A 975,175-nucleotide genomic window follows, 5' to 3' on the forward strand; every position below is an offset into this window, starting at 1 on the left:
AATTCTATCCTCACACTTCTTATACAGGGTAATTCATGGAATAAATGTGCGCCGAAATTTGTGGCGCAAGCTGGCGCAAGCCTGAAAAAGCCAGCGGATGCGTGCGATTCATGGAAGGCCCTGCGCGTGTTTTTCCCGGGATGTACACCAAATCCTCGCATGGCGCACACGGGTGCACACGGGCGCACACGTCATTGCGACATCCTGAACACTGTGTGCGACGTGCACAGCGAAAGCGCACAACGTGTAGCGCACACACCAAAAAGGGGGCGGAACACGTGGAATGGGGAGCAACGTGTGAAAATGAAGGCGTAACTGAGGAAGTACAGCTGGGAAATACACAGAACGCCCACACGCGCGCAAACAACACGTATTCATGGAATCGAATAGGGAAAATCTGCGCAAATCAAAACACACGCACATGCACAAATACGTCCGCCCCACGAAAGCAGGCGGAAGCGTCCCCGCGCAGTATAAAAGTGCGCACAAACAACAAACACGTATATACAGCTACGATTAATGTCCCATTTCTTGCAGCAGTGATCGTGGGACACCGCAGGAGGAGGAGAATAGCCAGGCCCCGCATTTTTTTTACCAGGACCAGCCTTTTTGGGATGCCTGATGACCAGGTCTATGGCAGGTATAGGTATCCACCTCATATCATCCTAGACCTTGTCACTGAGTGGGAGAATGAACTCACATCATCCACCCTGTGCTCACAAGCATTGAGCCCCTTGGAGAAGGTGCTCAATGTACTGCTTTTTTTGGGCACTGGGTCATTACAGCAGACAACTGCCATAGTGGGGGGCGTCTCACAGCCCACGCAGTCACGTTGCCTACACCAGGTGTTGGAAATCATCACTGCGCGCCCCTCAGTCCGCAGGCACATATATATGACCAGAACACCCGCAGAAAGGCAGGGTGTGGTCCAGGACTTCTACAGGGTGGCACACTTCCCCAAAGTGCTTGGTGCCATAGATTGCACCCATGTGGCCCTACGTCCACCTAGGCCAACTAGAAAAATCTACCGCAACCGCAAGCATTGGCATTCCATGAACGTGCAGGTTGTATGCAATGCCAAGGGAATCAGCACATCTGTCCATGCAAACTATCCAGGATTCACCCAGGACAGTTTCATATACAGAATGTCCGCCCTGATCTGGGCCCTGGAAGCCTGGAAGCATGACGACACATGGCTCATAGGTTAGTACAAATGCCTGTGCACATGCATGCATGTCACACACAACAAATACACAAACCCAACTAATGACAACGATCATGACCTCCCCAGGGGACAGTGCTACCCTCTCAGCACCCACATGATGACGCCAATACATAGCCCACCCCCCCCCCCAAGTAAGATACAACGCAGCCCATATTACAACCAGGGCCATAGTGGAGCGCACATTCAGAGTGCTCAAGTCACGCCTACGCTCCCTTGATCGCTCTGGCGGCCAGCTACTATATGCACCCCCAGTAGTGTACAGGATAATTGCGGCAGCATGTGCCCTGTACAATGTCGCAACATGGCGGGGTGTACCGGTGGACATGGTGGTTCCCCCACATCCTCAATCACATGCACAGGCGCTGCTCATGGGAGGGGAAAGGGTACGTGGCGGGGCAGCCCGGACCAAGCTTGTGGCCACATTTTACACCTAAACTCCCACCCCTGCGGAGTGCACACAGGCCTGGCCAGGTGACAATCGATGATGACAAAGAGACAGTCAAATGTCACAACCTTAACACCCTGAGGATGTTTGCATGGAAGTGCTACATTGTATGCATCCCTAGCTACTTAAACATAACCAAAAGTAACACATGCAAGGTGAATATCCCACTACGCCCCCCCTGCAAAACAGCCCATTAAATCACTGCTATGTCACCCAAACCCTTCCAACACCCATGACCCCTGTCCTCCATGCCATGCCATGGCATGTAACAGCTGAAAAGCCAACCAACTGCACAACACATGACACAATCGGCATTAAGTGCAACGTGAGAAATGTAAACAGGCATGAGGCATTCACACCGGACATGGGACCTGATGAATTCACTTGGAAAAAATCTACCACACGTACAAAGGGGGTCATTATGGTCATATGAGTATGGCTGTATGCCATAGACGGTGCCGGTACGTCACTGGCACCGTCCATACCATACCGCCATATTACCAGTAACCCTGGCGGGTGGTGGGCTCTGTGGTGGTCGCCACAGCTGCACCTGCAGCTACCACTACCGGTGGGCCTGTGTCAGCACATGTTACTTACTGTTGGGTTTCAAGGGTGCCAGGGTCTGATGCAACAGCAGCATCACCTGGAGCTGCAGGGGGTGGTGGCATGGCTGCACCAGCATGTGGCTGGACATCCTGCCCCTGTGGTGCACCCCTGCCTCTTTGTGCTCTACGGCCACCCCGGCTACCCTGGACTCCACGTATTCCCTGGTTACCCCAGCCACATACCCGACCACTCCCAACACTGGCAGGACACCCATCTGAGCCCCCCATAACCTTTGGTGGCCTCCCAACTTTGGCACGGATGTACTACTGCCAATGGGAGGTGCACTGAACGATTGTCCTGGTTAATTGGGGTGAAGGGCAGGGTATGTGATGGTAGACGCACCCCTGTGCTCCTGCAAGGCTGCCTGTGGACCCTGGGGATAAAAGACATTCACACAATGCTCAGGCACCCCAACAATACAAGAAAAACGTATACGCAACCCCTGTAGCCCACGTGCGTGTAAAAAAACCTCACGCAATATGCTGTGGCACCCAGGAACACAAAAAAGCGTATGCGATTAACACGTGGGCCACTATGGCGTCAATAAATGGGGTACGCGACAAACAGTGGCACCCGCAGTGGGAAAAATAGCATGCAATAGCTTGCGTGACTCACCGTATTCGTGGAAAATAAATACGCATAGGCACTGTAACCGTTGTGAAGTAATCGCGTGTCAACCCCAAAGTAGGAAAAACACACGTGTTGGTCTCCACTGAAAGCACGTACAGCGCGCTGCAGACCCGCACTGACCATTTACACATGCAGAAGGAAATGCCTGCGCACGTTACGTCACTTACGTGCTTACGCACTAAGGCCCTTTCCTCGAATTACACGCTGAAGTGCTGTTTTTTCACGTGCCAAATCACTCTGCATCAAGCTGGCCATGCAACAACACACAGAAGACCACACTCCTACCCAGAAGGCCATTTTCCTGCCCTTTAGAGCCCCTACAAGCCATCTGCTGCTACATGCCTGCCTGCCTGCTGCCAACAGTGCCCTGCCATTTGGTGCCTGCACATCAGCCATCTGCAGGGGTCCAGTTGCTGTGACCACCCCTCCTGGAACAGAAGACTCCCGACTGGTATCCCATCGCTACACAGGACTCAGTTGCCCACCTACACCTGCCTCGCGGGTTGCGATATCCGACACAACAACATCCGGCACCAGTGGCAACCCCCCAGCAGGGAGGCAGAGGGCTGCCAGCTTCAGTGCTAATGAAGTTGGCATCCTGGTGGAGCAAGTCCTGGGGCATTACGATGTCCTCTTCACACCCTCAGGCGCCGATAAGGAAGGACGGAAGAGGATCTGGAAGGACATAGTGGGTGCCATCCACGTGGAGGGGGTGGCACCCTGTGACATCAAACACGTTCAGAAGCACTGGGAGGACTACAAGTCCAGGACCCTCAAGAAGGCCCAGCGCCTCTTGGACGCAGCAGATGCAGTGGGGCGCCAGGTCCACCTTACCACCCAGCAGATGAGGGTCTTGGAGGGCATTCGCCCAGTGCTTCATCACCAGATCCTCAGGATGCAGGCCCGTCTGGAGTCTAGCGGTAAGTGCTCATGCATTCCCATTTTAAACAGTGCATGTTGCAGTGTGGTGGTAGTTAGCTACTTGGCTGTATGTGTGACATGGGTCATGTATGGATTTGTGTGTGCAGGGACATGATGGTGCTACATGTGATTCCAGTCAGGCATGAGTCACATGGATGGTGTATGTGTTACAATGCATCATGCGGAGCAGCATGCAGAATGCATACATGTATGCATGTCTGTGTCTGTACTTGGACATGTTTGGGGGGAGAGAGATGGGTGCTGCTGTCATGGATATGCATGGTGTACATGTCCATGTGTCTGAGTAGTGTGTGAGTGACTGGTCAACTCCATGGATGCATGACACGTGCCCGTGACATTGTGTTGATTCACTGATACAGCCTAGTCATCCTTGTATCCACTATGTCTGGGGGTATACGGGGCCAGATGCATGACCCTCCGGTGATGTGTGTGCATGTGATCAGCATGTCCCATGATGCATGTGAGTTTCAGCCCACCATTGGATGTTTCTACGTTGCCTTGGACATGGATGCAAATGTCTATTGCATGTGCCATGCCTGTTCCTGCATGTGTGTTGCCTGCACTGACCCATGTGTTGTGTAGGGACATGATGGAAGGGACGTTTTACAGTGCCACTCACGTGCTGTTGGTTTCTGTCTAGGCGACTATTGTACAGTACCCTGATGCTTGTGTTCAATGTCTCCCTTTACACAGCGGCGAGTGAAGAAGAGGGCGGAGACGGCACTGTGGAGGAAAGCAGCAGGGATGCCTCCACCGGCCGGCGACGTCAGACCCAGTCACCCTCCCAGGAAATTCCATCATCCAGGAGCGAGGGGACTGGTGCTGCGTCCGCCACTACAGCTGCAGCGGAAGGGGCGGGTGAGCTGTTTAAGAGCCGCACTTGGGGCCTGGTGGGGGTGGTACCACTGGTGCAAGTAGTGCAGTCCAGGGGCAGGGGCAGGAGGCAGCACAGGCCGCTGGGGAGGGGCCTGTGCATGTCACTGTCCCTGACACTGTGACTGCATCACCATGCACCAGCAGGGATGTCCTGTCCCAGGCCCGTCTGCAGGTAGGTCCACGTCATCTGGCACTCCTTTACCTGCAGACGTCGGGACCAGTGACAGGATTGAGTCCGACAGGTGTCGCGTTGTGCACATGTGACATTCGTGATGACGTGCGGGGTTCCTGGCGGGACCCCGGACGTCATCACAAAAAGCTGTGTGGCAACGTGGCCCAGTTGGGAGGGATCATGGTCGGGGGTTTTGTAAGAGGATTCAATTCAACACTACAGCTAAGTCAATGCCTAGTCTGGGATACTGAATGGAAACCCTTATTGATATATCTTTATGTCCAGTTCATGAGTTCTGGATGACTACCCCTATATAACACCCCTCTCTTAGAATCCCCCTGACCCCACTGAGCCAAGAAGTAGTTCTGTTTTGCAAGTTTAAAAGGTTTATTTGAGAAATAAAACAAAATATAGATACCACGCTTTTATAATAAATTAATAATCGATATAGCCCTTATAAATATAATGTTAATCAACAATGGGTAATCTGACACTAGCACACTTCTTTATAATCAACGAGGAGTTGGTGTAGGATGGATAAGGCAGCGAAAATACTTTTATGGTTTCAAATGGATGCAATGTTGAATGAAAATGCAGTACAGAAACTAACTAATATGGTTTCACAAGATATCATATGTTCACTTTTCCCCTGGTGGCAATTCACCCCCCCCCCTATATGCAATGCAAGGAGATGGAAGTAAGACACACAGTTCTCAGGAATGCAATCAAATACAATACGAAATTCAATTCCCACCCCAGCAAGCTTAGAGAAAACAGGTATGAGTTTTAAAACACAGGCCCAAGTGCTTTGAATGTGGTGGCAATGAAGTGAGAAATATGCTGAAAATGCTTTTAATTCCCTTTAGGAGGTTGAGGGTGAGTGAGAGATACTTGGGATGAGCTCAGGCTCACTTTAGCAATGATTCAGGGATGGTTATTAAGAGGCAAACAAATTTTTAGCAAAGGAAAGCAAAAAGCTGCTATCATTTTACAGGTAAAGAAATCAGGCCAAATCGCAAATCGCGGCAAAATTCGCGATTACGGCTGAGATTCTAAGCTTTCAGAGGAAAGTTAAACCAAGTTCCTAGGACAAACTGTTCCAGAGATATGAACGATTTTGTAAAGGTCGTTTTTCGGATTTAAATTACCTCAAATTGACAGGTGACAGCTTTGAAAATGACAGGTGATACGATTTCTAGGAGACAATTCTAATCAGATTAAAATAGTTGGATTAAATTATTTTAACTAAGAGCTTATTTCTGTCACAATCTGACCTAAGTACTCACTCCTAGCTTTGAAAGGACTGGACCTCGCCACGGATCGGGTCAGGATTGGCTGCGGTTCCCTCGCCACGGATGGTCTCTGCGCGCAGCGCCTGGGTCAGCTCCGCTCTGCTGGGTCTGTCAGGCACCGGTTCTGCTCACAGCGTCTGGGTCAGCTCCCCGGATACAGCGGCCTGTGGTTCTCTGGATCTCTGGTCTCCTTTCTGGGTGTCTCTGCTTTCTCTGGGTACAGCACTGCTTCTGGATCTTTCTGGCCAGAATCAACAGCTCAGCCCGGCTGTGAATAGTCTGCAAATGATTTTGAGGCCTGCTGAAGAGAACTCAACTTGTGGGTTAGGCCTGTTCTTTACAAATTCTGAAGTAAAGTCTTGGTCTCTGAAGATTGATGGGTTGAAGTCTGAAGTCTCCCGGCAGAGCGTCCCGCGCAAAGTGAAAAAGGGATCTCCACTTGTCCTGCACTGTCTGCTTTTATGTGTTTAGAAAGTGGGTGTGTGCGCAGCATCACTAAGCCAGCCCCTCTCTCAATTTATCATTGGCCAAGCTTTCCTTTCTCCCTTGATTGGGGGAACTGAGTTGGGAGTCAGAGTGATGAGGTAGATTTTATGGCCAGAGGGCCCTCCCCTTGTCAGATTGCACACAAATCTATATTTGATCCAAATACATATTTTCCCAAACACACAGTTGTTTTTACATCACCTACACACATCATATATCACATGAGGTAGGCACTGTTCCGACTCTGGCGTTTCTAGGAGCTTGGGTAAAGAAATGGCAACTTATTTTCGATTTTAGTGGGTTATGCAACATTGGTTTTTCATTACAAATTATACACATATACACGGCCTGTCCATACATACTCCAGTAAATTCCCATGTCTCTAGCTTCAACACAGAGTCTGTAGTATCAATAAATAGCGGGGTTTTGCCCCAGAACATCACACAAATTGGAGTTTGGGCTTGAATTGTGGGCAAAGTTTTCATTTTAAGGATCCCCAAATTTCACATTTCTGTCATCTGGTTACCAAGAGTTATCAGTATTTCTGTAAATATATATTTGCTTTCAATCCAAAGTACTGCAGTGTTTGAGCCCGCCCCCAAAGTTTGGGGATGACAGTGATCACATGTCACTCCTGGCTGGCAGATCTTTGTTGACAGGAAACAGTCAAAATCACCATATCCTATTCAAGGGAAAAGGTCTGTTGTGTGGGCTCCAGCAAGCTGAGGTCAACAGACAAGGGGGCCACTTTGCATTTGGTTAGCATGACCATGTGATATCCTGGGCTTTCTGAGGTGAGAAGGTTTCCCAGCCTTTTGGCCTGTTAATCAAATCAGATTGTCTCTGGGAACAGCAGGTGGTTAGATTTCTAATTAACCCACAGTCTTTTGAAGTCCCAATTGTCACAGAAGGCTGATTAGCTTCTGAAGTAGCAGTTCTCCTGTCAGAGTTTAAACCGCTAGCGCCGCCTTGAGTCCAAAGCGGGTACTGCATGCATTTTTTTTTTGGATCAGTCTTGAATTAATTCATTTCAAACAAGAGATTTTACATGGAAGTATATTATCCAGGTTCAGCACATGGCACTGGTGTGGTTCTGCAGTAAAATAATTTTGTGCCCATAATTTAACAATATTTGACCTGAAGAAAATGAATTCCCAATAGTTATGGGTTGCTTTTGGCAATCAGCATTGCCCCTTTTGCAATGGTTTCAGGCTACTGTGTGTAGCCCAATGGTGGTTTTAGGCAGTGCCCTTCTGTGCCCACAACATAGGCAAAAATGGGTGGCAGCCTATTCTTCATGCATTTCCCTGTGCATTTTCTGGGAAGTTCTGGCCATCATGATGTTTTCAATGCCAGTAAGGCACAGTTTTTGTGGTAGGGCTCGGATGCATGGGTAAAAACATCCCACAGTTTCCTCCATGTGTCGGCCAGTCTTGCGGCCCTCTCCTCCTCTGTGCACACTATAAGCCAGTTGTTCTCTGTGCCATCTTCCGGCCCAGATGCCACCAGGGCCCCCTGTGGACCTGCCCCAACCAGTGCAGCCAGCCTGGTGGAGATCCCATCCCTGCCACAGTCAGGAGTCGGAGGTCCAGCAGGGGTGGTCACACCACCAACTGGACCCCAGCAGATGGAGGATGTGCCGGCATCATCGGGCAGGGCATGTGCATGACGGCGCCAGGGGATTCCATCAGCTCGGAGGCCATCGTGGTGGCAGAGGCAGTTACGTTGGAGGCAGCAGCAGGCTCAGCGTGGGAGGCATCATGGCTCGGGCCATCAACACCCGGGGCCAGGCATTGGCCGAGGGGCAGGAGGTCCCCGGACTGGGAGTGTCTTCCGTGTGGCAGCGGTTGGGCCAGCAAATAGATGCGGAGAGGCGGCGGCGGAGAGGGCACGGCTCAGGATGGTCAGGGCAGAGAACTCCATGCACCAGGCTTTGAGGCGGGCAGAGGGCCTCGAGGAAACTCGCAGGGAGTGGAGGGATTCCATGGCTGCATCCCTGCGAGAGCTCAAGGCCAGGGAACAGGCCCGCCTCCAGAACATCGACGCAGAGTTCGATTATGCCCTGGCCCGGAACATCGCTAAATGAGCCGTGGGACTGGCCCGCCACCTTTGTAAATAGTTATGTAGATGTAGGTTTCCTTTCTTATTGATTTTTCTTTGGGACGCATGGACTATGCCCCGCTTTTTTGTAAATAGTTAAATATTAGGTAGGTTTTGGTTAGGTTTCCTTTGGATTGTTGGGCTCATGGACCCTTGAATATTCATTTGTATATAGTTATAGACCTGGATTTAATTTATGTTTTATGGAGTGATGCTTTGGGGCCATTTTACTTTGGATTTTATTGTTTTCAGCCTTCATTTTTGTTGCTTAATTTCGGACATCCGGACTTGGATTCATGTTTTGTTTTCTCGTGTGCTTTCGTTGTATTCATTCAGTTTGGTATTAATACATTTTTATTTTCTACCTTATTTGTGTAGTCTTCTCTCATTGGTTTCATGCATGTCACAATGTGGGTTTTCTCAGTCATGTATCGCCATTGTGTGGGTCTGATGGACATGTATTCATGGGCATGCTGGTTATTTGTTATCTATCATGACATGGTGAATTCAATGTGGAGTGGATGGAATACTTGGTTGGGTGTTTGGACTGGGGTGGTGTGGGGTGGTATTTGGGTGGCCATAAGGGCCACGGGTCTGGATTGTGATGACGTGTTGGGTGGGGGGACATGATTCGGGGCCTGCTGGCAGGTTGCGTCACTGGGGGTGGGGTGGGGGGACATTTGTCGGGGCTCCCAAGTGCATTGTGCCATGTGGACTGCCTGCGGGTCATGGTCAGGGGTGATGGGCTGCCTGCGGGGCATGGTCAGGGGTAATGGGCTGCTGGCGGGGCATGCCCAGGGGTGTAAGGTTGTCCCCTGTGGTGTGGGCTGCTTGCAGGGCATGGTCTGGGGTGATGGGCTGCCTGCGGGTCATGGTCAGGGATGATGGGCTGCCTGCGGGGCATGCCCAGGGTGTAGGGTGGTCTCTTGTGGTGTGGGATGCCTGCGGGTCATGGTCAGGGGTGATGGGCTGCCTGCGGGGCATGCCCAGGTTGGATGCGCTGCCTGCCGTGCATGGTCTGGGGTGATGGGCTGCCTGTGGGGCATGCCCAGGAGTGATGGGCTGCCTGCGGATCATGGTCTGGGTTGATGGGCTGCATGCGGGGCATGGTCTGGGGTAATGCAATCGGGCTGGTTCGAGCGGGGTACGTATATTCCAGTGGTGCACGTGGAGTTCTACATGCGATTTGGCAGTGTGGGCTCTCCCAGGTGTGCCCCTCCCTCCTCCCCATGCCCCGCAGCACCCACACCACAGTTGGGACATTTTCCATGCAATTTGCCTGGCGCAGGCGGAGTACGCGTATTCAAGGGGGTGCGCATGGAGTTCTACACGCAATTGGCCTGGTGCGAGCGGGGTACGCGTATTCTGGGGGTGTGCGTGGTGGAGTTCTACACGCGATTGGCCTGGCGTGAGCGGGGTACGGGTATTCTGGGGGTGCGTGGGGAGTTTCGCACATGATTGGGCTGGCGCGAGCGGGGTACATGTATTCCAGGGGTGCGCAAGTACTTTTTCATGCATTTTGGATGCCGCGAGCAGGGTACCCGTATTCAAGGGAGTGCGCAAGTAAATTTTCACGCATTTTGGCTCCCGTGAACTGGTTACCCATATTCAAGGGGGTGCGAGAGTACATTTTCACTAGTTTTGGCTGCCGTGAGTGGGGTACGTGTAGTGTTTCACGCGTTTGCAGTGTAGCAGCCCTGTAAACTGGTCCAGGGTTAGCGCGGACATTTGCGCCGTATTGGGGATTTCAATGGCTTTTCCTTGCACAAGGGGCGTTCTTGGGGGCGTAACTGGCACTGCGGGATCTTCGTTGCGTCACGGCTCAAAAAGGCTTGGGCCATGAATATGCAGTGCGTCAGAATGCTGTTTAGCACACACGGCTGGCGCACTCTCCCTCTCTGCGCTGTTCGCGTGCGCTGCTTCTGCGCTGAATTCTATGAATTACCCCCATAGTCTCTTCCGTTTCTCCTTGTGCCTGTTTTTCAATTTGCTACTGCAATAGACATATTTGATCTACTCTCGAAATCTTCTGAAATCATCCCAAATGATTCTCTCTTGTTTCAAACCTGTCTCCCTCACACAGGTCCCGGCATCACTAATTAGTTATCTTCTTCAGACCTTTCACCTCAATGATGACTAATTTGTTTTGACTGCTAAGCGGTGCATCAGCACTACCTATAAGCCAAAACTATTGCTTTGGAGTACAGCACAGAGGAAGACATCATGTGAGGATGGAAACAAAGCGTGTAGCTGGTGTTTGATTATTTACCCATCCTTTCACTGCTCATGGTATTCCCTATGGCCTATCCAACCCACTACCTGCCTATCAACACCCAAAACACAGCCACTTGGGATCTCTTTAAGCTAACTATATAAAGCAGTAATATCAAACTTGTGCCTGTCAGTTTTATTTCTAAGCAGTCTTCAGAGAGTTAAGGCCACAATTCGAATTGTAAATGAGCTACTGGGGTAAAAGAATTATCTTAATGAAGTGTGCCTTCAGCCACTTGAATCATAGCTTTAGCTTGCTCTGAGGTGCTGTTAAAAATAAGCATTGGCAAATGCAACAGTTTAGGCTTTTGTAGGCATGTGATAGGCGTTTTCCAGGAAATGCTATTGTACACCTAAACAATCTCATCATTATCAGCTGCTGACATTTTATGGCCAGGTAGTACTGTGATGGCAAATGCCTTTGGCATGCCTAAACAAAACCCTAAATTGTTCCCTTTGATAACGCTTATTCTTCTTAAGGCCATGAGGATAGCTTTGGGGCAACATGTTTGTTTTGGAAGCAAGACAACGCAGAGCAACACAGGTTTGAATCCTGGGGTTGCACTTAGAAACTGGTCCCTGGTATTAAGGGCGTAATAAAAGAACAATTATAACTAAGTTGAGCAATTGGTAAACGGACTATTAATATACAATATATCAATATTAATACAAATGTTTTCTGATCCAAATCTGAATAAAGGAAGTCATTTGGTTGAATAACATCTCTACTATGGATTTGTTTACCCACATTAGAAGCATTTGGCACTTTTGCTTGTTTGCCAGAACTACAATTCGGCATTTTAGGGGCCCACCATTGTTGCATTCTGTCTACACATTAACATGAAGACTGTTATAGGTGTGTGCGACTATTTTAACTTGGAAGTGTCAACATGAGTTATGACATTCCGAGGTGTCTGACAAAGCACTGAAGTTCAATGTTGACAAGTAAAAAATAAAGTAGGTAAACGTAAAGAGTGCAAAATATCTAGAAGAGGAGCATCCAGACACAGGCAAAACAGGTTTAATGGTGGTTTTGTCGCCTCCCCGGTTCAGGTTACAACTGAGCTATTTTTGGAAAACAATATTGGGGGAAAAGGAAAATATTTAGTTGTTGCAAAGAAAGCTACTAACATTGATAGGGGTGATATTTTTTGCAACAGTTGCAGGGTATTTAATAGAAATTCAACAAAAATACTATTTGGTTAAACTTCAATGTTACGACATTGGACTTACCTCTGACAGTCCCTTTAAATGTTCTCCGATGACGGTTTTCTATGATGTTGACATGCATGCATACATTATACAGTACAATACCATACCAGTAACGTTTCCAAAGCAGTCAATAGCTCTTTCTAAACTCAACTAACAGCAGCTACATGGAAAATTATTAAGATACCTCTATCCATATATTTCAAGATTTATTTTGCTATTTGTGTTTGGTGATTTTCCATGTTAAGTTCACCAACTACAGCAATAGACACATTTTCATGAATGCATATAACTGATAGGCGCGTGCGTGCGTGCGTGCGTGCGTGCGTGCGTGTGTGTGTGTGTGTGTGTGTGACTTATTGATTGTTAACAGTAGCAAATGCATGACATTAGCAGCTTCTTAATCACTCCCTGAAATGTTTCCCTCCTTAGGTTGTCCTAATCAACTTGGGTATCACATCTTTAATCGCCCACATAAAAGTTGGAAAAATGCAAGCTGCTTTGGAGGCAAAAACGAATGTTCTGAGTGCACAAGGTATCCTTTTTAATTCCATGTACTCTATTGCTAATCTCTGGCTTGTCAAACCGGCGTTTCACACTGTGACAAACATATGAACACATGTATTTCTTTTATGACGCACGGCATATAGAGTCGGACATGGCTGGATGGCGGCCATGTCTCTTGCATGTTGGTCTGAAATGGAACCTGGACGTCATATTATGGAAGTCCTCGACTTTCCCTCACATTGACTGAAAGTCTTCTGTTTACAATAAAGTAGCCAGCAAAGCTTTAAGAATAGCTATATATGACTGTGAGTTACTAGCACTAAACCTGGACAAAAGGTAACGGCTAAAACATTTTAGACCAGTACCTGATGTCACTAATATGCAAAGATCCTGAAAACTAGGACATGATGGCCACTTCCATAGGCCAGTGTGGGAATGTTGCAAACAGGGTACATGTGTGCACATTATATCGTATTCGGATTATGGATGTCTAATCCCTCTAAAAAGAGATGTTTTGGGTCTGTGCTGCAGAGCTATTTGCCGTAGAGTAGATTAAAGGTTGTGGACGTAGAAGTAGATATCAGAAAATGGAGCAAAGCAGTGGGTGTTGTGTTTGAACTTGAAATTAGTAGAGATGGGGAAGAGGAGCACTGCAGACACACATGGGTGAGGATTAGCAAACCTAGCAAGTAAACAACATCACCTCCGAGCACATAACCTTCTGCTTGTGAGAGTGCTTAGAACACATATAGTGGGAAGGCTTGATCCGGAAGTAGACCACTTTCTGCTGAATCTCCTCTTTGGGCCTCTTAGTAGATTGTTAGTGTGGAAAGGAAGAAGTCTGACTACTCTATTCATTACTAAATAAAGCTTGGACACCTTTCAAATAAACCTTTGTTAATAAAGAGACCTGGGTATTCATCAGAAGTGGGCTATCCACCTTAATTTGGTTAGGTTTTCATTCATAACGAGCGTCATCATTCCTTGGCGTGAACTCCGTGCCGGCCAAGAGACCAGCAGAAAGCGAAGCACAGAACGGTTGATGTGCATTCCCACTTTCTTGGTCTTCTGAAGGCCAGCGCCGTGGATAAGTGCTGAATATATACAGGCAGCTGACTCCACCAAAATGACTCTGCAATGGAAAACTGGGGTGCCCTCTTGTTATATTTTTAGAAGATGGAGAGAGCGACATGATTTGGTGAGCCAGTCTGAGGCACTTTGAGAGCCATTACTGACTAATGAAGTTTGAAAGGAAAGATGGACCAAGTTTAGGGAGACATTTAAAGGTCAGGCAAAGGTTCCTTAAAATGGCGCTTTCCCTCATGCAGCGACAATAGACAGAATGCTTCAATTGGCGAATGTGCTGCCATAACAGAAGAACCAAACATCCAACGCACAGCAACATGGTGGGCTGCCTGTACATTTTCAATGTATTAGTATTTTAAGATGAATCAAAGGACATACCCATAATCGAGCTGAAGGTTGCTCAGGGGCCCCTCTCTCACTGATGAGTTGGAATAAATGGACGATTGTCTTCAAATCACACACGTTATATGATTGGGTGGATATTCGAGACGATGATACCTATTTGAGAAATAATCAAAGCTCAGAGTACCAAATAATCCAATTTTGTTTTACCTTCTTGGCATATGTAGGGCTAAACTGAAACAAAGAAGTGGGTGTGCAGCTCCTGATGTAATTCAATATCTGGTTTCCCGCAAAAGCGTTCCTGTCTTGGCTAGACTGAGTTTTAGGCTGCTAATTTGCACCCCGTTCCCAAGTGCCTCTCTCCTCGGGGCCGATGGATCGCAGATAAACTCGTGTATTATCCACAAATGAATGGAAACGCAGGCCTTGCTCTTTAAAGGTGACTATGAGCAGCGGCAGAGAGCCCTAGGGACCCTCAGCAGTAACCACCGAGGAGATGGAACAGAGGGACCTGGTCGCTCAATCCACGTCCTTACACACAAGCCGCCACAGCTAAATGAGCCAGAGGGACAGCATTAGATAGATGGATGGCTTGACTTCGATGGGCAGAGAACACTGGCCTTGAGCTGTCAGCAGGAGACTATAAACCTATGCGGCCAGCAGTGCAGTCTCAGTCCAGCGGCTGCTGCAAACGCCCTGTTGGTTGCAGTTTTTAAAACGATCATATTCAAAGAATTGTTGCCCCTCCTTCGCACCCGCTTCCTTGCGGATTTTTGGAAAGTCAAGGAAGTGCATCAATGGGGCAAGATTTTTGGAGAACTAAAGGGTCCAATGACAGCTTTTTCAGAGGTGGGATGAAGTTGGCTTGCTTCAGAACCAATGGAACAGGATCTGAAGTGAAAGACTGACACGTGTTTAAGGTGGGGTCATATATTTATTTATTTATCTTTCTGTAATGCGCCGGAGACCGCAGGCATCATTGTGTCAGCATGGTCCTTAGCCACAAGGCTAAGAGTGGGGATTAATGACGCACAGCTGGGTTGCACCTTATTAAGTAACAACAAAGCTAGGTCTTGACAGATCAGCTAGACAGTCAAGGAAGAATCCTGCTCTTGTGAAGCTTTAGATACTGAAGCCTGGGGTTGAGCTGGGGATAAACTTAGTATTGTGGACTATGATGTCTGATTGGCTATTTGGTGTATTGGAAAACAATGATGAATTACAAGACCCAACACTTTTTAAATGGCAATGCTTCAGCCTGCAAAGAGTAGGCATTCAAGAAAGATTAGATTACTTGAAATAATGCTTTGGTAATTTAATGACCACTCTCTACACGCTCATAAGACCACGGGTCAAGTCCTAAAAATTAAAGTGGGGGGACTCATCAACAAATGCAATGAGATGTGACGTCGCCAGAAATTAGCATATCAAGGTGAAATATGCACATTTCATTACATTTGCTTTGCATAACCACCCAAATTGCGCAAGACAAACGACATTGGCCTTTCATAAAATCAACACACACACAAAACCAAGAGAGGATATTTCCTTCTTATAGTGTTTTTTCGAAAACCTTAAAAGGTGTGCATGTTTTAAACTCCAAGAACCAATACCAATGTTTTCAGTGGGACTTGCAGTACCGAAATGGGACATTTTACCTTTCGTTGTTTGTTATTTTTCTTCAGGTTATATAGTGCAGTGGTGACGTATCTGGCCTACAAACCTGAATGACTGTGTTTTTATCCCCGAGGTCGGCTTTAATTCATGAACTCAAAGAGTGCATCCAATGTTCCTCATTTTAGCTGGGGGAGGGGACTGAGTCCACCCTCTGAATAAAGTGGGTGGACTCCGTCCCCCCGCGTGTACCCTCGACTTGAGCCATGCATAAGGCCATCATATTTGTATTATGAGGAGCTTTCCCGGCTCCTAGACAATGGTCACAATAGCCACAGTTCTAGATTTCCTCCAAATCAACAGGACATTTTTTTTGTCTTTCAAGGTGGGCTAGAAGCCACCTGAGGTAAGCCTACTGAGATCCAAAAAGGTGCATGTCATACTCTCCAACAGGAGTACACTGGAACATCTCTGTAGATTGATGGCTAAACGGGAAATGGCATCCTGGTGTGAAACCCTACCTGCCAGGCCCTTCTAACCCTAGGCATGTCATGAGCGGGACTATATCAATACTGAACTCCTACAGAAAGAGGCCAACCCAATGACATAGGAGAGAACCCTACACACAAAACCGTTAGGATTTCTGCTTAAGTTCACACCTAAACAATGTCTCCTTATCATGAGTTTGAAAGAAACAGTTAAAATTGTATGCTTTTATTTGTCCACCACATATTGATTTATGAGGTTTTTACTGCAAGTGGGATTCAATAGGACTGCAGCATTCGGCAAATACAGCCATGTTATGAGGTGAAATAAATCATCTTCCTCCTTTTCTAAAAAGTGCTAATTCTGACTGTCTACATTTGCACTTTCGTCCGCTCCGTGCACTATTTTTCGTTGGCACTAAGAGTGGGGAAAAAACCTTAACCTGGTGAATCCAGGTTGCAACATTTATTTCACTTCATAATGAAAACAGTGTACATTTCTCATGCAATGTGCACTTGTGGGAGGCATTCTTATCAGCTTGCAATGGAATCCACCTGATTTTAACATGTGCTAAAAAGCAGGCAGATTCCACAGGAATCAGATGCATTAACATGATTTACAGGAGATTCCTACAAATTCCACCTGCTAAAAAAAGATACAAATATGCCAATTCCAAAGGAATCCTATGCATTAGGGCCAGCTTGAAAATGTTACACTGGCATTAATGTATGCGCTATGTGAAAAATGCACTTTTGTGCCTTGCCCCATCTCTCTTTACAAACAAAAGAAATGATCTGGGGTGTAAAAGCAGATGCGAACTAAGTCATAAACCATTTACACCACTGTTTTACACCTGTTTTTTTACACTTTAGGGACTTAGAAAATGTCCAATTATTTTAGTTGCTTTTTTATTCCACCAAAGACGCGGAGGTACAAATGTTAACATTTCCCATTAAGTTTTTTAAAATGTTTGTTCATGTAATGAAGGGGAGCAGAAGCGCTTAACTTACATGCACGAAAAAAGCTCTCTGCAAAAGGCACAACCCAAGGGGTGAACACGTGTGACTCTCTGTTGCCCGCCTTCTTAACCCCTTCACAGTGCAATGCAGAGAAGGCTGCAAAGGGACTCTCCTCTGCATTATAAACAATGTAACAGTATGACTGTGGCACTGTCCTGTATATAATCTATTTCCAAACTCAATGTGAGGGGGCAAATTAATGTAGGAACAGAGGCGTTGCTAGGGGGGGGTAAGGGGTCTATAGCCCCTGGTCTTTTGGTTGTAGCCCCGGATAGAATCTCAGGAGCTACAGCCAAAAGACTAGCTAGCCCCCAGTTCGGAGAGTTCTGACATTAGCATAGCCCCGGGTCTTTTCCAGACCTAGCAACACCCCTGTGTAGGAACGTTTTAAATAATGCGTGTGGATTTTCAAAAATACTGCATGTCGTAGGTTTTAAAAACTGCATCCATCACCGCTGTTCATCCAGGAACTCTGTAATTATAGTCAAGTTCATTTCCTCACCGCGTGCAGCAGTGGTAAATACCGCAGGCAAAGATTCAATGCAAAAACACAAAAGGGCTAATTCTCTAAAGGCCGAAGACGATGCCCTTGTGCTCTTACAATGGGCCTCCCTGTACACCGGAAGTTAGGGTAGGCGGATCTTCACACAAATGAATGTAGCCTTACAGTAAGCGGAGGATGTTAACACATTTGAGGGAGTATCAGTAAATGTTTTGAGTGATGCCCGAAAGTGGTGCATAAACACGGTTTTTGCTCCTGGCCTGGGTAGAGTCTCAAAGCGAGGCTTGCAAAACTTCTGCATTCCCGGGCCCAGAGGATCTTGCAAACAATAAAACCCAATTTTAAGATTATCCCTGAGGATAATTGATAGCCTTCCACCCATTCTCCCAGTCCTAAGTAGTTATGGACAATGCAAACAATATATCCTTACCGGACCAGAGAATTAATTTGCCAATATGCCCCGAGACTGCGGGCCATTACCATTTAAGTTAATGCCCTCGGGCCCATAATTACAGGCCCGAGCGTTGCGAGGGCCTTCATGAAGGCCACTAGCTATGCGTTAATGGCCTGCAGTCGAGGGGAATATTGACAGCACCCTGACCCATAAGACCTGGGTACTAATGTTGTCCACTGCAGACAGAAAAACGTAGTCCATTTTCTCTTTCCACAGTGGCCATAGTAAACAAAGAAATGGCCGCCATGGAAGGGGAGACCGGATTACGCATAGTCCCTTCTCCCTTTCCATGGTAGCCATTCACATATATATACAAAAAAAGTTAACAGAAAAAATGGCCACCATGGAACAGGGAGAATGGACTACGTGTGGTCCCTTCTCACTTTCCATGGTGGCCTGAAAGAAAAAAAAAGAAAAACGAGGATTGCGCCGTGTACTAATATGCATTATCGGCGTCTTAATTCCGAGAATCCACCACCAAAGCTATACATATATTTATGAATCATTGTAGGGAGCAGTCATTTTCCCAACATTTGACGAATCAAACATTCATGTGTATCAAGAAATAAAGTGATCCCCACACTAGTTTAGTGCACAAGGGATTGCAAAGAGCACACGAGTTAACAGGTGTTCTCCAGTCTAACATGTGTATGTCTAGCTTGATGTGTTTCCTGCCATGTTTAACATTGTTGATTTTCGCTTTTTTGGGAAGCCGTGCTAATTGTCGATGCATAGCTGCTTATAGTTCAAGGCACTGTGTGAAGTTCACTGATGTGGTTAGGCTCATCAATAATTCATTGTAAAGATTTCTCATTATGCTCCCACAGAGGCCTGCGCTTGGGTTCCCCCATGTAGCCCATGTAGCCACCGTCATTGTGCAAGGGCCTTACATGGGATCCAAGGATCACATCTCCTATATAAGCAGTTTTCCCATAATTCACCCCCCTCTGCAAATCCAAAAACCATGGAGGCGCCATGCATCAATTACATCTCATGAGGTGCATCAAGCAAATCAAATACTGGAACTGACCAGGGTTCTTCTCATTTGATTTGCTAGTGTGTGGAGATAACATTTGCAGTCCCCAAGAAGGATGTGCCATATGCCCAGCAGACTGCGGCTCGTGTCCAATGTCTACATCCATCAAAATTGCTCTCAGCCTGCCGCTCGCCTTATTTTTCAGTGGCTTCATCTGTGGAATTATGGTATGTATCTATTTCACACTCGTTCAGTACACTTCTCCAACTGTTTGTGTTTGTATCTAAAGATGTTTTTATATTGTTATTATTATATCACCGTATTGAAACAGTAATGCCCACCTAACAGGTAGAAGGCAGCTGGAGAGTGCATGGCAAGGTATTGGCAAAACGCATGCACTGTCTCCAGAGAGATTTCCCTGATCTGATTGCTGGGCCAGGAGTCCGCCCCTGTTGTGGTTTGCTAGCCACTTGTGGTTATTAAAAACAGGGTGAGTCCAAGATTCTAATCCCTGTGTGGAGATTGTGAACTGCCTAGCTCCAAATATGACTCTTCCAAACTCCAAAGTGGGATTCAGAGGCACAACACGTTCAGCGAAAAGAAGCTGAGAAAGGAGGACATGGACGGATGAAAATGCTTTGGTCGATGCTTCCTGAGAGCCGAGGATTGCTATGGGTAGCATACAGCTGTGTCTTTGTAGATTGTTTTTGCCATCACAGAAAGAGATAATGTGAAAATTAATCCTGCCCCTACCACAAAAAGGAAATCGGGGCATGATTCAGCTTTGCTGCACTTCATGGTCCCTCATTATCTGAATGTTTTTCCCTTATATTAATAAAGAACTGTATTTCTATTTGCTGCCCCTTAAATGGAACCTGAAAAGACATTGGGGCTCATTATAACCCTGGCGGTAGCCGTGCCTGTAAAACAGGCACAGCTGCTGCCGGAGTTGCAATTTTTCCGGCACCCATCAATGAGGAATTACCGGGTAATTCAAACATTGCCGAACCCGGTAATTCCTGCATTACCGGGTGCCGGTGCCTGTCAGTCCCATTCCCATTTGAGCCCCATAGGGCTCAAATGGGAATGGGGACGTCGGATGCACCAGCACCATCAACGAAGGTGCCGGTGCATCCAGCATGCTGTGCTCACGGGCGCCGCTCTGTTCGCCAAGCCAGACCTGGCGGGCTGACAGCCACGCGCGAGCGCAGCTCGTAGTATGGCAGTCTGGGAACTACGGTAGCGGCATGCTTACAGGTACCGTAGTTCCCGGACCGCCATGCTTATAATGAGGCCCATTAGGTGGTAAATGCACCGGGATACCTCGCAATTCTGTTAGCTTTACCGCAACTCGTCCTGGTGCAATTTGCACCGGATCCCAAGTTGCCGTAGTGCTGTGTACTCTATGGTACTTTAACCACAAGCAGTAATAGCGCTGGTGGTAATAGTGCCGAAAATGGACGCAATGGGGAGGTATTTACCTCCAGCAAAAAGCTGCAGGTAAACCTCCCATTTTCTGCCCCAAATAGGAATTGGGTGGAGCAGTAGGGCGGCTGTATAATATTACATTGGGTGCTGCATTTTTACTGCTCCACCCAACCCCTGATGAGGCCTCATTACGAGTATAGTGCTGTTGGAGAATAGCAGTGGTAATAGCAGTGGTACTTGTTACCACTGCATTACTGCCAGACCACTGCACTGCCATACCACAGGTTTAGCAATGAAGTGAAGGATTCTCCTCCAGCAAAAATCTGGAGGTAAATCCACCACCTTACCGCCAACAATTGGCAAAATTGGCAGGATTACTGCTGCCGTAATTCTACCGAAATCCTTATGGACTCCAAAATATGGGGATTTACACTGCATACCACTACGTGTAATCTGTCGGTAAATCCGCTGGGCTAAGTGGCAGTAACAGCATTTCCGTTTGCTGGTATTCGGCATATTTACCACTGGAATACTGCCAAACTTGCAATAAGGCCAACAGAAAATATAATATGCATAATAAACAAAACACAGAACAACATGTTATATGTCCACTTAACCAGTGGGCATTATCCCTGCGCTGATGATGCACTGTGAACGTAATACTTAAAATAGCTCCTATAATCATGGGGGTACTTGAAGTTGGCAGTGACTTGCAAAAACAGAAGGCAGGGGGACCACACTCATCACACCAGCCAACTTACTGCATAAATACCCGCCACAATATTCGATGTTTTGTGATCTGAATAAAATGATGGGATGGGAAAATGTATACAGCCAGAGTCTTTGTAGGATGCAATAAGCATTACTGGTGTACCCACACTTGCTGCAGCTTTTGTGACCCTATAAACTGATACTAGATGGGTTTGGGACTTGTGAATCTGCCACTCAAATCTACACCAGGTTGCCTTTCCCTAACTTGAAAATGGGGTAGCTCAGATGGTTTTGTACTTGCTTTAGATAATTTTAGGCAACCTGTTGTCACAGATTTGAAACCTGGCTCTGCTGATTCAGTCTTTCAGCCACACTAGGTTGCCAAATTGTGTACCATTAAATAGTTACAAAATAATTTTCAAGTTCCCCATAATTTGGCGGCAGGGACCTGTTATATTTACACATAGATGTTTACACATAGACAGATCCCCACCACCAAAGTTTCCTCATTTTCACGGGAGAATGAAAAGGGGAGAGTGAAAAGGCAGCTTACAAGCATGTACGACTCTTTTTAACTCTCCCCTTTAGCACTCTACCGTGTAAATGAGGAAAATCTGGCAGTGGGGACCTGTGTACGCCTAAGTGTAAACATAACAGGTCCCACCATAAATTACAGGCAACTTGAAAATGATGTGCAAATTAAGTGAACAGCACCCCCCATGTATGCCTGGCAGGCGGCATTTACAATTGGTTCCTATAGAGTCCGCATGCTTTTTGTTGGTGTAAAAAACCTGCAGACTCCACAGGAATCCACAGCATTTTCAACGGCATGAAAATCCACGCCGGTGCAAATGCTGTAGTATTTGTATAGCAGAGAGGAAGGGGTAGCGGAATCATAAATTATGATCCTTTCCGTCTTCTTTGGCTTGCAAATGATGGCAAATATGCCATGAGGTCATTCGAACATGAGCTCCCTATTTTTCAGGTAATCGGCAGGAGCAGCCCGTGAAGCGCTATAGACAATGCGCTATGATTACTGTGATACGATTTGTTTAAAGCTCAGTGACAAATGCAGTGTAAGATAACGCATAGATTTGCTGTAAATTAAAAGGGGGCATTCATTTTAATGTAGTAAGTTATACCTCCTAATAGTCAATGGCCCTCATTACGACCTCGGTGGTAGCCATGCCGCTATTGGCGGCATGGCTGCTGCCGAAATCGTGTCCGGGTCCACAGAATGAGGAATTACCGGGCCATTCCGAGTTCGGAAGGCCCGGTAATTCCTCCCTCCAAGGACCCGGAGCCGGTCCTTCCCCATTCCCATTTCAGCCCCCATAGGGCTGAATGGGAATGGGAGAGGGAGCAAACAACGGGCCATTACGAGTTGGCCCGTTGTTTGCTCCCTCTTCCCCTCGCGGGACCCGGTAAGCACGCCTGGTTGGACCAGGCGTTACTTCCTGGGTCCCGCGAGGGGATCTCATAATGAGGCGGTACAGGCTAAACGACGCCGGCACCTTTTACGGCGCCGTTAACCCCGTACCGCCAGGGTCGTAATGAGGCCCAATGCCTTTAAATGAATTACAGCCACAGAAAGAGGCAGGGCAGGAGTTGAAAGGTCAAATCTTTCATTCAGCCAACAGGGGGGTTGATTTACGGGAAAAGCTCAGCCTTTATGTTTATGGGAGAACGCTTATCCTTGTCCTAGGTGGTCCAAGAACATTAAGTAAATTAAATTAATTCACTTGCTTATAAATACAAATACATTATAATATGAGCAGTACAGCAAGTGCACCATTCCTAAATTGAAACCCCACTGACAATGACATTAAAAAAAAACTCTCAAAAGACATGAAACAAAGTAAAAAAGAATTAAGCAGCACATTTGTAAATAATGTAGCCTAGCAAATGAAGCAGCGTGCAAAATTACAATCAATTTCAAATGACTTGTGGTTACTTAAGTGGAGCATTCGATTTTCTTAGGCTATTTCTGCAAGTTGCTTCTGATTTTTAGTTCTCTTCTCAGGAAACCTAACACTGTCCAGGCAATTAGAAGCATATCAGCCATCAACAAGCAGCATAATACCAAAGTCGAATGCTACCTTTAATTTTTTGCACGGTAAATAGGGAATATGTGCGACAAACTGCGTGCAAAATCCTGTTTGTCGATTCATGGAATCGACTGCACAGCACTTTTTTGCACTTTGAGGGGACTTTGAGCAGGCTCGATATGTTAGTGCGAGAGGCTGAGTGCTTTGTGCAAGACACCACAAAGTGCATGGCTGTGCCTTGCGCAGAGGGCAGAGAAAGGGGTGGAACGCTGAAAATGAGGATGAACAAGGCAAAATTGGGTGTTTCGAGGTATAGCCCACAGGCAGTCCTTTGCACGCCCACTATTGCATGGAACGATACGTATTCATGGATCCGAGCGTGCAACCTCTCGGCGGGGGAAATGGCTATGCAAAGCTCTCATACTATCCACCACCCAAAGGCAGGCATACAGACACTTGCGCATAGAATTCACAGCACAGGTGTAAGATCGGGTGTCGTATTTAGAGGTACGTGTACACAACCTTGGTTCCGATCTGACTTACGGGTGCCCGTACGCAGTGTAGCGGGGTGCAGGAACGGTTTATGGGGGATAATACACAGATTCTCAGAGTTTTACCCAAGTTCCGATAAATCATAAGCATGTTGTCATGGTGCTGGTAAGTCGCCGGTGCCGGTAAGTCACCAGTGCCGTTCTCGGCATGCAGCCTTTGCGGGATAGATGCGCCTTTTTCCATGAATCGGGCCTTTAGTATTTAACTTTGCTTTTTATAGTAGTATAGTATTTGACGACTGGTCTCTTTTAGTATGTATGAAGACTACTTATCGCGTGGAATACTTAGTGATTAGTGTGAGCATACTAAATAAATACTAGTGTTTTATTCTTTTTGTCTTCATTTACTATTGAACAGTACATTACCAATACTGCCCACTACTGAGCGGACTAAAAATTATTACAAGAAAGATCTTCCATTTTGGTGATGGCTTACATTGTTTTAAATTTTGTGTTCTGAGTAGGTTACGAGAGGGGGGTGGGGCAAGGCCCCGCCAGCGAAACAGAATTGAGAAATTTGCTAACGTTCTGCCAGCTCGGTAGTTTCCCAGTTTTTCCACCACACTTTTGCCTTTTTTTATTTATTTTGCTGTGGTCCTTTCATTTCCCCGCCAAATTGTGTTTTCATTGTGGGTAAGAAAGCCACATTTTTTGAGGGAAAATTAAATCAAAAGGGCAAACACACCTTTCTCGCACCCCTTTCAAAAAACGAAATAAAAAAAAAAAACAAATTTAATTTGGGAAAAGGCCCCAAACTGCCAATTCCTAAACACAGTCGAAAACAGCAGATTGAGTGAATTTTGCCTGGAGTCTGCCAATTTTCCAGCAGAACGGAATTGAAAACTTTGCCAAGTCCTAGTTAGCAGGAGCTGAATAGACCGGATCAAAACAAGCACAGATGTAGCAAATCTTCTTTCTGTGTGTTGTAAATTACACCATTAACGTCTAGTGATGTTGCGAGTGACCACTTTGCAGTAATCCCTCTTAACACCAATGCATTAGAGCGTGCTATAGTGATTAATGCCCGATTACGGTCAGCTGCCAGCTGTCAATATTACATGCATTCTATTTTGTGGTTTAATGAGCTCTCTTGCCTCCGTTTCTACTGTAAACTATCCATAAGACTGTTAATAGGTTGCACTATCATATTTTTTGGATTGTGAAAATAAGAGCAAGCATTATTGCCGTGCAAACATTGCTTATGAAATATGAGTCAGACAAGGTATTGGTAAGGAAGTCCTTTCCTTACTCGAGATGTGGTTCAGAATCAACTTGGTTGTATATCTGTTTAATCCCATATAGGATAGAGGTGAAGTTCAAACTCAGACAATCACAAGAATACACTACAGACATCATATTATCATCAGCTCAACATTTAAGAAATTAGCTATTTTTAATATTTCGTCCTAAAGCACACACATTGCGCGTCTTCTTAATGTTTTTCCCACAACCCTTAGCCAACAGAATCCTTTTGTAAAGTGGGGCTAAAAGGCAAGCCCTCAAATTATGTCCCCAATTGCACAGTCAAACCGTGCCATACATCTATCTTCTAGGACGTAAATTATATTTCATAATTTCCGGTGCTGAAGGATCAGAAAGCAGTGTGTCGTCACTTTCCACTGGAGGTGGCGAGTGAACGGAAATGGGATCAGAAAATGGATGATCGGAAGTACCACTGTTGGAGAGTGTGGAGACAAGATGGCCGTTTTGTCTGGCCTTATGAACTCTGGAACGGTCTCCGATACTCTCTTGTCGGTTGTTGCTGTTTCGGGCACGTTGGTTACAGCATTGGAAAGGGATTCTGTGTCTTCTGTATCGTATGGCACGGGCTGCGGGATCCGTTTGGTGTGCGTTGCGTGTATCCAGTTCTTCCGCCCTGCTACCCGCACATCAGCCTGGGTGACTAGCAGGACCTGGTAGGGACCCCTCCACCGAGGTGCAAGGCAAGACGACCTTTCGAAAACTTTCGTGAGGATCCAGTCCCCCGGTCGTAGAATGTGACCGGGACCCTCGTACGTACAGGTAATGCCTCTCGCACCTGGTGATAAATTGAAAATAGATTTTTAGTCAACTGGTTACAGTAATCTGAAAAGAAGCACATTCTCTACATCCCGCAATGAGCGATTCCTTGGTATACCCTAAATATACCCTAAATGTTAGCAGGCCTCCCCTTCACCACCTCAAAGGGAGAGAACCCAGTCTTAGTTTGAGGGGTTGTTCTCATCGACAGCAACACGATCAGTAAGGCGTCTGGCCATTTTAACTTGGTGCCAGCACACGTTTTAGCGAGCTTGTTCTTTATAATGCCGTTATGCCTTTCCACTAATCCGGCACTTTGAGCATGTCTGGCCGAATGGAACCGTTTATCAATCTGCAATCCTTCACATATTTGTAGGATTACAGCAGCGATAAAGTGTGGCCCATTATCCGACTAGATGACTCTCGGCAGCCCGAACCTAGGAAAGAACTCTTTCAACTGAGTCTTTGCCGTGGTTATGGCCGTTGCATCTCGAACAGGGAAGGCCTCAACCCACTTGCTAAATGCACAAATGACGACCAACACGTATTTAAGATTGTTGCAATGTTCCATTTCAATAAAATCAAAGTGGATGACCTCAAATGGAACAGAAGGTGGAGCAAAACTTCCTCTAGGAGTCGAGGTACCTTTTCCTACATTATGCTGCAAACAGACCATGCACCCTTGGACAAAGCGCTTCACAATTTTGAAAATTTTATCGTTGGCCCATACACTGTGTAGCATTTTAGTCAATTTACATGCACAGACATGGGTCGGACCATGAGCCATAATGACCATCATTGTAATATAGGCGTCAGGGAGTAACCATTTTCCTTCAACATTGTCCACCCAACACCCATCACCATCCAATCTCCCTGCACCCTCGACCCATTTCTTGGTCTCATCTACAGTAGCATCTGCTTGAATGTCTTTTACAGAATCAATACTTTCACCAAAGGTGCAGACATTTACAGTTTCCCTTACAGCATACATTTCTGAACTAAAATCAGTGGCAGTTTGTTTAGCTATCTGATCAGCGAAAGCATTCCCTTTTCCTACATCATCTGTAACCTTGTGATGTGCTGTACATTTTACAATGGCTAACTGAAAGTAATCACACTAGAGCGAGGGAATGGTCCTGGGTCATGCGTTAACCCTAATGGTACCTCACTCTATAGATATTCTATTAAATAGAACTCAAACGCAACACCTTACTTCTGCACGATTGACAAGATACGAATTGATCTTGTTTGCTCCCCAAATTCAAATTCAGAGGTGTTGTGTATTAAATCCGGCTGAACTTTTACCTGTCCCGCAAGACACTGTTGATGGTGACGAAACGTCACACGATTGCCTTTACACTACAGAACAAGAGACTAAAGGTAGAATCGATATGAAAGATACGCCTTTGAATAGCCCACAAGGAGAGCTATTTTGTGATGGCTCCTGTTTCAAACTTCCGAATGGTACATCCACGGCTGCTTATGCCGTCACTACCTTAAGCACGATTGTGGAAACCAAAAGAATTATGCATAATTCCGCGCAGGCCGCTGAAATTATAGCATTAACTCGAGCTTGTGAACTTTCTGAATGGCTTACAGTAAATATATATACCGACAGTCAGTATGCCTTTGGGGTAGTTCACAACTTCGGTAGGCTTTGGAAAGAACAAGGTTTCTTGACCTCACATGGCACAAAAATACAGCACGGCACTTTAATAGTCTATTGTCATGTCGACACATGACAATAGACTAGCTAAAGCATATAGTCTTGTATCTGTAAACCACCTGAATAGATAGAGTGTCCATGATTTAGATGACAAACCCCATCTGAATTATATTGTATTTTTTAAAAATAAACGAGAAGTAGATAGTGATGTACCATACTGACTTTCACTTTGGTGTTGTACCTCTCGCCTTGTTTTTCCTTTTTAACTACGTTTTATTGGTTTTGATACTGAATAAATTAATAGAAAATATGTCATTTTGGGACTGTATTTTATTCTTGCAATAAGATGGTTCTTCTCTCTTGTTTTTTGCTTTTTTTTTTTTGTTTCTTGTTATATACACAAAACTCACTAATTGGTAAGTGATATGGTTTGCTCAGTATGATTCTGTAGATCACTCGGCCTAACCTGGTAGCACTGAGAGAGGGGTAGCCAGTTCTCATGTCTGCATATTTCCCTCTCCTAACCCAGGTACATCATCTACAGTCCTAATCTGTTTCCACAAATCAACTGGCAGGAGTACGGGAAATAATAAATCAATATCATTTTAGGTGAATACCAATGATTGTAAGACCAACTCTATTTCTTAATAGAACCCCGTTGGATTCTTTCTTATGTTTGTTTGTTTGTTTGTTTGTTTATTTATTTATATGGCGCACCTTACCCAGGGGCACCAGGGCGCAGGCAGAAGATAATTCGAAGCTTACAATGTTGCGGCAATATACACATTGAGGTAATGATAGAGATAACCAAAATTACAGGATAAGAGATGTAAAAATCATCAAACATACAAAGTCAATATCTATGCAGGGGTAAATAAACAATATTTATATCAGGAATAGATTGCTTTATGGTGTTCACTTCCTGTCTCGAGAACGGGATGTGAACAAACTGCGATACATAATGTGCTGGAATGTCCACAGCGACTATACCTCTTGCAGCATCGGCCGCAATCTCAACTTTTGGGACAAATGTCGGAGGGACCTCTCTCATAGGCAACTGAGAAGTAGGTAGCTCCGAACGCAACAGAGCCAAATCAAGCGCTAAGGCAGTCGAAGAGGTATCAATCGAAAAGGCTCTTTTATAAACACCCAACAATTCTGCGGCACAACAAATCTTTCTTTTTACACACTCATCCTGCAGGTATTCTACCATAACCTGTATCACTTTCTTTTGCATTTCTAACGTATACTGACTATACGTGTCATATACTTCATCTGGAGTTATCGACATATCCGAAATCCATCTTATCTCATCCTTTGTACAAATTCGCGCTTCCTCACCTATCAATTCACGGCGAGGAGAAAACCGTTTCTGTAAGAATATAGCGCCTAAACTATCACCATCTGCTTCTTCATTCTGTAACTCTTCCAACTACTTCCTATACACAAAAATCCTCTTGACATGCTCATATACTTTCTCTGCAGTATCCCTAGACAACGCTAAGGTGTTCAAATCCCGTAACCCTTGTGGGAGATCTACATAGTTTAATCTATTCCACATTAGGCTTAAATGAATTCCTAACCCTTCAATAAAAACATTTTTCTCAGGAATACTTTTTAGATTTTCGAGTGTGGAAAAAACATCAGCTTGTTCACCCTTCTCCATACAATGTTAGCCCAAGCAATCAATTCATTCTTTTTATCTGGGGACACAGTATTACGAGTCACAACCCTTGATCCCGCTCCCTGGTCTACTACAAGTGATACGGAATCACTTGGAAGAGGAAGAGAAGGCACATTCTGAATGTTAATAGGTGAAGGCAAGAGGGCAGGCAAAGGAGCGACGACTGGAGGAACAACAGGAAGAACAATAGGAAGGTCCGGGGGAACTATAGGAGGAGGAATAGCAACAGGAAGAGGCAAAGCACCAGGAGGAGGAACGTACGTGGGTGGTGCAGAGGCATCGGGCCTTCGTTCATGCAAAAGTTTGTTAAGCAATTCATGGGACGTATGAAAATCTTTCGAAGGGTACATTTTCTGAATGCCTAATTGAAACGCTCTGTCCGTGTTCCTAACTGATTCCAATTGTTTATTTTGATCATAGAACAGTGCCTTTTCGGCATTCGTCATATGTCGACGCATATGTTTCTCTCTACTCTTTTGTTGCCTGAAAGCTTTGGTTTTCCAACTGTGCAATGCATCAAATGCTGCAGGTCTAGCCTGTTTCTTTATCAATACAGACTCTAAATATTCTAACCGAGGGATTTCAAAGCTACCATTGGTTGGCCACCGAAGAGTAGGGTTATGTCTGGTCTGTCTGTGCCAAATATCATTAAATGCTTTACTACCAAAGCCTTTCTTACAGTACATAGTACATGCCGGCAACCCCTCCTGTGGTGCGGGACGGCTAACTTCCAAAGATTGTCTGTCGCTTCGGAATAATGCCCTGAAGCAGGCAGACAATTTCCCAGGCATATCAGAATTCTGGTGTTACCTGGTCAATTAATTGTGCTCCCGAGTACAATGCGCCAAATTCAAATTGTCAGGGTTGAATTAAGAATCAGGTCATGATTCACCTGACCAAAGGACTGGGAGGCCCGATCGGGTTACTAAGGACAATCTAAGGACCCACGTGTCTGGTGATTTCGGCAAATTTACCCACCTCGATATATGGACCCTCGTCAAGACGTCGTCTCGGGCTACAGCTCAACGTTCAGGGATCGGATCGTGCTGTTCTGTTGAGGAATTTGCTTCTCGTCCAGAGGGGCCTTTTTGTTGACACCGTCCGATCCCGGTCCGATAGCCGAGCCAACCTTCAACGAGACGAAGTCAATCTTGAGGGTCCCAATTCGGGCACCATCTGTGGAATCAGAAAATACAATATTAAGGCTTTTATACCATGCAAAGAGAAATACACCAACACGGGCTTGTAAAGATTCCCAGAATCTTTATTGCAACACTGAACAGTTTTAAAAAACAAAGTACACAAATAGCTATTTGGCCGTCAGTACATCACAGAGACCACCAGCAGGTTCAATGTGAGCAGTGAACAGGAATTGCTAGCTGGACATCAGCATATTTATACAGTTTCTTCATAACGATGTCCAGCCTCCTACAAGTTAATCATGTACTGGGCTAGGGTTCGCGCCAGGTTAATTCCTAATTTACATATCTCGTGCATGTGGTTTTACTTCTTAATACATTTACTAACAAATACTATTTTTCTCTGGGTTTAACTTTACACTCTTTACACATTTGCTTCAATGCAGGTCAAACAGATGTTTCGCGTATGATGTTTTAAATAGCATTATCGTTCTTGTATACTTGTAGGTTAACATCGCCGATTCAAATAATCCCCTGATCCTGAGGTCAACAAAGGACAAGGTCTACATGACCCTAACATTTAGCCTGCAGGCAGGTTGGACATTAACTCGCCTACAGAGGTTGAAGAGGTTAAAGTAAGAACAAGAGAACACAGGTCAGCCATTTTAGGCCACAGGGTGACTTTGCATGACGAATCAAAATGGCGGCTTTAACTTAAAATGGAGGCTTGATTAACTTTAGGTCACGACCTTGCGATGCGGATTTCCTCGCAAAGCGACTGGGCATAGGCCAACATATAGAATGAGGACAAAACAATATTATATCAGTTTTAACAATTCAAGCTATAACAAATCAAGTAAACGATTGTTGGCAATATAAAGTGAGGGACTTAATGTCCAAATAGTGTGATGTCCAATTTAAAAATGTTGTCAAACAATAATCCAGCCAGCCAAACAGTGTTTCGACCTGCCGTGTCTTTTTCAAGTAGTGTTTAATCATGCCTGTAAAAGGATTGCTTCCTTCACCAGGGACTCTAGCTGAAAGCTTGCACTCAAGAATATGATAATTTCAGTCACTTGACTTGTTGCCCTAGTCTCTTGCAATAGGGTCTGATTTACTAAATATGCTTAGACCACGAGAATGACTAACTTTTCCTGGTCTATCTGGAAGAGCTCTGGAGACTGTTTTTCGATAGGCCTTTGGACAAGTCTTTCGACATCTCTTTACTTCCCCCCAAGGGTTTGTGAACAACAGAGTTAAGACTTGATCAACTCTTCTTCTTCTTCTTGCAGCTTTGCTAGGACTTTTTATATCTTGACTATTGGGGAGATTACTCCCTGACAGTTCTTGGTCCTTCTGGTATTTTTCACATATGTTCAGTTTCCCACTGTGACGAGGGTGTGAGGGATTCAACCATCCGTACAGGGAGTGTGCGCTCACCTGGGCTAGTTTGATTTTGTAGGAAATTGAATTATGGGAGATCAACCTCCCAAAATTTGTGGGGCTGATCCGCACACATTTTCCAATGCTCGCTGCACAGAAAACACATAGTCCAGTGTACTCTGGTGGATACAGCCTACTGGCGTAGTACTCCCTGTCATATTCATTTTACATGTCACAGAGAGGGGTGCACAAAAACATCCATAGGAGAAAAAAAAACACCTTCCTCCTCCCATAGCCAGCCTAATTAAATATTAACGGCTCCATGGATCCGCCCTGTTCTATTGTCTGAGTTCTGTGTAGTGGGGGTGCATACTGATGAGAGTTAATTGAAGCAGGCTTGCAAATGGGCCTGGTCACAAAATGTAACAATGGGCAGGAAAACTAACACCTCTTTGATATGCAATGTGTCACCTTGAAGCTATCTCCCACCCCTCTGCATGAAGTGCAGTGAATGTCATGTCTGGGACAACTGTTTACAGAAGGCAAAATCCCTTTCAGAGGGACGAAGTATGTGATTTGAGGGAAACAGAAGTCTGTTCTCACCACAAACTTCTAGGGAGACCTGTGCTTTGATCAAGAGCTACAGAAGGCTTAATTAACCAGAAAGACACTTTGACCTACAACATACTGAAAGATGGGTGGGACGTGGGAGTACATGTTGTCACCTCGTACCATTCCTGTTGCAAAGCACTCTGGGCCCCGGATTGGTTCCTTAAGGTAGGCTTAGCCTTCACCAATCACTAGGGCTCATTTGGCTTTAAAAGGGGTCTGAGCCCCTCACCTAGCAGATCATCAGATGACTTTGAAAGGAGTAAGAAGAAGGACTCATTTGGACCCTGGCTGAAGGTACAGTCTGCCTTACAGCTTCCGCCAGGGAAGGAAGGCCAGGATTTCCAAGAGGGAAGTAAGAGCCCTCCCCTAAACATCTCCCAGGGAATACAGGGAGATACTGGACTCAGAGGATCCATCCAGCAGCTCCAGAACCGGTTCCCAGCCAGCACACAGAGTGCCCTGCTAGGTTCTGCCAGCAAGCTTCCTACGTGGGAAGTGCCAGAGAGTCTCTGAACAAAGGACATGGTCATTGCCTACAAACACTCCACTCAGCTTTGAGCTGTACACCTTAAAGGATGACACTAGCCCTGCGAAGAAGCTAGGAGGAGTGCCACAACAAGCATCAACCAGCGTCCATCTTTTAAGGACATTTTTGAGGCAGTCGAGCCATCAAACCGCGACCGGCTGCACTGCTGACTGCTGTCAAGCTGCAGTCACTAAAGCCATCTGAGATGCCTCGATCAGTGTTCCAGATCCGCCAACCAGCACAGAGGCAACGATTCTCAACCCAGAGCCGCCATGTGGGCCAGCCTGCAGCCATTCGTCCAGCCTTGTTTGCCGAACTGCCTTCTGCCTGATTTTTGCAGCTGTCTCCCGTCTTGAACTCTGTCACAGGAGCTGAAAAGCATCCTGGAACCAACTCTACACTGTCCAGCATCAAGATCATCTCAAGCACCAAGTACATTGTGGTTCTGTCCTACTGGTTCTTCTCTGAAGGCTGCTAGTGACATTTACAACCCCTTGCTGCCTTGGTGCTGAAACCAAATAACCTTGAACAGTTAAGACTGATTGCTTTACTGACTACCCTCCTGTCAGTATCCAGAGTGCACCCCTTTCCTTTGTGTAACTGTCCTCTGTGTTTCTTTACAGGGTGGGTTGTATATTGTATTTTGCTAGAAAGGTCTGTTGTAATATTAATAAACTATATGTATGTATAAAACCTTGACTGGACTGTCCCTTTTATCATTGGGTAAAAGTTGTATTTTCGCTGTGTTGCAACTAACCAATGATCCACCACCTTGCAGAGATAAGCCTGCCTTTTCCGTCCACATTACCAAAATTGGACACGGAGGTTTATAATTGACTTGTATTTCCAATCTGTTTGGATCCCTTCTGGTGTACTAGAGGTGTGGGGATGTTTGATGGTTTAGAAACCGATATTCATCCCCGTACCACTGGTGCCCCCGATGTTGATTCATCACATAGGGAATTCACTCGTGAGGCACTCTTGAGACTTATGGTTTCTCGTCTCACCACTGTGATGAGGGATATTACTCATGAGGAATGCTTGGCTCTTGGTTTTCTGAGTATCACTACTATGACGAGGGAGATTACTCAGAGGAATACTTGACTCTTGAAGCTCTGTGTATTACTACTGTGATGATGGAGATCACTCCCGAGGAATACTTGATGCTTGAAGCTCTGTGTATCACTACTGTGATGAGGGAAATCTTGCATGAGGACTCTCGACTCTTGGTTATTTGGGTATCACTAATGTGATGAGGGAGACTACTTTTGAGGAATACTTGACTCTTTGGTCTCCCTGGACTCCACCCAGCTTTTCTGCAACTTCCGGTACCTGTATCTTCACTGGGGAGTGCAATGGTTCTTCCCGGGGTCTCAGGTCCCTTTTGTTTCTGTACGCGCTCAGTGTCTCTTCCTGCTTTTCTCCTCTCTAGTCTGTGCGGATCCACAGACCTGTTACTGCAGCGGTCTCAATGTGTTTCATGGACCACATGATCCACCTCAGGGAGGCCATGCCACCACTGGATTCTTCCTGCTTCTGCAGCTAGTCGAGCTCCCTATGGCTCGCATAATTCCTTTCAACAACTTCTTCAGAGACCGACTGTCTCTTGATGCTTTGGGCAGTGCAGGTTTGAACTTCCTGGGCCCTGCAGGTTGAACACCAGCTTCCCTCGCTACTCTTCCTGCTCCCTAAAACCCTTAGTCCTACCATGGTTCCTTATTTTATACTGCTAGGCCCGCATCCCAGTTTAGCGTCAATGTTTGTTGGCAAAGCCTTTGAAGTAATCTTCATGCCACTGTAACGCTCACCTGATTCCCGCAGAGGCGCCGGTCTTGACTGGGTGAATGCCGTATCTTCAAAGGTGATGTGTAACACACGGTTGGCTCTTTGGGCTGGACCTCTGTGCACTGTATGTCTGACTCGAAGAGTAAGATGACTGCAGATAGAAAATATGGGATTAATGAACTGGGGTTATTGGGTGCCTCTCTCCTCTTCCCTTTCTCTTCTCCTGTAGAACCCCAAAGGTTAACGCCCTCACCTTAGGTAAGTGAACGCCGAGCTCTCCATCTGCCTCGGGGCAGGGCGCCGTAACCAGTTTCTTCACTGGATAAGGGTGCAGGCCTCTTGACCTCAGAGGACTGATGTCCGTCGTTAACTGCACGAACGGTAAGTTCTGGGCACTTCAAATGTCTTAAAAGTCTTTTGTAATGATATCTCTTGTTTAGCAGGGTTCCGGCGATGGCGGATGGCGGGCTGATGAGAGTTGAGGATTGAACCCGCGTGAGGAATAGAAGCGCCTGGAAGCACGTAAGTAAGCGCTTGTAGCCTGCTTCACGATGCGCACTAACTGTCCCTTTTATCTTGCAGGTACAAGTTCGGAGCTTTAGAGAAGCTGAAGGGTGCTGGAATACCCACTGGATTCGGCGTGGGAAGGAGTAATGGCACGTGAGTAATAAAGTTGCCCAATGTCTTTAAACGCACCTTCTTTTGTCTTTCAGATGCGGGATGCAGCGCCGAAGGCCTCCGGAGCGTGCGAAGAGCTGGTAAGCTTTTGTCTTTCAGATGCCGGAATGCAGTGCGAAGACCTCCGGAGCATGCGAAGAGTAGGTAAGCCTTTGTCTTTCAGATGCCGGAATGCAGCGCGAGGCGTTGGTGACAGCCGATGGACCAGGTAAGAGATGCGCTGCCACTGAAGACCGTAGTGCTAACCTGTTCTTTCTTTGTCTTTCAGGTGCTGCTGAAGACTGGATTCCAGGATGGTAAGCCTTTGTTCCCTTAGGCCCAGGATCAGAAGCAGAAGACACGATGAGCGTTCTGCTGCAGAGAATGCAGAATAACGCAAAGCAAGATTCATCCATCGGGTGTGGTTTAAATAGCCTCCTGTAGTGCTTAGGTGTCTCCTTCCTCAGCCTTGCCTAGGTAAGAAAAGAGTTCCTGCTTTCCAGAAGAGTTCCAGTGTTCTGAACCTAGGGAGTGGCTCCTGCCCCACCCAACAGGAAAAGTAGTCCCAAACAGAAGAGGATCAGGGGCTCAACTGGCAGGTAAGTAAGCAGCATGGTCTGCTGCAGGTAGTCCACCCAAGCATTATGAGCCCGGCGCTTCCAGCGCTGGGACTGGGCATCTTTATGAGCCTGGTGCCACTGGCACCAGGACAGGGTCCAAAAGGTCCCAATTGGGACTGGCTGGCACTCGGAGCCGGGGTTATGGGTCTGCTTCCAAGGGAGTCGGGCAAGTCCTGATCTTTTGGAAGCAGAGATCATGACAGCACCCCCCCTCAAGGCCCCTCCCAAACCGGGCTTCTCCGGGGGTTTGGGCTTGTTAGGAAATGTTCGATGAAATCTTTTGATTAGACGAGGGGCGTGGACATATTCTGCAGGTTCCCAGGATCTTTCTTGGGGACCGTAGCCTTTCCAGTCAATCAGGTAAAATAGTTTAGATTTGGAGATCTTGGAATCCAGGATGCTTTTGACTTCAAACTCGAGTTCTCCATCAACTAGAATAGGTTTTGGAGATTTAGTTAGTCGGGTTTGAGGTTGCACGGGTTTTAATAGAGAGACGTGGAAGACCGGATGTATCTTCATGTGAGGGGGCAAGTCCAACTTGACTGCTACTGGATTTACTATGGTAGTGATGGAATAGGGACCAAGGTATCTTGGGTTGAATGTGCGTGGTCCTTTTAGAGGTAGATATTTGGTGGATAACCAGACTTGATCTCCTACTTGATATTGGGGGGCTTCCTTCCGATGTTGGTCTGCTCCTTTCTTGTATTGTTCTTTAGCCCTTTGAAGGTGAGAAACGGCTTCCTTAAAGGCTTGGGTGATTGTAGAATGCAGGTGGTCTGCTGCTGGTGTTCCAAGATCTTGGAGTGGATCCAACTCCGAGGTTCGAGGATGACTACCGTATAAAAGAAAAAACGGGGTCTTCCCAGTTCCCGAGTGGACAGAGTTATTGTAGGCATATTCGGCTATCCAAAGGATATCTTTCCAAGTTTTTTCAGTTTGTTGTAGCATGCAGCGCAAATACTGTTCCAGAGTTTGATTGGTCCTCTCGGTTTGTCCGTCGGTTTGAGGGTGGTGGCTGGTCGAAAGTCCCACATCAATTTGCGCTGACCGACAGCAACTTCGCCAAAAATGAGAAATAAATTGACTACCTCGATCCGAAATGAGAACTGAAGGAAAACCGTGCAGTCGGACGATGTTTTCGAGAAATTCTCGGGCCAGAGTTGCTGCTGTTGGTAAGCCTTTGAGTGGAATGAAATGCGCCATCTTGGAGAATAGGTTCACGATTACTAGGATCGTATTGTATCCGGAGCATGGAGGTAGATCGGTGATGAAGTCCATAGAAAGCGTATGCCAAGGGCGAGGTGGGATGTCAATAGGGCGTAAGAGGCCGGCTGGTTTTTCCTTTTGACTCTTGTTTTGGGCGCATACTCCACAGGACATTATAAAGTCTCTGATATCTTTTTTCCAAGACGGCCACCAGAAGTAGCGCTTGATCTTTTCCGAGGTCTTGGTCATACCGGGATGTCCTTCCATTAAAGAATCGTGATAACAAGAGATTACCTTTTTCTGTAAATCTGTGCTGGGCAGGTATAACCGTTCTTGGAAATATAATAGGTTGTCCTTCACCGTAAAGTCCTTTCCCTGCAGATGCCAATTCTGTATGTCTGCTGGAGTAACCAGTAGCCTGGCTTTATCCTTAACTTCCTCTATGGATTGTGTGGCGATTACACCTAGAATTCTTTGTTCGGGAATGATAGGTACAGGTTTAGGATTGATCAAATGTTCTTCCACTCCCATCCGAGAAAGGGCATCAGCTTTACCGTTTTTTGTACCAGGTCGATAGGTAATTATGAAGTCAAACTCGGCAAAGAATAGTGCCCAACGGAGTTGCCTAGAGGATTGAGCTTTTGCGGTTTTCAAATATTGCAGGTTTCGGTGATCTGTAATCACAGTAACGGTGTGTCGGGCCCCCAGAAGATAATGCCGCCAAGCCTTAAAGGCGGACTTGATAGCTAGAAGTTCCTTATCAGTAATAGTGTAGTTGATTTCAGGAGGCGAGAATTTGCGGGACCAAAATGCCACGGGATGCAACTGATTGGTTACTGGGTCCTTTTGTGATAGAACTGCCCCCATGGCAAGGCTCGAAGCATCAGTTTCAACGATGTAGGGGAGTTCTGGGCGAGGATGTTTTAAGATCGGTGCAGAGATAAATCTAGTCTTCAAATTCTGGAAAGCTTGTTCCGCCTCGGTAGACCATTCAAAACGTTTGTTTTTCTTTAACAAGGCGGTGATGGGCTGGACTATTCGAGAGAATTCGGGGATAAACCTGCGGTAAAAGTTAGCGAAGCCTAACATGCTTTGAACACCTTTTACGGAGGATGGCGATGGCCATTTGAGAATTGCATCGACCTTCTTTGAATCCATACGCACTCCGCTAGGTGATAATATGAATCCCAAGAATTCAACTTCAGTCACGTTGAAAACACATTTTTCCAACTTAGCGAAAAGTTTGTGTTGACGCAATCTCTCGAGGACCATTTTCACGTGTTTCCGATGTTCAGTTTCCGATGAAGAATAAACGAGGATGTCGTCAATGTAAACAACAACACACACGTCAATGAGCTCTCTGAGGACATCGTTCATAAAATATTGAAAGGCGGCCGGGGCATTGCAAAGTCCGAAGGGCATGACCTGATATTCAAATAGCCCATACTTGGTGCGGAAGGCCGTCTTCAATTCATCACCCTCTTTTACTCGTACCAAGTGGTAGGCTCCTCTAAGATCCAGCTTTGTATATATGCATGCTTTTCTGACTTGGTCCAGGAGTTCAGGGATTAAAGGTAACGGATATCTATTCTTAACGGTGATCTGGTTCAGGGCGCGATAATCTATACAAGTTCTAAGGTCCCCTTCTTTTTTTGGAACGAAGAACAAAGCTTAGGAAGCAGGGGACTTGGAAGGACGAATAAACCCATTCGCTAGGTATTGATCCAGGAATTGTCGGAGATGAAGATTCTCAGGCTCGGTGAGGGCATAAATTCTACTACAAGGAGGAGTAGATCCAGGTATCAGGTCTATCTGGCAGTCATAAGACCTATGAGGAGGTAGAGAGTTAGCCTGATCCTTCCGGAAAACATCCTGGAATTCTAGGTATTCAGGAGGTAACTGGGGAGCCTCCGAGGAAATTGCTGCCAGTGCAACACCAGGTCGAGGGTGACAAGTAGAGACACATTCTGGAAACTGAACCGTTCTTGCTCGCCAATCGATCTGAGGATTGTGCTTCTCTAACCAAGGAATTCCTAGAATAATCTGGAACTGAGGGTCCTTGATCACATCGAACACGATCTTCTCATGGTGTCCATCTTGACTTACTAGTGTCACTTCTTGGGTGGTATGCGTTACTGGTCCGGAGGCTATCTCCGTACCATCCACCGTAGTAATGACGTCCTTTACAGCCTCTGGACAAAGAGTCAGATTCATCCTCAAAACCATTTCATGATCCACATAATTGCCGATGGCACCGCTGTCGACGTAAGCTTCAATCGCATGTAATCGATCCGGATGTTCAGGGCTAATGAGGACCATAGGTATCACGAAATGCGAGGTCACGGAACTGGTTTTAACGCTCGGCAAGAGGACCTCTATTTTTGTCGGGCGAGGTCGTTTCCCTGCTCAGAGTTTGTGACCCTGGTAACTGCAGCTCCTACTGCCTTCTTGGCTGGTTTCACCGGACAGTCTTGCAGAAAATGCCCCGAGTTTCCGCAATAGAGGCATAATTGCAGCTGTTTTCTCCTTTCCCGCTCCTTTTGTGTTAGTGGTCCTTTCAGGCCCCCTATTTGCATGGGTTCCCCGGAGTCTACTCCTTTGGTAGGAATTGGGGTTTGGAAAATACTCGAGCATCAAACTTGGAACGATCGGCCTTCCTGTTCTGCAGTCTGTGGTCAATTTGAACGACTAAGTCAATATAGTCCGAACAGTCTTGCGGGGGATTCACTACTTGGGCTAACACATCTTTGAGCTCTCCACGTAGACCTCTATAAAACAGCGTAATCCATTTGTCCTCAGGCCATCGAGTTTACACTATCAGTCTGTTGAAAGACGCAATATAAGCCAAAAGGTCTTGATTACCCTGTCGCAATGAAAGGAGCTCATTGTCCAAGGCCTGCCCCTGTGAATGTCTTGCAAACAGTTTTTCCATACTGAGCTGAAAAGCTTGAAAATCATGGAGAACCGGATCATCTTGATTAACTATAGGGATCGACCAGTCTGCCGCATTGCCACTAAGGTACGAAAGCACAAAAGCTACCTTAGCTTGATCGGTTGGAAAGGCTGCTGGCCGGCAAGAAGTGCAACCGGCACTGATTAATAAATACTGCAAACCTCTTTGGGTCACCAGAAAATCGTTCGGGCGGAGCCAGAGGTACATTCCCAGGTAGGTTGATCTGCACTGGGTTTGTAGAGGATGTTGAAGGAAGATTTGCCCCTGATGCGGGTAACGGAGTTTGTCCGGCTTGTGACTGTAGCAATTGGCTAGCGAGATCGTCTGTTCGCTCCTTGGAAATAATCAGTTCCCTTCTTAGAGCATTCGTTTCCTGACGGGCTGCATGCACTTCTGCTCTTAGTTCCCCAAGTAACTGGGCTAGCTGGTCGGTATCCGAGGTTTCCATAGCGCCTGGGTGGGAGTTTTGCGGTAGGCTTTGCGTTCTGTAACGCTCACCTGATTCCCGCAGAGGCGCCGGTCTTGACTGGGTGAATGCCGTATCTTCAAAGGTGATCTGTAACACACGGTTGGCTCTTTGGGCTGGACCTCTGTGCATTGTATGTCTGACTCAAAGAGTAAGATGTCTGCAGATAGAAAATATGGGATTAATGAACTGGGGTTATTGGGTGCCTCTCTCCTCTTCCCTTTCTCTTCTCCTGTAGAACCCCAAAGGTTAACGCCCTCACCTTAGGTAAGTGAACGCCGAGCTCTCCATCTGCCTCGGGGCAGGGCACCGTAACCAGTTTCTTCACTGGATAAGGGTGCAGGCCTCTTGACCTCAGAGGACTGCTGTCCGTCGTTAACTGCACGAACGGTAAGTTCTGGGCACTTCAAATGTCTTAAAAGTCTTTTGTAATGATATCTCTTGTTTTGCAGGGTTCCGGCGATGGCGGATGGCGGGCTGATGAGAGTTGAGGATCGAACCCGCGTGAGGAATAGAAGCGCCTGGAAGCACGTAAGTAAGCGCTTGTAGCCTGCTTCACGATGCGCACTAACTGTCCCTTTTATCTTGCAGGTACAATTTCGGAGCTTTAGAGAAGCTGAAGGGTGCTGGAATACCCACTGGATTCGGCGTGGGAAGGAGTAATGGCACATGAGTAATAAAGTTGCCCAATGTCTTTAAACGCACCTTCTTTTGTCTTTCAGATGCGGGATGCAGCGCCGAAGGCCTCCGGAGCGTGCGAAGAGCTGGTAAGCTTTTGTCGTTCAGATGCCGGAATGCAGTGCGAAGACTTCCGGAGCATGCAAAGAGTAGGTAAGCCTTTGTCTTTCAGATGCCGGAATGCAGCGCAAGGCGTTGGTGACAGCCGATGGACCAGGTAAGAGATGCGCTGCCACTGAAGACCATAGTGCTAACCTGTTCTTTCTTTGTCTTTCAGGTGCTGCTGAAGACTGGATTCCAGGATGGTAAGCCTTTGTTCCCTTAGGCCCAGGCTCAGAAGCAGAAGACACGAAGAGCGTTCTGCTGCAGAGAATGCAGAATAACGCAAAGCAAGATTCATCCATCGGGTGTGGTTTAAATAGCCTCCTGTAGTGCTTAGGTGTCTCCTTCCTCAGCCTTGCCTAGGTAAGAAAAGAGTTCCTGCTTTCCAGAAGAGTTCCAGTGTTCTGAACCTAGGGAGTGGCTCCTGCCCCACCCAACAGGAAAAGTAGTCCCAAACAGAAGAGGATCAGAGGCTCAACTGGCAGGTAAGTAAGCAGCATGGTCTGCTGCAGGTAAGTCCACCCAAGCATTATGAGCCCGGGGCTTCCAGCGCTGGGACTGGGCATCTTTATGAGCCTGGTGCCACTGGCGCCAGGACAGGGTCCAAAAGGTCCCAATTGGGACTGGCTGGCACTCGGAACCGGGGTTATGGGTCTGCTTCCAAGGGAGTCGGGCAAGTCCTGATCTTTTGGAAGCAGAGATCATGACAGCCACCCAATGGCCAGCTCATCAAAGCTGTTGGGTAATCCTTTCTATTGTTGTTCTGTATGCTTCTTTGGTTCTTCGTCGTCTCAGTCCTATCTGGTCTTGCAGATGCAATAGTAGAGACTTCACAGACTTCACAATAACATCTAGTAGTATTTTCAGGATGGGAAGGAGAAGGAGTCAACCTGGCCATAGCTTCTGCGAACAAGGATTTAGGGAGGTCTGTCACAGGATGGGAGTCAATATCCCCATGAGGGGATTATCTCCATATGAGTTCCTCCCAATTTTTACCACCATTAGGGGGACGATTGGGTAGCGGCCTCACTGCCCTAGCCTCATAGGGAAGGGCTCCTCATTGGGGATAAGTGACAAGATCCTGTGAATCATCACAGTACACATGCTTCATTGTCCTTGTGTAAACAAATCAATAGGTATATCTTTTGGAAAATTCATGTCCTTTATGCACTGCCATATGTTTCTTCTGTTAGGTTTATCAAAGACTATGGTCAGGTCCATGAATGTAAGGTATATTTTTTCTTTTTTCATTTTCGTGGAATTCGTCATACAGGCCTCCTCATTGGTATTCACACCTTCTCTAAAACTCAATTGGGTATCTGATAATATTTGAACATCATCAGCCCACTTTTGGAAGCAAGAAAACCATTTTCACAAAGATTTTGAATTGACAATCAAGTAAAGAGATAGGTCTATACACATCTACTGGTACAGGGTCTGTACAGAGCTTTTCCCCAATGCCGGTTTTCGAAGGGCAATTAAGATCTCTGCACGTGAAAATGTGATTCTTGGCCTGTATAATTCCAATAAATCAGTATCAGTGGTTACTTTAGTATACCCAGAGTTAAGAAATGACTTACTCAATCAGAATCTGTCTGGTTGCACCCCCGTTTTTCTCTGTTGTTCCTGTTACAGATGGACTTTGCCCTTCTCAAAATGGCAGCTGCTCTGTGTCTCAATGACCTTTCCAAGACGGCGGCCAAACACTTCTGGTTCCGGTCACTATGATCGAACACTGCAGCGCAGTATGGCGGCCACACTACAAGAAGCCATGTATCCAGTAAGGAAGTTTGTTGCAACTTGCTGCTCTCTGTTCCCTCTCTCCTAGGTCTGATCCTTCTTTACATTTTTCTACTCCTCCATCCTGCCTTTGTTCCTCTCTTTACACTGGCTCTTGCATCTTACCTGTTATTGGTACCAGCTCTTCATCATCTGTTGGCTCTTGCTACCTGTATGCTGCTGGCCTCACTTTTCTCCTGCTCATTCTTTGCTCCTGACTTATGCTCTTTATCACTGGAAGTTATGCCTTAATCCTGATTCCGATCCCCGTGATTAGTCAACCTACCATTCCTGTAATTGAAACGGCTCTGGATAACTGCAGCTCTCCAACATCACTGCAGTTTTTTCTTTTTTTCCCGCAAGGGTATTTTCCCCCCAAATTCAGGGTTCGTCCTGAGGTGAGGCCCCCCTTGCCTTCCTGTGCAATTAGGGGGAAGGGTGGCTTCAGAACAGGTTAGGCCCTATCTCTTCCAGTTTTTGTTTTGGCTTTTAGGTGGTGCTTAAGAGACACCTATATGACAACATGTTTGCATTCATGATCATTCATGAGCACATAGGGGAGAGATGGAATATGAGGTGGGACACACTGTTTGTGGGTGTTGTTTGGCTATTTACACAGCCATTGACTACCCATGCCCATGCTAATCCCTAAGGCAATTCCCACCTACTACTTGCCTCTGTCCGCATAAAACATATCTCCCTCGATCTCTTTGAGACAGCTTTTTCAAGCAGTAACATCAAACGTTGTGCTGAATAGGGTCTGCAGTGTTATATTTAAGTATGTGTATGACAGTTGATGGCTTATTTGCAGCTGCAACTCTGCTACTGGTGCATCTCTTGGGAGGATTTAAAGGAAGAAGAGCCATCAGTATGGACCTTGAAAAACAGCCACCAGCAAAGAGTGATCAACTCCAGAAAGGGAAAGCTCCCAACAACGGCAACAAGAGGAAAGAACCAGACCATGTGGATTCTCAAAATCATTTCCCACTTTGCAGTTAACGGATGGCGGTATCTGATGAATTTGGACAATTTGTCCCTTATCCCCAGAGGGGAGGCAGCCCCTCTGAGGCTAGGGAGGTGAGCCTGCTCTGCAAGACCCTGCCTAGAGATCTGGGAAAGTAGGACCTCACTGGGAGTGACACTCCTCTCGGGGACAAGGGCTCCCAGTCCAATGAGGATCTCCCTAAATGGGACTTGAAAAACCTATGTGTTGTCAAACGTTGACTACAGATACCAGTGATCCTCCTTCCACCCTGTTTGCTTTGGATTATAGCTGAACGCCGCTATCAATGAAGAAGGACACACCTTTTTCAACCCTGATGACGTATTTAAGGACAATCAAAACTGTGACTGGAGAGAGACCTCCTACGCCGTGAGAGTATGGAGGGAGGAGAATCCACGATACACAAAAGCGAACCTCGGTGCATACCTGTTGGAGGGGCAGAGCTATGGGCAGCATAGGAGTCAGCGGTAGAATAGATGGAGAGAGACCCGCTAACTTGAGGCTTCGAGATGGGAACGCTGGCCAAGCAAGATGCTCTGGTCAGGAAGGGGACCAAGGTGCGAATCACCTGTATTCCCTGGTGGTGGGACTACTAGAGGAAAGCAGTGTGACAGGTGCCCAGCAACTGACTCTGAGACCGGGAGAGAGAAAGGACCCTGAGTCACTGAGCTCCCAATGGCGAGTGCCAGTGCAAACCACACAAGCACGAACAGGGAAGCGAATGCTCCCAACATGCAGGGCCGGTGCGTCCATTAGCCTAGAGCGCACAATGTTAGGGCGGCATTTAAGGCATTTTCGTTTTGCTCAGGACTAGAATAAGCAGAAGCAGTAAACTTTGGTTTAAAAAAAAATGCTACATTGCAGAGCTTGCCTGTTGGCTTTGCCAGTAGAAAATGCCATGCTGCAGTTAGAAAATATATCGAGACTTGCTGCACCAATGTAGGCAGTATAGCGCTATAATATCACTCATGTCTGCTTTAACCCTCATACTCAGTACAAAATGCTATTCCACAGGAAGTAAAAGTAACCATAGTGGCTTCTGGAATGTTAATGAAAGTGAAGTGATCTTCAAAACAGACTGAAAATGCACCTCTTTGCATATTCATGCCAACACCTCCTCATCCTGGTAGTGGCTAAAGACTTTGGGCAAGGCTCCCATACAATTGTGCAAGGTAATAAATGAGCACAGAATGGGCTTTTTATTTTACTTAGACCACTTTAAGAAATGCGCAGGTCACCTTATTGAAAAAGGTGACTTGCTCATTTTTGGAGGCTGTGCAACCGTGCAAACGTTGTGCTGACCAAACCCCTTGCATACGCTAGTATGACAGTCTCTGAGCACACAAATTGGTTCTGGGATCCTATTCCACCAAGGGCCTGTTACTGTGAAATGCAAACAAACAAAAACATTTCTATCCCTCTTTGGGCGATAGAAATGAATGTGTGACTGCAGTGTTTCATACACTGAGGCATATAAGTCTGACCATGCCATGTGTTGCGCATCCCCAAAACAGGTGCACGTTCCGTTTGTGAATTCAGAATGCCCACAGAAATACACAGAAACACCCCCTTCTTTGCACACATGGGGTAAAATAAGGGCCATGTGAATGCGTGCACTATTATGGCCATATTGACAGGCCCTTTTCGAATTGGCACAAATAATGAGCTGTGAAAGCATGGCTCATCACTTGCGCCCCAAAATGTTTTCAGGATATGGCCGATTGAGGTCCCAGTTTTGGGTTATACAACCCTCCTCAGTCAGTGAGTCAGTTAATTACTCATTCATTCATTGGCAGACTAAACATCATAAAGTTACATGCAAACTGGCAAGTAGTTATGTTGGAGTTAGCAGTAAGATTACTGCTTAAGTTTTCACGAAAGACAGCCGAAAACGCTGGCTGCCGGAAGTCGAGAGGGGGGCAGTTCACCGTTTCTGCTCCTTACATAGAAATGTAATGCTAGCCAAATCACACCAGGTTAAATCTTGCGGGATTCAGTCTGATTGCACACTGTATCGACGAGAGGAACTTGAGGATGAAACTTTGGTAAGGGTTGTGATGCAATTTGGGCACCCATCCAATGGGGCCTTGTCTGATAAACAAAGGAGCTTAAAGTTGATAATGGAATGGGACGACACATGGCTAAGATTTCTTCTCTGATTGTAAATATTACTCGCATATCCGTGTTCTGTGTTTGTCCAAAATTGTTCAGTGTTTTTTTGCAAGTGTGCAAGGCCGGTGCAATGGAAAGGCACCATTAACTGTACACACAGGACACCTCCAGCACTGGGGTGCTGTCGGTAATATCCACTGTAGGTCTATTTGCTCAATCCTATTTTCAATCCAATTATCATCACATTAGGGTTCAAAGAGGAATTGTTTGGGTTTTTCCCAAGTGGCAGACACCAATCAGGATCAAGACTCTGATAGCTTAACTGATCAGTTCAGATTGATCCTAGTATAATTCTAATGTTTTTCAGCTAAATGATTCTGTTTCTCTCAGTTAGGATTGGCCTTAACTTGTAAGACAGTCAAAAACCATGTAGTCCAATTTAGGGCAACAGTTAAAACGTTGTGTTTATACATATGTTCACATGTTTGGGATGATCACAACTGTGTTCTTCTTGGAAGTATGTTTTTTTGAAAATGTATGATGACTTTTCATCTTTGACGTCCAATGCATTGTTGATTGGGCTCTAATAGGCATGTTCCGTGACTCTAAGTCACTGCCATCCAGAATCACATATGGTAGTGATATAGTGGCGTTGTTAAAGGTGCACGCGAAAGAGGTGCCACAGAGCACTGCTGTCATTCTTCATTTTGACAAAGTTTGAACACTGTGTTCTTTTGTGTTCACTGATTCTGCCCTAGGTCTGTTTTCCTCCTCGTCTTTACCATGCAGCTCTCTTCTTTTCTGCTATCCATAATTTCTTCCCCTCACCCTCTCCCAATACTTTGCAGTTCTTCACTCAGTACTTGTTCCTCTAACTCCATCTCATAGTATATTCTCTCCTCCCTTTCTCTAATGCCACCAGCCCTGCATCCACTCCTTCCCCATTGTTGTTGCCTTCCTTGCCACTTGATGAACCTCTAGGGACTCTCCATATATCATGTTCCCATTCTCCTTCCCCTTGTTTCACATACTCTGCTACCCTAATATCTCATCTTCCTCCCACCCCTATGCTGACAACAGGGCCATCTTAAGCACTTTTGGGGCCCGGGGCACAGACACCTTTGGGACCCCCTCCACCGAACCAAAGGAATTAAGCGAACCAGAATATCTTGGGGTGCCCCTCCCTTATCACGATTACAGCCCATAGCTTGATATGCTGCCTCACAGTGATCAAAATAAGCATGGGTACTCCTTTTCAGTCGCGTTACCATTCTCGTTTTAATTACAATGATAAACAAGTTATATTTCAAGGTCAGCATTCACATTCCACGACACAGGTTCTTATTTTCTAGCATAGCTGCAGTACAATGTTCAACAATAGCAGCAACGAGGAAGGTATACTGGCCAAATTATAAATGCGAGACACCAATAGTTTAAAAAGGTTTGCATAATTCAGAATAGGCAGAGGATTCAAATTAGCAGCCTCACGCAATACAAAAGTGCTCAAGCATGGATACAGGAGCCCCAATAGGAAGCACAGAGAAAGCTAAACATACCATAGCATAGATAGTTGATGAAAATTAGAAGCTGCCAAGAAGGTGTCCGTATCCAGAAGGACTGAGATTTGAAGAGGGACATGGTTTTCATGTAGTGTTGCCATTAGAGAGCAAAGGAACAAGTGGCTGTGGTGCACAATATATCAATGCTCACTATTATTATAGAGGAAGCAACACTATAGCCAGTGAAGCCATGAGAGAGGCTTTCCTGACAATCATAGTCTAGAAAGAAATTACTCTGATGCCCAGGATCACATATTGGTAAAGAAGTGAAGTTATGTGCCCACTGTGCAATTTTTGCACTTCATCACTTTATTTTCCTGTTCTTAGCATGAACTAAAATAATCCCATTTTATAGAACTGACTTGAAAAGTACACAAATCACATAACCCAATTTGACAATTTAAAAAAATGAAATGTTATAAAAGCTTATTATGCTAAATGGGAATGATTCTAGCTTCATTGTCTCCATCATCAAGGGAAGTATATAAGTAGCACCATACCGATTGATGCCATTTTACAATATTCCGTCTTGGTTTCTCTTTTGTATTTTAAAGCTTTAAAAAACATAAAATATAGGCTTGTGAAATTGTCCTTCATAAATGTGCATACAAATCTTTCAATTGTACAAAAAAGGAAACCATTAATTTGGTCAAATAAGCAGACCTTAAATATGCTTGGCAGAGGCCAGCAATACCTGGACACTTTTCTTCTGTCTAGAACCCCTTTCACTCAAATTGCCTACATAAACAGAAAGACCAGATAATGGGCTAAACAATGCCACCAGCATGTGAAATGGCAACCCTTTTCACAGAAGACAGCACAGTAATGTTAGTGCTATAAGATGAATGATTAGTCCAGGATCACTGTGTTGTCTGCTGGCAAAGCCATGAAAGAAGCATGAATGCTTTGGTTCCACAGTCTTGAATTTGGATAACTAATCACCTCTCGGACTAAAACGTTATGCCCATCATTGTAGGTAGCTTCCTAGGTTTTACAACTCCACAATTGAACAAACCAATTTCTAGAGCTTCTCTGTGCTGATGTTATGTTACTTTATATAGCAATGCTATTGGTGCAGGTATATTGCTGTTAATAGAAGCTCTTGCGCTACAAAACAAGTATAAAACAAAGTACATATACATGAAGCTGGAATTTGTAATCTTGCATATGAACACAGATCACTGCAAAGAGTGCTTAACACACTGAGCAGTCTTCTGAACCATTGCTTCAATCAAATTTATTAACATGCATATCAACTTTAGCTGTTGTACGTGATCAACAGAATTCCCACGGAAAGTTGAGAATGCTGTACAACTTGTGCCGTAGTGAATGAACAAACCATGCATTCCACAGTGAACACAGAAAGCATTACGAGATGAATTGATCAGAGAATAATGTACTTGTCAACAACAGACAGGCAACATGTTTAGAGCCTCAGCAGCACACTATAAAGTATCCTGGTATGTGCTATTTAAGCCTGTTCAACAATGAGAACTGACTTATTTAGATCAAGCAGCTATGTGTGGGCCCCCTCCTGGGTGGGGGCTCGGGGCACGTGCCCCTTTTGCCCTACCATAAAGACATCTCTGGCTGACAATGCACAACGGTACACCAAGTTATACCCTTATGTCCTCATTCACCAATTAATGCATATGGTGACTGCACATACTTCACATCTCTCTCGTAATTACTGTATGTAACTACTTTGCTTTCCGTCATCCCGGCCTTAATTGTGGAAACCCCTCTTTTGCACGCTTTCTGAACATATGGCAAATCTCTTTCTATCTACAGGGTGTTGGAGGCTGGTGTGGGGTCAAGTTGGGGGGTGTCTATAAGACAGTTCGCCTAGTGCAACAACATACCATGCACCGGCCCTGCCAACAGGAGGACGTTGATCAGTGAGATACACTCAGGGGTCAAAGACTGTCAAAGCTGTTCATGGTACGATAAGCTGTGAAAACCGGAATGGACACAAGACCCAGATAACACAGTGTGAGAGAAATATAAATATTCTATCTCAAGGTTGGATAATCCGCCAATAGCGTGAAAGTCTGCAAGAGCGGAACAGGCTCGAGGCCCAGGTAAAACAGAGGGAAAGATATAAGAGCAATGTATATGAAGGCTGGGGAAGCCTCTTAGAGTCCTAGAGTCTAAGAAGACCTATGAGCACAGGTCGTGTGAAGCAGGGAGTGAAAGGAACCCATGTGTTTTCTATCCAGGCCAGGGAAGCCGACAAATGTGTTAAATTAATTTGAGTAAGAACCGACATCACTACTTAAGTGCCACAGGCGTCTCTGTGGCAAAAAAAAGGTGGGATACAGAAAAGTGTATGCAAAGTGATCCTAGAGGTATTTAACTACTGGTAACCGGTTGAAGTGATCCTGGAGGGATTTAACCAGTATTAAACAACTGGACATAACCAGAAGAAGAGGAATTTGTTTTGTCCCAAAAGGGGGGCGGGGGGGAGAGGCAATCTGAAATATATTGATAATTTTAACAAACGAATGATCTGCGAGGACTGTGTATTCTGTAAAGACATTCTAATGAAACGCAGAGACTGATGATAAATCCCCTGACAGCTGGGCCAGGCAGAAGATTATTCCGACACTATTTGTGCAAGAGTCCTTTTCTTTTTAGTTAGATTTTCTAATAATTAGGATTTTGGACGTGGGACCCTTTATTTTGGACTACGACGAGCACCCTTAGTTGTTGGTTTAGAAGGCAGGGAACTTGCCTTATAGCAGGTCCAGTTAGGCATTTTTCATTTTATTTGAATAAACTAATTTACAGCATGACCCATTGTAGTCCGTGTCCTTCTTCTGTTTCTCCACACACTACTAAACAGTGAGGCAAGTGTGGATTAGAACGCCTTTATCTCCCTGTTTTGTGATTAATTGAGTATAGGAGCTTCAATAACCCAAGTATAGACTCTCCAATGCATGATAACCGCTGACGAATGTAACCCTACTGTAACCATTTTGCAACTTACTATGTAATGCCTTCTTACCACTGATTACCACTGCCTCTGACAAATATAACCCTACTGTAACAATTTTGCAACTTACTACTTACTTATGTAATGCCTTCTTAGCGCCCTGAAACCTCTGTGTTTGGGCGCTACCAACAAATACAATAAATAAATAAATAGCATGTCAGTGGTCTTTACTCTTTCTTCCACATTTATCAAGCCAACCATGTCCTTTGTCTCTCTGTTGGAAAAGTCACAATTGCTGAATTAGGGCTCTCTGTTGGCAAGCTTTGATGCTAAAACACTCTCACATCTCAGGAGCCAGGCCCTGCTTCTGCACTCATCACAAGCAGGGATCATCACAAATGTATAGAATGTGCATTGGCTTCAGAGTGAATAACTTCACCTTGTGATGCCTGCGTTTGTAATGCTGCTGCCCTTAGACTATTTAAATCTATGTACTCCTTATCGTTAAGAATTCTATCAGAAAGGATATTTATGTGTTTTCCATTTTTTTTGCAGTGGTTCCTGTACCAGAAGCAGAAAATGCTTTGGGATGAAAGCTGGATTATCAGCGTTAAAGATTTGCAAGGTACTTATTTCTGGACCAGATAGGGATTTCGACTAGGGATTGGTGAAACGGCTTGAAAAATATTCCAGCCTATCTAGACAAAGGGGATTAAAACCATTTAGAGGTGGAGCTCGAAATGTTTTGAAACTCTTGGACCAGTTTTCATGCTGCTCATATAGATGCGAGTGTTTTAAAAAAAATGTTTTAAAAAACTTTGATTTAACTAGCACAGACAATAACAGTACAATACTTTGGTTGCATCATTTGTCATAACATTTGATAATTGATACATAGGTACATGATTACCCAGTTACTTTGAACAAACAAAACCGTGAGTTTCCACACGGTAACCCCATATGCACTCCTCACGGGATAATATCCCTTAGGTAATTAGAGCAATTTACTATGTCATAAGTGATTAATATGCATAGCTCTCAAGTAGAGAGCAGGTGCTCAATCATAGTAAACTTGAAGTACTGGCAATGAAGCCAATATGGTAACTACAAAAATGTTCCAACAAAGCTATAAACATAGGTTTTTTTTGTTTTAATAAAACAAGAATAGCGATTTTCCAGAACACGACAAAATTCGCCAAATGTTTTCAAATAAATACATAAGTAACTAGTGTTTACAACATTCACACTAGCGTTTTTATGAACTCATTAAAGTCTCTGAAACACATTGCAAATAGCACCATTAGATTCAATCATTTGCCAACGCGTTTCGGATTATCACAGAATCCATCCTCAGGGCTAAGGTAACTATTTGTTCCTATTCTTCATAATGTTTCACAGTTCAGATCTCTAGAAAGTAACCAAAAGATATAATCACTAATAATTAACATCTCGACCTTAATTCAATCACTAGCAAGGAACGCTAGAACACTAACCTTATAATCCATCAGCAATAGGTGTTGTCAATTCGTAGAACGAAACTTTACGGGACCTCAGTGCACGACTGGGACCAGTAGCAGATAGGCGTGGGACTCTGAGTATTCCAGTATCCTACGGGGAGGGGGAAAGTATGCATATGTTAAAAAAGGGAGAACCTAACTAAATGCGTAGTGAATACCTCACTACAACCTCAAAGCGACTCCTAGCACAACATAAAGACACCTTAAAATGGGGTACAGGATTTAATTAAATCAAACCAACAGAGGGGCATCTAACCAACTATGTCTCATCCCCAGAGTGAACAGTCGAGGATGTGCAACACAGAGGGGCAGATAAACTTTTGCATGGAGCGGCCAGGTTCCACCTAACCTGGGTCCAGAGACGTGCAGCTGAGTAGCGTGATGGGATTTAGCTCGATTTCAAACCGGTATCCGCCGGCGTTCCAAAAAAGTAACGGGCGTTCCAAGACACTCGGATCTGGGCATGAATATAGACCCATCCGACAATGACAATACTATGGACTAAAACGTCGGTGTGTGCACTCACCTCGTATCGAGTGCGATGTATAACGAAAAGACCAGCCGTCCAGCGCATTTGCTGGGGGCTGTCTGTGACTGTTGTTTGTAGGTTTCCACGGCGACGCCACACATGCGCAGCAGTGTGACTGGCCGCCATCTTAGAGTGGGCATGTCCCCAGCTGTATACAACCGTGTGTGTGCACCATCAGAATTCTAAAGCATAAGTATTCGGGGCGATGCGATTAATCAGAACGGCATCAGATAACGTTGATACCTGGTTAGTGCCACTTCTTAAGGGATAATTATTGGGGCCGGAAGGACCCCTAAACCAGCCATAGTGTATATAATCGGACAGCACTTAGGAGTGGGCAGCAAGGAAAGACGCAGAAATAAATCTGCTCGGGTCCTCGTGGCCACAAAGTTAAGCCGGGCTAAAGCCTGGAGTCTATGTAAGGCAAAGGTGCCTATCAGGGTAATAAGGTGGGCATGGGGAAATGCAGAACAAGATCTGCCAAAGACCTCATGTGCGTCGGGTTCTAGGAGTGGGCAACAAGGAAAGACGCAGAAATAAATCTGCTCGGGTCAGAAAGTAGAGGAGATCCCTGTTAGGGGGTAGAGTCCGAATACACTGCCGGTTCGGGAGCACCAACAATGGTGCAACCCTGCCGTTCATACTCTAGAAGTTGAGGATCCGCATATCACTTACTCAAAGTTGATCAAATACCCATAATCATCTCAATGTTCTGACATTTACATAGACAATCAGATAAGGTATTACATAGGCAAAAGACTGTTCTGTCCGTAGTCTAACCCACTTGTGTCCCACAATTATCTCAATATTCTGACATTTTCATAGACAATCAGATAAGGTATTACATAGGCAAAAGACAATTCTGTCCGTAGTCTGCCCCACTTGTGTCCCCCACGACGGATGTCCAAGAGGTTCACAATCTAATCAATCTAATCAACCACCTTAGATAGTATTACAGAGCCCAGCATACCCCATGATTAAACCGGAGACAAATATTGACAGCAATTCCCCATTATGTCGATATATGTTTGCATAGTTCAGTTTTCAAAAGACCATAATTTAGTAGAAGCTCCTAATCTGAAGCTTCAGGTAGTTAAACAAAACACATTAAATCGAATTCAAGGTTCATGCCCCTTGGACTCAGACAGTCAAGCAATTCAATCCATAAGAGCTCTCTTTGTTGAAGTTTCCTTGTAATGTCACCACCCCTTGGCCCCAATTTAACCTGTTCCAATATGACACATTTCAATTGGGCTACTGTGTGTCTAGCTTCTGTAAAGTGTGTTGCTACCGGTGATTTTGGACTCTTGGTGCGGATATTGGATTTATGCTCCGTCCAACATATCTTAGCCTTCCTCGTGGTCATCCCTACATAGTAAAGACCGCAGGGACATTTAAGGCCATAGACCACATTCATAGCATCACAAGTGCAGGAATGCTTTAGCCAAACGGGTTTCCCTGAATGTGGATATCTTACACTGTTTCCCTTAATAACATTAGCACAATGTTGGCAGTTCAGACAGGGTGTCGTGCCCCTAAATGTGCTCGTGTCTGATCCCCGATTTTGTATTTCTGCTTTAATAAGGCTATTGCGTAACGCCTTTTTATTCTTATATGCAAATGTGGGGGTTTGAGGAAAGAGTGTTTGCAATTTCGGGTCCATTTGTAGCATTGCCCAATGTTTCTGTATGATCTTCTTAATCCTCTTACCCAGTTACTTTGCACAGCTCGTTTAATTCCTCTCCCCTCTGCCGCCTTTTGTCTGTCAAGTATTGCCTGAATCCGCCCCATCTATCCAATGGTTCAACTCAGATACTAGTAGCAGAGTCAGGGGTGCGCTCTTGACATTCATGTATGGCAGGCTTCCAGCATGAAGAGCATTTCTTTTTTTTTTTTTATTTAAAATGTTTTGTTTGATTTTACAAACTTTTCATTTCTACATAACAGATCAATCAAGTATTACATTAAAAATAGAAGAATAAGGAAGGAGAGAAAGAAAAAGGGAGAAAAAGGAGAGTGAGAGTATCAATAAAATCAATATTTATATTTCATTCATTCCTTTTGAATTTCACATAGTAATTGCCAACCAAAATTTAATTATTGTCAGAATTAGGTTTTTATCTTGTCCTCTTAACACATTGTCCCATCTTTCTTCGGTTGTCTGTTGCTTCCTCGATAACCCGAAATAGTCTCTGTGCAAGGATCTTTGGTCCTATCATAATCAAATGGAATAGAGTTTCCTTGCAGTTTGTGTCTTTACAAAAGCAACAGTGAGGACTTGTTTTATTTGTTTTCTCCATCATAGAATGGTAATCCCGAGTTGGTAAAATGTTAAACCTAAATCGGAGAAACAGATCACGAATGTTACAATCTGGAAAGAGATTTAAATAAGCAAGCAACTCATGGAGACCTCTAGCTTCTGTTTGGCATTTTAAATATCTCTTGTATTTATTTTGGTCAGCTATGGTTTGGATCCAATCATTGGTCTGTATTCTTCTCTTTGCGTGCTGAGGTCTATTGATCAACATTTCTTCAGAGATATCTTCGGCTTGCATATTCATTTGGATTTCAGAAACCCATTTTGATAGTGCTGTGATGTAGAGAGCTGTTTTTTTTTTCTTTCAATATTTCCAGTGACGGGATCTTGTCTTTGGAGATTATTTTCCTGAGAAGGTCCATTTGTTTCCACAAAACTATTGTTTTGCTGGACTGAATAGCTAGTTCGTGACAAATTCTTGCCATTGGAAACGATTTTGGGAGAGATAGAGTTTTCCTCCAAAACAGTGCTTCATACCTGGTCCAGTTTATGGTTTCTTGGTTGACCAAGGACTCAGTTGCATACGTCAGGATCGGGATTACTTTTTGTTTATACAAGGCTATTATGGGTTTTATAGAGTATGTTCCATACTTTCTATGAAAGAAACAGCCTTGTCTGGCCAGGGATCTGGCTTTTTCCTCGATATGATTCTTCCATTCTTGTTCATTAGCGGAAGAGTTGATCATCACACCCAAATATTTCATTGACGTTGTTACAGCGATCACGTTACTTTCTAGACATATTTTCAGAGTTGATTTATTATTTTTACGCGAGGCAAGTTTCATTGTCTTTGTTTTATTGCCGTTAATCACCAGGTCGTTCTCATGCATGTATTCTTGAGTTTTATCTAAAGATTTTTGTAGACCCGATATGGTTTTGTCCAAAATGATAATATCATCAGCGTATATTAATGTCTGAATAGATTCATTGTTGATTTTTGGCGGGTTTGCAGCTGAGTTTTGGATTTTCTCATTAAAGTCGTAGGTATACAAATTGTGGAGGCAGGCTGCCAATGGGCATCCTTGTTTCAAACCATTGGAGGTGTGAATGGGAGATGTTACCATTCCGTCATTGGTTAGCCGGACTCTAACCGAGGTATTTGAATATAGCTGCTTGATGGGATTCAAAATAGAGGCTGGACAACCCCAGGTCGTAAGTTTGGACCAAAGCTTTGACCTGTTCACTGAATCAAAAGCCATCTTTAAATCTATAAAGATGGCATATACTTGATGTTTCTTGGTTATCGCTTCATGTTTAATCAGATTCAGTAGCAGTAGATTGACGTTTGTTCCAACTTTCTTGACAAAGCCAGTTTGCCTTTGTTCTTGTTTTGCATTCTCCTCAGCCCAGGTGTTAAGTTTTTTGACAAGAAATCCTGCGAATAATTTACCCAGGGGATCCAGCAGGGCAATGGGTCGGTAGTTAGTAGGGCTTTTGCGATCACCAGCTTTGAAGATAGGAATCAAAACGGCCAAAGTCCAACTATGAGGGATTTGTTTCGTTTTTTCGATAAATTGAAGAAGCAGAATGAAGAAGGCTGCCCATTCGTTCGGATTTGCTTTGAGCATAGCATTTGATAACCCATCGGGTCCCGGAGCTCTGGAGGGATTCAGATCCATGATTGTATTTCTTATATCATTAACATCCCAATTGAGATTCCAAGAATCCTCGTTCTGTGTTGTAGCGGTTAATGAGACATTGGGATAGGGATTATAGAGTGTTGTAAAGTGCTTAGTCCATTCTTGAGCTTCCACTTCTTGGATCATAGATGTTGCTTTGGGACTGGCGTTCAATGGAGACCATAAATGCCTTGTGTTTTTCTCTTTGAGTGCAGCTAGCATTGCTTCAGCATCATTCTGTTTTATTTGGGCCTTGATTGCTTTAATTGCATTTGAGTATTTTGTTTTTCTTTTTTTATTTTAATTTCAAAATCGGATTCTTTCATTTTTTTTAGTTGCCTAATTTGCCTTTGGAGAATCTTTTTCTTCAGTACAATTTCTGAATTGAATTGATGTTTATGTACATTAGTAGATTTATTCATCTTATGGCACGGTTGTTGATATTTCTCAAGAATCCAACCGTAGTTAAGTTTTGCAGTTTTGCATTTCACGATGACAGACTCTTCAAATGTAAAACAAAAATATTTCTATTCCTGTTGGAGGGATAGAAGTGCAAGCGGGACAGCAGTGGTTTTTACAGCAGCAGTCCCATATAAGAGCACTGCCCATCCCTGGCACCTGTTCAAAATAGGTTCAGGGGAATGTGACTGTTTTCTGTGCATTCAAGGAACATTCAATTTGTGGTTTCGAGATGTGCTTTGAAATGCACAGAAACGCCACAGAAATGTGCAAAGGCGTGAAAAGGGCATCGGAATGTGTGCTGTGCACATTCAGAAGCTCTTTGTAAACAGGACACAGGTTTATTTGGTACAAGTGATGAGATGCTTTTTAGAAATGCATAGATCCCCTTATACACATGACCTGTGCATTTCAAGGGGGCTATAATGAGACCATGCAAATGATGAGCTGGCCAGACTCAATGCATTTATTAGTGTTGTGAAAGCACTCACTGTTTGAGAGCCGTTTATATCACGACTATTCCATTCAAAAGAAAATATGTGACAGCATTGGCAGTGAAGCTGTCATGCATTGAGCATCCCCTTGCACCTGTGGACCCTACAAGCCAATTGGCTCTGCTCTAGAACCCGCCTCCTACCGGCCCTACCACGCCCCCAGCCCACACTTGACAGAAATAGACACCATGGGGAACACTCCTACCACACCATGACCCAGAGATCCAAACATAGTACCTACAGTCTCAAAACCAAAACTCCGGCTCTACACAGTACCCCACTGGAAAGGCCTGGCTCAGGGGTCACCAAGCATCAAATGCTTCTCCAAAACCAAGCCTCTAGTACAGACGAATCAGACTATTTTTTGCGCATTTCAAACAGCATTCCATTGTGGATTCAGGGTGCACTTTGAAATGTGCCGAAACACCTTACAAGCACTAATGTGCAAAGGGGGTGGACAAGGGCATCCGAATGTCTGCATTCATACACCCTTTGAAAATAGGGTGCACATTTTTGGAGGGTGGAAGTGATACGATTTAAAATGTATTTTGTTTTAGCACAATTCAAAGCATATTGACCTTTAGCTGGAATTTGGTCAAAGCAATGTGAGCTGAGTCGAACATTTACCATCTCGGCTCGATTAGCCTATCCGATTTAAGCCTAGCCCTACCCTAGGCTCGACTCGGCGGCCACTTATGTTACGGTTTTGATGTCATAGCGGCTAGAATCAAATAACAGCAAAGTGTTTCTTAACTTACTTCTCTTTGTTTTCAGGCAGTGACTTTCAGACGGAAATTGGTAGTGTGATAAGTTTGCAGCAAAACAACAACAATGCATATCTGATTCCCCGTCCTAAATTTAAGGCGAAAACCGTGCTGACATGCTCAACTTCCACAGAAAGAAACATTCAAACCGGAATCTAGTAGGTGTTGCATGCTGCACGCTACAACATGTTGGGAACTGTCAGTCAAGATTTTGTCAATAGTAATCAGTCCTTGAAATGGGCAGGCACTGGCACGTTGAGTGACTTCACAATGCATTTTTGAGAGACAATTCATACTTTGTAAGCAGGTCTGCTAAAGGTTGGCTCACAGTATATTTGCTGGGTTTTTTCAATTTCAAGTACCAGTTATAACTAGAATAAAATGCCTGGCTTGATTCAGAACAATTTGATTATACCATGCTTATAAAAACCAACTGTGAGCGGTCACTTCACCAAATCATGTGGTGGCAGAATGCAATGGTGCAGGGTTGCACACCAAGCCCCCGTATGCATATCGGTCACATTGCCAAGACTTACATGTACATTGTACAAATGAATCCAGGTGGGCGGAGGTCTGAGGACAAATTTTGCCTATGTGGGTTCTGAAAGTGCAATGGAAGAGATGGTCCTGGAAGGGCCCTCACTGCGATTATTCTTTATTTTACGTGTTCACCTCCACTTCAAGGGTGTAGATGTAAAATGTGATAGAAAGGCTCATACTGCACATCAGTGTTTCTATTAGGGAATGGATATGCTGGCTGGGGTCTTTGAAGACCGTTATCTGCATTGTATTTTCGCCTGCGATGCGCAAGCATTTTAGAAATGCACAGATTCCCTTATTCACAAAGATGAGCTGCGCATTTCAGGGGGCTATGTGTCATGGCGTGACTATGCGAGCTCCGCGCCCTTCCGCATCGTTATATGGTATAGCCCACGTTCGGACCAGGACACGAAGGGAAGTGACGTTGGGATAGGGAGGGGGCAGGACAGGGGACAGGTTTTGTGGGAAAGGTTTAGTTCTGTATGTAACAGCATAGAATTAATTTGCCTATATTCCACCGGCCCTTGTGTGTCTGAAAGGCTGCCCCCCACTCAAGGAGCGTGCATCGCGCTATCACACATTGGCGACGAGGTCCAAATTGGAACCCACGCCCCTACCACAAACCGCATCGCATGTGAATGCGTATCACCACAGGCAGCATGCATGTGGTCCCGGTGTACGGGCCGTGGTGCCCGCTACTGCACAACATCAGAGGGTGCCGCCGGGCACGAGCTACGTGCGTCAGCGCACCTCCAGCTACCGAAAAGCCAGCACCTTCTGATAGCTCCCAGTTACGGAAGGTGTTAGAGCAATCACCAGCGTCCCTGCATGACTGACAGGAGCACACAGGGTGCACAAATCTCCAGGCCCCCACAAGCTGTCTCCAGTCCAGCAAAGGCGCAAGGGCTATAAAGGCCAACAAGAACCGACAAAGATCACACCACAAGCACAGGAGGGGCCAAGAGGGTCGCAGTCCAGGGACTCAGGAAGGTTTTACAGGAAAAGATAAGGCTACCACACCACATGCCCACGTGGTGCCCAACCACAGACTGGCACAACAGGCAAGGGGTAGGTAGACCCTCCTAACCTTTGAACTATAACTAACACTCCCAGAGAGCCACAAAAACACACACTGTCAGAGGATGACATTGCATCCACGTCAGGCGGCGAAGTCTCAGGTCACCTCCCCCTTCGGGTGGAGGATCTCAAGTACTACACCTCCCCCACGCATTTGACATACGTGACACCAGCAAGCTAGGGCCAAGATGGACAACCTGGCTACGAGATTTCAAAATTTACGTAGGGGTGATAGGGCTCAATGATGACATAATACTCAAAAATACTATGGCAGTGGGACCGGCGGTCAGAGACATTGCAGGTAAATTGCTCAACCTCGAAACCGCATCTTAACAGGACTTACACACCAAACTATCAGAATACTTCACACCCCACGCCAACGTCGATTATGAAAGACACATCTTTCATACCACGCACCAAGAAAAAGCAGGATCTCTTGATAATTTTGTCATGAGACTGAGAATAAAATGAATGCACTGCGAATTCCATAGATACTCAAATGAAGAGGCCCTAAGGTCCCAGGTCATAGCTGGCTGCGACTCCCAAGCATTCCGTAAGAAACTCTTGCATAAGCAGAGGTCACTGGAAGAGATCCTAGCCTTAGCACGCATGGAAGCAGCAGTAGAATCCCAGCTAGACAACCTGGGCAAGGTCACATTACAACCCAAAGCCTCAGAGTATGATGCCATCAACAAACAATACACCCCACCAAACCAGCCAACCAGACGCTCAGTGGCCACATGTTTCAGACTTGGATACGAATACCCACACAGAGGTGAATGCCCAGCCATGGGCCAAAAATGCTCCGCATGTGGCAGCGATGACCTCTTCAGGGCCATATGAAAAAACGCACCTCACACCTAACTAGGCGGAGACCACTCAGAGAACGATGGAGGATGACACTGTCTAATCCCCACGAGCATGGACCAGACAGTGAATCAAGATGGCCGCGACATGATGAACACAAACATAAAAAATCCTATGTGTGGAAAGAATATCGACCACCCAAAAGCTCCAGACACAGTGGCCGCAGACGCTATGTCTGCTACATCGAAATGAGGGTGCCCTCAAGCAGTGAGTCACCCTCATCGAGCAAAGACAAATTCCTCAAAGACACAGGGACAACAGTTAACATAATCATCAAAGAAGCCTACAACACGCTCGCTAGAACACCAAAGCTCAAGAAGTCTACAGTCGAGATTTATCCATATGGATCCACCTCACCACTACCATGTAAAGGTGTCATCACAGCCATGTGCACCCACAAATCTCACACAGCAAAGATCCTACTGCACATCCTCAAAACAGAAGTGAATAGCGATGTATACTCAGCTTCAAAAACAGTGGTGGAAATGGGCCCAGTACACATTTTATACCAACTAATGGCTCACAAATACTTCGCAAGGCCCGAAGACATCGAAGCAGCTTTCCCAAACCTATTTAAAGAACTCAGAAAACTAAACAAACTCAAAATCCACCTACACATCAACCCTGAAGTCAAGCCAGTCGCTCAATACTTTAGGGGTATACCTATGAATATACAACGGCAAGTGGAAGAGGAGATCAGCAAACTCCTAAAACAAAAAGTCATCGAGCCAGTGACAGGACCCACCCCATGGGTGTCACCCATAGTACCCATCCCAAAGAAATCCCCGGATGGCTCCATCAGGCGATGTGTGGATATTAGGAGGGCGAACGAAGCATCCGAGCGAGAATGACACTAGGCACCCAGGATAACTGATATGATACACCTATTAGACAGCGCTAAATTCTTTTCAAAGTTGGACTTCACAAAAGGTTATCACCAACTTCAGATCGCCCCTGAGTCACGATATATTACCACCTTCATCACCCACATGGGTCTGTTCCAGTAAAAGCGACTTAGTTTCGGCATTTTGTCCACAGCGGAGATCTTTCAAGAGGAGATCCACAAGGTAATACGGCATGCCACCAACTGCCTCAACTACTCTGACGACATACTCGTTCTCAGCAAATTGAAAGAAGAGCACAACGCGGCCCTACGCAAAGTCTGCACAGCACCTGAGGCAGCGGCACTGACACTCAACAGAACCAAATGTGAGTTCAGAAAGGGCTCGCTCAGATTTTTCAGCCAAAAATTCTCTGAGACAGGCATATGACCTGACCCGGATAAGTTAGCGGCACTAAACACCATCCAGCCACCCCAAAACGTATCTGAACTTCGCTCATTCATGGGACTCGAGAGTTACTGCTAGAGGTATCTACAGGATTATGCAACGGTCAGTAACCCCCTTCGTCTACTCACGCAGAAGGATCAACCCTGAGTGGTCAGCTGACTGCCAACACACCTACGAACCATTTGAAACAACATCTCTAAGGTGGAGTACATGGCGTACTTCAACACAGAAAGAAAGACTGAAGTCATAGTCAACACCTGTCCAGTCGGTCTCGGCACCATACTAACACAACGAGACCCTCCAGACCCGACCGACTGGTTCATCATGGCCTATGCTAGCAGGAGTCTCACAACTACTGAACAGGCGTACTAGCAGGCAGAGAAGGAAAGCCTGGCAGTAGTGTGAGCTTGTGAGTACTTTCACCTCTTCCTATGCGGAAAGGCTTTCACCATCATTACCAATCACCAGGCCCTCCTGATTATATACAGAGACCCCAAGACGAGAATTCCCCTCAAAATAGCACGATGGGGCCTGAAGCTACAGGACTACAAATTCAATACAGTGCATCGCCCAGTTAAAAAAGACAACCTCGCCGACTACCTATCCAGATATCCCACGAGGCCAGCACAAGTGGGCCCTACCATTGCTGATGCATATATCAATTACGTCATCCATCACCTGCAACCCTTACCAGTAGAGTGGGCCACCCTCGGAAAGGAATTGGAAAGTGACCCGGCCCTCGCAATCGTGGCACGCTGCATTAAATCAGGGAAAACAGCCCACTTGAAACATCAGACCAGAAAGGAGCAGGAATCTGTGAGAGACGATGTAAGATCTATTGAGCTGGTGAAGGATTAACTGACAGTGGTGGATGACCACATTGGCATGAAGGACTGCAAGGTAATAATCCCAGAATCGCGGCGAGAAAAGACGGTCATGCTGGTGCATGAAGGCCACCGGGGTGTAGTCTCCACATAACGCCTCCTACGTCAAAAAGTATGGTTCCCCAAATTGGATGCTCTAGTAGAAGAGGTCATATGCAGGTGCACCATTTGTTCACAGGGGGCTCAACCGCATCACCCCAACCCACTGCAGATGTCCCCACTCCCAGAAGGTGTTTTGGAAGAACTGCCTGTGGATTTCTTCAGACCACTACGTAATGGAACATAGGTACTCATACTAATTGACGAACACTCCCGTTTCCTGGATGCTCAGCCGATTGACTCCACAGCAGCCACATGTGTCATACCCGCTATAGATTGAATGCTATGAACCTACGGGATACCTAAAACAATAAAATCCGACAACGGGCCACCATTCACCAGCCATGACTTTGAGAACTCTGCACGCTACATGGGGTTCCAGCACAGAAAGATAACACTGCACTGGCCCCAAGTCGACATCATTGAAAGATTCATGGCAAACCTCAAAAGCCAGACAGCCATCAAAGTCAACAAACCATTTGAGCAGGCTCTGTACCAACTCTTACGCGAATATCGCCACACTCCAGATAGCACCACAGGAGTCTGCCCAATCGGACCTTATGTTTTTCCGAATCTTAAGAACAAGACTCCTTAAGAGTCCCATTCAAGCACAGACAGCACCCCTAGAATAGCAGGCTAGGGCTTGGGACCAGGAACAGAAAGAAAAAATGAAAGACAGAGCACACTTATGAGAAGGAGCGAAAGAATGCAATATAGAACAAGGAAATCATGGTGGTATGTCGACTGAAAATAAGAAAGGAAGACCCTACACTTGCACCAGAGTGGCTGGTTGTTACCAGCAAGAAGGGTACCATGATAACAGCAAGTGTAGAACAGCAGCAATCCATAACGAGGAATTCCTCCCACTTCAGGAAGCTCAAGGGCACCATGCCCTCTGTATGGGGATACACACATGGCAGTCAAAATGACCCACTCTCAAGGCAACTATTACCAAGGGGATGGCGAACAGTCTGAAGAGGAAGGCAGCAGTAGGGAGGAACGGTCACCCCCACAAGCACTCCTTCTCACCAAGAGGCATCAACAATGTTGTATAAAACCTCAGAGACTGATTGAAGAAATGTAAGTGACCTGACATTTTAAAAAGGGGGGAGATGCCATGTCGTGACTATGCGAGCGCCATGCCCTCCCGCATCGTTATGTGGGATGGCCCACGTTCGGGCCAGGACACAAAAGGAAGTGAGGTTGGGATAGGAAGGGGGCAGGACAGGGCATGGGGGTTGTAGGAAAAGGTTAGTTCTCCATGTAACAGCGTAGAATAAAGACACTTATATTCTACTGGACGTTGTGTGTCTATTCACTTGCTGGAGGCCACCCTAAAAAGGCCGTCCCCCTCATCAAGCATGGACCGCTCAATCACAAACTATACAGTAGTGCAAAATATGAGCTGGTCAGCCTCCATGCATACATTATTATTGGGAGAGTGCTTCCTGTTTTAGGGATAGAAAGCCAAACAGGACAGCAGTGGTTTATATCACAGCTGTTCCATATGATATGCTATGATATGATATGATATGATATGGCATTTATAACGCGCCTATACACAGGTGTTTCAAGGCACGATGAGGCAAGGGAGGGGGAACGAAGGGAGGACAGACAACTATCCTACTAGGCCAAGTGTCATACAGATTGCGCAAGTGCATCGGATGGGGAAGGGGGAAAGTGTGGGGGGACGGGCAAGGGAGAGTGCAGTACATGGGAATAGAATAATAACAATAAGTAAATGGCAAGCAGGTGGCAAGTGCAAGGTAAGTGCAGAATCAGGTATAAAGTGCTGGTAGTGGGACTGTAGGGATACAGAGACAGTCCCCAAGTGAGGGGGAATGTCAGGCAGGCAGTGCAGGTATGAGAGACTGGTGGGGGAGGGACCTGGGCCCGAGATCAGAGGGTGACCAGGTAACCAGTGCAGTTTCAGTATCAGCCAGGCGGTCAGCAGGGGAGAGGAGGTGAAAAAGCAGAAGCAAAGAGAAAAGTCTTGAGGTGCTTCCGGAACCAGAGATGGCTATCCTCAAGTTTCAGGGAGGCAGGGAGGCTGTTCCAGAGGGAGGCCCCCGGCCGAAGAAAGAGATCTACATCCAACTTGTTGCTTGGAGAAGCGACTGACCCTGAGGGCATTGGAGGCGGGTGAGCAAAGAGCTTGAGAAGGAAGATATTTGGGAAGAGAGAGTTGAAGGTATTGAGGCCCCAGGCCCCAGAAGGCCTTGGGGACAATGCAGAGGGTGTTGAACTTAATCCTCGCAGCCACTGGGAGCCAGTGCAGAGATTTCAGTCCTGGAGAGATATGATCCCTGGGCTTGAGGCCACGGACAAGTCTCGCAGTGCTGTTCTGCATGAATTGTAGAGGGCAGAGAGTACAGGCAGGCAGATTCAGAAAGAGGCTGTTGCAATAGTCAAGCCTAGAGAGAACCAAACCTCTGGAGACAGTGAGCTTCTGGGGGAAGGAGAGGAAAGGAAGAATACCTCTGAGGAGGTGCAGCTGGTAGTGTGACTTCTAAGAGACGTCAGAGATGTGAGGAGAGAAGGAGAGTGTGGAGTCGAAGATGACCCCGAGGTTTTTAGCCTCGCAAGTGGGAGCAGGAAGAGGGCCAAGAGAGGCTGGCCATAGAGTGACAGGAAAGGAGGGAGTGGTTGTGCCGATGAGGAGAATCTCAGTCTTACTGGCATTAAGGCAGAGGACCTGGATAGCAGACCGGAAGTTAGAGATGAGGGTTGGAGAAGAGGTGGCCGAAAGGAGCCTGAAAATGAGCTGCGTGTCATCCGCATATCACTGAAAGTTGGGGCAGAGAGTGGCAATGCGGTGGGCGAGAAGTGCCAGGTATTGGTTGAACAGCCAGGGAGAGAGGTTAGACCCCTGGGGGACACCACAGGTAGAGAAAAAGATGGCAGAGAGGAAGGACACAAGTTGGACCTGGGAGGGTCAGTCACAGAGGAAAGAAGTCAGCCACGCCAGGGCCTGAACAATGATACCCAGGTTATCACGGAGACAAAAGCAAATACATATATATACTTGTATAGGTGTAGATATTGTGAGCCTTATTTTAGAGGGTCCATAGTGCCAGTCAGCCACTACATTATGCAGAACGAGAAGCCATTTCATGAGAGCAAGAGGAGCTGTCTAAGTGGAAGAGCGATTTGTGACTGATGTTTTTAAAACAATGTTTTGTTTCCTTGCTGCGAAGTACGCTGATGTGTGTTTCACTTTTGTGCTGCATTACACTGTTATATTAAGTAGGTTATGTCCACCAGCCTCCCCCAACCCACTGTCACACCAGTGCTTTATGTAGCCCCCAGATTTACAGCAGCGCTGATGTATCTTCGAACAATTGTGTTATATTTAGGCATCAACTTTAATCAAATGAACACCAGTGGAAACTTAATTATGTGCTCTTCCAGCGACTGGGAAAAAAAAGATGCAGAACGTCCAGAAACAATGGAAGGACTGCAGCATTGCTTCCTATTTTTTAAACTATTGTGCCCGAGGTACGCCTTTGTGGGCGTGACATATGATTTATTTTATTGTTTCAAACACAGTGTTACATAGATGTCGTGCCTGAAAAAGATATTTATCCATGCAGAATGTTTATTTTTATTTTTGTGGCACACCTTTCGCTGTGTTGGTGTACTTTGGTTCATGTGATTACAAATACAAATTCCTCAAAAAATATCAGACATTCTGTTAGGCAGAATCCTATGCAGTTCCCTTAGGGAGCACTACAGAAGATTAGGACTACAGGTATATGCAATAAATCCCCTTTGGTATCAGTCTGTACCACACAGATTTAGTTGGTAGCTGTGGCTGAGCAGTCAGACGTATCTCAAGAGGGAGATGAGCAGTATTCAGGGTTTACACAATGGGGCCTCAGTACTATGGGACAAGGAATCACTGACCAAAGCTTTGTATTAAAAGAATATATATTTATTTTACATACTCTTCAGTTCAACAAACAAATCACTATTATCAAAGCAAGTTAAAACAGTCAGGAAAAGTATACACAACTCCCTATTTAAATTGTAGACAAGTTTGAGCAAGAGTGAAAACTGAGCAAAACGGCACTGTGTTAACCAAGCAGAAATGGCACTCTAACAATTTCTCAAAAGGGAGGGAAAGGACACGTTATTTAGGTTTAGACTCTGTAACACACCAGCAACACTTCCCAAACAGATTATGACCAAGTTAGGCAACGCAGCACTTTAGCATAAGCAATTCTTAAGTGAAAACCGAGCAAAATGGCACTTCAGTTTATTAAAAGAAGGGGAAGAAAGAGGTGGTTATAAGAGTTAGGTGCACCAACACATTTCTAGGTGAGAAGCAATCTAGAGAAGGCGGTTGTAACAGATTTAGCCAGAGTCAATAGGCCTGTGCCAGAGTCAATGGTACAAGGCAATGTGCCCAGGATCAAACTGTTCTAGTAGCTGCACTCAAGACTTTGTTTTTCGATTGGAAAAGGCAGTTGCAGAAGGTAAAAGACAATGTTAGACGAAAGGGGCGGCCAACCCAGTAGGTAAGTAAAGGATTTAAAACACCTTTAGCGATACCCAACGAAATGGGAGGCCTGGCGGTACAATGTACCTTTAAGTGGAAGAGGCTCCTGCGGTGCCGGTAGTTCCTGGCAGTTCCTGAAGTTCGGGAGATCCAGCAGAGGAAGAGAGGCTCTCGTTGTGAAGGAAGGTTCGAGCCAAACAAATAAAAGGTACGCTCCTTTAAATCGCGGTCGTGGTGGACGGGTGCCTGTTTATTCGGTCTCCGAGTACAGGGCACTGACGATTCGAGCAAGGCAGGTCCTGGAAGGCGATTGGTGAACTGGTTGGCCCCACCAGCTCAAGGGAAGAAGACTCTTGCAGGCCAAGATCTTCGTGAGTCGTTGGAGAAAAGTGGTCAGAATCTGCAGCAGGGCTTCACCGGTGGTTCAGTCGTTGCAGATGTCTTCAGCTTCTCTCCTCTTCGGGGTTCTAGTTCCAGTGGCGATGTGTTGTCCTCCAGTCCTCAGGACCCTGCTTTTGTGCAGCAAGACCCCCATTCATACAGCCTAGCTGTCACTCACGCAGTTGGGTGGCTCTCCTGGCGGGAGAACCCCCCAGCCTATCAGAGTGTGACTTGGGTTGCGTAGGCAACCCTGTCCAGGGTGCCTATTCCCCCTCCAACGCATCCTGTCTACCCCAAACTCAGTGGCGCCGAGCGGAGGGCTTCTGTGCAGAAGCCCACCAAAAGGACGAACAAAGGATCCCCGACCCGGGTTAGGATTTCAGTGAAAGACACGAGAAAGAAATATTATTAAACTTCTGGCAAAAATAAACACCGGATTAAAGTTAATATTAAAATAACCCAGCGGTATGTTAGAGGCTGTCAGTAAAAGTGGTAGCCTCGAACAATGGGAGAATCCCATAGGGAAATATTTGCGGTTGAATATTTACGGTAGTAACCACTGCCACCAGCCAGAAACTTTGGAGAGAGGGACTGGACGGTACCCTCTCGAAAATGAACACTAGAGAAAAACTATTAACCCTTTTCAGTACTTCCATAGTAAGATGGTTTGTACTGGTTTTGTTCATGAGATTTGACTAGTAAAGTCAATGGGGACTTTACATGCCCTGGGAGACAGTAGTCAGTCCCAGGGTATGGAGTCTATGTTGGGGGGTCGCTACGACACCCCTGTAGTACTGCACGGAGGGTGCTGTGTACCACACATGTTACAAAGGTGATTCCTATGAGGGTGAGAAAACCCCATAGACCATAAGCACACAAGATAGCCTAAAACACACACTAGCAATCTGTGTATGAGTGGGAAAAAAGGGTCTCACTCTTGGCAGGAGAAAAAAATAAACCCTTCAAATCCAGCAACACTGGGAAATTAGCCTTTGAAGAGAATTCTCCATAACACATTCTAAAAATAACCCTTGGGCAGTGATAAATACAGTTTTTAGCACAACAAAATGTAACTTGGTCTTTTCAGCATTAAACATTTAAAAATGACTCTTCATAGTGACTACAGTACTCCCACGCCTTAGTTCCCTTTCCTCCATTCTTGTGGAACATCTGTCCAATAGCGTTGAGACAGGAAAAAACTTCAAAGGCATTTTAAGAATAAGGCTGCTCTATCATTTCATGATTTCTGGTTTATCCCGCCAGTCCTTTTAACATCGGCCATCCCAAACCTGAAAGATGCATCCAGATGACTGCTTTATAGATGGGGATGTCCCTCTGGAAATTCAGAGAAGCAGCCGTGGCCCTAGTTGCACAAGCATTCATCCCTTTGGATTGAGAAAGTCAGTGCCATCTAACAATGCAAGCCTTCAATGCTTGCTTGTCCTAAGAGGCTGTTAAGATGGATTTTCAGAATCAGCCTTGTGGACAGATTCTGAGGCCCATATTCTCATCTTGGTGCAGTGAAGACGCTAAACAGCACGATTCACTGTGCCAACAGAGGACGGCCAGGCTCCACTGCTATTCTCAAGTGGGCCTGGGCGTCCTCATATGAAAGTGTCCATATACAACACACAGGTGTATTTGAACACTTCCATTTACACCAAACCTAGCAGCTTCAACGTTGCATACTGCATACTGCAACGTTGAAGCTGCTTGCTTTGGTTTAAATGAAAGTGTTCATATACACTCGTACGGTGTATATGAACACTTTCATTCAAAGGGAGCAGCTTCAACGCTGCATGCTGCAACGTTGAAGCTGCTCGCTTTGGTGTAAATGGAAGTGTTCATATACACCCGTGCAGTGTATATGAACACTTTCATTTAAAGCAAGCAGCTTCAACGTTGCATGCTGCAGTGTTGAAGCTGCTCGCTTTGGTGTCAATGGAAGTGTTCATATACACCCGTGCGGTGTATATGAACACTTTCATTTACACCAAAGCGAGCAGCTTCAACATTGCAGTATGCAACGTTGAAGCTGCAAGGTTTGGTATAAATGGAAGTGTTCAAATACACCCGTGTGTTATATATGGACACTTTCATGTACACCAAAGCAAGCAGCTTCAATGTAACATTGAAGCTGCTTGCTTTGGTGTACATGAAAGTGTTCATATACACTAGTGTGTTGTATATGGACACTTTCATGTACACCAAAGCAACTAGTGTATATGAACACTTTCATTTACACCAAACAAGGCTTCTTGTGGCACTCCTTTAGTTTAACGGCACCCAAAGGGTACCGTATTTGGGCGCATGTTTAGCACACATATTAAACTGGCGAAGTGCCACAAAAATAGGCTTCCAAAAAGGCAGTTTCCGAATGTGGCGGTTGCTACGTTGGTTTCCAACCCATCCCAGCAACCGCCACATATATTCCGAAACTGGCGCATTCCTTCTGACTTCAGAGGAAAGCGCCAACTTCAGAATAGGTCTTAAGTACCGAAAAGGTCGTTAAGGTTACACCTACATGAGAATAGGGCCCTGAAAGGCCACCCTAGTCTGATGAACAGGGAAAAACACTAAGGTCTAGGTGAACTATATGGGTAGTGTGACTGAACAGCAAGCCGTAATCCAAGGAGGGCATCGAGAGTGGCGAAGGGTTTAGTTACGCACACACACACAGCGCTCTTAATAATGCAAATTAGCTAGAATGTATGCAAAAACAGTCATTAATTTGGGCCTTAGACACCGCCTATGAATTAAAAAACACAGGTAAGTAACGCATTAAAACACTCACTGTTAATATATATACACAGAGCACTAACACGTCAATTCTAAACACAGTTCGAAATACTTTTCACTGTCCTATAGTGCAGTAAAGCAAGTAAATGACCAAATGGAACCAGGTAAATAAGCAAGACTTTGAGAACTAATAGTTTGAGAAGAAAGCAGTTATCAAACACCATGCAAAAACTTATAACTAAGGTTCTAACCTTAAAAAGTCCTTCACTAGCTAGAAAAGCAGGGGCCTAGTTTCCTTAGAGTCACAGGTCCCGATAAATGTATTTTCAAGAGGCTAGGAGTCTCTTTTAGAAAGTTATAAGTCTTTCAATGTTCAGTGAAAACAAAAGGAAAGTCTTTAAAAGACCTCCTGCCAATTCAACCACTTAGGGGAGACCCAGGGTGGATACCAGACCAGAACGCCACCGTTCAAGGCAAGGCAAAGGGGAGCTAATTCTATGGCGTTATGCCCACAGAACCCTATTGAGACAGTGGGGCTGAAACAGGTACGTTTACTCATGCCCTGTACTTTGATTCAATGAGGGATTCCGTAGCAGTTCCTGAAATGACTGGGCCTTCTGGTTTTGTGCCTTCGCTCCATTGGAGAAAGCCCAGAGGTTGCAGGTGCAGAGGTCACTTCAGGATTCCGTCTCTTGGGTCTGTGTAGTACATGGTTCTGTGCCCCAATGGACCAGATACTGGACAGCTGGGCACACCGACTTTGGGATCTCCACTCTGGAAATAACCTCAGAGGACTCCCAGCACATAATGCAAGCAGTGAGCAGTAATGGCCACTTGACAAACATGGTGGAAGACGATCCTTGTGGCGAAAACAAAGGAACTGGTCCTTCAAGGACCCTATTCATGGTGAAGAGCTCTAACGTCAGGGAAATGTTTCTTGTTCTGTAGGCCTAGGATTTGCAGAATCCCAAGGCTTGACTCAGGATGGTGACCACTGCAGCAAAGTAGCCCAAGAAGACATCTGGCTAGCCCAGAAGATGATTCGGGAACGGTTTCAAGTACTTCCATTTGCTGGATCTTAGATCAGAGGTCCGGACTGGTTCCTACACTGGTTCATGGGTTAAAGCACTGGTGAAGGTCTTCTTGATATTTGCAGAGAGACAGGGCTTCACCTTCTGGCGATCTTCCAATTATGAGTTCCTGGTCTTCAATGGGCTGCTCTCCTTCACATGGGTCTTTGCTCCTTTGCTCCAATGATGATCTCCTGTGTGGCTGCAGTAGTCCTGCTTTTATCTAGGATCTTGACTTTAGTTGCCCCCAGCCCACCAATGGGAAGGAATTGAACCATTCAAACTAGCAGGGGCTGTCCAATCCTGAACAGCGTCTGGATACTTTGCCCAGCAACAGACACACTTGGTGAGATGTGATCAAGAGAATTAACCCACAGTATGTGTTTATTCTTGTGTCTTGTTTTGTGAAAAATTTGTTTTCTTGTTTTTATGGAGTTTTATGTAATGTGATCATTTTTATGAGTACTATTATCTATGTGTTTAATAAAAAGACATTTTAAGGTTTATAAGAGAAGTTTTGGGTAATAGATATACCTTTTGTCATAGGAAATTGTGGTTTTCAGACACATATCAGCATACCTTCTTTTTTGAAGAATATATAGCTTAACCGTGTGGTAAGAAGCGTATGATCCCCCATTACACGGTCCAGGCCGTTTGAGAAAAGTGTATTTAGAGACCTTCCGGTCTCGGAGGCGTATAGCCTAATAATTTATCCCTTGTCCTTTCTATTGTTTTGGGTACTATAATAGGATACGTTGGTAACGTTTGGGGATACTGTAGAGTGATGGCCTCCCAATCCGAAAAATGTTTAGCATACAATGATGAATATGTGCGTAAACTGATGGAATCATTACCAATAATGGGTCTTGATAAAGATCTAGACATTCTGAACAAAGACGACCAATGGGATGAACTTGCCCAATTAAGGAAGAGGTTAATAAGAACTGAACTTCATGCCATTATTATGTTAGAATATGTCAAAAATCAGGCACTACCACAAGGACTGATTGTGAAAAATGAACCAAGATTATTCTTGGACAATAATGACTTTAAACTCAAATGGAGTTATATCTCCAATAAATGCGGTCGAGATTGGTTAATCTTGATAATAGAGACAGCACAGGAAACTGCAAAGAAAATTGAAATTGATTTGAAGTCTTTAGAAGAAGAAATTAAAAAGAAATTTGAGGTGGAAGCGTTCAAGAGTAGCTTAGAAAAACATTTGAAAGAAATGCAAGACTTCAAGACAGAGACAATCACAGAGAGAGTGAAACGAATGAAAAAGGATATACAGACCTTCACACATGAGAAGGCTTTTGTATATACTGATAAAGACCACAAATTTGGAGATCCTAAACCAGGCCAATATCCCAACCAAAAACAAAATCGTAGAGTCCGTTTCAGAAATACCTCCTACAGTTCAAGTGGTGGCTCGGAGGATAATGAAGAATACAACAGAGGGGATGGTACTAATGGTGAAGGAGACAATAGATCTAATCGAGCACGGGGCACAAGAGGTAATAACCGTGGAAAAAATGGACAAAGACAGCCTTTTTTAGGAAGAGGCGATGCTCGAAGACAGTGGGCTCCAGACCGAATGCAGACCCGGAGCCACAGGGGTTGGTAGTTAATCTTTCCTCCATATCTCTCACAGATAAAGAAATATCGGTTCTAAACAAGGGTTTAAATTTTGTAATTTCAAAATATCATAATCCTTTTGAATTTAGAATTGAGTTCCAACAGTTTACGAGAAAAGTCCATCTCAAAGAGTTTTTCATGGAGAATCCCTTTAGTGAAAATAGCAACCACAGTGGCCTTAGAAACCCCTCTACTTTTTGTGCTCCATCCTCCTCGCACTCGCCGGAGTCCATTGTTTTTGAAAAAAAAGTGTTAGAAGAGATTAGAGTTCTGGAATCCAAAGGGGTTCCTAAACACTCAAATTTGAGTAAAAATGAACAAGTCATCCTTAAATCTCTGGGCACTAATGAAAACATTGTCATCCGTCAGGCGGATAAGGGAGGAGCAATAGTAGTATTAAACAGAACTGATTATGTAGCAGAATGTCTCAAACTCCTCTCAGATACCAACCACTATCTGAAAATTGATAGGGATCCTAGTGAGGAACTATCGGTTATTATCAAAGACAAGGTCATTAAAGCTATAGATATGAAATTTATCAGCAAACAAGAAGGGGAATTCCTCATGAGGAACAATGGCAGAGTACCCATTTTTTACACGTTGCCGAACATTCATAAAAGCTTGGAAAACCCTCCGGGAAGACCTATTGTCTCGGGTATTAACTCCCTTTTAGAACCCCTATCCAAATATGTTGACTTTTATCTTAGACCTTTCATACCCATTATGAGGAGCTATGTCAAAGATACGACGGATGCCATTAACAGGATAGAGGGAAATGTGTTTGATCCCGATGTCAACCTTTTAATATGTTTGGATATACAAGCCCTTTATACTAACATACCACAACGTGCCACGTTAGAGGTGGTTGAGGAAACACTTCTCCAAAGGGAGGACGACCACCCAGTTCCCAACTCTTTCATTAAATGGTGCACAGAGATGGCACTCACCAACAATTTTTTCCAGTTTATGGGCCAATTCTACATGCAAGTGGAAGGTACTGCTATGGGAGCCGCTATGGCTCCCAATTTAGCAAACCTCTATGTCAACATGTTTGAGGAAACTGTCATCTATCGTAGCTTAAACCCATACCAAAATAACATCCTGTGCTGGCTGCGATACATAGATGATATTTTCATTATTTGGAAGGGAAGTAGGGATGAAGCCAAGCAATTTCTCACTTGGTTGAATGAACAAAACAGATATCTGAAATTCACTATGAATATGAGCAACATTCTAGTTAATTTTTTAGATATATCTATATACCATCATCAAGGCCTCCTGTTGATCAAACCCTACACCAAAGACACAGACAAAAATGCTCTCCTCCATTTCAATAGTCACCACGCTCAACATGTTAAGACTAATTTACCGTTTGGACAATTTTTACGTATTAAAAAAAATAGTAGTACAAATGAATCCTATGAAGATGGGGCTAACAAATTGATTGAGAAACTAACCAAGCGAGGATATCCTAAACGGCTAGTGAAGGATGCAGCAAAAAGGGCATTTAATAACAACAGGGAGGCCCTCTTAGACCAACAACTTCACAGAGATCGAGAGAACAAGGAAACCCAGCTGGTATTTGTGAACACCTTTAGTAACCTATCCTATAAGATTAAGGGCATTATAAACAGGAATTGGAAGAAAGTGATGACTAAAGAATGTGCAAAACCCCTCATAGCGTTCAAAAAAAGTACAACGATACGCAATCTAGTGATGAGAAACGAGATAGGCAGCACTAGAATAAGGGAACTCCAACAGACAAGATTATGGGATCTCCCACCAGTAACGGGGCACCATCCGTGTGGAAATTGCTCTATGTGCGCACAGACCAGAAAAACAATAACAGTAGACTTAGGTCTTGAAAGGGAATGGAAGATTACGGAACATACCAATTGTAATACAGAAAATGTGGTATATGTTATTAAATGCCCATGTCAACTGATGTACATTGGCAAAACAATGAGAAAATGTAAAACGAGAATGATAGAGCACAAAAGCTGCATCAAGAATAAGGTGGCTCAAGCACCACTAGTTAAACACTTTGTGGAAAACAATCACAAATATAGTGATTTTAATTGGACCATCTTAAAACACATAAAAGGCAAAACACAAGAACAAGTAAACAAAAAATTACTAAGCCTTGAACAGAAACTTATTTTTTTGACCCAGAGCCATATTCATGGACTGAATGACAATATCGAATGGCATAATGCCTAGATGGGATGCATGTTTTTGTTGCTCAGTCTACCCGTTCATGACACCCTATGTAATAAGCATTTTGTTTTATCCGTACCTTTTCCCGGTGTTGGAAAGCTATGTGGGTGCATTTGCTGGAGTTGTTTACTCTTTCCTGCCCCTACAAGTAGGGATGTAAGCATGTATTTTCCTTTTCTTTATTTGCACCTATGAGAGCGTTATTACAGGGTCTACAGGCATTCTATGGCTCCCATGCGAGCAGTGGGGTCATGACGTCATCGCGCACACGACGTGATGACGTCGTCGCGCACACGACGTGATGACGTCATCGCGCACACGACGTGATGACGTCATCACGAACGCACATACGGCCATATTTAAAAGAGAATGGCCATCCTGCTATCGCTTTTGGCGAGCAGGGAAACTTATGATCGATGGAGGTGTCTCAAATTGAGGTAAGCTGGAGAAATGTAACCTAATACTACCTTAGGGTGTTCAAAAGGCGTTTTTTGGGGCTTAGTGTAATTATGGAGCGATGTAGCCCAAATACTAAAATGAAATACATTTTTGATGTATTTAGATCTACACTGGGACAGACTTATGCCTTTCTGATGCAAGTTTTGTAGAATCTGCAGAAGACCAGTTACAGAATACAGACTAAATAAGCAGCCTAATAGTAAGTGAAGGGACGCTTATTACATCTTATTATATCTTTCATGTGTAGGACATGTGATATAAGTTGGCTTTTGAATTATACACTGACTGGGGCCTTTTTTGGGTTTTTCTCATTTCTCTCCCCTAGTTTTTCCTTTGATGTATCCTTGAGCCACGTGTCCCATCTGAAGGGTACAGTGGAAACATTGAAGGGATTCCATATATATTTTTTTACCTCTATCCAACGCAGGTAAGAGGACCTTGTTGGTGGTGATAAGAGAATTTTCTATACGTAATATACAGTCTCCCTCTCTGAAACAGTATCCTTTATGTTTACCCAATTTTCTAGAATAGAAGACATTCGGAGAGATATTCCCAAAGAAAAAGGAAATCTCGTTTTTTCCCTTTTGTTTACCATTTGGTGGTAATTCGCCAGCTGTGGGACGCCGCCACCACAGTTTGGAAGGTATGTAAGAGTGAAGCATACGTATCCCCCTAGGTGGATCGGGGGTGTTACTATCGGAGTCTATTTATAAGATTTTACCGATAGTAGATATGTGCAAACAAAAATAAAAACCCTAATAGGTTGTCTTTAACCCACAGGGTTCACAAATCACTGAACACACCGGTCAAAGAAAAAAAGCGATAGGAAAGAAGACTATCACGGTTATAGAAACACAAGTAACGAAATACCCCTGAAGAATGTCCTACATTTATATGTGCGTTTAGGGACAGAAACTTGTGCAAGTAGGGTCTAGGAAACAATCAGAATATCAGTGTGTAACAAAAAAAAGAAATACAACGCCAATGTGAAGTTTCACATGGTGTTGATCTAGTGATCAAGAGAATTAACCCACAGTATGTGTTTATTCTTGTGTCTTGTTTTGTGAAAAATTTGTTTTCTTGTTTTTATGGAGTTTTATGTAATGTGATCATTTTTATGAGTACTATTATCTATGTGTTTAATAAAAAGACATTTTAAGGTTTATAAGAGAAGTTTGGGGTAATAGATATACCTTTTGTCATAGGAAATTGTGGTTTTCAGACACATATCAGCATACCTTCTTTTTTGAAGAATATATAGCTGTCCAATCCTGAACAGCGTCTGGATACTTTGCCCAGCAACAGACACACTTGGTGAGATGTGAACTGGGTCCAGACATGTCCAGCCCCCAACATTTGGCCACACAGACCACCACTTTGCCCTCAAAAGCTGATGCTTTCCTTGAGAAAATATTTGCCACCTATGGGAAATCCGGCCACTCCGGGGAAGAACGAAGATCAAAAGACAAGTACTCCATGTGGGATTAAGCAGTGAAATACAAAAGTGCATGAGACTACAAAATAGAAAACACTGTAAAGGTATCTGCTGCCACCAGCCCATCATGAACACATCATGCATGTAACCACAATGTAGCTAAACAAGCATCCCTACTGCACTTCATTTAAGGTGTTGTGTACAGCGAAAAATAAACAAAGAACTTTACAGCAGAGGACAGAGTTCTCCAGCGCTGACCAATAAGGTCTGATTAGTGCCAGATTAGTTAAGCAAGGTAAGCGGAGCACAAAGCCTCAATTGCCTCCAAATGTCAGGAAAGGTTCTAGACAATAGCACAAAGAAGGGAGTCCCTGATATCTTATGGAGGGAAAGCAGCAACGAGTGATGATTAGCTTGTCTGAAGATGCAATCTCCTTGGCCCCATCCAGGCAAAATTTGATGACATTGTAGGCAATCAGATGTAGGATTTGAAAAAAACATGGATAGTTTTATTTCCTGATTGATGTGAAAGGGTGTGTGAATATTAGGCAGTACTGTTTGATGGGTGTGAAGCACCACCTTGTCTTCATCAAAATCAGTAAAGGGCTCTGAGGCAAGGAGGGCTCGAAGCTCAGAAATCCACCAGGCCATGGTGAAAGCAATACAATGGGGACATTAAAGGTAACTAGCTACATCGGCTCTATAGCCAAGCACCACTTATGAATAAGTGCTGTGTATATCACACTAAGGTAACCGACCGGGTGAGGGGTCCTAACCAGTGAAGAATTATTAGAAACACCCTCAGATGGCACATGATAAAGAGATTATTTGTGGGAAAAGACTTGTTGCTTGTATTGAGGTTGTCACCAATTGACTTACAGCTATTGACCTGGAGGCCATATTTGGTAGTGAGGAAATAAAAGACAGGGCAGAGTCCCAGAATAACTCCAGGATGTGCCAGAAAAAAGTGGATGAAAACTTGTTACAATACTGTGTAGAACACTTTCATGTGGCCGAATTATGGATAGATTGTTGTCGTAAATATCAAAAGACTGATGTCAGCAAGTGCTCAGGTAACATGCTGCCAAACTCAGGCATTTAGAGGAACAGTGGAACAGACATCTTCTCAGATAACTGAGAAAACCTGGGGTAATGGAAGCAGCCAGTGGCTCTTCAGTGAGAGTTAAACCAGGTTCAAGAACACATTCAGGCTGGCTCTGTGAAGCTATCAGCATCATTGTAAAACTGCTGCTCCAACTGAGTTTTCCCAGAAACTTTAAAGTCATTGAAATCTGATGACCTTTGGTTGTCCCAACTGATTTCTAAAATGTGTTTGTGGGAGAGAGGTCTCTTACCCATCCACGAAGCGGTCCACTGGCATTCAGGTATGTGGCAAATAGGCCTATTGTAGAAGTGCCCCACCTTCGGAAGACGTAACCCGTCCTCTGCAGGTGGAGTTAGATGACAGACATGAAAATGGTTTAAAAAATCAATCGGCCATGTTTATGCACACTAATAGACATGGACTCAGTTTTTTGTGTTCCACTTTAAATTTGAATTTCAATTTATTTTAAATAATATTTCTAATTCCTATCACGAGGTTGTAAGGCCGTTTTCATATGTTTCTACCTATGAGCTCGAATGCCTTGTGATGGCTTTCATGGCCTTTGCTGTGCATGTTGTGATCTGTTGTATGTTGTTAGAGGTTTGTCTGCAAATCGAGGTCAGATTGCTCACTGCACGAACATGCTGAAATGTTGCAAAGAACACAATATTCATACCAACTTCACTAGCTACAAATGCCAATTGAACGCTCCTCCCAAAAGACATCACTTTTACAACCATCATATATTGAGTTAAGGGCGTACTTCTTTGGATGCTGTTTGGCTGTGCTGCGGTGACCATCTGCCATCTACTGCTGCTCCAGCCTCTGAGCTTTCTCCTCAGCACATGCAGCGCAGAACTTGTGCAACCCATGGAACTTTTGCTAAGAAATAAGGCACTGTTTCCTTAAAAGCTACGGTCTCTGTAGCCCCGCCCACTCGCTCTATCAGGAAATGGATAAAGACTCAGCACTAACGCCCTTGCGTCGTGAAGCCCGCGCGAGTTAAGGGAGCTCTTCTTTGGATGCTGTTTGGCTGTGCTCTGCTGCGATGACTATCTGCCATTTACTGCTGCTCCAGCCTCTGAGCTTTCTCCTCAGCACATGCGGCACAGAACTTGTGCAACCCACAGAACTTTTGCTCAGAAATAAAGCACTGTTGCCTTAAAAGCTACGGTCTCTGTAGCCCCATCCACTCGCTCTATCAGGAAGTGGATAAAGACTCGGCACTAACGCCCTTGCGGCGTGAAGCCCGTGCGAGTTAAGGGCGTGCTTCTTTGGATGCTGTTTGGCTGTGCTGTGCTGTGCTGCAGTGACTATCTGCCATCTACTGCTGCTCCAGCCTCTGAGCTTTCTCCTCAGCACATGCGACATGGAACTTGTCCAACCCACTGAACATTTGCTGAGAAATAAGGTACTGTTGCCTTAAAAGCTACGGTCTCTGTCGCCCCGCCCACTCGCTCTATCAGGAAGTGGATAAAGACTCAGCACTAATACCCTTGCGGCGTGAAGCCCTTGCGAATTAAGGGTGTGCTTCTTTGGATGCTGTTTGGCTATTTGCTGTGAACTGTGCGCGACACGCAGGCGAATAAGAGCCGTGCCCCAGCCTTCACCCTTTTACCACCAAGAGGAGCTGCAGTACGTTTACAAGCTGGTGCGGTATGAGTAAGTCAATGGCTTCTGAGACGGACGCCAGGATCAAGACCCTGCAACAGGTAAGGCAGCACCTGGCCTCTTGTCCTGCCCCTCTGACCATGAAGTCGCCTGTCTCCAGAACAATCCCTAAAGCCCCCCTATCAGTAAAACAATCTCACCTGCCCTTCGCCAGCAAATCCCTAGAAAAGGATGGGATGGTCTGGCCCCTGATCGTATTGGGGGACATAGACAATCCAACTCTGATGGACGGTCTTAAGGCTACGGAAGAGGCCTGGACCCAGGAGGCACCCCCATTATTGCCTTCAGGAACATTGTCGCCCCAAGGGGAGGGTCCAAAACCATCTGACCAAACCACCCTTGGAACTAATAGTCCCATCCCTATATTAGTTACCTGCGGGGAGGCGAGCCAGCCGTCTTCCCCCGATAACTTACTGGACACAATGGGGAACTCTATGTAAGTGGACTCCAGCTCCATCATGTCCACCCAAAGGCTGTTGGAGCAGCCTAGAAATAACTTGGAAGACCTTAACTTGGAGAGAGCACCCCCAAGAAAAATTAGCTTGGTAGAGGTGACCTACCCAATCACTATCATTGACCTCCTCCCTCTCAAATTGCCACAATATAAAATCCAAATTGAGGCAATCCAGGATAGCATTTTTGAGGATGCCGGTCAGAAAGATCCCTGCTCCTCACCTGGTATAAGGATTCAAATACCAACCCTGATGGTCCTTTATCCCCCGTGTCAATGAAGGGACCCCTGGGGCTAGGAACCACCCTACCATCAAATGCATGCCTGGCCAACAAACTGATCCAAGACATTTCGAATCTTACGGGTAGAATTATGTTGGAAAATAGGAGAAGCCTATCGTTCATCAAGGACAAAATTGTGGCCCTCAATGAGGAATCGCCTCTCTGCCTCCATTCTTCAAGCAAACTTACCCAAGAGGTATACCACCTAGACACCAAAGTAAGACAATTGGAGGAACCAATAAATCAATCTGTGCCCAACTGGAACAAAGATGTTCACTCCATAATGATTGACAAGCCTTCCTTGACAAAAATCAGTGAACTCTGTAGCAAAGGAAGGATGGTTGACTTCATCCACACTCAAAACGTATTGATGGCAGCATTTAACGTGATCGCTCCATTCCTAAAACTGTATGAGCATATCAAGGACTCCCTGACCTCGGTCCATGCATCAAATCTGCATATAAAGGAGCAGGTCAATGAATTGGCAATGAACTGGATGCAAGAACTGAAAAGGAATCAGATAACACCTGCAAGTGGCAAAACCACCTATGTGATCTGGCACGTCAGGAGTCAAATGACAAACAACTACTCATGGAGGCTATTTTGGAAAATCATAAGTGGGTTAGGAAATCTACAGAAATAAAGGCTTCCTCGGACATCAATCCACTAGTCAACCAACAAGGGAACCTCCCATCTAAACTTCCAACAACCAAGACAGCAGCTAAACAAATCAGGGGCCCAATGATTCTAGGTAAAGGCCTGGTAAGTCTGGGGACGGGAAGAAAAGCATGTAATGCTAAATTGGCTGTAAAGGAACTCAAGCCAAGCTAATCATTATTCCAAGACTCAAACCAAATAACGCAGCCTATAACAAGGATGGCCGAACCCATCTCATTGCCAGTCCTCTCGACACCTGCTCAAAAGAAAACAAAAAAACAATCTACCAAACGTAAAGCAACTGGCTCTCGAGCCTTTCTAAGGAATATACAAATTTTACCCCAGGACGAAAGGCTACCACCAGCAAAATAAACAAGACGAGAAATGAAACGAATAAAACAGAGTCAAAAAATGCAAGATTCTTCTCTATGGGGCCAAGCAGATAAGTGGGCTCGCAAACGGAAGGAACAAGAAGCAGTGGACTTGGATTTATCAGACTGCCTAAGTGACTTGATTGAAATAATTAAAACTAACCAGGAGGACGAGTTATGGGAAAACATCAGTCCCACGGACTGGCAAGTAATAGATAAGTGCTCAAATCAGGAAAATGTTAAGGAGAGAACAATCTAGGTCAAATATCAACTGAAAAAGGAGGAGAAACGTAGACACGATCGCAAGACCCAAGCCTATGGCCTAAAAACGTCATCCTAGCCAGGTATATTGTACGATATCCTCCAGGAATTAGAGGATAAAAGAACATTGTGAAGCAAACACCAACTCCAACCAGAAAGAACGCCAAACCGGGTGGAAAGCAAGTCTCACTCGACCACAAAAACCAGGAACTCCTCGCATACAAAAACCCAGGACCTCCTGAGATGTCCGGAGCACCGAAGGCAACAAAGACGTCAGGATGGGAAACCTGCATCAGATCAACTAACAATACTGAGAAGCAGACAGAGAAGGAGCCCTAGAGGACAACGAAAGGGGTAAAAGATCGATTGATGCGAACAGACCCAAGGAGGGAAAAAAAATGTAAAAACCTTCCAAGTACAACTAGAAAGGTTTACAAGAGATCATAAGAAGATTCTCCTGAATAGGAAAAATACATTGATCCTGCTTAACCAGGTGATTGCTTCAGGGAGACTAGAACCTGATGACATAGCAATCATCAAATTCACAGATGACCGCAGAATGGATCTTATCACCATTCATTTTAGATCCCAGATAATAATGGACAAGGTGATGAAAACAAAGGGCAAGCTGTGCGATCTGAGTTTTAGGCTCAACAACTTGGAGGCTGGTGAGGAACGATGCCGGTACAAGGACAATTCTCGATCCCGACATGAACGGCATAGAATCTGCATTTCAAGAGTAAGAACCCTAATAGATCCCAATGTATGGAACAACCACGCAATGTCAGATATGGTAAATTGTCGATGATAGATGACCAACAGAAAGCTGATATCAACACCCTGACTAAGTTAAGGTTTACTGTAGATAACTCGAGATCAAAGGGAACCTGCTCTGGAACCAATCCCCCTAAACAAGTCTGAGAGGAAAAGATCTCAGTAAAGCCTGAAAGACAGTGGGAAAAAAAGAAGCAATAGAGCCCGAATGAGGGTGCTGAAACAAGATCCCTCCTGGCCTCTTGGAACACCAGGGGTTTTGGCCATCTTTATTCCAGGGAATGTGACTTTCTGAGTGATTTTGAAATGACTTGCCTGCAGGAATCATGGGTGACAACCAGACCGCTATGCGAGGGATACCAAATTTACATCAACCCCGCATTGAAAGGTCCTGTGGGTAGACCCAGAGCAGTGCTCCTGACCTTAATCAAAGAGGATAGTGAACTGCAAACACCCAATCCATTCACCCAGGTCCTGAAATTGGTTAAAAATAAAGGGAGCCAGGAGATCAGACTCCTTATAATTAACATTTATCAGAGCAGCCAAAACAAGTGAAATTGAGAAGTTCCACTCAGACATTATGAAAGCCATCGATGAGTCCATGATCAAATTCCCAAATCAGTTGATACTAATTTGTGGATATCTGAACTTGAAGCTCCTCGAAAAAAGGGACGACTGAAGCAAAGAACACTCTTGGAACCATGGGAAAACAGATGGGTCACAGAAATGACCATTAGATAAATGGTTATGCTAAACGGGCAGACGCAGGGTGATATCCCATGTGTGGACACTTGATTTTGTAATCAAAGTAGCGCCTGTCTGGACTACTGCTTTGTGGCAAGAAATACACTTTCATGGATTGAATTATTCACTGTAAAAAAACAGCTGACCAGTGATCATGCGTTATTGGAAGTGGAACTTCGCTGGAAACCCATGGAGACAAACCAACAAAATATGCCCCCAGTTGAACTTTCGTGGGGAACTAAAAGATTTAGAATCAAAGCATCAACAATCCCAAAATGTACACAACATCTGGACACTAACATCAAAAAGTCTGGAAAAACATTGGAATATAGATGGATGCTGAAGGAATATGAGATCAAGAGAGCCCCGACTAATAAAATGACAATTGTAAGAAAACATGCCTACAATAAGGATTTGGTTAAAAAGAGAAGAATCTTGTGTGCTGATCTTAGAAGAATACGCCAAAGAAACTCGCCTAACAGAGAGGTAAGCAAAAAACAATGCAAACAGCAGTATACAAACTGGCTAAAATCATCAAAGATCTGGAGAGCCCACTCAGACGCAGAACACATGCTAGCTGCAATAAGTACCGCTAATACAAGATCTTTATGGGAAATCATAAATCAGGGTAAAGACTTAAAGACGGCTTGAACCACCAACCAAGTTTCAAAGGAAGATTGGGTGAAGCATTTCACAGCCTTATTTAAAACGGATGAAATTACCAAACCTTCCATAAAAAAGATCACAGGTTTGCCATGGCTTATTGAGATTGACAGAGATGACATATTATATGGAATCAAGCATCTGAGCTCCTCAAGCGCTGCGGGCCCCAACGGCATCTCAAACTATATGTTGAAAGAAAACAGGGAGGAATGGGCGGACTTCATCCTGGTTTTGTTCCAACAGGTCTTGAAATCTAGATCTATTCAGCAATCCTGGAAAGAAGGCCTGATAGTCCCAATTTTCAAGAAAGGGTACCGGACGAACCAGAGGATCTACAGACCTATAGCCCTCTTAGACTCAATAGGAAAGATTTTCACCTCAATCCTTCTAAGAGATCTGAAAAATTTGGCTATTTGGGCAGAAGTCCTGGGCAAGCGCCATACGGCTTTTCTTACTGGAGTGGGTACCTCGCTGAACCTCTTTTTATTAAACCTCCTAAAATTGCGAGCTCTTGAAACCAAAGGGAAAATCTTCCTGGAATTCACGGACCTCGAACAGACCTTCGACACCGTAAGCAGAGAACATTTATGGGCCAAACTTGAAAAATGGCAATGTCCGGAAGATCTTTTGGAAGCAATAAAAGCACTATATTCAGATACAACTATCAAAATAATGGTCTCAAGGGGGGGGGGGGCACAACAGAGTAAATCCTGACGTCCAAGGGCATCAAACAGGGCTGCGCGCTTGCTCTCTTCCTGTTTATCTTGTACCTAGCAGATCTAAAACCGTCTCAGGATAAAATCCGAGCCTTTCCACCCAAGGTCGAAGGGACAGAGCTCCCTTGGGTCCTCTACACAGACGATATTGTCTTTATCGACCAAACGGCAATCGGGATTCAGCGCTGAATAGCGTAATTCAAGATTTATCTTGACATTAGCAGAATGAAAATCAATTCCAATAAGTCGATGATCCTGGTAATGCAATCTGCCCTAGGGACAAGGAAGAAAGAGAAGGTATTCACGTGGAGCATTGAACAACAGAAGCTGAAAGTCGTGGACACTATAACATATCTTGGGGTCAAAATCAACAAAAATATCAAAGTAATTTCATCAGAGAACGACTTGAAAAACTAATCAGGGGAGAGCCCTATGTTGGAGATACGGCACATATTCTATGTTACCAATCATCTCCTTCTATAAGCAAAAGGTCACACCTATTTTAACCCACGGTGCTGAAACCTACCTAAATCTGTCCTGGGCAGAATCAGGGAAGCTGGAGGCCTATTTTTGGCAGAAAATTCTAAAACTACCGAACTGCCTAAAAGTCGAAACAATCAGACATGAGCTAAGGCTACAATCTATGGCCTCGATAGTCCTCTGGAAAACCATCTCCCTCTATCGCAAATGTCTACTGGATCCACCTCCTATTCAATTTGAGATATTGGCAAAACCAGGGAACAACAATCATGAGAGACTTCTGCACAATTTGAGACAAAATTGTAAAGACCTATTACAGCAAAATAGCATCTCAACAGAGACCCTGATAGACAATCCGGAGAAGGCCAAGAAATTACTACATGAGAAGGACTGGATTGACACGGACTCGCATAAGGTGCAAACTATTTACTGCAACAATATTAATTGGGAAAAGAAACAATGAAATCATCCCCCTCCGTATCTTACAAAATTCCCATCATCTCAACACAGGAATCTGTTGATGCGCTGCAGACTCAACTTATTGCTATCAAGAGGAGTGCAGTATCTCAGAAAACAACTCACTATTCAAGAGGCCTGCTGTCGCTTCTGTAGAAAATCAGAAATTCTAGAAACGATGAGGCATTTGACACTCTCCTGCCCGAGATTCCAAAAAATAAGGAGCATATATCTGAATATATGCCTACCCACGCAGGTTTGAATCCCGGCAGGGCCAAACTCAGCCTTTCATCCTTGAGAGGTCGATAAATGAGCACCACACACCGTGGGTAATAATAAGGAGCGCCCAGATAACTGAGGGTTCGTAGCGCTATATAAATGCAAAATTAATAATTAATAGCCTTAACACCCAATCAGGCCCGCCAGATCGGGTATTAATGCCACATAACATAACACAAGATGCCTTGGTATCCATATTAGCAGAACATAATTTGAGTCAAACTGACTCTTTTTTAACTGCTGGAAAAACAAAAGTGACAAAAGGAAACACACTGTTGCTAACTTATATTTAACATGTGTGTAGAAGTACACTCTAAATATGCAGTTCATTTAAAATAAAGGAACTATCTTTCTTGCGTAGGACACAACTGTCACTAAAGAATGTTCTATTCCTAGCAGACATCAAACCAGCAACTTCAATTTGTAGGAGGATACTATGCATCAAGGCACCTCTTGTAATTTCCATTGAATAGTCTAAGCATAAATGAAAGACTGCATGTCCTAGGCTCTGTATGGCAGAACGAAGGACATTGAAAAAGACACGTTGACTAATACGTTTCAATTGATGTTTTTAATTTAATAAAATGAAGAAATAAAACAGACATTTTCATTTGTCTGTTCACTCATCCTAACTAGAAAATCTGTTTTGAGATGATGAATCCAAAATAGTTCCTGCTTTCTTTTGTTTTGCCCACCTACAGTTTTCTGCAACAGAGATCGGCAAACGGTATGTGGCATAGATAACATGATCACTCTGGCACGCTGTGAATTCTTTTAGTGTTTTGTCTTGGCATGGGGTGATTTTAAGTATCTCTTTTTATGATGCTATTGCAACAAGAACAGGTTAGATAAGGATACACTCCTTCCTTAGTCACCTTCAGGATATGTAAAAGATTAAGGGACAACTTTGTCCACTGAAGTAAAGTGGTTAGATAGATTATAGATTCCCTTATGCACAAACATGAGTTTTGATTTAGCCAAAGTTGCACATTGTTTGTCATATTTAAATAATTGCCTGTGTTATAAATATTATTTTTGATTTAGCGCATACATGGACCGAATTTCAATGCACAATTTATGCACCTGGTGCTTTTTCTCTTGTCTAAAGACTTGTTCTGTTAACTAATTCTACTTTTTGTGAGCCGCGCACAGTTGTTGGATATTGTATCATCTATATTTGAAGGCTTCTATTAAGTTTTGTGCAGTGTTGCTAAATTTCTCAGATGAGTTTGTGAGTTTTTCACTCTGAGATATTGAGAAGATGGATAATATGCTATCATTGATAAATGATTGATTGATTGATGAAGAATGTAAAATGTAATTTCTATCAGTACTTTTTTTATGTACTGACATGGAAATTCATTATAAGAAATGTCAACAACAGTTTTAATATAATTGAAATAGTTGTAAATTTAATGGTGTTATCAATAGGATTCAGATCATCAAAATGCACTTTAATGTACTTAAGTCAGACTCCCAAAACAAAAATACATCATCAATGTAGCTTGCCCAACATATGCTACCTTTTCAATCATGGCAAATTTAAAATGTTTGATTCTTCCAGTTGCATGTTCAGGTGCAAATTCAGTACTGCTTAATTTTCTGAATAACTATAGTATGTATTTTCAAACCTGGAATAAATTTAGGTTAAAGCAAGATTTAATCAAGTCACAAGAAATCTCAGAAACACCCAGTTCTCCAGATACGTTTTTTAGGTGGGAGTATTTTGCATCCTCCTTTTAAACTTTGAGAGCAAATCCAATTTCAATGGAGTAAAATTAGATTTTACTTCACAAAAGAGTAAAATGTATGGGTCATCCAGCGGGCAAAAAGTAAACTGTATGGAAGTGATTCTCATGCGTCAGCAGCCCACATTTGACAGAAACACAAGGTTCTCTCACAATTAACAGATAAAGCATGGAGTATAGTAGCACCCTCTCTCCGATAGAACATATGAGCACTAGCACTCTACGCTTCTGTTGCATGCACAGAATCTCATGGTCAGAGGTTCGCTGGACAGTTAGCTGTACATCCGTCAGTCGGTAAACATCAACTATGGCAATAACAATAATAGTGCTTAGAAGTTGAAAAAAGCCTGCATGAATCACTACATAAAGTTAAATTCCTATCGGGATTACCTCTACAGGGACACGTCTTGCTTAGTATTTCAGTTACAAATTAAACTGTGTCTCTGTTTTTTAACAGTGCTTGCACTGGGTGACAGGTTTTGAATGTTAAAAGTGTAGTCTGGAATATCTGAAAGATGTTGTGAACCCTTGGAATGGTGTAGTGAAAATCACTCTCTATCAATATTTAAAAAATCAAGTTGCTGACCTGAGCATAAACCTATCCACATTACTCTGAAGTGCTTGAAAGGGTTGTGCTCAACTGTCTTACTAATTTCTTTGGCATCCACAACCTTTGAGATCCCCTACAAGCAGGTTTCCCCTACTGTCTCTCCATGGAAACTGCTCTTATGAATGTGTCCAACTGCATCGCCTTTGCTAAGCACGCCATCCTATCCTCTATCTTAATTCTCCTTGACCTGTCTACTGCCATTGACACTGTCAATAACTCTAATCTCCTTAATACTCTCTTTCTTCTTGGGATTCATGATCAAGCCCTTGCCTGGATTGACTCCTACCTGGCACCTCGCCAATTATTTGTCTCCTGGAGCAACAACACATCTCAAATCACTCCTTTGATGGTTGATGTTCCACAAGGCTCTATCTTGGATCTGCTCCTCTTCAAACTCTACTTCTCTGATCTCTCTTTCAAAATTTCCAACTGTCTCTCTGCCATTAAATATTGGATGGCTTTGTACTCTCTGGTGTTAAACTCTACGTCAACAGAGGTACTCTTCTTCCCTGCCAAATGCCCTATCACATCTCTTCCTTTGCCTAGCCAGTTCCCATATGGCACTCCTCCCTACTCTTCAGGTAGAAACCCCAGAGTAATCTTTGATGCTTCTCACACCTTCTTTACTTTCATCTCCAAAACTGCAACAGCAGCCCGTCTCAGCCTACTAAATATTAGGAAAAGTAGGCACCTTCTTCCTTTGAACACCCCCAAGCATCTCTTAACCACTCTTGTATTCTCTAAACTGGACTACTGTGCCAACATCTTCTTTGGTCTACTCAACTATGTTTTCTGTCCACTCGTAAAGATCATTAACTTCACTACCAGGACTCTCTTTGAACTCCCTAACTTAACACCTCCATCCTCGTACCATCACCAGACTGGATGGGAGACGATGCAAAACAGGGCCAGATATAAATATCTTCTCCTGGTTCACAAACCTAGCCATGTTAAGTCAACACTGTACCTATTGTTCACTATCCAACTCTAGAAGCATTCTCATAATCTCTGCTCTGCCTCCTTGATTACCCTTGTGGCTCCTCACCCTCCCTGTACTTCCCCTTGCTTCCACTCTTTCTCTGTTCTTGCTCCACTTAGATGGAATTCTATTCCCCAGACATCCGAGAAACAGTCCACACAGATTGGTTCAAAACAAAGCTAAAAGCCTACCTCCTCACCTCCGAGTTACCCTCTTAACCTACCTCTCAACTGCCTTCTTGCTAAAAAAAAAATGTCCCTTGCCTCTAAACTCCCGGTGTCCCTCACTTTCTCTGCCTCCACTCTAGCACTTTACCCATCGTGAACACATCCCGAGCACAGCTGGCCGTACCACCTGCCCACACTTAAAAAGGTCCAATGTAGATTGTTCTTAACCTATGCATGTCCAATTATGATTTGTCTGTGGTGACCTTTCTATTTACTCCCCACCATATCCTGGTCAGAATGGCCCCCAAACGCACCCCATTGTAAGAAACTCACTGTTTCCCATCAAATTTGAGTTCTTATCTATTGTACATTCTTTTGTGATCTAAAGAGCATTGTTCGTCCCCCCTGTAGGTATAAATAATTAAATGAAAAACTCAATCGTGAGCAAGGGCCTGGTTGACGCTGACCAATTACATTACTATTTACCACATTGGCTCTACGTTAAGGTTAGTGGATGTTTAAACTAGACATTGCATACTCATCCATATCTCATATATGATTTTGAGGCGCACATATTTTATGGAATATTTTGTAAGAGTAAAAATATTTTGCCTACACAAGTGTGTAAAATGTATGCGACAGGCAACTGACGAATGACTAAACATGTATGTCTAGCTTCAAAATATGTATTAAATATGTAGAAAACCTTCTACTGCACATTAATATGAATGAACACAATCCATATATGCATCTTGATAATAAATGCACACAATGCAGGAACTCCGAAAAAAATACTTTTGTGCAATGCAACCATTCATTCACTTAACACGTATAATTTGTTTGTTATAAAGGATACTTCGCTATTGTAACTGATTGTTCCATCTTATTACTGATAGGACCCTAATATGCTAGGAAAATAAAAATACATCCATAATGCTCCCCTCCATGCATCTACAGACACAAAACGCAGCAGAAGTTGAATAAAAGAAACCATTCATTATTGCACTGTGGGCTGTTTTTTTCTGAAAGGTTAAATGCACACAGCTCACACAGTACATGGCTTGTTTTCAGACTGCTCCTATGCATGCAATTTCATCCGGGCAGATAATAATCAAGATGTTTGCTTTCTTTCAAGTGATATGACCTTTGCACTGCCCTATGTTTCACGTAATGCGTAAATGATATACACAGAAAAATAAAAGATGCTGTATTTACAATATTGTAATGCGTTAAAAGGCCTGGTACAGCCCTTATCTGAAGGCCTAGATGCACCACTTGCAATTATTTATATTAAATGGCTTTTATGACTGCATATACATCATAAAAATATGGGATGTTTGAATAAACACTGGCAACGTCTTCAGTGATTATTTATGTGGTGTCTGTCTAATGATTAAATTCCTCCAGTTTGGTTATAAAATTAGTCGTTTCTTTTATAAAGTGTACTTTTATGTGGTTAACTGATGTGTAAAAAAACATCTAAGTATTTGGAAATGAAATTGTTTCCATGATGGTTTCAGTTTGGGATACAATGGAGAGTGCACATTTATGTTAATCTTTGCAGATGTTGTATCTCCAGTATTTGCAGATTTATTTTGGTCAAAAATGTTTTAGTTTTCTTCTTTATGTAGCCATTATCATGCTGCATAATCAGGACCTCTTCAATTAACTTTTGTATATCTTCTATTGGATCAAAGGCAAATAGATGTGTCCAATAGTGTGCCACATTCTTTCCTTATTTCTAGGTATTGATGATTATGATTGCAGCACCTTTATATGATTTATAATGGTGATGTTCTTGTCTTGTTGCAATGAAATTAACTCTGTGCACGTGGATGAAGTAGCATTTTTTTTTTACTGTGGGTGTGAATTGCATTTCAGTGAAAACACCTCATATTGTGAACCAACTCCTCTGTGGTTGTTTGGTTTGAAAAATGCATCCTTCATTTGAATGCGCAAAAACATTGTGTTTACTAGATTTGAGAGTGAAGCGAATAATTTAAAGCTGAAGGTATACATGCTTTCACCCTATGTAGTAAAGATTGCTCTGCTTTGCTAAATGTGTGACTTGATATAGTAATTATTAATGTGTTTTGGTTCTAAGACATCATCAGTCTAATTGATTTTACTTCACCCATCCAGGAAGAAGGATTTGATGTTCTAAAAAAACGCTCATTATTAATGATCCACTAGTACTAGGGCCTGCTTGGTTGCTTGTGTGTCTTCTGAATATTGTTGATCTGAGGAAACAGTTTCTAATGGTGCAGATGGTTCAATGTTGGTGGAAGAGGCTGGATGATGAAATTGTTGAATATACTGTGTACGTCAAGCATCTTTTGTTTCTGTTAAGCAACATGCTCAATTTTATGTTCACGCACATCACAATAGAATTTTCTGGGATTAGTAGCTAATAATTCCGCTTGGTGTTTCTCAGTTATCATATTAAAATCCTCTAACATTTTAGTTCCAATGATAGGATTTTATGATAATGCCTCTTTCTTGCCTTTCATTTCAATCTCTACTTCTGTTGAACAGAGTTGAAACTCCTGGCCCGAAAGGAGGAGCACATCCAGTGAACATTTAATACCATTTGCGATTTCTGAATTTATTTGCTGACGACTTCAGCACATCATTTGTTTGAGGAAAATTGTCAGATCCCTTGGAATTCTCTTAACTTTATAGGATTCTGAGAGGATTATGGCATTCACATTGACATTAAACTCCTTTTTTAATAGTCTCCACTTTTTTATAGAGGTTTGCTAACCTGCAGATTTAAAAATATTCTCAGGCCCTTTTAGCACATTAACAGGGTAATTCATAGAAATTCGCACAAAAGTGGCGCACGCGGCTGGCGCACAGTGTCCCGTGCGATACACTGCGCCAGCCGCGTGCGAAAAAATCCTTTTCATTGCACAGTGTATTCATGGATTTTAGCCTCCGAAACCAGCCGTGGCACAGAGTGGCGCAGCGACCCTGCAGCAGCGCCAGTTACGCCCCCAAGAACGCCCTCGCGCAAGGAAAAGCCTTCAAAATTCCCAAATCATCGCGAAGGGCTGCGCTAACCCTGGACCAGTTCACAGGGCTGCCAAACAGCAAACGCCAAGCGGGGAACTTGTATTTCAGTGGTTCGCAGGAAGTTTCACACGCGATTGTCCTGGGTACGTGTACATCAGGGGTGCGTGGGAAGTAACACACGTGATTCCATCAGGGCACGTGTATTCCAGGGGTGCACGGGAAGTATCACACGCAAAAACAGCAGGGCACGTGCATTTCAGGGGTGTGCGAGAAGTATCACATGCAAAAGCAGCAGGGTACGTGTATTTCAGGGGTGCGCGGGAAGTATCACACGCGATTCCATCAGGGTACGTGTATTCCAGAGGTGCGCTGGAAGTATCACAGGCAAAAGCAGCAGGGTATGTGTATTCCAGGGGTGCGCGGGAAGTATCACACGCAAAAGCAGCAGGGTACGTGTATTTCAGGGGTGCGCGGGAAGTATCACACGCGATTCCATCAGGGTACGTGTATTCCAGGGGTGCGCGAAAAGTATCACACGCAAAAGCAGCAGGGTACGTGTATTCCAGGGGTGCGCGGGAAGTATCACACGAAAAAGCAGCAGGGTATGTGTATTTCAGGGGTGCGCAGGAAGTGTCACACGCGATTCCATCAGGGTACGTGTATTCCAGGGGTGCGCGGGAAGTATCACACGCAAAAGCAGCAGGGTATGTGTATTCCAGGGGTGCGCGGGAAGTATCACACACAAAAGCAGCAGGGTACATGGAGCAGGTGCTCCACAGCACCTTCTCCGCCCTCTTCATCAGTTGACGCTGCAGACAGGGAGAAATAAAACACAGGCATCAGGGCACCGTACAATGGACACATACACACATGACAGTTGCACATGAGTGGCATTGGCAAACCTCAGACATGGCATCACAATCGCCAACACACATGTCATTTCAACTTGCAAACATGAGCCATACCACAGCCATATCGCAACTGCCAGCACCATCCATACACATACAACAGCATGAGCAGGAAAAGGTGAGTCAGACATTACATGCAACACAGGGAGTGCACTACACATGCACGCACACCACCACACTTGCATGCATGTGTACACCTCAGCCAACTGTCGCAGTGTTCCGATGGGCATCCATGTCACATCTGCCAATCAGGCTTCCACATCCCGCTGTCACATGCATCCATGTTGCATCACTGTTGCACCCTTGTCAAATACACACACATGCACATGTACACAGTGCTGATACATGCAGCAGAAAACAACATACATGCGTGACATCACGAACATGCCTACTTACATACACATTCATCCAAACATGTGTGCCCACATGGGGAGTGGGGGTGGTGGGGTACATGAGTGGGGGCCTGGTGGAGGGTGCCCTGCACTTCTGGGGGGTGGGGGTGCTGGGAGACATGAGTGGGGGCCTGGTGGAGGGTGCCCCTGGAGGCTGGGGGGTGGTGGTGATGGGGGACATGAGTGGGGGCCTGGTGGAGGGTGCCCCTGCACTGCTGGGGGGTGGGGGTGCTGGGAGACATGAGTGGGGGTCTGGTGGAGGGTGCCCTGCACTGCTGGGGGGTGGGGGCGATGGGAGACATGAGTTGGACATGAGTGGGGTCCTGGTGGAGGGTGCCCCTGGATGCTAGGGGGTGGGGGTGCAGGGGGACATGAGTGGGGGCCTGGTGGAGGGTGCCCCACAGTGCTGGGGGGTGGGGGTGATGGGAGACATGAGTGGGGGCCTGGTGGAGGGTGCACCACAGTGCTGAGGGGTGGGGGTGGTGGGAGACATGAGTGGGGGCCTTATGGAGGGTGCCCTGCACTGCTGGGGGGTGGGGGTGCAGGGAGACATGGGTGGGGCCTGGTGGAGGGTGCTCCTGCACTGCTGGGGGTGGGGTGCTGGGAGACATGAGTGTGGGCCTGGTGGAGGGTGCCCCTGGATGCTGGGGGGTGGGGGTGCAGGGGGACATGAGTGGGGGCCTGGTGGAGGGTGCCCTGCACTGCTGAGGGGTGGGGGTGATGGGAGACATGAGTTGGACATGAGTGGGGGCCTGGTGGAGGGTGCTCCTGCACTGCTGGGGGGTGGGGTGCTGGGAGACATGAGTGTGGGCCTGGTGGAGGGTGCCCCTGGATGCTGGGGGGTGGGGGTGCAGGGGGACATGAGTGGGGGCCTGGTGGAGGGTGCCCTGCACTGCTGGGGGGTGGGGGTGATGGGAGACATGAGTTGGACATGAGTGGGGGCCTGGTGGAGGGTGCTCCTGCACTGCTGGGGGGTGGGGTGCTGGGAGACATGAGTGTGGGCCTGGTGGAGGGTGCCCCTGGATGCTGGGGGGTGGGGGTGCAGGGGGACATTAGTGGGGGCCTGGTGGAGGGTGCCCTGCACTGCTGGGGGGTGTGGGTGATGGGAGACATGAGTTGGACATGTGTTGGTGATCAGTAGTGCAAGGTGACATGTGGGTTGGCTGGGGGGCATGGCCATGGTGGATGGGTTTCCTTTGGGACATGAGTAGGGGTGCAGGGTAGTCCCCTGTGGTGTGGGCTGCCTGCAGGAGCCGTGGAGGGTGTAGAGGGAACACCTGGGAGGACCCACATGGCCAAATCACGTGTAGCACTCCCCGGCACCACCGAAATACACGTACCCTGCTGAAATCGCATGTGAAACTTCCCGCGCACCTTGGAATACACGTACCCTGCTGAAATCGCGTGTGGGACTTCCCGAGCACCCCGAAGTACACGTACCCAGGCCAATCGCGTGTGGAACTTCCCGCGCACCCCGAAGTACACGTACCCAGGCCAATCGCGTGTGGAACTTCCCGCCACATCCCGAAACACACGTACCCAGGCCAATCGCGTGTGGAACCTCCCGCGCATCCCGAAACACACGTACCCAGGCCAATCACGTGTGGAACTTCCCGCGCACCCCGAAGTACACGTACCCAGGCCAATCGCGTGTGGAACCTCCTGCGCATCCCGAAACACACGTACCCAGGCCAATCGCATGTGGAACCTCGTGCGCATCCCGAAACACACGTACCCAGGCCAATCGCGTGTGGAACTTCCCGCGCACCCCGAAGTACACGTACCCAGGCCAATCGCATGTGGAACTTCCCGCGCATCCCGAAACACACGCACACACTATTTTTCACACAGCGGGTGTCCGTGTTTGTCGGTACCCCTTTGCACCTCATTTGTCCCGGAGGGCCACTGTATGGACCATTCATCATGGCTGTATATGGGTGCTTTTTGTTAGCGCACATTTTGGCGCACATTTATTTCAGGCGCAGGGACGCTACCGCCTGCTTTCTTGTGGCGTACTTGTTTGGCCCTGTGCGCGTCTTTGACCGTGCGCTGGTTTGCCCTATTCGATTCCATGAATATGGGTTGTAGGCGAGCGTGTGGGCGTTCTGCGCACTTGCCTCCTGTACTTCCCCCGTGACGCCCATATTTTCACGCGTTGTTTCCCATTCCGAGTGTTATGCCCCGTGTTCCGCCTACTTTTGTGATGTGCGCCGCGCTATGTGCGATTTCACAGTGGGCGTGGCGCACGCTGTTGGATGACCTGTGCGACGGCATGCGCGGCACACTTTTTCAGCGCACATCCAATGTTTTTCTCACGCACGGACATCCATGAATCGATGTTCGCTGGTTTCGCTGCGATTTTCGCACTTGCACAGCGATTTTCGCACTTTGACTGCGAATCGCACGTTTTGGCACCTCTGCGCGGGAATTTTCGGCGCACATTAATTCCATGAATCGACGCATAAGTATTTCTGTGGATTGTCAGTTAGAAAAAGCCAAGCACATTCCTTTCTTTGATCTGCTTCATAAACGACCAAATATATCAGAAAGGTGATGAATGAATAGCAGATAATTGAGAGTGTGGAATCTGGACCCACTTGCTTTAAATCATGAGTGAGGTACATGCTTTGGTACACATTACATATTAAATCCAATTTGTTTTCTATAAAACCTCTAATTCATATCACATTTTTGTGCCTTTGACTCCATATTAGCACAACATGTTTTGGCCATGGTAGGCAGATCGGTCATGGAAGCACCAGCACCGTTAGCAACGGTACCGGCGCTTCCATGTACCCACTCCCATGGAGTCCTATGGGACTCTATGGGAATGGGGACTTACATTTTACCGGCACCTGACTCCCAGGCCACCAGAGTTGTAATCAGGCGCCAGGAAAATATTATGGGTTCGGCGACAACCCACCGGTAGCACAGGCAGGGTTTGCCGCCGCACCCTTAATTATGCCCACAGTGTCAAAGGCACGACTACAATCTATAAAAAACAAAAAGAGACTGTCCTTCTGCGTCTATTTAGATGACGCAATAACATATTCTAAAGCACAAATATTATGCATAGTGTTGAATCCCTTACACAAGCCTGTTTGGCAGGGGGGTAAGAACTCATCTTACAATGTCCACTTTACCAGTTTTTCAGGAGGATGTTCGCGAAGATCTTTTAGCACTCATCTTGCATTGTCAGTAGGCAATAATTCGACGGGTCAGAACGATCACCCCTCTTGTAGACAGGGATCAAAATGGACCGCCTCCGGCTAAATGGAATGACCCCATCTAAAAGTATTTTGTTGAAGAGGTTTTCCAAAACAAATGCCCAGAATTCAGGGATCTTCTTGAGGACTGCGTTAGATAATGTATCAGGTCCAGCTGCGTGGGAATTGTTCGAGGAATTGATTATACAAAAGATGGCATCTTGATGGAATCCCTTAGGAAATTGCTACGTATACCTGTAATTAGTAGCCTCAGTCTGCTCTTGATTAGGACAATACAAGATGTTAAATGGTTTATGAACATATAACCACTAAAATTATTTCAAATTATAATGGAGGAGGTAATGTGAAGGGAAAATAACTTTGGAAATGCAACAGCTGCATTGTCATGACATAGAATTTGTCTTTAAATGTGTGTGGTCAGCAGCATTATGATAAGTGTTTATGTAATGTAGGCTAAGGGTGCCATAAAGATAGCTTTAAAAGTGCTATTATCCACGTGTCATGATAGAAGGGGAAAAAAACCTATGGAAATAAGTCTTGGTTCCACTTTAAAGGGGCAGTCCAGCCCAATCTAATAGGTCTGCTCGAGAACACATGCTACATAACATATGCTTCAGTTTCCTTGGGCACCTTTGGTAATATGGATCATTGGATAGCACCAGGACTAGAGAGAGAGCTCCAGGCCCATGTCTGTTTACAGACATTCAAAACACCAAAAGGTGGTTTGTAAAGCTATGCATTTATTATACACCCTGGTCATTGATCTGGGCAGATATACTGGCTAGAATCTGGTTCTAAAATGAACTGTTCAAAAAAATCTATGACCAAAAATATCCTCTCTTTAGAAGAAAATCAGGATACTGTTTGTCTAAAGTGACAGTTGACTCCTATGTGGTTTGCCTCAAGGCCATGATGCCCCAGCCCTTATTCATTTCTTTTTAATCAAAAGATATGTGTTCTATCATAAATATGGAAAGAAAATTGATTTCCTTTTTAATCTTAAAAGTTATTTAATTTATTTATATATGAATGTTAATTTAATTTCTTTTTTTATATAAGAATATTTTTGGGATCAAGGTCATTTATTTTCTTTAAGACATATAATATAACAGCATCCCCCATCCAAGCGGGGCATGCAGGTGAAAGGTTATGAGCTGTAGCTAATGGTCTGAACAGCTGCTTTGCCTGCGGGCATGTCTGAACAGTTTTTTCTTTGTTGCCAAGGTTGCATTGTCTGCCTGGGAATTGCTGTCGGAAGCTGCCAGTGGAGCTGGTGCGGCTTGACGGTAGAGCAGTGTCGAGAGGTGCCTTCCTCTAGCCTGTTTCAGGCTTGTGTGACAGGGACGCTGTTACAGAGAGACTCTCTGCTTCAAGTCCCACCTGTCCTGTGAATTGCTTCAGTGACTTGCCTGGTTCTTCCCCATACGATAAACAGCACCGAGTAGCTGAGGCGGGCGATGTGGTTGTGAGCTGCGTTGCTCGACAGCTCAGCAAGATTGTGGCGAGGGCAGCTATCACAGGGGCTTTGGTGGCAAGTGGAGAGCTACTTTTGGGTTTGGGAACTAGAGTGTGATCATAAGTGATGCAAGGCAATAACAGGAGAGGGCCTAATTTTAACATTTTGCAGTCCTGCTGATCAAGCGTCCTTTCATCTGTCTGTTCAAAATCTATTTGGCAAAACTGTTTCGTAAACTACACAACTGCTCTCCATTTTGTACACCCTGTGAAACGAAGACTCGATTTGGACTCTTTTTTACATTCACATTCACTACTGGTCTTTTGTATGGCTCTGTGTTGCGATCCTCCTTTTAGTACACAGAGCAAATTGTTGTGGGGTAAGCCTAAAGTGACCGGCGTGACCTGTGTTCGATGAAGATTTACAGTCTTCGTAGTAACCCGGACAGTCTTAGAAGTAACCCGGCTATAGGCGAGGGTAGCTTGGGAGCAAAAGACGCCTTGGCCATCATCCGTGACTCTCTTATAATGGATGTACTTACTATCTGATCCCCTTGCCCAGGGTTTAACCTTGGCTAAACAGGTGGAAGGGGAGCATAGAGATGCGATATTGGTGGAAGTGCAAGACAGCCAGAAGGCTATCTTGGCTCCAGAAGGGGTCCATACTGTTGGCACGAGGTTAACCAATATCCCCAGTGAGTTACATTTAACTGTTGATGTGTGAGTCCAAAGCAATGACAAAGGCTTCCCTCCAATTGAATTGAGTCCAGTGGTATCACACCTGATCAGGGCTCTTCTTCAACGATTATATAATTGGCTGTGCATTTACAACATATTTTCCCTGTTCAGGTTGTTTATCTGGAGCTGGCCTCATTGCAGCGCGTCCAAGTTGTGTTTACTCCTGGGAGAGGTTGGGACTCGCAGGAGCCAAATGAAAAAACACCTACTTTAAAAACTATTATGGATGGGCTTCCCGGCACACAAAAAATCATGACAAAACCACGTCGATGACAAGCACAGATGTGAGGCCCTCAACCAACACCAGACTTAACTCCCCATCTACTGCGGACCATGTAACTTAATTAATGACCAAAGCCTGCTAGATTTGGATGTACAAGAGACTGATGAAGTACGCATGGGCCCTTGTATCCCTAATCAGGATGTCTGGACCGTGGACACAAATGTTGCTTTAGGTTCAATCGAGCTGTCCTCCTTGTTAACAGAACAGTTAACAGAACATTTAACAAGCCCTGATCGCCCTTCTGCGAGGGAGACATGGGAGAGAAATCACTCTCCTACGCACACCTTACACCACACCTTGAGAGATCTGGGCAATCAGATTCGACTAACAACTTCTGAGATCTCAGCATTAAATATGGTTTTGAGCTTCTTCTCCACTCTATACAACAACATTAGATCAGAGCTCGTAATGCACACTGCAACTAAGTGATGTAAAGTTTCATTTGGAAACTTTGAACTCAACTAAGCCTAATCTATCCTTGGCAGCGGGGACATTTGTGAAGAACAATGAGAAGGGGTATGTGACCACATTGGTTGGAGACAAGCAGTCTATCATCTCTACATTGCCGCAACCACATTGTGAAAATCTTCCTAACACCATAAAGCGTAAGAGTCCTCTTAGAAAGTACAAAAATCAGAAAGCAACCTCCAGGAAGTTCATGAGGAACTTGCATTTAACAGAAGAAGTGGCAAAGATGGCCAGTGTAGTCAACGTTTTAATGGATCTGAATGAGTCTGCAGGTGTAGTGGCCACCCCATTGTTAAGTGTTATAGCCAGCTGAACCAATTTGTCTGAGCCTGATTGTGGAGGCGCACACACCCACCCAGATACGAGAGTTATGTCACCCTTTCCTATTTTTGGTTCCACTAAGGGAACTCAGACAATAGTCAATGGTGACTGACAGAGTGGCGATGTAGCCACCCAGACCACTCCCTTGACCTTGATCAAGGTGGCCCTAAACCACGGCAGTTACCAGAGCTTTGCTTCCTCCTGTGACAAATCCAAAGTGTCCGACCCCATACAGTTTGCGGTGACTAGTTGCATATCAAGAAGGGAAGCCTGTACGCAAATGAATGAGAGTTTCAAACGCTTTCATTTGTACAATAGACAGTGACCGATATACATTGGAAAATGGATTCTGAGACATCATGCTCCAGAAGGATAGGGGCCCAGGTGGTCAGGGTTGTCCCTTAACAAAGGCCCGTTCTCTCTGGTATCGGGTCCAACAGAGTCCCACTTGATACAGCATTTGGATCTTTAAGTAGACTTCTTTAGTGCAGGAGATAATGTTGCTTGTTCCAGCCCTGGGGGTCACACTGATCAGTGTGTTCAGAAATTTGTTTCGATGGGGATCAGGGACATCAGATACTGCAGTGTCGAGCGGCCAAGGGGTGAGGGCCTCTGATGTTTGGCCTTGCCCCGTGCCATCATCAGCTTCCTCTACCACATTGGGCAACCAACATCTGTCCCTAAACTATAGCACTTCTGGTTGTAGAGCCCCCTCCACAAAGGAATGCTCAAGAAGGTTAATATTGGAGTGTTTTGAGCCAGACAAAAAGGTTGTTTTTCTGAACAGGTCAAATGTCATGCAGCTACATCATGAGATCCCTAATTAAGGCTGTTGCTTTCCAGAGATATTGAATGAGTTTAGTTTCCTCTGTACGAGAGAACTGACTTAGTTCAGTTGGATTTTTGATCAACTATTGTGGTTGTCATAGTAATGGGGGAAATGGACTCATTTGGGCCAATGGGGTATGATCTATCCCTTAGGGATGGTGTGGGCCCTGGACCCTTGGCCCATTTCATTGATGGGGAGGGGAGAGTCGATATGGAGAGTAGGCAGGATTCCCTCAAAATTAACTGTGATATGGGCCCCCGAGAGAAAGAGGGTTGTTGAGTTCACCAAACGGGCAGAAAAAGATCTGATCACGATGGCCAACAATTGCCAATGGCGTCCAGAATTTTTAGCACGCCCCTTTAGGAAACTGGGGGATCATGGCAAGGGGCTTTAGTGGGGGTGGGCACGGACTGGCCTCTTAAAGTATTAAGTTGGAACACAAGAGGTTTTTACAGTTTCCTGAGCACGTCTGAGAGAACTGGTACCTTAAAGGGTTTGACTTGATATAATTACAAGAGGTGTGGTTAACACAAAATATCATGTTTGATGGCTTCATAGTGGTTCAGCAGCAGGCCTCAGGGGGCTCCATGGTCACCCCTTGGGAGAATTAGTTACAACTATTAGAAATACCATTTTGAAGATCATTGACGTTATATCAGATGGCGTATATGTTCTCCTTGCAGGTAAGGTGTCTTTAAGGGACGAAAACATTAGTAAACCATTGCTGATGGTTGACATTTACCAACACCTAATGTGTATCAGTTTGGAGGCTCTTTAGTCAACATTATTAGAACTGTATGAGGTTTTTGGGGGAGGAGGGGTGATGGCATACATATTCTAATTTCGGGTGACCTTAACACGGTCCGTTTTCTGGAGGATGCGTTCAAGTCAGCTTTCCCATTGTTTAAGGAGGGAGAAAAGATGGTGTGAATTTTGTAAGAAGTGGGGCTTGAAAATTAAGAATGGCGCTGCAGCCAGTGATGTCCTGCCTGGAAAAACAGGGGCCAACTTTCGCATATTGACCATCTAATCCTTTCCGACTCTATATTTGAGGTTTGCTGGGGACCTAGAGTGGTTGATTCATTATTAAGTGATCACAATATGAGCAGTGCAATTCTGAGGCTGAGAGTCCTAGACCAGGCCTATTTAGCATTTGTGGATTTAGTGGTCAACCACAGGGGCTATAGATTAGCTAAGAGAATAACAAAGGTGGAGAAGTTTAATAAGAGGTTGGATGATTACCTGCCCAGATCTCTGGATGGAATGCTACAGCTTATTGCTGCAGACCAGTTCCACATCTTTATTGATCCATTTGATGACCCAGATGTAAAGGGTCCCTGTTTGAGACCGGGGTCTGTCGGGTATTTTGTATAAAATTGGGGCCTAGCGGTATTTTCTTACCTCCAAAAATAAAGTAATTCAGCAATAATCACTCCTTGCGTTCAGATTGGGTTTGGTGTTATAGTAATGTAGTGGATATGCATTATTTCAGTACACCGATATATTTAGTTGGTATACATTTTGTTGGTGGTATTTTTGGTGAGCATAATTCCTTTGTTTTATTTGTGGCCCCAATATCCAGAACCCCCTTTCTCCTTACTTAGTCAGTTTGTGTGATCAATAGAGAGATCTCAGGCCTACATCTTATGGATACCACAATTTTCACATACAGTATTCACAACCCCTGTGGTATTATCACTAATTTATTTACATCAGTGAAACTATTTCCAGAGGCCTCTCTTTCTGCTGACTCATATACGTCCAGCAAACTATTTCATTATGTTCCACTCAGAAATCACACACACATATATACACTGAGTGGAACCACGCACACAGCTATTTATAATTGCTCATAACATTACTTTATCTGCATAGAAAATTGGTGCTTTAAGCATCATTCCCTCTATGGCATAATATTTTTTTTAGACACCAAATGAAACAGAAACAAGAATACTCTTAGGCAGACTGTGTGTTATCACAATTTCATTTAAAAATGATACATTACCATTTGTGAGACAATCCTCTCTGGAATAAAAATATGAGAAAGACAAAATGCAAGAACACTACGAATTTCATTTCATATTTGCACAAGAGAGAGAAAAATTACATCGTTTGTTTTGCCTTCAGCTGGCAACATTAAAATGTGTCATTTAAACACAGTGAAAAGCTATCGCTACGCTGCCTGTCTAAAATAGGTCTCATGCACATACCGCACCCTCACTTTTATACAAGATAATTACCAGCAAATTGTAGCTGTTCAGCACGCGAACTCCCCGGACTGGTCGCTTTCTTTAAATGGCTCAAGGCTTTCCTTCAAAGCACCCCAGCGAGGACATGCAGTTCTGATCTGCAGTCTCTCAAGCCGGTGCTTATTGACTGGAATCTCCAGCCTGGGAACGTCAGCAATGGACTGGGACGACACCTCTCAATCAGGAAACCCCATAGAAACTCCAGCCAAGTCTTCCCCGGAGCTGTGCAAAATGTCCTCTGCCTTTCTTCCTCCCCGAGATGCACCAAGAGACCTCTGTTACAGCCCTTCATGTGACGTGCATCCAATAAAAATCTATCATGTCATACCCTCCTTCTTCAAACAATAGCTCACTTTTCAGTAAGAAACTGTATCCACTAATTCCCTGCTTATTCGAGTTTTGTTTCTTTAGCAAGGACGGTGAAAAGCACAGAGAAAGAGAAAGGAAAAAAAAATCTGAATGTCCGTTTAAAATAACTTTCAGCCTGCCTCATTTTGCACTTGGAGAACACATTATGATATTAATAAGTTAAGATCATGTTAGTACTGTTAATTATATTAGTTCATTAATCCTCTAATGTGTCTCCTGCAACAGAGGCATTTCAGGTGAGAAAAAAAAATGGTGCAATTGCTTGTACCGCATTATAGCAATACATTGATCTCATGCAGTGGTGCTGCACTCCAAAAACACGCTAAATAATCCTACATATCCCCTCCTTTTTCTGAGAATGTTGGCATGGGCCAAGCCACAATTGGAAGAAATCCAACTTGCTCCCTTTCTTCTTTTTTAAAATGTATGCATGTTGGGATATCTTTCTCTCCCCGTTGTAGCCACTAACATGAGCAAAATCTTCATTTTTACTGATAAAACAATCAACCATCCTCCCATTATTAGCACCAGGACAGCTAAACCCACTATAGAGTGTTCCCCCCAGGTTCCCCAATTAAATCTTTCCACTTCTATTATACCCAGGTTACTAACCGTAATGTTGTTCTTTCTTAGCTTCATTTTAACTGCGTGCATCTCTTTATGATTCAATAAGAATTCTAGGTCCGGGTCTATTGGAAATGCATCCCTTTGAAAAAATTCAATATTTTCTACTTGGCTTTCCTAAATGTCATTCGTAACATGAAATAATGTTAACCCTCCAATCGAAACAATTGTATCCTTTGGAACCTGTAAGTAAAAGACATTATATTTCACCTGTTTAACCACATATGTTCCATGATTTAAGTGTTCTAACGTCAGGTTTTTTAAACAGGTGCTGATCAACCATTTATCTTTGACCATTTTAGCCTGTGCTAATTCTTCACTCCCCATATTGCTAATGATCACTTCACATCCTTCTGATATGCTTGTCCTTTGCTCATGGAAGCTCTGTCCTAGCGTGTGCCTCCGATGCCAACAGTGCCAGGACTGGCTCCAAGGGATCCGAGGGGGGCCAATTAGGGTCCTTAGGGACCCGTTACCATACGGTGGGGATAAGGTCGTGACAGCACTCCCCCCTAAGGCCCCTCTCAAGGTGGTTCTCCGGCCCGGCCCTGGTTTGGAGGGAAATTCTCAGTGGAAACGCTGAAGCAAGCACGGGGCATGGATGTTCTCACTGGGGTCCCACGTCCTGTCCTGTGGTCCATATCCTTTCCAATCCACTAGGTAGTAGAGTTTAGTCCTCACATACTTGGAGTCCAGAATGTCCTTTAAGTGTTCTTGAGCTTCTGTGAAAGCCTGAGCGATGGTCGTGTGCAAAGTCTTGACGGCCGGCATTTCCAGGGTCGAGGGGGTGTCTAATTCAAAAGTGCGTGGGTGTCTTCCATACACCGTAAAGAATGGTGTTTGCCCAGTACTGCTATGCAGGGAGTTATTGTAGGCATACTCGGCGATCCATACAAGTTCTCTCCAATCCCCTTCTACCTGGTGAAGCATGCAGCGCAAGTACTGCTTGAGAGTCTGATTCGTCCTCTCCGTTTGACCGTTGGTCTGAGGGTGATGACTAGTGGTCAGGCGGATGTCTATCTGGGCCAATGAGCAGCATTTCCTCCAGAAACTGGATACAAATTGGGTTCTTCGGTCTGATATTAGGACTGAAGGGAATCCATGCAGGCGCACTACGTGTTCTAGGACCCCTTTGACTGAACTTGGTGCTGGCCAATTGAGGACGGCGTCCACCTTGTGAGCGTCCATTCATATGCTCTTGGGTGAGAGGACAAAACCCAGGAATTCCACCTCCGTAACATGGAACGAGCACTTTTCCAACTTGGCGTAAAGGTGGTGTTCTCGGAGTTTGGTCAGGACCGCCCTTACCTGCCCTATGTGGTCTTGCTCAGACGTTGAATACACCAGTATGTCATCGATGTATACTAGAGTGCAGACATCAATGAGTTCTCGAAGGATATTGTTCATGAAATACTGGAATGCAGTGGGGGCGTTGCATAGGCCGAACGGCATTACTTGATATTCAAACATGCCATACTTGGTACGGAATGCCGTCTTCCACTCATCCCCTTCTTTAATGCGCACTAGATGGTAGGCACCTCTGAGATCCAGCTTGGTATAAATCTGGGCTTCCTTGACCTGGTCCAATAACTCTGGGATCAAAGGCAGAGGATAGAGATTTTGATGGCCACTTGGTTCAATGCACGATAGTCAATGCACGCTCTCAAATCACCTTCTTTCTTCGGTACGTAGAATAACCGCGCTGCGGCTGACGACTTGGACGGGCGGATGAAACCATTGGCCAGATACTGCTTCAGGTACGTCTTCAGGTGTTGGTTTTCAGGCTCAGTGAGTGCGTAAATGCACCCACATGGGATCCGGGCTCCAGGTAGCAGGTCAATTTGGCAATCGTAGCGTCTGTGGGGTGGCAACGTATTTGCTTGCTCCTTTTGGAAAACATCTTGGAAGTCTTGGTATTGAATTGGCAGAGTAGCGACCACTCCGAGGACATTGGCCATTCCCTCCCGAACAGGAAGGCTTGCATGTTTTGCTTTCCGACCTTTTGGGTAACAGGTGTGCGTGCAGCTGTGGGTGAAAACCAATTCGCGAGCTCGCCAATTGATCCATGGGTTAAGTGCGACCAGCCATGGCATCCCAGAGATCAGCCGAAATCTGCAGCGCTTTTATCAGATCGAAGGCGATGATTTAGCAGTGTCCATCTTCGCACAGAAGGGTGAGTTTGTGGTGCATTTAGATACAGGGCCCGATGCAATCTAAGTACCATCAACGGTGGTTACAGTCTCAGTGGTTGGTTTAGGGCAAAGAACTAGCCCTAACTTTGCTGCAAAGTCTTGATCTATGTAATTTCCTACCGCTCCACTGTCGATATAGGCTTCCAATGAGTGCATGTTAGACGGTTGCTGATGGGTGATTAAGATCACAGGTAGCGCAAAATGGGAGGTCTGTAGCTGGATTTCTTCGCTCGACAATTGGACCGCTACAATTGCTGGGCTTGGTCGTTTCCTGGGTTTTCCTTATCTGTGGCTCTCACTGTCCTTCTGGGTGGCTTGACCGGACACTCCTTTAGGAAATGACCAGCTCTTCCACAATACAGGCACAACTGCAGTTCCCTCCTTTTTTCTCGTTCAGCTTTGGTCAGCGGAGGCCTGACTCCCCCTATCTGCATAGGTTCATTGGTTCCATCGGGTCCCCACGGGGTTTGATCATTAGGTCGCAGGAATAAAGGGCGTGAGTCCGACTTACTACGGTCGTTCTTTCTATCTTGCAGACGGCGATCCAACTGTACCACCAAACTGATGAACTCGGCGCAATCCCGAGGTGGGTCCACTACTTAGGCCAAAACATCTTTTAGTTCCCCTCGAAGACCCCGGTGAAACAAGGTGGTACGTTTTTTTCACTGGACAATCTGCCTCAGCCACCAGTATATTGAAAGTGGCGATATACGTCAGCAGACCCTGGCTCCCTTTCAGGGAGGTACAAGAGTTCATTATCTAAAGCCTGTCCATTGTGGCATTGAGCGAAGATTTTTTCTAGCTCTTGCTGAAACCCGTCGAAGTCCTGTAACAGAGGATCATCCCCACTGATAAATGGTACTGACCAATCTGCCGCACTCCCGCTCAGGTAGGATAGCACGAAGGCCACACGTGATTGGTCGGTGGGGAACGCCCCAGGCCTGCACAAAAAATGGAGGCAACACTGGTTTATAAAGGTAGTATATTGTCGGGGGTCTCCCGAGAATCTCTCCGGAGGAGCCAGAGGTACCGCTCCAGGGAGATTGATCTGGACCGGATGGCTTGCTGGAGCTGATGTAGACTGACCCATTCCAGGCAACAGGGCTTGTCCTGCTTGTGACTGAAGGAGCTGCCTCCCGAGGTCATCAGTTCTTTCCTTGGCCACAATTAGTTCCCTCAGCAAAGCGTTAGTTTCTTGCCGCGTAGATTGGACCTCTACGCGCAACTGCCCCAACAACTGGACCAACTGGTCTGTTTCCGAAGTTTCCATACTAGGCGCCCTAGTGGATTATTAAGTTTAGGTCTTCGCGTTCTGTAACACTCACCTTGTATCCACGGGGATGCCCCTCGACTGGCCAGAACGCTCTCCGGACTCCACACCTTCACTGAAGTTCGTGCTGTCGAAGATCAGCTCTGCAAGACAGGATTTGAAGCTTAACTGCAATTCCTTCCCTTGCGACCCACCTCCCGGGTTCCCCTTACGGTTCCCCTGGGATGTCTCTCACCTTGCTTTCTATAAGGATGCACTCTCCATCCTGCCGCGCTGGGCAGGGGCGAGTTGTCAATGGCACCGTACTGCCGAGTTTCTTCACTGACGGGGGCCGGAGTCCAGACCAGCATGACTCCACTTTTCAGGTAAGTCTTTAAGATGAGAGCAATGTCAATAAGAGCAATGTCTGTATTAGTTAAGGCACCAAAATTTTCTTGCAGATGTCGAAGACAAAGGATGGATGCTGGAGCTGTGGTCGAGGAGTTAAAATGGATGCACCAAGCGGCGCTGCGAGAATCCTTGCAATTGGCTAACCTGTGCTATTGTTTGTCTTGCAGGTCATGAAGAAGTTCTCTGAGGAATGGGCCCACCGGAACTGAAGCCGACGGAGGATGTACAGAAGGCCATGGCCTTTCAGGCGGACTGGTAAGTAGCTTACTAGATGTCTTGTTCACGCTCTACTCTCCAGAGATGATGCCGGAGGAAGACCTTGGATTCTGGACGACTTTGGTTGATGGAGGATGCCGCTGGGCAGGTAAGGATGACGTTGGTTCTTGTCTTCTCTTGCCCATGCAGGCCAGGATGCTGAGCAGGACCCGGTGAACCTCAAGCTGCAAGAGCAGAATAACGCGAAGCATGTGCCTCTAATCGGGCGTGGTTTAAATAGTCAGCAGGTATCCCAGGTGCCTTCGGGGGGGACCCCGCCTTGGATGCTACACCGCTAGTTGCCGTTCCCAACTAGTCCTCATGGTGGCGGCCATGCTTGTCTTTTGCCCATGGAAGCTCCATCCTAGCGTGTCCCTCCGATGCCAACAGAGCCAGGACTGGCTCCAAGGGATCCGAGGGGGCAAATAGGGTCCTTAGGGACCCGTTACCATACGGTGGGGATACGGTTGTGACACTTACTTTATGGCATGGATTTGGGAAAAACCACAAGGGCAATTGATTTCGAGAGGGTAGAAGCCAAAGGGGGTCATTACGACCCTGGAGGTAGCCATGGCGCTATTTGCGGCATGGATACCCCCATTCCGGGAACCGGGTCCGGGTTCCTGGAATGGGGAAATACTGGGCCATTCCGACCTTGGAGGGCCCAGTCTTTCCCCATTCCAGGAACCCATCCCCATTCCCATTTGAGCCCCCATAGGGCTCAATGGGAATGGGGAGTGTGCTAACAACGGGCCCGTTAATGACGGTCCCGTTGTTAGCATGCTGGTCTGCTTGTGGGAACCACTAAGGATGGCTGGTAAAACCAGGCGTCCTCACCGGGTCCCGGGAGCAAACCTTGTAATGCGGCGGTAGGGGGTTAACGGGGCCGGCAGTTCTACCGGCCCGGTTAACCCCCTACCGCCAGGATCGGAATGACCCCAAAGTCTGGAAAAGGGCTTTGAATATGCTTGAGAGTTTTACTCAATGGCTGCCTTAAGATTTGAACCAGGACACACATCTATGAGGTGTTATCTTGACAGTCGGGTTCTGTCAATTTACCGTAAGTTGCCAGATCACTTTTCTCTGCAGTGTTGGTCCTCTTGACCCATAAGACGAGTTGCTCCATGTAGAACTTTCAGAGGAGTGCAGAACCTATCCTGTGTAAGTGCAATCAATCAGTTACAGAGCTCTTTCAGAACCCAGGCCCCGTAAGGAAAAGTTGTATGAACATGATTGGTTGATGACAATTGGGAAAGTAAGGGCATTGAAATTGTCAAATTCTCTGTCATTACTGGACAAACCACTAGAGGTTTTGCCCAGGTACCTGAGAAAATTCCTAAACGCCTATTGGCGGATGCAGTTTTTAAGATACAGACTAAATTTGCTCGTGACGGGGGATGTTTGCTGAATGAGGTCCAGCTCTAAAGAGGCTAAAGTGGGTTTCTGTGCATTGTGTGGGCCAGGGATGGGGTTCATTGCAGACCAGGAAACATAGTTTGGTGGAATGTTCTGCACTGAATGCTAAGAGAATGTTGCTCCTGGGGGCTTGGTGCAAAATATTGTGTGCACAAATTTGGATGATCTTTTTTTAAGACTGTCTTGAGGTGATAACAATATTTTAACCATTGCTTTCATGAAATTGCTCCACCAATCAGGGATTGTGAAAATGAGGTGGTGATTTGGCAAATAACCTTTGTTGTGGTCCGTTTGATTTTAATTTGTGCTTATAGGAAGAATATCAATGTTTTACTGTATTGTTGTGTTTGTTTCTTATGATTCTGGCTTTATTCAAAAAAGGTCATTGTTTTATTAACTTTGTATGAGGTTATTTCCTCATCCAGTTTCGCAATATACATTTTAAAAAATAAATAAAAAATAAAACCTGGTCATTGATCTGCGTGGATATCTTGGTGTTAATACTCACTTAAACCAAGAATGCCAAATACTCCTCTGGTAAGCACAAAAGCCCAGTTTATAGAACAGGAATGGAATAGCCCACTAAGGGCCTCCTCAGAGAGGGCGAACTTCCCTATGAAATACCACACCGTCTCAGCTAGGAAGATACGGAAGGGATAGTGGTTCAGATTTAATACAATTACTTCAATAGGAACTAACCTGAATGAGCAGTGAATCAACTTTCATTGAAAATACAGAGGAGGTGTTAGGAAGTAACTAGTAGATCATGTTTTTTGATGGGACTCCTGGATTTGGATGATAGCACAAAAACTAGGAGGTTTGGGGAAGGTAGGGAAAAAACGAAGGCTAGTTAATATGGTTATTATGGACCTTGGTTCCTGTACGGTATAAGGGGGCTCTAATGGGAACAAAGTACAATGATATACTGCAAGGCATCCAAAGTGCAAAGCACTCTGTGAAGAAAAGGAGATCTCAGTAGTTGAAGGAAAATCCTGTGGAATCTGTATTCAACAATGGGTCAAGGAACCAGGTAAACAGCCAGAAAAACAGTGCCAAACTTAATCCAAGAAATAGCAGGGCTGAATTACCAGAGCCGAGGTCAATTGCACAGGAGAATGGCCGGATGCGAGGCAAGTCAGTATCAGAAGAAAGAGTCGGTAACAAAGCACACAAATGTAGACAAATGAAGGATCAAGGAAACCGAGAGCAACTTCAATCAGAAGTGCTCGTAAGGTGGAAAGTAAGCCGTTTTATGCATCTGGGTTAGGTGTTTTCCCAGATGACGTGTGTGTGTGCATGACGCTGAACTGCGTTGCGCAACTATGGCAACCCAAGAGGATAGCCATGGACGGCGTAGGCTGGGCTGTCGGAGGGAGTGACGTTTCAGAAGGTACCGTGACAACCGACAGGAGTGCCAGCGAAGAAGCTCGGGTACCCGCCATTGTAGGAAACAACGGCGGCTAGAGTTGGGAGTCGCCAAAGCCATGACACTATCCTCCCCTAAAAGTAACTGCATGGATATTGCTTAGGGATTCCCAGGATCGTTCCTCAGGACCATACCCCTTCCAATATATTAAATAGAATAATTTTCCTCTCTGCATCCTCATGTTTAGAATATCTTTAACTTTGTTTTCCTCCTCAGCACCCACCATAAATGGTCGTGAGTGAGCAGACAATCGGGTGGTGAGCAAACATGGTTTCAACAGGGAAATATGGAATACAGGATGGATATGCCAAGTCCTAGGTAGTCATAAGCGCAGAGCAACAGGATTGATGACCGGCAGACCCTCATATGGACCAACAAAATGAGGCATAAGTTTACGTGTACCATGCAGCTTCAAGTTCTTTGTAGATAACCAAACCTTCATCCCGGTTCCATTTTTTATTTCTTTTTAATACTAAAGTTTATTTAATTTCTTTTATAAATGAATGTTAATTTCTTTTTTTATCTAAAAATATTTTTGGGATTAAGGTCATGTCTTTGCCTTAAGACATATCATATGACGGTGGTCCCCATCTGGGCGGGGAGTGCAGGTGGTGCAAATAGAGGCTGGAAAGGGTGGGCAGAGGAAAAAAGATGATATGGGGCTATTTTGGTAGGTTGAAAAAGGTCGGGCAGATGTTGTAGCCGTCCATGCACACCGCGGCAGCTCGCGGACAGCACCATAAATGGGCAGCTTGGAAAAGACATTTGTCATTGTTTGATGGCTGAAAGAAAATGTGTAAATGGTAGGGAATTGGAATGAAGTTAATGTGAAGCTGTTTTTATAGGTGAAAAAAGGATTTGGAAATGCCACAGAGTCCACTGTCTATTTCAGTGTCCGTGGACATCATTTCGATTGCAGGTGGGTCAGGGTGAGTTTTATTACTTGATGGTGTATGGTAAATACTTCTTTCATAGATAATTGTATTGTGGTGGTTGAGGCCAGTGCCCAGATTGTGGGGGGCATGGCCACAGGCCATGGCCCCAAGAATATATCCACTGGCCACAACCACCACAGTAGTAATATGTGTATAGTAATTATAGGTAATGTAGTTGAAGTACAAAGTGTCTGTAATATAGAGGAATTATGTAATTGAACTTTATATGGTACTCATGATTGTAGTACAATTGAGGATAGTGCTCGTGGAATATGTATTTGATTATATTTGTTATGGTTACTTAGTTTTATAGCATTATGAAGCTGGAATGTCTGGTTTATTTTCTGTAGAAAAAATCGGTACACTTTGTTTAGCAGGATAGTTTAAAAGTTGTAGTTATATACAATTGTACGGATACATTTTTTTCAGACCCTAAGAAACATTACATTCTAAGTATTATGTTTGGTACAGCATTAGTGCATGGCACAGTTCTGTTGTTTTGACATTAAATAATCATTGGGTTGAGTGTAAGGGTGAAAGTATGTTTGTTTGAAGTATGTTGTGATTAAGGTAATGCTTGAAGTAGTTAGATACCTGTTGGCATATTCTAACTGCATTAGAGTTTAGAAGATGTTTTGTTACATAAGAATTGAGATGGCGTATTTGAAGTGTTTTTGAATGAAGGGTATTTTTCAAGTATATGATATGATATGATATGATATGATATGGTATTTGTAACGCGCCTATACACAAGTGTTTCAAGGCGCGACGAGGCAGGGAGGGAGGGAAACAAGGGGAAGACAGACAAACGATCCTACTAGGCCAGGTGTCATTCAGATCGGGCAAGTGCAGAGGTAAGGGGAAAAGGAGAAAGTGCAGGGGGAGGAGGTGGGGGGGAAAGTGCAGTACACGGTAAGTAGCGTAATAATAATAAATAATAAATAAAAGGGCCAGCTGGTGGCAAGTGCGAGGTAAGTGCAGAGCAAGTGCTAGGAAGGGGGCTGTAGGGATACAGTGACAGTCCCACAGTGCAGGGGGCGCCAGGGAGGCAGTGCAAGTTGAGAGTGGCTGGGCCTTGGACCGAGGTCGCTGAGAGGGCCAAGATGCAGGTTTAGTGCAGAATTTAGTGGGGAGTTAAGCAGGTTTAGCAGGGGAGAGGGAGAGAGAAGGCAGAAGCGAAGAGGAAGGTTTTGAGGTGCTTCCGGAACCGGAGATGGTTCTCCTCAAGTTTCAGGGAGGCAGGAAGGCTGTTCCAGAGGGAGGCCCCTGCTGCGGAGAGAGATCTACCCCCAGCTCGTTGCTTCGAGAAGCGGCTGACCATGAGGGAGTTGGAGACGGATGAGCGAAGGGCCCGTGAAGGAAGATATTTAGGAAAAGAGAGTTGAAGGTATTTAGGCCCCAGGCCCCAGAAGGCCTTGTGGACAATGCAGAGGGTTTTGAACTTAATCCTCGCAGCCACTGGGAGCCAGTGAAGAGATTTCAGCCCTGGAGAGATACGGTCCCTGGGCTTGAGGCCAAGGACAAGTCTCGCAGTTCTGTTCTGGATAAGTTGCAGAGGGCGGAGAGTGGAGGCAGGCAGATTAAGATAGAGGCTGTTACAGTAATCCAGCCTTGAGAGAACCAGGGCTCGGGAGACAGTGAGCTTCTGGGGGAAGGAGAGGAAGGGAAGAATACCTCTGAGGAGGTGCAGCTGGTAGTGTGACTTCTTAGAGACGTCAGATATATGAGGAGAGAAGGAGAGTGTGGAGTCGAAGATGACCCCAAGGTTTTTAGCCTTGCAGGTAGGGGCAGGAAGGGGGCCAAGGGAGGCCGGCCAGAGAGCTGCAGGGAAGGAGGGAGTGGGTGTGCCGATGAGTAGAATCTCAGTCTTACTGGCATTAAGGCAGAGGTCATTGGCGGCACACCATTCCTGGATAGCAGACAGACAGTCGGAGATGAGGGAAGAAGAGGAGGCGGCCGAGGGTAGCCTGAAAATGAGCTGGGTATCGTCCGCATAGCACTGGAAGTGGGGGCAGAGAGCGGCGATGCAGTGGGCAAGGAGTGCCAGATACTGGTTGAAAAGCCAGGGAGAGAGGTTGGATCCCTGGGGGACACCACAGGTGGAGAAATAGATGTCGGAGAGGAAGGAGCCCATTTGGACCTGGGATGGTCGACTAGAAAGGAAAGAGGTCAGCCATGCCAGAGCCTGACCAGTGATACCCAGGTTATCACGGAGACGGTTGAGCAGGATGGAATGGTTGACAGTGTCAAAGGCAGAGGAGAGATCGAGCAGAATGAGAACACAGGGAGTGTTGGAATCGAGGTTCAGGAGCAGGTCCTCACGGATGTTCAGGAGAGCAGTTTCCGTGCTTCTGGCCGCTCTGAAGCCGGATTGATGGTCATGAAGGTTACCAACATATTCAGCATGGAGGTTAAGCTGGGAGATGGCCAGTTTCTCCAGGAGCTTACCCAGGAAGGGGGTAATGGAGATTGGGCGATAGTTGGCCGGGCAGGAGGGGTCGGAAGAGGGTTTCTTGAGGAGGGGGTGCACAAGGGAGTGCTTGAGGGGGGATGGGAAGACTCCAGAGGCGAATGAGTGGTTGCAAAAGTCAGCCAGGGCAGGAGCCAGGGAGTCGATGTGGTCCTTGATGGTTTTGGAGGAACAGGGGTGAACCTGTTTAGACGAGGCTTTCATAGATCGGACTTGTCTGGAAACCTCATCAGCAGAAAAAGGTGGAAAAGCAGAGAAGGAGGGCGGAGGGGCGGCTGCAGGAGAGCAAGAGGAAGAGCCGGGAGGAGAGGGAGGGAGGTGAGAGGAGGAGAGCGAGGACAGGATGTCCTGAGTTTTTGAGATGAAGTGCGAGGCCAGTGCAGTGCAAAGGGCCTGGGAGGGGACAGGAGAGGTAGAGACTGCAGCAGGGTTGGCCAGCTCCTTGCAGATTTTAAAGAGTTCGGCCGAGTTGTTAGATGCCTCAGAGATGCGGGCTTGGATGAGGGCTCTCTTCTTGGTGAGAACGGAGAGCCGGTATTGCCTTTGGAGCAGGCGGCAAGCCAGTTTGTCAGAGGATGAACATGAAGCACGCCATTTCCTCTCTGCCACCCTGCACTTGCGTTTTAGGGTGACGAGATCCGAGTCATACCAGGAGTTACATTTGGCTTTGGGCTTCAGGCGGATTCTCATGACGGGGGCAAGGATATCGAGAGTATCAGATATAGAGGAATAAAGCATGGAGAGGGCTGTGTCAGGGTGTGAGTCAGCCGAGGGGGGAGAAGGGGGCGAGAAGGTAGCAGCGAAAGCCTCAACTGACACGCGCTTCATGGGTCGGATGACCGAGAAGGTGGGAGGCAGTGAAGAGGGTGGCTTTGCCTGTGGGTTAGGGAGGGAGAGGTAGGAGGATAGGAGAAAGTGATCGCTCCAGGAGAGAGGAGTGGAGAGAGGGAGGGAGAGGGGAAGGTCAGAAGAGATCAGAGCATCAAGAGTGTGCCCTGCAGAGTGAGTAGGCCCAGACGGGAGAATAGAGAGTGAGAGAGAGTTGCAGAGTTCGCGAAAGAGACCAGTGGGGGGACAGGAGGCATCGAGGTGGATGTTGAGGTCACCGAGAAAGAGGAGTTGGGTGGTTGAGGACAGGAGTGAGGAGGAGAGGTCAGCCCACTCAGAGAGGAAGGAGGAAATTTGACCAGGTGGCCGATAGATAGTAGTTAGATACCTGCTGGTGTATTCTAATGGTTAATTGTGCTATAGTTTAGTGACTAAATTTGGTTGAAGGAATAGTAAGTAGACATTTGTTAAATTTGCTGGTAACCTATGTTTTTGAGTAACAGAGTTATTGGGCCTCATTACACGGACGGCAGTAAGGGTTTACCGGTACCGGTAAGAGCACCGGTACCGGTAAACCCTTACCGCCTTACTACGAGGTCCCTTTGTGGGTTGGTACTTTTACGCCTGCTATTTAGCAGGCGTTAAAAACCAACCCGCAAAGGGACCAGGGTGCTAATTACGGTACCGCAATTTGCGGCACCGTAATTAGCGCCTTCCCCATTCCCTTAGAGCCCTATGGGGCAAAAATGGGAATGGGGAAGGGCAATGGGGGAAGGGGGAATTACCGCCCCACCAACCTTGGAATAGGGCGGTAATTCCCCTTTCCTCCAAGGCGGTGCCGGTATTTTACCGGCATGGACCAAGGTGCTAATAGCACCTTGGTCCTCCACCTACCGTGTAATGAGGCCAATTGTTACATTCAAACCAACCACTTCTTATTTTGACATATGCAGTATAGTGCCCTGAAGTGGTGTGGCACCAGTGTGGTATATTATACCTACTGCTCTGAAGCCTTTCTTTCCAAGAGATACTTGGCCATGTGTGAAGCTTGTAAGCTTATATCTATTTTTGGTACCATCTGCATTGTACCTTAGAAGCATTAGTATGAGATATTGGTTACGTGCGTTTATTTGTATGGTGGAACGATTGCCTGAATTGCAAAAAGGGCATAATCCGCCATGATTTGCATTCTGTAGAAGCTGGCGAAATGGAATGGATTCAGAATTTGGTATGGATACATATGCAAGTCATTCATTAACAATGTGGTCTTGTGAAACATGGTTGCAGAGAGTGCATATGTTTCCACGTGTATGACACTGGAAGATTTCATTTATAGGGATGTTTTTGGTTTTGAATAATTGTAGTAAGTACATTAGGAATCCTTGTGTGTTTATGATACATTTTACCATTCCTGCACAGTAGTCCAATTATTGCCTTATACCTGAGACACTGTGTTATCAGGATTATTTGTGGCATTTCTGTGAAGGACGAGCATTTGCTAACACAACTGTTCCAAGCCAATTAAGTAAATGTCTTTCTGGTGAACATACATTTGTGTCTTTCGTTTCTGATAGATGTGCAGTTGACTTTGTACTAGACAGTTTTGTGGCTGTATTGTTTGATGCAGAAGGAGTTGGTTGTTGTTTATTTTGCAGTATTGTTGGGACATCTGCTATAGCTTCTGTTTGTATTACTTGTCTTTTTAAAGGCTTCTTTTTTTGTGGTACAGGGTACATATCTAGATGCGGGGTGTATAGTGCCCATAGCAAGTTGTATTCCAGGATGCAAGGAATGTCAGCATTGACTTTGCATCAAAGTTAACTATGAATAGACCATTATGTGTACACAGACGTGAAAATGCTACGTAACTCATTCCTTCTTTAAAGACTGTGCTGCCAATGTCTATCAATGCTTGATCTAGGGTAAGACCTTGTGATTTGTGAATAGAAACAGCATATGCAAGAGATAGAGAAAATTATTGTTATCTGCGTACGTACATGTCAAGAAGGAACTGTGCTATTGTCCGGCCAATTCTTTTAACTTCTGGAAGTTTGTCAAAGTGATGGTTGACAAACTGAATGTTGTTGTCATGTGGATATGTTTGGAAGCCAACAACAGTACCAATTGCTCAATTGACTAAACTGTGTTCTACGTCAAAGTTACGTTTTAGAATTACTCTGAAGTTTAGACCCAAAGTCAATATTTTCTCCAATCCAGCTGTGTTGGAGATTCATTTTTCTAAGCTATATAGTTATGCTGTTGCCTGTTGACACATAAAAGTGTCATGCCGTGCACTTTTAGATTGTCTGTGGAGCTGATATGCAGTATGGGTTGCATTTTGTTTTTCAACATTGTCTCGTTGATTTGACTACAACTTGCAAGGGTTGATATTAAGGACATACATTTTAGATTTTGTTGAGTTCATTGTTCCATGACATCAGAAGCAGATGTGTTTTGTCCATATAGCTCATAGATTAGTCTACTATTTAAGAAGGATTTTGCATCTTCAGTAAACAGACCAGTTCTAAAGCTTTTTAAAATGTTAGCATAAGTTTGGTCTGCAGACTGATACATGTCTTGAGTTAGTTCTCTGTAGAGAAAATGTTGCCAGAGATTTACATTTCCATTGCTGTCGAGGGTATTGCATCATTGTTTGTGTCCTAATGTTTTGAAAATAGGTTGACCTTTCACTGGTGTTACCTGTAGGAGGTCTCCGAAAACAATAACATGTTTTCCTCCAAACAGTTCTTCGTAGTACGTTTTTAGGACTTCTTGCATTCTGAGATGAATTAAAGCCAACATGAGGTTGGAAACTTCAGTAGCAGCTTCCGCTGATAATTTGTAGTATTCTAATTTGTTTTGGTTTTTTATGGGGAGGAGCAGTAGTCGGGGTAAAATTACACCTCCTATGTTGTAGGCAACTACAACTGTGGGGGCTGTTACTAGAGCCAAAAGGTTGTTGTTTGTTTAGTTTTGTGGAAATGTGCTGATTATTTTAATAAAGAATGTTTTACCAGAACCAGCTTCACCACTTGCATACAGGGGCAGAGGTTTATAATGTTTACATCTACAGGTTTTAGTTTCATGTTTAAAACCCTGTTCAATTTGTTCACTGACTTCTATATAAATGGTAAGTTTTTCATTATTTAGCTGTGATTCCAGCAAGGACAGGTTTTCCTCAGATTGGTTATATTGATACATGGTATTTTCGGCCTCAGTCATGGCTATTTCTGCTTCATTTAGAATGAGTGGATCTTGGGTCCCTGCAAGGGAAGGTTGGCTGCCCTCATGAATGTCTTTGTCTAGTTGAGCTTCAATGTCTTCCTCTTGTTGGCGTTCATTGTTAAACATTTGTTTATATTGTATGAAATTGTCATTTGTTCTACTGCTTTCATTTGCTTTGAATGCAGCTTCAAATTAGTCATATTCACCTAATAATTATTTTTCTTTTCTCCAAGGTTTAAAAGGTTAGAGTTGAGACTGAATATTGGCCAGATGTGTCATTTGGTGTGACATTTTTGTAGGTGTATTTTTGGACAATGTCATACAGACACATGGATTCCAAAGCAGTACTTCTGTTTGGGTAGTATATGTCAGTTAAATTGTTTTTTAAAATGTCCTGGCTGTTGGGATTAGTTGTGGCTATTTTTTTGTGGCAGGAGTTTAGTACTTTTTTTAGGGATGAATCTGGTTCAGCCAGACAATGTGCTGAGATTTGCCATGTAAGGCTGTACCTGTTAAACTGTCTGCAGCTTCGTAGCACCCGCATTCTCTATGGGAGAGCATTGTTATACTGAAGCTGTACAATTCTTTTGATTGTGTTTTTCATCAGATAAAATGTCATCCCAGAGGTCTTTTAGCTCTGTTTTCTCAGCTTTGGTGTACTGTATCTATGTTTGTGTTGCACAAGAGGGCAACGATTGCATTGTAATCATTGATGTACTTGGATGCTTCATCCCTTTTATTGTTGTATGTATTCTTAAGGGATTTGCCTTTTATGCTGTGTCTAACAGAAGACATCACGCTACTTACTTGTCCTTTTTTGCATACTGATCTAGGGAAGCCAAAGAGACATTTGGTATAGTATTTGCCTTTGTCTTCATATCTACGTCAGCAGTATTTGCCAAATTTATGTTTTTGGAAGCGTAAGACCTGTGTATGTATATCACTATCTGTGGTTTCTGAAGGGATATTGCAGGTAAAGTATTTTTCAATAAACTGTAAAACAGTGGCAAACACTATCATGGCCAAATTTAGGAACAACTTTTATCCACAAAAGCATGTGGATGTGTGGTACTCCTCTGGATTGATATTCTTTTCTCTAAAAGAACCTCTGACTGATATTCTTTTCTCTGACAGAAGTGGTGCACTTCTCCAAGGAGAGGGGTAGTTTTATTGCAGACGAAATGCAGCATGGCAATGAAACGATGGTGAAAGCACCTTGATACATTGACAGGGTCAAGAGAACAGAGTTCTCCTGGTGTTTGTATATCTATTCTGTCTTTATTTTGGTTTGCACTGCGTAGGAAGTCGTGCAAGTCATCCCATGCGTACTCTGCACAAGTTAAAGTAACATACCATGCAGGAGGACCTAGGTTCCATAGCATACAACGTACATCAGCATGGCATCGGAACCAGTATTATTTTATACCATGCATGTTTGCCAAGAGATTTGTGATACTTAACTACAAAACTTCATCTTTGTCTTTTATTTTTTAAGCAATTGGGTAGAGGATATGATCAAAAAGTTAGAGCCTGTTTTTAACGTGTGTGAAACTCCATAACATAGAGTTGCTAGTTCACTTTCGAAGAGGAGGTGGAAAATGTATTCAACATTTTGTCTGAATCTGGGGTCTTCAGAATACATTCTTAAAGAGCGATATTCTGATGCACTCATTTGGGTGGACCTTTCATTATATCTTCCTCCTTGCTACTACCCTTTTTTCCATATGGGGATTCTTTGGATTCATACATTTGATATGTTTCTAATGCATCATCAATGGTGTCTTTGGAGTGTAGTGGGTGAATTGTATACTGGTCTAAAATGTTGGCTGCAGCAACAGGACCTTTACGTTCAAATTGGCCAGTTGCTGCTGAGTCTTGAATAATTTGGGTGGTTTCTCTTAAGTTTTCTTCTATGTTTATATCTTTGCAGTATTCATAGTTTTCTTTTAGATATTGTAGGGCTTGTCTAACTTTGTTTAGGTTGACTAGTTTTGTCTTTTGTTGGCACACCATTAACTAGTATAATCAAAGATTGATCTATTGGTCATTGTACTCCTAGAGTTTATACATTTTCTTTTAGATCTAATGGCAAATATACTACTTTGCCATGGATGCCCTTTAGTAACTCGGATGGAGGTTATTTTGTATGATTTCGGTCAAAGGTGTTTTATAGCTTGAAATGGGTGCACTGTTTGTATTATAATGCTCTCGTACAAGTTAAGTTGTTGGAGGGCTTTCAGAAGTGGTAATATGGTGAAAGCATGTGATGGCATTTGGTTATTGTCAAGCTTTGTGTTGCAGTACATGCAAACTGTTGAGGGGTCCGTTATTTTCTATTTCGTTTCGGCTGTTAGATGTAAAGCTAATTGGAACCATTGGAATTCTTCATTGTTTTTATTTTGTAGGCTAGGTCTACTATTTTTGGACTCTTTTTATAACATGTTCTGCAACAACCGACAAATATTTGGTCTGGTATTTTTTTAAACTTAGCTATTTCTTTTTTGTATGTCTTTTTTAGGATGTTAGTAATTATGAGGTTTTCAGTAAGGTTTTTTGAAGGTACATCATTTTCTAAGTCAACTTCAGTTCCAAAGTATTTATGTTGGATGTGCTCTTTTTCTTGACGCAGTTCTTTGGATTCCCATGCAGGAGAATGTTATTTAAATCTTGCAGGTCTAGAGCAGGATATTTTGCATAGTATAGTCGATGCACAAGCAATATTGTATATAGTAGAATGGTGTTGCTAACATTTTGATGTGGTGGAAAGGGCTTTTGCAAGCAATTCCTAACATGCAGGCTAATGAATGTCCTCGCAGACCAGTGTTGCTGTGCACTGGACAGGAGTCTATAGTTTGTAAAGTTTTCATTTTACTTTTGTCTTTTAGTTTCACATAGTGATTGAGGAATTGTCGTAAAGATTTAAAGGATTGTTGGCATACATTACACATTGAGCTGCATGTTCATTTGTACATTGGATGGTTTGTTTGGGTGAATTCAGCATTTCGGTACAGAATTTGTTGGGAACTTTTTTTCTATAAGGGTTTCTTTTGCCATAATGGTGTGTTCCACCATGTCATACCCTCGACCATTATTGTCTATGGCAATTGTTTTTTGTTGTTCTTGTTTATAAGCTTCTTCAATCTATGCTGCTTGTGTGAATCCATTCACCATTATAGAAGTTTGAAAAGGTTTGTGTATTGACACTGTGCATGTTTAGAAGTAGTCTTTGTAATGTATTGTTAATGTTAATATTAAGGTATTTATATAGTGCACCGTCACCAACGTAGCTGGTCCCTAGGCGCTCAGGCAGATTTGTAAAACAAGAAGGCGGCCGTTAGGGTTAGTCGTGTGAAGGGGGAGTTGGAGAGTGGGAGAAGTGGTGTGCTGTTGGCGGCATCAATTCGGTATACACCATGCACTGAGCTTTGGTGTGATTATCGGACCAGGCGAGACCTTGTGTGCTGTTGGTGCTGTTTATGTGCTGTCTGTTCATTGTTGATGCAGTGTGTTAAAGTGTGTGCGGTTTGCTGGACGAGGGAAGGTTGTGTGCATTTCTGGGTGGGTTAGGTATGCAGAGATTTGAAAGTTGGGTTAGTGGGGTGTGTATTCTAGTTCTAGTATAACTTGTTCCATTTAAATTCTATTCCTATGGGTGGGGTTATTCCTGATGCCTTTATTGGGCGTCTGACTGTTGTGTGCGAAGCGCGGCACAATCTCAGCTGTATTATGATGAACTTTGTGTAATGTGATTGGGTATGTCTAATTTCTCTCCCTCTGGTGTAGGAGATGAGGATTGGATGCTCCCTATCCCCTTCCTATCTATTGTGAAATAGGTCTGTTAGAGCTTGGGTGTGGTTCAGGGCCTGGGTGCTAATGATGAATGAATTGTCCTAGTCCTTCCGTCTTGGTCTGCCTATGTATTCAGTCTTTAGTGTCCTCCTATCATGGCTATCTCTCAGTCAGTCGTTCAGTATGTCGTGGAGCATCTTCCTTAAATTCTATTTTTTGAACGCTTGGTGGAAATCAGGATCTGTGTCTTCATTCATCATTGTTTTAGTTGTGTGTATGTTCATGTGGGTGGTCTTCTAGTGATGAAGTGAAGAGTCAGGATTTGAGCAGTTTCCTGAAGAGTAGGTGGTTTCTTGTGTTGCATATGTTATTTGGCAGGTCGTTCCAAGTTTTCGGCGCCTAGTGAGAGAAAGAAGATCCTTCAAGTTTTCTTTTATTGTAGGGTTTCGGTTCCAGGCGGATGTCATTGCTTAATCTGAGCATTCTTGTTGGTTGATGTAGAACTAATTTGTCGCTCAGGAACTAAGCGCCTTTCTTATGTATTGCTCTGTGAGCGATGCACATTGTTTTGAATTTTATTTGTTGTTTTATTGGTAGCCAATGTAGTGATTTTAGTGCAGGTGTGATGTGTTCGCTCCGGGGTAGTTTGAGAAGCATTCTGGCTGCCGCATTTTATAAGCATTGTAGTTTATTTAGAAGTCAATCAGGCCTACCCAGGTATAGGCTATTGGTGTAATCTACTCTGGACATGACGAGAGTGATGGGGATTGTTTTGTTGGCGAATGAAAGGACGGTAAGATCCTTTTTGCCGCTCGCAGGAGAAAGAATCATTTCTTCAGTGGAGCGTTTACTTGTAGCTCTAGAGTAAGATTGTTTTCCATCAGGACCCCCAGGTTTTTTACAATCAACGATAGTGCTGGGTTTTTACCGAGTTCCCTTGACCAAGGGATGTAGTGGTTGTCTCCTCCATTTTCTGTGACAATCGTTATTTCTGTCTTGCCTTGGATGATTTTGAGGTAGTTCGAGTTCATCCAGTTGAATACTTCACAAGGGAAGTTTTCTAGTCTTAAGTTTTTTTCTTTCGTGTCTTGTATTTTGAAGATTATTTGTGTGTCGTCAGCGTAGTTGTAGCAGGTGAGGCCATGTCTTTTGATGATTTTGATTAATAGAGATTTGTAGAGGTTGAATAATAGTGGGGAGTAGGATGACCCTTGTGGTACTCCACATGTGGAGTATCTTGGGTTGGATTTGAAAAATGTCATCCATACGGTTTTCGTTCTGTTTGTTAGGAAGGATTTGATCCACAGTTGGGTGGTGTCTGTTATTCCTAGTCCTTCTAGTCTCGTTATGAGGATGCCGTGGTTAACTATGTCGAATGCTGTGGATAGGTCTAGAAGTATTAAGGCAGTACTGTTGTCTGAGTCTGCATTTGTTTTTAGGTCATCCCATATTGAGAGGAGAGCTGATTCTGTTCCTCTAATTGGCCTGAAACCAACTTGTGCATGGTCTAGTAGGAAGTGCTCTTTTATGAATTCTTGGGTTGTTTTGTATATGTATGTTTTGGGCAGTTTGGCTGTGTACGGGATGTTAGAGATGGGTCTGTAGTTGGAGATGTCCTCTACGGTTCCTGCTGTATCTTTGAGTAGCGGCCTGATGTACGCTGTTTTGAATGAATGTGACACTTTCCCTGTCCAGATTGAAAGCTTGAGGATATTCCTGTGATATTCCATTGGAGTTCCTTTTTTAAGAATTGATTTGTATATGTCCAGGAGGCAGGGGTCCTCACGAGAACCTGAGTTGTTGCTTTGATTTACCAGTTTGACAAAAGTCTCCACTGATATTTCAGGCAAGCTTTGTAGTTTGTTCGGATGTTCCTCATCAGGATAGGTGGGGTCCGTAGTATGATCGAGTGGTCTGCTTTGTACGGTTTGTTGGATGGTGATGATTTTCTTTTTGAAGTGGTCTGCTAGGTCATTGCATAGTTTCATCGAGGGAATTGGTGTGTTGTTGCAGCCAGGTGGATTTTTTATTTCATGTGTGATTTTGAAGAGCTTTTTTTGGGTGTTTGGTGCTTTGAAGATTCGGTTGTCGTAGTGTTTCCTCTTTGCTTTTTGTATTTCCTTTTTGAATGAGCCGATATGTATTTTAGTTTATTTGTAGTGTCGTTTCTGATTCTCCAATCTAGTTCTAGTTTTTGTTTTTTTCTTTTCATGGTACTGAGTAGTGGGGTGAACCATTTTGCCATTACTCTTTTACGAGAAGTAGTAAAAGGTTTTTCTTTGACGATGTCGTTGATAGTTGTTACAATCCAGGTGTGGAATGGGGCTACTTTTTTCTCCAGGTCAGCTTCCTCCATAAATGTTGGTTTCGGTTTGCTGAGCTCCAGAAGTTCAGTTAAGTTGGAGTTTTTGATGGTTCTCCAGTTTCTTTTCACAGTGGTCACTGGTTTGTCTTGTTGCTTTTTTATTGGAGTAGTCATTGTGATTACGAAGAGAATGATGAGGTGGACGCTCCGGAGAATTTGAATTGGGGGTGCCGTGGTAATGAGTTCTTTGTTGGCAAAGATTGCATCAAGTGTATGCCTTGCCGAGTGGGTTGCTCATTTGACTAGTTGTTGTAGATTAATTGCTGCTAGTTGGCTGGTTAGAGATTTTTGTGTGGTTGTGCTTTCTTCATCGAACCAGATGTTGAAATCTCTGAGGACGATCCAGTGATTATGTTTGATGGCTATGATGGTGGTTGCTTCCGTGAAGGCGTCTACAAAGGTTGCATTATAGGTTGGTGGTCTGTATATCAGTATGAATTCCAGGTTTGTTTTGGGGTTTACTGATAGGCGGAGGTTTAAAGATTTGCATTTATCGTTGTTTAGTGGGTCTTCCAATTTGATAGCCAGGTGTTCCTTGTGGATGATTGCCAGTCCCCCCTCCTTTGGTTATTCTGTTTGCCTGGACGCATTTGAAGTTTTTAAGGCAGGCAGTTGTTGAGGGTGATTTTTCGTTGTCGTCTGGCCATGTTTCAGTTAAAAATAGGATGTCAATACCTCCATCACATAGGAGATCCTATATTTCGGTGGCATGTTTGGACATTGACCTTGTGTTGATTAAATTGCAGTGGATCTTTTTGGTGTGGTTTTGCTTATTAGTTGTTCCTTGTTTTGTTTTGCAGTTGTTTGGTTGCGGTGCTTCTGCATTGACGTTGATTGGATGAAGATCAGCGAAGGCTGCCTCTTCATTGAAGCAGTATGCTAGATTGATAGCTTGGCTGTTCAATAGCGGTGCTTCCCTACTGATGCCGATTGGATGAAGATCAGCGAAGGCTTCTTCATCATTGAATCGGTCTGTTAGGTTAATGGTTGGGTTCTTGGTTACTATTACTTTGTCATCTTGTCTGGTGTGTTCTGGGTGTTGAGGGTGCCATTCTGTTCTCGTGATGTATGGGGTGAGGGGATTGGAGTCTTCTCACACTCTTCTTGGGTGTTCCTGTCTTTTTTCTGGCTGTCTGGGGCGATTCTTTGCTTGTCTCGAGATCTCAGTGTTGTTGGGGTGTCCAGGTTCTGGGGTTGTGGTGAGGTATGGTGTAAGATGTAAGGATTTTTCTCTTTTGAAGTTTGTTCTGATTATATTGGTTTTTGGCAGGATGTTTCCTGCATTTGAGGCTGTTACTGCTGAGGTCAGTTGGATTTGTGTATTCATGTCCATTGTGGCATGATCTTGTTCTCTTTCTTGGTGCCCATTCCAGCTCCGGGGCATTTTGGTTCTCAGTGCAAAGATAACAGTCCAAGTGGTCGACTTTAATGTCTTGTGTCAGGGCAGTACTGGTGTCTCCTCTTATGTTGGTAAGCTTGGGTGCTTTTGGGTGCTATCTGTTGTTCCGTTGGTGGGTTAGGCGTATATCCTACAGGTGCACTGTCCGAGGGAGTTGGGGGGTACTGAGCATTCGGTTGTTGGGTGTTCTAGAACTCAGTTCAGGTAGCTATCGATTTTGTTCTCTGAGGTATTGGTGGCGTGTTGATACAATACTATCACAGTGAGGTCACCTCTAGATGTGGGTCAAGTTAGTCTAAACAGATTTGTTAGTGTGTGAGTTAGGCTAGCTATTCCAGTACAATCACAGTGTAGGGCTGGCTAGAAATTACTATACTATCATAGTGTAGGCAATCAGCTATAACACTATCACAGCGTAGAGCAGGCCAGCAATCGCAATCATCACAGTGTGGACCCCTCTGGATGCAGATCAAGTTAGTCTCACCAAATTCACTTGAGTGCGGCGACTAGTTACAACTAGATTTATCTAGATTTGGGGGTCCTATATAATGGGAGAGAGGCCTACACCTAACAGTGCAGAGTGAGAACAAGACTAAACACAGCTATATTTGACAATGCTGTACAGTGGAAGAGAGGCCTACGTCTAACAATGCAAAATGAGTACAAGATTAAACACAGCTAGATTTGAGTTCAAGACTAAACACAGCTAGATTTGAGGTCAAGACTAAACACAGTTAGATTTGAGTGCAAGACTAAACACAGTTAGATTTGAGAATCCTGTATAGTGGGAGAGAGGCTTACACCTAACAATGCAAAATGAGTACAAGGCTAAACACAGCTAGATTTGAGAATCCTGTATAGTGGTAGATAGGCCTACACCTAACAGTGCAAAATGAGTACAAGACTAAACAGAGCTAGATTTGAGAATCCTGTATAAATGGGGAGAGGCCTACACCTAACAATGCAAAATGAGTACACAACTAAACACCGCCAGATTTAAGAATCCTGTATAGTGGCAGAGAGGCCTACACCTACCAATGCAAAATGAGTACAAGGCTAAACCCAGCTAGAATTGAAAATCCGCTATAGTGGGAGAGAGGGAGGCAGAGGATAGCAATCACAGCATTTGTACGGGTGTAGGTAGGTTTGCTAAGTGTATGGGCTTCCAGGGTTAAGTAATTGCTGAATTCCCCACCTTGGCCCCTATTACCATAGTAGTTCCTGCTGGTTGACGGCTGGCCACTGGCTCCCCCTGCTGACACCTTGAGACACGATGTGTAGCCGCCTCTTGTAGGAGCCGCCCTTTGCCTTGGGGCCCTTCGCCACAGGGGCTGCTGCACAGGCAGAAGGCTGCCCTGGGAGGATGATTTAAGAGACGAGGTCTGGCCAATCAGGGCCGGTGGGCGGGGAGGGAGGCGGGCGATGGATGAGAAGGATGCGTCAGTGGGCAGGGAGACAAACTAAGGCTGGGGGTCAAATAATCGGACAAATGTTGAAAAATAGGCCCTGGAGGGCCTTTCAACCTTGCAAACTCACCTGCACAGCACAGATTGAAGTGGCATACAGGTTGAGCTGCGAGGTCGGGGATTGAAATACACTGTACTTGTGCATCCAATCAGGGCTTGGGGGCACAGAGGGGGGCTGGCGGTGTAGGGGACCGATGTGGCAGTGGGCCAGGGATGATCTAGGGGCTGAGGCTCAGAATGCAAAGGAAAAAATAAAGACTTAATAAGCACCTATACATTGGAAAGGGTGATGTTGGGATGTATGCATGTGCTGCGTACATATTAAACTGGAAGAGACTAAGTGGCACTTTAAAATGGTCTAAAGATATATTGTATATGCTTTTTCTTTATTTTATTAAACAGTGACACAGTGCTGCTATACATGCACATATGCATTTTTTTACTTTCATCACAATGATTGTAAATAGAAACATTTTGAAGTGCAGATCATTGTAATTGTTTGCTGCTTCATGTGAGCAGACGATGAATGCTGCAGCGCATGGCATTTGCTAGAGTGGTTTTTAAAGAGAATATGCTTATTGAGAAGCTTATTACAGTTTTAGTAGCAGGAACACTTTATATATATATATATATATACACAGCCACGGTAGTGGCTGTGTAGTTATGGTTAAGCTGCTATTTCCATAGGAAGAGCCCTTTTTGGGTGGCTTATAACTTCGCTCTCCCTGGACGAATCCTCACCAAACTTTGCAAAAAAAGTATATGGGTCACTCAGAATTATTTTTCCAAAGTTTAGTGAGGTTTGGTTCAGGAGGGGCACAGTTATAAGGGGGGTCCCAAAACTTCTTTTTTTTTCCCATAGACTGAATGGGGAAAAAACTTTGCTCAAGTCTACAGCCCAAACCCCTGGACGGATTTTCACCAAATTTGGACCAGGAGCAGCGGCTTGGTCCAGAAAGCATGCTTTTGCAAATTTGGTGAAAATCCGTCCAGTAGATTTTTATAAAATGAGCAAAAAATAGATCAAAACAAATTAGTGATATCTATGATCGGTCCGCGGACACACTTTCCTGTTCGCTCCGTGGACAGTGTCCTGATTGGCCAACCAGCTTGCGTCATGTCCGCGGACATGCAACGTGTTCGTTGATTGGACAGTGAAGAGCGTGAAGTGCGTCCGATTTTCGGGAACGCCCGCCATCTTGGATTTACGACGTCCGCGAACAGCGTGGTGAAACTTTGTTGAAAAATACTATTTAGTAGACTGTGTTGTTGTGTGAAAGTGTTTGGGGAGGGTGGGGGAGTAAGAGATGGGTTAAATGTTTTATTTATTTAGGTGGTAGACCCCCCTGTTGTGTTCGCTTTGTCCCCAGACAACGCAGATGTTCTAAAATTTGTTAAATAAACGAAATGGGGGGTGTTCTGAGGACACTACGCCTGTCCGTATTGTTCACAAGCAAGCTGAAAGTGTTCTAAGAACACTGGCGTTGTCCTGAAATGTTCGAAAATAAACAAAATGGGTGTGTTCTGAGGACGGTAAGCCTGTTCGTTTTGTTTGCAGGCAAGTTGAATCTGTTCTAAAAACACATCATGCGTCCTAGGATGTTCGTCAATAAATAAAATGGGGGTGTCCTGAGGACGGTATGCCTGTCCGTTCTGTTCGCAAGCAATTTCAAATTGTTCTTAGAGCACATGTCCGTAAGCAGGTTCAAAGTGTTTTAGAACATATTATGTGTCCTGGGATGTTCGTAAATAAACAAAATGGGTGTGTTCTGAGGACAGTAAGCCTGTTTGTTTTGTTCGCAGGCAAGTTGAATCTGTTCAGAACACATCATGTGTCATGGGATGTTCGTCAATAAATAAAATGGGGGTGTCCTGAGGACGGTATGCCTGTCAGTTCTGTTTGCAAGCAATTTCAAACTGTTCTAAGAACACATGTTCGCAAGCATGTTAAAAGTGTTCTTAGAACATATTATGTGTCCTGGGATGTTCGTAAATAAACAAAATGAGGGTGTCCTGAGGATGCTGTGTCTGTCCGTACTGTTCGTAGGCAAGTTGAAACTGTTCTAAGGACACTCATGATGTCAGCAGACATTAAAAGTGTCCATATGGCATAGTTAAAATGTTTTACTCTATGGGTGTGATATGCTGCGATGGTTGTGGCCAGGGCATAGAGTCTTGGGTGCATGGCCGTATGGCTATACGGCCATGCACCCAAGACTCTATGCCCTGGCCACAACCACCGCAGCATATCACACCCATAGTGGCTTATAACTTTTGGATCCAAGAAGAAATTTATAAGCAACAAAGTTATAAGCCACTATGGGTGTGATATGCTCTGGTGGTTGTGGGCAGGGTCTATAGTCTTGGGTGCATGGACAAGATCAAATATATAGGCAGAAAAGTTATAAGTCACTATGGGTGTGATTTGCTGTGATGGTTGTACTTAATATAATATACTTACTGTTTGGTTTATTAACTAGATTACATGTATTTCTTGTTTATTTCTGTGATAAAAGAAAAGATCATGTTAGTATCAGTATTTTGTAACAACTTATAACATTGAATTATCAACATTTTTTACCCTCATATTTAGTAGATTACAAACCAGTGTACTGTGCAATTTGCTCAGTTTCTGTTGCTAAAATCATTGGGTCTGTGGGAGAAAACAAAATCCATGTTGGATTAAAAAAAAAACTTTTTTTGTTATGCTACAGTCTATTTGTTTGTTTGTTTTCAGTGTTCACTTGTTGTTTCTGTCTAATGCTCTATATATTGGCTTGTTGCAGATATTTGGAGCAGTTAGATACCTGTTGACATATCCTAACAGTCTATTTTTTGTTATAATGAAGTGGTATTGAGTTATCTATTTGGATATTGTAAAATGTTGGGTTAGTTAGATACCATTTGGAGTATTCTAACTGTCTATTTTTTGTTATAGTTTAGTGGTATTCATTTATCTGTTTAGTTGTTGTAGAATCTTGGGGCAGTTATATAGCTGTTGGCATATTGTAACAGTTTATAGTTTTCTAATAGAAGTTTAGTTAATGTTTAAGTACAGTTTAGTTAATACATTTTGGATTTAAGAAATTATAATGAAGTGGTATTGATTTATCTGTTCGATATTGTAAAATTTTGGGGTAGTTGGATACCATTTGGCGTATTCTAACTGTCTATTTTTTGTTATAATGTAGTGGTATTGATTTATCTGTTTGGTTATTGAAAATCTTGGGGTAGTTAGATACCAGTTGGCGTATTCTAACAGTTTAGTTAATAAATTTTGGTTTTAAGAAGATTAAATAGGCGTTTGTAAGATTTGCAGGTAATCTCTGCTTTAGAGTAATGGTACTATCATTACATTCGAACCATCCACAATTCTTTTTTATAGATGCAGTATAGTGACGTGCATTGGTTGTGGCTCCTGTGTGGTAGATTATACCTATTGTTGTGAAGGTTTTTTTACCAAGTGATACTTGACCATGTGTGAATCCAGCCAGCTTGCAGTTGTTTTTGGTACCATCTGCATTGTAACGTAGAAGCATTAGTATTACGTATTTACTATGTGTTTGTATTAGTAAGGTGGAGCGATTATCCAAATTGCAGGTAGTACATAATCTACCATGGTTTGCATTTTGTACAAGTTGCTGAAATGGAACGGATTCACAATTAGGTATTGATACATACACAAAGCGCTCATTGGGGATTTGTTCTTGTGTCACATTGTTGCAGAGAGTGCATGTATGTTTCCACATGTATGAAATCTGGAAGATTTCATTTATAGGTATGTTTTTGTTTTCCAGTACTTTTAGTAAGTACATTAGAAATTATTGTGGATCTTCCTGTGAGTTTATAGAGAATTTCACCATTCCAGCACAGTAGTCCAATTGTTGTCTTATTCCATAAACACTATATATGTTGTCAGGATTTTTTGTTGCATTTCTATGAAGTACTAACATTTGCAAACACAATTATAAAATGTTGTCAACTATTGGTGATCATTGAAATAGAATATTCATTGCTACATTTGCGTAGCAACTTACACCATTTACATTTGAAAGTTTAAATGGACCAGGTAGTTCTGTATCCGAGTGCTTTTTTTGGAGTTTATCTTCCTTCTTTGAAGAAGTACCTGGTTTACTTTCCCTAATAGGTTCTTTTTTTATTGTGGTACTTGATGAAGTATTAGTTTCTTTTAATCTCTTTGGAGGATTTGCAGTGACATCCTGTTGCATTTCTGTTTGATTTATTTTTCTTTTAGAACATTTTACTTTTTGTGGAATAGGATATGTTTTCAGATGGGGGTGTATAGTGACGAAGTCTATTGTATTCTGAAATGCAAGGAATATCAGCCTTTACTTTACTTGCATCGACCGTCAAGTGTACATAAGCGTGATAGTGCTACGTAGCTCGTGCCTTCTTTAAAGACTGTGTTACCAATGTCTATCAATGCTTTGTCTAGGGTAAGACCTTGTGATTTATGAATGGTGACTGCGTATGCAAGAGTTAGAGAAAATTATTCTCTTCGTACATACATGTCTTTGAAGAGAAGGAATCAAGCTGTTGAGAGTCCTATGCTTTCCACTTCTGAAAGTTTGTCAAAGAGAATATTGACAAACTGAATGTTGTCATGTGGGTATGTTTGAAAGCCAACAACTGTACCCAGTGCTCCATTAACTAGTCCTTGATCCACGTCAAGGTTACGTTTAAGCATTACTCTGCAATTTAAGGATAATTTTAATATTTTTTCCAATCCAGCTGTGTTGGAGATTGAATTTTCTAAACTATTTAGCCTCGTTGTGGCTTGTTCACACATGGGTAGTATCATACCATGTATGTCTAGTTTGTTTGTGGCGCTAATTTCAATTATTGGTTGCATTTCTTTTTTTAACATTGTTTCATTGAATTTGAAACAGCTTGCAAGAGTTGGCATTAATGCCATACAATTGACGTTTTTGTGGGCTAATTGTTCCATAACATCCGTACCACATGCATTATGGCCATAAAGTGCATGAATGTGCCGGGTTTTCAATATTGCTTGTGCTTCTTGAGATAATATACCTGTTATAAGCTGGCACATAAAAAAAAAACCTAGCCAGACTCCAAACCACGCAAAACAACTCCCTCAGAGCAGCTCTCGGTATTCCTAAAAGAGAACACATCTCTCAAGCAAGAAAAAATGCTCACTGGCTACCAGTTAAAGACCGAATCACTTTCAAGATTCTCTCCACCGCACACAAATGCATCAACCTAACTGCACCCTCCTACATATCGGACACACTAGCCAGAACACAATCCACTAGACCCACTAGACTAGAGTACACCAACCAACTTACAGTACCTCGAATTACCAGGGCCAAGGCAGGAGGAATCGGATTCCCCTACCTGGCTCCTAAGCTCTGGAACACGCTACCCGCAGACCTCAGAGCGGAAAGCTGCCTCCTTGCCTTCCGCAAAAAGCTAAAAACGACACTCTTCAACTAGCTGCTAGCTCACTGTATGTACTTGCTCACAGCTTGCATTCCGCACCTATTGTCCAAGCGCCACAATGCCACTTCAGGTTGTATGTGTTTACATGACTACTGTAACTAAGATATGAACATCTACTGTAACCAGCACCACAATGCCCACAGGCTGACGTACGCTTCTTATTGAATGTGTTCACATGGCTACTGTAACTAAGTTTTTAACATCCACTGTAACCAGCGCCACAATGCCCACGTGCTGCTGTGCGCTTAACAAATGCGAATAAATAAAATAAATAATAAAATAAATACCAACTCTAATACTTTTTAAGATGTTGGCATAAGTGAGATCTGCAGATTGCTGCATGTTTTCTATTAATTCTCTGTATTGGAAATGTTGCCAAAGGTTGACATTTCCAATGCTGCCAACAGTTTTATGGCAGAGTTTGTGTCCTAAGATTTTAAAAATAGGCTCACCTTTCACTGGTATCAATTGAAGAAGATCTCTGAAAACAATAATGTGTTTTCCTCCAAACAGCTCTTCGTAGTTTGTTTTGAGTACTTCTTGTAATCGGAGGTGAATCAATGCCAACATTAGGTTGGAGACCATTCTCACTTCATCTATTAGTAGCATTTTCATTTGTTTTAATACTCTGCGTAGTTCCATTGCAGCTTCTGTAGAAACTTTGTAATAGTCTAATTTGTTTTGGTGTTCTACTGGCAGGAGTAGTAATCGGTGTAAAGTGACACTGCCTATATTGTAGGCAGCTAAACCTGTGGGGGCAGTGACAACAGCTGAGAGTTTGTTGTTTGTCAATTGTTGAAGGAATTTACTGATGATTTTGATTAAGAATGTTTTGCCAGAACCAGCTTCACCACTGTCATACAGTAGTATAGGTTTGTAATTTTGGCACGTGGATTCTTTGTTTTCATGTTGTACACCATGTGCACTTTCTTTTGTTGCTTCTTCAAAAATGCCATGTTGTTCATTGTTTAGTTTTGATTGTAGTATAGTTAAGTCTTCTTTATCTTTATACTGACACATGGTGTTTTATCCTTCTGTCCTAGCAAATTCTGCCTCATTTGTTATTAATGGCTGTCCCAGTGGTTCTTGGCTTCCTGTTACAGAAGGTTGACTACTGTCAGGAGTGTCCTTATCTAGTTGGGCCTGCAGTTCTTCTTCGTGTTGCTGTTCATTGTGCAATATTGTTTTGTACTGTGGAAAGTTTACATCAGTTATAGTGCTTTCATTTGCTTTGAAAGCATCTTCATAGGAGTCATAGTTATCTAGTATTTATTCTTCTTTTCTCCATGGCTTAAAGAGTTGTAGCAGGGACATGTAATATAGTTATTTATGTTGATGAGTCTTTAATGACAATTTGATATGATTAATTAAATTTGGTTTGGTGAGTTTTACTAAGCTGCCTTCACAATTTGTCACTCTGTATCTACCTTTTTTTCATCGGGTTTTATATTATTTTTGTATGTGAAGTTTTGGACTATGTGGTATAGACACATGGTTTCCAAAGTGGTACTTCTGTTTGGGTAGTATGTGTCCAGCAAACTGTTTTTTAAAATGTCTTGGCTGTTGGGATCATGTTTGGCTATTGTTTCTATATCTTCGTATGATTTTACAACTCTTTTTTCTAGATTTAGCAGGACCAAGACTTAGCCATACTATATTTTCAGATTTTCCATACAAAGCAGTACCAGTTAAACGATCTGCTGCTTCATAGGAGCCACATTCTCTATGGGAGAGCAATTTTATGCCCAAGCTGTATAATTTTTGAGACAGTGTTTTGTCTGATGACAGGTCATTCCAGAGGTCTTGTAGCTCTGTTTTTTCTGCTTTGGTTAAGTATGCTGTAACATATCGTGCAACTGCAGTGGAATTGTCTGCAATGTACTGCACATCTATGTTTGCATTTCATAAGTGGGCAATGATTGCATTGTAATCATTGATATATTTTTCTTCTGTTCTTTTTATGTAATATGTATTTTTAAGTGTTTTGCCTTTAACACTATGTCTAACTGAAGACATGAAGTTGTTCACTTGACCTGTTTTTGGAACCGGTCTAGGGAAACCAAAGCGGCATTTGGTGTAGTATTTACCTTTGTTTTTGTATTTGCAACGACAATATTTGCCACACTTGTCTTTGAAATTGTAAAATTTGTGCTTGAAGATCAATATTTGTTGCTTCTGGTGGAATTTGACAAGTGACATATTTTTCAATAAACTGTAAAACAGTGGCATCACTGTCTTGATCAAATTTAGGAGCTTCTTTAATCCATAAAAGCATGTGGATATGTGGTGCTCCCCTGGCTTGTCATTCTTTTCTCCAAAAGAAGTGCTACACTTCTCCAAGGGAAGAAGCAGTTTTATTAAAAATAAAGTGTAGCATAGCAATGAAGCGATGGTGAAAATATCTTGAAACATTAACAGGATCTAGAGAACAAAGTTCTCCAGGTGTTAGTATATCTATGTTTGTTTTGTGTTTGTTTGATATGCGTAGGAAATCATGTAAATCTTTGCATGCATATTCTGCACAACTTAATGTAACAAACCAAGTGGGTGGGCCAAGGTTTCTTATCATACAACATACATCTCCATGACGACGCAACCAGTATTCTTTAGTACCATGCATATTTGCTAATATATTTGTAATATTTGATTGTAATACCTCATCTTTTTGTTGCACTTTTTGTAATAATTGTGTAGCTGACATATTTTGAAAGTGGGATCCTGATTTTAATGTGTCTGCAACTCCGTAACATAAAGTTATAGTTCACTTTCGAAGAGTAGGTGGAATATGTATTCCACATTTTGTCTAAATCTGGGATCTTCAGAATACATCCGTAATGAGCGATATTCTGATGCTGTTATTTGAATAGGTCTATCATCGTACCTTCCTCCTTTGCCAGTAGAAAAAGTAGAGGAAAAGCTGTGCTTCTATACTTTTTTCCCATATGCTGATTGGTGACCCTTTTGTTTGACGCATTTGGTATGTTTCTAGTGCATCTTCTACAGTGTCATTAGAATGCAATGGGTGAATTGTACAGTGGTCTAAAGTATTGGATATTGTAGCAGGATGTAGGAGCTCAAATTGACCAGCTTCTTGTGTCTCTTGAATTATTTCAGTGGTATCCTTCAAGTTTTCTTCAATATTCATTTCTTTGTAGTATTCATTATTGTCTTTTAGATATTGCAAAGCTTGTCTAACTTTATGAAAATCTACCAGTTGTTGCCACATTGTTTTGTCTTTTGTAGGTACACCATTTACTAAGATAATTAAAGATTGCTCCATTGGGCATTGCACTCCTAGAGTGTGCACATTTTCTTTTAGATCTAATGGTAAATACACTACTTTTCCACGAATACACTTCACTAATTCAGAGGGAGGTAATTTTGCTGTTTTTGGTTGAAGGCATATTATTGCTTGAAAGGGGTGCACTGTTTGAATTATGATGCTCTCATATAAATTGAGTTGTTGTAGGGGTTTTGGTATTGGAAATAATTCCAAATTATTTGTGATAGCACGTGAAGGAGTTTGGTTGTTGTCAAGTTTTGTAGTGCAGTAACTGCAAAGTATTAAGGGGTCAGTTATTTCGTATTTGTTTTCTGCTATAAGGTAGAGAGCTAATTCAAACCATTTAGAATCTTCATTTTTTTCTATTTTATATGTTAGGTCTACATTTTTTCTGTTACTTTTATAGAAAGTTCTACGGCAACATACACACACATGGTTTGGTATTTCAGCAGATGTACTTTTAAATTTCAGTATTTCTTTTGTGTATGTGTGTAGTAGAAGGTTGCCATGCATAGAATTATTGGTAATTTGCTTTAAAGCTATTTCATTCTGTAAGTGGCTTTCACTTGCAAAATATTTTTTCTGGATATAGTGGATTTCTTCAAGTAGGTCTTTTGCTGTGCCATGTAGAAGAATGTTATTTAAATTGGCTAGTGCTAAAGCAGGACTTTTGGCATAGTACAGTTTATAGACTAGATTTCTTATAGTTGAATGATGTGTTGACATCATTTTGATATAATGGAAGGTGGTTTTGCAAGTAGGTCCTGAAATGCAGGCCAATGAATGTCCTTGTAGTCCTGTGTACTTGCGCACTGGACAGGTATCCATATTTTGCAGTAGTTTAATTTTCATTTTGTCTTTGCCTTTCACATATTGATTGAGGAATTGGCGTAAAGACTTGAAAGATTCTTTGGGAATGTTACACATTGACGTGCATGGCCATTTCTATACTAGACGTTCTGATTCAGTTGAATGGAGAGGTAATTCTAAGTTTTCTGTGGATATTTTTGTAAGCAGTATTTCTTGTTCCATTATGGTATTGTTAACTTTTTCATAACCTTGTCCACTGCTATGTATGGCAATTGTATTTGTTTGCTTTTGTTTTTATGCTTCTTCATTAAAGTATGGTTCTGTGCTCGTAGTGTGACTCCATTCACCTCCACAGATACTTAAGAAGTTATTTCTGTTGACATTTCGTTTATTGAGAAGTCTTTTTTGTAATTTAGTCATTAGTTTTGTTAGTGGTTTCATTTTGTTTAACACTAAAATAAATAACTTTCTTTTGAGAAGGATTGCACTGTCTATCAACGCTTCTAAGATTAATTTCCTACGATAGGTTTTAAGGGTTGAGTTTGATTTCTCTCCTGTTTTTATAAGATTTTGCAGGACTCTGTGATGGAACATTTTTGCTAAACTACTTTTTTGGTATGCTTAGTTTGTACTATGTCAAGATTTATAGGAGCAGTTTTATCTGTAGTGGTAGCTGATTTTTTGTTAATTGTTTTGTGGTTTGTTTTACATTTGGATAGAGGAGGCAAAGTTTCTGTACTTGAAGCTTGTTTTGTTTTGCTAAATTACTGTATTAGCTGTTTTGTTTTAACTTTTTTTCAAATTCTGCTAGAAATGGATGCTTGTTTTGGACACTTCTATTTTCATTTGCTCTATTTCTGTGTTGCTTTCTGCGGACTTGATTTTTGGTAGGCATTCTTTAGGGTCTGTTGAAAAAAACAAAGAAGGTATGGGTTGGGGTGTTCTTAATGTATGTGTGCTGTTTGCATGAGTGTGTGAGTAAGATAATAAAGATGTATGTAATGGTGTGTGATTGTGCATTGGGCAACTACAACTAGTTGGGATGGCTATTCTTGAATTTATGTGCTACTAAACTGGGGTTCAGATGATAGTAGAAAGTAAGCTGGTGGTGTGGAGAAGTAGAAATAGTAAATCTAATGGTATACAATTAAAACAGTTGTTTGTTCTATAATGTCAAAATTCTAGGGGTTGAGTTGGGTTATTTGCGTGTCGAAATTGTGCGCCATTCTGCCTGTAAATCTCTGTTTAAGAAATGGGGATTTGTAAACAGAATGGTGCACAATCTCTATTTTTAGACACAGAAATAGCATGAATTAACCTTACAGTGTGTTTGAATAATAGTACAAATAATATGGTGGTATTCAACTTACTTTTCTTCTGAAATGAGCAGGTTTCTTCTTAGTTGTTCTTTGTACTTCAAATTCAGCTGCTTCTTTTCAGGAGAATGGTCTTCACTGCAATTGTAAAGGAAACAAATAAGGAATTTTGTTTGTATATAGCATTGTTTTTAATTTAGACATTGATTTTTTTTAATTGACATTGACCCTCAGCGCCTTCCTCAAAATCATGAAAACTATCTTATTCACATAAGATCTGTCGCACCAGTTGAATACATATCATATGTTCTTAATGCATAAACTGTATTGTAATGACTAACTGTACCAACCAAAATATCATTTGTATGCCTTGTGGAATTCATAATGTACCACTGAATACCACTATTTCTGTAACTAAGCTCTTGTAAGTAACAGCGCCTCAATGCCGTGGGCTGCTTAGGCAGTATATAAATATAAGTAAATAAATGTTTACATTTTTGTACAAGTATTGTTTGATTTTTGAACATACTGTGTGCATGCAATTTTGTTTGAGTATGTTAACTCTTCATATTGTACTTTAAATATGTTAGTTCAACATGCTTTGAAAATGTGTGTGTAAAAAGAAATTAAATAGCAGATAGGTTTGGAAGTGACAGTTGATTTTAGGATATGGAAAACATGACAGTAAATTCATTTGATAGATTATACAAGCTAAAAGTCAGTTAATCTGTTTATATGAATCTATAAAAATTGTACATGTATTATATAGAAAATATGCATACCTGTAGTTTGTGTTCATGCATATAGATATGCATGCAGCTGCAAGTAGAAATCTTGGAGACGTGTACAGTATTTCTGGTAGAAGGTGCTTTTCAATGATATGTCACTTGTACTCAGAGAGATTAACAGTACATTTAAAGTGCTGATCTATGATGATGCAGTTAGATGTAGAGGTCTTGGATGTGATTGGTGGATGTTCATGTGACTTCTTAGCTATATCCAATGAGGGGATGGCACAGAAAGTGAAAAGGAAATGGTAGAAGGACTGTTCATGTTTCGATATGTCTATCGACATGGCGGTAGTCTGCGGACATCGGGTGTTACATCCGGGGACTTGTGGGTTGGGGAGCCATGAAAATGAGAATGAGCAGAGAAAGGGATTGGTCAGGAAAGTTTAGTAGGTGTGTTGTGCCAGGAGAGAGTTTCTCAGATACTCTTTTTGCTGAGAGAAGAACAGATAGCTATGGCTGTGTGTTTCAAAAAACAGATTGTTTGGATTTTGGGAGACTTGTGGATACATTGGTTGAAGGTGCATGCAGAAAGCTGTGGAGTAGTTGTATATCTTGGATTCCCACATGTGGAAGTGCACTGGCATGGAGTACGTGGAATTAAGTGGTTGGACTTGCTACCTCTATGTGCTACTTTGGAGACAGAGCAACATACAGACATAATTGTAATTCATTGTGGAGGGAACAGTTTAGGACATGTGTCTGGAATTTCTTTGCAATTTGCAATGAAAGAAGAACTTGGGAAGGTCATGGACATGTTTCCAAATTCTCAAGTAATTCTTTCATGGATTGCCCAGAGACAAATGTGGGTTCGTTCTTCTTCATTTGGTCCACAAATGGAGAAAGCAAGGCGCAATGTCTGTCTTACTTATGCTGGCAATCAGATTTTTTTGAGAAATGTACAAAATGCATTGTGACCTTTTTTGGAATTACAGCATCCATTTTATAGTAGGTGTTGAGCATTTCAAATTTTTCAAACACAACTAAACACCACCAAAAGGCTCTTTTCAGAGCCACCACTTCCTCCCAGATAAAACTGCAATGGTTATGATAGGGTAGCACCCCAACATTTTTAGATGTCCGCAGACTGTCCACGGACCTCTAAAAAATACACAGAGGCCTGCTTCATTTATTTTCACTTCTATTTTTTAACTGTAAAAGGCGGCTCTGAAAAGACCCTTTTTTAATTTTTGTTGTTTAAAATTTTTTGCTTTTTTTACACAAGACACACTAGGAGAGGAGGGGAAAGGAGGGTAAGAGGGGAACACCAACCACAGGGATAAGAAAGGGTGAGCTGAGAGAGGAAGATGTAGAGTGGGTTTCACTTGGGTAGTGAGCAGACCTTTTCGTGCTCTGAAACGATAGCCTCAAAAGCACTACGAAGTCTCTCCCCCTGCACAGTACTACATCGCAGTACATACACACAACTGTGACCCTCGAAAGGTAAGTGTCATCAGCATTGCATATGGCCTGTGAGGCAGCTTGAGGAATACGCTGTTCCACAGGAGTGTTCCTTGTGGTGACAGGATCGGAAACAGAGGATGAAGTAGAGGAAGTCAACCGTAAAAGGCGGCTCTGAAAAGACCCTTTTTTTATTTTTGTTGTTTAATTTTTTTTTTTTTTTATACAAGACACACTAGGAGAGGAGGGGAAAGGAGGGTAAGGGGACACCAACCACAGGGATAAGAAAGGGTAAGCTGAGAGAGGAAGATGTAGAGTGGGTTTCACTTGGGTAGTGAGCAGACCTTTTCGTGCTCTGAAACGATAGCCTCAAAAGCACTACGAAGTCTCTCCCCCTGCACAGTACTACATCGCAGTACATACACACAACTGTGACCCTCGAAAGGTAAGTGTCATCAGCATTGCGTATGGCCTGTGAGGCAGCTTGAGGAATACGCTGTCCCACAGGAGTGTTCCTTGTGGTGACAGGATCGGAAACAGAGGATGAAGTAGAGGAAGTCAACCTGCTACGCTCCTCGCAAGGTACAACTTTGCAAACGGTCCCCGAGTGGAATGACTTTAGGTGTCGCTTCATGGTAGTTGTCCCAAAGCTGTATGAACCATGCCTCCCACGAGTGAGTACCATTTTTCACTCATTGCAGGTGACTTGGTTTGCACGCCCCTTAAGACAATTACCACGAATCGTAAATAACCGCCACACCCAAGACTCACGCCGAGTGCTGGTAGTAGGGACTTTCACTACCTCATTCTCATCATCCTCTTCTCCCTCTTGTGCATCCTCACTCCTGTTCCCCTCTTCAGGCCCTTGGGGAGGTGGTGGTGGTGGAGGAGGTGGGTCCGCGGACAGATCGAACAGAATAAATGGTTCAAAAAGTCACAAAAAGTATGTAGAAACTCCGGATTACTATGTGGGACTTGTTCTATGGTGAGTTTTCGTTGGAAAATATTGTAGATCACTTGAAAATGTAGTTTTAAATTGTTCAGGGACACGAACAGTGTTCACAATCAGAACATACGCTGATCGTGGGTGCGGTCACATGATAGCTTTGCGAACATGTCTGCGAAGGGATCGGGTGTCCGCAGGACACCAAATACACTGAAACTATTTTGCGCATGCGCCTTGGTGTTCTACGGACACTGTTCGGGTCCTGGAGTGATTAAAAGTGCGTCACAAGTGAAACGAACAGTTACGGACAGGTGTTTGTTCTTAGAACAGTTTCAACTTGTCTGCGAACAATACGGACAGGCATAGAGTCCTCAGGACATCCCCATTTTGTTTATTTATGAACATTCCGGGACACTTGATGTGTTCTGAGAACAGTTTCAACCTGCCTACGAACAGTACAGACAGGCATAGCGTCCTCAGGACACCCCCATTTTGTTTATTTATGAACATCCCAGGACACATAATATGTTCTAAGAACACTTTCATCTTGCCAGCGAACAATATGGGCAGCGTCCTCAAGACACCCACATTTTGTTCATTGACGAACATATCAGGACACCGCGTGTGTTCTTAGAACAGTTTCAACTTGCCTGCGAACAATACGGACAAACAGAGCTTCCACAGGACACTCCCATTTTGTTTCTTTACGAACATTTTAGGACACAGCCTGTGTTCTTCGAACAATTTCAACTTGCCTGCGAACAATACGTACAGGCATAGCGTCCTCAGGACACCCCCATTTTGTTTATTTACGAACATCCCAGGACACATAATATGTTCTAAGAACACTTTCATCTTGCCAGCGAACAATACGGACAGCGTCCTCAGAACACCCACATTTCATCCATTGACGAACATTTCAGGACACTGCGTGTGTTCTTAGAACAGTTTCAACTTGCCTGTGAACAATACGGACAGGCAGAGCGTCCTCAGGACACTCCCATTTTGTTTCTTTACGAACATTTTAGGACACAGCCTGTGTTCTTAGAACAATTTCAACTTGCCTGTGAACAATACGTACAGGCATAGCGTCCTCAGGACACCCCCATTTTGTTTATTTACGAACATCCCAGGATACATAATATGTTCTAAGAACACTTTAATCTTGCCAGCGAACAATACGGACACCGTTGTCAGGACACCCACATTTTGTCCATTGACGAACATTTCAGGACACCGCATGTGTTCTCAGAACAGTTTCATCTTGCCTCCGAACATTGCGGACAGGCATAGCATCCTAAGGACACTCCCATTTTGTTTCTTTACAAACATTTTAGGACACAGCCTGTGTTCTTAGAACAGTTTCAACTTGTCTGCGAACAATACAGACAGGCATTGTGTCCTCAGGACCCTCCCATTTTGTTTCTTTACGAACATTTTAGGACAAAGCCTGTGTTCTTAGAACAGTTTCAACTTGCCTGCGAACAATACGGACAGGCATAGCGTCCTCAGGATACACCCATTTTATTTATTTACGAACATCCCATGACAGATAATATGTTCTAAGAACACTTTCATCTTGCCAGCGAACAATACGGACAGCGTCCTCAGGACACCCACATTTCATCCATTGACGAACATTTCAGGACACCGCGTGTGTTCCTAGAACAGTTTCAACTTGCCTGCGAACAATACAGACAGGCAGAGCGTCCTAAGGACACTCCCATTTTGTTTCTTTACAAACATTTTAGGACACAGCCTGTGTTCTTAGAACAATTTCAACTTGCTGGCGAACAATACGGACAGGCGTAGCGTCCTCAGGACACTCCCATTTTGTTTATTTACAAACATCCCAGGACACATAATATGTTCTAAGAACACTTTAATCTTGCCAGCGAACAATACGGACACCGTCGTCAGGACACCCACATTTCGTCCATTGATGAACATTTCAGGACACCGCGTGTGTTCTCAGAACAGTTTCATCTTGCCTGCGAACATTGCGGACAGGCATAGCATCCTAAGGACACTGCCATTTTGTTTCTTTATGAACATTTTAGGACACAGCCTGTGTTCTTAGAACAGTTTCAACTTGCCTGCGAACAATACAGACAGGCATAGCGTCCTCAGGACACTTCCATTTTGTTTCTTTACGAACATTTTAGGACACAGCCTGTGTTCTTAGAACAGTTTCAACTTGCCTGCGAACAATACGGACAGGCATAGCGTCCTCAGGATTCACCCATTTTGTTTATTTACGAACATCCCATGACACATAATATGTTCTAAGAACACTTTCATCTTGCCAGCGAACAATACGGACAGCGTCCTCAGGACACCCACATTTCATCCATTGATGAACATTTCAGGACACCGCGTGTGTTCCTAGAACAGTTTCAACTTGCCTGCGAACAATACGGACAGGCAGAGCGTCCTAAGGACACTCCCATTTTGTTTCTTTACGAACATTTTAGGACACAGCCTGTGTTCTTAGAACAGTTTCAACTTGCCTGCGAACAATACGAACAGGCATAGCGTCCTCAGGACACTTCCATTTTGTTTCTTTATGAACATTTTAGGACACAGCCTGTGTTCTTAGAACAGTTTCAACTTGCCTGCGAACAATACGGACAGGCATAGCGTCCTCAGGATACACCCATTTTGTTTATTTACGAACATCCCATGACACATAATATGTTCTAGGAACACTTTCATCTTGCCAGCGAACAATACGGACAGCGTCCTCAGGACACCCACATTTCATCCATTGACGAACATTTCAGGACACCGCGTGTGTTCCTAGAACAGTTTCAACTTGCCTGCGAACAATACGGACAGGCAGAGCGTCCTAAGGACACTCCCATTTTGTTTCTTTACAAACATTTTAGGACACAGCCTGTGTTCATAGAACAATTTCAACTTGCTTGCGAACAATACGGACAGGCATAGCGTCCTCAGGACACTCCCATTTTGTTTATTTACGAACATCCCAGGACACATAATATGTTCTAAGAACACTTTCATCTTGCCAGCGAACAATACGAACAGTGTTGTCAGGACACCCACATTTCATCCATTGACGAACATTTCAGGGCACCGCGTGTGTTCTTAGAACAGCTTCAACTTGCTAGTGAACAGTACGGACAAGTATAGTGTTCTTAGGACACCTCCATTTTCATTTCTTTACGGACATTCCGGACACCCGCGCTGTCTGCGGACAACTGAATTGCTTTTTAAACAAAAAAAACAAGAAATGAATTAGGACACAATACAATAATTTTACTTTATTTTACATGTATGTTAAATTTATGACAGAGAAGGTGAGGCAGAAACTGAAACAAAAACAGGAGAATTAGGGGTTTCAATAGGATTTATATGAGGTGAAGAAGGGATGGAAGTGTCATCAAAACATTTTGGTTCATGGAGAGGGTTTGGGGCTAATTGACTGGGATATGGTGAGGGGGGACAGGTACATGTGGGACGATGGTATGTAGTTGTTTGTTTGAAGTGATCCTCCACAAAGTTTTTTAAATTATTAAAATTTGCAAAGAGTAGGTCAATTCTTTCTTCTACGTGCTGAAGAGTCTTATCCAATACAGCTTTTTCATTAGTATTTTCAATTTTGTATGGTCTGTACAAAAAATATATATATATGTTTAATATATATAAAATAATATTAATTAATTGGTTTATATGGTAAAGTGTCTACCATTAGATTCACTATCTTCTGACATTTCCTCACGTGGGAAATGCTCCTCTAGCCACTCCAGAGTACTAGACATTTCTGTGAGAAAAAAAACATAATATCCTTCTTTTTTGTATATAATACAGAAAGTTTACAAATATATGAGTAAAATGCAGTACACTTACTATTTCAGGTAAGGTGTGTAGATCTGCTGTTGTTCTTAGTTGTGGAGTTTCTGTGAGAAAATCATGATGGAAGCCTATCTTCCTTCTTTTGGTATATTCCATTTTTAGAAAATATTGTATTTAGATGAATGGTTAGTGTGTTATATATATTGGTTACACTTCTTATTTATTACTACATATAATGTGTATGTGTGCTGGTTTGTGAATTTGTAAAATGTTCATATGTTATGATATAACAATTAAATATACCCCCCCCAGACTTTTTGGGTAGTGGTGCTGTTGTCCAAACATGTCCGCGGACATTAAAAGAGTTTGCGGACAGTAAATTCAGTAGAGGAGGCTCAGTATGTTCCATATTACATGTACATAAAGTCAGAGTTAGTATTGTTAAGTTGCGCTACTAAAAACCCATGAAATTCAGTGAAAAAACTTTGTTAAAGGGATGTTATGGTTAAGTTGCGCTACTAAAAACCTATGAAATTCAGTGAAAAAACGTTGTCAAAGGGACGTTATGGTTCCAAGTAAAACCGAAAACCCCCTGAAATTCGCCAGTTATGGTAAGCTAAGCAACCATAACTCGCGCCACCACTGTGCACTGCTAAGACTAACACCCACGACATCAAAGATGACATCACAAATGTCATTGATGTCATCACTGATGACATCACATGTCTGTCTCCCTCTTTTTTCCTTTTCTGACATATGTAAGGCCACATGGTTTTCTTCAGTAACAGTCATGAACTAAAAATTGTAAACGTACTATATTTGTAGACTTATCCTTCAAGTATGTTCTTACAGTAATTCCCTTAGGGTCCAGTCATATCATATGAAACATATACATATGGGAAGACACAAGCTTGAAAAACAGCAATTCTTTCTGTGCATGAAGATAATCAGTAGAGTTATCAGCACTTTCTGATAGTTCTGTTGTTTTTTTTTACTGTATTTTCCCTGTATATGCTCATATTTGTATACATTGTACTCACACTACTTTCCTTAGGGTCCAGTCACATCATGTAATACATGTACATAGGATAAATAGCAGCTTTGAAACAGAGCAATCATTTATTTGCATAAAGATAATCAGTTAGGTTCTGAATTATTTCTGCTACTACTTCTGCTTTTTTGCTCACTTCACTTCCCTGTATATACCCATATTTGTATGTGTTATTGTCTCTTTGTGTTTTGTTTGTAATAATGCAATTATGTAATACATGGCTTTTATTAGCTACTTATTACGCATTTCACAGTACGCAAAACTCTAATAAGAAAACAGTTATCATTTCATTATTCAACATATCAACATTATGAATATTGTACCTTCATCATATATTCTGCACACAATGCCTATGTTTCTGCATGAGTAGCTTAGTATACTGGATAGAACTTCATAATAGAATGCTATTTATGTCAATGCATTGCTTAATGCACTAATTAGCTCATGATATTTATTCCAATGATCCTTGACAGTTTTTTCTCAACATTATAATAAGAATCCCTTGTACACACATTTCATGAAAAGTAAATACACGTGTGATGTCATCAGTGATGTCATCAATGACATTTGTGATGTCATCTTTGATGTCGTGGGTGTTAGTCTTAGCAGAGCGCAGTGGTGGCGCGAGTTATGGTTGCTTAGCTTACCATAACTGGCGAATTTCAGGTTTTTTTTCGGTTTTACTTGGAACCATAACGTCCCTTTAACAAAGTTTTTTCACTGAATTTCATAGGTTTTTAGTAGCGCAACTTAACCATAACGTCCCTTTAACAAGGTTTTTTCTATGAATATGTATATATATTTGTGAAAGAGTGGAAGAAATGCTTTTTTAAAAATATAAGCATACCTATACTATGTTTTGTTAGATGCATCTTGTTGGATCTGGAAATATAAATCATGGACAGTTGCACAGTAGTTTTTGATGCAGATGCCTTTCATTAACAGGAGATATGTTCTCTGAGAGTTCAAGTTTACATCTGAAGTGTTGAAGTGAGATGACAGGGTTAAGTGTATAGGTTTTGGATGTGATTGGTGGATGGATGTGTGACTCTTTCAAAGCAGACAATGAGGGAGTGTTGATAACATAAAAGGGGAAAGAGTAGAAGGGCTGCACCTATGTTATGAAGTTTGCAGGCACTGCATGAGTCCGCGGACGGCACATGCCACATCTGGGCCTTTTGTGGCTGCCTGGCATGAAAATGGGACTGTGAGAACTAGCCAATCAGATTTTCTGGGTCTGGTGTACAGGAGGAGGGGGTATCAGGAGCTTTATTTGCAGGAGTAGTGTGAGAGCACTGACATTGGCTATGGCTATGTGTTTGAGAGGGCAGACTGTGTGGATTCTTGGGGACACTTCACTTCAGTCATTGAAGGTGTATGCTGAAAATCATGGCATCCTTAGAAATATTGGATTTGCAGAAGTGGAGGTTTTGTGGCATGCAGTTTGTGGCTTAAACTGGGCAAGCTTGTTTTCATTCTGTGAGAGTATGGCTCACTTTAAATGTCCAGAGATTGTGATTGTGCATTGTGGAGGGGACAGTTTGGGGTTTGTAACTCCAGTGTCATTGCAGGTTGCCCTGAAGGATTTCTTTAAAAGCCTAATGCAACTGTTTCCTGCTGCTAAGATTATTTTTCTGAAATAAATCAGATGTGATGTCATCTTTGATGTCATGGGTGTTAGTCTTAGCAGTACACAGAGGTGGCACGACATATGGTTGCTTAGCGTACCATAACTGGTAAATTTCAAGGGGTTTTCGGTTTTACTTGTAACGAAAACGTCCCTTTAACAAAGTTTTTTCACTGACTTTGATGGGTTTTGTTACTGCAACTAAACCAGAATGTCCCTTTAACAAAGTATTTTCAGTATATTTCATTGGTTTTTGTTAGTGCAACTTAACCACAAGGGCCATTTAACAAAGTCTTTTCAGTGTATATATAAATGCAATGACCCGGACAATCTGGCTACTGGCCATGCCATTTCTGGACCGGCAATGGGGTTAAAGTGGGCATGGCCACCAGGCTGTGTGGGCAGATTTTTCAAAATCATGATAGGTTTGAATGGGAACAAAATTCTGCTCGTGTCTATGGCATGAAGTGCTGGACAGGATTGCAGCAAACATTCACGAGGAGCATCAGCAAGGACCTCCAAGGATGATTTTGCAAATCTGTTATGTGTTTTATTTTTTCTAAAGTGTCAAAATGTAAGTACAAAAAATTGTGATATAACTTTGGTATCAAGGCAATGGGCCTGGCTCTGAGCAAGGACAACTGTGCACTCATATTTGCTTATTGGGGCATGCGCCATGGCCAAAGCCCTAGGTTTGAATTGGAAAAAATATTCTGCTTGTGGCTACAGCCTGAAGTGCTGGACTGGATTACAACAAACCTGCGTTAGGAGCATCAGCAAGGACCTGAAAGCATGCTTTTGCAAATCTGTCTTGTGTTTTATTTAGTGTCAAAATGTAAATACAAAAAATAGTGATATAACTTTGGTGCATGGACAGTGGGCCTGGCCCCTCGGCAAGGACAAATGCCGATGCTGATTTACTTATTGGGGCATGCAGCATGGCCGAAGCCCTAGGTTTAAATGTAAAAACAAATTTTGCTTGCGGCTGCAGTCCGAAGTGCCAGACGGGATTGCAGTAAAACTTGCACGAGGAGCATGAGCAAGGACATGAAAGCATGCTTTTGCAAATCTGTCCTGTGTTTTACTTTTTTTAAAGTGTCAAAAACTCAGTACTAAAAACAATGATATAACTTTGTTGCATGGGCTGTACCCTATGGAAAGTACTTGTACAATATACAAGAAGGATAACGTCTTCTACATATATAGCAACTTTTCCATTTAAAGATTCTTACTGCAAGTGAAGAAAACGGGTCTGCTTTGATATGTCAGTGAACAAAACCAAGTGGGCCAGATTTCTGATGTCATCAGTGATGTCATCAATGAAAATTGTGATGTCATCTTTGATGTCCTGGGTGTTAGTCTTAGCAGATCACGGTGGTGGCGTGAGTTATGGTAGCATACTTTACCATAACTGTCAAATTTTTGGGTTTTTTCAATTTTACTTATAATTATGACATCCCTTTAATAAAGTTTTCCTCTGAATTTGTTAGGTTTTTATTAGTGCAACTTAACTATAACGTCCCTTTAACAAAGCTTTTCACTGAATTTTAGAGGTTTTTATTAGTGCAACTTAACCATAACATCCCTTTAACAAAGTTTTGTCAGTGAATTTCATGGGTTTTTACCACGATACCCTTCATTTTTCTACATGTTCCTTACATCATACTACCCACCCTCTGCCCCATTGTGATAGCCGCAGAGTCCATAAACCACGCAAATGTCCGGGGACTTCGGACAGCATTCACACTGTCCAAAAGCACAGGGGTTACCTTACAATGTTTTATCCCGCAATGGGCAAAGACATATACATGAAACAATAAGAGATATATGTACTACATCCAAAAATAAATAGTTATAGGAATTCTGTACTTGAAAAACCACAAGTATGTTTTCATAGGTTGCACAACATAATGGAATGCACCAAGCACAAAGCTTAAATGTACACCTAATGGTATCACCTCAGTGGAACCTTGCTTGCACAAAGACAAGCACCTGGCTGTTATTCCAGAAGAAACCCTAAGAAAATAGAAAGTGAAGTGTATTTCGTTCTGTAAAATTCCCATTTATTATGTATACATTACTTGAAAGAAATAGCACTATTGTTTTCTTTGAACAGAAATGGCAGGCACACTGGAATGATTGGAGGAACAACGCTTCCCTAATGACGAAATGAGTAAAGGAAACAGCTGTAATGGTACAAAATGCATTGTTTAAAGCAGAAACGTTGATGTAATTTGTTCAAAAATCACTATGACATGGTTTTCTTTTTAACAGTACATAGTGGGAATGAGGAAGCCAGGCCCGAATTTCATTTGAGTGAACCTGAGGATGGGCACAGACAGCCCCTAACTCCAAATGCACACAATGAACTGATTAAATTATCAGCAAAAATGGGTGAACTAAATAACAATTTTATGCAGTTGAGGACGTTTGTGAAAAATCATGTGAAGAAAAATATTTTATATCACTGCCCGACTTGTACCTATGCCCATTCACCTTGTCCCAACCAATAATCCCAATCAAATTCCCTAAATGAAAGAAGCTATGATGAAACATGAATTCCTTCCTCCCCACATGAACATTGTGTAGAAAATACCAATTCTCCCATTTATGATTCCCATTCTGATTCCCCATCTCTTTCCTAATTGAATGTATGTTTTTGTTTTCAATAAATATGTGTGTGTGTACTGTTGCTGTTTTTTTCTTTTTTTTAAAAAAGCCCAATTTTGAATCTGCGGACTCTGCGACTGTCTGCGCTATCTGTAACCAAAATCTGCGGACACCGCGCCTGTCCAGACATGTCCACTCTGTTGTGGTGCACTTTTAATTAGTTCAGGGACTCTTCCCCTGTCATGTGGACACTGGCATGCATGCGCACCTCATCGCAATGTGCCCCCAGACACCGTGCCTGTCTGGACATGTCTGTCCACATGTGTCGCACTTTTAATTAGTTCAGGGACTCTGCCCCTGTCCTGCGGACACTGGCACACATGCATACATCGTCTCCCACCCAATAGGTGTATGCCAGACAGCCATTATGTCCTGTACGTCCGGGAACATCATCATGTGACCGCACCCATGCAGCGCAACGGAAATGTTCAGGGACAGTGTCCGTACCCCCGGACAATTTGAAACTGCATTTTTGGCCAATCTAGTGTGTTTCAAGCTGAAACCTTACCCTTACAAAGCTCCTAGACAGTTGGCCCCCTTCATTCCGTCAGCGCAAGCCTCGTAATGAGGCCCTGTGTCGTAGTTTACGTGGCAACTTTATCTAATTCTTTAAGTGCCATTTCTGTCTCCATAGTTTTCAGACAGTCGTGTGGTCTGCAGACTGCCCCTCCAAAGGAACCCACCCATTACTCAATCTGGCTGTCCAGGAGAGAGCACTTGTTAGTTTTTCTGTGCTTCTTGGAGACCACAATGGCATCTGCTATGGCCACAGCAGCTCCCCCACCACCACCACCACCATCTGGAGGGCCTGGAGCAGAAGTGGATCAAGAGGAAGATGAGAATGAGGTACTGGAAGTCCATCTCGCCAGTTCCTTTGTGAGTCCTGGGTATGGCAGCTTTTTACCACTGTTGGGGGTGTACCAAAGGCTCAAGCAGACAAAGTTTGAAGCACTGAGTGCAGGTTTGTACCATGCAGTGCCACCTCAAGTCCAATCACAAGGGAACATTGTGAAAGGTCTTACCTTTCGAAGGGAAGAGTAGGCTGACGCCCACTACCTCATCCTCTCATCCGCTCCTGTTACCACAAGGGACTCTCCTGTGGGACAGAGGATCCAAACAGAAGCCTCACAGGTCATACATAACTCAGTTGACCCTTGCCTTTCGAGGGTGACAGTGCTGTGCATGTACTGTGACACACCGCTCTGTAGGGGGGAGCAGTTTCGGAGTGCTTTTCGAGGCCACGGTCAAGGACCATGGGAAACACTGCCCCCTACCTAATTAAAGCCCCCCAACATCTTCACCTCTCCACCTGCCCCTTGGTCCCTGTGGTTGGTGCCCCTTGCCTCCCTCCCATGCCCTCCATTGTCTCTTCTGCGGAAAAAAGCAAAAAAATATCAAATGCAAAAAATACACAAAATACAAAAAAAACACAAAAAGCGGTTCATTTAGGAGCCACCTTTGGCAGTTGAATAATAGAAGTACCAAAAAAATTTACAGGCCCCTGTGCAGCCTGTGGAGTTCATGGACAGCGCAGTAGTCCATGGAAATCCAAAAATGTGTGCGGTGGTGGCACCAAAAACATTTAACTCTTTTGCGTGGGAAAGTGGTGGCTCTGAAAATAACCTTTTTTGCATTGTTTATTTTTATAATCTTCTTTCAATTTTTAAAGTACACTAAACAACATTCTACTGAATGGAACTATTTATTTAAACTGCAAAAAGTAGGCATTTTGTTTTCCCTGTGTTTCCATGTATTTTTTTTCACCTACTGAACAATGCTTTGTATATTTACAAAAACTGCTTCAAATCATTCTGAATGTTTTGCAGAAAAATCTGATTACCCGCATCAGTAAGATGTACTCCTTCTCTGCAGAAAAATGTTGGCAAAGTAAAATTTAATATTTTCATTATGGAAAGACGTCTTGCCAACACCTCCCAGAAATACACACACAGCGTTGTTGACATTGCTCCTCGTTTTCTCTATTTGTGGACCAAATGAACTCGAGCACATCCACATCTGTCTCTGGGCAATGAGCAAAAAAATCAGTCTTGAATTCGGGAACATTTACTTCAATCTGCCAAATGTCTCCTTCATTACAAACTGGCGTGTAATTCCAGTGATGTACCCTAAACTGCTCACTCCACAATGAACACTGATAATATCCAGATGTTTCAGTGTGACCATATTTACACAAAATAGGAGCAAGTCCACCCACTTCATGCCATGCACTCTATACCATTGTACATGCACATCATCAAATCCAAGATGTTCAGCCACTCCACACTGCTCTGTATATACCTTCAGTCAATGGATCCGCGAGTGCCCCAAAATCCATACACTCTGCCTCGGGAAACACATAGCCATAGCCATCTGCAGTCCACTCAGCAAACAAAGTTTCTGCCAGACTCTCTCCTTCTACACCACTTCCAGGAAACCTGATTGGCTAATCCTCTGGGCTGCACAGTCCCATGTCCACGCCTGGCATCCTCAAGAGCCAGATGTGGCACGTGCCATCTGCGGACTAACGCAATGTCCGTGGACAGTTCATCCAATTGAAAGGGCGAGGAGGGAAATTGAACACAATGTAAGTTATTGAATTTTTAGTGGTGGCTCTAAAAATAACGTTTTTTTTAGTTTTGATTTTTGGGGGGCATTTTAGTTTTTATTTTCTACAACTACTCACTTGTACTGTCCAACATTTTCACAGGAACTTTCTGAGTGCATTATGAATGTTTTGAAGAAAGATTGCATTACCATCAGTGAAACTCATTTCATCACACAAAAAATTCTGTCCACCATTCAGCACAATGTTCTCATTTGGGAAGGATGAAATACCAACACCATTCAAAAATGAATGTACCCCTTTGTTCACATGGCGCCTTCCTGCGTCTTGTTGGGGACAAAACACATTGGTGCATCTCTATACTGACCTAGGAGGTATGTATGAAAAAATGATCTTTCCACGTGGCAATAGTTCCATTAGTGCTTTCAGCATATGTTTCAATGCAATCTGCAAAAATATTGCACTGATGTAGCCCAAACTATGTCCTCTACAATATACCACAATGAAATCCGGACATTGGAAATGAGACATGTTTTTGCTATATGCAAATAAACTCTCTCAGTTTTGGCCAGGCACCCCATACCATGAAACCTCCACTCCCTCCAATCCAATATTAGGAGAAATGCCACACATTTCTTTGTACCTTTCCGGATTCACCATCCAAGAATTTCCCACCATCCACACAGTAAGCCTTCTCATCTCGACAACCACAGACATCTTCCCTACACACAGCAATGAAAATAACGGCTACCCTCTCTTCCTAAAAACCAAAACCAGAACACCTCATTGGCAAATCCCCACAGTCCCCTTTCCATGCCAGCCATCCTTAAAAGACCCAGATGTGGCACGCCCTGTCTGCGGACTGACGCGATGTCCGCATACCCCGTAGCACAGCCCTTCTTCCCTTTCCACTTTATTCTTTGTAGCACTCCCATATTTGCTACTTTCAAGCAGTCAGACACCAATCCACCAATCACATCCAAAAACTTTACATCTAATTATGTCATCTTAGTTCTACACTTCAGATGCACTGCTCAACTCTCAGAGTACATGTTTCCTGTACTCACAAGAACCTGCATCAAAAACTACTCTAAAAGAAACACATCTGCATCTTTCAAGACAAAGTACAGGTATGCTTATATTTTTTCAATTATATTTCCAACTCCTTTAAAAATGCATGTGAACAGGGTTCCTGCCACTTACCCTGCATTAACCCACTCAATAATGTTCCTCTCTTTTGTCCCATCTCCTGACATCAAGTGGCAGTTACTTACAAATCTGCCTGGTTACGTTTTCTTTTAATGAGCATTTTCATAAAAGTTTAAAAATACATATTTGCAATTCCAGCAACACTGTCTTTGTCTATTTTGTGAAAGAAAAGAAAACCACATTTAAAACATTTCTATAGCCTGTTGAAATGACCGATCCTGTGTGAAAGTTCAATATATTGACAGTACATGCATAGTGTCCAATATGGCCCATTATAATCTACCAAGTGTTATTTTCTTTCTTTCATTCTGTCACTTTTAATACCACTTCTTCCACTAACAAGGTTACACTAAAACGCTCACAATCCGAAGTAAAAATGAAAACTGCATGTATATAACTAAATCATGGCGGTGGCGTGGCCTGGTGCTCATGGCGTGAGGAGGCAGAAATGCTGAGCTCCGGCCGAGTCGCCATAATCGGATCCTGTAAAGGTGTTTAATTATCACCATCATCCTAAAGAAGCTCATTCAAGGGAAGCCGACGCGCCACCCAGCAAAGCGCTCGCAATCCCGGGAAAAATCGGACCCAAGGAAGCCGCGTAAAAAGTACCTGAAGTGACACCCTCCTCCCCTCCGAAGGCACATCCAAAATGGCAGACGCGACAGAGTGCCTCCGCCAATGAGGGGAAGAAGGCGGGCCACAGCCAAGACAGGGGAATCCGACCCAGGGTCGCCGCTGCAGCACGCCTGGGAATGCGAAGAATAGCGCACGGGAAGGGAAGAAGGCGCACAAACCCCATTGCAGCACCAAGCGACGCGCAGGAGTACCCCGACACCCAGGGAACCAGGCAACAGACAGCTGTGACGAGGGAGACCCAAGCCACAACGGGCTCCGGAAACCAAGGCAATCCAGTACTCCTGCAGAGAGCCGGGCGACGCAGCAGACAGCCCCGGGCAGCACAACACATGAGCACGGACTGGGGGTGTGCGACACAAATCCAGCCACCCTGATCGCGAGCACAGCGCAATCAAAAGAGGGACGTACTACGAGGCCTATACCCAGCACCGCGAGATTGAGGTGAGCTACAGTGGAAGAGGGCACTCGCACAATTCAGAACCAACCCCATAACGCAGTCAGCGTACCGAGGGGGGGAGAGTGGTGCGCCCCTGAATAAATCTAGTTAGCAGATCAGCACCTAAACGCCCAATCCATCCCACAAAGCAACGCAAACGAGCCCACACAAATTCCACCTTCATTGGGCACTTGACCCAGGAGGCACTAAGGGCTACAGTAAAACCGGATCCAGCAAATCCAACCTACAACAGCCCAAATCCATAACACTAACTCCCCACAACAATGGACCAAAATACAACCTCCAACGGAATAACCCAGCAAGGTACCACAGGACTCTGCGAGGGGCAAGCCCAAACAGCATCCCTGTATGAGAATTGTCACCACAATGGGCCAAACAGGGTAAAAAACAAAAACAAAAAAGTGGAAGCTCTAGAAACCACCGGCCACACGAACAAAGCACACAAAGACCACAATACAAACAAGAAAAAGGCACTTCCCACGCTAAAACTGAAAGCAAAGGGACCAACAACAAGGCTAAAACACCACCCACACCAAACTAAGGGCATTACATAACACCAAAATGTCCTCATCAAGAAGCTAGGGAAGACAGCCACAATGGAACCCTTTGTCACCACCAAATCTCACGCCCAAGCACACACAGCAACCGCTGATGCAGATCACCAGACAACGGATGGAATGGCAAAGACAACCAAGTACTGGAAGCTATAGCTGCACTAAGAACATTCATAGACACCAAAATAGATTAGGTGAAGTCCAGCATGCAGCTCATGCACCAGGACGCCCGTAACCTTGCAGAGAGAGTTACTAACATGGAAACGACTTTCCAGGAGACAGCAGATGACACCACAGACCTAAGGACCCGAATGACCGAACTCGAAAAGAAAGTGGTCACACTAGAAGCAAGGTCTGAAAAGGCAGAAGGGCACACCCGGCGCAGCAACATAAGGATACTCGGAGTACCTGAAGGAACGGAGGCATCAAACCCGACAGCTTATGTAGAAACCCTAATACAGCAGGAAATAGGAGCAGGAAAACTAACACAGGGCATCGCCGTAGAGAGAGCGCACCGGTCCCACCAAAAGAAACCACCAACAGGCTCCTATCCCCGCCCTATAATCTTCAACTTCCAAGACAGGGAGAACATACTGAAATACTCAAGGGAGGGGGGAGTGATAGAACGTGACAACTCCAACATCAACATTCATCCCAACTGCACCCAATGGTACAAAGGGCGAGAAACTCATTTGTTCCAATTAAGGCCAGACTAAGACAACTGAACCTAAAATACATGTTACTATACCCATCAAGGTTGAAGGTGATCTATAAAGGACGAGCAATATTCTTGAAAACACCGGCAGCCGCCAACATGTGGATGGAGCACAATAACTTAGCAGAAGAGAAGGAAACACCCCCCCCCCCAAGAAACTCAGGGCTGAACCCAGGGAAAACACAGGGCCTATAACCACCTCTTCTCCCGCAACCCCATTGAAAGACCAGCACACTGAAACTACGGAAACACTATAATAACATGAACCAGCGGAACGGTTATGGGACTCGCTCAGCCTCCCCAACCGAGCACACTACACCAACCCACAAACTAGTGCAGGCCTGTTACCAGCACGACCCCACTCGCCCCCAAAACCCGGGATGGGACCAGACAGCGCGAGAGCACCTGAGCACTGCACAGGGAAAGCAGTCGCTGGGCGCACCAGTTCTATTTCTGTTACTTGTATTGTTTGTTACACAGTCTTCATGCCTCAAATAATCAGAGAGATAAAGGACACGAAAACTATAAGCCTTAGAGCCAATAGTGGGGAAGTACCAGTGGGAGGGGCCGAGCCGTGGAAGCAGCGGCCGCCCCAGGGACACTGCTGGGGCTGAACCAGAGGAACACCCAAAAACCGCCAATGGAGGCACGACTCAAGGTAATAACATGGAATGCGAGGGGGATGGGGTCATACCTACGAAGGAACTGAATCCAATCCTTTTTACAAAGAAAGAAAGTCTTGATTGCATTGCTCCAAGAGACCCACCTCACGGTGGAAGCCACGAATAAACTGATAGAATGCTGGGGGGTCACGGGAATGGAGTACCCTACTCCAAATCCGCACGCGGAGTATTCACATGGGTGAGTCCAGAAGTGCCATTCCAACTATTGGAGTAGAAGCAGATAAAGAAGGCAGATACCTAATAATGTGGGGCACTATCGAACACATCAAAATATGCATAGTGAACTCCTACTTCCACCATCATGGCATACCCACGCACCTCAAGCAACTGTGCGCCAGAATGTCACACCGCAGGGACGGAACCTTTATATGGGGGGCGATTTCAACTGTGTGAAAGATGAAGCTATGGACAGGTCCGAACCGCCACAACTATCAAAAAAATGCGACCTCCCAGGTGCTCAACAACATGGTGCAACAGCTAGACTTTGCCGATATTTGGAGAGAACTACACCCCACGGACAGATGCTACTCCTACTACTCATCCCCTCACAACCTGCACACCAGAATAGACTATCTGTTCATTGATAGAGAACAATTGATGCAAGCAGAATCTGTGAACTACCTGGGAAGATCGATCTCAGATTACTCCCCCTTACTTATGCAATGGAAACTCAGGAGCCCCAGACCCCCATCCCGATGTGGCGAATGCCCACTGAAGCTCTCACTGACCAGGTGTTCAGGGAAAATCTAGGGGATAAACTAGAGGAGTACATAAGCATCAACACAGGAACTGTCGACAGATGGAGCACACTATGGAAGGCCATGAAAGTGGTCACACGAGGAGAAACGATATCGGGTGCGGGTGTGTCTGGAAACAAGTGAAAAGAGAATTAGGGGACAAGGAAGAGGAGACTAAATAACTAGAGGCCAACACCCAAAACACCAATGCAGATGAGAAAAAACTGAGAGATCAGACATAACTGCCAGCTAGCTTGGGAGAGACTATCCAAATTTGACTTCACAATACGCACCGCCAGAGCGCACAAGGAAGCCGACAAACCAGGCAGACTACTCGCCTGGCTGTGCAAAAGAGAACACCCAAGGCACCTGCCGAAAGAAATCAAAGACGAACACTGAGCAACACGCAAAATGCAATTGGCGATAAACAACACTTTCACAGAGTTTTACGCCAAACTATACGCCCACGACACACAAGTACCAAAGAGGACATCAAGAACACCCTGGAAGAGATAGGACTCCCAAACTGACTAGCGAGCAGAGAGAGGTGTTGGAAGAGGCGATTACCAAGGAAGATATAACAGATGCAGTCCGGTCACTAACCACATGCAAGACCCCAGGGAGCGACGGCCTCCCGCCACAGTTCTACAAGACCTATGAAACAATCTTGACCCTGATATTACATGAAGTATTCCTTGAGGCGTACGAGATAGGGACTCTACCAAGCAGCATGAGAGAAACGCTCATAATTCCAATGCTCAAGCCAAGCAAACCCACAAATGAATGCGACTCCTACCGCCCATTGGCGATGCTAAATTATGATAGCAAAATCCTAACTACCATATTGGCGAAATTACTAGAGAGAGTGGTGGGATCCCTAATACACGATGACCAAAATGGGTTTGTACCAGGCCGCAACACCACAGCTAATTTACGAAGACTCCAACATGTAATGGCGCAAACCACAGAAAGCGACAAAGACATGGCAGTGCTGTCACTGGATGCCATTAAGGTGTTTTATTCCATATTTTGGGAGTGGTTAATCGAGGTCTTGAGGGGATTTGGGTTCGGCAAGAGGTTCGTGAGATGGGTTAAGGTATTATACAACGCCCCTATGGCAACAGTGAAGACTGGGAACATGGTGTCAAAGGCCTGGGCAATACAAAGAGGCACCAGACAAGGATGTCCGCTATCACCAATGCTGTATATTCTGGGGCTGGAACCAATAGCCCTCTATTTCAGGAAGCAGCTCTTCAATGCAGGGATCAGAGTGGATGGGAAATACAACATAATCTCACTATATGCCGACGATGTTTTCTTATACTTAAGAGACCCGCAAACAAATGCTCCGATAGCACTAGACATACTGGACAAATTTCCGCACGCTACTCCGGGATACAATTCAGCAAGCAAAAATCATGTGCATTTCCGCTAGCTGGGCTTAGAGGGGTATAGGAGGAAGACCTACCCATGGTGGGAATCAAATGGCAACCAGAAGTGTTGCGATACCTAGGAGTCAACATAAAACACACGCCAGACCTCACACACGAATACAACACTGCGGCTGTAATGAGAGGACTGCCCAACTCCATAAAATTCTGGTCCAAACTACCACTCTCTATGATGGGCAGAGCATCAATCACCAAAATGATAATTCTCCCAAGATTCTTACACTACTTCATAAACATATGCTACTACATAAGGCCACCCTTCTTCAGGAGGCTAGAAACACTGCTCAGAGAATTCCTGTGGGGCGTGACCAGGCATAAACTACCGCTAAATATACTATCACTCCCACATACGGAAGGAGGGATACAACTTCCCAACCTCCAGAAGTATTACCTAGCGGCACAACTTAGCCACGTGACAAGATGGCTGTCAGATGAGCCAACGGCTGAAACAGATCTACTGCAACACTCGACAGCTCCAACATGCCCCAAAGAGATTCTATGGAACCTGCAGTCTGAACCCCCTATGTACCCATGATAGTAAAGCTAGGAAGACAAGCGTGGAACAGGACCAGCTCGGTGCTTGGATTACACCACCCATATTCACCCGAAATCCCCATACTGGCAGACGTCTGCAAAACCCCCATTGACCTACCCATGATGAGGAGCTGGGAAAGTGGGACTATACACCTGGGGAGACATGTTCGAAGAAGGAGTCTTTAGGGACTTTGACTCACTGAACGCACAGGAAGGTCTGGCAAAAGGCAAGTTCCTGTGGTACCAATGGGTCAAACACACAGCAAAGAAGAAATGGAGCACATGGGGTGAGGAACCAAAACCAAACCCCTTGATACAAGAAATGTACAACCTGAGCGACGGATGGAAACCCCTGACCAGGTTGTACAGCCAGCTAATTGACAGGCCCAATCCCTGCAGCAAGTCCCTGAAAGAAAAATGGGAGAAAGATTTGGAAATCACCATGACCGAGAATGAATGGGGAAGGGCACTACAATATCTGAAAGAAGTGTCCAGAAATGCCAGGTTTAGACTCATCCGGCTGAACGTACTACACAGAACTTACATGACCCCACAAAGGGTAGCCACCTTTAACAAGCAAGCCCGACGCTACCATGATCCATATGTTCTGGACGTGCCACAATGTATTAGGATTTTGGGCCAAAATCAAGCAAACCTGCAGAAAAGCGGGAGTGAACAGATACGAATGGACCCCGAAAGAATGTCTGTTGGGCACATACCCCAAATTGAGCAAAATCAAACATATCGTAAGGCTAATGGACATAGCGTGTATGCTTGCGAAGAGAGCAATCACAATGGCATGGAAATCGCCTGGAGGCCCAAGATACTAAATCTGGATAAGTGAGATGGAGAGATGGACAACTGCGGAAACCAACACCTGGAGTGCAGGGATCAATTGAGAGGGGGGAGACATAAACACCACGCTTGAATCGTAGAAAGCCTTAATAAGAGACATGATCCTATCGACAGACTACCAGCCCCCCTGAACCCACATGTGTCACCCAATGCAAACATGCAGCATCACAGACAAGACATCGACTACACCCCCCCAGCAAGACTCCCCCAGAACAATATACTTGAACCTTACTATATCTCACCACCTAAGAGACTAAGAGAATAACAACAACAACACGGCCGGAAGACAGTCACAGTTAACTGTTGTTTAATGTTCATGTTTCATTAGTTAAGAAAAAACAAACATTACCTAATGCCAAGGTTATAATAATCTGCATTCTATACTGTATGTTTATTCACAATGCCAATAAAAGCATTTTTTTTAAATAACTAAATCATGGCATCTACATAAAGAAAAAATGGCAAAATGCAATGCGTTTAAAAATATTTATTTCTGCACCATTCCAAGTAGAACTAATAAATGCATGTTTACATATACAACAGTACTGTGTGCAATTTTTAAAAAATAAATGAAAGAAAATGGAAATGATTTGCAACATTTTGAAGTAACACTCAGTGTGTGCAATTTTCTTAAATTTGATGCACATCCATACTTTTTAACATTCCTCTTTCTAATCTCTACTTTCTTATTGGCTCCTTCTACATTCTGGGAATTGTAGTGCTCCTTTTGTAATGCAAAAAGTGTAACCATAACTCCCACAATAAAGACAAAAAAAACCATAATTTAATAAGCAATTACACATTGTAATACATCACATTGGCAAGTATCCATGTACTTACAACATAGTAAACTTTCCCATAAGTGCCACTTAAACGTGTTCTACAAATATTTTCCATCTCCACTTCCTTTTTTATGGAAAAGTTACATGCGGTGCTGCTATACATCCACAAAACCATTTTTCAACTTTAATATACAGCTCAGCATTTTTCATTTTGCATTGTAAAGAAATGTCACACTTTCTTGCTACAGCCCCATTAGGCATACTTATCACAGTACCAATGGCCCCATTAGCAACGGAGCCAGTGCTCCTGTGTCCCCATTCCCGTAGAGTCCCATAGGACTCCACGGGAATAGGGACTAAAATTTTCCAGCACCTGGCTTGTAATGTCCTGGTGGCACTGGGAACTCTGGTGCCAAAATATTATTAGGAATCTGGTGGCAACCCATCCGCAGCACTGGCAGGTTTACCACCATACTTGTAATGAGGTTCAATGTTATTAACTCTTCTTTCCAACAACTCCTCCTATAATCATAAATAATGTCTTCTTGTACTAAAATTACTTAGCCATTACCATATATACTCACTCATTTTCTTCTTTCACAATTGCAGTGAACAACAACCTCAAGGAAGACAACAACCTGAAGAAAACTATTCTTCACATCCAACAAAGTAAGTGCATTACTGTAATAGTATTCTTTCTGTTACTCGTACAGTATTATTTAGCCGCCTAGTATCCTACAAAATTCCTTTCAAATCAACATTTATTTCGCTCTTGCTCACTACACCTTTCTATTCTCACTACACTCTTTCTATTCTCGACAACATTATTATAAGACACACTTTTATCCTGAAAATGTCATAATGTCATCACTTATTCATTCACACTATCACACTTTTATGCACCAACGCAAGCCCTTCACACATCTACACACACACCTACTCTTACAACCTTCCCAACCACAACTATCAACCCATTACACAGACAGCCCTCTATTTTTGTCTGCCATCATATTCACGAAGTCATTCACAATACACACATATAAATTCCACAACTTTCACACCCACCCATTCCTTTTCTTTCCAACAGACAAAACAGAATGCCTACTAAAAAACAACTCTGTAGAAAACAAAGTAGAATAGAGTCGATAAAAATAAAAGCATGCCAAGTACTCATCCACCTCTAGCAGAATTTATAGCAAACATTGAAACAAAACTCCTAATACAATCAGTCAACAAAAGTAAACTAGCAATTACTAAAAGAACTAGGTCTCCTCTTCAAAAATAGAAAAAGGAATGATAAAGAAGAAAAAAACTAATAATGACCCTACCTCTATATCTAACAATGTTAACATAGCCATAGTGAAGGATTCCAAAAAAGTAATTTTACAAAAAGTGTTCACCACCCTGTACTTCACAATCTTATGAAGACAGCTGGGAAATCACGCTCTACCCTTATTAATTAACGCAGAAAACTAATCCTGGAAGTTCTAATTGACACAACAATTCTGCTGAAAAGAACATTGTTTATATTAATTTGAAACAGAATGAAACCACTAACAAAATTAATCAGTAAATTACAAAAAGTACTTATAAAAATGCGCAATGTCAACATAGATACCTTTAAAGACTTCTGTGAAGGTGAATGTATTCCCGCAAGCAACAATGAACCATATTTCAATGAAGAGGCTTATAAACAAGAACAGAAATACCCAATTGCCATACATAGTAATGGCTGAGGGTATGAAATGGTACAAAACACCATTAAGGCACAAACCCTAATCGAAAACACATTGCCAACAATCTTTAAATTAACTGTTCCTTTCATCCAACCAATCTGTCTAGTCTACAAATGGCCATGCAGCTCAATGTGTAATCTTTACAACAATTCCTCTATCACTATGTGAAAGTGAAAGACAAAGTTAGAATAACAACTTTACAAACCATGGACTCCTGTCCAGTGCACAAATACACTGGACTGCAAGGACATTCATTAACCTGCATTTTGGGAACTGCTTTTAAAAGCACCTTCCACACATAAATATGTTCAGAACACACGATTCCACTATATGGAATCTTCTGCAGAGACTGTACTATGCAAAACTCCTGCTTTACAACTGAAACATTTAAATAACATTCTGCTACATGGAACAGCCAAAGAACTCCTTCAACAAATAGAACACATCCAAAGTAAATATTTTGGAAGTGAAGATGACTTAGAAAATTCAGCAACTTTAGAGAACATTAGCGAAAAGCTTACAAACATCAATCGTCTAACAAACACAGACAAAAAATAAATAGCAAAGTTTAAAAGCAGATCTGCTGACGTACCAAACCAAGTATGTGTGTGTTGTCGCAGAACATTTTATTAAAAGAATGTACAAATTGTAGATATGACTTACAAAATAGATGACAATGCGGAATCCCAATGGTCACAATTAGCTATATATCGTATAACAGAAAATGAATACTAAATAGGTAACCCCTCAATACTTTGCACATACTGCAATACAAAGCTTCATAATAACCAAATGCCATCACATGCTGTCACGTATAACGTGGAAATATTCTCACTTCAAAAACCTTTCCAACAGCTTAATTTGTGTGAGAGCATTATAATCCATACAGTGCACCCATTTCAAGCTATAATACGCCTTCAACCCAAAACGGCCGAATTGCCTCCTTCTGAATTATTAAAAGGTATTCATGGCAAAGTAGTATATTTGCCATTCGATCTTAATGAAAATGTAGAAACTCTAGGAGTGCAACCGCCAATAGATCAATCTTTGATTCTCCTATTTAAGGGTGTACCAACAAAAGACAAAACAATTTGGCAACAACTAGTAGACTTAAACAAACTTAGAAAAGCCCTACAATATTTAAAGAAAATGAGTACTACAAAGATATAAACATTGAAGAGAACTTAAGACAAACCACCCAAATAATTCAGGATTCATCACCAACTGGCCACTGTAGATCCTATTACTGCAGCCAATATTTTGGACCAGTATACAATTCACACACTACACTCCAAAGACACCATAGACGATGCATTAGAAACATATCAAATGCGTCAAACCAAAGGATTTCCAATCAGCATATGGGACAAAAGTATAGAAGAATGTGCCTTTCCTCTCCTCTTTCCTACAGGAAAAGGAGGAAGATATGATGAAAGATCCACACAAATAACAGCATCAGAATATCGCTCTTTATGAATTTATTCTGAAGACCCCAGATTCAGACAAAATGTAGAATACATATTCCACCTCCTGTTTGAAAGTGAACTAGCAACTCTTTGCTACGGAGTTGCCTACACATTAAAAACAGTCTCTAATTTTGTAAACATGCCTGCTACCCAACTGCTTCAAAAGATGAAAAAGTATTACAAATCTCTTGCCAAACGTTCATGGTTCAAAAGAATACTGGTTCCAACATCATGCTGATGTACGTTTTATGCTAAGGAACCACATGGTCTGTTAATTTAAGTTGTGCAGAATATGCATGGGATGACTTGCACGTCTTCCTACGCATAGCAAACCAAAATAAAGAAGGAATACACATAAAACACCAAGTGAACTCTGTTCTCTTGACCCTGTAAATGTATCAAGATACTTTCACCACCACTTTATTGTCATGCTGCACTTCATCTGTAATAAAAGTATCCCTCCCCTCGGAGAAGTGGAATACTTCTTTTGGAGAAAAGAATATCAATCCACAGGACCACCACACATCCACATGCTTTTGTGGATAAAAGATGCTCCTAATTTTGGTCATGGCAGTGATGCCACTGTTTTGCAGTTTATTCACAAATACATATCCTGCGACATCTCTTCAGAAACCACACATACTGAGCTACGTAAACAAATGTTACGCTTCAAAAACAGAAGTGTGGCAAATACTGCCGACGCAGATTTAAAAACAAAGCTAAATACTACACCAAATGGCGCTTTGGTTTCCCTAGACCAGTTTCAGCAAAAGGACGAGTAAACAGCGTAATGTCTTCTGTTAGACACAGTGTGAAAGGCACATCACCTAAAAACACATAGAGCATTAAAAGAAACTAAGTTTCAAAGTACATCAATGATTACAATGCAATCATTGCCCTCTTGCGGAATGCAAACATAAATATTCAATATATTGCAGACAATTCCACTGCTGTTGCAAGATATGTCACAACCTATGCCACCAAAGCTGAGATAATTGAGCTAAAAGACCCCTGGGATGACATATCATCTGACAAAACACTGTCACAAAAATGGTACAGGTTTGGCATAAAAAAGATCCCTGATAGAGAAGGTGGATGCTATGAAGCTGCAGACGGTTTAACAGCCTTATATGACAAATCTGGGCCTCATTACACGGATGGCGGAGAACCATGGCGCTATTAGCGCCATGGTTCATGCCGGTAAAATACTGGCACCGCCTTGGCGGAAAGGGGAATTACCGCCCCATTCCAAGGTTGGCGGGGCGGTAATTACCCCTTCCACCATTGCCCTTCCCCATTCCCATTTTTGCCCCATAAGGCTCAATGGGAATGGGGAAGGCGCTAATTACGGTACCGCAAATTGCGGTACCGTAATTAGCTCCCCGGGTCCCTTTGCGGGTTGGTTTTTAACGCCTGCAAAAAGCAGGCGTAAAATTCCCCAACCCGTAAAGGGACCTCGTAGTAAGGCGGTAGGGATTTACCGGTACCATCCGTGTAATGAGGCCCATAGTCTGGCTAAGCCTTGGTCCAGCTGCATCCAGAAAAGGAGTGCTGAAATCCTACCAAGACATAGAAACAATAGCCCAAAATGATTCCAACATCCAGGACATTAAAAAAACAATTTATCAGACACATATTACCCAAACAGAAGTACTACTTTGGAAAACATGTACCCCATAGCCCAAAACTTCTCCTACAAGAACATTTGAAACCAGATGAAAAATGTGGAAAATAAGGTGTCTCAGCTTGTGAAGGAAGCCTCGTCAAACTTACCAAACCCAGCCTAATTAATCCTATAAAATGATCATTTAAAACTCCTTAACATACAGAACTTTACTTCATGGCGCTACTGCAACTTCTTAAACCATGGAGAAAAGAAGAGGATTTATTAGGTAACCATGACTCATTTGAAGATGCATTCAATGCAAATGAAAGAAGTATAACACATATCAATTTCAAGCAATACAAAAACATTTTGGACAATGAATGCCAACAAGAGGAAGAACTAGATGAAGACATGACTGAGGGCAGTCAACCTTGTCTTACAGAAAGCCAAGAACCACTTGGAGAGCCACTCATTCCAAATTAAGCAGAAACAGCCATGACTGAAGAAGAAAACACCATGGGCCTCATTACGAGAACAGCGGTAGCCATGAAGCTCTTAGCTCCATGGCTGCCACCGTTCCGGGCTCCATTACCGGGTTCCTGCAATGGGAACTTAACGTGTTACTCCGAGATAGGAGGACCCGGTAAGTCCTCCATGCAGGAACCCTTCCCCATTCCCATTTGAGCCCCCATAGGGGGCTCAAATAGTTAGAAGACGCCAACAGGTATCTAACTGCTTCAAAAAATACTCTTCAGAAATACAAAACTATGAACAGTTAGAATGCATCAACTGGTATCTATGTACTTCAAACATATCCATCATTATACTGCATTGCAAATACACCATTATGATTCTTCCTACTGCAACACTGCTTGTAACAACAAATACACTTATTTTTGCACTTTGAACTTTCCCTCAAGTACTGCACACTTCAAACAAACATACTGTGAAAGTTAAAGTCACATAAATGTAGTAGGTTTTTTAAATAGTGTATGGATGTTCTTTTCCCAAAGACCCAATGATTATGCAAACAGAAACAGCAACTGTTCAGAACATACAGTCATGTTGTTTCAAACATAGTACTTGGAATGTACTAATTATGAGGGTCTAAAAGGTACATGAAATTGTGTTTTTTCATAGAGAAAGAAACACCTATTTCTCCTTCATTACCATGTACAACAAACTCAACCTGTACCCCCAATGGTTCAGCAATCATAAGTACTATTTGCACTTCAATTGTATTATGTTACCATGCTACAAATATGGTATACTGCCCGTACACTATCTGTAATTACTATTCACATATTTTTATAATGGTTGTATCCAGTGGCCAGATTACATTTCTGTATACATATTATATCAGTTGTGGCCAGTGGCCAGTTGGCCATGCACCCAAGAATCTAGCCACAATACGGCCACAACCACCACAACTCACCCTTAGCCTCCAATTCAAATGACATCTGCAGACATCGAAATAGACTGCCAACACTATTTTTCACCTATGAAAATATCCCCATATGTAGATTCCACTCCCCTACCATGAACAAGCCCGCTTTCAGTCCCAAAATAACCCCAAATGTGTGTATCAAGCTGTCCACCCAAGCCCACTTTCAGTCACCAAATAACCCAAGCTGTCCACCCAAGCCCTATTTCAGTCACCAAATAACCCCAAATGTGTGCCTGAAGCTGTCCGGCCAAGACTCTGCCCGTGGATTACCTGTACCTCCAATGGTACAAGAACCATAAGTACTATTTGCACTTCAATTGTATTATGTCACCATGTTACAAATGCTGTATATTGCCTGTACACTATCTGTAATTACTATACACATATTATTGAAATGGTTGTATACAGTGGTCAGATTCAATTTCTGTGGACATATTATTATAATAGTTTTGGTCAGTGGCCAGATTCTTGGGTGCATGGCTGTATTTTGTCGTGGTGGTTGCGACCAGTGGGCAGATTCTTGGGCGCATGGCCTATGTCCTACGGCCATTTGCCCAAGAATCTAGCCAGTAACCACAACCACCATAACCTAATACGGCTATGCACCGAAGAATTGGGCCACTGGACACAACCACCACACCACAACTTGCCCTGAACCTCCCAATTCAAGTGAGATCTGCAGACAATGAAATGGACCGCCAACCCTATTTTTCACCTATGAAAGTATCCCCGTATCATCTAGATTCCACTCCCCTACCCTGACCAAGCCCTCTTGCAGTCACAAAATAACCCCAAATGTGTGTATCAGGCTGTCCACCCAAGCACTCTTTCAGTCAGCAAATGACCCAAGCTGTCTGCCCAAGCCCTCTTTTAGTCACCAAATAACCCCAAATGTGTGTCTCAAGCTGTCCGGCCAAGACTCTTCCCGTGGACTACTGCGATATCCGCGGACTACTGTGGTGTCAGCGGACTTCCATGCAACGTGTATGCTCTTCTTCCACCTAAACAAAAAACCCCATATCATCTTTTTCTCCACTCCCCCACCCTTCCCAGCTGCTCTATCCAACACCAAATGATCCAAAATGTGTTATCCAGATTTTTTCCCCACCAATTCATCCGCGGACAGTTGTGGCTGCCCGCGGATCCAACATGGTGGGCATTTTGGAAAAAATTATGCACCTCACGCTTTTCACCATCCAATCAGCGGGCGTGTTAGATGTCCGCGGACCTCACAATGGTCCCATGACCAATCAGAGGCCCGTCTGCAGACCAACCAGATAAGTGAGTCCGCGGACCGAACACAGATATCACTAATTTGTTGGACCTAGTTTTGGCCTGTTTTAAAGAGAACTACTGGATGCATTTACACCAAATTTACAAAACCATGCTTTTGGGAACAAGCCGCAGCTCCTGCCGCAAATCTGGGGAAAATGCGTCCAGCGGTTTGGGCTGTAGACGTGAGCCAACATGTTTTTCCATTTTGTCTATGGAAAAAACTGAAATTTTGGAACCCCCCTATAACTTTGCCCCCAATCCCCACATTCTGACGGGGCCATATACTTTTTTTTTTGCAAAGTTTGATAAGGATTCGCCCGGGGGGGCAATGGATTGAGCCACTTAACCAGAACTATAGGGCCACTACAGCAGGCCCTGTTTTATAGTACCAGGGCAATCCAGGCATGGACTCCTTGCTCACTGTGATTTGAGAGGCACAGCTCCACCTCACTGATGAGGCCCAACTAGGCCAAAACATGTGTCTGGAGTTTCTGTTGGTACTCTTGGTCAGAGGAGAATTGCCTACCATTTAGGTGCTGGACTACCTATGGGTCGGACAAAGACTGATATGTATATGGACATTTCTCCTCTGTGGAAAGCATAGTGAGCTAAAGCCTGGTTGAGACTCTCCCAGGGGCCATCCACCCAAGAACAGGTCAATGGGCCGTGTTCATACCGGTAGAGAGTTTCCCAGACCTACATATATATATATATATATATATATTCAGTGAAAAACTTTGTCAAAGGGACGTTATGGTTCCAAGTAAAACCGAAAACCCCTTGAAATTCTGAGCTAAGCAACCATAACTCGCGCCACCACCGTGCACTGCTAAGACTAACACCCAGGACATCAAAGATGACATCACAAATGTCATTGATGACATCACTGATGACATCACATGTGTATGTACTTTTCATGAAATATGTGTACAAGAGATTCTTATTATAATGTTGCGAAACAAGTGTCAAGGATCATTGCAATAAATATCATACCCTAATTAGTGCTTTGAACGATGCATTGATATAAATAGCATTGTATTATGGGGTTCTATCTGGTATACTAAGCTACTCATACAGAAACATAACATTGTGTGCAGCGTACAAGATGAAGGTATAATATTCGTAATGTTAATATGGTGAATAATGAAATGATCATTGTTTTCTTAATATATTTTTGTGTACTGTGAAATATGTAATACGTAGCTAATAAAACACATGTATTACATAATTGCATTACTATAGACAAAACACAAAGACACAAGAACACATACCAATATGGGTATATACAGGGAAAGTGAAGTTAGCAAAAAAGCACAAGTAGTAGCAGAAACAATTCATAACTTAACTGATTATTTTCATGCAAATAAATGATTGCTCTGTTTCAAAGCTGCTATTTACCCTATGTATATGTATCACTTGATGTGATTGGACCCACAGGGAAAGTACAGCCATAAAAAAAAACAACAGAACTATCAGGAAGTGCTCATAAGTCTATTGATTATCTTTATGCACCAAAAAGATTGCTGTCTTTCAAGCTTGTGTCTTCCCGTATGTATATGTTTCATATGATGAGACTGGACTCAAAGGGAATTACTGTAAGAACCTACTTGAAGGATACATCTACAAATAAAATAACATTTTTAGTTTCTGACGGTTACTGAAGAAAACCATGTGGCCTAGACATGTCAGCAAAAGAAAAAAGAGCGAGCCAGACATGTGATGTCATCAGTGATGTCATCAATGACATTTGTGATGTCATCTTTGATGTCCTGGGTGTTAGTTTTAGCAGTGCACGGTGGTGGCGCGAGTTATGGTTGCTTAGCTTACCATAACTGGCGAATTTCAAGGGTTTTTCGGTTTTACTTGGAACCATAACGTCCCTTTGACAAAGTTTTTTCACTGAATTTCATAGGTTTTTAGTAGCGCAACTTAACCATAACGTCCCTGTAACAAAGTTCTTTCATTGAATTTCGTAGGTTTTTAGTAGTGCAACTTAACAATACTGACTTTCACTTTATATACATATCATATGGAACTGACTGAATCTCTTCTACTGTACTTGATGTCCGCAAACTCATTTAATGTTGGCGGACATGTTCGAAGAACAGTACCACTACCTAAAAAACTCTGGGGGGGTATGTTTGATTGTTATATCATAACATAGGAACATTTAACAAATTAAAAAAAGCACACAAACACATTATATGTAATAATACATAAGAAATGTAACCCATATATACAACACACTAACCATTCATTTAAATGCACTATGTTCTAAAATGGAATATACCACAAGAAAATAAATTAGCTTCCAACATAATTACCTCACAAACACACCAGAACTGAGAACAAGAGCAGACCCACTGAGTACATAGGACATATTTTACCTGAAATAGTAAGTGTACTTAATTTTATTCATATATTTATAAACTTTCTGTATTAGATAAAAAAATATATTATCTTTTTTTTTTCTCTCACAGAAATGTCTAGTACTCTGGAATGGCTAGAGGAACATTTCCCACATGAAGAAATGTCACAAGATAGTGAAACTAATGGTAAACACTTTATAATATAAACCATTTTATTATTATTATTTTGTATACATTTAACATATATATTTTTTTTTGTACAGAGCATAACAAAATAGAAACTACCTCTGAAGAAGCTGTTTTGGAAAACACGCTTGACAGCATAAAAGAAAAAATGGATTTATTGTTGACCAATTTTAATAATTTGAAAACTTTTGTTGAAGATCATTTTAAAACAAAAACATCATACCATTGCCCCACATGTACTTGTCCCCCCTCACCATATCCCAGTCAATTATCCCCAAACCCTCTCCATAACCCAAAACGTTTTAATGAGACTTCAATCCCTTCTTCACCTAATAACAATCATGATGAAACCCCTAATTCTCCTGTTTCTGCCTCACCGTCTCTGTCATAAATTATTAATATATGTTAAATAAAATTTAATTTTTATATTATGTTGTAAATAGTTCTGTTTAAAAAAAAAAAAAAACAATGTAGGTGTCCGCGGACAGTGCAGGTGTTCTAAAATGTTCGTAAATAAACGAAAATGGAGGTGTCCTGAAGAACACTATACCTGTTCGTACTGTTCGCTAGCAAGTTCAAACTGTTCTAAGAACACACGCAGTGTCCTGAATTGTTTCGTAAAACGAAAATGGAGGTGTCTTAAAGAACACTATACCTGTCCGTACTGTTCGCTAGCAACTTGAAAATGTTCTAAGAACACAATTGGTGTCCTGAAATGTTCGTACATAAACGAAATTGAACGTGTCCTGAAGAACAGTATATCTGTCCTTACTGTTCGCTAGCAAATTTAAACTGTTTTAAGAACACACGCAGTGTCCTGAAATGTTCGTTTCACGTGTGACGCAATTTTAATTAGTTCAGGACCCGAAAAGTGTCCGTAGAACATCAACGCGCATGCGCTAGCCAATCTCCGTGCATTTGGTGTCTTGCGGACATGCGCTTCCTTCGCGGACTTGTTCGCGAACGGATCATATGACCGTGCCCACGCTGATCGCGTGTTCTGAATGAGGACACTGTTCGGGTCCCCAAACAAATTAAAACTACATTTTCAATTAATCCATAATATTTTTCAATAAAATCTCACCATGGCACAAGTCCCACATAGTAATCCTGAATTTCTACATACCTTTTGAAACTTTTCAAACTTTTTTTTGTGGTCGATCTGTCCGCGGACAGCGCAGCGCGCATGTCCGCGAACCGCGCACAAGCACCCCTATAAAAGACCACGCCCTAGAGCTTATTCTCATTGTGTTTCTGGCTATTCTTCAGAGCACAGCTATTTCTCCAGCAACTTGCTGATTACACCATCGAGATGGCATCCCTGGCTGCAGAACTGCCACCTGGTGCTGCACCTGCTTCAGCACCACCCCCACCCCCTCCACCACCACCACCTCCCCAAGGGCCTGAAGAGGGGAACAGGAGTGAGGATGCAGAGGAAGAAGAAGAGGATGATGAGAATGAGGTAGAGGAAAACCCTACTACCCGCACTAGGCGTTAGTCTTGGGTGTGGCGGTTATTTACCATTCATGGTAATGTTCCTAAGGCTCGTGCGAACTGTCTTACCTGCAGTGAGTGCAAAATGATACTCAGTCATGGGAAGCACGGTAAGTACAGCTTTGGGACCACTACTATGAAGCGACACCTGAGGTCATTTCACTCTGGGGCTATTCTCAGGATTGTACCTTGCGAAGAACGTAGCAGGTTGAATTCCTCTACTTCATCCTCTGTTTCTGATCCTGTCACCACTAGGACCACCTCTGTGGGACAGCGTTTTCCTCAAGCTGCCTCACAGGCCATACAGAATGCTGATGACCCTTACCTTTCGAGGGTCACAGTTGTATGTATGTACTGTGACACAGTACTCTGCAGGGGGGAGCGACTTCGTAGTGCTTTTGAGACTATCATCTCAGAGCACGAGAAGATCTGCTCACTACCCAAATAAAACCCACTCTACATTTTCCTCTCTCATCTCGCCCTTTGTTATCCCTGTGGTTGGTGCCCCCCCTTTACCTCCTTTCCCCTCCTCTCCTAGTGTGTCGTGTATAAAAAACCAAAAAAAATACAAAATATCAAAAATCAAAAAAAAATAAGGCTCTTTTCAGAGCCGCCTTTCACAGTTAAAAAATAGAACTGAAAATAAATGAAGCAGGGCCCTTTGTATTTTTTAGAAGTCCACAGACAGTTCGCGAACATTTAAAAATTTTGGTTGCTACCCCACCACAAACATTGCAATTTTCTCTGGGAAGAAGTGGTGGCTCTGAAAAGAGCCTTTTGGTGGTGTGTGTAAGTCAAAAATTATAAATGCTTAACACCTACTTCAAAATGGTTGGTGTAATTCCAAAAAAGGTCGCAATGCATTTTGTACATTTCTCAGAAAAATCTGATTGCCAGCATAAGTAAGATGGACTCCATCTCTGCGAAAAATGTATGTACTACGAAACATAATATTTTCATTGTGAAAAGAGGACATGCCAAAATCTCTTAGAAAGGCACAAACAGCCTTATTAACATTGCGCCTTGCTTTTTCCATTTGTGGACCAAATGAAGAAGAGCGAAGCCACATTTGTCTCTGCGCAATCCGTGAAAATATCACTTGAGAATTAGGAAACATGTCCATAACCTTCCCAAGTCCTTCTTTCATAGCAAATTGCAAACAAATTCCAGTCACATGTCCTAAACTGTTCCCTCCACAATGAATTACAATTATGTTTGGATGTTGCTCTGTCTCCAAAGTAGCACAGAGAGGTAGCAAGTCCAACCACTTCATTCCACGTACTCCATGCCAGTGTACTTCCACATGTGGGAATCCAAGATCTACAGCTACTCCACAGCTTTCTGCATGCACCTTCAACCAATGTATCCACGAATCTCCCAAAATCCAAACAATCTGTTTTCTGAAACACACAGCCATAGCTATCTTTCGTTCTCTCAGCAAAAAGATTATCTGAGAAACTCTCTCCTGGCACAACACACCCACTAAACTTTCCTGACCAATCCCTTTCAGTGCTTATTCTCATTTGCATGACTTCTGAACCCAAAAATCCCTGGATGTAACTCCCAATGTCCGCGAACTACCGCCATGTCCGCGAACATATCGTAACATGAACAGCCCTTCTACCATTTCCACTTCAGTCTCTCTGCCATTCCCTCATTGGATGTAGCTAAAAAATCACATGACCATGCACCAATCACATTCAAGACCTCTAGATCTAACTGCATCATCATAGATCAGCACTGCAAATGTACTGTGAATCTCTCTGAGTACAAGTGTTATATCATTGGCAAGCACCATCGACCAGAAATACTGTACAAGTCTCCAAGATTTCTACTTGCAGCTCCATTCATATCCATATGCATGAACACAAACTTCAGGTATGCATATTTTCTGTACAGTAGATGAACACATTTTCAAACAGACTTTTAGCTTGTGTAATCTGTAAAATGAATTTACTGTATTTTTTTCAATATCCTAAAATCAACTATCACTTATAAACCTTTATACTATTTACTTTCTTTATACACACACACTCAAATCATGTTAAAGTAACATTTTTTAAATGAAATATATAGACTACATATATTCAAACAAAATTGCATGCAAGCACAATCTATGTTTAAATCTTTAAAAAAATACTCATAAAATTTCATATTTTTTTGTTTTTATTTATTTATTTACTTAATTACTTTAATTTAGACTTGACATTGAGGCGCTATTACCTAGAACAGCTTACTAACAGAAATAGTGGTATTCACTGGTATATTATAAATTTCATAAGACATAGTAAAGATATTTTTTTTGCTACAGTTAGTCATTCAATACAATTTGTTCATTAAGAACATAACATATGTACTGAACTAATGCAATGTATCTTATGTAACTAAATTAGTTTAATGGTTTTAAAGAAGGCACTGAGGATTTCAATTAAAAAAATCAATATCTAAATTAAAAACAGTGCTATATACAAACAAAGTTACTAATTTGAAGCTTTTACAATTGCAGTGAAGACCAGTCTACTGAAAAGAAGCAGCCGAATTTGAAGAACAAAGAAGAACTAAGAAGTTACCTGTTAATTTAAGAAAGAAAATAAGTAGAATATCACCATAATATTTGTATTATTAATCAAACATACTATAACATAAATACAAGCTATTTTGGTGCCTAAAAATAGAGATTGTGTACCATTCTGTCCAAAAATCTCCATGTCTTAAACAGCGATTTACAGCCAAAATGGCCCACAAATTCCTATTTTTGGACACACAAATTTCCCAACTGAACCGCTACAATTTTCATATTGTAGAACAAACAACTGTTTTAATTGTATACATCAGATTTACTATTTGTACTTTTCCACACCACTAGCTTACTTTTTTTGTCATCTGAACCCCAGTTTAGTAACACATAAATTAAAGAATACCTATCCCTAATAGTTGTAGTTCCCAATGCACAATCACACACCATTACATACATCTTTATCATCTTACTCACTCATGCACACAGCACACATACATTCCAGAACACCCCAACCCATATCTTCTTAATTTTTCCAACAGACCCTAAAGAATGCCTCTCAAAAGTCAAGTCCGTAGAAAGCAACGCAAAAGTAGAGCAAATGAAAATAAAAGTGTCCAACATAAGCATCCACCTCTAGCAGAATTTGTAAAAAAAAGTTGAAACAAAACAGCTAATACAGTCATTTAGTGCAACACAAGAAGTTTCAAGTACAAAAACTTTGCCCCCTCTATCAAAATGTAAAACAAACCAAAAAACAATTAACAGAAAATCAGCTATCACTACAGATAAAACTACTTCTTCAATTTTTAATATAGTGCAAAGTAAGGATACCAAGAAAAGTATTTTAGCCAAAATGTACCATCACAAAGTCCTTCAAAATCTTATAAAAACAGGAGAGAAATCAGGTTCAATGCTTAAAACCTATCGTAGGAAATTCATCTTAGAAGCGTTGATGGACAGTGCAATTCTTCTGAAAAGAAATGTATTTATTTTACTGTTAAACAAAATGAAACCACTAACAAAACTAATAACTAAATTACAAAAAATACTTCTCAATAAGCAAAATGTCAACAGAAAGAACTTCTTAAGTATCTGCAGAGGTGAATGGAATCACACTACGAGTACAGAACCATATTTTAATGAAGAAGCGTACAAACAAAAGCAAACAATTACAATTGCCATACATAGCAGTGGTCGAGGTTATGAAAAAGTGAATAATACCATAATGGAACAAGAAGTACCCCTTACAAAAATATGCCCTGAAAACTTAGAATTACCCCTCCATTCAACTGAATCATAACGTCTAGTGTACAAATGGCCATGCACGTCAATGTGTAACATTCCCAAACAATGTTTCAAATCTTTACACCAATTCCTCAATAAATATGTAAAAAGCAAAGACAAAATCAAAATTAAATTACTGCAAAATTTGGATACCTGTCCAGTGCGCAAGTACACAGGACTACAAGGACATTCATTGGCCTGCATTACAGGACCTACTTGTAAAACCACTTTCCATGATATCGAAAGGATATCAACACATCATTCAACTATAAGAAATCTAGTCTATAAACTGTACTATGCTAAAAGTCCTGCTTTAGCACTAGCAAAGTTATATAACATCCTTCTACATGGTACAGCAAAAGACCTTCTTGAAGAAATTCACTATATCCAGAAAAAATATTTTGGAAGTGAAAGCCATTTACAGAATGAAATAGCTTTAAACCAATTAAGCAACAATTCTACACATGGCAACTTTTTGCTAAACACATACAAAAAAGAAATAATAACATTTAAAAGTGCATCAGCTGAAGTACCAAACCATGTATGTTTATGTTGCCGTAGAACGTTTTATAAAAGTAACAAAAACACTGCAGACCTATCATACAAAATAGAAGACAATGAAGATTCTAAATGGTTTGAATTAGCTCTCTACCTTGTCGCAGAAAACAAATACGAAATAACTGAGCCCTTAATACTTTGCAGTTACTGCACTACAAAACTTGACAACAACCAAACTCCTTCACGTGCTATCACACATAATTTGGAATTATACCCAGTACCAAAACCCTTACAAAAACTTAATTTATATGAGAGCATCATAATTCAAACAGTACACCCATTTCAAGCAAGAATACGCCTTCAACTAAAAACAGCAAATTACCTCCCTCTGAATTGGTAAAAGGCATTTGTGGAAAAGTAGTTTATTTACCATTAGATCTAAAAGAAAATGTGCATACTCTAGGAGTGCAACGTCCAATGCAGCGCATTCGTGGAAAAGTAGTTTATTTACCATTAGATCTAAAAGAAAATGTGGATACTCTAGGAGTGCAACGTCCAATGCAGCAATCTTTAATTATCTTAGTAAATGGAGTACCTACAAAAGACAAAACAATATGGCAACAGCTGGTAAATTTATATAAAGTTAGACAAGCCTTCCATTATCTTAAAGAGAATAATGAATATTACAAAGAAATTAATATGGAAGAAAATTTGAAAGATACAACTGAAATAATTCAAGAAACCCAAGAAACTGGTCAATTTGAGCTACTAGATCCTGCTACAATATCAAATACTTTAGACCATTATACAATTCATCCTTTGCACTGTAATGACACCGTAGAAGATGTACTGGAAACTTACCAAATGCATCAAACAAAAGGATCGCCAATCAGCATATGGGAAAAAAGTATAGAAGCACATGCTTTTCCTCTACTCTTTTCTACTGGCAAAGGAGGAAGGTATGATGATAGACCTATTCAAATATCAGCTTCAGAATACCACTCATTACGGATGTAATCTGAAGATCCCAGATTTAGACAAAATGTGGAATACATATTCCACCTACTCTTTGAAAGTGAACTAGCAACTTTATGTTGCGGAGTTGCACACATATTAAAATCAGGATCACACTTTCAAAATATGACAGCTACACAATTATTAGAAAAAGTGCAACAAAAGGATGAGGTTTTACAATCAAATATTACAAATCTATTAGCAAATATGCGTTGTACTAAAGAGTACTGGTTTTGACGTCATGGAGATGTACGTTGTATGATCAGAAACCTTGGCCCACCCACTTGGGTTGTTACATTAAGTTGTGCAGAATATGCATGGGAAGATTTACATGATTTCCTACGCATATCAAATAAAAACAAAATAAACATAGATATACTAACACCTGGAGAACTTTGTTTTTTGGATCCTGTTAATGTTTCAAGATATTTTCACCATCGCTTCATTGCTATGCTACATTTTATTTGTAATAAAACTGTTCCTCCCCTAGGAGAAGTGCAACACTTCTTTTGGAGAAAAAAATACAAAGCCAGAGGAGCACCACATATCCGCATGCTTTTATGGATTAAAGATGCTCCTAAATTTGGTCAAGACAGTGATGCCACTGTTTTACAGTTTATTGAAAAATATGTCACTTGTGAAATTCCATCAGAAGCCACAAATAGTGATCTTCATGCACAAATTTTACAATTTCAAAGACACAAATGTGGAAAATATTGTCGTCGCAAATACAAAAACAAAGGCAAATACTACACCAAATGCCGAGTTGGTTTCCCTAGACCAGTTACAAATGCAGGTCAAGTGAACAACCTCATGTCTTCAGTTAGACATCGTGTTAAAGGTAAGTCACCTAAAAATACATATTACATAAAAAGAAAAGAAGAAGAAAAATATATCAATGATTATAATGCAATCATTGCCCACTTATGGAATACAAACATAGATGTGCAGTACATTGCAGACAATTCTACTGCAGTTGCACGATATGACAAAGCATACTTAACTAAAGCAGAAAAGACAGAGCTCCAAGACCTCTGAAATGACCTGTCATCAGATAAAACAGTATCTCAGAAATTATACAGCTTGGGCATAAAAATGCTCACCCATAGAGAATTTGGATCATATGAAGCAGCTGATCGTTTAACTGGTACTGCATTGTATGGTAAATCTGAAAATATAGTATGGCTAAGTCTTGGTCCAGCTAAATCTAGAAAAAGAGTTCTAAAATCATATGACGATATAGAAACAATAGCCAAACATGATCCCAACAGCCAAGTCATTTTAAAAAACAATTTATTGAACACATACTACCCAAACAGAAGTAATACTTTGGAAAACATGTGTCTATACCACATAGCCCAAAACTACACATACAAAAATAATATGAAACCTGATGAAAAAAAAAGGTAAATATAGAGTAACAAACTGTGAAGGCAGCTTAGTTAAACTCACTAAACCAAATTTAATTAATCATATCAAATTGTCATTAAAGACTCCTCAACATAAAGAAGTATATTACATGTCCCTGCTATAACTCTTCAAACCATGGAGAAAAGAAGAACACTTACTAGATAACTATGACTCATATGAGGATGCTTTCAAAGCAAATGAAAGCACTATAACTGATGTAAACTTTACACAGTACAAAACAATGTTGCACAATGAACATCAACACGAAGAAGAACTCCAAGCCCAACTAGATAAGGACACTCCTGACAGTAGTCAACCTTCTGTAACAGGAAGCCAAGAACCACTGGGAGAACCACTAATAATAAATGAGGCAGAATTAGCTATGATAGAAGTAGAAAACACCATGTGTCAGTATGAAGATAAGGAAGACTTAACTATACTACAATCAAAACTAAACAATGAGCAAAGTAGCATTTTTCAAGAAGTAACAAAACAAATTGCACATGGTGTAAAACATGAAAATAAAGAATGTTCCTGCCATAATTATAAACCTATACTACTGTACATCAGTGGTGAAGCTGGTTCTGGCAAAACATGCCTAATCAAAATCATTAGTAGGTTCCTTCAACAATTGACAAACAACAAACTGTCAGCTGTTGTCACTGCCTCCACAGGTTTAGCTGCCTACAACATAGGTGGTGTTACATTACACCGATTACTACTATTACCAGTAGAACACCAGAACAAATAAGTCTATTACAAACTTTCTGCAGAAGCTGCAATGGAATTACGCAGAGTATTGAAACAAATGAAAATGCTACTAATAGATGAAGTGAGCATGGTCTCCAACCCGATGTTAGCTTTGATTCACCTCAGATTACAAGAAGTACTCAAAACAGACTATGAAGAGCTCTTTGCAAGAAAACAAATTATTGTTTTTGGAGATCTGCTTCAATTAACACCAGTAAAAGGGGAGCCTATTTTTAAAACATTGAGACACACACTCTGCCGTAAATCTGTTGGCAGCATTGGAAATGTCAACCTTTGGCAACATTTCCAATACAGAGAATTAACAGAAAACATGCAGCAATCTGCAGATCTCACTTATGCCAACATTTTAAAAAGTATCAGAGTTGGTATACTTTCTAAAGAAGCAGAAGCAATATTGAAAACCCGGCACATTAATGCACATTATGGCGATAATGCATGTGCTACAGATGTTATGGAATAATTAGCCCACAACAATGTCAATTGTATGGCCTTAATGCCAACTCTTGCAAGCTGTTTCAAATTCAATGAAATCATGCTAAGTAAAGAAATGCAACCAATCATGGAAATTAGCGCCACAGACAAACTAGATGTACATGGTATGACACTACCCATGTGTGACCAAGCCACAACAAGACTAAATAGTTTAGAAAATCAATCTCAAACACAGCTGGCTTAGAAAAGATATTAAAATTATCCTTAAATTGCAGAGTAATGCTTAAACGTAACCTTGACGTGGACCAAGGACTAGTTAATGGAACACTGGGTACAGTTGTTGGCTTTCAAACATACCCACGCGACAACAAAATTCAGTTTGTCAATATACTTTTTGACAAACTTTCAGAAGTAAAAAGGATAGGACGCTCAACAGCTAGATTCCTTCTCTTCAAAGATATGTATCTACGCAGAGAACAATTTTCTCTAACTCTTGCATACACAGTCACGATTCATAAATCACAAGGTCTTACCGTAGATAAAGCAATGATAGATATTGGTAACACAGTCTTTAAAGAAGGCATGAGCTATGTAGCACTATCACGCTTACGTACACTTGACGGTCTATTTCTAATCAACTTTGATACAAGTAAAATAAACGCTGATATTCCTTGCATTTTAGAATACAATAGACTTCGCTCACTATACACCCCCCACCTAAACACATATTCTGTTCCACAAAAAGCAAAACGTTATAAAAGAAAAATAAATCAAACAGAAATGCAACAGGATGTCACTGCAAATCCTCCAAAGAGAGTAAAAGAAACTAACACTTCATCAAGTACCAAAAGCAAAACAGAATCAATTAGGGAAAGTAAACCAAGTACTTCTTTAAAGAAGGAAGACAAACTCCAAAAAAAGCAGTTAGATTCAGAACTACCTGGACCATTTAAATTCTCAAATATAGTTGGTGTAAGTTGCTACGCAAATGTAGCAATGAATATTCTATTTCAATTACCACCAATTGTTGACAACATTTACTTACACAGTACAGACCCATTGTGTTTGCAAATGTTAGTACTTCACAGAAATGCAGCAAACAATCCTGACAACACGTACAGTGTTTTTGGAATAAGACAACAATTGGACTACTGTGCTGGAATGGTGAAATTCACTATAAATTCACAGGAAGATCCACAAGAATTTCTAATGTACTTACTACAAGTACTGGAAAACAAAAACATACCTATAAATGAAATCTTTCATATTTCAAACATGTGGAAACATACAAGCACTCTCTGCAACAATGTGACACAAGAGGAAATCCCCAATGAACGCTTCATATATATATCAATACCATATTGTGAATCCATTCCATTTCAGCGACTTGTACAAAATGCAAACCATGGTAGATTATGCTCTACCTGCAATTCAGATAATCGCTCCACGTTAGCAATACAAACACATAGTAAATACATAATACTAATGCTTCTACGTTACAATGCAGATGGTACCAAAAACAACAGCAAGCTGACTGGATTCACCCATGGTCAAATATCACTTGGTAAGAAAACCTTCACAACAATAGGTATAATCTACCACGCAGGAGCCACAACCAATTCAGGGCACTACACTGCATATATAAACAAGAAATGTGGATGGTTTGAATGTAATGATAGTACCATTACTCTAAAGCAGAGATTACCAGGAAATCTTACAGACGCTTATTTGATGTTCTTAAAACCAAAATTTGATAACTAAACTGTATTTAAACCCTAGGTAAACTTGTGTTAAAAATATATAAACTGTTAGAATACTCCAAAAGCTATCTAACTGCTCAAAGATTCTACAGCAACTAATCAGATAAATGAATACCACTAAATTAGACCAAAAAAAACACAGTTAGAATACGCCAATTGGTATCTACCTGTCCCAAAATTTAACAATATCCAAATAGATAAATCAATACCACTAAAATATATCAAAAAAATAGACAGTTAGAATATGCCAATTGGTATCTAACTGCTCCAAAATTTTATAATATCAAAACAAATAAATAATATGTTAATGCTCCAAAAAAATACAACAAGCCAAAGTATAAAGCATTAGCCAGAAACAACAAGTGCACACTGAAAACAAACAAACAAATAAACTGTAGCATAACAGAAAAAGGTTTTTTTTAATCCAACATGGATTTTTTTTTTCTCCCACAGACCCAATGATTTTAGCAACAAATACAGAAACTGAGCAAATTGCACAGTACTCTGATTTGTAATCTACTAAATATGAGCGTCCAAAAAAAAGTATATTGATTATACAATGTAATAAGTCATTACAAAATACTAATATTAACATGCTATTTTCTTTTATCACAGAAATTAACAAGAAAAACATGGACTCCCGTTACTAGACCAAACAGTAAGTATACAATAATAAGGAGAACCATAGCAGCATATCACATCCATAGTATCTAATACCTTTGTTCCTTATACATTTGTTTTTCACCCAAAGTTATAAGCAAATATGAATGTGATATGCTGCGGTGGTTGTTGCCAACCCACGACTCTATGCCCTGGCAACAACCACCGCAGCATATCACATCCATAGAGTCAAACATTTCAACTATGGTCTATGGAAACTTTTAATGTCTGCGGACATTATGAGTGTTCTTAGAACACTTTCAACTTGCCAGCGAACAATACGGACAGCGTTTTCAGGACACCCCCTACGAACATTTCAGAACAACGCGATAGTTCTTAGAACACTTTTAACTTGACAACGAACAATACGGACAGTGTCCTCCGGACACCCCCATTTTGTTTATTTGCGAACATTTCAGGACAATGCGAGTGTTCTTAGAACACATTCAAATTGCCAGCGAACAATACAGACTACGCCTTCAGGACACCCCCTACGAACATTCCAGGACACTGCGAGTGTTCTTAGAAACGTCTTCAGAACACCCCCATTTTGTTTATTTGCAAACATTTCAGGACACCGCGAGTGTTCTTAGAACACAATCAACTTGACAACGAACAATACGGACAGTGTCCTCAGAACACCCCCATTTTGTTTATTTGCAAACATTTCAGTACACCATGAGTGTTCTAAAAACACATTCAACTTGACAGAGAACAATACGGACAGCGTCCTCAGGACACCCCCATTTTGTATATTTGCGAACATTTCAGGACACTGCGAGTGTTCTTAGAACACATTCAACTTGTCAGCGAACAATACGGAATACGCCTTCAGGACACCCGCTATGAACATTCCAGGACACCGGGAGTGTTCTTAGAAACGTCTTCAGAACACCCCATTTTGTTTATTTGCGAACATTTCAGGACACCGCGAGTGTTCTTAGAACACATTCAACTTGACAGAGAACAATACGGACAGCGTCCTCAGGACACCCCCTACGAACATTCCCCGGACACCGTGAGTGTTCTTAGAAGCGTCTTGAGAACACCACCATCTTGTTTATTTGCGAACATTTCAGGACACCGCGAGTGTTCTTAGAACACATTCAACTTGACAACGAACAATACAGACAGTGTCCTCAGAACACCCCCATTTCGTTTATTTGCGAACATTTCAGGACACCATGAGTGTTCTAAGAACACATTCAACTTGACAGAGAACAATACGGACAGCGTCCTCAGGACACCCCCATTTTGTTTATTTGAGAACATTTCAGGACACCGCGAGTATTCTTAGAACACATTCAACTTGACAGAGAACAATACGGACAGCGTCCTCAGGACACCCCCATTTTGTTTATTTGGGAACATTTCAGGACACCGCGAGTGTTCTTAGAACACATTCAACTTGTCAGCCACAACCCCATTCATATTTGCGAACATTTCAGGACACAGCGAGTGTTCGACAACGTCTTCAGAACACCCCCATTTTGTTTATTTGCGAACATTTCAGGACACTGCGAGTGTTCTTAGAACACTTTCAGTTTGCTTGCGAACAAAACGGACACATATTGAGTCCTCAGAACACCCCCCATTCAGTTTATTTAGCACATTTCAGAACACCCGTGATGTCCGCAGACAAATCAAACACAAAAAGAATGTCTAACACATAGAAAACACAACTTTCATCCTATCTCATACACTCCCACCCTCCCCAAACACTCCTACACACCAACACACGCTACTAAATACGAATTTTGAACAAAGTTTCACCGCGCTGTCCGCGGACGACCGCGAATCCAAGATGGCAGGCGCTACCGAAAATCTGACGCGCTTCACGCTCCACGCCATCCAATCAGCAAACACGTTGCATGTCCGCGAACATCATGCAAGCCGATTGGCCAATCAGGACACTGTCCGCGGAGCGAACAGGGAAGTCTGTCCGCGGACCGAACACAGATATCACTATTTTTTTTTACCTACTTTTTGGTCATTTTAAAAAAAAACTACTGGACGGATGTTCACCAAATTTGCAAAAGCACGCTTTCAGGACCAAGCCGCTGCTCCTGGTCCAAATTTGGTGAAAATCCGTCCAGCGGTTTTGGCTGTAGACGCGAGCAAAACATTTTTCCCATTCAGTCTATGGGAAAAAAAAAGTTTTGGGACCCCCCCTATAATGTTGCCCCCCCTGGACGAATCCTCACCAAACTTTGCAATTCAGAGTGACCCAAATACTTTTTTGCAAAGTTTGGTGAGGATCGGTCCAGGGAGAGCGAAGTTATAAACCGCCCAAAATGGGCTCTTCCTATGGAAACAGCAACTTAACCATAACTACATGGCCACTACCGTGGCCATGTATATATATATGTATATGTATATATATATGTATATATATATATATATATATATATATGTGTGTTTCAGTGGGCAGCGGAACTATTATCAGTCTCCCTGACTACATGCAAGAGGAACTGGACCCTGGAAATCCCCTGCACCAAGAAATGGAACAGCCAGTCGTAGGACTTTAAGTTTATTGCCTTTTTAAAAATTCAATGACAGGGATTGGCGTATGAACAATGCAACATTCTCCACACTCGCTCTCATCCGTCTTGAGCCTGTTGTCCAGTTTTGTTACTATATGACATCACAAATGAGGTTACATCCCAAAAATCCTAACAAGGGTTGGGATTGGTTACCAAGGTGAACTATATACATATTCTTTAAGAGGTTAGTGTGACTATTGGATAAGCCATGTCTGGTGGCTCCTCCTGAGACCACCTCTAAATGTTGCGAATACAAAAGTTACAGGTTATTGTGAGGCGATTGGCCGGGGCAACAAAGTGTAAAATTAACATGGAAGGAGGTTACGGATTGGACAGATGGGGTCTTCTCAGCCTTGGAGCTTTGGAAAGTTACCAGACCAAGTGCAACTATTCAAGGTAGTGAGAATGACACTGAAGGAGCTGCATGTTCTCAACAATTTACCATCCATGATTTCCAATTCCTTGAGACAGAACATTCGAGTTTTACCTGATATTACTTTTGTATTTTCGTGCCTTCAATTCGATGGGAACATTGAATGAATGGGTTCTGTCTTGCAGGCTCGGGTCACGGTGTGTAGGGAACACACAAAGGAATTCTCTCGCTTGCAATTAGGAGGATTTTCAGCTTGTATTACCTGCAGGTGTCCTATATCTTCTTTTAGCTTGACGCTTTCCCCCCTCTTTGTGTCCTGTGCAAGGCTGTGCAGGGTGGCTGCACTGGAAGCCTGGTCTGCATGTCTGGTGCATCTATGTCATGGTGTCTGTTGTGACACCATCAGTGTTCTTCGAGGTTAAAATCAGTCAACTTGCTCTATTAATTGCAGCTGTATTTCTTCAACAATGTCATCAGGATATGGTCTGAATGTTTTTCTGAGTGAGTAGAGCTTCTCACACTTGTGATACATCAACGATGGGGAGGAGCTGCCCGGGAACGATGTACACCTCTTGTTTTTCTGTCACCGAGATGAGAGTGGGGTGGGTTCAATGAGGGCCACCTTTAGGTCTCCCTCTTGAATCCCCTCTCTGGTCGACAAATCGACCACACATCCTTTTCAACATTCTCTCTTCATATTCGATCTTGGGATCCATACTTTTGCCACTTCTCACAGGGCCCGTGATATTTCACTTGCTCGTCTAAACTCCATGTCATGTTGTAGCAGTCTCCATTTGGTTTGCACCATACCCATCTTCCCCAATAATTGAGTGGATCTGTGGAAATGAGTACTTTGTGCCTGGCGGGAATAGAGGACACTGCTTCAGGTGTGATTTCAATATTTCGAGAGTATGTGTTTCTCCACCTGTTTTTCGTCTCTACGTCCAGTAATATTGATATGATATGAGATGATGTGGCATTTATAACGCGCCTGTACAAGTGTTTCTAGGCACGACAAGACAAGGAGGAGGGAAACAAGGGAGGACAGAATAACAATCTTACTAGGCCTTGTGTCATTCAGATTGTACAAGTGCAGGGAAGAGGGAAGGGGAGAAGTGCCAAGGTGGAGAGGAAGGGGCAAGCGCAGTTAACTCACAAGTACAGAGAGGATGTACTGTAGGGTTGCAAATACAGACTGTTAAGTGCTGGGGATCCGGAGGCAGTGCAAGGGCAACAGGACATGCAGGAGCCATTGGGGAGATGAAGAGAGAAAGCAGAAGCGAAAAGGGAAGGTCTTGAGTTGCTTCCGGAACCGGAGGTGGTTCTGCTCAAGTATGAGTGAGGCAGGGAGGCTGTTCTAGAGGAAACCCCAGCTGAGGAGATAGATCTGCCCCAAACACTCTGCTTGGAGAAGCGTCTGGCCCTCAGAGAGTTGGAGGTGGATGAGCATAGAGCTCAAGAAGGAAGATGTTTTGGAAGAGAAAGTTGGAGGTAGAGCAGTCGCAGTCCCCTGAAAGCCTTGTGGATGATGCAGAGGGTCTTGAACTTGATCCTTGCACCCACAGGGAGCCAGTGAAGAGATTTCAGAGCAGAACATCCCTGGGCTTGAGGCCAAGGACAAGTCTCACATTCCTGTTCTGGATAAGTTGTAAAGGTCAGAGAGTAGAGGCAAGAAGAATAAGAAAGAGGCTGTTGCAATAGTCCAGCCTAGAGAGGACCAGAGCTCTGGAGACAGTAAGCTTCTGGGGGAAAAAGAAGAAAACCTCTGAGGAGGTGCAGCTTATAGTTTAACTTCTTAGAGACTTCAGAGATGTGAGGAGAGAAGGAGAGGTTGGAGTCGGAGATGACACCAAGGTTCTTAGCCTCACAAGAAGGAGCAGGAAGAGGGCCCAGAGTGGGCGGCCAGAGAGAGACAGGAAAGGAGGGAGCGGGTGTTCCAATGAGGAGGATCTCAGTCTGACTGGCATTAAGGCAGAGATCATTGGTGGCACACCATTCCTGTATTGCAGCCATACAGTCTGGTATGAGAAAAGAAGCAGAGGTGGCTGAGTAGAACTTGAAAGAGAGTTGAGTATCATCCACATAACATTGAAAATTGGAGCAGAAAGTAGTGATGGAGTGGGCAAGAGGTGCCAGGTAGTGGTTCAGAAGCCAGGGAGAGAAGTCAGACCCCTGGAGAACACCACAAGTAGAGAGAGGGATACACAAGAGAAAAGACCCCAGTTGCACCTGAGAGGGCCTGTCAGTGAGAAAGGAGGTCAACCAGGCCAGGGCCTGATCAGTAATCCCAAGGTTGTCCCAGAGACGATTGAACAGGAAGGTATAGTTGACAGTGTCAAAAGCAGATGATAGATCAAGGAGAATGAGGACAGAAGGGAGATTAGAGTCAAGATGGGAGATCAAGTCTTCACAGGTGCACATTTTTGTCCCTATTGTCTTTTCGGTAGTTTTCTTGCATTGTGCTATAGGTTCTGTGTAATAAACAACAACTCTAGGAGGAGTATATGTATAATATTTATGGGTGGATTGCATTTGAGCATCAGGTGTTCACTTCTCCATTCTGTTGTCTGCGGATGGTCTCCAATCCGGGACCTGGAGGTCTTGGACATTTCCACCCTTGCCTCCAGATGAAAGGTAAGCCCCAAGGGCTAATTATGGGCCAGCACTCGATGCACACATGACCCTCCACATTATCTGCATTTCTGCCACGATCGTGTCCCGAAATGATGATATATAATTTTTCGACTGCGCCTACGTTCTACAGAGACATTTGCATCATGTTTTGTGGCATATTGTGCCTGGTTCCATAACTCTATGCCCCCCAAGCAGGCCCTTCCACCCTGACCGCTTATCTTTTGTCCTCAGTGCCTGTTTGCCTTGCCCCTCGCCTGTGCATTGCGATTGGTCCAATTAAGACTCTTCTGAACCAATCAGGTGAGTCAGCAGGCGATTGCCGGCCCGCCTACAAGGCCCGTGGTGTAGGCTCCTGGTGCCTGCCTTCCCCCTTCTATTCTCCCTTCCCTTGTCTGCGGATGGGCTCCACTCCAGGGCCTGGATGCCTTGGACATCTCCACACTTGCCTCAAGATGAAAGATAAGCCCAAAGGTCTAATTATGGGCCAGCACTCGATGCGCGCATGACGCTCCACATTATCTGCATTTCTGCCATGATAGTGTCCTGAAATGATGATATTTAATTTTTGACTGCTCTTATGTTCTACAGTGACATTTGCATCATGTTTTGTGTCATTTTGTGCATGGTTCCATAACTCTATGCCCCCCAAGCAGGCTCTTTCAACCTGGCCACTTGCCTTTTGTCCTCAGTGCCTGTTTGCCTTGCTCCTCACCTGCACATTGCGATTGGTCCAATCAAGACTCTTCTGGACCAATCAGGTAAGTCGGCAGGCGATTGCCAGCCCACCTACAAGGGCTGTGGTGTAGGCTCCTGGTGCCTGCCTTCCCCCTTCACTTTTCCCTTCTCTTGTCTGCGGATGGGCTCCACTCTGGGGTCTGGAGGCCCTGGACATCTCCACCCTTGCCTCCTGATGAAAGGTAAGCCCCAAGGGCTAATAATGGGTCAGCAGTCGATGTGCACATGGAACTCCACATTATCTGCATTGCTGCTGCGATGGTGTCCCGAAATGATATTTGAATTTTGACTGCTCCTACATTCTACAGCGACGTTTGCATCATGTTTTGGGCATTTTGTGCTCAGTTCCATAACTCTATGCCCCCTCAAGCAGGCCTTTTCAACATGGACGCTTGCCTTTTGTCCTCAGTGCCTGTTTGCCTTGCCCCTCGCCTGCCCATTGCAATTGGTCCAATCAAGACTCTTCTGGACCAATAAGGCGAGCCGGCAGACGGATGCCGGCCTGCCTACAAGGCACGTGTGTAAGGCCCCTGTCTGCTCCCTGTTCACTGCCATAACGCTGTCCGCCTCTCTGTGCTCCACCCCCCGCTGGTCCTCTGTGATGTCTCTCTGTGCCTCCCACTCCCTCTGGTCCCCCATGATGTCTCTCTGCACCCCCACCCCCCTCTGGTTCCCTTGTGATGTCTCTCTGTGCCCCCACCCCACGCTGGTCCCCGTGATGTCTTTCTGTACCCCTCCACACCCCTCTGGTCCCCTGTGATGTCTTTCTGTGCCCCCCACCCCTCTCTGGTCCCCTGTGATGTCTCTATGTGCCCCACACCCCTCTTGTCCCCTGTGATGTCTTTCTGTGCCCCCACTCACTCTGGTCCCCTGGGATGTCTCTCTGTACCCCTCACCCCCAATGGTCCCACGCGATGTCTCTATGTGCCACCCACCCCCCCACTGGTCCTCTGTGATGTCTCACTGTGCCCCCCACCCCGCTCTCGCCCCCTGTGATGTCTCTCTGTGCCCCCACCCCCCTCTCCACCCCGTGATGTCTCTCTATGCCCCCCTCTGGTCCCCCATGATGTCTCTCGGTGCCCCCACTCCCCCCTCAAGTCCCCTGTGATGTCTTTCCGTGCCCCCCTCCCTGGTCCCCCTGTGATGTCGCTGTGCCCCCCTCTGGCCCCCCTATGTCCTTTCCTCCTACCCCATGCTTTACAGCTCTCTTCTTTCCTGCTTGTCCCTCCCCCTCTTCCCATCTTCCCATCTTCCACCACCCCCATTACCTATTCACTGCAGGAGTTTTGTTGACTCACTATGGGTTTACTATCTCTGACCTGTTGCGTACGCTTGGATTTGACTTTAAGGACACATTGGCCCTCATTACGACCATGGCGGAGGACCATGGTGCAATTTGCACCATGGTCCATGGCGCAAAGCTGCCAACTCCGCCATGGGGGTTGGCGGACTTACCGCCCCATTCCGACCTTGGCGGGGCGGTAAGTCCCCAATCCCCATTTACCCTTCCCCATTCCCATTTTTGCCCCATAGGGTATAATGGGAGTGGGGAAAGCGTTAATTACGCCACCGTAAATTACGGTGGCGTAATTAACAACAGGTCCCGTAGCGCCATGGATTTTTCCGCCCGGAAAAACCAGGCGAAAAAAGCACCATGGCGCTACGGGAACTCGTAGTAAGGCGGAAAGGTACACCATGCATTACGCTGGCGTAAACCCCTTTCCGCCAGGGTCGTAATGAGGGCCATTGACTTTGTTGCTTCACCTTCTCGACTCTCATGCTGGACCTCCCTAGATCTCGTACTCAGGTTGGCCCTGATTCATGCTGTGCCCATTGTCTTCTTGAATCCCTGCCTACCTTTTATGTATTATTGACCTCTGCAACTGTATTTCCCACTCCACTCGGCTTCTCGGCTCTTTTTCACAGTTTTATTCTCTGTTTTCTTCTCTTCACCCTTCTCCCTTCTCACTCTCTCCTCCATCCCCTACTTTTGTATTTGCACTTACTCTATCAGACTTGTCCCTGGACCTAGTATGATAGCAACAATTTGTTGTCTCCCCCCCATCCAGCACTATCTGAAATTTCATCAGACCTAGTACGATAGTCGCTTGTTTTGTTCCTCGCCCTCCTCTCTCCTCCCTTCTCCCTCACCTCTTGTTATATTCCAGCTCTAGTTGTCAGCTGTCTGTTTCCCATTTCCTTCCTATCTGTGTCTAGCACTATCTGTAATGTCTCTAGGCCGAGTACGATAGTTAATTTCACATTCTTGTTGTTCATGGCCTGTTAAGAATGTCATTGCATTTTCACCTGTTTCCTGCCTTGCCTTGAAGCACTTTGAAACATATGTATAGGTGATATATAAATAAACGATCATATCATACTCTGATAATGCAGAAGGCAAATAATAATAGCACTAAGGTGGCTATCAGTATCTTCAGTCCACTAGCCATCCATGATGATATCCAGGAAAAGATGTGTGTCAGACATTCTTTTTCTACCATTATTGTGTTTATCACTGCCTCCATTTTAGCGTGTAGGTCCCATAATTGCACAAATGCCTCTGTGAGTGTCCCAATATCTCTGTCGTGGGAAGGCACATATGTGCAGCAAGAAGGCCCGCCCTTGGTGCAAACGCCTTCTTCCAGAGCTGTAAGGAGATCCAGAACATATGTGTTCTGTAAGGTCATCAGTCTCAATTCTTCTTTGATAGCATTGAAGGTTCACTCTTGACAGTCAAATTTCTTGTCTGCAACATTTCCCATCTGGGTATCTGGATCCATTTGGCGTTCTCATTGGCCTGAACTTCTGGAGCAACTGGCGCAAATAACATCTCATTTCTTCTGAACAATCTGTGTTCTGGTGGTTTCATATCTAATGCGTCTTCCATTCTTGTCGCCACATAGTTTCCTCTCTTTACTCTTGTCAGCTCCAAAGATCTCTTCTTCCTTTGGTGTGTGGTCATTTTAGGGAATCCATCTACTTGTATGTTTTTTCGCGGCACTACCAATGCTGGTGTGTTCAATTGCACCAGAGAACATATAACTCCTCAGTTTGGTGGTAGTTGCAGGCACGCCTTAGGCCTGCATGCCCAGTAGTGATCCATTAGCATTGCAGTACCGACCCTCATGCCTTGTATCTTCAATATTCATTTGCATCCTTTGTTTTCTCCAATCTTCTCTGGACCATTATTCTGTAAGCACAAGAAAGCATTCACAAGTGGTATGATTACCATAGGACCTGCTTCATTCTCCACCCAGGTGATCAGTTTTGCACTTGCTGCCCATTCTTTGATGTAATCGTCATGTTCCTTCTGCACCACTTCAACTGGGACTGTCAAGAGAGCATGTGCGTTGCACCCTACCATCCCCTCCTACCATCCTTCTCCTGTGAATATTTATCTGTACACTAGCAGCTCAGGTCTCTCCAAGCATCTTGGCACCCCTCCAATCTTCCGCTATTTTGTGTTGGGGCACTGTAGTTCCTTTTGTGTAATTACTTTGGTTTCTCCTATGTTTGGGTTTGCAGGAACGTATTCTATTGTCTTGTCAGTGCTCCAGTAGTCATCTATCATTTCCTCAGATTTGATGTAGCTATAGTTATATGGGAAAGTCTTCTATGACATCCATCGCTGTGTAGCCCAACTTTCTGGAAATCAGCCTCTTGTTGTGCAGAGCGATGGGTGCATGAGGCATTGCGTTCTGGCTTTTGGGAGTTCTGTGGCTAAGAATGTTCTGAAAGCACTCATGGCATAAGGGATGACAGAGCACACATAGCAGCTCTCCTTTGTTGTTTCTCTCCCCACATGTTGTTAGACACGAGGGCCGAATCAGCTATGTATACATTTGCGTGTTCAAAGACTATATCTGCACTTCCCCTGAGTCTTTTTACTTCTCGGGCAGCATTGGTTGCTCGTCTGGATATGGCTTCACTAGGAATAGGGGTTGTGTTAGCATGTACCATAGCATGTGCGTGAGACAATGCAGCCCTTTGTTATGCAAAGAGGGTAAAGTGGTAGACAGAACAGAAGGCAAAACATATCAACACAATAGATCTCGAAACACCTTCTGTTTCCTGTAAGTTTGCACACCCTCTAGATCAGCAGTATTCAAACTGTGGGGCCGCCCCTCTGGTGGGACGCCGCCTAATGCTGCAGCCTCATGCCCAGGGTGCGCGCATTCACAGCCAGAAAAGCTCAGTTAAATAGCTCGGGAGCTAGACGCAGTAAGGGGCCCACACAGAAAGCTGCCGGACATCAGGTTAAGCACTACTATGTGATGTGCAGCTGGCTGATCAACTTGTAGACAATTTCGATGGGTTCAGAATATTCAAACAAAGGAATGAATATTCCAAACGCAGCATGGAAGATGCTCTGGAGTCACACAACCTGTGCCCCTCATTCTTTGTGTTGACAGCCTTTCAAGTGGGGACATTTGTAAGTGATGGCTCATTTAAAAAGCCATTTATGCAGTATATGCTTAACATTTCAGTGTTAAGATCTGAACATGGGTCATTTTTATTCACCATGCCAGCACAAGTATCAGTTAGCTGATTAAACCTATGCATGAGAGAATTAACGTGCCAGACAGAAAAGTTTAAAACTATTTTCTTTATTTTCGTTTCTCTTTATTTGACACACCTAAACCTTTTTTTTAATATTACATTTTAGTTACATATTGCACATCCCTGGAAATATTAATTCTAGTTTTCGAGCTTTGGTATTCTAGTGGCTGCTTTGGGACATTTATTTATTTATTAATTTACTAAATTCATCCTCTCAGCATCAAATGTCTTTTAATTGTCTAAACTAGCCATCCACTGCCTAGCGAGCACACCAGATGGCAACTCAATGTCACTTGGTGCCTTGATTAGGAAAGTGGAGTTCATTGTGTGCCATATTTTCACATTGGGATTTGGGCAATTTTATTTGTAATAGTTTATTAAAAAAACAAAGGTTTTATAGTACTTTTGTTGTTTGTCATAAAAGGCTGTCCTCAAAGTGAAGCCATATTGACTTTATTAGGTTTCCCTAGTTGATGTCTTCACTGGGAGGTGGGTGTATTTACTACGTCTGGGACCTAAGGTCATCGTGTCAGTTTCTTTTAATTCTTCTTTTATGTTTTTCTTTTTACTCCTTTTTCTTAATGTTAATAATATAGAGAGTGTTTCTCTATATCTCTGTTTATTAGGTACACAATAATGATCCTTGATCAGTCCTTGTCTTCATTAGAGTGGATCAAACTGTATTCTGGCATATTGCGTACAGTTGTGCAGATACAGTATTGTGAGGAGCCGACCGGTTTCAGTGGTAAAAGACCACTTTCATCTGGGCTGGGACAGCTGGCCAGAAATGACACTGTTGATGTTGGGAGTGGCTAATTTTAGCCTACTTAAATGCAGGTGGACCAGTCTGTTGGAATACAGAACGGGAAGGGAACGGGAGGAGAGGAGGTGACAGGGAGGAGAGACACAACACAATGGTGAGTGGTACAATGGCTACACAATTTGTTTTTGTGTCGCCTAGTGTGGTCATTTTCTTACCCTCAAATTGAGTGTCTTCTCCCCTTGAGAAAGGTCTTAGATATGTGACTGTAAGACGTCAGTCCCACTGCAGATGCCAGCGAAGTTCAGACTTCTGCACAAAGTACTTAGATGTAAACCAGAGCATGGTTTGTGTCAATCGAGGTACCTACTTTTATGACATAACTTTTATGGCCACTTAAATTGCTTGTAATTGGCAATGTTCACAAGGAACATGAATGTACCAACATATCTCTAGTTGGGTGTGTTTGTGGGGTACATTTGTACCAGACCCGGTGGGTGGCAGACACAGGGGTGTTGTGCCCTAATGCAAATGCATACAGGAACCAAACAGACATAATATGAGAGATATACACTCTATGGCTAATGATGTTAGAATTAAATCAACAGGTTGTAAACACAGCTGAACTAACCTGTTGCCCCCTTAGCTGTGCTAGCGGATGGTTCAGGATTGGCAACTAATTCGGGTGGAGAGTTGCAACAAACACCACACTACATGAAACAGAAAAGAAAAATGTACAATAAATGGATGCGGATATCCGTGCGTCTTGTTTAAAGGGGATATTTTTGAGTTAGCAGGGGCATCCAGAATAGGATCGCTTGTTTGAGGTTTTACCTGAGTCTTGTTATGTAGTTAGAATCTGGTGTGCGTCCAAAATACGAGTGAATCGTTTACTTCGAGGTGGCGGAGCCGAGAGATCAACAGACTCGCAGGGAGAGAGCAAAAGAGTGAGGCTCGCGATATAAATCACGCGATGTATTCTAACCGCGCACGCTTCGCCCTTTGCGTGAATTGCTCCGTGCGGCATGAAGTGGGAGTGGCTACGTGTGTTGGAGGATATGTGGGAGTTGAGGTTTGCATTGCCCAGAAACAAGCGAACGTGTTGGTGGGCACTCGGTGATTGAAATAGTTCTCATAAGAAAAATTGAGAACCTGGAGAGAGAGGAAAAATATACATTTAACAATTTTACAAAAAAAGATAGCCTAGCCCTAAAGAGCCTGACGGGAAAATTATGAAATCACAATAAAATTGGCTAATAAGGGAGGTGCTACAGTGATTCAAAATACAGTAGACTATAACAAAATGGTGCAGATGCCCCTAGATGACCACACCAGTTACAGAAAACTCAGTAAAGACCCTACAGAAGATATATGTAAACTTATTCTACCTATCATAGAGGAAGCTATGGTCGAAGGCCATATTAGCCTGAAAGAATACGAGTATCTTAATCCAAAAACACAGAGGAAACCAGCATTTTATGCACTCCCAAAAGTACACAGAGGAACAACACCGGTACCAGGAAGACCCATTGTCTCTGGCATAGGATTCATCTTAGAGCCTTTATCTGAATTTGTCGATTTCTTCCTCAGACCTATGATAAACAAAATGAAATCACATTTAAAAGATACCACAGCTGTTTTGAAATTACTAAAAGATCTTCCTTTCGACCCTGGACAACAGATTCTAGTGACAATGGATATTGAGGCTTAATACACCAAAATCCCTCAAATGGCTACCTTGCAAGTTGTAGAAAAGGTACTGAGAAACGCACAACCACCTGTTGAAACACCTGTGACTTTAATTATGCATTTGGCGGAACTAGCACTCACCAAAAATGTCTTCCTCTTTGAGAAAACATTCTATGAACAGACCTCTGGAACTGCAATGGGGAAAACATTTGCCCCGAGTTTGGCGAATCTGTACGTAGCAGACTTCGAGGAACAAAAGATTTATCCTCCAACAAATCCATGGCTTGGCAAAATAGACCTGTGGAAAATGTACATAGATGACATCACTATGATCTTCAAAGGAACAGTTGAAGAGCTTGCAGCATTCCTGATATGGCTAAATCAACAAAACCCTTATTTGTCCTTCACCGAGACACATAGCCACACAACCTTACATTTCTTGGACCTCAGACTTGAAATATGCAATAATGGTATAGCCACTGTAGTATTTAACAGACCTACTGACATGAATTCCTTGTTGCAGTTTTCCAGCTACCATCCAGCGAGCCTGAGAAAGAACCTACCATTTGGACAATTCTTAAGATTTCGTAGGAACTGCTCACATGTAACAGACTATGAAAAGCAGGCAGACCAACTAAGCCAGAAACTGAGAAACAGGGGATACCTGAGAACAATTATAAAACAAGCAAGAAAAAGAGCAAGGAACATCCCAAGGGATGTGACCCTAGAACAACACACTAAAGAAAAAAGCTCCTTGGACAATAACATCACAGCCGTCTTTACTTATTCCCCTCTAAGCAACAAAATCAAAAAACAAGTGTTAAAACTCTGGCCGATCCTAAATGTAGGTGAATCTCAACTCCAAAACCCAAGGTTTGCAATCAAGAGAGGAAAGAATCTGAAAGATTCCTTTATGCACACCTACAAGCAATCTGCAACTCCGATGCAGGCAACATTATAGAATCAAGAGAAACCAAAAGGTCATGGTCCCTGTGGGACATGCAGCTCCTGTACAAGCACCACCAGAAGAAAGGAAATTGACATTGGTCTGAGATATCCCTGGACACAAAGGGACATAAGCAACTGCAACACAAAGAATGTTATTTATATTATAACTTGCCCATGTGATCTCCGCTACATAAGGATGACAACACGCCCCATTAGAACTAGGCTGGCTGAACATCGTTCATGCATCTGGACAAAGAAATTAGCAGCCCCAATGGTGGAAAATTCTGCCAGCAAAAATCATGCTCCAGATAACTTTACCTGGTGTATCATCGATAGAGTAAACATCCCATCGAGAGGAGGGAATCTCCACGATCTATTGTATCGCCGCGAGTAGCAATGGATATTCAGATAAAAAACAGATGCCAGGCGTTTGAATGAACCAACATCCTGGCAAACTCTCGCAACACTATGAAGAGCAAACAATGTGGGGGTATTTGATTGAGTATGCCATTGATACTTTAACCGATATGTGACCTAGTTGGCACTCCAATATCTGGACGCACAAACGGCTATACAAGAGGGCCCTATCTTGTTAATCCTCACCATTAGCTACTAGAGTATAATGCTAAAGGTGTTGGCAATTCAAACTGGCCCAAAAAAGTGCAGGTTCATTCATTCATTCAGTTACTTCTTTGACAATTCCAAATGTTCTTTTCATTGATTGAGTATTTTGTTCACTTTCATTATTCATTTGTCAAACTGGCCGAGTAGACATGCAGGGCCACATTCCATCTCTAGTCTTGAAGTCAATCTGACTGTGCATTATAAGTACTTTTGGTTCCACAGATACTGTTTGGTCCACGCGTATAGATCGATACCTATCCACTCATCCACATGGATTTTGCGGCCTTTTAAGCACATGCATTTACTTGTTTCCACGGCACTAAAGATAGGCGTTTGGTAGATTTTTAGTTTCAGTTTCGATATACATGCAGGCAGCAGTGTGGTTTCTTTACACCCACTGCAACCACCTAGTGCCCACCAACGCGTTCGCCTGTTTCTGGGCAATGCAAACTTCAACTCCCACATAGCCTCCAACAAACGTAGCCACTCCCACTTCATGTCGCACGGAGCAATTCACGCAAAGGGCGAAGCGTGCGCGGTTAGAATACATCGGTATCAGGTAATATTATCCCCATATATATGGTCGCCCTAAATAATATCGCCGGGAAAAGGTCACAGCAATATTATATGGGTGACCATATATATGGGGACAGGGGCAAAAAATAAAAATTAGAAAACAAAAGAAAAAAAGAAAAAAAAAAGTGTGGGGGTTGCGGGGGTGTCCCCCGCATGTTCCATGCAATAATGTTGCCACAAAAACCGGCCATTTTTCAGTGATATTATATATTTTCAAATTAGTTGCCAATCCTGAACCATCCGCTAGCGCAGCTAAGGGGACAACAGGTTAGTTCAGCTGTGTTTACAATCTGTTGATTTAATTCTAACATCATTAGCCATAGAGTGGATATCTCTCATATTGTGACTGTGTGGTTCCTGTATGCATTTGCATTAGGGCACAACACCCGTGTGACTGCCACCCACCGGGTCTGGTATACATGTACCCCACAAACACACCCAACTAGAGATGTGTTGGTACATTCATGTTCCTTGTGAACATTGCCAATTACAAGCAATTTAATTGGCCATAAAAGTTATGTCATAAATGTAGGTACCTCGATTGACACAAACCATACTCTGGTTTACATCTAGGTACTTTGTGCAGAAGTCTGAACTTCGCTGGCATCTGAAGTGGGACTGAAGTCTTACAGTCACATATCTAAGACCTTTCTCAAGGAGAGAAGACACTCAAGTTGAGGGTAAGAAAATGACCACACTAGGCGACACAAAGACAAATTGTGTAGCCATTGTACCACTCACCATTGTGTTGTGTCTCTCTTCCCTCTCACCTCCTCCCCTCCCGTTCCCTTCCCGTTCCATATTCCAACGACGGGTCCACCTGCATTTAAAGAAACTAAATTTAGCCACTCCCAACATCAATAGCGTTATTTTTGGCCAGCTGTCCCAGCCCTGATGAAAGTGGTCTTTTACCACTGAAACCGGTCGGCTCATCACAATACTGTATCTGCACAACTGAACGCAATATGCCAGAATACAGTTTGGTCAACCCTAATGAAGACAAGGACTGATCAAGGATCATTACCGTGTACCTAAAACACAGAGATATAGAGAAAAACACTATATATTATTAACATCAAGAAAAAGGAGTAAAAAGAAAAACATAAAAGAAGAATTAAAAGAAACTGACGCGAGGACCTTAGGTCCCAGATGTAGTAAATACACCCACCTCCCAGTGAAGACATCAACTAGGGATCAGTGGGGGTCTTTTAAGAAAAACCTGCTCTCAAGGAAAACATAATAAAGTCAATATTGCTTCACTTTGAGGACAGCCTTTTATGACGACCAACGAAAGTACTATAAAACCTTTGTTTTTTAAGTAACTATTACAATAAAATTGCCCAAATCCCAATGTGAAAATATGATAATCAAGGGAAGGTTTGGGTACTAGACCACCGTTAAGGGCCAGTACGTGGATACCCCCCCGTTCATTGTGTGTCACCATGCAGACAGTAGTCCATGGCAAATCAATGCAGTGATGTAGGCAGCAATGATTTGTGCGATGCACACGTCGCCACCTTGTTTGTTAATGGTGTCTACGTGGTGCTCCCTTATGTAAAAGCACATATACCTGTTTTGGCTGATGTGCCCCATGTCCATACAAGAGCACACTGGACTGTTCTTCCTATGTGACTCTGACGAGCATGCCATACTGTGCCCATACTTAAACACATAAAGCAATCAAAGAAGTTGCCTCAAATTGTTAATCCACAAGGCCAAACAGCCCTCCTACACTGCCACACCATGATTTTCACTAGCTCCAGGCCAGCACTAATAAGAGAAGCTTATGCCAGCTCTGTTAGATAAAGCATGGGCCTGTCTTTTTTGCCAAAATAATCCATGAGGCCTGCGAACTGGGGAAGAGATAGTGACTGTGGAACTGTGGGCCCTATTCCACACATCAGAAGCCGGTTGTGTTTAAAACGCTCAATCAGCCGGTTGTGTTTAAAATGCTCAATCAGCTTATTACTGGTCAGGCTAAAGTTTGAAAAGAGGTACAATCCTTTCTGTGTAGCCTTTCTGTGCATTGTTTATTGGGTCTCTCTTGTGCGGTATCCTGCCCTGTCTGTAGATATAATTCCCTAAACATGTTTCTGTATTGGGGTTGGCCATGCCCACACTGAGACCCAGCCCTTCCTCCTCTAAAATTCTTCAGAAACAAGAAGCAAAAAAGCCCTTGTACCCCATTTGAGTGGCTTATGTTGCAGCCATTTTATACTTGCATCCAAAAACGTAAACTGTCCAAATGAGCATGTATGATTCATGGTTACAAACATTTTAATGTTATGGTGAGTATTGTGAACCGTGATGTGAGCACCAAGCCATGCATCAGTTATGCATTTAGAGATTCACACATACAATCCTTTTATCACAGACTTGTTTATCAAATGTAGAGATCTCTGATCATTGTTATAGTCCTGAAATGCTTTTTGAGTTAATGCAAAGTATACAGGAATCATCATTGGTGCTATTTGTCCCGGTAATTCCTTTTGGATGTGGACACTGGCAAAGCAAACCATCTGTGTGATCCCCGCTGGCTTGTGCTCTTGTGCTCTTGGCATATCTTGCTGATATTTTCGATAAGCTAAATACCCTCAATATGTCTTTGTAAGGAGCCAATGCTAATTAATGTACAATGCATAAAAAAGTATTTGCCTCCAATAGGAAGCTAGACCTCTGGAAAAGAACTATTGGGTTTAGGGTTGCAGTTCAATTCCCATTGCTTGCAGAGGCAATTGAGGAAACAGAATACAACTTGCTGCATGTCCTAGAACCAATCACAAGTCACCTAACAACATTAAAGTCCAGCTTTGATAAATACTTCCCTGAAGAAAATGCTGGCATTGATGATTGGGTGATGCAGCCTTTTCTGGCATAGGAGGGGGTGCATCTTCAATTTGATGCCCAGGAGGAGCTGATTGAGGTTCAGTTGGACACTACTTAAACAATAGAACCTGAGCAGCGGGGGCATTACCGAAGGCCCCAGGGCATTACCAGAGTCGGTAATGCCCCCGCCGCTCGGGTTCTATTGCTATTAGTATCCCGGCCCACAAAATTAGCGTGACCGGGGTACTAAAAGCAATTTTTTTCTGTCCCGAAACGCTGCGGCGTTTCAACGCTGCAGCGTTTTGGGACAGAAACAAAAACGACCAAGAAAATGGCCGCCGCCATGGAAAGGGAAAACGGAGCTAATTCTGGAGTATCCTACAATGGCATGGTCTGCTATACAGTCTCTTACTCTTTGGGTCATCCTACTTGTCAGATACAGGCTTTTCAGCATTGGCTGCACTGAAAACGAAATACCGCACAAGGCTAGAAGTGAAGGACAACCTCAGAGTGATGGTCCTAAAAATAAAGCCACACATTGACTCACTTTTTGCAGAGAGACAGGCCCACCCTTCCAATTAGTACTTTCTCTGTAAAATCAAATTGCCTTCTTCTGAATATACTAATAGGAATGTATTTTGAGAAAATAAAAACATTACTGGAATATTTTGTGTTTACTTGCATGATTTCTATGTTTGGATAGGAAGTGATTGTCCAACAACATATCCCTTCAGAATTATGGCACCACACATTCTACAGCCATCTATATTTAAAAAAAATAACACCAGCACAGAGGGGCAGGATAGGTGGGGTCCCAAACAATTTATTTTTTGCTCAGGGTGTCCTTGGCATAAAATATTTGAAGACCACTTGCCCATATTGTCCATAGAGTCCACAAAACCGCTTGCAACAGTCTTTAAAGTTCATTGTTATTACTTGTTGGAAATAGTTATTGCCAAACAAATCATATTTTGGCAATACTATGCAATGCAATAACAGGTGTATCACCCCATATTAATCTTGGATGGTTATGAGCCTCGTAAAGAAGGAAAACATAAAAGAGCACCTTAGGTGGTATCATTTGTCTAGATGTGGCTATAATTTTGAAAAGGTGCTCCTCAACGTTTGTGCAGGTGTAATATTATTTGCCACAATCAGTCCAGACATTCAAAATGATCACCTAGTGTAATGAAAGGTATGCAGTATGCCTAATCTAACTTTTCATTTTGTTCTTGCTTAGCTCATGTCTTTGATCGTGTCTGTATTTGCTGCTGTGGTTCCTCTGACGTCTCCAAGGTAGTTCCAAGCCTTTCTTCCTGTTAGCTTAACAGCCTTGTAAGTTGCTTCCTCTTTGGTAAAGGGGCCCAAAAACCTGGGTTTGTACCAGACCTGACAAAATTCCATAGGAGCACCCAGTCTCCTGGATAAAGAAGTGGTTGCTTAAGCAGTTCACAATGTTCTACTGGTGCCTTATCTTCCTTATCCTTATTTGACCTCCCCTGCCGGGATTGAAGCTGTTTAGAGATAAAAGAAGCACTGGCCTTCATTGACGCAAGATATTTGTGCATTTCATCACCTAGGACAGTGACTGTATTTTGGGCATCTGTCAATGCTCTAGTGGGCGGAGCAAGCAAGAGGTGCATGCGTCATCCTGTCACCACCTCATGAAGGGTTAGATGATGGTCGGATCCAGGTTGGTTACGTAATGCAAACAAAGCTAAGGTCAGGCAATGTAGCCATCCTCTTTTTAATGTTGCTTTCATTTTGGCAATCTTTTCTTTGAGAAAGTCATTGAGGCGTTCACAAATCACATTTGCTTGACGTATGATTAATCCCCTGCAGGCCTGTGATTTGCTCGAAAACATTGTTTATGAAGTGGGACCCATTGTCTGAACGCAAGACCTTGCACACCCCCCATTGTGGGAACACTGCTCTGACAAGGAATTTTGCGGCACTGAGGGCATTGGGGTGCAAGCATGGACCAGCTTAGTTCCAGCAAGAAAAAGGTCATACCACTATGATCATATATCTATAAGCCTGCCATGCTTGGATCATGTCCACTAAATCTATGTGGCGATGCTGGAAGGGCCCATTAGGGCACGGTATTGCTCCTCGCACTACGCGCAACATGTAACCCGCTTTATATTTTTTACACAATATGCAAGTGGCCATAAAAGTGAGGATATATTCTGCCATGTTGGGACAGAACCAAACTTCCCCAATATGTGCTGCAAGAACATCCTTGCTAAGGTGAATAGGATAGTGCAGCTGTGTGAGTGCAACCTGCAACAACGATGAGGGAATCACCAGCATTTATCTGTTATCTCCTCATTCTCATGTGCTTCCAATGCCATTATAAGAGCTACCAATTCTGTTGCTTGCAATGAAAAATGCAAAGGAAATTTTGTGCTATTTCAACTGTCCCGATCGGTTTCAATTTTAGTACTGTTGTCTCAGTATGTGTCTCACCTGTCATCTGGTCTATGGTTGAGGACCTGTCAAGAAAGAGTACCTCCCATATTCTTTCTTGCCATGGGGATGTCATCATAGTGTTGTGTGTATGTGGTACAGTCGTGTACATAGTCTCCCTCCCTACTGGTTCTGCTATGAATGTTGCAGGGTTTAAAACTCTGCATCTAACTACTTTTACTGCTGGATTAAAGATGATTACCTCTTATCCAGATGCTCTCTACATGGTCAATGTGCTCTTCGGCTTTTTGAGGATAGCAAAAAGGGCATGCGCCACTTACAAAATGGTACTACAGCCCATTGTGACATTTTCTGATTTCTCTACTACAAAAACAGCAGCAGCCAATGCTTGTTTGCAGGCGTAATGTTCTCTCATTACTGGTTCTAGATGGCCACTATAGTAAGCTATTGGTTGTTGTACTAGGGCTGTTTTTTGTGTGATCACACTTCCATTGGAGTGTGAGAGTGACATTCTTCACTGTAGTCAAGAATCCCTAACACTGGGGCTGTGCATATTGCCCCTTTTAGTTTGTCAAATGCTTCTGTCATATATTGTATCGTCAGCAGTTTACAGTCCTCCCTCTAGGCATCCCAGGGCCTGCTAAAAAGGGCTCTAGTGTGTTCTGTAATCGAACACCCAGGCCCTGTAATAATTACAGAGACCAACAAATTGCTGCATTTCCATCACAGTTCATGGTGGTGGCGTTCTAAAGACTGCCTCTGCTCTTTCTGAGGTTACTTTCCTACCTTCCTGTGATATTAACTGTCCAATATACAGAACCTTGCTTTGGCAATATTTCAGTTTTGCCTTGTCCGTGTGTGTAACCATTCTCTACTAGCACTCTCAACAATTGTACTATACCCTTCCGGCAATGCTCTTCTGACCTGGTACATACCAACATATCATCTACGTACTGAATGACTGTGCTCTCCAAAAGTATGTTTCCTAGGTCCATTTGGAGGACCCTATTAAATATAGAGGGTGATTCACAGTACCCTTGGGGAAGCCTTGTGTGTTTCCACTTTTTATTTCTATACAGAAATGATGTCATATCTGGTGACTCATGAAGTGGGATAGAAAAGAAAGGGTTCTTCAAATCTATCACTGTGAAATGGGTAGCTTCCGGCAGAATGCTATACAGTATTGTCGCTGAATTGGGAGCTAATTGGAACTCTGATTCAACAATGTTGTTCAAAGGGTGCACATTCTGAATAAAATGCCATGATCCCCCTGTAGCCTTCTTCACTGGGCACAGCCATGTTAAACTGTGATTCTAATGGCACCAAAATCCCTTGTTGCACTTACCCGGTAAGTAATGCTCATAAAGAACACCGTTTCCAAATCCGAATAGTCATCCCCAAACAGCTCTTCGTCTGTTAAGTCAGTCAGTCTGTGCCCTTCTCCCACTGTGAATAGTGCTCTCCATGCCCGTCCTGTATCATCTATCCCGTGTAATACTATCCTCTCATCCCTCTCTATAACGGTCTTCAGTTCTAGTGGGAATACCTGCCCCTCCTTCTTGTCTAAGGGAATCTCTGGACTGAACAAAAACTTGTTGGGTAAACAAAGCAGTTTGCCCTGTATCCCTGTAAGCAATGCTAATAGTACTTCCACTCCATAATGGAATAAATCAGGGTCTACAGGCACCCCTTTATGTGCAGTCTGACTGCGAAATACCTGAATGACTTCTTGCACGTTCATGTAGTGAATTCCTGGGGTGGAGCATACTATCCCCTGCTCAGTGAACAAAATGGTCAGGTTAAGTTGGCTCATCATGTCCCTTCTCATTATGCTGACTGATGTCTGTCGGGAACATAACAGTGGCAAGATAAGGCCATGTTCCCCTATAGAAATTGGAAGTTTGTCAGTGAAAGGAACCAAATCTGTAGCCCCAGAGAATCCTTGCACATTCATGGCGATGCCTGACATTGGGTAACTCCCTGCCGTAATACAGAATCTGGTTGCCCCCATATCCACGAGGAAAGAAAATGTCTTGTCACCTATGGTTACACCTACATGTGGTTCCTCATTCGGGTCGGGTGTAATGAATAGGATTGAGCACATCAGGTCCATCTGTGGGCTGTCCTATTCTGGGTATAAAGTCAACCCCATTCCTGTGAAAGGTTGCTCCCACACAGTCATTCCCCTTAGTCTCTGTATGGGAGTATGCTTCATGGAGTCTACATGTCCCGTGGCTACATCGTTCGACTGTGCTGGTGCTTACTGTGCTGTTTTTAGTGGCTGTTTGTGGTGGCTGTGTGTACTCTAGTGGCTGTGCTGGTGCCATTTGCTGTGCGTGTGTCTGCGCCTGCGTGTGATCTTTGGCAAATAGTCGGGTTGCTTGGTCTGATATGTTGACTGGTATGTCATCCCCCCACTGTGCTGCATTCCACCTCTACTTCTGCACAGTCACGATACATGACCCATCCTACTGCCGGTCCAAAATTGTGGTGGACCCCCCATGGGTATCAGCTGTCCTCCGTTAAACCCATCTCCACCCTGCTGCAGTGAATACCCAACTCCTCTTCCCCGGGGCACCTCTCCTTTTCCTAGTGGCCAATATTTAACGTCTCCTCTTCCCGCAAAACTTCACTCTGCCACCTGTTGTCGACTGGGTAACTACTCCCTCTCTGCTAGTCAACATCGCCCTTCCATTGTATACCTTGATAGCTTCTTCTGTACTAACTTCACCTCTTCCTGTTTTCTTTCCTTGTGTTTTTGCTTCTTGAATATTCTTGCATTAGTTGACAATAATTTACTGTAGTCAACTGAATTTCTGACCATGGCTCAGCCTCCATCCCCACTAACTTCTTTAGTTGCTTCTGTACTTGCTCTGGTAACGAATGTCTTAATATATGATAAAATAATCACACTGTTTTATCCCACGTCTCCCGCTAGACACTCTGGTATTTCCTGAATGTATTGAAATGGGTCTTCGTCCACACAAATTTTGCGTGCCATAATCGTGCTAATGTCAGATGTGTCTGGCTGTACTCTCAGAGCCTGCCATACGGCTGCTTTGTAGTTATTTAATGGTGCACCATTGTGTGCTGCGTCCTGTGCTGTCACTCTCAGGTACCCTGCCCATTTCCAGACATCATTAGCTACCGCCCCAAGAATGGCTGAGAGTAAGCTCTTCATGATGCCCACTGCCAAAGTCATTCCTGCCATCAGTTTTTCTAACTCATATATCCATTTCCCCACTCCTGCATTCAACGAGGCTAACTTACACCTCAAATGATCTTTGTCCATCTGTTGCAACGGTATATACTGTGGTCGCCTGCCGCCCTTCTCTAGCAATGGAAACTGTGTCAGTCCTCTTCTCTGTCATACTTCTCTACCTCTTTTGTTGTAGTGAACGCTCTTGTCATACTTGCTCTTTTCCATCCCGGTAAGGCTCTCAGCCTTTGTGCATATGGAGTAAATTTGTCTGTGCTATGCAATCTAACTTTGGGATGCTCAAAGGGTACTTAGGGTTCTAGCTTGTCTTACTCAATGTATCCCTCTCCACCCACAGTGTCTCCTGCTCTGGGCTTACTTCCCTGGAGGGGCGGCATGGCCTCCTCCGTTTGTCATCGTTACTTTCCCCTAGGTTCTCATTGCTACTCTTGTCCTCTGCATCTTCAAAATTAAGTCTTCTTAACATATGTTTCCCCTGTCGTTTCCCCATTACTCTGTCAAGTGAATCGCTCTCCCCCTTCAATTGGGACCCCTCTATAATCCTACTTGCCTTAGGGCCAGAGGTCCTATCCCTCCTGCTCCTATACAGTATCCCTCTTCTTCTTCGTATTCCCTCTTCATCATCGTCATTTAAACGTTTTGGTCCTATCACAATGTCCTCTGCCCCCTTGAGGCATCTCTCTCTACTTCTCTCTCTTTGCTTTCTCTTCTGTCTCTTTCTTCTTCTTCTCTGCATCAATGCTCTTTAGCAAGCCTTTCAATTTCCAGTTTCCTCTTTTCTCTCTTCACTTGCAACTGCCTCTCCTTTTCTTCCTCTGCCTTTCTCATCGCCTTTCCCTCTATCGCATTCTACCTTTTCCCTCTCTTTCCTCCCTTCCCTTTTCTTCTGCTTTCTCTATCTCCCTTCTCAACCGCTCCTGTTCCTCTCATTCTTCTCTCTTTTTTCTCCCCACTTCCTCCATTATTCCTCCTTCCCTTTGTGGTTCTGAGCTTCCTCCTCAGCGCTTCTATGCTCTACTGCATTCCTTCTGTCCAGTTTGAGCAATATTTGTCTTCTCACCCACTCGATTGGCAGGACTGTCACATCGCTATCCCCACTATGCCCCAATGTCACTTTGTCTTTCCCCACCAGTTCTGCTTGCAAACCGCTGCACTCCTTGCATTCATCACTTATAGCCTCCATTCTCTTGTTCGCCTAATTTGCACCACTAAGCATGTTTTTGATGCTATACGCAGGTGATGCATAAACAGGGATGGTATATCCTGCCACTGCTTTTAATTCCTTCAAGGCCTAGAATCCCGGGCTTTCAGTCTTAGGGTCAGTGGCTTGAGGCGGGGGAGCAGGAGGCATGGGCACTTCGCCCCCCCACATCATGCTGGCTCAGCATCTACTCCCTCTTGGGTGGATCTCCTTCCCTGTCCATAAACATTTCCATAGCTCTAATATAGCTAATGATTACTGAATTTTTCCCTTTATCGACAACATGTAAATAAGTGGTCAAGTGTTGCAGCACAGATTTGGAAAGACTGCCCTCCTGGGGCCATGGCATTGCTTTTTTCCCTCGGGATCGCAAGTCCATTCCATTTTATGCTTGCATATTTTGTCTTGATACCATGGGAGGGACTCACAAAAGTGTTTAAGGGGCGTATCCCGATGGTCGCACTATGTCAATTTATATATTTCACAATCATCATCTATTCCTAATCAAAGTCTCCGAAACCATAACAATTCTTGAAATATTCCACCAGCCTCTCAGGCTCACCACTGCCAACAGGAGTGTGCTCTGTGCACCGCCCACACTATATTCTCTGCCCTCAAAGGACAAGCTGAAATCCTTTCATGTACTCCTGGAACCCACCCCAAACGGCATGACACTCTTTGAAAATTTTAATTTCACCTCATCAAGTTAAAAACCACAGTTTTTCCTTTTTGATTTTTCCAATGTGTCCTTTTCTCTCCCACACGTTTGCACCCCTGTACGGGCATTCACTCTCAAATCAACACACCATGTCTTAGTAACAACCTTATATGTGTCGTCACAAGCCTAAGGTGAAAATCCCAATACTTGGAGTGCACTTTCAAATCCCACAATACCTCAAGATGCAACTACACAACTGACATACAACTGTCCTCCTGCTTTTGAAATCACAGGGAATTCCAACAGAAATGTGGTCTTTCTTCTACACCGTAGCATACAAATACATCTTTAAAGATAAACTAAGAAACCAAGTTCTGTGACCTAAGCAAGCTTAACTAGCGCCTAGATATATGGATCCATACTTAAATCATCCTTAAGCTAAGCTGACCACCTAGAAACAGGTATCCTTACATAAGTCAACCGTAAACTAAGCTGACCGCCTAGAAACAGGTATCCATACATACATCATCTGTAAACTAAGCTAACGCCTTGAAAACAGAACTCATAAACAATTCATCCCTAACCTAGTTAAACGCCTGGAAACAGGGATCCTTCACAATGACATAAATCAAACCCCCAATAACAATTTTCTCTCCCCAATATTTGGTGTATGGCTGAGTCTATACTTACACACCGCAGATCTGCTGAAGGCCTCGGGCACCGCCTTTCCCACAATTTGCCACTCTGCCACCTGATCTGCTTGGCATGCCATGGGGAGCGGGCAGGAATCTCTCCACGGCAGCTCCTGACAACCTCTAAATGTCCACACGTGGTTTCAATCCGGTCCTTGTGGGTTACAACGCATCCCTTCGAGCATATGGCGGGAAAAAGGTGGACTTAATTGCTGAGGGTCTTAGCGACCATCCTCTTCTAGCACTTGAATTAGTGGTAGGGGAACAATTATCAGTCTCCCTGACTACATGCTAGAGGAACTGGGCCCTGGAAATCCCCTATTCCAAGAAATGGAAAACCCAGCCATAGGACAAAGTTTACTGCCTTTATTAAAATTTCAATGACAGGGATTGCCATATGAACAATGCAACATTCTCCACACTCGCTCTCATCCGTCAAAAATAAGGTTACATTGCAAAAAACCTAACAAGGGTCGGGATTGGTTAGCAATGTGAACTTTATGCACATTATATAAGGGGTAAGTGCAACTATTGGGTAAGCCATATATGGTGGTTCCTCCTGAGACCACCTCTAAATGTTGTGAATACAAAGTTTACAGGCTAGATTGAGGTGATTGGCCGGTGCAACAAAGTGTAAGCTTAATGTTGAAGGTGGTTAGGGATTGGACAGAATGGGTCTTCTCAGCCTTGGAGCTTTGGAGCGTTACCAGGACAAGTGCAACTATGCAAGGTAGGGAGAACAACCCCAAAGGTGCTGCATGTTCTCAACAAGTTACCATCTCCGATGCCCTAGGCCTTGAGACAGACTATTCAGCTTTGAAACTGATATAACATTTGTATCGTCCTGCCTTCAGTTTGATGGAAACAGCCACCACAGTATGGCTCAAATGAATAGGCTCTGTCTTGCAGGTTCTGGTCACGTGTGTAGGGACCACAAAATGGATTTCTCTTGCTTGCAATAATGAGGATGTTCGGCTTGTGTTCCCTGCAGGTGTCCTTTCTTTTCTGTTAACTTGAAACGTTCCCCTCTTGCAGTGTTCTTAGAAAGGCTGTGCACAGTGACTGCACTGGAAGCCTGGTCTGCTTGCTTCAGCTGAATCATCCTGTCAGCTTTCTCTGTTCTCTCAAGCCCTATCTGCTCCTTTCATTCAATCCAATGTACGTGTGGTTTCCATCTTTATTTGCATGGCCGCCCATGTTAGTTGCTTTGAGCCTCGGCAAGCAGTTTATTGGTATTCTTGAGTATCCTGCTGTTTCCACATTGCAAAGGTATGTGTGTCAGTTCTCTATGTGAGTCATGAGCATGTTCTTCGTGTCGGCCAGCAATGCATCTAAATGTCTGCGTAACTTCGTGCAGGGATGTCTATGTGCTCCATGCCTAGTGCATCTACGTCATGTGTTCATTGTGACACCATCAGTGTTCTTTGAGGTTCAAAACAGTCAACTTGCTCTATTGATTGCAGCTGTATTTCTTGAACACTGCCATCAAGATATGGACTGAATGACTGTCTCAGTGAGTTGCGCTTCTCACACGTGCGATACATTGACGATGGGGAAGAGGGGCCCAGGAACGATGTACAACTCTCGTTTCTCTGTCGCTGAGATGAGAGTGGGTTGGGTGCGAGATGAGAGCGGGTTGGGTGCTACAAGGGCCAAGTTCAGGTCTCCCGCTTCGTATTTTCTTTTCATGTATATATAAAAGTATATATGTTTGTGTGTATGTGTGCGTGTGTTTGTATGCATATATGTGTGTACTAGAGTGAAAGCCCATGTACGTGGGTCAAAGCTTGTAAAGAAAGACATTTTCAGAGTGTTAATATATTATGTGGTAAATTCGATTCTAATTGATTGTAATTGATGTTAATAGAAACCAATATTCTTTAGGTTTTCATTAACACAGTAGGAACACCCTATATCCTAACTACATATCCTAAGCAACAGCTCCCTCTGGCAGTGACAACAAGTGATGGGATACAGAGATACAGTAGGTTTTCATTCAAACAGTAGGACTACTATATATCCTAAGGCAACAGCTCCCTCTAGCGGTGACAACTGGTAAAGTGGGCAGTCTCTATTGTGCATTACTGCATTGGACAAACATACGCCTGGCCTTTTATTTTATAGGATGTTTGTGAAAAAATGTACATTTAAAATTACATCTACAGGGTGAGTCAGTATATAAAGCATATTTTGAAACACTCTTGTTAGGCTAGCTATGTTGTGCCACAGCACATGTTGCATTTTGGCAACTGTGACACAGTGACAAGTGTTTTTTTTCTTTTTAAATCGATGAGATACATGAACAGTAAAACTCTGAAATATTGTGAGAATGTCTGACCCATGTGTTTGTGCGTGTGTGTATACATTTGCACATTTATATGCATGTGCCTGTGTGTGTGCTTGTGTTTCTTTGTATACGTAATTAATCATACACATCCACCCAGAGCAACACACCAACAGTTCGCTCTAACAAAATGGGACAGAGATTAGGTTGTATGTAAAAGCACCAGTGCTAATAGCTGTGCATTTTTTAGTTTAGAAAGAAGGCATGGTATAGTATGTCTGACATAACACGCATGCATTCCGATGTGTTCATGAACCATTCCACCCGGATCGCAGCATGACAAACTGCTTCACCATAAAGTAATTATAGCGTAAGTCTCACGTATATCTCTGCTCAAAATCCTTTTCATGGGGTTCCCTTGACATGCATTTCGCACGTGGTTTCAAGAACTTGCTGTTCCTGACATGTGCTACGACTCAACGTTCAGCTGTTCTTTTTATACATTTTTCAATGCTTCATCATTAAACGGAGGGTAACATTCTGTCACTGTAAAAAAGACATGTGACTCCGTTCAGACACACCCCCAATCAGTGTTCACCAGGCTTTGTGTGTGTTGATAACAAAAGCTTTAGAGTCCATCCCTGATAGCCTCTTTGGTAATTGATTGGAAGCAAACACCCCTTGGAAACACTTTTTCACATACTTATCGTTGCGTAAGAATTGCATAATTTGAAAGATACCCATCTTACATGTAATAAAAAAAAAGCACCTGACGATTGTGGTTGATTTCTATAATATTAGACTGGACCGCATAGACCACCACGGTTACTGTGGCAGTGGCATGGAGAGCTTGTTGAAAGCATACCTCTACGTGCACCAGCCCATTACTAATTAAACAGAAATGACCCCTTGCCTCCATATCTGGCCCACAGCAAATAGACTGAATCCTTTCAAATACCCCTCACCACTATAAAGAACTCCAACAGCATGTTGTCTGTAAGAGCTGCCAGTTGTGAGACTTCCAAAATGTAGCTGTTTTCTAAGCTCTTTTGTGTTGGAGGTAATCTGGAAAATATCAGGTTTGAGTTTAGCACATTCTGCAGATGTGTAGTGTACAAAGGCCATGGTTTAGAAGATATTCTTTAAAGGGGGCCACATCGCTTGCAAGCTCTTTGCGACTGTGGCTCTTTGCGATTGTTTATAGGGTTTCGGGAGTCCATGGCAGGGCTTTGATGTTCTTTTCCTTTTGACAGTTGTTTTCCATATGTTGATTGCTGCTCAATCTGTTGCACCCTTTAATTTATACGATCATGTATTTTAGCAGCGGCTGTCACATGCAGCTTGGCCATTTGTAACCCCCTTCTCAAGAACGGCATGACTTTTCTGAAAAATCTCTTGAATATACCTCCCAAACCAGCAATGTACATCACTTCCACCCCGTGGTGGGCTGGCATTCCCTGATCCAACAGGGCCATGTAATAATCCCTGTAAAAGGAAGGGTACCCATAGTTTTTTTTTCACCACCACCATGATCAGTATTTTATGTTGTAGTGGTATTTGTATAGCGCCTGCTACCATTGGTATGTCTTCGAAGAGCTGTGATGATGAACGCCCTTTAGAAGACTGTAGTTTGTGTTGAAAAGTAATGAAAGGAGTGGTAAAATGTGTGCGTGCATTTATTGCCAAATCTAAGGATGGTACAGAACGGTTAGGTCCCTAATAGCAGCCCATATTGCAAAGGCGTGAGGAACTTGTGCTGTGTCAAACTGTCAAGCTATGTGAACAGCTGGACTGAATTTTGCGTTGAACTCATCTGTATTCTTTGAGTTATAGCGATGTATGTTTAGGGTAAGGTATTAGTCAAATAGCATACATCTGAAAGGTTTGAGGCTATGTGAAGAGCTGGTCCAAATTCTTTTGTGGGGCTCAGCTGTATTCTGTGGGTGTAATGAGAGTGCAGCCAAATATCAGAGGTCAGACAAAATTTGTGGCAGAGTGTCATAGTGGCGAGACTCAATGGGACAAACCTAAGCTGGTACACTTGTGAGGGTAAAGCAGGTAAGGCAAAACATAACAGAGGCAACATTCAAAGCAGCAAACCCACATTTGGAATACTCTGGAAGTGAAATTTAAGTGTGGCAAAATACAACCGCATGATACCTGTGTGGCAAAATACAACAGAGGCGAGATCCAGTATGACAAACCCATCCTTGAAACACGCTGGGCTGCAAGATGCAAGTGTGGCAGATAAAACAGCATGAGATTCAAATGAACAAACCCACATTTGAAACACTGTGGCGAGCAAAATGCAAAAGTGGCAACATACAACAGTGGCGAGAATCACAGTGGCGAAGCTACATGAGAAACACTTTGGGAGATGAAATACAATTCTGGCAACATGCAACAGTGGCAAGATTTAAAGTAACAAACCCAAATTTGGAAAACTCTGTGGAGCAAATGCAGATTTGGCAACGTGGCGAGAAACCACAGTGGCAAACCCATATTAGGAGCACTCTGGAGATCAAGATGCAAGTGTGGCAACATACAACAGTGGCGGGAATTTCTGTGGCAAACCCACATAAGGAGCACTTTGGGGAGCAATATTCGAGTGTGGCAACATACTACAGTGGCAGGAATCAAAGTGGGAAGCCCACATTAGGAGCACTCTGGGGATCAAGATGCAAGTGGTGTGCCAACATACAGCAGAGGCAGGAATCACAGTGTCAAACCCACATTAGGAGCACTCTGGGCAGCAAGATGCAAGTGTGACAACATACAACAGTGGCGGTAATCATAGTTGCAAACCCACATTGGAAGAACTCTGGGAGCAAGAAGACGTGTGGCAACATACAACAGTGGAAGGAATCACAGTATCCCACCAACATTAGGAGCACTCTGGGGAGCAAGATGAAAGTGTAGCAACATACAACAGTGGCGAGATTTAGCAGTAAGGCGTCCCTTACCAGGATGTAGCTTCTGTTGGTGCATTGCATCTTGCAGAGCTAGGCAAACAATGAGGGAATGCACCACAGGGAAGGGCCCTTAGCCTGTGCCTTTTGCCAGTTGTCTGAGAAAGGCTGCCCTGGGAGGGACAGAGAAGAGTGCTGTTCAGGACCACGTGACCCCCAGCAGCACCAGGCAGGGCCTGGGGACGGCGAACAGTGGAAGGGTTGAGGGGTGGGTGGGGAAGTGAGATTGTTTTTTTGTTTTGTTTATTTAACTTAAGGGAATTTGGTGAGGAAGGGGCTCTGGGACAAGTTGAAGCCTAAAGCCTGAACTTACCTTGGTCTGTCCAGGCAGGGGTCTTCTCCAGTGAGGCTGCAGAAAGCATGTGGGCTTCATCCGTCTTGTTTCCCTGTTTTACTTGGTACTGTTGTTCCGGGTCACGTGACCCCCAGCAGCACCAATTAGGCCCTACACAGTGTCGAGGGACTGGTGGGGAAGTGAAATTGGGGTTTTGTTCAGTTTAACTTAAAGAAATGGGAGGAAGTGAGGAAGGGGCTTTAGGTTGAGTGAATTGAGGCCTAAGGCCTGAAGTTACCTTGGTCTGGGCGGGCAGAGTTCTTCAGAAATGAGTCGGTGGGAAGTGAGTGGGCTTCCTTCATCTCATTTTTCTGTTTTGCTTAGTGCTGCTGTTCTGAGACACGTGACCCCCAACAGCACCAACCAGGGCCTGGGGAGGGGGAGCGGGCAGCCGGCAGGTCAAGGGGTGGGTGGGGAGTGGGATTGGGTTGTTTATTTTTAAATTAAACTTAGTGGAATGAGGGGGGAAGTGAGAAATGGACTCTGGAGCGTGTTGCAGCCCAAGGCCTGAATTTACCTTGGTCTGGGGGTGAAGGGTCTTCTCCAACGAGGCAGTGGGAAGTGAGTGGTCTTCCTCCATCTTCGTCTCCATCAAGACCCACCCCTTCAAGGAGTCTCTCCTCCTCAACACGTAGGCCATCATGTCACCTCTCGCCCCACCTGACTCTCTAGATGCCACATGCCCTCTTCTCCTCCCCGCCACCCAGTATAGGTGTACCCCTCCTCTGTCCTCCTCTGTATCCTACCCCCTGCTGTATATCCGTTCTGTTGTTAACACTGGAAAGCACTCCGTTATGCATCTGAATGTTGTATACCTCTGTAAAGCGCTCTGTTGCTTCTTGAAGCTAGGTCTGCACTCAATTAATACCATAATACTACTACTACTACTACTACTACTACTACTACCACTACTACTACTACTACAACTACTAATAATAATAATAATAACAATAATAATAATAATCATCGTGTTCCCTATTTTGCTTGCTGCTGCTTTTTCAGGTCACGTGACCCCCCCCCAACCACACCAACAACAACAAAAAAGAGACTATGGGCTAGTTTCAAGACACGAGGGTTCTGCCCATTTAGCAAACAAGGAAATCAAAACCTGAGAACCAACGTGTCACTTCTCCTTAGAACCTCCTCTCACCAAACTCTCCCTCTTTTTTTTCTCTTTCAGAAAGAGATCACCCAGACCATGAACCAAATAGGTACTGGGTAGCACACAGATATAATCTTAAAAACAATTTTAATTTTATATATATCTCAATACAAACTTCAATTCACATGTATATCTCTAAAACACAATTTTTCACAACCTGGTGTTGTTAAAAACAGTCATAACATCAAGTAGACAAACATCCCAAAAATACATATTTATACCTGTCCTACAAGTCGATATTTTAAAGTAGTTGATACAACCTTAGTGGTTAATTGGCCACTTGTGGTAGAACGACCTTGCAGTACAAATAGTGCAAAAAGTGCAAAGTGCAAAAAGTGCAAAATGTTCACATTAATATCTCAGAAGCAATTTTAAAAAAAACAATTGTAGTGTAAACACTTTGTTGGTTTTTTTATACAATGTTTTCTAATGTATAATGGAACCCTTAACCTCAAGCAAGGGACCTTCTAGACCCTTGTATTAGGATATATTAACATATTCCTTTCTTCCGAAAGGTCTCTCATACTCATTTGCTCTATTGTTGTAGCACTGTTATTAAATCACAGTGCTCCTTACCCAACATGTTTCGTCCTATCTGAGCAGTTTTTTACGCTAACTATGAGAACTTCAATGTAACTAGGGGAACCAATGTGATCCCACTACAAATTAAAAATTAATGGACTCTTACAAAGTCAATGTGTGAAACACTGTGTGTTCACTTTCAGGGTTTTAAACATCTGTTACACATCTTGTTAGCAAAGTAATAATCAGCATCTTGTTCATGTAACACTCTATTCACTACAGCTCTCAGTTTTTGGATAGATCTGAGGAGTAGATTTTAGATTTTACAGGCTGGGTTGCTCGTACACTGTATCTTTCTCAAGGTCTTGCTTATAGTTTTAATAGTAGCAGGGTGTACAAATCGACCCTAGTATGTTATAAACACTGTTCAATGTTTTAAAGACTCGATTAGGGTCTAACAAGTCACATATTTTTTTTTCAAAGAATGCGCAGCATATATGAATCACTGAGAAATGTGTGTACATCTTGTTGCATGTCATGGAAACGGTGTTCGTAACAATCATTGTAATAATCACGTTTCAAACACTCCTTTACCACTGCCGCCGTCACACCTCGAAAAGACACCCACCTCCGTCAGTTGCATTTTTATTTTCCATCCCACTTTCAAATTTTAGCAGCTCCTCTGCAACTTGACAATCCTTACATACATCATGGCTTTGCACATAGGTTTGTGCTCTATGTTTTGAACAACAGAGGCAACAGAAGCTTGGAGCCATTGGAGACACATCTGTATCTGTTTGCACTGCTTTTACAACATTTTGTTGGGGAAAAAAGGGGACATTGTTAAAGGTTGAACCTATTATCCTTTATAGTTTAGACATCTGTCTAATGAATATTGACCAGATCCTTAATGGGATTCAAGTGTCTCTTTGGAAAAAAACCTTGTGCTTGTCATCAGCATTACCAAATTTGATAATTTGCCATGAACTGGGTCTATCCACACTAGCGTCAAAATGGAGATGGCGACGATTAATGAGGTATACGAAAATGCTGTTGCCACCCAGAAACTCATTGTATGAAGATCTTCACGTTTTACTAAAGAGTGGTGATGTTAAATCATTGGATATGTTTAAAAAACAAATGAATTTGCTTTTGGACACCATTGAAGTAACGATCGAGGATTTAGAAATTGGTTTAGCTAGAAACAAACGCAAACGCAAACTGTATGAGTGGGACTGGAGGATGATAATTGAAAAAAAACAGAAATATATCCTATACACGGAATGTGCAAGTAGACTTAGGAAAAGGGACACTCGTCCCCTATATCTTACTAAATGTCCCAATCACAAAGTACGAAATATATATTTAAGATTCAGACTAAATCAGTTTTCTAGCTTGGAACGTATCTATAAATGGAATCATGTTAGTGAATTGATTATGTACCCAAATTGTCGATTTTGTGCTCCAACTTGCCAAACGGAATCTATAAGGCATCTTGTGGTATACTGCCCATACTACGAGGAAAAGAGATGCTTGTTACTAGGGGAATACAATCCAGGCCTAACATATACTGCACGGGCCACCTTCTGGGAATGCAGTATGCAAGGGGATAGTATGCATTTTGTTTTGGCTTTATCAAGATTGCTATTCAAAATTGACGAGGATTTGAAAACTAAAAATCTGAATTTAGAAATGCCTCTCGTTGAACAAACACAGTAGATTCCTTGATATTGGGAGAAATATCTGCTGTACTATACACTTTACTCAAATAGCTGCATTATTATGATGTATAAATCAAGGTCTCTAAATGTACTATATAAAAGATTGATCAGGGTTCTCCTGTTAACATGTACTAGGAAAAGGTCTATTGCAAAGATATACTGTCATGTAAAGAAACCACGTAAACAACAATGATATCATGTATGAAATGTGAAAACCTCAAAATAGGAATGAAATATGCTAAACTCATTTTAATGCGAACAAAGAAAGAAAATGTGTTTATGTGATGTTTTTAAGAAATGAAGTGTTTTTATTGATGAAACAATTGTAAAAGTTTATAAATTTGATGTACACTATAAACAATATTTTAAATTAAAAAAACAAAAACAAAAGCGGACATTACCTTCTACAATCCAAAGAGGAGAGCTAGTAAAAGCATTTATTACAGATTGCTTCATGCGTACAACTCCAATATCCTCATCGCCTTCATTATATGCAGTTTCTGCAGCTCCAGGGGCATCGTCCTCAAGTTGTTTTTCTAACATGTCTTCTAATCCAACCACATCCTCATAGAATCTGATATTGTTCTCGTCCTATTTCGAAAACCTCCATGCACAACAGTGCCTCAGAGGTCTTCTGGTCTCCTGCTGAATCACTCGCTCCACACCATTGATAGCCACTTTGGTTTCCCGGTTAAAGAGGTCCTCGTCCCAATCGCGAATTTCACCGGAATTATGAGCTGTCAGAGGTTGGTATTGTTTAACAATATCGAACGTCCATTCACAAACATCCTCAAATGTTGCTTTCAGGGTTTGCCGAATGTAGCAAACATTCCCTGCCATTTTCTTTAGCAGATTCTTCGTTGTTTTAAAGATTGTTGCGAGTTGGTCAGCTTGTATTGTTCAGAGATAAATGCACACTTTTAAAAGATAAGGGAGTGGTGTGACCTTTACATAGAGCTCAGAATCCCTGCACCACCCCTTACATACCACACAGGGGTTTCCTGAACTCATAACATGCATGGTTTCGGGAAATGCCCAGCAGCGTGGCGACTGTTCAGACCATTAGGAACATGCCTGGACATGCCCACTGGCAAAGCGGCTGTTCAGACTATTAGGAACAGCCCATCAACCTTTCACCTGCATGCACCACCTGGGTGGGGGCCGTCATCTCAAATTTCTTAGTGCAAAATAATGACCTTAAACCCCCCAAAAAATGTTTGTATGAAAAAGAAATTAAATAAACATTCATATAAAAAGAAATTAAACACAAATTATTATAAAAAAAGAAATACAAAATTAATCGATGATTTTCTATATACATTTTAAATTTATTTATAAGAAATTAAAAAGGGGCGTGCATCATGACCTTGGGGTCATCCATTTGGGGACCACCTGTCACTTTTGATGAAAGGTTTCCCTATGTGCTAATGTAATATTCTGTGCTCTGGGCAACAAAACCTCCAGATGGCTCTGCTGCTGCCAGTCTATATCACACAAGGTTTCTATAGGTGTTCCAGCGCAAGCCAAGCCAAGATGACATCCTAGTTTACCCCACAGCATTTGCAACAAAGTTAAAGCAATGCACGGTATATAGCACATGTATTTATTTATTTAATTACATGTGCATTTAACACAGTTGGCTTTACATATTACACACATATATAAAAACATCAATACATCCATAAGTCACCAACAGGATTTAAAATTCAATCAAACATCTAAAATTCCTAGAGACCCATTTTTTAAAACCATTAAAATTATAAAATGTCATCATGTGATAGATCAGATTAGTGGCATTACCTTCCAATAGGTATTGCCATACCTTTTCTATTTCAGCTATTGTACATGCATTGTTATACCGTTTCAGATATAAATATCTCAGGTTCTTAAAGCTTTCACAATCCCATAATAGATGTTTAGCGGTTTCTATAATTGGACATCCACATAGTAGCACATTACTTTGGCATTAGTCAGAAATAGGTACCATAATGCAAAATCATTCCTGAGTGACCGACACTGCCCAGAATCGGCATCCAAGGAATTTGTTTTATTTCAGTAAAATGTCAGACACTGTTAACAACTCTGAGCAACAGCAGGTCTCCTTAACTAGAAAATGGAAGTCCCAAAGGATTTCCCGGATTCTGTTAGATCTAGGGTTGCCTCCTAATCTAGTCAGGGCACACATCTATGAAGTAAGGATTAATAGCAACTTGTTTCACATGGCTAACTGGAGGCCTTATAACGAGAGCCTTACCAAGTTCCACATTTTGTGCCCTCAGATTGGTCCTGCGCACCTCACACGTTGGCACCACTATGTTCTCTCCCTCCCACTCCCTCATTGTAGCTTTCCCTCTGGAACTAAAGGCAGCTAGATCCCTCCCCCTCTTCATGCCACCAACCTCCGTCTTCCCTCATACACTTTCTGAACTTAACTTGCTCTCAATGCTCGAGCTCCCTGCCTCACTTGCCTCTCCACTGGACATTTGGTATAATTGTACTGGGACTCCACAAGTCCCCTTTTTAGGTCCATGATGTCCATGATGGCTGTAGTTTTTACAGAATAAAGGACTCATGCTCAATATGTGAGCCATTACTCTTACCAAAATAAAGGCTGTTGGTACTCCATAAGTCATGCCTGTTTGGTAATAGCTCTAATCCCCTTGCCGGTGGGCTTTTCCAGCTGATATTAACACTGAAGATAGCATGAAAGGCACTGACTTAGCTTAAAACCTTTACCTTGGTCCTCGGCCTTTACCATTCTGTAAAACCTGCCAGTGTATGGATTCTTTCTTAAGTAATGGTGCTTGAGACTTCTTGCATATCAGTGGTTTGGGGGAATTTCTACTACATATGTTTACATTCTGCAGTGATGTGATAGCAATTAGATGGCAGCTTCATGAATATATACATCTGTAAGAAGGGAGTATGATAAGCCTGTTTCTGTTCGGTTTCATTGCAGTGATGGGAGAAATGTGGCAATCAAAAGCATAAGGAAGAAAAACTTCACTCTTTCAAAAACAATCAGGAAAGAGGTTCAGCAAGTCAGGTACTGTCCTGTTTGTTTGCATGATTCTAGTTGTCTTTCATTTCATTTCATTTAATTTTATTGAATGTATAGAGTGCCTTTCGCCAAAGGCGCCGACCAATGACAAATTACCAAAAGCAGTATAATGGTAAAATGTCAGCATATGTACAAGTAACATCAGAAGAGAGAGAAGCCAGGGAGTTTAAGAGACAGGAGAAGATAGGAGATCTTATTGAAAGGTACAAAGAGATGAGGTGGAACGAGGTAAAAAGGAAAGAGAGTTCCAGTGTATGGGGGCCAGAAGAGTACAAACATGGACACGAAAAGAAGCACACAAAAAAAGAAAGGAATACGTACTGAGATCTTAAGGGGTGCGAGAGGATATAGAACAAGAGTAACGCTGAAATAGAGAGGGGAGCCAGACCATGAGTACATTTGAAAACAATCGAGAGAAAGTGATGAAGACGACAATCGAAAGGGAAATCAAAAGTAGGGAGGGTGTAATGGAAGACGAGAGGGTAAAGAAGAAAGGAGACGAAAGGAGGCATTCTTGCAGATGAAGGGTTGTATAATAATACAGCTTTACTGGACCTGAAAACCCAAATCGAGGACCTGAAAGACAAGGGCAAATTGGCACTCCTGCTCCTCCTTGATCTCTCAGCTGCCTTCGACCTGGTTGACCACCAAATTCTCTGTCATCATCTCAAAATCGCCGCCCACTTCTCGGAAGCAGCCACTTCTTGGATCAGTTCATTCCTTGCCAACAGAACCATGAGGGTCTTCTCTCCACTAGCAGCGGCTGACCCCTCCCACGTCCCCTGTGGAGTCCCACAAGGATCCTGTGTATCTCCCACCCTTTACAATGTGTTTACTAAACCACTCTTTGATATCCTTGATTATCTGGGTGTCTCCTACACTAATTATGCGGATGACACCCAGATACTCATCCCTATCACTGGTGATTTTGTAACCGATTCAAAATCTCTTAATACGGTCTACTCCGTCATCCAGGCCTGGATGGCCAATCATGGGCTCTGCCTTAACGACGAAAAAACAGAGTTAATCATCCTGGGCTCCCAAACTAAACTCGCGAAACTTGACGCCAACTACAATTCCTTCACTATTGACGGGATTGACATCAAAGTGGCCAATGTCACCAAAACTCTAGGAATCTACCTTGATTCTACCCTGTCCCTCACACGACAAACCAATGCAGTTGTCTCTGCATCGTCCTACACCTGCAAATTGATTACAGCCTGCAGGCCATTCCTGACTCCAGACAATTGTCTGACCCTCGCGAGAACCCTCATCTTATCCAAAATAGACTATTGCAATGCCCTATACCTTGGGACGAGCCAAAGAAATCTGGACAAACTACAGGTCACACAAAACAACGCCATTAGGGCAGCATTCAACATACCTAGACGGAATCATATAGCCACTATCAGACGCAACATCCAGTGGTCACCTATCTTGCACCGCATATCACTCAAATCACTTGTGCTCACACACAAGGCACAGAACAATGCAGCTCCAGCCTACTTAATATCACGTTTCTCGCATCACACAGCCACCAGACCCTTGAGAGCTGCCCAGGCGCACACTTTGGACATCCCCAGCTTCAAATTACGCTCGGCAGGAGGGTCAAGTTTTCCGGTCCTTGCTGCCAAGCTCTGGAACTCACTCCCCAATGCACTAAGGAACATTCCGCTTTGCCACGTATTCAAAACCAAAGCTAAACTTTGGTTACGGGAACAAGACATCCTGTAAATTTGTAACTGCTCACAGCGCGTACCCTTCTACTGTAACCTTGGGTACTGCTACTTTGTTGTTATTATCTATGTCATTTTCACCCGTTATGTTATACTGTATCATTGTCATTTTCACCGTTCATGTTATACTGTATCACTACCTATGTAACTGTTAACCTCTTCTCCTGGAACCTGTAACTTCTCCTCTGCAACTTGTAACTGCCTACTAAACATGCGCCCGCAAGCCTCCGGGCAAGGTGCGCAGTACAAATAAATAAATAAATAAATAAATGCTCATTTTCAGGCAGTATCAAATAATAAAAGTTTAAAATTTCCAGAGCCAAAAATAGGCATTAGCAAAATCAATAAATGTTGGCTGTCACCTCTTAAGTGCAGCCTTACATATACCAACAATGCAACAATTTACCTGGTATAGTGACCCTTTTTGAAGTATAACCCCAGTTGTGCATGTGCTAAGTGCAACAATGACTGCCTCAATGATGCTTTCCTATGCCTGATCAAGCACTCTAGAGAGGGATAGCCCTCCAGATGCTGCAATCACATGACAAATGTAACTTTAAATGCCCCTATAATGCTTTCATGATCCTGTTATTGTCATCATTTCTGAGGCTTAACCCCACATTATCTAGGTGCAGTCAGTATACGACAAAAACAGACTCACAGGTCCCAATAATAATGTTTTAGGCCTGGCAGAGACACCCCATGTAAGATTAAGTGTGTTATTGATTGAGTGCTTACTGTCGGTTGGTAGACGTTTACTAACAAAAAGCGTTACACTTTGCGCTGAGTTAACTGGTAACAGTGCAACCAATCCAACATTGCTTTCAAGGCTGTGTAAGGGATGCTCAGAGAAAAAGCTTCACTAAACAAAAAGAAAACAGATACACTTAATGCTACGATTTAAGGACAGAAATAACCTTCACACGGTTGCAAGTGAGAACAATAACTAAATGATAATAGACTTTTCAAAAAAACACAATGTCAAGAGGTTTTTGTGTAACTGTCACTAAAGTGAACTTCACACGCGGCGCACACATACACAGCTCCCTGTTACCCCAGAGTGTTGAGTGTAAGCAAGACTGAAATATGCCTGCAACTGAGTTCTGGGATTTCGTGCCCTATTTAAATGGCGCACAGATGCAAACGGTCATGGAGTCTTACTACACACAAGATCAGACAGCTCCACTCAACCCAGATTCTACCCCCTGGAGTACCCGTCCTACCTTGCCCCCCTAGCCATGCCTGTTCCTCTCCACCCCCCTTGTAACTCCTTGGGTGTGTCCCCTATGTACAGCAGCCCGCTGCTTCCTTTATAAAGCCCATGCATGCAAGATTGTACCAGTGTTGGAATTTAAAACGCAGTTTCTTTTAATAAGCCCCTTTCCCTCCATACACCTTGTTACAGCGCAATGCCGCTATCTGCCCGGTGCTGACTTTCATCCTTCTCTCCCCTGATGTGTGTCCATGTAAAGCACTAGTGTGTGTCTTTACAACACCTACGTGTGTGCAGCAGTGGAGCTAGTTCCTCTGCTCCCCGCTGCAGCTTGTGTGCTGCATGTGTATGGAATAGTTATCCAAACGTCGCAGCTTCAGATGTTTCTCTATGACTCCTGCCTGCTGCAGCAAGCCACATACCACAGTGTGTTCCGCTCTCCCTGGTCCTTCACTCATCAAGAAATCTGCAGTGAATTTGCTTCTGGACATTGGATATCCTTTGCAGTGGTTGAAGTGTACAAAAAGAAGTAGTGGAACTATGTTCCCTGCTGGCCCGCCGCCGCTCCCTACAAACACCTTCACCCCACCACCTCTCACATGCAATACAAACCCCATACCCGGTCCCGCCTTTCCTCCATTCCTTTCCCACCACTGTGTAAAGGCTGAAAGAAAGAAAGTTAAAGAGGAAAATGCTAAATGTATTTTAAACTACTCCCATTACCTCTATGCATTGTCCCCCACAGCTGTGGCGTGTCCAGGGAGTGGCCTGGGGTGGCACGTGCTACCCCTGAAATCTTATTAGCCACCTCAGGTCCCACCCCATTATCCTAAACACTGATCATTATGTGTGTGTGCGCTCATACTTCATGCCACCCCTGCATAGGTCAGTGCCCCATTTGGGCCACCACAGTCAAAAGAGTCTAGACACGACACTGCCCTACAGCATGCAGCTCTACACCCCCCCCTTTCTAATCACCCACCATTTGCACCTCTCAAGGGGAATGTGATTGAAGCCACCTCTTCCTGCGAGCCATTAATTGCCCTTGAAGCTGTGCCGGCAGTATTTTCACGTTAAGTTGCTTAAATGCAAAAGAAGCATGTGGATTATTGTGAGAGCAGGGCAATGATGGGTCTTGGCAAAAGGCTTTGTCGCAAGCAGACCACTGAAAAAATAACCGCAGCTCAGCAGTTCTATGAGAGCTCACTGTGAAGGTGGGATCGAATCCAGCATGCTCAGGTTCAAATAGTATTAGAATGCCACAAAAGGGTACACCCACTTACAAGCATGTCGCAAATGCACGAACTATTTAAGACTGCCTGCGAGAGGTGATCATGTGGCTGACCAGTTAATAATAGTCCCACTGAAAATCATCTGCAAAGACCGGAAGATAAAGTAGGTGCTGTGGCGGAGCGGGGGTCACGCGTTAGATGAAGCGCTCACCCTCCCACAGACTGCACCGCATGGAAGAGAATTAGAAGCCTGGCGCGAAACAAGCAGTGTGTGCTGTGACCAGGAGTCCCAGAGCCTCCTTAAGAGATCGGAAAGGATGACGTCACAAGGTACTACTACAGGTTTAGTATTAGCACTCATCTGGCATTAAAGCCTGTCGATCACTAAGCAAGGACTGCAAATGATGTGGAATATGAGGCCATGTTGCAAAGGCCTGCCACAAATGCGAAAGCATGAACATGGCACTAGCTGGTAGTGATGAGTACAAGTCGTCTTGTTCGACACATAAATGAGGACGTTCGCTCCAAGAAATGCAAGAACTATATGGCAACATCACACTCACTGAAACTGGATGGGCTCTAGCCCTGACTACCATGATCCCAGCAGAGGAACCTACCTGATGCTCTTCCCCAAACCTTGCCAATAGTTATGCTGGCCTGACATGAGCACCAGTGTCATCAATGGAGGCCACGCAATGGATAGAATAGAGGATCTGCAGACTGTCATTCAAAGGCCAACTATGGTTGAATGGATATAATCACCGGAAATAAGATCGAGGGTGATGCGATTGTTTTTTTAAAGGCACCTAATACCTGTGCCATCATATTGACTGGTGCAAATATATAAACAAACTCCAGTACTAGAATATTTGGGGAAAGTGTTGGATAATGCCTTTTAAAATATCAAGTCACTCGCAATGTTATTTCCAGCGATTATCACTGGACACCACCAACATATTATAGTAAATATGCTTTATTGATAAGAAAGAACAACCATATTTAGGTGTCAAGACCAACAGTTAAATGGGATCAAATAACAGACTTATAGCAAGGAACCTGTACTATCCATTGTTTGTATTGAAGTAACCTTTGCATTGCTTTGCATTTTCTTTTACCCTGCTGATTTAAGTTCGTTGTTCCTTTTAGTATGTAGTAGAATGCTATGCTTCGATGGAATGTCATCCTCTCAAGGTTCTCGCTGGGTCAGTTCCTCAGTGGTGGCTGAGGAGGCTGGATGGCTGTGCTGTCAATACATTATTTTGGCCTCAGCACTCTGGAGTGCATACTTCAGACACACAATTTCACTTGTGATGAACTCTTGCCAATAGATGGCACAGTGTTTTGGGAAATAGCAGGCTCCATGAATTGCTACATACACAAGATCCAATGGGAGAAGGAGCTTCCCCATTCAAGCACAAGGCCACGCCTGTTTCTCTCCTGGCCAGGAAGAACCCCCTGAAACTATTCGATGATCACCTTGTGCATAATAATATTTAGCCAGTGCTATCTACGGATTGGCTAATTGCTATAGTATTTACCAAGAATGGCCAGATTGGTCAATGGGGGTGGGTGCACTGATTCTGCTTGATCTATCAGTGGCATTTGACACCATTGACCACCCTACACTGTTGGTACAACTGGCCCAGGCCGTCATTGCCTGCCAAGTGCTGGCCTGGTTCACCTCGTTCCTGGCTGAGAGAGGCCAAGTACTTTCACTTGCTACCTTTTCTTCACTCCCTTGTTCTCCGATCTGTGGGGTCACTCAGGGCTCTGCCTTGTATCCTACACTTTTTAGCATCTATTTTATCTATATTTATTTATTTATTTTAATTCTTGTTATGCGCCACATTCCCGTGGGCCTCAAGGGGCACAGAAAATGAAGACAAGACAAACAACAAAAGAAAACTGCAGCAGAGGAGAGAGGTCATTGGAAAATTACTCTAGGTTAAAAAGGTGAGTCTTTATGGCTCTCTTGAAGAGGGGATCATTTTGAACCTGTCGTATCCCAGCTGGCAGGGCATTCCAGAGGAGGGGGCCCTGAACGTCAAGAGTGGTGCCACCAGATTTAGCTGTCTTAAATCTGGGGGGAACAAGAACTATAGCTGTGGAAGAACGAAGGTTTCTTCCATTGGCCTTGATATTGATGCGTTCAGACAAGTAGGCGGGACTGCGGATGGATAGGCATTTATGTGTTGTCGTTAACACTGTATGTGTTATGCAATGTTTTACAGGAAGCCAGTGTAGCTTTTTTCTGAAGGTGGAGATATGGGTGGGATGAGATTGATTAAAGATGGTACGCACAGCATTGTTCTGGGCCACCTGTAAAGATTGAATGTTGGCGACAATAGTCTAGTCTGGAGTTTATCAATGCCTTAGATAGAAGTGCACAGTTTCAGCTGTTATAAATGGGCGATGTAATTGATTCACTTATTAATCAATCCACAGCTAGACCTAATGTTAGAGACATGAGGCTTCTTGGATAATCATCATCTAAAACAACTTCCAAAGTTGTTAATTTCCTTTTGATAGTAATGACATTGTCCGCAATTAGGAAGTTGGCATAGTCTGTATCTAGTTTGTTCCGGGTATTCTTGGAGGATACTATCATAAGCTCTGTTTGTTGTTTAGAGCTAGAGAGTTGCAGGACATCCAGTCCTGGATGGCTTTGTAGATGTTAATGATGGTATCAACATCGTTCTTGTACTGGCCGCTTAGCTGGATGACAACCTGAGTGTCGTCTGCGTAGTTTGTATACTGAACTCCAAGCTTGTTGAGAAGATCAAGAAGAGGTCGAATGTATAAATTAAAAAGCAGCAGCGACAGACAGGAGCCTTGTGGGACACCACAGGTTTGAGAGATAGGAGTGGAGTGATTACTGCCCACGCAAACCCTTACCATACGAGGACCCAAGAAGGAGGCAATCCATTTAGATGCTAGCATGGAGCAGTTTGCGACCTCTCCGAGCCTTGTCACTAGTAAGCTATGATCAACTAGATTGAAGGCTGCAGAGCCACTTGTGTGTCTCATCCGCTCGTTCGGCATCAGATGCTACTCTTATGCTGATGATACTCAGATCCTAATCCGGTCAGATGTTGAGCAGGTTGAGATGTTGTCATGCCTCTTCCAGTGTCTTTCTGGAATGGGAGATCGGGTGAACCACAACTGGCTGAAACTCAATGGAGGCAAGACAGAGGTTCTGGTGGTGGGTCCCCCCCCTACCCCTGATCCCTCATTTTGGGTGTCTTCTTTCTGGCTGTCTGCACTTGGATCTCTCCCCGTTCGAGTCACGACTGTAAAGAATCTTGGTGTTATGGTTTCCTCCACTCTCTCTATGGATCATCAGGTTTCGGCCAAGTGCAAAGCGGGGCATTTGCACTTGAAGATTTTGCGGAAAGTGCTCCCCCTTATACCTCCCGATTTCTGGACACCAGTCATAGCAGCCCTTGTTTTTAGCCACTTGAACTATTGTAACACGCTTTATCTCGCCCAGTCCAAAGGTCTTGTCCAGAGACTTCAGCGCCTTCAAAATCTTGCTGCTCGAGTTCCTTCTGGATCCCTGTATGGAGCCCATATTACTCCAGTTCTGCATGCATTGCATTGGCTACCTTTAGACCAACGTATTCAATTCAAATCACTTTGTTTGGTTCATGTTGCCAGGGTCACAGGGCTGAATACCTCTGTGACAAATTTGTCTGCTACCTCCCTAATCGAGAGCTCTGTTCCGGGTCTGCCGGCTTGCTCTGTGTGCCCATCTTCCGTCGCACCAGAGTGGGAAAACGGGCCTTCTTTGTGGTGGCTGTGCAATGTGGAACACCCTATCGCCCCACTTAGAAACCTTACCAACCATTTGCAATTTAGGCGATCTTCGAAGACCCTTCTTTTTTAGGCCATAGTGTTTTGCTTGCCCTGTGCTGTTCCAACACCAATATACCTTTGGGTGACAGTGCGCTTTATAAGCTTTGTTAACATAACATGACATAGCATAACAAGAAGATCATGATCTCTCAGTATAAAGGTTTCTACACAACCTGCATTGCAGTGGTCCCAACAGTCAACAAGGACAGGTAGAATTACTGCATTACACCAAGCCTGATAAACCAATTCAACTGAAACAAGCCTTGCTGATGCCATTACAGATATGACCAGCCTGGCCAACAAGTAGTATCTGGGCTCTTTCATGGGATTGGCTGAATATTACCCAAAGTCCTTTCTGTTTAAGGACTGATGTTACTTCAGTGTGCTGCCTGGATATAAACCCAAGACCCCACAACATAGGTAGTGTTGACCAAATGATTTAAAATGTATTCACAAACATTTGTGCAACATTTCACCACGCTTTTGAAATGTGTACCTTGTGAGGACACGTGTTTATTTTTTCAAAGCTCTGCTTCGGTAGACAGGAGATGGTACTGCAGGCATCAAGTTCAATGCAAATCCCTCTTCTGTGTGCATCACATATAAAATATGACACATTATACCAATATAAAATAACTGTTTAATCAGAAGCATTGTAACAAATTACAAATATTAAAAAAGCACAAAGCAAAGTGGGTATAACCTGGATATCTCAGTCCGCCACCCATACATGGACACACATCTCAAATCATTGGTTCATCAGTGCTTGACAATTTTGGTCATACAAAAAATACACAAACTGGAAAGGACATTTTCATTCAAATGGACATCAATCCTACGGTTTATAGTGATGTGGAAGAAATGTTACCAAAAAAAAAAAATTCAAATGTTTTCTTTTTTTTAACCCTTTTTTGCTTGCGAAATAAAAAAAAAACATGTACATTAAAAAATAATACATTCAAATTTTTTTTTCGGTAACATTTTTTCGACATTTTTGTCATTCAAATTTTATTTTTTAGACATATTAACTGGATACCCAATCCTACATGTAATACGTTCTGAAAGAATATACATGACCTTCAGGAACATAGAAGATGAATACCCTAAATAAATTGACAACAAACAGTTTCAACTTTTGACAACACAGAAAGATTGATGACTTACTCTGAAATGGATTAACAAAACTCAATTATCTGATAGTCTATCATCTATCTTGGTGGTAGTCCAAAACACAATTAAATTAAAGTCTATAATCTGGTGTGCTAGCCGTCAATTTAAGAATTCATGTTTCAGCTGGACTGGAGGCCAAACTCAATTTGGTAGTCCAGCCTCCATCAGGACGAAATAAGTTTTTGTCACCAGAAGCAGTTTGTCTTAATGTCTATGGAGGAACAGATCAAAAACAGATACTAGCAATGATTTAACACATCTCTAAAGAGTCTTCAAATAGGCCATTCTGGAATCACACGTGTAAAAATATTATATGCTAAAACATATTCAAAAACAATATTGATTCAGTCTGAATGACTGTTATGATGAAGATTCGTACCCTGAAAAGTCATGCAGGTCAATTCATAGAATTCAGCGCAGAAGTAGCGCACGCGCCTGTCACAGAGAGGCTCAGCGCAAAACAGCATTTTGGTGCACCGTGTATTCATGGATTTCTCGAGCCATTTGCAGCCGTGGTGCAGTGAAAATCCAGCAGCACCAGTAACGCCCCCAAGAACGCCCCTTGCACCAGAAAAAGCCGTAGAAATCCCCAATATGGCGCAAAGGGTCGCGCCAACCCCTGACCAGCATACAGGCCCCTTATACTGTATTGTCATGATTCCTGCCCCTCATGTCCCCAGCCCTCCAAGATGTCAGGCTGGAGCCAGGCCACGATCACCTACATGGCCCTCAAGGGCCTCTCCATCCCTCCAAAGACCCACTTGGAGTCAGACCTGGCGCTTGTGGCACCAGACTCACTCACTCCCATAGGATAACATTGGGGATTGGATTTGTAGTGCATTGATGGGGACAAGATGGATGCCCCCACATATTTCAGTTCCCAGAACTGCATGTGCAGTCTAGTCTTTTGGGTGTGGTTCAGCCCAGAGACACCTGGGATACCCAGAGACTATTTAAGCCACACCCAGGCTGAGAAACATGCTTTGCGTTTTCTGCACCTGCAGCGTGACACTCACCGTGTTCGGATCAGTCTCCAGTAGGCCTGCATCTTTCTTCTGAGCTCAGCTCCTGCAAGAACAAGAACACTGTTAGGAACAGCCTTACCTTGCAGTGCTCTGCCCATCATTCATCGCTCCTTCTGTTCTGCGGGCGTCTTCAGCGGTGTCATTCCCATCCCGGCACGCCGCTTCCTAAGGAAAAGGGAAAAGAACAGAAAAAAAGGCATTAGTAAGCATTCTGCAAATCTTCGCTTATTTTTAAAGACTGTGCAAGCTTCAAACGCTTACCTGAATCCCAGCCGCTCTGGGGGAACTCTGTCTCCGGAACTTCCGATCCATTTGCAAGAGGGAAAAGACACTCCAGGTTAGCATGGACATCCAGAGGTGCTGCATACCGCGCTTACCCACCGCACTTGTTCTTCATAACCGGCATCCATGCTGAAAATGTCGCGGTACCTAAAAGACACAGAAAAATAACTCAGTTCAATGCAAATACGAAAGGGGTGCATCGCGCATTGCGCTCTCACTCACCTTCAGCGCTACTCACCTCAGCAGCACGCCGCCATCCCCGGACGCGGCCCATCATCTAAGGAAGGAAATGAACGAAGTTAGAGAACTGTTTAAAAGACTCATTATACTTAGCTGTCAGACTCTTGCCAGTGAAGTAACTAGGCAGCAACGAACCCGCATCAATCAACGCGCCCCTGCGCTGAAAGCAGGACGGAGAGCACACTATCTAAGAAAACAAGGTGAGCTCTGAATCAAAGGGAAGGGTTGGACCCCGGGGAAGAAGGGGTTCAAGCACACAGAGACAATAGGTAGTTAAACTCTACCAATCCTGTGTTTCAGGCCCAGTCTCCAGTCGAATAGCCTCCAGGGAAGGGTTCGAGGTCGTAAGAGGTCAGAACAGACTGAGTGACGTCCCCGTGGATACCAGGTGAGCGTTACATGTATACACGTGAAAAACAGCACATACCCCGTTCGGGCAAGCCAAAACGCATGACAATATGCTCGCAGACCCCCTTGAATATGCGTACAACGCTCGTGCAAGGAAAATGTGTGAATATCAACCCGCGCACCCCTTTAAATACTCATACCCCGCTCGTGCCAGCCAAAACATGTGAAAATCTACGCGTTCACCCCCTTGAATACGCGTAACCCGCTCGTGCCAGCAAAATCAAAGAAAATCTGCTTGCGCTCCCCCTTGAATATGCGTACCCCACTCGCACCAGCCAAAACACGTGAAAAATGCTCCCGCACCCTCTTGAATACGCGTACCCCGCTTGCACAAGCCAAATTGCATGAAAAGGGTCTACCATAACCCCGTGAATACGCGTACCCCGCTCGCGCCAGCCAAATCGCATGAAAATGTAACCGCACACCCCCTTGAATACACGAACCCCGCTCGCATAAGAAGAGGAGTCCTGCAGCCACTCCAGCAGATCAGAAGAGGAGCCAGGTATCCTGTGTAGCTATGCAAATGACGGAAGACCTGAGTGTGAATCCTGAAGAGCCTGGTGACCTTTCTTGTTGCTTGTCCCACTTAAGCCATGCAGGACTACTTGATCTCAAAAGGCCCTTGCTGGTGCTTTGACCCTTTGGACTGGTGGGACCAATCAGTCTTAATGACTTCTCACATTCCTGCATCCTGAAGCCTTCATAAGTGTGCCTGGACCACCCGGCAGACTGACAAGCTCCGTTTTGGGCTACTGTTCTAGAAGCATTACCATTTTGCATTTTGGTCCAGAACTTTGGTGGTTTCCTGCTAGACCTGCAAGTCGTCTTTCTGCCAGCATCGACGGGTCCAATTCTAGGAGGCTTCCTTTATTCATGACTACTGAAATGCCTGCTGTCGTCCGTGTGCAGTAACTGTCGCTAGAACTGGCCTGCCCACATCTAGTAGAGCGTCCTGAAGAGTCATGCATCAGTGTCTGCAGCATTTCTTCACTGTAAAAGGTTGCACTCAGCTCCTGGACCTGACCAGAAACGTGCCTGCACCCGCAGCTCCTGGGCATATTCTACTGGATCCAATGGCAGGATAACCTACCTCCAGCAAGCCCCATTTGACCTGTCAAATCCTTTGATAAAATCATAGTAAGGGTGTGAAGAACTTTGGTTTACAACTGTTGAAAAATCTTTTCTATAACCTATGTAAAGTAAGTGACTTATCTGTAAATCCATTTGAAAGACTTCTGGAACAATGTTCACATCCAGAGGAACTTTGCCTAACTTTGTTGCATCTTCTAAAGGTACTTAATGAATTTCTGGGCGCAAATTCCCATTCATCGTAAAGTTGGGTCTTCTATTCCTGTGGACAGGTTAGACAATTGCTTAACTACTTACATTGTATTAATTTACTGTGACTGTATATATGTTTTATATTTGGAGTGTTGTGTGACAACATTACCTGCTTTATTCATTTTCATAGTGTTTTTTTAGCCTACAATAAATAGAGTATTTTTGTACTTACTGTCTAAGTGTATTCCTTGTATATTTCACTATGTGGACTCATTGTAGACCCGTAACCCAAATCCCCTCTTCTGAGACGTACCCTGGACCACTCTCCATGCTTACCTTGTTTGGGTTTGGTTAGCCTCCCACTGTCCCCTGTTCCCTATAACTAGGCCTCCTAAAATCTGTCCACCAGGTCAGATTTTAAAAATCCATCTCAACAGTGATGAAGTTGAAGGCCGCACAGGAATGGTGATTGAAGATGTTGAGGTTCCCACAGGGATATCATGTGATCATATTGATGCCTGCATAGCTATGATTTGTGCATATATTTTTAAAGTCCTCACAAGGATGGTGAGTGATGATATGGCAGTGCATACACAGATGATGTGTGATGATGTTGAAGTCTGTGCTGGCTATTTACAACTATGAAACATTTCAGTAAATGCAATTATCATTTTTCTATGCCTGTACATCATAAATGTGTGGTATAAGTGACCACTATTTTTGATGTTTTAATAATGATGTTTGAAATGCATGAAGTTAGCTATATACATCAAATTTTGGTATTTCTCCTAGAGGTAATATATCTTCCCCATATGAAGATCAAGTTGTTCACACTCTCTTCTGTGGTAATTCATGTCATCTTGCATGGTGTATAGTCTTATGCACTCCAAAAACTTGGGAGAACCCAAATAATCCATAAACAGAAGTGATCTTCTACCTTAGTTTTGGGATATGAAATAGTTCAGTAATTGAAAAGAAGAAAGGGGGTTTATCAACAGTTATTCACTCAGTAACAAACCACTAAAACATTGTTACAATCACATTATTTTATTAAAGTACAAAAGTTTCAATTTAGAATTCTCATTAAATGAGACCACAAAACATAATACTTCTTAAAAGAACTCTAAGAAACATATACACATATAAGTGACACCACAAAAACCTCTAAAAGTAGAAGAAAAGATGTTAAAGTGCATCCAATACTTAAACACAGAACTACATATGAAGGGATGAATCCTTCTTTTTTTGTTCTTCTGACCTATATACGGTCTCCAAATCAATTAGTCAGACTTGGCTATTACACAAAGTCATTAACTCGACATGTTTCAGTCCTCTCTATTTTTTGGGACTTTCATCAGGAGTGTTCATGTCCAGAAACTAGAGTTACAATCACAAAAAAGCTCTTTGTTCACTGAAGTGAATTTCATAAAATTGAGAGTGTAACTGGATACACCAGTACGGTTGGTCCCTCGTGAAACTCACTGTCCAGATTTGGACTTATTTCTCGGTTTCTGTGAGAAAGGCAATTTTTCTTCAAAAGAAAGCTGTCACTAGACTGGTGGGTAGAAACGAAGCCGGCCACTAATCTCAAAGATGGAGTCGTGGTATATTCACTCTTCCATCAGTGAATGTCCGTCAGCGCTGCACACGGGACAGTGCGATTCAATAAATGCCCTAGTGGAGCCACTGTATCTGTATTGAGAAAGGGTTTCTGTGTCGCATACAAGCTTCCCTGCAGCACTTCAGTAGGTAAGCAGCAGTCTCAAGACTGCTGCTTACCAACTGAAGTGCTGCAGGGACTCCATCTTTGAGATTAATGGCCGGCTTGGTTTCTACCCACCAGTCTAGTGACAGGTTTCCTTGGAAGAAAAATCAGTCCAAATTGGACAGTGAGTTTCACAAGGGACTAACCGCAACAAGTTTAAACGAACGAAAGCGGATGGGGCTAGCTTCCCAGTCAGTGCAGCAAATTAATTGGAACTCTCTCCCACTTGATCTCAGGGGGAAGGAATCCTACTGTGCTTTCCAAAGGGCCCTCAAAATCTGGTTGTTTGCCTAAATAAACTAGCCCATTTTGCTTCACTAAGTATGCAACCTGTTAACCCCATGGGAGCTGTATGCTTTGTATAATCGGACTGTAACCTCCCATATGCTATGTACAGTCTGACTGTAACTTCCATCTACATCTGTCTTTGGCCTATTGCCACGTGAAACATGTAACTTGACTCCAGCAACAGCACCTGGATGCCTTCTGGTTTATGTGCGCTATACAAATGAAAAAATTAATAAATAAAATAATCTCTAGGAGAAATATTCTGAATTGATGTATATTGCTTACTTCATGAGCTTTTCAAGTTATCCTTAATGATAAAGGACAGAACTCATCCTCATTTGTACTGGCAGTAGTGGGCACAAGAATTATTCTCTATAGTTCTTTGGCGATCACTAGCCTTCCTGCTTGGTAATATCTGATGGGTCAGCATGGAAGGAGTGGGCTAGAGGAGTGATTGGTGTAAAAGGGTTTGAGTAGGAACAGCTATGCTTGTTATGGGAATCTGGATCCCACTGCATGGTCAAAAGAAGAGGGCCATAATCAGCCATCTCATTGGCTGTCATTCGAGATTCTGACAACATTGCTACAGTCTAGGGCAAAAATGTAAACTGACTGCATCACACTGAGTGCCTGCAGCATCACTTCATTGTGAATAGCAGATGTTGCTATTATCAAACTAAATGACTATCATTTTGACTGCTTAAGAAAGGAAGGCAGAAATGGCCCTGCTAGAATTCAAACAGATGCGTTCAGTTTGCACCAATATATTAGGAGATTGACATACCTGTACCTGACCTCGTGGGATGAACCCACTTTGCAGTAGCAAATGTTTTTTTTTCAGCTGCACAATAATAATCTACATGCAATGTAATTGTTGCAGTTGAAAATTGTAAAGACCCCTAAAGTTGGTAAAGCAGACAAACTGCTCTTTAACAAGTTTTAATACTTGCAATACTCAGTCATTTGTTTTACTTAGGATCAAGCACAGGGAGAAGCAAATGGGGGTTTGCAAATGCAAATGGTCCTACCCAGTGTAATGGCACAATTATCAACAAATAAGAAGAGGCGAGAATTCTTAGAGGAAACAAGCACCTCCTACAACCTTTGTATTATCTGCTGCAGTTACCAATGACTGGATCCAATTGTACACGTACTGCTTTAAATATTGTGGAGGAAAAAGTTTTCCAGCACACGCTGAGGCACTTTGCAGAGTGCCCATTTAAATAGCTGGATCACTTTGCCTGTAAGGCCATTATGACGGCTCTCGGATGCAGCAGCTTCTAAATAAAAGGGCCCTGGCTCCCTTTACTGTAGACCCATAAGAATGCTGCAGTGCACAATAATGTTTTAGTTTGGGCTATTAGGTGTTGCTTGCCGATAAGCTGAAGCTATTGCATTAGAGTACAGCTAGGGAGAATTCTCATTTGAGGAGGGACACAAAGCTTGTAGGTGTTTGGTGGTTTGCCCACCCATTGACTGCCTGCAGCCATGTTAATCCCTATTGCCATTCCCACCCAGTGCCTGCCTCTCCCCGCCCAAAATCCCTCCTTATGGGAACCCTTTAAGCTCACTTTAATCAAGCCTTACCACAAGCTTTGTACTCGAAGTGCCTGAAAGTGTTTTTCAAAGCATTCTTATGAGAGTTAATTACTTAATTGGAGCTCTAACCCAGCTACTGGTGTAATAAAAGTTTCTTAACCAAGGTCTGCAATCAGCCACTCGATTAATAAACACAATGCGTGGCCTTCAGTGAAGTCCTGTTAAAAACAAGCATTGGCAAATCCAACCGTTTTGGTTTATGTATAAGTATTAGACATTTGCCATGCACTGATATTAGATGCCCAGGTTCTTTCACCATTTTGCAGATGGTACCATCAATGGCCAGTTAATACCTCTTCGTGCCTGGCAAGTGACTTTCCCACACCTACACAAAAGCCCAAACTGTTGGCATTGCCAATGCTTTTTTTTACATGTCAGCACTCACTGAATTAAGCCCATTGCATTCAAACTTCAATGGATAACTTGGATGTTCCTGAGGAAATCTAATGTTAATGTTTGAAGTTTACAGAGGTCCGTCTTGATTCGGTGACGCTGCTGCAAAGATGGAAACAAATGTATCTGTCAATGTACTTCCAGTTTCCGGACAAATGTCAGCCCCTGTTATGCTCTGCACCCATCTAGTGGTGGAATCAGGCAATTACTACAGAATCCGCTGTTCAAGCAGGTGCCTTTTACAGCTCTTGGCAGCCTTAGTGGGAGGCCTTACCAGGCCACAAATCTCTCAAACCAAGAGCTGTTTAGCGCTCAGCGCCCGGGAATTACGAACCATGATCATGCTGATGTAGACCCCTCAAGCTAAGCTTCACTGAATAGAACTAAACTGAGGCGCCAAAAAATAGTTGTAGAAACATGTGTCTCCATCGAGCGTTGTAATTAACGAACATGGCCTATTGGGCCAGATGCTGGTTTACAATTGATCATCCAAAGGTGTATTTTTTCTCTTCTGACACTTATAACTCTGTATTATTTATGACGTATGTGCATCCATGTTTTGTGTTGGTTTCTCACAGCGAATGATTGACTTGCAATGTTGTGTCTGGTTGTTTTTCAGTAAATGCAATTATCATTTTTCTATGTCTGTACATCATACATCTGCTGTATAAGTAACTACTCTTTTTGATGTTTGAATATTAAATATATGTTTTGTGATAGTTATTTTGTGATATGCAAATGGATATTTCCCATCTGTGAAAGGCACAGTGAGAAAAAGCAGTGGCTGTGAACTCTCAAGTGGTTAATAACCACTGAACAGGTTATCAAGCCTTGTTCTATCGAGAGAGGGGCGCCCGCTACCTTTGCAAACCAAATTTCAAGGAACCTGGGATTGGTAACCCTAGGTCTCCTGGGGGCAACCAGACGTGGTCTTATCTCACTGTGCTTAGAGAGGCATCAGCTTCACATCACTGATGATCCCCAACAAGGGTGAAACACGTGTATGGGGTTGCTGGTGGTACTCTCGTTCAGGTTGGAATTGCCATTGCATTTCGGTGCTGGACTGCCCCTGGGCGGGACAAAGACTGATATGCAAATAGTTATTTCCCATCTGTGAAAGGCACAGTGAGAAAAAGCAGTGGCTGCGAACTCTCAAGTGGTTAATAACCACTGAACAGGTTATCAAGCCTTGTTCTATCGAGAGAGGGGCGCCCGCTACCTTTGCAAACCAAATTTCAAGGAACCTGGGATTGGTAACCCTAGGTCTCCTGGGGGCAACCAGACGTGGTCTTATCTCACTGTGCTTAGAGAGGCATCAGCTTCACATCACTGATGATCCCCAACAAGGGTGAAACACGTGTATGGGGTTGCTGGTGGTACTCTCGTTCAGGTTGGAATTGCCATTGCATTTCGGTGCTGGACTGCCCCTGGGCGGGACAAAGACTGATATGCAAATAGTTATTTCCCATCTGTGAAAGGCACAGTGAGAAAAAGCAGTGGCTGCGAACTCTCAAGTGGTCAATAACCACTGAACAGGTTATCAAGCCTTGTTATATCGAGAGAGGGGCGCCCGCTACCTTTGAAAACTTAATATATCATTGTATTTATTTACTTACCTGTTTATTTAGAATTATTGTTGTTCTGTGTGGACTCATTGTAGCACAAGACCACTCTCACATCCCTGGGGTGGCGTGGGTGAATGGTGGTGGGGATAGTGGGCTTGGGGTAGGTGGCTGTACAGTGATTGGGGTAGAGAGGATGGGGGTAGGATGCAGGATTGTGAGGTGGGTAGAGATAATGAGGCTGGGATCAGTGTATGGGGCTAGAGACTTGGTCCGGATGATAATACAGAGAGTGAGTGTGGGGTGGATGGGGGTATTGAAGAGATAGTGGGAGTAGGGTGGGAGTGTAGGGGTAGAGAGAGTGGGGGTTGTGTGGGAGGGTGTAGAGACTTTGGGTGCGTGAGGGTAGAAATGCAGCCTCCACAATAGCGGCTAGAGATTTGCAATAAACATTTCCCAAGAATGTGTGCGAACAACCGAGCATAGCGAGGGAACCTCAACCAATCAAGGAATTTTCGGGGGTTGACCCCCTGAGAAAACATGTAAAATAATGGGTTTAAAGGGTACATTTTCATCAGGAATTCTGTGAAAAATTGGATAAAAAGCTTTACTGTTTACAATCGGTGTTGTAAGGTAGCACATGGAAAAATCCAGTACATGCCAATTGACCAACAGTGCAGAGGAGCATTTTCCAATGCATTTTCCAAATGCCTTTTCCCACAATCTGTGCCAGTATTCAGCCAGTATAAAAGCATTTGCATGCTGACTGTGACCAAACAGGTCTATGATGGCTGCAGTAATATATGCCAGTATCCCCACGTAAGAGCATATGTTTTGCCCATAATGATCATTTAAAAAACTGCTCATGCTATCACTGCCAACATATACCAGTATCCCCACACTCTTGTTGGGTTTGCCCAGAATGCCAGGAAAAATTATGTGAGATTTTATTTATTTATTTATTTTTATTTTAATATGTGTAATGCGCCGGTAGCTCGCAAGCCTCGTGGCGCAGATACATGGACACGAAAACAGACAAACAATGACTGACATGTAGGACGGGACAGCCATGTAGATTTACTCAGAAGCTAATTATAAACTGAGGATATCATTTATTTGAGAGGAACCGTAACCTAATAAGCCTAACAAATAGCTATAACTTCCCTTATGTGTGAGGATGTACTGTCCCTAGTCGGCAGTGATGGTCCACTTATCTAGGTGAAAGACAGGGAGAGGTTATCCCTATCTAGACTGCTTCTAAAATTGTATTGATTCAAAACTGGTCTATTATCATTCTTTATTTATTGCCGTTGTATCCATAATTGTTAAAAACACAAGACTCAAAAAGAATTCTTGAGTTTGTATATAAAGGAAAGAAAGAAAATTAAATTAAAGAAAATGAGGTAAATCGTTCTCAACATAAGGGAGATGAAAGTGGGGGAGAGCCTTCACTGGTAAATCTGTTTTCCCGGTTATTTAATCTGTTTCGTGTTTGTAACCTTCACGTATCCATTAATGTAGTCTTCCAGTTTCAGTGGAATTTTTTATGATTATACCACCTTCATCAGGACGGTAGGTTCAGGGAAGAATTATGAACCTCCTTGATTGTATACTCTATCTGCCATGTTGCTGTCCCATCGCTTAGGTTGCTTCATGCGCTGGGTGTAGCGCAATCCGCGCTCCACGGGCAATGATGCTGTTTATTTTATAACTGTTCTGTTTCTTGCCAGTGGTCTGGTCATTAGATGCAAGGCCACTTACTCATGGTTAGGTACCACTTGTTGCTCCCTGCTGATTTTTAAGGAAGCCTGCCTTCGCGCTCGTCCGACTGCTAGAAATGGCTGTCATGTATGTTCTTCGTATTGCCCCTGCTTTTTCAGTTCTGACAGTCTACTTATAAAGAGCATGTAGAATGGCGCGTTCGAATTTGGACTTCTTTTGCATTATGAGTGGGAAATAAGAGGTGGGGATCAAATCAGAGTTTGGGAGTGTGTGAACTGTAAACTAGTAGGATGATGGCACATCTTGATTTTGGGAACTAAAAGAGAAAGTTGGAGTCTGAAAGGATGGGGTGGATACGTGAAGAGTCGGATTTACATTGAGAACAGTGCAGAGGTTTTGAAAAAGGATGATTTGATCTAAAAGGGACTGTGGCAGCAGCATGAAAGTAATGTTGCACATCAAAAAGACACGTTGCACTGTTCCGTGGTATGATATGATAGGTTATTTATAATGCGCTTAATACCAAGAGGGTTCTAAGCACGGACCCATGGATCAAACCTGTGTTGCTCCTTGTCATCTTGCTTCCAAGGCGAGCATGTTGCCCCTCAGCTATCTTCCCGAGACCAAGAATCAGGGTGATTGTTGGCAGTGCAAAGCCACTTTGCCAAGACACTTTGCACTGTTCCATGAATCGGGGTGATTGTTGGCAGTGCAAAGTCACTTTGCACCAGTGAAAGGTCACTTTGCACCATGCAGAAAATTCCATAAATCAGGCCCATTGTATGTAAGGACTGCCTGAGTTGGTGCACAAATGTCCTGATATTATTCCAACTGAAGGTGTACACAGTGGCCAAGTAATCCCTTAATCACATCCTTGGTGCCCTGTAGCACTCCCTTATTTCCCCATGCAAGTTCGTGTGACCTTGCGCAAGCTTGCTTCTGGGAATAGAGCACTTGTCCCTTTAAAATATTGCAATCCTGCCAGTGTTGTAAGCAGCACTGCTACTCATACACAGTAATAAAACAAATGCCTGGGGCACGAAGCCTCCAGGAAAACACCTACGCAAGAAAGGAGCAGGAACAAGTCTTGCCGGAGCACTGCTCTGTCCCCAGATGCATGCCCACGACCGATCTGCTCTGAAGCTGCATTATCGCAAACCCCACGCTTCAACAAGCAGCCGGCTTTCAGAAGACTCTGCAGCACTCTCAAGTGTTCTGAAAGGAGTGGGCTGCTTGTGCATGTGATAACTTGGCTTCAGAACAGGATCCTCCCTGGAAGCCGAGTTATCGCATGAACCTGCAGCCCACGTTTGAACACGCAGAACCTTTTAGTGGACTCAGCACACATAAGGAATACTGAAACAGCCAAAGCCACGCGTACTTGTTGCAGCTGTCCAAAAAGGTATATATGTCCTTCAATGGACAGACATTTTTTAGGGTGATTAGGGTGACCAATCGTGCTCGCGCTTCGCTCTCTAAAACACTTGTGTACAAGCACGATATAAGTAAAAAATGTCATATTAATCAAAACTGCAGAGCCCAACTTCCAGTATTTGCTCAAAAGGGTTCACTGTAAGACGTTTCAAATTTAAAATTGTGGACATTCTTGTGTTCCCATAATGCTCTGCAAATCACCAGGATTGGGTTGCGTGATTTAGCGTGGGGCCACGCTACTTACCTCCGCCCCTCCAAGGAGGAGCGGGTTCTCCAGTAAATTGTTTCCATTGCCAGAACTTGAAGACACAACCAGGTCACTTTTTTGTTATGCAGAATACAAACAAATATAGAGACATCACAGAAATGCAAGGAATAACTTATCAATTAAGCCATTATTGATTACTGTGAACCAAGAAAGGCAATGATCTATCCAGGCACTCTGCAACACGCCTGTCTGCTGCGGGTGGCAAACAACATGCGATTGTTGCAATGCAAACATGCTGGGAGATCAGAGAAAACAAGTCCCCTAAAATAGCAGCGGTGGCCGCCAAACATGGGTCGATGGGATTAAGAGAATTTAACATTTCATGCACTGTACCATTACTTCGTCTGTTTAATAATTGCTTGCTCTACTTGTCATTCTTTCCATGAGACTTGTTTACTTCCCCGTTACTTTGTCACCCACGTGTTCGCAAGTCACAGCAGAGTGATGGCCAAGTTATGTTATTGGCGCTGATCACACAGGCTGGCTCAGCCTCAGATAAAGGGGTGGGACTGGGGAGAGACCTGCGCACCCTGCTAACATCTAAGCGGAATGATGTATGATGTCTGTCCATGTTCTGCTTAGATCTGTAGAGCTCCGTGAAGAAATCATTCAATGATGGTGATCAGCGCCTGCGCCTGGCCTGCACCGCAGCATAGATAGATAACGTGCAGGCGCATATTTAAGGCTTACATCATGTTTCTTTGTGAAACTTCCTTGAAGCAGTAGTTTTAAATCAGCATTGACAACGTTTGCGGCTCAAGGGGGGATGCCCGGCCTGCCCTATCGACCCAGCTGCCACTGACTGCCTCCAGTCGAAAACAACGCAAAATAACACACATTTAAAGGAAATAGCCCAACATAGCCCAATGTTGCTACTTTACAAATCACTACGTGCCTGGGAAATGGAAAGCCTGTCACCAAATTAGCTTCTTTCAAAGCTGCTGATTGGAGAAAATATTGTTAGGGAACTTCTCATTGGGTAGTATGGCGGAGGAGTTTGGAAAAAGAAACTTTAGTGAGTTGGCATTTTCATGCCCTGGCACTACAGGTTTACTATGGCAACCAGATATTCTCAATTCAGAACCCCACAATGCCAGACCAACCCTCCACTTCTACCTTCTTTGGGAATTTAAACCTATGGGTTGAACAATATTGTAACAGACATGATAAGTAATTAGTAGATAGCTTGCTGTATCTCCAATTTAAACAATTAGTTTCAACGGTTACTAATACAAAAGGCCACAAATAATTTTATTTTTTGAGAAACATGCCCTTCAGGTGTGCACTCCCCTAACTCCCACATGCACTCATAACTCAGCGATTTTTCTATCTTCTATGGCAATTAAGTACTATCTCACTACCATTAACCCCAGTTGATGCAAGAAATTTGAGAAAAAACATTTGAACAAATCGGCAACTTTCTACCCACTAATCCATTCTCACCAGAATGGAACCCTGAAGATGTACAGGAATTAGAAAGCATTCACACATGGATTCATAATTCTCTAAATACTCTTGCACCAAAGAAGATCTGTGCTCTATCACCTTCATGCATCTTTGGGCTAGATGTAATTACCAATAAAATATCTCGGATCAAATAACCGGACAGACTCAAAGAAGATGGTAAAATACTGCTTTTACCTCAATGAAAGAAAGCAGAGTTAATCGTCATTGAGCAAATCGATGTATGCAGGATCACAACACGTCTTGATTATACTTAGTTATATAATGCTAGATGCATCATCTATGACATCTTCCTACCTGGCATATTACATAAACCTATTGAGGGGTGGGATTGGAATAGGGGAACATGTCTACATGTTGAATGCATGAGTGTTAGGGCATGATTCACAGATCGGTTTCCTATGGGATTGCACCATTATAAAATGCTTCTGTGAATCATGCCCTCAGTCTCTCATTCATGGCCCCTTCTGAGCTATTTCTACAGACGTAGTTTACTTATTACAGCAGAGAATATAGAAGCAGAATAGAACTTTCCAACATTGTATGTAAAAGTGCATTGCAGGCTTTTCTGATTGGTTGGCAACTGAAGTCCATTCTTGAATATGCGTCTCGCTAGCAGCACGTAGATAGAAACGAAACCCAGTTAGTCTACTCTCTCTCATCGGTAGGCCTCATGCCAGTGTCCTCTGTTTGAAGGTTGACCTTGCCAGTCTGGACTGTCTTGGAACAATCAAGGGATGTAAGGACACCATTATATTAGTTTCAAGCCTAATGATTAGCCCTGGTTTGCGAGCTCTTCATCACGTGTTAAGAGACCACAAATGTGTCCATTGCTACAGTGTATTTAACACTATTTGATTCAGTTATGCTGGGTGTCATTGCTCCTCTTGGCTTTTAGATATTTGCTCACTCTATCCCATATAATATGTGTACACTTTCAATTGTCCAATACTCAGCATCTGTAAATGTTCTTGTTCCTTCTAATCCTGAGAAATATATCCTTCGCACATGATCTGCTTGTTGGACTCCCTTCGTACTTTGCCTTCATCTCTCAAAATAGCATCCTTGGTACTAGGCCGATGTACTCCTTTATTATGCAAGGGAAAAACAGCCTCTTCATTGTCTTTTTACTTCATGATCCTGGGCTTGTATTTTGAGGTAGCTGGGTTGATTGACATAGGCCGTCACCCATCTTCTTCTAATGGTCATCCTAAACGTTGAATATGTACCTCTATAAGCAAGCTTCTATGTGTTCTTGCTACCTTGTGTTAAGGCATATTTACAGTTATTGACCAGTGAGTCACTTCATTCGTCTTTGTGTTCATAATTACTGCATCATTGAGTACATGTTTCTCTTAGTGCTCCAGTCACATCATCATCTTTAAATATGTTCATATCGTTTCAGGACAGGTTCTTATATCTTCTTTATGACATTATTCTGCTGCCATCAAACTTATCTAGAAAGTACATCCATTCTGTTCATGGTTGCATTTCGACAGCTCGGCAAAGGGCATCCTTCTTGGTAACATTCCTCCATTATATCAGCTGGTGCGTACACTCTAAATGGTTGCCTGAATGCATGGCGTCTCTCATATACTCAACGTGGTATAGGAATATTGCAAGGATTCACAACGAGTTCCCCTTGTGGCTCTTTGTCTGTCAATCCAATGGGATGGTGCTGAGGAGGTGGAGACCAGGGAGAAGGTGTTTATATGCTCCTCTACATTTGGCCCCTCTGGTGGAGTTCTCAACCAAACTCTTCGTCTCCTCTTCTGCAATTCCTGCTTCATCTTCTTCTATCATTTCATCATGTTTTCTTTTCTTTGGGACCCACATCTTTGTCACCCCCCTCAGGTGACCAGCCTTTTGTATATGTTCATCCACACTCCAGGTCATCTGACGACAATCTCCTGCTGGTGCAGAGAATATCCATCGTCCCACATTTTTCTTCCGATCTTTAGGATAATAGAAATCAGTTCCTGGAGGTGCACGGGTACTTTTCTTTATGTTGTCATGAATATTGTCTTCACTTTGCACTTGTTCTCCAGTTATAGTATCATTGTCAATCATTATCTTTATTCCAATAGCTTTCTTGGCTGTCTTTTTAGATTGATCCAAAATGATCCTTATGAGAGAGAATCCTAGCAACACAAACACTAGTATTGCTCCAAGCATCTTGAAAGCATTTGCCAGCCAAGTTGGAATGCATGAGAACAAAGATGTAAACCAATCCTCATTTTCAATTGTATCAATGTCCTCCATCATCTTTGTGTGCAAGTTTGTTAGTGTAGCTATTGCTTCTATCAGAGTTCCATTTTCTTCATCATGAGAATGTATAAATGTACAGCAAGAAGGCTCGACCTTGGCGCACATGTCTCCCTCCATTGATGTAATTAAGTCTAAGACACATTTGTTCATGAGGCACATAAGCCTTATTGTCCTCCATTTGTCTCTGATTGCATTACATCCTTTTATTGTTGTATTAATCGTCCACAGTAGCTCCCATCTGGTAATATGGAGCCACTTGGCATTTTCTGCAGTTTGTATTCCTGGCATGAATATAGATGTAAAGATTACTGCCATTCTACTGAATAATTTGTGCTGTTCTGGAATGTCATAACAGGCTTCTACCGATTTTGCTGAGATGTAATTCTCTCTTTTTTGTCATCTTTGATGTAGAGCTCTTCTCTTCCTCAAATGTGCATCCATCTTTGCATCCATCTTTGAGAATTCCGTAATCTGTAGGTCACTATGTGGAACTACCAAGGTTGGTACGCTGACCAGTCCCATTTTGGTGGTAGCTTTATATATGCTCTTGATCCAAAGGCACAATAATGATCTATCAGGACTGCAGTTCCTTCATCCATGCCTGGTACTTGAGGTGCATTATTCAGGGGGAGTATCTGAAATGGTCCCCCCTCATCATCGACCCAAGTCAACAGCCTCACAATTTGAGGCCACTGATCTTTACATTCCTTTTCTGTGTTTATCGCAACCATATCCCATTGTCCTGCCATAGCTCTTGCTTTGCACACAACCACTCCATCAGCCCATCCATCAGGAGTGAGCACTGTTCCTTAATTTGTAACTGTCCTGATTCCCAACATATTCATATCTCTTCTTCATTCTTGCCTTAGCAATTTAACGTCTTATGTTCTACGATCTTGATTTCTGCTCCATTTACTCTATGTTGTTCATATTTTTAGTATCAGATGCATCGTATATTTATTTTCTCTCGATTTTGTTGCTTGCACATAATTGTCTTCTGTTTGGGATGTTTTTTTGTTCATCCATACTATGGATGCTGTTCACCCCTTAAAATTGTCCTCTGGTTAAGCAAAGTGCAAGGTGTGTCAAACAGTGTACCTTTTGCACTGTCACTTCTGTAGCTATGAATATTTTAGATGTTCCCAAAGCCTAAGGTATTAGGGAGCAGACATAGCAATTTCCATCTGATGTACTCCTTCCCACCTCTTTCATATGCTGATACCAATATTATCTTTAAAATGAACCAAATTCTCAAGGTACGTATCTATACCTTCATGGTTATCTTATATAGCAGGCTATTTGTGCTTATACTCTGGACAATAGTAGATGTTTCATTCTCCCCTCCATAATTGTATCTTTTTTTTATAACTGTCCGCAAACACCATAATAGTAAGGAGAAAAGTACAAATCATAATACTAATTGACACTATCATCAATATGCCATGGAAACCAATTGACCTTCTGGATGGCAATACTTCTCTGAAACAGAATCTCTCAAATGAATGAATATGCAAATGTATTACCTCCTTCTTTCATCAACTCTATATCAGAAATTGGAGTATTGTTTCAATTATCACTCAAACAATCCAATTGTTCTTAGGGTTCTCCAGGAATGCAAAAATGGGTATTCCTCCTCAAATTAAACCTGGATATGTTTGAGGAATGTAGGAAAAAAAGAATAACTAAGAATGTATATAGTAAGCACAAAAGTGATGGGTGGAAGGTTTTGAATGAATCTGAACCACTGGCATTGCTCTGGGCAACCTTCCACACCACCGTTTTTTAGCCCATCTGCGCCATTGCAAAAGGGATCCAGCCATATGCAAATCAGTCAGGTACTGCCACCAATGGTAGCAGCCAGCCCGAACTGCTAGGCCAGGCCCTCTATGCACGGAAACACAAACAACCCGACATGTTTTGGCCTGGTTGGGCCTCCTCAGTGAGGTGCAGCTTGGTTTCCTTTGGCACAGCGAGCAAGGGACCCACGTCTGGGCATACCCTCTCTCACATAGTGAGACAAACTCTAAGCACAAAAGTGATGGGTGGAAGGTTTTGAATGAATCTTTACCACTGGCATTGCTCTGGGCAACCTTCCACACCACCATTCTTTAGCCCATCTGCACCATTGCAAAAGGGGTCCAGCCATATGCAAATCAGTCAGGTACTGCCACCAATGGTAGCAGCCAGCCCGAACTGCTAGGCCAGGTCCTCTATGCACGGAAATAACAAGCAACCCCAGACATGTTTGGGCCTGGTTGGGCCTCTTCAGTGAGGTGCAGCTTGGTTCCCTATGGCGCAGCGAGCAAGGGACCCACATCTGGGCATACCCTCTCTCACATAGTGAGACAAACTGTAAGCACAAAAGTGATGGGTGGAAGGTTTTGAATGAATCTGAACCACTGGCATTGCTCTGGGCAACCCTCCACACCACCGTTCTTTAGCCCATCTGGGCCATTGCAAAAGGGGTACAGCCATATGTAAATCAGTCAGGTACTGCCACCAATGGTAGCAGCCCAGCCCGAACTGCTAGGCCAGGTCCTCTATTCACAGAAATACAAGCAACCCCAGACATGTTTCGGCCTGGCTGGGCCTCCTCAGTAAACCTTCCAGCCATCACCTCTTTCTTTTTGCTATGTCAACCCGAGTGGGATGGGTATGCCCAGACGTGGGTCCCGTGCCTGCTGGGCCCAGAGACCCAAGCTACTCCTCACTGATGAGGCCCAACAAGGCCGAAACATGTTTGGGGATGCTTGTGGTCTCGTGCAGAAGGGATGTGACCTAGCAGTTCAGGCTGGACTGCCCCATTTGGGGTGGAGCCAAGCCTTATTTGCATAAGGTCTTTCCCCTTCTGTAATGGCTTGGCAGGCAAAGAACGATGGTCTGGAGGGTTGCCCAGGGCAATGCCAGAGATTAAGATTCATTCTAAACCTTCCAGCCATCACCTCTTTGTTTTTGCTATGTCAACCCGAGTAGGATGGGTATGCCCAGACGTGAGTCCCGTGCCTGCTGGGCCCAGAGACCCAAGCCACTCCTCACTGATGAGGCCCAACAAGCCCGAAACCTGTTAGGGGATGCTTGTGGTTTCGCAGAAGGGATGTGACCTAGCAGTTTGGGCTGGACTGCTCCTTTTGGGCTGGGGCCAAGCCTGATTTGCATAAGGTCTTTCCCCTTCTGTAATGGCTTGGCAGGCAAAGAACGATGGTCTGGAGGGTTGCCCAGGGCAATCCCAGAGGTTAAGATTCATTCTAAACCTTCCAGCCATCACTTCTTTGTTTTTGCCATGTCAACCCGAGTAGGATGGGTATGCCCAGACGTGAGTCCCGTGCCTGCTGGGCCCAGAGACCCAAGCTACTCCTCACTGATGAGGCCCAACAAGGCCGAAACATGTTTGGGGATGCTTGTGGTTTCGTGCAGAAGGGATGCGACCTAGCAGTTCAGGCTGGACTGCCCCTTTTGGGGTGGGGCCAAGCCTGATTTGCATAAGGTCCTTCCCCTTCTGTAATGGCTTTTCTTGGCAGGCAAGAACGATGGTCTGGAGGGTTGCCCAGAGCAATGCCAGAGGTTAAGATTCATTCTAAACCTTCCAGCCATCACCTCTTTGTTTTTGCTAAGAATGTATATACTAATGTAATGATGGGTATCATTAACGAAGATCAGACATTTGTTCTTATTTTTCCTTTTCTTTCAGAGCTTGAACTCTTCTCTCATTGTCTCTTTAGGCTTTTCTTGGGAAAGTGTTCAAAGATCACCCTAAATTAATCAGTTCATAAGACCACCCTAGTCTAAAAATATTTTGTTTCTTTATCTGTGTTCTTGGTCATAGACTGCGTTGTCATTCGTTGCCACTCTTCTCTTGCGACACTGGAGGCACTTGCTTCACTGGGTATACTTGCTTTACTAAGGGTAGATGCAGGAGAGGTCAATGCTTCACCCTTATCGGGCTTGATATCATGCATAGGGATCCAAGCCTATCGGTCTTAGAGCTTCACGGCAGTAGGGCTTACTTATAATTTTTTCTGCACCAACTTTGCCTCTTTGTGCTTTCTACCCTTGGCTTTCTTCTTATCTTTTTCTTTTAGCATTCTGCAACAATGCATGATTGCCAACTGTATCTCTGGAAATGGCTTTGCTTCTAGTCCCATCAGTTTCTTTAACTGCCTTTGTACTGCCTCTGGCAGTCCTTGACATAATATTTGATAACACAACAGTACCATTTTATCCCACGGTTCGTGCATCTCCAAATTCCATCTGTCCTGAATATCCTGAAAAAAAGCATTGGGGTCTTCATTCTCCCTCATCTTACTAGTCATTGTCACCCCAACATCCGATGTATCTGGATATTGTACTCTATGCGCTTGCCATATCCCTGCTCTACAATTATTGAATGGCATTCCATCATGAATTGTGTTTTCTGCAGTTACTTTTGGACACCCTACTCTTTTCCAAATTTCATCAGCTCTCTCCCCCATGATAGCTGATAATAGGCCTTTCATATCACTTATTGCTAACATCATTTCTGATGTCCTTTTCTATAATTCTTTGATCTATTTTCCTGCACCAGAAGTTAAACTTTAAATGGTTCTTATCCATCTGGGGCCATGGCATATATTGTGGTCGGCCCCGTCCTTTCTCTAGTAGTGAAAACTGTAAAAATCTTGGTCCTTGGTCATACCTACCCACACTCTTTGTTCTCCAGGCAACATTATCATTGCCTGCTTGTTTTCTTCCTGGCAATTCCCTTTATCTGCTCACACAGGGAAGGGATACATCCCCTGTACTTGGGCAATCGTACTTGCGTTCGTTCAGTATATGGTATTGGTCCTGGTGTTTTTCCTATAGGGTCCTCTAAATCTGATCATTTTACCCCTTTATCTATACTTGATTCTTTTAAAAATCCATAAGCACCCTCTTTTTGCGTCCTCGTCCACGTCATCAAGATTTAACCTACTTAAGGATAATATTCCATGATTATCTGTTCTGACGTCATCCAAGCTTCCTCCTGTTACTTTAAAGGAGGCTCCTTGTTCACCCTTTTGAGTTGTATATCCTTCCTTATCCCTCATGTCTCTATATCATTTCCCAATCCTTATCCCTGTGGTGTCTGTGTCTTATTCTCTCCATGTTGGTATGTCTAATGATCCTCGCAACCCTTCACCGGACAGTTGTGACCCTCTCTCCTCTTCAGTTTGCTCATGCGTTTCTATGGGTATCTTGCTTCTACGGCATAGATATTCAATCTCATCATCTTTAAATCCCCTACTTCTGCTAATTTCTTACTCTCTTATGTCATTTACTCTTCCTCTTGCCTTGTTTGCAACCTACATACTTTGAATCTTTGGGCTTCTGCTTCTTCTCGTTTCTCTTCCTCTAGTCTCTCCTTTTCTCATTTTGCCTTATGCTTTCTTTGTTCTTCCCTTCGCTTACATTCCTTGTGCATTTCTTATTTGTATAGTCTCTTTTCTTCCTTCTCTTTCTCTTTCTTTTCTCGCTCTTCCCTTTCCTCTCATTCTTGAACTCCATCAATGCCTTTATCATCTATTTTAAGCAATATGTGGCTTCCCATCCATTCATTCTGTACTATTGTCGTACCCTTACTGTATCGTTCATTCTTTTTTGTTTCTCTGCCTCTTCCTCTATCTCTATCTGTTTTTTCTTATTCTATCTATCCTTGTTCTCATCACACTGTTTACTTTCATTGTGTGTCTGTATATATTTGCATTCTCTGCTTTTATCTCTTCCTCTGTCTCGGCACTAGTGTAGGCAGGGGGTTCTTATGGTGGATTAACATATCCCGCTGATGGTTTTAATTACTTTAGAGGGTAAAATCCTCTCTTTATCCTCTACATCTTGTTTCTCAGGAGGGAAAAGAGGAGGTGAGGGCGTTACATCTTCCCCTTTATGCTTATTAAGCAACCACTCCCTATAGACTGGGACTTCTTTCTCATTGTGGTACATTTTCCAAAGCTCTAATAGTGCCAATCTTTTCGCCAGCTTCTTTCCCTTATGTGTGGCATGTAAATATGTTGCCAGATTACATAATAACATATTTGACAACGAAACTCCTGGAGGCCAGGTCATTAATGTATTGTTGGTCATGCCCTTAATCCATTCGGAATTATACTGCCTAATTTTGGCTGTATATCTTGGTAATGTTCTTCATACATGTGTGAGAGGTGTTTCTTCCATGATGACAAGTCAATTCAGACTGCCAATACCATTTTTTTGTCTTCCTACCAAGTTTACTAAATATATAATTTTAATATATTTGAGCAGGCACCATCAATCGTCGCTCGTATTCCAGAAAATCCTAATATTTTCCCTATTTTTGTTAATTATTTTTTGAAAAAATCAATTGTGTGAGAAACCAGAAGGTGTTTCACCCACTAGTCCCCGGGGAGCTGTCATCCAGGTGGCCAGACACAGCCATCACTTTTGGATCCAGTTCGTGGGGGTGGACCAGTGTGGGAGGATCACCTAAGTGAGGGGTCTTCAGGCAGTGGGAGTGGGACATCGGATGGTAAGACGCGGTATTCCCTTCCCTGTAACACCTTTACCTCATCCTACCAGTAGGATATTTTGAAACTCTACCCCCTTTACAACACAAACACTTTCTCACTGACAGCCCGCTCTAAGGGAAAACAGACTAGCACCTGAGCCATGTACTTGACATGTCCCAATACTCCCGGAAGCCCGTAGACAGAAAATGGTTGAGGAAGTGAACAAATGCTAAGGGCAAATATTATCAAACCTTTTTCAAACCCATGGACCTCTCCTATAGTATTGGTCCCAAAACCTGAGGTGTCAATGCCATCTCCGACTTCGATGCCTATCCCATGCCGTGCATTGACGATTTGATTGATGAGCTTGGAAATGCCACCTTCCTATCAACCCTACACTTAACCAGGGGATACCGGCAGGGCCCAGTACATGGACCTGATAAGGAAAAGACCTCCATTTTGGCTTACACAGGCCCTCTGCCCTTTCCAACGACTTATGGACAGGACATTTCTATTTGTTTATATATAGTGTGCACCCTGCCCAGAGGCATCTACTACAGCCCTATTCCAATTTATGTGGTCTTTATATGGATAACATAGTCATTCATAGTAAGACTTGGGAAGACCATCTTTTCCATCTCTTTAATATTATGAGAGCCCCCAAAGAAGCCAGCTAAACTGCCAATCCATCCAAATGTAAGCTGACTAAATCATTCATGAAATACCTCGGCTTCTTTGTAGGGAATGGCAGGGTCCAGTCTCAACGAGAAAAAGTGAAAGCCGTCCTAGTTACCCCATGCCTAAAACCAAGAGAGCCCTGAGAGCATTCTTAGGGTTAATAGATTATTACGGTACGTTTATCCCTAACTTCTCAGACAGAACAGCTAGGTTGAGAGACAAATTAAAAAGCACTGAACTCCAGAAGATTCATTGGACTGACGAGGACGATGTTTGTTACAACAGCTTGAGGCAAACCCTGTGCCAGAACCCAATCCTAAAGGTAGTAGATTTTTCAAAAGAGTTTTTGTTACAAACTGACGTCTCTCTTACAGGGTTAGGAGCAGTTTTGTCACAAGTTTGTGATGGATTAGAACACCCTATCCTATTCACTAGTTGAAAACTCTTGCCACATAAAAAACAACAACTTTGTGTTAGAATTGGAGCCCTGTGGCATCAAATGGACCATCACCCATCTAAGAAACTATCACCTAGGAAAGAAGTTCACACTCATCACAGATCATTCTCCACTAGTGTGGATAAGCCAACTAAAGGACTGTAACTCTCGAGTAATGCGATGGATCCTAGAGCTGCAACCCTACTATTTCACTGTGGAGCACCGAAAAGGTAAAGAGCAGGGGAACACCAATTTCCTTTCTCAGTTTCTCTTTGAAACAGATGGGGCTACATCACATAGGGGAAGGGCATGTGAGAAACCAGAAGGTGTCTCACCCACTATTTCCCGGGAATCTGTCATCCAGGTGGCCAGACACGGCCATCACTTTTGGATCCAGTACATGGGGTGGACCAGTGCAGGAGGATCACCTGGGTGAGGGGTCTTTGGGCAGTGGGAGTGGGACACCAGATGTTGAGACGCGGTATCCCCTTCCCTGTAACACATTTACCCCATCCTACCGAGTAGGATATTTAGGAACTCTACCCCCACTTTACAACACAAACACTTTCTCACTGACAGCCAGCTCTAAGGGAAAACAGAGTAACACCCGAGCCGTGTACCTGACATGTCCCAATACTATAGTCAGGCAAGGTCAGGCAATTATCGACAATAACTCACACCTGACTTCCATTATACTTCCCCAGATGAATAAAAGGCAGAGCACGAGAGCACACTCTGAGCGAGGCAAAGCACACAAGAAAATAGCAGTTTCGAGACGGCAGCTGAGCAAGAGAGGAAAGGCAGCAAAACTGAAGGGGATTGCTAGCAGGGAAATTCCCTTGACCTTTTCCACATGGAACTGTTACTTTCCTAAAAACTCAGAAGAAAGTGTAAGACCAGGAAACCAGGCTGAAGAATCCTGCATTGTGTGTCAGAGATGCCCGGGGCCCTCCTGCATCAATAATGAAGACGAGGAGACTCACCAGCCACTGTGGTACTGTCCTTGACTCCAAGAACAAAGGGGCTTCAGTGAAAGCAATACAGCCGGTGAGTTGCTGAGACCGATACAAGACCGGTCTGTGTTAGAGTCAAGGTTGCAGACAGCAACATTGTATGACGAGCACTGGAACGAACATTGTTAAAATGTGTGTGATAAGAGAAGCAAGTGAAGTTAAACTGCCGATGAGTGATTGAACTTTAAAGCAAGCTATAATACCTTTGACGAAGTGGTCCAGCACTGCGTGGGTTCTCAAACGAAGGTCTCTGTATGGTATCCAGTTGAGAAGTAATAACAGTAGATACATTTAGTCTGAGCCTGGCGGAGGGAGACCAATTGAAAGAGAACTAATAAATGTGAATCAAAATGGTCCTGTGACGGGTCAAGCAAAATCATGCACACCATCAAAAGTCTTTGATTTTGATGAAATAGAGAAAGTTTGGAAAAGTATTTTCTTTTTGGTCCGAGCCCAGCATAGGGAGACCAATTGAAGGTTTTGTGTTAAAGTGGGTCAGAGCCCGGCAGAGGAGGACCCAGGGTAAACAGTAAATAACCTTAGAGGTTGTATGACTAAAAATCGTAAGAAGAAAGGAACTGTACTGTTTTGTCATGTTGCATCAGGCCCTCTGAAAAAAGAGACTTTGAATGACAAAGAGACTTTGGCACAGGAGGTCCTGATGTTGAAGTCTTGAACTGCATCCTCGTGTTAGAGAAGCCAGGGAGTGTGCTAAGCTCGAGTGTGCTGCCTTGTCCCGTGCTGAAAACATGGGGAAAGGAAGCCAATGGCTTGAATATCCTGACATATCATTTTGTCAACAATTTTCTTTTAGATAACATTGTTTCCCACAATAGTTGTATTTAGAAGTAAGGATTGGCAATCGGTTTATCAGTATATGCCCTTTTATTTTCACATGACACCACTAGGACTGCGTTATTATTATCTGATGGTCATAGCTTGCTCGCATCTTTAGATTTAGAATTAGAAAGGTGTTTTTCAAACCCAGTTGAAGTTCAATAAACACCCTTGAATTGTGATCACTTGTGTCTGTCTTACTGTTTGATAACATGCCTTCCTTACAATTAACACAGTTCTTTTTGCTCTTTCGTTTACACTTTCTGTTAATTATTTTTATATGGTTCTTTGTTTTTTAGTATCTTTAAGCTGTCTTCTTTCTTTATATTTTGATTTCATTTAATTCTGGCTATTTGATTCACATCAATCCTTTGTCTAAAAAATGTAAAGAAAAAAACATGTATTTATTTATTTATGCTGTCATTTCTTATTTTTTGTCATACGATTCAAACACGTTATCCTTTATGCAAACATATTACATCCCTTAGATATGTGCACTATTAATATTTCTTAGAAAATGTAACTCCTCTCTTTTTGCTACTACCTCTGGAAGTTTGATACACACTCTATTAATTGGTTCTGCCTTCAGGATAACTTACTACTCCTATATGGAGTTATAGCATGTGACCTTTATGTCCCTCTAGGGCCCGTGCATTTGAGGTATTTCTATCTCTCTTCATTTTATAATCCCCAAAATCCATTTACTCTTTATGGCTCCTATATATACAACAAAACATAATCACAATCCCTGCCCCTCTACATTTTTACCAGCTGCAATGATCGGCTTACATCCGTCACTCAGCTCAAGTCCCTCAGCATCGACTCTCCCACAATCGACCAGTTCGCCTTTTGTCCACGGGGCACCTGCAGGGACCAGACAGGAATTTTGTCAAATGGGGTCCTGCTGTCTGTATGTTGATCACGTGATTCTTTACACACCACTCTCTGTAGGAAACTCCATGATGGTCTGGCTCGTGGGGGAAGCCATTGAAGGTCTGGGAGTCTGCGTATGGGCTCTAGGTCGATTAGACTTGAACCATCCGCACTGCTACCAAATATGCTCTAGCACTTTGACACATCTTTGTGCTAGAGGGAATTACCAATAAAATGTCTCAGACTAAATAACAAGAACAGACTCAAAGAAGATGCTAAAATACTGCTTTTATCTCAATGAAGGAAAACAGGGTCAATCATAATTCATCAAATTGATGTGTGAAGGATCACAGAACTTCTTGATTATACTTAGTTCATATAATACTAGATGTCTCATCCATGAAGTCACGCTACCTGACATATTACAAAAACCTATTAAGGGGTGGGATTGGATTAGAGGAACATGTCTACATATAGAATGCATGAGTGTTGGTCTCTCATTGGCAGCCCCTTGTCTGTAGGACACACCCTGAGCTACTTCAACATACATATTATACTGATTACAGCAGAGAATATGGAATCTGAGTAGGACTTTGCAATATTGTATGCAAAAATGCATGGCAGGCTTTTCTTTTCTGATTGATTGGCAACTCAACTCCAACCTTCGACATTTGGTTCGCTAGCAGCACGTACATAGAAACAAAACTAAGGTGCTTTGAGATAAGTTCCCTCTCCCCTTGTTCTCCCAATTAATCTGCCCTCTCTCATTGGTAGGTCTGATGCCAGTGTCCGCTGTTTGAAGATTACACTTGCCAGTCTGCACTGTCTTGGAACATTCAAGGGAGTGTAGGCCCATCATTTTATTAGTTTCAAGCCTAATCAATAGCGCTTGTTTGCAAGCTGTCCGTCACGTGTTAAGATGTCATGCATTTGTCCATTTCGACAACGTATTAAACACTATTTGATTCAGTTATACTGGGTGCAGTTGCTCCTCTTGGCATTTAGATACTTTCTCACTCTATCTCATATAAACTGTATACACGTTTAATTGTGCAATACCTGGCATCTGTAAATGTTCTTGTTCCTCCTAATCTTGCGAAATATGTCCTTCTCATGTGATCTGCTCATTGGACTCCCTTCGTACTTTGCCTTCATCTCTCGAAATAGCATCCTTGGTCCCAGGCCAATGTACCCCTTTAACTTGCAAGGTAAAAACAGCCTCTTCATTGTCTTTTTACTTCATGATCCTGGATTTGTATTTTGAGGTAGCTGGGTTGATTAGCATAACAGTCATCCATTTTTTTCTAATGGTCGTCCTAAACGTTGAATATATACCTCTATAAGCAAGCTTCTATATGTTCTTTCTATCTTCCGTTAAGGCAGATTTACAGTTATTGACCAGTGAGTCACTTCATTCTTCTTTGTGTTCATGATTACTTTATCATTGGGTATATGTTTCTCTTAGTGCTCCAGTTACATCATCATCCTTAAATATTTTCATATTGTTTCAGCATAGGTTCCTATATCTTTTTTATGCCATTATTTTTGCTGCCATCAAACTTGGTTTTAATGTACATCCATTCTGTTCATGGCTGCATTTCAACAGCTCAGCAAAAGGCATCCTTCTTGGTAACATTCCCCCATTATATCAGCGTGTGGGTACACTCTAAATGGTTGCCTGAGTGCATATTGTCTCCCATATACTTTACGTGGTACAGGAATATTGCAAGGATTCATGCACGACATCCCACTTGTGGCTCTTCGTCTGTCATTCCAATGAGATGGTGCTAAGGGGGCAGAGACCAGGGAGAAGGCGTCCACCTGCTCCTCTGCAGACCATTATGCTATCAGCAAAAAAGTTAAAATAAAGAATCTTCAGCTAGAATGAAAATGGCATGCCATATATAAGGAAGAAAGACCATGGTGGCTTGGTATCACATCAGTCTGTGTATAAAATAAATCCCTTCAGTTATAGAAAACATAGAGTTATATTTACAGCACTTGTACAGAAGCACTAGCGTGATCTTCTGCTATCATACTTTCATAAGAGCTGCAGGACCAATTCTCTGCCGTCTTTGCTAGCAAAGTTCTGAAAATAAATTAAGTCTTACAGGTAAGCCCCATTCCTAACACCACTGGGATGATTGATACCTTATACAGGCCTCTATCACATGTAGATCATAGATATGCTTTCCTTCTTTCGGTAAATCTAATTTACCCTGATTTTATGACCCTGGATCACAATTATCTTCTCTTTTGGTATAACGAGAAAATAAATAAAATCCAATAGATGGCATCACTGCCTTGCATTTCACATACTGCTGAGCATCCTTCGCATAACAGCTTTTACTATTTACTTTCAAGCAAAAAATGTTACCGCCCATTGGCAAGTAGGAATACAAAGAGGGAATGGCAATTAGGAATGAGGGATATAATGAAAGAGCTTTGAGGTGTACAAGATGATGACGTTAATCAGTGCCCAAGACACTGATTAGCTGTCAGCACCTAAACAAGTACCTGACAATTATTTGTTTTAACTATATCTCTGTTATCAGCATAGCAAAATCTGATTTACACTGATTTTATGACCCTGTATCACAATTTTCCTCTCTTTTGCTATACCGAGAAAATAAATAAAATCCAATAGATGGCAGAACTGCTTTGCATTCCACATACTGCTGAGCAGCAGCCTTTGCATAACAGCTTTTACTATTTACTTTCAAACAAAAGTCTTTACCACCCACTGGCAAGGAGGAATACAAAGTGGGAATGACAATTAGGCATGAGGGATATAATGGAAGAGCTTTTAGGTGTACAATATGACGAAGCGAATTAGCGCCCAGGACACTGATGAGCTGTCAGCACCTAAACATGCGCCTGACAATTATTTGTTTTAACTATATCTCTGTTATCAGCATAGCATTTTATACGTAACGATTGACTGGAGTTGCGTTATTCCAAGACAATTAAACCAAGTTAACAACTGCCTTTATATCATTTGTGTCTGCTATTTTGACACATAAAATAAAGGCTTAGCTGTTTTGTGAATATCCACATTTTCTTGGCATCATGCATAACAACAAGTCTGCACCAAACAATTACTATAGGCAATAACCTTATTTCAGAATGGCTTTTATTGTATGCCTTCAAATGCTAAGATTAATGTGGTAGAAAAACAGAGAAGTCTAGGCTTCAAACTACTTTGCATTCCGTAATTTTTAGTCTTCAATTCAGGATGTGGAAAATAGGGCTATGACGACACTATTTTGGCATTGATGTGTTTTAAAGGGATTCATATATTATCGATGTTGTTTTACCATGTAACTTGTGTACTTTGCATGTAACCGCTAAAAGGCAGGGATATGACAGCATTTCTAACTTTTTTGGGCTTTAATTGTCATGGTTCCTAGTTACCGCAGTGGTGCATTTGCCCGCTGTGCCTTTTGGCACAAGCCCAGAGTAGTGGTCTAGTGTTCTGCCTGTGTTACGTCATTAAGATCACGCATATCTTCCTGTCTTTTTTGTGCTCTGGCACCTCTCAAACTCTTCGGTTACAGGAATGCTATGTTACTTTCTGCCCCTGTCCTTTGTGATTCCGCCTGTTCCGGGTTCCCATCCAGCCTGATTTACTTCCATCAGCCTTCCTCTCTTCCTCTCTGGACTCTTTTCTTGATTGTTCCTGCGGCAGGACCTCCTGATACCAAATTAACACGAGAACCAGGCGGCCTCTTAGAGGGATATAGCTTATCTCTACATGTCAAGGTGCAAAGAACAGAGATGGATAAGGGGATCTTCTGCTACCACAAACAGTGTTAAACCAGTTTCTGACTGCTTTTGAATTATGAATGCATCAATTAAAACACACCTGTTTGTGTACCCTGCAAAAACACAGTTGTCTACAATTGTTTTGTAGTAAAAACATTGAAAAATGCTGACAAACACAGATTCCTTATTTGTTAAAAGCACTGGAAATACAACCCAGAATTGAGAAAACAAAAACATTGAAAACAGAAAAGTCTAATTATTGACTATTTGCATTCTTTTCACTAAACTTAGAACAGTTTCTTCGTCTTATTGGCACTCTCTATCGTCCAATCCAGTTAAAACAGCATTGATCCACTGCTCTTGAAAAAATAAATGTGAATAGTGAGGACCATTCCAGATACAGACCAATTTCCATCTTTGTCCATCATACTAAGCTTCCGGAGAAAGCAGAAGTCTCGCAGTTCCAGCATTTTATCAAGACATACAACATTTAGAAACCCATGCAACAGATTTTTGCTCAGTGATTTAAGATCTCTCTGGGATGAGCTTCAAATTCAGTCTCATAAAGACTCTAACACTATCCTTCTGGAATTATGTGCAGCATTCAGTATAGTAAACCACAGGATCCTGCATCCGAGGTGGAAGCTTTGGGCGTTACAGGTCATGCCATTACATGAATCATATCCTTTCTTAATCCGTTTTTCAACAATTTCACTACCATCTTAGTGGTCTGAATGTTGCTCCACTACCTGTGTGGATGTACCTTTTTGCTGTCTTTGTTTAAATGTTCATATCTCCCTCATAATGCTAATCATTGCCAGCACAGTGTAGAAGTGTATAATTACACCGATGCTATGCAACTCTTTCTTAATCTTTCTGAGTGCTCATCTCTTACTAGGGATCTCAAACTCATCACGACCTCGGCGGTAACCCTTAAATCTGGCAGTAGCGCTATTACCGCCGGATTTAAGGGTCCGCCGAATCAGGGCCTCGGCGGATTTCAACCCAGCTCTGAGTTGGTGTGAAATACGCCCGAGAATTTGTGCTCATACCGCCGGCGGGAAATCCGCCGGCGGTATGAGTGTGAAATTTCCCCATTGAGCCCAATGGGGAATGGGGCATTCCCGAATGGGCTCAATGGGGAATGGGGACTTCCAAGTCCGCCCAACTCGTGATCCCGCGCTATTAGCGCCGGGGGCTATGGCGGTCACGCTAATAGCCCCCGCGCTAATACCGCCTGCGTTACCGCCGAGGTCGTGATGAGGCCTGTCTTTGAGGTGTTCATGCATGGACGAGGAAACATTTCTTAATATTAAATCCTATCAATATGAAATCTTGATATCAGGATGAAAGACCTATCCTTTTAACTTCAGCTTCTGCCTTCAAGAACTTAGGGAAGGTTCACACCCCATTGAGAAAAGTGAGAAATCTTGGAGTTTTCTTTGTCAGGCTTCGAGCTCTTATAAACTTTAAATATCTCTTAGATAAGGCTAATAAAAAGGTGTCCTGTTGCGTATTCAGTATGCAAACTACCCACCTCTGTGTCCTTCAGCCTACTTGATGCTTTTCTGCACTGCCTTCAAAATGAGGTAGTGAGGGCAGTTGTTGACTTGAAAAAGAGAAGAAATTTGACCCGTGCCTTTAATTCCCTTCACATGTTACATTGGACCTATAAGTAAAATTCTAGATACATTGCATTGTACAACATGCGTTCTACGAGTCTGGGATACACTTGAACTATTTTAAACTCAATCCCTACTGCCCATCTAGATAGATGAGGTCCTCCTGTGCAATACTACTGAATACCCCTCATTATAAATATTCTGGAAATGGTGGAAGATCATTCAGCTTTTGGAACTCTATTCCACAGGTCATGCGCAGAGATCTTCTAGCCTCTGTTTGTTCAAGAAGAAACTAAAAACACACTGTTTCTGGTTACATTATGGTTCAAATTTAAGCTGTACCCTTTACATTATGGCTGGAAGCCTAGCCCCAAGTTGTTTCCAGTACCAACGCAAAAAGGTCATTCATGGTGTTTGGCCACTCCGCAAGAACTCAACCTTACTAAAACAACATCATTCGTGCTTCAGTGGAAGTGATGTTGTAAAAAACATATAATTATTGATTCAGACTAGCATCAGGTCTTTACCCATTTTCTAGGTATTGAGTCACACCATTAACAGATGCTTACCAAACACCACCAGGAGGATAAGGAGCTTTGATAACATATAACCTAACATAACACATCATGTCAGCCTGTAACACAAGTAGATTTCATTCCTCTAACAACTGTGCTCCAGTACCCCCTACCGGCCCATAGAGTCGGGGTTTGCCCAGAAGCACTTTAAGACAAGATAGCAGCACCCGTGAGATGGATGGGGGTGCATATTAAATACTCCAACACCAAATCAATAATGACAACTTGACGGTTTGGCAAAGGGAGTCTGTTGAATGACAAGTACAAAAAACAGGGAGTTATGAATATCAGCAGTGGTGCGATCTTCCTTCTCGCTTCAACTCCAACGAACTTCATAAAAATGATAACATTTATACTGAAAACTGGTCATCATTGACGTGTAACGCTTAAAAGTTGGCATACAATTCTATTGGTTCAGGAAAGGTAACTTTACTATAGGTACTATATCTGTATATGGTAGCGGAGTAAGGGGATTGGGTAAACACTGTCAGGTGTGGCATCTAAGCCCTACCTTCAAAACTAGCTACTGTAGACGTCACAAAGTACGACGTCTCATTGGTTCTACTATCTATAGGACCCTAGATTACTTGGTCCCTTGTGATTGGGTTGGCACCAACCCCACCCGTACTTTTCCACTTCGCTTAGCAGCATGCTGAATAATGAGGCCAGGTGCAGGGAGTAAGTCTGTACCACAGCTTTCCTGCAATTTATGTTACACACATTCATCACCTTAGTGGCTGTGTGTCAATTACTGCCTTGTAGTTTGGCCTTGAGTCTGAGAAAGTTAAGGAGGATGGGTGTGATAAGACTCCATGTGTAGGTGTGAAAGGCTTACTTCTGCTCGCTCGGCTGGTCACGATGTTCAGACACTGTGAATTTGCCTCTTCTTCGTACAATTTGTGTATTTGACTTTCGTTTCACCGACCACCTGCCTTCGGCTTCTTATCTAGACCCTTCAGAGCAGTATATTCTGTTCTTTACTTCAATTAATTGTAGCCACTGTACGTCCATCTTGACATTTACGTCCTTGGTTCTCCAGGCATGATTTGCCTCTGCTGAGTTTTGTTTCTGCCGCTGTAGTCTTGATTTCGCCAAATATGAAAATCTTCTTGTGTGGCCCTTTAGTAACCTTTTGGTTGATTCTGCTTCTTGTGCAAAGTGGAAATATACTTATATAACGTACTTCTTTCAGGTAGATTATGTATAGTGGCATTTGCCGCACTATCTTTCTACTAAGCATAGCAAGCCGCACGATTTTCTTAGCTGTCTTGCGGTTCCAAGCATAAGTACATGTGTAAACTTGGTTGAATATCTTCTGCATGCTCATGGCTTAAGCTTCTTATGTTTGACATTGCCCTTTCACTTTAGGTTCACAATATCCTTTATTCATGGCGTTTTGTCTCTTTACATCATTCTTTGGTCGTCATTTCTTATATATATGAGTCAGTCCAGGTTCTTGTGACGTCACCATTCGTCTTCCATCAAGACTTTTTTGGTTTCTTCGGGGACTGTATTTAGACGATCCTCATTTCATTTTATTGGTTGATATGGCATCCTCAATGGATACCTTACTGTCCATGGTTTCCTTGGTACTGGCACTTCAATAGGTGCTGTTCTTCAGATAGGTATGGACAGAGCCCCACTGCAACTCTCTGCTGGTTTATTCGCTCATTATATGTCACATATCTCGGTGTGAACGTTTCTGGTACTTCAAAATTGACGGTTGGAGTGCGGGCTACACTTGGGACCTCCTTTACACTCCCCCTTCTGGGCGATTCATCGACCACTTTCCCTTCTTTCTTCAGTTCTTTCAGTTTCTCTTTTGCTTCATTGTTTGCGTCCATTCTCTCTTCCTCTTCTGGGTCTACACATGATGGTCTAAAGAAATGTCTCTTTGGGGTCCATATCTTTATGATTCCTTTGAGACTTCCTGCTGTTCTCACGTGTTCATCTTTGTTGCACGTCATTAGTTGACACTGTCCATTTGGGCTGCAGTAAACCCATCTTCCCACATAATTTCTATGCTTCTTGGGATATTGAAACTTTGTTCCTTCTGGTGCGTGAATGCTGGCCTTCACAAAGTCTCTTATTTCTTCATCAGTTAAGTCTTTGGACTTTCAACCTGGCTTGACATCAATCATGATCTTCATCCCAATGTCTTTTTTCGCAGTTTTCTGGCACTGACAGACTCCTAGCAAAATCATCACTAGCAGGGCTCCTAGGAACTTGAATGCATCTGCCATCCATTGCGGAACCCATGAGAATAGTGATCCAAACCAGGTGTAATCATCAACTTCGTCAGTTTCATCAATCATCTGGTTCTGTAGCTTTGTCAGCATACCTATGGCTTGTGTTAAGGTTCCATTTTCTTCGTCATGAGAGGGTATGAATGTGCAACATGATGCTCCGATTTTTGCACAAACATCTCCATCCATATTTGTGATCATGTCAAGGACATATCTGTTCTGGAGAGTCATCAGGCGCACTCCACTTAACTCTTCTTTGATTGCGTTGATCCCTTTATGGTCGTGTTGATGGTCTGCAGTATCTCCCATCTGGTTATCTGCAACCATTTACCATTTAGGGTAATTCATAGAAATTCGCAGCAAAAGTGGCGCACGCGGCTGACGCACAGCATGCCCGTGCGAATGTCTGCGCCAGCCGCGTGCGCTAAAATCGATTTACACGCACAGCGTATTCATGGATTTTCGCATCCAAAACCAGCCGTGGCGCAGCGTGGCGCAGCGACCCTGCAGCAGCGCCAGTTACGCCCCCAAGAACGCCCTCGTGCAAGGAAAAGCCTTCAAAATCCCCAAATAATCGCAAAGGACTGCGCCAACCCTGGAACAGTTCACAGGGCTGGCAAACAGCAAATGCCAAGCGGGGAACGTGTATTTCAGTGGTTCGCGGGAAGTTCCACACGCGATTGTCCTGTGTACGTGTGCATCAGGGGTGCGTGGGAAGTAACACACGCAAAAGCAGCAGGGTACGTGTATTCCAGGGCTGCGCGGGAAGTATCACACGCAAAAGCAGCAGGGTACGTGTGTTTCAGGGGTGCGCGGGAAGTATCACACGCAAAAGCAGCAGGGTACGTGTGTTTCAGGGGTGCGCGGGAAGTATCACACGCAAAAGCAGCAGGGTACGTATATTTCAGGGGTGCGTGGGAAGTATCACACGCAAAAGCAGCAGGGTACGTGTATCTCAGGGGTGCAGGTGAAGCATCACACGCGATTCCATCAGGGTACGTGTATTCCAGGGGTGCGCGGGAAGTATCACACGCAAAAACAGCAGGGTACGTGTATTCCAGGGGTGCACGGGAAGTATCACACGCAAAAGCAGCAGGTTACGTGTATCTCAGGGGTGCGCAGGAAGTATCACACGCGATTCCATCAGGGTACGTGTATTCCAGGGGTGCACGGGAAGCATCACACGCAAAAACAGCAGGGTACGTGTATTTCGGGGGTGCGCGGGAAGTATCACACGCAAAAACAGCAGGGTACGTGTATTTCAGGGGTGCGTGGGAAGTATCACACGCGATCCCATCAGGGTACCTGTATTCCAGGGGTGCGCGGGAAGTATCACATGCAAAAACAGCAGGGTACGTGTATTCCAGGGGTGCACGGGAAGTATCACACGCGATTCCATCAGGGTACGTGTATTACAGGGGTGCGCGGGGAGATCCACACGTGAATTGCACGTGTGGGTCCTCCCAGGTGTTCCCTCTACACCCTCCACGGCCCCTGCAGGTGGCCCACACCACAGGGGCCTACCCTGGACATGTCCTGCAGGCACCCCATCCACCATGGCCATGCCGCCCAGCCAACCAACATGTCACCTTGCACTACTGCCCACCAACGCATGTCCCCCTGTACCCCCAGCCACCAGGGGCAGCCTCCACCAGGCCCCCACCCATGTCTCCCACCCCCCAGCCACCAGGGGCAGCCTCCACCAGGCCCCCACTCATGTCCCCTATCACCCCCACCCCCCAGCCACCAGGGGCAGCCTCCACCAGGCCCCCATTCATGTCCCCTATCACCGCCACCCCCCAGCAGTGCAGGGGCAGCCTCCACCAGGCCCCCATTCATGTCTCCCATCATCCCCATCCCCCAGCCACCAGGGGCAGCATCCACCAGGCCCCCACTCATGTCCCCTATCACCCCCACCCCCCAGCTACCAGGGGCAGCCTCCACCAGGCCCCCACTCATGTCTACCACCACCGCCACGCCCCAGCAGTGCAGGGGCAGCCTCCACCCATGTCTCCCATCACCCCCACCCCCCAGCAGTGCAGGGGCAGTCTCCACAGGCCCCCACTCATGTCTCCCATCACCCCCACCCCCCAGCAGTGCATGGGCAGCCTCCACCAGGCCCCCACCCATGTCTACCACCACCGCCACCCCCCAGCAGTGCAGGGGCAGCCTCCACCAGGCCCCCACTCATGTCTCCCATCACCCCCACCCACCAGCCACCAGGGGCAGCCTCCACCAGGCCCCCACTCATGTCTCCCATCACCCCCACCCCCCAGCAGTGCAGGGGCAGCCTCCACCAGGCCCCCACTCATGTCTCCCATCACCCCCACCCCCCAGCAGTGCAGGGGCAGCCTCCACCAGGCCCCCACCCATGTCTACCACCACCGCCACCCCCCAGCCACCAGGGGCAGCCTCCACCAGGCCTCCATTCATGTCTCCCATCACCCCCACCCCCGGCAGTGCAGGGGCAGCCTCCACCAGGCCCCCACTCATGTCCCCTATCACCGCCACCCCCCAGCAGTGCAGGGGCAGCCTCCACCAGGCCCCCACTCATGTCCAACTCATGTCTCCCTGCACCTCCACCCCCCAGCCACCAGGGGCAGCCTCCACCAGGCCCCCACCCATGTCTCCCATCACCCCCACCCCCACCAGTGCAGGGGCAGCCTCCACCAGGCCCCCACTCATGTCTCCCATCACCCCCACCCCCCTTCCACTAGGGGCAGCCTCCACCAGGCCCCCACTCATGTCTCCCATCACCCCCACCCCCCAGCAGTGCAGGGGCAGCCTCCACCAGGCCCCCACTCATGTCTCCCATCACCCCCACCCCCCAGCAGTGCAGGGGCAGCCTCCACCAGGCCCCCACTCATGTCTACCACCACCCCCACCCCCCAGCAGTGCAGGGGCAGCCTCCACCAGGCCCCCACCCATGTCCACTATCACCCCCACCCCCCAGCCACCAGGGGCAGCCTCCACCAGGCCCCCATTCATGTCCCCTATCACCGCCACCCCCCAGCAGTGCAGGGGCAGCCTCCACCAGGCCCCCATTCATGTCTCCCATCACCCCCATCCCCCAGCCACCAGGGGCAGCGTCCACCAGGCCCCCACTCATGTCCCCTATCACCCCCACCCCCCAGCTACCAGGGGCAGCCTCCACCAGGCCCCCACTCATGTCTACCACCACCGCCACCCCCCAGCAGTGCAGGGGCAGCCTCCACCAGGCCCCCACCCATGTCTCCCATCACCCCCACCCCCCAGCAGTGCAGGGGCACTCTCCACCAGGCCCCCACTCATGTCTCCCATCACCCCCACCCCCCAGCAGTGCATGGGCAGCCTCCACCAGGCCCCCACCCATGTCTACCACCACCGCCACCCCCCAGCAGTGCAGGGGCAGCCTCCACCAGGCCCCCACTCATGTCTCCCATCACCCCCACCCACCAGCCACCAGGGGCAGCCTCCACCAGGCCCCCACTCATGTCTCCCATCACCCCCACCCCCCAGCAGTGCAGGGGCAGCCTCCACCAGGCCCCCACTCATGTCTCCCATCACCCCCACCCCCCAGCAGTGCAGGGGCAGCCTCCACCAGGCCCCCACCCATGTCTACCACCACCGCCACCCCCCAGCCACCAGGGGCAGCCTCCACCAGGCCTCCATTCATGTCTCCCATCACCCCCACCCCCGGCAGTGCAGGGGCAGCCTACTCCAGGCCCGCACTGATGTCCCCTATCACCGCCACCCCCCAGCAGTGCAGGGGCAGCCTCCACCAGGCCCCCACTCATGTCCAACTCATGTCTCCCTGCACCTCCACCCCCCAGCCACCAGGGGCAGCCTCCACCAGGCCCCCACCCATGTCTCCCCTCACCCCCACCCCCACCAGTGCAGGGGCAGCCTCCACCAGGTCCCCACTCATGTCTCCCATCACCCCCACCCCCATCCACCAGGGGCAGCCTCCACCAGGCCCCCATTCATGTCTCCCATCACCCTCACCCCCCAGCAGTGCAGGGGCAGCCTCCACCAGGCCCCCACTCATGTCTCCCATCACCCCCATCCCCCAGCAGTGCAGGGGCAGCCTCCACCAGGCCCCCACTCATGTCTACCACCACCCCCACCCCCCAGCAGTGCAGGGGCAGCCTCCACCAGGCCCCCACTCATGTCTACCACCACCCCCACCCCCCAGCAGTGCAGGGGCAGCCTCCACCAGGCTCCCACACATGTCCCCCAGCACCCCCACCCCCCAGCCACCAGGGGCAGCCTCCACCAGGCCCCCACTCATGTCCAACTCATGTCTCCATGCACCTCCACCCCCCAGCCACCAGGGGCAGCCTCCACCAGGCCCCCACTCATGTCCCCTATCACCCCCACCCCCCAGCCACCAGGGGCAGCCTCCACCAGGCCCCCACTCATGTCCAACTCATGTCTCCCTGCACCTCCACCCCCCAGCCAGCAGGGGCAGCCTCCACCAGGCCCCCACTCATGTCCCCTATCACCCCCCAGCCACCAGGGGCAGCCTCCACCAGGCCCCCACCCATATCTACCACCACCGCCACCCCCCAGCAGTGCAGGGGCAGCCTCCACCAGGCCCCCACTCATATCTCCCATCACCCCCAACCCCCCAGCAGTGCAGGGGCAGCCTCCACCAGGCCCCCACCCATGTCTACCACCACCGCCACCCCCCAGCAGTGCAGGGGCAGCTTCCACCAGGCCCCCACTCATGTCCAACTCATGTCTCCCTGCACCTCCACCCCCCAGCCACCAGAGGCAGCCTCCACCAGGCCCCCACCCATGTTTCCCATCACCCCCACCCCCCAGCAGTGCAGGGGCAGCCTCCACCAGGCCCCCTCTCATGTCTCCCATCACCCCCACCCCCCAGTAACCAGGGGCAGCCTCCACCAGGTCCCCACTCATGTCTCCCATCACCCCCACCCCCCAGCAGTGCAGGGGCAGCCTCCACCAGGCCCCCACTCATGTCTCCCATCACCCCCACCCCCCAGCAGTGCAGGGGCAGCCTCCACCAGGCCCCCACCCATGTCTACCACCACCGCCACCCCCCAGCAGTGCAGGGGCAGCTTCCACCAGGCCCCCACTCATGTCTCCCATCACCCCCACCCCCCAGCAGTGCAGGGGCAGCCTCCACCAGGCCCCCACTCATGTCCAACTCATGTCTCCCTGCACACCCACCTCCCAGCCACCAGGAGCAGCCTCCACCAGGCCCCCACTCATGTCCAACTCATGTCTCCCTGCACCTCCACCCTCCAGCCACCAGGGGCAGCCTCCACCAGGCCCCCACCCATATCTCCCATCACCCCCACCCCCCAGCAGTGCAGGGGCAGCCTCCACCAGGCTCCCACTCACGTCTCCCAGCCAACATGTCACCACAATGTAGATCCCTGGCCCTTATGGTCAGCCTCCAAATGGCAAACACCCACCCGAGTATTGCATCCAACCACTTAGAAATTGCAAAAACATGACAGAAGCCCAATTGCAAGTTTTGAAATGAACACATGTCCCTCACATACACCCAATGGGTGTCAGTGAATGTCAAAACCGATATCATGATATGCATGAAACCAATGAGATGATACTACACATTGAACTTTGAAGAAAAAATATGAATAAAAGCAACATAAATTGAATCAAAAATAAACAAACAATAATAGAAATGTAACAACAAAAAAAAACAGCAGGCCGGTGAAAAAATGCTAAACCACAAATCATAATGCAAAGGAAAGGTGTCCAAAGTCACAAATTAAAATCGAAAACCATTGCTCCATGGCGAAATCATAATAAAAATTGAAAATCCAAAAGTCAACTATGTACAGATAACTATCCAGGTTCCATGATCCCAATCGAAGAAATGAAACCTATCTAATAACACGACCTAAAAAAAATAACTATATACAAAAATGTGGCCCATTGTCCAAAAGGTCCAAAAATAAAGCCAAACCAAAGGAAACCTAACACTAACTATATAACTATTTACAAGGACAGCGGGCTAGTCCGACGGCTCACTTCGGGATGTTCCGGGCCAGGGCATCATCGAACTCCTGCTCAATGTCCCGGAGGCGCTCCTCCTCCATGGCCCGAGGGTCCGCAGAGCCGTCCACATGTTCCCCCCAAACTCCCTGCGGATTGCCTCAAGGCACTCGGCACGCCACCTGCCTCCTGCTGCCTGCACATCCTCCGCTGGCTGGGGTGCAGTCGTTGATGTGGCCACCCCTGCTGGACGTCCGACTCCCGACTGTGGCAGGGATGCCTCCTCCACCAGCCTGGCCGCACCGTCAGAGGCAGCTCCATAGGGCAACCAGGTGACTGATGGGTGGGAAGATGGCATGGAGGACGCCTGGCGCATAGGGGGTTCAGTTGAGGAGGGGGTCGTAGCAAGCCCCATCAAACGGAGGAATCCGGCCTGGGTGACCTGTCCCAGTAGGCCGACGCGGTCAACGAGCCATTCGAGATGACGTGCAGTCTCCTCATGAAAAGACTGCAGGTCACCTCGCATGTCCCGTTGACACAACGCCACACCAGTCAGGACAGGCTCAACCCGGACCCGGATTGCCACGTCCGCAGGCAGAGGAAGGCCAGTTGTCATGAGCTCATCCCCTGACTGAAAACGGGTCTGGATGTAGGCATCCCTGCTGGTGCAAGATGATGCAGTGACAGGATCAGGGACAGGAATGCACACAGGCACCTCCGCGGCGACCTGTGCTGCCTCCTGTCCCTGGTCCTGCACTGCACCACTAGCACCAGTGGAATCCCCACCTCCACACCCCGTCTCTGTTGCTTGCACGGCCTCCTCCTCCACCAAACCCCCCACCAACCTGGATGACTCAGTGCCATCTTCCCCCGTTGGGCCCTGTGGGGTCCCAGCTGCCCCTTCTGCTGCCGAGGAGTCCAACTCCGACCTCCGCCTCTTGGACCTCCCCCCGGCAGCTGTGGCCTGGGACGCGGCACCGGACTCCTCACTCCCCGACGAGATCACAACCTGGGAGGGGAGCCGGACCTTGCGTCTCCGGCTGGCGGTGCGATCCCCGCCGCTGTGCTCCACAGCACCTTCTCCGCCCTCTTCATCAGTTGACGCGGCAGACAGGGAGAAATTAAACACAGGCATCAGGGCACTGTACAATGGACACATACACACATGACAGTTGCACATGAGTGGCATTGGCAAACCTCAGACATGGCATCACAATCAGCAACACACATGTCATTTCAACTTGCACACATGAGCCATACCACAGCCACATCCCAACTGCCAGCACCATCCATACACATACAACAGAATGAGCAGGCAAAGGTGAGCCAGACATCACATGCAACACAGGGAGGGCACTACACATGCACGCACACCACCACACTTGCATGCATGTGTACACCTCAGCCAACTGTCGCAGTGTTCCGATGGGCATCCATGTCACATCTGCCAATCAGGCTTCCACATCCCGCTGTCACATGCATCCATGTTGCATCACTGTTGCACCCTTGTCAAATACACACACATGCACATGTACACAGTGCTGATACATGCAGCTGAAAACAACATACATGCGTGACATCACGAACATGCCCACTTACATACACATTCATCCAAACATGTGTGCCCACACAACTGCATTTGGCATGCAAGCCTACACACACAAGCACCATCCATGTCTCACACATGACAGCCCTCGCATGTGTTAGCCTCACAGCCCTGTACACCCCCACCCATACTCGGTCCCATACAAACAGATGTGCAACCGGCACACTACTGGCACATCACCACACGCACAGCTTACAATCATGATGCATGTACACTTACCGCTCGACTCCAGACGTCTACCTCTCAAGGACCTGGACGTGGAGCGCTGGGGATATGCGTTCCAGGACCCTCATCTGATCTTCCTACAAGTGGCCCCGGCTCCCCTTAGCATCCGCTGCCTTCAAGAGGCGCCGGGCCTTGTTCAGGGTTCTGGACCTGAAGTCCTCCCAGCGCTTCTTGACATGTTGGAAGTCGTGGACTGCCACCCCCTCCACGTTGATGGCAGTCACGATGTCCGTCCAGATCCGAGTCCGTCCTTCCTTGTCGGCGCGCACACTTCCGTAGAGGGCATCATACTGCCCCAGGACTTGCTCCACCAGGACACCAACTTCCCTGGCACTGAAGCTGGTGCCCCTCTGCCTCTCTGGCCGGGGGTTGTCAGTGGTGCCAGATGTTGCAGTGCCCGACATGACAACCCCAGAGGCAGGAGTGGGTGGGAAACTGGGTCCTGGGGCTGGGCTGTGGAGCGATGGAATCCCAGTCGGGAGTCTTCGGTTCCAGCAGAGGTGGTCACAGCAACAGCACCCCTGGCTGATGTGCAGGCAGCAAATGGCAGGGCACATGGGCAGCAGGCAGTCAGGCAGCAGCAGATGGCAGGTGGGAGCGTGCTCGGGGCTCTGGGGGGCAGTAATTTGGCCTTCTGGGCAGGAGCGTGGTCTTCCGTGTGCTTACGTGTGGCCAGCTTGATACGGAGTGATTTGGCACGTGAAAATCCTGCACGTCTGCGTGTGAATCGAGGAAAGGCCCTTAGCGCGTATGCACGTCAGCACGCATATGCGATTTCATTGGACCAAAGGCCCTTAGCGCGTAAGCGCATCTGTGACGTGACGCGCGCAGGTGTTTCCCTCATTACACGTGATGACAGAGCACACGTGGATTTCCACAAATCGCGTGTGGAACTTCCTGCGCACCCCAGAAATACACGTACCCAGGCCAATCGCGTGTACGCTCACTTCCCTCCGATTACACGCGATGACACTCGGACGTGCAGTTTTACCACGTGTGCTCGCATATGCGATTTCATTGGCCCAAAGGCCACCATGCGCAGCTGTGACGTCACGCGCATGGCCGTAGAGAATGGCGCGTGTAAAAATTAAGAGATACACGTCCGAGTGTCAAAGCGCGTAATTGGTGGAAATGTCCTCATCGCGTATGCGCGTCTGTGACGTGGGTATAAAAGGTACGTGTAGAACGCCATTTCCTTGTACGTGCTTTTCGTGGAGAGCGAGTGGGTGAATTCTGTACTTCTTGTCGGTTCACACGCGATTTACTTCACAGCGTTTCCAGTTCGTACTCCCTGTTACCTCTGACAGCTTTTTCTCTTTTCCTCTTTTTCCTGGGCCTGTTTCCTCAAACAGCGTTCCCTTCTACTGTTGCCCTGTCTCCTCAGACAGCGTACAATTCTTCTTTTGGTGGGGGTGTTGCCAACGCGCACACGCGCATATTTTTCACGCTTTTGTTCCTGGCAGACGGTGAGTTGCGCACGTATTTAACATCTGTGCTTGCCCTGTGTGTCGCGTACCCCTTCAGAGGTCATTCTAGGCTGCGTGTGACACGCATACGTTCATTCTTGTGTTTCTGGGTGCCACAGCGTAGTGCAGGTTTATTTTTCCACGCACGTGGTCTAGGAGGGGTTGCGTGAACCTTACTTCACTTTTTTGGGGTGCCTGTGTGTTGCGTGACCCGTCATCTTTCCCCAGGGGTGACATACAGCCTTGCTAGAGCATAGGGTACGATTACCATCTGGTACCCAACCCCTTTGACCCCCAATTGCCCAGGACAATAGTTCACATCGACTCCCATACGCACAATAACATCAGTGCCATGGCTGGGAGGCGACCAAGCCGTAAGGGTGGCAAAGGTGGCCGAGCCCCAAGTGGTGGCTGTGGTGGATCCAGTAGGGAACGTGGCCGTGACTTGCAGGGTGCCCCTAGCCCCCCATGTGTGGAGGAGCAGTCAGGGACACTCATGCCCCCCCCCTGGTTGAGGTTACCGTGGCTGACACCATCCATGCTCAGCCCTTGTTGGACCAGCCCACTGTGGAACCAGACCTGGCAGAGGGTGATTCCATGGCTGACTTCCAGGTCATCAGGCCACGTGGATCAGGGGCAGCTAGGTCATCTGCTGCCCCGCGTAGGCAGGCTGGGGAGGCTGCAGGGGCAGCTGCGGCTCCATCCACCCACCTCTCACACACCCATCCAGGACAGTGTTGGTCCAAGTCCATCATGCTGACATTCCCCCTGACACCATCACACTTGAGCTAATGCCTGCACCAACTCCCATGCTCAGTGTGCAATCCCACGCTCCTGCCCCTAGTGTCCAGAGCGGCGTAGGACACTCAGTATCCCCACCACCTTCCGAGCGGAAGAGGAAGAGTGCTCGTCCAGAAGAGGATGATGCCCCAGACACGGCTACACAGTCCGGCCCGTCAAGGAAGCCCAGCTTCAATGAGGCCGAACTGAATGCACTTGTAGAGTATGTGTCCGCACATGACCGTGAAATGGTGATTGTTGCCGGATCCAAGACCACACCTGCACAATGTCAGGCACACTGGCAGACCATTGCGGACATCATAAGTGCCCTTGGAATCGTGAGGCGCATAGCTAATGAATGCTACAAGCGCTGGAATGACCTGAAGTGCAGGGCAAAGAATAAGCTGGCCTCAAGTCATGCCGCAACTCTAGTGACTGGAGGTGGGTCTCCAGCAGACGACATAGAACTCACTCCACATGAGCAGGTTGCTGGGACCTACGTCACGGAGGAACAGATCCAAGGCGTGGGAGAACTGGCAGATTACGAGGCATTGTCCGGTGAGTGCACATGCATGTGTGTGTCTTCCATGTGCATGGTGTGTGTGGGAGGGCTTCTGTTTGGGTACCAGGGGAGGGTGTGTGTGCCTGAGTGGTTTGGGTCACCCATGTGCCTCTTCTTATACATTCTTGGCACCAGCATTTGGGTATAGCAGCATCCCTTCGGCCAACATTAGACATCCAGCCCAACACCACACCAGTTGCCCTTGGAGTGTCACCTTGTCAAAACACTGTTGCTTATTTACCTCTGTTTATTCAGGCAGATTGTTTGCATACCACCACTTTTACTCGGGATTTCTCAGTCCTATTGACACATGTCTGACATGGCTATGGTACAGTGGACTGGCTCAGTTTCCTGGACATGATTAGTTTAGACATGTCCCTGTGCTATAGGACCATTTTTGATTGGCAGCTGCAGGTTAAACATTTGAACCATTACAATGAAAATAATCAATTATATGAGCAAACTGGACTGAATGAACAATTGGTGACCTCCTCTCCCTCTTCACTTCATGGCTAGGGTACATGCCATATGTGTGATGGCATGTGTATTTAACCTGCCAATCACTGGCCAATGTGTGATGCCACTGCTAGGCAGCATGCAGCAAATGTGTTCATCTTCCATCTTGGTGTCATCAATGTGGGCCATCTGCCTCCCCATCACACGCAGTGACGGTGCATGCATGGGAGTGTTTTAGTCATGTGGGACATGTGTCACTCAAGTACTGTTTCTGTAGCCTCTCAGCCCTAATTGTGTGCCATAGTGCTAATGCCTGTTTCCATTTGTTTTCTTGTATGTCTTTGCAGGGGAATACGCACTTGATACTGCTGGGGTTGTGGAGATGGTGCAGACCCAGGAGGGGTCTGAGGGCCGACCGACCACCAGTGAGGGACGTGGTGTGGTGGTGGGTGAGAACCCACAACTGCTGCAGGTCGTGCTCTCAAGGGGTGTCTCTGGCTGCACCTCCCCCGAGCTATATTCAGGTGTCGATTCGGATGATGAGACCTACGTGCCGTCGCAGGTGAGTGTTCCTGGGAGGGATTTTGTTCTGTCCAACCCACCTGCACCAGGGTTAGAACCCTCAATGGGGATGTCAGTGTTGGCAGGTATGCCTTTGGTGGTTACGGATGCAGGGTCACACTCTGCGACATCTGATCCTGTTCCTGGGCCAGCAGATCAGAGGGGGAATGCAGTCCTGCAGCCTCAGGCAGTGCCGGCACAGCAAGGTGCAGTTCACCTTGCCCCAGACAGGTGTGGTGCCTGCCGACATGGTGGCCGTACGCCACCTGGCAATACTGCATGGGAGCAATCCATTTACGGTATGGCAACCCAACAGGCAGCATCATCAGAGATGATGGCTCAGGCCATGGATAGGGTGGCCACTTCCATTGTCCCCCCCGAAAGGCTGATGGAGCGACTACAGCAGGCAACCGACTCCATCTGCCAGTCACACAGGGAGGACATGTTGGCGTCCAACAGGGACAGGCGGGCGGCACTGGTGACTCTGCAGGAAGCCATCTCCATAGAGTCCCAGGGCCACAGGGAAGCCCTGAGGCTGGAACTCCTTCACCTCAGGACGACTCTTGTTGCGCTTGAGGCTTCAACAAACCAAAGGACAGAACAGCAGCTGGAGCGTCTCACCCGTACACTCTCAGCTGAGATGCAGGCAACTAGGGCGGAGGTCCGGGCATCCCGTGAGTTGTTGCATGGGGACCTCCGCACACTTATCCTCCAGAACGAGACCTACCACACCCGCATGCTTGCAGCCATGGAGGATGTTAGGCGGAAACCTGTGCAGTTCCCTCTGGGACCACTGCAAAAGATTTAGGACTACAGGCGTTTGGCGGTGAACCCACTTGGTAGCAGTCTGTACCACACAGATTCACTTGGTAGCTGTGGCTGAGCAGTCAGACTTCCCTCAAGAAGAGTTGAGCAGTATGTGGAGTATACAATATAGGGCAATTCTTCACAGTAAGAGAAGCAAACACGCAACGAGACTCAGTGTATAGATATTCAGGTATTTATTTATAACGGAACATGTATGAAAAACACTATGGCACTATCACGGCAAACACTTCAATCACAATTACTCTACGAAGAAGAGACAATCAATCCCTCTAACAATATTTCGACAAGTCTAGGTTCTACCAGCATCACTTATTTGCAGACAGAGGTGTATGCCTCAACCTAAATGGCACTCTAATATTAGTTAGGACGGGAGAGAAAAATAGGCAGGTTACGAAATCAACACAGTTCAATACTTCACGGCAAAAATGCAAGGTAAGAAGGCAAGAACCACAATAGATCATAAAGTTCAGAGGCCAGGCCCACTTGGAGAGAGGCAAGGCGATATGTCCCAAAAAGTCTCTAGGGGAAATGCGTTCTAGTCTTTGTAGCAAATTGTTATCGGCAGATTGAACCAGTTCACAACAATACGTGAGAAAGCTTGGAGGCAACCCAACGGAAAGGAGAGGATTAAGACACCTCACTCGAACCGATTGAAAGGGAAGCCAGGCGGACACGCTACCTTGTTTGTGGAGAGACAACTCCGGCGGGGGCAGTTGTTCCTGGTGGTGGATGCACGTCGGATCTTTGCCAAGAGTAGAGATGATCTCGTCGTCGAAGAAAAGTGAAGTCCTGTGCACCACCAGGGAAGAGACCAGCCGCGGAGTGCTCCGTCACAAGGCACCACCTTTTGGTCGCAGTACAGGGGTAGTGGCTATCCGGTTGCCGAGGTGCTCTGCACGGGCAATTCGACCACTGCGTCCTGAGGCGAAGAAAAAGCAAAGGGGACTGGTTGTTCCCACCAGTCAGGGGAAGAGACTCTCCGGCAGGGAGATCTCCTCTGTCGTCGGGAAGTGGTGAGTCGGTTCCGCAGGGCTTCACCGGAGGTGTCGTCGTGCAGGTCGGCTCAGCGTTACCCTCGTCGGATTCTTAGGTCCTGTGGCGACTTCTGAAGATCCAGTCCCAAAAGCCCTGCTTTTATGCAGAAAACCCCCATTCATTCAGCCTAGCTGTCAATCAACACATGCTAAGTGGTGAGCGGGAAGGCTCACCACTTGGGCCAATCACTCCAGAGTGCGACCGGAGTTGGCAAGGCAACTCGGTCCAGGGTGCCTAAACCCCCTCCCGCACCCCTGTGGTAACCCAGACAGAATGGCACCACTTTGGAGGGTCTCTGTACAGAGCCCGCCAAAAGTGGAACAAAGGGCTCAACCTTTGGTTTAGGAGTCACAGAGACAAACACAGATGCCATTTTACAAACCGAGTTCTGGCAGAAAATACCATCCGATAGACTTATTTAAGATAAGTAGACCGGTGGTACGTTAGAGATTAACAAGAACAAGTATCAATCTCTAACAATGGGACGAATCCCCTAGGGTTATGTTCGGAGTCGAACATAACAAGTAGTTTCCACTGCCACCAGAAGAGGGGGGACGGGACAGTGCGAGTAACAGATCCAGGAGTAATCGAATTACCCTTACTAGTACGTCCACAATAAGATGGTTTGTACTAGTTCTTTTAGTAAATTTAGGTCTAGTAAAGCCAATGGTGACTTTACATGCCCGGGGAGACAGTAGTCAGTCCCCGGGTATGGAGTCTATGGTGGAGGTCCGCTAGGACGCCCCAGTGTTACGGCACGTAGGGTGCGGTGTAACACACATAGAAAAACATATGAGACCCTATGAACACATTGCTATTCAAAGGAATTACACACATTCATGTCCAAGAGTGGGAGGAAAAGAGTCTCACTCTTGGCAGGATGGAAAAAACAAACTCCAGAAATCCAGCAAAGCTGCTGGGGGACTCACTAGGTTAGGAAATTCAGCCTAAACAGAGAATTCTCCCTAACAGAGGAACAGACTAGGGCTTTGCGTGGGCTGCCTCCCATAGTGCCACCACCTCCTGATGCAGCTGCAGAGGGTGAGGATAGCGACAGCAGTGATACTCCCACAATAGGGTAGCCGTGTAGGCCATGAGCCCATGGAGGTGTTTTTTTTTTTTGCAAGATCCACACAGTTGGGTTTTGGTGTGCACCCTGTCCTCGGACCTCCTGGGTGGCCTCCCCCACCTCCCCCATTAATGGCCATTTTTGATTTTTGATTTTTTTTTTTTGGGACAGTGTGTTGCCTTGTGTGGCTCCCGTGGGCATACGCTGCATTGTGGCTGGGCACATGCAGGCTTGTCATGGATTTGGTTCAGATGCTTGGGTTTTTGTCACACACACCCCTCCTGCTTCCCGTTTCCATGGGCTTGCAAAGGGTGTACCCAAGTGACATTGACGTACATGGTAACATTGGGCTCCGAATGTGCGCTCCACTATGCCCAGGTTGCAAAATGGGCTGTGTTGTATCTTACCTCTGGAGGCGTGATGGGGGTTCCGAATTGGCGTCATCATGTGGGTGCTCAGAGGGTAGGCACTGTCCCCTGGTGAGGAGGTGATGGGTATCATTAGTGGGGTAGTGACATAACTCTGCATCTGACATGCATGCATGTGCAGTGGCATTCATACTCACCAAGCAGCCATGTATCGCCATGCCACCCAGCTTCTAGGTCCTGGCTTAGGGTAGACATTCGGTAAATGAAGCTGTCGTGGGTGGACCCTGGATAGTTGGCATATACTGAGGTGATGATTCTCTTAGCATTACATACTACCTGAACGTTGATGGAATGCCAGTGCTTGCGGTTCCTATAGATGTGCTCAGATGCCCTGGGGGGACGTAGTGCCACATGGGTGCAGTCAATGGCACCTAGCACTTTTGGGAATTGTGCCACACCGTAGAAATCGAGGGTGGCAGCCTGCCTTTCTGCAGGTGTCCTGGGCAGGTATATGTGCCTACGGACTGATGGGCGTGCAGTGATGATGTTCAAGACCTGGTGTAGGCAGCGTGACTGCGTGGCCTGTGACAACCCACCCACTATGGCACTTGTCCGCTGAAATGATCCTGTGGCCAAGAAGTGCAGTACATTGAGGACCTTCTCCAGGGGGCTGAGTGCTTGGGAGCACAGGGTGGGTGATGTGAGGTCATCCTCCAACTCTCTGACCAGGTCCAGTATTATGTGTGGGGGAAACCTGTACCTCCCATACACCTGGTCATCAGGCATCCCAAAAAGGCTGGTTCTGGGAGTGAAAATTCGGGCCCTCACTATCCTCCTCCTCCTCCTTTGGTAACCCACGGCCACTGCTGCTAGGAATGGTATATTCATCCTGGCGTATGAGCTTGTTTGTTGTTTGCGCGCACTTTTATGCTGCGCGGGTCGACGTACGCCTGCTTCAGGCTGGCGTACGTGTCTCAGGATTGGACCATTTATTTTTCGGCACGTCGTAGGCGAACGTGTGAATCTTCCCGCCCACCCCAGGAATACACGTAGCACGCTCTCCCAGGCCCAGTCGCGGGTAAATATTCCCGCCCACCCCTGGAATACATGGCCCGTCGCGTGTGGAAGTTCACACGCACCCCGTAGTACACGTACCTAGGCCAATCGCTTGTGGGACTTCCCGCGCACCCCGAAGTACACGTACCCAGGCCAATCGCGTGTGGAAGTTCACGCGCACCCCGAAGTACACGTACCCAGGCCAATCGCGCGTGGGACTTCCCGCGCACCCCGTAGTACACGTACCCAGGCCAATCGCGTGTGGAACTTCCCGCGCACCCCGAAGTACATGTACCCAGGCCAATCGCGTGTGGGACTTCCCGCGCACCCCGAAGTACACGTACCGAGGCCAATCGCGTGTGGAACTTCCCGCGCACCCCGAAGTACACATACCCAGGCAAATCGCATGGCTGGGGGGTGGGGGTGCAGGGGGACATGTGTGGGAGCCTGGTGGAGGCTGCCCCTGGTGGCTGGGGGGTAGGGGTTCAGGGGGACATGTGTGGGAGCCTGGTGGAGGCTGCCCCTGGTGGCTGGGCGGTGGGGGTGATGGGAGACATGAGTGGGGGCCTGGTGGAGGCTGCCCCTGCACTGCTGGGGGGTGGGGGTGGTGGTAGACATGGGTGGGGGCCTGGTGGAGGCTGCCCCTGCACTGCTGGGGGGTGGGGGTGATGGTAGACATGGGTGGGGGCCTGTTGGAGGCTGCCCCTGGTGGCTGGGGGGTGGGGGTGGTGGTAGACATGGGTGGGGGCCTGGTGGAGGCTGCCCCTGCACTGCTGGGGGGTGGGGGTGGTGGTAGACATGGATGGGGGCCTGGTGGAGGCTGCCCCTGCACTGCTGGGGGATGGGGTGGTGGTAGACATGAGTGGGGGCCTGGTGGAGGCTTCCCCTGGTGGCTGGGGGGTGGGGGTGCAGGGAGACATGAGTTGGACATGAGTGGGGGCCTGGTGGAGGCTGCCCCTGGTGGCTGGGGGGTGGGGGTGATGGGAGACATGGGTGGAGGCCTGGTGGAGGCTGCCCCTGCACTGCTGGGGGGTGGGGTGGTGGTAGACATGAGTGGTGGCCTGGTGGAGGCTGCCCCTGCACTGCTGGGGAGTGGGGGTGATATGGGACATGAGTGGGGGCCTGGTGGAGGCTGCCCCTGGTGGCCGGGGGGTGGGGGCGCAGGGGGACATGTGTGAGAGCCTGGTGGAGGCTGCCCCTGGTGGCTGGGGGGTGGGGGTGGTGGTAGACATGGGTGGGGGCCTGGTGGAGGCTGCCCCTGCACTGCTGAGGGGTGGGGGTGATAGGGGATATGAGTGGGGGCCTGGTGGAGGCTAACCCTGGTGGCTGGGGGGTGGGGGTGATGGGAGACATGAGTGGGGGCCTGGTGGAGGCTGCCCCTGCACTGCTGGGGGGTGGGGGTGGTGGTAGACATGGGTGGGGACCCGGTGGAGGCTGCCCCTGCACTGCTGGGGGGTGGGGTGGTGGTAGACATGGGTGGGGGCCTGATGGAGGCTGCCCCTGCACTGCTGGGGGGTGGGGGTGGGGGTGGTGGTAGACATGAGTGGGAGCCTGGTGGAGGCTGCTCCTGTGCTGCTGGGGGGTGGGGGTGATAGGGGACATGAGTGGGGGCCTGGTGGAGGCTGCCCCTGGTGGCTGGGGGGTGGGGGTGATGGGAGACATGGGTGGTGGCCTGGTGATGGCTGCCCCTGCACTGCTGGGGCGTGGGGGTGGTGGTAGACATGAGTGGAGGCCTGGTGGAGGCTGCCCCTGCACTGCTGGGGGGTGGGGGTGATAGGGGACATGAGTGGGGGCCTGGTGGAGGCTGCCCCTGGTGGCCGGGGGGTGGGGGTGAAGGGGGACATGTGTGAGAGCCTGGTGGAGGCTGCCCCTGGTGGCTGGGGGTGGGGGTGGTGGTAGACATGGGTGGGGGCCTGGTGGAGGCTGCCCCTGCACTGCTGGGGGGTGGGGGTGATAGGGGACATGAGTGGGGGCCTGGTGGAGGCTACCCCTGGTGGCTGGGGGGTGGGGGTGATGGGAGACATGAGTGGGGACCTGGTGGAGGCTGCCCCTGCACTGCTGGGGGGGTGGGGTTGGTGGTAGACATGGGTGGGGGCCTGGTGGAGGCTGCCTCTGCACTGCTGGGGGGTGGGGGTGGTGGTAGACATGGGTGGGTGCCTGATGGAGGCTGCCCCTGCACTGCTGGGGGGTGGCGGTGATGGGAGACATGAGTGGGGGCCTGGTGGAGGCTGACCCTGCACTGGTGGGGGGTGGGGGTGGTGGTAGACATGGGCGGGGGCCTGGTGGAGGCTGCCCCTGCACTGCTGGGAGGTGGGTGTGATAGGGGACATGAGTGGGGGCCTGCTGGAGGCTGCCCCTGGTGGCTGGGGGGTGGGGGTGCAGGGGGACATGTGTGGGAGCCTGGTGGAGGCTGCCCCTGGTGGCTGGGGGGTGGGGGTGCAGGGGGACATGTGTGGGAGCCTGGTGGAGGCTGCCCCTGCACTGCTGGGGGGTGGGGGTGGTGGTAGACATGAGTGGGGGCCTGGTGGAGGCTGCCCCTGCACTGCTGGGGGGTGGGGGCGGTGGTAGACATGAGTGGGGGACTGGTGGAGGCTGACCCTGCACTGCTGGGGGGTGGGGGTGATAGGGGACATGAGTGGGGGCCTGGTGGAGGCTGCCCCTGGTGGCTGGGGGGTTTGGGTGCAGGGGGACATGTGTGGGAGCCTGGTGGAGGCTGCCCCTGGTGGCTGGGGGGTGGGGGTGGTGGTAGACATGGGTGGGGGCCTGGTGGAGGCTGCCCCTGCACTGCTGGGGGGTGGGTGTGATGGGAGACATGTGTGGGGGCCTGTGGAGGCTGCCCCTGCACTGCTGGGGGGTGGGGGTGGTGGTAGACATGGGTGGGGGCCTGGTGGAGGCTGCCCCTGCACTGCTGGGGTGTGGGGGTGATAGGGGACATGAGTGGGGGCCTGGTGGAGGCTGCCCCCGGTGGCTGGGGGGTGTGGGTGCAGGGGGACATGTGTGGGAGCCTGGTGGAGGCTGCCCCTCGTGGCTGGGGGGTGGGGGTGATAGGGGGACATGTGTGGGAGCCTGATGGAGGCTGCCCCTGGTGGCTGGGGGGTGTGGGTGCAGGGGGACATGTGTGGGAGCCTGGTGGAGGCTGCCCCTGGCGGCTGGGGGGTGAGGGTGCAGGGGGACATGTGTGGGAGCCTGATGGAGGCTGCCCCTGCAGTGCTGGGGGGTGGGGGTGGTGGTAGACATGAGTGGGGGCCTGGTGGAGGCTGCCCCTGCACTGCTGGGGGGTGGGGTGGTGGTAGACATGAGTGGGGGCTTGGTGGAGGCTGCCCCTGCACTGCTGGGGGGTGGGGGTGGTGGTAGACATGCATGGGGGCCTGGTGCAGGCTGCCCCTGCACTGCTGGGGGGTGTGGGTGATAGGGGACATGAGTGGGGGTCTGGTGGAGGCTGCCCCTGGTGGCTGGGGGGTGGGGGTGCAGGGGGACATGTGTGGGAGCCTGGTGGAGGCTGCCCCTGGTGGCTGGGGAGTGGGGGTGGTGGTAGACATGGATGGGGGCCTGGTGGAGGCTGCCCCTGCACTGCTGGGGTGTGGGGGTGGTGGTAGACATGAGTGGGGGCCTGGTGGAGGCTGCCCCTGCACTGCTGGGGGTCGGGGTGATGTGAGACATGAGTGGGGGCCTGGTGGAGGCTGCCCCTGCACTGCTGGGGGTGGGGGTGATGGGAGACATGAGTGGGGGCCTGGTGGAGGTTGTCCCTGCACTGCTGGGGGTGGGGGTGGTGGTAGACATGGGTGGGGGCCTGGTGGAGGCTTCCCCTGCACTGCTGGGGGGTGGGGGTGATAGGGACATGAGTGGGGGCCTGGTGGAGGCTGCCCCTGCACTGCTGGGGCGTGGGGGTGATAGGGGACATGAGTGGGGGCCTGGTGGAGGCTGCCCCTGGTGGCTGGGGGGTGGGGGTGATGGGAGACATGTGTTGGTGATCAGTAGTGCAAGGTGACATGTGGGTTGGCTGATGGGCATGGCCATGGTGGATGGGTTGCCTGTGGGACATGAGCAGGGTTGCAGGGTAGTACCCTGTGGTGTGGGCTGCCTGCAGGGGCCGTGGAGGGTGTAGAGGGAACACCTGGGAGGACCCACATGGCCAAATCATGTGTAGCATTCCCCGGCACTACCGAAATACATGTACCCTACTGAAATCGCGTGTGAATCTTCCCGCGCACCTCGGAATACACGTACCCAGGCCAATCGCGTGTGGAACTTCCCGCGCACCCCGAAGTACACATACCCAGGCCAATCGCGTGTGGAACTTCCCGCGCACCTCCTCCTACCCAGGCCAATCGCGTGTGGAACTTCCCGCGCACCCCATAGTACACTTACCCAGGCCAATCGCGCGTGGTACATCCCGCGCACCCCGAAGTACACGCACCCAGGCCAATCGCATGTGGAACTTTCCGCGCACCCCCACCTACCCAGGCCAATCGCATGTGGAACTTTCCGCGCACCCCCACCTACCCAGGCCAATCGCGTGTACCCCGAAGTACACGTACCCAGGACAATCGCGTGTGGGACTTCCTGCGCACCCCCACCTACCCAGGCCAATCGCGTGTGGAACTTCCCGCGCACCCCGTAGTACACGTACCCAGGCTAATCGCGTGTGGAACTTCCCACGCACCCCGAAGTACACGTACCCAGGCCAATCGCGTGTGGAACTTCCCGCGCACCCAGGAACACGCGCACATGCTATTTTTCACACTGCGGGTGTCCGTGTTTGTCGATGCCCCTTTGCACCTCATTTGTCCTAGAGGGCCACTGTATGGCCCATTCATCATGGCTGTATATGGGTGCTTTTTGTAAGCGCACATTTTGGCGCACATTTTTTTATGTCGCAGGGGCGCTACCGCCTGCTTTCTTGTGGCGTACTTGTTTGGCCCTGTGCGCGTCTTTGACCGTGCGCTGGTTTGCCCTATTTGATTCCATGAATACGGGTTGTAGGCGAGCGTGTGGGCATTCCGCGCACTTGCCTCCTGTACTTCCCCCGTGACGCCCATATTTTCACGCGTTGTTCCCCATTCCGAGTGTTACGCCCCGTGTTCCGCCTACTTTTGTGATGTGCGCCACGCTATGTGCGATTTCGTAGTGGCCGTGGCGCACGCTGTTGGTTGACCTGTGCGCCGGCATGCGCGGCACACTTTTTCAGCGCACATCCAATGTTTTTCTCGTGCACGGACTTCCATGAATCGATGTTCGCTGGTTTCCCTGCGATTTTCGTACTTGCACTGCGATTTACGCACTTTTCCTGCGATTCGCACGTTTTGGCACCTCTGCGCTGGAATTTTCGGCGCACATTATTTCCATGAATCAACCCCTTAGTGTTTGCTGCAACTTGGAATCTTGGCATGAAGATTGTCGTGAACACTGATGAGGTGAGGCTGAACAGCCTGTGTTCATATGGGATTGTATGAAAAGCTTCTTCTGATTTGGCAGAAAAGTAATTTTCTCTCTTCATTCTATTCAGCAGTTCCACAGATCTCTTCTTCCTCAGGTGAGCATCTGCTTTTGGGAAACTGTCAATGCTCAGGTCACTCTTCGTTATCACCAACACTGGAAAGAGGACATTCACTAGTGTGCATATATCTCCCCAGTTTTTCGGCAGTCTGATGTATGCATTTGATCCACATGCCCAATAATGATCCATTATTAATGCAGTTCCATGCACCATCCCTGGAGCATCAACAATTTGTCCAGTTCTGATTCTCTCCCATCTTCCTTGTTCTATTAGTCCTGAAGCACAGTTTCGGATTCTCCAATGGCACTATCCGCAAGGGTCCCCCTCTGTCTTCGACCCATGTCACTTTTGCAAGCTTTGGCCATAATGACTTGCATAGCCTTTGTGAATTTTCCATTTCTTCATTGCAGGCTCCGAGGACCATCCATGCCCTGCAAATCACTACCTATTTTCCCCATCCACCTGGTGAAAGTACTGTTCCCCAGACTCCCATCTGATTTCAGCTCCTTTCACTCCAGGTTTCTCGTACCTGATCACATGGTTCTTAGTATGAGCTCTGTTTCTTGTCTTTATGTCCTGGACATAATCATCTTCATCAGGATCAGTTGCTTCAGTTGCCCATTTCAATGAAGCATCACTTCCCATGGACTGGCCTCTGGTCTTACACATTGCAACGTGCGAGAGACAGTGTAGTGTCTGGACATCAACCTCTAGAGCTATGAAGATCTTGGACTTCCCCATGCTATACAGTAGGAGTGCACAAACAAAACATTCCCCCTCTGAACTTTGTTTTTCAACTTCTTTCATGTGCTGGTACTAAATGTTGTTTCCCAAATGTGCTGAGCTGTCCAAGTAATCGTTTAGTTCACTGTCATCTCTGTGTATGCTTCTCTTAATCCTTAAGGGTTTCATGTAGTTTGCTATAACTACATCCCTGAATGCATCTGTATGGCTTTTCCTTGCTGGAGGATTCTCAGGTATCCCGGTCCATGATGCAGGTATCTTCATCTGTGCTAGTCGAGTGGAGGAAAGCCTGACAATCCTTTCTATTTCCTCTTGCCTCTTCCTGGCTCTGGCTAATGACAGCCAAATCGATTCTGCTATCAGCTGTGCTTATGAAAATGTCCCTTGAGCTTGTTTTCTCCTCCATCGGTTTTGCATTGGGGTGTTCATTAATGTTATTTTGGTTGGTTTCTTCTCCAACTTCTCTTGCATTCCTTCTCTTTTGGCCAAAAGTGTCCATATCCACTCTGTCATTGGGCTAGTATATGGCTGTATTGTAGAACTTGTGTATGTCCCCTTCACTGGAACATATGTGCTTGTTGAAGTGGGGTATGTGGGTTTATTCTCCGACTCCTCGTGTTTCTTCAGGAGTTCATTTTTACCACTTGTCTTTTCACTTCACTTGTAGTGGAACCTCTCATAGTAGGCAGTCTTTTCTTCTCCCATGCTTTGGATTGTGGTTCTGCAGTTATTGACACTAGGCCTGGCATGTGTGCATTCAATGTTTGAGTGCGTGTGGTTGTCAGTAACCTTTTTACATTCATACTCTCCCGACCCTGTCTCCGGCTTTTCACTTTGCTTGCCACCATGAGAGTGCGTGTTTCATTGCTAATCACATCCATCTCAAGTTCACTCATTGCACCATCAAATTTCCTAGGGACGGGAATGACTATGTAAGGTCTGGGTGATTTCGTAGGTTTCATGTATGCAACATTAGGTGGATGTACTGGGATTGGAACGCTTTGTACACTAATAAAAAATGCAGTTCTGATCGTCAGTGACAGCAAAATAATGATAAATATAATACATAAATACATTATTCCCCTTTAGGTCCATCGGCAGCATTTACTTCCAGGAAAGGACGGACGTCTTTCCACCTGGGGGAGGACGAGATTGCTGCTCTGAATCCCCATCTCGATCATCTGTTGAAAATGCAAACTTTTAATGTACCTTCTAAACAATATTATCTCTGGATTCTGTTGGTTCTGGTTGCAAGCTGCAGGTACTAAACAATTGTCCCCCTTTGTCTGAACACTGGATTGTGTAGTATTTCTGGACACAGTTCTCTTGTCGGGCTGTGGGAAGTGTCAAAATCAAGCAATAATTCAGTAAGTCTCTTTACTGTACATGGTCAAAATATATTAGCTCCCAGTCCACGTTTGTGATCTGCTTCATTCCCAAAGACATGTTGTGTACTTTTGTCAATATAAAAATAAGAAATTAAATCTTTGGCACTGCTCTCTTGATCTGTCCCTCGGCAGAAAGCTTCACGGTCTCCTCCAGAAACTCTGATGGAGATTGGAGAGTTTAATTTGCACTACAATACCATGCAGGAGCATGGTTAGCTGGGTAGGCTTTGCTGGGTCTCTGATTAACGTGAGGATGTCTACATCGACAGGTCTCCCCACAAGCTCTGGAAAGTCCTCAATTAGGCAAAAGAAGATATTGGGCCTCATTACACGGATGGCAGTAAGGGATTACCGGTACTGGTAATCCCTTACTGCCTTACTACGAGGTCCCTTCGTGGGTCCCTACCTTAACAGCTGGTTAAGAGTCTACATCGACAGGTCTCCCTACAAGCTCTGGAAAGTCCTCAATTAGGCAAAAGAAGGCATTGGGCCTCATTACACGGATGGCAGCAAGGGATTACCGGTACCGGTAATCCCTTACTGCCTTACTACGAGGTCCCTTCGCGGGTCCCTACCTTAACAGCTGGTTTTACCAGCTGTTAAGGACGGGACCCGCAAAGGGACCTTGGAGGTAATTACGGTACCGCAATTTGCGGTACCGTATTTACCGCCTTCCCCATTCCCATTGAGCACTATAGGAGCTTAAATGGGAATGGGGAAGGGCCACCCCGGCAACCTTGGAATGAGGCGGTAATTCTGCCATCCACCATGGCGTAATCGGTAAATTACTGGCGGCAACCGGGGCGCTAATAGCGCCATGGTTAGTGCCTTCCGTGTAAAGAGGCCCATTGTTCGCCAATCTGCTATCTTCAGGTGACAGGGACATTTGTCCTGCCCTTGCTGAGGTTTGGGACTATTGGCTCTCATTCACTATGAACAGTTTCTGCAATTTCGGTGTGCGTGAAGAGCAACTTGGATCACAATACCATTTAGGATTATGCTTAGACGTTCTGTATTTGCTGGATCTCGAAGGAATATCAATACGTCTATAGTTCTTCCGGCAAAGGTTGGGTGCTCTTCAATTAGATGAAAAAATATCACATTGATGAGTGTATTTGCTTCTTCTTCCGCTTGGGACATTTGTTTTTTCCTCTCTGTATTCTGGAAGTTGGAAGAACTGCTCGGCAATTACAGTAAGCAGCCTCCTTATAATTTTTTCGTTTTCAGGATCTCGAAGGAAGTTAGTGACACTGGTGAGCCTCCCCACCAATGACGGGTATTTTCTTAGCACTAGATCAAAATGTGATAGTACATCTTTGGTGATGTTGCTACTGTGGGACACCATAAGTGATTCCGAACAAGGTCTCTATGTAGAAAGAATCTGGATACTGAATTTTCTTCCAATGTATGTGTCCTCGATCAAAATTTGGCATATCCTTTCCTTATTAAGGCTTCATTGTGCCTCAGTCCAAAGTTCAAAGTCAACAGACTATGTTGTGGCTTTATGAATGCAATTTTCTTCTTCACCCTGAAACTAGAATGCACAGAGTGTCCGTTTTTAATGTCCTTATCCCCCTTTTTTGCTCGGAGGAATGTCCAAACTGAAGCCACAACTATTGCACAAAGTTCTTTGACTTTACTTTACTGCTGGTCATGCGTCCTTCTTCCTCGTCATGGATCTTGTCTGCATGTGCTGTGGTTCTTCCCCGTCGTCTGTAGTCTCTTTGCACTGGGGTGCAGGCAGGGGGCCATCTCCGATGTATGGCTTGATGTCACCCAAAAAGATCCAAGCTCTTTTTCCTTGTAGCTTTACTGTAGAGGGAGTGCAGTCTTCTACAGTAAAGGGACCGTTAAACCTTGGCTCGTCCCACCTCTTCCTCGTATGATTCTTCACCAGGATGCTGTCTCCAGGGAAAATGGATTGAAGACGTAGTCCTTGAGCTGTGTCTGCAGTAAGATCTCCTTCTGTGCTCCGTGCTGCCCTGCACCCTTTTCGTCATCGCTGCAGCTGGCCTGAAATTACAGTAAGGCAAGCTGTCATGTAATTCAAGTAATTTTGCGTTTCAGACCCTAAGATTTGTCCTGTTGACTGGGGACCAAATCTAGCTCTGTCTCGGGGTGTCCGTGGAGTGTGCATTCTTCTTCCTGTGGCTATTTCGTGCAGCGTAAGATGATGGTCAGAACCGGGTTGATTTCGGAGTGCATACAGTGCCTGCCAAAGGAAGGCAGTGCAACTATCCCTTTCTTAGAGTAAGCTTCAACTTGGCTATCCTTTCCTTTAATAAGCCGTTGAGCTTCTCACATATCTCGTTACATTGCGGATGATACGCCAACGAGAACCTGTGCTTTATACCAAGCAACAACCGAATCTGCTCGAAAACTTCATTTAGAAAGTGAGTCCCGTTATCTGATCTCATGACTTTGCATACTCCCCACCTGGGGAATACCTCTCTGACTAGGAATTTGGCCGCACAGGTAGAGTCTGTGTGTGTACATGGACCTGCTTCGATCCATCTAGAGAATGGACACACCACAACAATTAAATACCTGTAACCGTTACATACTTGAATCATATCGACGTAATCGAGATGCAAGTGCTGAAAAGGCCCATTGGGCCTTGGGATAACTCCTCTGATTACTTTTAGTGTGTGCCCAGCCATGAACTGTTGGCAAATTACACAGTTCATCATACAAAATGCAACATGCTCCGCTAGGTTTCGTATGAACCAGTCTTCCACGAGCGTTGCAGCTAGATTCTCTTTTGTAATGTGTGCTGGTTAGTGCAGCTGCTCCAGCGCTATTTTTAACAGGGCTATAGGCATTACTGGTTTACCGGTGCTATCTTGTCGCCACAAGCTTTCAGAGGGGTTTAAAGAACACCCTTGCCATTTCCATAAGTTCTTCTCCTCCTGTGGTTCCTCCCCTTGGAGTTCCATTAACTGTGTCTGTCCCACATTGTTGTAACTCTCAGGCTCACTCTGTGCCACGATCATTTTCTCATTTATGTTAGTGACTTTCACATTTCACTCTTGGATGCCATACACTTGGCTTCTATGTCTGCTGCTTGATTTCCTTGTGAGATAAAATCTGTCCCCTTCGTGTGGGCGGCACATTTTACTACCGCTATGCCCAAAGGGAGCTGTAGTGCCTTGATCAATCTGTCCAATAGGGCTGAGTGCTGCACTGGCGTTCCGTCTGCTCGGAAGTAGCTCCTCCTTTTCCAGCACACTAAGCCTGCATGCACTGTTGATGTCACATATGCGGAGTCGCTGTACACTGTTACTTCCTGGTCTGCGTGATTCTCAATCGCGAGTATCAACGCTAATAATTCTGCAGCTTGCGCTGAATAATGAGATGATATTCGTGCACTAAGAAGCACTCGAAATTCTCCATTTGCTGTGTGCTTCATCACATCGATGCCTGTATATCTTTTCCCATCATTTTGTTCGATTCTCGAAGAACCGTCAATTAACACAATTTATCCTGCTGCCAATGCATTTTCGTTCAGTCTGGGAATCTCATCATAGAATTCTTCATAATTTGCACAGTCATGTATTGGCTCTCCTTCCTTGACTGGCTCGGCTATGAACATAGCTGGGTTCACTATTTTGCATCAGACTATTTTAATCGATGGATTGGATATGATAACTTCATCAGAAGAAGCTCTCTGAGATATCAGTGTGCCCTTCGGTTTCTCTAGAATAGCAAATAGCGAGTGTTCGACGTACAACGTCATTGAGCATCCCATTACAATGGTAGTAGCCTTCTCGATGGCGAACGCTATGGCAGGTAAACTTTGTTCGCATGGGAAATGGCCCCTCATCACTGGGTCAAAATGTCCACTATAGTATGCCAGGGGCTTGTACCCCAATGTGGTTCTCTGTGTGAGCACTGTGTCATACCGCTGCCATTCATGTGTGAGAACAGGTAGAATTCATCTGCATAAGCTAAAACAGGTGCCGTGCAAATGGCTCTTTTGAGTTCAGCAAATCCTTCCTCCATAGTTTCAGACCATTCAATCTTTTACTTTGTGACTTGTGCCTTCTTTAGGGCTTGAAACAACGGCTTGGTATATGAGCTGTAGTCGAAGACCCATGCCCTGACATAATTGCAAAGGCCTAAGAAACTCTGCATCTGTTTTACCGTGTGTGGCTTGGCTGTGTTCTGTATTACTTCAGCTCTTTCTGGGGTAACTCTTTTCCCCTCATGTGAGATTAGCTAACCTATGTATAGCACTTCTTGTTGACAGTATTGTAACTTCTCTTTGTCAACTTTATATCCTTTCTCAGCCAATATAGTCAATAGCTGAACAGAATCGTGTCTACATTGCTCCTCTGTTGTGCTGCAAATTAAGATGTCATCCACATATTGTATGACAACACTCTCTAAAGCAATATTGCTTAGGTCCATCGGCAGGACTCCGTTAAAAATAGAAGGTGACTTTGTTAAGTGACTTCAATTCAGCACTCTAACTAAGTCAATGCCTAGTCTGGGATGCCCAAGGGAAGCCCTTATTTATATATTTTTACGACAAGTTCATAGACCTAGATGATAAACCCTTGTATAACGCCCCTCTCTTTGAATCCCCCTGACCTCACTGAGCCAAGAAGTAGGTTTGTTTTACAAATTAAAAGATGTATTTAAAAATCTAAACAATATATGTATATATCACACTTTTATGAATACATTAATATTTGATAGCACACTTATGAATATAATGTTGATCAACAATGGGTAATGTTACAATTGCACACTCCTTTCAATCAGTGAGGAGTTAGTATAGAAAGGATAAGGTAGCAGAGAATACTTTTATGGTTTCAAGGAAAAGCAATGATGGAAAGAATGCAGCACAGAAATAAACTGATATGGTTTCAACAAGAGATAATATGATCACTTTTTCTTTTGACAATTCACTCCCCCCCCTATGCAATATAAAGAGATGGAAGGGGAGCACACAATTTTCAGGAATATAATCAAATGCGATACAAATTCTAGTTCCCCCCTAGCAAGCTTAGAGCAACCAGTATGCTCTTAAAACATGCAGAAATACTTTTAATGTGATTTACAATGAAGTGAAATTCATGCTAAAAATGATTTTAATTCCCTATAGGAGATTCAGGGTAGGTGATAGCTACTTAAGATTGGTTCAGGTCAACACTATCAGTGATTCATGAGAGATTGTCAGGTTGAAAACAAATTTCAGCAGTTGCAAGCAAAAGGCAGCAATTTTTTTGACAGGTGGAGAAATTGAGTCAAATTGCAATTCGCGGCACTTTTTCCGAGTGCGTAAAGTGTGAATGAAAGTTAAATCTCGTTCCTAACACGTATGGTTCAGAAGATACGGATGATTTAGTGGAGGTAGATTCTCAGAAAGAACACTCCCCTTGTCACTTTGCACACAAATCTATTTTTGATTCCAATGCATATTTATCTATGTACAATTTTTCTAATATTATATGTCCAGTTAACATATTTTCTGTAGCGCCAAACCATCCGATCCCTGTCTTTGTAAGATTTTGTGTTCACTTCTGACAGAATTCTGCCCTTTTTATCCAGAACACAATCTCTAAACTTGTCCTGTCCAGAATTTACACAAATGTGCGCAAGGAATATGGGCATCAGATGATGAAGCGTCAGATTTTTAACATACAGACATTTGGAGTAATACCCTATTTTCCACTACTACGCCCCAGAACATACCACACAGTCCTAACATCTCTTAAAATGTGCACAGAAAAATTACAGGAATAATTATATTATTGATATAATTTTGACAATTATGTACTATGAATTATCCATCTTTCTAAAATTATGCTCTGGCCCAGAGGGTGTGGTTTCCCAAAGCACATGTGGGAATTTCTGGTTTGTCCACTTCCTTCAAGCTAAGCTGGCTCACAGAGGCAGTGCACCTCCCATTTCCAAGCCATTTACGAGCCCTGATTTAGCAATTGCTTGGAGCAAAGGGAAGTTCATTGTTCTGTTTCCCTGCTCCCAGGTACCCCTCCCCTGATTCAAATAGATAGGTGTGATCTCCTTTTGGTGGGGCAGCAGAAGGCAGGCCAGGCCTGTGAATACAGTTGCTGGGCAAGTTTGAACTCCTGTCGGGGGTAGTTGCCGGGCAGAATTCAGTCCCTTTAAGCCAGGCTTCAGCCAAAGGACACTTTTGTTCCCATTTTTCTTCATTCAAATCAAACTTACAATTTTGACACATGCAGCTAGAACGTTGATTCTAAGTTCAAAACGATGGCATTTAAACAGTTGCAACCTATATGACACTCAAAAGTAGGTCACTCATTTATTTTAAACATTTCGATTTTAGTGGATTTAAATCCCATTTCACTTGCTGACATCCACAGCTCAGCCAGTTTTGTTATGAACATTATTTTAGGCTCTTCATCTTTCCAGATTTGGTATGCACACAAGACTTCATTCTACCAGTCTGCTGGTGTTCAGTAAGAATTTTGAATATCTTGCAATGTTTGAAATAGGCATTTTGAGCTTGCATTCAGAGAAACAAAGGTGATTTCAAAGCGCTTTTTGAGGTAACAAAGTCCAACACTATCAGTGATTCATGAGAGATTGTCAGGTTGAAAACGAATTTCAGCAGTTGCAAGCAAAAGACAGCAATTTTTTGACAGGTGGAGAAATTGAGTCAAATTGCAATTCGCGGCACTTTTTCCGAGTGCGTAAAGTGTGAATGAAAGTTAAATCTCGTTCCTAACACGTATGGTTCAGAAGATACGGATGATTTAGTGGAGGTAGATTCTCAGAAATAAAGCAAGATTCAATTGACAAATGACACTTTCATAGGTTTGACATCACAGAATGGACACACAATTTCTATGCAGTTCTAAATAGGTGGAAATGGTTTGAATTAGATTATTTTAAACTAAGAGATTGGTTTGCACAGCTCTGGCTGGATAATCACTCCTAATTTTGGAAGGAATGGGCCTCGTCACAGATCTAGTCAACAGGTTTAGCTGCGGTTCTCTCTGCTCTGCTGGCCTGGATCGCTGGTTCTGGCAAAAGTTCTTGGCACTGCACAGCGGTCTGGTCTTCTATCGGCACTGCACAGCGGTGTGGTCTGGGTCTGGTCTGCTGTTCTGGATACAGCTCTGCTTTCTGGGTTCTGGCACAGGGTTCTAGCCAGAATCAAACAGCTCGCCCGGCTGTTGAATATCAGGTTGCAAAAAATTTTGAGGCCTGCTGAAAAGTATTCAGCTTGTGGATTGGCCCCTCTGCTTTAAGTTCTGGAGTTTGAATTCTAAGTTCTGGTCTCTGGATCTGTCTGGATTTGAAGTCTGGAGTCTCCCGTCAAAGTGCTTTGGAAGAAAGTGGAAAGTGAATCTCTACCTGGGTCTCAGTGGCTCTTTTTATGTCTTTTGAAAATGGGTGGGAAGGCTGACTTTCTATGCCCAACCCTCTGATGATCCTGATAGGCTATAGGATTCTCTGTCGCCTGACTGGGGAACTGAATTGTGAGTCATCCCATGTCATGAGACATCATTTTTATGGCATACAGAAAGAACACTCCCCTTGTCACATTGCACACAAATCTATTTTTGATTCCAATGCATATTTATCTATGTATAATTTTTCTAATATTATATGTCCAGTTAACATATTTTCTGTAGCGCTAAACCATCCGATCCCTGTCTTTGTAAGATTTTGTGTTCACTTCTGACAGAATTCTGCCCTTTTTATCCAGAACACAATCTCTAAACTTGTCCAGAATTTACACAAATGTGCGCAAGGAATATGGGCATCAGATGATGAAGCGCCAGATTTTTAACATACAGACATTTGGAGTAATACCCTATTTTCCGCTACTACCCCCCAGAACATACCACACAGTCCTAACATCTCTTAAAATGTGCACAGAAAAATCACAGGAATAATGATATTATTGATATAATTTTGACAATTATGTACTATGAATTATCCATCTTTCTAAAATTATGCTCTGGCCCAGAGGGGTGTGGTTTCCCAAAGCACATGTGGGAATTTCTGGTTTGTCCACTTCCTTCAAGCTCAGCTGGCTCACAGAGGCAGTGCACCTCCCATTTCCAAGCCATTTACGAGCCCTGATTTAGCAATTGCTTGGAGCAAAGGGAAGTTCATTGTTCTGTTTCCCTGCTCCCAGGTACCCCTCCCCTGATTCAATCAGAGAGGTGTGATCTCCTTTTGGTTGGTGGGGCAGCAGAAGGCAGGCCAGGCCTGTGAATACAGTTGCTGGGCAAGTTTGAACTCCTGTCGGGGGTAGTTGCCGGGCAGAATTCAGTCCCTTTAAGCCAGGCTTCAGCCAAAGGTCACTTTTGTTCCCATTTTTCTTCATTCAAATCAAACTTACAATTTTGACACATGCAGCTAGAACGCTGATTCTAAGTTCAAAACAATGGCATTTAAACAGTTGCAACCTATATGACACTCAAAAGTAGGTCACTCATTTATTTTAAACATTTCAATTTTAGTGGCTTTAAATCCCATTTCACTTGCTGACATCCACAGCTCAGCCAGTTTTGTTATGAACATTATTTTAGGCTCTTCATCTTTCCAGATTTGGTATGCACACAAGACTTCATTCTACCAGACGTCTGCTGGTGTTCAGTAAGATTTTTGAATATCTTGCAATGTTTGAAATAGGCATTTTGAGCTTGCATTCAGAGAAACAAAGGTGATTTCAAAGCACGTTTTGAGGTAACAGGCACTGCTGTTTTTCTTTTGGTACCACGTTTCACTCATGGCGCTTCTGGCCCATCACGCTCGCACTGGTGGGTGGCAGGTCAGGCGACCATTTTGGTGTGCGCAAAAACTGCACGGTTTTCCTGGATTCTGGCGCAATTGTGGGCTTTTCGGCCATCTTGGATTTTCTAAGCCCACAGCACCAAATATTGCAGCATAATAACTTGAACGTGGGTCGAAACACCTGACAACTCACAGTACCACTGGGGTAGCCTTGTGCTTTTCAGACGCATCTGTCTGAATGTAAATGATGTCAGATCTTGTGAGTCTTTGTGCAATGGGATTGAGAAAAATGCATTTTTCAAGTCAATCACCGTGAAATATTTTGCCTCAACAGTTATATTACATAGGATTGTAGCCAGGTTCTGGACTAAAGGGAACTCGGCTTCAACAATATCACTTATTGGCCTCAGATCTTGCATTAGCCTCCAAGACCCTCTCTTTGATTTCTTGACAGGGTAAACTGCAGTATTGCATGATGGCCTGTGACGTCCCAAGGATGCCCTGCTCCATCATAGCCAATTCTTTTTTAAAAATTCCTTCATCTGCATCCCTGGACATAGGATATTGTCGTGCTTTTGGTAAAATTGCTCCTGGCTTTAGTTTGATTTTCACTTCTCTGACCCCTTTCAGTAAGCCTGCGTCATAGGGGCCTGTGGTCCACACTGAGACAGGCACCTGGGCCATGTCTTTCTCGAAATATTGAGGACGGTTCTGTGCCAGCATCATTCTCTGAGGCACTTCTCTTTTGATCATTCTCACCCAAAAGGTGAGGTTCACCTCAACTGCTGTCTCCCCCTCATCTGCTTGCTCATCAAACAGATTGTCATCAGTGATGTCAGTCAATCTGTATCCTTCTTCAATGGCGATTACTGTGCACCATTGTCGGCCTTCATCATCACAACCATCAATCAAAGCCATTTTCCCTCGTATTGCAGCTGTGTGTATTACTAAGGGAAATACTTGTCCCTTTTCCTTGTGCATAGGTATTCTTGGCCTAAAGAGAAATTCATCTGGGGTCCTCATGGTTTTGTCTGCAGGGCCTGGCAGCCCTGCCATTAGCACACGTACTCCATACGCGAAGATTTCTGCTTATAGTGGTACAGCCCTCATAGCTGTGTGTCCTGCGTATGCTCTAAACATTTCGCATACGTTCAGATAATGCATTCCTGGAGTGGAGCATACTATGCCCTCTTCCATGAATGAGATTGTCATGTTTAACTTCGTCATTAGATCTCGACCCAAGATGTTTACTGGGGTTTGTCGCAAATATAACAACGGTACATTCATATCACATTCTCCTATAGAGACTGGAAGTACGTTTGTAGAAGAAACTCGACTTGTAGCTCCTGTCAAACTCTGAGTATTTATAGCATCGCCGGACAAAGAAAACTTGCCTTCACGTATACACAACCCTGTTGCACCCGTGTCAACTAGAAAGGAATATTCTTTATCCCCTACAACGACATCCACCCTTGGTTCCTTATGAGGGTCTGGTGTCACTGATAGGATAGAACACATCAGGATTCCCAGTGAGCTCTCCTAGTCCATTTATAATTTTGTCCCACCTTGTGCGAATGAACTTCCCCTATCACCAGCGTTACTCCTCATTCCAGGGTTCATTGTGCATCAGTGACTGTTGAGAATGTCCTTTTGGAAAGCATCGAATTCTGAGGTTGCAAGCTTTGCTGTGCTCCTGGCGGTTGCAGTTCCACCGTGTGATTCTGTGCAACTCCATTTCCCCCCTGCTGTAAAAACACAGGTGGATTCACCATACCTTCTCCTGTTCCTTGGCCGTTTTGCATCAAGCCTCGACTTCTGCATGTGTGTGCTAGATGCCCTGTCATCCCACACAACCAACATACTGGCGGTGGTCTGATCATTTGCCCATTTGACATATCTGGGTTGCCATTTTTCATGTTTTGAAAACCTCCCTTATTACTCTGAAAACCTACCTGATTACTCTGCCATCCTCGTCCTCTAAATCCTCTTTCCCTGGGGTAAAACCCCATATTGCCCTGATTATTCTGCTGTGGATTATTGGCTTGGTGCATGTTCGATCCGTCTGTGCTAGTTATCATTGCTCCTTCAAGGGCATATTTTGACAATTTCTTCTACACTCATATTGCCTCTTCACCTTTCCGTGCAGCTTCCTTTTTGGGATTCTTTTCTTGGAGTAGCCTGCAATAGTGTGCAATGGTCAGCTGTATTTCTGACCATGGTTTGGCCTCGATTCCTACCAATGTCTTGATCTGTTTCTGTACCAGCTCTGGCAGCCCTTGGCATAATATATGGTAGAACACGGTATAGATTTCCCCCAAGATTTCCGAGTCTCGATACCCATGCATCTTGGAAATTCTGTATGTAAATCAACGGCTCTTCCGACTCCTTCATTTTCCGAGTCATGATAGCTCCCATATTGGAAGTATCTGGGTACAGCGATCATAATGCTTTCCACACCGTGGCTCTGCAATTGTTAAATTGTGCTCCGTCATGTGCGGTATTAACTGTGGTCACACCAGCGTAACCTGCCCGTGTCCACACATCGTCTGCTCTATCACCTAGTATGGCGATTAAGAGACCTTTGATATCCCCTATAGCTAACGTGTTCCCTCCCGTAATTTTTTCTAACTCGTGTATACATTTTCCATCTCCCGATGTCAGCATTGGAAGCTTATTTTTCAGGTTTTCCGGATCCATGTGTGGCCATGGAATATACTGTGGTCTTTCTCCACCCTTCTCGAGCACCAGAAATTGTGACGTATAGCCCTCTCTCTCTTCTTTCATTGTTCTTCTGTCTATTGCAGGAGTAATATTCCTACATCGCCGTCTACCTGGCAACATCCTTAGCTGGCTCACATAGGGTGGTGGAGACACCCCCCTCTGACAGTGAGATACTTCTTTGTGTCAGTCTGACTGCGTGGCTAATTCTGATGCCCTCAGTGCAGACTCAGTAGTGTCTGACCACCTTATTCCTTTCCCCCTAGAGAATCATTTTTCACATCTCCTCCCTTTCTCCTTTTCCTCATGCTGCTCTCTTTTGGTGTCAAACATTGCCTGCCCCCAACTCGTGCAACTTCTTGTGTCTTCTTTGTTCTTACTTATTTCCAACCTATCTAGGGACAGTTCTCTATTCCCACTACTTTGGGAGACGTCCTCAGTATCGTAAAGCTGAGTACTATCCAGGTGCTCGTCTTCCCCCTCCCCTTGGGGTACTTGTTCTAGCCCCATTTCATCATATATTCTATCAATCGTTCCTCCGATGCTTCTGGTGTCGAAGTCATCCTCGATATTAGCCCTAGACGTGTCTGGTACTGAATCGTATTCAGGAAATAATTCTTCTATATCGTCCCAGTATACTACTGGCTCAGGTTTTTTAACCTCTCTTTCCAGATATTCAAGATCACGTGCTCTCTCTCTTCGCTTGCGCTCTACATCGTCATCAAACTCTCTGCGCTTCCTCCCTTCTTCTCTGATCCTTTCTTCTTCCTCTTTCTTTGCGTCTCTATGTTCGTTTGCCCTCTGGATTTCCTCATCCGTTCATCTCTTTATTCTTTTCTCTTGTATCCTCTGTTCTTCCTCTATCCTTCGCTGCTCCTGTCTGTCTTGATCATTGGCTATTCTCTGGTTACGATTGTGTTGCCTTTCTTGCTCTTCACAATATAACTGTTCTCATCTCTGTCTATCTTTCTTCCTTACTCTTTCGTCTCTCAATCCTTTTTCTTTTTCCTTCTCCCTTCTCTGTACATCATCTAGCTTCTTCTATTGTTTCACGTCATCAATGCCTTTACCATCAAGCTTCAATAAAATCTGACCTCCTATCCATTTATTCTGTGTGAGTGCTATCTCATCAGTTCTATCCTCATTCCCTTTCCATCTTTTGCCTTCCCTCTCCGTGTCGAGAGATGTACTGGCTTGTGTCTGGTCTTTCCTCTCGTTCTGGCGTCTCTCCTTGTCCCTCGGGACTTTGGAGGTGATATCTCTATCTCTATTTTTGTTTAGACTTTCATTACCGCTTTACGTAGGTCACTCATATGCCGGGTTGCTATACCCTGTGGCTGCTTTAAGTTCTCTTAACGGGTATAACCCTTCGTCCTTACTGTCTTCAGTTTTCATTTCAGACTGGGCGGGTGGCGCTGAGGGCGTCGCACTCCCCTCTGTACATACGTTAATTATCCAATCTACTGGCGGCTCCTTCTCTTCATCCTGTTGGTACATTTTCCATAACTGTAGACTAGCTAGGCGTTTGTCTAACTTTTTGCCCGTGTATGTGGCGTGCAAGTATGTCGTCATGTGTTGCAGGACTGTTTTAGATAAGGATCCACCCTGGGTCCAAGGCATAAACATTTTGTGGGCGGTTCCTTTAACCCATTCCGGACTGTACTTTTTCAGTTTAGGTGCGTGTTTTGGCAACTGTTTCCACAGGTGTACTAATGGAGGCATGTCTTCCATATTTAACTTTGTTCACTTTCACTTTATACAACACTTGTAAATGTCTTCCGTCACTTAACCAACTCCAACAATATGAGCGAGCACCAATCGTCGCAAGCTCCAATCCCGTTTTTCCCACAAAAATGTATATCTCCTTTTTTAATCAATAAACATCAATTTGTATACTACAATATCTCAGTTACTTAATCGCGTACATTTTATTCTAGTTCTTGAAGGAAAATTTTCAAACTACGACGTCACAACAAATAACACATAAGACACACGTTAACAGACTAGACGAAATCCAGCTGGTCACATATACCTCTGCCTCTAATATTACCCCGACATGGAGTTTAAACTTATCCCTTTCACAGGCGTCTTTAACTGCTGTGGTGACCTATTTGTTCCCCTTCATTCAGGACTCTGGACACAAGTTTCTTCTAGCCGCTATATTAAAGCGTAGGAATAAGGGGAATCCTCTCTCTTCTCGGGTGTCCTCCCCGGTATTTCCTCTCCTCTCGGGTGTCCTCCCCGTTATCTTCTTTTACTACTTTTAGTCACCCTTTGAGCCACTATTTCCTTCCCCATATATATATATATATTCAGTGAAAAACTTTGTTAAAGGGACGTTATGGTTCCAAGTAAAACCGAAAAACCCTTGAAATTCGCCAGTTATGGTAAGCTAAGCAACCATAACTCGCGCCACCACCGTGCACTGCTAAGACTAACACCCAGGACATCAAAGATGACATCACAAGTGTCATTGATGACATCACTGATGACATCACATGTCTGGCTCACTATTTTTTCTTTTACTGACATATCTAGGCCACATGGTTTTCTTCAGTAACAGTCAGAAACTAAGAATTTTATTTCATTTGTAGACATATCCTTCTAGTAGGTTCTTACAGTAATTCCCTTAGAATACAGTCACATCATATGAAACATATACATATGGGAAAACACAAGCTTGAAAGACAGCAATCCTTTTTGTGCATAAAGATAATCACTAGACTTATGAGCACTTTCTGATAGTTCTGTTTTTTTTTTATGGCTGTACTTTCCCTGTATATGGTCATATTTGTATACATTGTACTCACACTACTTTCCTTAGGGTTCAATCACATCAAGTGATACATATACAATGGGATAAATAGCAGCTTTGAAACAGAGCAATCATTTATTTGCATGAAACTAATCAGTTAAGTTATGAATTGTTTCTGCTACTACTCGTGCTTTTTTGCTAATTTCACTTTCCCTGTATATACCCATATTGGTATGTGTTCTTGTGTCTTTGTGTTTTGTCTATAGTAATGCAATTATGTAATACATGGGTTTTATTAGCTACTTATTACATATTTCACAGTACACAAAAATCTATCAAGAAAACAATTATCATTTCATTATTCAACGTATTAACATTACGAATATCATACCTTCATCTTGTACGCTGCAAACAATGTTATGTTTCTGTATGAGTTGCTTAGTATACTAGATAGAACCCCATAATAGGATGCTATTTATATCAATGCATCGTTCAATGCAGTTATTAGGGTATATTTCTTGCAATGATTCTTGACACTTTTTTCGCAACATAATAAGAATCCCTTCCAGTCATATTTCATGAGAAGTACATACACATGTGATGTCATCAGTGATGTCATCAATGACATTTGTGATGTCATCTTTGATGTCCTGGGTGTTAGTCTTAGCAGTGCACGGTGGTGGCGCGAGTTATGGTTGCTTAGCTTACCATAACTGGCGAATTTCAAGGGTTTTTCGGTTTTACTTGGAACCATAACGTCCCTTTAACAAAGTTTTTTCACTGAATTTCATAGGTTTTTAGTAGCGCAACTTAACCATAACGTCCCTTTAACAAAGTTTTTTTCACTGAATTTCATAGGTTTTTAGTAGCGCAACTTAACCATAACGTCCCTTTAACAAAGTTTTTTCACTGAATTTCATAGTTTTTTAGTAGCACAACTTAACAATAATGACTTTGACTTTATAAACATGTCATATGGAACTGACTAGATCTCTTCTTATGAACTTGATGTCCGCAAACTTATTTAATGTTCGCGGACATGTTCGGAGAACAGTACCACTACCTAAAAACTGTGGGGGGGGGTGGTGGGGTATGTTTGATTGTTATATCATAATATAGGAACATTTAACAAATTCAAAAAGCAGCACACAAACACATTATATATAGTAATACATAAGAAATGTAACCCATATATGTAACACACTAACCATTCATTTAAATACAATATGTTCTGAAATGGAATATACCACAAGAAGATAAATTGGCTTGCAACATAATTACCTCACAAACACATAGTAAATACGCAATACTAATGCTTCTACGTTACAATGCAGATGATACCAAAAACAACTGCAAGCAGACTGGATTCACACTTCACACATAGTCAAATATCACTTGGTAAGAAAACCTTCACAACAATAGGTATAATATACCACGCAGGAGCCACAACCAATTCAGGGCACTACACGGCATATATGAAAAAGAAATGTGGATGGTTTGAATGTAATGATAGTACCATTACTCTAAAGCAGAGGTTACCAGCAAATCTTACAAACGCTTATTTGATGTTCTTAAAACCAAAATTTGATAAATAAACTGTATTTAAACCTTTAAGTAAATTTGTGTTAAAAAAATATAAACTGTTAGAATACTCCAAAAGCTATCTAACTGCTCAAAGATTCTACAACAACTAATCAGATAAATGAATACCACTAAATTAGACCAAAAAATACACAGTTAGAATACGCCAATTGGTATCTAACTGTCCCAAAATTATAAATTTGTGTTAAAATAATATAAACTGTTAGAATACTCCAAAAGCTAACTAACAACTCAAAGATTCTACAACAACTAATCAGATAAATGAATACCACTAAATTAGGCCAAAAAATACACAGTTAGAATACGCCAATTGGTATCTAACTGTCCCAAAATGTAACAATATCCAAATAGATAAATCAAAACCACTAAAATATATTAAAAAAATAGACAGTTAGAATATGCCAATTGGTATCTAACTGCTCCAAAATGTTATAAATTCAAAACAAATGAAGAATCTGTTACTGCTCCAAAAAAAATACAACAAAGCAAAGTATAAAGCATTAGCCAGAAACAACAAGTGAACACTGAAAACAAACAAACAAATAAACTGTAGCATAACAGAAAAAGGTTTTTTTTTTTAATCCAACATGGATTTTTTTTTCTCCCACAGACCCAATGATTTTAGTAACAAATACAGAAACTGAGCAAATTGCACAGTACTCTGATTTGTACTCTACTAAATATGAGGGTCGAAAAAAAATAAAAGTATATTGCTTATACAATGTAATGTCATTACAAAATACTAATACTAACATGCTATTTTCTTTTATCACAGAAATGAAGAAGAAAAACATGGACTCCCATTACTAGACCAAACAGTAAGTATACAATAATAAGGACAACCATAGCAGCATATCACATCCATAGTATCTAATACCTTTGTTCCTTATACATTTGTTTTTCACCCAAAGTTATATGCAAATATGAATGTGATATGCTGCGGTGGTTGTTGCCAGGGCATACAGTCTTGGGTGCATTGCCAAATGGCCATGCACCCAAGACTCTATGCCCTGGCAACAACCACCGCAGCATATCACATCCATAGAGTCAAACATTTCAACTATGATCTATGGGAAACTTTTAATGTCCGCGAACAATGTGAGTGTTCTTAGAACACTTTGAACTTGCCAGTGAACAATACGGACACCGTTTTCAGGACACCTCCTACGAACATTTCAGAACAACGCGATAGTTTTTAGAACACTTTCAACTTAACAATGAACAATACGGACAGCGTCCTAAGGATACCCCCTACGAACATTCCAGGACACCGGGAATGTTCTCAAAAATGTCTTCAGAACACCCCCATTTTGTTTATTTGCGAACATTTCAGGACACCGCAGGTGTTCTTAGAACACATTCAACTTGACAGAGAACAATACGGACAGCGTCCTCAGGACACCCCCTACGAACACTCCCCGGACACCGCGAGTGTTCTTAGAAGCGTCTTCAGAACACCACCATCTTGTTTATTTGCGAACATTTCAGGACACCGCGAGTGTTCTCAGGACACATTCAACTTGACAGAGAACAATACGGACAGCGTCCTCAGGACACCCCCTACGAACACTCCCCGGACACCGTGAGTGTCCTTAGAAGCGTCTTCAGAACACCACCATCTTGTTTATTTGCAAACATTTCAGGACACCGCGAGTGTTCTTAGGACACATTCAACTTGACAGAGAACAATACGGACAGCGTCCTCAGGACACCCCCCACGAACACTCCCCGGACACCGCGAGTGTTCTTAGAAGCGTCTTCAGAACACCCGCATTTTGTTTATTTGCGAACATTTCAGGACACCGCGGGTGTTCTTAGAACACATTCAACTTGACAGAGAACAATACGGACAGCGTCCTCAGGACACCCCCTACGAACATTCCAGGACACCGGGAGTGTTCTTAGAAGCGTCTTCAGAACACCACCATCTTGTTTATTTGCGAACATTTCAGGACACCGCGAGTGTTCTTAGGACACATTCAACTTGACAGAGAACAATACAGGCAGCGTCCTCAGGACACCCCCTACGAACACTCCCCTGACACCGGGAGTGTTCTTAGAAGCATCTTCAGAACACCCCCATTTTGTTTATTTGCGAACATTTCAGGACACCGCGAGTGTTCTTAGGACACATTCAACTTGACAGAGAACAATACGGACAGCGTCCTCAGGACACCCCCTACGAACACTCCCCGGACACCGCGAGTGTTCTTAGAAGCGTCTTCAGAACACCCCCATTTTGTTTATTTGCGAACATTTCAGGACACCGCGGGTGTTCTTAGAACACATTCAACTTGACAGAGAACAATACGGACAGCGTCCTCAGGACACCCCCTACGAACACTCCCCAGACACCGCGAGTGTTCTTAGAACAGTTTCACTTTGCTTGCGAACAAAACGGACACATATTGAGTCCCTAGAACACCCCCCAGTCAGTTTATTTAGAACATTTCAGAACACCCGTGATGTCCGCAAACAAATCGAACACAAAAAGAAGGTCTAACACATAAAAAACACAACTTTCATCCTATCTCATACACTCCCACCCTCCCCAAACACTGCTACACACCAACACACTCTACTAAATACACATTTTGAACAAAGTTTCACTGCGCTGTCCGCGGACGTCTGCGAATCCAAGATGGCGGGCGCTACCGAAAAATCTGACGCGCTTCACGCTCCACGCCGTCCAATCAGCGAACACGTTGCATGTCCGCAAACATCACGCAAGACGATTGGCCAATCAGGACACTGTCCGCGGAGCAAAAGAATTCAGAGTGACCCAAATACTTTGTTTGCAAAGTTTGGTGAGGATCGGTCCAGGGAGAGCGAAGTTATAAGCCACCCAAAAAGTGCTCTTCCTATGGAAACAGCAACTTAACCATAACTACATGGCCACTACCGTGGCCATGTAATATATGTATATATATATATATATATATATATATATATATATATATATATATATATATATATACATCCTACTCTACTTCTGACTATATTTTGTTTTTACCGCCTCCCTCCGTTACCTTTTCCCTTACTTGTTCTAAAGTATATACTTTTTGCCAAAGCATTTAGTCTTTTTCAGTCACCGTTCGCATGTTTCCTCTCTGGATGCTCGGGATCACTGCCTTCAGCTTCCCGTAGGAGTGGGAAGGGGTTATGTGGGTAACACAGGTCCCTTCAGACCTTGTTTTGCAGATTTTACTTTTATTCTACCACTGTCTACGGGGAGCTTCACAGTCTACTCAGCCGGATGGCAAAAGAATTGTGATATTACCGAAGACCTAGAGTTACTTTACGTTGACGGTGAATGGGTGTCTTATTCTAATTGATAATCGAAAACCATCCTCTGATACCAAGTGTACTCCGGGACCCCCAACCGGCCCATAGAGTCGGGGTTTGCCCAGAAGCACTTTAAGACAAGATAGCAGCACCCGTGAGATTGATGGGGGTGCAGATTAAATACTCCAACACCAAATCAATAATGACAACTCGACGGTTTGGCAAAGGGAGTCTGTTTAATGGCAAGTACAAAAAACAGGGAGTTATGAATATCAGCAGTGGTGTGATCTTCCTTCTCGCTTCAACTCCAAGGAACTTCAGAAAATCATAACTTTTATACTGAAAACTTGTGTAATGCTTAAACGTTGGCATACAATTCTATTGGTTCAGGAAAGGTAACTTTACTATGAGTACTATATAATGTATCTTTATATGGTAACAGAGTAAGGCGATTGGGTAAACACTGTCAGGTGGGCATCTAAGCCCTACCTTCAAAACTAGCTACTGTAGACGTCACTAAAAGTACAACGTCTCATTGGTTCTACTAACTATAGGATCCTAGATTACTTGGTCCCTTCTGATTGGGTTGGCACCAACCCCACCCATACTTTTCCACTTCGATTAGCAGCATGCAGAATGATGAGGCCAGGTGCAGGGAGTAAGTCTGTACCCCATCTTTCCTTCAATTTATGTTACAGCCATTCATCACCTTAGTGGATGTGTGTCAATTACTGCCTTGTAGTTTGGCCTTGAATCTGAGAAAGTTAACGAGGATGGGTACGATAAGGCTCCATGCGTAGGTGTGAAAGGCTTACTTCTGCTAGCTCGGCTGGTCACGTGGTTCAGACACCGTGAATTTGCCTCTTCTTTGTACAATTTGTGTATTTGACTTGCGTTTCACCCACCACCTGCCTTCAGCTTCTTATCTTGACCCTTCAGAGCAGTATATTCTGTTCTTTGCTTCAGTTAATTGTAGCCACTGTTCGTCCATCTGGACAGTTACGACCTTGGTTCTCCAGGCATGATTTGCCTCTGCTGAGTTTCGTTTCTGCCACTGTAGTCTTGATTTCACCAAATATGAAACTCTTCTCGTGCGGCCCTTTAGTAACCTTTTGGTTGATTCTGCTTCTTGTGCAAAGTGGAAATATACTTATATAACATACTTCTTTCAGGTAGAATTTGTATAGTGGCGCTTGCCGCACTATATTTCTACTAAGCATAGCAAGCCGGACGGTTTTCTTAGCTGTCTTGTGGTTCCAAGCATATGTACATGTGTAAACTCGGTTGAATATCTTCACCATGCTCATGGCTTAAGCTTCTTCTGTTTGACATTGTCCTTTCACTTTAGGTTCACGATATCCTTTATTCATGGCGTTTCGTCTCTTTATGTCATTCTCTGGTCGTCATTTCTTATATATATATGAGTCAGTCCAGGTTCTTGTGACATCACCATTCGTCTTCCATCAAGACCTTTTTGGTTTCTTCGGGGACTGTATTTAGACAATCTTCATTTTGTTTTATTGGTTGATATGGCTTCCTCAATGGATACCTTACTGTCCATGGTTTCCTTGGTACTGGTACTTCAATAGGTGCTGTTCTTCGGATAGGTACTGAACAGAACCCCACTGCGGCTCTCTGCTGGTTTATTTGTGCATCATACGTCACATATCTCGGTGTGAATGTTCCTGGTACTTCAAAATGGACGGTTGGAGTGCGGGCTATACTTGGGACCTCCTCTGCACAGTACTGATGCCAGATGGAAATAGTGGGATTCTGCTGACTATTCCATCAAATATAATGGGGATCTGAGAGAGGAATTACTTTTTGGATATGGGTATGGACCTGCACCATAATTCCACAGCACAGTGAAATACTTGTCATATATATATCACCTTATTCTTCTTGGAGAGAATGAGTTTCTAGAACTAGTTGAGGCTCACACCACTGGATCCTGTTTTCTACCTCATAGCTTCCGTAGAATCCCCTGGAAGAGACTATGCAAAAGATGGATTTTTATGACTGTTACAAACTGATTTTGACAGTCTCTTTTATTGAAAGTCTTTAGCTTGGATAGAGCGCTCTGTCTCCACCACATCCCAAAATCCTAAAAAGATAGATTTAATCAGAACTCTTGTTAGGGCCTACTTCTCCAGGATGGAACTGCTCATATCAAAGAGCAATGTAACCATCTCTCATATGAATGCAGACTGTGAAGTAGTTTAAGATCAACATGGACAAAGAAAGGATGTGTGAAATGATTGCATGAATCTTTCAAATGGGTTTTAGCCAATGTCTGATTTTTATATTTTGTTTTATATGATTTGCTTCACTAGCTTAATTGCCTCTTGGCTGTGTGAAGGAAGTAGAGCTTGCTCCTTATATGAAGTCACAATGGAGGTGTTTGCAGCATTGGCATAATGAACCATAACTTTAAAGAATTCCAACATGTTGTTCAGTTCCTCAGGTTGACTGTTCAGACATGGAATCCAATGTGTTGTAGCAACGCAGAGAGACCTGAGAAGTGGGAGAAGAATCACAAGAGAAGGAGGATGTCAAGACTGGAAGATTTTAATTGTGTCTTAGGAGAATGTGAGGGACGGTATAATTCTAATGGGGGTGGGCAGGTAAGCATGGCATTCAAGAGTCTTGGGCCACAGCGGAAGAAATCAGTAGCAACACAAAGGTTGTTGAACAGAATCGCATGGTGGAGTGGTACTGGAGGAGTTTTTAGTAAGATCATGTTATGCAGGCTTTTGAAGTTACATAAAGCTGAATTTAACTCTTGATCCCAACAGAAGATAGTGGAGGCTTCTCAGATGTGAAGAGACCGGAAGACCTGTTTTAGTCTGCAGATCAGTCACCCGGTGGCAGTTTGCATTTCTAAGAGCCACTGGATTTGGTAAGCAGAAAAGCCTGCATATCCTGCATGGCACACATGCATCAGACCGTGAAAAGTCTAAATTTCTACACGCAAGGATAATGCGACCCACAAGTGACTGTCATTAGGTCTTAAACAATCTCTTTCTTTAACCCAGCCTAGCAGACACAACTCTAGAAATATAGGGTCTCGGTGCACAAAGAATAGCCTCCAAATATGCCACAGGAAATTGGGGTAAAACATAACAAGCAATCCAAGAAATACAGCCCTGGTTGTAGTGGGTGAAATCATATTCAGGAAGATCTCTTGTAAGCAGTGCAGCTTTTCTCACATGGATGAATGTACAACACGATGCCTCCCAACCTGTTAAAGCTTATGCCTACACGACAGATAGATGATTGTTGTGAGGATCATAGTAGTTTCAATACGCTCATGAATGGAACACCAAAAAAGGGTGCTTCATATCCTATTTGGGTCCACACCTAGATGTTGAAAGTCCTCCAAAGCTTAGAATTTCGATATGATGGCATGGTCGCTCCATAAATAGAATGGTCCGCCCTACGAGGAGGCAAAGCAGAATTGTTCCACACGCAGAGAGTGCTGAAAACATGCAGTTAAGAAGAGTCTGAGAATGGGCACAGGATGAGCGGGATAGCAGCAAAGGAGCAAGTCTAGCAGTGCTAATTGGCCCTGGCAAGTAAAGAGATATGGCAGCCACAGGAAGACCTTGTTCAAAGACATAACAGAGGAAACCACCTGCATGAATACGATCCTGGTATTTTTCAGAGGCATGTGGAAGGAAACAAAATCATGGAAGTTCTGAGAAATCCTACAATTATCCTGGAAATCGTTTGTAACATTGTATGCAGGCTAAATGAATGATGCACTCTTGTTCAGCTCCCTTACATGAATGGCATTGTGTTTCAACCCCGACTGAACCTGTTGCAAGACTTTATGGACCAAATAAATAAGTACACAAATCTCACGCAAGAGCCCACATAGAAATAAAATCACACAAGATTACCATGGCCAACTGAACTGCTTCATATGGACAATTGATCTACAAAAGAAAGGGAATTAGAAATAACAGGAAAAGACACAAGAAATCTTATGATTGTCAATGTGGACACACAAATAGGTCAGAACCATAAGAATCCCTTAGAAAGAAAATGTGTTTTGGGTTCACATGCATGCTGTGACTTAGGATGATGATGAACCTAAAATGTCTGAAAATAATTTCCATGACGTTATTGGCACCCGAATTAAACTGCATTGCAGCTGGAAAAGTGTTAAAGTGCTAAATGATGATGCTCAGCCCAAAGGATTTCTCTATCCTTTCTGGAAGTTCAAAGATCTTGGAGTTTGGAGAGAACAATATAGAAAGTACATCTGAGAACAGAACATGTAGCGACTCCACAAACAAAACCTATTGGCCCTGATCAAGCTCCAATCCTCACCAAAACTGCAGCCATTGGGTAAATTGAAGGAAAGGGAGAAACAATGGTAAACAGGCTTTGGTAAAGCCAATAGTTCTGGCCTTGTAAATTCAGAGTGTATTTTTTTTGTAAATCCCCAAAGGACCACAAATGCTTATGTTCTTCATGTGCAAAGCCAGATCTTTTGGCTATGCCGACTTTACTTTGTAGGGTTGTGTGAGAAACCTAAAGGTTCTCTCACATCTGCTCCCCAGGGATCTTCTGTTCATGTGGCTAGGGAAGGGCCATCACTTTTGGATCCCAACTCTGGGGGTGTGCAAGGGAGGGAGGATCACCTGAGTGTAGGGTCCTTGGGGATCGGAGAGAGGGTACCCGAAGGTGAGACATGGTATTCCCCCTTTCCTGATAATGTTCCCGACCCTCCATTACCCTTTATCGGTTATTGGCAATCTCATCCCATCCTCCCCTATAGTTTTCCCTTAAGTACTGAGAAGAAGTAGAGGCAGCAATGAGTAGTGCAAATTTCCTATTATAAGCACCACTCTGATACTGAGACAAAGAAGAGTGGTTTGAAGGCCCGTGGCAGTGAAAATCAGGCTTGTCACACTAATAGACTCAAGGAGGATCAGGCAATTGAGGATGCCTCATTTCACCTGCAGTCTGTTAGTAATAGAGGAGAGTATAAAAGGTGGAATGCAGAAGCACATGGGAGGGGCAGTCATAAGCAAAAAAAGAACCAAGGAATTGCCATGCTGAGAGCGAGAAGCTGAGATGCTGACACATGCCAAGGAAGATCCCAAGAGTCTTACTGAGGTGACTGGGCAGGACTGGGCGCCCCTGTGATGGAAGGCGTATCATAGACAATGCTACGGAACAGAGGCAGAGCCAAGCACAAATGATGGTCTATGCTGAATGGAGCACCGGGTGAACTGACAAGTTGGTTTTCCCGTTCGGGGAGAAGCCGCCACCGAACGCAGCTACAGAGACCCGGGTTAGTGTCAGGAAACACTAGGAATGTCAGAGCGCTGCAAAGGACCTTGGAATTGGTAACTGCCCATGGAAGTAGAGATAACAGCATTTTTTGAATACCGAATTGCCTGTAAGGTGCTGCTTAAGTGCACACAAGTGAAATTACATTTATTGAATACCGAACTGGATGAAATATGTTATTCAAGTATGCACAATTTAAAATTACATGTATTGAAAACTGAACAGAATGCAAGGTGCTATCCTAATGAATGCAACACAACATTACATTTCCTGAATCTTAAGTGGTAGGAAAGTTGTGGTTTATGTGAAACCAAGTAAATGCTACTTTTATGAAATACCGAATGAAAAGAAAGCTGTAACTTGATCAAACTATGAAGTGCTAAAGACTGCATAAACATTCTGGGACAATCAAGTATATTACGTAACCCACTACCAAAAAAGCACTTTAATGAAAATGTGAAAGTGAAGAGTTGTCTTGAATATTACTGAACAATGGCTATGGGGAAAGATATGGTTGTGTGACCTGTAATGGGTGGACTGTGTGCTCTGATAACTGTGCCTACACCAGAAACCACTATATATTGGAAAAGCAGCAAAGAAGTGTGTATCCTAGGTAAAGCTATCCAGAGGATGGTTCGAACTTGTGAACAGAATATGCAAGTTAAATGTTGAGCATAAATCTTGGGAAGGGAATCCTGAGAACCAATGAACTGGAGAGTGTTCATCTTGGGGAAGGGAGTCCCAAGATCACAGTGTTGTATGAACTTGATTACATTTCAACTTGTGGAAGGGAAACCCAAGAGCTTCTTTTGATGCAAAATGTGATGCCTGTGAACCTACAGAAGGTAACTTCAGAACGTGATCAAATCTCCTTGAAACAAAGTTACATTGGAACTATATTGAACTTAAGCACTTATATTTGATTGAGAACATTTCCCCACTAGACTTTGTTGCAGTTGTGAGGAGAAACATAGGTTTTGACACAGACAGACCTTTAGTTTGGACTTGTAGACACAGACGTTCCTTGGATTTCTTTAGGCAGGGAACATCCTACTATAGCACATGGTTAGTTAGGCACTACACCATCCTGATCATTAATAAAGCTTTGTTTAAATATATACACATCTGTTGTCTGTGTCATCTCTCGTGATACCATGCCTGTCTCACAGGTTGCCACTGAAAAGACTTGCCTATACTTCTACTTCATGGTGTCTCACAGAATTCCATGCTCCCTGTTTTAAATTCAGCCTTATTCTTGTTTTAATTCCGATAAACATCACCTATATTTATTGTATTTATTTACCTCTCATGCATGCGCATATAATCAGTGATGTCTCATTTACATATCCACTAAGCTCTGCTGGTTCTGATTAGGCACTGCTGCTTTCTTATACAAGAATAATCCCTGGCTGTTTGAACAAGAGTGATGCGCATTGAACCCTCTCCCTATGCAGATGTGCACACCCTCTTAGTTCAAATTACACTAGCTGTCAAAAACAAATACCCATAATATAATGTCGATTCATTCACGGAAATGCTTTTACATTACATTGTTGCAGCTCAAAATGTTCATACAAAAAGAGAACACACACCGAATAGAAATATTATCATTGAGAGGCTACACACAAGGAAACAATAACATTGTCAGTTATCCCTATCATTACATGATGGTGCCTGTGAAAACACTGTTTTATTTAAGATATAATTGTCACAAGCATTTAGCTATGCATTACCTGTCACAGACTTAACAGTGCCACCTGTTACGCACCTGCGTTGCTGGACTGTACAAGCAGCATGGAAACATAAAAATGCACTTAAAAGCATAATTCTACAAATCTCTCCACAATGTCGACAGTTCCACTAGCAGCACACAAGTGAAAAACTCACTGTACCAGGCAAAATCATAAAATAATAAAAATACATAAGGGGACAATATACTCTTACATCAAGAATTCTACAACACTATACCCAACTTACATAATAGACCATGCTTTTACAAAATGGCTGATCCTATGGACTGGCAAGCCGTTTCTCTATGTTATGTTGGAGCTGCAAGACTCTTTATAAGGTATTTTAAAATGGCAGAGAGCAAATGAGAAAGTTGCAAAATGTTTGTGGTCACGAAAAAATATGTGTCAGTGTTTATCCATGCATTACTTATGTCAGACAGCACAGCACCACCTATTAACCACATGCGGCAATGGACTGTAAAAGCAGCATGGAAACAAAAATACACTTAAATGCATCAAGCAACACATTGAAATCTTTCCCCAATGAAGATAGTTGCATTAGCAACACAAAAGTATAAACAAATCTCTGTACCAAAGAACATGAAACCAAATGTAAGCCCTTTAATAACACATTCAGCAGATCACTCATCAGCTTAAATGATTCCTCCGGCCCTTGCAAAATGGTTGCTGCTGTAACAGAGATTTGGGCACTGGTTAAGCATGACATTGGAGACCCTCTCTTTGCTTTATGAGTTCTCCCTGTTAACGAGCAATGTTTTTTTCCGGCCAGACCTAAAAAGCACCTAACATTCTCCGAAGCACCCCCTAATCACGCTCTTGCCCTTAGCGACAGACTTGAATCCACTGGACACTGGCTGCTGAAACGAAATGACAAAGACAATAAGGAGAAAAGATCCCTTAGACGTAGCGGTCACACAAACACATGCATTCTGTAGGCTTCCATAAGAAGAGTTTGGGAGGTAAAGTAGCTTAATCAATCAATGAGCCTGCTGCAGAGATATTGGTGTAACCAGAGAGTCACAGGTTCGAATCATGTGAGGATTGACTCTGCCTTTCCCCCTTCTAAGATACTAAAATTAGTTCACAGTGTAACAATAGATCTGTGAGTAAGTGGTCAAGAAGCTTCTCTGTCTAGTCACATAAGACCCCTTGTGTTAGGAGCACCATTTGCACACAAAAAATACTTTCTACTGTTGAGCAGCCTGTATACAGAGGTCTCAAAATATCCCATATCGGGTGTGACCACCGTCCGAGGTTTAAACTGTCCCACAGCAGAAAGTTTGGCAGGCCCGTTGGGTATTGCCCTATGGCTCTGGATACATGTCCTAGCTTGTCACCCAATCATAATAAGGGCATCCAGTTTTCCATTTCTACTGATGCTTACACATAAATAGAGAGAGAGAAATCAATCTGCTTTCTCTCTGTATTTATTTATAAAAATGGAGAAAAAAAACTGAAAAACAGGTCTTTCTGTCTGGTTCTCTATGATGTCATCATACATGTGCAATGCAATTGTCCTGAAATTGGCAGCATGGAGAATGTAAAAGTTGTATAAAATAGCATTACAGTTCTACAGCATATATCTTAAGGCAGCAGCAGTCACCGGAGCAACGTTTGTTGTTATGGAAAAAATTGAGCTAGCATTTCTTTCCTATATGGCTGCATGTGTGCTTTTAAAAATACTGGTAGTGAATGATCTTTTCATATGACAAAAAATAAATGCAGGTAAATACAGAAAAAAAGGTCAAAAAATAAATATGGATAAATACAGAGGAAATGGCAGAAAAATAAATACCATAAAACCGGGAGCCTTAATCATAATTTTCTTTGCATCGTGGGATTTGTAGTCCTTTTTGGAACGAGAAAAGGGGGGCTGCAAGGAACAGAATGCAAAGAGAACTAAGACGGGGACACAATGAGATCACTGGAAAAAGCTATTGTCTGTGAGCAGCATGCCAGTATCTATTGAGGAGGAAGAGGTCGAAGGATCTCTCATTTTTGTCAAAAGAAGGTTGTCAGTTATTATTATTATTTTCTTCGCTCTCTCATATAAATTACACACTAATAAGGCAAGTCAAAGGGAGCCTGTGATTCATCACATCCTCAATGTGTTCTGGCGTGCCCATGGCTCCAGTCAAGACCCACACCGAGATCAGGGTGCCAGCGTCTAGTGCCTGAGTAAGGAGGCACGAGAGCCCTCTCTGTCCTCCATCTGCTGCAGCTTCCTGGATTGGGGGATAATCACATCATGTGACACTCCCTCCCACTCACCGACCCTATTCAAAGGCACATAAGCTGCACAGGGTTTTTTCTTTATTTGTTATCACTTCCACAATTGAGAAGAAATAAAGCAAGATGCATGGCAGACCGTGGGTCTTCCAGCTCTCCGGTGTTTACAATGTGGGAATACATACGTAAATGCATAAATATACATGAATAGGCAAAATTCTGAAAGATGGATTGATATGTGCTTCTCTTTCTTTTCCCATTTTGCCTCATGACAGTGTAATAATTAGCATTTTGGCTACACTTATATAGTAAATGTGAATGTGTTCTGAATGTATTGCTTTTTTTAATTTGCGGAACTTGTGCATTGGCCACAGATCTTGGCACTGGTTTAGCCCCAGTCCATCTTCGATATTGATGCCACACTGCCTTTCACCAGGAGGGCGCTACTGCCATTCAGCGGGTGTGGGAGCTCCAACTGATGTGCTGGCCAAGGCCGCACGCGTGCTAAAAGTGGGAGGAGAGTGTGACGTCGGCAAGTTTGAGCACCTATCTGGGGTACCCGTGAGAGACTGAGGGCCAGTCTTAAAGCCTGTGTGAGTTTCATCACTTATTTATTTATTTTATTTATTTGTTTATATAGCGCCAGCAGCTCGTAAGCATCAGGGCGCTGACATGTAAACGTGGGGACAAAACAATCAGTTTCTTAGGACCGGTTTATCATTTGAACAAATGTGTCTTGAGTTTTCTCCTGAAGCTTGTGCATTTTTTATTCTAGTCTTAAAGAGATGGGCAGGTTGTTCCACATTGTGGCTGCTTTGATATGGAAGGCTTGGGATCACTTGGAGCCAATGCCACATCATTAGGGTGCCGGTGTTGCGACTTTAATGCATTCAGTAATTCATACACTTTACACCTGCAGCAATTATTAAGCATGTATTCCATTTACGCTCAGTTTTTCTCCCTCCTTTTTTACGGGTTTCCTTTACTATATACATTATTACTTTCTTGTTAGATTATTTTATTGTAATCACCTGCTTAAAGTAATCCTGTAGATCTCCCGACCCATGTATTGCAAACATCCATTATGTGGCCTCATGTGTAGCATTGGGCTACATTCAGAGTGAAATACAGTGGGAGCAGCAAGGCAGGTGGCTCTGGGAGATTACACTCAAGCTGCACTTCCTCTGCGTGCTGTTTATGCGGAGGAGCCGCCTACATTCAGAAGTGTAATGCCTTGGGAGCAGCAAGGAAGGTGGTTCTGCGAGATTACAGGAAAACTGCACTTCCTCTGTGGGCTGTGCATGCAGAGGAGTCGCCTACATTCAGAAGTGAAATGCCGTGGGAGCAGCAAGGCAGGTGGTTCTGCGAGATTACAGGAAAACTGCACTCCCTCTGTGGATTGTGCATGCAGAGGAGTCGCCTACATTCAGAAGTGTAATGCCTTTGGAGCAGCAAGGAAGGTGGTTCTTCGAGATTACAGGAAAACTGCACTTCCTCTGTGGGCTGTGCATGCAGAGGAGTCGCCTACATTCAGAAGTGAAATGCCGTGGGAGCAGCAAGGCAGGTGGTTCTGCGAGATTACAGGAAAACTGCACTCCCTCTGTGGATTGTGCATGCAGAGGAGTCGCCTACATTCAGAAGTGAAATGCCGTGGGAGCAGCAAGGCAGATGGCTTTGCGAGATTACAGGAAAACTGCACTTCCTCTGTGGGCTGTGCATGCAGAGGAGTCGCCTACATACAGAAGTGAAATGCTGTGGGAGCAGCAAGGAAGGTGGCTCTGCGAGATTACAGGAACACTGCACTTCCTCTGTGGGCTGTGCATGCAGAGGAGTCGCCTACATTCAGAAGTGAAATGTCGTGGGAGCAGCAAGACAGGTGGTTCCTTGCAGATTACAGGAAAACTGCACTTCCTCTGTGGATTGTGCATGCAGAGGAGTCGCGGAGTCGCCTACATTCAGAAGTGAAATGCCGTGGGAGCAGCAAGGCAGGTGGTTCTGCGAGATTACAGGAAAACTGCACTCCCTCTGTGGATTGTACATGCAGAGGAGTCGCCTACATTCAGAAGTGAAATGCCGTGGGAGCAGCAAGGCAGGTGGCTTTGCGAGATTACAGGAAAACTGCACTTCCTCTGTGGGCTGTGCATGCAGAGGAGTCGCCTACATACAGAAGTGAAATGCTGTGGGAGCAGCAAGGAAGGTGGCTCTGCGAGATTACAGGAACACTGCACTTCCTCTGTGGGCTGTGCATGCAGAGGAGTCGCCTACATTCAGAAGTGAAATGCCGTGGGAGCAGCAAGGCAGGTGGTTCTGGAAGATTACAGGAAAGCTGCATTCCCTCTGTGGATTGTGCATGCAGAGGAGTCGCCTACATTCAGAAGTGAAATGCCGTGGGAGCAGCAAGGCAGGTGGTTCTGCGAGATTACAGGAAAACTGCATTCCCTCTGTGGATTGTGCATGCAGAGGAGTCGCCTACATTCAGAAGTGAAATGCCGTGGGAGCAGCAAGGCAGGTGGTTCGGCGAGATTACAGGAAAACTGCATTCCCTCTGTGGATTGTGCATGCAGAGGAGCCGCCTGGACCAGGATGAGAAGGTTGGCTACACTAATGACTCATCATAAGCTACTTAGAGGCAATCTGGTATATTGCACATAGGGCTGAGAGAGTCCGACACACATTCTCCTCCTGCTGATGTCCTAGTGTGATGAGGGCAGCAGGCGAAAACACTCTGCAAAAGAGCCATGCAGTAAGAACGTTTTGAAGTCTGTTCTTCGTCCATGATATCATGGGAAGAAAAGACTTCTTTCCTGTCTCATTGTATTGCAACGTTTAGACCAATTAGTCTACTATTTGTGCCTCAGAAAGACAGAGGGCCTCATTACAACCCTGGCGTTAAGGGGTTAACGGCGCCGTAAAAGGCTGCGTCGCCGTTAAACCCTTAACGCCAGATTCACACTTTAACGCCTGCTTTTTGCAGGCGTTAAAGTCCAACCCGCTAAGGGACCTTGGTGCTAATTGCGGCACCGTAATTTACGGTGCCGTAATTAGCGCCTTCCCCATTCCCATTGAGCCCTATGGACCAAAAATGGGAATGGGGCTAGGGTGAATGGGGATTTACCGCCCCGCCAACCTTGGAATGGGGCGGTAAATCCGCCATCCACCATGGCGGAATCCGGCATGGACATGGTGCTAATAGCACCATGGTCCAACGCCAGGGTTGTAATGAGGCCCAGAATGTGGCATGCGGCGAAAAAGACACAGAAAATAAACTGGTTTATGGTCATTTCATCTAAAACCATTGCATCTAATGCCATTCCATCAAACTTTTTCCATCTAATAAATTTCCATCTAATGCATATTTTTTCTTTTTTTTCTTCTTTTTTTGGGGGGTCTACCACCCCCCCCACCCAGAAGGTCCCCACACAAACCCCCGTTTTTTACCCTTTAAAATACACCTGAACAAAAATGTACACTTTACCCCCAAAACTCGATGGAAAGGTATTAGATGGAAGGGGTTTAGATGAATTGACTAGATACCAATAAACTGCACACTGTTGCATGACAGAACATGGAATTTCCCCTGCTGGGTGCGCTAAAGTGCCAACCAAGAGTTAGAATTAAACATCGTTTTATCAAATGAGATAATCAGAGTGTAATATTTTAATGGTAGTCCTATCAAAGATGCAAAACAAGTATGGATAAAGTGCATAGTTTTTATTTCAACTAATTCTTTCTGTATCAAGTAGTGAATCATGTAAATTGGTGTATATGTTGCTATGAAAATGTGAACGAAACAGCACATTTTGGTGAGTGATTTGTACATGTTTCTTGTTTGTAGGCAGTTGGATCATCCAAACATATGCAAATTTATTGGAGGTTCCACTGATGTGACTGTCGTTTCCATAGTTACAGAGTACTGTCCAAAAGGAAGTCTGGACAACATCCTCTTAAACGATGACATTCCACTGAATTGGGGCTTTAGGTAAGGAGTCGTATGAACCGGTTATTCAATGTCAAAGTACTATTGGCCCAATCACAGAGACTTACAGGGACTGAGATTCTCCTCATCTGCACACCCACTCCTTCCTTTCCTGTCAATCTCTGGCCGGTCTCTCTTGGCCCTCTTCCTGCTCCCACGTGTGAGGCTAAAAACCTTGGGTTCATCTCCACACTCTCCTTCTCTCCTCACATCTCTGACGTCTCTAAGAAGTCACACTACCAGCTGAACCTCCTTAGAGATATTCTTCCTTTACTCTCCTTCCTCCAGAAGCTCACTGTCTCCAGAGCTTTGGTTCTCTGTAGGCTGTACTACTGCAACAGCCTCTTTCTAAAGCTTCCTGCCTCTACACTCTGCCCTCTGCAACTCATCCAAAACAGGACTGCAAGACTTTTCCTTGGCCTCAAGTCCTTGATCATATCTCTCCAGGACTGAAATCTCTGCACTGGCTCCCAGTTGCTGGGAGGATGAAGTTCAAACCCCTGCATTATCGACAAGGCTTTCTGGGGTCTGGGGCCTCAATACCTTCAACTCTCTCTTCCTAAATATCTTCCTTCTTGAGCTCTTCGCACATCCGCCTCCAACTCCCTCAGGGTCAGTAGCTTCTACAAGCAACGCGTTGGTGGCCTCCCTCTGGAACAGCCACCCTGCCTCTCTGAAACCTGAAGAGAACCATCTCCGGTTCCGGAAGCACCTCAAGACCTTGCTCTTTGCTTCTGCTTTCTCTCGTCCTCTCCCCTGCTGAACTCCTTGCTGAAACTGAAACGGCACTGGTCACCTGGCTACCCTGTGTTCTCAGGCACAGGTCCCCTCCCCGCCATCGCACACCTGCACTGCCCCCTTGGCAACCCTTGCACTCTGGGGCTGTTTCTGTATTCCTACATCCCCTACCAGCACTTGACACCTGATGTCTGCACTTACCCTTGCACCTGCCACCAGCTGGCTGCACTTCTTATTTATTGTTCTTAGCTATTGTTTTATGTATTTACTATTTATCCTATGTACTGCACTTCCCCTTCCCCCTCACACTTTTCCCCTCCCCCCATGCACTTGCACAATCTCAATGTCACCTGGCTTAGTAAGAGCATTGTCTCTGTCTTCCCTCTGTTCCCCTCCCTTGCCTCGTCGCGCTTTGAAACACTTGTGTATAGGCGCGTTATAAATGCCATATCATATCATATATCATATCAAGGAATCCGCCTGTTCTTGACCAGATGCACAGCCGTGGTGGAGTGCATAAGAATCAATTTGTTTTACACCTGCATGAAAATCTCATGCAGTCGTACAATGAGGCACACTGATGAGATGCTGAGGACTGCATGTAGGAGTTCTCATCTCCGCTCGGTGCCCTCATCTGTCTCGTCACTGCTCCAAAATGGGGAGTACATTAAGTGGAGGCGTAACAGCATTATTCCTTGCTTTTATGCCTCAGTTTAACATGCCACCCCATTTAAAATGGGACTGCAGATGATTTGAATAAATAATACCACAACTATCTAATCTCTTCTCATAATACTTTGCTGTTGGCACAGACTCATTGCCTTCCTCATACACGCTTTAAGATTAAGCGATATTCTCAAGGTTTGATCCCTGCTATGTTTTGGAGTCTACTGAGTAGCATAGGCCATGTGGAGTAACTCCACTTAGTGTCTGCAGAATATAAATATGTGCTCCACTTCTGTAGCAAGGCATTTTCAACTGAACAATGTTCTAAAGTGTTGCAGCTCCCACTGTGATGTTTGTGCTGTAACAGCGTTTCTCTGTATCCTTAAGAGGAACCAGTGCCAGCACCAAAAGCATGACTACCTCACAGTTTGAGGGAGTTGCGCCACCCGAGTGATCAAAGGCACAGGACCTTATATTGTGCAAGTGCTATGGACCTGCGAAACGGGCAGACGTGCAAGTGACACAAAGTCGGGGAGCTGCACCGTGGAGCCAAACTGGAACAAAGGAAGTAGAGAAGGAGTGGGGTGTTTGAGTGGACGTCAGGACATCAGATACTAGTTTATTTATGTATCAATTTAATCGCATATAGTTTATAAAAAAAACCTTTGCAATAACATTTAAGAATTATTAATTACAATACAAGCAAGTTAATCCAAAACAACCATAAAATTAATAATCAAAAAAGCAAAAAGCCTTCCTACATACAATCAATAATCTATTTCAAAATAATTTCCAAAAAGTTTAAAATTGCAATATTCAATGACATTTCATTACTATTTCAAATGTTCAAATAAAATTGCTCTGTCTTTAAAAACATTCATCATAAAAAAACCTATAAAAGAATTCATAACATAGTTCAATCAGGACTTCACAAATAATCCCAAGATGGAAAAGTGCCTCTACTTCATTCTCAGAGAACCTGCAAATACGATAATTCCTCAAAATGTTTTCCCTAGCACTCATTACCTCTCTAGTAGAGAGTACATTTAATTTAAAATACAATATCTTGTCTATATTTTCCACATAGGTGCTTTTGTAAATAAAAAGGTAGACCGTTGCAGTCTTTAAATTCATATTTGAGATGATAAAAAAGGTGGTAACCCATAGCTAAGGCCGCATTTTTTTATCCAATCAAATTCAAAGATTGCTTTTTTTAACTCTCTTTGGAGCGGTAAGACGATCCTCCGCTGTGATGCCACAAGCACCTAATGATCTGGTTGTTAAATAATACCACTCAGTCAAAACCTTGCAGGACTTTTGTACCTGCACTGGAACTCCTTACCTCCCTCAACCTGCTCTATATTACCTTCTCCTCCTTCTGCACTTCCCTAAAATCTCTCCTTCTCCATCCCCCGCCATGAAACCCACCCCGCTTCTTGCTCCCCCTCCTTCCTTTGTCTCTTCCCCATGATCCTCTCCCTCCCCCTCCCCCAACCCACCCCAATCTCGCCAGTATACCCCCTTCTGTTTCCCTCCTCCATCCCCTCCTCACCCCTTCCTCTTCCCCCTCAGTTTAACTGCTCTACTCTCCTTCTTCCCTCTCAGTTTAATTGCTCTACTTAGTGTTTTGTTGGTTTGATTCATAATTGTAAATTGCTTCTACTGTTATAATGTTATATGTATACAGTTGTTACGATGTACAGTGTTTTGGAGTGAAGCGCTATATAAACATAATAAATACAAATACAAATACAATTCAAATCTTAAAACAGAGAATCCAGAGTTTTCTGGAGCAATAAAAGAAATCTTGACAAACTGGTATGTTTTCCAGTCTACCTGAGCATCAAGTGAGATTAAACCCACCTTGTGTCATAACACTGCTAATGGGATCCCTCGTCGAAGAATTAAAAGTCTTTTCCATAAAAGTGTTTCAAACCTTTCCCAAAAATGTGTCAACAGGCCCATTTCAGTGGCATAAAGCAAACGAGGCAGTGTCTTTTGGTGGGAACATTTGACCCGGGATCGCAGAAAAACGTCAAGATTTCCTGTCAAAGTGGGCTATCTTTGAAGCATTCATCCTAATTTTCTTTTTCATCACATCCAAATCCTGCTGCTTCGTACTGTTTGCAGTTATAATAACTCCCAAATATTTAACATTTTGGACCACCTCCAAACGTACTTTATCAAAAAACCAATTGAAATGTATGTTCCTTGTTTTATTATAGTTTATCATTACAATTTTCCGACTTATGTACATTTAGGTGCAGGTCCAAAGATAAAAAAAATAGGCATGTGTAACTGTCAATGCTCTTTGTAAACGTCTCAGAGTTAGAGAGAACAAAACAACATCATCTGCTTAGACCAAGTGGTTTAATTGTAGTTTAAAATGGAGCCAGGCTTGTTGGTGCAGCTGGTCTGTTTGGCGACCCATGTTTCACAATTTAGTTTCTGCTGTGGGTGCTATTATAAGTGCAATGATCCAACGTGTAATGGGAACGGGAACCCCTAAATTCCACACGTTTTGAATTTGAAATAGTCGCAGGTCCCTGGGTTGACAGTAAACCAAGAAAACCCATCATAAACCATAGAACAACTTTGCAAAAAATTGCAAGAAAATCCAGGACATTGCGCCCATTAAATTGCAAATGTATTCTTTATTTGCAAATCTCCAGGTTTGCCCTCTTGATTGATTACACATGTTTCGGCCCTCACTGGCCTTTCTCAAATCAGGGCTATGTATGATTACTCAAGTTTTGCCAATATCAGAAATTATGATAAAACTAAAATCAAGTTCATTGGTGACCCATATGTCCAATAATAGAAAAACAACAAAACAAAAACTGTAACCCCAAATAAAAAATAAAACAACAAATTTCAGTATTGGTATGGGTACATCAGAATCCACAGCAAATCAATGCAAAATACAAATATTTAAATCAATAATGGATTACAAATTGTAGGGCAGGGTGAAAGAAAAACAGGGATGGACAAACAAACATAGAGAAACAAGAAAAGGAATTTACATTAATCTTGGTCAGATAAAACCAAAATAGACTCATTAGTTATGTAGTTCCAAATCTTAACGACTTACCAACTCGGGTGGTCATTACTTCCTCTTATACAAGTTGTATGCAATGGGTCAAATTCCAACTATATATTATCTGATATCAAAATATTTACGGAAGAACCCATTAATCAAATAGTATAATCCGCACTTTGTGTTAACTTATCATATTGAAAGCAATAAGGAGGTACCATAACCCTCAAATGGCACTAATTATATAGATTTGTACAAGCAACTGAATCAAGCCAACGCGTATGACTGGGATCTCACAAAGTAAGTGCTCCTTCACACGCGTATGCCGTAGAAGTTTAACTTGTATACAGATTAGAATCTAGGGAATTTGAATACTACATTTTCATAACTATGTAAGTAATAGATCACTAAAATCGAACGTATGACAAATATTCGTACGCTAAAGCACTAATGAGCAATTATGCCTGTATGTACGCGCATGATGTAACCTCGGTTACACTCGAACCAGAACCTATATTAATTGAACATAACGCTTATTTTTCAATTCTCAATTCTTATGGTTAAGAGTAATGAAAGCGAACGTATAAAATACGATAGACTGCACATCTAACTAGACTCATCTAAGATTTGTATTGTTTGTCCATCCATTAGAGATTTAAATATTTGTATTTTGCATTGATTTGCTGTAGATTATGATGTACCCATACCAATACTGAAATTTGTTGTGTTATTTTTGATTTGGGGTTACGATTTTTGTTTTGATGTTTTTCTATTATTGGACATATGGGTCACCAAACGACTTGATTTTAGTTTTATCATAATTTCTGATATTGGCAAAACTTGAGTAATCATACATAGCCCTGATTTGAGAAAGGCCGGTGAGGGCCGAAACGCGTGTAATCAATCAAGAGGGCAAACCTGGAAATTTGCAAATAAAGAATACATTTGCAATTTACAGGGTAATTCATAGAATTCAGCGCAGAAGTGGCGCACACAGCTGGCGCACAGTGTGCGCGTGCGACTTTCTGCGCCAGCCACGTGCGCTAAAATCCATTTCCACGCACAGCGTATTCATGGATTTTAGCTTCCAAAACCAGCCGTGGCGCAGAGTGGCGCTGCGACCCTGCAGCAGCACCAGTTACGCCCCCAACCCCTCCCCGTGTGCCATGCACAGTGCCCAAATCCCGTACATGGCGCACAGGCCCCCAACCACGTAAATGCCTGTAAAACTCCCCGCGCACCCCTCCGAATACACGTACCCCGCTACACGGGGAGTCTTACACGCGATTGGAGCAGGGTACATGTATAATTGGGTTTCGCAGGAAGTTTCACACGTGATTCGAGCGGGGTACGTGTATTTTGTGGGTGTGCTGGAAGTTTCACACGCGATTGGAGGGGGGTACGTGTATAACTGGGGTTTGCCGGAAGTTTCACACGTGATTGGAGCGGGGTACGTGTATTTCGGGGGTGCGCGGGAAGTTTCACACGCAATAGGCCCTGTGCGAGTGGGGTACATGCATTACTGGGGTGCGCAGGAACTTTCACACGCGATAGGCCCTGTGCCAGTGGGGTACGTGTATTTCGTGGGTGCGCTGGAAGTTTCACATGCGATTGGAGCGGGGTACGTGCATAACTGGGGTTCGCAGGAAGTTTCACACGCGATTGGAGCGGGCTATGTGTATTTCGTGGGTGTGCTGGAAGTTTCACATGCGATTGGAGGGGGGTATGTGCATAACTGGGGTTCGCGGGAAGTTTCACACGCGATTGGAGTGGGGTACATGTATAACTGGGGTGTGCGGGAAGTTTCACACGCGATTGGAGCAGGGTACGTGTATTACAGGGGTTCGTGGGAAGTTTCACACGCAATAGGCCATGTGCGAGTGGGGTACGTGTATTACTGGGGTGCGGGGGAACTTTCACATGTGATTGGAGCAGGGCACGTGTATTTCGGGGTGTGCGGGATGTTTCACACGCGATAGGCCCTGTGCGAGTGGGGTACCTGTATTACTGGGGTACGTGGGAAGTTTCACACGCGATTGGCCCAGTGCGAGCGGGGTACGTGTATTTCGGGGGTGCGCACGAAGTTTCACAAGTGATTACGCTGTCAGAGCGGGGTACGCGTATCCAGTGGGGTGCGCGTGGAGTCCCACACGTGAATTAGCACTGTAGGTCCTCCCAGGTGTCCCCTCTAACCCCTCCACGGCCCCTGCAGGCAGCCCACACCACAGGGGACTACCCTGCACCCCTGGTCATGTGCCGCAGCCAGTCCATCCACCATGGGCATGCCCCCCAGCCAGGCCACATGTCACCTTGCACTAGTGATCACCAACTCATGTCACCCAGCATCCCCACCCCCCATCATTCAGGGGCACATGCCAGCAGGCCCCCACTCATGTCCCACTCATGTCCACCAGCACCCCCACCCCCCAGCAGTCGGGGGCAACTACCAGCAGGCCCTCACTCATGTCCCCCAGCACCCCCACCCCCCAGCAGTCAGGGGCACCTGCCAGCAGGCCCCCACTCATGTCCCCCAGCACTCCCACCCCCTAGCAGTCAGGGGCACCTGCCAGCAGGCCTCCACTCATATCCCACTCATGTCCACCAGCACCCCCACCCCCCAGCAGTCAGGGGCACCTGCCAGCAGGCCCCCACTCATGTCCCCCAGCACCTCCAACCCCCAGCAGTCAGGGGCACCTGCCAGCAGGCCCCCACTCATGTCCCCCAGCACCCCCGCCCCCCAACAGTCAGGGGCACCTGCCAGCAGGCCCCCACTCATGTCCCACTCATGTCCCCCAGCACCCCCACCCCCCAGCAGTCAGGGGCACCTGCCAGCAGGCCCCCACTCATGTCCCCCTACATGAAATACAGATGCACAATCATGTCCCACTTCTACACCAAAATACCACAGCACGCCACCCCATTCTTGAGACGCAATGATTTCCCAATCCACCCCACACTGACATGCCTATCTCGAGACACAAACCAATAGTCAACTATGTACATCAACACATGTCCGTCACACACACACACTGATTGGCATTGATTGTGTAAACCCACATTTTCACATGCATCAACCCAATGAGCGAATACCAGACATGGAACTAAAATATGAAAATGTATTATGTACTAAAAAAATCAAAGACATGAAAGCATAAAAAAACAGCAAACATGAAATGAAAAGCATGTGCAAAAGATGAGTAAATGAAAAGCATAACCAATCCAAACTCTCCCTCCAACAACGCAAATCCAAAGGAAACGTAAAAAGAAAAATCCATTGATCCATGGTGAAATCAAATGAAAAAGGTCAAAATAATTCATTGTCCAACTATGTATAATCCATTGTCAAGGGTCCATGAGCCCAACAAAAGAAACTGAAACCTACCTAATAAACTACCTAATAAAAACAACTATATACAAATGTGTGTGGCATAGTCCATTCACCACAAATCAAAGAAAAAGGAAAAGGAAACCTAACTCTAAAAACTATTTACAATGGCAGCGGGCTAGTCCGACGGCTCACTTTTTGATGTCCCGGGCCAGGGCATCATCGAACTCCCGCTCACTGTCTTGGAGGCGGTCCTCTTCCATGGCCCTGAGGGTTCGCAGGGACGATGACATGTTCACCTCCAACTCCCTGCGAATTGCCTCGAGGCACTCGGCCCCCCTCAGTGCCCTCTGCATGGATTTCTCTGCCCTGACCATTGTGGGCCGTGCCTCTTCCGCCCGCTGCCGCTCCGCATCTATGGCGTGGCCCAACCTCTACCACACAGAAGACACTTGAAATCCTGGGTCCTCCTGCCCTCTGGCCGATGCCTGCCCCTCCGATGTTGATGGCCCCGAGCCATCATTTCTCCCACCATGTTGCTGCTGCTGCTGTGCCTGTGCCTGCGCCCTGGCTCTTGCTGCCTACATGTCCTCCTCCAGCTGGGGTGCAGTTGTCGTGGTGGCCACCTTTGCTGGACGTCCGACTCCCGACTGTGGCAGGGATGGTTCCCCCAGCAGCCTGGCCGCTGGGTCAGAGGCAGCTCCACAGGGTACCCAGGTGATACATGGGTGGGAAGATGGCATGGAGGACGACTGGCGCGTAGGGGGTTCAGGTGAGGAGGGGGTCGCAAGAAGGTCCAGCACACGGAGGAATCCAGCACCGGTGACCCATCCCAGCAGTTCAAAGTGGTCAAAGAGGCATCCGAGATGATGTGCAGTCTCTTCACGAAAAGACCGCAGGTCACCTCGCATGCCCCGTTGACGCAACGCTATTCCGGCCAGGACAGGCTCAACACGGTCCCAGATAGCCACGTCTGCAGGGAGAGGAAGGCCAGTTGTTGTGTGCTCATCCCCTCCCTGAAAACGGGTCTGGACGTAGGCATCCCTGCTGGTGCCAGATGATGCAGTGACAGGATCAGGGACAGGATTGCACACAGGCACCTCCGTGGCAGCCTGTGCTGCCTCCTATCCCTGCCCCTGCACTGCACCACTAGCACCAGTGGAATCCCCACCTCCAGACCCCATGTGTGTCCCTTCCGCAGCCTCCTCCTCCACCAAACCCCCACCAACCTGGATGACTCCGTGCCATCTTCCTACGTTGGACCCTGTGGGGTCTCAGCTGCCCCTTCTGCTGCCAAGGAGTCCACCTCCGACCTCCGCCTCTTGGTCCTACCCTCGGCAGCTGTGGCCTGGGACGCAGCACCAGACTCCTCACTCCCCGACGAGATGACAATCTGGGAGGGGAGCCGGGCCTTGCGTCTCCGGCTGGTGGTGCGATCCCTGCCGCTGTGCTCCACAGCACCCTCTCTGCCCTCTTCATCAGTTGACGCTGCAGACAGGGAGAGATAAAATACAGACATCAGGGCACTGTACAATGGACTGATGCACACATGACAGTTGCACATGAGTGGCAGTGTCAAACTTCAGACATGGCATCACACTCCACAACACACATGTCATTTCAACTCACACACATGAGCATTTCCACAGCAATATTGCACCAGGCAGCACCATCCATACACATACAACAGCATGAACAGCCGAAGGTGAGCCTGACATCACATGAAACACAGGAGTGCACTAGACATGCACACACGCCACCACACTTACATGCATGTTTACATCTCCTCCAACTGTCGCAGTGATGCGATCGCCATACATGTCACATCTGGCATTCAGCCTTCTACATATCAGTGTCAAGTGCATCCATGTTGCATCACAGTTGCACACTTGTCAAATACACACACATGTACACAGTGCAGATACATGCAGCAGGAACCACCATCCATGTGTGACACCACAACCATGCCAACATACACAGAAAATCAAACATGTGTGCTCCCACACCTGCATTTGCACAGCATGCTTACCAACACATACACCATCGATGTGTCTCACACCTAAGAGGACTCACATGTGGCAGCCTCACGCCCCTGTTCATACACATCCCTACCTGGCCCTACGAAAACACATGTGCAACCTACACACTACTGGCACACCACCACACGCACAGCGTCCAATCAGTATGCATTTACACATACCGTTCGACTCCAGACGGGTCTGCCTCTCAAGGACCTGGACGTGGAGCGCTGGGCATATGTGTTCCAGGACCCTCATTTGGTGGTCAGACAGGTGGCCCCGGCGCCCCTTGGCATCCACTGCCTTCAAGAGGCACCGGGCCTTGTTGAAGGTCCTGGACTTGAAGTCCTCCCAGTGCTTCTTGACATGTTGTAAGTCGCGGACTGTCATCCCCTCCGCGTTGATGGCATCACAATGTCCATCCAGATCCTGGTCCGTCCTTCATTGTCGGCGCGCAAACTTCAAAAGAGGGCCTCATACTGCCCCAGGACTTGCTCCACCAGGACACCAACTTCCCTGGCACTGAAGCTGGTGGCCCTCTGCCTCTCTGGGTGGGGGTTGCCAGTGGTGCCAGATGGTGTTGTGCCCCACATGGCAACCCCAGAGGCAGGAGTGGGTGGGCAACTGGGTCCTGGGGCTGGACTGTGGAGTGATGGTATCCCAGTCGGGAGTCTTCGGTTCCAGCAGGGGTAGTCACAGCAACTGCACCCCTGGCTGACATGCAGGCAGCAAATAGCAGGGCACGTGGCAGCAGGCAGTCAGGCAACAGCAGATGGCAGGTGGGAGCGTGCTCGGGGCTCTGGGGTGCAGTAATTCGGCCTTCTGGGCAGGAGCGTGGTCTTCCGTGTGTTGTTGCGTGGCCAGCTTGATACAGAGTGATTTGGCACGTGAAAATCTTGCACGTCAGCGTGTAATTTCGAGGAAAGGCCCTTCGCGCGTCAGCACACGTACGCGGTTTCATTGGACCAAAGGCCCTTAGCACGTAAGCGCTTCTGTGACGTGACTCACGCGGGCGTTTCCCTTGTGACGTGGGCATAGTCGTTCAGCGCACGTGAAATAACTGCACGTCTGTAATCCTAGGAAAGGGCCTACGCGCGTAAGTGACGTGACGCATCAACACGGGTGCATGTTCATTGTACACGTCCAAAAACTGCACGTCCGAGTGTCAGCTCATGTAATTGGAGGAAATGGCCTTAGCGCGTACACACGTGAGTGAAGCTGTACGTGTGGGCCGCTTTAAAAGGTACGTGTAGGACACCATTCCCTTGTACGTGCTTTTCGTGGAGAGCAAGTGGGTGAATTCTGTACTTCTTGTCGGTTCACACGCGATTACTTCACAGCGTTTCAAGTTCGTACTCCCTGTTACCTCTGACAGCGTTCTTTATTTTTTTGCCTGTTTCCTCAAACAGCGTTCATTTCTTCTTTTGTCCTGTCTCCTCAGAGAGCGTACAATTCTTCTTTTGGCGGGGGTGTTGCCTACGTGCGTTTTTTTCACGTTATTTTTCCAGGCAGACGGTGAGTCACGCATGCATTTACCAACTGTGCTTGCCCCGTGTGACGCATAGCCCTTCAGATGTCATTGTAGGCTCCGTGTAACACGTGTACTCTTGTTTTTGTGTTTCTGGGTGCCACAGTGTAGTGCGGGTTAATTTTTCCATGCACGTAGTCTACGAGGGGTTGCGTGCACATTACTTTTTGTTTTTGGGGTGCCTGTGCGTTGCGTGACCCTTCATCTTCCCCCAGGGGTCACAGACAGCCTTGCTAGAGCACTAGGGTACGAATTCCATCTAGTACCCTACCCCTTTCACCCCCAATTGCCCAGGACAATTGTTTACTGCAACTCCAATACGCACAACAACATCAGTGCCATGGTTGGGAGGTGACCAAGCGGTAAGGGAGGCAAAGGTGGCCGCCCTCCAAAAGGTGGGCGTGGTGGGCACGGCAGGGGACGTGGCCAGGATTTGCAGGGTGCCCCTAGACCCGCATGTGTGGAGGACCAATCAGGGACACCAATGCTCCCCCCCCAAGGTTGAGGGAAACGTGGTTGACAACATCCCAGCTCAGCCCTTGTTGGACCAGCCCATTGTGGCACCTGACCCACCACAGGATGACTCCCAGGCTGACTTCCAAGTCAGCAAGTCTAAGCCACGTGTGCCGGCGCAAGTTGGTGTCACCAGGCCACATGGATCTGGGGCAGCGATGTCATCTGCTGCCCCAAGTAGTCAGGGTGGGGAAGCTGCAGGGGCAGCTGCAGCTCTATCCACCCCAGCTTTGAGTCTCCCAGCCGGGACAGTGTCGGTCCTGGTCCATCAAACTGACGTTGCCCCTGCCAACATCACACTTCAGCCAATGCCTGCACCAAGACCTATGGTCATTGTGCCTTCGCACACTCCCAGTACCCAGTCCACCTGCGCTTCTGCCCCTACTGACCAGAGCGGCGCAAGCCACTCAGGCTCTGCTTCACCTTTGAAAAAGAGGAAGAAGGGTGCTCTGGCACTACTGGCTAAGACCCCAGACACGGTTACACAGTCCGGCACGTCAAGGAAGCCTAGCTTTAATGACCCCGAACTTGATGCACTTGTGAGCTATGTGTCGGCACATAGCCGCAAAATGGTGGTGACTGCAGGGTGCAAGACCACACCTGGTCAACGTAGGGCACACTGGCAGACCATCGCGGACCGCATAAGTGCCATTGGATTTGTGAGGCGCACAGCTGATGATTGCTACAAGCGGTGGAATGACCTGAAACGCAGAGCAAAGCACAAGCTGGCCTCAAATCATGCCGCTACTCTGGTGACTGGCGGTGGGTCTCCACCAGAGGACAACAAACTCACTGAACATGAGTCTGTTGCTGGGACCTTCGTCACAGAGGAACAGATCCAAGGCATGGGAGAGCTACCTGATTATGAGGCATTGTCCGGTGAGTGCCCATGCATGTGTGTGTAATCCACGTGTATGTTGTTTGGGTGACGGGTTCTGATTGAGTGCCAGGTAAGGGTGTGTACTCCTGAGTGTTATGGGTCACACATGTGCTTCCTCCAATCCATTCATGTGCCTTTGATTTGGGTATGACAGTATCCCTTCTGCACACAGTAGCCAATTAGCCCCACATTACTGCTGTTGCACTTGAACTATCATCTTGCAACAACATTATACTGATTTTTTCTGTGTTCATTCAGGCTGATTGTTTAGATTATCACATTTTTCATATGCTTTTTTCATCCCTAATGCCACATATGTGACATGCTTCTGTCATTGTTTACACTCCACATTGTGCCACTTTAGTTACCTGGTTATATGAATGTTTAAACCATTCAGGGCGAGGGAGTATTGGCCTGCTGAAATTTATTTTTAGGGCCTGTTTGCATGTGGAACATGATAGTTGTTTCCTGTCATGTTAAAGTGACCAACCATTGATGTGTACATCTGCCTACAATCACTGTCTAATTGTACACTGGATGTGTTGCAGTGTGCGGCACATGCATATTTTGCAACACTATTCTGCATTAATCTTCTCACCATGTCCATGTGACATGGATATGTGACAGTACTCATTCATTGACATATCGCTGTAGTTGTCTAATTTACCATGGCTATGCTACATGACATCTGTGTGCTGGCATGTGTCATGTATGTGCATTGGACATGCCACTCACAGGCTGATGTGCGATGCCAGTGCTACACGACATGCAGCGAATGTGTTGCTTTTCCATCTTGGTGTCCTCATTGTCTGCCCTTTTGACTCCCCTTCAGCATCATTGACAGTGCATGCATGCCAGGTTTATGGTCATGTAGGACATGTGTTAACCATGTACAGGATCTCTGTCTTGTCAGGCCTATGTGTGTGCTATGGTGCTCATGCCTGTTTCCATTTCTCGTGTTTCATGTTTTTGCAGGTGATGACGCACTTGATGCTGGTGAGGTTCAGGAGATGGTGCAGACCCAGGAGGATTCTCAGCCACGACCAGACACCAGTGGGGGACGTGGTGTGGTGGTGGGTGAAAACACTTTGGTACTGCAGACCATACTGTCGAGGGGTGCCTCTGGGTGCAGCTCCCCAGACCTCTATTCAGGTGCTGAGTCGGATGATGAGACTTATGTGCTGTCGCAGGTCAGTGCTTCTGGCAGGGATTCTGTTTTGTTCAACCCACCTGGACCAGGGGTAGAACCCTCTATGGGGATGTCAGTGTTGGTAGGTCTGCCTTTGGCGGTTACAGATGTAGGGTCATGCTCCACAGCATCTGATCCTGTTCCTGGACCAGCAGATCAGAGGGGGAATGCAGTCCTGCAGCCTCAGGCAGTACCAGCACAGCAAGGTGCAGATCGCCTTGCCCCAAACAGGTGTGGTGCCTGCCGACGCGGTGGCCGTGTGCCACCAGGCAATACTGTATGGTAAAACTCCATGTACAGTATGATAACCCAACAGGCAGCATCAGTAGAAATGATGGCTCAGGCAATGGAGAGGGTGGCCACTTCCATTATCCCGCCTGAAAGGCAGATGGAGCAACAACAGCAGGCAAAAGACTCCATTTGCCAATCACACAGGGAAGACATTTTGGCGTCCAACAGGGACTGACGGGCAGCACTGGAGACTGTGCGCAAATCCATATCAATAGAGTCACAGTGCCACAGGGAAGCCCTGAGGGTGGAACTCCATAACCTCAGGCAGAGTATGCTTGAACTTGAGGCTTTCTGAAATGTTAGGGCAGAACAGCAACTGGATCAGCTCACACATTCACTCTCAGCTGAGCTGCAGGCAACATGTGAGGAGATCCAGGCAACCCACAAGGCCATGCGTGCAGAAGTGCGGGCAACCCGTGATGTGCTGCATGGGGATCTCCGCACTTTAATCCTCCAGAATCAGACCTTCCAGACCCGCATGCTTGCTGCCATGGAGGACCATACCAGGGCTTTGCGTGGGCTGCCTCCCATAGTGCCACCACCTCCTGATGCAGCAGCAGAGGGTGAAGAGACCGACAGCAGTTCTCCCACAATGGCATAGCCGTGCAGGCCATGAGCCCATGGAGGTATTTTTTTTTTCGCAACATCCACGCAGGTGGGTATTGGTGTGCACCCTGTCCTCAAACCTCCTGGGTGGCCTCCCCCCCTGGCCCTCACATGGCCATTTATTTTTTATTTTTTTTATTTTTACAGTGTGTTGCCTTGTGTGGCTCCCGTGGGCATCCACTGTATTCCGGCAGGGCACATGCAGGCTTGTCCTGAGTTTGGGTTAGATGCTTGGGTTCGTGACACACACACCCCTCCTGCTTCCCGTTTCCATGGGCTTGTAAAGGGTGTGACCAAGTGACAGTGACTTACACAGTGACATTGGGCTCCCATGAGCTGTGTGGGCAGTCTGTAGTCAATACTGTGTGTACATCCCTAGTGGGTATTGTTGTTGTATTGTACACTGCATGGTGTATTGATATGTGCTTGTGCATCCATGCCTTCCTCCTAATTTGCAGGTTCCTTCCTCATGTCTTCACAAGGCCGTCTCCTTTGCAGATGGAGTTCATGTTGTATGCAGTACACTGACACATTTGCGTGGCAGCAACACTCTACAGTTGGAAGGGGTCGATGTGCTGGCTTATTCAGGTTGTAAGACTACCACTACTTTGAGTTAGTACTGTCATGTTTTTGCAATATTTCATGGTGTGTTGCTGTATTGTGTTGGTGGTATTTGTTCATGTGTGCTGTTTGTTATTGATTACTGGGAGCATATTGTCTGTGGGCAGTTTCCATTTGGGACAGTGCACTTTGTGACACTTGTGTCAGGTCTTGTGCATTGCTTTGTTTGCTTTCACATTGCATGACATGCCATGGTGTGTTGGGTGGGGGAGCTGGGGAGGGGTTGCATGCAGCATAAATGTGTGTGTTTTTTGTGTGACACAGCATTGGTTGTCTTTCAGCAGGTAGGGATGCACACAATGTTACTTTTCCAGGGGACCAATCTCAGGCTGGTATGGTTGTGACAGTTGTTTGTCCCTTATGTCATCATCATTGATTGTCAGCTGGTATGTGCCAGGGCTGTGTGCACTCCACAGGGGTGTGATTTTAGGTGAAGTAATTAGCCACCAGCTGCGTATGGGCTGCCTCACCACGTTCTCTTTCCCCTCCCATGCGCAGCGGCCGTGCTTGTGGTTGGGGATGTGGGGTCACCACCATGTCCACGGGCAGGCCCTGGCGTGTTGCAACGTTATGCAGGACACATGCTGCCACTATGATCCTGCACACTACTGGGGGCGCGTATAGCAGCTGCCCACCAGAGCGGTCAAGGGAGCGAAAGCGTGACTTGAGCACTCAGAATGGGCGCTCCACTATGCCCCGGGTTGCAATATGGGCTGTGTTGTATCTTACATCGGTTGGTGTGGTGGGTTTCCGAATTGGCGTCATCATGTGGGTGCTCAGTGGGTAGCCACTGTGCCCTGGGGAGGTGATGATGGGTATCATTAGTGGGGTTGTGACATTACTCAGTATCTGACATGCATGCATGTGCAGGGGCATTTATGCTCACCAAGAAGCCATGTATCACCATCCCACCCAGCTTCTAGGTCCCGGTTTAGGGTTGACATTCTATAAATGAAACTATCATGGGTGGACCCTGGATAGCTGGCATATACTGAGGTGATGATTCCCTTGGCATCACATACTACCTGCACGTTGATGGAATGCCAGTGCTTGCGGTTTCTGTAGATGTGCTCAGTTGCCCTGGGAGGACGTAGAGCCACATGGGTGCAGTCAATGGCACCTAGAACTTTGGGGAAGTGTGCCACCCCGTAAAAATCCTGGACGACAGCCTGCCTTTCTGCAGGTGTTCTGGGCAGGTATATGTGCCTGCAGACTGATGGGCGTGCAGTCATGATGGCCAACACTTGGTGCAGGCAGCGTAATTGCGTGGCCTGTGAGACCCCCCCCCACTATGGCAGTTGTCCACTGGAATGAACCAGTGGCCAAGAAGTGCAGTACATTGAGCACCTTTTCCAAGGGGCTCAGTGCTTGGGAGCACAGGGTGGGTGATGTGAGGACATCCTCCCACTCACTCACCAGGTCGAGTATTATGTGAGATGGAAACATGTACCTCCCATACACCTGGTCATCAGGCATCCCAAAAAGGCTGGTTCTGGGTGTAAAAATTCTGGGCATGACTATCCTCCTCCTCCTCCTGCGGTATCCCACGACCACTGCTGCGAGGAACGGTATATTCATCTTGGCGTCTGAGCTTGTTTGGTGTTTGCGCACACTTTTATGCTGCGCGGGTCCACGTACGCCTGCTTCCTGCTGGTGTACGTGTTTCCGGATTAGCGCGTCTTTTTTGGTGCACGCATTGGCTCCGTTCGATTCCATGAATACGTGTTGTAGACGCGCGTGTGGGCGTTCCGCGCATTTGGCTCCTGTACTTCCCCTGTGACGCCCACATTTTCACGCATTGTTCCCCATTCCACGTGTTACACCCCCTGTTCTGCCTACTTTAGTTGTGTGCGCTGCGCTATGTGCGCTTTGGCTGTGCGCATAGCGCACGCTGTTTGGAGACGTGTGCGCCAGTGTGCGCCATGCAGGATTTTAGCGCACAGCTAGGGATTGACACGCGCACAGACTTCCATGAATCGCTGTGCGCGGGTTTCGCTGTGATTTTTGCACTTGCACTGCGATTCGCACGCTTTCGCACAATTGCGCAGGAATTTTCAGCGCACATTTATTCCATGAATCGGCCTCTTAATGTGCGCAATGTCCTGGATTTTCTTGCAATTCTTTGCAAAATTGTTCTATACTTTAATTGTAGTTTGCTCAGTTTGGGTGGATTATTTAAAAAGTTTCCAAAAATATCACCAAGGTCGTTAATATATAAAAAAAAATTAAAAGTGCTAAAACACAACCTTTCCGTAAACCACTATATGTTTTAATCCACCCAGTTGAGCTATCAATCTGATCTAGGCGTACCTTAACTTCGGTGTTTTAATGAAATGCGATCAGCATACTAATGATACCACTAGGACAGCCTAACTTATATAATTTTGCCCAGAGGATCGCCAAAATTTACAGTTGAATGCCTGTGTAATATCTAAAAAAGCACAATAAAGGACTCTTTTTTGCTGTTTGGCCTGGCTCTGCAAAATGTGAATAATAAACCAACTGTGGGCTGTCCTCATCGCTGGTCTAAAGCCTGATTGAAATGTATATAGGCACCCTACCGCAGATGCCCACTGCGGCAATTCCCTTAAAATGAATGCACCAAAAAGAACGTTACTTGAGGCATCCATGTCGATATGGAGCGGTAGTTTTTAGGGAGTTGCCGATCACCATTTAAAAAAAATAACAACAATCAATGCTTTTTTCCAAGATACCTGCAGCAAGCTTTCCCACGGCATATTTTGAAACAGATCTACAAAATAGCTGCCGATAGATTAACCTTTTATTTTAGTGTTGCATTTGCTAGACCCTCTGGGCTGGGGTGTTTGGGGCTTTGCTTTTTTTAATAAGCATCTAAACCACGTCTAAATCAACAGTCATATAGACAAACCAGCATGAGTCTATGCTCAGCACCACATTTGTAAACTCATTGCCATTATTATGGGCTGTAGTTGGAGCGAGGTCTGAATTGTGGGTTCCCTGACCAACCTCCAAAAGGCACGGGCATCTTTATGGAGAATCATGCCAAGATACTAGTTTATCTCTGGGGTATACACTAAAGTGAGGTAGGTGTTGGCGGGTGCCAAGACTCTTCTTTTAGGGTCAAACACAAGGGGGAGGATGGCAATTCACCAGCTATCATTGAGGGCCAACAGGCGGGAGGTTCACAAAAGTGGCAGCAAACCAGTTACTGCTTTGCTTTTTCAGGGGCGGGAGAAGGCAAATGTGAGGAAGATGAGGCAGGGTGGTTGGAGGCCAGTTTTCCTTTTTCTGGATCTCTCATATGATATGGCATTTGCAATGCGCCTATACACAGGTTGAAGGGGGTGAAGCATTTAAGGGAGGTCCCCATCTAAGTTGTCTATGCATTTATACTTAAACTATAACAGAGTCACTTTGTAGTGCATCAAGAAGCTTATAGGGGGGAGTTGACTTTCACAGCCTTCTAACATTCACATCAGATACGTGCCAACGGGGGGGGGGTTTATGATCAGGAACCCACAAGCATGCCAACAACAGCTGCTAAGCACCAATTGTGAAAAGGATCCCAGGGACCAACAAGGCACGGCAGATTTAGAGAGAATTATTAAGATACAAGTGCCATAAGAAAGGGTGCACAGCAATCAATAATAGACAGCATGCCAGAAGAAGACAGGTAGGTGCAGGCCGCTGCCTTGAGAGGAAGACTGAGATCAGACCCCACAGACCCAGACCAAGGTGGCATCAACCAGAGACCACTCAGGAGAACCAGACAAGGAATAATAGGAGACAATAAGAGGAGAGTCGTAAATCCATTCCTGGAGCAAGGCTGATTTCTTTTTTTATCCCTGAGGCAAGTCAGGAAATAGTCTCTCAGGCAGGTTCCATTAGCTCCCCTGGTCTTTCCACCAAACATGTTCCTCTTCAACTGGTGATAACAAGGGACATTTGCTTCCTTCACATCTCGATCCCCACCCCTGGCAAAACGTGTCCTTGATGAAAGCCAACGCGTTGCAAAAGGGAAACTGGAGGTAGCAAATCACAATATGAAAATGGCTACCTAACAACTAGGGAATGTATTAATCCATGGGGATCCCGGTAACATGATAGGATACTGGAGTTTCACTCTTGTTGTGTATTAGATGTCACTCGGAAGCCCTCAGTGGACAGTAATCCTGTAGTTGAAATGCTACTCATTTATAGTTATATATGAACTTTGCTGCATGCAATACATATTAAGATGCAAATAAGTATTTATAATCACTTTCCCCCGTCACACTTCTGCATCCACCTCTTTCTTTATTCCCCGTAAAAAGAGGCAGTAAATTAACGTATACAATTCCATCACTTCAGAAATCTGTAGAGTGAATTTGCATAGCAAGACGACTAAAAGGTCGAACCAGGCTAATGTTTGCAATCCCATAGGGCGCATTAAGCCATGTGTTAAAGCCGTGTGTTAAAAAAGGTGGACAAATGGAATAAAATGTCATCAATGAGCATATCTAATATTTTCCATCAGTACCATCTGTCAAGCCTGGGTGAGCCGCATGAACTGGGTTGGGGTCTTTTGTTTAAAAAGCATAGGGGTAATCACTTGGTAGCCAGTAGGAGTTTGAGTATGAGTTGTGAATCCGGCAGCGTTTATAGAGTGCTCTCCTGTTTTGCAAAGCCCAGAAGGGAAAACGTCAGCTTTCGAGGAATCAGGAATCCTGTTACTTTCTCTATGGGAGACCTAACTTTGAATCAGAAGTTTTTTAGTGCAGGACAGCTCCAACAAATATTTTAAAAAACATGAGTTTTTCACTGCACTATGTTGAGCAAATGTCAGACCCAGTTTGATGTAATTAAGTTAACAGGACATTTGAGGTAGTATGTCCAGTACTTGCGGCAAAACAGAGATCTTGCCGGCAAGGCCCCAAAAACTATCCCACTCTTGGACATCTATAGTGGTGCTTGGATCTCTTTCGCAGTGCCATCACATATTTCTCTAAATGAGGCTGCCTTAGTGTAGAGAGATCTTTGAAGAGGGTGAAGATCAGGCCAATGGAGGACTTGCCCTCTATACAATCCTTTCTAAGGTGGTTGGTTAATGGACTGGTTCCTTTCTTATTGTTATTCCCATGTAGTTCCCAGTGAGGAAGCTACATTTGTTGCATTCTATCATTCTTATAGAGTTTGAGATCAGCTTTGCCTACAGCAGAGTGTTTAATATTATTCCTTGGAAATTGATCGGCTAGCTCAGTGTACTTTCCGCCATCAGTGGAATCGCTTCCCAGGTAGGATGGGTTGCCCAGGAGAAGAAGTAAAAGTTGGTTAGTTCGACCATGTGTTGCCACCTTAACCATATATTGAGTGTCAGCTTTGTGATAAGATTAATGTAGAGTACTTTAGACTGTGACTATTTTCATATGTGTTCATCCGCTACTCCATGATACATAAATTACCAGTTTGTTTTTCTGACTCCACCTGCATCCCTTCCCCGATAATTTACGAGGCTTGGAAGTAACCTAAACTATCAGTGCAGCCCATTCCACCTTTCTTCCTGTGTGACAGGGAGGAACGATTCTGATCATTAGGGATGGTGGACAAGGCAACCTCCCTGAGGTGCTTCCTCTGCTTTTAGTCTGAGCAGTGTTTGGGCTATAGAGCAATTGATCAGATCTGATGATCTCAACCAATGTCACCTTTTCAGAACCCACCACGGCACCATCCACTCTCTTAATGACACGAACAGAGGCTTTGGTCCTCTTTCTCTGAAGCTGCATTTCAAGGCTGGCGCCACACATATTTCCCTGCTCAAATACTCTGCTTGGCTTTCAGAGAGAACTCTCAGGTTTTTGGGAGAAGGTTGTTTAATTAAGCTCTGGCCGCCATATATTTGTGGAAGAGGTAAGTTGACAGGTTTACATTATGCCATGCTTCAAGGTTCGATATCTGCTTTTGTCCTGTTTAAGGATTTAAATTGTTTTAGCCGGTAAGTTTAATTCAATGAAAGCATCACTCAAGCGACTTGTCTGATGCTCCAGTTAGTACATACAGATGTGTCCCCAGGCCCCTTTCCAGGAAGAAAAAGTGTGTAATGGTATCTTATATTACCTGTGGTTGCTGAGAAGCAACAGAGTGCTGATTCTGCTGGGGGAGTTGGGAGGGCCTTCTTTATTGAAGTGATTGTAGTGTGCCAGATATCTGGCCATTAGTGGGATTCTTGGCCCTCATTGCAAGTGGAACAGACAAAAATAAACAGCATGTGAGGTGTGTGGCTCTGAATACTATACACGCTGATGCAATTTATCTCAGCCTCTAACCTGTCCCTGTGCCACTGCCTGAATGGGCACGATAAGACACCATTGATCAGGTGAAAGCGTGACCTCAATTGCAGTCAGAACAACATCCTTTGGCCCTCGTGCCTAGAGATGTTACAACTACCAGGGCTCTTGGTTGCCCCCCACTCCATTTGAGAATATAGGCAGCTACCGCAGGCATATGTCATCCAGAAAAAGCAAAATGGGAGGCGGCCCGAGACAAAGACTCTCCTTGTAGCAAACTCGTCCTGAGCAGAAGGCGGTAGCTCATTAACCACCCTTTCTGGTACAGTTGTTACTTGTTACTTCATTGGCTTCGGTCACTCGGACAAACATGGCCTGTGATAAGGACATTACACAACCTAATAATGGAACCTGACAAAATCATTCAAGTCAACAGATTTTGTATGGTTTTAATTTATTTTGTCAAATCTTATTAAAAATGTGTTCAAGCAGTATGCATTCAGGATATTGAAACTCTAGCAATAGTTCATGATAGCTAAAAAAAGACCAAAGTGCATAGTGTAGAGGAGCCACCAAATGCCTCTGCAGGAAGTCCTGCCCCCCTCCTGCCTATATGCTGGAAGCCAGAAGTCGCTCCATGTGCGACACCAGTTGTTGTGCCTATTCCACGGAGAGTCTTTGGGAAAAGGTATCTACTAAGAAAACCCTATCAGATGTATGCCCGTAGAGATGGCAATCTCTTGGAAGAAATCCCTGAAGGAATATAAAGATTAACAGCCTCATTACGACCTTGGCGGAGGACCATGGCGCTATTAGCACCATGGTCCATGCCGCTAAGGTCCCAACTCCGCCATGGTGGATGGCGGAATTACCGCCCCATTCCAAGGTGAGTGGGGCAGTAATTCCCCATTCACCAATGGCCCCTTCCCCATTCCCATTTTTGCCCCATAGGGCATAATGGGAATGGGGAAGGCGATAATTACGGCACCATAAATTACGGTTGCCGTAATTATCGCCAAGGTCCCTTTGCGGCATGGTTTTTAACGCCTGCAAAAAGCAGTCGTTAAAAATACCATCCCGCAAAGGTACCTCGGAATCAGGCGTTAAGGGTTGGCGCCGTTTACAGCGCCGTTAACCCCTTAACGCCTGACTCGTAATGAGGCCCTAAAGAAAGAGAAGTAGGTGACGTCACAAGAGATGAGCGTGAAGCACTGAGAAGAGTGGCTGAAGAAGAGGATGTATAGACTTATGGAATCTGATGACGAAGTAAAGGATCGAGTAAACTTCCATATGCAAAGTAAAGAGTGCACGTGTGAAGAGCACTGCTGAAAAGACCAGCCGTTTAATAACAGTACAGTTGCAACAACGCAAGTAATCATAGAGTCTAGCTATATGTAGTGAATAGATTGCAGGCGGTGCCACCATTATATAGAATCTGGACTTCAGTGTCACAATTTTAGTAAGCTCAAACCCACGGTGAAAGAAGGATCAAGAGCTGTGTGTCTCAGCAAGAAAGCAGCTGCAATCGAGGAAAGATCGAGAAAGGCTGTCTGGCCTGATTTCAAAGACTGGAGCAGCCACGAACTGGTTACCTATCCAGTGAACGTGAGAGGCTAAGTCATCCCTTGTTAAGGTGCTAAGAAAGAACACTATGAGTACCTAAGTTTTGTTAATTTAATACAAGTAATGTAAGAAAAGGAGCCGAATTGTGCTCTCCTGTCACGCGGGCTATGGATAGAAATAGAAGGTGGGCATGCAGCGCTAGACTTGAGATAGCGTGTGCTCATGCTCCCATATATTCCTAGGATCAAGGATACTTTGCAAGGCCACGTTCAAAGGCAATTTCCATGGCACAAAGCATGGACAATTAGAGTTGTTGGGCTAATTGGGTGGGGAGACACAGTCAAAGTCCACCCACTGACACCTTGGGTACCAGCTTACATGCTGCTAGTAAGCTGAATATTCTGGAAGGGCACAAGCGTGCCAACCAATTATGGAAGGCCATATTACGAAGAGCCTTATATTTTGATAGCCAATGATGGGCTAAGTGTCAAATAACTGTTGAAGATGACTTGCACTAGGGGTGGGCATAAATTGGCCACCTGACTGTAGAGACCAAATCACAACCCGATATACTTAGACGATCCCTTTGAGCCTGCCACAATTCTGCGCAGGTTTTCCTTATTTGCCACGTAGTATGATGTCACGTATAATGATTTTTTATTATATGAATGTAATTTTTTATGAATGCTTTGAGAGTTCTCAAATGAGAATATGCTGTGCGATGTCCGTTGTTTTTCCGTTGTAACGCCTTGTTTTATACAATTGATAATAAAACAGTAAAGCGACTTTGCCGTCTTACTGAGTTGTTTTATCTGGTGTAAGAGTTACTCTGCATCCCATCTACTGCACGATAGGGCCATATGATATGATATGATATGATAGTTTATTTATATAGCGCCTATACACAATGTGTTTCAAAGCGCTTCAAGGAGGGAGGGGACATAAGAGAATACAGTTACATTCAGCAAAGTCCTTGAAGCAATACAGAATGTGAAAATAACTATCATAATAGGCCTGTCGACATTTCTGATAGTGCAAGTGCATAGAACAAGTAAGGCAGGAGGTAATGGATAGGAAGGAGAACAAAGCAAGCAGTAACATTACTATGTCTGACGACAATTTACGCAGTGCAGGTGGTAAACAAGAGGCGGGGTGGGAGGGGGGCAGGGGACGGAGGGGGAAGGAGAACAAGGCACGCTACTAAGCAAAATGTCAGTGACAAATTTGAAGAGCAGGGGAGGGGTAGAAGGGGAGAACACGGGGGGGAAGAGGGGAGACCGACAAGCTGCTATCAAGAGTCAAGGAACCGATGATAGGAGTAAGTGCTAGGAGGGTGAAGACAGAGAGGAGGGAGAAAGAAGATGGGGAGGGGAGTAGGAAGGTAGTGGAAGAGGATGGAAGTGAAGGAGGGGGGGAAGGGAAGGAGGCAGGAAGGGGGGGTGAAATGCAGAGCAAAAAAGGGGGGGAGCAAGCAGGGGGGCACACAGACACTCACGGCAGGGCAGGGGGGCAAACAGACACTCACAGGGGGGCAGGGGGGCACACAGACACTCACGGGGGGCAGGGGGGCAAACAGACACTCACGGGGGGCAGGGGGGCACACAGACACTCACGGCAGGGCAGGGGGGCACACAGACATTCACGGCAGGGCAGGGGGGCAAACAGACACTCACGGCAGGGCAGGGGGGCACACAGACACTCACGGGGGGCAGGGGGGCACACAGACACTCACGGCAGGGCAGGGGGGCACACAGACCCTCACGGGGGGCAGGGGGGCACACAGACACTCACAGGGGGCAGGGGGGCACACAGACACTAAGGGGGGGCAGGGGGGCAAACAGACACTCACGGGGGGCAGGGGGCACACAGACACTCACGGGGGGGCAGGGGGGCACACAGACACTCACGGGGGGGCAGGGGGGCACACAGACACTCACGGCAGGGCAGGGGGCCACACAGACACTCACGGGGGAGGCAGGGGGGAATACAGACACTCACGGCAAGGCAGGGGGGCACACAGACACTCACGGCAGGGCAGGGGGGCACACAGACACTCACGGGGGGGCAGGGGGGCACACAGACACTCACGGCAGGGCAGGGGGGCACACAGACACTCACAGGGGGGCAGGGGGCACACAGACACTCACGGCGGGGTAGGCGATCCGGCGTACCGCGTGGACAGGGCCTTTGTTGTGGGCCTTCGACAGTGTGGCCGGCTCCCGCCTCCCGGTTGCAGCCATTCACTAAAGGGGGCCAAGGCAACCAATGGGAGAGGGCGGCAGGAGCTGGTCCAGAAGATGGAAGCAACATTCACAATGAAACAGAAAAACAGCCATCTTGGAAGGCATGATGGTAACAGGCAAGTCAATTGCTCTAATAATGTCTACCCAAGTGGGTAATGCAAGGAGTGCGGAAATGCACAACAAACAAAGCAAAGTATGCACGCACGATGGAAAGGTGCATCGCTCGTCGCATCACGAATGAAATTTCCAATTTGCAGATTCCTTACCCCCATTGAAGCGCATCAGTATTGGCAGTCCAGCGCAGGTGGAGGGTAATGGGGAGCAGAGGGAAGGGGCTCATCCAGGTCGGAGAAAGGAAAGTGAGAAGGGTGGATGGAGGGAGGGCCTCGTAGTGAGCCTTCGACAGTGTGGCCGGCTCCCGCCTCCCGGTTGCAGCCATTGGCTAAAGGGGGCCAAGGCAACCAATGGGAGAGGGAGGCAGGAGCTGGCCCAGAAGATGGAAGCAACATTCACAATGAAACAGAAAAACAGCCATCTTGGAAGGCATGATGGTAACAGGCAAGTCAATTGCTCTAATAATGTCTACCCAAGTGGGTAATGCAAGGAGTGCGGAAATGCACAACAAACAAAGCAAAGTATGCACGCACGATGGAAAGGTGCATCGCTCGTCGCATCACGAATGAAATTTCCAATTTGCAGATTCCTTACCCCCATTGAAGCGCATCAGTATTGGCAGTCCAGCGCAGGCGGAGGGTAATGGGGAGCAGACGGAACACTTGGTAGCAGTGGTGGATGGTTAGACCCATCGATTAAGTAACTCCAATATTTCGGATGATCAGACATCCTCCGCCACCTAGCTGGAAGATTTCAGGGTTTCCATTGGAGAGCGGCCAAAAAGAAATCTTGCAAGACGAATCGAGACAGTGGGCCAGGTCCCTCTTTGATGAAATCCCTACCTGGATTCCACAGGTGCTTTGCAGCTGAAAGGCAAAAGTGGTTGGTTGGAGGAGGAGACGATACTGAAGGACTCAAACCAAAATGACCGAATGGTGAGTAAACTAAGGGGAATGGCAAACTAAGGGAATGGGGTTGTGGTAGTTTAAAAAAGTAATGGGAGTAACAGGAAATATTGTATAGAGATAAGAGAGAGATATAGCGCCTAAGAATCCTGCCCCAAGGAGGGCCACAGGAGGATGTCCCACATCCCAGTCAGGGTCCCTAGGCTATGTGTAAACAGGTTTACATAAAGAGAAAAGCTACATTCTGTGATCAGAGTATTAATTACTGTCGAAAGGAAAAAGGGTGATGACTCTTTGTGAGTGTCCAGTCATTTGGTCAAAAATAAATGGTCGAAAATGAATGGTAGAATGACCATTTGATCGAATCAAAATGGTCGAAAAAAAGGTTGAATTTATTTATTTATTTATTTATTTATTTATTTATATTTTTTTTTTGGTTTTGGTTGCTTAAAAAATATTTGTGAATAAAGAAAAAGGGTTTTTTTTCCCGACCATTTTACTTCGATCAAATGGTCATTCGACCATTTGGTTTTCGACCAAATGACTGGTAACCCTCTTTGTGTATTGTGTTGAATTAAGGTGCCAAAGAGCGATACGAATAGTTGTGAAAGAATTAAGATAAAGTCAAGAAGTTATATTATTTATCTAGAGAAGTGGTTGGTACCAATCCAGAGATGAAACAGAGGCTTGAGCGGCGATTGTTGGAGCGTGCTCATATTTGTTGTTTTTGGTGAAGGTATTTTATAAAGTCTGGTAAGTTTTAACAGTCAATTGAGACTTGTCGCAAAGGGAGATACTGCTCTGATGCATTTATGTAAGACATTGCTAAAACACATGCCCAAGCTCAAACCGTATAGTGCAGAATGGGTGAAAGGCACAGCAGATAAAATGTCCATGCCATGGCCGCAAGGGGGATCATTGTCAAAAGCAGTACTGCAACACATGACCACATACTTGCATGCTGCGTACACAAGGAAGAAATTGGAGAAAAGGTTAGCTATTTTAGAGCTTTGGAAGATGACCCAGGAAGAGAGGGAAGATCTGACACCCCAGAGTGGATGCTTAGCCAGCATAAGGAGAAAGTGTGCAGCCTTCAGCTCCCCTTAGTTGAAGTAAAGGACGCTAGTAGCAAGAAGTAGGGTTGTATCCTTTAAAGGACCTGAAAGCGGCGACAGTCTATAGTAATCCAATATATGAACTGCCTGCTTATAGCAGTGACGATAGTGCAGAGGAGAGTAAGAGAAAAGAGGAGATCTTTAAGATCATACAAAACAAAGAAGAGAAAAGTGAGCGATCAAATGTATCGACAGAAATAGAACATAAAATTAAGAGATGGAAAGGGGTGAAAGATAACGCTGACGAAGTAACGCTCGTGCAGAATGAATGGATGGGAGGACAGATATTATTCAAGCTAGATGGGAAAAGCATTGAAGAAGTAATGCAAAGAGATGACCTGGACGAACAGGATGGAAAAGATAGAAAAGACAGTCAACAAGAAAAAAGATGCAAGGAAGACATAAGAGAATGAGCAAGGGAAGTATGAAAACAGGCAAAGAGCAATAGAAGATAGGGACAGACGAGAAGGAAGAGAGAAGAGGAGGAAGTGCAGAAATTAAGGGACAAAATAATGCAAGAGAAGAAGAAGAAAGGAGAGCGGAAGCCAGGAGAGAAGAAAGAAGGCAAGAGCAGGAGAGAATTAGAAGGGAGGCGAGAAAGCAAAGAGAATTAGATGAAGAGTTAGAACGTAAGAGGAGACAAGGGGAGCTTGGTATTAACCTCGTCCAAAAGGAGTTAATGGAGCCAAGTCAAGCAATATGATGGAACAGAATGGAAGAGTTCCTTCCATTAAAGGGAGCAACATGAGGGGCACCTAAAGTAGCACTAGGCAAAGAGAACTTTGATATAGGAAGTATCAGAGACAAGATCAATAAGGCCTATCAAGAATTAAAGGAAAGTAGCAAATCAGGAAGCCGAGGAAAGGGAGGTCAATCCCTAGTATTTCAATTATGAGACAACAGGGAAAATTCATTCAGCCTTGAACACAGAGCCTTATCCTTGAGCAGACTGAACTTAGATAAGGGTGAAGGGGACGAGAATCACACTAGTTGGGGGCAAGACATGTCAGACGAGGAGAGAGAATCCTTCCATGGGGAAGAGGGAGGAGGCCTATGTGCCCCCGAGGGAAGCTGGCAGGCAGATAAGGAAGTAAGATGGTCCGATCTAGAGCAGCCTAAGGAAAGAACGCCAGATCCTATAACATAGCCAGAGCATCCCAGAGGACGATTGCATAGTGAGAAAGTAGAATCACTGCCATATGTGAGCAGGTTAAGGTCGCTACCAGCGAGGAGACAGTTAGGGACCATTGTCTCTGCCATAGATAGGTAAACGATGGGACCTGATTGCGGGTTAGGGTTCACGCAGGTTTCCTTATTGGAAAAAGGGGGCGCAAGACCGCAGCTTATTGCATGGCCACAGCTGGATAAGGATAATTTAAACTGCAAACTCCCGGGTTTGACATTGGGTGCAGGAAAATGGATTTATGAATTAGAAAAAATGACAGGAGGAAAAACGTTGGCCATAGGAGACATTAAGGGTCTCTCGACAGCCATTCTTGGAGAAAGAGCTGATGACATATGGAGGAGAGCAGGCTATTCAAGTGTGACAGCACAAAACACAGCACACTTTGGAGCGCCGTTTAATAATTGCAAAGCAGATGTTTGGAGAACTCTCAGGGTACAGTATCCTGACACATCAGATATGGGTGCAATTATGACACGTAAAATGAAAGAAGATGAAGACCCTTTGCTTACATTCAGGACATTCAAGAGCGCTGGACTCTTGCAACTAGGGAACCATGGGAAAAAACTGTGGCATTATTTTACCACATATTATGTCAGGGGGTGCCCGAGCAAGTACAGAGGCAAATGAAGAAGCAAGTGTGGATGGAAGCGAAGCCATGGGCTGAAATACAGCTGATGATAGTGCATCACTGTCGGCTATTCCAAGAGAAAAATAAGAAGGATGAGGTGAGGAAAATTGAGGAAGCTAAATTAGTTCAAAAGAAATTGTCAAAGTATGCCATAGAAGAGGCGGTATTGACAAGCAGAGAAGGGCTGGGAATACAGCAAGCAGTGGGTACATCACAGGCGAATAATCAGCACCTGCTGGACCAAGGAGGGAATGTGTTAATGCCAAGAGGCAGAGGAATGGGCTATAGAGGAAGGGGTGTATTCCCAAGCAATGAAGGTGGGTTCCAAAATGCACAGAATGAGAATCAGAATGTGCAAAAAGGATTCAACCAAGGGGGACTTATCAGGCGGCCTACCCCTGTATGTTGTACTTGCTGGATGACAGGGCACATTGCACGCGTATGTGGGAGCCAAGGGAATGTATAGAATGCCCAATTCGCAAGAGGCGGGAAAGCTTATCATCCACCATATAGCACACAAACTTGGGAAGGGTTTGCCCAAGATCAGACAGTGTATCAGATGCAAGCGCCGCAAATGCAACAGACACAGCAACCACAGCAAGTGCAATTGAATCCACCCAAAGGGCAGTCGCAACACTCCCTCATGCAGACACAACATTATGCAAACACGGGACAATTAATGACATCCAGAATAGGAGGTGCCACTGAAGTGGGAGGGAATCCTTTCACAGGTACATGGGTATGCATATACCCACAATAGGACAACTCACTGGGCGACTTGATGTGTTCAGTACTATCAGTGACACCAGACCCCCAAGAGGAACCAAGGGTTGATGTGACGATAGGAGGCAAATCTTTTTCTTTTTTAGTAGACACTGAGGCTGCTCATTCATGTATACGAGAAGGGAAATATTAAATGTCTGGAATTGCAATTACTTTCTCAAGGTTCTCTAGAACTACGAGTCGAGTTCCTTTTATTAATAAATTACCAGTCTCTAGAGGAGAGTGTTTTTTTTCATACAAAAAAGGGAAATTAGGGAGAGTCCCTAAAGCACAAGTGGATCGGGACATGAAAGAGAGAAAACAAACAATGGTGTCCACTGAGCTAAGATTTGTTTTAAAAGTAATTCAAATTGATTTCAAATAATGATGTGTATCCAAAACAGATATCACAATGAGTTAAATCCTATGTAGCTACTGAAAACGGTCCATAAGGTAAATTAATTAGCAATTTAATAATTACATTTGAATGGAGAAAAAAACAACACATTTTGAAAAAACATAAAAAATCCCAACATACAGGAAAGCAGGTTTCAAACATAATAATCAAAATGGAATTTCATTAGTGGAAAAGAAAACAAGGTTGTTGATAATTTCAAAAATCCAATCAGTAAGGAAAGAGAAATTCATCACAACAAAAAAAAAAGACATAGTTTTTTTGTAGACATGAATCAATCCGAAATGTAACGGAGATAAATCAAAATCAAAATAGAGCAAAATTAGAGATGGGTGGCCTGTGTAATAATACCTAAAGTGCCACTCATGTAACCACTTGTTTGGTTAGACAAACTATTGTTTGTCAAATGCAGGTTTGCCGACATGCTAGTGTCAGAGAGAGTCCAGAAGGACTGGACCATAAAATTGTTCAGACAAAAAATCCATGTCAAGGATGAATTTGTATCAGAGAAGAGTCCAAATGAACTTCAAAATATATTTGGAACAACATCCATATCACGTTTCGGTGAAAACGCAATCCGCTGGGCAAAACATTCTGATAGAAGCCTTCATCAGGGCGAAAGAGGAACTGGATCTGTGTTGAGGCAGACACATAAAGAAGAAGACGTTTTTTTTAAAAGATTGTTTTCAGAGTCTTGTAGGTTGAACTGGAGTAAATCTCATATTTTAGATTGCATAGCCAAGAATCAGAGGGGAGAGTTCTTACCCTAGTGGAGAGCAAAAGTATGTGGGTGCTCGCTGGAAACTGGCTATGGTAGCCCTCTGGTTCGAGGTGCATGGCACGGGCAAGAAGACAAACAGGCTCAGGTCTCAAAAGAGGCGTTGTAATTGTGAAATAATAATCAAACCAAAGATCGGTCTGATATTGCATTTTTTTTTAAATTGGAGGAGGGTCATATAGACCAATGAAAACATATATTTTCTGTTATTTCATTTTCTTTGCAAAGGTATTGGAATAAAAGACCTTTAGAAAAAAGAAGAAAACATCAAGGTACCTTGATTGGAAACCTCGGTGGAGATTGGCGACCTGTGGAGTTTGGGCATTCTAATTATTGGCTCCCATCTCGCTGTCCCATGTGGATAACAAGGTCATCTAATTTCGTGTATCCTAGTGCGTAGAGGAGGATACGCTATGAGTTTGGATAAATGCTGTGAGATAGGAAGAATACTGCATGGACACAGAAACGTGTCTATTTAAACACATGCAGAGTGAAATAGTGAAAACAATAGCAGGGGTCTAATACAAATTATCTCAGGCTCACTGGAATTAAGATACACATTGTTGGATGCCCACCATTCCTAATTCGCACATACACATTCAGAAGTAAGCGAGATAGGACAGAAGATGATGCAGCAAACAGCTTGAAGCTTGTCATCCGTATAACACTTAAAGGTAGATAGAAATGCAGACATTAGGTGCGCTACAGGTGCCAAGTAAAGGTTGAAGACCAAGGATCAAATATACGGTCCCTGGTCTTTAGGCCAATAATAAGACTGGCAGCCTTAATTCGAATTACGTGGAGTAGTCCACAAAAGAAAGTGGGTAAATTAAAGAAGAGGCTGTTGGAGTAGTACAGCCTACAAAGTACCATTGGTCTACACACGTTCAGTTTCTAGGTAAAAGTAAGAGGAGGACGATGAGAATGGGGTAAGCCCAATAGACCTGGGTCAACATTCAATGGACACATACATATGTTCATTGCCGGAACAAGGTCTTCAAAGGAGAGTCTGCACACACCAGAATTACGGTGTCCATTTTCAGAATAGTCACAGTGCATAAGATACCTTTCTGATGCACATGGTGTACCACACCTTCAGCGTCTCCATCCAGCCTGCCCCGTTGTGAGCACACCATCACAGGTGCCAACTGCCATTGATACTAGACGGGGGTATGTAAGGGTAAGGCGAGTGCCATAGACCAATTAATGTGTTATTGCGCACAATATCTAACACTACGCCTATATGTTTGAATGTGTAGTGCACGTACAGAAGTGTCTTTGAAACTATTTGTAATATTTATATATAGTTTTTTTCATCCAGTACATTTTTTTCCCCAATCACTCAATTTCATAATACCTCATATTACAAACACTTTATATTCTCACTACATTATGGTCAATTACTTTACACATATTGCTACTATGATCATTCTGGCTTTACTCCTACTATATTACCTATAATTACAGTGCACATACTACTACTGTAGTCATTATGCCCAGTGCACATATTCTGCGGGACATGGCCTCTGTCCATGCCCCCCAGAATCTAGCCACTGAACACAACACAATTAACTGCATAACAAGTACGTATCATCCACAGTGAAACTCGCCCCAGCCCATGCAATTGAAATTATGTCTGCGGACACTGAAATTGACCGTGGACCCGGCAACATTTCCAAACCCTTTTTTCACCTATAAAACAGCAGTACATTACCTTCATTCCACTCCCCTACCATTCACCCTCTTTCAGCCATCCAATAACTCCAAATGCCTTTCCCAAGCTGTCCCTTTAAGAACGCTGCCCACAAATTACTGCACAGGGAGCTACAGCACCTGGCTGGCCTTTTTTAACCTACACAAATAGCCCCATATCATTTTTCATCCACTCCTCCACCCTTCCCAGCCCGTCTTTCTGCCACCAAATGACCCAAAATGTGTTTTCCAGACGTTTTCAAGTGATAAGCCATCTAAAAATGTTCAGACCCCCTTCTAATGTTGCCCCCTTTTGAGAAAACCCCATGAAACTTTGCAAAAACATTCATATCTATTAATTTTTGTGTAAACTGATGTGCAGATTTCAGATTTGTCTAAGGCACCACATTTGAAAGCCTTTCAAATATGTAGGGACCTCCCCTAAAATGTTGTTCCCTCTTGACAAAAGCACCACACTGTGCAAAACCATTCAGAGTCAGGTGCAGAATGTAATTCCAGAATTTCATGCAGTTTCATTGAGTGACGACAAAGTTATAAGCCACCCAAAAACTGCTTTTCACCAACCCTGCAATGCACAAATAAGCATAGATAACCCACGGACATCTGATATTTTCGCGAATATCACAGGACTGCCCAGACTGTTTGCGGACATCAGGGAAGACAAGCGCCAGTTTTTTGGCTTTTTAAGGCCATATCCCATCCTCATCACCCCTCAACTCCCCAGAGATTGTTTCATTAGTTTGACAAGTGTAATGTGTTTTTTTTAAAATATGTTTCTACAGCAATGTTCGAGGACAGCAGTATATCCAACATGGCGGGCATTCCCCAATAATCTGATGCACCTCATGCTCTGCACCATCCAATCAGTGTGTGCATCACATGAGAACATCATGTCTGCCGCTGGGCATATCGGGGCCCACCCGTGGACTAAAGAGGGAAGTCAGTTTGCGGCCCGAACCCAGATATCACTAATTGTTTTTGTCCTACCGTTTGGTTGTTTTAAAAATAACTACTGGACGGATTTACAACAAATTCACAAAAGCACGCTTTTGGGCCCAAGCTACCGCTCCTGCCGCAAATTTGGTGAAAATCCATCTAGTGGTTTAGGCTGTAGAAGTGAGCAAAACATGTTTTCCATTGCGTCTATGGGTAAAACCACACATTTTGGGACCCCCAATATAACTTTACCCCGCTTGACAAAACCTCACTAAACTTTGCAGGGTTGATCTGGTGGGGCCATATACTGTTTTTTAAAGTTTTGTGAGGATTCGTCTGGGAGGGGGGGGTGAAGTTATAAGCTGCCCAAAAAGTGCTCTTCCTATGGGTTGAGCAACTTAACCATAACTGCAGGGGTGCTAAAGCATGTCCTGCAATATACATATATATTGCCGACTTTTGGATATTCGGTGCTGCAGCAGCAGCACAGACCTCTGGTTGGCTTCTGGTGATGTGAACTCGACCACAGGACTGGACTACGGACCCTCACCAAGGCTGGACCTCTGGACATCTTCTTTGGATTTTGGTGGTGGGAAACCCACCGGCAGACCTTCTTCTGTGAAATAGGATCTTCTTCAGTGGGAAAAAGTGGTCAGAATTCATGGCAAGGATGTCCCTTGAAGTATTCTCAAGAGATGTGGAACATTTGCAGCTTCAGGTGTCAAGCAGCACTATGCCAGGGTACCCCTCTTCTGGGTGATAGACAGCAATCTGGCTTCCAGCGGTCACAAACAGTCCTCCAGACCCTGGGTGACACAACTAGACTTCTTCGACTCAAGATGTCCAGGCACTCCTCTTCTTAACTCACTAAGGCCCCTTCTCCAGACGGCAGGCACACAGGGCTGGCTTCCAGGGTTCTTTCTGATGAAGAGTAGCAGGTGCACAATGGTCCCTCATTGCTCGGCAAGTGGTCTCCTATCCAGGGCCTCTCTTGGGTCAGCTGTCTTTGGATTCCTTGAAGAAATCCAGCTGCAGACTCCTTCCTCCGACTGGTCCCAGGATTCAAGCTTCAGGTTTCAGCTTCAGCTTCAGAACAAATTGGTGAGTGAGAAGTCCCAAGTTATACACATCAGTTCCCCATTCACTCAGGCTGAGCCGGGCTCAGGAAGCCAATCATTCACAAGTGCATTCATGCAGGCAAGCAGCCAACCAGGCTCACAGGAATTCAGGCCCTTCACTGCCCCCAAACACCCATAACACAGAATGTGAATTGGAGTAAGCACCCAGCATTTCAGCACACTACACTGACTTCACTCCAGTTTCACTCAGGGCTGTTTCAGGCATTGTGTCATACAACCAAACCCTGACACCCACAACACAGAATGTGAGTTCACTACAGACTCCATTCATACAGGACCCACCCCAAGTGTGCACCCACAACACACAGCCCCTGGGAAGGCTCCATTCAGTCTGACAAGAGGCAGCCCCAGAGTCATATGTGTTATTTCCACCCAACAGCCAGCCAGGGAGAAGGGGACAGAGTCAGGGATTCCCAGGACTTTGGGAAACAAGAGGTAACGGCAAAGGAAACCAAGAGGCTATAGTGGCCACCTTGCTTTTCTCCAGGAACACCATTGTTTCCTATGGCAGGGCCTAGGTGACCCATAAATGGAGTCAACCTAGCCATTCATCCTTCCAAGGTCGATAAATTGAGTACCATTCTGTGTGATAATAATGTATTCTGTTATTTCAGCACTCTCAGACCTATGGGTGTGTAGCACTATATAAGAAATACATGATTATTATTATTAGCTACCACCAGCCCATACCCTGCTCTGTGGACAACACACAGGTGCCCAAAAACACATATAATGGGTTCACGGTGTACCCCCACCCATGGGTGCCATAAGGGTATCCCATGGGTGTTGTTCACCAACAGGAAAACATGAAGAGCTACACTGCCAGAGGTCCAGGCTGGACCTCAGTGGCAGAATACATACAGAAAACACACATAGAGATGTGGAAGGACAAGGACTAGGAGACCCTATCCCTCCAAAGGCGTTTCCAGCATCACACTGACCCTGGGGCGGCTATATGAGGGAGGAACACATGGGTGGATACAACCCTCAGGGGAGTAACACAACATCATTGGACGGACATGGTATCCCCTTTTCCTTCTAGTGGTACCCTATCCATTCACCAAGCCTTAATAGCATACTGTCCTGACTCCCATCAACCACCCCACCCCCCAAAAGCTACTGAGAATACATTCCCATACTCTGTATACAAGTCACCAAGAACTGAATTCTCTTTTCCTGGATGTAAAAGTACTATGATGAGGAAACTGAGCAGAGTAATGAAGATCGATAGAGGCCAGAAGCACAAGCTGCACTATAATGGTTGGGAGTGCATACTTGATTCTGGGACATTTAAGCAGGGGAGACAGCTGACAGAAAGGAGATGCTGGCAGGAAGTATGTCATCCTCTCGGCGCTGTGCTGTTGAGAAGTCTGTAGAGCCAACCCGCTGCCAGTGGAGGCCCAGGAGAGCAGACTGCAGGAGCCGGTCCGATGCGAGGACGCCACAGGAAGAAGAGAACCGAAGACTTCCTGGCATACACAGGCATCGAAAAGTAGCCTTCACACTGCTCGAGCATGGAAACCCAGAGCAGGCAGATGGGACCCCTGAGGGATGTGGGAAAGCCACAAAGCATAGGCAGTGAACCCATGAAAATGGAATGGGATGCTGAAGAGCCGGTGCATGCTTACCGCAGTCAAACCAATGTATGCCACCCAAGGGAAGCTGGGAAAGCGCAGCCAGTTGGCTTCCCTACCAAAGGCAAATCAGAGCAAATTAGGCATACGAGAGAGAATAGGAAACTCTATGCTTCCTAAAGACATAACAGAATGAATACAACATATTGTCAAGTCTGCAAGTGTGCCCAGTGAAACATATGAGAATGTCCTGGCAGGACAGTATACCAGGCAGATTAGAGTTGAAAGTGTGTTAATTGAAGTAAATGAGAAATCCCTGGTAGGAGAATATACCAGGCAGATTCACTTTGCAAGTGGTTTAGGTGAAGCACAAAGGAAAGTCCTGGCAGCAGAGTATACCAGGCAGATACAAGTTGCAAGCGTGTTAAATGAAGCACAGAAGAAAATCCTGGCAGGAGAGTATACCAAGCAAAGTCAAATTGGACAGTGTGTAAAGTAAAGCTCATGAGGGCGTACTGATAAGGATACATCAGGTATAGCCAAAGACTGTGTTGAAATGATAGTAAAGAGGAGAAAAAAACCTGACAGGAGAGTACAACAGGTATCCTACTAAAATTAAGACTAACAGCCAAGTTGTTTTGCATACAAGTTGTTTTTCTGACTGAAAGAAGCCCAAGGAAACTCATATCCTTTAAAAGTTTAAAGTGAAGTGAAGAGAAATCCAGGGGATGGGAGTCACCCTCTGGAACTGAGAACGTTATCCAGCTAGAACTTTTGTGTTGGAGTTGCACCTTTCCTTTTTGGCCATTTGTACACTTTTGAAGGCCAAAGACATTTCCCTTTCCAATTTAGAGTTAATTTGTAGAGTGTGAGAGCCAGGATAGTATTTCAGACACAGGACATTTTGCTTTGGACATCTGGACAGGCCCCCGGTCTTGTATTAGGCGGGAAATAACTCATAGAATAGGGATAGTCAGGCATTTTCCAACCCCTTTTTGTTTCTTTAAATGTGTATGGCCCATTTGGGCCATGGGTCCTCTGTTGTGGGCTACATTGACCCACTCAACAGAATTATTCTCCATAGTCAAGCTGCGCTTTGACAAAAACAGCTAAATTGCGGCACTGGCTCGTTTCAGCACCGCTGCCTCAAACCAAAACTGTGTTTTGCAACTACAAAAAGATGGCTTCACCATCTTGCCAAGCACATATTGGGCAGGCTGGAACAAGGGGGCACACTGAAAAAGCCTGCAAGTGTGTTGCTTACATGTACAAAATAAGGAGAGTGAAAAAGCAGTGCTGATTTGCTGAAAGCCCACAGTTCCCATTGAAAAAGGGAATATTTCACATTGAAAAGGATGCTGCTCCAACGCTATTTGCAGGGGCTGGGAGGCCCTGTGTTGTGGTTGTACGCAGGCGGAGCTGTGCCTCGGGAGGCCCATGGCGGAGGCGCTGTAGGTGGGAGGTCAAATTCGGACATTTTCGCTCTTCCCTTTGCCTGGGCCTAAAATATAGGGAGAGCAGTGATACACTTCTGCAAAGTGAACGTCGGTGGAGCACTGCAGTCTCTTGGTCAAAGGAGTGGATCGGTTGATTGCAACTTGAAGAGAGCGGAGGTGCTATATAGGGGGATGCCCACTCAGTCCACTTGGAGGAGAAAGTGTGTACTTTTCAGGAATCGGAATCTTTGAGCAGGCTGTGGTTAGGCCCGGCAGCGGGGAGTTTCTATCCTATTAAACTACTTTGTGAAGCCTGGAGTGACCCGAACTTGGTGCAGATGTCCTCCAGGTCCAAAGGGAAGTCTGGAGGGGTTGGTCACGCTGGCGGTGCTTCGCAGGGGACTTTGCCCACGCTTTGGCCTGCTATGGATGCTAGGGATTTGCATAAAACCAGCGCTGCCACTCCGCAGGAGAGTGGAGGCAGTGAGACGGTGGCAGAATCGGCGCAGATGACGAGGTAGGATCTCAGAGGGGAAATGCAGGCTCTGAGAGAGTCGCTGGCCCAGGCTTTCCAGGAACAGTTCCAGCTCATGAGGACTGACCTCAACGCTGCTCTGGGCGAAATACGTCAGGAAGTCGCTCAGTTAGGAGAAAGGACGGATTTAGTGGAGAGGGGCCTACAGGAGAATGAGCGAGAGACAATGGCTAATGCTGAAGCCATAGACCGGCTAGACTCCGCGACAAGGAATATGGAGGTGATGCTTGTGGATCTGGAAAATAGATCTAGACGGGTCAATGTACGGATTAAGCTGCTGCCCGAGGCTGTGGCGGATCATCAATTGAAGGAGGAATGCCAGAATATTTTCGCCGAGCTCTTGTGTGAGGATGACCCATGCTCGGTAATCCTGGATAGGGCCCACAGGGTTGGTCGAACCTTGGGGGAACAAACCGTAGGCTACGGGAGGTGGTAGTGGCCTTTGCTAGGTATGGGCAGAAGGAAGCAGTATTACAGGCAGCCAGACAGAGAGAGCCGGTTCTCTATAAGGGTCAAGAAATTCAGTTGTTTCAGGACCTGGCTGCAAGTACATTGTTGAAAAGAAGAAATATGGGTCCGGTGCTCAAGGAGCTGTCAAAGAAGGGGATTAAGTATAGGTGGTCCTTCCCTTTTGGTTTAGTGTTTGTGTGGGAGGGGAGTCAGAAGCGAGCGACTACGCTTCAGGAGGCGGCCAGCATTATAAGCTTGGATCTGGATGGTGGAGGAGGGGACCATGCTGGGGATCCCGTGCCCCAAGAGGGTCAAAGAGAGAGGAGCAGGCCATGGGAATGGTCGACGGTGGGGGAGCAGGGCAAGAAGAAGGGGCAGTGCGGGGGCACACGGGAAAGATGCTAGCTCGGAATGCAGAGGGCAAGGGCGGGCACAATGGAGAGGGGTCTGGGACACCCTAGGGGCTTTGGGGCGGAAGATGGGGGGTGGTGGACCCATGGGGTGTGAATACTGCCTGGGGGAGGAGTAAAACATGTTGGAACAAGAAAGGACAAGATAGTCCGGTAGGTGGTGGGAGGACAGTGGGGGGGTGGGGGAGAAGGAGTGGACCAGCCCAAAGTTGGGGATTATGGGCTGGGGGAAGTTCGGTAAGGGTGGGGGGAGGGTGTTGGGGGGAACAAAGCGGTGAATTCAAGGGTATTGGGGGGTGGGGGAGAGGGGGAGTTGGGAACGGAGTTGAGAGGGAGGCTGACTGGAGAGGGGCAGGTTATCATTTTGCTCTTAGGTGGCTAACACATAATGTGAGGGGATTGAATTCCCCTCTCAAGCGTGCGAAATCGGAACATTTTACGAGAACACATCTCCCGGACGTTTTGGCATTGCAGGAGACACATCTGTTGCGTCCCGACCAGGGCCGACTGCGTTTGAAAGGCTTCCCACAGATTTTTTTGCGTCGGGTCCTACTAAGAAGGGGGGTGGCTCTAGCATTTGGTAGGGGGGTGGACCTCAAGGTCCAAGATGTCCTTAGGGACAAAAATGGGAGATTCCTCATGGTGAGGGGGGAGTTTAGGGGGCTACATACACCATTGCCTTGGTGTATGCTCCAAATGTGGGACAGGAGCGGTTCTTGAGGAAGATTTTAGGAGCATTGGAAGGATTTGCGAGAGGGCAGGTTATCCTGATGGGAGACTTTAATCTGGCATGGGATAGGCGGCTAGATTGGACGCAGCATGCGGGAAGGGGGGGCGGTGCCTTCTCCGCAGTTAAAGGAGCAGTTTGAGGGGGCAGGGTTAAAAGACGTGTGGAGGGTGTTGAGGGGGGAGGAAGAAGGTCACACGTTTCTATCGGAGGTGCATAGATCCCAATCAAGAATCGATTACATTTGGGTGTCTGCCAGCTTGGTGGGAGGGGTTGAGGAGGTAGAGACAGGCCCAATGGATATAGCGGATCATAAGGTGGTGCAGATGAAATTGTGGTTGGGTAAGCAAAGGCCGGGGGTCTGGAGTTGGCGCTTTCCAGGGGAACTTCTGAGGGACCATCTGATTAGGGGGGAGTTAACCACATGCATTAGATCCTTCTTTGAAAGAAATAACGACACATATACGAGCCTTAGTATAAGGTGGGATGCTTTTAAGGCCACCCTGAGAGGGGATCTCATCGCTCTAAAGATGGAAAGGAATAGACAGCTATGATTGTTGGAAGTCCAGCTGGAGGGGGAGGTGGAGGCTGCGAGGGTGAGGGTGCGGGAGGCCCCCTCCAGGAGGGCGTACAGAGAGTATAGATTGGTTGAGGGGAAACTGAGGATTCTAAGGACTAAAAAGGCCGAAGAAGCAATGTTAAGGGTCCGGCAGTTATATTATTCAAAGTCGAATGAGGCAGATTCTCTGTTGGCGCGTTTATTAAGGGGGAATAGGGAGCGGAATGTGATCCCAGCCATAAAGGATGAGGTGCATGCTGTCATCGCATCTCTCTCCAATAACAAAGCACCTGGTCCCGATGGGTTCCCGGCCTCCTTTTATAAAGCTTTTTCCAGCATCTTATCCCCTCATTTAGCACAATTATTTAATTCGTTTCGCGCTTCCAGTGGCATCACCCCATCTATGGAGGAGGCAAACATCTCTTTAATCCACAAGGCAGGTAAAGACGCGGAGGAATGTACTTCCTACAGACCCATCGCACTCATTAATCTGGATGCGAAAATGTATACTAAGATTTTGGCAAGGCTTTTGGAGTGTTCCTGCCTATACTAATCCATCAGGACCAGTCTGGGTTTGTTCAGGGCCGACAAACGGCATATAATATTATGCGGGTGGCCCACCTGGTGGAGAAGTCGCAGAGGACCCCCACTCCGGTGATCCTCTTGGCGTTAGACGCCAAGAAGGCATTCGACCGGGTGGAGTGTTTTTTTCTGTTCCTGGCGATGGCAAGAATGGGTTTAGGGGAGAGGTTCATCCGCATGGTGCAGGCAAACTATAGGGCTCCCATGGCGCGTTTGGTAGTGAATGGCACGTTGTCATGCTCTTTCAAGCTTGGACGGGGTTCAAGGCAGGGGTACCCCCTTTCTCCACTGTTGTACGCTTTGTATCTGGAATCACTATTGGTAGCGATAAGGGAGCTGTGGATATTCGGGGTATTCCCTTCGGGGGACAACTGCATAAGGTGGCGGTGTTTGCCAATGACATGTTGCTCTCTTTCACAAGCCCAAGGGAGTCCATTGGGGTGTGTGTGACGCTCTTGACCAAATTTGGGGAGGTTTTGGGCTTAAGGGTTAATCTGCAGAAATCAGAAGTACTAAATCGTTCTCTGGAGGGGGCAGAGGCCAAGGCCTTGAGGGAGTCCTCCCCCTTTAAGTGGAGTCCGGTAGGGATGCGTTACTTGGGGATCAGGGTCACTCCTCAGTTGTCGGGGTGGTTTGGGGCAAATTATCCTCCCCTCTTGGCCGCAATTAAAAGGGATCTCAGGAAGTGGAGCACCCTAAGGATATCATGGCTAGGACGGGGCGCGGCGCTGAAAATGGTGACCCTCCCACGGTTGCTTTACCTATTTCAAGCTATCCCATTAGCTATCCCAGCCAGCTTTTGTAGGGAATTGAACAGGGCAGCTAGGGAGTTCATCTGGGATGGGAAGAAGCTGCGCTTGGCTAAGCAATTGCTGCTTGCATCAAGAGGGGGGAGGGTTTGGCTATGCCAGATTTCCGCCGCTATTATGAGGCGGCACAGTTTCAAGTAATCAGAGAATGGTTCTCATCGGAATATGATAAGCACTGGGTTAAGATGGATAGAGCGGTGGCTCGGCATCATTTAGGTGAGGTACTGTGGCTTCCCCGTGGGCTCAGACCGGCGCATCTCTATATGAGCAGTATCACAAAGAGCCTGGTGGATATATGGGATGGGGCTGTGAAGAAATTGGGGATTACCACGTTCCCGTCGCCATTCACCCCCCTTTTCAATAATGGGGATTTCACTCCGGGGATGGAAAAGGGGGCATTCCAGCAGTGGGAGGAAGGGGGGTGCAGGGTCATTAGGGACCTGTTTCGAGATCAGCAGGTGAAATCCTTCGAAGATTGCAAACGTAGATTTGGTTTGGGTGAGGGGGAAAGGCACAGATATTTTCAACTCAGACACTGGGTGATGTCCACAGGGATTCGTACGGCGGCAACCCGCGAGCTGACTCGTTTCGAATGCTACCTTCTGACACATGAGGGATCCAGGGGGTTGATTTCAGATCTTTATAGACTATTAGAGGCTGCGGGTCCGATTACTAAATGGCCGTATATGAACAGATGGGAGGACATGATTGGCGAGGTGGTGGAACGGGAGGAGTGGGAGAGGCTCTGGAGATTGATTCCAAGGATGGCTAGTGCTGTTCCACTTCAGGAGGCCTGGTATGAGTACCTTTTTGGTTGGCATTACACACCGGCCTTCCTGCATGCGATTTATCTGGTGGTTTCGAGTATGTGTTGGAGGGGCTGCGACGGGGAGGGGACGGTGGCTCATATTTGGTGGGATTGTCCGGCTATCAAGTCTTTTTGGGTAGTTGTTTTGCAGTCTCTTGCCCAGGCCCTGGGGGAGGATATGGATCAAGACCCTCGGGTGATTATATTGGGAAGAGGTCGGGAATCAGGGGATGGGGGGAAGTCAGGCAACGCAAAGCTCAAATAGTTTTTATATTGGCTGCGATGGCTCTTATTGCCTAGAGGTGGAAGAGCCCCGCGATTCCGACGGAGCAGGACTGGTTGAGGAAAATGTGGGAGATTGTGTCTCTGGAATGGGCCACGTTTGCGGTTAACAATAAGTTGGGGGCTTTTGCAGAGGAATGGGGAGAGACTTTGGAATACTTGAAGGGGGAATTCCGGGAGCAGTGGTGGCCCCAGAGACTTAAACTACTGGATCTTCAGACCTGATGAGTTGTGATGGAAGGGAGGGGGGGCTTTGGTAGGGTTCGGGGATCAGGGGCAAGGGGGTGTTGGGGGTGTTTGTTGTCACTTTACGGAATGTTTGCGACGCAGAGACTTTTAAGGGATGGAGGGAGGTGGGGGAGGGGGAGGGGATTAGTTCTATGTTGATTTGTTTTGTGATTTACTTTTGTATTACGCATAAAATTCAATTTAAAAAAAAAGTGACGTACAGTAATACTATTCTGAAAATACGACATTAAATAGCTGCCTTTGCATTTTCAGCATTCATGGTCCCATCACCACTCCTGTCAACAAAAGCAAGAACTCAGGAGTAATATTTGACATAAACCATTCCTTCTTCCGTCCCTCAGATCAATGTAGTCGTTAGCAAAAACTATTGTGTTCAGTACATTTTCTGGTTTTTGGTTGGAGAAGCGCAGAAGGTCGCCGGAGAGCAAGGGATGAGTCTGCCCCTCAGGTGATTTGGGCGTTTGTAGCACCCATGTCAAAACATTGGCATTTTGCATTCATTTTTGTTTAGGAAATATGTGCGGCTAAAGCTAGTGATTAATTAGTTTGCTCTGGTCTAACGAACAGGCTAGCCGAGGTTAGAAAGGAGGTAGAGCATCAAATTCTGACCAATTTGAACAGAGGGCTTTGGCGGGAATAGAGTTCAGCTGAGCTTTGACGCGGAAGGTGATTTGGGGAAGGTGTGCTGGGAACGTGAAGAGTATAATTTAGGGATGTGGGTATATATAGGAAGTTCATTGTTAAGACAATGTTAGGTTAGGTAAGGTGAGATACTGTATCTAGGTAGCATTCGATGTGAGGTAAGACCTGTCACAATAAAGCAGACTTTTGCACACAGTTTTAGACCTCAGCGATCATGTTGAAGCTCTGGCTGGCCCGGGTCAAAAATGGGGCTCTGGCCTAACCCTCCTTTCAGAAGAGTGCATGCCCGAAGCAAGGGCCAGCCATTTTTCCCGTTTTCTGCCCACCACAACACCTTTGACCACATGAAAAGGTTTTTTAAAAAGTGCTTCCATGACATCCAGGCACATACAGGAACACTGTTGCCTGACTTCCTATTCCACCCACCCTCCACTCATTGATTGGCTGGGACAGGACTGGGAGTCTATCCGTTTGCTTCGGTAGGAGCGGAGCAGCGACTCTGAAGCAGGTAAGTGATTTGTTGTTTTCCGCTCCCACTGCCCTGACCCCACCGATGCCACCATCCTCCATTCTCTTCACATTTCCCACGCCACCATCCAGAATTCCCCCCACTTCGCCACAAGTACCGCCAGCCCCTTTCTCTCCCCCTTATGCGCACAACCACCAAGAATTACCCAATCTTGCCCAGAGTGCCATCAGTCCCCCTTCTTCCCCTTCCCTGTGCCACCATACGCAAAGGACAATGCAACCCGCCCCTCAAGTGCCCCAACCCCCTTTCTCACCCACAGGCGTTTGTCATGGCTTTTCTTGCCCCCAAGCCCTTTTCACCACTTTTCTTGCCCCCAGCACCTTTTCGTCCTTTTCTCAGCCTCCACCCTGTTTCCACCACATTTCTTGACCCACACCCTTTTACAGCCATTTTTTAGCCCCAGCCCTTTCACACCCCTTCGTTCAGCCACATATGCTTCACGCCCCCAGCCCATTTCACCCTTTTCTCGGATCCCAACCCCTTTTCAAACCTTTTCTTGTCATCAGCCCCGTTTCATCCCTTTTGTCAGCCCTAGACCTTTTGTACCCCTCTCTTTGACCCGAGATCCTTTTCATCCCTTTTTTTCTGACCCGTGCCTCATTCTATCAATTTTCCCATCCCCAGACACTTTTTTTTTTATCCCCATAATCTTATCTACCTTTTACTCTGCCCCAGCCCTTTCTTAATGCCCCAAACCATTTTCTCCTGTTTTCTATATCCCGGCTGTTAAAAAGACCTGCACGGCCAATTCCTTGGCTCAGCTCATGTTTGACCAAGAGATTGTTGTAGTTATGAAAGGGAGATGTTGTAGTAAACAGGACTCCAGTTTCTCTTGGGGTATATACAATGTTATATGGGAAGTAGGTAGCATCCAGTTACACTGAAGACACAGACACCCACTTGCCATCCACTTACATCCAGCTCAAGCCCCCAACTGACAAACCATGAAACACTCATGCATCACATTCACTCATCACTCCCCTGAGCTGACATCATCCATACACCAACTTTCTATAGGCATGGTTTCATGGCCAGTGATACAAACAGGACTAGCTCACTACAACAGAGATCTATGGCTCTCCCACATGTACACAGGTTGGGTGTCACGTGTTTGTTTTGCCCGCTGTCGATCAAAGCTCAGTATACTTTTATGTCCAGGTTCTTTATGCTTCCCTCTTGCCTTGCCGATCCATCACTGGACTACTGGTCCATGAGAACAGTACAAGGGAAGAGAAAGTGACTTGGAGGCGGGGCCATACACAACACACATTTGTTGGGGGATACCTATCACAAATGGAGTGCTTTTTATCTGTGGATTCTCAAAGATATGTGATAGATAACTCATGCGTTGCTCTCATTGTCAGATATCAGTGAAAACCCCTCAGTGCAATACATCCCCATTGCTAAACGATGCCCATCAACATTTCTATATTTCTTTGACTGATTGTACCTTTTTATCAGAACCCGAAAGTGTGCTATCATTTTGTTTTTCTCCATTGCTTTTCCTAAAGTTCAACTGTATATATTTTTTAAAACACCTAAAAATGTGAGAAAAGAGTTTTACCCGGTAATACCTAAATATATTTATATTGAGAGTCAGCATGTTAGGTAATTACCATTATTGAGTAGAAAAAGCTAATGGAGGCTCAAGTCTGTTTATTGCCTCGGATCAATCAAAACTCTATTAAAGTAATTCAGAGATTACATAAATAATTCAAAGTATTATAACTCTATAAAAAATTACATGAAATATTGCAATTTACCATTTGATAAAAAGGTTGACCTATTTACACCTTGCTTTGAAGACTGTCTTTTGCTACGGATATAGCTCGTGGAATGGCCTATCTGCACCAGCATAAGATCGTTCACGGGAGGCTAATATCCAGGAACTGCGTCATCGATGATCGATGGGTGTGCAAAATATCAGGTAAGCATATATATCATAACTTGTTTCCATGAAAGGAAAAGAATGTGCTTGTTTGGAAACTGTTCAGCATTCCTTTTTTTTCATTTTGTTTACATTTTCCATTAATACAATTAATACAATACCTTATGTGCACATAAGAGGTGTTGGGATAGGCTCTTGGGCTCTGCCCCTGGGAATGCCATATAGCTCTGATGTGAGAATTGGGATTGGCTTGTCCCTCCTCTTGGGTCGTTCTCTTTCTTCCTGCAACTTGCTACTTCTGCCAGCTGGTGTAGGGATTAGTGTTGGCCCCCAGCCCAGAGGATGGCTTTAGTTCTGATGTGGGGCTTGCGACTGGTTAGTGTAGCCTTTTGGGTGGGCTTCTCTCTGGTTGGCATTCCCTGCCTCTACCCCCAGTGTGCACTCCCTTTGCCTATCTTCTCTTAACCAGAGTGGAAACCTTGTGCAATGGGTGCCTGATTGCCTGTCACGTTTGCTTCGGTGCAACGCATAGAGTTAGATATACTCACAAAAAATAACTATTTCTAGGGGAAGGTAAGGTAAACCCATAGATTCTGGCCAGGCAGGCCACCATACTGCACAAACATTCACCAGACCTCTAGTTGTATATACATCAACATACATTAAGGTGTATGCATGAGCAACAGGGACAAACCTTTTGCCACTGTCTTTATGTCTGCGACTACGTGTGCTGAGGTTTGTGTGATCAGCGCATTTGTGGCTGAAGCTTAGAGCAATATTTGTTGTTGTGGCAAGTCCATATGCTTATTTGTGCATAGAAAATTCTTGAAAGCTTGTTGACATTGAAAAAGGCCTTCGAAATAGTTTGCCAATGAAATCCTTTTGCAAATAAAAAGTCTTAGAATTAGTTTTAGAATGAAAAGTAGGGCCTCATCACAAGTTGGGCGGTATCCCGGTGGTAATTGCGCTGGGATATCGCCCAATGCAATTAGCATTACCGCTACTTTGTCCAGCGTAATTTGTGCTGGATCACGAGTAGTGGTAAGGCAATGAATCCTCATTTTCCAGTGGGTCCATTGGCCCCAATGGGGATGGGTGGTGCAATTACTGCTGGCGCAAATACCATCTGCAATAATAGCGCCAAAAATGCCCACACCGCTGGCGCATCACTTCCAGCACAGAGCTGGAGGTGAATGCGTCCAGGTAGGGCCATGCTCGGGATTGGATGGAGCAGTAAATGCAGCGGTAATAGCGTTAACGCCTCATTTTCCCACTCCACCCAACTCCTGATGAGGTCCTAAGAAATATTTGTGGACAAGGTAATGTGCTCTATGGCTGTAACTGAGGGGCTCATAATTTTGTGGGAAGTCCACATGGTTGTTGCTTGAGTAGAAAGTCTTAGTTTTTTGTCAATGCAATATCGTGCACATGTTTGAAAGCAAGAGAATGAATTCAGTAGATGTAACTGAGTGTGTTGCTTTTTGTGGCAGTGCACAAAATTGTTAGATGATAGAAAAACATAGATATCTTTTTTTAACAAAAAGTGTTAGAAATCGTTGTAGACAAGATAGTTCATTCAGCAGCTGCAATTGAGTGTACCATCTGTTTTGTGGGCAGTCCACATACCTGTTGTTTGAGAAGATAAGTCTCATCAATCTTTATGTGAGTGACCCGTCTTAGAAGATTTTGGAGGCAAGACAGTGGGTTCAATAGCTTTCACTGAGTATGTAGAATTGTGTTGTTAGTCAACATACTTTAGTAGACAAAAGGGAAGCATGAGGACATTAAACCATCTTGCGTGCCAACATATCTGAAGCACCTACCATGAAAGAGTCTGCCTTAGGGTAGTCAGAACTGTTCATGACAAATTGAAGGTATTAGAGTCGCATTCAACATTTCCCATTATTGAAGAGATAGGAATACATGCCCTGGTATTGTGGCTGGAGGAGGAAGAGGAAATTCAGTCCACCGTCCCTGGGACAGAAGGTGGAGTGGTACAGATTGCCTATGAGCAGAACAAACAACAAACAGTGTGGAAGGAGCCATGGTGGCTCTCACTATGGGCGGGAGGCACCATCAGCTCACTTGAGTGGCAGGCATCACAGCCCACACATGTGATTTATTTGCACAGAGGACTGTGCTGCCTGCCTCTGAGCAGGGTTGCTTAACCCGCTTTCATTTTGTTTTTTGTTTGAAATGCAGTGTCCTTTGGCTGCAGTGATTGACTGCTGGTGTGGAGGAGGTTGCCATTATCGTTTGCACTATTTTTACTTTTCTGTTATCAAGTCCCAGTCCGTTGTTCTGTTCCTGGTATTTTAAAACCATACTTGTTTATGGGAAAGCTGCATTTATACAGGTTCGAGAGTTGTCAACAGGAGAACTGTTTTGGTTTTCCTAGCTACCTAAGAACAGCCAATATGAGTATGTTTAGCAATCTCCCTGGGCTACATAAGATGAAAGAGACCAATTCATTACATTTTCTAAGATTCTCCTTAGTGATAGTGAGGGAGAACAGACCAAGGAAGAAGAGGAGTGTAAGCACAAGTGCACAGGATGTGTGGGTATCGGAGAGATTGAGCAGGGTATTACATGGTAGGGTGCCAGGAGGAGAGGGGTGAGGGATAGAAGCAGCCAGTTTGTAAAAATATGAAATGTTCAAAAACTGCACAGAACTCACCAATCCTACTGCAGTCTCCACTTCTCTGTCATCCCAGGCCCTCTGCACTGCACTAGCCACCCACTTCACAACCAAAATTCAGTACACCCTGTTCTCAATATCCTCTTCTCCCCTCCCTCCTCACTCCCCAACTCTTTGAAAGTCCGCTCCAAACAGGTGCTCCCCTGCTCCTCCATAACTATAAAAGACAACATTGCCTCCCTTGCTCCAGCCTTCGCTAATTTCTGCAATCACTCATTTGCCTCTGGCTCCTTCCAACAACCCCTCAAGCAGTCCCTTGTGCACACTCTCCTCAAAAAAACCTTCCGCTGACCCTTCCTGCCTGGCTAGCTACTGACCTATCTCCATTACCCCCTTCCTGGGCAAACCTTTGGAGAAGTTGGTCATCTCACAACTGATCGACCACACTGAATCTGTGTGTTGTCTCAATGACCATCAGTCTGGCTTCAGAGCAGACAGAGACACAGAAACTGCTCTCCTGAACACCTGCAAAGACTTACTCTCTAATATAATTCCAATTATCCCTCTGTTCTCATACTTCTGATCTTTTCGCTGCCTTTGATACGGTCAATCATGCCACCCTCATAAATTGGCCCCATGCTACCCTTGGCATCACGGACCTGGCACTGGACTGGTTGACCTCCTTCTTATCTGACCAACATTCCCAGGTTCAACTGGGCCTTTTCCTCACCTCCACTACACTCTCCACCTGTGGCGTCCATCAGGGCTCTATCCTCCTGCTTGGCTCTTCAACATCGACTTGCCCCTCTGGCCCACTTGATCTCCACCTTCTCTCCTCACTTCCAGTGTTATGCGGACGACACGCAGCTCACCTTCTAGCTTCCCTCCACTGCCTCCTCTTCTTCCTCCCTCCTTTCTAACTGTCTGACTGCTATTTAGGCATGGTGTGCTGCTAACGATCTCTGTCTTACTGCCAGTAACACTGAGATCCTCCTCATTGGGACCCCTGCTCCCTCGTTCAATCCTCCACTCTGATCGGCCTCCTTGGGTTCCCTCCCCTCACCGTCTTGTGAGGCTTAATACCTTGGTGTCATCTTTGACTCCTCTCTCTCCTTCTCTCCTCACATCATGGACCTTGCCAAGAAGAAAAAACAACTAGGAGATTGGTGACCCCTCCCTTAATACCTAACACCAGAGTGTGGGCACTACACAACCCAAGGCTCAGCTGCACCTCCTCAGAGGCATTATCCCTTTCCTCACCTTTCCCCAGAAACTCAATGTCTCCAGAGCTCTGTTCCTCTCTAGGCTGGACTACTGCAACAGCCTCTTCCTAAATCTGCCTCTATCCTCCCTTCACTGCCTTCAACTAATCCAGAATAGGACTGCAAGACTTATCCTTGGCCTCAAACCCAGGGACCGCATCTCTCCAGCCCCAACATTTCTCCACTGGCTCCCAGTGTCTGCGAGGATCAAGTTCAATACCCTCTGCATCATCCACAAGGCTTTCTGGGGCCTGGAACCCCACTACATCCAACTCTCTCTCTCTCTCTAAATACCTCCCTGCTAGAGCCCTTCTGTCTTCTAGTTCCAACTCAATGCAGATCAGACGCTTTTCCAAGCAGAGAGTGAGGGGTAGATCTCGCTCTTCTTCAGGAGCTTCCCTCTGTAATAGCCTCCCTGCACCTCACATGCTTGAATCGGATCTCCTTAAGTTCCAGAAGCTTCTCAAGAACCTCCTTTTCTCTTCTTCCTTCCCTCTCCCCTCGCCTGATAATGCCCCCCTGTGCCGCATTTACTGGTTGCCTTGTCCCTTCTGAGTCCTACAGGGCACCAGGCCGTTCTTGCCCAGTCGACCTCAGCACCTAACCGGCCTGCTATCCTGCACTTGCCCTTCTGGGCCCCTTTACACTGACAAGACTAGCAGGTTGTGCATGCCTACCGAGCCTGGTCCTCGCACTTAGCATGTGGTCTTCACTCCCTGCTCTCCCTTCATCCCCTAGCCTTGCCGACCTGGCCTCTCCTCAACAAATGCCTAGCCCCAGGGGCCCTCTTCTTCCCCTCCTTCTCCCCCTGCCCTTTATGCCTCCACTCTGCCCACACTTCCTTTCCACCCTTTCATTATCCCTTCTGTCCCACCCTGCACTCACCCTTCCCCACTCCCCTGCACTTCTTATTACTGCACTTGCATGATCCGAATGAAACAAGGCTTAGTAGGACCATTATTGTTGTTTTCTTCGCTGACCCTCACCCCTTTTTCTGTCTTGTGGCGCCTTAAAACACCATTTGCTGTGTAGGCACTATATAAATACTTAATAAATACAAAAATGTATGAACTATTCCTCCTTGCTCAATTTTGTGGTGGATGTTGGGGTGATGACCATGGAGCTGAGTCTAGTGATGAATCCAGTGAAATCATCACTAAAACCCCAGTATGGGCATCTTCTCATGCGGCCAGCAGAAGGCAGCCGCTACCTGATCCCAACCCTGGGGGTGGTATTATGAGGGAGGATCACATGATAGGATATCCATATCAGGAGGAAGTGATAACTCCTTTAACTCATATTCTCTATTCCCCCTGAAACACTGATAGCATTTTGTAAAGTAGAGCCAAACAATGTAAATGCTATTCACATAACACCCCCAAGCTCCAAATACATTAATTCACTATAGACTTCAAGATCCATAATGCCTGTGGTACTGGGATGAGGAGGTGGAACAGAGAATTAATGAGGATCAGAGGTGCTATTGAAATGGTTGTGTGGTCTAGGCATTGTGATGCAAGATACCTGAGCGGGTCATTTATACTTGGGAATGGTTTTATGTATTGGTGTGAGGGTCAGATACATTTGAACACTAGGTCAGCTTTCTTTAATTTGCCAAGTAGGAACATTCTTCTTAGTATAAGGACAGTTAGGCGTTTATCTCACCCCTTATTTAATTTTAATAAAATGACAAGCACTGAGAAAACTACAACTTTATGTCCGTCTCACATTTCTGACCCCTCACAGTCTCTAGAGCATTTTGGATGGCAGCTCCTTCTAGCTCTACCTGGCTGAAACCCACCCCACAATTCAAGCAATGTGTGCCTGCACGCGGGACAGATTATCAGGCTGGCTGCTCACCTATAGCACAGCCAAACTTTTAGTCGAATCCCAGGTCGAACTCATAGAGGGATACTAGGTCTCTCACAGCAATTTGTCACTGAATAAGTTGCCTTGATTCTTGGGTCGAATCTTGGGTTTATTTATCGGGTTTATCCTACCAATAAGAACCCTCTCAAGTTTGTTCAGCTAATCAGAGCTCTACACTCTTCAGGGCAACCCCCTATAACAGGCCCAGATCACGTCTTGTTCCTTTGTGGATTTTCCTGGCTGCAAGGAAAGCAGTACACAGAACATGCTTACACTTGGAGGGTGTTCGGAAGATCTTTCAGTATTTTGGCTAGAGTTAGATGTTATTTTTTGTCTACTTTGTGGGTCTCTGACATGTTTTTGTTGACCAATTGTGCAACCCTTTGTTTTAGTGTTTGTTCAGAGTGTTGTTGTTAGCGTGCTATAAGATTTCCCTTAATAATAAACAGAACAAATCCTTTGCCATTTCCTCCTGTGCCTATTCACTTTTGTTTCCCGTTATAAAAAATGTTCTCTCCCTGATCCAATCACACAAAAAAATGCAAAAAATGCAAAAATGTCCTTTACACTTCCCAGTTAATCCCTGCATGGTAGAGTTGTTGTTATTGTCAACCTGGCTGCCCAGTTGTTGTGTTCAATGTTTTGGTTTGTTGTTTAGTGTTGTGTCTTCTTTAGGTAGTTGACTTGTTCTCAAGCTGTTCTTGGTGCTTGGGTGGTTTCACAGTTTTGGATTCTCAAGGTGTTTTTGGCTTCTTCTATTTTTTTATTTTCATTCATTGTTGTTTCTCTCGTGACCTGCCTGCGACATTGGGAAAAGAAGAAGGTGGGAAGAGAGGGCAGAGGGAAGAGCTGCATTTCTCCTCACAACAGGAGGAGGCATCTCTAATGAAGGATGAGAAGAGGGATCATCACGCTGTTGGCTTGCACTTGTTTACTAGCCCGGGCCACGGAGCATCCTTGCTCCCACAGCTTGGCGGTGAAGCCTGATGAGCCAATCTGTCAGTCACAAAAATGTTTCGTCTCAAGCCTTAACATTTGAGACATAAGTAAATGGATCAAACACATAAAGAAATTAGCACAATACAACACATGACATTTAAAAGAAGTTCCACATACTTATGGGGAAGACAGTGATCTGTTTATGTATCGGTTTCTCAACCTAATTCAATTCAAATATAACTTTGTAAGACTTCTAAAACTGTCGGCTCTGAGCCAACTAATATGTATTTCAAAGCCAACCTAATGGTCCCATATGCCTAAACAGGGGGATAGGGGTCTTCTACCTAACCTTCGTGTATAACTCACATAGCGACATGAAGTGCTTAGTGTCCCCCTCTACTTGAGGGATTCATAAAAAGGTCTTTTGCGTTCACTTTCAGTGGGCCTTAAAGGCATAGTTTAGCCAAGGGATTTTTTTTTATTATTAAAAATGTTTTGGTTTACAAATCAAACCTTTCATCTTATTAACATATTATACATTTCTCTTTCTACTTGGTCTAATTTTCACAAAAGTCTCTCATATTTGTCTTTCTTCGATGTTACTTTCCATTGGTTCTCTTTTGTCTCATAGTCCATGTTCTTCCTCATCCAATTTGTCTGTTCTGCATTATATTATTCCAAAAGGATATCAGGGCAAATATTGTTTTTTTCTCGTTTCCTGCAACCAGTGATGCCCATCGATCTTCGTGCAAAAGTGAGATTTGGTTGTTCATAAACCATCCACTAGATAGATTTCTTTTTTCGGATAGTGCAGGACACATCATAAGATGTGGTGGAGACTCTCAGTTACCACTCTATCTTTACAAAATCGGCAATGTTTTTGCGTTCCAGGAATTTGTTTCCTTGCTGCATTATTTCTCTTGTTGGTAAAATATTTAACCTTAGTCTCATGAACGTATCTCTGATCTTGGATGATGGATATATCTTCAGGTACATTGGAAAGTGGTCGATAGATCTAACATCCAGTTTGCATGGTATATCATGATGATACTTGGCTTTGATCTTATTCGTATGTATCCAATCGTTATCTATAACTCTCTTCTTTGCTTTTTGTGGTCATTTCAACAGCATCTCTAAGGAGATGCCTCGTGCTTCTCTTTTTTGCATCGATCGATCTTTTCCAGACTTCCAGAGCTTGTTCGTTGCTTCCATCTTTTTTGTTTCTTAGTATTTCAAGTGTTGGCGCGTATGATTCGCTCATAATTTTCTGATACAGATCGAATTGTTTCCAAACAACAATGGATGCCAATGACTGGAGGGCAAGTTCTACTCGGATGCGAGGCATAGGAAGTGATATAGGTAGATTTAATACTTTCCTCCAGAAACTTCCCTCTAGTTGTGTCCAGATGGAATTATCGATGTTTATCATTGCTTCTGCTCCATATGTTAGAATTGACGTTACTTTTTGTTTATAGAATGTTATGACTGGGGTCATAGAGAATTTTCCATATTTCCGATGGAGTATTTTGGCCTGGCGCACTAATGATAATACTTCGGCTTTAAGATGTTGTGACCATTCTTTCTCGTTTGGAGATTGCGATATCCATACCTCTAGATATTTTATCTTCTTCACTTGCTCCACTTTTTCCTTTCCAATGTGGAAGGAGGTCTATGGTCCTTTGTTTTTGGTTTGTTTCATTAGGGGCATGATTTTTGTTTTCTGAGTGTTCATTTCTAACTGATTTTTCTTCATGTATTCTTCTAATTTCTGGAGCGCAATATGTAGTCCTCTGGGGGTTTTCGGCAATATTACTATATCGTCAGCATACATGATGCACGATATTGCTGTGTTGTTTATTTGTGGTGGATTCATTCGTGGCGTGTATATATTTGCTTCAAGATCTGCCGTGTATAGGTGAAAGAGGGTGGCAGCCGATGGCAGCCTTGTTTCAGGCCATTCCATGTCTTGATATGCTTCGTGAGTGTTCCGTCCTTGGACATTTTGATTCTTATCATGGTGTTTTCGCACAATAGTTTGATGTTACTTGGACGGTCCATTAATCTAGTTTTTCCCATAGGCAGTTCCTGTTTACAGAATCGAAGGCTAATTTTAAGTCCACAAATGCTGCGTATATCTTTGTTCTTGTTTTTATAGCTTTGTGCATTAGTAGATTCAGTAAAAATAGGTTGATGTTGGTTCCTATTGTTTTCACGAAACCTGTTTGTCTGATGGCATATTTCTTTTATTTTGTTGCCCAGGAATTCAAATTCTCTAGAAGCAGTTTCGCAAAAATCTTCCCTAAAGGGTCCAATAATGCCAGGGTTCGGTAATTTCTCGGTTCCTTAGTTAACCCTTGCTTGAATATTGGTACTATAGTGGCTTGTCGCCATGTTGTTGGAATCGTCTTGGTCTTCTGTATTAACTTAAATATGCTATCGCATATTGATCCCCAGGCCACTGGGTTTTGTTTAATTATGATGTTTGACAGGCCGTCTGGTCCAGGCACTCTGGAGGCATTTAGGGTCTGTATTGCTTTCTGTATATTCTCCGGCTCCCATTCCATTGCCATGTGGTGTTCTTCAGTGTCTGTATATTTTCCTTCTGGGGTTGGCGTTTCCCATAAAGCTCTATGAAATATACCGTCCAACTCGCCACAGGTACATCGGCAATCATTGCATCTTGCATATGGGTTTGGCCATGTAGTAAAGACCATAGTTGTCTCGTGTTCCTGTTCTTCAGGGTTTGCAGCATCTTGTCTGCATCTGCTTGCATGATTAAATTTCTATTATTCCTCATCCAATTTTTGTATTGCTGTTTTGCCAATTTGATTTGTTTGTGTTTGCCACTCACATTTTGATTTTTTTATCAATTTTATCTTTAGCCTCAGTTCCTTCTTTTTTGTTATTACTTTCACATTATAGTCATGAAGATAGTTTCTTGGTGTTTGTTCCTGATTTCTTCTATTCTGATGCTTGAATGGGTAAAACAACCATTCGTAGTTGATTTTTTGTGCATCATCTAATGTCGATTTAATCATTGTGTTTGGTAGTTTTTCTATCATATTTTGTCTGAACATTAGACTGTTCCTTCCGTTGTTTGTCTCCATTTGTGATAATGCCATTTTTTCATTGAATTGTTGTTCGGTTTTCCATGCTCTTACCATCATATAATGATCGCTGTTATCAGATTTGATGTTTCAATTGTAGCAGATTTCCACTTGCCCAGGTTTCCATCAGCCGGCCTGTAGTTGTGTCGTAGCTATCCGACCTTTGCATGTTTCTGTTTACTACTTCCATATTCCAGCTTTTGGCACGGGGCAGTAGATTACATTCATCAATTTCCTTACCATTGATATTGAAAAGATGGATATTTAGATCTCTGCATATTATGACCTCTATCTCTTTATAATTTTCTTTTGCTTGGTCAATTGCAAAGAATACTGGGTCTATGAAGTTTTCCTCTGTTACTCCTGTTGGATTCCAGTACACAATCATTAAGCCCCATGTTTCTTCTTTCGGGTTGTGTATCATCAATCCCGCTATCTCGGGTATTTGCTCTTATGTTTAATTATCGTTATTTGTGCCTAGGGGTTCAAATGTTTAGATTCGATCTTGTCGATGTTTTGTCCATTTTTAATCATAGTTAAGAGTCCCACGGAGGAACTGGCTTTTTTCCTTTGGTTAGCAGGGTTCATCATCACTGTATACCCATCACATATCGGTTGCTCTGTTAACCAATATTCTTGTATACAGATTAGGTCGGAAGTGTGTAGGTGCTGGTCCGTTGTACCGAATAAGTGTCTATGTCCCCAGGTGTTCCATGAACACAGCGAGGTAATTGATATCCTCTCTTTAATTGGTTGTTATCTTCATTGTTTACACATTACTTGATCTTCTGGTATTGTGTCGTCCAGTTGTATCCATAATCTATACTCAATAAATGGGCTCCTGGTTGGGAGCCTATTCTACCCAGGAGGGTTACTAGTTGAACAAATATACAATTGAATAGGTCTGTATAAAGCTGTGCTAAAAAAAACACTTATAAAACCTATTTCCCTCTGCATACAGAAAAGAAAAACTCACTCAGTCTGCTTCTGAGAAAAGATTGTTTGTTGATCTTTTTCAATTTTTATAAATTGGTATAAAATGAACATTTCCTTCAATAATATGACATCACAGAATGTCTCAACCAAAAAACGTACAGACTAAAGGATTTACAACACATAGAGCCAAATGTTTTCTGGCATAACAGTCATCAATTTTTGTGTGTAAGACAAACTTCATCACAGTTGTTGTTTGTCACAACAATTCACATAATACAATATATAACAAAAACACTTTCACATAGTAACAACAAAACAAAGGTTGTGAAAAGCAATCATTCTATTTGGTGGTAAGTAGTGGCAATGCACTGTGGTTAGGGGTGCGTCTACACCAGGGTGTTTCAACCATTTAGGAGAGCCTATTTAGACTAATCTTGTACACAGTCTTATTCAGGACAAAATGCTATACGTTATGTAGTGCGTTCTGCAGGGGAAAAGGGAGAGTCTTATCAGGAGAGTGCGGGAGCACGTATAACTATAGGAAGATTGAATCATGTACTGTGTGGTCTCTACATTTTGCATAATAGAGCACAGCTTACCTGTGGGTAATTATTTCCACAGGCACTATTTTCTAGGAACTGCTAGCCGTAGTGAGGATCTCAATGTGGTCCTGTTACAAAAAGCAGGGAAAGGGCACTCAATACTGATTAACGGAGTCCTTAAATGCATGTGAAAAATCACAGTTACAGAGAATATACCATCCGCGATATGCGTGGTGGTGGAATCTTACCTCCGTGATCGAGGCTTGTAAGCCTGTGGTTACTGATGTTTACAATTTCAGGATGTTTCTCGGAAGAAATCTAAAAAAGAGAGAGGGGAATGGACGGCATATCAGAGCTATGGCAACGCATATGGGTCGTCAAGAAATCTCTGACTGCACGCGTGAGCCTGGCGCGAGGATACCTGTGTGGATGTTCGCACAAAGATGAGCTGGACGAGTGTGTTCCTCGCTCGAGAGGTGTTGAGTCACTCCGCGGCTCGGTGGGGGCCTAGCAGCATAGCGTTGGTAACACTGTTGCTACGGACGCGGATTATTTACATGGCGGACATTTTGAGTCATTTGGACAGGAACGGTTGGATTGCATTGCGTCCCTTGGCCAAACGTCAGATGTAATCAATTTACAGTGTACCCCATAGTGTAAGGAATCCAAAAAGGTAATTTAGATGTCAAAGTATAAAAAATGGTTCCCATGGTAACCATAGGAATCACGAAAAGGAATGACGCGTACACCACCGCTGCAGCAGTTAGATTGAGACAGAGCGGGTGAATGCCTAAAATAATGCCAGACTGAAATTCTGTTAGTTAAGGTGCACAAACTCGCTAAACGTTGGTTTTAAAAGAGACAGTGCATGTATGTACATGTCTCAACGATGTCGAATTTCATGCATTCTGAATTTACAGTTATTGACATCCACATACATAAATGAAACATGCGCGAACAGCTGTAATGTCATGACATCACATATCCACAATGGGCCTCATTACACGGTAGGCGGTAAGGGTTTACCGGTACCAGTATTTTACCGGTACCGGTAAATCCTTACCGCCTTGCTACGAGGTCCCTTTGCGGGTTGGGGAATTTAACGCCTGCTTTTTGCAGGTGTTAAAAACCAACCCGCAAACGGATCAGTGGAGCTAATTACGGTACCGCAATTTGCGGTACCGTAATTAGCGCCTTCCCCATTCCCATAGAGCCCTATGGGGCCGAAATGGGAATGGGGAAGGGCAATGGTGGAAGGGGGAATTACCGCCCCGCCAACCTTGGAATGGGGCGGCAATTCCCCTTTCCTCCAAGGCGGTACCGGTAAATTACCGGCATGAACCATGGCGCTAATAGCGCCATGGTTTACCACCTACCGTGTAATGAGGCACAATGTCCTGAGAGAAGAAATACATATTTTTAGTGCAATCATTCACAATATGTATTTTGACAAACAACATTTTGTGTAAGACAAATGAACAAGAAGATTTTTTGGCAATCCTGATTCATGACCAACTGCTCTTGTACACAAACAAATTATTCGGCATGGGTCAGAATCGTGTCCTATTTCAAGTGCAAGCGGACATTGGGTTCTACCACAGGTACACCTTATATAAAAGACTTCCATTCAACTGAGATATTCAAACCAGATTGTACAGTGCTTAGTCTATGGACTAAGGTGATACCTTCTGCAGAATGAACCATCTTAGGTCCGTATCTTTGTGGCCCTTGTTGGAAAAATGCTCTCCCAAAGGCTTGTCGGCCACTTTATTCCTGATACAAGAATGATGTTATGATATCCGCATCTTAATAGCATGTATGGTCTTGCCTACATAAATGAGGTTGCAGGGGCATTGTATCACATAGATGACTCCCTTTGTATTGCAATTTGTGAAATCTTTCATGGTCCATTTCACTTGTAGGTGCTCAAAAGATTTCCTCTGTAGAGTCAAAGGGCATGCGACACAGTGGCCGTATTTGTAGTGGCCAACAAGGGGAGGTAGATCCCATAGTCTACTCGGTACTTGTGGTGATGGTTCTAGGAAGGTATGAACCAATGTATCCTTGAGGTTCTTATTCTTTTTGAATGCGAAGCAAGGTACATTGTTCAATGTACCCCGGTGTTTGATCAGATGCCAATTCTTTTTAATAGTCCGTTGAATCGATTGGCTAAGAGGTCCAAAAGTGGTGACACAGACCATCCTGCCCAGTTCCTTCCTGGGTTTGTTCTCTAGACAAATTTCTCTTGGGGTGTTTTTAGCCCTCTTTCTGGCTTGATTGATGGATTTTCGCGGGTATCCTCTCTCTAGTAGTCACTCGCCTAGACCCTCTGCATGCAGTCGGAATTTATCCAGATCAGTACATTTTCTGCGTATTCTTAGAAATTGCCCATAGGGCAAGTTGTACTTTAAACCCATGGGGTGATAGCTCGTAAAATGAAGGAGACTATTACGATCAGTGGGTTTCCGAAAAAGTTCTGTCTTGAGTCTATTCCCTGTATTATAGATATGGAGGTCCAAAAAATCAATTTGATGGTGGCCCCAATGCATAGTGAATTTTATGTTGGGATTCCTTGAATTTATCCAAATGTGAAAATTCTGTAATTCCAGGGGTGTCCCTTTCCATACAATGATGATATCATCGATGAAATATTTCCATAAGGAGATGTTGTCTCGGAAAGGGTTCTCATCGCTGAACACATTTTTTCTTTCGTAGTGAGACATATACAGATTCGCAATGTCTGGGGCAAAAGTAGCCCCCATACTCACTCCCTTGGTCTGCTTGTAAATTTGGTTCTGGAATAAAAAGAAATTCTCAGGCATAGCCAGTCTGGCACACTCCAAGATGAAATCGGTTGGGGTGGACTCAGTATCTTCTCTGGTGTTCAGAAATTCTCGTATTGCTTCCAGCCCCTCCTGTTGGGGGATCGATGTATATAAGGCTTCAACATCCATTGTAGCGAGGAGGCTGTCAGTACTCAAAGTAAGGTTGTCTAGTAAATTGATGGTACAGGTCGTATCCTTTAAAAAAAGATGGCATTTTGATGACAAAAAGTTTTTCGCAAACCCACTGATCGTAATAGTCTCCTTCATTTTACGAGCTATCACCCCATGGGTTTAAAGTACAACTTGCCCTATGGGCAATTTCTAAGAATACGCAGAAACTGTACTGATCTGGATAAATTCCGACTGCATGCAGGGGTTCTAGGCGAGTGACTACTAGAGAGAGGATACCCGCGAAAATCCATCAATCAAGCCAGAAAGAGGGCTAAAAACACCCCAAGAGAAATTTGTCTAGAGAACAAACCCAGGAAGGAACTGGGCAGGATGGTCAGTGTCACCACTTTTGGACCTCTTAGCCAATTGATTCAACGGACTATTAAAAAGAATTGGCATCTGATCAAACACCTGGGTACATTGAACAATGTACCTTGCTTCGCATTCAAAAAGAATAAGAACCTCAAGGATACATTGGTACATACCTTCATAGAACCATCACCACAAGTACCGAGTAGACTATGGGATCTACCTCCCCTTGTTGGCCACTACAAATGCGGCCACTGTGTCGCATGCCCTTTGACTCTACAGAAGAAATCTTTTGAGCACCTACAAGTGAAATGGACCATGAAAGATTTCACAAATTGCAATACAAAGGGAGTCATCTATGTGATACAATGTCCCTGCAACCTCATTTATGTAGGCAAGACCATACGTGCTAATAAGATGCGGATATCAGAACATCTTACACCACCTTTCGCAAAAACCTAAAAACCTTTCTATTCCGCTAATGTTTTCAAACCAACATGCACAGTTATGCCTGCACTGTAACCAAAGCAAAGCATAACCTTCTGTCATGATCTCTGCTTCCAAAAGGTCAGGGTTTTCCCAACTCCCTTGGAAGCAGATTCATAACCCAGGTTCCGAGTGCCAACCGGTCCCAATTGGGACCTTTTGGACCCAGTCCTGGTGCCAGTGCCACCAGGCTCATAAATATGCCCAGTCCCAGCGCTGGAAGCGCCGGGCTCATAATGCTTGGGTGGACTTACCTGCAGCAGACCATGCTGCTTACTTACCTGCCAGTTGAGCCTCTGATCCTCTTCTGTTTGGAACTACTTTTCCTGTTGGGTGGGGCAGGAGCCACTCCCTAGGTTCAGAACACTGGAACTCTTCTGGAAAGCAGGAAATCTTTTCTTACCTAGGCGTGGCTGTGGAAGGAGACACCTAAGCACTACAGGAGGCTATTTAAACCACACCCGATGGATGAATCTTGCTTTGCGTTATTCTGCATCCTCTGCAGCAGAACGCTCATCGTGTCTTCTGCATCTGATCCTGGGCCTAAGGAAAAAGGCTTAGCATCCTGAATCCAGTCTTCAGCAACACCTATAAAGACAAGAAAGAACAGGTTAGCATTACGGTCTTCAGTGACAGCTCTTCACTTACCTGGGCCATCGGCTGTCACCAACGCCTCGCGCTGCATTCTGAAAGACAAAGGCTTACCTACTCTTCGTGCGCTCCGGAGGTCTTCACACTGCATTCCGGCATCTGAAAGACAAAAGCTTACCAACTCTTCGCACGCTCCGGAGGCCTTCGGCGCTGCATCCCGCATCTGAAAGACAAAACAAGGTGCGTTTAAAGACATTGGGGAACTTTAATATTCACGTGCCATTACTCCTTTCCACATCTAACCCAGTGGGTATTCCGGCACCCTGCAGCCGCCCCGAACTGGTACCAGCAAAATAAAAAGACAGTTAGAGCGCATCGTGAAGCAGGCAACAAGCGCTTACTTACGTGCTTCCAGGCGCTTCTATTCATCACACGGGCTCCATCTTCAACTCACTTCAGCCCGTCATCCACCATCGCCGGAACCCTGCAAAACAAGAGACATCATTACTAAAGACTTTAAAGACATTAGAATTACTCGAAACTTACCGTTCGTGCAGTAAACGACGGACAGCAGTCCTCTGAAGTCAAGAGGCCTGCTCCCCTTATCCAGTGAAGAAACTGGTTACAGCACCCTGCCCCAAGGCAGATGGAGAGCACGGCATTCACTTACCTAAGGTGAGAGCGTTAACCTTCGGGGTTCTACAGGAGAAGAGAAAGGGAAGAAGAGAGAGACATTCAATAACCCAGTTCATTAATCCCATATTTTCTATCTGCAGACATCTTACCCTTCGAGTCAAACATACAGTGCACAGAGGTCCAGCCCAAAGAGCCAGCCGTGTGTTACACATCACCTTTGAAGATACGGTATACGCCCAGTCAAGACCGGCGCCTCTACGGGAATCAGGTGAGCGTTACAGAACGCAAAGCCTACCACAAAACTCCCGTCCAGGCGCTATGGAAACCTCGGATACCGACCAACTAGCCCAGTTACTTGGGGAACTAAGGGCAGAAGTGCATGCAGCCCGTCAGGAAACGAACGCTCTAAGAAGGGAACTGATTATTTCCAAGGAGCGAACAGATGATCTCGCTAGACAATTGCTACAGTCACAAGCCGGACAGACCCCGTTACCCGCATCTGGGGGAAATCTTCCTTCTACATCCTCTATGAATCCAGTGCAGATCAACCTACCTGGGAATGTACCTCTGGCTCCGCCCGAACGATTTTCTGGTGACCCAAAGAGGTTTGCAGTATTTATCAATCAGTGCCGGTTGCATTTCTTATGCCGGCCAGCAGCCTTTCCAACTGATCAAGCTAAAGTAGCTTTCGTACCTTAGTGGCAATGCGGCAGACTGGTCGATCCCTCTAGTAAGTCAAGATGATCCGGTCCTCCATGATTTTCAAGCTTTTCAGCTCAGTATGGAAAAACTGTTCGCAAGACATTCACAGGGGCAGGCCTTGGACAATGAGCTTCTTTCGTTGCGACAAGGTAATCAAGACCTTTTGGCTTATATTGCGTCTTTCAACAGACTGATAGTGGAAACTCAATGGCCTGAGGACAAAAGGATTACGCTGTTTTATAGAGGTCTACGTGGAGAGCTCAAAGATGTGTTAGCCCAAGTAGTGAATCCCCCACAAGATTGTTCGGACTATATAGACTTAGTCGTTCAAATAGATCACAGACTGCAGAACAGGAAGGCCGATCGTTCCAAGTTTGAGGCTCGAGTATTTTCCAAACCGCCAACTCCTTCCAAAGGAGTAGACTCCGGGGAACCCATGCAAATAGGGGGTCCGAAAGGTCCTCTAACACAAAAGGAGCGGGAAAGGAGAAAACAGTTGCAATTATGCCTCTATTGCGGAAACTCAGGGCACTTTCTTCGAGACTGTCCGGTGAAACCTGCTAAGAAGGCAGTAGGAGCTGCAGTTACCAAAGTTGCAAACTCTGAGCAGGGAAACGACCTCGCCCGACAAGAATAGAGGTCCTCTTGCCGAGCGTGAAAACCAGTTCCGTGACCTCGCATTTCGTGATACCTATGGTCCTCATTAGCCCTGATAATCCGGATCGATTACATGCAATTGAAGCTTACGTCGACAGCGGTGCCATCGGCAATTATGTGGATCATGAAATGGTTTTGAGGATGAATCTAACTCTTTGTCCCAAGGCTGTAAAGGACGTCATTACTACGGTGGATGGTACGGAGATAGCCTCCGGGCCAGTAACGCATACCACTCAAGAAGTGACGCTAATAAGTCAAGATGGACACCATGAGAAGATCGTGTTCGATGTGATCAAGGACCCTCAGTTTCAGATTATTCTAGGAATACCTTGGTTAGAGAAACACAATCCTCTCATCGATTGGCGAGCAAGAACGGTCCAGTTTCCAGAATGTGTCTCTACTTGTCACCCTCCACCTGGTGTTGCACTGGCAGCAATTTCTTCAGAGACTCCCCAGTTACCTCCCGAATACCTAGAATACCAAGATTTTTTCCGGAAGGATCAGGCTAACTCTCTACCTCCTCATAGGTCTTATGACTGCTAGATAGACCTGATACCTGGATCTACTCCTCCTTGTAGTAGAATTTATGCCCTCACCGAGCCTGAGAACCTTCACCTTCGACAATACCTGGATCAATACCTGGCAAATGGGTTTATTCATCCTTCCAAGTCCCCTGCTTCTTCAGCTTTGTTCTTCGTTCCAAAAAAGGAAGGAGACCTTAGAACTTGTATAGATTATCGCTCCCTGAACCAGATCACCGTTAAGAATAGATATCCGTTACCTTTGATCCCTGAACTCCTGGACCAAGTCAGAAAAGCATGCATATATACAAAGCTGGATCTTAGAGGAGCTTACCACTTGGTACGAGTAAAAGAGGGCGATGAATGGAAGACGGCCTTCCGCACCAAGTATGGGCTATTTGAATATCAGGTCATGCCCTTCGGACTTTGCAATGCCCCGGCCGCCTTTCAATATTTTATGAACAATGTCCTCAGAGAGCTCATAGATGTGTGTGTTGTTGTTTACATTGACGACATCCTCGTTTATTCTTCATCGGAATCTGAACATCGGAAACACGTGAAAATGGTCCTCGAAAGATTGCGTCAACACAAACTTTTCGCTAAGTTGGAAAAATGTGTTTTCAACGTGACTGAAGTTGAATTCTTGGGATTCATATTATCACCTGGCGGAGTGCGTATGGATTCAAAGAAGGTCAATGCAGTTCTCAAATGGCCATCACCATCCTCCGTAAAAGGTGTGCAAAGCATGTTAGGCTTCGCTAGCTTTTACCGCAGGTTTATCCCCGAATTCTCTCGAATAGTCCAGCCCATCACTGCCTTGTTAAAGAAAAATAAACGTTTTGAATGGTCTACCGAGGCGGAACAAGCATTCCAGGATTTGAAGACTAAATTTATCTCTGCACCAATCTTAAAACACCCTCGCCCCGAACTCCCCTACATCGTGGAAACTGATGCTTCAAGCCTTGCCATGGGGGCAGTTCTATCACAAAAGGACCCGGTCACCAATCAGTTGCATCCCGTGGCATTTTGGTCCCGCAAATTCTCGCCTCCTGAAATCAATTACACGATTACTGACAAGGAACTTCTGGCTATCAAGTCTGCCTTTAAGGCTTGGCGGCATTATCTGCTGGGGGCCCGACACACCGTTACTGTGATTACGGATCACCAAAACCTGCAATATTTGAAAACCGCAAAAGCCCAATCCTCTAGACAACTCCGTTGGGCATTATTCTTTGCCGAGTTTGACTTCATAATTACCTATCGACCTGGTACAAAAAACGGTAAAGCTGATGCCCTTTCTCGGATGGGAGTGGAAGAACACTTGATCAACCCTAAACCTGTACCAATCATTCCCGAACAAAGAATTCTGGGTGTAATCGCCACACAATCCATAGAGGAAGTTAAGGATAAAGCCAGGCAACTTGTAACTCCAGCAGACATACAGAATTGGCATCTGCAAGGAAAGGACTTTGCAGTAAAGGACAACTTATTGTATTTCCAAGAACGATTATACCTACCCAGCACAGATTTACAGAAAGAAGTAATCTCTTGTTATCACGATTCTTTAATGGAAGGACATCCCGGTATAGCCAAGACCTCAGAAAAGATCAAGCGCTACTTCTGGTGGCCGTCTTGGAAAAAAGATATCAGAGACTTTATAATGTCCTGTGGAGTATGCGCCCAAAGCAAGAGTCAAAAGGAAAGACCAGCAGGCCTCTTACGCCCTATTGACATCCCACCTCGCCCTTAGCATACGCTTTCTATGGACTTCATCACCGATCTACCTCCATGCTCCGGATACAATACGATTCTAGTAATCGTGGACTTATTCTCCAAGATGGCGCATTTCATTCCGCTCAAAGGCTTGCCAACAGCAGCAACTCTGGCCCGAGAATTTCTCGAAAACATCGTCCGACTGCACGGTTTTCCTTCGGTTCTAATTTCGGATCGAGGTAGTCAATTTATTTCTCATTTTTGGCGAAGTTGCTGTCGGTCGGCTCAAATTGATGTGAGACTATCGACCAGTCACCACCCTCAGACCGACGGACAAACCGAGAGGACCAATCAAACTCTGGAACAGTATTTACGCTGCATGCTGCAACAAACTGAAAAAACTTGGAAAGACATCCTTTGGATAGCCGAATATGCCTACAATAACTCTGTCCATTCGGGAACTGGGAAAACCCCGTTTTTTCTTTTGTACGGCAGTCACCCTCGAACCTCGGAGTTGGATCCCCTCCAAGATCTTGAAACACCAGCAGTAGACTACCTGCATTGTACAATCACCCAAGCCTTTAAGGAAGCTGTTTCTCACCTTCAAAGGGCTAAAGAACAATACAAGAAAGGAGCAGATCAACATCGGAAGGAAGCCCCTCAATATCGAGTAGGGGATCAAGTCTGGTTATCCACCAAATATCTACCTCTAAAAGGGCCACGCACATTCAACCCAAGATACCTTGGTCCCTATTCCATCACTACCATAGTAAATCCAGTAGCGGTCAAGTTGGACTTGCCCCCGCACATGAAGATACATCCGGTCTTCCACGTCTCTCTATTAAAACCTGTGCAACCTCAAACCCGACTAACTAAATCTCCAAAACCTATCCTAGTTGATGGGGAACTCGAGTTTGAAGTCAAAAGCATTCTGGACTCCAAGATCTCCAAATCTAAACTATTTTACCTAATTGACTGGAAAGGCTACGGCCCCCAAGAGAGATCCTGGGAACCTGCTGAATATGTCCACGCTCCTCGCCTAATCAAAAGATTTCACCGAACATTTCCTGACAAGCCAAAACCCCCGGAGAAGCCCGGTTTGGGAGGGGCCTTGAGGGGGGGTACTGTCATGATCTCTGCTTCCAAAAGGTCAGGGTTTTCCCAACTCCCTTGGAAGCAGATTCATAACCCAGGTTCCGAGTGCCAACCGGTCCCAATTGGGACCTTTTGGACCCAGTCCTGGCGCCAGTGGCACCAGGCTCATAAATATGCCCAGTCCCAGCGCTGGAAGCGCCGGGCTCATAATGCTTGGGTGGACTTACCTGCAGCAGACCATGCTGCTTACTTACCTGCCAGTTGAGCCTCTGATCCTCTTCTGTTTGGAACTACTTTTCCTGTTGGGTGGGGCAGGAGCCACTCCCTAGGTTCAGAACACTGGAACTCTTCTGGAAAGCAGGAACTCTTTTCTTACCTAGGCGTGGCTGTGGAAGGAGACACCTAAGCACTACAGGAGGCTATTTAAACCACACCCGATGGATGAATCTTGCTTTGCGTTATTCTGCATCCTCTGCAGCAGAACGCTCATCGTGTCTTCTGCATCTGATCCTGGGCCTAAGGAAAAAGGCTTACCATCCTGAATCCAGTCTTCAGCAACACCTATAAAGACAAGAAAGAACAGGTTAGCATTACGGTCTTCAGTGACAGCTCTTCACTTACCTGGGCCATCGGCTGTCACCAACGCCTCGCGCTGCATTCTGAAAGACAAAAGCTTACCTACTCTTCGTGCGCTCCGGAGGTCTTCACACTGCATTCCGGCATCTGAAAGACAAAAGCTTACCAACTCTTCGCACGCTCCGGAGGCCTTCGGCGCTGCATCCCGCATCTGAAAGACAAAACAAGGTGCGTTTAAAGACATTGGGGAACTTTAATACTCATGTGCCATTAACCCTTTCCACATCTAACCCAGTGGGTATTCCGGCACCCTGCAGCCGCTCCGAACTTGTACCTGCAAAATAAAAAGACAGTTAGAGCGCATCGTGAAGCAGGCAACAAGCACTTACTTACGTGCTTCCAGGCGCTTCTATTCATCACACGGGCTCCATCTTCAACTCACTTCAGCCCGTCATCCACCATCGCCGGAACCCTGCAAAACAAGAGACATCATTACTAAAGACTTTAAAGACATTAGAATTACTCGAAACTTACCGTTCGTGCAGTAAACGACGGACAGCAGTCCTCTGAAGTCAAGAGGCCTGCTCCCCTTATCCAGTGAAGAAACTGGTTACAGCACCCTGCCCCGAGGCAGATGGAGAGCACGGCGTTCACTTACCTAAGGTGAGAGCGTTAACCTTCGGGGTTCTACAGGAGAAGAGAAAGGGAAGAAGAGAGAGACATTCAATAACCCAGTTCATTAATCCCATATTTTCTATCTGCAGACATCTTACCCTTCGAGTCAAACATACAGTGCACAGAGGTCCAGCCCAAAGAGCCAGCCGTGTGTTACACATCACCTTTGAAGATACGGTATACGCCCAGTCAAGACCGGCGCCTCTACGGGAATCAGGTGAGCGTTACACCTTCTCCTAACACCTGTCACTGCACGACTGCTACCGAATGTTGCAACCTACCTATGCTATGTTAATGCTTTGCTATGTTAAGCTCAAGCCTTCTGTAACAGTGCCACGATGCCTCAGGGCAGCTCTGTGTGCTTTATAAATGCAAGTAAATAAAATAGATAAAACATTGTTCTTGTATCAGGAATAAAGTGGCCGACAAGCCTTTGGTAGAGCATTTTTCCAACAAGGGCCACAAAGATACGGACCTAAGATGGTTCATTCTGCAAAAGGTATCACCTGCTAAGCGAGCGGGTGACATGAATAAAACTGACACAACTAGAACAGCGCTGGGTCCATAGACTAAACACTGTACAATCTGGATTGAATATCTCAGTTGAATGGAAGTCTTTTATATAAGGTGTACCTGTGGTAGAACCCAATGTCCGCTTGCAGTTGAAATACAACACGATTCTGACCCGTGCCGAATAATTTGTTTGTGTACAAGAGCAGTTGGGCATGAATCAGGATTGCCAAAAAATCTTCTTGTTCATTTGTCTTACACAAAATTTTGTTTGTCAAAATACATATTGTGAATGATTGCACTAAAAATATGTATTTCTTCTCTCAGGACATTGTGGATATGTGATGTCATGACATAACAGCTGTTCGCGCATGTTTTCATTTATGTATGTGGATGTCAACAACTGTAAATTTAGAATGCATGTAAATTCGACATCATTGAGACATGTACATACATGCACTGTCTCTTTTAAAACCAACGGTTAGCGAGTTTGTGCACCTTAACTAACAGAATTTCAGTCTGGCATTATTTTAGGCATTCACCCGCTCTGTCTCAATCTAACTGCCGCAGCGGTGGTGTACTCGTCATTCCTTTTCGTGATTCCTATAGTTACCATGGTAACCATTTTTATACTTTGACCTCTAAATTACCTTTTTGAATTCCTTACACTATGGGGTACACTGTAAATTGATTACATCCGACGTTGGGCCAAGGGACGCAATGTAATCCAACCGCTCCCGTCCAAACGACTCAAAATGGCCACCATATAAATAATCCGGGTCCGTAGCAACAGCGTTACCAACACTATGCTGCTAGGCCCCCACCGAGCCGCGGAATGACTCAGCGCCTCTCGAGCGAGGAACACACTAGGCCAGCTCATCTTTGTGCGAACATCCACACAGGTATGCTCGCGCCAGGCTCACGCGTGCAGTCAGAGATTTCTTGACGACCGATATGCGTTGCCATAGCTCTGATATGCCATCCATTCCCCTCTTTCTTTTTTAGATTTCTTCCGAGAAACATCCGGAAATTGTAAACATCAGTAAGTACAGGCTTACAAGCCTCGATCACAGAGGTAAGATTCCACCACCACGCATATCGCGGATGGTATATTCTCTGTAACTGTGATTTTTCACATGCATTTAAAGGACTCTGTTAATCAGTATTGAGTGCCCTTTCCCTGCTTTTTGTAACCGGACCACATTGAGATCCTCACTACGCCTAGCAGTTCCTAGAAAATAGTGCCTGTGGAAATAATTACCCACAGGTAAGTTGTGCTTTATTATGCAAAATGTAGAGACCACACAGTACATGATTAAATCTTCCTATAGTTATACGTGCTCCCGCACTCTCCTGATAAAACTCTCCCTTTTCGCCTGCAGAACGCACTACATAACGTACAGCATTTCGTCCTGATGAGGACCGTGTACAAGGTTGGGCTAAATAGGCTCTCCTAAACGGTTGAAACACCTTGGTGTAGACGCACCCCTAAACACAGTGCATTGCCACTGCTTACCACCAAATAGAACGATTGATTTTCACAACCTTTGTTTTGTTGTTAATATGTGAAAGTGTTTTTGTTATATATTGTATTATGTGAATTGTTGTGACAAACAACAACTGTGATGAAGTTTGTCTTACACACAAAAATTGACTGTTATGCCAGAAAACATTTGGCTCTATGTGTTGTAAATCCTTTAGTCTGTACGTTTTTTGGTTGAGACATTCTGTGATGTCATATTATTGAAAGAAATGTTCATTTTATACCAATTTATAAAAATTGAAAAAGATTAACACACAATATTTTCTCAGAAGCAAACTGAGTGAGTTTTTCTTTTCTGTATGCAGAGGGAAATAGGTTTTATGAGTGTTTTTTTAGCACATCTTTATCCGAGCCTATTCAATTTTATTTTTGTTCATTCCATAATCTATACTGCATATATATCTCATGCCAGTTTTGGTATCGTTTTCCCACACTTCCATCACTCTCTTTTGTTCTTCTCGTTCTATCATGCTCAGGTGATTTATTCAGTTGGTCGTCAGCATTATTATTCACATATTCTTTCTGATTAAATTGCCCTTGCATTGGCGTCATCATTCGTTTTTTCGTTTCTGTGTTTTTTGTTTCTTCAGACATAGTCACTTTGAATCCTAGCTGTTGGAATATCAGTTTATTGTCCATCATTCTGTCAAGCACTTTTGCCGTAGTGAATTCTATCCATACTTGGTCCATTATTGTCTCCTCACTGTATTGTGTGTATGTCTTTTGTTGTTATTTCTTTCATATTTGGTACGGCCTGTATCAACCGCAGCACATTTGTACGATTCATTATCAAGTTATCACTTTTCGGTACTATTCTTCGTAGTTTTATTATTTGCTCCTTTTTTATGTTTGTTTTGTCAGATGACAAAAATCTGCAATTTTATTGTACATTCCAGTGCCCCCTTGGTCAGGTTGTTCTGACACTTGTTATTTGTCTGCCGCTCTAATAATGGTGGTTCCTCATCCAGGTTATGTTCTTGCATGGACATTTCATTTTTGTTCAATGTTTGCGGTGAGTCGTCTTCTAAATCCACTTTCGATATCTCGTCCAATGTCAGTTCAATCCTTGAGCTCTCTTGGGTATAATCTTCATCATATTGGTCCAATATGATCATGGATTCTTCGCTCATTTAGATTTGTGCTTCTTCTGATTGGTCGATTGTTTCTTCCATATATATTGAGAGCTCTATTAGTTCTTCTATTGTTCTCTCTTCAATATAACAGTCAGGTGTCTGCGTATTCGCTTTTGGTATTACAGTATCAATTTTTTCCTGGTGTGATGATTTAGGCTTCGGCAGATTCTTCGTTGTCTCTGTTTGTTGGTTCTCCTTTGTTGGAATTGTCAAGTTTCTCAGAAAAGTGAGTGATCCTCTTTGCCTTTTATTTTTGGGGAGTATTCCCTTTTTGGTGGAATCTTTGGTTACTGGTGTTTTATTTCCCTTTGTAAAGATCCCGTAGGCTTCAGGACCTTTCAAGTTCATATTTAATTTATTGCTGTTCTTTATATTACTGTGATCTTCCTTTGGTATCACCACTGCTTTATCCACCTTTGCAGCAGCAGGGACTTCTCTCAGATCAATCAGGTTCTCTTCAACAATGTAGTGTTTATTTCTATCTTCCTCCCTTTTGTTTGTCTTATTTAAATCACTGTTGTTCTCTAGTCTCTGCTGTTGCATTGGCCCATTTCGTCGTTTGTGGTTTGGCAAGTCTTTCATCATGCGTTTCTGCTGTTTATTATTTGATGTCATCATTGTAATCAAAGCATGTGTCAGATCTGTTTTTTTGCCTCTGTTACTCCGTGCAATATCAAATAATCTAGTTTGTCACATATGGCTAGCTTGAGCTTCCACTTCCAATCGTTCTTGTATTTTATTCATACATGATTCTAAACAGATTTGCTTGGAATGTATTAAAGCGAGTAGAGTCGTTTGGTCCTTTATCGTCTCCGTCCAACCTTCTTGTAATTTCATATAAGGGATCCATGATTGTGATGTGGTTGTTATTAACATATTTTGTAAGTCTAGCATTGACGTTGGAATAGATGCTATTTCCTGATTGTGGATTGATTCGCATCTACATTTATTCTGTGAAGGCTCTTCTTCTTGGTAGAACCTTCCTTTGTGGTCGGCATGGAGTGCATGCAGATGATGCTGTTTTCTGTCGCTGCTTTTATTGTTTTGTTTGTTCTGAGCTTGTTCTTTTTCGGTCCGTCGGTCAGAAGTGAGTGTTTCTCTTTCTTCTCTCTGTGTAGGAGGATGTATGTTTCCAAAGACTTCTCTTCTTTTTTCATGGTTTCTCATGAGATTTTCAATTTCTGTTATATCTAGTGACAATCTCGCTGCTTTAGGGTTATCTGCTCATTCTTTCTATTCACAGGTTGTTGTGAGTGCCTTCAGCTCTCATAAAGAGCTTGCCATTTCTTTTGGGCTTTGGTTGCCTTTTCTTGCTGGGTTAATTCTTTTCTCTCTTTTGTTGGCCAGTCTTGTTGTTTGTTATCTATTTTTTCATTAGTATAGCCTGTAGTGGGCACGGTCCTTTCAAAAATTGCTACTGGGAGGATCCCACACCCCACTGGCTTCAACCTTTAATAGATTGACTCTTCTCCTTTTTTTATCTCCAATGCATCTGTCCACCAATTTGATTGGCGTTAACTTTGTGCCGTGTCTTGGTTTAGTATGTTCCACATTTCTCCCATTTTGATTATATGCAGCTTTTTCTTCTTCCACCGGTCTGTTTTCCTCGTGTTTGTTCCTTATCATGCTTGCCTCTTGGTCGATATTCTCTTTTTTTCCTGAGCCTTGATGTTGCGTAACTTTATACATTGAACTTGTGTCGCCTGAAGATTTGTTCTCATCTTCACTTCCCGGACAGTTTTTTTCCCCCTGTACAGGTGTACTCTGCATTTGCGGCTTCTGTGCACTTTCTATTGCTGTGTAATTATAGAAAGAAGTGAATAGGTCCCGTATTGCTGTTAGGCTTCTTTCACTTTCTTTTAAAGTGTCTCCATTACATGGAGTGTATGCATCCAATGTTCCTGATTCAATGAGTTCTCTTTCTTCTGTGGTGTCTCCATCATTTGGAGTTGTCACGTCTGCAATCTCTTTTCCGTTATTTTCGTGTGCATTTATGCTTGCTGATTTCTGAAAGGGAATCTCCATAGTTTTTTCTGCAGCCTCGTCTGAGGCGGGGGCATTTCTGTATTTCTCTCGCGCTTTATTATGCGCGTCTTTCCCACCTGCTTCATTATGGCTGTGGGAACTTTGTTGATGGGCGGGTCCATTTGCTGTCGCCCTTTGTTTTGTTTCTACTCCAGGCAGTGACTCCTATGTCACTCGCAGAGCTCTCCTCTCACCTCGGCTCCGCCTCCAAGAATCTCAGCAGCTCTAAACGCTGACGCTCCACCCAGGAACAGGCGTGCCAATCGCTGCAGCGACGTTCCAGCGCCGTTCAAACTCGCTGGTTCTGTCTTGTTTTCTGGCTGTGTTCATAGTCGATCTCTCGGCGCTACTTGCTGGGCTGATGCTGCCTTATCTTCCTTGTGATTCCGGATGCCCCGCACCCAGTCCTGGAGATTCTGTCTCCTATCTCCTCACTTAAGCTTTGTATGACAGGCACCGCTGCAGAAAAACAAAAACCTTCCTAACGGCCGCAGTACAGTAGGCCGTGCCAAGGGATTTTATATATGTTCTCTCTCGCAATAAGGTCCCTATGACAATTTTGGGAAAGAACAGCTTTGGGATAAGTGAATAGGGTTAGCCCCGTGCCAATAGGCCTCAACATAAGCTTGTCACTTATGAAGAGATGGTTCAATTCAGAATGCTTGGCAAAAAGTGGGGCCAACATCAATAGCTTGAGTAGATGTCTATGAAAGGCACTGTCCTTTATTTGAATTAGATAGGTGTCCTCAAATCCCCAAAGCTCAGTACCATAAAGTGGTATCGTACATGGTTTTGCCTTATATATTTTCAGGCTTGTTACAATGGACTGGTAACCTTAAGAGTTTACAGTACTGTTAATGGCTCGACGTATTTGACCAATAGACTGAGCGTGTTTATGTAAGTGGTCCCTCCACTGCCATTTAAATGAGAATACCACGCCCAGATAACTAAAATGATCCAACTGTTCAAGTTTGACATTGTTCTGAATAAAGGATGAGGATGATCCATTCCCTCCAATCTCCCCCAATCACCATCACCTTAAATTTGGTTGCATTGACCTTTAGGTCTCTTGCTCCCTTGAATTCAGTATATTTATTAAAAAGAGCCTGTAATGCTCTAAGTGTCCTGGCAACTAAGATCGGATCATCTGCGTAGCTCAGTACTGGTATGTATGTGCCACCAATCAAAGGGACGTCAGCAAGAGCAGCTTTGCACTCAGACTCTAAAACATTAGTGTGGAGGTTAAACAGGAGAACAGGAGTGATACCAAGACACAACTCTGCTTCACATCTCTACCTGTGTTGAAATACGCCATACACTCACAGACAGGTCCAACAATGATAGCCCCCTGAGTGTCAAGATGCAAAAGCTATATTACTGATAAAAGGTGTGGGGGTATTTTTAATCCTTCTAGGACCACCCAATCCCTAGCCTTATTAACTCACTAGAAGGCACTAGCGAGGGCCACAAAATCCAAGTAAACTGGTGCTTTGTGGGAGGTCTGACCTAACATGGAGAGACACTGCACATGCAAGTATGTTAGATATCTGTGGGGGAGTTTAAGAACTTTGGTGGGAAGAAACCTTATGCAGGCATGCTTGAGAAATTTAGTTGAGACAACGCTCTGTGGGAGAGATTTTGTTAGTCATTGTCACTAGCAAACTTCTCTAAGAGAGCCTGTGAACAGTAAGGGAGGCCGCACCCTCTGAAAGAGCCTGAAAGAGTCTAAGATCATCAGTGGACGGCTATGCCCTGAAAGAATCCAAGAACTTTTGAGGACTGTCTGTACCCTGTCTTGTCTGCACCATGTGAAGAGCCAATGAACTTTAAGGGGTGGCTGCACCCTGTCAGAGGGCCTGAGAGATGATTGGTTGCTCCTATGAGAGAGCTCAAGACATTAGTGGGCACCCCCTTTCAAAGAGCCCTTGAACATTTGAAAATCGATACTTGTCATTGTGAGACAACAATGTAATTCACACAAAAGGCAGCCGCATATGTCTGACTGGAACTGGGTGGCAAATTGAAGTTATCATCTGAGCTGGTGTGTTTGCCATTGGTAAAGGCTTTTCCATAGACCTCCACAATGAAGTTGCTTCATTTTAATAAATGTTAATTGTTCTGCATGTGGTGCTGAAAGACATCTCCTGCATTTAGAGACAACGGTCTGCGGCACTTAAAACTCCCTGAACACTTTCAGGAGTGCTGCTTAGTGATTCAACAGCAACTCACACAAGCAATGCCGGTTAAACAGGCTGCTTTTGGTGCCTATACTGTGCTTGCTCATCTTCCCTTCCCTAGCCTTTAAATGAACTGATCAGAAATATGTTAACAGGTGTCAGTGATGCACTGGCCATTGGTATCCCTACATACTATCCCCACCAAAAATATCGCCGTACATATGGTCACTTGTCTCGCCATAGGCAATATTTTTTGGGGGGATCATTTGTGGGAGCGAGGGTTGTGAGGGTGTCCCCCGCACATTTAAAAATAATGCAGGGGTTGCGGCGGTGTCCCCCGCAGGGTCCATGGCTCAATATTGCTGCAAAAATATGGTGATATTTTTGTATCGCAATATTTTTGCAGGGCTATTAACACATGGAACCTTCATTGCTCCTGAGCTTGACATTCCCAGGGTAGTTGAGAAAACTTGGGCCTCTTTAGGGTTGTTCCTTCTACGTGAGTTTGTACTCCAATTGATGCTGCAGATTCTTCAGCACAGCACCTTTGCATATTTCCACACTATCTCTTTCTTATAATGTTTGCTGCAAGTCCTCCTCCCCTGACACACGGTGATGAAAATCTGTCAATTTGACCTTTCAAACGTGGGCCTGTAAAGAAAGCCATCACGTATTTCATTTTATATTTAACTGCACATGGATGCCCACACAAGGTTGAAGTAGGCTCCATATCAGATATGCAACATCAATATCACCTGGCAAGTTATGGCCCCTCATCATGATGTCCAGGTGCGGCTCAATAATGTATACCAGAGGCAGAACCACATGGAGGAACACACTGTGGCAGCTAACCCACTTGGTGGACTCAGCAAAGGTTTGTGGAGTGCAGCAGACATTTATAAGCAGCTGCCACTTGCATGATGTCCAAAATCCCTCATCTAGTGTTCTGCTGCTTGCAGTAATCTGTGATGGCATTCACCTGCTCACATAGCCTGTCCACATGTTAAAAGTAGAGTTGCAATAGGTGGCCACTAAGAATTTCAGGTTGTGCAGTGGCAACTTGTGGCATAGCTGAAATTGATGCAGTGCATTTTTGGCATGGTAAACTCAGCTGAAACGGGAGCTGTTCTTCTGGGCCACAGTGACCATTTCTTTTACAGGCTGACAATTAGGCAATAAGCCCATAGAATGCGGGCCATTACCGCATAAGGTAATGCCCCCGGGGTCCATAGTTAGAGGCCCGAGCATAGCAAGGGCCTTAACGAAGAAACCAAGGGCATTACTATATGTGGTAATGGCCCGCAATGGAGGGGCTTATTGCCATTAGTACCCTGTCCCGTTAGACCGAGGTACTAATGGTGTTTTGTGTTTTTTCTTTTTCCAGCTGCGAGACACGTTGCGTTTCGCAGCTGGAAAAAAAATAAAAATGTTTTAAAAAATGGCCAACACGGACAGGAAAATGTAGTCCATTTTCTCTTTCCGTGGCAGCCATAGTAAACAAAGAAAATGTCCACCATGGAAGGGGAAAAGGGACTACCCTTAGTCCCTTCTCCCTTCCCATTGCAGCCATTGACTAACATGTAAAAAAGGTAAACAAAAAAAAATGTCCATCATGGAACAGGGAGAATGGACTACTTGTAGTCAGGGCGGCCCCGAGAAACACGGAAGAAAGGCGAGAGCCAGCCCGAGGGATGCAGTGCGACATTTGCAGCATACCAGAAGGTAAGGCTTGCAAATGGACCAATAGGTAAGTGGCTTTCTTTGTTTTTGCGCCGCGCCGGGTACTAATTGCTAATAAAACATGTGATCATGCTCCTCTGCCTACGCCCAGATGAAAATTCCCCTGTGGCATCTGCCCTGAAATCTTTCCCTGCACAACGTTGACTAGGTGTTAGCTGCATTCACCTGCTGCCTCTGTGCCTTACTCTGGGACCCATCTTGGCCAGTACAGGAAGGAAAGGCCACCCAGTATGCTATGACAGTCATGTAGTCAACTCTCTGACCACCGGTCTACATGTTCATGTTGAAGTGGACTTTGTGTCTGACCATCTGCTGTACTGCCCACCCTACTGTAGTCATAATCTCATCATACAATTCTGGTAGGGCTTGGCAAGACTAAAAACGTCAGTCAGAAACTTCCCAGCAGTGATAGGCTTTTTCCATAAGCCACTGGAATCCAGGGATTCGGAAAAAGAGTAGGGCAAGACATCTGTTGTCAACATTACTACCATGTTTGCATTGAGCATCTGCTGTCTCTCATGTGATATGTGGTATTTTGCTCAGATTCTTCAACAACAATGTCCTGGCACTATGGGGCATCTCTACTATGCATCGTTCGGGTACAGTTATAGAGGTTGGTGTCCCACTCGCAAGAAATGGCACAGCTGCAGTATTTTCAGGGGCACATGTGTAGACTGGTGACATGCTGTTTGTATGATGGTATTGTGAGGGATGGACTTCAGATCTTTTTACTTCTTCCCGTGTTTGTGCAAGGGATGCTGCATATATGCCGTGCCCAAGGCGATCCCTACCTTCACTTGGCACACCATTTTCTGGCATAGTGCCCAAGTGGCTTCTTTAGGCTGGTCGTTTTTTATGTAGTACTACAACACTGTTGCCTTTCATCGTTGGCTTTCATTGTTGGCTAACCACAAAAGCTGGACTCATCTGGGTGTGATGGCGTTGGAAGTGATTGTGTGCTGAATGGCAATTTATGATTGCCAAGTTTCCATCAGAGATGACTGGGTCTTGGACACTGTGCCTGTTATGGAAAATCAGGTCGAGGTGTATTTAAAAAGCTTGTAATAGAATAGGAGAGAGCACCATTCAAGGATGGGGAGTGGCATCTGAAAAAGACTCAGGAAATAAATAGTTCAGGGATTTCCGGGTAATGTAGGAAATCCTTGAAATAGATGAAGGACTCCGACTTCTACGCTTGGGAACATTTTTTTCTTACTTGTGATTGCCGCTTTTTTTCTTGATTCATGCTTTGAGTCCTGGCTTCCTCTACTTTCTTCTTTGTACTCCCATTTTCATTCCTCCCCCATGCTACTCTCTTATGGCCTGTTGTTCCCTCTCTTGTTACTGCTTTTTTGGTGGCACTTCACCTTTCAATTTCGAATATGCTCTCCCACTTCCCTACCACTTGGGCAAACCTGCAAATCATGCCCCTGTCCACTCTGATCTGTTCTCTGGTGGCCTACACCATTTTGTCATACCCACCTGCTGCACAGAATCTCCCCTCAATTCTCAGCATATTTTTCATTCCTCCATGGCTATGTGGGTTTTTTCTCCAGTTATCTTCCCAAGCAGCGAGACCCATTCACCAACCCACTTTGGGTTCCCTGTACTCCCTCAATGTAAGCGTCAGGCAGCGATGGAGTGGGTACCAGTGGAGCCAGGTGGCTGAAAGCTCTTGCCTAGGTCAGACTTATCTTTACTTCCGTTTATGGTAATGTTCAGTACTGCAAAAGAAAGCTGCTGGCTGTTCCTCTCATTTTAGTGAACTCCAACCTTGACCTTCCCTTGTTTGTTCCCCTGTCTCCCTGGGGAACCCTGTGCTTTGGGAGAAATGTGTATCTAGGGTCTGACAGGGAGCTCTGCAGGGCTCTAGGGATTAGCATCTTGAGGCGTAGACTCTTTAAAGTGCCCCTTGGGTATGATAGACTGCCAAGCCTCATTTTAACATGAGTCCAACTGCTAATCCCCTCTTCGGGATAGCTCAATCCTTCATGAAATCTAGAGTGAACATAAAACAGCGAAGGAAGAATGAGGGATTCTACTTGATTAAATGAAGATCTTAATAGTTAAAATGAAAGGGAAAGTTCAAACCCTATGGGACTCTGGGGCCTCCGGTAGGAGTCTCCCACTCCCGGCAGGGTTTCACCAACCAGCTATGACTTGGCCAACCCAGGTAAGTTCCTGGGCGATCTCAGGTGTTTTCTCATTTGTTTCAGCACAATGCCAGTTACATTTGTGGGCCCAACCCCAACAATACATCAATGGGAAAGCCAAGTTTGCATTGATCTTGTCCTTTTTGGGGAAAGATGCATTGACCTGGACCGCGTCACTGATTCGCCATCACAGTGCCTGCTTAAAACATTTTGACAAGTTTCTTGCCCGATTTAAGCAGATGCTCGAACATAAGTCTGCTGAACAGGCAGCATATTTACAATTACTCTCCTTGAAACTATGACTAATGATGTTGTTTTTTTACACTGCCAGATCCCATCAACGACAGACAACAGCACAATGGAACAAGACCACTGCAGTGACAGCCGTTTGTTGCTCACCGATCTACAATTGTAGCTGACCTAATTATCCTAAACATTTAAATCAGCAAATACAAGCGGAAGGAAAAGTGTTAATGAATGGAAAAAATGCAATGGGCATCATTACGAGTCCGGCGGTAACCGAGGCGTTAAAACCGCCTGGTTACCGCCGGACTCGTATTACCATTCCGCCTCCGTGACTCCCGGAAATACCAGGGCATTATGACCATGGTGTCCCGGGAATTCCGGAGGCGGAATTCGGTAAATCTTCATTCCCATTGAGTCCCATAGGACCATAGGACTCAATGGGAATGGGGAAGTGGAAACACTGGCGGGAACATCACCTCCCGCCTGCATGAGTCGAGATCGGGCGGTCCGGAATTAACAGTGGCGGCGGGTTTACCGCCAGTGTTATTTCCGGACCGCCCGACCTGTAATGAGGCCCAATGTATGGATGAAACCTGGACAAGGATCAGGATCAGGCTGCTCAAATGAAAGTGCAGAACCTATGCAATTGGAAAATATGAAAAGAACACTGCAGAAAGGGAAATCAAAAGGCAGGAAAATCTATGTCTGTATTGGGAGAAATTATGGACTATGCACCTAGTGTCCAAACTTAACAGAATGTTCCAGAACCTGACCATGAGGAATGGGCAAGGATCTAAGCTAAAACGGTTTCCAGCCATTCCCAATAAGCAACATTTGTTGGTATATGTGTATATCCTTAATAGTAGGACCAATCACAGTATTAGCCCTATTTGATTCAGGGCCATCGTGATCAGGACTTTGTAACAAAACACAAGATCTCCACTGGAAATGAAACATTTATCAGAGCTAATTTCATGAGTGAATGTCAAGCCTTTGAGTTTTGGGGATGTGTGTAAAGAAACAGACCCACTACTCATGGTAACCCAGGTTAGACAAATTAAGGAGATACAATTGTATGTAACCTGTTTCTCTGACTTCCCTATCATCTTGCATTTGTCTAGGTTACGGAATCGTAAAACAGAAAACGGATTAGATTAAACGATTAATAACATTCGCATCCACTAGATGTAAATAATACTGTACTTCGCCATGAGGGGAAGTATGTCATCAGCATCTGATTTGGTTCACTTCAATTAGTCCAGAAAAGTCTGACAATGTCCCACCATAATATCAGATTTAAAAAAAGGAATCTTTAAAACACATGACCCTTCTTTGCACAGGCCTAACAGCTCTTAGGACGAGATACTTGGGAGGAATTGTAGAAAGGGGGTAAAGCAATGATGCAGAGGATTGGTGGATTATCTTTAGGTCGGTTAACATTTGTCGATGATTTTTGCTTTGGTGACATTTCTGATGGAAGTGTTTTCGCGAATGGCCAGATGTTGGGAATTTGCTATTGAATTACATTTCTTTTTCTTTATGTTTTTTAACTTGGATATGATGGAATTGTTTTTAACGTGATTTATGCTGAGGGCTCTTCTCTTCTTTTCTCTTTCTTTTTTATCATGATGCTGTGTGGAATCTATCTGTCAATTTTTTGGAAGGCTATAAGCAGTGAAAATGAGACAAACATTTGTAATAAACCTAGGGCCTAATTCAAAGAAGCGTTTTATAATGGCGCAATCTCATAGGAAAACACTCTGTGAATCAGGCCCTTAATGTCTAAATACAAATTATTACGAAGATCATATTTTGGCAATGTAATTTTGGAGTAGAAAGCAGGCCAGTTACCACCATTTTGATCGAGTATACGATTGCCCCACTGTCCTGGTTCATGAGGCGCAAATTCAACATGGATTAATTTATGTCGTAACAGTTAAGAAAGGTGAAAGGTGAAAGTCTAATGGGTCATTATAGTCTTGGGTGGACTAGTCATTATAGTCTTGTGTGCACTACAGGGAGTCGGAATTCAGAACTATGTGGGATCGTAAGAATTTCCATTAATTTCAGTTTTAATGGACAAGCTCAGAACAGCCACATTTTGGAGCAGACTATTAGGTTCGGATCCTTGCAGGGAACGAATTGAAGAAGGCATTTAACACAAAGTTTGGCCATTTTAAAGATCTGGTAAGGCAGTTCAACCAATGCAACACATTCGCCACATTTCCGCATTTCATTAACAATATTTGTTTTAATGTGGTAGATTTATTCAGGATTGATATCCAGATAACATCTTAATACTTTTAAATTCATTGGAAAGTCAATGAAAGATATGTGAAGGAAGTCCTACTAAGGCCTGGGAACATGCTTGCTCAATAAGAAGCATGTCAGTTTGAAGTGGAGTATGTTACGCTTCTAGGATTCAAAATGTTATCAATGTGCATGGAACTGTATCCCAAGAAAGTGTAGGAGTGCATCATTGGCCACATCCATCCTTGGTTAAGTAAGTTCAAAGATCATGGGATTCTCTACCATCTATACGAGATTTCTTTACAGTTTCTCCAGGATTGCTAGCCAGATCATTCTGTTGACTAAGAAGGGAATTCAATTAAGATGGGGTCCAGAGCAGGCACAAGCATTTTTGTGGCTGAGGAGGTCATTTACATCAACCACCATCTAAGATATGCTGCTTTGGAAAGACTCTATTTAGTGGAAACTATGATCATGTTTCTTTAGGAGTAAGCTCGCCATGTACTCATTCCATATCAGTAGGTCAGAAATGTGCGAATACAGCCATACCAGCTCCCAATGATGTGAAGATAGTCTCACTGGATGACAAATACATTAATAAAACAGCCAGTGAAATCCAGCAGCCTAACACATGCCAGCTGCCACTGACGGCATAGAGTTGACACATTTTGATGGTATACATGAACTACTACCAAATGTAAGCATGTTTGATGAGAGGACAGGGAAAATAAAAACAGTGGTTAAATAATTAGGCTCTCTAAATGTATTGGCCTGGAATATTGCAGGTTTAAAGTAAGTAAAATGTTGATCATAATGTTTGGGTTGAATAAAACCAAAGCATGGATATTGTATTTGCATGAAAGATGGACAATAGAGAAAGTAACTTTGGAAAGATGTGTTAATGATCATTCACCGTCTAGCAAGGTCCTGAAAGGTCATCTTAGGGGAAGCCTGACAAGTAGGATGAAGTCTAGCTTGCATGGGTCTGTGTCATGATCTCTGCTTCCAAAAGGTCAGGGTTTTCCCAACTCCCTTGGAAGCAGATCCATAACCCAGGTTCCGAGTGCCAACCAGTCCCAATTGGGACCTTTTGGACCCAGTCCTGGCGCCAGTGGCACCAGGCTCATAAATATGCCCAGTCCCAGCGCTGGAAGCGCCGGGCTCATAATGCTTGGGTGGACTTACCTGCAGCAGACCATGCTGCTTACTTGCCTGCCAGTTGAGTCTCTGATCCTCTTCTGTTTGGAACTACTTTTCCTGTTGGGTGGGGCAGGAGCCACTCCCTAGATTCAAAACACTGGAACTCTTCTGGAAAGCAGGAACTCTTTTCTTACCTAGGCGTGGCTGTGGAAGGAGGTACCTAAGCACTACAGGAGGCTATTTAAACCACACCCGATGGATGAATCTTGCTTTGCGTTATTCTGCATCCTCAGCAGCAGAACGCTCATCGTGTCTTCTGCATCTGATCCTGGGCCTAAGGAAAAAGGCTTACCATTCTGAATCCAGTCTTCAGCAACACCTATAAAGACAAGAAAGAACAGGTTAGCATTACGGTCTTCAGTGACAGCTCTTCACTTACCTGGTCCATCGGCTGTCACCAACGCCTCGCGCTGCATTCCGGCATCTGAAAGACAAAGGCTTACCTACTCTTCGTGCGCTCCGGAGGTCTTCACACTGCATTCCAGCATCTGAAAGACAAAAGCTTACCAACTCTTCGCACGCTCCGGAGGCCTTCGGCGCTGCATCCCGCATCTGAAAGACAAAACAAGGTGCGTTTAAAGACATTGGGGAACTTTAATACTCATGTGCCATTACTCCTTTCCACATCTAACCCAGTGGGTATTCCGGCACCCTGCAGCCGCCCCGAACTTGTACCTGCAAAATAAAAAGACAGTTAGAGCGCATCGTGAAGCAGGCAACAAGCGCTTACTTACGTGCTTCCAGGCGCTTCTATTCATCACACGGGCTCCATCTTCAACTCACTTCAGCCCGCCATCCGCCATCGCCGGAACCCTGCAAAACAAGAGACATCATTACTAAAGACTTTAAAGACATTAGAATTACTCGAAACTTACCGTTCGTGCAGTAAACGACGGACAGCAGTTCTCTGAAGTCAAGAGGCCTGCTCCCTTTATCCAGTGAAGAAACTGGTTACAGCACCCTGCCTCGAGGCAGATGGAGAGCACGGCGTTCACTTACCTAAGGTGAGAGCGTTAACCTTTGGGGTTCTACAGGAGAAGAGAAAGGGAAGAAGAGAGAGACATTCAATAACCCAGTTCATTAATCCCACATTTTCTATCTGCAGACATCTTACCCTTCGAGCCAGACATACAGTGCACAGAGGTCCAGCCCAAAGAGCCAGCCGTGTGTTACACATCACCTTTGAAGATACGGTATACGCCCAGTCAAGACCGGCGCCTCTACGGGAATCAGGTGAGCGTTACAGTCTGTCAAAGCTGGCCTATTTAATGAACTTGATATCCTGGCTTTTGGGCCATTTGTTCTGGTAGTGCGTCAATGATTTTAGATAGTATTAGTGATAGGCTTTACAGTGACATATATATGCAAATGATGGGTATCTTAGATGATTTTGTAACTAACACACCAATTACCTTGAAAGCAAATAAGGAAATAATGACCATTATTGCAGGTGATTTTAATCTACAGCTTGCTTCAATTCCAGACATTGAGGGTTTAAAGACAGATAAGGATGAAAAGTGGGGTATAACACCTCCATTGGTAGCCAAATCATGCATATTGATTAGATATGCATATCTAATGGTACAATTATTATATATTAAACTTGAGTCCCACCTATGCATTGGCATGGTTGAAGAGGATCTACCAGCAAAGGGATTGTTAAAGGTTGTGAAAACTCATTGATTATATCCTGGCGGGTGTAAATAGTTGATGGAGGGTAGAGTGTTTCGAAATTGCTGACCATTGTTAAAGTGATCATAACCGTGCCATAGTAAAATTAAACATGGCAAACTTAAACACTAGGTTGGCCCCACCCTCTACCCCCACTGCAACAGGAGACACATTAAATAGTGTGTCCTAGAAAAGGATAAGGGGCCTCATTATAACTTTGCTGTTATCCTGATGCTAGAGTTGCCAGGATACCAGCAAATGTTGTTACCATTTCTGTCACCTTGTCCGGCGGCTTTGTCACAGGATTACGGGTGCCAGAGTGACGGTGTTAATTCCCATTCATGAAGTCCCATAAGACTCCATGAGGGGATTTTCCGTCATTACCAGCATAGGCAATATCGGTGCTGGTAATGGCAGCTTTTTTTTCTGGTAGGGCGCCTGCCTTATCGTTACGGAGGTGCCCCACTGGCAAACCTGCAGTTGGCCAGTCTGGCAAAGTGCCGGTATTTGTGAATACCAGCACTTTTTTACCAGACCGGCCGAGACAGAATGAGGCCCAAATTCCTTCCTAATCTCCATAACCTATTTGTTCCTGTCCTGTGATAAATCATCGATAACCCCATGAACAATCCTGTTGTAGTAAAAGACTCCTTCAAGAGACTTGTCGAGCTAGCCCACCCATGAATTATGAAACACAATATTACACCAAAATCAGTGCCCCCACAGACAAATAAGTGTTTTGACAGGGAGTATAAAGATGCCAAATGTCGTCTTTTCAATTTGGTGAAAAGTGAGTTAGGGAAAGATAAAAGCAAAGTTGTTTTGTCCAGTTTTGAATGCAAAAAGCAAATACAAGTAAATAAACATATCCTGTCATATGATAGGTGGAATTCCCTCATAGCTGCTATAACACCAATGGATAATAGGGCCTTTTGGCAAATGGTTCTGACTGCTGTTTCCACATATGGACATATGTCAGATCGTTGTATAACTGAAATATTGTATTTCCCCTCACTTGAGAGAGTTATACAAAGAACACAAGATGTACTTGCATTACATTGCTAGGTCATCCCTATACTTATTAGTTAATGTTAATGTTAATGTTAAAGGTATTTACATAGCGCACCGTCACCAACGGAATTGGTCCCCAGGCTCTCAGGCATATCTGCAAACAAGGAGGTCGGGGTGGGTTAGTGGGGTGAAGAGGGCGTAGGAATGTGAGAAGGTGGAATCCTGTTGGCAGTTTCAGTTCGGTTTTCACTGTGCGCTGATCTTGGGTGCGAATATCGGATCGATGCAAGCCCTCATGTGCTGTTGGTGCTATTTATGTGTTGATTTTTTGTTGTTGCAGTGTGGTGCTGTGCGTGCAGTTTGCTGTTTTTGTGTGAGTTAAGTATGCAGAAATTTGATATTTGGGTTAGTGGGTTATATGTTCGTAGTCCTTGTAATTCATGTTTTATGTATCCGGTTGTCATACAGGTATGTATATTCTTTCTCTTTTCTTTCCTCACTGTCTAGCTTCTAGGGCGATGGCGTGGCTGGTTCCCAGCTATGTTATTTGAGCTAAGTACACCCGGTTCGGTGAGCATTATCCCCCACTCTGATAATGCTGCTCTATTTACATTCACCCTCTCCCTTCCTATCTATTTACAATCGGCGGTCCATTGTTACCTTTGATTTCACTATGGGCCAAGGTGTTATTGATAGGTCATCCTTACCTCCCATCCCGATTGATTTGTCGTCTTTCTTTGGTGTGATTCTAGGTTGTCTATCTTCCAATGGTAGGTGTATATATTGTGGATTGGTATATTCCTTACTTCTGTTGGGGGTCGATGGCTTAGGGAATAGGGGATAGGTTTCCTCTCTCAGCATTGTTTCCACGGTGTAGTGCCCCTATAAGCATTCTTTCTAGTTATGCAATGAAGATCCAGGATTTGAGGAGTTTCCTGAATTGTAGGTGAACTCTTGTGTTACATTATGTTCATTGGTAGTTCATTCCTGGTTTTTGGTGTGAGGTGAGAGAAAGAAGATCCTCCGAGTTTTTTTTTAATGTATGGTTTTGGTTCCAAATGGATGTCGCTACTCGATCTGAGTGGCCATGTTGTGCGATGTACATTTACCTTTCTTCTAAGGAACTCTGCATCTTGGTCTTGGATTGCTCTGTGCATTATGCACATTGATTTGAACTTGATTCTCTGTTTGATGGGTAGCCAGTGTAGCGTTTTCAGCGCTGGTGTGATGTATTCTCTTCAAAGTAGTTTAAGGAGCAGTCTGACCACCGCATTTTGTATACGTTAAGGTTTTTTTAGAAGTCGTTCAGGCATGCGTAGATATAAGCTATTGGAGTAGTCTAATCTGGACATAACAAGAGCAATGACGGAAATTGTTTTGTTGGTGAATGAACGGAATGGTAGGATCCTTTTTACGGCTCGCAGGAGAAAGAAGCATTTCTTGATTAGGGCGTTTACTTGTGGATCTAGAGTAAGTTTGTTGTCCATCAGTACTCCCAGGTTTTCTACAATCGGCAATGGGGCTGGCGCTTCACCAAGTCCTGTTGGCCAGGGGATGTAGTGGTTGTCTTCTCCGTTTTTTGTGATGATCATCAATTCTGTTTTGCCTGGGTTGAGTTTGAGGTAGTTTGAGTTCATCCAGTTGTATATTTCATGAAAGCAGTTCTCTAATGTTGAGTTTTCTTCTTGTGAGTCTTGTATTTTAGAGACTATTTGTGTATCGTCAGCGTAGTTGTAACAGGTGAGGCCATGTTTTTCGATGATTTTAATTAGTTGAGACAGGGAGATGTTGAATAGTAATGAGGAGAAGGATGATCCTTGTGGCACATCACAATTCTCTTGGGCTTGATTTGAAAGGTTTCATCCATATCATTTCTGTTCTGTTTCTTAGGAAGGATTTGATTCATGGTAAGGTGTTGTCTGGGATTCCAAATTCTTCCAGTCTTGTGATGAGAATGCTGTGGTTAACTGTGTCGAATACCGGAGAGAGTTCTAGAACCCTACTTGTGCCCAGTTTAATAGGCAGTGTTCATCTATGAATTCTTGGGTTGTTCTATATATGTTTGTTTCCAGGAGTTTAGCTTAATACGGGATGTTGGAGATGGGTCTCTAATTGGAGAGGTCCTCTACGCTTCCTGCTGTATCCTTGAGGAGCGTTTTGATGTATATTTATTTGAAGGATTGTGGCACTTTCCCTGTTGCGATTGATTGGTTGAGGATGTTCCTGAAGTATTTCATGGGTGTTCCTTGGGAGAGGATTGATTTGTAAATGTCAGGGGGGCAGGGATCTGTGGGGGAACCTGATTTGTTGCTTTGATTTACCAGTTTGAAAAACGTCTCCCCTGATATATGCGGGAAGTTTCAGAGTTTTTTCCGGCGTTCCTCGTGGAGGTGGGTGTCTTCAGTATTGTTTGCTTGTTTGTTTGTTTATTTATTTGGTAATGCGCACCAATCCCTTAGGTAGCCGGGCGCAGCAGTACACAGGAAGTCTTATAGCTTAGTTACAGTACTTATCACAAATATGTACAACAGGTACATGAGTACAAAAAAAGTTGTCGTCGCATGGTCTGTTTTGTATGGTCTGTTGGATGGTCATGATTTTGGTTTTGAAATGGTCTGCATAGTCAATGCATAGTTTTTTCGATGGTATTGGAGCGTTGTTGCAGCCGGGAGGGTTTTTTATGTTGTTTATGATTTTGAAGAGTTCTTTTTGCATGTTTGGTGCTTTTAGGATTCTGTTCTCGTAGTTTTCCTTTTCGCTTTTTGTATTTCCTTTTTGTATGAACGGGTATGTTGTTGAAGTTTGAATTTCTTTCCACAGTCTTTATTGATCCTCCATTCTAGTTCAAGTTTTTGTTTTTTCCTTGTCATGGTGCCGAGTTTTGGGGTGAACCATTTTGCCGTTGCTCTTTTGTGGGATGGACTAAAAGATTTTTCTTTGGCGATCTCGTCAATTGTTGTCGCAATCCAGTTGCGAAGTAGATACATTTTAGTGTCCAGGTCAGCTTTATTCATAGTTGTTGCTTGTGGTTTGGCGATATCCAGGAGTTCTGTTAAGTTGGAGTTTTTTATGGTTCTCCAGTTTCTTTTCATGATGATCGGTAGCTTTCCCTGTTGCTTGGCTATTGGGGAGGGCAGTGTGATTACGAAGGGGATGATGAGGTGGTCGCTCTAGAGTATCTGTATTGTTTGCACTGAGGTAATTAGTTTCTTGTTGGCGAGGATTGTGTCTAGTGTATGTCCTGCCGTGTGGGTTGCTCCTTTGACTAGCTGATGCAGTTTCATTGTTGCTAGTTGGCTGGCAAGAGATTTTTGCGAGGTTGTGTTTTTTTTTTCATTGAATCAGATGTAGAAGTCTTTGAGGATAATCAGGTGGTTATGCTCGATGGCTAGGTTGGTGATTGCTTCCGTGAAGGTGTCTACGAAGGCCGCATCATAAATTGGTGGTCTGTATACCAGTAAGAATTTCAAGTTTGTCCTCGGATTTGTTGATAGACGGAGGATTAGGGATTTGCATTGATCAATGTTTAATGGGTCTTCCACTTTAATTTCCAAGTGTTCCTTGTGGATGACTGTCAGTCCACCACCTATTTTGGTTTTCCTGTTCGATGTACACACTTGAAGTTATCGGGCAGGCAGTTATTGAAGGTGATCTTGTAGTTGTCATCTAGCCATGTTTCGGTTACAAATATGTCGATGCCTCCGTCACTTAGCAGGTCAAAGATTTTAGTGCCATGTATGGACATTGACCTTGCGTTGATTAGTGGATCTTTTTGGTGTGATTTGGTTTATTTGTTCTTCTCTGTTTTGATTTGTGGGTGTTCAATTGGGGTGCTTTTATGTTGACTCTGATTGGTTGAGGTTCTGTGGAGGCAGCTTTGTCATTGAATCGGTCTGTAAGATTGATAATTGAGTTGCTGACTTCTATTGCTTTGTCATCTCCTGTCATTTGCTGTGGGTATCGATAGTGCCCCTCCGTTCTTGTGATATAGGGAGTAAGGGGATTGGCATCATCCCATTCTCTTCTTGGGTGCTCCCATCTTTTGTTCCGTTGTTCGGGGAGTTCTTTGTCCATCTGGAGATGTCGGTTTTGTTGAAGTTTCTAGGTTCTTTGGATGGAGCAAGGTACGGTGTAAGGTATAAAGATTTTTCTCTTACAATGTTTTTTCTGTAAATTGTATTATTTGGTGGGGTGTGTTCTGTATTGAAGGCATCTTCTACTGGGGGTGGTTGAGTTTGTGGATCCGTATTATTTGTACAGTGTTCCTTTTCTCTTTGTCGGCAAACAATTCTGCATCGGGGCATTTTGGGTCCTCATTGGAGGGAGTTGGTCTGGGTGTTGAGTTTACGGGGGCAGTTGCCCAACTGTTGTGCCTTGTGCTAGGCTAGTGTAGAGTTTAATCCTCTTAATTTGCGGTGTCTAGATGCTTTCTGAAGGCTGTATCTTTGTTCAGTCAGTTGGGTAGGGGCGTTCCTCTTACAACGGAAGGGCTATCCTAGGGAGTTCTGGATGTTGGTGGGTGGCGTGGCTGGTTATGGGTTATGGGTGCATGTTAACTAGGGTGGGGATTATGGTGGTAGTTACTGGCTTTGGTGATTGCTGGGTGTTCTAGGGTGTCGGGTTCCTACAATTCACTTGTGGCAGGTGCTGATAATATCCAGAAGAATGAGAAGACAAGAAGTGGAGAGCCTAGGTTTTACAGGTGGTTTACAACGAGATAGTACTCTTGGGTGTAAGGTATCAGATGGCCTAAGGGATATAGATTTCGACGGGAGCCAAGCGATGATTGAACACCTTGATTCCTGACCGCTGGACAACAGCGGATAGGCCTGGGTTCCACAAATGGCAGACAGTGATCAAGATTGGCACACCTAGTTATCGGGAGAAGGTTTAGGCCTCACAGAAGGCAGGTAGTGATCAAGTATCAGGTTTTGGATACCTAGGTGACAGGGGTGGCTTCGTTCTGAGAGAGGTAGGTGGTAATTAATGCCTAATTTTAGTAACATCCCCCTCAATGGAATGCGGTAGGGTAGCTCAGCAGCAACATGCTCGCCTTGGAAGCAATACGACATGAAACAACACAGGTTTGATTCCTGGGTCCGCGTTTAGAAACCTCTGGGTATTAAGCACCTTATAAATAACCCATCATATTATATCATATCATATCATATCATGCCTTACGTTGAATGAAGTTAAATATTAAATATGAACTCAAGGTTCAGAGAAATGGAAAGGTCACAGGCACATAGGGGGTCATTACGAGTTTGGAGGTAGCCATGGTGCTATTAGCGCCATGACTGCCTCACAAACTCCTGTCCGAGTCCGGGTTCCTTGAGTGGGGACTTACCGGGTCATTCCAACCTTGGAAGACCTGGTAAGTCCCCATTTAAAATACCCATCCCCATTTGAGCCCCCATAGGGCTCAATGGGATTGGGGAGGGAGCTAATAAGGGGCCCGTTTTACTTGCTTCATTCCAGGTGACATGTTGCGTCCTTGTCAGTGTAGCAAGAGTGGAGTCTCTAGCAATGCTTTCTTGATGTGTCCCTTGGCGAGAAGCTTCACGGTCTCCTCCGGAAACTCTAATGGAGATTGGAGAGTTTGATTTGCACTACGATACCATGCAGGAGCATGCCTAGCTGGGTAGATTTTGCTGGGTCTCTGATGAATGTGAGGATGTCAGCCCCGGCAGGTCTCTCTGCAAGTTATGGAAATTCCTCAATCAGGCAAAAAAAGACATTGTTTGCCAATATGATATCTTCTGGTGGCAGGGACATTCGTCTAGTCCTGCTGAATTCTGAAACAGTTCAGTACTCAATGTGAGTGGCTTCTACGATCTAGGTTGGTGTGGAGAGTGACCTGGATGATTATGCCGTTCCAAATTATAACGGGCCCGTTATTAGCTCCCTGGTCCCTTAGCGGGACCCACTTAGGACGGCTGGTTTTAAAACCCGCTAAGGGACCTCGTAATGTGGCGGTAAGGGGTTAACGGCACCAGCATCCTTACCGGCACTGTTAACCCCTTACCGCCGCACTCGTAATGAGGCCCATAGACTGTTGGTTGTTCTCTACAAAGATTAAGCACTAGTTTAGGTTCCGTATTTCACTCTCTTATTTAACACAATGACAGCTTATCGCTTGATTCCCAGTTCATGTAAAACTGCAGAAATCATTCCTCTGTACAAAAAAGTTTCGAGAGATGATCTTGGAAATGTTTGACCTATATCATATAGGAAGGGTTGCTGAACAGATTGGAATCTTGGGATGAAGAGAAATGTATCTTGAGTAAATGACAATTGGGTTTCCAAAAGGGTGTGGCTACTGCATCAGGCCTTAAGATTCTCTTTATTAATTCATAAATATCTTAGTGCACAAAAGAGGTTTTCAGACCTTAAAGTTGATTTTTGATAGTGCTACTATGGTTGAATTGTAGAAGTGCCTTTTGCACTACACTATTCCTCAGGAATATTTAGTGGCCCTTGTGGATTTGTACATTAAGAACACAGCTTGTTTGAGATGGGGATCAGGAGGCGAGACACACTGTGAGTTCCCTGTAGAGAAGGAGTTTACCAGGGCTGCCTCACTGCCCCATCTATGTAGTATGTTTATTAACAAGATTTCTGATACACTCGCAATTCTTAGTTTGATGCCCCCAAGTAAATCGTCAGATGATAAGCATTTTACTCTATGCTGACATTGCGATTTTAATCTCAAAAACTGAAAAAGCAACAATCAAAGTTTTGTGAGCTGTGTTCATAAAGGCCTAGAGAATAATAATAATAATGATAAAACGACACAGAGTGACTCTAGGGGGAAAAATAAAAAAGTTGCAACATTGAAAGACATGATACTAAAAGGTGTCATTAAAGAGGTCACCAACTCTGATTATTTACGCTTCAAGATTACTAACACGGAAAACATGGAAAACACAAGGAGAAAAGTCAATAATCCCTTTTAAGGTCAGGTGTGGTAACAAATGTGCTTATTTGTTTGGTAATAGATCTTTACACTTAGCAGTAGAGCTGAACAAGAGGTATGGTCTTCCCTGCGCCTTATATGGTGCTGAAATCTGGGATGTCTAAACGGTCATAGCTAATGATTTTTTGAAGACAATACTGGCGGTACATAGTAGTGCTGTGAATACTCTTGTACATATTTCAGTGGTATTGCTAACACATTTTATATTAGGTCTTTGGTTTGATGGATTTATTCATGGTCAAACCTAAGCTTGAATCCCTTAAAAGAAGAGCTTCTGGAATGGGGTGTCCACTCATTCTGTTGGTGTTTACCTATGAAAGAAACTGCAGCTATAATTGATCTTCCATGACTATGGCCCAATCCTTCGAAAATAAAGCCGAAAGCAGTAGCAAAGGTAAAAGACATGTTTAGAAAGTGGGTCCAGGAGGACTGCCTTAGAAAACGAATAGATACTACACCAGAACAGTTGTTTTTTCAAACAAAAATACAGTTGGTTTTGAGAACTAGTTGGGCGTGATGTATCCTTTACAAATGAGAAATGTTTATTTGAAAATGCGCTTTGGTATTTTCCCCCTGACTAATGGATCAAGGAGATGTAATCCAAAAGCTTCAGCTGATATATTTTTGTCAATGCTTTTATGGCAAAGGTTTTAATGAGGTTATGCAGATGACTCTCCCACAAGCTGCCCTCATGGATCCCCTGTTCCTCCACCGAGGTGTCACTCAATGCCAGGTGTCATGTCTAGTCACTTCAAGAGACAGACCCTGACTGTTGTATCACATGTGTGCAGGAGTGACCCCAGCCGTCCCATAGGACTGGGGTTTTCCCAAACCGCACTTTAAGATGGAATAGCAGCACCCATGAGATGGATGCGGATGCAGATTACTACTCAAGCATCAAATCAATAATGACAACTCAATGGTTTGGCAAAGGGAGTCTGTTTAATGACAAGTACAAAAAATGGGGAGTTATGAATATCCAAGGTTGCGTGATCTTCCTTCTCGCTTCAACACTCCGATGAACTTTACAAAAATCACATCCTTTATACTAAAAACTTGTCATCGCTGACATAAAACGCTAAAATGTTGCATGCAATTCTATTGGTTATAGGAAGGTAACTTTACTATAGGTACTATATCTATATATGATAGTAGCATGTGAGGATTGGATAACTAGTCTCAGGTGGGGCATCTAAGCCCTTCCTCCAGGATACCTACTGTGGACATCACTAAAAGTACAACGTCCCACTGGTTCTACAAACTATAGGATCCTAGATAACTTGGTCCACTGTGATTGGGTTGGTACCACGTCACCTTGTACTTTTCCACTTTGCTTAGCAGCATGCAGAATGATCGCTCAGGTGCAGGGTGCCTGTCCGCTCCTCTAGCCTCCCACCAACCAGTACCACCATCCATCAAAGCCCCACTGGCCATGTGTCAATTAGTTTCTAGTTTGTAGGCCTCAATGTTGCCTCTCTGTCTGGGAGAACTCAGATATCTATGCATGGCTCAAGGCTGCACGTAGGTATGCTTCTTGCTTGGCAGGTCACGTGTTTCAGGCACTATGAAAATTGTCTCCGTCTCCATGTAATTTGTGTATTTGATTTTTAGCTTTCTGTCCACCAAATGCCTTCTGCTGCTTATCTTGACCCCTTTGACCAGAATACGGCGCTCTTGGTGTCATAAATTGTATTAGCCTGTGGCAGCTAAAATGACCTTGGTTTCTTTGCACAGATCTCGTGCATCTAAGTTTCGTTTCTGTCTTTGGTTTTCGATTCCCGTGTTTGAGGGCTTCTCTCTGGGGCCTCTTCGTAACTTGCGGTTGATTCTGCCCTTTTGAAAAGTGGACATATACATTATATAAAGTGCTCCTTTTGAGGTAGATATGTATATGTGGCGCTCGTCACAATCTAATTTTTCTACTAAGCATAGCCAGCCACACGGTTTCCTCGGCTTTCCTGCGTTTCCAAGCATATGTACACGTGTAAACTGATTGCATATCTTCTTTGCTCTTATGGCATAAGCTCCTTATACTTGACATCGTCCTTCCAACTTCAACTCAGGATGTCGATTATCCATAGTGTTTCGTCTCTTCTCGTCATTCATAGGTTGCTGTTTCCTACTTCAATAGGTGCTGTCCATCAGAAAGGTACCGGACAGAGCCCCACTGTGGCTCTCTGCTGGTTTATTTACTCAGCATACATCGCGTATCTCGGCGTGAACATTCCTGGCACATCAAAATGGTTTGTTAGAGGGCAGGCCATAGTTGGAGCCTCCTCTACACATGCTTAATTGAATCTCTGTAGCATCCTCCCACTGAACTGAGGCAGGAATTGTAACTTTCCCAGAAGCTGCCATCATGAATTTCCTGCTTCTCCCACTTTTCCTCCAAATTATCACCCAATGGCGCATGTCCTATCCACTCACTTCAAGATACAATGTGGCATGTGCCTTGCTTACAGTCAGTCACACAATTCTGGGTTTATCGAGTGTCTCTTGCAGTGTCTCGCAGTGTTTCCCATAGTCACGGTGTTCTCTCTCCCTAAACTCCCAGATTACAATGTTGTTGTTCGCCCACTTGATTGATTGATTGATTGATTTATTTATTTATATAGCGCTTAATACCAAGGCGCTGATATAGCGCTTCATACCAAGGCACTTCATAGCACTAATTGTGTCACACAGCATTGCCTAAACAAAACCTCAACCTACCATAAATCAAACTCTCTGAGTTTCGAGTCCTTCACTGCCTTTGCCTACCCTTCTTCCTACTCAACTCTTCTAGCTCACTATAGAATATTTCCCCCTTCCCTAAATTTCCTAAACCGATCTATAGCAATAGCCTCCTGCCTCTCTGAAAGCTGCTTCAACTACATGTGCCCTTTATTTGCCAATGAAATAGAACTAGGTCGAATGTATTCAAAGTTGGTCTGCGATTCGACCAGGTTGGTTCGAGGTTTTAGCAAACAAGTTTGCCCAGGGCTGCACCAACTGAGGCAACACTTGTCTAATAGCTTCAGCCGGTATCTCTGGCTGTGGTTGTCCCTATTTCAAATTCTGCTGTGCTCTACTTCATGATGGGGAATTACCTGCATCTCCAGATGTGTTGACAAATGTTTCCCCACACCACTTAAGGAGGCTATCATTGCTGCTGGGACAGATGTCAATGAAACACTGGTTTATGTTACTGTCAAATAAGTTTACCCTTTGCAGTTGTGCCCTGTGCATAATGCACTGGCCCGCAGCACTGGCTGAGTTCCACACAACTGCACACATCACTGACTGTACCTTACTCTCAGGTAGCATGAGGTACTGCCACATCCAGGAGGGGCCAGACTAAACAGTGTTTGGGCAGTACCATTTTGTCTGGTCCCTCATCAAGTCACCCTTGTATGCTCCCCAGGAGGTAGACACCAGTCCATGGCAAACACATACTCTCCCCTATCCACTGACTGCCACGCCTTCTCGTCCTTCCAACCTTCCTCCTCCTCATTCTCCTGCCCTGCCCCTCTATCAACTCCACCACCTCTTTTGGCCCCTCACCCACCTCCTTCTGCCTTGCATCTACCTTTAAGTACCACCTTCTTTACCTCATCCTCATCCAGACGGTAGCTCAAGTTGTGCGACGTGTGTTTGATACCCCAGTTGGCCCAAATCAGATGTTCGCCATTAACTGGTTGCAAAATTGAGTACCATGACTGGGTAATAATAGTGACATATAATATTACAGTACTTAGTAGTGGAGGAATCTGGCATGAAGCACTATATGAGCCACTATCTGAGCCACAAAATGATTTAATATTATATGCCTCTTGATGTTCCCTCGCCTGTCACGCCTCCATTTCCGCTTCCTCCTGTTCCACCTCCTGCCGCTGCTGATCTCCCGCTTCATCCAAAGATGGCGTGCTCCCAAAGTGATCCATTTGTTACAAAACAATTGTGGAGTTGGAGGGCACTAAGGGAAAGGGTTTCACAAACGGTTTCTACTGCTACAAAGGGCTTAACATCAGGCTTCTCTTTTTCCCTTTTCGGGGAATGGGCTTAATCTTTATTTTTTCATTTGTTGGTGTTAAAGGAGGAAAGTTAAGGGAAAGGCATTAAAATAATTTGCCTCACAATGGATTTTTGCAATTATGTTATTTTCCCCTTTGTTAGGATGGAAGGAAGAAAATGAAGGTAAAGGGGTTTAAAACACAAACATTCACTAAGGGCTTCATAAGGGTTTTCATAAGGGTTTCGTGTTTCTATTTTTTTCCTTTTTGGGTTCCATGAAAGAAGGGGGTGGAGAAGGGAGTAAGAAAACAATTGAAAGGGAGTCACATTGTTCTTTTTTTTTTTTTTTGTAAAACTGCAGCCTAATACATGTTTTATGATAAGGCTTTTGTTACATTCTTCCACGCTTCATCCTTATTCCTTGTTACTGCTGCTTGCCTTTGGTTATGGTTATGGTTTGGCAACTCTCTTGTCTATGTCCCAGAATTCCTGATTTGGCAACAGCATGTCCATGTAATTTATTACTGCACAGACTAGCTGTATATTTTCGCCCGATAACAGATTTTTCCACCATCTGTCGATATCATTCCTCAACGGAGTGAACTTTTCCAGGTGTATTTTACGCTGAGAGATTGTTCCTGTGCACTCTGTTATAAGGTGTTTGGTGGTTTCAATCCCATCTTTACAGAATCTGCAGGAACTGTCCTTTATTTTTGTGTTTTTTTGTCTCTTTAGTGTTTCTTTTGTTCTTAATATGTTTAGTTTCAATCTTAGAAACTGCATACGATGATACTTTGAAGGGCATTGTGTCAGGAATCGAGCTGGCATGTTTAGTTTATTTTCGATTGGCCCTAGACTTGCCATTGATTTGAGGGAATCTCGCGTTTCTTTGTTAATTATCCAGGACCATCGTTCAAACTTTTTTTTTGCGATTTGAGGTGTATTCAACAGTTCTGTTTCTTTAATATCAGCTGCGGTTAGGATTTCCATTAGTTTGGAGTTCCATTTAGTTGTCAGATTTATTTGAGTTCCAGTTTCCATTTTGAAGATCTCATATGCTGGAATTGGGGGGTTCAGATTCATTTTCCTCCATGTTGTGAGCGATTTCCATATAACTTTCGAGTGTAACGAATTCAGTGATAATTCGTGCCTTACTGCGGCAGCGTGGACACTTTTGGGTAGATTCAACACTCTACGCCAAAATATGCTTTCCAGCAGGTGCCATGTTGTTTCTGAGATGTTCCACCCAGCTTCCGCTCCGAAGGTTATTGTTGGTACCACTTTTTGTGCATAGAACAATATAACAGGAGCCAAAGAGAATTTACCGTATTCTCTCTCTAGTTTTGCTCCTTGCAGCGCCAGCCTTTTCATGCGGTTTTTTAGATCTTCAATCCATGGTCCTTCACTGATGGAGTTATTGAAGCGTATTCCTAGATATTTTATGGAAGTTACTCTTTCTATTTTTTCACCGTTTATGGACCATGAAAAATCTCGGTCTTTTCTGTTACCTTTAGAGCCAATTTCTAGAATCTTGGTTTTGGCCGTATTTATTTCGAGGTCATTCATTGTCAGGTAATTATACAATTTGCTTAACAATCATTGCAGTCCGACTTGTGTACGATCCAGTAGTACTAAGTCATCGGCATATGTTATGCAGGAAATTGGTGTATTGTTCAGTTTTGGAGGAAATGAGTTGACGTCTCTCAAGTGAATTGGTAGGTCTGCTATAAACAATTTAAATAGCTCTGATGCCAGAGGACACCCTTGTTTTACCCCCTTCTCAGTTTCGATGGTTTCTGACATTTCTCCATTATTGCTTAATCGCACACGTATTGATGTATTAGTATGTTCTTTTAGCTGTAATCAGACGCTAAGAAATGTGCCTAAACAAGCACAAAACAAAATAACAAGGAATTAAAAAGCATGATCTCAGTGGCTACAGTGTCCCTGCTCTCGCCCATGTGGCTCTGTCCTGTGCCGCTCTCAGGGCGGCCGGCATGCCCAGCACAGTCTCACAAGAAGGCCGATTATCGATTCCGATTTTCTGCTGATCCCAGAAGATTAGTTTGGTGGTTTTTCACCCATTTTTTTATTTCTGAAAAAATCCTCTGCTATATATCCAAACTATTTTTGGTCATAACTGCAGCTTTTTCGCTGATGGGTGCCCTTACGCAACCCCCTCCTATGTTCCCCTTCCCAACCGCTTCTTTTGCTGATGTGTGAGCTTGTGTCTCCCTCTAACTTTTCGTAGGACCCTAATGTTCACCATATTGTTTGTCTAGACCACTAGGTCTATATTGCTGATCCGTCTGTCATGTTCTGTCTAGCCACCCCTTCGATTATCTTCATCCATTCCTATTGCTTATTACTTGAAAAATGCTGATGCCATGTTACATAAAAAGCAAAACATTGAATCCTTCCGGGTCCTTGATGCCCTCCCTTATCGAGCGCTCTGATAGCCCTGTGGTCCAACCCATGTTTTACTAACACTGCATAAATTCTACATTTCTGGGATAAGGATTATTGAATTTGTGGATATCTCCAACGTTGGGGTAGCCTCCCATTTGGGACTGATCTGCAGACTGCAACTTCTCACCTTTGTTTGAATCCCCACTACATGCATTGTTCAGTTTCGGGCCCGGTGCTGCACTGTTACCACTGCATACATGGGAAATAATAAGACAAATAATCTCCCATCTCTTTTATGGCTAAATTTAAAATCAGGAATCATTTCATGAAATAATGATTTGTATTGTTATTCCAATTTATTTATTTTAGATTATGGACTTTTGGTGTACAGGAGAGTCGACGTTGAGGAAATCAAATATAAGATTAGTCACAAACCCATCCAGAATTCTAAGCTTCCAGAGGAAGAACTTGGTAACAGCCTTTCCCCTGCTGGTGATGTGTACAGGTAAGAGGATACCATACACACTGGGTGTCCAATCTTTATACAATTCAATGGGCCTCATTACAAGTGCAGCGGTGAGGCAACAACGGCGCCGGAAGTGCTAGCGGCACCGTTGTTACCTCGCAGCAACATTACGAGTTTGCTCGCGGGTGCCGCTCTGGACGCCTGGTCAGACCAGACCTCCAGAGCGGCACCCGCGAGCAGACCAGGATGCTAACACCAGTCCCGTCATTAATGGGACCGTTGTTAGAATCCTCCCCATTCCCATTGAGCCCTATGGTGGCTCAAATGGAAATGGGGACGTACCGTGTCCGGGTCCCGAAAATGGGAATTACCGGGCCCGCAAATGTCGGAATGGCCCGGTAATTCCCATTTTTTCAGGGCCCGGGTTTGGGGGTAGCCATGCCGGTAAAAACAGCATGGCTACCTCCAAACTCGTAATGAGGACCAATGTCTGTCTTTCTCCTGCTCCAGCCATGGGAATGGGCAGCTGTTCATTTAATGATTTTCAAACAAGTTATGAAAGAGGGATATTCATGCCCATGCTCCAGCTTCCCTAGTCTAAGGTTGGTGGTGCCAAGTCACACAGGTGATAGCTTAGAACATGAGAATGCTGGCTGCTGCTATTTTAATTACCACCTTATTTTAACCAATGAAGAATAGACATAATGGGCATCATTACGAGGCTGGCGGTAAGGGGTTAACGGCACCGGTAAGGATGGCGGTGCCGTTAACCCCTTAGCGCCGCATTCCGAGGTCCCTTAGCGTGTCCCACAAAGGCCGGCTGGTTTTACCAACCGCCCTTAGCGGGAGCCGCTAAGGGACCAGGGAGCTAATAACGGGCCCGCTATTTCCGGGTCCGTTATAAGCTCCTTCCCCATTCCCATTGAGCGCTATGGGGGCTCGAATGGGAATGGTTTTCAGAATGGGGACTTACCGGGTCCTCCAAGGTTGGAATGACCCAGTAAGTCCCTATTCTGAGAACCGGGACACAAGTTTGGAGGCAGCCATGGCGCTAATATTGCCATGGCTGCTTCCAAACTCGTAATGACCCCAATGTATGAGTCTCGATTGCATGGGATATTTACGGCATGGGGTACACAGAAAGTACTGAGTGTGGTAGATCTGGGTCATTGGGAATGGGACTGCTCAGCAAACAGGGTCTGAAGCACATGGTGGGGTTTTTAGTTTGACCCCCATGAAGTTCTGTGTTGTGTTGCTAAGGGCTAAATGCAACTGGCATCAACAAAGACAATAATCTGAGCTTTAGTTCAGTGATTTATTTTCTTTGCTAAATGATATTTTCATCATGTGTACAGATGCTCGGATCAAACAGTAAGAATTGGTACCCTATGCCAGGTAGCCACAATAGCACCTGCTGCTCTTGGCTGTGTGATAAAAAGGGAGGGTGCAGTTCATTAGTGGGACAGTGGGAAAGGCAGATGCAAAGCATGTGGTGATGATGGGTGCAGGTCGGAAGTACCTGGCATTTTATTGCAGTAAATGGTGGTCAGATGACACGTGTTTCGACCTCTCAGGCTATTTATCAAGGCTAAAATGTGTGTTCCATGGTTGCCGGTTGGCAGTCTTGTTGGGCTGTTGGGAGGTCTGCCCGGATGGGCTTGTATCGTGTTAGCATTGATAGAGGTCCTGAGAGGTAGAAACATGTGTCAGCTGACCACCAATTACTACAATAAAATGCAAAGAAACCACTACCAACAAGGAAGTAAAGAGTAAAAATCATTTAACAAGTGCAAGGTATCCCAGTACAAACAATTTCTAGTGCTGACAAGAGGTGTGTGCAACCCCTCCCAAACCCGTGTCCTTGCAGCTGACTTGCCCAAAAACACACCAAAAACACCAAAACATTATAAGAAGAGGCCAAATTGATTCAAAACCCTAGTGCCCAAATACATATACCTTATATAGAGTAGCCCCAGTTCCATTTCCATGGAGGTCAGGACAGGTAGTGAGGCAAGGAAATCGGCTAGGTTAGGGAGGAAAGATAGCTGGTGGTTCTGTGCAGTTCGCTGCTTGCTACAAACTTGGTCTTCTATTGTGAGATTCAACCCAGTTTTGGGGAAACCTGATTTGTTGATGCAACTGTGGAGGATGCTAATTCCAGAAAAGACATTGAGGAGGAGTGGAGTTAAAGAAGATGAAGGGCTTATAGTGAGCCCTAGCAATATAGCAGTGACCATAGTTTATGCAAACTACAAAGCTGATGCAAATGTCCTGGCCACCAATATCAAGCATATGATCCCAGTGAAACATGTTATATTATCAATGATCCCACAGAAATGCTAACATCTGGCCTCTCAGCAAAATGGCAAATATTTAAGCAATCAGGAAGGTCAAGCAAGACAGACCAAATAAGGAGATTCTCATAGAGGAAAATGCCCAGAGTCACATATTTAAGTTAAATTAAGAAAATAAGAAAGGAAAATGATGTCTCACTGATGTAAATTGATTCGCAGCCCTTGGTGCTCTTGCAAGGAAAAGAAATAGAGAATCCAGAAGGAACTCGTCATAAAGACAGAAAGCCCTTATTAAGAGGATAGATGGGAAAACATCATGGTATTCAAATTGTTTTGACACAGGCAAAAGGTAAATGCGGTAATCAGACTAATACGACTGCCCAACTACCCTGACCAAAATACTACCAACAAAAAGTATAACCTACATACACCATTTCCTGCACAATCATGCACACTGCCGTTTGCTATCACGGCTGCACTTAGATGTATGCATGCTACTTAACAGGGCAGCGCCAGAAATCCAATGAACGTTGGCACTGGGTAATCGAGTGAAGCAGAAATCCAGAGCTTAACGAATCAAAAAGGTACATTAAAGGTTTGACATGGTCAACTGGCTTTACAATGCTTTCGAGAGTTCACAAATCGGAATTATAACCTGAAAATTAATATATAATAGTGGAAGGTAAAGAATTACATCTTTGTAGAAATTCTACAAAAAACTGAGAACGTATAAAAAAAGACTCCTTAACTTTAAAGTTGTGATTGATTTGTAAATTCATCCACTCTCCAAAATGTACCCCATGCTAATGATTGACGTTCATGGCCCATGTTGACACCTTTTTCACTCCACTGTCATTAATGTTTTCACCTTTATTTCTTAGAGATAAAACCTCCTTGCCCCCTTTTTCTTCTCTTTTGCTATTTTCCATGCATAGGCCCGGGAGACTCTTAACATGCTTCTGATACTTCTGTATCACCTCTTTGGCATAATTATGGAGAAGCTTAAGACCTTTTGAAAACTAAACATGCTGAGTAGATCTGTATTCAATCACCAAACATACTTTTTGGTACAACCCTTTAATAAACCCCTCAAGGGGCCAAATGAGGAACATGTTTGACGAAGAGAGATGCAATTGGGATTCCTTAGTCCCCACGGTTTGGTTTGCTGTGAGGAAAATCCCACCAGCCTCCACTGGATTCCCACCATTCGAGCTAGTGAATGGCAGAAACCCATGTGCCAATTAGATATGATTAATATGGAAGATTAGAAGGACAAGAAACTGGGGCCAAAATCTAGCAGCATTTGTACGAAATGCAGAAGACAAATGTGTGGCTGCTGAAAATACTAGTCAAAGGTAATTTACTGAAAGCTCAAGAGAAGCAGAAGAAATCATATAACCAAACCGTTCATCTCAGAGCTCTTAAAGTTGGAGTCTGGTCAAATGGAATGGTGCCTATGGAATGCTGTACGTATTGCAGAATCTCAACTATCACATTAGACAACCTGACAGGCAGACGAAGAGCGAGGTGTAGCATGTTTCCAAAAGAACACGAAGATGTGGATGGTAACCCATCTGCTATATAACCAATCGTGAAGAGCCATGGGAGCTCCAGAGATATGCTGTTGCTACATTACAAACAGACTTGTCAATGACAACAGACAACATAGTTAAAAGCATTTGTAAACTAATTTCATTCTTTTCAGAGAACCCTTGAGAATTGGCACCCTTGTGCCATCACATAAGACCACCCTTCAAATAATTTAACAGAATCCTTGTAGACGTATGGCAGCACACCACCAAGCACGTAAGGAAAAAGACTATGTTAACACTTGGAGAAATCAAAAGTGAATGATCATCCCCAATCATTTTAGTTCATAAACCGGATGGAATCTCCAGCTTCTCCATTGACTTCGGAAGGACAATCATCTATATGTTAGTTTGATGAATACCCCATTCTTATGACTGATGAACCGATAAACAAATTAGCATGGTCTAATATAATTGCAAGACTGGATTCGACACAATGGTGTCAGTAGATAGACTTGTAGCACAAGCTGAAGAGAAAACAGCAGCCTTTTCCAACCCACAAGGTCTCAATCACTTTCCCGTCGTCAAGTTTGGCTTACTTGGAGCTCCAGCCACTTTCCAAAGGTTAAGGAATTAAATCCAGGGACCACATACAAATATGATGATATAGTCTTTCATTGAGGGTTCAGATTAAGAGATGTATACAACATCTAAAAATGGTTAAAAAAGATGTTGTAAAGGGTGGACAGTAAGTCAGGATAAGTACACATTGACCACCTCATTGGTCCACTCCTTAGCTTACCACATTAGAAATTGTGTAATTTGGCATTTCATCTCTAAACTGCAATTGATACAAAAACACACTCCAGAGAAGATGAAATGGAGTCACCCCCCTGCATTGTCCTTCAAGGTATCACGGATGCCTTATGCCAACCACCTCTACTGAGCATACCTGATTTCTCAGATCTATTTGTACCACAAAGAGGTGCTCCATAATTTAGCTTGGAAACAGATCTGCCACAAATCAAGGATAGAGTGGAAGAACTCCTTTATATTAGCGGAAAATGTCTTTGAAAAAGGTAAATGCCCAAGCTTTACTAGAACTGCTAGAGATGAACTCGGCCATGGTGGTACCACAGTGCTTAATAGCAGGCCATTTTGTATGCTAGTTACAGACCATGCTCCGTTTAATAGATAGCTACCAATCAAGAGAGCAATGATTGAGTCCTGAAGTTGTTCCTACATTTACAAACATTTTATTTTTGGTAAAACACAGGAGTGCTTCCAGACCAACAAAATGGGGGGTTCTTAATCACTTCATCACTACCTTTGCTAACCCAATGGAGAAGAAGAAGCCAAGGAGGGGTATGTCGAGAACTGCCATTCCCACAAAGAGTGAAAAACATATGGACACTGAGTTTGCAATATCAAAACTTTGTTGTTGTAGTTAACATGCTGGAGCTCAGCTTGATTAAGGAAAATAATGCCAACAGTAGACTTGCTCAGAAAGTGCAATCTATCAGCAAGATGAACAACAGGAGCCTGAATGGTATTGATGGATGGAGAAAAGAAATCCAAAATGGTGGATAGAGTTTCCTTCCCTTCCTGTCCCTGACTCTCCCTCTGACATCACTCCCAGAAGCCCTTGGGCAATACAGAGCTGGCCTAAGCTCACAATAACCTACAGGCAAATTGAATAAACTAAGAGCCAGAGGGTAACCAATTGTAGTTGAAGAGGAGCACTTTGAGGCGAAGATTACTGCTAGTAAAAAGACAGAGAGTAAGCAACTCAGCTCGAGTTTGGAGAAGAAATGGGGACAACACTGAAGCTGCTGAACCACAATGGGAGCCTTCACAGAAACTGCAGAGTATGAAGGAGACTACCGAGTATCACCGCTCCAAAAGAGCTTGTGAAGACCCCTGTTAAAGATCAGGTGAGACCGCAGAAGTCTTACTCCAAACTTGCAGAAGATGCCATTGAGAGAGCTGGAGCCTTACGCCTACCCCACAATTTGGATGGCAAACAAAGCCGAAGAGAATGGAAATTCTAATTCCTGAGCTAAAAAGGGCTGAGGTGAGCCTCGAACAGTGAGGGCCCTCTTACATCTGGAAAGACTGATACACTGAGAAATATCCTGATCCAATTATACAGTCATATAACATACTTTGAACCTAAATACTCACTTATCACGTGTTTAGTAATCAATTAGCACATGTGCCAGGTATTACCTTTAAATGACAGGCACCCTCTATCATATCCCAAATGCCAGGTACTCATATTATATGCCAGGTAATTCAATGAAATGGCAGGTATTTTCATTATGTGCAAAGTATACTCATCACATTCTCAGATATGATTGCTGTCATATAGCCGGGTATTTCCAATCACATGCCACATATTTCTTCAGATGCCCAACTAGGTACTTACATCATATGGCAGGTATTGTCATTAAGTGCCAGGTACTTACGTCAAATGCTAGGTATTCCCTTCAGAAGCCCAAGTGCTCACAGCATATGTCAGCCAGCGCCACCAATTGCATTGCATGCACATCATAAGCAAGGTATTCCCACCCGAGGTCCAGGAGACAATATATTCTAGTTATTTCATTAGATACAAGGTACTAACATAGTTGGCCAGGAATTTCCATCAACTGAATGGTACTTAAATCACATGTCAGACAATGTCATGAAATGGGAGGTACTCACATCACATGTCAGGCATTTCATCTAATTGAAGTAGGGAGCAACTAGGAGGGAAGGGACCATGTGCCAATCTCACAATAGTAGATGAGCTTCATTTCGTTGTGCTCCCTCTGCCCTGCCTTCTTTACTGGCCCTGCTAGAATGGATGCTTGCTGTGAATGAGGACAGGGTAGGTGGAGATGCATGTAGCATGAGAGGAACACAACATTGCTGTGCTCCACACAGCTCGCCCACATCTCAGGGCCTGCTGCAAATGGCAGAGAAGCAGAGGTGGGCAGGGTAGGGGAGGACAGAACCACCGAGGTTCTGCAATACCACCAGGGAAGCAGGATGGTCAGTGAGACAACAGAAGCTGGTTACCCTACTCAGCTGATAAGCGGCCTTCTAGAGTGTCTGACCCACAGGTGACCTCTGCAAAGGGGGATAGGAGTCCAGCGGTTCGCTGCCAGGAAGGGGCACACTCCAACAGGTCCTTCCTTCTCCAACTGCCTACATTTTAGTGTGGTGTGGGTAGTGACAGGAAAGGCCAGCAGTTAGTGCTCTCTTTTCATAAAATCATGGAAAGAAAACTCAGACTGCAAACCTACCTTAAGGGCAAGCAATACTAAGACGGATGTTTAGCCTTGTGTGTCTGCAGATGTGCCAAGACTGTAGGAAGCATCAGGGGCACATAGAAAAGAAATTGCACATTGTTTCCTCCACCTCACACTCATATACCTTCTGTAGCATCAGTCCTGAATCTCCTTTGTTCCTGCTGAAGCACCACCTGTGAGCCAAAATTGAAAACTAACATATGTTGACTTCTTCAGTTACTTGTAGCTGTTCACTCCTAAAAATATGACCCAATTCACAGTAATTGACAGAACACTAAACTATGTTAATCTTCATTACTCTTTATGAAAAGTCATATGCTCTCACATTATTTATTTATTCATGTATTTGGTGTTTTGTATCACGTTGATTGCAATAAGTGCGCTGTGGCAGAGACGGGGGAGGGCAAAGGGAGGCAGAAATACTGAAAAAGGGAAACTGTGGAGCCCAAACATGCAGGTTTAGTAATAGCAAAAGGGTTACAAACACTGTAAAGGATGGTGTATTCCAGCTTCTGATGCATGCATTATTCCTTTTTATTTATTGCCATGAGCTTTAATAATGACCGGATCTCACAGAGTTTGGCCCATGTAGAGATCTTGTTTGAGCCTGGAGGAAAGCCTTTCGAAAGAGGTACATTTCATTATCATTATTTTTATTGTTACTATGGTATTTATTGGGCACGGACCTGGCTTCGGGAAACAACTGAGTGCTTTACAATCATAGGGGGAAGAACACATTGAGGGAAGCAGAGAAAAGTGAGTGGGTAGCTAACAGGGGACGGGAGGCAATTGGCAGCAAGAGCTCTACAAGCAGCCAGGGGACGAAACAGTGGACAGCAGATCACCGAATCTCAGGTAGGGTTGCATTTTGGATGGTTGGGGTCCAGATTTTGTTCCAAGGGAAGAGAGTTCTATAGTTCAGACCATTGGTGGTCCATCTTTTACTAAAGCATTTCCAAGGTTTTCGGCATGGTGGTTATTTGGATGAGTCTATTTGCTAAACTCATCCGCAGGATTGTTGATGGAGAATATTTCTTGAAGAAGCTGTAGATGTAAGTGGGACAAACATCCACTCAGCTTTCCTGCTCATGCATACAGCCTTGAATCCAATGAGCTATTGGATGGGCAACTAGTATCAATTCAATAGGGCTCCAGAAATATGCTTCGATTTATTCAGTCCTTGGACCACGCGTACAGCTTTGTTTTGGATGGCTTGCAATTTGGTCAACTTTTTTTGGAAGACCGACGTACATTCTATAACAGAAATCTACTTTTGATAGCACAACAGCCCTAACTAGTAAAATGCTGGTAATGTCGTTTCCAGTAAGTGTGGTTGAAGGTGGCACCTGCTGTAGAGTTTTGCAGGATGAAGGAGAGATATTGTTTGAGGATAATGCACGGATTTGGGGATTTTGTCAGAGAGATGGGAGTCAGGCCCAGGGTTCAGGAACAGAGTTTAGGAGTGTGTGAAGCCTGGGCAAGTCCCTAGAGGAGTATTGAGTATTTTCGTGTTTGTTGCATTCAAGCATAGGCCGCTGCATATCAGCCATCATTGTATGGTTGCCAAACATACTGAGGTTCTGGACAATTACGTGGGCTTGTCATCAAGGTGGATTCCCAAATGTGTTTCATCAGCACAGATGTTAATGGTAATTATTATTATTATTGTTTTATTGTAAATTCAGTTTATTACAAACTTTATATTACATTTCTGTCATATCCATTTGAAAACATAAAACTTTGTATCTCTGCAGCATCAACTTAAGGCGTAAGAAACAACACTGAAACAGCACAACAAATTCAACAAATTCAACAATATATGATCAAAATAGTCAATTGCTGAGCAGGGTAGCATGAAGTTCTTGCTGGATAGGAGAGTCTGCCACCACTCCTCCATATTGCCATTTTTTGGAGCATATTTCCCCAAAAACAAGCTTCTTTGGTTTATTAAGGTTACACAGTTGATACCCAGATGTTTCAAGGATTCTAGGGCCATTGCGCAGAATCGACTGTGGTTATTAAGAATGTCTGGTTGATGTTTCATGAGCATAATTTCTTTGGTTGGATAAAGATTTAAACCCAACCTCAAGAATTGATCAAGATTTTAATTTTAAAATGTTTTTATTGGCATTTCAAACAAACAACAGGCATGGATGGGTTATAAAAAAATATTGAACTTGGAAGGAGGGAGGAGGGGGAGGAGAGGGAGGGAGAGGAGGAATGCCCAACCAAAACACAACTTTAAACAAACAACGAAGGTCGTAACAGTCCCGTATCTGCTTCTGGAGCTAATCTGGCAGCAGATCGTAGCGGGTGCATGACCTGTCTTTTGGAGGAGCTGCGTTTACTGGGTGGGGGAGATCAGGTTCATGTGGAATGTGATTCCCATTGTATGTCCAGTTTTCCGGGCAGAGTGGTATTGTTCACGGAGGCTTGTCATCAGACGGGTGGAACATGTCCCGTAGCAGCAATTTCCAGGCATCATAAGTCATGAACGGGACTTCCCCGGTCTTGGTTATCCCTTCTCCCCACAACCTAGTTTCCGCTTCTGACCAGTCTTCCAGTTCCTTGAGCCACTTGGCATAGCAAGGACCAGTTGAGGACTTCCATGTCATGGCAATTGCTCTTTTGGCTATTATGCAGGCCATGTCCATGAGTTTGACAATGTGCCTAATCTTGCTTATCCGAGGATAGGAACCTAGCAAGCACTCCTTAGGTGTCCATTCGTAGCGGGTCAGGCCCACTCTCCTGCACGCCTGTTCAATTTTGGACCAGAAATTCAGTATCTTTGAGCAGTTCCAGAACATATGCGCCATTCCTGTATCTTCTGAGTTGCATCGGGGGCATAGCGGTGCCGGGGTCTGCTGAATTTCATGATTCTGCTGCGGGTCATATAGGTTCTGTGAAGAACGTTAAGTTGAATTAGTCTGAATCTGGCGTTTCTCGATACTTGTCTGGGGTGCTGTTGGATTCTACCCCATTCCTGTTCTGTGATACTTGTTCCCAGATCCGTTTCCCATGAACTCTTTAGAGCTTCACTCTTGGGGTTAGGCCTATCTATGAGCTGGGCATATATCCCGGAGGTTGGTTTCCAGCTGTCTCCCAGGTTGTGCAGTAGGGTTAGGGTTGGATCCGGTTCTGGTTCCTCTGGCCATTCGCTCCATTTTTGTCTTGCCACCTCTCTGATTTTTCGGTAACGGAGGTGGGGAGTCCGACGTCAGTTACTAGGGAATCGAGTTCTCGGAAATAATTTCCCGTGTGCATATCCCCCCAGGTGTAGATGCCGTGACTTTCCCATAGTCTTATTAATGTCAGTTCATCTCTGTAGAGCAGGAGTCAGCGATAAGTGGTGTCTCTGGGGAGTATGGGTTCTCTGTCTTCTGCAGCTTCAGTACTCTGTGCCATACTTTATGGTCCAGCTGGATGAGCAGGGGAACTTTCACTGAATGCTTCCATCGGACCCAGAGAATTTCTTTCAGTCGCGCCGGTGCAATTAAGTGGCTTAAGAGGTCGGTCTCTGAGGTGGAGTCATCCGCAAGCCATTTGGCCACAAAGGTGAGTTGGGCAGCCAGGAAGTATCACTCTACATCGGGGAGCTGAACTCCACCTGCCTTATATGGAAGCATTAATGTGCCTAGGGCGAGCTTGTGTCTGGAGCTCCCCCACACTAAGTCCTTTAGTAGTATGTCCAGCAGCTGGAAAAAAGTGGCCGGTATGTAGTAGTGGATGTTTGGGAAGAAATACAAGAAGCATGGCAACACTATCATTTTAGCAATGGCCACACAGCCCATCATTGACAGCGGAAGCCTGGTCCAAAACCTCGTTGAATTTTTGAGCCTGCATTGCCACCAGGGTATTGCCCCCGTGTGTCCGTTCTGGCGTGTGCCAAATATTGATGCCCAGGTATTGAAATTTGTGTGGTCCCCAACTTATCCCGACTTCCGGGAGTGCTGATGTTTGGGTCCCTACCAAGCCAGCCAGTAGGAATGTGCAAGACTTCTCTGGGTTAAATGATATCCCTGATACTCTTGCAAAAATTCTTAGTACCTCTAGGATTGTGGGTATATTAAGTTGTGCCCTCCTAATCTTGTCTGCTTAACCCATAGAAATATTATCCTGCAAGTGGAGAGATGGATTTAACTGGACCACTAAGTCTATATATTCTGCACAATCCTGAGGTGGGTTCACAACTTGGGCCAAAACGGCTTTGAGTTCACCCCAAAGTCCACGATGAAATAATGTAATTCGTTTCACCTCTGGCCATCCGGTTTCCACCACTAACCTATTGAAAGTGGCGATATAGGTTAGTAGATCCTGGATACCTTGTCGTAATGATAAAAGTTCGTTATCCAGGGCCTGTCCCTGTGAATGTCTGGCAAATAGTCTTTCCATGCTCAATTGAAAATCTTGAAAATCCCGAAGAAGAGGGTCATCCTGGTTAACTAATGGAATTGACCAATCCGCTGCGCTGCCACTAAGATGTAATAGTACAAAGGCTACTTTGGTTTGGTCGTTCGGTAAAGCTCCAGGTCTGCATAAAAAGTGCAAACGGCATTGGTTCATAAACACGGTGAACTTTTTTGGGTTCCCAGCAAAACGTTCGGGTGTGGCTAAAGGAATGCTCCCTGGTAGAACCACTTGCATAGGATTGCTCGATGAAACAGGAGTTGGATTCCCCCCGAATCCAGGTAATGGTGTTTGCCCAGCTTGGTTTTGCAGTAATTGTCTAGCAAGATCATCAGTGCGCTCCCTTGACACAATCAGTTCGCTCCTGAGGGCATTAGTCTCTTGGCGCACAGAGTGCACTTCTGCCCTAAATTCCCCTAACAATAGGGCTAGTTGGTCGGTTTCTAAGGTTTACCTAAACGCCCGGGTGGGGATTTGTAGATAGGCTTCGCATTCTGTTATGCTCACCTGGCTCCCACAGGGGCGTCGGTCGGACCCGGACAGCTGTGGTCTCCACCCACGTGATGCATAGTGCAGCGATGACTGACTGGATCTGCCCTCCTAATCTTGTCTGCTTAACCCGCAGAAATATTCTCCTACAAGTGGAGAGATGGATTTAGCCACTTGTGGACTCAAGTGATGGCACCCCCACAGTCCTCCCCAACTAATCACCTCCGAAATGCCCTCACAGCAATCTCACCTTAAATTGTTGAAAGATGAGCTCTCTATCCTGGGTGGATTTGCAGGGGCACGTCGATTCCAGTTACTTCACTAGTTTGAAGGCTCGGGAGAGTTCCGGAGAGTATTGACTCTGAGGTTCCTGGTGAGGACCAGTAAGTATTAAGTTCATAGAGTTCAATATGTCCGATGTTCACTCTTGTTCCCCCTTCCTTTCTTGCAGCTGGCTCGTGAAAAGATGCTCTTGTGGCAGCTGGTGGCGCTCAGGTAAGAGTCTGTATTACCCGGCGCTGTCCGGTAAATGTTGCACATGGAAAACGTGTTGTTTTGTCTCTCTTTACAGATGCGGGACGTGAAAATATGGAGAGTCACAAAAGGATGCCTCCGGTGGTAAATCAGGTAAGTCTATGGTGGTAAGAATTATATTTGTTGGTTCCCTCAGCTCACCTTGTGGTTTTCTTTTGTCTCCTAGGAGCCGAAGTTCGGCGAAGAAATGATGGAGGCAGCGCCGACCCGAAGGATGCTGTGAAGACTGGTGAATATGGAGCGGCGCTGCAGCTGGAGGTGCGGTGCGTGCAGAAATGATGTTCTTTACAGGTCCGGAGACGAGATGGATCCAGAATCAGGTGTGGAATAGAAATAAGTTTGTTTTCTAACCTTGTCCCTTTCTTTCCTCTTTGTTTTAGGAGCTCCGGATTCGAGGCGGGCGTGGCAGAAGACTGGATGCAGGCTGCAGGCACGGTGAGCGTTACGCTGCTGGATGCAGAATAACGCGAAGCATGTGTTGCTGGTCGGGTGTGGTTTAAATAGCCTCAAAAGTAGTCCCAGGTAAGAAGTCCCTAGAACCACACCCGAGTAAAAAATAGTCCCTGTAGAAAAATAGTCCCTTTCAGGCTGCATGTTGGATTGGAGTCATTTGCAGCATGGTCTGCCTGAGGTAAGTAATGACTATGAGCCTGGCGCCTTAGGCGCCAGGACTGATTTCTACTATGAGCCTGGCGCCTAAGGCGCCAGGACTGAACCCAGATAGCCCCTAGACAGGGCTGCTGAGGTTTTACTAAATGTCTAGATGCCTGCTCCCGGGGCTGATGGGCTTGGTCCAGATGCCATGGGGTAGGCATCATGACATATAGCGAGATCACATGGTATCGGCCCCCGATGTTTATGCCAGTGTCGAAAAATTGTTTCCTAATAAATATTGCCAGCGGTTCTAGCCCAAGTATGCATAACATTGGAGAGAGGGGGCATCCCTGCCTGGTACCCCTCTGTATGTCCCAAGGTGCAGACACCGTTCTTCCAGTTTTTACCCTTGCCCTTGGTGTTTTGTACAGGATCTCGACCCAATAGATGAAGTAGCCGCCTAGGCCGAATTGTTTCAGGGTAGCTAGGAGCCACTCCCAGTATATGGAGTCAAATGCTTTAAAGGCGTATAGGGAGACTACTTCATAGGGTTCCTGTGAGCCTGTTGTTTGCGCTATGATGTGTTGTAGTCTACTGTGCTACGGCCAGGGACAAACCCATTCTGGTCTTCATGTATTAGGGTCCCAATAACTTTAGATAATCTATTGGCAAGTATGGTGGTGAGGACTTTTATGTCGTAATTAAGGATGGCTATGGGTCTATAAGAGCCACACTCAGCAGTTGGTTTCCCGGGTTTGGGTATGGGGATCACTAGGGTTTTGTTCATACTGCCTGGTAACACCCCAGTTTCGAAGGCTTCTTTGTAGACTTCGTGTAGAATTGGAGTTAGCTCGGCTGCGAATGTTTTATAGAACTCTGGGGGTAACCCATTGCTCCCAGGGGTTTTACAGGTGGATAGCGCTTTAATTGTTTAATCGCCACCTGTATGTCTTTAATTGTGAGCTCTTGATTCAATGCTTCCCTTTGGGCTTCCTCTAGTGTGGGGAGGCCTATTTCTTCTAGCGTATCATAAATATCATCCTGGGGAACGACGGAGTCGTGGGTATATATGTGTGAATAGAAGCATTTTAATGCCCCGTTAATCGCTGTTTGCGTTGTGTGTGTGGTACCTGTCTGGTCTTGGATTTCGAGTTCTCTTTTTTGCACAGCCACGAAAGTAGTCTGCCTGGTTTGTCCCCTTCGAGTGGGCCCCGGTGGTTTTTGCGATATAGTCAAATTTAGCTAGTCTGGCCCAGGCTTTCTGGCAGTTTCTCCTCATTGTGGATAATTCCCTTTCGAGTTCTAATGACTTGCTGGGCGTGGCCTCTAGTCGTCTGATCTTCTCCTCACGCCCTCCAGTTCTTCCTTGAGTGTCTTCCAGATCCCACCGCCACTGGCTATGATCTCCCCTCGTACTACTACAATCAGGGCTTCCCAGATGGTACTCCATCTGTTCACACTTTCCACATTATTGTCCGTGTATTCCACTATTTTATCACGCAACCCCTCTTTAAATGCCTTGTCCGTTAGAGCGTCTGCTGGCATCCGCCACATCGGAATGGGTGGTCTGGGGCCCTTCGGTTTCCATACCAGGAGGAGCGGGGAGTGGTCGGATATAGTTCTACCTAGGTAGGAGGCGGATTCTATCTGAGGGAGGTGCGCTTTGTCTATCAGTAGGTAATCTATGCAAGTATATACCTCGTGTGGGAACGAGTAGTACGAGAATTCCCTACCTTCAGGATGCAGGTCCCTCGACACATCCGATAGGTCCAATACTTGTATGGTTTTCTGTAGGGCAGAGGAGAGTTGGTTGGTTGGTTGCATCACAGGAACAGATCTGTCAAGAGCGGGATCACAAACACAGTTGAAGTTGCCTCCCCATATGAAGAAGCAGTCTCTGTAGGGAGCTAACTTTAATTGAGGTTTGGTGAGGTATGCTGCGGTTCCGCATTTGGGGAGATATGTGTTGACTCGGCACACCTCCGTCTGTTCGATGCTTTCACAGAGTATGAGGTACCTGCCCTCCGGGTCTGCCACCTTGGACCAGAGTTTAAAAGGTACATTGCTGCTAATCCAAGTGTGGACTCCTCTGGCGTATTTAGAGTATGTTGCTCCAAAGCCTTGTCCGCTCCATCATTCAGGGATGCGAGGGTCAACTTCTGCAATGAGGTGTGTTTCTTGGAGCATTGCAATGGAAACATGCTTTCTTCTCAGAAAGGATTTTATCCTGTTTCTGCGCATGTAGGTCCCCATCCCCCTGACGTTCCAGGTCAGTATCTTGATCTCAGCTGCCATGCTTACGAGGTTGGCCCCCCAGCCCGTTGTGACATGTCCCTTGGCTCCGAAAGGTAGTTATGTTGAGGACTGCGTGACCTTCTGACCTAAAACAACAAATAAAATAAACCAAACTTGTCCAACTGAGCCAACTCCACTGAGCAGTTGTACAGTGTCTGCATTGCTCGGGTGTCCTCACTCTGTCAAGGCCCATTCGGGTCATCTTGAGCGGGTTTAATGTGTCAGCGGTGTGCTGTCACAAGTCCGTTCGCTGGGGCGGTGTTGTAGGTTGGTCTGGTGGGCCGACTCCCTCCTGCCTTATATTGTGCGATCCATGGTTCGATTCGAGCCGACTGTTCGTTGATGGGTGGTCCTGTCTTGTGGGTCCGGCGTGCAGATCATGGTACCTTCTCCGCATTATCCGACCGTTGTTGTTTTCTAGCCACATGGTGGTGGCCGCCGATGATTCCAGGAAGATTATTCTGCCCTTATGTATTATCTTGAGCCTCGAGGGATGCATTAGCATGTATTTGATGTTTAGTTGATGCAATCTGTCTTTGATTGGGACGAACATGTTCCTCGCCTTTTTACTAGAGGCGGGTAGTCTGGGTAAATGGCGATCTTGGCGCTGCCTTTTCTGATTTCTCCCCCTTCCAGTGAGAAGCGCAAGATGATTTCCCTGTCTTGGAAATTTAGAATTCTGGCGATTATTGGGCATGGGTGGGATCCCGGTGGCGGTTTCTTCTGTAAGGATCGGTGTGCTCGCTCAACCGCGAAGACTTGCGAGAGGTGGGTAGCACCTATTTCTTGTTGTATAAGAATTTCTATAAAGTTGGTAGGGTTGGAGCCCTGCATTCCCTCGGGAATACCTAGCAGGCGCACATTATTGCGTCAGGAGCGCCCTTCCGCATCTTCGGCCCTCTCTTCCAGGAATTTGTTGCGCTTCTTGAGTTCTTGGACTCTACTTTGTATATCTTTGAGGGTCTCAGTAGACTCCTTCTGTGCTGCCTCTGTGGTGGACACGCGGTCCGTGAGATTGCGTAAGTCTTGGCGCATCAGCATCACATCTGCTTTCACCTCCCCAATTTTGGTATCTATAAAGGAGCATAGTCCACTGATGGCTTCCAGTATCTGGTTGTCCTTTCTCTTCAGGTGTTGTCATTCCTAGGCCTGGCTTCTTGACCTGTTGGTCCAAATATTTGGATTTGCTTGCGGAGAACGACTCCATGATGGTGTTTTTAGCTTTGCCTTTGGTGTTCGGCATGGTCGTTTATGGTGCGCCGGTTCGTCCGCAGGGTGAAGCAATGTCATGTGCCACCTGGGGTCTGGTTGGGAATCCAAGCTCTGAGCATGGGCTGTAGGCGGCAACTCTCGGGAGAGTGCTTGTGTGCGCCAGAGGGTTGACACTGGGCAGTTGTAGAGGTAGGGGCAGGAGACAGCTGGTGGGTGGGAGCAATTGCTGGCTAGTATTCCTCTGCATGGCGCAGTACCACTCCACTAGTTCAAGATTCCCACTGCAATGGTCCCACAACTGTTCCTGCCACATCAGGGGACTCTGTGTGGTTGTATTCGGCTGTGGGCTCTGTTGGTGCTGGTCAAGGTATTCCTCCGGGGACGTTGCTGAGAGCCGATGGTCTGAGTGTTCGGGGATGGCTCTGTCCCACAATGTGCCGCCCTCTTGGGGGTTAGGGATTATCTGCACCTCTGAGTTAGTCCCGGGACTGTGAGGATTGGACCCAGCTCGCCCTTCATATCCAGTGGTCTTTACGTGGTGGTGGAGGTTGGGCAACTAGACTCTCTTGTGGCCCGGAGTGGTGATCGGGTTCAGACTCCCGCAGGTGTTCCGGTGGGGGTCCACCTGCTGGGACCCAGGTGCTATTTGTAGCAAGGTGTAGTCCTTCTACTCCGCTGGTGCCTTCTCCCTGCTTGCGTGTTCTGACCTGGGGGGGTGCCGTTGGAGGCCGGCGATCAGGACCCTCAAGACCGCCTCTGTATGGATGGATGGTCTTCCATGGCAGACCAAAGGCTGCGGCGGCCGCATATGACACCTGTGTAGCAGGGGAGGTTATTTGCAAGGGGAGCCTGCCGACTTGGGGTTGTGTTGGGCTTTATTCCCCAATGCTGCCCTCAAGTGCACCCTGTAGAGGTCCGCTGACAGGGGCCAGGCTCCTTGGCCCGATACGGTTTTCTGTCCTGTGTTGGGCACTAAGGGTTGCAGCCTTTGTCCCCGCGTTGCCGCCCAGGGCTGCCTACCATTGTCAGGGCCGTGTGTTGGGGGCCCAGGCAGCCCGCCGGCTGCCGTGACCCTGCTGCGGCTGAAGAGTAGATGCTGCGGATCGATCCATCCGCCGAGGGCATGAGGTATGCTGCTGCCGGCACTGGAGGGCCCCGGCCGCTAAGTCTCAGGCGGTCCACGCGGGTCCTCCGGGGACGCTGGAGTGTCTCCCCTCTCGATGGGCTGGACCTGGCAGGGGGTCCGCGTTGGCCGATACCTCCGGCCTCTCCACCCCTGACGCGATATACGCCGGCTGCAAGTCCTGGATTGCCGGTGCTCCATGAGGGTCAAGGAGGGTGGGGAGATGTTGGTGTTGGGACAGGGATGTGGGCGCCGCTGGCATCTCTCATTTCGGGCCTGCGGGTGCTGCATCGCTTCTCGCTCGTCCCCTCCTTCACCTGGAACTCAGCGCAGAGTCGCGACCGCCATCTTTGGTCCCAAGGGGCCGAGATTCAGGCACCACGTTCTCGGAATGCCGGCTCCGTTTTTCTCCCGGAGTATCATACAGGGGTACAGGATCGATTGCTATTGTCAGGCATGTATCTATATATGCTATTAGATGGGTCGAACCATCTCCTTGAGGATCATTAACAGGACGATGTTCATTCTCTTTGCTTCACCTCCAAGATCTAGAGTAGTAGCAAATTAATCTCTTTTGTTCTGCATTTTGAACCATTTGCAATTTAGCAGCTTATTCTTTGCCGCACAAGGATTTTTTAGAAGAGTATCCATATCAATATTTGCGTAAATCAATTGTGCCTGGATCTTCGTTATTCACTCTTTTAACAAGCCTACATAAGGTTTTCCCGGTATAGGCTTGATAAGCTGATAAGGAGTTGCTGATGGCCCTAATGACATTTTTCTCAACAGGGCAACAGATTTCCAAAGGACTGCTGCAAACATAGATTGCAACCCAAGTTCATACCGAATGGCCATAATCGGCACATATCTCGGCAGCTGGAGAACTTTATGCCAGAAACGGCCTTCCAGCACATCCCATACAATTCTGCTTATTTTTAGGCCGGCTTCACTCCCAAACGTAATTGTAGCTATCACCTTTGGACGATAGAACATGATGATGGATTTGGCTGTAAATTTCCATAAGCAGCATGCAGTTTCATGCCTTGCAATGTCAGGTTTTTCATACGTGTTTTTAGATCTTGTGTCCATTGCCACTCCCGGACAGATTTGTTAAATAGGATACCTAGATACTGAATCGAGTCAGTCTTTTCCAATTGTACGTCGGCTACATACCATTTGAAGTGTTTACCTTTCTTACCGAGCTTTGAGACAAAGGCCATGATTTTTGACTTGTTGACATTTATTTGGAGATTATTGAACTGCAAGTACACTACCAGGTCGTTCAGCAATCTGCGGAGGCCTATTTGTGTGGTGTCTAAAAGCAATAGGTCATCTGTATAGATTGCTTAAACAATCTCTTGTCTGTTGATTCTTGGTGGAAAGGAGTTGCTTTTTATGAAAGCCACCTGTAAGTCCGCCATGTATAGCTTGAAAAGTAAAGCAGCAACATTTTCTGATGTTTTGATTTCTTCAGTCAAGGCCCCTTTGGCATTTATTCTGACTCGGATGAATGTATTTGGGTGCAATGCTTTAATCGCTTGCAAGAGATCTAGCAGTGGTAATTAAAGTGGTCGATGAGGAAGCCAGTGATTGAATGTGAACATAGAATAATCAGGGCATTACGTATGGTTCTTAGGGTATCCTGCAGGTCTGGTCTGTGGCTTTCAAGAGGAAAGACCTCAACTTCTATTTTGTATTTAGGTCTGTCAAGAAAGAGGTTAGCCACTTCAGGGATGCTCCTTCTGTTCCTATATAGAATCATATGCAGGAGAGAAGAACAGAGTCGAACAATAGTAGAATATGCTCTGATGGGGTAAGGCGGGATTACTGCTGCAAGATAGTTGTCTTTCAGGTTTTTCTTAATTACTTATTTAGTGCATGGTAGGGTAGACACTGTGCTTAGTCCACTGTGCAGGCCTGATTGAGTGTCAACAGTTGGCTGGTTTCACTGAAAACTTGAACTTGTTTTGTGAAAAACGGTTACAATATTTTTGTTTCAAATGGGAGGTTAGTTATTGGTTGGTAGTTGGCTGTTGAGGTAAAAGGATCTGAATAAGGTGTCCTTAGTAGAGGTGTCGATAATGCTGATTGTAGGACTTCGGGTAACATCCCTGATAAAAAATAACTGTCACAGCTGCCGCTCCTCAGGAAGTTAACTGAAACAACCATCGCTTCCAGGGAAGCAATGCTCACCAGAAAAGGAGGGACTGCCTAGACATGCCACTCTAGGGAGTCATTAATACTTGTGGATAGGTTGGTTGGCCAGGGTAATCAGAGTGAAGGTTAGGGAGAGGTAATGGATGGGTGAAGTGGTAGCACAGGGTCAATTCTGTTGTCTGGCACTTGCATGTTGCAAGCAGTTTGTTTTTGTGCACCTTCATTGTACAGGTAAGTTCTCAAGTACATAGGGAAGAATCATTGTCCCATCCACACAGCTCACTCTCTCTCCAACTGTCCTCTTAGAACCTCCACACACAAAGGACAAACACTTCACACCAACATTCAACCACTCACGATTCCAAGGCACCAGCACATCACCAGCACATTACAACACTTCTCCCCCCGTTAGTTAACCCAAACAACAAGGAAACAATGCTGAACTGAACCTGCGAGCCAAAAGCAACATGCTGCTGCAGACCATGGACCAGAACAAGACCCTGATCAACAACACGGTGCCTAAAAACACAATTGCATCCAACAAATTGCAGATCAAACCTACACCACACAATTGCACGGCAACAGCACAATGCACTGCAGGTAACGAGGCACCCTGAAGTACACTTGTAGCCAAACTGCTACCACCCCAAAGGCAAATCGGAACCGTAACTACAAATCCTAACTGGCAGAAAATAAACCAGAACAAGACCCTTCTCAACAACATGATGCCTGAAAACACAAAATGCATCCAACAAATTGCAGATCAAACCTACACCTACACCACACAATTGCACGGCAACAGCACAGTTCACTGCAGCTACGGAGGCACCCTGAACTACACTAGTAGGCAAACTGCAACCACCCCAAATGCAAATCCAAACCATAACCACAAATCCTAACTGACATAATATAAACCAGGACAAGTTATGGCAAAGATGAGTGATGTGCATCAAAACCCAACTTAAACCACCTCGTGCGATAGATAAACATGCAGATAACAAGCACCAATTGCGATAAAATGTTGCACGCCTCCACAGAACACAACACCTTCTCGAGCACTGCAAATGTAGACAACCCATACCGTACTCCGGACAAAGGCGGTAAAACTTGCCTAACAGTGGGAATGCGCAAACAAACAAGTCACTCTAAACCAAGGACAATTTCTATAATACCACATTAGACTGCCCTGACTGTAACCAACAGTCAACACTCAGGCTGTAACCAACAGCTAAAAATACCTGCTGTAACCAACAGCAAAACACTGCACACACCGCAGTCAACCCAAGCTGGAACAAACAGCTAAAAATAGCTGCTGTAACCAATAGCATAACACTGCACACACTGCAGTCAACACCAGCTGTAAAAAAACAGCTTTAACCCCAAATACAACCTCCCCAACTTCAACCAACAGTCAAAACTCTGGCTGTAACCAGCAGCACAACACTGCACACACTGCACACACAACCTCTGCAACTGTAATCAATAGTCAGTATTAGCTGTAACAAACAGATTTAATCCCAAACAGAACCTCACCGACTGTAACCAACAGTCAAGACCCCAGCTGTGACCAACAGCTAAAAATACCTGCTGTAACCAACAGCACAACACTGCACACACTGCACTCACATCTTCGGTTCCGGAAGCACCTCAAGATCTTCCTCTTTGCTTCTGCCTTCGCTCTTTCTCTCCCCTGCTAATCTTTCTGCTTTGGCACCGGGCACCTGGTTACCCTCTGATATCGGGCCCAGATCCCTGCCTGCCCAGCCACACACCCGCACTGCCTTCAAGCAACCTTTGTACTTGGGTCTGTATCTGCTACCACACAGTCCCCCTCCTGCACTTATCAGGCACCCGTTGTCTACACCTTTTCTTGCACTTACCACCCACTGGCCACACTATATGTTGTTCTATCTTTTGTTGGCACTTTCCTCCTCCCCTGCCCCTCGCACTTTCCCCCTTTCCCATCCCCTGCATGTGCACGTTCTCAATGTCACTGGGCCTAGTAAGATCGTTGTTTTGTCTTCCCTTGTTTCCCCTCTCTTGCCTCGTCGCGCTTTGAAACACTTGTGTATGGGCACGATACAAATAAAATATCATATCATCTCACAACCTGCGCGACTGTAACCAACAGTCAAAATTTAACGCCATAGTGCACACTACTAAGCACAACGAATAAGGACCATACTAACACAGCAGCATGAGCACAACACATTTTCAATGCCAATATGCACAGTGATTACAATGGGTTTCCAGCAACAGGATATTTACCCTAACGATGAGGACATACCACACACCCACATGTCCAGAATGAGTCCCCTGGAAAGGAAGTATGCATTAAAGCATGGCAATTATGTACAGCACAACCAATTCATCCCAACAAAAAAAGGTAAATTCCCCGCAAAAGAAACATACACGGAATGTCCCCTGAGGTAAACACCCCACACCCACAAGTCCAAATTCCGCCTAGAAAGGTAATACACACTGAGGACATACCCTGCAACCACATGTCCAAAATCTGCCCCCTGGAAAGAAGGTACACATTAAGGCATGGGAACTTTGTGAACACATCACAAGGCAAACATTATTAATCGCTAGTTGGGTAACAGGGGCCACAACATCAACACTCATCCCAACTCTAACAGGCCCCAGACACACATAAATCCATGACCACCCCAAACAAGGCACTAACCCAGAGGCCACAACACCAAACACCACAATAACAAAAATGACCAGCCTCCCCAGACACATACCCGTGTCAGTCTTCTGTTAAGGTGAGGGCTCTCAACTGCACATAGAAACCTCAGAGACCTGGGTCCGGTTCCCTCAGGTTTTTCACAAAATTGCTGCATGTCTTACAAAACTCCTCACAGGACAGTTTACCCACCATGAAGATGGGACAAATAACCTCACCCATAGTCACCTCGGAGACACAGCACCTTCGTTTCACATGCTCCAGACCACCATCTGCAGATTCACAATCCATGAATACTGAATGCGCCCTCTTCATGCCTCTTGCACATTTAAGATACTCCAACACAACACCAGGTCCTGCTGTGACTGCTCCTGCTCCAAGCACAGAGAGTCACCCGCGACCATATCGGCAATACGAGAAATCAAATGCTCTGAGGAACGCACACTGTGTTCCATGTCCATAGTAAGAACGCTGCGCCCCCCAACATTAGTGGGTCACATGCTGTGTTCCATTTCAATGTTGCATTCCAGCAAACATGGCTGTCACGCAGGCACCAGCGCGGATGATGTCACCACTTCATTTGCCGAACTAGAGAGAGGGACACCTCTGCCCCTCACGCTGACACCGCTCGCAGACATCACTTCTTAACTCCACTCCTCAGTTGCTGCGCCAACCGGCCCCCACCTACGGAGCTGCCCCATGTTAAGTTGCATGCAGGAAACACACTCCTCCTGTCCGCCCGGCGAGAGGACTCCCTGCTGCACTGTTCCTTGTTCTGCACACTGCCAAACTCCCCCACTGGATGCAGGGGTCCTGCTGCTTCCGCACCTCTGCCGGCCTCCAATCAACACCTGGGGCACAACCTCCTGCCTCCCTCGACGAACAAGTTGGATCTGCACGAAATGAGCTCTTCCTGCGCCACCTGACCACAGGACTCCACCAAGGCTTCCTTCTGCTCCAGGGGCTATGCTACGCCTCACTCACCAGCGAAAAGGACGCCTGCTCAACCTGAACTGCAGTCACAGTGCTGCTCACACTGTCCGCCTCACTGTTCCTCGCACTGCCCGGCCAGTAAGGTACCCTAACCTGGGTAGCTGGTGGATGGTTAACCTTTGGGGCAGTGTCTTTGACCCACTGCTCCCCCGCAGCAGCTCCTAGGCCTGGCAAGTAAATCCTCATTGCCAGTGAAGTAACCAAGGTGGGGTCCTTCCACCATACACCATGCAGGAACCAGGTAAGTAGGTTTATTGGGCCCAGAAGTACAGGTACGTTCTAAAGTGCATAGGGAAGAATCACTGGGCAATCCACACAGCTCACTCTCTGTCTCCAACTATTCTCTTAGAACCTCCACACTCAAAGGACAAACACTCCACACCAGCATTCCACCACTTAGGATTCCACAGCACCAGCACATTACAACAATATGCTTTTATTTAGAAAGAAAAAATGAATGCGACAGGTTGCTTGTGTGGTGGATCCCGCCTTAGGCATCCTCTCCCTGAAGTTAAAGTCTAGTGTTGCTCAGGGCCCATGATGCCGCTGCTGGAGAAGTTTGAAACGCTGTTGAAGAGAGCAAGAATTGAGAGCAAGGCTGTACATCATTGTTGGGATTTATGTCCACACCTCGCATGATGCCCACCTCTGTAGTATGCTTGGAAATGTAGTCACATGAATATTCTCAGTCGTGTCTTGGCTTCCGCAATGCTTACCCCCATTTCTGGTTCCTGATGATGGTCCTGTGCCTTACAAGGGGCAGAATCTAGCGTGCCTCACCTCTGATTTTCAACTCCGGCATGCTAGTTAAGGTAAGGTATGTTTTCAGGAGAGTCAAAGACAAGATCAGAGATCTTAAAGGATGCTTGATGAATTCCTACTGCTGATTATTTTGAGAGTGCATTCCCATAAAACGGGTAAATTCAGAGACATTTGAGGTCAGGTTCGGCATTCCAGGGAGGAAGATAACTTGCCTTTGGAGATAATGAATTGAGGTTTTGATGTCGTCCATCTTAGACGTGAAGGAAGCAGTCAGGTTGTTGGTAAGGTCTTGTGTGAATTCATTGATGGATGATTCTTGCCAAGATTTGGTGTATTCTTTGTAAATGGTGAAATATGTCTCTAGTTTTATTGGGTGCTGTTTGGAAGTGCTTGAGTTGGTAATCGTTCTTTTTCTTTTGGATAGGATGGAAATATGATTTGACATGTTGCAAGCAATTTATTTTGTGTTCAGTCTTTCCTGATTATTACCAGATCCACTCTAGTCTGCTGATGATGATGCAACAATGTCTTCTTTGCTTTAATGTGGATTTCTATTATTGTTATAGAGGAAGCACAAATATCAAGTTGGAAGAGGTAGCCTTATACAGCAATATCAGTCATTTTCAGTGGTATTGCCATTCATCAGGTGGGAGATGAAACTGCTGTGTGAACAATTAATTTGTAATTTTTAAATTGTGCCGAAGGAGACGAGAAGGCAGATCAACGGATTTTTCTTAAACTCACCCTTGGGGCAAGGTCTCACAGGTGACTTTCATGTGGTGGTGGTCAGTCAAGAAAAAAGAGGAGATGTTGATATCTGTGATGGTGCAAATCCCGGTAAAGACAACATCCAGTGTACAGGATCTCATGTTCATCCATCGTCCGTTTCTTTTTTTCGCAGCACTTTTTGCAGAACATTTTGTGAACAAAAAATTGTAGAAAAATATGGATAGGGGAGAGGGATTTGGGGGTTATCCCTCCGAATAAAAAAATTAAAAAATGCAACAAATAAAACTGGGGATGAATGAACATAGAACCGTGTACCGTGCCGGGAATTTAAATTTTCCATGCAGCCAAGGGCTGAGATCTCTTTCCACCACAATCTTATCAGAGGCATAGACTATTGCTGAGATCATCTCCATCCATTCTAATATGAAATTAGGTCGTGGCCCAGGGGCACTCAGTGATGAACAGGATGTTTGTATTGGCACTGATGATTCATTCAACCTTCCAAGGTTCACATGAGGGCATCCACTGCTACCTATGTCTGAACACTTAGCTTAAAGAGATGGAGCCAAGTTAAATCTCCCACTATCATCCAAGTGTGGTTCTTACCTTGAGTTCTTAAACCATCAGGGATGTGGGGTTTCAGAAAGGCGGAAGTAATCAGAGGAGAACCACGATTCTCTTATAGAAAGCCATGCTCGATTGTGCAACTCTGATGTTTGTTACTGGCACTGTTTTTGCTTGCAGATGGCAAATTAATATTGCTGAAAGTTTGTGAGGGGCTAGGGTATGTGGACGTCATGAGGTTCGAAAATGTTTGAGGTCATACGCAGGGCTATAGGAGAGGCGATTTCCATTTCATGTGTTTTTTTCCCTCCAGTTGTGTAACCCCCAACTTCCGGCTGATGTTTAACACCATAGCTGACTTTACCAAAGGATCCCAGCCTTCTGCTGCAGTCCTCTGGGCTTTTTGCTCACTTTTTATGTGGAAACTGACATCCCCTTAAGACAGTCAGTACTGGCAGACTTTGTTCCAGCACAGTACACTTGGGTCTCTTAGTCATTTCCAAAGGCCCTAGATACTCTCGAAGGATTTTTAGGAGATGTGCAGATGTGTCATGGACAGGGCTGGTTGCAGCTTATCTTTTCATGTATTTTAACCCTTTCCTGCCAGGTAAACCGCTATTACCGCATTTGGCACAAATAGGTGGCCTGGCTCCAAAATGACCATGCCACGAGGTTCTTTGTCCTGTCCTTTGGCCAACTTGCCCCTTTGCCTTCACCAGGCAAAATCCTCAAGCTGACCCGAGTCAGTCCTTATTTGGGCATTCATTCTCCCATGAAACGGCAAGCTTTTGCGGGCTTCTGCATGCCTTGTGTGTGTGTGCCTCCAGGATGTGGGATGGGGTGTCTGTCCCCAATACACATCCTGGGTGCGAGAGAGTATGGAGTGTTGTGAATGCCTGGGACCACCGTGGTCCGTGATTGGTCCACTTATGGTATGCCTGTATGTGAGCAGATCTTCCATTGGATCCTCTTAGTTTTCACGCGAAGGAGATTCTGGATAAGAGAAGCCCCCAAACACCCATACCATGTCGATCTCTGGAGTTCTCACTGAACAAAGGATAGGATCCAAGTATAATGAAGTTAAGAAGCCGAGTCGAGGAACCGCTGGTGTCCTGCTAGAAGGTTTGGCATCCTGAGCCCGCTGTTGTCTCGTGGGACCCCTCTGCATCTGGTCATCCTAGAAGGTCTGCGAAGATGCTTCGACCCATTGGAATAGTGGGACCAACTATTCTCTGCACCTTCATCAAACCCTGCAAGTAAGCCTTCTCGAAAGTGTCCCTGGGTAAACCAGTGGGCTGCCCAGCTTACGCAGGTCTTTTGTTCTGTCTCTGCCGCCGTTTCGAGGAGGCCCTCGAAACTTGGTAATTTGCTAGCTCTGTGTTCACGGCATCCTCACACTGAATTTCGTACACTTGGCATTCCCAGGTCTGAAGTGAGGCAAGTGCCCCAGAACCGGAGCATACGCGGTTACCGTGTTGCCAAGGCGTGGTGATGATCTTTGCAGGTGCGCTGCATTTGTGCCCCTCTCGGCCCTGAAGCCTGCTGCAGTGAAACTGGCCTGATCCATCCACCATCAACGGAGAAATCGCCACTGTCCCGTTTGGGAATCATCACTGTATCTTCACTGCTGAAAGCCACATTGCCGCACTTGAACTTGCAACCGAAGTGGACCCGACTGCCGATGTTTGGTCCAGAGTGCGCCGGGGGTCGGTGAGTAATCGCAACCCTAGCCTGGGACCCCAAGGGCCTCCATCCATTTTTACGCATGAGTGGCCCCTGAGGGCCCCTCTACTTTCTGCTAGGGCAAACTAGCAAACTATTCCCAACTCTTGCAATTGACTCTGCCCTCAAGTGGAGACCCTCCTTGAATAGTGGGAACCTATTCTTCATCGCCTCACCCACCTTCCTGAGTTTCTACAGACCCTTGAAGAGGCCCCTTTTTGCCCATTTGAACTACTGTATGCGCTTGTATTGCATGCACATTTGAGCATTAGGCTCCACTCTTCTTAGGGATTGTACTTCCTCTTAGATAGGAGTGTGTTGGATGCAGAAGGGGCTAAAGACTATTTGCACTGCCTGTTTCCTTCCCCTTTTATGTTGTGGACCCATTTCGTGCATTAACCTTTTAGACCCCATTGGTCTTGTATATATGTATTTAGATAGGATTGTGTTGGCTAAAATAGTATTACTGTGATTTGATTTGTGTGTTGAAACTCAAAGGCCTTGAAATAAATGTATATGTATTTTTAATATATCTACACCTGACTGGGAGTGATTTGTAAGTGTCCTTTACTCTGTGTGCTCATTGAGGTCCTTCAGTCACCTTCAGCACTCCTGAGACCTAGTCTTGAACGCCGCCAAGCTACCTTGATTGGTCTGTCTTGTCCAGAAGGTTAACCTGTTCCAAGAAATTAGGCTGGCCACCTGAACCTCTGACCACCAGGTCAAAGTTCCGAAATCCATTTTAACAGGCAGCAGTGAAAAGATGGAGCAAATGTCGTCTGTGGAAATGCAGTGATTAATGAACTGCAGCAAATCTTTTCTGCAGAGTAGTTGTTCTTGAAGTAAACAGGAATGACATGAAATACGTTGTGAATTGCATTATCCTCTAAATTCACGTATTGCTTTGCTCATGTTACCTGAATAAATTGGCACACGTTTCTAAACAGCTTAAACCATATACCGTAAAATTTACTTTCATCAGTACATGTATTGAAATCTTTAACATGCTCCGTAGGCAAGAAGTGTTGTCTTTAAATTAATTGGTCGATAGCTTTAAAAAACAAATACAACTTGACTTTAAATAGTAGCATATCGTTTTTTTGCAGTTACATATAATCATCATTCAAATTATTCACTTATTCACTTGCATTTCTAGCGTTGTCAATTCATCAACAGTAAACTCCTTTAGAAAATCAGAAGACATAATGTCTATGGACGAGCAATAGCATTACACAACTATCAAACAGAATAAGCATTGACAAAGCCAATAGTTGTAACCCTTGTGCTGGCATTATTTGCCAGTCATTCATCATTTGCCTGCAATTGCCATCATATGCCCATGTCCTGGTATGAGTAGCAGGAACATGACATGTCAGCAGGCTGTGATGGTCACTATGTAAGAAAATAAATTAAAGAACAATCCGCACCCACCACATAAACCCCTGCACCCCCGGCACCCCATATTAGTGGTTTGGACAGGACTGGGCGGGGAGTGGGTGGTAATGCACTTAGGTTTTAGCACAGCCAGGTGCCTTGAATAGATGGGTAGACATCCAAAGAACACCTGCAAGGAGTGTGCCCTTCCATGTATGCCATCTCCCGTCTACCCACGCTCCCAAGCCAATAGTTTTGGCTCACCAGCTGGCGTATAATCCATAATTACAGAGTGCACGAAAGAGAGCCAGAGGGACCGAAGGGACCAAGGTTCAGCAGGCTTGCCAGGTGAATGTGTACCGAAGCTGCCAGGCAGCACTCTCCTTTTGCAGTATGCCAAGCACTTATCTGGCTTGTGACAAAGGATAGATATATTATAACAGAAGCATACACTTGGAATACGGTGATCAGCCTCATTAACACATTTTTCAAGGTTGATGGTCCTTTCCTCCTCTGAAGTGTAGGTCTAATTAGGTCTGAGACAATCTGAACCAATGTCCATTGCACATAATATGTTCCCAGATGTTATTAAATTACAAGACGTGCAGGGTCAGTACAAGTTTGGTGGATACCACCAAACGAAATAAGCATTCCCGGTGCCTGATATCCCAGTATTTTTTTATTTACGAGATTATAATCGCTCAAAGTGATTTTTACAAGATTTCTGAAAGAAGAAAAAGGCGTGGAGATGAAAGACATCCTAAAAGAATACAGTTTTCTGATTTAGACAGGTCAGACTGTAGTTTCGTTTCTTTGCAGCTTGTCAGGGACATCAGAAAGATCGTTTGGGGTCTTTGAAGCAATACTGGCAAAAATGTTATCCAAGATTTTTACCTCTGCGATAGCCCACGAAGTCCTTTCTCCACCTCATCTTCTTCTATACTGCTTTCCATTGCTGTTACCACATCCTTCTCTGCTATTATTACTAGCCACTTCTGTCCCTTTCCCCCCACCCACCTTAAGAACCTTCTGAATGCTCCATGTATTGTCCTCAAATGGCCACCAACCACTTGCCATAACTGTCGCAAACACCCCAGAGTGTCTATATGGGACCTTTGGATGTTACTGCACCTTTCCTGGGTGGGGCTCTTGGTCAGTTTCTAAAGCTGTGGCTGATAACCCTTTCTAAAGAATGGGGTCTGAAGGGTGCATTAACCCTTCAGACCGCATTGGCCTTGTATATATGTATTTAGATAGGATTGTGTTGGCTTAAATAGTATTACTGTGACTTGATTTGTGTGTTGAAACTCAAAGGCCATGAAATACATGTATATGTATTTTTAGTATATCTACACCTGACTGGGAGTGATTTCTAAGTGTCCTTTTCTCTGTGTGCTCATTGAGGTCCTTCAGTCACCTTCACCACTCCTGAGACCTAGTCTTGACCGCTGCCAAGCTACCTTGATTGGTCTGGCTTATCCAGAAGGTTACCGAAGTCCTTTCTCCACCAGACCACCAGAGTTCCCCTTCAGCTACGTGGGCTTTTGCTAGATGATGGGACAAGTAGGGGGATCAGAAACGGCGAGTTCCTGGACAAGACAATAGCAGATGTCGTATTGATTCTGGTATCCAGTATTATCGGGATATTACAGGTGGCGGGAATGCAGGTCATTTCCCATAGGACTCCATGGGGGGAATTACCCGCATCGGTAATACCGTTGTTGGTAATTTGAACATTGTGTTGCCGGCGGGGGCCTGATTTACTTCCAGCTCTTGGCTGGAGGTAAATCAGTGACCTCCATCGGCAAATCTGTAGTTTGGGTGCACTAAAAGTGCCGGTACTGGATTTACCGGCACTTTTACTGTCATTTTGAACGCACTGCGTCTTGATCTGGTGCCAGCATACCTTTCAATTTAATCCAAAAGCTCTACTATTTTAATTTGCAGTCCATGCATGGCAGTCAGCGTTTACTTCATTTGGACGGCGTAGTGCAAAAGGCGACGGCATAAGGTGGTGTACACGCTCTGTGCCGCCTTTTGCCCTCACCTTTTGCAAAGCGTGGACGTGCCTACTTGTAAGTCTACACATAACGGACCGAGGCTGCCGAATTATAGGCTCTTGGAAATTTAGCCGCCCTGTATTTTTACTCAGTGCAGGGCCCTTGTAGGCCTGAATGGGTGAATGGAAGAAGCCTTTATACGTAGCCCTTTTTGAAGGATTCCTCCACATTTTCCGAAGCAGCCATTCTGCACAATGTGACCTGTGTGAATGTTTTATTTTCTGCAAGAGTACCGTTAGTGGTAAATATCACTACAGCCAGTGGTATTCTCAAAACTCCTGGCAATTATAGCTTTACCACTGCACTAGAGGTAACGGTGATGGTATTGCTGGAATGCCGCCAGTGGTATGAATGTTTTGCCTATCCTTTTATACCCTCATTTTGATGTTGGAAATGGATACTATAATTTTGTCAATGCACAAGTTGAACAGTCTGACTCTTGCATGCATTACATGTGGTAAGAGGATCGCGATCAGAGATGCCCACTTTTTTACCACCTTCCAATAATCTTATTAAAAAAAGTGTTTCTCTGCATTAAAAAGAAGGATTTGTGCCTTCCTTCTGTACAGATACACAAAGAAAAACTTCTGGGACTTTTTAAAATGTTCGCCTCCACCTCTGGGTTAAGCTACAAATTGACATATGAAAAGTTGAAAAACCAACTTATAATTGAGTGTTTTTACTGATGGTGGTTCTATGAATCCAATCCCTCAACTGGAGGGAAGGGAAACTCTGTCCAGGCAAAACCAAACACCTGAAAAGGAACATCAAACACCTGACTTTGTCCATGGTCAACATCATTACCAACACGTGAAAAGTAAACTTGGTCCTGATGCTCTCACAGTACTGCCCCTTCTTGACGCAAGTTTGCAAACCCCTGACCAGAAGATTCACTGTGTGTTAGCTCCTTGGAGACCTGCACTCGATGCATTGTTGCAAGCGCATGGTTTTCCGTGGTATAAACTTACCAATCATCGCCGAACGGAAAAGTGTTCCCTCACCAAGGTTACAATGTTGCAAACCCACGGTAAGCTAGCAATTCTACACATTCAGAGGTTTTAACTTCCCAATAGGGTTTCCAGGCTGCAAGTCACATGCTGAGGTAACTGGAGACATGGGCTCTACACAGTCAGGGCTATATGGTGTTAGGTAGGGAGGGATCGAACCCTTGATATTGGGCAGGCAAGATGAAGGCTTGGACTGGCCATCTATGCTCAAATTAGGACCAGGTGCATCCAGGAGGAGCAGCCAATCCCCAGCTTGCCCCAATTATCCGCCACAGCTTTAGAAACTGACCAAGAGCCCCACCCAGGAAAGGTGCAGTAACACCCAAAGGTCGCATATAGACACTGTGGGGTGTTTGCGACGGTTATGGCAAGTGGTTGGTGGCCATTTGAGGACAATATATGGAGCATTCAGAAGGTTCTTAAGGTGGGAGGGGGAAAAGGGACAGAAGTGGCTAGTAATAATAGCAGAGGAGGATGTGGTAACAGCAATGGAAAAGCAGTATAGAAGAAGATGAGGTAATAACATGTGGTAAGAGCATGCTTGATGAGAAGAAGGAAGGCAACCGACTAGCCCTACAGAACAGTAAAGCATGATAAAGCAGGGTAGCCCACCGTAAACTGAGAGGGTGGGGGAAGGAAAGCGATCCAGGCAAGGAGGCCAGAGGAAGAACATTCAGAGCAACCTAGGGTGGGCATCCCTGAGCTTTGTGGTCACTGGGCACCTGCCTAATTCTATACAGTTAATTCCACTGGGCGATCAGCTTATTTTCTGAGGTTGTTAATAGGTCAACAGTATGAGCACCAGCGAACTAGTCAATTATATTACATCAAATGGCAGAAAGCATAGCAACAACCGGAGAAGCCGCCTTGATGGCCCCCTTGGTAGCTCCTGCTAACACCCCAGCACTAGCGCAATTGATCCCTGCTGACCTCCAGGTCAACCAGAAGCAAGATTTGCAGGCCTACCTGCAGTAATTGTCTATAACTTTAACTGAGCGGCCAGGACAGGCCCATGCTACATGATCAGTGTACAGGTTCAATGGCCTCCCATTGAGATAATACTTAAGCACATTTACTGCCCATCAAATAACTAAACACTACAACAGAATAGTGGTATAATTGTACTCTTTTATTTGGAGCTTCCTACTGATAAACAGTGTTGGTTGTCCAACCCATTCCTCATTTGTAAAACTAACATCCCAGGCCAACTTTTGAGGCATCTGTTTGGAGGATAAATTGTTCCACAAAATGTGGCATAATCAGGAGGGGTGGTAGAGATTGCTGTAACAGACCATTGGGTCCTGCCGAGTTTCAATCTCTTGGTTTTATCTGTTAAGGGACCGGGAATGGTTAAAGGATTTGGTATAAATCTTCGGTAATCACTGACCAGGCTCAAATGCTCACCGTTCCCTCATGGTCTTGGGAACCGGAATGTGTTGGATACTGCCTCACAAAGATGTTTGAGCAACATGGCCACACCCTTGGCTCCCACTCACCCACTCAGAACCCGACCTTTTGCTGGCAGCGGGATCCAAATGTGACAAGAGGCCATGCAAATTGCAAAAGCTGTGCCCAGTGATGTAACATAACATTTAAAGCACACCAAACCGCACAACATGTGTGTATGGAACCCGGCCCCTTACTATTCCCTCAACAACCCCACGCGCATCTTTGCGCAAAGGCGGCTTAGAGGTTAAGCACGTCAGTCAGGTGTGTGACCTGCAATTAAAGCTGTCATGTTGCAGTGATGGGTGGCCCTTCCACCAGCGTGTGCCTTACATTTACGCTGCTAAGACACCATGGAAAGGAATCTGCCTGGCACATAAAAGGCAACTGTAGGAATGAGCAAGGGAGTTGGCAGTAGTTCTGGGTGTTCACCTTGCACCCAGGGTTGACTACTATCCACGGTGATGACTGTACCTGGGGCAGCCTCATCGTCCCACCCAGGTAGGGCTCCGCACAGCTCTGGGAGAACAAGTAATTTCTTGCTTTATCGACCCCTGGCGACACCGGAATGGCATCCCCGATAGAAGAGTGGCAGCAGGTAGGTTTTTGGGCTGCAGACAAAACTACAGCACGTACTTCTTCATAAAGCTGTAACGTGTGCTGCTCACTTGACCCCTGCAGTCACCAGTCAAGGGGGGAGGGGCGGGACCAAACACAATTGCGCCCACAACAGCAGCGGTGATCTTGCCTAGGGGGATGGTGTCTCACAGTCCAGGACCAGGACGCAGGCAGCAGGTGGAAAGGAAGCAGGTAGATGGTGTGTGCGCCCAGGGCCTGCAGTTTACTGGGACTTTGCCCGATGTTCATGAAAGAAGGGCATTTGCCTTCACACACATTCGTCTGTTCTTCTGCGAGGCTGTCACCTTCGAAGGAAGTCACTCTTCTTGTGCCAGTGTTTGTGACTGCATGCTGAGTCACAGCTGATGTGTTTACACTGCGTTCAGATACCAAGTGTATTTCTGATCCCGCCGCTTAACTTTGAAATGATGTATAGTCTTTTTCTGTTACTGTTTTCTATACCCTAATTCGTGGGAAATTGAAAGGAGCAGTAAAAGAATGTTCACCATAAGCTTGTATCACATTCTGTATCTGCTTATTGATTAATTATCCACATATTATAACTTAATGTGACATCCCCCAAGTTGTTTTCCTATTTTTTCTGTTTGTTTCACTAATTACCTAGCACCCAATTTTACCCTGCCTATCCCGCTCCCAGGCCGTTAAACTATTTGATTAAACTAGGACTTTATAGCATTTTAAGTTTTTTTTTATTAGGTGGCATTGAATGGGCTGTCTATAAGCCAAAACTATTGTCATGGGAAGAGAAGGTAGGAGGGAAATGAGATGTGAGGGGGGGATAAACGGCCAATGGGTGTTGTTTTTGTATTTATCCACCCATTGGGCCTCATCATGAGTTTGCCGGTCTGGGAACTAGGTACCGGTAAGATTGTCTGTACTGTAGTTCACAGACTGCAAACTACGAGTTCTGTGGGCGGGGGCCTTACCGCCCGCCAGGACTGACATGGCGGGCGGAACGGCACCCGCCCGCAGACCATGTCGAATGCACCGGCACCATTCACAAATGGTGCTGCTGCATCTGGGCTCCCAAATCCCATTGCGCCCTTTGGGGCTTGAATGGGAATGGGGATAATTTTTTTCTGGCCTTCGGGAATGGGCGATTACCGGGTCTGGCAAGGCCGTAATGACCCGGTAATTGCCCATTACTGGGCGCCAGAAAAAAATGATACCGGCGGCAGCTGTGCCTATATTACAGGCACGGCTGCCGCCGGTCTCATAATGAGGCCCATTGTCTGCCCATGCCCGTTCTAATCCCTATGGCCATTCCCACCCAATATGAGTCCCTCCATATCCCCGTACAAAACACATCCCCATGAGGATCTCTTTCAGTCTAGCGCTTTGATTTCTGAGCAGCCTTCTGGAAGGTCACAACTTAATTGTAGCTAAACATCGATTAAACCAGCTCCTGATTTAATTAAAGTGTCTCAAACACATCTCCCACTTGTTTTAGAAGCAGAATATATGTCCCTTTATCTGTATCTGCCCCAAAGTCCCATTAAAAATAAGCATTAGTAAAGCATTAGATTTGCCAGACACTACCATAGTATGCCTTATTATACCCTGGTGCTAGCAGCATTTGCCAGCTTTTGCCATATTATCGCCATGTAGTACCATTATGGCAGTGCCTGGAAAATGTGGCTCCCATGCTCACACAAAAAACAAAACTACTGGCTTTGCCAATGTGTGTTATTCGTTTCAGGTATTGGATGGCACTGAAATCCTCTTGATTTAAAGGCTGTGTGCCTGTCCCTGCATCTGCTTCTTGCACTGAATTCATGTTAAAAGCAAGCACTGGCAAATACAATAGTTTTTATATAGACATTAGATGAAGCTTTTCGAGGCACTGCCATAATATGCCCAGGTAAACTTATGCCTGTGTCTGGAAAATCTACATCCCATGCCGGCATGCACACAAAACTGCACCTTCAATTTTCCATTTGCTCCGGCCCACGAAGGAAAAAACAAACACAAAGATGCCTGCTGCCATTTTCTGAATGAGGCTCTGCCTCTCCACTGCAACGCTGTACCAATCAGCGGCAGCAGCTAATTGAGCCAATAGGGTGGACCGGCAGGCGGAAGCCAGCACCCACATCAAAGGCACCACATACAAGGCGCCTGTCCTGGCCTGGCCTCACTATCCCACCTCACCAGCCTGGAAGGCCCCCTCGCCAGGTGAGCTGCAGGAGCAGCCCCCCGTGATGACTTGCACCGCCGTCACCAGGGAAGCCCATCCCAGGCTTTAAAAGCACGTGTAGTGCTATCTATTCTCATAAGAGACCAACGGCTCCCCCAGCCCCTTATAAAATTGCAATCGCTGCAATTTGATTTCTCTATGCATGCACACAAAAGTGCACCTTCAATTTTCCATTTGCTCCGGCCCACGAAGGAAAAAACCAACGCAAAGATGGCCGCTGCCATTTTCTGAATGAGGCTCTGCCTCTCCACTGCGACGCTGTACCAATCAGCGGCAGCAGCTACTTGAGCCAATAGGGTGGACCGGCAGGCGGAAGCCAGCACCCGCATCGAAGGCACCACATACAAGGCGCCTGTCCTGGGCCTGTCCAGGGACGGCTTGACGGCGTCGGCACCCCACTATGCCCAATTTCTCCTCCAAAGACCTGCCCTAACAAACACGCTGCACTGGACAACAACGTATGCAGACTGTTCCATATGCGACAGGGACCCAATGTCAACAGAGCAATGCGGAACTACAGTCCTGACCAGCACTAGCCGACTGCAACCATAAGTCTCCTCTGCCTGCCCTCCAAACTGACCACAGGACCAACTCACCACGAGAGTCATTTGCACACAATCTGTGATAAACGCGCTCATCTTGTATCTAATTGCATTTTGCCCATTCCTGCTAGCCGTTATCCATCTGCATTTTGCCCATTCCTGCTAGTCTGTGTCTAATTGCATTTGGCCCATTCCTGCTAGTCTGTGTCTAGTTGCATTTGGCCCATTCCTGATAGCCGTTATCTCTCTGTATTTTGCCCATTCCTGCTAGTCTGTGTCTAATTGCATTTGGCCCATTCCTGCTAACCGTTATCTATCTGCATTTTGCCCAATCCTGCTAGCCTGTATCTAATTGCATTGTGCCCATTCATACATGATCCCTGCCTGTGAGTAACCTCCCTACAACATACACCAATATACTTTACAGCACGGCAATCTCACCTACAGCATGTACTCCCTGCCCCTCTATGCAATCCTGTTAAGCTCGCTACTCTATGAAATGACCACACCTAACCTCCCTAGCCTAGAGATTAACTACCACAACCACAACACTTCCAGTTGTGCCCTCACAATGGCCACAGACGCTCAGGCACCTAACCTGAACCAAAGATTAGTCAGACTCAGATCCCGCACCCTCCCATCTCATCACCATGCCACTCCCACACTCATACTACACAGAAACTGTTGACTTAGCTCACGCACCACCAAAGGGAACACACACACCCACCATGACAATACCTCCATAGACCACAACACTAAACGCATACATCATGCCACACCCAGCAACAACTCCTACACTCCACGTACAGCATCACCTAAGTCAGACACTCCTACCATACCGATAAAGAACCTGTGCCCCATGCCATACAAAAGCGCCTTGATAAATGTACGCTCTCTCCATGCCCACGCCCTAGAAGTTAATGACTTAGTAACCACCCAAGACTTCGCTATCACCGAGACCTGGCTTAACGAAGCCTCCGGCCCAGCTATCAAGTTAGCCCTACCGCTAGGGTACGCCATCCTTAGACAAGATAGGATGGCCAAACCTGGAGGAGGGGTAGCCCTTATCTACAAAGAAACACTATCCATGAGAACCATACCATACCAAGAGGAAGGAAATGTTGACACCCTATCAGTCAAACTAGCACTTTCGCCAAACAGTTCAATAAATATTCATATCATATACCGACTACCTGGCCCCACTGCCAATTTCATAGGTCAAGTCAATCACCTCCTAGGTATTAATATTAAGAAATCCACTAAATCACTACTCATAGGAGACCTCAACTTAGGATTCAATGACCCCAAGGACAAAACTGCTTCCTCTCTAGCCAAAGACCTCGACGACCTAGGATTCACACAAAAAATCACTTTGCCTACCAACGCAAAAGGACGCATCCTAGATTGTAACAATTGTAACACTGCCATCACTTCCAATATCAGCCTCCCATGGACAGACCACAACTATCTCCAATTCGACATCCCAGTCCCAACACACACTAAAGTGCCTACCACTGCGCTGGCGACCTTAGCCAGAAGTGCCAAAAAACTCACTGCAGACAACCTCAGCACACACTTCAATCTGCCATGCCTAGCGCCGACTTTCTCTTCGGACCCCAACATCCTTGCAGAAATAGTCAAAGACACTATTACTAGGGCTGTTAACACCATTGCCCCACTAGAAAACAAAAAAAAGAAAACATCCTTCCACTCCAATTCCTGGTTCACAGAGGAATTTCAGACACTGCGCAAAAACAAACGCCAGGCGCTCAAAAAATGGCAATGCAATCCTTGTGACACCACAAAAGATAACTTCAAATCCATAGCCATAAAATATAAAGACGCCATCTTCATCGCTAAATCCGAAGCCTACAACCTCTGCATCTCCTCTGCCAACTCCCACTCCAAAGAACTCTTCAGTATCTTTAAAGAATTAACTGTACCACCCACATGCCCTGATGAGATCGTCAAAGACGAAGCATGGTGCACAGGCATACAATCAGCTATGCTTGCTAAAATAAACCTCCTCCAAAACAAGATATCCTACCACTACAAAACCCTACCTAAGCAAAACCCTCATGTACAAATGAAATCTAATGTGCAAAACAAGAAACATGCCCAAAATCTCATTCACCGAAATCTCCGAAAGCAATGTCATTGACATCCTCAGACACCTCAAACCTTTACAATGCAAGGGTGATGTGTGCCCCCCAAAAATCATCAAGGACTGCACAGAACCGCTTGCACCTCTTCTCACAGCATTCATCAATGCTTCATTCAAAACAGGCATAGTCCCAAACAGCCTTACAGAGGCCTGGGTGCGCCCCCTTTTAAAAAAAACAACGCTCGACCCTGCCAACCCCAATAACTACCGACCCATAACAACAGTTCCATTCCTCCTGCAAATACTAGACAAGGCCGCCCACAAACAGATTCAACTTTACCTTGAATCAAACGCAATCCTAGGAAAAAGACAATCTGGGTTTCACAAGGGGCACGGAACCAAAACTGCCCTTCTAGACCTAAAAAACAAAATCACTAACATCCTCGACAAAGGTAAGCCCGCACTCCTCCTCCTCCTCGACCTTTCAGCAGCGTTTGACTTGGTAGATCATACCACACTCACCAGTCATCTCACGCATGCAGCCTACTTCTCTAAGGACACAGCATCATGGGTGACCTCCTTTCTAGAGGGTAGAGCTATGAAAGTATTCTCAAATACTGCACCTTCCATCATCCACTGCAGTGTCCCACAAGGCTCATGTACTGCCCCCACGCTCTATAACCGCTTTACCAAGCCCCTCTTTGATAAACTGGATGAACTTGGGATCACATACACAAATTACGCTGACGACACCCAGGTTCTCCTTCCTCTTACGGGGCATTATCATCAAGACGCCACCACCCTACAGCAAATTTACTCCACCATACAAGCGTGGATGGCTACTAACGGACTCTGTCTGAACGGAGACAAGACCGAAATTCTCATTCTAGGACAAAAATCCACACTCTCAAACCTCAACCCACTGTACCTTAATTTCAACATAGATAACTGCATCATCCCAGTATTATCTTCAGTCAAAACACTCGGGGTGCACATAGACGTGACACTTTCTATGGACAACCAAGTTAGCGCCATAGTATCGGCCTCCGCATTGAGTACCAAACTCATCAATGCAATAAAACCATTCCCTACCAAGGATAACTGCCTCTCCATCGCTAGAGCAACCATAGGAGCCAAACTAGATTACTGTAATGCTCTCTTAGCCGGCACCTCCAAAAAAAACCTGTCCAGGCTCCAAACAACACAAAACAACGCCCTTAGAGCAGCCCTCAGCATACCAAAAAGAGACCATATGACGCAAGCCAGGAAGGCAGTTCACTGGCTCCCAGTCAAGGACCGCATCTCCTTCAAAATTCTTACTACCACTCATAAATGTATCTACCTCACAGCACCCTCATACCCATCAGACACATTATACAGATCTCAATCCACCAGACCGACCAGACAACAATACACCAATCAACTCACCATACCTCGCATCAATAGGACTAAGGCAGGAGGCATAGGCTTCCCCTTCCTCGCACCTAAGCTGTGGAATTCCCTCCCCACTGACCTCAGAGCGGAAACATCTCTCCCTTCCTTCCTCAAAAAACTTAAAACTGCCCTCTTCAACTAACCACACGCTCCCAGCCACCTTCCAACCAATGTATGCATGCATGTAATAATATTTGCGTCCAATGTAACACCTACGGACCTGAATTGTATGTAACTAAGTAGAAGCAACAATGTAACTAGCCCCACGATGCCTTCGGTCTGCTGTGTGCTTAACAAATGTGAATAAATAAATAAATAAATGCCTGCACAAAAGCCAAGACTGCTGGCTTTGCCAATGTTTGTTGGTTATGGCTCTAAAATAACCCTTGCTCTAGAGAAGGGGAAACAGAGGACTCTTTGTTTCCTATCAGGAAAAGCAATTCTTGTGTGGCAGCTTGCAGATGCCAGGTGGGCAGAAAGGAATGTGGACGGCACTTCTGCAGCCTCTACCTTTTCCAGCTGGGTCAGGGAATGGAGAACGGGCAGAAGAAGCACGTGGGCACTATACTGCAGCATCACTGCTCCCTTTGCAGACAATACTGCAAGTACCTTGAATTTGATAGCAATACCTTCCAATGCTGTGAGTATGTGGACTTTGATTATAATAACAGGCAACGTTGGGAGTACCAGGGCTTTAGATCACAATAAATGTCAGTGGTTTCAGTAAATTGGCACACAATTGTAATAGGTGGCAAGTGGCGCAAGTATCTGGGCATTTCTATGGCAATGTCCCAGTAATTATGTAATAAAATTATTTTTTAGTGGTAACTCTCAAAGGTCTAGCTATCTGGATATATGACACATGTTGGGATTACCAGGCACTTGACTGCAATACTTGTGAAATGATGCACTGGACACATTATGCAAACACCTAGAATTAATAACTAGCTTATTTGGCAATGCTTCAAGGATATTACGAGTGCATTGGCTTTTGATGGTAATGCCTGGGAAATTATAAAAGGCGCCTGGGCAGTTGATGCTAAAATCGGGCACATAAGGTTGTACTTCGGTGTACGATCCCGAACCTTATATCTGATGAGAGTGCTGCCATATGATGTGAGTAGTGGGGGCGTGGCCTGATGCGCATGGAGTGAGGACGGAGCTTCCCTGAGCTCCGGCCGGGCCGCGCAATCTGATCCTGTTTTCGGGCGTTACGCGTGTGGCTGTGCCATCCACCCTAAGGTTCAGCCGCACATAAAGCGATTCCCTGGATGTCGCACCTTTGTCCGACAAAAATTGGAGACCGGGCACTCGCTTAATCGTCCCGGCCCGGCTCCCCCTACCATCCGAGGGGAGCTCCCAAGATGGCGGCCGCATTGCGCAGATGACCCCGGAGCGCTCGAAGAGGCTGGGACCCCACAGCACCTCCGCCTAGCTGACCACGCACTACTCCCGCTGACCGCTGCCACACAGAGACCCACACCGTCCCTCGGAGCGGACCCGCGAGGTCCCACGAACTTCAGCTGGGACCGTGGGACAACACCGCGGGAGCTCCCGCTTCGCGCCCGGAGTCTGCGTCCCCGACCCAGACGGTGCGGGCGCCCAACCAGCTGGCGCGGATCGGACACTGCCGGCTCCACGGATCCTGGGGACCGCTAGCCGGGACCCCGGCCTGAGGAGTGCCGATCCACTCTCCACCAGCCAGGGAGCCTGGCCGCCCACTTAAGTGGACTCCCACGCCGCGGCCGCGACTGGCGCCCCCCACACGAGATCGACTTGAGGACACCTCGCCCGGAGTGAGTAAACCACAGACCCCCTCACTCTACACGCCCATTGTTTACTGCCCCAGCTGAACCTCCTCCGGAACCCATACTGGATTTGTTGCGGGAGCCGCCCGCCCCACCTGAAGGCTGACCCCATTAACTCTGCAGGCCCCAGGCAGCAGCCCACTAACCGGACTACGGGGCCTAGCCGCCTCCCCCAACCAGCATCGACTCTTCCACCACCACCACCCCACCCAAGTCTTGGGCCGCAACGACCCGCGAGCCCTCACCTTGGGACACCTACGCCTCCTGCACACTCGACACAGGGGGTGCACTAAGACTGGCGGCACAACACGCTTAATTGATACGCAGTGGCGAGCTGTGGAAAGCGGCACGCTCCCCACCCTGTGAGTGGACATTGGATCCCCTGAGTCACCCACCAAGGCCAAGACACTCCACTATGGCGGCCGCAAGAAACAAGGCCAAAAACGCCACTATGGACCCTTTTGTCACATCTAAGTCTCAGCCCGCCTCCCAGACCACACCGACAGGCTCAGCAACGCGAGACAGCTCTGAGGAAGACACCAGGCACAACCAGGTACTGGATGCGATCGCAGCCCTAAGATCATCCATAGAATCGAAGATAGGTGAAGTCAAAGCCGATATCCAACTAATAAGACAGGACGCCCGCAACTTGACGGAACGTGTCACCGCAGTTGAATCTTCCCAGAAGGACAGGTCCGATGACACGGCAGTCCTAAAGTCGGAGGTTGCAGTCCTCAAAAACAAGGTGTCCCTCCTAGAAGCGAGGTCTGAAGAGGCGGAAGGTCACGCTAGGCGCAATAACATTAGGATACTGGGTGTACCAGAGGGGACAGAGACTATGGACCCGACGGCCTTCGTGGAATCCTTAATACAACAGGAGATCGGGGTAGCGAGCCTCTCCCAGGGCTTCGCCATAGAGAGGGCTCACAGGTCCCTCCAGAAGAGGCCCCCCCCAGGCTCCTACCCTTGACCCATCATTGCGAAGGTACTCAACTTCCGGGACCGGGAGGTAATCCTGAAATTCTCGAGAGAAGGCGGAGTAATAGAGCGGGGCAACTCCAAAATCACCATATACCCAGATTACACTCAGTCGGTTCAGAAAGCTAGGAACTCTTTCGTCCCAATCAAGGCTAGACTGAGAAAACTAAATCTGAAATACATGCTACTTTACCCCTCTAGACTGAAAGTGATTCACAAGGGAAGGGCAATATTTCTGGAGACACCGGCGGCGGCCACTATGTGGATGGAACACAACAACCTGGCCGAGGTCCCCGCCGACTCTCCCCACGGACAACACAATGCTGACAGCCAGGGTTGACTCACGGATACCCTGACTAGGGAATCCACGCCCTCCTCAATAAACCTGAACTGCGAAGAAGAGCCCCGATCTACCTGAAGCAAAACTACAAAAGAACATGCTAAACGATTGCGCGGCCCACCGGACCCCCCATGCATGGACACGTACCACGTTCCCGCGAGGGACCAGTGCAGGCCAGTTGCCAGCACATACCCACTCGCGCTAGACACCCGGATGGGGACAGGCAGCGCGATAGCACCCGAGCACCACACCGTTGTGACAGGAGCTGGGTGCACCAGTTATAATTGTTTCCTTCAAGTTACTGTTGTTCTAATGCCCCTACCTCTGAGAACTCTTACCTGCACCAAAACAAACCCAAAATCAAACATCGAAACAGCTCGCCCCTCACGGTCTGAACAGGTCATGGCTCGCGACAACAGACAATCAAGCCGCAATAAAGTGTGGGCAACCCTGCTGATAATCGATGTGATCACACAATGGCATCAAAACCCAAGGTGATCACGTGGAATGTCAGGGGGATGTGGTCCTACCTCTGAAGAAACCGGATACACTCCTACCTGAAGAAGAAGAGAATATTGTTCGCTCTGCTGCAGGAAACGCACCTCTCCGCAGACTCCGCGGATAAGCTGACGAAATATTGGGGCGGCCAGGGGAACGGCTCACCCCATTCAAGATATGCACGAGGGGTGTACACGTGGGTGAGCCCGGACACCCCATTTCAACAACTGGGCATGGAGAAAGACAATGAAGGAAGATACCTGATAATGTGGGGCATGCTGGAGAACACTCGGCTATGCATAGTGAACTCATATTTCCCCCACACGGTATTCCCTCCCACCTCAAGAATCTATGCGCCAAAATTATGCTCCACAGAGACCACACTCTAATATGGGGAGGTGACTTCAACTGTGTCATGAACGCCGAATTGGACAGGTCAACCACGCCACGCACACCCAACAACCTTTCCTCCGGAGCCCTCCGCAGAGCGGTGGAGGACTTACACGTGACCGACATCTGGCGGGACCTACACCCAGATGACAGATCCTACTCATTTTACTCGGCCCCCCACAACCTCCACACCAGGATAGACTACTTCTTCATTGACAATGAGCTAACCCCACAGGTTGAATCTGTTAACTACCTGGGTAGATCAATATCGGATCACTCCCCACTAATACTGCAACTCTGCTTGAGAGGCCCTAGACCTCCTATCCCGATGTGGCGCATGCCAACAGAGGCCTTGTCCGATCCTGCATTCAAAGAAACCCTAGCTGAGAAGCTTGAGGAATACATAGAATTTAATAAGGGCTCAGTCGTCAAATGGAGTACATTTTGGGAAGCAATGAAGGTGGTGACGAGGGGACAGGTAATCGCCGAGGCAGGAGGGATCAGGAGGCAATTGAGACAGGAACTAGAGTCCGAGGAGGAAAAGATCAAGCACCTCGAAAACACTCTCCCCCCAACAATTGAGATGGAAACCAGGCTGAAGGAGATCAGGGAAGACTGTAGAATCGCATGGGAGAGGCTCTCGAAGTTCGACTTCTCTGCACGATCCGCGAAGGCACACAAAGAGGTGGACAAACCAGGCAGGATGCTAGCCTGGCTATGCAGGAAGGAACACCCGAGGATGGCTCTAAACCTGATTAAGGATAGCAAGGGCACCCCCCACAGGACACAGCAAGCAATAAACAACACCTTCTCTGACTACTACGCTGATTTATATGCCCACACCAACCGAATACCCGAGGCAGACATAAAAGATACCTTGGAGGAAGTCGGGCTACCCAAATTGAACCAGGACCAGAGAAGCACGCTGGGAGAGCCAATCACGCCCGAGGACATATCAGAGGCGATCAGATCCCTCTCCACGAACAAAACCCCCGGAATAGACAGCCTTACCCCGGAGTTCTACAAGGCATATGGGGACCTCCTATCCCCCATACTGCAAGAAGTTTACGCGGAGGCATACGAAACTGGAATATTACCGAGCAGCATGAGAGAGACCCTTATAGTCCCAATGCTTAAGCCTGGCAAACCACCCGAAAACTGCGACTCATACCGCCCGCTAGCGCTCCTGAACTACGACAGCAAAATACTAACGACCATACTGGCAAAAAGGCTTTCGAGAGTAATAGGAACCCTGGTACCCGACGATCAAACTGGCTTCGTCCCAGGACGCAACACCACGGCCAACTTGAGAAGACTTCAGCATGTGATAGCACAGACAGCCGAATCCACCGAAGACCTGGCTGTGCTGTCGCTAGATGCCATCAAGGCCTTCGACTCGATTTTCTGGGAGTGGCTGATCGAGACCCTGAGGGAATTCGGACTTGGCGAACAATTTGTCTGATGGATCGAGGTACTCTACAACAACCCAGTCGCGAGAGTGAAGACTGGCGGCACGGTATCGGAGGCGTGGGCCATCCAGAGGGGAACCAGGCAGGGATGCCCCCTCTCCCCAATGCTGTACATCCTGGACCTGGAACCGGTGGCGATCTACTTCAGGAAACAGCTTTTTGACGCAGGCATCAGCCTGGGCGGAACATACAATATCATCTCCCTATATGCCGACGATGTCCTTTTGTACCTACGAGACCCCCAGAGGAACGCCCCTACAGCCCTGGACATCCTAGACAATTTTGCGAAATACTCTGGGATAAAATTTAGCCGCCAGAAATCATGTTCCTTCCCCCTGGCTGGACTCAAAGGCAGGAACGCAGAGGAACTCCCTGTGATCGGGATCCAATGGCAAGTGGAGGCGTTCCGCTACCTGGGCCTCACCATCAAGCACATGCCGGTCTCCACCCACGAATGCAACACGGAGGCGGCCATGTCCGGAGTACGCAGATCCACCAAATTCTGGTCGAAACTACCGCTATCCATGATGGGCAGAGTAGCAATAGCCAAAATGATAATATTGCCTAGATTTCTCTACTATTTCACTAACATAGCATACTATATCCCACCACCCTTCTTCAGGAAGCTAGAATCCCTGCTCAGGGACTTCCTTTGGGGTCGAACCAGGCACAAGCTCACGCTGAGCACCCTCACACTTCCCTGCGCCGAGGGTGGCGTCCAGCTTCCAGACTTCCAGAGGTATTACCTGGCGGCCCAGCTGACCCATGTCGCAAAATGGTTATGTGATGACCCTTCGGCAGAAACGAACCTCCTGCGCCAACTAACATCACCCATGCACCCTAAGGAACTAATATGGCACAAGCAAGCTGGGCCCTCGAACCTACCCATGATAGCACAGTTGGGGCGACAGATATGGGCAAAAGTCACCTCTATGCTTGGCCTACGGCACTCATACGCACCCGAGATCCCCATGCTGGCAGACGTATGCAAAACCCCCAGCGACCTATTGGCAATGAGGAGATGGGAGCACTATGGCCTTTACTCATGGGGAGACATGTTTACCGAAGGGCTGTTCAGGGAGTTTGAATCGCTCCAACAGATAGACGGACTCGCCCCAGGACAATTCTTATGGTACCAGAAGGTGAGGCATGTTGCTAAAGAGAAATGGAACGTATGGCCTGAGGAGCCGGACGCACACCCCCTTGTGCAGGAGATGTATGGTGTCGGTGACGGCTGGAGACCGACGTCGAGGTTATACATCCAAATAAACGACAGGCCCAACCCAAGAAGCGCACATCTGAAAGAGAGGTGGGGGTCTGACTTAGGAGCCGAAATCACAGAGGGGGAATGGACGAGGGCCCTATCATACCCGAAGGAGATATCCAGGAATGCGAGGTTCAGGCTAATCCAACTTAATATCCTCTATAGAACCTACATGACCCCACACAGGATAGCCATATTCTCCGACAAGGTCGCCCCGACCTGCCCATGGTGCACTTCCGATCGTGCCGACATGATCCACATGTTCTGGTCCTGCCCTAAAGCACAGAAACTCTGGTCCGCCGCTGAACGGACCTGCAGGAGGGCCGGGCTGGAGATATACGAATGGACACCTAAGGAATGCCTCCTGGGCACCCATCCGAGGCTGAGTAAAACCAAACACTTGGTGAAGTTTATGGACATCGCATGTGTGCTCGCGAAGAGAACAATCGCCATGGCCTGGAAATCCCCGACTGGCCCCAGGTATGAACCCTGGATTAAGGAGATGCTAAGATGGACGGCAGCCGAAACCAGAGCGTGGGAAGAAGGGAATAGTCGAGGCGGAGAAGACCCGAGCACCACACTGGAGGCCTGGAAGGCCCTCCTGAGAGACTTGATTTTCTCAACGAGCCACAAACCCCCTTGAATCCACCCCTCCGAACTTTCTATGCAAGCTCGACCGAGAATCTGCGAAATTAAACTCACACTCCCCCCCACACCACGCCCCACTAACTCCAGCCAGACCCCACCAGACCCGAGACGAGGGTTCGAACAGGAACCAAGGAGCCCAACAACTCAGAGGACACATGTACAGTTAGTGTTACTATTGTTGTTTATCAGTTGTTTAATCTTACCAATGCTCAATACTGCATATATGTTATATACCAGGTGACTCAACCCTCACCATGTACATGATGTTTCTAATGCACATATATACATAAATGCCAATAAAAATATTTTAAAATAAAATGATGTGAGTAGTGCCAACTTAAGGGAGCACTTGAACTTTTGAGATGCAAAGCCAGCAAATTGCATGAGTATCAATATCTGCCAACAGAGAAAATATTATCACTAAACAAAAGCCTATACTCTTACCTTCACCAGCGCTTGCTGCAACGGTGTCTCTGCTTTCTTCCTACATCACATGTAGATGCTCATAGCATGCAGTGAGAAGATGCACGTGTGCGCAAAGTCTTGCCCTGTATGTTTAGATCTGCTTGCATGCATCACTCCGCTGCCCACTTCTCCGAGCTCGAGGATGCTGATAGTGGGACACGTGTTTCGTCACACCAGTGGCGTCTGAGTCCTGAGTAGGCAGGCCATCTACATCACTTGTGTGCAGGGCAGAAGAGCTGGGCAATGCCAGCTGCAGCATCGGGTACAAGGAAACATGAGGTGCCATCACCTATGGGACTGCCACTTACTGAAACATATGTACACAGAGGAGCTTGTTTTAGAAAAACATGTAAATTGGTGGCAGGGTACCGCTTACATTTACACTTACGTACAAACGGCCCCTACAGGCAATTGTCATCTTTTGCTGGAGGTATAAAACAGTGACCGGAGAGCCTTTATAGCTCCCCTTTGTACTGCGAAGCGCAGAGTGAGTAAACATCACCTGCCACAATGCATGGCAGGCAGCGTTTACAATAGATTATTGCAGAATCCGCCTGCTTTTTGATGTTGTAAAAAGCGGGCATATTCCACAGGAATCCATTGTGTTAAGTACTTGACTCCCTTACATCCTCCCTCCATGCCTTCAAAAAACGAAAAAAGCCCAGAGCACGAATGAAGGTATAAAGGCAGCTCTAAAACATTTATGCCTGTCCTTAGCGCCTTATTTATGTCCGTGGACTTGGAAAACGAGACCCAACGTGTTGTAAAAAACGTGCAATTTTGTTGTCAAAATTATTTCAGGAGAATCACCACAGCTTGTCCTGGGCAATGCTGCAGGGCCGCCCAAAGCGAGGCAGGGTAACTACTGGTACCATCCGGCAAGCCTGGGAGAGGGGCAGCTCTCCTCTTCCCCACAACACAGAGACACGCAGTCTCTCCTCACTACAAAGCACAGGAAGGGTGAGGTGTGAGCAACACCTCACCCTTCCACAAAGCAACAGGGTGCTAAGCACCATGAGGAAACCAGCAGCAGGCAGGAAGGAGTACAAAGACCTACCCTCCCCCTCAGGGGGCCAGACAGTTGGCTACTGCCAGCCTGGGGGCTGGGCCAGCCCCCACAGCTACACATCAAAGACTCAGGGCGACCCCTGGGTCTTATATAAGAACTCCACAGCTCACAGAACAATACAAACTGTCTGTGGATCCTGAACGGGGACCCAAACAGTCAGGAGGTTCGCTGTTCACTCAGCGTCTTCCACTCTTTCTTCTTTTCTTCTTAGGAAGTGCTGTTTGCTTGGCATTTTCCCTTCTAACAAAAGTTCACTGCATCTGCAGCGTCTTTTTTCTTTCTGAACATCGTCCTGTTCGAAAAAGGCTGACCCCTGAGCATGAGAGCGTCAAAATTGAAGTACAAAGGGAGTCCCAGCAGGATCACACAGCAAACCAGAAAGCAGCCATCGGGTGCGGCTGAACGAGTGGAAGAAAAACAAACAAGGCAGCCCGGCGCAGGCGGCGTGTCAATTTCACCTTATCAAGTAAGTGAGCCCCTGGGCCGGTTGCGAGGCGAACAGTGTAGAATCTAATGGAAACATCCCTTTGGCAGCTGGCCAAACAAGGAGCTTGCTGCAGACATCGACCCCGCATTTCTTTTCTAGCTGCGCAAGAACAAAAGGATTAATTTTAAACATGTACTTTATGAGTCGGACAAGCGCAGGGGAATTATTTATGTAAAAAGTACATTGAGAAGCTATTTGACAAATACATCACATGCTTTACATTGCCCGGCTTTATCGAGGTCACCTCATGCAAAAGCGTATTAAACTAATTGACAAATACATCACAAGCTTTACATTGTCCTGCTCTATCGAGCTCACCCATGCAAAAGCCTATTTCAGCTCACGAAAATGAGGGATGACAGAGTGGCGTAAAGCCAAGCAAACAGGGGCCGAGATCACGGGGTTGTGAGTTTGGATCCTCGAAAGTAAAAAGCACTTGCGGACCCACATGTCATGCTGCAATAAGCCTTTTAGGCGTGCGCAAAGTAAGGGGCAAATAAAAATTGACAGTTATATCTGCCAGGTTAATGAGCATACAAAAGCGCAGATAGATGCATTTTTCTAAACAGTCGGCACAGAGAACATAGATTTGGAACCTATACAGGCACAGCATTAGCAGTTACCCAAAACGGGCAACAACATAACAAATTTTGTTCATATATTTTCATTTGCATGGGGCAACAAGCCAATTGTGAATAGATTGTTCATTTTTACAGCAAAGACAGCTGTGCATTACACAAAATACAGAGGGGAAAAAAGTATTTTCATTCAGAAACCCAAATCACCTCACCTGCTAGCAGCAATTGAGGCAGCTGAACATTGTGGCTGGGCCTGGGTCAGAGAAAACATGTATGGCCTACCAAAAGAAGGGGTGCCCATGCCACCCGGCCAGGAGGACGACCCACCACCACCAAAGAAAAGGAAGTCAACAGAGGGCAGGTGAAAAGGTAACAAAAACAAAAAACTGTCAAAATGATGCGAAAACATGAGTGAAATGCAACAATTATTGCTCAAATTTAGGGGTAAACAACAACTCCCTCCAGGCGGGACCGGGCCTACAAAACTCCAACATACCCCTGGAACCCGACATCATTGCAAATCCCCTGCAACTCGCAACAATACCAACACCAATTCCAATTTTACCCACCATCACCAAGACAAGCAATACCACATAATGAAACACGGCAAGCCTGAGGGACTGCAAGCAGCAAGCCAAACGAAGTTGAATGCTTCGAATGCAAGGATGAAAGAAGCACACGCCCGCACGAATAAAAAATGAGCTTCCCAAGGGCGCATCAGTTAGAGAGTAAAGAGAAACATTTCCCATGTCTCTCAGAAATTAAACACAGTGAAAGCTCTGAATAACACCCTCATATGGGGTGCAGCATATCAGTTACCAGCCGGGTGACAAACATGTTTCTGATCTCCGATCAGATAAGCGCAGTGAGTAGAGCGCTCATGGACATCAGTACAGAACGCTTGGTTGCAGTTTCAAATCCTGGCAGGGTACATAAATGCAAATACTGTTTAATATTTGCCCTGGCCCCCACCGCCCCAGAGCAAGCTGGTGAGGGGCAACGTCCATAAATAACAAGCGCGCCTGTTTTTATGTGGGGAAAAATAGCAGCAACAGACGCCACATACAGAGTAGCGCACAAGATTCACTACAAAAGGGGGCAACACCGGCTACAATGCGCCCCATTTGAGAAAGCTGGAAGCATGACCAGTAGCGGCAACCCAAACCTTTCATCTAAAAGAGCTAGGAGGTTGCCCAAAAACGCAACAGTCAGACCAGGGGTCGATCAGTAACAAAATGCAGGTGGCAAGCCACCCACAGACAAAGAGAAGCAAAATTGACAGAGGAAGTGCAAATCCGATATTCAAACCGAGAATAATCACACACGGATCATGTTTTCTTACACAAGCACTACAAATCAGTGTAACCAGCCATGAGACAAGTTTATATCTACAACCCAGTACCCTGATACGGGGCACAGTAAGGTGTGGAACATGCCACCCAACAACAGGGGTAGGCCAAGGACAGCAGGCAACAAGCCAAATTACCAACAAACACAGCAGTTTCTCGAATTGCCAAAGTGTTGCAGCACAGTCAGCGCCTAAGACACAAGCCTCCCTCATAACACAGGAAGTTTGAGGGTAGAGCAAGGGACATGACAATACCTTGGACCCCAGGAACGAATTGTGAAACCACCCGTACAAAAGCCAGCATAAGCACTAAAATATTGTACACCTCGGACAGAGCATACTGGTGCATTTTGAAGCCTGGCAGAAACAACACACAAGCCAATGTGTATCAGCATCAGCCTGAATCAAAGGCCATAAAAAAGAGAACCTGTTGAAAGGGATCTCCAACTAAATACAGCTATCTAAAACGGAGCTTGCCAAATATTTCTGTGTACGCAGAATAAACGCAGAACCCTGAAACGGGGTCCAAAACAACACACAAATAAGGAAAACCTATACTCAGGGGACCCAGTTGCAACTGAAGTAGTGCAACAGATCAAGACCACAGGCACGGAAGGGGGCAACAACAATACGGCAAAAGAACACAGAAGCATTCAGGACATCGGGGGCTAGCGGTAAGGTGCCAGGTGAAGAAGGGGCGATGACACCAAAGTCACCATGGCAAGGTAAGTAAGATAGCAACCCCACAGGGCACCAGCAGACACAGATTCTGCACACCCACCAATGGTCATCCAACCAGCCAGGCTCCCCAAAGACACACACATGCAGACGAACAGCGAGCCAGCCCCACAAACAGTTAAAAGAGCGGAAACAAACAGCTAGGACAGGATAGATAACCTAACAGTCAGGTAACATAGCAAGCAGAGCGTTTTGCAGCTTACAACTAGCACCAGAGGGTGGTTCCAGAGCCCAGCCCAGCCCATACCAAACACAGCCCAACATCCTCCAAAAATCAAAAGATGTATCCGTCTAATATGGCAAACCCGCACAGAAAAACAGAGCCAGGGCCATTTAGCACAACTATGGCCACATCTTAAGGGCAATAATAAATACGCATAACCAGAGTGAGAGCCGAACGATTACAACAAAAACCCAGAAACTAAGGCAGCAACAAACGAGAAGGGTTCCAGACCATCAGGACCTCCTGCAACGTGCAGGTAGTAGTGAAGCGGATGACCTGTTTCCCCAGCGGCTTGAGGTGGCCGAGATTGGAGCAGAAACAGCAGCAACACAGGTAACAGGACAAACAAGCACAAACCAGGGGCCAGAATAAAAACCCAGGCTTGCCGCTAAGGGAAAGGCAACAGATAGAGGATATATTTCCAAAATATAGTCACACCCTCCAAAACGGTACAGCGAGTCAGATAGCGCAGCAAGTAGAGCGTGCACTTTGACATCAGGGCAGAGACAGATGACGCAGGGTCGAACCCGGGGAGGGCCGAACTCAGCCTTTCATTGTCACCAAGGTTGATAAATGAGCACCACACACCGTGGGAAATTAGCAGGATTCAGATTCCTGAGGGAATGTAGTGCATATAAATAACAAAAACAAAACATGTGATGCATGTGTTTCCAGAACGGAATAGCGAAGGAAAACAAAAGAGGTAGCAGAACATACAAGAGAAAAAGGTGTATGTTGTAAGACACAAGGAAAGACCATTAACTCATGGGTAGCATCACAAGTCAGGCTGACAGTACATCAAGATGCCAGAGAATAAGGTGGCACAGCCTATCGGGCAGCAAAAATACACAGAGGAAAACAAAAGCGAGAAATAGAAGAAAGCAAAAATCCAAGCAACCGAGGGCTGAGGCCTGAAAACTGCAAGTAGCACTGAACCCAAGAACTGGTTCTACAAAAATAATAAGCAGTGGAGAATAAACACCACACAACAAAACAGGCCAACACCCGAGGGCCAAGGCCAAAGTGCTGCAAGTAGCACGGAATCTGAAAACAGGTTCAACGAAATCAGGATGCAGTGGGGAAAAACCATCACACAGCACAACAGCCCAACGCCAGAAGGCCGGTGTCAGGGTGCGATTAATAGCACCTAACCTGAAAATGGTTTCAAACTAAACTAATAAGCAGTGTGGAAGGAACACCACACAGCACAACAGGCCAACACCTGACGGCGGGGGCCAGAGTGCTACAAGCAAACACGGAACTGGGAAACAGGTTCAACAAAATTAAAAAGCAGTGGGGAAAAATCCCCACATAGCACAATACAACAGACACCCGAGGGTGAGGGCCACAGAGCTACGGAGCTTAAAGGCAGGTACAAAGCAATCTTTTGTTAACAAATAAGAGTATAACATGGGTGGACCGTCCCTTAGAAAACCTGGGAAATTCCACAATGGTTACCAAGCCTCAGGGCACAGGGGAGAGTTACCCACACATATAAGATAAAGGTGCCTCAACCGTTGGAAACACGTCTCAGGGTCCAATTTGAACAATTATTTCCAGGGCTCCCCAACCCCTGTTCACAAATCCACCCCGGGTGGACAAAACACCTCACAGCACAGACAAACAGGCTAAACGCTGCAAAGGCCAAGCCCTCGCTTCTAAAAAGCGATTGAAAACTCAATAAAAGTTTTTTAAAGATAAATAATCAGGCCAACGCCACAAAGGGCTGGGGCCACGCTTCTAGAAGCCCAAAAGGTGAATTTTTTAATAGATAAACAGGCCAACACCACAAAGGGCCGGGGCCACGCTTCCAGAAGCCCAAAACTATAATGTTATTTATAGATACACAGGCCAAGGCACCCACAAAGGCCGGGGCCAGTAAGCAGCCAAGCTAGCAGATCACTTAAACTGTTTGGACGTATGAGCAAAACACTCGAAATCAGGGGAACCAAGCAGGGCTCCCCAGAAACATGTACAAACACTAGCATAAATTGGGAATCGAAGTATAAAAACAGAGACAGCTTATGGGCCATAAGGCTCCCCCAAACTGGGCTATATTTAGCACTGCACAGGCATGATAAAAGGAATAGCCAAACTAAGGGGAACAGACAAGGCAGCTAGGACAAAGCAAGCAACAACTTTTGGGGGAAACCTGGAAAGCCGGTAACCCATCCAAGGTGTGGCGGCACGGGCCAGAGGGGGTAACCTAAGGACCCGGTGCCCAAAAGTATGATATTATTAGGATATGGATTATTGTTATTGTTTCCATAACCATATCTGTAACAAAAAAAATCCTACAGCCTTTTATTGCCAACACTTGACAAACGTGTGGTCTAACCTTTCTCTGGGGAGGGAAAGGGTTCGGGCAGCTCACAACCACCGTTACGAAAAGCACTAAGGTAAGTGGCGTGCATATGGGTCCAGTATTTATATTCCATTTTAACTCATTAACCCTGAGGTACTTCAAATATTCAAAATGTCCCTCGGTGACCTGCTTGCCCTATACTCCTCTTCAAACGCTTGCATTCTGGACAAGCCAGGGAGGGAAGTCACAGGGAGGAAGGTAGACAGTCCTGCGTAGGCCGCGATAGCTGAAAAAGACCACATGCTCCAAACTCCGGACCTGCTACTTGATAGATTCATAAATGTTTGATGAGGTGAAAGAAAAGCAAAGGGCTTTTATGTGCTACATGCGGCCAGAGGTTGGCGCTAGGTTGGAGATGAGAGGGAAGAGCACTGCCTCGAGTTCACCAAGCCTAGTGTCCTGCCTGACCCTTATCCCGCAGGTACTGGGCGTGCCTCACCTCTTAACTCCGATGGAGTGGTGCCTTATAAATGTCTTTCACCCACTCAATCACAACTCACGCTGGTGCCGGAAGTGGGCTGTCGCCTCTGTGCACTAGACTCTATGACTGCTGCGAATCAAGATGTACAGTTTAAAGGAGCATAGAGATGGCAATATAATGGCCATACAGGAGTCCTGGAAAATATGAAAATGTAATAACGAGAAATCATGACCAATTGCAGGCAGTAAAATGTATCAGTTATTCCCCAAATGAGATAAAAACAGACGTAACCAGCTACTAAGGAATCTTACTAGCAACAAATACACAACAAAGGGACTTTTGCTATTCTCTGAGTCACATCTGCGTGAGTAAAAATGTCTTTAGAAAATACAATGCAACACAATATAACGTTAATGTCGCTCTATAAAAAAGGGCTTATCACTATTTCCCTTCGTTGGAGGAAACTAATGAATGAGATTCTGAAATTAAATACTGACCTTAATAATAGAAAAAAATACTAGTATAAATAAAAAGTCAAGAAGTCAAATTCTTATTGGAAATTATGAATTGTTCTTTTCCATAAGTAAAGCAAAAGGGTATACCTCACCATGCGCATACACGTGTGATGGTATGCAACATCACGGGATAAAAAAATTGGTGAAGCCCACACTTATGTCATGAGAATAGTCTATATGTTGCGATGTATTCCTCGCCATCCACTGATCAGTGGCTCTCTTCCCATCCCACTTATGGACTCAGGATTGGCCCCATGGACTATTGTGCAGTAAACAAATACAAATGCAGAAAATACAAGTCTACGCATGTATGTGAACTTAAGTCCCCTTCATCCACCTGCACACGCTTGTTGTGAGTACTGAAGGGGTCTCAGTCTCGTCTCAGTATCATCTCTCTGCTCAGAATCTGGATGTCTATGTGGGAGACCCCTGGTCTCCACCCCTGTGTGTTCTGTGGTGGCCAAGATATTGATCTTCTCACCAAGCCTAATTTACCTTCATCTTTAGCTTTCTGGGGAGGTCTGGGTGCTAAGCGTGGCATCTACATTAACCAGTATTAACCAGTATTAACCAGTGTTAACTAGTGTTAACCAATATTAACCGGTTTGTCGAAGGTTCTATGTTGTTTCATACGGTTATTTTTTCAATTCATTTTTTTTGTTGAAAAAACTAATTGAAACTATGTTTTTATATTTGGGGGTGTTTCTCCCCCAAGTCACATATTATTTAGTCCCTATTTCCACCACACTTTATATGCCTTGCCACCCCCCTCTCCCCTCCTTATTGTCTTAGATGAATTTTTTCATTGAAGCATTTTCGGCAAAACACTAATCAAAAAATATACTGGCGATAAAACAACTGGATTGCACCTCCCCTCTAGCCCAGGCTTACAGCAGCTGCCATTCAAGACCTGGGTTCAGTCTGTGCTAGGCTGTTCAACCTGCAACGCTGACAATCCACGCGTTTAGAATGTATTTGCAATGTGTGCTTGGCACCCATGAAACCCATAGAAAGACCTTGGCATTCCATGATATTTCCTGGCCAAGGAAAGCTTGAACAGGCAGTTTAGCAGACTCGTCTAGCTTCTAAGCGTCAATTGAACCCACGTTACACACCATTATTGTATTTATTTATTTATATATTTATAACACGCCAAAGCCTGCAAGCATCAGGGTGCGAACAAAAACACGCAGACTGGATGGAAACAGGACGAGAATGAATGACACATGTGCCAGAAAAAGAGAGGAGGAAAATCACAAGCTCAAGTGCTATTTGAAGAGAGCGATTTTAAGCTGTTTCCTGAAGTCTAGGAAGTTGCTTTCAAGTCTGAGGTGGCGAGGTAGCTCATTCCATCTTGAAATTGCTTTGGAAGAGAAAGCTCTGCCTAAACCCATGACTTTTTTAGGGAGGCCAACTTCTAGAAGTCCCTGGTTTTCTTATCTAAGGCTCTGGCTGGGTTCATACAGTTTAAATTCCTGTTTTAGGTAAGCGGGGGCTGTTCCAGATAAACAACGGTGGACCAGTGTCAGGGATTTAAAGGTGATGCGTTCCTCCATTGCTAGCCAATGGAGGTCCTTTCTATCACTCGTAATATGTTCTCTTCTGTTTGTTATTGTTCGTCATTGTTTAATGCATTTACTGCTTGCTCCCAAGAGAAGAGCATTTCCATAGTCGAGGCATGACAGAATAGTAGTCCGAGCTATCGTGGCACTATTCTGTTTACTCAGCAGAGGCCTAATGCGGCACAGGAGCCTTTGATAATATTGGCAGTTACGCTTGAGATAGGATATTTGGGCTTCTGCATTGCCTTGATCCCATGTCCCTGAGCTATTCTCCTGGCCTCTGAATGCTCTCCTTGCATCGCTTCTCCCCCATCCCTGAGCTATCCTCCCGGGCCTCTGAACGCTCTCCCCGCATTTCTGACACTCCCCCGTCCCTGAGCTATCCTCCTTGCCTCTGAACGCTCTCCCCGCATCTCTGACACTACCCCGTACCTGAGCTATCCGCACGCCCTCTGAACGCTCTCCCCGCATCTCTGACAAACCCCCGTCCCTGAGCTATCCTCTCGGCCGGTGAATGCTCTCCCTGCATCTCTGCAACTCCTCCGTCCCTGAGCTATCTGCCCGGCCTCTGAACGCTCTCCCTGCATCTCTGCCACTCCCCGTCCCTGAGATATCCTCCCGGCCTCTGAACACTCTCCCTGCATCTCTTTCACTCCCCCGTCCCTGAGCTATCCTCCCGGCCTCTGAACGCTCTCCCTGCATCTCTGCCACTCCCCCGTCCCTGAGCTATCCTCACGGCCTCTGAACGCTCTCCCTGCATCTCTGCCACTCCCCCGTCCCTGAGCTATCCTCCCGGCCTCTGAACGCTCTCCCTGAATCTCTGTCACTCCCCCTTCACTGATGTCCCTTTGTAAGGTGCTTGAAACTCTTTTGTTTCCAGAAGTAGTTCTCAACTCGATTGGGTGTTTGTCTTAGTGCCGAGCAAATTAGATCCCCTGTTTGTGCTAGTCCTATGTCCAGCTTTAGATTTGAAAAACTCCTGATTTTGGTTTTGTCTGTGTCTCATCATGTAGTCATGAAGTGCAGATCATATGTACTTCAGACAGGTGTACACTTTATGAATACTTACAATAAAATGGAAGTTCTTCCAAGTTCTGCCAAATTCAAGAGACAGCTCAGATTCCTGGCACATATAATGCCCCTCCTCTGGCAGGCGTGCAATGGGGGTCACCAAGCCAGCCAGGTAGCGAGTTGCTTTATTCCCACACTTCCAAGACCATCTTTTTTTTAAATGTAAATGTATTAAGATTTTCACGAATGCATTTAAAACAAATATCTCCCATATTGCAAACTGAACATTATCCAACAGTCAGAAGGAATAACTATACCCTTCAAGTTAGATAAAGGACAACACAATATTATGACCTACCTAATAATTCCTAATTTGTAAAACATTCTAATACATTTTAGTATCCAATTCATAAAGATATTCATACATGTATTGGCCAATGCCGTAGCAGTGTTATATCCAATTGGGGGAGACAAGACAACACTTATAATGATTAAGTAACGAATGATGAGGGAAGGGTAGCAGGTGCATCTTAAGCCAAGTTGAGTAGACTCCACTATATGGTTCCATAGCAAAGAAGTAAGCATTCAAAACACTCAGCATACATTGAATTGAAAGAGTTCCAAATCCTGACCCTCTTAAGGTCATACTTAACCAGGTATCCCCTGCATTATCCTGTCACCCCAACCTCCACGCCAATGGCTGATGCAAGAGTGGGCAGGCCATGTATTATATATATGCATGTGTGCAAGCCGGAAGCGGATGAGTGAGTAACTCATGCACAATCTCTTGCTCTGTTTTGTCTTCAGCTATGCAACGATTCTCGTGGAAATTGCCAGCCGCTCGGATCCTTTTGAGGTAAGTTCGCAGTGTATTATTTTATATGGACATTTGATTTGCAAAATGTGCTTGCACAGTCAAGTAATATTGATGCTCTGTTTTACACTCAGGGGCACATCAATCTGAAAGATGAGAACTGGTGTCCTCCTCTCCCAGACCTGGCACTTGCAAAGGTGGATGAGTACTGCCCCAACAAGGCGGATTATGCAGAGGTAAGTCGCGCAGAGGCGCGCGCCAAGTTCTGAAGTAGACGTGAATTATTTTTTCAAAAATCATCTCTGATTGAACATGGTATTATTATTATTATAATTATTATTATTATTATTATTATTATTACTAATGTATTTATTGAGCACGAACCTAGCTTGGGGGAAGTGTGTCCTGTTTTACAATTATAGGGGGTAGAACAAGGTTCGGGAGAAGAGAAACAAGGGAGTGCGGATCTCACAATAGGCAAGGGCGGGAGTGCGGGCAAGTAACCATGGGAGGAAACAGTGGGGATCAGATCCCTCAGTCTCAGGTAGAATGACTTATTGTTTTCATCCCAAACATTTTGAGGGCAGGTGAAAAGCCTCCTTATGCAGATGCTTATGCTGACCTTCACTGTAAATTGAATGTAAACCAGCACAGCTTTAGTTATTTCCTCGGAAAACTGATTTGACCCGCTGAAAATACAGTAGACATGGTGACATTGCATTGCGATCTTTTTCTTTAACAAATGACTGACACCATACATGGGATATGAAGGCACGTCTAAATGATTATCTCTTTTCCTGCGGATGAGCTGAATAGCCAAATAGGCAGAAGGAAAACATTACTGAAAAATAAGCCCATTGCTCGAAGTGAGATTTTCGGGGGTCAACATTCTGGGAGAGATGCTGGCCGGCAACCCCCAACCCCAAATCTCCTAGCAGTGGATGGGAAGAGTTGTCTCGATTTAGCACTGCATTCAACATGTAGGGAGGGGTCCGATTCCCAAATCTTTTGTTCATGCTAGTGATGGCATCTGCGATTGCACTCCCTTCACCTGCGATTGCACTCCCTTCACCTGTGTTAATACATGTTTTGACTGACCATACAGAGCAGCTGAATGTACACATCAAAGACGCACACATTTCTAGGCCCCTTTTCTCTTTATGTGCATACTTGTGAAAGCATGCAGTGAAGGGAGCATTTCTGTGCATTGGGGAATGAATGCCACATTCACATATTGGATGGGCTTTGGAATTCACACAAACCCAAAGCATCTGCCCTGTGCTTGCTTGGAAAATGCACGGGTGGGGGGGACGGGGAGGGGGTGAACAATACATTATAGGATCATTTCTGGCCATTTCATGCCTCTTTTTAATTGGTCTGAATCACTGCTGCCCCACATGGATTTCTATTCCTCAAATAGGCTAAAAAATAAATAATGGGCACTGTAAAATGTGCTTTCTGCACCCTGACCCTGACCTAAGCTCCTGGCACTAAGGTATTTAAGGGATCTGGCCATCATGTTCGCTGGCATGCAACCTGCGACTGAATGCCATTTTTGGATTTCCCCCATGCAAAATGATGGAGATTTTCTCTTCCTGAAAGTGTCCTCTGCTAAAGAGAGCACCCTTTCCAATGCTCTATCCTGAAAAGTGCAGTGAACACATGGCTTTACTGACAAACCAACAGCTGCAATGTAAATAGACCAGATAAAGAGTCACATGTACCTTCCTAAAAATACTTCCAACAGTCATGGGCTGCCTTTAAAAGTACTGCCACCCATGTTCATACTACCCTTAACTGGATATCCTCATTTTTCTGCGGAAAGTGTTTCTGTTAAAAATACATATTAAGCAATATGTATTTAGATATAGTGGAATATGAGAACATTTAGTTACATTACCAAAACCTAATCTGATGTCATATATTCTATCCACTTGTTTTCCATGGTGTCCTGTAGTTCCAGACCCATTTGGGTATTTGTATATGCCCTCAGTGTATCACACACAAGTAGTGCCACCTTTTCTGGTAGAGCGGGGCATGCCTGGCCTTGCGATGGGGGGTTAGGGGGAAGAGCTCAGAGCTTCAAAGGGGACTCTGCAACGCAATTGGCAAGTCAAACTAAGAAGATAATTACAGGGGTCCATTTGATCAGAGGCAGATAGGGGGGAAGGGAAGGGCAGTAAAGCTAGGAGAGAACAGACGAACGGTATTAGTGGCCAGCCATCTTGAAAATGATCAAGCCCCACTTCCGTCTTGAGACCCTCCTAATGTCCTGCAGACAAGGAACTCTGGCATATGGCATCACAAGGAATACCCTTTGTTGAAACAGCCAGGATTGTCCCCTTTAAGAAGGCATGAAGTGGCCCCATCCGTTATGGTAAAATGACTGGATAACGGAGTGAGTGCTTCCCCCTTAATTGAATCATCTTTGAGACCATCTTGGAGGAATGACCTTTCGCAGTCATCTTCGAGATTCACCCTGGACCCATCCTGAAGCAACTTGAGGATTTCACTGTAAATCTGCCAGTGTAAGGCTGCCCGAAATCCCATCCATTGCGTGAAGACAAGTACCCCCAAGCAGAATGCACACTCTATCCCTAACCGCTTCTGGGAAACAATTGAGGCGACCTGCTGGAGGAACACTTGACTTCTGTTGGACACTGAGACCCAGAACTCTGCCTGCTGAAGTGCCAACCCAGAAGGTGTCCCTGGCAACCTTGCGGGCTGGGAAGGGCAGAGGATAGGCTCACCTGACCTCATTGATCCAGTGGAGGGCCCCTCGGCACTACAAGGACGAAAAGAAGCTGCCTTTGGCACTCTCTGGAATTTTGAGTCATGTTGAGTACTACTAGCTCTTTTGAACCACTACTGAGACAGATGTCGATACATCGAGTGCCTTGCACTGACTGATTGGCGCTTCAAAGTGACTCAATGCCATGAAACGCAAAAGCTGAATCTTTTCTCTGAACATCAGCATTCTCTGTGTTTCTGACTTTATCTGTGGAAAAGTACCCTAGTTATGTTAACACAGAGCACATGCCTCCAAATATACACCCTGTGTTCCTTACAATAAAAGGTAAGTTGGCAAATGTGGATGATAGTTTGGCTATTCAGCATGAGCATACATCATGTGTGCAGCGCCCTTCTCCCATGTCCTTCGTCACCCAAATCCTTCCCCTTAGCAATGTCCCATGTGACTTAACCACCCCCTGATGACCTTCACAACCACCCTGTGTCCCTCTCACTCAAGGCCTACTCTGCTTACCTTGATACAGTACCCACCTGATTCCCTGACGCTTGTCCCATGCTTTATGGTGTTCAACCTGATCTTCATAGATTCATACACTATCTCTTGCCCTGTGCCTTAAGTCCTTACCTCATCTGGTCCTTAGCCCCTGTCCCATCAGACATGTCACTCACCACAAGTGTCTTCACACTTGCCCCATGTCTAATGATGACACCTCACCACTAATTTGCATTGTTGTAAGAATCGTTTGTTATGCTAGGTGCTTTAGCCTGCTTTATAGGTTGTCTTGTTGGACCCCATGGAAGGCCCCTCTTGGCTTTATGGAAACAGCTAATAAAATCTCTTAAAATTGAATCATGAGCTCAAATTAAAAGCAAATCCAAAAACTAGAATAGCATAGAAGTGAAAACATTTTGGAGGGATAATTTCAGGAAAATAAAAATGGTATCAAATAGTCGACAGGCTCAGGCATAGTTATCCTTCCATTGCGGGGAATAAGACAAGTAGGTTACAGTCCAAAAGGACATAACTATATTTGTGAGCAAAAATATGATAACCTTTTTAATCAAGAATTTGGAAGTTGGATCCGTTTATAAGGCATACATTTAGGGATGGTTGCATTTTGGAAGGTCAGCAATAATTCACAAGAAGCTGTTATTGAAAATGTGCCAAAAATGCCTTTAAGACAATCACACAGAGAAGAAACCCTCCAAGCCAATCAACGACTTTCGAAATGCAATTTGCACGCACTTGTGATGCTGAAAACTGGCTTTGACACCATGTAGATAGCACCAGAATGGAACTTCATCAGGAGAGTATGCAGAACATAACCATTTATAATTATAAGAACAATATGCTGTGCTATTGATTACACCATGTTCATTTCAATTGCAAATTGTGAAATGGCCAATTGGAGGATTCCAACCTGGAAGGTATATTCACCAGATCCTGAGATTGGAAATTCAGTTTGGAAGTAGCAGTTGGGCTAGAAAGGCTTGTCCTCCCGTGATGGCTCATTTGTCAAAGGTGTGGCCCGATAATTGTACTGTGCTTTGAGCGGAGAGCCATAGAGATGGCTGTGTGGTGAAATTGATGGCAAGCGTGGAAGATCATCTTTCTAGTTGATCAAATAATGAGTGAAGTAATTTATACATTGCAGACCGCATAGGCAAGTACCCCACGGTGCTGTTGAGCTGTCGTGCAATGGTTGAAGAAGGAGCAGGATGCCCATGGGTTGGCTGACTCGCCTTCAGTCTTGGCGTCCTAGGGCCCCATTGCATGCTGGATGGATTTGGTAGTGGGAATGCCATTGCCTCCTGTGGTTTTCTTTGACATCTGCCCAATTCAAAGTTTGCCCCTGCCCCATTGGTAAAAGCAAAGATTTGGTGGAATACAGCCAGAGGTATTCGAGCAATCACACTTGCTGTATAGTTTCTTCAATTTGTGATCTATTTTCCATCCTCATAGTGATGATTGAAATGAATAATTTTCATTACTGATTTATACTACGGCTGTACTTTTTTAAAATACACAAAAATGTAAATTGTTATCCTTTTAGACATTTCATGGGAAATGGGATGACCGGGTGGTTGCCTGGGATGGCCACTTTTTCACCTCTTTTACATGTCCCCATTCAAATAGTTTTTTCCTTTATAGAAGGGAGTCATGTGCGCTTATCTTCTTGACAGGAACAAATAAACGTTTTGGAGCTTGTTACAATGGCGCTCCTGGTTATATTTGGGGAGGAACTGCGTTTGGGCCCCAATGAAGGGAAGTGATGTCATGAGGAGGAACAGTGAAGTGAGTTTAGCTGAATAATGGGAAGGAGTTGGAAACCGTCCTCAGTGGTCCGTAATTTCTTGTATGCACGAGAATCTCGTAGTGTCCATCGTTGGCCACCAAACCTCTAAACTCGAAAAGAGGCCTCTAGTGTCCTATACTATGAAGTCTGAACTACAAAGAAAGGTGGCGTGTAGAGAAAACACAAGCTTGCTGATCTGCCTTCCTGTTAGGCCATGAACTGTGACCTTTTTGTACTCTAGGTGTAAGCATTGCCATGTGCCTGCCTGCACCCTTCCATTTCACATTGACTACCACCCCCCAGGCCCTGTGGCTACTTTCCATGATAACCTCCTACACCTCCTAAGGGGCCATATCAAGATCTCCTCGAGGATCATCCTATAAGGGGACCTGAACCTCAGCCTTAATGTTCCAGACGACCCCCAAGCCAAGACACTCGCGAGGGCACTCAACCCTTGTCTTCAAACAATGTATCACTACCCCTTTGCATATAAAAGGCTGGACACTAGACTCAAACTTTCTGCCTTTCATAATCTCCAACTCTCCATGCACATGGACATACCATCATGTCATCATCTTCTCCATTCCCCGCTGCAGAAACAGAAACATATAACCATCCCTTTACCACCGGCATTAGCGCATAGCACCCGCAAGCTCACTAAAGATATCCTATTGCACTACCTAGAGGTCCCCAGCTTCAGACCCCCTTTCTTCAATGATCCCAATGTCCCAATGTCCTTGCTGACATACACGACTCCACGCTAAAGCAGGCAGTCAACTCAATAGCCCCACAAATGGCACATAGAGCGAAACCCATCCAACACTCAAACTCGTGGTATACCCCAGAGCTACTCGCACTGCAAAACAGCAAACATGCTGCCCTCAGCACTTGGCAAAAAAGCCTGTTGAATCTCTGAAACTACAATTCAACGAGATATCCACAAAATTGCAAAAGGCAAACTTCCTGGCAAAAGCCTCATCCTTTAATACTAGGATCATCAATGCAAAATCCGACTCCAGGAAAATCATCTATATATTTAGGGAACTAGAAGCCACAATCCCCAACTTTCAGTCCCTCACTAAAGACGAAGGCTGGTGCACCAGCATCCAATCGGACATGCTCATCAAAATAGACTTATTACACAGCAAAATCCAGATGAACCAGAATACCCTTAGTATCCCACTCCACACAGCCCCAACAACCACCCTGAACATTTCCATTCAAGACCTCCTCCTGTTCACCTTAGGAACATCTCAGAACCTGAAGTTCTCAGTCTTATAACCCTCAAAATGCAATGAAGATGCCTGTCCAGCTACAGTTATCAAGGACAGTGCAGCCACCTTGGTTCCCTTCCTCGCCGCCTTTATAAACGCCTCCTTCACCTCATGACTCGTCCCCCCATGCCTTAAGGAAGCTTGCGTATGACCCCTCCAAAAAAAAAAAACTTGCCCCACGTCCATCAACTTTTACAGACCCATCACAACAGTCCCCTTCCTACTAAAAATTCTTGACAAAGCAGCATATCTACAGGTTCAACACTTCCTTGAGGCAATTACATTTACAACTACGGCAATCCGGCTTCCTGGCCACAGCACCGAATCAGTATTGCTTCATTTGAAAAACCAGCTGGACAAGATTAGGGACAGAGGGAAACCGGCCCTGCTCCTCCTCCTCGACCTATCAGCCACATTTGACTTAGTGGACCACAAAACACTTTGTCACCACCTCAGTACCTTGGCTCACTTCTCACCCAGAGCCACATCATGGATTGCCTCTTTTTAGAGGGAAGAGCTATGAGGGTATTCTCAGAACAGGCATGCGCTGCCCCCACCACCATCCACTGCAGAGTTCCACAGGGCTCCTGTATCGCACCCACACTCTACAATATATTCACCAGACCACTGACATCCTGGACACTATCGACATAGCCTACACCAACTATGCCAAAGACAACCAAGTCCTCGTACCCCTCTCTGGTATCTATGAAGAAGACACAAAGGCCCTTAACGTAGCCTACTCCACCATTCAGGCCTGGAGACACTTGTGAGGGCACTCGAAACCCTTGTCTTCAAACAATCTATCACTACCCCTTCGCATATAAAAGGCTGCACATTAGACTGGATGGCGGACTTCAACTGTCTGCCTTCCATAATCTCCACCTCTCCATGCCCATGGACAGACCATCATGTCATCATCATATGAAGAAGACACAAAGGCTCTTAACGCAGCCTACTCCACCATTCAGGCCTGGATGGCAGCCAACTGGCTTTGCCTCAATGGAGACATAACAGAAATCCTTCTGGTAGGGTCCTTGGAGACATTACATAATCTCAACATTCAATACACTGCCTTCACCATAGATGACATACATATTGTGGGATGTATTTACCCAGGCATCCGAGCCCTACCTCAAAACTGTGCAGTACTGACATGGAAAACATCATGATGGCCAGAGCTTCCCAGAAAATGCACAGGGAAATGCATGAAGAATAGGCTGCCACTCATTTTTGCCGATGTTGTGGGCACAGAAGGACACTGCCTAAAACCACCATTGGACTACCCACACAGTAGTCTGAAACCATTGGGAGTGGCAATGCTGATTGCCAAAAGCAAACCCATAACTGTTGGGAATTCATTTTCTTAAATCCCAAAAAGGGGTGCAGTACCAGTACTCACCACTATCCAAAAGCCGGCGTTTTAAAACCACCAGATTTTGTAGAAAACTGAATAAATGAACCCAAAACAGGCCAAGGAAAGACGTACTGAGAGGTGGATCCAATGTAAAGTTATATTCTGAAGTGACTTGAAGGTTTATAACAAGACTGGCTGAGCTGTGGATTTCAGCAGTTTAAGTAAATTTGGACTGAAAGACATTAAAAATCTCAATGTTTAAGAGAAATGAGTGACCTACTTTTGAGTGTCACATAGGTTGCAATTGTTTAAATGTCATAGTTTTAAACTTAGAATCAGCATTCTAGCTGCATATGTGAAATTGTTAGTTTATTTGAATGCAGAAACTGGGGAACATAAATGACATGTAGCTAAAAACTGGCTTAAAGAGATTCCAATTTTGCCTGGCAACTACCCCCATCAGGAGTGAAACTTGAGTCACAGCTGTGTTCCCAGGCCTAGCTGCCCTTTTGCTGCTCACACCAAAAGGGATATGACACTTCCCTGATTGAATTACCTGGGCTCTGCAGGAAATTGAACAAAGCCCTGTCTTGACTCAGGCAAATGTTTTATGGCGGGAGTCGTAAATGGAGATTTCTCCTGGAAGCACAGGGGAGGGGCACTGCCTGTGAGAGCAAGCTGGCTTGGCAGAACTGGAAAAACCAGAAATCCAACCTTGTGCTGGAGGAAAACCACACCCCTTGGGGGCCAGAACATAACTCTAAAAAGATGAATAACTCATAGAGCGGACATGTGAAAATTTTATAAATGATACCATAATTCTTGTGATTTTTCTGCCCACATTTTAAGACGTGCTAGGACCCGGTGGTATGTTCAGGGGGGTTTTAGCGGAAAAGAGGATATTACTCAAAATGGGTGCATGTGAAAAATCTGACACTTCATCAACTAATGTCCATACTCCTTGCGCACATGTGTGTAAATTTGGTTTAATGTCTGATATTGCAAACCAGTTAAAAAGTGCAAAATATTGCCATTTCTGAATGCAAGCTCTCAGGAAGAGCAGAGTTTGAACATGGTATACCTCCTGTAATGCATGATGGGTGCATATGATTTTAAAACAATATGTACCTCTGCAAATATGTATTTGGTTCAAATCTAGATTTGTGTGCAAGTTGACAGGAGGAGTGGACTTTCTGCAGGCTGTAAAATGACATCACTCTGACACAACTTAGCTCCCCCAATCAGGGGAGAAATGAAAGCTTGGCCAATGATAAGTGGAGAGGGGCTGGCTAGTGATGCTGCTCACACACACCCATTTTAAAAACACATAAAATCAGACAGACAGGACAGATAGGGTCCTTCAAATCCATTTGCAGCTGGAAGCTCTGCCGGGAAAATCCATACTTTACCTCCATCAACCTTCAGAGAGCCAACATAGAGACTTCAAATCCATCAGGCCAGACCAGACCAGCAGAGTAGAGCTGACCTGTTAGCAGAACCAGAGAGAGAGCAGACCCAGATCACTGTGAAGTGCAGAGACCAGAGTCCCGTCTAAAACCTGACCAGATCCGTGGCGTGGCCCATTTAACTCAAGAATATAGTGTGAGTACCTAGAAAACTGTGCAGAACCAATCTCTTAGTTAAAATAATATAATCAATTCTATTTTAATCTAAGTAGAACTGCCTCCTAACTGTCACCTGTCATTTGTAAAGCTGTCACTTGTCATTTTCTAGTTGCAAGCTGCACTTGTCTTTTTGAACTTTAAAATTTCAAATCTGAAAAACGACCTTTATTTAATCGCTCATATCTCCGTGACCGTTTGTGCTAGAGACTTGCAGTAACTTTCATCTGGAAGCTGAGATCCTAGGCTTTCCTAGGACCCCAAAATGATAGTGATAGTCCTTGTAGTTCCTCTGTAATCGCGCTCGGCGCATTCACAAATTTAGCCGCGATTTGACATTTTACCGCGATTTGCAAATTTCTCCACGTGTAAAAATCTGCAGTTTGTTTGCCTTCCATTTGCCAGAAATTCGTTTAACCTGCTAGTTACTCCCTAGATCCTTGCTAAAGTGAGCCTGGACTAATATTAACTTGATTTCACTCACCCTGAACCTCCTAGAGGGAATTAAAAGCATTTTAGCATATTTTTCACATCGATGCCAGCACATTTAAAAGCATTTGGGCCTGTGTTTCCAACTTCTGTAGTATAAGCTTGCTGGGGTTAACTGAATAACATTTAATTGCATTTCTGAGAACTGTGTGCCTTCCTTCGATTTCCTTGCATAGCATAAAAGGGGGGGGGTGAATTGTACAAGAAAGTGATTACGTTGTCTTTGCTCAAATTCTATCAAGTTATTTTCTTTACTGCATTTCATTCCACATTGCATCCATTTGAAACCATAAAAGTATTGTTGCTATCTTATCCATTTCATGTCAACTTCTTAGTGATTATCAAGAAGTGTGCTAGTGCCAGATTCTCCGTTGTTAATCTTTATCATATCAGATTAAGTGTGCTATTCAATTATTAATTTATTCTAAAGTGTGATATATATACCTATTGTTGAAAATATCAATTAAACCTTTTAACTTGCAAAACAGAACTACTTCTTGGCTCAGTGGGGTCAGGGGGATTCTGAGAGAGGGGTGTTATATAGGGGTAGTCATCCAGAACGCATGAACTGGACATAAAGATATATCAATAAGGGTTTTCATTCAGTATTCTAGACTAGGCGTTGACTTGGCTGTAGTGCTGAATTGAATCCTCTTACAAATTGGGGGCTCGTGCCGGACGTTTGGGTTAGATCTACCATTTGTGCAGATTAATACAGCGTGCCAGCTGACCAGATACACATATCCGGTCGGATCACCACGCTGTGTTACGCTGTAAAGCACTCCTCATAGGAACGCTCTTGGGAAAAGGTCTGTTTTGCAAAAATAAAATACAAACTTCTGTAAGTCAGGACAGAGACCAATCTCTAGAATGACGACCTTAGTAGACATGAAAATAGCCAGAGAGCACCTCTTACATAAACTATTTGTGAGAGGTGAGTGGACTGAACAGGGCCAGGATGCCTGGTTGCAGGCCATCACGCGACAGGTCACTGAAACAGGGTCAGATATATATAGAGATCAGGGTCCACTACATGTGGCCCTGAGTGAACTATACATGGCCCCGAAGGCCAAAGATGAACACGACAAGATTGTTAGGATAGCGGCATACCTGTACCTATATATGGGAGACATGCAGGATAGATGTAATGAAAGCCAAGATCTGGCGAATAAGCGACAGATGGCGTTAGAGAAGGTCCAATCTGACCTGGTCTCTTCTGAGCAGAGGCTGCAGAGGAGCCAGGAGTCAGAAAATGATAGTAGGCAATATATCATTAAAATAAAAGAGGATATGGGCATCCTACAACAGGAAAAGACAGACCAGGATACCAGATTTCTGGCCCTGCATAAGGAGCACCAAGACAGTTTGGACTCCTTACTGCAGAACCAGAAAAAGTTGGAGCAACAGATCAATTTCAACAGGGCATGCGCGGAGCAGGTAGTCACCCTGCAAAGCCAGCTAGATAGAGAGAAAGAGGAGAGCAATAAACTGATTCTGAAAGACCTGGATACCCAGGCAGAGTTTGATGAGGAGCGCCAAAAAGCTGGTGCCTTCCAAAGGCAAAGGGACGACCTGGCGGCACAGATGCAGGCTCTCAGTCAGGAAAGAGACACTTTAGGCCAGGAAGTCTGCCACTTAAAAAAGGAAATTGAAGAAAATCACCTGGCCCTCCAGGGGCTGGGTGACCTCCAAAAAGAAAACCAGAACTTGGTAGAGCACACCAGAAGGGTGGAAGATGCTCTGGCAAGAAAGGAGCAGGCCAGTAGGGATGGGACTCAGGAGGTAAACCTCCTGCAGCAAAGACTGGCCCAGTTCTCCAGGACCAACCAGGAAGCACAGAGGGAAAATGAGGCCCTCTGTCAACACAATGATAGGCTCCAACAACAGGTAGCGATGCAGGAGAGACTGATAGAGTCTAGTAAGGTCTTAACTGAGGAACTGAAGGCGCGGGCTCTTGCATTGCAACAGGGAGCAGGGGCGGATAGAGATGAGGTTCGCTGGGAGAGGGAGACTCATGAGCATAACCTCAGGAGCCCTAACACCAGGGGCCTTCATCTCTCCCAGTCCCTGGACTCTACCACCCCCATGTCCCCTGGCGCACATGAGCACAGGGCCACAGGGATGGCAGATTACTATCCAGCTAAAAGTATGGGGCTCATAGGCCAGTACCACTCAGGAATGGAGGGGTGGGCATCCGGGTATGGGCACCCAAGTACAGTACAGTTCAGTGGGGAACCCCAGGAGAGTAGGCCCCTTAAGGGCATCCTGAAAACCTCTGCCCAGTTAGGTCAGTGGAGGGGGTACCCAGCAAATCCTGGCAGCAAGGAGGGATCTGAGGACTCCTCTGAGCACCACAGGAAACAGGAGACCAGGTCCCCACATTCTGCCAGCCATTCCCAGACTCGCAGAATCCGGGAAAACCTGGAAGAACAGACAGGAACCTCTGGGAGCAGTGCCTCTGAGTCAGAGGATGAATGGACAAGGGTTACCCGAACCAAAAAGGCCAATAAGGCAAAAAGGGCCTTGCTTAAGGACCCCTTAAAGCAGATTAAGGCGATCAGGAGCGTCATCACGCCTTATCATAAGAACGCTAAGTATTCTGTTTGGGAGCACTTAGAGTTGTTTGAGCAAATGATGGAGACTTTCCATTTGAAGGACAGCCAAAGCTGTATTCAATATGTAAAGTGGACCTTCTCCCCGGAATACTCCAGTTTCTTTGCGGGGCTGGAGGACCAAAATCATTTAAGATGGTCCACCTATAAGGCGGCCATCTTGAAACATTTTTCCATTCATAGAAATCCTCAAGAGGCTCGCAAGGCAGCCTACAATTTGCAATGTGGGGAGGATCAGACCCCACAAGAATTTGTGCAAGAACTGAAACGTGCTTTTGCGCAGACCACCAGAAGGGTGCGCACAGACAGTAGAGAATTCATTAATACATTTTTTCATGCCTTGCCCAAATACATAATGACCCAGCTTGTGAGGGATTTTCACGAGAAAAGATCTTTAGACTGGGTCATTGAACAGGCTACCCGGATCTATGAGGTGCAGAAACCGGTAGATAGCAAAAGTAATGCCCAGAAAAACCCCAAAGCCAACAGCACCCCTGCTGCTGCCAAGGTTGCAGAGGTAAAGGTCACCCCCATTTTGGATTTGGAGAGGGGGGGCCTAAAAACCTACCTACACCTAATAATGCTAGGCCCAGAAGGTCCTCGGGCCAGTCACAGACAGGGAGCCAGGGAGGCAGCCCCACAAATGGGGTCCCTCGCTCTCCTGATTATGTAAGCCCCCGTTACAAGGGAAACAGACCCATCCTGGGTTATGTGTGGACTCCTCCAGCCCAAGGGGGGAGATCCAGCCAAGAACCTAACCCAGGGAACTTTCCTCCTAACTTCCCACCGGAGGGCAGAAATTCTCCGAACCCTGGGCAGAACTTTTTCCCCAGGTATCCACCCAATTTTCAGCCCCAAAATCATCCATCCTTCTTTCCCCAATTCCCTGAGCCCAGACAACCTAATCCGGGAGAGGGGAGGCCAAGGGTGGAGGGGTACCCAAATCTTCCCAACCAGGGGTACTACCAAAGAAGGGATAGCTACCCTTCCCGGGATCAGCCCAGGGGAGAAAACAGGGCCCCGTATCAGCCTGAGCGGGTTTCCCAGTTAGAGCACCAGGTCCAAAACATGGCACGGGATCTGGGTCACATACTGAGGGCTCAGCAGAACCCTCAGATCGGCATGCCGGTGCAGAACGCACCCAACTCTGGACCTGGTGCTCCAGAACAATGACGGGGGCAGCACCCCGATAACACACCGGTTCCCAGGGAGGAGGCACAAGGGGAAGGGGGGTGTAAAGCCTTGGAGGAAGCTTCCTTCCTCACTTGTAAACAGCCCCTGGAAACCCAGGAACCGGAAACAAAATACTTGCCCCTGAAAGTCTGCCTCCTAAGGAGCAGAGGGGGGGTAGGAGAAACAAAAGACCCAAACAGACTCAGTTTGAGGAGGAGGTACAGATATTCCAATTTGAGGGAGAGGGATCCTCAGAGGATCCTGGGAAAAGTATCTTCTCCTTCAGAGAGGGGGGAACTCCTCCCAAAGAAAAATGGGTCCCTAGGGATGCAAATCCAGACTGGGGAGATGTGGAGACTGAGCTACCGCCGCCCACCATCTCATCCCAGAACCAACAGCAAGAAAATCCCCTGGTTCAAACCCATCCTGATGACTGCCTCCAAAAAGGGGGGGGCGGCCCGGAACCGGAGCCAGGGGAACCCACAATGGCTCTGATCTCCAGTTGCCTAATTTTTCTTTCAGATTCCCAAGGCTCTCCACAGAATTCTGCCCAAATGTCTTCTTTTGCAATGTCCAAAACCAGAAAGTTAGCCCACCAGTTGTCCAAAAATGTGCATTATCTGTGCCCCCTTGAGGAGAAGGAGGGAAGATATTATGTCCCGGTACAAGTACAGGGACAGGGTACGATTTCAGCGCTGGTGGACACGGGATCTCAAGCTACCCTTCTGTCCAGAAGGGCCTTTGACGAACTGAATGCAGGAAGGGGAGAGAATTACCAAATTCCTCTCACCTCTCTTCCTGGGCAACTCCAGAACTTTGACGGGAAGGAAATTCCCATCGAGGGGACGGCAGATTTGGACATTAAAATTGGGCGACATAAGTTGAAACACCCGGTCATAGTTGTGACCCCAGAGGGCACCCCTTGTTTACTAGGGAATGACCTCCTGAGAAGGTTGTCACCCCTAATAGATTGCATAAACAAGGACCTCTGGACCCAGACTAGCCGACCCATAAAATTAAAACAGAGTGTCAACCATGTTAGTTTAAACGGCACCTGCCACATGGTTGAACAAAAATCTGACCAAGTAGAATTTCACTTCCAGAATAGCCAAATTCCAGACGTGACAGTAATAGCAGTAGGACAACAGACTGGTGATGGAGGGTCCTCTCTATTTCTGAAAATCAACCTTCCTTCCAGTCTAAAGTGGTACTCCACGCTGGAAGGAAACACTCTGAAATTCTTTACTAATCCACAATCAGAAACTCCCACTCCTATAGTCCAGAAAGATGTGAAATCAGCTCAGAGCCTGGCTGATATTCAGCAAATTGGAGAGCAGTTGTTCATCCCTGTCCAATTAAATGATGGGAAGGACTCTGTTCTCGCTCGAGTGTGTGTGAACAACGGTAAGAGCTTCATCAGCGAAGCCATGTTCCGCCAACTCCCAAAAGATCCAGCCATTCCCACCTTCAAACTGATAGACAAATGGGAAATGGACCTGGAAATACCTAATTCCAGACATCTCCTGCCAAGCAGGTGTATGCTCAAAATCTCCATTGGCAACAAGAGCATAGTCCACAATTGTTGGGTCGTGCGAGACGTCCCTGCCGCCTTTTACTTAGGCAGTGACATTCTCAATCGCTTTGCCATTAGTTTGGACCTAATAAACTTCAAAGCTTGGTCCCGATTAGCGGATAATCCCATGGGCTTTGATGATCCAGAAAAAGCATTTAGGTCAGCTCAATTGCTACCTTATGCAGTTGAAATTCAGATCAAAGAGGAAGTCACCATCCCAGAAAGGACCCGACAATTCTCCCTGGAAGTGAAAGTTAAAAGAGGACAACATTTGAAAAACCCTGATGCTTATATACATCTAAATGCTTCTCTCCAACAGCAAGGGTTGGGGGTAAACCCAACTCCATTAGTCAACATAGAACATGACACCATTCCAATAGAGGTGGATAACAGCGACTTAAAGAGTATTACTCTAGCCGCAGGCACCATTATTGGAATGGCGGTTGATGACCGACATTTCTCCATTGATCTTGGAAATGAACTGTTAGGACCAATCCCCAAGGACTGTTTTGACAGTGACAGTGAGGACAATACAACACCAGACAGGATTTTTACCCGGCATGGGGGGAACTTCCTGGTGTACACTTCCTGCCCCTATGGTAAGGAAGATGTGACTTGTGACTTCAGGAGGGATGAGGTGATTTTCCAGGTCCATGAGGGCTGCCTTTCCCACCTGAAGCCTCCAGTCCAAATCAGCACTCTGACCAGGGACTTCTCCACCCAGCTGGAGGAGGCCGCGGAGATAGCCAAACCAGAAGTCTTTCCAGGCTTCAGGCAGATGGTGGAAGAGAGAGTCAACCTAGCTGATGCCTGTGTGACTCTGGAACAAAAGCAAAAGTTGAAACAAGTTTTCTTGGATTTCCAAGATCTCTTTGCGGTAGACTCATATGACTGTGGTCGCACTGACATCCACACAACAACAATCCCCACGGACCCTGTCATGACTCCTGTGTTTGTGAAGCAATATTGCTTGCCTCTCACATCAATGGAGTCCCTTACTGAAATAATTAAGAACCTTGAGTCCCGGGGAATAATCCGTCCAGTCCACAGCACCTTCAATAATCCGGTGCTGGGAATATTAAAGCCAACCGGCCAGTGGAGACTCTGCGCCGACCTCAGGGAGCTCAACAAACGGGTCCATACTTCCCGATGGCCTCTTCCCTACATTGACCAAGGGCTGGCCCAGATTCAGGGGTCACAGGTATTCACTGCAATAGACCTGACCAATGGATACTGGACCGTGCCTGTCAGCAGGGAGGACCAATACAAACTGGCTTTTACCTTTGGGGGCCAGCAGTACACATGGACCCGGACTCCTTTCGGATACCTCAACTCCGGCAATGAATTCAACATTTTCCTACATAAGGCCATGCCCGACCTGGGTGCGAGGGGTAACCTGGCTTATGTAGATGATGTCCTCATCAAAAGTTCATCTGTGGAGGAACACATAGCGGAGATCCGTTATGTTCTGACGCAGTTGAGGGCCGCCGGAGCAAAACTTTCCTTTCAGAAAGCACAGTGGTGTAGAACCCGTGTTAATTTCTTGGGGCATGAGATTACTCCTCAGGGTCTCTGTCCCCAGGAAAAGAAAGTGGAAGCACTTCAGAAACTGAAAGACCCCACAACTCTGCGGGAACTAAGGAGCCTCCTTGGACTGTCTAATTACAGCAGAAAGTTCATTGAGGGCTACGCAGAGATCACCAGACCCCTGATTCATCTCCTGAAGGGGGGGGTCAAGTGGGAATGGGGTCCAGAACACGCCGAGGCAGTAAGGCAACTCAAGAGAAGCCTCTCACAAGCGCCTTGCCTAGCTTACCCTGTCAGAAACAAGGAGTTCTTCCTGGAGATGGGGTTCTCTAATACGTGCTTGACGGCAGTATTATACCAAAAGCATGACAAGGTCAATAAAGTAATCTCCTATGCAAGCAAAACTTTATCCTCTGTGGAGGAAAAATTCAATGATTGTGAGAAGGCACTCCTGGCAACGGTGTGGGCATTGAAGAATTACCGCCCGTTTATCCAGGGGGAACACATCATAGTGGAGACTCCACACCAGCCTCTGCAATATCTCCAAAGTGACAGAATCCGGGCCGGAAATGTGAGTAATTCCCGAATTACTTCCTGGATTCTGTCAATGCAAGGCTTTCCTGTGGAGGTCAGATATGGCCAAAACAAGAGGAGTCCCCTCGCGCAAGGTCTGGCTGACTTGCATGATTGTGCCAGAGAAAACTGTCTCGAGGACGAAAGTCTAAAAATCAAGGACAACATGGAGGCATACCTTAATTCCCCACACAAAGTCTTTGACGAAGACAAGTGTGAGGGAATGCCCACTGTGTATGTGGATGGATGCTCTTACCATGTTGACAACAACGGGGAGAAAGAACTGGTGGCTGGCGTAGGGAATGCATGGGTGAATGAGTCCCCAGAACCCTCCGCTGGATACAAAATTGGTCCCCGAAGTAGTCAGGTGGCAGAATTGATGGCTGTGCATCAGGCCATCCTCACTGCTGTCCAGCATCAACTCCGTGAACTGGTCATAATCACAGATTCGGATTATGTACGGAACGGGTTCGTGGAGCACCTGGTTAATTGGAAAACCAGAGGCATGTTATGTGCTAATAACAAACCCTTGAAACATGGGAAGTTGATCCAAAACATTGATGATCTGGTCACCTCGAATGAGATGACCATCCATTGGAAAAAGATCAAGGGTCATTCCAAAGTAGAGGGACCAGACAAAACTGGAAATGACTTAGCTGATCAGCTGGCCAAAACCGGGGCCATCCAAGGGGATCTAATTGAGATTGAGTCCCTTTTGGGGGAAATCCAGGTCACTGCTATCACTAAGTCCCAGACAAATGCTCACAACGACCTTCCAATTGCACAATGGAGTAAGGAAACCCCTGATGCTGATTTGATTAGCGCTCAGAAGGGGGATCCAATAATTGGTAAATTTTACCAGCACCTTGAGGACCCTGAGAACTTTCCCCTGACGGATACCGATTACATTGGGAAAGAGGACCTAAGAGTGTTGATGAAGTGTCCAAAAATGTTCCGGATCCAAGATGGTTTGTTGGTAAGGAAATCCAAAGCTGGCCACGATCAGTGGGTGGTTCCTACCTCATTCCGAAGCCTGATGTTAAGTCACGCCCATGATGCGGCCACCGCCGGTCATAGGGGGTTTCACACAACACTGGAAATCTTAAGAGAGGTTGCATACTGGCCACACATGGGGCAGGACCTCGACCAATACTTGAAGGGGTGTCTTGTGTGTGCACAATTTCAGCCATCCTCCCTCACGCACCGTGCGCCTCTCCAAAAGAGGGGGATGACACTGCCATGGTCAGATTTACAAATCGACTTTGTAGGCCCCGTGATTCGCTCGGCTAGGGGGAATAAGTACATGTTGACTGTGACATGCTTGTTTACCAAGTGGGTGGAATGTCTCCCAGCCCCAAATTGCAAGGCAGAAACGGCAGCTGCCCTGATGATTAACCACATCTTTTCCCGTTTTGGTCTACCTCAAAGGATTGAGTCAGACAGGGGTAGCCACTTCACCAGTGAAGTAATGACAAAGATGTGGGAGATACTGGGGGTCAAAAGGAAGTTGCATATTGCTTATAGACCAGCTTCTTCTGGGGCAGTAGAGAGATATAACCGGACAATTGTGAGCATCTTAAAAAAGTTTGTGGCAGATTCTGGGCCAAGTTGGGATATCCGATTACCTCTGGTCCTAATGGCCATCAGATCTACCCCTTTATCTGCAACCAAAATGTCACCATTTGAGTTGATGACTGGACGCAAGATGGTGCTTCCGCAGCATTTGCTCTATAGGACCCAAGAGCAGACACTGATAAATGCCTCCACTACTCATGAGTATGTGGAGAATTTAAGGAAACACCTCCAACATGCTTTTGCTTATGCTCAGCGGAATCTAGAAAGATCGGCTGATAGCATGAAGACCCATTATGACCTGAAAACTTCCAGGAAGGAATATCAGGTGGGGGACCGGGTCTATCTATACAACTTCCAAAGAAACCAGGCAAAACAGCGGAAATTTTTGCCTACATGGAAGGGACCCTTTGAGATCATCGACAAGATCTCCCCTGTGGCCTACAAAATCCACATCCCCAAAGGTCCTTTGGCAGCGGGGGAAGACAAGTGGGTCCACATAAACCAGTTGAAATGTTGCCATCCCAGGCACGCTCTGCAACAACTGGAGGAATCCTCTGGAATCCTAGCGGGTACTGTCTCAGACTAATTCATTTCCAACCATAAAACATACCACATCTAGTCTCTAAAATATTGTGATTTGCATGAAACTGTCTCTTAGTTATACTGTTTTTTTTTCAAAATAAGAATGTATTGTTTCGTTATGATGAAATGCATATGCTGCCCCACTATATCAATGGTGGGGGAAAAATGTCTATGGATAGGTATTGCCGCTCTTCCTCTGTCGTCCTAGGAGAAAGAAAACCTTGAGAATGACCAAGGAGGATGATCCGGAGACCGGGAACGAAGATCCAATGGGCCCAGTGTACCGCCCAATATTCCCATCAGGACCGGCGAGGAGAACCGATCGATCCGACCGGATGGAGAAAAAGATGCTGAACTGTGCCATCTACCGGAAGAAGATGAGAACTACATCCCAGGTCTTGCGAGTCCCATCAGTGAAACCGAATGGCCATTGTAAGAGGGGGGCTTGTGGGATGTATTTACCCAGGCATCTGAGCCCTACCTCAAAACTGTGCAGTACTGACATGGAAAACATCATGATGGCCAGAGCTTCCCAGAAAATGCACAGGGAAATGCATGAAGAATAGGCTGCCACTCATTTTTGCCGATGTTGTGGGCACAGAAGGACACTGCCTAAAACCACCATTGGACTACCCACACAGTAGTCTGAAACCATTGGGAGTGGCAATGCTGATTGCCAAAAGCAAACCCATAACTGTTGGGAATTCATTTTCTTAAATCCCAAAAAGGGGTGCAGTACCAGTACTCACCACTATCGAAAAGCCGGCGTTTTAAAACCACCAGATTTTGTAGAAAACTGAATAAATGAACCCAAAACAGGCCAAGGAAAGACGTACTGAGAGGTGGATCCAATGTAAAGTTATATTCTGAAGTGACTTGAAGGTTTATAACAAGACTGGCTGAGCTGTGGATTTCAGCAGTTTAAGTAAATTTGGACTGAAAGACATTAAAAATCTCAATGTTTAAGAGAAATGAGTGACCTACTTTTGAGTGTCACATAGGTTGCAATTGTTTAAATGTCATAGTTTTAAACTTAGAATCAGCATTCTAGCTGCATATGTGAAATTGTTAGTTTATTTGAATGCAGAAACTGGGGAACAGAAATGACATGTAGCTAAAAACTGGCTTAAAGAGATTCCAATTTTGCCTGGCAACTACCCCCATCAGGAGTGAAACTTGAGTCACAGCTGTGTTCCCACGCCTAGCTGCCCTTTTGCTGCTCACACCAAAAGGGATATGACACTTCCCTGATTGAATTACCTGGGCTCTGCAGGAAATTGAACAAAGCCCTGTCTTGACTCAGGCAAATGTTTTATGGCGGGAGTCGTAAATGGAGATTTCTCCTGGAAGCACAGGGGAGGGGCACTGCCTGTGAGAGCAAGCTGGCTTGGCAGAACTGGAAAAACCAGAAATTCAACCTTGTGCTGGAGGAAAAACACACCCCTTTGGGGCCAGAACATAACTCTAAAAAGATGAATAACTCATAGAGCGGACATGTGAAAATTTTATAAATGATACCATAATTCTTGTGATTTTTCTGCCCACATTTTAAGACGTGCTAGGACCCAGTGGTATGTTCAGGGGGGTTTTAGCGGAAAAGAGGATATTACTCAAAATGTGTGCATGTGAAAAATCTGACACTTCATCAACTAATGTCCATACTCCTTGCGCACATGTGTGTAAATTTGGGTTAATGTCTGATATTGCAAACCAGTTAAAAAGTGCAAAATATTGCCATTTCTGAATGCAAGCTCTCAGGAAGAGCAGAGTTTGAACAGGGTATACCTCCTGTAATGCATGATGGGTGCATATGATTTTAAAACAATATGTACCTCTGCAAATATGTATTTGGTTCAAATCTAGATTTGTGTGCAAGTTGACAGGAGGAGTGGACTTTCTGCAGGCTGTAAAATGACATCACTCTGACACAATTTAGCTCCCCCAATCAGGGGAGAAATGAAAGCTTGGCCAATGATAAGTGGAGAGGGGCTGGCTAGTGATGCTGCTCACACACACCCATTTTAAAAACACATAAAAGCAGACAGACAGGACAGATAGGGTCCTTCAAATCCATTTGCAGCTGGAAGCTCTGCCGGGAAAATCCATACTTTACCTCCATCAACCTTCAGAGAGCCAACATAGAGACTTCAAATCCATCAGGCCAGACCAGACCAGCAGAGTAGAGCTGACCTGTTAGCAGAACCAGAGAGAGAGCAGACCCAGATCACTGTGAAGTGCAGAGACCAGAGTCCCGTCTAAAACCTGACCAGATCCGTGGCGTGGCCCATTTAACTCAAGAATATAGTGTGAGTACCTAGAAAACTGTGCAGAACCATCTCTTAGTTAAAATAATATAATCAATTCTATTTTAATCTAAGTAGAACTGCCTCCTAACTGTCACCTGTCATTTGTAAAGCTGTCACTTGTCATTTTCTAGTTGCAAGCTGCACTTGTCTTTTTGAACTTTAAAATTTCAAATCTGAAAAACGACCTTTATTTAATCGCTCATATCTCTGTGACCGTTTGTGCTAGAGACTTGCAGTAACTTTCATCTGGAAGCTGAGATCCTAGGCTTTCCTAGGACCCCAAAATGATAGTGATAGTCCTTGTAGTTCCTCTGTAATTGCGCTCGGCGCATTCGCAAATTTAGCCGCGATTTGACATTTTACCGCGATTTGCAAATTTCTCCACGTGTAAAAATCTGCAGTTTGTTTGCCTTCCATTTGCCAGAAATTCGTTTAACCTGCTAGTTACACCCTAGATCCTTGCTAAAGTGAGCCTGGACTAATATTAACTTGATTTCACTCACCCTGAACCTCCTAGAGGGAATTAAAAGCATTTTAGCATATTTTTCACATCATTGCCAGCACATTTAAAAGCATTTGGGCCTGTGTTTCCAACTTCTGTAGTCTAAGCTTGCTGGGGTTAACTGAATCACATTTAATTGCATTTCTGAGAACTGTGTGCCTTCCTTCCATTTCCTTGCATAGCATAAAAGGGGGGAGGGTGAATTGTACAAGAACGTGATTACGTTGTCTTTGCTGAAATTCTATCAAGTTATTTTCTTTACTGCATTTCATTCCACATTGCATCCATTTGAAACCATAAAAGTATTGTTGCTATCTTATCCATTTCATGTCAACTTCTTAGTGATTATCAAGAAGTGTGCTAGTGCCAGATTCTCCGTTGTTAATCTTTATCATATCAGATTAAGTGTGCTATTCAATTATTAATTTATTCTAAAGTGTGATATATATACCTATTGTTGAAACTATCAATTAAACCTTTTAACTTGCAAAACAGAACTACTTCTTGGCTCAGTGGGGTCAGGGGGATTCTGAGAGAGGGGTGTTATATAGGGGTAGTTATCCAGAACGCATGAACTGGACATAAAGATATATCTTTATTAATATATAATATCAATATTCAATTATTAATTTATTCTAAAGTGTGATATATATACCTATTGTTGAAACTATCAATTAAACCTTTTAACTTGCAAAACAGAACTACTTCTTGGCTCAGTGGGGTCAGGGGGATTCTGAGAGAGGGGTGTTATATAGGGGTAGTCATCCAGAACGCATGAACTGGACATAAAGATATATCAATAAGGGTTTTCATTCAGTATTCTAGACTAGGCGTTGACTTGGCTGTAGTGCTGAATTGAATCCTCTTACAATATCCCTTTATCATGCTCAGTCTAAACCCCAGGGGTCTACCTGGACGCTACTCTTTCGATGTCCCGACAAGTCAGCACTATTGCATCCTCTGCAGCTTACTCCACCAAATTACTCAATGCAGCCAAACCCTTCTTGTCCACTGAAAACTGCCTCATCCTTGCCAGAGCTATCATAGGCTCTAGGTAGGGCTGAAGTTGAGGGTACACGTGGGGGGACAGAGTCCACCCACTTTATTCAGATGGCGGACTCTGTGCCCACCAGCATTGGATGCCCTCTTTGAATTTATGAATTAAAGCCGAACTCAGGGATCAAACGCAGTCGACAGGTATGTAGGATGCACACTTCACCACTGCACTATACAGTGAAAAAAGCACACAACTAAAGGTGAAATATACCCTTTTGTTACTGCAAGTCCTAGGAAAAACATTTGTATTGGTTCTTGGAGTTTGAAACATGCACACCATTTAACTTTTTCAAAAACACTATTAGAAGAAAATATCCTGTCTTGGTTTTGTGTGTGTGATTTTATGAAAGGCAAATGCCATGCGTCCTGTTCAATGTGGGTGGCTATGCAAAGCCAATTTAATGAAATGCGCTTATTTCACCATGGTGTGCTAATTTCTGGTGACGTCACACCCCATTGCATGTGTTGATGAATCCCCCACTTAAATTTTTAGGACTTGACCCCTGGGTCTAGATTGAACTACTGCAACTTCCTCTTCACCGGCACCTCATCGAGAAATAGAACAAAACTACAGGTCATACAAAATAATGTGCTTAGAGCCACCCTCAGCATTCCCAAAAGAGAAAATATATATGCAGCTAGACGGAATGCTCACTGGCTTCCCATCAGAGAACGCATCCTGTTCAAAACACTAGCCATCGCTCACAAGTGTATCGACAACACAGCCACTCCTTACCTCTCCCAGAAGGTAACCAAAGCAAGCTCATCCAGACCCACTAGAACACTATACTTCATTGCCTCACACTTACCAAAGTCAAACGTGCCAAAGCAGGTGGAGTCAGCTTCCTCTTCATTTCGGCCAGACAATGGAACTCCCTGCTGCTTGCATTCAGAGCAGAACCCTCCCACTCTGTCTTTAGGAAAGCCCTGAAAACATGGTTGTTTGTTTAGGCTATTAACACGCAAATCTCTAGTGTCCAGTCGTCACCGTTTCTCTATGTACCCGTGTAACCATGCAAAATCATCCACTTGTACACTGCAACTAAGTAAATTAATGTACTTGAACACTGTAACAGTGCCTCAATGCCCACGTGCTGCTGTGCGCTTTATAAATGAATTAAATAAATAAATAAATAAAAATAAGTATACACATGTGTATCAGAGTTAGGGCCCGATCCATGGAATTTTTACAGTACACAGTCATTTGTGCAGTACAAAATGACTTTGCACAGACTTTGCGCTGCAAAAATACACTTTTCACAGTTCAATGAATCAGGGTTTGTGTCGGCAGTGCAAGTCACTTTTCAGCAGTGCAAAGTCACTTTGAACCATGCAAATAATTCTATAACTCAGGCCCTTAGTGTGGTAAATCTACCTCTGTTCAGGAGAGGCTTCCTCTGGGGATTATGAATTTCACATCCAAAACTGTAGTTGAAAGTCCAAACCAAGAATTGTTCCTGGAAGTCCTGAGTTACTTGTGCATTCTGATACGATAAAGTACTGATTAGTGTTAGCACACTATTTAGCTATCAGGGGCCATATTATCTAGCATTTGCCCCAGTTCTAAAAAGTGAGCAAATGCATTGATAATACAGAATCGAGCAGACATGTTCTGTCACAATTTGTATCATCTAAAACGTTTGCACTAGGGCAAAAACAGATCAGACTGCTTGTGTACTATGCGTGTTGTATAACTTCAAACGAAAACTGTTTACTACATTTCTTTTCATGATACTAAGGAAATATATTAAATGTAAAATCTATTTCATTTTGTCCTTGTGAAAACATGTTTGGATAATACAAATTGGGACTAAATCTGTTTTCTCTATTCCCAATTATCGAAGCAGCAACATTCGTGGTAAATTCATTTACTCTGCTTTTTTTTTGGGCTCGGAGGATAGCTCAGTGTGCAGCACGTTTGTCTTGGAAGCAACACAATGATTTATGTGTGTTATAAAAAGATGAATTGATTTTGCACAAGTGCACAGCTTTGATATTCTGGCCTCAGAAAGTCTCAGTGGGTTACCTGCACAGAGTGGCTGTTTCCTTATAATATGCACACATCAACAAAACAGCAAAGCCGTATGTGTCTCCTCCCTCTGCTTCACCTTCTAAAACCAACTAATTCCCTTGAATGTTCCAACGAGCTAAGGCACCATGTAAATGGCAACCACTATGCTATATTAAACCCATTAACATTACACACCTTACCATTATCACCTCCTAACTGTGTTGCTGTAGTTTTGGTGAGCAGGATGGCCAAATGTATGCTTAAGATGAATCAGTGAATATTTATGCAACACAGCCAGTGGATGCTGGTTAATTTTGAATTTTTGAGCCGGAAGGGCGTACATGTAGGGTGCTAAAATGCGCGATTGATCAAGGTCAGCAAAGTAGCCTGAATCAAACAAGTGGGGTTCGGAGGATTCTCCCGACATTTTTAAATACGGTGCATTTTACAGTGCCTCCTTAGTTAAAAAGCCACATAGTTTGCAATCAGTTTTAGTAGCATAGGAAAAAACCCAAAAGATGCAGGTCACCAACAGTGCACAGGACAATTTTGCAACAATTCTCCATTATTCCTTTTCCAACAGCATATGCTAGGATATAAAAAAAAATTCATGCTGGCTGTCCCCATACATGTTTATGCATGCTGCACCAATATATGCAAGTTTTACTGGTAAAGGCCTCCCAGCCAGGATAAATCCCATGCCACAGAAAAAATGTATATCCAGACTTGCTATACCAAGATAGGCTAGTGTACTACACAGTCACACTTATGTTCGCTTTCCCATTGATGCAAAGTGCAAAAATGCCATGACACATAAAGAATATATGGATACACTGGAGCCACCAATTTAAGCCAGTTGAGCCATGTAGTAGCACTGGTTATAGGTCATAGTACCGAATCAAAAGGATCGAATGACAAAAGGGTCGAGTCAATTCGACCGAAAAAAAGTATAGAATTTTTTTTTTGGGGGGGTCCCCCTAAAACTGCCATTTTTGGTGTAAAAACACCCTTTTAAAGCCAAACTAGAGCAAAAAAAAAAAGACATTTTAATTTTTTTTTCGATCCTTTGGTTTTCGGTCAAATGCACTCTCACCTTTTGCATTCGATCCGTTTGTTTCGAAACTTTAACTGGACACCAATAGCACTCATCAGGTTTGCTTCACCCTTGATGCCAAGTAAAAATTGCCCTGCCACATTAAGAAATGATTTGCAGACTGACAGTAGTAATGCCAGTCTGCATATACTATTTTAATGCGGCATGACATGTTTTACTTGGAATTAAGAGTAAAGAAAACATAAGTGTTATATTACCTGGCTATACTGGCCTACAAATATAGGTGTTATTGCATGGATAGAATGGCCTAGATTCAATGTAGGTGGCCAGCCTACATTTGTTGCAGGCCGGTCTAGCTAGGTAACAACACTAATATTTGCTTTGTCAAGGGTAAAGTAAACAAAACACACATGTTTGTTTTACCCTTGATGCACAGCTGCTGTGCATCAAGGATAAAGCAAACATAAGTGTCATTGCCTGGCTAGACTGGCCTATATTGAATGTGTGTCAGTGACAACACTTATGATTGCTTTACCCTTGATGTACATTAACTTTTCATCAAACGTAAAGTAAATATGAGTGCCATTGCCTGGTGAGACTGGCCTACATTTAATTTAGGCCAATCTAGCCATGTAATAATACTTCTGTTTTTCCTTTACCCTTGGTACAAAGTAAAGCAAATGATAAGTGAAGTGTTATTACGTGGCTAGATTGGCCTACATTCAATGTATGTCAGTCTAGCCACGTGAGAACACTTCACTTATCAAATGTGCTTTACCCTTGATGCATTGTACATTGTATTAAGGGTAAATAAAAAAAAGCCATGATCCAGAAGCCCTCAACCGGGCTACTAAATGTAGGGGTGGGGTCTGTCGCACACACACTCACACATAAACACACAACACTTCCATCAGTGCACTCAAATATCATTCATACAACTTGCATGAACGCCTTCACAAAAACAAAGACACCAACATACAAACATGCATACATACATACAGATTACATTACATTTTAAAAAATCACTCTCCTCTTGCGCCTGTGCAGCCACAGAGAGAACCGGATGGCCCTCCCCTCCTCTCTGGAATGTATACATGCTGCCTAACAGGATTGGAGGCCTCTCCTGTCAGTCAGCCTGTTCATGTTGTGGCTCCACAAAATGAACATGCTGACTGACAGTAGAGGACTCCTCTCCTGTCAGCCAGCATCTCTATGCTGCTAGCACAGAATAATGAGAGCGAGCAGAGCCTGTCTTTGAAGAAAAACAAAGCGCAGCAGGGACATGCCCCTGCTGGGAGGCAGGTAGCACAGTCCCCATGAAAATAAAGTACACAGGGAACTGTACTAGCTGCCACTAAGGCTAGATGGTGGCCTGCCACTGGACAAGACTATGTATAAGGTCTGCGAAGAATGGTTATGACTTTTATATAGAACTTCAAATGTCCAAGTAGGTTGATAATAGCTATAAGGCCAACTTGTATGGTTGAAAAATTGCAGGCTTATTTTCTTCTGTTATTTTTTACAATTTCAAGTGGCAATGATTAGGGTATATAGTAAGCATTCTTTGGGGAGATTTGGAATTGCATATAGAACAACCATTATCAATGACAATAGATCTGGCTTAAAACATGCAGAGGATATGATTTTTTATAAAGCCCTCAAAGGAACAAAAATAATACTTAACATCTACATTTGAAAAGCCAGATATAATGGCGTTGTCAACTTGTATTATTGTAGATTTGCCAGGGAGGGGAATACCCAATGATCCCACTTCATATTGTGTGCAAGATTACAAAGATGTTTGCTTTGTAGACATATTTACATTTCAGTTTCTGTGATCAGCACTTATCAAGCATGCTACAGAAATCAGCCAGAACTCATCTGTTCATCCATGAAGCCATGCTGTTTGCACTAGACAGTGTTGCTTTTTTCCTGAATGTCATGTTATAGGTTCACATAGGACGGATTGCAAAGGGATGAGTGGAAAGAGATGAATGGCTGGACAGTGGTGTGAGAATGAAATAGGTTTCCCTACATTTGAAATTCTTAAGACCTAGTGCTATGTACACAATTTTGTCTTTCTTTCAAAAGATTGCTCAGTTCAATAATCTGACAAGAAATTTCACAATCTGCTTTAAGCAAAGTGGTGCATGATACAGCTGCCACCAGCAGCTTTGTAAGATATCATGGAAACAATGACACCATCCTTTAATTAACATTAACCTAGAGGTACAAATGTTCTACTATAACAGGATCGTGCAACCTATGGTTCTCCATATGTTTTGGACTATGGCTTCCATGGCTCCTCACCATTGCTATGCTGGCAAAGACTGATGTAAAGTTTAATAGAAAAATTGTCACAGAGCTGACACGCACATGGAAGAAATAACAGTGTCAGGCGTGTCCCATCATTACAAGATGGCACCCATGAATGTACTGTGAAATGTGAGATAATTGCTCTCTGATAGAACACTATACTTCCTGTGCAGGGTCTACACAAGCTAATTAATATTATGTGAGAAATAGTGGCAGAGTAACTCATTTTGACTTACAGGTCAACTTCACTCACAAACAGGCACGTTTTGCTTTAAAAAGAGAAAAGGGGCATTGGCCATAACTTTAAATCAGGATCGGCAGATTACTACGCAGCATATTTGATTGAAGGAGGGAGAATTCGTCACAGTTGGACGAATTATGGAGCATATATATGTTGGGGTGGGTTTAGGGAAATAATAAATGTTGGGTATGAAGAGGGGGGCCTGTGGGAGGTGTCCCCCGCATATATATATATGCAGCAAAATGAACCTGTCAAAAATGTTGTTTCGATGAATTCTCCTTCGACCAAATGTATTCGAGCAAATCACCCTAAACCCTTTTAATCTGTGTGCACCACAGCAATATCCTTTGGAAACAAGCTGTTTTACGTTTATGCCTGTCCAACATCTTACTGTTAGGACACTGCCACCAGATATGACTGAAAGAATGAACTACCAATGCATTGTTATCACGAGCTGCATGTTTATATTAAACCCCATTCTTCTGTAGAACAGGTTTGGGCGTAGTAAATGTTCAGATTAATAATATAAATTTCCTGAGTATTAGCTGTGATGCTACTAAAGTCAGTGGTGTCGACTAACATCTGTACAATTTTTTTAACTGATTTGCCTTTCCAGTGGCATTGGTGACAATTGCTTGTTTGCATCCGATCTTTGAGCAGAAGCTATGGGGTAACCCAAAATGATATGTCCTTATACATTCCTGTAGACATCCAAAGACGAGCTAGCTCAGGGGGTAACATGTGCAATGTTACAGACCGTACGCGAGCAGGAGGCATGCATTTTTGCATTCCCTGAACAACTTTTTTCTTACCTCTGCTCAGGGCACGGTAACATCTACTTGGCGCCATCCCATCCATATATAATGGCATTGCTCAGCAGCCCGTGAAAAATTGCAAAATGCTCAGCTGTACCCATCCATTAAGGCTTTTAGTACCATAGAGTGCAATGGGACCTGCTCTTACTGCCTAGAGCAATTTACAAAGAGGCAGGGATGCACCTTAGCCAAAATCTGGCGGAGGAAGTCTAACCCTTCAAATGTTGGGAGAGGTGCCAACTTCAGCGGCTGTGGGAGAAGCAGACATACTTGTGTGGAGTCATCTAACTTCTTCTCACATTCTAATGAGAATATTCTAGTGCAGCTTCAATGTTACAAGCAGTTTACTCTCTCTGTCCTGTCTGAAACCACACACTTAAGAATAGCTGTGAGAATGAGTTCTCTCCTGCGCCCTACCCTTCTAATTACCCCCTTAACATGCAAGTATTAACCCTGTAATTGCCTAAAAACATATGCATACGAATGGAGGTGCTAACAATGAAATGCTTTACATTAGTAATTGCCACAACTTTGTTAACTGTGCAGGTGTTAGCACTGTTTATAGTTTGTGCCCTTCCTGCTGAAGGCTCTGTAGGTCAGGCAGGTAATTCCAACAGAACTCAACAATCCGAGGTGGGTGACTCTCAACCTGCCCACTTGCACTATGCGACACCTAGCTATAGCCCAGGATTTTATAGCAAAGCGGCAGCAGCGATACAGAAATGATTTGTATAAAAGAAGAATTATTTTAAGTTGTCTTTCGAGAAATGCCAGAAGATGCACTGACATTTTATACTGCCTGGGCAGGATGTTTAATGACTGTGGAATATATTCCCCAAATTCTGAGAGCCGACAGGTGGATGCTTTACTCAGAACCTTGGTACTGTCAGAGTGCATAAACATGCTCTATGAACGAACAGGCTGACTAAGAAACAACAATCATGTTGCCCCGTGCCCACACTCTAGGGATGTAGGAGGAATCCCAGTGGACACTGGAAAAACACACAGTTATCAGTGTAAGAGACTTCAATCTAGCAAACCCACTAAATTAATGCCTAGTCTGGAATGCCCAATGGAAGCCCTTATTTATATATTTTTATGTCAAGTTCTTAAATCTGGATGATGAACCCTTATATAACGCCCCTCTCTTTGATTCCCCCTGACCTCACTGAGCCAAGAAGTAGGTTGTTTTGCAAATTAAAAGGTTTATTTGAAAAATTAAACAATGTATATATCACACTTTTATGAATAAATTAATACCTGATAGCACGCTTATGAATATGACAGTGATCAACAGTGGATAATATTACAGTAGCACAATTCTTTAATTACTTAGGAGTTGGTATAGAAAGGATAAGGTAGCAGAGAATACTTTGTATGGTTTCAATGAAAAGAAATGATGGAAAGAATGCAGCACAGAAATAAACTGATATGGTTTCAACAATAGATAATATGATCACTTTTTCCCTTGTGACAATTCACTCCCCCCCTATGCAATATGAAGAGATGGAAATGAGGGCACACAGGTTTTCAGGAATACAATCAGAAGCAGTTCAGTTCCCGTTCCCCCCAGCATGCTTAGAGAAACAGGGATGATTTAAAAACACAGGCCAAATACTTTTAAATGTGATTGCAATGAAGTGAAAAATATGCTAAAAGTGATTTTAATTCCCTATAGGAGATTCATGTTAGGTGATAGCTACTTTGAATTGGTTCAGGTCAACACTAGCAATGATTCATGAATGATTATCAGAGCGAAAACGAATTTCAGCAGTGGAAAGCAAGAAGCATCTATTTTTACAAGTGGTGAAATTGAGCTAGTTTGCCATTCGCGGCACTTTTTCCGAGTGCCTCGATCGCTATTACGGAAAAACTATGAGGAATTGGAATGTCTTACTGGGTTCGTTGGAAAGCTTAGGTTCTTAGCTTTTTAAATCTCACTTCTAGGACATACGGTTCAAAAGATACGGATGTTTTTGTGGAGGTAGATTTTCAGAAATGAAGTCAAGATTTCAGAATGACAGATGCCACTTTTGCAGCTTTGAAATCAGAGAATGGACACACGATTTCTATGCAGTTCTGGACAGGTTGAAATGGTTTGAATAAGATTACTTTAAACCAAGAGATGGGTTCTGGACAGTTCTATATACTCACTCCTAGTTTTGGAAGGGAATGGACCTCATCACAGATCTGGTCAGGTTTGGGCTGCGGTTCGCTCACCAGGGGACGGTCTCTGGCACTGGTTCTGTGCACAGCAGGCTGGTCTGGGTCTGCTATCGGCACTGCACAGCGGTCTGGTCGGGGTCTGCTATCGGCATGGCACAGCGGTCTGGATATGGTTCTGGCACAGGGTTCTAGCCAGAATCAAAACACCTTGCCCGGCTGTTGAATAGTTTAGTTAGGTTGCTGGATTGTGAGGCCTGCTGAGAAGGATTCAGCTTTTGGTTCAGGCCTCTCTGCTTCAAGTTCTGGAGTCTATCTGGAGTCTTAAGTTCTGGATATGGTCGGGCAGCGTGCTGCGCAGAAATCGATTAAAGAGTGGAAAATGAATATCCCTATCTGGGTCTCAGTGCCTCTTTTTATGTCTTTTGAAAGTGGGTGGGAAGGTTGACTTTCTATGCCCAACCCTCTGAGGATCCTGATAGGTTACAGGATTTACTGTGACCTGACTGGAGAAGGGAATTGTGAGTCAGAATGAGTCAGCAGGTATCATCTTTAGGGCTCAAGGAAAGGACACTCCCCTTTGTGTCTGTACAGCATATCTTCTTTTTCATAAAACACATAATTACAAGATACACACATTGTTAATATTACCTAAATTGCATGACAGATTGCTTAAGGTACAGTTCGGTTCAAGTCACATGTTTCTACGAGCTTGGGTTCAGAAATGACAACATTTTGCGCTTTTAGTGTGTTTTGCCATATTGGTTTTTCATCAAATCTGACACGGAGGTACACACCTGGGCATATTACCGTAGGTTTTGAGGTCTCTAGCATAAACACAGACTTTACAATATTAATAATTACAGGGCTTGGCCTCAGAACATCCCACAACATCCAGCTTAGTCTCAGATCGTGGGTCATTTTTCATATTAAGAATCCCCAAATTGTACATTTCTGTCAACTTGATACAATATTTTATAAGCAATTTAATAAAACATACATTTGCCTCCACTGCAGTACACCCATTGGTTTGCCCCCGCCCCTAGAAACTTGGCTTGACTCAGAGATCAGATTTCTTGCCTTCCCCCAGAGCAGTGCTGACAGTTCACACCCCAAATCAGCATACCCTATTCAGCTGAAGGAATACTTTGTCTGGTTTTTCCTGCTAGCAGGGCATCAGTCCAGGGTGCCACTCTCCATTTGATTAACAAAACCTTGTGATTTCCTGCCTTCTTGCTGAGATGACCAGGTGTAAAGACTTCTCATGGACAAGCAAGCCTTTGAAGTCCCAGCTAACTCAGGTTCACTGTTTAGCTCCTGCAATACAAGTCTCCTGTCAGAATTTAGATTGCTAGCGCCGGTCAGTGGCGGGCACCGGTATTGCACCCATTTTTGACAGCTGCCTTAAATTAATATATTTCAAAAAGGGGATTTTACTTGATAGCATATGATCCTTGCTAACATTGTATTGATGTGGATTCTGCAGTAGAGTAATGTAGAACACCCAACCAGAAGTTGGATTTTTTTTTTGTGGTTTCATGCCCATGATTTTAGCAATTTTGACAATCAAGAAAATGAATTGTTGAACAGCTCTGCATTCCTTTGTCTGCTTTTGTTCTGTGGGCAGCCAAAGGATGGGGCTGGCAATGGTCTCCTGTATTAACACTGACAAAGGCAAAAGAAGATGGCAGCCTGTCTGTCAGGTTCTCACTGCACTTTCTGGTGATTTCTGGCCAGCAGCATGCTTTCCGGCGGCCATTATGATGTTTCCCATGTCAGTAATGCACAATGATGTTGTAGGGCTTGGATGCGTGGATTGAAACATCCCACACCAGTGTCCGTTCTACCTGATCCGGGATAGAATAAACATTAAGGAAATAGAACATTCGGTGACAGGTCTGGTAAAAAACTTGTGACATTCAATATCAAAAAAAGTGGCAATTTTAATAGATTAGAACATAGATAAAAATAAGTATTAAATCAACATACATGAAAAATCAGTCATCGAAATGTAAGTACTATGACTGTTACTTCAAAACATAGGAATACAACAACATAAAGTACGCAAATGGCTAAACTTCTGCACAGTAAAGGTTCACTGTCTGCACAGGTTAATCTATTAACAAACAATGCCTGTTGTGTGATTCTGTTAGTATACAGAGACAAAATGTCTCTACATGTTTCAGTTTGTGGATGTCACATATACAGAACCTTCTTCAGGAGAAAGGGTTTCACATGCACTTTTCGCTCAGACTGCCTTGAAAAGAGAATTCATATTGACACCTTCTGTGTCCAGGGGCAGCTGCTGATGCATATGAGCATTACCGACTGCCTACGGACTAGTGCCTTTGAATTATCTTGCTTTATGTTATGTTTTGTTATGATCACGTGTAGCATGCACGTACACCAATGGCATCTTGGTGTGAGGAGAAGCACGGAAGCAGAGCTTAGAAGAGTAGGGCTTCAAAAGACTTCTGAAGGCTAGATAGTTTTCATTTCACCTAAGAGCCTGTGGTAGACCATTCCACAGGGTGCCAGAAGCAACTGAGAAAGCACGGCCACCTATTCTAGCATGACAAAATATAGGGATAACTACCAAATGGCTGTTGCTGGAACGCAAAGTGCGTTCAGGAATGTAGTGCGGAAATGCATCCTGTAAATATTCTGTACCTTAATGGTTTAAGGCCCGATGAACGAGACAGAGGGATTTAAACTCAATTCTGCTTTTCTTTAAGTGCCACAAAGTCTTGCAACAGGACCCTGGCCAACTCGTGATCCAAGTCCTCGATTTGAAAATAGAATAGATGAGAACATGACAGCATTCTCTCTCCGGTCTCTTTCTAGTCATCAATGTTTCATCGGGCTATTGGTCGACTGACGACCATCCCCCATGGGTGCGCAAGTTAATTCTGACAGGGAAAGAGGTGCACACTGCGGCCTGCTGTTGCCCATGGGGTGGGTCAAGGAGGTGACACTCTCAGTGCCAGGGACCGGGCCCGGAGAGAGAGACACTCTGGAGGCCAAAACAAAGGGCATCCATACCACGTCTTCTCTCTGGCCCGGAGCAGGCTGAGCCCCAAATTCATTCTTCAAACTGGTGTTCGGGCACCGCAGCACCATTGTACTCGGCACCCCTGTCAAGACGTGCATAAAATGTATATATCCGAATATTGGGAGTGAATTCTGCATCAGGGCTCAGTCATTAGGGGACCTCATGTTGATGGGCTGTCAACAGCAAGGCATTTATGGTGTTATTGAGCCTGATTAGCAAGGAATTCCATTTACCGGTTGAAAAGTAGTGGTAAGGAAGTCAGAGAGTTCATGTGTAGCTTTGCTCTAAGATCCAAACACGAGCCGAACTGGCAAAAAACTCATACCCGGCATCCTGCCTCCACACCTCCCACAACACAAATCCCAAACCTGGAGTCTCAATTTTGCCAGAAACAACACAGTGAGTTCAAACTATTTTCCCAGGTTCACAAACTTTATTTAAGAGGTGAAACCGGGATTTGGGCCTAGTCACCGCTTTAGACAACTTACCTCATATCTTCTCCACTCTAGTTGTTTCTAATATATGTAAAATGTTTCCCTTTAAACAGCTTATAATACCATGTTTAATATCGACGACTTGAAAGGTACACAAATCACATTATAAACTAAACTGTGTAAAGTTTCACAAACAAGTAAATACTTTTTTGTGCATGTAAAAGAAGCATAGAAAACATTCGACCCTGCCAGTTCGGAAACAACGGTGGTGGTTAAACCGCCACCACCGTTGTTTCCGGACTGGCTGATTCAGAGTCCTGCAGGCGGGAGGTGTCACTCCCGCTAGGTCTGGCCTGGCGGAATTAACACCACCCGCCTGCAGGCGGACATGGAAACACTGGCTCTGTCATATACGGAACCAGTCTTTCCATGGTCCCCATCCCCATGGAGTCCCATGGGACTCCATGGGAAAGGGGGTTTACAGAATTCTGCCTTCGGAATTACTGGGTCACCAGGGTTGTAATGCCCCGGTGATTCCAGCAATCATGGAGGCGGAATGGTATTACTACTGCCGGACTCGTAATAAGGCCCAATGTCCTGGGGGATAGCTCAGGGGTAACGCACTTGTTGTGGAAGCAAGAAGACGTGGAGCAACACAGGTTCAATCCCTGGTCCGTGCTTCGAATTCTCTGGGTGCTATGCGCGTTATTAATAACCCATTAAAATTGAAACCAACTAAAAAGTTTCTAAAGGGATTTGGGCGCCGAAACTTTGTGATTCAGTTTAGTTATCTTGTATGAAGGCCCAGATGGGGTATTTTGGTTCGCAATTACGTAAGTGCTGCACGGATTTTGTCTGAAAGAGACACAGTCATGCTTTTTTATGTTTGTGAACAAAAATGAGGTAGTAATATCATTGGCATGTAAAGGTGGCATTTTCATATAGAGAAAATGTATCACATGTGAGATGTGTCCAAGCATATATGAATATCAGTGTGTCCTTGGCTTGTCATAGACATGTGGTGTCTTGTTATTTATTGGGCCTCACCCTTATCTGAAGGAATTGCTTCTCCAACTTTCAACTTTTAACATCACTATTTAACATTGCATTCCACATTTCATTTCCACATTAGCAGACTGTCCTGAGCCAGCAACATTTCTATGAAATAGAACTCGATTGAAATATGTTCGATTCTCACCTGCTATGGTAATCCCAATTAGTGCATTTTGTGAGATACAGGAACTCAGAGCCTGGGGCCTATTTTATTTCCATCATATCTAACCTTTGTTCTCAGATGCCCCCGGACAACCTCTGCAGCGCCCCTGACACGCATTATGCCACCCCAGGGTGCAGTGAGTTTGTTGCTGGTGACACTCTTGGTGTGCATAAAATATCTCTTTCTACACAAATTCCTCCCCGCCCTCAGCCCAGGACAATCCTGGGGCCGCTAAGGTGTTGTTGGTGACACACTTGGCATAAATCAGCTTGGTGCTTGGGTCACACTTGGCGCCATAGCTTTTGGTCTCAGATAGGCCCGGAGCCCTGGCGCTGATCACTGCTCTTCAGGCCAACAGCACCACTAATTCTGGTCTTTGTGTGGCTGTTTCAGGCACCAGCGCCTCTTTACACGTGTGTTGGGTGTCACAAGCCTCTGCAGCCCTTTTCCTGCATCTGCATGAGCACCCACCAGCATTACACAGCACAGGAGTGAGCGAGGGGGCACAGCACTACTTGTAGGACATTTAGGGTGCCAGTGTCTGTGACGCAGGTAGAGCTAGAGGCTACCACTTGACCAGAATTGGCCCTAGCCCCACCCACTTCCTGTCCAATAGACCCACATTTCACATGCGCCAACCACAAGTCGCACACATATGATGCTTCACCAAGACTCACAAATGCAGCACAGGTCATTTTAGCCTACCACAATTTTCACCCATAATGGACCTAATTTACACAAGTGTATGTCCAAGGAAATCCGGCATGCATCAAGCTGTACCCGGGGCACATTGCTACTGGAGCACATTTTAGTTTTTTGATTTAATCTGCATTGACCATCTAGTCACAATCCTCCGGAAACACACATTTTGCATAACCAAAGTGGGTCTGGAGATATCTGACCAACTGACAATGGGCTAATGAGTGCATACGCCAGAGAAGTGTTTGTGACCCACTCCGGTTCTGGTTTGGGCCTGCCACCAATGAGTGAAATCTTTCATTAGGTGATTCTGTCTGTATAGCACCCCAATGACCCATACGTCTGATAGGCACATGATCAATGCTGATATTGAAACTGTTCATTGCATAGAAGTTCCTTTGGCGCAGCACCTCTCCTTCGTCCTAGTCACTGACTCTCTCTCTCCCCTCACTTTACTTGTTCTTGTTTTCCCTTGAGTGGGGAATGTTTTCTTAGTGGTGGTGGTACTCCTTGCAGCGGTACCTTCTGTTTAGCTAGCATGTTGTTCTCCCATCCTAGTCATATTGCTCCCTTTTGAGGGCTGCTACAACCTGGATGATTATAGAGGGGTGCAGTAGGAGCAGTGATTGCTTTCTAAAATGCGTCCATCTCCTTCTTACTTGACTTTAGTACATGCAGTACATGCTAGCCAATGTTCTCACTGTTCTGCACCCCCCCCTTTCACCAAGTTGGTGACTAAGTGCAAATGTGGTGGTGTCACTGCCGGTGATGTTTGTTTGTTTGTTTGTTTGTTTATTATTTGGTAATGCGCACCAAACCCGTGGGTAGCCGGCGCAACCGATAGGAATATTTGAAGCTTAGTTACAACACAGAATAAGTACAGTACAGGCAAAGGAAATACAATTCAGTAGGTTAAAGTAGGGTAGACAATCGGTTTCAAAGATGCTAGTTATACATGTGATGAGGATGCAGTGTAAGGGCATATTCGTGATCAGGGAAGTTTTACAAGTGTGCAAGGTTCATGTATCATTGGATCGTAGCCAGTTTACGGAGTTACGTCTGAAGCTAAGATAGGACTGATCAGTCCTGAGGTTTAGAGGTAGTGCATTCCACTGTTGTGCAGCTTTTACCGGGAAACTTCCTACTCCTTATTTGGATAACTTAAATCTAGGTATACCTAGGCAATGAGAGGCGGCTGATCTGGATGGGCGGGTCAAGGTTTTTCTAATCATTCTTTCTGTGAGATAGGGGGGAGTGGAGTTGTTTAGACATTTGAAGGTGAGAGATATGGTTTTAAGTAAGATCCTGTCACTTATTTTTAACCAATGGTGGTCTCTTCTGAACTTGGAGATATGTTTTCTGTTGGTTAAGCTAAGGGCAGTTCTCAAGGCATTATTTTGAAGTATTTGTAATTTGTTCATTATATATTTGTAGGCATCTAGATACAAAGCATTGCAATAATCTAGCTTTGTTAGTATTAGAGGATTAGCTAGGGTGATGCAACTTGCTTCCAATAAGTATGGTCGGCAGCCCTGATGAGTTTGCCTGTGTAGGCTGAGGAGGAAGTTAACAAATTGACCTGTTTTCTTAGTGATAGGGTAACCTATGGTTTTTACCTCATTTACTGATTTTATTATGTTACCATCTATGTTGAAGGAGGCATAGTTGGGGCTAAGTTTTTTTAGATTGGCTGTGGAGCCCAAGGATCAGGATTTCTGTTTTGTTGTCATTCAGGCAGAGGCCATGGGATGCCATCCATGCCTGAATGAGGAGGTATATTTCATTCACCAAGGCTGTGTCCTTATCAAAATTGCCCGAAAGGGGAATGAGGATCTGAGTATAATCTGCATAATTAGTGTAGGTGACACCAGTCTCTCAAATGTATCAAATAGGGACTTGGTGAATATATTATACATAGTGGGCGAGAAGCAAGATCCCTGTGGATCGCCACAGGAAATTTGAATCGGGTTCGGCTGAAGCCGATGGGGAGAAAACTCTCATTGTCCTATTTGCTAAAAAGGACTGAACCCAAGCTATTGCCTCACTTGAGAAGTGGGCCTCCGATGCTAGGTGTTTGCAGAAAACTGCATGATCCACCAGCTCAAAGGCCGCCAACAGGTCAAGGAAGAGTAGCATGGCAGTTTTGCCTTTGTCCTTAAGCTCATCCATTTGGGTCTATAGGTCAATTAACGCTGTTTTAGTACCATGTTTTGGTCTGAAACCGGATTGACGAGAACCTAGTAGGTGGTTAGCTTCAAGGTAGTCCTGAATTTGTAGGTAAGCTACTCTGTCAATTATTTTAAGAAGGAGGGTACCATAGTGATAGGTTTATAATTAGGGGGGATGAGCAGCTCAAGAGTCTGTTTCTTGAGGAGTGGTAGAACCCAAGACTCTTTTAGGCTTTTTGGGACCGTGTTGGTTTTGAAGGAAGCCTTAATTAGTTTAGAAATAAATGGTGTTAGGTCTCTTGCCGCATCTTTGACTCGTTGGGCGGGGCAATTGTCACCCTGACAGTTGGATGGCTTTAGGAACAGAATGATTTTCTCTGTTTACAGTATGGAGACTTTGGAGAAACTTAATGGAGCTGGCAAGTTCAGTCTTTCAGTAGGAATGGGCGCTTGTGGCTCCGTAGGAGGTTTTTTTGCTGGCAATGTTTGTTTGGAGGGTAGTTATCTTATTCGATAGGGCATTCTGGATGCTGGTGCACCATTGTTTGTCCTTGGGGGCATTGTCGAGAGGGGGTATGGGGGATTCTAGTTCCCAGAGGATCACAAAGAGCTCCTTAATATTGGAGCTAGCTTTAGAGATTCTCTCATTGGATATGTCCTTTTTGGTGAAGATTATTTATTTCTTGTATTTATTAGCCAGCTGGATTAGTTGTAATTTATTTTCCTCTGGAGGGGAGTGGTGCCAGTGGGATTGTAATTTCCTTTTCTGGAGTCTTAGCTCTTTGAGATAGGGTGTAAACCAGGCGTTCAGATGACCCTTCTGTTTACTTGTACAGAGTTTGACTGGTGCAATAATATCTAAGGCATTCGTCATTGTGTTGTTTTTTAACTTTGTATAATCAAAGAAAGAGACTATTGATTTTTACAAGAAGAGGAAAATGAAATTTGCAGATACTCTATTCCGACCAATGTTCCAGATATGCACATTGTTTCGCATGATTAATCAGTCCTAAGAACTCAAAGTCCAGACAAGCAAATATCCCTGCAATTCCGAATGGTGCCAGATGCCGAATGTTCGCACATCAAGTATCGAGTATCTACATAAATCCCCTCCAAATAATGGAGCCAAGGCACGAAGTAAGCTTTGCCAGTCGGCTGTGGCTTACAATTGGTTAGTCAGTGGTGATTGGTTGGTGTGATTGGCGTTTATTTTTGTAAAGGCTACTTCCATTAATTTGCATTTGGCTACTACCCATCTTGTTTTTTCCCCCGAAATAAGGCGACACCACCATGTGTCTTCTTCTACCAGCACGGGGTGCCAAAACTGCTGTGCGCTCTGGATTTAAGATGGTGCAATTTAACAGGAGGTGATGCACTGTTTCTTTGGAATCCAGAGTTATGCACAGTCTACATGTTATTGCACTTGTTTGGATTCTTATCCCCAGGATCTCTCTGGTGTGGAGCAGGTTGAGTCTTACTCTCAGGAAGATGTTTCGGAGCTTTTTGTCTGGAAATTTTATACAATAAGCTAAGGGTGTTTTTAACTTATTATATGTTGGCGGCAGATGTTTCAGGAACTTGATCGCGACTGTTTGCTCGCCTGTAATTATCCAGTCTTGGTTCTTTAGCTTTTGGATCACTCTTTGTGGGTTTGAAATCAAATCATCTGTTGTACATGCTAGTTATTCCAGTTTATTTTTTTGCTGATTGATCCACATCTGACGCACCTTACATTTCGTTGACACAAGCTCTTTGCCGATGGTATTGAAAATCGGAAGGCCATCTTGTATAAGAGTCTTCCTATAAATGGACAGGGAAGACACACTGATGGTAGCACCCAGCGACAGGAGTCCCAACTCTCTTCTCACTGCCGAAATTGGTATAGAGGTCGGGAGACCCAGGACTGTTTCCAGATGTATCCCTCCAGTTTCTGCCAGATCGAGTTTGGCATGATGATGGTGGCATCCATACCGTATGTTAATGCAGGTAATATTTTGCCTTTATAAAAGTTGATAGCTGGAATCAGTGAAAATTTACTGATTTTTCAATCGATCATCCTCATTTGCGAGGTTAAGTTTTTTAGCTTTGTCCCAAAGATGTTGTTGCATTTTCACCTCTTGTGGTGTCCCATCGATGAGGACTCCAAGAAATTTGAAGTGAGGAACAACTTCAATTTGGGTTTTGTTCACTGACCAAGTATTAGCGGTTTTCTGAACCTGTCGATTCTTAGCAAAAATCGTGATTTTGGTCTTGGTGTTGTTTAGGCAGAGGTTGTTAGTAGCCATATATTCTGACAGATTATCCAGCTGTCGTTGAAGGCCTACTGGGGTCTGGTCAAGAAGTATCATGTCATCTACATAAAGAATGCGCAACACCTCAATATCACCAATCTTTCGGGGAAAGCAGTGAACAGTTGCTTCCGAATCTTTGAAGTCTACAAGGAAAGCTACAAAAAGTACCGGTGCCAGCGGGCAGCCTTGTTTGACTCCTCTTTCTGCATTCATTTCTTTGGAGAGCGTACCTTGCCTGTTCAAACGGACACATAAGGAGGTATTGGTGTGAAGCGCTATTATAGGATTTAGGATTTCTTTGGGGCAGCTCCAATCTTTTAGTTTTTTCCATAAGAGCATTCTGTCGACTTTGTCAAACACCTGCGAGAGGTCTATGAATGCGGCGTAGACTGTCGGAGCTCCCTGTTTTATTTTAGCCTTTAGAATGCTGAGTATGAAAATGTTCACAGCGGTGCTGCGGTCCTTCTTGAACCCCAACCGGAAGTGGTCAGTGCAGGGAGCCGATTTCGCCCAGTGACGGAAATATTGAAGGAGGAGGGTAGCAAACAATTTACCCATCATGTCCAGAAGAGCTATGGGGCGGTATTTGCCAGGTCTTCCCTACTTCCTTTTTTAAAGATCGGAATGACAGTTGCTTTCGTCCATGACGCTGGAATCTGTCTACTGACTCTGCAGTGATTAAACAGGAGGCTGATGAAGACTGTCCATTCATTGATATATTTTTTTAGAGGTCAGTATTAGTGAGACCATCGGGGTCCGGAGCTCTAGATGTTTTAAGCTTTTGGATGGCCGAGCTTATGTCTGGTTTTGAGGAGAGATCAACCCAGGGAGCCAGATTAGTCTCAAGGTAGGGGTTCACATTTGTTGTCGGACTGGCGAAAAGATCTGTAAAATATTTGACCCAAGCAGCTTCAGTAACTGAATTTATCATGTATGTCCCTGAATTTCTTTGAGAGATGTTAACAAGGGCCCAGAAGTCGGCTGATTTTTTTAGTCAAGAGGGTTCTCTGCATTGTTTCAGCATCATTTTGGTATAGTGCTGCCCTTCATAATCTGATCATGATTTATAGATTTTATGCTCTTTTGTCCACATTTCCCATGCCAAATTGGTATTTTCAGCTTTGGCAGTGCATTTTACTTTTCTCAAGGCCTTTTTTTTATCTGCTATTAGTTTGTCATGGGTATGGTTGTGGATGATTGGAGGGACCTTTTCCTCTTTCTGCTTGGTCTTATACTTGATCAAGATTGGGATATAGTTTGGTCTTAGTGTCGTCTCGGAGGTCGTCAAAGCATCCCCTACTGTGGCGTATTGGTGAATCATCGCTCTAATACTGGCTGCTGTCAAGCGCAGCCGAGTTTGCTGGGGATTAGACTCGACCGATGCTGGATAACTTTTAATTTCCTGGGAAATGGAGGACCATGCCATGAAAAGCATGTTGTGATCACTCGCACTTGTTTTGACCACCAAGAAGCGGTCAATTTCTGTGCATATGGCATTTCAAATAAAGATGTAATCCAGGGTAGCCGATGATGTTCACTTTTCCCAGGTAGGAATTTGTGAGTGCCAATCCTTGATCCAGGCAGCATTGTGTAAGTTTCCTGATGGCATCAGGTTCATCCAAGCTCCTCCTCTAACTTCAGTTTGCATCGGGGGGACAGATGGTGAACATTGATCTTTCGGGTGGGCACACTTTGAATTCAGGGGTCCGCATATTATTATGAATGAGGTGTTCCACTCAATTACAATAGCGTCAAAGGTTTCCGCCATAGTTTGGCAGAAATCTGTGATTGACGTTCTTTGAGGATTCCAATATGTAGTGATAACTGCGAGGGATGTCGATGTCCAGAGCCTTGTATTTTCGGAGAAATGGTTCCATTCAATAAGGATAGCCAGGACCCCATAGGATCTAACAATCGACTTGACGATTTTCAGGTACTGACATGTCCACACAGTGATGAGTAGACCCACTGAGGGCCGTCCCAGCAGTCCTTTGACCGCCGGGGAGGTCTCAATTTCAAATCCGTCCATTGACGGTTTCTCCAATAACCAACTTTCTTGGAGACAAAGAATATCAAAACGACCCAGATCCTCACTGGTGGGGTCAGTTAAATGGGCATGGCCTCCGGTGTTCCGGTGTTCCATGAAGCTAACGTCAATGCCTTTTGGTGGTAGGGTTTGTTGGCTACGTTTGATGATTGCTATCTGCTTCGATTTGGAATCAGAGCTCCATTTAGCCACTTCCATGGGCCGCCTGAAATTGACTCTTTCTTTGCAAGAGAGTCACTTGCTCGGCGACTCCTGCCTGCGATTTCTGTAACTGTCAAATCTTCTTCGTTGTGGAGAACGATCTCTCAGACTTTGTCTTCTTTGATAGCCCCGATGCCTATCAAATGTTGGTTGGTCTGGGCTGTACCTAGTTCTTTCATGCAGATCTCGAGAGAAGAAAACCTCCGATGAGATGCCAAGTGTTTTCGATAGTGTTTCTCCGTTGGCAACCCTGAGTCGGCCTTCAAATCTGCTCTTCGAGAGATGTTACAGTCTGTTGTGCGGAGTTCCTTATTCTTGGCTGGTATATCCACAAAGTGGGCCTTCAATTCTGCTCTCTTATTTATGGGCCGTTCTTCTTGTTTTCCTTTTTTTTGTGATGTGACTGAGCTTTTTATTTTGGATAGAAGAAAGCTGGCTAATTTTAATTATTTTCCAGCCTCCCGACTCAGGTCTTGGATTGCAGTTGCCTTAATGTGCAAATAGGCTTTGGCCTTGATATCTCTGTGGTAATGCTCGATTAGCTTGAAGTCTTCAGTTTTCAGCTTCTTTAGGCCAGTTATGGAAGCTGTTATTTTAAGCACTGTTCTGCGATTTAGGACTATGTATTTATCTTTGCTAGAGGACTGTTCTATTTGAAAAAGGCGAGTGGATTTGTCCATATTTACATCAGCCTCTGTTTTTTCTGTTGATCTGTGAGTAGTTCGACGATGGATAATCGGGCTTCTGTGAGTAAGTTGCTTTGGAGTGGCTGCTAACAGCGAGTTTGATGATGTTCTTGTGGCTGGTACAGAAAGGTCTTCATGGCTAGGTCGTTGAGGAAGGGAGCCAGACGTTGGCTGGCATGGAGCAGGAAGCGGGCTGATGTCTTATTGTCGAGCTTGGCGATTTTCTGAGTTTCTTTAGGACCGCTATCTCCAGCAAGCGAATGTCTGTTATTAACAGGTGGGTCCCGTTCAAGGTGCTGAGACAGGTTGGTTAGGAGACTTGAGTCGAAAAATTCACTCGCTGATTTGGGTGACTGAGTTAGATCAATCGAAGAAACAACCTTCGTATTCGACGGATCCAGGTTCATAGGGGTTGTGATTGGCTGAGTTTCCATAGTGTTCAGAGGAGCTCCAGAGTGTATTGGCAGTTGAATCAGTGCTCTGTTTGCTCCTTCTCTGCCAATATTAGAGCTTTTTTTCTTGTCCCGGTCTTTGTAGGTGACTAAAACTCTCAGTAAGCACTGAGTTTGTCTTCAGTTGTTTTTTGATCACAGTTGTTGCTGATTTGGATTTGTTGAGAAATATTGGTGCAGTTTCCTCATTCCATTTAGTCAGGGGAGTCTGTGTTAATCTTTATTCCGCTAGCCCAGCTGACATGTCTTTTTGACTTATGGGAACCATAGCATTTTCAGACTCAGGTTGATTCATGTCCCTTTTTCTTTGTGAGATGTCATATTTCAGATCTATAGCAGTTATGAAACCTTCCAAAAAGGTTAGCTTCGACTGAATGATAGCTAGGGTTGCTGTATTGTCTCTGGAGGCATCGCCTATAGTTTCATAAAGTTTGCAGAAGGGGGCCATTGCAATTGTTATTGCTGACATGATCGTGGTCGTATCTCTCCTGCTGTTTGGTGATTCTTTTTGCGTTGCTGATGGAAGATCACTGAGCCTTCCGTTTTTCAGAGATGTGTCCCTACCCTCTATGGATAGAGGGTTTGTGGCTGAGTGCCGACGCCTAACTGAAGTGGTGGATTAGATGACTTTGGAGAGGAATTCCACGGGCCAGTATTGGAACATCCTTGAGGCAGCGGGTCTACTGAGTGATCTTGCGCCATTGGCAAAGGGTATGGAGTTGGTAAATGGGCTTTTGTCCAAGGTTGTGGGCTCATTCCTCTTTGCGCTGGATAGACTTTAGGCTGCAGTAAGTCAAGTATGTCCAACATTCCGTGCTGCTGCGTCCGGGAGTCTGTTGATGGTGTTTGTATTGTGGTGTCCAAAGTCCTCAGCTCTGGGTAGGTGACTTTCCCTACCTGCAAGTGTATTGATTGCCTTTGTTTCATAGTATCTGGTCTCAGCAGTTCAGGTTGGAAGATAGCCGCTGAATCAGTAGTGATCCCCTGACTGTGTGGCAAACGAGTGGCTTCTCTCATAGCCACACCGGGGTAGGCTTCTTGTGTAAATAATGTTTTTCTGCATTTGGACACTGGGGGAGTCTCTTCAAGGGCTTCCAAAATTTCTGCATCCGAGGGTTCAGAGTCATTGGATAGTTTCCGTTTTCCTTGTGTCTTCAAGGGCTTCACAAATTTCTGCATCCGAGGGTTCAGAGTCATTGGATAGTTTCCGTTTTCCTTGTGTCTTAAAAAAGTTCAGGAGGGAGTTTGAGAGCAGAGGGATTGGTAATGAAGTTTTCCCATTCCCCCGCTTTTTGGAAGATGATTGAGGGCCAGTGCTTTTAGTCAATCTAGTTTCTTTTACGTTGTTTTCCTCTTTTTTTTGTGTGGTTACTTTTTTGTGTGGTTACTTTATCGTTGATTCCTTGGGTCAAGGGAATTTTACGTTTGGCCTTGCCTCTTTTTTTGTACTGTATTCTTTTCTTGTTTCTAGGCACATTGGGTTTAGGGTTACTGATGTCAGAGACAATGGATTGTTGCTCAGATTCAGCCTCTGAGTTGAGTATGAAGGGAACACTTTGATTGTGGGGTCCCATAGATAGATCGAGGCCCAAGTTCTCTTCCGGTACTGAATCTAGAGTCTGCCTTGGTAATTCAGTGGAAGGGTGAAAAGTTGTCTAGAGGATTGCCTCAGTTTGAGTAAGTACTGCGTCAGATGAAGCTGATGTTTTTTCTGAAAGAGTAGATTTTTCTGGGTCATTTTGTTTTGAAGGAGCCTTCTCCAGTGATGGAATGACCATGGCCATTATGGTCAATTTAGGGGATATTTCATTGTATCCTTGAAGTGAATCAGGAGCGATGGGGTGGTTGTTACACTGGCCCAGGATCAGGGCCTCCAAGGGAGTTTGTGCCGTTGAGACAGTTTCCATTGCCGTCATTAAAGCATTAGAGACCTGCATTTCTCGAGTGTCTCGAATGAGAGCCGTAGATGGCTCCTGTTGATGCGCTCGGTCATTTCCATTCGCCTGCGCCGCCGCCCTCAGACCCCCTGCGAGGGATCATCCGATCCACTCGCAGTTCGGGCCGCTCGCCGAGGTGGTAATGGGATGGTTCTCGCTGGCAGATGGGACAGGCCATGCTTGCTCTGCTAATACGAGGGCTCCTCCCACCAGTCCCGGCCGGATGGAGAACGCGGACGGCACCGCAGCCGCGGCCGCGACTAGAGATGGCGATGGACTGCCACCTGTTGCCGGTAAGTGTCTTAGATTCTTGTGTAAATTTGATAAAAGTGGTAGTGGTGGTAATGGTGGCGATGTGTGTGCCAAGGTGCCGATTTTGGGCAGGGGGTAGGGGAGGCCCAAAGGAGCAGCAGGATCGAGTGGGTTCCCCGCCATAGATATGGGGGTAAGAGTGTTTCGATTGAAAGGTTGATTAGGAGTCAGAGTTTTTTTTCACATGGCTTCTTAAGCAGCGTTGGTCAGGGTCTTCCTCCATTTTTTACGTGTAGTAGAAATACCGAGGGAGCTTGCCTACGGTAGATTCAAGTGACAGAGGTGCTCAAATCAAATGTTCATCAGGGTGCAAACAATAATGTCATAAAAGTCTGCCGCCTACCTCAATATCGGGTGCCGGATGCTCTGAAAATGCCGAGCGGGAGCCCCCCTCCCCCTGCTGTGGGCTGATGCAGACTGATACTCTGCTCGATACTCTGCGCGCGCTCTGCGCTGATGAGGGGCTTTTAAAGGAGATAGTTCTTGTTTTCCTTAAAGTGACAATCCACAATTCACAATCCACACGGTAGGAGCAGCAGAAAAGCAGTGAAACACGTCGGTTCTGGCAGGACCTCTCACTGTGGGGACTGATGCAGACTGATACTCTGCTCGATACTGTGTTGTTGAATACCTCTACTAGGAAATTTGGGTTGGAGTTGTTTGGTAGTGATTTGAGCAATGGGATAAGGATTGGTAATAGTTTGTCAGGTGTGATATTTTTTCTACATCTAGTGGGCAAAGGAGGTGCTATCACATTATTTTTTTGCATTAGTTTATCTATTGTTAGTGAAAAGTCAGTCAGGTGATGATCTGTTCAGGGTTGTGGGGTTATATTTGTGATAGTGGTGGTACAATTCAGATCCACTACCCAGTCAAGAATTCTTCCTTTGTTATATGAGTAGGGGCGTGGACTTTTTGGGAGAGTCCATGCTCTGATAGGATAGTTGCTATGGACTGTGCCTGTTTATCCTCAGGGTCATTAAAGCCTAGGTTGAAGTCACCTAACATTAATATCTGTGATGACTCTTTAGTATTATTGGCTAACAGGCTGGAAAGGTCATCCTCAAAGGTACTGATGGATCCAGTGGGTCTATATAGTAGGTAGATAGTTAGTGTCCTATTACTGGATACAGGTAGTTTAGCTATAAGCAGTTCACATGATTTCAGTGTTGTTGGGGTGGTAAGTATTAAGGCGAGGCTGGTTTTGGCTATAATAGCTAATCCACCTCCTCTGGAGTTGGGTCTATCCACTCGAAGTATCTGATAGTTATCTGGGATGGCTAGCATGACGGCAGGGCCAGCTGCGTCATGTATCCAGGATTCAGTGTCTGCCAGGAAGTCCAAGTTATTAGAAGAAAGGAGATCAGCTATTTCAGTGGCATGTGCCACTAGGGATCTTGACTTGATCAGGGCTCCAGAGATGGTAGTTGTATTTTTTGTTTTTTTGCTATCAGTTAGGATGGGACTAGTTTGATTAGTCATGGTGTGGGATGTTGGAGGATGGCCGTGTGTTAACTTTGGAAACTTGGACAGGGCCTCCAGGTCAGATCCAGCTTGTGAGGCGTGGTTAGATCCATAGGTATTAAACTTATGGTGAGAATTTAAGTTGATGGATTGGTCCATTTTAGGCTCGTAGATCCGGGCTAGTCTGGCTCAGAGTCTATTATTTATATCTGCTAGTGGGCAAGGTGTAGATTTAAGATCATTATTATGTAGAGTGGGATTAGTCAGAGTAGGTATTGCCAATTCTTTCCTGTAAATATAATGTTAATTCTGTTTCTCAAAGTAAGGTATCCGAGATTATGTCACTTCCCTATGTCTGGGCACCCCCTGGGAAACTCATAAATTGGCTCCGCTGCATCTTGATAGCTCACTGTCAAGGGCTTGCCTCTGACATGGAGCAGCCTCCACTTTGCAAGGTTCAATCCCCAGCAGGCCATTACATTCAGTGACGTTATAGTATTGTAATTATATAAAGGGCTTAGAAACAGGAGGAATCTAGTAAGAAGACCTTTATACAAATCTAATGTTATTTTATGTATTATTATTTATTTTTATTTTTAGTTTATATTGTGCCGAAAGCCCACGGGCATCGGGGCGCACATGAAGACAAAGGACATCCATATAAAAAACTGGGACCATAGAGTTTGCTGATGAAACAGGACGGGGTAACTGGGTCGGCGCCTTATTGATATATTGTTCATATAATTTTGTGAATTCATAGCAGTTTCAATATACCTTCCTTAAATAAATGATTGAGTGGCAGACTTCCATTTTAAGTCATTGCTCCTCGTCATAGAACAGCACGGTTGCAGCTCAAGCTTGCATTCGAGAATTTAGAGATTTTACTCAAACATAGCAAGATTACATATAACGCAAAATCTGATTTGCCACGGCATGCTAGGAAAAGCCTTTTTCGTGTGCCCGTCCATGTTAAGTGTATTGTGTTTCGATGTTTTCATTTAGCCATCTTGTAAACAGGAACATAGTGCTTGTTTGGACACATGGGCCCATTAAATGTTTCTCTGCTGCGCTTCAGGCTTGAACTTCCACCCACGTTATCCTGTTGGGATTTTTAGTAAATACAGTTTTCTTAATGGGCCGAGTTCCAAGCTTTGAAACACGTGAAACAGCGCACGTTTACAAGGTATACACTTATGTAACGTTTTACCAACGAATGCTCATCGTGTACACAAACTGTGACTCTTTATTGTTTCTAATGCTGCGTATTGCACATTAAAACCCTCACATGTGTGCTCGGCTGCAGATGTGTTGACTGTAGCAGAAAGTGGGCGTGCAGAGTTTACACACGTTGTTGGAGCTTACAAGCCTGTTGTCAACATTGGGTAAATCAAGGACTGCGTGCAACAGATTATGACAGAAGAGCCCGCCACTCGCATCAACAGTGTAACATACCCTTAAAATGTCACTGGGTCAGGAAGTGAAGCACTTTTGTGTCGGCAGTCTGCTCACCAGATGACTGTCGTAACTATGTAATGGCACATCTGTGAATGGCGGCTGGTAAAGTTTTCAACTGGAGGGGCGTTAATGTAGGTGCCTAATATATGGGAGCGACTGAGCACAGCTAGCGAACCTTTTCCAAACAAAGAGGGGTTTGTGGGGGTTCTCTCGCCGAGAAAATGTTTTAAATAAGGGTTAAAATGAGAATTGTGTAGTACTTTCTGTAACAAAATTGGGAAAAACCCCTCACTTGCAATCAGTTTTATATAGTAGCACATGGAAAAACTCAATAGATGCAAGTCACCAACAGCGCACAGGACCATTTTCAACACATTTTCATGATGCCTTTTCCCGCAATGTATGCCAGTATATGAAACGTGTAAATGCTTGCTGTCCCCATACATGTCCATGCAGGCTGAACCAATTTAAGTCAGTATCATTATATAAGGCCTCCCAGCCAGTACAAAATGCCATGCCACAGAAAGAAAGTATATCCTGACTGGGAATACCAAGATAGGCTAGGGCACCACATACTCACAATCATGTTTGGGTTTCCCCTTGAAGCGAAGTACAAAAATGTCATGACACACAAAGAAATAGGACTATACTGGAGCTACCAATGTAAGTCAGTCTAGCCATGTAATAACACTCATCACGTTTGCTTTACCCTTGGTGCCAAGTAAAAAATGCCATGCATACTGACGGCATATACTTTCTTACTGTGGCATGGTACTTTTTACTTGACATCAAAGTTAAAGTAAACATAAGTGTTTTTGCTTGACTAGAGCGGACTCCTCTCCTGTCGGGCAGCGTGTCTACAAGGCTAGTGCAGAATAATGTGAGCCGGTGGGGCCAGTCTTCCGACACCCCTATGGCTCTCAGTATTCTGAACTACATATGTAGCGAGGCCAAAGGGCCACATACAACAACAAAAAAAGCATGTGCAGTGGAGGAAGCACCACCGCTGAGAGGCAGGCAGCAAAGTCCCCAGTGAAAATAAAGCACCCAGGGGATTGTGCTACTTGTCACTCAGGCGAGGTCGTGGCCTACTAGTCTGGCAGGGGTGGGATGCCCAGACCCATAATGGCAGGCCACCACTGCTTGGGATACTGTAGAATAGCAGTCTGTTTCATATTGCAAAACCCTTACAATGAGGCTTCTGTTAGGTTTTGGCATCTATTAGCCAGCCATTTGGCAAATTGATGTTTTCATTTTCATTTCAGAGCTATACCAGAGTTTAAGATCAATTCTAAATCTTCAAGTCACCACCGCTTTTGTTTTCATTCATTTTCAAGGCTTGATTTAACAAAACTACCATTTCCCCTTGGGTGCGGTGTAGTGTAGTGCTATACATTGTGGGGTCCGCTCTAGTTGTTGTGAAAAGGGGTAGGGCCTGAAGGAAGGGGAGGAACAGGATATGACATATGGACAGGAAGTTGGAACGGCTACGATTGAATAAAGAATTGTGTGAACCTCACTCCGTGTCCATGTCTCATTGTAAGCCTGGGTGCTGTGTGGGCAGAGAGTAACGCGCTCAGTGGAAGTCCCACTCAGCTGCCCTAAAACAGGCAGGATCACTTACAGTTGCATTACTGAGTTGCATTACATTGTAAATGGGTTTGGAATGGATGACGTCCAGGTCCTGCTGCAGCCTTGGCAGCTCACCGTTCATGACTCGGCATTTTAGCGCTGCTCACTGAATCAAACTCTATCCTTTTTCGTCTAAAATAAAAATATAAGACATATTAAAGTGGTCAACCAAGTGCACATCACACTGTGCAAATAATATATGCAAACCTCTTTTAAAAGTTTCATATGACCCCTTGTTACACTTTTTCTTGGTAGCTGATAAAGAAGTGCTGGACCCATAACCCCATGCTGAGACCATCATTCGAACAAGTCAAGAAACATTTGGCGAAAATGAACCCCCACAAACTGAGCCCAGTGGACATGATGATGAACCTGGTGAGTAAGGGAGATCTCCTTTTGGCGTCACACATGCTCTGCAGGGTTACTGGGTGTAACAAAGTGTTTTTCATGCACAGATGGAAAAGTACAGCAAACACTTAGAAAGTATCGTGGCTGAGAGGACCCAGGATCTCCTGCAAGAGAAGCAAAAAACGGATCGCTTGCTTTACAGTAAGCCCAGCCTGTTCCTGTATTTGCATGGATAAGAGCATGCAATGAATGTATGATAGTCTATAGCAGTGCCTAAAATGGTAACATTGAAGTCAATTGCTGTTAAACAATATTGATTCAAGAAGTGCCTGCGATACTGTGCATGCACTTCTGGTCAATCTTGTCTTCTTACTATGTTTGTAGGGCTCTCAGGTTGTCCCATGTCATCTGTGATCTGCTCATCTGGTCTTATTCGATTCTTTGCTCTTTGGGATTTGTAGTACTGCCTTCAAAATGGAGCCATCAAATGCATAACTGCTGAAACCATATGCATGCAGTATTGTAGGCTGACCCCAAACCCTCACCTGAAATAAATTGGCTCACAACATTTTGTCAAGTGTTGGCAATAAAAGGCCGTAGGATTTTATTGTGCAGATATGGTTATGGAGATAACAATAATCACATATCATAATAATAATCATACTTTTGGGCACCGGGTTCTGAGGTTACCCCCTCTGGCCCGTGCCACCTTATCATGTCCCACGACTTGTTGTGGACACCGTACAGTGCCCTGTACCTCTTTTCCTTTGTTCTTCTCCCTTATTTGTAGGGTGGGAGGGTTTTGTGGTAAAGAAGCAAAGTGTGGAAGACGCTGAGTGAACAGCGAACCTCCTGTCAGTTTGGGTCCCAGTTCAGAGTCCACAAACAGATTGTGTTTTCTTAGAGCTTCTGCTCTTATTTATAAGGCCCAGGGGAGCCCTGGGTCTTTGATGTGTATAGTAGTGGGGGCTGTGCGCCAGCCCCTGGCTGGATAGCCGACTTGTCTGGCCCCCTGAGGGGGGGCAGGTCTTTGAACCTGGGCCCTGCCTGACTGTTGGTTTTCCTTAGGTGCTTAGCGCCGTGTTGCTTGGAGGAAGGGTGAGATGATTGTTCACACCTCACCCTTCCTCGGCTTTGTGCAACAGAGACTGTGTGTCTCTGTAGCTTGTGGAGGAGAGGAGCAGGCGTGGGGGTGGGGGCTGCCCCTCTCCTGGCCTGCTGAATGGTAACATCAGTTACCCTGCATTGCCTTGGGTGGCCCTGCGGCATTGCCCATAACTGCTGAAACCATATGCATGCATTATTGTAGGCCAACCCCGAACCCTCACCCGAAATAAATTGGCTCACAACATTTTGCCAATTGTTGGCAATAAAAGGCTGTAGGATTTTATTGTGCAGATATCGTTATGGAGATAACAATAATCACATATCATAATAATATCATACTTTTGGGCATCGGGTCCTGAGGTTACCCCCTCTGGCCCGTGCCGCGACACACGGGCAGGTTACCGGCTGACCGTGTTCCCCCGAAAGTATCTCCTAGTAACAGCCCCTGGAGGCTAGGGTTGCTGAAATTTCTCGAAAGAAATGTTCCATGCCCTGGTTTGATAAGTGAGTGCCGTCTTTGTGAAAAAGGTCCGGGTCACCCAGGGTAATGGCCGGATGCTTTATGAAGCCCAGCCCTCTTTCTGTACAGAATTTCTCTAGCCCCCTGTTGATTTTTCTTCTAGAGATGTCTACAGATTTGTAACAGTTGGCCCCCTGCCATTTCTTTCTGCCTAGGATGGCCGAGAAGTATATTTCTGTTTCCCTCCAGTTGTGTGAAATGCCCGCTAGGGAGGAGCAGAATTCATCGAATAAGTTTCTCCTTCCTGTGGTAACCAGGTCATTGCCCCCTATGTGTATTATCAGAAATTCTGGCGAGTCTCTGTATGCGACCAGCTCTGCAAGTGTTTTGTGGATGTCGGCCCATCGTAGGCCACTGTATCCCCACCATGAGGCAATGGTGTTTCTAAAGGGTGGCCCTTCTTTGGTTTCTTCCGCCCATCGGCCTGTCCTGCAGACGAATGAGTGGGCGACAATCCATGCTGATCGGAGTGAGGTCCTCCCTTCGCCTGTTAATTCTGCAGGAGGGAGGGGGAGAAAGAAAGATGAGAGGGGGTGGCTATATTAGCTGTGGTCTGATGTATCTTTTGTAGCAATCTAACTTCCATCCCCCTATGTTTTTTAGCTGTTGTGGTGCCAGGCCTCCTTGCCATTCTGAGGTGGCGGCACCTATTCTAAAGGAGTGGGTGCCAAAGCCCTTGGGGCCCACCCAGCTTTGCTGATTGCTTTCATCAGCACCCTTTTAAATTGGTAGCAGCTTAGTGCCGAGGCGTCCTTGTGGATTAAACCCTCCCACCCCCCACCTTGGGCCTTTGTGCGTAATAAAGGTTGGTAATACATACTGGGCAGTTTGTTACCTCATCAATACAACAAATGTTGATGGTTCTTTGTGCCCCAGTTTTTGACTGTTGGATTTCTATGTTGACGCTGTCCTGTCTGACCCTGACCTCCATAACGCCTAAACCATTTGTGGCCTTGGTGCTGGAGCGATAAGTTCTCCCACCCGGAAAGCCCCGAAGTAGGCCGAAAAAATGCTGTTTTGAAAAATATGATCTCATATGGGTGCCAGCATATGGCTTCCAACTGGTCTGCTATTTTTACCAGTTTGCTGAAATCAAGGGGTCGGTGGGTGTCTACCTGGGTCCCCTCAACTCTGGCCCATCCTTTCATAGCGTAGGAAATTAGGGCGTTCTGGGTGGGGTCTGAGTCACCCCGTATTTTTGAGAAATATGAGATTGCTACTAGGTGTCTTTTTGCCCAGTCTTAAAGCCCCGCTCATGCGCCCATTTTAAGAATGTTTCTATGTCTTTAATCGTTATTAACTCAACATGGCTTAACCCTGTGGCTCTAAATACTGTTTGCAAACAGTTACTGTACTGAGCTGCAGTAGTGCTTGACAGTGCTTTCTCTGCCATCTCTGTTAAGAACCCTGAGCCAGGGTTCGTATTTTCTATGGGCAGCGAGTTGTTGGCACCTGTTTTAGAGGTCCCTGTTTCTTGTTGGGCATCCCGGCCTGGGCTCTCTGGCACTGGCGTTGATGCCGTTATGTTGTTGGCACCCCTTGCTGAGGTGCCTGGTTCTTGTTGGACATCCCGGCCTGGGCTCTCTGGCGCAGGAGTTGATGCCGTTATATGTTGTTGGTACCTGTTTTTGAGGTGCCTGGTTCTTGCCTGTGCTCTCTGGCGCTGGCGTTGATGCTGTTATTTTTGTATTCCCATTATTGCCCAGCATTCCGCTGCTATTGGCGTCATCTGTTCCTGGGCGTGCAGCGCTAGCTCCCGGAATCTTGGCCACTGAAAGCGAGATAAAGCATCTGCAATATTATTGTCTTCTCCAGCGATGTGCTTTGCTTTGACCACAATGTTTTCTTGTAGTGTGACCGCTGTAAGGGCTCGTAGGACTTTCAGCACTAAAGGGCATTTAGTCGATCTTCTGTTTATGGAGCCTACCACGGCCATGTTTCGCACCAGACCAAGAGTTTCGTGTTAGCTAGCTGCTTGCCCCAGATGTGTAAAGTTAGCCAAATGGGAAATATTTCTAGGAGGGTGCTATTTTTTGTCCACCCTGCAGATTGCCATGTTATGGGCCATTGTCCTGCCACCCATTCTGACTCTAGTATGGCTCCAAACCCCCTGCTCCAGGCTGCATCGGTGAAAAGGACCCTTTTTGTCCATGTGTTCAATGGCGTACGCCAAAGTGATGTCCCGTTAAAATCTTTAAGGAAATTCCCCCAAATTTCCAGACCTTGTTTCACTTCTGTGCCTAGCCGGATGTGCAGGTGGGGTTTGGTGTAAGATTTGATTTTTAGTTCCAGACTTCTGGAAAATACCCTCTCCTGAGGGATGATTCTGGCTACGAAGTTGAGGCTTCCTGCTAATGACTGAATTTATTTTACTGTGCCTTTGTCCTTTGTTGTCAGGCTTTGTATTTTCTCCAGGAGTTCTGCTATTTTTGTTTTCGGGATTTTGCATAGGCCCCTTGCAGAGTCTATTTCAATACCTAGAAAAATTATGTTGGTGGCTGGTTTGGTCGTTTTTTCCGCTGCCAAGGGGATGCCCCACTGTGAGGCCATTTCTTCTAACTTCGCCAAGGCTCTGCTACATTCTTCAGAATTTGCTGGCCCCATTACCATGAAATCATTGAGGTAGTGTACTATCCTGGTCTCTGTTTTTGGAAAGCCCATTGAAAAAAGCAGCTGAATTGCTCAAATAGGGTGCAAGATACTGCGCACCCCATGGAGAGGCATCTGTCTACATAGAATTTGTTTTTAAAAGTAAAACCTAGCCATTGCTGGGAGTCTGGGTGAACTGGCAATAATCTGAAGGCGGATTCAATGTCCAGTTTGGCCATCAGGGCGTTTGTGCCACATTCCTGTATGAGTCTTACCGCCTCTTGAAAGTGTGTGTAGGATACCGCGGATTCCGTGTGCGGAATGCCGTCGTTTAGTGATTGGCCCTTAGGATAGGATAGGTGATGAATTAGCCTCATTTCCCGGGTTCTTTTTTGGGGACCAGACCTAGGGGCGATATTATGCACTCCTTGAGAGGCATGTGGTCCCAAGGTCCTGCAATCCTGCCTACTAGTAATTCCTTCTTAATTTTGCTTTCCACCATCTGTAGGTTGTCCCTGGCTGACTTCAGGTTATTTGGAACATTCTGAGACCCGATGCCCTTGAAGGGCATTACAAAACCCTTGGTGAAGCCCAGCCAGATTGCTTCGCTGGTTTCTCTGTCCGGGTAATTCATAAGAGCCTCTCTGAAATTGTTTGGATTGATGGGGGTGCTGCCCGTTGCTAGACATGGGGTTGGCGGGATGCTTTTGGTGCACTTTTTTGTATTTTTGGCTGGCAGTCTGGTGCAGTTGCTTGCTGCGTGGTCACTGTTACAGTTTGTGCAAGTGTGTTTGTACCAGCATTCTTTTCCTCATGTGCATTGATTTTTTCCAAAGTTCCTACATGGGATGTTGGCTTTTGGTGTGTGGTTTTTGTTCTGCCTGTGGGCATTAGACTTAGCCGCCCATGGCTGATTCTTCCGAAAGGGCTGTTCCCCTTTTTTGTTGTTTTCATTGTCGGAGAATCTGGGGCCCTGTGGGTTTTTGCTATTTTTGGGAGTTGTTTGTGCAATCTTCTCCTCTGAAGGAGGCTCTGCGTTTAACATGTATAAATCATTCTGGACCTCGTCCCATTCAATGTCTGGCCTCCCTGACATGCTTCTCCTGAATCTAATATCATATGCTAGCAAGGTCTTCCCTTTTTGAGCGATTTTCACTTCTCTGATTTTATCCATGTACGCCCATAATGTTCTGCCATTATTGGGGAATTTTTCTTCATATATAGTTGCCAAGATAGCAAAGGTCTGTAGCCAGTTGTCCCAATTCTGTTCTACCTGGGCGTTTCTGGCTATGGCTTTCTCCTCTATCTTTTTGGGATCCTTAAAAGCATTGTTCCCTTTGCGTTGGGCTTCTATAAGTGAAAAGATTTTGATTAACTCTTTCACCCATATGGCTTCTTGGATTGTAATGTCAATGTTCCATGCTAAACACCCTTTGTATCTGTTCAGTATTTCTGTCTCAAAAGATTTAAGTTTTAGGTCTAATTGGGTACTACTTATCATTACCGTGTCTGATGGGTTGTTGTTGCTCGCTCCTGTCTGTCCTGGTGTATTTGTATTGGGGATTGTCCATGCTTTTAAAGCACCTGTTGTGTCAGGAGCTGCCGTAGGTAAAACTGTGGTGGCTGCTGCTGGTGCTGTTGGCACCTGTGTTATTGGTGCTGATGGGGCTGATGCTGCTGTGGCTGCTGCTGGTGGGGGGGTGGTCACCGTGATGTCTGGTACTAGTGGGGATTGCTCCCCTAGTCTCGGCTGTGGGAAGTGTTTGTTTGCCCCTGATTTCTAGCAATAATTGCTACATTGCACTCATATTCTCACATAATTTAGACAATTTCTTATTACCTTTTTCCATGCCTTATGTAGCCTTCCTTTTCTTTGATGGTGTTGTCTCGTCCTCTTGACTAGTTGGTATGGGGACCCCTTCCTTTGGTAGGCCATACATATTTTCTCTGACTCAGGCCCAGCCATAATGCTCAGCTGCCTCCATGGCTGCAAGTAGGTGGGGTGATTTGGGCTTCTGTGAAGGTGTTGGAGATTCCCGTGATTTTCGCTTGGGACCCATGATTTTTTGGCCTGAAAAGTGAAAATGACACAGCCGCCTGCTCCCGGGCGTTTTGTTCTGTTTTTCCCTCACGCTCGCTCATGCCGGCCTGGGATCTTGCTTCCGCATGCGTACTCCCCGGGGATTCTTCTGTTTAAGCGAGGTTTTCGCCGCTCGCCTGTAGTGAAAAGTTCTGAACAGGACAATGTTCAAAGAGGGGAGAAAAGACACTGCGTATGCAGTGAACTTTTGGAGTCTGCTAAAGAAGCAAAGTGTGGAAGACTCTGAGTGAACAGCAAACCTCCTGTTAGTTTGGGTCCCCATTCAGGGTCCACAAACAGATTGTGTTTTCTTAGAACATTCTGCTCTTATTTATAAGACCCAGGGGAAACCTGGGTCTTTGATGTGTATAGTAGTCGGGGCTGTGCGCCAGCCCCCGGCCGGATAGCCAACTTGTCTGGCCCCCTGAGGGGGAGCAGGTCTTTGAACCTGGGCCCTGCCTGACTGTTGGTTTTCCTTAGGTGCTTAGCACCTTGTTGCTTGGAGGAAGGGTGAGGTGATTGTTCACACCTCACCCTTCCTTGGCTTTGTGCGACAGAGACTGCGTGTCTCTGTAGCTTGTGGAGGAGAGGAGCTGGCATGGGGGTGGGGCTGCCCCTCTACTGGCCTGCTGAATTGTAACATCAGTTACCCTGCCTCGCCTTGGGCGACCCTGTGGCATTGACCAGAATTAGCTCAGGCTGGGATGTACCTGTAAGACATGACAAGGGAGAACTTCAGAGCTGTGTACTTCTCATACCGGGCACACTGGCATTATAGGAGCCCCTGCCGCCCCACGGTGGACGGCCCCACTATCACATGCCCTGGGAGGGAACCACACTTGGAGAAAAAAACAGGAAAAACATATTTTTTTCAATTTATTTTTCAATGTTTCTTTTTGAATTCTATCTGCATTCTTAAAGAAATAATTTTTGTAACAGTAATAATTTCTTTATGAAGGCAGAGTGACTACAAAAAGAAACTTTTGTTTTGAAGTCCCAGGGCTCCGGCGATGCCATGACATGGGGTGGCCTCCATGTCATGGGGTGGGAGGAGCCCTATGACTTCAAAAAGAAATAGTTTATTTTTTAAGTCACCCTGCCTTCATAATTACATTATTTCCATTATGGTTCGGTCCTTAACGGAAATAATTTCTTTATGAAGTTAGAGGGACTACAAAAAGAAACAATTTCTTTTAGAAGTTATAGGGCTCCTCTCAACCCAATGACGTGTGTGTGAGTGTATTTTGAAAGGGTGAACACTTAAATGTATGGATGGCTGCATGGGTGTGCTTGTAAGGTGAAAGAGTGCACAATTAAATGTATGGATGGCTGGGTGTGCGTTGGTGTAGATAGTGAATGGTGTGTGTGCTTGTGTTCAGGGACAAAACAAAACCTACATTTCAGGGGGGCTAATCCTTCAAATGTTGGGAGAGGCACAAACCTCACAGGCGGTGGGGGGAGGCAAGCTTATTTGTGTGGGGCAATCTAACTTCTTTACGCATTTTAATGGGACTATTCTAGTGCAGCTTCAATGTTACAAGCAGTTAACTCTCTCCTTTAAGTCTGAAAGCACCCACTCATGGACTGCTGGGAGAATGAGCTGTCTTCTGTTCCCTCTCTACCCTTCCAATTACTCCTCTGGCATGCATACTAAACCCACAATACAATTTAAATTGCCTAAAAAATGTGGCATTTTAATGCAGGTGCTAACAGTGAAATGCTTTAAGTTAGTAATTTGCGGCCCTTGTTAAACAGCAAAACCTAGGTTCTGTTTAACATCTGTGTCCTGTTCTATTCGGCAACTGCTCTGAAAGTCAGCCAGGTCGGGTCAACATAGCCCAATATTTCAGGGAGGGGTGCTGAAGCCCAGTCAACTCAATGGTGTTACACTAATACTTGTACTACTATACTGGGTATGCCTTGACTACTTATTGGTAATCATCATTACTCCTAGCCCTATTCTTCCTCGTCCATGTACCTGTGTATGAGGCAGTACTTGTGTATGAGGCACTCTTCCTCATACACAAGTACTGGGATGAGGTAGAGGTACATGGAGATAAATCCTGACTTAGCTACCTGTAATCTTCATTATTCCTAGTTCCACTCTTCCTCATCCCAGTACTTACCTTTGAGGCAAAGAGCCTCATATGTAAGCTCTAGGTCAAGAAAAATGGATGTGAAGGGAATTCTGGACCAAGGAGCTGATTTTGGAGGTTGGGGTAGTGTGTGGGTGGGAGAGGGGATGTGTGGGGTGGGATTGTGCGATAAATCATAATGATTGTCCATGTGCAGGCTAAGCAGGGATGATATGTGATTTTAGTGGCTAGATCAGCATTTTGGTGCAGCCAGTCTAGTCTTTCCTCAGTTTGGTATGCCTTTTCTTAAGTGCATATTTCTGATAAAGCAGTCCTGCTAAGTATTACCTGGCTAGACTGGCATTTGGGTGCTGCCATTCTAGCTGTTTCTTACTCTGGTATTGTATATGTTTCTGGGCATCTGTGATAAAATGGTATGATATGATATAAGTCATTTATAACACGCCTGTACACATGTGTTTCTAGGTGCAACAAGATAAAGGAGGGAAAATAGAGGGGGGATAAGACAAACAATCTTATTAGGCCTGTGTCAATCAAATCGTGCAAGTGTGAGAACGAGAAATGCAAGGGGAAAGGGAGGGGGGAAGTGCAAGGAAGAGGTGAGGGGAAAACAGGGCAGTAATGCTCTGAGTAAGTACAGCCAGGGTAGCGAGGCTCTGGGTAATCCAAGGAGAACAAGGAACTGCACGGTTACAGTTACAGCCCTTAAGTGTGTAGTAGGCCTGGATGCAGAGCAAGGGTGACTAATCAAGAAAGAGCCTGGACTCAGTGAGACTCTGAGGGTAGCCAAGCAACCAGTCAGTATAGCAGACAGGTAGGTCAGGTAGGTCAGCAGGTGGGGCGAGAGACAAAGCAGAGGAGAAGAGGAAAGTTTTGAGATGCTTCTGGAATTTCAGGTGGGCAGGGAGGCCATTCCAGAGGGAGGCAGCTGCAGTGGAGACAGACCCACCACCCACTCTTTGCCTGGAGAAGCGTCTAACCCTTAGAGAGTTGGGGATATCTGGGGCAAGGGCTTGAGAAGGAAGGTATTTTGGAAGAGAGTGTTAGATGTAGTGTGGGCCCGACCCCAAAAAGCCTTGTGTACAATGCAGAGGGTCTTGAACTTAATCCTTTCAGCCACCGGGAGCCAGTGGAGAGATTGTAGGGCTGGAGAGATGCAATCCCTGGGCTTGAGGCCAAGGATATGTCTCGCAGTCCTGTTCTGGATTAGTTGCTGAGGGCAGAGAGTAGAGGAAGGCAGATTGAGAAAGAGGCTCTTGCAGTAGTCCAGCCTAGAGAGAAACAGGGCTCTGGAGACAGTGAGCTTCTGGGGGAAAGTGAGAAAGGGAAGAGTCCCTTTGAGGAGGACCAGCTGTTATTGGGACTTCTTGGCAATGTCTGAGTTGTGAAGAGAGAAAGAGAGACTGGAGTCGAAGATGACACCAAGGCTTTTTGCCTCGCAGGAAGCCGAAGGAAGAGGGCCCAACTTGGGCGGCCAGAGTGAGAGAGGGAAAGCAGGGGAAGGGGTCCCAATGAGAAGGATCTCTGTCTCACTGGAATTAAGGCAGAGATCGTTGAGGCACCCCAATCCTGAACCGCGGATAGACAGTCAGGAATGAGCAAGAGAGGAGAGGAGCCTGAAGAAAAGCTGAGTGTCATCTGCATAACATTGAAAGTTAGAGGAAAAGGTGGGGATCAGATGGGCCAAAGGGGCCACGTAGAGGTTGAAAACCAGGGTGTGAGGATAGAGCGCTGGGGATCGCCACAGGTAGAGAGAGAGTTGGCGGAGAGAAAGGGACCTGGGAGGGGCACTCCAAGAGGAAGGAGGTCAGCCTCTCCAGGGCCTGATCATGATGCCCGGGTTCCCACGTAGTCGATTGATCAGGATGGCCTGGTTGGCTGTGTCAAAAGAAGAGGAAAGATCATGGAGGATTAGGTCAGAAGGAATGCTGGAATGAAGGTTACAGAGCAGATCTTCACAGGTGTTCAGGAGAGCAGTTTCCATTTCTCTGGCAGCTCTGAAACCAGACTGATGGTCATGGAGACAACAGATTCAGTGTGGAGAGTAAACTGGGAGATGGCCAGCTTTTCCAAGAGTTTGCCCGGGAAAGCGGTGATGGAGATTGGGTAATAGTTTGCCCGGACAGGTAGGATCGGCAGATGGCTCCTTGAGGAGTGGGTGCACAGGGAGTGCTTAAGGGGAGAGGGGAACATTCCAGTGGTGAAAGAGTGATTACAGAAATTGGCCAAGGCTGGAGCGAGGGTGTCAATATGGTCCTTGATGGTTCTGGTGGAGCAGGGGAGCACCTGTTTGGACGACACTTTCATAGATCGGACTTGTCTAGGAACCTTGTCAGGTGTTTTCAGAGAGAAAGATGAGAAAGGAGGAGAGGCAGAGATGGCAAAAGGGGGGGCGAGAGAGAAAGAGGGAGAGGAAGAGGAGATAGAGGACAGGATGTGCTGAGTTTTAGCAGAGAAGCGAGAAGCCAGAATCATACAGAGGGTCTGAGAGGGAACAGGGAAGTAGAGACCTCAACAGGATGAGCCAGTTCCTTGCAGATTTTAAAGAGTTTGGCTGTGTTGTTAGAGGCTGCAGAGACCGGGGCTTGAATGTGTGCCAGAGACCGGGGCTTGAATGTGTGCTCTCTTCTTAATGAGTGTTATTGCTTTGAATTGCATTTTGGTGCAACCAGTCTAGGTATGTCTAAATGTGGCCTGGCATGCTTTACTGCAATGTTATTAGGTGTCTACACTGGTCTACATTGTGCATCCGGTGGGACATGTTTTCTATGTGGCATGGCATTTTAAATAGCAAAGCATTCATGTTACTGTGCACTGTTGGTGACTTGCATGCATTAGACTGGCGTTACCCTACAAAACAATTGCAAATACTCTGGCTTTTTAGCCAATTCTTCTCAGAAAGTGTGCTGTATATTGCATTAAAACACATATTTATATATTCCTCCTATTACAGTGTGTGGCATGCCCCTTCAGCGGCGCATTCATGTGTATTGTGCAAGCGTGATAATCTAGGCCAGCCTAGAGTGTGGCACGACACATGATTTGTTGCCGAGTTTGGTGGGGCCCTCAGAATGGCTCACAGGGGGGCCCCACATTTTGTGTTACGCCACTGATCAGGTGGGTATTGATTTATTCATTTTTTGCACTTAGATCTTATGTGAGACTTATCACTGCTCTTTGTACATAGAGGGAACCCACGGTGTAGACATTCTTGTGGGTCCAGCTAACTAATATTTCCCTCTTGCGCACTGCACCTTCGTAACTTAGCACAAGGCACATGCACATTCTCACACACCATGCACTCACATATAACACCAACACTATTGACCAACACCTCTGCCATAAGAATGAAGCTACCTTTCATGACTAAAATTCGAACTGTAGCTACTCAGATAATTGTCTATTCACTTAAACACAATCATCCTCCTTTAAATTCATAGTATGTCTCTGTTGTGCCCATCCACATGCCATTCAGACATGGGTGACTAGCAGGGTCTTGGCCAGCCTCTCATAAATCTAATGGCCAACATGCACACACGCATAATAGCACCTCCCAACTCTCCCATATTTTGGACTCCGGTTCCTCCGAGGGCATTCAACCAACAGCGCGTTGGGACCACAATTATGCTGAAAGGCGCGATAAAAATGACTAAATGAATTAGCAAAGCATTGGGAAGGGAGCATGCAGATGCACTCCACTGACCCCATATGAATTTCCCTGACCCACAAGAAAAGGTACATTGAATACATTGTAAATGCACAAAATAACATACAGTACATCGAAAAATTTTGTTTTAGAGCAGGAGATGTGTTTACAAAATGCCCGAAGCCTCCATTGACTATGACACTGCCAGGTACAAAAAAACCAATGAACATTATTTGGATACAACTGGATACAACAGGGCAAAGCAAGAAACATCAACTCAGAACAGACATGTCTACCCACAGAAGGGGCAACCAGTAGGATCTGGGCGACAAGTTGCCCCACAAAACACAGAGCTACTAGTCTTAAAACATAAATTCCATGCCGGAATAAATGTGTCCATTCTGGTTCATTTCAGTTTAATAAATCTCCCACAATAAGCCTTTCATAACAATGGTTGATAATTACCACCATGTTCCCCTCTTCTTCATATTCCTTAATCACAAGGCCTTCTCTGAGACTTTTTTATAAAAATTCTCCTCTTGTATATTACGCCCCTACGCTCCCTATGATCATGAAAGGGCTGTTTTTTCCAGAAGCCTCCTGATCTTTCTGGTTTCCTATTAGAGAGGCCTGCTGGACTAGCCTTCCATCCCTGCACCAGATCCTTGTCCTTGTGACAATGACTCCTGTGGCCCATTCTGGGCTGCTAGTAGCAATGGTTTAGGAAACACAGCTGATCCATGGGTGAGTTAGCTGGACTTCATGAGCTTGTGTCTGGCCATGACTGGGGAATCCTGTGGGATATCGGCCACTATTGAAGCAGCAACCTGCACCAGTGCAGCATATTGCTATGATGAGGGGATGCAGAAGGCACACCAGATATGCGCCACATCGCATTCTATGATATCCTGTTCAATGCGGGGTCAAGCACTGGAAAGGGCCAGTGGAAACCGTTGAACAAATGGTGGTGTATAATGATTTGTTGAAATGTGATATACATAAATTATGAAAAAATACAATGATCAATAATACTTGGAATAATTAATATTTCTGAGGCGTGTGGAGATACTTAGAATCAGATCCTTTGCTTAGGCTGACATCTAGTGGTAGACATGGAGTATTGCACATTTTGTTTTCGAAATTAAAAAAGGAACGTTGACTGGGCGTGTTTGAAATAGTATCCCCAGTGTAATGTGTACTATACCCATGATCCCTCATGCACTGAGGTCCCTCAGATTGCTTTTGTTCCGCCAACATGGTTGGATGTGTTATGCGCCGTCTGTAGCGCTGCAATTTTTTTAAACTTCTTTCTACGGTCCCAATTTGACAGACATTTCCATGAACATCCTGAAGACCTTCCAACTGCTGAATCTGAAGAGTTCTCTGATTCAGCGTTAGTCTTCATCCTACACCAGGCTTCAGCCTTGCAGTAGGGAGAGTGGGGGGGACTGATTACCCCAGAGGGACGTTGTGCATCGTGCAAGTCTTTTAGGCCCAAAACTCTTAATTAACGATGCACCAAACGGTAGGCAGCCTACGGCATCATTGCCCAGTCTGTGCCCCCCCAACCGGCACCTTTGAGTTGGGCCCGGAAGATCAAGGCAGCCATGACGGAAACTGATGGGTGCATCAAAAGAAGGTTGCACGCCCGCAGAAGGCACCTCATGGCCTACCGAAAATAAGTCCCATAAGCCAGCTGCACTTACAGACCCACGTCTAGCGCAAGGTGAAAACACTAAACAGGTGCCATTGAACAGGCATCAGAGTCCCTTGATGGATGTTCCACAAACAGTGAAACACACGTCGAAATCACACAAAACTCATTCTATCAATGATAAACATCATGAAAAGTCTCAGGAACACATCTCGCATACAGCTACTGTCCCACAAAAGGTGCCAGAATATACTGGTGCTACCTTACCCTTATATAAGTCTCTCCAAAAGAAATGGCATGGGGAATACCATGAAGTTATAGTGTTCCCTCTACCTGAAACACCCAAGACAGGAACCTGTTCTAGAGAACTTTTCGAGGACACTATGAACAAGGTCTCCTGTTTTGGAACATTCATGGAAAATACCCAATTAGGCGAAAAAAACATAGACTCAGAAAAGGGGCATCTTTTAGCTAAATCCCCAAGGCGTCAGCCTTCTCCCACATATACTATTGTGGACATTACTGAGCAACCTTATCTTGACACTCAAGCCTCTCATGACTCTTATCAAGATCAGGGAGAGGAAGAGCAAGACATATGGTATGATGAACTAGATGGTCCTGATAACAATGATCAGGATGACCCTGACATCACTATTGTAGACCCTCTTGATGTTACACCTGAGTGTGGTCATGTTTCCCGCATTGATGATCAGATTTTATTCAGCGACTTGTTAAAAAGGGCTGTTAATCATTTTAATATTCTAACTCGGGAAACAGTGGATGACAATGAATCAATCAGTCAGGCTAATCCTCTGTTGCAGTCTACAAAGAAGACAATTGCCCCGTCTCTAACTACACCTTCACTTGCTCGTGCAGCCAACCCCAGTATAGACTTTGCTTAAGCCATCACCTTCAGACCCACTTTACATTAAAGGTCACGTAAAGCCTGATTCACTAGTAGTCACCACCACTATGAAAACAGTGGGTGTGCTGAAGCACCACCCAATAAAGAGTGCAAAAGATAATATACCCTGGGCAAGAGAGTGACCACCTATGGGGCATATTTGACTCACATAACGAACAATACTACTTTGCTTGTAAGTTATAGCAATACTCAGTGAGATAAAATACACAAACAACTGGATTCTGTCCCTGAACCAGTTAGGTCCCACCTACTCAAAATTTCTACTGAAGGAAAACACCCTAGATTCAGCAGATAATTCTGGTAGAGTGATAGCTGAGAGCACCTTGCTCAAATGCCATTCATGGCTTTGGGATTCTGGTTTCAAACCCGAAACTCAGGCAACTTTAATAAATATGCCTATTAAAGATTCTGTCCTTTTTGGCAAGGCAGCAGATGACTTGTTAGAGACCTACAAGAAAGAGCATGAAACCCTAAAAACACTAGGGTCAATTTCTAATAAACCCTTTGTCCATCGAGGCACCTGCAATACTCGGTATTCACTTCACAGCCTGGGTTTCTCAAGGGCCTCACAGTCTGGCTTTGGAGACTCCTTGTCTTCTTAGTACAATCCCCAAAGCCAATCATACTCTTTCCAAAGCAGACAACAAAGATGGTTTGGTAGAGGTAAAGGTCAGCAGAGATGCGGCCTCTAGAGGCTCTACTGCCCCCTCCAGCAAATGACGTTCCAGTCCAGGAACCCTCCTGTGCTTCCCAGTAGCGGGTCGCATAACATCTTTCACCCACACATGGGAGTGGATACATCAGATCGCTGGGTGCTAACAACCGTTTGCCAAAGGTTATTCAATAGAATTCCTAGAAACACCTTTCCACCATCCTCCTAGATCAAGAGGAATGTCATTAAAACATCACTTGATTTAACAAGAAGAACTTTTAACACTAATATGAAAGGAAGCGACAGAGCTAATTCCACCTCTGGAAGAAAACCAAGGTATGTAGTCAGTGTACGTCCTTGTACCAAAGAAAGATCGAACATGGCGCCTATTCTTAGACCTGCATCCTGCAAACACGCACATCAAGCCAAAAAGATTCAAGTTGACAATACTGCAGGAAGTTATTCCTCTTGTTAAAACAGGGGATTACATGGCAAAATTAGACATGAAAGGTGCATAATTTCATATTTCAATGTTGCCAGCGCACAAGAATTAGCTAAGATTCAAAATGGGATACAAGCACTACCAACTCAAAGTGCTACCATTGGCATAGCCTCAGCACCACGAGTGTTTACAAAAGTCCTTGCAGTGGTGGCCACATACCTACGGAGGCAGTGCATTTCCAGTGTACCCTTGCCTAGACAATTGGCTAATAACAGGAGACACATCTCAGTTGTGTGAGCAAAACATACAATAAAGAGTCAATCTGCTGTTTCGATTAGGCTTCTCGATCAATGAGAAAAAGTGAAGCCTAGTGCCCAGTCAAGTAAAACTATTTCTTGGGGCACTAATTCGAACATAAAACAGCCTAGTCTTCCCTTCCAATGAGAGGGCACAAAGCATGCTGTTTCGAATCGCTGAATACACTGTCAGTCATCAGGTAACTGTGCGAAAGTTGATGCGCTTTCTGGGAATGATGGCTTCCTACATTCACTTTATGCCGCATGCCCAGTTGCACATGCATCCTATGCCAGAGTGGCTAACGAAACAATGGTTTCAATCAAGTGGTCAGTGGAAGGATCTAGTGTGGTTTTGGATCCTCCTATTATATCTCTGCAGTGGTGGACAAAGGAAAACCTTTTAAAGGGCAAACCATTCAACGCCCCAGCAATCGAGGACATTCTCACTAACACACATCGCTATCAGGGTGGGAAGCTCATTTTGTCCAATAAACTGTGCACAGGGTGTGGACACAAGCATTAACCAACAAACATAGCAACCTTCTAGAACTGCTAGCAGTCTTCAAAGCTCTACAAGCATTCAAACAACAGCTAGTAAAGAAGACAGAGGTCACACAGACAGCACCACAGCCATGTTCAACATAAACAAAATGGAGAAATACACTCTCCAGGGCTGTCCAGACTAGCCCAGAACATTTGGCTGTTGGCAGAAAACACATGTTTCTCATGGCACAACATGTTCCAAGGGAACAGAATTCTCTGGCAAAACAAAAGGGAGGAACACACTCTCCAGGGCTGTCCAGACTAGCCCAGAACATTTGGCTGTTGGCAGAAAACACATGTTTCTCATGGCACAACATGTTCCAAGGGAATAGAATTCTCTGGCAGACGTACTAAGCAGAAAAGTACAACTGTCATTTGAACACAAACAGCAGTTGAATACAGACGTCCTACACAAAGTCTTCGCAAACTGGGGGTTTCTCGACTTAGACCTCTTTGCTACACAAGAAAATACACATTGCCACAACTACGCTTCCAAGTTTCCCCCAAACAAAATCCAAGGGGAACGCTCTGTTAATGAACTGGTCAGGGAAATTTGCATACGCTTTTCCCCTAACTTCTTAACAGGATAGTTCACAAGCTACACCCGGAACAAGTAACCTTGATCCTGATAGCTCCTATGTTGGCGTGACAAACATGGTTTTCACATCTACTCAAGATGTCTCTGTCCTCCAATGAAATTACCGTGCCCATACAACATGTTGTCTTAGAACCAAGGGACCGTATTTCACCCAAGGCCTCAGATGCTGAACTTAGCAGCTTGGCTCCTGAGGTCACAGAGTGTGGTCTTCTAAACCTAAACCAAAGGTGTATGGACATTGTAAAGGAAGCATGCAAGCCTAATACAAGACACTGCTATTTTAATAAATAGAAAGGGTTTGTCGTGTACCAAAATTCCAATTGACTGTTCGCCTTCACATATAGTTCACCATTTTCTATATCTTTTAGACTCAGGCTTAGTCTTCAATTCCTTATGAGTGCACCCAGCTGCTCATTCAGCCTACACCACTACACAAAGTAATGTTTTATGGTGGAAGGTGCATGTTGTGAAAGCATTCATGGAGGGTGCTAAAAAGTTATACCCACCAGTTTCAAATCCAACACCGGGCTGGGACTTAAATATTGTGCTTACAAAACTCATGGGGCCCCCATTCGAGCCAATACACAAAGCCAGTCTATACATCTAACATATAAAACTGCTTTCCTTGTCGCTATCACATCAATAAGGAGAGTTAGTGAATTAATAGCACTTTCAGTGCAAGATTCTTTTATCATTATTCACAAGAACAAGGTGGTACTAGGCACACATCCTCGGTTTTCTCCAAAATGAATCGCTAAGTTCCATGTAAACCTATCCATAGAACTTCCTGCTTTCTTCCTCAACCCAAAGAATGCATTACAGAAAGGCCTACATACACTAGATGTGAGAAGGACTGTTATGTATTATTACCTTCAAAAGACTAAACCGCTCAGAAGAACAGACCGTTTTTTGTATATCTAGCCAGAGGGGGAGGGTGTGATCCTATCTCTAAATTGGCTTAAAAATGGATTGTCAGATGCATCCAACTTTGTTATTCTCATGCCAAGAGAACGTTACCCTTCAAGCCCAGAGCACACTCAACTCGGGGCAAAGGGTCTATTGTAGCTTTCATAGCAAATGTGCAATTAGATGCCCTTTGCAAAGCTGCCATTTGGAGTTCCGTTCATACCTTCACACAACGTTACTGTTTGGATACAGATTCTAAAGGTGACACACAGGTGGGTCAAGTGGTCTTCAAACATATTTTTTCAAATAACCCGCCATCTTCTCCACGTACTGCTCGCTAATCTATGCAAAGCATGTGATTCTAAGCAGATCCATGCATTGGCATATATTTGCTAATCGTATTTCTGATGCTTATATCTGCTTAGATTCACATGCGCCTTCGCTTCCTCCATGCTTAGAGTTGCTGGTTCTTGGGCAAATCATAGAAGTTTCACACCTCACCAGAGCGTTCCTATTCTCAATGCATCGAAATTCATGCTCCCTCATGTCAGAAACAGAATAAACCTCGACTCGTGAGGGATCATGGGTACAGTACACATCACACTAGGGATAATATAACAAACATGCCCAGTCGACATCCCTTTGTGAACTTTGAAAACAGCATGTGCAATACTCGCGCCTAACACTAGATGTCAGCCTATGCAAAGCATGTGAATCTAAGCAACTACAAGCAACAATAATACGATTATGGTAGGTAATGTATGCCATATGAAAGTATCATCACAAAGTAAGAATTGGTTGCGTGACTGGCGATGGTACTTGCCAAGAAGAAATAGCATATGTGTTGCACGTAGTAACATATTGCAGCAACTACATTAGCATTGAATTAGACAGTGCTGATACAAGACGATAGAATCAGCTCAGACAGGACTGTAGTATCATCTTCCACAAAGTTTAAATAATAATATATGATTTGACAATGTTTTCATGCATATCCCTCACTTGCTCGTTAAACTGAAACTTGCCGCTGGAGTGCATCCATTTGGAGCTTATTCTCTTTATTGATTCAAGGGGATTTTATAATAGTGCTACATCTGTTTTCTGACAACTTAAAACATTTAATAAATAGGAACTGACCAGAACAGGGGTGCCCAGACAGAACCCTGCAAATGAGTCCATTGTATGTCAAATCGCTCTCCGGTCCCATTCTGCACATGTATAATCTGGCACATGAGCAGGGCAGCAATTACAGGTGCAGAGTGGCGGCCGTGCCAGACAATGGAACCTGGAAAGCCGTGCCTTGCAATACATCAAGTCGCGTGTTACCCTTGCGAAAGCAAATGTGGCACCCTTTCCCATGGAAAATGTCAGGCTTGCAGATCTCAGGAAATAACTTCCTCCTTGGCGCGACACGTGACTCATCAGGCTCTCATGACCAAAATAGGACAGCAGCATCTCCTTTTGAAGCCACATACACTGACATGGTATCATAAGGTCACCTTGTTGCCTTCTCTTCTGTTCCGTATGCCAACCTGATCACTGTGGCGGTGCAGCAGCCTGCTGCCGACTGCCTGCAGAGTGCCAGGATCTTGGTTGTCTCGTGCTGATTGTTTTCTGACTTCTGTGAGGCCACCTCAGCCCATGTAGCATTTCCTACACTGAATCCTAATGACCTACTCCTGCATTTACAATTGCTCTGTAGAAACCCCCCCTCTCCACCGGCATAACAAAAACAGCCTCCGGGGTGCACTACTACTCCACTCTATGTACAGCACTTCATTCCTTTCCTAAACCTGTTCTAAGCACCCCAAAACCCCAAAATAAAACTATAAAAGGAATAGCTACTTACTTGTACATCCAGTTCTTCATCCTCGGATCTTCACTGATATTCATAAACACTGAATATCTGCGCCCATGCGCGGGTCCCCAGCCATGGGAGGGGCCCTTAAGTGTTAATGAATATCAATGAGGATCCCAGGATAAAGAATATACATTACTAAGATGGTTCAAGATTTTATTTTATTTATTGGGTATTTATAATGTGCCAAATGGTGTTTTAAGGCGCATCAAGACAAGGGAAGGGGAGGACCAGGAAAAAACAAAAACAGTAACGTTCCTACTATGTTGCAAGACAATTTGGATCATGCAAGTGCAGTAATAGGAAGAGGCGGGGGGGGGGGGGTTAGGATGGGATGAGAAGGGAAGAAGAAAAACAATAGTGGTACAACTTGGTTATGGCACAAATCGGAGCGTGCAATAGCAATAACAGTGTGAGGGGAAAGGGGAAGGAGGAGAAGTACAGTACAGGTCGCGGGAGGGCAGAGGAGAAGGGTACATTAAAGTGAAAAGGTTCACCTGCACTTAGAGGGGAGGGAGCACAAGGGAGTGTTAGACTTGAAGCGGGAAGGAGCCAGTGGCAGGACTGATAGCAGAACACGCTAAGGCTGGAGCAACAGAGGCAAAGTCGTCCATGAAAGTTTCAAAGGAGTAGGGAACCTGATAGGAGCAGGCTATCACAGAGCAAGGCTGTCCAGGGACCCCAAAAGGTAATGAGGAAGAAAGAGGAGTGAAAGAGGGAAGGGGAGATGATGGCCTGAGTGGGTGAGGGGGAAGCAGGAAGTAGCTTCAACAAAACCACAAAGCCGCCATTTAGTTTCAAGTATCCAAGATCCGGTGAAAAGACTCTAGGTATCAACATGCAGCAGCAATAACACCTAGATGCGATTTTCCAGGAAAAGAGAAAAAAGTCTAGGCATCAACATACAGCAGAAAAACGCAATAACACCTAGATGTGAGTTTCCTGGTAGAGGGACAGCCTCAGTATCAATATACAGCAGCAATAATACCTAGATGCAAGTATCCTGGAAGAGAGAATAAGACTAGGTATCAACATATAGCAGAAAAAAAGCTGTACCAGCTAGATGCAAGTATCCTGGAAGAGAGAATAAGACTAGGTATCAACATATAGCAGAAAAACGCAATAACACCTAGATGTGAGTTTCCTGGTAGAGGGACAGCCTCAGTATCAATATACAGCAGCAATAATACCTAGATGCAAGTATCCTGGAAGAGAGAATAAGACTAGGTATCAACATATAGCAGAAAAAAAGCTGTACCAGCTAGATGCAAGTATCCTGGAAGAGAGAATAAGACTAGGTATCAACATATAGCAGAAAAACGCAATAACACCTAGATGTGAGTTTCCTGGTAGAGGGACAGCCTCAGTATCAATATACAGCAGCAATAATACCTAGATGCAAGTATCCTGGAAGAGAGAATAAGACTAGGTATCAACATATAGCAGAAAAAAAGCTGTACCAGCTAGATGCAAGTATCCTGGAAGAGAGAATAAGACTAGGTATCAACATATAGCAGAAAAACGCAATAACACCTAGATGTGAGTTTCCTGGTAGAGGGACAGCCTCAGTATCAATATACAGCAGCAATAATACCTAGATGCAAGTATCCTGGAAGAGAGAATAAGACTAGGTATCAACATATAGCAGAAAAAAAGCTGTACCAGCTAGATGCAAGTATCCTGGATAGGGCCTAAGTGAACTAGATGGACAACATGCAATGCGGCCGACATACAGAAGACTAAAGAATGGGTAAAAGGAGTAACAGGAGAGATGGGACAGTTTTATAGGGAGCAGTAATGCCTGCACCCATTTTACCTTGTCAGTCGCTTCTGATTAATGGCCGCGCTGCATACTCCCTGGGCGAACACAGGCAAACACAATATGGAGCTGCTACTAAAGGAGCTACCCTTTGCCTCAGGGCTGCCCGGGCAGTGGGGCTGCCCTGTGGGCTATCTGAATGAGGGGGACCGCAGCCAATGGAGGGCAGGGGAGGGAGAGGGAGAGGAGAAACGCAAGGAGCACAGAGGAGAGAGACAAAGAGACAGACAGCATTTTTTTGATTTTTAACATTGAAGGGGTTGAAGGAACATAGGACACAAAATGAACAAAAAGTCGCCAAAAAGGACAGGGTACACATAAAAGGGTTTGGGGGACACAAGGGGACAAAGGAGTGGGAAGGGGTCACACTCACCCGTGCTCAGGATCGGAGGTGAAGCGCAGGTGGGGCTGCAGGCTAGGCAGACTCGCTGTGTCAAGGAGTGCAGCCAGTGTCGGGGAGGGCAACAGACAAACACAGGGGAGGGGTAGGAAGGGGAGAAACGCAAGGAGCACAGAGGAGAGAGAGAAAGAAACAACTGAAAAAAAGATGATTTTTAACATTGAAGGGTTTGGGGGAACAAAGGACACAAAATGAACTAAAAGTAGCTGAAAACGATGAAGGTACTCATAGAAGGGTTTGGGGACACACAGGGACAAAGGAGGGTGAAAAGGTCACACTCACCTGCGCTCAGGATCAGAAGTGAAGCGCAGATGGGGCTGCAGGCTGGACAGACTTGCCATGGCGAGGACTGCAGCCAATGGACGGTGGGGGGAGGGCAACAGACAAACACAGGGGAGGTAGAGTAAGGGGAGAAATGCAAGGAGCACGGAGGATAGAGAGAAAGAAACAAACCAAAAATAAAAAGAAGGATTTTTAACACTGAAGGGGTTGCGGGAACAGAAAAGAATAGCCAAAAAGGACGAGGGTACATATAAGAAGGGTCGGGGGACACAAGGGGACAAAGGAAGAGAAAGGGTCACACTCACTTCTGCTCAGGATCGGAAGAGATGAAGCACTGACTAAGCATTGAATACAATTGAATGCTCGTTTTTGATGGGATCATGGAATTTAGTGGCAATAAATCATCTACTTGCGGATCAAGATTGTCAACAAATGATATCCTTGAGCTCTCTGAGAGTAACGGCATGGCCTACATGGTGCTCAGATCCAATAACCCAGGGGAATCCTCCACCCCTCTCTGTGGACTATTAGTCAAAGAGTGATTTGGAGAGTCCGTGAAATGTACTCTGCCGAGAATACAGCACAACACTGTATGTGCTCCAGGAGCCCTGCTTGCTTTTAATAAGAACATTGGCGTTTGACAAATGAAGTAAAGGACAAAGAAGCTGATGGCTCTCTTTCAATCCAACTGAGGTTACATGCAACACAACACTTGCAAATTATAGGAGATTGGTGCTCAAACCGTGAAATCCCAGGGGTTTATGGGACTTGTGGAATGGACGAATTCTAGTTGCATGAATAGGGACTGTTGGTTAAGACAACGTAAATCAGGGGTCTGCACCATGTGGCTTTCCATTTATGTTTTAGACTTTGACTCCCATGATTCTACACCAATGACCATCCTGGATAGGGCTAAGGGGAGTTGCAGTCGTAAACATCTGGAGAGTTAATTGTTGCAGACCCCTGACTTAGACAGATGTCTTAAAAGCAGGTGCGGTAATACATTGGGTTAACAATGGGAGACTTGAATTTTAGAAACAAGTTTAAGAAAACCTGGAAAGGTCAGCAATTTCAATGCCATAGCTTACTTTCAGTCTATATCAAATAACTGAGCTCTCGGCTGATTTTGATACTCTGGAGAGCATGCTATATTGGTAAAAACTGTTCAATTTGTTCCTACCAGGAATCGTCCACAAGTGCAAAACGGGTACACTTCCATCAAATGCCAAAATAACCAGCAGTAATCCTTGGCGAATATATTCTGCGAAACCCTGAACCACTCTAATTTTCCTTTTATTCAGGTGATTTGAATTTGGCCAAACCTTTAGAGATTTGGGAGACAGATTCTAAAGAACACACCAAATCTCAAAGACAGTTCATGGGCTTTTATTAAACAATTTTCGAACCGCAACATAACCTATTGTGATTTATGTTTGTTAAAAACAGAATATCCTTTATGCTAATGTGCATTAACCAATTAGCTGCATTATCGGTTGTGGGTCTTTGGCTGGGTCTACCTGCACAAATAAGAACATGCCAATAAGGTAAAACTTCTAAATTGAAATCCATACAACATCTAATAACTGAATTCAGTGTTAATAATGATCTTCGAAAAGAATACTTGAAAAGGTTTGTTTACAACTCAGATACAATTAAAACAAAAGCCATTTCGCCTTTGTCTGGCGGGTACTTAGAAAACTGGTATAGACAAATGCATATTTCGAGTGTAAGATTACATATTTTAATATTATCCTGATTTCACAATTAGGGAATTGTATGCTGTGGATAGTTGTATTTATTAGTGTACTTTTTGTGAGTATTTGCAATTATGTTTTAGTTTTTTATTTAATATACATATAACCATAAAGCTCTGTGTATATTCAAAAGAGATAATACAAACATTTACAGATTCCAATATAAAAACATGACCTACATCAACCAGCTAAGATCAGGCAAATAAAAACCTAAAATCGAGGTAAAACCCTAGTTCTCAAAATATCAAAAATCTCTGTACAATTCCCAAAAAATTTCAATATAAAATATATAAAATGTAGGTCATTACCCTTTATAAGTGGTTGCCAAAGCATTAGTGTATCAGTGCAGTCCATTTGGTTATTATACGACTTAATACATTTAAGACTCTCGCATTTTGCCAGAATGTGTTCAAGTGATTCAATTTCAATCTCAGTCTACATTTGCTTTCTGAGCGAGGAATACCAATTTTTGCACCCTTGATTTTAAGCACTTCACAACTATTACATTTTAGTAAAAGGTACTGTCTTATGATCCCGCAATCGGGGGAAGGCATCAATGTAAGCTGGATTGCGACTTGCTATCATTTCTTTATTGGATGAACGGTCCAACATTTCATCTTATGGACAGTATTTGATACCAGAGGGTGGTCACAGCCAGCCTGCCATTTGTTGAACAGTGATAATATTTTTCCTAAGGTGTCCATTTTGGTACAATTATTTAGACAAAAAAAGTATTTACATATGGCATCATTACAGTACCATTGCTAAGTGCACAAGATTTACGAAACACATAAATGTTCTCGATACATATATCGACGCAATCCCAATCAAGTTGAATTCAAGATATAGATATTCAATAGATAGTGCTTGTGGCATTCTGAACAGCTTTCTCGACATTTTTTCCCCAAATTTGATTAGATAAAAGAGGGGGTGAGGCACGCACTCTAGTTCCCCGCTTTGTGTACCTTCTGCAGTTCAGTTGCTCTTCTCCTCCAAGCGCTTTCATGCCTCTTGCAATCTTCAGGAAGGCAGTCTGTTCAGGTGTTGCTGATTAGTACCAATTTTGGCGTCAGGGAATTCTGGTAGCTGTAGTCAATGCTGGTAGCCAGGAACCAACTCCCCTCCAATTGAGGCGGTGAGATCTGCAATGTACGCATGACCCCATATCTCAATCCCATATGTCAAAACAGGCACAATTTTCGATGAGTACAAAAGCTCAATAGTATAACCACCAGTCTTACCTATGAAGGCACTTATGGCACCTACCATTTTCAGGCATTTGGCTTTAGTTTCATGCCAATGTAATTTCCAATTTAACGTTTCATCAACATGGACGCCTACGTATTTATATGATTTAACACATTCAAATGTAATACCATCTGGTGCCCAACTAGTCCTCAGGTTCGATTTTGGTTTATTGGAAAATACCATGACCTTGCTTTTAGCAATGTTCACTTTTAAGCCATTTTCATACGGAAATACGCCAAGACCGTTAATCAGGGATTGCAACTCCTTTGGGGTGTGATCAAGCAGCAATAGATCGTATGCATAAGCTAACCAGCTGAGAGGTTGTGAGCCGTCTTTAACTGGGCAGGTAGCTATATTACTGAATGCCATTTGCAAATCAGCTAAATATAAGTTGAATAGAGTGGCTGCAGCTATGCAGCCCTGCTTCACCCCCTACCTACCAGTGCAATTTGTTTTATGGATATTGCATGAAATGTATATGAAATTAATATATTATACAGCCACGTCAGTGGCTGTGTAGTCATGGTTAAGTTGCTGTTTCCATAGGAAGAGCCCTTTTTGGGTGGCTTATAACTTTGTTCTCCCTGGACGAATCCTTACCAAACTTTGCAAAAGAATGTATATGGGTATATTGCAAAGTTTGGTGAGGTTTGGTCCAGGGGGGGCAAAGTTATAAGGGGGGTCCCAAAACCTCTTTTTTTCCCATAGACTGAATGGGGAAAAAACGTTGCTCACACCTACAGTCCAAACCGCTGGACGGATTTTTACCAATTTTGGACCAGGAGCAGCGGCTTGGTCCCGAAAGGGTGCTTTTGCAAATCTGGTGAAAATCCGTCCAGTATTTTCTTTTAAAATGACCAAAAAGTAGGTCACAAACAATTAGTGATATCTATGTTCGGTCCGTGGACACACTTCCCTGTTCGCTCTGGGGACAGTGTCCTGATTGGCTAATTGGCTTGCGTCATGTCCGCAGACATGCAATGTGTTCACTGAATGGATGGTGAAGAGCGTGAAGTGCGTCAGATTTTTGGAAACACCCGCCATCTTGATTTCACGGACGTCCAAGGACACCGCATGAAACTTGGTGGAAAAATACTATTTAGTAAAGTGTGGTGGCGTGTAAGACTGTTTGGGGAGGGTGGGGGAGTAAGAGATGGGTTAAATGTTGTATTTAGTTAGGTGGCTGGCACCCCTGTTGTGTTCTTTCTGGCCATGGACAACACGGGTGTCCTGAAATGTTCATAAATAAACAAAATGGGGGTGTCCTGAGGACACTACGCCTGTACGTATGGTTCATAGGCAAGTTGAAACTGTTCTAAGAACACATCATGTGTCCTGGGATGTTCGTAAATAAACAAAATGGGGGTGTCCTGAGGACGCTATACCTGTCCGTACTGTTCGTAGGTAAGTTGAAACTGATCTAAGAACACATCAAGTGTCCTGGGATGTTCGTAAATAAACAAAATGGGGGTGTTCTGAGGACGCTAGACCTGTCCGTATTGTTCGCAAGCAAGCTGAAACTGTCCTAAGAACACACGCGGTGTCCTGAAATGTTTGTTAATAAACGAAATGGGTGTGTCCTAAGGATGCTATGACTGTCCGTATTGTTTGCAGGCAAGTTGAAACTGTTTTAAGAATACAGACGATGTCCTGAAATGTTTGTAAACAAACGAAATGGGGGTGTCCTGAGGACACTGTCCATATTGTTCGTAGGCAAGTTGAAATTGTTTTAAGAACATGTGTCCTGGGATGTTCATAAATAAACAAAATGGGGGTGTCCTGAGTACGCTATACCTGTCCGTACTGTTCGTAGGCAAGTTGAAATTGTTCTAAGAACACACGCAGTGTCCTGAAATGTTCGTAAATAAAAGAAATGGGGTGTCCTGAGGACGCTATGCCTGTCCATATTGTTCGCAACTGGATTGAAAGTGTTCTAAGAACAAACGCCTATTTGTAACTGTTCGTTTCGCTTGTGTCGCACTTTTAATTAGTTTTAGGACCAAAACAGTGTCCGTAGAACACCAACGCGCATGCGCAAAACAGTTTCAGTGCATTTGGTGTACTGCGGACACCCATTCCCTTTGCGGACATTTTCAGGCAATCCACAATATTTTTCAATAATAAATCACCATAACACCAGTAATCCTGACTTTCTACATACTTTTTGGGACTTTTTGATCCTTTTTTTGGTGTTCGATCTGTCCGCGGACAGCGCGGGTGTCCGCGAACCGTGCACAAGCACCCCTATAAGAGGCCACACCCCAGAGCTCATCCTCATTGTGTTTCTGGCTATCTTACAGAACACAGTGCATTTTTGCTGCCAATTTTCCAGATTTATTTCTGAAACCTGATGGCATCCATGGCTGCACTACTGCCACCTGGTGCTACATCTGCCTCAGCACCACCCCATCCCCTCCACCACCACCACCTCCCCAAGTGCCTGAAGAGGCAAACAGGAGTGAGGATGCAGAGGGGATGAAGAGGATGACGAGAATGAGGTAGTGGAAGTCCCTACTACCAGCACTCGCCATGAGTCTTGGGTGTGGCGGTTATTTACCATTCATGGTAATGTACCTAAGGTGCGTGCGAACCAAGTCACCTGCAATCAGTGCAAAATGAGTCACGGGAGGCCTGGTTCATACAGCTTTGGTACGACTACTATGAAGCGACACCTAAGGTCGTTCCACGCTAGGGCTGTTCGCAAGGTTGTACCTTGCGAGGAGCATAGTAGGTTGACTTCCTCTAATACATCCTCCGTTTCTGATCCTGTCACCACAAGGAACACTCCTGTGGGACAGTGTATTCCTCCAGCTGCCTCACAGGCCATTCGCAATACTGATGACCTTTAACTTTCGAGGGTCACAGTTGTGTGTATGTACTGTGATGCAGTACTTTGCAGAGGGGAGAGACTTCGAAGTGCTTTTGAGACTGTGGTCTCAGAGCACGAGAAGACCTGCTCACTACCTAAGTAAGGCCCACCCTACATCTTCCTCTCTCCACCCGCCCTTTCTTATCCCTGTGGTTGGTGCCCCCCCTTACCCTCCTTTTCCCTCCTCTACTAGTGTGTCGTATGTAAAAAACCCAGAAAAATATAAAAGAACAAAAAAAAAAGGCTCTTTTCAGAACCGCCTTTCACAGTTTAAAAATAGAAGTGGAAAATAAATGGAGCAGGGCCATGTGTATTTTTTAGAAGTCTGCTGGACAGTTCCCGAACATCTAAAATTTTGGGGTGCTGCTCTATCATAACCATTGCACTTTTGTCTGGGAGGAAGTGGTGTCTCTGAAAAGAGCCTTTTGGTGGTGTTTGTTTGTGTTTGAAAAACTTGAAATGGTCAACACCTACTACAAAATGGATGCTGTAATTCCAATAAAGGTTGCAATGCATTTTGTACATTTCTCAGAAAAATCTGATTGCCAGTATAAGTAAGATGGACTCCAAAATAATATTTTCATTGTGAAAAGAGGACATGCCAACATCTCTTAGAAAGGCACAAACAGCCTTATTGACATTGCTCCTCGCTTTCTCCATTTGTGGACCAAATGAAGAAGAATGCAGCGACATTTGTCTCTGCGCAATCCGAGAAAAAATTACTTGAGAATTTGGGAACATGTCCATGAACTTCCCAAGTCCTTCTTTCATTGCAAATTGCAAAGAAATTCCAGACACATGTCCTAAACTGTTCCCTCCACAATGAATTACAATTATGTCTGGATGATGCTCTGTCTCCAAAGTAGCACACAGAGGTAGCAAGTCTAACCACTTCATTCCACGTACTCCGTGCCAGTACACTTCCACATGTGGGAATCCAAGATCTACATCTACTCCACAGCTTTCTGCATGCACCTTCAACCAATGTATCCATGAGTCTCCCAAAATCCAAACAATCTGTTTTCTGAAACACACAGCCATAGCTATCTGTTCTTCTCTCAGGAAAAAGAATATCTGACAAACTCTCTCCTGGCACAACACACCCACTAAACTTTACTGACCAATCCCTTGCTCTGCTCATTCTCATTTGCATGCCTCCCCACTCCAAAATCCCTGTATGTAACACGCGATGTCCACGGACCACTGCCATGTCCGCGGACATATCTTAACATGGACAGCCCTTCTACCATTTCCACTTCACTCTCTGTGCCATTCCCTCATTGGATATAGCTAACCAGTCACACAACCATCCACCAATCACATCAAAGACCTCTACATCTAACTCCATCATCATAGATCAGCACTTTAAATGTACTGTTAATCACTCTGAGTACAAGTGTCATATCATTGGAAAGCACCTTCTACAAGAAATACTGTAGAAGTCTCCAAGATTTCTACTTGCAGCTGGATGCATATCCATATGCATGAACACAAACTACAGGTATGCATATTTTCTGTATAGTACTTGTTTAATGCTTATTCATTCATATAAACAGATTAACTGACTTTTAACTTGTATAACCTATAAAATGAACTTACTGTCATTTTTCCCATCTGCTATAATCAACTGTCACTTCCAAACCTATCTGCTATTTAATATCTTTTTACACACACATTTGCAATGCATGTTGAACTAACATATTTAAAGTAAAATATAAAGAGTGCACATAGTCAAACAAAATTGCATGCACACACTATGTTCAAATATCAAACAACAATACTTGTACAAAAACATAAAAATCAATGTCTAAATTAACATCATGGCTATAAACACACAAAATTACTCATTTGTTTCCTTTACAATTACAGTACAAACAACAACTAAGAAGAAACCTGCTCATTCAACAAAAAAGTAAGTTAAATACCACCATAATATTTGTACTATTACTCAAACACTATGTGGGGTCAATTCATGCTATTTCTGCACCTAAAAACAGAGATTGTGCACCATTCTGTCCACAAATCCCCATTTGTTAAACAGAGATTTACAGGCAGAATGGCGCACAAATCCCCTTTTTTGCAGCGCACAAATGGCATAACTCAGCCCCTAGAATTTTGATATTATAGAACAAACAACTGTTTTAATTGTATACCATTAGATTTACTATTTGTGCTTCTACGCACCTCTGGCTTACTTTCTACTGTCATCTGAACCCCAGGTTAGTAGCACATAAATTCAAGAATACCCATTCCAACTAGTTGTAGTTGCCCAATGCACAATCACAAACCATCACATACATCTTCATCATCATACTCAGACACTCATGCACAAACTGTGCACAGGGTGTGGACACAAGCATTAACCAACAAACATAGCAACCTTCTAGAACTGCTAGCAGTCTTCAAAGCTCTACAAGCATTCAAACAACAGCTAGTAAAGAAGACAGAGGTCACACAGACAGCACCACAGCCATGTTCAACATAAACAAAATGGAGAAATACACTCTCCAGGGCTGTCCAGACTAGCCCAGAACATTTGGCTGTTGGCAGAAAACACATGTTTCTCATGGCACAACATGTTCCAAGGGAACAGAATTCTCTGGCAAAACAAAAGGGAGGAACACACTCTCCAGGGCTGTCCAGACTAGCCCAGAACATTTGGCTGTTGGCAGAAAACACATGTTTCTCATGGCACAACATGTTCCAAGGGAATAGAATTCTCTGGCAGACGTACTAAGCAGAAAAGTACAACTGTCATTTGAACACAAACAGCAGTTGAATACAGACGTCCTACACAAAGTCTTCGCAAACTGGGGGTTTCTCGACTTAGACCTCTTTGCTACACAAGAAAATACACATTGCCACAACTACGCTTCCAAGTTTCCCCCAAACAAAATCCAAGGGGAACGCTCTGTTAATGAACTGGTCAGGGAAATTTGCATACGCTTTTCCCCTAACTTCTTAACAGGATAGTTCACAAGCTACACCCGGAACAAGTAACCTTGATCCTGATAGCTCCTATGTTGGCGTGACAAACATGGTTTTCACATCTACTCAAGATGTCTCTGTCCTCCAATGAAATTACCGTGCCCATACAACATGTTGTCTTAGAACCAAGGGACCGTATTTCACCCAAGGCCTCAGATGCTGAACTTAGCAGCTTGGCTCCTGAGGTCACAGAGTGTGGTCTTCTAAACCTAAACCAAAGGTGTATGGACATTGTAAAGGAAGCATGCAAGCCTAATACAAGACACTGCTATTTTAATAAATAGAAAGGGTTTGTCGTGTACCAAAATTCCAATTGACTGTTCGCCTTCACATATAGTTCACAATTTTCTATATCTTTTAGACTCAGGCTTAGTCTTCAATTCCTTATGAGTGCACCCAGCTGCTCATTCAGCCTACACCACTACACAAAGTAATGTCTTATGGTGGAAGGTGCATGTTGTGAAAGCATTCATGGAGGGTGCTAAAAAGTTATACCCACCAGTTTCAAATCCAACACCGGGCTGGGACTTAAATATTGTGCTTACAAAACTCATGGGGCCCCCATTCGAGCCAATACACAAAGCCAGTCTATACATCTAACATATAAAACTGCTTTCCTTGTCGCTATCACATCAATAAGGAGAGTTAGTGAATTAATAGCACTTTCAGTGCAAGATTCTTTTATCATTATTCACAAGAACAAGGTGGTACTAGGCACACATCCTCGGTTTTCTCCAAAATGAATCGCTAAGTTCCATGTAAACCTATCCATAGAACTTCCTGCTTTCTTCCTCAACCCAAAGAATGCATTACAGAAAGGCCTACATACACTAGATGTGAGAAGGACTGTTATGTATTATTACCTTCAAAAGACTAAACCGCTCAGAAGAACAGACCGTTTTTTGTATATCTAGCCAGAGGGGGAGGGTGTGATCCTATCTCTAAATTGGCTTAAAAATGGATTGTCAGATGCATCCAACTTTGTTATTCTCATGCCAAGAGAACGTTACCCTTCAAGCCCAGAGCACACTCAACTCAGGGCAAAGGGTCTATTGTAGCTTTCATAGCAAATGTGCAATTAGATGCCCTTTGCAAAGCTGCCATTTGGAGTTCCGTTCATACCTTCACACAACGTTACTGTTTGGATACAGATTCTAAAGGTGACACACAGGTGGGTCAAGTGGTCTTCAAACATATTTTTTCAAATAACCCGCCATCTTCTCCACGTACTGCTCGCTAATCTATGCAAAGCATGTGATTCTAAGCAGATCCATGCATTGGCATATATTTGCTAATCGTATTTCTGATGCTTATATCTGCTTAGATTCACATGCGCCTTCGCTTCCTCCATGCTTAGAGTTGCTGGTTCTTGGGCAAATCATAGAAGTTTCACACCTCACCAGAGCGTACCTATTCTCAATGCATAGAAATTCATGCTCCCTCATGTCAGAAACAGAATAATCTGAGAGACCTCGACTCGTGAGGGATCATGGGTACAGTACACATCACACTAGGGATAATATAACAAACATGCCCAGTCGACATCCCTTTGTGAACTTTGAAAACAGCATGTGCAATACTCGCGCCTAACACTAGATGTCAGCCTATGCAAAGCATGTGAATCTAAGCAACTACAAGCAACAATAATACGATTATGGTAGGTAATGTATGCCATATGAAAGTATCATCACAAAGTAAGAATTGTTTGCGTGACTGGCGATGGTACTTGCCAAGAAGAAATAGCATATGTGTTGCACGTAGTAACATATTGCAGCAACTACATTAGCATTGAATTAGACAGTGCTGATACAAGACGATAGAATCAGCTCAGACAGGACTGTAGTATCATCTTCCACAAAGTTTAAATAATAATATATGATTTGACAATGTTTTCATGCATATCCCTCACTTGCTCGTTAAACTGAAACTTGCCGCTGGAGTGCATCCATTTGGAGCTTATTCTCTTTATTGATTCAAGGGGATTTTATAATAGTGCTACATCTGTTTTCTGACAACTTAAAACATTTAATAAATAGGAACTGACCAGAACAGGGGTGCCCAGACAGAACCCTGCAAATGAGTCCATTGTATGTCAAATCGCTCTCCGGTCCCATTCTGCACATGTATAATCTGGCACATGAGCAGGGCAGCAATTACAGGTGCAGAGTGGCGGCCGTGCCAGACAATGGAACCTGGAAAGCCGTGCCTTGCAATACATCAAGTCGCGTGTTACCCTTGCGAAAGCATATGTGGCACCCTTTCCCATGGAAAATGTCAGGCTTGCAGATCTCAGGAAATAACTTCCTCCTTGGCGCGACACGTGACTCATCAGGCTCTCATGACCAAAATAGGACAGCAGCATCTCCTTTTGAAGCCACATACACTGACATGGTATCATAAGGTCACCTTGTTGCCTTCTCTTCTGTTCCGTATGCCAACCTGGTCACTGTGGCGGTGCAGCAGCCTGCTGCCGACTGCCTGCAGAGTGCCAGGATCTTGGTTGTCTCGTGCTGATTGTTTTCTGACTTCTGTGAGGCCACCTCAGCCCATGTAGCATTTCCTACACTGAATCCTAATGACCTACTCCTGCATTTACAATTGCTCTGTAGAAACCCCCCCTCTCCACCGGCATAACAAAAACAGCCTCCGGGGTGCACTACTACTCCACTCTATGTACAGCACTTCATTCCTTTCCTAAACCTGTTCTAAGCACCCCAAAACCCCAAAATAAAACTATAAAAGGAATAGCTACTTACTTGTACATCCAGTTCTTCATCCTCGGATCTTCACTGATATTCATAAACACTGAATATCTGCGCCCATGCGCGGGTCCCCAGCCATGGGAGGGGCCCTTAAGTGTTAATGAATATCAATGAGGATCCCAGGATAAAGAATATACATTACTAAGATGGTTCAAGATTTTATTTTATTTATTGGGTATTTATAATGTGCCAAATGGTGTTTTAAGGCGCATCAAGACAAGGGAAGGGGAGGACCAGGAAAAAACAAAAACAGTAACGTTCCTACTATGTTGCAAGACAATTTGGATCATGCAAGTGCAGTAATAGGAAGAGGCGGGGGGGGTTAGGATGGGATGAGAAGGGAAGAAGAAAAACAATAGTGGTACAACTTGGTTATGGCACAAATCGGAGCGTGCAATAGCAATAACAGTGTGAGGGGAAAGGGGAAGGAGGATAAGTACAGTACAGGTCGCGGGAGGGCAGAGGAGAAGGGTACATTAAAGTGAAAAGGTTCACCTGCACTTAGAGGGGAGGGAGCACAAGGGAGTGTTAGACTTGAAGCGGGAAGGAGCCAGTGGCAGGACTGATAGCAGAACACGCTAAGGCTGGAGCAACAGAGGCAAAGTCGTCCATGAAAGTTTCAAAGGAGTAGGGAACCTGATAGGAGCAGGCTATCACAGAGCAAGGCTGTCCAGGGACCCCAAAAGGTAATGAGGAAGAAAGAGGAGTGAAAGAGGGAAGGGGAGATGATGGCCTGAGTGGGTGAGGGGGAAGCAGGAAGTAGCTTCAACAAAACCACAAAGCCGCCATTTAGTTTCAAGTATCCAAGATCCGGTGAAAAGACTCTAGGTATCAACATGCAGCAGCAATAACACCTAGATGCGATTTTCCAGGAAAAGAGAAAAAAGTCTAGGCATCAACATACAGCAGAAAAACGCAATAACACCTAGATGTGAGTTTCCTGGTAGAGGGACAGCCTCAGTATCAATATACAGCAGCAATAATACCTAGATGCAAGTATCCTGGAAGAGAGAATAAGACTAGGTATCAACATATAGCAGAAAAAAAGCTGTACCAGCTAGATGCAAGTATCCTGGAAGAGAGAATAAGACTAGGTATCAACATATAGCAGAAAAACGCAATAACACCTAGATGTGAGTTTCCTGGTAGAGGGACAGCCTCAGTATCAATATTCAGCAGCAATAATACCTAGATGCAAGTATCCTGGAAGAGAGAATAAGACTAGGTATCAACATATAGCAGAAAAAAAGCTGTACCAGCTAGATGCAAGTATCCTGGAAGAGAGAATAAGACTAGGTATCAACATATAGCAGAAAAACGCAATAACACCTAGATGTGAGTTTCCTGGTAGAGGGACAGCCTCAGTATCAATATACAGCAGCAATAATACCTAGATGCAAGTATCCTGGAAGAGAGAATAAGACTAGGTATCAACATATAGCAGAAAAAAAGCTGTACCAGCTAGATGCAAGTATCCTGGAAGAGAGAATAAGACTAGGTATCAACATATAGCAGAAAAACGCAATAACACCTAGATGTGAGTTTCCTGGTAGAGGGACAGCCTCAGTATCAATATACAGCAGCAATAATACCTAGATGCAAGTATCCTGGAAGAGAGAATAAGACTAGATATCAACATATAGCAGAAAAAAAGCTGTACCAGCTAGATGCAAGTATCCTGGATAGGGCCTAAGTGAACTAGATGGACAACATGCAATGCGGCCGACATACAGCAGACTAAAGAATGGGTAAAAGGAGTAACAGGAGAGATGGGACAGTTTTATAGGGAGCAGTAATGCCTGCACCCATTTTACCTTGTCAGTCGCTTCTGATTAATGGCCGCGCTGCATACTCCCTGGGCGAACACAGGCAAACACAATATGGAGCTGCTACTAAAGGAGCTACCCTTTGCCTCAGGGCTGCCCGGGCAGTGGGGCTGCCCTGTGGGCTATCTGAATGAGGGGGACCGCAGCCAATGGAGGGCAGGGGAGGGAGAGGGAGAGGAGAAACGCAAGGAGCACAGAGGAGAGAGACAAAGAGACAGACAGCATTTTTTTGATTTTTAACATTGAAGGGGTTGAAGGAACATAGGACACAAAATGAACAAAAAGTCGCCAAAAAGGACAGGGTACACATAAAAGGGTTTGGGGGACACAAGGGGACAAAGGAGTGGGAAGGGGTCACACTCACCCGTGCTCAGGATCGGAGGTGAAGCGCAGGTGGGGCTGCAGGCTAGGCAGACTCGCTGTGTCGAGGAGTGCAGCCAGTGTCGGGGAGGGCAACAGACAAACACAGGGGAGGGGTAGGAAGGGGAGAAACGCAAGGAGCACAGAGGAGAGAGAGAAAGAAACAACTGAAAAAAAGATGATTTTTAACATTGAAGGGTTTGGGGGAACAAAGGACACAAAATGAACTAAAAGTAGCTGAAAACGATGAAGGTACTCATAGAAGGGTTTGGGGACACACAGGGACAAAGGAGGGGGAAAAGGTCACACTCACCTGCGCTCAGGATCAGAAGTGAAGCGCAGATGGGGCTGCAGGCTGGACAGACTTGCCATGGCGAGGACTGCAGCCAATGGACGGTGGGGGGAGGGCAACAGACAAACACAGGGGAGGTAGAGTAAGGGGAGAAATGCAAGGAGCACGGAGGATAGAGAGAAAGAAACAAACCAAAAATAAAAAGAAGGATTTTTAACACTGAAGGGGTTGCGGGAACAGAAAAGAATAGCCAAAAAGGACGAGGGTACATATAAGAAGGGTCGGGGGACACAAGGGGACAAAGGAAGAGAAAGGGTCACACTCACTTCTGCTCAGGATCGGAAGAGATGAAGCACTGACTAAGCATTGAATACAATTGAATGCTCGTTTTTGATGGGATCATGGAATTTAGTGGCAATAAATCATCTACTTGCGGATCAAGATTGTCAACAAATGATATCCTTGAGCTCTCTGAGAGTAACGGCATGGCCTACATGGTGCTCAGATCCAATAACCCAGGGGAATCCTCCACCCCTCTCTGTGGACTATTAGTCAAAGAGTGATTTGGAGAGTCCGTGAAATGTACTCTGCCGAGAATACAGCACAACACTGTATGTGCTCCAGGAGCCCTGCTTGCTTTTAATAAGAACATTGGCGTTTGACAAATGAAGTAAAGGACAAAGAAGCTGATGGCTCTCTTTCAATCCAACTGAGGTTACATGCACCACAACACTTGCAAATTATAGGAGATTGGTGCTCAAACCGTGAAATCCCAGGGGTTTATGGGACTTGTGGAATGGACGAATTCTAGTTGCATGATTAGGGACTGTTGGTTAAGACAACGTAAATCAGGGGTCTGCACCATGTGGCTTTCCATTTATGTTTTAGACTTTGACTCCCATGATTCTACACCAATGACCATCCTGGATAGGGCTAAGGGGAGTTGCAGTCGTAAACATCTGGAGAGTTAATTGTTGCAGACCCCTGACTTAGACAGATGTCTTAAAAGCAGGTGCCGTAATACATTGGGTTAACAATGGGAGACTTGAATTTTAGAAACAAGTTTAAGAAAACCTGGAAAGGTCAGCAATTTCAATGCCATAGCTTACTTTCAGTCTATATCAAATAACTGAGCTCTCGGCTGATTTTGATACTCTGGAGAGCATGCTATATTGGTAAAAACTGTTCAATTTGTTCCTACCAGGAATCGTCCACAAGTGCAAAACGGGTACACTTCCATCAAATGCCAAAATAACCAGCAGTAATCCTTGGCGAATATATTCTGCGAAACCCTGAACCACTCTAATTTTCCTTTTATTCAGGTGATTTGAATTTGGCCAAACCTTTAGAGATTTGGGAGACAGATTCTAAAGAACACACCAAATCTCAAAGACAGTTCATGGGCTTTTATTAAACAATTTTCGAACCGCAACATAACCTATTGTGATTTATGTTTGTTAAAAACAGAATATCCTTTATGCTAATGTGCATTAACCAATTAGCTGCATTATCGGTTGTGGGTCTTTGGCTGGGTCTACCTGCACAAATAAGAACATGCCAATAAGGTAAAACTTCTAAATTGAAATCCATACAACATCTAATAACTGAATTCAGTGTTAATAATGATCTTCGAAAAGAATACTTGAAAAGGTTTGTTTACAACTCAGATACAATTAAAACAAAAGCCATTTCGCCTTTGTCTGGCGGGTACTTAGAAAACTGGTATAGACAAATGCATATTTCGAGTGTAAGATTACATATTTTAATATTATCCTGATTTCACAATTAGGGAATTGTATGCTGTGGATAGTTGTATTTATTAGTGTACTTTTTGTGAGTATTTGCAATTATGTTTTAGTTTTTTATTTAATATACATATAACCATAAAGCTCTGTGTATATTCAAAAGAGATAATACAAACATTTACAGATTCCAATATAAAAACATGACCTACATCAACCAGCTAAGATCAGGCAAATAAAAACCTAAAATCGAGGTAAAACCCTAGTTCTCAAAATATCAAAAATCTCTGTACAATTCCCAAAAAATTTCAATATAAAATGTAGGTCATTACCCTTCATAAGTGGTTGCCAAAGCATTAGTGTATCAGTGCAGTCCATTTGGTTATTATATGACTTAATACATTTAAGACTCTCGCATTTTGCCAGAATGTGTTCAAGTGATTCAATTTCATTCTCAGTCTACATTTGCTTTCTGAGCGAGGAATACCAATTTTTGCACCCTTGATTTTAAGCACTTCACAACTATTACATTTTAGTAAAAGGTACTGTCTTATGATCCCGCAATCGGGGGAAGGCATCAATGTAAGCTGGATTGCGACTTGCTATCATTTCTTTATTGGATGAACGGTCCAACATTTCATTTTATGGACAGTATTTGATACCAGAGGGTGGTCACAGCCAGCCTGCCATTTGTTGAACAGTGATAATATTTTTCCTAAGGTGTCCATTTTGGTACAATTATTTAGACAAAAAAAGTATTTACATATGGCATCATTACAGTACCATTGCTAAGTGCACAAGATTTACGAAACACATAAATGTTCTCGATACATATATCGACGCAATCCCAATCAAGTTGAATTCAAGATATAGATATTCAATAGATAGTGCTTGTGGCATTCTGAACAGCTTTCTCGACATTTTTTCCCCAAATTTGATTAGATAAAAGAGGGGGTGAGGCACGCACTCTAGTTCCCCGCTTTGTGTACCTTCTGCAGTTCAGTTGCTCTTCTCCTCCAAGCGCTTTCATGCCTCTTGCAATCTTCAGGAAGGCAGTCTGTTCAGGTGTTGCTGATTAGTACCAATTTTGGCGTCAGGGAATTCTGGTAGCTGTAGTCAATGCTGGTAGCCAGGAACCAACTCCCCTCCAATTGAGGCGGTGAGATCTGCAATGTACGCATGACCCCATATCTCAATCCCATATGTCAAAACAGGCACAATTATCGATGAGTACAAAAGCTCAATAGTATAACCACCAGTCTTACCTATGAAGGCACTTATGGCACCTACCATTTTCAGGCATTTGGCTTTAGTTTCATGCCAATGTAATTTCCAATTTAACGTTTCATCAACATGGACGCCTACGTATTTATATGATTTAACACATTCAAATGTAATACCATCTGGTGCCCAACTAGTCCTCAGGTTCGATTTTGGTTTATTGGAAAATACCATGACCTTGCTTTTAGCAATGTTCACTTTTAAGCCATTTTCATACGGAAATACGCCAAGACCGTTAATCAGGGATTGCAACTCCTTTGGGGTGTGATCAAGCAGCAATAGATCGTATGCATAAGCTAACCAGCTGAGAGGTTGTGAGCCGTCTTTAACTGGGCAGGTAGCTATATTACTGAATGCCATTTGCAAATCAGCTAAATATAAGTTGAATAGAGTGGCTGCAGCTATGCAGCCCTGCTTCACCCCCTACCTACCAGTGCAATTTGTTTTATGGATATTGCATGAAATGTATATGAAATTAATATATTATACAGCCACGTCAGTGGCTGTGTAGTCATGGTTAAATTGCTGTTTCCATAGGAAGAGCCCTTTTTGGGTGGCTTATAACTTTGTTCTCCCTGGACGAATCCTTACCAAACTTTGCAAAAGAATGTATATGGGTATATTGCAAAGTTTGGTGAGGTTTGGTCCAGGGGGGGCAAAGTTATAAGGGGGGTCCCAAAACCTCTTTTTTTCCCATAGACTGAATGGGGAAAAAACGTTGCTCACACCTACAGTCCAAACCGCTGGACGGATTTTTACCAATTTTGGACCAGGAGCAGCGGCTTGGTCCCGAAAGGGTGCTTTTGCAAATCTGGTGAAAATCCGTCCAGTATTTTCTTTTAAAATGACCAAAAAGTAGGTCACAAACAATTAGTGATATCTATGTTCGGTCCGTGGACACACTTCCCTGTTCGCTCTGGGGACAGTGTCCTGATTGGCTAATTGGCTTGCGTCATGTCCGCAGACATGCAATGTGTTCACTGAATGGATGGTGAAGAGCGTGAAGTGCGTCAGATTTTTGGAAACACCCGCCATCTTGATTTCACGGACGTCCAAGGACACCGCATGAAACTTGGTGGGAAAATACTATTTAGTAAAGTGTGGTGGCGTGTAAGACTGTTTGGGGAGGGTGGGGGAGTAAGAGATGGGTTAAATGTTGTATTTAGTTAGGTGGCTGGCACCCCTGTTGTGTTCTTTCTGGCCATGGACAACACGGGTGTCCTGAAATGTTCATAAATAAACAAAATGGGGGTGTCCTGAGGACACTACGCCTGTACGTATGGTTCATAGGCAAGTTGAAACTGTTCTAAGAACACATCATGTGTCCTGGGATGTTCGTAAATAAACAAAATGGGGGTGTCCTGAGGACGCTATACCTGTCCGTACTGTTCGTAGGTAAGTTGAAACTGATCTAAGAACACATCAAGTGTCCTGGGATGTTCGTAAATAAACAAAATGGGGGTGTTCTGAGGACGCTAGACCTGTCCGTATTGTTCGCAAGCAAGCTGAAACTGTCCTAAGAACACACGCGGTGTCCTGAAATGTTTGTAAATAAACGAAATGGGTGTGTCCTAAGGATGCTATGACTGTCCGTATTGTTTGCAGGCAAGTTGAAACTGTTTTAAGAATACAGACGATGTCCTGAAATGTTTGTAAACAAACGAAATGGGGGTGTCCTGAGGACACTGTCCATATTGTTCGTAGGCAAGTTGAAATTGTTTTAAGAACATGTGTCCTGGGATGTTCATAAATAAACAAAATGGGGGTGTCCTGAGTACGCTATACCTGTCCGTACTGTTCGTAGGCAAGTTGAAATTGTTCTAAGAACACACGCAGTGTCCTGAAATGTTCGTAAATAAAAGAAATGGGGTGTCCTGAGGACGCTATGCCTGTCCATATTGTTCGCAACTGGATTGAAAGTGTTCTAAGAACAAACGCCTATTTGTAACTGTTCGTTTCGCTTGTGTCGCACTTTTAATTAGTTTTAGGACCAAAACAGTGTCCGTAGAACACCAACGCGCATGCGCAAAACAGTTTCAGTGCATTTGGTGTACTGCGGACACCCATTCCCTTTGCGGACATTTTCAGGCAATCCACAATATTTTTCAATAATAAATCACCATAACACCAGTAATCCTGACTTTCTACATACTTTTTGGGACTTTTTGATCCTTTTTTTGGTGTTCGATCTGTCCGCGGACAGCGCGGGTGTCCGTGAACCGTGCACAAGCACCCCTATAAGAGGCCACACCCCAGAGCTCATCCTCATTGTGTTTCTGGCTATCTTACAGAACACAGTGCATTTTTGCTGCCAATTTTCCAGATTTATTTCTGAAACCTGATGGCATCCATGGCTGCACTACTGCCACCTGGTGCTACATCTGCCTCAGCACCACCCCCATCCCCTCCACCACCACCACCTCCCCAAGTGCCTGAAGAGGCAAACAGGAGTGAGGATGCAGAGGGGATGAAGAGGATGATGAGAATGAGGTAGTGGAAGTCCCTACTACCAGCACTCGCCATGAGTCTTGGGTGTGGCGGTTATTTACCATTCATGGTAACGTACCTAAGGTGCGTGCGAACCAAGTCACCTGCAATCAGTGCAAAATGAGTCACGGGAGGCCTGGTTCATACAGCTTTGGTACGACTACTATGAAGCGACACCTAAGGTCGTTCCACGCTAGGGCTGTTCGCAAGGTTGTACCTTGCGAGGAGCATAGTAGGTTGACTTCCTCTAATACATCCTCCGTTTCTGATCCTGTCACCACAAGGAACACTCCTGTGGGACAGTGTATTCCTCCAGCTGCCTCACAGGCCATTCGCAATACTGATGACCTTTAACTTTCGAGGGTCACAGTTGTGTGTATGTACTGTGATGCAGTACTTTGCAGAGGGGAGAGACTTCGAAGTGCTTTTGAGACTGTGGTCTCAGAGCACGAGAAGACCTGCTCACTACCTAAGTAAGGCCCACCCTACATCTTCCTCTCTCCACCCGCCCTTTCTTATCCCTGTGGTTGGTGCCCCCCCTTACCCTCCTTTTCCCTCCTCTACTAGTGTGTCGTATGTAAAAAACCCAGAAAAATATAAAAGAACAAAAAAAAAAGGCTCTTTTCAGAACCGCCTTTCACAGTTTAAAAATAGAAGTGGAAAATAAATGGAGCAGGGCCATGTGTATTTTCTAGAAGTCTGCTGGACAGTTCCCGAACATCTAAAATTTTGGGGTGCTGCTCTATCATAACCATTGCACTTTTGTCTGGGAGGAAGTGGTGTCTCTGAAAAGAGCCTTTTGGTGGTGTTTGTTTGTGTTTGAAAAACTTGAAATGGTCAACACCTACCACAAAATGGATGCTGTAATTCCAATAAAGGTTGCAATGCATTTTGTACATTTCTCAGAAAAATCTGATTGCCAGTATAAGTAAGATGGACTCCAAAATAATATTTTCATTGTGAAAAGAGGACATGCCAACATCTCTTAGAAAGGCACAAACAGCCTTATTGACATTGCTCCTCGCTTTCTCCATTTGTGGACCAAATGAAGAAGAATGCAGCGACATTTGTCTCTGCGCAATCCGAGAAAAAATTACTTGAGAATTTGGGAACATGTCCATGAATTTCCCAAGTCCTTCTTTCATTGCAAATTGCAAGGACATTCCAGACACATGTCCTAAACTGTTCCCTCCACAATGAATTACAATTATGTCTGGATGATGCTCTGTCTCCAAAGTAGCACACAGAGGTAGCAAGTCTAACCACTTCATTCCACGTACTCCGTGCCAGTACACTTCCACATGTGGGAATCCAAGATCTACATCTACTCCACAGCTTTCTGCATGCACCTTCAACCAATGTATCCATGAGTCTCCCAAAATCCAAACAATCTGTTTTCTGAAACACACAGCCATAGCTATCTGTTCTTCTCTCAGGAAAAAGAATATCTGACAAACTCTCTCCTGGCACAACACACCCACTAAACTTTACTGACCAATCCCTTGCTCTGCTCATTCTCATTTGCATGCCTCCCCACTCCAAAATCCCTGTATGTAACACGCGATGTCCACGGACCACTGCCATGTCCGCGGACATATCTTAACATGGACAGCCCTTCTACCATTTCCACTTCACTCTCTGTGCCATTCCCTCATTGGATATAGCTAACCAGTCACACAACCATCCACCAATCACATCAAAGACCTCTACATCTAACTCCATCATCATAGATCAGCACTTTAAATGTACTGTTAATCACTCTGAGTACAAGTGTCATATCATTGGAAAGCACCTTCTACAAGAAATACTGTAGAAGTCTCCAAGATTTCTACTTGCAGCTGGATGCATATCCATATGCATGAACACAAACTACAGGTATGCATATTTTCTGTATAGTACTTGTTTAATGCTTATTCATTCATATAAACAGATTAACTGACTTTTAACTTGTATAACCTATAAAATGAACTTACTGTCATTTTTCCCATCTGCTATAATCAACTGTCACTTCCAAACCTCTCTGCTATTTAATATCTTTTTACACACACATTTGCAATGCATGTTGAACTAACATATTTAAAGTAAAATATAAAGAGTGCACATAGTCAAACAAAATTGCATGCACACACTATGTTCAAATATCAAACAACAATACTTGTACAAAAACATAAAAATCAATGTCTAAATTAACATCATGGCTATAAACACACAAAATTACTCATTTGTTTCCTTTACAATTACAGTACAAACAACAACTAAGAAGAAACCTGCTCATTCAACAAAAAAGTAAGTTAAATACCACCATAATATTTGTACTATTACTCAAACACTATGTGGGGTCAATTCATGCTATTTCTGCACCTAAAAACAGAGATTGTGCACCATTCTGTCCACAAATCCCCATTTGTTAAACAGAGATTTACAGGCAGAATGGCGCACAAATCCCCTTTTTTGCAGCGCACAAATGACATAACTCAGCCCCTAGAATTTTGATATTATAGAACAAACAACTGTTTTAATTGTATACCATTAGATTTACTATTTGTGCTTCTACGCACCTCTGGCTTACTTTCTACTGTCATCTGAACCCCAGGTTAGTAGCACATAAATTCAAGAATACCCATTCCAACTAGTTGTAGTTGCCCAATGCACAATCACAAACCATCACATACATCTTCATCATCATACTCAGACACTCATGCACACAGCACACATACAGTGCAGAACACCCCAACCCATACCTTCTTTATTTTTTTCAACAGACCATAAAGAATGCCTACCAAAAATCAAGTCCGTAGAAAGCAACGCAGAAGTAGAGCAAATGAAAATAGAAGTGTCCAAAATAAGCATCCATCTCTAGCAGAATTTGTAAAAAAAAGTTCAAACAAAACAGGTAATACAGTCATTTAGCGAAACGAAACAAGCTTCAAGTACAGAAACTTTGCGTACTCTATCAAAATGTAAAACGAAACAGAAAACAATTAACAAGAATTCAGCTAACACTACTTTTAAAACTGTTCCTATAAATCTTGATATAGTACCAAGTAAGCATACCAAAAAAAGTAGTTTAGCAAAAATGTTCCGCCACAAGGTCCTACAAAATCTTATAAAAACAGGAGTGAAATCATGCACAACCCTTAAAACCTACCGTAGGAAATTAATCTCAGAAGCTTTGATAGACAGTGCAATCCTTCTCAAAAGAAAGGTATTTATTTTAGTGTTAAACAAAATGAAACCACTAACAAAACTAATGACTAAATAACAAAAAAGACTTCTCAATAAACGAAATATCAACAAAAATAACTTCTTAAATATCTGTGGAGGTGAGTCGAGTCACACTACAAGCACAGACAAGCACTACAAGCACAGAACCATATTTTAATGAAGAAGCATACAAACAAAAGCAAACAAATACAATTGCCATACATATCAGTGGACGAGGTTATGAAAAAGTTAATAATACCATTACCTCTCAATTCAACTGAACCAGAACGTCTAGTATACAAATGGCCATGCACGTCAATGTGTAACATTCTCAAAAAATCTTTCAAGGTTTTACGCCAATTCCTCAATCAGTATGTGAAAGGCAAAGACAAAATGAAAATTAAACTACTGCAAATATGGATACCTGTCCAGTGCGCAAGTACACAGTACTACAAGGACATTCATTGGCCTGTATTTCAGGACCTACTTGCAAAACCACCTTCCATAATATCAAAAGGATATCAACACATCATTCAACTATAAGAAATCTAGTCTATAAACTGTACTATGCTAAAAGTCCTGCGTTAGCACTAGCCAATTTAAATAACATTCTTCAGCATGGTACAGCAAAAGACCTACTTGAAGAAATCGACTATATCCAGAAAAGATATTTTGGAAGTGAAGGCCACTTACAGAATAAAATAGCTTTACAACAAATTAGCAACAATTCTACGCATGGCAACCTTCTACTACACACGTACAAAAAATAAATACTTACATTTAAAAGTACTTCTGCTGAAGTACCAAACCATGTGTGTGTAGGTTGCCGCAGAACTTTTTATAAAAGTAACACAGAAACTGTAGGCCTAACATGTAAAATAGAAGACAATGAAGATTCTAAATGGTTTGAATTAGCTCTCTACCTTATAGCAGAAAACAAATACGAAATAACTGACCCCTTAATACTTTGCAGTTACTGCACTACAAAACTTGACAACAACCAAACTCCTTCATGTGCTATCACAAATAATTTGGAATTATTCCCACTACCAAAACCCCTACAACAACTCAATTTATATGAGAGCATCATAATTCAAACAGTGCACCCCTTTCAAGCAATAATATGCCTTCAACCAAAAACAGCAAAATTACCTCCCTCTGAATTGGTGAAATGCATTTGTGGCAAAGTAGTGTATTTACCATTAGATCTAAAACAAAATGTGCACACTCTGGGAGTGCAACGTCCAATGGAGCAATCTTTAATTATCTTAGTAAATGGTGTACCTACAAAAGACAACATTTTTTGGCAACAACTGGTGGAATTACATAATGTTAGACAAGCCTTGCTATAGCTAAAAGACAATAATGAATACTACAAATAAATTAATATTAAAGAAAACTTGAAGGAAACCACTGAAATAATTCAAGAGTCACCAGAAACTGGTCAATTTGAGCTTCTAGATCCTGCTACAGTATCCAATACTTTAGACCATTATGCAATTCACCCATTACACTCTAATGACACCGTAGAAGATGCACTAGAAACGTACCGAATGCGACAAACAAAAGGATCACCAATCAGCATATGGGAAAAAAGTATAGAAGCACGTGCTTTTCCTCTATTCTTTCCTACTGGCAAAGGAGGAAGGTACGATGATAGACCTATTCAAATAACAGCATCAGAATACCGCTCGTTACGGATGTATTCTGAAGATCCCAGATTTAGGGAAAATGTGGAATACTTATTCCACCTACTCTTTGAAAGTGAACTAGCAAACTCTATATGGCGGGCCACCATAGGGGGCAACAGCTTCCCAGTAAAAGCTGCTTTGTTGTGGAATTCCTTGCCTCCAAACCTTAGAATTGACATACCCTACCAGAATTTCCGCTTACTGGTAGTCTCATGGTTGAAACTCGAGACCCACTAAGACTATGAAGTGCCCAGCACCACCTGCAGAAACTGTAACTACGTGTGCCTTCCTGCTTACCTGTATATAATGGCCTGCAGGCCTACTACTGATTTGTATATAACATTGGTGTATTCTTTTCTTGTATTATGCATCTTCTTGTACTGTATCCAAGTTTCGAAAATTCTTGTAAAGGCTGTGCCCTGATACCCCCGGGTAACATCCCACATTATAAATAATAAAAACAAACAAACAAACAAACAAACTATGTCACGGAGTTGCACACACATTACAATCAGGAACCCACTTTCAAAATATGTCAGCTACACAATTATTACAAAAAGTCAACAAAAAGATGAGGTTTTACAATCAAGTATTACAAATCTATTAGCAAACATGCGTTGTACTAAAAAGCACTGGTTCCGACGTCACAGAGATGTACGTTGTATGATAAGAAACCTTGGCCCACCCACTTGGTTTGTTACATTAAGTTGTGCAGAATATGCATGGGAAGATTTACATGATTTCCTACGCATATCAAACAAAAACAAAACAAACATAGATATACTAACACCTGGAGAAATTTGTTCTCTAGATCCTGTTAATGTTTCAAGATATTTTCACCATCGCTTCATTTCTATGCTACACTTTATTTGTAATAAAACTGTTCCTCCCTTCAGAGAAGTGCAACACTTCTTTTGGAGAAAAGAATACCAAGCCAGAGGAGCACCACATATCCACATGCTTTTATGGATTAAAGATGCTCCTAAATTTGGTCAAGACAATGATGCCACTGTGTTACAGTTTATCTAAAAATATGTCACTTGTGAAATTCCATCGGAAGCAACAAATAGTGATCTTCATGCACAAATTTTACAATTTCAAAGACACAAATGTGGCAAATATTGTCATCGCAAATATAAAAACAAAGGGAAATACTACACCAAATGCTGCTTTGGTTTCCCTAGACCAGTTACAAAAACAGGTCAAGTAAACAACTTCATGTCTTCAGTTAGACATAGTGTTAAAGGTAAGTCACCTAAAAATACATATTACATTAAAAGAACAGAAGAAGAATAAATATATCAATTATTACAATGCAATCATTGCCCACTTATGGAATGCAAACATTCCAGATGTGCAGTACATTGCAGACAATTCCACTGCAGTTGCACGATATGTTACAGCATACTTAACCAAAGCAGAAAAAACAGAGCTCCAAGACCTCTGGAATGACCTGTCATCAGACAAAACACTGTCTCAGAAATCATACAGCTTGGGCATAAAAATGCTCTCTCATTGAGAATGTGGCTCCTATGAAGCAGCATATTGTTTAACCGGTATTGCTTTGTATGGAAAATCTGAAAATATAGTATGGCTAAGTCTTGGTCCTGCTAAATCTAGAAAAAGAGTTCTGAAATCGTACGACGACATAGAAACAATAGTCAAACATGATCCCAACAGCCAAGACATTTTAAAAAACAATTTGCTGGACACATACTACCCAAACAGAAGTACCACTTTGGAAACCATGTGTCTGTACCACATAGCCCAAAACTTCACATACAAAGATAATATAAAACCTGATGAAAAAAAGGTAGATACAGAGTGTCAAATTGTGAAGGTGTCATGACCCACAGAACACGTCCCTTTTGGACCTCATGGTCCTTGTCACAACGGGGCTTGTACTCCTTGATACTCCCAACATGGCTGTCTAACGTGCAACATCTTCCTTGCCCTTACGTCAGATGCAGCGTATTTAGAAATAGGCCGTGCCCCCGCAGGCCCACCCGTCTCAATGCTACTGGAAGCAGCGACTAGACGTGTGCTCCGTAGTTCGCTACACTGTTGTCCTTGTTCCTGGACCTCCTAATTCCATTCCCATTACCCTCTTCCTTCCTCCTTGTTTCCCGGACTCGTTTGCTGTGTGCTTACCTTCTTCATTCCTGGATCCCGGAGTGTCTGAATCCTGGAGCTTTGAATGCACACTGGAGCCAGAAGAGGCTTGCGCGGGCTTATACAAGACCAGGTCCGTGCGTAAGAAGACACCGCCCAAGAAATCCTGCAGGGATCTCTCCCAGGTGAGAAAGGGGGTATTCTGTGACAGTTTGAGATGCCAAATGACCGAAGTCGAAGCCGACATGGAAGCGGCTGGTCAGGATCTCATGCGTGGCATGCAAGAACTAACGACCGAGGTACAAAATTTAAAGGTGGAAAACGCCGCTCTCAAACAATTAGTTTTATCCCGTGATTCTGCCACAAAGGAAAGCGTATTGCTGGGTGGCATTGTTGACAAATACGATGGGTCGGCAAAAACCCTTCGTGGATTCCTTGATTCTTGTTTGGTCCACTTTACTTTTAAACCCTACTACTTTTCAACCCCTAGGGCTAAGGTTGGCTTCATAATTTCACACCTTTCCCGAAATGCTCTAACCTGGGCTACGCCCTTAGTCAATTCTGGTGATGCCCTCCTGGATGATTATGATGGTTTCATAGAAGCCCTTAAAAACATGTTTGACCGCCCTCAGCAGGTCTATAGTGCCTAGGAGCGCCTGCTAGACTTTCAACAAGGATCCCAGGATATGCTTACGTATGTAACCCAATTCAAGCAATTGACCAAGGAAGCTGACTGGTCTCCTGAAGCAAGTTTTACACTTTTCAGAAGGGGACTGAATGAGGAGATCAAAGATGAGTTGGCCAGAGTGGCTCACCCAAGCTCGTTCCAGGATCTTTTGGACCTTGCCATGCAAATAGATTTTCGTATCCAGGAAAAAAAGGCAGAAAAAAGGAAATCCAAGGTAACCCCCCCGAAGGCATCCTTAGAGATCACCTCCAAGACTGACACAAATCCAGGGTCAGCTGCAGAACCAGAACCTATGCAGATAGGAGCCTCCGCCCAAGAAAGGATGAGAAGGATTCATACAGGGTTATGCATGTACTGTGCCTGAGATAAACACCTGGTTAGAGAATGCCCTCTATCCCTCCTCGGCGTTCGGGAAACGCCAGCTCTCGATCCTAGATGGAGCAAGGCTTCGGGAGAGAGATGTTTGCTCCACGTCTTTTCCATCCTTGAACTCTCCTGGACAAAACAGCCTAGTGATTGTACAGGCCCTTCTATCGCCATGCAAGAATAAGACCTACTCCATTTTGGACTTGGTTGACTGCGGAGCTATGGGAGTATTCATTGATCAAGATTGGGTTACATGTCACCACATTCCATACGAGACACAAAGTACCATGCAACCGGTGGAAGCGATCGATGGAAGACCCCTCACTTCAGGGCCTATAAGCCTGCAGACTAAAGAGATCCAACTTTCAATAAACCATCACCAAGAGCTGATCAGATTTGACATCATTAAGCTCATTATCCCATGGTCCTGGGTATGCCCTGGTTACAGAAGCATAATCCTTATATCAACTGGGCAGCAGGATCCTTATTTCTTGGATCTGAGTTTTGTATGTCTCACTGTCTATTCCTGGAATCATCCGTGACACCTTCCAAAGAACCATCAATAGGTCAGCAAGTTCCACTCATGGTTTCCAATATCGTATCGGTTCCAAAGGCCTATCAGAATTATGCTGATGTGTTCTCAACTGCCATAGTCCAGGCTCTACCCCCTCACAGACCTGAAGACTGCGCCATAGACACAGAACCCTCAGCAGTGATTCCCTTTGGGAGGATGTTCATCCTATCCGAACCTGAAAAGAGAGCCCTACGAGAATACTTGGAAAATGGCACCATAAGACCATCGAAATCCCCAGCTTGGGCCTCACTGTTTTTTGTTCCCAAGAAGGACACCAAGGAACTTAGACCTTGCCTCGATTATCGTGGATTAAATCAATGCACCCTCAAAGACTGCCACCCTTTACCCTTGATCTCGGATATCCTGCAAGCGGTGAGAGGAGCTGTAATCTTCACGTAACTGGATCGCAGGGGTGCCTATCATCTGATCCGTAACAGGGAAGGAGACGAATGGAAAACAGCCTTTCAAACACCCTTTGGACACTTCAAATATCTGGTAATGTCCTTTGGACTTGCTAATGCCCCTGCCGTCTTTCAACATTTCATGGATAGGGTGTTCTCCGATATGCTGTTCATCTTCGTCATCATCTACCTGGACGATATCCTGATCTATTCCAAGGACCTTCTAAGGCATGAAGAACATGTTAAGACTGTTTTACAACGACTACGTGAACATAGACTCCTAGCCAAACCCGGGAAATGCCTGTTTAATGTGACCTCAGTTCACTACCTAGGATTTGTCCTTAGTCCAGAGGAATTGGTATGGATCAGTCAAAGGTAAAAGCCATATTATCCTGGCCGGCTCCCACTTCTGTGAAACAAGTTCAATCCTTCCTGGGGCTAGCCAATTTCTACCGGAAGTTCATACCCACCTATTCGGAGATTTTTCAGCCGATCATTGCACTCTTGAAGAAAGAAACTCCCTTTCTCTGGTCCACACCTCAAGACAAGGCATTCCTTTGTTTAAAGACAGAGTTTACTCAAGCCCCCATCCTAGTCCAACCCAACATAAATCGATCATTCATAGTGGAGACGGATGCCTCTAACTACGCCATAGGAGCAGTGCTGAAGCAAGAGTTCGAGGACAAGATGGAACACCCCATTGCTTTTCTTTCAAGAACTCTGACTCACAGTGAGACACATTACTCTGTCCTGGAAAAGGAACTGTGAGCCATCCGTCAAGCCTTCACCGAATGGCGACACCTACTCCTGGGAGCGAGACATCCAGTCTAGGAACGCACGGACCATCAGAATCTTCAAGTTGTACAATCCTTGCAGTGTAGGAACAGTCGTCAGGCCCGTTGGGCCTTCTTCTTTGCCCAGTACCAGTTCCACATCCATCATGTCCCCGGATCACAGACATAATTGCTGATGCCTTATCCCGACGTCCTGACTATGAAACAATTGAAGACTGGACTTATCCCAAGATGTTTCCCCACACGATTTTTGTAGCTCAAGCAGTCTGACTTCGAAGTCAGTCTCCTCGAAGAAATTTGGAAGCAAACCCAATGCTCTGAGCTCTGGAAGGATGTTTCAAGGAAGAATCAATCGAATCTAAGAATCAAGAATGGATACTTGTTCAAGGATAATGCTCTAGTCATCCCCACACAGAAATTAAAACAAAGGATAATCAACCTATGCCATGATACCCTTCATTCTGGACATTGTGGCGTCACCAACACCCTCCGTCTTATACAAAGACAATTTTGGTGGCCTAGAATGAAGACAGACGTACAACTGTACATCCAAGCCTGTTCTATTTGTAGTCAGAACAAACACGATAACAAGAGAGCAGCAGGTCTCCTACTACAACCTACTCTATCAACAAGACCATGGGAATTAATCGCTACAGACTTCATTGTGGAATTGCCACCTTCCAGGGTATACACGACTATCATGGTTACCATTGACTTGTTCACTCACATGGCTCACTCTACACCCCTGCATAAACTACCGTCCTCATCAGAGCTAGCTGGAATCTTCCTGGAACACGTATTCTGCCTACATGGACTTCCTTCCAAGATCATATCAGACCGAGGACCTCAATACGTCTCACAATTCTGGAAACATCTCTGTCGCATTCTGGGAATCCAACGCACTCTCTCATCAGGTTATCATCCACAAACCAATGGAGCTAAGGAACGTGTAAACCAGACCCTGGAACAATACCTTCGCTGTTTCGCCACTAAGGTTCAGGACGACTGGTCGCTCCTAATACCCGTGGACGAGTTCGCGTACAACAATTCCGATCATTCGGCAATCAACACCAGCCCCTTTTATTGCAGTCAAGGATTACATCCATCAGTGTTACCCTCTGTTCTTCCACATCCCACACCTGTTCCTACCGTTGACTCCTGGATGGAAACACTCATCAATGTACACAAGGAAGCCAAGGAACATTTACACAAGGCCAGAATATGAACTAAACAAAATGCTGATTCTAAAAGAAGACCAGGGCCTTCATATGCAGTTGGTGATCAAGTCTGGTTGTCCTCGAAGCTGCTACCCCGACACTTATGGCCAAACAAACTGGCCCCCCGGTACTATGGTCCATTTCCCATCAAGGAAATCATAAATCCTGTCTCATACCGACTCAAGCTACCCGACTACTGGAACAAGATTCACCCAGTTTTTCACACTTCTTTATTAAAACCCTACATCCGATCTTCCCGGAAATCTTGCAGACCCCCTCCGGTGGTGGTGGACGACCAAGTGGAATATGAAGTGTCCGCAACATGCGATTCCAGGTATAAACGGGGTCAGCTTCAATACTTGGTTGAATGGAAAGGATATCCTCCAAGTGAAAGAACCTGGGAACCAGCTTCTAACCTGAATACCCCTCGATTGCTCAGAAGATATCATCTCATACACCTGGGCAAACCCCGGTGGAACGAGTCTTCGGCGGGGGCATGCTGTCATGACCCACAGAACATGCCCCTTTTGGACCTCAGGGTCCTTGTCACAACGGAGCTTGTACTCCTTGATACTCCCAACATGGCCGTCTAACGTGCAACATCTTCCTTGTCCTTACGTCAGATGCAGCGTATTTACAAATAGGCCACACCCCCACGGGCCCGTGTGTCTCAATGCTACTGCAAGTAGCGACTAGACATGTGCTCCGTAGTTCGTTACACTGTTGCCCTTGTGCCTGGACCTCCTAATTCCATTCCCATTACCCTCTTCCTTCCTCCTTGTTTCCCAGACACGTTTTCTGTGTGCTTACCTTCTTCATTCCTGGATCCTGGAGTATCTGAATCCTGGAGCTTTGAACGCACGCTGGAGCCAGAAGAGGCTCGTGCGGGCTTCTACAAGACCAGGTCCGTGCGTAAGAAGACACCGCCCAAGAAATCCTGCAGGGATCGCTCCCAGGTGAGAAAAGGGGAATTCCGAGGACAGAAGGCAGCTTAGTAAAACTCACCAAACCAAATTTAATTAATCATATCAAATTGTCATTAACGACTCCTCAACATAAAGAACTATATTACATGTCCCTGCTACAACTCTTTAAATCATGGAGAAAAGAAGAAGAAATACTAGATAACTATGACTCCTACGAAGATGCTTTCAAAGCAAATTAAAGCAATATAACTGATGTAAACTTTATACACTACAAAACAATGTTGTACAATGAACAGCAACACGAAGAAGAACTCCAGGCCCAACTAGATAAGGACACTCCTGACAGTAGTCAACCTGCTGTAACAGGAAGCCAAGAACCACTGGGACAGCCACTAATAGCAAATGAGGCAGAATTAGCTATGACGGAAGTAGAAAACACCATGTGCCAGTATGAAGATAAAGAAGACTTAACTATACTACAATCAAAACTAAACAATGAGCAACGTAGTATTTCTCAAGAAGTAACAAAAGAAATTGCACATGGTGTACAACATGAAAATAAAGAATGCACCTGCCAAAATTACAAACCTATACTACTGTACGTCAGTGGTGAAGCTGGTTCTGGCAAAACATTCAAAATCATCAGCAAATTCCTTCAACAATTGGCAAACAACAAACTGTCAGCTGTTGTCACTGCCTTCACAGGTTTAGCTGCCTACAACATAGGCGGTGTCACTTTACACAGATTACTACTCCTGCCAGTAGAACACCAAAACACATTAGACTATTACAAACTTTCTACAGAAACTGCAATGGAACTACGCAGAGTATTAAAACAAATGAAAATGCTACTAATAACTGAAGTGAGCATGGTCTCCAATCTAATGTTGGCTTTGATTCACCTCAGATTACAAGAAGTACTCAAAACAGATCACGAAGAGCTCTTTGGAGGAAAACACATTATTGTTTTCAGAGATCTTCTTCAATTAACACCAGTGAAAGGTGAGCCTATTTTTAAAACCTTAGGACACAAACTCTGCCGTAAAACTGTTGGCAGCATAGGAAATGTCAACCTTTGGCAACATTTCCAATACAGAGAATTAACAGAAAACATGCAGCAATCTGCAGATCTCACTTATGCCAACATCTTAAAAAGTATTAGAGGTGGTGTATCTCAAGAAGCACAAGCAATATTGAAAACCTGGCACATTCATGCACCTTATGGCGATAATGCATGTGCTACGGATGTTATGGTACAATTAGCACACAAAAATGTCAATTGTATGGCCTTAATGCCAACTCTTGCAAGCTGTTTCAAATTCAATTAAGCCATGTTAAAAAATAAATGCAACCAATAGTTGAAATTAGCGCCACAGACAAACTAGACATACATGGTATGACACTACCCATGTGTGAGCAAGCCACAACAAGACTAAATAGTTTAGAAAATTCAATCTTCAACACAGCTGGATTGGAAAAATATAAAAATTATCCTTAAATTGCAGAGTAATGCTTAAACTTAACCTTGACGTGGATCAAGGACTAGTTAATGGAGCACTAGGTACAGTTGTTGGCTTTCAAACATACCCACGTGACAACAACATTCAGTTTGTCAATATTCTCTTTGACAAACTTTCAGAAGTGAAAAGGATGGGACGCTCAACACCTCGATTCCTTCTCTTCAAAGACATGTATGTACGCAGAGAACAATTTTCTATAACTCTTGCATACGCAGTCACCATTCTTAAATCACAAGGTCTTACCCTAGACAAAGCATTGATAGACATTGGTAACACAGTCTATAAAGAAGGCATGAGCTATGTAGCACTATCACACATACGTACACTTGACGGTCTATTTCTAATCAACTTTGATGCAAGTAAAGTCAACGCTGATATTCCTTGCATTTTAGAATACAATAGACTTCGTTCACTATACACCCCCATCTAAAAACATATCCTGTTCCACAAAAAGTAAAACGTTGTAAAAGAAAACTAAATCAAACAGAAATGCAACAGGATGTCACTGCAAATCCTCCAAAGAGAGTAAAAGAAACTAATACTTCATCAAGTATCACAAGCCAAAAAGAACCTATTAGGGAAAGTGAACCAGGTACTGTCACGACCCTCGCCCAAAACCCCCTCTGGCAAACCCATTGGACAGGTGGAGTCAGGACTCGGGCCTCTAGAGCCTGGCATCCCCTTCAAAAGCCCTCATGGGGCCAGTCCTGGCTCCTATGGCGCCAGGCTCATACAACATGAAAAACAATGTGCTTGGGAACTACTTTATTGTATTGTCAGCCAACATGGAGGCATCCACATAGCTTGGTTCCTAAGAACCAAGCTATGTGGTCTAGTGTTTTGGGTGTGGTAGCCTAGGGACTACTTTACCTGGACTATTTTGTTGGGGCTATTTAAACCACACCCGAGCAAGACAACATGCTTCGTGTTACTTTGCAGCTTGCAACGTGACGCTCACCGTGTCCAGCTATTCCCTCGAACGTCGGAGAAGCAGAACCTGCAAGGAGACAAAAGGAACATCATTAGCAGCAGCATCTTACCTGCAGTCTTCATCTTTAAACACTCGCAGCTACTGAGAACAGCTTCCTCGAATCTGCACGCCTCCCGGACAGAACGACCTGAAAGAGGACGATAGAGGCAACATTAAAGAAAGCAGTAGAGACATTTACAAAGTACAAACTGCTCAAAAGGCTTACCTGGCTGGTCGCCTCTCGGCTGGCACCACTCTGGACATTCCACTCGCGCTGAAGAACACCGCGACCTACAAGGAAGGAAAACACAGTTTAGCAAAGGCAAGACTTTGCTGCGCTGTGCATAGCGCTTACTTACTGCATCATAGCGCTCTTAATGCGCCATCATTTACCAACGGGGCTCAACCAAGCCAGTTCGCCGCGCTGAAGCTCGGCATACACAAGGGAGAAAAAAGAGACATTTTAAACAAAGAAAGGCATGCAGGATAGCAACAAAACTAAAGAACAGCAATTAGACCTACCTGAGCAATATCAAACGGGCCAGCGTCAGTGAAGTAACTGGACCGCACTCGCCCATGAAAGACAACGCGCCCCTGCAAAGAAGGCAGGACGGAGAGCACGCCTAATTCTACCACAAGGCAGAACCTTCCCCGCAGACCACATCAGGGCAAAGCTGAGAAGCATACCAGCGAGTAACCTGGATGGGTAGCGTCCCTGTGGATACCAGGTGAGCGTAACGGGTACTTCTTCAAAGAAGGAAGACAAACTCAAAAAAAAGCACTCAGATACAGAACTACCTGGTCCATTTAAACTTTAAAATATAACTGGTGTAAGTTGCTACGCAAATGTAGCAATGAATATTCTATTTCAATTACCACCAATTGTTGACAACATTTACTTACACAGTACAGACCAGTTGTGTTTGCAAATGTTAGTACTTCATAGAAACGCAACAAACAATCCTGACAACACGTATAGTGTTTATGGAATAAGACAAGAATTGAACTACTGTGCTGGAATGGTGAAATTCACTATAAACTCACAGAAAGATCCACAAGAATTTGTAATGTACTTACTACAAGTACTGGAAAACAAAAACATACCTATGAATGAAATCTTCCAGATTTCATACATGTGGAAACATACATGCACTCTCTGCAACAATGTGACACAAGAACAAATCCCCAATGAGCGCTTTGTGCATGTATCAATACCTAATTGTGAATCCATTCCATTTCAGCAACTTGTACAAAATGCAAACTATGGTAGATTAAGTACTACCTGCAATTCGGATAATCGCTCCACCTTGCTAATACAAACACATAGTAAATATGTAATACTAATGTTTCTACGTTACAATCCAGATGGTACCAAAAACAACTGCAAGCTGACTGGATTCACACATGGTCAAGTATCACTTGGTAAGAAAACCTTCACAACAATAGGTATAGTCTACCACACAGGAGCCACAACCAATGCAGGTCACTATACTGCATATATATATTTTTTTTAAAACAGATAAATCAATACCACTACATTATAACAAAAAATAGACAGTTAGAATACGCCAACTGGTATCAAACTGCCCCAAGATTTTACAATATCCAAACAGATAAATCAATACCACTTCATTATAACAAAAAATAGACAGAATATGCCAACAGGTATCTAACTGCCCCAAGATTCTACAACAACTAAACAGATAAATGAATACCACTAAATTATATAAAAAAATAAACAGTTAGAATACACCAACTGGTATCTAACTGCCCCAAGATTTTCAATAACCAAACGGATAAATCAATACCACTACATTATAACAAAAAATAAATAGTTAGAATACGCCAACTGGTATCTAACTGCCCCAAGATTTTCAATAACCAAACGGATAAATCATTACCACTACATTATAACAAAAAATAGACAGTTAGAATACGCCAACTGGTATCTAACTGCCCCAAGATTTTACAATATCCAAACAGATAAATCAATACCACTTCATTATAACAAAAAATAGACAGTTACAATATGTCAACAGGTATCTAACTGCTCCAACAATCTGCTACAAGCCAACATATAGAACATTAGCCAGAAACAACAAGTGAACACTGAAAACAAACAAACAAATAGACTGTAGCATAACAAAAAAAGGTTTTTTTTTAATCCAACATGGATTTTTTTTTCCCACAGACCCAATAATTTTAGCAACAAACACAGAAACTCAGCAAATTGCACAGTACACTGGTTTGTAATCTACTAAATATGAGGGTACAAAAAAAAATGTTGATTAATCAATGTTATAAGTCGTTACAAAAATACCAATACTAACATGATCTTATCTTTTATCGCAGAAATTAACAAGGAATATATGTACTCCTGTTACTAAACCAAACACTAACAGGCCGATTCATGGAATAATTAGCGCGGCGCAAGTGGGCAAAAACGTGCGAATCGCAGTGGAATAGCGAAAATCGCAGTGCAAGTGCGAAAATCGCACGAAAAGCAGTGCACGTCGATTCATGGAAGGCCGTGCGCGAGAAAACCAGCGGATGTGCGAAAAAAAAGTGCGCGGCACACGTTGGCGCACAGGCCATCTAACAGCGTGCGCCAGGTCACAGCGAAAATCGCACAGGCCACAGCGAAATTCGCCCATAGCGCGGCGCACGCAACAAAAGTAGGCGGAACACGGGCGTAACACTTGGAATGGGGAACAACTTGCCAAAACGTGGGCGTCACGGGGGAAGTACAGGGCACAAGTGCGCGGAACGCCCACACGCTCGCCTACAACATGTATTCATGGAATAGAATAGGGCAAAAAAGCGCACGCTCAAACCAGCGCACAGGCACAAACACGACCGCCACAAGAAAGCAGGCGGTAGCGTCTCTGCGGCTGTAAGAAATGTGCGCCAAAAGGTGCGCCAACAAATAGCACCTATATACTGCCATGATGAATGTCCCATACTGTGGCCCTCCAGGAAAAATGACGTGCAAAGGGGTACCCACAAACACGGACACCCGCTGACAAAAAATATGTGTGCATGTATACGGGGGTGCGCGGGAAGTCTCACACGCGATTTGCAGGGTACGTGCATCACAGGGGTTCGCGTGAAGTAATTCACGCGATCGGGCCTGGGGGAGCGTGCTACGTGTATTTCAGTGGTTCGCGTGAAGTTTCACACGCGATCGGGCCTGGGGGAGCGGGCTACGTGTATTACAGGGGTTCGCGTGAAGTTCCTCACGCGATCGGGCCTGGGGGAGCGTGCTACGTGTATTTCAGGGGTTCGCGTGAAGTTTCACACGCGATCGGGCCTGGGGGAGCGGGCTACGTGTATTACAGGGGTTCGCGTGAAGTTCCTCACGCGATCGGGCCTGGGGGAGCGGGCTACGTGTATTACAGGGGTGCGCGGGAAGTTCCACACGCGAATAGCCTGGGCGCGTGTATTTGAGGGGTGCGCGGGAAGTTCCACATGCAAATAGCCTGGGCGCGTGTATTTGAGGGGTGCGCGGGAAGTTCCACACGCGAATAGCCTGGGCGCGTGTATTTCAGGGGTGCGCGGGAAGTTCCACACGCGAATAGCCTGGGCGCGTGTATTTCAGGGGTGCGCGGGAAGTTTTACACGCGAATAGCCTGGGCGCGTGTATTTCAGGGGTGCGCGGGAAGTTTTACACGCGATTTCTGCACGGTACGTGTATTTCAGGGGTGCCGGGGAGTCCCACATGTGATTTGACAGTGTGGGTCCTCCCAGGTGTACCCTGTACACCCTCCACGGCCCCTGCAGGCAGCCCACACCACAGGGGACTACCCTGCATCCCTGGTCATGTCCCGCAGGCAGCCCACCCAACATGGGCATGCCCCCCAGCAAAGGCACATGTCTCCTTGAACTAATGAACACCAACTCATGTCCCCTTGCACCCCCACCCCCCAGCACTGTGGGGCACCTGCCAGCAGGCCCCCACCCATGTCCAACTCATGTCCCCCACCACCCTCACCCCCCAGCACTGTGGGGCACCTGCCAGCAGGCCCCCACCCATGTCCAACTCATGTCTCCCACCACCCCCACCTCCCAGCCACCAGGGTCACCCTCCACCAGGCCCCCACTCATGTCTCCCACCACCCCCACACCCCAGCAGAGCAGGGGCACCCTCCACCAGGCCCCCACTCATGTCTCCCACCACCCCCACACCCCAGCAGTGCAGGGGCAGCCTCCACCAGGCCCCCACTCATGTCACCCACCACCCCCACACCCCAGCAGTGCAGGGGCAGCCTCCACCAGGCCCCCACTCATGTCACCCACCACCCCCACCCCCCAGCCACCAGGGGCACCCTCCACCAGGCCCCCACTCATGTCTCCCACCACCCCCACACCCCAGCAGTGCAGGGGCACCCTCCACCAGGCCCCCACTCATGTCTCCCACCACCCCCACACCCCAGCAGTGCAGGGGCACCCTCCACCAGGCCCCACTCATGTCTACCACCACCCCCACACCCCCAGCCACCAGGGGCATCCTCCACCAGGCCCCCACTCATGTCTCCCACCACCCCCACACCCCAGCAGTGCAGGGGCAGCCTCCACCAGGCCCCCACTCATGTCACCCACCACCCCCACCCCCCAGCCACCAGGGTCACCCTCCACCAGGCCCCCACTCATGTCTACCACCACCCCCACACCCCAGCAGTGCAGGGTCACCCTCCACCAGGCCCCCACCCATGTCTCCCACCACCCCCACACCCCAGCAGTGCAGGGGCACCCTCCACCAGGCCCCCACTCATGTCTCCCACCACCCCCACACCCCAGCAGTGCAGGGGCACCCTCCACCAGGCCCCCACTCATGTCTCCCACCACCCCCACACCCCAGCAGTGCAGGGTCACCCTCCACCAGGCCCCCACTCATGTCTCCCACCACCCCCACCCCCCAGCCACCAGGGGCACCCTCCACCAGGCCCCCACTCATGTCTACCACCACCCCCACACCCCAGCAGTGCAGGGGCAGCCTCCACCAGGCCCCCACTCATGTCACCCACCTCCCCCAGCCACCAGGGGCACCCTCCACCAGGCCCCCACTCATGTCTCCCACCACCACCACACCCCAGCCACCAGGGGCACCCTCCACCAGGCCCCCACTCATGTCTCCCACCACCCCCACACCCCAGCAGTGCAGGGGCACCCTCCACCAGGCCCCCACTCATGTCACCCACCGCCCCCACCCCCCAGCCACCAGGGTCACCCGCCACCAGGCCCCCACTCATGTCTACCACCACCCCCACACCCCAGCAGTGCAGGGTCACCCTCCACCAGGCCCCCACCCATGTCTCCCACCACCCCCACACCCCAGCAGTGCAGGGGCACCCTCCACCAGGCCCCCACTCATGTCTCCCACCACCCCCACACCCCAGCAGTGCAGGGGCACCCTCCACCAGGCCCCCACTAATGTCTCCCACCACCCCCACACCCCAGCAGCGCAGGGTCACCCTCCACCAGGGCCCCACTCATGTCTCCCACCACCCCCACCCCCCAGCCACCAGGGGCACCCTCCACCAGGCCCCCACTCATGTCTACCACCACCCCTACACCCCAGCAGTGCAGGGGAAGCCTCCACCAGGCCCCCACTCATGTCACCCACCACCCCCACTCCCCAGCCACCAGGGTCACCCTCCACCAGGCCCCCACTCATGTCTACCACCACCCCCACACCCCAGCAGTGCAGGGTCACCCTCCACCAGGCCCACCCATGTCTCCCACCACCCCCACACCCCAGCAGTTAAGGGTCACCCTCCACCAGGCCCCCACTCATGTCTCCCACCACCCCCACACCCAGCAGTGCAGGGTCACCCTCCACCTGGCCCCCACTCATGTCTCCCACCACCCCCACCCCCCAGCCACCAGGGGCACCCTCCACCAGGCCCCCACTCATGTCTACCACCACCCCCACACCCCAGCAGTGCAGGGGCACCCTCCACCAGGCCCCCACTCATGTCTCCCACCACCCCCACACCCCAGCAGTGCAGGGTCACCCTCCACCAGGCCCCCACTCATGTCTCCCACCACCCCCACACCCCAGCAGTGCAGGGGCAGCCTCCACCAGGCCCCCACTCATGTCACCCACCACCCCCACCCCCCAGCCACCAGGGGCACCCTCCACCAGGCCCCCACTCATGTCTCCCACCACCCCCACACCCCAGCCACCAGGGGCACCCTCCACCAGGTCCCCACTCATGTCTCCCACCACCCCCACACCCCAGCAGTGCAGGGGCACCCTCCACCAGGCCCCCACTCATGTCTCCCACCACCCCCACCCCCCAGCCACCAGGGGCACCCTCCACCAGGCCCCCACTCATGTCTCCCACCACCCCCACACCCCAGCAGTGCAGGGGCAGCCTCCACCAGGCCCCCACTCATGTCACCCACCACCCCCACCCCCCAGCCACCAGGGTCACCCTCCACCAGGCCCCCACTCATGTCTACCACCACCCCCACACCCCAGCAGTGCAGGGTCACCCTCCACCAGGCCCCCACCCATGTCTCCCACCACCCCCACACCCCAGCAGTGCAGGGGCACCCTCCACCAGGCCCCCACTCATGTCTCCCACCACCCCCACACCCCAGCAGTGCAGGGGCACCCTCCACCAGGCCCCCACTCATGTCTCCCACCACCCCCACACCCCAGCAGTGCAGGGTCACCCTCCACCAGGCCCCCACTCATGTCTCCCACCACCCCCACCCCCCAGCCACCAGGGGCACCCTCCACCAGGCCCCCACTCATGTCTACCACCACCCCCACACCCCAGCAGTGCAGGGGCACCCTCCACCAGGCCCCCACTCATGTCTCCCACCACCCCCACACCCCAGCAGTGCAGGGTCACCCTCCACCAGGCCCCCACTCATGTCTCCCACCACCCCCACACCCCAGCAGTGCAGGGGCAGCCTCCACCAGGCCCCCACTCATGTCACCCACCACCCCCACCCCCCAGCCACCAGGGGCACCCTCCACCAGGCCCCCACTCATGTCTCCCACCACCCCCACACCCCAGCCACCAGGGGCACCCTCCACCAGGCCCCCACTCATGTCTCCCACCACCCCCACACCCCAGCAGTGCAGGGGCACCCTCCACCAGGCCCCCACTCATGTCTCCCACCACCCCCACACCCCAGCAGTGCAGGGGCACCCTCCACCAGGCCCCCACTCATGTCTCCCACCACCCCCACACCCCAGCAGTGCAGGGTCACCCTCCACCAGGCCCCCACTCATGTCTCCCACCACCCCCACACCCCAGCAGTGCAGGGGCAGCCTCCACCAGGCCCCCACTCATGTCTCCCACCACCCCCACACCCCAGCAGTGCAGGGGCAGCCTCCACCAGGCCCCACTCATGTCTACCACCACCCCCACACCCCCAGCCACCAGGGGCATCCTCCACCAGGCCCCCACTCATGTCTCCCACCACCCCCACACCCCAGCAGTGCAGGGGCAGCCTCCACCAGGCCCCCACTCATGTCACCCACCACCCCCACCCCCCAGCCACCAGGGTCACCCTCCACCAGGCCCCCACTCATGTCTACCACCACCCCCACACCCCAGCAGTGCAGGGTCACCCTCCACCAGGCCCCCACCCATGTCTCCCACCACCCCCACACCCCAGCAGTGCAGGGGCACCCTCCACCAGGCCCCCACTCATGTCTCCCACCACCCCCACACCCCAGCAGTGCAGGGGCACCCTCCACCAGGCCCCCACTCATGTCTCCCACCACCCCCACACCCCAGCAGTGCAGGGTCACCCTCCACCAGGCCCCCACTCATGTCTCCCACCACCCACACCCCCCAGCCACCAGGGGCACCCTCCACCAGGCCCCCACTCATGTCTACCACCACCCTCACACCCCAGCAGTGCAGGGGCAGCCTCCACCAGGCCCCCACTCATGTCACCCACCTCCCCCAGCCACCAGGGGCACCCTCCACCAGGCCCCCACTCATGTCTCCCACCACCACCACACCCCAGCCACCAGGGGCACCCTCCACCAGGCCCCCACTCATGTCTCCCACCACCCCCACACCCCAGCAGTGCAGGGGCACCCTCCACCAGGCCCCCACTCATGTCACCCACCGCCCCCACCCCCCAGCCACCAGGGTCACCCGCCACCAGGCCCCCACTCATGTCTACCACCACCCCCACACCCCAGCAGTGCAGGGTCACCCTCCACCAGGCCCCCACCCATGTCTCCCACCACCCCCACACCCCAGCAGTGCAGGGGCACCCTCCACCAGGCCCCCACTCATGTCTCCCACCACCCCCACACCCCAGCAGTGCAGGGGCACCCTCCACCAGGCCCCCACTAATGTCTCCCACCACCCCCACACCCCAGCAGCGCAGGGTCACCCTCCACCAAGGCCCCACTCATGTCTCCCACCACCCCCACCCCCCAGCCACCAGGGGCACCCTCCACCAGGCCCCCACTCATGTCTACCACCACCCCTACACCCCAGCAGTGCAGGGGAAGCCTCCACCAGGCCCCCACTCATGTCACCCACCACCCCCACTCCCCAGCCACCAGGGTCACCCTCCACCAGGCCCCCACTCATGTCTACCACCACCCCCACACCCCAGCAGTGCAGGGTCACCCTCCACCAGGCCCACCCATGTCTCCCACCACCCCCACACCCCAGCAGTTAAGGGTCACCCTCCACCAGGCCCCCACTCATGTCTCCCACCACCCCCACACCCAGCAGTGCAGGGTCACCCTCCACCTGGCCCCCACTCATGTCTCCCACCACCCCCACCCCCCAGCCACCAGGGGCACCCTCCACCAGGCCCCCACTCATGTCTACCACCACCCCCACACCCCAGCAGTGCAGGGGCACCCTCCACCAGGCCCCCACTCATGTCTCCCACCACCCCCACACCCCAGCAGTGCAGGGTCACCCTCCACCAGGCCCCCACTCATGTCTCCCACCACCCCCACACCCCAGCAGTGCAGGGGCAGCCTCCACCAGGCCCCCACTCATGTCACCCACCACCCCCACCCCCCAGCCACCAGGGGCACCCTCCACCAGGCCCCCACTCATGTCTCCCACCACCCCCACACCCCACCCACCAGGGGCACCCTCCACCAGGTCCCCACTCATGTCTCCCACCACCCCCACACCCCAGCAGTGCAGGGGCACCCTCCACCAGGCCCCCACTCATGTCTCCCACCACCCCCACCCCCCAGCCACCAGGGGCACCCTCCACCAGGCCCCCACTCATGTCTCCCACCACCCCCACACCCCAGCAGTGCAGGGGCAGCCTCCACCAGGCCCCCACTCATGTCACCCACCACCCCCACCCCCCAGCCACCAGGGTCACCCTCCACCAGGCCCCCACTCATGTCTACCACCACCCCCACACCCCAGCAGTGCAGGGTCACCCTCCACCAGGCCCCCACCCATGTCTCCCACCACCCCCACACCCCAGCAGTGCAGGGGCACCCTCCACCAGGCCCCCACTCATGTCTCCCACCACCCCCACACCCCAGCAGTGCAGGGGCACCCTCCACCAGGCCCCCACTCATGTCTCCCACCACCCCCACACCCCAGCAGTGCAGGGTCACCCTCCACCAGGCCCCCACTCATGTCTCCCACCACCCCCACCCCCCAGCCACCAGGGGCACCCTCCACCAGGCCCCCACTCATGTCTACCACCACCCCCACACCCCAGCAGTGCAGGGGCACCCTCCACCAGGCCCCCACTCATGTCTCCCACCACCCCCACACCCCAGCAGTGCAGGGTCACCCTCCACCAGGCCCCCACTCATGTCTCCCACCACCCCCACACCCCAGCAGTGCAGGGGCAGCCTCCACCAGGCCCCCACTCATGTCACCCACCACCCCCACCCCCCAGCCACCAGGGGCACCCTCCACCAGGCCCCCACTCATGTCTCCCACCACCCCCACACCCCAGCCACCAGGGGCACCCTCCACCAGGCCCCCACTCATGTCTCCCACCACCCCCACACCCCAGCAGTGCAGGGGCACCCTCCACCAGGCCCCCACTCATGTCTCCCACCACCCCCACACCCCAGCAGTGCAGGGGCACCCTCCACCAGGCCCCCACTCATGTCTCCCACCACCCCCACACCCCAGCAGTGCAGGGTCACCCTCCACCAGGCCCCCACTCATGTCTCCCACCACCCCCACACCCCAGCAGTGCAGGGGCAGCCTCCACCAGGCCCCCACTCATGTCACCCACCACCCCCACCCCCCAGCCACCAGGGGCACCCTCCACCAGGCCCCCACTCATGTCTCCCACCACCCCCACACCCCAGCCACCAGGGGCACCCTCCACCAGGCCCCCACTCATGTCTCCCACCACCCCCACACCCCAGCAGTGCAGGGGCACCCTCCACCAGGCCCCCACTCATGTCTCCCACCACCCCCACACCCCAGCAGTGCAGGGGCACCCTCCACCAGGCCCCCACTCATGTCTCCCACCACCCCCACACCCCAGCAGTGCAGGGGCACCCTCCACCAGGCCCCACTCATGTCTACCACCACCCCCACACCCCCAGCCACCAGGGGCACCCTCCACCAGGCCCCCACTCATGTCTCCCACCACCCCCACACCCCAGCAGTGCAGGGGCAGCCTCCACCAGGCCCCCACTCATGTCACCCACCGCCCCCACCCCCCAGCCACCAGGGGCACCCTCCACCAGGCCCCCACTCATGTCTACCACCACCCCCACACCCCAGCAGTGCAGGGGCACCCTCCACCAGGCCCCCACTCATGTCTCCCACCACCCCCACACCCCAGCAGTGCAGGGGCACCCTCCACCAGGCCCCCACTCATGTCTCCCACCACCCCCACACCCCAGCAGTGCAGGGTCACCCTCCACCAGGCCCCCACTCATGTCTCCCACCACCCCCACCCCCCAGCCACCAGGGGCACCCTCCACCAGGCCCCCACTCATGTCTCCCACCACCCCCACACCCCAGCAGTGCAGGGGCACCCTCCACCAGGCCCCCACTCATGTCTCCCACCACCCCCACACCCCAGCAGTGCAGGGGCACCCTCCACCAGGCCCCACTCATGTCTACCACCACCCCCACACCCCCAGCCACCAGGGGCACCCTCCACCAGGCCCCCACTCATGTCTACCACCACCCCCACACCCCAGCAGTGCAGGGGCACCCTCCACCAGGCCCCCACTCATGTCTCCCACCACCCCCACACCCCGGCAGTGCAGGGTCACCCTCCACCAGGCCCCCACTCATGTCTCCCACCACCCCCACACCCCAAAAGTGCAGGGGCAGCCTCCACCAGGCCCCCACTCATGTCACCCACCACCCCCACACCCCAGCAGTGCAGGGGCAGCCTCCACCAGGCCCCCACTCATGTCACCCACCACCCCCACCCCCCAGCCACCAGGGGCACCCTCCACCAGGCCCCCACTCATGTCTCCCACCACCCCCACACCCCAGCAGTGCAGGGGCACCCTCCACCAGGCCCCCACTCATGTCTCCCACCACCCCCACACCCCAGCAGTGCAGGGGCAGCCTCCACCAGGCCCCCACTCATGTCACCCACCACCCACACCCCCCAGCCACCAGGGGCACCCTCCACCAGGCCCCCACTCATGTCTCCCACCACCCCCACACCCCAGCCACCAGGGGCACCCTCCACCAGGCCCCCACTCATGTCTCCCACCACCCCCACACCCCAGCAGTGCAGGGGCACCCTCCACCAGGCCCCCACTCATGTCTCCCACCACCCCCACACCCCAGCAGTGCAGGGGCACCCTCCACCAGGCCCCACTCATGTCTACCACCACCCCCACACCCCCAGCCACCAGGGGCATCCTCCACCAGGCCCCCACTCATGTCTCCCACCACCCTCACACCCCAGCAGTGCAGGGGCAGCCTCCACCAGGCCCCCACTCATGTCACCCACCACCCCCACCCCCCAGCCACCAGGGTCACCCTCCACCAGGCCCCCACTCATGTCTACCACCACCCCCACACCCCAGCAGTGCAGGGTCACCCTCCACCAGGCCCCCACCCATGTCTCCCACCACCCCCAAACCCCAGCAGTGCAGGGGCACCCTCCACCAGGCCCCCACTCATGTCTCCCACCACCCCCACACCCCAGCAGTGCAGGGGCACCCTCCACCAGGCCCCCACTCATGTCTCCCACCACCCCCACACCCCAGCAGTGCAGGGTCACCCTCCACCAGGCCCCCACTCATGTCTCCCACCACCCCCACCCCCCAGCCACCAGGGGCACCCTCCACCAGGCCCCCACTCATGTCTACCACCACCCCCACACCCCAGCAGTGCAGGGGCAGCCTCCACCAGGCCCCCACTCATGTCACCCACCTCCCCCAGCCACCAGGGGCACCCTCCACCAGGCCCCCACTCATGTCTCCCACCACCCCCACACCCCAGCCACCAGGGGCACCCTCCACCAGGCCCCCACTCATGTCTCCCACCACCCCCACACCCCAGCAGTGCAGGGGCACCCTCCACCAGGCCCCCACTCATGTCACCCACCACCCCCACCCCCCAGCCACCAGGGTCACTCTCCACCAGGCCCCCACTCATGTCTACCACCACCCCCACACCCCAGCAGTGCAGGGTCACCCTCCACCAGGCCCCCACCCATGTCTCCCACCACCCCCACACCCCAGCAGTGCAGGGGCACCCTCCACCAGGCAGGCCCCCACTCATGTCTCCCACCACCCCCACACCCCAGCAGTGCAGGGGCACCCTCCACCAGGCCCCCACTAATGTCTCCCACCACCCCCATACCCCAGCAGTGCAGGGTCACCCTCCACCAGGGCCCCACTCATGTCTCCCACCACCCCCACCCCCCAGCCACCAGGGGCACCCTCCACCAGGCCCCCACTCATGTCTACCACCACCCCCACACCCCAGCAGTGCAGGGGCAGCCTCCACCAGGCCCCCACTCATGTCACCCACCACCCCCACTCCCCAGCCACCAGGGTCACCCTCCACCAGGCCCCCACTCATGTCTACCACCACCCCCACACCCCAGCAGTGCAGGGTCACCCTCCACCAGGCCCCCACCCATGTCTCCCACCACCCCCACACCCCAGCAGTTAAGGGGCACCCTCCACCAGGCCCCCACTCATGTCTCCCACCACCCCCACACCCAGCAGTGCAGGGTCACCCTCCACCTGGCCCCCACTCATGTCTCCCACCACCCCCACCCCCCAGCCACCAGGGGCACCCTCCACCAGGCCCCCACTCATGTCTACCACCACCCCCACACCCCAGCAGTGCAGGGGCACCCTCCACCAGGCCCCCACTCATGTCTCCCACCACCCCCACACCCCAGCAGTGCAGGGTCACCCTCCACCAGGCCCCCACTCATGTCTCCCACCACCCCCACACCCCAGCAGTGCAGGGGCAGCCTCCACCAGGCCCCCACTCATGTCACCCACCACCCCCACCCCCCAGCCACCAGGGGCACCCTCCACCAGGCCCCCACTCATGTCTCCCACCACCCCCACACCCCAGCCACCAGGGGCACCCTCCACCAGGCCCCCACTCATGTCTCCCACCACCCCCACACCCCAGCAGTGCAGGGGCACCCTCCACCAGGCCCCCACTCATGTCTCCCACCACCCCCACCCCCCAGCCACCAGGGGCACCCTCCACCAGGCCCCCACTCATGTCTCCCACCACCCCCACACCCCAGCAGTGCAGGGGCAGCCTCCACCAGGCCCCCACTCATGTCACCCACCACCCCCACCCCCCAGCCACCAGGGTCACCCTCCACCAGGCCCCCACTCATGTCTACCACCACCCCCACACCCCAGCAGTGCAGGGTCACCCTCCACCAGGCCCCCACCCATGTCTCCCACCACCCCCACACCCCAGCAGTGCAGGGGCACCCTCCACCAGGCCCCCACTCATGTCTCCCACCACCCCCACACCCCAGCAGTGCAGGGGCACCCTCCACCAGGCCCCCACTCATGTCTCCCACCACCCCCACACCCCAGCAGTGCAGGGTCACCCTCCACCATGCCCCCACTCATGTCTCCCACCACCCCCACCCCCCAGCCACCAGGGGCACCCTCCACCAGGCCCCCACTCATGTCTACCACCACCCCCACACCCCAGCAGTGCAGTGGCACCCTCCACCAGGCCCCCACTCATGTCTCCCACCACCCCCACACCCCAGCAGTGCAGGGTCACCCTCTACCAGGCCCCCACTCATGTCTCCCACCACCCCCACACCCCAGCAGTGCAGGGGCAGCCTCCACCAGGCCCCCACTCATGTCACCCACCACCCCCACCCCCCAGCCACCAGGGGCACCCTCCACCAGGCCCCCACTCATGTCTCCCACCACCCCCACACCCCAGCCACCAGGGGCACCCTCCACCAGGCCCCCACTCATGTCTCCCACCACCCCCACACCCCAGCAGTGCAGGGGCACCCTCCACCAGGCCCCCACTCATGTCTCCCACCACCCCCACACCCCAGCAGTGCAGGGGCACCCTCCACCAGGCCCCCACTCATGTCTCCCACCACCCCCACACCCCAGCAGTGCAGGGTCACCCTCCACCAGGCCCCCACTCATGTCTCCCACCACCCCCACACCCCAGCAGTGCAGGGGCAGCCTCCACCAGGCCCCCACTCATGTCACCCACCACCCCCACCCCCCAGCCACCAGGGGCACCCTCCACCAGGCCCCCACTCATGTCTCCCACCACCCCCACACCCCAGCCACCAGGGGCACCCTCCACCAGGCCCCCACTCATGTCTCCCACCACCCCCACACCCCAGCAGTGCAGGGGCACCCTCCACCAGGCCCCCACTCATGTCTCCCACCACCCCCACACCCCAGCAGTGCAGGGGCACCCTCCACCAGGCCCCCACTCATGTCTCCCACCACCCCCCACACCCCAGCAGTGCAGGGGCACCCTCCACCAGGCCCCACTCATGTCTACCACCACCCCCACACCCCCAGCCACCAGGGGCACCCTCCACCAGGCCCCCACTCATGTCTCCCACCACCCCCACACCCCAGCAGTGCAGGGGCAGCCTCCACCAGGCCCCCACTCATGTCACCCAATACCCCCACCCCCCAGCCACCAGGGGCACCCTCCACCAGGCCCCCACTCATGTCTACCACCACCCCCACACCCCAGCAGTGCAGGGGCACCCTCCACCAGGCCCCCACTCATGTCTCCCACCACCCCCACACCCCAGCAGTGCAGGGGCACCCTCCACCAGGCCCCCACTCATGTCTCCCACCACCCCCACACCCCAGCAGTGCAGGGTCACCCTCCACCAGGCCCCCACTCATGTCTCCCACCACCCCCACACCCCAGCAGTGCAGGGGCAGCCTCCACCAGGCCCCCACTCATGTCACCCACCACCCCCACTCCCCAGCCACCAGGGTCACCCTCCACCAGGCCCCCACTCATGTCTACCACCACCCCCACACCCCAGCAGTGCAGGGTCACCCTCCACCAGGCCCCCACCCATGTCTCCCACCACCCCCACACCCCAGCAGTTAAGGGGCACCCTCCACCAGGCCCCCACTCATGTCTCCCACCACCCCCACACCCAGCAGTGCAGGGTCACCCTCCACCTGGCCCCCACTCATGTCTCCCACCACCCCCACCCCCCAGCCACCAGGGGCATCCTCCACCAGGCCCCCACTCATGTCTACCACCACCCCCACACCCCAGCAGTGCAGGGGCACCCTCCACCAGGCCCCCACTCATGTCTCCCACCACCCCCACACCCCAGCAGTGCAGGGTCACCCTCCACCAGGCCCCCACTCATGTCTCCCACCACCCCCACACCCCAGCAGTGCAGGGGCAGCCTCCACCAGGCCCCCACTCATGTCACCCACCACCCACACCCCCCAGCCACCAGGGGCACCCTCCACCAGGCCCCCACTCATGTCTCCCACCACCCCCACACCCCAGCCACCAGGGGCACCCTCCACCAGGCCCCCACTCATGTCTCCCACCACCCCCACACCCCAGCAGTGCAGGGGCACCCTCCACCAGGCCCCCACTCATGTCTCCCACCACCCCCACCCCCCAGCCACCAGGGGCACCCTCCACCAGGCCCCCACTCATGTCTCCCACCACCCCCACACCCCAGCAGTGCAGGGGCAGCCTCCACCAGGCCCCCACTCATGTCACCCACCACCCCCACCCCCCAGCCACCAGGGTCACCCTCCACCAGGCCCCCACTCATGTCTACCACCACCCCCACACCCCAGCAGTGCAGGGTCACCCTCCACCAGGCCCCCACCCATGTCTCCCACCACCCCCACACCCCAGCAGTGCAGGGGCACCCTCCACCAGGCCCCCACTCATGTCTCCCACCACCCCCACACCCCAGCAGTGCAGGGGCACCCTCCACCAGGCCCCCACTCATGTCTCCCACCACCCCCACACCCCAGCAGTGCAGGGTCACCCTCCACCATGCCCCCACTCATGTCTCCCACCACCCCCACCCCCCAGCCACCAGGGGCACCCTCCACCAGGCCCCCACTCATGTCTCCCACCACCCCCACACCCCAGCAGTGCAGGGGCAGCCTCCACCAGGCCCCCACTCATGTCACCCACCACCCACACCCCCCAGCCACCAGGGGCACCCTCCACCAGGCCCCCACTCATGTCTCCCACCACCCCCACACCCCAGCCACCAGGGGCACCCTCCACCAGGCCCCCACTCATGTCTCCCACCACCCCCACACCCCAGCAGTGCAGGGGCACCCTCCACCAGGCCCCCACTCATGTCTCCCACCACCCCCACCCCCCAGCCACCAGGGGCACCCTCCACCAGGCCCCCACTCATGTCTCCCACCACCCCCACACCCCAGCAGTGCAGGGGCAGCCTCCACCAGGCCCCCACTCATGTCACCCAACACCCCCACCCCCCAGCCACCAGGGTCACCCTCCACCAGGCCCCAACTCATGTCTACCACCACCCCCACACCCCAGCAGTGCAGGGTCACCCTCCACCAGGCCCCCACCCATGTCTCCCACCACCCCCACACCCCAGCAGTGCAGGGGCACCCTCCACCAGGCCCCCACTCATGTCTCCCACCACCCCCACACCCCAGCAGTGCAGGGGCACCCTCCACCAGGCCCCCACTCATGTCTCCCACCACCCCCACACCCCAGCAGTGCAGGGTCACCCTCCACCATGCCCCCACTCATGTCTCCCACCACCCCCACCCCCCAGCCACCAGGGGCACCCTCCACCAGGCCCCCACTCATGTCTACCACCACCCCCACACCCCAGCAGTGCAGGGGCACCCTCCACCAGGCCCCCACTCATGTCTCCCACCACCCCACACCCCAGCAGTGCAGGGTCACCCTCCACCAGGCCCCCACTCATGTCTCCCACCACCCCCACACCCCAGCAGTGCAGGGGCAGCCTCCACCAGGCCCCCACTCATGTCACCCACCACCCCCACCCCCCAGCCACCAGGGGCACCCTCCACCAGGCCCCCACTCATGTCTCCCACCACCCCCACACCCCAGCCACCAGGGGCACCCTCCACCAGGCCCCCACTCATGTCTCCCACCACCCCCACACCCCAGCAGTGCAGGGGCACCCTCCACCAGGCCCCCACTCATGTCTCCCACCACCCCCACACCCCAGCAGTGCAGGGGCACCCTCCACCAGGCCCCCACTCATGTCTCCCACCACCCCCACACCCCAGCAGTGCAGGGTCACCCTCCACCAGGCCCCCACTCATGTCTCCCACCACCCCCACACCCCAGCAGTGCAGGGGCAGCCTCCACCAGGCCCCCACTCATGTCACCCACCACCCCCACCCCCCAGCCACCAGGGGCACCCTCCACCAGGCCCCCACTCATGTCTCCCACCACCCCCACACCCCAGCCACCAGGGGCACCCTCCACCAGGCCCCCACTCATGTCTCCCACCACCCCCACACCCCAGCAGTGCAGGGGCACCCTCCACCAGGCCCCCACTCATGTCTCCCACCACCCCCACACCCCAGCAGTGCAGGGGCACCCTCCACCAGGCCCCCACTCATGTCTCCCACCACCCCCACACCCCAGCAGTGCAGGGGCACCCTCCACCAGGCCCCACTCATGTCTACCACCACCCCCACACCCCCAGCCACCAGGGGCACCCTCCACCAGGCCCCCACTCATGTCTCCCACCACCCCCACACCCCAGCAGTGCAGGGGCAGCCTCCACCAGGCCCCCACTCATGTCACCCACCACCCCCACCCCCCAGCCACCAGGGGCACCCTCCACCAGGCCCCCACTCATGTCTACCACCACCCCCACACCCCAGCAGTGCAGGGGCACCCTCCACCAGGCCCCCACTCATGTCTCCCACCACCCCCACACCCCAGCAGTGCAGGGGCACCCTCCACCAGGCCCCCACTCATGTCTCCCACCACCCCCACACCCCAGCAGTGCAGGGTCACCCTCCACCAGGCCCCCACTCATGTCTCCCACCACCCCCACCCCCCAGCCACCAGGGGCACCCTCCACCAGGCCCCCACTCATGTCTCCCACCACCCCCACACCCCAGCAGTGCAGGGGCACCCTCCACCAGGCCCCCACTCATGTCTCCCACCACCCCCACACCCCAGCAGTGCAGGGGCACCCTCCACCAGGCCCCACTCATGTCTACCCCCACACCCCCAGCCACCAGGGGCACCCTCCACCAGGCCCCCACTCATGTCTACCACCACCCCCACACCCCAGCAGTGCAGGGGCACCCTCCACCAGGCCCCCACTCATGTCTCCCACCACCCCCACACCCCAGCAGTGCAGGGTCACCCTCCACCAGGCCCCCACTCATGTCTCCCACCACCCCCACACCCCAGCAGTGCAGGGGCAGCCTCCACCAGGCACCCACACATGTCCCCCTTCCCCCAGGTCCTGACGATACTCAATCATGGCAGTAATGGGCAGCATACCCAGCACAAACACCCAGGCAAGGATTGCATCCACCCACATAGTGAATGCAATTATATGATACAACCCCAATGGCAAGTCTGTAAATGAACACATGTCCGTCACACACACATACACAATGGGTGCAAGTCAATGTCAAAACCCATATCATGACATGTATGAAACCAATGAGAAAATACCACAAGTGAAAGTTAAAAAGAACATGTATTAAAGATGAAAAATAAGTAAAAAAGTCAAACATACAACAATGGCGATAACAAAATAAATGGTCCATGTCCGAGAACAAATGTAAAAATAAAAAATAAAAAGTAATCCAAAAACAAATGTTGTCCAAAGCAAAATCATGTGGAATTAAAATAATGAAAAACCATTTCCTCATGGTGAACACAATAATTAATAAAAAAAATGTTTCTTCCAAAAGCAAACTATATACACGAAAATTCCAGGGTCCATGAGCCCAACACCATGAATGAAACCTACTACTACCTAATGAAAATAATATATACAAAAAAGTGGCCATTGTCCGAGCGGTCCAAAAAAAAAAGAAATTAATAAAGGAAACCTAACACTAACTAACTAAATAACTATATACAAAGGCAGCGGGCAAGTCCTGCGGCTCACTCGGTGATGTTGCTGGCCAGGGCATCATCGAACTCCATGTCGATGTCCTGGAGGCGGGACTCTGTCCTGGCCCTGAGGTCTCGCAGGGATAACCCCATGTCCACCTCAAACTCCCTGCGAGCTTCCTCGAGGCACTCAGCCCGCCTCAACGCCCGACGCATGGAGAACTCCGCCCTGACCATGGTGAGCCGCTCCTATTCCGCCCGCTGCCGCTCCGCACCTATCCGCTGGACCAACTGCTCCCACACGGAAGACACCACCATCCCAGGGTTGCCCTGCCCTCCGGCCGATGCCTGCCCCTCTGATCTTGAAGGCCCCGAGCCATGATGCCTCCCACGTCGAGCCTGCTGCTGCCTCCGACGCCACTGCCTCTGCCAGCACAACGGCATCCAGGCTGATGGAAACCACCGACGCCGTCGTGCACGTGCCCTGCCTGATGATGCTGTCACATCTTCCACCTGCTGGGGTCCAGTTGCTGTGTTGTCCACCCCTGCTGGACCTCCGACTCCCAACTGTGGCAGGGATGGGATCCCCACCGAGCTGGCTGCATTGGTCGGGGCAGGTCTACAGGGGGCCCTGGTGGCATCTGGGCTGGAAGACGGCAAGGAGAACGACTGGTGGATAGCCTGCACAGAGGAGGAGAGGGCCGCCACATTGGCCAACACATGCAGGAAACCCCCGAACATGGCCGATCCCAATTGGGCCACGTCGGCACGGTGCACTTCGTGATGACGTGCGTGCTCCTCCCGGGAAGCACGCACGGCATCACGAATCACAGCCGTGCGCATCGCAACCCCAATCAGGACCTTCTCCGCACGGCCAGGGGTTCCCACGTCCGCAGGTGGAGGGGAGTCAGGTGACATGGACATCCCCTCTACCTGCGGACGGGCCTGGGACGGGGCATCCCTGCTGGTGCATGGTGGTGCACTCACAGGGTCAGGGACAGCGACATGCACAGGCCCCTCCACGGTGACCTGTGCTGCCTCCTGCCCCTGGCCCTGGACTGCACCACTTGCACCAGCAGGGATGCCCCCACCAGGCCCCATGTGTGCCCCAGTGGCGGCCTCCTCCTCCTCTGTGCAAACCACCAACCTGGATGGCTCCTCACCGTCTCCCACCGTAGCAGGCCCCTGTGGGGGCTCACCCACCCCTTCCGCTGCAGCCGTGGGGGCATCCCCGCCGCCTTGCTCCACAGCGCCGTCTCCGCCCTCTTCTTCACTAGCCGCTGCGTAGAGGGAGACAAAGAACACAAGCATCAGGGCACTGTACAATGGTCCCCTAGACAGGAAGCAATAGCAGATGAGCACCACTGTCAAAGTACACTTCCATCATGTCCCTCCACAACACATGGGTCAGTCCAGGCAAAACACACACAGTAACAGGCATGGTGCATGCCATGGACATTTCCATGCATGTCCAATGGACTCTTGAAACATTCAATGATATGTAACTCACATGCATCATGGCTCATGCCTATCACATGCACACACTTCACCTCAGTCACATCCATCTGGCCCCAAACACACCAAACACAGCGGATACAAGGGTAATTTGGCTGCTTCACTGAATCTGTGCATTGTCACACACATGTGTCATGCATCCATGGCATGCACAAGTCACAGACACGCAGGTCAGGCACACAGACATGGCTACCATATATGTACCTGGCATCAGCACCCATCCCTCACCCCCACCCATGTCCAGGTACAGAGACTGGCATGCTCTCATGTTCAAAATCTGCATAGGGCTCCCCATGCAGCATTTGAACACATGCAACAACCATGTGGGTCACACATCACTGGTCGCACATGCATTACCATGATGTCCCTGCACACATACATGCATACATGGCCTATGGCACACATACAGGCAAGTATCATAGAACCAGCACACCGCAACATGCCCTGTCTCACACAGTAATGCTTGGACACTTACCGCTCAACTCCAGACGGGCCTCCCTCTCAAGGATCTGGGCGTGGAGCGCTGGGCGTACGCGTTCCAGGACCCTCATCTGGATGGAACTCATGCGGCCCCGGCCCCCCTCCACGAGGCGCCGGGCCTTCACAAGGGTCCTGGACCTCAAGTCCTCCCAGCGCTTCTTGATCTTCAGGACGTCGCGGGTTGCCACCCCCTCCGCGTTGATGGCAACCACACAGTCGGCCCAGATCCTCTGCCGTCCTTCCTTGCTGGCGCGGGACGATCCAAAGAGGGCATCATACTGCCCCAGGACATGCTCCACCAGGACACCAACTTCGGTGGCAGTGAAGCTGGTGCCCCTCTGCCCCTCTGGCCTGGGGTTGCCACTGGTGCCAGATGTGGAAGTGCCCGACATGGCAACCCCAGAGGCAGGTGTGGGTGGGCAACTGGGTCCTGGGGCTGGGCTGTGGAGCGATGTAATCCCAGTCGGGAGTCTTCAGTTCCAGCAGGGGTGGACACAGCAACTGGACCCCTGCAGATGGCTGATGTGCAGGCACCAAATGGCAGGGCACGGTGGCAGCAGGCAGGCAGGCAGGCAGCAGCAGATGGCACGTGGGAGGCTGCTCGGGGCACTGGGGGGCAGTAACTCGGCCTTCTGGGCAGGAGCGTGGTCTTCCGTGTGTTTTCGCGTGGCCAGCTTGATACAGAGTGATTTGGCACGTGAAAATCCTGCACGTCAGCGTGAAATCCGAGAAAAGGCCCTCAGCACGCATACGCGATTCTATTGGACCAGAGTCCCTCAGCGCGTAAGCGCGTCTGTGACGTGACCCGCACGGGTGTTCCCCACTCAGCACGTGATGACGGGGCACACGTGGAAATACTGCACGTCAGAGTGTCATCGCGTGTAATTGGACAAAAGTGCGCGTACACGCGATTGGCCTATGTACGTGTATTTAATGGGTGCGCGGCCACTTACACACGCAAGTACGTCAGCGAACCTGTATCCCGTGGTGCGTGTGAATTTCCACACGCTATTGGACTGGGAACTGGATTCCAGGGGTGCGCGGGTCACACGCTGTATCCCGTGGTGCGTGTGAATTTCCATACGCTATTGGACTGGGAACTGGATTCCAGGGGTGCGCGGGTCACATGCTCGCCTAGAACACGCGCAAAGCATAAATTTGCGCACTTTAACAATAACAAGCTCAGACGCCAGGATGAACATACCGTTCCTAGCAGCAGTGGCAGTGGGCTACCAAAGGAGGAGGAGGAGGATAGTCAGGGCCAGAATATTCACACCCAGAACCAGCCTTTTCGGGATGCCTGATGACCAGGTGTATGGGAGGTATAGGTTTCCACCACACATTATACTGGACCTGGTGAGTGAGTGGGAGGATGACCTCACATCACCCACCCTGTGCTCCCAAGCACTCAGCCCCCTGGAGAAGGTCCTCAATGTACTGCACTTCTTAGCCACTGGATCATTTCAGCGGACAAGTGCCATAGTGGGTGGGGTGTCACAGGCCACCCAGTCACGCTGCCTACACCAGGTCTTCAACATCATGACTGCACGCCCATCAGTCCGCAGGCACATATACCTGCCCAGAACACCTGCAGAAAGGCATGCTGCCGCCCTGGATTTTTACGGTGTGGCAGGATTCCCCAAAGTGCTAGGTGCCATCGACTGCACCCATGTGGCTCTACGTCCCCCCAGGGCATCTGAGCACATCTATAGGAACCGCAAGCACTGGCATTCCATCAACGTGCAGGTAGCATGTAATGCCAAGGGAATCATCACCTCAGTATATGCCAACTATCCCGGCTCCACCCACGACAGCTTCATTTACCGAATGTCCACCCTAAGCCGGGACCTAGAAGCTGGGCGGCATGGCGATACATGGCTGCTTGGTGAGTATGTATGCCACTGCACATGCATGCATGTTGGATACTGAGCAAGGTCACAACCCCACCAATGATACCAATCACCACCTCCACAGGGGACAGTGTCTACCCTCTCAGCCCCCACATGATGACGCCAATTCGGAACCCCACCACGCCACCCGAGGTAAGATATAACACAGCCCACATTACGACCCGGGGCATAGTGGAGCGCACATTCGGAGTGCTAAAGTCAAGCTTTCGCTCCCTTGACCGTTCTGGCGGGCAGCTGTTATACGCTCCCCCAGTAGTGTGCAGGATCATAGTGGCAGCATGTGTCCTGCACAACGTTGCAACACGCCGGGGCCTGGCCGTGGACATGGTGGTGGCCCCACATCCCCAACCACATGCACAGCCGCTGCGCATGGGAGGGGAAAGGGCACGGGGGGAGGCAGCCCGTACACAGCTAGTGGCTAATTACTTCACATAGAAATCACACCCCTGTGGAGTGCACACTGCCCTGGCACATTCCATCTGACAATCAATGATGACTCAACCTGACACTGATCCTGAATGTCTGGAGAATGAACCGTGAATACCATATCAGCCTGAGATTGTTCACCTGGAAGTGTCACAATGTGTGCATCCCTACCCACACAGACACCACCAATGCAGTTTTTGTGAAGTTACACATTCAAGCAGCTAAAATGATTACCCACTTGCAAAATGCAACAAGAGGACAGTGCCATGTCAGCCAACCCAACCCCAGCACCGCCACACGACACACCGTGCCATGTCATGCTAATTGCAGGTAAACAAAGTAATCCCCACAACATGACACTAGTCTCACTATGTACAGTGTCCCTATTGGAAACCTGCAACACCTGAAATGCTCACAGCAATGCCGGACCAACAACATACTTGAGCACGTAGTACCATTAACATGACATCACAAATGTTACATATTAGTAGTCTCACCACCTGGAAATGCCTGCACTCCCACCACTACCAACTGTGCAGTGTTGGCGCCATGTAGAGTTGTAGGTGCACTGCTGCCAACATGGACCCCATCTCCAGACTAGAGGTCCTTGTGTAGACATGAGGAAGGGACCTGCAAATTGGGAGGTAGACACAGAAGATGAGTTACACATCAATGCAACATGCAGTGTACAAAACAACAGCAATATGCACTAGGAATGTATACACAGTATTGACTACAGACTGCCCACACAGCTCATGGGAGTCCAACGTCACTGTGTAATTCACTGTCACTTGGGCACACCCTTTGCAAGCCCATGGAAACGGGAAGCAGGAAGGGTGTGTGTGACTCAAACCCAAGCATCTGAACCAAATACATTACAAGCCTGCATGTGCCCAGCCACAATGCAGCGTATGCCCACAGGAACCGCGGAAGCCAACAAATCGTCCCAAAAAAATAGGGAATAAAAGAAATAACAATAAAAATAAAAATAAGAAACAATCAAAAATGGCCATTGATGGGCCCGGGGGGGTTGGGGAGGCCACCCAGGAGGTCTGAGGACAGGATGCACACCAGAACCCACCTGCGTGGATCCTGGGAAAATAAAACACCTCCATGGGCTCATGGCCCACACGGCTACCCTGTTGTGGGAGTATCACTGCTGTCGCTATTATCACCCTGTGCAGCTGCATCCGGAGGTGGTTGCACTATGGGAGGCAGCCCACGCAAGGCCCTAGTCTGCTCCTCCATGGCTGCAAGCATGCGGGTGTGGTAGGTCTGGTTCTGGAGGATGAGTTTGCGGAGGTCCCCATGCAACAACTCACGGGATGCCCGGACCTCTGCCCTCGTTGCCTGCATCTCAGCTGAGAGCGTACGGGTGAGACGCTCCAGCTGCTGTTCTGTCCTTTGGTGTGTTGAAGCCTCAAGCTCAACAAGAGTCGTCCTGAGGTGAAGGAGCTCCTGCCTCAGGGCTTCCCTGTGGCCCTGGGACTCAATGGAGATGGCCTCCTGCAGAGTCGCCAGTGCCGCCCGCCTGTCCCTGTTGGACCCCAACATGTCCTCCCTGTGTGACTGGCAGATGGAGTCGGTTGCCTGCTCTAGTCGCTCCATCAGCCTTTCTGGGGGGACAATGGAAGTGGCCACCCTATACATGGCCTGAGCCATCATCTCGGATGATGCAGCCTGTTGGGTTGCCATACCGTAAATGGATTGCTCCCATGCGGTATTGCCGGGTGGCGTACGGCCACCACGTCGGCGGGCACCACACCTGTCTGGGGCAAGGCGAACTGTGCCTTGCTGTGCCGGCACTGCCTGAGGCTGCAGGACTGCATTCCCCCTCTGATCTGCTGGCCCAGGAACAGGATCAGATGTCGCGGAGTGTGACCCTGCATCCGTAACCACCGAAGGCATAGCTGCCAACACTGACATCCCCATGGAGGGTTCTGACCCTGGTGCAGGTGGGTGAGACAGAACAGAATCCCTCCCTGGAACACTCACCTGCGACGGCACGTAGGTCTCATCCGAATCAACACCTGAGTACAGCTCGGGGGAGGTGCAGCCAGAGACACCCCTTGAGAGCACAACCTGCAGCACTTGTGGGTTCTCCCCCACCACCACACCACCACACCACGTCCCTCACTGGTGGTTGGTCGGCCCTCGGACCCCACCTGGGTCTGCACCATCTCCACAACCCCAGCAGTATCAGGTGCGTCTTCCCCTGCAAAGACATGAAAACAAAGAAATGGAAACAGGCATTAGCACCATGGCACACAATGAGGGCTGAGAAGCAAGAGAACCAGTACTTGATTGACACATGTCCCACATGACTAAAACCCTCCCATGCATGCACCCTCACTGCGTATGAAGTGCAGGCAAATGGCACACACTGATGACACCAAGATGGAAAATGAACACATTTTCTGCATGCTGCCTGGCAGTGGCATCACACATTGGCCTGTGATTGCCAGGTGAAACACACATGCCATCACACAGATGGCATGTACCATTGCTATTGAGTGAAGATGGAGAGGAGGGCAGCACCTATTCATTCAGTCCAGTTCCCGCATGTAATTGCTTTTCTAATTCTAGCAGGTCAGATTTTTCACCTGGAGCTGCCAGTCTGAAATGGTCCAATTGCACAGGGACATGTGTGTACAAATGATATCCAGGTAACAAAGTCACTCCACTTCACCATTGCCATGTCAGACATGTGACTAGTGGACAGCGACATGGCTAGTAAAAGTGGGGGAATGCAAACAATCTGACTGAATGAACAGTGAAAAATAAGCAACAATGTTGTGGCAAGGTGACACTTCAAGGGCAACTGGCGTGCAGTTGGGCTAGATGTCTACTGTTGGCAGAAGGGATACTGCTATGGCCAAATGCAGCTGCGCAGGAAGTATTGCATGAAGCACATGGCTGACCCATACGACTCAGGCGCACACACTCTCACCTGGCACACAAACAGAAGCCCTCACACACACACCATGCACATGGATGACACACACATGCATGTGCACTCACCGGACAATGCCTCGTAATCAGCCAGATCTCCCACGCCTTGGATCTGTTCCTCCGTGACGTAGGTCCCAGCGACTGACTCATGTGGAGTGAGTTCCATGTCTACTACTGGAGACCCACCTCCAGTCACTAGAGTTGCGGCATGACTTGAGGCCAGCTTACTCTTTGCCCTGCGCTTTAGGTCATTCCAGCGCCTATAGCAATCATTGGCTGTGCGCCTCACGATTCCAAGGGCACTTACGATGTCCGCAACGGTCTGCCAGTGTGCCTGGCGTTGTGCAGGTGTGGTCTTGGATCCTGCAACAATGACCATCTCGTTGTCATGTCCGGACACATACTGGACAAGTGCATTCAGTTCGTCATCCGTGAAGCTGGGCTTCCTGGACGGGCCGGACTGTGTAGCCGTGTCTGGGGCATCAGCCTGTGCCGGACGAGCACTCTTCCTCTTCCGCTTGGAAGGTGGTGGTGATCCTGAGTGTCCTGCGCCGCTCTGGACACTAGGGGCAGGAGCCCTGGTGGACTCTGTATCAGGAGTGTGGGATTGCACACTCAGCATGGGAGTTGGTGCAGGCATTGGCTCTAGTGTGATGGTGTCAGGGGGAATGTCAGCAGCATGGACTAGGACCGACACTGTCCTGGCTGGGTGTGTGAGGGCTGGGGTGGATGGAGCCGCAGCTGCCCCTGCAGCCTCTCCGCCCTGCCTCCTTGGTGCAGCAGATGACCTTGCTGCCCCAGATCCACGTGGCATGATGGCATCAACGTGCACCAGCGCACGTGTCGTAGCCCTGCTGACCTGGAAGTCAGCCATGGAGTCAGCCAGGTCTGGTGCCACAATGGGCTGGTCCAACAAGGGCTGAGCATGGATGGTGTCAGCCACATCAGCCTCAACGGGAGGGGGGGAGGGGGGGGATTATGGGTGCCCGTCCCTGGTCCTCCACACATGGGGGGACAGGCTCACCCTGCAAGTTACGACCACGTCCCCTACCGGATCCACCACGGCCACCACTTGTGGCTCTTCCACCTTTGCCACCCTTACGGAATCCTCGCCTCCCAGCCATGGCACTGATGTTAATGTGCGTATGGGAGTGGATGTAGACTATTGTCCTGGGCAATTGGGGGTCAAAGGGGTTGGGTACCAGATGGTAATTGTACCCTAGTGCTCTAGCAAGGCTGATTGTAACCCCTGGGGAAAGATGACGGGTCACGCAACGCACAGGAGGCCCAAAAAAGGGAGATGACGTGCACGCAACCCCTCCTAGACCACGTGTGCAGAAAGAAAAACCTGCACTACGCTGTGGCACCCAGTAACACAAGAATGAACGTATGCGTGTCACACGCAGCCTAGAATGACCTCTGAAGGGGTAGGCTACACACGGGGCAAGCACAGATGTTAGATACGTGCGTGACTCACCGGCTGCCTGGTAAACGAGCGTGTAAAAGGAGCACGTTTGGTTGGCAACACCCCCGCCAAAAGAAGATTTGTACGCTGTCTGAGGAGACAGGACAACAGTAGAAGGGAACACTGTTTGAGGGAACAGGCCCAGGTAAACCAGTAAAAGAGAAAAAAGAGAAAAAGCTGTCAGAGGTAACAGGGAATACGAACTTGAAACGCCGTGAAGTAAATCGCGTGTGAAACGACAAGAAGTACAGAATTCACCCACTCGCTCTCCACGAAAAGCACGTACAAGGAAAACGTGTTCTACACGTACCTTTTATACAGGCCCACACGTCCAGCGTCACTTACGCGGCGTGTACGCGCTAGGGCCATTTCCACCAATTACATGCTTTGTCACTTCTGCGTGTAGGGCCTTTTCCACCAATCACACGCGATTACACTCTGACGTGCAGTCTTTCCACGTGTGCTCTGTCATCACGTGCTGTGTGGGAAACACCTGTGCGGGTCACGTCACGACGCGCTTACGCGCTGAGGGCCTTTCCTCAGTTTTCACGCTGACGTGCAGGATTTTCACGTGCCAAATCACTCCGTACCAAGCTGGCCACGCGTACGCAGACGGAATACCACGCTCCTGCCCGGAAGGCCGAACTACTGCCACCCAGAGCCCGAGCACGCTCCCACCTGCTGCTGCCTGACTGCCTGCTGCCCCTGCACTGCTGGGGGGTGGGGGTGGTGGGAGACATGAGTGGGGGCCTGGTGGAGGGTGCCCCTGGTGGCGGGGGGGTGGGGGTGATAGGGGACATGAGTGGGTGCCTGGTGGAGGCTGCCCCTGCACTGCTGGTGGGTGGGGGTGGTGGGAGACATGAGTGGGGGCCTGGTGGAGGGTGCCCCTGGTGACTGGGGGGTGGGGGTGGTGGGAAACATGAGTGGGGGCCTGGTGGAGGGTGCCCCTGGTGACTGGGGGGGTGGGGTTGATAGGGGACATGAGTGGGGGCCTGGTGGGGGCTGCCCCTGCACTGCTGGGGGGTGGGGGTGGTGGGAGACATGAGTGGGGGCCTGGTGGAGGGTGCCCCTGGTGACTGGGGGGGTGGGGGTGATAGAGGACATGAGTGGGGGCCTGGTGGAGGGTGCCCCTGGTGACTGGGGGGGTGGGGGTGGTGGGAGACATGGGTGGGGGCCTGGTGGAGGGTGCCCCTGGTGACTGGGGGGGTGGGGGTGGTGGGAGACATGAGTGGGGGCCTGGTGGAGGGTGCTCCTGGTGACTGGGGGGGTGGGGGTGATAGGGGACATGAGTGGGGGCCCTGGTGGAGGGTGCCCCTGCACTGCTGGGGGGTGGGGGTGGTGGGAGACATGGGTGGGGGCCTGGTGGAGGGTGCCCCTGGTGACTGGGGGGGTGGGGGTGGTGGGAGACATGGGTGGGGGCCTGGTGGAGGGTGCCCCTGGTGACTGGGGGGGTGGCGGTGGTGGGAGACATGAGTGGGGGCCTGGTGGAGGGTGCCCCTGGTGACTGGGGGGGTGGGGTGACAGGGGACATGAGTGGGGGCCTGGTGGGGGCTGCCCCTGCACTGCTGGGGGGTGGTGGGAGACATGAGTGGGGGCCTGGTGGAGGGTGCCCCTGCACTGCTGGGGGGTGGGGGTGGTGGGAGACATGAGTGGGGGCCTGGTGGAGGGTGCCCCTGGTGACTGGGGGGGTGGTGGGAGACATGGGTGGGGGCCTGGTGGAGGGTGCCCCTGGTGACTGGGGGGGTGGGGGTGGTGGGAGACATGAGTGGGGGCCTGGTGGAGGGTGCCCCTGGTGACTGGGGGGGTGGGGGTGGTGGGAGACATGAGTGGGGGCCTGGTGGAGGGTGCCCCTGGTGACTGGGGGGGTGGGGGTGGTGGGAGACATGGGTGGGGGCCTGGTGGAGGGTGCCCCTGGTGACTGGGGGGGTGGGGGTGGTGGGAGACATGAGTGGGGGCCTGGTGGAGGGTGCCCCTGGTGACTGGGGGGGTGGGGGTGATAGGGGACATGAGTGGGGGCCTGGTGGGGGCTGCCCCTGCACTGCTTGGGGGTGGGGGTGGTGGGAGACATGAGTAGGGGCCTGGTGGAGGGTGCCCCTGGTGACTGGGGGGGTGGGGGTGATAGGGGACATGAGTGGGGGCCTGGTGGGGGCTGCCCCTGCACTGCTGGGGGGTGGGGGTGGTGGGAGACATGAGCAGGTGTGCAGGGTAGTCCCCTGTTTTGTGGGCTGCCTGCAGGGGCCGTGGAGGGTATACAGGGAACACCTGTGAGGACCCACCCAGCCTAATCGCGTGTGTAACTTCCCACGCACCCCTGTAATACACGTACCAAGCCAAATCGCGTGTGAGAATTCCCGCGCACCCCTGAAATACACGTACCCTGCTGAAATCGCGTGTAAAACTTCCTGCGCACCCCTGAAATGCATGCGCCCAGGCTATTCGCGTGTGGAACTTCCCGTGCACCGCTGAAATACACGCGCCCAGGCTATTCGCGTGTGGAACTGCCCGCGCACCCCTGAAATACACGCGCCCAGGCTATTCGCGTGTGGAACTTCCCGCGCACCCCTGAAATACACGCGCCCAGGCTATTCGCGTGTGGAACTTCCCGCGCACCCCTGAAATACACGCGCCCAGGCTATTCACAAGTGGAACTTCCCGCGCACCCCTCAAATACACGCGCCCAGGCTATTTGCATGTGGAACTTCCCGCGCACCCCTCAAATACACGCGCCCAGGCTATTCGCGTGTGGAACTTCCCGCGCACCCCTGTAATACACGTAGCCCGCTCCCCCAGGCCCGATCGCGTGAGGAACTTCACGCGAACCCCTGTAATACACGTAGCCCGCTCCCCCAGGCCCGATCGCGTGTGAAACTTCACGCGAACCCCTGAAATACACGTAGCACGCTCCCCCAGGCCCGATCGCGTGAGGAACTTCACGCGAACCCCTGTAATACACGTAGCCCGCTCCCCCAGGCCCGATCGCGTGTGAAACTTCACGCGAACCACTGAAATACACGTAGCACGCTCCCCCAGGCCCGATCGCGTGAGAAACTTCACTTCATAACCCCTGAAATACACGTAGCACGCTCCCCCAGGCCCGATCGCGGGAGAAACTTCACTTCATAACCCCTGGAATACACGTAGCACGCTGGGAGACATGAGTGGGGGCCTGGTGGAGGCTGCCCCTGCACTGCTGGGGGGTGGGGGTGGTGGGAGACATGAGTGGGGGCCTGGTGGAGGGTGCCCCTGGTGGCGGGGGGGTTGGGGGTGATAGGGGACATGAGTGGGTGCCTGGTGGAGGCTGCCCCTGCACTGCTGGGGGGTGGGGGTGGTGGGAGACATGAGTGGGGGCCTGGTGGAGGGTGCCCCTGGTGACTGGGGGGCTGGGGGTGGTGGGAGACATGAGTGGGGGCCTGGTGGAGGGTGCCCCTGGTGACTGGGGGGGTGGGGGTGGTGGGAGACATGGGTGGGGGCCTGGTGGAGGGTGCCCCTGGTGACTGGGGGGGTGGGGGTGGTGGGAGACATGAGTGGGGGCCTGGTGGAGGGTGCCCCTGGTGACTGGGGGGGTGGGGGTGATAGGGGACATGAGTGGGGGCCTGGTGGGGGCTGCCCCTGCACTGCTGGGGGGTGGGGGTGGTGGGAGACATGAGTGGGGGCCTGGCGGAGGGTGCCCCTGGTGACTGGGGGGGTGGGGGTGATAGGGGACATGAGTGGGGGCCTGGTGGGGGCTGCCCCTGCACTGCTGGGGGGTGGGGGTGGTGGGAGACATGAGCAGGTGTGCAGGGTAGTCCCCTGTTTTGTGGGCTGCCTGCAGGGGCCGTGGAGGGTGTACAGGGAACACCTGTGAGGACCCACCCAGCCTAATCGCATGTGTAACTTCCCACGCACCCCTGTAATACACGTACCAAGCCAAATTGCGTGTGAGAATTCCCGCGCACCCCTGAAATACACGTACCCTGCTGAAATCGCGTGTAAAACTTCCCGCGCACCCCTGAAATGCATGCGCCCAGGCTATTCGCGTGTGGAACTTCCCGCGCACCCCTGAAATACACGCGCCCAGGCTATTCGCGTGTGGAACTTCCCGCGCACCCCTGAAATACACGCGCCCAGGCTATTCGCGTGTGGAACTTCCCGCGCACCCCTGAAATACACGCGCCCAGGCTATTCGCGTGTGGAACTTCCCGCGCACCCCTGAAATACACGCGCCCAGGCTATTCGCGAGTGGAACTTCCCGCGCACCCCTGGAATGCACGTAGCACGCTGGGAGACATGAGTGGGGGCCTGGTGGAGGCTGCCCCTGCACTGCTGGGGGTTGGGGTGATAGGGGACATGAGTGTGGGCCTGGTGGAGGATGCCCCTGCACTGCTGGGGGGTGGGGGTGGTGGGTGACATGGGTTGGGTCCTGCTGGCAGGTGCCCCACAGTGCTGGGGGGTGGGGGTGGTGGGAGACATGAGTCGGGCATGAGTGGGGGCCTGGTGGAGGCTGCCCCTGGTGGCTGGGGGGTGGGGGTGGTGGGAGACATGAGTGGGGGCCTGGTGGAGGCTGCCCCTGCACTGCTGGGGGGTGGGGGTGGTAGGAGACATGGGTGGGGGCCTGGTGGTGGGTGCCCCTGGTGGCTGGGGGGTGGGGGTGCAGGGGGACATGAGCAGGTGTGCAGGGTAGTCCCCTGTTTTGTGGGCTGCCTGCAGGGGCCGTGGAGGGTGTACAGGGAACACCTGTGAGGACCCACCCAGCCTAATTGCGTGTGATAATTCCCACGCACCCCTGTAATGCACGTACCCAGCAAAATGGCGTGTGATAATTCCCGCGTACCCCTGTATTACACGTGCCCTGGCTAATCGCATGTAAGACTTCCCGCGTACCCCTGTAATACACGTTCCCTGGACAATCGCGTGTTAAACTTCCCGCGTACCCCTGTAATACACGTTCCCTGGACAATCGCGTGTTGAACTTCCCGCGTACCCCTGTAATACACGTTCCCTGGACTATCGCGTGTTGAACTTCCCGCGCACCCCTGAAATACACGTACCCTGGCACCCTGGCTAATCGCGTGTATAACTTCACGCGTACCCCTGATATGCACGTTACCCGCTTTGCGTTCCTTGTTTGGCAGCCCTGTAAACTGGTCCAGGGTTAGCGCAGCCCTTTGCGATGATTTAGCGATTTTGATGGCTTTTCCTTGCGCGAGGGCGTTCTTGGGGGCGTTACTGGCGCTGCTGCAGGGTCGCTGCGATAGTCTGCGCCACGGCTGATTTGGGAGCCTAAAATCCATGAATACGCTTTGCGCGGAAATCGGTTTTAGCGCACGTGCCTGGCGCAGACAATCGCACGCGGACACTCTGCGCCAGCCGCTTGCGACACTTTTCTGCGAAATTCTATGAATTACCCTGTAAGTATATTATAATAAGTACAACCATCGCAGCAAATCACACCCATAGTGACTTATAACTTCAGTGTTTATAAATTTGGTCTTGGCCATGCACCCAAGACTCTAGGTCCTGGCCACAACCACCGCAGCATATCACACCCATAATAGCTTATAACTTCGGTGCTTATAAATTTGGTCTTGTCCATGCACCCAAGACTCTAGGCCCTGCCCACAACCACCACAGCATATCACACTCATACTGGCTTATAACGTTGTTGCTTATAAATTTGTTCTTGGATCCAAAAGTTATAAGACACTATGGGTGTGATATGCTGCGGTGGTTTTGGCCGTGCACCCAAGACTCTATGCCCTGGCCAAAACCACCGCAGCATATCACACCCATAGAGTCAAACATTTTAACTATGCCACATGGGCACTTTTAATGTCCGCAAACATGATGAGTGTTCTTAGAACAGTTTCAACTTGCCTACGAACAATACGGACAGGTAGCGTCCTCAGGACACATCCATTTCGTTTATTTACGAACATTTCAGGATACTGCCTGTGTTCTTAGAACAGTTTCAACTCGCCTGCGAACAATACGGACAGGCATAGCGTCCTGAGGACACCCCCATTTCGTTTATTTACGAACATCCCGGGACACTTGATGTGTTCTTAGAACAGTTCCAACCTGCCTACGAACAGCACAGACAGGTCTAGCGTCCTCAGGACACCCCCATTTTCTTTATTTACGAACATTTCAGGACACCGAGTGTGTTAGTTTGGTTGCGGACATCCCGGACAGCGAATGTGTTCTTAGAACAGTTTCAACTTGCCTGCCAACAGTATGGACAGGTAAAGTGTCCATAGAACACCTCCATTTTGATTAATGGCGGACATCCCGAACACCAGGTGTGTTCTTAGAACAGTTTCAACTTGCATGCGAACAGTACGGACAGGTATAGTGTCCTTAGGATGCCCCCATTTTAGTTTCTTTACGGACATTCAGGACACCCGTGCTGTCCGCGGATACCTCAACTGCTTTTTTTAAAAAAACCAATAAATGAATTAGGACACAATATAATAATTTTACTTTATTATATTTGGATGTTAAATTTATGACAGAGAAGGTGAAGCAGAAACTGAGACAAACACAGGAGAATTGGGGGTCTCAAGAGGTTTCATGTTAGGTGAAGAAGGGATGGAAGTCTCATCAAAATGTTTTTGTTCATGGAGAGGGTTTGGGGACAATTGACTGGGATATGGTGAGGGGGGACAGGTACATGTGGGACAATTGTATCTAGTTTTTTCTTTCAATTGATCCTCCACAAAGTTTTTTAAATTGTTGAAATTTTCCATGAGTATGTCTATTTTTTCGTCCATGTGCTGGACAGTCTAATTCAATATTTCTTTTTGTTTTCTATTTTCAATGTTTGTATGGTCTGTACAAAAATAATGTATATGTTAAATGTATATAAAATAATATTTATTAATTGGTTTATACAGAAAAGTGTCTACCATTAGGTTCACTATATTCAGACATTTCCTCACGTGGGAAATGCTCCTCTAGCCACTCCCGAGTACTAGACATTTCTGTGAGAAAAAAAAATTATATCACTTTTTTTTATGTAATACAGACATTTTAGAAATATATGAGTACAATGAAGTACACTTACTAGCTTCTGGTAAGGTGTGTTCTTACTGGTCTGTAGATCTGCTGTTGCTCTTAGTTGTGGAGTTTCTGTGAGGTAATCATGTTGGAAGCCTATCTTTCTTCTTTTGGCATATTCCATTTTAGAACATATTGTATTTAAATGAATGGTTGATGTGTTATATATATGGGTTACACTTCTTATTTATTACTACATAGGATGTGTATGTGTGCTGGTTTGTGAATTTGTGCAGTGTTCATATGTTATGATATAACAATTAAAGATACCCCCCAGACTTTTTGGGTAGTGCTGCTGTTGTCCGCCCCTGTCCGCGGACATAAGAAGAGTTCGCGGACATCAAATTCAGTAGAGGGGGTTCAGTATGTTCCATGTTACATATACATAAATTCAGGAATATTATTGTTAAGCTGTGCTACTAAAAACCTATGAAATTCAGTAAAAAAACTGTGTTAAAGGGACGTTATGGTTCCAAGTAAAACCGAAAAACCCCTGAAATTCGTCAGTTATGGTAAGTTAAACAACCATAACTCGCGCCACCACTGTGCACTGCTAAGACTAACACCCAGGACATCAAAGATGACATCAGACATGTCATTGATGACATCACTGATGACATCACATGTGCATTTACTTTTCATAAAAAGTCTGTGCAATGCATTCTTATTATAATGTTCACAAAAAAGTGTCAAGGATCATTTGAATAAATATCATGAGCTACTTAGTGCATTAATCAATACATTGATATAAATACATTCTATTATAAATTCTATCAAGTATACTAATGTAATCATGTAGAAACATATGCATTGTATGCAGCATAAATGATGGAAGTGCAATATACATAATTTTGCGATATTCAATACTGAAATGATAACTACTTTCTTATTACAGTTTTGCATACTGTTACACATGTAATAGGTAGCTAATAAAACCTACTTACTACAGACAAAACACAAATAAATAACAACATATACAAATATGAGTATATATGTGGAAAGTGAAATAAGCAAAAAAACAATAGCAGTAGCAGAAAGTGTTCATAACCGAACTAATTATCTTTTTGTAGAGAAATGATTATTGTGTTTCAAAGGTGCAACTTACCCTATGTATCACATGATGTGACTGCACCCTAAAAAAAGTAGTGTGAGTACAATGTATACAAATATGAATATATACAGGGAAAGTATAGTAATAAAAAAAGAACTATCAGAAAGTGCTGATAACCCTAATGATTATCTTCATGCACAGAAACAATTGCTGTCTTTCAAGCCTGCGTCTTCCCTTATGTATATGTTTCATATGATATGACTGGACCCTAAGAGAATTACTGTAAAAACATACTTGAGGGTTAACTCTACAAATATAGTACCTTTTCAATTGTTATTTCCTGCCTGCTACTGAAGAAAACCATGTGCCCTAGATATGTCAGTAAACGAATGAAGGGGGAGCCAAACATGTGATGTCATCAGTGATGTCATCAATGACATTTGTGATGTCATCTTTGATGTCCTGGGTGTTAGTCTTAGCAGTGCACAGTGGTGGCGCGAGTTATGGTTGTTTAACTTGCCATAACTGGCGAATTTCAGGGGTTTTTCGGTTTTACTTGGAACCATAATGTACAAAGTTTTTTTAATGAATGTGATAGGTTTTTAGTAGCGCAACTTAACCATAACGTCCCTTTAACAAAGTTTGTTTACTGAATATATACATATACATATATCTATATATTCAATGAAAAAACTTTGTTAAAGGGACGTTATGGTTACAAGTAAATGAGAAAACCCCCAAAAGATTTGCCAGTTATGGTAAGTTAAGCAACCATAACTCATGCCAATACCATGCATTGCTAAGACTACACCCAGGACATCAAAGATGGCATCACACATGTCATTAATGACATCACTGATGACATCACATATGTAGGCCACGTGTTTTTGTTCACTGACATGTTAAGGCTAGTTTTTTGGTTTACTAACAAAGAGAATTTGAAAAATTCAAAAGGTGCTGTTTATCTAGACATTAACCTTATCATAGGTATTTAAAGTACTTTCCTCACAGTTTGATCTGAATGCATGGTGCACATACATAGGGCAATAAGCAGGCCTCAAACACACAATTCAAATGTCATGATCAACTTTAATGTTATTGTTATTTTTAGTGATGTTGTTTCTTTCTTCCTTTCCTTAGTTTTCTTGTATGTGCCTCTAATTTGTATGTATTCTGGGTTTTTATATGTATGTTCTCTACTAACACAAGTGTGTGGTACGTTTTGAATTGTTAGCTATTTATTCCATGTTTAACATTATCAAAACTCTTATAAGGTAGCATGTATTATTTTACTATTGGAAAATACCAGATGAAAAACATTGCAGCCATTGCCTATGTGTGTGTAGAATTAGGTACCTGTATTAACAACAAAACTAAACTTGTTTTGTTTGGATGAGTACATTCTTTAACACATTAAGTAGTTTATGATAGGTTTCCCAATCACCCCTGACATCTTGTTACCAACATTATAAACACAACCTGTAGGGACTGTTTATCAAAATTTATTTTATATGTGAAGTCATCTGTGTTGTCATCTTTGATGGTTCTGGTTGTTGGTCTTAGCAGTGCACAGTGGTGGTGCGAGTTATGGTTGCTTAGATTACCATAACTGGCCAATTTCTGGGGGGTTTCGGTTTTACTTGTAACCATAATGTCCCTTTTAACATAGTTTTTCTATTGAATTTAATACGTTTTTATTTGTGCAACTTAATCATAACGTCCCTTTAACAACATTTTTTCACTGAATTTCCTAGGTTTTTATTAGAGCAACTTTACCATAACATCCTTTTAACAAAGTATTTTTACTGAATTTCATGGGTTTTTGCCAGTGCACCCTAATTTTCTACAACTTCCTAACATCATACTTACCCTCAATATAGCAGCATTTTCGGCTGATGTAGAAAGTTTGATCTTAAAACTGTGCCATTCTGACCTCCTAGCAACATTTATAACACTTCTATATACTTTATGTAACATTTTCCACTGTTTTTGTGTTCGCCATGGTTCGCGAACATCTGACATCATCACGGACAGTGTCACATGACCGTGTGCACGCACAGCACAATGACGCGTTCGCAAATGGGTCTGTGCTTCGCGGTCAGGTCTCTGCTTCATAAACAATTTGGGACTACATTTTCAGCTGATCTCGGAAGTTTCAATCTCAAATGTACCCTTGCACAGCTCCTACATCTATTTTTACTCATTATCCATTCACAATATTAGCAAGACTGCTATTTATCTTCAAAAATAACATCAGCTATTGCCATCCCTCCCCCCTAGGAGCACCACAACCAGCTGGAGGCCCCAGACAATAGACGAAGTGCAATCATTCAGAAAACAATGAAAAGGACCAGGAAGATGAGGTAGAGGAAATGCCTACCTCTAGCACCCAGAGAGAATCATGGGTGTGGCATTTCCTTACCACTGTTGGGAATGTACCAAAGGCTAAGGCTACCAAAGTGAAATGCACTGAGAGCAACCTGGGCAGTACTCCTGCGGGACCACCTCCATGAACCACCACACCAAATCCAACCACCGGGATGCTCTCAGAAAGACTATTCCTTTCTCAGGAAGTAGTAGGCTGTCTTCCTCTACCCCATCTTCCTCAACCAATATTGCAACCAAACAGGCTACTGCTGCGTGGCACACAATTCCACCAGATACCTTGCTAGCCATAAAGGAGACTGTTGATCGATATCTTTCGAAGACAACAGTACTTTGTATATACTGCTAGACAGCACTGTGCAAGGGGGAGCAGTTTCGAAGTGCTTTTTAGGCTGTAATCAAGAGCATGAGAAACAATGCCCCCTACCTTATATGTAATACAGGTCCAACATCGTCGCCTATTTACCTGCCCATCCATAGCTGTACTTGCTTCCCCTTCCCTTACTCCCCCCTCCACCTTACTTCCTGGCTTCTCCTGCAAAAAAAAAAACAAATAAAACTAAAATACAAAAACACCAAAAAAAAAAACCTTAAGGAACCACCTTTCAGAGTTATAAAATAGAAGTAAAAAATAAGCTTATAGACTCCATCTACTATACATTTTTCAGTAAACTAGTTAGACTCAATAAGATTCTCCAACATCCCCATTAGCATTTTCTACTATGCTTATGGAAATAATAGACAATTGTATACTAGAGAAAAAGAAAAAAGCACAGACACAACTTTCTGTCCCAAATACCTTTCTCTAGCATACAATAAAGACCATAATCCATGGCCTTTCATGAGTATCTGCAGTCTCTACAGTCCCCTCTATAGGCCATGCATTATTAAAAAACCCAGATTGCACGTGCACACCGTCGCACAAGAAAGCCCTTCTACCCTTTTTACTGTTATGTTTGTAGCACTCCTTCAACATACAACCCTTTCAGCATGTTAAACTTCCACACACCAACTGCCACTAAAAATGTTCTACAGATCTTTTGCATATGCATTTCACTTGCTTATCCAAAATAATTGTACCCACTGCTGCCATAAATGCACATATGCATTGTCAGTAAAAGAAGTGCATGAATGGAAAGAGGAGTAGGGATTAGCAACTGCTCATAGAAGCCCAGAAGGAAAGTGCCAAGACATGCCAAACTGGGAGGCCATCAGCTACCTCCTGGAGCAGAGGAGTTGCAAGGTTGTGGCGCACATCCACCAGATGGTAGACCTGCAAGGGCATTGCTGAAGGAGGGAGGGGGGTTACTGGTGTCAACTATATATAGAGCCTGGAACCTGTGAGGTTCATGAGGGAGCAGGCCACCAGTCTCAGTGGCAGTGGTAACAGTAAACAGGGAAGATAATAAGTAAAACAGGAACACAAACATAGAGCTTTCAGAAATGTCCTGAACTTAAAGAAGTCCAGCTCGTGTATAAGATGAGCAGGAAGCCTGATCCAAAGAAAAGCACCGGCCAAAGACAGAGACATGCCTCCCACTCTATGTTTCAAAAAGCTTTTGACAAGCAGAATATTGGAGTTACAACAGCGGAGGGCTCTAGCAGGGCGGTATTTAGGGAAACAAATGTGGACATTTGTAGACCTTACAATTAGCAGGAGCCAATACACACATTTTAGGGCTTCAGCGATATGATCCCTGGGCTTGACGCCAAGGATAAATCTTGCAGTCCTATTCTACATTAACCAAAGGGGGCATAGACAACAAAGGGGGAGGTTAAGTAAGATGGTATTGCAGTAATCGAGCCTACACAGGACCAGGACTCTACCGAAGTTGAGCTTCTGAGTGAAGGTGAGGAATGGTACAATGCCTATAAGGAGGTCTCACTGAAAGCATGGGCTTTCTTTACAAGCTCCAAAATGTAAGGAGTAAAGGAGAGAGAGGACTTAAAGATAACCCCAAGGTTTTTGGACTTGCAGGATGGTGAGAGTAGAGGGCCAAAAGACAGCAGCCAGAGGGTAGAAGAAAAACAGCACACAGGTGTCACAGTAAATAGTATCTCGATCTTACTGGACTTTAGACACAGATTGTTAGCCCCACATAATTCTTAGATGGCGGTCAGACAATTCGAGATAAAAAACGAGGACAACAAATTAGGTGGAGATCTGCACATTGCTACAGCGCTCTTGGCTTCTCCAACCCTGCTCGGGTCCTTCTTAGCTCTCGCTCTCTCTCTCTCCAGTTTGGGCGGCTCATCTCTATGGCTGCTGGCGTCTGCGCGTCGCTCCAGTTTTTCTTACTGCCACGAAGTTCCTTTGCCATGCATCCCACTTCAGCATCTCTCTTGCTTGCGAGAATGCGTCTCCATTCCAGACGCCGCATCCCTCTTTGTTTTGTGCTGTTACTTCTTCTGTGTGTCCTCCTAACAAGTCTCTGCTATTCTCCATGGCTCCATCTTTGAAATCCTGCATTACTAAAGGTAGTTGTTTGGACTCAGTTGGATTTCTCCAACAGCTAAAATGTTCACTTTGGCCTAGCTTAGTGATCTTAATTTCGGTTTCTCTCTTCCTCGTGTCAGTCTTTGTTACTGATGCAATTATGTGATGGTTTAAAGTTATATGTCTAAGTATGGGAGAATATTGAGGGTTACTGCCACCATGTGACATGAGGGCCTGAGGTATTGAAGTGGTATCCCTAAAAGCGAATGGGAGATACCATGTCTCATCCAGTGATGTCACTCAACCCCCTTGAGGTTTGCCTCCGCTCATGTGGTCCTCCCTCAAATAGCCACCCCTGGGTCGGGATCAGGAAGTGGCCGTTGTCTCCTGGCCACATGAGGCTACAGCTGGGAAAAAGTGATGACATCATCAGATTCATCACATGACCAACATGTCTTTGTAGACCTAAACAAATGTCCTTCAGTCAATGTGCTCCCACATCAAAAATCCAACAGATCCTGCCATGAACATCTCTGCAACACAACTACATAAAGATTTCTGACTACAGAAACGATTGGCTAATTCTCATTAGAGGGCTATTCACGCCATCCATTACACATAGATCATCTAGCATTTTAGAGAGTATATGTTTTGCGAAAGATGGTTGAGACATATTGCTAAGCTGCAAAACTGCAGAGGCACTGCGTCTCATCCACTTTACTTTCCAAATGTACTCTTCAAACCTTGAAGACCAACTTGAAGAATTCAACCCTTTGTTCACTGGCATTTGTTGCCTGAAGGGTAAGCCAGTAAAACGTCCCATAGACAATTCAGTACAATGTATCTGCCTATATCATTGATAAATACCATTCCACATGCTAGCAAAAGACAAAGAATAACTGAATAAACTTGAAGCAGCTAACATCATTGAAAAGGTGCCTGACCTCACCACATGATCCATGACAAGTCTTCATCTGTGTCGTCATTTGCCCACCCCAGAAGGCCATAAAGGAAGAGTGGTACTTTACCCTTACCATCAACAACATAGTGGTTGACCTCGCAGGTTTGAAGTGCATCCTCAAACTACACCTAAAATCCAGGTAGCACCACCTCAAGTTCAAGAAGAACCCTTGCACATCACAACTTTCAATGCACTCGCGGGTCTTCAGCATCACAAGAGGCTGGATTTTGCCATTTCTTCAGCAGCAGAAGTATTTCAGAATGCAATTCACAGTACATGTTCAAGCATCCAAGTCATCATGAATCGCAGTGACAACATTTTCCTATAGTCCATCGCCAAAGATGAACACCTCACATGGCTCTGTGCAGTATTCCAGCACCATCAAGACTGCAGAGTCACACTTCATTGAGAAAAATGTAAAAATGTCAAGCTGTCCCTTGAATTTTTTCATTACCTGTTCTATTGTGAGGGGGTCAGGCCAGATCCATAGAAGGTCAATGACAATAAAGGGCACCACGTCCGCAATTTATTTTGGAATTACAGTTTTCTTGGCATGGCCAACTACTATGGGGAATTCATCCCCAACCTGTCTACAATAACGAAACCCTTCTGGCAATTGAAAAAGTCTGACTCAAAATGGGAATGATATAAGCCCCAACAAGTGGCATTTCAAAGCCCCAAAGATACTGTACTATGTGATATCACCATGGCAGAGTTCTATACCAAGCAAAGTACAGAACTACTAGTTCACACTGGTCCATGTGGCCTTACAGCAGTGCTCATACAAGTGGATCAAAATGGACATCACTGCACCATCGTATATGTTAGCAGGTCCCTTGTCCTACAGAACAGCAATAATCACAAATTAAGAAAGAGGCAATCACATTGCTCTTGGGCATAACACATTTTCATGCGTACACCTATGGCCACCCATTCAAGGGGATGACAGACCACACCACTTATAGCCATGCTACAAGGATCAGCTCCAAGGCCCCCACCTAGGATCATAAAAAGGCTGTGCAAACAGCAAAGATATTAATTCAACCCACAGGAACACAATCCAACCCTGATCGCTTCCTCTCATGACACCCGAGAGAAGTCACACACAAGAAGCCGCAGAAGCTAGATGAACATGCTCAGATTACTTTTTTGCAAGCAACTGCAAAGGAAATCCAAATATCAGACTCAACCAGCGTCCCAGAAAAAGACAAATGTCTCCAATAGTGCCTTCCTTTCAAGGGCATGGTTTCTGTGAATACATGAAGCACCTAGATGTTTACCACCAGAGGATCCCTCCATGTTGGCCTCACAATTATGATGCTGCAGAGTGATTTATATGCAGATAAAACAAGGTGATTGACATCACCACAGAGGCTCATGACAATCTCAAGCAAGAAGTATATAGTTTCCTGCGCAAGTAACCCACCACCCCACGCCCCTCTAGTGAAAGTGCCACAGACACACTGATCAATGGGTGTCTACTGATGCCAATATTCCCAGCACACTCTTCGTGGACTCCTGCAAACATAAATAAGGAACAAGTGGAGGAACTGTGACTACATGAAAATGATCACACGATCATCACAATGCACACCAAGATATGTGACATTAAAATAAGAGACACTGTTCTAGTAAAGAACATACAAACAGCCCACAAAGGAAGACAAGTCTACCATTTGAAGCAACTCAACTCACAGTCACCCACTGATGGGGCACCCTCATCACCACCCACAATGCTCATGACTCGATTATAAGAAACACTGCACATTTCAAAAGACTTGGAGGACAATCCTGGATAGAGCAAAGTCTAGAGATAACACTTGCTGTGCGAGTTCCTGGCATGATCAGATTTGCCTCACAAGATGCCAACATCTGTGAGAACATTCAGGTTGGGGCTACAACAACTGCAGGCAGCACCACGCACTCCAGCAACACACACTGCCACTCCTGAAACCTGTAAGATATATTTAAGTTAATGTATGGCCACTACACTAATAGTGTTTCCATGATCAATGCCCCAGTATACATTACAACACTTCTGGGCAAGAAACAGATGGTTTCATCAAAGCTCAAATGTATTTAATTAACCAAATCAAAGGTGGGCCCAAGCTTTATGCAGGAGACGTCACCACAATGTGATACAATCACAGGCAGTTTGTCTACAGAAGAGCAAAATGAACGTGCCTGCTTGAATCACACTGTAACACAAAAAATATATTTACAATAATCTCCAAATGTATTTATTTATTATTTATTACGCGCTGGAGCCCACAGGCATCAGGGCACAAAATATAGTAGGAAATCCACAAGAAGACTAGGTCATAGTTATTTAAACAAACAAATCTGTAAACGTTTCTGAAAAGTGAGCATATTTCTAATGACACGCAAGTCCATAGGGAGCTTATTCCAAGTTAGGGCTGCCTGTACCAGAAATGAACGGCCATTATCTTTGACACGCTTGCTCTTGGGACATACCGGGTGCATCGAGTCACTAGACTGAGTAACGGTTGCAGATTGTTGTGTGGTAATACAATCTTTTAGATACAATGGTGCTTGTCCATACAAGCATTTGTGCCTGATGGTGTTCACCTTGAAACAAATTCTGGCCTCAACAGGGAGCCAGTGTAGATCCCTTCTATGCACAGAAATAGGATTGCGTCTGGGTATATTTTTCACAATTCGTACGCATCATTCTGTAGTATCTGTAATGTTTTGATGCATCTTTTATTTGCTCCACTTACAAGGGCACTACAGTAATCATTCCTAGCCATTATAATGGCTCTGACCAAAGTGATGCATTTTGTAGGGGAAACATACGGTTTCACTAGTCGCAGTAGTCTCAGATGATATTGAGATGTATTTACTACATGATCAACATGAGCATCAGCACTCAAAGATGATTCAAAGGTAGCACCCAAGGTCTTAACTTTAGAAGCTGTCTTAATGTAATGACGATCTATGGTGAAGCCAGAGTAACAAGCCTCCAGCTTAGCTCGTGCTTGAGAGGATCCAAAGATGAGAAACTCTGTCTTTGCCCCATTGAGGCAGAGACCCTTGGTCGCCAACCAGATCTGGATCAACTCGTAAATTGAGGAGATGCTCTTAACATCTTTATCGTAGTTCCCACTCAGCTCCATAATGACCTATCATCAATATAGTTGGTGAATCTCGTTCACAGGTTGTCAAGTAGATCACACAGAGGATGGAAACACACATTGAAAAGTGCCTCGGAAAGGCATGCACCTTGGGGCACTGTGAAATTAATTGACTCTGACTTTGAAGAGGCATGCCCCCAGACAATCTTAGCCATCCTATTCTTAAGAAAAGATCTAATTCAGTCTACTGTTTCTCCGGAGCACATTCCAATGCTTCACAGCCTCGTAAGCAGCTTCTCGTGGGCAACAATCTTGAAAACTGCTTATAAGTGTGCACAACATCAGCAGACTCAATTTGTTTTTGTCCACTTTTTAGCATTTTGGTTTGCAAATCCAACAGCGCACTTTCCGTGTCATGATACGTTGTAAAGTCGGGCTGTCTGGGATGTAAGCGATCTGTGTTTTCCAAATGTTCCTGTAATTGTGTTGTCGCAAGTTTGTTGATTATCTGTAACAAAAAAGGGACATTTGGTGTGGGCCTCAAGGTCCCATGCACTTTATGGTGTTGACCAGGTTTCTTAATCAGAGGGGTAACTTCCACATTTTTTATAAGATCTGGAACATTGTTATCTGCAATCATGGCACTGGTAAATCGGACAAGAAATGGGGCAAAAAGATTAATATGATCAAGGACAGTTTTAGATGGAATAACATCCCATGGGCATGTTGTAAGTCACATTTTCTTAAATACTTTCATCATTAAATTTACAGAAGTGGCTTTGAAAGAAAAGAGGGGTTTACTGGAATGTGGAAAGTCTTCGGTAACGGTGGGAATGGCAGTTTTCACAATGTTGGCTAGATTATCCACGACATTACCATGAGCTAATCTAATTTTATCAGCAAAGGCTTTCTGGACTGCCTCAGTGTCTTCATTAGTTGAGACAAACAAATTTAGGTGGGTATGGGGCTTCTCCAAATTCCTAAGAATCTCAAAACGTTGTTTTGGTGTCATGTTTCAAGTTTAGGATTTGAGTGTCAAAGTAATTTAGTTTAGCCATATGAATCTCATTTTGGTATATTTTTTCTAAGGACTTCCATGTATCCTTATTTTCTTTTGTCTGTGTTTGTCCCAAATTAGTTTGGCTCTTCTTTTTTCTTGCTTGCAAGCAGTAAGAGCAGGTGTGTACCATTTCTGACTATTAGCCCTTTCTCTAATAGTCTTCAACTTCAAGGGTGCCACATGATTCAACAAATTGGTTAGAAAGTTCTCATATTTCATTGCCAGGGAGTTTGGGGAATCACAATCCGAGGTGGAGTCCAGAAGCCTATTAAGGCAACATTCTAAATCACCAATTCAGATGTTGTGAACATTTCTACTGTTGTTTATTATATGTTTCATTTTGAGTAGTAATAGATGTTCAAGTCGTAATTCTGATGCTTATCGGCCATTTTCATATAGTTTACATCCAAAACATTTACAAATTACACATAAAGTAAAATTTGCAAAGAACTTGGCATTCCCCACTAACAATAGCAACTTCTGGAATCAGAGAACTGTTACATATTTCATGTTTCCCGTGTGAATATGGTGCTGTGGTTTGCTAGGATGTGTGTGCAGTTTAAAATATGCTTACAATAATTGCATTAGAATTATTCAGGTTTTGTGTTAGGGAAGCTGTTTTATCGATTCAGAACGCAGATAATTATATATCACCCACCCAACCTGGTAGAATGGTTTTATGATTTTATAAACAGGGATAAGTGCCCCTCCCATTTTAATATTCAAATTGAGTCTCACTGCCACAAGATTCTTTTTCTGTACTATGTATTTAAGTGTGAGGGGATTTCATGGGATTTACATTTGTATCCTTTAATTGGGGAGGAAGAATCACACAATTAAATTTGCTCTTATTTCCAAATCTTTGTTAAATAGCCATGGCCTTCACAGAATAAACATTATTAAACAGATCTGCATTAAGCCATGGTACAGACCGTTTAATATCACAGCTTTTATTGTTAACTATTTCTGTGAAAACACTTTGATTAAGATTTTAAGAGATTATAATTTACAGAGAGTTGTGCCACTATTGCATAAAATGCTATCTGTATCACAGTGCATGCACCTCAAATATGTATATTGGTGTGACATCTAATTTAATTTGAAATGCAATGAGAATGTACTGCACATTTCCCTATTTAATCAATGTCATTTGATATTACCTGCCCAAACCACCCCCTTCCTGGGACTTAACAGAAAAATAGAAAATGGTGTCAAGATACCAGATATCACTTAATTTGGGGAATTATCATACTCATTTTGAATTAGTGTTTAAAGGCATGGAGTAAGCAGAAACCCCAAAGTGTTCACAGGGAAGTCTCAGTCAGAAGCCCCTCCTGGTCCATTCTTCCCTTTTTTAGGAAAAGACAGGTCTTCTTCACGCCTTTTATCTACAGATAATAACCAGAGTCAGCATTCATCCAATAGAGTCAGGTGGGGTTCTTTCCTGTAGCTTTTCCAAAGAGAGACTAATCTCCCCTCTCCGCTTTTAAAATGTAAAATGTCCCCATTGTATGTCATAATTATATCTTAATGTGTGATTTGATTGGTCTGATATTTCCATTGGCCTGCCTCAAAGTCAGACACTCCTATTGAATACACCACCCAATCTTCATTAGATGTTCATATTTCTATAGTTGTGATCAGAAAAAGGTGGTGCCCAAACTGCTCTTAATATTGTAAATGCTTAATTTGTTTTTATTTTATAATTCAGGATAGAAACATGCAATTTCTGTGAGACCCGGATACTGTAATCTGTCAAAATAGTTGCAGTCTGAGTATGCAACATGAATATGCAGCATATGTATTAATCATTTTATGAATATGAATGATTTGACTAATTATTAAACATTGTAGAATGTGTTGTCAAATTAAAGAGGAGTCTCCCTGCTCCGAAACACACCAAGTCCCATGTTTCTGACTGTTATGACTTCCAAATTATGAGCCACAATGTATAATGTAATATTTATATCATGCTCTGCATTTAAACTGTGGTCTAAGGCATCATGCTTCTGATGTAAAATGAGATGACACCTCTCCTTTTTTGATTGCATTAGCTTAGCATCTGGCTGGCCGTATTGCCAGCCAGAGTTTAAAAGGTGATTTTCTAAGTGCTAGAAAATGTTTGAAGTTGGGTTATAAAGAAAAACAGGTTTTTATCAGCAGATGTTAATCTCTACATACAGTGAAAACTCCAGGTTTTGGTATGTTTCCTTATTTTTGTAAGCCTCCTAGTGAAGTTACTCCCAAAGGTGGGGGGCTAGTGTGCTCCGAGATGAAAATCAGGTCAACTTGAAGTTTGCACAACATAGGGCTGTGGAATGTAAGTGTTATTTAAAACAGCAAAGGGCAATTGATGTTTCTTTCATGTACATTGCAAGATATGATATATCATGTAATATTCACCATGTTTTTATAAACTTTGTACCATAATTCATCTGTGGCTAGGAAAAGAAATAAAATATTACATTAGAAAGACTCTGAATGAATCAATGAATCATGGTTATCACTTGCTGTACAATAGAGAGACTGCATGAGTGCCATTCAGAACACATGACAAGATCCTACCTCTTCACTTTTGCCATTTAAAAAGAGATTTCTGTAACACAGGCCTTGCTCTCCGGTTAGCAGAATTATATTTTTGACACATTTGAGTCCTGTTATTTTCATCAATACAGTTATTTTCGATAGGCACGCTTTCCCCTTGAATACAAATTGTATTTTTACTTAAGATGGTGCTTATCACCATTCACTGTTTTCACTTTACATTGGTAAAAACCCCCTCCTTTCTGAAATGTACTTGAGAGCCCAATGTCGTTCTTGGGATAGTTTAGTTTGTGGCCCTATTCCCTTGCATCAAGTGCTGTCTCTCAGTTGCACAGGTGATAACCTGCATCTCACAGGTGCACCCTGGTCATGCTACCAAGTGGGAGGTGGAAATAAAAAATAAAATGATGCTTTTTTCATGCACCTCTCTCACTTAAACTTGTAACAATCTCCATGTGTCTTTGATGCTACACACACACCGTTGCAGACACAGTAAAACCTCAATACAACCTTCAACAGAAAAGAAAGCCCTCACCCCAGCTGAAAGATTGTGACCTCAGCAAATGAATGCTCAGTGCCCAACAAGTCATGCCCAACACCAATGCTACCAATGTCAGTCCACTCAGGGTTTTGGATTTTGGAGAGATGTTATTTTGTAAGCATAGCTGTAGCTATGACACGTTCCTGCAAGAGCTGTCAGGATGCAAGCATGTACACAAGCATGAGGAATGATGATTTAACTTAATTGCTCTAAATAATAAAGATCCCAATTGCACCATGCTTGAGATTACTGAACAAGCAGAAAGCAAATCTACCATGTCCCCACTCAAGTTATTCAGTTCTGTGCCGCAACGCCCTGACTTACAAGTAGCTGCTGTGAATGGTCAGAAATACAAGATGGAGGTAGATAAAGTTTACTCAGAAGAAGCCATTTATTATATAATAAAAGGTGAGATGAATGTCCATCTTTCTCTAGCCTAACAAGGATGTCCCTGCCTAACAAACTAATGCAAAAGGAAAATTACCTATTGTCCAAAAATATCTATCCCTCAAACTAGTATACATACACCAAAACATATTAGAAATGTCTGGCAATGTGAGCTTCACAAAATAACCTATACATTCAGAAACACATTTATAGACAAGAATCCTTGTGATCTGGGTTGGTGCACCTTCCCCTTGATAAATACAGGATGTCTCAAATCAAAGTACAAATTCAGAAAAGTTCCTTTCACTAGCCAAGTAGAAAGCACAATCTCCTTTGCCTTGGCTAAGTTTACTAATTCAGTTCCAACAAGAATGTGTTATCTTGAAAACAATTATTACAACATCCACAATCTCTGCTTGGTAAACCAAATAGGATTTTCTCTTCATGTGCCAAACCAAAAGTCAGTGTAAATATTCTCCTCTCTGAAGGCAAAGCACTTTTTATTTTATTACATTTCTTCTTCATGCACAAAGTTGTTTTGTCAGGATGGTTTATATAACAGTTTATCAAAACATAGTAGTAGACTTGTCACTTCCTTTCCACCACAACCTTCTACCACTTTGCAGTACTTTAAATAATTTTCTTTCTAGCCCACTCGCCTGCCAGGACTAACCACTAATTGTCCCTTCCTTTGTGTACTCGCCTGCCAGGATAAAAACTCCAATCACTACTATTTTTACTCTGTGATGAGGTTTGTTCCGATTTTTCCACACTTAACTCCTCACAACTGTTTAATTCAATCTCTTGACTTTTAACTTAATTGTTTCACAACTTCTAACTGCTTCTTGATTCAATCTCTTGGCTTTCAATACATTTAGTTCTGCAAATGGAAATGCAGTGGCTCCAGCCTCTGCTACCTCCTACTGCTGCTTCTTACACAGCATTCTACTGAACTGCACTTTACAGGCCTTTAAATATTTTAAGGTTCTGCTCTTGTGTGGGTCATTAGAAGAACTAGTCTGTGTGCTACGGTTTAGGGACTCTGTGCCCCTCTCCCTCATCTTAGAACTAAGAGCATTATTGTACTTGAAGTCCATAATGTTCTTAGTTGTTTTAAGATCATTTAACCTACTTGTTTAAATGCTTTACATGATATATTTTAAGGGGATGTTTTAAAAGAGGCAATGTTTTTATCTTAAGTTTAGCCAAACCTAATATAAAATCATAACTACTAAAATAGTTACATGATCTCCCTGTTCCCTATATACATCATTTTCCTGTTCACAAAAAGGAATCTCGTACGTTGTACCTTGGGGAAGTCTGGGAGAGGAAGCCTTACTGTTTCAGCAGGCCATCAGATATTCAGGCATTAGGGAAATCTCCCCCTCAGAAGAGAATGAATACCGCCTCTCTCCTGACAGAGTCCTCACATTCCTTTGATGGCCTTCTCCTTCCATGTGATCCAACCAGCTAACGCCACCCCCAGGGTTAGGCTCAGGTAGCGGCTGCCTTCCCATGGTCTCATGGGAGGAGACTTTAGCCTGGAATTCTGTGAGGGTTCTGCAGGATTCATCGCACTACCCAAATGCCACAACAGCCTCTAAAGCTCATACAGAGATAGTCGCATGGCTTGCAACCCACCAGTGATTACTACTTTTCTGATTCACTGGTCTAGTGTGACATTCCTACCTCTTGTGTGTTCTGTAACATATGTATCTAAATCATTTTTCATCGTATCTAATTCACTCATATTGTAATTTTAAGTTTATTCATATGTGTGGTTTAATATATTCATAAATCTGGGTGTTTGGGCAATTGCATAGTTCTTGGGGTACCCCCAGGTTGGTTTGTATGTGCTTTGAGTAGAAACTGAGGGCAAAGAACAAACAAGTGAGCAGAACTTCAAGAACAAACAGCAACAGTAATAGGCATAACGGTATATTGTCGTATAGGTTTCCCAATGTTAGACAATTAACAAAACATGCAATAGTCTCTTTCTTTTCACTTAATCTGCAACAGTAGTGGTTAGTTTCGCTTGCGAGAGTGGGATCTCTTAATGGGAGTGGAATTTCACAGGACTGCATGCTAGTCTTTCTGCTTGTGGTGCAGGCTGGTCATCCTGGAATTAACCAAGTAGAGTGTACGAATTTCATCTCTGCTCTTTGTTCTTCACAGCAAAATACTTCAAGGCCCTATTAGCAGATCATTTATATTAAGTGTACTTTACTGTGTGCGCTGCATCATTCAGGATATTCATGGGATCTGTGGAATAGCACAGTAGCAGTGGAATTGTGGGCAGGACTGACCCTTCTTTGGGTGGGACTAACTCTGCTGTTTACATGTCCTTTACTCTTTCATAATGCAAATACAGACAGAAAGACGATGGTCTCGATGGTTGCAATGGCAGTGACTATAATGTATTTAAAACCTTCCAACCATCACTCCACAGTTGTAAATGTCCTTCCGGGTGGGACCGGTATTTCCAGATGTGGGTCCTGAGCCTGCTGTGTCTAGAGAATCAAGCTACACCTAACTGATGATGCCCAATGCGGCCAAACCATATAACCATATGTGGGGTTGCATGTGGCCTACAGCAGAAGACATGTGCCCCAGAGGTTGGGTATGGACTGCCCCTTTTAGGGGCGGCAGGGCAAGCATGATTTGCATTTGGCCTTTCCCCTTATGTAATTCAATGGCAGACTGGAAAACTGTGGTCTGGGCTGTTGCCATGCACAATGCCAGTAGTTATGATTAATTCAACATTTTCCAGCCATCGGTATTCAATTTTGCAGACAGATCTGTGCAGTTACACCATTTCGTGCTACTGTACAGTACTATGAAGGTAATAAGAAATATATTATACTTCAGTCATTTACTAGTACCTTGACAGGAACATCAATTGTTCTCTTATTGTTTTCAAAATATGCTTACATTTCTTCCCCTAAAGCATGCTTGGTGCACAGCTCCTCTGGGTAGATTAGGGCAGCAGTCAACATTGCCAGAGATTCAGTAGTTGCTGTTCTTCATTATGATAGGGTGTATGGGAATGATCATCTGTTGTTTGACAGTAGCTGAGAAAAGCCTATTCTACGTGCATTTATTTGTCAAAGAAGAGGGGCCATTTTATTGTTGGTTAGCAGTCCTATCCACATCCAACATGAGCACTGTACTGTAAATGAGAATTTTCACAGCATGCTGGTTTGTTTTTCCCACAGTGTGCCCATAACAAGCATTTTCGAACCCTGACTTGAATTAGTTATTTTTAGAAATCACCTAATGACTTAAGCCAAAAAGAACAATCAAATATTTATGTATTTATCTATTGAGCATTTGTTAGGCGACTGTACAACAAAATAGTGTATCAAGGCACCACAAGGCAAAATGGGGAGGGAACAAGGGGAAGAAAATACAAAATGGCAAAAATAGAAAAAGGCAGAAAAATACAATCGTGGTCCTAGTAGGCCTTGTGTCATTCAGACATGCAAGTGCTGTGAGAGGTGCAGGAAGAGGGTCTGGGGAGGCAGGTGGGGGAATGGGGAAGTTATGGTCAAGTGCTAGTGAGAGCCCGGGTGGGAAGTGCTGAGGGTGCCAGGAAAGAAAGTGCTGGCTAAGTGCTAGAGCGGCGAGACGCACAGGTGGGATGCACAGATGCCCGGTAGGGGGCTCACAAGGGCAATGCTGTGGCAGGGGAGGGCGCTGGTATCAACTGGGCAGGGGCCTGGTACATGTGAGATTCATGAAGGTTCAGGCCGCCCATCTCAACGGCAGTGGGGTGATTAACAGGGAAGGGAAAGAGGTAGAGAAAAGAAGGGTTTTGAGATGTTTCCGGAACATAAGGAAGTCCGGCTCAAGTCTGAGAGAGGCAGGGAGGCTGTTCCAAAGAGAGGCAGCAGCAGAGAGACCTGCCCCCCACTCTCTGCTTGAAGAAGCATTTGACAAGCAGAGAGTTGGAGTTAGAGGAGCGAAGGGCTCTAGCAGGGAAGTATTTAGGGAGAGAAAGTTGGAAACAGTGTGGTCCTAGGCCACAGAAAGCCTTGTGGATGATGCAGAGGGTCTTGAATTTGATCCCTGCGGCCACCGGGAGGCAGTAGAGAGATTTTATGGCTGGAGAGATACGGCCCCTGGGCTTGAGACCAAGGATAAGTCTTGCAGACCTTTTCTGGATTAGCTAAAGGGGCGTAGGGAGGAAAGAGGGAGATTGAGGAAGAGGCTGTTGCAGTAGTCCAGCCTAGAGAGGACCAGAGCTCTGGAAACATTGGAAATGGAAGGTGAGGGTAATGGGCCCAAGAAAGGCGGCCTGAGAGCAAGAGAGAAACCGGGCACAGGTGTCCCAATAAAAAGGATGTCAATCTTACTGGCATTAAGACAGAGGTCATTGGTCGCACACCATGCCTGGATAGTGGTCTGACAGTCAGAGGTGATAGAGGAGGAGGTAGTAGACGGTAGTTTGAAGTAAAGCTGTGTGTCATCAGCATAACACTGGAAATGAGGAAAGAGGGAGGAGATAAGGTGAGCAAGATGGGTAAGATAGATATTGAAGAGCCATGGCAAAAGTACAGAGTCTAGGGGGACACCATAGGTGGAGAGTGAAGTGGTGGAGGAGAAAGGGCTGAGCTGCAACTGGGAGGGGCGGTTGGTGAGTAAGGAGGTCAGCCAATCCAGTGCCGGTCCGTTATACTGAGGGTATCACTGAGCGGTTTTATGAGGATAGAATGGCTGACTGTGTCAGAGGTAGAGGAGAGATCGAGGAGGAACAAAGCTGGAGAGTTAGAGTCAAGGTTTGCGAGCATGTCTTCACAGGTGTTCAATGCCACGAGTTTTGGCATTTACGGTTCTTTTCATTTTGCGTTATAGGCACCAAGGTTCAAGGAGGAGAGTGCAAAGTTTTAAAAGAGTACGCAATAAGGGGTGCAGGTGTTCAATGGAATGAGAAGGGCAATAAAGCAAGGGAAGAAGCCAATGATACTGGGTGCTGAAACAATTTGCGATAAGTCTAACTTCCATGTGAAAAGCACACTTATACTTTGTTAGCATATATGTGACCCATTGTGCTTTGAAATCTTCTGGATGGGTTTTAATACTCCTTTATACATACATACAAAGATAATGTCATGCAGGTATGATAGGCTGGCAAATGTTGGCCTTGGGGGTCAGAATCAGCCCCAGATACCTTTGGGTATCTAGTGAACCAGGATTTTCTAGGCTACAAGGAACTAGACAGCTCCCAGCCATTTCGACTCTTGCCCCCAACCGCCTTCTCACCAAAGGAAACCAAGACTGGCTATTGTTTCGAGGGTGATGGTCATATCACCAAGATGCTACACCAGAAGCTGGCATTTTGAGCCGGCTCTTGGATACTCAATTTTGATTAAGTGGTCAGAGTTGTGTAGCAATGTCATTAGGTAATTATTTAATGGATCAAATGTGCAACTGAAAATGCATACTTTGGCACGTCAGCAATAATTGCATTTATGAGTGTCTAAGTTGCTGAATTATTTATATGCATCGTTTTCGGACCACAACAAATGAAATTCGATTTAATTGTTACATCGTTGTGTTTCTGTTTTTGCAAACATTCCTGCGCCAACGCTGCCACTCCATTTTAAGTAGCTTGCTCTTATGTGTTGACAAAATTCCACAAGATTTCAGTGTCAGTCCTTCAGGCACCTCTGCCCATAGTGCACCCTATTTCCCAACCATTGGGTCCATTCTGTTAGAGAGAATTCTCAGAAATGTGCTAATTCCTCTCTACCTTAGAGACCCCCAGCTCTTTTGCTGGAATCTAGGACGTTCATGATTTACCTGGAGAGAGTGAGAGCCTTTTTTCCCACTCTCTCATGTATTTTTAATGTGATTTGAACTCTGTGTTTCTTTTGGTTATGGAATCTGACAAACTCCATAGGCATCATCTTTTACATTGTGTCACACAGCACATTCAGTGCAAGGACACAGGGAAGTCTTTTTAGATTTTCCAAGGTTTAAATACCTTCTCTTGGGTAAACTACTGTTTCCAAGAGCAGTGAAGTGAAATTGACTTTACTTACAGTTGTAACTTTCTAGACCCAGCACACACTATCTTACAATAGGGTGGTGGAGGGGTTACTTAGTATCCCCTTTGTCTAGCTTCTCAGGTAACATTTTTATGTTACCTTTTCCTTGATTAATGGCTGTTGGCAGTGGTTTACTTTTAACTACCGTGGTGTGCTTTTACCGCGGGCTGCATTTGCAGCTGCAGTAAAGCACCCAAGGGGGCCATTTTTGTCAAAATGCCCCGATCTTCTTTTTTCACAATTTCTTTGTGGAAAGGTCCTTCTTGAGATTTACTCTGTGCACCAAACAAGGTTCGGTCCCTTTGTTCAATTTGTCTTTGGCGGGATTCACAAGTGAAGCCCTCCTCTGGCTCCAGTGTGTCTGGTGGGGGCAGGATGCGAGGGAGGTGCCCAAAACTCCCTGTGGTTAGTCTCATAGAAGACAGGAATGCAGTAATAGGTGATTGGCTGGCTGGCTGTCCGGCAAGGACAGCCCCCCGCTAGTAGACTGACAGCTAGGCTGGAATGAATGGGAGAAAACTGCATAAAAGGAAAGGCTTTTTGGCTTGGAAGGCAGAGTCAACCACTGGACGAAGGAATCCAAAGAAGAACTTGAAGAGGATGCCTACTGCAACTCCTGGACCATTGATTCGCCCGGTGAAGCCCTGCTGTTGTGCTGAAACTCCAATTTCGTTTCAACTAAAGCCCTGCAAGGACTTCTCCCCTTGAGTTGTTGGGACCAATCAACTCTAAAGTAAGCCACCTGGATATCCTCTCTGAGTTGGTTGAAATTCCACTGCAGTTGCTGCTGGAACCGAATAGCCGGGGAGAGGAACACCAGATTGTGTGAGTTGCTTTTAAGTTGGCCAAGTGCTCCAGGAAGATCCTCCAGACTCCCAGGAAACAGGAATGACCGAGCCTGGGCCACCTCAACAGAGTGCTGTATCCCAGATGCAAGGAAAGCCCATCTCAACAGCCAAGAGTCTGCGATGTTGCTATTTGCTTAGATGCGAGGAGCTGAAACCTCAAGGTGCCACTGAATAGAAGTTGGTCCTTTTCTTTCACTGATTGTCCTGTTGCAGTGCAGGAGTCCTCCAGATGCCCCCCCTCTTGTCCCCATGACTGAGGCCCAGGAACACAGGATGTGTAGAGCTGCACAGGAACACAAGCCACCCAAAGCCCATTTTCTTCTAAACAAAGGTACTGTACATTCTAAGAGAACTTCCCTCTTCTTGTGCAACTGCACTTGTTCTCTGTTGGTGAGACTTGCTGTGGTTGCTCTGTGGAGTTGCTGATAGCTTCTTTACTTCACAAGCCTAAACCGCTTGTGGCTCTGCTTTGATTTCTTCTTTTCTACAATGACTTCTAAAACATTGTGCAAGACTTTTACTTACCCGCAAGAAGTGTTTCAGCTCACCTAGACTTTTGCCCAATTGACTTTGGCCTATCCTGGATTCCCTGAATGACTCTTCTTCACAACCTCCAGAGCCAGGGAGCACTAGTGTCAAATATAATTTTCCGTGCTTCCAAGGCTCATTTTACCCAGACAATCATGGCGTCTGTCTGCCCCCCCACCCCCCACCGCCACAGAGCCCCGCTGTGGGGGAGGATGGAGTGGGAAAGTAAGACACTTGGAGATTCTCCCATATTTACTAAAGCTAAGACAGAGCAGCACTTTCAAACAACCCGCGAGTAGGGATTCCCTTTATGAACAGCCCACATCTTATTTCTCCTCTTGACATGGTGCGGGGATGGTTTGCACACAGAAAGATAAATATTACATTAATCCGTGAATCTCAACAAAAAGTGTGTGTTACGCAGCTGTCATTTTGTAATAAAAAGAGGGTAAAGTTAAGGGTTTCACATGAAACTGAAAGGTACAAATAAAACAATAAAAACGGCCCAACGATAAAAAAGGGTCTTCACCTCTATGGACGATTCATGCATGGCATTGCTGAAGAATTTTTCAGGTTGACTACAAGTTGCTGAGGACTCCAAGTCACCTAGCCCACATAAAAACAGCACTGGTCTGCATTCACATGAATGCATTCTGGGATTTGAAGTCCACAATGACTTCAAGTGAAGCAATTAGACAAAAGTACCAAGCAACTATGCTTTTAAAAATAAATCCCAATGCCTGTGTCATTTGATAGCATAGTTGTGCAACGGATTAATACTGGTGAGGCTAAATAAAATGGTCATCAGTAAGACTTTCAGTATAAAGTGAACATTATCACTTCAGAGAAAGAATCCAGTCCGCCCGCTCGTCAAACGCTGCTTTGCAGTCCATTGAAAGCCGACCTACACCACTCTAGATTTGGACGCACGTCAATTATGGTAAAGTAACGCACAATTGTTTTTCAGTTGCCTCAGGGATTCCTAAATAAACAATTACGCTGTTTGTTGTTTTAAGAAGCAAAGAAGGTGCGATCCATGCGTGTCCCAAATGAAGCATAGAAAGTTCCACATGGTGCCTGGTCCCCCAGAGATTTCCGTGCAGAAGCTCTGCCATCAAAGCCTGCAAGGGGGCACAAAGTAAGTTAATGCTGTGGGGTAGCCAAAGGTAAACAGAGTGTAGATGAGCAGCCACAAGCCTCTGCAGGAAACCCACCCCACAACTACCTATATGCTGAAAGCCTGAAATCGTGCCATGTTTGACACCGGAAATTTGACCATTCTGCTGCGAATATTCGAGAAAAGATACCCATTGAGAAGGCTGTATCAAATGTGTTCCCGAAGAGAAGACAATCTAATGGAGGAGCTTCCTGAAGGAATATGAGAATGAAAGAGAAGCTGGTGATGTCACTAGAGACGAGTATCACACCCTGAAGAATGGCTGAGAAAATGTATGGATCACACAGAAACAAAAATATGAGTTGAGTAACTTTAAAGTATGAAAGAAGATTGCACGTGTGAGAAGCACTACAGAAATTGCAAGCCATTCAATAAATGTACAGATGCAGCAATGCAAGTAGATTTAGCGATCATAGAAGCTGGCTCTATGTAGTGAATAGACTGAAGGCAGAGCCGCCATTATATAGATTGTATAGAAGCTGGACATCAGTGTCACACATTTAGTAAGCTTGAACCCATGGAGAGAAGAGTTGAAAACTGTGTCGCAGCAACAAATTAGTGAAGATTGTGGAAGAATTGGAGGTATGTCTGGCCTGGTGTCAAAGCTGAAGCAGCCAAGACTGGTTATCTATTCCTGAAGGCAGTGAACATGCGATGCTGAAACATTCCTTATTAAGGTGCAAAGAAAGAACACCATGAGTGCCAAGTTTTTTCATTCAAGACAATTAAATTCTGCAAAATGGGCTGAATTGTGGTATCCTGCCACGTGAGCCAAGGATGGAAAAAAAGTTGGGCATGCAGTCCCAGAACTATGATAGCGCATGCTCACACTTTCTTATATTCCCAGAGACGAAAATACACTTCAAGGGCAAGTTCAAAGACAATCTTCATGGCAGTAGGCATGGGTGATGAGAGACGTTGGGCTAATTGGGTGGGGAGGTGAAGGTTAGTCCATCTCCTGGCACCTGGGGTATGCGCTTACGTGCTGCTAGTGAACCGAATGTTCCAGAATGGCACGAGCGTGCCAACCAATTGTAGAAGGCCATATAACAATGGGCCTTATAGTTTGAGAGATAATAATATACTGTGTACTTAATAATGATGAAGAATGACTTGCACTAGAGGTGGGCATCAGTGGTCCACCTGCCAGTAGATGTCCAATCACAACAGAACCCCTTATAGAAAGTATATTTAGATGTTCCCTTTGAACCTATCACAACGCCCCGCAGGTTTTTCTTATTTGCCACATAGTATGACATCACGTATGATGAATTCTTTGCATATTAGTGTGATTTCTTATGAAATGATTCGAGAACGCTTGTGCGACGTCTGTTGATGTCCGTTGTAACTCCCTGTTTTATACAACTGATATTAAATAATTTGCCATCTTCCTGAGTTGGTTCGATTATTTGGTGTCAGAGTTATTCTGCATCCCATCCATTGCATGTGTGCTTCCAAAAGGACTCTAACGCTCAAGAGACTGCGTGTTCTCGGATGCTGGCTGTGCACACCTTCAACGTGGCTTCTTCAAGCACAGCAGTCAAGTCCTCTATCCTTGGCATGGGGCGGCAGGGCGCTAAAGCGGGGAAGACCTTAGCCAAAACTACGGCTACAACGGTGAACCATCCAGGATTATATGAGCTGGAAATTTCCTCTGGCACTGGAGAGGAGGTGTCAGGGGCATGTGCAGCTTTTGCATTCCTGCCACAGAGGCAGCGAGAAGGAGGCCTGTCTTAGTATCCCTCTCTACAACAGATCCCTCCGTGGCTCGCTGCAAGTCACACAGACTCGTGACTTGTGACAGTTTTTCCGATTGGGAGAAAATACGTGAAACAAGCCACTATTGGATGACATCCATGCAGTACTACATACATGATCACTGTGTGTGTTGAGTATTGTATGGCACAGCATTTCCAGTTGTCATGCCAACCAACAAGACTGTTTCTTGAAACCCTTCATAGCAATGTTTTGGCAAATGTTGGTGGCTTATGCCACCAAAAAGCACCCAAACTAAAGATAAGAACATGCTATGTGATGAGTTGTAGCAATCTTACGTTATCAAAAGAGCAATAGATTGATGGCAGTTCTCAAATGCAGTGTACCGTACCATCGCTTCTGGAAGACAAAATGATGCTGCCGCCGCAGGCGTATAGGATGCTTTGCCACTCAGTTCCAGTCTGCACATGCAGTAAAGGGAATTATAGAACTGAAGAAGGTTTGCATTACCTCGGAGTTGTACCTGGCCAGAGCATACGCTAATATGTGAGCTGCATGGGTAAGAATATGAAGTACAGTGTCTCCCTGAGTAGAGCAGACTTTGTGCTGTGCATTACACTGGGGAATAATATGCACCAATAGTGAGGCAGTAGTGCAGTGGACAGAGAAGGGGGTCGGTGTACTGTGGCGGGCACGTCAATAGAATACTGTGCAGTAGATGGAACTCTTCAATCCCACCAGCAAGTCCTAAATTAGCGTATTCCTCAACGTTAAAGACTAAGGGGCAGCAGAGTCTCAAAAAATAACACAAATGAAAGGAGCCCAGAGAATGCTCTCTTTCCATGTGTACTACTTTTAGAAATGCACCAGTCACTTTATTCTCAAAGGTTACCTGCACATTTCAGGGTGGGGCTTATAGTAGGGCGAAGATGCGTGTCCTGCCCACTTGAGCGCGCTCCTGACACGAATGTATGATTGGCTCACAGCAACCACATTTCACAATATTTTGGTAAAATGTTAGGGAAAACAGTGTATATTCCAAACATGTTTGTGCAAATAGTTTATAGAAATAGGATTAAATGGGCATTGAGCGGACCTTGGACCTTGGTGTCCGCTGTTAGCAGACTTTTTGCACTTTAGAGGCTGCAGAAGTTGTGGAAGGCTAATAAACTCATGACTTTATTAGTTTTAGAAGTTGGTCTTTAGTCTATTTATAAGTTGCATTTGACTCTTGGACCGCGTTTGCTAAAGTGCTTTGGATTGGTGATACTTTTGTATATTACACATTGGGATGTGTTTATATAGTGTCACATGGGATGCTGGTGAAGCTTCTAGGCACTTGAAACTAAGTCTAAGCCACTGAGACTCTTTGGAAAACCAGTTGAACCCAAAAGACAATATCAAAAATAATATTAAAAGAAATACCGCATATGTCAAAGGAAAATGATATCCTCTAGATGTCCATTGATTAGAAGAACAACAGCGATGATAGAAACTTCTGTGTGTCAAAACCGGGCAGTCTCGCCACAGGGCTAGGCATATGTTAAAAGTGGAATGTTAGCGCCATCTGCTGTGCACAGTGATGTTTACGCTCAATATTTGTGCATTTTTATCTTCTTTACATTGCAGATTTTGGAACGGAATTGTACACAGTGCAGTTTGTGAACTTTGTTCCCACCATCATATTTGCGGTCATTTGCTGGTCCTTACCAAATAAGGATCTCAAGGCTTCTTCCGCTAGTCCCTAAAATCAACGGCACTTATACAGGAAACGAACAGTCAAGGTGACAACATATTTTCCCTTCAAGGACTTCACTGGTTTCTTATGGAGGGTTAGGGTATGTTCAGAAAATAGGCCACGCAAACTTGGAGGCTCCACCCCCACTGTTCTACCCCCTCAGCCCCATGGTCTGGTGTGGGGGCCAAGGCCAACTATCTAATAGTATATTTTAAAGCACAGTATGCAGAGAGCCAATGGAAGTCTTTCTTGAAAGGAGCAGCTTTAAAGTTTTACTGCGTTTGTTCAAGTACATTTTTCTGAACAAACACAGTAAAACTTTCACACCGCCAGTTTCGGGCAAAGGCTTCCCTCACCTCTAAGCCTAACAAAATGCAAGTGAGCACATATCCAGGGGTCCACCTAGGCTAACGTTAAGGCGGGGACTAAGCCTTCACATTTTGGGATGGGCGCTAACATCAGAGACGGTGGAGGAGTGGCAAACGTACTTGTGTAGGGGCATCTAACTTAATCACTCACTGTAATGAGACTATTCTAGTGAAGCTTCAATGTTAAAATCCGTTAACTCTCTCCTTTAAGTCTGAAAACACCCACTTCTTGCAGATCCTGAAGGTCCTAGAAAGTGTGAAAACGGCAGATGGTGTGCAATGAAAGACTCAATATCATAGGATAATAACAGGACATTGCAGAGTGTGGGGCAGTACCCTGGATGGCCCAAGCAACTTCAGTGGCTGGGAGCAACAGGGGAGAAAACGTAATGTTGGTTCTACCACAGTTAGTCCGCTATATTAGAAACTCTGGTGCACTGACTGGCTGGTGAGGCTATGCCTGCCTGTCAAATCAAGTGTTACGAGACTGGGGGAGGGTCAGTGCAGCAATTGGGCAATTCTATATGACAGTGTTGGAGTCAGGGTGATATTACATTATTTGCCCGGTATCACACAGTTACGCTAAACAGCGAAGCAGGGATTTTAACCTACTCTCCAAGTTGGGCATGGCCACCTTCTCAGAACAAATATTTAAGTTTTGGGTGCCAAGACATACAATAATACTGTCCTATAGTGTTTACTTGCAAAATACACACATTGCATAGTAAAGCATCATGGCAACTTGTAAATGCTTATAGCAGCATGTTGGGCCAAAATAATATCAGTCTACCTTTATTTTCCACATCATGAATGGAAAACTATAAGATGCAAAAGGCAAAATATCTATGTACCCACTTTATTTTCAGCGCTTTAAGACACACAATAAAATAAGTTATGTCATAAAGTCACTTAGGTTTGGGGATTTGTCACAAACCTCCAGCATGTTGTTATGTATGGTGTTAAGAACATTCAGCTAAGGAAATCAAAGCAACCTCTACTTTTTAGCATCTCAAGCTATAAGACGTTATGGATATGAACACATTTTCAAAGGGTGATTTAATGTGTTGCTCACTATAACTGTCACAGATTTGCAAGGTGATTGGTAGTCTTTCAGTTATAAATTCACCATCATGCATGAGAAAGGCTATGCTGTGGATGACAAAAGAAACATGTTGTCCAGTTCATTACAGCCAGGGACGCAGCCTGTGTGTCTCAGGGGGGCTGTGACTCTGGGAAACGAGCAGTGCTTGATCAGCCGAACCGATAATAGATTTGCTTCGGAAAAAACAAAATGTCCCCACAAGCATGTTCCTGATCCTTTAAACTGTTAAAGGGCACGGAAGCCCCCTCCTCAGCTAACATTTCGGGGCTTCATGCCAGTCAGCTCAATGACGTTGTGCACCTGAAGCCACCACCAAATTAAGGTAGAAATGTCAAGAGTTAATTCTCGGGCAGGCTGAAGATGTGCACCATCAGAGACGTCTTTATGGGAGGGCAAAACGGGCACTTGCCCAGAGCCCCCATCTTGGAAGGGGACCCCACAAGGCTGCCTGATCGAAAGAAGTAATATTCCATTGTTCACCAGACTTAAATAACACACATCAGGATATTTTATGGCATGGTGCTGAGGCTCTAAAACTATTGCCTCTCTGTTTTTATAAGGACATTCTGCCTTGATCAATTCATCATCTGATGCTGTCTGTGTTCACTGTGGTATACATAGTATGTGTGTTCCTTATGGCACAACTCCTGTAGCATTCTTTCCTTCCTGAGGGAATTATGCTGATCATGTCCAATAGCCAAAGTTGAAATGCATATTGATAAATTGAATGCCAAAATGGTTCAGAAGTTAACTTAGTGTGTTAAGCACTCATTGCAGAGATATCTGTTCATATGCAGGATTAGAATAGCACATTCCGGCAAGGCTGGCTGAACCTTTCCTATGTTTGAAGTTTATAAACCTGCCTGCATATGTACTTGGTTTTGCAACACAACTGGTGCTATTATCAGCAATGTACCTGCACCAGATAGGAGTTGCTATAAAAACCAACAAGTCATCTGTATGATGAAGGTCTAGAAATCGGTTTGTGCAGATAGGGTGTTGTAAAACCTAGGCAATCACCTCCAATAATGAGCATGAACCTTTAGGCCAAGTGGTGAATACGTATCAAGTCTGTGGAACCAACGTGTTCATGCTTGTATCCTGGCTTTGCCAGCAGACGATACAGTGATCCTGGGCAAATCATGTAATATATCTAACATTACTGTGCTGTTTTCTGTGATGTTTGCCTTCTCGCATGCTGCTGGCATTGTTTAGCCCCTTACCGGTGGTCGAAGTGTATGAAAAGAAATAGTGGAACTATGTTCCCTGCTGGCATGCCCCTACACCCTACAAATCCCATCACCAAGCTCCATCCTATGCGCATTATAACCCCCCAAACAAATGCCCCTGCTGTTTAAGGCAACGTTCAGTGCACTGCAGTGCAAGTTTCAACTTCTTCTTAGACTCCCATTCCTGTTGATCTTTCTTCTTATGTAGGCCATATGAGTGGAAGGGGTGGTGGACAGAAGGAAACGGACCAGATGTTGCAGGCCTTGGTCAAGCATATTTTAAAGTTCTGCTCCTTTAACACAAAAAACGGTCTGCTTTTTTGTAAAAGTCAAAGATTTTTCAGCACATTTATAAATTACAATTTCACGAATCAGTGTTTTGGAAGTATTTAATGCTTTAAAATACAAAAGACAACCCCAGATTAAATCTGCTAAATCACATCAATTGGTATGCTACTACTTATAAACTTCCCTTGATGATGGAGAGAATGAAGTTAGAATCATTCCCATTTTGCGTAACACCCTTCTATAATATTTCATTTTATAAAATTGTCATGTTTGGTAATGTGATTTGTGTACTTTCCAAGTCAGTTTTATAAAATTGGATTATTTTAGTTTATGGTAAGAACTGGAAAAGAAAGTGTTCAAATGCAGAAATTGCAGAGTTGTCACACATCCCAGCTTCACCCTTTCACCAATGTGTGATCCTGGGTATCTCCTTTAATCTTCTATTGCCTAACCTCTCAGAATTGCCACTCCCTAAACCTTTCAATTCGGGATATGATCTGCAACAAATCTGCACTCATGGTTTCACTGGCTACAGTGTTGCTTACACTATAAGTGAACATTCATAAATTGCACACTACAGACACTTGTTCTCTTGATCTCTAATGACGATACTATTTGAAAACAATGTCCCACTTCTAAACTCAGTCTGTCTGGAGGCAGACACCATCCTGGTAGCTTCTAATCTGCATCCACTATCCATGCTATGGTATGTGTAGCTTTCTCCTTCCTTCCAATTGGTCTCCTCTATCAATGCTTGAGCACTTTTTCATTCTGTAAAGTAGATAATCTATTCTGGGTTACAGGTGATCCCTCACTTAAAAAGGAAGATTTTTAGAGCTCTTTGGAAACGGCTGAAGAGAATCAAGGGATCTAATTTCTCTAGGCATACTGTTCCATAGTTTTGGGACATATAAACCAATAGGCTCTTAGAAATCAAGTAGGGCACCTTGAAATGTATTCTGTCGTCCAATGCCAGCCAACGGAGGGTCTTGCGGTCAGCCGAAAGATGGTCAAACCTAGTTAAATGCAGACAATTCTGACAAACACATTCTGGGCCCTTTGCAATCTCTGACGCTGCTTTAACAGAATTCCCAAAAAGAGGCCATTACAGTAGTCCAGATGTGAATTAATTAACAAGCCCACTGTATTGGCATGATCGCTACTAGGAATAAACAGTAAAGCTTGTCGTAACAAGCGCAGAGAGTAAAATACTGTCTGAACCTTGGCACTGACCTGCCTTTCACTACCCAGGTTGTCTTGCCATATGCAACCAAAGTTTTTGATTTTAGGGAAAAAGTGGAGATCAGCCCGACAGGAAATGTGGATTCTGGGGACACTTCCCTACAGCAAGAAGATGTTTTGGTCCAATAGGGCAACCTCAGTTTTGACCGGATGTAACTGCAATTGATTTTCTGACATCCAGAGACTGACTTCCTCAAGACACTGGTTAATCTTGAGGAACGTTTCATCGGCATTACCAATTTTGATGAACAACTGGGTGTCTTCAGCATAAGAAAGAAAGTTAATCCGATGACTCCTCAGAATGTTCATCAGGGGCCGTAAATAAATATTAAAAAGCAACAAGGAGAACGAAGATCCCTGCGGAACACCTCTTTGCTCTCTGGTCAGTCTGAAATGGAAGGAGTGGTGGGGACAATTATTGTGGGATTGAGAGGGAGAAGAGCAAGAAGGCTTTGATGTGCTGTTGGCAGCTTCAGTGTTGCTGGTGCCTTTTGTGCTTGGTCGCCGCCACGTGGTGTTGATGCATGAATGTGTATGGTTTGTCCTCATTGTGGGTGTCGTGAAGTGCGTGCAGTTAGTGGTGTGGTTATGTTCAGTTCAGAGCATGAAGGTGCGTATACAGATTGGTGAGTCCTCACTATTATTAGTCAGTGGCAATACATTTCGCGCCCCCAGATATCCCTCTCAGGGAGTATAAGACAGCACAATACAAATGACACACAGTGTCTGTCTCAGGGGGCAGTAGGGAGCATAAGGCACAGCCATACCATTAGACCAGATGCATGATGTTGCACCAGTGTAGGCATCTGAAACGTGCCTTCAAGAAGCCAAAGGTGCACTCAGTGGTCCACTGGATCATCACATGCACCCTGTGGTATGCGATTTCCTCTTGCCCTTGGGATCCCTCTGAGGGCCCATCAGCCAAGGAAGTAGCAGGTATCCAGAGTCACCTACAGGGGGTAAGGGCACAGCCTTATCTTGCATGTGGCAAAACTGTGTTAATGTCTTAGACTTAGCCTGTCTGTGTTGGTTAGCAACATTATGCATCAGGTCTAATGGTATGGCTGTGCCTTATGCTCCCTGCTGCCCCCTGAGAAAGTTGTTCAGGCCAGAGATGGTGGGGCAGATAGTCCTGTCCTGTGCAATGTTTCATAACATCTGCGTCAGACGCAACATACTCCTGTCCCCAGATCTGGACATTCCTCCTCCAGAGGATGATGCCAAAGGATATGATATGATATGATATGATATGATATGGTATGGCATTTATAACATGCCTATACACAAGTGTTTCAAGGCGCGACGAGGGAGGGGGAACAGAGGGAAGACAGAGACAACAATCCTACTAGGCCAGGTGTCATTCAGATCGCGCAAGTGCAGGGGAAGTGGGAAGATGAAAAGTGCAGAGTGGGAGGGGGGTGAGGACAGTGCGGTACATGGGGTAAAAGAATAAATAAAACAATGAGAGAAGTAGGGCCAGCTGTTGGCAAGTGCAAGGGTGCTGATGATGATGATGAAACACAAACCAGGCCCAGGCACATGTGCACATGTGCATGGAGGCCAGGGATGGGTGCAGGGCTCATCAAGAACTCATTGATAACTTCTTCTGAGTACCCCTTATACTCTACACTTCCCTTGCACCTTACTGCATATGATGCGCACACACAATAAATACTTGAACCAAAAGAAGGAATGTTCACTCATTGCTTCAAGTGAAAACTAGTATTTATTGATCCAAACATTCAAACTGCAACACCATGTGCCCCCTCCCCACACAACCTGTCCCCACACACCCTAGCCTCACAGCCCCCCCACACACCCTGTCCGCACACACCCCAAACACACAACAGTCCCAATGTCAAACACAACAGTGTCACTTTTCAGGATTCTTGGCCACGGTGCCCTTGGCTGGCCCAGATGTGGCTGTTAGACGCTGGGAGTGGTGCCTTGCACTGCCCTGCTCTAAGCTCGCTGGGGTGGTCACAGTTGAGGGTGGTTCAGGCCCCTGGGCCCCTAAGCGCTCCAGAGTTACCTGCAGGGTGTAGGAGAAGGGCTCTGCCATTGCTGTTGGGCAAGGATGACGAGGGCAGCAGTGGTGTGCCCCAGGGCCCGTGCTCACCTGCGGCTGCTGGCTTGCACACACTCCCTCATGAGGCAAGACTCGTTCAGCTACTGCTGTGCCATCTCAGCCATTGCCCAGAGCCATTCCTCCATGCCACGGATCAGTGCACCCAAGTCCCGGATGTTGGGCATGGGTGGTGGAGGGGGGTTGTGCAGGGTGGCCAGGCTGAACGATGGTGTTGGGTAGGGTGTGCTCATCCTCATCTTCCTCCTCCACGTCCTCCTCCTCGCCATACCTGCCAGGATAGGCCGGTAGCTGGTGTGGCATTAGTGGTATGTAGTGTCCGGGAGGGATGGTGGAGCCACTGGAGACATGTGTCACCTGTTTGGCAGCTGGCAGGGGTGGTTGCAGCTGTGCAGCCATCACCACAGGTGGAAGTGGTTGGGCCCCATGTGTTGGCTGTGCCACAGGTGTTGGCTGGTTCACAGGTGTTGGTTGGGCCACAGGTGTTGGCTGAGCCACAGGTGTTGGCTGGGCCATAGGTGTTGATTTGGCCACATGTGTTAGCTGGGCCACAGGTGTTGGCTGGGCTGTAGGTGGAGGTGGTGCAGCCTTCCCGCCTGCACTTACCTGGCCAGAGAATGTACCAGACGTGTTGCTGTCAGAGGATGTGTCTGTTGGGGTGAGATGAGCATGCAGTTAGTCTTCACTGAATCACGTCTGCGTGTTTGCACACATTGTATGTGTCCTGCTCCTGTAATGCTGTTTGGTTTGTCAGTTTGCTCTGATGTGTGCTTCTACATATGGGTTGTGGGGGTGCACATTGACTGTTGGTCTGCCACAGTAGCTTGTTGTTGTGTGTGCGTTGGGCCTATGCTTCCTGTACTGTACTCCCTTGGTGCACATGAGCGCTCCTCATGTGTCCATGTGTCAGGCACTACATTTTGTCTACGGTGCGTGTGCATGGCTACCTCTGCCCACAACCCCTGGCTTGTATGTGTGTGATTGGCCCATTTGCTGTGACTGACATGTGTCGGACCCATTCACTTGGCCATGTGTTGTTTTTCTGCCTGGGAATTCATTTATTTGGACACATGATTGGCATTTATATGGGCTTTGTTGTACTTTCCATCATTACCTTGTGTCCCGGCTCCGGCCTCTGCAGCCCCGACTCCCTCAATGCCCTTCATGTGCACTATGGAGCTGCAGGTTTCCAGTCACGGTTCGGGGTACCACCGTCCGTCCTCCTGTGGCTGAAGATTACTTACGGTGGGTGGCCAGGATGTTTCTCACACCCAGCCGCAGGTCGTCCCACTGCTTGTGGCAGTCAGGGGGGATGCGTGCGATGGGCCCCACTGCAGTGACCTTATCCCCCACTTCCTCCCATATGGCCGTCTTCCTCCTTTGGCTGGTACAATGGTTTGCAGCCCCAAATAGTGCCCCAGCATGTGCCGCAACATGGTCTGTCAAGGCACTGAGCTCTGGCTCTGTGAAACGTGGCTTGTGACAGTCTGAATTTGCCACTCCCTGGATGTCTGCCGTGTTGTATGGGGTGCATTGTAGCAGAAAGTGGCTGATTTTAATGGATTCTGTTTTTCAAAATGGCCACCCGGGAGCTTCCCTTTCCGGCGATGATGCTATTTCCAGTGCCGGTAATTCCGGGGCCGGTGACAGTGATTCCGGCTTCGGAATTACCAGCACCAGTAACTCCAGCAGTCTGTGTGCCACTATCAGTGTTTCCAGACAATATTTTCTGGAATCACCAGCATTTTAAAGTATTTGCCGGTAAGTCTGGCATGACGGTAATACCATTTCCGGCAAGGGGAAAGCACACACCGGTGGATCTGGAATATGCCAGTAATTCTGGCGGTCGGTTTGCCAGAAACGGTACTACTGGCACAGTGGAATTATCTGAATTAATCGGGGAAACCCATTATGAGTGCCATTGTCTTTGTGCTCACAGAACAAACCGATGATTTGCTTTTATTTAAGGGTGACCCTTTCAAAGAAAGAAGAACATTTTGAGAGACAAAATGCTGTGTATTCTGCTGTGTATTCTGACCAAAAGAAATGTTTTATTTGTAGTAATATTGTAAGCTGTAAAATTGTGCAATTCTTATTTCTAATGAACACTTCCAGTGAATATTGTAATCATAATTACAATGGTACATTTATCTTACTGATCAAATCAAATTATCAAAACCTATAAAAATCATATACATTATTTTCTGATAAAAACTTATCTAGTACCATCAAAATGCCCCTATGTGAAGGAGACAGCGACAAATAACACTAACAATGATTCTTGGCTGCTTTGTATAAAATCAAAGCACATTTTGGCACCATACCAATTACCACAGATCATCATATTGACAAATATGTATTTGATAGAAGAGTTTTATAGCTAAATTACTGATTAGGTACTGAACACTAGGTTTGGTGCTAATTTGATTTTTCACCACACTAACCCTGACACCAATGAATGTGTAACCATGAACCATATATACCATCTAGATAACTTCAGAACTTGCATAAAAGTGTAAAATAGGCTCTGCTTCTAGTTTCTGGGTCTAGGACCCTCCCAGAATTTTAGGGGAAGAGGGGCTAAATGGGGAAGCTCTGTGCATGTCCAGTCCCTAAAACAGACATCCTTGGAGAATTCTATTCAGGATCATGTTATTAAAATAGTATTAGGTAGCGCTTCACCACCACCTATAAGCCGAAACTCTTGCATTAGAGTACAGATAGGGAGAAATGGCATATGAGGAGGGATGCAAAACTTGTAGGTGTTGTTTGGTTATTTGTCCACCCATTGACTGCCATGGTCATGCCAATGCCTATGGTCATTCCCATCCAGTTCATGCCCCTCCCCAGCAAAAAACATCCTCATGGGAACTCTTTGAGCTTGCTTAAATCAAGCCTGACCATCAAACGTTGCACTCAGAGGGCCTGCCACTGTTTTCTCAAAGCAGTCTTCTGACAGTTAATGGCGTAATTGGAATTGTGAACATGCTACTGGTGTAATAAAAATATCTAAACCAAATCTGCCTTCAGCCACACAATTTATAAAACACCAACTGTTTTGTCTTGTGTACAAGTATTGCCAGGCACTGTTCTTGTATTCCCAGGTACTCGCACCATTTTTATTTATTTTGTTTAGGAGGAACAATGCTCTTTTGATCTCAAATAAGCGTACAGTAGATAAGAAATTAGATTTGATGGGAAGCAGTGAGCTTCACCGGGGGCAATATATAAGTGCACATACATAGATTAAGGACAACTAACATTGGAAATGTTTAAGTACAGATAGGCGGCATGGCCTGCTGTGCTTGGGATGTGGCCATGATGGGTGAAGTGCTAGAGTGGAGCAAAAGAAAGTGAGGGACCGAGGCAAATTAGAGGTAAGGGAAACATGTTAGCTAGCAGGCAAATGAGAGGTAAATTAGGAGGGCATCTCGGATGCAAGGATGTAAGCCTTTAGTTTGGTTTTTAACAAATCCATGTAGACTGTTTCTCAGTTGTCCGTGGGAAGAGAATTCCATGAACGTGGATCAAGAAGAGAGAAAGAGCAGAAGCGAGAGGAAGCAGGGGGAGGTCGAAGCCACAAGGGTAGTCGAGGAGGCAGAGCAGAGATTATTAGAAGGCTTGTAGAGTTGGATACAGGAGGATAGATACAGTGGTGCCTTACCATTGATAGATGTGTGAACCATGAGAATTCATTTAAATCTGGCCATGTTTTGCATCGTCATCCATCCTGCCTGGTGACGGTACGAGGAAGTAGGTGTGAAGTGAGGGAGTTCAAAGAGAGTCCTGATAGCGAAGTTAATGATCTTGCAGAGAGGACAGAAAGCATAGTTGGGGAGACCAAAGAGGATGCTTGCACAGTAGTGCAGTATAGAGAAGACAAGAGTGGTAAAGTGATATTTGGTGGTGTTGAAAGGAAGGAGGTGCCTGATTTTCCTAACATTTAGGAGGTTGAGATGCGCTGCTGTTCCAGTTTTGAAGATGAAACCAGAGAAGTTGTGAGAAGGGTCATAGATGATGCCGAGGTTCCTACCTGAAGAAGAGTAGGGGAGAGTGTCAGGAGGGAATTAGATTGGAACAGGAAGAGATGAGAGATAGCTTTTGGCAGGGAAGAAGAGCACCTCTGTTTTGGCAGAGTTTAACATCAGAGAGTGTGAAGCTATCCAATATTTAATGGCAGAGAGTCCGTTGGAAATGTTGAGAGATCAGAGGAGAGTTCGGGAAAAGAGAAGATGATGTGGGTGTCATCCACAAAGAGTTAATATGAGAACCCAAAGTAGGAGATCAGTGCCCCAAGAACAGAGGTTTTGCACCCTCTAAAATCAATAGTTGTTTAATATAACCATAACAGTGCCTGGCAAGTGCCTTTGCCATCCCTACAGAAAAGCCTACGCTGTTGGTATTGCCAATGCGTGTTTAAATTCTCAGCAGCAGAAGTCTTCCCATATAAATAATATCATATGTTACAGAAGTATTGATAGTATCTTACTTTTCTTTTGGGTCAGCTAAATTGTATACATATACCCTACATGTCAAAAATTCTATGGTAATAGCAAAGAATGTTAAACGACTATTAACGTGCATTGTGAATGGAAACAAAGATGTGAAAAATTAACATTTGTATGTAAAAATAAATAAAACAAAGCAATGGGGAAGAGTTAATGAACTTGACAATGAAAGTCCTAGGTGGGCAGCAATGGATGTTCGTCAGCTGACCCTCAGTTCAAACCAACACTTTTATCGGAGCAATGTCTTCATAAGGTGTAGAAAACGAGAAACAAATCATCATTACGTTACAGAAGTGCAGTTCATGCCTAGCAAAACATTCAAAAGATACTACAACCAATGTCATTGGTCAAAGGAAAGGAAACAAGGGTCAGGGAGGGTTGGACTTTCGCAAATATCTATACAGGCACTGAAATAAATGTGGAATATTTGTGTATCACAATTCGGGACTTTTCATGATATACTTTTCTTGTAGTACTTGAGAGAGAATTCCTTGTCCAAATGGTGGCAAATGGAGCATTTTAAAGCACGCAGGCCAGTAATAGTGTTCAAACTCAGAAACTGCATGGTGCACTAAGACCTCCATCTGGCCCATGTTAGCCCACGAAATTGGCCCACACTGGCCTTATCCCTCCGACCCATTGGACCTTGCCCTATTTAAGGACCAGTGTGATGCTGGGGTCAGTGAGTCAATAGTCAGCCTATAGGACTCTCCATAGCGATGAAGTGCTATTGTGGAGCACCTTTCAGCGAAGAAGGTGTCAGGCATTGCACTCAGGTCTATGAGATATTGGAGGTAGCAACTAATTTGAAATCAAGCACTTTAGGTCAGTGGTGCTGATGCGGAGAGGGGAGGAGGGGTATTGAAGGCGGTGTTTCTCCCAAACAAAAAACTAGTGGGGTGAGGTTCCCACCACTGACAGCAACAGTGGATCCACGAATGACATGACAGGGGTGTGCTTCAAGCGGCCAGTCTTACATTTTGTTTTACTAAATCTTTGCTCTGATCAATTTTTTATTTTGGTCAACGGAAGAGAATATGTTGGTCTTTACCCGTGGGAAGGAGCGACATTTACACCTCAAAGTCCCACGAGCTGTAGCACAGTGATAGCTCAAGTGGAGCATCACTGAAGATCCTGTGCTGTTCTTTTAATTTTATTTTAAACAGCAAGCTGCACTTTTTATTTTGCTACATCACCAAATTCTCTGAAAGATAGAGTCATTTTAAAGTAAAATAATCCTAACCACCACTTGATTTCAGGACCTGTGTGTCTTGTTTTGAGAACGCAAATTGTATTCACATTTTCGGTTTTTGTGAGAATGCAACTTGTATTCACATTATGCATCAAAAGCATCAAACTGTATACAACTTTGACAGAGAGCAGTTGATGTTGTTTCATAGCGATAGGTCAGAAGAATGATTCCAGTCCTGGCCTTTAGGCTTCCATCCCATTGCATTCTGGAACTTGTATTTCTGCGTTATAGCAGCAAATAAAACTATGTATGCTTTGCAGAATAGAGAATGTGAGCAAAAAAGCAATACACTGCAAAACATCTCAACCCTTACCCAGAACAGCGTGAGAGCTGTGTTTCTTCACATATTGTAAATATGCAGCACTTTCAGTGGATTAGACGTTAATTTCCGTTTTTTCACGTTCTTGAGATGGTTTGGATATTTAGCATTAACAGATAATATTTCTACGTAGGGCTAAAAAGGGAGGATTAAAAACCCAGTCACACGTCCTCTGATGTTACTTCCGGCTAAAGTCTGCACTTTACGAATCAGCGTTTGCCCCTCTACCCTACACAAAACATCTAGAAGTTATCACTCACGCACAGAGTACTCATTTACTCTCCCCGCACTACCATGCGTGCAAGATTGCACGTTGGTGTAAAACGATGGATGCAGTGGCAGACCGTGTAATCTGAAGCCTGCAAAATTGCATACTTTGCAACAAGAAAACCTGAGCTCATGCTTAGCTGGTGGATACACCCATGTGATGCAGGACCAAAAGGCAACCTTTTCTTTGACTGGAAAACGTGGGATCACCTGGAAGTGGTTCTGTGAGGAGCAAGCTACACAAAGGCTCATTCATACATTGTGTACTGGGGCACAGTATTTGCTTCTCACATAAGAATGATTCATTATAAAGGCTAAATTGTCCTTTAATTGGCTCACCGCTTATGAAAACTGCCACTTGTGAGCCACACTCTCTGCCCTCTGCAACTCATCCAGAACAGGACTGCAAGACTTGTCCTTGGCCTCAAGCCCAGGGATTGTATCTCTCCAGGACTGAAATCTCTTCACTGGCTCCCAGTGGCTACAAGGATTACGTTCAAGACCATCTGCATTGTCTACAAGACCTTCTGTGGCCTGGGTCCTCAATACCTCCAACTCTCTCTTCGTAAATACCTTCCTAATCGAGCTCTTTGCTCCTCCACCTCCAACTTCCTTAGGGTCAGTTGCTTCTCCAAGCAACAAGTTGGTTGTAGATCTCTTTCTTCAGCTGGGGCCTGCCTCTGGAACAGCATCCCTGCCTCTCTGAAACTTGAGGAGAACCATCTCTGATTCCGGAAGCCTCTCAACTCCTTCCTCTTTGCTTCTGCCTTCTCTCTTCCTCTCCCCTGCTGATTTCATGTCTGATACTGCACTGGTCAACTGGCTACCCTCTGATTTCTGGCCCAGGTCCCTGCCTGCCTAGTTGCACACCCGCACTGCCTCCCGGCAACCCTTGAACTTGGGTCGGTATCTGTAACCCTACACTCCCCTCTACCTGTACTTTTGGACACCTGCTGTCTGCACTTACCCTTGCACCTGTCACCTGCTGGCCGCACTTCTTGTTATTGGTTTGATCCCATGTACAGCACAAAACTGGTAGATATCTGGTTATAGGCAACTATGTCCATATTAATAATATCTCGTTGGGAAATCCCTCGATGGAGGAAGACACTTTATACTAGGAGGCCAAAATGTAGGTGGAAGTAAACCAAGTGCTCTTTTCTTTTTAACTGGTCTGCTCTGCAACTCCTCTATTATTGTTTCTTTCCGTTTAGTTATTGGTCCTATTCTTGTTGCGTCTCAAGAGAGTACAGCGGCAAAAAGCCAAATACTGCTCCAAAAGATAAGTCTAGTAATACTCAATTAGACCATGCACCAAGATTTGTCACCATCACCACAATTTATTTTTCAAATAGTGTGTGCCCTTTGGATGACATGATTTTTAGCATTCTGCCTTTTTCAAATCCAGGCATATTTCCTTGTTTTTCAATTCAGACCATAAATGGGTGTATCTGCATCATAACAGTAAATCAAGTTGTAAAACAGTCGTAATATTTGGCCATTCGTCTTCTGCGGTCTCTCATTCTTTCATATATAAATGGGTTAAAACCCAGTATCTCCATATCATCAATCATAATCTTCGAGGTCCTGCGGCAGGCCAGAGTTGAGTAGACCTTTTTGCGATGGATCCAACTGCTTTACACTGGGCCCAGAGCCGTGATTAATACCAACCAGATGATCTCTAACTACATCCCTCCCCACGAGGCACGAGACAGGGTTGCCCCCTGCCTTCCATTTTGTTTGCCCTCGCAGTTGTACCGTTGGCCTGCTGCCTCAAAGAACATCATGCACTGTAGGTGAGTTAAGATCTATTCCCATATTTCAACCATTTCTCTCTTTGACGACAATATGTTGCTGTATGTTAAACATCCAAGACAGAACCTCCAACCACTGGTTCAGGAGATCTACTGCTTTGGAGAGCTATCAGGGTTTAAGATAAATTGGTCTAAATCAGAGGTGCTTTTGTTGACCCCTGTGGTGCAGCAAGCTCATGTAGGAAATGCCTTTAGTTGGTGCCCACAGGGTATTCTGTATTTAGGGATATTGATGTCGCCTTCTCCAGCGACCCTCTATAAGAGGAATTATGTAGAGGCTCTGGAGCAACTGGAACATAAGGTGGAGGCATGGATATTACTCCCTTTGTCACTGGCCACTCGGATCTCCCTAGCCAAAATGGTGGTTTCCCTAAACTCTTACATATTATCATCAATGTACCAATTTCACCTCCTGCCAGCTTATGGACACGGTTGAAAGGCCTAATGGTGCAATTGGTATGGGCAGGCAAACAGGCCAGGATAGCGTATAATGTATTGACTCAACCATATGAGAAGGGGGGGGCCTGGAATACTCTGATATGTATGTCTTCTACCTCGTCGCACAAATCCAATACTCTGTGTGGTGGTGGTCCCCAACATCCAAGCTGCCTCATGTTAGGTTGGAGAGGGTGACCACCCATCCAAATTGTATTGTATTGTATTCATTATTTATATAGCACTCTTTCCCCATTTGTATGGCCTCAATGTGCTTTGTGGTTGGAACGCCATTGCTGACCGCAGTCATTGTGTAGGAGGTTCTAAGAGTTTAGATGAAGAGATTCTTGTGTGCATATTCGCCAGCTTAGGATTTAGGTGGCCGGCTAGGCTCCAGTAAGCAGCCCAGAGGTCAGGCATGTGGGTGGACGCTGTTGGAGGTTTAGGGTAGAGTGCTATTGCTGACGATCGATGTGTGCCCAACTATACCAAGTTTCATTTTTGTTAGTAGTCACTGTATGCTAGTGGAAGAGTTGTCGAGGTACATCAGGGGTTTCACTGTAGACAGCTATGTGCGCTGCTAGACCGGAATGGCATAGCCATAGCTGCATTCTATGGTGCATTTATGGATGGCCATGCCTGCGGCCTGTGTCCACAGACGTGGTGTACGGTATACGTACCGTATGCTTTGTTGTAGTTCGGCTACAGCATTATGTTTCTTTTTCCAAAGTGGACAGCATGGTCTCATTATTCGTGGTCTCTCTGGAGCGAAAGTCTGAGCAACGGGGTGAGTCCCAGAGGGGGAGGGCATGGGGGATGAGGAGGGTGATTGTGGGAAAAGGAGTACAACTGTGAGGGCGAAAGTTTGTTGTGGAGTGCCTTTGCAAAAGCTGCTGGCATTCGTGAGATATTTAGTGCTTAGGGGCTTAGTGGCTTAGAGTGGTACCTGGGTTTGTGAAACCTGTATAATTGGAGAAAACGCCTAATGGGTTATTCAACAGTCATATACAGTAGCATCTAGGTTTGGGACACAAGGGTAATGGGAGAAAATGCCCAATGGGCTTTTCAAACAGTCAAATAGAGTAGCACTTAGGGCACCTACTATCTAATCATCTACAGGGACTTGTGTGGGGAGGTCCAGAGACTGTTATGCAGTCGGAGTTTCAGCCAGTGGAAACCACTTGTAAGGCATGGGGACAACTGACTCAACTGCTGTGGTTGGGGTCATTATACATGCCTACCTGTACCATCTATAGAGTACAACCATTGCCAATCACTTTCGAAAAGGCATTTCAAAGGCACTTTGAGCAGTTCAGGGTACACACTCTTGGGGATTTGATACTAGAGGGTAGATTGGTTATTTGGCATATCCTAAAAAGCAGGGGGACTGGACAGCAGTGTCTATGCTGTTATATTCCAGACTACGGAAAGTACTGAAGACAGTGTGACCAAACTACCTAGAGGCACCTCCAGTTTCCCCGATAGAAAAGTTCATTACTAAACCACTGAGCTGCACAAGTCTGGTCTCCACTTGATATAGGATCATTAAAATACAGAAGGTGGATAGGTAGAGTACCTTCATGGTTAAGTGGGAGGTCGCGCTGGGGTGGGGATTGTCAGAGACACAGTGGAAGGTTATATGCATGCAGACTCGGCACCTGTCCTTAAATGCTCGATTCTGTGCCCCCCATTTCAAATTTCTCAATAAAGCTTATTATTCCCCAGCTCGGTTGATATTATGTGGCACTTATAATGCGCCTATACACAAGTGTTTCAAGGTGCGATGAGGCAAGGGTGGTGGAACATGGGGGAGACAGACAACGATCCTACTAGGCCAGGTATCATTCAGATCATGCAAATGCATGGGAAGGGGGAAGGTGGAAAGTGCAGTACAAGGGATAATAGAACAAATAACAATAAATAAAAGTAAGGCCAGCAGGTGGCAAGGGTAAGTGAAGACAGCAGGTGTCAAGTGCTGGAGGTGGGACTGTAGGGATACAGAACAGTCCCCAAGTGCAGGGGTTGCCAGGAAGGCAGTGCAGGTGTGTGTGACTGGTGGGGGAGGGACCTGGGCCCGCGTCAACAGGGTGGTCATGTAACCAATGCAGTTTAGGTTGCAGTCAGGAGGTCAGCAGGGGGGAGGAGGAGAAAAATCAGAAGCAAAGAGAAAGGTTTTGAGGTGCTTCTGGAACCGGAGATGATTCTCCTCGAGTTTCAGAGAGGCAGGGAGGCTGTTCCAGATGGAGGCCCCACCCGAAGAAAGAGATCTACCACTAACTCGTTGCTTGGAGAAGCGACTGACCCTGAGGGAGTTGGAGGTGGATGAGCGAAGAACTCGAGAAGGAAGAAATTTAGGAAGAGAGAGTTGGAGGTATTGAGGTCCGAGGCCCCAGATGGCCTTGTGGACAATGCAGAGGGTTTTGACGAACGATGTGTGCCCAATCCTTGTAGCCACTGGGAGCCAGTGAAGAGATTTCAGTCCTGGAGAGATACGATACCTGGGCTTGAGGCCAAGGACAAGTGTCGCAGTCCTGTTCTGGATGAGTTGCAGAGGGCGGAGAGTGGAAGTAGGCAGATTTAGAAAGAGGCTGTTGCAGTAGTGCAGCCTAGAGAAAACCAGAGCTCTGGAGAGAGTGAGCTTCTAGGGGAATGAGATAAAAGGAAGAATACCTCTGAGGAAGTGCAGTTGGTAGTGTGACTTCTTAGAGAGGTCAGAGATGTGAGGAGAGAAGGAGAGTGTAGAGTCGAAGATGACCCCGAGGTTTTTAGCCTCACAGGTGGGAGCAGGAAGAGGGCCAAGAGAGGCCATCCAGAGTGTGACAGGAAAGGAGGGAGCGGGTGTGCCGATGAAGAGAATCACAGTGTCATTGGCATTAAGGCAGAGATCATTGGCAGCACACCACTCCTGGATAGCAGTCAGACAGTCAGAGGTGAGAGAGGAAGAAGAGATGGCTGAGGGTAGCCTGAAAAAGAGCTGAGTGTCATCCACATAGCACTGGAAGTTGGGGCAGATCGCGGCAATGCGGTGGGCAAGAAGTGCCAGGTATTGGTTGAACAGCCAGGGAGAGAGGTTAGACCCCTGAGATAGAGATAGAGGACAGGAAGGACTCAAGTTGAACCTGGGAGGGTCGGTCAGAAATTAAAGAAGTCAGCCATGCCAGGGCTTGACCGGTGATCCCCAGGTTATCACGGAGATGGTTGAGCAGGATAGCATGGTTGACCGTGTCAAAGTCCGAGGAGACATCAAGTAAGATGAGGACACAGGGGGTGTTGGAGTCAAGGTTGGAGAGAAGGTGTTCACGGATGTTCAGGAGAGCAGTTTCTGTACTTCTGGCAGCCCTGAAGCCAGACTTATGATCATGGAGACAACCAACAGATTCGGTGTGAAGATTGAGCTGGGAGATGGCCAGCTTTTCCAAGAGTTTGCCCAGGAAAGGAGTGATGGAGATTGGGCGATAGTTAGCCGGGCAGGACGGGTCGGTAGAGGGTTTTTTAAGATGAGGGTGCACAAGAGAGTGTTTCCGGTGTAAAGAGAAGACTCTGGTGGCGAAGGAATGGTTGCAGAAGTCAGCCAGGGCCAGAGCCAGGGAGTCGATGTGGTCCTTGATGGTTTTTGAGGAACAGGGTTGAACCTGTTTTGACAAGACTTTCATAGATTGGACTTTTCTAGAAATCTTATCTGGAGAGAACAGGGGTAAGGCAGAAAAGGAGGTAGGGGAGGTGGTCGCAGAAGGGCCAGAGGAAGAGTAGGGAGAAGAGGGAGGAAGGGGAGAGGAAGAGAGAGAGGACAGGATGTGCTGAGTTTTTTAGATGAATTGAGAAGCCAGTACCGTGCAGAGGGCCTGGGAGGGGACAGGAGAGGTAGAGACTGCAGAAGGATTGGCCAGCTCCTTGCAGATTTTAAAAAGTTCAGCCGAGTTGTTAGATGTCGCGGAGACATGGGCTTGGATGTGGGCTCTCTTCTTATTACGGACAGAGAGCCGGTATTGCCTTTGGAGCAGGCGTCAGGCCAGTTTGTCTGAGGATGTGCATGAAGACGCCATTTGCTCTCGGCCACCCTGCCCTTTCGTTTAAGGGGGACGAGGTCAGAGTCGTACCAGGAGTTGCACTTGGCTTTAGCTTCAGGCGGATCCTCATGACAGGGGCAAGAAAATGAAGAGTATCAGATATAGCAGAGTGGAGCATGGACAGGCTTTTGTCAGGGTGAGAGTCAGCCACAAGGGGAGAAGGGGGGGAGAAAGTGGTGGCAAAAGCCTCAACAGACACGCGCTTCATGGGCCGGATGACCGAGAAGGTGGGTGGCAGTGATGGAGTTGGCTTGACCCTAGTCTTGGTACTACCCTAATAGGTCTGCCCAGACCCTCAGATGCTCCTATGACTCAGCTGATTTTTTCATGTGGTATGGGACTTCCATTGTATTCAACCAATGTGGGAAAATATAGATGAAGTCATGGCCCAGATGTTAAATACCCACATATGATATCCTTCTGAGCTGCGGCTGCTGTCGCTGATAGAGGAGGGGTCCCGAGCCGAGAGAAGCTACTAGCCATGGAATGTATTGTAGTGCAAACTCTGATAGCGAGAGCCTGGGGGAAGCGTAGGGCGCCAGGTTTTCAGGAATGGCTGAATTTGATGAATTTGTGTGAGAGACGATAGACACTGTACACTGGGACCTTACCGGATCGGAATAGACCGCTGGACTATTGGGGCCCTCTTAGAACCTGCATTTTGTGAGAACAGAGGTTTGGAAGTACCATCCCCACTCGCTGCGGACAGGTCTGGTGTTGGCTAAAGTATTTGGACATTCCTTGCGAGGAGGAGTGGGATCAAGGGGAGGCCCCTGTGGCTATTGAGGGAAGGAATATAAAGTGTTGGGCGGGATTGGGGAAGGGAGTTGCTTTACGACTTTTCACAGTTCCATGAGTCAGGGTTTGTGTCGGCAGTGCACATTCACTTATCAGCAGTGCAAAGTCACTTTTCAGCAGTGCAAAGTCCCTTTGAACCGTGCAAAAAAATCCATGAATCAGGCCCTATCTGTCTAAGTGCATATAATATGCCCAAGAAGGCTATTCAGGACTCTGTTATCCCAGTGACACTGTAATGAAAGAATTCATCAAAAGCTTTGGTTAGTTCAACTTCATTGTTTTAATAAGAATTTTGTTAGTTTCATTGTCTTGTTACATAAGAGCCAGCACATATGTCTCGCCTTCAGCTGCTTTGTCAAGGCAGGTTTTTCTTTAGTGTTTCTAAAGTAGTAGAGTGTTGACAGTACCTGTCTGAATGCAATGACCAGTATTATGCAGAAGCTTGGGTGTGTTAAGTTGTCCTTGACGTGCCACGCTTACATAACTATCGTGAATACTCTCTACTACTTTAGGAACCCTGAAGAATAACTATCATTGACAAAGCACCTGACGGTGAGAAACGCGCTGGCGATTACATAACAACACTATCCTCATCAAAAGAATGAAGTTCATTTACCAAATGTGTTTGAAAACTGTTTACACTGCAGGTGACACAGGAGTCTCAGAGGTCTGAATACCCTTCAAGTAGATGTTGCAAAACAGAACGGAGCAATCCCATAAAAGTGTGCTTTGGATTGGGAGGGGGTACGGGGTTCTTATGCTGAGGATTCCAGTTGAGGGAGGAGAAGAATTAGTAAAGAAAAGAGGAACGATACGCACTAACCGCAAGCCTATTAGCAGGAATTAACCAATATTCATAGAGATATGTACAAAGGAGGATTTAGCTGGAGTGGCACATAATGGAGTAGCAGTGATGCTGCATAACTGTGGGGGAGCACCTGCCAGATGTTGATTTAAGGCCCATTTAATATCCTGGACAGGTATCAGGTAATACTATCCCCACCAATAATATCGCCATATATATGGTTGTCGGGATACGCCATAGGCGATATTATTGGCGGGGACAATTTGTGGGGTAAATGGGAGCGTGGTTGCGGGGGTGTCCCCCGCTCCCTTAAAAAAATATGAGGATTGGGGCGGTGTCCCCCGCAGGTTCCATGGGTTAATATGACCACAAAAAAAACAGTGCCATTCTTGTATGGCGATATCTTTGCAGGGATATTACCACATGGAACCCCTGGACTGTGGTGATGTTATTTATTTCACGGGGTAGGTAGTTCCATGTGGAGGGTGCCAGTAGTATGAGGAAGTGGGAGCATGAAGTGTAGGGTGGCGGGGGGGTGCGTTGGGGGCTCATAAATAGAGAAGTGATGGTGTTAGACATATTGATGGGGGGAGCAGTCTATACAATTAGTCTTGTGTCTTTTCTGGTTACACTGCATCCCCACCCCAACCCCGCCTCTCCCACCTTCTGAGGTGTAATCATCCAGGGCATTTAGGTATATTTAGAGAGGATTGTGGGATTAGACACAGCCTTATACCTGCCCATGAGGCAAGGAGGGCTGAACCCATAGTAAAACACAGGAGTGAGTACTGTGGTGAGGAAGAGTAGAACGCAGAGTAATGAAGATTGCGGGTCAGAAATCCAGGCATCAAGCAACATTGACAGTAAAGAGGGGTGTGGGCTTGAATCACAGAATAAAAAGTAATATTACACCAATTGTATGTTTGTGTCTCTTGTGTGTTATACAGGATGTTACTGTGTTGTAGGTTTCAGGTTGCATTCAGTACGTCCTCTGGTGCCATATCCTAAATGCAGTGACAGTAACAAAACTAACTTGAATTTGGCTGGTCCCATTCTTCAATGTCGCAGACAAGCAAGGAATGTCTGTGGTTGGAATGAATTCTGAACCTTCCAACCATTCCATTTTCTGGCGTATATCCTACATGGCTGAAGGCCAGTATAATGATAATGATGTGTTATTTAAATTGCCCCTTTACCCAAAGCGCATATTTACATACAATATCACCCAACCGAAATTGGTACTCATTTATCGATCTCGGAAGGATGGAAGGCTGAGTTGGCATTGTCGGGATTCGAACCTCCGACCTGCAGATCACAGCAGTAGCGAGCGCTCAACCCGCTGAGCTATCTTACCGGCATGAAGCATTGATGCAAGTTGTGTGAACTACAAGAGGATCCGGGAGGACAGCTCTGGGCTGTGCAAACCTCACATGCACACAGGTCATAATGGTCTCCCTTTTGGACTGTATCCACAGGCATGCTGCCCAAACCAGTCGCCGATGATCTACGCCAAGGCCACACATCCGCAGCACAGTCGTACTCCAGCACAACCATCTATTTCAGGTCAGTGAGCTTGCGTGTTTTTGTCGTGCATTGGTCACTGTGGGTCGCTGTAGTGTTGCGTGAGTGTTCTGTCTCGTGTCAATGTTTGGTGTACTCCTAATACCGTGTGAGCGCTGCTGGTATGAGGTGCGGCCCATTTCCTGCGCCATTATCTTGCGAACCCAGGAGTGTAGTCAGTAAATAGCAACCAGGTTGACGCCCTGCTGTTAGTTAAGGTTCTCCATTTGCAGGATTCCTATTTTCTCTAGGGTGTGTGAGTGGCCAGTGTAACCCTCTGTGCTTCAGACTGGCTGGCTTGCCATGAGGTGTTGCAGCTTATCCATCCCGCGTGAGCACAAGGTCTGCTGGAGCCCTGAACACAACATGGCCGCAAACTGGACACCGTCTCAGCTCTAACACTATAGCATGGAACTATAACATGCAGCCAAAATATTTCTGATCTTACATTAAAGTCTCTAAAAATCATCACTTCCACATGACTAACTAGCCATTTACAATCCGGTATGTATCGTAAAAAAATAGCAACACTTTACTTCTGACCTCTTTCTTCTTCAAAACAGAAAATTACTGCCACACATCTGGCTTCATGTCTGCTACCAGTGTTAGACGGTAACATATGACATCACCGTGTGTCAAGCAGTCAGCTCATTGTGGCAGTGGGGAGGCATTGGTCATTTTTAAGAAAAACCCTGATCTGATTCAGATTCAGGTTTTAAAAGTCAGAACAAAATCTGTTTAAAATAATTGTAGGTTCAAGCAAGGCATATTTGAAAGTAAAGATTAAACATAAGATGCTCCATAATTGCAATAAAGCCCTTAACGTCCTAACACATATGAAACTATTCACTCCATCTGCGACAAAAAGGAAGCAGCAAGGTGGTTCACTCCCCAACTATGAACCAGCAACACAAGACAACATACAACCAACAGCAACACTAGCAGCCACCTCTGCATCCAGGAAACTACATTACACTGAATGCATCCGAATGGCAACTCACCCGCATAAGGACATTTCAAAATCACCCAGGAGATGAGAAAACCCAGCTCCAGCAACAAAACACCCACACCCTCCCAGAAAGTATGGAACAATATCACCACCCATTTTCAAGACAAGATAAAAACCAACCTGCAAGCAACTCACACAGCATAAATTGATAAGAATAATATTCTCCACAACACAAACCCCTTCTCAATCCCACCTCTCATGCAATGTAAGCACATCTCTGATGCAGGCTTCTAAACACTGGGGGAGGACAGCAACAAATCAGGCTCCCTGTTACATCCCTGTCCCGCAGACATCCACAAAGTAATTGTAAGCAAAGCAAATGTGCTTTTAATATTCATGAACTCATCAACTCCTCGCTGGATAAAAGAATTTTACCAAGACTTTTCAAAATGACCTATTTACATCCACAGCTCAAAAACACAACTAGAAAACCAGATGACTGTCCTTACTACCGACCTACCACCAGTATGCCATGCCCAGCAGAAATCCTGGAAAGGTAAGCATGTAGTCAACTCCTGCGACACAATGAGTCAAACAACATCCTGGATCCGGCACATGTGTATCCAGACCAATGAGGGGAACGCAATCTGCACATTTACCCACTTGGGATGACCTTGAGATCAATGCAGATACTAAAATTAACTCGGTCCTGCAAACAATGCAACACCAATGAAGAGGCTGGAGGAAGTAGGACTATGCAGCACACAACTACAATGGATGAGGTCTTTCTTCACTGCCAGAACAGAAAGCACCTGCTTACCCCATACAGATCGAACACACACGGCATACTGCTTACCATACTGCAAGGATCATAGCAAAACAAAAGAGGAGATGGCTGGAAGGTTTAGAAATCATCTTAACCTCTGGCTTTGCTCTGGGAAACCCTCCAGACGATCGTTCTTCTCCTGCCAAGCCATTACAGAAAGGGGAAAGACCATATGGAAATCAGGCTTTGCTCCAGCCCACTCTGCTGGGTCACACCCCTTCTGCATGAGACCGCAAGCATCCCCAGAAATGTTTCAGCCTCATTGGGAGTCATCAGTGAGGAATAGTTTATGTCTCTAGGCACAGGACCCATGTCTGGGCATATCTGTCCCACTCGGATCAAATAAACCACCTTAACCTTTCCATATATAAATGGATCCACCCATGAGACTCATCAAAAGGCACTGGGCCTCATTACGAGGTGGGCGGAAAGGGATTACCGGCACCAGTAAGGGCACCGGTGCCGGTAATCCCTTACCGCCCTACTACGAGGTCCCTTAGCGGGTCCCTTCCTTAACGCCTGGTTTTACCAGGCGTTATGGAAGGGACCCGTTAAGGGACTTCAGAGCTAATAACGGTACCGCAATTTGCGGTACCGTTATTAGCACCTTCCCCCTTTCCCATTGAGCTCTATGGGGGCTGAAATGGGAATGGGGAATGGCTTTTTCAATGGAGACTTACCTGTCCCGCAAAGGTCGGAATAGACCGGTAAGTCCCCATTGAACGGGACGGACACAGTACCGGTATTGGAGGTAGTCATGGCGCTAATAGCACCATGACTACCTCCAACCTCGTAATGAGGCTCACTGTCTCACCGACTACAACCATGCAGATAAAAAACAGAAATCATTTTCAACATGACTGACAACAAGGAAAAGGTTACACCCTCCAACTCAACTGTGTCCGTCAAGTGAACACGTGGATGATGATTAATGACCTAAAACTCAACCTGAACAAAACAGTGATTTATGGTCGCTTTTCCCAACACCGCTCTGCCAGCAACAATAACTTGGTTCACTAAATAGGCTCTTGCCCAGAAACTTCACAAAAATGATCAAAAATCTCTGAGCCCTTATGGACAATGGACTTCATTTGCAACCAGTAAGCAACACCAACCAAAGAAATGTTTCTACCATTTACAATGAATCCAGTGGTAAATTCCCTTCCGTGCCTTTCCCCACTGGACTCCTCTCTGTCATATCGCTGTTCTATCAAGACTCAGATCTATGTGATTCCCCAGCATCTTTGCCAGCCAATCCCAGGCTTAGAGCATCCACCTACCCGACCCCCTTCACAGATAATCTGCATTCACATGTGCTTGCCCTGTTCGCCAATGCTGATTCTTGCAATTGGCCTTTGCCGAAACCTCCAACTTGTCCCTTTTCCCTGTGCACTTCTCCTGCCTATCTCTAGCTCCCCCCATCACTCCCTCACTCCGTTTACTATGGGTGAGCACATCCCATACCTATTTCCCTGCACTCCCCCCAGCCACCACTTCCATGATGTTTGTTCTTTAATGTGGGGTTTAACTCCCCATACCACACTTCACCAGCACCACATGCCCACCTTGCTTTCCTGGGCCCCTGCTCTCCATTACACAACTTAGCCGGCCGCTAGCCTTGCATCTGCCTCTGCGCCACTTGACTTTCTCGTGCTCCATGCCCAACTTCCCCGCCACTGCTGCCGACACCGAAGAATGAGCTCATCGCCAACCTCTAAGAATTTTGACAAACTAGCCATACACACACCTGAAATCAGTGTGTCAATGAGTTGGGAATCAGTGAATTAAGGTGAATCGCAAGAATCATGCCAACAGTATATACCTCTGCATGCCAGATTATCCCACTAAGAAACAACAACACATCCAGAACGCATTGTCAATACTACTATTTAGACTCGACGGGAGGGAAAACATAATATCAACACTAAGAGCCTCCACAGACTAACGGTCAAAGATATCACTCTGCATCTCCTTCCTCCTGCACTTTGCATTGTTGCACTTGCACGATCTGAATGACACAAGGCCCAGTAAGATTGTTTGTTTTGTCCTCCCTCTGTCTTCCCTTCATTGTCTTGTCGCGCTTAGAAACACTTGTAAACAGGCGCATTATAAATGACTTATCATATCATCAGTGAGTGGAGCCAAATAAATTTAAGACAAGCTCGTCCCATACCAGCCGAGATGAGCCTGAGAACCAGCAATTACATAATTCTGGCAAACAAGCACTACACCAGAAAGAGACAAACAGGATCAGATTTCTCTAACATTGCATCAAAACTCTGGAGCTCCCTGCCAAAGGAAATCCTCACAATTCCCCACCACCTTATGTTTAGGAAAATGCTGAACACCTGGCTTTTCAATACCCCTAACTAGCTAAGGAGCCGCACCAGCATTCCCCAATGGTCCTTACACCAAAGGCCTGGTGGCATTCCACTCAAGATCCCATTTAGACCAGAGTCCGTGGTGTATGCTTGCCCAGTGAGCTTGCCACACAGTAACAAGGGAATCTCTGGTCTCCTCTCTTTCACCACAATGTAACTCGCACAATAATGTGATGTCTGCCTGGATACCCCTCGACATTTTGGCCAGTTTACCCTGCTGCATCTTGTTTTATACTGTGATCTGCTCCCTCATGTCCCACATGAATCTCACCTTTGGTGCTCCACATTATATTACACTATAGTATGACTGCGCTCAGGTGTCAGCCCACAATGAGTGCTATTCTACTGATCTCTGGTGTCTCACTATAACTTGTGCTATCCTTACCCCACTTTTTGCAGCTGAGGGAGCACTCCTAGGCTGGCTTAAACCGGCAAAGGGAAATGTGGTTTCCCTTTGACAGTTTTTGTTTCCTGGTGCTCATGTCCAATGGACCCTGCAAGGCTAGGGGAGTTTTGCTTCCTTAGCCTTGCATGGCCTATTGGGGATGCGGGCTGGGTAACTGAAAGTGTATAGGTGCGAGAGGGCGCTCCTGCACCTCCTGCACATACAAACAGTTCGGGTCTCTGCATCAGAATCACTCTGGCTCTTGCATGCATGGGCAGGAACCAGGAAGTTCTCTTTGCTTTGTGGTTTCTGTTTGTGCTGCTCAGGAGCCAGAGCGCTTCCAGGTATGCCGTGCAGTGAGAAGCATCAGGACCGGGGCAAAAGCTAAGATTTAATGTAAGGTTTATGTTTTTGCATGTATGGCTGTATGCTTGTGTAATGGCTGAGTGTATGATGATCGGTGCATGTGTGAATGAGCAAGTGCATGGTGTATGAGAGCGTGTGTGAATGAGCAAGTGAATGCTGCATGTCAATGAGGGATTGAATGTTGTGTAGATGTGTGTGCATGTATGTTTCTGCTGGGCCAGGCCTGGGAACTGTTTTTGGGGGGTTGTGCAGCAACATCATTTTTTACTGGGTATCATTACGTGGACAGCCTAGCTATTTCCTGCTGCTGCGTGCTATTTTGTATTGGACATCTTTGATAAAGCAAGCAAGATAAGTCTTATTTGGCTAGACTAGCAATATGATGCAGCCAGTCTAGCCAATTCTTACTATGGCATGACATAGTTTACTGAACATCTTGGACAAAGCAAGCATGTTAAAGGTTAGCTGGCTAGACTGGCATATTGATGCAGCCGGTCAAGCTATTTCTTTTGCATGGCATTTTATGGGTGTCTATGATGAAGCAAACATGATAAGTGTTACTACTTGGATTGACTGTTATTTTGGTGCAGCCAATCAAACCATTGCTTACTGTGACATGACATTTATTACTGGGCATTTAAAGAAAACAAAACGGGCATGAGAAGTGTTATTACGTGGCTAGACGTCCATGTTGGTGCAGCCATTTCTTTTTGTGGGATCACATTTTTAATGGTAAAGTAAACTGAAGGATATTCTTGGGATACTGCCATATGTTGGCAGAACCAAAACCATCACGAGCATATGTTGCTTTAGTATCATTACTGACATTATGTGCAAAGCAAACATGAATATGTTCTCATAGGGGCATATGGGCATATTTTGATATAGCCAGCATGGCAATGTATGATCACAGCCAGTGTGAAAATGTCTTTGGCATATATTGTGGGCAAATACATCAGAAAAATGCATTGGGAAAGGCTCCTATGTACTGTTGGTGTCTTATATCTACTGGATTTATTTCATGAGTTACCTTACAGAATGGATTTCAAACTGTTTGACGTTCTACTACATTTTTCACTTAAAGTGTGCTGTAAAATGCACCATTTTAACCCATTATTCAAAAATAAATCTGGAGTGGAGAACCTGCCCAAACCCACCTGGGATGGTTCGGCCTCCCTCGTTACGCTTGTTTTCTGTCGCGTATTTTTTTGGGTTACGCCCCTCTTAAATAAAAAGTCACTGCCGTTGACAAATTGCTACATCAAATAATGTATTATTGCAATGTATTAGTTGCAAAACACTGGATCGCCTCTTGATGTAAAGGCTGTGGTTTAGGAGAATTGGAGAACTCAATGTTCTGGAAAATATTGATCAGTATGTTCAGCATGATCAGTATCAGACCTGTACATGAAACAGCTGTCGCAGTTTACTCACAACACAAGGGGACACATATGTGGGAAACAGACTGGTCTCAATAGTCACTAAGGCACTTATAAGATTGATTTTGAAGTGCCAGTATTTTACAACTATCTTTGTGAATTTTAGAGTAAAATGGTCTTTTGGAGAGTAAAAAAATAATTCTCTTTCGCAATTGCGGTATTTACAGACAAGTACAAGTATATGTTAACAATAAGGCAGATATCTTTGTGTTTGCCACACTACTCCCTAGTAGTTTATGAAATTTAAAAAAAACATTACCTTAGGTTTCCACTTTATTGTCTTGGGAGGATAGCTCAGCGGCAACGTGCTCGCCTTGGAAGCAAGACGACACGAAGCAACACAGGTACGATCCCTGGGTCCATGCTTAGAAACCTCTGGGTATTAAGTGCGTTATAAATAACCCATCATATCAGGAAGTAGTACCATTAGACTCTGACCCAGGGCACTGCTCTGCTGGTTCCAGAGATCGAACATATATTTAGAGATGAGTGGGTGCAAGCAACACTCCGATCTTCATGCTGCTTCCTTTGCTGATGGGAATAATTCGTCCCCCTATTTTTTGTTGATGAGAATATTTGCCTGTTTATAGTAAGTCCCTAATAGAGCGCATATCTGCAGGGCTGACTGTCACACTAAAACGCCCTTGCTGTTTCCTATCAGGTCATACTTACTGGAGTTCTCCTTCCTTGTGCATTTCAGTGACATTGTGGGGTTCACGACTCTCTCCGGTGCAAGCACGCCCCATCAAGTGGTCAACTTCTTGAACAAGCTCTACACAACGTTTGATGATATCATCGATAATTATGATGTGTATAAAGTCGAAACTATTGGAGATGCGTGTAAGTACAGTGCACCAGAGTCCTCTGAGGCACTTGTAATGCTACTTTATGTTGTGTTATGAAGCTTGTATACTGTGTAAAATCACCACAGCAATGGTAGCAGAGCCCCAGAAACACTTGTGTACAGGCGCGTTATAAATGACATATCATATCACCTGGCTTGACTGGGAAGTAGGCGTATGGTTTCCTGACTAAGGATGACCAGACCTTAGTCTGAGGTGAGAAGAGGAGTGGGGGTGAGAACAGGGAATGTGGAAGCAGGTAAAGCTTTTGACAAACTTCGAGAGGGGTGATGTAGCCAGGAAGAGATATGTTTGTCATGGTGGGAGCCGCATGTCACCACTTAAGGAAGGTGAAGTCTATATGTGTGATGTAAGCAGCAGGTGGAATGTGAATGCACACCTGTACTATTTAAATCATGTTGACATCAGTGGTCAAAGTGTACGAAAAGAAGTAGTGGAACTACGTTCCCTACTGGCCTGCACCACTCCCCACAAACCCCATTGACGCCTCCCCTCCCATGCACAATACAGACCCCAAACACATGCGCCTGCTGTTTAAGGGAACATCCAGTGCAGGGCACTGAAAGTGCAAGTATCAACTTCTTCCTACACCTTTATTTTAAAACGAAACCGTTCCATAACGGTTTCTTTGTAAAATAAAAGTATAGGAGCGGTAAAACCTAATAAAAAGAAGTAGAGGAGCACCGCTGCGACCGCTCCCGCCCTCTTCGACCACTGGTTGAAATGCATTAAAGATTTAACATGCTGTGAAAAAAACTCAGATACACAACTAACATAGTCAGACAGTTATGGAGCTGGTGTCATCAGCTATAAACCAGGGACGTCATTTAGGGGTCAGGTCTCCCTGTGGCCAGCAGCATGTGGCTCTTTGGGCCAGCAGCATGTGGCTCTTTGTTTCTGGAGTGGCTGGTTGTTTGATAGCTATAGCCGTCGGGATAGCTCAGTGGGTAGAGCGCTCGCTGCTGCAATGTGCGTGTGATCTGCAGGCTGAAGATTCGGCTCCTAGCAAGGACAACTCAGCCTTTCATCCTGCTGAGGATGATGAATGAGAACCAACGAAGGTTGGGTGATATTGTATGTATATTTCTTCTATACGAATCGCGTAAGCGTAAGTGCTATATAATAACACATCATTATCGTTTGGCCTTGGATCTCTGCTTGCATTCACATTTATTTGGTAAATGGGCCTATACGCCGCAATGATATTAATGATACATATGGTGATCCATGCTTGTATGAAATGTAACCTTACAGTGATATCGTAAACCATATTTTTCGTAGTGTACTTAGAAACAATGCTATGTGATGCCACTTCCTGTTTTGTCAAGGGGTGAAAGGTTGTGTTCCTTCAATTTCCGTGATGTCGCTTTCAGGTGGGGTCAAATGACATCACTTCCTATGATGTCATCACGGTCAAGGGTTGTGTGATGTCACTTCCGCTACCCCTGGTATTTTGGTGAAATGGTGTCCCTGCTTTATCACATTACAACACAAACCATTGTCGGAAAAAATAATTGGTTTTAAAGGAGCTAAACAGATAAACATCACATACGCTAAAGCATGATTCACACAACCATCAATTGTGGGGGCAAGACATATCTAAAATGAGTTACTCCATCGTAAATATCCCCCAGCATTCTCCCTGCCACATCATGCACCTTAATCCTCCTTTTCCTTAGAGCCTTTGGGCCTAAATGAATCCTAGAAAGCCAGTCTACCCGCCCCCCTTTTCTCTTCCTTTTTGTGTATGACAGGTACAAACCCGACTGGGACGCTCCCACGGGTGCGACCTGCCGTGCCAGCATTGCCATCTCCCTCCCCGGGCAGTCTGGATTTAGCAAGGTAGAATGCAATCACAGTTGTGCCTTCCCTCGCCCCCACCAGTGTTTGAGGTGAGCACTTCTTCTGCTATTCTGTCAGCAAGGCGCATGCAGAATCACAGGGCCCAGTTCACAAAGGAACATGTTTGCATGCATGTGTAAAATGCGGATAGGTGCAAATTGCACACAAGTGATGATTCACAATGAATCCCAAATGCGGCATGCGCAATTTGCACTTGCACCATTTCTCTGAAGCATATTGAGCTGTTTGACAGAAGCAACCGGCGCAAGTTCCTGAGGGGAACCTGTAGCATGGGAATGCCAAACATGGGAAAACCTATCTCACCACTGCAAAATGAAAGTGGTGTCAGAAGTAGAGGGGGAGTCAACCATTTTCTGGGAAAATGTGTTAAAAAGTCAAACTTTCATCGGTCTACATCCCAAAGCTGGTTTACAGCAGGTTGGAGCAGGAGTAAATTGTTACACAATCAAGTGTTCTTTTTTTCTATCGGTTATTCTGGATAATCCATTGGTGAGTGTATGTCGGACGCTTATTTGCATTGCCAGGCTTTTGCCACTCCACCAAACACACCAACTCTGCAGACACAAAGGGAGTGTTAATGAAGGTATCCCCACCCTACCCACAAAGGTGCTGATCTCTGCCCGTGTGCAATTCATGAAGAGCCGTTTGTACAAACGCGCTACAGTTCCATTGAGACCAGTGACAAATGGCCTGGTTCGCTGATTTTTTAACCCTGCACACAATTTACAAATGACCCGTGACTGAAAATAAGCTTTAGCAAGTTCTGCCCAGAGTTTACAAACATTTGCAAGGGGGATCTCGATAGAGCTCGGTCCAGCGACCACTTGCCCATGTACCGCACCACGCATCTAGGCAGGGCATTCTTACAGAATTAATAATCCCCCGGATTTCGTTCTGTGTATGGAGTGAGCGCAAGCGCAGTTTGTAATAGGCGGATGGCCAGGCTCAGCCAGAACATGTCCCATTTCAACTGGCACCAAATACAAGAACATACCGAATATCTCCACAAAGTAACCAAAACAAGATTCTCTGTCCTAAGTGGCAATGTTGCATTGTGTTGTGTTATGTTATTAGAGCGTGTTGATGCAGAACACGGGGGAAAAGAGTTGAGCGCCTGTTCCCAGAGTCCCAAGAGTTCAAGGCTGCTTGTGCTGAGGAACCACGATAAAACGAGGCAGGGACGAGAAACATCCAGCGCCTTGGGAGGCGAAACAGAACCAAAGAGTTGCTTTCTGCAGACTCTGCAGCTCCGTCGCTACTCCATGTTATCTTGCCAAGGGTTTCTTTATACAGCCGTGCCAGAGTAAGATGGAGACAGTAATGTATGTTAAGTGTTTCCAATATTCCCGAGCTCGCCAAATATTGAGAGCATGGCCACTGAGCAAGTGGGAGAGCTGCAGACAGCCTCGTGCAATTCCCCGTGGAATAAGAAGATTCCATTACAGGTTTTTTCAACGAGGGGGAATTTATTTCATTTTTTATCCATCGCATTTTACCGCAACTATATGTGGGGACGGGGTCGGTTAGGGTAATAATAAAGGTAGGGGAGGTTGTGGCAGGGGCTGTGGGGGGTTCTCCCCGCATACATTTGCATTAAAATGTCCTACAAAAAAACCTGATGAAATGACATCGAACCATCGCTTGGGACATTCACGGTCAATATCACACATTAGTACCCGGCGAGAGACAATCAGAATGCAACAAGCATTCTTATTGACTCTCGCTGGGTCATTACCCAGCCGAAAATCCTTCGATTCTCGGCCGGGATTCCAGCCGCCTTGTCCTCGGCAGGGGCGTGGCAGCCCCTCAGCCAATGAGGAGGCTCGAAGCGGGGCCATCCCAGCTCCGAGCCTCCCCACGACTGAGAAGTTGCCTTTGCCCCCCGCCGGGAACTCGGGTAAGCTTTTTCTTTTTCCTTCCCTCCCTCCCCCCTACCCCACTTACCTTTTTGCTCCTGCGTCCCCGCTGGGCAACGATAGCAGGCTCCAGCAGTGTGGAGGCGCGGAGCGTGCCATCCCCGCTCCGCGCCTCCACACGGCCGGAGGCTTCCATCGTCGGGACGCAGGAACTTTTTTTTTTTTTTTCTTCCCCTCCCTCCCTTCCACCCTCCCAACCCCACTTACCTTCTGCTTCTTTTTTTTTTTCGGGAACGGACGTGCTGGGAACACGTGTTCCCAGCGCGTCCGCTCCCGATGGCCGCCATGGAAAGGGTAAACGGACTCCGTTTTCCCTTTCCCGGCGGCCATTTTTTTCATTTTTTTTTTCTGTTTCGAAACGCGCCAAAACAGAAAAAAAAATTCCATTAGCACCCCTATACAACGGGCCGGGGTGCTAATGGCAATAAGACCCTCGGCGGCGGGCCAATACCGCAGCAGGTAATGCCCGGGGGCTTCGTTAAGGCCCTCGATACGCTCGGGCCTATAACTACGGCCCCGGGCATTACCTGGGGCGGTATTAGTCCGCTGCCTCGGGTCTTATTGCCACAGTACTCACCTGTTCCTGAAGAAACTCGCTACTGGCCTTAAACACGTTGCCATTGGGTAATGAACGTCCACCCTCACATTTGCCATACTCCGGCACGTTTTTAGAGAGTGGAGTAACCAAGCAGTGCCAGGAATAATAAATACCCTATCACAATCCTCAACTTTGGGAGTGAGTCCTCTCTCCAGAGACAGACAACCAAAATGTGCCCTTTAACCAAGTCAATAATTCCATAGCTTCAGCTTGATATATAGGGATTATTTCAGAACCTATAAGATTATTTTTCTCAATGACCATATCACTAAATTATCATCTTTTATTTTTGCTCTGCCAAACTATAAAAGGTGAGCATCAAAAATGTTTTTTATTTAGATAGCGCTGAAAACCCGCAGGCATCAGGGCGCTTGACAAAACATAAAGACGCATGGACCCAAGCTGGACAGGACATCGCAAAGGGAAAGAAACAGGGAGGTGAAGGCATGCCCCTAAATCTTCTTGTATATAACAATCACTAAAGAATGGTATGGAAATTTAAAAAATGTTTTGGTGGGCGGGGGCCCATAGGGCTCTGTGACTAGGAAGTGTCAGAGTGACGGAGATTACTAGTAAGTAATCAAAACATTACCACCTCATCGGCCTTCCTAGTCCCAGTCCTTATTTTTGAGAATAAGCCAATCGATATTCCAATATTTTTCCAGCTATGATGCATTTATTGGATGCCACACACAAGTTCATTTTTCACACCTTATAAATATATGTGTGTAGAAACAGCAACCAAAACGTTAGTTCCAAAGACAGAGCAACTTGAACCCCACCAAAATTAATCTTTAGTGCTCGATGAATGGTGGAGCAGGGGACCACGTTGTAGAGTTGCAGATGTCTGTTATCATGACTGCTGCCTGCTCAGCTGAGCAGGCGGAAGTGCCTCTAGTTAACCACCCATGAATACCACCTGGTAACTCTAGCCTGCCACCAGGTATGCTTTACTGAAGGTAAGTGGAAACCCAACAACTTAGGGTGCAACTGCCTGTGTGTTCTAGATGTACCAGAAGAGCCCTACAAAGGCCCAAATTATAGAGCCTTCCGGTCATGAGTACAAAGATCTAGTCAAAATGTTGGCAAAACAATGTTCTGTGACATGTGAATAGAGTGGTTATTGTTTGGGGGGCACTCAGTACCCGGCCTAAGAATGACCTTCTCTGTGAAGATCTGCAATCTGGGCTCTGTGGTGACCAATGCCCTAGATTTTCTACTCCATGGCCCTATTATGTTATAGCTGTCAAAAACACATCTTTGCTGAGGTTATTAGAATCGAGATTTCTGCAATGGGTTCAATGATATCTGATTGAAGAGTTCGAAGAACGTAGGAAAGATAGCACTGTGGGACCTGGAAATGTATATATTTGGCTTAAAATTCTCGAATCCACGAAGAAGTCGACCTACCAATGGTGTGACTTGTGAAATATCTCCTCCCGAATTCTCTCACAATGTACAGAAAGCTGCCCAGTTCCTGTATAATGAAGAAACAATCAGTCCAGGGTCAGACCTTTTTGTTAAAAAGTCACATGTGTAACTTAATAAAACTTCCTACATAAATATGACATCAACAACATATACAATAGAATCTAAACCAGTTAGCCCAAAGCAAATAGACAAAGAGAAAGTGCAACTTTACATAAACACAATAATCCCAGATTCAATATTTAATCCAATTTGAACAGAGGTGTAGCCAATTGAAGAAAAAATAATCAAGTTGGTGCTGTTGTTTTCTGGCTACCCCTATATACACCTATATATGTGTATATAGAAGTAACTGGAAGACAACGACACCAACTTGATTTATTTTGTTCCCTACTGATAGGCAGAAACCTGTGCAGTTCCTTCTGGGACCACTGCAAAAGATTTAAGACTACAGGTGTTGGGCAGTAAACCCACTTGGTAGCAGTCTGTACCACACAGATTCACTTGGTAGCTGTGGCTGAGCAGTCAGACTTCCCTCAAGAAGAGTTAGGCAGTATACAGAGTATTCACAATAGGTCAAGAGAACACAATAGAACAAGTAAACACTGACCAGGGATTGGTGTAAAAGAGATATAATTATTTATTTAAAACCACATCTAGAAAAAGACACAGGCACTAATAGTAAGCAATTCAAAAACATGGTCACTAAAAGATATACACTCCCTTAAAAGAATATTAAACAAGTCTTAAGTAAAGCCCCACTTATTTTCAGACAGCGGTGAGCACTTAACGTAGATGGCACTCTAATAGTTTGTTTTAAAAAGGGAGAGAAAAGCAGAGAACAAATTGAAACAGATCCCAACACTTCTACAAGAACATAACAAGAGAGGAAGGCAAAGTAGAACCGTGAATTCAGAGTCAGTAGGCCGGATCCGCTTTAAGAGGATCGAAACGAAATGTGTCCAAGGTCACACGGTTGCAGTGCACAAAAGTCTTGAAAAGGTTCAAAAAGGAGTTGGACCAAAGAAAGGGACCAGTTAGAGGGTCAAGGCGGCCAGCCCAGTCCAGAAGGTTAAGGAGTTATCATTACCTTGTAGCAATCTTTAGAAAGGGAGGCCTGGCGGACACGGTACCTTAAAGTGGTGAGAAGACTCCAGGAAAGAAACCAGCCGCGTAGTTTCTCAGGTATAAGGAGCGGTCCGTTGATTCGCGGTTCAGTGGTGAGTGAATATCCGGCCGCCGGGGTGCTTGGCACGGGCAGTTCGACCACAAACCGGTCTGGGGTGCGAAGAAGGAAGGTAAAACTGGTTGTGCCCACCAGTCAGGGGAAGAAGCCTCTCCAGCCGGGAGATCTTCTCTGTCGTCGGGAAGTGGTGAGTCGGTTCCGCAGGGCTCCACCGGTGGTGTCGTCGTGGTAGGTCGGCTCAGCTTCTCCCTCGTCAGATTCTCAGGTCCTGTGGCGACTTCTGAAGTTCCAGTCCCCAAAGCCCTGCTTTTATGCAGCATACCCCCATTCACTCAGCCTAGCTGTCAATCAAACATGCTAAGTGGTGAGCCGGCCGGCTCACCACTTGGGCCAATCACACAAGAGTGCGACTTGAGTTACCAAGGTAACTCAGTCCAGGGTGCCTAAACCCCCTCCCACACCCCCTGTGGTACCCAGACAGAGTGGCACCACTTTTGGAGGCTTCTGTGGAGAAGCCCGCCAAAAAGTGGAACAAAGGGCTCGACTTGGGTTGGGGTCACAGAAGAGAACACAGACGCCATTTTAGAATCGAGTCCTGGCAAAAAATACCAACCGGCGAATTAATATTAATTAAGTAAACCGGCGGTAGGTTCGAGGCTATGAGAATTAAATAATTAAAGTTGGTAGCCTCGAACAATGGGAAAATCCCATAGGAAAATATTCGAGGTTGAATATAAAAAGTAGTTTCCACTGCCACCAGCCAAAACTCGATCAGGGGGGACGGAGACGTGCCCCCTCGACTAACAGACCCCGGGGCAATCAAATTGCCCTGACCAGTACGTCCGCAATATGATGGTTTGTACTGGTTTCTGTTAATAATTTGGGACTAGTAAAGCCAATGGTGACTTTACATGCCCTGGGAGACAGTAGTCAGTCCCAGGGTATGGAGTCTATGGTGGGGTGTCACTATGACACCCCTGTGTTACTGCACGGAGGGTGCTGTGTAACACACATAGGGCCTCATTACGACCCAGGCGGTAATCTTCCGTCATTACCGCCATGGCGTAATGAGCGTTTACGCCGTGGGCCGATGGCGTAAAGAGCGCCACATTACGACCCATCGCGCACGAGCATTACGCCATGGCGGTAATGCAATTAACGCCATGGCGGAAAAGGCCCCTACCGGCATCGTAAAGCGAGCAAGGTGCACTTCCGCCACTGTAAGTAGCGGCCACCGTAATTAGCGGCCACCGTAATTTGCGGTGGCCGTAAAAAGCAGGACCGGAAATAGCGTCATCGCGCCGGAACGGGAAACAGCACGTCGGCCATCTTTAAAAACACAATCCATTGCCATCCTACCGAACAACACCAGATCCAACCCTGACACCTGTCCCAACCATACACCCACCCATCCAACTACCCAAAAATGCCTAAAGCTGTTACGAAGGCATGTGACCGCCAGCGCCAGGAAAGATTCAGCCGGGAGGAACTCTGCATGCTTGCGGAGACCCTGCAAGACAACGCAGCTGTCGTTTTCTCCCCTGAAATGACCAGGACAGCGATAGGGAAAAAGAAGGCCATCTGGGCCCTGGTGGCTGAGCGCGTCAGCGCGGTGGGGACCGTACTCCGCACCCCACAGCAGTGCAGGAAGCGCTGGGACGACCTCCGCATACGGGTCAGAGCGGTCATCTCTGCGAACCGCAACCTTGCAATGGGTACCGGTGGAGGGTCGGAATCCCCACTAAAACTCCAACCGTGGGAGGAGATTTGTGCAACCACGATTGGCATGGAAGCCATTGAAGGCGTCGGAGGGATGGAAAGGGGAGCTCCGACATCAGGCGATGAAGGTAGGTGCCTCAAACAAGACATGCCATAGTCACTGCAGTCCATTCATGTGCAGCACAAGGTTGCCCTAGAGTGTAAATGCAACACATTTCCACACTGCCCATAGCCACATGCGAGCACCACCCTGTATACACTGCTGGCACCCGCATACCTGCATCCACATTCCACACTAAAAGGAGACAACCTGCATGGCCCTGCCTGAAATCTGCCTCATCTACTGACCAGAATAATGTCTATCATTGTCATTCCAAAGTCCGCAGACCCATCAATAACGCCCTCCCTCCTTTGCTCCACCACAGGCACAGATTCACAGCCCGAGGACCAGGACACCCCTGCGACGAAGAGAGCCAAGAAGGCCAATTATACCGTCCCCGCACCCTCGACCTCAGCTGCAGTGAGGCAGACCCCACAACAAGCAGGACCCACTGCAAGCATACCGGACGTCCCACCGGCAAGCACCCCTGTAGTCAGCAGGCCAGCAGCAGCTGCTCCACCTCTACCAAAATTGCCTGCCACAGAAGGCACCGGGTCAGCGGCCAGCAGCAACATGGGTGAGACAGCTGCAATAGCTGCATGTTCAGACTCAGACATTGAGGAGCACGAAGTCAGAAGCCCCACTGACCTACTACATTCCCCCTGTTTGTCAGACGCCAGCCCCCATGAGGATCACACACAGGGGCACACAGAGGTAGAGGAGTGGCCTTCTACCCCATGCCCAGTCCTCAGTCCACAGGAGGGGAGCAGCCCCTCCATCACACCACCAGCACTGGCCATGGGCCAGCAGGGGCAGCAGTCCCTCGAGGACATCACAGAACGGCAGCAACAACTGTCCACGATGCTGGCTGAGCATGCCGCGGAATGTGTGGGGGCTAGGGCAACCATTGAAAAGGCCACGGAGACCCTAAGGGCCGAAGTTGCGCAGAGCACTGCCACCCTGAGGGATGCCATGCAGGCCATGTCCAGGGACATCTGTGCTGAACTTGCCGGCTTGCGTCGTGCGCTCACTGAGCTCACCCACACCCTACAGGACGTGCATGCACGGGGGCAGGCAGGGACATCCTCCACTGCCAGTTCTGCACAGAGCAGCCCCGTCCGACGTTCCGGACGTAACCTGCGCTCCACAGCCAGGGGATCCCCGGGGGCCGGGAGAGGGGGCTTGTAACAGCCTGTGCCCACTGTCACAGGCATCTGTTGACACCTACATGGGGTGTGTTGGGGTGTGCAGGGGGAGGGGGGAGGTGGTGTGTTGGGGTGTGCAGGGGGGAGGGGGTGTGTTGGGGTGTGCAGGGGGGAGGAGGGAGGGGATGTGTTGGGGTGTGCCGGGGGGAGGGGGGAGGGGGTGTGTCACGACATTTCATAGTTTAAATACACTTTTTTCTTTCCCAAAATGAAATGTGTGGACATTTTCATTGCGTATGTGTGCTTTATTGGTGTACAGTCCACAGTGTGCATGTCCCAGAGACACACAGTGCCCCAAGTGCAGTCTCCATGTGATTCACACCAGCCCTGTGTGCTAGAAGCAGTGGTCGATGATACTTAGGCGCATTGCACGGCCCTCCTGTGCGTCGCCTCCTCCATGGGGTGCCGCCCCATCTGCACCCTCCTCATCCTCATCGTCAGGTGGTTGCAGTTCTGCGTCAGGGGGCAGGGGCACATTCCGTCTGACGCACATATTGTGTAGCATGACACATGCCATGACGATCTTTGCCACCTTCTCATGGTGGTACAGGAGTGCCCCACCAGACCTGCTGAGGCTTTTGCATTTGCGTACCTTTCCACCATGGCGCTAAGTACGGTGTGGCCGGTCGCGTGCGCGCACCCTTAGCGCAGTTAGCGGCAGCGTTAACTACGATGCCGCTAATGGCATCGTAGTTAACGGTCACGGGTCATGATCGGACCTGGCGGAAAACGATGGCGGTAACCATTTACCGCCATCGTTTTTCACTTAGCGCCAGGGTCGTAATGAGGCCCATAGTAAAAACACATGAGACCCTATGGAGTAAAGGACCCCATAGCCCATAAAACACATTAACTGTCAAAGGAACACCATAAATCATGTCCAAGAGTGGGAGAAAAAGAGTCTCACTCTTGGCAGGAGAAAAAAACAAACTCCAGAAATCCAGCAAAGCTGCTGGGGGACTCACTAGGTTAGGAAATTCAGCCTAAAGAGAGGATTCTCCCTAACACCTACAATCTAGAAGACAGGGAATCCTGCTTTCCTGTTTACCAGGTTTTATAGTTTAGCCTCCACCTGTGTGCCTATTTCGTGCCCTGATGCTAGACAAGAGCTGTGAGTGACCCCTGCACGTTTAAAGACAGCCTGGCAACCCAATTATCTAACTGAACAAGGACTGGGTGGTCTTTTAGCTCAGAATAGAAAGGAATCCATCCCTGTCGGTTCAGTCCAGTTAGACAGGTTCTTGTTCTCGTAAACTAACAATTTCCCCTTGGGCTGTGCGGGAAAGCCCCTAGACATTCACACCAGACAAAATACGACCCGCTAGGGAAAAAGGCCCAATACACCTCTTGCAAGGATAACAAGGTTTATTTCCGCACAAAAATGGAAAGCGCCAACAAAGAACTCTGCTGCCGCGGAACGTTCTGGCAAAACCTTCATGATCAGCACATTAAGAAGGTAGATCTCATCAGTGACTTCTGACAACGGCTGGTTGGTGAGACCCTATACATAGGTCACCTGCTCCATAGAGGATGCCAGGCCATTGGTCCCAGTCCCTTGTGTCCGTCTTCTTATACGTCTTTGTGGAATCCCACCCCATTTTCTGTGCTGGTCTGCATCTAGGGTGTGCAGTCCCTGTAGTGTAGTCCTTTGTTTGGTTTCTGGCCTTATTACTGTCCCCACCCTCCTTCTTGCAGTTGGCTGAATCAGTCAGGTGTCTCTCTGCCACCGTTCCTGGCCGCCATTTCCACTTGCTTTCCTGATTGTAATCCAGAAGCATCCTGCAAGGTAACCACTTGAAAAGCAGTCTTAGTGTCTGGTTAATGCTCAATGAGTAGTTTTACATTGATTTCAATCAGTTTTTGGCCTATTTCCTGTGCTTTTGTGCAGGGATTTGTGTGATGTTTGCAATCGTATTCTGCCTAGTTTGTGGTTTTCTGTAGGGTTTATCTTGTGTTTTTTCATGGACTCCCACCCTGTTTTCTGAGCTGGTCTGCATCTAGGGTGTGCAGTCTCTGTGGTGCAGTCCTTTGTTTGTTTCTGGCTTTCTTACTGTGCCCACCTTCCCCCTTGCAATTGGTTGGAACAGCTGTATTTCAAATGCCCTTCCATGGTAGCCTTGGCCAGGAAGCCCTTGGCTAAGGGCCCCAAGGCAAAGGGCAGCTCCTACAGAAGCAGCTCCAGATCCACCGGTGTCAATTGGGGAATCAGGAAGCTGTCAACCTGCTTTGACTGACAAAGTAAGTGTGGTGTGGACAAGGGGGCAGCAATCACCATACCCCATCAAACTGAGCTACCACTCAAATATTCCTATTTTGCCACCACACCACCCTTTAGCACCTCGGTTTATTGTATTGTTTTGCCACCCCTCACATTTCCTCTGGAATGTCGCATTTGCACTGCTTTTGTGTTCATAACTGTAACGCTCACCTGATTCCCGTAGAGGCGCCGGTCTTGACTGGGCGTATACCGTATCTTCAAAGGTGATGTGTAACACACGGCTGGCTCTTTGGGCTGGACCTCTGTGCACTGTATGTCTGACTCGAAGGGTAAGATGTCTGCAGATAGAAAATATGGGATTAAGGAACTGGGTTATTGAATGTCTCTCTCTTCTTCCCTTTCTCTTCTCCTGTAGAACCCCAAAGGTTAACGCTCTCACCTTAGGTAAGTGAACGCCGTGCTCTCCATCTGCCTCGGGGCAGGGTGCTGTAACCAGTTTCTTCACTGGATAAGGGGAGCAGGCCTCTTGACTTCAGAGGACTGCTGTCCGTCGTTTACTGCACGAACGGTAAGTTTCGAGTAATTCTAATGTCTTTAAAGTCTTTAGTAATGATGTTTCTTGTTTTGCAGGGTTCCGGCGATGGCGGATGACGGGCTGAAGTGAGTTGAAGATGGAGCCCGTGTGATGAATAGAAGCGCCTGGAAGCACGTAAGTAAGCGCTTGTTGCCTGCTTCACGATGCGCTCTAACTGTCTTTTTATTTTGCAGGTACAAGTTCGGAGCGGCTGCAGGGTGCCGGAATACCCACTGGGTTAGATGTGGAAAGGAGTAATGGCACGTGAGTATTAAAGTTCCCCAATGTCTTTAAACGCACCTTGTTTTGTCTTTCAGATGCGGGATGCAGCGCCGAAGGCCTCCGGAGCGTGCGAAGAGTTGGTAAGCTTTTGTCTTTCAGATGCCGGAATGCAGTGTGAAGACCTCCGGAGCGCACGAAGAGTAGGTAAGCCTTTGTCTTTCAGATGCCGGAATGCAGCGCGAGGCGTTGGTGACAGCCGATGGACCAGGTAAGTGAAGAGCTGTCACTGAAGACCGTAATGCTAACCTGTTCTTTCTTGTCTTTATAGGTGTTGCTGAAGACTGGATTCAGGATGGTAAGCCTTTTTCCTTAGGCCCAGGATCAGATGCAGAAGACACGATGAGCGTTCTGCTGCAGAGAATGCAGAATAACGCAAAGCAAGATTCATCCATCGGGTGTGGTTTAAATAGCCTCCTGTAGTGCTTAGGTGTCTTCTTCCACAGCCACGCCTAGGTAAGAAAAGAGTTCCTGCTTTCCAGAAGAGTTCTAGTGTTCTGAATCTAGGGAGTGGCTCCTGCCCCACCCAACAGGAAAAGTAGTTCCAAACAGAAGAGGATCAGAGGCTCAACTGGCAGGCAAGTAAGCAGCATGGTCTGCTGCAGGTAAGTCCACCCAAGCATTATGAGCCCGGCGCTTCTAGCGCTGGGACTGGGCATATTTATGAGCCTGGTGCCACTGGCGCCAGGACTGGGTCCAAAAGGTCCCAATTGAGACTGGTTGGCACTCGGAACCTGGGTTATGGATCTGCTTCCAAGGGAGTTGGGAAAACCCTGACCTTTTGGAAGCAGAGATCATGACAGTACCCCCCTCAAGGCCCCTCCCAAACCGGGCTTCTCCGGGGGTTTTGGCTTGTCAGGAAATGTTCGGTGAAATCTTTTGATTAGGCGAGGAGCGTGGACATATTCAGCAGGTTCCCAGGATCTCTCTTGGGGGCCGTAGCCTTTCCAGTCAATTAGGTAAAATAGTTTAGATTTGGAGATCTTGGAGTCCAGAATGCTTTTGACTTCAAACTCGAGTTCTCCATCAACTAGGATAGGTTTTGGAGATTTAGTTAGTCGGGTTTGAGGTTGCACGGGTTTTAATAGAGAGACGTGGAAGACCGGATGTATCTTCATGTGCGGGGGCAAGTCCAACTTGACCGCTACTGGGTTTACTATGGTAGTGATGGAATAGGGACCAAGGTATCTTGGGTTGAATGTGCGTGGCCCTTTTAGAGGTAGATATTTGGTGGATAACCAGACCTGATCCCCTACTTGATATTGAGGGGCTTCCTTCCGATGTTGATCTGCTCCTTTCTTGTATTGTTCTTTAGCCCTTTGAAGGTGAGAAACAGCTTCCTTAAAGGCTTGGGTGATTGTAGAATGCAGGTAGTCTACTGCTGGTGTTTCAAGATTTTGGAGGGGATCCAACTCCGAGGTTCGAGGGTGACTGCCGTACAAAAGAAAAAACAGGGTTTTACCAGTTCCCGAATGGACAGAGTTATTGTAGGCATATTTGGCTATCCAAAGGATGTCTTTCCAAGTTTTTTCAGTTTGTTGCAGCATGCAGCGTAAATACTGTTCCAGAGTTTGATTGGTCCTCTCGGTTTGTGCGTCGGTCTGAGGGTGGTGACTGGTCGATAGTCTCACATCAATTTGAGCCGACCGACAGCAACTTCGCCAAAAATGAGAAATAAATTGACTACCTCGATCCGAAATTAGAACCGAAGGAAAACCGTGCAGTCGGACGATGTTTTCGAGAAATTCTCGGGCCAGAGTTGCTGCTGTTGGCAAGCCTTTGAGCGGAATGAAATGCGCCATCTTGGAGAATAAGTCCACGATTACTAGAATCGTATTGTATCCGGAGCATGGAGGCAGATCGGTGATGAAGTCCATAGAAAGCGAATGCCAAGGGCGAGGTGGGATGTCAATAGGGCGTAAGAGGCCTGCTGGTCTTTCCTTTTGACTCTTGTTTTGGGCGCATACTCCACAGGACATTATAAAGTCTCTGATATCTTTTTTCCAAGACGGCCACCAGAAGTAGCGCTTGATCTTTTCTGAGGTCTTGGCCATACCGGGATGTCCTTCCATTAAAGAATCGTGATAACAAGAGATTACTTTTTTCTGTAAATCTGTGCTGGGTAGGTATAATCGTTCTTGGAAATACAATAAGTTGTCCTTTACTGCAAAGTCCTTTCCCTGCAGATGCCAATTCTGTATGTCTGCTGGAGTTACAAGTTGCCTGGCTTTATCCTTAACTTCCTCTATGGATTCTGTGGCGATTACACCCAGAATTCTTTGTTCGGGAATGATTGGTACAGGTTTAGGGTTGATCAAGTGTTCTTCCACTCCCATCCGAGAAAGGGCATCAGCTTTACCGTTCTTTGTACCAGGTCGATAGGTAATTATGAAGTCAAACTCGGCAAAGAATAATGCCCAACGGAGTTGTCTAGAGGATTGGGCTTTTGCGGTTTTCAAATATTGCAGGTTTCGGTGATCCGTAATCACAGTAACGGTGTGTCGGGCCCCCAGCAGATAATGCCGCCAAGCCTTAAAGGCAGACTTGATAGCCAGAAGTTCCTTGTCAGTAATCGTGTAATTGATTTCAGGAGGCGAGAATTTGCGGGACCAAAATGCCACGGGATGCAACTGATGGTTACTGGGTCCTTTTGTGATAGAACTGCCCCCATGGCAAGGCTTGAAGCATCAGTTTCCACGATGTAGGGGAGTTCGGGGCGAGGGTGTTTTAAGATTGGTGCAGAGATAAATTTAGTCTTCAAATCCTGGAAAGCTTGTTCCGCCTCGGTAGACCATTCAAAACGTTTGTTTTTCTTTAACAAGGCAGTGATGGGCTGGACTATTCGAGCGAATTCGGGGATAAACCTGCGGTAAAAGTTAGCGAAGCCTAACATGCTTTGCACACCTTTTACGGAGGATGGTGATGGCCATTTGAGAACTGCATCGACCTTCTTTGAATCCATACGCACTCCGCCAGGTGATAATATGAATCCCAAGAATTCAACTTCAGTCACGTTGAAAACACATTTTTCCAACTTAGCGAAAAGTTTGTGTTGACGCAATCTTTCGAGGACCATTTTCACGTGTTTCCAATGTTCAGATTCCGATGAAGAATAAACGAGGATGTCGTCAATGTAAACAACAACACACACATCTATGAGCTCTCTGAGGACATCGTTCATAAAATATTGAAAGGCGGCCGGGGCATTGCAAAGTCCGAAGGGCATGACCTGATATTCAAATAGCCCATACTTGGTGCGGAAGGTCGTCTTCCATTCATCGCCCTCTTTTACTCGTACCAAGTGGTAAGCTCCTCTAAGATCCAGCTTTGTATATATGCATGCTTTTCTGACTTGGTCCAGGAGTTCAGGGATTAAAGGTAACGGATATCTATTCTTAACGGTGATCTGGTTCAGGGAGCGATAATCTATACAAGTTCTAAGGTCTCCTTCCTTTTTTGGAACGAAGAACAAAGCTGAAGAAGCAGGGGACTTGGAAGGACGAATAAACCCATTTGCCAGGTATTGATCCAGGTATTGTCGAAGGTGAAGGTTCTCAGGCTCGGTGAGGGCATAAATTCTACTACAAGGAGGAGTAGATCCAGGCATCAGGTCTATCTGGCAGTCATAAGACCTATGAGGAGGTAGAGAGTTAGCCTGATCCTTCCGGAAAACATCTTGGTATTCTAGGTATTCGGGAGGTAACTGGGGAGTCTCTGAAGAAATTGCTGCCAGTGCAACACCAGGTGGAGGGTGACAAGTAGAGACACATTCTGGAAACTGGACCGTTCTTGCTCGCCAATCGATCAGAGGATTGTGTTTCTCTAACCAAGGTATTCCTAGAATAATCTGAAACTGAGGGGCCTTGATCACATCGAACACGATCTTCTCATGGTGTCCATCTTGACTTACTAGCGTCACCTCTTGAGTGGTATGCGTTACTGGCCCGGAGGCTATCTCCGTACCATCCACCGTAGTAATGAAGTCCTTTACAGCCTTGGGACAAAGAGTTAGATTCATCCTCAAAACCATTTCATGATCCACATAATTGCCGATGGCACCGCTGTCGACGTAAGCTTCAATTGCATGTAATCGATCCGGATTATCAGGGCTAATGAGGACCATAGGTATCACGAAATGCGAGGTCACGGAACTGGTTTTTACGCTCGGCAAGAGGACCTCTATTCTTGTCGGGCGAGGTCGTTTCCCTGCTCAGAGTTTGTAACTTTGGTAACTGCAGCTCCTACTGCCTTCTTGGCAGGTTTCACCGGACAGTCTCGAAGAAAGTGCCCTGAGTTTCCGCAATAGAGGCATAATTGCAACTGTTTTCTCCTTTCCCGCTCCTTTTGTGTTAGAGGACCTTTCAGACCCCCTATTTGCATGGGTTCCCCGGAGTCTACTCCTTTGGAAGGAGTTGGCGGTTTGGAAAATACTCGAGCATCAAACTTGGAACGATCGGCCTTCCTGTTCTGCAGTCTGTGATCTATTTGAACGACTAAGTCTATATAGTCCGAACAATCTTGTGGGGGATTCACTACTTGGGCTAACACATCTTTGAGCTCTCCACGTAGACCTCTATAAAACAGCGTAATCCTTTTGTCCTCAGGCCATTGAGTTTCCACTATCAGTCTGTTGAAAGACGCAATATAAGCCAAAAGGTCTTGATTACCTTGTCGCAACGAAAGAAGCTCATTGTCCAAGGCCTGCCCCTGTGAATGTCTTGCGAACAGTTTTTCCATACTGAGCTGAAAAGCTTGAAAATCATGGAGGACCGGATCATCTTGATTTACTAGAGGGATCGACCAGTCTGCCGCATTGCCACTAAGGTACGAAAGCACGAAAGCTACTTTAGCTTGATCAGTTGGAAAGGCTGCTGGCCGGCATAAGAAATGCAACCGGCACTGATTGATAAATACTGCAAACCTCTTTGGGTCACCAGAAAATCGTTCGGGCGGAGCCAGAGGTACATTCCCAGGTAGGTTGATCTGCACTGGATTCATAGAGGATGTAGAAGGAAGATTTCCCCCAGATGCGGGTAACGGGGTCTGTCCGGCTTGTGACTGTAGCAATTGTCTAGCGAGATCATCTGTTCGCTCCTTGGAAATAATCAGTTCCCTTCTTAGAGCGTTCGTTTCCTGAAGGGCTGCATGCACTCCTGCCCTTAGTTCCCCAAGTAACTGGGCTAGCTGGTCGGTATCCGAGGTTTCCATAGCGCCTGGACGGGAGTTTTGTGGTAGGCTTTGCGTTCTGTAACGCTCACCTGATTCCCGTAGAGGCGCCGGTCTTGACTGGGCGTATACCGTATCTTCAAAGGTGATGTGTAACACACGGCTGGCTCTTTGGGCTGGACCTCTGTGCACTGTATGTCTGACTCGAAGGGTAAGATGTCTGCAGATAGAAAATATGGGATTAAGGAACTGGGTTATTGAATGTCTCTCTCTTCTTCCCTTTCTCTTCTCCTGTAGAACCCCAAAGGTTAACGCTCTCACCTTAGGTAAGTGAACGCCGTGCTCTCCATCTGCCTCGGGGCAGGGTGCTGTAACCAGTTTCTTCACTGGATAAGGGGAGCAGGCCTCTTGACTTCAGAGGACTGCTGTCCGTCGTTTACTGCACGAACGGTAAGTTTCGAGTAATTCTAATGTCTTTAAAGTCTTTAGTAATGATGTTTCTTGTTTTGCAGGGTTCCGGCGATGGCGGATGACGGGCTGAAGTGAGTTGAAGATGGAGCCCGTGTGATGAATAGAAGCGCCTGGAAGCACGTAAGTAAGCGCTTGTTGCCTGCTTCACGATGCGCTCTAACTGTCTTTTTATTTTGCAGGTACAAGTTCGGAGCGGCTGCAGGGTGCCGGAATACCCACTGGGTTAGATGTGGAAAGGAGTAATGGCACGTGAGTATTAAAGTTCCCCAATGTCTTTAAACGCACCTTGTTTTGTCTTTCAGATGCGGGATGCAGTGCCGAAGGCCTCCGGAGCGTGCGAAGAGTTGGTAAGCTTTTGTCTTTCAGATGCCGGAATGCAGTGTGAAGACCTCCGGAACGCACGAAGAGTAGGTAAGCCTTTGTCTTTCAGATGCCGGAATGCAGCGCGAGGCGTTGGTGACAGCCGATGGACCAGGTAAGTGAAGAGCTGTCACTGAAGACCGTAATGCTAACCTGTTCTTTCTTGTCTTTATAGGTGTTGCTGAAGACTGGATTCAGGATGGTAAGCCTTTTTCCTTAGGCCCAGGATCAGATGCAGAAGACACGATGAGCGTTCTGCTGCAGAGAATGCAGAATAACGCAAAGCAAGATTCATCCATCGGGTGTGGTTTAAATAGCCTCCTGTAGTGCTTAGGTGTCTCCTTCCACAGCCACACCTAGGTAAGAAAAGAGTTCCTGCTTTCCAGAAGAGTTCCAGTGTTCTGAATCTAGGGAGTGGCTCCTGCCCCACCCAACAGGAAAAGTAGTTCCAAACAGAAGAGGATCAGAGGCTCAACTGGCAGGCAAGTAAGCAGCATGGTCTGCTGCAGGTAAGTCCACCCAAGCATTATGAGCCCGGCGCTTCCAGCGCTGGGACTGGGCATATTTATGAGCCTGGTGCCACTGGCGCCAGGACTGGGTCCAAAAGGTCCCAATTGGGACTGGTTGGCACTCGGAACCTGGGTTATGGATCTGCTTCCAAGGGAGTTGGGAAAACCCTGACCTTTTGGAAGCAGAGATCATGACAATAACTATTTCCCTCTTTTTAGGACAGTCGAATATGGGTGGATTTGGATTGTGATTACTGTTGTACTGTGAACTGTGTCCTATTAGGCTCTCTCCTACTCTCTGGGTCCCCACCCCTGCTGGGGGTGACGTTGTACTTTTGTGTATCTACTGTCTGCTCCCCCGTGTGTTCCCCACTGTTTACCCGCACACCCCTCCAGGCTTCCTGAATTGTACGACACTGGGCTGTGTCTCTCCTTAGCTCCCTCCTCCTCCACATTCCTCCTAACACCCTCTATGGTGCTTTCCCTCTCTCCCATCTTCTCTAACTGCTACTCTATCTTGTATCCTATCCCTCTCACTAAGGCAGGAAGGAAGAAGTTCAAGATGGATATACTGGTCTCCAACCTAGGGCTCCCTATTGCTGATACATCAGTTTGTCCTCCAACCAGATGCTCACCATCATCCTCTTTGTCATTCCATCACCAGACCTATGGACCCCTCATATGGTCTTGGTTCTCTCTCCAATCTCTTCCTCTCCCATTAATGGTGGCACTCAGCGGGAGGTCCACTTGCCCTCCTTACACTCCTCCAAGACCATCATTAATGTCTATCTGAATGGCACCATCCTGGTTCAGGGCCCTCAGCCCAATCTCATTTTTTTCGATAGGCATCTCCCGCATTTTATCAACTTCCTTCCCTCTCCTGCTTCTTCTTCTAGCACCTCTCTGGCCCCTCTGCTACCACCGGCCTCTGCCGCCTCTCTGGCCCCTCCCTCCTTCTCACTGGCTATTATGCCACCTCCTGCTAAAACTTCTGCCCACTCTCGGGCCCCTCTACCACTTCCTCTGGTTGTACCTCAAGCCTGTACCCCACCCCGGAAGACTTTCAAATGTGGTACCCTGCTTCACATCACTACTCTCAACTCTTGCTCTACTGTCAAACACTCCTCTGACATCTGCCACCTCCTCGAAGAATTTGACCTGGATGTACTCACTCTCACTGAGAGATGGTTCATGGTCAGCTCTTACTGTCCCCACCTGGGCCACAAGATCCTCTCAGAGCACAGAACCAACCGACCGGGGGGATGCAGTAGCTTTGATCTTTCTGGAGTGGGTCCTTGCTTCTGTGATTCCTATGCAGGCTTACTCCTACTTTGAATGCCTGGTCCACAGGCTCGCTATCTCTCCTGACCTCTCTCTGACTGTGGCCACCATCTACAGGTTTCCTGACCAGGTTGCCCTCTTCCTCTCACATTCGGCTGACCTCTCCTGCTCTCTCCTTGCCTCTACCTCTCAACTTCTCCTCCTCAGAGACCTCAACATCCATCTAGATGCTTCTAATCCCACCTCTGGGCTCTTCCATAACCTCTGCAACACTCTCTCTCTCTTTCCATTCTACCCTCTGGTCTGACACAATCCACTGGACACACCTTGGATGTTCTCATCTCCTCAGACATTCCCCTCTCTAAACCTCTCACCACTACTCTCTCTTGGACTGAACACTTTCTGCTTTCCTCTCACCTGAAACTATCTGTCCCTCAGGCAAAGCCCGCCCCAGCACTGCCACCTACCTTCTCGGTCATTCGGCCCATTAAGGTCAGTGGATGCCTTTGTCTCTACGTCCTCTGCTCCTCCTACTCCTGAGGCTGACTCACATTCTGACACAACCCTTTCTAACCTGCATCTTTCTATCTCCAATGCTCTGGACATCCTAACCCCTGTCATGAGAATCCGTTTGAAGCCTACCTCCAACTGCAATTCTTGGTATGACTCCAACCTTGCCGCCCTGAAATGCAAGTGCAGGATGGCTGAGAGGAAGTGAAGGGCTTTGGGCGCATCCTCTGACCAACTGGCCTACCGCCTGCTACAAAGGCAATACTGACTCTCTGTCCTGTCCAAGAAGAGAGTCCACATACAAACCTATGGCCTCGAACAACATGACCAAACTCTTTAAAATCTGCAAGGAGCTAGCCAATCCTTCTGCAGTCTCTACCTCTCCTGTTCCCTCCTAGGCCCTCTTTATGGCTCTGGCTTCTCACTTCACCTCTTAAACCCAGGACATCCTATCCTCGCTCTCCTCTTCCTCTCCCTCTACCTCTCCTGGGCCCCCTCTGGCTGCTTTACCCTCTCTTCCTCCTTTCTCCTCTGACAACACCCGACAATGTTTCTAGACAAGTTCGATCTATGAAAGTGTCATCCAAACAGGTGCTCCCCTGCTCCTCCAAAACCATCAAGGACCACATTGACACCCTTGCTCCAGCAATCAATCTTTCGCCACTGGATCCATCCCCTCTCTCCTCAAGCACTTCCTTGTGCATCTTCTCCTTAAAAAGCCTTCTGCTGACCCTACCTGTCTGGCAGACTATTGCCTGATCACTATCAATCCTTTCTTTGGCAGAAACCTAGAAAAGCTAGCCATCTACAAGCTTACCCTCCACACTGAATCTGTTGGTTGGCTCCATGACCATCCGTCTGGCTTCAGAGCAGCCAGAGGTATCTAAACTGCTCTCCTGAACACCCATTAAGATCTGCTCTCTAATCTTGATTCCAGCCTTCCTTCTGTCCTCATTCTCCTTGATCTTTCCTCTGCTTTTGACACTGTCAATCAGGCCACCCTGATCAATCGACTCCACGAGAACCTGGGCATCATGGATCAAGCCCTGTAGTGGTTGACCTTCCTCCTGAACCAACCCTTCCGGGTCCACCTTGGGTCCTTTCTCTCCACCACCTTTCTCTCCACATGTGGTTTTCCCGAGGGCTCTATCCTCTCACCCTCACTCTTCAATGTCTACCCGGCCCCTTTGGCCAAACTGATCTCTATCTTCTCCTCTAACTTTCAGTGATATGCAGATGACACTCAGCTCTCTTTCAGCGTACCCTCAGACTCACCTCCTCTCTCGCTCATTCCTGACTGTCTATCCGCGATTCAGGATTTGTGCGTCTCCAACGATCTCTGCCTTAATTCCAGTAAGGCAGAGATCCTTCTCATTGGCCCCCTTCCTTCACCTTCCTGTGAGGCAAAAAACCTTGGTGTCATCTTCAATTCCACTCTCTCCTTCTCTTCTCACATCATGGACCTTGCAAAGAAGGCTCACTACTAGCTGCACCTCCTCAGAGGTATTCTTCCTTTTCTTACTTACCCACAGAAGCTCACTGTCTCCAGAGTCCTGGTTCACTCTAGGCTGGACTACTGCAACAGTTTTCTCAATCGGTCTTCCTCTACTCTCCGCCCACTGCAACTAATCCAGAACAGCACTGCAAGACTTATCCTTGGCCTCAAGCCCAGGGACTGTATCTCCCCAGCCCTAAAATCTCTCCACTGGCTCCCGGTGGCTGCAAGGATCAAGTTCAGAGACCACCTGCATCATCCACAAGGCTTTCTGTGGCTGGGCCCGCACTACACCCACCTCTCTCTTCCAAAATACCTTCCTTCTCAAACCCTTCACTCAGCTACCTCCAACTCTCTGAGGGTCTAGGCAGAGAGTGCGGGGTAGATCTCTCCTCTGCATGTGCCTCCCTCTGGAATGGCCTCCCTGTCCCTCTTAAACTTGAGCCAGACCACCGGAAGCTGCTTAAGACCTTATTTTTCTCCTCTGTTTTCTCTCTCTCGCTCTCACCAGCTGACCTACCGGCCTGCTGCACCGACTGGTTGCTTGGCTACCCCTAAAGTCTCCCTGGGTACCAGGCTCCTCCATTATCAATGTCTCCTGCACTGCCTCCAGGGCTACTGTGCACTTAGGGGCTGTAACTGTAACCTCTGTAGCCCCCTGCCTCCTTGCACTTACCCAGAGCCGCACTGCCCTGGCTGCACTCACTCATAGCATTGCTGCCCTGATTGCACTTCCCCTTCCTCTCCCTGGCACTTACTTTTTTAATTTTTTTATTTTGTTTATAGTTACAAAGTAACTTTTACAAAACATGATTTGTATTTTACAATAAGAGAAAAAACAATCATTTTTTAGAATAGATCAATTAAAACATCAGTTAAAATGTACCAAGTAAATTGCCACATTCGAAAAATAATGTCTTACAATACTACATATTAAAAGAGTAAAGTTATCTAGTTTACTTACGCAATACAGATTTACCTAGAGTAGCATAAATCTCCAAACTTCCAGACACATCCCCTACAGCCAATGTCACTACAGTGTAGTTGATGTATACGTTCTTTTCCTTTTTATTAAGTTTTTGTATTAGTTAGTTCACGAAGGGCTAATCCGAACTCACTATCAACCCGTACATTAATATACCTGTTTTCATAAACCACAGCATACTTTCAGAAATCTTACTACTGTGATCTGTAGGTTTACTCTTTTGCCATCAAGCATATCCCGCCACAAAAGATCTAGATCCACGCAATCAGCACACATAGTTACTGAAATAACTGATACGCTCCTTCCTTAAGCCATCACACATGGTCAACAAATGCATCAGAGTTTCACAGAGCTCCTTTTGCTTGCAAAGCCTGCAAGTAGTATACCCCTTTGTTTTACCGCCAACCCGTTAAATATGAATCTAGTAAATTCCTGCCTCCATTCCCTATTCGGGAATTTAATTAAATATGGTGCAGGCTCCCCCATCTTTTTGTACACATTTATAATTTGATGGTAAAGTGTGGTCTTCTGAACCTCGGCCACCGTAATGTTCCAGTCCGCATGTAGCAGTAATATTTTCACTTTCTGTGGGTTTTTGATTAGCAGATCTCTCTGCACCCCCAGTTGATTAAGTACATGGTTGGCTTCCTCCATCAGGTCCTTCAAATATTTTGACGTGGGAAGACCACTCCTGATGCCCTTCCCCATAATATCGTATAACGTTGATGCATCGCTAGTTAACAATTTCCGGTATAGACTTAGTCTACGCCATTCAAGGACACTCTGCAACGAGTGCAGACCCAACTCATAACGAATTGCCACTAATGGTACACATTTAGGGAGGCATTTTACCATTGATCTAACAATCTTGGCTTCATACATTGCCACCTCGCCCCTACACCAAGAAGGGGCTAGTTCTAATCCATAGCAGAACTGTGCCACAATTCTGCTTTTATACAGTCGGAGACATGGCACTAAAGAAAACTTACCATATTTCAGATCTACTTTACATAATTGGGCAGTCATGGTTCCGACCTTTGCATCCAAAAAGGTTCTGAAATTAGTTTTAGCACTTACCCCTCTCCTTTCCCCCTGCACTTCTGCACTTGCATGATCTGAATAACACAAGGCCTAGTAAGATCATTTGTCTTGTCCTCCCTCTGTCTTCACCCCTTGTCTTGTCGCACCTAAAAACCCTTGTACAGGCGCAACATAAATGGCATATCATATCACGTGGGTGAGCCTGCATTCATGATCAGTCATGAGGTGGTGGTTAATTGACAATTATATGCAAAATAAACGATACATCTCTATCTATGTAGCAGTGCATATGGTACAAGCAAACAGGGGTCTGAGGGAAAAGGAAAAGCTGAGGTCAGACTAACTCACAAACGTCACTCGATCCCAGATAGGCTGGCACCTCTGCAAGGTCTTCCACTCTTGTTCTGGGCTATAATGTTATCCCTCCCTGCGCCTTGCAGCACACACGAATCATGCAACCCTGAAATGAAGGTAAGAAAGCCCAACTTTCTTATCTTTCTTGACCGATCTGGGGTTTAACAGGTTTTTGATCAGCGGTCCGAAGCTGGATGCCACCTTGGAATTCAGAGGTCTTAAGGCTAGGGCATTTGGGTGCTATAACTTAGAATTGGGACTGGTGGGGGTCGGAGGCCCGAGCCCTCCTTCTCGTGGGATTATATCATGCAAATATGCTCAGCCCTCCTCCCGTGGCCATGCAGGGCACATTCTTCCCAGAGCATGAATAAAGGCAACTTTTAAGACAATGAAGAGTTTATGGATCTCTGTGACTGTGGCCTTTCTCATCAGTGCCCGACATACAACCTATTGCTTTCCTCATGTTCGCAGCCTAGACCTGTGATGCTGGTTGCTGCACTGCATTTAAGCCTTATGTTTCAATATGGGTGCTAATATCTAAGATGGCTTGTATTCCCGCATGTGTACTACATCTACGAAGAATGCAATAATGTGATCATGTAGAAGCCTTAAAAGGTACTTCCCTCCTTCCTGGGCCCTTATATTATATCTCGCGGTCTTTGCCTTATCCTGAACCACTTGAGGGTGTGGGAAGATCGTCTCTCCTTCCCAACAGCTAGATGATTTTTCAGGACAGCCCCCATTCCAACTGGCTTGCATCTGACACTCCGTATTGGTGGTTCTAGTTCAATTAATGGCATTCATGCATAGAGATGAATCTCCCACAACCACCTGCTTTATTTTGGATATGTTGCAGTTGGTTTAATTGGTTTTGGTTTAGTCGTTGATAGTGATTGTTACAGCAGTCTAGGTGAGAGAGGACAAAGGGTGTGGTTACCTCAACCTTCTGTGTCCTTTACAAATAGGGGGCATTCTCTTAAGGGAGTGGAGCTGGGTGTGCAATTATTGGGGTAACAAGTCTATTTTGGGATGTAGTGAGAGCTAAGTGCCAAAAATGGTAGCTAGATTATTTACTTGGTCCAACTGGGTGGGTGCCATAACCAGAAGGGGTGGCCATTTGAAAGGTAGTGTTGCCGGGGTTGGGATGCCACAACAAGTAATCTCTATTTTAAAGGCATTAAAGCAGAGATTATTGTCTATGGTCCAATACTGGATTTGCAGGGGGAGTTTAGTTATATGTTGATTGTTGCCATCAGGATCAGTTTCAATAGAACCTAAAATTCAGATTTTGAGAAAAGTTTAATAATGTCTGATGAGGCTTAATATAAACATTAAATAGCCATGGATATAGAGCCCTGGGCAGCACCACACTTTAAAGGGAAGATTGAATTCTCCCATTTGTTACTTCAGGGTGCTTTCATCCAGGTAGTTGGTGATCCACTCCAAGGCAGCACCATCTGTTCCAAACAGACATTTTAATTTTTATATAAATAATTAATCAACCACATCCACTGGGATGGCAGCCTTGGGAGATGTGGATACCTGATTTGGTAGACTAGACATTAAAGAGTGAACCTTTACTAAATGTGGAAACCCTTCCTCAAACTCTTCCGAGACGTATGCTTTGCAGCGAAACCTAAGAGATGCTGGTTTCTCCACATATGTATACTCTGTCACCGGAATTGATCTGACTGCCACATGAAGAGGTCAAGAGTTTAAGTCAGGAACATGGTGATGACTAATGGCAATTTCTTTGACTAGCTTGGTATTCAATTTAGTCCGTTGGGTAAAATGGGTAACATGGGGAAAAACTAGGATAAAAGGTGAATTAACTCATCTGAAGATGTGGGAGAATTCTTAATCTTTCTCAATGCTTTGGCAACAGGACATTTAGCCCTGCCCTTAAAGTATACAAAGCACAGAGTTTAGTGTTGTCCCTTTATGGGGAAGAACTATGGTTTTTGGGGAAATATCCCTCTGCTGTCCTGCTGCCAAATTATCTCTGCGTGGGATAATGAGCACCCCTTTTCTTCCACAATTTCTGCTCTTTGTGTGGTGCACGTCCCTGTAATTCTACAATCTGTTTCACTGGCAGTGTATCACCTTGTTACCTGCGTGTGAGCATCTGTTTGGGGCAGTTGTAATGTCTAAAATATTAAGGAAATATGCTGCCATTTTGGCTTCTGCCTCTGCGGCTTCATTGCCACAGGAAATCCTTTCTACACCTCTTGTATGCATGGAACACTTCACCACAGCGATCAATGAGGGACATTCAAGTGTGTCTAATAACCTCTGTGGCAGTGGCTCATGCTGTACTGGTGTCCCATCTGCATAATGGAATCCCCTCCTTTTCCAACATGACAGTCCTGAATGTACGGTTGACGTCACATAGGCATAGTCAGAATACATTGTTACTGCCTCATGCTTATTTGATATTTGATATTTTGATATTTGATATTTTATTTCTATCACGCTCATGCATAAGTGTTTCAGAGCGTGACAAGTTCAGGGAGGGGAAACAAGGGAGAACAAAACAACAATCTTACTAGGCCCAGTGACATTGAGAACGAGCAAGTGCATGGGGGCGGGGGAGGGGAAAAGTGCAAGGAAGGGGGAGAAGTGGAAAGTGCATAGAAAAAGGAGAACAGTGCAAATAATAAATAAATAAATAATAAAAAGCAACAAAAGTGGCAGTGCAGCCAGCAAGTGCTGAGTTTAAGGCAGCAGACAGGGTAGGTCAGATAATTGCAGGAAGAAATATGCAGGAGGGTGGCAGGGTGAGCAGGAACCTGGGCCCGGAGGACAGAGGATGGCCAGGTGCACGGTGCCAAGAGAGAACAGATCAGCAAGCGAGTGGGGGGGGGGCAAAGGCAGAAGGAAAGAGGAAGGTCTTGAGGTGTTTCCAGAACCGGAGATAGTTCTACTCAAGTTTTAGAGTGGCAGGGAGGCTGTTCCAGAGGGAAGCCCCAGCCGAAGACAGAGATCTACCCCCCTAGCTCGTTTCTTTGAAAAACGACTGACCCTGAGTGAGTTAGAGGAGCGAGGAGCACGAGAGGGGAGGTATTTGCGGAGGGATAGCTGAAGGTATTTTGGACCCAAGCCCCAGAAAGCCTTGTGGACAATGCAGAGGGTTTTGAATGTAATCCTTGCAGTCCTGTTCTGGATTAGTTGCAGAGGGCAGACAGTAGAGGCAGGTAGATTTAGAATGAGGCTGTTACAATAGTCCAACCTAGAGAGAACCAAAGCTTGGGAGACAGTGAGCTTCTGGGGGAAGGAGAGGAAAGGCAGAGTACCTCTGAGGAGGTGCAGAAGTACGTTTGACTTCATGCACTAAAATCATTGCTACTAATTCTGCCGCTTGTGCTGAGAAATGCACTAGTATTCTTACACTTCTCACTATTTCAAAACCTCTGCTTTCTTCTTCTTTCACCTTGCCACCCCACTATACCTTTCTCCAGAACTTTGGTCTATTGTCAATAAACCATCAATAAAGCAAATTATACCCCTTCCAAGGGCAATTTCTTTAAAATGGGGCACAGCATCATAATAATCAGTGTAAGTAGTACAAATATGTACAATATCAACCTCCTTAACTGGCTCTGCTATGTACCTTGCAAGATTCGGTATGCAGCATCGCACAGTTTTTATTGATGGATTTGATATTATAACTTCATGGCCTGATGCTCTCTCTGTAATCAATGTGATTTTGGGCTTTTCAAGAATGTCAAAAAGAGCATATTCAACATATAATGTAACTTAACAGCCCATGTTATACTGAACAACTTCTCAATCGCAAAAGCCACTGCAGCCAATTCTTGCTCACATGAGTAATGACCGCTCATCACTGGGTCTAGGATCCCGCTGTAAAATGCCAGGTTGTATCCTATTGAATATGTTTGTGTGAGAACAGCCATCATCACAACTCCATTTGAATGAGATAACAGAAACAAGTCTTCCTTGCAATCTGGGATCCCCAACACAGGACCTATACTTATTGCTTCCTTTAATTCATCAAAAGCACCTATCCATACAATGTCACATTTGTCTTTCTGTGCTTCCTTTAACCCCAAAAACTGCTGTAACTCCTTTATTGTGTTTGGCCGGGGCGAGCTGGTAATAGCTTCTGCCCCGTCAGGTGTCACCATCCCCCCTCGTTTGGCCTAGATATAATACTTCTTCTTGACAGTATTGCACTGTCTCCTATTCAACCCTTTTTCAGCCAATACTGTCACTAGTTTCACAGAGTCCTTCCTGCACTTTTCCTCTGTCGTGCTGTATATCAGCAAGTCATCCACATACTGTATGATTGTGCTGTCCGTCTGTAAATTTCCCAAGTCCATCTGCAATTGTCACGACCCTCAGCCCTGATCCCCACTGGCAAGCCCATTGGCCAGGTGGAATCAGGGCTCGGATCACTAATAAGGCCTGGCATCCACTTCTCAGGCCCTCTTGGGGCCAGTCCTGGTGCCTTTGGTGCCAGACGCATCAGTAAGGAAAGACATCTGCTTGAGGAACTACTTTATTTATGCTTTCAACCAACATGCAGGCATCCATATAACTTGGTTCCTAGAACCAAGCTATGCGGTCTAGTGTTTTGGGTGTGGTGGCCTAGGGACTACTTTACCTGGACTACTTTACAGTGGCTATTTAAACCACACCCGAACAGACAACACGCTTCGCGTTACTTTGCTTCTTGCAACATGACGCTCACCGTGTCCAGCTTTCTCACTAGCCTGGTGAATTCCAGACCTGCAGAAAAACTAAGAACATCGTTAGCAGCAGAATCTTACCTGCATTCATCATCCTTCACTGCTCGCAGCTCCTGGGCAGCTCTGTTGGTGGAGTTCACCGCCCGGATCGAAGGAACTGAGAAAAGGAGAAAGACTTCATTAAAGGAGGTAGTGGAGACATTACAACCACAAAGCGCTTAAAGACTTACCTGGTTGGTTGCTTTTCGGCTGGCATAGCTCCAGAACTCCATCTGCGCTGGGAACTCACCGCGACCTAAGAAAAGAGAAAAGCACAGGTTAGTGAGGACAAGACATTGCTGCGCTACGCAAAGTGCCTCCTTACCGCATCATATCGCTATAGCGCGCCATCATCTCCCGGTGAGAACCAGCATATCTAGTTCTCCAAGCGGGCACTCCACGCTCTAGGGAAATAAAAAAAGAGACATTTAGAACAGAGAAAAGGCATGCAAGACTTGCGACGCCATCAATCGCAATAAGACCTACCTGAAAGACACTGCAAGGGCAGCAGTCAGTGAAGTAACTGGACCGCCCGCGCTCACAAAAGACAACGCGCCCCTGCCCAGAGAGCAGGACGGAGAGCCCACCGATTCCGACAACCAGGTGAGAAGAGAACCTGGAGGGGCTGGCAACACAAGGGAGGTGGGGGAAAACTTACCTTGGTCGCCCAGTCCTAATATAGTCTTCATTTCCAGGCGGAATCCCATCGACACCGAGACCACACCAGGGAATCATTGGGAAGGGCACCAACGACCAACTGGCTGGGTGGCGTCCCCGTGGATACCCAGTGAGCATAACAGCAATACCTTTTTGAAAACATTGGGAGATTCACTGTACCCTTGTGGGAGGCGACTGTGCTGTAATCAGATTCTGTGATAAGTAAACAAGGTCAAATAGTGTGAATCCTCATGCAGGGGATGGAGAAAAAAGCATTTTCCAAATCAATCATTGTGAAACATTGGGCCATCGGTGGTAATATTGTGGCTGGATTTGTTACCAATGAAAATTCTGCCTGAGGGTATTATTCCACTGTGCATGATATGCTGTCTAGGAGTGATTACTCATTACTATCAACTGAGTTGGTCCCTAATGTACAGGGTTGTGAAATTCTACCACGTATGTTGTCTGACGATTCCCTAGTTTTGATGCCCATAGGTCGCAACTCACTGCAGTAGCTTTGCACTCTGTGGCAGATGGCATCATCCATGCTGCTGGACTCTGGGTTGCTAGACACCCCTCAGGATAAAATGGACTACTTCTTTAGAATTAACACAGGTTTAGTGTCCCAGTGTTCCATGGTGTGGGAAACATTTAAGATTTGGATACAGGGTGAATTGATATCAGCTACTGCGGGGACTCTTAAGACAGTTAGGGCTGAACTGATTAAGGTTGAGCTGCAGCTGAGGCAGCTGGAAAACGAATATGGGTTGACCAAGGACAGAGGAGCCCCACTGGGTGTGATTAAGGGGAATTTGTTGAAGATTAAAAACTTGCTGAAAAAGAAGTTAGATATATAGCTAAACCCTTAAAGTTTAGAGCATACAGGGAGTCAGTGAGACCAGGCCGGATATTGGCCCGGGCGGTTAGAGTGTAGAGGGAAGTACAGGCTATTACTGGCATTTGCGGACCATCTTGGGAGGTAGTTGTCACCAACAATGAGGTAAACAAGGTGTTTAAAGACTGCTATGCTAAATTATATGCCAACACAGATGCATGTACTGCTACTGCCTTGGAGGAATACTTGTCTGATATTCAGCTACCTGAGCTTCCCTACAAGGTCAGAATAGCCCTAAACAGTCCAATAACGATTGAGGAAGTGTGTGAGGCTATAGCTGTGTTGGCTTCAGGTAAGGCACCTGGATCGGACGTGCTTGGGCTGTAATTATACAAGGTAACTGGAGGGTCAGCTCATGGAGAAGTGGGAGGACTTTAGAGCTAATAATACTTGAAACAAAAGGGATGGCGTCCTACCACTTACTTTTGGTCACTTTACATATAAAGTTTTGTAAAGGCTGAGTTATTCAGCATCCCTTTTGTTTCAAGGAATTATACAAGGACATCAGGCAAACTTTGGCAGCTAGACTACTGCAGGTGTGGGAGAAGTTATTGGAGGTTGGGGAGTTACCACCCTTATTCTATTCCATTCTATACCATTCTATTGAAGCCCAATGAACCATCGGTGGACGTGGCCTCCTATAGGCCCCTGTCCTTAATTAATGTGGATGCAGAGATTTTGCTAAGATACTTTCCTCCCGGCTGGCTGCTCCCATTCATCACTCACCTTGTGCACCCTGACCAGTCAGTGTATATTCCCGGTAGGTCCACTACGCTGAACCTCCGGTGGCTGTTTTGCATTATGTCACAGATTAATCAGCATGCCAGGGCGGTGGCGGCCTCCCTGGATGCTAAAAAAGCATTTGAATCAGTGTTATGGTGGTATTTATTTGAGGTCCTAAGGCGCTATCAGCTTGTGCATTACTTTATTAATTGTGTGCTTTTGCTCTATTGAGGGCCTGTGGCCAGGGTTCGCACTAATAACAATATCTCACTGTTGCTGCAGTTGTGGAGGGGTACTCGGCTGGGATGTTTGCTATCCCCCTTGCTCTTTGCTCTTTGCTCTCATTGCACATTAGAACATCACATGGGCATAGGAGTATCTGCATATCAGGCCACCCGCAGGTCATCTCGTTATATGCAGATGATACTCTCCTGTATGTCAGAGACCCGGAGGTTAACCTGGGCCCCATGATTGATACCGTCCATGAGTTCGCCGTATATTTGGGATATAAAATCAATAGATCAAAATCAGACTATTTCGCTCACAGATGCTACGATTGCTCCACCAGATATATTGGGGTTCAAATGGGTTCCTGTTTGATTTCTATATCTGCGTACAGTGATCTCCAGGCTGCAGAAATCCTTGTATTCCAATATTCACACAGGATACCTGCAAACACTTGGGGCTAAACTTAAGGTGTGGTCAAAACTTCCTCTTTCACTATATGGTAGACTCTCGTTGCTCAAAATGATTGTGCTTCCCAAGGTGCTGTATTATTTTTGTAATGTTCCCATATGGCTGGGGAGCAGGCCTCCAGATAAGGTGCGCATGAAATTCTTGTAAATACGACAGCTTTATTATTTTCCTGTGTACATTTACACACAAGTTTAGAACAGAGGGCCGTGCAAAGGTCAGGTTACTTTATAGAAACCAGAAGGCGTCTTTTGATTTGTATCTACATGGATGTAATTGCAAGCCATGAATAAACACCTCTGAAACAGAATTTATTTTTTCTGAAGCCTTTCAAAAAAAGAAACTGCACACAGAGTTAAAAGGAATGGTTTCTTTCCATTCCACTTCTGCTGTGTTGCTGCTCATGGAGCAAACAGAAGCACTGTGCATATTTCTTTTCTTAGCATTTTAGGATTGTAAAATTAATAAGATGGAAAACTTGCAATTGAGAATTAATATTTTCTAACAAATTATGCTTTGTTTTCCAGTGAAAGCAAACCAGTATTGCACAATTGTATTTTTCAGAGTTCCTGTGCTGTGTGCATAATCATGCAGAGGCAGATAATTTTTACACTTATAATTTAATGTACTCTCTTATAAAAACAGTGTGTAAAATGACGAGTATGCACGGTCTAATTTACATCCATTCAACCTTGCAGTCAATGGGCTACATTACTATAAATAGTGGCAACAGAGTCTTTGTTCAAGGGTGAGTGTCATTACACCACTCCCAGGTGTTCTAACCTCTCAAATCTTCAAGACTATAATTAAAATATCCAAATCCTGACTCTCCAGGAAGTTCAAATGCTGTCCAAAAACAAACAAATGAAAGTTACATTTGTAATTGAAATGGAAACTCAGCAAAACCTGTCCCTGTGATAATTCAGATAGGTATTTAACTTTATGTAGCGATTCATACGTGGTTTGTCCAACATCTAGGCACTGTGATTATTATACATCAGTCGATACTCGGACCACTGAAAGATGTTAGCCAATAAGATAGCTCAGCCGGTTGAGCACTCGTTGCTGCGATCTGTGCATGATCTGTACTTTGCATGTTCGAATCCTGGCAAGGCCAACTCAGCCTTTCAAGGTCGGTAAAGGAGTATCAACTTCGGTTTGGTGATAATTGTCATAAATATGTTCTATGTACAGCGCTTTGCCAGAAGTGCTTTATACATAACAACTTGACCATGGGATTGGATATAGAATTTAGCATGGAGCCCTTGCCTCTCTGCACTGTTGTATCATAATCTTGGCATCCCATTAGGTAGTAATAGCTCCAGGAAATGAGGACTTTCATTAAACATCAAAAGACAATTCGGCTATCGAACCTAAAACACACAATAAAATTCATGCTTGCTTTACTATGTAATTGGCTAGGTTTTTGTGTTTTCAACATTTAAATATATACAGGAGAGATAAAATGACCAGATCTTAGAGAAATAATGAAAGGTGTATTCTGCCACAATGCAGAAAGCTGCATAGTAATGATTTCCATACAGTTTTTGCACACGTCGACTGTAAGTCATGTACATTTTACTCTCTTGCAAATGAGAAGTCATTTTTACTCTCTTGAAATCACATTTACTCTCAATGTTTAAAAATAGGGAGTAAAATACTCCCACCTCAAAATCGTATCTGGAGCACTGCCGGGGAGGGAGTTTTTCACAAGATTGAGGTCACTTGCACTGAAATTTATTTGCGGGGGTGGGGCAGCTAGGATTAGCTGGGAACAACTCGTCAAATCTTATGCGTGGGGGAGGCTGGCCGCACCAGATTTTGAACTCTGGTAATCCTTTATAGGTAATGTGGTTCATGTGTCCCGGGAGCGATATGGGGCAGCTCCCACAAATTTACAATCAGTGAATTTTAGTGACAGGTATGTGGATTTCTGTTCCTTTGACCCCGTACACACTACAGTTAATGCATGGACCAGAATATATCAGAGATTGGCACTCACTGCTCCCTATAATGGTGGGTCCCGCTATGGTACTACCCAGGTCTGCCACCAATGTACGATGTGGAAATACACAGGGTATGGGGGGTAGAGGAACAATGGAAAATTGGTGATATGTTTCCTGACAGTAGATTTCTGTCAGTAGACGAGTTTCGGTCCATGCTGGACGATGGCTTCTTAAAACTATTGCAGGACTACCGGATCCAGGCTACTGCCCGGCGGTTGTGGCTGCCCTTTCCGCTTGAACCCGAGACTCATAAATGCATTATGGCGATCAAGGTGGGGGAGAGAATAGACACATGGTTTCCAGGCTCTACTGCCTAATACAGGCTGGGAAGGGGTGGAAGAACAAAGTCGGCCAGAAATGGGAGCGAGATCTAGGCACTGAATTGACAGATGTGCAGTGGAGTCGATATTGCCTGCTGGCTAAAGAAGTATTTATGAATGCCAGATACTGGCTGATACAGTTCAAGATACTTAATCAATTATATGATTCCCCCTCCATAATTGCTACGATTTCTCCAGAGGAGACTGGTGCATGTGCAAAGTGTAGTTTTTCTCCTGCCAACTCCAATCATATGCTTTGAGATTGTCCTCCTGTCAGTTTATATTGGTGGAAGGTGGCTGAAATTTTGAATGATATTGTGGGGTTTCCGCCTGTCATGCCTCTGTTAAAATATTTGCTGGGAGATATAGGCAAAGTGCTGGTGGGTACCAGAAGATTCTTTAATCTGGCTTGCATTGTGTCCAAAAAATGTATCCTCCGGCATTGGAAGTCAGCGCTTGCCGCTACTTGTGAGGAATGGCTTAAAGACTTGGGGCCTCATTACGAGGTAGTGGTAGTCATGGTGCTACTAGCACCATGGCTACCCCCTTACCGCATTCTGGGTCCAGGTTGGCGAAATAGGGACTTACCGGGTCTTTCCAACCTTGGAGGACCCGGTAAGTCCCCATTCTGAGAACCACTCCCCATTCCCATTCGAGCCCCCATAGGGCTCGAATGGGAATGGTGATGGAGCTAATAACAGGCCCGCTAATAGGTGGCCCGTTATTAGCTCCCTGGTCCCTTAGCGGCTCCCGCTAAGGGAACTCATAGTAGGGCGGTAAGGGTTTACCGGCACCGGTCTCCTTACCGGTGCCTGTTAACCCTTACCGCCCACCTCGAAATGAGGGCCCTGATGTATACAAGTCAGAGGGAGGAGGCATTCATTGCTTTGCTGACCATGGCTTGCTGGGCAAAAGGCATTTGGACTCCATTCCGCACTTACCTGGCTCAGAAGGAGAGTCAATGGATGGGGTACTGAAGAGAGTCTGCATTGATCAATTTATTAGGAATTCACCATCTGGGAGGTGTGGTGGATGACTGGCTGCTCATGCTGGTTAATGTACAGAACCTACTCATGTCATGTTGCTACTTGTATGTACTTCCATCTGGTAATGCCATGCTGTCTGTCTGTTGTTGTTCAACATAAAGTTTTAAAAAAAAAGAATTAACGTCTTTTCCGTCAAGTTTGAGTATTACTTGCCCTCCTATCCGTTTATCTGACACAATTGTTGTCCCTTCCCATTCTTCTTGCATGCCTCTTGCCCCATGACCATCTTCCTCTGCTTCTGTTAGTGTTCACTTGCAAACTATGCCATCTGTCATATTCTACTTGCAGCGATAATGCTCTTTGCTTGTTCACCTTCTCTCCCTTATGCTGCTGTCTTCAATATACGCTGGGGTAGATATTTAATTTCGGTATATCCTGCATCCGCCTTTAATGGGTATAGTCCCTGTACAGTTGAAGATGGAGCACTGACCAGAAGAGGAAGAGAAAGAGCCGTGAGCAGTGTGCACCCTTCGTCATGCTGGTTAATCATCCATTCTTTGTTGATCAGTTCCACTATCTCTTCCTCGAACATTTTCCACAGCTCGAGTATTCTTAGTCTGTTCCACAATACTTTTCCCTTATGCGTGACATGCAAAGTGGTACACATGTGTTGCAGCACCTTTTTCGAATGAGTGCCATCTTGAGGCCAAGGCATAAACTTCTTGCCGGCTGTATCTAAGTAGTACTTTAGTATCTTGTTTTTGTATCTGGGAAGTGACTTACACAAATGGACAATGGGAGTGTCCGACATGATAGCAATATAAAACACAATTTACCGATAGTAGATAAACCACACTTCAACACTCGCTCACCATTGCATCATACTTTTTCCTACCCTTGCCCTAAAAGGTTCTTCTACAACATAAACAAACGCATGTCTCTCTCGGAGACCACGTGGCCCAAAATCCTTCTCCTGAACAGTACCACAAAACTGATGCTCCCACTCTGATCCACTTTTTCTTGATTTCCTTGTTAACAACACAAATTCACTCTTCTACTAACACAATAAGACACCTCTATTTCCCTATGCTATACCACAACAAAACAAAATGTCGCCAACACTCATTAACATAGATCAAAATACAGCTGTCTTCCCATTATATGCAGGCGAATCCTTCTATTTTTTTCTCTGCCCCTAAAAGTAGCTTACCCCACAGTCTTTTGCAACCCTTGTCAGAAGCTTTCTCTTTATATCTCATAAATCAATAATACACAAAACACAATATTCTCAGTTTTGCTGTACACAGTTTATACTCACATCTGTGGATCCCCTGAGGGTGTTCAGCGTCAAGTCCCCTTTATCTGCCTGCTCCACCCTCCGTGCACAGCAGGGCAGCCTGTGAGACCGGGCAGGACTTTGTGTCAATCGGGGTACCTGCCAGACTCTCTTCTTAGATGTGCGTTATTTCCATTCTCCACAAGCTGCCCTCGCTTTCCGATGGGGACAACGAGGAATCCCTAGGGATGGGCCAATTTGCCAAACCAGCCTAAAAAAACGTACTCAATAATGGAATACTCAAAGTGCACGGTACAACACAGCTTTACTCAAAACACAGACCAGCAGCTGGGATAGCTACAAAGAGTGTGATCAGATTTTATACTAAAAAAAATAAGACAATGATGTCATAATACGATATTAGTTACAAAACCTATGAGTGGTTAGGATTGGTTAATATCTGAAGATATATATAGATAACATAGGCGTTAATTTCCTCATTGGTTTAGACCTATCTGAGAGATCCTCCTGATCCCAACCTATCATAGATAATAGTATCACTACATCATTATACTGGCCACTAATTGGCTCTTGTTAATCATCAAGGGCAGTGTGGCAAGAGGGATTTCTATTGGTTGACACTTTACTCACCAACCTTGGATACTTTGACAAGATATCAAAATACGGGAGACACATAGGGTATGGGAGAGAGAAGTCCATGCTCTACACTAATTCCAATTAAAAGTGATCCCCATCGTCCCCAGCCCATGTGTACGATCTGTTCCTTTGTATTTGGCCTTGTGCCTCATCTCGTATCTGTGTGTGTGCTAGGGAGTTCAGCAGGTGTCTTCATCTGTACCTGGCTCATAATTAATAGCTAGTGTTCTTCATGTCTTGGTCATGTGTTAGTTGACCGTGTTGGAGAATGAATGTCCTCCTATTGACAGTGTTTTTAGCTAATTCTAACATGCATGTTGTGCTCATTGTGGCCACTGGAGACACACTTCATCTATCCATGATTATGTCTTTTGGCATACTGATCTATGCACCTGGACATCAATGACTAGCTGTGCTCTCTATTGAGTCTTTAATTAGCTTGGGAGTCTATTGCTTCTCATCCTCGGAACTGTTATTTCGTCTCTGCATGTTGCATCTCCATTACTCCATTTCTTGCATCTGACCTTGGTCGCTTACTGCGAACTACTGACTGGGCAGCTTTGATGCTTCTAAAATAAATGTGTTTTCATGAATTCAGCATCTTGTCCTAGGCCTTGCTAGCTTTCAGGCCTGCTGCAACTGCTGTACTAGTAAAATGGCTGTACTTCTGCCCTTCATGTCTCCATATTAGAGACCTATATTTGTGCCTTGTTCATATTACGTTCACCTTGCGCATCTGCCATACATTGTTTTCCCTGCCTGTGTATACAACTTCTTCCGCTGCCTATAATTCCATCAGTCATATCAGTGTAGTGAGTCCTTCTCTTGGTATTTAGGAATCCGCCTCCCTTCTATGCTATAAACAGCACACTACTTGTACTTTCTATTATCTAACTCTAATCCCTACTATTGTCGCACAACCTAAGTAATTATTTATGGCAGAGGCATATACATTGTTTAAAATATTGTTTCTTAGAACATACCTTAGTTTTTCTAATCCCTCACCCCTAGATTCATGGGGTGGTAGAGCTGCCTTAGCTTGTATCGTTTCTCACCTGTACGGTAATGGTGAGGAGTAGGGGCAGTAATTGGTACTTGCATGTTTATCTGAGTTGGAACAGTAGGTCATACCAACATATTCATCTGACCCATTACAATCTGACCTTATCACAGGATTGCAAGTGGTGGGAGGTGGTGCAAATCTCAATTTTTGGGGTCCATGTGATTCCATGGGAATTCTGCCAGAATTACTGTGCAATTCTGCCACTGTAATTCCACCAATTGTTTACCTTAAAGTGTAGGATTTACCTCCAGCATAGTGCTGGAGTTAAATCCTCCACTTCAAGTCAATCTCGGAATTTGGTAGTTTGGTAAAAATTGTGGTAATTCTATAAAACACAAGTGGGGGCAATTCCAATTAAGGCAACTTTTTTTGCCGCACCACCGAACTCATAATGAGGCCCTTAATCTTTTATTTTATGATAAAACACATTTGGTGCTTTGAGGGATCTCCCATGGTATACCATCCCTGCAAATATCCAACAGTTAGGTCGTCTCAAATTCCATCAGTCCCAGAAGAAGCATCACTTCTGAAAAGCCTGTAGGTGCAGCATAGCAACTCTCCCCTTTAAGAAGTGTGAACAAGCAATACACATGTCTGTACATTGAAGTGATCAGCAATGCTCTCTGAAGTGGCTGTGGGAAATATACCTGGACTTCATTTTCTAAAACCTTGTGAATTGCGCAAAGGGACCGACTATTTTTTCCCTTAAGTGCAAAAAGGTCCCCACCATGCAAAAACTGGCAAAACTCAACTATACTACTCCCTTTTTTTAATATATTACAGGGAATAATGTAAAACATCTTGGCCATTGTTATTGTAATTGTTATTGTATTCAAGGAACATCTGTACTTTCTACTACTGTCAATTTTGACAAAACTTGGTTTTCACCGAGTAAAGTTCAAATAAATAAAATAAAATAAAAAAAATATATTACAGGGAATAATGTAAAACATCTTTGCCAGGCACTGATATGGGAGGCAGAATTTACAATTCTTTTGTGAATGCGGCAATTTTAACATGGAAACCTGGGTCCACCGAATTTCTGTGATATATTTCACAAAAAGAATCGATGTTGCATGTAGAGGACCGCTTACACGTATGTCTTTATTGGAATCGCTTCACCTAAAATGGGTGGCCACATTTTCCAAATACTGGAACTCTTCATAGGGGGTGAAGTGGAAAGAACAAAGGGAGAGACTTTATATGGTCCAAGAGGGCAAATGCACGCCAGGGACCGCTGTGTGTTAGGATTGGAGGTTGGCGAGGCTTCATTTCTGAATGGAGCAGTCCTGGTGGTGGTTCTTCATGGCAATAACAATCTTCACCATTTAGATTTTGGGATATGCCGAATATTGGCGATTTCTTATAGCTATTGCACACATTAAAAAAGGCTCATGAGAAAAGTTAAAAACAGGTAAGGACTGACGTGAAGAATGGGAGAAAAACAGAGAAATCTAATGTTACTCATAGAGCATGTATCGTGCCAAACATAGGACGAATGGATGAGTCCATAATAATGTAAGGTGTAGTACTTGATGCCAGATTGCCACTGCTTCTAAGTACTGTAATAATAGTACCGTTGCTCACTTTAATAGTACACAATGAATTCATTTTGGAAGGGCGAATAGCTGAGTTGGCCCTGCTCGGATTCTATCTTGCCCAGTGCAGCCTCTCCACTGCCAGGAGCAATCGCTTTACCCATGAGCTGTCACTCGCCCATACCATGATGCGCGCATAGTTCCAGTCCTGGTCTCACCTTTAACTGATCATTGGTATTGTCACGTCGTGACGTTACCAACTTTGCCTCTCCCACATCGTTGTGTGGGCAGTCTTCAATTCGGTTCAAGTTACTGGAGAGTGACACTGGGAAGGGGAGAAGTCAGGACGAGGGGGGTCACGTGGGTTCGGCAGTTAGCCGTTATGTTGTGAAGAAATAAAGACGTTCCACAGTACTCTCTGTGTCCGTGTGTTAATGGCCTAGTCAGTGCCTACCTGGTGACGAGTCCTGCTGAGCCGTGTGCATGGTCTGCACTGCGTGTTGCACACTGGCAACAAGGATAGTGTGCCTGGAGCACCAGCCGTACTCCTGTGAGGACGCTGACTGGGAGGGTGCTGTCGGGAACATCATACGCGCGTCGGTGCGCCTCAATGCATTGTCGGTGCAACTCAGTCTTTTCCCTCAAGAACCCATAGGTACGGCCCGAAACAAAAGCAAGAAGTTATAAGCCCAGCAACGTTGTTATATGCCAAGGCACCCCCTGAACGTTTGTGTTCCCTCAACTGCACTCTTTGAAGAGAGGGGGAGGAAACAGAGCTTGACGGAGGCCCAGCACCATTACAAAGAGGTGTGGCAAGGCAGCCGGGCCTTGCGCAAGCTACGCACATTAGCGCTGAGAAGAGAGGGGGGACACAGGGTACAACAAAGGCCCAGCACCGTTATAAAAGTGGCGGGTCAGGGACGCCCAGCCTCGAGCAAGCCACGTGCATTAACCCAGGCCCCTCCGACACCCTTGCAGCACAAAATAAATCACTTCAAAGGGGCAGCATAGCCTGAGGGGCGATATAAGCGCACAACAGCCCCCAGAGAGGGAAAATCCAGTTGCCCTGGAAAAAGACAAAGAAATAAATTGAACTCACCATGTCCAGACTGGACACGTGGGTGCCAGCAAGCGCAGTTCATACCACCTGACAAGGGGCTCTTCACCCCCTCGCCACCTGACGCCAATGCTCCCAGAGTAACCTAACAGCACACCATGTCTGAGGAAGATGCCTCGTCCACATCAGGGGACCTCAAGTCAGGCTTCCCCATGTGCAAGAGGAGGTTCCCAAGTATTGCACTTACCTCATGCCTTTGACATATGAGACACCAGCAATTTAGGCCTCAGATGAGCGACCTGGCTATGGGATTTCAACTTCTACGTAGGGGTCATAGGACTTAAAGATGACACCTGGCTCAAAAACACGCTATCCATGGCAGTGGGACCAGCCGTTAGAGACATTGTAGCAGAATGAATCAATCTGGACACCACTTCATACCAAGCCCTGCATACCAAGTTATCAGAATACTTCACGCCACATACCAATGTTGAGTTTGAAAGGAACGTCTTTTACACTACATGCCAAGAGAAAGAGTCCTTAGATAATTTTGTAATGCGACTGCGCATCAAACTGAAACACTGCGAATGTCATCGATACTCCAACCATGAGGCCTTATGATCCCAGGTGATAGCTGGGTGTGACTCCCAGGCATTACAAAAGAAGTTCCTTCAGAAACAGCAGTCGCTCAAAGAAATTATCGCCCTAGCACGCATGGAGGCAGCAGTAGAATACCAATTAGACAACTTGGGCAAAGTCACATATATTCAAAGTCCACCAATCTAGAAGCCGTCAACAAACTATTCACGTTACCAAACCCACCGCCCAGACGCTCCGATGCCACATGCTACAGGTGCTGGTACGAATACCCTCAAACAGGAGACTGCCCCGCTCTGGGACAAAAATGTGCCGCATGTGGGGGCTACGACCACTTCAGGGCCATGTGGAAGAATGCCCCCATCAACCCCACCAGCCAGAAAAGTTTTTAAGGACAACGGAAGTCAGCACCTACAAGCCCATGCGAGGGAGGACCAGACACAGACCTTAAATGGCAGCGTCAAGATGAGCAGGACTACAGGAAAACATACTCATGAGAAGAATACAGGCATTCCGAAGCCTCCCGACACAGCAGGTGCAGGAGCTATGTCCGCTACATTGAAATGTAGTTGCCCTCCAGTAACAATTCACATCATCGGGTGAGGACCAGCGGAAGAAGGGGTATGTGTGGGCTTTGAACAACAGCGCTGCAACCCAGCATAGCCTAATCCTAACCATACAAGTCAATGATACGCCACTGGACTTTCTCATTGAAACTGGCTTCAAAGTTAATATAACTAGTGAGGAGGCATACAACACATTTGCAAAGGTGCCAAAGCTCAAGAAGGCCACCGTCGACATCTACCCGTATGGCTCCACCACGCCACTGCCATACAAAGGCATCATCTCTGCCAGGTGCACACACAAGGCCCATGACACCAAGATACAGTTACACGTCCTCAAGACGGAAGCCAACAGTGGCTGTATACTCAGCTTTAAAACTGCAGTGGACATGGGACTAGTCCATATAATGTACCAGATGATGGCCCACAAGTGCTTTGAACTGCCAGAAGACATCAAAGTGGCTTTCCCAAACTTATTCAGTGGACTAGGGAAGCTAAAAAACTGCAAAGTCCAGTTTCATATCAACACAGAGATCAAATCTGTCACCCAACAGTACCAGGGCATACCCATCAATATACAAAATCAGGTGGAGGAGGAAATTAATAAACTTATAAAGCAACACGTCATACAGCCGGCAACAGGTCCAACTCCATGGGTGTCCCCTATAGTACCCGTCCCAAAGAAGTCCCTGAATGGTTCCATCAGACTATGTGTAGACATGTGAATGGTGAACAAGGCCATAGAAAGAGAAAGACACCAGGCACCATCAATAACTGATATGATACACTTAATGCATGGTGCCAAGTTCTTCTCGAAGCTGGACCTTAAAAAGGGTTACCACCAGATCGAGATTGCGCCGGAGTCCAGATATATTACCAATGTTGTCACCCACCTGTGCCTATTCCAATACAAGAGGCTCAGTTTCGGCATCTTGCCTGCCGTAGAAATCTTTCAAGAGGAGATCCACAAGGTCTTCCGACATGTCTCGAACTGTCTAAACTACTCGGATGACATGTTAGTATACGGCAAATCAAAGGAGGAGCATTACGCTGCCCTACATAAAGTCTGCTCAGTGCTAGAGGCAGCGGGACTGACACTCAACCGAGCAAAGTGTGAATTCAGACAAGGGTCACTCTAATTTTTCGGCCACATATTTTCTGAGAAAGGCATGAGACCGGACCCTGGAAAAGTAGCTTCCCTCACCACTGCCCAGCCACCACAAAATGTATCAGAACTACGTTATTTCCTCAGATTAGTGAGCTATTGCTCCAGATACCTGCAGGACTATGCGTCAGTCAGCAATCCTCTCCACCTGCTCACACGGAAGGACCAACCTTTCGACTGGTCGACAAACTGTCAACGTGCCTTCAAAACCAACTGCGACAACATTGCCAAGGCAGACGACATGGCATACTTTGATGCAGCCCGGTTGGCCTGGGCGCAATATTGACACAATGCAACCACGCTGATCCCACTGGAAGACTCCTAGTGGCCCTTGCAAGCAGAAGCCTCACAACAACTGAACAAGTGTACTCTCAGGCAAAGAAGGAGAGCATAGCAGTGGTGTGGGACTGTGAGTATTTCCACAACAACACATTCACGGTCGTCACCGACCATCGGGCCCTTCTAACAATATTCGGCGACCCCAAGGCGAGGGTGCCCCCTCGGATAGCCAGGTGGGGACTACGGCTACAGTACTATAAATGTAACATTGTGCATCACCCAGGGAAAGAAAACAACCCGGCTGATTACCTATCAAGACACCCCACGGGTCCATCTCAAGCAAGTCTGCCTTTTGCTGATGCTTACATCAACAATATCATACATCACCTGCAACCATTACATGTGGATTGGGCCCACATACAGAAAGAATCAGAAAATGATAAATCACTCGCCATAGTGACTCACTGAATCCGAACAAACAAGTTGGCACACGTCAAGCATCAAGCTAGGCTAGAACAGGAGGCGGTGAGAGATGACATAAAAGAACTGGAACTAGTGAAAGACGAGCTAACGGTGGTGGATGACTACATCATCATGAAAGGCTGCAAGATTGTCATCCTACCGTTACTGCGTGAATGCTTCATCACGCAGTAACGGTAGTCACCACGAAACGGCTCCTACGTCAGAAGGTGGGGTTCACTAAGCTGGACACTTTGGTGGAAGAGGTTGTTGGTAGGTGCGGCACATGAGCACTGGTAGCTCCCCCGCCGCACCAACATCTGCTACAGATGTCCCCACTTCCAAAAGGTGTCTGTGAAGAGTTAGCGGTGGATTTCTTTGGTCCATTGCTAAATGGAATGTACGTAGTGGTGCTTATCAGCGAACATTCTCGTTTCTCGGATGCATATCTCATTGACTCTACGGCAGCGACATGCGTCATCCCAGCACTAGACCGAATGCTATCTGCCTATGGGATACCGAAGGTCATAAAATAAGACAATGGGCCCCCATTTACGAGCCACGACTTTGAGAACTTTGCCCGGTACATGGGATCCCAACACCGAAAGATAACATCATGATAGCCCCAGGCCAATGGGATCGTCGAACGGTTCATGGCCAACATTAAGAGAACTCTAAAGACAGACAATTTAGTCAACAAACCATTTGAGCAGACACTATATCAGCTTGTACGGGAGAATCATCACAATCCCCAAAGCACAACTGGCATCAGCCCCCCCAACCTCATGTTTCAGCGAGTCATAAGGACCAGGCTGCAGGAAGCCCGAATTCCACCACAAGTCACTTCCCTCGAACAACAGGTTCAGGTCCGTGATCAGGAACAGAAGGCGAGAATGATGGAGAGAGCTGACGCCTGGAGAGGAGCAAAGGAGTGTGTAATAGAACAGAGAGATCTGGTGGTGGCGTGCCACCCGAAGGCCAGGAAAGAAGACTCAACATTCGCACCGGAGAGGCTAATGTGCCCGGCAAGAAGGGCACAATGGTAACCGCCAGTGGAGATCACCAACAATCTATAACGAGGAACTCATCCCAATTCAAGAGACTCCTGGGTTGCATACCTAAAAGATGGAAGCAGTCATGTGACAGTACAGACGTATCGCTTTCAGATGACTCCTATCAAGGAGACAGTGAACAATCTGAAGGAGAGTAACACTGCGGAGGAGAACGGTAATCCGCCCAAGACCTCCCTTGCCCCAGAAGGCCTCAACGAAGCCGCATAAAACCACACCGGCTAATTGAGGAGATGGGGTGAAAGCGCAGGTGATGCTGTACACTAAAAAGTGTGGAGATGTCACGTTGTGAGATGACCAACTTTGCCTCTCCCACATATTTGTGTGGGCGACCTCCAGTTCAGGCCAAGTTACTGGAGAGGGACGTTGGGCTAGGGAGGGGCGGGACGAGGGGGGTCCCGTGGGTTCTGCAGTTAGCTGTTATGTTGTGAAGAAATAAAGACATTCCACAGTACTCTCTGTTTCGGTGTTTTAATGGCCTAGTCAAGGCCTGCCTGGTGACGAGTCCTGCTGAGCCCCGTGCATAGTCTGTACTGCGGGTTCCACAGGTGTGATGTGCTAAATATCAGTTTATTCCATTCAAGTTAACCTTGTACTACAGGTACAAGAACCCTGCATTTGTTAAATTAATTCCCAGGGCTGGGAAATGTGTGTCCTACTGACAAAGAGTCAATTGGTCACCCTAAGCAATCAACCATTACTTGAGCTAATGTTCTATTGTCAGTAAACGTGCTTCCTTTCCTTATTTGAGCATGTCTCTACCACCATCCAATGTCTGTTCTCTTTATAGATATGGTGGTTTCCGGTGTGCCCAACGAAAATGGAATAAATCACGTGGCAGAGATTTCCAGCATGGCCCTGGATCTAGTAGCAGTCTGTTACACCTTCAAGATTCCACATATTCCCGACGTTCAGCTCAGGATCCGCGCAGGCATCCATTCTGGTAATTATTCTCCTGCTGTTGCAGCTAAATTTTGCAAACAAATGTAAATAAAGATGCTTCATATGTTTTCAGCGAGCTCCCGGTCCACAAGATAAGTGGTATGGGGCCATCCAACCGTGGCGAGAGTTTCTCCAAAATGTACTATGCACATTGAATATTATATGGGGAAAAAACCTTCTGCAATGCTTGCCACTCTCTCAGCCCTGTATCCTGGCTCGTTTTCTAATCCTCTCTCTTATTGTGCTGTGTTTACCCTTTAGACTCTGATGTGTATTTTGCTCTTTCATCCTCCTAAATGTAAGCTTCAATTACTTTTCTTTTAAAGACCATTGAAACTTCAGGAATTGATATGAATGTAATGGAAATATGTGCTACCTAATAACAGTAGCAGTATTGTCTATGTCATCGATATGTTGTGAGGAGCGTTCTTTTTTGCACTAGATGAAACACCGACGATAATTATATGAAATATGTGAGCAGCCTACCTAATCCGCCCATGCTGAAGCCTTTTCCAGATTCTTTGCAATGCAACGTCCTTCTCTAGATGTGTGTATGGTCCTCTGGGTATATGCTGCATGCTGGAACTCACCAGAGGAGAGGAGCAATCTATCGTCATAGTAGCCCAAATTTCAAATTAAGCTAAAAGTGATTTAAATCACACTGCTTTATTCCTTTGCCGTAAAGAACTCTGACACCTTGATTCGCCTGAGTAAGGACCGTGTACGAACGATAGTAAATTAAACAAATGTGGGCTGTCTATATGTTCTAAAAGTCGTTTACATGTCTACTATATACTTGTACCTAGAGGATATCTCACATCAGAGGGAAAATGACTAAGTAGAGAAGAGGGCAAGGGGAGGGCAGTGCCGCCATGTACTGTCAGGAAAAAAAATATGTGAATTTGTGATTTTAAAGCCAATCAACACTCTGCCTCGGTGCTCTCAATGAATGAATTCATATATTCTATTGCTTATCTAGTGATACCTGACAACAGTTTTAGAGCACTGGTTCCTGTCAGTGGCCCCTCAATTCCCCATTGTCTTGCAATAACCTTATGATGCCAAAATGTACTACATTATCCCAAATGTAAGGTTCATCCGTCAGCTGTTATGACTGTTTCAGCAATGTGAAAGGATCTCACCTTGAAGTCGGTGCGCTATAGCCTACCGTGGATTGTCATATGTTTTCTTCTTAGAAATGCCTCACAGGGTTGTGCCACATGCCCCAAAGAGTTTTACCATGGCTGATCAGCTCTTGCCCCGGGTACTGGGATTTACCCAGTTAAACACAGAGAGAAACTGCCAATACTTAGAAGATCTACTGCGCATTAAACTCACGCTGCTCAGGTAAATGTAGGTACATGTGTTGCAAGCCAATAAGGACATGCAAATCTGCATTGTTATTTAAAGCGCCGTTGCGCATGCTGTTATTTTATGTTATTTTATGATGGTTTTTCAGTGCAGTGCATCAAGTCCATGGAAACTAACCTCTTGCTGAAAGCTGATGCCCATAATGTAGTCTCTGTAGTATATGTGAACAGGTTGTGGCATTTACCTAATTATAAAACGCCATCACAAGAGTATTCCATGGTGGGATAGCGAGAGCAGAGGAGGAGGGTTGGTGTGGAGGTGCACACATTTGCCCCATGCCTGATGGTTATGTACAAAAACATCTAGTGACTAGCTCCCTGCAGTGTGATTGAGTACCATTACACTGCTGACGAGCTTCTAGGAAAAGACGCCCCACCAAGGCTTCCAGTGACGCGAGGTGTCTGGCGACTGAAGCCTTCCTGCGCACATCGTTGTGGAGGGAGGAAGGACATCGTGCCATTGGAGAGGCTAATTTGCACCCTCCACAATAAAGCAGCAGGTGGGAGGACAGCACATGACACATCTGTCCGTCATAGCAGAACTGCACCTAGAAAAAAAAGACGGGCACAAGGTGCTGGAGCGCTGCCACAGAATCAAACGTAGGAAGTCACATGCTAGAAAAAGAACCCTAAAGAATGGAAGTGAAGGATGACTATTAGCAACGAGAACAAATCATAATGGTACAGTGTCCGGTACTACTATAAGCAGCCGCAATAAAAAAAAAAAGATTTAATAGTACAAAGGTAACAAAGTCACATGATTAACATTAATAAATAAAACCAAGGAAAAGTTAAAAAAAAGTAACTAGCGAAAAACAAAAAAATTAACAAATAAACTAGAATACACAAGTGCACCAATAAATACAACCTCATGCACAGTGTGCCACCACGAAATATCTTAATTTCCACACAAGGAGAGCTTCCAGTTCACTGGAAACGATGGAGAAAAGGGTTTGAGCAATGTGTTCAAACGGCTAATGGGGCAAATTATGCTACAGAAAGAAAGAAATCCCTGTTATTACACTGTTTGGGGACAGTAGGACAAGAACAATTTGAAAATTTGCCACAGCTAAACCGAGCAGAAGCACAGGCATTAAATGAAAAAGTTGTGCAAATATTACAACAAAACGTAAGCATTATGGGGGTAATTCATAGATTTCAGCGCAGAGGCAGCACACGCGAGCAGCGCAGAGAGGGATCGTGCGCCAGCGTGCGACAGCCGTGTGCGCTAAACAGCATTCTGGCGCACCGCATATTCATGGAATTCCCAAGGCAAACAGAGCCCTGGCGCAGAGAACATCCCGCAGCGCCAGTTACGCCCCCAAGAATGCCCCTTGTGCAAAGGAAAAGTCATCAAAATCCCCAGTCCAGCACAAAGGGCTGCGCTAACCCTGGACCAGTTTACAGGGCCGCTACACAGCAAACGCCGAGCGGAGAACGTGTATTCCTCGGATGCGCTGGAATTATCACACGCGGTAGCGCCTGTGCGAGCAGGGTACGTGTATTACTGGGGTTCGCGGGGAGTTTCACACACGGTAGGGCCTGTGCGAGCGGGGTACGTGTATTACTTGGGTTCGCAGGGAGTTTCACACGCAATTCGGCCTGTGCGAGCAGGCTACGTGTATTTGGGGGTATGCGGGGAGTTTCACACACAGTAGGCCCTGTGCGAGCGGGGTACATGTATTTTGGGGGTGCGCGGGAAGTTTCACACGCGATTGGCCCTGCGCAAGTGGGGTACGTGTATTTCGGGGGTGCGCAGGAAGTTTCACACGCGATTGGCCCTGTGCGTGCCGGGTACGTGTATTGCGAGGGTGCGTGGGAAGTTTCACACGCGATTGGCCCTGTGCGAGCGGGGTACGTGTATTTCTGGGCTGCGCAGGAAGTTTCACACGTGATTGGCCCTGTGCGAGTGGGGTACGTGTATTTCGGGGGTGCGCGAGAAGTTTCACACGCGTTTGGCCCTGTGCGGGCAGGGTACCTGTATTTCGGGGGTGCGCGGGAAGTTTCACATGCAATTTCGCTGTCAAAGCGGGGTACGTGTATCCAGTGGGGTGCGCGGGGAGTCCCATACGTGAATTGGGGCAGTGTTGGTTCTTCCAAGTGTGTCCTCTACCGCCTCCACGGGCCCTGCAGGCAGCCCACACCACAGGGGACTACCCTGCACCCCTGGTCATGTCCCGCAGGCAGCCCATCCACCATGGGCATGCCCCCCAGCCAGGCCACATGTCACCTTCCACTAGTGATCACCAACTCATGTCCCCCTGCACCCCCACCCTGCAGCAGTGAGGGGCATCTGCCAGCAGGCCGCCACTCATGTCCCACTCATTTCCCCCTGCACCCCCATCCCCCAGCAGTGAGGGACACCTGCCAGCAGGCCCCCACTCATGTCCCCCTGCACCCCACCCCCCAGCAGTGAGGGGCACCTGCCAGCAGGCCCCCACTCATGTCCCCCTGCACCCCCACCCCCCAGCAGTGAGGGACACCTGCCAGCAGGCCCCCACTCATGTCCCCCTGCACCCCCACCCCCCAGCAGTGAGGGGCACCTGCCAGCAGACCCCAATTCATGTCCCTGTCATGTCCCCCTGCACACACACCACCCAGCAGTGAGGGGCACCTGCCAGCAGGCCCCCACTCATGTCCCACTCATGTCCCTATGCACCCCCACCCCCCAGCAGTGAGGGACACCTGCCAGCAGGCCCCCATTCATGTCCCACACATGTCCCCCTGCACCCCCACCCCCCAGCAGTGAGGGGCACCTACCAGCAGGCCCCACTCATGTCCCCCTGCAGCCCCACCCCCCAGCACTGAGGGGCACCTACTAGCAGGCCCCCACTCATGTCCCCCTGCACCCCCACCCCCCAGCAGTGAGGGGCACCTGCCAGCAGGCCCCCACTCATGTCAGACTCATGTCCCCCTGCACCCCCACCCCCCAGCAGTGAGGGGCACCTGCCAGCAGGCCCCCATTCATGTCCCACTCATGTCCCCCTGCACCCCCAACCCCCAGCCGTGAGGGACACCTGCCAGCAGGCCCCCACTCATGTTCCCCTGCACCCCCACCCCCCAGCAGTGAGGGGCACCTTGCAGCAGGCCCCCACTCATGTCCCCCTGCACCTCCACCCCCCAGCAGTGAGGTGCACCTGCCAGCAGGCCACCACTCATGTCCCACTCATGTCCCCTTGCACCCCCACCCCCCAGCAGTGAGGGGCACCTGCCAGCAGGCCCCCACTCATGTCCGCCTGCACCCCCATCCCCCAGCAGTGAGGGGCACCTGCCAGCAGGCCCCCATTCATGTCCCACCCATGTCCCCTGCACCCCCACCCCCAGCAGTGAGGGGCACATGCCAGCAGGCCCCCATTCATGTCCCACTCATGTCCCCCTGCACCCCCACCCCCTCAGCAGTGAGGGGCACCTGCCAGCAGACCCCCATTCATGTCCCTCTCATGTCCCCCTGCACCCCCACCCCCCAGCATTGAGGGGCACCTGCCAGCAGGCCCCCACTCATGTCCCACTCATGTCCCACTCATGTCCCCCTGCACCCCCACCACCCAGCAGTGAGGGACACCTGCCAGCAGGCCCCCCACTCATGTCCCCCTGCACCTCCACCACCCAGCAGTGAGGGGCACCTGCCAGCAGACCCCCATTCATGTCCTTCTCATGTCCCCCTGCACCCCACCCCCCAGCAGTGAGGGGCACCTGCCAGCAGGCCCCCACTCATGTCCCACTCATGTTACTAAGCACCCCACCCCCCAACAGTGAGGGACACCTGCCAGCAGGCCCCCATTCATGTCCCACTCATGTCCCCCTGCACCCCCACCCCCCAGCAGTGAGGGGCACCTGCCAGCAGGCCCCCACTCATGTCCCCCTGCAGCCCCACCCCCCAGCAGTGAGGGGCACCTACCAGCAGGGCCCCACTCATGTCCCTCTGCACCCCCACCCCCCAGCAGTGAGGGGCACCTGCCAGCAGGTCCCCACTCATGTCCCCCTGGACCCCCACCCCCCAGCAGTGAGGGGCACCTGCCAGCAGGGCCCCACTCATGTACCACTCAGGTCCCACCGCACCCCCACCCCCCAGCAGTGAAGGGCACCTGCCAGCAGGCCCCCATTCATGTCCCACTCATGTCCCCCTGCAACCCCACCCCCCAGAAGTGAGGGACACCTGCCAGCAGGCCCCCATTCATGTCCCACTCATGTCCCCCTGCACCCCCACCCCCAGCAGTGAGGGGCACCTGCCAGCAGGCCCCCACTCATGTCCCACTCATGTCCCCCTGCACCCCCACCCCCAGCAGTGAGGGACACCTGCCAGCAAGCCCCCACTCATGTCCCCCCCATACATGACATAAAGATGCACAATCATGGCCCACTTCTACACCAAAATACCACAGCATGCCACCCCAGTCTTGAGATGCAATGATTTCCCAATCCACCACACACTGACATGCCTGTCTCAAGACACAAACCAAAAGTTAACTATGTACATCAACACATGTCCGTCATACACACACACTGGTTGGCATTGATTGCGTAAACCCACATCTTCACATGCATGAACCCAATGATCGAATCACACACATGGAAGTAAAATATCAAAATGTATTATGGACAAAAATAAAGCAATGAAATGAAAGCATACAAAAATAGCAAACATGAAATGAAAAGCATGTCCAAAAGATGAGTAAATGAAAAGTTTAACCAATCCAAAGAAATCCAAAAAAAAAAATAGTCCAAACTCTCCCTCCACCAAAGCAAATCTAAAGGAAACGTCAAAAGAAAAATCCATTAATCCATGGTGAAATCCAAAGAAAAAGTTCTAATTAATCCATTGTCCAACTATGTACAATCCATTGTCAAAAAGAAAAATCCATTAATCCATGTTCAAATCCAAATGAAAAGTTCAAATACATCCATTGTCCAAATATGTACAATCCATTGTCAAGGGTCCATGAGCCCAACCAAAGAAATGAAACCTACCTAAGAAACTACCTAAGAAAAAAACTATATACAAATGTGTGGGGCATAGTCCAATCACCCCAAATCAAAGGAAAATGAAAATGAAACCTAACACTAAAAACTATTTACAATGACAGCGGGCTAGTCCGACGGCTCACTTTTCGATGTCCCGGGCCAGGGCATCATCGAACTCCCGCTCAATGTCTTGGAGGCGGTCCTTTTCTATGGCCCCGAGGGTTAGCAGGGACGATGACATGTTGACCTCCATCTCCCTGCGAATTGCCTCGAGGCACTCGGCCCGCCTCAGTGCCCTCCGCATGGAGTTCTCCGCCCTGACCTTTGTGAGCCGTGCCTCTTCCGCCGGTTGCCGCTCCGCATCTATGGCGTGGCCCAACCGCTGCCACATGGAAGACACTTGTAATTCTGGGTCCTCCTGCCCTCTGGCCGATGCCTGCCCCTCCCATGTCGATGGCCCGAGCCATCATGGCTCCCACCTTGTTGCTGCTGCTGCTGTGCCTGTGCCTGTGCTCCTGCTCTTGCTGCCTGCACGTCCTCCTCTGGCTGGAGTGCAGTTGTCGTGGTGGCCACCCCTGCTGGACGTCCGACTCCCGACTGTGACAAGGATGTGTCCCCCACCAGCCTGGCCGCTGGGTCAGAGGCAGCTTCACAGGGTACCCAGGTGATACATGGGTGGAAAGATGGCATGGAGGATGACTGGCACTAGGGTGTTCAGGTGAGGAGGGGGTCGGAACAAGGTCCAGCAAATGGAGGAATCCAGCCCTGGTGACCAGTCCCAGTAGGTCAACGCGGTCAATGAGGCATTTGAGATGACGTGCAGTGTCTTCACGAAAACACTGCAGGTCACCTCGCATGCCCCATTGACGCAACGCCATCCCATTCAGGACAGGCTCAACCCGGTCCCGGATAGCCATGTCCGCAGGGAGAGGAAGGCCAGTTGTTGTAAGCGGATCCCCTCCCTGAAATTTGGTCTGGACGTAGGCATCCCTGCTGGTGCGGGATAATGCAATCACAGGATCGGGGACAGGATTACACACAGGCACCTCCGTGGTGGCCTGTGCTGCCTCCTGTCCCTGCCCCTACACTGCACCACTAGCACCAGTGGAATCCCCACCTCCAGACCCCGTGTGTGTCCCTTTCACGGCCTTGTCCTCCACCAAACCCCCCACCAACCTGGATGACTCCATGCCATCTTCCTCCGTCTGACCCTGTGGGGTCTCAGCTGCCCCTTCCGCTGCCGACGAGTCCACCTCCAACCTCCGCCTCTTGGACCTACCCTCGGCTACTGCGGCCTTAGACGCGGCACCAGACTCCTCACTTCCCGACAAGATTGCAACCAGGGAGGGGAGCCGGGCCTTGCGTCTCCGGCTGGTGGTGCGATCCCTGCCGCTCTGCTCGACAGCACCCTTTCCGCCCTTTTCATCAGTTGACGCTGCAGACAGGGAGAGATAGAACACAGGCATCAGGGCACTGGACAACGGACTGATACACACGTGCCAGTTGTACATGAGTGTCAGTGTCAAACTTCAGACATGGCATCACACTCCCCAACACACGTCATTTCAACTCAGACACATGAGCAATTCAACAGCATTATTCCACCAGCCAGCACCATCCATACATAAACAACAGCACGAGCAGCCGAAGGTCAGCCTGATGTCACATGAAACACGGGGAGTGCACAACACATGCACACAGGCCACCACACTTACATGCATGTGTACATCTCCACCAACTGTCGCAGTGATAAGATCGCCATCCATGTCACATTTGCCATTCAGCCTTCTACATGTCAGTGTCACATGCATCCATGTTGCATCACAGTTGCACACTTGTCAAATACACACACATGCACATGTACACAGTGCAGATACATGCAGCTGGAACCACCATCCATGTGTGACACCACAACCATGCGAACGTACATACACAGTAATTCAAACATGTGTGCTCCCACACCTGCATTTGGCCTGCATGCTTACCAACACATACACCATCCATGTGTCTCACACATGAGAGGACTCACATGTGTCAGCCTCACGGCCATGTACATACACATCCATACATGACCCTACAAAAACACATGTGCAACCTGCACACTACTGGCACACCACAACACGCACAGCGTCCAATCAGTATGCATGTACACTTACCGCTCGACTCCAGACGGGTCTGCCTCTCAAGGACCTGGACGTGGAGCGCTGGGCGTGTGCGTTCCAGGACCCTCATTTGGTGGTCCGACAGGTGGCCCCGGCACCCCTTGGCATCCGCTGCCTTCAAGAGGCGCTGGGCCTTGTCGAGGGTCCTGGACCTGAAGTCCTCCCAGCGCTTCCGGACATGTTTGATGTCGCGGACTGCCACCTCCTCCTCATTGATGGCAGTCACGATGTCCATCCAGATCCTGGTCCGTCCTTCATTGTCGGCGCGCGAACTTCCAAAGAGGGCATCATACTGCCCCAGGACTTGCTCCACCAGGACACCAACTTCCCTGGCACTGAAGCTGGTGGCCCTCTGCCTCTCTGGCTGGGGGTTGCCAGTGGTGTCAGATGGTGTTGTGCCCGACATGGCAACCCCAGAGGCAGGTGTGGGTGGGCAACTGGGTCCTGGGGCTGGGCTGTGGAGCGATGGTATCCCAGTCGGGAATCTTCAGTTCCAGCAGGGGTGGTCACATCAACTGCACCCCTGGCTGACGTGCAGGCAGCAAATAGCAGGGCATGTGGGCAGCAGATGGCAGGTGGGAGCGTTGTCAGGGCTCTGGGGGGCAGGAAAATGGCCTTTAGGGCAGGAGTGTGGTCTTCTGTGTGTATTCGCATGGCCAGCTTGATACGGAGTGATTTGGCACGTGAATAAATTGCACATCAGCGTGTAATTCGAAGAAAGGCCCTTAGCGCGTAAGCACATCAGTGACATTAGGCGTGTAGGCGTTGCCCACACCACGGATGCATAGTGAATTAGCACGTGAGAAAACTGCATGTCACCGTGCTATTGGAGGAAAGGGCCTTAGCGCGGAAGCGACGTTTCACGTGTGGGCTGGCTTAAAAGGTACGAGTATCACGCTATTTCCTTGTACATGCTTTTTGTGGAGAGCGAGTGGGTGTATCTTGTACTTCTTGTTGGTTCACACGCGATTACTTCACAACGTTTCCAGTTCGTACTCCCTGTTTCCTCAGACTGCGTTCTTTTCTTCTTTTGGCGGGGGTGTTGCCTACGCGCACACGCCTGTCTTTTTCACATTCTTTTTCAAGGCAGACAGTGAGTCGCGCATGTATTTTCCAACTGTGGTTGCCCCCGTGTGTCGCGTACCCCTTCAGAGGACATTGTAGGCTGCGTGCAACACGCATATGCTTATTTTTGTGTTTCTGGGTGTCACAGCGTAGTGCAGGTTTATTTTTCCAAGCACGTGGACTACCAGGGGTTGCGTGCAGGTGTGCTTTTGTTTTTGGGGTGCCTGTGCGTTGCGTGACCCGTCATCTTCCCCCAGGGGTCACATACAGCCTTGCTAGAGCACTAGGGTACGAATTCCATCTAGTACCCTACCCCTTTCACCCCAATTGCCCAGGACAATTGTTTACTGCAATTCCCATACGCACAACAACATCAGTGCCATGGTTGGGAGGCGACCAAGCAGTAAGGGAGGCAAAGGTGGCCGACCTCCAAAAGGTGGGCGTGGTGGGCGCGGTAGGGGTTGTGGCCAGGATTTGCAGGGTGCCCCTAGACCCCGGGTGTGGAGAACCAATCAGGGACACCCATGCCCCCCCCAATGGTTGTGGGAAACGTAGCTGACGCCATCCCAGCTCAGCCCTTGTTGGACCGGCCCATTTTGGCACCTGAACCAGCACAGGATGAATCCCAGGCTGACTTCCAGGTTAGCAAGTCTAAGCCACGTGTGGCGGTGCAAGTGTCATCTGCTGGCCCAAATAGGCAGGGTGGGGAGGCTGCAGGGGAAGCTGCAGCTCTATCCACCCCAGCTCTGAGTCTCCCAGCCGGGACAGTGTCGCTCCAGGTCCATCAAACCAACGTTGGCCCTGCCAACGTCACCCTGCAGCCAATGCCTGCACCAAGACATATGGTCATTTTGCATTCGCACACTTCTAGTACCCATTCCACCTGCGGATCTGCCCCTACTGACCAGAGCAGCCAAACCCACTCAGGATCCGCATCACCTTTGAAAAAGAAGAAGAAGGGTGCTCTGGCACTACAGGCTGAGACCCCAGACACGGCTACACACTCTGGCACGTCAAGGAAGCCTAGCTTTAATGACTCCGAACTTGATGCACTTGTGGCCTATGTGTCGGCACATAGCCGCGAAATGGTGGTGACTGCAGGGTGCAAGACCACACCTGGTCAACGTAGGGCACACTGGCAGACCATCGCGGACCACATTAGTGCCCTTCACTTTGTGAGGTGCACAGCTGATGATTGCTACAAGCGGTGGAATGACCTGAAATGCAGAGCAAAGAACAAGCTGGCCTCAAATCATGCCTCTACTCTGGTGACTGGCGGTGGGTCTCCACCAGAGGACAACCAACTCACTGAACATGAGTCTGTTGCTGGAACCTTCGTCACAGAGGAACAGATCCAAGGCGTGGGAGACCTACCAGATTACGACGCATTGTCCGGTGAGTGCCCATGCATGTGTGTGTAATCCATGTGTATGTTGTTTGGGTGACGGGTTCTGATTGAGTGCCAGGTGAGGGTGTGTACTCCTGAGTGGTATGGGTCACTCATGTGATTCCTCCAAAACATTCACCGGCCTTGGATTTGGGTATGACAGTATCCCTTCTGCCCACAGTAGCCAATTAGCGCCACATTACTTCAGTTGCCCTTGAACTGTCATCTTGCTACATCATTGTTCTGAATTTTTCAGTGTTCATTCAGGCTGATTGTTTCAATTCTCCCATTTTTGCAACACATTTTTCAGCCCTAATGCCACATATGTGACATGCTTCTGTCATTGATTACACCCCACATTGGCCCACATTTGTTGCCTTGTTATGTGAATGATTAGACCATTCAGGCTGATTGAGTATTGGCCTGCTCACATTAATATTTGGGGCCTGTTTGAATGTGGAACATGATAGTTGTTTCCTGTCATGTTGAAGTGACCAACCATTGATGTGTACATCTGCCTGCAATCACTGCATTATTGTACATGTAATGCTCACCTGATTCCCACGGAGGCGCTGATCGCGACTGGGCTGCTATCGTTTCTTCAATTGAGAAGCGTAGAGCTCGGACGACTCTCAGGACTGGGCTTCCTCTTATCGAATGTCTGACTTGCAGGGTAAGTTTTCTGCAGGTGGAAGAAAAAGGGTTAATCACCGTTTGATGGGATTCCTTCTCCCACCAATCGCCAGTTTCTCCCACAGCCTAGCTTTCTACTTGTCTCGGGGAGCTCTCACCTTAGGCGTATAAATGCTGAGCTCTCCATCCTGCGTCTGGTGCAGGGGTGCATGGATTCCAGTTACGTCACTGGATGAGTTCAGTGTTGAGGCTCAAGTCTTTTGCGGCCTTAGTTGTGGCACTGGTGCTGGGATGCCGAAGAGCGATGCCGCCGTTACTGCACGAGCGGATGCCTGTAAGTATACTGCAGTCTTTAGGCTTTAAAAGATGGGCACCTCAATAATGTCCCTTTTCCTTTGTTTCAGGCCTTGGGATGCTGTGGTCGTAGTTTTCCGTTGCCGCTGCACGTGCCGATGCACGTAAGTATAATGTTTGTTGACCGCTTTTAATGGCACCTCTAATAATGTCCTTTTTCTAGTTTTCAGGTGCCGGGATGCTGCGGGCTTTATATCCGTTGCCACTGCACGTGCCGATGCACGTAAGTATAATGATCGTTGGCCGCTTTTAATGGCACCTCTAATAATGTCCTTTTTCTAGTTTTCAGGTGCCGGGATGCTGCGGTTGATGCGGCCGCTTCTGCGCGTGCAAAAACTGGTAAGTTAAGATGAAAGCGACTGCCTTCACCCGAACCCCTTTTTAATTATGTCCTTTGCCTTTCAGGTGCAGAGAAGCTGCCGAAGAGAAGACCGCGGTTAGCTCCGTTGCAATCACGGATGGATCAGGTAAGCGGGCGCGGCTGCGAGCGAGTTGCACTTTTCTAACCTTATGTTTATTCTTTGCAGGTTTTGCCGGTGACCTGATTCCGGGATCTGGTAAGTATTGTTCTGTGTCTTTCTTCATCCACAGGTTGCTGCGCGGAAGCTGAAGATGACTCTGGACCTGGAATGCAGGAGCCGACTCGGTGAGCGTCCTGCTGCTGCTGCAGAATAACGCGAAGCACGTGTTTTCCATCGGGCGTGGTTTAAATAGCAGAGAAGTGCTTCCAGTGTGTGTTCTTCCACCGGTTCCACCCAGGTAAGAAAAGAGTTCCTGAATGGAGGGAATAGTTCCTCCCAGCCCTGATGGCTGGGGACTTCAACTAGACTGGATTGTTCTGGGTAAATATGCAGCATGGTCTGTCTAAGGTAAGTCCACCCAAGCATTATTACACTGTTTATCAATATGAGCCCGGCGCCTATGGCGCCAGGACTGAAACCCTTCATGAGGCTGGCGCCAAAGGCGCCAGGACACGGTCCAAAGGGCCCCTGTAGGGGTCTGCTGGGTCCAGAGTAGTGGAAGACGGGTCTGCCTCTGAGGGCGCTGGGCCAGTCCTGGCCCCTCGGGAGTAGCGCCCATGACAGTACACTGGATGTGTTGCAGTGTGTGGCACATGCGTATTTTGTCACACTATTTAGCATTTTTCATCTCATCACGTCCATCTCACATGGATGGGTGACAGTACTCATTCACTGACATATGGCTGTACTTGTCAAATGTACCATGGCTAGGCTACATGCCATCTGTGTTCTGGCATGTGTCATGTATGTGTATTGGACATGCCACTCACAGGCTAATGTGTGATGCCAGTGCTACCCAGCATGTAGCAAATGTGTTGCTTTTCCATCTTGGTGTCCTCAGTGTCTGCTTTTTGCCTCCCCTTCCAACTCATTGACAGTGCATGCAGGCCAGGGTTATTGTCATGTGGGACATGTGTAAATCATGTACTGGATCTCTGGCTTGTCAGGCCTATGTGTGTGCTATGGTGCTCACGCCTGTTTCCATTTGTTGTCTTTCATGTTTTTGCAGGTGATGATGCACTTGATGCTGTTGAGGTTGAGGACATAGTGCAGACCCAGGAGGAATCTCAGGCACGACCGGGCACCAGTGGAGGACGTGGTGTGGTGATGGGTGAAAACCCAATCTTATTGCAGACCATACTGTCCAGGGGTGTCTCTGGATGCACCTCCCCAGACCTCTATGATTCAGGTGCTGAATCGGATGATGAGACTTATGTGCTGTCGCAGGTGAGTGTTTCTGGCAGGGATTCTGTTCTGTCCAACCCACATGCACCAGGGGAGAACCCTCTATGGGGATGTCAGTGTTGGTAACTCCGCCTTTGGCGGTTACAGATGCAGGGTCACACTCCACAACATCTGATCCTGTTCCTGGGCCAGCAGATCAGAGGGGGAATGCAGTCCTGCAGCCTCAGGCAGTGCCGGCACAGCAAGGTGCAGATCGCCTTGCCCCAAACAGGTGTGGTGCCCGCCAACGCGGTGGCCGTGCACCACCAGGCAATACTGTATGGGAAAACTCCATGTACGGTATAGCAGCACAACAGGGAGCATCAGTTGAAATGATGGCTCAGGCAATGGAGAGGGTGGCCACTTCCATTCTCCCCCCTGAAAGGCAGATGGAGCAACAACAGCAGGCAACAGACTCCATTTGCCAATCGCACAGGGAAGACATGTTGACGTCCAACAGGGACCGATGGGTGGCACTGGAGACTCTGCGGGAAGCCATTTCTGTAGAGTCACAGGGCCACAGGAAAGCCCTGAGGTTAGAACTCCAGTTCCTCAGGCAGACTCTAAGTGAACTTGAGGCTTCCCGAAATTTAAGGTCAGAACAGCAGCTGGAGCAGCTCACACGTTCGCTCTCAGCTGAGCTGCAGGCAACTCGGGAGGAGATCCGAGCATCACGCGAGGCCATGCATGCAGAAATGCAGGCAACCCGTGAGGTGCTGCATTGGGATCTCTGCACTATCATCCTCCAGAATCAGACCTTCAACACCTGCATGCTTGCTGCCATGGAGGACCATACCAGGGCTTTGTGTGGGCTGCCTCCCATAGCACCACCACCTCCTGATGCAGAAGCAGAGGATGAAGAGAGCGACAGCAGCAGTTCTCCCACAATAGCGTAGCCATGCAGGCCATGAGCCCATGGAGTTATTTTTTTTTTTGCAGGTGGGTGTTGGTGTGCAACCTGTCCTCGAACCTCCTGGGTGGCCTCCCCCCCCGGACCCCCACATGGCCATTTTCTTTTATTTATTATTATTTTTTTTACAGTGTGTTGCCTTGTGTGGCTCCCGTGGGCATCCACTGTGTATTCCAGCTGGCAGCTGGGAACATGCAGGCTTGTCCTGTGTTTGGGTTAGATGCTTGGGTTCCTGACACACATACCCCTCCTGCTTCCCTTTCCATGGGCTTGCAAAGGGTGTGACCAAGTGACAGTGACTTACACAGTGACATTGAGCTCCCATGAGCTGTGTGAGCAGTCTGTAGTCAAAACTGTGTGTACATCCCTAGTGGGGATTGTTGTTGTATTGAACACTGCATGATGTATTGATATGTGCTTGTGCATCCATGTCTTCCTCCTTATTCACAGGTACCTTCTTCATGTCTTCAAAAGGCTGTCTCCTTTGCGGATGCAGTTCATGTTGTATGCAGTACACTGACACATTTGCCTGACGTCAACACACTGCAGTTGGAAGGGGTGGATGTGCTGGCTTATTCAGGTTTTAAAACCTACACTACTTTGATTTGGTACTGTCATATTTTGGCAATGTTTCATCCTGTGTTGCTGTATTATGTTGCTGGTAAGTATTTGGTTGTGTGTGCTGTTTGTTATTGATTACTGGGAGCATATTGTATGTGGCCTGTTTCCATTTGGGAAAGTGCACTGTGTGACACTTGTGTCATGTGTTGTGCATTCCTTTGTTTGCTTTCACATTGCATGACATGCCATGGTGTGTTGGGTAGCAGAGATGGGAAGGGGTTGGGTGACATGGTGCTGTTTTCATGTTCTATTTTGCAAGGGGGTAGTAATTCATTCAGCATAAATGTGTGTCTTTTTGTGACACAGCATTGTTTGTCTTTAGGTAGGTAGTGATGCACACAATGTAACACTTCCAGGTGACCAATCTCAGGCTGGTACGGTTGTGACAGTTGACTGTCCCTTGTGTCATCATCATTGATTGTCAGCTGGTATGTACCAGGGCTGTGTGCACTCCACAGGGGTGTGATTTTTGGTGAAGTAATTAGCCACCAGCTGTGTACGGGCTGCCTCACCACGTGCCCTTTCCCCTCCCATGCGCAGCAGCCGTGCATGTGGCTGGGGATGTTGGGGCACCACCATGTCCACCGGCAGGCCCCAGCGGGTTGCAACGTTGTGCAGGACACATGCTGCCACTATGATCCTGCACACTACTGGGGGCGCGTATAGCAGCTGCCCACCAGAGCGGTCAAGAGAGCGAAAGCGTGACTTGAGCACTCCGAATGTGCGCTCCACTATGCCCCGGGTTGCAATATGGGGTGTGTTGTATCTTACCTCGGGTGGTGTTCTGGGGTTCCGAATTGGCGTCATCAGGTGGGTGCTCAGAGGGTAGGCACTGTCCCCTGGGGAGGTGATGATGGGTATCATTAGTGGGGTTGTGACATTACTCAGTATCTGACATGCATGCATGTGCAGAGGCATTTATACTCACCAAGCAGCCATGTATCGCCATGCTGCCCAGCTTCTAGGTCCCGGTTTAGGGTTGACATTCTGTAAATGAAACTGTCATGGATGGACCCTGGATAGTTGGCATATACTGAAGTGATGATTCCCTTGGCATCACATACTACCTGAACGTTGATGGAATGCCAGTGCTTGCAGTTTCTATAGATGTGCTCAGTTGCCCTGGGAGGACGTAGAGCCACATGGGTGCAATCAATGGCACCTAGCACTTTGGGGAGGTGTTCCACCCCGTAAAAATCCTGGATGGCAGACTGCCTTTCTGCAGGTGTTCTGGGCAGGTACATGTGCCTGCGGACTGATGGGCGTGCGGTCATGATGGCCAACACCTGGTGTAGGCAGCGTGACTGCGTGGCCTGTGACACCCCCCCCACTATGGCACTTGCCCGCTGAAATGAACCAGTGGCCAAGACGTGCAGTACATTGAGCACCTTTTCCAAGGGGCTCAGTGCTTGGGAGCACAGGGTGGGTGATGTGAGGTCATCCTCCCACTCACTCACCAGGTCGAGTATTATGTGAGGTGGAAACCTGTCCCTCCCATACACCTGGTCATCAGGCATCCCAAAAAGGCTGGTGCTGGGTGTAAAAATTGTGGCCCTGACTATCCTCCTTCTCCTGCGGTGTATCACGACCACTGCTGCGAGGAACGGTATATTCATCGTAGCGTCTGAGCTTCTTTGTTGTTTGTGTGCACGTTTTATGCTGGGCGGGTCCGCGTACGCCTGCTTCCTGCTGGCGTACGTGATTCCGGATTAGCGCATCTTATTTGGTGCACACATTTCCCCTTTTCGATTCCATGAATACGTGTTGTAGGCGCGCGTGTGGGCGTTCCACACATTTGCCTCCTGTACTTCCCCCGTAACGCCCACATTTTCACGCGTTGTTCCCCATTCCGCGTGTTACGCCCCATGTTCCGCCTACTTTTGTTGTGTGTGCCGCGCTATGTGCGCTTTTGCTGTGTGCGTAGCGCACGCCGTTTGATGACGTGTGCGCCCACGTGCGCCACGCAGGATTTTGGTGCACATTCCAGTATTTACACGCGCATGGATTCCATGAATCGATGTGCGCAGCTTTCGCACGCTTGCACTGCGATTTTCGCACTTGCGCTGCGGTTCACACGCTTGCGCAGAGATTTTCGGTGCATATTAATTCCATGAATCAGCCTGTATACTGGAACAGTACCACTTTGGGAACAGGATAAAAGAAGAAAGGGAGTCTGTAGAATAATAGGACACAGCTTTAAAGGGCTTAGTGCCTCTGAGCAAATTTGGTGCGAATTTAGAAGAGCACCTAAGAGACCAGTTCCTGCTGGAATGCACTATGGTCAAAAGAAAACTTGTAGCTAGAAGAACTGTTAAGTGGCAAGGAAGTAGAACACACCAGTTTACCAGTTTATGCATCGATGAGTTTGTACACAGATCAAGTATGGGTCACAGAAATCAGGATCTACTCCCATCTTGAAATGTCTATACCATAGAAGGCAAACCAACAAAAGAAAAACTGATTTGAAGTAGAAAAATGTCTGCAAAGAAAGAGCAGACAAAGAGGACAAGAGAGGATGCTTCAGCCCATTCCACTTATCAACCAGCGAACCATAACCAGAGGTGAAAGTGATATGACCCCTGGTAAACTGCATAGAAAAGCTGTGCAAAGAATTATTGTTTGGAATTGAAGATATGAAGTTGGAATCTGCTATGAGAATGTATCCCATGACTTCAGTCATTGTGGAAGAGGATACAGACACGGAGAAGCCAATGGCAGCCATATTAGCTCAACGACAATCCATAAAAATGATAATAGAGGCAGGAGCAAAATATACACTCATGCAGATAAAAATGTTCAGGAAAATGTTTAAGAACAAAGTGGCTCTTAACAAAATAGATATCAATCCTGTAGGTTATGGAGGCGAGCATATGGCACTCATGGTTCTGGGCTGAACAAAGATTCAAAGATTGCAAAGGAAAGGTGTGCATTTCATGAAAAGGGGCTGTTCCACTTCTCAGTTGGTCACACCAGAAGGGAATGGGAATACAACTAGATCCCAATACAGAGGGATCTGTTTCTACATGCAAATGTGACAGGCAAATAAAACAGGATAGTCATGATATTTTGAATGTCTTAAAGGATTTGTGCACCAAATAAGACTACTGGCAGGCTCGACACTAGTTGTCCAGAAAGACAGAAATATACCAATTGCTATATGGGAAGAAGTGAAAAAGAACTACTAATCATGGAGACAACCATATCGAAGGTGCCCCCACACCGAAATGGTGGAAGGATGTCCCTGCACACACCATTGGACATCGAAGAACTAACTATAAATGAAATCGGCCAAGGGCAGAGTGACGTCATGAAAGAAAGACATGAAGACGCGCTGAAACAATATGCACATACTTAAAGGATAAAGATGTAACTGGAGTGATAAGAAAACCATGTAATCGAAGGCGAAGAAATCATGTGCACCAAAGAAATAAGTGAGGAGAGAGGAAGTGAATTTACATACGCAGAAACCCGCAGACATATAGAAGCTTGCTGCAGAAGAAAACATAACGCGGATAAAACGGCATGGTGGAAAGATGGACGTCGGACCCATGGCAACAGCGCGGCTGCAGCATGGGTTGTCTTTCGTGCGTGACGTCAGAGCACACAGGATACGAGCAATGAGCACCAGTCGCATGCCCGCTGCCCTTTGGTGCACGGCCCGTGCTGGAAGACCCGGTGGGTCTGCGCATGTTAAGGTAAGGAGTACTATTACGCTCCGGGGTGGCATTGGGAACATGATATCAGGGACAGGCCACTTGAAGCCAACTTTACTTCGTCCCGCTCACGGCTTCCCCAAGTGGGATATAGCAGCCATGGTAAATGAACACAGCTATCTGTTTTTACTGGCAAGGTGTTCATTTACAGGAAGCCAAATAATTGCTAAAGGTTGCTGTGTCAATAATCACAGTTTATACTGGCTCGACGAGGGCACCCGTGATTTCCTTCACGTGCAGAAAGACTGAAGTATGTTAATGTTAATGTTAAAGGTATTTATATAGCGCGGTCACCAACGGAGTTGGTCTCCAGGCGCTCATATATCTCATTAAGAAACCAGAAGGCAAACCACGCGGTAATTTTCCCAACCCTTCATTATTGACCGACCCTTCACGGTTACAGCAAAGAAAACCAAGACCACGCCGCTTGCCAATCCATACGCCTTCCTTCCGTTCCGCAGAGCGCATGAACGTTTATGCAATTCTTGAAAAATGTAAAATTGCAAACTATTCATAGGACTCGCTCACCTGCTTCCCAACTGCAAGGGAATGGGGTGGCCGTGGTGTCACGCACGAAAAACAGTTGACAAAGCTATGAGTTATTTACTGCCAGGTAGTTGAGGTATTCAAGATGTAATTTATTCAGAATTCCGGTGAAGGCGGGAAATGGCTCTCAAGGGGACACTTTCAGATGCCGCTCCTTGGACACATCACATAGTTGTAAATAAAAAAATATTTCATACATCATCGTGTGCTACATACGTATTTGCGCATTCTCATGTTGTCTGCGGAGACAAGGTGTCAAGGTATCACTAAAGATTGTTAACTATAAATGCCTTATTTTCGCTCATGCTGGAGCCTTGCCGCCTGCATTAAGGCACCACGCCGTTTGCTACGTTAATGGAACAATGCAGAGGTGCTTCTAATTGATATTCAGATATTGTACCAGTCATGGCTGATCAATACAGCTACTGATATTTATATTTATCAGAGACTTGTATGTTGAGGACAGAGTCCGTCAAGAAAGAAATGGGAGTGGTGGCTGCATGTCAGGTCCCAGATTTAACCCGAGGCCGTGTAAATGGAAACTTGCGAGGAAGATTTCACTTAAACAGAATCGTTTGAAAATGTTTAAATCTGGCGCATTTTAATGGTGCTGAAACATGAATGTTCAGTACTGGGGTTTTGCGCCCTTGGGAATAATTTGCGAACACTTATCAACACTGCAGTTTTTTCTAGACAATTAGGTGCTGTTTGGTTATTTGCCCACCCTTTGACTGCTCATGGCCATGCTAATCCCTATGGCCATTCCCACCCATTTCCAACCCCTCGCTGCCAGCACAACACCTCTGCATGTGAACTCTTTGAGCTTGCTTTAATTAAGCCTTACCATCAAATTTTGAACTTGAAGTGCCTACCAGTGTTTTTTCAGAGCAGTCTTCTGAGAATGAATTACTTAATTGGAGTTGTAAACCTGGTACTGGTGAGCTGGCGAGCTCTGCTGAGCGTTTCACGGAATGGGCAGTTGTTCGGTGCAGCACGAGCGGCAAGGCAGGTTTTTGTAGTGCAGGGGCCCAGCAGAAGGCTTTGTGCTAATTACAGATTCAACTACTGTGGACAAGGCACCTACGTAAAGGTCACTTCCGGTAAAAGCGGGTCAGATAGCACAGCGAGAAGAGCGCTCGCTTTGACATTCGTGCAGAGCCTTCCAACGTAGGTTCGAATCCCGACAGAGCCAAACTCAGCCTTTCATCCTTCGAGGTCGATAAATGACAGTGGAGTAACTTTGCTGAAAATGTTGGGGGGGACATGACATCTGAAGAAAAGGTGCCCTAGTCAAATGAATGGGGACAAAATGGTATGCCATGAAAGTTGGGGGGGGACAAACACCCCGGTCCCCCCCTAAAATTACGCACATGATAAATGAGCACCACACACCCACACACCGTGGGTAATAATAAGAAGCGCTCAGTTGCCTGAGGGTTCATAGAGTTATATAAATGCTAAATTATTAAAAGCGTTATGCCCACACCTGACACCAAAATCTGGTTATTGTACAAGGGTGGGATGTTAAAACATGGTGCTTCACCCTGCACCCTTTTTTCTTCACATGCCTTACCCCACTGTACCCCCTCTATTCCTGCATCCAGATTACCCCCACCCACTATCCCCTCTCATCCGACCTCTCACGCTCTCTTTATTTCTTACCCACTCGCTGTGACCCTTTCTTGCTCATATTTCCTCTTGCTCATCATCTATGGCACCCTCTACCAATAGCTTCCTCTCCTGCACTATTCCCCTTCTCGTTCTGCAACCCCTTATCATATCCTTCTTTAAAACTTTGCACTCTTCTCCTTGCACACGAGTGCCTATAAATACAACACGCAAACTCAGTAAACGCCACAACTATTGGCATTGCCAATGCTTGTTTTGAATTGAAGCCATTCCGTAATGGTTTCTTTTTAAAATAAAAGTTTGGGAACAGTAAAACGTAATAAAAAAAGTAGAGGAGCACCTCTGCCAACTGCTCCTGCCCACTTCAACCACTGGTTCTGGTCCTTCCTATTAGTGGAGATCAACTAATCAGAAGTGCGCAGTTAACAATGAATATCGCAGCAGTAAGCACGTGCATTGAAGCATATGGGAAAAAGAAACAGCTTGAGTGGAACAAAACACCGGCCATAAAACAGAGTGTTCGGTTATGCATATTTTTTGACGCAATGTGTTTTTTTTCCCTTCTATTTTCAAGGCCCTGTGGTCGCGGGAGTTGTTGGAACGAAAATGCCCCGGTACTGCCTGTTTGGAGACACAGTGAACACGGCCTCCAGGATGGAGTCAACGAGTGAAGGTAAACAGCAAAGCAGTTGGTCGTGCACCACTGAGTGAAGCATGCAGGGTCTGCTTTAGCCAGAGGGAGGGCTGAGTTCCACAAATAAAAGCAAGCTCCAGCATTATTCCCCAATGAGGCCTCCTCGTGAAACAGCAGCAGCAGTGTTATTCTGTTGCAAGATTTTCAGCACTGTGCTCAGGCCCATCACAGTAATAACTAACAGTAGGTACTATATCGCAGAATAGAGTTGCATCGCTACCACAGATGTATATATTGTTCATTTACCTTTGTTTGGTAGTATGTTGCTTGCTGCCGTCAGAGAGAAAGCACGCATTGGCAATGTCAAATGTTTGGGCTTTTGTGGGCATCTAATAGCAGTGCCTGCAAAATGCCTACTACTTTACACACATGGTCAATCAATGGGTGGGCAGATAACCAAACACCTACAAGCTTTGTGTCGTCTCCAACATATGGTACTTACACAATCCGAAGAGATGCACCAAAATGCACCAAAGCGGAAGCGCCCGCAACTTCAAGTAGTCAGTTCTGGGCTCTGCTTGGTTGCAAGATAAGCTAGCAACCAAAAGAGTGTTTGCCACTGCGCCTGCAAGAAAAACATAGGTTTCAGCTGTGCGCTACTAACAAGAAAAAAAAATATTCCTAAACGTGATTGTCCTATTTCTGGTCAATCACAGACGGATGAAATCCTGATTCCACCTCCATGAGATTCAAACATGTGACCTATAGATTGCATTCTGTGCTCAGTCAGCAGCATTCGCTGAACCCAGCCATCTAACCTAGCTAGCAAAGCTAACATTTTTCCCTCCTCTCTAACCTGCCTCTGTCCCTCATTTCCTCTGCCTCCACTCTAGCACTTCACTCATCATGAACACACCCTAAGAGCAGCTGGCCGTACTGTCTACATGCACTTACAAATGTCCGATGTTGGTTGTCCTTAATCTATGTATGTCCACTTATCGGGGTGCAGCCTTGGAGCAGCAGCGAAGGTGCAGAGATTGTGTGGGGCATTTCTGTCAGGGGCAAGCCTCCAGATTGGCCAGCGACAGCAGCTGTCTGGAGCAAAAGCAACCCTGAGATGTTCAGTGTTCTCCTGCCAAGCAAGGAGAAAACAAGATGCATGTAGCACCTGCTTCAAGAGTGCCCCTTACAGGAAAGCACTACACCAGACATCACTGCTGCACAAGCGAGCCAATAAGATTGGGGGGTGGAGCATGGAACGTGTGCAATCTCACTGCAGTCTGTTAGTGCAGGTAACTGGCATAAAGCCCAACTTCATCACAGAATGGCCAAGTAACCACCTTTGCTTGACTACTTTCCGGGAGCTGAGCCTGCACATTTACTCACATTCTGTTCCACTGTCCAATGGAGGGTATTGGAGGAGAGTTCAGGTCTCCTGTGTCTTCAGGTGAAGACACAACAAGAGTTCAACATCATGTCTTCCTCAGGTTCTCAGAGTCACCTGGGGGGGGACACACCTTGCTCACTGGGTGGCGAGTGGAAGATGAACATTTAAGCTCTATTATGTTTCAATCAATTAGGTGGCTAATCTATGATACACAAAATCAAGCATAACTTGCAAACATGTCCCGGGGTCTGCCCTGTCCTACCTGCAATACTCACCAACCACACCTTGCATCTCTGTTAAGTGGTATTTGATCTTCAGAACAGGTGATAAGCTGCTATAGCTGACAGACTCGCTTGCCAAGAAAAGGGGAGCCACCTAGCAAGGTTGAAACTTCCCTAAACCAAAAGAAATGCTTGCTTAATATTTCTCAAGCAGGTGGAATGTTTAAATGACAGTTCCCAAGTGGCAAGGAGGTACTTCTACCAGCAGCTAATTTATTCTGGAAGGATTGACATTGATTTTCCAATTGAGAACCCATTTTTCAAATCAGGCCCATAATGAATACTAACAGATAGCATTGCCACACAGTTTTGTTTTTGTGTGTCTTTATGACTTGATTGAAAGGCTGCATAATGCATAGAAGATGCTATTAGGCTGACATAATTTTGCATTCATATACTTGTATTCTTCTATTCCAAATTGGGAAAAGAAAGTTACTGTCATACTATTTTTGCTACAAATAAGTATTTATATATTTGTCATTTCATTTTGCAATGTGATTTGTGTGCAAAATCCTGTGAACACAGAGGACAGTGCTCAGTATCCGTGAGCACTGTCCTCTGTGTGTTTGTGGGACTTTGCTCACAGCTCAGATTTCTAGCTCCTCAATGCTGGCATGCGCCACGTTGCCGGCAGCCGGGAGCTAGAAACCAAAGAGCAAACAAAATCCTATGAACACATAGAGGACATTGCTCATGTGAGCACTGTCCTCTGTGTGTTCATGTGATTTAATTCGCACTTTGGATTTCTTGCTCCACGCTGTCAGCAACGCGGCGCATGCCGGCAGCGGGGACTTAGAAATTCTGAATGTGAGCAAAATCCTGAAAACACACAGAGGACAGTGCTCACGTCGGAGAGGATCTCATGTCTAAACACCCTGAGATCCTCTCTGACGTGAGCACTGTGGGGTTTCATGTCTTATTGGAAGTTTCTTATTTGAACACTTTACAGTTGGTTTAAAAGCGGCGGGGAAGGAAAGAAACGGAAAGGGAATGCATCGAAGGACATAAATAGAGGTGAGGTGAGCCAGAAAATGTGTATGTGAAGCAGAGCACAACCAATCGGATGGCGGGTCTATGGAGGGCAAGCATCTGCATGGCCCTTCTCAGCTAACAGAGGCAAACATTGAGCAAGTAAGGGTTCGAGGACTACATGACATGTATCACAACATTGCCGATTTTGTGTTGTAAGACATTTATAAAGTATTAAAACTGATTTAAAAAGGATGAGCAAAAGCCAAAGTTTATTAAAAAAAAAAAAGGAAATGAAACACAGAAAGGATTTAAATAATTACTGCTGTCAAAAGTATTGTGAATTACTTTAGCTATTATAGTTTCCAGAGAGTTTCCTTAGAGACAATCATCCAAGATTGCTGCCTCCATGAAAGAGTTCAAAGAGCTCAAAGAATTCCCAGGTGGGCAGGAATGGGTGAGATTAGCCATAGGAATTATAAGCATGGCTAAGGGCAGCACATGGGATGGATTCAATAACCTAACAACTGTGTATCCCTCCTCAAATGCCATCTCCATTGGAAAAGCTTTAAAGAACCCTCATACAAAGCCTGTATTTGAAGCTCTTATGTTAAAGCTCTTATTTTAATGACAATAGTTTTGGCTTAAAGTTAACGCTTTCAGCGCCACGTAATTGCCCAAATTAAAAAGGCTAATCCCTTTCTTTGAATTTTTCCTGCAAACAAGGTGACTATGTTCCCCCATATTTCATCAATCAATTTTTGAGGATAAATATAGCCTCACATTCAGTTTCCTGAGCTGACAGGCTGCACTGGGTCTGGATCAAAGGTACAGGTATCAGGTGGGCAGCCATCCCACTAGGCACCCCATCATATTCTGGTCCTTTTCTCTTGCCACCTGCTTAGCCAAGCTTGGTCCTTTGATTGTGGGCCTATCACCGTGCACTGTAAATTGTAGATATGGACGAGACAGAGATCTCGACGGCAAAAGGGCATGGCCCCATGCGGTCTTGGAAAATGCAATGCAGGCAAAAGTATATGTGATAAGCTTTCCTTTGCTCAAAATTGGAAAGATGTGCCATGCCTTCCTAACGCACAATGGGGTCCGGTGCAGGCCAAGATGTATCACATAGATAGATCACTTCCATGTTCAGCTGGAGTAGGGGGTTCCAAACAGTGACCGCACACAGGTGCCATTTGCTCCACAACTTAAGCTACCTGGAAACCAATATCTTTTTCAGATTTCCCCCTTTCCTCCTCTTTGCTCCACGCATATTTGCATCTTCCACATTCTAGTGCCTTACCTTGGCCATTCGAGCACTGACCTGATGGTGAGAAAATACCAAAACAATGTAGATAGATGCATTTTTTTAAAAAAGAAAGAAAAAAGTATTTGTGTGTGTGGTTGCTGCAAATGTTATGCAGCGAGAGTGTATGTGCATGTGCGAGAGTTTAAATGTGTGAGCATGTGTGTGTGTGTGTGTGTGTGTGTGTGCACGTGTGTGTGTGTGTGTGTGTGTGTGTGTGTGTGTGTGTGTGTGTGTGTGTGTGTGTGTACGCGCACATGCATGTGTGCTTTGCAGAGATCACCACAAATATGAATATCTTCTTTGGTGGCATGCTGGCAAATACTGAGCACACTGTGCAAGCAACACAACATTTCTTTCCAGGACAATGCTTGTATAAACTTGTCACATGCTTCATGAAAATGTTCTTAAGGGCTTAAGGGCAATGCTGGCATATCTTTTGGGCAAAGAGCACAGGTATGTTTTTACAGAACAATGTGACATATATATGGCACAGCCAGGATGAACATGTGTTGTACTGTAGCAAATATGGCATATATTGTGGGCACAAGATTGTTAAAGTGTTTAATTGTGATAAAGATGGCATATCTTGGGAGCACATGCATCACGAACATGTGCTTTATATGGCCTGTGCTGGCATTTTTGGTCGGCACAGGATTAATGAAAACATGTTTTCTAACATAGCATCCTTCTTTTACCACAGCAAAACAGGATATTCAGTTCCTAAGCCACCTGACAGCAAACAAACAAACATATACATGCAAGTAGCTTATTAGGTGCGCTGGATCCACCTGGTTGTCAGCCTCCTCACCAGAGATATGATTAGAGCAGGTTAGAAAGAAACAAATACTGACACAGTACAGAGGAAGAACTAAACGTTGGGTGTCCAATACACATTTAAATTGCGCGTTCAATGAATGCCAGGGTTCCCTCTCTTCTTCTGCCTTGCTTGTTTGGCTAATATTCTGGGATCCCCGCAACACATCTGTAGTCACTTACCTCATTAAGCAAACATTCAAGATAGTGAAACATATAAAGGAATACACACACTGATTATGCATGAAGACAGTCAGGCACACCTCCTGTTCTCCCCTCATTATACAAATAACCAATGGCAGAATATATAGGTTAACCTAATGTATGCATATCTGTATGCATATCTGCCAGGCATTGCTATCATAGTTGTAATGAGACAGAAACTACAGCACTGACTATTTAATGCTGGGACACCATCCCCAATGGGTGAACAAGATTGTCATCTTGCTCCCCTTTCCATTTCCATTTCACCATTTTCACATTTGTCTGGTACACGTATTGGGATGCTATTCAAACATTCTGTCAATATTTCATGAGGGTTGACTTTCATGAGATTTCAGCGGCCGTACCACAATAGCACAGTGAACAATTCACTACATTTCAGCCATCTTGGCCGCCATCTCATGTCCTGCAATGTAGTTAAGGAAAACAATGATGTATGTAAATCATAATCTTAATTTCTCAAAGATCATAAACACTTCAAGATAGTCAACTACAATAATCACTGGAGCAGACGCCATCACATCTTCCAATAGCGCCTCAGTTACGGTTCCGTAAATCACGTGCTTCATCTTTTTTCCCACAAATCTTTGAATGTCGGGAGAGGATGGGACACATGAAATCCCCAGATCCACTTACCAGGCAGCAAGTCAGTCTTACTGTGAATGTCAACAACTGAATAATTTGGCAAAATGCATTCAAATTGTCTTCATCCTCCTGGATCATTAGGTGATCACCACTGAATCCGGGTTGTCAGTTGCTTCAGCGTACTCTTTCCGTCAACTCATGTCAGAATGTTTTCAGACAATTTCGAAAACATGTTCCACTTCTGCAACATGTCTAATCCATGTGGAGTGCCTCACAGATTGAAGAATACAAGATAATTTAAGTATGTGCATCCAAAAAGTAGACACCTGAGTTGACTGAAACATTTGAAAGCACATTTGAAAGCAACTGAATGCCCCAAACTGGGGTGCCGAATACATAAGAATAATAACAGTTGTGTACAGCATTTTTCTCTGGATTCCACTCGCTTCTTTGTTCTGTTACAAAAGATCTAATTTGCTTACCAGATTTAAAGTACTCAACAAGTTGACCTCAGTAGAATCAAGGACTGAGTCAGCAATGCCGGGATTCGAACTTGTGACTTCAAGTCATGAACAGATAGCTGAGGCAAGCACTTAACTATCTCACCAGCTCTAAAGATATGTAGTCATTGCGTCTTCCGATTAATCTCATAGTCTCAGACACTTTGCCCTCTATTGCCATCATACGCCCAGGTTTGACCAACATTTTCCAACCAGGTATTCCTATGCTTCTTTCTGGTCCTCACATCATATAGCAGCAAAGTGTTGCTGTCTAACCCAGGCACTGCCAACAATAGTCTAAGTACTCAGACTATTGCCAGGGTTTGACATCAAATGTCAAGATACCTTTACTGTTGTCAGATATCATCATCAAAAGCCCAGGTACTTCCTCGATTGGCAGGTATTTTCACCAAAAGCCCTGATATTTACATCATTGCAATGTATTACCATCACGTTTCCAGGCACTCACACCAATGGCAGGTATTGCTTTTGAAGCCTAGCTATTCTCCCTGCAATGGTCCTTATAAAATGCCAGGCATTGCCTTGAAAGGTGCAGGTACTCATCCAATTGGCCGCTATTATAATTGAAGAGCCTAGGTACTAGCCCCATTGACAAGTCTTGCCATCAAAAGATGAGCCCTTTGACCATATTAAAGCGCATACAGTCTGGGCAAGTCTGGGGCAGTAAAGAAGAGAACAGCATTGGTGGTGCCTCACCCACACAGGCAGCCAGTCCTGGGCATAGAGGCAGGGAAGGCAACTTGTGTGGGGCAGGGATTAGCAAAACTGCACAGTTCTTCCACTTACCAGCATACTGCAGTAGCCAAAAGTGGTACTGGTGGGCAGCTTTCCTGTGATACCCCTGCCCCCACACTAGAATCCCATCCATTAAGGAAGCTGTACTGTAGGAGAGGAGGAATGATGGAGAGCAGCTTTCCTCTAGTCTCACTACCACATGGAGCTCACTAGCCCAGCTGTCAGCAGCGGAAGTGCTGGTGGGCAAAAGTAGGCCCAGAGTGACCATAGAAGCGACAGAAATGCTGGGAAGTGGTGGTGGGCAAACGTAGGCCCACAGTGACCATAGAAGCGACAGAAATGCTGATAAGTGCTGGTGGGCAAACGTAGGCCCACAGTGACCATAGAAGCGACAGAAATGCTGGTAAGTGCTGGTGGGCAAACGTAGGCCCACAGTGACCATAGAAGCGACAGGAATGCTGGTAAGTGCTGGTGGGCAAACGTAGGCCCACAGTGGCCATAGAAGCGACAGAAATGCTGGGAAGTGGTGTTGGGCAAACAACGGCCCGTAGTGACCATAGAAGCGACAGAAATGCTGGTAAGTGCTGGTGGGCAAACGTAGGCCCACAGTGACCATAGAAGCGACAGAAATGCTGGTAAGTGCTGGTGGGCAAACGTAGGCCCACAGTGACCATAGAAGCAACAGAAATGCTGGTAAGTGCTGGTGGGCAAACGTAGGCACACAGTGACCATAGAAGCGGCAGAAATGCTGGGAAGTGGTGTTGGGCAAATAACGGCCCGGAGTGACCATAGAAGCATGTCTGTGCTCATTTGACATATTTTCCTCTATTGTGGCACGAGCGCAAGAAAAGAACCAAAACTAAAATGGGCATCTATACAGAACGTCACTTTCTGGAATGAAGTGCTTTATTAAGCACATATATTATTATTATTGTTTTATTATTATTATTATTATTATTATTATTATTATTATTATTATTATTATTATTATTATTATTATTATTATTATTATTATTTATACTGTTTGGGCACAGAAAGAAAGGTACAGATTATGAAGAGGAAATAATGGACAGAAGAGTGGGGAATATATCAGAGGTGAAACAAGACGGGCAGCAAAGAGACAGGAATGCCCCAAGAAAAGAAGGCAGTCGACTTCACATATTAAGTATTTGTTGGACTGAAAGAGGCTTGTAAAGTACTGCATAAAAGAGTGTAAAGTGTCTTCAGAAACTATTTGAAGCACACAAGGCAGACAAGGTCAAAAAGTGGATTTCTGTGGAACTGGCCTAGTGACCCCGGCGGGGCCTAAGGACCAGCAGACTAATGATAACAATTTGCTTTGTTTAATTGATGATGACTTAGCGGCTGCAGAACCCATTCCGATTGCACGCTGCACGCTGCAGTATTAATTGTGATGTTTGCATTTAAATCTAATTCTCTCTTAAACAGAGTGCGTTATTTGACTGTGCCAATTGCATTTTGCACCCTGCCCTTTGCAATTTTTCCTTTTTGGCGCTGACACTTTCCAAATTTGAGTTGCTTCAATAAGTACATTTAAAAATTATTGCTTTTTTCAATGATTTGAAGGTATGTGGACCCTTCTGGAAACTTTCTAGGAAAATACTGTGAACGTTTTTATTTGCTGCTGTCGCATTTTGCTTTTTTGGTTTTCTGTGAATAATAGAGGGTGATTCCTAATTTCCCCCCAAAGACATTATCCCGGGTATGAGGGAAATGTCATTCTCTGTAAAAAAAAAAAAAATAGGAATTTACCTAATATCTACTCTAACCTTGGAATACACGGTTTAACGGCATCTTTAAATCATGGGAGGGATTCACAAACCAACAAGCCGTGGTCAACTCTTTTCCGGTGCTGAACCCAGATTTCAGTTCAGGAGAGACTCTGCTACAATGCAGTTTGCTCTATTACTGTCAGGAGCACAGACGATGCACAACCAGGATGAAGAACCATATAGCGTTATTGTACGTATGATACAGATTGCAGTTACTCTTTTGGGTACATGAATTAAGGAGCACCCCCAGCAGCCATCCTCAGGAATGCCAGCTAATGGCCCAACTGGCACTCTCAGAACACTCTCTTCATCCAACCTTCACTGAGCTGCCATCAAAGCAATAGAACCTGAGGAGGGGGGACATTACCGGTCTGGTAATGCCCCGGGCGTCAGTTACAAGCCCAAGTGAAGCAAGGGCATTAACGTAAGCTTTGTGACATTACTGGACCAGTAATGCCCCCCCTCCAAGAGTTGTAATGCTATTAGTACCCCGGCACGTTGTACCAGGGTGCTAATAATATTTTTACTCGAGATGGGAAACAGCGTGGAAATCGTTTCAGAACTTGACAAAAAGAAATCCAAAATGGATCAGGGAGAAGGGAAAACACATAGGGGGTCATTCCGAGGTTGGTGCTAAGGGACAACGATGCCGGTAAAGGATTACCAGCATCGATTACCGCTACGGACTATTCTGACCAGCCTGACCGCTAATAGCGTCATCGTAAATTACGGCGTCTCTAATAGCGGCATGGGCGCGGGCATGCAGGCCACCATGCCGGAATTAGCGGCATGCCGTAAACTGTAGGAGATCACAAGTTAAACGGACATGCAAATAACGGCTCCATGAAGGCGTCAAAAGTGGTTACCGACATGCCATAAATACCAGCATCGCAGACCTACCGTAAAATGCCATGTGCAGTGATCCCCACTGCCACAGGTGCACACAATCAGCACAGGTGGAGGCAATGGAGTCTGGCCCACTACAAAAGGAGCACACCCACACACCACACCCCCTCCCAGACCAAGATGATTCCAATAGTAGCAGCATTACTGGAGCTGGATGACATGCTTGCATTGCCACAACAGCAGCAACAGCAACAACAGCCAGCACCACAGAGGAGATGCAGGAGGAGAAGGAGGGTGAGACAGGCCCAGCATGCCCCACCAGTGCAACCACCGTTACCACGTAGGCAGCCCCCAATTTCCTGCATCAGAGCCAGTCCTTTCAACGTAACCCCTGAGCAGATCCACACCCTGTACCGTCTGGACCGGGACCCCATCACCACCATTGAGGACCTGATACACGACGACATTGTCAGCCTCATAGAAATACGCACCGCCATCCCTCCTCTACTGAAGGCAGTGTCTGTGCTCCACTTCCTTGCCACAGGCACCTACCAGCACACAGTGGGGCACATGCATTGCATATCACAACCCTTATTTTATCGGCTACTGAATCAGGTGCTGAATGCCCTCCTCAAGCACACAAGGGACTACATATCCCTACCACGGACTCCCCAGGAGATATTTGATACAAAAGTTGGCTTCCATGCACTGGCAGGCATGCCAAATTGTGTAGGTTCCCTCGACTGGACCCACGTGGAGTTCGTGGTCCTGCATGCCATGGAGGTGGTGTACCGCAACCACAGGCAATACCACTCCATCAATGTGCAGATGGTATGCAACGCCACCAGGATCATCACACATTGTTGTGCCTGATATCCCGGATCAACTCATGACTCTATGGTCCTGCGGAACTCCACGCTAAAATGCTTCATGGAGCGACATGCTGGACGACGTGCCTGGCTGCTTGGTAAGTTGCATGACTGGCACATGGTATTGAAATGGGAGAGATGCACACACCACCATGCTGCCAAATTTGATGTGACTGCATGATGTGCACATCACCTAACACTGTGACCCAAAACATCACAAACGGTACATGACACCCAAATTCCATAGGAATAAAGTAAGGTTGACACCTATCACTACATGACTAACAGGAAACCACCCCACATCCCACAACATGTGCACCACTCATCAGCGGCCCTCACCCTCTGTAACGCCATCCTGCACCATGCAGTGCATATGCACTATGTTGCTGTCTCCAGCATATCACCACAAAGGACAAGCATCCCTGGGAGTGCATTAAACTGAACCAACTAGGGAATCCACAGTCTGTCACAGGGCCACCACATCCACAGAAGTGCTGCATGTCACCATGGGAATGATCAGCGCTGATTGCACAATAATGCACAGACTACTGCCAATGCTCCCTCTAAGTAAATCTCACAGAACACAACACATCACAATTCTGACACGAACACAGCTGTATGCGTACACGATGCATGTGCAACAAGACGTCAGTGCACACCATGTATCATCTTGAAGATGCAACCCACACCATTAGTCCATGGCACATGACACATTGAGGGGCTGAAGATGGCGTAAATACATCCATGAACATGTGCATGTGGGCAGCTATAAACTGCAGGCATGTGTGACTAGTACAGCTGTTCATCATGAATTGACTAACATTTACCTTTTATTGCCTCTCATGCAGGTGATAGTGGCTATCTCTTGAAGCCGTGGCTCTTCACCCCTGTCCGAAACCCACAGAACAGGCACAAGGAGGACTACAATCGTTTCCATACCTGTACCCGTGTGGTCATCGAGCAGACCTTTGGCCTGTTGAAGGCACGATTTCGCTGCCTCAGCCGGTCGGGTGGGGCACTCCTCTACAGGCATGAGAAGGTGGCCAAGATCATCATGGCATGTGTCATGCTGCACAATATGTGCATCCGCCGGAACATGCCCCTGCCCTTGACATCGAACTGCGACTCTTTTTTGTCCAATTCTCACAATGTCGTCATTGAAAGTAATGGTAAAGAGGAAAATCGCGTGGAGATTGCAAGTGTGAAACTAGAATCAGACAGTTACCCTGATAAAGGTGGTCTGATGCGGAATTGTTTTGCAGAGGGCATGATTGCTTTAATTTTTCTCCGGATTGAGGTTTTGGGGATTTAAAGAAGGAAGGGGAAAAAGAATTATAAATGGCACTGAGGATAATTGTAATCCGAACATGCCCAAGTAGTCAAATGTATTGATTAATAACCTACTTACTGATTTATTACAATGCACCAATCGGTTACTATTGAAAACAGCAAAGATCGGGGAAGCTGCAAATTCTCGGGAAAAAGTAGGCCATTCTTTAGTAGAATTATGTGAAGAGTCCTATTTTCAAAATCTTTGTTTATTTTGTGAAAAAAGGAATAAACTCTGAATAGGTGCAGCTGTTCGCTGCAAAGCTTGGGAAAGGAATACAAAACTATGTCTCACGAATTTAGGAACGTTTGTGTGAATACAGGTGGAATCATGGAAAATTACTGGGAGTTGTAAGAAACAGTGGGAATCACTGGTTATATTTTTTAGATAATAGTAGCCTGAAGAATGTAGTAAAGCTAAACGATGCTGAACAAGGGAGGAGAAGTAAGATTTGATGAAGATGAGAATCTTGGGGCTTTAGAAGCATCCACTAGGAGACCTATTAAGCAGCATAAAGTAATATTGGAGAAGGATGGAACACTTATTTATTTAATTATGCTGAGTGTACAACTCAAAACGAGAAAAAGGCGAGAAGGGAAATGAACGGAATCGGATAGTGATCAAGAATATAGGGCCCCATTACGAGTTTGGTAGTAATTCAGCGGTAAATCCACCAAATTAATGTCAGCCTCGTTTACTGTTACCGCCACTCAGTCCAGTGGGTTTACCACAGCATCGCGAACAGTATTAGTGCTGCGCTAATCGCCATTTGTGGAGCCCACATCACTCCCTGGGGATTTTGTTGGATTTATCACAAGTGGTAATTCTGCCACTTTAACTCAGCCGATTTTTTTACTACAAAATGAAAGATACTTCAAGATCACACCCAGCATTCCGTAATGCAGTAAAAACAGTAGTAATTCCGTTACCGCCAAACAAGGTGGCGGTTATGGAATTCCTGACACTTTTGTACTGTACCACAGAACTTGAAATGAGGCATTAATGTCTATTAAGAATGGAAAGAAACAACAGTTAAAGGGAAGAATAGGGATGTTATAGACTTGAGGACGCCAACAGAGGTTACACGTAACTAAGACCCACCTGGTAGCTAAGGTCAATTGAGTGCTGCGGCCAAGACTCGGTTAAAGGGTCTAAGTTTACTTTTTCACCATGTCATCAGTCCGGACTCTCCTCTTAGCAGCACTGTTGATGCTGGCACCAAGAGTCTCTTTGACCCACAGGTTACAGCATTCAAAATCTAGGCGATTGGGTGGCCCTTGCCTGACAATTCACAAGAAGAGACAAAGGCTCATGTGATTTTTTAATCATACTGTAAACTACATCATAAACATTATTCTTTATATTACCTTTGCCACTAAATGGTAACCAATCCTAAATCTCTTTGCAAAGTCCTCAACTTCTTGATATAGGGGGTTATTATAGGTTTGCCGGTCCAGGAAAATTGCTGGTAATTCCATGACCGGCAATGTTCCCGGACCGGCAAACTACAAGTTTGCCACTGGGGGACACTGATTTACCTCCAGAAAAGAGCAGGCGGTAAACCAGGCCCCCACTGGCAAAAAACAGCCGGGATTTGTGGCACCAATATTACCGGTGCTGGAAATACTGCCAATCCCCTCCATGGAGTCTGTTAGGGTGAATTCTCCAGAATGGCTAATTTCCCTTACCTACTGAGTACCTTAGCAGCTTTGCTGGGTTTCTAGGATTTATTGTTTTCACCTGGTAAGAGTGTGAGCCTTTTTTTCCACTCTTACACGTGTTTTGCTGTGTGTGTTTAATATTTTTGTGTTCATAGCCTGTGGAGCTTCACCTACTCCATATGCATCATCTTTTTACTGTGTGTTACACAGCACCTTTAGTGCAGTGACACAGGGTTGCCTTTTTCAGACTTACACTTTAAACTCCATTTTCTGATACTGACTACTGTCTCCCAGAACATGCAAAGTTGCCATTGACTTTATTAGTCTTTTTAAATTCACAGACCCAGTACAAACTATCTTACATAGAGTTCTGGAAAGGGCTAATAGTTATCCCTTTTTGTCTGTCTCTCATTGAACATTATTTCGTTCCCCTTTCTTTAATATTTGGCTGGTGGCAGTGGTATCTACCCTATTTTTCCTACTGCTGTCTATTTAAATAGCCTTGGTACTGTTTTAGGCTAAGTTAGTAGCCTCGAACTTAAATCTGCTGGACCCCATTTACTTTTATTTGGTTCCGGCTGTGTTTATTAGCCATTTCTTTTTGTAAAGGTCTTTCTTGTGTTTTACACTGCGTGCCAAACCAGGTCTGGTTCCTTTGTTCACCGTCCTTTGGTGGGCTTCTACACAGAAGCCCTCCTTAGGCGCCTGAATGTCTGAGGGAGACAGGATGTGATAGAGGGGTTGGAGACTCCCTGCACAGGGTCTCCTTGGAGACCCATGCCTCTCTCTGTGTGACTGGCTGTGGTGACTGTCCCACCAGGACAGCTACCCTGCTGTGTGATTGGCAGCCAGGCTGTGTGAATGAGGGAAAACTGCATAAGAAAGCAGGTCTCTGGGACTGAGAAGGCAGAGTCGCCACTGGATCGAGAGAACCGAAGAGAAGCTGACAGAAGAGGACCTCGCCACGACTGAATCTCCTGCTGAAGCCCTGCTGCGGGTCCGAATCTCCAAACTTCAACGACAGGGAAGATCTGCAAGGAATCTTCACCCCTTGAGCTGGTGGGACCAACCAGTTTGCCAAACTGCAAGCCAGGCCTCCCTCCTCTGGTCGAATTTGCTGTGCACAGCTACAGTGAACCGGATAGCCAGGAGGACCAGACCCTGCCTGGGTTTTAAGGAGCGCTCCTTTTATTTGTTGCTTTGCTCTGCTGCTGGTTTCTTCCCTGGGCAGTGCAGGACCCTCCAGTCTTCCTACTTTGTGTCAGTCTAACAGTCGCTTCAGGAACCATGAGCCTGCAGGACCTGCCAGGAACTTTTGCCTCAGCTACAGCCTTCTTCTTTATTTAAGGTACTGTTCTAACCCGGTTGTTCGTTCCGTCCGACCACGGTGACAGTGTTTGAAATCTTTCGGCAATCCGAAGGCTTGTCCTTCTCTATTCTTTAAAGTAACTTTTTGAACTCTTGGCAAAGACTTAACCGCAAACTACTCTGAACTGTGTGATCCTCTGCAAAGACCCTGGTCCATTGACTTTGGCTCAGGCCCCTTGATTTGATTTCCTCACCGTAGTAGTCTTTTCTAGATTTCCGTGCTTACATACTTGTTGGTGCTGCTCCATGTTTGTCTAACGTTGTCTTTCCCTCCATTTTAAATTACTGGAGTGCCATTTTGCTCACACTTCATTTTGAGTTTAACTTGTTCAGAATCTATTGGGTGGGGGCTAGTATATTAAGAGTGTGATGTTTCTACTGCTTTACTTTAGTGAATTGTTTTACAACTGATGTGTAAATAAATGTATATTCTTATACTCAGAAACCTTGAGTCAGTGTTTGTTTGAACCATAGTAATTGCTGTCCTTTGTGTAACTATTGATACTGCTCACTTTACTCTTGAGATAACTCTGGCTGCTCAGCCATCGCTACCACTTTACTGTGTAGTACAGGATTATACCAAAGGTGAAATTCTTTACTGTAACTTGTAGTTTTATTTGTGTATTCAGCATATCTGTGGTTCCCAAAGGGACTGCATATGATTCTGCCTAACACTGGTGTACAGCAGTGAGGATCAAGTATAGTGATTACACTTAGAGTGCTGCTATTACCTCGGATCAACTAACCACAAGGCTAAATATCACTAAAAAGCAATATTAATCATGTCTGATAGGAAAAGCTACAGTCAGGAGACCCCCCTTGGTTACACTGTGGATTATCTGAAAAATCTGTGTAGAGATAGGAATCTCTCTGTTAAAGGCAAACATTTAGAATTGATTCAAAGGTTGTTAGAGAAACAAAGTCTGGAGGGTGGGTCTGAAATACCTAACCCCTCAGCAAATGTGGAAAATGATGAGGATGATAATGTATCAATTGATGAGTTAGATGAGGCAGATGTGTCTCACAATGTAGGCCTCACTGCTCATCTGCCTGCTCAGCAACCTCAACCTTTTTCCACTGGGACCCCTACAGGTCCTACACTCAGTCCTGAATTCATTGCTCTAGAAAATATGAGGCTTGAATTGGAATTTAAACATATACATGCTCAAACTGAACAAAAGTACCAAGAACTTAAGCTCAGAGAAATGGAGTTGAATCATGCCTTAGAAATGAAAATGTTGTCTTTGGAAAATGCTTCCCTCCCAGAGTCTTGTAGGTCTTCCAGTCCTAAGAGGCCCCGTTTTCCTGAATAAATTGTTGCTATGTATGAGGCTAAGCTTGATATTTTGGATTGGTTGGCAATGTTTGAATATAACCTTGGGATTCAAGACATTACAGGGAATCAGTTGCTTCCTTGGCTCTTCTCTGGGCTACCCGCTGTTGCATCTGATGTTGTGATGGAGTTGGGGGAGGTGGATAGGATGGATTATGAGTGTGTGAAGCTAGCTTTAATTGCTAGATTTGGGAAGAACCCTTCCCAGTACCCTAAGAGGTTTAGGACCCTCAAAAAGTATGATGGTACCCCTTGGGCTACCTGGGTATGTGAATGTTTGAAAAGCTTAGATGGTTGGGTTAAGGGTTACAGAGTAAAAACTTATGAAGGTATGAGAAATCTTGTTATGTTGGAGTCAATGTATGATACCTGCTCTCCTGAGCTCAGACAGCACTTGGCTGATTCTAAGGAGATAGATCCCAAGAAGTTAGCCAAGGCTGCTGACTTGTGGGTTGCCAACAGGGCTACTCACAGGATTCTGGGGCAACTCAGAAGAAGGATGAGGGAAAGCAGCCAAAGAAAGATAACAAAGAGAATTCTAATACTTCCAATCCTAAAGAGGGCCCCAAACAAAACAATAAGGGTAAGCCACAAGGGAAACCGAATCAGGCTAGTGTACCATCTGGTCCCAAACCAGATGGAGGTCAGAAAAAGCCCCCATTCATCAAAACATTTGGGAAATGTTATGTTTGTGGGGCAGCTGACCTTGTGAAAGGGGGTCCCAGATGTAAGGGTAAACCTTCAGGGGTCCACACGGTCTCCTTAGCCTTCTCCCCAGAGGAAGAAGTACCTATGGCAAGTGGAAACCTTCACCTACTGGCTGATGAACCCATGAGAGTCTCAGCTAGTGTTTCTTTAGTGTCCCTGGGTTTGTGGGAACAACAGAATTTAGATGTCTATAATTCCATCCCAGATAATGCTAAAGAGTACGATAAAGATAGTGTTCTTGTGAATGGCCAGGATACTCCTGCCATCAGAGACACTGTAGCCAGCATATCTGTGGTTGATGAATCATTTGTTAAGGTGGAGGATGTTGCTAAGGCACCCAAACGCCTCACCAAGTTAGCTGGAGGCCCTGTGCAAATGCTTCCGCAGTTACCAGCTCTTATCCAGTGCAATGACATGACTGTCAAGATACCTGTTAGTGTGCAGTGCCTGGGAGAGTCCTGTTGGGTAATGACCTGAAAACTCTTGGAGTTGTGTCTAGTACCCATAGGCCTCCCAGTAAAAAGAAACAGGAGCTCATTAGGCCTGCAAGGGAGAGGACCTTGAGAGGCTCTCCAGAGGAGTTGGTAAAGGAAACTATCACTCTCAGTCCACAGGAGTTGCTCACTGCTATTTCTGGAAAGAAAGAGGAAAAGGGGAAACCAAGGACCTCCAAGAAAAAGACAGACAGCACCGCTGTGCTACCAACTAGGACATCCCCACGGTTGTCCAACATCACACCTGTGACTCCTCCGCCTGCTGAGGCTGAGTGTGAGGTACAACCCTGTGTGGTAGATCCAGTTTCTGAAGAGTCACATCTGGAAGAAGACATTGTTTTAGTTGGAGATCTGGACCCTGTTGACCATCCTGAGCTGCAGTCTTTACTGACAGAAGGTGGACCCAACAGTGCAGACTTCAGCAGAGGACAAAGAGAGTGTCCTACTCTTGAAGGTCTTCGCCTACAGGCAGCTTCTCAGCTCGATGGGCAGGAGCCTGAGAAGCATAGGTTGCACTGGGAAGATGGCCTCTTCTACAGTGAACCGACGGAGTCTATCCCTGGGGACTGCAAACAACTTGTAGTGCCCCTAGCAAACAGACTCCAACTCCTATAGTTGGCCCATGAGATACCTTTGGCTGGTCATTTGAGTTTCAAAAAGACCAAGGAAAGGCTCTCCCTATACTTCTACTGGCCTAAGATGGGTTCAGAAGTTGACGAATTCTGTAGGAACTCTCACAGTTGCCAAACCTCTGGCAAGAGTGGAGCCAAGAATATGGCACCCCTGGTGCCTCTCCTAGTGGTGGGAGTTCCTTTCGAGAGGGTGGGCATCAACATTGTTGGTCCCCTTGACCCTCCCACATCTTCAGGGAACAGGTTTATCCTGGTTGTAGTAGACCATGCTACTATGTACCCTGAAGCAATACCTATGAGGACTGTTACGGCCCAGGCTGTGGCTAAGGCTCTACTTGGTATTTTTACCAGAGTAGGCTTTCCTAAGGAAGTGATATCCGGCAGGGGATCCAATTTTAAGTCCCACTACATGCAAGCCATATGGAAAAACTGTGGTGTCACTTACAAGTTCTCTACAGCCTACCATCCACAGACAAATTGACTGGTAGAGAGGTTTAATCGTACTATGAAGAGCAGGAAAGATGCTTTAGAGCAGGATTGTCCAACCTTTTTGAATGTGGGGCCGAAGTATTAACTTTTTGTCACCCAGTGGGCCGGTGAGCCAAAAGTCAACAACCTCAACCAAAGCAGTATATTAAAAAGCGATATTGTGTGACCTTTGACACAATAGCATCACAGGCAGTGATAGCCATGCAGTCCCAAAGGTAGCTTTTGGTGTCATGGGCAGTGATCAAAGGTTAGTTGCTTGTGATTTCTTTCAGTGTTTATCTGTTAATATTTTTCAGAAATGGTGGGGGCGACCGAGCGTAGCGAGGTAGCTACAAGGATCTAGGGAGGGTTTGGGGAATTTTTTTTCAAATATGGGGTTGAAATGGTGAATTTTACAGCAGAAAAGGTGACCAAAAAGCCATAAGTTTACAATCAGTTCTAAAGGGGAACATGAAAATTCCATGTCACCAACAGCAGAAAAGAACATTTTACAACACAACACATTTTAATGATCACTGTGTCCACAGTGTAAGACAGCACTGTCACTGATGTAACACATTGTCATGCTTGTTGTACCCAAAATATGCCTCTGTAGCAACTTGTCTATGCTGGCTGTTCCCAATTTAGGCCAGCATTGTCCTGTACAAAGCATGATTGATGCTGCCTGAGCATGTGCAGTGTGCCCAATACATATGGCAGCTTATCTCTGTAATACACATTACTTCTGTGGTAATGAAAGAAGCATAATTCAATTCAACAGATAAAATGTGGAAAAGCGATCACCCAAAGGTGAACCTAATTGAAGAAACGCAATGTGAGCACAATCTTAAAGTATGCAACCTAGCAGGCCTAGTGCACACTTTACCTTTTCTTTCACCAATAAATCGGGGGGAGACCGCGAACGCAGTCCCCCACTACCAGAAATAATGCAGGCGTGTATCCTGCATTTGGGAACATAGCAGGGGTCAGCAAATCCGATGTGCAATGGGTAAGCCGCACCCTGGGACATCTGCCCTTGAGATCAGATTCTCCCCTGCCAAGTATGAGTTGCATGAAAGAGGGCAGGGTTGGGTCAGTTCTGGGAAGCCCCGCTAAGCGAGGGTGAGAAGGCAGGCCCTGACCCAGCCCCAACCCCCCACCCCCCAGAAGCTCTGAGCATCTGCAGAGCTGCCTGTCCCGCGTGTAGGGGGAAGCTCCAGCAGGCAGTGCCCAGCAGAAGAGCAGATTGTAGCGCAGTTCCTTTCTCCCATCAGGCCCTGCTCGGCCCGAAATTTGTATAAATAGCAGGATGGCTCGAGCAGGCCTGTTGCAGTCTGCCCACTGGCCTGTCGGCCCCACACGGGCCCATGGCCCTCCTGAGCGGAGCTGCTCAGCGCTGGCCCCATTGACACCATCATAATCATCCTGGACCTCGACGCTCCACCACCCCTGGATCTCAGAGTTCTGCTCAATGACAATGCTGAAGCTTTGACATCTTTGCCGTAACCATATGCCGTATTGTGTCAGCCGAGCCTGCACAGCGCCAAAGGCAAGCATTCCCTTGTCCGGGCCCAGAGGTCACTGAGTCTTCCAGTGCCATTCACTTGACACGGCCTACTGTTCCCAGCATTTTCTACCCGCAAATCAGCACCACTGCCAAACAGAACTGCATCATTGGGGCCCATCGCTGCTGCTCTCCGATTTGACCCCAGCCCAGCGCAAAGGCACCCATACTTCTGGTCTGATGCTGAAAAGCCTGGCTCTGCTGAGATCCGAAAGACAAGAACTAAGGTATTTTGGGAACACAGTACTATTGTTTTTTGTGTTGCAACTGTATCAGCTCACACCTCTCCTTAAGGGTATAGGCTGCCCTCAGACTGCGCTACCAAAAGAGTGAAAATAAGTTATACCTGTTGGGCTTGCCTGTTTCACTTTTATGATTGGGATCACTGCTGCTGGGTATTAAGCACGTTATAAATAACCTATCATATCATACATCACAGCAAGGTGTAGGACTGAATTGGCAAAGGGACTGGGGCTCCCATCTGCGATATGTCAAGCTCCCACCCCACCCCCCATGTGGATCTGAATAAAATATGTGTAACCTTCATAAGCAACTTACAGAAACATTGGCAGGTGGTCCACTGAGGCCCATTTGCAGGTTGCAGTGTGTTATTGGGGCACTACTAGGGTAACATATTGTGCGCTAGCCCTTGGTGTTCCTTTTCCCCGCCGCTTGTGGTTTGAGTCGGGGCAGCATTCTTCCTCCGCGTTTTGTTCAAAAAATGTGTTGGTCACATTGTTATTCTTATTCAAATCTCTGTTATGAACTGTGCACCAACCTGCGCCCAATGTTTTCAGCTCTGTGTCGTCCTGCTTCCAATTATGCCTGAGCTGATACAGAAAATGCGTTTGTTCCGCATGCGTGTGTTTATTTCTATAAATTTTTCCCCCATCTGCCATAATTAAGTGTAGTTTGCTGCTCAACCGTAGTATGTCCAAAAGGGTAGGGTCTTTCAGTCACCCTTTGTGCTGGCTCAGGCGCAAGAGAACTCTATGGGGTATGCCCGCCGTGCAACTGGTGTTCCAGTGAGGTTTCATTTTGCTGTGTACACACGGTATTCCCCTTTCTTCTTTTCAGATGGCTATGCGCTTTAAAATGTGGTTGTCGTATAATTTACGACCTGCCGTGTCGAGGGGTCACGCCTGCTTTCCCTCTGCTGTTCCAACACACAATGCTCCTGGCGGCATCAATTGTTTGCAGTTTCTGCCTGCGGCCGCTTATCTCCCAATGTGTTGTGGCCCCGTGTGTTCCTGCTTCCAAATGAAGCCCACGTTGATTTTAGGAAGGCTCTGGAGCATTTCAGCAGTGGTACGCAGAGGTGTCGGAGGGGTTGGGTAAAGTCAGACATCTGTGCGGGCCCTCCAGGCTGCAGTAGTTTCCTCACCCCCTCTGGCCTTATGAGATTCCATTTTCTGCAGGCACCAGTACGCTGGTGCTCCTTTTGCAGCCTCCCTGGTCGCAGCTGGCAGAAGCGCCCAGCGTTTTGATGTGCCAGCAGGGTTGATGAATTTATTCATTTCTGCATAAATAAACAAATGAACACGTCGTGGCTTAGTAGTTTCACGCACAGGCACACTTTTTAAAATTTTTTTTTTTTACTCAAGAGTTGTTCAACATACGGCCTCGCGGGCCACATAAAATGGCTTGGAGGGCCGCATTGTGGCCCGCGGGCCGTATGTTGGACAACCCTGCTTTAGAGGAACCCCTTAAAAGAAAGTGGGAACTTCTACTGCCATGACTTCTCTTTGCTTATATAGAAGTGTCTCAGGAGGGAGTTGGTTACAGTCCCTTTGAACTTCTCTATGGCCATCCAGTCAGCGGTCCATTGGCCCTGATTAAGGAAGGGTTGGAGAGTGCTCCTTCCCCCAAGACAGACAGAGTGACTGACTATGTGATAGGTCTCCGGAGGAGAATGTCACACATGATGGCAGAAGCTAGTGATAACTTAAAAGCAGGTCAGGCTCTGGTCAAACATTTGCATGACCAGAAGGCCAGCATGGTTGAGTTTACTCAAGACCAGCTTGTACTAGTTATGGTACCAACACGGCAGAGGGCCTTGTAGCACAAATGGATAGGACCCTTCAAGCTTGTGGGCAAACTTGGAGAGGTGACCTATTTGGTGGACTTAGACAGACCTAAGGAGGCTCCCAGAGTCTTTCATACCAACCGTTTAAAGGCATATGTCTCAAGACCAGAAGTGGGAACTTTGCTTCTAGCTTCAGCTCAAGAGGAGGAGGAGAGTGAACCTCTACCTGACCTACTCAGAGGCCAACCTTTGGATGAGGTGAACAGAGAGTGTGTCAGCGGAAACAAAATTCAAGTTAAAGTGGTGACCGGCAATGGGTTGGGGAGAGAGGGGGCCCCCGAAATTCGGAATCACAGATCAGGCCATATAAACCAAACAATAATTGAAAAACATGAATATTTTATTTAAATTTCATTTGTTTAAAACATACATATTAAATTTTAAATTTTGTTACGAGTTCATCTCTAAATAGCGGCATATTGTTGTAAAATAAAGTGCATAGTGAAACAAAGTGCCAATATAAAACCAGACTGAAAATTCAGTCAGTATTAACTTCATGTTGCCAAGCTGTCTGAACCTCAAGTCGGCTGAAGAGGGTCACCCGGCTGGTGGTCAGAGGCTATGGCCACATTTAACAATGTAGAGAAAACCACAAAAATATACGGACAAGGCAATAGTAGTTCCTAATTAGAAAAAGGGGTGCCATACGTCGACTACTGTACTGTCATGATCTACTATATACACTAGGTCTGACATATACACAGGAAGTAGTTTCGATGGTGCGGAGCATCTAAGCTGTTTCATGGTTGATGCCCATCTTCTTCAGGGCGGCGCACTCCCGTTGGAATATTTGCCACTTGACGGTTTTAATGTAGCAATAAGGCAATAATACATAAAGGAATACAGAATTATGCAAACTGAATCCATAATTTTACCTAAAAGAACCAAACAAAAAAGAGGGAAAAACAAATAATAAACAGTAAATACATAATCAAAACAACACAGAGGATACATTGTGTATCGACCTGAAAAACTAAATCAAATCAAGAAAACAGAGGGCATAATGATTAAAACATACTGATCTGTGATTGACGAACAGGATAACCCCCTCCCCGCCCCCATAGAACACTGTCCGGAAAAACACCTCCTTACTAAATAATGGGAGAAAACATGGTTAAATAATTAAATTATCAAATTTACCAATATCTCAACCTTGAAACTGGCCACTTGTTCCCGAATGTACATCCTGGGAAATGTGTATGGACCTGTAGGGCAAGTTCTCAGTCAAGTAGAACTGCAAAAAAACAAAAAGGAGAGACAGGAACATGTTGTAATACAGGAGGGATCATCAGCAGCTGATATCCACTCCAAAAAAACAAAAACCAAGGGTGCACGCCATACGGCAGTCCTTCCTAATGTGACAATAACCTTTGGATGAAAACATAGAAGGAGTCAATCTCTCTTCTAATCTGACATCTGAACAACAGGAGGAGTGCAAGGTTCTGTTAGATCAGTTAAGCTCCCTGTTTTCACTTTCACCAGGCTTGACCCCTTGGGGCCAGAATGATGTTCTCACTGGTTACAGTTTACCTGTGAAAGGCAGAGGTTACAGAATGTCAGAACATGTGAGATCCCACATCAAAGGAGAGGTCAACAAGATGCTTGATCTCTGGGTTATAGAGCCCTCTACAAGTCCATGGTCTAGTCCAGTTGTACTAGCACCAAAGGCAGGATCCAAGGAGTTGAGATTCTGTGTGGACTATAGAGCTCTAAATGAAGTCACTAAGACTGATGCCCTTCCTTTGCCAAGGACAGATGAACTGGTGGATAAACTTGGTGCAGCCAAGTACCTCAGTACATTTGATCTGACGTCAGGCTATTGGCAAATAGCCCTGACAGACCATGCCAAGGAGAAAACTGCATTCTCAACCCCAGCAGGCCACTACCAGTTTAAGGTCATGCCTTTTGGATTAAAGAATACACCTGCTACATTCCAAAGGCTGGTCAATCAAGTTCTGAATGGGATGGAGGACGTCTGCATAGCATACTTGGATGACATTGCAGTGTTCAGCCCTACTTCCAAAGAACATGTTGATCACTTAGGATATGTTTGGCAGGCTCTTGAGCAGGCCCATCTGACCATAAAGGCAAACAAATGTCAAATTGGTCAGAGCAAAGTGGTCTACCTTGGTCATGATGTAGGAGGAGATGAAATAAGGCCATTGCCCAGCAAAGTACAAGCTGTACAAAACTGGGCCACCCCTACTCCTCAAACCCGTGTGAGAGCCTTCCTAGGTCTCACTGGGTACTACAGGAACTTCTTTGAGAACTATGGGTCCATGGCTTCTCCTTTGAATGTAATCTCCTCTCCAGAATTCCCTGAAAAGGTTATATTGAATGAGGAGTGCACTCAAGCCTTTGAAAACCTGAAGAAAGCCCTTTGTCAAGCTCCAGTCCTAAGAGCTCCTGATTACCACCAACCCTTCATTGTGCAGACAGATGCATCCAATACAGGTATAGGTGCAGTCCTTAGTCAACAGGATGAGAAAGGTAGGGAGCACCCCATTTGTTTTATCAGTAGGAAACTGAAGGAACTAGAAACAAGGTGGGCAACCATAGAGCGTGAGTGTTTTGCCATTGTGTGGTCTCTGAAGAAGTTTAGACCATACTTGTATGGATCTACTTTTGTGATTCAGACCAACCAACCATTGAGATGGTTAATGCAAATGAAAGGGGAGAACCCAAAACTTCTAAGATGGTCAATCTGCCTGCAAGGGTTTGATTTCACCATTGAGCACAGGTCAGGATGTCACCACCAAAATGCTGATGGTCTCTCTAGGATGTTTATAACCAACTAGAGTGAAGAGATTCATCCAGGAGCGGATTAAATCCTCCTGTCCCTTATTCTGGGGGGAGCAAGTGTTAGGGAGAATTCTCCAGAATGGCTAATTTCCTTTACCTACTGAGTCCCTTTGCTGGATTTCTAGGATTTCTTTTTACCTGGTAAGAGTGTGAGCCTTTTTTCCCACTCACATGTGTTTTGCTGTGTGTGTTTAACATTTTTGTGTTCATAGACTGTGAAGCTTCACCTACTCCACAGGCATCATCTTTTTACTGTGTGTCACACAGAACCTTTAGTGCAGTGACACACGGTTGTCTTTTTCAGACTTCCCACCTTAAACTCCATTTTCTGGGACTGACTACTGTCTCCCAGAACATGTAAAGTTGTCATTGACTTTATTAGTCTTTTTAAATTCACAGACCCAGTACATACTATCTTACATAGAGTTCTGGAAAGGGTTAATAGTTATCCCTTTTTGTCTGTCTCTCATGGAACATTATTTCGTTCCCCTTTCTTTAAGATTTGGCTGGTGGCAGTGGTATCTACCTTATTTTTCCTACCGCAGTCTATTTAAATTGCCTTGGTACTGTTTCAGGCTAAGTTAGTAGCCTCAAACTTAAATCTGCTGGACCCAATTTACTTTTATTTGGTTCCGGCTGTGTTTATTCGCCATTTCTTTTTGTAAAGGTCTTTCTTGTGTTTTACTCTGCGCGTCAAACCAGGTTTGGTTCCTTTGTTCGCCGTCCTTTGGCGGGCTTCTACACAGAAGCCCTCCTTAGGCGCCTGAATTTCTGAGGGGGACAGGATGTGAAGGAGGGGTTTGAGACTCCCTGCACGGGATCTCCTTGGAGACCCATGTTGGGCTCTGTATGATTGGCTGTGGTGACTGTCCCGCCAGGACAGCCACCCTGCTGTGTGATTGACAGCCAGGCTGTGTGAATGGTGGAAAACTGCATAAAATGCAGGTCTCTGGGACTGAGAAGGCAGAGTCAGCACTGGATTGAGAGAACCGAAGAGAAGCTAACAGAAGAGGACCTCTACCAGGACTGAACCTCCCGGTGAAGCCCTGCTGCGGGTCCGAATCTCCAAACTTCGACGACAGGGAAGATCTGCAAGGAATCTTCTCCCCTTAAGCTGGTGGGACCAACCAGTACGCCAAACTGCAAGCCAGGCCTCCCTCCTCTGGTCGAATTTGCTGTGCACAGCTACAGTGAACCGGGTAGCTAGGAGGACGGGACCCTGCTTGGGTTTTAAGGAGGGCACCTTTTATTTGTTGCTTTGCTCTGCTGCTAGTTTCTTCCCTTGGCAGTGCAGGATCCTCCAGTCTTCCTACTTCGTGTTAGTCCGACAGTCACTTCATGAACCGTGAGCCTGCAAGACCTGCCAGGAACGTCTGCCTCAGCTACAGCCTTCTTCTTCATTTAAGGTACTGTTCGAACCCGGTTGTTCGTTCCATCTGACCGCGGTGAAAGTGTTTTAAATCTTTTGCCAATCCGAGGGCTTGTCCTTCTCTATTCTTTAAAGTAACTTTTCTTCCGACCAACTTCGTTCCGAACTCTTGGCAAAGACTTAACCGCAAACTACTCTGAATTGTGTGATCCTCTGCAAAGACCCTGGTACATTGACTTTGGCTCAGGCCTCTTGATTTGATTTCCTCACCGTAGTAGCCTTTTCTAGATTGCCCTGCTTACTTGTTGGTACTACTCAATTTTTGTCTAACCTTGTCTTTCCCTCCCTTTTAAATTACTGGAGTGCCATTTTGCTCACACTTCATTTTGAGCTTAACTTGTCCAGAATCTATTGGGTGGTGTGTAGTATATTAAGAGTGTGATTTTACTGCTGCTTTACTTTAGTGAATTGTTTTACAACTGATGTGTAAATAAATGTATATTCTTTTACTCAGAAACCTTGAGTCAGTGATTGTTTGAACCATAGTAATTGCTGTCCTTTGTGTAACTATTGATACTGCTCACTTTACTCTTAAGATAAGTCTGGCTGCTCAGCTATCGCTACCACTTTACTGTGTAGTACAGGCTAGTACCAAAGGTGAATTTGTACTGTCACTTGTAGTCTTAATTGTGTGTGGTGTTCCCAAAGGGTACTGCATATGATACTGCCTACCAGAGTCCTACAGGACTCCATGGAATGGGGATTTACCACCCTCTTCCTCCACCTGTAATATCCCAGAAATTCCAGAATATCAGGCGGCGGAAACGGTAGGGTCAGTTTGCCAGTATTCGGGCAAACGTGCAGTGACCCCCATAGTCTTGAAGGTCATGGAATCCATGCACTTTCAGACCAGTGGAGGCTCCTCTGCACTGTACATCAGAGAGAGCCAGTGACTCGGTCACTGACCGATTACGTTATAGGCCAATAAAAAGCACTATGTGGATTGCATGTCATACATAAAAAAAAAATGTACGAAATAAATCATGACCCAATTACTAATTTCACAATCTTGCTCTCGGATTGTCCCACTGCATCTTGCTCTGCGAATGCTGCAGACGATTGTCAGAATGTACCACTTCCTTCATTGGGTCCAATAAGCACAGTGGCTCCTTGTTTCTTTATTAGATTGCACACAATGCTCTAAGGAGAGATCAGGAGATCACAATGAAGTTGTTATATTCAAGATAGGTTCACAAAGCTCAATCAAACAAATGACTGCAGGAGGGCTGAGCAGCAACACAATGCAGAAGAGGGGGGAAAACCCCCTCATTAAGATCAAGATTTCAGGGTAAGGAGTGTTGGTCACATTGGATGAAAGACCTGCTGCACAAGCACCAGAGGCAAAGAGAGAACACTGATCCATCTCAACCACCATCTTGGACAACTGTCATCGCACTACAGAAATGGTAGCCATTATAAAGAAGCAGGGCCTATAACCTTCTACAGGGAATTCTTGCTCCGTTTCCTACATCCCTTTGCTCAGCTCCAGTTGTAGACCATTTCCTCGCTCAGCTGCTCCAACAGTTACTGATTGCAGGAGGGCCTTCAAGGGCCAATGTAAATATGGCCAGAACGAGCACAGGCTCCGCAGACACCTGTGGTCGGGGCCAGGAAGGGGGCACTGTGGCTGCAGATTTCTGAAGGATGATAAGAGTCCATGCCAATTGCCCAGACGAAAGTCGGAGAGGAGATGTCTTCCATATTACAGGGAGAAGGGGAACATGGCTGGGTAAGGCACTTGCACATAAGTACGGGAACAGTGCTTGGACATTGTACCAGTCACATTACTAGACCTCCTCAATGAGTAGCTCTGTGGTAGCACTGAGGTAGATTTTATAAAATCCTGTATCTCTGAATTTGTATTGACGTATTCTGATAGCTTTAGAGCCATTTGAGTTGAGTGGCAATGACAACAACATACATATTTTTTTTAATTGTGTATAGTTTTATTAAAACCTTTAAAATATTTAATGGAAGACATAACAGTATCATACAAAATAAATCATGTAATAAATTAGTAATAAAAATCCTGAAAAATTCAATAACCAAGTTCCATATAGAAAAAAAGCAATATTAAAACATGTATCTTGTACACAAACTACCTTAAAAATTAAATAATAAACAATTAATTCAATTTGAGGTAAAAATAATCAATAAACAATTATAGATCCTCTCCATACAAAACACATTGTGCAAATATCACTGTGCAGACTGCAATATGCAAAAATGCACTCCTTGATACTTAAAGCGAATATCATACATAGTTTGTTATTGGCACAAAAAGCAAAACAATAGAGGTAGAAGGTAGAGGGACTTCTTTCGATTAGAAAGATAAGACTAACCTTTTTATACAATTCATAAAAGCCTATGATCTGCAAATTAACAGCCATAAATCTTCAGTAATAATATGATTCGATAACATCACAGTATTGCTTGTCCACATTTCTCTTCAGAAATTTTTAATTCTATTTCAACAATTCGTAGCAGCTGAACTAGGACAAAGATTAGTGGTTTATGAATTCCTAACATCATTCTGGCCCATAGGTAATCATACGAGTCCGCAAATGCAGAATTCACAAACCTGTTCAAATAAAGTGTTTGTGGAACCTTAAAGTGTGAACATTCCAAATTGAGATGTTTAAGAAATTCAACAGGCTAATTACAATTTTGGAATCTGCGTGTAGTGGTGGAGATAACTCCTTCCGCATCCAACCAGTGAAACGTGCTCCCGTGTATGAAATTGGTTTAATTTAAAACATATTTACATACCTCAGAATGTTCGGCAAGGAAAATAAATGATATAATTGCTACCGGGCACTTTTTTCTTGATATGTTTAGCATATTCTTTAAAAGTTTTATATGTGCTTAGCGATTCGGTAGAAATAATCCAGTCCTTTTCCTAGTGTTATTTCTTTTTTTTTACAAAGCCTGGATGCTGTTAGATCTAGTGTGTAACACCCAAATCCAAAAGTATATCATTCATACGTTTGACAAAGGTGGTTAACGACTTCAGGCCATTTTGTGAGGCTATTGTATTAAGATCAAGTTATAAGAAGATCTTTGGGGGTTGTTAAGATTTCAATAAGAGGCAAAATTGAATCTTTACAGAATTTGTTAAAAATCGGCCTAATTTGTGAGAGGAGGGGTTGAATTTTTTCGTTTAGTATATTTCACCAATGCTTAAAGGATGAAAAATTGCTCACAATGTAACCTAAATTGGTCATGGTCGTACATATCTCAATCGGCACCTTTTCAATCATCCAAGTAAAGCGTCAATTTTTTTCCCCAGCAGTAAAAATCATCATCTTTGTTTTCTCAACGTTTGGACTTAAATTATGTTCATTAGCAAACTTTGAAAATGAATCCAGTTTCCTTTGGAAACCATACAGAGAGGCGTCAAAGAGGATGACGTCATCCGCAAAAGCAAGCCAATGAAGTCGAGTGGTTCCAAGCCTAACCGCATACATCTCTGGAGATACCCATTGCAAATCTAAGACATTAAGGTAGAGATTAAAAAGGGTCGCAGCAAGAGTGAAACCCTGTTTCAGTCCAATTTGAATTGGGATCTGAACAGTTGCTGCACCATCTTCTGAAATTCTTATTTTGGTACATGTATGTAACTTCATGGTCCATGATATTAATTCTTTTGGGATCCCAAGACTGGTAATTATGCACCATAGAACCTCCCTGATGACAATGTCAAAAGCTGAAGGCATGTCAATAAAGGCCATGTGTACGAGGCTAGCGCCACTTATTTTGTTTTTTGCCAGGAGATGAGCCATAACTGCCGCGTTAAAAGCTATACTCATCCCTTTGCGAAAGCCAATTTGGAACCTTGAGTAAAGGTCGTGGGCAGCTACATGTTTTTCAAGGAGGTATAGGATTAGTGTAGAGAATACTTTAGCAGCAGCGTCGGTAAGTGCAATAGGCCGATAGTTTTCTGGACAAGCAGGGTCCCCTTTTTTATAAATTGGGGCTATGATAGATTGAACGCAGGATTCATGTACCATATCAGTGACAAGAATGAGATCAAATTTAGTTTTCAGTATTGCAGCCCATAGGAGAGGATCTGTTTTATATAGACAAAGGGGAACACCGTCAGGGCTGGCATCTCTAGAGGGATTTAATTGGTTTATTGCCCATTTAATGTCTTCAGTGGACATTACAATATTAGAAATGCAAGTACTATTTAATGAGTGGAAACCAATATCCTTAAATTTAGAAGGAAGACTAAAGTTATTTTTAGTATATTTTACCCATGTATCAGCAGAGATATAGGAGCTGAAAGCAGTCTTAGGTACAGCTCTTTGTCTTAATATCTTCCAGATTTCTTTGGTGTTGTGAGAGCATATATGTTTCACCATCTCAAGGTTCTCTTGGTTAGAGTTCTCAGTATTTCATATTTCAATTTATTTTTATAAGATTGTATAATAGACTTCTTTTGCGCTAAAGATACCTGCACAGGAATGTCCAATTTTGATACTGCTCTAAGATCTCTGTTCCTAGACTGTTTTAACAATGTAATTCTAGTATCGAAAAGATGTTTATTCCGAACTATATTATTATCATTTTTTTGAGTTTCCATCTTATAAGCTATGATTTTTGTAACCATTTGAGGGATCACATCATCGAAACGTATCAAGGAAAGGACATCAAATCCCAATTTCTCGAGGGAGTTCATGTGTTGTAATACTAAGAGTGAGATATGGAGACATGTGCTGGGGTTCCAACGCAAGGATAGTTTAGGTCTACCAATTTCAAGAAGTTCCAATTGTGGATTAATAATGTGCATGGGAATTGGGTAGGCAAGAGTAAGTTGGATAATTGCATGATCACTAAGATATATTGGCAAAATTGTCAAGTCTACGGCCAGGTGGATAATTAAATTCAAGGTCCAAAAGAAATATATTAGTGATTTTGCACCTCCTCTTGACCATGTGTGAAAATGACCTATTCCATTGAAGGGCACAACACCAATATCCCATTCAGTTAGATATGAAACCCACTGTTCCACCCTGATGACTGAAAGTGATTTCACAACAGAGCTGTTGCCTCCCAATTTGGAAGATATGTTATATATGCAATCAGAATTGAAATCTCCTCTAATGATTATATCAGCGGAGGGATAGTACAAAACAACATGGTCTAAAATCAAATCAAGCACAGTAAACAGCAAATCCTGCCTAATTTTACAGGGATTCCAATAAAGGTTTATCAATATGAGTGACCAGGGGGGATTCCCATGCAAGGTCAGTGAAATCGCCATAAGGTGGTCAGATGTAGAGATCAACTTACTAGAGAATCTCATTGCGTTGCTAACTCCGATTGCTAAACCCCCAGATGGTCGACCCAGCGCAGCCCTAGTAGCATTAGCACAAAACATTTTATATCCGGGCAATACAAAACAAGCCATTTTCATAGTCTCCTGTATCAATATCACAGATGGTCTAATCAAATAATGCAATGAACCAAAATAGCTGACCAGATCAGAAAAACCACACGGGTTCCATGAGGATATGGTGAATTTAGAGCACATATCAGGCTATGTGGCTTTAGTTACTGAATTGAACGATAACAGTGATTTCATCAAAGGCTCCATCCAAGACCAGTCTTTTATGGACCCAGCAATGGAAAGGAGTTGCGCAATGTTGGTTGCACCATCTTTATTCTCATCTGGGTTTTCAAGTGACCGGCTCACCTCCTCTTCCATCTTTGGATATTGATAATTCAAGTATTTTACTGCATCCATTTGAGATATGAAAGAGTGCAGTTCTAAGCCCACCTCAGATAAGTCAGACATATGGTACCATAAAGGTTTCTGAATAATTGGTGATGAAAAATAACTAAGGATCCTGTGATCCCGCGCGGGAGAGATATTCTTACGAAATCTCTTGAGATCAAATTTCGTAATGCAGGAACTTAGCCAATAGCCTCCAGAATAAATGGATGATTGATGGGAGCCTTCCCCAGCATGGCTGGATCTCCTGCCCAGCCTACAATGTTAACTGGAAAGCATATATTTTCATTCAGAGGAAGAAATACAATTGTGTGAAATAGTATTGTCAGCAGGTTTAGAATCTGGCAAGGACTTTAATATAGGCGAGACTCCTGACCCTTCGTTATCAGCGTGCATTGAGACAGAAGTAGTACAGGGCAAGGGTTCAATATCAGATGAACCAGAGTTTAACTGGGACATCATTGTTGTAGAGGTCCCCAACCCATCACTGTCGACATGTGTCAAGGCAGAGACAGTACCAGGAGCTGGTCCAGCAGTACTTAGCCCCGTGTCAGAGCCCGATATTATGGCACCCAAGGTGTGTTCCGTAATGGAACCATCATACAAAGCTTGCCTCAGTTGCCTGAGTAATGTAAAGTGTGGATAGAGGTCAGCAAGTATCACTGGAGTGGTACTCGTTGGGGCACCAACAGGTGGAAGCACAGCCATTTCTTTGTTAGGAGCCATTATTGCTTTGGCCGTCAGTTGGGATCATGGAAGTGACAGATTTGATATAATCACAGAGGGAGCCAACACTATACCTGCCACACACCTCGCCACACACTTCACTTCAGCATAGGGTCTAGTAGGCAGCTTAAGGTTCAAGGTATTGCAATGGGCCTGAGTTGTAACGTCTTGTTTAGGCATCACAAGAGCAGAACTAGTGGTTACATGTTTGCAAACCAAGCTAGGAAAAAAATTAGAAAGTAGTGATAGCAATGTTTCACAATTTGTCATAGATCTAGACAAAGAATCTCCGAGCTGTACCGACTCACCAGAGTTAGACGACCCCGTTTTAGTCTGCAGTGTTTTCGGTGGTGCATCAATTGGTGGTTTGAGCGGGGGGGTCTTGACATAATCGTGTAGGGGTAATAGAATGGAGGTTTGTTTCTTTTAGCTGTAAGTGCAGTTGGCGTTCGCAAGTTAGCTGAGTCAAGTCAATTATGGCATCTTTAATAGGAAGGGCTAGGGAGTCGGTTAGAATATCTGTGGCAGTTGACAACTTAGGAGGAGGATTATTTGTTGGTTTTCTAGCAGCCTGTAAATGGGTATTATTCTTCTTAGCTCTACGTTTAATTTCTCTGGTCTGTAAGCATTTGTGCCTGCATGACAAAGTTGGAATTTTCATGTTTGATTTCTCTGCGTCAAATTCAGCACAGTCAATAATGTCCGTAAGAGCTGAGGGACTATTTGGGCTATCTTCACAAGTTGTTGCCCTTTTGCTAAGTTGTTGGTCAGAATTCCCATGGCTATGATATGATTTTTCCTCCAGGAGGCGAGAGTGAATATGTGCCTTAATATCCTTCATGTCCTGTATCGTGTCTCTCATTTCCTGTGAGAGACTGAGAGACATGCAACAGACGCCATGAAGGATTCCATAATGGGCAATATACACGGATGTACTATTTGATCATTTAGCAAATCGCTAGCACATGCAGGAAGCACCTCCTCAAGGCCAGAATTGGGGGAGTTGGTCTGAGTTAATTGATTAGAAGTAGATGGTTTAGGCATTAGAATCAGGAGAGAGGAGTTGTTTCATTTGAGATCTTTGCAGACTTCATTGTCCAGTTGTCTACAGGTTTCTCTTGCTAGTATGAAACCTTAAATATGAATAATTTTAGGCAATATGTCCGAGATAGATCACTTTATTTCTCTAATTTCCGAATGGGTAACATCATGGCCTTTATCGAGCAGGTCCAGGATCCTAATGATAACTGGATATGATTATGACCCTTCAGCAATATTTGAGATATTTTGGCTTGTTGTCATCGGAGACTAAGATAGAAAAATCTTGAATGATGTTAAAGTGAAGATCTATAGAATTAGCGAGATTAGAGGATCGATGAAATGGAGGGAGCTGCTCTGCCCCAATGCTCAACATCGTTTTCTCTTGCGAGTACATTTCTTTAAGAGAATACAACACATCCTGGGAGTATGATGATGGGATAGGTGGGGCATGCACTTGAGCGATCATGTTAGCAGGAGTCAAAGGAGCAGAAGGTGAAACTGCGACCTCAGGCAGGGTCACAACAAGAGGAAGCATTTCAGTAGAACCTGCACCACCAACCGCCATATTGGCCATACACTCCTGTTCCTCACTTATCAGGGGTGACAGCATAGTGGAATTTTCAATATTAGTTGGTTTAGAGAGTGTGGTAGCATTTGCAATGTTCACAGTCTTAGGTTCAATACATCTGCCACTGCGAAGCACCGCACCTCCCACCATATTGCACTTATGAAAACAAATGAGCACACAGTATTTTGCAGCTGGTTGCTTGAGTTCAAATGTAAGGTAAAGTAACCCAGATAGAGCTTATTGCAATTGGCTGTGTGTCACGTCCTATACAGATATTTCACACCCAATCATTTGAATCGACCAGCAGCAAGTATATTACCAATTAATTTGTTCAGCACAGTATTCACATAAGTGCACATCAACAGTCCTACTTTGTAGGGGACAATGCAGCTGGTTGTCGTTAGATTATTGGCCAATGCAAAGCAAAGTTCAAAGCTGAAAACAATAACAGTAAACGTATACCTTTCCAAACAACTGTGTGCAAACCGCACTATGAGAGCATAAACCTACTTGAAAATCGATATTGGTGGTTGGAGATGTGCACCCCAGACCCCAGCCTAACAGCACAACAGCACGGCACTTCCATGCACTTCCAGATGTGCGCACAGATGTGCGAGCACCCAGCAGAAGTAGCGTGCAGGGAGGCAGGGGGTGGTACCAAGTTCGCACAGCAGTGCTAGGAAGAAAAGAGAACAAAAGAGAACAAAGGTTGTCAGTTACACGCACTGAGGCACTGAAACGAGACTGCAGCACCTTCCTAGTTCACAAATCAAAACAGGTAGAGTGAGAGAGTCCTAAACACAATAATTAGTTGTTAATGGAGTCCAAGGGTCCTAGTGGCGTTTTGCCGCTAAAATTGTAGGTAATGCTTCCTCTTGAGCATAAGAGGTTAGAGCCACGGCACCGGCAGATGAAATATCAATCCACATGGGCAGAGGGAAGCAAAGTCTTCCCAGCACAACAGCACGTCACTTACATGCACTTCCGGATGTACGCGCGGATGCGCGTGTTCCCAGCAGAACTAGCGTGCTGGGAGGCAAGGAGCGGGACCAAGGTCGCAAGGGTCCTAGTGGCATTGCGCCGCTGAAATTGTAGGTAATGCTTCCTCTTGAGCATAAGAGGTTAGAGCCACGGCGCCGGCAGATGAAATATCAATCCACATGGGCAGAGGGAAGCAAAGTCTTCCCAGCACAACAGCACGTCACTTACATGCACTTCCGGATGTACGCGCGGATGCGCGTGTTCCCAGCAGAACTAGCGTGCTGGGAGGCAGGGAGCGGGACCAAGGTCGCAAGGGTCCTAGTGGCATTGCACCGCTGAAATTGTAGGTAATGCTTCCTCTTGAGCATAAGAGGTTAGAGCCACGGCGCCGGCAGATGGAAGATCAATCCACATGGGCACAGGGAAGCAAAGTCTTCCCAGCACAAAAGCACGGCACTTCCATTCACTTACGGATGCCAACAACATAATATACAATGCCTCAGAGTCTACAATGGCACACGTAGATAAGAACATTATAGTTACATCTATTTGTAGGACCCATTAGTCTGCCTGTCAGTTTGCTCATGGAGAACAATACAGCACTGTAATATTAATAACAACAGGCAAAGACGTTTCATTTATAGTTCAAGGACCACCAACAAAAGGTCAAGAACAATTAGTGTAAGGGAGAATCTGGGTTGTGGCAGTTTTGGTGATGAAAAGTTGGGACTGGTCTTGTGTCATCAGAAAGTAATAATAGATTAATAATTCCCATGGTGCCGTGTGTGGCATGTAGGATTGATGGCATCATCAAGAGGCCACCAAGAACGTTCATACAATATTCAACATTCCCATTATTTATACATGAATTTCAAGTTCTATGGTCTCATTCGAATGATATTTTCAGGCCTAACAAAGTGGCCCTAACAACACTTTACTCTGGAGTCAATGGTGCCTCAAAAACCTTTATGAAGTCTCATTTCTACTTTTAATTGGATGATCCCAAGGAAATGAAACCTACCAAATTGACATTTGGGCTATTGCTACTTTGTTTTAACTGATGAAATGTAATTATATACTAGTACTGAACTGTTGAAATTATTAATCTTAAAATAGCATGGGGGCGTGGCTTGGCGCCGTTGCGGGAAGCATGGCTCCGTAAAAGCTCCTGTCTCGATCCAGCCATCGTCTACATTTAAGAAGGCTAAACTCTACACACAGAGTTTTAAGAATTGGAAATGGAGTAAGGAAGGGACGCTGTATGCAAAGGCTTAAAAGCATTGCTGGGGAGCATCTCATTCACTCACAGCGAACAGCTGCCGCAGGAGCCAGGAGCGGGGAGACCAGAATCGGGCAAAATTGCGGCCATGGCATATCGTCCAGGAGCTCCGGAGAGCCTGGGTATTGGCAAGCGGAGGAGCTGAAATGAGAGACTCGACCCAGCCATTTCACTGAACTTCCAGTCCTCAACGAAGGTGTAAAAGCTATAACCCCGAAGGCACACGCACCAGCAGAGTAAACGATACAGTCCTGCTGGGGACTCGAGACCCGTGAGCCCTCTTGAGGCTGTGGCGTGGCTGAGACCTGGCGCAGAGAAGAGGAGGCAAGCCGAACCATTGGCGTTGCCCGGGGCCGGAGCCGTGTGTACCGAGCGGCACAGCGCAGGAGGGAGCCATTTGGGACGCATGAGGTACAGGTGATCCTGATGGCTAATTCAGTTCCCACTCTCCCCTATTGAAAGATTAAGCCGGGGGAGAATGCTGCCGTTCCCCGATCGGCGGCAGGCTTTCGGCTGACTCAGTGGTGATACGCTAGCACAGTGAGTTTGGCGTGCATTACAGCAGGGTGCTTCTCGGGCCCATATTATGAGAACAGCACCTGGGGGATCACACGGCCAGGGAATGCTGCCACCAAGCAATTAAATGGCCTGAATAGGTGAACCTTGGCTGTCTTCCACTCAAGCACAGTCGGCTGTACAAAAAGGGAACAGCACCACGGTTCCCGAACTCTACGACAACCTGACACTAAGGTCCCTGAAGCAGCAAGGTATCCCCCACAAGAGGCCTCTACGGGAGCCCCTAGTCGGCGGCAGGACGACCAGCAAAAAATAGGAGCAATATCTGCCCCCCACCTTAAGAGTGCCATCAGCAACCAAACGGGACATTATCCTCCTCTTTCGAGGTCCCTCCCCCATCAATAAGTGGGAATCATCATCCCAATCTGACCGAAGGAGTGGGGAACATGGGGAATATGGTCTTGGCCACACATGTTTGAACGCCCTCCTGCACAGTGCAGAGGAGGTGATATCTCACCCAACAAAGGAAGATTGCCGGTCGCCCAGGGCAGGGGCACCCAACCCAACTACATCCACCCCGACAGAGGGGGCAGTGAGGGGACGGAGTCGGGAAACCCCCCAAGGGTGATCAAAAGAGAGCACAGTGGGAAAGGGAGGTTCCCCAGTAATACCTGGAGCACTAAGCAGAAAGGAGGAACTGAAACCTTACTGGAAGGAAGAGTGGGGCAGTAGGCGTTTCAGTAGGATCGCAACAAAGCAGGGGTGCCAAGGTCGGAATCTACAATGAAGATCTAACGCTGCAGTATCTGGCCCTCTGGATCCCCTGGTGCCCTGCCTACTCCTAGGGAGACGCTAAGTAAGCACAGCGGCCAAACGATCAGCCCCAGCCTGGTTCTGAGACCCCATTGACCTCAACACCCAGAAGGAATCCTGTTCAAGAACCTGTACAGTCGGAAAACAAGGGAGCAGCATGGTGAAAAGTGGAAAAGGCACAAAACAGGTCGACATCTCAACACTGCTAAGCCATTCCGGTTCTGAGAAAGCAAAAAAAGGAGAGCAGATGGAGCAACCTCAATCCACTGATCCCCAGAGAGCAGCGGCCAATCCCTTATCTACACAATCGGTGACGAAATTAGACCTGCTAGCGGCCATGACTAGGGAATTCCAAAAAGGAACTGAAGAAGTCCTGAGTAAGATAGCCGTCCTGGATAAGCATGTAGTGGCAGTAGAAAGCAGAACAACAGACATCGAAATCAACCTCTGTGATCAAGCTTTCAAACTGGAGGACGGTTTAGCCAGAATAACAGCACTAGAGGAGAGATGTGAGGTATTGGAAGCTAAACAAGAGGATGCAAAGAATAGTTTGAGGCAAAATAATATCCGCTTTCGGGGCATTCTCCTGTCAGTCAGCGACGCAGATCTGGAAAACTATACTAAAGACTTGTTCAGGTTTATAATTACCCTTCCAGATGATACCCTGCTGGAAATCGACTGAGTACACTGCAAACATTCTCCACTCAACCAGACGTTCTAGCAAGGATTAACTTCTTTAAGGTGAAGGAGGACATAATGAGGGAATCCAGAAACACTAAACAAATCCAATTCAGAGGGGCAGCGATCCTGATGTATCAGGACCTAGTGAACATTACGCTACTAAAGAGAATGGCACTGAAACCCCTCAAGGAATGGTTGCGAGACAGGAAAATCCCCTACCGCTGGGGTTTTCCGACCTCATTAAACTTCACATGGGAAGTCGCCCAGAAACAAATACACAACCTAAAAGAAGCAGAAAAATTCCTGGGATCTGGAGAAGGAAGCGGAGGATCGGAGAGGGAATCAGCCTCACAAGAATCAGCAGAGAAACCCACGACATCTACGTAGACAAGAGTTAATCGGAGGAGCAGATTGAGGGGCCCTTAGCAGAAAAACAACAGGCCCCCGGACTAGAGGATAAAACGTGAGTGATCCCTACCAAGATTTGTTCTCTTCTCTTTTGCTTGGTGGCTGGGTGATCAAATCCGGAAAGTGACGACCTAGCGAGACATGGAGAGTTACCAACCACCCCTGCAGATCCATCTCAAACAGGGGTCGTGGGCTCCAAGAACTGAGCCTAAGGTATAATTTAGAGAAATTTGCACTCCTGAGGGGGCTGGAAGTTTCATTTAACATGTTTGGAGTTAAGCCGTTACAATGGCAGTTGGCCCTGTTGGGCCTACCGTTTGATCAGTGGGGGTTTTGAGCCGGTTACCCCTTGGGACTAGGGCACCTCCCCGCCATGACAGTAGCATGGAGGGCATGGTGTAGGGTGGGGTAAGTTAGGCGGGAAGGAGCTGGAGGAGTGATCTCACTCAGGAGGTCTCAGGAGACGAAAGGGAACAAAACATCAACATCTGGAATCAACATGGGCATACACGATCAGAGTATCCTAGCGCTCGCCCTCCGGGTGGGGGATCACATCACACAATCAGAATTATTAGCATGCAGTTCGTTTGGAATCATGGGGTCTGATAGTGAGAGTGAAATTCGCATGACCACATGGAACATTCAGGGGCTTACTTTTCGGGCAAACAGAGATCAGTAGAGCGGAGACTAGCTCAACTCTCAGGGGACATCGTGTGCTTACAGGAGACACACCAGCTACAGACAGATGAACACCGAATTAAGTTAAAAAGTTTTAAGAAATTATATTTTGCCTCATCGGCGGAGCAAAGGGGTGGGGTAGCTGTGCTGCTTAGTGAACATTTTCCTTTAACCCATATCACAGTAAAATGGGATCCATGGGGTAGATTTTTCTTGATAAAAGGGCGTCTCATGGAACAACTACTCACCATAGCAGCCATCTACTGCCCAAATACGGGGCAAGAAAGATTCCTGCTGGACCTGATTCCTGTGATTCTACCGTTCACCAAAGGCCTCCTACTGATCGGGGGGAGACTTCAATGTGGACCCAGACCCACAAATAGATAAAACTCTTCCCCTACCAGGGCAGATTTCTCCAGGGCCCTGGGACTAGCTGGGTTTGTGAGGGAGACAGAATCAGTTGTTGTGTGGCGATTGGTCAACAAGGGAGAGGCCGATTTTACATACTACTCAAATGCTCACAAAGGCTTCTTAAGAATATATTTACTCTTCATGCCTGGGGTCTTGTTTCCCTGCCTGGACAAGGTACACATTCACACCTGAATCTTATCAAACCATGCTCCCGTCACAGCAGATTTACGAATTCAGGGCTCTCCAGCCCCCCCCCCAAAAAATATTGGAAACTACAGGACTCCATCCTGCAAGATGAAACAATCAGGAAGGAAGTAGGCGACACCCTCACCCACTATTTTAGGGAGAACACACCAATTGATATGGGACGCTATGAAGCCGGTAATAAGGGGAACCTTAATTAGCGCAGTGGCGGAACAGAGGAGGGTCTCACGACTACAGTGGGAGAAACTGGAAAAGCAAGTGGTGAATTGGACATAGCCTATAAAAGATGCCCGGCCAGGAGAATTGAGAGGAACCTCAAAAAACAAAGACGGCCTTACAAATGCACTGGGCAGATAGATTGGCTAGGGCCCTGGCATACACAAAGCAATATTATTATGTGAACGGGAATAAAGCTAATTGCATCCTCGTCTATAAACTTAGGAAGGTGCATAATAGAAATAACATTTTAAAACTTAGGTGGGAGGGAAAAAATTGAAATGATGGTAGAACACCATAGGGTTATTATGGCTGGGCCCTCTATTGAATCCGAAAGACAGGAACCCTACTTACACTCGGTCGACAAGGCTCCCCCTAGGGTCCAACTAGATTCTTTTGAACTCCCAATGTCAGTGGACGAAACTGGGGATCCTCCAGGGACACAGAGGCAGCTCGTTTGTTGTGGCTGGCAGTGAGGATGAACGAGACAACACTTATATACAGGTGATCCATGAAGGGGAGTAGAGAATTGTTTCACTGACCCGGATATGGGAAAGAGTGCAAAGGAGTCTTTGGAATTGAGAGGTTGTACAATTTTCCAACATAATGCTACATTGAAATAGACAGGGGCGAGAAAGGATATGTAAGAATTCCTGAAGAAATTGGGAATCTACAATACTTTACAGAAAAGCCCAAGATTCACTACTGGGAACAGAGGGTTCTCCCCTAGAAAAGAAGAACGTTCTAGATTACGGCACAAGACAATTTGTCCCCTGAAGAATGTCCGACATTGTTGTGGTTCAAGGACAGAAACTTGTACAAGTTGGGTAGTTTGCATTACATTGATAGGGAATAGGCCATTAGTAGTGTGGCACAGGAATCAGAGTGTGAGATGTACACACAGTGTAAGATCCTTATGGAATATTTACAAACATAATTCACTTATGGTGTCAAAACTTGTGTGGTTTTTAAACATAATGGTCTTATGTACTATGATAATTTTTTATGATTGTTTTATGAAATATATGGAATTGTAATAAAGTTTTGTGATATTTGATACTATTGTTGTTGTGGTAAGAGGGGTGAATTACACCCATGAAAATATCAGACTTTCTTCTTATATGTAAAAATGTATGCTCACAGAGTGAGAGGTCTGTTTCATCCCTTTCTGTGACTCAGAACCGTTGAGAATAGAGTGGACGAGACTGTGCAGGTGATCAAATCTCTGAAAAATTCAGCCCTGGGTCCTGATGAACTGACAACTAAATTTTATAAGACATACTCGCAGATCTTGGCCCTGCACTTAACAGACCTATTCAACTAATTTCTCAGCACAAACAGTGTCACGCCGTCTGAGAATCACTTTCACAGAAAACGTGAGCCATGTCTCCCTTCTGCATTTTCCACCCATGTCTAATGGGGGATGGAATTGTTGGACGTGATTGGTCATTTTGGTTACAGATCATGACCTAGTAGTTGACTCTCTTCATTAACGGTATGAAAGCACTTCTTGTAGGTGTTAACTTTTCCCTGCTCTTCTATTTATCATTGCAAGTTTAGTGATACTGGCTGTGAGCTCACAGACTTGGCAAGTCAATACTTCCAGTTAATCCAGTACCTGATCAGGATTTTTTGCTTGTGTATTTTCAGTCACTGCAGTGAATGCTTTCCAGTATGAAATTTTACCTTTCCCAAACAAAGTACCTGAGCAATCCGCTCCAGGCAAGGGTTGAAATGTAGGTAATGTAGATGCCTTAAAGGAGCCTAGTGATAGTAATATTTTTGCAATTGATTTAATGTGTTTTGGAGCAGGCACAAAGAAAGATTGGGGGTGTGGGGGGGGTTGGAAACCTTATAGCAAGAAGGAAACAACTATGCCCTATGCAAATATATAGAGTTTTGTAGCTCCTCTTTCTGTGGCCTTGATGGCATGAACAATTATCTTAATGCCTGCCTTTTCTTGTGTACTCCTTAGAAAGTCCAAATAACAATATGAAGTGGCCATATCTACAGGCTAGGCCACTACAAATTCGGTGCTGGTCATTTGTGCATGCTGAAGCATTCTGTGAGGTAGCGGAGCAGTTCATTCATCATTGGCGTTAGTGAGTGAAAGCAGCTTCTTCATTGCAATGCACACAAATAAACGTGGTCAAGCCAAACCATTTCTCTTGCTGAGGGTGAACAGGCTTATCTACCAGACACACAACAACATTATTACCCCTCTTTGCTTTTCACACCTGTTTGTTGTTAAATCCGCTTTTCACAAGGAGAACTTCATTTCAGAAATTGCTTCATAATAGTTTATTGATACATTCTCACACAATACATTTCATCAATATAATATTCTTTTGCAACTAGCTACAAGAATTGCTAAAATGAATGAATACCACACCCTGTGAGGCTAGCACCGTACAGTCACATCATAATTAATCAGGCTCACTGTTCTACATTCATAATGTACTCAACCCAAACTGTCATAGGAGGTCAATATATCGACCTAAAGTGCAAAGTGCTATGAAGAAACATAAATGCACCATTATTTTCTAAATGGCTGGTGTCCTTTCAATTTTGGATACAAAGTTGGCCTTTGCCAATTTGAATATTATCACTCATAAGACTACACTATAAGTTTCCAATAATGTCGACTCGAGTTTCGGCTGGTTAATCAGTCGGTGTTACATGAACCAGCCATCTTGAGAACATTGCAAATTCGGTCTGCAGGGGTTGTATCCCAATCTTTAAAAAGTAGAGAAAATATAACATTTAACCTAAATAAATGTATGAAGCCATTCTGATTTTCTTGTTCAATGGATATTCTTTTTAATTTAACATTGGACCATTAGTTTGATGGGGAAAGACCACTTCAATGTTCAATACCACTTGTCGGCATATCCAGTTCTCACTGTACACCACAGGCACACTTGAGCCCAGATGTATGTATTTGTGGGGATGGGAGAAGGAGGGAGTCAAGGGCGGGTCAAGGGGGGGAGAGAGAAGGGAAGGGGGAGCGCAGAACCTGTTAGTGCAGTTGCAAATAAATTTGCTGTTATTCCTAATGAGCAACACTTTAAAAAGGGAGGCATTGGTAATAGTAGCTTGTTCTCTTGCCAGTGAAATCAGCACCAGCTGTCTGATGGAGAGAGTTAGATGTTTTCCTGTCCTAGGGTACTGTGTTCCCTCTGGATTACTTCTTCTGTAAACAAAGAGCTCTGCGCCCTCCCTAAAGAGCAAACACAGTGAATTTGTGTGAGTGTCCATGGTGAGAATTATATATTTATCGATCAGTCAGATTGTTTCCCAAATTGAACGTCGTACCAGTCCATCTGTAGGGGGTCGGCTAACAACCACTCTAGCCATGCCTGAATAATCTAAATCATGGTGGCAAACCCGAAATGGTCTGTTGACCATTCTTCATGTCAAATAAGAAGTTCAGAACCATCTTAGAGCAAGCCCCAATGTCACCCGCACCTGCTTGCTGTTTGGGGGTTCCTCCTGTGCCATCGACAGAGACTCCTATCGAGGTCTGATTGCGTTGGTTGCCGTGTCTTTTTTCATCATTTTACAGCTTCCCTGTTTCGCATGTTATAAAGCTGCATCGGTGCTCAACTCGCTCATTTGAATGAGTCGATGTTAACATTGTTTACTAAGCGATATCTATGCTGCGTATTCCTTGTTGCCTACTCAACACTAAACCATTGTGTTATGATATGGTCTTCGTTGTTATATATATTTGGACCGTATACATAAAACCATAGAGAGATTACTGCTCCTAAGGTAGATTTGTATCATGAGATTATATTTTGCCTTGCTCCCCAGGAGCTGCCTGTCTCATTTTATTCAAGTAGAACAGACCATTGTAGTTCCTTGTTGAGACCATAGATATGGGTACGAAGTCGATGTATCCATTGTTGTTGCCTTTTTAGTAGTCTGTTTAACATTGAGAAGTTGCCAGCATCCTTTCTAAACTGGTCAATAATGACCCACTACATGTCATTTTCTATGTGGCCGGCTGTGACATTGTGTTGCACAAGCGGTGCAGTCAATATCTTGGTGCGGATCCGTGACCTGTGTTCATTGATCCTTGTAACAGCCTTCCTGGTTGTCATGCCAATGTAGACCAATACACAAGGGCATTTAATGGCGTAAATTACATTTGTTGATTGGCAGTTGTTAAATAGCTTCAGTTACCATTAAAAGGTTTTGTGGGTAAATACCTGGGTTCTTACCGTAAATTGACAGATGCTGCAATTTCCAATCTAATCTAATCTGTTAATCACAGAACCACAAGACAAACTAGTGGCTGTGAATAAGGAATGGGATGCCTTCTGAAATTTCAATCTCCAAAAGAAGTCAAATAAATTGAAAAGTAATATTACTGCTTTTGCAAAAGAAAAAGTATATCCTTATTTGGCAGCTGACTATCAAGTGCCCAATTGGAACACTAGACCATATAACAAACAGCAAAGCAACAAACGTTGGCTGACATTTTCAGACACCAGTTCATGAGGTGATGATGTAGGGAATCAAGAGGGAGTGCAATCTGCCAATGGTACCTTTGAGACTTTTTTGGGACGGGGCACAACTTGAGGGCGCTGTCCACCCAGTAGAGGGAACGGGCCGCTGGTAGGATGCCGCCAAGTGTTCAACACCAGGCAATGGGATGTCCCAGGTAGAGATAGCCATTTTCAATCTATCAAAATATCATTTCACCACTGCAGAAGTAAATGTCCTAAAGAAGGGCCTAAGTTGTGTGCCTACACAGGATAATTCCCTTAACAACATCAAATTGAATTTAAAAAGGTTCTTCAGAAATGTTAGACTAAGAAAGTTTTTCATGAATAAAGAAGATAATGCCATCACATCATTCACAGGCTTTAGACCAAGGTCAACATTCACGCCGGAGGACGGTGATCTCCCCAAAGAAATAGTGCCCTTTAAAAATATGACATGGAGACCCTTGCCCAATATTGTTGGAAACAGCTCGCTGATGGGCACCCGCTACAATCTAAGTAAACTTGAGAACCAAGCCCTAAAATCCCTGGCAGCAAACAAGGTCATAGTAATTAAACCAGCGGATAAAGGTGGGGGTATAGTGATTCTGGATAAAAACCATTACATCAGCATGGTACAATTAATGATTAGTAATGAAAACTATTACCCGAGAATATCGATAGATCCCACTGAGGATTTCATGAAACAACTTCAGGAACTCTGCACAATAGGTATTGAACCAATGAAGAGGCTTGTTTTCTGACTCCTAGAGATTGTCACTTGTCGACTCTATATGCACTTCCTAAAATCCATAACAATTGAGAGGAACCACCAGGCAGACCCATCATTTCACTATATCGGTCAGTGCTTGATCCCTGCAGTAAATATATTGAAAAGGTCATACATGGCTTGGACAAGAAAACATTATCTTATTTGAAAGACATGACGGCAGCCATCAATTTCTTTGAGGGTTTACCGTTCGAACATGAGAATGACTATCTAGTCACCCTAGATATTACTGCACTATACACAAACATTCCACAAAGGGAGGCCCTTAATAGCATTGAGCAGAATCTAAACAGTTGATCAACACCTCACACCATACCTACAGAGTTTGTTTTGAACCTTTTGCAAATAGCCCTTTTTTCAGTTCCTAGATGGACTGTATTTGCAGCAAAATGGCACTGCAATGGGTGCCCATCTTAGCTAACAGGTATATGGCAGACTTCGAAGATCAATTTATTTACAACAGCAATCCCTTTGGCAATCAAGTCTGCCAATGGAAAAGATATATAGATGACATATTTTTTTACTGGCATGGCAGCAGAGAAAGTCTAAATGAGTTTACAACTTGGCTCAATCAATGTAACAACAACTTAACCTTTTCCTGCCACTATGACAAGGAGACATTGTCATTCCTGGACCTGCGTATCTATCACCATAATGGACATTTGAACACCACTTGGAACAAGTAGATAGTTACAAGTATCTAGGAATTTATACCCATGCTTCTCCATAGTTTGCATATTTGGAGGAGCCAATTACTTCTAAAATCTGGAGGAAGTGGCTGGCCATTAGAAAGGTTATCAACAACAGTGGTGGCCAGTCCATAGAAGCCTTAATTATCACCTATAAAGCCTCCATAGTGCATGGGATTATGTACGCGCTGGAAGTATTTCCTCATAAAGCTGTAATGTGGTTGCCCAAACTAGAGTTAAGAGTGTTGAGATCTTTGCTGGGCCTTCCCTGCTCTGCCGCAGTGGTGGCTTTGCAACTGGAATTGGGACGCCAGTCGTTAATGGGCAAATTGAAAATATAACGTGAGCATGAAAGAATCACTACTGTACAGCACGCTTGCACATATGGAGCGATACAGTCGTAGTGTTTGGCTCAGAGATGTGGAATCTGCGGTAATGACCCATGGCTGCGATATAAATGTATTCTGTTATAGTGAATCCGATATACCGTTATTCCTGAGTAGACTGGGTAGCAAAACACGCACACATTATCATGTGATTTCTTTGGCCAGGTTGGCAGAAATTAGAAAGTACTCTGTCTATGCAAAACAGGAGTTGTTTAGTGATTGCCCACGCAAATATTTAGTTGCTCTTCGTCTGCAATAATACATTTTTTTCTTTATTTACGGGTGATTTACTTCCTGTGTTAGCAAATACCGGAGCCTGGAAGGGCATCACTATGAAAGAACATATTTATCGCATGTGTGGGTTTAGGGTGGAAACTGTATGCCATGTAATGATGAATCGTTATGTTTTTAGGGTCCTATAAAAACATGTTTATTTTTTTTATTCTTTAGTTGTTTCGTTCTGTAAGAAACTTTACAAAATCTTCAAAAAAATGACATTCACAATACATTGCACAGCGCAAAATCTAACATAAGAATAAGAAAATGTTTATGCCAAATGTATAGCATGCGGGTAAGATCAGTTTGGAGTACTCTATATGGGGCTGTTATTACTGCTGCGTACCACATTTGACTTAAGATAAAGTAAAGGTATGAATTTTTCAAGTGAGTCAAGCATAGAAATGTTGTTGCATATATATGATAATATATGATGTAATCATATTGATGATATGTTTTATATAGCTATTTTTAGCTGATATATATTTATCGGTTATGTTTACTGCAGTAAAGCTCTACATTCTGTTTTTATAACGTCGATTTTTGCTTGTTTTAAAATGTTGATGGTTTGCTGAATTATTTATCTTAACAAAATGTATTTTAACTGTATTATTTTAGTGCGAAAGATTGCCAGACATGCAACCATATGCACTTAATAAAGAAAAAAGTAAAATAAATAAATAAGATTCTCCAGTCAGAGAGTACACAGGGATGGTGCTCTTTTGCTTGGCTCCATGCCACAGCTACCCTCCAGCATCAGCCAAAACAATCCAGCAATGTGGAATTGAGTCATCAGTCTTCGCTAAGCGCCATTTTGTTTATGTCAAACAAGAGCCCTGTGTTCCCCTTACTCTTTCTGAAACAATGTACTTTTCATACAGTAATCTTCTTGAAAAGGTAGAATGATGTAGCATTATTTCGCTATGATTCGAGTCTGATTTCCTTCATTTTCATGACTCTCTTTCCTCTTATTAGCCTTAAAAATACAGTGCAGTTCCAGTGCAGCAGAACTCCTGAACGAAATTGGTGGCTACTCCCTTGCCTGCCGTGGAACAGTGAATGTGAAGGTAGGACAGTGAATCTTCTGCTATACACAATGGCAACACAAAGCAGCACTGCTACATTATTAGAAGCAGCATTTAGAATAAGCCAAGAGATGTAATACAGCGCAGAGGTGAAATCACCAATAGTTAACAATTCGAAATTGCATTGATTGCCATCACTACATTTGGATTTAAGAACAAAGTGACTTTTTGTACCAAACAACCCTCAAGTGGTCTTTGGTGAATGAATGCCCCCAGCATGAACACATCTTCCCCATCCCAATCGGTGCTTACCTTCTTTGTCCAGCTCAAGAACTGATCAGTCACTAGCTCATAAAATGTAACATCCCTTTTTCTCCATATTCCTCCTCAATTATGACTGGTTTCTATTCCGTGGTTTGCCAAAATCTAAATCTAGAAAATAATCTGAAAGTGCAAATTGATCTTCAATCCTGGAAACATGTATCAGATTACAAACATAGATGAAATATTTTTGTAAAAGCAGTTGTCAATCCATATTATTCGGTATTTCTAAGAAATAATGCAGTTAAACTAAGACCCATTCCATTTTCAATCTTAGCTACATTTCTGACAAAAGAAAATCTATGACATGGTGGTTGATCTTTCAAGGTGCAGCTCAATTACATTGGTATTGCAAACTTGCTAGTAGTGTTTTACATTAAAACAATAACACATGTTAGACACATATGGAATCATACATGTGTTCTCTTTTGCATTACAGATGACCACATGCCACAAATCTGGAATATCAAGTAACGTGTTCTTGGGTTTGTGAGCATGGCTCAAATAGCACTTGGACTGTGCCCATGCCATCATGACTGGATTTGGGTTAAGGCATCTCGGAAGAGTTCTGACTGCTGTGACAAGGGCCACTGGCGGGGGCAAGGGACGGTCACATTAGTTGCCAAGGGGCACCCTATGGGACCCCAGGAACCTTCATGATTAGGAGGCAGCAGGACAATAAATACTTTATGGTGGAGAGAGCTGAGAGCTACCGCAGGCCGGACCCCAACCAGCGCTGGTGAAAACAATGTTGTTCCCTTTGAAGGAACACAGTTCAACCATTTAAGGAACCCAGGCAATTAGGTTGATACATTTGTTCTTCCCGCAAGGCTAATAATGAGCGTTTCGGGGACCTTTGTAGTTTGCAGGATCTCTGGGAATACAATGTATGCAGTGGAAATTATGGCAGACCTTCAAATAACCTCATTCCAGCCCCCATGCATATCACATGACTTTTGCACAAGGCCCAATCAGAAAGCAGCCAATCCCACAAAACCCCCGTAGAGCCAATGACCCAAAGCACCACACAATGGAGGAAGAATCACCCTTTAAAACACAGCCAGCACAGTCAGTCCTGGTGATTCCATATGAGAGCTGGCAGAAGGAGACTAAACCTTGAGAGTCTGTGCAAGGAGCCTGATATGGCATAGAGCTGGAATGAGGAGGCCCTGGTGTGTGCTGAGGGAGACATCTTGCAGAAAGAGAGCTAGTGGGTAAGGAGGGGAGTAGTGGAGTAGTAGTGTGGAACAGGAGGAAGGTTGTGAGTGGTTAAAAAGAGAGGGATTCTGTCTTGGAGCAGAGAGAGAGGGTTAACACCATAGAGAGGGAAGTGAGGGGCACCATCTGGAAGGTGAGTGAGAGAGCCATTGGGCAGGAGAGAAAGATTATGCAGGATAAAGAGAATACTAGAAATGCAACAGAAGAGGGCAGAGTGATGTTAAAAGAGGAGACTGAGAAACCTGGAGGGATATACATTGCAAGGAAAGAGATACCATCCAGAGGGAGAGAGTGTTTGAGAAGAGAAGGAAAAGGGAAATCATCAAAAGAGTGAGTTATTTGCACGAGGAGGACACTGGCAACATTCAGGGAGCAAGGAAGAGGTTGAACCTCTAGGAAGGGGATAGAACCTGACCAACTTAATGTGATAAGCAGCAGAGAGATCAGTCCTCTAGATGAAGATTATGGAGGCATGTCCGAGGACCAAATTGCTCCATGGGAGAGTCTAGAGGTAGGAAGAGGTACTAGACAAGACCCATGGCGTAATGTCCTTTCATCAACGGTCAGAATTTCGATGGGTTTTTTACACGAGTATTTTGTACTGAAAAAACTTATCGAAATATATAAGGGGGGTTGGGAAAGTGTATATAAGGGGTGGACCAGTCGGGAATATTTAAAAAACAATAGGGGATGGGGAGCTTGGGGGCAAGCCCACCAAAATGTAAAATGAACAATTTCGATTCGTTTTTTCAGTAAAAAAATGACATAGAACCGCACCCATATGCCCAAGAACAGGAAAGGTAGCCTGGGGTCAGGAGAGAGGAAGGTCAAGGAGAAATTCTTGAGTGGAGAACTAGGTGGCTGAGAGAAGGGCAATGCTTATCCACCAAACCTTATTAGGGCCAGCCACACCTCCAGCCAATCTGCCTCCTAACGGCCAGGTGGACAGAAAGCTACAGTTCCACCACCCAGGGAAAACCACCAGAAAAAGACCTAAGAGACAAAGGTCCGGGAGACCCCTGATACATCATTCTGACAGGAGCCATGGGTCCGTGGCAGAGGACCTTACCATTCCAAATAGTGACTCGATGGGCCAGACCTCTTCCTAGATATGCATGGCGGAGAAGAGACAACCTTCTTGAAGAAGGAAGACTTTTGTAGAGACCTTTGATGAGCACATGTACACAGGCAGATCAATTACAAAATCATAAAGCTGTTGCATGAAAAGATGCATAATAATGGCAACTAATAAGTGATTACACTTACACTGCAACTGTTGATGAATAGGTCTGAGCAAGTAGGCATGTGGCCAAGTCACATAAAGAATACATTTCTAGAAAGACAATTCTGATAGAAATAAACAAATACATAATATGATTCAATAAACAAAAAAAAACAATTACCATAACACAGGGTGCAAGGCTTTACTCATCAACATAGTTGAGAAAGGCGACCACCTCATGATAAATATCCCAGCAGTCGTGTTGTGCTGAAGAACTAATGTGTTCAGCACAACTGACTAACTGTGTTTCAGCAATAACCATTTTGAATTCAGTGATCAATACTGTCCTCGCTATCTCTTTAAACTGTTCCCATAAAGCTTGGGGACATTGCTTTACTACAGGAAGCCTAGGTGTTATTAACTGAGTTTGTCACATTAATAAATTGCATGTGTTTCGTTCTAGGAACACAGGAGGTCCGAGTATACAATGCGTGGGTCGCTAAATCTAAAATGTATGAAATATTTTCTATTCAAAATACGTTCAAACTACCAATCAACGTATACCCATTTATCAAAAGTAGGTAGATTATGGCAATGCATAATGCGGACTGACCAATTTGAAAAAAATTGTATTGTTAATGTGACACTGCATCCAAGAACATTCCCTAACTATTGGGCATAGGCACGGATCTGGAAGCCATCATGTTTGTGGGCAATCCCATCCCTGTTCCTTCAACTCACACGTTTGACTGTGAGCTGTATGATTCAGACTGTTGCTTCTCTACATATTTGTGGAACCCACCCAGGCCCATTCAATGTCATTGGAAGCAGCACAAAAGGACTCTATTGTTGAATGCCATTTACTTGTGGGGTTTGTTTGATTGCTTTTTCTTAATTGTGTGCATGTGAAAGACAATTTGACTTTTATGGTTCATCTGCATTACTTATATTGTGACCTAGTAGGAGTTTCAAAGTACTGACAAATTCCACCTAGATTCGAAATTGTATTTACTAAGATCTCTACTTTATCTCTGCATTCAGCGTGTAATTCTTAAAAAACAGTTCCCTGATGGCCAAGCTGCAATGTAGCTTCCTTGGTGGTACATCAGCGCTGGCGCGTAAGCAGAGGCCGGTTTTCACCAGTTTGCGCCGAGTTCTGGCGTCCCGGTGTTATACTCTCTTTCCGGTGATGGATATAGCTGCTAAAGCAGCGACAAGTCGGAAGAATAGAGTATCCGACATCATAAAATATCTCAAAATGGGACTCATTCCAAAGGAGTAGGTAACCTCATCAATTGTTGAGCACTTCGATCCATCTACCCAGGTTGAAGCACCGGACCTTGTGGCAATATCTGAGCTTCAATCATCTACTCTACAAACCATCTCGGCTATGGGCCATAATGCAGATATTATGCCAGAACTTCCCTGCTCTGATCTCCCATTGAGCGTGCCGGAAACTAAACAACCAGACTTTACGCTACAACTCAGAATTGCTAGCGTTTCTGATATTTGAGCACATGTGATTCCACCGATGGATTGCTCCACACTGTACAGGAGAATGACCACAGAATTCCATCTATGGCTCATTGCCAGACCAACGCCAGCCCCGCGAAATGAATAAGAATGCTCCCTTGCACACTCCTCCAAATAATGATTCAAGATATGTGGAGTACTAAAATGCATGCTCCTTAACACAAAGTCTCTTATTAAACATTCAGTGGACATAGCTGACTTAATTAGCTTGCACAAAATAGATCTGTGTGGTATTACAGAAACCTGGCTGCATGATTCCACGGGACCAGCACTGGCACTTGCCTTACCCACAGATTTTAACATTCTCAGAACAGACCAGGGCAAGGGGAAAGGTGGCAGAGTAGTCTTGCTCTACCACACGTCGCTACATATCATAAATAATGGAAACATCTGCTTAGCAGATTGTGAAATATCATGGGCTAAGCTTCAAATAAACCCCAATGAGACAGTGAACATCTTCCTTAATTATAGGTCACCTCAGAGTATGCCAGACTTCATGATCAACCTAACTGATCTAATTGCAGCCAGTCCTAAACCCAAATCCAAAACCCTGATTATGGGTGATTTTAACATGGCCTGCAATGATCTGTCAGATTCTCAATCGACATTAGTTAATGCTACATTTTCTGACCTAAGTTTCACTCAACATGTGAAGACTTCTACCCATGTTAAGGGCTGTACCTTGGACTGGGTGCTCAATCAGAATCTCTCCATCACCAACTTAGGGAGGAACCCCTGCCCCTGATCCGATCATCATTTATTAGTCTGGAGAATGTCTCTTCGTATCGTTCAGAAAAATAAACCAGATAAGGTCTCGGTGACATATAGAAACCTGCGTAAACTGACCCCGGAGGCTATGGGTCCTTTTATAGCAGCCACCATTAACAACTTAGACAACTTGAACACTGCTGATGGGCTTGGAAGGCCTACTGTGACACCCTTCATCTGGTCCCAGTGAAACCACGCATGTCTAAAGCAGACCCAACAAAAATGTTTCTCTCCTTATAGTCATACTTTAAGAACATCTAGGTTTTGGCCAATGAAACGGTGTGAAAAAACCCACTCGGCAGAACACAGAACTTTTTATTCCACCGTGACAAAAGTGTACAAAAAAGCCATTTTGAATGCAACAGAATGCTACTATGACCAGCAAATCACTGGAGCAGCCTCCAATTCAAGGGCATTATTTAAAATTCTCAAAGAACTGGAAGACCCCTGCCCACTTCCTTCACAGGTGATAAAAGATTCTAGTTGGTGTGCATCCATTCAGTGCCCAATAACAAACAAAATAGAGAACATTCAAAAAGATCTTTCCATCAAAATCAATCTGGGGTGTGGGGTTAATATGACTCCCACATTGGCATGTATCAATATGGACACTACTAAATTTAAATTCCAGTCTATCACTGAGCAACACCTCATTGAAGTACTCAGACAATTAAAACCAACAAACTGAAAGGGTGATGTTTGTCCCGCCTCAACAGTTAAAGAGTGTGCCGATCAGCTTGCCCCTCTTATTACTAAATGTTTAAATCTCTTCTTTAAGTAAAGTACCATCCCAGGTAACACAAAAAAAGGCACGAATTTCTCCACTGATAAAAAAAACCCTCTTGGGACCAGAACCTGCCGGGGAAACTACCAGCCTATCACAAATGTTCCTTATTTGTTAAAGATACTGGGCAAAGTGGCAGTTACAGATTGAAGAGTTTTTGCTTCGATATAATATTCTGGGGCTAAAACAATCTGGCTTCCGATGAGGCTATAGTACGGAGTCAACTGTTCTTGATTTAAAAACGAATATGTTTAACATCATTGACAGGGAACTCAGCTTTGCTGGTGCTAAGAGATCTGTATGCAGCATTTGACTTGGTGGACCACGCCATCCTCGCGGACAGACTATGTAGCACAGCTGCTAGATGGGTACAATCTTTCTTATCTGACAGCACTGCCAGAGTCTTTAATATCTTCATGCTCCCATTATTTAATCAATTGGATGCAGCAGGGACCATCTATGCAAACTATGCTGGTGACACTCTGTGCCTTGTGCCACTGTCAGGTGAATACACCCTTGATTCCATCGCCCTTAGTTGTATCTATGGGCAGATTCAGGCATGGATGCAAGTGAACAAGCTGGCACTCAATGACTCCAAGACCGAGCTCATGGTTGTAGGGCCAGCTCCCCAAATTCGGAAGCTCACCCTTGAGTATTGCAAGTTCACCATTGCAGGTTGCCCCATTAAAACACAGACAATGTTAAGACTATGAGAATTACCCTGGATCAAGACCTGTCTATGAAAGAGCACGAGAGCAGTCTGGTCTCCTGTTCTTTGTACCACCTCAAACTACTAGCTCAGCTTCGACCCTTTCTAGACACCTCTAATTGTGCATGGTTGCACGCGCAATTATAGGGGCCAAGCTGAAATACTGGGCTTGTCTCCTGCTAGGGTTAGCTAAAGGGGAACTTTCCCGTTTACAGGTTGTTCAAAACAATGTTGTACGCATTGTAAAGGGGCTGGGCAGGGCAGACCACATCTCAGCCAGAAGAGCTTTGCACTGGCTACCGCTAAGCAGCTGTGTATTGTTTCGGGTACAGTGCATAACACACCGCTGTCTTTGTGGCCAGGGTCCGGAGTATTTGGCCAAATACCGTCTATGGCTGCCTGTTCACAGGACACTAGGCTCGAACAATACCTCCCTCCTGGTCAACCGGCGGTCCTTACGTTCTTGTGTGGCGGTGGGCGGCCCTTCCCACATGCAGCGCTGAGGTTATGGAATGCGCTTTCTCTTAACCTACGAGTATGCACATCACTCTTTGTCTTTAAAAGGGGTTTGAAAACAACCCTTTGTTGACTTACTGCTGCTCTGACATAACTACTGCATGTTTTTTGTTGTACGTCTTGTTTAGTACCCCCATGCCTGTGGGCTACCGCTTAGCGCTTTATCAAAATAAAAAAAATAAAAAATCTACACTTCTGAGGAATACAGGGTACGACGGCCTTCTGTCATAAAACCTTACACATGGCGTCTGGCAACTAAACAAAAGGGGCTTAACCCAGATGCCTTGGGATAGTTTCAGTTCTATATGGAAATGCCGTGCTGACAATCTCCAACACTCCGTTTGGAAAGACAGTACTTGCAGATTAGTCATAGTCTGCCATAACAAACAATTGGTATCAGTGGTTATGGTGCTAGTGTTTAAACCTGCTTCCAAAATATTCTCTTAAGTGAAGTTCAGACGTATCCAATTATTCATAACATCTGTTCCTAAATCGTATGTGGTGGGTCCCTAACATAGGTCCCTGGTCAGCTAACAGCTTCACCGAGGCTCCCACTTCAGATCCGAATGCAGATAACTTGTTGCAAATAGCTTTTATGTAAAAAGCCTTCAGAATGCCAACACACAGCCCTACTCCTCCAGCTGCAATTGAGCCTAAACTTATAGCTATGTGCAATTTGGGAATAGGGACGAATTGCTTTTGTAGGTCATGCAGAGCTGTTCTATAAATATATAGATCAATAACGGTTCTCAATTTAAAAAAAACATTTCTTAATATAAAAGATAGATTTTAGAGATTCATGGATAAAGATGCTCATGAATATTCCCCGTCGTCAGGCTGGGAATCCTCTGTAAAAGAAAAAACAATTTCGCTTTAGACTGAAAACGGTATTTTACTCCATAACCTATCATTATCCTTTGGGTCATACTGCCCCCATCCAATGACAGTCGTCTCCCTAAATTCTACCCCTGCTGGCCATCTTCAGATTATTATCATACGTTTCAGTGTTGGAAGTCCTCTGGTATCACTCTCCGAGCCTTTTTTGATATTTTGAGTTTTTTTTGTCAAAATGAGTCTTTTCTGACCAACGTTGTTCCATCTGTAACCATCGTTCGACTCCCGGCAGTGGGACCCGTTGTCGGCGAATATCACCTTTAAGCACGTATCTTCTCTTCAAAGTTTTGAAAGGCCCATGCTTGGGCCTAGTTCACACTTCAACGATGTCGGAGGGGAAGAGGAGTCTCTTCAACCTCTGTGCCAAGTGTGATCTGCGGACTGTCTACATTGAGGATCAGCACCTCAAGTGCCTATATTGCCTGCATCCAGATCATGATGAGCAGGAATGCAAGATCTGCCGTGGTTTTCCGTCGAAGACCAGGAAGGACCATTGCCACAGGTTAGTAGCGTGTCTAAAGGTGGGGGAGGCCTCTGACTTGGCCTCTGGGCACGGCCATGCCTCTGCAAGGACTAGCCGATCCTACGAGCGTGCTCCCTCTGAAAAGAAGTCAAGGTCCTTTGAGTATGCCTCTATTCAGAGGATCCAAAAGAAGGTGAAATTCCACTCAGAGGATCCAGCAGGGGTTGCCGCGCCCACAGGTCCCAGTTCGGGAAAGACACATTTCCTATCTCCATCGCCGTCTCCGGTGAGCCTGCCAGTAGGGGGGTACCTTCCTTGAGGAAGTCCCTGACCCCTTCAAAGCACCGTTCCACTTCTAAGGATAAGGATATGAAGGAGAGGCCAAAGACCCTGTCGATGACGGTTCCGTATACCAAGGCCTCGTCTTTGTCAATGACCACTTCATCATCCAAGGTATCTACTGTAAGTGATTTCAATCCGGCACACACCCAAGTCAAAGCTCAGCATGTAGTGCACAACTGAAATCCTTATTTATTTTTGTCTAAAAGTTCATTATTCTGAACGAATGACCACTCATATCATACCCTTCTCCTGGAACCCCCCCACCCGGTCACACTGAACCAGGAATCAGGCTGGTTTGCAAAGGTAAATATTTATTTATGTTTTTGAAATTTTATCACAATATGTTTTAATAGATAAACAACAATCACCAATGGGGTGACAGAACACTGAATGATATCTTTAGTACACTAGGCATAGGTAATAAACAAAACAAATGCAGCACAGAAAATAATACTTTTGTGTTGGTTCAGATCAGATAGCTTTGTGGTTAGCAGTTCCCCTTGCAACACCCTTCGAGCCCCAATAGGCAATGTAAGGGATAGGAGGAGAGAGCAGGTATTCAGGAATGGCACAAATCAAACAGAATATCAGTCCCACTTTCCCCCAGCAAACACAAGAGAAAAACGGAATTGACTTTCCAGCTGTCAGACTGGCTTTCAGGATTGACTTTAGAATGGACTGGGTAAAAACACCAAATATGGTCAAAATTGTGAAATTGTTATAAATTCCTATGGGAGCCGCTTTGGATAGTTGCACACAAGCACAAGCAATGATTTTGTCAACAGAAAACAATTGAGATCTTAAGGTCCAGGTCGGAAGCAGTTAAAAGCTATTCTACATGTGCAAACTTTTCAGATTTGTAAAATTTGCGGCAAACTTTTCCGTGCGCGATATTCGCGATAACGGGAGAATCGCATTGAAACTGAGGGAGTTATGGAGGTTTTAGTAAAGGTCATTTTTGTAAAATAGGCGCGAGAATGAAAAACAGAAATGCACTTTTAAAAATGACAAATGAGTTTGCTTACACTAGGGGATGACTATGAAGAAGCGAATACCACACAGGGATTACAGTCACTGGATCAGGGTGACCACCTGATAAGGAAACCCGACTTCTTCAGATGAGAAAAGGGGCAGCGCAAAGATAATTCTAACAATACTGGTTCTGAAGGAAAGATAGGAGGGGTTGGAGCTAGGGATAAGGCAAGGCAAAGATACTCCTAACAATACTGGTTCTGAATGAAAGATAGGATGGGTCTGATAGGGATAAGACTATGCAAAGTACATATACTATGGGACACAGTTCTTCCTATTTATACTCACTGGATACGTTTTTAAATGGGACCGTCGGGTCTGGTCTAGGAAAAACAGCACATCAGGCACGGGACTGGATCATCTAGGCCGGTCGCCGGATTGGCACAGGATCTGCTCTCCTAGTCTGTGAATATTTGGATCAGCTGGATGGCGGGTTCCTCAGGCAAACCTAGTGGTGGCAAGCCAGAGAATTTCTGGATACTGGTTCAAAAGGCCTTTTCACCCACACAGCGCTCTACTGAGTGGAGAGAATGAATTTTAGGATTAGGGCCTTGCTGGAAATCAATAGTCTCTATTGCAGGTGCTTGGCCAACAAGTGTAAAGGGACTTTCTGGTGATGCTGGAAGACACTTACTTGCACGTCCCCATCCACCAAAAGCATCAGAGGTTCCAGCGGTTCGTGTACCAGGGATGGCACTATGAGTTCAAGGCGCTGCAATTCAGCCTGAAATCGGCCCCAAGGGTATTCACAAAGTGCTTGGCATCTTCCGCTCAAGGGCATCCATGTCTACCCTGAAGCGAGGGTCCCAGGAATGCCACTCCTCACCCCCATGAACATGACAGCCGAAGAGTCAAGGATGCCCGACATCACTTATTTTTCTGACAACCCCCAAGTGCATCAATGACTGGCACGTATGCAGAGAGGTATTCCCTCAGACAGCCATTCCAACCTTATCCATTGCATGTCCTCACAAATACAGGTGACTTGACAGTGATCATGTATCTGCACACCATAATGGACTGCATCGATCCAAATGCTAAGAATCCACGATGCTGATTTCATCAGTGACAGCACGACATAGCTGCGTTAGCCACGAGGAAAACTCACAGCCATGCACAACTTACAAAAACACTCAGTCGCATACACGGAGAACATGCTTACACAGTTCTTTAGATAGAGGACAGATATATATACATACTGTCAACGCCTTTTCTTATTTGTTTCATTAGGCAAATGCAGCAACGCTAAACGCAAGGCAACAAGAGATCCTGACCAAGCTTGCAGATGCTTATGCCAATTAACTCCATGGGGCTACAGGAGTATATATGGAGCCCTGTAGGACCACACACGACTAGCCTATAGGATACATAGCACAATAAAAGTGTGTAGAAAGCATATCATAAGTGTAATGAAAATCACAGAAGGCCTCAAGCTGCAGAAGACTCCTGGCTGACAGAAGATCAGACAAGGGAAGCAGACTCAGGTTGCACAAAGCAGTAGGGCCGAGCTCACAGCCAAGGTCAGAGATAAACAAGTGCATTCCAAGCTCCAAACGACAAGGGGTCAGCTGCAGGAAAAGAGAATAAATCCTCATAAATGCAGACCCAAGGAGTTTGATTTTGTGGTCTAAAACTATGTGATGCGGCCGAACTAGATGACCCATTCTTAGCAACCCAGACGAGAAGTGAAACAAATGTTGCACTCTCAAGGATCTGTGTAATTTGTCCACAGGTAAATTACCCGTGACAGAAATGTTTACATGGGAAATGTACGCAACACAAAATGTTCGTACATTTCCCATGCAAACATCCATTACAAAACCATACAAACATACACCCCCACTCACCCCCACAACACACCCCCACTCACATTCACACCCCCACCCACAACTCCAACATACCCCCACCACCCTACTTACCTTTCCTTCTGACGCACTGTGTCCCTGCGGCGCCGGTTCTCTTTCACTTCAGTGATCTTTGTATTGTTTTTTAACTATTTTCTTTTTATTTGGGCAGCTGCAGGGGTATCCCCAGCAACCCCGGTACACTATACTTTTTTTTCCGACCGACCTCACCATAAGACCTGAACACACACCACAAAAAGTATTGAACTTTTGGTAATTAGAACTTTTCGTGGTGTGTGTTTTAGGTCTTTTGGTGAGGTCGGTAATTTTGGGTTAGGTAATTTCGTACAATACCACTCTCAAAGGCAAAGGTGGTATACTACCAGATACATTTGGGACACAAAGCCACTTCACATCACCTTGGAGAGGTGCACAGAACTGAGAACCGAATCGGGTCCAGGCCCGGGGGCATGAGTTCCAACCAATTAGGAGACAGAAATTCAGGAGTAGACAGCAGAGGGCAAGGGCCAATGGTAAATCTGCGACCCTGCAACAATGTAATAGATAGGAAGGGGTAGATTAGCCACCTGACATGAGAAGGCCAATCAACTAAGACACCTATAGGTGATCCATAGGTTATACTACTTTGAACACACAATCAGAAGAGGGGAGAGGTTTTTGGGGGAGGGTCCAGGCGATGACGCCATTTGGTATCAAAACTGTGACGCGCGTCTTGTGAAATTGAGAATTACTGGAGAACCGTTGTTGTCCTGTATGGTCCCTGTCTGTTTTTGTAATAAACGACAGTTCTAACTTGGCGTTGGCAGAGTCCTCCATTTATTCTGAGGAAAGGGTTGTTGGGCCCTTGGGAGTCAGACGGGTAAGCTCCTAGCCATCCCCAGACCTCTGGCATACCAGGTTTTCTCACCAACAACCCTTATCTGGACAATTGGCTCATCTGCTCCCGCTCTCACGCACTGGCAAACCAGCACACAGCAGAGACCATTCGTCTGCTAACGGAGCTCGGATTCTCCATCAATTATCCGAAGTCCTGTGTCAAGCCATTGCAGGACTCTCTGTTCCTGGGTGTCTGTCTCTACGCTGTAGTTTGCTTGGCAAACCCCATGGAAGAGAGGGTAACATGCATCCTGGGGAAGGTTCAGAACCTGGTGACGGTGCAAACCAATATACTAAACAGAGAGGATGCCCTATGTGCTGAAAAATTCAATAAATGTGCTTCAGAAAGCGCATGCTGAGGACCAGAGAGTGTGTACTTATTAAAAATATATCATTTTATTCTGTTACAATTTCATAAAATACATTTTTGAACAATTATAAGACAACAATTCATTTCCAATCAACATATATTTTTTGTGAACAAGTTACTTTGTGCAAATAGCGCATTTTTGTGTAGACATAAATGTGCTTCAGAAAGCGCATGCTGAGGACCAGAGAGTGTGTTCTTATTAAAAATATATCATTTTATTCTGTTACAATTTCATAAAATACATTTTTGAACAATAATAAGACAACAATTCATTTCCAATCAACATATATTTTTTGTGAACAAGTTTTTTTGTGCAAATAGCGCATTTTTGTGTAGACATTTCTCCTATGTGTATATCACTAACACACCATTCTACCATTTATCTTCACAATCAAATTTAGTTTGTATAGAGACATTCTAAATAACTTTTACAGTAGTAATATTCCTACTTTGACAGTCCACCATTATGCAAACCAAAACAGTGCAAGCCGTAAAGTCGCTGTGGGCATGATGTCCTCCTGCATTCACCTTGTCCCCCTTGGCAGGCTGTGGATCAGACCTCTCCAGGAGTTTCAGGACACACAGTGGCTGCAGGTCTCAGGCACTTGGACAGACAAGATCGTCATCAACCAGGAGTTCCGGCAAGCTCTACGATGTTGAGGGGTGCACCCACATCTCAGGCAAGGAGCTCCTTTCCAGATGCCACCATACCAGGAGACAGTCACCACAGTTGCCTCCTTGGGGGGTGGTGGGCCCATACCGGGTAGTTGCATGCCAGAGGCCTCTGGCTTCCAGAGGAAAAGGACCTTCGCATCAACATCATGGAACACCGGGCAGTCTTCTGGGCCCTCAAATCATTCCTGCCATTGCTGAATGATCGATTTATTCCATCATGCTCTTCTGGCGGATAGACGGATCAAAGTGGGCAAATGTGTCCCCTCTACCGCTTGTAGGTTTAAATCATTTCTCAGACTGAGAACAGCAAATGTGGTTAAAGGGAATGATCAATCACAAAGAAGGTATCTTACTTGTGGTGTCCCACAAGGTTCCTGTTTGTCACATCTGCTCATAAACATATATGCAAGGCCTTCATGTAACCTCCATGCTTCCCCGGGTGTATAGTTCGCAAATAATGCGGAAGATACCCAGATTGTGATCAAGCTTTCTGGCACTTATAACAATGATTTAGAAAGAGTCAATTAAGTTTTTCTGGCCAGACAGTCTTGGATGTCTGTGAATTATTTGGCCTTGAATAATTCCAAAAATGAGTTGCTTATTCTTGGCACACAACAAAAGTTGAATAAAACTTGACTTACAATATAATGCATTCACATTGGAAGAAACATGTCTCTCATTTTAAATCTTCTTGCTCTTACTATGTTCACTTGCTGTGGCACATTTGCCCCTATCCGTCCAAGGCAAATAGCCTTGATTGCTGCTGCTGCTATTATTAATACAACATTAGATTATTGCAACAGCTTGTTAGTAGGTACTTCTCAAAGTAACATAAGAAAGCTGCACGTAACACAATATGGAGTGGTACAGGCTGTCTGTGGATTGAATCATCGATCCCAGGTGTCTGAGGCCCGGAGGAAATTGCATTGGCTCCCAGTTGGTCAAAGAATTCAGTTTAAAGGCTTGGTCATGGGTTTTAAGTGTCTGACAGTTGAAGCTCCTGCTTATCTTTCATCAAGAGTTAACAAGACTCAATTTAGGTGAACTCTAAGCTACAACAACAATTTTAGACTTCTTCAACTGCAAGTTCTACTCAAAATAATTGGTGGTCCATATTTTACGGGTGGGCCCCTGCTCTTTGGAATGCCCTTCCCTCGGTCCTTAGAGATTGTGCATTGACTGCTCAATTTAAGAAACATCTAAATACATTTTTGTTTGATAGGGGACTAAGCTAAATCTCACGTTGCTTCCTTTGCCCTATTCCTAGCTGACTCTTTTTAATTTTTGTTTGTCTGTCTCGTGAGCGTCCTGAGGCCTTTCGGTGAATGGCGCAATGTAAGAATTAGATAGACAGACAGACAGACAGACAGACAGACAGATAGATAGATAGATAGATAGATAGATAGATAGATAGATAGATAGATAGATAGATAGATAGATAAATAAGGTGTTGAGAGTCTCTACACAGACAAAACCACCACCATGTTCTACATCCGGAAGGAGGGCAGGACGTGCTCCCGGTGCTCTCACTGGAAGCCCAGACCCTGTGGCATTGGGCCGTTCTTCAGGACGTGTTCCTTGTCCCATTTCACCTGGCAGGCACCAAGAACACTGCCACTTCACATGCTCTACCAAATCTGAAGATGGCCACCAGGGGTGGAACTTAGGGAAACGACTGTCATTGGATGGGGCAGTATGACGCAAAGGACAGTGGGGGTCATTCCGAGGTTGGAGGTAAGGAATAACCGGCACCGGTAAGGGTGCCGATGCCGGTAATCCTTTACCTCCGTATTCGAGGTCCCTTTGCGGGTCCTTCCTTACCTCCTGCTTTTAGCAGGAGATAAGTACGGGACCCGCAAAGGTACTTCGGAGGTAATTACGGTACCGTAATTTACGGTGCCGTAATTACCTCCTTCCCCATTCCCATTGAGCCCTATGGGGCAGAAATGGGAATGGGGAAGGGCAAAAGGTGAATGGGGAATTACCGGTCCCTCCAACCCTGGAATGGACCGGTAATTACTCTATTCACCATGCCGGATTTGGGACGGTTTCGGAGGCAACCATGGAGCTAATTACTCCATGGTTAGCTCCAAACCCGGAATGAGGCCCAGTGATTGGTTATAGACTAAAATACAGTGTTCAGGCTCCATCAATTATCCAAAGTCCTGTGTCTAGCCATTGCAGGACTCTCTGTTCCTGGGTGCCTGTCTCTACGCTGTAGTTTGCTTGGCAAACCCCATGGAAGAGAGGGTAACATGCATCCTGGGGAAGGTCCAGAACCTGCTGACGGTGCAAACCAATATACTAAACAGAGAGGATGCCCTATGTGCTGAAAAATTCAATAAATGTGCTTCAGAAAGCGCATGCTGAGGATCAGAGAGTGTGTTCTTATTAAAAATATATCATTTTATTCTGTTACAATTTCATAAAATACATTTTTGAACAATTATAAGACAACAATTCATTTCCAATCAACATATATTTTTTGTGAACAAGTTTTTGTGTGCAAATAGCGCATTTTTGTGTAGAGATTTCTCCTATGTGTATATCACTAACACATCATTCTACCATTCATCTTCACAATCAAATCTAGTTTGTATAGAGACATTCTAAATAACTTTTACAGTAGTAATATTCCTACTTTGACAGTCCACCATTATGCAAACCAAAACAGTGCAAGCCGTAAAGTCGCTGTGGGCATGATGTTCTCCTGCATTCACCTTGTCCCCCTTGGCAGGCTGTGGATCAGACCTCTCCAGGAGTTTCAGGACACACAGTGGCTGCAGGTCTCAGGCACTTGGACAGACAAGATCGTCATCAACCAGGAGTTCCGGCAAGCTCTACGATGTTGCTTCCTTTGCCCTATTCCTGGCTGACTCTTTTTGATTTTTGTTTGTCTGTCTCGTGAGCGTCCTGAGGCCTTTTGGTGAATGGCGCAATATAAGAATTATATAGATAGATAGATAGATAGATAGATAGATAGATAGATAGATAGATAGATAGATAGATAGATAAGGTGTTGAGAGTCTCTACACAGACAAAACCACCACCATGTTCTACATCCAGAAGGAGGGCAGGACGTGCTCCCGGTGCTCTCCCTGGAAGCCCAGACCCTGTGGCATTGGGCCGTTCTTCAGGACATGTTCCTTGTCCCATTTCACTTGGCAGGCACCAAGAACACTGCCACTTCACATGCTCTGCCAAATCTGAAGGTGGCCACCAGGGGTGGAACTGAGGGAAAAGACTGTCATTGGATGGGGGCAGTATGACCCAAAGGACAATGATTGATTTTAGACTAAAATACAGTGTTCAGGCTAAAGCAAAACTGTTTTTCCTTTTACTGAGGATTCCCAGCCTGACGACTGGGAATATTCATGAGCATGTGCATCCATGCCAGACCCCATGCTGGGGAACAGGTATGTAACGTGTTCCTTATATCGTAGTCAAGAATCACTTTAATAGTGTTTAAGTAATTTGAGCAGAATTCTAGTATAGCCAACACGCGTTTTGACCCATGTGGTCTTAGGGGCTGTTTAAGTTATTCCATTTTACAGATCATATGAATCATATAAAAAATCATCAATGCAGGTGTGTTGTCCATAAAGCAAATTAGTTCAAAATCAAATTGTAGATATAGGTGATAGGAATAAAGAAGGGGTGTGAGAAGAATAAATAAGAGGGAAAGGGGAAAGGGGAACAGAAAGGCATATATTAGTCTTCATAAATAACCATGTTGCTTGTGTTGTCTGTATTGCACATTGTATTGCAAAATTCATACCATTTGTGTTTGTAAAATAATCCCTGTAAAGGTTTGTGCAGCATTCCCCTGTTATATCAATAATAGCGTAGGTTACCTGTAGGTAAATTGAATCGGGTCTATGGTGATATGGTGAACATAGTTGAGTGTATTGTATCTGGAGTAAGAATATTGTATGGTTTTGGCTCCTAGTGCAATTTAGGCAGCATAATCCTACCCTCTAAATATTTTTTTAGCTCATATTGATATGGGTGATTTCCTCAACAAAAAAGCTTGGTAGCTGTTTCTAGTCCTTTGTTCCTTGTGTAGTTTACTTTATTTATTTATAAAGCGCATAGACAAAGGCCTGTAGACATAATAGCGCTAGAACAGGACACACATACATAAGAATAATCACACATAAACTCATGATAGTCTCCCAGGATCATGACAATAATAAATATTCACAGTCAGTTCAATATGATCCTTAACTTGGAAACCATTGACACATTGTTCATATCAGTATGCCAACTCAAAAACAGGAGCAAATGAGTCTGGCCACAGCCAAAAATTATGCACTCTGTATCATTCCCAGAACACCAGTCTTTAATCAGCAGCCTACCCAGAAATTGAAGGTCTCTCGATCGAATACAGCCATGGCCCACATTAGAGCGAAGCCAAAATAAAACCTTGTTTTTCAGCGCTTCCTTAGATTCAGGCACCACAGTGATAACAATGTTTCTTTGATCATCGCAAGGCTTCCTTGGGTGGGCTCAGTAACTTCAGGCATACTTCGCTTTTTTAAGCCAATAGCCTTCCTAGCCAGAAAGATCACTGTATTAGGTGTAGGATTAAAGGAATTCACTGTTGCTTGGAAAGGTGACCAAAATCCTCGTACGGATGCTGAAGGGACAGGCCCAAAGTGGTGTTGGATACGGGACTGATGGAAGCATGCTGATGAACACTGCTTTCAAGTGGGACCATTGGGCAGATGGTTTTTCTCAGGCCATATAGTTTGACAAGCTACATCATGTGTGGCAATAGACTCCTGAGTCTCCATTAGGTTGGCTTGGGAAGCTTTGTTAACCTTCTCAAGGGGCAAATGTGAAATCGTCTCATCCAAGGAATCAGCACATGCAGTGAAGTCAGAAACATTTTTAAATTGATTAAGATCAAATATTATAATATCTTTAATAAACTGGCAATTTACAGACCCAGACTGGGCCTCAGCAAGGCTAGAATGAGAGTCAACTTCTGCAACCACACTTCTGAAACGCATCAGCGGGTCCTGAAGTGCCGAGTTCACATCCTGCATAATACGAGCATGCACTCCCTGTTCATTATCAGCCACTACATCATCTCCTTATTTACCAGGATCCCTCTGACCAGGTGCTACCACCCTCTGCATACCAGGATTTATCACTGCAGTAGTCCAAAGGGTGGTCCGGGTATCCCATATGGAATTACTGTCCTCCCCCATTAAATCCAAACTGTCCCTTCGAAGACGTTGTCTCCAATGAGCACTTTGCTCTAATACCTCAAATATAGATTTACTGGCAGCAATGGTATGCAGTGGAGAAATTCCAGACGCAGCAACACTAAGAGGGGAAGAGGGCTCATCTACTCCTAGTGGCATCATCATAGCTTTGGGTGCTATAGATCTGGTATTGGGCATTCTGACAGCGTTCAGGCCTCGAAGCCAGATACAAAAAAGTAAAAGCAAAATTACAAAATTGAAAGGAGAAAAGCAAAAGTCACCCAGTTATAAAGTGTGACTTTAGTAAAACACTCACAAACTGCTGCCGTCCCTTACCATCCCCACCCAAGCGATCCATAAACCATTAATCCATTAATTGTGATTAATGAGACTGTAAACAGATCGAAAAATGTTAATTCATTATGTAGACAAAGTTATAATTAATGCTTGTTCTTCTTAACCTTTAAAATACGATGAATTAAAAATTCCCCTTATTGGATGGGCTTAATAGTGGTTTCTGGTCATTTAGTTTCTTCAGTTATCATGTAAGCAATTTAACTAATTTATTTTATAGACAACACACGTCATCCTCAATTTATGGATTCAATCATCTTGTTGTGTCTAATGCCATGCAAATGTTCTGATGATTTATTATATGATTCATATTATCTGTAAAATTCAATAACTGTAATAGCCTTGAGAAAGACCACATGGGTCGAAACACGTTTTGACTATACTAGCATTCTGCTCCAATTACGAAAACAGTATTAACTTTTGACTCTCGACTACGAAATAATCTCCAAAATCTATCTTTTATATTAAGATAGGTCTTTTCTAAATTGAGAACAGTTATTGATCTATATGTTTTCAGAACAGCTGCGCATTACCCATAAAAGTAATTCTTCATTCTTGCTAACAACAGTAGGTTAGGGCATAACCGCAGTTTTGTGTACCTCATGCAGCAGCCAACCATCAGGATCTCTATTTAGGCGAACAGTACATTTTTTAATTGCCCAATTTCGAAATGGGCCACATCCTTTTACTCCAAACAAGACAAACAGGCTGCTATAATGATACATTTCATTGGGCTAAATAACTATAATTTCTACTTCATGGTTAATGGAAGCACGGACAGCATTTTTACAATTCAGATGTTACCTAACAAATGGCATTTACAATCAGCGTACAGTTTCCTCTCTGTGTCGCACGCAAGACCATTCAAACAAGGACACCCAATGGCCCATCTACATTATTGTGTTTCATAACAACCATCATTTGTCTATCCAACACGCATTGCACCTTTTCACGGTCATAATAAAAAAAACTGGGATATTTTTGTGTTTCATATATCCAACATACTAATGACTAATGACAAGTGACACAGTTCTCTGGACAATGCCAGCAAATTAAACCAAACCAAAGCCGTTGTCCGTTCTATTCACAATAACCTGGGAGCCCACGAACTCGCATACTCCTTTAATACAAGAGTTAATGACATATCTGTTTGGAAACAGGCCGCAACTTGATTTTTGAAATACCATTAGGATTCCCCTTTCGCGTGGACTTGACACATGACATGTTGCGTTTGTAGGTATCTTGCTAATAAGTTCCGTTAGGTGTTGTGCGAAGCAGGTGAAGGGTCCAAGTTGCATTATACAACAATCCCTGCTGTTTGGTGAATGCATGGCGCCACACAGCAGAAATGCACAAAGTGTAATCGAGCCCCAGTGTCTGACTGTCATTGTGAACAGAGTGCTTGCTTGATGGCATAAACAAACAGAAAAGGCAGAATATCTTGCCGCCGTTGCATTGAATCTTTTCCCCTTCTCAGGGCCTATTCCTATCATGTGACCTAATCCGTCTTTGCCATGTTATGTCAACTTTCCCCATGTCAGGAAACACATCACTTATCATATTCAATTTAATTTTAATGGAACACCCCAACACTTTTTAGAGGTTCATTACGCAGTTCAATTGTAACAAAGTGCAATGCTTTCTTCTTGATGTATTGATCTTTTTTCCATGAGATAGCCTTATCCTACCCCTGATGGGAAGAATGTCAAATGTCTCTTTTCAGGTTCATTAGATTTGGTCCACTACACTCTACTCCTTTTGCTGCGTGTAACAGCAGCGTCTGTGTGTGTGTTATTTCTGTCTCTTGTTTCTGTCGTCACTGGTTAACAGCCAGACAGGCTTGCATTGGTTGCTTTAATGGTGTTGGTAGATTACTGCACATCCGAATTGGTCAATGGAGAATTGGTCGCAATTTATTTTGCGAAGTTTGCCTCATTTTACCCCTTCTGGGGCCTCAATACCTTCAACTCTCTCTCCCTAAATATCTTCCTTCTCGAGCACTTCGCGCATCCTCCTCCTACTCCCTCAGGGTCAGTTGCTTCTCAAGCAACCAGTGGGTTATAGATCTTTCTTCGGCTGGGGCCTCCCGCTGGAACAGCCTCCCTGAAACTTGAGGAGAACCATCTCCGGTTCCAGAAGCACCTCAAGACTTTCCTCTTTGCTTCTGCTTTCTCTCCTCCTCTCCCCTGCAGAACTCCCGACTTGAAACTGCACTGGTCACTTGGCTACCCTCTGATCTCGGACCCAGGTCCCCTCCCCTGCCAGCTGCACACCTGTACTGCCTCCTGGGCATCCCCTGCACTTTGGGGCTGTTTCTGTATCCCTGCAGTCCTCACCAGCTCTTGTCACTTGATGTCCGCACTTACTCCTGCAATGCCACTAGCTGGCCATACTTTTACCTATTGTTTTCTTGCTTTATTTACTGTTGATCCTAGGTGCCCTCTCCACCTTCCCCCCGCACGTTTCCTTTCCCCCTTCCTATGCACTTGCGCAATCTCAATGTCACCTGGCCTAGTAAGATCGTTGTCTTTGTCTTCCCTCTGTTCCCCCTCCCTTGCCTCATCGCGCCTTGAAACAGTTGTGTATAGGCGCGTTATAAATGCCATATCATATCATACGTAAGTGGGGGGGTGGGTTTAAGGATACAATTAATGTAGAGTGGTGGAGGGACTCCCCCCGCATATATGTATGGCAAAAAGTACCTGTAAATAAAAAGAAATGGACCAATTCTCCAACAACCAAATAGATTCGATATAATCAACCCAAACCGCTTTAATCACACCTTAGTATGACATGGGGTGAATTACTTGCATTCCTGAACTTGTTCAGCAAACAGCCCATTTATTTTGCTTAATGGACCCAAGATGCAGTGTCTAACTACACCAGGGATGGACTGTTTACTTAATTTCTCAAACTGGTGCAGAGTGTCATGCATTACTTCACCTTGATCTGTTTTCAGACAACAGCACTGATCATATATGGCACTGAAATCTGTCAAGGCAACCTTCTAGCAGTACAGCACTTTGAGCGGGGTCCAACTTTTCTTGCTCTGAGCATGGATGACCACTTGCATTTAGCTCTTCCATTCAATTATAATTGGAGCCATGATTTACAAGAAGCCACTTTCCTGGTGTGCCCAAATCTTGCAAGACAGCTTCACAAACCATATCTTTGATATTCTTCAGCATTTGTCTGACTCTGATGTGAAGTGGCCATCCTGCACGAATGTTACAGACGCTTCCACCCCTAACTCTGGGGTCCAGTTCCCAGTATCAAGAATGTCTTAAGACAATATAAAAAAACTTTGATCTGCTTAGTTGCAATGGCATTGCATTTTAAGCTGTGCATTTCTCTAATGGGCTTTTCATCTTGTGGCTGCGAATGAGTGGGTATTTGGCCACCAAGGTTTGGCGCATACCAGACTAGAATGTGAAGGAATGAAAACCCTCATCCCCCCACAACCCTCCAAGTGCTATATGGACAGCTACATAAATACACACTACCCCAACCAGGAATAGGCACACTTGAGACATGGAGTACTCAGGGCAATGGGCTGGGAGGGCACCATGACATTGGAAGCGCCACTCTGGGGAAATGCAGATGTACCGGAAGTCAGCAAAATGGGGTTCCAGAGTAGGTGGTATACACAGGGGATCAGGAAAGTCCAGCAAGGCATAGTCCAAAACCAATTATCCTCATTTCCACAATTAGGGGGAACATAGGGCCTATCAGACAGACAACGATATACTAACTTACAACTACAGCATGCCATGGCACAAGAAAATAGAGCTAGCTGGTAAATCACAGAGCATTCTCCTATAGAAGCTAATCTGTTGGAAGGGGAAATCACAGGGAAAGCAATCACTGTGTTGTGCTAGCCAATAACTAGTTTTACCTCGAAACCCCAAACTTAAAGATAACTGGGAGACAAACTTGGCACACTGGAAGAAGAGGACTGGATAGGGACCCTGGGCCCGCCAAGGGAAGCGAGCATACCCTGCAGATTGTGCCTTGTCCAATATAAGATATTGCACAGAGTATACTATACAAGAGATAGTCTACATCGCATGGGGAGAGCAACTGATCCATTCTGTTTGAGAAGTAAAATAGTAACGGGCACTTTGCTACATAAGGTCTGGGAATGCTCTGTTATACAGCCTTTCTGGAGGTCACTGAGGGACTCAGTGTCCCGAATAATAGGGCCCTCTGTACCAGACTGAGCTCATGGCCATTTATTAGGTAGTGTGTCACGCAGTAGATGGGATGCAGAGTAACTCTTTACACCAAATAATCAGACCAACTCAGGAAGACGGTAAAGTTTGTTTACTGTTTTAATATCAATTGTCTAAAACAGGGAGTTACAAAGGACATCAACGGACGTGGCACAAGCTCCCTCAAATCATTTCATAAAAAACAACTTTTGTATAGCAAAAACTCATCATGCGTGATGTCATACTATGTGGCAAATAAGCGAAAACCTCCAAAGGGTTGTGGTTGGCTCAAGGGGAACATTTAAGTATACTTTCTATAAGGGATCGGGTTGAGATTGGGTCTCTGCAGTCAGGTGGACAACTCATTCCCGCCCTAGTGCAAGTCATCTTCAATCACACATGCCTTCTGCCATGAAGGTTGTCTTTGAACTTGGCCTTGCAATGTATTTTTGTCTGTGCGAATATTAGGGAGTACGGGCACACGCGTATCATAGTTCAGGACTGCATGCCCAACTTCTATTTCCATCGTTGGCTCACGTGACTGGAGATCGCAATTCGGCCCATTTTGCAGCAATTAATTGTCTTGAATTAATAAACTTGGCACTCATGGTGTTCTTTCCTTGCACCTTAATTCAGCTTCTCACATTCACTGTTCTTCAAGGATAGATAACCAGTCTTGGCTGCCTTCAGTCTTGACACCAGGCCAGACAGCCCTTCTCGAGTCTTCCATGCTCTTAGCTGCTTTTCTGCTGTGACACAGACTGCAGCCGTCTTCTTCATGGGCTTGAGCTTACTAGAATTGTGACACTGATGTTCAGATCATATATATATATATATATATATATATATATATATATATATATATATATATATATATATATATATATATATATATATATATATGAGACGGGTCCGCCTGCAGTCTATTCACTACGTATAGCCAGCTTCTATGATCACTTAGTCTAGTTCCGTTGCTGCATCTGTACAGTTATCAAATGGCTTGCATTTTCTGTGGTGCTCTTCCCATATGCAATCTTCGTTCGCAAATGAAGGTTTACTCAATCCTTTACTTTGTCATCATTTTCTATAAGGTCCATACATTCTCTTCATCTGCCAGTCTTCTCAGTGCCTCATGCTCATTTCTTATGACGTCACCAACATCTCCTTCTCTCATTTTCATGTTCCTGTGGGTATCTCTTTCATGAGATTGCCAGCTATTTGGGAATAATACCTCAGGTAGCGTTTTCTTAGTGAATACCTTTTCTCAAAGATTCAACTCAGAATAGTCACAACTGCTGGTGTCAAACATGGGCCAATTTCAGGCTTCCAGAATACAGGTAGTAGGAGGCGGGACTTCCTATAGGGGCAGTTGGCTGCTCCTCTACAAGACTGACCCACATTAGGACTCCTACACATTTGGGGAGGCACAGCTTCAACTCCAAAGAAAAGAGCTTCATTAAGACTACTCTAATGGTAGCCAAAACGGATCTTGTGGCTGGATGGGGCAGTCCTATTGCACCAGTTATAGATAGGTGGCAAGAAGCAATGGACAACTCTTGCGAGTTGGAATGGTTAGTATATAGGGATAGGGGGTGTCCCTAGAAGCATTAAAAACTCTATAGGTGCAAGATGGAGATGGTATGAATCAGTTAACAAGGGTGAGCGATGGGATGGGATTGGGCCACGGACTTGTGGTGATGGGAAATGGTGGATGGGGTCTGTCGGCTTGGGAGGGATTTGTGGGGGTGGTGGGTTCGGGAGGGGCACCTCGAACCATCAACTGGGACCGGTGATGGGGAATTTCAAATGTATCGTACTCAATGGTTGATTGTTCTTTGGTTCGTCTTATTGTATCAAACTGATAAAACAAATAAAAACTGTTTTCATAAAAAGAAAAGCTGTGCATAACTCAACATAGCCAGCTGCAACATCATTCTTAAATTGGGGGGTATTTCATCAAAGCAAATCAGCCCCAATAAACGTCTGGGCTTCAATCATACAAGCAGAGCCAGCTGACCATTGCAATAACTTCTTATGAAACTCCCAAAGCCAAACAAAAATCATGTATATTAGGATGAACTATATAAGACTTGGTATAGTCTAGGACCATTCCAAATTCATGCATTTTGCTATGAGTTGATTGGCCATTCTCTCCAACAGTTACCAAAATTCACTCTCACTTTATAAAAATCTTCAGAGCCCCCACTTGCACGGGGAAGAGCTGGCCAGACAGACACATGTGCACCCAAAACTACACACACAAATATTCTGCTATCTTTTTAAACACATTTAAACCCACCTGACAACTTCATATCTACAGGATTGGGGAATACAACATAGAATACATTTGGATTTCAGTCTCCTATTGTGGCAATAAGCCCTGAGCCGCGGGCCATTACTGCCTAAGGTAATGCCCCCGCGGCCCATAGTTATAAGCCAGAGCGTTGCAAGGGCCTTAATAAAGGCTCCAGGGGCATTACCATTAGGCGGTAATGGCCCGACAGCGAGGGGCTTGTTGCCATTAGTGTTACAGGGTTTTTAAGCCCCGGGATACTAATGGTGTTTTATTTTTCAATCAGCATTTGTTTGTGCCATTTGAAAAGGCGGCCGCTGAAGTACGCGTTTGTTCTAGAGAGATTAGAACGTACATACGGATCAACAGGGCGCCGCTTTGGGCCAAGTTGATCTGTAGTAATGAATGGGGAGGTAATGTAGTGATATGTGACAACATTCTATGGATGAGACAGTGAAGAAAAAAGAAAAGCAGAATAAAGGCTTCAGAGTTTCAATATATTTAATACGTTTTTGGTAACATGTGCAAGTGAAGAATGGGAACATAGCACATTGTAATGTAGGGTGCTTAAAAATGATTACGTATATAGGGACAAGTAAAGAAACAGTGCATTTTAACAATATTTGCAACGCAACAATGACAGAAAAATGTATTGAAACTTTAGTGTGTAGGTAAGTGATGGACAAAATAATGTGCACGTTTGTATGAAGGAGAATATTATCATTTAGCATTAAACTGAACATCGCCATGAAAAGTTGAAGACCAATTAGAAAACTGAGGGTTGGAGTTATTTTTAGAGATGCTGGACATAATGGTGGAGAATGAAGTAGAAGAAGTAGGTGTTGTTACAGAATCTGCTGCATTGTGGAATGTAAGAGTTGATTCAGATTTGGTGGGTATTTGTTGGGCAGTGTGGCCCTGGTGAGGAATGGAAGAGCAAGCGCTTCGTTGTGTGGCTTGGGGTTGCCAGTAGGAGGAAGCAACGAGGCATTACGAAAAAGCATGCTGCGTCTGATGGTAATTCTGAGCTGTAGAGGAGGAGAGATTTCACTGGACAGTCAGGATCGGTGGGAATAGCGTACATTCTTCCTCGAAGGTTGCTTCAGTGTTGGTCAAATAACTTGTGGTGGTTCTTGGTTAACTCGTTCAATGCGAGTGTGGCATCTGTTACTACCTCGAAAGCATTTGGAAGGAGTAGACAAAGACCTTCTTGCGAAATGTATCTGTATGTCAAATCATACTTTGTACTGTAATGTTTCTGGAAAGGCAGTATTGAAAATGCCATATGAACGTAGCTTGGACAGATCGTTACGGGTTATTGTTGCTATATGTTGAGCCTGGTCTTTTCCATTGCGGCGCAGTCTCTTGATTATGGCGATTAAAACATTGTTTGCAGCAGTAAATTCCTCAGTTTGCATGATGTTTATATTCCTGCTGAATGGTGGATTGTTCAGATGATGATTTAAATCAGATCACACAGAGATGAGACTTTGTGGATGGAATTCTGCACCATGCACAGTGCGCACTTCCGCATAAAATGAGCGTAGATGGTAGGCCAGATTATGGAGTGGCTGCATCTCAAAAGAAGTTGAGTATCCTTTTTGTGTAAGCCAGCCTTTGAATATGTCAACTGCCCATTTGGTTGCACAATGTGTGTTTTGCTCACATCGATTCATTTCTAATATGTCACAGTCTTTATTTGCTACTGAAATATGCATGCCTGCAAAGTTAGATTTGGGCCAAGTATTCATGTTGGTTTGTAAGTTTGCAGTGCTGGTTGGTCCTTCTTCAGTTTCCATGGAGCTGTCATGAAGTCACTCCTCTATGGAAAGATCACCGGTAATGGAGAAGTTGTTGACGGTATTGTCAGCCGACATTTTCCGGGTGGCCATACAGCTTGTAAATGTTTGGTAAGGAAGGCAAAAGCACTTTTGAGAGTGAGTGTGGGCTATTATGGAAGCCACATCGCGCTGTGCCGGTCGCGCAGCTTATGCGAGTTTGTTTCCAGAAATGGAGGCAGATGGTGGTGAGTGAGGAGGTTATGAGACCCGGTGGGTGCGAGATGCATGCCGATGCGTAAAAGGGATTGCACTGTGGTAAGGCTCGCAATTGAGCCAATCCACATTCAGTGTTTCCCGTAGCATTGGCGTGCCGGGTACTAATTATTGTTAACTCCCTCTATTACAATCTACACATTCTGTGTTCTTTCTTTCTTTATGAGCCTATATGGCTTTCCTGGTGTAATAAAATAAAATAGTTTAGGTTGCGTGCTTTTCCTCTTTCTCTCAAAACTGATATTTAATCTACTAACAGTGCACATTTATTTTAAAAGCATGCTATCGAACAACCTATGGATCTTCAAAACAATATCTTAATCACATTCCTTTCTTCGTCAGTGCTTTTCACTTTTTAAGCTGCGAAAGTGTAGTTTTAACTATTAACCGTCGGGATGGAATTATGTCTATATATATTTACAATTCCGAAAAGGTTACACGGGACATGCAAAGCAGCCCAAAATCGTTTCAGCTCACACCCCGCTGCACACAACAGAATATTCTGTCTGCCAACCCCGACTCACTGTCATTGCACTCAACATGTTCTGCTTACTTTCCTATTATACTTTACAACAGATGAATCCTTCAGTTTTCTAGGGAGTGTGGCTGAGGTAAATCACCTTCTCATTTCTTGTCCCATTCAGCCTCCAACATTTAGAGCTACAATGGAGGTTTACAGGCGCTATAAATTGGATAATAACTCTCAACACCCAGGCAGCATGACATTAGAGCAGCAAAATCTGACTCAAAAACAAGTACAACTGGCACTAAACCTAGGAATGCCTGACGGAGGAGTGGCCCTCTGACTCTACTATATACATCTGTATATCCCCATCAAAACCCCTGTGCTTGGCCAGAAGGCTCACAGCCAGGATCCCAGCTTCATTGCCAATTATTTTGTGTGGGTATGTTTAATAGTATCAGTATGACAATATGCTGAACAAGCACACGCATACTGTAATGTTTACACTATTTTAATATATGCATGAAAAACTGAGAAATATAAAGAGATAAAATGCATGAAATGATGAGGATGATACTCTTACTAATCTTATATGCTCTTTCCGTGTTGTCAGAAAACCCTGCAGGGTTGGCACACAGTTGAGGGCCAACATGACTGCAGGCATGGCTGACCACAAACAAGGAATGTTTTGGCCAAGAGGTTCTTAAACGAGCGTTCCAAGGTATACACGAATTAATAGTTTGAGATGACATCAGTTTTCATAACATTTTGAGACTCTTCCCGTACTGACTATGCATTTGAAGGAACAAAACTTTTGGCATGATGAACGATTCCATATAAACTGCCAAAAACAATTGTGAGCAGGAAAAATCCAGCACTGGTACACAGTGGCAGATTTAAGGCAAAGGGCCCCGTGGGCAAAAATGACAGAGGGCCCCAAGTGGGTGGGTCATGGAGGCGGAGCCTAGAGTGGGCAGAATTGCACAATGATGAACTTTAGGGATAAATTATTCATTTTTTTAAGTTTTGTTTTTTTAACAGTTTTCTGTATTTAGGGGTATGATTCTAGCTAGAGACAGCTGGGCCTCCTCGCTAGGTATTGCCGTCAATGGTGGTAATATTGAAAGATCAAGCCTGAAGCTAATGTTGGTAATGATAGGGTTCCAAGGCAATGGGCAATGGGAGAGGACATTACAGGAGGTGATATCACGGAATAATTCCTACAGCATGCAGATCAATTTTGTGCATGTCGCCTGTCTCCTTACCCCACACACTTGAAACATCATTAAACATAACAGATGTAATTAAAGGAGTGCACCCAAACTACAGGATTGTTAATTATTAATAATAAAGTGTCCATTCATGTATTGTACACTACAGAATTCTCTTGGTTTACACAGGAAACCCTGGCATCCAGGATGGGGAAAATAAATGTATAATCACATTCTTTTGCTTGAACTGTTTCTATAATGCGTGTATATTGTCAGGTCATTTTATTCTGTGATTTGTGTACTTTTCAAGGCATTGCTAGACAAATAATGATTTACCCTTTTGATTACGAAACCTTTAAAATACTGATATGAAGTATACCCGGTAAGATATGTAGTCAAGTTCTTACATCTCCAGCTGGGACAGAATGCTGGTTTCGCTACTTTAAAAAAGTGTTTAATCCTGGGCAAATCATGGAATCTCATCGTGCCTGATCTACCAACATTTAGAGACCATAAAAGCAATTCAGTTTGCAACATTTGCTATAAACTAAAATCTACTTTCAGAAGTCACAAAACTCTAGTAAATGATAATTAATTATTATTACAGGAGGGGGAAGGTTTACAGTGTGGGGCACAAAGGCTGGGAAAGGAACCCCAAGGCCCACGGATGGATTGTGAAGGGGTTCAGCTTGGACAGAAAAATCTGACAAATCTGGACCGTGCCCCAGGGGACAGAAGTTGTGGGCCCAATCAAAGCATCCCCCACAAGCTCGGGAACAGGGGTATGGGGGAGCCTAAGAGTGGTACACAAAGGCCTAAAAAAGGGGAGAGGGCCCCAAGGGAATGAGATAATCAACCCGGCCCAAGTGAACCAGGAATGGTGCAGCAGAGGCTAGCAAGGAGAAGAAATGGCAGGAAATCAGGTGGGGCACCAAGGGATGGGTGTGGAACCCGGCCATAAAACCCCCAGTGCCCAGGTCACAGCAACATGGGTAGATATCAGATAATAGTTACCATTAGTTTGTGCAGTTCGTGGTTTTTCTGGGGTGTCTGTGAAAGCAGAAACGTATGCATTAAAACAAACATGATGGAAAGCAGCTCTGTTTATAATTTCAGCCCAACTGCTGTATTGATGGATGCAATCTCTTCCACATGAGCCAGTTGGCTTCTGCCTAGCTCGCTGCAGAAACCTCTGTTTTCACATCTTAAACCACTTACCGGAATTTGTACAGGATGTTTCTGCCTGGCTGCAGCGACAGCATACTTCTGTCTAATATAGTAAACCGTGGATTCAGATTTTGCTCACAAAAACACACCGTCAGAGATATAACCCTTCCTGTCTACCTCTGACGGTGGTTTCAACCCTGTCATCTTGCGTGGCTATCCAACACGTGGACCCGTTTGTCTCACATTGTACTCATTATGCAGAATGAAGTAAAATTCACTTTCACGCTTAACCTCGCAGTTTTTGTTTTTTTGCATGCATCTAAAATGCTTTTGAAATCTCTCCATTGAAAGTTTGCAGAGGTTAACTTTTATCACAAACACATCACAATTCTAAGCACAGTGCCTGCTGCTGTTCACCATTTCACTTCAAAATGTACTTCACGTCTTTGTGGGGCGCCAATGGGAGGTCCGGCATGTAGGAAACATCACATTTATTGGTGCCTCGTGAAAAATAAGCTAGTATTTTACGTCTCAAATGCATCTATCAGGGGAAACGCTGTGGCATGTCCGAATAGGTGTGACTTTACATGGCCCGAGTTCTGCTATGCACTGTACAAAGCAAACGTACTAGTGGTACGAACAGCGTACTAAATATTTATATTACACTTCCAGCTCTACTGAATGTGGGGTCTGTGACATGTGTCAGTCAGTCAGAGCCTGGGAAAGTAAGGGGTGGGGCAGGGCACGGGCCCGCTCGCCATTTGTCTGCCTGGCAACTGTTGAATCCGCCTCTGCGGGTACATAATAATGACTCTCATGGCATTATCAACCAAAACTACCACATGAAAACCACACAAATGCATCCTCGGATCATACTCACATGGGATATTTGAATAATAAAGAACATGCCTTTAGCTGAGCTGTAATCACACAAGCATTCACTACTTGTTAACAAGTACCAAAATGCCTGGTCCACTACAATAGCTTTCTTGGGGGCACTAGAAGTACCTCTTAGACTTTTGATTTGCCCTATGTCCATTATCTCTTCAAAACTGAACATGGGATCTGGGCCATGTTTTCATATGTCCACTCTCACAAGTGGCAGATCACCCTACAGAAGGAAAAAAACAGGGAGAAACACATTCAAATAGAAAATAAGCTACATAAAATTAGTTATTTGCCAATTCAATGTAGAACACATATAATATGCTGAGCATTCACAAGGTGCACGTAAGAATAACTAAAACCTGAATGTATATATCAGCCAAGTTACATACTGTTAATGTAGTCCATTTATAAACTAGCCTCTAATGGACCCGTTTCCAATATAATGTTGATGATTGTGAGGTTACGAAAATTAGAAAATCCAGAAAACATAGCTTGCTTTAGTTAATGAGCCAAATAAAGATATTCGCACCCGAGGAAGGGCTCTCAACCAATCAGGTGATTGGAAGCGTGTGCAAGAACACATAGTGTACCGCCAGTGTTTTCCCAGCCACCCGTGGCCCTTACCCAGATCCTGCCATTCCCTGGGTGCCCCTGCCCGCTCTGCAGACCCACCATCTTCCCAGTCGTCCCCACTCCCACCTGCAGGTCATCTCCCAGCCGCACCCAACACACTTACTTGCTCTGGCTTTCTGCTCCGAGCTCCTTCCCATCATGGCTGCCACCACAGAAATATAAAGGGGAAGTTTTTATTTTTACAGGAGATTGGGCTTGTGCAATATGCTCAGAGCCTGTCTCCCATAAAAAAGAATACAACTATTTGCACCCAGGAAGAAGCCCTAGGGTGTGAACAGCAATCACCCCCGCATCGTGGTTTTACAGGGCCAGAACAGCCCTGACCCCTTGCCAAGGCCTACGCAGGCTGACGGGCCGTTACCAACCTTGTAGAATCCCCAACGTGGGGATGGTAGCCATATCTGTAAACGGAGATCATTATTGACCTCACCTTAGCCCATCAGAATATTCAAAGTGCAGTCAATAACGACTGGTATTGACTTCATTCTGAAAATGCTGTCTTAAAAAGTAAACAGAAACAGCAATGCAATGTCCAGGTGAGTATTTTTTAAACAGGACACTTTCTCTGTGGGAGCTTTTTTTACTGCCCCAACCTATTTAACAAAACAAAAAGAAAGCTAAAACATGAGGAAATGCTTTAACTTCATTATAGAGAAATCTTTTACTTATACATGACACCTCATGCATGCTCATGTTAAACATGCTCCGTCACGTTTGCAATTTAAATGCTTAATTTATGCTTCATTTATGTTTAATTTATGAAGAGAACCTTACTTAGATACCACACAATAAAGCGCATTTAGTTTACAAGCTCACTTTGCCTATTTACTTTACTCATTATTCGCACCCGGGAGTGGCGCTGAGCCAATCAGGTGGCTTGAGATCAGGGCAAGAACCCACAGCGTACCGCCCTCATTTTCCCAGCCACCCAAGGCCCTTACCTTGGTGCCACCATTGCCTGGGTGTCTCCACCAGCGTCCCAGACCCACCATACCCCTGCTTACCCCCACACCCACATGTACCGGCAAATCATCTCCCAAAAGACCCCATGCCACTTACCAGCTGGGGCCTTCTACTCCAGCTCCAAGCTCCTTGTCACGCCCGCCATAGAAATAGGAAAGGTGCTGGATCCCGTCCGTATTTTCTATGGTGGTGGCCATCTTGTTTTTTAATTTTTATGGAAGATGCAAAATGCCAATCTCCTGTCAAAACAAATATTTGCACTCGAACAAAGCCCTGGGGTATGAATAGCAATCACACGATTTTCGGGGGGTGGTGTACAGGGCCATTACCAGCCTTGAGCCCTCAATGAGGCCCTCCCTTGGCACGAGCATGCCTAGGCTCAGGCTTGCGAGCCCTTGCCAGCCCTGTATGCCCTCTGACACAGGAGTGATAGCCATATTAAAGTAACATTTTTACTTCGCAACAAAAACTCCAAAACATGCATTGCTATGGCCACTATTTGCTAATTGCCTTGTAGACCTCGGGGGTGGTCATTATCATTTGGGATAATGACCCTTCCCCAACTTATGTCCTTAGGCAATGAAGACCCCTACCTCGGTCTTTAAGCATATAATTATAATTTTCATTTAAAAGTAATGAATTACTAAAACTTACTCCAGGTTGGTTGATTTGATTGGAATACCAAGTTATATTGTCGAAATCTTCTTTGGAAATGTGTAAAGACTGGAGGGGGGAGTCTGTACTTCTGCGCTCTATATGGCAAAGGAGAGGCACAGAGGACCCCAGCCAAGATTCTCTATTATTGGTACGTGGTCGAGCAATCAAGGCCTAGCTTCTCAGGAGGTGATGCAGGCTGGTTCTTAAGTACAGTGTAGTCCCCAAGCACCCACAAAGGAATGTCCACACACTGTATTAGTTAAAACACAGTCTTTATATTATTAATATTCAAGGTTATGTACAATATCACGATAACTCACTTTGTACTCGCATATCTATAATGGCAAATATACAGTTCTACGTGGTATCACTATTACTATTAGATCTCATTAAAGTGCATCAACTGTACAGTTAAATGTCACACAAATCAGTTTGTAAACGAAACCAACAATAGATATAAGAGGAAAGAAGTTGGTTAGATAATAGGCGGAATACTGGGCCCGTTTACCTAGACACAGTTCTGTGTGGAGATCCCCCCACCTGGGCAACCTGTAGAACAAAGATATATCACAAGCCCAATCCATATATTGTTCACAAGAATCTTTCCAATAGTTGAGCAACCCCAAAGTACCTGGTGTTGTAGAGTCCCTCGTCGGGAAATCGACGGCCCTTCTTGAGTGCACTCCCTTTAAGGCAGGAGCCACGGGTCGGTGAACATCCGGCGATGAACACAGTGAACTCCGGCAGTGAAGTGGCAGCTTTGTTCCTAGCGGTGCTTGTCGACGGGGAAGCGTAAACGTCCTGCAAGGAAGAGGTGTGCAGGGCACCTCGATGTCGATAGTTCTGGACCGCAAAGAGTTTGAAGAACTGTGGCCCAGCAAGGGCATTGAGTCGTCAGCGTCTCTGTGGTCTTTGGGTGGCGATAAGCCCACTGGCAGGTGCACCTCAGCGCATCGACGGCCTGCCCTTCTCCAGCGTGATAAGACAGGCCACGGTGCGGACGAGCGTGTCCGTGAATCGAAAGTTCTTAGGCAACGGGAGCATGGCGAATCCGGCCGGCGGCCATCGACAGTGGCGGACAACAGTCCGGGCGCTTCTCTTTGGGATTCCGCAGCTTTCCCTGTCTTCGGTCGGCAGCCTGTCGTAGGTCTGTTTACCAGGGAGCTTTGGCAAAGATCAGCTGGTGCACGATGGTCCCTCATAGCTCGGGAAGAGGGCGCCTTACCAGGTCCTCTCTGGGTCAGTCCTTGGAGACACAGCAGCTTTCAGATTGATGAAGAAGGGCAACAGCAATTCTTCTCTTCCAGCAGGGCTTCAAGGTCAGCTTCAGTTTCACTCCAGTTACTCTTCGTAGTTTGGACTTCAGCTTCTGAACACGAATTCTAGCAGTGATAGGCCCCCAGATATACCAGTTGATCTCCCATTCATTCTGCTGGGTCACACTCAGGTAACCAATCGGTCAGAAGGGCATTTATGCAGGCAGGCAGCCAATCAGGTGCATAGTGCATTCAGGCCATTCACTTCTCTCCAGACACTCACAACAGGTTATGTGTATTGGGAAAAGTACCCAGCCATTCAACACTACACGCTGCATTCATACCAGTTTCGGCAAGGCTGTCTCAGTCATTGTGTCAAACACCAGATACTAGACATCCATGACACAGAATGCGTATTCGTCACACACTCCATGCACCCAGGTCCCACCCACAGGGTGTACCCATAACATGCAGTCACTGGGAAGGCTCCAGCCAGTCTGGCCTGGACTTCACAACAACACCATATATGGAACTTCCACCCAACAGCCAGTCAGGGGGAAGAGACAGAGTCAGGGCTTCCCAGTACTTCAGGAAAACAAGGTAACAGGCAGTAGAAAGCAAGAGGCCACAGGAGCCATCTTGTTCCCTATCAGGAATCAACTAATTCCAATGGCAGGGCCTGGGTATCCCAAAATGGAAGATACTCAGAGCACCTGCAAATTCAGCATGGAGCTGCCACCAGCCCATACCCTGCTCTGTGGGCCACACACAGGTGCCCAAAAACATATACTAGGGGCACAGGGTTGTACCCCCACCCATGGGCACCATAAGGGTATCCCATGGGTCTGTACACCAAACCAAAAGAGAGAGCTGCACCACCAGGAGTCCCACATGAACTCCTGCACGGAAAACACAACAGAACACAAGATAAAAGGCAGTAAAGGACAAGGATACAGAGGCCCTGTCCCTCCAATGCATTTCCAGCACACAACATGTAATATAATGTGCAAATGGGTGCTGCTGAAAAAGTTCTGAATGGTTTGTCCATAGAAATGAACAGGAACAATCCAATAGATCTCTCCCAGTTATAGGAAATAAATGAGCGGTAAGTATGGACAAAATCCCATGAGAGCTGCAAAACAACAGTCCTCATCTGGTGATGATAGAGGAGTACACCAGAGGAGATCTGTACCACTTTTCGACACTCTTCAGAGGAATATTGTTGGAGCAAACATCCATATGCAGTGTAAATCACAGTCAGGGGTGCCTGAGAGGAAGGACAGCAAGCTCACCCCTAAGCAGCGCTGGTCTTTGGGCCGGCTATCGCCAGATCCGAGATCTGGCACCAGATGTGTAGCTAGATCTCGGTAATTGGCCGAGTCAGCACCCCAAACATCTGCTCTGTGCTGGGGAGAAGAGGGGGGAAGCGCCCTCGAGCAAACTAACTTCCTCTGGTGTCCCCATGCAGGAGGTCACAAGAGGAAGTTACAGTCCGCAGCCAGGACCCTGTTTACTTATTCATTTATGCAATGTTTGTCGGGTATATGGACCCAGATTATTTATTTATGCAATGTTTGTCAGGTATCTATATCCGACAGACATTGCATAAATAAATAAATATACAGGTATATGACAAACATTGCAGAAATAAATACCCCTATTAAAAAAACGATCACACACGATGCAGCCACCCGACTGCTTTCAGAGGGGAGATGCAAATTGTGCATTTTAAAGAATATTTAATCAGCAACACTGGTCAACACTATTATCCGCACAGTGAAGTAACTCATCACCAGTGCCATGGAAGTGGTTTAAAGTGGAATTGATATATAGTTTGGAAAGGAAGCAGCATGAAAGAATAGCGCTGTTGAAAACTATTACTTTGGACATTTCCTCTGATCAGAGGTCAACTGCCAGCTCTGCCCCCCTAAACTCCACCTCCTTGGGCACCGCCCCCATAACTCTGCCCCCGCCCCGACCTTGTGGGATCCCCCACCAATTTTTTTACATTTCCACCACTGCCCCTAAGGCATACAACATCTCACCCTGCAACCGTATGGAAATCATTAGGCCCCCAGGATGTGGCTCTGGCTGCTGTAATGTTTCAAGGAATTCAGGGAGTCATGGGTCAAAGGTCTGGTGTCAGGATTTAGGTTTGTTCATGGTGCAAATACCTGAAGCAAGGTCTCAGGGTATGGCTGCCCACACCAATATCCCCTATAGACCTGACCCCCATGTCACACAGGAGAGCTAATACTACTCCTATAGGGAAAGAAAGGAGAAGTGGGGTGTGGGGGGAACTGCAACAGCTACTCCCTGGGCTGTTGGCAGAAAAGAAGAAATATATGTCTTATAACTTCATTCCTTTTGCACCTTTTCAGAAAAATAGGGACACAGACGTACCTGCACCAAGTGATAGCCAAACTAGAAAGCTAGGCAGGAGAAATCTTCACAATTATATATGCAGTATGTGGACTACACAAGAATACAAGAAAAAACTGATCAGGGAGACTGGTAAGACGACGGCAGGGACCCAATGTGAGAAAGCACAGTCAACAACCTGAAAGAGAAGAGGACGCCACGGAAGCCTAAAAATAAGTTATCTGAAAATTCCAAACTTTTCCTGGAGGGGAAGAAAGACTATCTTACTGGACTAGTGAGGCAGAGGGCAGGCAATTTGACAGAATAGGATCTGCAAGCAACCAGAGGAGGAGACAATGGGGAGCAGATCACCCAGTTTCAGGTAGGGTGGGGAGTGGAGGGTATGTGGACCTAGGTGTTAGGGAGGAGCCATTCCATTAAGAGGAGTGTCTTGAGCTCCTTCTTGACTGTAGAAGTGAGGGAGTGAGTCTGATGTTGATGTGAAAGAGGTTCCAGAGTCTCGGCATAGACAGAGAAGGCCTGTCTTCTGTTCTTTCCTTCCTGCACTGGCAGAGTTCAAGTCAGCACATGGTGTTACTTGTGCTGGATCATAGGCCTCCCCGAGATGCTGAGTTTGTTTCTCAGTGAGGCTCAGGGGGACAGCATTGTAGATAATGCAGCAGGATTTGAAGATGATAAAGGCTTGCAGCGAGAGCCAGCACAGTTCGATAAGCACCTGGCCAATGTACTCGAATTTGAGGAGTTCTTTGGTGAGTCATGCTACAGCAAGCATGATTTATCTAAGGGGTGCGATGGTAGTTGCCGGAAGGCCTTCCAAACGGGCAATCCCATCATCCAGGTAGGAGAGAATGAATTCTTCAACAGCAGATCTGAAGTTGTTTTCTGGGAGGAAGAGCTTGATTTTTCACAACACAGAAAGTTGGTACCAAGCCATCTGTGTCTTCCTCGTTATGTGCTGTTTGAAGGAGAGGTTTCTGCCGATGATAAACCTAAGGGACTTGGCTCAGGTGGCCAGTTGGGATGTTAAGCGCTCAATGTGGAAAGCAGAGAGCCACGTCCAGATGTCAGGGTATAAGGTGTTACTGGTCAGTAGTAGGAGTTTAGTCTTGGAGGGGTGGAGCTTCAGGTAAACACTGGACATTGATGACTGGATCAATATGAGGCATGCCTTGAGCCTGTGGATATCTTGAATTGAGGATATCTTGAAATATAGCTGTTTGTCATTTGCGTTTTGGTGGATGTGAAAGTTTTGTGGCAAAAGGAGGGTTACAAGCAGTTCCGTGAAACATTCATGAACACTGGGAGAGGATGAATCCTTGTGGGACTCCACATGTGGAATCCATTTGTATGAACTAGTGGGGATTAGCAAGGTAGGATATGAACCATTTGAGGACAATCCTGCTGATCCCCATGCAGTGGTGTAGACCGTTGATGGGGTTCTGGTGCTCTACTGTGATGAATACTGCTGAGAGGTCAAGGAGAACCCAAAGGGAAGGATAGTCATCCTCGTTGATTTTAAGGGCATCATCAATCACCTTGATGGTAGCCGTTCATTTCTGTGCTGAATCTAGGTCTGAAGTCAGATTGATAGAACTGAAGGAGGTTGTTGGCTTTGAAGTGATGGAGGATTGCATGGATACTACTTTCTCAAGGATCTTACCTAGCAAGGGAAGATTGGTGATGCAGCTGTAGTTGCACAGGTCATCAGATTCCAGTGTTGGTTTCTCAAGAAGCACAGTGATTTGTCTGGTCTGGAAGATCGTGCAGAAGGTGCCTTGAGTGGTTCAGTCAGAAGAGTCTTGACTATGGAGGCAGGGAGCATGTTGTCTGTGTATGATGTGGCCTTGAGTGATGCTAGGGTGGAAGTGGTATCTTCCAGAGTGAGTGTCTTGAAAGTTATCCAAGTAGTTGTGCTTTTTCGAGATGGGATGTGTAGTGTGCTGGCAGTTGTGGCATTAGTATCTATGTTTTGGCAGATCCTGCTGATCTTGCTGATGAAGAAAGAGTTGATGGCGATGGATTTTTCAATGGAGTACAGTACGGGTTGGTCGTGCATAGGGTTGATGCCGTGCTTGATGGCTTTGAAGAGGGATCTGCTTTCATTGTTGGCCTTTGCTATGGTGTTTTTTTAGTAGTTGGCATTGGCAGTGGTGATCATTCGTCTGTGTGCAGCACAGCCTTGAGCAGGGCTAGGTCAGATACACAGATCCATTTTAAGTGTAAAGGTTACCATATCAGTCCTGAGTGAGATGAGCAATATAATCCTTGAGAAAGAGAAATAATGCATACTAGAGAACTGCATGAATGTGAATGGCACAATAGCCCCCTGAATGAGAAGGGCATCTTGGGCATTCTAATTAATACCATTACCTCCACTTTTACTGCACTGCCAAATTCTGAGTTTGGCTTTAAAGCACTTGGTTGGAGGTTATTACTCCATATTACTGCCAGCAAATGGATGATTTTTCACAGGCCTAATTACTGCCCTTGCTCCAAACCCCAAAGGAATCCTAGGGTCCCCATGTATGTTGACTAACACCGTGTTAGTTCAACTCGTAATCTGGCGATCTACCACCAGCACAAGGTGCAGTAACAATAAATAAGTTTGGAGATAGTTCCACTGAAAATGCAGCCAAATATATAAGGAGGCCCCATGTCCTTTAGCGTGAAGAGTGTGAAGACTCCTGTGAAGATAACATGACGACTCCATGCATGGGGACCAACACTGTGTTAGCACAACTCATAATTCGGCAGATTTAACACCAGTACGCGTAGTGACAGTAGAGTTTGGTGGTATTTCTGCTGGAGATACTGCGAAATGTGTAGTGAGGCGCCATGTCCCTCAAGGTAAAGAGTATGAAGATCCCTGTGAAGAGGACCTGTGGCAAAGATTTGAATAGGTGGCATATTCCTGTGACGGCGAGCTGAGTAGAGAAGCGGTGGGCGCTATATCCCTGAGACATAGTATTAGAGCCAAGAAGGCACTGTGCACTATATAGCTGAGAAGGAATTGTGCTTTAGCGTACCAGATGAATACCCCTAACACTATCATGCATCCAATCCTCAAGCTTTGAGTAGACCATGCCCAGGAAGGTATGCCTCAAAAGGTATGTCAAACCTAACCTGTGTGAATAAATGTAATACTTTTCTAGTTACTCGCTTCTTGTCGATCCGCACACACCATTAAAATGGTTATCCAATTTGTGCTTTCTATTTCATTGCATTGGATGACTATTTTAGCGCCTCACAGGAGAAATTATTTTACTAAACTAGAGAGGTGAAACCAACAGAGGCAGTAAGGGGAAACTGTGCCCATGAAATTATGAAAAGTGCACGTTGCCCTCCTTTCTCCCATATTTTGTAAACTCTTTTTCGTTTTGTATTTGTATTTGTTTATATTGCGCACCGAACCCTAAGGTAACTGGGCGCTTGACAGTTTTCTTTTTTAAATCTTTGGTTTACTGGTGCATTACGGGGGTTCTTGGTGGCCGCAACAGGAGCCGGAAGCAACACATGGGGCCTCACTCTGAGGTGGGCGCAAAGGGATACTGGGCACCGGTTATGACACCGGTGCCGGTAATCCCTTTGCGCCCTATTCCGAGGTCCCTTAGCGGGTCCCTCCCTTAACGCCTGGTTTTACCAGGCGTTATGGACGGGACCCGTTAAGGGATACCGGGGTCAATAACGGTACCGCAATTTGCGCTACCGTTATTGACGCCTTCCCCCTTCCCATTGAGCCCATGGGAGCTCAAATGGGAATGGGGAATGGCTTTTACAATGGGGACTTACCAGTCCTGCCAAGGTCGGACTGGACCGGTAAGTCCCCATTGAACGAGGGCGGACACGGTCCCGTTATTGGTGCTAGTCATGGTGCTAATAGCGCCATGACTAGCACCAACCTCGTAATGAGGCCCATGGTCTCTGTTTTTGTGCAGTGCACTGATAGTGTGTACCGTTCTGCCACCTGCCCCTGCCTGTTTACACTGGTGTTAGTTAAAGAATGCCCAGAGCGTTCAGGGCCAGTGTCCCTCCATCAAGGGTACCTGCTTTGCTCTAAATGACTATTTCATTGTTTCTATTTTGCTCCGTGATGTAATAATTTACAGCTTTGTGAAGGTCAAGTGTTGCCGAGCGGACAGCGGTTAATTGAACATTTGGTGAAGACAAGTTAATCTTCAGGAAACCTTTTATGTGAACATTTGCGAATCTTTGCGAATGTTTGTGTTGATAAGACTCGGGTGGGCCCCCTGAATGTTAAACCAAAAGCTGAAATTGATTTATTAGTCTGTGAAAGAAAAGGGAACGTATGTACTTTCAAAAATGATTCACAAGCAAAAAGAAGTAGGCCTCCATACGTAGCTTAGCCGTGCACTCAGTCGTACCCACGAACACCATGATGCCCTCTCAGCGAGATAAGCATACTGCGGCCCAGGCAGAGAATGAGGGAAGCGGCTGGCTTGGGCAGATAGCTGCCAAAAGAGTCCAGCCTCAGCCCAAGAAGGAACAACCATCTACGTATGCAGTGATAATGGTGTAACACACCCAGCTCCCTTTACAGTTACACCTCTGCATCACATGAAACCAACATCCACTGGTTGCTATCAGCCTTTGCAGCTGACCTTTGTGTTAATATGGTTCCATGTAATAATGTCCCCTCAAAAATATCGCCATGCAAAAAGAATCGCTGAAAAATTGCCGTTTTTTGTGGGGACATGTGGGGGACACCCCCGCAACCCCCAAACCCTTTTTTATTTTTCATTGGGAGCGGGGGACACTCCCGCAACCCCTGCTGCCCCAGTTCCTATATATATGGTCACCTATATAATTTCGCCACAACCTTTTCCCAGCAATATATATATAGGGATATTATTACCTGATACCCTTAATATTAGGTCATCTCTAATCTCTAATCAACTTTCAATGTCTGCAGGGGATGCCCAGGTTACCACGCATGTCTCAAATGAGCAGCACTAAGAACATATCATAACGTTTGGAGCACATCCCTAGCATTACCTGTCCCACAAAAAACCCACAGGTCAATAGAAGTGTGAGCTTCTGCAGCAGGACTCTCAGTGCTTAATAAATAGCATAAGCGTGCTTGAGAAGTGCATTGCCAGTTCTCTATGAGGCCCAGGAGTTCCTTGCTAGTGATCTAGTGACTCAGGCTCAACATAATGATTGTTGCTCCAGATAATAGCAGTCAGCGCAATAGAACTATAGCAGTGTGAGCGTTGTCCAGCTTCGGCAATAGTGTTGTCCCATGCCAGTACTCTAGGAGTCCAGGAGTGTGAGTGTCCTGCAGAAGTAGACTCAGCACTACCGGATTTTAGCAGTGCCATGCCTCTGCTTTAGGGCTTTGCTGGGATGATGTACACACTGATGTGGAACTATATCACTAACCACTGCTGGAAGAAGGGAAGCAGCAATGCATTGTTATGTTGGCTGAGGGCTGTGGAGAGGGAGGGTGCCTCTTCCAAGTGCTCTTTGTGGCTAAAGTTAGAGTATGAGCCCCATGTGAGGGTCACTTGAGACCAATATGTGCACCAATCATCCTCAGGCAAGTAGCAATGAGAGGGGTTTGACCTTACAAGCTTTTGGGGGGAGGTGTGGGTGCCAGTATGATGAATGGGGAACTTGTTCTTGTGAGGTCTGCACACTTGGATGTGCTTGAGTCAAGTCACAGAAACATCTAACTTCAACAAAAAGAACATTCCACAACAATCCACCGTTACAAACCTTTACGAAGTTGGTAGCCTATAAGTTATATTATGTTATGATATGTTTTATACTGTGCACCACTGCCATTTGCATGGTCTCCAGGTGCCTACGTGGTTCTGTAAGAAAAGTGGATAGGGTTTGGTTTTTGAGGGAGAGAGGGGAGAAAATGTGCTCACCTGTTGATGCGTGTAGAACCAGGAGAAACTGGTGTCTGTGCATGTGAGCTTTCTAGGTGTGCTTTGTAATGTGCACTGGTCTTGTTGTTTTCCGGAAGGATGGTGTCCAGTCTCTAAGTTGTCTGTTGTCTGAAGTTATGGGTTTATAGCATTATTAGAGGGGTGTGTGTGATTTGAGTCTTTAGGTGGGTTGTTTCACTAGCCCTCTAGGTGTGTGTAATACATAAGAAATGTGAGTGTGTGGAAAAGAGAAGGGGGAGTGGTTATCTGGATTCTTGTGATCTCTGGGTGTTGGGTAATTTTTGTTGTCGGTTCTTCCTTCTGCATTGTCCCGTATTTGCTTTGGTCCAGGTGTATGGTTTGTAGAGGCGCGCTTCTATGTTTATCTCGGTGTGTTGAGTAGCCAGGATTTTCGTTGTTTCCTGAAAGTTAGGTGGTGTGTTTGATATGTTAGTTGTGGTGGTCAGTCAAAATCTCGAAAAAATAATCTCAAATAACAATAAGGTCGAAAAAAAATATTCTTTTTTTAATTATATATTTATTTTGGGGTCCGGGATTAAAAAAAAAATGGTAAAAACCCCCCCCCATTTCGAATAAAAAACGTCACAAAAAAAATTCGACTTTTTTTTTCGGCCTTTTTTTTCGAGATTTATTTTTTCGAGATTTGTAAATTCGGTATTATGACCATAAACCGTTAGTTGTGCTTTGATAAGGTTTCTTCCGTCGTTATTTCCTTCGGTATCAAGTTCCATAGTTTTGCTATCAAATGGCAGAAGGCGGTTCTTCCAAATGTCCTTTTCTCGTAGCGTCTTGTTTCTATTTGGAGGTCGTTGCTCTTTCTTAAGTCTCTTCATGGTTGGTAACAGGTTTTTTAGCTTGGAGGAATTCGGCTCTTTGCCCGTTTTGTGATTTATGGGAAATACACAGGGCTTTGATGTTAATGTGTTTCTCTACTGGTAGCTAGTGTAGACTTCTCAGTGCTGGTGTGATGTGGTCTCTTCTATTTAGTCTCAAGAGTAGTCTTGCTTCTGTGTTTTGGATGTGTTGTATTGTTTTGTGAGGCATTCTGGCATTGCACGGTAGAGACTTTTTGCGTAGTCCATTCTTGATAATACCAAGGAGATGATCCGAAGGGTTCTGTGTGGGAAATTGAGGTAAGGGAGGAGCCCTCTTACTAGTCGCAGTAGGGAGTAACATTTGTTTGCTATTGGGTTGACTTGTGGTTCCAAAGAGATGCTGTTGTCCATAAGGATTCCCAGATTTGTTACCACTGTAGATGTCTCCATTTGGGTTCCCATGCTAGGTTGCTAGGTCAGGTACACCTGTGTTGCATTATTTTCTGGTGGGGAGATAATTATTTCTGTTTTGGTTGGATTTAGTTTTGTTGTTTCCCTCCTGGTGTTTATTGTCTGTGAGGCATTTGTTGAAGATGTTGTCAGGGTCTCGATCAGAAATGATCTTGAAGATAAGTTGGGTGTCACTGCATAGTTTTGGGCTGTCAGTGCATGGGTTTCAATGAGTTTCGTTAAGGGATCATGAGGTTGTTGAAGAGAAGCAGGAAGAGGCTTGATCCTTCTGGTACACTGCAGGTGATTATTTTAGTGTTTGATGTAAATGTTGTAGGTGTGTCCTTCCGGTTCAGTTGGTGAGGAAAGATTCCAGCCAATGTAGTATACAGCTTTTAATACCGCATTCTTCCAGTCTCTTCATTAGTGTTGTGTGTCTGATTGTGTCAAAGTTTGCTGGTATGTCCAGTGGTATGAGAGCCGATTGGGTGCTCGGTGCTGTGTGTTTATTTTTAGCTTGTCCCATATGTATAGGAGTGCTGATTCAGTTCCTCCCATGGGTCTGAAGCTGACTTGGTATTGGTGATGTATTCCTTTGCTTTCTACATGATTGAGTAGTTCTTTGTAGACGTGGTTCTCTAGTATTTTTGCTGGGTATGGTAGATTTGATATAGGTCAGTAGTTAGCAGGGTCTTCTGTATTTCCCATCCCATCTTTTACGAGGGGTTTGATGTATGCTGATTTTAATGATTTTGGCACTGTTCCTGTGTTTATGGATAGATTAATTAGTAGTCGGAAATATAAGGCTGGAGTTTTGTGGTTAAGATTTTTTTGTATAAAGCTGGCGGGCATGAGTCACTGAGAGATCTGGCGATGTTGGTGTCTTTTTATTAGTTTGTCAAAACCTTCCTCATTTAAAGGTTTGAATCGGTTGAGTGGTGTTGTGTTGGTTGATGGAGTGCTGGTTTCCGGGAGGGTGTTTGTACTACTGTGGCCTGCATCGATGGTCCGTTGTATTGCTTCTATTTTTGCTCTTAAATGGGTTGTGAGGTAAGAATTGGGGTGAACTCAGTTCAACTGCGCTTAGGATTAGCAATATTGGTTGGACTGCTGCTATGGTAGGTGCATGAAGGCTTCCCCACAGCCCACAGGCATATAAGAAATAATTACTACACCAGCGGCCTCATTACGAGGTGGGTGGTAAGGGATTACCGGCACCGGTAAGGGGACCGGTGCCCGTAATCCCTTACCGCCCTACTACGAGTTCCCTTTGCGGGTCCTTCCTTAACACGTGGTTTTTCCAGGCGTTAAGGACAGGACCCGCAAAGGGACTTTAGAGCTAATAACGGTACCACAATTTGCGGTACCGTTATTAGCACCTTCCCCATTCCCATTGAGCCCTATGTGGGGAAGGGCTCTGGTGAATGGGGAATTACCAGTCCCGCCAACCTTGGAATGGACCGGTAATTGCTCCATTCACCAGGGCGGAGTCGGTAAGGTTTTGGAGGCAGCCATGGCGCTAATAGCGCCATGGTTACCTCCAAACTCGTAATGAGGCCCAATGTCGCTTACGCATGTCTGTTGTAAATGTGTACACATGTCTTCTCAGCTTGTAGTTAGAGAAAAGTCAGAACAACCCATTTGGTTGGTTGAATATTCCCGTCAATAAGGATTTGCCTCTGTTAGGTTTTCTCAATTAGTCATTTTATTCAGCTAAAGGTTCCATCGTCCAGGACAAACAGCAACAGAGAGAGAGGACAACACTGTCTTGCCCCCGTCCTAATTCATACTCCTCTGATGACAAACCATTTATTTTCACTGAGGCAGTTGGTTTTGAGTACAGCAACTGTATCCATTGTATTAGATTGTCTCCAAAGCCGAAGACCTTCAAAGCTGCCACAAGGAGATTCCATTCTATTCGATTGAACACCTTCTCCACATCTAAAGAAGGACCGAGAAGATAAGAAGGGATCCAAGGATTCGAGGAGTGCATTATGGTAAGACATCGCAAAATCATTTGCAATATGCAGTTGATATGTTACTGGTGGTTCAGGATATGGACACATCAGTTTCAGCGGCAATGAAACAAATTAACACCTTTCATGATTCCTCAGGATATTAAAAAAAATGCACAAAATTAGAAGCAATGGCCGCATCGGAATCCTGTACCAGTCAACAGTTGAGCAGATATGGATTCAGTTGGTGGCCGGAGAGAATGAAGAATTTGGCCATCTGGTTAACTAGAGATGTGAATCGCATGATGGAAGTTAACTTGGAAAGTATAATTAAGAAGTTGACGAAAGATCTAGATATATGGTCTGAACTGAAGATGAGTCTATGGGGAAAGTTAAACGCAATTAAGATGACTTCAGATCCACGTATCACTTACATCTTAAGTATGTTCCCGCTGATGGCTAAGAAAAGGAAATGAAGAAAATTGACAGCGTGTTACAATGATTTTTGTGGGATGGAGAGAAACCGGGATTGATGTTGTGGAAGCTGCAGCTCCCATGTGAAAAAGGGGGATTGGGAGTCCCAGACTTTCCAAGATATCATCTGGCCTTCAGTGCGAGACAGATTCCTTTTATTAAAGATGCAAAGGATGTGTGGACGCAAGCTGAGAAAAGCAGTTGTATGCCCCAGAGCACTCCTGACATCTGAGGATGCGAGAGGAAGTAAATCTTTCCCGCTGACCAAGTTCTTGAGGCAATGCTGGCGTAAACTTGGAGAGTTAACTGAGGAGGAAGTCTTTTGCTCTTCAAAATCATCAATATGGCTGTATCCTGTGTTCGCGTTGGTGGGCAAGACGCTGTTCTGGCCAAATTGGTTCCTGTGTGGGATCCGGTGGCTTGGTAACCTATTTGCGTATGAGAAATGGATTGCTTATAATGATTTGACTGCAGAAAGGGATCTGCAGGATTGCACTGACACGCAAAACTGAAAGTTGAAAACAGCGGTAGGTGAGAGGATACCAGGACAGAACAAGGATCATGCAGACTGGTTGATGGAATTCACAGTGGATGGTCATATAGCATTGAGAGTCTACAAACATCTTGCGAAATACAGAAAGTATAATGATATTCTGCTTGAAAAATGATCAGAAGTTATTGGATCTGAGATGAACATATGTAGGTGGGAAAAAGTGTCTAGAAATGTAGAGGGAACTTTACAGTATGTTTGCAGAAATGTGAATTTGACATCATTAAACGGAGGGGAAAGGGTTTGACGGATCACAATATTGATCTAAGCATACAGGACACCACAGAAGTTCTACGGAAGGGGTTTGCTTGAATCTGAAATTTGTTGGAGATGTAAACACAGGGTTAGTTCATTTGATCATATGATTTGGGAATGTAGTAGGATAAGAGTATTCAGGAATGGACTAACACTGACAATGAACAAGGTTTTGATGCTGGATGTTTATTATTATTTTTCAACAATTATCTTTGGGGAGGATGATCTGATAGAAGATTTGTCATTCCCACAGAGGTGTTGGTTCTGCAGGGCATCTCTGTCTGCAAAGAAAACTGTTTTGCAGGAATGGAAGAGTGAGAAATTGCCTTCTGCATCTGATTGGTTGAAATATTTACATAGAATGTCTTTGCTGGAAAAGGTGATTTTATACAGGAAAAAGAAAAGCAACCTTCATGAAGAGATTTGGGAGAGGTTTTTGGAGTTGTAAATAATTGATCTTTTCACCATGTGGGTTTGGGGTGGCAGGGGGACATATATTTGTAATATATTGTCTATGTCGATTTTACATTAATGTTCAATAAATATGTGAATCCAAAACATCATTAATTATATTCCATTTGTCATAAATCCTGGATGTAATCAATTAGTACAAATGCCCTGGTGCCTCTCAATTATTCATTTTATTCCATGGAGCCAACACGTATTTCTACTGTTTACTGGTCTTTGTCAAGGCTTGGCTATACATGCATGAATAGCAATTGAAACCATGTCACGTAACATAGAAAACATAATAAAAAACATTACACAAAAGTAAATTAGCATTGGTGCAGGAGAGATAATGGGAGAGACACAGGACACATCTTATCAGTTGTCAGTACAGACACCTACTGTCACTTAAGATCATCCCTTGATGTGCACAGTACATGCATCAAGTGTCCTTAACTCTAGTTATCTCGGGCGGATCGCTCAGGGGCAACGTGCTTACCTTGGAAGCATGACGACACGGAGCAACACAGGTTCGATCCCTGGGTCCGTACTTAGAAACCTCTGGGTATTAAACACATTATAGATAACCAATTACTATGACAAATTGCTCATTGTAGGATGTAGTGCGCTCAGATGATGTGCACTTACTTGCAATCACATCCTAAAGTATGTTCACAGTCCAAATTCCATGTTTTAATGAAGAAATCAGAGAAATCAATTACCTATTTTGAGGGGGGACAACCTTTAGGTGTTTTATTCACCAATGCCATGTTATTAAAGTAAGAATGTCAACCACTACCTCACATGCCCTACTCTAACAGGAACTTACCTGCCTAAATAAACTAAGGGAAATATTCTAACACAACATTTTTGGTCCTCACACTAGTAAATTAACATAAAAAAGAAAATATATGGCAGTTCACAATGTCAGCATTAATATTCACAGTATTTTCAAAGTCTATAATTGTAACCGGAGTAAGTTCCCCTTCGCCAGGTTTTAAGGTAAAGACAATTCTGTGGATGAACACAAAACAGCAAGGAAATCCAGATTGAAACAAATTTCCAACACAGTTCTTAATAAAGTCAGGATGTTAAAGAAGAGAAACTCCCAATACTCCACAGTTCAACATAGAAAGGATTCCTCTCTGCAGGAAATGTACATAGTTCAAAGTTCCTTAAACAATAGCAAGGGAATTCTTGGTCAGGATGATCTTTGTTGTAACTTAAATACAAATAGGTTGAAATGGTTTCCTCTTTACAGTGCTCCCTTCACAGTGCTTCCCCCTCAGCACAATGAAACAAAAACAACTTCTTCAGGTTGAGAAAGGCCACAGTGTTTCTTTCTTAGCATCATAAACACCATTGGCTCTAGTCACAATGCTTCTCTCTCAGTACCATGAAACAAAGAAACTTTGCAGTATATTTAACTTCTACCGGAGTGGTCCACATCGGGTCCTCTACTTCCACTTCTGTTTGGTCCACACTCCTGCCAGACCTAACTCCTACAGTGATGAACCATGTAGTTTCACAACTCTTCACAATACTGCAGCAAAGACAACATGTCTACAAATGCCCTTTTAATTCTGTCAGACAGGCAATGTCTCTTTCTCTTCTTTTTTTTTCAGAAACATTTTATTAAGTTTCCAATAAACAACATTTTCATAAAAAGTGCACAACGTCTCATACTAAGCAGTAATAATCAAAATTACAGTACATTGTAAATATCATATTTTGCGCATTCTAGCATAATAACTATATCCAATGAATTCAAGGAACATACAACAAATACACATATACAAGTACAAAAGACAACACAAACAGGCTGTTCTTCAACCACTCTTATCTTTTGTTAAGCCACCAACCAAGTACTTTCAATTAAAAAACCTCTAGTGGTTTCTGCCATGTGAATTAATGACTAACTGTGGTTCTTTTACATCAGAGTCATTCATTTACAAGCTTTACGATCAGAGACATCGGGCTCCCTTACAATTGTGCCGTCCGGAAACAACAGTGCCGCTCCACGTACAACAGTGCAGGTAAGCCTACCAGCACCATAGTTTCCGGACCGGCAGACTACAACTCTGCGGGCCGGGACCGTCCCAATCGCCAGGGTCAGACCTTCATAGCGAGATGGCATCCGCCTGCAGAGTTTTTACAGGAACACTGGCACTGTTGATAATGGTGCCGGTGTTCCTGTGTTCCCATTCCCATGGAGTTCCATAGGACTAACAATATTACCGGTGCCTGACTTCCCGGCTTCCAGCCTTGGAATACTCCGGTGGCACCCAGAAGTAAGGCGCCTGTAATTTTTTACGGGTCCGGTGGCGACCCACCGGAAGCACCGGAAGGGTAACCGCCAGACCTGGAATGAGGCCCATTATATCTGCCCCTTTTCTTCTAGCAGCATCAGTTAATTCCACAAAAACCCTTTCTTTAACCTTCTTTGGCTTAGGGCAATGCTTGTTCAGTTCTGGGCTTAAGGTAATGCTTGTTCGTGCTCTTAGATTCACGATTATCAACTTTGTTAAAGCTGTTTATAATGTTCAAAAATGTTCTTCTAAAGCGTATTACTTTATACGCAAGTGCTACAAATGTTACACCTCATTGTCTGACAAGCTCCAGTTAGCTTCAGTCAGTTTCACTCCTTCGCAAGTGAAAAGCAACTGGTTACAGTTGCACGCCTGCGGTGCCTGTAGGCCTGGGAATGCACAGAAACATGCACTGGCTTCTCGGCCTCTGTCATAGGCTGCAGGACTTCAACTACAAGCGTTTTCTCGACCGGCCACACTTCTACAAGCTGCCTTTGGTCACACCTCACAGGCATGGAGTTCAGCTCACCACGACCCCTTGGAGCATGCCAGCCTCCAGGCACGGTTTGCTGCACACTTCTCGCTGTGAACGCTTAGAAATCAGGTTCACAGGGGGAAAATCATTTGAACCTTACGCTTCCTGCTGCGCAACTCTGCAATCCAGGCTTATGGGGGAACAGGACCAACTCAGGATTAGTAACTGGAATACGCTGATGGCCAATCCCTACTCTCATCTCTGTGGTTTTTGCCAGCAATGTGCTTCCTTCTGCCACTTCCTCCTGCCACATCTGCTTCTGTTTAAAGCCTTGCAGGATCCATGCATACACCACAAGCCTGTCATTGCTGGCAATACCCTGGTCTAGCCATGAAGATAAGAGGGGGATTTTAGATGTAATTCTCACTCTATTCATCACTCCATTCAGTTCGACCAGAGGCATAGCTCTATGCTAATGTAAACCTACTGGGACCTGCACGGTGATTGATAGCAGGCCATTGATCACTCTGCAGCAATGAGACTATTTCGAATTTAGAGACCATCCCTCCCAAGTTAGATGACATAAAACAGTAATCTAAACCCATTAAGAAATCGCAATTCTCGCATTTTAACCTTCTCCACCCATCTGCAAGCATTCCCATCAAGATTTTCTAGGCGCAAAGGCCACCCCCTCATTAGATAGTAACTGAAAATTGAAACCGCCACAAATCAAAATGTCAGGCTTTTCCAATTCTAAGAGGGCCTGGTCCACTTTCTCCATAGTGAGATTCACAAGCTTATCAGCTAGCAGCCCCTTACCTCCCCGATAGAAATTTATCAGAAAGAGATTGGTTATTCCATTTAAGTGGAGTCTTTCTATCACCAAAATATGTGACATAAGGATTAGGATTGGGTGTTAAGTGATGATATACCCTAACACCTGTTTCACTTTAATTAGAGTTAGAAGACCAGAGAAGCGGCGACCCAATTTTCCCTTGAGAGCAGAATTCAAGAAAGTTTCATAGCCATCACAAGCCGGCTTGTCCCTGGACCATGTCTCTTGGAGACAAATGATATGATATCCCCCCCGAGACCTTTCCTTCATCCGTAAACAAAAATTCAAAGACCTGAGTGTTCCATGATCTCACTCCCAGATGTTCTGCAGGCTCTTTCTCATCAGTCTATTCTCCAACTGGTCTTGCCAGTGCACCCGCAAGCCAGCTCCAATCAGTCTGTTTTGGCATACTATTGTTGAAAGACACGTTGTTAGTCTTCCCTAAATTTTTGCGGCCATCGTTCCTGATCGTGAAGTTTCCCAGTAGGCTCATGTCTTTCTTCTGAGCTCCTATTGTTGACCACAGCGGGTTCACTTCACTTTTGCTTACAGGCTTTTTCATATGTTTGATTGAGTGGGGTTGGGGAGCTTGTTTCTTTATTTGATTACTCCGAGGTTGATTCGCTGGGATCAGGTGGAGGATAACGTGGCCTTCTCGTTCCTCCGATGCAAATTCAACCACTCTTATATTTTCTGTTGTTATAAATCTCAATGCTGGAATACATTGGAGGAACTCCATCACGTTTCTCCTGTTTAGGAGTAGAACCTTTTGGTCAGCTATAATTCTTTCCAGAGATAGCTTTGGTATACCCTCTGTTCTTCAAGGGAGTATGAGCGCACATCCTGCGGTCTATCTACATTGCCTGGGGCTTGCCTCCCATCTGCCTTGGTTTTTCTACCAATTGGAGACAGACAGGTCTTTAGTTCTGCTGCCTTTGTTTTTTCTTCCGTAGTTTGGAAAGTAGGGTTCGACTGTGGCTGCATTGATCTCAAAGCTGATTTTTTCATTCCAGGCTTTGGTGATATGAGGGCTTCCTGCTTTTGTAATATTAGGGCTTCCTGTTCTCAATTTCCCTCCAGTCAGACTCGCTCAGGTTGTTCCACTTATCATCTTCCTCATTATCAATAATTTCCAGAAGATCACTGAGACAAGTATCAGACTGGAAGGTAGTTTCCCCTGACCCAGATAACAGGCTTTGGTCCAACCTAGCCTTTCTAATGTCCTCTCTAATAGGCACGGTTTTTGGCATCACCAATTCCATATGGGGTCTTTTGTTTGGGCACAGAAGATCTCTCTGAGGGGCAACTTGTATGTTCTGTACAAATGCTCTTGAGCCATTCATCTTTCTTTTCGGGGCCTGCTTTAGATTTTTTATTTTTTTCTCTTGTAGCACACTGCTTTTCTTTTTCCTACACAAGCTCCTCCCTCAACCAAGGCCGAGGATTTAAATATTGAGAATGTATTTGCCTTGGTGGACTCAGGGCCAGGTATTTTCATCAGGTCAACCGTGGCGTTTTTAATCTCCTCAATTACATCTGAGGAATTGCCCCGCCTCTGTCATTTGGGCAGTCTTGGGAATAGCTTTTGCATCCTGGACATGCCGTTCATTTGACTTCAAGTGGGTCCTCATCCATTCTCCATCTTCGATGATGGCCTCAAACAGCAAGGATTTATCAGCCTCCTCGCTCCTTGCCAAATCGCACAATCTTCAGTGCCACTGGTTGGAGATTTACGCTTCAGTGTCCAACCTTTGTTCTAGTTTTTTTGTAAAGGTGTCCAGATTGGTCAGATTGTGTTGTAAGGGAAGCATGAGAGTAACTTGCTCTTGGATGGTAGAGTGTATGGACTTGTACAACTTGCAGTAAGGAGATAAAGATATAGTCAGCAAGGCCATTTGAGACTTGGCCTCTTTATGGCGCAAAACTACAATTTGTCGGTGCAGTCTGGAGGGCATTTTCCACTGCAGTTTCCAGTTCCAATTCAGATTCGCAGGGACCCCTCAGAAGACTACCTAGATCAATACTCTGTTGAAGTCCTTTGGGAGTAGCCATGAGGGGGCATGGTTCATCGCTCAATGCATCCAGCCTCTCTTTTATCATTGAGATGCCTAAACGCCTATGTGTGTTTATCTTTTCTGTCAAGAGCGATAAATCCACTGCTAGCTTTGCTGCGGAATACCAGTTTTTAGGGACGCTTACCACCTCCTTTGAGTTTAACATTTCGGGAAAATCCCTATGATCTTCAGGATTGGGTATGGATCTGATCTCCATGTCCATTTGATCTGTCTGCAAGGGAAAAGGTTCCGGTGATTGGTATATTGTACCATTCTTATTCCCAAAGAATGTGGTGGAAGACAATAACAACATTCAAATGTGGTGAACCCCACAGTAGATAAAGGCAAGGTGTGGTGAAAACCCCCACACCAGTAACAAAATGCAAATGTGGTGAAACCTCACAGTAGCAACATTCAAATGTGGGGAAACCCCACAATAGCAACATTCAAATGCAGAGGCGCCTCACAGTAGCAAAATATGAATGTGGGGAGACCATTTTGATTAATCCTTTGGAGTCATCTCTAGTCCCACAGTGGCAATCTCCTCCCACATGGCCCGGAAAGGCAGACACTATCTGATCCTGACCATTGGGATGGTGTCAGGAGGGAGTATCATGTGGGGGGAGAGAACTGTTGGGGGGAGGTGATGGTCCCAATAGGAGAGACGCTGAATTCTTCTCTTACCCATAAAGTAGAATCCCTAATCCTAGAGTTTCGAAAAGGCCTGTTGTCATTGATCAGAACACTTTCATTAAAGGGCTCAAACCGTACTTTGGTTGAAGATCTTAATCAGAACTTTACTCATCATTCACATATATGCATAGCCCCTCTAAAACTCTCTTGACATCTGAGGTTAATGATTGTTGTTATGTAGGTAAAAGCGTTCAACATAAGCACTTAAGAACCTATGGTAGACTGTTGGACTCCAATTCCCAGAAAGCTTGTAGTACTGGGATGAAGAAGAGGAGCAAAGAGTCAATTAAGATCAATAGTTCTGCCAGAGAGAATTTGCGGTCTAGATGTAACTTTTTCAATCAACCGAGCAGGACATTTAAATCTGAAAATCCACCCGCAGGTGTGAGAAGCTGAAGGCGAAGTAGAAGTTGTGTGGTGCTGCAGAGAAAGCGAAGCGGGAAGCTGAATCCTGTAGGAAAGCAGAAGCACAGGAGGTAGCCCCGCTGAAAGGGAGAGGTGCTCCCAAGATGCAGAGAGTCGCTCTGACATGCTGGAGTGGCATGAGACCGGATGGAGCTTCGTGAGGTCCAGGGAAGTGTTGCACAGGCAACGACAGCCGCGAGAAATCTGTCATCGGTGCTGTCCATCCGAAAAGCAGCAATCTTACCAGCGAAGAGATGTAAGGCCGACAAAGGAGCGGAAAGAAGGTTTGACAGTTTACCGAAGCCCTTCCCTTCCACAACGCAGCAATGTGGGAAGATCTGGAGATGCCAGAAGCAACTAGTGAGTTAGCCTAATGAAAGAGGTAACCCTGGGGCTCTCTGAAAAAACTATTTCAATTAAAAGAAATATTTATGAATACCGAACAAATAGAATAACAGCGAGCATAAAAAGGCAAACCTGATGTAATTCTCCTGACAAGAGATGTCAGTTGGGGGAAATTTCAAACAAGCATTGGCAAAAGCCAAAAGACATTGTAAAGAGAAATAAAGAGGGAAATGTTTGGTAATGTTCCTGACATGGGATGACAGTTGGGCGAAACATAGAACAAGCATTGCCAAGAGACTTTGTAAGAAAGGTTAACATAAAACGCCTGAACAAACCCTCATATAAGAGATATATGTACGGGGAAAATTACTGCAAGTACTAATTGAAGTCAAACATAGCTATGCCACTGAGAAAGGATAACTGTGTGATGCCAAGGAGATAAGCAAGAGGAGAGTATACCAGGAGATCCAATTCAGTAAGGGATTTCCTGGCAGGGGAGTACACCAGGAATTCCAATGTTATGTTGGGAAGGAACTTTGTTATATCAAGTCTTTATTGAAAGTGAACATTTTGCTTTGCCATCCTGAAAACAATAAAATACTTTACGTTCAATATATGTCAACATGTGTGACAGAAGGAACATTTACCTTGCTGTTTTGAAAAGAACAACCATGAAAGGAATATTGTCATTGACTTTTTTGAACTTTGGTGAAACAGAATCTTTCAAAATATATTTTTCATGAAACAGTTCAGGACAAGGGAACCTAAACTCTGGACACAAGAATTGTTCTGTTGAAAATGTGTATATTTATGGTATTGCCAAATTTGAATGAGGTGGAAACAGACATTCTATTGTATCCTTTTCTTGTTTTGTAAACCATCAGTCTGGCTTCAGAGCTGCCAGAAGCACGGAAAACTGCCCTCCTGAACATCTGTGAAGACCTGCTCTCCAATCTTGACTCTAACACCCCTTGCTTGATCTCTCTTCTGCCTTTGACACTGTCAACCATGCCATCCTGCTCAACCGGCTCCGTGATAACCAAGGAATCACTGGTCAGGCTCTGGCGTGGCTGACTTCTTTCCTCTCCGACCGACCCTCTCAGGTCCAACTTGGGTCCTTCCTCTCCGATACCTTTTTCTCTACCTGTGGTGTCCCCCAGGGATCTAACCTCTCTCCCTGGCTGTTCAACCAATACCTGGCACTCCTTGCCCACCGCATCGCCGCTCTGTGCCCAAATTTCCAGTACTATGCGGATGATACCCAGCTAATTTTCAGGCTTCCCTCGGCCTCCTCCTCTCCTTCCCTCATATATGACTGTCTTTCTGCTATCCAGGAATGCTGTGCCGCCAATGACCTCTGCCTTAATGCCAGTAAGACTGAGATTCTACTCATTGGCACACCCACTCCCTCCTTCCCTGCAGCTCTCTGGCTGGCCTCTCTTGGCTCTCTTCCTGCTCCCACCTGCAAGACTAAAAACCTTGTGGTCATCTTCAATTCCACTCTCTCTTTCTCTCCTCACATTTCTGACGTCTCTAAGAAGTCACACTATGTCATGATGCCTACCCCAGGGCAGCAGGACCAAGCCCATCAGCTCCGGGAGCAGGCATCCAGATTCTTATTAAACCCCCAACAGCCCCGGCTGGGGGCTGTTTGGGTTCATTCCTGCCGCCTTAGGGCCCAGGCTCATCATAGAAATCAATCCTGGCACCATAGGCGCCAGGCTCATAGACTTTACTTACCTGATGCAGACCATGCTGCAAGTGAGTCCAAGCCAACGTGAGGCCTGGATGGGACTATTTTATTACAGGGACTATTTTTTACTCGGGCGTGGTTCTGGGGAACTTCTTACCTGGAACTACTTTGGAGGCTATTTAAACCACGCCCGAACAGCAGCACACGCTTTGCGTTATTCTGCATCCAGCAGCGTGATGCTCACCGTGCCTGCAGTCAGCATCCAGTCTTCTGCCACGCCCGCCTTGAATCTGGAGCTCCTAAAACAAAGAGGAAAGAAAAGGACAAGGTTAGAAAACAAACTATCTTTGAATTCCTCACCTGATTCTGGATCCATCTCACCTCCGGACCTGGAAAGAACATAATTTCAGTACGCGTCGCATCTCCAGCTGCAGCACCGCGCCATACTCACCAGTCCTTGCAACATCTTTCGATTAGGCGCTGCCTCCATCATTTCTTCGTCGAACATCGCCACCTAGGGGACAAAAGAAAACAACAAGGTGAGCCGAGAGAACCAACAAATATAACTCTTATCACCAAGACTTACCTGATTTACCACCGGAGGCATTATTCTATAACTCTCCACATCTTCATGTGCCGCACCTGCAAAGAGAGAGAAAACAACACGTTAAACACGTGCAACATTTACCGGACAGCATAGGTTAATAAAGACTCTTACCTGAGTGCCACCAGCTACCACGAGAGCATCTCCTCACAAACTCAGCTGCAAGACAAGGAAGGAAGGGGGGAACAAGAGTGAACATCGGACATATTGTACTCTATGAACTTGATACTTACTGGTCCTCGCCAGGAACCTCAGAGTCAATACTCTCCGGAACTCTCCCACGCCTTCAAACCAGTGAAGTAACTCGCATCAACGCGCCCCTGCAATCCATGCAGGATGGAGAGCTCATCTTTCAAGAGTATAAGGTGAGATTGCTGAGAGGGCACTTCGGAGGTGATTAGTGGGGAGGACTGTGGGGGCTGCCATCACTTGAATCCACGGGTGGCTAAATCCATCTCTCCACTTGCAGGAGAATACTTCTACGGGTCAAGCAGACAAGATTAGGAGGGCCAGTCCAGTCAGTCATCTCTGCACTACGCATCACGTTGGTGGAGACCGCAGCCGTCCGGGTCCAACCGACGCCCCTGTGGGAGCCAGGTGAGCGCAACAGAACGCGAAGCCTCTCTATAAATCCCCACCCGGGCGTTATGGAAACCTCAGAAACTGACCAACTGGCCCAATTATTGGGGGAATTTAGGGCGGAGGTGCACTCCGCTCGCCAAGAGACTAATGCCCTCAGGAGAGAACTTATTGTCTCGAAGGAGCGCACTGACGATCTGGCTAGGCAGCTGCTACAAAACCAAGCAGGGCAAACACCTGTACCAGGACTCGGGGGGGAATCCAACTCCTGTTTCATCGAGCAATCCGGTGCAAGTGGTTTTACCAGGGGCTATTCCTTTAGCTCCACCTGAACGCTTTGCTGGGGACCCAAAAAGGTTTGCCGTGTTTATGAAGCAATGTCGCTTGCACTTTTTATGCAGACCTGGAGCTTTTCCAAATGACCAAGCCAAAGTAGCTTTTGTATTATCATATTTGAGTGGTAGTGCAGCTGATTGGTCGATTCCACTAGTCAATCAGGATGACCCTCTTCTTCGGGATTTTCAGGGTTTTCAAATGAGCATGGCAAGACTATTCGCTAGACATTCCCAGGGACAGGCCCTGGATAACAAACTTTTATCCCTACGACAAGGTAACCAGGATCTGTTAACCTATATCGCAACCTTTAATAGGCTGGTGGTGGAAACCGGATGGCCAGAGTTAAAACGAATTACACTATTTCATCATGGACTTCGGGGAGAACTTAAAGATGTTTTGGCCCAAGTTGTGAACCCACCTCAGGATTGCGCAGAATATATAGACTTAGGGGTCCAGTTAGACCATCGACTTCAGAATAGAAAGGCTGACCGAGCTAAGTTCGAGAATCGGGTATTGGTTAAACCCAACGTCACCCCCAAAGGAACAGATGCAGCAGAACCTATGCAGATCGGGGGGGGGGGGTTAAGGGAACCTTAACTCAAAAGGAAAGAGAAAGGAGACGGCAGATGCAATTGTGTCTATACTGTGGGGCCTCAGGACATTTTCTACGGGATTGCCCTATAAAACCATCCAAGAAAATAGTCGGAGTCGCTGATAGAAATCAAACAGAGCCTGATTCGGGAATCGACCACGCCCGACAAGCGTAGAGGTCCGCTTGCCGAGCTTGAAGAAGGACACTCAGACCTTGCACCTAATCATACCAATGGTCCTTATTGATCCAAGGCAGCCATCACGTATGCACGCAGTTAAGGCATACATTGATAGCGGGGCCGTAGAAAACTATATGGACCACAAATTGGCTTCTAGGATGAATCTACCTTTCTGCAAAAAAAACCTCTTCGGATGTCATCACCACAGTTGATGGAACTGAAATTGCCTCTGGGCCTGTAACTCATTCCACCACAGAGATGACACTTTTGGGTCAAGATGGGCATCGAGAGACTATTGAGTTTGATTTAATCAATGCCCCGCAGTTCCAAATAATACTGGGGATACCTTGGTTGGAAACACATAATCCTAGTATTGATTGGCGAGAGAAGAGAATAACCTTCCCGGATTGTGCACACACCTGTAACCCGGAAAAAACCTTGAACTAAGGCCTGGCCACAGTTGCTAATCCAGTCATGCAGTTACCTCAGGAATATCAAGAATTGCAGGATGTTTTTCAAAAAGAACAGGCAAACACCTTACCACCTCACAGATCATACGATTGTCAAATAGACCTCATACCCGGTGCACAACCTCCATGCAGTAGGATCTACGCCCTTATGGAACCCGAAAACCTTCACCTATGACAATACTTGGACCAATACCTTGCTAATGGCTTTATTCATCCATCCAAGTCCCCTGCATCCTCAGCTTTGTTCTTCGTGACTAAAAAGGAAGGTGACCTCAGAACATGCATACAATACCACGCATTAAATCAGATTACGGTGAAGAACCGATACCCATTGCCTCTGATCCCTGAATTACTAGACCAAGTAAAGGATGCTTGCATCTACACTAACAGGCCGATTCATGGAATAATTAGCGCGGTGCAAGTGGCCAAAAACGTGCGAATCGCAGTGGAATAGCGAAAATCACAGTGCAAGTGCGAAAATCGCACGAAAAGCAGCGCACATCGATTCATGGAAGGGCGTGCGCGAGAAAACCATCGGATGTGCGCTAAAAAAGTGTGCGGCGCACGTTGGCGCACAGGCCATCTAACGGCGTGCGCCAGGTCACAGCGAAAATCGCACAGGCCACAGCGAAAATCGCACATAGCGCGGCGCACAAAACAAAAGTAGGCGGAACACGGGGCGTAACACTCGGAATGGGGAACAACTTGCCAAAATGTGGGCGTCACGGGGGAAGTACAGGGTGCAAGTGCGCGGAACGCCCACACGCTCACCTACAACACGTATTCATGGACTCGAATAGGGCAAAAAAGCGCACGGTCAAACCAGCGCACAGGCACAAACACGACCGTCACAAGAAAGCAGGCGGTAGCGTCTCTGCGCCTGTAATAAATGTGCGCCAAAAGGTGCGCCAACAAATAGCACCTATATACAGCTATGATGAATGTCCTATACGGTGGCCCTCCAGGACAAATGACATGCAAAGGGGTACCCAAAAACACGGACACCCGCTGATTGAAAAATAACATATGCGTGTATTGCGGGGTGCGCGGTAACTTTCACACGCGATTTGGCAGGGTACGTGGATTTCAGGGGTGCGCGGGAAGTTCCACACGCGATTTGGCCGTGTACGTGCACGGGAATTTCCACACGCGACTTGGCTGGGTACGTGGATCTCAGGGGTGCGCGGGAAGTCTCACACGCGATTTGGCAGGGTACGTGGATTTCAGGGGTGTGCGGGAAGTTCCACACGCGATTTGGCCGTGTACGTGCGCGGGAATTTCCACACGCGACTTGGCTGGGTACGTGGATCTCAGGGGTGCGCGGGAAGTCTCACACGCGATTTGGCAGGGTACGTGGATTTCAGGGGTGCGCGGGAAGTTCCACACGCTATTTGGCCGGGTACGTGCGCGGGAATTTCCACACGCGATTTGGCTGGGTACGTGGATCTCAGGGGTGCGCGGGAATTTCCACATGCGACTTGGCTGGGTACGTGGATCTCAGGGGTGCGCCGGAAGTCTCACACGCGATTTGGCAGGGTACGTGGATTTCAGGGGTGCGCGGGAAGTTCCACACGCGATTTGGCCGGGTACGTGCGCGGGAATTTCCTCACGCGATTTGGCTGGGTACGTGGATCTCAGGGGTGCGCGGGAAGTCCCACATGCGATTTGGCAGGGAACGTGGATTTCAGGGGTGCGCGGGAAGTTCCACACGCGATTTGGCCAGGTACGTGCGCGGGAATTTCCACACGCGATTTGGCTGGGTACGTGGATCTCAGGGGTGCGAGGGAAGTCTCACACGTGATTTGGCAGGGTACGTGGATCTCAGGGGTGCGCGGGAAGTCCCACACGCGATTTGGCCGGGTACGTGCGCGGGAATTTCCACACGAGATTTGGCTGGGTACGTGTATTTCAGGGGTACGCAGGAAATTCTACACGCGATTTGGCTGTGTGCTCCCAGGTATTCCCTGTACACCCTCCACGGCCCCTGCAGGCAGCCGACACCACAGGGGACTACCCTGCACACCTGCTCATGTCTCCCAGCACCCCTACCCCCCAGCAGTGTGGTGCACCCTCCACCAGGCCCCCACTCATGTCCCTTATCACCCCCACCCCCCAGCATCCAGGGGCACCCTCCACCAGGCCCCCACTCATGGCCCCCTGCACCCCCACCCCCCAGCAGTGCAGGGCACCCTCCACCAGGCCCCCACTCATGTCCAACTCATGTCCCCCTGCACCCCCACCCCCCAGCATCCAGGGCACCCTCCACCAGGCCCCCACTCATGTCCCCCTGCACCCCCACCCCCCAGCATCCAGGGGCACCCTCCACCAGGCCCCCACTCATGTCTCCCACCACCCCCACCCCCCAGCCACCATGGGTAGCCCCCACCAGGCTCCCACCCATGTCCCCTATCACCCCCACCCCCCATCCACCATGGGCAGCCCCCACCAGGCCCCCACTCATGTCTCCCACCCACCCCCACCCCCAGCCACCATGGGCAGCCTCCACCAGGCCCCCACTCATGTCTCCCACCACCCCCAGCCCCCCAGCAGTGTGGGGCATCCTCCACCAGGCCCCCACCCATGTCTCCCACCACCCCCACTCCCCAGCCACCATGGGCAGCCTCCACCAGGCCCCCACTCATGTCCCCTATCACCCCCACCCCCCAGCCACCATGGGCAGCCCCCACCAGGCCCCCACTCATGTCTCCCACCACCCCCACCCCCCCAGCAGTGTGGGGCACACTCCACCAGGCCCCCACCCATGTCTCCCACCATCCACACCCCCCAGCCACCATGGGCAGCCCCCACCAGGCCCCCACTCATGTCTCCCACACACCCCCCCCAGCCACCATGGGCAGCCCCCACCAGGCCCCCACTCATGTCCCCTATCACCCCCACCCCCCAGCCACCATGGGCAGCCTCCACCAGGCCCACAATCATATCTCCCACCACCCCCACCCCCCAGCAGTGCAGGGCACCCTCCACCAGGCCCCAACTCATGTCCAACTCATGTCTCCCACCACCCCCACCCCTCAGCAGTGCAGGGGCACCCTCCACCAGGCCCCCACTCATATCTCCCACCACCCCCACCCCCCAGCCACCATGGGCAGCCTCCACCAGGTCCACACTCATGTCTCCAACCCACCCCCACCACCCAGCCACCATGGGCAGCCTCCACCAGGCTCCCACCCATGTCCCCTATCACCCCCACCCCCCAGCAGTGCAGGGGCAGCCTCCACCAGGCCCCCACTCATGTCTCCCACCACCCACACCTCCCCAGCAGTGTGGGGCACCCTCCACCAGGCCCCCACCGATGTCTCCCACCACCCCCAGCCACCATGGGCAGCCCCCACCAGGCCCCCACTCATGTCTCCCACCCACCCCCACCCCCCAGCCACCATGGGCAGCCTCCACCAGGCCCCCACTCATGTCTCCCACCACCCCCACCCCCCCAGCAGTGCGGGGCAGCCTCCACCAGGCCCCCACTCATGTCTCCCACCCCCCCAGCAGTGCAGGGCACCCTCCACCAGGCCCACACTCATGTCTCCCACCACCCCCACCCCCCAGCCACCATGGGCAGCCTCCACCAGGCCCACACTCATGTCTCCCACCACCCCCACCCCCCAGCAGTGCAGGGCACCCTCCACCAGGCCCCCACTCATGTCCAACTCATGTCTCCCACCACCCCCACCCCTCAGCAGTGCAGGGGCACCCTCCACCAGGCCCCCACTCATGTCTCCCACCACCCCCACCCCCCAGCCACCATGGGCAGCCTCCACCAGGCCCACACTCATGTCTCCCACCCACCACCACCCCCCAGCCACCATGGGCAGCCTCCACCAGGCCCCCACTCATGTCTCCCACCACCCCCACCCCCCCCAGCAGTGTGGGGCACCCTCCACCAGGCCCCCACTCATGTCTCCCACCACCCCCACCCCCCAGCCACCATGGGCAGCCTCCACCAGGCCCACACTCATGTCTCCCACCACCCCCACCCCCCAGCAGTGCAGGGCACCCTCCACCAGGCCCCCACTCATGTCCAACTCATGTCTCCCACCACCCCCACCCCTCAGCAGTGCAGGGGCACCCTCCACCAGGCCCCCACTCATGTCTCCCACCACCCCCACCCCCCAGCCACCATGGGCAGCCTCCACCAGGCCCACACTCATGTCTCCCACCCACCACCACCCCCCAGCCACCATGGGCAGCCTCCACCAGGCCCCCACTCATGTCTCCCACCACCCCCACCCCCCCCAGCAGTGTGGGGCACCCTCCACCAGGCCCCCACTCATGTCTCCCACCACCCCCACCCCCCAGCCACCATGGGCAGCCTCCACCAGGCCCACACTCATGTCTCCCACCACCCCCACCCCCCAGCCACCATGGGCAGCCTCCACCAGGCCCACACTCATGTCTCCCACCACCCCCACCCCCCAGCAGTGCAGGGCACCCTCCACCAGGCCCCCACTCATGTCCAACTCATGTCTCCCACCACCCCCACCCCTCAGCAGTGCAGGGGCACCCTCCACCAGGCCCCCACTCATGTCTCCCACCACCCCCACCCCCCAGCCACCATGGGCAGCCTCCACCAGGCCCACACTCATGTCTCCCACCCACCACCACCCCCCAGCCACCATGGGCAGCCTCCACCAGGCCCCCACTCATGTCTCCCACCACCCCCACCCCCCCCCAGCAGTGTGGGGCACCCTCCACCAGGCCCCCACTCATGTCTCCCACCACCCCCACCCCCCAGCCACCATGGGCAGCCTCCACCAGGTCCACACTCATGTCTCCAACCCACCCCCACCACCCAGCCACCATGGGCAGCCTCCACCAGGCTCCCACCCATGTCCCCTATCACCCCCACCCCCCAGCAGTGCAGGGGCAGCCTCCACCAGGCCCCCACTCATGTCTCCCACCACCCACACCTCCCCAGCAGTGTGGGGCACCCTCCACCAGGCCCCCACCGATGTCTCCCACCACCCCCAGCCACCATGGGCAGCCCCCACCAGGCCCCCACTCATGTCTCCCACCCACACACCCCCCCCAGCCACCATGGGCAGCCCCCACCAGGCCCCCACTCATGTCCCCTATCACCCCCACCCCCCAGCCACCATGGGCAGCCTCCACCAGGCCCACAATCATATCTCCCACCACCCCCACCCCCCAGCAGTGCAGGGCACCCTCCACCAGGCCCCAACTCATGTCCAACTCATGTCTCCCACCACCCCCACCCCTCAGCAGTGCAGGGGCACCCTCCACCAGGCCCCCACTCATATCTCCCACCACCCCCACCCCCCAGCCACCATGGGCAGCCTCCACCAGGTCCACACTCATGTCTCCAACCCACCCCCACCACCCAGCCACCATGGGCAGCCTCCACCAGGCTCCCACCCATGTCCCCTATCACCCCCACCCCCCAGCAGTGCAGGGGCAGCCTCCACCAGGCCCCCACTCATGTCTCCCACCACCCACACCTCCCCAGCAGTGTGGGGCACCCTCCACCAGGCCCCCACCGATGTCTCCCACCACCCCCAGCCACCATGGGCAGCCCCCACCAGGCCCCCACTCATGTCTCCCACCCACCCCCACCCCCCAGCCACCATGGGCAGCCTCCACCAGGCCCCCACTCATGTCTCCCACCACCCCCACCCCCCCAGCAGTGCGGGGCAGCCTCCACCAGGCCCCCACTCATGTCTCCCACCACCCCACCCCCCCAGCAGTGCAGGGCACCCTCCACCAGGCCCACACTCATGTCTCCCACCACCCCCACCCCCCAGCCACCATGGGCAGCCTCCACCAGGCCCACACTCATGTCTCCCACCACCCCCACCCCCCAGCAGTGCAGGGCACCCTCCACCAGGCCCCCACTCATGTCCAACTCATGTCTCCCACCACCCCCACCCCTCAGCAGTGCAGGGGCACCCTCCACCAGGCCCCCACTCATGTCTCCCACCACCCCCACCCCCCAGCCACCATGGGCAGCCTCCACCAGGCCCACACTCATGTCTCCCACCCACCACCACCCCCCAGCCACCATGGGCAGCCTCCACCAGGCCCCCACTCATGTCTCCCACCACCCCCACCCCCCCCAGCAGTGTGGGGCACCCTCCACCAGGCCCCCACTCATGTCTCCCACCACCCCCACCCCCCAGCCACCATGGGCAGCCTCCACCAGGCCCACACTCATGTCTCCCACCACCCCCACCCCCCAGCAGTGCAGGGCACCCTCCACCAGGCCCCCACTCATGTCCAACTCATGTCTCCCACCACCCCCACCCCTCAGCAGTGCAGGGGCACCCTCCACCAGGCCCCCACTCATGTCTCCCACCACCCCCACCCCCCAGCCACCATGGGCAGCCTCCACCAGGCCCACACTCATGTCTCCCACCACCCCCACCCCCCAGCCACCATGGACAGCCTCCACCAGGCTCCTACCCATGTCTCCTATCACCCCCACCCCCCAGCAGTGCAGGGGCAGCCTCCACCAGGCCCCCACTCATGTCCCCTATCACCCCCACCCCCCAGCCACCATGGGCAGCCCCCACCAGGCCCCCACTCATGTCTCCCACCACCCCCACCCCCCCAGCAGTGTGGGGCACCCTCCACCAGGCCCCCACCCATGTCTCCCACCATCCACACCCCCCAGCCACCATGGGCAGCCCCCACCAGGCCCCCACTCATGTCTCCCACCACCCCCACCCCCCCAGCAGTGTGGGGCACACTCCACCAGGCCCCCACCCATGTCTCCCACCATCCACACCCCCCAGCCACCATGGGCAGCCCCCACCAGGCCCCCACTCATGTCTCCCACACACCCCCCCCCAGCCACCATGGGCAGCCCCCACCAGGCCCCCACTCATGTCCCCTATCACCCCCACCCCCCAGCCACCATGGGCAGCCTCCACCAGGCCCACAATCATATCTCCCACCACCCCCACCCCCCAGCAGTGCAGGGCACCCTCCACCAGGCCCCCACTCATGTCCAACTCATGTCTCCCACCACCCCCACCCCTCAGCAGTGCAGGGGCACCCTCCACCAGGCCCCCACTCATATCTCCCACCACCCCCACCCCCCAGCCACCATGGGCAGCCTCCACCAGGTCCACACTCATGTCTCCAACCCACCCCCACCACCCAGCCACCATGGGCAGCCTCCACCAGGCTCCCACCCATGTCCCCTATCACCCCCACCCCCCAGCAGTGCAGGGGCAGCCTCCACCAGGCCCCCACTCATGTCTCCCACCACCCACACCTCCCCAGCAGTGTGGGGCACCCTCCACCAGGCCCCCACCGATGTCTCCCACCACCCCCAGCCACCATGGGCAGCCCCCACCAGGCCCCCACTCATGTCTCCCACCCACCCCCACCCCCCAGCCACCATGGGCAGCCTCCACCAGGCCCCCACTCATGTCTCCCACCACCCCCACCCCCCCAGCAGTGCGGGGCAGCCTCCACCAGGCCCCCACTCATGTCTCCCACCACCCCACCCCCCCAGCAGTGCAGGGCACCCTCCACCAGGCCCACACTCATGTCTCCCACCACCCCCACCCCCCAGCCACCATGGGCAGCCTCCACCAGGCCCACACTCATGTCTCCCACCACCCCCACCCCCCAGCAGTGCAGGGCACCCTCCACCAGGCCCCCACTCATGTCCAACTCATGTCTCCCACCACCCCCACCCCTCAGCAGTGCAGGGGCACCCTCCACCAGGCCCCCACTCATGTCTCCCACCACCCCCACCCCCCAGCCACCATGGGCAGCCTCCACCAGGCCCACACTCATGTCTCCCACCCACCCCCACCCCCCAGCCACCATGGGCAGCCTCCACCAGGCCCCCACTCATGTCTCCCACCACCCCCACCCCCCCCCAGCAGTGTGGGGCACCCTCCACCAGGCCCCCACTCATGTCTCCCACCACCCCCACCCCCCAGCCACCATGGGCAGCCTCCACCAGGCCCACACTCATGTCTCCCACCACCCCCACCCCCCAGCAGTGCAGGGCACCCTCCACCAGGCCCCCACTCATGTCCAACTCATGTCTCCCACCACCCCCACCCCTCAGCAGTGCAGGGGCACCCTCCCCCAGGCCCCCACTCATGTCTCCCACCACCCCCACCCCCCAGCCACCATGGGCAGCCTCCACCAGGCCCACACTCATGTCTCCCACCACCCCCACCCCCCAGCCACCATGGACAGCCTCCACCAGGCTCCTACCCATGTCTCCTATCACCCCCACCCCCCAGCAGTGCAGGGGCAGCCTCCACCAGGCCCCCACTCATGTCCCCTATCAACCCCACCCCGCCAGCCACCATGGGCAGCCCCCACCAGGCCCCCACTCATGTCTCCCACCACCCCCACCCCCCCAGCAGTGTGGGGCACCCTCCACCAGGCCCCCACCCATGTCTCCCACCATCCACACCCCCCCGCCACCATGGGCAGCCCCCACCAGGCCCCCACTCATGTCTCCCACACACCCCCCCAGCCACCATGGGCAGCCCCCACCAGGCCCCCACTCATGTCCCCTATCACCCCCACCCCCCAGCCACCATGGGCAGCCTCCACCAGGCCCACACTCATGTCTCCCACCACCCCCACCCCCCAGCAGTGCAGGGCACCCTCCACCAGGCCCCCACTCATGTCCAACTCATGTCTCCCACCACCCCCACCCCTCAGCAGTGCAGGGGCACCCTCCACCAGGCCCCCACTCATATCTCCCACCACCCCCACCCCCCAGCCACCATGGGCAGCCTCCACCAGGCCCACACTCATGTCTCCCACCCACCCCCACCCCCCAGCCACCATGGGCAGCCTCCACCAGGCTCCCACCCATGTCCCCTATCACCCCCACCCCCCAGCCACCATGTGCAGCCTCCACCAGGCCCCCACTCATGTCTCCCACCGCCCCCACCCCCCCAGCAGTGTGGGGCACCCTCCACCAGGCCCCCACCGATGTCTCCCACCACCCCCACCCCCCAGCCACCATGGGCAGCCCCCACCAGGCCCCCACTCATGTCTCCCACCCACCCCCACCCCCCAGCCACCATGGGCAGCCTCCACCAGGCCCCCACTCATGTCTCCCACCACCCCCACCCCCCCCCCAGCAGTGCGGGGCACCCTCCACCAGGCCCCCACTCATGTCTCCCACCACCCCCACCCCCCCAGCAGTGCAGGGCACCCTCCACCAGGCCCCCACTCATGTCTCCCACCACCCCCACCCCCCAGCCACCATGGGCAGCCTCCACCAGGCCCACACTCATGTCTCCCACCACCCCCACCCCCCAGCAGTGCAGGGCACCCTCCACCAGACCCCCACTCATGTCCAACTCATGTCTCCCACCACCCCCACCCCTCAGCAGTGCAGGGGCACCCTCCACCAGGCCCCCACTCATGTCTCCCACCACCCCCACCCCCCAGCCACCATGGGCAGCCTCCACCAGGCCCACACTCATGTCTCCCGCCCACCCCCACCCCCCAGCCACCATGGGCAGCCTCCACCAGGCCCCCACTCATGTCTCCCACCACCCCCACCCCCCCAGCAGTGTGGGGCACCCTCCACCAGGCCCCCACTCATGTCTCCCACCACCCCCACCCCCCAGCCACCATGGGCAGCCTCCACCAGGCCCACACTCATGTCTCCCACCACCCCCACCCCCAGCAGTGCAGGGCACCCTCCACCAGGCCCCCACGCCCCCACTCATGTCCAACTTATGTCTCCCACCACCCCCACCCCCTCAGCAGTGCAGGGGCAGCCTCCACCAGGCCCCCACTCATGTCTCCCACCACCCCCACCCCCCAGCCACCATGGGCAGCCTCCACCAGGCCCACACTCATGTCTCCCACCACCCCCACCCCCCAGCCACCATGGCCAGCCTCCACCAGGCTCCTACCCATGTCTCCTATCACCCCCACTCCCCAGCAGTGCAGGGGCAGCCTCCACCAGGCCCCCACTCATGTCTCCCACCACCCCCCAGCCACCATGGGCAGCCTCCACCAGGCTCCCACCCATGTCCCCTATCACCCCCACCCCCAGCAGTGCAGGGGCAGCCTCCACCAGGCCCCCACTCATGTCTCCCACCACCCCCACCCCCCAGCCACCATGGGCAGCCTCCACCAGGCCCCCACTCATGTCTCCCACCACCCCCACCCCACCCAGCAGTGTGGGGCACCCTCCACCAGGCCCCCACTCATGTCTCCCACCACCCCCACCCCCCAGCCACCATGGGCAGCCTCCACCAGGCCCACACTCATGTCTCCCACCACCCCCACCCCCCAGCAGTGCAGGGCACCCTCCACCAGGCCCCCACTCATGTCTCCCACCACCCCCACCCCCCAGCCACCATGGGCAGCCTCCACCAGGCCCACACTCATGTCTCCCACCACCCCCACCCCCCAGCAGTGCAGGGCACCCTCCACCAGGCCCCCACTCATGTCCAACTCATGTCTCCCACCACCCCCACCCCTCAGCAGTGCAGGGGCACCCTCCACCAGGCCCCCACTCATGTCTCCCACCACCCCCACCCCCCAGCCACCATGGGCAGCCTCCACCAGGCCCACACTCATGTCTCCCACCCACCCCCACCCCCCAGCCACCATGGGCAGCCTCCACCAGGCTCCCACCCATGTCCCCTATCACCCCCACCCCCCGGCAGTGCAGGGGCAGCCTCCACCAGGCCCCCACTCATGTCTCCCACCACCCCCACCCCCCAGCCACCATGGGCAGCCTCCACCAGGCTCCCACCCATGTCCCCTATCACCCCCACCCCCCAGCAGTGCAGGGGCAGCCTCCACCAGGCCCCCACTCATGTCTCCCACCACCCCCACCCCCCAGCCACCATGGGCAGCCTCCACCAGGCCCCCACTCATGTCTCCAACCACCCCCACCCCCCCAGCAGTGTGGGGCACCCTCCACCAGCCCCCCACCCATGTCTCCCACCACCCCCACCCCCAAGCCACCATGGGCAGCCCCCACCAGGCCCCCACTCATGTCTCCCACCCACCCCCACCCCCCTGCCACCATGGGCAGCCTCCACCAGGCCCCCACTCATGTCTCCCACCACCCCCACCCCCCAGCAGTGCAGGGCACCCTCCACCAGGCCCCCACTCATGTCCAACTCATGTCTCCCACCACCCCCACCCCTCAGCAGTGCAGGGGCACCCTCCACCAGGCCCCCACTCATGTCTCCCACTACCCCCACCCCCCAGCCACCATGGGCAGCCTCCACCAGGCCCACACTCATGTCTCCCACCACCCCCACCCCCCAGCCACCATGGGCAGCCTCCACCAGGCCCACACTCATGTCTCCCACCCACCCCCCAGCAGTGCAGGGGCACCCTCCACCAGGCCCCCACTCATGTCTCCAACCACCCCCACCCCCCCAGCAGTGTGGGGCACCCTCCACCAACTCATGTCCAACTCATGTATCCCACTACCCCCACCCCTCAGCAGTGCAGGGGCACCCTCCACCAGGCCCCCACTCATGTCTCCCACCACCCCCACCCCCCAGCCACCATGGGCAGCCTCCACCAGGCCCACACTCATGTCTCCCACCCACACCCACCCCCCAGCCACCATGGGCAGCCCCCACCAGGCCCACACTCATGTCTCCCACCCACCCCCCAGCAGTGCAGGGGCACCCTCCACCAGGCCCCCACTCATGTCCAACTCATGTATCCCACTACCCCCAACCCTCAGCAGTGCAGGGGCACCCTCCACCAGGCCCCCACTCATGTCTCCCACCAACCCCACCCCCCAGCCACCATGGGCAGCCTCCACCAGGCCCCCACTCATGTCTCCAACCACCCCCACCCCCCCAGCAGTGTGGGGCACCCTCCACCAGCCCCCCACCCATGTCTCCCACCACCCCCACCCCCCAGCCACCATGGGCAGCCCCCACCAGGCCCCCACTCATGTCTCCCACCCACCCCCACCCCCCAGCCACCATGGGCAGCCTCCACCAGGCCCCCACTCATGTCTCCCACCACCCCCACCCCCCCAGCAGTGTGGGGCACCCTCCACAAGGCCCCCACTCATGTCTCCCACCACCCCCACCCCCCACACCATGGGCAGCCCCCACCAGGCCCCCACTCATGTTTCCCACCCACCCACACCCCTCAGCAGTGCAGGGGCACCCTCCACCAGGCCCCCACTCATGTCTCCCACCACCCCCACCCCCCAGCCACCATGGGCAGTCTCCACCAGGCCCACACTCATGTCTCCCACCCACCCCCACCCCCCAGCCACCATGGGCAGCCCCCACCAGACCCCCACTCATGTTTCCCACCCACCCCCACCCCTCAGCAGTGCAGGGGCACCCTCCACCAGGCCCCCACTCATGTCTCCCACTACCCCACCCCCCAGCAGTGCAGGGCACCCTCCACCAGGCCCCCACTCATGTCCCCCTGAACCCAGGTCCTCACAATCCCCAATCATGTGCGTTATGGTCAGCCTCCACAGCCAAAAGGCCCTACCAAGTAACCCATTCACCCACATGGAAATGGAAATTACATGTTACACCCCCAATGTCCATAAAGCAAATGAACCCATGTCCGTCACACACAATGGTTGCAATTGAATGGGAAAACACCAAACATGACATGCATGAAACCAATGAGATGATACCACACAGTGAAGTATGAAAACAAAATTGTATTAAAAAAAATTGAATGCAAATGAAATGAAACAAACTACAATGGCAATGAAAAAAAGATAAGCTGCATGTCCGTCCAAAAAAATCAAAACTACAAATCCAAATCCAAAAAAATGTTGTCCAAAGTCACATTAAAAATAAAATCAATCCGAGAGAGAAAAATAAATGCAAAGACCATTGCTCCATGGTGAATAAATAAAAAATAAAAAAATAAAACAATCCAATGAAGAACTATGTACAAAACATCCAAGGGTCCATGAGCCCAACTGAACAAAGGAAACCTACAAAAAACCCTAACTAAAATGCAACTATATACAAAAAGTGGAGCAGTGTCCGTCGACTCCAAATCATAAGAAGAAACAAAGGAAACCTAAAACTAAAGAACTATATACAAAGGCGGCGGGCAAGTCCAGCGGCTCACTCCGTGGTGTTCCGGGCCAGGGCATCATCAAACTCCTCGTCTATGTCCCAGAGGCGGTCCTGTTCCATGGCCCCGAGGGTCCGCAGGGACGACGCCATCTGCTCCTCCAACCCCCTGCGGATTGCCTCGAGGCACTCGGCCCGCCTCAGGGCCCTCCGCATGGAGTTCTCCGCCCTGACCATCGTGAGCCGTGCCTCTTCCGCCCGCCGCCGCTCCGCACCTATCTGCTGGCCATACCGCAGCCACACGGAAGACACTTCCCGTCCTGGGTCCTCCTGCCCTCTGGCCGATGCCTGCCCCTCCGATGTTGATGGCCCCGGGCCATGATGCCTCCCACATTGACTCTGCTGCTGCCTCCGACGCAACTGCCTCTGCCAGCACAACGGCATTCAGGCTGATGGAATCCACCGACGCCGTCGTGCACGTGCCCTGCCTGATGATGCCGGCACATCCTCCATCTGCTGGGGTACAGTTGCTGTGGTGTCCACCCCTGCTGGACCTCCGACTCCCGACGGTGGCAGGGATGGGATCCCCACCAAGTTGAGTGCATTGGTCAGGGCAGGTCCACAGGGGGCCCTGGTGGCATCTGGGCCGGAAGACGGCAAGGAGAACGACCGGCTTATAGCCTCCACAGAGGAGGAGAGGGCCGCCAGATTGGCCGACACATGCAGGAAACCCCCGAACATGGAAGATCCCAATTGGGCCACATCGGCACGGTGCTCTTCGTGATGACGTGCGTGCTCCTCCCGGGAAGCACGCACGTCATCACGAATTGCACCCGCGCGCCTCGCAACCCCAATCAGGACCTTCTCCATACGGCCACGGGTCCCCTCGTCTACAGGTGGAGGGGAGTCAGGTGACATGGACATCCCCTCTACCTGCGGACGGGCCTGGGACGGGGCATCCCTGCTGGTGCATGGTGGTGCACTCACAGGGTCAGGGACAGCGACATGCACAGGCCCCTCCACGGTGACCTGTGCTGCCTCCTGCCCCTGCCCCTGGACTGCACCACTTGCACCAGCAGGGATGCCCCCACCAGGCCCCATGTGTGCCTCAGTGGCGGCCGCCTCCTCCTCTGTGGAAACCACCAACCTGGATGGCTCCTCACCGTCTTCCGCCGTAGCAGGCCCCTGTGGGGGCTCACCCACCCCTTCCGCTGCAGCCGTGGGGGCATCCCCGCCACCTTGCTCCACAGCGCCGTCTCCGCCCTCTTCTTCACTAGCCGCTGCATAGAGGGAGACATAGAACACAAGCATCAGGGTACTGTACAATGGTCCCCTAGACAGGAAGCAATAGCAGATGAGTACCACTGTCAAAGTACACTTCCATCATGTCCCTCCACAACACATGGGTCAGTCCAGGCAAAACACACACAGTAACAGGCATGGTGCATGCCATGGACATTTCCACACATGTCCAATGGACTCTTGAAACATACAATGATATGGAACTCACATGCATCATGGGTCATGCCTATCACATGCACACACTTCACCTCAGTCACATCCATCTGGCCTCATACACCCCAAACACAGCGGATACAAGGATAACTAGGCTGCATCAGTGAATCTGTGCATTGTCACACACATGTGGCATGCATCCATGGCATTCACAAGTCACAGAAACGCAGGTCAGGCACACAGACATGGCTACCATATATGTACTTGGCATCAGCACCCATCCCTCACCCCCACCCATGTCCAGGAACAGAGACTGGCATGCTCTCATGTGTAAAATCTTCATAGGGCTCCCCATGTCGCATTTAAACACATGCAACAACCATGTGGTTCACACATCACTGGTCGCACATGCATTACTATGATGTCCCTGCACACATACATGGATACATGGCCTATGTCACACATACAGGCAAGTATCAGACAACCAGCACACCGCAACATGCCCTGTCTCACACAGCAATGCTTGGCCACTTACCGCTCAACTCCAGACGGGTCTCCCTCTCAAGGATCTGGGCGTGGAGCGCTGGGCGTACGCGTTCCAGGACCCTCATCTGGATGGAACTCATGCGGCCCCGGCCCCCCTCCACGAGGCGCCGGGCCTTCACGAGGGTCCTGGACCTCAAGTCCTCCCAGCGCTTCTTGATCTTCTGGACGTCGCGGGTTGCCACCCCCTCCGCGTTGATGGCAACCACACAGTCGGCCCAGATCCTCTCCCGTCCTTCCTTGCTGGCGCGGGACGATCCAAAGAGGGCATCATACTGCCCCAGGACATGCTCCACCAGGACACCAACTTCAGTGGCAGTGAAGCTGGTGCCACTCTGCCCCTCTGGCCTGGGGTTGCCACTGGTGCCAGATGTTGAAGTGCCCGACATGGCAACCCCAGAGGCAGGAGTGGGTGGGCAACTGGGTCCTGGGGCTGGGCTGTGGAGCGATGTTATCCCAGTCGGGAGTCTTCTGTTCCAGCAGGGGTGGACACAGCAACTGGACCCCTGCAGATGGCTGATGTGCAGGCACCAAATGGCAGGGCACGGTGGCAGCAGGCAGGCAGGCAGGCAGCAGCAGCAGATGGCACGTAGGAGGCTGCTCGGGGCACTGGGGGGCAGTAATTCGGCCTTCTGGGCAGGAGCGTGGTCTTCCGTGTGTTTTCGCGTGGCCAGTTGATACGGAGTGATTTGGCACATGAAAATCCTGCACGTCAGCGTGAAATTCAAGGAAAGGCCCTTAGCGCGTAAGCGCGTCAGCACGCATACGCGATTCCATTGGACCAAAGGCCCTCAGCGCGTAAGCGCGTCAGCACGCATACGCGATTCTATTGGACCAAAGGCCCTCAGCACGTAAGCGCGTCTGTGACGTGACCCGCACGGGTGTTTCCTTCATAGCACGTGATGCTGGAGCACAGGTGGAAAGACTGCACGTCAGAGTGTCATCGCGTGTAATTGGACAAAAGTGCGCGTACACGCGATTGGCCTATGTACGTGTATTTCAGGGGTGCGCGGGCACTTATACACACGAGTACATCAGCGCACGTGTATTCCGGGGTGCGTGGAAATTTCCACACGCTATTGGCCTGGGTACTGGATTTCAGGGGTGCGCGGGAAGTTTCACACGCTCGCCTACAACACGCGCAAAGAAACACGTACGCCAGTAGGAAGCAGGCATACGTCTACCCGCGACGCATAAATTTGCGCGCAAAAAACTAACAAGCTCAGACGCCAGGATGAATATACCGTTCCTAGCAGCAGTGGCCGTGGGCTACCAAAGGAGGAGGAGGAGGATAGTCAGGGCCAGAATTTTCACACCCAGAACCAGCCTTTTCGGGATGCCTGATGACCAGGTGTATGGGAGGTACAGGTTTCCACCACACATAATACTGGACCTGGTGAGTGAGTGGGAGGATGACCTCACATCACCCACCCTGTGCTCCCAAGCACTCAGCCCCCTGGAGAAGGTCCTCAATGTACTGCACTTCTTAGCCACTGGATCATTTCAGCGGACAAGTGCCATAGTGGGTGGGGTGTCACAGGCCACCCAGTCACGCTGCCTACACCAGGTCTTGAACATCATCACTGCACGCCCATCAGTCCGCAGGCACATATACCTGCCCAGAACACCTGCAGAAAGGCATGCTGCCGTCCTGGATTTTTACGGTGTGGCACGATTCCCCAAAGTGCTAGGTGCCATCGACTGCACCCATGTGGCTCTACGTCCCCCAGGGCATCAGAGCACATCCATAGGAACCGCAAGCACTGGCATTTCATCAACGTGCAGGTAGTATGTAATGCCAAGGGAATCATCACCTCAGTATATGCCAACTATCCCGGGTCCACCCACGACAGCTTCATTTACCGAATGTCCACCCTAAGCCGGGACCTAGAAGCTGGGCGGCATGGCGATACATGGCTGCTTGGTGAGTATGAATGCCACTGCACATGCATGCATGTCAGATACTGAGCAAGGTCACAACCCCGCCAATGATACCCATCACCACCTCCACAGGGGACAGTGCCTACCCTCTCAGCCCCCACATGATGACGCCAATTCGGAACCCCACCACGCCACCCGAGGTAAGATATAACACAGCCCACATTGCAACCCGGGGCATAGTGGAGCGCACATTCGGAGTGCTTAAGTCACGCTTTCGCTCCCTTGACCGTTCTGGCGGGCAGCTGTTATACGCTCCCCCAGTAGTGTGCAGGATCATAGTGGCAGCATGTGTCCTGCACAACGTTGCAACACACCGGGGCCTGGCCGTGGACATGGTGGTGCACCCACATCCCCAACCACATGCACGCCCGCTGCGCATGGGAGGGGAAAGGGCACGGGGGGAGGCAGCCCGTACACAGCTAGTGGCTAATTACTTCACATAGAAATCACACCCCTGTGGAGTGCACACTGCCCTGGCACATACCATCTTACAATGAATGATGACTCAACCTGACACTGATCCTGAATGTCTGGAGAATCAACCGTCAAAACCATATCAGCCTGAGATTGTTCACCTGGAAGTGTTACAATGTGTGCATCCCTACCTACATAGACACCACCAATGCAGTTTCATGAAAAAACACATTCATGCAGCTAAAATGAATACCCACTTGCAAAATGCAACATGAGGACAGTGCCATGTCACCCAACCCATCCCCAGCACCGCCACACGACACATCGTGCCATGTCATGCTATGTGCAGGTAAACAAAGTAATCCCCACAACATGACACAAGTGTCACAAAGTACAGTGTCCCTAATTGAAACTCGCTACACCTGAAATGCTCACAGTAATGCAGGACCAACAACACACTTGAGCAGGTATTTAGCAATAACACTTATCAGCTACTGACCCTCAAAACTACCATTAACATGACATTACGAATGTAAGGAATCAGTAGTCTCACCACCTGGAAATGCCTGCACTCCCACCACTTCCAACTGTACAGTGTTGCCGCCATGTAGAGTTGTCGGTGCACTGCTGCCAACATGGACCCCATCTCCAAAGTAGAGGGCCTTGTTTAGACATGAGGAAAGGACCTGCAAATTAGGAGGTAGACATGGATGATGAGTTACACATCAATGCAACATGCAGTGTACAACACAACAGCAATATGCACTAGGAATGTATACACAGTATTGACTAGACTACCCACACATGTAGTGGGAGTCCAATGTCACCATGTACGTCAATGTCACTTGGGCACACCCTTTGTAAGCCCATGGAAACGGGAAGCAGGAGGGGTGTGTGTGACAAAAACCCAAGCATCTGAAACAAATACATGACAAGCCTGCATGTGCCCAGCCACAATGCAGCGTATGCCCACGGGAGCCACACAAGGCAACACACAGTCCCAAAAAAAAAACAAAAAAAAAAAATTGCCATTAATGGGCCCGGGGGGGTTGGGCAGGCCACCCAGGAGGTCCGAGGACAGGGTGCACACCAAAACCCACCTGTGTGGATCTTGCGAAAAAAAAACACCTCCATGGGCTCATGGCCCACACGGCTACCCTATTGTGGGAGTATCACTGCTGTCGCTATTATCACCCTGTGCAGCTGCATCCGGAGGTGGTGGCACTATGGGAGGCAGCCCACGCAAGGCCCTAGTCTGTTCCTCCATGGCTGCAAGCATGCGGGTGTGGTAGGTCTCGTTCTGGAGGATGAGTGTGCGGAGGTCCCCATGCAACAACTCACGGGATGCCCGGACCTCCGCCCTAGTTGCCTGCATCTCAGCTGAGAGCGTACGGGTGAGACGCTCCAACTGCTGTTCTGTCCTTCGGTTTGTTGAAGCCTCAAGCTCAACAAGAGTCGTCCTGAGGTGAAGGAGTTCCAGCCTCAGGGCTTCCCTGTGGCCCTGGGACTCTATGGAGATGGCTTCCTGCAGAGTCGCCAGTGCCGGCCGCCTGTCCCTGTTGGACGCCAACATGTCCTCCCTGTGTGACTGGCAGATGGAGTCGGTTGCCTGCTGTAGTCGCTCCATCAGCCTTTCGGGGGGGACAATGGAAGTGGCCACCCTATCCATGGCCTGAGCCATCATCTCTGATGATGCTGCCTGTTGGGTTGCCATACCGTAAATGGATTGCTCCCATGCGGTATTGCCAGGTGGGGTACGGCCACCACGTCGGCGGGCACCACACCTGTCTGGGGCAAGGCAAAATGCGCCTTGCTGTGCCGGCACTGTCTGAGGCTGCAGAATTGCATTACCCCTCTGATCTGCTGGCTCAGGAACAGGATCAGATGTCGCTGAGTGTGACCCTGCATCCGTAACCACCAAAGGCGTAGTTGCCAACACTGACATCCCCATTGAGGGTTCTGACCCTGGTGCAGGTGGGTGGGACAGAACAGAATCCCTCCCAGGAACACTCACCTGCGACGGCACGTAGGTCTCATCATCCGAATCAACACCTGAGTACAGCTCGGGGGAGGTGCAGCCAGAGACACCCCTTGAGAGCACGACCTGCAGCAGTTGTGGGTTCTCACCCACCACCACACCACGTCCCTCACTGGTGGTCCGTCGGCCCTAAGACCCCTCCTGGGTCTGCACCATCTCCACAACCCCAGCAGTACAGTTGCGTCTTCCCCTGCAAAGACATAAAAGCAAACAAATGGAAACAGGCATTAACACCATGGCACACAATGAGGGCTGAGAAGCAACAGAACCAGTACTTGATTGACACATGTCCCACATGACTAAAACCCTCCCATGCATGCACCCTCACTGCGTATGAAGGGTAGGCAAATGGCACACACTGATGACACCAAGATGGAAGATGAACACATTTTCTGCATGCTGCCTGGCAGTGGCATCACACATTGGCCTGTGATTGCCAGGTGAAATACACATGCCATCACACAGATGGCATGTACCATTGCTATTGAGTGAAGATGGAGAGGAGGGCAGCACTTATTCATTCAGTCCAGTTCCCTCATGTAATAGCTTTTCTAATTCAAACAGGTCTGATTTTTCACCTGGAGCTGCCAGTCCAAAATGGTCCGATTGCACAGGGACATGTCTGAACAAATGATATCCAGGTAACAAAGTCACTCCACTTTATCATAGCCATGTCAGACATGTGACTAGAGGACTGAGAAATGCCTAGTAAAAGTGGTGGAATACAAACAATCTGCCTGAATGAACAGAGAAAAATAAGCAACAATGTTGTGGCAAGGTGACACTTCAAGGGCAACTGGCGTGCTGTTGGGCTAGATGTCTACTGTTGGCAGATGGGATACTGCTATGGCCAAATGCTGCTGCGCAGAATGTATTGCATGAAGCCCATGGGTGACCCAAACGACTCAGGCGCACACACCCTCACCTGGCACACAAACAGAAGCCCTCACACACACACCATGCACATGGATGACACACACATGCATGTGCACTCACCGGACAATGCCTCATAATCAGGCAGATCTCCCACGCCTTGGATCTGTTCCTCCGTGACGTAGGTCCCAGCGACTGACTCATGTGGAGTGAGTTCAATGTCTTCTACTGGAGACCCACCTCCAGTCACTAGAGTTGCGGCATGACTTGAGGCCAGCTTATTCTTTGCCCCGCGCTTTAGGTCATTCCAGCGCTTATAGCAATCATTGGCTGTGCGCCTCACGATTCCAAGGGCACTTACGATGTCCGCAACGGTCTGCCAGTGTGCCTGGCGTTGTGCAGTTGTGGTCTTGGATCCTGCAACAATGACCATTTCATTATCATGTGCGGACACATACTCGACAAGTGCATTCAGTTCGGCATCCGTGAAGCTGGGCTTCCTCGACGGGCCGGACTGTGTAGCCGTGTCTGGGGCATCAGCCTGTGCCGGACGAGCACTCTTCCTCTTCCGCTTGGAAGGTGGTGGTGATCCTGAGTGTCCTACGCCGCTCTGGACAGTAGGGGCAGGAGCCCTGGTGGACTCTGTATCAGGAGTGTGGGATTGCACACTCAGCATGGGAGTTGGTGCAGGCATTGGCTCAAGTGTTATGGTGTCAGGGGGAATGTCAGCAGGATGGACTAGGACCGACACTGTCCTGGCTGGGTGTGTGAGAGCTGGGGTGGATGGAGCCGCAGCTGCCCCTGCAGCCTCTCCACCCAGCCTACTTGGGGCAGCAGATGACCTTGCTGCCCCTCATCCACGTGGCCTGATGACATCAACGTGCTCCAGCGCACGTGTCATAGGCCTGCTGACCTGGAAGTCAGCCATGGAGTCAGCCAGGTCTGGTGCCACAATGGGCTGGTCCAACAAGGGCTGAGCATGGATGGTGTCAGCCACATCAGCCTCAACCAGGGGGGTGGGGGGGGATTATGGGTGCCCTTGACTGGTCCTCCACACATGGGGGGACAGGGTCACTCTGCAAGTAAGTAACAACCACGTCCCCTACCGGATCCACCACAGCCACCACTTGTGGCTCGTCCACCTTTGCCACCCTTACGGATTCCTCGCCTCCCAACCATGGCACTGATGTTAATGTGCGTATGGGAGTGGCTGTAGACTATTCTCCTGGGCAATTGGGGGTCAAAGGGGTTGGGTACCAGATGGTAATTGTACCCTAGTGCTCTAGCAAGGCTGAATGTGACCCCTGGGGAAAGATGACGGGTCACGCAACGCACAGGAAGCCCAAAAAAGGGAGATGACGTGCACACAACCCCTCCTAGACCACGTGTGCGGAAAAAAAAACCTGCACTACGCTGTGGCACCCAGTAACACAAGAATGAACGTATGCGTGTCACACGCAGCCTAGATTGACCTCTGAAGGGGTAGGCTACACACGGGGCAAGCACAGATGTTAGATACGTGCGTGACTCACCGTCTGCCAGGAAAAAGAGCGTGAAAAAGAAGCGCGTGTGCGCGTTGGCAACACCCCCGCCAAAAGAAAAATTGTACTCTGTCTGAGGAGACAGGACAACAGTAGAAGGGAACGCTGCTTGAGGGAACAGGCCCAGGAAAACCAGAAAAAGAGAAGAATGAGAAAAAGCTGTCAGAGGTAACAGGGAGTAAGAACTTGAAACGCTGTGAAGTAAATCGCATGTGAAACGACAAGAAGTACGGATTTCACCCACTCGCTCTCCACGAAAAGCACGTACAAGGAAATGGTGTTCTACACATACCTTTTATGCAGGCCCACACGTCCAGCGTCACTTCTGCGTGTACGCGCTAGGGCCATTTCCACCAATTACACGCTTTGTCACTTCTGCGTGTACGCGCTAGGGCCATTTCCACCAATTACACGCTTTGTCACTTCCGAGTGTACGCGCTAAGGCCATTTCCACCAATTACACGCTTTGACACTCGGACGTGTCTTTCATTTTTTTTACACGCAACATTTCAAACGTGTGCCATATTCAACGTGCACGTGACTTCATAGACGCGCATACGCTGGTGGCCTTTGGGCCAATGAATGTACAGACGTGTGCTGACGCGCTTACGCGCTAAGGGCCTTTCCTCGATTTACACGCAGACGTGCTGGATTTTCACGTGCAAAATCACTCCGTATCAAGCTGGCCACGCGTTCACACACGGAAGACCACGCTCCTGCCCAGAAGGCCGACTTACTGCCCCCCAGAGCCCTGAGCACGCTCCCACCTGCCATCTGCTGCTGCCTGACTGCCTGCTGCTGCCCACGTGCCCTGTTTCCATCGCCCCACAGCCAAGCCCCAGGACCCAGTTGCCCACCCACTCCTGCCTCTGGGGTTGCCATGTCGGGCACTGCAACATCTGGCACCAGTGGCAACCCCCGGCCAAGGAGGCAGAGGGGCACCAGCTTCACTGCCACTGAAGTTGGTGTCCTGGTGGAGCATGTCCTGGGGCAGTATGATGCCCTCTTCGGAAGGTTGCGCGCCGACAAGGAAGGACGGACTCGGATCTGGATGGACATCGTGACTGCCATCAACGCGGAGGAGGTGGCAGTCCGCGACTACGAACGTGTCAGGAAGCGCTGGGAGGACTTCAGGTCCAGGACCCTCAACAAGCCACTTGTCGGAAGATCAGATGAGGGTCCTGGAACGCATATCCCCAGCGCTCCACGTCTAGGTCCTTGAGAGGCAGACCCGTCTGGAGTCGAGCGGTAAGTGTACATGTATACTGATTGTAAGCTGTGCGTGTGGTGTGCCAGGAGGGTGCAGGTTGAACATGTATTTTTATGTGGGCAAGTAGGGGGGGTGTACAGGGCCGTGAGGGTGACACATGTGAGGGGTCTCATGTGTGACACATGGATGGTGCTTGTGTGTGTGGGCTTGCATGGCACAGGATGTGGAGGAATGATTGTCAGGTGTGACATGGATGTCGATCGGAACACTGCGACATTTGGCGGAGGTGTACACATGCATGCAAGTTTGGTGGTGTGTGTGCATGTGTAGTGTACTCCCTATGTTGCATGTGATGTGTGGATGACCTTTGGCTGCTCATGCTGTTGTATGTGAATGGATGGTGCTGGCTGTTGCAATATGGCTGTGGTATGGCTCATGTGTGCAAGTAGAAATGACATGTGTGTTGGGGATTGTGATGCCATGTCTGAGGTTTACCAATGCCACTCATGTATGACTGTCATGTGTGTATGAGTCCATTGGACAGTGCCCTGATGCCTGTGTTTTCTTTCTCCCTGTCTGCAGCGTCAACTGATGAAGAGGGCGGAGAAGGTGCTGTGGAGCACAGCGGCAGGGGTCGCACCACCAGCCGGAGACGCAAGGCCCGGATCCCCTCCCAGGTTCTGATCTCGTCGGGGAGTGAGGAGTCCGGTGCCGTGTCCCAGGCCGCAGCTGCCGAGGGGAGGTCCAAGAGGCGGAGGTTGGAGTTGGACTCCTCGGCAGCAGAAGGGGCAGCTGGGACCCCACAGGGCCCAACAGAGGAAGATGGCACGGAGTCATCCAGGTTGGTGGGGGGTTTGGAGGAGGAGGAGGCCGTGCAAGCGACAGAGGCGGGGTCTGGAGGTGGGGATTCCACTGGTGCTAGTGGTGCAGTGCAGGATCTGGGACAAGAGGCAGCACAGGCCGCCGTGGAGGTGCCTGTGTGCAATCCTGTCCCTGCTCCTGTCACTGCATCATCTTGCACCAGCGGGGATGGCTACCTCCAGACCCGTTCTCAGGGAGGGGATTGGCTTACAACACCTGGCCTTCCTCTCCCTGCGGATGTGGCTATCCTGCACCAGGTTGAGCCTGTCCAGGGTGGGGTGGCGTTGCGTCAACGGGCCATGCGAGCTGACCTGCAGTCTTTTCATGATGAGTCTGCACGTCTTCTCGCATGGCTCATTGACTGCGTTGACCCACTGGGACAGCTCACCAGGGCTGGATTCCTCAGTTTCCTGGACCTTGTTCCGACCCCCTCCTCCACGGAACCCCCTATGCCCCAGTCGTCCTCCATGCCATCTTCCCACCCATGTGTCATCTTGGTGCCCTGTGGAGCTGCCTCCGACCGTGCGGCCAGGCTGGTGGACAACAGATCCCTGCCACAGTCGGGAGTCGGACGTCCAGCAGGGGTGGCCACATCAACGACTGCACCCCAGCTGGAGGAGGATGTGCAGGCACCATCGGACAGGGCACATGGACAGCAGCAGCTGCAGCAGCAGGAGGCTGTAGGTGGGAGCCACGATAGCTTGGGGCCTTCAACATCGGAGGGGCAGGCATCGGTCGGAGGGCAGGAGGACCCTGGATGGGAAGTGTCTTCCGTGTGGCAGCGGTTGGGCCACGCCATAGATGCGGAGCGGCGGCGGGCGGAAGAGGCGTGGCTCACGATTGTCAGGGCGGAGAACTCCATGCAGAGGGCCCTGAGGAGGGCCGAGTGCCTCGAGGCAATCCGCAGGGAGTTGGAGGTGAACATGTCGGCGTCCCTGCGGACCCTCGGGGAGGAGTTCGATGATGCCCTGGCCCGGAACACCACTAAGTGAGCAGCTGGACTGGCCCGCCGCCATTGTATATAGTTATTTAGTGATAGGTTTCCTTTATAGTTTATTGTTATTTGGAGTCGACGGACACTGCTCCACCTTTCGTATATAGTCCCATTTTAGATAGGTTTTTTGGTAGGTTTCATTTCTTCTGTTGGGATGATGGACCCTGAATACTTTGTACATAGTTGGACTTTGGATTTGGAAATTTTTTTTACTATGAATATTTTTTCCCATGGAGCAATGGTTTTCTATTTCTTTTTTCCCTTCATTTCCTTTTTATGGAGTTGAACTTTGGAAGACATTTTTTTGGATTATCATTTATTGATTTTAATTTGAAAAGGGACAGCCAGCTTAATTTTGTTTTTTTTTTTACTTGTGTATTTTGCTTAATTTTGTTTGCCATTACTGTTGTTATTAATACATTATTTGGATTTTTTAATTCTTCGATGTGTGGTTTCATCTCATTGTTTTCATGCATGTCATGATATGGGTTTTCAGGTTCACTTGCAACCATTGAGTGTGTGTGTGTGACACATGTGTTGATTTACATTGTTTCCATTGGAGTAGTATCATGGGCGCATGTAATACTTGGTTGTGTCTTTGGGCTGTGGTGGCTGGCCATGAGGCCCATGCTTGAGGATTGTCAGGGCCTGTGGGCAGGGGGACATGAGTGGGGGCCTGGTGGAGGCTGACCATGGTGGCTGGGCGGTGGGGGTGGGTGGGAGACATGAGTGGGGGCCTGGTGGGGGCTGCCCATGGTGGCTGGGGGTGGGGGTGGTGGGAGACATGGGTGAGGGCCTGGTGGAGGCTGCCCCTGCACTGCTGGGGGGTGGGGGTGGGTGGGAGACATGAGTGGGGGCCTGGTGGGGCTGCCCATGGTGGCTGGGGGTGGGGGTGGGTGGGAGACATGAGTGGGGGCCTGGTGGGGGCTGCCCATGGTGGCTGTGGCGTGAGGGTGGGTGGCAGACATGAGTGGGGGCCTGGTGGGGGCTGCCCATGGTGGCTGGGGGGTGGGGGTGGTGGGAGACATGGGTGGGGGCCTGGTGGGGGATGCCCCTGCACTGCTGGGGGGTGGGGGTTGGTGGGAGACATGAGTGGGGGCCTGGTGGGGGCTGCCCATGGTGGCTGGGGGGTGGGGGTGGGTGGGAGACATGAGTGGGGGCCTGGTGGGGGCTGCCCATGGTGGCTGGGGGGTGGGGGTGGTGGCAGACATGGGTGGGGGCCTGGTGGAGGGTGCCCCACACTGCTGAGGGGGTGGGGGTGGGTGGGAGAAGTGAGTGGGGCCTGGTGGGGGCTGCCCATGGTGGCTGGGGGGTGGGGGTGGTGGGAGACATGAGTGGGGGCCTGGTGGAGGCTGCCCCTGCACTGCTGGGGGGTGGGGGTGGGTGGGAGACATGAGTGGGGACCTGGTGGGGGCTGCCCATGGTGGCTGGGGGTGGGGGTGATAGGGTACATGAGTGGGGGCCTGGTGGAGGCTGCCCATGGTGGCTGGGGGGTGGGGGTGGTGGGAGACATGAGTGGGGGCCTGGTGGAGGCTGCCCCTGCACTGCTGGGGGGTGGGGGTGATAGGGGACATGGGTGGGAGCCTGGTGGGGGCTGCCCATGGTGGCTGGGGGGTGGGGGTGGGTGGGAGACATAAGTGGGGGCCTGGTGGGGGCTGCCCATGGTGGCTGGGGGGTGGGGGTGGTGGGAGACATGGGTGGGGGCCTGGTGGAGGGTGCCCCACACTGCTTGGGGGGTGGGGGTGGTGGGAGACATGAGTGGGGGCCTGGTGGAGGCTGCCCATGGTGGCTGGGGGGTGTGGGTGGGCCGGGAGACCTCAGTGGGGGCCTGGTGGGGGCTGCCCATGGTGGCTGGGGGGTGGGGGTGATAGGGGACATGAGTGGGGGCCTGGTGGAGGCTGCCCCTGCACTGCTGGGTGGTGGGGTGATAGGGGACATGGGTGGGAGCCTGGTGGGGGCTGCCCATGGTGGCTGGGGGGTGGGGGTGGGTGGGAGACATGAGTGGGGGCCTGGTGGGGGCTGCCCATGGTGGCTGGGGGTGGGAGTGGTGGGAGATATGGGTGGGGGCCTGGTGGAGGGTGCCCCACACTGCTGGGGGGTGGGGGTGGTGGGAGACATGAGTGGGGGCCTGGTGGAGGCTGCCCGTGGTGGCTGGGGGGTGGGGGTGGGTGGGAGACATGAGGGGGGGCCTGGTGGGGGCTGCCCATGGTGGCTGGGGGGGTGGGGGTGATAGGGGACATGAGTGGGGGCCTGGTGGAGGCTGCCCATGGTGGCTTGGGGGTGGGGGTGGTGGGAGACTTGAGTGGGGGCCTGGTGGAGGCTGCCCCTGCAATGCTGGGGGTGGGTGGGAGACATGAGTGGGGGCCTGGTGGGGGCTGCCCATGGTGGCTGGGGGGTGGGGGTGATAGGGGACATGAGTGGGGGCCTGGTGGAGGCTGCCCATGGTGGCTGGGGGGTGGGGGTGGTGGGAGACATGAGTGGGGGCCTGGTGGAGGCTGCCCCTGCACTGCTGGGGGGTGGGGGAGGGTGGGAGACATGAGTGGGGGCCTGGTGGGGGCTGCCCATGGTGGCTGGGGCGTGAGGGTGGGTGGCAGACATGAGTGGGGGCCTGGTGGGGGCTGCCCATGGTGGCTGGGGGGTGGGGGTTGGTGGGAGACATGAGTGGGGGCCTGGTGGGGGCTGCCCATGGTGGCTGGGGGGTGGGGGTGGGTGGGAGACATGAGTGGGGGCCTGGTGGGGGCTGCCCATGGTGGCTGGGGGGTGGGGGTGGTGGCAGACATGGGTGGGGGCCTGGTGGAGGGTGCCCCACACTGCTGAGGGGGTGGGGGTGGGTGGGAGAAGTGAGTGGGGCCTGGTGGGGGCTGCCCATGGTGGCTGGGGGGTGGGGGTGGTGGGAGACATGAGTGGGGGCCTGGTGGAGGCTGCCCCTGCACTGCTGGGGGGTGGGGGTGGGTGGGAGACATGAGTGGGGACCTGGTGGGGGCTGCCCATGGTGGCTGGGGGGTGGGGGTGATAGGGTACATGAGTGGGGGCCTGGTGGAGGCTGCCCATGGTGGCTGGGGGGTGGGGGTGGTGGGAGACATGAGTGGGGGCCTGGTGGAGGCTGCCCCTGCACTGCTGGGGGGTGGGGGTGATAGGGGACATGGGTGGGAGCCTGGTGGGGGCTGCCCATGGTGGCTGGGGGGTGAGGGTGGGTGGGAGACATAAGTGGGGGCCTGGTGGGGGCTGCCCATGGTGGCTGGGGGGTGGGGGTGGTGGGAGACATGGGTGGGGGCCTGGTGGAGGGTGCCCCACACTGCTTGGGGGGTGGGGGTGGTGGGAGACATGAGTGGGGGCCTGGTGGAGGCTGCCCATGGTGGCTGGGGGGTGTGGGTGGGCCGGGAGACCTCAGTGGGGGCCTGGTGGGGGCTGCCCATGGTGGCTGGGGGGTGGGGGTGATAGGGGACATGAGTGGGGGCCTGGTGGAGGCTGCCCCTGCACTGCTGGGTGGTGGGGTGATAGGGGACATGGGTGGGAGCCTGGTGGGGGCTGCCCATGGTGGCTGGGGGGTGGGGGTGGGTGGGAGACATGAGTGGGGGCCTGGTGGGGGCTGCCCATGGTGGCTGGGGGTGGGAGTGGTGGGAGATATGGGTGGGGGCCTGGTGGAGGGTGCCCCACACTGCTGGGGGGTGGGGGTGGTGGGAGACATGAGTGGGGGCCTGGTGGAGGCTGCCCGTGGTGGCTGGGGGGTGGGGGTGGGTGGGAGACATGAGGGGGGGCCTGGTGGGGGCTGCCCATGGTGGCTGGGGGGGTGGGGGTGATAGGGGACATGAGTGGGGGCCTGGTGGAGGCTGCCCATGGTGGCTTGGGGGTGGGGGTGGTGGGAGACTTGAGTGGGGGCCTGGTGGAGGCTGCCCCTGCAATGCTGGGGGTGGGTGGGAGACATGAGTGGGGGCCTGGTGGGGGCTGCCCATGGTGGCTGGGGGGTGGGGGTGATAGGGGACATGAGTGGGGGCCTGGTGGAGGCTGCCCATGGTGGCTGGGGGGTGGGGGTGGTGGGAGACATGAGTGGGGGCCTGGTGGAGGCTGCCCCTGCACTGCTGGGGGGTGGGGGAGGGTGGGAGACATGAGTGGGGGCCTGGTGGGGGCTGCCCATGGTGGCTGGGGGGTGGGGGTGGGTGGGAGACATGAGTGGGGGCTGCCCATGGTGGCTGGGGGGTGGGGGTGATAGGGGACATGAGTGGGGGCCTGGTGGAGGCTGCCCATGGTGGCTGGGGGGTGGGGGTGGTGGGAGACATGAGTGGGGGCCTGGTGGAGGCTGCCCCTGCACTGCTGGGGGGTGGGGGTGATAGGGGACATGGGTGGGAGCCTGGTGGGGGCTGCCCATGGTGGCTGGGGGGTGGGGGTGGATGGGAGACATGAGTGGGGGCCTGGTGGGGGCTGCCCATGGTGGCTGGGGGGTGGGGGTGGTGGGAGACATGGGTGGGGGCCTGGTGGAGGCTGCCCCTGCACTGCTGGGGGGTGGGGGTGGGTGGGAGACATGAGTGGGGGCCTGGTGGGGGCTGCCCATGGTGGCTGGGAGGTGGGGGTGATAGGGGACATGAGTGGGGGCCTGTGGAGGCTGCCCATGGTGGCTGGGGGGTGGGGGTGGTGGGAGACATGAGTGGGAGCCTGGTGGAGGCTGCCCCTGCACTGCTGGGGGGTGGGGGTGATAGGGGACATGGGTGGGAGCCTGGTGGGGCTGCCCATGGTGGCTGGGGGTGGGGGTGGGTGGGAGACATGAGTGGGGGCCTGGTGGGGGCTGCCCATGGTGGCTGGGGGGTGGGGGTGGTGGGAGACATGGGTGGGGGACTGGTGGAGGCTGCCCCTGCACTGCTGGGGGGTGGGGGTGGGTGGGAGACATGAGTGGGGGCCTGGTGGGGGCTGCCCATGGTGGCTGGGGGGTGGGGGTGGGTGGGAGACATGAGTGGGGGCCTGGCGGGGGCTGCCCATGGTGGTTGGGGGGTGGGGGGTGGGGGTGGGTGTGAGACATGAGTGGGGGCCTGGTGGAGGCTGCCCCTGCACTGCTGGGGGGTGGGGGTGATAGGGGACATGGGTGGGAGCCTGGTGGGGCTGCCCATGGTGGTTGGGGGGGGGGGGTGCAACATGAGTGGGGGCCTGGTGGGGGCTGCCCATGGTGGCTGGGGGGTGGGGGTGATAGGGGACATGAGTGGTGGCCTGGTGGGGGCTGCCCATGGTGGCTGGGGGGTGGGGGTGGTGGGAGACATGGGTGGGGCCTGGTGGAGGCTGCCCCTGCACTGCTGGGGGGTGGGGGTGGGTGGGAGACATGAGTGGGGGCCTGGTGGGGGCTGCCCATGGTGGCTGGGGGGTGGGGGTGATAGGGGACATGAGTGGTGGCCTGGTGGGGGCTGCCCATGGTGGCTGGGGGGTGGGGGTGGTGGGAGACATGGGTGGGGCCTGGTGGAGGCTGCCTCTGCACTGCTGGGGGGTGGGGGTGGGTGGGAGACATGAGTGGGGGCCTGGTGGGGGCTGCCCATGGTGGCTGGGGGGTGGGGGTGATAGGGGACATGAGTGGGGGCCTGGTGGAGGCTGACCATTGTGGCTGGGGGGTGGGGGTGGTGGGAGACATGAGTGGGGGCCTGGTGGAGGCTGCCCCTGCACTGCTGGGAGGTGGGGGTGATAGGGGACATGGGTGGGAGCCTGGTGGGGGCTGCCCATGGTGGGTGGGGGTGGGTGGGAGACATGAGTGGGGGCCTGGTGGGGGCTGCCCATGGTGGCTGGGGGGTGGGGGTGGTGGGAGACATGGGTGGGGGCCTGGTGGAGGCTGCCCCTGCACTGCTGGGGGGAGGGGGTGGGTGGGAGACATGAGTGGGGGCCTGGTGGGGGCTGCCCATGGTGGCTGGGGGGTGGAGGTGGGTGGGAGACATGAGTGGGGGCCTGGTGGGGGCTGCCCATGGTGGCGTGGGGGTGGGTGGGAGACATGAGTGGGGGCCTGGTGGGGGCTGCCCATGGTGGCTGGGGGGTGGGGGTGGTGGGAGACATGGGTGGGGGCCTGGTGGGGGCTGCCCCTGCACTGCTGGGGGGTGGGGGTGGGTGGGAGACATGAGTGGGGGCCTGGTGGGGGCTGCCCATGGTGGCTGGGGGGTGGGGGTGGTGGGAGACATGGGTGGGGGCCTGGTGGAGGGTGCCCCACACTGCTGGGGGGGGTGGGGGGGTGGGAGACATGAGTGGGGGACTGGTGGGGGCTGCCCATGGTGGGTGGGGGTGATAGGGGACATGAGTGGGGGCCTGGTGGAGGCTGCCCATGGTGGCTGGGGGGTGGGGGTGGTGGGAGACATGAGTGGGGGCCTGGTGGAGGCTGCCCCTGCACTGCTGGGGGGTGGGGGTGGGTGAGAGACATGAGTGGGGGCCTGGTGGGGGCTGCCCATGGTGGCTGGGGGGTGGGAGTGATAGGGGACATGAGTGGGGGCCTGGTGGAGGCTGCCCATGGTGGCTGGGGGGTGGGGGTCGTGGGAGACATGAGTGGGGGCCTGGTGGAGGCTGCCCCTGCACTGCTGGTGGGTGGGGGTGATAGGGGACATGGGTGGGAGCCTGGTGGGGGCTGCCCATGGTGGCTGGGGGGTGGGAGTGATAGGGGAGATGAGTGGGGGCCTGGTGGAGGCTGCCCATGGTGGCTGGGGGGTGGGGGTGATAGGGGACATGAGTGGGGACCTGGTGGAGGCTGCCCATGGTGGCTGGGGGGTGGGGGTGATGGGAGACATGAGTGGGAGCCTGGTGGTGGCTGCCCATGGTGGCTGGGGGGTGGGGGTGGGTGGGAGACATGAGTGGGGGCCTGGTGGGGGCTGCCCATGGTGGCTGGGGGGTGGGGGTGATAGGGGACATGAGTGGGGGCCTGGTGGAGGCTCCCCATGGTGGCTGGGGGGTGGGGGTGGTGGGAGACATGAGTGGGGGCCTGGTGGAGGCTGCCCCTGCACTGCTGGGGGGTGGGGGTGATAGGGGACATGGCTGGGAGCCTGGTGGGGGCCGCCCATGGTGGCTGGGGGGTGGGAGACATGAGTGGGGGCCTGGTGGGGGCTGCCCATGGTGGCTAGGGGGTGGGGGTGGTGGGAGACATGGGTGGGGGCCTGGTGGGGGCTGCTCCTGCACTGCTGGGGGGTGGGGGTGGGTGGGAGACATGAGTGGGGGCCTGGTGGGGGCTGCACATGGTGGCTGGGGGGTGGGGGTGGGTGGGAGACATGAGTGGGGGCCTGGTGGGGGCTGCCCATGGTGGCTGGGGGGTGGGGGTGGTGGGAGACATGGGTGGGGGCCTGGTGGAGGGTGCCCCACACTGCTGGGGGGGTGGGGGTGGGTGGGAGACATGAGTGGGGGCCTGGTGGGGGCTGCCCATGGTGGCTGGGGGGTGGGGGTGATAGGGGACATGGGTGGGAGCCTGGTGGGGGCTGCTAATGGTGGCTGGGGGGGTGGGTGGGAGACATGAGTGGGGGCCTGGTGGGGGCTGCCCATGGTGGCTGGGGGGTGGTGTCCAGTCATAATGTCGAACCAATAATGTCGAATTACAAAAATGTTGAATCCAAAAAGTCGAAAACAGAAATATCGAATTTTTTATTTTTTTATTTATATATTTTTTGGGGGCTCCGGGGGTAAAAAAAAGGGGTAAAACAAAACAAAAAAAGGTGAGATTGCTGAGAGGGCACTTCGGAGGTGATTAGTGGGGAGGACTGTGGGGGGTGCCATCACTTGAATCCACGGGTGGCTAAATCCATCCCTCCCCTTGCAGGAGAATACTTCTACGGTCAAGCAGACAAGATTAGGAGGGCCAGTCCAGTCAGTCATCTAAGCACTACGCATCACGTTGGTGGAGACAGCAGCCGTCCGGGTCCGACCGACGCCTCTGTAGGAGCAGGTGAGCGTAACACACTACCAGTTGCACCTCCTCAGAGGTATTCTTCCTTTCCTCTCCTTCCCCCAGAAGCTCACCGTCTCCAGAGCCCTGGTTCTCTCTAGGCTGGACTATTGTAACAGCCTCTATCTTAATCTGCCTGCCTCTTCTCTCCACCCTCTTCAACTTATCCTGAACAGGACTGCAAGACTTATTATTGGCCTCAAGCCCAGGGATCGTATCTCTCCAGAACTGAAATCTCTGAACTGGCTCCCAGTGGCTGAGAGGATTAAGTACAAAACCCTCTGCATTGTCCACAAGGCCTTCTGGGGCCGCATTACCTTCAACTCTCTCTTCCCAAATATCTTCCTTCTCAAGCTCTTCGCTCATCCGCCTCTAAATCCCTCAGGGTCTGTCGCTTCTCCAAGCAATGAATTGGTGGTAGATCTCTCTCTTCAGCAGGGGCCTCGCCTCTGGAAAAGCCTTCCTGCCTCTCTGAAACTTGAGGAGAACCATCTCCGGTTCCAGAAGCACCTCAAAACCTTCCTCTTTGCCTCCACTTTCTCTCCCTCTCTCCCCTGCTGAATTCCTGGCTGAAACTGCACTGGTCACCTGGCCACCCTTTCTGATCTCGGGCCCAGGCCCAGCCAGCTGCACACCTGCACTGCCTCCCTGGCAACCTCTGGTACTGTTTTTCTGCATCCCTACAGTCCCCCTACCAGCACTTATGTCTGCACTTACCCCACACTTGCCACTAGCTGTCCGTTTTATTATCTTATTTATTCTACTATCATTGTACTGCACTTTCCCCTATCCCCTCCCCCACGCACTTTCGCTCTCCCTCCTTCCCTGCACTTGTGCGATTTGAATGACACCTGGCCTAGTAAGATCTTTGTCTGTCCTCCCTTGTTCCCCCTCCCTTGTCTTGTCGCGCCTTGAAACACTTGTGTATAGGCGCGTTATAAATGCCATATCATATCATGGTTGTGTGAGGGTCATATATATTTTGGACACATGGTAAATTTGTTTCAGTTTTGGTTTCAAAGGTAATGACATCCTCTTTTGGTTAGGACAAGATATGCCTTTTTCCAACCCAATTTCTTTTAGTAAACATAGCTGGTGTTGACAGTACTCCAACCTTGTGTACGCCTCTCATTGCAGACCTCTCACACGATACAGAAGCAAAATTCAAATGTGGCGAACCTCACAGTACCAACATTCAAGTGAGGTGAAAACTCCCCAGTAGTAACATTGAAATGTTGTGAAACCTCACAGTAGCAAAATCAAATGTGCAGAAACCTTAGAGTAGCAAAAATCGAATGTGGTGAAACCTCACAGTTGCAACACTTAAATGTGGTGAAACCCCACAGTGGCAACATTCAGATGTGGAGAAGACTCACAGTAGCTCAATTCAAATGTGGGGAGACCTTACAGTAGCAAAATTCAAATGCGGTGAACCCCACAGGAGGAACATCGAAGTGTGATGATAACCCCCAATAGGCACATTCAAATGTGGTGACACTTCACAGTAGCAAAATCAAATGTGCTGAAACCTCACAGTAGCTAAATTCAAATGTGGTAAATCCTACCAGTAGCAAAAATAGAATGTGGTGAAACCTCACAGTAGCTAAATTCAAATGTGGTGTAGTCCCACAACAGCAAAATTCTGATGTGGGCGGCGTGTCTTGGCACGCTGTTGGCAAGATGGCAGCCTAAGTGCCTCCGGCGTAGAGAGGGCAGAGGAGGAGAAAATGCACCCTTGCATGAGATCCGATTTCTGATATAAACTCCAGATCAAGCCTCTGAGGGTTGCCCGCTGCACAACGCTGGGTCTGTGGGCTCTGGGGGTGTCGGCATTCGCCTGTGGCTAAGAGATCCTGGAGATGCCACGTGGTGGGCCAGCAATGGCGACCACCCACTCGGTGACAAAATAAGCTGGGACAGCCTGCAGCCAGCAGCTGCCCGGGACAGGGCTGCGGGTGATGGTGAGTGAGGAAAGAGGTGCCGATAGGTCAGGTCTTGGCGGGGGCTGTGCTAAGGTCCCTGCGGGGGGTGAGTCTGGCCGCGTCGGTGGCAGCTTCCCAGGAGCAGCGTGGAGACTGGTAACACAGTGGAGAGCCCGGCCGAGGTGGGAGCACAGAGACCGGCTTCCCAGTCTGGACGGTGAGGGAGCGGTGGGGGGTGCAAGCAGTGGGGATGCCTCCTCTGGAAGTGCGGAGTGGGCTGTGGTGAGGGGGCCCCTCGCCCCTGCTGTCTCCCTTTACCGAGGAGTGGGCGGCTTGCTGGGCTTGCCGGCCCGGCCTGAGCAGCAGTGCTGCAGGAGGAGGAGCGGCATGGAGGGGACGATGAGGAGGGACGGTACAGCATCCCGTGTATAGGAGGCGAGCTGGGGGGAATGCAAACCCCCTGCATAGTGGCCTACCCGAGGCAGTGAAGTCTGCAATTTAACAAGAGGAGGGGAGAGCACAGTAGCCCACATGGGAGAGCTGCTCCCTGGAGCCACTCACTGCAGCGTTCCACACTGGCCCAGCACTGGAGCCTCATCTTCCATGTGAATAGCTTAAAGCATCAGCTGTGATAGCAGTCCAAACCGGCCCAGCATGGGTTCCTCCGAGTGTCTAAATTAAAGCAACAATTGTGACTGTCTGAAGCACAAACAGGAGCCAGAAGAGGCGGAGGGATATAGGGAGTTTCTGATCCACAAAGGGGTGTTGCTTGAAGGTTGCGGGACTTGGAGTTGCTGCACCCCGGCTGTCCCCGGAGTCCTCTCATGCAGGGGCATTCTCCCTCAATGGCAGATTGACACTAACATTAGGCGCAGTTGCTCAAGAAGCGATGGGAACAGCATAAAGGCACTACAACTCAGCCTATGGGCAGAGTTGGCTGGGGGGGATCACATCTGCAATTATAATAACAGGGGGAGGCTCTTGAAGTGAGACCACCTGGAGGGAGCCTATACACCGCAGAGAAGGGACATTGGCAATGGCAAAAATCCAGAACAGTGGTAAGCAAGGGGACACCTCAACTATGTTGCAGGTAGGGGCAAAAGCAAGTGAGTGGCGACTGTGATGGCTCAGGTCCAGAACACAGACTCCTCGACTGCCATATTCATGCAGATGTCCATCAAAGCCGCCCTGCAGGATCTACTGGCTGAAATTCGGAAGGAGATACATAAAAGCATGGAGGAACTCTCACACAAAATCCTGACCCTCGACCGAGAGAAGCTGAAGCGGAACACAGGGTGTCAGAAGTGGAGGACACACTATGTGAACAGTCATATGCGGTGGAGGAGTGCTCCAAGCATCTGGAATCTCTGGAGGTGCACTGTGAGTTGATGGAACAAAAGCTGGAAAATGGGAAAAATCGTTCCCGCAGGAACAATGTTCCCATCCGGGGCATCTCGGCCGCAGTAAGGGGGGAGGAACTGCCAACATTTGTGGCAGATTTATGCTGCTTCATTCTTAAAGCACCACCTGAGCAGGACGTGAAATTGGACAGGACACACTGCACTAGATCTCGCACTGCGCCGTCACAGGACAGGCCTGCGGATGTCCTGACCCGGGTCCATTTCTACCAACTAAAGGAGTGCATAATGGCAGCAGCTAGACCCCTGCCAACTATCTCCTTTCGCAACATGTCAATTTCCTAGTACCAGGACCTGGCGGCCGCCACTCTGACGAAACACAAAACGCTGCGTCCCCTGACTGAATGGCTATGCACTAAGGAGATACTGTACCGGTGGGGTTTCCCCATGGCTCTACACTTTACCCATCAGGGGAAGCAATGGTTGGTGCGCTCCTTGGCAGAAGCGGAGGGGCTGCTGAATCGGGGGAGTCCTGGGGGTGAGACCTCAGGGGAAGGGAGAGAGCACGAGGGGGAGGTGGTGCCAGGGTCCCTGCAAAAATGGCATAAAGTGAGTGGAGGCAGGCGGCTGAGGGTTCCAAATAGGAAGACCTGAGGGAGTCAAGGTCATGAAGCTTTGCTCTCGGGGTTCCTGATGGAGTTTGTGGGCCTGGGATGGTCGGGGAAAAGGTGGAGGTGGTTTCCAGGGCTGGAGGGGCAGTAGTGGGTTGGGCGGAGAGGTCAGAGAGGCGGCAGGATACTAGCGAAGGATGATCTCCTCTGCCCTCCGAGTCGGGCCCTTGATGGTTCTACTTAATGTTAGATAAATGCTCAAGTCAGAGCTTGTTTGGGGGTTGGGTGGAGGAGGGGTGGGGATTATTGATGGTTGAAAGTTTGTTCGTGAGGCAGGCACCACTACCAGGGTGGAATGGGAGACATGTGACTTGGAAGGGGAGGCAAGAGTGCGACTCAAAACCAGTAGACTATGGCGGTTGACATAGAAGAGGCAAATGAGACGGAGGACACTATAGTTTTGGGTACATGGAATGGCCAGGGCCTGAACTCCCCAAATTGGAGGAAACCAATCCAGGGAAAATTGAGAGATATGGCACTGTCTATTGTGTTCCTGCAGGAGACTCACCTGTTAACCCAGGATGAGGGGCAGATGAGAAGCAGGGTGTTTCCGCACCAGTACTTTGCATTGGGTGGTGAGAAGAAGAGTGGGGGTGGCTATCTTGATAAGCAGCCAAATCCCAATCGCAAATATCAAGGTTCTCCGAGACCCACAGGGGAGATATCTTTTCGTTAAGGGCCTTTTGAGGGAGGGCAGATTCTGCTGGGGGAGACTTTAACCTGGTCCCAAACCCGACTGTGGATGAGACACTACCTCCCACTAAGCTAGACTTTAAACACTCAACAGCATTTTGCTGTGTCATTCGGGAGCTGGGGCTGGTGGACACATGGAGGTTGACTCACAGGGATTTCTCTTTTTATTTGCACATTCACGGTGACTTCTCAAGGCTGAACTTAATACTGCTGCCCAGCGCACTATACCCCTGCATTCGCGAGGCAAATATAGACATGCACACATTGTCCGACCATGCTCCCGTTTCAGTAACATTGGATGTCGCAGACAGACCTGTCAACCCCAGGTGCCTGTGGAAACTCTATGACCCCGGTTCTCAGGGATCCCATCCTGGCTGGGGAGATAGGGGCGTACTAAATGGGTTATGGCGATCCACCTGACGCAATCCACGCACCTATGCGTGAATGGAGGAACATCGGCTAGTCTAAATATCACTAGGGGTACACAGCAGGGTTGCCCGCTCTCCCCCCCTAATATTTACCTTGTGCATGGAGCCATTCGCGAGTCACATCCGAGTAGCAGGGTCAATCAAGGGGGTGAGGGTGGGGGCCACGGATTTCAAGGTGTCCCTATATGCGGACGATGTCCTGCTGACACAGAGCGATGTTGCTGCCTCCCTGGTAGTGGTGCTGGAGAGCTCCGGGTTCAGGTTGAACTACAGTGAATCGTATGGTCTGGACGTGGCCCTTGGGCCTAGAGACAGGGAAACTATAGGTGCTCTTGATCCCATTTAGTGGTCTCGAGAATATATCCTGTATCTGGGGATTTGCATCCCAAGCAGGCCCTCCGAGGTATATCGAGCAAACCTTCCTCCACAGTTTGGGGAGCTGACTGACAATTTAGGGAGGTGGGGAAAACAGGAGATTTCTTGGTTTGGCCGCATAGCCATCTTGATACCATGCTTGCTTTACGTGAGCTCTGCGTTGTCGGTCAGGGTCCCAGATTTAGACCTCCGAACTCTGCAGGGGAAGATATCAGGCTTCATATGGGAGAATAAAAGGGCTCGGATATCCAAGATGGTACTACTGAAACCGGCAGGTGTTGGTGTATTGGGGGTCCAAGATGTGCTCTGTTACAATTTAGCGGCTCAGATCTCACATGCCTTCAAGTGAAATGGACAGACCTCGCCCCCAAAATGGAAAATGATTGAGCACGCCCAGTCACCGGTTGAACTGGCGGAGCTACATTATGTGGAGGGGGGATCTCTGGGACAGGAGGGCGGCTTTTCCCTGTTGGCAATGACCAGGTGTACTCTCTATTACATTGGGAGGGCGCTTCATAGATGGGGTATAAAGAGAGGGCTGGGAACCATTACACCAGTATGGAATAACCCAGATTTTCACCCGGACTGCGGTATGTGGGGAGGGGGGGTTCACGTGTGGAAAAAAGGTGGGCTGAAATGCATACGACAGCTATACAGAGACAAGAAACCATTGTCATTCCAAGAATGTAAACTCACCTTCAATATACAAGAATCAGAACGCTTCAGATACACCCAACTGAGGCACTGGGCTTCTCACTCGCGCATAAGGGAAGGGGCAACGAGAACTCTTTCTGCTCTAGAACTGACACTACAGGATGGCACAGTGTGGGGGGAAGATTTCGAAGCTGTATAAACTTCTGGACACCGGTGACCCTGTGTTGTGCCTGCCATATATGTCTAAATGGGAAGAGGATCTTTGGAGTCCCATAGAAGATGAGGAGTGGCTACGAATATGGGGATGGATGCTTAAGTCCTCCAGGTGTGTTACTGACAGAGAATGCTCCTATACATTTTTCTACAGGTAGTACTTCACCCCTGAGAGGCTACTCCACATGGACGGAAGTTACTCGGCCACCTGTTGGCGGGGTGTGGGGCTGTGGGCACTCTGTTTCATATGGTGTGGACATGCCCCAAGGTAGGACTATACTGGAAGGAGGTGTTGGCAACGATAAAGGATATCACAGGGTTGGCCATTCCCGCAGACTCGCGAGTGGTGATCTTGGGGGACACGGGAGGTGTTCCCCCTAACCGGCTTAATGGCCACCTTGATTGGACATCTCCTGCTTCATAGATGTGGTATAAAGAGAGGGCTGTGACCCCTTACAGCAGTATGGAATAACCCAGGTTTTCGCCCGGGGTGCAGTATGGGTGGCAGGGTTTTGGGTGTTGAAAGAAGGTGGGCTGAACTGCATACAACGGTATGCAGTCAAAATATAAAAAAAAAATGAAAAGGGGGTTTGGGGGGAACCCCCCCATTTCGAATAAAAAACGTAATAAAAAAGAAATTTGATTTTTTTTCTCCACATTTTTGTTTCGATATTTTGACTTTCGACTTTTTTGTTTTCGATATTTTGACTATAAACCGCATACAACAGCTATACAGAGACAAGAAACCATTGTCATTCGAAGAATGTAAACTCACCTTCACTATACAACAATCAGAATGCTTCAGATACCAAATGAGGCACTGGGGTTCTCACTCGCGCATAAGGGAAGGGGCAACGAGAACTCTTTCTGCTCTAGAACTGACACTACAGGATGGCAGAGTGGGGCAAAGATATTGAAGCTGTATAAACATCTGGACACAGCTGACCCAGTGTTGCGCCTGCCATATATGTCTAAATGGGAAGAGGATCTGGTGGTCCCATAGAAGATGAGGAGTGGCTACGAATATGGGGACGGATGCTTAAGACCTCCAGGTGTGTTACGGACAGAGAATACATTTTTCTACAGGTGGTATTAAACCCCGGTGAGGCTCCACCTGTTACTCGGCCACCTGTTGGTGGGGGTGTGGGGCTGTGGGCACTCTGTTTCATATGGTCTGACATGCCCCACGGTGGCACTATACTGGAAGGAGGTGTTGTCAAGGATAAAGGATATCACAGGGTTGGCCCTTCCTGCAGACCCGCGAGTGGTAATTTTATTTATTTATTTATTTATTTATATAGCGCTGCAGCCTACGGGCATTAGAGCGTGTTCCAAAAAGACAGGACATGCGGAATCAGAGTACGGGACAGTGGTAGAGCCACACATGTAGGTCAAATCAGGCTTAATGCATAGGTTTATAGGTGCCTAGCAGGGTGTTATTTAAATAAGGTCTTACATTTTTTCTGAAGCATAGATAGTTTGTTTCCAGCCTCAAAGTCACGGGTAGTTAATTCCATTTTAGGACACTTCTGCTTGTGAAAGCCGTGCCTAGTCCCTTCACCCTTTTTGCTGGAATTATTTGAAGGAGGCCTTTATTAGTTGATCTCAGATCACAGCTTTGCTCGTGCCATTTGAATAGCTTTTTTAGGTATGTGGGGGCTTTACCATACAAACAGCGATGGACCAGTGTGAGAGACTTAAATATGATTCTCTCCTCAATGGCCAACCAATGGAGGTCTCTTCTGTCAATTGTAATGTGCTCCCTTCTTGATTTGCCCGTGATAGTCCTTATGGCATCGTTCTGAATCACTTGGCATTGCTTCAAGCATTTGTTATTAGTGCCTAGAAGTAGGGAGTTACCATAATCCAATCGGGAGAGTATTGTTGCTCTAGCTATGGTGGTGCTGTTCTTCTGGTTAAGCAAAGGTATGATTTTTTGGAGTAGTTTTTGATGGTATTGGCAATTTCTTTTCAGATAGGCTATGTGGGCCTCTGCTCCCAGTGATGCCTGTAGGTAGACACCCAGCGTCTTTACCTTTTCTGATATTGCAATTTGTGCCTTTTTGATGTTGAATAAGGAGTATGCTGGGCTCAGTTTCTTTCTGGCATATGGAGATCCAAAAATCATTAGCTCAGTTTTGGTACCATTAAGGCACATCCAGTTCGCCTTCATCCAACCTTCAATCTTTGGGGTTACGGGGGATGTTCCCCCTAACCGGCTCAATGGCCACCTTGATTGGACATTTCCTGCTGGCAGTAAAGCAGGTCAAAGCTCGGACCTGGAAGATGTCTTAAAGCCGATCGCACAGATTTGGTGGGTCAGGTCCTGCGATATATTGGTGGCAGACAAAATCACAGCTCTATGCGAGGGCCGATATGCGAGGTATGTCTCGATATGGTCCCCGTTCATTGACTTACCCCGCTATGGTGGCCAAACTCCCTATGCTGCAACATTTCTGTTATCAGTGTATTACCCTTTCAAGGGGATGTGTCCCTCCCTCATGTATTTCCTTTTAAAGATGGGCTATGACTGTGTCATGGCCCAATCTAATAAAAGGAGCTTCTGCAGGCACGTGCAGGAGAATGGTTGCAGACTCCAACTATGGAACTCCTGTTGTCTCCGTCTCTCATTCTGGGCCTGCAGGCCTACACCTTGTGATCACGGTCCTGTGGCCCTGGCCTGCAAGCCCCATGCTGTGTGGTCACGGCCCTACAGGTCCCTTCTGGTCTGGTCCCCCCAGATCAGTCAGGTGCCTGGGTCCAGACCAGGCACCCACCATCCAAGATGCTACTGGCATCCACGGTGCTCTGGCACCCAGGTTGTGTCCCCATAGTCTCACAGGGCCCTGCCCTGCAACTACATATAAGTCCGGGTGACCCTGGCACACAAGCATGGTGCTGTGCCCACCAGCACCAGTGAGGCCAGCTGCGTGACTGCTGCTGGCCCCACAATAGTATCCTCATGCATCGGAACAAGAGATTCCCGTCACAATTAAGCACTGTTGTTTCCGCCAGTACTGCTGTATCCTGGCTCTTTGACTGCATACGCTCAGTAGCTTCAGATGTGAAATCACAGAGGCAGAGAACAGCTTTAGGCACATCTCATTCCTCACTACCTTCTTGGGGGCGCCTGAGTCCACCATCACAGTGTCACTCTGACCAGGATCGGAGTGGCCATGATATGCTGATTCCTTCACTGAGACTCAAAGCATAGGTGCCCATGTTGAGAGAAGTAAGGAGCAGTAGCCAGTGGGAAAAGGATCTGGTCATTGGAGTGGCAAGAATGGCAAAGGACATGACATCAGAAGGCAGCATGTACATTATTCATCAGGTTCTTCTGCCACCCGTCCTCGGTTGTTGTATTGAATATTTCTGCCGCTATAACATCACAGGCAGGCTCTTCCTGAAGGTCTCGTGATAATCTTATAGCCAACAGATGCCTGAAATCTCTAAGGATTTTCCTTTTCTTTATTTCTCATGCTTTCCATATGAAGTCACAAAAAGTGTTGCAAATGTTTCCTGCATGCTCTTCTTGATATCTTTTCCTCCACACATATCTCCTCTCCTCTTAGCCAACCAAGCATCTTTACAGCATTGTTTCCAAACTCACTGATGCTCGACTGAATTGCAGGTCATTAGGTTTTGCCAGGATTTATGCCGACCATCACTTGGATGCAGTGGGGACTAGATGGCACGGCCTGTCCGGCAAGCAGCACATAGGATACAGGGATCCTACTGTAGGCTCCACCTACATTAAGTGTTAAACGGAGTGCGGACGAGTGTTGGGAGAGGAAATTGTAACTCTCTCTTTGTTCTTTTACAACGTTGCAGACCAGAGTCTGTCTACACTTGCTCCAGCACCAGGAGGCGGTGCTTAAATAGACTCAGTCCGGAGGAGCCGTGGCGGAGAACGGACTAGTGTTGGGAGAGGAAACTGTAACTTTCTCTTTGCTCTTTTACAATGTTGTAAACCGGAGTCTGTCTACACTTGCTCTAGCACCAGGAGGCGATGCTTAAATAGACTCAAGTCTGGCGGAGCCGTGGCGGAGTGCCCACGAGTGTTGGGAGTGTTTGGGGTGTGAAGGGTGAAGAGCCTGACATCAACTTTTATCTGTACTGCCTATCATACCTTGCAGTGAAGGTTGGTAAGGACCGCCCAAGGCAGGCCGAACGACTACTGCTGTGGGAATTTGCATTGCGACTCAGAGCTTACTAGGAAAGCGGTGAGTGATTCCTCTGTTTAACCATTACTCTATTGACTTTGCTCAGCACTGTTGCCGTGCATCAGAATTGGGCACACCGCGCTACCCTTCTCTGATAAAATGACATCTAAACTGCGTAGTAGCAAATTGTTAATTACGGATAAGGGCAGGGCTGCGTTATGGGACCACCATGAGCTTGGAGGAGGGGGGCTCAATGACAACCTGGAGCTCTCGTATCAGGCAGACCTCTCACCAAACAGGATTATGGCTGGGCAAACAGATTCTGCTGTTATAAATCAGACCAATCTCAACAAACAGCTACTTGATACAACTCACATCCTAAAGAGAAGTGAGGGGTCTGGCCCAAGCACAAACATTGAACATCATGAGGTGATGTGTGGTGCTAATGCCCTGAAATCAAAGAGCATGATGACTTCAAGCACCAATACAGGGAAAGTACACGTTACATTCACAAGTTCGATACTGCTAACCTCAAGTAGTGAACTGGATTTTGGCCCTCTGCAATTGATAACTCACTAGATCTGAGGAAAGCAATAAAAGGGAACAGTGTGGCAAATATAAATGTTGGGGCAGGGATACAGCAATGTACGGTGGACCAAAGCATACTGGATCAATCTTTTGAAAGGCTGTGCATAGACATGGAGGGAATAATGGAACGTTCCCACTGTGTAAACCACATAGGGAGGGGCTCATGGACACATTTGTCCTGAAAGCTCCATTATAGATCTTGGTCTACAAAGGAGTCCCATAACCCATGAGTCCCAGGCACCCAACATCTCTTGTAATCAGCCTGACCTGCATGGACAGATAATTAATTAAAGTTTCTTCTCACCAAAAAATATTTCCCTGAGAAAGGACTCAAACATCTTGCAGCAAATGGATACTGCCTCAATATCAGCACTGCATTTAGTCCTGCAGTCATTATTGTGGTTATATGATCATGTAAAGGCCATTTTACATGGAAACACCCTTAAACTCACTTCCCTGGAACAAGGGATGAATCGGCTGTTATTAAATTAGATGAAATGTACATCTTTGCAGGTGACTCCTCTCTGTACTGATCTTCTGGCAACTAGGCCTGGGAGTTTAACTACTCCAGTGAGTGTAAGGGAGGAATACAGTTTTGTTCCTAGTGACTCAGAATTGGAGTCACAGGAGTGCTTACAACACTCTGTATCGCCTGACTCTCCCGCTCCTTTGGTAGACATATGTGAACAGCAAAGCGCATCATGCTTGGAAGAATCAGGCCAAGCAGAGGTAGTGCCAGAAAACACAATCAATGGGCAACTAGATACATCGGATCAAAACCTGGAATGAGAGGGTTGGGTAAGAGTTTCTAGGAGGAACAGGAAAAACAAAATGCAAAATGAGAAAACCAAAAACCTACCGGCTACAAAACGAAATAAGCAGAGTAGCTTGAGAAAATGTCTGGAAGCCCTAACTCTGGAAGCACAGGCACCCAAGGCAACGACTAAAAAGGGGCTAAAAAAAAAATAAAGCGAGAAAGGGAATTCAACTGATCGGGTATCCAATAAGATGCAAGCAAAAATCACTACCTTTTTGGGAAATCCAGACCTGTCCTCATCGAAGACGCTCACTTTGGTGATACCACAAGATGATTCCACACTAGAGGAGACCCCCATTACTGCAACTACCACAATAGCAGAAAGTACTCTGGCTGCAACCACCATAGCAGCAAAAAGTACTCTGGATCTACAGGCACCACAACCACAGAGGATAGTGAATACATCAAATCTTGCTTCTGGAACAATCCCCCCTAAGGAAACCAACAGAGGGAAAATCCCAGCAGAGGGTGGTCCAGATCTTGTACAAGATCGTTGCATGGAAGACGAACAGCAATTTCAGTGCACCGAAATGGGATGGAAAACAGAATATGGAAATCTGTTCATGAATCGTGGACAAATTATATGGGGCTTTCAGGCTGTCCCCCAACTCAGAGCCTTACCCTCTGATGACATCTTAAGAGTGCCCTTCCCCAAAAAGGGTGCCGAGAGGTTGGTGTGCTTTTTTGCCTCCAGTTTGATCGCCCAAATGGTTTGGAAAACCTGTGATGCCTTAAAGACCTTGGGTGGTCAATTGGAGGAGCTTACCTCTCAAGAGGAAATCAAAATATTCCTAAATCCTGTACAAGTGCTGGCAACTACAACACAAAGATTACAAGAAAAGACAGGAGACATAGGGGAGGCATCTAATGTACGGGATGAATGGCTTGGTTGGAAGGGGCCATTGAAATTTTCAAGAAAGTAAAGTCACAGCAGCAGCATCTTTGAGACACTTCTCATTACAATAAATACTTAGAACATCTGTGGTTACCATAAACTAACAGGAAATAACATGTCTTCTATTAAAATAACAAATGTTCTATTGCTAGAGGAAACTATGGCAATGGACAGCTTTGAAATGGTAGGATACCGAACCTACTGCAAACCAGCTACCAGAGGGAATAAGGGTCAACCAAAAGGAGGGATGGCCATCGCCGTGGAGCTAAGTTGATAATGTACACATCAGATTATTGAAATTGACTCAGACGATATAATGGCAATTAACATCAACATCCCAGGGATGAGAACAAACTTGCTCATTATTAATGTTTATGGTAAACACCATACTCCGCCCATTAAGGTTATGCATGGCCTTTTGAACCACCCATTTATTGATTGGTTGGGGAGACATGGTAACCAGCATCTCATTGGGGCAGGAGATTTTAATGCAACCTGTGTAATCACGTCAAAGGGCTCTAATATTAGGAAAAATCCTAAAACCAGGTCAGATCAACTAGACAGGCTGTGGAATGATTTTTGGGGTAGTTGGGACTTGGGCCCCCAAACTCCAGGACACGGGAAAGCTGAGGGTTATTACACCTGGAAGAGGGTTCACAGGGAGTCATGGATAGACCACAGTATTTTCTCTCCAAGCCTAGGTAAGTTAGCTGAACTCCTATCGATGAGAGATTCCCTTGGGAGTGACCATTTTCCCATTAACTTTACTTTGCATCTTCCCACGAGGTCTCATGAACTTGTTCCCAGTTTAGCCTTTACTATGGTAGAGAAGGTTTTTTTTTCTCCATAAGGTGGAACATGAAATCATGTAAAACCTTTATGAAAATAGGGGAAAAGAAACTGGAAGCTATGGTGGGCGTAGGAGAAACTCTAAATGCCTTTAATTATAACAATAAGTTGAACATTTGTCTCAATTCTCTTAGTTAAGGATGAACTATTGGGGCATACCACTCATTTAAACAATTATGATACCAGAATCCAGAAGGCAAAGGCCATTAAGAGACTGCCACACAAAGCTAGCTACAAAGAAAAAACTTCATTAATTTCCTATCTGGATGTGAACACAAAAAATCATATTTGAATACAAAAGGTCCCTCAAATTGATTTGACGAGAAGCACACATTAAGTGAAATCAGGAGATGATCGATACACTAATAGGCAATGGTGTGTCAAATTTGTGGTCCAAATTGGGAGATGCCACAAAAAAAACCTGTACTGTGGGGGAGTGCTACATAGATGAACAGGTGTGGGAACTTTACCTAACTGACAAATATTCATTGCCAGAAAAGGAACAGCAATTTTTATGCTCAAGGCCAGAAAAGGAAGAGCAATTTTCATTGAAGGGAATATGGTTTTCAGACAAAGTTTGTCTTTGGGACTATGATGACATCTGGGGGAAAAGTTAAACTCTACACAGGGTATGTTGTGGAAAGAGACCTTAGGACTGGCAAACTAACTTCCAAACTCTGTGGTGAGGTACGAGTTTGGGCTTGTTTCTCTGGCCACAAGAGCTAAATGTAAAAAATTATCTGATTATGCTAAATTGATAAATCCACCTCCCCAATCACTCTATGAAGGATGGGGAAGAGATCAAACACGTAATTCAGGTATTACTATCACCAAAACAAAGGAAGAAATTTATATTTATTTGTATTTTTTGTATTTATTGAGTTTATATAGCGTTTTACGCCAAAGCGCTTTACATTTCAACAACAAGAATACATAGAATAATAGAAACATAAAATTACAAGACATGAAACAAACCATCAAAAACAGTATACAGAACAATTTACCGCGGATAATGTAAGAGATATAGATCAGGGGGAGGAAAGAGGGATGAAGTAAGGGAGGTCAGGGTAGGGGAGGAAGATGTGATTACAGGCGGAGGGGAAGTAGGAATGGGGAAGAAGGGAAGTTGTAGGGAGGAAGGATGGAAAGAGGGATAAAAGGGGGGATAGGAAAAATTAAAGAGGGATGTCAGGCCGGGGGTGAAGAAGACAAGATTTCAAGGAGGCACAGAAGGAGGAGTATGAGGAAATGGAGTGGATAGAGAGAGGAAGAGAGTTCCAGTGCAGAGGGGCAAGGAGCTGAAAGTATCGGAAACGAGAAGAGGCACAAGGAGAAGGTGGAACAGTGAGTAGGAAGAGATCAGCAGACCGGAGGGAGCGAGAAGGAGTGTAGAAAGAAATGAGAGAGGAGATCATGAAGTGATTTAAAAACGAGGCAGAGGATGTTAAATTTAAGTTGAGAGTGAAAGGGGAGCCAGCCCAGAAAAGAAAGGGAAGCAGAGATGGAATTATGAGGGGCAAGAAGACAAAGGGTATCAAATTAACACCTTGCTAGTAGAGATAGGGTCTTTCAAAGAAGAACTGGTTATAAATCCAGCTGGTGTGAAAAAGAGCTATTTCTGCATGATTGGGTCAAACCTATCGAGCAGCTGGCCAATTATATTGCATATAAAGAATATGCAATGCTGAATCACAAAAGGGAATATTTGTCAAAATACCTACTTATTTTTCCCTGCCCAAAAAAGACAAATCTTAACCGTTTAAACCAGTTTCCCACTCTAGACCGAGTGAGTTGTTGGGCGACTGAGCCACGTAATAAGAACTGTAGGTTTGTGGCAATAATGACTTGAGAGAAACCACGAAACACCTGGTGATGGGCTGTACTGCCTTAAGGGAAGCTAGAGTTAAACACATGGGCTTGGCTATAGGGAATGAAGCCTTTTGGTCGAGTTTGATTGGAGGTGACTTACAGAGCCTGATACTCTCTGTGGACTGCTTGGAATAATTTCCAAAACGCTTGAGTGGCTAAACTTAGAAGATGTAGGAGTGTCTCCTCCTTTACCTCCTCCCTTTGCAATCACCTGGATGATCTTGAGCTAGAAGAAGACGATTTTTATATATGAAACTTGTGATGTGTTTCTTGATACAATCAATTTTATTTAGACTATGAAGGAATGTATTTCTTTTACCATGTAATGTTTTCTTTTTATTTCTTTGTATTACTGTCCTTTATTTTTTGTGAAAGGTTTTCATTTCTTTGTACATGGGAACCAAAACACAATAAAACATTTTTATTACAAAATTAAGTGTATGGTAGCTGGGGGGCGCTGTTGCGCTGAAACAAGATGGCCGCCTGCTAGCAGAGCTCCGGACGGGGAGAGCACTAAAAACTTGTAAAATACCCGTTAACAGCATCCACCCTGCTTCACACCGACGGTGCACCTCTACAAACATCTCCGCTGCAGTCCTGCGAGGTTCTGCACCCACCGCCCTCTGTGGACGACGTGACGGCCCTGTGTTCGTGATGGGACTGCGAGGGCTCGCCTCAGGCCGTACCGCGGCTCAGGCGCCTGCGGCTCTCCTCTTCGCCTGAGCGTGCGGTGCTGCGGCCTGCTGTGGGGGAGGGGCGCTGCAGCCCTCCTCGGCGGCCCAGTCCTCACGGCCTGGGGGCCACCCTGCGTTACATCGGCGGACTTCTGCGCCCTCCCGGAGGACCCCACAAATCCTGCTGCACCCCGCAAGTGTTTCATCCTACGAGCTCCGGTGGCGCGGTGTGCCTGCTCCCTCCCGCTGCCTGTCTCGCGCCGCGGAGGGTGGAGACGTTCTCGCGGACTTGAGCGACACCACACAGCATCCTGCCACGCTCCGCTGCCCCCCTCCTACGGAACGCTGCTCATAGCTCACAACAAGGTAGAGGGGCGCGCGGGGTGGAGAGCGTCCTGGCTCGCCTGGCTTCTGTGGCTCTGTGCGGTCGCCGGCGGCTGCCATTCACGTCACCCGCATCCCGACTCAGTCTCCAACTTGAAATGGCAGTCCCGTGCTGCCAGCACCACTCTCTCACTTGGGGCTCCCCTCCACGGTGATCCTTGGAGCGGCCTGCGGACCCCCATCCCCGCGGCCTGGTTCCAGTACATCAGGACTACCTGCTCACGCCCTCTGGCTCCTGTCACTGGTCAGGGCCCCCGCACCATGCCGTGCGCCATCACCATGGATGTTGCACTGAACCGCTCCCCCTAAACTTAACAACTATAGTCATCAAGTCTGCTCACACAGTCTGATCTCCGCCAGCCCCCCGCTGACTGCACCATTTGCAGACAGAGGTGCCTTGAAATCCGGCAGCCGGGCTGGCCAGTTGGTGGCCCCCCCGGGCTATCCCTATAACCCGCTGTGCACCAACCACCTAGGCATCACCAACAACCCCCCGCCTATAGGTGACCTCCTTTGCCCCATTCACTGGAGCCAACTCTGACCAGAGCTCACCATAGAGCTACATTACTTACATCTGCTGCTCGGCTGATATTCACCCAGGTGCCCCACGCCGCCATCTCCTGATATATAGCGATCCACCCTTGCACCCCTCTGGCCACATTGTTCTCGGAGGCTCCCGACTCATAGTGCAACGACAACGCACGTGCCTTGCGGTCACTTCCTGGTACATTTGGGCCCTGAAGAGCGGAGAGTTGCTACACAAACGCAGTTTCAGCCGACCCTTGTCATTACACTCCTGGAGTCCCCCCACCCATACATTCATCGCCTTGGAACCCATTCCCCTTGACCGCCGGCTCCCCTGGGACCTGCGGTGCCCCACGCTCATTGACACTATGATGAAGGGGACCGGTGCTGGCAAGAAGCAGAGCTCGTTAAATATGTTCACCAAGACACCGTCCAGACCGCCGCCGGAGGCCCCGGAGGAAACGTCGACACCCTCCACCTCGGACGACGCGCAGAAGATGCTTGAGTACATGCAAGAGGGATTCACCATCCTGCATACCAAATTGGACGATATGAACGGTACCATCTCTTCCATAAAGGCCCATATCGAAAGAACAGACAGTCGGGTCGCCGAGGTCGAGACCAGGGTTGGAGCGGCTGAGGACGAGCTTGGTGCCCTTCGGGCTACGGTCTCTACACTTACCAGTCGGGTCTCGGCAGTCGAAAAGAAGAACAACGACCTCGAGTCACGCTCTAGACAGAACAACTTATGCATTGTTGGCGTCCCCGAAGATGACATGAAAGAGCCCATGGAGGATTATGTTGAACGTATCCTTTTGACACTCCTGGACTCGCCGAAACTCTCCACACAGTTTGCCGTTGAAAGGGCGCACCGCTCTCTAACTGCCAGACCTAGGCCGGGGGCGCCTCCTCGTCCCATCATAGCCAGGATCCTGAATTTTCAAGACCATGATGCCCTCCTCCGTGCGGCCAGGACCAAGGGGGAACTACATATAGGTGCGTCAAGGATACATCTCTACCCCAATTTCTCTGTTGCTGTACAGCAGGAGCGCAAGACCTTCCTGGATGTGAAGAGGATACTCCGTGGGTTAGGAGTCAAATACTCCATGCTCTACCCTGCGAAGTTGAGGATCGAACACTTGAATCAAACACACTTCTTTACTATCCCAGATGAGGCATCGAAGTTTGTTGACGAACACTTTCCTGGTTGACTTTCCTCTGGCCACTATGAGGCAAGGCTCTTGTCGGTTGTTGGTCGGGCCCAACGCTATAAATGTACGCACTGCTAGCGAAGCTTCAACTGACACTTGCATTTCAAGGGAAATGCTTTGGTTACTAATTTGTGTTGTTGCTCCATTGATCCTCAGCAATGTGGCCTTCTATGTTGCGCAGACTCATGGCGCTTAGAGCGGCTTGATGCCCAGCTGCGAAACCTCAATCGATCCTTGTGTTTCAATGGAAATGTTTTGGTTACTAGTTTGTACTGTTGCTCCATTGATCCTCAGCAATGTGCCCTTAAATGTCGCGCGGACTCATGGCGCTTAGAGCAGGTTGACACCCAGATCCAGCCCCAGCTGAGAAACTATCCTACAACCGTGCCCAGTCCCCCCCGGTGACTGGTTACTATGCTCTTGGATGGCCCTGTGCCACCCCGGGCCGATATTATGCTTTTGTGTTAGGGCTCTGGGGCCCATGGTTAGAGACCCTTATTTCAGCTGCCCTCTTTCTCCTAGACCGGTGCTCTATGTGTCTTTCCGTTGGATTGAACACTTTGGCTAAATGTTGCTGTATTGTAAAACCTCCTTACACTCTCCCCAGTCCGGCGCGCCATCGCCAGGCTAACTAACAGCCCCCAGGCGCAGATGCCGAGTAAATTGTTGTTGTTAAGGGTTTGTTGGGATTTCGTCTCTCTGATTGGGGGAGGGATGTGGGTGGGGGTGGCGGGGGGAATGTTATGTTAAAAAAACTCTTGACAACCACCAGGGTCGCCGCGTGCACTACAGTAGCACATCATGAATATATTGGCAGGGATCCACTTACACCTAGAATGACCGTTTTCCTTTTGCTTGATAGTCTCTGTCCAGAATCCCAAACAACACCACCACACAAATGACGAATAACGACCTGACGTTTATGAGCTGGAATGTCCGCGGCCTGGGCAACTACAAAAAGATGCGGCAGATACAACTGCATGCTGAACGCCATGGAGTTAAAATGTTATGCCTACAAGAAACCCACGCTCGTTCTGATCAATGTGAACGATTTGCCAAACAATGGGGTCCCCAAAGGTATTACACTAACTATTCCACGCAGAGCCGTGGCACGCTCACTTTAATTCACAAAAGCCTGAAATTTGTGTGTAACCATTCAAATGCTGACCCTCTAGGTAGATATGTATTGATCATCGGCACACTAGAACACCAGGAGGTAGCCATCCTGAACATCTATGGCCCGAATGTTGACGATCCCGATTTCTATCTGCACCTAGCCTCGGTCCTGGAAACCTACCCCCTAATCCCGATTATATGGGGCGGCGATTTTAATACAATATTGGATGTCACCCTAGACAGGTCGGGCTCTCGACCCCGCCAACTCTCCAAAGCAGCCTATACCATACTCACCACGCTCCCTCGCTTGGCATTAGTAGACGCCTGGCAGCTAATGCACTCCGACTCCCGCACGTACTCATTTTACTCCTCTGTCCATGATTCCCATTCTAGAATAGACCGGTGGCTCATAACTGACATGCTAGTTAGGTCCATATCTCATCAGGCTCTCCTTCTTAGAACGTTATCAGACCACTCACCAGTACTTATTTTGCTAAACTGGGGCCCGGACGCTGAAAGGACGAGACAATGGAGGTTGGGTCCCCATGCTCTTCTGGATCAGGATTTCGCAACCGAACTTGAACCCTCCATTGAGGAATTCTTTGAGGTTAACGTAGACTCTGTAACGACACAAGCCATACTTTGGGAGTCCTTTAAAGCGTATACAAGAGGTATCGCCATATCCAAGGGATGTGGCATCCTAAAGGGAATCCGGGCAGACATCTCCGTTAGTGAATCAGCCCTATCCAGTCTCGAGGCCCAGTATGCTCAAGACCACTCCCCAACCACGCTGTCAGCACTGGGCTCGGAACTGGACAAGTTTCGCTGCCTAGCTGAGCGAGAGGTCAAATTTCTAGACTCTGCCCATACGGTAAGGAGGTATGGGGAGGGAGAGCGCCCTGGCCGTATGCTGGCTAGACTGCTCCGTCGTGAGCTCGGAGCTCCCAATATCCCAGCTATAGCAAGGTCTGACGGCTCATTGGCCACTTCCCCTCAAGACATCAATTCTGAGTTTCTATCGTTCTACACCTCCCTATACTCGGAGGTCGATGGCCCCCCCAATACCAGAAATCGACTCATACTTGGATAATCTCCCCCTCTCAGTCCTATCCGAGGAGGCTTGCTGCTCTCTGGAATGCCCCATTACCACTGATGAGCTAACTGAGGCTATTGAGTTGTTGGCGTTGGGTAAAGCCCCCGGCCCGGATGGGCTCCCGATGGAGTTTTATAAACAATACAAGTCACTCCTGGTCCCGCACCTCCTGGCCCTATGGGAAGAGTCATGTGAAAGGGGTATACTTCCTCCTTCCCTCCGCGAGGCATTAATAACAGTCCTCCTCAAACCCGGCAAGCCCCCTACCCAATGTGGCTCATACCGTCCCCTCTCATTGATTAACAGTGATATTAAAATATACGCTAAACTTCTGGCCAACCGCTTAGCCCCGACCGTGCCCCACATTATCCACCCTGACCAGGCAGGATTTGTCCCGGGTAGATCCACATCCCTAAATGTAAGAAGGCTCTTCAACGTGATTAGCAGGGTCAACCCCACCACACAGGCGGTAGCGGCCACCCTAGACATGCAGAAGGCATTTGACTCGGTGACTTGGAAATACCTCTGGCGAGTCCTGGAGAAATGCAGGTTTGGCCCCAACTTTCGAGCCTGGGTTAAGCTACTTTACACAGCCCCCTAAGCTAGAGTTCGCACAGAAGATAGGTGCTCCACCCCCTTCCAGATATCCAGAGGGACGCGGCAGGGATGCCCTTTTTCTCCACTAATCTTCGCCATCGCTATTGAGCCCTTTGCAGGCATGATTCGCCAGTCACACTCTTACAGGGGATTACGCACAGCGGGTCAGTCCGATATAATCTCCCTCTATGCAGACGACGCTCTTCTGTACATCCGCTCTCCTGATACCAACCTGGCCCCTATCCATGAGGACGTCGTCCGATTTGGTGTCATCTCTGGGTTGAAGGTTAACCGCTCTAAATCTGTGTTATTCCTACTTACGGACTCCACACAACCCCCATTGGACTTGGGAGGATTCACCTGGTCCCATTCTAGCATCACTTACCTGGAGGTGGTGGTCTCCCTACACACGGCACAGCTGCGCGAGGACAATTACCAGAGTTATCTGAAGAACCTGGCCACGAAAACTTCTAGCTGGACTAGGCTCCCCATTTCGCTTGCAGGCAGAATTGGAATACTTAAAATGGTGGTATTACCTCAACTTTTTTATCGCTTTACCAATCTGCCCATATGGCCTGGGGACGCATTCTTCAAATCACTATGTCAAATCTGTAACACCTTCCTCTGGCACTCGGGCGCAGTCTGCCTCAAACTCTCCACACTGACCAGCCCTAAGGAATTAGGTGGGTTTAACGCCCCAGATTTCACCAGATATTGGGTGGTAGCTCAATCCCAATTTGCATCTCATTGGTTCAATACCACTGACCCCCCCCCACATGTTTGATTGGAGAAACTGACATTCTCTGACCGGGTGATTGGCTCCCTTATCCTTAAACCCTTACATCCCGACCCCGACTCTGCAAACCCCGTAGCCGGTACATCCTTAGCGTTAGCCAAGCTGTGGTCCATGGTGGATGAACGTCACCCATTCCATGGGGACTTGCCGTTATGGAACTTCTTCCCTGATGTTCCATCCGTTTCACAACCCCTCGTCACCCGCTGGTCAGATGCTGGCTTCCTGACACTCTGCGACATATACACACAGGGCAACTTTATTGAGTGGACTGAATTCCCCCCTTCCCTCAAGCGTCGACCCACAGCGTGGTTACAATATTCCTCCCTCCGAAGGAACCTCAAATCGAGATACCCGGTCTTCCCACACTACCGCCTGATGAACCCATAGTTGCGGAACTCTGTTCCTATTCCTCCTTCAGGGGCAAGGTGTCGAGGCTTTATTCCCAATTGCAGGTTAGGGGGCGGCTCCACCCTTTGCTAAATTGAGGCGCAGCTGGGAGGGGGTCCTGGAGGTTGAGATCACTGACGAGAGATGGTCCCAAATGTGCGCTCGCACCCACAATGTGTCTTACAACTCGAGATTCAAGCTACTACAATTCAAAGTACTGCAGAGGTATCAACACATGCCTCAGAGACTACATCGTATGTTTAGCGAATCCCCTCCCCACTGTCCCAGGTGCGGCTCGGATCAGTCTACCTACATACATATGCTTTTGCACTGCCCGCACCTGACCCAATTCTGGTCCGACATCTGCACCACATTATCAGATGTATTGGAACACACCATTACCCCCACCCCACTGCATTGTCTCTTCCATGACTTCCCCCAGTTGGGACGGGACTCGAAGAAACTGGCAGGGCTCTCTAAGTTGCTGGTGGTCCGCTGTATATTGCTATGTTGGCTCCGGCCCAAGGCACCCACATATGCACAGTGGCTTAGAACAATTACATGGGCACACAACACGGAAGAAGCCTGGTGTGCAATGCAGCACCCACACACAAGGCCAAGAGACATCTGGCGAAGGTTCCGCAATTACATGTCTGCCATGGCTTCTACTTCAAACTCTGTTCATTCTTCTCCAGGTTGTTCCCCATAATGTGACCACTATGTGATCTTGGTCTCCTTTATCTTGAATGCCAATCCTTTATGTGCTATCTGAATCTCCTGCTCTCTTCCATAAGATGTTCAAAGTATACTGGTGATAATTTATGTGTATTGTTATCGCTACTGGAGTCATGTGACTCCCTGTGTATTTCCGTTTCCTTGAGTTGTCAAGACAAATAAAAAAAAGGCGAATGTGCCTCTGACGTAGGTGATAGGGCAAATCAATGGGTCCCCTTCTGCAGGCATTACCCTGTGAGGAGAAAATGCCCCTGATACACTGCTATGAAGAAGAGTACAGTACAAACGTTCTCAAGTGAGCGCATACAGTTTAACTTGCCATCAAGGAAAAATAACAAGAGAAAGGTCTGAATAAAATATGCCAGGCAACTTCCCCTAGACCAGGTTCAATTTACCAGTTCCAATTACGAAGGACAAGTATTACTGTAGCCGCTGATTTCTGGCCCCAACCTGAGCCAGGGACAGCACACTCCCTTCTCCAGACCGAGGAAAGCTCGCATGGTATCCCTCCCGATGCCACATGGATAGGGAGGGGTGCTGCACCTCTAAAGAAATATTGTTAACACGAGATGGACTACATCCAGAGTTTTTATCTTAGTTAACTAGACAAATACATCAAGGACGACCCCACTTTTTGAGTACCATCTAAATAGGGATCTGCTCCGTCAGCCCAACCTTCCTTGAAGGGGTCTCTAGAACCCATAGGGTGAGACTGCTGCAGCAAATCTCCATCCCACTTCGTGGTACCACCCACTGAAGCGTGAGCCCAGAGGGTGGCATCCTGTCCCTGATGGTACATTGCGCCTGGTCCCACTTCTTCCTTTTGGTTGGACGCATCAACCACGTGGGGCCATCTGAACACACTGCACATGCCCCACACCTTCCAAATGTCTTTGGTTGGCCCCCTGTCCTGGTGGGGGGCACACCTATCACCTCTGCATCCCACAGTACTTGTACAATCTTCGGGGTGGACCCATTCACACATCACTACCACACCCACAACCACATTCAAATACTACCTAGCGGCCCCGTCAGCATGCAGGCCGCCAGCGTCATCATCGCACCCCGCAGAGCCATATTTACTTCAGGTGGATTCCTCATTCCTATGGGGACGGTGCCATTGTCATTGCCGTGCCTGTGCCCTTCTTGCCTTCCCGGCCCACAGCCTCTGAATCGCGTCACAGAGATGCAGGGATTTGGCCACGAGAGCTTCGACCGATTACCTCGCTGTGGCCACACAGGGCTTCTCTTCACCCAGGCTGCCACACGGAGGCAGCCAGGACTCACAGCGTCCTGCTCTACACACATGCTGCCCTGTGACGCAGCCCAGGACTTATCTAAATCTGTTTGCTTTCTGGAGCAGAACTGGCTTCCTGCTATTCACCTCACGGGCTGCCTGGCATGTGCAGCCCAGTAGGATTTTCTCAAAGGGCCTGTCAGACTGCCAAAGAAAAATACTAGGGCCCCAGAGAAAGGTGGTCCGACTTACCAATCGATAATCCTTTCCTTCAATGATAGGTATTGTTTCCACATAACGCCGCCCACCACTGCTGGGCCCAAGAGGAACATTCCCCAAGATTTCAAGGGGGCTAGTGAGATCGAACTCTAGCATATTGCCGGTCACCCTTAGCCAAAGCTGATTTTCCTCAGCGTATGCCCAGAAAACACTCTACAGATTCTCTAGTCACCATCCATGAAGAGGGCAGAACAAAGAGGGGATGGTCACCTCCCATTTGGGAGGGTTTCACTTTAGGCCAAGTCCAACAAAGAACCTTAACAGGCCATTGAGTACATCCGGATGCTAACACCTCTGATTGACCCTCTCAGGTCCAACTTGGGTCCTTCCTTTCCTCTATCTCCCTTTCTACCTGCAGTGTTCCCCAGGGGTCTAACCTCTCACCTTGGCTTTTCAACCAATACCTGGCAACTCTCACCCAAACCATTGCTGTTTTCTGCTCCAATTTTCAGTGCTATGCTGATGACACTCAACTAATTTTCAGGCTTACCTCGGCTACCTTTTCTCCTTCTCTCATCTCTGATTGCCTGTCTGCTATTCTCGATTGGTGTGCCGCTAACGATCTCTGCCTGAATGCCAGCAAGACGGAGATCCTCCTCATCAGCACACCTTCACGCTCCTTTCCTGTCACTCTCCGGCCGGCCTCCCTAGGCCCTCTGCCTACCCCCACCTGTGTGGCTAAGAACCTCTGGGTCATCTCAAGTAAAATGAAGACACTTCCTTTTGCACCTAAGGCTCCTGGACATCTTCTGAGAAGTCATAATACAACATATCTTCCAAACAGCACTACTACCCATCTATTCACTGACAGATCATGTTCCAGTTAAAAGATGGGTTTCTCTTTTGTGCAAAAGTCAATGATGGGGACATCGCTTGGTACTTACACCCATGGGCGGCAAGTATGTGGGGGCAAAGGGAGCAACTGCTCTCGAGCATCGGGGGCACGGTTGTCAATTTGCCCCGTGGAAATTCTGAAAGTTTGGATGAAGTATTCCACATAGGCTCTTCAGTGAAGAGAAACTGGCCATTTGATTCTGTGTGTGGAAAATGTTTACAAACTGCTGCCCATCAGGAAGGCCCTTCTATATCTCAGCTCTGCTTGAGTGTAAGCGTGGATCATTTGATGTGCACATTTTGTGCACAAATGTAATAACAAGATCCATGTCTTTGTCATACGGTGAATACAATTAGATCATAAAGTGTCTTCTGGATTATTACTAAGTGAGACGGGAGAGATTCTGGAGATGTCAAGTTGTTTAATGGTAACCGTGAAATAATAAACCATTCCTGGCTTCTTGGCTCCTATCTGGTACTGTAGTCAGGCATGTATATTGAAATAGAAAATGAATTGTACGAAAAATACCAGGATTTACAGTAAGTTCACAGAAAATGGCTTAAGCGCTATTTTCTGCACATGTTTAACAAACAAGAGTGTTAAATAGGTCATGATTTTCAGTGGTGTCTTGTGCATAATGGTGATGGGGTGCCAACCTGCCAACCATTTAGGAGGAGCCACTGAAGGCGAAGCCAGAAAAAGCAAAAACATGTAGTTTCCCTTCACATTTTACAGTTCCTCACCATGCGTGATCAATGGGCCATTCAAAGCTGGAGCCATTTTGCATCTTCAGCCTTACATGACCCATCAGCAAGCAGGCTCAGGAACTGCAGGCCCAAATTTGCATAGGGGGATGCTCCTGCCAAACCCTGCACATTGAGGTCTCTTGGGTGGTGGTTCGTGGTGTGCTGGCTCCACTGTGCACGTCAGAAACCAGACTGGGCTGCCATCTGCTTCATGTTTCTGCCATGCGCAGGTGCTGGAGGGCCTAGAGAGCAACTTGCAGGTAGTGTTGAGTCCTGCACTGGAGGATCATGTAGGAAAACATGTATTTTTGTATGTCTATGTGTGAAGGTGATGGTGTATATGTATGTATGTAAATATGTGTGTGTGCATGCATGCATGTGTGGTTGCATGCAAGGGGTTGTGCCTGCACAAGCGAATGTTGTGCGACGAGGTGTGTGCAGTCTTCGGCAGTCAACTACTGCAAGTCTTTCTGCACTGCCTATTATCATGGGAGGACCCACAAAAGCCTAACGGTACCGCAGAGCGGTACGCGGAGTTATGCGAGGAGGTGTGTGCAGTATTTGGCAGTCTCCAGCAGGGGCCGGATGGAGCCGCTGGAATATGCTGATAGTGGGGAACGGGACCCCGCTAAGCTCCACTCGTCGGATTCAGACTCGGGCGGCCGGCGTCTGAGAAGCTACAGAAATCAGACCACCAAAAAATCTCCAACAAGGAGAGGTAAGACTTGTAACATCTCCGACACAAACAGAGATCTTTTGACTGGGGCTGTAACACCCTCTGTCTACACTAACCACCGGTCCTCAGCCGGTGTGACAGCCATGTTAACTGAAGATGACACGGACGATACAGTGTTTGAATCAGGCCAATTGCCTGTCGCTCCCAACCGGAGGAGTCCTAACGCCCGGGACGACAGAGCTCAGCCCGTTCTGGGTGGTTTGCCAGCCAGGACGCCGCAGTGTCTGAGAGCGAGCTCAGAGAGGGGGTGCACAGTTTGGGAGTGATCTGTCTTTCACCAACCGCTGATCCTTTGGAAACAGGTGACCCCCCACCCCCCCCCCCACTGTTCATCTATGGATTTGCTGCCGTGTCTCCCAGCCGCCAGACTCCCGCTGCAGCGAGTGGTGCACGGGCCAAGTCCCATCGGAGGATAGCCGGGCGAGGGCCCTGTTCTGGAGGCGGGGCTAAACGGCACGAACGGAGCTAAGACTCCAATCGACACACCGGTGGATACTGGTGGTAAATTGAGGGAGAAAACTAAACAAGTTTTGCTCGGCATCCCCGCCCCCTCAACACCGGTGCTTAACAATGATCTTCTCCACTTACCTGATCAACCTCAGACGTCATTTAGACCCTTACTAGGCAGCAGAGCGTGCCGCGAGGCTGGCTTTCACGGCTGTGTTAAAAACATCACAGAACAAGTCCATGCTGAACCAGGGCTGGTGGCCCCTGCCGGGGCTCTTCCAACTTCATCCCGCTAAAAGAACTGGGAAGTACCTGAAAATCCACCCGGCATGGCTCTTGAAACAGGTGAAGCTAGCCTGGAAACTGATTTGTCAGAAGAAGCACTGATAATCAAAGAACTAAACACAGATCAATTACATTCGAACCTACAGGACAGTTGTTAGAGCCATATGATCAACCTAGTGATAGGCATAGGGGCTTGACGCTGCCTCAATGGAAGAAGGCAATTTCAAAGAAAACAGAGAAGCTAAAAATCTATGCGACTTCTGTCATGGAAAAAAATGAAATGCGAAAATCTTCAAATGAAACAAGAAAACCAATGCGCAGAAGCCTAATGGGGCCAAGCAGAAAAAAAGAAACAGGGAAGAAAGCTCTTCTCCATCCGCTACTTTCAAGCACTTTAAAGGACTTCTTTAAGAAGCAATGTAAGCGAAAGCTGGACCAGGAAACCAAGCTTTCGGATGCTGAAATTCTGGAGGCTATACAAGACATGCCCCCCGCTAATAAATCAAGGAAAACGGACGCAACAACAAACAATATGGTAAACTGCCTCCCTACGTCTAAACAACTAAGTATAATCCAAAAGGGGGGCATGGCTACGAGGGCCATGTAGGAGGACGCAACCTGGAGGAGCTCCCGAGATCCTGCAACGATCCGGGCAAAAAAGTGCGTGAAGACGGGCCGTCGACCGCTGAAAATACACATGCCGGTGTGTGAATGATTGGGCTACGCGTGGTGAACTTCTGGATGGTGCAGGAGGGACGGCGGCAGAGATCGGTGCGGAAGAGATAAGGAGCACCGGAGACGAAAGACGACACAAAATGGCCGACTAATGTCCGGAACAAAAGAAGAAGCAGGCCGCACGGTGACCTAGCGAAAGGGGCGTACTGAGTGCACATTTGTCACTTGTGCAAAATACAGGTCCCCTGGGTCATGTCGAATAGAACGGTGAGGCCGAAGGCGAAACAGCCCACCTTAGACGACTTCGCTAAGACGTCCCTGGATCAAGACATTACCAAGAGCAGGGACAAGCTGCCTGCAAGCGGCATGACGACTTCGGGCGTCAACCAAGAAATCCTGGCTGCGATTGCGGACCTAAGGGCGGCCTGGGAATCTAAGCTCGAACTAGCCGTCACTGAACTAAAAACGGCACTGGACCTCAAGGTCGGAGAGGTGCAGGAGGACGTTAACCTACTCCGACAGGATGTCAGGGCCTTGGCGGAGCGCACGGAGTCCCTTGAGAAGGAAGTTAGACCGAATACTGCGGATTGCGCCTCCCATTAAGCCGAACTGCACGCCCTGATACAAAGAGTGGGCAACTTGGAGAGCAGAGCGGAGGAGGCGGAAGGACGAGCCCGACGAAATAACATCCACATCGTGGGCCTGCCGGAGGGATTGGAGGGCCACGATCCCACGGAATTCATTGAATCCATGCTACTGCAAGAGATACCCGGAGGAGCCCTATCCCAAGGATTTGCAGTGGAAAGGGAACACAGAGCCCTAACAAGGAGGCCGCCACCAGGGAACCCGCCTAGGCCTGTGATAGCCAAAATTCTTAATTACCGTGACCGGGAGAGGATATTGGAACACTTCCGTAAGGGAGGAACGATCACACGAGGAGCGGCAAAATATCACGGCTTACCCGGACTACACCCTGTCTGTGCAGCGTACCCGCATGAACTTTGGGACGGTAAAGCGGAGATTGAGAGAGGCAGGCCATAAATATATGTTACTGTATCCGGCAAAATTGAAAGTCATTCATAAACATAAAACTTTGTTTTTTGAGACCCAGGAGGATGCCATGGGATGGCTCAATGCGCAAGGATGTCCCCAGGAGTCAGAAGTTCGGACGGAGAAAGAGCTCGGAAGAGATAAGTGATGCATGAAGAAGGTGCCGCAAGATGGCGCGGCACGTGGGACTTGAATATAGTCGCTTGCGCAGCCTTCAGTAGAGAAGGTCAGACTATTGCACTATTTGTCATAAGCACTGTGGTTAATGTTGACTTAACGGGAGCCTTACGGAGCGATTCTCTCTACCCCACAACAGTTTTAGTTAAGTGGCCATTAGGGCGACTTCACCCTACTGAGCTCTGTGCATCGTTCGGTGCTTGCAGGGCTAGATGTGGGGGTGCCTGAGCTCCGAGGATGGAGCTGGGCAGCAGTTGGGGTGTGTGATGTTGGGGAAGGGATGGGCGGGGGGAGGGGAGGGAAGTTGGGGATTTATTGTGTACATAGTTATGGGGAGTTTGAGCTGGTACGAGAAGCTACAAGCAAAAATGGAGGGCTGTATCTGTATCACGTGGGCAAAGGGGAGTCGCTACATGGGAGGCAGGAAGACACTCATGAGCCATGGGAGACCTTAAGATCGTAACATGGAATGTCAGGGGACTTAACAGCTACTTAAAAAGGAACAAAGTCATGATGTACCTAAAAAGACAGAGGATTGATATTGCGCTGTTGCAGGAAACACATCTGACCCAGCAAAAATTGGAACTGGTGGGGAAGAAGTGGAGAGGTACTGTAGTGGGCTCTCCGTACTCTGCCTACGCTAGGGGAGTGCTGGTCTGGGTGGCACCGCACGTTCCGCTCCAACTCACACAAGAGGTGGTGGACACGGAGGGTAGGTTGGTCATATTGAAGGCCTTGGTAGAGAATAAAGAGATGTGCATTATAAATACATATGCCCCCAACCAAAACACTGCTACGTATTTTAGAACCCTATGTACTCATCTGGGCGCGTGTGTGGGGGGAGCGGTTTCATGGGGAGGGGACTTTAACTGTGTGCTCGACCCAAAGGCAGACAGATCTGATGGGAAGATTGATCGGCCCACCCCGGCGGCCAGGGTATTACAGACATTACTAGATGACTTTGGGCTGGCGGATGTTTGGAGACTGAAACACCCTACTGAAACACAGTACTCGCACTACTCAGCTCTGCAGCACCTGCACACGAGGCTGGATTATTTTTTTGCCACGCCAGATGTGATGATAGAGACCACCCAAATAGAATATAGAGCGAGGGTCCTGTCGGACCACTCGCCTCTGGTGCTGACCTGGCAGCACTGCCGCCCCAGGGCGCGGATACCGACGTGGCGCCTCCGGGCAGAGGCGCTCAGAGACCCAGTCTTCAGGGAAGATATCAGGGATGCGATCTCACAGTACTTTGAAGTGAACACATGCAGCGTAGATTCAGCGTGCACACTCTGGGAGGCCTTTAAGGTGGTGTTGCGGGGTGCTGCTATTGCTAAGTCAAAAGGCCTACAGGGTGGGGTCCTAACAGAACTAGAGGAAGCGGAAGAGAAACTGGGGCGCGAAAGCAACAGGGCAGGAGGGGACACGGAACTTGTACTCGAGTTGCAGCAGAGGTGTGCGGAGCTTTGGGAAAGGCTCTGCAACCTTAACTACAAAAAGTATGTCGAGAGGCAACATGCAGGTGGGGATAAAACTGGCCGCTTGTTGGCGTGGTTATATAAGAGCGAAATCCCCAGGCCCCCGATTAGGATAATAACCAGAGAAGACGGGGAGGTGGTTGACACCCAGGAAGGAGTCAACGAGGCATTCTTGGACTATTATAGAACATTATATGAGGACAGAGGAGGGGACAATCAGGAGGAGATTAGAGAAACACTAAAAGACATGGAATTACCTAAGATTAGTGATGAAGAAAGGGAGGAACTAGATGCACCGATTACCCTGGAGGAATTAGAGGAGGTGGTAAAAAAGCTGCCCACCTGCAAGACCCCGGGTACGGACGGATTCCCGGGCGAGTTTTACAAAATATATAAAGCAGAAGTACTCACCCCCTATGCCTAAAGATGCTCAATGAGTCTTTTGAGAAGGGTCGGCTACCGGACACGCTCAGAGAAGCACTAATCGTGCCGCTCCCCAAGCCCAACAAGCCAGGGCATTGCTGCGGCTCCTATAGGCCGTTGTCAATGTTGAACCAGGACAGCAAGATCTTGACGGCGGTCCTGGCTAATAGGCTACGAAGGGTCATCAGTAAACTGATACACCCGGATCAGACAGGTTATGTCCCCAACAGAAATATAACCCACAACCACAGGCGACTCCACCGGGTGATTGAAGAGGGAAACAGGAGAGATGGGGAAATGGCGGTGGTGTCCCTAGATGCAGTCAAGGCTTTTGATTCAGTGAGGTGGCCATGGTTGCTGGCGGCCCTGGAAGAATACGGGATGGGGCCGGGTTATGTTAGGTGGGCGAAATTGTTGTACAGTGAACCACTGGCCAGAGTACGCACAGGATCGGTGATATCTGAGAGGTGGCAACTCAGTAGAGGCACCAGACAAGGGTGCCCCTGGTCCCCGATGTTATACATTCTGGCCCTAGAGCCCCTGGCAGTGTACCTCAGACAACAATATGACATGGTCGGTATTGAAGCAGGGGGAGAGAAACACCTAATATCCTTATATGCTGACGATTTGCTACTGTATTTGAAATATCCGGAAGAAAATCTTCAGTATATTCTAGAGGTCATGGAAAAGTATGCAGAACTGTCCGGCATAGCGGTGAACCCCCAAAAATCGAGCATGTTCCCATTGGGGAGCTACATAGGAGCCCCTCTGGAACGGTTGCCAGTGTTGTCCGTACCTTGGGCGGCTGATTCCTTCCGCTACCTCGGAATAGATGTGTATCACTCTGTGGAGGGGGAACACTTGCATAACACCGAGGTGGCTGTGAAAAAAATCCGCACAAATATGAAGTTTTGGGAGAAGCTGCCGCTGGCGATGATGGGACGGGGGGCGATGCTCAAAATGGTGGTCCTGCCTAGGCTGTTACATTTCTTCAGTAATATACCATACTTGATACCCAAAAGGTTTTTTGTCAAACTGAACAGCATGTGTAGGGACTTCCTATGGCACGGCACTCGCAATAGAAGGGCGCTATGGAAGCTACAGAACTTCCATGATAGAGGGGGCATTAAGCTGCTGAACTTTGAGACCTATTATGTAGCTAGTCAGTTGCAATATGTAACCAAATGGCTCTCTGATGAAGAAACTCCTGAATCTAGGCTGTTTGGGCAGGACTGCACCCCGTTTTACCTAAAAGAGATTATCTGGGTTCCTAGACTTGAAATGAAAGAACGCCCGGGTATGCTGTTGCTTGGGTGAAAGATGTGGCACAGAGTATGCCAACTGATGGAGAACCCGTGCCCGTGTTCCCCACAGGTGCCACTGGTTGCCTTGGCTAGGGGAGACAACCAGCTCAGGATGATAATCAGGACCTATTGGGAATCGGTAGGGCTAGCCACATTGGGAGACATATGGCAAGAAGGGGCTATTAAAGATTTCGAAGACCTGGGAGAAGAGACAGGCTTGCATGGAGGCCAATACTTCACGTATCTTAGGCTAGTGCAGACTATTCGCAAAACCTGGCCAGAGACTGTACTGGCGGAAGAGCCAGACGTTCTAATGGGAACAATATATGACATATCAGAGGGAGGGCACGAGATCTCTAGACTATATGAGATGGTGATGACCCGGGTGGGGAAGGATTTGACTCATCTGAGGCTGGACTGGGAAGCGGAGGTGGGGGCACAGATGACCGATGGAATGTGGGAACGTGCTATAGGATACCACAAGAAAGTGGCCAGAAATGCTAGATTGCAGCAGATACAGTTATACATAACGCATAGAGCCTATATGACCCCGAAGAGAATATCTAAGTTTGCAAACGCAGGAAGACAAGCATGCCCAAAATGCGATGAGGAAGACGCTGATATGACACACATGTTCTGGTCTTGCCCAGTGATTGAAGCTTTTTGTGGGGAAGTGGCACGGAAACTAGCGGTCAAAGGGGTCCCGCTCAACATAGATACGGCCTGGGCCTGCCTGTTGGGAGGGTTTCCCAGACCACGGAACACTAAACACCTTGGGAAACTGAGGGACCTGGCATATGTGCTTGCTAAAAGAAGGATAGCTATGGGCTGGAAGCAATGCCACAAGCCACGGGTAGAGGTATGGTGGCGGGACTTGCAAAAATGGGCGGATGCTGAAACGGTGGTGTGGCAGGAAGCATGTAGCAATTGCGGGGAGGAAGATGTAGGTAACCTGATGGCTTGGAGAATGTTAATAACAGGACTGTTTGGCACAGTAGTGGATCCTGCAGCTTCGGAAGGAAGCGATACCCAGCCACACGCAGCGGATACAGAACTAGAAATGCAAATAAGCTCTTGAGGGAGGGGGATTTGGGGAGCAGTAATGAGCGTTAATTGATATTCACGAGTTTATTGTAAATAATGCTGCAAGTTTGGTTTGTATTGTTTCTTTTTCAAAATAAAAATTAAAAAATAAATAAATAAAGTATAATCCAAAAGACCTCTGAGGCAGCCCTAATACTGAGGGAACACCAAGATGACTATACCCCGGCGATGACAGGTGGACAACCTGATGTACCATCACCTATGTAGCAGAACATCAATCAAGGGAAGACAAACGATGTGGAGGTGCTGGGCTCCAAGTTGAGAAGTATTCAGGCTGAAAGAGAAGCGGGCAAACACCATTCCTGGCCCCTGTCAGCAGAATAAACCTACCAATCATCAACTTACACAATTATAGAGAAAAACCACCAGTGTTTGTAGCCCGGCTGACCGACGATCAGAACACAAAGCCGCCCACTCAAGCTATCATCCTGGACAACTCACAGGGAAGTGACGAGTCATCACATCAAGTGCAAAGCTCAGAAGGGAGAAATTCTGTGGGTGATCGAATCTCTTTACCGGCATCATCTTTTTGCCGCACTCCCAATGGCCGATCACCACCGAAAAATAGAAGACTGAGTGAAATCTCATCAGCATGTCTTAAAGACTCTCCTGCCAAAAAAACGGATCTTCTTACAATCATGTCGGCAGTGACGATAGCCTTGGCACCGTTCGGTAAGCTTTATGAGGCTTTAAATGACTCCATGAAAGATAGCGCTACAGTGACGGCCATGATGCTTTCCAAATTGATCTTTGTGGAAGGTTTTATAACAGCATTAGACCAAAGAAGCAAAGAACATCAAGCTCTCTGGGAAGCAAAAATAGCGTTATTGGAAGAAAAATTAAGATTTCACAAACCAACCCCCACAACCCAAAACATCAGAACAGATAAAGAAACACAAACATCAGCTGAACTACATACCTGGGAAATGGCTCCAATTTTAATAAGAACAAGCGACAAAGCAGCGCGGTCGCCGAGTCCGCCCATTAAACCAACGGGTCTAGGATTAAAGCCAGTGAAGGAACGGGACACCAATAAAAAACAAGTGTTACTGCAATTACCAGGAACCAACTTATCAATAGTAATCAACGCAAGTGGCATAAATGTCTGGCCTGCCGCGATCAAACCCAACAAAAAAAACTCACTAACCAATCTGCCCTACAAGTTAAACATCACACAAACTTGGCAGTGGTGGACTGGACAAAATAACCCAAAACACCTCATGACTTTATGGTTAGAAGTTCTCTGATGGACATATCGATACGGTAGAAAGTGAAACAGCAACTTCTACATCTAAAATCAAACAAAGCATCATACACTCTAAATCGCCGCTTTCCAAGATCAAAGACCATGGGCCAAATGAAATCGAGATCCAGCTGCCGTAATTAACCAGCACCAGTAGCCAAAAGTCTAATATTCAAGACCACTCCTTAAAAGGGAAACACCAGATCAAATCAACAACTGATAAAACAGATGATCAGTTGAGAAACAGAGACATATAAATGAGAGCTATCCGCATCTTTAAAATCGAGCAGGCATCAAGCAAAGATAAGTACATGGTCCTAAACAGAAAATCAGTACTAAAGACATTAAGTAAAGTGGACAAGCTTAGATCATTAAAAACAGAAGATTTCATTCTGATCGAGCCGTACCACAGAGAGGGAAAAGCCAAAGCTTACCTCCACATTAAAGCATCAGCACTGCGGGAAATCCCGCAGGAAGTGTACTCAGAACTAGCCCACATGGGTTTTTGTCTCTCAGAGATACAAGGGGCTCGCACAGAGACTGATAAAACAAACAAGGTCCGAGATTCAACGGTAAAGAAATACCGCTATAAATCAAGAACGGAGGACCTCTACAGAAGTAAAAGATGGGAAAGAAGGTCCACCTCTCCAGAAGAACTCCGTCATAGACCAAGAAGGCGACATACTGAATGGGTTGATTCCACAAAACACCATCGGAGGCCCAAAATGAAATTAGACGAAGTCCGAGGCAAAAGGACGATAGAACTCAAGGCCGTACAAGGCTTACCAACGTTCAGCTCAGCTCGCCTCGAACATATAAAACCATACATACGGCTAATCCAGCCCCATCTGGTGTCCGGAAGACAAGAACATCAGACCCTGAGTGGGTCCCCTCGGATGGAAAACAGAGGAGGGGCCCATGGTCGTGGATCAATCAGTTCTGAGCTCTAACCCAAAGAGATAGCAACCACCATTGGATGATGTACCATCTTTTCATCCACTGCAACTGGATCATGATACCGTCTCTAAGAAATCCCTAGAAATGGGCTCGTGGAATATTAGAGGCCATGTCCACCTGACCAAACCAGACAGTCACGACCTGGGCGCCTATGACATCTTGTGCCTACAGGAGACCTGGCTGATGGAGAAGCCTGCTATAGAAGGCTTTGCGATTGAAATATCTCCTGCGTCCAAAGGTCTGCTAGACCGTCCATCATCGGGCCTGTTAACAGTGATCCGTTCCGGCTCAGGTAAACTATCACGAAAAAAAATAGCTGAAAGCTACGAATTATTGACAGTCCTAACAACTAGGACCTACCAGGTCCCAGCATCCAACTCATGGTCTACCACGCCGTTGGCAATTGTCAACCTGTACTGGAACCCTCAAAGAACCTCAACAGCGATATTCTGTGCAGTAGTTGCCGATGTCATTGACAAAATTTTTCTTGAGCACGAGACTTTGAATATTATCATCTGCGGAGACCTAAATGCTAAATGTGCAGATTCTAATAACGGCTTTAAAAAATCATCCGCTAACTCTACGACTGAAGAAAGGGGGATGGCTTGGGTGGCATTAATGAAGTCTAGGAACTTTGTCAATGTGGCATAGTTACAAAAAAAACAGTGTCTGATACCAACGTGGGAACGCGACAACTCTTCGGCCACGCTTGACTATATCTTCGCCTCCCAAACCCTGCTTCCGCTTATAGCAGCATTTGTGGTAATCAGAACCACAGAGTGAGCGTAATCTGCTCAAGTTAACTTGGATCTCTAGTTCCCCTCAGATGACGACCTATAAAACGAATATCGAGCTCTGCACCCAATAAACACGTCTTTACCTGACATCATCAGATATTCACGATCTTTCAGAAAAATACAAAGGGCTAATGTCTGGCGAACATATTCAAGAAGAGACTTACAGATCGAGCTATGTCCCGTTTCTACTGCCTTTCAAAAAGGTGACTTTGGGTGTAATCAAACCAAATACCAGCACCAACCATACATACAATCGCACCTTAGTACTTAAAAGAAGGTTCTTGAGAAAACTGAAGAGACACACTACCACTGTTAACACCAAAGAAGCTTGGACCATTTTTCATCAAGAGAACAAAAAATACAAATCATGGCTCAGAAATATAAGCTCAGTTCTATACCAGACTGACGATGAGGAAATGTTAAAAATCTTGAGCAAGAAGAAGTCACGTGAGTTCTGGTCATTAGTCAACAAAGTAGATCGGCAAACCAATACTCAACTCTTAAATGCAGTTTCAGAAGCAAATTGGGTAAGATACTTTTCATCTCTATTCGAGACCCCGAAAAATGAACCTACATGCACCAAGATTTCAACGGAAGCAAAATGGGCAGACCTAACTGACGAGGATGATATCAAGAGAGTAATACTCAATCTTAAATCTTCGAGAGCTCCTGGGCCGCACGGCCTGAAAAACATGGACTTAAAACAACATCCTGAGGAATGGACAACCCTAATTAGTAAGATCTTCTCTGTTGCAAGGAGACAAAACGAATTCCGGACTCATGGACCTAAGCAGTAGTGGTTCCGATCTTCATAAAGGGCAACAGAGAAAATCCTGCAAATGATCGGCCTATAGCCCTGTTAGACATCATCGGAAAGATTTTTGCAACTCTACTGCTAGGAAGATTAAAAAAATGGACACGTACGTCTCTAGCGCGGACCCCTTTCAAATGGGTTTCCAGAAGAACGCTAGCACGGCGGTGAATATCCTGATATTGAACATAATAAAGAACAATGTAATGACAGGTGCCTCCCGTGGTTTTTTTGCCTTTGTCGACTTGTCGCAAGCTTTCGCAAAGTTGACAGACAAACACTTTGGGCCAAACTCAAGGGCTGGAATTGCACTCAGTCCATTTTGGAGCCGGTGATCGCCTTGCACTCGAATACCAGCTTACGAGTGCATCTAAGCCAACAGGGTCTACTCTCCTATACTAGCAGAGCGTGGAGTGAAACAAGGATGCCCTTTGGCACCTGCCCTCTTCATTTCCTTTTTGGATGACTATAAAGACTCTCAAGCCAAGGAGGTCCCAGACATGACCCGCACCCCTGCCCCTCATTTCGAGCTACCATGATGGTACTCGCCAAGGCACGTGACGTATGAGGAGCAAATGAACCAACAGAGAGTTGCACTAGGACTCTGCCCAGTATACATTAGAAGATCCGTACCCGTTGAAGCGCCCATAACCAGACAACCCTGGGCAACACGGTACCCTATCAGACAGCCATACATGCCGCCAAAACGAAATGAGGAGTGCCTACATACGGTCCACGAAGACACCCCAAGAGCCCTAATGGAAAGCCAGTGGAAATGACACAAGGGCCTGAACAGACTTGTGAATGAACAAAAAGTCACTATCGACTAGAACACGTCAACGTAAGTAAATACAAAGATAAATGTAATGGACACAGAGAAGAGACAATGTTAAAACGTGAGGAAACAGAGCTACGAGACAAGATGGAAGCAACCGACCTGTTAAACCGTGTGTAAATAAGCTAAGAACGCAAGATGCTAAGAAATCAATACTGCTTGCAATGCTTAGTAGAATATTAGAAGCGGCATGCGCCAACTATATAGCTACCTCAAGAGGCATGTTATACGAGTGTGACTCCATTTTGTAAAGCAGAAATGGGCCCAGGCTGCCAGAGGCCTGACAGGCCAAGTTTCACAACTCAGCCAGAACAGAGAGGAAGAGCGGAATCAAAAGTCAGCAGAGAGCGGCTCATGCCTGGGAAATCGAGGTCACCCAGAGAAGGGAGGAGAGCGTCAACTCGCAAGAACCAAACTTCAGAGCATACCAGCTCGCCCGTGAAGGTCAAGATAAGAGAGGCCCAGGCAGGTGGTAGGGCCAAAGCAGAATTAAATACAATAAAAGCTGGAATCTGAAGCAAATTCATGGTGAGCAGACATGTGACCAGCCCGGCGCGAAGAGGTACCATCGCCTGATGTCATCCAGAACCCAGGATGCCATAACTTTTCCCAATAAGAGGCTACAGTCTCGAGGCCAAACCCAGCCAACTAATTGACACATAGCCCTAAGATACTGATTGATGGAAGGGAAGCAGGGTGAAACTTGGTACACCAGGCCCTTGGGTGTCCTTTCTGCATGCTGCTAATTAAAATGTGGATTTATGTCTAGGGGTGTAACCTGGCCATTCACAATGAACCAAGTTATCTGAAGTCCTATAGATAGTAGAACCAATGAGACGTCATACTTGTAGTGACGTCAGTCACGTGTGGTGTAGTGGGATGGGCGTAGACGCCCACCCGATAAGAGCTATCCAATCCTCATGCCCTATTATGATATACAGATATAGTACCTATACATAAATTACCTTTCCTAACCAATTATATTGCATGTCGAGTTTTAGAGTTAGATGTCAATGATGACGAATATTGCCTATAAGAATTACTGTTCAACTGAAGTTCGAGGAAGTTGGAGCGAGACAGGTGATCGCAATGCTGCTGATTCCCATTTGTTTCTTTGTTTGATGTACTTGCCATTAAACGGACTTCCCTTTGCCAACTTACTGACTCTTCCTTATTGAGTCGTGCTGGAGCAAGTGAATCCTGCACCCCCTGTCCTCACATGGTGCAGCTATCTTGTCTTACAAGTTCTAGAGGGTGAGCGCTGACCTATGGGCCCGTCACTGAATTCCTCCCCTTGTGAACACTTGGTAACAGAGGATGGTTTCGGCCTTCGATTATAGATTATCGATTGATATAGTTATAAGACACCTTTAGACCAACGGCACAAAGTAACTCTAGGCCTTCGGTAAGATCACGAGTCCTTTCACCATTCCGGCTGAGTAGACTGAGAATCTTCCCGTGGACAATGATAGAGTAAAAATTTCAAAAATCTGCAGTGGGTCTGAAGGAACCCGCCTTTCCAAGCATAACCCTTCTCATTCCCAAGTGCAGCGGATCGGGCGAAAGCCTTAAAAGCAGGAAGAGGAAGGGGCGGTGATCCCGAAGTTCCAGAGAGGAAACGATGCGATCGGTGAGGGAAGCAATAAAACTCGTTACTTTGGCAAATGTCGTGTAGATATTAGAGCCAGAAAGGGAAAGGTAACGGTGGGCGGCGGAGAAAAAATAAAGTAGTTAGGAGTAGAGAAGACTGTATATATATATATATATATATATATAGGGGGTTAATGACTCGAGCATAAGAAATAAAGAGTGGATACCAGGGGGGCACCTGAGAAAAAAAACGTAAGGATTACCAGGGGGGCACCTGAGAAGAAAAAAACGTAAGGATTCGCCTTGTTCCTGCACTTTAAAGAGTGGTCAGAAGGAACGTGAATCCAGAGCCCACAGTGGGGGGACAATTTAGGCTATGATGACGATTAAAGACGGCATCAAAGGGGTTCGTTCACATCCCATGACGGGGTATTGATTAGAAGGCAGGTAAACGTATGACCAGCTGGTGTCTGTCTAGTCTGTCAAACGTCTGTCATATGTGATCTGTTGTATGTCAAATGGAAAATAATTGTATTGGTGATTGTTTGAAAAGCATTTTGGCTTTATGCGATTCTGTAACTAAGAGGGAATCACCACTGAATTGATGAGTTTTGAGTAAATTTTTGGTATAAAATTTGGTGGGAAAAGATTGGATTGGAGCTTGCGTATTTGGTGCTCGCTCATACTGGTGAAGGGTTAAAGAACTGTATGAATACTGGTAGTGACAAAATTAGAAATGGAGGAAGTTACCCCACTTGCACATTTATGCGAACAGCTGCCCAAGCACGCCCCAAAGCTGAAAAAATACAGCACAGAGTAGGTTAAGGGTACCGCAAATAAAATGTTTATGCCGTGGCCGCAGAATGGGTCACTATCTAAGGCTGTTTTACAGCATATGACTACCTTCCTACACGCCACATATACTGGCAAGAAGCTAGAGAAACGTCTTGCCGTCCTCGAACTTTGGAAAATGTTTGAGCGGGCGAAGAAGGAACAACTACCCGTAGATTGGACATTAAATGTATGTACAAAGGGGGGTGAGACGCCTACCGCGCCACCTACCTCACCTGAGCCAGTGATCGAAGGGATTAAGTCAGATGGTATTTACCCGCTAAGAGAACTTAAGGCAGCCACGCGGTATAGCAACCCGGCATATGAGTCGCCTACGTATAGTAGTGACGACATCAAAGAAAAAGAGCAGGAAAGTAATCTTGCCTCCGAAGTCCCAAGGGACAAGGAGAGACGCAGTGATGAAGGAAAGGATCAGGCACAAAGTAGTGCATCTCTCGAGAAAGAGAGAGAGGGAAAGAAGCGGAAAGGAGGTGATGAGGTAACATTCGCAAAAGACGAATGGATGGGAGGACAGATACTATTGAAATTAGATGGAAAAGGAAGTGATGATGTGAGACCGAGGGAACGGGCTGGCGAGGTGCAGAGAAAGGAAAAAGAGAAAGAAAAGGAAATGAGAAACAAGCGGGTAGGAAAGAAGGATAGTTTAAGGCGAGAACAACTATACCGCGAAGATCAAGGAATACCGCTCAGTCGCACACAATATGCAGCCTATGAAAGGTACAGGCAGAATATGCTAACGTTAGAGGAAGAAAGGAGAGTGCACGAAAGGAAAGTAAAAATGCGGGAAGATGAGGAAAGTAGAAGGGCAAAGGAACGTAGAAATGAACGGATGAGGGAAGTAAATAAGGCTAGAGAAGAAGCGAAGAAGCGAAAGGAAATAGCAGAGGAAATGGAACGTAAGCGCAGACAGAGGGCATGAGATCTTGAATATTTGGAGTGGGAAGTGATTAAACCCAATCCTACAGTAGAATGGGAAGACGTAGAAGAATTCTTTCCTGCAAGCGATGCAGTACCAGGTACAAGCGGGACAAATATTGAGGATGACTTCGACTTCAGAAGCCTCGGGGAAACGATTGATAAAATCTATGACGAGATGGGGTTGGAACTAATTTACCAAGGGGGAAGGGAAGATGAGCGCCTTGAAAGCACTCAGCCATATGACACAGAGGATGTCACCCGAAGTAGTGGGAGCAGGGGACTGTCCCTAGACAGGCTGGAGATTGGGCAGAACGAAAAAGATGCAAGAGGTTGTGTAAACTGGGAGTACTCAGGATCTGACTCCGGTGGGGAAACGGAGGATGTAGCACATGAAGAAGGGAGACGGTGCGAAAAACGGCTCCCAGGGGACCGAGAGGTACGATGGTCAGATGCTAGTGGGTCCACAAGTAGGGCACCGAAGTCTGCCATGCAGTCTGGCCGACAAGAAGGAACGCCCCACGGTCAGAGGGGGCCGGCAGCATCTGCCTATGCAGACAGATTAAGGGCATTGCCAGGTAGGCGGCAAGGCGGGAATGCCACCCCGGTGATAGACCGGAGAGCTTTGGGGAAAGAGAAGGAGGACTGTGCATTCCAATTCCCGTTGCTAGAAAAGGGGGGAGCAAGACCACAATATATTCCATGGCCACACATGGACCGAGAGAACCTTAAAAATAAGCTTCCAATACTGACGTCAGGAGCCAGAAAGTGGATACATGAGTTAGAGAAAATGACAGGGGGTGTCACCTTAGCTATAGGGGACATAAAGGGCCTCCTAATTGCCATACTTGGTGAAAGAGCCGATGATGTATGGAAACGGGCAGGCTATCCTAGGGTAACCCTAACACCTCCCATGATGGAGCACCATTTAATAACTGTAGGGCAGCAGTGTGGAAAGCACTGCAAACGCTATATCCAGACACGTCTGATGTGGGAGCTATAATGACTCTAAAAATGAAAGAATCAGAGGATCCGCTGATTTACATCCAGAATTTTCAAGACGCGTGGGTACTCGAAACGCATGAGTCTTGGATGAAATCTATCCCCGTATTCTACCACATATTGTGCCAAGGGTTGCCAGAACTGGTGCAAAAACAGCTTAAGAAATTGGTAGGAATAGAAGCTAAACCATGGGCCGAAATACAGTTGACAATTGCACACTATTGTAGATTGTTGCAAGAAAAGAATCAGAAAAAGGAGGCATTTCGTAAGGGAGAGGAGGCAAAGCTGGTGCAAAAGAAGCTCTCGAAGTATGCTCTCGAGGGAGCCATGCTCACCAGCCCAGCTGAACCAGGCACACAGCAAGCGACTAACCCATCACAGAATAATCAGGGTAACACAGGATTTTACCCGAGGCGAAGGGGTTTTGGAAGTAGAGGATGGCAGAGTAATCAGGGAGGGTTTCGAGGTAACCAAGGAGGCTTTCAGAATGTTCAAGGTGGCTTTCAGAATGCACAGATGGGCGTTCCAGCTATGCCAGATGGACAAATGGCCTGACCACCGCCGGTGTGTTGGTTGTGTGGAATGACAGGACACGTGGCGCGTATGTGCAGAAGTCAAGGCATGTGGCAAAACAGCCAAGGGATGGGGACAGGCATGGTGAATCAAACCACCACCCAACAGCAGGGCGGTGCACAAAATTACGCTGTGCAACCACAGGCGTCAGGCGTGCAGCAAGGTGCACAGCAAACGGTTCAACCACCGAACATGGGAAATTTGCCACAGGGACAACCCCAGCAGGCGCGCCACAGATGGTACAGGGTAATAATTCCGGAGGGGGAGTTAACCCTGGAAATGGAGGGAGCTCACAAGTATACAGTGGACCCAACCTGTACATGAAATAGGACAGCTCACGGGGGACTCTGATGTGCTCTATCCTATCAGTGACACCAGACCCTAACAGGGAACCAAGGGTGAATGTCACCATGGGGGGGAAAGAATATTCCTTCTTAGTTGACACGGGTGCAATGCGCTTGTGCATACGAGAAGGCAAGTTTTCCTTGTCCGGCGAGGCTATAGATACTCAGAGTTTCACGAGAGCTCATAGTAGAGTTCACTTTACAGACGCACTCCCAGTCTCAGTGGGAGAGCGCGAAATGAATGTACCTCTATTGTACTCACGTCAGACCCCAGTAAATATTCTGGGTCGGGACCTGATGACTAAATTAAACATGACCATCTCGTTTACCGTGAATGGTATAGTGTGCTCCACCTCAGGAATGCATTGTTCAAATGTGTGCGAAATGATCAGAGCATACTCAGGACGTGTAGCAATGAGGGCTACACCATTAGAACCAGAGGTTTTCGCATATGGCGTGCGGGTGCTTATGGCGGTGTTGCCAGGCCTCGCAGACAAGACTATGAGAACCCCTGATGAGTTTCTATTCAGACCAAGAATACCCATGCACGAAGAGGAGGGACAAGTATTTCCCTTAATGATACAATCTGCCGTAGTGCGAGGAAAAGTGGTATTGGTTGAAGGAAATGACGATGAAGGCAGACAATGGTGTGCGATTATTGCCATTGAAGAAGGGTATCGAGTGACTGACGTCACCGATGACGATCTGTTCGAAGAGCACCCTGACCTAGAGGAGACAAGGGTAGAAGTGAGTCTCATATTTTGGGTCAAAATGATCAAACGGGAGGTGCCGCAGAGAATGATGTTGGCACTGATACGTCCAGAGAACTTTGATGATGACAAGGCCCAAGTGCCTGCCGCAGTATGGACTACAGGGCCCTATGACGTAGGTCTCCTGAAAGGGCAGGTGAAGTAAAAATTAACTGAAACCAGGAGCAATTTTGCCACGAGCGCGACAATATCCCATGTCCAGTGAGGCAGATGAAGGGATCGCAAAGACAATCTCCGCCATGATGGAGCAGGGCATCCTAGTGACGTCAGAATCACCTTGCAAAACAGTGATTTACCCTGTCAAAAAATCAAAGGGAGGGTCTTGGCGTTTAATCCAAGATTTACGAGCACTAAACGATGTAGTTGAAGCCGAATTCCCTCTAGTCCCTAATCCATCCACAATACTGTGTAACATACCCACTGAGGCAAAATATTTCACGGTGATCGATTTGAAAAATGCGTTTTTCTCGATTCCATTGCTGCCACAAGACCTGACGTCTTTCACTTTCAGTCAAATTCGTCTGAAAAGCACCAGGTTGCCACAGGGGTACTGCGAGTCCCCGTCTATCTTCAACAGAGTCCTGCAAATGGACCTAAGCAACATTGCGGTTGACATTGTTGTTTTGCAGTATGTAGATGACATTCTGATCTGTAGCACCACTGAAGAGCAATGCAGGCACGACTCTGTGCAGCTATTGACTATACTGGCTGAGAAGGGATACAAGGTTGATAAGGAGAAGTTGCAGTACTGCCAGTCAGAAGTGTTATACATAGGGCAACTGATCTCTCATGAGGGGAAAAAGGTAACCCCAGAGAGGGCTGATGCCATCATGAACACGGCCAAGCCGCGCACTATAAAACAGATGCAAAGCTTTTTAGACCTGTGCAATTACGTCAGTGCATGGGTCTTTGACTACAGCTCATACACCAAGCCCTTGCTTCAGGCCCTAAAGAAGGCCCAGGCGACAAGGGAAGATATCGAATGGACTGAGGCGATGGAAAAGGGGTTCACAGAGCTTAAGGGTGCAATTTGTAAGGCTCCAGTTCTAGGGATTCCCAATTACGCAGAGGAATTCTACCTGTTCTCACATACCGATGGTAATTTTATGACAGCAGTGCCCGCGCAGCTAACCTCGCTGGGGTACAAGCCCATAGCATATTACAGTGGGAATCGTAACCCAGTCATGAAGGGCCACTTCCCATGCGAAAAAAACCTAGCTGCTGCCGCATTCGCTATCGAAAAGGCGTCATCCATCGTGACGGGTGCTCCATGACATTGTATGTTGAACATTCGCTGTTCGCCATACTAGAGAAGCCAAAGGGCACACTGACATCTCAGAGAGCATCCGCCTATGAGGTGATTATCTCCAACCCATCGATCAAAATAGTGTGATGTAAAACTGTGAATCCAGCTACGTTCATAGCAGAGCCAGTCACAAAGGGAGAACCTATACACGACTGTGCAAACTTTGAGGAATTCTATGATGAGATCCCCAGGGTAAGACAGAGGGGGACCCCTGCAGATAGCATCACTAGAGAACCCAAAACTATGCTTCAGAAACAATGGTACGAGGAAGATGGGAGAGAATCAGAACTGTGGACGAGTCTTCGACGCCCCAGGAATGGTACATGGAACCGCAGTGATTATGGATCACTACTGGGCATGTGGATCCAAGGCATACATAAGGCTGCCGAAAAACTGGGGAGGCATATGCACAATAGTGAATGTCCATGTTCCTGCACTAGTGATCCCCAAGAATGACCTGAATTTGGACAGTTCCCCGAAAGCAGATGCTCATCTAAGGAGAAGGAGATCTGCGGAACTGGTATCCAGGATGAAAAGAAAAAATTACTTTTCTACCAAATCAGAAGAGGCATTTCATGCAATCCCCTATGAACACAGACTATTCAGCCTCACATCAACAGTATTCACAACATTACTCCTGCCCCACATCCAAATTGGAGTGAATTCTAAATGGTTGCAGATAACCAGATGGGAGTTATTGCAGACCATCAATACCACTATAAAAGGATTCAACGCGATCAAAGAAGAGCTGAGAGCAATCAGACTTATGACCCTCCAAAACAGATATGTGCTTGACATGATCACTGCAATGGATGGAGGTGTTTGTGCAAAAATCGGAGAATCATGTTGCACATTTGTACCATCACACGATGAAGAAAATGGAACCCTAACAGAGGCCATAAGCATGTTGACAAGCCTGAAAAACCAGATGATCGATGAAAGTGATGAAGTGGACGATGACAGCTGGTTTGGAGACCTATTCTCGTGGGTTCCGCAATGGATGGCAGATATATTCAAGTTTTTGGGAGCTCTCCTAGCAATGGTATTGCTAGGATTCTGTGTTATCAAAATAATCATTGCACAGTGCCAGAAAACTGCGAAGAAAGCCGTAGGGATGAAAATAATGGTCGATGTTGAACCAAAATGGAAGCCTAGAGACCTGACTGATGAAGAAATAAGAGACTTCGTGTAGGCCAGCAAATTTGCGCCAAAAGGAACACAATTCACATATCCTAAAAAGCGAAGAAGGTATGAAGGAAAATTGATATATTGCAGTCCAAATGGACAATGCCAGCTAATGACCTGGAACAAAAATGAACATGTGAAAACAGCAGGGAGTTTGAAAGGCGTTATAAAAATATGGACTCCAAAGATGGACATGTTCACACCAGCATGTGCCAACCCTGAAGACGATGAACAAAACACTGAAGAATCAAAGGAAATAGAGATAAAGAATGAAGCAGAAGTGGTCGATGAGACAACCAGACGGGGGAGTGTAAAGGAGGTCCCAGACATGACCTGCACCCCTGCCCCTCATTTCAAGCTACCAGGATGGTACTCGCTAAGGCACGTGACGTATGAGGAGCAAATGAACCAACAGAGAGTTGCAATAGGACTCTGCCCAGTATACATTAGAAGATCCGTACCCGTTGAAGCGCCCATAACCAGACAACCCTGGGCAGCATGGTACCCTATCAGACAGCCATCTCTGCCGCCAATACGAAATGAGGAGTGCCTACATACCGTCCACGAAGAGACCCCAAGAGCCCTAATGGAAGGCCAGCGGAAATGACACAAGGGCCTGAACAGACTCGTGAATGAACAAAAAGTCACTGTCGACTAGAACACGCCAACGTAAGTAAATACAAAGATAAATGTAATGCACACAGAGAAGAGACAATGTTAAAACGTGAGGAAACAGAGCTACGAGACAAGATGGAAGCAACCAACCTGTTAAACCATGTGTAAATAAGCTTGGAACGCAAGATGCTAAGAAATCGATACTGCTTGCAATGCTTAGTAGAATATTAGAAGCGGCATGCACCAACTATATAGCTACCTCAAGAGGCACGTTATACAAGTGCGACTCCATTTTGTAAAGCAGAAATGGGCCCAGGCTGCCAGAGGCCTGACAGGCCAAATTTCACAACTCAGCCAGAACAGAGAGGAAGAGCGGAATCGAAACTCAACAGAGAGCGGCTCATGCCTGGGAAATCGAGGTCACCCATAGAAGGGAAGAGAGCGTCAACTCGCAAGAACCGAACTTCAGAGCATACCAGCTCACCCGTGAAGGTCAAGATAAAAGAGGCCCAGGCAGGTGGTAGGGCCGAAGCAGAATTAAATACAATAAAAGCTGGAAACTGAAGCAAATTCATAGTGAGCAGACACGTGACCAGCCCGGCGCGAATAGGTACCATCGCCTGATGTAATCCAGAAGCCAGGATGCCATAACTTTTTCCGATAAGAGGCTAGAGTCTCGAGGCCAAACCCAGCCAACTAATTGACACATAGCCCTAAGATACTGATTGATGGAAGGGAGGCAAGGTAAAACTTGGTACACCAGGCCCTTGGGTGTCCATTCTGCATGCTGCTAATTAAAATGTGGATTTATGTCTAGGGGTGTAACCTGCCCAATCACAACGGACCAAGTTATCTGGAGTCCTATAGATAGTAGAACCAATGAGACGTTGTACTTGTAGTGACGTCAGTCACGTGTGATGTAGTGGGATGGGCGTAGACGCCCACCCGATAAGAGCTATCCAATCCGCATGCCCTATTATCATATACAGATATAGTACCTATACATAAGTTACCTTTCCTAACCAATTATATTGCATGTCGAGTTTGACGAATGATGACGAATCCTGCCTATAAGAATTACTGTTCAACTGAAGTTCGAGGACGTCGGAGCGAGACAGGTGATCGCAATGCTGCTGATTCCCATTTGTTTCTTTGTTTGATGTACTTGACATTAAATGGACTTCCCTTTGCCAACTTACTGAGTCTTCCTTATTGAGTCGTGCTGGAGTAAGTGAATCCTGCACCCCCTGTCCTCACATGGTGCAGCTATCTTGTCTTACAAGTTCTAGAGGATGAGCGCTGACCTATGGGCCCATCAGTGAATTCCTCCCCTCGTGAACGCCCTCCAAAAGTAGGGAAAGGCGATGTTTCATGAATTTTATATGCAGACGACCTGATCCAAGTGGATCAAACTCAGATCGGCCTCCAGCGCCAACTTAACAATCTCACACATTACACTGAGGACAATAATCTTGAAATTAATAAATCGAAAACTAAAATACTGATTCTATAAAATCCATGGAAAAAGAAAAACGAGAACCTTCAGTGATTTTTGGATAAGACAACAATTGAAATTGTCACGTCTTTCAAATACTTCGGAGTCAAATCGACAGCTCTAAGAAAGTGATCAAAATGCAGCAGGCTCTCTGGGAAAAGACGAAGAACCTTACAGCCCAGACTAGAGCGATTGATAAGAAGTATGGAAAATTCTCCCTACTCCCAGCGATTCAGTTTTATAAGGCTAAAGTTGTTGCCTCACTAATTTACGGGATGGACGCGACTCCGACGATTCCTTCCTCCCTATGGCCGAAATTGGAAGGCTTCCTATGGAAATCAGTACTCGGGCTCCCGAAATCTACTTCGATTGCCGCAATTAGAAGACAACTGGGTCTACTTTCTCTATCTGCTACAATGGAACAAAAGCACTATGCAACTATTTAGGAAAACGCAGCTCCCAGACAGTCTTCCTATTTACCAGCTGATTGTGGAGGAAAGCAACACTGGCAATAACAACTTGCTAAAAGATTGGGCAAAAGCGCAAAGAAACAAACTGTGCGAGATAGCCTGCACAGAGGAGGATTTGCTATACAATCCGCAAAGAGTAAAAATCAAAATGGAGAATCAGGATTGGATTGCAACAAATACTAAAGCAGTATCCAATAAACTGCTAACCCATCTTCCGATGACTTTCATCAAACTAAAAGAAACTCTGCCATATTGTGTCAAGTACCCAGATAAATCCATTAGAAAATGTTTCATGAAGGCACGTCTAAACTTGCTACCCACGCAAGAAATGTTGGCAATTAGGGCAGTTAGTGACGTTAACAAATGCAGACTTTGCGAAGATCTACGCCAGTCAGAAACGATCAGACATCTTCTGATGGCATGTCCCGAAATGAGACAGGAAAGAGCGGTGTATCTCACACCACTACTTGCAAACTCTTTTCTTAATGAAGAAGAAATATGGTGGAACCGGCTGATCTCGGGCAAGCAAACCTGATGGACTATTGCGACTGCTAAACTTCTGAACATCGTCCTGGAAAAGATAAATGCTCGTCTAAAGATATTGATACCCCCAATTGCCCATAGTAAGGACTAGACGGAATACGGTTCAGCAACCCAAATATCAGACTCTCTGTATTCCTTATGTAGTTCTTCTTCTGCTTCTTAGACCTTGTAAAAATCGTAATGATTATACACAAGTAATAATAAAAAATGTTGTGTAAGGGGGTGAATGTGTGCCTATATGTGCATGAGAATGTGGTGTAAATGTTATGTGTGGGCGCCTCTGAATAAGAGTGAAGTGTTTATGTTGTGGTGCATGACTGCATATGTGAATGGGTGTGTGTGTGTGTTTGTGTCTGCATGTGTGTTCTGGGGAGAGGGGCTGAGGGAGGCTTTGGAGAAGCCAGTATGGACATTTTCCTAGAGTGGCATGGTATGTTTTACTAGCATTTTTGGCAAAGCCAACTTGAGTGTTCTTACTTGGGGTGGAGACGCTGCATTGGGGCAGCCAGCATTGAGGTTTTCTCACACTGCCATGGCATGTTTACTGGCATTATGGGAAAATCCAACATGATAGGTGTTCTCATGTGGCAATACTGACCTACATTGGTGCAGCCAGCATGGTCATGTTTTCGTGCAGTGGCATGGCATGTTTTATGGCCATTATGGGGAAATCGAACAGGAATATGTCTTACGATATATTGGCAAAGCCAGCATGGACATGTTTTCCTACTGAATCATTATTGGCACTGAGCAAAGCAAGCATGGAGTTATTCTTATATGGAAATGCTGGTATATATTGGTACAGAATGCAGGAACATTCTTTTTACACTTGCACAATTCTCCTGCACACTGTTGGTGACTTTGCATTTACTGGATTATTTTAATGTGTTAACCTAGAAAACAGTTTGTAAACATGTGGCTTTTTACCCATTTTTTTTTACAAAAGGTTTTCTATAAAATGCACCATTTTATCCCATAATTGTTCTTTGAGGGAGAACCTCACCTAACCTCCTGGTTAGGAGGGCATCTGGTTCTGGTTTCCTTGCTACACTCAGTCGCTCCAGCATATTCATGGGAAATGTCTGGGCCCTTCCAATTAAAATATCATGTCACTGCTCGCAATTTTAGGTGAGGAAAATGGGCAGTGGTTTCCCTGCATTACTAGCTTTGGTGGGCTTTAGAATTCTCCTACTGGGTAGATTGACCTGTGTGTTACTCTTATGTGGCTGAAGTGAAAACATTTACCTCTCTTAACCAGGTAGGTTAATGTCAAAGGGCCGATCCACACATATGTATATCTCGAGAGAGATCAGTGTCTTCTTTCTTTGGGCCTGATCATGAGTTGGGGGGTATCCTAACTGGGATACTGCCCAACTATATTAGCGCTAGTGCCCACCAGACCGGCAGTATTACCGCCGGATCATGGGTTGGGCGCTGTTAGTCCCAATAGGTAAGCTCGCCGAAAATGGGAATTTTTTCGGCATGTAAGCCCCAACTCAGAGCTGGGGGTAAACACGCCAGACTCGTGATAGGGCCAGCCCTTAAATGCAGCAGTATTACTGTTACCATCGCATTTAGAGGCTACTGCCCAACTCGTGATGAGACCCTTTGTGTCATTATTTTTCATGTGTTGTTGCTGCCTCAGCCGTGCCCCATTTACTCCACTTATCTTCTATGGCTTCTGCTACACTGGCTCATTCATGTCTCCCCTCTCACAACCTTTCTTGCCTTTTCTGGGTCCCTTTTTCAGGCACTTTAGCGCCACCTGTAAACCGAAATTATTGCATTAGAGTACAGACAGGAAGAAATGGCATATGAGGAGGGATACAAAGACTGAAGGTGTTGTTTGGTTATGTGTCCATTCATTGACTGGCCATGCTAATCCCCATGGCCATTTCCACCTAGTTCCTGCCCCTCCCCACCCCAACCACCTCCTCGTGGGAGAACTTTGAGCTCTTTTTATTCTAGCCTTACCATCCAACTTTACACTCGAAGCGCTTGCCAGTGTTTTTTTCAAAGCAGTCTTCTGAGAGTCAATTACTGTAAAGGCACGCCACTGGCGTAATAATCCTTTCTTAACCAGCTCTGCCTTCAGGCACTCGATGTATAAGTACTGTACATGTCCTTCACTGAAGTCCTGTTAAAAACAAGCATTGGCAAAGCGAACAGTTTTGGCTCCTGTGTAAGTATTAGGTATTTACTAGGCACTACGATTAGATGTCTGGGTACTCGCACCATTTGCACCGGCTGCACTCAATGACCAGTTGATACCACTGCGTCAGTGCCTGTCAAGTGCCTTTCCCATGCCTACACACATTCCCAAACTCTTGGCATTGTCAATGCTTGTTTTCTTTTTCTGCACTTTCTGACACCTCTCCAACAGGCTGCACAATGGCCCAGCCCACTGTGCCACAGTACTAGGGGTGCCCACGTTGTTGCCTTTTTTGATCCAGGGTGGGGCCTTTCACAGGGGGACACCCCCGTGACTCCTGCCCTTCTTTTCCATCAGAACACACAAATGGCGACACTCCCATAGTCCCCATCCTTTTTTTCCTGCTTACCCATTCTCTGTTACGCCCCCTTCCCATCACAATATGGTAGCTTGCCTCCTACCTTTCTAACACTGGCCACTGTTTGAATCTTTCAGTGGAAAGATGACCGTGTCCTCTCTAGAGAGCCTGTGCAACCTGCGTGTATGTGTTAGGATTCCTGTAGTGCCATCTCGGTACTTTTGTGATAGTAATATTTACTGTGCTACAAAACAATGTACACGTATGATCCTATAGATACTTTAAATACGAATTACGTATTTTAACCAGCTATTTTAATATGTTTACTATCGTCATATGTTTACTGCGTTGGGGTTCAAATTCAGCATGTGCATAAAAAAATGTTGGCCTGTAAGGAAAGTGAAAAGTCAGTATTGTATTACTTTTAGTCAGAAACAACATGCCCTTCTATTTTTGTGGTATTCTATTTAGAACGTTGAGACCTTCCAGATTCTGATTCTTTCATTGCTTTTCCTCCAGTTATTGTATTTCTTTACCAACATTGCCTCTTCCATTTGGTTGCATAACTTTAGAAATCCCCAGATTGTTCCTCTCATTATGACTTTTGATGCTTCCATATAATCTGGTCATTCAGCACTAAATCTCCTTTTATATGAGAATAGTTTTCCCTACTGCAGTAAAGGCACTTGTCTCTGAATAGATCAGCCTGCACCAGTCCAGTTGCTATAGAGACTGGGATTTCTGTGTTCCTGTCCCATCTCCATGCTGCGGTGCACGGCTGGAGATTCCCGTTTGTTGGATCCTTCCTTATTTCACGTCATCCTTGTCCTCCTTCAACACAGAGGTGTAGCTTATTCTTGGGAATGAGGTGTAGTTGCTGATTAATAGTTAATAATATTAAATCTTATCGCTTCTCAGCCTTCATCAAGTGTAGTATCTGTTCTTATCAGTTTAATATCTGATACGGTCTCTATCTGGGGCCCATATATTACATTGATTTTTGGCACAGGGAAATGGAATGGGAGCTTGCTCTGTCCACTCCACGCATCAACCTGTTATTGCAGTACCTCCAGGACTGGTGCACACTTAAAAAGAATAATAATAATATTAAATCTTTAGTAGTACTTGATCTCACACTATTGTGTGTGCTCAACCCACTGCACTCTATTAATCACCACATCCAAGCCTCCACCAATCAATATCACCAAGGGACCTGCCTCTAGGTTGCTTGGCAGTTCATGCACAGGTTAGCAACAGGTTAGCATCCACAGAGGGTGATGTATGCTCACAGAATACTGTACATGGCATCACCACGTATCTTCCCCCAAATACTGTGTGCCACCATTTCCCTCAGAAATCGAAAATTCGTTTTTTACACAGTTTCTTACTTCTCTGGATAGCAAAGTGAATCATGCACAGCATGTCTGCCAAAACGAATACATTACCAAGATCTGCATTGCACCCCACCTAGTGTCCTTCCTGCCTGATTAAAACATCAGACCAGTGACCCGGAGACTATCAAGATTCAATGTGATGATCTGTGTGTGACTTTGCCTTCACCACCCATAAACCGGGGATTACCAATCGCTCATTTTGAGCACTTCAAATCTCTCTTTCCCTTGCCCTATCTGTCCTGCCTTTGCAACATTGTCAATATCGCTGCAATTGTGTAAACAATTCCTTGTCCCGTTCCCCCTCTCTCCTGTCCTAACTTGTGGATACATTTCCAACCACACACCTCATACTATCGTTGAAGCGCATGTCCTCCAGTACTGCCCTCCTGCATAACGAGAAACAGAACAGTGCCCCAGCTTTCACTGAACCCAAGGGAAACTGCATTAACCTGTGCCAGTCTCTGACTCGAAGACCAGGGTGTTTTATGTGACCCTTGTTTAACAACTACCTTAACCTTAGTGTTGTCTCCTTTCCCCCCAACTCTTTATCACGTAACTCTGATCCCTGGATCCCTGGTCGACCATAAAACCATTGCTGTTAGTCCGAGGTCATGCCACTGCCTAGTTGGCCTTCTTTCCCCTTTCTTCCCTTCTGGAATTTCCCACTCTTTCCAATCTTTCCCTTCCTCTCCTTTTATAGGACTTTTCCCTTTCCTTATGTCATCCAAGACAGTCGTCATGCGTTTTAAATCCGTGTTCTGTTAGACCTTTGCACACACGTTACTCTTTCCATAATATGTACCCATTTCTGTACCGCAGAGGAGTTGATTAAAAAAAGTGTACTTTGTCTTGGTAGATCCTTTTCACTATACCTCAGAAGAGGACTATTTATTGGGAATGTATGTCTCTTATGCTCTTGTTTGACCACTCCATATGTTCTCCTCCTAGGGAACACCATCAGGGTACAGTCAGGAGAAAGGTTAATCAGTGCTCTTTCTACAATTGTGCAAGAACCATGGCAGGAGGGCAAAGGAATTGCCTGCTGAATTCAGTGTGTCAGTGCAGGTATAGTTGGAGGAGCAGTGGTCTGTTCCCCTCTCCCCATGATATCAGCCCTACCCGGCCACTGACCGTTTCCTGGGGACGTTTTCTAGGACTCCAGTGAGTGGCGCCTCACTTTCTCGTCCCTAGGATCAGCACATGGGCTTCAGTGCGCTTGTCCATTCTTCCTACAGATCATCATCTGGCCCTTCAACGCACTACTCATGCTCTGTGTGGAGTGAAAGGGCAGGCCTGTGTTGCCGCCACCTATAGTGCGGGCGTGGGCTTCTGGAGAATGAACAGTGATTGGCAGCCTACTGGAAACTGCGCTCTGCTTCAACCACACTGTGAAACTTGCAGAAAAACATACATGAGCAATTGGATCCAGTAGAACCTATTTGGAAATGGTGAAATAGACTTTATACCATAGTAACCTGCAATTATATGAAAAGTACGAGACAACCAAAGCTAATTATAGCTAGATGCATTTATTTTCTTAAACCCAGATCATGTAGAATCCCAAAAACATGCCCTACACATTAACCAAACTGAAAGAACTTACTGTTCAGTTAGTAATTCACTTCTTTCCTGCCAGTCTGTTCAAGACGTCTCTCGTGTGACATTATTTGCACATACATTGCGAGTGAAATAGTTCTCCATTTTACAATCTGTGAAAACTAGAAGGGTTGAAATCAATCTAAACTCCTGGAACTGCTCAGGGCAACTGTCCAGACTTTCCTTGTTCAGCTTGCAATGCCATCACACCCCTTTATTGGGTGGGACCAGGCCACACTTTCATATCGTCTTTCCACTTCCGCAATGATGGCATGGTACGTGTTAGGCAGAATTATATGCAGTACCCTTTGGGAACACCACACACAATTAAGACTACAAGTGACAGTACAAATTCACCTTTGGTACAAGCCTGTACTACACAGAAAAGTGGTAGCAGTAGCGCAGCAGCCAGATTTATCTGAAGAGTAAGTGAGCAGTATCAAATAGTTACACAAAGGACAGCAATTACTATGATTCAGGCAAACACTGACTCAAGGTTTTCAAGTAAAAGAGTATACATTTATTTTACTCTTCAGTTGTATAACATTACACCATTATAAGCAGTTTAAAAATCACACTCTCAATACACCACACCACTTCCCTTAAATCCCAGACAAGTTAAGCTCACAAAATGAAGTGGGAGCAAAATGGCACTCCAGCAATTTAAAAGGGAGGGAAAGACAAAGGTTATTAGAAATTAGATCAAACCAACAGATAAGTACTCAGGGCAGTTGAACAAGAGGAACTTCAGTGAGGAGATTAGATAGAAAAGGCTTAGGGCCAGAGTCAATGGGTCAAATGTCTTTTGCTCAAGATCACACAGCTCAGGGTAGTTCGCGGTAAAGTTTGTGGCACGGTTTCCGGATGAGGTTGGTTGGTAGAAAAGTTAGTTTAAAAAGAAGAGAAGGAAAAGCCCTCAGATTGGAGAAAGATTTCACACACTTTCCCCGCGGCTGAACGAAACGAGCAACCGGGTTTGCACAGTACCTTAAAACAGAGAGGAAGCTGTAGCTGAGGCGGACGTTCCTGGTAGTTCCTGCAGGCTCACGGTTCCTGAAGTGACTGTCGGACTGATTAGAAGTAGGGAGACTGGAGGGTCCTGCACTACCCAGGGAAGAAACCAGCAGCAGAGCAAAGCAACAAATAAAAGGTGAGCTCCTTAAAACCCAAGCAGGGTCCGACCTTCCTGGCTATACTGCCCACTGTAGCTCTGTACAGCAAATTCGACCAGAGGAGGGGTCCTGGCTTGCAGTTTGGGTGAACTGGTTGGTCCCACCAGCTCAAGGGAAGAAATTTCCTGGAGGATCTTCTCTGTCGTCGGATTCTGGAGATTCGGATCTGCAGCAGGGCTTCACCGGGCGGTTCAACCGTTGTAGGGGTCCTCTTCCATCAACTCCTCGTTGGTTCTTTTGTTCAGGTGGCGACTCTGCCTTTCCAGCCCCAAAGACCTGCTTTTTATGCAGTTTTCCCCCATTCATACAGCCTGGCTGTCAATCACACAGCAGAGTGGCTGGCCTGGCAAGGCCAGTCCCCTTAGCGGATCAGACAAGAGTGCGACTTGGGTTACCAAGGAAACCCATGGCAGGGGTCCAAAGTCCCCTCACTCCCATCCTGCCTACCCAGACTTTCAGGCGCCTTAAGGAGGGCTTCTGTGCTCAAGCCCGCCAAAAGACAGCAAACAAAGGAATCATCCCCGGTTTGGCGCGCAGAGAAGAACACGAGAAAGACTTTAACAAAAAGAAATGGCGACTAAACCCAGCTGGAGCCAAAATAAAATGTATTTGGTCAAGCGGGTTTATGTTCGAGGCTAATATAATAGCCTAAAACAATACCATGGTTATATAATATAACCGCGGTAGAAAAGTTTGGGTAGTTACCACTGCCACTAGCCAAGTCTTAATGTAAAGGGAGCTAAACAGTGCTCCAAGAGACACAGACAAAAAGGGATAAGCATTAACCCTTTTCAATACTCCATGTAAGATGGGGTGTACTGGGTCTGTAGTTTAAAGAGACTATATAAAGTTAATGGCAACTTTACATGTTTCTGGGAGACAGTAGTCAGTCCCAGAAAAATTGAGTCAGAGGGAAGTCGAAAAGACAACCCTGTGTTACTGCACTGAGGGTGCTGTGTAACACACACAAAAATGGTGCTCATGGAGTAGGTGAGGCCCCCGAGCCCAATCACACAAATGGTAAAACACACACAGCAAAACACATGTAAAAGTGGAAAAAAAGGCTCACACTCTTACCAGATGAAAAAATAAATCCTAGAAATCCAGCAAAGCTGCTGACGGACTCAATAGGTAAGGGAAATCAACCATTTATGAGAATTCTGCCTAACACTACGCTGGAAATCAATGATCTGGAAGTCAGCCCAGGGCAATGCAAGTGATCATGATTAATTCAGAAACTTCCAGCACGCTCTCCTCAGTTTCACTTCCCCTTGTGCCTACTTGGGTAGGTAGATTGTGTAATGTGAAATTCCTGGTGGACTCATTTAAATACGTTGTTAAAGCTCACTAGGCATTTAATGGAAGTGACCATCGCCTACATCGTAGTTATAAAACGTATCACACTATAGATTTATGAAATCATTTGTCTAGGAGACCATTTGAATGGACATAGTGTGCACGACAGATCTTAACGCTTTAATTTAATTACACGTTCATAAAAATAATGGATATGTTTTAGGTGCACTGCATGTTAGAGTCAAAATGTGTTACACCTTTTCTTACTGTAAATTACTACTACTCTCATCCAACCACTACTCCACCCCACCTTCTTCTAACATCCCCACTCATGCACACGTTTCAGTCACACCCTACAGTATCTTCTGCTATTTACACGCCACACAAACACACGATCAAATTGCAGAACCACTATCACTCCTAAACCAATACCTCACCTGCTCCAACACTCTTCCACTGTCCATCACTCGTTCTTTCCTCCAGCTTGTCTCTTGGTCATCCTCCTTCTGCACTGCTGACCTTAACTGGTATGCTCATAACTTCCTGTTTCCTCCCGCTTCTTAAATGCCCTTCCCTTCTCCGAGATTGGTTCTCTTTCGCCATACAATCTAGTTTGCTTTACTTGTGCTGTGGCATGTAGTTGAATCTTCCCCCAGGGTCTTAGGCCCCTCCCACTGTTTCTGCGGGCCCTCTCGTGGTTCCCGTGCCTGCTGGACCTAGAGACCCAAGCTACTCCTCACTGATGAGGCCCAAGAAGGCTGAAACCTGTCTGGTGATGTTTGTGGTCTCCTGCAGAAGGAATGTGACCAAGATGTTCGGGCTGGACTGACCCTTTTGGGGTGGGACCAAGCCTGATTTGCATATGGTCTTTCCGCTTTTGTAATGGCTTGGCAGGTGAAGAACGATGGTCTGGAGCGTTGCCCAGAGCAATGCCAGAGGTTAGGATACATTCAAAACCTCACGTGCCACAGTCATTTTCTCTCAACACACAAAGGCTCTGCATGCCCGAAGGAGAGACTTTAAAACAAGCTTAAAGTAACGTTCTCAATATAAATGAAGGTGGCATGGAATACTTAATAGAATGCAAGAGATCAAGTTTGTAGCAGTTCATTTTCAATTGTTGCACTTACTCAATCTGTCCACTTTTAGATGACAAGAAGAAATTAATTGAATGCCGTAAACCACAAATATGTCTCGGAGGAGGACACCTTCCCATCCTTGTTTCCTTCTACAGAGGGGGACATGTAAGAAAGCTGCACACAATGATCTGAATGGCTATGAAAACCAGTGTTCCATGATGTCACCACTAGCTGTCCGACCAACACAGAGCACGGATATAGCTCTCCCATGCTGCAAGGAACCTTCAAAGGCCCGTCCTCAGAGCCCACCCTTCTCAGCTGCCTGCATGCTTCATGCTTGCCACTCACACATGACCTCGTAGTAGCCAGAGCGCATCCAAGCACAGTCCTTACCAAACATGCGTGGGCAGCCAGAAAAGCAATTTTTCAAGCCAACTTTCAGCAGCGCAGAAAGGCAACCCAGCTCCGGCCTTCAGCAAAGTTAGCATGTTGCTTCTGTATTACACAGTCACCAGTGCTATGCTGCACAAGGATGGTCCCTGGGCCAACTATCTGACAGTTCAGCCACTGAGATGATCGGAATACTCAAAGGTCATTTCTGAGATGCAAATTCTGTGAAGACCACACTGCTGTCCTGCACAAACTCACCAGTCCCCTTCTGAGAGGCCATACAAACCTGCAGCTTGCCTCAAGTGAGGATGGATGAGAGAGTGTGCAGGGCAGTGGATGTCTCACTTGGCTGTGCTCCTCTCCACAGCGAACTTGGCAGTGTTGCTCCACCAATTCGTCACTTATCTAAAATGCTTCTCTCACTCAGGAAGATGAAGGAGTCAGGCAGTAGAAAATCAGGCAACTTTATTCGTACACTACTTACAGGAATCTACTTAGCAGGAAGTTAGAAACACCCTCCTCAGGTCCAACTAACAATCATGGAACTGTACACCATCACCTCATCCAACACTCCCGAAGCTCCCATTCACTTACAGTCACCAAGTTTTTATTACCATGCATGGAGGACCAACAGGAGCAAAGGAAGTGTCATTGTTTCCTTTAAGTTTAACAACGCTGATGGGTGGGCGGTGGGAGGGGCCGTGGCATGCATAACTTGTATTAAGTTAGTTCATGATTGTTTCAGTCAAAAAGAACATTTCGAGTAGAACAAATTGGTATATGACACCCATAGTTTGTGTCATTTTTTGACCAACCAATTTGACGTAATGGGCCCTAAGGAACATGAAGGGCACAGAGGCCCCAACCTGCTGGCATTTTTTGGAAAGGTGCACACACAAGTACCTGAGAAAAGCAATTAATGAGAGAGAGCTATAATCTGCAGTGGTGCTGTGAGAAAAGACTTAACGGTGCATACTGTTTCTAAGTCTAACTTCCGTATACCCCATATACACACCATATATACACATGCAATGGGCTGGTGGGTGCACTGTAATACCAAACTATATGAGGTTAATAAAGGCTACTAACTGCATAAGCAAACACCATCACCTCATAGGTGTATAACCATTAATGTATTGATAAAATGCAGGTTCTTGCAGGCGTCGTACCCAGTTGGCTACATTGTCTCGTTGGACGTCAATTCGTGTTTATTTATTTTTTTCGTTGTATTCATATTTAAAGTAAATAGTTGCACAGATCCAGGAAAGGGTTAAGGGGATATAGAAATTCATAGGACCGGGCTGGCGGGTGCCTTTTCATAACTGACCAGGCCCGGAAAACATGAGTTCCATAAAGCATCGAGGGACACTAAAATATTGACACTCCTTCAGCATAGCAGCTAGCTGCCAGGTCAGCGGGCCATGGCTCACTCCACACCCTGGAACTCGGAACCAACCACAAAAAGACATGCTGCTAGCTTCGGTGAACCCCACACTCTCAGTGCCATGACATGAAGCCTGAGTGAGGGGGTGGCGTTGGTGACGAAGGTGTCACCACAGTATGCAGCCGCGGACCAATGGAAAATGGTGATGTTACTAGAAAGGGAAATGGAACAATTCCTCTCCAGTAGCAGCTCCCTCTGGTGGAAAAATGCTTAGAGGACGACAGGGCAGATCGATCAACACAGAGGCGGCAGCTAACCCCAAATTATGCAACAGGTTAGCTATGCATAGCACTAAACTCTCTCCACTCGATTTTTTGTAATCCAAACTGTGTGAAACTGTGTGAAAATAGGGTTTGATTTACAGGATGAAAGCACCAGTGTGAAATCAAATATCAGGACTTCATGGACACTGAAAGCTGGCTTCGGTGGCACTGCAAGGATTTGAAGGCGGGCAGGGTACAGGTGGGCACCACGTGGAGTTTGTGAGTTTCAAATTTTCTCTATAATTTCAGATGAATCAATTTCGATTTATTTTATATTCTTTTTATCCTGGAGCTGTCAAAATAGACTAATCCCATGACACAAGGATTAGAAAAATATGCAACGAAAAATAACGAGGTGGAACCACATCATAGTATTTGATGCTCTCAGTTGGCTTGAAAAATGAGCAAGGGTTTGAAGCAGCCAACCAATGTGTGGAAGAACAAGTGTGCACTGAAGAACACGGTGCAAAATCACATAGCAACACCTCCCAGCAAAGCACACACTTCCAAAGCAACTAGAACTGAAATGCGCGGGTGAACGACTCTCTGGGGCCATGCGCAGCTGGTGTTACTGATCAAGCACATGTGGGCCAGGGACCCCCCGCCCAACCTATAAACTCCAGAAACTGGACACCACCAAGCACCATAACGCAAAGGTATATGATAGGGTATTTATAACGCGCTTAATACCCAGAGGTTTCTAAGCGCAGACCCGCGGATCGAACCTGTGTTGTTCTGTGTCGTCTCGCTTCCAAGGCGAGCATGTTGCCCCTGAGCTATCCTCCGAGAATGGACTGAAAGGCTCTAACATCACTTCGACAGCACCTTAGGAACAGCCAAATCTCTCCAAAATCGCCCAAGAAAGATTCAAAAGCAATACAATGTATATTAAGAATCCAGAAAAGATTCACATAACTGTCCCCTTCACACACAAAAAAACCACATATTCAAAATATTATGAATACATTCATGATTCCAGTGATGTCCAGAAAAGGGACTTTTTGGAACTGAGAGGAGGTTGCAACATAGCTTAGTGTGTTAATGTTCCTGCTGCAAAATGTGGAACGTGATCTGTCGTTCTGAAGTGTGAATTTTGATAGGGCAGTCAGGCTCTCAGCCAGTCTCCACCACTTTTACCGCAACACCAAATTTAGAGTTTCTAAATGAAACTGTGAAATCCCACCTGTTTTTGTGTGGAGGAAATTTCCTCCATGCCAACTCATTACCGCATGGAGCAATCATCACTAGTAGCAATGACCGTAACAATGCCGTAACAGTCCCATTAAGTCACATTGGACTACAGAATGGAGAATAACTGATGGGTCCACGTGACTCGCATTCATGCGGTAATGGTAATCGAGTTTGGTGGTATTTCCAATGAAAATATCGTCAAGCTCTGTATGAAAGCCATAGGGTATCAATTATCTTGTAAAGACCTCAGAGGAGTGGCCATCGCACTCAGCACACTAGTTGTGTTAAAAACAATCTTCTGGAGTGTCTCACTAGCCGAGTCTTCTTCCGCGGGGCAAGTACGGAGGGCGCAAGAAGCTAAAGTCCAACCTGAGAGTGGACAATCGAGTCGTGCTGAGGGAACGGGCAATCCGGCGAATGTCTCCGTGAGGGCCACCAGGTAGAAGGCCGGGGGATGGATCTTGGTTTTTGAAGGCTTTGACCAACTTTTTTGTACACGTGCTAGGCCGTATTTCTGCTTGCACTGATGAAGTCTGTCCCTCCTTAAGATTGTCTTTAACACTGCTAGTTTGCTGACTGTGATAGTCGCTTCCAGCTAAGAATTGGGTGTGTCTGCCTTAATTTTCCTGTACAAATATACAGCTCGGGCATAACCTGCAAAGGTTCATTATGACCAACTATGCCTTCCTTGGGTTGGAAAGACCTCAGAGGACCATTACAAAGTATCTTTTATATTTGCAAAGTTAGGCATATTGCCTTTCCCAATGCGTGTGTTGGATAGTCCCTGGATTACTGCATGCAACCAGCAGCTAAGGGGCTATGAGCACTGACACACAAAAAGGGGAAAGAGCCAGAGGAGGAAGAGTGAATACAGAAGGGTGGGATGCAGGGATTATCACGAGATGACCCATGAGCAAGTGGAAGATTGAATGATCTAAAATGCATCCAGAAAGAAAAATGAATTTTAAATGTTTTTTTTTTAAATGTTTTGCTCTCAGTTTGTCAAAGTGAGTTCCAAAAGTGAGGGCAAGGTAAATGAAGGATTTGCCCACGCTGCCACTTGTTATTTCTTAGTGTGTGGTGCAAGAGGTATCCAAATAACTTGAAGGTGGGCGCAGTGAGATCATTTTTCAGGGAAACCTATTGATGTTAATGAAGGTGCACAGGTTGCCACAACGGTGCTCGGGGCAGCTGAATAAAACAAAACTGTCTCTCCCAGCTAAATCCTAGAGGGTGTCCAGTTCAAGCGCCTCAACACTCTTCTGGAGGCGCATCAATTTAGCACCTCCCTCCATCCTGGCATTCTGCAGCTGTTGCTCCAACATTGGAAACAGCACTTACCCACGTCTCCGACTTCCTAACTAGTGCCAACCACTCCCGCCGTTCTTCTATTCTAAAACAGCAGCTGTCTGCAGAGGCTAGTGGTGGAGGCGTGAGCAGGAGAACAGGCTGATTCACCATGTTAGGCCTTTGAATGCTGTGTGCCCTAGTGCAATATTCTCGCTGGGAGGTTTTGCTTGCTTGTGCTCAACTTTGCTTCTGCATGCTGTCATTTGCTCTCATGTGGCCCACTGCAATATTCCCCCTTTCAAGTTTTGCTCCCTGATGTATCATGTGTTTGCTCTCTAATGCCCAATGTAATTCATGTGATTGGCTCCTAGATATCGCACCTTGACATTGTAGCATGCTGACTTGCCCATAAGGCCTCTGACCTCTCTGGAAAACCTGCTTTCAGCTTCCCTCAAATTATGTTCAGCCACTGCCTACTTGGTCCACCGTGCTGCTTGCTCCCAATGTCTCCCACTCCTCCCGATATCCCCCACTGCCCTCCAGGAACAGCCGCTGCCCACAGTTCACTGCCAGAAATGCCAGCCCACTCAAGTGTGACTCAGGACATAACTTAACAAGTACCTTACCCAAAGAGCACCACTACCGAGACGTCACCCAGAGGAGCCCCTACCAAGACACTGTCATAGCCACACCAGATGGAAACTCTGAGTTGCCCACCGGGCCCTGCACTAACCTTCCTGCACTAACATTCTCAACCTCTACACTCAAACACACTATGCACATGCCAACTTAACCACTCACACACACATTTTTTCTAGACAATGTAAAAGGCGCACCCAAGAATCTAAGCCACTTTGAGGCACTAGGATAACCCTCCCAACAGACATCCAACAACAAAATGATACTCTACAATAAACTTTCCCTTCACATATGCAGAGCTTGGGCTTCTTTCGATCTGCATGAATCAGTGCAACAGAAAAGCCACCTTGCATTTTACCTCTCTCCACTATTTTAACACACTCTCTTCTCTTTCACAACCTCTTTCACAACCGCCAGAGCACCCACAGATCAAGCAAATGACAGCGGTGCACGACATAAACCCTAATAACATACACTAACATACCCTTACCCTACACAATTTTTCTGCTGCCTTTAACACGGGTGACCACTCACGATTCCTCCTGATGCTCTTGCATGTCAGCGTCCAAGCACTGCTATTGCATGGATTGCCTCATAGGAAGCTGTTTGCCCCTTTCCCTTCTTTAAGGAATGCTGAAACATCCTCTGCACCCCCTGTTCCAGTCATGGTCCACCAGGGGTCTGTTCTTGGCCCCCTCGTATTCACTTTCCTTACCTCTTCCCTGGTCAAGCTCATCTTCTCCTTTGAGTTTCCCTATCATCTGTTGGCTTCTTTTGTCTCTCTTTCTCATTGTTGCACATCACTCACTGCTTGACTGCCATTATAACTGGATTTTGTTTCACTGTATGATGCTCAGTTTCTCTGATGAGACAACTGATCACCCAGCTCCTAGCACCTCACCCCTTCTTTCCTCTCCTCTTTCCTTTGCCCCTAATACTTTCATCTTTTCTCCCATGACCTGCAACCTGGGGTTCTCTTAGACAGCAACCTGAAACCAGAAAAATCATCACTTATACCAATGCAACTTTCAGCCTTTACCTCAAAATAGTGAATCTCTGCCCCTGTCTCACCCCCCACTCTCGTCTCGAGCCTGGTCATCAGCTGCTCCAGCCTCTTTGTGGGACTCACTTATTACTCCTTTTCCCCACTCATTAGAGTACTTCGCTCTGCTACTCTCACCATCTTCAACCTCTCATGATCCTCACCCACCTTTGTGCACCACCCCCACATGCCACATGCCATACCCAATTACTGAGGATCTCAATTGTAAATAAAATGTGTAATGTATTTGTTTCCATCAACAATGCATAAATAACCATAAACACATCATAACATCAATAAACTAATCATAGCTCAGAAATAACATCACAATGAAATCTGAACCCTAAGCCCCAAAAAAGGACACAACACATGACAAACACACAAAAGACAAAGACAAAACATCCTTACCCTCCCACCCAGCCCCATTGTCATTATTATATCCAAAATACCAAACCTGCACCTCAACCAAATAAATCATTAAAAGAACCCCATTTCTCACAGTATTCATTCTCCCGGTGAAGTCTATATGCCTGAGACCTCTCAAAGTGTGAAAGAGCTCGCATATCTGCCAACCAGTTCTCACAATGTGTTTTTTTCCTAGATTTCCACACTTTCATGATATGTTTAATAGTCATTAACAACGCCCTATCAATCCAGTCTGATGAATTACAAGTTTCCTCACATCTACCCTCAGCTGAGAGAAAGGCCACAGACATAAAAGTACGAAGAAATGATATGCCCACCACCAGATCGATCTGATTCAAAACATCTTTCCAAAAGTCTAACACTCAATCATACTCCCAGAGCATATGCAAGTAAGTCCCTCTTGAATGAATGCAACCCCAGCACAGATAATCATTCGTCAATTCCCTTGCACTCATTCTCACTGGTGTCCAATATATGCGACTCAAGATCCGTTGATGGATATACCGCAGATTCAAATCCATCTTGGCCTTTACCGTTACCTTCCAAGCGTCATCCCATTCTTTCCCAGACAATTTTCTCCCCAGTTCCGACACCCACGCTATTGGCAATCTCTCCCATGAATACCTCGAACATTCCTGTAAAGGTAATAATTTAATATATGTAGAAACAACCCCTGGCGGAGTACTAAATAGCTCACATACTTGGGGATCACTGCTCATTGGTCCACTCAACATGTGTTGTCTCTCTGTCACCAGTTGGGCCAGAGACCTGTACCTCTCAAGCTCTCTATAATTCAAACCATATTGTTCAACCAACTCTTCAAAGGAAATCATTCTCCCCTCCTTCCACACATCCTTCATCTTCAAAATACCCCCATTGGCCCACCCCCTCCAATTTAGCATTTTGTTCCCAATCTGCAGTCCCGGATTAAGCCAAATAGAAGCCATATCATAAAAGAACAAATTCTGCTCACAACCTTGAATCCATGAACCCAAAACAGATATCGTAGCCACCAATGCCTCTAATTTAGCCCCCGAGTTTGGCAGCTTCCCATAAGAATACAAGCAATCAAAGGAAAAGGGACTAAGCCTCTCCTTTCCATTACAAGCCAAAGACTGTCCTGTCCCTCTCCTTCCTTAAAATAATATGAAGCCTTTTTAAAAAAGAACCGCTTATAGTAATTCTCCAACACCCGATAATCGAAACCCCCTTCCTTGACTTTGCACATTACGATGAACCGTGGGATTTTTGGCCTTTTACCCACCCACGACAAAAAGTCCCAACAAAAAGATATCGATACGTTTGAGTACCTACTTGGAAAACCTAAGAGGAAGCGATTGTATATAGTATAAAACCTTCGGTAGCAACGTCATTTTTATGGCGTTGACTTTGGCCCTAAGACTCAAAGTCAGCCTATCCCACATATGTATGTCCCTTAACAAAATCTCCTTTTATTTATCAACATTATACTCCACCATCCTTTTAATATCATGCACCAAGTAAATACCCAAATATTTTACTGAGTCGTCAGCCCATTGACACTCCCAGTCTAATAACCTTCTACTTGACGGTCTCACATTAAGCGGGAAAACCACTGTTTTTCCCCAATTTGCCTTATAGTCTGATAGATCCCCCACTTCCTGCAACATATTCTTAAGTAGGGTGCCTAGTCAACTGCAATTCTTAACACCACCGTCAGATCATCAGCGTACGCCAAGACTTTCACCTTGCTGTCTTCCAGCCACAAAGGTGCTGTTCCTCCCTAATGAGTGCTAATAACGGCTCAAGGGCTGGGGTGAGAGCGAGCAGCCCTGTCTGGTTCCTCTAAATAACCAAAATGCTTGAGACAATACATCATTGACCCATAATTTAGCGGCAATATCATACTGCAAAGCTCCAATCGCATTCAAAAGTTGCGGACCAAATCCCATCTGAAGTAAGGTATAATTTAAAAAAGACCAATGAACGCAATCAAATGCTTTTTCAGAGTCAAAAAAATTAGAAGTATTTCTTCTGCTTTAGTGCTAGATAGACCTATTATGTTCAACAAGGTCCAGATGTTGTCATAACCACACCGGTTGCCCATAAATCCCACTTGCAAATAATTTATATATTTGGCCATGACCTTTGCAAAAATCTTTACATCCACATTCAACAGAGAAATAGGTCGGTAATTACCGCATGTGCAAGGATCTTTCCCTTGCTTAGGTATCAGCGTGATGACTGCCTCACGCATCGAAGGACATAGTACCCCACCCGAAAGGAGTTGATTATACAGGGCAGACAATTGCACTGCAACATAAACAGCTCCCCGCAAACACATTTTCATCATTTGCACTCAGGGATGTCATTTAGGTGCCACCAGGGGTCGCAACTGCTACCCCTGAGGTCTCCCTTGCTACTCAAGTGGTCTCCCTTGCTACCCCTAAAAAAAAGGTTCTGGCTGTGGCCAGCCTCATGTAGCTCTTTGCTTCTTGAGTGGCTGGCTTTCTTGTTCAGGTCCCTTTAAAAAAATGAAAAAAGAACAGGGGTTCCGCAAGTCTAACACTTTCATCAGTGACCCCAAATAAGAAAGGATAGGAATACACATAATTTGTCTTTCTGGAATTCTATACAATACATGCTAGACTCAAATAAAGGTTTATTTCAGGCACACTTCAGGGGGTGAGTCACTGATTTAGTCGGTTCTTAAACACCTCAACTCAGCCTTTCATCCTTCTGAGGTCGATAAATGAGTACCAACAATGGCAATCCATTCTTGTATGAAATGTATATCACATTATAATTCTATGGGTACCACATTTTTCGTAGTGTACTAAGAAACAATGCCATGGACTTTCTCCTGGCAACTCTTCCATGACCTATCAATCCCTTTACGGGGATCCTTATTGGTCTTCGAAACAAAGGTGAGCATCTTCGGATCTAACTCAGGGGTTTCCGCTACCTTCCCCGGCAAGTCTGGTCGGGGGCATTCTGCTCGAAGACGCTGTCGCACTTCTTTATTCAAGGCTTTCCACAGCCTTGCTGCCATATATTGAGCCACTCTTGGAGAAGGCTGCCAGTCGGATGACCTTGGGTTCCTGATAGTATCCGGGTCGAACATATCATCCTGCTCCTCTTCGAGGTGCTTCTCTTTTCAGGCTTTTTTGCCCCCACTGGGTTTCGCCCACTCTTCCTCGACTGGCTCCTCCGGCTCCACAGGGGACGAACCCCTTTCCTCTGGCTCTTCTTCCGAGCCAAGGTCATCATCTCCTTCATTTTCTTCCCCAGGAGAGGGGGTCATGAGGTCCGGCACGGCCTGACGCTGCAAGTATGCTTGCTTAAGCTTCGCAAAAGCGTCGGCGACCTCCAGGGCCTTATCATCCGCTCCATCCGTAGGGCCCTGGGGGTATGCAGAGGCTTTCCTCTTGCGGGCCTGAATACTCCCCTTAGACCCTGCTCCAGAGGGTTCGATGGGCAAGCTGCGAGTCTTCTTGGTGCTTTCGGTAGGCTGGTGAAGCATGGCTTCCAGTGTCTCAAGCCTTTCTTGTAAGGGTCTCACTCCTTGTGCCACTGCATCTACTAGGGCATTCCCCAGCACCTCCTTGAAACTAGCCGCCAAGTCAAGGGACTGCTCCTCCTCACTCCACTCGAATTCCGACATGATAGGGGTGCTGCGTGCCTCAGATACCTTGTTGTAGGTGTCTTATGCTGCCCACTTCCTAGCAGATGCTCTGAGACAACCTCTGTGTCTATTTGAGATATATACTCAGTCTCTCCTTTTTTTTTTTTTTTTGTGGCTGCACCAACTCACTTGATCTGTTGAGCCTGTAATGGCTTATGGGTCTGTACTTTATCCTCTGAGACAGAAGCCTCGTATATGTGTGCTTGCTCGCACTGTTCTGCACGTTTTTTTTTTTTAAACCGCGGGAAGCTCCCGCGCCTGCCGCCTTCTCCTGAGACTATGCAGGCCCTCGCTCGCCGTGTGCCTCACGGGTGCGGGGAGAAAACAGTGCCTTCGGGAGCCGCAATGAAAGCTCTGTCGCGATCAGAGGAAGGATCTTCCTGCCGGGGCCGCGTCGCAGAATGAGTGCAACGCGGCTCGGCGCTTCGAAAACTCCACCCCCACGAGGGTGGGGGCCGGAGTCCTCCTTCCCGGCCCTCTGTGAGGGCTCGATGTATCTGGCGCTCGCCCCGCCTCCCCAAGGGAGGGGGGGAGAACCTAAGCGTGTCCGCTCCCGCTGTAGGGGCGGCTCGACGGAGCTCCGCGGCCCCGCAACGCACCCCTGATGTGCCGGGAATGCGGCACGGGGCTAGCGGCCGCCGGAGCTCCCGATGCTGCTACGAGGCAGCCGAATATAATCGCGCACAACGCTCGCGCATGCAACGACGCCACGGAGGCTACTCACGCTCGGACCGAACTCCTGCAAAAACCCTCATATCTGCGTAAAGCCATTAGAATAAAACACATACTATGCTGCGCAAGCATGCTTTGAAGACTCTCAGATCTTCAACTTAATTAAATCTTACAGTAATCCTATCTAACACACAATAGCTGGGAGGTAGAAGGAAAATCACTTATCTGCTTGAAGAGCAGTAAAAGAAGAGGAGGAGCTCAGGAACAGGATGTGGTCATAACTGAGCTGGAGAGAAGGAAGGACTACAGAGACTTTGGGATTTGTAGTTTAAAGTGAAAGTCATATGGACATTTCTTTGTTGTTGTTTGATATAGTTGTTGAAACTGCTGAAGGGTAGTAATAAAGAAGTTGAAGCATAATGCTCGCCTCCAGTCTTGTCATAGAATTACAAAGAAACCCTCAACGAAGGTTTCATTTCAATTGGGAATGCTGCTTACCATGCGCGGATGCTAAGCAGTCTTCCCAATTTAAATGAACCCTGCCCGACATGCAAGCATGTTGGGGAGTGTTTCATTGTAATTGTACAAGCTGTCATGCAACGTGTACAATGTATCCCTATGCAACATGGGGAAACCACATGGGGTCTCCAGCACTTGCGCCAGCATAAAAATCCATGCTGGTGCAAATGCTGGAACATTTGTGAGGTGGAGGGGAAGTGAGGCGTCAGAAACGCAAAATGAACCATGGCGTGAATGGAAGACGTTAAAGCCTTATTCAAGACTTTTACACCTTCCATTCACGTTACAACTCAGTGTTGCATAAGCTCCTCCCTCTTTCAATGTCGTCTTCTAGTCTATAAATCTATCAATGCTGTGCCTCCCAGCCCACCACCTGATGGCCTTCCTCCCTTGCTACTCAACCTCTCAACCTCTGCCTCTCTCAATCTCTCTGATCCTCTCCCAGTGCTATCCATCACTTTTTTTCCTTCACCCACTCCACCTCCACCACTTGAACTTCGAGTCCACCCCTCTTTGTCAGACTTCAGAATTGCCCTAGAACATCTCTCTAAAAAACACTTCGAAAGTCACAGGTCTTTTTAATCATATAGGGCACATTGCTGAATAACGCTGATGCACGCTGACGTAGCAGGCCCCCCGCAGTGTGATGTGCCCTGCTACCACATGTGCTGGGAGGGGGCCCACTTGGAATAAAATATTTAAAAAGTTTTAAAAAAGGAAATTACAACGTAACAGAAATTATTTCTTTATGAAGACAGCGTGACTTCAAAAAGGAACAACATTTTTTTGAAGTCTGAGGTCGAGCCCTATGACTTCATAAATCACTCCGCCTTCATAAAGAAATTATTTCCGTTGCGGGTCCATCCTGTAATGGAATGGAAATCATTTCTTTATGAAGTTAGAGTGACTTAAAAAATAAAGCAATTATTTTTGAAGTACTGGGGCTCCCCTCCACCCCATGACACAGAGGCCCCCAGATCCTCTGCAGATGATGGGATCAAGCGTTCCTGGCTGCTGCAGGGAGATGAAGGTTTTGTTCCAAACAACCCCTTACTCCCACACAATTGTGCAGCCAGTTGGACTTGTTTTCTTTGTGGCATGGCATGTTTAATAGCAAAGCATTACATTAATTAATTGAAACCTTAATGTTCCTGCTGACTTGCATGTATTGGATTTTTTAATTGGGGTTACCCTACAAAACAACTGCAAACGCCCTGGCTTTTTAGCCAATTTTTCTCAGAAAGTGTACTGTATAATGCATTAAAACACATATTTATGAGGGGCGTGGCTCGGAGCCGCCATGACTGGTTCGGCTTTCTAGGAGCTCCTGCACGGCCCGAGGCGCCAACATAATGTACGCCGCTTCCAGACCCCGTTATGGGAAGAAACTAACAGCGATTGCTCATGAACCTTCGCTGCACCTATCATCCAAAAGGGTTCCCGCCTCGAGTCCGATTTAGGTCAATTCGGCTCGTTTATCTCTTCGGGTCCCGATCGAATCCAAGATGGCGGCATCAACGCGGTCGAAGGAGGTCTCCCCATGGGGGGAGGGGCAGGCGCACTCATGTAACTGAAGCTGCCCAGCAATCCCGACCCGTCCTCCCGTTCTGTCTGACTTTCTCTCAGCACCTTCTCATCGTGCCTAGCAGTGGCAGCTCCTGATCCCCTGGGCAGCGTCCGCTGCGCATCGGATGCAACGGACCCTCCGTGAAGCACCCCGGCACCGGCATACATCCCACTGCAGAGGCGGGGAGAAATCATCGATCTCGAGGTGCCCCCCCCACCGGCCCTCTCATCTGGGCCCCGGAGCCCTGGGCAGCCTTCTCTTTCCTCCCCGCACGAAGACCGCAGCACTCACGGACCCTCCCCACCCCCCGCGCTTGTGTGCGCCGGGTACGGGCCCTAGCATCCGCCGGGGGCCTCGAACCGAGGGAGATACATCACGCAACCCTCCAGCGAAACGCCACCTCGCCACCCGGGTCCAGGTTTGGCGTCCTGCCCCCGTGGGTCCGCTGTTCAGGAGACCCTTCGCCTACAGCATCTGGAGATTCCCCCCCGGCATACATCCCACCGCGGAGGCAAGGGGAGACACATCGTTCCCGGGGCTTCTCTGCTCCAACCTCCACATTTGCACTTCGGAGCCCCGAGGCTCCCCTCCACCACGTTTACGGCACAGCGGACCCAGAACAAGGAACCTCCAGCGCCGCAGGAGTCCGCTGCACCGACCTGCTGCCCACCCCGAAGTCTCAACTTTCATTGCTACCACTGCCAAAGCAGAATAGACGAGGTGAGGAGCGGGGGGTGAGTGGAACCGCCTGGGCCATATGTCCCCAAGCTAACCGGGCCCCGATCTATCTCGCTCATCGGCCTCTCCTGGATCGCTCGTACTGGGCCCATCCACCCCTTGGGGACACGGCCACTCTACTCGCCTCATCTCCCCCCTCCCACCCTCTCTATCTTCACGGGCCTGCAGTGGCTAGCTTTGGGGCTCTTCGTGCCCATCCGTGAACAGAAAGCGTCCACTCACCTCTGTGCTCATACAGCTGTCCTCTAGACTCTGGGTCCTGTTGGGCCTGGAACGCGGCGGGAGCTCCCGAACTCTGCTCTTACAAGGCTACACTAAAGCTCCCGTCCGGACAACCCCTGCACCAACATATCCAGAAACAGCAAAGCGCCCAAGCAAGTGGACATTGTCTCCATGATGGCAAATTCAGCAGCCGATAGATCAAAAAAGGGGGACTCCTCAGAAGAACCCAACAACATTACCACGACTATAGCACCCATGCCAATCCTGGATCCCTCCCAATCAGTCACCAAATCTGACCTACAAGACCTCCTATCAGCCCTAACAAAAGAAATACACAAAAGCACAGAAGAGGTCACAAAGAAAATCACGGTCTTGGATAAGCGGGTGGGCGAAATAGAACATCGAACGGCCGAATTGGAATCTGAGATCTGCGACCAAAGATTTGAAGGGGAACTGGACAGGGACCGGATTACAGCCTTAGAGGCGAAATGTAACCTCCTAGAAGCGAAACAGGAAGATGCAGAAAATCACTCCCGGAGGAATAACATCTGCTTGCGAGGCATACCTACTTCCATCACAGACGGAGACCTAAAACTCTACGTCTCTGAACTCCTCAGGTTCATAATCACCCTCCCGGACACCTCTCCCCTGGAGCTGGATCGAGTACACAGAACATCCCCAAGACGGGAATCCAACTTTCCTCCAGACGTCCTGGTCAGGGTCCACTTCTTCCAGCTATAAGAAGAAATCATGCGGGAGGCAAGACAAATGCGACAGATAACCTTCCGGGGAGCCACAATCTCTTTCTATCAGGACTTAGCGCCCTACACGCTACAAAAACAAAAAATCATGCATCCATTAACGGAATGCCTACGCGAGAAACAAACCCCATACCAATGGGGATTTCCTGCCATGGTCAGGTTCAAATGGAACGGATCTCAGAAGCAAATCAGCTCACCGAAAGAAGCAACGAATTTCATGGGCCTGGGGGGCTCAGACGGAGAGTCCGGCTCTGAAGAACTGAATCGCCCTCAGCAGGATAAACCCTCAACAGGGGAATGGTCAAAAGTGGGCAGACGGCGCAGGCTCCGAGGTCCTCCGAAGAAAGATAACAAACCAGGATGACCAACTATCAACAACCTGGCAATTCCCCGGCTCGCGAGCCCCTAGCGCGCAGCCTTTGCGGCCCGCCATGTACGGGGTGAGGGACACCACCTGACCCACATTAGCCTTTAATGCGAGCCCCGAGGGAGACAGCCCACAAAGAACACCACATTCAGTCTCACCGACAGTGCGGGAGCACCGTTCGAGCTCCAGCTTATTCCTTATCAGCGGCCCAGTTAGCCATTATCATGCGCTTTGGTGCCACCAGTTCCCCGGTGGCAGTGGGATGACAGTTCTCCTACGTGTTCTTGTTTTTGAGGGGGAGGGAGGTTTAAATGGGGTTTATTGACTATAGGCCATGGAGGGGGGCTCCGGCCTCCACGAACACACGAACACCGGCCTCACACTCAATACAACAGTACGACGTAACAACAACAACAACATCCCCACGATCTCAAAGCAACAATCGCCCTTCATCATCAGTCTCTCGACCCCGGTGGGGAATCATGGTCAGATGCACATCTATCGCCAAGCATAAAAACCAATGTCTGCCGCCAATGACATAACAATCCTCACCTGGAACGTCGAAGGCCTAAACTCACCGCGCAAACGCAAATTGGTGGAATACAGACTTGGCCAACTATCGGGAGATATCATACTTCTCCAAGAAACTCAACTGCTGCATGAAGACGAGGGCCGGGTCAGATTCAACAGGTACAAAAGAAAATATTTTGCCTCTTCTGGGCAAAAGAAAAGAGGAGTGGCAATCCTCCTAAGCGACAAAATCCCACTGTCAAAGATTACTATAAAGAGGGATCCGGATGGGCGCTTCCTCCTCCTAAAGGGCCTTCTCGAAGAACTCCCGATCACTATTTTCTCGATTTACGGCCCTAACACAGCTCAAGCTAACTTCATTGCTAACCTAACGTCCACCATCACAGCATTCCGCGAAGGGCACCTCATCATAGGTGGGGATTTCAACAGCATACCAAACCCACAAATGGATAAGACTCTTCCCCCCACAAACGCAGACTTTACGCAAGCCCTGGTCATCGCCAAGCTGCTTAGAGAAACTGAAACGGTCGACACCTGGAGGCTATTCAACGACAATGCGAGAGACTACACCCATTACTCCTCGGTCCACAAAGGATTTTCAAGAATAGACCTCATACTAATCTCAGCAGTCATATTCCCCTGTCTTAACAATGTAGAAATCCACACTGGTATGATATCGGACCACGCCCCAGTATCAGCTACCTTAACCATCTCAGGCCAAAAGCACCCTGTTCAAAGACATTGGAAGACCAATGACTCATTGTTATTAGATATATGCATCAGAGCAGAAATCGAAGAAACCATCTCCAATTACTTCAAAGAAAACATGACAGAGGATTCTCCCATCAATATCATCTGGGATGCCATGAAAGCAGCTGTCAGAGGCACATTAATCAGCGCCGGAACAGAACAGAGAAGAATTTCAAACATTGTGTCGGCCGTGCTGGAGGACAAAGTAAAACAACTGGGGAACAAATTGAAATTACACAGCTCCAGGAAAACAGAAAGAGCCCTGAGGAAAGCAAAAACTGCACTGGAAATGCACTGTGCCGATCGCACGGCCACATCGCACACTTATGCAAGGCAATTCTATTACAGCAGAAGTAATAAGGCAAATAGAGTGCTAGCGCAAAAACTGAAAAAGCTTCGCTCCCGAAACAACATCCTGAAACTAAGGGGGGCAGACGGTAACCTGCACTACACCGAGGATGAGAAAATCGAAGAACTACTCAAGTACCACAAATCTATCATGTCAAGGGAACCTACCACACTAGACAATCTGCCAGAATACCTGCGCACAACGCCCTACATTGACTCGTCCCAGCTGGAAGCCTTAGAAGCCCAAATCACGAGCAAAGAAATCATGGAAGTCATTAAAAATCTCAAAAACACGGCCCCGGGCCCCGACGGCCTGTCCGCAAACTTCTATAAAAAATTGGACAGAATCCTAGCACCCCAAATGGCAGCTCTATTCAACTCCTTTCTATTCTCGAAATCAGTCACCGGCTCAATGGCAATCGCTCACGGTCTTGCTGCATAAACCCGGGAAAGACCCCGAACTGGCCACCTCTTACCGCTCAATCTCACTCCTCAACAACGACGGCAAAATCTTCGCCAAAGTTCTGGCTACTAGACTAGGCCCGACCCTACCATCCCTGATCAACCGGGACCAAACGGGCTTCATACCAGGGAGAGCGACCCACGACGACATCCGAAGAACGATAAATATCATCGAGAGCGCCCATAGACTAAAAGTGGGAATGGCGGTCATCTCCTTAGACGCCCACAAAGCTTTCGATATGGTCGATTGGGGATATATCCGGGCAGTTCTCGAGCACTTCGGCTTCGGCCCAAACTTTATCACATGGGTAATGGCCAACTACCAGTCCCCCACCACACAGTTGCAAGTCAACGGCACCAGGTCAGAGACAATCCATATATCCAGGGGCACTAGAAAAGGCTGTCCACTCTCACCACTAATCTTCGCCCTATCCATGGAGCCCTTCGCAGCAAAAATCAGACAAAACCCGAGAATTAGGGGAGTACTCGTGGGAAACCAAGAATACAAAATAGCACTATATGCTGACGATGTATTAATAACCGCATCAAATCTAGCAGAATCCTTGGGTGCCCTGTGGGAGGAGATCATAGCATTCGGGACATTATCGGGGCTCAAGGTAAATCTCAATAAATCCGCCGCACTCGCAGTCAACCTATCTAAACAAGAAAAAGCCTCTCTCAGTCCCCTCATGCCGATTCCATGGTCACCAGGCCCAATTGCTTACCTTGGAGTCCAGATCCCCAATGACCCATTACACTTATACTCCAGCAATTTCCTGCAACTGATTAGAGAGCTCCAGAGGGACCTTAAATGATGGAAACCGCAGGAAATCTCCTGGTTCGGGCGAATTACTGCCATCAAAATGAACTTAATCCCTAGATGGCTATATCACTGCACAGCACTAGCAACTCATATCCCCGGCCCAGCCCTAATAGCTTTACAAAAGAAAATTCAAGAATTCGTATGGGGGGGGAAGAAACCCTGCATCAGTAAATGAATAATGATGAGAGGGATAGTACTGGGCTGGTTGGGAGTCCCAGACCTGGCTAGATATACCCTAGCGGCGCAGCTATCACACGCATTCGCTTGAGTCCAAGAATCAGACATACCGAAATGGTCGAACCTCGAAGAAGCTTGGTGCCCGGTCCCACCCTCCGCACTACCACACCTGTCCAACCTAAAATCTCTATCCACTGGCAGCCCCCTAATTGCGCCTAGAACTACAGCTCGATGCTGGAAGGCTGCGGCCCGCAGATAGGGTGTCTGCTGCTCTCTGGGTCCCCTAACCCCCATCTGGAATAACCCAGAATTCTCTCCAGGCATGTCCCCACAGAACTTCCAATCATGGAAGGAGGGCGGCCTACGAATAACCAGCGACTTCCTTGAGGCAGGCGCACCCATCTCATTTGAAAGGTGCAAAGTGAAATTCGGGGTGAATGAGCAAGAGAGATTCCGCTAGGCCCAAATCCGACACTGGCTATCCCACAGAGCGACCAGAGAGAAATGCTCCAGAGACCTAACCACACTGGAACTATCTCTCACGACCCCCACTAACAAAGGTAGAACCTCGACCCTCTACCGACTCCTAGATAGGGCTGACCCTTCTATAAAAGAAAGATACATGCTTGAATGGGAAAAGGACCTGGGCAAAGAAATTGACATTGAAAACTGGGGGAAAATTTGGACTAGGCTGCATAAAAGCTCGCAATGTATCACAAACAGGGAAGGGGGCTACAAACTTTGTTATAGGTATTACATCACGCCCGCTCAAATCAATAAGGCCCACCCTAACATCCCCGGGTCATGTTGGCGCGGGTGTGCGACCCCAGCCTCATTATTCCACATGGTATGGACCTGCCCAAAAGCCGAACGATACTGGAGAGAGGTAATCAAACATATCGAAGACATCTCTGCCCTATCCATCCCTTGGGACCCCGGAATCATCCTTCTGGGCGACACCGGCGAGGGCGCTCTCCCACTCTCGGGCCATATCCCCCGGCTATGCTCTCACCTACTTCTAGCGGCGAAAATCGCAATGGCCAGGGTTTGGAAAGACAAAGAAGGGCCCTCGGTGGCACTCTGGTGGGCGAAATGCTGGGACATAGCGGTTGCCGAAAAAATCACAGCGATCCGATTTGGCTCTCTGAATAGGGCCTTGAACATATGGGACCCATTCATGGACTACGCCGCCAGATATCCGGCTCTCACCAGAAGACCCCCATTAACCAGATGGCTCCAAATCAACCTACCTCACTGACCCCCAGTCGCGGGCCGCAGCAATCCAGCTCGCCAAGGACCCCCGCAGCAGCCAAGGGCAGTCCGGTCCACGGACGTGATCACTCACCGCTCCTACTAAGAGACACTGTCACTCGACCATGATTTACGATCGTTGATCTGTTTTGCATGCACTTAATGTAATGCTCACTGATGTAAACCCAATAAAATGTTGTTATGAAAAAATAAAAACACATATTTATATCTTTCTCAAAGTACAGTGTGTGGTTACCCCTGCAGCAGCACTTTTCTGCATATTGCGCAAGTGTGGTAGTGTGGTAATTTAGGCCGGCCTAGAGTGTGGCATGGCCCGTGATTTTCTGCTGAGCTTGGGGGTTGGGGCCTCAGAATGGCCTCATGGTTCACAGGGGGGGGCACATTTTGTATTACGCCACTGCAGATGCAACACAACAATATTTCAACTGAAATTTAAATGATTAGAAGTTCAGATTAAACATTGTTAACAACCATCCGAGCTGGCAACTGCTATCCCCACTTCCCACTTGTTGACACCCCTGCAGTGCTGTCCCTTCTCGCCGTGAAGATGCCACCCTACACACTTGGTTACAGCATCTGACACTGCTACCCTTGTAAGGCGTCCAGAAGTGGGAATGCCAGTCAGCCATACCTGCCCGTGTAGAAACTCGGCTTAATGCCCTAATAAAATACACATACAGTTTAAAGAATTGGTACAAGGCAGGCTGATGCTGTGTTGCAATCAGGCATTTTGGCCATGAAGGGGGCGCGGCAGTGGTGGAGTAGATGTTAAGCGGAAGTGTAATGCTCTGTTCCCCGGAAGTGGGAATTACGTTGAGTAGCTGGGGGTTTCGGAGCGAAGAAGAAGCCTCCCAGAGATTATCTTGTTGACTGGGAGAATCAGGGTACACAATCTCTCTTAATATATTGAAAGCCACGGAGCACGCAATCCTCTTAACCCGGGGTCGCTCCATGCAGCTGTCTCCAGCAGCGTGTCTGGCTTGTGTATGCCACCAATGCAGACTGCAGACACCAGCATTTACTTTATTCTATTCTGCTTATGGCATTGCCATCATCAAGGGTTATATGGGTAATGAAAATGTGGCCGCGCCAAAGCTTCTAATTGTCAGTAACTCTACTAAACGTGGTTGCCCGTCTACCCGTATTTCATCTATTTAACGTAGGGGAGGATTTCTTTAACTATGTTGTTTTAAGATCCTCGTGTTTCTGTGTGGCTTGCACCCACGTGTGTAGCCACTGAATGGCTCTGTCGTGCTTGCATTGTATGCGCTCGTTATTGCTCCTATGTGTAAGCAAGTAATGTAATTTGCCATTTGTATAGATGCTATTCCCATTTATATGGTGTCAAAGCGCTGTAGGTGAACGACCGAAGTAATAGGTATGGGAAATTGGTCAGAAGAGTTTAAAATGCGTGTGTGCATTTCAACCAATACAAAGGAGGGTAGGGGTGGCAAAGTCCCTATGATCTACCCATTCCGGGCTGGCATGTGGATGGGTGCTATGAGGTCGCCTGGAGAGAATGTGAGTGTGGGAGACTCATTATGTGTCAGGCAAGACCAAATATTTGTTGTGGGGGTTAACTGCATTCTAATGGCATATGTGTTGTTCACCGTGTCTTAAAATGGTATTTGATAGCAGATGCTTGCATGTGGGTGGCCTTGCCTTTGCTATCTTCCAGAAGCACAAAGTGTCATAGTACTGTGTGTTGTGGCGTGGATTCTGTCCTAAGGTCTGCTGGAGTTTATTCTCCCCATCTGTACATTTCATGGTGGGTTCAAGTGTATTTTTGTTTCATATTTGACATTGTTGTGTAGTAGCGACCTCCGACTTTCTTAGAGGCCCCTTCCCGGAGGGATAGAGTGTTGACCGATCTGTCGTCATTAGCCACCTGCTCAATTCTGGGGGCTGGGGGTTGGTGAGGGGTAGAATGTTCACTGATCTGTCGTCATTAGCCACCTGCTCAATTCTGGGGGCTGGGAGATGGTGGGGGGGGGGCTAGAATGTTCACCGATCTGTCGTCATTAGCCGCCTGCTCAATTCTGGGGGCTGTGAGATGGGGGGGGGGGGGGGCTAGAATGTTCACCGATCTGTCGTCATTAGCCGCCTGCTCAATTCGCGCTAATGCTGCAATGGACGTGACTGTCACGCGCGCCCCTCCCAAGATGCTTGGCCCTCGGCACTATCTGAAATTACTTCCTTTGATACCACGTGTGTGTAAAAGGGACGGCCAACTGGACGCGAGGGGCAACTGTGCAGTAACAACACGTAGCAACATTATCCTCCAGGTCCAAAGGGCAATGGACAACACGGCAAGTGTGCTGGCTTTAGACCTGTGGGTACGAAAGGTAAAAACGTGTGGTATTTGAATTACCATCTGGCCTCATGGGGCTATTTACAGCATGGGGTGCATAGAAAGTACTGTTATTTATCTCATGCTGTAATTTCTATCTACCCATGGGCAAATACTCCATGTCATTCAAATCATAATTAGGGTAGAATTTTTAAAATAGAACGTTTTTAAAATACCACATGTTTACTGTTAGCGCCATACAGCCAAACACTTTTTTTTTTTACCAAAAAAACAACGTACTCATTTTGCCGCCCTTTTCTGTGTCCTACCACTATTTGAATGGCAAAAGTAGTCACTGCATCTCATGACCTGTAAATGAGCGCCTCATGCGACATATGGCAGTGCAATACCATGCACTATTCTGCGTCGTGATGTCATATTTGTTTCAGACCTGAACATATGGGTGAATCTAACGCTTGGTCTATATATTTTTTTTATAGGGAAAAGGCGCAATGACAACATGGTGGCTGGAAGGGAAGGAAGGTGGAACAATGTTAAAATAAGAAGCAGCGGAGATATCGTCTTCACGACCCGTCATTGGACATGCCACGACTTTCTATGCTTACTGAGAAAAGAACATATGCTTCGCCCTGCACAAAACTTTAAACCTATTAAAATACAGTGCACGGAACCAACGAAATCTTAAAATCTATAATCCAATTTTGTCACCCCCCTTTTTTTAGTGATTGATAAACATGGTACTCTAAGTGCAAATGTTGCCTTGTTGGCATTAGGCTCTGTCCAGGAAAAGACTGGCCAATCTGATGCATAGAATTTCTGGGAGAGTTCCAGCTGTTGACTTACACTGCGTGTGATATTCGCCATGTCATCCATTGGGCCCCTATAAATCAATACCATTAACTCCACGTCCACTCTTCCTCGTCCCAGTACTTACCTCATGAGGCGCCTGCCTCCTGCACATGACCTTCTTTTATTTCTTTTTATTCCTATAACTCCTCCCCCACACCCACGTCACTTAGTTTAATTTTTCCTGCCTCTGGCAGGTTGGGCTTGTTTTATCTTCCCGGCGCGGGGCGCTGGGAAGCTCCGATTGCCGGCCCCCTGGTGGGGCTATGTGGCGGGGCCTTCGGCTCCCTCAGGTGTGGCAAGACTCCTGGGTTCCCTTCGGGGCTCGGGACCCGGTCAAGACAGGCTGCCTTGCCTGGTTCTGCTGGGCTATGGCCAGCGCAGGGCATCGTGGCCTAGTCCATGGAAACCATAGCTCTCAACTCACACGCTTTTGGCGGGTGTCACCCGCCTTCTAAAGGGCTGACTCACCCGCCAAGCCTCCTGCACGCCCATGCATTCCAATGGGCGTCTCACCTGCCAAAAACAAAATCGGGTGATTTCACCCGCCTTTGCAACACAAATGGTTGAGACCTATGTGGAAACTGACCCATGTTAAGGTAAGGAGTTTGGGGGCATATTTTTCCTGTTGTATGGCCGTGCTGCACGGGCGGCTGTGCGCGGCTTGCCGGCTCCTTTTTTGTTTGATCCACGTGCTCCGGAGGTGGGTGGGCTCCGCCTCTGGTGCTGCAAGCAGTGTTGCCATAGGAATTAATTGTTGTTATTCCTATTGGTTGTTGTTCTTTCTTGCCTCTATTTGAATGTGGGAGAGGCACGTTGGCAATTGTTTGTATGTGGAGCCTTGGTTCAGTGTACAGAGGGCTTTGGTGGTGAAGCAGGCTTCCTTTGGTCACTGTTTTTGGAAATACTCGACATGGGTAAACATTCTGCAAAGAGCAGGCATCTGGTCCTGTCTTCTTCATCTTCCTCTTCTCCTGAGTTATACAGAAAGAGAAAGAAGAAGGCTATGCGTATTTCCCTGACCAGAAAGGAGTTGAAGAAGCTACTTAAGCATCATAGAGGGAGTCGCACACATACTCATGGACACAAGCGCAGGCATCTGTCTTCCTCATCCTCCTCTTCTTCTGGCACTGAGTCATCGGCCTCTTCATGTGCATCATCGGCTGATGCAGAAGGGAAGTATCTGGACAGAGAGGGAGTGGAGGAGGTGCTTGCTCAAGTTGGGGAGTGCATGGGATTTTCTGAGCCCCTGGTACCGGTGGAGGGGGCCGACCCTTCTATTCGCCAGTATAGGCATACCCCTAGGATGGGGTCGCCATTGGTTTCCGATATCCGCGATAAAATCCTTTGGGAATGGCATGACCTGGAGAAGATTGCAATGCCCTGGTTCATGTCCAAACTTTATCCATTGAAGGGCGAGACTTTGCTGTCTGATCCAGTTGAGGTCGTCGATACCCTTGCCAGCCTGGCGGGTCGCTCCTCTTTGTCGGCCGAGGAGGTGGCCG

At 46.3% G+C, this 975,175-nt stretch overlaps 1 protein-coding gene and 2 non-coding genes across 3 annotated transcripts; 2 read left to right on the plus strand and 1 right to left on the minus strand.

Annotated features, from left to right (window-relative positions):
• The first annotated feature begins 416,883 nt into the window (after positions 1–416,883).
• LOC138559946 (atrial natriuretic peptide receptor 1-like) lies at positions 416,884–973,633 on the plus strand. Its single transcript, XM_069642743.1, has 12 exons — positions 416,884–416,926; positions 423,304–423,439; positions 482,577–482,625; positions 482,718–482,819; positions 534,754–534,873; positions 534,954–535,047; positions 675,184–675,271; positions 682,315–682,454; positions 729,281–729,433; positions 751,104–751,202; positions 799,234–799,325; positions 973,304–973,633. The coding sequence occupies exons 1-12, from the start codon at positions 416,884–416,886 to the stop codon at positions 973,364–973,366; spliced, it is 1,179 nt and encodes a 392-aa protein (XP_069498844.1). The 3' UTR covers positions 973,367–973,633.
• LOC138565552 (U1 spliceosomal RNA) lies at positions 770,395–770,556 on the minus strand. Its single transcript, XR_011301394.1, has one exon. It is a non-coding gene; the product is annotated as a U1 spliceosomal RNA (small nuclear RNA).
• On the plus strand, positions 945,320–945,507 carry LOC138565568 (U2 spliceosomal RNA). Its single transcript, XR_011301409.1, has one exon. It is a non-coding gene; the product is annotated as a U2 spliceosomal RNA (small nuclear RNA).
• Positions 973,634–975,175: the final 1,542 nt, after the last annotated feature.

Source organism: Ambystoma mexicanum, chromosome 1q (genome assembly GCF_040938575.1).
Source record: "Ambystoma mexicanum isolate Mex_15411 chromosome 1q, UKY_AmexF1_1, whole genome shotgun sequence".
Classification (NCBI taxonomy): Eukaryota; Metazoa; Chordata; class Amphibia; order Caudata; family Ambystomatidae; genus Ambystoma; species Ambystoma mexicanum.

Bases quoted from the DNA above. Each gene is read 5' to 3' on its own strand.
- LOC138559946 (XM_069642743.1), top strand. From the start codon at position 416,884: ATGGCCCAATCCTTCGAAAATAAAGCCGAAAGCAGTAGCAAAG. The intron at 534,874-534,953 runs GTGAGTAAGGGA...TTTCATGCACAG, and splicing joins TGGACATGATGATGAACCTG to ATGGAAAAGTACAGCAAACA. The intron at 535,048-675,183 runs GTAAGCCCAGCC...CTGTATCCACAG, and splicing joins AACGGATCGCTTGCTTTACA to GCATGCTGCCCAAACCAGTC.